This window comes from Diabrotica virgifera, chromosome 1, assembly GCF_917563875.1.
Source record: "Diabrotica virgifera virgifera chromosome 1, PGI_DIABVI_V3a".
Classification (NCBI taxonomy): Eukaryota; Metazoa; Arthropoda; class Insecta; order Coleoptera; family Chrysomelidae; genus Diabrotica; species Diabrotica virgifera.
The window spans coordinates 65565311-66718743 of NC_065443.1; the positions used below are offsets into that span (position 1 = coordinate 65565311).

The 1153433-nt window shown below is 33.3% G+C and overlaps 7 protein-coding genes and 2 long non-coding RNA genes across 16 annotated transcripts; 4 read left to right on the plus strand and 5 right to left on the minus strand.

Moving 5' to 3' along the window:
- The first annotated feature begins 2189 nt into the window (after nucleotides 1–2189).
- On the plus strand, nucleotides 2190–95995 carry LOC114332284 (sorting nexin-29). Of its 3 annotated transcripts, none has more exons than XM_050656867.1 (11): nucleotides 2190–2405; nucleotides 2491–2785; nucleotides 26283–26418; nucleotides 39821–39930; nucleotides 53228–53347; nucleotides 59576–60000; nucleotides 65130–65387; nucleotides 71285–71477; nucleotides 72603–72775; nucleotides 87421–87548; nucleotides 91237–95995. In XM_050656867.1, the coding sequence occupies exons 1-11, from the start codon at nucleotides 2403–2405 to the stop codon at nucleotides 91322–91324; spliced, it is 1929 nt and encodes a 642-aa protein (XP_050512824.1). In that variant the 5' UTR covers nucleotides 2190–2402; the 3' UTR covers nucleotides 91325–95995. The 3 variants fall into 3 exon arrangements, with proteins under 3 accessions (XP_050512824.1, XP_050512834.1, XP_050512828.1); XM_050656877.1 differs by having other exon boundaries at nucleotides 2191–2377; XM_050656871.1 differs by having other exon boundaries at nucleotides 2191–2785.
- A 9378-nt stretch (nucleotides 95996–105373) lies between these two features.
- Nucleotides 105374–664305, minus strand: LOC126888616 (uncharacterized). The gene is made up of 2 exons (XR_007699585.1): nucleotides 663963–664305; nucleotides 105374–112293 (listed from the first exon to the last, which is right to left on the minus strand). It is a non-coding gene; the product is annotated as an uncharacterized LOC126888616 (long non-coding RNA).
- Nucleotides 115265–291072, minus strand: LOC114332282 (kinesin heavy chain). The gene is made up of 16 exons (XM_028282059.2): nucleotides 290771–291072; nucleotides 184117–184288; nucleotides 177569–177712; nucleotides 177370–177513; nucleotides 170443–170589; nucleotides 169410–169641; nucleotides 169164–169320; nucleotides 164692–165017; nucleotides 156147–156492; nucleotides 153405–153677; nucleotides 150975–151132; nucleotides 147860–147961; nucleotides 130885–131002; nucleotides 126749–127008; nucleotides 120151–120365; nucleotides 115265–115549 (listed from the first exon to the last, which is right to left on the minus strand). Exons 1-16 carry the CDS (start codon nucleotides 290915–290917, stop codon nucleotides 115545–115547), a joined length of 2946 nt encoding a protein of 981 aa, XP_028137860.1. The 5' UTR covers nucleotides 290918–291072; the 3' UTR covers nucleotides 115265–115544.
- On the minus strand, nucleotides 254048–257033 carry LOC126888562 (uncharacterized). Its single transcript, XM_050656913.1, has one exon. The coding sequence runs from the start codon at nucleotides 256249–256251 to the stop codon at nucleotides 254116–254118; it is 2136 nt and encodes a 711-aa protein (XP_050512870.1). The 5' UTR covers nucleotides 256252–257033; the 3' UTR covers nucleotides 254048–254115.
- Nucleotides 295572–357412, minus strand: LOC114332281 (rab3 GTPase-activating protein non-catalytic subunit). The gene is made up of 8 exons (XM_028282056.2): nucleotides 357238–357412; nucleotides 356959–357183; nucleotides 356344–356902; nucleotides 337579–339131; nucleotides 323194–323432; nucleotides 322822–323044; nucleotides 309833–310671; nucleotides 295572–302021 (listed from the first exon to the last, which is right to left on the minus strand). The coding sequence occupies exons 1-8, from the start codon at nucleotides 357320–357322 to the stop codon at nucleotides 301872–301874; spliced, it is 3873 nt and encodes a 1290-aa protein (XP_028137857.2). The 5' UTR covers nucleotides 357323–357412; the 3' UTR covers nucleotides 295572–301871.
- LOC114332279 (histone acetyltransferase KAT7) lies at nucleotides 357611–763989 on the plus strand. Its single transcript, XM_050656904.1, has 8 exons — nucleotides 357611–357697; nucleotides 357784–358267; nucleotides 367067–367303; nucleotides 374018–374535; nucleotides 387924–388221; nucleotides 399679–400058; nucleotides 615579–615672; nucleotides 747088–763989. The coding sequence occupies exons 1-8, from the start codon at nucleotides 357680–357682 to the stop codon at nucleotides 747447–747449; spliced, it is 2391 nt and encodes a 796-aa protein (XP_050512861.1). The 5' UTR covers nucleotides 357611–357679; the 3' UTR covers nucleotides 747450–763989.
- Nucleotides 420961–423296, plus strand: LOC126888623 (uncharacterized). Of its 2 annotated transcripts, XR_007699587.1 has the most exons (3): nucleotides 420961–421270; nucleotides 421329–421519; nucleotides 423115–423296. It is a non-coding gene; the product is annotated as an uncharacterized LOC126888623 (long non-coding RNA). The 2 variants fall into 2 exon arrangements; XR_007699586.1 differs by having other exon boundaries at nucleotides 420961–421519.
- A 108857-nt stretch (nucleotides 763990–872846) lies between the features above and the next one.
- LOC126888583 (ubiquitin-like-conjugating enzyme ATG10) lies at nucleotides 872847–1138631 on the minus strand. 5 transcript variants are annotated; one of them, XM_050656953.1, is made up of 7 exons: nucleotides 965001–965118; nucleotides 962072–962184; nucleotides 910026–910125; nucleotides 909251–909407; nucleotides 902086–902171; nucleotides 896892–896974; nucleotides 872847–873025 (listed from the first exon to the last, which is right to left on the minus strand). In XM_050656953.1, the coding sequence occupies exons 3-7, from the start codon at nucleotides 910119–910121 to the stop codon at nucleotides 872941–872943; spliced, it is 507 nt and encodes a 168-aa protein (XP_050512910.1). In that variant the 5' UTR covers nucleotides 910122–910125; nucleotides 962072–962184; nucleotides 965001–965118; the 3' UTR covers nucleotides 872847–872940. The 5 variants fall into 5 exon arrangements, with proteins under 5 accessions (XP_050512910.1, XP_050512923.1, XP_050512915.1 ...); XM_050656966.1 differs by lacking the exons at nucleotides 962072–962184; nucleotides 965001–965118 and adding an exon at nucleotides 1138392–1138631; XM_050656958.1 differs by lacking the exons at nucleotides 962072–962184; nucleotides 965001–965118 and adding an exon at nucleotides 998972–999031.
- Nucleotides 1039251–1040609, plus strand: LOC126890872 (uncharacterized). Its single transcript, XM_050660017.1, has one exon. The coding sequence runs from the start codon at nucleotides 1039251–1039253 to the stop codon at nucleotides 1040607–1040609; it is 1359 nt and encodes a 452-aa protein (XP_050515974.1).
- Nucleotides 1138632–1153433: the final 14802 nt, after the last annotated feature.

Below are 1153433 nucleotides of genomic sequence, written 5' to 3' on the forward strand. Positions count from 1 at the left end.
TGGCGGATACGATGCGTATCGAGTGTACGTAATCCCTATGCAGGTTAAAGTTCCAGATCCAAAGTAGTTGAAACTAGCTACTGTGGTAGGTCGAATGGCCTTACCAGTATAAAGAATTAGCCATTTCGGCTACATCGAGAGTGACAATAAGTCGATGTTACAAGATTAAAGTGTAATTAAACCAAAATGGAGTCTTCATCTTGGTTTCAAACTAAATGGTTATGTTGAAGACAGTAGGTTTGTTCCAACACGACCGAGAACCGTCACGAAACAGTAACGCTTCTGCGCAGGTAAACAAAATCCGTTCCAACAAAAATATGATCGTCATCGGATCGTCCTTCCCACTGTTACAACAAGAATTGTGATCTTTCGGTGACGGTTTCGTGATAATCATTTCAGTAATCGGGCAAATGCATGTGCTGGTTGGACTGACTTGCGCACTAGGATTTAATTCTTTAAATTTTTTGAGCCTTGCAAATTTTGAGCCTGTTTGCAAATCGAAAGCGGGAATCGTGATCGACTAAAAGCACACAAGCTGTCACCAACAAAAATGACAAATGATAATGATAGATAAATCAGTTATCAGTCAGATAACCGTTCCAACATCGGTTTCCAAATTACCGTCGTGGGACAATAACCATGATACTATAAATAATATTTATCAACATGTTATTTAAATAACATGTTATTTATAGTATCATGACGATAACTGGGCGATACAATTACGAACATGCGCACAACAAACGGTACAAGTAGTTTCGTGACGGTTTCTGGACCGTTCAAAAGTTCATGTTGTAACAAACCTAGTAAGAAAGTTCAGGCGGTCTCCCTCTTGGTACGTTCAGGGCAGGGCATACAGCGCGAATAGGCCTGGTCTGAGACGTAAAAGTAGGCATGGCTTACTAAAACCGAAAATGCTGCATTCTTGAAAAAAATTCTCTTTATCTACTCTATGTCATATTATGTATAAGTTTTTAGTTTGTGAAAACTGTCATAGATAGCAGTGCGTGAAGGATTTAAAGTGTAAGTGAAGTAACAATGTATTTTAAATGGGATTTACTTTTTCGCACTGTTTTTAACTTTCGCGTTGTCATGGTGACAATCCTTAACTTTCGCTTTGTCATGGTGATGACAATAGGTTTGTTCTAGCATCAGTTTCAAACGGTTTGAAACCATCAGCGAATAGTGGACCAGCGCGAATAGAGCGGATAGCACTGGTGACTGTATTATGTTTTCTCACTGTTCTCACTGTTTTTCTCACCAACTGTTTGCTGACGGTTTCTGACTAGTTTGACTGTTTGCTAGAACAAACCTAAAGGCCCCGTCTCACCATCAAATAATTGACAGTTATTTGATCAAACTTGACAGTCAAACTTGACTAGTGACACAAACTATACATACTAACTGTCACTTTGTGTCACTAACTGTCAAGTTTGATCAAATTAACTGTCAATTATTTGATGGTGAGACGGGGCCTTTATATGAGCAATACATTACAACAAAAGTTTTGACAGTTTTATGGTTTGAAAGTAGTTAGAATTTTTAAATGTCAAAGTTCTAAAAATTGTGGAATAGAAATGAATTCCACTTCTCCAACGAAGAGTTACAGCTTTTTTATTTGTTTATCGTAGATAAAATATTGTATGAAACTGTGCGTGCAGTACTTTTTGCAAACTTACGCGATTTATAGCACTCGCTCCGTTGTCGCTCGTGCTCTAAAAATAACGTGCGTTCGCAAAAAGCATACTTCACGAACTGTTTCATAAATAACTATTTGTGAACACAAAATGGAAAGAGATGACGATAGGAATATACCATATATACCGGGGCAGGAAAGAAAGTCAATATGAAAATATAAAAATAAGTATTAATAAATGGGTGCGTTCGGACGACCATAGCGGCTGGCATTCAGCAGAAATCGGCTGAGTGGTTGTATCCAGCCGTGATAGGGAAAGCTTAGTAAATCTCTCAGCGGCTGGCTTCCAGCGGTGACGTCTGACAGCTACTGCTGGCTCAGCTGTCCAGCCGCTGTGGTCGTCCGAACGCACCCAATATCACAACGGCAAAATTATTTTATTCGCCAAAGTTGTCATATATCGCCGCTACGGGCGCTGGCATAGTTTCGTGTATTATTGTCACTTGTCACGCACGGAGCCCATAGAACCTCTATTGTCAATGTCAAAGTCAAAAGTCATCATATTGTTTCTAATTTGTTATCCTCATTGTTGCTAAATTCCTATATCGCAATATTCACTTATAAAAATTATGGGCCAGATAATATAGTGTCATTTTACGTTTGATAAAACAGTATTACTTGTGTACATCCTACCTAACTTTGTATTCTAGTATCAGTGGAGTGAAATGAGTGTTTATCAAGGTTATTGGATATATAATTCATTATTATGGTATAGTTTCACTTGTTAAACTGATATACGTAAACAATTCGTAGTAATCTCAGGTAATTCATACAAAGGTTCCTTTATATTTTAGCTAAAGCTGATGTCTGTTTCTATAACTACATTGCCAGTGCAACAAAAAAGTGAGGAAGCTGAGAAATTACTAAAACAGCTCTTAGAATGCGTGCAAGACTGCCAAAAAAGATTCGGGGGCAAAACGGAGCTTGCTACAGAATTTGAGTGTTGTGTAGCAGGTCTTTGTGTTACGTTAGAAGCTGTTTTAAATTTTGGTTTAAAGCATAAAAGTCCCAACAGTCAAAACTCCTCTACTATCAAACAAGTCTCTGAAATTGTTGCCAATACTTTAAATATCGGGAATGACACTCCTTGTAAGTAATGTAGATGTTTTGTTGATTCTTTTACAGTGGTGTTCACTCTCTGGAACTATTTTTTTTTATATCATAGCTTTATAACTAGTAATGAGCCCAAATCAAAGGGCAAACTCAAATGTCGAGTCAATGTTGAGTTCTCCTTTGTTGCACACATAGCCTCATAATTAAAACTAGTATTTTAACATTATATCTAACTTCCTTGTATCATTACCATAATATTCAAGTAGAAAACAATCAATATTTTTGAAATAATAATTGAAGGGGACAGGCAAAGAAGGTGCTATGTCAAAATAATAAGTTTCAAGAAAAATGGTTTTACTTAAGAGGATCGGTACGTATTTTCGGATGCAATGCAACTCAAATGGGGATTCATTTTTTTCAAATCCTGAGAAAACTAATAAGTATTTTTGAAAAATTTAAACGCAGAATGAAAGATCACGTTATTAGCGAGGGCCGAAAGTCTCTGAGAACTTCTATGATGTTTATTTTAATAAGTTACAGGGGTGAAAAACTAATAGAAAATTTAGGGTGATTTTTAATTTCAAATATATCATTCAAAATAAACTTTTTATTTATTCTAAGGGACATTCGGCCCTCGGTAATAATTTAGTCTTTCATTCTGCGTTTAAATTTTTCAAAAATATTTATTGGTTTTTTCAGGATTCGAAAAAAATAAACACAATGCCGTGGTAATATTTTCCAAATCTATCTTTGTCTTACAACGCACTCAGCCGAATATAATATTGTCAGCATATATTGTCAGTCAGACACTGACAATCAGTGACAATTTTAAATATTTGACATTGCATCGGGAATATGTTGAGTTATTGATTAAATATTATTGAAATATAGTGTATTTGATAAATAATTGATTTAAGACGTGAACTTAATAAAAAGTTATTTATTGTGTATTATTTGTGGAAGGTCCAAGCAGAGAATACATCAGGATAATATATTCTGTGATCCAAGTATTTTGTTGTTAAAGATGTTCAAAATTGTAAGCGTTCCATAACAATATATTATTAAAAAATCACTTTAACACTTTTTCTCTTTTCTCGATTGAGTATTAGTCTTTGTTGTACAAATAAATTATTACAATCACTGAATACAGGAGACAATAGATCAATGTCATATTATCTACCTCAATGCTCAAAGCTTGATTGCCCACAAAGATGAAATAACTGCTCAAATACTTAGTAAACAACCATATATCCTAGCTCTATCAGAAACAAGAACTACTGTGGATATGGATGATGATGAGATCAATGTACCTGGCTATTCCTGTGTTCGATGTGATGCCCCTAACCGCTATACAGGAGGAGTGATAATGTTTATAAGAAATGATACAATTTATGAAAATGGATGTATTTATTCTGAAGATAGTAATTGTTGGTGTGCTTTTATACATGTGAAAATTAATAGCGTAAGTTTGTCGATCGGTTGTCTATATAGGTCACCTAATGGTAGTTTGGCAGCTTTCTTAAGTAAGTTGGAGGATATTATTGAAGAAAATATGACCATAAATAAAAAATGTATATTGGTAGGAGATTTTAACATAAATTATTTTAATAAAGATGAATTTTACTGTAAAAAACTAATAACTCTTATACAATCACTGGGGGTAGAGCAGGTGATCAAGGAAAGTACAAGAATTTGTGAAAAGTCGAGTACTCTTATTGATCTTGTCCTTACAAATACTAATAAGTTAGAATATAAAGTATTTTATACACCAAAGATCACTGATCACTTAATTATAGGTATTAGGCTAGAGAATATTGATAGTGTAAATAGTAATAAGAAAAAAATTTTAACTAGGTGTTTAAGTGATCAGGCATTTTATGAATTAAATATTGAGATTATAAACTGTGATTGGAATTACGACTCTACTGATATTAATGTGATATATAGTGATTTATATGATAAATGTAAAGCTGTGATAGAAAATAAGTATCCTATAAGACAAATAACCTGTAAGAATGAAAATGTTCCTTGGTATGATAATGATGTTAGGGCAAAGGCATTTGAGCGTGATAGGGTATATAAAAATTATGTAAACTATAGTAATGGTGGTAATAGTATAAATTTATGGAACGAATATAAGATGAAGAGAAATGTAGTTGTAAATTTGCTAAAGCAAAAAAAAGTTAAATATTATGAAAGTATGATTGACAACAATAAAAATGATTCAAAGGAAATGTGGAAATGCTTAAAGAAATTAATAAAAAATAAAGACCAATATATAAATTATAAACAAATTAACTTTGGAATGGATGAAAGTAGAGTGAATGCAAAGAATGAAAGGGAGGCTGCATGTTTGTTTAATACTTATTTTACAAAGAGTATTGAGGAGATAGTATCTAGCTTTACCAACTCTCATGAATGGTCTGATAATAGTTTACCTGAAGTTAAATGCTACATGAGTGAATTTCAGCCCTTAACAATATGTGAACTAAAACAAATAATATTTTCTTTAAAAACCTGCAAAAATTTAGATAATGTACTCAATTCACAATTTTTAAAGAAAACTTTTGAGACAACTGGCTATGCTGTTCTTAATTTTGTTAATTCTTCATTAAAGAATGGAAGCTTTCCTAAAAACTTAAAAATTAGCTCTATTACACCGGTCCCAAAAACCCAAGTGAAATCAGAAGTATCTGCATATCGACCAATCAATACACTGCCTTGTATAGAGAAGGTACTTGAAAAAGCCGTTTACAACCAAATAATTGAATACTTTAATAAAAATAATCTTTTTCTCGGCAATCAGTCTGGGTTTCGAAAGGGTCACTCATGTGAAACAGCAATACAACTTACCATCTCGAAGTGGAAACTACTTATTGATAACAATAAATTTGTAGTAGCTGTATTCTTAGACTTTAGAAGAGCTTTTGAAACTATAGACATAGATTTGTTAATCAAAAAATTGAGGTACTACGGTTTTAAACAAAGTGTTATAAAATGGTTTAACGAATATCTCACAAAAAGAACTCATTATGTGCAGTTAGGCCAAAGTAAATCAACAGAACTACCTAATTGTTTTGGTGTACCACAAGGCAGTGTACTTGGAGCATTATTATTTATTATTTTCATCAATGATGTAAATTATGTTGAGGGTCTGGAATTTATTAGTCTTTTTGCAGATGACACATTAATTGTATGCAGTGGTGATGATATTGTGGAGGTTGTTAGAAGGATGCAGTGTTTGTTAAAAAGAATTGAGGTATTTTTGGATGCTAACAAGTTAAAACTTAATGCGAGTAAAACAAAGTCAATGATAGTCTCTAGCCGATATAAATTAAATAATATAAGTATGGAAAATTTGAAACTAAAAGTTAATAATGAATGCATCAAATGGGTCAATGAAATTAAATATCTTGGATTTATACTGGATAGCACACTCTCTCTGAAACCTCATTTTCAATATATTTGCAAGAAAATATCTAAAAAATTATTTTTCTTTAATAGAATTAGCAAAGATCTATCATTATTTTCAAGGATCACTGTATTTAGAAGTATAATTCAGCCCCATTTTGACTACTGTTCAAGTGCTTTATATTTAGGTGATAAAGGATCAATTCAATCATTGCAAATTTTGTATAACAGAGGTATGAGAACAATTCTTCGATGCAATCGCTACACGCCAATTGAGATGATGTACTCTACTTTAGGTTGGTTTTCAGTTCAACAAAGGCTTTACTACCTTACTATGGTTTTCATTTTTAAATTAAAAAAAGGAATGCTGCCTGCATATTTTAATGAATATGTTACATTGAGGGGTCAAGTTCATTCATATACCATGAGAAATATTGAAGATTTTGATATTCAAAAAACTAATAAACATAGCACAATGACATCCCTGTTTTACAAATGTATGAATGAATTTAACCATCTTCCCCCAGTGTTAAGAATGCACTGACAGTTCAAATTTTTAAAAAATTACTAAAGACATATATTTTACCTAGATAAAAAAATTATTTTTAATAAATCTGTATGTGTTGTATAATATTGCATGTATTGTATATTGTATTTAATTAAGCAAATTCATATTTAAATATTGTTAGTAGGATTTCTATTTCAATAAAGAATTTCAATACATAGTTAGTGAAAAAATTATCACATTTATTAACTGAATTAATAATTTCCAATTATAAAAATAACAGTTTTCCAAGAACATTCAAAACCCATCTCTTGAAATTAATAATGACATTTTCAAGTAGAATGACATTCTAGTAATGTTTAGATATCCATACCAGTGTGAATTTTACTATGCGTAATTTGCTGTGTAAAGACAGAAAAAGTAGGGATACACGTAAAATATTTGCGAATTATGTACCCATAGCCTTACAGGTTAAAACTCTCTGCTGTTTGTAATTATTTATGCACTGACGAAAACTCATTTATTTACTCAATTTTCTGGAATTACAGTGATGGCATCAGCCTACGTGTATACAACATGACATAGTACTTTTTTCGCCAGGACCTCGTGGACTTGCTACTTTCTTAGACTAGAGAAATTAAAATAAGTTGTTATTTCTGACTGAACACCGTCATAGCAGTGATAGATTTCTAGAATGGTAGTCGAGATCTCTGGCTAACAGAGGGGACCAGAAACTAATTTTCTGAAAAAATTGACTTAGCACCTTCTTTGCCTGTACCCTTCAATAATTGTTCTTGGTGTTCTTTCTCCTGTGGTGCTAGCATCCCTTTCATCGGCCGATCTTCTCCAGTTATCCACCCCCAATATCTTTTTAGCTTTGGTTCCCATGTTATCTATCCACCAATTCTTTGGTCTTCCTACTGGCTGATGTCTCATCATAGTTCCACTAAGTTGTCTACTAGGTTTCATCTGTTATTACCTATCCATTCTTATAAGGTGACCTGTTAGGCACAATCTTTGTCTTTTTGCATATATTGATGGCTGAGTGTGAAAACCTCGTATCTCATTAAATTACAATTTTACAGGAGAGGCAAAAAACTGATTTTCTACGTAATATAACCTAAAAACAAAAATTACTGTTACATATTTTTAATTCGAGCACATTGAGACAAATATCTAGGGTGGCCATACGTCCCGGTTTGGCCGGGACAGTCCCGGTTTTGACCGCTTTTGAGGGCGTCCCGTCGGTTTCAGAAAATTCCCTAAAATGTCCCGGTTTCACGCAAAAATAAAAAAATGTATATTTTTACTAACAAAGATAATAATTTATTAATAGTTTCATCGCAGTTCATAAAAGCTTAAAAAAAACTAGTACAGTTTTAAAAAGTGCATGAAAATGTATCGTGTATGTGCTACTTAATGCGTGTTTTATTGCATCGGGTGTGCTTCGCGATGAACGAGAAGCTTTTCTTGTTGACTGTACACTGTACCGTCAGGTGCGCCTACCGACATGCACATTCGACAGAAGTGCAAAATTCTCTACCTAAAGGTCTAGTCGCCAGTGCGTGCATGAGTTTAGTGCCAGTTGTATTGTGTCTCTCTTTCGGTGAATACGGTCGCATGGCTGCTCAGTTTTAGCGTACTTGTGAAAGTGTCATCATTAATATTAATTGGTGTTTGTGTTGCGAATAATGTCACTCTCAAAAAAACAAAAACGGTTATGTGTTTTCAATGAAGATTTGGAGAGAGAATTTAAGTTTATTAAAACTGACATTTCTACCGCTGACAGATCAAAAGTACTATGCAAAACCTGTGGTGTCCATTTTTCTGTCACTCATGGAGGAAGAAATGATATTACCCAACATACAAAAACGAAAAAACATAAAGATGCTGAGAAAGCTGTCAGCTCTTCTTCTAATTTACAGAATTTCATCTTAAAAAAGGACACTGATGATAAAATCTCTGCACAAGAAGGCATGTTCGCCTACCATGCAGTTGTTCATGGACACAGCTTTAGGACAAATGACTGTCTTTCCAAACTCATTAAAAAGATTTATGAGCCAAAATATTCATCTGGAAAGACAAAAAGTGAGGCAATCGTATGTAATGTCTTGGCTCCATTATCCATTAACGAAGTGGATGAAGAATTGAGTACGTGTGGGTCTATTTCTCTCAGCATAGACGCATCAAACAAAAAGGCAGAAAAATGTTTTCCTGTACTTGTTCGTTATTTTTTGCCGTTATCCAGAGTCCACGTTAAAATGATTTCATTTTCTTCGCTTCCAAACGAACAATCTGATACCCAGAGCAAAATGCTTGAGGAACTAATAAAAAACAAAAACCTTAAGGAAAAATTAGTAGCTATGTGTGCTGACAACACTAATACAAATTTTGGTGGGGCCGCTAGAAAAGGGAAAAATAATTTGTGGCGACATCTTCAACATAGTTTAGGGAAAGAAATAATCGGAGTAGGATGTGGTGCCCACATAGTCCACAACTGCATTCAAACATCCGTAGATTGTCTGCCGTTTGATATTGAATGTTTCGCAGTTAAAGTATATAAATACTTCCACATTTATACTGTCAGAACTGAAGAACTGAAAGAATTTTGTGATTTCGCCGGGGTGGAATATTCAAAGTTATTAGAGCACGGAAACACTCGTTTTCTGTCTCTTGGCCCAGCTATTACACGGATTCTGAAGATATTTGAAGGCCTGAAGTCCTACTTTCTTTCTCAGGATAAACGCCCTTACTTTCTAAGCCAACTTTTTGAAAATCCATGTTTTAAGCCATGGCTGATGTTTGCGACATCCCAGATTTCAACTTTTGAAGACACAGTTTTGAAGATAGAGAAAGACAATATCTCCGCTACTGAAGTTGCTTGGCACATAAACTCGCTCAAAAGTGTGTTGAAATCTAGAGCGGAAGAGGGATTTATTCCTACTAATGTAAAAACACTTATATTAAACTTACAGGAAGAAGGAGAACTAAATGTCCAGGACTTTACAGAAACAGTGAAAAAGTTTTACAAAACTTGTGTTGACTATTTAGAAAAATGGGAACTGAGCTTCGGAGGCGTACATAACTTGCAGTGGATTTTGCTACAAACAGTTCCGTCATGGAGTGATATCCAGACCAGCCTACCTAATTTTAATGTCACACAGATCAAGAAAATATCTGAGGATGAAGAAGAAGAAACCAAACTCTTTGACCAGTGGCAGTGTGTAAAGGAGATTGTGTCTGAAAACTTAACGGAATGGAACAGAGTGGACAAAACTAAAGTAAAAACTCCTGTTGAAGAGCGATGGAAGCAAATATTCGCAAGGCTTTATAGTTAGGATATTGCATACAATACTATTTTGAAAGTGGTCGAATTTGCTATGTGTTAGCCAGGAACTAGTGCTCCCGTAGAAAGAGTATTTTCCATCATGAACAACTTGTGGTCAAATGAGAAATCACGACTTCATATAACAAAAATGAGTTCAATGTTGATGGTTCGAGTGAACTTTAAATACACCTGCGACCAATTTTACGAGATGCTCTTGAAAAACAAAGACGCATTGAGAAAAATAAGTAGTTCCCAAAAATACATTTGGTATGAAAAAGAAAAAGAATCTGATGAACAGGCAGGACCCTCAAACTAAAAATAAGTTTAAAGTGGAAGTGGGCCATTTTTTGTTAGTGTAAGAAGAAACACGAATTTGCTATGATTTATACGTTTTTAACCTTGTAGGTAATAAATAAGAAGAAACATAATGTTAGTTTTGTTTCACAAACCAACCCATTTCCATGGATTAACTTCACCGGGGGAACCCCCCCCCCCGGTAACTACGATGTCCCGTCTGAGCCAAACCATTTATGGCCACCCTACAAATATCTGATATTGGCCCAGAGCTAAAAGTGTTAAATGTTGCTATTAAATTGGAAATACAAATATTAACTATGTTGATGGTTCGAGTGAACTTTAAATACACCTGCGACCAATTTTACGAGATGCTCTTGAAAAACAAAGACGCATTGAGAAAAATAAGTAGTTCCCAAAAATACTTTTGGTATGAAAAAGAAAAAGAATCTGATGAACAGGCAGGACCCTCAAACTAAAAATAAGTTTAAAGTGGAAGTGGACCATTTTTTGTTAGTGTAAGAAGAAACACGAATTTGCTATGATTTATAAGTTTTTAACCTTGTAGGTAATAAATAAGAAGAAACATAATGTTAGTTTTGTTTCACAAACCAACCCATTTCCATGGATTAACTTCACCGGGGGAACCCCCCCCCCCCCCGGTAACTACGATGTCCCGGTCTGAGCCAAACCATTTATGGCCACCCTACAAATATCTGATATTGGCCCAGAGCTAAAAGTGTTAAATGTTGCTATTAAATTGGAAATACAAATATTAACTATGTTGATGGTTCGAGTGAACTTTAAATACACCTGCGACCAATTTTACGAGATGCTCTTGAAAAACAAAGACGCATTGAAAAAAATAAGTAGTTCCCAAAAATACTTTTGGTATGAAAAAGAAAAAGAATCTGATGAACAGGCAGGACCCTCAAACTAAAAATAAGTTTAAAGTGGAAGTGGACCATTTTTTGTTAGTGTAAGAAGAAACACGAATTTGCTATGATTTATAAGTTTTTAACCTTGTAGGTAATAAATAAGAAGAAACATAATGTTAGTTTTGTTTCACAAACCAACCCATTTCCATGGATTAACTTCACCGGGGGAACCCCCCCCCCCGGTAACTACGATGTCCCGGTCTGAGCCACAGGGTTACCAGACCTAGGGAATTTTCCCTATTTTGAGCCAGCTTAGGGAAAAAGGGAATTTTATTCAATTCTATGACAAATCTAGGGAATTCTTAATATTCGTAAGATGATTTTAAAAAAATTGTTGGATTTTATAAACTTTACAAAATTGCATATATTTTTATCTACATGGAAATCGTATTCTTCGGAAATTCGGGGAATAACAGCGATACGTCAAAATTTAGAAGTGAAGAGAATATTACAGATTACGATAATTGCGATTCGGGAATTCGGGGAATCACAGCGATGCGTCAAAGTTTAGAAGTGGAGACAAGAATATGACAGATTGAGATATCGATTGAATATGAGATATCGATTCAGATCAATTTTTACGATTATTCCCCATTTGTTATTAAAGGCAAACAAACATCAATAAGGTTATGTTATAAATCCATAATTTATCAGGGTTACTCGTTTCTCGGTTGTATGATGAAATTATTATTATTGTCCATATATAAAATCCACGAAGAAATTTATCTGGGATTGGGTTCTACCATTAGTATGGTATAAACAATGATGTTATCATAAAACTTCGAGATGCTGGAATCAATTTCTATAGTTGGACTATTATTATTTATAATTTAGTTGGACACAACATTTTATCACATTTGAGTCGAAAAAGAACAACTCTAATAAATAAATAGAAAATATAAAAATATTAGATAACCATAAATGTTCGATTTTTGATTTGTTGTGTCGCTTGTCAATAATAATAGATTTGAATCGATCAGCGTTTCGATCATTTTTAATTTTGACCATTTCGATTATTGTACGGTTTGGAAGTACAATGCTAGAAGTGTACAATATTTTCCGTACAATGCCAGGATTGCCCAATTTCGGGGGTTTGCTCGTAACATATATACAAAAATACTGGGTCTATTCGCAGAGCACATCCTGAACTTACCCAGAGGGAGCACGCCTGCGCATTTGCTGTTCACAGGGAAGAATTCGACCTATCCAACGCCCAGTTTTGTAATGCGCATGCGTAGGATGTGCTCCGCGAATAGACCTATTGAAAATATATAGGGAATTCTAGGGTAAAAATGGTCGTCAAGTTGTTAGGGAAATCTAGGGAAATTTTGGCAAAAATTCTAGGGAATTAAAAAAAAATCATCTGGCAACCCTGCTGAGCCAAACCATTTATGGCCACCCTACAAATATCTGATATTGGCCCAGAGCTAAAAGTGTTAAATGTTGCTATTAAATTGGAAATACAAATATTAACTATGAAAAATGAAAAACACGTAAATATCCTTGCAGTATATAGAGCCTTTGCCCAAGTATCTATGATAACGTCGTATATCTTGATATATGTGTTTTTCATCTAAAATGAGGTGTTTATTATTATTTATGAGGTTTTCATTTTCCATAGCTTATTGCACACCTCCAAATACTAGGTTGATACAGTACTAATCTTTTGATTTAAAGTTCATAAAATGTTTCTATATGCCGGACTACCTTTTATTGTTCACAAAAAACATTTCTATAAGTTGAATCTCTAAAACAAACACTCCAAATGAAGTACCAAATTCTTGGTTATAAATATATGTGGTATTCACACTAAATCAAGAGAGCAATTGATATATGTGGTTTCTTTTTTCGGCTGTAGACAATAGTCTAGTGTAGTGTATTTGGATTTTCACTAACAGTTGTAAATCGTGAGATACAAGGTTTTCAAACTAAAACCACCAAAATGTAATTTTCGAAAAAAAAAATGAGATACAAGGTTTTTAAACTAAGCTAATGGTATTTCTATATTATGTTCTTTGTGTTTTACAAGACATATTGGTGAAGAATGTTGCAACTTTTCATTTTTAGGTTTTAAGATGCTACAAAACTTAAATCTCTAGGATTTTTGAAAGCTTGTACAGTAAAACCTCGATAGAACGGACCTCTATTTAACGGACTTCGGATATAACGTACAAAAAATCAGATCAAATCTAAAAAAAATTGAATAAAAAGATATGAAAAATCGAATTCTAGAAGGAAAAACAACAAGAACAGGATCTCGGCACTGCTTTGTGCTAACGCCGATAGATCTCATGGATTGACTACTATAATTGTTGGTAAATCTCGTAAACCTAGTGTTGTCAAAGATATAATCATCAAATGGCATCATCTGCCCGTTTCATATTATAGCTCTAATAGGACATGGTTCACCAGAGATATTTTCAAAAATTGATTTTTACAGGATTTGTACCTGCAGTGAGAAAATTTCAAGAGAAGAAACTGGTAATACCGCCTAAAGAGGTGAAATGTTTATTGATTTTACTACATCGCTTATTCAACCCGTGAATCAGTGAATAATTTTGTCAACCAAATGAGTATATTACAGAAAGTTTTTAGATGAAGTAGAAAAGTAAAAAAGTACTGAACAAAACTTTATTCCTTTTTTAACTTACAGATTTGTACACTGTATCTAAATAGAAATACAGTCCCTACATAATTTAAAAAAAAAATTTTTTGATTGATTTTAAACCTATTTTTATACAACAGACTTTCGGCTTAACGGACATCCTGTCCCCCCAATTAGTCCGTTATATCGAGGTTTTACTGTACTCTTATATTATCATCCTGCCTAATAGCTTGCAGGTATTCTTTGTTATCTTTTCCTGTTTGGAGGATAGATAACATTATTTTCTTTTAGTGTATTCTTTTCTACTGAGATTATGTGTCTTCACCATTCTCTTAATAATTGTATGATAAATACTATAAAACCATTCTGTTTTTGGAATGAATAAATAAATGTTTTTTCGAGTATATTTCGTCTTCTTTTTTTATTTTTTTTATTTATTCATTAATTTCTAATTTACACATTTTAATTTGATAATTTCATCTTCTGTATCACATATCTTTTTATAGCAAAGTGCAAGACAAAATTGATTTAAATTATTTTCTTTTACATATTTTTCTTTTTTTTTTCATGTTTTTATAGCTATTTGCTTTTGTGATTCATGACTTTAGGTGGACATTTTTTTTAATTTTTGATTTATAGGTATTTTTTATGATATCTCTCTTGCCTTCTCCTTTTTTAAGTGCCATCTCCCAATCAGAGGTTCGATATCACAATCACTGTCTTGAGTCATTAACTGCTGCTCTGAAGAGATCTATTGAACTGCATTTAAACCAGTCCTTAAATTTTTCAACCGTGACAATCTCCTTCTTCCTATTGTCCTTTCTCTTCTTATATTTCCCTGTAGTATCAATCTTAACATTTCATATCACTGTCTCCTCATTATAGACAGAGAGGCAGCGCTGAAAAATCTCTTTGAATTTACTAAAGCTAAATTTTTCACAGTTCATTACTGTGATTGTGTAGAGAAACATACTGAGGTCGGTCAAGCGAAACGTAGAACAGGGGTTACTGAGAGGGTATCAAAGTTGCTTTCCTACAAAGGTAATTAAATCCATGTACTAAGGATGAAAATCACTACACACATTCTAAATTGAATATAAATAAAAGTTATTATAGTCGGTCAGCTGTATGACGGGACAGAGCCGGTCGGTCGGCCCCAATGAATGTACAGGGTTATTCACTATATTTTGACCCCCTTGTAAACTGCTTTATTTACAGAATTAGAAAAAAATGTAAAATACAAAAGTTATTCGATTTTTTAATTATGATTTTTTGACATATACGGGTGTCCCGGAAAATAGTGCGTTCCTTAAAGGTATAGGTAGAAGGCACCGTGTAGAACAAAAAACTCTTATAACATTTTTTTCTAAATACAACCGTTTGACCAAAAAATTAAAATACATTTTGGTATGCAAATTTAAATCTGACAACTATGTGCGGTACGCAAATTTAAGCATAGACAGTCCCATGTAAATAGATAGAAGATAGATAGTAAACAAATAGTTTTACAGAATCCTGTTTAGTGTCAATGCCGAAAATGTTTTCGAATCGTGAGTGTATTACCTATTATGTTATTACGTTAATTATTTATGGCAGATCACTAAATGGAGAGGCATACTATAATTAATTTCTTTCAAAATGTTTTGCCGGTATTTCTCGTCATATGAATGGTGTTTGTGAAAGGTTACTTGAAACATCTATTCGGTATAATAATTATTTTCAAGTAAGTACAACTTAGTTATTTCAGTTCACAAGTAAACAAATTACTGAGACATTATCTGGTGTATTTAAGTTCCACTGTATTGTATTAATTATTAAAACTATGTAATTCAGTTAAAGCCCTCAGCAATACTCAGCATTCAACACATTTAAACCTTACTAAATACATAATACTAGTTCAGTTAAAAGATGTGTTTTTATGTTAAAAGATGTGTAATTCGTTTAAAATTATACAATAGGTATTTCAATACATTTCAAAAGAAAATAATTTTAGTAAACAAATAGTAAATACATAAGTACCTACTATTAGGTTGGACTATTTTAAATACTGTAAATCACAATCACAAACGAGTTCTGTTATTATTCCGTAGTGCGTACGATGCGATGTTGCCAGTTTATTAAAATTTCCAAACATTAAAATACAGGTATATGGAAAACAATGTTAACTTTTTTTTGGAAACGGTTAACTTTAGAAAAAAATGGTATAGGACTTTTTTGTTCCAAATTGTGTATTCTCTCCATACCTTAAAGGAACGCACTATTTTCCGGCACTCATCACTTTCCGGGTATATCATACTAGTGACGTCATCCATCTGGGCGTGATGACATAATCGACTATTTTTTTAAATGAGAATAGGGGTCGTTTGCTAGCTCATTTGAAAGGTTATTCAATTCTCTATACTATACTATAAACATTAAGATCATTATTTTTATACAAGGTGTCCAAAAAATTTTTAAATTATTAATTAAACAATTAATTTAACTAAAAATTTTTTTGGACACCCTGTATAATTTTTTTTCCGTGGAATTTATGGCTTTGGTGAGAACCAATTAGCCAGACTATGTTAGATTGAATAATTAAGTTGTGTAAATTGTTTCATAGTATCAAACTTGAGCATGATGTATTCATTTGTTTTGTTAGTAATATGTAGCATTAGTAAGGTGTTTAATTCTTTTTTTCACAGCGCTAGGGCGTCAACCCGGTTCAACGCCGCGGAGGTTTCAGCCCTCTTTGTGTGTGTTTTATGTTTTATTTTTTTTTGTTTTATTTTTTTTTTGTTTAATTTTTTTTGATTTTTTATTTCTTTATTTTTTTATTTATTTTTTTTTTATTTCTATATTTTTTTTATTTTTTTTTAATTGGTTTTTTAATTTTTTTTTTGTTATCACCATTTTTTTTCCTCTAATTATGCTTTACATTTAGTTTCTTTCGCAGAATTGCTTACAAAATTGGTTAGTAATTTTACAATTTTAGTTTACAATTTATGATGTGTTGATGAAGTACATAAATTATATCATTATTTCCTGAAAAAATAATACAATTTAGGTCTATTGGAAGGTTTATATTGTAGTGAATTAAGTTTTTATATAGTTTGTTAATGTTTACATTATTTATTGGACATTCAAGTAAAACATGGACCAATGTACCCATTTTACCACAACTACAAAGTGGATCGTCTGTAATTTTCATTTTGTGCTTATAATAAGATGTTAGTGCATGATTAGCACGTATTCGATTTATTGTGGCGACAAAGTTTCTGTTTGGTATTTTGTGAAACCATGGTTTTCTGGGGATTCTTTGCTGGTGTTTACAAAAGTTTGTTCCGATTGTTGATGCACTGTATAGGTTATGCCACATCTCATTTATTTTGTTTCTTTGATTTAAGAATAAATCGGACGGGGGTAGTTTAAGATTTAGTTCTTCTCCTGATGTTGAGGCTGTTTTTGCTAAGGCATCCACCATTTCGTTACCTGTTATACCTGCGTGTCCCTTTACCCATAGATATATGACGACTTTATTCTTGATGTGTATCTCGTTATGTAAATACAGGATTTTTGCTTCAATATGATTAACTGATCTATTTATTTTAACATTTTTAAGTTTATCTACTGCACTTTTGCTGTCCGTACATATTATGAATTTGTCGTGGTTAGAGTCGAGTATGTATTTCATAGCTTGCACTATTGCTGTTAATTCTGCAGTGTATATGGAAGCTTCCTTTGGTAAAATAAATTTTTTGTCAGTATTTTCCTCAAAATGGTAAAAGGCACAACTGGTATATTCTTTTGACTTTGATCCATCAGTGAATATAGAATCATAGTTTGGCCAGTATTTGTTTTTTGTTTCGTTGAACTTTGTTTGATTGATACATGCTACTTCTTGACTTTCAAAATAGTAGGTTCTAATTTCACGTGAAAAAATTTGTTCAGGTGAGTAAATTAAAACCGGGGGGAGTTGGTTGGAATAGACTATATCAGTAATGTCAGCTATTTCTGAGAAAGTTTCTACTATGAGGGGGGTTTTCTTGAAGTGCCAGTATCTATGGGTCAAAACTTGAACTGTTAGTGACTGTATACTATTGAGGTAAGAAGTTTTTTTGGAAATGGTTTTTATCATGAATTTTCTGCTCAATAGTTGTCTTCTTAGTTTAAGAGGAGGTTCCACGGCTTCAGCTTGTATAATGTTTATGGGCGTTGACTTTAGATATCCCAGGCAAACTCTTAAGCATTTATTTTGTTGTATCTCGATTTTATTTAGATGTGTATCTGCTGCTGTTCCATAGAGTTTACTTCCATAATCCATTATTGATCGTACCATTGTTTTGTAGAATAGTAAAGCCGTATTTGGGTTGCTCCCCACTTTGCTTTACAAAAAGCTCTTAAAATATTTATAGAATTACTTGTCTTTTTGATAATTTGGTGGATACAGTCCTTCCATAATAGTTTTCTATCTAGATGCAGACCAAGATATTTTACAGAGTTACTAATACAGAGTTTATATTTTCCTATTGTTAATTGTCTTTGATAGTTGTTTCTGTTTCTAGAGAAAATACATATTGTTATGATCTGCTTCTTATTAATTTTATATTAATTATTATTTATTTGATTAATTATTTAATTGTCGCAAATCATACATAAAAATGAATAAAAAATCTCAGGGTGCCTTTTTATACTATTAAAAAAAACTAAATTATCTCACGTTATACTTATCTTCTCTCGTGGGTTCAGTATCTCTTAGTTGATCCTAATCGGGATAAAATAGGGAAAAGAAATAAAGCAAAATATTAAAATAAACATACAGAATTGTCTTTTATTTATCAAAATCAATACTCTAAAATTTATCAAATCTAGAACCTGTGGACACAGATGTCCGAATGAAATTCTTACCAATTAAATATTATTATAGTTAAAAAAAAAACAATTTATCGGTTTGTTCCCGATGACTTTGGTAAAACAAACTAAACAAAACAAAATTATGTATTCGCAAGATTACCTATATTTACTATTTACTTTTTGAAATATTGGAATTTTAATTAATATGCTTTTTACTCAAAAATTTAGTTTCCGAACATAAAATCTCTTTCACATAAATTGACTGACCTTTTTCTTCACTCACTCTGATGTCTTCTCGTGACCCAAAACAGCTCTCCCTCGTTGACTATGTTAAAGGCTACTCATCAAAGCCCTCTCCGTTCTCCAGCTTCAAAACTATCAGCATACCAGCACCAATTCTCCAACAAGCCTGGCCTCTTTTGACACGTACTCGATTCAAACAAAACTCCAAAAATTCTCTGCTCTCCTTCTCACAATAATACAGAATCAAAGAGGTATTTCGTCTCAATTTGATCTGTCTCTCGTTCCACTTTTCAACACTATTCTCCACTATCAAACAGCCACTGGTATCTGCTAACTATCTATCCACGAAAACGTCGAACTGCTCCTCAGCGATGCCAAAAACATAATGACTTCTTTTTCAAACTCTCTCAATCATCCAATCCACTTTTCCCCTTCCACATTGCCAAGAATCAGAAACATCGACTTTCCATTCGACAAACAAACAGTCATTTTCAAAATTATTCCGACCATCCTAATTACTTTCGGGGAAACTCTACAACATTTACTCCGGTTGAAACAAATATTAAAATTCCAAACTTTCTTTTTAAACCACTTTCCCAGAAAGTGATAATTACATCTACCTGTGGATTCTATAGTTCTCGTAATAAACAAACTATTTCCATTTTAAATCTAAATACATCGTCCTTTTCACTTTAATTATTCACAAAAGTCTTTAATGGTTCATCGGAAAGCTCATTAAAAGAGAAATCCACTTACATCCAAACTAAATTCTAATAAATATTTACAGCTCAATATACAGGGTGTATCAAATTTATGTGCCCGCGTTATTTAAAAAAAAATTTAATATAATTTTCATTTTGCTTTTGATTGATAAATTGAAAACACAATAATATATTGGTTTTGGACTCGGATATGGAAAGTCCCATGTTGTCTAGGCATTTTTGGATTTCTGTAAATTCAGTGTTGATATTTTCTATACATTTGTCCTCTGATTTGCTACTGGTGTAAATAACAACATCATCGGCGTATTGAATAATTTTGGACTTTTGTGATATAACATTTTCTATGTCCATTGTGTACAGGCTGTAGAGGATTGGGCTCAGGATACTACCTTGTGGTAATCCAGATCTACATATTCTTGATTCCGAAATTTCTTGATTTATCTTTAAGGAAACTGATCGATTAAAGTAAGCTGATTTTATGAAGTTGGCAAAGGAGGTTGGTAGACCAATATTGATGAGCTTCTCTTCTAGTATATTTATTTGAACATTATCATATGCTGAAGTTATATGTTATATCCAAAACTGTGGCGAAAGTGCTGTATTTGTGTGTGAATCCTAGATAGATGTCATTTACTAGTATCGTTAGGGGCTCTAAGGAAGATCTTCCCTTTCTAAAAGCATATTGTGAGTCAGGTAATATTTTTTCATTTTCTAGCCAATATTCAAGCCTGTTCTTTATCATTCTTTCCATGGTTTTAAATATACACGATGATAAGGCTATGGGTCTATATGAATCTGCATTTCCGTTCTGTTTTCCAGGTTTTTTGATAGGTACTATGATGTATTCTTTCCACATCGGTGGAAAAGGACTCCTATGTATCCAAATCGAATTGAACAATTCCAACAGGGCTTTCTTATGGTCTAAGGGCATTTTATGCAACATATTGTATGAAATGTTATCCGCCCCGGGAGATTTATTATTTGTTGACTTAATGCAATGATCGAGTTCCCATAATTGAAATAGCGATTGTAGAACAGAAGTGTTCCTATTTACGGTAGCTATTTGTTGAGTAATGTTGTTTTCAACCCATGGAGGTGAGATTTTTGTGTGGAATTCGCTTATCCAGTCTTCTTTGGGGTTTATTGGGGGTTTATTTGCTTGTTTTCGGTTTTTATATCGGTTTACCTTGTTCCACACTTCTTTAATTGGTGTATTTTGATTTAGATTTTGGCAATAATTTATCCAGCTTATTTTCTTGGTTTCTTTAAAAGTTTTTTTAGCTACTGCATCAAGTCTTTTATATTCTGTTAGATTATTAAGATTTGGAGCCTGTGTGTAGGTTAAGAAAGCTTGTTTTCTTGCTTTAGCAGCTATGTTACAGGTTTCGTTCCACCAGTCCTTCGAGCAATGATTTCTATTTTGTGTGTTTTGATTTTCGTAAGGGAATTGCTTTGTTGGCAGCTTTGTTAATATTGTCGATAATGCCCATTAGTGATGATTTTGGTTCTGTTGCTTCAAGTGTAGCGGTGTATACATCCCAATTAGCAGCCTTGAGTCTCCATATATTATGTTTTGTCTGTTTAATTTGCGCAAGCGGGATATTCCTTCCAAATTGTATGTGTATTGGTAAGTGGTTAGAGCCATAAGGTTCTTCTAAAGTAGACCACGTAATTAGTTGTGTCAGATCCTGTGTACAGAGGGTCAAGTCGACAGCTGACTTCTTATTGTTTGCCAATGTAGGTGATCCGTCGTTCATAATTACTAGGTTGCATTGTTAGATAGCTTCTAAAAGAATCTTGCCATAAATGTCGTCATATCCATCGTTCCATGTCAAACTATGTGCGTTAAAGTCGCCCCCAATTATGAATGGTTTTGGAATTTGTTCCAAAAAGTTAGTCCACTGTTGTAATGATATTCTAGTTCTCGGTTTAAAGTATACTGAAACGAAGTAAATTTTTTTATGTATATATGGAAAATTAACCGAGATACAAGTATGCTCAAAGTTGATTGTAGTTGGAATTGAGACTTCTTGGTATATTAAGTCTGATTTTAATAAAATGGCAGAGCCACCGTACCCGTCGTCCCGGTCACAGCGAATATTGTTGAAGCCTTTAAAATTATATTTTTCTGCTTTAAACCATGTTTCCGATAGAAGTGCAACGGAGTAGTTGCCCCTATCTAGTAGATATTCCAAGTTATTTTTATTAGAAACTGCCGAACGGCAGTTCCATTGAAGAATATTTATTGTCTGATAGTTGAGGTCTGAGAATGTGATGACGTGTTTTCATTTATAGTTAATTTGACTAAGTTTTCAAGTTCTTCCTTATTTACATTTATACTTTTTGTTACTAAAACTTTTGAGACAATTTCTATAACTAATTCTAATATTGAATTTATCATGCTCAAGTCTGAATGAGATGCAACTGGGTTATTATTAATATTTCCCTTATAGTTAATACTTTCTAATATTCCTCCCGTAGGTAATTGAGATCTAGGGGAAGATATAATTTCATTATGCAAAATTAATGTTGGATCTGGACTATTTGGTCTTTGTCTTTTAAATGTTCGAGAATTTGTACTATTTGAATTATTATTGTAGAATATATTATTAGTTGACATTTTGTTAATTGAATTTAATGGGAGTTGGGTGGGTGTATAATTATTGGAATTTAATGGAGGGAAAGTTTTGAGGCAGGAGAGGTTTGTAGTTTGTTCAGTATTAATGGATGTTACTTTTGCATAGGAGTTTCTGGGGAACTGTTTGTTGGCGTCTTGATAACTAATATTATTGGAATACATAGCGTCTTTAATAAGTTTTTGACGCTGAAATTCTTGACACGCGCTTAAGTTTGTAGTAAAATGATCTCCCGAACAATTAAAACATTTTGGAGTGAGATCGGTCTTTTTACATTCTTTTGAGTTGTGGGATTCTTGGCATTTATAGCACCTAGCCTTGCTCTTACACTGCCCACCTGTATGTCCGAATCGAAGACAATTAAAGCATAATAACACCTTTTGTTTATACGGTTCGACTTCCTTTAGTACCTTGTTGATTGTTATATATTTTGGTAGCACTTGTGACTTAAAACTAACTATACATGTTTTTGTTGGAATGTATTGAGTACCGTTTTCATCTACTTGCCTCCGATTTAATCTTGTGACTTGAAGGACTTCAAATTTACAGTGTAAATCGCACATTTTGTTTCTGTTCTTAACATACTCTACTGAAAATTCTGTGGAAATATCTTTTATTACGCCCTGTCTTACTAAAAGAAACTTAGGAATGTATATGTCTAAATTATTTTTTGTGAATATTGCTTCATTTTTTTTTAGATATGATATAGTTAGCCGATTTATAATCTTTAAATTTAATACGTATTTTATTTCTCTCTACTGCGTCAATGTTTACAATTTTTTCATCAATTTCTTTAAAATTTGTGATAATAATGTCACCTATCCTCAACGCGTTTAATCTGCCCTGAAAATCGGATGAATTATTTTCTAAATACAGTCAAAACCGTTTATAACGAACTTCAGGGGACTGGTGGTTTTTGTATGTTGTAGCCAGTGTTCTCTATAAGCAGTTCTATCTGTTATAACGAACAGGTTGCTATAAACGATATTACACTGGTAGCAACAGTCAGTTCGTTGTAACTTTATGATGCAAAAATGTGTAACTTAATCTATACTTATAATATGCTATAACATATTACACATATGTTAATATGTCCTTAACATATGTGTTTATTGTACTTACGTAAATCTAAATATGTACATACATACATATAATAATATGAAAATATTGGAATTAGTACAGGTAGTCAATAAACAATACTCATAATATAACAGGTTCTCAAAATCGTTGTATTATAAAAGTATGGGCATACTTAAACTATTTATTTTTAAAAAGACCAAATAATGTCAATTACACCATTGGGCCTCTTGGGCCAAATGGTGTAATAATGTAAACAAAATCTTGTGATAATGGACTAGCCTAGGAAGTCTAGTATCTAAAGTACTTACAAGTGAACCCTGCCCGGATGTACCATCATAACCATAAATTAATAAAACCTTCCTTTCATTTCGTGGTAATATCAGTACCTCGGAGAAGTACAATACAATGCCCATTTTCGTAACTTTACAGGAAAGCAATTTTAAACTTTTTTCAACAGAAAGTGTTATTGCTAAAGTTATTTATTGGGATAGGGAAACAACATTATATTATTAGGACATTGTCTAATCTATTGTCATTTAAATCATGCATTTGTTATAATTGTTTATTATATAGTGTGTAAACAGGTCATAATTGAAAAAAAAAACGGATGTTGTATCTCTCCGAGGTACAGATATGTATGCTGTAACCAATATTTCAACTGCTAGTGTTCCAAGAAATATGTTTGCTTTAACTGATTTGTTCGTTATAAGCAATGTAAATGCTTTTTTTTATATGTCATTTTACGGGACCTTCTATTTTAATTTGTTATATCCGATTGTACGTTATAGCCGATGTCGTTGTAAACGATTTTGACTGTATATGTAAAAAGGTCCTACGTCGTTTTGTCGGTAAAGAAATTCCTCCCTTTTTGTTCCTACTTCTTTATTTATGGTATTTGTTATTGAAGTTTGTACATTAGCAAAGTCATTATCGATAATGGGTTTATTATTAACAAGTTTTGTGGTACTTATCTGTGTAACCGGAACAAGATTTTAAAATCCTAACAGCTCCTCTCTTGAAGATGTTGCATGTTCTGTATCCATTTGCGCCTCTAAAACATTTTTATCGGGGGCGTCGCCCCCGCTTACTGCACTCATAAGTTTTTAATGTCTTTATTTCGATTTCGCTTTTTTATTTGGTGTAATTAATTTACTTTTAAAGTTCACAAAATATTTATTTATATACCTAATTTATAAACACCGGTTTTAAAAACAAGCTTCTTTCCTACGCACGTCGGACTACCACGACGAATGAAAGCTGAATGTCTCCTGTATAATTAATCATGTTTATGTTTATATTACTGAATAGGGAATTGAATAACCTTTCAAATGAGCTAGCACTCGACCCCTAGTCCCATTTAAAAAAATAGTTGATTACATCATCACGTCCAAATGGATGACGTCACTAGTACGATATATATGTAAAAAAATCATAATTTAAAAATCGAATAACTTTTGTATTTTACATTTCTTTCTAATTCTGTAAATAAAGCAGTTTACAAGGGGGTCAAAATATAGTGAATAACCCTGGGATTTTACTGTTTTTTTGTATCACATGGTCTACAGCCAGCTAAAGGAAAACTTTTTCCTTGTGGATTTTTTTAAACTAAATTAATCTTTTTAATGTGGAGAATGGACAGCACTGTGTTCGAAGTATCAATACATATATCTTAATCTAACTGTGCATGTTTATGAACAGCTAAATTTATGCATGTTTGTGTTGTTTATTTTTTGAATAGTTACTGGGATATAACAAATAATGTTTTAAAAATAAAATTAAAAGTAAAATGCTATATAACAGCTTTGTTAAACCAAGCTAATTAATGTATAGAATACAAATTGATTAGAGGAACACCTATAAATACAACTTTAGTATGACGTTATTGAAGTTACCAATTTCAAATTATTGTCAGCAAGGGGAATTATATTATTAGATGTGAAAATTCAAATACAAGCCTTAACAAATACAATTGAAAATACAGACCTAATGGAAAAAAATTTCAGCTCATAGAAATAAAAGTTTCTGCAAATTTGCTCTAAAAAATTTGAAAATAGATATTTTCTGTACACGGATAAATGCAAGTACTCGTTAGGCTGACTTGCGCACTAGGATCGGTTTTCGAATTACCGTCACAGGACGATACAAATGATGAACATGCGCATAAAAACGCTACGAGCAGTTTCGTGACGATTTCTGGTCCGTGCAAAAACAGTGTGTTGGAACAAACCTATAATTAATTTGGTGAAAAACATTTATAGTGAATTGGAAAGGCGCTTCTTTGAATTTAAACAACTGGCGCGTATCGTAGCTTCCATGTTTTAGAATTGTGTGTGAAGACATTGAAAAATTGCTACTGAAATATCAAAACATTTTCAACAGGCAGATCTTTTCAGTACACAATGAGGTATTACAAATCATTTCAGATATGTATCTCAAAGCCAGAAAACTGACTTTTATCTTTCAAACCCTAAAACAAATATTCATGTTGAAATCAAATAGCTCTTAAGTTAACAAAAATAAGAGTGATGATAAAGAAAATATATAAGATTGCAGTATTATTAGATAATTATTTCCTTATAATTTTGCAAAGTGTTTGCGGTAAAATCATTTTCATAACATTCTTTTTAAATTAGGCCTTTGGTTGCTCCTAGTAGTATTCTTCTTTTTCTGGTCCCTTACAGACACTTTGTCAGGACACCCCTTCTTTAAGGATTCACGTTACTATAAAATATCAAAGTTCACAAGTTAAGAAGCACTGTCTGAATTGAATCATTGTCAGTCAAAAGTACTAAATTTTCAAAATTTCTAAATAAAAAAATTATTGTCACAAACACTTAATATAACTAAAAAATCATGGTAAAGTGTTCCTCTAAGCATTTTTATTATTGTGTCAAATGAAAAACTGTTGTTTGTGGTGTGTTTACTAAAACTTTTTCAGCATTTTGGCCTTTTATTTACCGTCATTTGACAAAGCATGAACAGGAACGTTACATTGTTTTAAGACACATTTGGACAGATCTTGGAAGAGGAAGAGCTTGGATAAGGTCTACATTAAATGAAAGGTCATTGGAAAGGTATGTACACATACACTTTTATTGTTATATTTATTATTACAAGGAGTGTAACTGTTTGCGGCCGGTGTTTTGTAGTGATACTCGGGTTTATAGGCCATGACAATCCCAGTGCTAGGATATAAGGTGCACGCCTGAAAAACTAGTATAGACGCCCTTCGTTTTTTTTTTAATTTAGTATTTTAATATTTATTAACTGTAATATTATATAGAAAAAGCTCATTTTGGCACCCCCTAAACAGGAGCGCTCGTCTGCAGTGCATCATTTGCAGACCCTGAGCCATGGTCTGGAATAATTTTTTTCTGACGTTTAGTTAATTAAGAAATGTAATTTTCATTACACTAACAATTGTGGCTGAATCCCATAAAAACATAATACTAAATTAAACATGCCAGAAGAAAACAGTTTCAGAACCTTGCTATCCATAAAGATATTGCTTCCGATCTAGCACCCGCTCCACCCTGTAGACAAGGTGATGCAGGGCCGTCTCACAAGACTTCCCAGCCTGGTAGGCCTATTGAAGTGCATGCAAAGGGCTGTCCTTAAGTGTTCCATCATGTATGAACCGATCCTCTAGTCTCTCTAGAGCCTTTAGAAGGAAGGATGAGAGACTGATTGGCCGGAACGATTTAGCAAGAGTAAAATCAGTTTTACCCGGTTTAGGAATAAATACGACCCTAGTCCTCCTTCGGATAAAGAAATATATTTAATATACTATATCTCAAAACAGGCCCTAAATGTCCTGACCAGTGTGGGGGCAATAAGGTCCAGACCCTGTTGAGGCAGAGCCAGTATAATTCGTCCTCATCTGGTGACTTGAAGGAGGATAAACCCCTAACAGCCCAACACACCGTTTACGATACTATTTCCTTCTCCGTCTCAAAATCCCCCATTGCTTATAAAATCGAAGGAGTCGGGGCAATAAGGGACCTAAGCCTCATTTGGAAAGTTTTGAGTAAATCACGTTTAAAGTTTTTGACAAAATCCTGAAATCATATTTTTATATTTTATAATGTTTACCTTAATTCCTTACATGCATAATAAATTATTAAATATATTTTTTCAAAGAAAGATACAAAATGAAACTGCATTTTTTAAGAAAAAAATTATTAAACAAATAAATGTGGCTTATGTCCTTTTTGAAAATAACAAAATGAATCATTCTAAAAGCAAGAATGTACCTACAATATAATTTTTTATTAAAAAAAAAATCGGTTTCATCATCCCTGTCTACTTCCTCTGCTTCATCAACTTGGTTATAGTCTTGTTCAATGTTACTTGAACTGATTCCAATAATACTGAGATAAACCTGCTGGTTTATGAGAGGAATATATTGTAAAAGTTTCTTTACATCCTGAATTTTTTTAATGTTCAGTACTATTGGTCCTCCATATGCTTTTTGTTGTCACCAAACTTTGCAACCCTCTTACCAACATTTACTTCATCAAACGCTCCATTTGGGGTGTGTTTAATGAATATGGAATTTGGGTGTTCGCTATCGAACCAAGAAAGGACCAAGCCACCTACTAAATAAAATATGTACTTTTTTGGTCTTAAAACGTGTTATTGATAAACGAATTTAAATAGAATATTAGTGTTAATGGCTCTTTATCAATAAAAAGAAATTAACAGGTTATTTATGGCTACGTTTTACTAAAAAAGTAAATTTAATGTTATTATAACTTATTAAGACACAAGACACATATCCTACAGCAAGAAGGTCTCAAGCCACTAAAATGTTTACTTACCTTTTTCGGAGAAGACTCATCACTTTCACTGGAACTCGTGTGCGGAGAATATTCTCGATCCTTTACAGAATCGTCAGAGTCAAAATCCGAACCTGAACTACTGTATTTTTCCTTATAAAATAATTGTATTTCCTTCAACACTCTTCGATCATGTGTCGCCATGTTGATTTTACTGTGGCTTATGATGTTCTTGCTTAATTTTCCATGATTTTGCAAGTCGGCAACAATGTCGTTATAGCCTGGTGGCCACATCTATTGACACCAATAGCCGTAAAATTTCGCTGGTGGCTTGAGACCATTGTAACAGAGCCCGTTTTAGTAAAATCTTCAAATTTCAAAAAATGTGGCTTAGGTCCCTTATTGCCCCGAGCCCTTCAATTAGTAAATAAAGAAATTTCCAACGCGTATAAATGAAAATTCGCGAAAAATCGTAAAAATTGAAATTGGAAATTCTCTTATAGTAGAAAATTGAGAAACTCAAAAAACAGTTTCTGAAAATTTGGTATAGATAATTTGAAGCTATGTATCCCTAAAACATTGGTGTAAAGAGAACTGCGATATCTTTTTTCTATTTGTAAATAATAATTATGCAATTCAGCTCTGTCTGGAAAATTCCAAAATTCTCAAAACTTTGCCGCTTGGAAGATTATTTGTTATATAAATAATTGTTTTTTTTTTATATGTATACAAGTCAACAGTAAACAATCTTTCAAAGTTCTCCACTTAAATTGAAATCGGTTAATTATGTGAGCATGGGACGTTTTTTTAATGAGCAAATAAATATAGTAACAGTATTTAATAATATTTAGTATTTTAATAATATTTAGTATTTTAATAATATTTATTAGTATTTTTTCATTTATTGAAATTCGTAAAATAGGTAAACATTTTTCAGATAACGGTGCGAATCATTACAATCACCTTCAGCAATTTGTGTAGAGATAACTGCAGTCATTCTAGGAAAAACATACATATCTTGAATTTCTATTAAAATTATACAATGATGAGTGCGCTAATAATAACCGACAAAGTAACCTTTTCTTTCACGAATTAAATTTCTTTAGCTGAAGACAAAAATTTAAAATTTACAACATATCAAGAATGATTTTTTTCGAATTTTTGATATTAGTTTTACATTTTTTAATGCACAGTTTGGTCACTACAAATGCCAATGGAGTACAAATATTAGATAATTTTTTTAAAACACCGACAAAAAAAACAAAAACTAACGTATTAATTAATAGTTTTTTAACAAATTCTACTATGTATTTATTAACACTATGCGACACATTAAATACCAATTGCTGACTTTTATAACGAAAGGAACAAATAAATGAATTGGCGGCAATTGGCGCTGTATACACCAGTCATACGTAACTATATTATAGAAACATACATTTCAACATATTAAATATTTTGTTCAAAAGCGGTTCGATGTTAGCACAAGTACTCATTGGACGGAATAGGATGTCCATAATCGGGGACAATGTGTTACATATGGAGCTACATATAAAAAATTAAATATGTAGTTGGTTTTTTATTCCTGGGTTTTCGGTCTGTTATAAATAAAACACTTTATTTTGCTCAAACGTTTCGGCTGTTCGCCATTTTCAATAAGCACTTTTAATTATTAAAGATTAGACTGAACATATTTTATACACAATACACGTAATATTTTAAAAATTTTACAAAATGCACATAATTTTTTTCTAAGATGTTGTGAGAGAATGCCACGCATATGGTAAAAAAACTTCAAAACGGTTTTGGGCGGTGGTCGTAAAACCAATACGATTATACATAGGAGATCAAGTTACATAATACAAGAAAAAAATTGACTAACGTCTAACGTTCAATAATAAAAGAAATAAGTAGTTATTTTCCTAACAAGTGCAGAAAGTCATTCTTTTCCGCACGCGACTGCAGTTTGCCGAACGACGCGAAGCGGGAGTTCGGCAAGCAGTCGAGTGCGGAAAATAGACTTTCTGCAAGAGTTAGGAACAATATTTTTTCTAAGAATCTTTAAAAAATTACCAAATCTTAATCAATTAATTTAATTAATATGAAAATACATACACAAATTAATTCTTTGACAAGGTTGTCAAAACCAAACTTTCAATATAATTAGTTAGCATGACGACGATCTTGGTTTCCATGACGATGATTCAAAACGACTGTTATTGTCTACCGATTTGACTTTCGAATATTATGTCAAAATAATTTTATTTCATCGAATTGTCGCGTTAATTTCATTAAAACAGGAACACAATAAGATATATTTGAAATAAATTAGTAAATAATATCTAAATATTAGTTTATTGCATGTATTATAATTACTTTAAGGCCATATTAACATATCTAAATTAACACGCGTGCGGAAAAGTAACACACGTGCGGAGAAGTGAAACTTTCTAAACTAAAATGCGTGCGCGAAAGTAGACATTTTTGCACGTTCGTAGAAAAAATATTTTGCAATTATGATCTGGGTATGCAGCTCGAAATATGAATACTGAGGTGTTGTGTATTTTTTTGTATTTTATATGGAACAGAGGTTTGAACGCTAAACAAGGATATACGTAATAGAACAGGATTATCTTAGGTGTGGGCATATAGAAGATTTGTAAATAAGTTTGACCGATAAGATTATGAACAACCCCGTTTTGTAAACAGAATGAAACCAAGAAAAGTGAGATATTAAATACAATTAAAATAAGAAATTTACATTACTTTTTTGGAATCATGTCATGAGAAATGAGATGTGTTTGTGTAGATGATTATAATAGGAAAAGATACTGCGTAGAAGATGCTTAGGACGTTGACATATATTTATCCTGGCTGAACATATTGGAGTAATGGTACAATTGTAACTATGTTGAGTTCCGTGTGGACAGTAGTATCAAAGGTGAAGGTAGCCGTGGTAAATAATTATAGAATAGGTTGTCCCCAATTGGGAACACGGTGAACGAAAGAGATAACGCAAAAGACGGAAAACATAATACTTCGTGTAATAAACGAGATGAAACTAGTAGAGGTAGGAAATTATTAATACAAAACCTATAAATTTACATTATATTGATAGTTTCCCACTTTTAGATGTATAGGAGGAGTTTGGCAACTGTCACTGTGACAGGAGAATTTTATAAAATTTTCTTGTGACAATTAACTCCCATACGTCTAAAGGTGGGAAACTATCAATATAATGTAAATTTATAGGTTTCTATTGATTATTTCATTCATAAAGATTCGGACCAATAGAAACCTACTAAAATAAAAATTACAGCGATAATTTTTGATAATTTCCCGTCAAGTATTTTACGTCAGATGCCCTTGGTTGCTACACAAAAATACATTCAGAGAACAACAAGAAACAGGTTTAGCAAATATTCAGGCGAAGATATCAATAAAATATTAGTTAAAATGATTTAAAAACAGTTTTATTCATGAAATAATCTTACCGAATTACTCTCGAGCTCGAATTATCGATTTGTTTTGCCCTCGTGACACTTTGACATAAAACTGTCAAAGTGTCACTTGGGATACAAATTGATAATTTTAGAGCTCTCGTGTAATTACTACTGATTATTTCATTCATAGGAGATTCTGACCAATAGAAAGCTACAGAAATCTAAATTAAATCGATAATTTTTGATAATTTCCCGTCAAGTATATTACGTCAGATGCCCTTCGTTGCTACGAAAAAATACATTCAGTGACATTAATGACAATTAATGTTTTAAAAAATTATAAAAGTGATGACTTTCAACCGTCAAATTAATATTTATAACAACTGTTTGTTTAATTGTACTAATTTGTACTCACATAAATAAATTGCAATAAAATTTTGGTTTTGAACAGTTTTATTCATGAAATAATCGCAACAAATTGCACTCGATCTCTAAAATTAATATATAATTTTTGCCCTCGTGACACTTTAGACATGATTTCACTCGCCTTCGGCTCGTTAAATTAAAACTGTCAAAGTGTCACTCGGGGAAAATTCAATAATTTTAAAGCTCTTGTGCAATTACTACTGATAATTTCATACTACTAGTGCTACTGCTCTTTACTTTTTATTTCATAACGTTTTATGTTTTCCGTATTTACCGTTATTCTGTCGGTTATTAATGCACTCATCACTATACAGGGCGTCCCCGAAAATAGTGCGTTCCTTAAAGGTATAGGTAGAAGGCACAATGTAGAGCAAAAAAGTCTTATAACATTTTTTTCTAAATTCATCCGTTTGACCAAAAAACGAAAATACATTTTGATATGTAAATTGAAGTCTGGCAACAACGCGCAACTCAAAAATCTAAAGATTAAAAAAGTAGGTTTGTAGGTCAGTTGCATCTGGTAGGTAAAATAATGTAAATATCAACCAAACACATCTCCGTTATTTTGCAGATAGGTACCTATGCTGTCAACAACCCCAAAAATCACACCTCAAATAGTAAATAAACAAGGGGTTATTAGGTTAAATTTCCACAGTCATAGCAAGTTCTTCTAGGCTACGTTGCCATGTCATTCAAATTTATGAAAATAAAAATTCACTTATATGGAGAACAATGTAATTTTTTTCTTGGAAACGGTTAACTTTACAAAAAAATGTTATAGAACTTTTTTGTTCTAAATTCTGTATTATATCCATACCTTAAAGAAACGCACTATTTTCGGGGACACCCTGTATACAATATACCAAATCTAATGATTTTATTTTTCAATTTGATCGTATATTACTTAAAATCTATTTGGGTTTCACACAAGAATATTATTAAAGAAGAATTATGTAGATATTACTATTGTGTTTCACAGAACTGCGTCATCAAGAATGATTCAACCCATCGCCAACATTTTTATTTTAATTATCTCGACCTGCTTAAGTGTATCGTGGTATCTCGAGTGAATCACAAATTCACAATCTAAAGTAAATTAAAATATTTACATTATAATATCATTTAAATTATTATGGATAGTATTTATAGACCAAAGAACATTCCAAGCAATGGATACAGAAGAGTTTTCCGGCCATCAAACCAACAACAGTTTTGGCCATACACGAATTAATTCTTTGACAAGGTTGTCAAAACCAAACTTTCAATATAATTAGTTAGCATGACGACGATCTTGGTTTCCATGACGATGATTCAAAACGACTGTTATTGTCTACCGATTTGACTTTCGAATATTATGTCAAAATAATTTTATTTCATCGAATTGTCGCGTTAATTTCATTAAAACAGGAACACAATAAGATATATTTGAAATAAATTAGTAAATAATATCTAAATATTAGTTTATTGCATGTATTATAATTACTTTAAGGCCATATTAACATATCTAAATTAACACGCGTGCGGAAAAGTAAAAAACGCGTGCGGAAAAGTAACACGCGTGCGGAAAAGTAACACGCGTGCGGAAAAGTGAAACTTTCTAAACTAAAATGCGTGCGCGAAACTAGACATTTTTGCACGTTCGTAGAAAAAAACATTAGTAATAGGAAACTTTGATAAAAAAAAACATGAAAAAAGAAACAACTTTTTATTCATAATAGAGTAGGTTAAATAGGTTTAATAAAGAAATTCCTTTATAATTTGTACACAAACCAAATTCATACAAACGGAAATAATCTTTTATTTAAAAAAAATTATAAAGTTATTTCTCCCAATGACAAACAAAAATATCTGCAATGATGTTCTGTAATCTGCAAGTATTTATTGTTATATTTAGATTATTATCAGATGATCATATTACGTACATAAACCAGCAGCTGTATAATTATCAATGTGAATGTAGTTTTCAATTTGATGAGTAATTTTAGTGGTTTGAAAAATTGTATTTGGAAGAATAACAGAAGCCGAACGTCTCGAGGTTCAGCCTATATACCAGGGCAGTTAGAAAAAAAAACAGGAATAAATCGGTTTTTAAATACCGGTTGTCCACTTATATTTTCGCCCAATTTAACTGCCTATAACTTCTAAACGGCTCAAGATAGAAATATGCGGTTTTCGCTGAAATGTTTTATTTTAGTAAAAGTTTTGTCTGAATGAATTGAATTTTTTATGTCGCTTTCAAATACGAAAATAAAAAATGGCGGATTTTTGAAAAAAACGTTGTTGACTTTTTTTTAATGGAACACCCAGTATATTTTTTGTAAATTGAAAGAAAGGTCATTCACCTATCCAGCGATAAAAAGTTCTTCAAAATCGGATGTCAAATCACTGAGTAATTAATTTTTAAAGTGAGAGGTGCAACGTGGATATCACATAGGTACCTAAATAACATAACTAAGCAAATTGATATTATGTTATGTGATTTCCACATTGCATCTCTCATTTTAAAAATTAATTGCTCATTCGTTTGACAACCGATTTTAAAAAAATTTATATCGGTGGGTAGGTAAATGACCGTTGTTTCAAGTTACAAAAAAATATACTGGGTGTTTTAATAAAAAAATTCAACGTTTTTTTTTTCAAAAATCCGCCATTTTTTATTTAAAAGCGATATAAAAAATGGTCATTTACCTAAAAACATGAAAAAAACGATCATTTACCTATCCAGCGATATCAATTTTTTTAAAATCGGTTGTCAAATGAGTGAGCAATTAATTTTTAAAATGAGAGATTCAATGTGGAAATCACATAACATAATATCAATTTGCTCAGTTATGTTATTTAGGTATGTGATATCCACGTTGCACCTCTCCTTTTAAAAAGTAATTACCAGTGATTTGACAACCGATTTTGAAAAACTTTATATCGCTGGATAGGTGATTGACCTTTCTTTCAATTTACAAAAAATATACTGGGTGTTCCATTAAAAAATAGTCAACAATGTTTTTTTCAAAAATCCGCCATTTTTTTTCGTATTTGAAAGCGATATAAAAAGTTCAATCCATTCAGACAAAACTTTTACTAAAATAAAACATTTCAGCGAAAACCGCATATTTCTATCTTGAGCCGTTTAGAAGTTTTAGGCAGTTAAAATGGGGGAAAATATAAGTGGACACCCGGTATAATAAATAAAATAAAAAAAGTCTACAATAGAAAAATGGGTGGAAATGCATAATTGCATTTGCAGTCCATAAAATGTATCCAAAAGTGCATAAACATGTCAAAATCGTTGTATTAAGGGCCAAATTTTGTTACTCGGGTGGTTTTTAGGGCCGCTGAGCATGAATACACCATCAGAACGGATCCCCGGAGCACCTGGTGCACAGGGTCGAGGGTTTTCGGCAGTAAATTGATGCAAACAAAGTACTAGTTCTTGGGATTTTGGAGTTGCTCAATACGAATATGACGTTTAGATGAGGGCCTCGGGAATATCGGGTAATCAGGATGGCGAATAACAACGTCAGTGCCTAATAACACGATCAAATTATAATAATAATATATTAAATCGAACTTAAAATAAAAGAAAAGAATTGTCGGTTATAAATTGAGTTTATATTTATAAATAATTTAAAAAAATTAATAACATAGTTATTTTAATATTCAAATTCTTGATTGAAAAAAATAAAGAGCTGGTTTTTAAGAACAAACTGTATTAATTATTATATTCTTTTTTTATTTGTATTCGCCCTGGACACCTGACACTTTAAAGGTCTTCGCTTACGTCATAATCGTACTCAGCAACCCCGAAAATTCCCCCAGTATTGTGTTAATTTAGTATCGGAAAGCCTCTAAATTCCAGAAAAATTCTTTGAATAGCAGTTACACTGACCACTAGCTGCTCCTAGGGTCAGTTCTGATGACATATTAGTGTTCAGTAACCTTAAAAACCCCCGATTAATCTGTTTGCATCAATTTAGTGCCAAAAACCCTTGAAACTCCAGATTACGTGCCCTAGCACTGGACCTAGACACCGGTGGTCCGTTCTGGTGGCGTATTCGTTTCAGAGAGTCCAAAAACCCCCGAGTAACAAAATCTGGCCGAAGCAACTCGAAAATCCAGAAGATGACGTGACCTTAGACGGAGCACCAGATGCTCCGGTGTCGTTCTGATGGCATATTCATTTTCAGCAACCCCAAAAGTCCCTCGAGTAATCTGTTTCCACCATTTTATAGCCGAAAACCCTCGAAACTCCAGATGACGTGCGTTAGCCAGTGGCGGCTCGTATAACTTTAGGAAGGTAGTGCCAGAATCCGGGCAGCTGCCTAAATTTTTTGTGGCGGTTTTACGATATGGTCAAAAAGGATATAAAATATAAATAGAGTATCACGATAAGCTGAATTTAATTGGGTTTTTACATTTAACTTACCAAGCATTGAAAAGCTAAAAACGTTATTCATGTGCACTTTAGATTTTTCATGGGATTTCAATTTCTCCCATATATGTACAAGATCATCGGTGCCTTTGTTTGACCAAGTCTCGTCACCTCCAAACAAAACGCATACAAAACAGAAGAGTTTATTAGTTTGTTCGCAACCACACAACCAGCTATTTTTATCATAAATAATTTTATTAAACTTACGACAGCGAAGATTTTGTCCATTTCCACTTTGTTTTTCAATTTTTAAATCGGGTAAAGGCCCACCGAGTTCTTTAATTTGTAGTTTTTTTTCTAACGAAAAACCACCAAAAGAGTTTTTTAATATACTAATTTGATTCATTGTCAATAAATAAATTAAACGTAGAAAATAATCTAAATATTATTTTTATACCTACGACACCCACGATCACAACGCACTAACTAATAATTACAAATTAAAAAATATAGTAGAGTATAAACACAAATATACAATACAGTAGTAGACAATAAACACAATAGCGTCAAGCGAACGCGTAAAGAAACTAGAAATATGTAGATCTAAAACATTGTATCTTAAGATCCACTAACTTCCTTTTCGAGATTTCGAGCCTCCCACGGAGACTCCAATTTAAACGTATGTTAAAAGTGCAATACCGCTCTCTCTCTGTCACTTACACAGGATGCTCATACAATCTTTCTCTTTTCTCACGAGCCACTATGCCGTTCGGCACTGGGATTTTTACTTAGAGTATGGAAAATTTTTTTTAGAGAGAGAAAAATTTTCCATACTCTAAGGATTTTTATGATTTTCATCCTTTATCCGGTCAGCTGTGGGTGGCCAGAGTCGGTAGATTTGCATTGCGCTACACAGTTGCCAGATTTGATATAATTTATAAAAATAAAGAGAAATATTCACAAAAAAAATAAACAGGCATTAAAATGTTTTTAAGATAAAAAATATGTTTCTGCATAGTTAGCAAGGTAGTGCCATGGCTCTATGGCACTACCTCACGGGCCGCCACTGGCGTTAGCATTGACACAGCACCAGGTGCTCCGGGGGTCGGTTCTGATAGGGTATTCATGTTCAGCCACCTTAAAAACCCCCGAGCAACAAAATCTGGCCCTTAATTTACTGAGTTTGGCGTGTTTATGCACGTTTGGATGCATTGTATGCACTGTAAATGCAATTATGCATTTCCACCCATTTTTCTATTGTAGACCTTTTTCCTGACGTCACACTGTGGTGGTTCCACAGTGGAAAAGGTGGTCATGGACATTTAAAAGGGTATATTGTTCATACACTTCGGAATTACTTTCGTACTTAAGGGTATTTGGCATCGCTGATTACGAATCTGACATTAACTTTTTGAAAAACAAAATGGCGGATCCAACATGGTGGAAAGAAATTGAAAATATCAATCAAAACGCAAAATGTTTTGTCAAATTTGGTAGTTTAAGATCGCTGATTACAAATCTGACATTATTTAAAAACAATTTTATATAATACTATATAAATCGCTGGTACCTATGATTAATGTGATTCCTAATACATTTCCAGTGGAAATAATAACTCTTTGATAAGTGTTGGCGATACAATTCTTTTTTATATGCGTGTCCGCGAAGATTACAACTCCCAAAATATTTATAACGAAAAGATGTAGTACATAATAGATGCCGACGAAAACAATTATTTCCCTTTCTGTTTCTACCGACGAAACAATGATTTCTGAGAACTTTTTAGTAATTATAATTTTCGTGGACCCAAAAACAGAAATGATGTTTTTTGCTGATACTCCTCAAAAAATATTTTTTTCGCTAACACTTTATTAGGGATTATAATTTTCACAATCATATAATCGAAAATAATATTTTTCGCGGCGTTCATTGAAAGTTCTACTCTTACCGGCATTTTTCGCAGTTATACTTTTCGTAGGCGGCGGCGAAATAAGGGACTTTTTGCTGATTACCAATAGATTTTCTTTTTGAAGTACAGTATTTAGAACCTATTACTTAGGTACAACGGCCCATACATACGCAACAATGGCCAGAATCATGTAATATGCTAATATGCGTCAATTCACACTTTTGTATTCAAACAACTGCCAACTATATTTTTATTTTTAATTTGACTTTGAAAATCCAATCAGTAACAAATTATATTATACCATAAATGAATTATTGTGTTTAAATATACAAAATATTCAAATGTTTCGAAAATAATAACAAATAAAACATTTAACTATAGTATACAGTTTTTTAGATAAAAATATACTCATTCTCTTCGTAACAAACTGGCTAACGAATGGTAAATACGGGGGAGTGAAAAAAATTGTATGCAGTTCAAATGACACTAGTATTTTTGATGTAGTTCTTTTTCTTCAATTATAATACAACTATTTTTATCAAATATCTGGTTAAGAATAAATCTAATATCTATCTATCCAGAGAGCATTATTATCTCACAACTCCCAATGTCTTTTCCGTTACGAGGCAACACCAGCGCGCGAAAAACGCGTTCCAAGATTGCAGCTCTAATTTTGAATATTTTGTTGAGATATTTGGCACACATATTCGTAATATAGTAAAGAATGACGGTACAGAGCCCAATTTGAGAAATATGTTAGTATGTGGAAATTACTCTATAATTATAATTTTAACTATTTATAATGGGAAATAAGCCACAATATTATTAAAAAATGATTTTTATTTTATTAACGTTTCGACGCCCAAATCGATTTGGGCGTCGAAACGTTAATAAAATAAAAATCATTTTTTAATAATATTGTGGCTTATATCCCATTATAAATAGTTAAAATTGTAAAAATGCCACAAGAAAATAGCTTCAGAACAACATTACTCTATAATTAAATAAAATATGCTTCTTTTCATGAGCATTTTTCAGTGCGTCACAAATGATAGAAAAAAAGGTAAGTCCGTGATAATACACATTTATGACATTTATTCTAACATGACATTTTAGTTAAATCTGACAGTTGTCACATTTTATTTGCAATTTGGCATAAAAACAAATCAATTGTGTTTATTGCATTTATAAAATGGTATTTTCTTTGATTTGTATAGTCTTATAAATTGTACAGATTATATTCGTAGATATTTCGATTATAGCGCCATCTATTGGCAACTAGAATAAATGTTATAAATGTCACCGACGAAATGTAATAACTGACGTGCGTTTTTTTCTGTCACATACAATTTAATGCGTTAGAAAGAAATCGAAAAACTGTGACGCACTGAAAGATCCTCATGAGAAAAAGCATATTACAAAAACGAGGTGTAGGACGGACGCATATCTCATGTCTACTATTTATCGGTCTGTTAGCCTTGCAAATTCTCTTTGTTTGAACGTATTAAGTATTTAAATAATGTAAAGTATTTTAAAACTTTTTATTTTTAGGTATTTTCACACGCTCTTGAGCAACCCTCTCCTTTTAAGAGAATTTTACGAACCTTGGTCTGTTCTTAGAGATGAAGAAAAAAATAGCATGCTGCCTAATATGGCAGCAGGTGAGTATATACTTTAAAAAATTTAACTTAATTGATCCCAGATTTAAGTCATGCGGTCCTCATTCCCTCTTAGGGGAAATGTCATTCATCCCAGATATGGTCCAATTCAAACAATTACACGTGCACGTCATAGATTTAATGACATCATAACCCAACGGTACAAACTTGACGGCAAACAAATTCAACACATTTTTCCTCATATAGTGCAGTCACTGAAGGTTTTCACCTCCGATTTCGTTGAACCTCCATCGATTTTCATGAAAATAGGTGAGTAATTAGAGGATTAGAGGATACCTCAAGGAACAAAGGTTACATGATGCCAACTTACGCTTTTACCCTGGGGGTGGGTGCCACCCCTTCTCGGGGGGTGAAAATTATTTTATTAAAAATAATACTATAAGTCGAAAGAGGGACAAATTATAAGCAAAATTTCATATATAAAGTTAATAAAATAAATCAACACTTTTTGAGTTATTAAAGACCAAAGATTTTATTTTTTCGTAAGAAAATGCATGTTTTAAATCGGTTTTTCAGGTATAAATCAAAAACTATAAGCTTTTACAAAAAAGTTGTTATTACTGAAATTAAAGACAATAAAAAATTAAATACATTAACATTACTCACATAAAGAACTAAACTAATGTTAGTTCAAAGTGAGTTATTGGCAATTGAATGTGTATTTTTTTCGACGAGTACTCAAATCTAAGTATTCAAGCTTAAATAACGGAAAACGATGCAATGTATAAAATATTTCTGCTAAACATTTGTCAAAGTACTTCGGAATACCTATCAAATTAGCTTCCGAACAAGGTAATAGCGTCAAAATTAAGTAAGTTATAATGAAAATAAAAGAACCGTTTCGAATTTTTTAGGAAAAAGTGAAAAATAAAACATACGCCATTTCCACAAAAATAAAAATTTATAGTAATTCTTACAAGAACTTCTTTATATTAACATAAGTAATGCTTTCGATAATTTTGACCGGTTTAGAATGCATATTTAAAAAAAAAAGATATTTAAAAAAATCATAATATTTAAAATTATTGTAATTCTCATATTCTTTTGATAATACTCCAAAAATACTCAATATACGTAAAAAATTATATATAACCAAATTTTAGTTTTTTCTCTGTCAAATATTTTACCTGTTTTATTATTACTATAGGGTAAAAAAATGACCGAGATAGAAACGTTTAAATCTTAAATTTTGCTGTGGGAACCATGCAACCGGGGCCAGTTAACCTTTTATTTTTAAAAAGTAAGGGGTTTAAAAGATTAGGTTCAACGTGCCTAAATATTACTTAGAATTAACTTTCAAACATTTTTTAGATGAACCTGATATCGTAAACACGAACGGAGTTATTAAAAAAAAACAATAACATTTTTTGGAAAAATTTTTAAAAGATAAATTTTGAAAAAATTTTGGAGCATAAATTTTAACGCTATCAACATGTTCTGGAGCTCATTTGATAGATATTTTTAAGTACTTTGACAAATGTTTTATAAGTTTTTGTTATAAAATGCATCAATGTCCCGTTATTTCAGCTTGAATACTTGGAGTTTTTTACTCGCCGAAAAAAATATACATTCAATTACCTATAACTCACTTTTAGTTAACATTAAAAGGTTTTTCTAGTAAGAGGTTTATTTCATTTTTTATTAGCTTCAATTTTGATAATAATAACTTTTTTGTGAAAACTTAAACTTTTTGAGTTATTGATGAAAAATTGGTTAAAAACTTGCATTTTTATCAAGAAAAATTAAAATCTTTGATCTTTAATAACTTAAAAAGTTTTGATTTATTTTAATAACTTTATATAACAAATTTTGCTTGAAATTTGTCCCCCTATCGAATTATGGGGTTATTTTTAATAAAATAATTTTCACCCCCGAGAAGGGGTGGCATCCACCCCCAGGGTAAAAGCGCAAGTTGGCACCATGTCACCTTTGTTCCTTAAGATATCCTCTAACCACTCATCAATTTTCATGCAAATCGATGGAGGTTCAACGAAATCAAAGGTAATAGCTCATATCCACCTTCAGTGACTCCACTAATATACTGATGTGATCTTGATTATTGATATGAGATAATATTCTTATATGTCACTTAATTTAATCAATGTATTAATACTAATCTAATTAATTAACCAGATCACATATCAATATGTTTTCAATCTCAGGGCGAATTATAAATTAATTACTTACTTTCGTGGATTCTAAATATTTCTTAATGGTTCCTAATCGGGATAGAAAAGAAAAGAGTAAAAAAAATACACATATGGGTTACAATTATAATCAAAATATTTTTTATTTTATTTAAAAAGCAATCACTGCTTAATATTTGCTATTTCTTATTATTCTTAAACATAACATTTGCAAATGGGAATCTTATTTCCTTTTGGTTTTCAATTGAAAGTTTTTATTAACATTTAACTATTAGGAGTTATTAGCAACAACTCTATTTAAGTTTGATGAAGCTTTTCTGATATTATTGATTATGTTATTCAATTTTTATGTGGAATTTAATACGAAAAACCCATACATTCATGTCCAAACAAATGAGACTGACCTTTTCCTGGTGAACTGAAAATGTCCTCACACAAAACCCGTTCCTGCTATCCTTGGCTGCGATCAAACCTCGTCCTGGCTTCCAGTAATGTACTCCTTTGAAAAACTAGCTCGAATAGCTCTCGTTCCTGCTTCGGTCGTGATGCTGTGTTCTACCTTTTTCGAAACTGCTATCAGCTACCGGGACACTCTTGGCTCAAGGAGGTTCTTTTACTCTCGACCTGGCCTACTTCTCGTTCCACGATAGATACTCCACACTCACGGAACTACCGGCTTTCTCACTCTCCGTACACTACCGTCTACTACTCGACTTCACTTCTCGACAGCTCAAAACATTCTGCTCTCTATTTTTCATTCATTCCCCTACTTTCTAAATATCCCTTCCAGATTCACAAATCAACCTTCCACCACCAACTCTCATTCGCAGTATTCCTCAAAACCAATTTTTAAACTTTCTAAATATGCTTAATGGATTTCCAAAGAAAATATTTAATTCCCATTCTAAAATACTTTCTAACTATTTACAAATTTTAATGACCTATTCTCTCTTTCAAATGAGTCTTATTTAGCATAGGCTAATGATCGAAACCTTCCGCGAAAAACGATAATGAACTATCATCTATTTCACTGAGTTTTATTTAGCATAGGCTAATGATCGACCTTCCGAGAAGAACGATAATGGTACGCGTCATTCACTTTGTTTATCTAAGCACATTGTTCCGAGTTTCGTACGCTTATTCTAATCACTTCTTAAAATTAAATATAACAATTTGTTGTATACAGGTTGTTCTAAATTTATATGCCCGAGGTTGAGAAAATTAAAAATATTTTATATTAAAGTGAATTTTGTTTATAATTATCAAATTTTAATTTTTATATCAAATAGAAATATAACAAATCCCCGCCTTGTATTCGATAAAATTTATCTGCATTTTTAAATAAATTTTCTCGAGGCAAAACCAACTCCCTGTATATTTCCTTACTTTAATCTACGTCTTATACCCCTTCTTCTTGTATTACTCTAATTAGTCCCACCTGTAGAGTAATTGTTTCCTTATTTTCAGTGTCCTCATCCTGTGTTAGAGTGTCGGCTATTATGTTGTCTTTCCCTTTTTCCCATATTAATCTTCTGTCTTTTTCCTCAGATTTTTCACATACTTTTATCGTGTATTCTGCATCCTCGTTTTCATATGCCTCCTCTTCAAATGCCACTGTTTCGATCATATCTTTTTCGCTTTCATTTTTTTGCTTTATTTCTTCTTCTCCTGAGCTCGTCTCTTCTTTTGAGGAATCCCAGGTTTCCTTTGTTTCTGATACTCTCAAATTTTCTTCTTCTGGGCTCAACTCTTTTGAGGAGCCACAGGTTTCATTTTCTTTTGTCTTTTTCTGACTTTTTCTCCCTTTTCTTCTTTGTCCTTGCTTCGTTGCCAAATTCATTTCCACTGTTTGTTCTTTACCTGATTCGTCCGTATTTTGTTTCTCCTGTTCCTTGTCCTGTTCTTCTTCTTTTTCTTCTGTTAGATTCATCGTATTATTTTTAAAATCTATCACTACATGTTTTTCTGCCAATTCGTCAACTCCTACTATCATGTCATGTGACATGTTTGGCATTATTACACATTGTAGTGCATACATCTTCTTACCCAGTCGTACCATTACTCGTATGCCTTCATTTATAGTTGCCAATGTCCGTTTGTTTGCGCCCACTAAATTTACCCTAGGTATTTTGTAAATTAAATTTGTTAAGTTAACTTCTTCTATTAGTTTTCTGTTGACCAATGTTATTTAAATTAACTCCATTTTTCTTTTCGTTGTTTCTTGCCAATTTAATAAACTCCTTGGGGTTACAAAAGATTCCTGTTTGATTTTTGGTTTTTAGTGAGCGCCGTCGTGAAAAAACGCCGGTTGCTCATCGTTGTTTATATTTTCGTCATAATGTCTCTCTCCGTCATATCCATCTGTCTGGGTATTATTTACTTCTCTTCTATTTTCTCTTGGTCTGTCGGATCTGTTTCGGTTTTCTTGATATCCCTGTTCATTTTGTCTACCATTATTTCTGTTTTCTTGATTTGAGCGTGTGGTGTTTCTATTCTGGTATTCTCGATTTCTGTCCTCATTCCATTGCCTATTTCTTTGTTCATAATTTCCTCTTCCGTTGTCTCTATTTTCGTTTTCCCTTCTGGGATTAAAATCTCGTCTTGTATAGTCCCTCCTATTTTCATTTCTATCTCTGTACTCCTGTGTTTCTCGGGGCCTGTAATCTTCTCGCGACCTTCTTGATTTTCTTTCTCTTAAACGCAATTCTCTTATTTGTAGGAATTGGCATAAACTATCTATGTCTTTGTAGTTTTGCAATGTGATATGGTCTTCCAGCGTTTCTTCGAAATGTCTTGCAATCAGTTCGACTAATTGTTCCGATGAGTAATTATATTGTAAATGTTTTGCGTTATAGTAAATTTGTAATGCATATGTCCTTTCTGATATACCCATCCTATCATTGTATTTCCCATTTTGCAATTCCTTGTTAATTTCCAATTGTTGGACTTTTCCCCAGAAATAATTCAAAAATTTTTGTTCAAATTCTTGCCAACTGTCAAATTCTTCTTCTTTGCAATCGAACCATAGGCTTGCTTCATTTTTGAGATGGTTTCTGATAGTTTCTTTTGCTGTTTCGAAACTTCCGATGTGCTGTGTTTTCTTTTTCAAGCTATTTATGAACGGCACTGGGTGTAATATTCTTACATCCCCGCCAAACCTTATCTTCACGTCATCTGTGCTATGTATAACCATTTCTCTTCTTTCTCCGACATTTTGTTGAGTATTGATTTCCGCAATCTTTCTTTCCACTTCTTCTATGTCTGCTTGAATACCGTTTTGCAACTTGTTTTCCAAACTTTCCATTTCTTTTTTCTGGCAATTCGTTATCTCCTTTATTTTGATTTTGATTTCTTTAATCTCTAACTCCTGTTTCTCGCTCTTTTCTGCAATCTCTTCTATTTTTTTAACCATTTCCTTCTTAATACTCTCTATATTTCTGTTGTTTTCTTCTATGGCTTGTTTTGTTTCCTGTTGATTGTCATCCATTTTTTTTGATGTTTCTTCCTGATTTTTATCCATTGTCCTTTTTGCTTCATCCATTGCTAGTTTTGTTTCTCTTTGATTGTCATCCAGTTTTTGTGACTGGAGTTGCATCAGTTGTAATAGTTTATCTATTCCTGATAATTCTTGCTGTTCTGATGCCATGATTGTCGTGTCTAAAATATCTTCTTGGTCTGAATGTTCTTTTTGTTTTTTGTTGTCTTTGCTTTGGCTTCTTGTCACAGACATTTGTTTTCAAGAAGTACTGTCCCCGCCAAATATGAAATTTTACTAGTATGTTACCAAGACGACTTTTTCTCACCCAAATATTATAAATTGTCAATAAATATATCAAATGTAAATATCGTAAAAATAAATTATTAAATCAGTTATGTAAAATTTGTACCTAAAGAGATCTAAAATTTTATGTTATCAAATGTAAGTATCTCACTTTTTACCACAGGCATATAAATTTTCAAATACCGGCTTTACTCTTTCTATCCTTCAAATTTGCCACTAGAAATACTTTACAATGCTTTCCACGTTGGACGACAGTTGATGTGATCTTGATTATTGATATGAGATAATATTCTTATATGTCACTTAATTTAATCAATGTATTAATACTAATCTAATTAATTAACCAGATCACATATCAATATGTTTTCAATCTCAGGGCGAATTATAAATTAATTACTTACTTTCGTGGATTCTAAATATTTCTTAATGGTTCCTAATCGGGATAGAAAAGAAAAGAGTAAAAAAAATACACATATGGGTTACAATTATAATCAAAATATTTTTTATTTTATTTAAAAAGCAATCACTGCTTAATATTTGCTATTTCTTATTATTCTTAAACATAACATTTGCAAATGGGAATCTTATTTCCTTTTGGTTTTCAATTGAAAGTTTTTATTAACATTTAACTATTAGGAGTTATTAGCAACAACTCTATTTAAGTTTGATGAAGCTTTTCTGATATTATTGATTATGTTATTCAATTTTTATGTGGAATTTAATACGAAAAACCCATACATTCATGTCCAAACAAATGAGACTGACCTTTTCCTGGTGAACTGAAAATGTCCTCACACAAAACCCGTTCCTGCTATCCTTGGCTGCGATCAAACCTCGTCCTGGCTTCCAGTAATGTACTCCTTTGAAAAACTAGCTCGAATAGCTCTCGTTCCTGCTTCGGTCGTGATGCTGTGTTCTACCTTTTTCGAAACTGCTATCAGCTACCGGGACACTCTTGGCTCAAGGAGGTTCTTTTACTCTCGACCTGGCCTACTTCTCGTTCCACGATAGATACTCCACACTCACGGAACTACCGGCTTTCTCACTCTCCGTACACTACCGTCTACTACTCGACTTCACTTCTCGACAGCTCAAAACATTCTGCTCTCTATTTTTCATTCATTCCCCTACTTTCTAAATATCCCTTCCAGATTCACAAATCAACCTTCCACCACCAACTCTCATTCGCAGTATTCCTCAAAACCAATTTTTAAACTTTCTAAATATGCTTAATGGATTTCCAAAGAAAATATTTAATTCCCATTCTAAAATACTTTCTAACTATTTACAAATTTTAATGACCTATTCTCTCTTTCAAATGAGTCTTATTTAGCATAGGCTAATGATCGAAACCTTCCGCGAAAAACGATAATGAACTATCATCTATTTCACTGAGTTTTATTTAGCATAGGCTAATGATCGACCTTCCGAGAAGAACGATAATGGTACGCGTCATTCACTTTGTTTATCTAAGCACATTGTTCCGAGTTTCGTACGCTTATTCTAATCACTTCTTAAAATTAAATATAACAATTTGTTGTATACAGGTTGTTCTAAATTTATATGCCCGAGGTTGAGAAAATTAAAAATATTTTATATTAAAGTGAATTTTGTTTATAATTATCAAATTTTAATTTTTATATCAAATAGAAATATAACAATACATATTAGTTTTTTCGCTACTGTCAAGTTTAGCAAGAAAGCGCTGTTACCACATAAAAACATATATTTATTTACCACAGCAGCTTCCGGCTACATTGTTTTGCTTTGTCTTTAAGACTGTGAAACAGAGATAACTATCTATACTATAAATGTCAAACTCATGTTGTCCTATAGAAGGTTATGTAAGATTTTTGTTTATAGATCTGAAGATGGTTAAAATATAAATCCTATGAAACTGTCTACACAGTAAATTTTAAGTTCTCACACTAATTAATTACATTTAAGTTCTTGATTTGATTTTGATTCAAATTGTTCGATATTTGAATTGAATTGTATTAAAACAATAATATATCTGTATTTCGTCTTCAGAGAAAACAATATTTTGACATTATATTTAACTTCTAATACCGGGTGTCCACTTATATTTTCCCCCATTTTAACTGCCTATAACTTCTAAACGGTTGAAGATAGAAATGTGCGGTTTTCGCTGAAATGTTTTATTTTAGTAAAAGTTTTGTCTGAATTGATTGAATTTTTGATATCGCTTTCAAATACGAAAAAGAAATGGCGGATTTTTGAAAAAAACGTTGTTGATTTTTTTTAATGGAACACCCAGTATATTTTTTTGTAAATTGAAAGAAAGGTCATTTGCCTATCCAGCGATATAAATCGGTTTTTCAAAATCGCGTTTTTCAAAATCGGTTGTCAAATCACTGAATAATTGATTTTTAAAATCAGCCATTTGATAACCGATTTTAAAAAAATTTATATCGCTGGATAGGTAAATGACCATTTTTTCAAGTTACGAAAAAATATACTGGATGTTTTAATAAAAAAAGTCAACAACGTTTTTTTTTTCAAAATTCCGCCATTTTGTATTTAAAATCGATACAAAAAGTGGTAATTTACCTAAAAACTTGAAAAAACGTTCATTTACCTATCCAGCTATATAAAATTGTTTAAAATCGGTTGTCAAATGACTGAGCAATTCATTTTTAAAATGAGAGATGCAATGTGGAAATCCATGTTGCACCTCTCATTCTAAAAATTAATTACTCAGCGATTTGACAACCGATTTTAAAAATGATCTTTCTTTCAATTTACAAAAAAATATACTGGGTGTTCCATTAAAAGAAAGTCATCAACGTTTGTTTCAAAAATCCGCCATTTTTTTTGTATTTGAAAGCGATATAAAAAATTCAATCAATTTAGACAAAACTTTTACTAAAATAAAACATTTCAGCGAAAACCGCATATTTCTATCTTGAGCCGTTTAGAAGTTATATGCAGTTAAAATGGGGGAAAATATAAGTGGACACCCGGTATTATGACAGAAGTCAGTTACGATTTCCAATAGGCCATTCCAACATGCTGTAAAAATTAAATCAATATGGCGGCTAGGAGGCAAACATAAATGTTATTGTGTTAGTTCTTAACGTGTTTTAGATCATTTTAGTTGCGTTTGTTTGTAATTTTGTTTTGTACAAGGATTAATTTAACATTTTTACTGGAAGAATCGATAATATGCTTCATTTCTGTTGTGTTTTGAAGTGTGGAATGCGAAGTAATCGACATAAAGTTCAGTTTTGTCGGTTACCATCAGTGCTACATTTTAAGCACAAAACCAACTGAACTAAATAAGTTATGATCTGAGAGAGACAAAAAAAATGGTTAAATGGTATAAAATGTCCTATAAAAATGCTAAATAACAAACTACTGTACCTACTAGCAACATCTGTATTGTCTGCCAACAACTTTCGAAAATATTCACTCATGTTTATTTATTCACTGCTTAAAACTAAATAAAGTCGTTCTACAACTAAAAACTACACAAAATCAACAACAAAATATTCGCAAAATACAACTAAAAAACTATTAAAAGTAAAAAACCATGTAAAAAACTTAAGAAACACGACAACGCATACGCCCTTTAATTTCATTTAGTTTTATTTAATGCATTATCGTTTATTGATAAATATACCAGTATATTAATAATAATAATTAATTAATAATAAATATAGGTACCTTGTATATCTATCAGCGGTATTATTTATATTATTTTAAAGTGCGTATGCTGCACTTGTAGTGGACTAGTAAATGTCAGATTTGAGAGCTTCACCGCGAACACGCCCAACAAACGGCTGTGAAACACCAGTTTCTGAGATGGCACACCATACTAAAATTTTATCGGCAAATTTCACTTTTCCCTTAAAACTAACTTCGTCCGGTGCATCTTGTACATTGCGTGTATAAAATCCGTCGTTGCCCTTCATTTCGGAATTGGATAAAGTAAAATACTTTTCATCATCCATAATGAGAATTTTACCAGGAAAATGGATGCGTCTCAATGCACGGCAACATCTAGGAATTTTTTCTAACTGGGTTGGTGTGTACTTAGGAGCTTTTTTTCTTTTATATCGTTTTAAATTATTTCTAGAAGTTGTTCTCCTTACAGTCATTCGTGAAACATTATATCTTCGGCCAACATTTCGCAAAGACTTTCCTAATTGGTTCTCCATACTCTGAATTAATCTCTGTTCTCGAGCAGGAGTTAAAACTCTTGGTCTTCCACTTTTGGGCAAATTAAGGCATGGTATACCATTTTCGCACTCTTTAATTGTCTGGTAAATCGTTGACACAGAAATATTTTGAGCACTAAAAATTCTTACAATATTGCGTTTTGGTACATGTCCAACTAAACGATAAATACTTTGACGAATATTAAGTTTGTACGACATCTTAACGAACCGTATTTATCAAAACTGACATTGTTTATATTTTTTAAGTTGTTTACCAATTTTGGTTTCCAATGGCAACTTGATCCAACGCTTCCTACCAATAATAATTTTAAATCTAAAATTTTCCGAAAACTTTAGTGACATAAGTTACACTTATTAATTGCCTCCCAGCGTTGACATAAACGTCAAAGTCTTGGAATGTCCTATCTCATCAAATTTAATAATGACGTCATATAAACTGGTCACTAACTGTAGCCAATGAAAAGCTCACTGTAATAAACATGACATGTCAAAAAATCTGATTATTCCTTATATATTGTTTCAAATTTAGAACATGGCAACCAGGGGAAAATACGTGCAACCTTTATTGCTTGACTTTTCCTTTACCTAAAGTATCAAAAGATTGAGCTTTGGGGGAGCTCTTTATTAAAGTAGATAGCTTGTTAGATGGTCTTGAAAAGGTGTTGGGATGCTCAGTTTCGATTATTCGGCTGACTTCAGTGGGATGCAGCCCATGGGTACGGTTGGGTGGAAAAAAATATGGAAATAATTTCAACGCGTTCTGCGATAGAATAAACCAATTCTTCTTCTTTCTCGAAACTCCATTATGCCCCTCAGGGGCGTCGGAGGTTTTATTCATCCTCTATCCATATCTTCCATTTCTTGCGGTCCTTTGCTAACTCTTTCATTTGTTGAAGTGTTTTTCCTTTATCCTGTCCAATTTCTATTATCTGATCGATCCATCTCTTCCTTGGCCTCCCTTTCCTTCTTTTACCATATCTTTTTGATTCCATCACCTGCTTTGGTAGTCTTCCTTGGTCCATTCTGTTAATGTGTCCATACCATTTTAATTTTCTTTTTTGAATCTTGGTTATTATCGATTCCTGTTTCAGTATTTGTCTAATATCTTCATTTCTTATTCTGTCCAATTTCGTTTTTGCTGCTATTTTTCTCAGCTGTTTCATCTCCGCTGCGTTTATTGTACTGTCTTTTTTTGCATTGTTTACCCATGTCTCATTTGCACATATTAAAGTTGGTACAGATATTGCATTGTATACCTTCAGTTTTATTTCTTTATCTATTTCTTCATTTCCAAATATTGTTTTATTTAGTGCATAGTAGATCTTATTTGCTTTTCTCGCCCTGTATGAGATTTCCTGATCTAGCTTTCCATCCTCTGATATTATTACTCCCAGGTATTCAAACGTCGAGACTGTTTCTATTATTTCGTTTTTGCACCTAAATATCGTTTGGTTTATTTCTTCCCTTTTCTTTTGGGCTACTATCATGGTCTTCGTTTTCTTTACATTTACCTCCATTTTCAAATTTTCTATTTCTTTCACCCAGATATCGATTAATTTTTGCATTTTCTCTTTATTGTCTGCTATTATTACTAGGTCATCTGCATATAGTAATCCCTCTATTCTCACTGGTACTAAATTCCTGTACCCTATTGTTGACTGTAATTGCCTTGACCTTCTTTTAGCGCTCTTCATTACTCTATCCATTACTAATATAAACAAAATTGGGCTGAGACTGTCCCCTTGTTTTATTTATCTCAGGTTTATTATTGGCGATATGTTTCCGTTTATTTGTACTTTAGTAAGTACGTTTCTATATGTATTTTTACCACGCTTACTATCGTTTGCAGAATTTGCAGGTCTTCAAAAGCAACTTTAATATCTATAAACGTAATATATAAGTCTTCTCCTATTTCGTTTTTCCTTTCAATTATATTTCTCAGTATGTATATATATTATCTGTTGTTCCTCTTTCCTTCCTAAAAGCAGCTTGTTCTTCTTCTAGTTTTTCTTCCAGTTCTTTTCTGAGCTTCCTTTCTATTATCCCGGTGTAGACTTTATATGCCACTGATGATAAGCATATAGCCCTATAGTTATCACATTCCGCTTCTAATAAACCAATTCGTACGAACAAATGATGTGACAATAGTGTATTGTACAACAAGAGAGAAAAAAGACATATTTCTCACGAGCGCAGAAGTTTGTTGGCACGAGCCGAGGTATGAGGCGAGTGCCGCAAATCAAGTGAGGGAGAAATATGTCGTTTACTCTCGTGTTGTACACTGTAATTTTTCTATGGATGCGTTTTTGTCAAGAGTTCAAACATCAAAATTAAATAATTTAGGTGCTTTTATATAGATTATATGCCAAAATTGAAATAAAATACATATTATACACATATGTAGGTATTTCATATTCTTAATATTTATATACTTTTATTTATTTAAAATTATAGTTACCAGTTATATTTGAACAGTTTTGAAAGGTAATTCCTGGTAAGTTTTGATTTGACACATTTTATTTGACAAAAATATTTGTGTTTGTATTGTGCATGTTACCATGGAAACCGCGATTGTACTTATGGAACCCGTGAGAAAAAATATTTCTCACTGCAATGGCCGACTTTTCACACAGCCTGAGAAATTGTTCGTTTTGAATGTATGTAAGTAGTGAGAGAAGTTGCACATTGTATAGCATCCATAGAAAAACTTATTTTTCTCCCATTTTTTATATATTTTATTACATATAATTTTAACACGTTGACTGTCATAATGTTAAAAAAATGGGTCCCTATTCTAACGAGATATCTACGGTGTGTCATGCGGCTGTTATTGAAAATAACATGAGACACAAGATTTGTGTCCCACTGCAGCCAACGTGTTAAGAAAAGTTTTAACTGTATGACTCATGAGTGCAATAGTCTGCCATTCGTTGCAAATTTTAACCTGATATTGATAATTGACCAATAATTACTACTACTATCTCTAAATATTGTTAATTTAATAATCGAGTAGTTTGTACTGTATAAATGAACTTCTTAACTAATTATACTTTAACAGATAATCAAGATTATTATTTTTTTGTACATTAAGAATAAGGTGAGCAAATAAATTGGCTAGCATAGTTAGTAATTATTTTTATTGCTTTCAGGTTTGAATTCTATATTATTTGCTATAAGTATTGATAAACCTGAGTTCAATAGTGGCGTAACGTTAAGGAAAGAAGTTTATCGGTGTAAAGCTGAGCCAATCATAGAAGCTCCCATACCAGGTAAGCAATTTGTTTGTTAACTTTACGGAATAGAAGCAACAAACATTAGTTGTTACTTTGTAGAAAATAGCTAAGAGGTTATAATAACAACGCATCCAAATATTCTCTATGGATTTAAATCCGGACTGCAAGTTGGCCGTGTCGTTCGACTTCTAGATGATTTTTACAATTGAACAAAAATTATATATTCCTAATTATGTTTTCTTAATAATCTACCAGAACAAGACAATAAAAGTAAAAGTAGAAGAGGAACTAGCTGACCTAATTGAAGCTGGCAATGTGATAAGATAATGCGATTCCCTGAGTAATCTATTATTATTTAGAATAGAATAGAAATATGCTTTATTCTTTATTGTCACTGAAAATTTTTACAATTTTATGGACAAAGCCTACATACAGTCAAAAGAAAAATAATATCAATAACAAATACAATTTACTAAAATTAGATAAATCGTCAATGTACAGTATATACGATATAAAAGCAAAGACAAAAACAATTTATTGCAAAATTTATATAAATTGCAAATTGAACATACAACAAACAAAATGCAACATTAGGAACTAACAAGTTTAAGCCACTGCGTATGAAACCCAAATTTTCTTAGTTATTCATTATGAAATTCTTCTATTGAATAATATGGTCTTTTAGATAGATTGGTTTTTGTCATTTTACGGAACTTTGGGAACGATGTTGCAGATTTAAGTTGTAAAGGGTGATGGTTGTATATATTTAACCTGATCATGGATGAAATAATAAAAAAGTAAGAACTAAAAAGGATATCAAATGGGGAAAACAACTTAATCTGCTATGCAGACGACACAATACTAATCTCTCAAAGTGAAGATGATTTACAACGTATGCTGCACCAATTTAATATAACCACCAGAAAATTTCATATGTTAATCTCACCACAATAGACAAAATGCATGGTTATAACAGCAAATCTGCTAAGATGTAAGTTATAGCTGGAGTAAATTAAATAATTTAAGAAGTGATAGGAGGAGTTTAAATATCTAGGCATCACACTATCTAGTTACGGAAAGCTCGAAACAGTAGTGGAAGGTCAAGTGAATAGGGCAAACAGAGCCGCAGGTTGCTTGAATGAAACAATATTAGCCTAATAAAATAAAAAAAAGTCAATATGTAAATTCGTACAGGTTAAAACAAATTTTATATCAAAGTTTAGGTGGGTACAAAAGATATTTTCAAGAAAGTATCCAATTCATACAAGGGGATCATTGTTTAAATAATTAAAAAGGGGTCATTTTTGCAAAAAAATTACTTTTTTAACTGCTGAGGTCATTCAATTACTAATGAAGGTCTATAGGATTTTTTTCTGCAAAGTTGAAGGGTAAATTTTTCACATAAGACTTACTAAATTAAATTTGACCCCCTATTTATTTAAATAATTATACATAAAACTTTAAAAACAAATTTGCAAAAAATTATTTTTAGCGTTTTAAATAAGCAATATAAAATATCTTATTTTACAGACTAAGTTGCGCTATGTTACCAGTATTAAGGAAAAAAAAATTGGTCGAAAAATATTTAATATTTTTTGAGATATTGAATTTGTTTATTAAATGTTACTATATTTTCAATTGCAAAAACGCGGTTGTTGCCAAAGAAATATTCACCTGCTTAAGATCTCATTATTTTTATTTTTATGTATATTTTCGATAAATGTATTGATAAATTCAAATTTCAGTTAAACTCCCCACTAAAATGGCATTTGAAAATTATTCAAAGTTTATAATTTGTTTTTTTAATAACGTCGCGGGGATTAAGTATTTTGAAATGCCGTTTCCATAATTGGGTTCCTGGGAATTTTTTACTAATTAACAAAATTTTTTGGTCATTTTTCTTCTTCTTTTTTTTCTTTGAGTAATATTACTACGGGCCCTTTTAGGGTTAAATTTTATTAAGAATGTCGAATCTCTGAGTTGTAGATTCTAGACCTAAAAATATTAAGATTTAACTAAAATCTCTTAAATAAAATGTGGCTACTTACTGAGTTACAGGGTGTTTTATTTAAAAATTTAAAAATTATTGTTACCAAATACTTTAAAACTATTTGACGTATCCTTATCATACTTGGCAGAAAGTGTGGCTATTATACACCCTATTAAATTGTGATTAATAAACGTTTCTAGCTAGTGCCAGAGGCGTACGACAGGGGATAGAGAATGATTGACCCTTCCCAAATTCTACGCCACTGAGTGAATTACTATTGTAGCGAAATTTTTCGATTCTCCAATACTTTGTATGTAAATAACTTTAATGGTATCGATAAAGTCATCAGTTTGAGAGATATTGGAAATTTAAAATGAATGAATGAATGAATCAAAATAACTATGCCGTTTTATTTTTAACGACCAATATCTCGAAAACTAATGACTTAATCGTTACCAGTAAAGAGTATATTATTTACATAGAAAGTATTGGAGAATCGAACAATTTCGCTAAAATAGTAATTCCCTCAGTGGCGTAGAATTTGGGAAGGGTCAACCATTAACTGGCCCCTGTCGTACGCCTCTGGTGGTAGCTAGAAACTTTTATTTATCACAATTTAGTAGACTGTATAGTACCCACACTTTCTGCCAAGTATGATAAGGATATGTTAAATAGTTTGAAAGTACTTGGTAAAAATAATTTTTAAATTTGTAAATAAAACACCCTGTAACTCAGTAAGTAGCCACATTTTATTTAAGTGATTTTAGACCAATCTTAATATTTTTAGGTCTAGAATCTACAACTTAGAGATTCGACATTCTTAATGAAACTTAACCCAAAAAGGGCCCGTAGTAATATAATGCCAAGAAAAAAAAAGAAGAGGAAAAAAAGACAAAAAAATTTGTTAATTAGTGAAAAATTCCCAGGAACCCAATTATCGAAACGGCATTTCAAAATATTTAATCCCCGCGACGTTATTAAAAAAATAATTTATAAACAAATTTGAATTATTTTCAAATGCCATTTTAGGGGGAAGTTTAATTGAAATTTGAATTTATCAATACATTTGTCGAAAATATACATAAAAATAAAAATAATAAGATTTAAGACAGGTAATTATTTCTTTGGTAACAACCGCGTTTTTTCAATTAAAAATAGAGTAACATTTAATAAACAAATTCAATATCTCAAAAAATATTAAATATTTTTGGACCAATTTTTTTTCAATAATACTGATAACATAGCGCAACTTATCCTGTAAAATAAGATATTTTATAGTGCTTATTTAAAAAGCTAAAAATAATTTTTTGCAAATTTGTTTTTAAAGTTTTATGTATAATTATTTAATAAATAGGGGGTCAAATTTAATTTAGTAAGTCTTATGTGAAAGATTTACCCTTCATCTTTACAGAAAACAAGCCTATAGACCTTCATTAATAATTGAATGACCTCAGCAGTTAAAAAAGTAATTTTTTTGCAAAAATGACCCCTTTTTAATTATTTAAACAATGATCCCCTTGTATGATTTGGATACTTTTTTGAAAATATCTTTTGTACCCACCTAAACTTTGATATAAAATTTGTTTCAACCTGTACGAATTTACATTTTGATTTACATGTAGTGTAATTTTATTTTACTAGACTATATGGAGAAATAAAAATATCGGGAAAGAACAAATAGATTGCTAAAAATATCAGAGATGAAAACTCTTCAAAAATACACTGCGCGTCAGAGAAAACGGTCACCCCAAAAAATGGATCATTTTTTATGTCTCGTATCTCCCAAACCTGTTGTCCGATTTAAGTAATTTTTTTAATATGTTATAGCCTTTTTCTTTAACAATATCTCTGTAATAATATTGTTGCTAAATAGGTAAATTTTCATTGTGTACCGGGTGTACGACTCAAACTGTGTTTTTTTCTCAAAGTTCACCCTGTGAAATATTCTAGCATTTATAAAATACTTAAATTAGAACCCAACTATAGCCTCAGGTTTTCTTAACATTCTGTTTGTTGATTCATTCGCTTATGCTGGATAATACAAAAGTTAGGTACTTTAACAACTAGCCATGTTCTTCATCAGTACAGGGTGTTTCTAAATAAGTGAGACAAACTTTTAGGGGTAATTCTGCATTAAAAAAGAATGACAGTTTTCTTGGTAATCGTATGTCCGCAAGTACTTCGTTTTCGAGAATTTTATATTCATAATTGGCGTGCATACGGGTAATATGATCGGTCATATTACCCGTATGCGCGCCAATGGTGAATATAAAATTCTTAGTTTCATGTCAAAAAAGGCACAATAATTATCTCTTTAAACCTACCAAGTTTCATTTGCACATCTCAACCGGTTTTAGGGCAATAAATAAATTGTCAGTTTGTAAGAAAAAATTTAACATCCCGTATCTCGGAAACGAAGCATTTGCGGACATACGTTTATAAAGGAAACGTTCATTATTTTTTCATGCAAAATTACCCCTTAAAGTTTGTCGCACTTATTTAGAAACACCCTGTAATAATGAAGAACATCGCTAGTTGTTAAAGTACCCAATTATTGTATTATCCAACCAAAGCGAATGAATAAAAAAACAGAATGTTAAGAAAAGATGAGGCTATAGTTGGGTTTTAATTTTAGTAATTTATAAATGCTAGAATATTCCACAGGTTGTTGCGAAATTTGAGAAAAAAACACAGTTTGATTCGTACACTCGGTATACAATGAAAATTTACCTGTTTAGCAACAATATTATTACAGCGATATTGTTAAAGAATAAGGCTATTTTCCTTTTCATGATCATTTTTCAGTGCGTAACAAATATTATCAAAAAGGGTAAGTCCGTGATAATACACATTTATGACATTTATTCTAACATGACATTTTAGTTAAATCTGACAGTTGTCACATTTTATTTTCAATTTGGAATAAAAACAAATCAAATGTGTTTCTTGCATTTATAAAATGGTATTTTCTTTGATTTGTATAGTCTTATAAATTATACAGATTATATTTATAATATTATTATCTAATTAAAAAAAAATTATTTTTTATTATGGCGCTATCTATCGACAACTAGAATAATCACCGAACTAGAAATAATTACCGAAGTAATCACCGACGTGCCTTTTTTTCTGTCATATACAATTTAATACGTTAGAAAGAAATCGAAAAACTGTGACGCACTGAAAGATGATCACGAGAAAAAGAATATAACAAATAAGCTATATTAAAAAAATTACTTAAATCGGACAGCAGGTTTGGGAGATACGAGACATCAAAAATTACCCATTTTTGGGGTGCCCGTTTTTCTGACGCGCAGTGTAGATGGTAAGGCACTATGGGGCAGAACTAGATGTACAGATATACGACAGAGATGGAAGGTGAAGAACATCAAGTACTTGGTATGAAATAGAGGAGTATAATGGAACGATCATAAATATAAGCCGAATGACAAAAAATAGAGTAGAGGGACGGTTCCCCAATAGGAAGACGATCAGTGAGAAAACCACGAAAACGATGGAATGGAATAGCAACTTCTTCTAGGCACATTAAAAAACAAAGTCATGTCTACACAAAAAGAAGGAAAATAATAATTCGAAAAGTTTAAGGTTTAAAGTTTTTTAAAAATTATAAAACTAATTTTAAAAAAAATTATAAAACTATAAAATTAAAAAGGATTAAAAGTTTAAAAAAAAACGAGGAAGACGAAGAGCCTCAGATACAAAGTTTACTAAAATAAAAGGATTAAAATAATTGAAATAAAATAATAAACAATATTTTAAATCTAAGACTTTTCGTCAAATGAAATTGCTTTCTGGTTGCATCCTGAATATTCGGCTTTAGCAATTTATAAGCACGGAGACGACAAATATAGAAGAAAGCAGAAAGGACAACGGTCACGTATCTACTCTCTTTTCGTCTAGGAAAAGAGCCGAAAGACAGTTTCGAGTACTCAAAAATCTGAGTAAAGATGAACAAGGGGGAAAGGCAGTTTTTGTTTTTATTTGACCCAGAGTTGGACCACCATCTCCAGATAGCTATTTCTGCCTCTCAGGCGTCATCGGTTGATTCAGAGTTGTGACTGCATATCTCTACCGATGACGCCTGAGAGACAGAAATAGCTTTCTGGAGATGGTGGTCCAACTCTGGGTCAAATAAAAACAAAAACTGCCTTTCCCCCTTAAAAGTTTTTGTTTTATATTCCTTTTTTTATCATATTATATTTTCTAATTTTGGCTTTCCCTTTGGACTATAGACTATAGCTAATATGTTGCAGATAACAGAGTAAAAGAAAAGCCGAAACGGAAGCGTAAAGTCGCTCGCCAGTTCATTTCATTCGAAGACGATGATAGTTATCTATCGACCAGCATTCCTTCAAGTTCCAGCAGCACTACTTCAGACTCCACATCTTTAGGGGATAGTGGATGTCTCAAAACTAAACCTAAACACTGCCTTAACCAAATAGTAGAGGAAAAGTTCAATAAGTCTCCGAATAAAATGGAAGGTACCAAAGAAGAGCAGAAACCGAAAATGGTTAGGAAGTTGTCCATTGAAAATAGTGGTGCTAGAGATAAATATTCGACAGCTGTACCTGGCAGTTTGACTCCAGTGACTCAGGAAGAAATTGGTGAATTGACGCCCGTTTCAGTTGAAGTTAATAAAAATTTCGAATCTCCCGATAACTCTGATGAGATATTAGAGGTAAGCAGTACTATTTTAGTTTCTGAATTATTTAATTACACACATACGTGTATCAAAAACATAATATCAAGTTTTGAGATTTTTCTTAAACTTGAATTTGTTGCTGAATTAACTGAAGATGTGGCAAATAACATTGCATTGGTATTGTATTGAAAAATTTCAGTACACTTGCATACATAGTCCTGTCGCCAGGGGGGGTACAACGGCCTCGTTAATTCAGATGGACTTACCCAAGTTTTTTTTATGTATTTTGACCCGTAGAACACGAATTTTTTGGGTAACAGTTGATCCGGATGTCGATAAGATTGTTATAGACCAAGAACTTGAGGAATCAAATAACAGCGATTTTTGGCAAAACAAAACAATATTTTGTATTTTTTGGGTCATTTTAAGCAAAAAATATTTCTACAAGTTTTTTAGTAGGATGCACAGTTTTCGAGATAAACGCGGTTGAACTTTCAAAAAATCGAAAAACTGCAATTTTTAAACCCGAATAACTTTTGATTAAAAAATAAAATAGCAATTCTGCTTAGCGCCTTTGAAAGTTCAAGTCAAATTATGTCGGTTTTGATTATTTGCATTGCTAAAAATTTATTGTGTTATTGTTAAACAAAGCTACAAACAACTAGTGCGTGAGTGATGTTTCTATGATTTCTCATTTAAAATCGAACGAGTAGGTAGAATAGGTACTAGTGCAATCAAGTCTATTTCTACGTTACATGCGTTAAAACGCATGTAAAAGCACGGGAAACCCTACGTGTTTATAGCTTTGTTAAACAATAAAAAAACAAATTTTTACCAATGCAAATAATCAAAACCGATATAATTTGACTTAAACTTTCAAATGCGGTAAGCAGACTTGCTATTTTATTTTTTAATCAAAAGTTATTCGGGTTCAAAAATTGCAATTTTTCGATTTTTTTAAAGTTCAACCGCGTTTATCTCAAAAACTGTGCATCCTACGAAAAAACTTGTAGAAATATTTTTTACTTAAAATGGCCCAAAAAATACAAAATATTGTTTTGTTTTGCCAAAAATCGCTGTTATTTGATTCCTCAAGTTCTTGGTCTATAACAATCTTATCGACATCCGGATCAACTGTTACCCAAAAAATTCGTGTTCTACGGGTCAAAATACATAAAAAAAACTTGAGTAAGTCCATCTGAATTAACGAGGCCGTTGTACCCCCCCTGGCGACAGGACTAACAGGGTGATTGATTAGTGTAATAAAGCTCAGTAGATCCTCTATGGTAATACATAGATAGCAATAAAAGTTAATAACAAAAATTGTAGCCAACTTTGAGCTTCACATTACAAAATTAGTTAGAATGTTACACGGTGTTCGATAACATATAGGTCTGGATCCCGCGTATGAAAAAAAAGTTGATTAATAACAAGCTGAAAATTTGTTAATAGCTTAAGGGTGTCTAGTCAGATAAACTTTGATATATGGGAACACTGGAACAGGGGCAGTTTTAATTGTGGAACAGGTTAAAAATTTGGAACGGTCACACCACGAAAACGGCACATTTATTTTATCCGACAGAACAGACTTAAACTCTCCGAACAGAGATTAAACTCTCATGCAAAAATCAGACTGCTATTTATCACCTGTCATAATTCCTGTCATTTGACATATTCCACATGTTCCACTCATTAAAACGCCCATTTGGTGATAAATAGCAGTTTGATTTTTGCATGAGAGTTTAATCTCTGTTCGAAGAGTTTAAGTCTGTTCTGTCGGACAAAATAAAAGTGCCGTTTTCGTGGTGTGACCGTTCCAAATTTTTAACCTGTTCCACAATTAAAGCTGCCCCTGTTCCAGTGTTCCCATATATCAAAGTTTATCCGACTAGACACCCTTAAGCTATTAACAAATTTTCAGCTTGCTATTAATCAACTTTTTTTCATACGCGGGATCCAGACCTAATAGTGGCAGACCAAACTTTCTCCAAATTCCGTAAAATAACAAAAGCCTACCAATCTGAAAGACCATATTATTCAGTAGAACAATTTCTTAATCAATAACTAAGAAATTACAGTATTCTTTGTACAAGTAATTTTTTTTATCTATATGTGGGTGTCATATCATCAGCCCATAGTCGTCCACTGCTGAACATAGGCCTCCTCGAAAAACTTCCATTCAGATCTATCCTGCGCTGCTGCAATCCAGTTGGTACAAATCCTCTTTATGTCGTCAGTCCATCTTGTGGGTGGTCTTCCCGGGTTTCGTCTATCCGCTCTCGGTCTCCATTCCAAGATTTTTTTGGTCCACCTATCATCTTTCATTCTAGCGACGTGTCCTGCCCACTTCCATTTAATTTTGGCTATGTGTTTTATTATGTCTTCTACACCACTTCTTCTACGAATTTCTTCGTTTCTTACCCTATCTCTTAACGTTATGCCCAACAATGATCTTTCCATTCTACGTTGCGTCACTTGTAGTTTTCGTGCAGATGTCCTTGTTAGGGTAAGTGTCTCTGCGCCATATGTAAGAACAGGCAGGACACATTGATTAAAGGCTCTTCTTTTTAAGCTGATAGGTATATCACCTTTAAAAATATCACGTAGTCTTCCATATGCTGCCCATCCCAGAGTTATTCTTCTTATGGGTGTCATATGCAGCAGTCTAACTTTTAACTTATTAGTTACTAAGGTAGACTATGCAATTTGCAGTTTATTTAAATTTTTAAATTTTGCAATTGATTGTTTCAGTTTACTTCATTATTTTTTTTATTTAATTGACGATTTATGTAATTTTAGTAAATAATTGTATTGTTATTGTTTTGTTTTCGTGACTTTTCATAAGCTTTGTCGATACAATTGTACAATTTTCCATGACAATAAAGCATATTTCTAATTCTATGTCTTTTTAAATGGAACACCCTATATTTTATTTTATATTCGAAATCTTCAGCTTCCCCATCACAAAAATATAAAGATTTGTTAGTTATACAAACAGCGTATTTACAAAGTCATAACCAATTTTCTATGAAAATCGTAACAAGTTCAGCTCCCTGTATAAATAAAAATAAGCACAACAGCAATGGTTTATTGGTGCCATATTTTTTTATTGATTGTCAAAATTTTTAAGAATGATTGATATTGATAATTTTCTTTATACCGTGAGTCAAAACGCAAGTACATTATTTTCTCAGCAAGTTTAAATTGAACACCCTGTATTTTATGTCACTATCAAAAGGTACCATTGTCGTTCTTTAATTTTTGTATAATGTTCTCCATGTCTAAATTTGTCAGTTTTCGAGATATTTTCATTTTTCACAGCAAATTATTATTTAGGTGTCTAATCTAATAATAAAGTTATGTCTATGTATTAACTGAACCGTTTTTTTGAAACGTGTCTATGTTTTCTAAATTTTTCCAAATTGTAAGTAAGCTATGACTGAATTGTCTAAAATTGACGGTTCACCATAATATTGTTTGTGTGTTGTGTTATTAAATACATAGTTAAGATGAATTTTACTGTTGATGAAATTATAGATATGATCTTGAATTGAGTGCAATAAAAATGCGTTATTATCAGTAAGAATTTATCATGAACGGTTCCATGAAAGACGACAACCTACAACAGCAAGCTTTGAAAAACAAATGTACCCTAACAGAGGAAAATGACTATGTTGCTGGCATATACTTAAAATCAACATACAAGTATGCGAAATATTTCCAAAGCAAACGAACTAATTTACTACTATGTGCAAAGAATTCTTGCAAAAAATAGAATGCACTTTTACCGCATTTAATTGCACCAAGGATTAATTCAGGAAGATTCTGAAAAGAGAATATTATTTCGTGAATGGGCCTTAGATAAAATCAATTGACAGAGAGATTTCTTCGATAATGTTCTATTTGGAGATGCTACGTTTCAGAAAAACTGTTTAGTTAATAGGCGTAACTTTATTATTAGGTTCGATACCTAATTTAATTGGCTCTGAAAAATGAAAATATCTCGAAAACTAACAAATTTGGACATACAGAATATTATATAAAAATTAAAGTACCATAATTATACTTTCCGATAGTGATATAAAATACAGGATATTCCATTTAAAATTTCTGAGAAAATAATATACTTGCGTTTTGACTCACCCTGTATTCGATATAAAGAAAATTCGCAATATCAACCAATCTTAAAAATTTTCACAATCGACAAAAAATATGGCACTAATAAACCATTGCTGTTGTGCCTATTTTTATTTATACAGGGAGCTGAACATGTTACGATTATCATAGGAAATTGGTTATAACTTTGTAAATACCCTGTATAACATAACAAACCTTTATATTTTTGTGATGGGGAAGTTAAGAAGATTTCGAATATAGAATAAAATATAGGGTGTTCCAACTTTTATTGCTATCTATTACTATAGCCGATCTACTGAGCTTTATCACACTAATCAATCACCCTGTATACTGCAATTAAAACCCAACTATAACCTCATGTTTTCTCAACATTCTGTTGTTGATTCATTTGCTTATGTTGGACCATAAAAAAGTTAGGTACTTTAACAACTAGACATGTTTTTCATCAATACAGGTTGTTTTTAAATAAGTATGGCAAACTTTAAGAGGTAATTCTGCATGAAAAAATAATGACAGTTTGCTTTATAAACATATGTCCGCAAATGCTTCGTTTCCGAGGTAGGGGGGTGCTGAAATTTTTCTTACAAACTGACGATTTATTTATAGCTTTAAAACCGGTTGAGATATGCGAATGCAATTTGGTGGGTTTTAAGACGTAGTTATTGCACATTTTTTGACATGCAATTAATAATTTAATATTCACCATTGGCGCGCATACGGGTAGTATGACCCATCACTATCGACTATCGATTTTCTAAATGGTAACAAATTAAATATCAATACATATAAAATGTGGATGATACATTCAGTTGATTTTATCTGAGAAATAATTAACGACATACAGCTTTTTTGTTGCTTCTAACTATAGGCATTAGAACGAAATAGTTCAGTATAAAAATGCCTTGGTAACAATAATATACAGGGTATATATTTTTTGTTTTATACATTTTTTGTGAATTCTTTCAGAAACTTAGTTTTAGTTACATCATTTTTATTTATTTTGTTCACTGCTATTTTCTTCATTTCAGCTTCCTACTGATATTAGCGCAGTGTTGAGCGCCGTTGAAACTAAAAACAAGGAAGAGATAGACAAGAGAGAGGAGAAGATCGAGATGTTGACGAAAGAGAATGATTCGTTAAAAGACCAAGTCAAGAAGTACCTAAGCGCTATACAAATGCTCAGAAATGACGATGATGAGATTAGTGATATTCTTCAAGATCTGGAAATAGAAGCGCAACCAAATTATAAGGTAGAGGCCAAAATGTTTGAGAAGAAGTTAGTGCAGGTATGTAGTAGGTTAATTGAAGTTAGTTCCTCATTTTTTAGATAAATGGAGAAAATATTCTGTAAGATATAGAAATTAATTTTCTGATTAATTTGATGTTTACGAGTAAACATCGGCGCGTCATCAACATTTTTGTTTTTCGAAAGTTCCGCGAACTTTCAACAGTGCATCGGTAGTACGACAGTGACAGTGACACTATACTATAAAAAACAATAATTATTGTTGCCAAGAAATGTTGCCAAGTCAGTCAAGTTCGATTTCTTGCTAGAGATAATTGATTTTTAGTAGTTCTAATGTGACACAAAATATAGGTATGGGATAAAAAAGTTTATTTGAAGAAAGTGTATTTTTTGTTCTTCTTAATGGCGGTACAGGCTCCTTTCTGCAATATTTTATTTAATTATAGAGTAATTTTCACACACTAACATATTTCTCAAATTGTGTATTGCTCTGTACCGCCATTCTTTACTATATTTATATTACAAATATGTGTGCCAAATATCTCGACAAAATACTCAAAATTAAAGCTGCAATCTTGGAACGCGTTTTCCGCGCGCTGATGTTGCCTCTTAAAGACTACGATGGAAAACTAATCATGTATTGTTAATCTTCAAAGATTTGATAACCAAAATACACTTGCAAGCAAATGACACGATTTACTCGATGAATTGTAGATTATACTTAGTAAGTTCATGTTGTTTTCTTTAAATTAAAACAACTAATGCAAAAAAAATGTTGTCTACTACAGAGCTTCCAAGAAATAATAATTGTAAGATGAAGTAGTTTTCAATCCTAATAGCAATATTAATAATATTTAAAAATATTAAAATATTACTAAAAGATTTTTAAATTGAAAACTTATTGGTCCATTTTCTTGGTAACACCTCCATGGCTTCTAAAATTTGCAAGCCAGATGGATGCCGAAGCGAAGAAGACAAGAGGGAATTCAAAAACTTACAATTCACCACCCCGTCTGTTTAGCTGGTAAGTTCCAACAGAAAATGGACCTAGTTACTCAAAGAAGTAACGACCAATATAAAAATAAAATAAAAATTCCATTTTTATTCAGTTGCAATGCGAAGGCAAAACAATCTTATTTTTCAATTAGAATACGGAGCGCAGTCCAGCCCTCTGAATCGACGATTTTCGACTCTTGTTGGAGTCTCATCGGAGAGAACGAAGGCCTGCTACTCCATACTCCAATTGACCAACACCGAGAGTTTATCTCCCACACCGCAACTGACGTGAATGGACTAGGTGACTAGCGTCATCTGGCAATTGAAAATTAGTAAGTTCATGTTGTTTTCTTTAAATTAAAACAACTAATGCAAAAAAATGTTTTCTACTACAGAGCTTCCAAGAAATAATAATTGTAAGTTGAAGTAGTTTTCAATCCTAATAGCAATATTAATAATATTTAAATTTAAATTTAAATCCTAATAGCAACATTAATAATATTTAAAAATATTAAAATATTACTAAAAGATTTTTAAATTGAAAACTTATTGGTCCATTTTCTTGGTAACACCTCCATGGCTTCTAAAATTTGCAAGCCAGATGGATGCTGAAGCGAAGAAGACAAGAGGAATTCCCTCTTGAATTGGAGTCAATAGGGAACTTGCATAAATTTTTAAATTCGAAAAAAATGTTATAAATCACAACAGAACATAATTTAAAACATGTATCAAAGATAAAAAAGTTTTGTTTGTCTTTCGTTTGGGCCCTAAAGACGATTAAAAATTCAAATTAAAACAGGTGGTCCAAAACGCGTCGTGACGTCACTCAGTTTTACGTTTAGATTTTTCCAATAAAGTAAACAAAATTTTAAATTAGACGTTATAAACGTCAGTAGAAAATACATTTATGTGACGTTACAAGTGTTTTTGATCGTTTCAACTATTCATAGAAAATTGACTTATTCCACGATGATGAGCTGGCCAAATACCCAAGTAGGTGGAGGCCAATAAACTAAAGAAGGAGAAGAAGAATATACCTAAATATAATGTTGTGTCTAGGTATACGCTAACATGTACGCAAATAAAAAAGTTAGAGTGTCAGTGATTTCTTATTTTTTATTTGTTTATAGTGTTTGTTTTTAAATTAACTATGGAGTGTGGACAATAATTATTTAGTTCTTTTAATGGGTTTAAGAACATTTTAAAACTAAAAAAATTTAACCAAAAAATTGATTTTATTAACGTTTCGACATCTAAACCGGATGTCGTTGTCAAAATACAAAATATTATTAAATTAAACAAAAATGTTGTTGCTTAGTAAAAAAATTTTTCTAATAATTTATTTAATCTGACTAATTTTTGTATTTTGACAATGACATCCGATTTGGACGTCGAAACGTTAATAAAATAATTTTTTTAGTTAAATTGTGACTTATTTTGCACTTTATTTTGCAAAATTATTTTAACAATATTTTGTACCTACATGGCATGTCAACTAAATACATATAATTATTTTGCTAACCTAAATATATACTTATATATATATATATATATATATATATATATATATATATATGTACATTGATTTATTACAATTAAGTTTGAAACATCTGAAAAGTTCTGCTTCCCTTCCCTTAACAAATATTTTTCTATCAAACAAACACTAAACATATCAAAATAGCATGTACCAAAATATATAGTCACTGCGCAAGCTAAATAATGACGTCACTGGCTTGATGAAGTTTAATTCGCATCTACCTAACTTTTTATATCGTGGGAAATATACAATACAACACGAGCTCCAATCGCTCGACTAGTACTCTTTAGAGCTGGCATCAGTGTGTGATCTCGCGTTGATCGGTAAATATCTAAAATTTCGTATATAAGTCCTCCCCTTTACTTTTCAGCTACGGATCTCGTTTCGCTGTAAATTTATCAGAAAAATTTAAGTACAGAAAATTTTTCCCCTCTAAGTGTGCCATGATTAATATGTTAATTATAAAGATAGTTATGAACAATATACTCAAATAATTAATTTCCTATTGGTGGATCTCGGGTTGTCCTCGATTTAGTCGGATCTCGCCTTGATATGAAGACGTATATCTAGAAGTGGTTCGAAAAAGGTAGAACACGACATCACGAGAAAAGCAGGAACGAGAGCGATACGAGGTAGTTTTCAAAGGAGAACATTACTGGAGGCCAGGACGAGTTTTTCATCGCAACCAAGGGTAGGAGGAAACGGGTTTTTGTGAGGACATTCGCAGTTCACCAGATAAAGGTCAGTCTCATTGGTCAAGACATGAATGTATGGGTTTTTGTATTAAATACCACATTAAAAATTGAAGAACATAATCGCTAATATCAGAAGATTTTCATCAAACTTAAATCAATTTGTTGCTAATAAATCCTAATAGTTTCATTATTAATAAAAGTTTTAAATTGGAAACCAAAAGGAAATAAGATTCCCATTTTTAAATTTTTGTATTAAATAAATATAAGATATAACAAATATTAAGCAGTAATTGCCATTTATATAAAATAAACAAAATATTGATTTATAATTGTAATCCATATGTGTGTATTATTTTATTTTTTTTCTATCCCGATTAGGAACCACTGAGAAATACTTAGAAGTCACGAAAGTAAGTAAGTAATTTATAATTCGCCCTGAGATTGAAAACATATTGGTATGTGATCTGGTTGATTAATTAGATTATCATTAATGCATTAATTAAATTAAATTACATATAAGAATATCATCACATATAAATAAATAAGATTACAACAATATATATATATATATATATATATATATATATATATATATATGTACATTGATTTATTACAATTAAGTTTGAAACATCTGAAAAGTTCTGCTTCCCTTCCCTTAACAAATATTTTTCTATCAAACAAACACTAAACATATCAAAATAGCATTTACCAAAATATATAGTCACTGCGCAAGCTAAATAATGACGTCACTGGCTTGATGAAGTTTAATTCGCATCTACCTAACTTTTTTATTTGCGTACACGTTAGCGTCTACCTAGACACAGCGAAATATAACCATAATCAAAACTAATGCAAAACTATGTGACGTCACGGGCCGTTTGAACTATTTTATACCGCAGAAGGCTTTAAATATGTATTTCTAAGTTATTAAGAGTTTTTGAAGCGTGAAATTTTGGAAATCTCATTTTTAAACAAAGCTGAACATTATTATCTAATAAAAAAAAATGTGCAAGTTCCCTATTGAATTGGTCAATTGGAGTATGGAGTAGCAGGCCTACGTTCTCTCCGATGAGACTCCAAAAAGAGTCGAAAATCGTCGATTCAGAGGACTGGACTGCGCTCCGTATTCTAATTGAAAAATAAGATTGTTTTGCCTTCGCATTGCAACTGAATAAAAATGGAATTTTTATTTTATTTTAATAATAATTGTTTTATGCAAATTGGCAACGTGTTGTAAAATTTGTCTACTTCTGTATGGCATAAGGAATACAGCAAACCTTGTAACGGCATGTTCTACGCAATTTAGACCCCTATGAATTTGTGGGTGATCGTCTCTGTCGCTTGTCAAACGTTGACGTGTGTGTACACTTCGAAGTGAAGTAAGTGACTATTTTATAAATAGATACTTCACCAGTGAAGGCGGCCCAAGTAATTGCATAATTACGAGAGCGCTATAGTCAGAAGACTGTCGCCAGTCGCCTCCTTATGACGCAGTCTGCAGTCTCAAGGGATTATCGTCGATACCAGTAGCTATAGTCGACGACCAGGTTCGGGTCGGCGACGTGAAATGCCAGAGATAGATGATCGATTCATTGTCCTGAGTGCCTTGCGGAATCGGGATGCGACAGGATTTGAGCTTCAACAATCCTTGAGGAATGTTCGAGGCATCACCGTCACTCAGTAGATGGTTAGGAGAAGACTTAAGATACTTTGACTCCCAGACAAGCTAACACCGGGCCAAAATTGAACGCACGTCAGAAACAAGCTCGACTTCAGTTTGAAGAACTTCGAGAATTGGTACCTTGACCAATAGAGCAGAGTTTTATTCTCTGTCTAGAGTCGAATGTGCTTCTAAAGCAATGTCAGAAGACTACGCGTCTATCGGAGGCCCGGGGAACCATTTGCCCAGTGCTGCAGGAGCTATGGAGGTGGTTCGTTTATGTTTTGGGCTGGTATATTTTTGGAAGGAAAAACAGAGCTTGTGTTCGTGTCCGGTGTGGTCGCGGAGGGGGTTTGACAGCGGATGGTTACATTACGGATATTCTTTAAGACCATGTTGTTCCTTACGCCGGCTACTTAGGAGAATGCTAATGCACGATAACGCTCGATGTCACACAGCGCGGATTACGAAATATTACCTTACTACCAACACCAATATAACAGCAATGGACTAGCCTCCATTGAGTCCGGATATGAATCCTATCGAACACCTATCAGATGAGCTCAAACGCAGACTTCAGGTCCGTAATCCAGCACGAGAAAGACACTTCATTAGATGAAGAGTGGGAAGCGATTCTTCAGGAATCAGTCATAAACTTAATGAGATCCTTAAGAGCTCGCATAGAGAGTGTAATACAACGCAGAGGAGGAAATACTCAGTATTAATTTTGATTTTTCACGTTAATTTACTTTTATATTCATTACATAATGACTTTCATTCATAACATGTTTTCTCACATACAACAGTAAGTTATCTTTGTTATGTTCTTTAGTTACTAACTTTATAAATAATATTGGTGTCATTGCAATAAAAATTACTTCCGTTCACAATATTTTACTTCTAATTTTACATATATGTGGATAGACACTTACCAAACAGCGTAGTCAAAAAATGTGTATTTTACTTTTGAGTCGATTTTTTTACTCGCAAGTGTAGTTGTTTCAGAAATCAGAAGTTATTTTGTTGTTAGTTAAAATTGGACGTTTTAGGTTGCAGAAATGCACGCAGAATTAATGGATTTCAACGTCATGCTCCAACAGAATATATGTCAAAAAGAATCGTTATTAGAAAGACTCAGGGGAGAACTGGAAGCCCTAAGAGGTCCCATGCCCTCTGATGAGATGAATAGTGAAGGCAACTTTGGTAGTGTCAATATTTGGATACCGTCGGCGTTTTTGACAGGTAAAAAATGTTTTATAACTTAATGAAGAAATAATACCACATTTTGAACTATTTCCTATGAATTTTGAATATTTCTATTTTTTTTATTGAAATATTTTCGTATATAATATCACAAGAGAGAAAATTTTGCTGGCAATATTTTCGACTGGTATGAAAGTTTGTTGCCTGGCAATTTTCGCGAATTAAATTTTGACTTAAATCACGAGACGTCAGTCGAGTGATTTTGTCAAATTTCATAAGCGAAAATTACCAAAAGGCAACGAACTTGAATGAAACCAGGAGAAAATTTTGTCGGAAATAATTTTCTCTCGAATGATATTCGACAAGACTATTTCACGAGACAATTAATGCACCATATCAACGAAATATAATCTTTATTTCTTTATTTATTTATTTATCTTTATTTATTATCTGTCATAATTTTGTCGCTGAGATTTCACGTCGTTTAAGGAGTTTTGTCAGTAGGAAACGAAGCGTTGCTATGCCGTTTTATCAGTTAAAACAGTCTAGTGAGATAGTCAGTATAATATTAAAGGCTTTAATTCATATAATTTCAACTTAAAATTTTATCTGACTCCACAACTGTACCCTCGATTACAGATGATCTACCTCAGTTTACTCTGGGTTTTATAGTTGTGGGTATTTGGTCCATTGATTTTATTACTTAACTTTTTATAAGCTTTTAATTTGACATCAAAATCAATTACATTCCCTACATCTGATCTTTGCCCCATTTTTTAAATTTAAAAATGTCAAGCAATTTTAACACCGTTGTTAAAATATTGCTCATCCAAACCTAACATCTACTAACTTAAATTTTCTGTTTTCTAAACACTGTTAGCTGTTACTCGCCACTTTCCACCTCAAAAACTTGCCCAAATATTTGTTAATCAATGCAGTTCAATCCATCCTTTCCATCAGTTCCCTAATAGCAATAACTGAGTAAAAAGATAGGATAGTGCATAATATCGAAATCATTCCTTGTATTGGCATCACCATTAGGTTACTGTTACCGGGACCTGACGATGCTTAGCATATTGTAGGAAGCGAAACCGGTCTCCCGGTAGCAAATTGATTGTGAATACATCTCTTAATTTATTTCATTTCATTTTTTTTTCTTTGTAGGTACCGGGTCAAATTCGCATCACGTATATCAAATATTTTTGAGAGCCGGAAACGATGAGTGGAACATTTATAGAAGATACGCTCAATTCCATGCGTTACATACGGATCTCAAGAAACTAGATCCTATTGTAGGCACTTTTGATTTTCCTCCAAAGAAAAGTCTTCGGAAAAAGGTACGTATGGTTCATACAGTATAAATCCCGATGCACGTCATCCGCGTCATAGCAAGTGACGCCACATGATACCAACACAAAATATTTAAGTCGTAGGTCTGTTCCTTTTTAGAATTGTTTATCCAAGTACACTGGAATTACAGCCACTAGATATATTTTATTATATACGCGTAAAAATATTTGAAGATATCTGTTAATGTAAACTTAAAGAAATATACCATAACTTGTTTCATTTAATTTGTATAAATGGAATGATTATAATGCGTTTTTATGAAGCACACTTTGTCCGGATTACATTTTAACTGAGATCGAACGAATGTTATATTTTGGCATAAATTGGTAACACTTTTGACAGTTGACACTTCAAATTGGTTTTTATTATTTACTTTAACGTAAAATTATTACTTAATTCTTGATTTCTATTTATAGCAAAAGTAAAACAATAAGGAATGCACGTAATTTTCCCCTTTATATATATATATACACCGTTTTTAGGCGTCAACGCCCTTCCGGTAGGGATCTATGGAGGAGTATCACCGAGCCGCAAGCCCTTATCCCTTGCCTTACCGCTCCTCCATAAGCCGATCAGACACTAGCTTATTCCAGACCAAGTCGTAGATTGTTTTTAGAATTTTAGACTACGACGTCAGCCTTTTTATTTTTCTATTCACCGGGCTGGGGCTCGAACCTCGATCGCCTCGACCGCATGTCCACTAGATTTGTCAATCGTGCGCTTCAGTGCGCTTGGCTAATCTGATCGACATTTCCCCCTTTTTGCCATATTCTAAATTTTAAAAAATATATAGGGAATAATCAGATCTTTTTACATGCCATCGTTACAGCGAACATTTAATTGGCTAGAATTAGTGACGAGTTTATATGACGTAATTATTATACATATTTGGGGAGATTGTAAATGGTAACTGACGTTTGTCATAATATTGAAGATTAAATATAATGTCAAACTATTGTTTTCAAATATTTTATTTATTTAGTTTATATTTTAACGACAGTTTATTTTTTAACCAACTTCACTTTCCGTTCCATATCCTTGATTGGTCAGTTAGGTTTGTAATAGTGTTGTTCTATGGTAGCATTAGTTAGGCGTTAATTTTACAAAATGTTGCTGACTAAATGAGCACAGCTCCCAAAAGCCATAAAAGAAGAAGAAAAAATAAACAAACAAAAATCTTACATAACCTTCTATAGGACAATGTCAGTTTGACGCTTATAATACAGATAGTTATCTTGGTTTAACACTCTTAAGACAAAGAGAAACAGTGTAGCCGGTAGTTGTTTTGGTAAATAAAATACATATATGTTTTTTATTTGGCAACAGCGCTTCCTGTTAAACTTGACGGTAGCGAAAAAACTAACATATGAGGAGAAATTTGTTGAATTTGTTTGCCGTCATTGAATGTTTTTATTTATTTATATTGAATATTAATTTGTTTTGTTGTATAATCCACTTCTGCAATAATTATGTGATATATTTGATTTAAAATGAATTCAGGAATTTTTTTTGTAATTTGGCAACAATGTCAACTTAGATCTCCGACGTAGATAATGACGTGCAATGGTATTTATATTGTACCAACCATACACATTTTCACTTTTTAATAATAAGACAAAATTTAATTTTTTTATGAAACATATTTTTTGTAAGTTATCAATAATTATGAAATTATAACAAAATTGTTCAGTCTTGAGTGATGTATTGCAGTACGTCTAGATGATATATGGAAATAATATTTTAATGCATTAATTATTTACAATATTTTTATGTAACAGATCTATGATTCGACTCATTCAGCCGAAAAATATTTTGATGAGTCCTTATCAAAACATATTTTATCGCTTAGCCATTATTGTAACTTTCATTTTGACCAATATCAATTGTGTAAACGTAAACTATGATATGACGAATTACCGATAATAATTAGCAAATATAGTGCTTGTACATATTGTTACTGAGATTCTTAAATCAATTTAAGAATGACTATCTGTATAGTCATGATACGCTTTAATTTAATCTTAGATATCATTGCCGATTTTTTAAAAACCATTTCTAGATGCCTGTATCAAAAAGCTGACTGTAGGCAATTATTTAAAGTAGTCCATTTACGACTTTTAAATGTGTGTGACGATCCTTCAGCCTCAAAAGGATCTCAAAGAAACATGTTGGTCATACCTTCTTCTTGTGCAGGCTTCTAACGAATGTTGGCGATCACTTCTTTAAACGCTTCACTATCTTTTGCAACGTGAAATATGTTCAACACTAAGGTTAGTCCAATCTCTGATATTACTCAGCCAAGATTTCTTCTTTCTTCCCAAGCCTTTTTTCATACCTTGCACCAGGAATTCAAGATGAAAAGCTATGCGCAATATGGGTGTCGCGTAGGTCACAAACGAATTCGCACGATATTTTCCGAAAAGTGCTGTGCATTATAAGAAAAACAGACGTGCCTTTTGACTTCAATACGTTGTAATCCTTTTTTTATTTTAAACAACACCGAGGCGGTGCCTTGGTTATTTACAACTAGTCACAAAATATTAGACTAACGAGCCAATTTTTTTAATGACAATCTTAAAACTAAAAACTAATGTTTGTTGAGTTCTATTTAACCAGCTTAATCTATTTATTTTTTTAACCAGCTTAAACCTAGCACTTAACACGCACATGACTCTACACTAACATTTAGACTAGAGATCGCGATTGCTGGATCCAGCATCCAGCTGGATCCAGCACTTTTTTTACATGCTGGATCCAGCAAACCGTGCTGGATCCAGCAGCGCGGATCCGCAAACGTGTCAAATTCGAAATAAGTTACTTAATGTCTTCATTAGCCCCTTTATTCAAAGCCGTCAGTCGGCAACTTGTCATTCTGTCGTGCTAGCAGTAGCTTAGTATGCTGGAAAGTTTCTACAGCCTAAAAGTTTGCATCGATAAAATGTTGATAGACATTGATTCTGTGATAAAATTCTCTGCTGGCGAGTGGTCAATAATCAATGAGTTGATCGCCACTATTTAACCGGTGAAACTGGCTGTAGAAGCTCTTTACCCACGAAGAGAACCCACTTTGATAACGGCCGACACAACCATGAAATTTGTCTTAGATAAAATAAATAACCAGGACTCTAGCCTTAGTGCCGATCTATAGGAAGGAAGCATTACTCAATAGAATCGCGGAACGGCGCATCTCTGAAATTACAGGTACATTAGTGTACTTACAAAATCTAAAAAAGTATGACGAAGGATTAAACAATTCTGGATATTTCCCATGCCGAAAAAAAAAATGCAATGCGACAAGAGATGAAACATTTGGTGAGTAGTATAAATAAACAAGTGACTATGGAACCAGTGCAAGAGGACATAATGGAAGAAGATGGGCCAACTAATCCGAAGCCCTTACATTTTACTTTGGAACAAGAACTTGAGATTGAACTGAAACGAGAAAGAAAAAACTTTTATAAACAAAAAAAAACAAAACTAGTTCTCAAAAAGATTACGAGAATATTTTCGAAACGGAAATGGCCGTTTATGAGACCGAAGGAGTGAAAGGGGATCATTTTGTCCATGGCATATGACTATTTGACGACCTTAAAACCGACCAGCATAGAGGCCGAAAGGGCTTTCTCCGCAACCGGCTATATGGGCAGTTCTGTGCAAAGTAGGTTAGGCGATAAGACGATAGATAAAATGTTTTTTAAGGTCTCACTTCCAAAAAAGCTAAATAATTCATGTTTCTGTTGTTTAGAAATTTAGAATACAGACAAAAAAACATTAAAATCGTGTTTTTATTTTGATTCAACATTTGCTGGATCCGCGCTGGATCCAGCTGGATTCAGGCCAATCTTGCAAAAATCCAGCTGGATTGAAAATGCTGCTGGATTGCAATCTCTAATTTAGACGTTGAAATCCTGGAAACATTTTTTTTTATTTATTTTCCAGGTAATGATTTGCAATCAGTCCTGTATGGACAATAATCAAATTTTATAATCCTGGAAGCATGGATACTAATACTAATATACACCCAAATGACAGGCAAAACTTGTGAGGTGGACCTTACTGCAACTACTCACATTGTCGGCTTTCCGTCTCTGAGGCTCTGATAAATTAACGGCTTCTCCTAAAGATGGCAGCACTTCTCGCATAATAACCCCCTTACGTGATTTACAGTGGGGACGTTTGAGTTGGAATAAATTCATTATCTCGAGAATGGCTGAATTTGGAAAAAATCCTGGGACAGGTCGATTTTTATTTTTAAATTAGGACTTTTTGGCATATATATCATACATGTGACGTCATTCATCTGGGCGTGATGACGTAATCGATGATTTTTTAAACGAGAGTAAGGGTTGTGTGATAGCTCATTTGAAAGGCTGTTCAATTCCCTATTCACTAATATAAACAATAACCTAACTATTTATACCGGGGGAGGGGGCAAAAAATTATTTGACACAAGAAGAAGAATGAAAGAAGTTTATTTAATTCAAAATATATTTTACTGCTGTCAGAAAACAGGTAAAAATATTTATTTCACAAATAAACATTGCTTTTCGCTTAAATTCAATGTTCAAACTGCTAAGAGACAGGTGGGTGGCAGCTTTAACAGTGAATTTAAGCGAAAAGCAATGTTTATTTGTGAAATCAACATTTCTTTCTGTGTTCTGACAGCGCTAAAATGTATTTTAAATTAAATGAATTACATACCTTCTTCTTTTTGTCTCAATTAATTTAATTCAAAATTAATTTTTCTTGACACCCTGTATAAAGAATTATGTTACCGTTTATATTACTGAATAGAGAATTAAATAACCTTTCAAATGAGCTGTTACACAACCCCTACTCTCATTTAAAAAATCATCGATTACGCCATCACGCCCAGATGGATGACGTCACTATTATGAGATATATGCCAAAAAGTCATAATTTAAAAATAAAAATCGACCTCTCTCAGGATTTCTCTCTAGATTCGCCCATTCTCGAGATAATGAATTTATTCCAACTCAAACATTCCAGACAGTAGTTGATTGTAGACAGTTGTTTAAAGTATTTCATTTGCGACTTGTAAATCTGTTTGATGACTTTTCAGCTTCAATTTCCATCGCGTAGAAATGAGCTCCTATCTATTCTAAGAGCTCCTATCTATTCCTTCGTTAATAAAGTTAATTTTTATTAACTATACTGCTATGGAGGATCACTTTGTAACAATTACAAACGAAAAGTTCACATTTTGAAGGATCCAACTTGGCTTTACAGGGTGAGTCATGAGGAACTGTACATACTCCTACCTCGTGTAGAGGCTCCTATGGGGAATAACAAATGACCATTAAAAAGTGCCTGCTCCCATTGTTTAATAATATACAGGGCGAGTTTCGCATTTTGACAGAAATTTGTATTCGTCATAATTTTTGAACGGTCAGATCGATGTGTCTCTTATTTTGGTCAATCGTTACACTATTACCACCTAATTAACTGATTTATTCAAACTAGAAAAAAATCAGGTCCGGCTTCAAAAAAATTAGTTCGTTTGGGTCTTAGAAAAAATTTCACCCTGTATACGCTTTTTGAAAACTATAATATGAATTTTACAAATTAGACAAATAGGCAATTAAAATGACATATTTATTTTTTCCCCACACGATTACTTAATTTTTTATAAAAAAATCAATTTTGAGTATGAATTAAAAGTTTGGTAAAGTGAACCATAGATTTAAAAAAAAATAACTTTTATTACAAAAATTAATTTTTTTTGAACAAATATTTAATTTATGTTACCACCCAATAAACTGATTTATACAAACTAGAAGAAATCGGGCCCGGATTTAAAAAATTAGTTCGTTTTGGTCTTAGAAAAAATTTCACCCTGTATACGCTTTTTGAAAACTCTAATATGAATTTTACAAATTAGACAAATAGGCAATTAAAATGGCATATTTATTTTTTTCCCCACGCGATTACTTAATTTTTTATAGAAAAATCAAATTTGACACTGAATAATTAAAAGTTTGGTAAAGTGAACCATAGATTTTAAAAAATTAACTTTTATTACAAAAATTAATTTTTTTTAACAGATATTTAACGTATGTTACCACCCAATCAACTGATTTATACAAACTAGAAAAAATCAGGCCCGGATTTAAAAAATTAGTTCGTTTTGGTCTTAGAAAAAATTTCACCCTGTATACTCTTTCTGAAAACTCTAATATGAATTTTACAAATTAGACAAATAGGCAATTAAAATGGCATATTTATTTTTTTCTCCACACGATTACTTAATTTTTTATTAAAAAATCAAATTTGTCAAAATCGGAATTTTAACCTAAAACTGAAAAAAAAAATGAAATCACTGTTTAACTCGCTACAACTCTGTTCCATTTTAATATTTTTTTTCTGAAATTTTACAGCACATATCTCTTACCATTGTGAATATGAAAATTGTTGTAGACTTTCCGTCTTCTTCTCATAAAAGTTATGAATTTTTAAAAATAAAAGCTGCAGATTCGTGAATTGCAAAGTTAAATCGCAAAAATTAAGTGAAAAAATTTCAGATTTATCTATTTGATCACGTCTATGTTAAACTATAGAGTCCAAAGAGAAGTGTTATGGGTTTTAGATCTAGACGTGGTATAGAAAAAAAAATGGTGAAGCTTTTAATTTTGAGAAAAACGTTGTTTAATTTTTTTTATTTTTATGGCAAAATTCCGATTTTGACAAATTTGATTTTTTAATAAAAAAATTAAGTAATCGTGTGGTGAAAAAATAAGTACGCCATTTTAATTGCCTATTTGTCTAATTTGTAAAATTCATACTAGAGTTTTCAAAAAGCCTATACAGGGTGAATTTTTTTAAGACCAAAACGAAGTAATTTTTTAAATCCGGGCCTGATTTTTTTCCAGTTTGAATAAATCAGTTGATTGGGTGGTAACCTAAATTAAATATTTGTTCAAAAAAAAATTAATTTTCGTAATAAAAGTTAATTTTTTTAAATCTGGTTTCTAGTAAATATTGTTCACTTTACCAAACTTTTAATTATTCATAGTCAAATTTGATTTTTTTATAAAAATTTAAGTAATCGTGTGGGGAAAAAATAAATATGCCATTTTAATTGCCTATTTGTCTAATTTGTAAAATTCATATTAGAGTTTTCAAAAAGCGTATACAGGGTGAAATTTTTTTTAAGACCGAAACGAACAAATTTTTTAAATCCGGGCCTGATTTTTTTCTAGTTTGTATAAATCAGTTGATTAGGTGGTAACATAAGTTAAATATTTGTTCAAAAAAATTAATTTTTGTAATAAAAGTTATTTTTTTTTAAATTTATGGTTCACTTTACCAAACTTTTAATTCATACTCAAATTTGATTTTTTTATAAAAAATTAAGTAATCGTGTGGGGAAAAAAATAAATATGTTATTTTAATTGCCTATTTGTCTAATTTGTAAAATTCATATTATAGTTTTCAAAAAGCGTATACAGGGTGAAATTTTCTCTAACACCCAAACGAACTAATTTTTTTAAAGCCGGACCTGATTTTTTTTTAGTTTGAATAAATCAGTTGATTAGGTGGTAATAGTGTAACGATTGACCAAAATAAGAGACACATCGATCTGACCGTTCAAAAATTATGACGAATACAAATTTCTGTCAAAATGCGAAACTCGCCCTGTATATTAATAAACAATGGGAGCAGACACTTTTTAATGGTCATTTGTTATTCCCCATAGGGTCCTCTATACGAAGTAGGAGTATGTACAGTTCCTCATGACTCACCCTGTATATTTCAAACTTTTCTTGCAAAGATTATAATGCGTTAATTACTTTCTATATTATCTAGAACTGTGTCGTCGGTGTACACAATATTTTTTGTATACCACTTTCGGAAACGCTACTGTACAAACTACAACTCTCAATGTAAGGCACTATACCCTATTCCACGAACATACGCCTGTTTTGGATTACTTCGACAACGAATATTTTACTGTGCAAAATAAGAAGAACGAAAGTAAATTGCAAATTACATTGTTGTTTATGGGACTAATTACACAGGCCAACGAAAAAAAAAGAATTAAAAAACTTTTCTTATAAATTTATGTGAATCCTATGTATTTTTTGGCGCTAAAAAAGAATCTGAAATTAGATTTTACGTATCACCCACAGTTTTCCCACAATATGCCACTGGCTTATTCTACAATATAATAATTTGAAAAACACAAAAAATACCGGAATACATTAAAATGATACATTATTAGAATAATACATTTTATCTAATTTTTATCTTCTCATAGTATAGGTCTGTACAATGTACAAGCATTTCAGGAGTCAATGCTTTTGTATTTTCTTTCTCTTTTTTTTTCTGTAAAACTTCTCAAGTAGCTTTTTCTCCTATGCGAGGCACTCTGTTGTTTCCGATGAAGTGACCAACAGTAATCACCCATCATGTTGGTGTTCCAACATTGGTAAGGTTGCTCCACCACCTTGATATCCTGGTGGAAGCGTTCGCCTCGTTCTTCACTGACTGCACCCAGATTTTCAGGGAAATGATCAAGATGGTTATGCAAAAGGTGAATTTTGAGTCTCATTTGACATCCCAAATCTTAAATCTTATCTAAAATCTTAAAAAACTTTTTTTTTTTTTTTTTTTATTTAATGGCATAGACATTAGTCATTCAGCCAGTTGCAATAAACAAAATACAATCCTAATCCTAATACAAAATTAAACAGAAACAATATAGTAACACAATAAATAATACAATACAATAATAATACAATAAAAACAATAATGGAACTCTGATAAAGTGATAAAATATTTATGACAAAAAAAAAAGATGCAAATCTGAACTTAAATCATAAAAAATCTCATGCCCGCGTACAAATCTTATAGGACCGTGCGTGTATCTGACAAGAAATCTATAATGATATTGTATATTTGTTGTGAGCCTGTAGCCAGCAAAGACTGTATATTGAATGGTGCATGCATATCAAGTTTAATTAAATTTTTATAGAGAGAGTTTGAATGCTGTTGAAACTTAGTACATTCAAAAAAGATATGATCAAGATCACCCTGCTTTCCGCAATGTTGGCAATTATTGTCTTCAATCACATTTATTTTATATAAATGACTTGGATAGCAAGCATGCCCAAAACGTAATCGATTTATAGTTGTTATATATTTACGTGGAGCTTTAAAACTCTTAAACCATGTACTTTGTGGAATCACTGGTTGTAAAGTGGTGTATCTTGTGGGGTTTGTTAAGCAGTAAAGATTCCATTGATCTTTCCATATCGATAGTTGGTTTCTTTTAAAAATAGTAATAACATCTGATACACATAAAGAATATGACAATAAAGTGCCTGATGTTATACTGGATTTGGCTAAGTAGTCTACATACTCATTATCTTTGAGTCCAATATGTGCCTTAACCCAAATAAATTTTATATTGAAGCCAGAGTCTTCTAACTGCTTTAACATATCCTTTATTAAAAATATGTAAGGATTACTAAATGTTTTGGGCAAAAAAGTATTTTTGATATTCTGTAAAACTGATAGGCAGTCTGAAAGAATTAACGTTTTTTTAGTATAAGAGTTTTTAATATATTTCAACGCTTCGAGTATGGCCAATGATTCCGCAGAGAAAATTGAAAACTCATTGGGAAGTTTGTACTTGAATTCGAAACCTCCTGAGGGTAAAAAATACGCACAGCCAGACCCTTCTCCTGATTTAGATGCATCTGTGTATATAACTGTTGCATCACTGTAACAGTTCAAAATAGATTTCAGGATATTGTTGCTGATTATGTTGTTTTCGTTGTATGTGGGTATTATTACATCAGTTTTATGGAAGAGAGCAAAGTAGTCTAAGTTTTTGTCTACTGTGTTTAATTCCTTTGAAAAAATAGGATTGTTCTGTAATGCAGTACATAAAGGCGGAGATGGTTTTTTAATCCAATACTTGTGAGTAAGATCTGATTCGTTAAGATGACTTATACTGGAAAATAATTCGAAATTTGTAGTGTGTGCTTTAAGTACCCATTTTTCGCTTAGTAAATTTCTTCTAATCTGTAAAGGAGGCTCAGAAGCTTCAACATGTATTGGTTGTATAGGAGTAGATCTCATAGCACCTAAACAGATTCTCAAGGCAGAGTTTTGGAAAACGTCAATTTTTCTTAAAAGGTTTTTGGAAGCAGAACCGTAGAGAGTAGCACCATAATCTATAATGGATCGTATATAAGCTCTATAAAACAATAAAGATGTTTCAACATCGCAGCCCCACCACACTCTAGTTGTCATTCTAAGGAAATTAATACCTTTGCTACATCTATCCAGCATATATTGTATGTGTGGTTTCCAAGTTAGTTTTTTGTCCAGAATGAGTCCCAGATATTTGACATTATTTTTAAATGTAAAAGATTGATCACTAAGTAATACATCTTGGTTTATAGGAAGATTGTGTCTTGTAAAGACAGATACTGCTGATTTTTTAATTGATAAATTTAAGCCGTTCTCTAAGAACCATGGAAAGAGGGAACTACAAACTGTACTTAGGTTTTGCATACCGTTTTCATATTTCTTGCTTTCCATATAGACACAAAAATCGTCTGCATATTGTATGATTTTGAATGGGATGTTGTTTATTTGCATCTTATGTATGTCAGAGGTGTACAGATTAAATAAAATTGGTGATAATACTGAGCCTTGTGGTATACCGTAATAATTATGTCGAGGTCCTATTAGTTTATTATTATGATCTCTGATGTAAATTACCCTATCTGTATAGAAACCGATTATTGTGTTAACGAAAGCAATTGGCATATGAAAAAAATTTACCATTTTATGTTTTAAGGTTGATAAACAAACTGAGTCATATGCTCCTTCAATATCTAAGAATAGTGCTGCTAAGTAGTTATTTTTAGTTAAGTTATTCTGTACATCTACAACAAGTGTTGTTAAAGCGTCTAGAGTTCCAAAACCTCTTTTGTAACCAAACTGGTTTACTGGAAGTAAATTCTCTTTTTGTAACCACCAATCTAATCTAAATTTTATAAGCCTTTCTAAAGTTTTAAAAATACAAGACAGTAAGGATATTGGTCTATATGAACTTACGATGTTTGGGTCTTTTCCGGGTTTAAGGATAGGAACAACTAAGATGTTTTTGAAAGAATCGATAACTATATTTTTTTGGATGATATCATTGAAGACATTTAAAAGAAGTTTTTTAGCAACATCTGGTAGGTTGGTTAACATGGGGTATTTTATATGATCGATACCAGGAGAAGTATTTATGCGGTTTTTAAGGGCAAAATCTAATTCAGTTTCAGTAAATGGTTTTAACAGGAAGTGATTATTTGAATAATGACTTTGTGTAGATCGTGTAGGTGAATTTCGAGCAAAAGGAGGACATACTTTATTAAAAAAGTCGTCTAATAGATTATCATTGAAGGGTTTTATACTAATAGATGCTTTTCGATTCATTTTGTTGGCCTGTGACCATATCTCCTTGGAGGAGGTATTTTTGCTTAAATTAGAACACCATTAATCCAACTAGCTTTGGCTTTTTGTTTCAACTGCTTTTTAGTATGAGCAGTAACTTTCTGACAATTTAGATAATTATCAAGGCTTGGTGAACGTTTATACAATGCTAATGCTTCTTTTCTGTCATTGATTATCAGATCGCATTCTGGGTCCCACCATGGTGGAGGCGATCGATTTTTAGATTTAAAAATTTTGTATTGAGGAATAGATCTAATTGCAGCATCATTAATGCAATCTAATAGAAAACTATAATTTTGATAAGTATTGAAAGAGCTATTGTAGTTGGAAAACATGTTTTCAATTAAGGATGTATACAGGGACCAATTTGCTTTCTTGATATTCCATTTGCTTTTTGGATAAATTATTTCTTGTGAGGTGTTGGTTATTGAAAAATTCATAGATATAGCAAAATGATTCGAGCCTAAGGTGTCAGATAAAACTGACCAAGTAAATTTACTGGCTATATTAGCTGTGCAGAGTGAAATGTCAATCATAGATTTTTGAGTACCATATCTAGGAAGATATGTAGGTTCTCCATTATTCAAAATTACAAGATCTAGGTCTTCGATACTGCTAACAATTTGGTTACCAACTGGATCATTACGCAGTGAGCCCCATAGTGAGTGATGAGCATTCATATCTCCGCCAATTAAAAAAGGTGATTTGATTTGTGAGAAGATATTTATCCAATCGTTTTTGGATGTACTAATATTTGGAGGTCTATATATAGATAAAAAACTTAATTCTATTGTGTTACATTTAACGATAGCACCGCAAACTAAAATTCCCTCATTAAAATTGTTTCTAATATTTATTTCACGAAATGGTATAGTTGTTTTAATTAAAATTGCAACACCTGCATACCCGTCATATCTATCTTGGCGAATTACATTATAACCTTTAAATGTATAATTTTGATTTGGTTTGAACCAGGTTTCACTTAATAATACAATATCAATATTTTCAGTTAATAAAAAATGAATTAAACTATTTTTATTCGAAACAACGGATCTACCGTTCCATTGCAAAATTTTTAATGATTTAAGTTCTGGGAACATGTTATTTATGAGTGATATCCTCTAAAATCGTTTTTATACCATGGTAAATACTATCTTGACTCATAGTTTTTATATCATCTACAGTTTGAATATTTGTAATCAAATTAAAAATATAATTGGAAATGAGTGTTTCCAATACTCGTTGATCTGATTTGTTTTGACAAATAGGGGGTTTTAAATTAGCAGGAAGGGGTTTGGAGGGCCCAAAATTAAAAGGGAACATGGGTGAATTGTTTTGTGTTTGGTTTGGTGATATTTTTCGTTTTTTAGCTATATTATAGTGGCTTGAGGAGGGTTGGGATTGGGATGTATTATTTGAAATGTTTTGATTTTTATGTGTGGTAGTAGAAGGGGATGATTTTTTTGAAGATGTTGGGAGGGGAGGAAAACTGTCTTCGATATTGTCTAGTGTGGAATATCTATTCTGAATAAACAATCCCGAGAAGGACGATTCACAGTAATTTTTTGCCTCGATAAAGGAAATTTTTTGCTCAATCATCACGTTCTTTATCTTCTTTTGATGTTCGTATTTTGGACACTTCTTGGATATGGAAACATGATCTTTACTATCACAATGTATGCATTGAACATCATTATCTTGACATGTATGATCTTCATTTTTGATTTTTCCACATTTTATGCAATGTGCTTGTGGACTGCGACACTGCTTGGAAATATGTCCAAATCTTAAGCAATTGTAACACTGTGTTACTTTGCCAATGTAGGTTTCAACAGGAAAAAATACACTATTTATTGAAATGTAGCTAGGAAGAATATTTCCTTCGAAGGTGACTATCATTGTCCTTTTGGGTACATAGTTAGTTTTTCCATCGGTGTCAACTTTTCTGTAAGTTCTTTTAAAGGCTATTATGGGGGAGGGAGATTTACTATTATCTAACAAATACTTTTCATCGTATTGAGTATCAATATCTCTTATTAGGCCTCTTATTTCTAGTAAATGGTTAGGGACATATGCTACTAAGTTTTGGTCTTTTAATTTTATATTTTTAACTAAATTATTTGCATCTACGATTGACCTTAACAAAACTTTAATTCTGTTTTTTCCAATGGCTTTTATTTCAATAATATTAGGAATGTTCAATTTTTTATGCAAAATGTCCGCAACAGTAAGTGGATGTAAACGGCCAATATCCTGATTGTTTTATTTTTCTATATATACATAAACATTATCAAAATTGTACTTATCTGATGCAACGTTGAACAATTTTTTCTCTACAACTTTTTGCGGAGGTGGAATTTGTTGTGTCGGCACTTTAATAACATCTCTGGTTTTAGTTGTAATTTTCGCAGTAGAATCATCCAAATTTTCTATTAAACTTGATTCAATAATATCCATTTCACTATTCTCACTAGCACCTGAAAAGTTTTCACCTAATGGTGTCCCTGGGGAAAAAGCTTCCCCCATTGGGGGTCGCTTATAGCACTGTTTATCGCACTCAATCAATATCAGTTTTTAAATCACACCAAGTGTCCTTTTTTCTACTAATTAACTCGCTAAATAGTTAATTTTATTAAGAGCAGATTTTAATGGGCACTGTCAGTTTGACGTTTTGCGTGACAAATGATGCTTAAAAAAAACTTATCTAATAAATTAGCTACTATTAGCTCGTAGTTAGGGTCTTTCACATTACCTAAAAACTTGGTTACAACTTTTTTGAATCCAATCCAAGCTTCTTTTTCCTTAGTAGTAATCTTGGTTTCAAAGGTAATTATGCAATTTTAAATGTTAAATTGTGAATGAATGGTGGGTGATACAGCATTTTTAATATGATTTTCGGACTCAGCACACCAAAATACATAAGATAAAGGTAATTTTATCAAAAAAGTTTTTTCATCGTTGGCCTGTGTTATTAGCGCCATTTATTTTCGTACTTCTTATGTTGCACAGTAAAATATTCGTTGTCGAAGTAATCCAAAACAGGCGTATGTTCGTGGAATGGCCCATACTGAACCTACCTTTATTCAAATGTAATCTAAAAATCATCTGAACAGTCTTTATGTTTTAATGTAATTGATTTTAAATTTTGTAGGATTCTACATTGGTTGAAGATAGAAGAAAACGGCTACAAATATATCTAAGGCGAGTTATTGCTCACTGGCCAGAACTAGCTCAATGCAATTGCAGGTTCCTCCTAGAACAGCATTTATCATTTTTTAAGTAAGTAGCATTTCCTTTACTTGTTGACTGAATTTGAACAAGAGTCGTTCATCGAAGGTTTAATTTTTTTTGTTAGGTCATTTTAGTTACATGTTTCGATATTTAGTGTGGCCTCTACCTTATTTTTCTTCACAATATCGCCTTTGTACGGAGCCTTTGTTTAAGTATTAAACGTATGACATAATACCTTTGGGCAATTTAGGCACTAATTCAAGAAACATTCATGAAATTTAGTCACTGCAGTCACAAATTTGCATAATTTTAAGTAATAAATTTTGACAGATTACTAAACTATGCTTCTTTTCATGAGCATTTTTCAAAGCGACACAAATGATAGAAAAAAAGGTAAGTCCGTGACACGGTTATTAGACTTTATTACGGTTGTCTTGTCCGACGGTGGTGGGGAGACTTATATTTTTGACTTTACGTCACAAGAGTTTATATTCCCATATTTTTAAATTATTTTCGATCATTGAATGCGTGTTATTTTGTATATATGTGTATTATTTGTGTTATTATGAAATAATAAGACAAATAGTACACATTTTATCTTATACCGGGTGGTGAATCGTAAAAAGGGCCATAGGAAACTCAATGTAAAATTCTGAATTGTTGAATTCCTGCTTCCCTAATTATTCTACATCAAAAGTCATGAGAGAATACTTGTAAAGAATTAAAATCTGTATTAAAATCGAAAGTTAAAATTGTTTTACGGTTTAAATGCATTCCAAAATTTTGAAAAATATGATACATTTGCCACAACAGGTATGCATGTAAAAGTAAGGCCACACGTTACTATTTAACCGACAGTGCTCACACCATTGACTGAATATCTGAGGGTATCTTATCAACTGTTTTATTTTTAAACAATAGATGATAAAATAAAAATATTGACAGTTCAAAAATGTGAACATTATTGCATTGTGTGTGGCCTAAGTTTGGGCTGAAAACTTGACGCATGTCAAAATTTTCAATGTGTTTTAATTGTATTCATTTTTTTCGAATCCTGAGAAAACTAATAAATATTTTTGAAAAATTTAAACTCAGAATGAAAGACTACATTATTACCGAGGGCTGAAAGTCCCTGAAAACTTCTATGTTTATTTTAATAAGTTACAGGGCTGTAAATAAAAGAGAAGTGTAATATTTAATTTCAAATATTTCATTCAATAGAATCTGCTTGTTTATTCAAGGGGCTTTCCGCCCTCGGTAATAATGTAATCTTGCATCCTGCGTTTAAATTTTTCTAAAATACTTGGTTTTCCCAGGATTCGAAAAAAATCATATTACGATTCAAATGACAGTAAACTCTCGTGACGTATTCTCACCCTTAATGTTCATTGGTTAGTCGATTTAGGCAACCGTAGTAATGTCTAAGAACCGTGAGTCCGTGATAATACACATTTATGACATTTATTCTAACATAACATTTTAGTTAAATCTGACAGTTGTCACATTATATTTGCAATTTGGCATAAAACCAAATCAATTGTGTTTATTGCATTTATAAAATGGTATTTTCTTTGATTTGTATAGTCTTATAAATTGTACAGATTATATTCGTAGATATATTATACAGGGCGTTTCATTGGGAAACGGAAATACTTTAACGGTGAATAGAGGTCACCGCGCCGGTTCTAGATAGACTACATTGTTTGCCCTACTGTCTTTTTTAACCGAGTTACAGGGTGTTTTATCGATTTTGCCCATTTCTTTCCTAAGCCATAACTTTAGAACCACCCTGTAATTTTTTTTGATATTTGGTACACATATGTCTCATTCAAAACCCAAACGACCGACATACTAACCATAAGAAAAATCCAGGTCCGGATTAACAAAAAATTATAAAGTAATTGTGACCTTAAAACAACAACCTGTATATTTAAATTTTAAAAATCTGTTTGCATATTTGAAAAGAGCACAAAAAGTAAGTTTAATGGTTCGCTTCAATTTTTCGGCCAGACAATTTAATGACTTTAATTTTCAAATTATATTGAATTTTTTAAGACTCTGACATAAAAAAGCTAACTTTTAGTTATAAATTATTAATTATTAATACTCATTTTAATCAATATTTATTTACCACATTGGAACGAACCAATTACTAATGACATGAAAAATCCAGGTCCGAATTAACAAAAAATTATAAAGTAATTGTGACCTTGAACCAACACCCTGTATTTAAAAAAGCATAAAAACTGTGATTAAAGGTTCATTTTAATTTTTTCGCCGTTGATTTAATTACATCAATTTTGAAATTATATTTAAATTTTAAAGAACTCTGAGATTAAAAACCAGGTATGTATTTTTAACTTTTAGCATCTTTTAGTAATTTAATGTTAATGAATCAATACTTATTTTAAAAATACTAATTACTTATTTACTACGCTGGCTTCATGGATTCTCTGGATTTGTAGCTGTAGCATTAAAAATTAGAATAGCGAGAATTGGGATATTTTAATGATTTAGTCAAGAATTAAAAAAACAGCTATACTTATCCAATAAAAAAATTCGTTTAAACAATTCAACAGTTTAACATAAATTAAAAATATTTAAACTATAACAGTTGCTCAAATTAAAAAATGCATTTTTTGCTCATTTTAAAATATTTCGAATCGATTTTCTAATTACATTGGGATTATTCATCATTTTTCTGGCCGCTTCTTGTGAACTTGACAGAATTAATCAAAATGATTTCAAAATTGCCGTAATTAAAAAATTATCTGCCCAAAAATTTGACATGCACCTTTTAACTCAGTTTTTTATGCTCATTTAAAATACGCAAACAAACTTTCAAAATTTCAATATACAGGGTGTTGTTTCAAGGTCACAATTACTTTATATTTTTTTCTTAATCCGGACCTGGATTTTTCTTGTCATTAGTAATTGGGTCGTTCCAATGTGGTAGATAAGTATTGATTATTCTTAAAATGAGTATTTATTAATTAACATTAATAATTTATAACTAAAAGTTAATAATATCTACTTTTTAATGTCAGAGTTCTTAAAAAATTCAATATAATTTGAAAATTAAAGTCATAAAATTATCTGGCCAAAAAATTGAAGCGAACCATTAAACTTTTTTGTGCTCTTTTCAAATATGCAAACAGATTTTCAAAATTTGAATATACAGGGTGTTGTTTTAAGGTCACAATTACTTTATAATATTTTGTTAATACGGACCTGGGTTTTTCTTATGGTTAGTATGTCGGTCGTTTGGGTTTTGAATGAGACATATGTGTACCAAATATCAAAAAAATATACAGGATGGTTCTAAAGTTATGGCTTAGGAAAGAAATGGGTAAAACCGATAAAATACCTGTAACTCGGTTATAAAAGTCGCTAGGACAGAAAATGTAGTATATCTAGAACCGGCTCGGTGACCTCTATTCAACATTAAAGTATTTCCGTTTCCCAATGAAACACCCTGTATAATTAGTAAATAATTTTTTTCGATTATAGCGCCATCTATTGACAACTAGAATAAACGTTATAAATGTCACCGACGAAATGTAATCACCGACGTGCGTTTTTTTCTGTCACATACAATTTAATGCGTTAGAAAGAAATCGAAAAACTGTGACGCACTGAAAGATCCTCATGAGAAAAAGCATAAACAGACTATTTTGATGTACCATTTTTATACTGCATTGTACTAGACTTAGACTAATACAAATTAATGTTGTAGGGACCAACGAGAAGACCTCCATCACAAAAACGCAAATCCTATTCGAAGAAATACAGCTCCTAATACCAATAATCACTCAGGTCTTTAATAATAATTCCATTAACTAAGTTTATATTTATTTGAGATTATTTGAGATTAGTTTAATTAGAGCGATAAAGTAATATTTACTGAAATAATTCTATCTCTCCGGGAAGTCCCGAACGAAATCTTGTTTTAATATTTATATATCAGGGACTTAAAAATGAGGCTTAAATCCTTAAACAACTTCGTATTGTTTGTTATATAAATAAAAAGAGTTAATACCCAGGCAATATATTTGGAAACATGTTATTGTTTGAGAACGTTTTTAAATTAAATGGATTAAGTTATTATAAATTAAAAAATGTTGTAATTATATTGTTTTATAGTATGTTTAATCCTTCAAACATTATGTAAACAGGGCTTGCATTATCTTAGAGTAGCAAAATACCTTATAAAGTTTCGAGAGGTAGGGAAACTTAATAAAACGAACTAAAACCAGAAGTAGAATGTGTGAGAGTACTAAAGGCTTCCACGGTTGAAAAAATAAAACTTAAAACTAAGATTGATATTATAAGAACTAATACTAAACTTGCTCAGTCTCTGAGTTAATCTGCGTCGATTTTGTCTATGTCGAGTTTTCCGCTGTTTTTGGACTATTTGCAGGACTTGATGTTCTTTATCCTCTTACTGATGAGACAGTTCACCAGCACAGTGAGATCATATTTATTATATATTATAGGATGTCCCAAAAGTAGCAGAACGGTCGAATATTTCTCGAATTGAACATCCGATCGAAAAACTGAAAAATACGTGTTCAATAATTTTCAAATCTCATGGACGGGCTGAAAGAGCTTAATATTCAGACTCGACTTTCCTCTATTTGCCTCTCCACCGTCTTAAAATTTTTCGGCCATATTGCAAGAAGAAGTGATGATAATCTTGAGAGACTTATAATTTCGGGAAACTTTGAAGGTCGCAGAAGTAGAGGTCGCTCACCTACTCGATCAAGTACAGAAAGCCAGTGGAAAACATTCTCTGAATCCATGAGAGAAGCTCAGGACAGAAGCCGATGGAAAGAGATAGTTGCTCGTATTATAGGGAATCACGACACTCAGCAATGGGGAAACGACTGAGGAGGAGGAGGATCTTAATTTTCAGGTATCCCTATCCCTATTAAAAAAGTCCAGAGAACTGAGATCAGGATACTTGAAAGGCCAGTTAATGGTGCCTCTCGTGAAATCAGTTTATGCGGGAACGATTCGTTTACCGCAGAAATTGGTAATTCATGGTATAAGTATGCTAAGTGACTTTGTCTTGCCGAAACCATGTTCTTGAGATATTCTTTAAACTCTCGCAACTATTGGACAAATAATATTTTCGCATTTCGTAGTAATGTTCACTATTCACAGTGAGTGATCATCCGCATTGATCTTCGTGGAAATGCATAACGATGATGCCTTTATCGGACATTGAAGCCCAGAACTGTGACCTCTAAGCACTCTAAGGCATTCTGCACACGAAGCGTATCGTCATAGACGAGTATAAGTTTCGTCATGCAGCGACGATTCCTTTACGCCTTAAAATCCGCAAACGATTCGATTTGCAAGCGGCATGTGATCGTCTTGTTTTAAAGTTTTCCATGCTTTTACAGTAGTTGCAAAGATGTTAAGTGATGAAGAGGACTTACATTTGTTAAATTATCTTCGCCACCGCAAAAAAAAGAAACAGAGGAAATTTTGGGTGCATCCTTGTATCTACAAAAACTACAACATAAGGTTATTTATTGCCGCCAAAGAGTTGTCAGAAGTCGGAAGATGACTCTAAATTCCACACATTTTTCTGGAGTACTCTTGTTTGGGTATTATTATATAAACACTGATAATTTTCAATCAGTTGGACAAATTTTAATATTTGATCCGCCATTCTCATTCTGTCAAAAAAGGTGAGCGACTGACATCGTTGTACGCCTGGCGGCTTGAAGCTTGTATGCATTGACGATTCCGCGCCGCTTACTCTTCGTGTACAGTATTCCATAAAGACACAAGTGAGCAGCACGAAAGCGTATGCTTTTCGTACGTCGCATCTAATACGCGTCTATGACGATACGCTTCGTGTGCATTATGCCTAAGGTATGAAGTGGTCATAATGATTCAACTCTATCCAATAGCGACAGTTCTGATCTCTCTTAGATTTATTAGATCTCTTAGATGTAACCGTTCTTTTAAATCAACTGCAAGGTCAGTGTTTATTTTCTTTTGGGATTGTATAATGATGCATTTTGACTAACTGAAGCACTCATTCCTTCACCTCTATATCGCGGGCGACTTATGTCTTGAGTTTTCTCAGTTGATCCGGTTGTCTCGAACAATCGAATCCAATTTCTGAGAATGATATTCTGCACGTGACAAATGCTGAGCGCGAACTATGGAAATCATCATGATGAATCATCATCATATTGAATCATCATTGATGCAACTCCGTTTCTACTGAATCTCCACGAAATAGTGTCCGACGCTAACCAACCCGGAGCTCTCGCACTGTGCTGAGACAACCACAATACAAAAACAAAACTTTCTCCCTCTGCTTTCGATACCTTAAATACCTTAATTTAAATGTAAAGTATAAGTCCACACTTTTGATTCTTACAACTTACGTTGGCGAATTGGCGTTGCTTACAATGACATATTTCCAACAAAAAAAAAAGAAAGCTGTTTAATTTGGTAAAGCGGTACATAATAATGATTATCCGAGTTTCACCATTTTTATATAAGATCAAGTGCAATGTACAAGATTTAATTTTGAGTTCTTCCCGTTAACATTATTACATCATACGAAGTGAGTTCACGTATACTCTTATTATAGATCTATATAATATGACTAACTTTTAGTTGAATATTACATAAATTTTTTGGACAATAGATATCGGTCATTTTCCTCATTTATGTTAATAATATAGTCCGTACAATATAGATACCGTTGCACGTCATTATCTACGTCAGAGATCTAAGTTGACATTGTTGCCCAATTACAAAAAATTCTTGAATTCATTTTATATCAAATATATCACATAATTAGCGCGAAGTGGATTATACGATAAAACAAATTAATATTCAATATAAATAAAAAAAACAGAAATAGAAAACAAGAATTAAGTTATAATCTTACGTTAAAGTAAATAATAAAAACAAATCTGTAATGTCAATACCGCAACTGTCAAATAAATGTTACCAATTTATGCCAATTTATACCTTTGTTCAATCGCAGTTAGAGTGTAATCCGAACAAGTGTGCTTTATAAAAACGCTTTATATTCCACTTATACAAATTAAACGAAACAAGTTAGGGTATATTTCTTTATATTTAAATTAATAGAAATCTTTCAATATTATTTCTACGCGTATATAATAAAATATGTCTAGTGGCTGTAATTCCAGTGTACCCAGCTAAACGATTCTAAAAAGGAACACACCTACGACTTAAATAATCGTGTGACGTCACGTGCTATGACGCGGATGACGTGCAACGGTATCTATATTGTACGGACTGTATTGAATGTGTTAAGTGTTCACCAGGTTTTGCGTGGTAAATTGAAAACAAAACGTGACTTTCTGTTATGCAAGCCATATTTTTGTTGAATTCAACATTTTACTGGTCACCATTTATGATTAGTTAACTAGTAATTTGTTATGTTGAATTTGGTTATGCGATATCCGATAAGAACTTAGCTTCTCCGCCCTAGTGCGTCACTATTGCAAGGGAAATATACCATCGTAGATGACATTCTTGTAGACCGCCTATGTCAAAATCTGAGCCAAATCGGACTTGTAATTTTTTTTATTTATTTAGAAAAACATACAATCCACATCAACCACGCAGGGTTATTAGAGGAGTAGTAACGTACACAAGAATTCGTTTTATTATATTAAATAGATGTATATAAAAGTAAATATTTTAAATAATTTAATACATGTTCAGTGTTTATGTTTAAAGTGATTTTGATGCCATCTGGGATTACATATTTTCTTCTTGTTTCTTCGTAGTACATGTAATCAATCAGAATATATGCTTTACGTCAATCAGAATATGCTTTCTAGAGCGTTGTGAGGCAAGTCGTTATTAGAATGTATAGTGTTGTTTTGCATTCAGATGTACATACATTTTGTTCAACATTCTTTTATAAGAATAAAAGGTTTCCTGTAAGGTGAAATGGTAAAAAACGGTAAAAATAAATATTTTTAATTACATATTTAATTATGTACCAGGAAAAATACGGAAATTTTGGGTTGAAACTCGGGTAATTCCTTTTAAGTTATGCTATACTAAAAACTATTAACAACTTTAGTGTTATAACAAGTTTTAATTTTTAAACTTTTGTATATTTTTCGAAATCGTTTCCATGTGATTTATTTAAGAATACCATATGGAATATTACAACATCTCGATAAAATGTATTGTATTTGTATTATGTTATATTAACATTTAGTAAAATATAGTAGTCCGACCAAACAGCATCTGCGTAGATCTTGCTAGGTGGGTGATTTTTATTAAAAATATCTTGCTCTTCGGTCAGACTACTAAGATCTGAAATCATCGCAATAACTTTTAATAACCTGAAAAATTCCTATCTTCGATATTATGATTTTATACAAATATTGTTTATTATGTAAAGATGTATATATAAATTTTTATTATGTTTATTATAGAGAAACTATGCCAAATGAGTAAAAGGAGATAATAGTTTTATTGTTTTATTTACCAAGTATCCCTACTAAGTAGCCATGCGGACTGAGATAGATGACGCATGTTAGGAAGTTGGTTTGAACATAAATTTTGGGAAGATACAATACATGACTAATCTGATAATAGGCGAAAATCCAAAAGTCGAATGCAACGAAATAGCATTAGTTCATAAATAGTTACTTAGGTCACCAAATCAAATCCAAATTTCCAGGGACAATAAACCTGTTGAACAGTAAAGAAGAATCACTATACCCTAGGCAGTATATGGGCTCTATCAGACAACTTCAAGAGCGACATGCCAAATTATTCGAAAAAGAAGTCGTTCGACCAATGTGTGCTTCCAGTCATGACTTCAGCGAAGAAACACTTTCCTTACCCAGACCATAGCAACCAAACTCAGACTCTTTACTTAGACCGACTCTCAGAGACAAGGTTAGAAATGGGGAAATAAGAGGTACAGGGGTCACAGATATCATAGAGAGCATAGCATGGTTGAAGTGGAACTGGATGAGACCCAAAAAATTACAGTGTGGGGAGCGCCCGAGCAGACAAGAAGCAGAGGTAGATTGTCTACACGATGGACAGACGACATAAAAGAATCAATGGAAATTGACTGCAGGATGATTATGACCGGCAAAATTGGAAAACATTAGGGGAGGCCTATTATATTCAACTTTATACGGGTTGGGTGGTTGATGATGATGAAGATTGCTTACTTTTTAAGATTAAAAAGAACAATGTTTTAGAGAACAACTACATTTTGAAAAGCAACTATGTACTGGCAACATTAGCAGGTTTGCTTGCTTTTAGCAGGACCATAACTTTTGTTTTCCACCAGATTTTGGGTATATGTAGTGAAGAGACATAACGGTTAAAGAGTTCTAGCACCACCGTTTAATGCTAAAGAAGCAGTTAGCTCAATCTCGAATTTTGACGGTTCCAATTTTGAAATCCACACTTTGAGACTAATTTTGAATGCGCGACAATAGGTGCGTTCGCGGATACCCTGGACAATTTGTCGTCGACAATTCCTAACCTCACCTAATATAAATAATACCGTTAATAGATAAATATACTATATATAAGGTATATTTTACTTTTAATTAATATTAATAACTAATTATTAAATTATACTAAGTAAATAAACCTTGTATATTTATCTATCAACGGTATTATTTATATTATTTTTAAGTGGGCATGCGATTTTCTGACAATTTCAGGGATCTGCGAATGCAACTACCAACGACCAGTCACGGCAAATTCGAGACGGTAACAACCAATCACGACAAACGTAGGACGCCGTTAATTGTCATTCATCTGGTATATTCATCTATTATAGTTATTAAGGTACCAAGGGTATTATAAAGATATTAACGCTTGAGGTCAATGGTATATATACCGAGGGATATACGTTGACCGAAAGCGTTATTATCTATATACCCGTGGTGCCTTCAAGGTTTAATGTCCGACTAAATTATTCTTTATATGCAAAAAATTTCAATGAATTTTGAATTAATTAGTTTTCAAATAAGTAGGTACATTTACCAGCAATAGTCGTAACGTAATTGTGGTAACCATAGTTTTACTTAGGTTGTTATTTGTCAACTTGACAGTATTTAACTAGTTATTTAAATTTAATACCCTAGGGCGTTATTTTGAAAAATAAGGCCTAGGGCATTATATCATACTTAATACTGACTTCGAAATCATGTCATTATTTGTAAAATAATATATCAGTCGAACGATATTATTTTAAAGTGCACATGCGATTTGCTGATAATTTGTCGCCGACAGTTAGCCGCGAACGCACTTATTGTCACCAAAATGGAACATAGAGAACAAAGGATTTTTCGCAGAGTGATCTACTGATTCATTAGCATTATACTGTGACTAGAGGTTTTCACAGCTTTTTTATGGCAGTTTACTATCTACGTTACCTTAGTGCTATGTGTCATTATCCATCTTCCTTTTAATTGTTGCAGTTTTATTTTGTTAATAAATACTGCGTGTGAATAATATATTACTTTAATCTAAAATTAATATTGTCTTTCAGCGAACGTGCTTGGTTGTATACTGCCGTGCTTAGCGAAAACGCCGTATCTGCAAAAATCTGAAAAAATGAAATTTTTACTTCTTTCTAACCCAAATGTGCATATCTATCTTATTTGCTTACTAAAAATGACGTAAGTTAAGCCAAAACACATTAAACACACGTCTTATGCCGTATCCTGTGTAAATGTATACGAATTCTTAAACTAAAATCGATTTTACTCGAATGTGATGTCTCTGCAGATACGGCGTTTTGGCTAAGCACGGCAGTATAGTACTTTCTACTTAATCACATTGGTAGTCAAATACAGCAAAAAATGACTATACTAAATTTACTAAACCTCATTTTTAAACTAGGAGGAGTAATTCAAATTTACCTGGCCGCAATGCTTGTTTATTGCCTCGGCATTTGCAGACGATATCGATCAAATAGGAAACACCCGATTAAGGATGAAGGAGACTTTCGTGAGGTTCGAGAAGGAAGCAGAGAAGATGGGGCTCCAAATCAACGAAAACAAGACGAAATATAATATATGAGCCACAATAAGCAAAGCAGAGAAAGAATCGCTCAGAACATCACCATCGATGACTTTAACTTTGTTTACTTTGTTAAAGTCATCGATGGTGATGTCATCATTGAACAACAATAACTGAAGGCAATAATGGATCACAAGAAATAAACAATAGGATACAGGCCGGCAACAGATGACAAACAACTAACAAGACGTACGAAGATACAAGTATATAAAACAATCATACGACCCGTTGTAATGTATGGAAGCGAAACGTGGACAATAACAAAGGCAAACTAAGAGAGACTACGTGTTTGGGAAAGAAAAATCCTAAGGAAGATCTTTGGACCTGTTCTGGATGAATCACCAGGACAATATAGGATAAGAACCAACAAAGAGCTCGAAGAACTTTACCCAGAAGCCAACATCGTAAAAGAAATAAAGTCCAGAAGACTCCAATGGGCAGGACACCTCAGAAGACATTCTGACCAAAGAACAGTAAGACTGGTGTGGGAAAACTGGAAAAAGACCACGCGGAGGCCCTCGACTCCGTTGGCGAGATAATATAGCAGAAGATCTGAACACTATGGGCGTGGAGAATTGGATGGAGGTTGCTCAAGACAGAACAGTGGAGGCATGTTGTCCAGTCGGCTAAAACCCACGGAGGGTTGTAACGCCACGAAGTAGTGTAGTAGTCGTCATGTTAGTTTGTAATTGGTCCAACCACAGGCAAGTTTACTCCACTAAATTATGAAATTTAACCACTATTGACATTTATGAAATTTTGACACTATTGGCATTTAAAATTCATAGGTTAATTAAGTTATATCGGCGACTTTTTGTATTCTAATGGGAAATGTCAAGAGTTGTACGTATTATAGTCTATACTATAGACTGTAATCGTTGATTGATATCAATATTTCAATCAACGCTATAATACACTCTCTAGTCGTAGACTCTATACGCTATGCGCTCATGGGTACAGGGATAGTTAAAAATTCGCGAGCGCCAATAGTGACAAGTCAGTGAACTTAGAGACCTATTAGACTACGGCAACTGGTTGCGCCACCAGAAATTGTTGTCGATCTGGTGGCCGAACCAGTCCACCAGCCGGGTAACCGGGTCTGGTGGCGCCACCAAGTCGGGGCATTATGTTATATGGACCCTATTAGACTGAGCAACTGGTGTCGGCCACCACTAGTTCATTTGTATTGTAATCGAGTGCTTCGTATTTCTTTTCTATTAACTTCTATATTTTCTATTAACAAGCGTATATTTTTCTAAAACCTTTTTTGTTGATTTATAAATATGCTATATTAAAAAGTTCTTCTCGCAGATTTAGCCGTTAATTGTTTATTCATTAACCTATACAGAAGTAAAAACTTCAAATTGTATTTTGGTATAAAATAGTTTATTTAAAACTTCTAAAAGTCATCCACATGGATTGCAAAACGTTTTCGTTCTGAACAGAACATCTTCAGTGCCTGGAATGAAGTATTTCCACGTTAGATTAAGGCAAAAAGGTTAAAATTGTGACTGTTAATGAGAAAATTATGTGGAGAATACTTACATTCCGCAATGGTATAGTGTAAGCCATATATTTTGAGGTTACCACCTTCATTGGTGTGCTAGTTACAACTACTTTGCGGAATGTAAGTATTCTCCACATAATTTTCTCATTAACAGTCACAATTTTAACCTTTTTGCCTTAATCTAACGTGGAAATACTTCATTCCAGGCACTGAAGATGTTCTGTTCAGAACGAAAACGTTTTGCAATCCATGTGGATGACTTTTAGAAGTTTTAAATAAACTATTTTATACCAAAATACAATTTGAAGTTTTTACTTCTGTATAGGTTTTTAAACTATGGTATACAGCCAACTATTGGGATTTTTCCATTGATTTTATTTTGTTTATTCATTGTTTAAACAATAAAAGCTCTTTTTACATTTTAGAAATATCGGTGAATTCATCACTTTACCTTGATCAAAAATGTTTCTATTTTGTTTTTTATTATGCTGAATCCGAATGTGACGTTAATTGGAAAATTTAAAAAAATTGAGCTTTTATATATAGGTACACGGTATAGTATGTCTGCGTAACATGGAACCATATGGGAAACTTTTTTCTTATCAATTTTACGAAAAAAAATATTCTTTATAAAATGCTCTGCATAGTCTATGTTATACGAGGTATGTCAAAAAAATTGTATGTAAAGTACCTTTAGATTTCACAACATCGAAAATTGTTATTATGAAAAGTTGTTAAGAATTACAAAAACTATGTTTTGGGACGCATTAATTTTATTACATCATTCTAATTGAAAAAAAAATGCAATTTTTTTTAAATTACGGATACCCAACATCATTTTATTACAAATATATATAAGTATTTTATTATTAATTTTACGAAAAAAGTTATTTTTTACAAAATGCTTTATATGGTCTAAAATCTAAGATGCAATCATAATAAAACTTTTATCAATTCTATACGAGGTATGTTAAAAAATATGAATTTCGTCCAAGAGTAAAGTACCTTTACAGTTCACAATAATTCAATTAGAAGAATGTAATTGCATATTCAAACATAGCTTTTAATTCCGAACAACTTTTTATAAAACATTTTTCGATATTTTTTAATATAAGGATACTTTACTCTTGAGCGAAATTCATCTTTTTTGACATACCTCGTATAAAATTCACAAAATTTGAATCTGATGGTTGCATCTTATATTTATACTATTAAGAGCATTTTATGAAGAAAAACTTTTTTTCGTAAAATTGATAAAAAACAAGTTTCTAATTGCATTTGATTATTTTTCCAATTCCAATTCATTTTATTATTTTTGCTGGTGGCTATTCTCGGCCACCAGTTGCCCGTGCTCACAATTTGGTGGGCCCACTAGTTGCGCCACCAGTTACCTAGACTAATAGAGCCCTAAGAGTTGCATATAATTTTTACTAAATATATCACGAAAGTATATTTAATTACATTTTTTTTTCTAATATTAGCTGTCAACATAAACTTCAAAACGATAAGCAACATCTTAAAAATAATCATAATGAATAATAAATTCTGTATTTATTGATATTAATTATAGATTACAATCCAATTACTTATTTGATCATCCAGCCCTTTGCGTCCACTGCTGGACATAGGCCTCCCTCATTTTTGTCCATTGTGCTCTATTTTGAGCACTTTGCATCCAATTTCTTGACATTTTCTTGAGATCGTCAATCCAACGAGTAGGTGGTTTTCCTCTGCTTCTTTTGTCTAATCTCGGCCTCCACTCAAGTAATCTCTTCGTCCACCTCCCATCACCGATTCGGGCGACGTGTCCGGCCCAGTTCCATTTCAGGGTGGCAATTCGGGAAATTACATTAGTAACTCATGTTCTTCGTCTTAAGTCTTCATTTCTAACTCGGTCACGAAGCGATATACTCAGCATTGACTTTTCCATTTTCCTCTGAGCTATTTGCAGCATTTTAGAAGTTGTAGCTGTCAATGTCAAAGTTTCGGCACCATACGTCATCACAGGCAACACACATTGGTCAAATGTTTTACATTTTAAAGAAATTGGTATATCGCTTTTAAAGATGTCTTTCAGTTTTCGATAGGCTGCCCATGCTAGGTTTATTCTTCTGTTTGGTTGTCTCTTATGATCTTTATTTCGTGTCCAAGGTTTATGTATTTTTCCACTAGCTCTACTTGGTTGTCTCCAATATTGATATTTCCGCTAGGTACTAGGTTTGTCATGAAATTTGTTTTGGAGATGTTTATTTTAAGACCTACACTGGCACACACTAACTGAAGTTCATGTAGCATTGTACATATCTCCTTGAGGTTGTAAGAGAAAACTAAGTCGTCTGCGAATTTCAAATTTGTTAATCTTCTACCGTCAATATTCAGGCCTCGCTCTTCCCAGTTAAGTTTTTTACAGCATATTCTAGTACTGCGGTAAACAGTTTAGGCGATAAGGTATCTCCCTGTCGGACTCCTCTGCCGATTGGGATATGGTCCGTGTTTTTATGCAGTTTCACCGAAATAGTTGCGTTCTTGTATATATTGTGAATTAACCTTGTGTATCGGTAGGCAATGCGGCATGCTTGTAGTGCTTCCAAAATTTTGTCAAATTCTACCGTGTCAAAGGCTTTATGGAAATATTCCGATGGGTGAGTTGCGGAATTTAATTAAAAATGGATATAATAAAACAAACGGTAATTTTATTTTTGCAACGAAAATGTGTTCGTTTAGGTCTCTCGGAGAGGGTCGCGTCGGTATGTGTGAATGGTTCGCATGCTGCGTAGTGACTAAAGAAAGCAACCACAAACGATGATCATGTTTGTATTCCTTTTCCCCTGACCAGATGATCACATAAATCACTATCAAGTCTGGCGTCTACTTTTACGGTTTTTAAGAAAAACAATTCCGAATGCATAGCTAGCTGTTGACACATTAACTGTCTGATAAAATACTTAATTAATGAGGGTGCAGTTTGTTGCCGCATAGACGAACAACAGATGTCACAGGGTAAGGCCATAACCTTCGTATTTGAATATGCAGTTTGAATGACTAACGTTGTTTTGTTTTTGAGAAAAAATATTAAAATTACAATTAGCAAAAATAGTGATTAAAGCGTATCGCTATACACCCCCTTCTGAGAGACTAAAACGATAGATAATATATATATATATATATATATATATATATATATATATATATATATATATATATATATATATATATATATATAATATATACAAATTACATATAATGAAAATTGAAAAATAGGAAAAAAATAATGCAAAGTTTATACAAGGAGAAAGAAAAAAAAATCACTTGATTCACTTTGAACTAACATTTTCTTGGTAAGTTCCAGTAAATCTTGCTTTCCTCTTCGGTCTGTTGTTGTTTGTTTTGCTGGTCATTTCTTTTCTATTTACCCGGACGACAAAAGTAAATGAATGTGAGCATTGTCGTCGGTGTTTGGTGCGTGGTGCATGGTGCGTGTTGCTTAGTGCGTGATGCTTGGTGCGTGGTGCTTGTTGCGTGGTGCTTGACGCTTGTTGCGTGGTGCTTGGTGCTTGACGCTTGTTGCGTGGTGCTTGGTGCGTGGTGCTTGTCGCTTGTTGCGTGGTGCTTGGTGCTTGACGCTTGTTGCGTGGTGCGTGGTGCTTGGTGCGTGGTGCGTGGTGCATGGTGCTGGTGCGTGGTGCGTGGTTGCTGTTAGTGTTTTGTGTGTGCTTGGGCAATTGACAAGCTACATAGCTGGATTTTCATGTCAGCTAATTCGGCTGTCAATTTCCCGATGGCCACTGCAATCCGATCTGAGACACTATTGTTGGCACTGGTCGTCATTGTTGCTGTTCACTGTATTTATTAACCGGCAAAAGTATATTAAAAAAAAAACTAACTTTTTTTTAAATTTTCGCGGCGGTTTAAAATACTCGCGAGGGTCACCAATATTCCGATGGGTGTTAAAACGAAAATGTGTTTCGTTTTTAGTCTCTCGGAAGGTCGAGCCGGTATACGTGTTTATCGTTCACATCTTGGCTAGTGACTAAAGAAAGCAACCACAAACGATGATCATGTTTGTATTCCTTTTCCCCTGACCAGATGATCACATAAATCACTATCAAGTCTGGCGTCTACTTTTACGGTTTTTAAGAAAAACAATTCCGAATGCATAGCTAGCTGTTGACACATTAACTGTCTGATAAAATACTTAATTAATGAGGGTGCAGTTTGTTGCCGCATAGACGAACAACAGATGTCACAGGGTAAGGCCATAACCTTCGTATTTGAATATGCAGTTTGAATGACTAACGTTGTTTTGTTTTTGAGAAAAAATATTAAAATTACAATTAGCAAAAATAGTGATTAAAGCGTATCGCTATAGAAATCTACAAAAGCCAAAACGAGTGGTCGATTGTATTCGATAGTGTTTTCTATTACCGTTTTAATGCTCTGTAGGTGATCATTTGTTCCAAGTCCGGTACGAAGTCCCGCCTGCTCCATTGGCTGGTAGAAATCAAGTTTTTTCTCAAGACAATTCGTTACTATTCTTGTAAGGAGTTTGTATAAGTGACTAAGCAGGCTTATATAGGTCTGTAATGTTCTAATTCATGGGGATCTCCTTTTTTGTACAATAGAATTACTTGAGCATTGTGCCACTTGTCGGGTATATTACTATCTAAAATGCACATGTTAAAAAGGTTTTTTATTTTCTTAAGAAGACAAGTGCCTCCGATATTGATTGCATCAGTAAGTACACAATCTTCGCCTGGAGATTTGTTATTCTTAGGGCTAGTTTTATTACTTCTTTACGTTGTAAATATTACACGATAAGAATTAAATAATAAGTTTGAAACAATTATTATTTGCTTTTCTCCTTTCCTCTTTAAATTTCCGGCCGAAACAGTACTAGTCGTCCGCTAGATGGCGATACCAGCGAAACACAGATGATAGACAACACTTTTCTCATTCCAGCGAAAGTTATACTAGTAATCCGCTAGGTAGGTGGCGATACCAGCGAAGCTCATAGCGCATAGTATTTGTCTGTCACATGTGCGGGATCGCTCGGTAAAAAGAGATAGATAGACCACCGATCGACTGACTGCGCGTTACACTATTTTGCTCAGTATGCCTTGTCTATTCTGATTACGTCTATGTTCGGCGCACCGCCATATTTTTGGATATTTTTCTTCTAAATTTTTCGATGGACTTTTGCCTTCTGACATATCAGTTTCTAGAATATAAGAGCTGTATTTCGCACCACATGGATAACTATAATTTATATAAAGAGAAAGACATATTATTTTTTTAGTACTTTATTAGAATATAATTTCCATCAGTTAAATAAATAAATAAACTGCGGCATGACCAAAAAAGCTTTAAAATAACAAAACGCCATAGAGGCAATAACCAGACACGATATTATTTATTGATTGTATCATTTGTGCAAGGTAAAAAAATAGAATAAATAATTAAAAAAAGATTTACCCTTGGTCTATCACAATAACTAAGTTATACTGAGTGCCACATTTACAAACATCGGCTGCTTCATAAGTGAAAATACACAAGACCATATTTTTCGTTAACATAACAATTTTAATTAATAAGCAAATATGTTTTGGTAACATAGGGGTGATTTCGGTAAATTAATATAAAGTACATAAATTGTTATGCGTGGTATATTGTTAGTTCTAGACTTTACAACACCATAGATTCACAGGTCCAAAAATAACGTTAAAATGTTCGAATTGTGGAAGCTCCAAGATCCTAGTATTTCAAATTGTTAAATATATGTATCATCGCAACATATAAAAGGCCAAAAACTATCAATTTCTCAGTGATAGTTGTTTTTTATTAATTATTTAAATTTTAATATAATACATTTTTATTAAAAAGTAATTTTTAAACTCATTTTAATTAATTTTTGGAAGAAATGAACCAATTTCGGATAAAAAATATACCATTAGTAAACTTAAATAATTAGTCAAGTCATTTCATTGAAAAATAAATAAGATTTTATATTCGTCATCCGCACGTGTAGATGTCTATATTAATTAATTCAATAAATATGACATGCCTGAGTTAAATACAGATTTTAAATGTTAAAAACTTACATTAATTTAGAAAAGAAAAATTATTTACGTTTATGTTTGAGCGAGTATACATTATTTCCTATCAAGTGTGTTGAAGAAATTGCCTAATAATAATTTTATATTACCTTTAGATTTTATATTCTTTATCAATAAAAAACTTATTAAATATTAAATTATTTCAATTATTATTTTTACTCATATACCTTATATTGTCACAAAATAAAATTTATAGACTGTTTTAAAGTTTGCTACTAAAAAAAAATAATGTATACAATATCAATTTCAAACTCCCTTGGCTCAGCTTGAGAATATTTTGACAAATTCATTGTCAGAAACATAAAACACAAGAATTCCTTCCTTTCATTATTTACGTTTACGAAAAAACTAAAGAACTGAGAACCGTCGACTTTTTTGACAAATAACCATAGGCGGACATTTGAATCTTTATTAATTATTTGCGAAACTACAATTTTAATTTATTCATCAAAAATAATGTAAACTCTAACAAAATTAGAACGATTGAATAGGCATTTTCAATACCTTTCAAAGGAGATATCACTTGCCATAAGGTCCCATTTAAGATTATCGGTCAAAGTGGCTCTGTAACGTCATCTGCCACTATTACGTCATCTGTTACGACTGTTTGGAAAACCTACATCCGTTTATTTTCTCCCTCCAAATTTCACTATTATAAGTATAATCGGTCAAAAGACACGAGGGGGAGAGGAAACTTTTGGCTAGCTCTGTATAGAGCTTCATTCCCGGGACAAATTTCCCGGGAAATCAGTAAAAAAATGGAAATCCAGATTTCCCGGGATTTTTTAATATTTAATTTTAAATTATGAGCGGAGATATTAGTAACTCACAATTATTAATAAATGTTTCTGATACAATTATCTCTGTCTGCTTAATAATCATTTTCAACTATTCCACTTGAAATATTTCTTTTTCAATTGTATTTTAAACCTTCCAATTTTGGCGTAAATCATAATGTACCATATCGGTTAGCATAAACACTCTATTGTTTATGCGACGGATCTGACTCATTTTGAAGCATTCAGAATTATAACATAAATATTTATTTTGAATTAAAATTATGTCTACGGATAATTCCAAAAAGGTCATTAAACAAGAGCTAGTACTCTATAATTCAAATAAGCTGACCAGACATTTAAATAAAAATTATTCACTCACTGCACTTAAAACCATCATATCTACATCAACAGAAAGCGAGCGTGCGTTTTCAACTTCAAAAAATTTCTCTACAAAAAAAAGAGCCAGCCTGAAAGATCAAACACTGAACAATTTATCGAGGCAGACCTCGTTGGGCCAAGATGGTTGTTAGGGTTCTCGTTTAGAGTCTCACCATGTTCCCGGAGGTATTCTTATAACATCGGCGTTTAGCCTATCGCCTATCCAATTTCACAATACTGTAATGTAGATTGAATTATAAGTACAACCATTGTTTGGTTCTGGGGCTAGTTATCAAGTATGTATATACGCATTCACTGATGATGGACTGATAGGTCCGAAAACGTTCTGAATGAACCTATTTTATTTAATCCATTGGGATTTTTAAAATTTTATTAAATATACCTTTTGCATAGAAGTGGTTTTGATTCATGTTATGAGTTCTTTTCAACAATTTATGTTTTCTTAAAACATATTTCAATAAAAACAACGAAAATTCAGATTATACAAATTTATAATTTTCCTATTTTTTAAATATCCTATAAAATTTTGAATTGGCTTTTTTGAATTTTTTTAAAAAATTTTAATATTTCGTCAATTTTATACGTTTTTATACTAAGTAATTGCATTAAAAAAGAATTAAAAAAAAAACAATTTCTTCTTTTTATTTTTAAATTTCCTGGGAAGTCTCGGGAAATCTAAATTACCGATTCTCGATTCCCGGGATTTCAAAAGGGACCGGGAAAATGGAGCTCTAGCTCTGTACATATAAAATAATAATGAAAGTGTAAGCATCGATTGTCATTTGTTTCGAGCTTCTGTCATATGTGGTATAATCTGTGTATAATATTAATATACACGGATTATACGACATATGACAGAAGCTCGAAACAAATGACTGAATGAAAAGCCCTACTGCACATAACATCAGATTAAAAAAAGTGTAATGGAATTATTTATTTTAATATTTGATATTGGTGCATTATATTTCGCTTTACAATACTGTATTGTAATTTAATAAAAAAATAGTTACCACTGACCAAATTGACGTTTTTTTTATTTTTATATCACATAATTGTTTCTACAAAATTGCAATAGACATACTATGGTTACAAATCTCTTAGATAACACTGAGGTCACAGGTTTCCTTCAGCCAATAAAAGGCTTTGTTTTCTATCAGTGCTTGAAAATTTATTCTCTTTTATATATTAGTTCTTGCGAAACAAATACATATACCACACAGAAATATTTAAGTACTGTATCATTCTTAACATCAACTTTAAGCAAATCTATCAGCGAATATGCACTAGCTATAGTAACTATCAAACTGTATGTTGACACCTCCAGAGTTCTTAAAATATAAAAAAAATGCTCTTATTCCTAAATATTTTTGTGAAAAATATGGCTGGAATGTATATTTTCAAATATATGAAAATTTCCATGCACGGTTTAACTAGAAATTGTACAAATTACGAGGGTCATTCGTAAAAAAAGGTTCCCTATGTCGTTGAAAAAGAGTGCGACGTGCTGGAAGAAATCTGGCAACACTGCCTTATGCATTTACTCTACCACTATCTTACCCCACCATTTTCGCCACGCTGCATTGCTCAGTGCCGGCCTAGCAGCCTTCGAAGATGGAGGTCCCGGTCGTTGTTACCGCCAATGTGAAATTCATACTGTGATACGTTTTTTTTAAAATGGATTTCACCTATTGACATTCATGGGACGCCTTCGGCATTCGGTGTGCGACGCCTTCAGATTCATCGTGAATTTCCGTTCGGTCTACACTGAATTCTCTACACCATTAGCGAACATGTTGAACAGATATGCACTTTTACCCATAAACTTCGAGTAATTGACGATGAATATCAATAGGTGAAATTCATTTTGCATTTACGAAACGTATCACAGCATGAATTTCACATTGGTGGTAACAGCTACCGGAATTTACATCTTCAAAAGCTGCTAGGCCGACACTGAGCAATACAGCGACGCGAAAGTGATGGGGTAAGAGAGAGTGACGTGTAAGACAGTGTTGCCAGATTTCTCCCAACACGTCGCATTCTTTCTCAGGTGCGTAGGAAAGCTTTTTTACGAATGACCTCGTACATACAAAATGATGAATAATCATTCTTGAGAATAACCAGATTGCTTGAACCAGTCAAGCCGGCACTCAAGATTAGTAAATTAGTAAGGGTGACTAAAAAAATAAGTTAAACATTTAACAAAGCCTTCACAATTAAAAAAGAAAACAACTAGACTAGTAGTCCTACAAAGGAGTCTGTAATTTACTACCGATGGACGTTTTCTTTTAAATCTTACTTGCTTTACATCGTTTGTAAAAAATTCACAAAATATTTCGTGTGTCTGTGATGGAACACGTTATATTTTCATTGGAGACAGACTGATTTCTATTGATTTGAAATGTATCTTAGTCCATGTGGTGAGACCGCTCGCGTCTGAAAAAAATTTCTGATTCGGTTTCTTTGTGGATTCCTATTCAAAAATGTCCCCTTTAAACAAATCTGAAGGATGCCGGGCAGAATTTTTGGGCAGAAATTGTTTAAACAATTTTTTTAACAAATACAAAAGATCACGTTTTTTTCCTCCGGAACATATATTTTTGAGTTTTGTCGGTGATTCTGAACAAGAAAGGTATCTTGTAAATTTTCTCAAAAATTGATAATTTTCGAGTTATAGGCGATTTAAAATCTGAAAAATGCGAAAATACGCATTTTCGAGACTTAAAAACTCATATTCAAATTAGTATTTTTGAGGTTGCCAGAAACTTAAATTGAAGACTAAATATTCAGCTTCCAGATTCTGAAGAGTGATCGCGTCTAACTTTAATTTATACCGTTGTTTTTTAATTGTTAAATATGCGTGTGTATCCGATTTTTTTTGCCGGTGCGGCGCGCTCCATTTAAAAAATCTCCTATTTTCATCCGAAAAATATTTTTGCTAGATTCTTTGGGACATTCTAAATAAAATAAGTTTCTTGACATTTTTCTCAAAAGTTAATAGTTTAAGTTATAAGCGATTGAAAATCCGAAAAATCACAAAAAACGCATTTTCGGATTTTAAATCGCTCATAACTTTAAAACTATTAACTTTTGAGAAAAATGTCAAGAAACTTATTTTATTTAGAATGTCCCAAAGAATCTATAAAAAATATTTTTCGGAGGAAAATAGGAGATTTTTGAAACAGAGCGCGCCGCACCGGCAAAAAAATCTGATAAACACGCATATTTAACAATTAAAAAACAACGGTATAAATTAAAGTTAGACGCGATCACTCTTCAGAATCTGGAAGCTGAATATTTAGTCTTCAATTTAAGTATCTGGCAACCTCAAAAATACTAATTTGAATATGAGTTTTTAAGTCTCGAAAATGCGTATTTTCGCATTTTTCAGATTTTAAATCAATCAATCAATTTTTGAGAAAATTTACAAGATACCTTTCTTGTTCAGAATCACCGACAAAACTCAAAAATATATGTTCCGGAGGAAAAAAACGTGATCTTTTGTATTTGTTAAAAAAATTGTTTAAACAATTTCTGCCCAAAAATTCCGCCCGGCACCCTTCAGATTTGTTTAAAGGGGACATTTTTGAATAGGAATCCACAAAGAAACCGAATCAGAAATGTTTCCAGACGGGAGCGGTCTCACCACATGGACTATCTACTTGTTATTCAATTGTAACGTGGCGCAGTCTTTGTTCAGTCATTTTCACTATAACAAATTTGACGGAGCAAAAAATGTATCCTATTTATGATTGTAAAATCGTCGTGGAGGTCCGTTAATAGTTACTAGATGATTATATTGTATGTTATTTATCTGGCGAACCGTCTTTTGTAATATTAAATATATCTAGTCTAAAAAATATTAGGGATTATGCCGAGTCGGGTTATTTTTTAGCATTCACTATTGATCCGTGGCATCACAAGAAGTATCTGTGATGGTAATTTACGATTTTCCAATATTTTGAGTTCTTCACTGAATAGACACTAATCTGCTACACATACCTGTTTACAAAATTAGTTTGAATAATCATCTACTTTGTCAACTAAAAGTACGTATTTTGTCCGTTTATGTCTTAGTAAGCTCTCGTCACTAAGTCAGTGTAAGTGTAGTTTTAATAATTCCAATATTTTTCTTTTTGGCATCATATTTTTAACATTAATTAGAATTGTATCCATCCAGTCGAATCCAGGAATAGATATTAATGTATCTTACGCTTGATAGGAATTATTTGTCCAGAAACGTGTACAATACACGAAAATGGAGTAGACTTTTTTGAAACTGTATAACTCCAGAATTGTGTCAGACACCAGTAATAGTAGCTTTTTTTAGAACATTGTATCAATTATTGTCTTCAAATGTGTTATTAAACAAACGTGTTATGTAGACGAAGCAAGATCTGTTTAAACTTACAGTCAAACTTAAAAGACTTGTCGACAGGTGGCGCTAGTGTTACATATCTTCGGAATTCCCCAGCCAAAGCAGAGAAGATGCACAAATGGATCCGTTCATTGAATACTTTCATTTGACACATACCTTGATCTAAAGTAACAACGTGTTTCCCTAAATCGGCTGAAATTTACTGTTCTAAGTAATTTACTATTCTAATTGGGAAATAAGCCAGAATTTAACTTGAAAACTGATGTAATTTAACAAAATAATAATTTAATAATAAAATAAAATGATTTTTCAAGTTAAATTGTGACTTATTTACCAATTAGAATAGTAAATTAAATAAATGCCACAAAAAGAAAGCTTCAGAACAATATTACTGCTCTAAGGTCATATCTACCTCTCTCGAATTAATGGGCTCCTATGAAGATTCCAAATTATTAATATGCCATTTCTCATCAGATTTGCGAAAATATTTCAGTTCTCGTGTTAAAATAAATCTTCAAAATTTCACAAATAGCTCCTTCTTCTTCCTAACGTGCCCTATCAAGTCCCCTTGACGTTGGCGATTAACATGGCGAAACTGTCACTGTCTCGAGCTATTCTAAATAGGTGTTCTGCTTTCTTTATTCCTGTCCACTCCCGGATATTCTTCAACCAAGAAGCCTGCTTTCTACCAATTCCTCTGCGTCCTTCGATTTTACCCATCATAATAAGTTGAATAATATTATACCGGTCTCCCCTTACTACGTGTCCAAAATAGGCCATCTTTCTATATTTGATGTTATCAAGCAGCTCGCGGGTAGCATTTGCTCTCTTAAGGACTGCCACATTTGTCAGCATAGCCGTCCATGGTATTTTCAGAATACGTCTGTGCAGCCACATTTCAAAGGCCTCCAATCGGTTAATGGTGGATATTTTTAATGTCCATGCTTCGACACCATACAAGAGGACTGACCAGATGTAGCATTTAATCATGTAAATAGCTCCACATTCTCTAAAATACTTCACTTGAGAAAGACACCTTAATGAATGCCGTTAATTATTAAAAAAATATATATGAATACTTAGAAACAGCAGTTGTCAGTGTTTTATTAATAAATTAAAATACATTTTTTAATTATTCACAAAAATGATATACAAAATAATTTTAACATACTTTTACTACTAAAGCATCAAATATAAATTGAAAAAAGTCAAAACGTCCACTTGAAAATAATTGTAGGAATACTCGTCTGAAATAAATATACACTAAATATTAAAACCATATCAAAATGGATATTCACTTGCATTTCGGTTAAAACACTTTTTACAATAATTTGTCTAAAAAATTTAGCTAAGTGATCGACAACAGAACTAGGAGTGCCAACATACTATCAATTACGATACTAATTTAGGGATTTTCTTTTTTGAAGGTTTTCAGGACCAATCTTATAAAAATATTCAATAAATTACTTTTAGAGATGGATTGATTGGGAGTTGAAAAGATTTGGAAGAATATTGAAAATTATTTTTACTTATTATGTTAGTTTGTTTTATTTTAGTTATACTTGTGAAGCCGAACCTTCGTATTGACACTGCCAGCCCCTGACCAAATATTCTACAATATTTTGATATTTTATTTATTCCGATTCATGTGGCTACTGCATCGATTTACTTAATTACTGCCGTTAAAACTGTCGCTTTTAGTCAGGTATCGAAGTTATATTATAGCCTCAGAATTATATACTACCAGCATAAATGGTAAATATAAGAATTAATATTATTGTAACAAAATTTCGAATCGTCTAGCTCGTGAATAGCATAAATCTTCACGTCACCATCTATCATCCGGTTTGTGCAACACATTTAACATATTTCTATGTCATGGACACTGACTGTGGTCGATTGGTTGACCACAGACTGGTTGTATACCACAGACAACCACTGGTTGACTGTGGTATACAATTTGGAATATTTATTGATCCAGGGATCGTAAAGTGACGGTAGAGTGAGTAGGAGACTAAGATCAAGTCCTGTTCACGTGTAACTGTTTATGAGTCTTTTTTCTTGGACTTGAACAGATTTTAAATATTTTTATAAACACAGAAAAAAATTCTTTATAAATGATTATAACATTAAGATCATTCAACGTAAATCTCCTATTTAATTGACAATCCAATTAGAATGTAATTGTTTTATGACACACTGTTTTCACCAATGTAAGAAGAAGGATCTCCTTCGGGATCTGTGGGACTTGATGTGTAGATTGTGATCGCTAATTCTGTGAGGTAAGCTGAATAGGTAGGTTTCCAACCTTTTCCCGGGGCCATGCCAGAGGAGACCATCCATTATCTAGCTTCTTGTAAGAGAAGAATGGACTAGGAAAGAAAGAAATAAAAACCGTGATGAAATTTAACAAGAACCGAAAAAGGTGAGCGAGCAAAATTCATGTTGAAGCAAGGACTCCGACCCAAAGAAGCTCTACAGTAGGCTCTAAATAGTAACTAAAAATTATTCTTAATATTTATTAAGATATATTATAGTATTATATTGTATTCGTTCTAGTAAAAAGAAACTATATGTTTAAAAAATGTTATAAAAAACATTACAGGATCTACTGGGGAAAATACATTACACTGGTTCACAAATAGCAATTTTACGATTTAGTGACATTTTATATTTGAGACAAAAATTTTATGAAAAAGATTTTTTTGTTTTCTAGAGATTTTAAAATTTGAAAAAGTAGCCACAGTAGTAACTCTTAAAAAAAGTTGGCGCGTGTTCAAGGCTCCTAGATATTCTTAGGAGATATTCATATTTTTTTAAAGAGATTTTGTTAGGTTTTTTTTTATGCAATTTATGAGGGTACGATTATCATCGGATAACACCCATTCCTCGGATAGCACTCACACTGCATCACAAGTACCAGATGAGTTAGAATCCATTCACCACCATCAATCTTTAAGTTCTTTTTCATGGCTCTATTTTCTGAGTACTAAAAAATCTTTAAAATTGTCTTGTTTTGGTGAAGATCAAACCACGCCTTGAAGCTGATAAAACGCAACTAACGTTACATTTAATTTACTCTCCTTTGATCTTAGTTAGGAAATACATGTGCGAACACAACCTAGTTTTATGGATGCTTCATCGAAATGAAAAATTAATAGTACATTTATAAAATAAAACAGTTTCACTAACTATATTTATTCATTTTATGTGTTTAAGTGTAACTAATTCAATTAGAATTACACACTGGGAAAAAAATTCGTAAAATTAAACTAAATCGAATCACAAAGAAAAACAAAAATTTCCTAGATTAAACAAAGATTGGTCCTTTAAGGCCTTATTATTCTAGTACCTTCAGTTAAATTAAAAACGCGGTACAAAAATTAGAATTACCTAACTCAAAAAATCGCCGTAAACGTTGCAACGTTTTAAGGATAAAACAGCAAGCAAATTGTTTTTTAGTGTTAACACTTAATTCGACAGGAAGCTAGAAGTGATCGAAAACAAAAAATGAACGATTTATTAAAACAATTTGCCAACAATCTGTTACAATACTCGATTAATTTGTTTCATTTTCAATGCAATGAAGTGCACCTTATACTACAGAAATATCTAAGCTGTAAGCACATTGAAGAGCGAGTCTGGAGGAGCAATTTTTTTTCTTGTCTGTTCCAAAAACTGCTGGCGACAGACTCGCGCGAAGTATCGGCAATATTTTTGGTATTACAGTTTTATGGATTTTGCTTACTAAAAACGTCTCAAGCACCTGACAAGATGGCTGGCGACTCAATCTGAAAAAACAAAACAATTTATTAGCTAAACTAAATATGTAGATACGTGTTTACAACGAAACATGGGCCGGTATTAAAAACCAATACAGTAGACTCCCTCTATAACGAGAATTGAAATGGCAGACTAATTACCTCGTTATAAGCGGATCTCGTTATATCAGACATTAATAATATTGCGCATACATAATATGAATACAGTGCTAGTCAAAAGTCCGTACCCACCCTCGTATCTTTTGAACGGTTATACCTATAATAGTGAAATTTGGAGGGAGGAAATAAACGGACTTAAGCTTCTTAACTAGTCATGACAGGTGACATAATAGTAACAGATGACGTTACAGAGCCACTGTGACCGATAATTTTAAATGGGACTTTATGGCAAGTGATACCTCGTTTGAAAGGTATTCAAAATACCTATTCAGTCATACAAACTTTTTTGGGTTTTAGTTGATTTTGATTTTGGTGAATAATTTAAATAAATATAGTATTGTAGTTTCGCATTTAATTAATAAAAATTCAAATGTCCGCCTATGTTTTTTTTTGTCAAAAAAGTTGACGTTTTTCAATTCTCCAGTAGTTTTTACGTTAACGTCAACCTTTTTGGCAAGTAATCATATGAGGAATTTTGAATTTTTATTAATTAAATGCGAAACTACAATTTCATATTTCTGTGGTACTAAGGCAAACCTCGATATGTCAAAAATTATCGATTTTTAGTTTTTAATGCCAATATGTACATTGAGCGATGAAGAATATGATGGCAAAACCCTACATGGCTAAACACATCCATGTAATAAGTAGATAATAAAATTAGTTTCCGTTATGTCCACTATTACAACAACACCGCGAACTTTTAAACTCATCTGCTGCAAAATCACGTTTTTTGACATATCGGGTTTTGCCTTAGCACCACAGATTTATTTCATTTATTCATCAAAATTAGCTTAAACTCAAACAAAATTAGTATGACTGAATAGGTATTTTCAATACCTTTCAAACGAGGTATCACTTGCCATAAGGTCCCATTTAAAATTATCTGTCACAGTGACGCTGTAAAGTCATCTGTCATAATTACGTCACCTGTCATGACTAGTTAAGAATCATACGTCCGTTTATTTCCTCCCTCCAAATTTCATTATTAAAGGTATAACCGTTAAAAAGATACGAGGGGGGTACGGACTTTTTACTAGCACTGTATATAGTTTTCTAAAACATAACTTCCTATAGTGAAGCCATTCGGAGCAATATAAGATGCTAAATATTGTTTCCTCAACAATAAGGCATCGCCATCATAAATTGTAAATTTTCTTACAATATTCACTATCGGTCGATAGATAAACAGAACAGGAAGAAGTTTATTATAGGCGGTGGATTTTATTACAGCACTACCCTCGATAACCACACATATGTTGGGGATTTCTGTATACAAGCAGTTGGGTATTTCTGTATACAAGCAGTTGGGTATTTATTTATAGCCATTACAGCGCAAAAAGCAGGTAAAGATACATATTCTACGATTTCATTTTTCCTTGTTATAACCACATATGCCTCGTTATAGAGGTGTTACCGTTCAATAGGAATTTCATGGGACATCTAGTGTACCTCGTTATAAGCGAAACCTCGTAATAACCGTGTTCGTTATAGAGAGAGTCTACTGTATTTTGTTGAAAAATGATAAAAAAATATACACTCCTGGTAAAAAAATCCGGACACTTCCATTATGTTTTTTTTAATTTGGTCAGTGTATAGTGGTTTTAGTGGGGAGGAAGTAAACAATAATATTAAAAACGTTTATTTAGAAGCGTTAGAAAAAGTTATGAACGATTTAGGAATAAACTTAATAAGTTCGATATATACCCGTAGTCTGCAAATAGTGGGATACGCTGATGATATCGTAATCATTGGAAGAACCCTAAATGAAGCAGTTGAAGCTTTCACACGTATCAAAAATGCCGCAGAAAATATCTGACTTCTGATTAACATCCAGAAAACTAAACGTATGCCGACTATACAGTCGGAAAAATGAAAGATTATCCATGAACGATCACATCAATCACTTATTTTGTATTTGCTGTCTTTTTCTATAACAAACGTTTGGTATTTATAGAAAAAAAAGACAGTAAATACAAAATTAGTGATTGATGTGATCGTTCATGGGTAATCTTTCATTTTTCCGACTGTAGGGATGTAGAGATGCAGGGATGTCAACTGCGGCGTGTATATTTGTTTATTGACTACAAATATATGTTTTATAGACCTGACAAAGGCTTTCGATCGCATCCAAGTCGAAGACGTCTTACATTTACTGTATACGCTGTGAGCTCGTACGTAGAGGGCATATTTACAAATTCGCGAGCGCCAGTAGTGACAAGTCTGTAAACGTTTACCGGAAATTTGACACAAATGTGAAAGTGATTAATTTAAAATTAAAATTAAAAACATTAATTATAAAAAATATTAGTTGGTCAAAGCTGTGGTATATATTTTTACCTTAAATATACTTACGTTTTAAATACTGAATTTAAGTTTTTTTAATGTTCCGTAATATGTAATTATAATTAATCTATTAATCTTAGCGCCATCTACACGATAATTGTGAAAGTATCCGAAGTAAGAAATTCATACTTTATCAATAAAACGTCAAAATGATTAGCAAAATCTTAAAAAATCGATTACAATTTAATTACTTTTTTGCGTTGTAAATATTAAGCGATAACAATTAAATAATAAATTTAAAAATTACCGGTGAAAGTTGAATTAGTAATCCGCTAGGAGCGACACCAGCGAAGCTCAGAGCGTACAGAGTATAGAAGAAACATACCAATCAATATTTACAAACCATCTAAAACATCAATTTTCATAATCGAATACAGGCAAAGATAAATGGAAAACTAACGCAGTTTATACCAGTACAAAGCGGAGTCAGACAAGGTGACTCATTAAGCCCACTGCTCTTTAATATAATAATGGACCAAATAATAGAAGCAGTACGTAAAGGTCATGGTTACAGAATGGGGGACAAAGAAATGCAAATATTATGTTATGCAGACGACGCACGCCGCAATAATCGCCGAGAGAGAAGACGATCTCCAAACATTAACACACATTAACTCTCTAAGACACAAAAGCAAGAATCTATAAAGCAGCAATTAGATATACACGGCGGAGACAAGACCTGACACATCTAAAACGAGACGACTACTAGAAACAACAGAGATAAAAATACTCCGACGAATATCAGGGAAAAGTCTGTTGGATAGGGGGAGAAGCGAAAACATACGAAGATCATGCAATGTAGAAGACAAAAATGGATGGGTGACAAAACGGAAACAGGAGTGGAACGAACACATTAGTAGAATAGCAGAGGATAAGATAGTACGAATAGCACGAGATAAGTCACCAAATGGACGAAAAAGTATTGACAGACCAAGAAAAAGATGGTGCGATAACTTAAACAATTTACATACAAGAAGGAAGAAGAAGAAGAAGAAGAAGAAGACTACAAAAAGGCGTTTGATAGAGTAAAACATGATAAGCTCATAACATTTTGAAAGAAGCGGGATTAAATGATAGAGACTTGAGAATCATATATAATTTATATTATAGCCAAACTGTCAACATTAAAGTGGACGACCAATTGACAAAGGCAGTCTCCATAGATAGAGGAGTGAGACAAGGATGCATTGTGTTCCCGGTATTATTTAATATATCTGAACATATCTTCGAGCAAGCACTGCGAGAACTACTGGAAGGCGTATTAGTCAACGGAGTGTGTCTAAACAACATTAGATATGCCGACGACGCAGAAGTCTTTACAGATAGAATATATGGTTTGCAAAGAATAATATCGAGCATATCAGATATAAGTAGAGAACATAGACTTAATACAAAAAAAGTACATAGTAGTTAGTAAACGCGAAATATTGAATACACGGTTTTTGGTTAACCAACAAGCAATTGACAGAGTGATCAGCTACACATACCGTGGTACCAACATAAACAGCCAATGGGACCACTCTTGTAATATAAAATAACGCATAAGAAAATCGATATCAGCTTTCATAATGATGAAGTCTCTTTTCGGAACTCACGATTTACCACTTGGTACCAAAATCTCTATCACCAGATGCTGTGTACTATGTATTTTCTACGTTATTATACGGAGTAGAGACCTGGACACTTTCTGAAGCTTCTTTAAGAAAACTCGAGGCATTCGAGATGTGGTGTTACAGACGCATTTTAAGAATTTCGTTGGTGGATCGTGTGGCTAATGTTGAGGTCCTACGTAGATTGGACAAGAAATGTGAGATTATTAACACCATCAAAGTTATGAGAAATTAACAGATATATAGCTTGTTGCAATTCCTTCAGAACAAGGTATTTGGAATGAGAGGACCAGGGAGAAGAAAAATATCTTGGCTTCAAAACTTGAGAAACTGGTTAAATACATCGACAACCGGAATATTCCAAATAGCAGCAAAGAAAAGTTAGGATAGCCATGCTGATCTCCAACATCTGGAACGGATAGGCACTGTAAGAAGAAGAAGTCTATATTACCTTGGTAATATACAATTCTACAATCTACCGTCTGCTATACTGACCTTTATCTCCACCAATAACAGACCTACGTTTCTGGTCGTCGGTCGATCTGTTGGCCATGTTGATGCCTCCAGTTCTAATGACGGGGTTACCAGCTACGTTAACCGTGTTGTGTTGCCCTGCCCTGATTGGTTTGGCGATTGTGGCTGCTGGGCCTCTTCTTGCGAGGTTCTTCTGCCTCACAGCCTCTTTAATGCGGTCAACCTCGTATTGGTATCTACAAATGGTATTTATTAGTATGTATTAGATACATGTAGTTTAGTACATGTACACAAATCACAACATACGGATAATCATTTTCCTGTATATTTTTATTTATTAAATTACATGATACATTAAATCATTTTTTGGCAGTTACCCAGTAAATTCATCAATTTTTGATTGTTAATTGTATAAAATAAATCAAAATCGCCCAGAAATAAGCGAAAAATTTACTTCAAATAATGAAAATAACAAAAATAACTACAGCTAAAAAAAATCCAGTGAGGAAACTAAGGATTTGAATAATAATAAAGACCAGCTTGAAAATATATGGAAATATATCTACAGAGTGTGCCAAAGAAAAATGAGTGGCGAGGAAAAGAAATGAACAGCGACCGCTGAAAAGGGAAAAGCTGAAGAGGATGAAGATACTCGATTTTCTTCTACAATAAAACCTCCGTTAACCGAAATAATTGGGTTCGGATAACAAGAATTTCGGTTGAAAAGAACATTGTTTTTTGTATTCTTCTTGTATCAAATTACATAGTATACTCCGTTATAGTTGGTATTAAAAGATACTATGAGGTGATTTCGTAATGATCGAGCAACGTTGAGGATGTTGACAAATTAACATCGAATTGTTTCTAAAAAAAAAAACATAAAATCCTTTATAAAAGGTATATTTGTTAAAATCCCTATACAGGGCTACATCAAGAACATAACTAGTTTTCAATCGGCTGACCGATCATCATCAGTGTTTGCCTAAAATGTGTATAACCTGATAAAATGATGCAAAGTATTTAAAATTTTGACTACGATTTTAAAAGTTATATGTAGATCATTTTATCAAGTTATACACATTTTAGGCAAACATTGATGATGATCGGCCAACCGATTGAAAACTAGTTATGTTCTTGATGTAGCCCTGTATAGGGATTTTAACAAATATACCTTTTATAAAGGATTTTATGGTTTTTTGTAATAAATGGTATATAGCCAACTACAGGAAATTTTTCCTCGTGGAACTGTTTCTGTTTTGCCATAAAAAATTAATTTTTATTGACGAAATTATTGAAACTGTCGGTCTTTCGGTTAAACGATATTTCGGTTAACGGAGGGTTTACTGTATCTACAACACCACGGACATTTCACCTGTTTCAAATAACGCAGTTAACGATCTACATTCAACTGCTGCCTGGAATGACATTTACAAACACATCTACCAACAAATTGGAAGAAAAAAATCACGCGGGTAGCACTGTCTTACTCATAATAAAATATACTAGTAAACAGTACTGAAATGCGTATGCCTCAAACTTGTAGGTGTCATCCGCCGAAACATACCGGAGTCGTTATAACGTTTTTTTTTTGTATGGACTTTATGTCAATCAGCCAGTCACAACATGACTACTATATCAAGAAGAATAAATATTTAAAGACCGTAAGTCCATAAAATATCAATAACGAAGAAAAATTAGTTCAGCAGTAACTGTTGAGACGTAATTTAAGTACTGAAAATAAAAAGATGGTACTAAGCTAAGGTAAGCTAATTATAGCTTCCTTTCAACATCATGGGTGTGTTCAAAAGTGATCTACAAAAATTTGGTCTACAAAAAAGATGGTACTAAGCTAAAGTAAGCTAATTATAGCTTCCTTTCAACATCATAGGTGTGTTCAAAAGTGATCTACATAAATTTAATAACAATAATATAAGTATAATAATGTAAGAATAATAATAAACAAGACGGTGAGGTCCTCAAAGTTCCATAGCAAGTTTTTTCTTCCGCGGCTCCCTACTCAATTCGAAAGCTGCCTTGCTATGGACTGTCCAAGTTGCTCACCAAATTTTATCTATATACATACACATATACTTTTAATACTTGACACTACAAAACTATTTTGGTACGTGACAGAAACATCACCAATGCATTATACATACTCTCTTGTCCATTAGCTAAGATACTAAGGATATTAAACGGAGCTGGAATCTTAAGTCTATGTAGCTGTTGAATAAATCGATGTTTCATTTTTATATTTTTGGCATTAAAAAAAATATGATCTAAATATGGATATGAATATCATGTTAATGTTAAGAACTTCTGGATGGTTCTTAGTTTTGCAGAAAAAATTTGTATCGTGGAGTATCATCATCACACAGCCAAATTTGTCCACTGTCCTCCTCAAAATGTCTCCACCGTTCTCTGTCCTACGCAGCTGCAATCCAGTTTGTCGCTATTCTCTTAATGTCGTCGGTCCATCTGGTAGGTGGTCTTCCACCACTTCGCTTGTCTGCCCTTGGCCGCCCCTCTAAAATCTTTTTTGCCCATCTGTTATCTCTCTGTCTTGCGACGTGTCCTGACCATTTCCACTTCAACTTCGTAACGCGTTTTATGATGTCTTCCGCTCCAGTTCTTCGCCGAAACTCATCATTTCGTATTATGTCTCTCAAAGTTAGTGCAAGCATGAATCTTTCTATTTTTCGTTGTGGTACTTGTAATTTTCTTATTGATGTTTTAGTCAATGTCAGTGTTTCAGCTCCATAAGTAAGCATCGGAAGTACGCACTGGTTAAATGCTTTTCTTTTTAGCTTTATTGGGATGTTTTCCTTGAACACGTCTCTTAGTTTGCCATACGCTGCCCATCCTAAATCGTGGAGTACCATTTTCGGAAATACGAAAAAAGTCGCGAAACCGGTCCAAGCTTAAAATCAACATTGGTTTCAGCAGGACAGGGCAACCTGTTACACGACCAAGGAGTCTCTTCTAATACTGTGCGATCATTTTGGAGATCGCCTTATTTCGCGTGACAGTGATTTTCCACCAGACCTAACGCCACCTGATGGGTACATATGGGGAATGCTGAAGGAGTCACATTCCGGAATTGCGGACTAGAATTAAAGATTTTTTATGTCAGAGGACATCCTTAACATCTGTTTTATCGGAAACGTCGTCGTGAATAATTTACCATGGATACCAAATATATAAATAATCATAAACATTGAAATATTCATTTCAGTACTGTTTATTTTGCTGCATACTTTATTTAGTTATTATTGCGATTTGCAATCGTTTGCAATATTTAAAAGTATTAAAATAACATTTCAAAAGCTCAATGTGAATATTTAAAAAAAAAGAAAAAAAAGCTTTCAACTTTTCCCAAGAACAAATTTTATATGTAATTTTCCGAGTTATGTACTAGAAAATTAACATTGGCTGTTCAAAATAGCATAATTGTTGCATATAGCGGTTTTTAAGTTTTGGATCCCCGGCAATTAACTTTGCGAAAAATTGGCAAATAAATACAAAAATTTTAAATAAAAAGTCTGTACAGAAAGACCAATGGAGAAAAATAAACTTCAAGACAACAAACTTCATGACTAACAAAAAGGAAAAAAACTGAAATAAAGATACTTACAGAATTCACAATACCTTAGTGCAAAAATACGTTAAAAACGCGTGACTGGTTGAAAATACTTATATAACTCAACAAAAGCAAAATGCGTTTATAAGACTTACCAGAGAATACAATAAGTTGCAGTGTACAGATTCTAAAGGTGCCCGTGGGCTTGGGGGATGGTATCTATGCCCAGAATTCTAGTCGGTATACGAGAAAGTATTGGAAATAATGAAATAACAAATTTTATATTATTTGTTATTTCATTATTTCGAATACTTTCTCTCTCATACACCGACTATAATACTTCGCATAGATGCCATCCCCAACGACACCTTTAGAATCTGTGCACTGTATATATTTTTTTGAAATTTAATTTCTTTAAAAAATTTAAAAATAGGATTGCAGATCATGAGCAGCGAATAAGAACAAGTAAGACTATTGAAACAAAACTTTAGTAATTTTAATATTAATGTTAACTAAAAACGCCTAAAAAAAAGGGAACCAGTCCTTTTCTTATGTAAAAGGGATTTCAGTTAAATTGGCTGAAACTTTGCACACAGATAGCTTTGGTCATGCTGATCAAAAGTTCTCATTCCCTCAAGACTCAGAACTCAATTGTTTGTGAGTCACAGAGGGTCAAATTGTCGGTTTTTGGTCCATTTGAATAATGCATATTTGGTTAATATCCGCAGGGTGTTAGTAAATATCAGGAGCTTGGAGGAGTAAGGGCGAACTGCAAAAACGATGTTTCAGGAAAACTGAGTTAAAGTTGACAAACATGTTACAATAGTAAGGACGAACAAGTGATGCTACTAGATTATGCGGTTTATCGTCGCATTTCTACTATTGGGACCGTGCAAGTTCGGCAAAGCGACCTCTATTTCTACGCTCTGTACTTTTATTCGCACTTTTAATTATATTGGCCAATTATATTAGTCCTGGTTGCTGGATAATTGTCAAGGCCATAGTCCAAAAAAATAATAAGAAGAAAAAATAAGATGCAGGTTATGTTATGCAAACGTAAACAATTGTATGTAGTAAATAAAATTAGTTATTAAAATGCAGTACTGCAAGCAAAATACAATTAATTAAATTTACCTTTATATAATAATTGCATATCATATCAATATTGTGGAGCAATATATAATTTTTCTGCTTCAATGACAAGAGGTATGAAATATACGTCAATTGGACAATTTCAATTGACAATATGAATTATTTAAGATAGTTGCAATATTTCTACGCGACTCGCGCACGGTCGTTTCTCGTTTCCCTTCCAAGTACTTGCACACCGCGAATAGCGTGCGGTCTACTGAGGGATACGGTGTATAATCTGTATTAAAATACCGACAAAAAATCTTTACAAAGTGAATAAAACGTGTAAATCTTGGGAATTATTATTTTAATTTTACGGCTTGTTCCCAACTAAAATAGTAAATTGATATAATTAAGTATTAACTTGTAAAATTAATATAATAATCCTTCTTATTGGCGCCTTATATTCACTTTGTAAATAATATGGTCTTTGTTGGTGTTACGTTCTATCGGTACATCGGCTCATCACTACAATCTTTTCTCAGAAGCGTTGAACAGATTAAAGAAAGGTGCCTTTGTAAGCGGAAAATTTATGGCCAAGTACTAATAAAAATTACAAAATACAATAAACTGTATGCAAATTTAGTTTCTCTACTATTATGCAAATCTTTTCCTAGGGTATGGAAATCATTCAGGTAGATCTTAAAAATTTAAGAGGATTGTGCAACATTTTTATGAAATAAAAAAAAAGAGGTTTGATACTTTTTAGTCTATCAAAATAAACATCCCTAGTGTTTTTAATAAAATTCACAAAGAAAGCTTCAATTGAATTCAACTTGATTTTCATCGTCTACGGTTTCTTCGTCTTCTGTATCTCACTGTATTTCACCAATTAAAGCTACTAAGCTACAGAATTACAGAAACACCGGCGCGTTAACAGAGGAGAAGGGGCAAACCTTGAACGGTAACGCAACGAAAGCCTGTGGGTTCTTTAAAAGTATGTGAGGAAGATAAGACTGTTTTTGAAATGACCATTTTTCGGGTTCGCCTTTACTCCTACAAGCCCCTGATATGTGCAACTAACTTCAGGGAGTGATTCTGCATGAAAAATAATGACAGTTTGCTATATAAACGTATACTCGCAAAAGCTATTTTCTCCGAGATACGGGGCGTTGAAATTTTTCTTACAAACTAATTATTTATTTATTACCCTGAAACCGGTTTTTTATTATTTAATATTATACAAATGAACGATATATTCAAATGAAACTCGGTTGGTTTTAAGAGGTAGTTATTGCGCGTTATTTGCCACACAATTAAGGATTTTATATTCATCATTGGCGTGCATACGAGTAATGGACTCGACACGGGTAAAGAAAAAAAAATTAATTGCCACTAAGATATTTCAATATTTTTGAAATCGAATATCGGAGCGGAAGGCTTTTAGATTCACCGTTAATTCCTCCGTTCGGCCTTTACTGAGTCCTCTACACCATTTGCGAACATATTGAATAGATATGCACTTCTATCCATAAAGTTCGATTAACTGACGATGAATGTTAATAGGTAAAATTCATTTTGTAATTAACCGACCTCCGACCTTGGACCTCCATCTTCGAAGGCTTTTAGGCCGACACTGAGCAATGCAGCGAGACGAAGTGGTGGGATAAGAGAGAGGGAGAGTTGATGTGTAAGGCAGTGTTGCCAGATTTCTCCCAGCACGGCGCACTATTTCTCAGCAGCATTTTACGAATAACCCTAGTAGATCTAGCTCCATTAGAAAGCATTTCTCGATAAGGTGATTTACGTCAAATCGACATAAATGAGTTAAAGAATTTGTAGTTTTCTTTTGTAAAGAACGTAAATCTGAATAAAACGTGATGAACCAATTCCCCAATATAATGCTTAAACTGCTCACGAAATCGCTTTTGTGTAAAATCTAAATAAAATATACAAAACAGATTTAACCTTTTCCGGTCTCTCATCGCGCCTTCTTTGGCTTCCTTCAGTGCAGTTTCCAGTGCTTTGACTCTTTCCATCGTAGCTCGTAGTCTCTTTTCGAGTTTGGGAAGTTCACAGCGCAGATCCGCGTTGTCTCGTACCAACTGCTTGTGGACTTTTGTCAATTGATCGAGATTGTTTTCGAGGAACGATATCTTCTGTTTTTGAGCCAGAGAGCCGCCGTCTTCCTCATTGTCTTCCGACGAAAGATTTTTCTTCATACGTGCCTGAAACAGAACTGGTTAGAACTCTTTGATAAAAGGCAATTATTGAAAAAAACATAAACTATAACTAGGGTCCGGATAATTACGCATTTAACATGCATGCAGATATGCATTGAGAATCTTAACAATATGAAATTAAATTTGTTTAACAAGTTGTTGACACCTCACGTTATAAAACACCTTATGTTATATTCAACTAGCTCCTCCCATGCTTGCTCAATTGCTTCCCATAATTTAATTCTATTCCGTGGACTAAGGTTTCTTTCATTTAATTACTTTGTCAACTGCCCACATATTTTCGATGGTTAACGTCGAAAGTTCAGGAAGGCGACGGAAGAACATTAACGTGAGTTTATTTCAACCATTCTAGAACAATTCTACTCGTTTGCACTGGAAAATTGTTATGTTGGAGGATGACCTTTAGTGTTGCCCAAAATCGGTCTTGGTCTTCTTGCGTTTTCGCAAGACCAAGACCGTCTAATTTTAGCAAGACCAAGACTTACCGTGCAAGACTTAAGCAAGAACAAGACTACGCCTGCGAGACTCTTGCGTCTTGCAGTTACAACTGAGGGTCGTTTTAGGGAGTATATAAGTTCAGCTATATTCTTAGATGACTCGGCTATATTCTTCGGCTATATTCTTACTCTATGACAAACAAAAAAAAATGTAAAAAAATTGTAAAATTTTTTTGAAAATTGGATCTATGCGCATTACGAACAGTACCATAAACATACATAGCGAATCAAAATATCCACTAAAAAAACACTTGACACATTTGACATGTACTCAGAGGTGACTATTATAATGTAAAAATAAAATATTTTGTACATTCTTTCCCAGCAGCAGACTTCTTCGCTCTGAAATTAATTGTCCAGGTTTTGAGAATAGTCGTCTTCTAATCATAACATATCATTCCTGTTTCCCATACAGTAATATCGAATATCGTATACAAACTTTTTAAAAATGTGTCAGCTTAGCTGATAGAAAAGATACTTAATAAGTATATAAGCAATTAATTTTTTTTCATTATTAGTTTTCTAGGAACCCCCTCTGTGGCTCAGTGGTAAGAGCGCCTAACCTTTGGATCGAAAGTTCCGAATGGTAGTGAGTTCGAATCTCACCAGGGTCGGGAAGTTTTTCATTTATTATAAATTAATAAATGAAAATAGTTTCTGTCCTTGTGGGATCGGTACTCACCGGAGGGACCGCAAACATTCGAATACAATTAGCGTCTCTTTGCAAAGACAATGACGTCGACTTTGCAAAGTAACAAGACACTTACTCAACACACACACTACACATTACACCTGAGTTAGTGATAAGTTATATAACTACGTGGCTAAAGGTTCTAGGCCAGAATCAGAGAAAAAAGTTTTCTAGGAATCCAAACACCAGAAATCTTATCGGTATACATATTATAGTAAGACTATTATGTATTGTTTATGCTGACTGTGCTATGAGGTCACTCGGCTAAACAAAATTTGCTGAAACAGCGCGGCTATTATTTAAAAGTATCATAAGATAATGATACGAGACAAAAGTACAGATAATGCCGAATATCGTGTAAACAAAATACCGAAATATTATTTTAACGATATACACTTCTCCAAGAAATTAACGCACCATCTTAAAAACGGGTCATTTTTAATGTCTCAAATTTCCTAAACCTGTTGTCCGATTTAAGTGATTTTTTTAATATGTTGTCTTATTCTTTATACATATGTATTGCTGTAATAATATTTATTGTTGCTAGACAGGTCAATTATTGTCATTGTATACAGGGTGCACCAATCAAACTGAGGTTTTTCTCACTCTGTGGAATATCTAGCATTATGCTAACTTATTATTCAAGCATGCAATAGCATACTGAAATTAAAACCCAACTACAGCCTCATATTTTCTTAGCATTATGTTTTTTATTCATTCACTTATATTGGATAATAAAAAAGTTAGGTACTTTTTTAACTAGACATATTTATCAATATTGGATGTTTTTAAATAAGTATGGCAAACTTTAATGGGTACCTAATTCTACACAAAAAAGTAATGAAAGTTTGCTTCATATATACTTTATAAATGCTTCGTTTCCCAAATAGGGGTGTTGAAATTTTTCTTACGAACTGACGATTTATTTATTGCTCTAAAACCGGTTGAAATATGCAAATGAAATTTTGTGGGTTTTAAGAGGTAGTTTTAACTTTAATTAATTAGAACATAGGCAGGTATCACTTGGATCGTGGGTTCAAACCCCACCCGGTGTCAGTTGTTTAGATATTTATTAATTTGGCTAGTCTTTAATATGGCTGTGATATTCAAGCTTAAAGTGTACCTCTCTGTTACATTGTTCTAAGATATGCAATAGGCTAATGGGCAACTGCGAGACTTGCAAGACTCTTGCTGCAAGACCCATACAAAGACCAAGACCGGGAGCGCAATACCAAGACCAAGACCAGGTGTACTGGCGCAAGACCAAGACTGTGTAAGTCTTGTCTTGGTCTTGCATTTGGGCAACACTAATGACCTTGTTACTGGGGAATCTCTGGATCACTGATGGCAACATTATGTTCTTAAGAATATGTAGTAAAATCTTGTTAATTTTTCATCTATATGAGAACAAATGCCCGGATCTTTAGCACTTATCCATCCATTACTTGAACCGAGAATTCTCCACTATGTCTTAAATGCTGAGTATACAGTTCATCAAACCTATGATTATTATTCAAACTTATTCGACCACTGCTATATAATTGAGCTTACTACAAACGTTTTTTGAGCTTCCTTTGTTGAACCGTTCCAATGTTTTTCGTCACCAATTGACGTGAACCGTTTTTTGCTCTGTGAGCAAATGAGGGATCCCACGGGAAACCAACTTCGTAACACCCAATTCTTCACGTAGGATCTTTTGGATAGAGGTATTTGAGATGCCCAAAGATACCTCTATCTCCCGGTATGTTACACGGCGGTGATCGGCCATCCTTAATTAGCTGACGAACCGCATCAATGTTTTGGTATGTGACTGCTGCTTTGGGTGGACCTGGCCTGAATTCGTCGCTGAGACTGGAGCGAGCATGTTGAAAATCGCAATACCAGCGGGAAATAGTTGACTGATGTGATGCTTCATTCCCAAACACAAAAACAATTTCAGCGAAACATTGCTGTTGGAATAATCCTCTCCGAAAATTGAAAAAAATGTATGCTCGAAAATGTTCTCGGCTAAGATCTATTTCTATATATGAAAAAAAAAGAAGAAGAAGATGTATAATGGAAAATTGTGGTGAGCAACTTGGATAGTCCATGGCGGCCAGCTGCAGCTTTTGAACTGAGTAGAGAGCTGTGGAAGAGTTTGCTATGGAACTCTAAGGACCTCATTGCCTTCTGTATGTATGAATTATCATCATCATCATCGGCTCGACAACCCTTTCTGGGTCTTGGCCTCTTCCAGGATTCTTCTCCATTCTGATATGTTTCGTGCTTTTTTTCTCCAGTTTTTTATTATTAAGGTTACTATTATATCAGAAAGATGAAGTAGGTTATTATATCATTTTCTATTTGTTCTATGAATAGAAATCTGTATGTATGAATAGAAAACAAAAAAGTTGTGACTGGCTAATTGGCACCCAAGTCTATCCCATAAAACAAAACAAAAAAAAAACAAAAAAAAATTAAAGGTCTTTTTTTTGACCGACTTGCTAATTTCAAAAATTCACTGTATCTACACGACTTGTTGTATCGCAATGAAACTCTGGATTTATGTTAATAAAAGAGTGAGGTTACATTTACGTCGGAAGGTTTTATTAGAGGCTCTCTCTAAGCGGCTATAGGCAAAACTAAAGAGACAAACCAAAAAATAAATTTGTAAAGTTATCCAAAAAATCTTACCTGCAAATCTTGCACGAACAATTTTCTCAGGTTGTGCAGAGTCTGTAGTTCTTTGGCGACAGTGTCTTCGAGTCCTTTGAGGTCTTTTCTCGCCTGTTCGCGTCTCTCGTTCGTAGCGCTGTAGAATTACATCCATTTTTGAGACACTGCGGCTGCCACACCACGTGCATAAGCACACGGATAAAGGTTTGGTTAGGTTTCATTTTATCAATGAGATTTTTCAATATTAATTTTTGTTTAAGAATTCAAAAGGAAAGTGAATCGTTTTTAGTAGAAACCCAAAAATATTACTGATTGGCTCGACTAAAGGTACTAGTACAGAATGCACGTATGTTCGGTTGAATGAGTCAGGACATTTATTGGTCGTTAGTGGATGTGAACTTATGGATATAAATCTTACATTTGTCAAACAAATTATGTCAAAGAATTGATCGTTTTTGCTGTTATTTAAATTTTCAAGATAGGAATGAAACCAGAACTCCAATTTATATCAATATACAGTGCTAGTCAAAAGTCCCTACTCCCTAAACGGTTATACTTATACACTCCTGGCAAAAAAAACAGGACACCTTAAAAATGGGTAATTTTTTATGGTTCAAATTTCCTAAACCTGTGGTCCGATTTAAGTGATTTTTTTAATATGTTATAGCCTTATTTTTTACAAATATCGCTGTAATAATATTGTTGCTAAACAGGTAAATTTTCATTTTATACCGGGGGACCAATCAAACTGTATTTTTTTCTCAAAGTTCGCAAAACCCTGTGGAATATTCGAGCACTTATAAAATAATGAAATTGAAACCCAACTATAGCCTTAGGTTTTCTTAACATTCTGTTTTTTGATTCATTCGCTTATGTTGGATAATAAAAAAGTTAGGTACTTTAACAACTAGCCATGTTTTTCATCAATACATAAGTATGACAAACTTTAAGAGGTAATTCTGCATGAAAACATAATGACCGTTTGCATTATAAACGTATGTTCGCAAATGCTTCATTTCCGAGATACGGGTCGTTGAAATTTTTCTTACAAACTGACGATTTATTGTTCTAAAACTGATTGAAATTAGAATTAGTACGGCACTGAGATATTTCAAATTAAAAATAATTTTTCCTCGTCCTCGATTCATTTACAATAAAAATCTTTCTTCCCTTATTTTCTATGAGGCGCCGTTTTATGCAAAAAACATCCTAACGTTTACAAAGTATTTGAAATAAGATTCTATGCACATGAAAACTACCTCGAATACTTTGTAAGCGTTAAGATATTTTATTTTTTCAAAAAAAAACGGCGCCTGATATGAAAAAACTGCAAGAAAGATTTTTTATTTTAAATTGAACGAGGACTTCAAAAATAATTTTTAATTTGAAATATCTCAGTGTCTCAGTGCCGTACTAATTTTTTCTATAAAAAATTCAGACCATTACCCGTACAGGTCATATTACTCGTATGCGCGCCAATGGTAAATATAAAATTCTTAGTTGTATGTCAAAAAATGCACAATAACTATCTCTTAAAACCCACCAAATTTAATTTGCATATTTCAGAATTACCCCTTAGAGTTTGTCATACTTATCAAAAAAACCCTGTATCGATGAAAAACATGGCTAGTTGTTAAAGTACCTAACTTTTTTAATATCTAACATAAGCGAATGAGTTCAAAAAACAAAATGTTCAGAAAACCTGAGGTTATAGTTGGGTTTTGATTTTAGTATTTTATAAATGCTAGAATATTCCACAGGGTGTTGCGAACTTTGAGAAAAAACACAGTTTGATTGGTCCACCCGGTATACAATGAAAATTTACCTTTTTAACATACCATATTATTACAGCGATATTGTTAAAGAATAAGGCTATAACAATATTGAAAAAAACATTTAAATCGGACAACAGGTTTAGGAAACTTGAGACATCAAAAATCAACCATTTTTAAGGTGGTACGTTAATTTCTTGGAGTAGTGTACTTTCAGAACCATTTTAAGGTCCGTTATTGTTTCCAATACAAATATCTCTACTCAAATCAATACAAATATCTCTACATTTTTTAGGTGTCCGGTTTTTTTTTGGCTAGGAGTGTAATAGTGAAATTTGGAGGGAGGAAATACATGGACGTAGGCTCCTCAAATAGTCATAACAGGTGACGTAATAGTGACAGATGAAGTTATAGAGCCCCTTTGATCGATACTTTTAAATGGGATCTTATGGCAAGTGACATCTCGTTTAAAAAGTATTGAAAGTGCTATTCGTTGCAAGATATTTCGGATTTAATCAGATTTATCATTTAGTAAAGTACCATTAGATTTTGGATATAATTTAAAATTGAACCTAATGTAACGAAAGACTAATGGTGACTATTCGTTACAGCATTAAGGGAGTACAGTCATTTTGTGCTTGATATCGGCCCAGTCTCTTAATCTGGGGAATTCCATCCGAATTATCTTGCAACGGATAGTACCTGATTCGATCATACTAATTTTGTTTGGGTTTAAGTTGATTTTGATGAATAAATTAGTTACATATAAAATTCTAGTTTCGCATTCGCATTGATAAACATTCAAACGTCCGCCTATGGTTTTTTGTCAAAAAAGTTGACGTTGACGTAAAAACAACTAGGGAATTGAAAAACTAAACACCAAGAACATACTAAGCACGTAAGTAATATAGCAAATAATAATACACATTTTTGAAGGAATGGTCTCCAGAAGTTTATACGCGGAAATATAGAAGGGTTAAAGAGGTAGAGGCGTATCTCTAGTATATAAGGACAACAGTGTCGCGACCATATAATAGTCAAAATGAGTGAACATAAATTAACAGGATTAAACCTGGAAGAGTAGGAAGACCAAATAAGACCTGGTTAAAGACGCGTAGGGAAGACATGTCGTGAAGGGACGAATATTGGTATAATCCAAGATAGAAACTTGTGGAGAAATGTAATTAGAAAAGCAGGTTTATAAGAGAATTATAATAATGTTTGAACTCAATAAATGATAAGATTGGGGGAAAATTTTAAAATTTTCGATGATGGAAATTTTAGAAAACAGTGACGGAGCCGCGCTGAGGCTAAGACTGGCATTATTGTTGTAACTATTAAAATTTACGAAAATCCGATACTTGAAATAACTAATAGCAAATGTTCAATGAAATTATAAAATAATATCTAATTAACACATCCACTATCGACCACATGGAAGTAATGCACATGGGCTGCTATGTGTTAATATAGTTAATACAGTTAAGTGAAGTAAAGTCTGTTGAAAATTGTAATTGTTATAGCAAAATAGTTCAAAGACAAATAATTTTGATTACGGCAGTCAACCTATGTGTAATACTTAAGAAAAATCATTTGAGGCACTTACTACAAGTAACAATAAATTAATTATTGTCTAAATTCTTACTTAAGATCGTTAAAAATATATTTATATACACATTTTTCAGCTTGTCTTTACAACATATTTACATATTTTTTACAAATTACGTATTAAGCACAACATTAATATCACAATTTTTACTATAAACGGGGCTTCAAATATTTAAAAGGACATTTACTGATGTACATCTAATTAACTTTTTCACTTTTGATGCTATATAGATCTATTTAAGAATATATCAGACACCAGAAAAAAATGGATTGGATTAGACAAATAGAAATAATCGGGAAATAACCTGATGTGGAGAAGGTACGAGAAGTAAAGGAAAACACATAAGTACTTATAGAGTACTTTGACTCTTTCACTTAACTACTTTATTATATATAGAGAAAATAGGTGATAGTCCTAGCCATTTTTCAAAATTTGAAATTTTTCGCGAGCAGCAATTAAACAATTATTTAAAAAGTGTAAAAAAAGGTATGTATTAAATTTTTCACTCAGTGTTTGGATTTCACGAATTTTAAAGTGAAATAAAATGATTCACATCGTTGTTTCAAATATGCAAAATAATTCTTCAAGCAGCCTTTACTATTTCAGGATACCTCGATTCTTTATCATCCTTTCATCTTGGTCTGGGACGGTCTACTGATTTTCTACCGTCTGGTTCAGTGATGGGCAAAGTACGGCCCGCTTGGCCCGCGAAAGTATTTAATCCGGCCCGCCGAGGGTATATCGACATGGATAGTATAAATATAGTTTTAACTCAAAATGCATTTTTTCTATAATTCTGGTCTCACCTGTAGAATTTCTTGAACTTTGTGGCCCCCATTAAAAAAGCTTGCCCAGTCTGGTCTATCAAAAAACACTGTTTTTAACACTCCTTTTTCCTCTGATTTTACCACATGACCTGCCCATCTTATCCGGTTAGCTTTTATATGCCTGACGATATTTTCAATACCACACAGTCACCAATTCAGCTGTGCGGCACCTTCTCCACTCTCCAGGCAATTCATCTCTTTGAGGGCCAAATATCATTATGAGAACTTTCCTTTCAACAACAAACATCATATTTATATCCCGCTGATGAAGAGTCCATGTTTCACTTCCAAATGTAATAATTGGGCGAATAATTGGAATGCACAATCTTAATTTAGATTGTCTTTTCAGCAGCTTCGATCTTGATAATTCAGTATATTTTATGTCAAATTTTTGGCGTTCAGCACCGTTACCGTAAATATACAGACAACGCTTGTAAGAAATTTAATGAATTTATAATTTTTTTTCATATCCATTTCTACTTGTATGATATCTAGTACCTACAAGGACAGGCGCAAATCTATCTGAAAGCTAAGCTAATGCAGGGAGCTACATAAAATATAGCGATTACTCACTTGGCGCCCAACGTGGGGCCACATAATTCAATACTAATGCTAGGTAGAGGGAGAATATAGAATGAAAGTTATAATTAATAGTTATTTTAAACGAAAAATATAGTTAATGTTTCGGTGGGAATTGATGGTACCATTTATTTTTTATAGTAGCAATTTGGTTGAGTAATATTATTTAGATTTGTTATGAAATTAATAATTACTTCCTCCAATATGGTATTCGTAACAATTTCTACGGCATTTTCAAAGAAAGATGGATAGAAAGAGGAGATACCTCAAAACATTGAGTACAAAACGGAACCGAAAACCTAGAAAATCTCGAATCACCAGTCAAATAACAGCAAAGTAATTGTGTAATATAATCACAAATTTGACAATAAACTTGAATACAACCAAATTAAAAAGAAAGACACTTTTAGCATTTAATTTAATGAAATTAGTGTCGTATTTGTTCGTGTTAATTATTTTGGGAATAAAAATGCCCATAAAGTAATTAATCATAGTATTTTTACTTTAATAAATCATGGAAAATTGAAAAACATTCTTGATAACTTGTACAATTGGAAAAATTATATTTAAATACTTTTTTATTAATCTACAACTTGCATTACTTTTATACATTCTGTGTAAGTTCATATATACAGGCCGACAGGAAGAGGAATAAACGTGAGCATACTTTCTTTGCCTCCTTTATAGTAAAATTTTTCAACAAATCTGACGATTCTTATGTACAGTGGGCACTTGTTTTTCAGTTATAATATAATTTAAATTTTTAATTATAACAATAAAATTCGTAAGAGATTGTTGAAAAATTTGACTATAAAGGAGGCAAAGAAAATATTCTCACGTCTACTCCTATTCCGGTCGACCTGTACGTTTATTTAGAAATATAAAATAATCAAAACGACTTTATTCTTCGTTAAAAATTTTTTGTTTCGTCACGTTTTACTTTAATTTTGAAAATTTTCTACACTTGTTTATTCTTCCGACGATTTGGCGACACTGCCAGTGGGAGATGGTATAAAATTAAACAACTGAACAATGATGTGCATTAGAATAAAACCGTTTAGAAGAGATCTATAGCGTTGCCAGTAAAGTTAATGGTATCTTAGTAAAATGTCCTCGTAACTATTTTCGGCCTAGAATTTTTTGCAAATAACTTTGTCCTATATCTAAACAACGTTCACATAAAATAAATAAAAAATATAAACAAAAAATCAATAATTAACGTGCTCACTACTATAAAAATAAAAAAATAACTTACATTGATAAATTTCTTCGGTTTGAAATCACATTAATAAAATAAAACTCAACCAAACGGTGGTGTGACAATGCGATGTTAAAAAATAAAATCTAAAATACTGTTAGGGACTAGTGAAAAGGAAAATAGTAAGGTTTTTAACTATTATGTTAGTAGCTAACTCTCATAATATATTCGTTAATTAGTTAAGTTGAATATTATTACTATATACGATATGACTTCTTACTGTTAATTTATTATTAGTTATCATTGATAACAGTTTAAGAACGTTTTCAATGTATTAGTGTTATATCACAATCTTACAATAGATATTATAAATACTTTATAATAGCTACCAAAATTTATAGACTCAGACCTAACAGACAATATTTTTGAAATTATGTAATTTGAAAATAATTAACACAAAAAATTTTAAGTTGAGATTTGAGCAGACGAGCATTCATAAAAAACATGCGAAAGAGAATCGCTGAGTATATTGAAGCGAGCTGAGTATATTTTGTGATAAGATTTACTTTCGTAAAACAAAACAACATAAAGTAAGCCTCGATGCACGCAGCGACCAAGCTGCATGCAATCGCTGGCGGTTCTGCAGTGCATGAGTTGTAATTAGGCACTGCACACTCGACCTGAAACGCGGTGGCGTGCAAGCTACTTGCAAGCAGCGTGGGCCGAGAGGACGCAAATTTCTGCTACGCTGCCACGTACACGCGGCTTACACAAAACGTCGGGAGGTTTGGCAGTCTGTACTTCTAGTGTTTGGGTAAGACTAGAAGGTACAAGTATCAGTGGGTAGAAGTTGACCGCGCGATGGATTTCAACGTAGATACAGAGTTGTTTATTTCTGCCGTATATTAAAGCCGAGCAACCGATCAAATGTGTATGGACGGGAAACAAACAAGCCAAGCGCCTGCAGCTTGCTCGCAGCGTACATGCTACTTGCAAAGACGCAAATGTGCATCAAGGATAAGCATGCAACTTTGCGTTGATATATTAATATTCGACAATGTAAATGTTCATGCATTATAGAAATGATTATAGAAAAATCAATACATACTTCGCATGATTTGTAATGAGTGAAAGCAAAATACACACACCGGCAAAATTAAAGAAACACCTTAAAAATGGGACATGTTTGACGTCTCGAATTTCCTAAGCCAGTTGTCCGATTTAAGTGATTTTTTAGTATGTTATAGCCTTATTATTTAAGAATATCGGTGTAATATTATTGTTGCTAGACAGCTAAATCTTATTTTATACCGGGTGTAACAATCATACTGTGTTTTTTCCATAAAGTTCCGAACACCCTGGTGAATATTCTAGCATATATAAAATATTAAAATTAAAACTCAATTGTAGCCTTAGGCAGGCCGCACAACAAAGAAACATGAAACGTAAATCACGTTTCATGGAAATAAAACACTGCTAAACAAATAGACGTCCGGCCATTTGTGAAACTCTCCGAAAATAAAAATATTTTATGAGCATGAATCACACTCGTTTCATTGGTAGGCGGTCTTCAAGATTTGTTTAGCTGTGTTTTATTTTCATGAAACGTGTTTTACGTTTCATGTTTTACGTTTTACGCCTTAGACTTTCTTAACAATTTCTTTTTTGATTCATTTGCTTATGTTGGATAAAGTTACGTACTTTTAGGTACAACTACCCATGTTCTTTATCAATACAGGGTGTGTCTAAATAAGTCCGACAAACTTTAAGGGGTAAGTCTGCATGATAAATTAATGACCGTTTGCTTAATAAACATATGTCCGCAAATACTTCGTTTCCCAGATACGGGATGTTGAATCTTTTCTTACAAACTGACGATTCGAAGAGGTAGTTCTTGCGCATTTTTTGACATACGAGAGAAGAATTTCACATTCACCATTGGCGTGCATACGGGTGTAAACTTTTAGATATATCTCGTATGCACGCCAATGGTGAATATAAAATTCTGAATTGTATGTCAAAATATTTGCAATAACCACCTCTTAAAACCTACCAAATTTCATTTGCATATCTCAACCGGTTTTAGAGCAATAAATAAATCGTCAGTTTGTAAGAAAAAATTTAACATCCCGTATCTCGGAAACGAAGTATTTGCGGACATATGTTTATAAAGCAAACGGTCATTAATTTTTCATGCATAATTACCCCCTTAAAGTTTGTCGCACTATTTAGAAATACCCTGTTTGATGAAGAACATGGCTAGTTGTTAAAGTACCTAACTTTTTTATTATCCAACATAAGCATATGAATCAAAAAAGAAAATGTAAAGAAAGTCTAAGGTTACAATTGAGTTTTAATTTCAATATTTTATATATGCTAGCTGCTAGAATATTCCACAGGGTATTTATTCCGAATTTTAAGGAAAAAAACACACTATGATTGTTACACCCCGTATAAAATGACTAGCAACAATATTATTACACCGATATTATTAAATAATAAGGCTATAACATAGGTACTTAAAAAATCACTCAAATCGGACAACTGGTTTAGGAAATTCGAGACATCAAACATGTCCCATTTTTAAGGTGTTCCTTTAATTTTGCCGGTGTGTGTAAAGTTTTATTGAAAAATATTATAGAGGAGTCCTGAGGTGTTATCGGGCCATCAAAAATATAGGTTCAATTATAAAGGCTTTATATTATCTGACAACGTAAATCAGAAAGATAATTATCACTTATCATGAGGCAATAATTTTGCACATACATATTTGCAATAATGTCGGCAGAACCTGGTGGACAAGAACTTGTTATTGTATGGACGACTATCTCACATGCTATTAAAACCAATGTAGACCGGGCAGTATCGTCACCCCCGCTAGCGTAATTATTCCGATTCAATTTTTTTGCACAAACTTACTCAAAAAGAGGTCCTTATAACATATCCACAGGGTGCCGGGCGGTGCCGTGGTCGAAAAATTTAAAAAAAATTTTTTTTTTAACAAATCCACAAAAATAATTTTTTTATTTTCAACAATTTTTTTTATATTTTTTGGGTCATTCTGAGCAAAAAAGGTCTCCTGTCATTTTTCTCTAAAATTGACTGTTGTCGAGTTATACGCGATTAAAAATTTGAAAAATGCGAAAATGGCCATTTTCGAGGCTTCATAACTCGATTAAAAATGATTATTATGAAATGAAAAAGTGAAAAAATCAAGATTTAAATACCTTCTTCAACGTCCTGAAGAGATTTTTGTCACTTTTTTATTACAAAGCTGTTATTTTTAGTTATTAACAATTAGCGGTATAGTCCAACTGTATCGTCGCCCCCGTTAGCGGAACTATTTCGATTAGATTTTTTTGCACAAACTTACTCAAAAATAGGCCCTTATTACATATCCACAGAGTGTCGACCGGTGGTCGAAAAATTGTTTAAACAATTTTTAGACCACGGCGCCGGCCGGCGCCGTTATATGTTATAAGGACCTCTTTTATGTCCTTATAATATGTTATAAGGACCTCTTTTTGAGTAAGTTTGTGCAAAAAAAATCTAATCGAAATAGTTCCGCTAACGGGGGCGACGATACAGTTGGACTATACCGATAATTGTTAATAACTAAAAATAACAGCTTTGTAATAAATTAATGACAAAAATCTCTTCAGAACGCTGAAGAAGGTATTTGAATCTTGATTTTGTTACTTTCTGAATTTCATAATAATCATTTTTGATAGAGTTATGAAGCCTTGAAAATGGCCATTTTCGCATTTTTCAAATTTTTAATCGCGTATAACTCGACAACAGTCAATTTTAGAGAAAAATAACAAGAGACCTTTTTTGCTCAGAATGACCCAAATTATCTAAAAAAAAATTGTTGGAAATAAAAAATTATTCTGAAGCTATTTTCTTGTGGCATTTCTATAATCAAGTATATTCAAATGGGAAATAAGCAACAATTTTACCTAAAAATGATTTTATTAACGTTTCGATGCCCAAGTCGGGTATCGTTGTCAAAATACAAAATAATACTAAATAAACAAAAATGTTGTTGCTTAGTAAAAAATTCTTCTAATAATTTATTTAATCTGACTCATTTATATCGGCAATTCAGACACGTATTATACATTTTAAAGTAGACGACTTTAAAATGATATTGCCAATATTGATGAGTTGCGTTCCTGGGACGACTTTACTAAAAGATAGTTCATTCGATTACATGAAATCATTCCCAACTTAAGAATATCCGCCACAAAAAATCATAGCATGTGATCTGTCTTTAAAAAGACAATCAAATGCAACGGAAAATATCAATACCATATATAAAAGGACTATCCGAGAAACTTAAAACAATAGGAAATAAATTCAACATATCAACAACATTCAAAACAACAAACACATTGAGATCTATTCTATCTAAAACTAAACCTAACAGTGAACAAGAAAGAACAAAGAATTGTATTTATAAAATACCTTGTGAATGCGAACAATTTTATATAGGTGAAACGTCAAGACCATTAAACGTTAGAGTAAATGAACATCAGTCTTATATAAAAAATAGAGAATTTGATAGATCTCAAAATGTCAACACGCATGGGATAATGAACATAGAGTTCAGTGGAGAGATTCAAGTATAGTCCTAAAAGAAGCAGATAGTAAAAAGAGAAAAATCAAAGAAGCGGCTCTAATTATGCTAAATGAAACCAATTGTGTCGCAAATTCCTCGGTAGAATGCAGTAGGATGTGGTTACCCATATTAAAGGAGGAAGTCAATAGAAAGAAAATACCACAATTAGTAAATCAGTAACATATCGAGTTAGTACATATTTAGTATTTTAGTATTATTTAAAATTTAAAATATCAAGTCAGAATTTGGTATTATTTTTTGAGAGTAAACTAAATGTAAACCCAAATACTTACGATGTCGGGATAGTATCACGAGGTTTTTCCTGGTTTTCCCTCGTGATTTACTATGGAATCTCTAACGCGAGAATTTCACACCGTTGCATTTGATTGTCTTTTTAAAGACAGATCACATGCTATGATTTTTTGTGGCGGATATTTAAGTTGGGAATGATTTCATGTAATCGAATGAACTATCTTTTAGTAAAGTCGTCCCAGGAACGCAACTCATCAATATTGGCAATATCATTTTAAAGTCGTCTACTTTAAAATGTATAATACGTGTCTGAATTGCCGATATAAATGAGTCAGATTAAATAAATTATTAGAAGAATTTTTTACTAAGCAACAACATTTTTGTTTATTTAGTATTATTTTGTATTTTGACAACGATACCCGACTTGGGCATCGAAACGTTAATAAAATCATTTTTAGGTAAAATTGTGGCTTATTTCCCATTTGAATATACTTGATTATAAAAAAATTATTTTTGTGAATTTGTTTAAAAAATTTTTCGACCACGGCACCGCCCGGCACCCTATGGATATGTTACAAGGACCTCTTTTTGAGTAAGTTTGTGGAAAAAAATCTAATCGAAATAGTTCCGTTAACGGGGGCGACGATACAGTTGGACTATAGCGCTAATTGTTAATAACTAAAAATGAGAGCTTTGTAATAAATTAATGACAAAAATCTCTTCAGAACGCTGAAGAAGGTATTTAAATCTTGATTTTGTCACTTTTTGAATTTCATAATAATCATTTTTGATAGAGTTATGAAGCCTTGAAAATGGCCAATTTCGCATTTCTCAAATTTTTAATCGCGTATAACTCGACAACAGTCAATTTTAGAAAAAAATGACAGGAGACCTTTTTTGCTCAGAATGACCCAAATTATCTAAAAAAAATTTTTGGAAATAAAAAAATTATTTTTGTGAATTTGTTTAAAAAAAATTGTTTAAAAAATTTTTCGACCATGGCACCGCCCGGCACCCTGTGGATATGTTATAAGGACCTCTTTTTGAGTAAGTTTGTGCAAAAAAATCGAATCGGAATAATTGCGCTAGCGGGGGCGACGATACTGCCCGGTCTAATGTTAAATCACGTTCAGTTATTCGAATTTAAAAGCTGCATATCTTTAATTTTTTTAATTAGGCAACCAATAATACACGTCATTCTTAAACAGTCTAGCGGCAAAAGTCAAAAATGATTCAGAAGGGTGGTAGACGCTGAACTGTCCATTTTAGAGAAATAAATTGCAAAAAATAGTTTTATTTTGAGATTTAGGACAATTAAAAAAAAACAGAAAAACGACATTTGATATTTTTTCTGATCAGTATTACAATTAACAGTATCTGATAATTATTCAATCTATCAATAATAAGATTATGATATTATTTTCCCATCAATCTCCGGAACAAGACCAAAACTTGAAGATGACTATGGAGAGCAAAAAGGTTATGAAACTATTTACTTATGGCATGTTTAACATAGATGTTATTATACAGGGTGTTTCATTGGGAAAGTAACATACGTTAAATGTAGAAAGAGGACACTTAGGCGATCTCAAAAATACCATACTTAATGGATCTTACTCCATTAATAACAAAGATACTGGGTGTTTTATCTATTTTGCCATTTTCTTAATTGGTTCATAACTTTTTAACCACACTGTATATTTATTTTATATTTGGCACGCAAATATCATTTAAGGTGTACAATAAATTAATTTATTTACAATTGTAAAAAATCCAGATCCGGATTAAAAAATATTGGAAAAATGTTCCGACCCCAAAAAAACACCCTGTACATTAAATTTTTTTTAAAATGGATTTTTCAGTTGAAAAGAGGATGAAAAACTAAATTCAGTGGTATAATTTGAATTTTCGGCAAAATGATTTTTCTGGTGAAGTTTTGAATTTGAATTCGGAAATTAAGTGAATTGCGAGAGCTCTAAGTAGAAAAAAATTGAAGTTCAGCTTACAACTTGTCAACCTCACTGTATATTGATTTTATATTTAACACGCGAATATTCTTTTAGGTGTCCAATCAATTAATTTATTTACAATTATAAAAAATCCAGGTTCAGTTTAAAAAATATTGTGTAAATATTCCGACCCAAAAAAACACCTTGTATATTAATTTTCTTTAAAATGGATTTCGCATTTGAAAAGAGGATGAAAAACAAAATCAGTGGTATACTTTGAATTTTCGAGAAAATGATTTTTCTGGTAAAATATTGAATTTGAATTCTGAAATTATGTCAATTGCGAGAGCTCTTGTAGAAAAAATTAAAATGCGATTTAATTTTAATTAATTCCACTATTTAATCTAAATTGGTAAAATGTTAATATTTTAGTGTTTTTTTATTATGTATGAAAAATAGTTTTTGGCGAATATTCATATTTAAATAATGAATAAATAATAAAGGGTCAATAAAGAATACATCACTTTAATTCACAAAATAGCTAAAAATTATAACAAAACAGCGAAAATGTGCAGCATAATCACTATTCAAAACTAAAGTACTTATTCAAAATAACCACCATCAAAAATTATTTTTTTTTATACGTAGGTACGGTAAATTTTTGTAGTTAGGTACCTAGCGTCATATGTACTGTGTGCTGTGTGTGTTGAGTAAGTGTCTTGTTACATTGCAAAGTCGACGTCATTGTCTTTGCAAAGAGACGCTAATTGTATCCGAACGTCTGCGGTCCCTCTGGTGAGTACCGATCGCACAAGGACACAAAACCATTTTCATTTATTAATTTATAATAAACGAAAAATTTCTGACCCTGGTGAGATTCGAACTCACGACCATTCGGACCTTTCGATCCAAAGGTAGGCGCTCTTACCACTGAGCCACAGAGGGGGTCATCAAAAATTATTGTTATGTGTGCAAATGTTAATATTTTACCAATTTAGATTAAATAATGGTATTCATTAAAATTAAGTCATATTTTAATTTATTTTACTTTGAGCTTCGCAATTCACATAATTTCAGAATTCAAATTTTCACCAGAAAAATCAGTTTGCCGAAAATTCAAAGTATACCACTAATTTTGTTTTTCATCCTCTTTTCAAATACAAAATCCATTTAAAAAAAATTAATATACAAGGTGTTTTTTTGGGTTGGAACATTTATACAATATTTTTTAATCCGGACCTGGATTTTTTATAATTGTAACTAAATTAATTGACTGAGCACTTTAAAGAATATTCGCGTGTTAAATATAAAATCAATATACAGTGTGGTTGACCAGTTGTAAGCTGTATTTCAATTTTTTTCTACTTAGAGCTCTCGCAATTCACTTAATTTCAGAATTCAAATTCCAAATTTCACCAGAAAAATAATTTTGCCGAAAATTCAAAGTATACCACTGAATTTAGTTTTTTATCTTCTTTTCAACTGAAAAATCCATTTTAAAAAAATTTAATGTACAGGGTGTTGTTTTGGGGTCGGAACATTTTTCCAATATTTTTTAAGCCGGACCTGGATTTTTTACAATTGTAAATAAATTAATTTATTGTACGCCTTAAATGATATTTGCGTGCCAAATATAAAATAAATATACAGTGTGGTCAAAAAGTTCTGAACCAATTAAGAAAATGGTAAAATAGATAAAACACCCAGTATCTTTGTTATTTATGGAGTAAGACCCATTAAGTATGGTATTTTTGAGACCGCCTAAGTATCCTCTTTCTACAGTTAACGTATGTTACTTTACCAATGAAACACCCTGTATTATGTATATTCGATCGTAGACGAACCGGAGTGGAAGACATTTCGAACAGATAAACGAAGGCGGAGAATACCCTAACACGATACATTAACGGCCTCAAACGAATTGTCAATCAATCAACCAATGATAAATTGGACAGAAGAGGCGTAAAACAGAAATAGATTTAAATATTTAAAATCAAAATTGGACGAAAGTCAAAAATGAACAAATCAGGGCTGATTGATAATGATTGATCATGTATATTACCACAATTGATTGTTATAAGAATAACATTTTTACACTTGGTTTGACGTTTTGACTTCCAATCCGGAAATCGATTTCAAAAAATGTTGAAATAAAATTGTGATTATAACGTTGAAACATCAAAGCAAATGTAATTCGCATTACACAATCAATTGTGGCTTAATCCCGCATAAAATAATGTAAAGAGTTACCGCAAGTAACAGGTTCCATCTCGATATTTACGGAAATATCTGGCTGTGTGGATGAAACGCGAAGGGGCAACAAGGGGGGCGCGCGATAGAAGAAAGATCATGCGATGAAATAGAGATGGGCGCATCCGTTTTTCTGGAACCTTCTGGAAGAAGAGAGGTGTAATTTTTGGTTAGTTATAGATATAATTTCGAACTGTAACCTTGTAAATAAATATAGTCGTATATAAATCGAACTGTTGAGTTTTATTTTACTGTAATATCCGTACAATAATATATATGGAGAAGTCTAAAGCATCGCAGACCAGAAAAATGTAGTAAAACCCGGGAATGGAATACTATGTTTCTTGTAAGCATTCTCGTAAATCATTAATACATTGAAAACGTATATTTATAATGAACAATAAAAATATACTAATCATTCCAAAAGAAAAATTTTGGACGAATTTTTGAGAAAATAAACAAAAACCTACTTAAAAATTATTAAATATAATATTTAATGACTCCAATAAGGGTCAAGTATGGTTTCAAACTACACAAAGATTATGATAACTGTATCAAACTAAAAACTGACTAGATTCGTATAAATTTGGGAGATCAGGTGAAATGCAAATAAAAATAATACTGTAATGTGTTTTTGAATGTAGGAATCAAGTTTTAGCACTAAATACCACAATATCTACTTTATTTTTATAGTTCAGTAAATGTACTTATGGTAATATTGAGCAGAAATACGAGTTTTGATATATGTATAACATTTTTATTTGGTTGGTGTTGGAATATGGACATATTCGTTAATAAACATACATTTATATTTTCTTTGTTTCTCCAGGATTTTCTACGTAACTTTCTCTTTCTTCTACTTATGGAATTCCATTATGTTATTTTTCTATTATCTGGGTTATCTGGTTATATTGATCTGGGCTTCATATGTTTGTATGATTTTAACATATTTTCTTTTTTATATGTATATGTCAATACTGCTTTTCCAGCGATATTCTGTCTTATTCCTCATTTCTCTTTATGACAACTTTTGTTACACGACAATATTTTCGAAGGCATTCACATACTAGGCGGGGTTTAGTTGCCTAATTACTATCTTGTTTTTTATTGGCCTTTTTTATTTTTTATTACATAATAGATGGCGCCACATATACCACTCTGTTCCGAATTTGTCTTCGGCTTCTATGACTAATCGATAAAGCACAACTAGACTTAAATTTTAAAGCTGTTTCTTGTAGTTGTAGATAGTCATAACACTATCGTTTTGTTATACAAGTGCTTTGACAAAATCCTAAAGTTTTCGATTCCTCTAGTGTTTAATTAATTTCTTGCACTTGCTTATCATTTTGTGATCAAAAAGCATCTTTTACAATCCACCAATAGTAATGATTTGTCCATGATTCAACTAAGCTTTTAACAATAATGTTTTTTGTCTCTTTTTAGGCCGTTTCTTTATAAAAAAAAAAGCAAAGAAAACCCAAGTATCAGTCACTGGTCACACCAGTTTGAATATTTTGTGGAATGCGTCTATTTAAAATGCTGATTTTGTTACAGATATTAATACCTCAACATATATATAAAGTTCTAATTTGTAAGCACATTAACTACCAGATATTGTGGACATCGGTGCGTAACCAAAAGCAGGGTTAACGATATGAAAAGATGAAGATGAAAAGTATGTATATGAAAGATGGAATCTGTGCATTGCCCCTTCAATTTAGTCATGGTATTTATTGCTTCTTTATCTAACTTATTCATCGCCTCTTTGTCGAATTTAGACATTTTCGATTTCTCGGCGTTAATCTCATTCTTGTAAGGTATGAACTCTTCCCAAGAAGGAGATTTCGACCGCTCTTTGAGGAAAGAGGTCTTTGAAGGGGAAAGGTAATTGTTATATGTTTTAGAATTAGTTTTGTTATCGAAAAAGTCTACTGACATGAGTTCCTGCAGTTTGCTGGACTTCTCGGTCTCGTCGGACTTGATCTTCTCATAATCTGCTTGGAGTTGTTGCTGGGCCAGAGTGAGCTTTTGGTTTGAACTGAAAAAAAAAAAGAAAAACAAGTTATTAAATGTTATTCAACCATTAATTAATCAATCCAGTTACACATTTACACAAATGAACTCGTATTTGTGGCAAATTACAATTTTACAGTGTAAGATATCGAAAAAGTTAACAAACAATTTATATTTTCATCATTATCATCCAGTCCTGAGCTGTGTTTAATATTTAAGTCTTTAAACAATCGGGAAATTGATTTAAAACCGATTACAATGAAACGGTGCCAAAGATACGACCATTTCACCCCTCATTTTTGTTGATTATATCCGATTTTAAAAAGACTTATTTTATTACCACCCCGATACATTCCGTTTGATTATAAGACTACCGCTTCAAATATCTGTAAATTTTTGTAGGAGCAAGTGTTTCTCATATTTTAAAACTGTTAATATCTATCGCTTTTCCATGCATAATTCCTTCATGTGTTTCTTCATTCGAAGAGGAGGTTCTGATATAGTGCATATCCATGTTTGAAATAAATGTTTATTTAAAATTTGAGATATTGGCGACGGCAATATTAGAATCTGCTTATATTAGACCCTAAATACTTAACCCGGCACCTGCCACGTGGGGTGCTAGCAGCACCCCATAACACATTTTCATCAAATATTTGGTATTTCAAGTTTGTTAACCGTGCTGTGCGTCACAGTAGCTTTCTATACTATTATATAGCATAGATTTTTTTGTGTTTGAAGTGGCTATTTAGTGTCATTCTGAACTTGTAGCTCTAAAGTCGAATCGGGGTGTCATCGTCTGGCAGTTTAAGTTTTAAATTTGTTTTTGTGTTTTTGATAAACTGGTCAGATTTCAATTTTTTATTGTAATAACTGATTTAAATTATTAATATAGTCTCTCTATACTCCACAAATTTTAATTTTTTAGATATTTTACTTCACTTCATTTATTATATGTATATTTTAATTTTATTTTTTAACTTTTATAATATATTAGTAGCTAATAAGAGTAATAAGTTAATAAAACATGTTTTTTTATATACTTGTGAAACTCAATACCTTATTTTGTTTATAAACAAGTAGATCACAGAAAATATTTAAGGGGTGCTGTGAGCACCCCAAGTGGCAGTTGACGCCTTGCAAAGTCACGTGGCAGGTGCTGGGTTAAGAGTCTGCTCTCATTCCATGTCAAGAGGCCACGTGTAGAATTGTCGAGTCGCAAATTTTCGTGTGAAACTTTAAGTACATATCTGACAACATAGGATTTATTTTGTTTATTTCTTTTTATTGGTCAAAAATTAACGTGGCTGCTTTCAGGGGGTCTTTGAAAAAGAGATCCCTTTATTTTTTTATTGGTTAATAGTAAATAGGGAGAAATATTTGATTACAACTATTGGTCAAAGAATGATGCTATGGGAGATTGTGGAAGGAGAATGGATTGAGAGAGTAGCGTGTCCAAGTTTTAAGATTCAGTTTTCAGTTTTCTAGTTTTAGTTAAGATCCCAAGCGATGATGTAGTTAAATAAAGTTGTGTAGTTGGCGGCCCGAGATATCAGAGCCAGCAAATCAGTCTCAATTGAGTCTTAGTTAAGATCCCAAGCGATGATGTAATGCAGAAAAGTTGTTTCTTTGCTGGCTCGCTAAGTAGCGAAGCCAGGCAACATATTCTAAGTGGAGCTAAGTGGAGATTCGAAGTCGGTATGTAGTGGATTGGAAGTTCTTCTCAAGAGATCATGGCGCTGCCGTGTTCAGGTAGGAAGCCGGTTAATTTTTCCTGTTTGGAAGATATGTCCAAGCTAGTAAGAAAATGTAAAGAAACACCCCATAAAGAACCACCTCACATCTCCACCAATTCTGAGCAACGAAGCCTTTGTTTATTCCATATGTAGCTCAAATATTCATCCCTTACTGGCACAGTAACATTTGACGTGTTACAACAATATCAACGAAATGCCAGGTTCTAGAAAATGCATAAGAACGAATACCCTTAAAAATGATAAAGGGGATATTATTACTGATACGAAGAAGAGATTGTGTCACTGGACCAATTACATCCAACAACTATTTAATGATCAAAGAGAAGAACAGTCATTAGAAATCATAGAAGATACGGGACCACCAATATTAAGAGAAGAAGTAATATATGCCATTAAAAACACAAAAGAGGGTAAAGCTACTGGACCAGATGATGTGCCCATCGAATTATTAAAACTTATTGATGAAGACATTATTGATGTAATGGTTCACCTCTTTAATCTAATATATCAGACTGCTACAATCTCCAGACAATGGCTGCAATCGACCTTTGTAGCAATTCCCAAAAAGTCAACCTGCTCATATCACAGAACAATAGCTTTAATAAGTCACACACTTAACATTTTTGAAAATAATACATATCAGAATTGTTAAAACTCTTGAATATGAAATTAGTAACACACAATTTGGCTTTAGAAATGGTATGAGCACAAGAGATGCTTTGTTCGGCTTGAATGTGCTGGCCCAGAGATGCATGGACATAAATCAGGATATGTGCTTATGTTTTATAAATTTTGAAAATGCATTTGATAAGGTTCAACATAAAAAGCTTGTAGATATATATTGACAGTCGTGATATGAACATTATATCTAATCTATATTGGAATCAAACTGCCAAGGTAAAAGTTGACAACCAGAACACCCAAAGTATCAAAATACAGACAGGAGTCCGTCAGGGTTGCGTGCTGTCCCCACTACTCTTCAATATCTACAGTGAAGCGGTATTTCAAGAAGCGCTTTCAGATTCAATAGAAGGTATATCTATAAATGGAGAAGTTTTGAACAACTTACGTTTTGCAGACGATACAGTATTAATAACGGACAACAACAATGATTTACAGAACGTAATGCAACGCTTTAATGTACGCTGTCATGGGTACGGACTGAAGATGAATTTAAAGAAAACTAAATGCATGATCATGACTAAATCAGCACACGCAACAATTTGAAATATACGTGGAAATATATTGCTAAAAAATGGTTGACATATGAGATGTACTTACTCTTTGATATCGTTTATCAAGCTCTGCTTTTCTGCTATCTCATCCCTCAATGCCGCAACTTGTTTCTGGTGGACATCTCTCAACTGGTCCATTTGCTGTTCCAAAGCTACACGAAGTTCATTGGCTTCCTTCTTTTCACTCTCACTCGCACTTTGCACCTATGAAACAAAAAAAAAAATCGATATAAATTGCACTTTGGTTGAGACGAAGGTTGAAACATTCGTAGATGGCGCTTCTAAAAACAAGGTTACTATTTTGTTAAGTAGGCACTCTTATTGCAAAAAGCAGAATTATTTTTTATCAATGGTTAAGTTTCTGTATTGGTGGATAAGCTGTCAAGTTCTCTATGCGCCTTAATCTATAGATAGCACTGCTACAAAGTGAAATGTATTTATTTATAGTTGGTAAAACTATACCAGAACTTTTCATCAACAAAATTGTGTGGTTATCAATGGTGACAAATGGGCAGCGTAATTCAATGTACATAATTCAAATTGTGAAGGACAGGCAAAAAAGCAATTACATAATAAGTGGTTTATAAAATAAATTATTCATCTTTCAACAGGACCATGTTTCTTTCAACTTGTTTATTTTTGGCAATATTAAAATTAAGTATGAGAATCGTTTTAGATCAAGAGGCAATAAAGAGCGTGACAAGACAACTCGTAATGCGATAGTTCATAACTTCACAAATGGTAACGGACAATTCGTAACGGTGACAGTTCGTAACTATAAATATTCGTAACGGTACAATTCGTAACGTCAAAACTGAATTACTCTGTATATTTTTGTTAACGTGGAAACTAACTTTACAATTGAAAATAAAGTTTATCAATTTAACGAACCATCAGGATAAACATTTTTGACACATTTCGTGAAGAAATAAATTTGTAATATTACGTCTTAAAATAAATATAATCTAGTAATGGACATTGTATAATTATTATAGTAAAAACATTATTAAACTTTTACTAAACTTTCAAGTGATATTCAATTTCAAGTGATTTCAAGTTATTAATTATTAAACTTTCAAGTGATAATTCAAGATAAAACATTTAAAAGAAATTCTGCAGTGGTCATATTAACAAGAATATATGCAAAAATATGTGTGAAATATATTTAAAAATAAGTGTTCTTAAAAAAGTACCATTACTTTTAGTATAGACATGTAGAAGAATGCGAAGAAAATGCGAAGAATTTAAATACCTAGGGACAGTCATAGCGAAGGAAAGAACATCGAAACGGGACATCCAGCAGAAAATACAACAGGGCCGAAATGTGGTACAAACACTAAACTCGTTACTTTGATCTCCTAAAATCAGTTTACAAACCAAAATGACAATCTATAAGTCGGTTGTAAAACCAATTTTGACGTACGGATCTGAATGTTGGCAAATGACAATGAATGAGAAGAAAAAACTGGAAGTAGTAGAAATTGACTATCTAAGAAGAGCGTGTCCGATAACTAGACTTGATCGCATTGCAAATGAAGAAATAAAAAGAAGAATAGGAAGGATCTACGATGTCGTAGATGCAATAGAATCCAAGCAGCTTTTATGGTACGGGCATGTTATGCGAATGGATGATGAATGATGGCCAAAACAGGCTATAAACTATATTCCATGGAATAGAAGACCAGCACTGGAATGGAGAGAAGGAATTAGAGGAATAATGAGAGATAGAGCCATAAATGAGGAAGAATAGACCGACCGAAAAAGGTGGAGATCGAAATGCAGGATGCAGCAGAGGCTGTAGGACCCCCGTAGATATGAATATATATGTATGCAAAATGCATTTTGTATAAATTCAGTAATACTAAATTTGCTAAAAAAATTAAATGTTGGCGTTACGAATATGTATAGTTACGAACTGTCGCCATTACGAAGTGTCGCCGTTACGAATTGTCCGTTATCATTTGTCGGATTACGAACTGTCGCGTTACGAGATGTCATGGAACCCATAAATAGATATTTTGAAGATCTAAAGCCGCGTCCTCACTGGTAAAAATTTGCGACGCACCAGCTGTTCGTCGCAAATATTTGCGTGCTCGAGGTAAATTGTGCTAATGTGGACGGGTTCGACGCATAAATCGGACGCAAGAATTTTCGATGAACACAACGCATACGCTCCATCGGTTGTCGGTTTTTAAGCCGCGTTCTCACTGGTCAATTTTTCGTGCGTATTGAACTAATGGTTCGTCACAAGAATTTGCGTCGCAAATTTTTACCCGTGAGGACGCGGAGCAACAAAACGAAAACTTCAGTGACAGAAACCGGTTATTGAACAAACGTTAAAAAGAAAAATGATGGGAGACAAAATAAATAACCTACTTTTTTGAATTCGAGACCGAAATATTTGCATCCACCCTCGTAGTGAATAATTTTCTATTTATATTGAAAAAATAAATTTGTAGTAAATTATTATACATACCTGTTCTGCTGCTTTCAATTTAGCACATTCCTCCCTCAGCGCATCGATATTCTCTTCTAACAATCTCTTCTTGTTCTCAGCTTCCCTCATGGACTCCTGCAAGCTCTTCATCCTAGCTTCATGTTGGGAAATCAACAATCGACACTCAGCCAATTCCTTCTCGTATTCAGTAACTTTTTTGTTGCTGTCCTGTTCTTTGTTTTCGATCTCTTGCAATCGCTGTGTAAGGCTTGTGACTTCACTTTTCATACGGGAAATGTACAATCGTGCAACCTTAAAAAATATTTCAGGTAACTGTAGATTTAGTATTAAAATAGCACAAAACAAAGAAATATATTACTGTGAAGCTTGAACTTTTTGTTAATACACATAGTATTCTAATACATAGTTTAATATCTGGATCTTTCAGGTGTATGAAGATCCAAGGTCCTGACCAAATACCATCAGACTGGCTCAAACTTCTAGATGAAGACAATGTCTCAGAACTAACAAACGTTTATAACCACATATACGAAACTAGAATGATGCCACAGATATGGTTAGAGCCTACATTTACTCCACTCCCAAAAAAACCTAATTCATCATTATGTAAAGACTTTAGACTAATAATTAGTAAAAGAGATGGAGTAATAATTAGTCTAAAGTCTCATGAGTCTACTTCTTAATAGAATCAAGCAGAGATGTGAAGAGACAATGGGAAACCAACAATTCGGTTTCAAAGAAGGATTGGGAACAAGGGAAGCTTTGTTCTCAATGCTAACATTACTTCAACGATCATGGAAAGTACAAAAATCAATTTACATCTGCTTTATATATTTTGAGAAGGCGTTTGATAGGGTTCAACATGATAGGCTGTTTGATGGCTGTTGTTCTAGATATGATTGGAATAGATGATAAAGATCTGAGACTTTTAAAACATCTATATTGGAATCAAGAAGCTTCTATTCTGGTAGATGGCAAAGAAACAGACAAAATTTGCATTCAAAGAGGTATCAGATAGGGTTGTGTGTTATCCCCAACTTTGTTTAACGTACACTCAGAAATAATTTTTAACGAAGCCTTGGAAGGACAATGTGGAGTTCTAATCGGTGGAGAAACTATTAACAACTTCAGATATGCAGACGACACTACGATCATTGCTGAAAGTATCGAAGATCTGCAATTTCTTATAGATCGAGTCACTAGAGAATGCTCCAATAACGGACTTAGCATAAATACAACAAAGACAAAGTTACTTGTGGTTAGCAAACAAGACGTCGGCCCTATGCAACTAATTGTCAGTAACGAACCGATAACAAACGCTAACCATTTTAAATACCTATGATGTTGTATAAACGACATACTAATTCCGGATGAAGAAATTAAAACTCGTATAGAAATTGCAAGAGGAGCATTTATGAAACTTAGATCTATTCTGAGCAACTCTCAGCTGAATTTACAACTAAGAATCAAGTTCCTAAAATGTTATGTGCATCTTGTATTAGTATATGGATGTGAAACCTGGTTTATGAAGGTTAACATGATGAACAAATTAGAAGCCTTCGAGATGTGGTCATATCGTAGAATGAACAAATGAAATAGAGAATGCGGAAAAATCCCCTTACGAATAATTCACACATCCACTACTTCGGGCTGGGAAATTTTTTTTGAATAGAATCAAAGATCCAAACACCGGTTCTTAGAAATGTGTTTCGCCCTCTTCAACCTCTCTGGGCTCATCAGTGAAGATGAGAGGTTGAATCTCTTCAGACACATTCCAATCAAAAAACAACATTCGAGACCTAGACATAGCAGGAGCGTAAATCTACGCCCAATCTGACAATGACCGTCTCAAGTTTTAATTCCCTAATTACTACTTAAAGTAATATGTTTTAAAAACAAAAGATGTAGTTACTGGTTTGGACGACCACTTTTGATCACTGAGTGTGTTTCAAAGATCTACATCTTTTGTTTTTAAAACATACATTTTACTTTAAGTAGTAATTAGGGAATTAAAACTTGAGACGGTCATTGTCAGATTGGGCGTATATTTACGCTCCTGCTATGTCTAGGTCTCGAATGTTGTTTTTTGATTGGAATGTGTCTGAAGATATTCAACCTCTCATCTTCACTGATGAGCCCAGAGAGGTTGAAGAGGGCGAAACACATTTCTAAGAACTGGTGTTTGGATCTTTGATTCTATTCAAAAAAAATTTCCCAGCCCGAAGTAGTGGATGTGTGAATTTATTCGTAAGGGATTTTTCCGTATTCTCTATTTCATTTGTTTGTTTTCGTACGAGTGGTCGTCCAAACCAGTAACTTTGGATCTTTTGATCACTGAGTGTGTTTCAAAGATCTACATCTTTTGTTTTTAAAATATCGTAGAATGCTCAGAATATCTTGGGTTCAACGCATTTCAAACAGAGTAGGCTTAAACAGAGTAGGTCAAGGCGAAGATGACATAATCAAGATGATAAAAAAAGAGAAAACTTGAATATCTCGGAAATATAATGAGAGATAGCAGATACAGGATGCAGCAGTTAATACTCAACGGAAAGATCGACGGAAAAAGGGAATTGGTAGGAAGAAATATTCATGGCTCCGAAATCTTCGTCAATGGACTGGATTATCAGCAGATCAACTATTACATGCGCGCAAGATCGAGAACGATATCGGCAAATTGTCATGGAAAGGTGTCAAGTTGTCATAAAAAAGAAGAAGGTGTATTAAAATACCAAGGATTCAATAAATCAATTGACTTACCGTAAATTCTTCTTCTAATTTAGCCACATCGTTAGATATCTTAATATCTTGACCGTCCCCTCCTCCCAGCGAACTGCCTATCTCTCCTAACTCCTTCAGTAGATTACTCAGCATCTCAGTGATTCTCTTCTTCTGGTGGTTATTCATGTCACGCAATTGTTGCAATTCGGTGGTAGTGGAGTTAAGGTTAGTCTGTTTTTGCATGAGTTCTTCAGAGAGAGATTCCATTTCTTTGTTTTTAGCTTCGACTTCTTGACTCTTCTGGTCGTAGTTGACGGCCAATTCTTCGAGCGCTTGCAAAACTTCTTTGACTTCTTCTTTGGCGCTTTCGTTTTCTTGTTGTATCCTGCGGAAAATAGAATTTGATATTAATATTGACAACAGAACGAGAAATAAAGGGGATATTTGATTTGGTGTTCTGACAAAGTAGATTTTATGTAGTCAACATCTGCGGATGGCTCCAAAAAGAGAATAGAATGCTCGAAACATCAAATTTTCAACACCTTTCTATTCGGAAACTAACTTTAATATTATTAGGTGATATTTAGGTCAATTCTACATGAGATTAAAAACACCCAGAGCACCACAAAAAACTATAATCCTCTCAATATAAAAGCGATTTCACGCAGAACTTAAACGATGCTTGTGAAGACTCAAATTGAAAGCCCAAAGATTGCAAATTCCTGTTCAAATTTTGGCAACAGAGTAAGTAAGAATTTTGATATTATTTATATAGAATGAAGAGTCAATTGGACAAAACACTTCAGGTTGATAAGCATTACAAGGTTTAGTGTTCGCAACTTTTAATAGTTAAACAGTTAACATTAAACAGTAACTTTTATACTGAATGTTATAATAAAAACTTTTACAAGTTAACTCTTTGCTAATTTGACATTATAATATGAAAAATTAAGAACTGGCACGGGACATGAAAAAAAAAACGGGAGCAACAACTGTTTCAACAGGTATGTGTAGCCGTCAATGACAATCGACCAATAATGACTTGGAACGTACAATACAATAAGAACGAATAGAATAATAAAATATCTTTACATGGAAAATTAGGTATTGATTATACAGTGAGGATGTTTAAGTTGGAATACATTCATTTTCTCGAGAATGGGCGATTCTGGAGATAAATCCCGAAACAGGTAGATTTTTATTTTTAAATTATAATTTTTCGACATACCTAGTATATCATACTAGTGACGTCATATATCTGGGCGTGATTACATACATCAATGATTTTCTTAAATGAGAATAGGGGTCATGTGATAGCTAATTTCAAAGGTTATTCAATTCTTTATTCAGTAATATAAACATTAACATAATTATTTATACAGGGTGCCCAAAAAACTTTTTTTTATTAAATTGAGGCAAGAAGAAGAATGTATGTAATTTATTTAATTCGAAATACATTTTACTGTTGTCAGAAAACGGGAAAAAATGTTTATTAACATTTATTATTAATTATTATTATTAACATTATAAAAATAAATTTTTCTCTCGCTGTTGGCTGAGTTAGGTGTATCAGTTTTTTTTATAATTATCCCAGGCGGATGTACGGCTGTGGTGTGAATTTAATCTACTGTCTCGCTTGTGTCATAACATCTTATTTGAAGTAAACAATCTTCATCCATTCTCTTTGGCTTTATCCCTATGTTGTGTCGGATTCTCAAGTTATTTTTCTCCATATGGTCCTATCTTGAGTCATACCAATATCAACCCACTTAACAGACATGTCCTGCCTGTCTTCCTAGTCTACCCAGGTTTTTTGGTCTTCCTCTCCTACTTCTTACAGGAACTTACAACTCTTATTATTGAACGTTTAGCATCTCGACGTTGAACATGCCCTAACCATCTCAATCTATGTTCTCTCCTTTGGCATCAATTGGTGATACAGCTAGACTTATACTATACTCCGTCCCAAACCCTTTTTTCAGTGCGGCACAGATTATCGAATTCTCTCTAACGCATTACAGTTGGAAGTGACAGTAAAAACGTACCTCTGTGATTATTATACATTGAACTTAGAAAATGATGTATTCCTTGACGGGTATTTGCATATTAAAACGAATTTCTACTTATAGATTTATAATTGGTTGGCGATTACAATACTCTAAATAGATAACCAAATCAATGAGGCGAGTAAAGATAATTTGACACAAAAATAATCGATCAAATGGTAAAATGACAATTGTAATTTCTAGGTTGGAAATTTGTCAACGACGTAAATATAAATATTTTATGTTATTGGTATATTCGGGCATTGTATAGTGAAATTTGATATAGTGAAATTATATTTATTTAATTTTACATTAAATTATTTTAAATAATAATATTCTGGCAAATATTTGTATAAATATTGATGGTTATATAAAATTAAATATTCTGACAACTGTCAGTGTCAGATTTATCTAAAATGCCATGTAATGATTTGATTCTTAAAATCCTATATGACATCAAAATTAATGACGCACGAAAATAAGGGTTTGGGATCTACTATACCCTAATATATTAATTCTTAATCTTGTTTACTCCACTTTTTCTCTTACGTGTTCTAACTGCCCAAAATTCAGTTCTATATATCATAGCTGGTCACACAATATTCAACATTTTTCTATCAGTACAAATTCCACTGTTACTTTTCCCTATAGCACAAATTGTATCCTTTATCTAGTTTTCTCGCCCTTTGTCCTTCCACTTCATCTCTTCAGTGTAAGCAATTTGTAAGCACATGTACCGAATTATACTCTTACTTGTAAGAATTACAAGAAACCAAGACCCTTTTCTAACCTGCAATGGCCTTCAGGAGATGCCATTATTTCAGTATAATACTGCCACGTTGGAGAAGATCTTGTAATCATTATGACCTCAAAAGATTTTCGGATATTTGATGTCTGAATGCCTTTTCTATTAGCATCATGTCTAGCAGGAGTTGGTCAAGACACCACCAAAGTGCAGCATTATCCCACAGTGGCTTAAATTTGTCGGTACGGGCCAGGATACCAAAGATCTTATACACATAGATTTGGCCAACTCCGAAAAATAGCGTAACGCGGAGCAGTTCGGGTCGGTGGTCTATCTATCTCTCTCTATTGGCGCTTAGCTTTGTCTCTCTAGCATATGATGGCTGCCGCCTCTGTGTAACTGTCGTTCCATTATTCCCACCTCTTGGTAGATACGCTCACACTCGCACGACAGACAGATAGCTAGACCACCGTACTTGATATCGACGTTACACCCGATGCATTGTTTAGCATATCCCTAGCCCTATCTATTCTTGACATGTCTCTGCAGGATACCCACTGTAAGAACTGTCATGTCAGCCAGTATATTGTTGTCCGTATTTCACCTTTAGGAGGCATGTATTTTATATAGGATGCTACATCGGACGGTGGGATAGATAAGGAAAACAAGTAATATATACCGAGTGTGCCAAAAGCAGCGGGACGGTAGAATATTTCGCGAAAACGTTAGATCTAAAAACTCAAAAACTTATGGTAACTCCCATTTTATATTGCAAATTTTGGTTTCTTATTCAAAAATAATTGAATAGAAACTTAAATAGAACCTCCCATTTTTTTTATTGTAGATTCAGATACTAAATAAAAAACTGTATTCAATACTATAAAAATTAGTTCGCAGACTTACGATACTGTACTAACTTCTATGTATTTGTTTTTTCTACATTCTGCATTTTACAGCTCCATCTACCACAAATTGAAAAAAATCAGATAAGATTTGTTACTTTTTCATTTAACAGTGCACTTCTCGAGATATTAATCCATTTCCATAATTTTCCTAGGGTATCAGCATAAATAGTTTTTTTCCATTATTAGCTATGCGCAAGTTCGGAAGAGTGACACCTAGTGTCATAGATCAGTAAAATTTTTAGCACTTTTATGTATTAAACGTACAAGGTGAGTCATGAGGAACTGTACATACTCCTACCTCGTATAGAGGCCCCTATGGGGAATAACAAATGACCATTAAAAAGTGTCTGCTCAGCATGGTAAAGCTCCAACAAGAAAGATTCCTTAATACTCAAAAGAGTAAATGAATTAAAAATGTATAAACATTCTCAATTTCTTCCTGCACTCTCCGCTTTAACCAGAGTATTATGCAGCTGCTGCATTTTCGTTTTGCAAAGAAATTGAGAATGTTTATACATTTTTAATTCATTTACTCTTTTGAGTATTAAGGAATCTTTCTTGTTGGAGCTTTACCATGCTGAGTAGATGAGTTGTGAATTATTTAAAATTCTCTCATCTTAATTTTCTCGGCACCTGTATGACTTATAAATTGTAAAAGTCTCAGGAGGTGTAACCAAAGAAAGTATTCCACCTGTTGTCAATCTGGTGGTACGGAGGCGATATTTATTGTCGTTTTCTGCGCTGCTTCGATTGATAACTTAGTTTGTCTGCTCCCATTGTTTAATAATATACAGGGCGAGTTTCGCATTTTGACAGAAATTTATATTCGTCATAATTTTTGAACGGTCAGATTGATGTGTCTCTTATTTTGGTCAATCGTTACACTATTACCACCTAATCAACTGATTTATTCAAACTAGAAAAAAATCAGGTCCGGCTTTAAAAAATTTGTTCGTTTGGGTCTTAGAAAAAATTTCACCCTGTAATACGCTTTTTGAAAACTAATATTAATTTTACAAATTAGACAAATAGGCAATTAAAATGACATATTTATTTTTCCCCACACGATTACTTAATTTATAAAAAAAATCAAATTTGACTATGAATTAAAAATTTGGTAAAGTGAACCATAGATTTAAAAAAAATAACTTTCATTACAAAGATTAATTTTTTTAAACAAATATTTGATTTATGTTACCACCCAATCAACAGATTTATTCATTTTTGAGGAGGTAGTTTATACAGGGTGAGTCATGAGGAACTGTACATACTCCTACCTCGTATAGAGGCTCCTATGGGGAATAACAAATGACCATTAAAAAGTGTCTGCTCCCCTTGTTTAATAATATACAGGGCGAGTTTCGCATTTTGACAGAAATTTATATTCGTCATAATTTTTGAACGGTCAGATCGATGTGTTTCCTATTTTTGTCAATCGTTACACTATTACCACCTAATCAACTGATTTATTCAAATTAGAAAAAATCAGGTCCGGCTTTAAAAAATTAGTTTGTTTGGGTCTTAGAAAAAATTTCACCCTGTATACGCTTTTTGAAAACTCTAATATGAATTTTACAAATTAGACAAATAGGCAATTACAATGGCATATTTGTTTTCCCCCACACGATTACTTAATTTTTTATTAAAAAATAAAATTTGTCAAAATCGAAATTTTACCATAAAAATAAAAAAATTTAAACAACGTATTTCTTAAAATTAAAAGTTTCACCATTTTTTTTTTCTATAACACGTGTAGATCTAAAACTCCCCATAACACTTCTCTTTGGACTCTGTAGTTTAACATAGACGTGATCAAATAGATAAATTTTAAATTTTTTCACTTAATTTTTGCGATTTAACTTTGCAATTCACGAAGCTGCACCTTTTATTTTTAAAAATTCATAACTTTTACGAGAAGAAGACTGAAAGTCTACAACAATTGTCATAGTCTTCACAATGCTAAGAGATATGTGTAAATTAATTTTTGTAAAAAAAGTTAATTTTTTTAAATCTATGCAAAAACTTTGCCAAACTTTTTAAGCATAGTTAAATTTGATTTTTTAATAAAAAATTAAGTAATCGTGTGGGGAAAAAATAAATATGCAATTTTAATTGCCTATTTGTCTAATTTGTAAAATTCATATTAGAGTTTTCAAAAAGCGTATACAGGGTGAAATTTTTTCTAAGACCAAAACGAACTAATTTTTTAAATCCGGGCCTGACTTTTTTCTAGTTTGAATAAATCAGTTGATTGGGTGGTAACATAAATTAAATATTTGTTAAAAAAAAATTAATTTTTGTAATAGAAGTTAATTTTTTAAATCTATGGTTCACTTTACCAAACTTTTAATTATTCATAGTCAAATTTGATTTTTTTATAAAAATTTAAGTAATCGTGTGGGAAAAAAATAAATATGCCATTTTAATTGCCTATTTGTCTAATTTGTAAAATTCATATTAGAGTTTTCAAAAAGGGTATACAGGGTGAAATTTTTTCTAAGACCAAAACGAACTTATTTTTTAAATCCGCGCCTGATTTTTTTCTAGTTTGAAAAAATCAGTTGATTGGGTGGTAACATAAATCAAATATTTGTTAAAAAAAAATTAATTTTTGTAATAAAAGTTACTTTTTTTAAATCTATGGTTTACTTTACCTAACTTTTAATTCATAGTCAAATTTGATTTTTTTATAAAAAATTAAGTAATCGTGTGGGGAAAAAATGAATAGGCCATTTTAATTGCCTATTTGTCTAATTTGTAACATTCATATTAGAGTTTTCAAAAAGCGTATACAGGGTGAAATTTTTTCTAAGACCTAAACGAACTAATTTTTTAAAGCCGGACCTGATTTTTTTCTAATTTGAATAAATCAGTTGATTAGGCGGTAATAGTGTAACGATTGACAAAAATAAGAGACACATCGATCTGACTGTTCAAAAATTATGACGAATATAAATTTCTGTCAAAATGCGAAACTCGCCCTGTATATTATTAAACAAGGGGAGCAGACACTTTTTAACGGTCATTTGTTATTCCCCATAGGAGCCTCTATACGAGGTAGGAGTATGTACAGTTCCTCATGACTCACCCCAAATAAAAAAAGAAATGAAAAGGTTTAACTCGCTACAACTCTGTTCCATTTTAATATTTTTTTTTCTGAAATTTTTACATTAAATCTCTTACCATTGTGAAGAGTATGAAAATTGTTGTAGACTTTCAGTCTTCTTCTCGTAAAAGTTATGAATTTAAAAAAATAAAAGGTGCAGATTCGTGAATTGTAAAGTTAAATCGCAAAAATTAAGTGAAAAAATTTAAAATTGATCTATTTGATCACGTCTATGTTAAACTATAGCGTCCAAACGAAGTGTTAAGAGTTGAAGATCTAGACGTGTTATAGAAAAAAAAAATGGTAAAACTTTTAATTTTAAGGAAAACGTTGTTTTTGTAAATTAATTTTTGTAAAAAAAGTTAATTTTTTTAAATCTATGCAAAAACTTTGCCAAACTTTTTAAGCATAGTTAAATTTGATTTTTTAATAAAGAATTAAGTAATCGTGTGGGGAAAAAATAAATATGCAATTTTAATTGCCTATTTGTCTAATTTGTAAAATTCATATTAGAGTTTTCAAAAAGCGTATACAGGGTGAAATTTTGTCTAAGACCAAAACGAACTAATTTTTTAAATCCGGGCCTGACTTTTTTCTAGTTTGAATAAATCAGTTGATTGGGTGGTAACATAAATTAAATATTTGTTCAAAAAAAATTAATTTTTGTAATAGAAATTAATTTTTTTAAATCTATGGTTCACTTTACCAAACTTTTAATTATTCATAGTCAAATTTGATTTTTTTATAAAAATTTAAGGGCCGGTTGTTCGAACGCTAATCAACAATGATCACTATCAAATATTTAATTACTGTCACCAACTGTCAATGTCAACTTTGATTGGGTTGCTGAAAACATAATTGATTATAATTATGAGATTAGTTAATCAATTAACATAACAATTATTAACATAATTCATTAACTAATTTCATAATTGTAATCCATAATTATGTTTTCAGCAACCCAAACAAAGTTGACATTGACAGTTGGGGACAGTAATTAATTATTTGATAATGATCATTTTTGATTAGCGTTCGAGCAACTGGCCCTAAGTAATCGTGTGGGGAAAAAAATAAATATGCCATTTTAATTGCCTATTTGTCTAATTTGTAAAATTCATATTAGAGTTTTCAAAAAGGGTATACAGGGTGAAATTTTTTCTAAGACCAAAACGAACTTATTTTTTAAATCCGCGCCTGATTTTTTTCTAGTTTGAAAAAATCAGTTGATTGGGTGGTAACATAAATAAAATAATTGTTAAAAAAAATTAATTTTTGTAATAAAAGTTAATTTTTTTAAATCTATGGTTCACTTTACCAAACTTTTAATCCATAGTCAAATTTAATTTTTTTATAAAAAATTAAGTAATCGTGTGCGGAAAAAAATAAATATGCCGTTTTAATTATCTATTTGTCTAATTTGTAAAATTCATATTAGAGTTTTCAAAAAGCGTATACAGGGTGAAATTTTTTCTAAGACTCAAACGAACTAATTTTTTTAAAGCCGGACCTGATTTTTTTCTAGTTTGAATAAATTAGTTGATTAGGTGGTAATAGTGTAACGATTGACCAAAATAAGAGACACATCAATCTGACCGTTCAAAAATTATGACGAATACAAATTTCTGTCAAAATGCGAAACTCGCCCTGTATATTATTAAACAATGGGAGCAGACACTTTTTAATGGTCATTTGTTATTCCCCATAGGGGCCTCTATACGAGGTAGGAGTATGTACAGTTCCTCATGACTCACTCTGTATAACAAACTTTCACAAATAATTTTACCTGTTCATTTCAGCCTGCAAGGCCTCATAGTCCCTTCTCGTACTGGCGATGAGTTCGTCCTGTTCTAACATCTGCTCCTTCAGTTTCTCGACATACTGGCTCTGTTGATTAATTTCTTCATCTTTCTCATCCAGCTGTTGGTATAATCGTTCTCTTTCCAATTCCAATTTGGTTCTTTCTTCTAAACCTAACGTGGAGCCGATCATTAGAGCCGGAGTGGCAGGAAGAGGACCGGAAGGTTTCTCCGCGATGACGCTCTCTTCCATTGCTACTGGGGTAACTGCGTCGGATATTTCGTTGAGGTTTACTTGTTCTTCTACTTTCACCTGAAAGTTTTAATTATTAAAAAAAAAACTGACAGAGAGGCTGTTTAGATATGTAAATGAATAGATTAAAATTAAAGGGTACCCCCCGTTAAGATAGACAAAATTCCCTCACCCCCAGAATTCAATTTTTTATCGCAATTTTATCCCTCCACCCCCTTTCCCCTCCCTCCACCACCAAAAACGTATTTTTGTCGTTTTTATTGAGGTTATACTTTTTAGGCGCGATTAGAAAAAATGTTGAGAGTGAATTTTTATAAAAGCGACAGTATGAAGTACGCGCATACCGACAGTATGAAGTTAGTTGCTAAATCTTTCAAGTTACGTATCAATGCAAATAAAGTGTGAAAAAATATATTGGTGTTTTTAGTAAATATATTTATTATAATTTTTATGCCTCTTGGATTTGCCTCCTTTAGTTGGTATTAGGATAATTAGTATTAAAATGTGATGAAAACAAAATTTAAAAATTTGTGTGGAAAATCTGACGCTTTTTAGATTTTCTACGATTCATCAAGAGAAAAGTAATTGCAGGGAGGCTACAGTTCATGAAAAATTACGTATTAACGTTATTTTTAATTTTTGGTATTACTTTAAGTATTTTTTTTTTGTTTTTAGGTGGAATGCAAATTGAAAAAATTTCAAAAAAATTCACACGAATAGTTGAGGCTTTTACAAAACATGTACTATTTTTTATGGACCCGTAGGTTGAGTGTATATAACCTCAATTTTTTTTTATTTTTTTGGGCATAAACTTTTTTTGGGGATGGCTGCAGGTGTAATTTTTTTGTTACATTATATGTATTTTAATTAAATGCATACAAAGGGTTAAAATTGCGCTGAGTAGTGATGTTGAAAAAGTAACTATTCGTTACAAAGTACTCGTTACTTACGAATACCGAAAGTAACGATTACTATACAGTACAGAGAGGTAAATCGTTACATTGATTACTCTGATTACTTCGTACCAATCGTATCAGAGCGAGTACCTATTTTGAGTATTGTATCTACAATCGGTTGATATCGGAGTCGGACCGGTATTCCATGAGTGTTCGGTATCAGTACAGTTAACTAAAATTTTATGTATGAAGGCTATGAAGAGTTTTACAGGATTTCAGGGTGCTGGAAAGTAGCTGAAACAGAGGGAGGTATATCATTTAACAAAGCATGCACCCAGAAACAGATGTCTATACGATATGAGGTAGATAATTCACAGAATTTTACAGATGTTAGTTCCTTTGAAAATAAAAATGCAACACATTAGATTTTAATAATACACACTATTCTTATCAGGCCTAGAAAAAAATAGCTAAGATTGACCGGAAAATATGTAGAAATGATAATATTTCTAGACTATGATCATTAACTTTATAGTCCTGTCGCCAGGGGGGGTACAACGGCCTCCTTTATTCAGATGGACTTACCCAAGTTTTTTTTATGTATTTTGACCCGTAGAACACGAATTTTTTGGGTAACAGTTGATCCGGATGTCGATAATATTGTTATAAACAAAGAACTTGAGGAATTACATAACAGCGATTTCTCGCAAAACAAAACATTTTTTCGTATTTTTTGGGTCATTCTAAGCTAAAAATGTTTCTACAAGTTTTTTCGTAGGATTCATAGTTTTCGAGATAACCGCTGTTAAAATTTCAAAAAATCGAAAAATTGCAATTTTTGAACCCGAATAACTTTTGATTTAAATATAAAATAGCAATTCTGCTTACCGTATTTGAAAGTTCAAGTTAAATTATATCGGTTTTGATGATTTTCATTGTTAAAAATGTATTTTTTATTGTCAAACAAAGCTATAAACACATAGTGTTTCCCGTACCTAATACATGCGTTTTAATACATCCTACGTAGATATTGCCTCGCTTGCACTAGTACCTACTCTACCTACTTGTTCGATTTTAAATGAGAAATCATTGAAAACATCACTCACACACTAGGTGTTTATTACTGTTTATAGCTTTAGTCATGTCGCCATGGGGGGGTACAACGGCCTCCTGTATTCGGATGGACTTACCCAAGTTTTTTTTTATGTATTTTGACCCGTAGAACACGAATTTTTTGGGTAACAGTTGATCCGGATGTCGATAAGATTGTTATAAACAAAGAAGTTGAGGAATTACAGAACAGCGATTTCTCGCAAAACAAAACATGTTTTTGTATTTTTTGGGCCATTCTAACCAAAAAGTGTTTCTACAAATTTTTTCGTAGGATGCATAGTTTTCGAGATAAACGCGGTGGAACTTTCAAAAAATCGAAAAATTGCAATTTTTGTACCCGAATAACTTTTGATTAAAAAATAAAATAGCAATTCTGCTTACCGCATTTGAAAGTTCAAGTCAAAGTATATCGGTTTTAGTTATTTGCATTGCTAAAAATTTATTATTTTATTGTTAAACAAAAGTATAAACACCTAGTGCTGGAGTGATGTTTTCAATGATTTCGCATTTAAAATCGAACGAGTGGGTAGAGTAGGTACAAGTGCAAGCGAGGCTATTTCTACGTAGCATGCATGTAAACGCATGTATTAGGCACGGGAAACACTATGTGTTTACAGCTTTTTTTAGCAATAAACACATAAATTTTTAGCAATGTATATATTCGAAACCGATAGAATTTGACTTGAACTTTCAAATGCGGTAAGCAGAATTGCTATTTTATTTTTTAATCAAAAGTTATTCGGGTTCAAAAATTGCAATTTTTCGATTTTTTGAAAGTTCAACCGCGTTTATCTCGAAAACTATGCATCCTACGAAAAAATTTGTAGGAACATTTTTTGGTTAGAATGGCCCAAAAAATACAAAAACATGTTGTGTTTTGCGAGAAATCGCTGTTATGTAATTCCTCAACTTCTTTGTTTATAACAATCTTATTGACATCCGGATCAACTGTTACCCAAAAAATTCGTGTTCTACGGGCCAAAATACATAAAAAAAACTTGGGTAAGTCCATCTGAATTAAGGAGGCTGTTGTACCCCCCCTGGCGACAGGACTATTAATTTTACATCTAGGTATAACATTGTTTTTATTAGACCAGGGATAATTTTTTATTAAAAACACAGGAATAAATCTATTTTTAAATGTAGTAGGTACATAGAGACTTGCAACTTTTTGCATTGTATTTAGTATTTAGGATTAGGATGCCGTCTGGAAAAAACTCTACAATAGAAAAATAGGTGGAAATGCATTATTACATCTTAAAGTGTATAAAACGCATCGAAAAATGCATAAACATGTTAAAATCAGTATATTAAGGGCCAAATTTTCTTATTTCGGGGTATTTGGGGTCACTGAACACGAATATGCAATCAGATCCGACCTCCGAAGCACCTGGATGCCCAGGGTTACTGCTACGGTACGTCATCTAGTTTCGAGGGTTTGTTTTTGGTACTTAATTGATGCAAACAGATTACTCGAGGTTACTGATATTGTGGAGCAGCAATGACAGAACAGTTACATATCATTTAATTTCTATCCATTAAATAGATCGGTGAAGGTCGTTGCTATATCGGATCTTATACGAAATACTGAGAAATGCGATTCTCGATATGATTACCGGTACTCAAATACAAGAGTAATCATAGTAATCAAAGCATCCTACTAATACTAATACAAAATATGTACTGAGAAATGTGATTCTCTAAATGATTACCGGTCCTCAAATACAAAAGTAACAAAAGTAATCGAAGTAACGAATACTGTAAATGTTTACTTTATACAAAAGTAACGATTTGTAACGAATACTCGAAAGTAACTATAATCAACATCACTAGCGCTGAGGCTTATTTTTTAATCAGATAAACCTTAAAAAAAATGGAAAAAATTGAATTCTGAGGGCCTTGTGCCTATCTTAACGGGGATGCCGTTTAAACACAGTCATAAAAATAACAATAGTTACTGTGAAAATGACAACAAATTGTATTGAACATGAACAGAAATTGAAGAAAATAAATCAAATCCAACGAGCATTAAAAAAAAATTAACATTACATGACGAAATAACCTCTATATTGTTATTTAATATTAAAATATACCTGTCCAAAAACCAATGATGCGGTAGGAAAAATATGCGAAAAACTGGCCGTAGAAAGGCATAAAAAGGAAAGAAAATTGAATTAAAATTAAAATCTGAACTTACTGTTTCTCCACTTCGCCACCTGTTGAGTTCGTCCTCTAATTTTTCTAATTTTCCCTTCAATCGCGCTACCTTTTCCTTTTCCCTTTCGTATCTTCGTTTCCATTCTTCTGCTGTTAATTCTTCGTTGACACAGACAACGTTCTTTACAGTTTTCGCTCTGGAAAACAACATTTTAAATCAGAAATAGTTAAAATTCAGTAATTAAACAGAATAAATGTTTCTGGGGACAACAGAAGTAGTACTCACCTTTTACCAAATTCTAACGTCGATTTAGTTTCAGATTCGTTAAAGCTAGCAGGAGAACAACAAATAACGATCGTCGTCCTGGCGTTTCCTCCGAGCGATTCCTGAAGGATTCTGGTTAGTTTAGAGTCTCTGTAAGGAATGTGAGTTTTGTTACCATCCGCTAATGCACTAATTACGTTTCCTAAAGCCGACAGAGACTTGTTAATATTTTTAGCTTCGTCCAAAACAGTACCTGCAATGATAATATTATAAATAACAGTATGCAATTCCTTTATTACATATTTGTGTAAAAAATGCAGGAAAATTCAAATACAAAACAGCACAATGATTTTACACATAATTTTATATGATGGAATATTTTCCTGTCATTTGAAACACGGTATGTGTTTTGTATAGTTTAGCCACCTATCGTCACAATTATTACTGTGGTATTAAATAAACACATCGCCACCCTATTCTGTAACACATTGGCCCTTCAAAGTGTTACTTATCATCATCATCACGGTACTACAGCTCTTAAAGGGCCTCGACCTTCTCCATCTTTCAGCGCCATTCTGGTCGGTCCCTTGCTTGGATTTTCAAGTTATCAACATCGATCTTCTTAGCATCCTGTGTTACCCCGTATATTCACCTCAGCTTTGATCTATCCAGTCTTCTCATTCCCACCGGTTGTGCTTTATCTTTTTTATCTGCAGACGGTTTCACTTGAATATAGTGGTAATATCTTAAGCTTGTAGATAGTCTGCAAATGAAAGTTATATCTACGCCTCAATATTCGTCATTTTGGTTAGGGTCCATGCCTTTGATTCATATGCTAGAATGGAGACTATCAGTGTTTTGTTTTGTTAGCTTAGTACTTTGATAGACAAATTTTTCTCTCATTTGAAACATATTTATGATGGAGCACCGACACTTCTGGAGTATTTGTCTTATTTTATCTATTTTAATGTCACTTTAAACGATTGTATTTCCAAATAGTAAAAATGTAATGCGACATTATTGATAATTTGAAAGTAAGGGAAAATTTACTCACCTTCGGCGCCTGTTTTCGACACTTTTTCGGAACCAGCCAAATCTACTAAATAAAGTTTCCCTGATAGTTTCTTTTGGTTTTCTAAATTTTCTTGTTTAACATTTATTAAAAATACTGAATGAGACCTAGACGAATGTTCGTTCATATCTGAAACAAAGATGTTTTATAGTATCCACGTGGTGTAAAAATAAGAATTAATTATAACAATATTAAAAAATAATCGGTTTGGGTATGAAACACTGGGAGGAGAAAATACAAGATAGAGAAGAATGGAGAAAAATATTAAAAAGAAACACTATCGGAATTGGTCAATTTCATATACAGGGTGTTTGGTAAAGAATGGGCCATAGCTTAACCTTAGGTTCCTGAGCTTAAAATAGGTCGATTTAAGCTAACTTGCCTTAGTACGAAAGTTGATAATCCTTACTCTATACCAGAAGCGTGCGGTCCATGGAAGCGGGGGAAGCGCCGCTTCCCTATTTATTCGTCGATATAAGAAAATATATTATTAATTAATATTTAATAATAAAATTTTTTCCCTAATCCAAATAATCTACATATTACCTAGCCAATAGGCATTGAAAAATATTAAAAATTAATCGCGTACGAACGAACTCAATATGCACACAATTCAACTATTTGGTCCACTCCTGGCAGAAGCGCATCTCAAAATCGCCGCTTGTCATGCAGTTGTCCCTTTTAAAATTGGTCGGGGTTCACTGACCGCAGCCACTAGTCGCGCGAATTTTGGTATGCCATGGAAGCGCTCGTCGTATCGCCTTCCCGAAAGTGAGATGCTCCGACTCTTACTGCTGCTAAGGGGTGCTTAGGTATTACATACATTCGCTTAAAGAATATTTCGATTTAAATTTTTTGCAGAGATATTTCCTTTTACTGATCTTTTATTTGACATTTTACAGAAATCAAATGGTATTGCATTTTGTATAAGACAAATTGAGGACTTTATTAATACGATAATTAAAAAAACGAGATCATTTCAAAAATATTTGGGATAAAACTGAACATATGGGGTTTGAACATGAAAGAAAAATAATGAAGATTGATAATTTCGGAGACAGAGAGACAGAGAAAACAGAGGAAACAAAGAGACCTTTTGATAATATTCTACAACAAATGAATTCTAGCTTTCAAAATTTTAACGATTTAAAATTTGCAGAATTATATATAATCTAAATATTTCTAATTATAATTCATCAAAATTTCCCAGAGAGGAATTTATGTCATTACGATTAAATAATGAAAATTTTTTGATATCCCAGCTTTGCATTCTCAGTTAAGTATCATTTATGAAACAACTGACATGAATGATAAAGAAATACCCAGAAATCTGGGATTTCTTTATAACTACTGGTTTAAACAAGTCGCTGTGTGAAGTGGTCAAGTAGTGTGAATTAGTACTACTAATTATCCCAGCCATAAGTGCATCAGTTGAACGAAGTTTTGCAGTATTAAGATGCATTAAAAGTTTCAAATTAAGAGTTTAAAAGAAATTCAACAAGCGAAGACAGACTTTGAAAGTTAACCCTATTATCCATTAAAAAAGACTACATTCAACAATTATCAGAAGTTGATAGGAGAATAGACCTCGAGTATAAATAAGTGTCATTTTAGTGAAAGTTGTGTGTTGTGGAAAATGCCTCGGAGTATATTTTTTTTTTAAATATGTATATCTTTAGTATTAAATAAGTATATCTTTAGAAAACCAAGCCCAGCGCGAGGACACAAGGCCCGAGCTAACAATACAGATCAATGATAGGTCACTAGTCACTAGAAATAGCGGGAATAGAGTGCCTCACGCATTCACGCGTCACGGATTTAGTGTGTGAGTCCTTGTACGCAGGACGTCTCACATAATTAAGTACTTTGCTGATAGAGAGCCCCTGCGCATCAGAGTGTTATCAGGTGGAAAGTTGCTCGACCCTCGACCCTTAAGAAAATATTTTTATATCCTTATTGAATCGCTTCCCCTTTCGAAAAAGTCACCGCACGCCACTGCTCTACACATATACTTTTTGAATTAAAACTTTTATTATATTAATATTTTTATTATTTTTAATAAATTTTAATTCTGCGATACAACATAATTTTTTGTTGTTATGGTTTTTCAAATTTTATACTTTTAATGATTTTTGATTTTTTTACGATTATTTTTTAAATTTCTCATTATAACTTTTTTTCTTGTACATTTAAGTAACATTGTGGAATAAAAAAGAAAGCTTATTTTCTTTACTTTAAAATGGTGTACGTATTGTAAGAAATTTTAGGACTATTTTTAAACAAGATATCCGTAGGATATCCAAGGGTATCCGTAATTTGAGAAAAAATTTGAATTTTTTTTCAATTAGAAAAATATAATTGCATATTACAACATAATTTTTAACTCCAAATAACTTTTTCTAATAACACTTTTCCATATTGTGAAATATAAAGGTACTTTACTCTTGAGCGAAATTTATATTTTTTAACATACCTCGTACACTATTGATAAAATTTTATATCTGATGATTGCATCTTAGGTTTTAGGCTATGTAGAGCATTTTATGAATATTTTTTTTCATAAAATTAATAATAACAAGGTTTTCCATATGATTCCAACTTAGTGGGACATATTGCATGTGTATATGTCACACTTTGAACAAGCTAATCTTGTTTAAAAATAGTCCTAGAATTTTTTGCAATATACCTTTTTAAAGTAAAGAAAATAAACTTTCTCTTGTATTTAGCAATGTATATACTTAAACAAGAATAAAAAACCGCTAAACGCCTTAAAAATGAGTGGCGCATACAATATTCCAGCTACAAAAGATCTGATATGAATATTACGTGGCGCGAAAATGTATTTTCATTTTGATGCAAAACAAAATTCTAGTTTTATTTTAAAAGATTTTTCCATAATATTTGCTAAATTTGAAGTAAACGCGCCACAAAAGAGTTACTTTGATACAGTTTGAATTTTGAAACTCTTTTGTGGCGCGTTTACTTCAAATTTAGCAAATATTATGGAAAAATCTTTTAAAATAAAACTAGAATTTTGTTTTGCATCAAAATGAAAATACATTTTCGCGCCACGTAATATTCATATCAGATCTTTTGTAACTGGAATATTGTATGCGCCACTCATTTTTAAGGCGTTTAGCGGTTTTTTATTCTTGTATCAGGAGTTTTTCAAAGTTATTTATAAATTAAATGTATGAAGTTGAATGAAATGTTCCTCTATTACTCGTTAAGCTTTATAAATGGTCACCTTTGTTGCATTATCTCCCAAATGATCTAGTGTCCATCAAATGTACACTAGATTTTTTTCTATTCGAAATATATTGAAAAAAAATATTGAGATGACCCGTAAATGAAGTCGGATTGCCCGTTGCCAGATCAAATTTAGCGTCGTAATCACTACAACTACATAAACCATTTCGGTAATAATCGTTAATTGGATTATACTTTTGTAGCTTAATAACTTCTAAAAGGCTTAACCGATTTTGATCAGTAAACATGAGTTTGAAACGTATTTACCAGTAGTATCTGATGGATGGTCAAGTATGATAACTGAAGCTATTACAGGAATTATTGAGCTTGAGAAACCGTTTTTCCCGTAGGAAATAGATTTGATCATACTTATGGAGCCTATAACTTAAAAATTCGAATTTTCCCGGTTATGACGTATACACCGTTAGATTCGTCTAGACTAGAGTCCTTCTACAAACGCTCAGTTATTGGCGCAATTCGTAGGTTGAAATTTTGAGTAATTGTCGAAAAACCAAAATTTTCAAAGTATAGTTTTTCAGTTTTTCGGCTATATTGAGCCGTGTGTATGTCTGATCTTCACCGCATAAAGACCATTTGAAAGCTTAACTCAACACTATTGATTTGGTGTATTTACGGTTCTCCTGTCTCTTCTTGATCCGAAGATATATACCCCCAAAAAATATGCCGTTTTGTACCTACCAAGTCCTCTAGCTGGCTTATGGGTGGTCAAAAGTCATAAACTACACCGGTTCTGAATCGGCCCTGACCCCCTCTTCAAATACAGAAAAAAAATTCAAATCGGTTTAACTTTTAAACACACATACATACATACATACATATCCACAAACATTTTCCCTTTTTTAAATAAAAATTGAGTCATACTTCTGAGCTCGGTAACTTTTGAGTGGTATAACCGATTTTCAAAATTATACATGCGTTGGAAAGGTAATGATCAGTACTATTAGAAGCCGCAAAGATCGGACTTAAATTTTTGAAGTTTTGGGGACGAGAACGAAAAACAGACCCTAAATAGAAAGGGCCGTAAAATCCACACCCTTGGACCAAAATGGATGGTTGACATATGAATGGGTGAGTCTTTTCCTGAACTTTAAGATGGGACTTGGCCCATCTTTCAAATCAGTCAGATTTAGAAAATCGAAAATTTCGTGTATATATAGTGTCGCGTGTAGGGGGGTGTTGATGTGCGCCACTGGCGAGAACTGCCGTTCTCTGGTAATGTACAAGAAAAAAAGTTATAATGAGAAATTTAAAAAATAATCTTAAAAAAATCAAAAATCGTTAAAAGTATAAAATTTTGAAAAACCATAACTTGCTTAAAAATAGTTGTACAACCTTATACAACAGACCATTTTAATGATAACTGACTTCTCTTCCTACTAAATATACCATTGCATATACCTAGAAATACGCAGAGAAAAGTTACAGAACAATGTTTCCGAAATAATGGGTAAAATGGCCCAAAAATGATCTGAGCGGCGAACTTTGAAAAATCATATTTCGGAAACTAGAAACCCTGGAGACTTCTACCAAACGTCATTGTAAAGAGTAAGGATATAAGTTTTTTTTCTGTGAAGCAATGCCTATACCTATATCCCCGTGGAAAAAAGTTATGAAGAAAAAAACAAAATTTCTTTGTTTCGTGTTTTTTTTGCTTTTCTTTTATATATTTTGTAAAAAAAATATTTTTGATTTGAAAAGTTGATATTTTGATAGTAAATTTAACGTGGAACAATTTTTCTGCAGACGTATTTGTATCAAAAGTGCATAGAACTCTCTAATGCACCCGGTGCCTAGGTACTAATTCACCCCTTTCTCAAAAACGCACCACTTTAAATGGTAGCACTCCGCGGTTTTTTCATATTTAGAGATCCATTGACCATGTGAAACAATAAAAGCCCGTTAACGTTATAGTTCCTTTTAGCTCTCTTATTTTGAACATAATCAATAGCCTATAAGGTATTAAAGTAAACGGCACAGTATTAACAACGTTAGGTATGTCGATGACACAGCGATGGTGGCAAATAACATAGAAGACCTTCAATGTCTTTTAAATGATCAATTCCTGCAAGTGAAGCTTTGGGTTTGAATATAAATATCAAGAAGAAAAAACTTTGATTACAGGTAGAAATAATGACCCAAATGCAGAGATACATAAATATGTAGCTGGAGAAGAAATCGAGCAAGTCAGCATACTTGGGTTGTCTGGAACTTGGTTGGGACTTGGAACCCTGAGACTGAAACAAAGAGCACAGTAGAACATGCTAGAAATCCTTTTCTGATACTTCGTAAATTTCTGACCGATCGCAACTTGGTTTTCAACCTAAGATACAAAATGCTTCAGTGTTACGTTTGGCCTCTTCTCTTGTAGCAATGGAAGCATAGATGTTAAGGGCCAGATCCATTTTTTTTTGTTTTTGGTTTTAGCTAAATGAAACCAATTTTGTCGCAAATTCCTCGGTAGAATGCAGTAGGATGTGGTTACCCATATTGAAAGAGGAAGTCAATAGAAAGAAAATACCACGATTAGTAAGTCAATAACATATCGAGTTAGTACAAATTTTATATTTTAATATTACTTATTGTATATCTATGTATTATTAATATTATTTATAATTAAAACATATTAAAATCAGAATTTGATATTAGTTTTTTGAATGTAAATTAAATGTAAGACCAAATACTTACGATGTCGGGATAGTATCACGAGGTTTTTCCTGGTTTTCCCTCGTGATTTACTATGAAATCTCTAACGCGAGAATTTTACTGTCATCGTTGCATTTGGTTGTCTTTTTAAAGACAGATCACATGGTATGATTTTTTTTTGCGACGGATATTCTTGAGTTGGGATTGATTTCATGTAATCGAATGAACTATCTTTTAGTAAAGTCGTCCCAGGAATGCAACTCATAAATATTGGCGACATCATTTTAAAGTCTTCTACTTTAAAATGTATAATATACGTCTGAATTGCCAATATAAATGAGTCAGATTAAATAAATTATTAGAAGAATTTTTTTTACTTAGCAACAACATTTTTGTTTATTTTAGAAGTATTTTGTATTTTGACAACGAAACCCGATTTGGGCTTCGAAACGTTAATAAATTCATTTTTTTAGTAAAATTGTGGCTTATTTCCCATAGAAAATAGTTATTTTGAATATCATGGAAAGACAGACCCCGAAATGAGGAAGTGTTGAGAAGAGCGGCCCTCCAGGATAGTATAAATTTTTGATTATGTAAAATGTAAGAAGACTGCATATTTACGGCACATAATTATATATTACATGGGAGGCACATATGGCTGCGAAATATTGTACAATTGACAAGAAATTAGGCGTATGAGTAAGCAGCACAATTGGTTAAAGTAATAAAAAGACACAACCTGTATTAATTTTTTAGAGCCTTTGTTAATAAAACCATAATAGCGAATATTGTAGCCGACATGATATCAAACGATCATAACGGTCATTGAACTAGAAAAAGAAAAAGGAAGACTTTGTAAAAACATCAAATCTGTAAACCTGAGGAGTATTTTGAAAGATAATAAATCAATTTAGTAGTCTGAAACTATCAACATTTAACTGCCCGTAATAATAGAGGCATTTCAGCTCAAAATTGTATGTGTACTAAACCACTTACTTGTTACAGCGATGTGCCTATTAGATTTTCCTTCTTCTATAGCTTCGAATACTTCTTCGGGGCTTGAGACAAACCTTTCAGTTGCCCCTTTGACGAAGGGTACCCGATTTTTGTCTTCGTGAACACTTAAATTAATTTTTGAGACTAAAAATACAAAATAATTAGTATCAAAATCGATCAGAATGAGTTGATATCTTACCATCTAATAAATCTCTAATTTTATCCATGTAAATTTCAAAATATGATACTTTAATGTGAAATTCTAAATTTTCTTCCATAGCGTAGATGTGATTAAATATGTCATTTACTATTCTTGGAATGATTCCCTGTTTCTGGGGATCACCTGAAAATAAAGATACACAATGTATTAGAAAGAGTTTTTATATTTACAATGTTAAATAAAAAATTATCTTCTTTGCGAACGGTTGCAGTCTTTCATCACATAACTAAGATCTTATATGTTACATTACTTTACTTTTTCCGCGTCTGGATGCGACTACAGTTTTTCTGCCCAGTATCGGGCTTTGACTACATCCTTTGTATCTGCAAGCCATAAATCATCGAGAGTGCACTGTGATGGGCAAAGTCTGCATACTCTCAAGGTACGTATCCATACATTGGTGCTCCGTGTAGCTGCTATGCTCAAATGGATATGGCATGCGCTCCCCTACATATAAACCGCAAACCGGTTGAATCGAAGGGGGTGAGCACCGAGAGGTGAGCACCAACGTATGGATACGTATCTTAGGTGCCCCACATTCTGTATTTCCTCACATTCACAAATTGCGTTTACTGTCTTTATACCCCATTTAACGAGGTTCTGTTTTACAGGGACAACGCCGGTGTGTATGCGGTTGAGAGTCCGCCAGATTATCCAGTCGAAGTTCATTCCATTAGGTGATTCTGGGTGTAGCAGGAACAGTTCGAGTGGTTCGACGCTGATGTTTCTCATAAACCTTTTTCTTGATTTAAGTCGGCTGGTTCATGACGATTCGTCAAACCAGTATAATTGGTAACTTTCATCGAAAGTTTGCCTGAACTTCTCCACATATTGCGAGGCGGATCTAAGATCATCTGGTAATGCGAATCCAGCTTCTCGGTACATTAGGGATAGGGAGGTAGATTTCATACAGACGGTGTTTATTCTACGTGTTTAATTTAATACAGTGGTGACTTGTTGGGCGTGTCTAGATCTACCCCCAGAATGGACAATCATGTTCCCCTGCTGGGAAACATAAGGCCTCTTGTACCCCAGTTTCTTCCTACAAGTTTCCGGAGAAGGTTATTTCTCGTAGTAACTGTTTGTCTCGTACTCTGACAGTGGAATTTATATGTTAGTAACCGATCTAGCATGACTCCAAGATATTTGACCCTGTCAGTATTGTTTCAAGCGTTGTGCCTCCTGTTCCAAGTGTTGTCCCTAATGTTCCAAGTGTTGTCCCTCCCAAAATACATTCAGTTTTACATGTGCCAAATGGTTGTTGAGCTGGAATGCACATACTTGGGTGTTAGTAGATTTTGTTTTTAACGAGTTTTGTTTGTGGTAAGTTGACATCATTAGTGATGTAAGAAGAGAATATTCTCGGCCAGAATATTCTCGTTCTCGAGAATATTTTCTTGACAGTTGTTGCGTCCTTAACCGTGCTAAGACGATACATAAAAAAGAAAAATGGAAAATGTGGATACGGCTTTTCTAAGTAAACTCGAAACAATGAGTAATTATGGAAATAATGCTACACAATTATTTGTTTAAGAATTTTACAAGCATGTCAAAAAGTGATTTCGAACTACTAATAAATATGATAGGGCCAAGAATAGAGAAGAAAGATCAAACATGAGTACTTAGTTGAATATCTTTATTCAGGGTGCACTACTCTTCCATTTGTCTCATAGTTCCAGAAGTAGGCCAAGTTCCACAACTCTGGATGTACTGCATTATTAAGTGCGTTCGCGGGTACCTGTCGGCGACAAATTAGCAGCAAAACGCATGCGCACTTTAAAATGATATAAATAATATCGTTAATAGATAAATATACAAGGTATATTTACCTAGTATAATTTAATAATTAGTTATTAATATTAATTAAAAGTAAATATACCTTGTATATTTATCTATTAACGGTATTATTTATATTAAGTGAGGTTAGTAATTGTCGGCGGCAATTTGTCCACTGTACTCGCGAACGCAACTAATAAACCTTATTGTGATTTCATTTGATTACGTATTCATCTTTTCTTTGTATGTCTTGACAAAATCAAATTAAATTTCAACAGAGTACAGGAAGTAAAGAAGAAATACAGAGCAGCATGCAAAATTTTCCACAGCAGTTCGACTTTATCGGCAACGCATCAGGCACTGCAATAGTGTTCAAATACCAGTAAGATTTCGGCCACATGGCTCATCCAAACGGCGATATTTTCATTAGATGGCTGTAATGTTGCCAGAAACATATCAAATATATATTTTCGGCAACATATTGCTTTAAAAGCTAGCCCGTCTAAATGCCCCTTTGGTAATGGTAATGGTATATCGGGGCAGGGCCCACTTGTGAGCCCTTCAGACACTTAGACCTCCTACGGCGGGTCCATTGTATCACCCCTATCTTGCTGATCAGATCAGGTCCATAAGAACCTGGTCTTCGGCGTTTATGGGGCCCAGGCTGCACCGAGCTCCCATGCTAGTCCCCCAGAAACCTTATGGCCTCACAGAAAGCCACAAGTCTCTTCAAAGACAACTCCCTCACCTGGCTCGGCTGCATAGATGCTGATCCCAGGATCTGCCACCTCCGATAGGCCAATACCGGGCACTCCCAGAGGACATGTGAGGAGGTTTCCTCCTCCTCGTTACATAGACGACACCATGAGCCATCCGCCAGTCCAAGCAAATGAAGGTGCCATCGGAGTCTACAGTGGCCGGTGAGCATACCGACCACCAGGGGGCATCTTCTACGATCCAGAAGAAGCAGTTGGGCTGTAAGACTTTTGGATGGCCCCACTATGGGGAGCCTGGCCTGTCTCATACCTCCACAACTGGCCCATGAGTCCCGGAACCTCCGCAGAAGAAGCTCCCTGAGACTACCCCGACCAGTACTGAAGGGCACTCCAATCACAGGTTCGGGTCCTACAGGCAGAGGGGATGAGCCCCGTCTTGCCAGGGCGTCAGCCCGTTCGTTACCTTCCACACCTGTGTGTCCCGGTACCCATACCAACCTAACCCTGTTGGTAAAAGCAACATCATCCAGAGCTTTCTTGCACTCAAGAACCAGCTTAGAGCTGATCTTGGGTGCTTCCAGAGCCCTTAGCGCTGCCTGGCTGTCAGAGCAGATAGAGATGGTCCTGTCTGAGCAAGCCCTATCTGTAATCTCTTGAGTACATGCCAGGATCGCAAAGATCTCGGCCTGAAAGACTGATGCATGAGAGCCGAGAGCCTGGCTAGACTCAAATGTCCCTTTAGACGTAGACCAATCCATGACTGAGATGGCGACTAGTGAAAAATAAAATCCCACAACTTCTCATCAGTACATTGAAATGCAGAATGCAGATGACAAGGATGAGCTAATGATAGAAATAGATTCTGAACCTGAGGCCTCATGTTTTTCTGATTAAATCACCACATCCATTACTTGCATTATTTGTTAAGAAGAAACTTTCATTTTTTTATCAAATAAATTTTGTGTTCTCTGTTGTTTTTGTATTTTGTTTATATATATAAAGAACACTGTTGTTTAGTCTCCTAATATTGTATATAATTTCATGATTTTTAATACCCTATTTCATCTTCAACAATATCCCTAAGTGCGTCATAGGGTTCATTCTCAGAAAATTCTCCATATCGAGAATATTCTCTGATTTTTCATTCTCGAGAATTTTCCAACACTAGACATCATGTTTAAAGTCCCTTCTATTGTCGACTGTAGTTGTGTCGACAGTTTCCCCGTTTACAGCGATACCAACGTCGTCAACGTAAACAAAACTCTCAGTTTGGGGGTGCATTGGCTGGTCGTTGGTGTAGATGTTAACGGCGCCAGAACGCATCCTTGAGGTAGGCCATTTTTATAGTTCTCCATCTGCTCTTCTTTCCAATTGGCACAACGTGGAAGCGTCTATTACACAACAGTGATCTAATGACAGTAGACAGAGTCAGAAATGAGGAAGTACTAAGAAGAGCGGGCTTATAGGATAGGGAACTTTTTAGTTATGTTAAAAGTAAGAAGACTGCATACTTGGGGCACATATTACGAGGAGAACGATTCACTTTTCAACTTTCAACTGATACTCGAAGGAAAGATAGAGGGTAAGAGGGGTCTGGGACGTAAAAAGATGTCATGGCTGCGTAATATTCGCCAATGGACAGGAATCCACAGCTACGAAATGCTTTGCAATGCTGCTAAAAACAGAATTAATTAATTCTGACTATCTAACATCTCACCTGACAAGACAATGTACGGTGAACGCCGACGCAGAAATGCACGGCACCTTAAGAAGAAGATCTGATGATCTTTAGCAGGACATAGTCAAGTACAGTGTTACAGATCTTAGTTAGCAAGGTTCTGTGGCGTATTGGAATCATTTTACTTAATGTCTCGCTCCACCGTTTTTGTCTTGAGGCGCTGAGTATCTGCTGAAAATACCAACCAATCCGAACGAACAATGTTACATTAAGCAGGGTGCAGGGTGATGCCTCGCTAGCCAGCTGTCTTATTCAATTGGCTCTCCCATTTTGAATACGAGATGCTATTCATTTGGTATTGGTATCTGATTCCAACTTCGGTAAGCATTTGGTGTAGAACTATTAGTAGTCCAAGTAATGAAGCTTAAAATAGGACAAAATCTCGCAACTTTTACAGAATGGATCGATTTGCTTGAAAATTTGAGAATAAGTAGTGGATAGTCCAAGGATCAAAATCTATATGATGCCGAAAGGCGCTTTTACCATGGGGGTGGAAATTTTTTATTATATTTTGACCACAAAAGTTGGTAAAAACATTCATTCTAAGCAAAAAACGTTCTATATATTTTTGTGATAAAATTACTAGTTTTCGATTGATTCGCTATCGAAAGTGTTAGTTTTATATCGAAAAAATCAATGTTTTTAATAAGTTTTCTACTAGTAACCCCAAAAGTTTTCGTTTTATCAAAATAACTTTACTTAACAAAAATGTACCTTTTAAAAAAATAAACAAAACCGTTTTTTTTTTAATATTCTTTAAGACCAATAGTAATCGAGCTATACTTTATTATATGTTAGCTCTTCTTCGTCAAATGCTAAATATTGTAGTTTCAAAGTCAAAAGACGGAAAAACTATGCATTTTTCGAGGATAACTTGTTAAATCTAATTTAAAGTGTTTAAAAATATCTATCTCCAGAAATAGAAAAAAGTCTCTAGCTCAAAAATTATGTGACTTATAATGAAAAGAATATCAGTCCCTTTTTTTTTCAGCGAAAAAGTGATCGGAAGCAACCGTCCTAATCACCACCCTAATTAAAATTAGACATTGACCTTATTTGGTCTTCTTTATTTATGTATTATTAATAGGTTCTAGAAGTTTGACCGGCCTAGAATGATTGGTTTTTAAAAAAAAATGGAAAACGAATAACGAATTTTTTTAGTTTGGAAAAAAAATGGATTTTTCTTCAGAATAGAAAGATTAGCATCAGAGATACGAAAAAATGTTTAATAATGAAAATGTAGCTTATTTAATTCTCAAGAGCCTGGTTTGCAAAAAATTTTTCTACGGCAAAAATTCAGTGAACTATTTGACAATTAAAACTTGTATTTACATGCAAAAACCATCTTTACCAACCCTTTAAAAGTCACCTCTTTTTGCGACTGAGGATTTTTAAAAGATTTAATAATAAATATACTTATAGATCTTATAAAAACCTACAAAATTCTTTTTCACCAAACTTTCTAAAATAAAAAAGTTACGGTTAAAAAATCAATATATTTTTTTGAAAAAAAAAAAGGAGAAATCCAATTGGAAGCATAATAATGTAAGTTAGCGGTGTTTTAGTCATTGGCCTTATTCATTCTTCTTTATTTATGTATTATTAATAGATTCTAGAAGTTTGAGTGGCTTAAAATCATTAGTTTTTAAAAAACTAGAGTTAACAGCGAATAACGAATTTTTGTAGTTTGGTAAAAAATACCATTTTCTTCAGAATGGAAAGATTAGCGTCAGAGATACGAAAAAATGTTTAAATATGAAATTGTAGGTTATTTAATTCCCAAAAACTTGGTTTAAAAATTTTTTTTCTACGGCAAAAATTGAGTGAATCGTAAATGAGTACAATTGATAAAACATTAGTTTTTTCGATATAAAACTAACACTTTCGATAGCGAATAAATCGAAAACTATTAAATTTATCAAAAAAATGTATAGAGTTGTCGTTAATGACTTAGAGAAAGAATTTCTATTATTTCGTTATTGTCCTTATTTAATATTCTTTGAAATCTCTTTGGGGTTTCTACTTGGTCATTGATTATTGTTTCGTCTTAACTTCTACACATAGTTAGTTTACGTATAGAATCTTCGCATTTTTTTAGTTCCTGTTAGAATTCTCTCGTCTCCGGTCCGTTGTTAAGTTTCAACAGATACAAATTCATTATTGAAATTATCAAAGTATAATGATATATAGGACAGTCGGCACATTGAGATCAGTTTTGATGTTCCCTAATTAAAATAAAGCAATACTATACTGAAAAAAAAAACACAAGAAGTATAGTTGAATATTTAAACACTTACCTAAGACACCTTCCATCGTATGTGTTTTACCAGATGATGTCTGCCCATACGCGAATATGGTGCCGTTGAATCCGGATAGAACATCAGTGACGATGCTTTTCGCTGCTTCATTATATACTTTTTCTTGTGTTGCATTTGGTTTAAAAACTTTATCGAATAAATATACTTTGCCCTAAAAAGAAAAATCGGTACATAAATAAAGGAAACTCATTCTATACAAACATCAAGTTAGCTTTATTGTGTCGCATAAGAGGAAAATTGTGATTGAATGGGTATCCTAATAACTTTTTTACGTGCCTTATCCTAATAACTGGGGACCGAGGTATATGTAAAATGCACTTTTTGCATATCTGGGATATTTTGCATAAATTTCATATTTTTACAAAAAATTGTATACATCTGCATGAATGAATTCGGGATTTTTTTTTGTAATTTGGCACCAATTTCAACTTAGATCCATGACGTAGATAATGACGTGCATCGGTATTCATACTGTACCAACCATACATGTTTTGCAGTATTGCCAATCATTTGTAAACAGTAATAATTCTGCATGCTCTACTACCACCTACTCATAGGCGCCACCACCTCTAGCTTTTCGAGTGCTTAAAACTTATATGGTTATCCAAAGTATACAAAATATGTGCAGCATCTTCACATCTGCCCCCCTTAAAAATTTTTATATAGGCGCCCGTGCATCTACTTGACATACATGTTCACAGAATCGAGGAAAACTAATCTCCAAAAACTGAAAAACCGCAAAATTCAAAGTAAACAACGAAAAGCTCTAATTTTTCATCCAAACGATATTTCCATTGTGTGATTAATTATCACGAACAATGTCTTTGTTGACAAACAACAGTAACTAATTACATTTTTGTGAAATTCATAGGATTAGGAACGCTAAGGACGCGCTGACATTGTATTAATTCAAGGACAGACGGGGAGTTTATATTGATTATCCGTTTTCTCTTGCTTCTCATCTATGGAGTCGAACTGAATGGGATTCCGATGTGTGTACGCAATGAAATAAAGAATAGAACTTTCCAGAATCACATAATTTTGCACATGGGAAAGCCGAGTTTACTTTTCAGTAAAATAATATTTTTAAAAGTAGGTTAGAAATAGAAATGCATGAAAGAAAATTTTTTTTTATGAAATGTAATTATGTATTTATATAGTAGGGGAGGAAAGTATGCTAAATTTGCAGTTACTCGAGCATTATGGGGACCTATTGGGTTGTGAAGATAGGGTCCTAAAACCAAAAAACTTATAAAATTTTCCATTAAGGTGGTTTCCATTTAATCTTTAATTTCATCATCTTTAATTTAATTTTCCATTTCCAACAATCGTTTTTTCCGATTATAGCGCCATCCATAATTCGGAAAAATGTCTCGAATAAAAGTTAATTATTTTTACGTAAGGAACACAAATCTGCAATAAAAAATGGGTGCTCTTATTTAAGATTTTAAAGCAACCCCCCACCCCACCTCCGTGGGGGGTCGTGTTTGGTGTCATTCGATAGATTTTTTAAAAATATTGAATACGTGTATTTTGCAGTTTTTTGATCTGATGTTTATTTCACGAAATATCGCGGGGCTCCTATGTCAAATTTTTAATTTACCCCCACCCCTCTCCATGGGGGTCGTGTTTGTTATCATTTGATAGATCTTTGAAAAATATTGAAGAGGTATTTTTAAATGTTGTTCTGAAGCTATTTTCTTGTGTATTTTTAAATTTTTTCGATCTGACGTTTATTTCTCGAAATATTCGCTTTTTTTTGTGAAACTTTGTGACTCACCCATTTCCTTACGCCCAGCTCAAACCGTCAGATGTTTTAAATATACCCTGTTCTGCATGTATTTAACTTACCTTATCTTAATCTGAAAATTATAAAATCTGTGTCTGTGAAAATTTGCCCCTGTTGGCTAAGTTCTAGTATTTAATAAAGTGTTCATTCACAACGACAATTCGCCAAAAACTTTTAACAATAATAAAGTGTTTTATTAATCCCAGACCGAGAAATGAAAAGTGATATGGTGGTAAAATATCACCAGCAATGAAAATATAGATTCTGCTACTAATCGCCGTCTTGAAGATTTCACCCCTTGAAGAAATCGCTGTTTTTAATATAAACAAGGTATTTATCAAAAATATAGACTACTACTGGGAATAATATATCGAGCTAAAAATAGGTCCTGTTGAGAAATAAATCTATATTTTCCCAAATTTCCTGAGTTTTCTCTGTTAGTACGACTATTTATAGACGGATTCTCGTAAGTATTAATAATGTATGATGATTGTAATGCTAAATCAATAATTCTATTGCAAGGATCCTTTCTCCAGAAGCACTGAACGGTCTTGTATAAATATTACACTAGCCATAATAGAAATCGACCGTTAAAGAGGTATTGGTACGCCTTCTCTCCGTTCAACAATGAACCCACGTACAAGAATTATGAGTTTGCTAATTGCGAAATAATGAAAGTCGAGCGAGCATACTATCGAGGTATGAATAGGATTATAATTTAGTCAAGATCTGATGAATAAATTATGATGGCCTTTCAAGTTAAGTCTTTAAGCGGGGCATTCACGTTCCGATTTGTGGCCCCTCTCTAGAGGTCCAACTTTCATAGTTGGATTTCAAATCGGACCGTGAATGGGCTAGCTGGATTAGTGGTACATCTAGTGGTACGAGTCGAAACATTTTGAGGGACCATTCGAAGATCCAACTTCCGACTGGCGACGAACTGGGAGATTTAACCAATCTTGTGGAATTTTGCAAGTTTTGTATATATTCATTACAAGAATAAAAAACCGCTAAACGCCGTAAAAATGAGTGGCGCATACAATATTCCAGCTACAAAAGATCTGATATGAATATTACGTGGCGCGAAAATGTATTTTCATTTTGATGCAACACAAAATTTTAGTTTTATTTTAAAAGATTTTTCCATAATATTTGTTCAATTTGAAGTAAAACGCGCCACAAAAGAGTAACTTTGATACAGTTTGAATTTTGAAACTCTTTTGTGGCGCGTTTACTTCAAATTTAGCAAATATTATGGGAAAATCTTTTAAAATAAAACTAGAATTTTGTTTTGCATCAAAATGAAAATACATTTTCGCGCCACGTAATATTCATATCAGATCTTTTGTAGCTGGAATATTGTATGCGCCACTCATTTTTACGGCGTTTAGCGGTTTTTCATTCTTGTATCAGGAGTTTTTCAAAGTTATTTATAAATTAAATGTATGAAGTTGAATGCAATGTTTCTCGATTACACGTTAAGCTTTATAAATTGTCGCCTTTGTCGCATTACCTCCCAAATGATCTAGTGTCCATCGAATGTACACTAGATTTTTTTTTATTCGAAATAGATTGAAAAAAAATAATATTGGGATGGCCGGTAAATAAACTAGGATTGCCCGTTGCCAGATCAAATTTAGCAACCGGCAACCACTACAACTACATAAACCATTTTGGGAATAATCGTTAATTGGATTATACTTTTGTAGCTTAATACCTTCTAAACGGCTTAACCGATTTTGATCACTAAACATGAGTTTGAAACGTATGGACAAGTAGTATCTGATGCATTGAAGGTCAAGTATGATAACTGAAGCTATTACAGGAATTATTGAGCTTGAAAAACCGTTTTTTCCATAGATAATAGATTTGATCATACTTATGAAGCCTATAACTTAAAAATTCGAATTTTCCCGGATATGTGGTATACACCGTTAGATTCGTCTAGAGTCCTTCTACAAACGCTCAGTTATTGGCGCAATTCGTAGGTTGAAATTTTGAGTAATTGTCGAAAAACCAAAATTTTCAAAGTTTAGTTTTTCAGTTATACTGAGCTGTGTGTATGTCTCATGTATGTCTGATCGTCAAATCTTACATACCATTTGAAAGCTTAACTCAACACTATTTATTTGGTGTATTTGCGGTTCTCCTGCCTCTTCTTCTTGAACAGAAGATATATACCCCCAAAAAATATGCCGTTTTGTACCTACCAAGTCCTATAGCTGGCTTATGGGTGGTCAAAAGTCACAAACTACACCGGTTCTGAATCTGCCCTGATCCCCTCTTCAAACACAGAAAAAAAATCAGATCGGTTTAACTTTTCCAGTCACATACATACATACATATCCACAAACATTTTCCCTTTTTTAAATAGAAATTGAGTCATATTTCTGAGCTCGGTAACTTTTGAATGGTATAACCGATTTTCAAAATTAGACATGCGTTGGAAAGGTAATGAGCAGTACTATTAGAAGCCGCAAAGGTCGGACTTAAATTTTCGAAGTTTTTGGGAGTTTTGGGGACGAGAACGAAAAACAGACCCTAAATAGGAAAGGCCGTAAAATCCACACCATCATCATCATCATTCTCTTTGCCTTATCCCTATGCGGGGTCGGCTTCCCTAATTGCATTTCTCCACACAATTCTGTCTTGGGTCATATCAATGTTAATCCCCTTTACCAACATGTCCTGCCTTATCGCCTCCCCCCAGGTCTTCTTTGGTCTTCCTCTCCTACTCCTTCCAGGAATCTGCACTTCAGCTATTCTTCGTATTGGGTGATTAACGTCTCGACGTTGAACATGACCGAACCATCTTACCTATGCTCTCTCATTTTGGCATCAATTGGTGCCACACCTAGACTTCCCCTAATATACTCATTTCTAATTTTATCCTTCTTTGTCACTCCACTCATCCATCTAAGCATTCTCATTTCCGCCACATGCATTCGTTGTTCCTCTTTCTTTTTCACTGCCCATGGATCAAAATGGATGGTTCACATATGAATGGGTGAATGAGTCTTTTCCTGAACTTTAAGATGGGAGTTGGCCCAATTTTAGATTCAGTCAAATTTAGAAAATCGAAAATTTCGTGTATTTATAGTGGCGCGTGCAGGGGGTGTGGGTGTGCTCCACCGGCGAGAACTGCCGTTCTATGGTAATTGAAGACTTTTGCAAAAAGATCTAAGTTGTCTTCTTCTAAGAAACATTAACAGAAAGAGACCTCAACAAAGAGGCGATGTTTTAAAACAAACAATTCAAATAAAAGTAGATATACTGATTTTATTTTTAATAATTTTTAAAATAAGATAATTACTTCGGACAAACTGGACAATAAGACTTGTAGTTCTATGTGTGAGACTTAAGGAGGTAGGCGCAAAATCTTGGTCCAATGCTATTTAAATGCATTAATTTTTTAAAAAGACTAATAAATATTTTTGAATAATTTAAACGCAGAATAAAAGATTACATTATTAACGAGGGCCGAAAGTCCCTTAGAATAAACAAAAAGTTTCTTTTGAAGGAAAAATTTGAAATTAAAAATCACAATAAATCTTCTTTTTTCTCACCCCTGTAACTTATTAATCTCTCACTATGCGCTTAAATTTTTCAAAAATACTTATTAGTTTTCTCAGGATTCGAAAAAAATGAATGCATTTAAATAGCTTTGGACCAAGATTTTGCGCCTACCCCTTTGAAACATGACCAAACAAGACGAAATTAAACTAGATAAAATATATGGGAAGAAAAGCTATTCGAAGCTTTTGGGGGCATGAAAATGGCACGAGGGAATGAGGAGAGTGAATAAAAAAATAATGAACTTAAAAAAGTACACAAAAGATATAAGTACAAACAGCTAAGGTGGATTTGCCACATAATCAGAATGGCTTAAAAAAGATTAATCAAAAGAGTATTATTTGAGGGAGAAAAGAAATAGTAGGTAGTATTATTTGTCGAAAGAAAACAAAGGGACGGTTAAGAAAACTGATGGTAGGATCCAAATCAGGTAAAAATGGATATTGAAGAAATGAAATCGGTGAATCAGAGATAATGATATTGAGGAACGGAAGAAATGCAAACATGTTTTTATATGAACTACTTTATTTAATGCAGATAAACCAGAATTTTCATTAAATCTGACATTTCCATTTCCAAACGTAATCCTTAAAGTACAAATTACTGTTTTGTTACTTTAACAATATTGAAGAACTTGATAAATAGCCCTGCAGGTTTCTGGTACCACCTTTCCCATTAGTTGTGTGGAGATATTTTACAGCTACTCTATATCGCTGGTACCTATGATTAATGTGATTCCTAATACATTTCCAGTGAAAATAATAACTCTTTGATAAGTGTTGGCGATACAATTCTTTTTTATATGCGTGTCCGCGAAGATTATAACTCCCAAAATATTTATAACGAAAAGATTTAGTTCATAATAGATGCCGACGAAAACAATTATTTCTGAGAACTTTTTATTATTATAATTTTCGTTTACCCACAAACAGAAATGATGTTCTTTGCTGATACTCCTCAAACAATAAATTTTTTCGCCAACACTTTATTAGGGATTATAATTTTCACAATCAGACAAAGTTCTACTCTTCGCCGTATTTTTCGGAGTTATACTTTTCGTAGGCGGCGGCGATATATTCTTTGGCTGAACAAGGACTGCAGTTGGACCGCTAGTAAGATAGAAAGTCGGAGCTTGAATGGAACCGAATATCCAACTAGTAGTCCTTTTAAGTGAGTCTACAAATCGGAACGTGAATGCCCCGCTTTAGCAAACGCGTGGACTTGTGTGATTCTGAATAATTCATGGTCTAAATCTCTTGAATTATTCACCTATACATGACTCTTCGTTTCCAATATTATCGGCCGTTATCGATTTTTCGTCAGAATAAACGGGAGAAATGTACCAGATATCCCGTGAGCATCAATACTTTTGGAAATGTGCCAAAGAGAAATGCCTTACATCTCAAACTAGAATTCTCTTGAGAATGTAGTGAGCATTGTTTCTGACAATTTTCCACGTCACTGCTGGCAGTTTCCATTTGCAGATATATTAACGGTAACCAACCTTGCGGTTTTCTACAAAAGCTGTATAGCGAATTTACCGAAAATAAAAAGGAAATAAAGCATGAAACAACTTAAATCGTAAACTTGGTGACTAAATATAGTAATCGTCATTATTCATTAAGGAACTGGGTCACAGTCACCGGACAAACTGCGCTTCATAGAAAATAACATTACCTACGTACTCGTTTACATGATGATATAATGGTGAACGTCAAATAAACTTCATTTTAAAGTAAAATTGTGGCTTATTACCGACTAAAATCGTAAACTACAAGAGAAAAGTAAAATTTTTAAGAATAAATATTCATTTTAAATTGTTTAAACAAATTACTATAAACAATTCGCAAATTATCTAAGAGCATTTTTATAATCTATGCAACGAGGTAGGAGGTACCCCAAATTTAAAAAAAAAACATCAATTTTCGTTGATTAGAACCAGAGATATTATGACTTTTAAAATTTGAATTTATGAATTCAGTTTTTGATAGTGTATAATCGAGAGGGAGCAAATCGCTTCGCTTAAACCCTTCAGCTTTGACGCATCATAGACAGACGGCTCATTTTTAAAGGAATCGTTGGGAATCGTCGTTTTTTTGTCAAAACTTTTTTTTTGTTGACCGTTTTTGAACGTTTTTGTTGTTTTTTGTTGAAATAAAGTTTTTTGCAGACCGTAGCCCTTACCAGGACTACCAGGAGATGTGCTAAAAAACTAGAAACAGCACAAAGGACAATGGAACGATAGGGATATCGTCCAAATTGACATAATTTGGACATTTATCCCAGATATACGATAATAAGTAAATAAGTAAAGAGAGTGTGTGAGGCAAAATTAAAAAGAAAAATTAGAAGAGGACGTCCGCTAACAGTCTAAACAACGACAACACAGAAATAGTCAAAAGCAGCGGCGTATCACGGTATAATAGAACTCCATATGTTACGGGGTAGTTACCCTGAGGAGAGGGCAAGGGCGGACCCAGGACCGATTTTCGGTGGGGGCCATGGGCTTTTTTGGGGGAGTAAAGGGGGACTGGGGATTTTTTTTTTTAAATTATGGCTAAAGTGTTGAGTTTTTACGCATTTTTCATACACTTTTGAGTGGCAAAAGGACAATCAAAACTTATCGTTATTAAAGTAATATTAAAGTCAGTACCGATTCCTATACATTTCTTCGGATCCAAGTGCAGTTCTTTCAACAAGTTTAATACTATTTTTCCCAAAAACTTCTCCTGTCAGGCGTTGTTCTTCCTCTCTTTCTTGATTTTCACCAAGTATTTTTATGTTCTCATAAGTGTCAATGAACTTGATTAAATCTTCACGAATGTTGTTATTGTGTATGTATCTCAAATTTAGAGAAAGCTGTTCCACGTGGGATACGTCATACGTCGGCCGTTTCGTCAAATATGACAGAGTAATAATTTGAACTTTGAACCTGGTTCATTATTTGCTCAATTATTTCTTCACTACAATACGTGTATGTTGCTCGGGAAGATGCTGTGGATAGGTGTTGTTTAAGAGTCTCATCTCCTGATGCGATTTTAATCCTAAACAATTCCCTGAAATTTCTCTCATTGATAGGTCCAGCATCTTCGTCCAGAAGCAGAAGGCCATTTCTCTATTTTCTTGTATCTGTTTAGACCTCTGAGAGTATATCTGGTTAATGCCTGACTTTTGCGGGTTGCGATAACTTTGTAGAAAATCCCGCCCAACCTGAACGCACTCCTTGTGATATGATGTTTTTTTATGGGTGTATGGCTCCGTCTGTGCCCATGAGATTGGGGAAGGTTTCGTGGCAAGGTTTTGGGCTGTCATCCCTTTATTGTGACCACATTTTTCATTCTTCTTTCTTATTCTTTTTCTTTTTATTCTTTGTGTACAGAATATGGAAATTGATATAATTTTGAAGGCTGCCAAGGTCAACAATTGGCACTTTGTAAAATTATCAACATTCTGATTTACAAAACATCCTACGTCATTTTTGAAGCCTCTGTTACTGCTTTTGTTCAATTCTAGTCCAGAAGACATATTTATCCCTTGTTTTGTACATAATATATGTATATATGTGTTTGAAACTAAAAACATTTGAACCGCAAATATTTAAATTTATATTTTTTTAAATTCTCGGAGGACCATGGCCCCATGGCCTCCTCTCTGGGTCCGCCCTTGGGAGAGGGTTGATTTGGTAAAACACTATTTACTCATACTATATTTATTGATCACTTCTAAATATCTGTAACGAGTTGGTGGGCTTGAGGTATAACTATCTAATCATGTATCTGAATCACGAATGATGATTGATTAAAGAATGAAATAGAATGATCCACGATGCTTTGGCTGTATGTATAAATAAACTTGTAAAGTGTTGTTGATTTGAATGCTGACACAGCTCGGCCATGAAATATTAACAATAACCAATAGCTGACGAAACGTTATTGAAAACTAGTGTACTTGTGTTGAGAAATCTGTGTCACCTAAATTATTTAACAACAAACGTGATGTTTATTTTGTAAGACATTTAAAAATTAAAATGAATATGTGTTGCTTTATTTTGGATGCTGATAATCCTGTACAACGACAGGAAGTAAAACAAGTGGCACAGAACAGGAAGGAATGTAGAAAAGTTATCAAAAGTCAGATGCACAAACTATCAACATTTGACGGTCTAAGAGGAACAATTATGTGTGCATGTTATGGTTTTTGAAGAAATTTTTCAAAAAGAAGATGTCGTAATGTTGTTCTGAAGCTATTTCCTTGTGGCATTTTTATAATTAACTATTTAGATGGGAAATAATCCACAATTAAATAAAAAAAAATAATTTTATTAACGTTTCTACGCCCAAATCGGGTGTAGTTGTCAAAATACAAAATACTACTAAATTAAACAAAAATGTTGTTGCTTAGTAAAAAATTCTTCTAATAATATATTTAATCTGACTCATTTAGATTGATTTAACAAATAGATTAAGTAGACTTTTTATTTCTGCAGTATTTATAGTTTTACTTTCCTAACTTTGTAAATTGCATTTTTTTTTCTTAAATTTAAGATATCTTTCAAACAGTTACGACCTTGTCATTACTAATAGTACACCCAATTAAGAATTTAACCAAGTAGCAGCAGGTAGAATGTGTTTTACCCGAGTAAAGCTCGAAATTTGAATTATTTAAATTATATTTCGGACTTACTCTCGGATATTACCGATACCTCGCGGGTATATGAGCCCCTTCCCAAATCAGTTGGCCCAATATAGATTTAAAAGAAAATCCAACTTTATAGAACAAAAACAAAAGTCCAGCCTACCTAAACTTTGAAAGTTTTAATTCATCGATAATTTTTTGATTTCCAGAAGTATACAAAATATGTTTTAAATTAATAAGAACGATTAATTAAACAGAATAATAACAAATAAAAAAACCCAAACATATCTAATTTTAACAAAACAAATGAGGAAGTTTACAACTAAGTGACATATTTTTTATTTTTTATTAGATTCAAAATTCTTCGAGGCATAGTTTTTATAAAGTTCTGACAACACTCTGGTGTAAATGAATCCCATATTTTTTGCAAGTTTTGCTTCAATTCTTTAACGGATCTAGCAGGATCTTTCCTCAATGTATTTTCATTTCGCGTAAAAAAGAGGCGCAAAAGTATTTCTCGGGGACAAGTCGGGACTGTTAGAAACGTATTCCAGAAGTAGTATACCGTGGTCACCAATCCAGTTTAAACTCTTTTTTGAGGTATGGCAACCTACGCCATCTCGTTGGAAGACAAAATTTTTCGCTAATGTAAACTTATTGAAACGACTTTGTTCCACAATCGGTAAGAAAATATTTAAAACCTTCAAATAATATTTGCCCGTATTTAAAATTCCATCGATAAAATGCAATTTTTCCAAACCATTCGATGGTATGCTGCCCCAAACCATGGAACGTAGGAAATTTGACTTTTCTGTTAAAACATTAAGCTGAAAAGCTTTACTTTTCCTGCATATAACTCGAGTCCAACGCAAACTTCAAATCTGGATTCATCACTTCATTGTATTGTATCCCTTGTATTAGTGAATTTGTCCAACATCAATGCTCTTTTGACCATTTTAACTTATTTTTCTTGTGTTGTAATGTTAAAACTGGATTTTCGTTAGTCTAAGATAAAATTAAAATTTTCACAAAGAATTCGTATTGATTTTTTTAACTTCATCAATCACTTTGTAAGCAGAAAATCTTAATTTGTGGATTTCTCAGTGACATGTCGATCTAGAAACGTGTGTTCCAACCAGTTTACTCCAAAAACTACTTAAATCTAGATAAGTTGCACGTCGGTTTTTCACTATAATGCATCTTAATCCCCTTCTATCTGCTTCGCTTATTTTACTTTTTCCTACATTTGTAGGTTTTGTGATGACAAAACCTGAGGTTTTGTATCTTCTTACACTATACTGTGACAATTGAAACACATTCGCGATTTTCGAATTGATTTTCGAGAATTAAAAATCTATTGATGATTGAACAAAAATGTTCTCATCCATTTTTTTACCTTCACTCATTCCCATCGATGAGTTTATCACGACAAACGGCAATGGGCTTTATAATATTACAAAATCTATTTGATATTAATTGACAATTGTTTTGATATCATTTTCCATAGCATAACTCTGATTTTAAGATAATTATCAAAAAATCAATTTATGTTGATGTAATTGAATCAAAAGCCACGATTTAGCGATTTTTTTTATTATGGTTTGAAATAAATAAAAAAACCGGAAGGGTAATGTTTTCAATAAATATTAGTAAAAAATGCAATAATAATTAATATGGGAACTTATAAAAATATGTTGATTATCACTTGTTTATGGTAATCGTCATAAACTGCAAATTCCAAAGATGGGCCAACTGAAATGGGAAGGGGCTCGTAATACTTCGCACTTTACGCCGGGGAAGACTAGGTTTACACGTTAATTTAACTTTGCCCGTAACATATATACGTTATCTTCATTTTTCATTTTTGAAGATTCCAATACAATTTTATCATATAATTCTTATAAAACCTCATCTGAAGGAACACCTACACTTTGTAGGTTTTGTGATGACAAAACCTGAGGTTTTGTATCTTCTTACACTATACTGTGACAATTGAAACACATTCGCGATTTTCGAGAATTAAAAATCTATTGATGATTGAACAAAAATGTTCTCATCCATTTTTTTACCTTCACTCATTCCGTTCGATGAGTTTATCACGACAAACGGCAATGGGCTTTATAATATTACAAAATCTATTTGATATTAATTGACAATTGTTTTGATATCATTTTCCATAGCATAACTCTGATTTTAAGATAATTATCAAAAAATCAATTTATGTTGATGTAATTGAATCAAAAGCCACGATTTAGCGATTTTTTTTATTATGGTTTGAAATAAATAAAAAAACCGGAAGGGTAATGTTTTCAATAAATATTAGTAAAAAATGCAATAATAATTAATATGGGAACTTATAAAAATATGTTGATTATCACTTGTTTATGGTAATCGTCATAAACTGCAAATTCCAAAGGTGGGCCAACTGAAATGGAAAGGGGCTCGTAATACTTCACACTTTACGCCGGGGAAGACTAGGTTTACACGTTAATTTAACTTTGCCCGTAACATATATATACGTTATCTTCATTTTTCATTTTTGAAGATTCCAATACAATTTTATCATATAATTCTTATAAAACCTCATCTGAAGGAACACCTACTGGTCTAAGAGCTAGGAACGTTTTCGAAAAATCATTTTAAGACAGCTGATTCTTTCATATATTGTTCCCTATACTTCCTCGAACACCGTATCGGCCATCTGGCTGCTGATACAGGTTGCGTTCATTATTGCGCAGCACACCTGTACAGGTAAACACAAAATCAGGGTGATTGATTAGTGGGAAAAAGCTTAGTGGATCCGCTACAGTAATAGATAGCAATAAAAGTTAGTAACAAAAATTGTAACTAACTTTGCGCTTCACATTACAAAATTAGTTAGAATGTTACAGGGTGTTCGATAACATAGTGGCAGACCAAACTTTTGTTTTTTAAAATGGAACACCCCATATTTTATTCTATATTCGAAATCTTCTTAACTTCCCCATCACAAAAATATAAAGATTTGTTATATTATACAGGGTATTTACAAAGTTATAACCAATGTTCTATGAAAATCGTAATAAGTTCAGCTCCCTGTATAAATAAAAATAAGCACAACAGCAATGGTTTATTGGTGCCATATTTTTTTGTTGATTGTCAAATTTATAAAAATGGTTGATATTGCTAATTTTCTTTATATCGAATACAGGGTGAGTCAAAACGCATGTACATTATTTTCACAATAATTTTAAAATAGAACACCCTAATTAATAACTTGCACTGAAAAATGAAAATATCTCGAAAACAGACAAATTTAGGCATAGGGAATATTATACAAAAATTAAAGTACGGTAATGATATTTTTTTATAGTAATATAAAATACAGGGTGTTCCATTTAAAATTTCTGAGAAAAGAATGTACTTTCGTTTTGACTCACCCTGTATTCGATATAAGGAAAATTAGCAATATCAACAATTCTTAAAAATTTTCACAATCAACAAAAAAATATGGCACCAATAAACCATCGCTGTTGTGCTTTTTTTATTTATACAGGGAGCTGAATTTGTTACGATTTTCATAAAAAATTGGTTATAACTTTGTAAAAGCCCTATATAACATAACAAACCTTTATATTTTTGTGATGGGGAAGTTAAGAGGATTTCGAATATAAAATAAAATAAAGGGTGTTCCATTTAAAAAAACATAAGTTTGGTCTGCCACTATGTTATCGAACGCCCTGTAACAATCTAACTAATTTCGTAATGTGAAGCTGAAAGTTGGCCACAATTTTTATTATTAACTTTTATTGCTATCTATTACTATAGCGGATCTACTGAGCTTTATCACACTAATCAATCACCCTGTATATTGAATTTAAATTATTTTATGACGAAAAATTTTTTTGTCATTACTTTTTAAACCACAGAAATGTCTGGCAATTACAGTTCATATTTCTAATAATGTTTAAAAAGTAATGACAAAAAAATTTTTCGTCTTACAATAATTTTAAATTCGATATGTTTACCTGTACAAGTGTGCTGCGCAGTAATGAACGCAACCTGTATCAGTAGCCAGATGGCCGGTACGGTGTTCGAGGAAGCATAGGGAACAATATATGAAAGAATCAGCCGTCTTAAAATGATTTTTTTTCTCCGACGTTGCTAGCTCTTGGTCCATACACACAATTACCTGTAGAGTTAGATGAAGAGGTCTTCGTCACTGATTTGAAGGACTATACATATATAGACAGATTACATACATGTAAAATTACATATACATATAATATCGATGATAATGCAGTAGTTATGACCATTATTTACATTAAACTCACTCTACGATAAACGAAAAACTTAATGCTAAAATAGACGACTAGCTTATTAATCTCACTCCTATAATCTAATCCTATGTCGCTTGCCTGGGATAAACTTAAACTTGAGTCTCTACTCTTCGCAAGAGCTCTTTTAATGAAAAAAGCACTTTAAAGCTTTTCGTAGCGCTTACGGTGTCTTAAAAGTATTCTACTTTCCATCCCTTGAGTGTTTTCTCGAGGCTCACGTGACCTTTAGAAGCAATTTTAATCCGGGTGCCAAGTGGGCCGTTTACCTAATGACTGCAATGTACGTTTTTTTCTTTTAGCTTAATATAAAATGAAAGGATGTATGAAATAAGTAGAATGCATGCTTAAATCTACGGATTCGATGTGGAATATACAATCCAGATACCGACCAGAACAAAATTATAGTTTAATTAATTAAATAAGTTAATTGCGCATTATTTGTAAGTTTAGTAATTAGTAATCAAAAGTGACTATTGGTCTGAAATTCCCGTATTTGTCTTATATACGGTATAAAAGCAAAAGAACTAAATTCGCAACAAAAAAATTCGTGGAAGGCACTTATGGAATAAAATTATTTCTGTCCTTGTTTCAAAAAATTATAAAAATGCTGAGACCCGTCGATTTTTAAATAAAAATGTGTACTTTTTAAACATAAATTGAAATGTACAGGGTGATCCTTGCAAGTCTAGCAGAGTCCATAAGATTTATTTTTAATGGAACACCCTGTATATTCTTATATTTTTAAAAGCTGCTCAGCAACCTGATTTCAACGAACTATATCATGCAGGATGTATTATGAATAATACAGGGTGAAATTTTGAAAGTAACAAGTATGGAAACCACTTATGGAATAAAATTATTTGTGTTCTTATTTTAAAAAATTATAAAAAATACTGGGACATGCCAACTTTTAAGTTCAAATGGGCGTTTTGCAAACATAAACTAAAATATACAGGGTGATTCACGCAAGTACGGCATAGTTAATGATCTTTAGTTATAATGGATCACCCTAAAGATATTAAATACCTACATAAAATTTTGAAATTAATAATTTATCATGCTTTAAATAACAGTATTATTTTTAAAATTAGCTAAATAAAGGCATACATTTTCTAAACTAAGTATTAAATCTATTGGGTTTTGTATTGAATGCCCTGACAAAATTTATAAATAATTTCAAAATTTCACCTTGTATTATTCATAATAGACCCTACATAATACACTTTTTTGAGATGAGGTTGTTTAACAGATTCTAAAAATATAAAAATATACACGGTGATCCATTAAAACTAAAGATCATGGACTATACTGTACTTGCGTGAATCACACTGTATATTTAAATTTATGTTTGTAAAGCGCCCATTTGAATTTAAAAGTTGACGTATGCCAGTATTTTTTATAATTGTTTAAAATAAGGACACAAACAATTTTATTCCATAAGTGGTTTCCATACTTGTTAATTTCAAAATTTCACCCTGTATTGTTCATAATACACCCTACATGATATTGTTCATTGAAATCAGGTTGTTAAGCAGCTTTTAAAAATATAAGAATATATGGGTGTTCCATTAAAACTAAAGCATATGGGCTCTGCTAGACTTGCAAGGATCACCCTGTATATTTAAATTTATGTTTAAAAAGTGCACATTTTTATTTAAAAATCGACGAGTCTCAGCGTTTTTTTATAATTTTATGAAACAAGGACAGAAATAATTTTATTCCACAAGTGCCTTCCACACTGTATATTTAGTACAATTACTTCTACTAGCCACCAATGATCGGTTATTAGAATATCCCGGTTATAGTAATATTTTTTATTGGCGCGAAGGCTATTCCAATAAGCGGGTTCGACTGTAATTACAATACTACCTTTTTTTTTCTTTCAATAAATCAATAAAAATATACAAAACTACCTTTATTTTTTCTTTCAATGCTTCTATAATCGCTTCACAAACTTCTGGTACAATGCAAGATATTGACTGCTTTGAAATTCTGAAAGTGTATTGAAGGCTAGTATATGAATCTCCTGTTGCCAAAAATCTTAATGTTAATGCCTAGTAATCTTCTCTTGATATTTTAGATGCAATCCTTGTTAATAAATATTCAAAATCAGTAGGCAACATCCCGGTAAAGTTTTTACATTGGCCACTCATTTGCTGAGATTTTAGTTCCACAAGTAAAGTAGATCTTTTCTAATACAACTCAGTTTTCAAAAATCCACGAGGAAAAAATCTTTTCCTGTAGTTGGCTGTATACCATTTATTACAAAAAACCATAAAATCCTTTATAAAAGGTATATTTGTTAAAATCCCTATACAGGGCTACATCACAGAACAGAACTAGTTTTCAATCGGTTGAAACCGGTTTTTGGTTTTTACCCAAATATTTTTTACTTTGGTGGTTAGCATGTTAGATTCAAGCAAACACTGATGATGATCGGTCAACCGATTGAAAACTAGTTCTGTTCTGTGATGTAGCTCAGTAAAGGGATTTTAACAAATATACCTTTTATAAAGGATTTTATGGTTTTTTAACTCAGTTTTCCTCCATCGACACACCGAAAGATTTTTCCGGTCTTCAGTTAATAAAAAAACATACATACAAATAACAGCAGTACCTGCTATCAGGAACTCCCTATTTGGCATGTTCGTAGCAACTGAATGGAAACCAAGATTATTGTGACCCATTGTGACTATTGTGATTATTGAACCATATTTTGTGATGACTTATTTTTCTTTTAACTGTACTTCTCGATATTTTTTATATTTTTGACATTTCTGATAGGCATTCTCGTTATTTTTGAAATTTCAACAAATTTTGTTGTATATTAACAATGAAAGAAGAAATTACGTCTCTTTTTAAAAATATCCCTAGATTTTTCCGATGTGTGTATATTAAAATGCCACAAGAAAATAGCTTCAGAACAATATTCATTCTATGAGAAGAAAATGAAGTCATTAAAATATTTCGTATATTCCCATTTCCCAATTCAATAATCCTGCAATAAGCAAATCATGCTGGAAAGAATGTCCTAGATATACAAAAATCCTACACCGACGAGTCTCGATTTGAGAGCGTCTGTTTTCCGCGACGGTATCGCTTTAAAGCGCCTTCCCCGCATCGCCACGCCGCGACGCCGACGGATCGAAAAATAAACAAATAAATAAACAATGTAGCCTAAAAAAACCGAACAAATTGTGTATTTACGAAGTCTTTGGACCCAATAGACGCAAAGTTGTAGCTTATGAAAAATAGGTTCTTTTTCGTCAAATTGCAAATCGAATATTTCAACGTGAAATAACCAAAAAAAAAAAAAATAAAGCACTTTTCGGGGAAAACTCATTAAAACTTATTTAATGTGTTTAAAAAAGTTTAAAATTTTTTTTTATAAAAGTTTCTATATCTAAATAAGCAAGTTACGCTCAAAATAAAGTTGTTTGTTTGGTAAAAAGGATCGTGAAAATTACCCCCTAATAGGAAATTATTTGTTACCGCTTGCTTTACAGTTTACTTTATAGATATATTGTTATGCTCTGTAAGTTTGACCGGTTCGAACAAGGTACATACTTATTTTTGAAAAAATTTGGTTTTGTAGTAATTTTTTTTAAATTTTGATCAATATGCGTTTTTTTTTTTCAAAATAACTTCAGTACTAGTGATTCGAAAAATTTCGAAGAGACAGAAAATGTAGGTTTTGCTTTCCTGAATATTTTGGATGTCTTTGTTTTCATGTAAGACAAAAATTTGTTGAGAAATAGCTATTTAAAGTTTGCATACTCTCTTGATTAGTGACTAGTTCAAGTCCTTTCAACTACAACCCTTTCAAAAATAAGGGTAAAAAAAATTAATTTAAATGATCTTATTGCCCTTAAAAAAACCTACAAAATGTTTTTTTAAAACCTGCAAAATGTTTTTTTAAGAATTTTATAGCTTAAAAACCAACCGAATTTTGAGTAAAAAACCAATAACATATTTTAGGAGAAATCAGAGAATGCGTATACTGGAGCATTGTTATACATAACATAATGTGCTATAGAACCTACTTTTCATGAACTACAACTCTGCTTCTACTGGGTCTACAGCCTTCATACTTGCCTTTTTTAAGCTACATTTTTGCTAAGACTATTTTTTTTTCAATAAAATAGTTACTTTTTGAGTTATTTGCGAAAAACTGTTGAAAACGTGTTTTTTTGTTAAAAAAATAAACATTTTCACCCGCAAATAACTCGAAAAGTATTGACTTCGGAAAAAAACTATGTAAAACAAAAGTTTAAAATTAGCCCATTTATCCATTTCCGGATAATTATCTTTCACAAACTATATCCCTTTTTGAAGTTATACTTCTTTAGGCACGAGGGTGAATTTTTACATTCCCTACATTCCCTTACATTTTTAAACCATCCAATTTATGTATGTATCAGCGCAACTAAGGTTTGAAAACAATATATTAGTGTTTTTAGTAAAAATATTTATTATAATTTTTGTGTCTTTGGATTTGTCTTCCTTGGGAGTAAGATAATAAGTATTTTAAACATTTTTATATTTAATACTTCACTTGATCTATTTGTCACCGTCGTTTGTAATTTTGAAAGTGGTAATATCAAAATTAGTTTATTAATTAAATAAAATACAAATAAACTTTTAAGTATATTTATTTCGTTGAAATCATATAATAGAAGTATAACTTCTTACTTGCGTACAAAGTACACACACATTCTTTTTTTTTATTCGAGTAAGGGTTTCTGAAAAAAATATAGTTCAAGTCAAAAGCGGGCCGATTTCTATGCACTTTAGTTTATTAAAATGCCACAAGAAAATAGCTTCAGAACAATACTCATTCTATTAGAAGAAAATGAAGTCATTAAAAGAACTCGGATATTTTCATAATCCTGCAATAAGCAAATCATGCTGGAAAGAATGTCCTAGATATACAAACGTGCATCCAACACCGATAAGTCTCGATTTGAGAGCGTCTGTTTTCCGCGACGGTATCGCTTTAAAGCGCCTTCTCCGCATCGCCACGCCGCGACGCCGACGGATCCAGAAATAAACAAATAAATAAACAATGTAGCCTAAAAAACTGAAAAAATGTGTATTTACGAAGTCTTTGGACCCAATAGACGCAAAGTTGTAGCTCATGAAAAATAGATTCGTTTTCGTCAAATTCCAAATCGAATATTTCAACGTGAAATAACCAAAAAATGAAGTACTTTTAGGGGAAAACTCATAAAAACTTTATCTACTCTATCTCGTATTATGTATAAGTTTTTAGTTTGTGAAAACTGTCATTATAGATAGCAGTGCGTGAAGTAACAATGTATTTTAAATGGGATTTACTTTTCCGCACTGCTTTTTGGCACACTTTCATATAATCAAATATCCTTAACTTTCGCGCTGTCATGGTGATGACATTGTCAGCAATAAATTACGACAAAAGTTTTGGCAGTTTTGTGGTTTTAAAGAGGTTAGAATTTTTAAATGTCTAAAAATTGTAGAATAGAAATGAATTTCAGAGACGAAGAGTTATAGTTTTTTTATTTGTTTATCGTAGATAAAATATTGTATGAATCTGTGCACGAAATACTTTTTGCAAACTTACGCGATGTATAGCGCTCGCGCCGCTGTCACTCGTGCTCTAAACATATCGTGCGTTCGCAAAAAGCATACTTCACGAACTGTTTCATAAATAACTATTTTAATGTGTTTAATCCGGGAGCAGTCGAGCCGTGTGAAAAAATCTCACATTTTATCCTTTTCCGTGATAACTTGATGAAAATTTTTAACATTGCTTTCCACTCGTAAGTGCCTCGAGGAAGATCGTAGTAATGCGTAGAATTTTTTTTTATTTTTTTATTTTTTTTTTGTAATTTATGGCTTTGGTGACAGTTAATTAGCTTTAAAATTGTTAGAAATAGATATTTTTAACATAACAAACAAGTAAATAAAAATATAAATTTTATTTAAATTCGTATTTAAATCTATCGCATGTCGTCAGTTAAAACACATACTAAAGAATAAAACCGTCTAGTTTCTTTGTTATTAAAGATATAAGAGAAATTAAAAAACAAAATATTCGCAAAATATGAGCCATAAATTACAAAAAAAAAATAAAAAAATAAAAAAAAATTCTACGCATTACTACGATCTTCCTCGAGGCACTTACGAGTGGAAAGCAATGTTAAAAATTTTCATCAAGTTATCACGGAAAAGGATAAAATGTGAGATTTTTTCACACGGCTCGACTGCTCCCGGATTAAACACATTAAAATAGTTATTTATGAAACAGTTCGTGAAGTATGCTTTTTGCGAACGCACGATATGTTTAGAGCACGAGTGACAGCGGCGCGAGCGCTATACATCGCGTAAGTTTGCAAAAAGTATTTCGTGCACAGATTCATACAATATTTTATCTACGATAAACAAATAAAAAAACTATAACTCTTCGTCTCTGAAATTCATTTCTATTCTACAATTTTTAGACATTTAAAAATTCTAACCTCTTTAAAACCACAAAACTGCCAAAACTTTTGTCGTAATTTATTGCTGACAATGTCATCACCATGACAGCGCGAAAGTTAAGGATACAACATAATATCGATGTAGACCCACCTTTGTGTCTTTTTCTCCCTAAAAGACGTCTCAAAGTTTTGTTTCGGTTAAAACACATGTTAACACTACAAAACCGTCTATTTTCTTTGTTTCTAAAGATATCAGGGACATTCAAAAAACAAAATGATCACAAAACATAAGGTTACAACATGATTCTGATGAATACTCACATTTGTACCTCGTCCTCCCTACAGGGCGTCTCAAACTTAACATAAGAAAAACATGTCTTTTCTTCCACCCGGTATAAGTACAAAAAAGAAGTTTGAGTAAACCTTTGCACAACTGTGTGAATACTAAAGAATATAAAATAATAAAACAAAATTAGCGGAATCCGTTAATCCATTCTCGAAAAAATGAGCTATGAAAATGATAATAATTTTCTATATCACTAACTTTTGACGAACAGTTTACATAACATAATGTGCTATAAAACCTACTTTTCATGAACGACAACTCTGCTTCTACTGGGTCTACAGCCTTCATACTTGCCTTTTTTTAAGCTACATTTTTGCTAAGAGTATTTTTTTCAATAAAATAGTTACTTTTTGAGTTATTTGCGAAAAACCGTTGAAAACGTGGTTTTTTGTTGAAAAAACAAACATTTTCACCCGCAAATAACTCGAAAAGTATTGACAGGAAAAAACTCTGTAAAACAAAAGTTGTTTAGAATTAGCATATTTATCCATTTCCGGATAATTATCTTTCACACACTATATCCCTTTTTTGATTCTAGTAATAGACCGCACAGTATCGTCGCCCCCGCTAGCGAAATTATTCCGATTCGATTTTTTTGCACGAACTTACTCAAAAAGAGGTCCCTATAACATGTCCACAGGGTGCCGGGCGGTGTCGTGGTCGAAAAATTGTTTTAACAATTTTTTTTAAACAAATTCACAAAAATAATTTTTTCATTTCGAACAATATTTTTTTAGATAAGTTGGGTCATTGTGAGCAAAAAAGTCTCTTGTCATTTTTCTCCAAAATTGATTGTTGTCGAGTTACATGCGATTAAAAATTTGAAAGATGCGAAAATGGCCATTTTCAAGGCTTAATAACTCGATTAAAATTATTATTATGAAATTCAAAAAGTGACCAAATCAAGTTTCAAACCCCTTCTTCAAGGTCCTGAAGATATTTTTGTCATTATTTTATTACAAAGCTGCTATTTTTAATTATTAACAATTAGCGCTATAGTCCAACTGTATCGTCGCCCCCGCTAGCGAAATTATTCCGATTCATTTTTTTTGCACAAACTTACTCAAAAAGAGGTCCTTATAACATATCCACAGGGTGCCGGGCAGTGCCGTGTTCCAAAATTGTTTAAACAATTTTTTTTAAACAAATTCAAAAAAATCATTTTTTCGTTGCGAACGATTTTTTTTTTGATAATTTGGGTTATTCTGAGCAAAAAAGGTCTCTTGTGATTTTTCTCTAAAATTGATTTTTGTCGAGTTATATGGCCATTTTCGCATTTTTCAAATTTTAAATCGCGTATAACTCTACAACAATCAATTTTAGAGAAAAATCACAACAGACCTTTTTTGCTCAAAATGTCCCAAATTATGTAAAAACAATTTGTTCGAAGTGAAAAAATTATTTTTGTGAATTTGTTTAAAAAAAATTGTTTACAATTTTTCGACCACGGCACCGCCCGGCACCCTGTGGATATGTTATAAGGACCTCTTTTTGAGTAAGTTTGTGTAAAAAAAATCGAATCGGAATAATTTCACTAACGGTGGCGACGATACATCCTGGACTATAGCGCTAATTGTTAATAATTAAAAATAATATTGACAAAAATCTCTTCAGGACCTTGAAGAAGGGGTTTGAAACTTGATTTGGTCACTTTTTGAATTTCATAATAATAATTTATCTACTCTATGTCATATTTATTATGTATAAGTTTTTAGTTTGTGAAAACTGTCATTATAGATAGCAGTGCGTGAAGTGTTTAAAGTGTGCGTGAAGTAACAATGTATTTTAAATGGGACTTACTTTTTCGCACCGTTTTTGACACACTTTCATATAATCAAAATATCCTTAACTTTCGCGTTGTCATGGTGATGACATAATGAGCAATAAATTACGACGAAAGTTTTGACAGTTTTGTGGTTTGAAAGAAGTTAGAATTTTTAAATGTCAAAGTTCTAAAAATTGTAGAATAGAAATAAATTCCAGTGACGAAGAGTTACAGTTTTTTTATTTGTTCATCATAGATAAAATATTGTATGAAACTGTGCGTGAAGTACCTACTTTTTGCGAACTTACGCGATGTATAACACTCGCTCCGTTGTCGCTCGTGCTCTAAACATCGCGTGCGTTCGCAAAAAGTATACTTCACGAACTGTTTCATAAATAACTATTTTAATCGAGTTAGTAAGCCTTAAAAATGGCCATTTTCGCATATTTCAAATTTTTAATCGCATATAACTCGACAACAATCAATTTTAGAAAAAAATGACAAGAGACCTTTTTTGCTTTGTCTTTGATTCCTTTGAGACCTTTTGCTTTGATTCAAGAATTTGTTTAAAAAAATTGTTTAAACAATTTTTTGACCATGGCACCGCCCGGCACCCTGTGCATATGTTATAAGGACCTCTTTTTGAGTAAGTTTGTGCAAAAAAATCGAATCGGAATAATTTCGCCAGCGGGGGCGACGATATTACCCGGTCTATAAGGATTTCTGAAAAAAATATACTTTAAGTCAAAAGTGGGCTGATTTCTATGCACTTTAGTTTATTAAAATGCCACAAGAAAATAGCTTCAGAACAATACTCATTCTATTAGAAGAAAATGAAGTCATTAAAAGAACTCGGATATTCCCATAATCCTGCAATAAGCAAATCATGCTGGAAAGAATGTCCTAGATATACAAAAGTGCATCCTACACCGACGAGTCTCGATTTGAGAGCGTCTGTTTTCCGCGACGGTATCGCTTTAAAGCGCCTTCTCCGCATCGCCACGCCGCGACGCCGACGGATCCAAAAATAAACAAATAAATAAAGAATGTAGCCTAAAAACCGAAAAAATTGTGTAGGTATTTACGAACTCTTTGGACCCAATAGACGCAAAATTGCAGCTCATGAAAAAAGGTTCTTTTTCGTCAAATTTCAAATCGAATATTTCAACGTGAAATGAAGCCAAAAAATGAAGCACTTTTCGGGGAAAAGTCATTAAAACTTTTTTAATGTGTTTAAAAAGGTTAAAAATTTTTTTTATAAAAGTTTCTATATCCAAATAAGCAAGTTTCGCTCAAAATAAAGTGGTTTGTTTGGTAAAAAAATTGTGAAAATCACCCCGTAATTAGCACCCAAAAGGAAATTATTTGTTACCGCTTGCTTTACAGTTTACTTTATAGATATTATATTGTTATGCTCTGTAAGTTTGACCGGTTCGAAAAAGGTACATACTTATTTTTGAAAAAATTTGGTTTTGTAGTAATTTTTATTTAATTTTGATCAATATGCGTTTTTTTTTCAAAATAACTTCAGTACTAGTAATTCGAAAAATTTCGAAGAGACAGAAAATGTAGGTTTTGCTTTCCTGAATATTTTGGATGTCTTTGTTTTCATGTAAGACAAAAATTTGTTGAGAAATAGCTATTTAAGTTTGCATACTCTCATGATTAGTGACTAGTTCAAATCCTTTCAACGACAACCCTTTCAAAAATAAGGGTAAAGGAAAATTAATTTAAATGATCTTATTGTCCTTAAAAAAACCTACAAAATGTTTTTTTAAAATCTACAAAATGTCTTTTTAAGAATTTTATAGGTTAAAAACCAACCGAATTTTGCGTATGCGTATACTGGAGCATTGTTATATATAACATAATGTGCTATAGAACCTACTTTTCATGAACTACAACTCTGCTTCCACTGGGTCTACAGCCTTCATACTTGCCTTTTTTTAAGCTACATTTTTGCTAAGAGTATTTTTTTCAATAAAATAGTTACTTTTTGAGTTATTTGCGAAAAACCGTTGAAAACGTGGTTTTTTGTTGAAAAAATAAACATTTTCACCCGCAAATAACTCGAAAAGTATTGACTTAGGAAAAAAACTCTGTAAAACAAAAGTTGTTTAGAATTAGCCCATTTATTTCAGGATAATTATCTTTCACACACTATATCCCTTTTTTTATTCGAGTAAGGGTTTCTGAAAAAAATATACTTCAAATCAAAAGTGGGCCGATTTCTATGCACTTTAGTTTATTAAAATGCCACAAGAAAATAGCTTCAGAACAATACTCATTCTATTAGAGAAGAAAATGAAGTCATTAAAAGAACTCGGATATTCCCATAATCCTGCAATAAGCAAATTATGCTCGAAAGAATGCCCTAGATATACAAAAGTGCATCCAACACAGTCGAGTCTCGTCAAGTCTTTAGAGCGCCTTCTCCGCATCGTCACGCCGCGACGCCGAAGGATCCAAAAATAAACAGGAGTAACACAAACGGTCAAGGGCAACGTAGTCGGTGGGTTTGTGTATTGATTAAACGTTTTTCTCCTTCTCCTTCTTCTTCCTCTTTTCCAATTCGAGCCCTACGGCTTTCGTTTAGTATAAATTAGAGATAAAATCGAAATGACATTTTTGGAAAAAGGAAAAGGAACTTGCTCAGGCGAACTTCAAGATTGTTGTCATTTGGAGAAGGAATTAAGATAAGAATGTGATCGAACATTCGGTCCTTAAGGGCAAGCTTAAAATATTTAGATAGCTTAAGAATAGATATACCAAAAGGAAGAATATTTCAAATTTTTAGCAATCTACCCTACATATACCTATTTCAAATAGAGAATTGAGAATATACAGGGGTCTTTGGAGTAAGAGCATACAACGTTAGAAAATGAACGAAATCAAATTAAAGTAGGGTATAGTGGAACGAGCTATAATTATACAGGGTGTTTCATTGGGAAACGGAAATACTTTAATGATGAATAGAGGTCACCGAGCCGGTTCTAGATTTAGTACATTTTTTGCCCTACCGACTTTTATAACCGAGTTACAGGGTGTTTTATCGATTTTGCCCCTTTCTTTCCTAAGCCATAACTTTAGGACCACCCTGTATATTTTTTTGATATTTGGTACACATATGTCTCATTCAAAACCCAAACGACCGACATACTAACCATACGAAAAATCGAGGTCCGGATTAACAAAAAATTATAAAGTAATTGTGACCTTAAAACAACATCCTGTATATTGAAATTTTGAAAATCTGTTTGCATATTTGAAAAGAGCACAAAAAAAGTAAGTTTAATGGATCGCTTCAATTTTTCGGCCAGACAATTTTATGACTTTATTTTTGAAATTATATTGAATTTTTTAAGAACTTTGACATTAAAAAGCAGATATTATTAACTTTTAGTTATAAATTATTAAAGTTAATGAATAAATACTCATTTTAAAAATAATCAATACTTATTTACCACATTGGAACGACCCAATTACTAATGACAAGAAAAATCCAGGTCCGTATTAAGAAAAAAATACAAAGTAATTGTGACCTTGAACCAACACCCTGTATATTGAAATTTTAAAAATTTGTATGCGCATTTTAAAAGAGCATGAAAAACTGTGATTAAAGGCTTATTTTAATTTTTTCGCCGTTGATTTAATTACATCAATTGTGAAATTATATTGAAATTTTAAAGAACTCTGAGAGTAGAAACCAGGTATTGTTAACTTTTAATAATAATTTAATGTTAGTGAATCAATACTTATTTTAAAAATACTTAATACTTATTTACTACGCTGGCTTCATATATTCTCTGGATTTGTAGCTAATGCACATCATTAAAAATTAGAATTGCGAGAATTGGGATATTTTAATGATTTAGTAAAGAATTAAAAAAACTGCTATATCTAATAAAACAAAAATTCGTTACAATTCAACATTTTAACATAAATTAAAAATATTTGAACTATAACAGTTGCTCAAAATGTTCGCCATTTTGTTCGATGCATTTCCTTGCTCGTTTTAAAATATTTCGAATCGATTTTCTAATTACATTGGGATAATTCTTAATTTTTCTGGCAGCTTCTTGTTACCTTGACAGAACTAAAACGCATATTTTGGGGTAACCTCTGGTTATCTCTTAACCACAAGTTAACTTTACTTTGTGAAACCGGCCGTTAGGCGTAGTTCTAACCTTATATCCCGACAACAAAGAATCTTTTAAGTTGATGCACGTGCTATTTCAATACGTGTATTAATGTTCCTAAGTATTTGTAGTTATTATAGTCCAGGTTAATAAGGTTTTTTCCATGACATTTGAACAGCCAGGGTACTGAAGCGTTTTTTCGACAGGGAAATCAATGGAAAACAGGGAAACTTGTGGTTTTTTCAGTACAAATATCTTCGAGATTATGGAAAAAGCTTTAAAATGACGTATTACAAAGTTTGATATACTCATTTATTGTTAATATAATTGCGAAAAAAGGTCGGAATTGCAAAAAAAATTATTTTCGCAATAACTGTTGTAAAAATTAGTGTACAGCTTTGAAATTTTTGTCAAATAAGAGTTCTTTGGTGCTTAATATGTGATAAAAATTTCAAAGCGATTCATTCAATTATTTAAATTTTATTCAAATGGTTTATCCCAGAGAGCATTTTTTTTTGCAATAACATAAGTCAGAAGAAAATGACGTTAGAACCATTCCACAGGTGTCAAATGAAAGAGCATGAGCTATGTTTTCAACTTGGTTTAAAAAAAGTGAATAAAAATGCATTTATTAGTAATAAATAATTATGCAAAAGTATCATAAATCTTTCCTTATAAACTTTTTATTTTGTTATATAAGAAATTATACATATTTATTACAATTTTTTATCACTTATGATATAGATAACATTACTTGGTAGTTGTGCACTTAAAACAGGGTAAAAAAGTTAATTTTTTTGGAAAAAGTTATTCAAAAAGTTTATAAAGAAAAATTGACGATACTTTTGCATAATTATTTATTACTAATAAATGCATTTTTTATTCACTTTTAAACCATGTTGAAAATGTAGCTCATGTTTTTTTATTTGACACCTGTGGAATGGTTCTAAGGTCATTTTTTATGACAGGTTATTGCAAAAAATGCTCTCTGGGATAAACAATTTGAATAAAATCTAAACAATAGAATGAATCGCTTTGAAATTTTTATCACATATTAAGCACCAAAGAACCCTCATTTGACAAAAATTTCAAAGCTGTACATTAATTTTTACAACAGTTATTGAGAAAATATTTTTTTTGCAATTCCGACCTTTTTTCGCAATTATATTAAAAATAAATGAGTATATCAAACTTTGTAATACGTCATTTTAAAGCTTTTTCCATAATCTCGAAGATATTTGTACTAAAAAATCATAAGTTTCACTGTTTTCTGTTGATTTGAAAAAAAAAGGGGGGAAATGCGATTTTTTTACAGATAATTGTTTATAAATAAAAATGGCCGCCAGATCCTAAGCAGAAAATAGTTACAATTTGTTCCTATAGGTATTACCTGTCGAAAAAACGCTTCAGTACCCTGGCTGCTGAAGTGTCACGAACAGGGTATATTTTTGTCTTATTATCCTGGCCTATTATTATTATCCACACTCTCTATTAGAGTATTTTCAATAGTCAAGTGGACGTCAGACCACTGAAGTATCCTTAAAAATTTGTCTGACAATATTACCAGTAAATTGTAAGTATATTTATCAAACAATCCTGCAAAAATCAGCTGTGACGGTATACATTTTATGACTCTTTATTTATGATGCGTGCCCCTCCCACCAAACACAGCTAAGTTATGGAGTCATACAATTTATAGGCCTGGATCTCGCGTACCAAAAAAAGTTTATTAATAGCAAGCTGAAAATTTGTTAATAGCTTAACTGTGTCTAGTCGGACAAACTTTGATGTATGGGAGCACGGGAACAGGGGATATTTTAATTGTGGAACGTGATTTTAATTGTGGAACGTGTCATCCTGACAAGTCTATGATTGTGAAAACTAGCAAGTTGTTTTTAAGTTTATTCAATAGCAAACTTGATATAATATACGAAAAAATGTTTGTCCGACAAATATCTTGAGCATTTTAATAAGTCCGACAAGTAAAACATGTCAAATGACAGGAATTATGTTGGTGGTAAATAGCAGTCTGATTTTTGCATGAGAGTAATGAAAAGGTAACAAATCAATTGGAAGTTCTGTCCGATAAAATACATGGGGCGTTTTCGTAGTCTGACGTTCGAAACCTGTAACCTGTTCCAGTGTTCCCGTACATCAAAGTTTGTCCGACTATACACCGTTGAGCTATTAACAAATTTTCAGCTTGCTATTAATAAACTTTTGTTTGGTACGCGGTTTTTGCATGATTGTTTGATAAAAATACTTACAATTTAGTGGTAATATTGTCCGACAAATTTTTAAGGTTACTCCAGTGGTCGGAGACTCCAAAGTTGACAATTTCATGCATCTTCTCTCCGCCCCTCTCTCGAAAATTTTCCGTATTAGAGAAGTTGTCCGACTCAATATGATTAACTGAATAAACGAAGTCTTATGAAGGAGGTAATCATATTTTTTAAGTGTGGGCCCAAGACCTATTAACCTTCGGATGACCAAGCGGGGGAAATTGTGACCCCAGCGTATGTTTTTCTTTCATAAATTCAAAAGTATTTTTAATTTTTAACTCATTATTTTTTTATTTGACTTTAATATCATTCTAGATATCCTCATATTTTGAAATAAAAAAAATTCCCTATATTTTACGAATAAAACATATATTCTGAAGTTGAAGTTTAGTAAAATAGCGTCTATTATGTGTAATTACAAGTAGTTTTACGCTAATAACGTCGACTTTGCAAAGTAACAAGACACTTACTCAACATACACACTACACATGACACTAATACTCATTTTGTGACTGGCTGAATGACATAAAGTCCATGCCAAAAAAAAATTAAAAATTAAAAAAAAAACAACTTTATTTTTTTGTTATTTGTCATTTTTGACATTTTTGACCTGGAGTCATTTTTCCCCCCCTTGGTCATCCGTGTAACAAAAAAAGGTTGGTCATCGGAAGGTTAAAGAAGAAGAGGAATTTATTCCACTCAGCCAAGTTCTTAGTTTATCAAATTTTAATTTATAGATAATAGTTTTGATAGTCATAATGTCATAAGCGTACTATTCTATTCGGTAATCGGTACACTTGGAACGGAAAAGATCGAATCATCAAAAGAAAATTTCTTTTAATACAGTGATTTTAAAGTAATATTGCGAAAAAAACTATAGAAGTCTGCGAAATCTTAATGTGGTTAAGCTTTTTTAAAACAATCTACATAAAGACCAAAATCCAACTTACCAACAGAAGTTATTTCAGTTTAGTACTTTATTCTGATTCAGCGAAACAACTGGTGACAGTTTGACAGTTTATATGGGGAAAAAATTTAAAATTCAAACGAAAATGGAAATTTTACGACTCGAGCGTTTTCCTTAAAAAGCGAAAAGGCAAAAATGACATGTGTATATTACGTACTCAAGTAGAACGGAAAAACGAAACTCTGAATGTTTGGATCAATACGGTGAACGAGTTCTTTCCCGATTCTTGCGAGATTGTCACATAATACAATAAAAGCTATCAAGAATTTTTCCTCTGGGAGATTTTCGAAGCGTAGAAAGGACATCCTGCGTTTCATGGCTCGCGGTTTAATTGATCTTTGTACAATAGATTCGTAAATAATCGTCTTTATAGTACAAGAGTTAGCGATAAAAGCTTTCGTTACATTTATTGTATGTGTAAATTAAAATTGGAAAGAAAACCTTTGTATTAATTGATTTCGTGTCTTAATTAATTTAATTTTATAGATACTATAATACACTTTAGCATTATAGATGTTACCTATAGCAGTCAGTACACTTATTTCTTGTATACTGATCGGTTTACTTACTTACTCCGTGGCGTTACAACCTTTCGTGGGTTTCAGCCGACTCGACAACATGCCTCCACTGTTCTCGGTCTTGAGCAACCTCCATCAAATTCTCCACGCCCATAGCTCTTAGGTCTCCTGCTATATTATCTCGCTACCGGAGTCCAGGGCGTCCGCGTGGTCTTCTTCCAGTTGGGACTTCCTCCCACACCAGTTTTACTGTTCTTTGGTCAGAATGTCTTCTGAGGTCTCCTGACCATTGGAGTCTTCTGGACTTTATTTCTTTCATGATGTTGGCGTCTGGGTAAAGTTCTTCGAGCTCTTTGTTAGGTCTTATCCTATATTGTCCTGATGCTTCATCCAGCACAGGCCCAAAGATCTTCCTTAGGGTTTTTCTTTCCCAAACAAGTAGTCTCTCTTCGTTTGCCTTTGTTATCGTCCACGTTTCCCTTCCATACATCACAACGGGTCGTATGATTGTTTTATACACTACTTGTATCTTCATACGTCTTGTTAGTAGTTTCGATTTTATAAGGGTTTGGAGGGCAAAAAGACATCTGTTGCCGGCCTGTATCCTGTTTATTTCTTATGATCCGTTATTGTCTTCAGTTATTGTTGTTCCAAGATACTTCTAACGCGCTCAAAGTTAAAGTCATCGATCGTGATGTTCTGACCGATTCTGTCTCTGCTTTGGTTATTGCGGCTCATATACATATATTTCGTCTTGTTTTCGTTGATTTTCTCGAACCTCACGAAAGTCTTCTTCATCCTTAATCGGGTGTTTCCTATTATATCGATATCGTCTGCAAATGCCAGTAGTAAGTGTGGTCCTTCTCGATGAAATACTGTATTCGCTTTTTCGATTCTTGCACTTCTGATTATGTGTTCCAGAGCTAAGTTGAAGAGTTGTGGTGTGAGATTGGTCGGTTCCTGATGTTAAAATACTGTGTAACCCATTCGCGGACACGACTGCAAATGCAGACAGTAATTTCCCTTTGTAAGTGTCTGAATATGCAGTCATATTCGTGAACGGATTAAGCAAAGATATGTTATTTTACTACCGGTGATTCAGTCACCGTGATTTATAAATCACCGTTAACTATCGTTCCTAGGGAACTTCGATAACCGTGATCAATGACCGTATATATCAGATATCAATTACATGGTCACCGTCTCATAAAACGTGTTTATTTATGTTTGTATAATACTATTTAGATATCTAATACAGAGTAATCGCGATCGTGTTGATTAGTTTATGAATATTGTGACTACCTGTTACTGTACGTAATAGGACGATGATTAACAGTCAACATTTAAAATCACCGCTATTCAAAAATCCACAAGGAAAAAGTTTTCCTGCAGTTGGCTGTATACCATGTAATACAAAAACAGCAAATCCTGTATAAAAGGTATATTTAAAATCCCTAAAAACATCACAAATACAGAACTAGTTTTCGACTGGTTTACCAGTCATCATCAGTGCTTACCTAAAATGAATATAACCAGATAAAATAATGCAAAGATTGAAATTTTGACTACGGTTAAAAAAGCTGTCGGTTATACTCACGTAAAGTTGACACATCCTAACCACCAAAATATAGTTTTACAAAAATATGAGGGTCAGAGCCCTATAAACATGGTCCGTTAAGGAAACATCAGTTTAAAATGCCAAATAAAGCATGGATGTTTTAAATACTCTTAAAATGCCCCAGGTAACATCTGGTCTGATCTAAACTCATACACAACTGGCTAGTGATTTTAGTAGGTAATTTTTTTGTTTTTGGCCAATTTTTGCCAAAATTGGCAAAATTATTAACTATTTAGTAATCATTTTTTTTTGGCAAAATTATTTACTAAATTCACTAGCCAATTGTGTCTGGGTTTAGCGAACCAACTATACCGTTTTGGAACGCTTTATACAGGGTGTAACAAAAATACAGGTCATAACTTAAACCACATATTCTGGGACCAAAAATAGTTCGAATGAATCTAACATACCTTAGTACAAATATGCACACAAAAGAAGTTACAGCCCTTGGAAGTTACAAAATGAAAATCGATTATTTTGAATATATCGAAAACTATTAGAGATTTTTTGTTGAAAATGGACACGTGGCATTCTTATGGAAAGAACATCTTTAAGAAAAATTATATTGAAATTTGTGAACCCCATAAAAATTTTATGGGGGTTTTGTTCCCTTAAACCCCCCCAAACTTTTGTGTACGTTCCAAATATATTATTATTGTGGTGCCATTAGTTAAATTCAATATTTTTAAAACTTTTTTGCCTCTTAGTATTTTTTCGATAAGGCAGTTTTTATCGAGTTGCGGCTTCTTTTTTAATATGTTTACATAAAAAATTTATGAGGGTTTTGTTCCTTTAAACCCCCCAAATGTTTGTGTTCGTTCCAATTAAACTAGTACTGCGGTACCATTAGTTAAACACAGTGTTTTTAAAACTTTTTTGCCTCTTTATATTTTTTTGATAAAGCATCTTTTATCGAGATGTGGCTTCTTTTTTAATATGGTTCAAAATATACTTAAAAATGTAAATCATAAATAAATTTTCATAATATTACCAAGTCTCCATAATCGTACTTTACCATATACAAATATGTGGTGGATTTGACAAATATTGAACTATCTCGATAAAAACTGACTTTTGGAAGAAATACTAAGAGTTAAAAAAGTTTTTAAAAACTTGTGTTTAACTAATGGCGCTACAATAATATTTAAATTGGAACGTACACAAAAGTTTGGGGGGGTTTAAAGGAACCAAACCCCCATAAAATTTTTACGGGGTGTTCAAATTTCATTATAATTTTTTCTTAAAATACTACTGCCATAAGAATACCACATGTCCATTTTCAATAAAAAATCTCTAATAGTTTTCTATATATTGGAAAATATCGATTTTCATTTTGTAACTTCAAAGGGCTGTAACTTTTTTTCCGTGCACATTTGTACTAAGGTAAGTTAGGTTCAATCGAACTATTTTTGGTCCCAGGATATGCGATTAAATTTATGACCTGTATTTTTGTTACACCCTGTATATTGCCCTTTTAAAAAAGGGCTTAAGAAATTCTTAACTTTCATAAACATGTAGGTTACAAAATTCCTATTTATCGATCTAATTTTTCTACTCTGGTCTAGTTGAGTCCTTACACACTTGCTATACAGTATAGGGTCCAGTAAACGTTGATGCGCATAATATACATTACAACGATGAATTATGTTATACATATTTCAAAGACGGTTGTCTCTCGTACTATTAGAATCGATAACTATAAATAATTCATTAGCAGATTGTGGGGAATTCATTTTAACAATGAACCTGTCACTTTTAAAATAAATTATTACCAAAATAAATTTTTAGGTAAATATAGGCATACATGTTCGTAGTCACCAATGCTACACATGGGAAAATAATACAAAACACATATTTCTTTCTCATGCATTGATTATTGATATTTTTCACACCTAGTGAAAACCCGTTAATAATTATTTAAAATAAAATATAACATAATGGATCGATTCACATATTTCCTTATATTAGAGTCACTAACACTAACCAAAGATTTTATCAATAGATATACTTTTATCAAGGACGTGGTAGGTCCTTGAAATCGTACAATTGTCTATCCATCGGTCTTTCTGTCACTCTCTCCGGTAACTCTAGAAAAGAAAGTCTTAAAGTCTTGAACACACCTGGGCATCGTTCTGATAAGGTGATGAGATATCCTGTCTGGGTATCTCATTCCACTATTGCAAATTTGTGAGTAAGAGTTGCTAAATTCTATTGAGGGTGTTGTAAATTCAAGAGACTGCGACCTATTATGTCCCAGATATGTTCAATTGGAGATAAATTCGGTAATCGTGGTAGCTAAAATAAATGGTGGCTGTAATGTTAATCCAAGAAGACTAACTATTCTATGGCAACATGCGGTACGGCTTTATCATGCTGAAAAATCGGGTTTTGAATGGTGTTAAGGTATGTAATAAGATGAGGCTCCGTGTTCAGATAGGGCTTGACCTATCTGTATACTGAATCTCCGGTTGCTTAGGTACGATGCCCCGCTGTATACGTAGTCTCTCATTTTGTGTGTCAGTCCTTTATGTTTAAATTGTAACGCAGAAAGTCACGGCGAAACTGGATCTAGGATAGAACAGGCCAGGCCCTGGATTCCGTGCACTGTAGATATCTACAGTCGCCTTCTATCGATGTCAATTGTCATGAAAATATTTGAATTTTTAGCTTTAATTGAATTATTTTCTAGTTTTGCTAGGTTATACTCTAATTGATGCTGAAGTGACACTTAGTAAAACAAGAAAATATTTGAATTAAAACTAAAAATTCAAATATTTTCATGACAATTGCCATCGACAGAAAGCGACTGTAGATATCTAAAGTGCACGGAATCTAGGCCCAGAGCCGCTTTTAGAAGGATGTCCAAGGTGTTATGTAACAGAGACCTAAAATTGGTATTGAGGATCCGCCTACTTCGCTGCTACGTGTTCTTAGTCTTACTTTATGGTGTCGAGTCCTGGACTGTGAATAAAACCGATCTAAATCGCCTTGAGGCTTTCGAAATGTGGTGCTATAGAAGAATTTAAGTTTCCTGGGTGTAGAAGATTCCAAACTCCACAATACTAGAACGTCTCACCAAGACTACTGAGATTATAAAAAGCATCAAGCAGAAAAAGCCAACATCTGAAACGGATAGGCACTACAAGAAGAAGTTTTGCGGAAAAGTATTACTCTTTTCTGGATTCGGTATCATGATTACATGGCGACGGTTAAACTGCAAAACCTCGTAAGTCAGTTTTATGTACCTTTAGAGGAGAGACGAAAATCATTTTGGCTTCTTTATGTAAGATTCAATTTATTTGTTTTGTGTGTGTAGGGTTCTTTTTAGGTAACGATTCCGGTATTTCATATATAATGTAATAGTATGGGGCCAATCGAGCGATGTTCAGCGAGTTTTCGTTCTTCAAAAACGGCTGATTCGACTAATATTCGACTTACTATTCCGAACTTCATGTCGAGATACTTTTAGACATTTTAAAATCTTAACAGTCCCATCTATTTACATCTATAAATTAGTTTCATATGTGTTTAAGAAGAGATATAATTTGTTGAAATTTTCGGATCTACACTCATACTCAAAATATACCACAATTTTTCAAAAAAATCACCTTTATACTCAGGTATCTCGTTATACAGGGTGTCCCGAAAAGATTGGTCATAAATTATACCACAGATTCTGGGGTCAAAAATAGGTTGATTGAACCTCACTTACCTATATACAATAGTGCACACAAAAAAAGTTACAGCCCTTTGAAATTACAAAATGAAAATCGATTTTTTTTCATATATCGAAAACTCTCAGATTTTTTATTGAAAATGGACATGTGGCATTTTTATGACAGCAACATCTTAAAAAAAAATTAAAGTGAAATTTGTGCACCCCATAAAAATTTTACGGGGGTTTTGTTCCCTTAAACCCCCCAAACTTTTGTGTACGTTCCAATTAAATTATTATTGTGGCACCTTTAGTTAAACACAATGTTTTTAAAACTTTTTGCCTCTTATTACTTTTTCGATAAGCCAGTGTTTATCGAGATATTTTGAATATTTGTCGAATCCACCACATATTTCTATATGGTTAAGTACGATTATAAAGACCTGTTAATAATCTGAAAACTTAATTATAATTTACATTTTTAGGTATATTTTGAAAAAGAAGCTACATCTCGGTAAAAGGTGACTTATGAAAACAAGACTGGGAGGCAAAAGTTTTAAAAACACTGTGTTTAACTAATGATAACACAAAAATAGTTTAATTGGAACGTACACAAACATTTGGGGGGTTTAAAGGAAAAAACCCCCATAAAATTTTTACGTAAATATATTGAAAAAGAAGCCGCATCTCGATAAAAACTGGCTTATCGAAAAAATACTAAGAGGCAAAAAAGTTTTAAAAACTAATGTTTAACTAATGGTACCACAATAATGAATTAATTGGAACGTACACAAAAGTTTGGGGGGGTTTAAGGGAACAAAATCCCCATAAATTTTTTATGGGGTGGACAAATTTCACCTTAATTTTGTTTTAAGATGTTCCTGCCATAATAATGATGATCTCCATTTTCAATAAAAAATCTCTATTAGTCTTCGATATATTGAAAAAAATCGATTTTCATTTTGTAACTTCAAAGGGCTGTAACTTTTTTTATGAGCACATTTGTACTAAGGTAAGTTAGGTTCAATCGAACTATTTTTGACCCCAGAATGTGTGGTATAATTTATGACCAATCTTTTCGGGACACCCTGTATAATATGCTACCAGAACAATTAAAGAGCTCAAACTCAACAACACTGTTTCAGAAAAAACTTAAAAGATTACTGATAAATGGATGTTTTTATTCCATTCAGGAATTTAAAGACAGCCTTATGAACTACGTGTAGTGTAATTTATTTATAATCACTGTTTTTTGTGTTATGTGTGTTTTTGTATTGTTATCTGTGTTTTGACTATGTGTATGTTGTGTATGTTAACACACTATATTTTATATTTACATGAAATTGTAATTATTCTTAGTTTTAACTTAACTCATTACTTATTATTATATACGTATTATATATTTTGACACGTCCAATCTGTATGTTTACAGCGTAAAAGGACTACATAAATTTGATTTGATTTGATTCCATTACCATTAAGTAAAATTCGGTAATATTTTTTTTTGTCAAAGAGCTACTTGCGAGGTTTTGTTACTTAAAATCTTAAACTATCATTAAACTTACGAGGTTTTGTCTCATAAAAATGCAACTTACGAGGTTTTGTAACTTAAAATCTTACTTATGAGGTTTTTATAGATGTCGATAGTACCATTAAATTTAAATATTGACTTACAAGCTTTCGTAGTTTAAAAGATATGTAAAAGTATAAACCAACAAAGTATAAAAGTAATAATGGACCAAAAATCGGCTTACGAGTTTTTGCAGTTTAACCGTCGTTTTACGTTTACGTATTACGTTTGATATATGTATTTGTTAAATATAGATACAATTGCTTCCGCTGGAAGATACTTCAGAGTCCTGTTAGCGATTCCTTTGCGATGGTCCAGGCGCTTTCCTTGGTGAACTTCCCCTGATCAGTTCATTCATTTATCTGGTTAATGTGTGATCTTCTTGTGCGTCAGGTATTTCTTGTTCGGTTTCTTCGACTTCTTCGATAAGATTTATGACTACTACAGCTTATCTAAATGTTTTAACTTATCACCCATTATTAGCACAATCTCATTTTTTTCTTCCATAGCTAATGTTGCTGGCATTTTTACCTTTTCATAAACAAATACTCTTTCAAACAAGAAACTGTTTTGACTGTTTTCAAATTCTACATACCAGTGCCTCTTAAACCAATTATGCATTAATGTGTATATTTAAATTTGCAATGTTGTCGCAAAGAAAATGTTGAAAAAACAGTTTTTTTTTTAATGTAAATAAACAATGCTGAATACTCGAGTCATTTTAATTATAAAAGAGAATATGGTCGAAAGATGAAAGTTGGATTTTGAAGATAAATTAATATACTATAAGAATAGCCACAATAGACCTCTACATTGAGTGGAAGGGTAGTTAAGTGTCTCACCCATGAGAGTAACAATAATAGAAATTGACGATAATCTACCACTACCAAAGAAGAGAAACTCCAAAAAATGTGAAGACCATAGGATTATTAGCCTGTTGAATCATATGCTGAAGCTTTTCCTACGAATAATACACCACAGAGTATACAACAAACTATATGAACACACTGGTCAAACTCAATTTGGTTTTAAGAATGGCTTCGGAACAAGAGAAGCACTTTTTTCAATACGTGTGCTAGTTGAAAGATGTAGAGATGTTGATTTTGATGTATACTTGTGTTTTATAGACTTTCAGAAAGCTTTTGACCTGGTGAAACATGACAAACTAATAGATATTTTAAGGTCATGTAACATCGACGATAAAGACTTAAGGATCATTTCAAACCTCTACCAAGAACAAAAGGCTAAAATCAGAATAAAAAGCGAAACATCTGGAAAAATCAATATCGAGAAGGGAGTAAGACAGGGATGTGTTCTGTCACCTTTGCTGTTCAACGTTTACTCTGAGAAGATATTTAAGAAAGCTTTGGAAGGCACCTCGGATGGTATAATTATAAACGGGCAATGTATAAATAACCTGCGATACGCTGATGACACGGTCATTCTGGCAGATAATGCTGAAGCACTGCCTGCAACGCCTAATGGACCGAGTAACGACAGCCTGTAGAGAATTTGGAATGAAATTAAACACAAAGAAAACAAAAACGATGGTCATCAGCAAGCACCAAAACAGAAGGGCGAAGGTCAATGTCGACGGAACAGATCTGGAAAGAGTAACAAGAATAACGTACCTTGGAAGTCTTCTTCTTCTTTAGGTGCCGTGTCTGTATTCAGACGTTGGCCGTCATCATGTTTACAATTTCCTGAAATCTCTCTCTATCGGCTGCTGCGCGAAATAATTCTTCTACTGTGCAGCCACACCATTGTCTAATATTACGCAGCCATGAAAGTTTCTTTCGACCAATCCATCTCTTTCCCTCCACTTTTCCTTGTATTATAAGGCGAAGCAGATGGTATTTAGGTCCTCTAATTATATGGCCTAAGTATTCTGTTTTTCTCCTCTTTATGGTGCTTATGAGCAGACGTTCCGAATTCATCATTTGAAAAACATATTCATTGGAAGTGTGCGAAACCCACTATATCTTTAGGATTCGTCGATAGCACCATAATTCGAATGCTTCTATTTTGTTTAGCATTGTGGTTTTTAACGTCCATGTCTCACAACCATACAATAGGATAGACCACACATAACATTTCAGCACCTTCTTTCGAATATTCATCGACAGGTTTCTATTACATAAAACTGGTTTCCAGGTTATAAAAGCCTTCCGTGATATTTCGATCCTAGTTATTATCTCTTCATCAGAGTCACAATTTACATTTAACCAGCTGCCAAGGTACTTGAAATGATTTACCCGTTCGAACTCCTCTCCATCAAGAGAAAGCTGACCTTGATCTATATTAATCTTTCCAACTGCCATCCACTTTGTTTTTGAAATGTTTATTTTAAGGCCTCTCCGATAGCTTGCTTCACTGACTAGATTTAGTAGTGTCTGAAGATCTTGTAAATTTTCAGCAAGAATGGCTGTATCGTCAGCGTATCTAATATTGTTGATTACTTTTCCGCCTAGCCTTACTCCCTCTTGTCTGTCATCCAAAGACTCCCTAAAGATTTCATCAGAGTACAGATTAAAAAGGGTGGGTGATAAAACACAACCTTGTCGTACTCCACGTTTTATCGGCAGTTTTTCAGTACGACTGTCTCCAATTTGGATAGAGGCTACTTGATTGTAATATAAGTATTTCAGCAGTCTTATATCGTAGTGGTCAAGTCCTGCTGCCTGCAGGCAATCGAAAAGTGTATCATGTTGTACTCGGTCGAATGCCTTCTCGAAGTCGATGAAACAAACAAAAACGTTCTTTCGGAATTCACAACTTTTTTGTAATAGAACGCGCATACAAAATAGTGCTTCTCTAGTTCCTAGACCATTTCTAAATCCAAATTGCTTATTACCCATTCTAGTTTCGCACAGAAGGAATACTCGGTTTTGTATAATACGTAAAAGTATCTTAAGTGTGTGACTCATCAAACTGATTAGTCTAAAATCGCTGCATTTGGTGGGCCTGCTTTTCTTTGGTAATGTTATAAACAGTGACTCCAACCAATCATCTGGTATTTTTCCTTCGTTGTAAATTTTGTTAAAGAAAGTAGTCAAGTAGGTAATGTTTTCCTCATCCAAAAGTTTAAGTAGCTCAACAGGGATTTGATCTGGTCCAGGTGCTTTATTGTTTTTGGCTTGTTGTATTGCTTTTATGACTTCTGACTTCAGTATACTGGGACCTCTGTCTTAATTGGTTGTCACAGGTAGTATTTGGAGCATTTTCTCGAGAAGCATCGTCAAAAAGGTCACTGATGTGTCTCTCCCAGTAACCTTGGAAGTAACCTTGATGAAACTTGGGACCATTCACTAGAGATCAGAACACGTCTCGAAAAGGCACGTACAGTGCTTTATAAAATGCAAAAAGTTCTATGCAACCGCCATGCGCCAGCTAGATATCTCATTGAGAACTAGAACACTTAAGTGCTATGTTTTCTCCACCTTGCTCTATGGTGTTGAAGCCTGGACAATGACAGAAGCCACACAAAAAATAATCTATGCATTCGAGCTCTGGTGCTACCGTAAAACGCTCAGAATATCCTACATGAGCTATACGACAAATGTGGAAGTGTTGCGGAGGTTGAACAAGGAAAGAGAGCTTATGTTTATAAAAGAACGGAAAACACAATATTTTGGTCACATCGTAAGAAATCAAAATCAATAGCAAAAATGTGCCAAAAAGAAGACGCAACTCTTGGCTTAAAAACCTACGACAATGGACGAATATGACCTCCATAGAACTATTCAGGGCGGCTGCAAATAGGATTAAATGGGCAAATGTAATGGCCAACGTCCTTAAGAGGAAACAGTAGCGATCAACAGGTAGCGAAAACGCGTTCCAAGATTGCGGCTGTAATTTTGAATATTTTTTCGAGATATTTGGCACACATATTCGTAATATAATAAAGAATGGCGGTACAGAGCCCAATTTGAAAAATATATTAATATGTGGAAATTACTCTGTAATTAAATACAATATTAAAAAAACGAGCCTGTACCGCCATTAAGAAGAAGAAAAAAATACACTTTCTTCATATAAACTTTTTTATCCGATGCCTAGATTTTGTGTCATTTTGGAACTACTAAAATTTTTTATTTTATTAGTAGTTCCAAAATGACCCAAAATCTAGGCATCGGATAAAAAAGTTTATTTGAAGAAAGTGTATTTTTTTGTTCTTCTTAATGGCGGTACAGGCTCGTTTTTTTAATATTGTATTTAATTACAGAGTAATTTCCACATATTAATATGTTTTTCAAATTGGGCTTTGTACCGCCATTCTTTATTATATTACGAATAGGTGTGCCAAATATCTCGAAAAAATATTCAAAATTACAGCCGCAATCTTGGAACGCGTTTTGGCTACCTGTTGATCGCTACTGTATCACCTTAAGGATACAGCACCGTAAGAAAAAAAAAAGACCATAATCTTATAGAACAAGTTGACCGTTTCAATTACCTATAGTGTTACAAAGTTTCAAGAAAGAGACATCGATCAAAAAATGATAGGTTTCGGTAGAATGTTCATTGAAAAGATGGAGAGAAGTTTGATATCAGAACAGGAAACAAACGCCTAATCCATGTAATGAAGAAGACGTAGATTATATTTATTGTCTGTAAAATCTGTGGTAGATAGACTAGTTTTCATGCCAAACATCACCATCACACCATCATCATCGTCGTTATTGTCTCTTTTGAATGATGGTAACGTTGTAGGTCTGGATCCCGCGTATGAAAAAAAAGTTGATTAATAGCAAGCTGAAAATTTGTTAATAGCTTAAGGGTGTCTAGTCGGATAAACTTTGATATATGGGAACACTGGAACAGGGGCAGTTTTAATTGTGGAACAGGTTAAAAATTTGGAACGGTCAGACCACGAAAACGGCACATTTATTTTGTCCGACAGAACAGACTTAAACTCTCCGAACAAAGATTAAACTCTCATGCAAAAATCAGACTGCTATTTATCAACTGTCATAATTCCTGTCATTTGATATATTCTACATGTTCCACTCATTAAAACGCCCATTTGGTGATAAATAGCAGTCTGATTTTTGCATGAGAGTTTAATCTCTGTTCGGAGAGTTTAAGTCTGTTCTGTCGGACAAAATACATGTGCCGTTTTCGTGGTATGACTGTTTCAAATTTTTAACCTGTTCCACATTTAAAACTTCCCCTGTTACAGTGTTCCCATATGTCAAAGTTTGTCCCATTAGACACCCTTATTGCTATTAACAAATTTTCAGCTTGCTATTAATCAACTTTTTTTTCATACGCGGGATCCAGACCTATTGGATTTGCTGGTAAATCATCAGACTTCCCATACAGTCACCTTCAATATTTTGCTATTTATCAACATACTTTATGTCAGTATTCTTTTTACAATCTCCTCAATACTTATGCACATACATTTTCGCATTTCGCCAATATCCATGTCTAAATATGCCGACGGAAATTGTCCGTGCCAAGTCACAGTCACAGAGCATTGTTTTCGCTACACGTCAACAACCTTTTCGTTTAATAAAGCTAATTTAATGAAAATAAATCTGCGGTGAATGAGAATACTTCATTGTAGATTATTTCGGTCGTGTAATTAATGGTGCCCGTTAACACATGAGACAGAAAGTGATCAAGTTTTATATAAATATAGTAATTACTCGAAATAGATTCCGAATAAAACAATTGTTCATTAAGTAAAGTGTGCAAGATATTCTGAAAAGTTAAGAATAAAAGGAAGAAAAATACACTCACCGGTACAATAAACCGCCCACCTTGTATTTCTATCAATTTGCAGAAATTATCAATCTTGGACCACATTTTATGAAAGACACGGTGAAAACTACCTTTGAGAAAAAAAATCAATAAAACTATTGAAAAAAAGTCGTTTATCAAGGGATGCTTAGCAAAAATCCAAATGTTTAAAAATCTTCGAAGTAAATTCAAACAAACATAATATTGAAAATCATAGTTTAATTTAAAAAAAAATGAGTATTAATAATAGGTGTTGTCGCATCTAGCCCTTAGGACTTCTTGGAGCTGGTTCGACAGTCCATTCATAATATTTTGGATATCCGATTAGGGGATATTGTGCCACTTATCTACCGCATCCATCTTGAGCCCTCAAAAGGATGTAGGGACTGTAACTTGCTTCCTCTTGCTCTTAACAATCTTTTGAGGTTGTCCCAAATAGTACGGGATCCGAATATAGGTCGACCTGCCCCCATCTGCTTTCCGGATGAAACATGTTTTTTTTTTGTTAAATTTCATACATAGACAAGGGTGGGCCGTAGGGGTTGAAATCAATATTTCAAGCACATTTTTTTAAAGTATGATAGAATTATTTTATTTTTAAATTAACAAAGCATATTCAGTATATGGAGCGTTCAAGTATTACGTAAAGCGGTTTTTGAAGATTTTTGACCAGCCCCCTTCCCCCCTACGTAACGCACCTTAATAGGGCGTTCACGTATTACGTAACGCAATTTTTGAAGATTTTTAACCCCCACAACCTGCGTTACGTAATACTTGAAAGGCCCCATAATTCATATATTATTCAAGAAAAAATTCAAGGAAAAATATTGAAAAATAACCCAACGGTGGCAAATTTTTAAAGACACCTCAAGAAACATCAGTGGACATCAGAACTCATTGGATCATGTTAAACAAAAAACTCAAAAAGATTTTATAAGCCTATGAGTTTCTCGAGATAACACAGTCGAGTTTTTTTAGTTTTATCGACTTTTGACTTTTTGATATCACTCAGACATATTTAAATTCGACATATAGACAAGAAGTAAAAAAATTAATGAATCGAAGAAATCGGGAGCAGTGAGATTTGGTATTCTTAAAATCCATTGTCTATAGTCCAAAGACGCTCATCTCCTTCTCATAATATATCCTTCAATTCTTGTATACGCAGTAGTATAAGCCGTTTGATATATTTTTAATGATTGTTAGCCTTACGACCCATAAGTACACTTACTACTCCTTGTTTTTGTGAATCGAAACTGAACTGACTTGTCTCCAAATTCAAAAATTGCCAAATACGTGTAAACCATCTCTCGCCCTCACCACTGTCTCGACCTAGGAACAGTTTGCTGTCTCGCCACTGTACTCGTTACGTGTAATCAAGCCATTAGGGCTATTCTGTTCTGATCTGAGAACTGTAGGCATGTTCTTCCATTCATCCACAGTTCAGTCAGCATAATCCCGCGCAAAATCAAGTCTAGCTCTACGGGGTTATGGGAGCAGTTGTGGGGCGCGAGCTGGACGGAAAGCTCTCAAATTTCTTTCTGCCAGTCTTCTTCTAATGGTATGTTCACTCACACTAACATTTCCTATCTCAAAAACACACGTACGAGCTTCAGGAGCGATGCAGAAATAATTTCTCAACACGTTGCAAAAAATGAAACGGTGATCTCGAATTACATAGGTCAGCACGCAATCCCAATCTTAACCCAATTGAACACATTTGGGACAACCTCAAAAAATGAGCTTAAGACTGCTGCGGTAGAGTGTTGGCACAATATTCCCCAATCACATAGCCAGGATATCACGAATGGATTGCCGAATCGGCTCCAAGAAGTCCGAAGAGCCAGAGGCGGCAACACCCATTATTATTATGTAATACCGTAAAACGGGGTTACTTTGCACTGAGCAGGGTAACTTTGCACCGAACGTGTAAAAGTATATTTTGTGTAAATCTACGCTCAATTTTCTTTAGATATTTGTACTACCTTTAGAACACATAGGCAACATCGCAATACATCAGTAAGACGCGCGCGATTGTCCCTGCCTGCGGTCGTCAGTTATTCATCAGGAACGATTCGAATATCAACCTTAAAAATTTATTATTTTCTGGCTTTGCAAAATCATACAGTACACAGTCACAGCGGTCAAAAATTGGTAAGTACACATCTAATGATATATACCATAACCGATTGCGATTTTTAGTTGTTAAAATAACGGTTTTAAACCAGGATAGCACTAACAAAAAAAAACATTGTTGACATGTGCACTTAGACGTGAAATTGGGTATACTTTGCACCGCCAACTTGCAAGTGGTGCAAAGTATCCCCAGGAGTAAAAGTTAAATATAAAAATTGTTTCAGGAAATGCCCAGACATTATAAAAGGAAACTGGGATCTCGCAAATATGCAGACTACACAGAAGAAGAACTGAAGGCATGTTTGTCAGCCATAAAAGATGGCATGAGCACAAGAGTTGCAGCTGAAACCTTTAAAATCCCAAGGAGAACTATATTTTATAAGGAGTACACGCTGGAAAACCAGGATACCCAACAATATTCTCGTACGAAGAGGAAAGGTGCTTCGTACCTTACTGCAAGGATAGCCTCAAACATTAAACGAAGCAGAGCAGCGCTCAATGCAGACCAAATGACTGAATGCATTGAAAATTTAAGACAAACCATAACTGGTGTGGAGCCACATGCTATTTTTAATTATGATGAGACTAACTTAACAGATGATCCCGGAAAAAAAAGGTATTAACTAAACGTGGGGTTAAATATCCTGAACGAATTTGTAACTCTTCAAAAAGTAGCATTTCTCTTATGATTTGTGGAAATGCAGCTGGTGAACTACTACCTCCTTATGTGGTACTCATATTTTTTTTAAATTAAACTATGATTTTCAAAATTATGTTTGAGTTTTCTTCGCAGATTTTTAAACCTTGGATTTTTGCTAAGCATCCCTTGATAAACGACTTTTTCAATAATTGCATTGTTTCCTTTTCCTCAAAAGTAGTTTTTACTGTATCTTTCATAAAATGTGGTCCAAGATTGACAATTTCTGCAAATTGAAAGAAATACAAGGTGGCCGGTTAATTCTGCAGATGAGTGTAAATACAGAAAGAGAAGGTCGAGATTGATATTGGAAGAACTAGAGTAAATTTATTACAGTAGAGCGTCGATAATCCGAACCCTGGTAATCCGAACGCAAAAAAAATTATAAAATTAAAAAATATGATCGCGGACCGAATTTTTGGATTTAATATGACAATATGGGCAAAATATGACCGCAGATTTTTGTTTTGTTTATGCAGAAATACATACAATATATTTGTTTATTATGCAGGTGTTTTATTCCTTGTAACTAAAACGTATGTACATATGTACTAGGTATGTTTATGAGCTTTGTATGTATTTTGAACATATGTTCGATAATCCGAATTACCCATGTACCAATTAGTTCGGATTATCGACGCTCTACTGTATTAATAATATAAATATTTTTCTATATATTTTCTTTGCTTGCTCTCTTATAGTAGATTATTAAAGCAAGTAACACATTATCCCGTAGCGGAATTAATCATACGCAATAGAAATGAACTGAATGGAAATTCTGAATCCACACATTAGCGCGTAATTCCGCGGAAAATTGTATTAGCATATGAATATTTAATCATATACCGGACGCCTAGCATTACATATTTACTAAATAACGTAATTTTTTCTACCTGTTGCGATGCCCCAAATAACTGGTGATCTCTGAAGGATTACAGACTATACAGTATAGGCGCAGTGACTGCCTGATAGCATTTTAGCCCAAGTGGTGGGAATAGAAAGGAGACGAAATGAACAAGATAGGCCCAGGAGAGAACAGGACAGGAGTGACTCTTCTGAGGCTAAAAATATCATTACAGAGATAACGAGCAGAGAGCTGACCACAGACACAAACCTTCAGCACAATAGCTTAGCGTAGCTTCGGAAGAACCTACTGCTTCTATGAGAAAGTTCGATATAGTCTTAGGCAAGGTGTCTGGATATTCCAGGATCAAATAAAATATATGTAGGGTATTGGCGAGGAGCTTCTAAGTAGCGATAAGCAGAAGTCTCGAAAACTTCGTTTATTAGCTAAGGAAGAATCTATCTTCTTCTTGTAGTGCCTATCCGTTTTGGATGTCGGCGATCATCACGGCAATCTGTACTTTGCACACTGTAGCTCTGAAATATTTGTGGTTGTTATATTGAACCACGTACGTAGATTTTTCAGCCCGAAATCCTTCGCCTTTCTAGTCATCGTTTTCCTTCTACTTTTCTCTGTAAGATTAGTTGCAGCAGTCCATATCTTTCACTGTTCCTTATGATGTGACCGAGGTATTCGATTTTGGCTGTTTTTATTGTAGTTAACAGCTCGTTGTTTATTTCGTTCTGTTCGTATTCATTAACATTAGTGTCGGAAACAGAGGTTGAACCTCGCGAAATGGACACAAGTTCGGTTTTATTTTTTTTTCTGGTATATCAAGGGGTGCTTATTATGTGACTAACTTTTTCTTAAAAAATTTCGTCCCGGAACCCCCTTTCATCCCTTTAAAGGGGGTAATTTGTGGTTTTTGCGAAACGTGGCCCTTCCTGTACGTTTTACAAAAAATTACTTAATAGTAAAATGAAGAGGACTATATTTCCTACTATTTATTTCCCGACAGCATATGCCTATCACCCACCGTTTAGCGGGGGTGACGCCCCAAAGTTGACAAATTTTCAAAAAATATATTTAAAAAAAAATTATTTTTCTCTAACTGTAATGAAAATTGAGAAGAAACCTTGCGGCAATTAATGACAAATAAGTGGCTGATTTTTTGGTATAGGTTTCATTTAAGGGCAATTGCAAATTTTTTAATTACAGGGTGATACATTTTAAAAAACCCCTTTTTATACCATCTGAACCGCCTATGCTAGAGTAAAAAAACTTTCAGCGATTATCCATGTACTGGTGATATTTACAAATTTGTATAATACACCCTCATATTTTCCCCGGAACCATCCAAAAAAAAGGAGAATTAATAAAGAAAATAATCAAAAATTTATTTTGGGCCACCACTTTGGCTTTAGAATGCAAAAAAAAATAAAATATGCATAGGTCATAATGTGTAGCAGACAGTGTGTTCTTTTATTTTCCATAAGTACGTTATCAATAAAATGAATAGGTGACGAAAAAAAAAAACAAAAACTGGAGCCCACCAAAGCCTTTCTGAGGTTTACGGCGCCACTGTGCTGTAACGGTTGCTTATACGAAAAAATGCATAGGACCTTATTTGTACAGAAAATAGTGGTCTTTAATTCTGTATAAATTTTGTTTTAAAAAAATTCATAGGTAATGAGAAAATCGTAAAAACATGCTCTCCAAGGGATAGGGGTAGTTTCTGCAGCTTATTTTCAGGGATAGCGGTACTTTCCGCAGGAATGTTGCATAATCATATATATTTATGAAAAACCCTATTGATGGAGAATATCTCCATATGGGCCAAAAAGCAAAAAAAGTTTTTTCAACCACCCCTTTATTTATTTATTTTTTGGCAACAGGGGTTGCATCAAGAAATGACTTTTGGTGTCCATGCATGGCTAATAAGAACGTGCACAAAATAATATATGAAGCATTTTAATAAAGGGCATAGTGTGTGAAGGATTCCAAGAAAATCACTTTCGTTATTAATTCTCCTTTTTTTTAATGTTGTTCTGAAGCTATTTTCTTGTGGCATTTTTACAATTTTAACTATTTAGAATGGGAAATAAGCCACAATATTATTAAAAAATGATTTTTTAATAATATAGCCACAATAGTATTTTGTATTTTGACAACGGCACCCGATTTGGGCGTCGAAACGTTAATAAAAATCATTTTTTAATAATATTGTGGCTTATTTCCCATTCTAAATAGTTAAAACTCCTTTTTTTGGGGTGGTTCCGAAAAAAAAATGATAGTGCATTATAGAAATTTGTAAATAACACATGGATAATCGCTGACAGTTTTTTTACTCTAGCATAGGCGGATCAGATGGTATAAAAAGGGGTTTTTAAAAATTAACACCCTGTAATTAAAAAATTTGCAATTGCTCTTAAATGAAACCTATACCAAAAAATCAGCCACTTATTTGTGATTAATTGCCGCAGGGTTTATTCTTAATTTTCAGCAAAGTTAGGGAAAAGTACATTTTTTTAAAAAACTTTTTTTAAGAATTTGTCAACTTTGGGGCGCCACCTCCGCTAAACGGTGTGTGATGGACTTATGCTGTCGTGAAATAAATAGTAGGAAATATAGTCCTCTTCATTTTACTATTAAGTATCTTTTTTTGTAAACCGTAAAGGAAGGGCTACGTTTCGCAAAAACCACAAATTACCCCCTTTAAAGGGATGAAAAGGAGGGTTCCAGGCGAAATTTTTTAAGAAACAGTTAGTTTCATAATAAGTACCCCTTGATATAACAGAAAAAAAATAAAACCGGACTTGTGTCCATTTTGCGAGGTTTAATCTCTGTTTCCTACACTTCATACAAATGCACAAGTTTAAAATTATAAAATAAAAAAACCATTTTCTTACTGGAGCATATTGGTATGCGGAATAAAAAATTGCACTAAGGCTGCAATTCAAAAAAATGCAAAAAAACGCGCTGGTCAGTTGGCTACTAACGTCTTGTCGGGTAGTTTGGTCGGGACGTGTGTAGATGACCCCGACAAGAATGGTCGGGAAGTTTTGTCTCGTCAGGTGGTCAGGTCGGGACGTGTGCAGGCGCTTTTATAGAACAATCCTTGCATTTGCATACCATAATTTTACAACTTAAATGCACTCATAATTTTTCACCGTCTCCTAATAATTTTGTGTGTGCGTGTGTGGAGAGGGTTAACCTCGAACTATGTTCATTAGCCACAGATCATATTAATCACATATTACTGAATTAAAATTAAATGTATTGTAATATACTTACTTTTAAAGAGTACGGTACTTGTACGTATCGATGGTATTTTAGTGACTACCTCAAAAATGTTGAAGCTATTTATACTAAATATTTGTTTGTTTTCCTCAGAAATTCGATTAAGATCATACAATGATTATTGATTTATAATAAAGGCAGTTTTTGTTTTTATTCGATTCAGAGTTAGACCACCATCTCCATATAGCTATTTCAACATCCCATGCATCTTCAGTGAAGCTATGCAGTCACAACCCTGAAGCGAATATTAACAACCCTGCCTATTTAAGGAAAACCATCGATTATTGATTTGTTGAATTCGATTGAGATTCCCTTTGTAAAAGATGAAATGCAGCTGGCAGCGACCAACCATGAAAGTCGAAGAAGAAACCACGACAACGCACTAATTGAACATCTCTATACTCTGGGCTAATTAGCAAAATTCATGGAAAAGTTATTTACCAGCAATTTTATTGCTGGAATCGAATTATAAGATCCTATATATTAATAATATAGGTATGCAAAGTCCGCAGATAGTGTGCTACTTTTTTTATAAACAAAATGGCGCCGACAAATCGTATTTTTTTCAATTATTGCTCTATAACTCCAAAGATTTTAACTTTACAACAAAAACATCCAAATAAAAATTCACCGCAATTAAATTCTGCATAGAGATATGTTTTTCACGATTTGCTCCGACGAAAATTTTCCTCGGAAAATGCGGGTTTTCCTAACAAAAACTCTAATTTTCAAATAAAGTTTTAGGTAAGTAATTATTAACCAATAATTAAATAACTTAGTGACATCAAAGCTTTCTTGGTATAGATTGTAATTCTAGAAGCCGGTGAAAATTAAACGAATATTTTAGCAACAATTCAATTGTTAATTAACAATTTACGATCGCAATAATAACCAAAATAATTATGATACATTGATCAAACTTATAAAGATTATAAAGATGAGATGCTTATTTAATATTTTATTGACAAAATATAAATTTTTCTTTTTTTTGCATAATCTTTAAATTTTGAAAAAAAAAATGTTTATAATACGCTGGTCTAATTAGTAAAGTACAAAGAAAGGTTATTTACCAGCAATGTTATTGCTGGAATCGAATTATAAGATCCTATATATTATTAATATGGGTATGCAAAGTCGGTAGATAGTGTGCTACTTTTTTTATAAACAAAATGGCGCCGACAAATCGTATTTTTTTCAGTTATTGCTCTATAACTCCGAAGATTTTAACTTTACACCAAAAACACTCAAATAAAAATTCATCCCATAGAGGCATGTTTTTCCCGATTTGCTCCGACGAAAATTTTCCTTGAAAAGTGTGGTTAATTCTACATAGAGGCATGTTTTTCCCGATTTGCTCCGACGAAAATTTTCCTTGAAAAGTGTGGGTTTTCCCAACAAAATCTCGAATTTTCAAATAAATTCTTTGGGTCAGTAATTATTTATCAATAATATAGCTTGGTGAAATAAAAGCTTTCTTGGTATAGATTATAAAGTCAAAAGCCGGTGAGAATGAAATGAATATTTTAGCAACAATTCAATTGTTAATTAACAATTTACAGTCGCAATAACAACCAAAATAATCATGAGACATTGATCAAACTTAGAAATATTATAAAGGTGTGATGCATATTTAATATTTTGTCGACAAAATATAAATTTTTCATTTTTTTGCATAATCTTTAAATGTTTAAAAAAAATTGTTATAAACAAATTAACATTTCTCAGAAATTGTTTATTATATTCTAATTTTAAAAAATACTTAAAATGCGTATTTCATAGGTCTTGAAAATGAATGCTTTAAAAAAATTTTTCAACCATTTGCAAAAAAGTTATGAAACAGCAAAGTAAATATACGATTTCTCCGTTGTTTATTATTTGTTTTAATTGTTTCAAAGCTTAAAAGTGAGTCTATGGTACAATCTAATTACTCACAAAGAATGTCAAAAATTAGTGCAATGGTTATATTTTAATCAAAGATTAAAAATACTTTTTGTTGTAATTTTTAGCGCAAAAGTAGGCCTGATACAGAGTCGGAGCTAAAATGTTCACTCGAAGCGACTGACACGCGGCATGCATTATTTATTAAAAGTGTACGTTGCGCGGCCGGTCGTCGCTCCGAGTGAAAATTTTAGCTACAGTACTGTATTAGTCGACTTTCGCGCGTGTAAATTACAAAAAAATATATTTATAATCTTTAATTAAAATATAACCGTTAACCTTATAATCGATATTTTTTTGTAAATAATTAGCTTGTACTTTAAACTCACTTCTACGCTTTGAAAGAATTAAAAAATATATAAACACCATAGTAATCGTATGTTTACTTTGCTGTTTCATAACTTTTTTGCAAATGGTTGCAAGAAAGTTTTAAAGCATTCATTTTCAAGATATTTGAAATGCGCATTTTAGCTATTTTTTTAAATTATAATATAATAAAAACTTTCTGAGAAACGTTAATTTGTTTATAACTATTTTTTTAAACATTTAATGATTATGCAAAAAAATAAAAAAATAATATTTTGTCGACAAAATGTTAAATAGGCATCTCATCTTTATAACATTTCAAAGTTTGATCATTGTATCTTAATTATTTTGGTTATTACTGCAACCGTAAATTATGAATTAACAATTGAATTGTTGCTAAGATCTTCGTTTAATTTTCACCCGCTTCTGGAACTATAATCTAAAGCAAGAAGGCTTTTAAGTCACCAAATTATTTAATTATTGGTAGATGATTACTTATCTAAAACTTTATTTGAAAATTAAAGATATTGTTGGGAAAACCTGCATTTTCTGAGGAAAATTTTCGTCGGAGCAGATCGAAAAAAAACACGTCTCTATGCAGAATTTAATCACGGTGAATTTTTATTTGGGTGTTTTTGTTGTAAAGTTAAAATCTTCGGAGTTATAGAGCAATAATTGAAAAAAACAAGATTTTCGGGCGCCATTTTGTTTATAAAAAAAGTAGCACGCTATCTGAGGACTTTGCATACCTATATTATTAATATATAGGATCTTATAATTCGATTCCCGCAATAAAATTGCTGGTAAATAACTTTTCCCAAAAATGGCCTATTCTCCGATAATCAGCCCAGACTACTACCAGAATGGACCAACAATCAGAAGACTCCAGCGAACGTGGCCACAAGATTTATTGCAACACTGAAATAAACCATCAATGGACGGTCCTCCTTCCTTAGATAAAAAATTTTCAAATAAAATTTGTTGCTTGAATAAAAATAAAGAAAATGGCGTTTACTAAATCAGTGGGCACTAATGATACAGTACGTAAATCGTTCAGCTGGACATAGGGAATATACATTGAGATAATTGTGGCAACTGCGCTAGCCTGTGTTACTTGAAGCTTCTGTTCGAGTACAAGTTTTTGGTGCAATGGAGCTGTTAGAACGAATAGAATGAGTGAGTTTTGAAGCAAGGTTGACTATAAATAAATCAAAAACAAAGTTTATGTAATGAGTAACTAACTTAACTTTAATTTTTAAAATAATTTTTATTTAAAAACTAATTTCAAAACAACAGTTTTCCCATTTCCTTAGGCCAAAAATATTTAGCTACTACACTGTCATATTTTGACGTTTATTTGTGTCAGTCGAAATGATTTGTCAATTTTGATGTTAATCATGCCTATTCTGTAACTCATTTCGATGATAGAAGTAAGGAAAATCGAATAGAAGTGGCCAAGTCGAATAATTATTAAGTGGCAAAATCGATATTCCATAACTCCCTCGGAATCTCTACAATCGGAATAGTGAATAAAAATGACTTCGACAACATTTACCCTGTCGAAATTAGATTTCGATAATCGGAATTGTGCTTGACGCAAGCGCATTGTATTTTGTTTTGACGTTTATATTTTATATCTACTAAAAATAGTTTATTACTACTTATTTACAATATTTTTACCTTTTGTAGCTGCTTAATTTTTTAGTCTGTGGTGATATTTACTTATTAAATTGTATATTTAATTTAGTTATGTACGAGTATGCATTGCACCTAACCCCATTTTCTCTGGCATCTGAATGCTGACTGCTGAGCTGAATGTTTGCCAGTCACAATTCACAGTGTTGCCATATTTGTTTTATTTATTTCTTGTACATACAATTTCAATCAATGGCATAATGATTGTACAAGACCGTTTAAAATTATAAAGATAGACTTATAGCGTTGTTTTTATCAATCAACCTTATAGAAAAGAAAATAATTATAGAAAAGACGCCATTTTTGGGAAAAGTTGTTTATCACTTATTTTAGCTGGAATCAAATCTTAAGATTGTATATTATTAGTAATATTTTACATCATACATCTTATCTTCATTTATCTTTTTTATTTATCAGTTGATCTTCTTTTTTATAACAATTTTAATTAACTTTGATTTAAAACCATTTATCATCTTTTGAGCTTGTTGTGTAGAATATTGACACTAATATTTTGTTGTTTACTTTTCAAAACTTTTCCTTTTTGTTATTTGAAAACTATTTTTTAAATGAAACTGTATGTAATGTGATAGTATGAAAAATTGAAGATATGGCAACGGTGTCGTATTTCAAATTTAGAACCAGGTAACAGCGAGATTTCAGTTTCTCCAGGACTTGTGTTATGGGAGAATTTGGACCAATCACGAGTCACAGATTTTCGATTTTTTGACACTTGACAGTTCGATTGTCAACTTTTGACAATAGATCCATTTATTTACATTTACCACAATAAAAAAACTAAAAACAAATTTGTTTTTAAATGTGTGATTACCTCTTACATTTTGTTATTTTTATCCATTTTTATTTTGTTCTGTAGTATTCTGTACTTTTATTGATCTTTGTAGGTTAATTGGATGATTTATAGAAGTATAATTGGATTTACATATTTATCAAAGTGCACTAAAAATTAATTCAAATTCAGATGTAAGTGTAATTATATATGTAGATAATTTATGATAATAATTTTAATACTATGAAAATGTAAAATAAATACACCTTAAATATAAATACAAGTGTTTTAATTTATAACCAAATAGTAAGGTATTTGAATAATGAAAATGATTGGGATTTTTTAATTTTCTAGTATGTAAGTATTTTACCTTTCATTATACGACTTTTCTATGCTGGAGTCACACAAAATAATAAGGTAAATACTTTTGAATGTTCTATAATTTCTTTATACAAAAACAACCAATGTCATCTTGTTCTTGGTAATAACTATATTACATAGTACACCCACTTATATAGTACAATACTTTTGCTTATATACAGTAGGAAAAATGAAAGAATACCCATGAACGAACATATAAAACACGCTGTATTTTCCTATCACCGTGTCATACAAAAAATTGGCCCAAGTACATGTAATAATTATTATTACATGCACTTACTCTGGGCAATTTTCTTTGTGAGACGGTGACAGGAAAATACAGCGTGTTTTATATGTTGGTTCATGGGTATTCTTTCATTTTTCTGACTAATTAAAATATCTAAAACTATAATGTAACCAAAAGTGCCTTGATACTTTTAAATACATAATATACAATTTTATTTTAAATATCCTCGCTGATTTGCAAAAGGTGCCAAGTGACATTTTATTCAAAAGAGGGAGCAAAAATGATAGGTACGAAGGTTCTACCTATTCTGTAAACGAGGGTCAAGTCAAGTGTATTACTTATTGTTGTTGAGATAGTCTCATAATTTTTTGGTGCCAAGTAACATTTTGTTTTAAACTGGTTGTGTAAAAGGGAGCTAAAGTTCCACTTAGTAAAAATATAAAAATGTTACTTGGCCTCTTTTTGCAAATCAGCTATAATATATAATATACATTTAAAAATAGCCAGAAAAAGTCTAAAATGAAATAAACATGGCCTTTTGGTACATTGTATCAATAAAGTATGTCTCTCTCTCTGAAATAAACACATAAAGTACCATTCTAAATTCTTTACCCAAATCCAAATTATTTATTAAGCTGGATTTATAGTTTTACAGGCTGTAGAGGAAGACGCACTGGAAAAAGATCAACATAGAAGTTTGTGTACTCTTGATTATAAAGCTTGTCACACACGGGGAGCTATACTATAATATATCATATCGCTCACTCTAGTAATGAGTGAGCATGCACTCACGTAACCATTCATTCCTAACTAATTAGATTCCTAGTTAGGAATCGCTGTAGTTAGCGATGATATAGTAATTATGAGTAAACCTGCACGCATGGAACCATTAGTTCCTAACTAATTAGGTTCCTAGTTAGGAATCGTTATAGTGAGCGATATGGTATAATATAAATAGTATAGCTCCCCATGTGTGGCAAGCTTTATAAACAAGAGTACAAAAAATTCTATGTTGATCTTTTTTCAGAGAGTCTATGTCTACAGTCCGTCAAACTATAAATCCAGCTTAATAAATAATTTGGATTTTGGTAAAGAATTTTAGAATGGTACTTATGTGTTTATTTCATTTTAGGTTTTTCCTGTCCATTTTTTAACTGTGTGTACGTTTAACAGTTTAATGGGTAATTAAGTGGGATTATATACTTAAAATAAAATTGTATAGGTATGTATTGAAAAGTATAAACGCACATTGGTTACATATTATAGTTTTATATATTTTATTTATATAAGCAAAAGTATTGTATAAGTAGATATACTATCTACTATAGGGAATACCATAAGAACAAGATGATATTGGTTGTTTTTCTATAAAAAAATTATAGAAAATCCACAAGTATTTATCTTATTTTGTGTGACTCCAAGCATAGAAAACGTCTTATATGTAATGAAAGGTAAAATACACACCTACATGTTAGGAAATTAAAAAATCCCAATCATTTTATTTTTTTGATTGTAACTTGTCTATTTTTGAGGGTTTGGATCTAACAAAAGTGTAGGTACTATTACTATTTAAAATTAAATTTGTTTTGGAATAAATTAAAACATTTGTATTTATATTTAAGGTGTATTTATTTTATATTTTCATAGAATTAAAATTATCATTAATTATCTACATACATTTCACTTACATCTTCTGAATTTGAATTCATTTTTAGAGTTCACTATATTTTGATAAATGTAAAGATGTAAATCCAATTACTTCTATAAATCCAATTCACCTACAGGCTACAATGATGAATGAAGGGACAGAATACTACAGAACAAAATAGAAATGGATAAAAATAACAAAATAAAAGAGGTAAACACACAGTATTATATTAAAAACAAATTTGTTTTTATTGTGGTAAGGTAAATGGATATATTTTCGAAAGTTGATAATCGCACTGTCAAGTGTCAAATCGAAAATCTGTGACCCGTGATTGGTCCAAATTCTTCCATAACACAAGTCCTGGAGAAACTGAAATCTCGCCAGGTAACAAGCAGACCACAGAACACTAAATTCGCTTTACAATGCGGGGTTGCCACCCCCTCCTGACCACGTGAAATAGAAATGGCCGATTTCGATTTACCTTTATTTCGATGTGAGTTACAGAATGCCAAAAATGACGCGATAGATATCAAACATTCCGATTTCAGGTAATTACGATTCGACTTGGTCATTTCTATTCGATTTGATAAAAGTTACAGAATAGGGCTGAATGCCCCTAAATGCTAACAACCATAATGTCATCGAGAGAGCTCAGTTGCCACAGTTATTTCAATATAATACAATGTACGTATTTAGGTATCTAAATATATACAATGAATGTTCCCTATGTCCATCTGAACGATTTACGTACTGTATAATATCATAAAGATAAAAATGGTAATGTTTTTGACGAGTATTAAGGGGGGGGGGGGGTATGGTTTGAAATCAACATAATATCAAGCACATTTTTGTGAATTTTTTCAAAGCTATGGTAGAATTATTTTATTTTTAAATTAAATAAACATTAAGTACAATTCAAAGAATCTTAAAAAAAATTAAATCCAAAATATTGAAAAATAAGCCATTGGCTTATCTGGATGGACATCAGAACTCGTCACTGGATCATACGAAACAAAAAGTTCAAAAAATATTTAATTAGTTTATGAGTTTCACGAGGTAACGACGTCGAGTTTTTTTATATTTGTAATGATTTTTGAATTTTTGGTATCACTCAGAAATCAAAAATACGAAATTTGTGGTAAAAATTTTGTGAAAATCAACTGGTTTATTATTGTTGAACAAAAAATAAGCACAAAACGAAAAATAACTCGACGTTGTTACCTCATAAGATGTCTAAAAAAATCTATGCAAAATTTCAGGTAGATCGGTCAAGTAGTTTTTCAGTTACAATGTCCACCGCATTTTAAAAAGAAGTTTTGAGAAAAATGCGTTTAAAGTTTTGACAACCGCATCTTGATCTTCTTATTTGTCTGCCAAATCGTAAAGTGATGCACATTGGAGTATGTTTTTGAAGTTATACTTCTTTAGGCGCGATTGAGGGTGAAATTTTATTAATCTGCGCGCATGCGCACACAGACAGTATGGAGTTCGTTACTAAATGTTTTAATTTATGTATGTATCAGGTCAGAAAAGGTGTGGAAAGGATGTATTAGTGTTTTTAAATATATTTTTCTATAAACGTGTTAAAAATGCAATTTATAGCACTCCATAGGAGCGTTAAAAATGCTACTTTAAAGCACCAGTGCTTTAAAAAATTTAAGGCACTGCAGTTCAAAGTGAATTGTCAAATTGTGAAACGTCAAAATATTTATATTTCATTTATTAACATTAATATTAATAATACAACTTGCGCAATTTGAAAAAGGTGGTTTAAAAGGTTTTTTAATTTAATTTAAACTGTATTATTGCATTTTTAACACGTTTGTAGAAAAAAACTATTAAAATTTGATAGAATATACAAAAATAAAAGTAGATGTTATTCTATAGTTGTTATGATTTACGTATTGACAGTGTAGGCATTGATGTACTTAATGTCAAGAAAAATATAAAAACGGAATGTCAGTCAAGTTCAAGTAAAAGTTTTTGTAGGTATTGTCCTGTAATTGAGAATGAATAAATTATAATTGTTGATATATAAGACGTTTGTAGAAAAAATATTGTATGATATAGGAATATAGGTGTTAAAAAGTACATTTTTAAGGCACTCATGTGAATTGCAGAATGAGCGAAGCGAATCTTTCACATACGTGCCTTAAAATTGTGCTTTTAACATTTATATCATACATAACTATTATTATAATTTTTGTGTATTTGGACTAAGATAATACTACCTCGGGAATAAGATAATAAGTAATATTTAAAGTATTTTATAATTCACTTCGTGTGTTTGTCACTATATCTGAGAAATCTTGTAGCCCGTATAAACAAAAGGGTATAGCTCAGTGGTAGAGCGTTGGGCTGGAGATCAAGAGGTCTCCGGTTCAAATCCTGGTGTTTTCTAATCTTTTTTTAATTTTTGGTATTGTTTTAATAAAAATTTTTGGAAAGTAGTAAGTAAAAATTAATTTAATCTTTAAATAAAATACAAATAAACTGTCCGAAAGTATATTTATTTCATTGAAATCATATTTAGAAGTATAACTTCTTACGTGCGTACAAAGTACACACACATTCTTTTTTTGAATCGTGGAGTAATCTACAAAAGAGAAGACGAACAGTTGTTTAACGTTTCTCACTACGCTCAAGCGTGCTGGCTCGAAACCGCGGCAAAGCGAGTCGAAAGTAGGGATATTCAACACGCTGCATCACGCTAATTCTACTCCGATCGATCTGAAATTTTCAGAGTATTCTTGAAAGTATGCAATACCGATTACCGATACAATAAAAACTAATATACACAACATTTGTTTACCCATAACCATTGACGTATTAATAAAATAACCGACATATTGAACAATTATGACAGGTCATTGTAATTACCCAATCAGAGTACGTTTAACATTTAAGATGCGCCCAGGACCAAGACTTTTGATGATTTCGCGCACATATAAATTTACTCCCAACGCACCTAAAGGAGTATAACTTCAAAAAAACATACAAAATGCAAGTTTCCGGATTTTTTTGACCAAGTGTACTTTGTAAATCTAATTGGATACATAATAATTGAAGCTTATAATTCCCTCTCCCTCTCTTTCTCACAATACCAAATTAGTAGTACAGTCATAATTCAGAGTTACATAAAACAGGAGTATAATGTATATTCATAATTCAGGGTTAAATCTAGCGTAAACAAAGATTTTATTTTCAAAATAATATGGATTTTCTTAAATATTGATACTTATGACACATCGCTTTATCTAGAACAAACATAATAAACAAACAAAACAACCCATAGAGGATTTGATCTAACTTTTCGTTCTCATCTAATGTGATATGAAAATATCAGTTCATGGAAACATTCACTTGATGAATGATTCAGTCGTTTAAAAGTATTTCCGTGTCATGCGTCAAAATAAATGTTACAAATATACCAATGAGTTCATACCATACCATTACGCCACGAATTTTATTCTATTTTGATAAATGTATTAAAAGAATGAAATATCTTGCATGCGTATTTAATGCTCTAGGAATGATTAAAACGTCGTGTGAGGTCCAGACAAATTTAATAAGGAAATAATTGGAATTATACAAAAATGGAATTTTAATCGCCATTAAAGACATCAAAAACGTTTTGTTGATAGGAAAATAACACCAAAGAAAATACTCGAAGTACCAAAGAAGTCAATAAGTACGACGACAGTTGTTCAGCATTTTTTTTATGGATCTGAAACAATTATGTTTGAGAAACAAGTCTTTACTGAAAAAATGGTTGTGTTTGTACTTAAAACGCGCATTTTGCAAATTCTGTAATTTTAAAAATTCTTACCTAAAACATTTAAATTCCACAGCCTACTCTAATATGTATGTTTATGATATTGTTTAGTTTTGTATGGTTTTCAAATTATGTAGTTGTTTCTCACGTGCATGGGTTTATCAATTTCTTTACAACAAAGTTTATATTTTCCCACAGTATAAGATTTATGACATTAGTGTGCAGAAAAGTGACGTTTCTGTGCCGGAAAGTTCTTTCCTGCACAGTACCAAAAATCATAAATATAATTATAACATGTTTAGATAAAATGGTTTGATTTAAGATATTCGATTTGATAGTGCTTTTCAAAAAAGAACCGATTTAACTCATGTCAGAGAAATCTGCAAAATTCGCTACTTTAACACATTATTTTTTAACTTTACATTTGGTATTTTACAAATGACTACCTCATTCTGAGTAACGTTATTTATTCTGTTTACATCTGTGGCTAAAATGTAGACAAATAATATACAACCTGTAAGACAATTATTATTATACTTAATTATCGAATAGAAATTAAATTATGGATGTTACAACTGTTTTATTTTACAATTTTATTCTTAATAAACATTCTATAATTATCAATTAACCAATAAGGATTTAGCAACCTCAACAAGATACGTCGAATGTAGTAGGTCTGGTGGAAATCCGTGATTGCATAAATATAACGTCAAAAGTGACATTATTTTGTAATAATTTATTTAAAATAGTTTAAATTCAAACAAATTAAGGTAGTGCATTAATTTTTTAACTGATTTCTGTGTAATTTGTTTAGGTATAAGGAATTTAAATTGATTAGTATTAATTAAATACAGTTCAAAATTTATAATTTAATGATTAATTATTTATATGGGAAATAAGCCACAATTAAAATGAAAAAAATAATTTTATTAACGTTTCGACGTTAATAAAATTAATTTTTAATAAAATTAATTTTTAATAAAATTATTTTTTTCATTTTAATTGTGGCTTATTTCCCATATAAATAATTAATCATAAAAATGCCACAAGGAAATAGCTTCAGAACAACATTATAATTTAATATCATAACAAATCTTCGTTTGGAAATTGTGATTTTTATTTTTAGCAAAAACTGTGGTTGTAGAAAAAGTATAGTGTGTAACACGTGCAGAAAGGTAATTTCTCACTCGTTTGAATTGCGGCACTCGCTTGCGCTCGTACCGCAACTTTTCAAACTCGTGAGAAATTAGCACCTTTCTGCACTTGTTGCACAATATACTATTGTCCGGTATAGGCTCCTTTACTAACATATTTCTTTCTTCGATTTCCTTATAAATAATAGCATTACCGAAATTCTCTTACAGTTTCCGAACAGGCAATAAAATAGTTATTGATTTCCTAAATGTAGAAATTAAATCAACGGCAGCGGGTATTTGATTTAGAGTGAGGTTCAGTCCGGATTCCAATGGGAATTGGATCTTGTTACATAATTACAATTTGATGTAATTGATTACATTGTACTTCTTCTTCTTCTTGTAGAACATGATTCTGTTTATTATTGTCCCGGCTCTTAAGATGTTAATGTTCAGCTTTCATATATCACGTCGGGGGTCTTAGTGGACTTTCTGAATTGAGTTTATGTGTTTTCACCCAGTTCCTGTCCATCTCATAAAAGCCTGAGCACCAGTTTCTCTTATGTACGAAATTCATTCGTTATTCTATCTCCGAGAGAAATTATTATTAGAGTTCTTAACACGTTTTCTTCTGTAGTTCTCATCAATATCTCTTGTTTTCGCTGCATGTGTTAGTATTCGCCGTACACATGTTTTATATATCCGGATTTTGCTCTATACGTTCATATTACTATATTATATGTGTTCCTTAGATATTCTGACTGCCCTGTTGACTGTATGTCTATCATACGATACATCTATTCCGAGGTAGTTGAAACTCCTGATTTCTTCTTTTATGTGTTAGTTAAAAATTATAGACGAGCGGCGCACCCCCATGAAACGCGTTATTTTGGGGGGTGTATAAAGTCGGTATTAAAAATTGCACATTTTTTTTCTATAAAACATTTTGATCTAAAACTCCCCAGAAAACTTTTTTTGTACTCTATATTTTAACGTAAACGTGATTAAAAAGCTACATTTTAAATTTTGTCACTCAACTTTTGCGATTAAACTTTGCAAATCACAAATGTGCACGTGCACCTTTTACTTTAAATAATTCATAGCTTTTATTAGAATTAGATTAAGGCTAGCAGTAGATCCCATAGTCTTCAGAAAGGTGAAAAATATATGCTATAAAAATTTCCGAAAAAAATATTAAAACCGAACAGAGCTGTAGTGAGTTAAACGCAGAAAAATGACTTTTTTTATTTTTAGGGTAAAATTGCATTTTTGACGATGTTCCCCCACTTATAATTCAAAATAAACCTCATTTTCGTTTTCAGCACCATCAAAAACATAAAGTATGTCAAAAATTAGCCATTCACCCCGCCGTGGTCAGTACATACCTTGTCATTTTGGGGGTGCCTGCCGATCGCCTATTAGTTTAATCATCAGTAGTTGGGGCTCTTGGTTATATCCATTGACTGGGTCTTTTGGTTGGATATTAACTGGAGGTCATTTTCATTTTTTGCTATGATTACTGTATCATCTGTAGTAGAACATACTCAAAGCTCGGTTTCTCATTTTGTGGCCAATCTTGGTTTCATTTACACTTTCAGTTATCTTGTCCATGATGTTATAGAGATCCGGACTGAGACTACACCCTTCCTGATTTCTGCAGACCGACGTGTTTATTTTTTCAGTCATTCATGTTCAGTTTTTATTCTTGTTTTATTGCGAGTGTTAAGTTCCCCGATAAGTGCTATGCTTTTTTTATTAACGTTGTTCTGATTCACTATTTGGATTACATCTTTCACTTGGACTCCGTCAAACCCTTTTGTGAGATCCACAAAGTACAGAAAGAGAGGTTTGTTGTTTTTCCTATATTAAAAGAAACTTTCATCGCTGCGTAATATTAGACAAAGGTGTGGTTCCACAGTAATATAGAACTTAGGAACGTAGGAAACATACGTGAGCAATCTATTATAGACCAGGGCGGATCTGTTTTGAGGTGGATGTGAGAGGTGGCATTCGGATTTTTGCGGATAAAATTAGGTGAAAACTTCAGTAATTATAACTGACTCATTCTCCTTTTCAAATATGCCAGGAACATTAATAAAAAAATTAAAATATTTAAAAGATTCGAAAAACATCGATTTTTTTCTACTTTTATTGTTTATAACTTTAAAACTATTCAATTTGGAACAAAGTCGTACGCAAATAAAATAAAGATAATTGAATTTTGTATGATATACGACTGGTTTAAAATGTCTTAAATTATTACCCTTTCTGCAAAATAGCAATAAATACAAAATAAAATAAGCCTGTTTTTATTCAATGTTTTTCAACCACTTTGGTAGCACTTAACACCTTCGTAATTTGCTTTAGTCCAGGAACTGAAGCTTTTCATCTCGCAATTTTTACAGAATGGATCGATTTACTTGAAAATTTGAGACCAAGTAGTGGATAGTCCAAGGATTAAAATCTATATGATGCCAAAAGGCGCTTTTACCATGGGGGTGGTTGCCACCCCATCCCGGGGGTGGAAATTTTTTATTATATTTTGACCGCAAATGTTGATAAAAAAATTCATTCTAAGCAAAAAATGTTCCATTCATTTTTTTGATAAAATGAATAGTTTTCGATTTATTTGCTATCAAAAGTGTTAGTTTTATATCGAAAAAAAAGTGTTTTTCAATAATATACTAATTTACGGTTCACTCAATTTTTGCCGTAAAAAAATTTTCTCAAACCAATTTCTTGGGAATTAAATAACCTACAATTTCTTTTTTAAACATGTTTTCGTATCTCTGATGTTAATCTTTCTATTCTGAAAAAAATCGACATTTTTACCAAACTACAAAAATTCGTTATTCGCTTTTAACTCCAGTTTTTTTAAAACTAATCTTTCTAAGCCATTCAAACTTCTAGAATCTATTAATAATACATAAATAAAGAAGACTTAATAAGGCCAATGACTAAAAACATCGCTAACTTACATTATTATGCTTCCAATTGGATTTCTCCTTTTTTTTTTTCAAAAAAATATATTGATATTAACTAACTTTTCTACCGTAACTTTTCTATTTTTTATGTTAGAAAGTTTGGCAAAAAAGAATTTTGTAGGTTTTTATAAGGTCTATAAGCCTATTAATATTAATTCTTTTTGAAATCCTCAGTCGCAAAAAGAGGTGACTTTGAAAGGGTTGGTAAAGGTGGTTTTTGCATGTTATTACAAGTTGTAATTATCAATAGCTCACTCAATTTTTATTGTAGTAAAAATTTTTGCAAACCAGTTTCTTGAGAATTAAATAAGCTACAATTTCATATTGAAACATTTTTTCGTATATCTGATGCTAATCTTTCTATTCTGAAGAAAATGCCATTTTTTCCAAACTACAAAAATTCGTTATTCGCTTCTATCTCCATTTTTTTAAAAACTAAACACTGGAAGCCGGTCAAACTTCTAGAACCTATTAAAAAGATAATAATAAAGAAGACCAAATAAGGTTAATGACTAATTTTAATTAGGGTGGTGATTAGGAGGTTGCTTCGGATCACTTTTTCGCTGAAAAAAGTAGGGACTAACATTCTTTTCAATATACGTCACTTAATTTTTGAGCTAAAGACTTTATTTTTATTTCTGGAGATAGATATTTTAAAATGATTTAAATTACTTTAAATAAGTTATCCTCGAAAAATGCGTAGTTTTCCCGTCTTTTGACTTTGAAACTACAGTATTTAGCATTTGACGAAGAAGAGCTAACATTTAATAATGTATAGCTCGATTACTATTGGTCTTAAAAAAACTAAAAGAAACGGTTTTGTTTGTTTCAAAAGGTACATTTTTCTTAAGTAAAGTTGTTTTGATAAAACGAAAACTTTTGGAGTTATTAGCCGAAAACTTATTAACAACATTGATTTTTTCGATATAAAACTAACACTTTCGATAGCGAATAAATCGAAAACTATTAATTTTATCAAAAAAATGTATAGAACCTTTTTTGCTTAGAATGAATGGTTTTACTAACTTTTGCGGTCAAAATATAATAAAAAATTTCCACCCCCGAGATGGGGTGACAACCACCCCCATTGTAAAAGCGCCTTTTAGCACCATATAGATTTTTATCCTTGGACTATCCATTACTTGTTCTCAAATTTTCAAGCAAATCGATCCATTCTGTAAAAATTGCGAGGTTTTGTCCTATTTTAAGCTTCATTACTTGGACTACTTAGAAAATTCTTACAACATACTTAATCCGTCCTCCAAATTTCATTAAAATCGATATACTTAATAGATTTTGCATAATAATTTTGCAATCTAAATTTTTTTAAAAAAGTTCCAAATTTTTAAAAACTTTCTGAACAAAAAGTAGACCGTTCAGAAGTTTGCTAATTTTTTTTACATATCAAGAGGCGCTCTACCTATCTAATACACTTTACAGAATTAAAATCGGATTATTTAAGCGGCTTCAGCACTGTTTTAAAGTTATAAACAATTTTTTGGCTTATAAACAAATATAGTGAGGACGTTTGATTTGGAATAAATTAATTTTCTCGAGAATGGGCGATCTGGAGATAAATCCCGAAACAGGTCGATTTTTTATATTCAAATTATAATTTTTTGGCATATACATCATACTAGTGACGTCATCCATCTGGGTGTGATGACGTAATCGATGTTTTTTTTAAATGAGGATAGGGGTCGTGTGCTAGCTTATTCGAAAGGTTATTTAATTTTGTATCCATTAATATAGACATTAACATAATTATTTATACAGGGTGCCCAAAATTTTTTAATTAATTGAGACAAAAAGAAGAAACTGTATAATTTATTTAATTCGAAATACATTTTACTGTTGTCCTAAAACAGAAAAAAAAGTTTATTTGGTAAATAACTGAAAAATGAATTTATTCCGACTCAAACTTCCTCACTGTATTTGTTTATAAGCGAAAAATTGTTTGTAACTTTAAAACAGTGCTGAGGCCGCTTAAATAATCCAATTTTAGTTCTGTTAAGTTTATTAGATAGGCAGAGCGACTCTTTATATGTAAAAAAATTAGCAAACTTCTAAATGGTATACTTTTTGTTCAGAAAGTTTTTAAAAATTTTTAACTTTTTTAAAAAAATTTAGATTGCAAAATTATTATGCAAAATATATTAAGTCGATTTAAATGAAATTTGGTGGACAACTTAAGTATGTTGTAAGAATTTTCTAAGCGAATTACGAAGGTTCTAAGTGCAACTAAAGTGGTTGAAAAACATTGAAAAAAACGGGCTTATTTTGCCCCCTTATTTTGTATTTATTGCTATTTTGCAGAAAGGTTAATATAAGACAATTTTAACCGGACGTATATGATACAAAATTAAATTATCTTTATTATTTCCCCACGACTTTTTTCCAAAATGAAACGTTTTAAAGTTATTAGCAAAGAAAGTAGAAAAAAATCGATGTTTTTCGAAATTGTTACATATTTTAATTTTTTTATTAACGTTCCGGGCATATTTGAGAAGGAGCATAAGTCAATTATTATTAGAAAAGAAAATAATCGTTTTCGTTTTGATTCAATTCGAGTCTCTTGCCATCCTCTGACACCGTGTTTCGGGGTCTCTACCCCTTATCAAAGAGGCTATGCAAGTAGACTGAATTGAATCAACTCGAAACGAAGAAGAACTGCATATATTAAAATATCTGCAGCAGAGTGTGGTTAGAATGTCCTCTAACGGGGAATGACAAAATAAATAAAAATAAATTTCGACCACGAGTCAGGATCCTGTTAACCGAGATACGATAGTACCAAGCGGCGCCGCTAGGAGGAGCACTCCATCAATGCGTCTCAGAATACTTTAACGAAACGTGGTCATTTTGTACTCTAAACCGAGTAAGGTATGAAAAAGAAAAGAAAATAATCGTTTTCGTTTTGATTCAATTCGATAAGGGGTAGAGACCCCGAAACACGGTGTCAGAGGATGGCAAGAGACTCGAATTGAATCAAAACGAAAACGATTATTTTCTTTTCTTTTTCATACCTTACTCGGTTTAGAGTACGAAATGACCACGTTTCGTTAAAGTATTCTGAGACGCATTGATGGAGTGCTCCTCCTAGCGGCGCCGCTTGGTACTATCGTATCTCGGTTAACAGGATCCTGACTCGTGGTCGAAATTTATTTTTATTTATTCAATTATTATTATTGAACCTGTCACCTAACTTTATCTGCAAAAATCCGAATGCCACCTCGCACATCCAAAAATAGACGTTTTTTCACAGATATGCCCTGGTCTATTAAGATAGTTTTCGGGAAGTGTTGCCCCATTAGTTTCATGACAAATACTATAAAGATAAAGTATCGAACAAAATGTGGGTTTGCTGTATTTTGCTGAATGTAAAATATTCGTAATGAAAATCTGCACAACTGTTCTAAGTAACATTTTTTGGTTGTAGTGTAAGAACATGCGGTCCCAAAAACACCACAGTAACAAAATCTGGCCCTTAATACACTTATTTTGATATGTTTATGCACTTTAAAATGCAACTATGCATTTTCACATATTTTTCTATAGTAGACTTTTTTCCTGACATCATCCTGAAGACAATACAAAAAGTCTCAAGTCTCTAAGTGCTGTATTTAAAAATTGATTTATTTTGTGCTAAATGCCCTGGTCTTCTACGTTCGGCTCTTTAGACCTTCTGTAAACTGTACAATGACAACTACATTATCAGTCTATCGATTTTTATGTGATTGTATTTTAGTGTAGGTTATCAATTTATGCAAATAAGATACTATGTATTTGGTTGTTGTCTACGTAAATATTATTATCAGAAAATGCTGTAAACACAAATATGTAGTACCATCTGTTTTACAGGATATAAGAGATCTTTGTTATTAATTTGATAATAATTAACTGCATACCATATTAAGAGTGTAGGCGCAAAATTGCGGATCAATGTTTTTTAAATGCATTAATTTTTTTCAAATGCTGAGAAAACTAATAAGTATTTTTGAAAAATTTAAATGCAGAATGAAAAATTACATTATTACCGAGGGCTGAAAGTCCCTGAAAACTTCTATAATGTTTATTTTAATACGTTACAGGGCACAGTGGGCCAGAAAATGCAAAAAGCGGTCAAAAATCTGAAAATGGGCTGAAGGGCTTTAAAATTGTAGTCTTTTAAAGGAAAAAATAATAAAAAAAAATTAAACTACCCAGGCGTAACTTTTAGGGGGGCCATAAGGTTAATAATTACATTGAGTAGACTTTTCGATCTTTATGCAATTAATTGTTTATATGGTTAAAAAATATTAACAAAATAAAATGAATTACCGTAAAATACGTTACTTGTTACTAAGTATAGTAAGATTATAAATTATTTAGGTACAAATTCGAAAAAACTTAGAGAAATTTATCAAAATATGTTTGGTAATAGGTATAAAAATAAAAATTCCGCTCTGTAACAAGTTTATTAGCTTCTAAATAAATAAACAAGGGCGGATCCAGAAAATTCTCAAGGGGGGGCATAGCGATAGAAAAATCTAGCAAGGGAGGGGGTAAAAATGGCATGAAATAAAGTCTATTTAAAATCTAATATATTAGTGCTTAAAAGATTATACTTATAACTTACTTTGATATACTTAAATACTAAAATTTAATTTTTAACTTTATAATCAGTTCAAAATGTGAATCCCAAGGGAGTATGGGCCCCTGGGCCCCCTTAGATCCGCCCTTGTAAATACAATAGTATGCTTACCACTAAAAATCTACGTCGCTCGCGCTGTCGTCTTCCTCGTCGGATGAAGAAACTTGGCGGCTTTCCATATTAAGTTGTAGAGCTCTAAGAGAATCTGCTTCCATTGATTCTAACGAGGGCGCCTTCAACAAGGATACAACTTCAGAAGATATGTTTGAACTTTTTCGGAGTGGGTACTGCCGCAAAGATGAAATTACTGGATCTGAAGTTATAAGGAGCCTGTTTAACAAATCTTGATTTCCTGATATTCTCGAAATTTTTCGTGTATGTTTCTCCCTAAAACTTTTGAGATCCTTATTTCTTGATTCTTGGGCTTCTTCTGACAATTGACCGATAGGCAGAATAGCCTCCTTGATTACTATGGCTCCATGGAGTAATATTTTATGCACGCTAGAAGGCATATAATACCATGAATATTTAGCGACATACAGTTTTGCGGTTTCCAAACAATACTCTTCAAAAGCTCGCACATCGATTGCATAGCCACAAGATAAGGTGCGTAATATAATACCAAATCGCATAATGACATCTTTATCTATGCCAGTAATTTCACTAGACAGTGAGGGGTCAGCAAAAAATCGTCGAGCTGTGTTGCCGTCATTAGTAGTTCCACTACCTCCACTCTTAGGTATATCCACAAGCAAACCTGTTCTGTCTCTGAAAATTTGTTGTATGGTACGTTTCTTGTTTTCAAAAACTGCTCTGTTGTTACTTCCTCGAATTTGCCAAACTTTAACTTCTAATCTATAGGAAATGTGCAGCAAACATTCGAAAAACCTGATCCAGGCATGTAGAGTTGACAATCCAAATTTCAAATTTTCTTGGACAACTTCCCTCTTTAATAGTTTTTCGATGTCATTCATTTGTTTGGGGGTTGCTTTACATATATAACATGTTTGTGAAGAAGCTGTTTCCGTTATTGCATTACACACTTTGCCGTCTATCATCGTCATCACACAAACATGAGAAACTGCAATTTCTTCACTATCCAGCATACCAATAGTGGGTTGAAGTTCTGAAATTTGATTTTCTATATATGATGTCTCCTGTACCGTCAGCTCTTTCGTTTCTTTCTTAAACTGAAAGCGTATAGGTCTACAAAATCGAGTTGACGATGGACGGGGATTTTGCCACACAATAATTTTATCTTGTCCAGGTTGCTCCGCATATAACTGTAATGGCACTATGGATGTAAGAAATAAATCGCCATCACCAAAACTATTATCGGAGAAAAGTTGCTTGTATTGTGAATGACCGGTGCTTCCATCGCATCCCCATTTCAGCAACAGTTTCAAATTCTTTAGAAGTTCAGTTGATAATGAACGAAGAACTGGTTTTTGCAATTCTACTATCCGTTTAACTGTATGATCTAAGAGGTCCTGTAATAATATTTCTGCACATGACTCACTTACAGTTTGTCCTTCTTTTCGGGGATAGCAGCGTAATTTTGCTTCTCGAAGCTTGTGATAAGACGGATATATATCAGCAAAATGTTCTTTTGCTATTCGTCTGTGAACAAGATATGAATGTTTGGTATCTTTTGATTCAATCATTACTGATAGCGCTTCATCTGGGGTGAGTGGAATTATTTTTTTTGACTTCTGAGTTTTCTGCCAAGCTGTCCTAATTTTACCGGCTCGAGTCGGAGTCAAAAGTGCTTCAGAGACAAGTTTTGCGGCATCGTCTTTTCCTTCAGTCTTTAGTTTTCTCCTTGCAGCTAAAGTAAGCTCCTCGGTTTCGAACGTCGATGACAGCTTTAAAGTCTTTCGACGTTTTGATCTTACACTACTCGCAGAAAATTCTTTGCTTGGACGACCACGCCTACCTCCAGATGAAGTTCCTGGTTGTGGCTCAGCATTCGGATCAATTTCTAATCCAGTTTCTTCAAATACACATACACTTAACCACGCTGTATTATTTTTCACAAATCTATCCGTTTTTCTCCCACATTGATCAAGCTTTGCATAAACGACGTTGCAAAACTTTGAAGTGAAAATCCTCATTTTTAACATGGCGTCTGCATCATTTTCAATTTTGTAGTGTCTCACCAAATACTTGAACAGATATTCTGTGCGACTGGAACGTTGTAACTTATCCTTTTCATACAAAACGTCAAACAGTTGCCTTCTGGTGACCATTTTCACTGTGAAAAATATAGAAAAACATTACATAAAAAAAATTTTTTGAAGACGCAAATGAAATAAGACTTACAACCACCATTACGAACAAACTTAACTATATTCTCTATCAAGGTAAATAAAGTAACGCAACAAGAAAATAGAAATTACTAGGTGTTACATTTTAAATAACAAAATAAAATGTGCTGTTATGGTTACAGAATACATTCGTTGGATATGGTTCATGCATATCGATAAGCAAAACCAAAATATCTCAAAAAGGCGCTTGAAGGCGCCTATCAAATTTTAGTATGTTATTAGGGAATGATCAAGCTATTTTTTTAATATTTTTTCAAAGCCGGATCGGATCGGAAAATATGTTATATCTCAACATAATTTTAAAGTATAATATAAAATTTTCAATAAAATCGACTACATAGTAATTATATCTATATGTATACTAATTTAACTTTGATTCATAAGTATTTATATAACATGAAAATACATACCTTGAGAAAGTTTTCTGTACAATTAACCACTTGAGTCAGACACTTTATAACACACATTCACTAGTTGACATTTAGTAGTACACTAAATGAATGTTCGCAAAGAAATGATCCTAACACAAAAGTCTGGTTTTGAGAACCGATGGCTGCCGCAATATGCCTTCTACCTGCTTCAAATTCTAGGAAAACATTATTTATCTATTTCTCGGAGTACCTACAAATTCTGAAAGCCAGACTAATACTTTCATCGAAATCGATTTATGGCCGCTTTTTGAATTTTTCGGCCCACTGTGCAGGGGTGAAAAAAAAAGAGAAAATTTAGTGAGATTTTTATTTCAAATATCTCATTGAAGAAAAAAGAGGGTACAAAATGGGCAATAGAGATAAAAATACTCTGTTACGCTGATGCCACCGTCTTAGTAGCAGAGTGCGAAGACGACCTACAAAGATTATTGCACGAGTTCAACATTAACGCAAAAGAAATGAATATGAAAATATCAACCCAAAAAACAAAAAGCTTAGTAATTGTCAAAGAACCAATAAGATGCAAATTGGAGTTAGACAATCAAATTATGCAACAAGTAATGACTTTCAAATATCTGGGAATTAATCTATCAGCCGACAACAATATCGAAGAAGAGGTAAAAGACCAGATAATTAAAGCCAGTAGAGCGGCCGGATGCCTAAACGACACAATTTGGAAAAACAAACACCTAAGATTGGAAACAAAGGCCCGAATATACAGGGTGTCCCGAAGAGAATGGTCATAAATTATACCACACATTCTGGAGTCAAAAATAGTTCGACTGAACCTAACTTACCTTAGTACAAATGTGCTCATAAAAAAAGTTACAGCCCTTTGAGTTACAAAATGAAAATCGATTTTTTTCAATATATAGAAAACTATTAGAGAGTCTTTATTGAAAATGGACATGTGGCATTCTTATGGCAGGAACATCTTAAAAAAAAATAATAGCGTAATTTGTCCACCCCATAAAAATTTTATGGGGGTTTTGTTCCATTAAACTCCCCAAACTTTTGTGTACGTTCCAATTAATTCATTATTGTGGTATCATTAGTTAAACACAACGTTTTTAAAACTTTTTGCCTCTTAGTATTTTTTCGATAAGCCAGTTTTTATCGAGATGCGGCTTCTTTTTTAATATGTCCACATGTACCATTAGTTAAACACAGTGTTTTTAAAACTTTTTTGCCTCCTCTAGTCTTTTTTTTGATAAGTCACCTTTTATCGAGATGCTTCTTTTTCAAAATATACCTAATAATGTAAATTATAAATAAATTTTCAGATTATTAACAGGTCTCTATAATCCTTCTTAACCATATTATACAAATATGTGGTGGATTCGACAAATATATTCAAAATATCTCGATAAATATTGGCTTATCGAAAAAAGTACTAAGAAGCAAAAATTTTTTAAAAATATCGTGTTTAACTAATGGTGCCATAATAATAATTTAATTGGAACGTACACAAAAGTTTGGGGGGAATTAAGGGAACAAAACCCCCATAAATTTTTTTTGGGATGCACAAATTTTACTTTAATTTTTTTTTAAGATGTTGCTGTCATAAGAATGCCACCTGTCCATTTTCAATAAAAAATCTCTAAGAGTTTTCGATATATGAAAAAAAATCGATTTTCATTTTTTAACTTCAAAGGGCTGTAAATTTTTTTGTGTGCAATATTGTATATATAGGTAAGTGAGATTCAATCAACCTATTTTTGACCCCAGAATCTGTGGTATAATTTATGACCAATCTTTTCGGGACACCCTGTATAAGTCAGTTATTAGGCCAGTTATGACTTACACGGCCGAAACAAGACCAGATACAAGCAAAACACGAAGACATCTGGAAACCAACGAAATGAAGATCATAAGAAGGATTGCTGGAAAAGGACTACAGGATAGGGTAAGAAGTGAGGTAATCAGACGCATATTTATGTGGGGTAGACAATATAAACACCTGGGTAAAGAATAGAAAAGAAGAGTGGAATGAGCACATAAGCAGGATGTCTGAATCAATGATAGTAAGAATAGCCAGGGACAAGTCACCGTTAGGCAGGAGAAGTATAGGACGCCAAAGGAGAAGATGGAAGTGATGGAATGACAACTTAGGGGCAGAATGAAAGGCACCGTTGAAGAAAAACAGGCAGTACTGCCTATATAAAAGAAGAAGAAGAAGAAGAAGAAATATCTCATTCAAAAGAAACTTTTTGGTTATTCTAAGGGACTTTCGGCCCTCGGTAATAATGTAATATTTCATTCTGCGTTTAAATTTTTCAAAAAAAGGTATTTATTAGTTTTATCAGGATTCGAAAAAAATTAATGCGTTTCTTCTTCTTCTTTTTCTTAACTCAGGCGAGACTCGTTAGTCTCTGGCACTTGGTCATAAGACCTTTGTACCAAACCCTGTTCCTTCTCCTTAAACTTTAATAAGTCCTGTGGCCTCAACGAAGGCCAACAGTTTTCTTATTGGTAGTTTTAGGATCTCTTCTGGTTCAAACCTCATTTGACCAGTGAAGTTCTGCCTTACATCACCTAGCACACTGCAATAGCATAGTATGTGTATGGCAGTTTCTTCTTCCATTTCGCACTTTCTGCACCGTGGTTCATTCACCTTACCTAGTTTGTATAGGTGATTTCTTAAACGACAATGTCCAGTCACCATTTCAGTGACCGTTTTGATCTCTCGTTTATTGAGGTTCATCAAACTGTTCGAGAGTTTTTTATCAATATTCTTGATTATTTTTTTAGTCTGGATTTGCCCTTGAGTGGTTCTCCATTTATTTTGATGATTCTTTATCAGCCATTTCTGAACCTCGTTTTTCATAGCATCTTTAGTGATGCCACAGAAAGGTTCTGGGCCTTCAAAAGTTTTTCTCGAGCCTTGTTTCGCTAACATATCTGCTCGTTCGTTTCCATGCACCCCTTCATGACCCGGCAGCGGCACCCATATTAAAGACACTTTATTGTCTTTTGCCAGGTTATTGAGGAGATCTTTGCAGTTTCTCACCAGTTTTGATTTGGAATTAATGCGTTTAAAAAGCATTGGTCCGAAATTTTGCGCCTACGCTCTTAAATTAAAATGGTGATTAAATAGGCTATTGATTATGTATTTTAGAAAGGAACTACAACGTTAACGGGGTTTTATTGTTTCATAGAGTCACTGGAACTCTATATATGAAAAAACCGCGGAGTGCTACCATTTAAAGGGGTGCGTTTTTGAGAAAAGGGTGAATTAGTCCCTAGGCACAGGGCAAATTAGAGTGAGTTCTATTCACCATTGGTACAAACACGTCTACAGAAAAATTGTTTCAGGTTAAATTTACTATCGAAATATCACATTTTAAAGTCAAAAATATTTTATTTTACAAAAATATATTCAAAAGAAAAGCAAGAAAAAAACACGAAAGGTAGCATTTTTGTTTCTTGCCCTACAACTTTTTTTCACGGGGATATAGGTATAGGCATTACTTCATAGAAAAAAAACTACCATCCTTCCTCTTTAAAATGGCGTTTGGTGTAAGACTGTATGATTTACAGTTTCCAAAATATGATTTTTCAAATTTCGCCACTCACAACAATTTTGAGCGATTTTCCTTGTTACTTCGCAAACATTGTTCTTTAACTTTTTTTTACGCAGCTTTATGTATATGCAATGTTACATTTAGTAGGAAGCAAAGTCAATTACCTTTAAAATGGTCTATCGTATAAGGCTGTATGACTATTTTTAAGTAAGATATAGTTTTTCAAAATTTTATACTTTTAATGATTTTTGATATATTTTACGATTATTTTTAAATTTCTCATTATAACTTTTTATTGTATACTTAGGTATACACATTGTGCAATAAAAAGGAAAGCTTATTTTCTTTACTTTAAAATGGTGTATTGTAAAAAATTCTAGGTCTATTTTTAAACAAGATATGCTTTTTCATAGTTTGACATATACACATGCAATAGGTCCCACTAAGTTGGAACCATATGGAAAACTTTTTATTATTAACTTTATGAAAAAAATTATTCTTTATAAAATGCTCTGCATAGTCTAAAACCTAAGATGTAATCATCAGATATAAAATTTTAGCAATAGTGTACGAGGTATGTTAAAAAATATGAATTTAGCTCAAGAGTAAAGTACCTTTATATTCCACAATATCGAAAAGTGTTATCAAGAAAAGTTATTTAGAATTAAAAATTATGTTACAATATGCAATTATATTCTTCTAATTGAAAAAATAAAAAAAAAATTTAAATATTTTCTCAAATTACGGATCCCCTTGGATATCCCACGGATATCTTGTTTAAAAATAGTGCTAGAGGTGATTGCAATACAACATTTTAAAGTAAAGAAAATAAGCTTTTTTTATTCTAAAATGTATATACTTAAATGTACAAGAAAAAAAGTCATAATTAGAAATTTAAAAAAATAATCATAAAATATATCAAAAATCATTAAAAGTATAAAAGCTTGAAAAAGCATAACTTCTTTAAAAATAGTCGTACGACCTTACACAGTGGACCATTTTAAAGGCAATTGACTTCTCTTTTTACTAAATGTACCATTGCATATACCTAGAAATGCGTAGAAAAAAGTTACAGAACAATGTTTGCGAAATAATGGGGAAAATTTCTCAAGAATTCTGTGAGCGGCAAATTTTGAAAAATTCTATTTTGGAAACTATAAATCCTGGAGTCTTCTACCAAACGTCATTTTAAAAAGGAAGGATGGAAGTTATTTTTTGCTGAAGCAATGCCTATACCTATATCCATGTGGAAAGAAATTATGGGGCTAAAAACAAAATTACTTTCTTTTGTGTTTTTTTCTTGCTTTTCTTTTGAATGTATTTTTGTAAAAAAAAATACTTTTGACTTAAAAATATGATATTTCGATAGTAAATTTATCCTGGAACAATTTTCCTTTAGAAGTGTTTGTACCAAAAGTGAATGGAACTCACCCTAATTCACCCTGTGCCTAGGGACTAATTCACCCCTTTCTTAAAAACGCACCCATTTAAATGGTAGCACTCCGCGGTTTTTTCAAACATAGATGTCCGTTGACCATATGAGACAATAAAATCCCGTTAACGTTGTAGTTCCTTTTAGCTCTCTTATTTTGAACATAATCAATAGCCTAAAAAGTAGATTCAAAATTTTTGTTAATGAATAATATCATTTGACATTTATAATACATTTTTTGTATGCTTTATAGAATGTAGCCTAATGTGATCGTTTCACAATGTTCTAGTAGTGTGATTGATACGTAACCTTATAAGTTTCGAATGCCAGGTAGTCTGTGTATATGACTCACGCTGCTCATTATTCAAATGTAGTCTCGGTACCAAATTAGTACCGTACGTAATTTTACACGAAACACAATAAAAACGTAACTTCTTTTCAATTTCACCGTAATATAAATAAAGCAGTGCAACGTGAAATTTTCTTCGAAAAATTACACGTTCGAATTAAATTGCATCATTGATTTTTCAATTAGAAATAGGGTCGTTCAACTGGCATGCAATCAATAATTTCCCGCCTAGGTTTCGTTCTATGAACCCGTTACTATTTTAGGCCAGATTTAAAGAAAACTACACAAAGAAGTTTATGCAGGTAATCACAATATGCGCTAGATGGATAACAAAGGGAAATATTGATAAACTCGCTAAGGCGCAAACATCAATGAAAGGTAAACTTTGGCAGAAGAGACAACAACATTGACAACAATTGACAACATTGTGTCCACAAATGGACACAATCAGACACGACAGATAAATCACATAATCATCAAATCATAATTTAATAATTCAGTCAATAATCCCACTACAACACTATAACAGTAGCTAATTTATAAGACACCTTGAAGAGAAATATGAAGTAATTCTGCTATAGTAATGGTCCATTCCCGTGTCTGAGTTTGAGTTCTCTTCCACTCAAACAAGAACAGACCCTGGTGGGGTATGCGAATAGCTAATAGGAAATTTCCTATTAGCTAATAGGAACAAGGTACAACCAAATAAACACCCACGGATCAACTGAGGACATGACATAGAGGACTGCAGTTATGTCATTAATTGTAGATTTGTGGATTAAATATGACACACACTCACATACAGTGCTGGTTAAAAGTCCCCTCTCCCCCCTCGTATCTTTTGAACGGTTATACTTATAATATTGATATTTTCCTTGGAGTTATATATGACTACGTTAAATGTTAACACCCTTAATGGCATTACGATACGAAGCTATAGAAGAGAGCCAGAAGATACACTGCCAAAAAACATCACATAACAAAAGAATAAGTCCCCAAACACAAGCATTAATGGAAGAAGGGAGAAACATGCAAGGTAGTAGAAGTAAAGAACACCATAAACTTGGAGAGAAGTAAAAGAATACAAAAATCTGTTAGGACCGACAACCGAAAACATAAAAATGAACAAATTCAACAAACAATTGAAGATAACAAGAGCCTCAAAGTTCTAAGGAGAAAATTAACAAATGAAAAAAAAAAGAAATAATGAAATTAAAGGATAGAGATGGAAATATCATCACCAACGGAGATGAATTACTAAGGGTAGTAGAAGACTTCTATACAACAGCCAAAAAAAATAATGAGCAACTAGAAGATTCAGGAAAAAGATTAGTCAACCAAGGATCGGAATTGATGCCTTAATATATAAACATACGAAATGAGGAATGCATTGAGGAAAATGAAAAGAAATAAAGCACCGGGAGAAGACAATATCGTTATAGAAGCCGTAAAGATTGGAGGAGACAGACTTTTAAAGAACATAAAGGAACTGTTCAACTTATGTCTGAACCAAAGCGAAACACCTACAAGATGGCGCAGTGCACTTTCCATCTTATCACACAAAAAAGCGATCCAACAGACCTCGAGAATTGCCGACCCATAAGCCTATTAAACCACTTCTACAAGTTATTCACAAGAATAATAACAAATAGACTGGAAACAAAATTAGATTTTTACCAACCTAGAGAATAGGCAGATTTTAGGAAAAACTTTGGCACTAACGACCACTTCCACTGCATAAAAGGGATTATAGAAAAATCAATCGATTACAACCGACGATTGGTCCTGGCTTTCGTAGACTTTCGCAAAGCATTTGATACGATAGAAATTAACAGCATAAGGAAAGTGTTGGAGGAAAGTCGTGTAGATTATCGGTACTCCAAACTGATACTGAACATATACAATAATGCAACCATGACCGTCCAACTACACAAAGGTAACAAATCTGCATATAAAACTCAAAAGAGAAATTAGACAGGGAGACACGTTATATCCCAAACTCTTTACGGCAGTACTGGAACATGCTTTCAAACGATTGTGGGTGGAACGCCAAAGGAATACACGTCGACGGCGAAAGGCTCTCCCACCTACCATTCGCAGACGACAAAGTTCTTATAACAGACAACTTAAAAGAGATTAGAACTATGCTTACTGAGTTAGATGCTGCCTGTAATAAAGTTGGTTTAAACATAAATTTTGGAAAGACATAATACATGACAAACCTGGTACCAAGGGAGAATCGAAAAGTTGACTTCAACGAAATAGCATTGGTCAGCAAATAAGGGCATGAAATCCAAATTGCCAGGGACAATCAAACTGCCGAACTACAAAGAAGAATCAGTTTAGCATGGGCCGCATATGGAGATCTATCAGACATCTTCAAGAGCTACATGTCAAATTATCTGAAAAAGAAGATGTTGGACCAATGTGTGCTTTCAGTCATGACTTACGGTGCCCAAACACTATCGTTAACCCAGTCCGCAGTAACCAAACTTAGAGTGGCCCAAGGAACAATGGAACGGTCACTACTTGGACTGACTCTCAGAGACAGTGTTAGAAACGAGGAAATCAGAAGAAGGACAGGCGTCACAGATGTCATATAAAGAATAGTATGGCTTAATTAGAATGTAGACCATGTAGACAGAATGAAGGACAGGAGGTGAACCCAAAAAATCACAGTGTGATTCTACCTCTACTCATTCTCAGAATAATTAGAGGTAGACCACCTACACGATGAACAGACGACGTCAAAAGGGTTGCTGGGAATTGGTTGCAGTAAGCCCAAGACAGACAGAACTGGAAGAAATTAGCGAAAGGCTGGATGATGATATGACTACGGGCCCTTTAAGGCCCATTCGCCGATACACCAATTTTGCTCATTTAAATATTTTCCTATATATACTTAATTAATATTCCCTATCCTACTTATCCTAATCAATTTATTTAAGGATTGACCACTGGTCAATCCTTAACATTAGGAAAAACCAGTTTTTGAGATTCTCGTTTCGATGTAAATTTCGCGAAATATTCGACCGTGCCGCCACTTTTGACACCGTTTTCAGGGTCAAATCTCATCAGATAGTTTTAGTAGTTCAATTGTCGTTTTCTATAATTTTTCGGTATCAACCTCAGATGAGTGTATATAGATTTTCCTTTTATTATTACTTTGTCGTTAATCTGCAAATCTTCTATTTACTCTTTTGTTGTTGCGAAGTATTCTGATTTCACGAATTTGTGCTCCCGAGTGATCTCTTGTAGTTTCCTCATAATGTTAGAGACATCAGAGTCCTGTGCAATCACTACTTGGGGTGTAATGCTAGTTCGCCTCCATGTGGTGCACCCTGGGTAACGCTAAATGAACTAGCAAAAATTTGGCGGCAGACGAACGAAAAACAAAAACAATATCCTGCCAACATCACAGATCACAAACAGAAATCTTATCTATACGTAAACATACGATGGGAACAAATAAAGGTTCTTCTCAGAACCAACTGACTAGAGATCTCGGACCGTGTATCCGAGTCTGTCACCTTAACATCGAGGGCATAAGCCAGGCAAAATGCCAAGTGTTGCAAAAAATCCTACACGATAACGACATTGACCTGGTTGCCATACAAGAGACCCATACTGAAGACAAAGTCCAGCTTGATTTAAGGGGAAAGATACCTGGCTACGATTTACTGGGAGCCACCTATGATAAACATTACGGCGTCGCAACCTACATTCGCTGCAATATAGAAAATGGTTTCCTACTTTCTGCTTCCAATGAAAATAATATACATGAAGTAGTCACCAAGATTGGAGATATTACCGTAGTTAACATATACAAACCTCCAGCCACTACATGGAACCCAGAAGTGCTAAAGACTCATCCACATCCTACTATATACATCGGCGACTTCAACAGCCACCACGAAATGTGGAAGTACACCACGAATGATGAAAATGGGGAGGCACTAGTAGAATGGTCCGAAGAGCAAAACACATACCTAGTTTTTGATGCCAAAGACAGAGGAACATTTAAATCAGCTGCATGGAGAAAAGAATATAACCCAGATCTATGTTTTGTCTCGAAAGATACCAATGACAGACCACTAACAACTGCGAGAAGTGTCCTTGCAGACTTCCCACATACTCAACATCGTCCGGTGCTTATCACCATCGGAATATCAATTCCAATAATTAGATCATATCCTCGACCCAGGTGGAATCTTAGAAAAGCAAACTGGAAGAAGTTCTCTGAACAACTAGACCGGACCTTGAGCTGGGTCCCTCCAACCAGCAAACATTATGAGAGGTTTGTGGGCGCAGTAATAAGCACTGCCAAGAAAACCATCCCTAGGGGGTATCGCAAAGAATATGTGCCTGGATGGACTGAAACATGTGAAGACTTATACACGAAGTTTCTCGAAAGTGGTGACCGAGAAATAGCCGATGAGCTTTTACACAACATCGATACAGCTAGACGCCAAAAATGGATAAAGACTGTCGAAAACCTTGACTTCAAAAAATCAAGCCGGCAGGCATGGTCCTTGTTGCGGAAAATTGGAGGAGCTAACCAGCTGGAATCCAGAGTCTAAAATGTCTCCTAACAAGGTTGCCTCCCATATAGTATCTCTATCCAGAGCTCCACGAGATCGAACACATACTACCAACGTGAAAATAGACTTAAGGGCATTAAAACAAATGAACAGAACGAACTCCGAATATTCAGCAAGAATACTTATTTCTGAAATCACACATGCGCTGAAAGAAATGAAATCAGGTAAAGCACCTGGCTTTGATGGTATCCATCCAGAGTTCTTGATACACAGTGGTGCATACACGAAACAGTGGCTTGCAATGTTCTTTAATGATATACTTCAGTCAGGTAACATTCCTTTCTCACTTAAGCGAACAAAGATAATTGCAATTCCGAAACCGGGCAAATCAAACGATAAGCCAGAAAACTACCGCCCCATAGCTCTACTCAGCATGGTATATAAACTATTAGAAAAGCTTCTCCTCAACAGAATTAGTCACAGGATACTAGAAAATGTCCCCATTGAACAAGCTGGCTTCCGCCCTCATCGAAGCTGTACGGACCAAGTGCTGTCATTAACAACTTTTATAGAAGCTAGTTTTCAAAAGAAACAAAAGACAGCAACAGTATTTATAGATCTAACAGCAGCATATGATACTGTTTGGAGACAGGGATTAATATATAAACTGGCCCGCATTATCCCCTGCAGAAAGATAATTAACCTCATTGACAACATGCTGACCAACAGAGCCTTCCAGGTTATAATGGGAAAGGAGACGAGTAGACAGATGAAACTTAACAATGGTCTTCCACAGGGTTCTGTCCTTGCCCCTTTACTTTTCAGCCTCTATATTGCTGACATGCCTGAAACCGAATCTCGGAAGTTTGGATATGCTGACGACTGGACCCTTGCAACAAGCCACCAATCTTTAGAAAGTACAGAAATCACTCTCACGAATGACTTATCCATCCTCAGCGAATACCTTAAGAAATGGAGACTACAGCCAAGTACTACAAAAACTGAAGTATCAGCTTTTCATCTAAACAACAAGTTGGCAAACAGAGAATTGCGAGTGTATTTTAATAACAAGCTGTTAAAACACAATAAATACCCGAAATACCTTGGGGTTACTCTAGACAGAACGCTCACATTCAGAGAACACCTGACGAAAACAGCAGCAAAATTGAAAACACGCAACAATATAATACAGAAACTCTGCGGCACTACATAGGGGTCCACAGCATCAACATTAAGATCCTCTGCTCTTGGCCTGATATATCCGGTGGCAGAATACTGTGCTCCAGTGTGGCTAAATAGCAGGTATACCCACCTGGTCGACACCCAACTAAACCGTACTATGCGTATGATAACAGGCACAATTAAGCCCACCCCTACAGTGTGGCTACCTACCCTTAGTAATATAGCACCACCCAACCTACGCCGCGAACATACATTGGTTAAAGAATATAACAAAATAATGGACAGTCGCCAGCTTCTAGTCCACAACGACATCCCCGATATTCTTGGAAACCGTCTCCGATCCAGGCTACCCCCTCTACAATCTGCTCAAGCGCTGCAGCAATCCAACTTTGACTTAAATACCCGATGGAGAGAAGATTGGGAAAGTAGGACAGATCCGCATTATCATAGTCTACCGGACATCATAGGGAAACCTGGAGAATTTGAACGTCCCCGTAAGATTTGGGCAGCCCTTAATCGAATTCGAACAAACTGTGGAAGATGCGCCGACTCCCTCCACAGATGGGGTAAACTCCCCTCGCCTTCTTGTGACTGCGGCGCTGCAAGACAGACGATCAGTCACATTGTTCAGGACTGCCCACGCAGAGCATACACAGGCGACCCTATAGACTTTGTAATGGCAACCGAAGGGTCAATCGAATATATAAAAAAATTGGACATCTGTTTGTGATGCATTGTATAATGCATAAATCTAAATATATTCTGTGATATACTTAAGCCATACGCTAAATAAACTACTTGATTATCTGTAAATTTTAATGTGTATTGCTATTCGTTTCTAACTAGTATCTGCTCTTCCCATTTTTCCTTCCATATTTTTAGTGTTTTCCAAGTATACTTAAATAATACTGAAGGTGTAAAACATATCTGGAAGAGACGCTTTTGTTTAGAACACTTCACCCGTTGGTAAATTGACTTGAATGTCTTGAATTGGTGAATGTCTCTTGTTCTTCTTCGTTAGCCTTTATATAGCAGACATGCCTAAAACCATATCAAAGAAGTTCGGATATGCAGATGACTGGGCACTTGCTACGAGCAATGAAGAAATGGAGACTACTGAGCAAATACTAACAAACGACCTGGTTAGCCTCGGGAGATATTTCCGACACTGGAGATTACAGCCGAATACCTCCAAGACGGAAGTATCATGCTTTCATTTAAACAACAGATTGGCTAATTACCAATTAAAAATCCACTTTGAAGACAGACTCCTCAATCATACTAAATACCCAAAATATTTAGGTGTGACACTCGATAGAACGCTAAGCTTTAAAGAACATCTTACAAAGACGACTGCAAAACTTAGAACACGAAACAATATTATACAAAAGTTATGCGGTACCACATGGGGTTCCTCAACGACTGGGGGGGTCGACAGCACTGGGACCCGTGTATCCCGTTGCAGAGTATTGTGCACCGGTATGGCTCAACAGCCCACACACCAAACGTGTTGATGCCCAACTAAACCAGACTTTGCGTATTATATCAGGACAATCAAGGCCACGCCAACGTATTGGCTACCAACACTAAGCCACATAGCCCCCTCACAAATCCGTCGAGAACATGCCCTTGTCAGGGAGTATAGAAAAATTAACGCCGATCCTGTGCTCCGCTCTCACGTTGGTATTAACGACAGAGACATAAGTAAAAACAAGAAAAAACCTGGATTCTGCAAGGATACTAATTGAAAGGAATTTCGAAATAACCGACCGTTGGCAAGAAGTAGTGTTGCCCAAAATCGGTCTTGGTCTTGCAGTCTTGGTCTTGTTCTTGCGTTTTCGCAAGACCAAGACCGCCTAATTTTAGCAAGACCAAGACTTACCGTGCAAGACTTGAGCAAGAACAAGACTAAGCCTGCGAGACTCTTGCGTCTTGCAGTTAGAACCGAGGATCGTTTTAGGGAGTATATTATTTCGACTATATTCTTAGATACTCTATGAGAACTTACAAAAAAATTTTTAACAAAAATTTTGAAAATTGGTCTTATGCGCATTACGAACAATACCATAAACATACATAACGAATCAAAATACCCATTTAAAGAACCAGTCATACATTTGACACGTCATCAGAGGTCATTATTAAAATGTAAAAATAAAATATTTTGTACATTCCTTCCCAGCAGACGACTTCTCTGAAATTAATATGGTCCGGGTTGTGTGTGTGAGAGAGATCCTGGCATCAGATAAAATCTATTTGCCACAAAACATGTAAATTCTTAATTATATTAAATGTTTTCATGTTGCTTATTTCTTTAATTGTCCGGGTTATAAGAATAGTCGTCTTCTAATCATAACATATCATTCTTGCTTTGCGACGTCGATAGTAGATAATATCGAATATCGTATCCAATTTTTTTAAACGGGCTCTACATTCTCGGCGAAGTTACTTCGCCAAAGTTGACCGAAGTCCGAAGTACCCTCTCTACACACTCGTTCGAAGTGCGATACCGACAAAGAGCGGTGCGATACCGATAAAGATCCCTTTGACGAGACCGACAGATTTCGGAAGTACAACGAAGTCAAGCAAGGTTACACAAGGTGGCATTTTACACTCTCGTACTTGTTGAACCTCGATCGACTTCGGCGAGAGTGAAGTGGGCGCTTTTCACTCTCGTACTTGTTGAACCTCGATCGACTTCGGCGAGAGTGAAGTGGGCGCTTTTAAAATTAGCTGATAAAAAGTATACCTAATAAGTAATTAATTTTGTTCATTAATAGCTTTCCAGGAATTTAAACACACAAATCTTGTCAGTATATAGAATAGTAAGACTATTATGTATTGTTTTTGCTGAATGTGCTATGAGGTCACTCGGTTTAACAAAATTTGCCGAAACAGCGCGTATAATATTTAAAAGTATGATACCGAGACAACAGAACAGATAATGCCAGATACCCTAACAAAATACCGAAATATTATTTAATAACGATATACACTTCTCCAAAAAATTTACGCACCACCTTATAAACAGGTCATTGTTAATATTTCGAATTTCCTAAATATGTTGTCCGATTTAAGTGATTTTTAATATTATGTTGTCTTATTTTTATAAATATCGCTATAATAATATTGTTGCTAGATAAATAAATTATTGTCATTGTACACCGGGTGTAGGTACCAATCAAACTGTGTTTTTTCTCAGATCTAGCATCACTGTGTGGAATATTCTAGCATTTATAAAATACTGAAATTTAAACGATATATTTTTTTAAAATTATTATCTTAAATTTCTAATAAACTTTAGTTAGTTAGGACATAGGCACGGATCACTTAGATCGTGGGTTCAATCCCCACCCAGTGTCAAATGTCTAGATCAATACCTAATTCTCAATCTTTGTGAGTTATGTACCACAAAATACTTTTTATTATTTTTATAACCAGCTAACTGAAATAGCTAGGTAATCTAATTAACTATAATAATTGTGGCTGATTTTGGCTGTTTTTGCGTTTTGTGTACCACCACAAATAATGATATGTACCACCAGTGGTACATGCACCACAGATTGAGAACCGCTGGTCTAGATATTTATTAATTTGGCTGGTCTTTACTATGGCTATGATATTCCAGATTAAAATGTACATCTCTGTTACGTTGTTCAAAGATATGCAATAGTCTAATAGGCAACTGCGAGACTTGCAAGACTCTTGCTGCAAGACCGAGACCAAGACCAAGACCGGGAGTGCAATACCAAGACCAAGACCAAGACTAGGTGTACTGGCGCAAGACCAAGACCAAGACTGTGTAAGTCTCGTCTTGGTCTTGCATTTGGGTAACACTAGCAAGAAGATTGGGAGAAGAATGCTCCACCTGAAATCAGAAATATGCCAAGTATTACAAGCAAGCCAGAGGGTTTCAATCAACCAAGACGGATCTGGGCGAGACTACATAGAATTAGAACCAACTGTGGTAGGTGCTCTGACTCACTTTTTAGATGGGGAAAAATACCTCCTCCAAATTGCGATTGCGGTGCTGAAAGACAAACGGTTAAGCATTTGGTGGATGAATGCCCCATCAGATCGTACAGTGGCAATTGGTCCGATTTTTTAATGGCGACCAATGACTCGATTCAATATATTTATCAACTAAATTTTCGTTTATAAAAATTAATTATTATTTTTTTTATAATGTATTGTGATCTTTATTTTTATACAAAAACTGTGATATAGCCATACGCTAAATAAAATAAATTCACATAAGACGGGAACCAGCTTCTGTAGTGGTTGATTACGACCTCTGATTATCTTTGTCGAGTCGAAGCAAGGTGTAAATCGGTGTTGAAATGAATAATAAACGGAGATAAATGTTTTATTTTATAACACAAACACTTTTTACAAACACTGTACAATAATAACGATTACTAATTTTAATACACAACTTTGCTATGTCTTAGCGAACCGTGGGCCGACTTATGAGTGTTAAACTCGAAAAGTTGTAGCGAGAAAATCGAGAATAATTCGCGTAATAAACGTGAGCCTACATTCTCAGTAGTGGATGCATCTGACTAACTCCGCTGGTTGGTAACTAAACTTATTAACTGAGCAGCATAAGAAATCGGCTTCTTTAGACTTTTACAACGAGGGAAAATCAATTAATTAACTTTCTGCAAAGTACAGATGTCCGAACACGTGTTTAAGTAGTAGAAGATGCGATAAATTATATTAACATATTGCGTACGGGTGTCTGATCCTAAGACTTACACTCATGACTGACAAAAAAAGTACATATTTAAAATGTGTATAATCAATGGCATACATGCGCGCCGTACGCACATAGGTGAAGGCATCATGTGTTTCACATGTATGTCATCCGCACGGAATGTGTTAAGATCGTATAAGTAGAACAGTGGTTCCCAACCTTTTACGTCTGGCGATCCTTCTTATGTTTTTTCATATTCGCGACCCATCCCTCACCCATGATGATATAATGTACGTTATTCGGCTACTGTAAGAACCACGCCGCGACCCACCTAAAACCCGCGCGCGACCCACTAGTGGGTCGCGACCCACCGGTTGGGAAATGCTGAAGTACAAGTATATTATCGATATGTTACAAGGTTATAACAGCTCTCTAGATCGAAGTTTCAGATGATTCTCGTTCAAATTTTTATATAAACATTTCTCAAAACACGCTTTTGTCATTTTTTGTAGCTTATACTATTTTTTTATGCAGTATCTTCCTCTTCCCATTGACGATATTACTCTTATGTCTCAATAGTTTTCGCATTTTTTTATTTTTTCATAAACATTGACGTTATTATATTATTATGCTTAGATGAGATGAGAAAATGAGTCTTGCAACGAGGTAAAGTCATTACCGCAAAATAGAACTCGATAACGCGTTTTCACCGAAGCTCTGTGCTAGGCTACATTTAAAGGTTTAAGAATCATCCGTGGTTTGATACATCCATTGATATATTATTTAAAAAATATAATTTACTATAGTTTTATTGTATAATATTCTACATTTTCATTCAAATGTTGTTGGTGGAATTGATCAGGACAACAAAAAAATGGTAATTCCTGTAAGTTCGTTGAAATTATTCGGCCACCGACAAGAAATTCTTATAAAAGCAGTAGATAATTGTTCATCCTGACTTAACTGTTAGATAAACTTAACACAATACAGTGTATGCAGAAAACATATAAAAACAATAATTAAACCACTGCAACGAACGCTTTGATGATTTCTTCTGCTACAACTGTTGAATTTCTTCTACCAACATCTTATTAAAACGTTCCAACCGACTTGTTCCACTGCTAGAAAACTATAAGGCGTAAAGAGAGAACGCTGGGAGAAAATGATGTTTAGACTTGTGTTTCACGCAAAAGATCGATTTTCAATGAGAATTATTCGAGATTCTTCATTTTAAAAATACATAGGTCATGTATTAATGAATCACACATTCAGGATTATTCTGAAAATTGTAGTTTGGCTTGTGTTATGAGAATATCAGCAAATCTGAAAAGCAAACTTTGTGTATCATTGATTATTATCATTTCTTTAAATCATAACTTATTTTGGTAGTCTTTTAAAAGATTTATCACTCAAAAATTACAAATTCCTATTAGACCATGCTGTATTGTCGCCCCCGTTAGGTAAATTATTCCGATTCGTTTTTTTTTTTGCACAAACTTACTCAAAAAGAGGTCCTTATAACAAATCCACAGGGTGTCGGGAGGTGTCGCGGTCGGAAAATTGTTCAAACAATTTTTTTTAAACAAATTCAAAAAATCAATATTTTCACTTCAGAAAATTTTTGTTTTAGATCTTATGGGTCATTCTGAGCAAAAAAGGTCCCTTATGATTTTTCTCTAAAATTGATAGTTGTCGAGTTATATGCAATTTAAAATTTGAAAAACGCGAAAATGACCATTTTTAAGATTTAATAACTCGGTTAACTCCCTCCGTGGCTCAGTGGTAAGAGCGCCTGCCTTTGGATCGAAAAAATCCGAAAGGTTGTGGGTTCGAATTTCACCAGGGTCAGAAATTTTTCATTTATTATAAATTAATAAATGAATATAGTTTCTGTCCTTGTGGGATCGGTCCTCACCGGAGGGACCGCAAACATTCGAATACAATTAGCGTCTCTTTGCAAAGACAATGACGTCGACTTTGCAAAGTAACACGACACTTACTCAACACACACACTACACATGACACTAGGTACCTAACTGTTCAAAATTACCGTACCTACCATGTCAATGGCCATTAGTTGTCGAGGCATTAGCTAAACAAAAAAAATAAGAATAGTAACTCGGTTAAATATTAATATTATGAAAGTCAGAAGGTGACTAAATCAAAGTTTAAAGCCCGCCCTACAAGATCCTGAAGAAATTTTTGTCATATTATTACTAAGCTGTTATTTTTAATCTTTAACAATGAGCGCTATGCACGTATTAGGCGGCCGTCAATGGTGAGAACGAAAGAGATGCACCACTCCGGCAGTCCAATGGCGCATCTTACTCGCACTCACATTGACGGCCGCCTCAATACGATCTTACAGCTCACAGTTGATAATTAAAAATAACAGCTTAGTAATAAATTAATGACACACAAATTTCTTCGGGATCATGTAGGGGGGGGGGGGCTTTAAACTTTGATTTAGTGACTTTCTGACTTTCATAATAATAATTTTTAACAGAGTTATTAAGTCTTGAAAATGGCCATTTTCGCGTTTTTCAAATTTTAAATTGCATATAACTCGACAACTATCGTTACTGTTAACTGTGGATTTGTTATAAGGAGCATTTTTGAGCTCTTTGAGAAGTTTGTCCAAAAAAACGAATCGGAATAATTTACCTAACGGGGGAGACGATACATCCTGGTCCATATGAAATGGAAAACATCATATCTCAGACTATACATATAAAAAGGGTGATAAAAACAATAATTGTGGAAATTACCGTGGAATTGTAACTGGATCTAAGAGTAGAATATATGGAAAGGTTTGGAGAATCGAATCGAGAGAGAATATTTAGATTCTGAGGCAGAAGATCAAGCAGGATTTCGTACGGGTCGATCCACTATTGACCACATTTTCTCCTTAACCCAGATAATAGAAAAAAAGATGGCACGGAATCAAGAAATTCATATGTTGTTAGTCAACCTACAGAAAAGCCTACGATCGCGTTCCACTGTATGTTGTGGCAATCAATGGAAAGCAAGATTATTCATATAGAATTAATAAAAGCCGTCAAAGTACTATACAATCAACCCATAAGAAAAATAAAAACAGGGACACAAATGACAACAGTATTTGTAACATCAAAAGGATTAAAGCAAGGACGCTGCCTGTCCCCCACTGTATTTAAAATATACCTGGAAAGTGCTTTAAAAAGATGGAAACAAAAATTTAGAACAATGGGGATGCCACTCACCAACACTGGTATATGCGCTCAACTTAGCAGACGATCAGGTATTAATAATGTCTCAAGATTATGACGATTTAAACCATATGGCACGAAAATTAATTCAAGAGTATTCTTCACCTAGTGGATACGTTGGCGCTCCCAGACCGTGCAACAGTGCGCGCTCCGCCTCGGCGCTCCAATTGGTGGCGGTTTATATGTAGAGGAGCGCATGCCGTATCCATTGGAGCAGTTGCAATCTCTCTACTACGGCACTTGTACAAACCTTATGAAAGAATTCTATTAGAGAGGGCAAAGTCAATCCTTGTGCATCGCCTGATTTCTGAACAGGTTGGGTTCAGACCGGGAAAGAACTGCACTAGCCAAGTCCTACATCTCACTGAACACATAGAGCATGGCTATCAAGACAAAAAGGTGTGGCGTTCGTATACCTGACCGCAGCTTATGACACTGTCCGCCATAGACTACTCATTAAAAAGGTTGGAGCATTAACAGATGAAAAATTCATAAACGTCATAAAATCTTTGCTATAGTCTGTTCGCTAAACTCAGACACAACTGGCTAGTGTTTTTAGTCATTATTTTTTTTTGTTTTTGGCCAATTTTGCCAAAATTGGCAAAATTACTAACTATTTAGTAATTATTAATTATTTAGTAATTATTTTTTTGCCAATTTTACCAACTTGGCAAAATTACTTAATAAAATCACTACCCAGTTGTGTCTGAGTTTAGCGAACCGACTATATCTCTCTTCTAGAGCCATAGCAATGATTTCTATGTCTATAGGAGATTCTATGAATATTGCCGTGGCGTATTTCTTCTTTTTCTTATTGCGCCGTCTTCTAATGAAGGTTGGCGATCACTTCTTTAAACACTTCCCTATCTTTTGCAATGTGAAATATCTGTTCAACACTGAGGTTAGTCCAATCTCTGATATTCCTCAGCCATGCTTTCTTCTTTCTTTCCAAGCTTTTTCTTCCCTCTATTCTTCCTTGCATGATTACGTGTATTAGAGAATAATTTATCGTTTAGAAGTATGTGGCCCAGATACGCTGTTTTTCTTATTGTGTTCATAAGCTTTCTGTCATGTTCAATTCGGCTGAACACTTCTTCATTTGAGACTTTTGCAGTCCAAGTAATTTTCAGAATACGCCTATATAGCCACATTTCAAATGCCTCCAATTTTTTTACGGAGTAGTCTTTCAGAGTCCAAGCTTCTATTAAATATAGAAGCTGCGACCAAACATAACATTCGACAAACCTCAATCTGATAGCCATATACAATTTCTAGACCTAGACTAGGCTAGACCTATTTCTAGTGTGCAGGGGTGGTTTCTCCATTGGTTCACTTGTGCAGTGAACACCCACTAAAATTTCATTAAAATACAGATTTTTTAAATCTCATAGAAACATTAAAATATAACTTTATTTATTAATCATATTTATTTGCTCTATACCGCTGGATGCACATGGCAAGTGCAGATATTATGCTGTGGTGCAGAATTCAAATTGAACCAGCCAGAACAAAATCTAAAAACATTTCTAGTTAGCCATGCTTTTTACAGTATTGAAGAATTTTTAAATTTTTAATGTGTTTCTTGTAATGTATTTTTTTTTCTTTTTTTGTAAATTTTAATGTAGTAATTTTTTAATGTGTTTACATTTGTATAATCATATACATAATATTTTTTTTGACTAGTCAGATAAATTTGTGTAATGTTGTATACATTATATAAATTTCTAGACGAATAAATTCTATCTATCTATCTATCTATCTATCCAGTAGGTACTAACCTAACCCTGTAGTTAGATAGAGAAATATTAAAATCCGTGAAACCAGCGATCGCCTGTTTAAAACATTGAGGATCTGTGCAGTGCACACAGAGACCGGTGGAGCGTTTCAGTCCACAGTTTGGTATTTTCTGTGGTGGGATTTAGTTAAATCATTTAAATTTTAAATGCAATATTAGTAGTTTTATGATAGAGCCTTATTCGGTGGAGTTTATAAAAGAAAATGTAGATAGTTTTGAAAGTCGATCTTTAGACAAAAAAGGGCGAGGCCCTCAAAAATTTTTCGCCTGTGCCGCAATTACCCGCGGCTCTTATTCACCGTTTTTTTAATTACATTCTTTAATTGAACACCCTTTTTAAATTACCACGAACCGCCACTGCTAGTGTGTTAAACAACTATCTTGATTGGTCCCTGAAGGAGAAGCCAGTAAGTATCCCCGTCTTTCCTGATAAGTGTTTTAGGGATTTTTATGGGGTTTTTTGACTCGATAGATAGGTACACTTTTTGCAATAGCCACAGTAATAGTATAGATAGACACTTTTTTTTATTTTAGTATTAAATATCTGTGACTGAGGTGAGTAAGCACATAAGTCAAATTTACCGAATTTTTTTGTTGATGAAAATTTGTAGGGGATTTGTAATACTATCATCGGCTCTAATCACTTTAAGCGACTATGCATTTTACGTCTGTTATTGCGATTTGTGCATAATAACCAGACTGAGAAAATATCGACTTGACGTGAGTAAACACTTAAGTCGACTTATGTGAAGAGAGCCAGTTGGAACTTGTTGAATCTTGTCGTCCCGTCGCTGACTTATGTTACTAGGCGCGTGTGGAACATTACATGCACAGACCACTTAACTCTCTGTAGATGTTTCACGCAGGTATCTCAAGGTCATCCTAAACTAAATGTCATTTTTAGTAATGATACGTTTTTTGAGATGTCGCCATGCACCTGGAGTAAAGATTTCTTCTATTGGCTCCGTGCGTCTCCCCTCTACTTACAGTCACGTGACACGCTGTCAGATTTTGTCAGGACGTTTTAACATTGAGTCTTATGGGATTATTTTGTTAAACTTGAATATTTTATTTTGTAGTGATAATAACCGAATACAATTGTTAGAATTCATTAGTTATTAATTTATAGTGCAACAAAAATATTTTCTTTTTCGTTAATAAAGATTTATTGACATAAACTGCGATAGTGAGGTTATGTATACAAAATCAAACTGATAATCAATATTGGAAATAAAAGAATTTATATCAGATTAAGTGCGTTTTTATTTTCTGTTTATATTAATACGTAATATCACTAGCGTGACACGGCATTTTTTTTAAATGTCTCATTTAAACATACACAAAGCGTCCTGATAGAATTTAAAAAAACCGCCACCATGAGCAGGTCGGTCGATTTTGCTTTGACACTTTGTTAACGCTCAGAGCGAATATCACTGAGTCTGAGTGTCATTATAATTTGTCAATTGTCATCATTGTCAGTATGCCTTTATCTTTATGTCAGTAAATGTTTATCTGATTGTTAGCAATAATAAAAAATCCTGATTTAGATAAAATGGATTCAAATACAGTTTTTGAAACAAAACGAATGTGATTTGAAGATCCCTAGGAAGATCAAATTCCTAGCTTACATTTGCATAGTGAGTTCAACAAGTATTTCTTATTAGAGAACAAGTAACACAGTTAGTGGTGTAGGGAAGCAAACGAATGTAACACCAAGTAAGTAACCCCTACTGAAAATATATAATTAATAAAAATTATTTTACGTGAAATGAATATGGTTATTATCAAATCAATTATATTAATTTTTTGTTTTAGTTGAAAGTCCTTCAACAAGTGAGATGCACACATGTTTCAATCATTTGAGATACCCTTTTGTAGAAGTATTTGGAACTCAATTTGGAAGATATGTTTGTGTGTGTGTGTGTGTGTGTGTGTTTGAAGAGTTGGCTTGGAAGCTAGTCCTTTAGCCACAGAAAAATTTGGAAGATAACTATTAATAATTTTATTTGTAAAGATACGATTTGTAAAAAAGTATATACAAACTGGTTTTGCAGGTATTAAATAAATAAATAAAAATACGTTGTCATGTCTTATTTTTCCCAAATGGTATTTTGTATATTTGAAATTAAAAATAATTTGCATATTTTAAAACCAAATTTTTTTTTTGTCAACTATACAAATATTTTAATCTAACATTTTCTTCCCACCAAAATTACATTTTGAAATTCCCGCTTGCATTAGTTCCGATACAAGCGGCATGGAGCGCTGTTTTTCATATTTAACCAAAGCGTTATCGTGAAACATCTAGAGGAGGTAGGTGATCTGTGGTTACATGCAGAAAAAATTTAACCTAAAATAGTTCAGTTTGGTTTGAAATCGCGACTAACACATTTCCAAAAGATTTTTGTTTCAAGTGTCTGTTTATCTAAATATTAGAGTTTATTTCAACTGAAAAATATGAGTGGGTTTTCAAGTACCTAGATGGGAAAAAATTAAAGCCGCTTTGAAAAAAAGTGAAGAAAAAGAGTTGAATGTTGCTAATACGAGCAATCCTTGCGGCACGGTTATTTCTAAGGAGAATGGTAAGTTTTCCGGTTTATTATATTTAGAAAGATAGATTGGTTAAAATTTGTATGTTATTTTAGATGATGGTGATGTTTACATGAGGCTAGAGACCAACAGTAGTTTAACTGGGATGCTTTTGAATGAAAGTGTAGAATATACCCTAGATTCATATGAGATGCCCTTTGTGTCAGAACTTGGCTATAATGATCCCTGCTGCAGTAATAATACTGGTAATTAAATCTTATATTATTCTAATTTGAATTGTTGCATAACCTAACTTGCAGAATTCGAGTTGTAAGCTAATTGTCATTTTGGTTACAGAACAAAACTATGTATTGGAATATCTTCAAAGCGCTCAGGATGAACCAATTATTATACAAGAATTAACTTCATCATCTACGTTTGTTCAACCAACAAGCTGGTTATCGGAATATGTTGAAAGCGCTGAGGATGAACCAAAAACTATTCAAGAATTAACATCTCCATCAATGTCTTTTCAACCAGGGCAACACAAAGATTCAAACAGTACAGATGGAATATTATTTTCAGAAGGTTGGTAATATTAATATAAAATTACTAAGTGTTAACATATTTTATTGTTCCAGATCAAAATTCAACTTTACTGGTAAAACCTACAAATGAAGATGGTTCAGATGATGAGTTGATAGAGGATTCGCATTACATTCCTGAAAGCAATACCGTTTTGATGACAAATGAAAATACTACAAGAAAACGCAGATTAGAGCGTAAAAGATCACGTTAACAGCTGGAAAAACTACCGGACACAAGTAAGGCTAGAGAATTAAGGAAAAAAAATCGTAATTCCGGTAAGTCATATGTTACAAAAAAAGGTAAAATCATTCCAGAAAGACCATTTCAAACTCTGCCATTATGCCGAGCTAAATTAAAAAAAAAATCACTGAAAGTCAGCTGAAAGAAATTTTTTCCGAATATTGGAGTTTAGGCAGTTACGAAAAGAGAGCAGCTTATATAGCCAGTCTTTTCACCATACATGACAAAAAATCACACAGGCCACGTACAGACGATCCAGACAAAGAAAAATTTCGCCTTAAAACCAACAAATATTTTTTACGAATAAATGGTAGCCATATTTCTGTTTGCCGTAAGTGCTTTCTTGTGACTTTCAATGAAACAGACAATTTCCTAAAAGTTATCGCTTTAAAAAAAGAGCATCACCTGGGGAAACAAAGACTGATTCTTTCCAAGGAAAGAATATTCCACTTAACAAGTGGTCTGAAAAAAAGTTAGAAGAAGCCAGTAAGCATATACTGAGTTTCCCAAGTTACGAAAGCCACTACTCACGCGGCCAAACAAATAAAAAGTTTCTACCATCACATCTGACCCTAGAAGCAACGTATTCACTGTACAAGGAGTCATACCAAAACTCTGTGTCGTATCCGTATTATAAAACAGAATTTCATAAATTAAATCTATCATTTAAAAAGCCTTAAACTGATACTTGCCATAAATACGACAAGTTTGTTATGGTACTGAAATGCACGGATGGAGCAGATAAAGAATCTGCAGCAATAGAAAAGGAAAATCATATAATCTCTGCAGAACAGGCATATCAGACTAAAAAACAAGACAAGCTTATAGCTCAAAAGACTAAAGGAATGAAATGTTTTACTTTTGATCTCCAGCAATGTCTACCAATCCCTTTTTTAAAGTCTTCAGTCGCTTTTACAAGCGACAGCTATGGACATTCAACCTCACTGTAATGGATGAAAATGGGAAATCAAAGCATTTCATGTGGCACAAATGTACTGCAAAGCGAGGGGCCAATGAGGTTGGATCATGCTTGTATAAAGTGTTTCTAGAATTGCCTCCTGAAGTTACCCATGTTGTGCTTTATTCCGATACATGTGGAGGGCAAAATAAAAATTCACACATTTCATCTATGATTATGTCAATATTACAGAAGTCAGACGTGAGCGGCCGTGGGTAACGGCATAAACGCTGGCCTCATACGCCAGTAGACGTGGGTTCGATCCCTGCCAAAGACAAACCATTTTCATTTCCAATAATGACACGAGCCGTCTCACCGTGCCTCGGAGAGTACGTTAAGCCGTCGGTCCCCCTGGGCTAGTGTACATCGACACTAGTTACTTGAAACAGGGTTAAAGATGTAATTGGCGCTGGAACTATCCGAAAGGATCTCCCCGGCAAAAATGCCATACGATATTATTATTATTTAGAAGTCAGACGTAAACGTGCATCTAGTTGAGTAGTTGAGTAGAAAGAGTAGTACCATAAGTTTATGGTACCTGGTCATACCCACATGGAGGTAGATGTAGCACACTCGATGATCGAGAAAAAAAAAGAAAAGATCGAATATAGAAATTTTTCTTCCTCATGATTGGTATCAGCTGGTCAGATCAACAAGTTCAAAATTTGAAATAGTGGAGATGGCCAGTAAAGATTTTTCCGATTTTGCTTTTCTGTTAAGGGAGGGACTATGGTTTGAAATCAACATATCAAGCACATTTTTGTGATGTTTTTTCGAAGCTATGGTAGAATTATTTTATTTTTAAATTAAATAAACATATTAAGTACAATTCAAAGAATATTTAAGAAAAAATTAAATCCAAAATATTGAAAAATAAGCCATTGGCGACAAATTTTGGCAGGCAGCTAAAAAAATGGATTTTGCGGTGGACATCAGAACTCATCACTGGATCATACGAAACAAAAAATTCAAAAAGATTTAATTAGCTTATGAGTTTCACGAGGTAACAACGTCGAGTTTTTTATTTTTAATGATTTTTGAATTTTTGGTATCACTCAGAAGTCAAAAATACGAAATTTTTGATAAAAATTTTGTGAAAACCAACAGATTTAATATTGTTGAACAAAAAATAAGCACAAAACGAAAAATATCTCGACGTTGTTACCTCACGAAATGTCTAAAGAAAATCTATGCAAAATTTCAGGTAGATCGGTCAAGTAGTTTTTCAGTTACAATGTCCACCGCATTTAAAAAAGCAGTTTTGAGAAAAATGCGTTTAAAGTTTTGACAACTGCATCTTCATCTTCTGATTTGTCTGCCAAATCGTAAAAAGATTAACATTGGAATATGTTTTTTTGAATTTCGGAGTAATCTACAAAAGAGAAGGCGAACAGTTCTTTAACGTTTCTCACTACGCTCAAGCGTGCTGGCACGAAGCCAAGGCAACGCGAGTCGAAGGTAGGGATATTCAACACTCTGTATCTCTGGTAATTTTACTCCAACTATTTTGAAATTTTCAGAGAGTATTCTTGAAAGTATGCACTTTTATTTGAAATAATAAAAAAAATTAAATATTTCAAACCATACCCCCCCCCCCCTTAAGGGGGCCATTGGTGTTTAGGAAAAAAGACGAGCAAGGAGAAACTTTTCGCGTGCAATGGCTAAACTATAGAAAAGGGGATAATGGAAAAATATTTTTCAAAAAATCCTTAAACGTAGAGGAGCCATTTAAGGAAATGTCTTTTATTAGACAAAATGGGTTGGGAAATTTAGTTCCCCCATTGAAATAAGATGGATGTGCCAATAAATAAAGAAAAAAAGAAGGATCTTCTTGATTTGCTTCCCTTAATCCCTACAACTTTTCACGGGTTTTATGAAAATCTACCATCGAGTGAAACAGCGTTGCTGGACTATCTAGGTATCGACGAAGATACTGATTAAATATAAAGTTATTATGTTTAAATATTTCATTACGTTTTTTTAATGTTTATTTTTTCAACAAACTTCCTTTTTTGTAACAAATAAAAGATACTTTATGTAATAATATTATTTTAATAACCCTTCTCTGTAAGTGCAATAACACATAGTGATAGACACGCTTGGGATCTAATGACATAAGTCACGAAATTCATTTTTGACACATTTTTTATTTCATTTCTGGTGAAAATTTTGGAGAATGTTCTATATTAGTACGAGACATTTACATGGAAAATTCCACACCTGTACTTTTGAACCAATCAAAATACGTTATTTTGACAGATCACCATGGCAACAGAGGTATTTTATCGGAAATTTTTTGCTCGTGGGGTACCCAACAGCGAATTATAGTGGAAATTTTTTGACGTTTACAGTAACAGAACATTTTTGACAGACTGGTTTTTATTTGTTTACATAATTTAAAATAAAACGCCAAAAAATAATTTTCTATCACTTGTAGTTACTCAAAACTTATGTAAAATTGAAGAATATACTATTTTCTATCTTGAAATGGTATTCCCATGCAACTACAATGAGTAGAAATTACGAATTTGAAAGCCTAAATAATTGCTGACAAAGCTATGGCGCGCTATTAATCTGCTCATGCAGCTTTGGATTTTCAAATGCAAATTTGGTGTGGAATTTTCTTACCGAATACCACGCGAAGTCAAATTAATATCCGGAAATTTTTTTTGATCATGAATATTTTTAGAAAATTTCCCTTCATGATCTCAAAAAAATTTCCGGAAATAATTTGACCTCTAGTGGTATTACTAGTGATAATTATAAAAACAACAATTAAAACCAAATAAAGTAAGTAATACGTAATTGTCAGCTATAAAACGGATTTAGCGGTACCCAGCGAATTTTAAATTGCTTCTACTGAAAACTAGGCAAAATGACTTATGTGCTTTCTCACCTCAGTCACAGATATATTAGAATATTAATATGTACAATCGCCATCTCTGTACACCTTCATTTTTATATTTTAATACAATAAAATGGCAGTGTCATACGGATTTACTAAATGTCTAATTGCTTATCAAATATTTCTGCATATTGAAAAATAAAATAAAAAGCTATAAATGTTAAATAACTTATTTTTATAATTTCATAAAAAATTTATTATAATTCGTATAATTTAATAATATTTATAAAATTTATAATTTAAATAATTTCGTATAATTTATAATTTTGTAAAATATACTTATTTTATTTTGAGTCACTGGTACTGTGACTTTGACAAATATGCGTTTAAACGAGGTAAAAATTCAAACTTGGCCACTGAATATTAAAGGGTGTAAACTATTCAATGGCAACAGCTGTACCTATTAGTAATTTGCATTAGTTTTAATAGTATTAAGGACTTTTAATTTCAAATATCTCATTCAAAATAAACTTTTTGGTTATTTCAAGGGACTTTTAGTCCTCAGTAATAATGCAATCTTTCATTATGCGTTTAAATTTTTTCAAAATACTTATTAGTTTTCTCAGGATTCGAAAAAAATGAATACATTTAAAACACATTGAAAATTTTGACAGGCGACATTTTGTGCCTTTCCCCTTAACAGGTTAAGTGCCATGAGAGGCCAACATGGACTCACACATAAAACTAATATACCAGCTGCGTGATGCCGACGTGGACTCACATGCCGACATTTCAGGCCCGGCCAGATGGTCTAGAAACTATACTTGCCAGATGGTCTAGAGTGTCAGATTTTGATTTGAAAGTTAAAGAGTAATAGAAATACTTTTTCAAAAAAAAGTGATCGGCCAATGAAAACATTAAAATTTTTAATATGGTGGCACTTAAGCTGTTAATATGTATTAGTATTATTTCTCAACATGTTCTCTCTGGCTACACAGCTAAGTGCTAAAGCCACAAAAAAATATATTGCCAAAAGTCTACAACTACTTTTGTACAGTGTCTGAGGCACATTTCAGAAAAAAATTTTTGAGAAGAAGCAAGCCTCCGGTTAATTTTGCAGTCGTGTGTCATTAGCAGTTTACCAAAGGCCAATTTATAAAAAGTACTGCAAAAAAAACACACATAAAAGCATAATGAGATATGGAATGGCGAATCATTTTAAAGAAAAAAGTGTTAAAATTACATCCACTAGTGTTAATAATACACCAAAAGATTAGCAATAAAATGAAAGTATGAATTTAAGATTCACAATAGAAACTCCTCTGCCAATTATAATGACTTGGCATAAAATGTTTTACAATCAGGAAACAGTTATTCATCTCTCTGACCATCCAATTTAATTAGACACCAAGCTAGTATAATGGTGTTACCACAAGAATATGTAGGTAGTTAAATAAGACAGCAAAAATAACACAAAAATAGCCTTTAGTAAAGAATTTTATCTAAGGTCAATGGATATTAAAATGATATGTGATATAACATTATTTTGGTACATAAAATTATAGCATTTAAAAAATTTATGAGTGTACTAAAAATTGTATTTTTATATACCTACTATATGTGGGTAAAAAAACATAGAAGTAAATTTTTTATTACAAAACATTATGAATATAATCTTGAAGGCAAAAATATCTTAAATGGAAACTCAGTTGGAGACCTTTAATCGATTTTTCTCTTTCATAATTTCCAAACAAAGGATCTTCATCTGAGGAGTGTGAAAAGCTTGAAAAAATTAGTGTATTATATCAGAAAAGATAATAATATAGAATTCTTTCTTCTCATTCCCCTTGATTTGTTCGATTCTAATATTTTGATAGACATTTGTTTGTTTTAAGTACTGTCGGTTTTTATCCACAATTGTGTTGTCTAGATTAAAGATTAGGTGGTCGAATAAGTCAACGTTATTATTACAGTGTGTTAAATGTAATTTTTCATCATTTGATGAAAATAAATACTGAAATTTAAAAAGTGGTACAATCCAATCAACTTTCCCTTATGTACACTAAGCATCAAAATTAACGCACTACCTTAAAAATGTTGATGTCTCATATTTCCTAAACCTGTTGTCCGATTTGAGTGAGTTTTTTAGTATATTATAGCTTTATTCTTCAAGAATATCGATGTAATAATATTATTGCTAAAGAGATAAGTGTCATTGTATACCGGGTGTAACAATGATAGTATTTTTCTCCTCAAAGTTTGGAACACCTTGTAGATGTAAATATTCTAGCGTATATAAAATATTGAAATTAAAACTGTAGCCTTAGGCTTTCTTAACATTTTGCTTTTTGATTCATTTACTTATGTTGGACAATAAATAAGTTAGGTACTTTAACAACTAGCAATGTTATTCATCAATACAGGGTGTTTATAAATAAGTGCGACAAACTTTAAGGGGTAATTCTGCATGAAAAAATGACTGTTTGCTTTATAAACATATATCCGCAAATGCTTTGTATCCGAGATACGGGATGTTTAATTTTTCCTTACAAACTGACGATTTATTTATTGCTCTAAAACTGGTTGAGATATGCAAATGAAATTTGGTAGGTATTAAATGGTAGTTATTGCACATTTTTTGACATACAATCAAGAGTTTTATATTCACCATTGACGTGCATATGGGATGTATCTAAAATGTTTATACCTGTATGCATGCCAATCAGTGGCGGCTCGTCAGAGGAGGCAAGGGAGGCTCAGCCTCCCCATAATTTTTTTACACACTCTACACTGTTTTGTTTATCATGAATCGCGAAAACAATAAGCACACTCACTATTATACAACGTGTAAATTCCATATTATCACTAATTATCCATACGTACGGAGCATTAGCATTAGAACGCATGATCACATCTCAGATTTATTAAATATTATTGTAGGCAGGACCCTGGGTTATCCCGAGATGCATGGACGGAGCCGAGAAGCCCAGCAGTCTCCGTTGCTAATGCTCCGTGCAGCGCAGCAGGCGTTTAAGGAGACCCGTCTCCTAACAGTGGCATCTATGGCGCCATCACACACTGCCCGGAGATATACCAAGGGAGGCAGAGTAGCTTCTCGGCTCCGTTGCGTGGTTGCGTGCGCCTCGGGACAACGAATTTTAGGGTCCTGACTAAAAATAATGAAAAATCTAAAAGTGCGAATTTTGTTATGAAATTTGGTATGTGGGGTTATAATAATATTTGGAACACTTGCTCAAATAACTTTTTCCGATATCTCTAACTCAAAGCAAAATATCGGTAATTTATCGTGTTTATGAATTCGCAGTGTTTAGAATTAAAAAAGTTCAGTTGAGTATCTTAAAAAATTTGAAGCTTCATTATGTATGGACTGCAAAACTTCAAATCTGTATTTATTTTGAAATGCATAGGTATCTATTTCATCAAGAACTTCCTTACGCCACCTGAATACATATTTAAATATAACCTGCCAAAGCAAGATATTTCTACTATCGTCAGATTAAAAACTCGACACGGGAAATATGAGGCACATCTGCACAAATTAGGAATAATTAATTCATCAGTATGTTTTTGTGATAATGTTTCGATTAGAGATTTAAACCATATTTTCTTGGAATGCAAAATTAACGAGAGATATATAAATCAATTATATTACAATTTACGACAAACACAAGTTCATTTTCCAATTAGTATAGAATATCTACTAAGTTGTCATAAAATGGAAATATTTAAATTACTCATAAATTACTTGAAAGAAACAAATATAATTATTTAAGTGAAATACGTATAAATATAACAAAACTAATAAATTGAGGTAAAAATAAAATAAGAATCTGTGGCTAACGGACTCACATCCAAGCCATTTTTTCACTCACACACACACATAGGTATCTATTTACAAATAGATGGAATTGTTAACAAATAAACGACACAAACTTTGGTATTAAACTTTTACAATTAGACTAACTATTTTTAAAATGATATGATATCATGAAATTATGAATTAGGATGATATTATGAAATGTAAATAAAAAATGATCAAAAAATGGCGCATTTTGGCGCATTTTTTTGCTAGTGCAAAGGACATCGCACACATCTTATGGAAAATATAATGCCACTCAAATTCAATAAAATTTATACGAATAGATTCGTTTTAAATTAACGGTCAAATCTTATCATTGCGCCAACTCTTAATTATGATTAATTACGGCGCAAATTGCAATTAAAGTTTATCGAAATCACATTTTTGGAGTCAGTAAAACTGTCAGTTACAATCACTATTGCTCTGGGTGCTATTCAAAAGAGCTTAAACCCCGCTGGGCCTACGCGGATTAGTGAAACTAATCCGCTGATTTATGGAGTACCGACAATTTGGGTATTATAAAATATTTTTTCTCTCTCTAACTTATGTACGTATCCATTTGATTTCAGATTTATTTATATCAATTTCTGCTCTTATTATTGAAAATATGGAGTTGGCGTAATGATAAGATTTGACCGTTAATTTAAAACGAATCTATTCGTATAAATTTTATTGAATTTGAGTGACATTACATTTTCCATAAGATGTGTGCGATGTCCTTTGTCTAGATATTTTACAGTTAGGTATAGCCTCCCCTATTGTAAAAATCACGAGCCGCCACTGATGCCAATTGTGAATATAAAATTCTCAATTGTATGTCAAAAAATGCGCAATAACTACCCTTTAATACCTACCAAATTTTATTTGCATATCTCAACCGGTTTTATATCAATAAATAAATCGTCAGTTTGTAAGAAAAAATTCAACATCCCGTATCTCGGATACGAAACATTTGCGAACATATGTTTATAAAGCAAACGGTCATCATTTTTTCATGCTGAATTACCCCTTAAAGTTTGTCGCACTTATTTATAAACACCCTGTATTGATGAATAACATTGCTAGTTGTTAAAGTACCTAACTTTTTTATTGTCCAACATAAGTAAATGAATCAAAAAGCGAAATGTTAAGAAAGCCTAAGACTACAGTTGAGTTTTAATTTCAATATTTTATATACGCTAGAATATTCTACATCTACAGGGTGTTCCAAACTTTGAGGAGAAAAATTGTTACACCCGGTATACAATGACAATTATCTCTTTAGCAATAATATTATTACATCGATATTCTTGAAGAATAAAGCTATAATACACTAAAAAAATCACTCAAATCGGACAACAGGTTTAGGAAATACGAGACGTCAACAATGTCCCATTTTTAAGGTGGTGCGTTAATTTTGATGCTTAGTGTAGTATATATAAGAAATAAATGTTCGGATTATCTGTGCATTTCATATATATCTGTACCATGTCCAGTCCCAAGGAGCACAGTTAATCAGGGTTCTGCTGTATATGCCAAATATGAATCAATTTCCGAAATTGTATCAGAACTCCAGTCTGATATTAGAAATTATAGCCGAACTATAGTTTTATTGTGGAAATGTTGCAAATATAGATTAGATTACGAGATAATATAATCAGTAAGCTGGGTAAGTAATCAATATAAGAAACCATACAAAGAGAGAATAAAAGGGTATTATGAGATAATGTTACAGAATGCTGGTGTTATGTTCTTATATTAATACCTTAAATATAAAATTATTTTTGATCATTTCAAGTATAATGAAAAAATGTGGGTTACTGTATTCAAAACATATGTATTTATAGACATGTATCTAAAATCTAAAAGAAATTAAAACATGTTTTGAATCGCTGTGTATCAGTATAGATAATTATTTGATTGTTTACTATTTATTAAAATAACACAGTCAGATCATATGTGTAATTTTTGATTAAAGGTTACCGCAAAAATTAAGAAGGTGATATTAAAAATGTATCTTAATGAGACAAGGTACAACACGGTAATCATCATCTTATAATCATCTATTTCGTGAAACGTAACATATAATTAACTATAATCAAGTACAAAAAACTGTATGCGACACAATAAAGAAACATTCTTCACACCACGATGACGTAAAGGGAAAATAATGACCTCGTCAATAACAAAAGGTGGTATTTTAATCAAACATTGTCCCACTTACCGCTATCGAAATGCAATTTTCATCTGCTCCTTGGGGAAACTTGACTACGAATTTCGACCCAGCCTTTTCTTCCGAGTCATTTAAGGGTCGAAATCTGCACACTACTTTAATACTGTCCTCTGCGGGTATTTCCCGATCGACCGACATTTTTCCTAAATTTAAATTACTCACAGCACTAATTACATCAAATCATAACTTATTAATTATATATTTGCACTGAAAAATATGTCTTTTTCCTCAAAAGTGACTTTACACGAAATGGACAGACATCTTGGTTCCTTTGATCCGCTGTCATCGGAAAATATCCGATGAGTGGAGCTGTCAACTGTCAAAAGTAAACGTTTCATCGATCGGTGGAACAAATCTTACTTTCTCCTTCTATCCCGTAACATGTAAAAGATAAATGCTGCGGCATGGGGTCCAAACATATATCTGTCTTTCTTTTGACCTTAAATATTTCATGGACATCTGACAAAATGAAGTGTTACGAGGGTGTGGCGGAAAGTATTGGATTTATGTGAACTCATATTTAAATTGAAAAACGATAACAACTTTATAAGACTCATTACTTTCGTTATATTCTAGAAACAGTCATTAATCATTAACGTATACGCAATATTGTGAACAAATTTCGGAAAATATTACACATCGACATTTACCTTAAGAGTATGCAACAAACATTACTAGTATACTATAGTTCGTTTTTTAAATAAGCGGAGTAAAATAAGAAGACTAATTTACACAGGGTAAACATATTTTGGACGGCAATTTTCAGAACATCGTAATTTTTGACAAGACATTATTTTAAATCATACAATTATATATTATCATAGAGAGAGTATCATTCAGAGCGAAGTGACGACACCACCTTTTTTATTTGGATTAGTGACTTAGTGCTGTTTCACTCTTACGCATAGTAAAGCTGCGACAGTAGTCCACCCCTTCCGTGCCTATGCTCACACTTAATGTAATCTTAGTTTGTCGATACACAATGTGTTAGACAGAGATGCCGCAAACCAGTCCATGAGATCTTGTCGACAGGAAGCGCGTAAGGCAGGCTCACTCTATGTTAATATACAGTGATGAGCGCGCTTATAACCGGCAAAATAGCATAAAAGATGGAAAACGTATTCAGTTTTGAGATAAAAAGAAATAGAACTAGTCGAGCTGGAAAATTCAGCGATATTAACATATTAATTTACATTATATTGATTGTTCCCCACCTTAGACGTATCGGACGAGTTTAGCAAATACCACTGCCACAGTGACAGCTTTCGTTGACATACTCCTCTGATACGTGTAAAGCTGTGAAACAATCAATATAATGTAAATAAAAAGGTTACAATCGCTAAAATTCCCAGCTCGAGTAGTTTCATTTCATTTTATCTCACAACTTAATACGTTTTCCATCTTTTGTGCTATTTTACCGGTTATTAGCACGCTCATCACTGTATACCTCTATGTTTTAAATGTAGATTAGGCGCAATAGGGCTTTTCATCGATTGTCATTTGTTTCGAGCTTCTGTCATATCCAGGCAACCAACTGACGTCATATAACGTCGAGGAAACGTCAGTTTTGGTTGAATATATACACGTGTTTGAAAATTACGTCATATAGACGTCTTTTGTAGGTGATTTTAAATACGTAAGATTAATGACGTTAAAATAACGTTTAAAAAACGTTTTCATTTCAGACAGTTTAAGTCTGACGTCACAAAATTGGGAGGAGCTTGTTTGTATTACTCCAAATAATTTCGTTAAATAATTTTCATAAGAAATTACTCAATTATTGTTTACGTGGTTTGTGTCTTGTGTGATAAAATAAGACTTTTCATTTAGATATTTAGTTCAAGAAACGTGTTAATTAAGAGATTTGTATTCGTATTTGCTCAGTGAGTTAGTTTAATGCAGTATTCTTCTTGACAACTGTTTGAGGTTATGTTTATTTTCTGTTAATGAACTAATTATGTGTTATCGAGTAATTTGTTAATAAATTATTTATTAGTTTGTATGTTTTTCAGTTTTGACACAGTAAGTAAGTATACTTATATAAATAGTGAAAATTCTATAATGCGAGGGCTGGTACAATCATGCAGAATCAATGTTAGATTGTTTCTAATGCACAAGCGTTCTTAAACTAATGGTAGTAGGTAGTATATCTTCATCGACACATGGGACGTAGACCTATAGGTTTCATGTTACCTATTTTTTATGCTACCTATTTTAAAACATCTGAAAGAGGTCACTTTTTGAAAGTATTAAAGACGTGATTTTACCGACGTATAAAAGTCGTCACATTTTAGACGTTTTAAAATCGTCACAATTATGACGTTAAATCAATCAGACAAATACACGTGATTTTCAACGTCGGTACTACGTCATAGAAACACGTCAATTGGTCATTTTTATGACGTGTTATCTACGGTATAAAAACGTCGTTTGGTTGCCTACGTACGTATAATCTGTGTATAATATTAACATTGATTAATAAAAGTAATTAATAAAGATAGGGGAACAAAACCCCTATATTTATCAATCAACGATTATATGTTAAAATTTTTTTCGTAGCATTTATGACAGTTTGTTTCAATGTTTTCAATTTCATTTTACCATTTTTCCATATCTAGAGACTCCAAAAAAACACATAATGCATAATTTTTTTGTTCTTTATTGTTAACTTTATATTTTGACTCTATTATTTTATAATGACCGGTAAAAAATACCGGAGATCTGTTGTTACGTGGTAATAATGGGATGTCTGTAGTTAAGGGTTAAGAAATTAGAATTTACTGGTCGTATTTAGTACGTTTTGTTTCTGAACAAGGGACATAAAATGATCCAATTTGGCTGCCGTTTTTTCGTCGGTGACATTCCAGTTCTTTTACCCGTACTCGTGCTTGGTAAGGCATCCATACTTAATACAACGTGCAAAACATAAACAATTATAGTTATAAAAAGAATAATTTCCAATAAAAATGTCAAGAAAACTCACGAAAAGATCAAAAAAATTAACACGGCAATAGGGCTTTTCATCGATTCTCATTTGTTTCGAGCTTCTGTCATATTATGTTGTATAATCTGTGTATAATATAGGTGAAAATACATTCCAGAGAGTAGATTGCTTCAAATACCTGGGGGTGATGGTGGACGGCAAAAACGGAAGGAGTATAGAGATAAACGAAAGAATTAAAGCAGGTAATAGAGTATATTGGAAATACCACCGACTACTCAAGGACAAAAACCTGAGCAAAAAAACAAAATCAAAAATATATACAGCAGCAATTAGACTAGTGATAGCCTATGGAGCAGAAGTAATGTGCCTTACGAAAAAAGACGAAGAAAAGTTAAGAATAATTGAGAGAAAAATTTTGAGAAGAATACATGGCCCAGTGATGACAGAAACAGGGGAATATAGAAGGCTGATGAACCATGAAATACTAAATATAACTGAAGGAGAAGATATAGTAAAATTCATTAAAGCACAAAGACTCAGATGGTTTGGACACACACAAAGAAGAGGGGTAGAAGAACTGATCAGGAAGATAGTGAACTGGAGACCAGTAACAAATAGACCAAGAGGAAGGCCAAAAATAAGATGGGAAGATCAACTGCTAGACGATATATCAAAGATGGAAATTGCAAACTGGAGAGAAAATATTCAGGACCGGAGTGAGTGGAAGAAGATAGTAGAGAAGGCAAAAAGACATCACAACCTATGAACGATGACCTAAAGGAAACCGCGGACTAATCCACCGCGTGAAATGGATTAAAAGAGCTCATAGTATTTGAGCGACCTATACTCTAACAAGAGTGAACGGTCCATATAATAATAATCTGTGTATAATAAAAATATACACGGATTATACGACATTATAACAGAAGCTCGAAACAAATGACTGTGAATGAAAAGCCCTATAATCGATAACTCAATAATTGTCAATAATGACACTTCAGACAAACTTCAAAATTTGAGAGATGTTGCTTGTGTGTGGATTCGGCTTTCTTTCGACCAATAAGTTGGCTTTATTTTTCTCGCGTTCGTTTAAATCGCTCCTCCTATTTAAAAATGAACCATAGTGTGTATTTTAGAGTGAAATTAATAAACGATTGTATGAAAAAGTAAATTACAGAAAAGGAGAAATATTATTACTAGATAAACCTACAGTCTTCTTGGTATGTTAGCTATTCTACAACAGCTTAGTAGGTATAGTTGTTCCATTTTATTTTTGCCCATGCTCCACGATTCATTTTCAAACCAATTAAGTCAAAACATAAAGTGAAATGTATGTCGATGTGTATATACATTGTGTATACTGTATACTTAACACATCGACGTACGTTTCACTTTATGGTTTGATTTAATTTGTTTGAAAATTAATCATGACGCATGGGCAAAGTTAAAATGGAACAACTATACATACAATAAGGCATCTGGTTGTACTTGATCTGAGATTATCTCACGGTATAGTTCTGCAATCAAACTAAAAGACTCATTAATACCTATTCAGCTCAGCAGGGTACTATTGTTGGAAATGTGTATTTAAATAAACAAAGGCTCATTCCATAAAACAGGTAGATCCCTTGTTGAAAGAAATTCACACCTCAAAGAATAGCATCCCCCTGAATTGAATAATAATTAGTCTCTTATATTGTCACAGTATAAGTATTATATTTTTAAGTTGTATTCCTGAAATTCACAGTAATGTGTTTAATCAATTTACCACATCTTTTTCACGAAACAAGATCCAAGGCCAGTATATAGGAACAAAAAATCGCAAATTCTTGACAAAATAAAAAAGCATTTTCAGATTTTTGTATTTATTTGAACACTTCGTGTTTGATACATGAATATATATAACAAAATCAACGTAACAAACTACATACAAATTTAGTTCATAACTAGGAGTTTTAATTGCTCAATTTTAACTGCTACACTTATTGTACATCACAAAACAAGATGATTCTGAGATACTTCAACAACTGTTAAGAAAATATTATGTAAATTTCGTTATTACAGAACCATATTCAGGATAATATTTATTGTAGTATATCTTTTACAGGAATCAAATCTGTTTCACAAAAAATATACAAAGTATAAAAACTTCGTTTTCGTTTATAAATTCGCAAATTCTGTTGTGTTTTGTCTACCTCTTAAGTCTTTTGACTTAAGGCATATGATATATCAATTCAAGTATTTTTTACGTATATTACGAATATCATAATCTCGATGTTAAGTCGACCTCTCGTGGATTTCGGGTGAATTATCTTTGAAGGGGTTTTCAATGTCAAACACTGAGTGTACATGCATTTGAAACAAGTAGGTAATATTCATTATTTATTTTTACATGTTTTAAATTAATTATTAGGTAATATAAAATTATTAACATGGAATCTTCACGTTTCAATAAAAGTTGGCGTCGATATTGTATATACTTCGTCTAATTTACTTACCGTTGCACGTCATCCACGTCATAGCCTGTGATGCCACATGATACCAACACGAAATATTTAGGCGGTAGGTGTGTTCTTTTTTAGAATCATTTTGCCTAGTATACTGGAATTACAGCCACTATACATATTTTATTATATACGCGTAGAAATAATATTTGAAGATTTCTATTAATGTTAACCTAAAGAAATACACAATAATAGTTTTCATTTAATTTGTATAAATGGATTATAAAGCGTTTTTATGAAGCACATTTGCTCGGAACACACTGTAATTGTAATCGAACGAAGGTGACATTTTAGAATAAATTGGTCACATTTATTTGACAGTTGCGGTGATGACACTTCATATTTGTTTATATTCTTTACTATAAGTATTTGTTTTATTATAATTACTGTTTTTATTATTTACTTTAACGTAAGATTATAACTTAATTCTTGTTCTCTATTTCTAAAGTTTTTATTTATTTACATTGAATATTAGTTTTGTTGTATAATCCACGTTTACAATAATTATGTGATCTATTTGATTTAAAATGGATTCAGGATTTTTTTATACTCTGGCAACTATGTCAACTTAGATCTCTGGCGTAGATGACATGCAACGGTAAGTAAATTAGACGGACTGTATAAACTTTGTAAAAAAACATGTAAAAATAAATAGTGAATATTACCTACTTGTTTCAAATGCATGTGCGCTCAGCGTTTGACATTAACAACCCCCTCAGATGAAATCCACTATAGGTCGTAATTGTGACTTAACATTGTGAATGTGTGATATCTCGAACCAAATTCGATTACTCGATATAACCAATCTCAAAGTCGAATTTTCGGCTTAAGGCATATGCTAGGTAGGTATATCATGTATAAAGTCCGGATTATAAGCATTTTGCTTTTTTTGCTTATGATTAGGATTTTTAGTAAAAATGCTTATTTTAAAGATATGTTGCTTATCTTTGTTTATTTTGCTTCTTATGATAAACTGTAGTTAAATTTCATGTATTACTTCCTGTCTTAAGCAAAATTCTATAAGTATACAGAGCTATAAAACCCTAATAATTCAATAAACCATAAGAATTTTAATCCCTTAGGCTTAGGAGATAAACGGGAAAACCCATCGTTATACCTGTCCATGTAATAAACTAATATTTGTCTGCAGAAAGCCCAAATTTATTATATTGTTGTAAAATACTTTTCGGTAGTATCGGTACATTTGTCTAAATTTAAATACCTACGCACCAATCACATCTGCAGATGTTGAAAGAACTCTTTCTATGTATAAATAATATGTCTACATATAGAAGTGGATAGAAGTTTACAAGAAAATTTTGAAAAACATATTGTTAATTGTTTTTATGCTAATGGCCATGAATAAAAAATATATTAATATGTTAATCATTTTTCGATATTTTTATTATATTAAAGTTTAACACTTTTGTAATTTTTTATTTATTGTTAATATGTAATACGATAATTAAAAATAAATGTAATTTAATGTTAATGTCCTTTATTCATATTTATATCATATCCATGTTTACTTACAGGTTTTTTTCTTGAACCTTGCTTATTTCATAAAAACTTTTCTTATTTTTGCGTCATTTTTTGCTTATATAAGTGCTTTATTTTGACCTTTCTGTCATGCTTATAATCCGGGCTTTAATCATGTACAAAGATATAGTAATATAGAAATGATGTTTGCTAAACGTAAACAAAGTTTTCGTTATGATAATGCTTGCATTCTCAGCTTGTTTATAATTGTGTACGACAGAGGAATGGAATTTACTGTACTCAGGTAAGTGCAATGACTTTCAAACCATCCTAATACATTTATTTTATCATCAAATAACATTGTTAAATAACCATTTAAAATTTTAAATAATTAAATGCAACTCAACAAAATAACTAAATGGTTATAACCATTATTTTGGAAAAGAATAATTCATGTAAACAAGCAACAAACAATAGGGATGTTCACAAAAAATTAAAAAGTCATTTCAAACATGTAAAACGATTAAGAAACACCCTAGGAATAATTGTCCAAAATTTCAAAAGAATCAAAAAAGCCTGTCTATAAAAAATCTTGATTAGAAATCTAGCATTATTTTAAATTTCAAGAACGCTTCTCTATTGGCTTGACGTCACTAGTCGTATACCCCAGCACGCACCAGGCCATTCCTCCCAGTGTTATTGTTGACCTGTTTGACGTTAGTTCAGGTCATTCTATTTTGTTCTCATCTTGTTTTATCAGGATTAAAGTGGAGTTTAATAGTGAATTTATTTAGTTTAAAGTGTATAGACTCTTTGTAAGGACATATTTTGGGTGGTACAAATAAACAAATAAAATGGAAGGTTTTCAAAAAGCTGATTCGCATAAACTAACGACTGTAGACGTAACAACGGTGTCTGATTTCTTGGCCTCCTGTAAGGAAATAAATCAACCACAGGGTAGTGGAACCAAAACCAACCAGTGAGTATTACTTTTAAATAATAATTATCCATTCAAAATCCATCATTATACCTTTAATTAGATTTTATTGCCATTGAAATATAGTTGTATTCAAGTCATTTTTATACCTTAAAGACATTTTTTATTAAAACAAATTTTAGGCAACTCAAATATAACATTTAATTCTGATATAAACATTGTGTTTGAAGTTTGGTGGGGGGTCATGTTTGGTATCATTCGATAGATAGATTCGAAGATTTTTGAAAAATATTGAACACGTAGTTTTTAGTTTTTTGATCTGACGTTCATTTCGCGAAATATTCGTTTTTTTTTGTGAAACTTTTTGACTCACCCATTTCCTTCGTCAGATTTTTGAAATATACACTCTTTTGTATTTACTTAACTTATCCTTATCTTAATCTGACAATTTCGAGCATTTTTAAGGATAGACTTTTTTTTAGGCCCCCCTTAACGAACTAGAACTGTGTTAAGAGCCGATATATGGTAGAGGTACATCTACAGGGTACGAGGTTTCTCCCCATATGATAATCTGACGCGCTCGAGTAACTGCAAAAATCCCCGCTTAAGCTCCCCTACCATTAATTTCAAATATTTCATTCAAAATAAACTTTTTGTTTTTTTTACTACCCTCTTTTCTACCCTCGGTAATAATGTAGTCTTTCAGTCTGCGTTTAAATTTTTAAAAAATATTTATTAGTTTTCTAAGGATTCGAAAAAAATTTATTAAATAGTATTTGACCAAGATTTTGCGCCTACCCCCTTAATAAATTTATTCGCTTAGGTATACCTAGAATACGTTGTAATAAACTAGTTACCGCTTAACACGTTGACGGACAGTGCGTCAAATGTATAAGCAAGTGTTGTGACACTATATGTATTTTGCAAAGTACAATAGGGAAAAATGCAACGTCTATAGACGTTGTGTCACATTACATCAATGGAAATTAGACGTCTATAGACGATCTGTCCGTCAACGTGTTAATATATTTTTCAGTGAATCCAAAAACTTTTTATGTACAATTCACTGCAAAGTTAATAATTGATGTCTAGTTTATAGGGTATGTCAAACAATAAATATTTTATGACTATGTTGTGTTATTGGCACCAGTCTTTTTAGGGTCCCGACAAATTCAGATATCACAAACTAGGTACTTTTTCATTTTTGTAAAAAGTTTTATTGCTATGCTAACCCATTTCTTTGAAATGATAACAGATAAATGGTAACAGATATTTAGGGAAGTTCAAAATACGACTGTATTAAGAATTTTTATAATTTAGTTTATAACCAAGCTAACTTAAATCTAAAACATATAGAATTGGGTAAAAATGAGTAATTTAAAAACTTTTTATTTAGAAAAAGATCCATGTTACAATAAAGTGATCTTCATAACAGAAAAACTTGGTTTTTATTGACACTTCCTTGACGTCCCTTCTAGCTGCAACAAACCATTTCTTTTTCTGTTTTAAATTGGTTGGAACGGTAATAAAAATCTTGTCAGAATTGTTTTTCGATGTATTTACACACCCGGGAACAAAACACCACTTATTTGGCTTCATTTTTTACTAATTAAATACGTAAAGAACAGCACACATTCAAATATACTTCGTAAATAAGTATACAGAACTAGCCCTCGATCACAGCCGATACGACTACTGACGTCACAGGCCGTAGCCTCGCTGCAGGGAGCCGTTTTTCTAGCCTCCAAGAAAATCAACATTATGAACTCATTTATCTTAAAAAATATACATTTTTAAACAGTTTTATGATTGCTACGTGTTTATATACCTTATAATCTATTGAATTTAACTATATTTAAAAATTAGTGAACATCCCTATTGGACTTCGTAAGTCCTAGGTTTTCATCCAACATGACCGAAAATAACACCGAAGGCGATATTTAAACTCTTCGTGTAAAATTTGCGTCGATTGATATGATTTCACTAATTTTGAATCATTTTTGTCAAACTTCCGGACATAACGTTTTAACCTGAAATGACATCAAAACCGGAACTAAATATTCGAGCTTAACTTTTCAATATGCGTCAAATTTTTAACCGGATGTGATATAAAACCGGAAGTATATATTTGTTTTTCGTCTTGTTAATGCCCGTCGAATAATATATCGCTTGTACTATTTCGGCGAATTTAAAACAGTACTTTAAAACAGAATTTAAAACAGTCCGAGGTCAAATTTCTCACCTTTGGTCATCTTTGGGTTATAAGCTCTCATTCGAAACCCCATTTGACATATGTATATGTCGGAGGAGTTGTGTTTACGGACGGACAGACAGATATGGATAATTCAAGGTTTTCACATTTTAATATTCTAAAATGGGTGAAAACAAAATTATACTTTTGACGTCATAGCTACAGAGCTACATGTAGACTAGTTACAGTCTATTTATACTTTATATTTCTTTAATTGTCTATACATTGTAGAACCGTTTAACTGGTTATAAGGTATAACTCTCAATGGTCCGCACAGTTAGCTTTTGTCTCTCCTGTAAAATCATGTATTTTGGACTTATGCATGTTTCACATTATGCCGACGAATGCACCTCCTGACGAGAGACTAACAAGTCTCGAAACCGGTAGGGGTGCTTGTCGCACTCTCTGATTGAACTAAAATATAATACGGCTGACGTTTCCTATTACAACAAAATTGAAAATTTTTATTCATTTTTAATTTGCATTTTTACTCCAATCGGAGTACGGGGGATCCATTTTCACTGAAACTTTCACGCGTTGAACAGATGGGTCGTGAATTATAAATTGTAAAATTCCCTCATCTTCTGTAGTCTCAGCATCCGTTATGGCTTGCATTTTTAGAAGAGTCGGAGGTGTAACCAGAAAATGGTCCCAATAGTTTTAATCTGGTGGAATGTAAAATAATATTTTTCTTTTTTTTTAATTTGATTTCCTATTTTCATATAAATAAATTGCAAGAAACATAGAGTTAATGGAAAACGTGATCACCTATATCCATTAATGGATTTGCATCTGATATAGTATAAATAAAGCTTATAGCCGAAATTAATAAAAGTGAATCATTATCATTTAATAAAAATGAATCAATATTTCATTAAAATTATAAACAATATTCCCCTTGTATATTTTTAGTTACAGATACTTTGTAAATGCTATTTTTAACAATAAAATATATTTTTAAAATCTAACAAGGTCGTCTATGATTGCAAATCTTCCAATGTTTTACACGATTCCAGTAACAGTGATGCCAACTTGTATTCACTGTCTTCTTCAGTCAAACAATGTATTGTATGGGTTGCCAGTAGCGTTATGTCCTTCAGCGCACTTGGGGCGCACCATTCTTCAGTCTAAAATAAAATACAACAGTTAATTTAATACTGTACTAATACTTTATTAATTCACTGTCAATACTCATTTCTTCAGTTTTGGTTTAGTTTTCATTAAGGGTGATTAAGGTCAAGTTTACTTGAGAAGTATTTTGTCTTTGTAATTTTTATTAATTTGAATTTAATAGCAATAATAAACACATTCTAATAATAAGTAATATATAAAGAAAATTAGTTCGTTTATTAAACCAGTTGAGTCTTTCGATTTGTTCTACAGTTTTTTGCTACAACGTAGATTTGGCACAGACCCAAATGATTAGAATTTCAGCCACATGAGTTCAGGTTTTCGTTTTTATTCATTTTTTTAAGACGCTCCACCGTCCAATTTTTCAATAGGATATCGCAAGGTCACACATTGCGAGAGCCACCATGGACTTATTCGAACAGGCTGGGCTCAATCTTTAGCCCTGGCCGCCAAGATCCCCAGATTCATCCCCAATTGAAGTAAAATTGAAAAATTTCAGAAAACTTAACGATTATTTAAATTTCGCACGTTTAACAATTTCGCGTTTAAGCGCTGTTTCACATTTTAAGAGTTTAAACGTGCGAGGGTTAGAACGCAAGACGACATTCCAATGGTGGCTCATGTAATCATATGGAGCCTTTCTCACTAGACGGTGGTTGGAACGTTCGGTGAAGTCGTCGTGTTTATGCCGTCCCTCGCTTACAACAACAGACGGCAGCCGTGCCATCTTTACGCACCCAGTAGCATAGGGGACTTAATGCATCCTTTCATATGATACTGTCGTTCAGTCGCACGAATATATTTTGCTGTGTTGTTTGGTACATTATTTTCATTTACACTTTGTGGCTGTTTGAAGTAGGTGCATATATTCTATATTATGATGTCTCAGATTGATAGTGAAATATTAATAACATTAACTGAAGCGAGACCTGTTCTTTAGGACAAAACAATAGAAATATATAAAGATAGAAACTTGACGAGAAATAATTGGAATGGTGTATGCCGTGCACTTAACAGTGAATTTAACGAATTAGGTGATAAAGAAAAAACACATTTGGTAAGTAGTAAGTACAGCAAAATTAATTATATGTTACTGATAACAACAGTAATTAAATTAACGTTGAGTATAGAGGGTGTTCCATCAATATGTATGAATATAAAAATCTATAAATCGTATCTTTTTGCGTTCATAGGATGGACCCAATGAACTCGGTTCCTCTTATTTCTCTTTCTTCGACAGTAAAGTAACCACAACGCTATAATGTGATTTCGCTCCATATATTATAACTATACCTTTTATTCTACGAAATTATATTTAGTTTTATAGGGTAAACGACTCGGAAAACTGGAGTAGGGCGGCCGTCGCGTCTTGCGTGAAATTATCTAAAAACAACATTTAAGACGAGGGGAACAACATTTAAAAACGAGTGGATGACGGAGGGTCTTTTAAATTCTGTACATGAAAAACATAGATTGTAATGTTGTTCTGAAGCTATTTCGTTGTGGCATTTTTGTAATAAACTATTCTAAATGGAAAATAAGCCACAATTTAACTAAAAAATTTATTTTATTAACATTTCGACGCCAAAATCGGATGTCGAAACGTTAATAAAATAATTTTTTAGTTAAATTGTGGCTTATTTCCCATTTAGAATAGTTTATTACATAGATTGTATGAGCTAATTAGATGAGCTAATCCAAGATCCCACAAATAACTTAGTAGAACAACGATTATAAAAACAAATTAACACTTTTAATTAAAAACATAAGAAATAATAACTGACAAAATAGAAATTTCAAATGAATTAAATACGCATTACAGTACATTAGGACAAAAGTATGGACAAAAAATACCCATTTATAATGATATATCGTCATGATACATATCAGACATCGTATCATGTACCTACTTCAGCCACAAAGTATAAATAAAAATAATATACCAAACAACACAGCAAAATATCTCCGTGCGACTCAATTCTTATTGTGTGAAAAGGACAAGTGCGTCAAAACTATCGCACGAGAAAACCCTCGCACGTTCAAAATTCTTATAATATGAAACAGCCCTACCAGTTCCCACGATTCAAATGTCTTACTGGGAAGTGCGATGGTGAGTATGTCCCCTGCGATGGGTCCAAGACAGATGATGGTTCGGGATCAGGAGTATATAGTGAGTATAGGAACTATGACGGTTCCATCCCACTAGGAGAATATACCTCTGTATTTCAGGCAGAGGTATATGCAATCCTGCACTGTGCACGGATAAACAGATTGAGGACTTATACTAATAAGAGAATCAATATCTGTTCAGACAGCCAAGCGGCCTTGAGGGCTTTAAAGAACCCAAGGATAACCTCAAGGCTTGTATGGGAATGCCACGAAGAACTTGACACCCTGGCGGAACGTAATGAGGTGAAACTCATTTGGGTGCCTGGACATCAAGGGATCGCTGGTAATGAGAAAGCTGACGAACTTGCTAGACGAGGATCAGCAACAAGATACTTCGGTCCAGAACTGGGAGTGGAACTGGTCCGGCACTGGGAGTGCTCAAAAGCACAATCGGAGACCGATTAAGAGGCTGGATACGAAGACAGCACAAATAATACTGGGAAGAAATTCCCACGCAAAAGCATGCGTAGAGATTTATACCTCAGACATGCCCAAAAAGAGCTGAAGAACTGTTCAAAATGAACAGGAATCAGCTCAAAATCACTACAGGTTTCCTAACTGGACACTTTCCAGTAAAAGGACACCTACACACGATAGAACTATATAACGGAGATCTCAGTTGCAGACTATGCAATAGAAAGACCGAGACAGTCAGACATTTATTGTGCGATTGCGAGGCTCTGGACCGCAAGAGACAAGCAATATATGGAGACTGCAGACCAAGTCCGACAGTAAGTTCGTACGTAGAGGGGACATTTAAAAGTTCGTGAGCGCCAGTAGCGACAAGTAGTGTGTCAAAGTGATTAATTTAAAACATTGAAATTAAAAACATTAATAGGAAAAAATATTAGTTGGTCAAAGCTGTGGTATATATTTTTACCTTAAATATACTTACGTTTTAAATACGGAATTTAAGTTTTTTTAATATTTCGTAATATGTATGTAATTATAAATTAATCTATTAATCTAAGCGCCATCTACACGATAATTGTGAAAGTATCCGAAGAAACTAATATTTCATCAATAGAACGTCAAAATGATTAGCAAAATTTAAAAAAAATCGATAACGATTTAATTACTTTTTTGCGTTGTAAATATAACGCGATAAAAATTAAATAATAAATTTAAAAATTTCCGGCGAAAGTTGCATTAGTAATCCGCTAGTTAGCGATACCAGCGAAGCTCAGAGCGTATATGGCACTAACCCAATGGACATTTACAGACTAGTGAAGGGCACTACTATATTGGAATGGGTGTCATAAGAACAAATGGAAGAAAGCCCAATAAGCTGAAAAGCTGCTGTGCGACCGGGGTGCATGCACGGACGGCTTCCAGGAAAAAAAATGTCCCCTGCGCCGCGGGGGACCGGCGTTTGATTCCCCGCCTTTTATCTTTTATTTTAAACGATATAAAAAATATGACGAAATTTTAAGAAAACTATGTAGCAAAAGCAACAATTTTATTTTCCCATACAAACAGTTATTACTATGGAGACCTGTAAGAAGGAGTGGAAACGCAATGCATCATTTGTGGGCTTACTTTTCAACATCTTATTCAGCTTTCAGCAATCTCCGCTAGAGGCGCAAGTGTTCGAATAGGTGCTACAAATACATTAGTTCTTATGGACTTATTTATTATTTAACTCATTTTATTCATGTTTTCAGCGTAATTAGACATTAATTTATTGGTTGATTTGTGCTGAATATGTTTTATACCAAAAATAAATATAACATATCGACGTGTGGTAAGTAAAAAGTGTATTCTTTCTATGCCATTGTAGATAGAGACGTGACATCAAATTTAAATTTATCATTACTTTAATGTGGGACAGCTTACTGCCACATTTATATGCCAATAATATTTCAACTTAACTATACCTAATTGTTTTTAAAAAGTTATTTAAATTACATATTTGAAGTTTTTTTTGTTTTGATTCTGGCCTTGGTTTAGAATCTTTAGCCACGTAATTACATATAAAATTATTATTCCTTCATACAAAATTGTCCAGTATACACTTAAAAATAAAGAATAATAAAAAATAAAGCTTACAAATAACAATGTCTACTTACTATGTTAATAAATACAACTATGCTAATTTCTTTTACTACGATAGGAACTAAACCCGATTCAACCTCTCGGAGATTTATATTTGAAGTTTATTGATCAACATTTTTTTGAATTATTATTTTTATCAAAATTTAAACTTTTTCTTTTGAAGACTTCATTTACATTCTGAAAGCTTATATACAGATGTTTAAATTTAGTCATTATTTGAATTAACTAGAGACGACTAACTCTGACTTTTATAAAATTAATGTCAATTTTTGTGAAATATTTTGTCTCAAAAAATGCATTTTTAACTATTTAGAATGGGAAATAAGCCACAATATTATTAAAAAATGATTTTTATTAACGTTTCGACGCCCAAATCGGGTGCCGTTGTCAAAATACAAAATACTATTAATATAAACAAAAATGTTGTTGCTTAGTAAAAAAAAAAATTCTTCTAATAATTTATTTAATTTGACTCATTTACATCGGCAATTCAGATACATGTGATACATTTTAAAGTTATATATATATATATATATTATACCCGATTTGGGCGTCGAAACGTTAATAAAAATCATTTTTTAATAATATTGTGGCTTATTTCCCATTCTAAATAGTTAAAATTGTAAAAATGCCACAAGAAAATAGCTTCAGAACAACATTAAAAAATGCATTGTTTCGACAGAAAAACTTTCAAGATCCTCTTACTATTATCATTATAATTTTCAGGTTAAAATAAAAACCAATAATAGGTAAAACACAAATTTTATTTACACCGAAGGAAATAACATAGAAACGAATATCCATGATCGTTATAAATAACATAAAGACAAATCTTTATTATAAAAAGTCTTGGGTATTAACTTCGTTAAGTTCCCTTTTGAATTTTTTATCGGAACGATAACACGATATAAATCCCGGTACGAAGTAAGTTCTTTTAGTGTAAGCTTCCTTGGCACTCACATTTAAATAATATTAACCACCAAAACCAGTAATCTTATATTAACTAAGAATTATTAATTATTTTCGAAATTTTTACATTCACTCCAATGCAAAACTAGCACCTATCTCTACTCCAACGCCGCCCTAGCGACAAACCAAGCAAACAGGCAAAATAGTGTACACAAATTTCAAGGTCGTCCTAACTCGATTCCTCTCTTCTGTGTAGGTCTCCATAGTTATTACATTCCAGACTGCTTTGGATTGACGTTACTAAAACCGTGGCTATCTTCACGTCTAGTTACTTTAATAAATTTGTCTGGTTTTACAGGTGAGTCCATGGTTCTTTACCCGTCCGTCAATAATACCAGGCGAGATAAAACACATACTTTTTATCTAGCATCATTGTCTTCCACGCATTAAACTGAAGACAACGCTCTAGACTCAGTACACCGAAAAGAGATAGGTACAAAAACTTGGGGACGTTTTCAGATTTTAAGTACAATTTGTGATGTTTCTGGTTTGTTTACTTGTGGCTGTCAGTTTGTTGGATTTTTTGCTGTTTTTATCCTGTTTTTGCATTTTTGCATTTGCATTATTTATATTACAGAAACAGTTGTTTTCACAACTAATTAAATATTGGAGTTTGAAATATTATGTTAAGTGTATTTTATTTTGCCCTTAATTTACATACAAAATTAACCTCATTCACACAGTTAAGGAATGGGTTTGTTTAGGTTTCCGCAAACGTGAAAGAAATGCAAAAAGAAAATACCTATTTAATTATATTTTTTTATAAATTGTTTACATATTTATTTAATTATGATATTAAAATAAATGAATGCTATGCTGGAACAACGTTGTAACCGCCAATACTTTCATGTGTGGGTTTTCCATGGAACAACGTTCTAAATGTGCAAAATAATGTACTGCTGACTGTGGGGAATATTATGAGACTTAACTTGCCTGTTTTGGTAGTTTGAAAATTAGTCAACTTTCAACTTTCGGTGTAACAACGTTGTATGTGTTAAAGTGGGTCGTCTTTCGCGTCAAATTTTCTGCACGTGTTTTGTAAATCAACGTTTTGAATCGTGTAATTTGTCATTTCGAGCTAAAATGGATGTTAGTATAACCAAGTCAGTGATTACCCAAATTAATAGAGGGAAAACACGAAACTTAATTTCACATGTACTTCATTTTTTATTTCTAAAACAACGTTTTAACCGCCTTACTTCCACACAACAACGTTTTAACCGACAGGGATTTAACACGTTGTTTTATTAAAATATAGCATATATGTTCATAAATGCTTGTTTTGTATAACCTAAGGTTATTTTTGTTGATATTAATGTTATGCATCCTATAGTCTATTATATTACGCTCATAAATATTTTTTTTTCCAAAATAATCAATTATAAAGTGTTTTTTTTTTCAATTTGTCAACAAAATGTAATTTGACGTTTACAACGTTGTTCCAGCATAGCATTCAAATATTAAAATGTTTAAATAAACTAGTGATATAAAAATAATTTATTAAGCTATTTCAAATGTAGCTGTAATTCTGCACCAAAATTTTAAAGCAAAACTAACATTCTATTCTATTCTATGCTATTCTATTCATTTGACATTCTATTTATTTTATAACGTTAAATTTTATAATATAATCCGTGATCTGAGCAGTAGCCACTTTCTTTCACTTGCCGTTGCGTGGAGTAAATTTCTGACTTACTTCGTAGGCTTTAAATAGTGACGCGCAGGTAAAGAACCATGGACTCAACTGTATGCTAAAGTTAATTTGTTAATCTAGATAAATTTTGCCATGTTTTGAGTATTAATGACATATTATGAATGTTTTTGAGTATTTTTTTGTTATCCGTTTGTTTTAGTTATTGAACTTTGACACATTATTTAAGGACTAGGTGGTACACTTCGTGCCATATAAAATTGGTACACTTTTTTTCCCAATGTAAACCTGTGTTCAGACTGACAATTATTGTTCGTGAATCACTTCGTTGTTGCCATGACAGATAACGGAATTGTACTAAATCTAAATACAAAAAAAAGTAAGGTTTAAAATGTATATTTCGAATTGTAATACATATTTAAATTCCACACTTGTTCACTGTAAAAGTTATTCATTTTGTATTAATTTCAAGTTAAATTTTTAATTTTTCCAGTGTGTTTTATTTATTCTACAAAACTTAATGCAGTTTTGTCCTACAATTTACGAGAAACCAATCACACCTCTCGATTTGACATTAAACATAATAATTTAAAGTCATGTCAAGATTTATATTATCTATTATTATTTTTCAATTGAAATATTTTCATAAATTATAATAAAACACGAATCAAAGTATGGATACTTAATTGAGATGACGGAAAATTACAATTGTTTTAGTTTTTAGTATATTTAAAAATGCGGTCTGTCGCACAGCCCCGTTTTTACCTAGTTTGATATAATATTTTCTTTGAACTGGCAACATTGCCATAGAAATTAGAATGACACTTGTGAGAAGATCAACTTACACAACTTGAAAAACACGATTTTCGGTTATAAGAGTTGTACCAGTTTTTTTTTGACGCGAAGTGTACGAAGTTCGCTGGGTAAGCTAGTACATATATTATAAGTGTATCTAAAACTTACCAAAGTTTCCATGTAGTTAGTGAGAACAGTACTAAGAGCACCGATGTTTTCACTAAGTTGTGGTGAAGACACCAAGAACTGAGAGAGCCTTTTAGCAGCAACGTTCAGAAGACACTTTCCCAGCTCTTTTGCTTCGTTTACAGCCGGAACAAGTTCTTGAGCTATGCTGTCATAACCATTGGAATAAAGTTGGACGATCTGGTACCTGCGCAACTCGTCAACGTCCAGGTTCCAGAGTTTCCCCAAATTGATACACTTGGCCATCCAGTTTACGTGATCGGTGAAGTATATTTTACCTGATTCGTTAACTGTGATAGTTTCTAACGTTGCCGATATTATTTTAAACAGAAACTGTGTTCTGGAGAAATTTAGTCTTATATCTGATCGGTTACAGGATATTTGAACTTTTTTCTGTAGGTCCGTGAAAAATAAATTAACAACAGACGCTTCGAAAAGATTGTTAATGGGTTTGGTATGCTTAATAGAGAACGTAGTGATCATCAACAAGATCAAACTTAATTGGTAGTGCAAATGTAGCAACTCGAAGTTGACAATTTTCTGTTGTACCGCTAGCTCTACCAGAGGTTTTCCTCCGTTATCCCATATATTTTCGTAGTTCAGAACGGGTTTTGGAATATTGTCAGTATCTTTAACAGTTTCCATGAAAGAATCGAGAAATTCTGTTGATAAGCTTAGAAATACAGACATTTGGTAGTCAGTTAAACCAGTATCTTGTCGGCAAAGACGTTCTTTAGGAAGTTTTCCAACTTTGTTTATCAATTTGCAGGCACTTTCACTTACAATTTTTAAGTGCGTGTTCCAAAGAAGTTGATAAAGACCTACAAGAGAAAATATATTATAGTCATCAATCAATATAATATAAGACAGTTATAATTTCATGTAATGAAAAGTCTTCTTCATGGTACAGCTCATCCATCGGTAGACTCGATTTAAAAAACTCCGCCAGAATAATATGGATCAACAACCCGTCAGAACAAAACTGGGAAGAATACAAAATAGCGAGAAGCAAAGCCAACGCAACACGTAAAAAGAAGAAAAATAACTGGTTAAATGTAAAGCTGGATGATATTGAAAAAGACAGAAAAAATGGTAATACATTAAGCATTAAGCATCAAAATTAACGCACCACCTTAAAAATGGGACATTTTTTATGTCTAATATTTCCTAAATCTGTTGTCCGATTTGAGTGATTTTTTTAGTACAGTCGACTCTCGTTAATTCGAAACTCCAGGGGCTCTTAAAATATTACGAATTATTGAGTGTTTGAAATATCAAATGGTTCGAAATTTGTGAGAGAAAATAAATAAAACTTCGAATTATTAAGTGTTACATAAGTACATATTCTATAACGATGACAAAAGTTTAGAGGTACATTCGTGTACATACATACATGTATGTATTCCTAATGTGAATTAATCAATCTTTGGAAATAACTGTATTATACTGGTTTGCTTCAAAACACATTGCTGCTGCTCAGACTGCTCAATAATTTTTTTTAAGAGAAAAAGTGCCTGAAATGCTTTTTCATCACTTTCGTTTTGTAAGGTATCAAATGGGGATCTTGCTTTCTTAACTGACACCTCTGCTAAAGGTTCTGATGTATCGTACTCATCTTCATCGTTACTTTTTCCATTCGTATCTGTCGCAGATAAAATTTCACCATCGGTTAGTGAAACTGAGACAGCAACATTTTCATCCACTTGAACAAAGTCAGAAAAACTCACACCGACCGCTGATGTCAACTAATGGTTCTATTGCTGGTTCTTCATCATCCATAAGTAGTGGAAGATCTTCTTGATCTTCTTTTAAGAAACCGGATTTTTTGAAGCAGTTGAGAATAGTTATGAGTGTTAACACCTCTCCATGCTTTGTCAATCAGTCAAATAACTGTCAGAACCGTGATATTTGCAGTTAGCTGCTTGTCACAATCTCTGTAACTTTGAATTGTCGAGTGTTGGACGCCGATGAGTTCGAATTAACGCGTCGTTTTGTTTGTAGCAATGATATTTTTCGTTCGAATTACCAAGTGTATAAAAATGTACCGATTTAGTTCGAAATATAAAGAGATTTTGTAGGGAACTCGTGATAACTTTGAATTATAGAGAGATTCGAATTATCGCAGGTTTGAATTAACGCGAGTCGACTGTATATTATAGCTTTATTCTTCAAGAATATCGATGTAATAATATTATTGCTAAACAGTGTTTTTTCCTCAAAGTTTGGAAACACCCTGTGGAATATTCTAGCGTATATAAAATATTGAAATTAAAACTCAACTGTAGCCTTGGACTTTATTAACATTTCGCTTTTCGATTCATTCGCTTATGTGGGATAATAAAAACGTTAGGTACTTTAACAACTAGCAACGTTCTTCATCAATACAGGGTGTTTCTAAATAAGTGCGACAAACTTTAAGGAGTAATTCTGCATGAAAAAATAATGACCGTTTGCTTTATAAACATATGTCCGCAAATGCTTCGTTTCCGAGATATGGGATGTTGAAATACAAGACATCAAAAATGTCCCATTTTTAAAGTGGTGCATTAATTTTGATACTTAGTGTATAAAACAATTTTACAAAAAAGTGAAAGCAGAAAAAATACGCCCAGGATTAAAACAAGAGGACTAAAAACCAAAAAGGAGAAACCGTATTTGAAGATAAACAGATCGGCAGAACATGGGAAAATATTACGAAAAAATGCTATTCACTATGGAGGAAACACACTGCCATGAAGAAGTAAGACCAATAGTACAAGATAACAACGAAGTAGAACTTCCTATCACACAAGAAGCACAAAAAGAAATTAAAACCTCCGAAACAGAAAAGCAGCAGAATATGAAAAAGCAGTGGAATTAATAAAATACGGAGGACGAGAAAGAAAGAATACATAAAGAAATAAACAAGCTAATAGAATAAATATGAACACAAAACACACTACCAGACGATGGGAACAGAGGTATTATAGTATTATAGTCCCTATCTATAAAAAAGGAGAACGGGGGGAGTGCGAGAATTACAGAGCAATAACCTTCTTAAACACCATATAAAATTCTAGCAAACATACTAAACATGAGACTGAAATCATACGCCGAACGAATATTAAAAGAATAACAGAACGGGTTCAGATCGGGGATATCGACAATTAATTCCATACATACATTGGAGCAAAAAATCGGGAGAATACAACAGAGAAATGTACCTAATATTCATACACTCACCGGCACAAAATTCCGCCACCCAAAATTTTTGATTAAGTTTGACAATCTGTAACTTTATTATTTGTACTCCGATTTTCAAGATTCTTGCATCGGTTTGTAGGTACGTGTATTGATGTCGTTTGTTATTATTCCGGCAACAAAATTTTTTTGCTTAGATGGCATTATACGGGGCTGAATGGAAGTGTAGTTTTTCTCATAACTTTAAAAAGTTCTGTGAAAAAATTGGTGGGCTGATTTTGTTTCATACTTCTTTTATATTATCCTGGAGGTATCACTAAGGTATTGTTTTTTTAATTATCCGAATATCTCTTTTCTTGTAAGAGCTGTAAATAAAAACACTGCTTTGAAGGTTTATTTAATAAAAATATAAAACGCACTAAAATTAACAACAAAACAATTCAATAGCGGGTATGTCCACCTCTTGCAGCAACGACTGCTCGCAATCTGTTTAGCATCGAAAAATATGTGTTATCCTTGTCTGGGGAATATCCCGATATTACTCTACCAGAGCCATAACTATACCAAATTTTCTGGAGGCCTAGTGGACCAACGTCGGGAAACGTCGGGAAAACAGTGATTTAAGACACTTGGTTTTTTAATATATTATTCCCTATGCTTCCTTGAACACCTTACCGGCCATCTGGCTACTGAGACAGGTTGCGTTCATTACTGCGCAGCGCACCTGTACAGGTAAATATATCGAATTTAAAATTATTTTAAGACGAAATTTTTTTTTGCCATTACTTTTTAAACATTATTAGAAATATGAATTATAATTGCCAGGCATTTCTGTGGTTGCTAAATATGCGCCAGACGCTATTTTTTATAAATAATAATTGAAAAATTTAAATCATTTTAGTATGTCTGAAATTTTAATATTATATTATTTACACATAAATAAATGCAAAATTAATTTGCCATGCATTACTTCGGTTGCATTCACCAGCCAGGTGGATTTAAAATCATAAAAATAATGTGTATTTTCAGCAAAACGATCGCTGGTTGGGTTAAGAAACTGGACAAACAAAAGATACGACAATTTCGGGGGTGAATGTTGTCCGCACATGTTATTAAGATGGGTCAGTCACAGTCACAATAAATTCACAGTTTGTTAACGATTCTTGTCGAGTTTCTATTTAGTGAAAAGTAATTGTGATACAATATAATGGCAAATAAAATACAATGTGTGTTTTGCAAGGAAAAAAAACGAGAATGTAATAACTTTTGTGGATGAAAAACTGTTAAAGTGTAAAGAAGTTTTGAGTGCGCGTATTAAATACAATTTAAAATATAATAACGTACAGTTACCGGACCAAGTGAATACCACTGATGGATACCATAAAAAATGTTACAATTCTTTTGCAGCCTTAATGGCTAAGTATCGTAATATATCTGACATTAATTCAGTTTTGTCAAATCTTCGTCATACATAAAGTTCTTCGCTGTCAAGTGTGAGTGACACTGTTTTAGATAGTGATGAATTTTCCAATTTATCGTCGACAGGTTTTTCTGGTACATCTAGTTCTAAGGCATTATTACCAAAAACTTCAATTAGTATAAGTGAAACAGTGACATATGACGAGGCTTCTTCAAGTTCATGTACCAATTCAAATTTCCAAAAAACAAACTTTTGCCCTGAAATTCCGCCGATTGATGATCATCAGTCAACAGACACAGGTAATAAAAGAATATGTTTTTACTGTGGAAAAGATCGAAAACAATTGAAGTGTAAGAAACAAATTTTACATTCCTGTAATGATGTTAAGATATATGATAAAATAACAGAGTGGGTAACAAAATTACAAAATCAAGAGTTATTAAAAAAAAATAATATTAGAGCTTTAAATAGTTTAATTTTTTATCACCATTCATGTGAATTGGAATATTTAAATAAATATAAAAATATTATTTCTGATACTACACGTACCTCCTGGCACAATGTGAGTGGTATTCACAGGAATATTTTTAATAAAATTGTGTCCATAATTGAAGAAACAGTAGTAGCAAAAAATAAATATCTGTTATTAGCTTCTCTTTGTGACACATACAATGACGAATTACAAGAAGAGTTAACCCTTCAACCTGATGCAGATGTCCATGTAATTACAAATAATCAGCTTGAAGAAAAAATATTAGAACATTTTAATTCTGGCAAATTAATTTTGCATTTATTTATGTTTAATAATATAATATTAAAATTACAGACATACTAAAATGATGTAAACTTCTCTATTATTATTTATAATAAATAGCGTCTGGGGCGCATTTAGCAACCACATAAATGTCTGGCAATTATAATTCATGTTTCTAATAATGTTTAAAAAGTAATTACAAAAAAATTTTTCGTCTTAAACTAATTTCAAATATATTTACCTGTATCTTTTGTTTGTCTTATTTCTTAACACAGCCAGCGTACGTTTAATAATATAGCGAATAATAATATTAAAGAATCAGCTGTCTTAAAATAGTTGCTCGAAAACGTTGCTAGCTCTTAGACCATAGGATGACGGCGAATAGCTTTTTTTAATTTATCCCATAAATGCTCAATAGGATTGAGATCTGCAGAGGCTGCATACGGGCCATTCTAATCTTATTAATCCAAACTCTATTTTATGAGTCAATCAGTGTTTTTATTTACAAAAAATAGTACAGCTCTTACAAGAAAAAAGATATTCGGATAATTCAAGGAACAACATTTTAGTGATGCCTCCGGGATAATATGAGAGGACTATGAAACAAAATCAGTTATTCCATTTTTCCACAGAATTTTTTAAAGTTCGGAGAAAATATTTCCATTTGAGGAAATGTTCATAGAAATAAATGATAGAATTGTAAAATCTAACAATATTATGTTATTCAATGTTCCCGAATTGAATTCTGAGAATATTGAAGATAGGATAAAACAAGACAAAGCCAAAGTCGAGGAAATTATGAAACAAATGGGAAAAGATGAAGCGTTGGAGGATTTAGTGAAGGTTGTTCGAGTAGGAAAGAACACGGGTGGTAAGTCTCGTCCACTTAGAGCTATTTTTTCCAATAATGGTGTTGTTAAGGGCATTTTAAGGAGTAAGAAAAGACTACAGAACTCAACAATCAAAATAAATAGTGATCAAACAAATATGCAAAGGGATATGTTCAGTAAAGCTTGGAAAGAATTAAAAGACAGACAAAATAAAGGCGAAAAAGACATTGCCATAAAATACAGAAATGGTGTACCAAAAATTGAATCATTCAAGAAAGAAGGAAAAAACTAATCTCATCCCCATTACAAGTTTATTGTCAGAACGTCGGAGGACTTCGTACAAAAATTCAAGATCTGATTAGTTCTATTTTATGTTCTGATTATGACATTTTTATATTTGTTGAAAGTTGGTTAAACGAGGATATTTTAGATAGTGAAATTAAAATACCTTCATATAGAACTTTTAGATGTGATCGTGATAATAGTTATAAGTCAAGAGGAGGAGGTATTTTGATTGTTGTTAAAGACTACATTAAGGTAACTGTGCTGAAACCCTTGTACAAATCTATTGAACAACTTTTTCTTTTATGCTCATTTGGTAAAGAAAATTTTATAATTGGAGGGGTATATATTCCACCAAAATCCGTAGAACAAATATATGAACAACACTGTTTATCAGTCGAAGATATATCCCAAAGGTATAATCATCATAAGACATATATATTCGGAGACTTCAACCTTCCGGAAGCTTCATGGGATAACAATGAATCAGGTGTCTTGGTGAATTGTCCTCAAGGTTCACATGCATTGTACTTAGCTGAGTTTTATGGGTACTTGAATTTTTTCCAGATGATTAATATTCCAAATGAAAGAAATGTGTTTTTAGACTTAATATTTACAAATGTTTGTGATTTACAAGTAGCAAAGGCCTCAGATCCGATTTTTAAAAATAGTTATCATCACATAAGTTACACTTACAATATTAGTTTGTGTGAACATCGAGGTAAGTCATTAGAATATACTGAATTTTATCATGATTTTGTAAATGCAGACTATGAAGGTCTCAATAACTATATTTCAATGATACATTGGGAAGACCATTTGAATTTGTCAAATGTTGATGATGCTTTAACAGAATTTTACAACATACTTAATATGTCACTATCATTGTTTGTACCGGTGAAAAGATTTAAAACTTCTAGTTATCCAAAATGGTTTGATGCCAACTTGCGTTATTTAGTTGTACAGAAAAAAATTGCTCATAAAAATTATTTAGCTTCCTGTAATCAAGAGGATTATGTGACTTTTTCAGAACTTAGGAGATTGTGTAAGGATCTATCAAATCAATGTTATAACACTTATCTGAATCAAGTAAATCATAATTTATGCAGTAATCCTAAGTACTTTTGGCAGTTTGTAAACAGTAAGAGAGCATCAAATGATTTACCAAACAGTATGTACTATGGTAATGCTATAGCAACAAACGGACAACAGATTGCAAACTGTTTCCGTCAATTTTTTTCAACAGTTTATTCGCCACAATCAAATATTAATAACTTGGAAGTAAAGGGAAACAACAATCTTTTTATACCTAATTTTTCAATATCAGTGAAAGATATTTTCAACAACATTTTATCCCTACCCAATAAGTTAAGCAGTGGTCCAGATGGTATTCCCGATTACTTTCCAAAGAACTGTATATATTCACTAACTAATCCTTTATATCTTCTTTTTGAGTCATCATTAAAGACATCAGTTTTCCCAACTTTATGGAAGCACTCTTATATCTGTCCAATTTTTAAATCAGGTAATAAACAAGACATAACAAATTATCGAAGCGTTTGTAAACAATCCTCTATACCAAAACTTTTTGATAGACTATTGCACGATCAATTAAAATTTTATTGTAAAGAGCGTCTAATACACAATCAACATGGATTTTCTCAGAATAAATCAACGGTAACAAATTTAGTACTCTTTGAACAAAAAATATTAAACGCGTTGGAGAATAAAAGTCAGATGGATACTATTTATACTGACTTCTCCAAGGCATTTGACAGAGTAGATCATAACATGTTATTGGGAAAATTAAATGCTTTTGGCTTCAGTCATCAATCCTTACAATGGTTCAATAGCTTTTTAAGAGATCGCACACAGCAGGTGAGAGTAGGTTGTTTTAATTCAAATATAATTCATGTGACATCAGGAGTACCCCAAGGAGCTCACTGTTCACCTTTGTTATTTAATATATTTGTGAACGATATATCAGAGTATTTTAGAAATTGCGATTTCCTGATGTTTGCAGATGATTTGAAATTATTTAAATCCGTAGATTCAAATGTTGATGTAACATTAATTCAAGAAGATTTAGACCGGTTGAGTATTTGGTGTGAGAATAATATTTTGCATTTAAATGTTGCTAAATGCTGTTATATAAGCTTTTATAGAGGTAATAAAAAATATGATACTTCTTACACAATTAATGAAAATGAATTGTCTTATGTTAAAACAATAAAAGACTTAGGAGTCACATTTGATGAGCAGTTGCGTTTTGTGCAACATATAAATGGTGTAACAGTAAATGCATCAAAATCTTTGGGCTTTATCATTCGCAACTGTCTGAGACTATCTGTAGGGGCTTTAAGAACGGTATATTATGCTTTGGTTGTATCTAAAGTGGAATATGCATCTATTGTATGGTCTCCACAATACCAAGCTCATTCTACTACGTTGGAGAGATTGCAGAATAAATTTTTGAGATATTGTGCATACAAATTAAACATACGCATTACTAATCATGATTATACCTATATTTTAAAAACACTCAACATGAATTTATTAAAAACTCGACGAGATAACTCTGATTTGGTATTTGTGTTTAAATTAATAAATGGTTTAATTTGTTGTTCTGAACTTCTCCAATCTATTAATTTATATGTTCCCTCCAGAAGTCTCAGACATGTTGATTTGTTTTATATACCTTTTCATCGGACAAACTATGGTATGCATTCGCCCATTGAGCGAACACTAAAAATTATAAACGAGAATAACTTGGAAATGTTTGGTGTCTCCTTGGCTGGTTTTAAGAATCGGATTAAAAGAGCTTGACAGGTACTTTTTGTTTATTTGAACTGATTTGTGTAATAGATGTAATATGTGTAATGGATAACTATTAATATTTCGTTTTTGTTTAATAAGTATGTAATTAAGATTTATTTTACTCTAGTTTAGTAGATATTACAGAGATTGATTTTATACTGTATGTGTTGTAATGGGGGTAATCCCGTAAATAAATAAATAAATACAGCGCTTCCATTCACCCCTGGCCTGTATAGTGCCATGCAAGCAATGTTTTTGTTACTGGAATAATACCAAACGATATCAATACATGTACCTACAGACTGGTGTAAGAATCTTGAAAATCGGAGTACAAATAATAAAGTTATAAATTGTCAAACTTAATCAAAAATTTTGGGTGGCGGAATTTTGTGCCGGTGAGTGAATTTGGGTGGCGGAATTTTGTGCCGGTGAGTGTAGTGTAAAGGATTTATATTAGCATCCAAAAAATAAGAGTTAATCCATATCGATTTAATTTTTAAAAGTCTTAAGCAAATATTATTTACATACATTGTTTGGATTTCGTAAATGGGTGACATTGATTTTGTAATCTAGGCCACCCATTTTAAAAACACCGAAGTCATCAATTATACTGCTATTAGTAATTCACGGCCACATTCAAGTATAGTCAATCATAACAAACAAACACGATTTATTTATAGATACGTAAAAAGATAGAGAATTCAGAAATAGACGTGGTTAGAGTAGAGACGTTGTCCATCCCTTACACCAACTAGTTACTGTCATACATGGTGACTTAAATAAATATATTCCAGTATTTAGTGCTTCAACTTAATCAACCCCATCGGGGTTATCAACCCCATAGTAGATTTATAGATAGTGCAACCACCATAGTAGATTTCAAAAGCGCGTTTGATAATACAATTAATCGGACGAAAATGATAGAGGAACTAGAGAATCTTGAAATCCCAAAAAAATTAAGATGCTAACAGTGAGCCGAAAGAACACCACAGCAAAGATCAGTTTCAACGAAAAAAATTCTAAGGACATCGAAGTAAACAAAGGCGTGAAACAAGGTGACTCTATCTCCTCGACACTATTTAATCTGATATTGGAAGTAAAAATAAGGAGGACAAACTTTGCAAACAAAAACATCATTACAGATCAACTTCAACTAGTAGCATATGCAGATGACCTACTCATCATACCTAGCGAAGACAAAGATGACACTTTAAAAGCAGTTAAAAAATTAGATAAGGAAACGAAGAGAATAGGGCTAGAAATAAACCAGCACAAGACAAAATACATGACGATAGGGAACGACGGCACAACAACTCACAAATATCTAATAACACAGAACCATAAATTTGAAACTGTATTCACCTTTAGCTAGTTGGGAGTAACAATAGGGAAAACCGGAAAAGAGAGAACAGAGGAAAGAATTCTGAGAGGCAAAAAAACATATGGAATGAATAGAAATCTACTGAGAAGCAAGACTCTAAGTAAGAGAGCAAAGATGAACCCATATAAGACCTTAATAAGACATATTATTACATATGGGACAGAAACAACGACAATTAACAAGAAAGAGGAAGATAGCCTTCTGAAATTTGAAAGAAAAATAGAGAGTACGATACTGGGCCACAATGTAACAAGAGAGGGAGAAATAAGAATGAAAACAAATGCCGAAATTGAAGAAGAATTAAAGAGATAAAATAGAGTCAGATATATAAAACCTCTTCGCTTAGAATGGATAGGACATATACAGAGACGCCCACACTAAGATATGTTGAGAAGGATAACTAACTGGACACCACTATGGCCCATGTACAGAGAAAGACCTAGAAGATGGCTGCATGATGTAGAAGAAAACATAAGAGCAATGAATGTTAAAGACGGGAAAGGTCAGTGCAAGTACAGGAAGAAATGGAAAATAGTCACTGACAGCGGCAAAGACACACAGCAAGCTATAAATGACAAAGAAGTAATCCACTTCACCAAAGAATAGGATTTTGAACGCCATGCCGTTAGCATAATAACTAGGGATTGTAATGATTAATGAATGAATGTATGAATGAAAGAATGAATTTTTTTGAAGTTATAGTTCTTTAGGCGCGAGGGTGAATTTTTATTTTCCTGGGCGCATGCGCACATCGACACTATGGTATTAGTCGCTCAAACGTTATACGGGATCTTATTGGGTGTTAAAATCCTCTGTCAGTAATTGTTGGAGATTATGGATAAACAAATGTTGTGTAAATTAGTTTTTATTGAGAAAAAAGCAAGTTTATAATTGTAGTGACTTTTTAACCTTCGGATGACCAAGCGGGGAAATTGTGATCCCAGAGTATGTTTTTCTTTAATAAATTCAAAAGTATTTTCAATTTTTAACTCATTATTTTTTTTATTTGACTTTAATATCATTCTAGATATCCTCATATTTTGAAATTAAAAAAATTCCGTCCAAGTAGTTTTACGCTAATGACGTCGACTTTGCAAACAAGACACTTACTCAACATACACACTACACATGACACTAATACTCATGTTGTGAATGGCTGAATGACATAAGGTCCATGACATAAAAATAAAAAAAAACTTCATTTTTTTTTGTTAATTGTCATTTTTGACCTGGGGTCATTCCCCCCCCCTTGTTCATCCGTGTAACAAAAAAAGGTTGGTCATCGGAAGGTTAAATAGTTTTTAAAAGCGACAGGTACGTAATAATTGTAAATGTTTCAGTATCCTAATAAAAAATTACATAGGTAATACCTACCTATTTGGAAAATTTAAAATGAACCTACCAAAATAGTATGTAATGCTTTGATTTACATAATTTGATTACCATCAAAAGTTCTGTCAATATTCACCTAATATATTACTCTATGTTTTCTTACTCTATGTTTTGTTGTATTTTAATATTTCAATATTCTACAAAAATAAAATAATTTGGTTAAATTCAGAATTGTCAAAAATTTAAACTGTTTAGTTCATCGATCTTCCCACATGATGCATGTGTCTCCGTAGGTAAAAGTGTAAGATAAATGAATTCCAATACTAACTGCGCAAACATAAGCGGGTTCGAACCCCAATAGAAACTTTTTATTTTTTTTTTGACATTTTATGATTGTAAGTATATTTATTATATATATTTTTTTCAGAAATTACGTATTTAGTTAAAATTTTTTCCGACAATTATTGTTCAGAAATCATTTGTGGCATTTTTCAATGTGTTTGTGTGTGTTTTATTCTTTTATTTTTTTAATTTTTGGTACTATTTTAATAAAAAAATTTGAAAAGTAGTAAGTATTAAAATTAGTTTAATATTTAAATAAAATATAAATAAACTGTTTAAAGTATATTAATTTCATTGAAATCATATAATAGAAGTATAACTTCTTACGTGCGTACAAAGTACACACACATTCTTTTTTTTATTTAGCTAATGCCTCGACAACTAATGGCCATTGGTATGGTACAGTGGATTTTTCCAATTAGGTACCTAGTGTAATGTGTAGTGTGTGTGTTGAGTAAGTGTCTAATTTCATGTAATGAGATCATCTTTATGGTATAACTCATCCATCGGTAGACTCGATTTACTCATGAGGTCTGGTTTGTATTGACTGAACCTTACTCATTAAAATACTATATACAAAGTCAGTTTGCCAACCTGATACATACAAAAATCTACAGCTCTCAAATCATTTACCTTGCTTCATGTGAATATTCGTAACACAATTCAAACAACTTATGGCAGCTTGCAAAAAATTCAGATTCTGCATATCCTTCTGCCAAGCTGTAGCATATTCCCAAGACATGTTTGTCAAAATGCAGTTGGCTTCGACACTGTACGGAAATTGTCTTCGCAGTAAGCTCAGATGTTGAGATAGTTTCACTTCTGCTACAGGATTTCCAGCATTGACTTCAGTTATCTGCAACAATTATAGGTGTATTAAACATTGGTAAAATATGTGCTATAAGACTATTAGCTCTAAAATTACTTTAGTGCTTTTGCAGCTTCACAGCTCTTGTTTATCCGCCGCCAATGTACTAGACTTATTATAATTTTATTGCAACTTACCTCTTTATCACTTTCATTGTTTCTATCTTGCTCCTCATTGGATAATATATATTGGGGATCCACTCCAACTGACGTGAGCCACTGGGCAACTAGTTCGCTTACGGATCCTTTACCCTTTTGCAGAACGTATTTGAGGCTAATATGAACCTCTTCTGGTTTCAATTTTGGCAGAGAATTCTCAACAGCCGGAGGTTTGGTCGACATAATTATGTTCAAAAGAGAAATGTCTTCAAGTTTACCTACAACATTTAAAACGAATTGAATACAAATATGAAAAACTCATTAACATAAGTTTTAGCGAAGAAGATATTAGGACTTTCTGATATAATCGAGAAAAGGGTACCCCCGTTAAGAAAGGCAAAATGCCCTCATTCCCAGAATTCAATTTTTTCATTTTATTACATTCTACACTGGGGTGCAAAATTAACCGGACATCTTAAAAATGGGTCATTTTTGATGTCTCGAATTTACTAAACCTATTGTCCGATTTAAGTGATTTTTTAATATTTTATAGCCTTATTCGTTAACAATATCACTGTAATAATGTTGTTACTAAACGGGTAAATTTTCATTGTATACCGGGTGTACCAATGACACTGTGTTTTTTCTCAAACTTCGCATCACCCTGTGGAATATTCTAGCATTTATAAAATACTGAAATTAAAACCCAACTATAGATTCATGTTTTCTCAACATTCTGTTTTTTTTATTCATTCGCTTATATTGGACCATAAAAAAGTTAGGTACTTTAACAGTTACCCATGTTTTTCGTGAATACAGGATGTTTTTAAACAAGTGTGGCAAACTTTAAGGGGTACTACATGAAAAAATAATGACAGTTTGCTTTATAAACCTATGTCCGCAAATGCTTCGGTTCTGAGATAGAGGGTGTTGAAATTTTTCTTACAAACTGACGATTTATTTATTGCTTTAAAACCGCTTGAGATATTCAAATGAAATTTGGTGGGTTTTAAGACGTAGTTATTGTACATTTTTTGACATACAAGTAAGAATTTAATATTCACCATTGGCGCGCATGCGGGTAATATGAGCGGTTATATTACCCATATGCGCGCTAATGGTGAATATTAAATGCTTCATTGTATGTCAAAAAATGTGCAATAACTACATCTTAAAACCGACCAAATTTCATTTGCATATCTCAACAGGTTTTAAAGCAATAAATAAATCGTCATTTTGTAAGAAAAATTTCAACACCCCCTATCTCGGAAACGAAGCATTTTTGGACATATCGTTTATAAAGCAAACTCTCATTATTTTTTATGTACAATTTCCCCTTAAAGTTGGCCATACTTATTTAAAACACCCTGTATTGATGAAAAACATGGCTAGTTGTTAAAGTACCTAACTTTTTTATGGTCCAATGTAAGCGAATGAATCAAAAAACAAAATGTTGAGAAAACATGAGGCTATAGGTGGAATTTAATTTCAGTATTTTATAAATGCTAGAATGTTCCACAGGGTGATGCGAACTTTTAGAAAAAAACACAGTTTGATTGGTACAGCCGGTATACAATGAATATTTAACTGTTTAGCAACAATACTATTACAGCGATATTGTAAAAGAATAAGGCTATAATATATTAAGAAATCACTTAAATCGAACAACAGGTTTAGGAAATTCCAAAAATCAAAAATTACTCATTTTTAAGGTGTCCGGTTAATTTTGCACCCCAGTGTATGTGATTAAAAAATAACGTTCAGTCTGCAGGTCTAATTGTTTTTGTATTTGGTGTATTTTATTAAAAGCTATATTCGTACTTTTTTTCAGATTTTTCAGTACGGTGCGGCATCTTGAAAAATCTGAAAACTTGTTTTTAGGGGGTTTTTGGGTATTTTCCCCATTTTATAGACTTCAAAATGGATTAAATTCATTTTGTTTACGTCCTAAGTGATTAAAAATAAGCCACAGCGCAATTTTGACCCCTCCCCATCCCCCGCAACCAAAAACGTAATTTTTTCGTTTTTATTTTTTTTAGGTGGGATGTAAATAATTTTAAAAAAATCACACGCGTATTTGAGGCTTTTACAAAACTGGTGCATTTTTTTAAATACGCATTGCATTGTGCATTTTTTACTTGAATATAAAAAATGTTTTAAAATTACTTTTAGAAGACCAAGAGAGTTTGTAATATTAAAGATTTGGGTATAAATTTTGATTCTAAATTAACTTTTAAATATATTAATGAAACTTCCAACTTAAACTTTAGAGATATTGGGGCTATTCTTAGAAACTGTAATCAGTTTTCAGTACAAACTTTAAAAATGTTATACTTAAGTTTAGTCCAAACAGTTTTGGAGTATAGTTCCCTCATTTAGTTTGGTCTCCTTTATATAATAGTGACATCTACAGAATCCAGAGTTCAAAATAAATTCTTGATTGATTGTGTTTACAAAATTGGTTTTATTAAACAGCAATACACATATTATGATGATATACTTTCAATACCTAATATCTCGTCACTACATCATAGAAGGTTTGAAGCAGATTTATGTTTCCTTTTTAAGATCATAAATGAATATGTTCAAGATCCAGAGTTACTAAAGTTTAATTAAAAACTACTAAAGATTACAATGTGTACAATCAACTTATTAGCAAAACCAAATAGCAAAATGAAACAAAGTGAGAGTGAGAAGTGAAGTAGAATTAGGTTAAGATTTTGTTTACATTTTGATTTTGACAACACATCATGTCGTCAGACTAGTCTGACGCCACGGCACGAGATGCTCATTTTACCCGCAGCTTTAGCAGCTGCGTTTTGCATTTTGACGTTATGTAAAAAATGCACCAAATGTCGGATGAAATTATAGGCTATTGATTATGTACCATAGAAAGGAACTACAACGTTAACGGGGTTTTATTATTTCATATGGTCAATGAATCTCTATATATGAAAAAACCGCGGAGTGCTACCATTTAAAGGGGTGCGTTTTTGAGAAATGAGTGAATTAGTCCCTGGGCACAGGTTACATTAGGGTGAGTTCTATGCACTTTTGGTACAATCATATCTACATAAAAATTGTTCTTGGTTAAATTTCCGATCTAAATATCGCTTTTTAAATTCAAAGATACTTTTTTTTACAAAAATATATTCAAAAGAAAAAGCACAAAGAAACCCAAAAGAAAGAAATTTTGTTTTTTGTCCCATAACTTTTGTCCACGGGGATATAGGTATAGACATTGCTTCACAGAAAAAAACTTACATATTTTCTCTTTAAAATGATGTTTGGAAGAGGTCATTAGGATTTACAGTTTTCGAAATATGATTTTTCAAAGTTCGCCATTCACAGCAATTTTGGGCAATTTTCCTTGTTATTTCGCAAATATTGTTCTGTAACTTTTTTCTACGTAACTTTAGGCATTTGCAATGGTACATGTAAGAGGAATAAAAATCAATTACCTTTAAAATGTTTTACTGTATAATGTTGTACGACTTCTTTTAAAGAGGTTATCTTTTTCAAGACTTTATACCTTTAACGAGTTTTTATACTTTTACGATTATTTTTTAAATTGCCCATTATAACTGTGTCTTTCTAAATTTAGGAATATATTATATAATAAAAAAGAAAGCTTATTCTGTTTACTTAAAAATGGTGTATTACAAAAAATTCTAGGATTATTTTTTAATAAGATATGCTTTTTCAAAATGTAATAAGTACTTGCAACGATTTTTGATTTTAGGATTATTATTTAAATTCCTCATTATAACTTTTTTATGTGATTGTGTGTTATAATTGAATCTTATTTTGTATAGGTAATACTTTGGATCCACTTGACTCGGCCGGGCAAACTTCAAAATATGGATTAATTCCAATATTTTCTGTCAAAGCTCCTGCACCACAAGCTTTGCTTGAAAAAATAGCATGTAAATGTACCAAAGGATGTACAAAAAACTGCGGTTGTAGGAAGATAGAAATTAGTTGTTCAATATTTTGCAAAGGGTGAATGTGCATGGGTACTAATTGTGGGACTCTAAGATAACTGAGGTGTCAGAGGAAGATATTGAAGCTAATGCTAAAGAAGAGATGGACTTTGATTTTGAAAATTTTTTAAATGTCAACGTTTAAATAATTTTAACTAAAGTGATGTTTTCTAAGACTAATGTTTATGTAATTTTTGTAAAAGAAATAATTATTTTAAATAATACAGGTAAAAAATATCAAAGAATCACTCGGTTTCCATTATGTATTTAAATATAGATGATACACCATTTTAAAGAACATAAAGTAAGCCCTCTTTATTGAACAATATAATAGTATATTCATATTCATGTACAAGAAAAAAAACATTATAATGAGAAATTTCAAAAATAATCGTAAAAAATGTAAAAAATAATATTTTTTTATATTAGGTATTATATGATATATAATATAATATTATATTATATAATATACTATATATATTATATAATAATATTATTTTATTTTTATATTATATTACAAAAAATCGTCAAAAGTATAAAAACTTGAAAAACCATAATCTCTTTAAAAAAAGTCGTACAACGTTATACAGTAGACGATTTTAAAGGTAATTGATTTCTATTCCTATTACGTGTACCATTGTATATACCTAAAGTTACGTAGAAAAAAGTTACAGAACAATATTTGCGAAATAACAAGGAAAATTGCTGTGAGTGGCGAAATTTGAAAAATCATATTTCGAAAACTATAAATCCCAATTACCTCTACTAAACAACATTTAAAGAAGAAATATGTAGTTTTTTTTCTTTAAAGCAATGTCTATACCTATATCCTCGTGGACAAAAGTTATGGGACAAAAAACAAAATTTCTTTCTTTCGGGTTTCTTTGTACTTTTTCTTTTGAATATATTTTTGTAAAAAAAATTATCATTGACTTTAAAAAGCGATATTTAGATAGGAAATTTAACCAAGAACAATTTTTGTGTAGATATGTTTGTACCAAAAGTGCATAGAACTCACCCTAATGTAACCTGTGCCCAGGGACTAATTTACCCATTTCTCAAAAACGCACCCCTTTAAATGGTAGCACTTCGCGGTTTTTTTATATATAGATGTCCGTTGACGATATCAAATAATAAAACCCCGTTAACGTTGTAGTTCCTTTTAGCTATCTTATTTTGAATATAATCAATAGCCTATTATAACGAAAGTTAAAATCAAAATGGGATATAGAATCGGAACAAGAGAACTCAATATTCTTTGCTATACCTATATAAAATCTTGCACCAATTTTACACAGTAAAATAGCTTTACAGTATTTTCTTTGGTGTACATATTCGTGACGAATGTTGGCAATCATCATGGCAATATTTATCTTGTCTGCAACACCGCGAAAATACCGCGGCATATATGTTGTGCTGAACCAGGTCCTGAGGTTCTGAGGATGTTCTTCTTCCTGGATCACTATAAATATTTTTCTTTGCACGATGGCTTGTAGGAAGGCATATCTGGATTCATTTCGCATAATGTCTCCGAATTACTGTGGCTTTTAAGGTTTCATGGTGGTCACCACCTCTAGATGATTCTTATTTTTGTATGTACCTCCTCATTTGTGACTCTGTCAGTCCACGGAATCTTAAGTATTCTCTGATATAGTAACATCTCAAATGCAATCTTCTGTACATATCTTCGTTAAAGGTCTACGATTCAATACCATAAAAATGACAGAAGAAGTAGCATCGGAGCATTCATACTTTTATTCCAAGAGAGAGGTTGTAGCTCTTGAAGAAGACCCTCATCCGGTTGAAGGTGGATCTAGCTTTTCCGATGCGTGCTTTTATCTCCTGGTTGTTGGTCCATTCTTAATTTATTATGGTGCCGAGGTACTTATAGTGCGTCATTCTTTCTACAGAGGTTTAGTAGATGTAGAGTTGATCTTCTGTTAGCTATTTGTTGCTAATTATCATGAGCTTGGTTTTCTTTACGTTTATATTGAGTCCATATTATTAAATGTAATACGTGATTTTATTCATTTATGAACCCGAACTGGTTTGGAGGAAATTTGACTTTCAAACACTTTGTAAATTCTCTTATGGATTATATTGTGACGAATTACCGACAGCAAATAACAGGTTCCGTCTCGACAGCTTGTTACGTATGGAGACATCTGGAAGGATGACTCATCAGACGACCGAGGAAAAGATTTCTCGAGAAAGATCGCCTACGCATTACTAAAGTTGGGCGGTTCCGTTTTTCTGGAACGTTCAAGAACATGGCTTGTATTTTTGTATTCAATATAAATAAGGCTGGAATTTTTAGTAGTTAGTCTGTAAAATAAATTAGTCTGTAACTTGTATAAATAAATTCGTATAAACGAACCGAGAGTATTATTTTAACCGTAAGCACGCTACAATATTTAGGAACAATGTTAGAAGACTCATGAGACTTATCGTATAGTATTAAAATCTTGTATCATTTACATTACAGTATAGCATAATAATTTCAAAAGTAAAAACAAAAACTATAATGTTACGCCAGCCCCTTGCTAAGCTCCTGATCGGACCTAAGTGGTGTTTGGAGAACATTATCAGAAACGCTCTATAATAGTGTTCACAATGTTGTAAATTAAGAAAATAACGATTTAGGGCGCTCGCAAACACAACCACTTGTGGTCACCACCGAGTACAAGTAGCGAGAACCGGCCACCGCCATGGCTTGTCGCTTGAAGACTACCGGGAACGCAGTGTTTAAAAGGTACAGAAGTTACTTCTGTTTTAAGATTTTAATATAAATACTATTTTGAGTTTGGAATTATCTTCTATATCAAAATTCAAAATAAGCCACAATCCTTCACTATTCAGGTAGATACATTTTACCCCCAAAATCATAATATAAAAGCACAAAGGACTGGTCATAAAAGTATTGGTAAATCCGTATCTGCTGTTGGCTTGCACATGAGTTACAAGCTATTTAAGTAAAGCGATTCAAGAATTCTTGAAAATTGACCAAATTCTGTTGCCAAATCTATCCGCTAAAAAAAATTTTATAATAATTTTGATTTTTAGGTAGAAAAAGGAAGAATTCGGTAGATCGGTAGATTTTACAGGTTTTCGGACATTTTCGGTAGATCTACCGAAAAACCGGTAGCTGTGGCATCACTGGCAGTGTGTGCGCCGAGTTCATTTGACATACATACAAACTTGTGGCTCTATTTGCAATTGTCCTAAGTAGCGTTACCAGGTGTCCTGATTTTCAGGGGTCTGGGGACGGGTACCGATTTGCACCTGATCGGGACACTAAATGTCCGGATTTTCACACACGAAAACCAATTTCAGGAGGACTTCAGTGAATTTTATAACTATGTTATAAAAACAAGGCACTCCTAAAAGCGGCAAAATCGAATGAAAAATATAATTTTAATAAAAAATAAATAATTTACTTAATCTACGATTTTTTTTGTAATTTCGTCTGATTATTATTATTATGTAGGATTAAATAATTATTATAGAAAAATCTTGTAGTCCAGTAAATGAACGGGAAATACGGCGATACCGTGTAATTTTCAGGATCAACTCTGAATTGCATGAAAATTTGTGCCGTTGGTTGCTTTTACTCGGGGGGTGACAGTCAACCCTAGTTGGGGGGTGAAAAACCACGCGTTTATGTCTGGAGATGAATAAATTGACTAATTCTAAGAAATTTTAGTTCTATAGCATTTCAACTTAGTTAATACTTTTCGAGTTATTTACGATTGAAAATGTTTATTTGTATGACAAAATGTAAAAACCATGGCTCCAATGATCCAAAATCCTATACAAATTCCCACTTGTTCCCAACAACCTAATGATTCACTACAAATAAACCAAACAAATGAACAAACAGCCAGTATTGAAGAACAGCAATGGAACGAGGTTACCGGAAAAAGATTAAGAAGCAGTCCAGAAATGCCTAGAAGTAACAAAAGACAAACAAAACTTGGTGAGTACTGGTTAAGTAAACCTATAACAACACAAAATCAATTTGAAGCACTAAGTTCAATAGATGAAAGTGACAATTTGGAGGACACAGTTAAAAATACAGATGCAAAACCAAAACCACCTCCAATATTTGTATCAGGCGTGCAGATCTGCAAGCCTCTTATCGATCTATTGCAACAAGTAGCAGAAAATGATTTTATCACTAAAGCTATCAACAGCGAACAAATAAAAATTCAACCAAAATCAGACAAAGCATACACCGCCATAATAAATGCTCTAAAAACAAAAAACACGGACTTCCACACTTATAAACCTAAAAGTGAAAGACACTACCGAGTGGTTCTTAAAGGCATGCACCCCACGACAAATGTAGAAGAGATAAAAGAAGATCTTAAAACCAAAAACCATAATGTTATAAACATATGGAATATACTACATAACCAAACAAAAAAATCGCTGCCTATGTTCTACATTGATCTAGAAACAAAAGATAATAACAAGGACATCTATAACATTAAACAAGTAATGCATTCCATAGTAGAATTCGAAGCACCGCATGTCAAGAGAATAATTCCGCAATTTAGTAGATGTCAAAAATACAACCACACAAAAAACTTCTGCAATAAACAACCGTGCTGTGTCAAATGCGCAGAACCTCATTACACTAAAGAATGTCCTAGGAAAACCAGAGACAGTAATGTTAAATGTGCTAACAGTGGTGAAAATCACCCCGCAAATTATAGAGGGTGTGAAGTTCACAAACAATTACAAAAACTTAAATTCCCTAACTTACGACACAACGCGAGGACAAACCAATATAGAACTACAACAGTCAACTACGTGCAACCTGGAATAACATATGCACAAGCAACGCAAGCAGATAACCAGCAAGCCTCCAACCAAACTACTACACAACATATACCAAATCAAACTAATAACCACACAGACATGTCAGAACTGAAAGACATGTTAAAAAAACTGACGGAACAAATGAGCACTATGCTCAACCTCCTGATCATGATTCTCAACCAGAAATGACTCAGTTACTAAAGCTAGTATTATGGAACGCCAATGGCTTAAGTCAACATGTAGAAGAATTAAAACTATTTATTAACACACAAAAAATTGACATAATGCTGATTACAGAAACTCATTTTACATCCAAAAACCACATTAATATTCCACGATTTACAACTTATCATACGCAACATTCCAACGAAAAAGCACATGGAGGCACTGCAATAATAGTTAGTAATAAACTAAAGCACTACGAAATACAAAAAGATGAATGCGACTATCTACAGGCCACCAGCATTGTTGTGGAAGATCAACTAAGCCCACTAACAGTATCAGCTATATACTGTCCGCCAAACCACAATAACAAAACGGAACAGTTTGAAAATTTCTTTAAAACATTAGGAAATAGATTTATAGCAGGAGGAGATTTTAATTCTAAGCATACTACCTGGGGATCCAGAATTATTAACACAAAAGGCAGAGAACTTCTTAAAGCTATAAATGCGACCAATGCAAATTACCTCACCACAAGGGAACCAACTTACTGGCCTACCGACAATGCAAAAATACCTGATCTACTCGACTTCTATATTGTTAAAGGAATTAATGTTAAATTGGCAAAAGTAGAATCTTGTTACGATCTACCCTCTGACCACTCTAGCGTAATCGCGACATGGTATGCACAAATAACAAACAGTACTAAACAACCATCACTATACAGTAACAAAACAGACTGGAGCATTTTCAAGACTAAACTAGATGAACTAATTGACATAAACATCCCATTGAAAACAGAAAGTGACATCTACGCAGCAGTAGAAAATCTTCAAAAATCTATACAAGAAGCTGCTTGGTATGCTACCCCTGACTGCTACCAAACAGAATTGAAAGATAATTGCCCAACTGTAATGAAGGAAATGATTGCTAGAAAGAGAAAAATAAAGGAGGAGTGGCGAAGAAAAAGTATACCTGAGAACAAGACGAAATTAAATAAAATCACCAAGGAAATTAAACTACAATTGCATAATATCAAAAATAACAAAATACAAGAATATCTTACAGGTTTATCAGCAAATGCAGATAGTGAATATTCTCTTTGGAAGGCCACGAGAAAAATCAAACACCCGAAACAACAAATACCACCAATACGAAACCAAGAGGGAAACTGGTGTAGAAATAATAAGGAAAAAGCCGAAGCATTTGCAAATCACCTCACTAATGTATTCCAGCCACATCCCATGGAAGATGGTGACACAGAGGAAGAAATAAATGACTTCCTGGAATCGCCCTACCAGATGGACTTACCTATACAAAAAATCACCACTAAAGAAGTTAGAAATATGATCCAGCATGAAATCAGTCCAAAAAAAGCTCCAGGGTATGACCTGATCAACGGGAAAGTACTGCAGCAATTGACATGCAAAGGTCTGAAAATGATAACGCAAGTATTTAATGCAATATTTAGGCTAGGTTACTACCCAGAACAATGGAAAGTTGCTCAAATTATTCTCATACCTAAGCCAGGGAAAAATAAAACTCAGGTGACTTCATACAGACCAATAAGCCTGCTACCTGTTCTATCAAAAATTTTGGAAAAACTTCTCCTTAAACAATTGTCCCCAGTTATAGAAGAAAGGAAACTAATTCCCCAACACCAATTTGGGTTCAGAACACAACACGGAACGATAGAACAGGTACATAGACTGGTAAAACACATCAGAAGTGATCTAGAAAATAAAAGGTATTGTTCTGCTGCATTCCTGGACATTGGTCAGGCCTTCGACAAGGTATGGCATGCTGGTATGCTCTTTAAACTAAAGAAAAACCTTCCTCATCCTTTTTATCAAATCCTAAAAAGCTATATTTCCAACCGACATTTCCTAGTCAAGCAGGATAATGAATACACAAGTCTGAGACCAATAAAAGCCGGAGTACCACAAGGAAGTGTCTTGGGACCGATATTGTACTTGCTCTACACTGCTGACCTACCCACAAGTAACAAATCAACGTGTGCAACGTTTGCTTATGACACTGCTGTACTAGCCTCTCACCATGATCCAAATACAGCATCCAGAACCCTTCAGAAAGACCTTAATAATATACAAATATGGCTTAAAAAATGGAAGATAAAGGCGAATGAGAGTAAATCCATCCATGTAACCTTCACCATGAGAAGACAAACATGTCCATCTGTAACACTAAATGAAACGCAACTTCCACAAACCGATACTGTCAAGTACCTAGGAATCCATCTTGATAGGAGATTAACTTGGCAAAAACACATTTTTACAAAAAGAAATTAACAACTAGGAATAAAATTTCGAGAAATGTACTGGATCATCGGTCGTAAATCTCAACTATCACTTGAAAACAAACTGCTGATATATAAAACTATATTAAAACCAGTGTGGACCTATGGTATCCAACTTTGGGGGACAGCCAGTCAAACTAACCTAGAAATATTGCAGAGATTCCAGAACAAAGTCTTAGAACAATGCTGAATGCCCCTTGGTACGTGCCAAACTATGTGATAGAACCTCAATGTGCCATCCATAAAAACAGTAATAACGGAATATTACAAAAAATATTCCAAGAGACTAGAATCTCATCCAAACGACTTAGCCAGCAACCTCACTGATGAACACAATGATGTACGACGCCTGAAGAGATTCAAAGTAGTGGACCTAGCAAGAAGATTCGAATAATATGTGATAACTAAACTTATTTTAATTTGTTTTAATTTAATTTATGTAAAGAGGGTGATCACTGGATCTCCCTCTACAGGTCAAATTTTCAATTTTTGTCAAATAATTTACCTATTGTTCTTAGTTGAGGACAGATTGTAAATATTACAATCACGCTTTCAGGCAATTTTCACAAATAACTCAAAAAGTATCTACAATCACCGGCACAAAATTCCGCCACCCAAAAATTTGTGATTAAGTTTGATAATTTATAACTTTATTATTTGTGCTCCAATTTTCAAGATTTTTGCACCAGTTTGTAGGTACATGTATTGATATCGTTTGGTATTATTCCGGTAACACAAAAAATTTGTTTGCATTGCATTTTACGGGGGTGAATGGAAGTGTTGTATTTCCTCCTAACTTTAAAACATTCTGTGGAAAAATGGAAGGGCTGGTTTTGTTTCATAGTCCTGTCATATTATCCCGGAGGCATCACTAAAATTTTGTTTTTTGAATTATCCGAATATCTCTTTTCTTGTAAGAGCTTTATCATTTGTGTAAATAAAAACACTGATTGTCTCATAAAATAGAGGTTGGATTGATAAGATTAGGATGGCTCGGATGCAGCCCAGATCTCAATCCTATTGAGTATTTATGGGATGAATTAAAAAAAAGCTATTCGCCGTCATCCTAGGCCTCCAGAAAATTTGGTACAGTTATGGTCCCGGTAGAGGAATATCGGGCTATTCCCGAGACAAGGATAACACATCTTTATTCGATGCCAAACAGATTGCGAGCAGTCGTTGCCGCAAGAGGTGGACAGACTTGTTATTGAATTGTCTGGTGTTGTTGTTAATTTTGTTTTGTTTTGTTAATTTTAGTGAGTTTGCTATTTTTAATTAAAAAAACCTTCAAAGCAGTGTTTTTATTTACAGCTGTTACAAGAAAGGAGATATTTGGATAATTCAAAAAACAAAACCTTAGTGATACTTCCAGGATAATACAAAAGGATTATGAAACAAAATCAGCCCTCAAAATTTTTCCACAGAATTTTATAAAGTTAAGAAAAAATACAACGCTTCCATTCACTCCGTATAATGCCATCTAAGCAAAAATTTTTTGTTACTGGAATAATAAAAAACGACATCAATACATATACCTACAAACTGATGCAAGAATCTTGAAAATCGGAGTACAAATAATAAAGTTATAGATTGTCAAACTTAATAAAAAATTTTGGGTGGCAGAATTTTGTGCCGGTGAGTGTATGTATTTGATCGAAAAAAATATTCTTAGCAAAAACGTAGCATAATATAAAAAAAATTAAAAAAATTGTGATCACGTAAAGTCTATAGACCCAGCAAAAGCAAAGTTGTAGCTCATGAAAAATACGTTCTTATTCGTCAAATTCCAAATCAAATATTTCAACGTGAAATAATCAAGGAATGAAGTATTTTTCGGGAAAAACCAATTAAAACTTTTTTAATAAAGCTTTATTTTTATGTTTTAAAAAAGTTTGTAGCATCAAAACTAAGCGAGTTATGCTCAAAATCAAGTTGACTCCTTTTTTTTTTGGAAAAAAATCGTGAAAATCTCTTCTACTTATCACCCCAAATGAAATTAATCGTTACCGATTTACAAACAATTTACTTTACTTATGTATTTTTTACATGATTGAAAGGTCCTGAACGAGTCACTAATCACGAGTGTAGGCAAAATATGAACAGCCATATTTTAACCAATTTTTGTCTTATAGAAAAACAAAATGAATCTATCATCTTTATAAAAGCAAAACCTACCTACTTTTTACTCCTTGAGATTTTTAGTATCCCTAATACTTACTTTTTAAGTTATTTTGAAAAACGGGCATTTTCCAATATTTTAGGAACTTTTTTTTTACTATAAAACTAATTTTTTCAAAACTAAGCACTCCCAACCGGTAAACCTTACAGATCGTATAAACAATACACATATAAAGTAAATGGTAAAGCGGTAACTTTAATTTTATTTACGGTGCTAAATAGGGGGAGATTTTCACGACTTTTTTTAACAAAAAAAAGGGGCCAACTTTATTTTGAGCGTAACTGGCTTAGTTTTAATGCTAGAGACTTTTATATAAAACAAAATTAAAGATTTTTTTAAACACTTTAGAAAATTTTCATAGGATTTGCCCGAAAATTGCTTCAATTTTTTGGTTATTTTAAGTTGAAAAATTAGATTTGGAATTTGACGAATAAGAACGTGTTTTTGATGAGCTACAACTTTGCTTTTACTGGTTTTATAGACTTTCTGAACATACGATTTTTTTTGCTTTTTTAAAAGCTACATTTTTGCTAAGAATATTTTTTCTATAAAATTATTCGAAAAGTATTGACTTAGTTTAAAAATTATATAGAACAAAAGTTTTTTAGAGTTAGTCAGTTGATCCATTTTGGGACTTACTTAAAACGCGCGTTTTTTATCCCCGAGAAGGGGTAACTGTAACTGTCGCCCCACAAGTAAAAGCAGCCAACGATACAAGTTCAACTTTGAACTGTTTGAAGTAGGCAGTAAATATAACCTAAAACCAGATTTTCATGCAATTCGGAGTTGACTCTGAAAATTACACTCCAAAACGGTCATTTACTGGGCTATTGTTATTTATTTGTCCCGATCTACAGCCCTAAATCCCGATTTGTTTTTGCTTATGTACCGATTAAAAACAAATCGGACCTGGCAACACTAGTCCTAAGTAAAAATAGATTTGCCTGAATAATACTTACCTATCAGCAAAGACCATGCAACATTTTCTTGGGACAGAACTTCCATATCCATATCATCCAAACTCGTTCCTGACTCCGCCAACTGTACTTCCATTTCAAATTTATGGGCAACGTTTTTACACAAAATGGCGGCCATAAGGGCCGGAAACGGGCGAGCGGAATTAGCCAGAACGTCTCTGATTTGACACCAGAACTTGGATATATCCCCATATTCTGGGTTCACGTCTTCTTTGGATATTTTCACGAATGCATATATAACATCTGCTAGTTTTTGAATTTCTTTTTCTAGATTAAGGTTGATATGCAGGGACCTATTGACCCAATAATTGACTAGTAAATCAAAAAGGTTCTTGGTTGATATTTTTAGGTTTGTTAATTTTGTTTGTAGTTCGGATATATTTTTCATTTTTCCTGAAATATAGGGCTTAAAAATTATTTCTGACGCTTTGAATTTCAAATCGTCGTCTAGGTTTGGTTTTAGACTGACAATATCTGGCTTGGAACAGTCAAAAACAGAGATGAATTCAGAGGGGGAGAATTTTGAACCATCAGTAAATTTGACATGTACTTCTGGAAGCTTAACATTGTCATTAACAATACTTAGGTCTAGTAATTTTTGCAAATTTTTCATTTCTTTTACATCTATGTTCAAGGAGAATTCATTATGTGATTCGTTTCCGTTTTCTGCTTCAATGTCCACGGGATTCGTGATGAACACAAATAATTCTAATAAAAGACTAGCATTTTGGCACAAAATTTTTAAATTTAGCGATTCTTCACCTTCCAACTCATTTACAAAATACTGGACACAACAAAGACTTACTTCAGGAGGCACATGTTTGTTTCCTAATAACATTTCCACCATCTGAGTCTTCCCTTCTACAGTTTTTAGTTCAGTACAAGTGTTTAATGCCTCGTTTAACAGCCTGTCGTTATCTACTGACTCAGATTTTATTAGATGTCGGAATTTTTTGTATAAATGTATATCTCTGGCTCTCTTATTGTTTTTTTCAGCAAGAGCAAAGTGGAACGGTACAGAAAATTCTTTTACCTGACCGTCATTATCAATGAACAAAGTCGTATACTGACAAATAAATTTGCTTTTAGAAGTAGTACTGAAACCTACTAAACCATAATTAATATATAACAACCTACTGTGCTTGGAGGCTGTAAATATGGATATTCTAGTTCCTTGTTGCACAGAAAATATTTCTAATGTTCCTTTTTTGGGAGAATAAATCACCAAAAAATGAGCTACCTTATTGCCTAATCTATGTTTTGATTTCCTTTCATCTGCGACTTGAATAAATGCGCACTGAGCGTCTCTATATCCCTTAAACATTCTAAGGACTATTCCTTTGAAGGTATCTATGAGTAAAATACGGCCTAAACTATCACAAACCGCAGCCAATTTATGGTCTGGAGATAAAATAATCTCAGAAGATGTGCGTCTAAGGTCACAGAGTCCAAATCGACATCCCATGGCATCGGCAGGCTGCACTGCTACAGATACTTGCTTTTCTTGAACAAACTTATTTCCAGTTAACCAGCTCCTGCGAAAAATTAAATATGTTAATTCTCCTTTTTAAGTTCTTACGAACAATTTACAGGTTGCTTGAAAATCAGGTTGAGCAATGTAGTAAATAACATATAAAAAAGAGAAAGCGAAGGGTAATTTCTATTCCAGTACCTGACCAATGGCATAAACTATTAAAAAAAAATGATTTGCCTGATGATATCAATTAAAAAATAGGCATGCCATTTATGGAATGAAAGAATGGGAACAGCTTGCAACTAGTAAAACACTAATCAATAACTAAATACAATTAACTGTACAAGAAAAGCTTATTGCATATACAGGGTGTCCAGAAACTCTCCCGACAAACAAAGACTGAAGATTCCTCAGATAATTTGAAGATGATTTAACCCAATTCATCTAGTCCGAAAATGCTTCCTAAAGGAGTTACAGCTCTTTAAAGATGGCGACTTGTAATTATTTTCTTTTAAATAGCTCCAGAACGCTTCTATTTAGAAAAACGAAAACTGGTACGCCTATTTATCTTCCAGAGATAAATCGATTCCATCTTAGAATTTCTAGTACCGGTCATAGGCGTTCGTTTTGGGTAGGGAACGGTTATTTTATTCCATAACTTTTTTGTCTTTATCTTTTAAGTATGTTTGATACTGAATTATTAAATTTTGAGGTATTTTAGTACTAAAAGGTACTCTTGCTTTAAGTCGGTAGGATGCACCGTTTTCTAGAAAAATCGATTTGAAAATGTTTCGTTTTGTTAATTTGAAAAAGTTTGAAAAAAAAATTGTTGCAAACACTATGGTTTATGCACAGAATAAAAAATTTCACTAAGAAAATATACTACAGAGCACACCACGAGTTGTTCTGAGGAGTCCAAGAGGGCACAAGTGAAAGGTGGTGGTCTCTATACCGAAGCTAAATCTTAAACTGTCTTTGTTCACCTTCGTTTACTCGCAAATTGAGTACTAGGAATAGGAATCAAATTCGTTAGAGTTTTTCCTAGATAAATTGACCTATTGTGGAATGCAAATTGTAGATTTCCCACATCTATTCATTTATCATCCATTTGCTTTACAAAATATGGGAAGCTCGGATTTAGGCTGAGACCAGAATTTGTTTTCCAACGTAAGAAATCTTTCGATCTCTGGATTTTGTTTCTTTTGTGAAAATATACGAATTCAAGAGAAAAATAATAATAAAAGTTACCACTTTTATCATAGGATCAAAAAAATAAACAAATTTTTACCTGAACATTAAGGGGGGTATAGTATTTTTGATTATTTTTTTCGATTTTTTTTTATCGGCTTATTCGATTGTAAATATTTTCAAGAGTATACTATTAAAATTTCAAGTTAATCTGAGCAAAATTGACGGAGATATGGATATATACAAAAAATTTCTTAGTATTATTGACAAAACTACATTTTTTTTAAAACGCGTTTTAAAGTAATGCACCGATCTTCCTGAAATTTTGCACACTTCTTTTTCAGCTATTTTACTAGGTAGTGACGTCAAGTTTTTGCTTATTTTAACAATTTTTTTTGTTTATATTACCATTTTTCTCTTTACCAAACACACTTTTTTTTTGTTCTTTTTCGATTTTTTCACTTTAAAGTTATACCATGAATTTAAAAATCAATATAATCATAAAAACTCGACGTCACTACCTCAAGAAACTCTTAAACTAAAATAATCTTTTTGGTTTATATGTTTCAAATGATTCTGTCCGAAGATATAGTGTACACCGCAAATCATCTTCTTTTTTGGATCGTCTACTTAAAAATGCACACTGCTTCATTGTTTAATATTTTTCAATAAAAATTTAACTGAATCATCTTCAAGTATTGTTCTTTAAGATATCCTTTTACCCATTTAATTCAACCCCACCACTTTCAAGGGAAAACATTTTAAAATTATGCAAAAAACGCAGAATTAACTATACCCCCCCCCCCCTTAATTCAATAAACTATTTTCTGATAGAAAAATAGATTAGGGGCATAAAAGCTCCCCTTATTAAACGTTTTTCTTTAGTTCAATCGTTTGGGTCAAATATTTAGACGTTAATTTGACTGCCTTTTCTTCAATACAAATTAATGAAAATTTGCAGATTTTTTGTATGTTTATTAATTGTTTAAATAAAAAAATCGATTTTAATGGAAAATGCTTAAATTTTCTTTTTTTTTACAATGTAGAAACTTGAAACTTTTACAGATTGTAGCTAATTAAGATGAATTATATCTACATAATTTCAATTTTACGTTAATTGTTTACGTTATGCTTCATAAATAAACAATAATTGACAATTGACAACTAGGACAAGACTAAATGTATCAGCTATAATGGAGTTATAGGGTTTTTCATTCACAGTCATTTGTTTCGAGCTTCTGTCAAATGTCGTATAATCCGTGTATATTAATATTATACACAGATTATACAACATATGACAGAAGCTCGAAACAAATGACAATCGATGAAAAGCCCTATTGACATTATGTACTAATAATACCTATTTTCAACTAAATAATGAATTCTATAAACAAAATTTTGGCCTAGCAATGGGCTCTTCTTTATCTCCATTATTGGCTAATATATTTATGGAGGATTTCGAAACTAATATCATTTCTAAACAAAATTTAAAACCCACTGTATGGTGGAGATATATAGATGATATGTTTTCAATATGGCCTCAGATCAGAATTGTTGGATACATTCCTAAATATTATAAACGATCAAGAAGAGACAATAAAATTTACAATGGAAAAGGAATGTAATAACAGTCTAGCTTTCCTCGATGTTTTAGTCTCAAAGAACGATACTGGATATGAGACTCAAGTGTATAGGAAACCAACACACACTAACAGACATCTCAATTACAAATCAAATCACAAAATCAACGTTAAAAAGGGAATCATTAAATCCTTATATGATAGAGCCAAAATTACTTGTTCTAACGAAAATTCATTTTTAGAAGAAAAACATTTGTTAACATCGGTTTTATTAAAAAATGATTATCCTTTATCGTTTATAAATAAGGAATTGTCAAGATTGGATCGAATGGAACAGAACAACATAGAACGGGATCCTATAACATCCACAAGAAATAATACGAGGAAAATAACAATACCATATATAAAAGGACTATCCGAGAAACTTAAAACAATAGGAAATAAATTCAACATTTCAACAACATTCAAAACAACAAACACATTGAGATCTATTCTATCTAAAACTAAACCTAACAATGAACAAGAAAAAAGAAAGAATTGTGTTTATAAAATACCTTGTGAATGCGAACAATTTTATTTAGGTGAAACATCAAGACCATTAGACGTTAGAATAAGTGAACATCAGTCTTATATTAAAAATAGAGAATTTGATAGATCTCAAATATGTCAACACGCATGTGATAATGAACATAGAGTTCAGTGGAGAGATTCAAGTAGAGTCCTGAAAGAAACAGATAGTAAAAAGAGAAAAATCAAAGAAGCGGCTCTAATTATGCTAAATGAAAACAATTGTGTCGCAAATTCCTCGGTAGAATGCAGTAGGATGTGGTTACCCATACTAAAAGAACTCAATAGAAAGAAAATACCACGATTAGTAAGTCATTAACATATCGGGATAGTACATATTTTATATTTTAGTTTTATTTATATAATATCTATGTATTATTAATATTATTTATAATTTAAAATAGCATACATACATTAAAGTCAGAATTTGGTATTAGTTTTGAGAGTAAACTAAATGTAAGCCCAAATACTTACGAGGTCGGGATAGTATCACGAGGTTTTTTCCTGGTTTTCCCTCGTGATTTACTATGGAATCTCTAGCTCGAGAATTTTACTGCCATCGTTGCATTTGTTGTCTTTGTAAAGACAGATCACATGCTATGATTTTTTGTGGCGGATATTCTTGAGTTGGGGTTGATTTCATGTAATCGAATGAACTATCTTTTAGTAAAGTCGTCCCAGGAAACGCAACTCATCAATATTGGCAATATCATTTTAAAGTCTTCTACTTTAAAATGTATAATGCATGTCTGAATTGCCGATATAAATGAGTCAGATTAAATAAATTATTAGAAGAATTTTTTACTAAGCAACAACATTTTTGTTTATTTAGTATTATTTTGTATTTTGACAACGACACCCGACTTGGGCGTCGAAACGTTAATAAATTCATTTTTTTGGTAAAATTGTGGCTTATTTCCCATTTAAAATAGTTCATTATAAACAATAAAGTTTAAAATTTTTTGCCGATTCTGACTACTTTTCATGTTTGGACATCATGTTTATAAACATCCTAAGCGGCGACGATTTTGAACGCTCATATCTTTGTTTATATAAACATCGGCGCTTATTCGTGTCAAATTTCAATACGATATGAAACAAAACTTCAACCAAAACTCGAATTCAAAAATTCGTGTTTTTAACGTAGTCTTAGAAAAACCACCGGTAGAGACGTTTCGTGCTACAATTAACATTAGAATCCGTTTTGGCGTATTAATTCAAAGTTTGTTACGAACCCTTAATGGATGGAGTGGAAATTAGCAGGGTCTACACTGTGCAATAGGAAAGCATTAGAAGAGATGGAAAGACATCGAAAACTGTAATAGGTGTAAATAATAATTTTGATTTAAGAAATGTATGAAGAAATTACAGAAAATGTACAATGTATGTATCAAATGTTGAAATAAATGCAAAAAATGTGTTTATCATATACATCCTTTTTTTTAACATGACGATATATTTTAATGTTTGAAAAGTGTACCTAAGACTAAAAAGTAAAAAATAAAAAAATATAAAAAAAAAATTAAGAAACGCTTTTCTTTAGTTACCAGTGACTAAAATTAAAAGTATAAAAAAAATCAACTAAAAAGAAAAAATAAAAAAAATTCAAACTTGAAGGATTATTCGAAAAAAATTGTTAGACAGATTAAATACACAAAAATCTCACACATTATTCGTTAAAAAATTGAATTTTGCTTTTTAGTTGATTTTTTTATATTTGTAATTTTAGTCACTGGTAACTAAATAAAAGCGTTTCTTAAAAAATTTTTTCATGTTTTTTTATTTGTATTGTATAAGGTGTTATTCTCCTTTTCATGACCATTTTTCAGTGCGTCACAAATTATAGAAAAAAAGGTAAGTCCGTGATAATACACATTTATGACATTTATTCTAACATGACATTTTAGTTAAATCTGACAGTTGTCACATTTTATTTTCAATTTGGAATAAAAACAAATCAATTGTGTCTATTGCATTTATAAAATGGTATTTTCTTTGATTTGTATAGTCTTATAAATTGTACAGATTATATTGATAATATTATTATTTTATTTAATAAATAATTATTTTTTTATTATGGCGCCATCTATCGACAACTAGAATAACTAGAAGAAATGTTATAAATGTCTGTAATCACCGACGTGCCTTTTTTTCTGTCACATACAATTTAATGCCTTAGAGATAAATCGAAAAACTGTTACGCACTGAAAAATGGTCATGAAAAGGACTGTAACATCCATCTATTTATGCAATTTTAAATAACAATACTAATACATTAATTTTTATTTAGTATCTAATATTTATGGTTATTACTGTTTCATGCTTGATTATAATATGTTATTATGTGGTATATTTCAAATATAAGAAAAGGGGAAGATTAAAATATATTTTTTGTGATAAGGTTTTGTTAAGTTTCTGGTCTTATATTCAATTTATTTCTAACAGTATATTCTTAATATTTTTATTGTTTCAGTCAATTTGACCTTGCTTTCCTGTTATCAACATATTAACTTATCCAAGGCTGCGTGTTTATTCAAATTATAATAATTTGGTGCTGTTCTCTGGCAAATTGATGAATTACTACAAATTTACATTTATTATAAAAATAAATGAGCCGCAGTAGTCACAATAATAATAAATGCAGACATTTTCAGCTTCTTATTTCCTACTATTTGTCTATTCTTAATATCTACTGATCTATTTCTTATACTGTAAACCAAAAGTCTTGTTCTCTGAGTCCTCTTAGGACATCATAGGATATTTTTAGAATATATTTAAGTATTTTCTGTTTTTTATTCTGAATTAGTCTCCAAGTCTAAATTTGTCTCAAATTGTATTGATGACAAATTTAGTTCCCAATGCCTAACCATCCAAAATCAAGTGGTCGAATTGGCAGAAAAGTACATATATCTCAGTTATGAAATCATAATAAACGAGGATAATATCAGACCTGTGAATTTCAACAACAAATAACACTTGCTTGGGCGGCATATGGTTCACTAAGAGACATCTTTAAGAGTAACATCCCGATAGCTATTAAACGGAAGACATTTGACCAATGCCCTTTTCCGATTATGACATAATGAGCAGAACCTCTTATGCTCACAAAAACAACAGCACTAAAAATGCGAGTGGCACAAAGGCCCATGGAAAGATCTATTCTTGGCCTGACAAAAAAAAAGACAAAATAAGGAACCAAGACATGAGGAAAAGAACTGGTATCACTGATGTCATCGAATGCATAGCCAAGCTGAAATGGAATTGGGCAGGTTACGTAGCGATACTAAAAGACTCAAGATGGACCCGAAAACTAATTGACTGGCACGCAAGAGAAGACAAACGCAGCAGAGGATGACCACCAACATGCTGGATGGACGACATTAAACAAATGTCCAAGAAATGGCAACAAGATGCACAGAACCGTGGAGAGTGGAGAAAAATGGGAGAGACATATGAAGAGCTTTTTATTTATTTATTTATTACGGGATGTCCCCATTTTTATAAATAACAAAAATAAAGTATCCTAACCATAACACAAATACTAAACTAAGTATTAAATAATTATTAAATATTGTTAAACAAATGATTATAATTTAAGAAAATTAAATTTCCTGAAAATATTATTAAAATGAAAATCTCTGACAATTAAAATCAAATGTAATGAAGACTCCAAGCTAGAGGACACTCATCTTTGATTCCTAACATACTGAGTCAGGCAGTGCTTAAATGTTACAGATCTTATATCCAGCAGATCATAAGATTGACTAAAGTCATTTCCCAGTGTCTGAATCCTGTTAATTGGAGAGAATTTGCCATAGTTTGTGTGATAGTATTTTATAGAAAATACGGGCATGTCTCTAAGAATTCTGGTGCTACCTCTAAAGTTGATAAGACTTAATAAATCAGAACAGTCGGTGGTATGATCAAGTAGTTTATAGACAAAAATTAAATCACATTTAGTTCTGTAGTCTTCTAAGGAACTGATATTTAGCCTTGACCTTAATTCCATCAAAGACATGTTCTTTAAGTTTAATCTATAAGCACAAATCCGGAGAAACTTATTTTGACTTTTCTCCAGAGTGTAAATATGGTTAAAATAGTATGGTGACCATACTATAGAAGCATAAGACAGGATGCTACAGACGAAAGTAAGATATAAAATTCTATATGTGGGTACGGAAAGATCTCGAGAGTTTCTTGTGATAAAACCTAGATTACGGTATGCTTTATTTGACAAATTGTTAATGTGTGGGATAAATGACAAAGAACTGTCAAATAACACCCCCAAATCTTTTATTTCAGTCACTCTTGATAGAAGGCTTGTATTAATGTGATAGTCAAACACAACATTATTTTTAGATTTGCTAAAGGATATAACAAAACACTTATCTTTATTCAACTGGAGACCAGGCCCGGTCCTAGGGATTTTGCCGCCCTGGGCAAGATCGGCGACCGCCGCCCCGCTCCTCCCTCCTTAGTTGGCCCAAAAACTCAAAAATTTCACTATGGCTCTTAATTTGCTGAAATCTATCACTTAATGCATTAACGGTTGTGTCTATAATTTTTAAATAGAAGCCAACTTTATATTATTATCGTGTCTCTGGAAATAGGTCCATACTTTCATCTTCAGCCTCATAGCCAAATTGTCTTTTCACTTTTTTCTTTCTTGCTATTACTGTGCCTCTGATTTTAGGGTTCTCAATTTCTAACTTTGATGTGAAGTGATTTGATGTGAAAATGTCATGCCATATTACCACAGAGCAAAAAAAAATAAAATCACGGATTTGATTTGCCAAACATCTTGCCTCATGAACAACCATTTTATCATTGTTTTTATTGAGAGTGATTTCTACCAGGGCATCGTAGATTTCTTCAATGGGAGAAATTGCATCAATTCTACTTTCCAATCTAGTTTCGAACAAAGATTTTAGTGCTAGGCTAGAAATATCAATAGATGCTGAGAAAAAGTTGTAAATTTTTGTCACTAAGGAAAAGAAAGAAACTGCAAACTACGAGGCTTTAGTATCATCGTCCACGACTAAGTTGAGTGAATGGCTATAGAACAAGGGACAAAAATGCTCTAGGATTCATTTTTAAAATTCTTTTTGGAACTCTCCAGTTCTTCTCTTTCACCTTTGCCCCATTATCATACCCTTGTCCTCTCATATCTTCCAAAGGTATTCCCAGTTCATTCAGTTTTTGCACAATAACTTCTGTAAGTTCTAAGCCAGTGGATTCCAGTACAGGTATAAATCCAAGAAAATATTGTGCAATTTTAGCTCTTTGTGAACAGGAACCTAAATCGACAAAACGTGCAACAATAGTCATCCGTTCCACCCCAGAAAGATCAGGTGTACAATCTAAAATTATCCAATAATACTTTGCTGATTTCAAAAAGTTTAAAATTTTATTTTTTATTTGGCCATGGAGGAGCTGAATCATTTCGTTTCGAATACGTTTTCCCAAGTAATGATGCTGCTTGTTACTCCATTCGTTGTTCTCCTAATGTACTCTTGTAAAACATAATTAACTTTTCCAAAGAGGTCAACAAGCTTTACGAAATTACTAATTAAAATTTGCCGCCCCTAAATTTGCCGCTCTGGGCAGCCGCCCAGTTCGCCCACCCCTGGGGCCGGGCCTGCTGGAGACAATTGGAAAGAGACCAATTGTATAGAGAAGTCAAATCTTCCTGGATCCTTAGACAATCAGACAGATTTGAAACTTTGAAATATAGCTTAAGGTCATGATAATAAGGTATGATAATAATCATAAAACCTATTTATGATTAACAATAAACTCATGAGAAAGTAAAAGTTTTAAATGTAATTTCCAACACAAGTAATTAAGATTATTAATTTATTATTTATTAAATTATTATTATTAATTTCCAGAATGTTGGAGAAATAGTTTTCTAACACCTATTTATAAAGCGGGAGATAATTCATTGGTGAATAATTACAGGCCCATTAGTATAATTATTAATGTAATACCAAAGATATTTAAATGTTTTGTATGTGACTATCTTAAAGCTTCACTTGAAAAACAGCTAGTAGACCAACAATTTGGATTTCGGAATAGCAGATCAACCGAATGTAACATACTAAAGTTTATTTTTTAACCAAGAGGAGTAAACCAAATAGACAGATACACACCCAAGAAAGTCACTAGAATAGTCACCAAAACACATCTTCTTTTTTGGTTGATCATGTCGGCCCTCAACGGTAATCCATCAATATATTATATTAATATGTTGCTAAAAAGTTCTAAAAACAATTGCTTTTTATATAAAAGCAGACTAAAAATTTAAAAATTAAAGGAGTAACACAGAAAAGACAAAAAATCGCCGATATAACTTATTTAACCTATGAAATGCCAAAAGTGTCAAAGTTTGATAAATGTCATAATTGTCAAAATTTTATAACAGTGGAGTAAACTTGCCTGCGGTTGGACCAATTACAAACAATTATTACCGGTGTTACCTTAGCCATAAATTTCATCCATAAATTTTTTTTCATATTTTCACAAAAAATTGGTATAAATTTATCAAAAATGAATAAAACAGATAATATTGACAAGAAAAATGTTATATATGTTATATATGTTTGGAAAAAAAAAATTTAAACATGCGATGTATTGACGGTGAGTAGATAATGCCACTCAAATTCAAAAATCCTTTATGGATGGTACGTTAGTCAACTTTTTTTCTCAGTTTTTTGTTAAATTCTCAAAGTAAATATAATAAAGCATAACATATAAAAAAACGTGATGGAGGTATTTTCCAAAACAAGAGAAAAAAATTCTGAAACTTAGATGTATTGCGGGCTATTCGGTAACGTCTCAAATTCAAAAATCCTTTATGGATGGATCGTTAGTCAACTTTTTTTCTCAGTTTTTTGTTAAATTCTCAAAGTAAATATAATTAAGCATAACATATAAAAAAATCGTGATGGAGATATTTTCCAAAACAAGCGAAAAACATTCTGAAACTTAGATGTGTTGCGCGGTATTCGTTAATACGTCTCAAATTCAAAAATCCTTTATGGATGGTACGTTAGTCAACTTTTTTTCTCAGTTTTTTGTTAATTCTCAAAGTAAATATAATAAAGCATAACATATAAAAAAAACGTGATAAAGGTATTTTCCAAAACAAGAGAAAAAAATTCTGAAACTTAGATTTATTGCGGGCTATTCGGTAATACGTCTCAAATTCAAAAATCCTTTATGGATGGTACGTTAGTCAACTTTTTTTCTCAGTTTTTTGTTAAATTCTCAAAGTAAATATAATAAAGCATAACATATAAAAAAACGTGATGGAGGTATTTTCCAAAACAAGAGAAAAAAATTCTGAAACTTAGATGTATTGCGCGGTATTCGTTAATACGTCTCAAATTCAAAAATCCTTTATGGATGGTACGTTAGTCAACTTTTTTTCTCAGTTTCTTGTTAAATTCTCAAAGTAAATATAACAAAGCATAACATATAAAAAAATCGTGATGGAGGTATTTTCAAAACAAGCGAAAAAAATTCTGAAACTTAGATGTATTGCGCGGTATTCGTTAATACGTCTCAAATTCAAAAATCCTTTAAGGATGGTACGTTAGTCAACTTTTTTTCTCAGTTTTTTATTAAATTCTCAAAGTAAATATAATTAAGCATAACATATAAAAAAAACGTGATGGAGGTATTTTCCAAAACAAGAGAAAAAAATTCTGAAACTTAGATGTATTGCGGGCTATTTGGTAATACGTCTCAAATTCAAAAATCCTTTATGGATGGATCGTTAGTCAACTTTTTTTCTCAGTTTTTTGTTAAATTCTCAAAGTAAATATAATAAAGCATAACATATAAAAAAATCGTGATGGAGCTATTTTCCAAAACAAGCGAAAAAAATTCTGAAACTTAGATGTATTGCGCGGTATTCGTTAATACGTCTCAAATTCAAAAATCCTTTAAGGATGGTACGTTAGTCAACTTTTTTTCTCAGTTTTTTGTTAAATTCTCAAAGTAAATATAATTAAGCATAACATATAAAAAAACGTGATGGAGGTATTTTCCAAAACAAGAGAAAAAAATTCTGAAACTTAGATGTATTGCGGGCTATTCGGTAATACGTCTCAAATTCAAAAATCCTTTATGGATGGATCGTTAGTCAACTTTTTTTCTCAGTTTTTTGTTAAATTCTCAAAGTAAATATAATAAAGCACAACATATAAAAAAATCGTGATGGAGGTATTTTCCAAAACAAGCGAAAAAAATTCTGAAACTTAGATGTATTGCGCGGTATTCGTTAATACGTCTCAAATTCAAAAATCCTTTATGGATGGTACGTTAGTCAACTTTTTTTCTCAGTTTCTTGTTAAATTCTCAAAGTAAATATAATAAAGCATAACATATAAAAAAAACGTGATGGAGGTATTTTCCAAAACAAGAGAAAAAAATTCTGAAACTTAGATGTATTGCGGGCTATTCGGTAATACGTCTCAAATTCAAAAATCCTTTATGGATGGATCGTTAGTCAACTTTTTTTCTCAGTTTTTTGTTAAATTCTCAAAGTAAATATAATTAAGCATAACATATAAAAAAATCGTGATGGAGGTATTTCCCAAAACAAGCGAAAAAAATTCTGAAACTTAGATGTATTGCGCGCTATTCGTTAATACGTCTCAAATTCAAAAATCCTTTATGGATGGTACGTTAGTCAACTTTTTTCTCAGTTTACTCAACTTTTCTCAAAATACCTCCATCACGATTTTTTATATGTTATGCTTTATTATATTTACTTTGAGAATTTAACAAGAGACTGAGAAAAAAAGTTGACTAACGTACCATCCATAAAGGATTTTTGAATTTGAGACGTATTAACGAATAGCGCGCAATACATCTAAGTTTCAGAATTTTTTTCGCTTGTTTTGAAAAATACCTCCATCACGATTTTTTTATATGTTATGCTTTATTATATTTACTTTGAGAATTTAACAAGAAACTGAGAAAAAAAGTTGACTAACGTACCATCCATAAAGGATTTTTGAATTTGAGACGTATTACCGAATAGCCCGCAATACATCTAAGTTTCAGAATTTTTTTCTCTTGTTTTGGAAAATACCTCCATCACGTTTTTTTTTTTTTATATGTTATGCTTTATTATATTTACTTTGAGAATTTAACAAAAAACTGAGAAAAAAAGTTGACTAACGTACCATCCTTAAAGGATTTTTGAATTTGAGACGTATTAACGAATACCGCGCAATACATCTAAGTTTCAGAATTTTTTTCGCTTGTTTTGGAAAATACCTCCGTCACGATTTTTTATATGTTATGCTTAATTATAGTTACTTTGAGAATTCAGCAAAAAACTGAGAAAAAAAGTTGACTAACGATCCATCCATAAAGGATTTTTGAATTTGAGACGTATTACCGAATAGCCCGCAATACATCTAAGTTTCAGAATTTTTTCTCTTGTTTTGGAAAATACCTCCATCACGTTTTTTTTATATGTTATGCTTTATTATATTTACTTTGAGAATTTAATAAAAAACTGAGAAAAAAAGTTGACTAACGTACCATCCATAAAGGATTTTTGAATTTGAGACGTATTAACGAATAGCGCGCAATACATCTAAGTTTCAGAATTTTTTTCGCTTGTTTTGGAAAATACCTCCGTCACGATTTTTTTATATGTTATGCTTTATTATATTTACTTTGAGAATTTAACAAAAAACTGAGAAAAAAAGTTGACTAACGTACCATCCATAAAGGATTTTTGAATTTGAGACGTATTAACGAATACCGCGCAATACATCTAAGTTTCAGAATTTTTTTCGCTTGTTTTGGAAAATACCTCCATCATGATTTTTTTATATGTTATGCTTAATTATAGTTACTTTGAGAATTCAGCAAAAAACTGAGAAAAAAAGTTGACTAACGATCCATCCATAAAGGATTTTTGAATTTGAGACGTATTAACGAATACCGCGCAATACATCTAAGTTTCAGAATTTTTTTCGCTTGTTTTGGAAAATACCTCCATCATGATTTTTTTATATGTTATGCTTAATTATAGTTACTTTGAGAATTCAGCAAAAAACTGAGAAAAAAAGTTGACTAACGTACCATCCTTAAAGGATTTTTGAATTTGAGACGTATTAACGAATACCGCGCAATACATCTAAGTTTCAGAATTTTTTTCGCTTGTTTTGGAAAATACCTCCGTCACGATTTTTTTATATGTTATGCTTAATTATAGTTACTTTGTGAATTCAGCAAAAAACTGAGAAAAAAAGTTGACTAACGATCCATCCATAAAGGATTTTTGAATTTGAGACGTATTACCGAATAGCCCGCAATACATCTAAGTTTCAGAATTTTTTCTCTTGTTTTGGAAAATACCTCCATCACGTTTTTTTTATATGTTATGCTTTATTATATTTACTTTGAGAATTTAATAAAAAACTGAGAAAAAAAGTTGACTAACGTACCATCCATAAAGGATTTTTGAATTTGAGACGTATTAACGAATAGCGCGCAATACATCTAAGTTTCAGAATTTTTTTCGCTTGTTTTGGAAAATACCTCCGTCACGATTTTTTTATATGTTATGCTTTATTATATTTACTTTGAGAATTTAACAAAAAACTGAGAAAAAAAGTTGACTAACGTACCATCCATAAAGGATTTTTGAATTTGAGACGTATTAACGAATACCGCGCAATACATCTAAGTTTCAGAATTTTTTTCGCTTGTTTTGGAAAATACCTCCATCATGATTTTTTTATATGTTATGCTTTATTATATTTACTTTGAGAATTTAGCAAAAAACTGAGAAAAAAAGTTGACTAACGATCCATCCATAAAGGATTTTTGAATTTGAGACGTATTACCGAATAGCCCGCAATACATCTAAGTTTCAGAATTTTTTTCTCTTGTTTTGGAAAATACCTCCATCACGTTTTATTTATATGTTATGCTTTATTAATTTACTTTGAGAATTTAACAAAAAACTGAGAAAAAAAGTTGGCTAACGTACCATCCATAAAGGATTTTTGAATTTGAGACGTATTAACGAATAGCGCGCAATACATCTAAGTTTCAGAATTTTTTTCGCTTGTTTTGGAAAATACCTCCATCACGATTTTTTTACATGTTATGCTTTATTATATTTACTTTGAGAATTTAACAAAAAACCGAGAAAAAAAGTTGACTAACGTACCATCCATAAAGGATTTTTGAATTTGAGTGGCATTATCTACTCACCGTCAATACATCGCCCGTTTAAATTTTTTTTTCAAACATATACAGTATGTCCCTGTAAGTTGTATCCATATGGAAAGCTCTTTTATTATTAGTTTTACGAAAAAAGTTATTCTTCATAAAAAGCTCTGCATGGTCCAAAACCTAATATTTAACTGTCAAATATAAAATTTTTTGAATATTATACTAGGTATGTCAAAAAGTTTGAATTTCACTCAAGAGTAAAGTAGCTTTATTTCTCACAATATTGAAATTTGCTATTATGAAAAGTTGTTTGGAATTAAAAAATATGTTCTAGTATGCAATTACATCCTTCTAATTGAAAAATTATTTTTTTGAAAAATTATGGATAACTAACATTATTTTCAGTTATTTCAATTCAGATAACTCTTTTATTATTAATTTTACGAAAAAAAGTTATTCTTAATGAAAAGTTCTGCATGGTCTAAACCCTAAAATACAGCCATCATATGTCAAATTTTATCAATTTTATACGAGGTATGTCAAAAAATATGAATTTCGCTCAAGAGTAAAATACGTTTATTTTTCACAATACCGAAAATTGCTATTATGAAAAGTTCTTTAGAATTAAAAACTATGTTTCAGTATGTAATTATATCCTTCTAATTGAAATATTCTGAACTATAAAGGTACTTTACTTTTGATCTAAATTTATCTTTTTTGACATACCTCGTATAAAATTGATAAAATTTGACATAAGATGGTTGTATTTTAGGTTTTAGACTATCCAGAACTTTTTATTAGGAATCACTTTTTTTCGTAAAATTAATAATAAAAGAGTTATCATAATTGAAATAACTGAAAATAAGGTAATTTTTCAAAAAAATTGTTTTTTTCAATTAGAAGGATGTAAATGCATATTAGAATATAGTTTTTAATTCCAAACAACTTTTCATAATAGCAATTTTCAATATTGTGAAAAATAAAGCCACTTTACTCTTGAGTGAAATTCAAATTTTTTGACATACCTCGTATAACATTCATAAAATTTTATATCTGATGGTTGAATCTTAGGTTTTGGACCATGCAGAGCTTTTTATGAAGAATAACTTTTTTTCGTAAAATTAATAATAAAAAAGTTTTCCATATGGATACAACTTACAGGGACATACTGTATAACATATAACATTTTTCTTGTCAATATTATCTGTTTTATTCATTTTTGATAAATTTATACCAAATTTTTGTGAAAATATAAAAAAAAAATTATGGATGAAATTTATGGATAAGGTAACACCGGTACAATTATTACAGCACAGTAAATTTGAATCACTCCTCTTGGTTTAAAAACAAACTATAGTGTTTGTGGATTTCCTGAGGAAGGCCTTGGAGAAGGGCTGTAGGGTACATGCACTATACACTGATTTCTCCAAGGCCTTTGATCGGGTCAAACATAATATTTGAATATTTAAACTTACACAAATGGGTGTTAATGGTCTACTTCTTGAATGGCTGAGAACATACTTGATTGACAGAGTTCAGATGGTGCGTTTCAGGGATTTTGTTTCCAGTGAGATTAAGGTTCATTCAGGAGTACCTCAGGGTTCGCATTTGGGGCCCCTGTTATTTAACATATTCATCAATGATATACACCACTGCTTCCAGCACAGTTCACCTCTTCTTTTTGCAGATGATCTAAAGTTCTACACAATTATCAACAATACAGAAGATTGTATTAATCTTCAACATGATCTTGATCGGTTGAGTGAGTGGTGTATGTTGAATGTCATGGCCCTGAATGCATCCAAGTGTCATGCTATTTCTTTTGGACGATCAAGAGACCCAATAGAATATAATTATAATATACAGAATATTCCTGTTGGCTGAGTCACTGAAATTCGTGATTTGGGAATTAACTTAGACTGTAAACTTTTATTTGAATCACATTATATGTCAAAAATTTCCAAATCTTTACAAATGCTTGGTTTTATAAAAAGATGCACTAGAGACTTTCAGAATATTGAAGCAATTAAACTACTATATTGTTCTTTAGTTACACCTCATCTAGAGTATTGTTCTTGTGTATGGTCTCCATCTTATAACATTTATATATCAAAAATCGAGACAGTCCAACACAAGTTCTTGAAATATGTAGCATATAAACTGGGCATACCTTTCGAGTTAAATCAAGCAAATTATCATCAAATTGAAACCCAATTTGGCATTTTCTCATTGCTTAACCGACGAATAATTAAAGATGCAAGGATGCTTTATGGCATAGTTAATACATTAGTTTTGTGTCCTCAGCTACTTGAGTAGGTTGGTCTCCATGTACCTCTCCGCAGAACACAATTAAACCAAACTTTCTATGTTCCTATTCACAGAACCAACTATGCCTATAACAACTTTTTATCTCGAGCACTAAGATGGGCAAATATTCACCTTGATCTAGATTTTTTTGCACCGAACGCTGAATTCATTTCGGGCCTCAGGCGTATGTTTATTTGAGTAGTTGTGGAATAGATAGTCATTGTTGTGATATGTAAATCTGTTTGTGATATTTATATTTTATTATATTATTATTATATCTATTTTATTATATTTTAATTATTGACACACATAAGTATATTGAAATATTAAATTATAAACTTGTAATAATATTGGGCAGCAGTCCGTTGAAAATAAATAAATAAATAATTATATAGTTACGGAAAAAGCTAATTTACTTACGGCAAGGTACTCTTTAACTTATTAGCTACAGCTTTAGCAACATCACTTAGAACAGGCTGTCCTCCTCCTTCTAATGCATAGTGGTACCCTAAAAATGGCTTAGAACCAGCTGCAACAACCAATGTATTGTTTGGAGGCACAGCCCTATATTTTGAATGAAAACCTCCACAAGTAGAAGCTGTTAACAGATGGTCAAATGTGTTTGAGAGATTTAATCCTACTACAACACTATCATTAATAACAGACTGATCTTGAAAACCCCATTTTTTAGGAACCAATGAAGGTATATCCTGATTTTTTGGTTGGTTACGGCAGCTTCTTAAAGTTTGCATCAACTGTATACCATTGAGCACACATACATTACTTTGGTACTGCACATATATTTCTTCTGGGTGTAGATATGGTGATAAATCAGGTCTTGGATTATGTTGGGATCTACATTTTATGGTTGTTATGTTTTCAGCATGAAATTGTTCTTCAAATAACAATTCACAATTCTCAGAGTAAAATCGTACATGTCCGGAATCAAATCCTATCACAATGCATGTCCACTCAGGACCTAAAAAATTTGAATATAAAGACAGAGGTTCCTTTTATAGTCAAATTGATGTATACCTAAACTAGTGTTACCATTTTGACCTACTACAGGTAAACATAAAACAGCTTTTACTTTATCATAGTCATGGATGGGTCCTGAGTAAGATACTTGAAACAGATTCAGGGAGGATTGAGGATCCCATTTTGGAGTAAGAACCACAAGTTTTCTTTCATTTGCAATGACAAACAAATCCCCAGTAGGACATGCAGATATTTTACAAGATTGAAGCCAGCTGTCAGTACCTACAATAATTGATACAGGTAAAACCAAAAATACTAATTATCAATATTTATTACCTCTTTGGTCGTCAGTTGGGAATAAACATTTCCTTATTTTATTAATTTCTTGTATACATGCTGTCACACGGATTTCGCAGGACATTTTATAAAAATAAAATTCGTCATTACTCTTTGTTTACTAATTTCTTAAATTTGATGTGATTTGGATTTGATCATTCAGTCAAATTTAGACAACGTCAATAAACTTGACAATAAATGTCATTTTCCAGAATGGACAACATCTTAAAATAAAACATGTTCTGTTCACCGACTGTACGGTGTAGGAACATAGAAGGGCTACACAACCGACAAAGATGCCAAATGCCAATCGTGTTTGGGCAAATAACCTAGAATCCTTGACATTTATGTTTTATGTTTTACATCTGTCACTGTCACTGTCATATTAGAAGTCGTAAACAAAAATAAATGCATTAAAAGAATAATTTATACATAAATTATTATGGCTAATCGAAAAAAAGTATGTACTATCATTTTAAGTATTTTAATTATACAATTTCAGAACTAGTTTAAAAATCTACAACTGACATTGATTATATTTTTTAGAGTGCAAGTACTAGTGAATCTACTTCTGGTTCTTCAACAGATTCCTCTAGTTCTAGTTCTTCTTCCAGCGGCTCAGGATCGTCTTCGTCGAGTGATTCAGATTCTTCAAGCTCTCAGGACTCCAGCAAAGCGCAATCAGATGTTGACGAAGCTACCAAGAAAACCCCAGCAGCTCAAAAACAAGTTCGAAAAAGCACAGAAAACAAAACACCTACTAACAAAACTTCAGATTCCAAATCTGTCGCAAAAAATAAAGTACCTACTCCTAAAAATAATAAACCTGCTGCTGCAAAGACTTATTCAACAGATGAAGATGATGAAATTAAAAAGCAACCTCCAAAACGAAAGAGTAATGTGAAGCCTAAGAGTAGTGCAACAATTACTCCTAAGGCGTCAATTTCTCCTCCGAAGCCAGCAGCAAAAGGAGCTGCGAAAGCAGCTGTAGCAAAAGCTAAAACTGAACAGAAGCAAGCACCGATCAGAGGTATTAAAAACCAAATAGTTTTTGTTTTTTTGTTTGTAGACGTAATAAGAATAGACTAGGCATGGTAGGCAAAATAGTATTGTGAATATTATATGACCATAGAGTCTTTATGCAAATTGGCCCAAATTAAACGTTTTTTGTGCATTTGTGGCAATAGTGAGTTGTTTGGTTGGTTCCTTAACTGGCCTATGACATACTGAACACTCTGATTCTTCCAATTTATACCTCATATCACTATGGGTGACTCTTCTGTGTTTTACAGCCAAATTCTTTAAAATTCGTTGCCCTCTAGGAGTGACTGAAATCTTTCTGCCATACCCACCCCTCCAAACCGATATAACAGGATGTGTCTCTTGTAAGTTTTTGACTCAACCTTCGAACTGACCATTAAGACATACACATTTTTTTGTTATTTATCTTTGACTATATTTTCTATATTTTCTGTATTTTCTAATAGAGCAGTAATAAAAGATTTGCTCAACAGAAAGATCTTTATAATCACCCATATGAAAAATTAACATATTTCTATCATTATCTTAAGAGGATCGGAACATATTTTCGGCTGCAATGCTATTCAAATGGGGATTCATTTTTTTCAAATCCTGAGAAAACTAATAAGTATTTTGGAAAAATTTAAACGCAGAATGAAAGATTACGTTATTAGCGAGGGCCGAAAGTCCCTGAGAACTTCTACAATGTTTATTTTAATAAGTTACAGGGGTGAAAAAACTAAGAGAAAATTTAGTGTGATTTTTAAATTCAAATATCTCATTCAAAATAAACTTTTTATTTATTCTAAGGGACTTTCGGCCCTCGGTAATAATTTAGTCTTTCATTCTGCGTTTAAATTTTTCAAAAATATTTATTGGTTTTTTCAGGATTTGAAAAAAGTGAACACAATGCCGTGGTAATATTTTCCAAATCTGTCTTTGTCTTACAACGCACTCAACCGAATATAATATTGTCAGCATATATTGTCAGTCAGACACTGACAATCAGTGACAATTTTAAATATTTGACATTGCATCGGGAATATTTTGAGAAATTGATTAAATATTATTGATATATAGTGTATTTGATAAATAATTGATTTAAGACGTGAACTTAATAAAAAGTTATTTATTGTGTATTATTTGTGAAAGATCCAAGCAGAGAATACATCAGATATATCCATAGGATATATCCTGTGATCCAAGTATTTTGTTGTTAGAGATGTTCAAAATTGTAAGCGTTCCAAAATAACAACATATTATTAAAAAATCACTTTAACACTTTTCCTCTTTTCTCGATTGATTATTAGTTTTTGTTGTACAAATAAATTATTACAATCACTGAAAACATAGTTAGTGAAAAAATTATCACATTTATTAACTGAATTAATAATTTGCAATTATAAAAATAACAGTTATCCAAGAACATTCAAAAGCCATCTCTTTAAATTAATTATGACATTTTCAAGTAGAATGACATTCTAGTAATGTTTACATATCCACACCAGTGTGAATTTTACTACACGTAATTTGCCGTGTAAAGACAGAAAAAGTAGGGATACACGTAAAATATTTGCGAATTATGTACCCATAGCCTTAAATAAATTAAACAAATTAAAAACTAACATCAAGATATGTAGAACAATATTAACACTCACCACTGCAAATTTTACAAAAATTGAACATTAATCACTCTAATAAACTAAAGTTGAAAAAAGTTGAGTCATTGTGCCCTGCCCTTTTAGTCCATTCTACTGCCATCTGTCGAGTTTTCACAATTCAACCCATTCAGTAGTTCCGTATGACTTTTAACATGCAGTACAACCTGCCATATCCGGACCTCCCCATATCCGGACGGTTCTGCGCCGTTCGGATCTACTGAAATCTACCAAGAAAGGCAGTCCTGCTGTTGGACAACGCACTAAAAGAAGAACTAAAAGATGACGAAATAATATATTATAGAATCTATAAAACATGTCTATCGACGAAGGTTATTGACGGCGTTGATTACTAGAATGTATGAAGGAGAAAACGTTTCAGAGACTGTAAAAGAAGTAGTGGTGTTGATATCCGGATTTTTTCATATCCGGATCGGTCTGTCGCCACATTGATCCGGATATGGCAGGTTTTACTGTACTTTTAAGGTGTTTCAAATTAAAGAAAAACTGATGTTTCTAGGTTCAGTCTAATATATTGAGCAGGGACTGTATACTGAAAATCGTTTTATTTCACTAATGTTTTGTCTTAAATTTTACAATACAGTAAAACCTCCTGTAACCCTTTGACTGCCACCCACAATAAGAGGTTATTCTCCATATGCCAGCGAAATTTTAGACCCCTAAGATGTTGCATTGCTGGTACATAAACAAAGTTTGTCAAAACACGAGAGGCATGTTACTGGTAGTGAATAGGTTAACCAAAACATCGTTTAACCAAAACGGCTGACAGTTTCAATAATTTCGTCAATAAAATGTAAATTTTTATCGCAAAACAGAAACAATTGGATGTTAATTTGTCAACATCGCTCGATAGAATTGAATGAGGCAAAATTTTATGACGAACATTATGAAATCACCTCATAGTATCTTTTAAAACCAACTTTAACCAAGAATACTATGTAATTTGATACAAGAAGATTACAAAAAACAATGTAATTTTTAACCGAAATTCTTGTTATCCTAAACAGCCCTCCTCCCAATTATTTTGGTTAACGGAGGTTTTACTGTAAAAACAAATTAACAAAATGAATATAGTTTCACTAAAACTATCCAGACATATAAATACAACTTTAAGAGTTAATGTTATAACAACAATCATTGTTGCTGATTGATCATATACCCCAGCTTAACGACAAACTATTGAATAATACAAGATTCCCAATATAGATCATTTAATTCTCAGCATTCAACAAAAATGTAATATGAAGACAAGTAAGATGATTGTTGTTTATGAGATGGTACAGTTTTTTTACAATAAGAATGAAATGATGTCACACAGTGGTCAAGTGCGGCGTTGTCAAACTGTTTTTCCATTTATAATTCTTCTTAAACACACACAACCTAACTTTTTGTTTTCTTCTTTTAAAAACAATTTTCTGGGCACAACTTCTTAAAGCTGTAGGCATTTTTGAAAATTTATAAATGTTTATTAGTTTTCAAAAGAACTTTTTTAGTTTAATTTGCTGCAAAAACTGAAACCACAAAGTACAGTAAAACCTCCGTTAAGAGAAATAATTGGGGGGGAGGCTGTTTCGGATAACATGAATTTCGGATAAAAATAACATTGTTTTTTGTATTCTTCTTGTATCATAATATGATCATAATATGTATCATAATATCATAATATGATAATATCATATGTATCATAATATTATTACATGGTATTGAAGTGTACAATGTGTTAAGGAATTAATTCAGGGGAAAGCATTATTTTTGGAAATCACATACCTATATCCCTTTCAGCACGTACCTACACAATTGTGTGGGTTTGTTTTTTATTGGTGTAAAACTGCCAAATAATAAAATCTAGCGTTCAGTACAAAAAACAATGGTTGTGTAGGTTCAGTGTTATGCTTTGCACTATCTAACGTGATTGTTGAATTTATTTTGTTTCGACAGTCACAACTTGTCTTGAAACAATCGGGGGTCTTCAGTTTCGTAAGAAAGTAAGTAGATTTTTGTTATTAAAAAATGTCAAGTCAATATTAAAATTCAAATGCATGTAGATTACTAACACATGATTATAGAAAACACCTATAGGTACATAGTATAGTATATGGCTTAACACCCCATGTGGGGTTTCGCCACTTTCGCTTTCTAGATCCATTTTACGGGGTGGATCAGTCCCCATGATCATTGTATTTGTTCACTAATATGTCTCCATTTCTTCCGGTCTATTGCCCTCTCTTTCCATTTTGTAATTCCTGCTCCTCTTAGGTCCTCTTCTACTTCAGTTAACCATTTGGATCTGGGTCGACCACGTCTCCTTTTTCCTCCTGGTTGCCACAATATCATAGCTTTTGATACTGATTCTGGTCCTTGTCTCCATATGTGACCTAGCCATTTGGTTCTTTGTACTTTTATTTTCTTTACTATATCTTCACCATTTAATTCTTCTAAAATTTCTTTATTCGTTCTCCTTCTATAGTCTTGTTCTTCGATTTTCACTGGACCCAGTATTGTCCTTATTATCTTTCGTTCATTTATCCTTAATTTCTCTTCTTATTTTTTGTCATAGTCATGGTTTCTGCTGCATACATCGTTATTGGTCTTATTATTGTTTTATATATATTCATTTTTGTTTGTTTGGTCAATATTTTACTCTTTAGTAGTTTTCTATTTGCTTGGTATACCCGGTTTGTCGCAGTTATTCTTTCTTCGATATCCGTTTTTCTTTCCCCTTTGTTATTTATCATAACGCCCAGGTATTTAAATTTCTGTACCTCCTCGAATTTTTTATTTCCTATCCTTATCTCTCTGTTTTGTTCTGCTTTTCCGAGTCTCATTAATTTTGTTTTCTTTTCGTTAATTCTTAGTCTCATCTTCTTTCCCTCTTCTTATATCTCCATTAATAATTTTTTCATGATTTTTCGTGTTTTTGTTACTATCGCTATATCATCTGCATAGGCGATTAATTGGTAACCTGATGCTCTTAGGTTTCCCTTGTGGATTTTTCTTAACACAAAATCTACTGTCAGGTTAAATAGTGTTGCTGACAGTGAGTTACCTTGTCTCACTCCTTTATTTATTTCGAATTCTTCTGTTTCCCCTTTTTGTGTTAGGATACTTATTTTTTATTTATTCATAGACACATTTTTATTAGGTTTCTTAGTTTTTTACTTACTCCTTGATATTTTAGTGCTTTCATTATTTCCTTTCTCTTTATTGAGTCAAAGGCTTATTCAAAGTCTATAAATTTGATGTTCGTTAAAAAAAATATTGTAAAACAATATTTTTTGTTTTATCTGTTAACCTTTTTTGTATTATTGACGATAATATTTTATAGCCAACGTTTAATAGTGTAATACCTTTGTAGTTCTTACACTCATGCTGGTCGCCTTTTTTATGGATCGTTATAATCTGTCCAATTTCCCACTCGTTCGGCATTGTCTTCTCTTTCCATATTTTCTTAATCAATTCATGTATTTTTTCATACAATATGTCCCCTCCGTATTTTATTAGTTCTAGATTTATTCCGTCCTTCCCAGGTGCCTTTCCATTATTCCCTTTCATTATAATGTTTTTTACTTCTTCTAATGTTGGTTCCTGTGTGTTCGTTTCTTCTTCGTCCTCGTCTTCTATTTCATCATTTATAACTGGTTCAATTAGTAATTCTTTAAAGTGACTTGTCCATATTTCTTTATACTCTTTCTCTTCCTCTACAATTTTACCTTGTTTGTTTTTTATTCCTTTTAATTTACCTTTGAATGTTCAATTGTTTTCTTTTATTTTATTATAGAATTTTTTTAAATTTCTGTTATATTTTTCATTCTCTATTTCCTGAATAGGGAAGAAGACCCCAGAGAAAAGTCATGTCTCTAACTCCATCAAAAATCAATGACTTCCAACAAAACCTAAAAGATGCTCTTTCTTTAGACAAAGTAGATAGTGACCCTGAGAGCACTTGGATCTATCTGAAAGATAAGGTAATCGAGGCTGCAAAAGACTGTGAGGCAGCAGTTTCCACTGGCTGTAAGCCATGGATATCCGATAATACGTGGACTGTGATTCAACGCAGAAAAGAACATAAAACTAGATACGGGACAAACGATGAATACAGAGCGTTATCAAGAGAAATCAGAAAACAGTGCCGCAAAGATAAAGCTGATTACATCTCTCAAATATGCAGAGAAATAGAGGAACATGGCTGTCGAAATGAACCGAGGGACATATTCCAGAAGATTAAACTCCTTACCAGAGAATTTAAACCTCAAACGTGGTCTGTAATAGATAAGGAAGGTAATTTAAAGACCGATACTGATGAAATATTGGAAACATGGCGAAACTACTGTGGCGAGCTATATAAAAATAACGAGGTATCAGCAGAAAATCAGTGGCCTTCTGACTACCCTAGAGAACCTACTGTTTTACTCGCTGAAGTCAAAGATGCAATTAAATCACTAAAGAGAAATAAATCCCCAGGCATTGATTCAATACCATGTGAAATACTACAGTTACTAGGTGACAAAGGATTACATATCATCCATTCTATCTGTGTCGCTGTTTGGAATTCAGGAAAATGGCCATCTGATTGGTGTACCTCAATTTATATCCCACTACACAAAAAAGGAACTACTACCAGATGTGAAAACTACCGCACACTATCACTAATAACACATGCTAGTAAAATCTTGTTGCATATCATCAAAAACAGATTAAAAACCTATCTACATTACCAAATACCTCAGGAACAAGCGGGGTTTGTAAAGGGTAAAGGTACAAGGGAACAAATCCTGAACCTGAGACAACTCATTGAAAAGTCTAGAGAATTTCAAGTACCTATGATTATATGCTTCGTTGACTACCAAAAGGCATTTGATTGTGTAAGCTGGATAAATTTGTGGTCAATTTTAATAGAAATGGGCGCACCAATGCACCTGGTGACACTTATTAAAAATCTGTACCAGTCTAATATAGCGGCAGTACGACTAGATCAGAAGTTCTCAAACCAATTTAAGACCGAGAGAGGTGTTAGACAAGGATGCGTGTTGTCACCTGACTTATTTAACATTTATGGTGAACATGTCATGAGGATGGTTTTAGAAGGATGGGCCGGTGGAGTAACAGTAGCTGGTAGGAAAATCTCCAATTTAAGATTTGCTGATGACACTACACTTATAGCAGCAAATGAGCAAGAAATGTTAGATCTTCTGCGAAGAGTTGAGTACGAAAGCAATAAAGTTGGTCTGAAAATCAATAAAGCTAAGACAAAAATAATGGTGGTCGACAGATTTGACACTATTCAACTGACTAACATATTACAGGAATACCAGATAGTAAACACCTTTGTCTATCTCGGGTCTAGTATAAGTATAACTAACGATGGTAACTGTGAAACAGAAGTTCGGAGACGTATTGGTATGGCAAAAAATGCAATGAGTCGCCTAACTAAAGTTTGGAAAGACAGATATATCTCTCAAAATATCAAGATGAGACTGGTGAATGCCCTTGTATTCTCAATATTTCTATACGGAGCAGAGACTTGGACACTTCGCGCATGCGAGCGCCAAAAAATTGATGCTTTTGAGATGTGGTGCTGGAGAAGAATGCTGCGCATACCTTGGACAGCTCATAGGACAAACGTTTCCATTCTAAACCAACTCAATATTAAAAAAAGGCTGTCCACATTATGTCTGCAACGAATTCTGCAATTCTTTGGTCACGTGGTTCGAAGAGGTGACGACAATTTGGAGAGATTAATTGTTTCTGGAAACGTTCCGTGGAGAAGATCAAGAGTACGATCACCGACTAGATGGTCTGACCAAATAAAGCATTCAGCTGGAAACTCATTCTGCGAAGCTCTTAGAGCAGCTGAAGATAGAGACCAATGGAGAAACATTGTTAGGAATATTGTAAGAAATCACGATCCTCAGTAATGGGGAAACGACAGGAGAGAGAGATTTCCTGAATCTTTAGATCTATCCGTTGTCGTTTTTGTTTTCTGTTAATTTTTTTGCCTTCATTTCTCAGTAGTTCGTAGTTTTCTCTGTCTTCTGCTGTGTTCGTTCTTATCCATTTTAATCTCGCTTCCACTTCTTTTTCCATAATTTTTTGACATTCGATGTTGTACCATTCTTTTTTCTTCTCCTTCTTCTTTTTGCCAATTGTTTTTTCTGCTGCTTCCTGTATGGCGTCTTTTATGCAGCTCCACTCCCGTTTCATATCAACACATTCTTGATTGTCATCCATTATTAGATTAATAGTCACTAATATAATGGTTAATAGTCTTAAACTTGGTAGTCATCGTTGACCTAAGATGGTTGATTGGGTCCTCGGGTAGAGTATCACCATGTTCCCAGAGGTTATATCCATGAACATTGGCGTTTAGCCTTTACAATATTATTTTAATATAATGTAGATTGATTTATAATCACAACCATTGTTTGGTTCTGGGGCTATTTTGCAAGTATTCAAATTCACTGATGATGGACCGATAGGTTCGAAAACGTTCTGATGAACACATTTCATTCAATCCATTGGGATTTTTAAAAAATTTAGTAAATATACCTTTTACATAGTAGTGGTTTTACTTCATGTTCCAGTTTGTAAAATTAAGCTGATCGTGTTTCGAAATATCTTGAGTGGTATCAAGAATTATTGAATAAAAACAATTTTTTTAAGTAAATTAATCAATCTGTTTTCAGTTTCTTGAGCCAGCAAATTTATAACTTCGTTTTTTGTATTTGGGGGCTCAAGTTATTGTTTTTATCGATTAATTTAGCTAAAAACAGGATCATATTTAGCTAGTAAAAGAACCACCGACAAAAAATTACCTTTTTGGGATTCACTTTTATCTAAACTAGCAACATGTCCACGAAAGTATGAAACGCTAAATTGCACCCAAAAAGAGTAAGAGTCTAATAGAGTTAATTCCAAATTTCCTATTTTGATGCTTATTAGGAAAATATGTTTTAATCCCCAATATAAAAAAAGTAGAAGTATTAAGCTTGAAGGTTTTAAAGGGCCCCTCCTAACGTCGCCCCCCCCCCGCCTTGCGGGCCTGTCAGCTACGCCACTGTGAGGGGGCCCACGGCCATGGGGCCTTATAATAGTCGAGTGTCATTAATTACTAATCAATTTTGATTTTCTAGGAAAAGAGCCTCCAAAAATTCGTGCCCAAAAAGTTGCTGCCAAAAACAACACAGATGCTAACAAGAAGAAAAGTATTTTTTCACCTGAGAATAGTTCAGAGTCGGATTCTATAAAGGAAAAAAGTCACAAGGAACACCAACCAAAAGTGAAACCAGAACCAAGGGCTAAGGCACGAACTGTGGAAAAGGTTAGGAATGAAAAGAAGGAGGATAAAGTTAAATCAAAGGAGATTGTTGGTACGTAAAAATACAAAATGCCTCTAGTATATGAAACCTATTTTTTTATTATTAATATTTTTTATCAAAACCTGTTTATTTAGAAATCATTGTAGTGTATAGGTCAGTATATATAATAATTTAAAAGTTTAAAAATACTTGGAAATTAATAAGTGAGAGGTATTGAACTGTTTCTATTTATTTGTTTATTAACGTTATTTTAATTCAAAACACTTAGGTAATTTATTATTTTTATTTTTAACGTATTTACACTCAATTATTATTTAATTTATTTATTACATTTACTATTTACGAAGAAAGAAACGAAAGACAACAAAGAACAAACAAATTGGACCTGGAGAAACTGAAGATTCAGGAATGTAAAGAGAGGTTCGAACAAGAAGTCACAAATGAGTTAAGGACGCTAGAACTGCACTCCATAGAGGGCAAATGGAGTAATTAACAAAACAGCAGTACTGACAGCAGCAGCGTCCATCCTGGGAAACAAGAAAAAGGAGAGAAGAGGAGCATAATGACGAGTGCAGACAAGCAATAGAGGAAAGAAATGAAGCACACATAATGTACATAACAAGAAGAACACGGGAAAGACGAACATCATTTGAAGTCGCAAGGCGGAAAGCAGACAAGATATGTAGAAATAAAAAGAGAGCCTATCAAAATGGACAAATAGAAAAAATGGAAGAATATTTCAAAAACAACGAACTTAGAGGGGCTTACGAACACCTAAAAAAGATAAAAAGTGGGTATAAGCCTCACACAAGTCTATGTAAAGATGAAAGTGGGCAAATAATCAGTGACCAACAGAAAGTCACAGAAACCTGGAAGCATTATTTTCAGACCCTACTTGGAACACAAGTGACATAGAAGATGAAATGGGTACGAACTACGTAGAAGAGAATGAAGTAGAGAATGGAGTAGAAGCTCCAACCATAGGAGGAAGTTCTCGAAGCTATTAAGGCCCAGAAAAACAATAAAGCCCCACGAGTTGACGAAATACCAGCAGAACTGTATTAGGTAGATGGCGACCACCTAGCAAGTCACATTCACACGCTCATCAAAGACATATGGCAAGAAAAGAAAATACCAGACGACTGGAAAAAAAAGTATAGTATGCCTGATCTATAAAAAAGAGAGCTCCAGTGCAAAAACTACCGTGGAATTTCTCTACTATGTACAGCATATAAAGTCCTCACGTATATTATAAACCAGCGCAGCGGCTCCAACCACTAGCAGAAAATATTATTGGAGAGTATCAGACGGGCTTCCGACGGGGAAGATCGACACTGAATCAATTATTTACAGTCAAGCAGATCTTGAACAAATCATGGGAACACGACATTGATGTTCACAACGTGTTTATAGACTTCAAACAGGCATACGACTCAGTCAAAAGGAACAAACTATACTATATATTGGCTGAATTGGCAATACCACACAAGCTAATTAGACTCATTAAAGCCACAATGGATGAAACTCAGGCATATGTGTACGAATACAAAACCACCGGACATACCTTTTCAAAATTTCGCAGGGACTAAAGCAAGGAGATGGGCTGGCCCCAACATTGTTTAACCTGGCACGGGAGTATGCGGTTAGGCAAATGCAAACTGGACGAGGAAAAATACTGACCAACCGAACGGTCCAACTGGCCGCTTATGCTGATGATATTAATATTATGAGTAGAACATCAACAGGGGCACAGGGCACATACGCAGAGTTAAAAACGCAAACACAAATGCTAGGTCTGGAAATTATCTGAGAGAAAACAAAAATAATGACACAGACGAGAAGAAATATAGTCCCACAAAACATTATACATGAAGATGACATTGAAACGGTTGGAAAGTTTACATACCTGGGAGTAGAAATATATGCCGACGAATAAGAAGATGGAGAAATACGGAAGGGAATAACGCAGGCAAACAGAGCTTATTTTGCCCTCTCCCATATATTTCTGTCTAAAAGTGTCACCGAAATACAAAGATGAGAATATATAAAACCTTAATTCGACCAATAGCATGCTATGGCAGTGAAGCCTGGATCCTGAAAGAAACACCCAAAAACAAACTAGACACATTCGAAAGGAAAGTACTGAGGAGAATACTAGGACCTGTGAGGGAAAACGGAATCTTCAGAAGTCGATACAACAACGAGCTTTATCAACTTTATAAGGAAACACCCCTGTCAGACTTCATTAGAATACAAAGATTGCAATGGGCCGGACATGTGATAAGAATTGGAGAGGATAGGCTACCAAAAAGAGCACTGAATGCTAGAATGAGGGAAAGAGACCTGTTGGAAAGCCAAGAAAGCGCTGGGAAGACACAGTAAACATCGATGCACAAGCCCTTTTAGGAGTCCGTGTATAGAGAAGAGCCGCCACAGACAAGCAAGGGTGGAGGTAAAAAATAAAGGAGGCCAAGGCTCAATTTGGGCTGTAGTGCTGTAGAAGAAGAAGATTTACTATTTACAATAATTCATAATAGTAGGGGAGCACTGGATGCTAAATGTGCAGTTTCGTCCTGGGGACCTATTGGGTTGTGAAGATTAGATACTATCACCAAAAAAAGTTAAGTATTCCATTTTAGTGGGGATTTTTTATTTTTTAATTTAATTTTCCATTTCCAAAAATCGTTTTTTTTTTCGATTATAGCGCCATCTATCCATGATACGGAAAAATGTCTCGAATAAATGTACTTATTTTTAAGTAAGCGTAAGGAATCCAAATCTGTAATAGAAAATGGGGGTACCTATTTATGATTCTAAAGTAACCTTCCACCCCACCTCCGTGGGGGTCGTGTTTGGGGTGATTCGATAGATTTTTGAAAAATATTGAATACATATTTTTTAGTTTTTCGATCTGATGTTCATTTCGCGAAATATCGCGGATTTCCTATTTAAAATTTTAAAGTTACCCCCACCACCCTCCGCCAGGGGTCGTGTTTGGTATTATGCAATAGGTTTTTGAAAAATATTGAACACATATTTTTCAGTTTTTTGATTTGATGTTAATTTCGCGAAATATTCGCTTTTTTTTGTGAAACTTTGTGACAACCATTTTCTTATGACCCGCTCAAATTGTCAGATTTTTGATATATACACTGTTCTTCATGTACTTAACTTACCTTGTCTTAATCTGACGTTTTCGAGTTTTTCTAAGGATTGATTTTTTTACAGACTTCCCCCAACGCACGCCCCTGTATTAAGAATCCATATATGGTAGGCCGGTAGGGGTACATTTACAGGGTACAAGGTTTCTCCCCATGTGATTTTCTGACGCGCTAGAGTAACTGCAAAAATCCCCGCTTGGGCTCCCCTACCATAACACATTTATAACATAAAATACAACGCTCACAATACAATCAATTTATGTTCTGACATTTATAACACAACTAAAATTCGTTTCGATCAAATCCTCTCTCTGTGGTACTGAAGTCTAGAATTCTGTGGAAGGACAGCCGTGCTCCACGTCTATCTAAGGGCGCTTGCAAACACAGCCACTTGTGGTCGCCACCGGTGGCTGCTAGTACACGCTGCTAACTGAGGTTTGTATGCATTATAAATGGACTCGACGCACACACTGCGTTCCCGGTAGTCTTCGAGCGACGAGCTATGGCGGTGGCCAGTTCTCGCTACTTGAAGTCAGTGGCGACCACAAGTGCCTGTGTTTGCGAGCGACCTAAATCTCTACCTGGTACGGCTGTAGGAGAGAGGCGCGTAACATACATATCAACAACTTATACTCAATTTGTTGGAGTACTTCAACAAAGAAAAAGACAAAAACAGGTCAATATGATCTTTTTGATGTGTACCAAAAACAAAAATGTATTAGAAAGTAGCAGATTCATTAGAAATTAACTAAGCAGGCCACCATAATAACAAACGAGGAAGTTGCTCAAGCCACAGAATAACTAACCACACAGAAGCGAAACTCAGGCCGAAAACGGTAACACAATTTTCATGCTCATGCGTCACGTAACTGGTGCAACCTCACTTTTGCGACTGACAGTGACAGTTGTTTTTGTTAAATTTTATATTTATATATGTTTTATTTTATAGTTTATTTATATCTTATAGTTAAATTTCATATTTAATTAATAACTACTTGTCAAAAATATCACATCATGTGGAATGGTCTATTCCTTAGAACATCAAGTTCTATTCTGTAACTGGTGCACAAGGTCAAATATTTCGGTCCCCACAAAATCAATGGAAACGACAGTCAGATTCGCTTCTGTGTGGTTAGTTATTCTGTGCTCAAGCACTTAAAAAAAAAGAAGAGAAATAAGTTGGACCAAATTGTGGACAGTTTTAGGAGAGAGGAACAAGGTGGACAAAAGGTTTGTTTAATAGAAATATAGAATTTGAACAAATTCCAGACGATTAGAGAAGCATTAATACCGGTTTACAAAAATTAAGATATATGTACAACAATGCACAAACTACGTGGCCATAAAAATACTTAGCCACACCATGAAAATATGGGAGAGAGTAGTTGATAGACGGATACGTGAAGAAACAGAAATATCCGATAATCAGTTTTTTTTAGAAAAATCTTTTGAGAACGATTCCCGGAATGAAAATCGAAACGTCAAACATTTAGTTAATTAAAAAATAATGTAATTTTCACAACAATATTACAACAATTAGGGAACTTGCATAAAATTTTAAATTCGAAAAAAATGTTATAAATCACAACAGAACATAATTTAAAACATATATCAAAAATAAAAAAGTTCTTTTTGTTTTCCGTTTGGCCCCTAAAGACGATTCTAAATTCAAATTAAATGAACTAGCCCAAACACGTCTTGACGTCATATGATTATGTTTACATTTTGCACCGACAAAGTAAACAAAATTGTATATAATTTTAAATTAGATATAAACGTCAGGAGAAAATACAGTTATGTGACGTTACAAGTTTTTTGACCGTTTGAACTATTCATAGAAAACTTGTACTTTTACAAAATGGTTTTATTTTCCATAGTAAACCTTCTGTCCTTCAAAAACTGTATCAAACTCCAATCTCAAGAAACTGGTATATATTATTACAATGACATACGATAAAAGTAATTAGAATATAAATATTTTTCTCTTATTCCGCGACGATCAGCTGGCAAAATACCCAAGTAGATGGAGGCCAATAAACTAAAGAAGGAGAAGAAGAATATACCCAAATATAACCATAAACATAATAATCTAGTAAAACTGTGACGTCACGGGCCGTATGAACTATTTTAAATTACAGAAGATTTTAAATTTGTATATCTAAGTTATTATGAGTTTTTGAAGCGTGAAATTTTGGAAATCTCATTTTTAAACAAAACTGAACATTATTATATAATAAAAAAAAAGTGCAAGTTCCCCATTTAGACATATCACATGATTACTAGGTTGTTCAATAAGTTTTGCGGTTCGATAAGAAAAACATAATTTTATGGATTGAAATGCTCTTTATTATTTAGTATAGTCTCCCTGAAGATCAAGAAACGTGTTTCAACGATATTTCAATTTATAAATTTCATCCCTGATGTTGAATCTGGTAGGGCTGCAAAATACGCTTCCACAGTTGCTACAACTTCATCATTTGATGAAAAACGCTTCCCACGCATGAATTTTTTTAGGTGTTGAAACACATGGAAATCGCTAGGGGCCAAATCTGCTGACTACGATGGATTCTTCAACAATTTGAACTTCAATTCATGGATTTTAGCCATTGTTAAAATGCTCATGTGACACGGTGCATTATCCTGATAAAAAGGTTTTTTTTTCTTCTGAAAACCAGGTCTTTTTTCACTAATTCTTTCCTTCAGCTGGTCTAAAAAGTTACAATAATATTGAGAAATTATTGTTTTACCAGTTTAAACAAAATTCCTCTCGCATTCCAAAAACCTGATGCTAACAACTTCTTAGCCGATTTGTGGACGTGAACTCGTTTTGGAGCCGAAGAACCAAGTTCACGCCACTCTTTAGCCTCTTTTTTTGATTCAGTATCATGGTGATAGATCCAAGTCTCATCCATAGTGATGAATCGACGCACAAAATCAATTTTATTTTTTCTAAAATGCTCTAAATGTTGCTAATATAGTCGCATTCGAATGTGTTTTTGTTCCGTTGTTACGAACGCGGCACCCATTCTCACCAACACAGCTTTCTCAAACCCAATCCTTCAGTCAAAATATTGCTTACACTACCCCATGCATGAGATGCCTAGAGCTTCTACTAAATCTCTTTTAGTTACTCGACGATTTTCTAATACCATAACCTGTATTTTTTTCTACGATTTCTGGGGTTATTGCTGTTTTTAGACGTCCTTGACGTGGATGGTCTTCAAGACTTGTACGACCACGTATAAATTCAGCAACCCATCTTTGTACTGTACTAATTGAAGGGGAAAAGTCCTTAGACACTTTTAACATTAGCTCATAAATTCCCTTTGCTTTTAAACCTTCCAAAAATAAAAATTCAATCACTGCACGATACTTGATTGTCTCCGTTGTAAAAAGTACTGTGACACGTCGATAATAAATGGCTTGTAAACAAAGAATTAATTGATAGATTGAAATTTTACTTCACACACGTTCATATGTAGAATGTACCAACATAACCTAATAAAATTATGGAAGTAACTCCCTCTCTTATCGAACCGCAAAACTTATTGAACAACCTAGTATATTCAATGTTTGATTTTTATAACAGTTAACACATTTTTAGAGTCTTCTGCCTCTTCGGCTGCTTCTTCAGTGTCAGGCACCAGCAGCAGCTCAGACAGTGAAAGCAGTGCCGAATCCTCAACAAATACAAGAAAAGTAGTGAAAAAACCAGTCAAAAAGCCTTCGGTTGTTCATAAAGAAGGTCCCAACAGCGAATCGGAAAATGAAAACCCCGTAAAGAGTAAAGTGACGAGAAAACTGACCAGATCGGCGAGTACAAGAAAATCTAAACACGTAATGGGCAAAAACGTTTATTCTGATACTGATTCCGATACTGAGAGCACCAAAAGGTCATTGTCTAGATCTCCGGTTAAGAAGGCACCAGCCGTTAGTAAAGGTAAAACTAAGAAACGGAGAGAAAGTAAACACAAGAATAGTGATTCCCCTGTTGAAGAGGAAAGATGTTGCCCTCTGGAAGGTTGTGATAGTAATGGTCATCTGAGTGGCAAATTTGAGAAGCACTTCACGCTGGAAGGTTGTCCTAAATATCACAATATATCGCTGGATAAATGCAAACAGGTATGTAATTATAATAATAAATATCTCTAAATGCGGACTCAAACGACTCGTGTACTTGGCAAATAAACAATTATTTGCCTACTTGCCCAGTATACGAGCTTTGCGATAGCTATGGCAAGCAGGGTGCTCAGACGACGTATACAATTTACAAGTATACAATCAATCAGTGGTGTGATTACTAAATTAGACCAGGGCATTTAAGAAAAACATTAATTAATTAATTAATTTAAAAATTTTTAAATACGGCACCTAGAAATTTACAACTTTTTGTATTGTGTTCAGGATGATGTCAGAAAAAAAGTCTACAATAGAAAAATAGGTGGAAATGCATAGTTGCATTTTAAAGTGCATAAAATACATCCAAAAGTGCATAAACATGTCAAAATAAGTGTATTAAGGACCAGATTTTGTTACTCGGGGGTTTTTGGGGTCGCTGAAGATGAATACGCTATCAGAACCGACCACCGGAGCACCTGGGGCTAAGATTCACTGCTAAGGCACGTCATCAGGAGTTTCGAGGGTTTTTGGCACTAAATTGATACACACAGATTACTCGGGGGGTTTTTAGGGTAGCTGAACAAGAACATGCCATCAGGACCGACCTCCCGTGCACCTGGTGCTCAAAACCCTCCAAACTCCAGAAGATAACATGACTTAGAAGTGACCTTGAGCACCAGGTAAACGGGGATCGGTTCTTATGGCGTATTCGTATTCAGCGACCCATAAAACCAGCTAGTAATACATTTGAATCGCTTATTTCAGAAACAACCTAAGTCATATTTTGGCGATTTTGAGTTTATTAAACCAACATTATATTTCTGTGGGTTACACACAATAGAATACACATGAAGTCCTGTAAGCATAGTTAATTTGATAACGATTTAAAATATTCATATACACTCACCGGCACGAAAAACGGGCACCCTAAAAAATGGGTAATTTTTTATGTCTCGTATCTCCTAAACCTGTTGTCCGATTTAAGTAATTCTTTTAATATGTTATAGCCTTATTCTGTAATAATATCACTGTAAGAATATTGTTGCTAGACAGTTAAATTTTCATTGTATACCGGGTGTACCAATCAAACTGGGTTTTTTTCTCAATTTTCACAACACCCAGTGGAGTATTCTGCCCTTTATAAAATATTAAATTTAAATCCCAACTATAGCCCCAGGTTTTGTTAACATTCTGTTTTTTTATTCATTCGCCTATGTTGGATAATAAAAAAGTTAAGGACTTTAACAACTAACAACGTTCTTTATCAATACAGGGTGTTTCTAAATAAGTGCTACAAACTTTAAGGGGTAATTCTACATGAAAAAATAATGACCGTTTGCTTTATAAACCTATGTCCGCAAATGCTTCGTTTCCGAGATACGGGATGTCGAATTTTGTCTTACAAACTGACGTTTTATTTATTGCTCTAAAACCGGTTGAGATATGCAAATGCAATTTGGTAGGCTTTAAGAGGTAGTTATTCCGCATTTCTTGACATACAATTAAGAATTTATATTCACCATTGGCGTGCATACGGGTCATATTACCCGGTCACATTACCCGCATGCACGCCAATGGTGAATATAAAATTTTTAATTGTATGTCAAAAAATGCGCAATAAGTACCTCTTAAAACCTACCAAATTTCATTTGCATATCTCCGCCGGTTTTAGAGCAATAAATAAATCGTTGGTTTGTAAGAAAAATTGAACATCCCGTATCTCGGAAACGAAGCGTTTGCTGACATATGTTTATAAAGCAAACTATCATTATTTTTTCATGCAGGATTAACCCTTAAAGTTTGTCGCACTTGTTGAGAAACACCCTGTATTGATGAAGAACATGGCTAGTTGTTAAAGTACCTAACTTTTTTATTATCCAACACAAGCGAATAAATAAAAAAACAGAATGTTAATAAAACCTGGGGCTATATTTGGGTTTTAATTTCAATATTTTATAAAGACTAAAATATTGCACAGGGTGTTGTAAAAATTGAGAAAAAAACCCAGTTTGATTGGTACACCCGGTATACAATGAAAATTTACCTGTCTATCAACAATATTATTATAGCGGTATTGTTATTTGTCTCCCAAAAAAGAAAAATGCTAGAGAATGCACCGACCACCGTACCATAAGCCTGATGTCTCACACACTTAAAATGTTTTTAAAGATCATTCATAAACGCATTTACCAAAAACTTGATATGGATATTGAAGAAGTGCAATTTGGATTCCGTAGAGGCGTAGGTACCCGTACTTTGCATTCAACGTACTATACTAATCCAGAGATGCTTGGACGTGAACCAGGATATGTACGTCTGTTTCATAGATTACAACAAGGCTTTCGATAAAGTCCGCCACAAACAGCTAATGGACGTCCTCAAAGCAAAACAAATACAATACAATGACCTTCGAATTATAACAAATCTATATTATAAACAGCAAGCACACATACGCATTAACGAACACACATCAGAAGAGTTCGAAATTAAAAGAGGAGTGCGACAGGGGTGTGTATTGTCACCACTACTATTCAATGCATACTCTGAAGAAATTATGAAAAGAGCTCTTGAGGGAGAAGTAGCAGGAATAGAGGTAAATGGAACGCCAATTAACAACATTAGATATGCGGACGATACTATCATAATAGCAGACAACCTTAAAGACCCCAAAAAGCTAATGAACAAGATAGTTGAGTATGGAGAAGAATATGGATTATCAATAAACATCAAGAAAACTAAATTTATGAGGATATCAAAAACCCAAAATAATGATGAAAGCCTGACAATTAAAGGTAAAACTTTAGAACAAGTAGAAAACTATAACTATCTTGGCACAATAATTAATCACACAAACGATTACTCCAAAGAAATCAAAGTTCAAATAGAGAAAGCAAGAACAAACTTCAATAAAATGAGAAAGGTACTTTGTGCAAGAGAACTGAAATTAGACTTGAGAGTTAGGCTGGCAAGGTGTTACATTTTTTCGACCCTGCTTTATGGGATAGAAGCATGGACTCTTAACGCATCGACTACTAAAAAGTTGGAAGCATTTGAACTGTGGGTGTATAGAAGAATCCTGAAGATATCATGGACCGAGCATATAACAAACAACGAAGTCATGAGAAGAGTCAACAAAAGACTGGAAATATTGGAAACCATCAAGACACGAAAGCTGCAGTACCTGGGGCATGTTATGCGTAATGAGAGATACAACATACTTCAGTTGATTATACAGGGGAAAATCCAGGGCAAGAGAAGTGTAGGAAGGAGACGAATTTCGTGGTTGCGTAACTTGAGGGAATGGTACGGATGCACATCAACCGAACTGTTTAGAGCAGCAGCATCTAAGATCAGAATAGCCATGATGATTGCCAACCTCCATCGCGGAGATGGCACGTGAAGAAGAAGAAGATTGTTAAAGAATAAGGTTATAAAATATTAAAAAAATTACTGAAATTGGACAACAGGTTTAGGAGATACCAGCTATCAAAAATTACCCATTTTTTGGGGTGCCCGTTTTTCGTGCCGGTGAGTGTATATTTCTGAAACCACCTTAATCCCACAGAAAAACATGTTAGTGTAATAAACTCAAAATCGCTAAAATGTGACTTACTTTGTTTCTGAAATAAGCGATTAATTTGCATGTGACCGTGCACACCAGGCATATTCGTGTTTAGCAACACCAAAAACTCCCGTGTAATCTGTTTGTATTAATTTAGTGCCAAAAAACTCCAGAATATGACGTAAACCTATACACCAGGTGCTCCGGATGTCGGTTCTGATGGCGTATTCGTTTTCAGCAACCCAAAAAAACCCCCGCCGGAAACACTCAAAATTCCAAATGACGTGCCTTAACACTGACACCACGGTCTCCTAGGGTTGGTTCTGATTGCGTACTCATTTTCAGCGATTCCAAAACCTCCAAGTAATCTGTTTACATCAACTTAGTGCCGATAACTTTTTTTTTTTTATTTATTTATTGTTTATACATATGACCTGGCCCCTAGTGACTAATTCAGGTCGTTTTTCCTGATGGCATTACAGATATTTTTTATATTTTTACATTTTTTACTAAACTACTAAATCTATTTTTACAATTTATTAACTAATTTGCCATAATCTATTAATTACATTTAACAAATACATTTAACAAATTTAAATAAACATAAAATATTTTTGGTACCGTCAACTCCCTTCTAAGTTAACCTCTAATATAATAACCTCTATTTTCAGAAGAGAGTTGGTAGTCTTTTTTTTGTTTTTTTTTTAAATTTAATGAATTATTTATTGAATTATTATTTTTATTTATTTATTTTATATTGAATTATTATTATTATTAGTGTTGGATTATATACTCAACTTCATCAGTGTTGGATTATTTGTTGTCTTCTTCTATTATTATAGATTTCTTGTTGTTTTTTTAGATATTATTTCTGTTAGATTGTTTAATATTCCAAAATATTCTTCATTTTGTAATATATCTCTTATTTCAATTCTTTCTAATCTTCTTCTCATTTCTCTATGTTCTTCATTTTCTATAGTATTTTCACAATGTAACACTATATGTTCTGGTGTACCTAGTTCTCCACATTCACAATATGCATCATCTTTTAAGTTAAATCCTTCCAAATATATGGGTACGGTCCATGTCCTGTTAAAAAGTGTACTAAACCTTGTTTTGGATTAAAATAATTTGGAATGTTTTCTAATATTGGTATAAAATTGTATAAACGTCTAGATTTTGTTGAATTTTCCCATTCATTTTGTCTTTTTCTATTTATTATTTCTTTTAATTCTCTTTTATTTCTTATATCTAATCCTATTATTTGTATTATTTTTTCACATTTTTCTTTTTTTAGCCAATAATTACATGCTCTTTTTTGTGTTTTTAAATGCATTGGCATTACTCCAGTTAAAACTGTGAGTGCCTGTGTTGCAGTTGTTCCAAATGCTCCCGTCATTCTTACAAGAAATCCTCTCTGAGCTCTATTTAATTTTTCTGCATTTTTTTATTTATTAATCTATGTGCCCATACACTTGAACCGTACCCTACAATTGATGCAAGTATTGTACTTAGGTATATTCTCATCTGTCAGAACGATAGTGCCGATAACTGTCGAACCTCCAGATGACGTGCCTTAGCAGTGATCCTGGGCACCAGGTGCTCCAGGGGTCCATTCTGATGGCGTAATCGTGTTCAGCGACCCCAAAAAACCCACGAGTAACAGAAGTTGAACCTTAATATGTTTATTTTGACATGTTTATGCACTTTTGGATGCATTTTATTCACTTTAAAATGCAATAATGCATATCCACCCATTTTTCTATTGTAGACTTTTTTCCTGACATCATCCTGAACACAATGCAAAAAGTTGCAAGTCTCGAGATGCTCTATTTAAAAACCGATTTATTCTGGTGTTTTTACTGCTAAATGCCCTGGTCTAAATGAATAGTCACAAGAATTAATGCCAATTAGACCAGGGCGGATCTGTAAAAATATTAGTACATTTGGACGTTGAGAGGTGACTCAAATTTTTTTGCAGAAATTGCTTGAAAATAACTCAAATAATAATATTTGAGTTATCCTACCTCTCAAAAAGGTCCGGAACATTGTTTAAATAATCAAAATGTCAAAAAATGAAGGAAAAATTCGATTTTTTTCTTCGTTTTTTGATTATAACTTTAAAAGTATTCATTTTCGAGAAAAGTTGTACTAACATAAAAGTTGCATAATTAAATTTCCTACAATATAAAACTGGTTAATAATTTAAAAAATAGTTACCCTTGTTGCAAAATAGCAATAATTGCGAAAAAACTATACAAAAACAAGTATTCGCATTTTGCGTTTTTTCAACCATTTATGCTACACTTAGGACCTTCATATTTCACCCAGAAAAACTTTATGATACAGTAAAACAATAGTGTAAATTTCATTAAGCTTGGTTCAATAGATTTTGCAAAATAAATTTTGCAATCCAGCATTCGAAAAAAAAATTCGTTTTTTTAAATTGTTACAGGACTGAAACTAAAGCAGATAGCAAGTTGAATTTTTTTTTGCTTATATAAGTGTACTGTACCTTTTATTTACAATTTGCAAAATTACAATCAATTAACTGCCACGGCGTCAGGAATTTTTTTAAATAAACATTAATTATTGGTGCTACGCGCAGGACAGCGGATAGTTTGCTCTGATTGGGCATTTCAATGACCTTTGATAATGATTGATACATTTTAATTTTTATTACATTTCGATATAAATAAATAAATTTGTTTATTGCAAAATAAAAACACATACTCTATGATACTCTATCTATCCTTTGAAATAACACTATTTTTAGCAAAAACTTTCTTTGTTCATATATTTTAACTTAGAGAATAAAAGTTTATTATTTTTAAACATATGCAATTGTTTAAACAATATTTCACAAACAATAATAAAATTAGTTTGATTTTTGTGGAATTAAAATATTAAAATACAACAAAATATAGAGTAAGAAAATAATATATTAAATAAAGATTAGAAGAAATTTTGATGGAAATCAACTTGTGTGAATCGAACACCGCTGTCCTGCACGCAGCACCAAAAATTAATGTTTATTTAAAAAATTTCCTGACGCCGTGGTAATTATTCGATTTTAATTTTGCAAATTGCAAATGAAAGGTACAGTACACTTCTGTAAGTAAAAAAATATTCAACTTACTATGTGCTTTATTTTCAGTCCTGCAACATTTTTAAAAAATGAATTTTTTTTGCGAAAGCTGGATTTCAAAATTTATTTTGCAAAATCTATTAAACCGATCTCAATAAAATTTACAGTGTTGTTTTACTATATCATAAAGTTTTTCTGGATAAAATATAAAAGTCCTAAGTGTAGCATGAATGGTTGAAAAACGTAAAATGCGAATACATGTTTTTGTATGGTTTTTTTCGCAAGTATTGCTATTTTGCAACAAGGGTGACTATTTTTTAAATTTTTAACTAATCCTATATTATAGTAAATTTAATTACGCAACTTTTATGTCTGTACAACTTTTCTCAGAAATGAACAGTTTTAAAGTTATATTCAAAAAACCAATAAAAAAATCGAATTTTTCCTTCATATTTTGACATTTTGATTATTTAAACAATGTTCCGGACCATTTTGAGTGGGAGGATAACTCAAATATTATTATTTGAGTTATTTTTAAGCAATATCTGCAAAAAAATTTGAGTCACCTCTCAACGTCCATCTCAAAACAGATGAGCCCTGGACTAAATGATTATTTGTGGATTTCGTTTAAGCGCCTCTGCAAGTATAGACAAGTACAGTCCCGGAGCGAACCATGGCCGGTGAGAGAAATCTTCTCTGCGTAAAGTTTAGGTGGGCGTACGACCGACGACAGCATTTCTCATCGGCCATGGTTCGTTCCGGGGGCAAGTGTACAAATAATCGTGATCCCTTTGACTCGGGTAATTTTTGCCGACAACAAATAGAAAACCAACGAGTGACAACAATTTGCTTTTTTGTTTGATTTCAATTTTCCAGGTTATTGTGTGTGTTTGTGCCTTCTTGGTTTTCCTTTATTTCTTGTTCGTACTTCTTTTTACTCTTTGGATTATTTAGATCTTCTAGTTTCCACCGTTGTTTGCTATTCCCTCTGTTGTATAATTTTGCTCGTATCATATTCTTTTGTTGTTATCAAGTCAAGTCAAATTTATTGATCACATGCGACATTATACAAAGTACATGTATGAGACAAGTCAAAGTTACAGACATACATCTTAAAAGTATATAAATTAATAAATACGATAAAACATACTTAAAAGTTATTTTTAGAATATGGCTCTAGCTCACAAATGTATTGATGTACACGTACACACCTCCGAAAGTTTGGCTGATGTAAATTCATTCGTATATCTATTGGCAATTTGTTAAAGAAACTTATGGCTGCATAGTGTGTGCTACCTTCCAACAAAACAGAACGATGTTGTGGAAGCATAAAGTGATTGTCTCTGAATCTTGTTGAATAAACATGGTTAAATTGAAATCTATTAAATTCATAAATTTTGCAATGTAAATACATTATACACGAAAATATATACAGACCAAGAATTGTAAGAATATTGTTTTGTCTAAAGATGCCTCTACAGGAATCTCTAAATTCCATTTTACAGTTGAGTCCGCGAGTCTTTACCCGTGCGTCATCATTTAAAGCATACGAAATAAGTCGGAAATTTACTAAACGCAATAGCAAGTGACAGAAAGTGGGTATTATTCCGATCACGGGTTATCGTATAAAATTTGACGGTATCAAATAAATAGAATGTCAAATTTAAGTTTTGCTTTAAAATTTTGGTGCATAATTACAGCTACATTCGAAGTAGGTTAATAAATTATTTTAATATTATTGATTAATAAATAAATAAACAATCTATAAAAAAATTCAATAACATATTTTCTTTTTGTTATTATATTCACTTTGGCGGAACATTAAACACGAGCATTTATATTTATCATAAAATTTCTAACTCCAATATAAAATTAGTTGTGAAAATAACTGTTTGTATATTATAAAAAACTTCAAAATGCAAGAATTTGACAAAATAACAGCAAAAAATTCAACAAACTGACAGCCCCAAAGGTAAACAAACCAAAACGTCAGAAATTGTATTTAAAATATGTGAAAATATCCCCAGTCGTCTTTCTTTGTATCTATCTCTTTTCAATGCACTGAGTCTAAATTATTCATAAAAATAACATGTGTTTTTACTTAATAACATGCAGCAGCTGGTTTGTCATTAAATTCATGCGTGGAAGAGAATGATGCTAGATAAAAAGTATCTGTTTTATCTCGCCAGGTATTAATGACGCACGGGTAAAGACTCGCGGACTCAACTGTATACATTATCCTAATAGCTCTTTTCTGAAGTACGAATATCTGCTCTAATTCAGAGGTACAACCCCAGACTTCAATGGCATATTTGGCTATTGAGTAAAAATGGGCAAAGTATATATACTGTTTTTAATATTGATGTATTGAAGAGACTTGAAAGAATTCTCAATTCATAACATGCGCCACTTAATCTGGATTTCAAATTAGAAATGTGGTTTGACCATTTACAATTACTGTCTAAAAGGACCCCCCGCATCTTCATGCAGTCTGTTTTATCTATTGCTTATTGTACAGTGGCTTGATGGTTTAATAAATTATTTGACGTGAAAATCATATACTTTGATTTCTCTTCATTCAAAACTAGTTTGTTGGATAAGAAATAACTGTTGTATCTGTGTAGTTTTATTTTGCAAATTTTGATCAGATGTTCTTGTGACTAGAATGTTGGTATTATCCGCATAACTGATGATGTTAACCCCAGTCAGTGAATTAGTTACCAAAGCTATATCATTAATAAATACTATAAAAAGTAGAGGAGCCAATACACTACCCTGAGGAACACCATAATGGATATCCAATGTGTTTGATTCGTTTACAAGTCCATTAGATGTTATCTTTACTTTTTGTCTTCTATTCTCTAGGTAAGAAGTAAACCATTTTAGCACCACGAATACCAATCCCCTCAAGTTTTTATACCAATCCCCTCAAGTTACACCCCCATGTAGTATCTGCGATCGCTTCCCTGTACGTGTCTTTTTATTTAAAATTTTGTTGTTAGAAATCTAGTCAATTATTTCTGCCAACTAATATATTTTTTCATTTATTGGGTTAAACTTCATTATCTTTTCTCTCGTGTTTCCAAAGACGTAGAAGCTTCTTCCTTTATTGTTGCCTCTGTAAAAAAGCGTACTTTCCTTTTTTTATTTCCCTGTTATTTTTTCGTATCACCTCTTGTATGACTGGTATCTGGTTATGGTTTTTTAACCAAACCAGATAACACATAGTAGGAGGAACCAATTATGATGCTCTCTGATAAAATTTGGTCTCGTTTTCCGATGAAGTAGAGCAATTAGCTGCCAAATTATGTTTTCTTAACGATAAGGACAGTTTAAAAACATTGTCTCAATGCTGAAAGTCTTAGCTCCAGCATCGAATTTTTTACTTAATTTTTATTTACTTCGGTATAGGACCAACTTAACTCAAACACTGATTTGAGCACATTTTTTGAATTTCAACTTGAAAATTTATTAAAATAAAAATGTATATATGGGCCATTCCACGAACATACGCCTGTTTTGGATTACTTCGACAACGAATATTTTACTGTGCAACATAAGAAGTACGAAAGTAAATGGCGCTAATAATTATTCCAATAAACAACAGTGTAATTTGCAATTTACTTTCGTTCTTCTTATTTTGCACAGTAAAATATTCGTTGTCGAAGTAATCCAAAACAGGCGTATGTTCGTGGAATAGGGTATACCATTTTTATTCAGTTGCAATGCGAAGGCAAAACAATCTTATTTTTCACTTAGAACAGGGAGCGCAGTCCAGCACCCTGAATCGACGATTTTCGACTCTTATTGGTGTCATCATCGGAGAGGCGTAAGCCTGCTGCTCTCTGCTCGAAGTGACCAAACCATGAAAGTTTATCCCCGCATTGCAACTGACGTGTATGGAGTAGGTGACTAGCGTCATCTGGCAACTGAAAGGTAAAGTTTTCAATCCTAATAGCAACATTAATAATATGGAAAAATATTAAAAATATTACTAAAAGATTATTAATATGGAAAACTTATTGGTCCATTTCCCTGGTAACATCTCCATGGCTTCTAAAATTTGCAAGTCAGATGGATGCCGCAGTGAAGCCAAGAGGGAATTCTAAAAAGTTGCAATTCACAACCCCCCTCTGCAGCTTGGTAAAGTTCCAACGAAAAATGGACCTAGTTACTCTATAGGAGTAATACTAATATAAAATAAAAATGTATACCTTTTTTTATTCAGTTGCAATGCGAAGGCAAAACAATCTTATTTTTCACTTAGAACAGGGAGCGCAGTCCAGCACCATGAGTCGACGATTTTCGACTCTTATTGGAGTCATCATCGGAGAGGCGTAAGCCTGCTGATCTCTGCTCGAAGTGACCAAACCATGAAAGTTTATCCCCGCATTGCAGCTGACGTGTATGGAGTAGGTAACTAGCGTCATCTGGCAACTGAAAGGTAAAGTTTTCAATCCTAACAGCAACATTAATAATATGGAAAAATATTAAAAATATTACTAAAAGATTATTAAATTGAAAACTTATTGCTCCATTTCCCTGGTAACACCTCCATGGCTTCTAAAATTTGCAAGTTAGATGGATGCTGCAGTGAAGACAAGAGGGAATTCTAAATAGTTGCAATTCACAACCCCCCTCTGCAGCTTGGTAAAGTTCCAACGGAAGATGGACCTAGTTACTCTATAGGAGTAATACTAATATAAAATAAAAATGTATACCATTTTTATTCAGTTGCAATGCGAAGGCAAAACAATCTTTTTATTTTTCACTTAGAACAGGGAGCGCAGTCCAGCACTCTGAATCGACGATTTTCGACTCTTATTGGAGTCATCATCGGAGAGGCATCGTCACCAAACCATGAAAGTTTATCCCCGCATTGCAACTGACGTGTATGGAGTAGGTGACTAGCGTCATCTGGCAACTGAAAGGTAAAGTTTTCAATCCTAATAGCAACATTAATAATATGGAAAAATATTAAAAATATTACTAAAAGATTATTAATATGGAAAACTTATTGGTCCATTTCCCTGGTAACATCTCCATGGCTTCTAAAATTTGCAAGCCAGATGGATGCTGCAGTGAAGACAAGAGGGAATTCTAAATAGTTGCAATTCACAACCCCCCTCTGCAGCTTGGTAAAGTTCCAACGAAAAATGGACCTAGTTACTCTATAGGAGTAATACTAATATAAAATAAAAATGTATACCTTTTTTTATTCAGTTGCAATGCGAAGGCAAAACAATCTTATTTTTCAATTAGAACAGGGAGCGCAGTCCAGCACCCTGAGTCGACGATTTTCGACTCTTATTGGAGTCATCATCGGAGAGGCGTAAGCCTGCTGCTCTCTGCTCGAAGTGAACAAACCATGAAAGTTTATCCCCGCATTGCAGCTGACGTGTATGGAGTAGGTAACTAGCGTCATCTGGCAACTGAAAGGTAAAGTTTTCAATCCTAATAGCAACATTAATAATATGGAAAAATATTAAAAATATTACTAAAAGATTATTAATATGGAAAACTTATTGGTCCATTTCCCTGGTAACATCTCCATGGCTTCTAAAATTTGCAAGCCAGATGGATGCTGCAGTGAAGACAAGAGGGAATTCTAAATAGTTGCAATTCACAACCCCCCTCTGCAGCTTGGTAAAGTTCCAACGAAAAATGGACCTAGTTACTCTATAGGAGTAATACTAATATAAAATAAAAATGTATACCTTTTTTTATTCAGTTGCAATGCGAAGGCAAAACAATCTTATTTTTCACTTAGAACAGGGAGCGCAGTCCAGCACCATGAGTCGACGATTTTCGACTCTTATTGGAGTCATCATCGGAGAGGCGTAAGCCTGCTGATCTCTGCTCGAAGTGACCAAACCATGAAAGTTTATCCCCGCATTGCAGCTGACGTGTATGGAGTAGGTAACTAGCGTCATCTGGCAACTGAAAGGTAAAGTTTTCAATCCTAACAGCAACATTAATAATATGGAAAAATATTAAAAATATTACTAAAAGATTATTAAATTGAAAACTTATTGCTCCATTTCCCTGGTAACACCTCCATGGCTTCTAAAATTTGCAAGTTAGATGGATGCTGCAGTGAAGACAAGAGGGAATTCTAAATAGTTGCAATTCACAACCCCCCTCTGCAGCTTGGTAAAGTTCCAACGGAAGATGGACCTAGTTACTCTATAGGAGTAATACTAATATAAAATAAAAATGTATACCATTTTTATTCAGTTGCAATGCGAAGGCAAAACAATCTTTTTATTTTTCACTTAGAACAGGGAGCGCAGTCCAGCACTCTGAATCGACGATTTTCGACTATTATTGGAGTCATCATCGGAGAGGCATCGTCACCAAACCATGAAAGTTTATCCCCGCATTGCAACTGACGTGAATGGATTAGGTGACTAGCGTCATCTGGCAACTGAAAGGTAAAATTTTCAATCCTAATAGCAACATTAATAATATCCATACACGTCAGTTGCAATGCGGGGACTTTCTTGCAAATTTTAGAAGCCGTGGAGATGTTACCACGGAAATGGACCAATAATAAGTTTTCAATTTAAAAATCTTTTAGTAATATTTTTAATATTTTTCAATATTATTAATGTTGCTATTAGGATTGAAAACTTTACCTTTTTGAAAATTTATTGATCAAAGCAAATAAATACAACTATAGATTTTTATATTTAAATTTTTTATTCTATGTATTTGCTTACCCTTTTTATAATGTTTTAGTTGCTCGACGAAAGGAAGAAGCGAGAAGAAGCTCGGAAAAAAGCTCTAGAATTTCACAAGAAAACACCACGACCGAACGCCAGTTCCGAACAAAAACAGTATTTGCAACGGATAAGGGACATGAGAGCCAAATTCAAAATGGAAATAATTGAAGATATAAAACCGTGCGTTGATCGCACGAAGGAACCAGATCTTAACAACTTCGTTCCAGAGTACGATCTAAAGTTGTTTCAAGACGCTCAAGCTTTGGCAAGCGAGTATATCGAGGACGATCTGAAGAACCTTCCGAGTTCCAAAGGTAAGATATAGATGAAACATGAAACATGTGCGTTTTGTTGTGTACTAGAACGTATTTGAAAACGGCGTTTCAGATATGGTATTGGCATTGTTTTTTGAAGACTTCGCGAAATACGATATCGTAGTTTATTGTTCTTTGTTTTTAAACCAAGAGGAGTAAACTAAAAAGACAGATTCACACTCAAGAAAGGGTACCCCGTCAAAATAGCCCCGTCGAAAAAGCTCCGACATAATATCCCGCACACAAAATAGCTCCTCCAAAATAATCTGCAGACAAAATAGCCGCGGAATAATAGCTCACCCACAAAATAGTCCCGACAAAAAAGCTCCCTTCAGAATTCATCATGAAATAACCCCTTAAAAATACATTTTTTCGGAAAGGGTAATTATCCTCTATTCAAATGTTTAGCTTAACCACATTAAATAAAAACTGTTTCGACTGAATGTGTTCTGCTTTTCGATTAAATTCAATGTTCAAGCCAGCTCCCGTAAGCCATCTGCTTCTTGGAAGTTTGAACACTTAATTTAAGCGAAAATGAATGTTTATTTACACATTTATAAACATTTTTGTCTGATTTCTGCCAGCAGTAAAATGTATTTTGAATTAAATGAATTACATATTGTTATGCTCGGTATTTCTCTCTTTTATGAGGTTGATGAGCAAATTCTAAATTTTATTAGTTACTCAATTATTTTAATTACTGCTTATGTAAAACAAAACCAAATTTAAATTAACTTTTCTAATAAACTTTATTCTCAGGGCTATTTTATTTTTGATGCTTTACCTTTGGTTTGTGGCTTCTGGTATCTCTAGTTGCTTACTCCATCCAGGAAAAACAGGGACATTAAACACACTTAATGTCATATAAATGTTAAAAAATATTATTTATTTATCCAATATACCATAAACATAGGATTTCAAAAATATGCTAAAATCTAAATTTGTTGCAACTATTTCTCATCTACTAAATTAAGCTTTAATTCTGATATCTCCTCTGTTTTAACAAAAAAAAAATATTTAAATGATTCGTTATTTATTCTTACAAAGTTTAATAAAATTTACGTTTCTCTTTTTGCATTGATTACTTATTTCTTCTTTAAAATTTGGAATGACTAATAATGCTATAGAACTGTTCAATACAAAAATTAAGCAAATATGGTGTGGATATAAACAACTCTCTCCGTTTCACAAATGATTTGACTAACCGTTTTTTTTTCTTCTCTACTTCTTTTCCCTGATTGCGTCGTCCTCGATGCTCCCTCACGTACTCTTAGGATGTTGCGAAAGGTCCCTCTCGTCCAAACTGCTTCACAAACACACAAACAGGACTCGCTCGAATTATCGACTCACTTTTCTTTCTGCTCGATATCTTGTGCAAATAGATACCAATCGGCTACTCGTTCTAGACAGAAACAGGAATCTTCCTCGGTCCCAGGAAAATTAACTTCTCAACTCGGTCAACGATTTCGTTTCAACTTGATTCTGCTCGCAAAGGCCAACTTCACCACTTTACACTGACTTCTCACTTTTCAAAACTGGACTGCCTCCTTCAGATATTCATTTCACAGTCCATTTTTTCTCTCGTCAAAATCAGACTCAACACTCTCGCAAAGCGAAATAAACGGTATTGTGTAATCTGCCCGCACCATTGTTTAAGTCCGTTCAAAAACCCATTAAAAGAAACCAACTTCTTAACGATTTCACTTTTCCGCGAAAACACTGATTACCAACTAAATTATCCTATTACAATTTTTGGTCATATACAGGGCGATGAAAATCTATAATTTCGTGGTCTCTGATATAAATTTATTCTAAATTTTTCCCAAAAAAAATTATGCAATCTATTCTTCTTTTTTTTGTCAAATAATTTAAATTAAAAACAAGTTTTTGGACACCAATACATTTTTGAAGTAAAAACTTCTTGAGGGAATTAGTGCACTTTTTGGATGGGGAAAAAGTATTAAATTAGCGACCGTCATCGCTTTGGCGAAATAAATTTTTGAAGTAAAACTTCTTTAGGGGCGTTGTGCACTTTTTGGATGGGGAAAAATTATTAAACTAGCGACCGTCATCGCTTCGATGAAATAAATTTTTGAAATGGAAACTTCTTGAGGGACGTTGTGCACTTTTTGGATGGGGAAAAATTATTAAATTAGCGACCGTCATCGCTTCGACGAAATAAATTTTTGAAGTGGAAACTTCTTTAGGGCCGTTGTGCACTTTTTGGATGGGAAAAAGTATTAAATTAGCAACCGTCATCGCGACGGTCATCGCTTTGACGAAATAAATATTTGAAGTAAAAACTTCTCGAGGGACGTTGTGCACTTTTTGGATGAGGAAAAAGTATTAAATTAGCGACCGCCATCGCTTCGACTAAATACATTTTTGAAGTAAAAATTTCTTTAGGGGCGTTGTGCACTTTTTGGATGGGAAAAAGTATTAAATTAGCGACCGTCATCGCGACGGTCATCGCTTTGACGAAATAAATATTTGAAGTGAAAACTTCTTGAGTGACGTTGTGCATTTTTTGGATGGGGAAAAAGTATTAAATTAGCGACCGTCATCGCGACCATCATCGCTTCGACGAAATAAATATTTGAAGTGAAAACTTCTTGAGGGACGTTATGCACTTTTTGGATGGAGAAAAAGTATTAAATTAGAGAACGTCATCGCTTCGACGAAATAAATTTTTGAATTGAAAACTTCTTTAGGGACGTTGTGCACTTCTTGGATGGGGAAAAAGTATTGAATTTGAGACCATCATCACTTCGCTGAAATAAATTTTGTACGTATATAAATTATGTGTATGTATACATAAATAGCATATAATAACGCATCGCGTATATGATATAGGTATAGCACTTCTTGTTAGATCGGGAACAGCTTTACTATAGGAAGTTTTCACTTCTGTCGGAACTCCCACGAGTGCCTTGAATTTTTTTTGTTTCAAACTATTTTTTCTTGTATCCTTCGTGAACATGCAAATTACAGTTTTTCCTCTACGTAACATCTATGATACCGGGTCAATCCTGACCCGGTTTTCCGATTTAGAAAAATGGTAGCAACAATGTTGCAAAACATTGGTATAGGTCTGGTCGAAATATTACAACTGACAATTTTTTTACTGACATTGGGTGCGTTCGGACGACCATAGCGGCTGGCTGTCAGCAGAAATCGGCTGAGTGGTTGTATCCAGCCGTGATAGGGAAAGCTTAGTAAATCTCTCAGCGGCTGGCTTCCAGCGGTGACGTCTGACAGCTACTGCTGGCTCAGCTGTCCAGCCGCTGTGGTCGTCCGAACGCACCCATTGCTTTATCTGAAGAACTCTTATCGAAAAATTTAACTTTTTTGGGTACTATTAGAAAAAATAGGAAGGATTTACCCAAATCATTGCTTGAAATGACAGATGGTTCAGTGTATTATTCAAAATTTTTGTTCACTAGAAACTTAATTTTAGTTTTATATGTAACCAAGCCTAACAAATTTGTCGCATTATTATCAACCTTACACAATGAACATGAAATTTCGGGTGGACTCTAAAAGTATAAACCAAAGATTATTTTTAGTCCAGAAAGGCACTGCGCATCCGCTAGGAAAAATATTCCGATTCGGATTTTTTGCATAATCTTACTCAAAAAGGACCCCTTTTAACAAATTTGCATGTTGCCAGGACCAAAAGTGGGTAAAAATTTTTTTAAACGTTTTTTTTTGTTTTTTTTTCCTAAAATTATTTTTTTTGCACGGAACGAAGTTTTTTTAGGTTTTTTGGATCATTCCAAACAGAAAAGGTTTTTAGTAACATTTCTCTAAAGTTGATAGTTTTTGACATATTAGTGATTAAAAATTGAAAAATTGCGAAATTGGCCAGTTTTAACCCTCAAGAACTATGTGAAGAACTGAAAATTTGAATGTTGCCAATGTAGGTAGATATTCTTTAAACATCGATTGATGAAATCCCGAAGAGTTTTTGGCAATATAATATTCAAAACTCCTTTGTTTTTTAATTGCTAATCAAGCGTGCGCGACACTATTTTCCACCGACATGCGACAGTATGGTGCAAATGAAAGGAATAAATTCGTTATTTCGTAAACCGGCGACTTTAAAAAAAATCCCGAAACAGGTCGATTTTTATTTTTAAGTTATGATATTGTGGCATATATGGTATACTAGTGACGTCATCCATCTGGGCGTGATGACGTAATCGATGATTTTTTTTAATGAGAATAGGGGTCGTGTGCTAGCTCATTTGAAAGGTTCTTCAATTCTCTATTCAGTAATATAAACATTTATATAATTATTTATACAGGTTGTCCTACTTCTTTTTTTGTCAAATAATTTAATTTAATAAGAAATTTTTTTTTTGTCAAATAATTTAATTTAATAAAAATTTTTTGGACACCCTGTATAAATAATTATGTACATGTTTACATGACTGAATAGAGAATTGAAGAGCCTTTCAAATGAGCTACCACACGACCCCTATTCTCATTTAAAAAATCAAAGTGTCGCGCATGCGTGATTAGGAATTAAAAAACAAAGGAGTTTTGAATACTGTATTGCAAAAAACTCTTCGGGATTTTATCAATCGATGTTTAAAGAATATCTACCTACCTTGGCAACATTCAAATTTTAAGTTTTTCACATAGTTTTTGAAGGTTAAAAATAGCCGATTTCGCAATTTTTCAATTTTTAATCGCTTATATGTCAAAAACTATCAACTTTAGAGAAAAGTCACTAAAGACCTTTTCTGTTTGGAATGATACAAAAAACCTAAAAAAACTTTGTTCCATGCAAAAAAAATAATTTTAGGAAAAAAACAAAAAAAAAACGTTTAAAAAATGTTTGACCCACTTTTGGTCCTGGCAACATGCAAAGGACCAGGCAACACTCCTTATGGAAAAGTGGTCCCGGTCAAATTTGATGAAAGTTTGGTCAATGATACTTCTTGATGTGTAGATAAAAAAAGTCCATGGCACCTGGGTCTGAATAACTACTATTCTCGAGTTACAGCCTTCTGAAATTATTGGATTCGAGTGCTCGGTTTACGTTAAGTGCACTAATTTACGGTCAAGTGAACGAAAATATTTATTATTAGAAGAAGAGAAACTCATGTTCTTCATACATACTTGCGTGTTGTATATGAATTCGTGGTCAAAAATAGTTGGATCGTATTTTAATCTTCAGAAAACCTCCGAAAAGTCTTCAGAAAACTAAAAAAGTGCGGTATAAAATGTGCTGCTAGATCGATATAAGCATTATCATGTTTTCATGAATGCTTCTCAGTTATGGAATACCAGCAAAACCGTAGTTCCACCTTATCTTTAGAAAAATACCGAACAGTGGCGGATCTAGGGGAGATGGGGGTAATTTCACTCGTAACATGTTCCAGAATAATTAAAGAAAACATTGTTAAAACATAAAAAAATACATTAGTTGACATGAAACTTGTCCCGCATATCAGATATAAGACAGGTAGAGAACATGGACTTGATTTCAATACAAAAAAAAATTAAAGGCACTCGTGGGAGTGCCGACAGAAGTGAAAACTTCTTATGGTATATAAGTTACGAGCTCAATGCTTTTACCCCATCCTAAAAGAAGTGTTATACCTATATCATATATGATATACGCGATGCGTATGCCCTATGCTATTTATGTATACATACACATAATTTCTATATGTACAAAATTTATTTCAGGGAAGTGATGACGGTCGCAAATTCAATACTTTTTCCCCATCCAAGAAGTGCACAACGTCCCTAAAGAAATTTTCAATTCGAAAATTTATTTTGTCAAGTGATAACGGTCGCTAATTTACTACTTTTTCCCCATCCAAAAAGTGCACAACGTCCCTCAAGAAATTTTCACTTCAAATATTTATTTCGTCGAAGCGATGCTGGTCGCTAATTTAATACTTTTTTACATCGAAAAAGTGCACAACGTCCCTAAATAAGTTTCACTTCAAATATTTATTTCGTCGAAGCGATTACGGCCCTAATTCAATATCTTTCCTCCATACAAAAAGTGCACAACGTCCCTATAAAAGTTTTCACTTAAAAAATTTATTTCGTCGAAGCGATGACGGTCGCTAATTTAATAATTTTTCCTTATCCAAAAAGTGCACAACGTCCCTCAAGAAGATTTTACTTCAAAAATGTATTTCGTCGAAGCGATGAAGGTTCGCTAATATAATATTTTTCCCATCCAAAAAGTGCACAACGTCCCTCAAGAAGTTTCCACTTCAAAAATTGATTTCATCGAAGCGATGACGGTCGCTAATGTAATGCTTTTTTCCATCGAAAAAGTGCACAACGTCCCTAAAGAAGTTTCACTTCAAATATTTATTTCGTCGAAGCGATGACGGTCCATAATTCAATACTTTTCCCCCCATCCAAAAAGTGCACAACGTCCCTCAAGAAGTTTTCACTTCACGAATTTATTTCATCGAAGCGATGACGGTCGATAATTTAATACTTTTTTCCATCCAAAAAGAGCACAACGTCCCTAAAGAAGTTTTTACTTCAAATGTTTATTTCGCCGAAGCGATGACGGTCGCTAATTCAATACTTCTTCCCCATCTAAAAAGTGCACAACGTCCCCAAAAGAAGTTTTCACTTTATAAATTTATTTTGCCGAAGCGATGACGGCCGCGATGACGTTCGCTAATTCAATACTTTTTCCCTATCTAAAAAGTGCACAACGTCCCTAAAGAAATTTTCACTTCAAAAATTTATTTCGTCGAAACAATGACGGTCGCTAATTTAATACTTTTTCCCCGTCCAAAAAGTGCACAACGACCCTCAAGAAGTTTTCACTTCAAACATTTATTTCTTCGAAGCGATGACGGTCGCAATGACGGTCGCCAATTTAATACTTTTTTCCATCCAAAAAGTGCACAACGTCCCTAAAGAAGTTTTCACTTCAATACATATACGTACAAAATTTATTTCGCCGAAGAGATGACGGTCGCGAAATAAATCCTTTTTCCCTATCGAAAAATAGGTTTTACATTATTTATTTTAAATTTAAATACTTCTATACAATTTATGTATACATACAAATAATATATAGCATAAGCGATGACGGTCGCGATGACGGTCGCAATGACGGTCGCGAATTCAATGCTTTTTCCCCTATCCAAAAATCGCACAATGTCCCTAAAGAAGTTTTCACTTCAAAAACAAAGTACCTGGTAGTTTGTAAATGCTAAATATTGATTACAATTGTGTATGGAAAAATCGGGTTTAAATCATCTTCGACTATTCGTACATTAACATTTTGCTGATTTCGCTTCGATGCATCATACGTCGTGTTAACTAACGACCTGTCAGGATACATAACATTAGGTTGATGTCTTGCAAAGCCTAAAAACCACAACACACTGGTGACATGAGCACAAGTACCTACAGTTCTCGCACCAGATTGACAGGTACAGTAGTACCCGTTAATCGGTTCTTCTACAGGCTCATCTTCATCATTATCTTCATCAACCGTATAGGAAATGAATACTTGGTGTTTTGTAGCTTGCCGAAACCTAGAAAATATTCGAACTCTTATGAATCCCGGTTCATCCATATTCTCATCAATTTGAAACTCTTCGTCATTTTCTCTTATTATTTTATCTTGTATGTAAGATGGTGCCAGTTTAATTTGATATATCCCAATCGTAAGGTCTTTTAGGTAGTCTAAGTCGAAAACAGGAAAGTTAGCAAACTCATGATTATGAAGCCTTCTCCATTGACCATTTCTTCTAATCAGATTATCAGTCTCAACTCTAGCTTGTACAACATTGGGAATTAGTAACCTCTGTAATAACTGTTCAGCTGCTTCAGCTGTAGCACCTTGCATGTGGATCGGTGGGTGATACTTATTTAATAGTGCACCAGCAATACGGTAAAAATCATTTAGTTTTTTGCATGGTGCATGTTTATAGGATTGGAAAAGAATTTAAAGACAGAGCGTAAATGACCATTTCTTCCTTCTACAATCCATCGATTTTTCGTAATAATGCGTGAGTTATTAGCATCTTCAGTTGAAAGTTGCTTTTGTCCACGTGACAAAAGGGCTGGCATCTTATGTTCGATACCTAGTAATTGTAAAAATGGTATACAATCTCGATATCCTCTGTCTACCAGGAGTATGTCTCCATTTTGGAACCAATCTCTTAAATAATTTCCATCTCTGTTAAATTCATGTTGAAGAATGTTGGCATCATTATTGTACGAATCAGAAAAGTATGGTCCAAAAATCGATAAAATATAGCCATCAGGTGCTACAACTAATGTTGGTTTTAAAATATGTCTACTTTTGTGCATTGAATAAGATTGTAGAAGTACTTGAAAACAGTTGCTTTTATGTAAGTAGGCATATGTTGTATCTACTAATGCAATCACATTTGGTTCATTCGGATTCGGATTGTACAAAATATTAGAGTAAGCCGTTACATCAAACACATAGTATCAACAAACCTTTAAACTGTCATTGAGACAACTCAAGTGCTGAAAGTTATGTGCCATCTAGTGACAAATCTGCATAGTAAGTAAGTAAGTAAGTAAGGTATGCTTTATTGTCAAAAAATTTTAACAATTTGTGGACAAAGCTTATACAAAATAAAAAATACAATAAAAAACAAAAAATAGTAAAAAACTACAAACAAAACAAAAACAGAAACAGACACCAAGTAAATGGCGTACACCAAGTAAATGGCGCCATAGTAGCTTTTGAAGATGTGACTTAGTCTTTGCCTATTGCATATGCGTATGATATAAGTATCAGGATTATATCTAACCATTTAAGTAAAGAGACGAAATGACAAATCATATTTCATTTTTGTTTGCTTAAAAAAATACAGAGAGAAAAGTTTATTATGATTATACCTAAGTATGAATATTATAGTTGTTATAAAAGTAACCCTACAACATTATTCTCCATAATATTTTGTATTAAAAAGCTCATCATCATTGGCTGTAGAACCCCCGGTGGACCTCGGCCTCTTCGAGAATCAGCTTCCATTCCTTTCTATCCTTCGCCTTGGTTTTCCAATTTCGTACTCTTAACACCCGTAACTCATCTTATCTGGTCCTTAACTCGTACTCTGGGCCATGGGCGCCCATACCCATGGGCAGGGGTGGCCGTGGCCCCTCTGGTTTTTCGGGTGCTTTGAATTATATATGGTTATTCAAAGTATACAAAATATAATGTGCAATATCTTAACGTTTGCCCCCCTAAAATTTTTTATATGGGCGCCCGTGCTCTGGGCTTACGTCTTTTCGTCACACTATCCGCTCTTTGGTTATAAATCTGTTTTGATGGCTGCATCTCGTTCATTTTCGTTAAATAAAGTTATTTCATTAATTCTGGACCATGTTACCGGTGGAATTACCCCTATCTACCCCTAGATCCGCCACTGTTCAGTAGTTTTCTAAAGATAAAGCCGAACTGCAGTTTTGCTGGTATTGCATAACTAAGAAGCATTCATGAAAACATGATAATGCTTATATGGATCGAGCAGCACATTTTATACCGCACTTCTTTAGTTTTCTGAAGACTTTTCGGAGGTTTTCTGAAGACTAAAATACGATCCAACTATTTTTGACCACGAATTCATATACAACACGCAAGTATGTATGAAAAACATGAGTTTCTCTTTTTCTAATAATAAATATTTTCGTTCACTTGACCGCAAATTAGTGCACTTAAAGTAAACCGTGTACTCGAATCCAATAACTTCAGTAGGCTGTAACTCGAGAATAGTAATTATTCAGACCCAGGTGCCATGGACTTTTTTAATCTATACATCAAGAAGTATCATTGACCAAACTTTCATCAAATTTGATCGGGACCACTTTTCCATAAGGAGTGTTGCCTGGTCCTTTGTTAAAAGGGGTCCTTTTTGAGTAAGATTGTGCAAAAAATCCGAATCAGAATATTTTTCCTAACGAATGCGCAGTGGCTTTCTGAACTATTTGGATTACAACAAAACCAAAAGTGGAGTTGATATTTTAGATAAATTTATCCGAGAATACACATGCAAAAGAGCAACAAGAAGATGGCCCTTAAATATTTTTTTTTTAACTTTTTGGATATTGCATGCTACAATACTTTTGTTTTCGCAGAAAACTATTTCTGGAAGATCTTGGAAAACAATTAACCTTACCCCATATAAAACGAAGAGCTGAATCAATACAAAATGAACCCACCAGGTACCATAAATCCGTAATCGTTGCAATAAAGACCACGGGTATTAGTGTAAAGAAGCAAACAGAAGTGCCGGAATCTGCAACAAAATGAGGTCGTGGTTATTCTTGTAGGGGTAGTGACAATAAGTATTCAAAGAGGTGGGACATTTGTAAGAGTTTGTATGTACCTAATACTTATTCAAAACGTGAAGAAGTCCATATTGTCACAAATAAATACAACTACTACCAAAAAGACGAGAATTGGGAACCATGTTAAAAAATTTAAACGAATATTATAATTTAGGATTATAATTTTCATGTTTCTTTGGTTTTTGTTAAATAAAGATACTCTTTAATAATACTGACTATTTAAAACACCCTTATAAATAAAATGAGAATGGGTCACTCTTGACCCATCATCGTAATCTAATTAAGTAAAATAGTCTCCGTACTCCGAAGGTTAAGCTTGAATACTTAGATTTGAGTACTGGTCGAAAAAACATACATTCAATTACCCATAACTCACTTTTAATTAACATTAGTTTAGATTTTAAGTTGAAAGTATATTCAGTTTTTTATTATCTTCGATTTGGTAATATTAACTTTTTTGTCAAAGCTTATAGTTTTTGACATATACGTGAAAAACAGCTTTAAAACTTGCATTTTTTACGAAAAAATAAAATCTTTGATCTGTAATAACTCAAAAAGTATTGGTTTATATTAATAATTTTATATAACAAATTTTGCTTAGAATTTGTCCCTTCATCGATTTTATTATTTTTAATAAAATAATTTTCACCCCCGAACGGGGGGCATCCACCCCCAGGGTAAAAGCGCAAGTTAGCATCATGTCACCTTTGTTCCTGGAGGTATTCTCTAGCTACTCACCAATTTTCATGAAAATCGATGGAGGTTCAACGAAATCGGAGGTGAAAACCTTCAGTGACTGCACTAGTAATAGTATCTTCAGTTTTGCTACTATTTTAAAAGAAATTTAAATCGAAATTTTTCCATGCCCTGAAGAGGCCACATGCAAAGTTCGAAACCATATTGCCATATCATAAACGTGCATAACAATTATTTAAAAACCCGACCTGTCTGAGCGTTTTGCTTATGTGCTAGGGAAGAGGTGGGGCTTATTCCAGCGCATGGTATAAGTATATCGTTTAAAGATCAGTAGTCATTAAGAAACTATTTTACAAGATTTAAAAATCATGCCAAACCCCCGTTTAAGTACATAATGTATATGTTTATATTAATATAGACCATTTTTCATAGGTACAAAATATATTGAAATGGGTAAATTCGAGATGGAGGTTTGGTACCAAAGTCCCTACCCAGAAGATTACGCCAGACTCCCAAAACTCTACATCTGCGAGTTCTGCCTTCGATACATGAAGTCACATACGATTTTACACCGTCATATAGTAAAGTGCGTGTGGCGCCATCCCCCGGGCGAAGAAGTGTATCGTAAAGACAAGATTTCGGTGTGGGAAGTGGACGGAAAGCGGTATAAACAGTACTGTCAAAATTTGTGCCTTCTTGCTAAGTTTTTCTTGGACCACAAAACTTTATACTATGATGTGGAGCCGTTTTTGTTTTATGTGATGACCATGGTAGACAATGAGGGATGCCACACGGTGGGGTACTTCAGTAAGGTAAGTGGATTATGCATTAGTTTTTCCAGATTTAGCCATAAGGCGCACACTCCCTCTATGGGGAAAATTTACTCATCTCATCCCAGATACCTACGGTACCAAAAGGATTGAGCTCCGGTGAGACTCTTTTCGTGGTATCGAACAATAGTTATCCAGATTTAGCCATACGGCTCACACTCCCTCTAAGAGGAAAATTGACTCATTCCAGATACCTACGGTATCAAAAGGATTGAGCTCTGGTGGGACTCTTCCCGTTTTATCGACTTGGTATGCAGGTGTATCTCCTAAAAATTTTCGTACACATCTGGCAGTTGCGAGTAGTACAGCTTTCTGCATGGTCTTGTAAGGATGTTCATTTAGCCCCAGCTTTTTTATGCTTTCGAGGAGGTTCTTCCGAACGACTCCAGTGGTAGACATAATAATAGGTATCGTCTGGGTACTTTGCATTCTCCACTGTCTTCGTATTTGAATTTCCAGATCTCTGTACTTGGAGATCTTTTCAGTAAATTTACTACGTAGATTATTGTTAGGTTCGCCACATCAATTAGGGTTGTTTGTCTTGTTAATTTATTAACTAGTACAAGATATGGTCTATTATGTGCCACTGTCTGGTCTGTGAGCACAGTGCGGTCCCAGTATAGCTTGTAGTTGCCATCCTCAAGCATACTCTCAGGGACGTATTGATTATGGAAGATGGTCCGTTTGGAGAAGTCCCAGCTTGATAACTATCTCTTGATGAAGGATTTTTCCCACTGCGTCATGCCGTTCCTTGTATTTAGTTGCAGCAAATGCCTGGCAGCCCCCTGTAAGATGTTGGATGGTTTCTTGGGTTTGACATTCATATCGGCATTTGTCGTTTTCACCTGAGGGTCTTTGATGATATATTTCAGGTAATTTTTGGTTGGTATAACCTGATCCTGAATGGCTAGTAATGAACCCTCCGTTTCAGGGAACATCTTTCCTGATGTCAACCAATAGTTCGACGCCGTATTGTCGACATAGTCTTGGCTGACCTCATTGGGATGTCGCCCGTGCAGAGGTTTACCCATCCATGTGCGCATTTTTTCGTCTTTAGTGAGGTGGTTTATGCGCATTTCTGGTTCCCTCAGTTTGATCGGTGTTGTGTCATCTACTGCGCAAATAGCGCGATGTAGAGTAGATGTCTCAGCTTGCATCTGAAAATAAGTTCTTAAATTAGCAATTTGTTTATCTAATTGCTCACCTATATCCATAAGTCCTCTTCCTCCTAGATTCCGTGGTAATGTTGTTCTTTCTACTGCACTTTTAGGATGGTGTTTTTGTGCCTTTGTGAGGTGTGTTCTTATTTTTCGCTGAAGATTCTCTATGTCCGTTTTTGTCCACTTAACAATGCCAAACGAATAGCTAAGCGCGGAACATGCGTAGGTGTTTAGTGCCCTAAACAAATTTCTACTGTTAAGGTATGAACGAAGCAGCTGTTTTACCCTTCGTATAAACTCAGTAGTTATCTCAGTTTTCATTTGCTTATGGTCAATTTTCCGCGCTTGCTTTACTCCAAGATATTTATACATATCGTTTTCACCCATAGTTGGTTTCGGGTGGAAGCCATTAATGTCAAATCATCAATATACAACAGATGATTAAGCTTCGCCACCACATTGTTGTTATTTTTGATGCTAAAACCTGCGTCAGTGGAGTTCAATAGCTGAGATAGTGGGTTCATAGCTAGACAGAACCACAGTGAACTTAACGAATCTCCTTGGAAAAGGCCCCGGCTGATTGCGATATTTTTAGTTTCGATGTTATTTTCACCAGGTATTTGAAGGTGAATTCTAGTCTTCCACTCTGTCATTATATGCTGTAAAAAGGTCACTATATTATCATCGACTTTATATATTCTCAATATATCTATAAGCCATTCATGCGGCACTGAATCAAAGGCCTTCTTGTAATCCATGAAGGCAGTAAATAGGTTCCTCTTTTTGGAATATGCTTGATTAGAAATGACTGAGTCGATGATAAGTTGTTCTTTGCAACCCATGGAACCCTTAGCGTATCCTTTCTGTTGAGGCTCTATGATTAGAAATAACATTATTAATTAGTGTTGATAAGCAATCATGAACAGTCCAAAAACTTCTTGAGCCAGAAGTTTTGAACTCATCTGGTCCAGGAGATTTCCAGTTATGAAGCTCTTTGATGATATTTGAGACTTCTTCAGTGGTGAAGGGTTCGTAGAGAGTAGTAGTGTAGTGTTGGCAGTTCTGTGTCGTATGTTCTATCCATCCGCATTGTTGTTAAGAGCAGCTGGTGTGGAAAGTTGATTCCCCCTTGGGTAAGACTTATCGAGATTTTCTACGGTGGAATTGAGTTTTCGATAGAACGCCTTCTCAGCAGTCTCAAAAAGGGCATTGTCGGATTTTCGGTTGTTACTCACTTTGTACCTTCTTAGTCGTCCTGAATAAACGGAGAGTTTTTGTTTTAATTTATCCAGGCACTGTTGGGCTGTGTTGTTTTCTGGATCATATCTTGAATGTCTTGCATTACTCAGTATTATTTCTTCAGCTCTCCTGATGACTTTTCTACTTTTTACACCTCGTATATATTCTGTGACTTGACCAATATCCCTACGCAGTAATTCAATCTTTCCGAGCAGTCTTTTTTCCAATTCTGTGCAATTCTGTTACCAGTCCTTCCGTTGTTAGTACCCCGTTGTGTTCGGATCTTAATGCCCATTACATTAGCAATTGCTGTTGCTGCACAGTAGATTGGCATGTGCAAATATTCTAATGTGTGGACTTCTACGACATAATTGGGTAGGACTTCAGTGTTCACAATTTGTAACAGCGCCCCTAGTTTCTTACAAGAGTTTATTCGCGGTAGCGGGGGTCTGCTTAGTGTGTTTGTTCCATTAAACTCCTGTACCGCACGTGCCATTTCGCTTACTAGGTTATCACGTAACTCGTTGTTTTCCTGCTCTGTATTGCCAGGTTGAGTTTCTTGTATGGCAAGCTCAGGAATCTGCTCATGAACTTTAACAGGGACTTGATCTTCAATTACTACATCGTTATGAATCTCCCGTTCGACTGCGCTTCTGATGATATTGCGTCTAGTCTCTGGTATAAGGTTGTTTCTTATAATTACCCGCTATTGGTCTGATACTCGTTGCTCCGATACTTGAATATCTGGGTACGTCCTGCAAAATTCGGCATACAGCTGTTGTCGGTAGCCGATTGTTTTTTGACCGAGGTTTGTCACCTTGTAGTAGAAGCGCAAAAGGATATTAGTTTATTAATATATTATTATTAATCGAGTAAGTTGATATCTTCACCTTTTGTACCTGTTGTGGTGCCAAAAATGGGGACGATGTAATTAAACAGTAAAATTTTAAATAATATTGAATTTTGATACAAAATATCTTTAACAAATTTTGCAATATTAACAATAGTTTTATTCGCACTTATGTTCAGAAACTTCTTTCAATTATCTATGACTACTTTAATAAAGTTTAATTAACAATTTAATAATTTCTTCTAATTTCAACTTAAATATTTTTTGGTTTAAATATTGAAGTATTAAACTAATATCAGGATCGCCATGCACATCGCGATGAATGATAATAAGTCAGAAAATAATCTGTAAGTTGCCTTATTTATTTATTCATACTTACTGAATCTAAACTCAACGGCAACTATAATTACATATTATCTAACTCAACACAAATCTAATTGCCAGTTTACTACTTGCTCTGCGTTTCTGCATGATCTACCAAAAATTTTATCAATCAATATTAACCTTGATCCTAGACAGGTCGTGAACAAACATGCAGTTTGTCAAGGAAAAAGTTTGAAAATCTTACAATCGAAATGGTGATCCTTATAGGAAAGAGTTTGACAAACTTACTGCATGTTTATTAATAAATAAACATTTTAGTGCGCATGCGTAATTTAAGCAGCTTAATTAATAAAAAGTATTCGATAATTAAAACTCTAGGGAAGAATGGGCAGTTGGCCTTATACAGCCAATACATAAGAAAGGAGATAAGAGGGAAAGGAGATAATAAAATTTTATATCTGATGGTTGAATTTTAGATTGTAGACTATGCAGAGCATTTTATGAAGAATAACTTTTTTTCGTAAAATTGATAATAAAAAAGTTTCCCATATTCCCTAGTTATGCAGATATACTGAATAAGAGCTCAAAATTGTTGAATTTTCAAATTGTAATGCCATATTCGTATTCAGGATTCAGCATAACCAAAAACAAAATAGAAACATATTTTATTAAAGTAAAATGATGAATTCAACCGGTGGCGCCCAAAATCCCGACAGCCAAAATCCCGACGGCCAAAACACCGACACGCCAGAATGCTGACAGGCCAAAATCCCGACATGCAAAAATCCTCGCATAAGTAAAAATTCCGACCACTACATTTTGAATATTTATTGTTTCCTTTTCAAATGCAATACCAAATCATATTATAGAGTATTGAAATTGAAAAATTACTACTTACTAATAAGTAGGGGTACTAATTATTATGTATTTTAAAAGAAACAATTATTTAAACACTTCATTATAATATATAAGCTATACTTACTGAAATGAAAGATTGTAAGTGACATGATAATATCTATTATATGATATGAAAGTAAACTTGAATTCAGGATTTGATTATACATATATTATTGGACTATATATTGGCAAAAAAAAATTTTTAATTCATATACCCATGTTAGAAATTTTATTTAGAAAATTAGTTCATATTAAATGGTAAATACCTACTTTTGTTTAGTAACACAGAATAAAAACAGATGGCCATAAACAAAAAACAAGAAATAAATGTAATTATATGTTAAAAAGAAACTTTTCAAACCTGTCGGGATTCTGGCCTGTCGGGATTCTGGCGTGTCGGGATTTTGGCCGTTGGTAGACCGGAATTCAACAATATTTTTAAAATTATTTATACAAAGCAATTGTTTAAATAATTAATAATTAGCGGCTAAATCTGTGAGTAGAATTTTTTACCCTAAAATGTATATAAACTAACAAAAAAAGTTTTAGAAAAATATAAGCTTGTTTGAATTTTTCCGAAACAATGCATGCTTTTGTTCTCTATTGACTCCCCTAGTATGACAATGAAAGCCAACGTTGTAAGGATAAACGTCATATCCATATTCCTGGTCGATTACTCTTCATTGAATCACTATTTTAAATATTTAAAAATGGTTTTTTTTATCTCCTGAACATTTGGCTTTATACAGTTACGTCAATATTTTTCCGGAACGGCGATAATATTGAACAATTGTATTGGATCCGACCCTGGTATTGATCAACGTATCCATCGTCAGAGAGTGGTGATGAATGCAGAAAAAACCGCATGATTTCGGCACACGCGTCTCCGCGACCGGTCGTCGAACTTTTGGGAATATTTGCGAATTAGTAATGTCCGGCAATGGCGAGGCGATGGCAATGGTGTTGGGTCGGGTGAAGGCGAGAGGGTCGATTTGGGGAACGGAACCGCTCACTGAGGCGGTCGATAAAAAAATTACTACACTTCCTATGAACCACTTAAGACTTTTAATGAGCCTTATTCTAATAGGGGAAGTTTTTGCAACTAATATTCACGTGCGTGATAGATGTGCTTTATGCATACATTCTTCGAAAGCACAAATTGCTTTAAAAATGGTTTTGGGTAACATGGAAACCCCAAATTATCTCCAAAATAAAAGTTCTACCAGGAGGAAATGACTAACTTTTATGTAATTGTTTTAATGACGGTTTCAAAATGTTTCGTTTGGTTGCCCTCACTCTATTTTCGCTATACTAAATTTTTTGTATTAAACGTGAAAACGTCGATATGTAATGAATACAAAATTGCAGTAGTTGTTTTACAATCATAGTACAGTTTCTACCAGCCAAAATCAAAACAACTATGAAGGAAAAAATGAAAAAAGACTGAAGAAGAGTTGATATTCAAAGGATCAAAATTGAAGAAACATTACTACATACTGAATGACAAGAAATAGAAGCTTGGGGAATGGAACCGCTCACTGAGGGGGTCGATAAAAAAATTACTACACTTCCTATGAATCACTTAAGACTTTTAATGAGCCTTATTCTAATAGGGGAAGTTTTTGCAACTAATATTCACGTGCGTGATAGATGTGCTTTATGCATACATTCTTCGAAAGCACAAATTGCTTTAAAAATGGTTTTGGGTAACATGGAAACCCCAAATTATCTCCAAAATAAAAGTTCTACCAGGAAGAAATGACTAACTTTTATGTAATTGTTTTAATGACGGTTTCAAAATGTTTCGTTTGGGTGCCCTCACTATATTTTCGCTATATTAAATTTTTAGTATTAAACGTGAAAACGTCGATATGTAATGAATACAAAATTGCAGTAGTTGTTTTACAACCATAGTACAGTTTCTACCAGCCAAAATCAGAACAACTATGAAGGAAAAAATGAAAAAAGACTGAAGAAGAGTTGATATTCAAAGGATCAAGATTGAAGAAACATTACTACATACTGAATGACATGAAAAAGAAGCTTGGGGAACGGAACCGCTCACTGAGGGGGTCGATAAAAAAATTACTACACTTCCTATGAACCACTTAAGACTTTTAATGAGCCTTATTCTAATAGGGGAAGTTTTTGCAACTAATATTCACGTGCGTGATAGATGTGCTTTATGCATACATTCTTCGAAAGCACAAATTGCTTTAAAAATGGTTTTGGGTAACATGGAAAACCCAAATTATCTCCAAAATAAAAGTTCTACCAGGAGGAAATGACTAACTTTTATGTAATTGTTTTAATGACAGTTTCAAAATGTTTCGTTTGGTTGCCCTCACTCTATTTTCGCTATATATTAAATTTTTTGTATTAAATGTGGAAACGTCGATATGTAATGTATACGAAATTGTAATAGTTGTTTTACAATCACAGTACAGTTTCTACCAGCTAAAATCAGAACAACTATGAAGGAAAAAATGAGAAAAGACTGAAGAAGAAGAGTTGATATTCAAAGGATCAAGATTGAAGAAACATTACTACATACTGAATGACAAGAAATAGAAGCTTGGGGAACGGAACCGATCACTGAGGCGGTCGATGAAAAAATTACTACACTTCCTATGAACCACTTAAGACTTTTAATGAGCCTTATTGTAATAGGGGAAGTTTTTGCGACTAAAATTCACGTGCGTGATAGATGTGCTTCATGCGTACATTCTTCGAAAACACAAATTACTTTAAAAATGGTTTTGGGTAACATGGAAAACATAAATTATCTCCAAAATACAAGTTCTACCAGGAGGAAATGACTAAACTTTTATGTAATAGTTTTAATGATGGTTTCAAAATGTTTCGTTTGGTTGGACTCACTCTATTTTCGCTATACATATTAAATTTGTATTAGGGCCGGTTTCACTAACAACAAATAAATCAGTTAATAGTTATTCGTCAAATAAAATTTATTAGTCAATTATATTTTTATTGTGTTTCAATACAATTTTGATAATTTAAAATTCAACTGACGAATGTTCAGTAGTAATTACACGAGTGCTCTAAAATTATCGATTTGTATCACGAGTGACATTTCGACAGTTTTAATTTCACGAAAAAAATATAATTATCAACTACTCGAGATTTAAATTATAATAATTTACAAAAATTCCTAAATGCTGTTTACCTCTAATACGTGGCTGAATAATTGGTTGCCTACTATTACCAAATTCTTATGTATTGTAAGAATACAACAAGAAATAGTCAATCCAAGTTCTATTCGTTTCCGAAAAATTATAAGCATAAATTTGTACCTACTGTCAATGAATCTAATAAATAATAGGAAATGACTATTATCGGTGGACGTATTTCATTAGTTGTAATGTATATTTACATTTAACTATACATATAATATAATAATATAACTATATGTAATATGTTATAACATATTTAATACACTACGATTTAAAAAAGCAACACAATATTCGTTAATTCCAATTAACACAAACAAAGGACGGGGTCGAGTTCGCTCCCAATGGTAAGAATTTTACCTGAACTAAAAAAGGTAGAGTCCTAATTGGCTCCCATAGACAAAATTTATTTTACCTAAACATGTCGAAAATATCACCCAGCGTTGTCACTTCTTTCAAATTTTCTCTTTTTGTTAGAAACAGGTACCTTCCTAGAAATATCTATGGGAAAGGAGGAAGACCTAACCCTTCGGTCCTAACTTAACTTCGGGTATTAGAGTGTAGAGCGCAAACCGGCCGATTTCAGGTAAGAGCGCAAAACGGTCGAGCGCATACCGGCCGACACCGATAATTTGTGTTAAAATTGCCACATATGCCAATGTTGAACTAAAACAAACTCTAAAAATATTTGTCTAAAAGTATAATTTTCCTATAAAAAGTCTATATCACTATGTAAATTTCCTAAGCAGTATAAATATTACACGATTTGGCAACAATGTCTAATGTTTCCGCGATTATATGAGAGCCTACCCGCATTCATGCGGGAGCCAATTCGTACCCTTCTAAAATATACCTGAACGAAGCGGAGCGAACTCGACTTCACCCCAAACAAAATGCGCTAATGTCACTGTCACTAAAATAAATTAATGATAAATGTCAAAATTTTTAGTAAACACGATATAAACGTAAAAATATACCTACTGACATTGTTATAGTTAAAATTCCTTTAAAAATTTTTCGAAGTTAATTGTTGATATAAATTACAATAATTATTGTATTAAATAAACAAGTTTAAGTAATTTTATTTGCAGGTTATATACGATTAATATTAAAACTGGCATGCGCCACTTGAATCTAACTTTAGCCCGTGAGTAATGAACTATTACTCACGGGTAAAGTAATGGGTGCTATTATCTATTAAAATATAGCGAATAATGAGCATGTTATTAAACGGTCATAGAAAATTAGTATATTATTCAATAAGCATATATTATAATGGTGACTGTTATTCACGCATATGAAGTTTATGACACGAGCCGTAGGCGAGTAAATAACAGTCATTATATGCGAGTAGAATACTATATTTATCCAAGATGCCAATTTTTAAAACCTTATGCACTGATATAATCTTAGTCCGTCCGATGGAGTGTTAAGTGATAAAAAAATCAAACCATCAATAGCGGTAAAGTGTATATAAAGAGTATAAACGCACACAAAACGTATTATACCTTAATAAAATCATCAGTGATAATCTTGTTTGACATCGGCAATCTGACTTTACAACCGGACGCGGTTCGTTATATAAACATTTTTGTTTACATTCAAATCATAAAATGGGCAAAACGCCTGATAAAAAGCTGCGTTATTTATAGAGTACTACATTCCAACAAGGTTGCTACTATGTACAATCATTATCTTTAATAGGGTTGAATGTAAAAAATCGAAAATAAAGGCAGTATTAGGTATGAATCAATCGATTTTATTGTATTTTTCTAATTTTGAACTGATCTTTAATTTTTTTTATTTTACGAAAAATATTGCATTAGTTAATGTTGTTAGTGACTATCGTACTCCAAAATTCTGGAACCCTTAAGAGTCGGGATAGGTGAAATTTTCTAATCATTTTAGGCACCGTAAGAGTATATACGGGATAAATAAATTAAATAAATTAAATAAATTAAAGAGTACCCCCCCCTCACTCTCAGAATTCATTTGTTTTCATTTTTTTAAGTTCTGTGAGATTAAAAAATAAGACTCCGCGCAATTTTAACCCTCACCCCGTTCTCCCTTCCCCACCATCAAAAACGTTGTTTTTCGTTTTTATTTTTTTTAGGTGGCATGCATTCAATTTTAAAATCTCAAAAAATTCACACGCATGGCTGCGGCAGATGCTTGTACAGAACAGGTGCTATTACTAATTCTGAAAATTATAAATTACAAATAATTATAATAAATAATTATAATAAACAATTCTAAACAATTTTAATAAACAAAATATAATTTAAATTTTTTTTGTGAAAATATAATTTTTATAGTGCTTCCAGTTCTCATTCTCAGATGAGAAATGCCAGCACTATTAATCTAAAAATAGTTAGAAATAATTGTAAGTGTAGGTCTATTTGACTTGTATCCCCAATGGTATTTCGGTGAGCCTCAGACCCTTAGCCGAAAATATCCATTGAGTTTTAAAATTTCAAGTTTTTAGCTATATCTCTTTTTTGTTTGATTAATAATTTTTTATTATATAAATATTTATTTAGATGGCTTTTTTTGAGATGACTGCATGTCTAATTTTTTTGTATTCTTTGTATTTTATCAAACACTATATTTCTAATTTTTCTCCGATTTTTCCGTAAGGTTCGCCACCTTCAAAAATCCAAAAAATTGGTTTTTAAGGTTTTTTTTGGGGATTTCCCCTATTTTATAGACTTCAAAATAGATCAGATCAAGTTTCTTTGTAGGTTATAATATACATATTATGTAAATTGAAGTATCTATCTAAAAAGCCTCAACTATATGTGTGAATCTATTAAATTTTTAAAATTGATTGCATCCCACATAAAAAAGATAAAAACGAAAAATAAGGTTTTTGACGATCAAGGAGGGGGAAGAGGGTGGTGGGTTAAAATTGTGCTGTCTTATTTTTTAATCACATAGAACATGAAAAAACATTAATTTTGGGAGTGAGGGGGGTACTCTTTAATTTATTTTTCCCGTCAATAAGTGGAAAGTTTGATGCGCCACTGTCGACGCATGTGCCACTAAAAAGTGACAGCATGGTACTCATACGATTTCTTTTAGGTTCTACTATTTAAGTTATAGACTCTTATCGTGCCTAAAATGATTGCAAATTTCACTTATCCCGGCTCTTAGTCTATTAGGTTTTAACAGCTATAAAGGGCTAGTGAAGGCCTGAAGGCATCTGTGGAGTAACTTGGTACTCTTCAAAAGTACTTTTTTGCCAACGATCTAGTGCCTCGCAATTATGCAAACTATGACTGACTGAGGTAGGTTCTATGCTACAGAATCTACTACGTATAGTCCAGGGTAATAAGGTTTATTCCATGACACTTCAACAGCCAGAGGGTACTGAAGCGTTTTTTCGACAGGTAATACCTATAAGAACAAATTGTAACTATTTCCTGCGTAGGATCTGGTGGTCATTTTTATTTATAAACAATTTAGTATCAAAAAACAGCTTTTTTTCTTTTTTGTTTTTCAAATCAATGGAAAACAGTGAAACTTATGGTTTTTTAGTACAAACATCTTCGAGAGTATGGATAAAGCTTCAAAATGGTGTTTTACAAAGTTTGATATACTCATTTATTGTTAATATAATTACGGAAAAAGATCGAAATTGCAAGAAAAAATTCGCAATAACTATTGTAAAAATTAGTGCATAGTTTTGAAATTTTTGTGAAATGAAGGTTCTTTGGTGCTTAATATGTGATAAATCGATTCATTCAATTGTTTAAATTTTATTCAAATTGTTTATCCCAGAGAGCATTTTTTTGAATTAACATAAACATTTGCATCAGAAAAAAATTATGTTAAAACCATTCCACATATGTCAAATGAAAGAGCATCGGCTTAAAAAAAGTGAATAAAAAATGCATTTATTAGTAATAAATAATTATGAAAAAGTATCGTAAATATTTCCTTATAAACTTTTTATTTTTTATATAATAAATTATATATATATTTATTACAATTTTTTATCAATTAATATATAAATAACATTACTTGGTAGTTGTGCACCTAAAACAGGGTAAAAAAATAGATTTTTTTGAAAAAAGTTATTCAAAAAGTTTATGAGGAAAAACAGTTTGAAGTTTGAATATCATATTGCGTAACGTGTTTATTTCTAATTCTAATGGAGAGCGTAGGTACCTACTTTTGTTTTGACTTATTTGGATAGGTCTGAATCTGCTACTCCGCAAATTAGTTTGTAGTTCATATTATTAAGCTTGGCTTGTTTATTACGTTCGTTTTGAAGTGTGTGCTTTGTGAAATAATATCTGAACATTGTATTATTAATTTTCTTATCTTAATTGGCAGCTAACATGTCAATCTCGACAAAAAAGTATATCTACGAAATAAATTATTTTTCAAACTCTTTCAAACTAGTTTGACAAACAGTTTGAATTTTCAAACCTGTACGATTGACCAGTTTGACTTGACTTGAATTATTTGTCAGAAGGATTGACTTGAGTTTGACTTGAAATTAAGTCAAACTCAAGTCAAGTTCAAACATTCAAGTCAAACTTGTGCAACTCTATCTGCAGGTGTCCCGTGACTGGCACATGTTCAGTATGGAAATCTGTTTCGTATTAGACGATTCTTGTTTGGATGTTTAATATGGTCTTACCATACCATTCCACAAGATCATCCAAATTCCTTATTCTTGCAACATGCATTCATTGTTCATCATCATCTTTGGCTTTTACAACTCTGCATGAGTCTTTGCCGCGTTTACTATTGGTACCATTGGTTCCGGTCCTGTGCTACTATTTCTCATGGTCTCACTTCGATCTTCTCCTGGTCTTCTCTGACTGCATCTTTTCACCTTTTTTTAGGCCGTCCTGTCGGTCTTCTACCGTCTAGTCTTTCCAAAAATACATTGCATTCATTTTTATTCCTTTTTAACTGTGACAACATTCAATCACAGCTGGTCTTCTTCTTCAGCTGCCCTCTTCTAGCGACGTTTGGATGACTTCTGTAAATTTTTCTCAGTTTTGGGCTTTTCTTAGATACTAGACTACCCTTGTTTCTTTCTTTGATGTCCATCCAGTGCTGTTGTCATCGTACTTGTTCCAGATCGCAATAAGTTTTATAACTTACACCAGACTTTGTAATTCAATATACAATAAATATATTGTCACTTTCATTTCTCTTTAGATATTTAAGTTTTATATGTCACACTTACTTTTTTAACTATCCAGGCATGTGAATCATAGACAAAAACAGGGAGTAAATGTACGCTCAGTCTATTTAGTAGTTAGAAAAAATTGCTAGACAGCTACATAAAGCAATGATCTCTTGATCTCTTTTGAATTGAATCACTGAACTGAATGTTTCAAGAAGTGTAACCAGCAGGTAGGTTTCTACAAAATATAACCGCCAAATCGATTCTGGTAAAGAGCTGAATTTTCAATTTCTCAGAATTAAATGGACATAAATATGAGCAGTTATACCGTCTAGTCAGCTAATTGCGTCTTTCCAAGAATTCAGACACTAAAGTTAATATAAAAATGTAGAGATGGGGTTAATTTCTTTAATAGTAACATATACGCTAGCCGTCGCTAGCATTAAATTAATGTAAACGTGGAGTTAATATTATGGACAGTCAAGAAAAAAATTCATTTTGTCCGTTTTGTGAGATAGTAAATTGTGCTACTTTAAAGATTGAGGATTGTATGATATCGTTGATTGAGGTATATTTCAATCAACGATGATATATAAAATCGTTTATCAAGAATTTTCGTAACGATAAGGGCACTTGCCACTATATACTTAACGGATTATGTAAAAAGTAATTTAATTTTTTGAAAAATTATTGTTGCTTCCAGAAACAGTTTTTTTAGGTAATATTGCAGTAGTATATTCTGTATAGTAATCAGTTAGACTGGGTTATCCTATTGAGCCATACTTCCTCATTTTGGTATCAATATTGGTGCCACCCCTAGACTTTCTCTAATATAGGTACTCATTTATAATCCCGAACAACAAATAATACTAATAAATAATATAGGTAGAATTGAGATAGATGATGCGATATAATTCCGATAGAAGAACTAGAATGAACACGCGATAGCTTTAACCAGCATATAAATATGAAAAAGTTATATTTGTAAGCAAAGACAGCTTGGAAAGTTAGTAGGCGAGAACAACAAACTAATCTTGAGCAAGTAAAAAAACTTCCAGAAATATGCTAAGGACACCGCACACATCTTATGGAAAATAATGTCACTCAAATTCAATAAAATTTACATGAATAGATTCGTCTCGAAATATGTTTCAATTTGCTCGTTTGGATCATATCATATCATTGCGCCAACTCTAAATTTTGCTAATAACGGCGTAACTATGTACTACATATTACTAGTGTATGCTACTTCTCATAGGCATCTTTCAGTGCGTCACAGTTTTTCGATTTCTTTCTAACGCATTAAGTTTTACTACGATTATTACTAGTCAGATTACTACGATGTTATATATTTCCTATACTGTTGTACGGAGTTGAGTCGTGGACTCTCACAGACGCCACCTGCAAGAAAATTGAGGCTTTTGAGATGTGGCTTTATTGTCGAATCCTGAAGATATCTTATACCGACCACATTACTAATGAGGGTGTTTTGCTGAGAATGAAAAAAGAAAAAGAGCTGTTAATCAAAATAAAAACAGCCGAAATCGAATACCTCGGTCACATCATGAGGAACAGTGAGAGATATGGACTGCTGCAACTGGTCTTGCAGGGAAAAGTAGAGGGAAAGCGAGGACCAGGAAGGCGAAGGATTTCCTGGCTGAGAAATCTACGAACGTGGTTCAACACAACCACTACAAATCTTTTCAGAGCAGCAGTGTGCAAAGTGCAGATTGCCATGATGGTCGCCAACATCCGAAACGGATAGGCAATACAAGAAGAAGAAGTTGGAAGTGACAGAAAAAAAGGAACGTTCGTGATTAAAATCATTTATAACATTTATTCTAGTTGTTGATAGATGGCGCTATAATCGAACAAAAAATGATTTATGTATTATCTGTACGACTATAATCTGTACAATTTATAAGACTATACAAATCAAAGAACGTTCCTTTTTATAAATGAAATAAACACAATTGATTTGTTTTTATACGAAATTACGATTACGATTCTGACAATTGTCAGAATGTCATGTCATGCTATGATTCTCTAAATTCTTAAAATCATATATTACGTCATTAATGACACACTGAAAAACTGAGAAGAACTTTAAATTATAGTCGTATAGATAAAATATGTAATAAGTAAATAATGGGTAAATACCTAAATCTTTTTTCTGATTATAACGCCATCTATCAACAACTGGAATAAATATTATAAATGTATATTTATCACGGACCTACAGTCGGAAAAATGAACGAAAACCAATGAACGATCACATCAATCACTTATTTTGTATTTGCTGTCTTTTTCTATAACAAACGGTTGTTATTTGTAGAAAAAGACAGGAAATACAAAATAAGTGATTGATGTGATCGTTCATGAGTATAGGGCTTTTCATTCACAGTCATTTGTTTCGAGCTTCAGTCATGTGTCACATAATATTAATATATTATCTACGTCATAAGTTATTGGTATCTACCAATGATGCAAACCAAAGACGTATGACGTAGCTATATTAATATTATGTGACACATGACAGAAGCTCGAAACAAATGACAATCGATGAAAAGCCCTATTCTCTCATTTTTCCGACTGTACCTTTTTTCTGTCACTTGTGACGCACTGAAAGATGCCTCTGAGAAGGAGATTAGTAATTATACTACAGATTTTCCCGAAACTCTGAAATTTTCCATTCATTCCAGCGATAAGGAAAACGTGCCAGGAAAACATTGCGCTGTATTTGAGTGGAATTTTCTGTTTTCATATATCGAATCCTCAGATCGAAGTTGTTTTTCCATAATTGAGTAGTTTGAAAACCTTATACGATATTTGCACCTTGCTGAAGATTTATGACTGCCATAAGAAATATAATTAAATGGCTGTTTCACTTTTTTTATTAATTTTGTTTTTAAATAATGAATGGGTTGCATGTGTGAGTCCATACTATTGTAGTAAAGAAAAGAGAGACGTTCTCACAAACAATTTATTTTACAACTGACGACCGGTTTCGCTGTCTACAATATTCACAGCATCTTCAGGTCACGGTAAAAGTAAAATTAAATGCTACAAATAACAAAAAACCAGAGTTAGTTAAGTGGTCTGGTTGAAATCAAAAGGGTAATGATCAAGCCAATATTAAAGTATATATATATATATATATATATATATATATATATATATTTATGCATACATATAAATACTAAAATGTACGTAAATATGGTTTAACAACCCTCACACTCACATACATGCAAGCATTCAAATGTAGTGGCAACTAAAGTATGTCAAGTATAAGTATAAAATGTACACTTACTCTCCGGTATAAGGGAAGAATATAGTAGTATTCAATATCATACTTTTTCTCTAAATTATGCTAAAGGGAGAGATGGTAGAGGGACAGATTTGATTGTAATGCACAAACAAAACGAAATAATTGGCAGGATCTTGAGGGGTTAGTAAGGGAACACGACATTAAACCATGAAACCAAAAATTGTTAGTTATATATAAAGTGATGTTATTTTTTAATTTTTTAATTAATAGTGTATATTTTTAATTTTATTGGGATTATTAGATGTTGTTCTGGATGTTCAAGAACTGATAGATGTAAGATTGGTTGTGCAATTTTCTTAAACCAGAATTTGGTCAGTTGTGTATTAGTTGTGGTGCGATTGTGAAAAGCGTCTTAATTTTGATTTGTCGGAGACATTGAAATTAAACTGAACAATAGTAAATAGGTAAATTTTCTAAAATTTAAAAGTGTCAAACAATAAAATCATTAATAAATAATTCAGAATTAAATTCAAATGTGAAGGTAACTAACTGTACATGAAATTAAATTTATAGTAATATAAAGTTATGATGATTTGTGCAGCAATGAATGAGATATTACTAAAAAGTTAGAAAAAGGCAAATATGAAAAAATAGATGAAAAAATGATTCAATTTTTTCATCTATTTTTTCATATTTGCCTTTTTCTAACTTTTTAGTAATATCTCATAAAATCTCATTCATTGCTGCATTGACACTGAAGTTTTTAGATAGGTAGTTTCTTAATTAATTAAACTAACTTTATTATGAATATGAAGATCTCTAGAATTCGCTGATTATTATATTTACATTGACGTGTCTAACAACATTAAAATTGCTTGTTTGATAATTAAATATAAAAACACACCGAAAATGGCAAACGAATAATAATTGTTATTGTACAATCATTTGTACATACATATTAGCACTGTAGAGATTTGAGACGCGGGTGGTCCACGGATACTTTTTTTATGGCATTTGAATTATGTAAATAAAGTACTGTTAGGCAATATAACATGTTAGAAGTTCAATAAACAATAATAGAATCCAAAACTGTCGAAGACCAAGTATAGCGATGCCCATGTTTAAGTTTAAGAAAGGGGATAAACGTTAACATTAGCAGAAAAATAAAAAAGGTTAAGATCTGCAAGATCATGTTATTATTACAAACGATTTATTTATTATGCGACAAATATTATAGTAGGGGACGCAAGTATGCTAAATTTGCAGTTACTCGAGCGTTATGGGTACCTATTGGGTTGTGAAGATTAGGTCCTAAAACCAAAAAAGGTAAGTTAAGTTTTCCATTTTAGTGGGGACTTTCTATTGTTTAATTTAATTTTTCATTTCCAACAATCGTTTTTTCCGTTTATAGCGCCATCTATCCTTAATTCGAAAAAATGACTCAAATAAAAGTTACTTATTTTTACGTAAGGAATCCAAGTCTGCAATAAAAAATGGGGGTTCTTATTTAAGATTTTAAAGTAACCCCCACCCCACGTCCGTGAGTGGTCGTGTTTGGTATCAATCGATAGATTTTTGAAAAATATTGAACACGTATTTTCCAGTTTTCGATCTACCGTTTATTTCGCGAACTGTTCGCTTTTTTTTTGTGACTCGCCCATTTTCTTACCCCCCCCCCCCCCCCAAATCGCCAGATTTTTGAAATACATACAAGTTCTGCATGAACTTGACGATTTCGAGTTTTAGAGTTTTAGGATAGATTTTCTTTTCGGACCCTTCTTGTACTCTTGTAACAAACCATATATGGTAGGGGTACATTTACAGGGTACAAGGTTTCTCCCCATCTGATTTTCTGACGCGCTCGAGCAACTGCAAAAATCCCCGCTTGGGCTCCCATACCATTACAAAAATATATTGGATATTGTTTTGTTACTCTTTAGAAGATACCCTAGGCCCTAATTGAACTGGTACTTTGCCCATTAAAAAGAACGGAGAAGACTGTCGATTGTAGATTTTAAATTGAAACTCAAGGAATTGCAGACAGTCCGTTCAGCAACTGAATAAACATCACAACAATGTCAATTTGGCATAATAATTATTGTTTATAAGATCATAAGAAACAAACGTCAAAATTTGGTTCACCCAAAAAACAATGGCACTAATCCTGTATACGTGTGCTTTATAGACTTTGAGAAAGCTTTCGACGAAATTAGACATGGGAAATTAATGAAAATTTTTGAATTGGAATTGAAATTGATGATGTCCTTTAATCACAACATAAACATGTTGAACATTGACTTTCATTTCTATTTTATTTCTTAAATATATGTTCTCTATCAGTTTTATGATATCCAGTGGTAAATTTTTGGCGTATACTAGGTGTATCACATCTTTTAATTGTATTATATCAAACGCGTTCTCTAGGTCTATGAAACAGAAAAAGGCTGGCTTATTATATTATAATGATTTCTCCGCTATCCATCCAAATTGAATTGCGAATATCCTTTGTGTTCGTCCCAAAAACCGACAGGCCGTGGCTCGTGACGAGCGACGAACAAACAACTCGTAAGCGGTTCGTCCCGCCGCGCCGTACAAATTATACAAATATAGCGTTCGAAAACGGTTCGCGAACAGTTCGGCTCGCATATATGCACCGACCATTAAAAGATCATTGATTCTACAGAGCGGTGAGGAAGATTCCTTCCAATTTGCGCCTTCTCTTTATTTGGCAACAAACAATATGTTTTGTTTATAGTTATCGCTCGACCTGCACAAAGAAGTGTAAAACGATTCGCAAAAAGAGTCCCAACCGTTTCCGTTAAAACCAATTACAGCAGCGACCAGTGCATAATTACATTCTTTTGAATCACTCATTTCTCAGTTAATCGTCTTTCATTATAAACATAACAATTGAGTGCTGCTTTTATGTTACTTCCGTTGAGGCCAATAATAAACCATTCCGAAAATATTTTTTTAATTGACATAAATATAACACATGAATCCAAAAAATTACAATATCTGGCAAATTATTCATTTCCTGTTGATCGCGAATATCCTCGTTATTCCAGATGAGTCACACGTGCATGCAGAAACTCATTTATAGTAGAGATGGGATTCGCTCCAAATATAGTTCTTTTTAAACGTTTAATGAATATTAATTTGAGAAAGAAAAAGAAAAAAAGAATGTGTGTGTACTTTGTACGCACGTAAGAAAATATTCTTCTATTATATAGGTAATTTCAACGAAGTAAATATACTTAACAGGATATTTGTATTTTATTTAAAAATTAAACTAACTTTCTTATCTACCACTTTCAAAAAATTTTAATTAAAACAACCAAAAATAAAAAAAAGTATGAATCGCCCAGGATTCGAACCCGCGTCATTCCAATCTCGGATCTAACGTCCTAGCAACTACACCAGCGAGGTCCTTCTAATTGACATGTAAGTTTCGGATATAATTACACAACACGGCGACAAATAGTGTAAATATTTTATTATTTTACTACAGAGAAACACAAATCCAAAAACACAAGAATTATGATAAATAATACATTTACTAAAAACACTAATATATTCTTTTAATGACTTATTTGCACGGATACAGATACATAAACACCTATCTTAAAAGATTAGCAAGGAACTACATACTGTCTGTGTGCGCAGGCGCGCAGATTTATGTACAATTTTACCCTCAATCGAATCGCGCCTAAAGAAGAATATCTTCAAAAACGTCAAATAAATTTAATTTCATACTTAAATTGTGGCTTTATTCCCAAATAAAATAGTAAATTAATTTTGAGTTCTGGCAAAAGTTACTGAACTTGAATACTGAAACCTTTTTTCTTACGCTCGCGCTGCCTCAAAATTTATTTTAATTTATTTTCACTACAGCTGTTTAGACAGTGTGCCTTTATTAAGTGATGTAATTTTACTATGCTCCTACATTTATAGTCTTTAACTGAATAAGTTGAGGAGGGGAAACCTGTTTGTCAATAGTCTTTCAGAATTATGTGTATTTTTAGTTTATTAATTTCCATTGGTTTATTTTGCAATTAAATAATTTGAAATCGGTTATTAAAAGAATGACTATGATCTAGAATCTAGAAGGTGAAGTGATCTGTTTTTCCATTAGTGAAAACCCTTTTGTGTTCTGCTATACGTTTGCTAAAGGTGCTACTAGTTTGACCGATGTAAGTTTTTGGGCAGTCACCACATTTAAATTTGTATCCACCACTGTGTAAATTCTTTTTCATTTGACTCTTGTTCTTAATATACAGTGATGAGCGCGCTAATAACCGGCAAAATAACGCAAAATATGGAAAACATAATACATTTTGAAAAGAGATGAAACTAGTAGAGGTGGAAATTATCGATATAAACGTATAAATTAACATTACATTATTCTTTTTCTCGTGATCATCTTTCAGTGCGTCACAGTTTTTCGATTTCTTTTTAACGCATTAAATTGTATGTGACAGAAAAAAAGGCACGTCGGTGATTACATTTCGTCGGCGACATTTATAACATTTATTCTAGTTATTCTAGTTGTCGATAGATGGCGCCATAATTAAAAAAATATTTTTTTTTATTAGATAATAATATTACAAATATAATCTGTATAATTTATAAGACTATACAAATCAAAGAAAATACCATTTTATAATGCAAGAAACACATTTGATTTGTTTTTATTCGAAATTGAAAATAAAATGTGACAACTGTCAGATTTAACAGGCCGTTCCAACATGCTGTCAAAATTAAATCAATATGGCTGCTGGAAGTAAAACATAAATGTTATTGTATAGGTTCTTAATGTGTTTTAGATGGTTTTAGATCATTTTTGTTGTGTTTCTTTGTAATTTTGTGTTGTACAAAGATTAATTTAACATTTTCTCTGGAAGTATTAATTTAGAAAGATAATATGCTTCATTGGTGTTGTGTTTTGAAGTGTGAAATGCAAAGTAATCCTGATAAAGTCAAGATAAAGTTCACTTTTAAACTGAACTAAATACGGTATCAGCTGAGAGACAACAATGGTTAAATGCAATACAATGTAAGGTTTTACTAGCGAAATGAAAATTCTCCTGTCCTGTCTGCTGTAATCATTTTATATCTGGTAAGTTACAATTACAACAGTAACGATTTTTGAAGATGTTAACATTTTAATCTTATAGGAAAACCAGCCGACTTAATCGATAATAACAATCCAGATTGGGTTCATTCAATAAATATGGGCTATAAACACAATGAAATAAGTTCCCCAAAATCTAAAATGAAGTGGTATCAAAGGAGAATTAAAAGAAAAAATATTCATATTGAAATTATTTATAAGGCACTGGACTGTCTTAAATTCTACAAATACTAGGTGGGTAAATGATTTTAGACATTTTTCATTAATGGTTGTAGGTTACTGTTACTTCAGTAGATTTGTTTACACGGTTAGAGTAATGATGCAAGTACTTGATAGAGTAGAGTAACTCTACCTGTAAAAATGCTCAGCACAGTAGAATAGCTAGTAGAGTGTATAGTAGGAGTTAAAGTAGAGTGACTAGCAACATATGGCAAAGTAACTACTCTATGGCCACCACCACTGCCAAAATGTCTACTCGGCTGTGCACTCTACCCATGGAACACGCTCAATTATGGCAGAGTAGAGTAGGTAGGAGAGTACATGGGGCCGCTGTCATTCTGGCTGGAATTGTGTTTCGTGTAAATAGTGAAAATGAAGTTCACCGAAGATGAAACTTTAAAACTTGTAGAGCTATAATACGGCGAATACCAGTGTTTATGGAATTTAGGTAGTGTATACTACAGAAATAAAAGTATGCAGCAAGCTGCGGAGGATGAAATCGTCGAAAGAATGGCAAAGGGGGCTTTGGAGTAAACGAGCTCAAGCAAAAAATTAAGAATTTAAGGTGCACTTATAATCAAGAGTGTTTAAAAATACAAAAATCGGTTTCACTATACTAGCATCAGTACTATACTTGTACTCTCCTCATGTGAATGGTATCAAGCCATTTTTGGTAGAGTACTACTGCTATTCTACTCTCCTCAAAACTCTACCCATGTAAACAAGTCTGTAGAAACAGTGGAAAATGAGGTAGCTAGTAGAGTAAAATATACTGGTTTAGCAAATTACAATGTTTTAAGGTGATACAGTAGCGATCAACAGGTAGCCAAAACGCGTTCCAAGATTGCCGCTGTAATTTTGAATATTTTTTCGAGATATTTGGCACATGTATTCGTAATATAATAAAGAATGGCGGTACAGAGCCCAATTTGAAAAATATATTAATATGTGGAAATTACTCTGTAATTATACAATATTTAAAAAACGAGCCTATACCGCCATTAACAAGAACAAAAAAATACACTTTCTTCAAATAAACTTTTTTATCCGATGCCTAGATTTTGTGTCATTTTGGAACTACTAATGAAATAAAAAATTTTAGTATTACGAATACGTGTGCCAAATATCTCGAAAAAATATTCAAAATTACAGCCGCAATCTTGGAACACGTTTTCGCTACCTGTTGATCGATACTGTTTCCTCTTAAGATAGTTTTAATAGTTATTTATGATATAAGTATTAAAAGTACAATTTTAAGACACGCGTGTGAAAGTTAACTTGAAAAAATAATTTTATTAATGTTTTGACTTCCACATCAGATGTCATTGTCAAAATACAAAATATTCATTATTATTAGGTTTGTTCTAACAAACAGTCAAACTAGTCAAAAACCGTCAGCAAACAGTTGGTCAGTGAGAGAACATAATACAGTCACCAGTGCTATCCCCTCTACTCACGCTGATCCACTATTTGCTGATGGTTTCAAACTGTTTGAAACTGATGCTAGAACAAACCTATTATTATTATGCATATCATTATCTGTAACTAATATTTCTTCTGATTGTTAATTGTAAAGGATAGAAAAATTACCATTTTAATTTTTTTTTTAGAATCAGCTGAGAGAAGTGGTGTACAAAAAAACTAGGAAGGGAATGGAATATGTGGCTACGAAAGGCAAAAGAAATGAATACAAAGCAAATGTGACACATTTTTTTAAAAATATGTAGGAATATCAGTAAACTACATTAAAAATGTATGAAAAGATTTTGTGCAATAAAAATGTTTATATTTATCAAGGATGTATTATTTGGTATGGCCACATATCGTCAGTGATGTAATAATACATCCTAACTGTTTTTTCATGAGTTTTGTAAGAGAGACTAAAAACTTGTCTTAGGGTCACCTCCTGTTTTCATATGATATTTTTTGACTTGTTTTGTAGTAAATTAAACTATCTATGAACTACAAAACAAGTCAAAACTTACATATGAACACAGGAGGTGACCTTAAAACATGTTTTTCCATCTCTCCTACAAAACTCATGAAAAAACAGATAGGAGGTATTGTCACATCAGCAAGGATATACAGTGATGAGCGCCATAATAACCGGCAAAATAGCGCAACATATTTAATTGTGAGATAAAAAGAAATGAAACTAGTCGAGCTGGGAAATTTAGCGAAATTAACCTTTAAATTTACGTTATATTGATTGTTTCCCACCTTTACACATATCAGAGGAGTATGTCAACTAAAATTGTCACTGTGACAGTGGTAGTTTCCAAACTCATCTGATACGTCTGAAGGTGGGACACAATCAATATAATCTAAATGTATAAGTTAATATCGCTAAATTTCCCAGCTCGACTATTTTCATGTCTTTTTATCTCACTACTTAATACATCTTTTGTGCTATTTTGCGGGTTATTAGAGCGCTCATCACTGTATTTCTGGTATATCCAGGGAATGTCTAAAAATATATTTTGAATGTCCAAAGAACATTCGTGGACATTCATGGAATGTTCTAATAAGACATTCAGGTAATGTTTAAAATGCTGACACAGGATTTTCCTGGGATGTTCAGGGAACGTGTTTTTGGGGATATTCCAGGAATTTTTCAATGTCTGTGTACCTTCTATGGACATATATGGAATATTTTGGTGTTATTAGCGCCGCACTCCACTTGCGATTTGTAATCAGGAAGATTGAACACATTGTTTCAAATACAAGTCAATCCATTTGTGACTAAATAATCATGGATTGACTTCTATTTGAAAGAATGTGTTCAATCTTCACGACTACAAATCGCAAGTGGAGTCCGGCGCTTAGGGCTACTTCCTCTTCGATTATGTATTATACTACAGAAATCAGGAACTTTCCTTCTAAATATATGTATGCATCTTGGCCATCAAACAAATTCTTCCAAACATTTTTTTAAGGGGTTACATAGGTCTTGTGGGTAAAAAAGTGACTTTTTAAAAAAATTATATCTCGAAAACTAAAATTTATTTTTATTTATAATTGGAACATGTAAAAGTATAGTACTTAAGGTAGTCTCAAAAAAAGTTTCATCCAAAAATATTCATTTTTGTAGATAAGTTTTTTTGCGGTGGGCAGCATAACTAAGTCCAGTCTCATCTGAAATCAAAAAGTTTCTTGTAGTTTATACCTCTGGCTAGTAAATGAACGAAGGAATTCAAAAAATGAAATTTGAAGATTTTACATAAGTTTAAACACATTTTCGACCCCAATTTTTCTCATTTTTAAAGTAGTTCTTTTTTATAAAACAAAAATGACCTCATCTAATAAAAAATCCTTCGTTCATTCACTAGCCAGTGGTATAAACTACAAGAATTTATGATTTCAGATGAGACTGGACTTGTTATGCTGCTCACCGCAAAAAAGGGCTGTTGTCGAAAAATTGCAGTCAACTCTACAAAAATGAATATTTTTGGCTGAAATTTTTTTGAGAGTACTATACTTTTACATGTTCCAATTATAAATAAAAATAATTTTTAGTTTCCAAGATATAATTTTTTTAAAAAGTCACTTTTTTACCCGCAAGACCTATGTAACCCCTTAATAATTGTTTTTCCATGCTGTAGCAAACTTAACAAATTGTTGATTTCAAATTGTAACAGTTAAGTTTTGCAAAGTATGCTGCCCTCTTGTATCTTCTGCGTTATCTTCATTTAAAAACTTTCTGCGATATATTCGTTTTGTTGCTAAAATTATTTCCTGATCCATGGGTTGAATAAGCGATGTTGTATTTTTTGGCAAAAACATACAACTAAAGTTGCCATGTTTTGATCATAGAATATTTTCAGAGGGATGAGCAGGAGCGTTGTCTAATCAAAAAACATTTCACCTCTTCCGGCAGATTCTCAGTTTCTTCTCTTGAAATTTTTTCACTGCAGGTACAGTCGGAAAAAGATTGACGTGACCGTTCATGGGTATTCTTTCATTTTTCCGACTGTACAAATTCTTTAAAAGGTCAATTTTTTAAGATATCTGGGGTGAATCACTATGATGAAATTATTTATTTTTATAGCTCCACAATTATATACAAATCCTACCTCAAAATATTTGTAAGAATTTAAATTCTTGAATGCCTTCATTTGTTGACCTGTGTAAAAACTATTACTAAGCTCTAAATACAAAAAATCTAGGTATGTCCATGTAAGTAACTATGTCCAAGTTGTTACCCTTGAAAAACTTTTTCTACTGTAGGTTAACTTATACTCCTTGAGGGAAAATGTATCTATATACCAACAGCTTTTGAAAATATTTACTTATGTTTATTTATTCACTGCTTACAACTAAATACAGTCGTTAAAGTACTTCTACAGCTAGAAGCTATAGGAAGTCAACAGCAAAATGTTCGAAAAATACAACTATAAAAAACTATTATACAACGATTAAACTATTATATAAAAACAATTATATAAACCACTATTTTATAACAACAATAACTATTTTATAAAAAAACTATTTAACGTAAAAAACTCAAAAAATTCAATGCCGTACAAATATAAGAATTTCAATATTTGCCCTCCAGCTTTCAATTTAGTGTCATAAACGTCAAAGTCTTGAAATGGCCTATTAAAATGTCATGTTAGAATAAATGTCATAAATGTGTATTATCACGGACTTACCCTTTTTCCTATCATTTGTTACGCACTGAAAAATGCTCATGAAAAGGACAATACATAGTTTCCCATCTTTAGAAGTATCGGAGGAGTATGACAACTGTCACTGTGACAGTAGAATTTTATAAAATACTCCTGTCACAGACGTCTAAAGGTGGGAAACTAAACTTACGTGTATAGAAATCGGCCCACTTAAAAATTTGGTTATTTTTAATGTCTCATATTTCGTAAACCTGTTGGCCGATTTAAGTGATTTTTTGAACATGTTATAGCCTGATTCTTTAGCAATACCACCGTAATAAGATTGTTGCAGGTAAAACAGGTAAATTTTCATTGTATACCGGGTGTACCAATCAAACTGTGTTTTTTTCTCAAAGTTCGCATCACCCTGTGGAATATTCTAGCATTTATAAAATACTGAAATTGAAATTAAAACCCTACTATAACCTCAGGTTTTCTTAACATTCTGTTTTTTCATTCATTCGTTTATGTTGGATAATAAAAAAGTTAGGTACTTTAATAACTAGACATGTTCTTCATCAATACACGGTGTTTTTAAATAAGTGCGACAAACTTTAAAGGGTAATTCTGCATGAAAAAATAATGACAGTTGGCTTTATAAACGTATGTAAGCAAATATTTCGTTTCCGAGATACGGGATGTTGAATTGTTTAAATTGTTGAAATTGTTGAAATTTGGTAAGTTTTAAGAGATAGTTATTGCGGATTTTTTGACATAAAATTAAGAATTTTATATTCACCATTAGCGTGCATACGGGTAATATGATCGGTCATATTACACGTATGTGCGGTAATGGTGAATATTAAATTCTTAATTGTATGTCAAAAAATTTGCAATACTTCCATGCAGCCCTTGCATATCCAACTAGTTCCCTCCAGCCCAAACCTCTCATAAGTTTCAACAATTCTTCCCTATCCAATCTACTTTTTCCGAACCACTTTATTCTGCATTCAAGTAGCTGTGGTGTCCCTTGCTTAATTTTTAAATTTATTTACTTCACTGCAAAAACGCAGAGAGTGAGGAAGAAGGTAAATGTTGCTTTTATAATCATTATCCGACAAGAAATCGAACACGGAATCTGCAATGCGCAATTTCATATAAACTACCAACATTTAAACTGTTTATTTAATAATTCCCAACCTCAACTGCACTTTTTCTTCGAGTGATCAAAGATATATTAGTGCTGTTCATATCGGCCTCCCAAGAGCCGTCTAGACAGTCACAAAAGACCAAGTGGAAGGGGTGTGCTGCAAGTAAAGCGGGATGCGGGATATATAGAGGGTGGTGGATTCGTTCGAGGAGGATGGGATTCGAATTCGAACGTCTGGAAGACGAGACACTTTGGGATGAGGTGCATCGCGTCCTGCCTCGTTTCTAGACACGGGGATGTACGAAAGAAAGGGACAAGGCCCTTTTCAGTGTACCTCCCTTGTCGTTACCAGAACCGGCATCTGATGGGGTTAAGTGGGTAATAAAATATTTTTTGATAAAAATATGCCGGATATGATCTTTTAAAATCATCCAGGTGAATGCACATGGACACTCTTAACTTTTAAATATTGTCTGGTGATTAAAATGAAACAAAAATTGACATGTTTTATATGAAAGGTTAAAAAAAACGAATTACGAATTAGCAATAGAACATACTCTTTTCAAGCTCTTCATTTCTATCAGAAGAACAAGCAGAGTTTCGATCAGATCACCGAAGAAATGACCATCTGACCGTGCCTTAAAACTCTAGAATCTATCGAATATAATAGACCCCTTGTTCTTATTTTTGTTGACATCCACAAAGCATTTGACACAGTGGAATGCAAATGCGAATGTTATTAGAAATATATACGAAAATGCGAAAACTGTAAAACCTCCATTATGCCGGATGTGATCTTTTAAAATCATCAAGGTGAATGCACATGGACACTCTTAACTTTTAAATATTGTCTGGTGATTAAAATGAAACAAAAATTGACATGTTTTATATGAAAGGTTAAAAAAAAAACGAATTACGAATTAGCAATAGAACATACTCTTTTCAAGCTCTTCATTTCTATCAGAAGAACAAGCAGAGTTTCGATCAGATCACCGAAGAAATGACCATCTGACCGTGCCTTAAAACTCTAGAATCTATCGAATATAATAGACCCCTTGTTCTTATTTTTGTTGACATCCACAAAGCATTTGACACAGTGGAATGCAAATGCGAATGTTATTAGAAATATATACGAAAATGCGAAAACTGTAAAACCTCCATTATGCCGGATGTGATCTTTTAAAATCATCAAGGTGAATGCACATGGACACTCTTAACTTTTAAATATTGTCTGGTGATTAAAATGAAACAAAAATTGACATGTTTTATATGAAAGGTTAAAAATAAAACGAATTACGAATTAGCAATAGAACATACTCTTTTCAAGCTCTTCATTTCTATCAGAAGAACAAGCAGAGTTTCGATCAGATCACCGAAGAAATGACCATCTGACCGTGCCTTAAAACTCTAGAATCTATCGAATATAATAGACCCATTGTTCTTATTTTTGTTGACTTCCACAAAGCATTTGAGACAGTGGAATGCAAATGCGAATGTTATTAGAAATATATACGAAAATGCGAAAACTGTAAAACCTCCATTATGCCGGATGTGATCTTTTAAAATCATCAAGGTGAATGCACATGGACACTCTTAACTTTTAAATATTGTCTGGTGATTAAAATGAAACAAAAATTGACATGTTTTATATGAAAGGTTAAAAAAAAAACGAATTACGAATTAGCAATAGAACATACTCTTTTCAAGCTCTTCATTTCTATCAGAAGAACAAGCAGAGTTTCGATCAGATCACCGAAGAAATGACCATCTGACCGTGCCTTAAAACTCTAGAATCTATCGAATATAATAGACCCCTTGTTCTTATTTTTGTTGACATCCACAAAGCATTTGACACAGTGGAATGCAAATGCGAATGTTATTAGAAATATATACGAAAATGCGAAAACTGTAAAACCTCCATTATGCCGGATGTGATCTTTTAAAATCATCAAGGTGAATGCACATGGACACTCTTAACTTTTAAATATTGTCTGGTGATTAAAATGAAACAAAAATTGACATGTTTTATATGAAAGGTTAAAAAAAAACGAATTACGAATTAGCAATAGAACATACTCTTTTCAAGCTCTTCATTTCTATCAGAAGAACAAGCAGAGTTTCGATCAGATCACCGAAGAAATGACCATCTGACCGTGCCTTAAAACTCTAGAATCTATCGAATATAATAGACCCATTGTTCTTATTTTTGTTGACTTCCACAAAGCATTTGACACAGTGGAATGCAAATGCGAATGTTATTAGAAATATATACGAAAATGCGAAAACTGTAAAACCTCCATTTCATGATGGAGAAGATAAAAATTGCAGAGGGGTGCAGCAGGGATATATTTTGTCGCCAAAACTATTTATAACTGATCTTCGATATACCTATGACATTGTTCTCATAAAAGACGACTTAGAAGAAGCCAAAGTTAAGCTATAACAGCTACAGCAAGTAACACAGCGAGTCGGTTTAAAGATAAACTATGAGAAAACAAAAATGATGACTAATCTCGTTCCCAATGAGCAAATAGGAGTCGAGAAATCGCTCATAGATCTTATGGAAAGATGCATATTTGAGTCACGAAATAAGAGTAACACGAGACAACCGAAGTCTAAACTAAGAAACGAGGAAGTTCACAGACGAACTAGAGTGGAAGACATTGACATTATCGAACGTATTGCAAGGCAAAATAGACATGGGCGGGACATGTTGCAAGAATGTCAAAAATTCGGTCAATCCAATCATTTTGGATGTTAATGTGAAATACATAAAAATAAGTATATAAATAATATATAATAAATACCACTTAGACCCATTTGTAGTACCATCAGTTCTCCTTGTAGTGAACTATCAAAATTTTTATTAAACATTATAAAACCATTTGCTAATAATGATGACACATTTATAAAAAATACAAAACATTTTGTAAACAAATTATCAACTATTGAGTTTAATCCAAATAATATTTTAGTAAGTTTTGACATAAACAGTTTATTTACAAATGTGCCATTAGATAAAACTTTAAACATAATCAAAACGAAATTAGAGAATGATGATACATTGACAACTAGGACAAAACTAAATGTATCAGCTATAATGGAGTTATTGACATTATGTACTAATAATACCTATTTTCAACTAAATAATGAATTTTATAAACAAAATTCTGGTCTAGCAATGGGCTCCTCTTTATCTCCATTATTGGCTAATATATTTATGGAGGATTTCGAAACTAATATCATTTCTAAACAAAATTTAAAACCCACTGTATGGTGGAGATATGTAGATGATGTGTTTTCAATATGGCCTCATAGATCAGAATTGTTGGATACATTCCTGAATATTATAAACGATCAAGAAGAGACAATAAAATTTACAATGGAAAAGGAATACAATAACACCCTGCCTTTCCTCGATGTTTTAGTCTTAAAGAAGAATACTGGATATGAGACTCAAGTGTATAGAAAACCAACACATACCAACAGATATCTCAATTACAAATCAAATCACAACATCAACGTTAAAAAGGGAATCATAAAATCCTTATATGATAGAGCCAAAATTACTTGTTCTAACGAAAATTCCTTTTTAGAAGAAAAACAATTCTTAACATCTGTTTTATTAAAAAATGATTATCCTTTATCGTTTATAAATAAGGAATTGTCAAGATTGGATCGAATGGAACAGAACAACATAGAACGGGATCCTACAACATTCACAAGAAGTAATACGAGGAAAATATCAATACCATACATAAAAGGACTATCCGAGAAACTTAAAACAATAGGAAATAAATTCAACATTTCAACAACATTCAAAACAACCAACACATTGAGATCTATTCTATCTAAAACTAAACCTAACAATGAACAAGAGAGGACAAAAAATTGTATTTATAAAATACCTTGTGAATGCGAACAGTTTTATATAGGTGAAACATCAAGACCATTAAACGTTAGAATAAGTGAACATCAATCTTATATTAAAAATAGAGAATTTGATAGATCTCAAATATGTCAACACGCATGGGATAATGAACATAGAGTTCAGTGGCGAGATTCAAGTATAGTCCTGAAAGAAACAGATAGTAAAAAGAGAAAAATCAAAGAAGCGGCTCTAATTATGCTAAACGAAACCAATTGTGTCGCAAATTCCTGGGTGGAATGCAGTAGGATGTGGATACCCATATTGAAAGAGGAAGTCAATAGAAAGAAAATACCACAGTTAGTAAGTCAATAGTCGAGTTAGTACATATTTTATATTTTAGTATTACTTATATATCCATGTATTATTGATATTATTTATAATTTAAATAAAATTATAGTAAAGTCAGAATTTGGTATTAATTTTGAGAGTAAATTAAGTGTAAGACCAAATACTTACGATGTCGGGATAGTATCACGAGGTTTTTCCTGGTTTTCTCTCGTGATTTACTATGAGATCTCTAACGCGAGAATTTTAATGTCACCGTTGCATGTGGTTGTCTTTTTAAAGACAGATCACATGCTATGATATTTTTTGTTACGGATATTCTTGAGTTGGGGTTGATTTCATGTAATCGAATGAACTATCTTTCAGTAAAGTCGTCCCAGGAACGCAACTCATAAATATTGGCAATATCATTTTAAAGTCTTCTACTTTAAAATGTATCATATGTATCTGAATTGCCGATATAAATGGGTCAAATTAAATAAATTATTAGAAGAATTTTTTTACTAAGCAACAACATTTTTGTTTATATTAATAGTATTTTGTATTTTGACAACGGCACCCGATTTGGGCGTCGAAACGTTAATAAAAATCATTTTTTAATAATATTGTGGCTTATTTCCCATTCTAAATAGTTAAAACATAAAAATAAGACGTGGAAGATAGGACTGAGGTGGATAGGCTATGTCATGCGGATGGAACAACATGACCCGGCTAGAGAAACGCTCCGTGATAAACCCATTGGTCAGAGAAGAAGAGGAAGACCCAGAACGAGGTTCCTTGATAACATCGATGAAGACACGAGAAATATGGAAATACGTGCTTGACATAGGAAGGCGATGGATAGGGACGACCGGAAAGAAATTCTTGAGGAGCCTAGGGCCCATGCAGGGTTGTAAAGCCAGAATGATGATGATGTTTAGAGAAGATATTTCGAATGATCTTTGACAACATTTTGTGAAGTTATTTTATGAACAAAGTAAGTTATCAATCGAAGTAGCACAGAAAACGACAATAAATATCGTTCCCATACCACCAGATTGACAACAGGTGGAATACTTTCTTTGGTTACAACCTACCGAGATTTTCAAAAATTATAAATCATACAGGATGCCGAGGAAATTAAGATGAGAGAATTTTAAAATAATTCACAACTCATCTGCTCAGCAGGGTAAAAGTTCCAACAAGAAAGATTCCTTATAAACCGGGAGATATTAACAGAAGTTCAACCACGATTTTCTAAGTCCTGCCCTTTGCAATACTGGAAGGTTAGAGAAGGTACTTACAATTTGTGGAAAAATCCACGGGTTTCCTGTGACATTTTCTTGTGAAAATTAGATTTTCCATGAAAAAAAAAATTGGAAGTTGCGATGAATTTTTAAGTCCTGCCATATCCATAGAATAACAGGACACTATCTATTTTATGAAGGAAATTTTTTGGGCAGAACGGTTGCAAAAGGACTAGGGGAATATACAGATATACAAACATTTAATGAAAATAATGAAATATTCATAATTTTCTAAGTCCTTCCAACTTAATAAATTAATCATATTTATTTCAAAATGACCAAAAAAATGTTGGCATGACGTCACCTAATGTTTAACTGCACTTGTTTCTTGGAAAATTCTGTATAAAATTTTCACTCTGGTTCCGTGATTTTCTAAGTCATAAAATAAATTTTGTTATAAAATAAATAATTTCAGTAGACATTATTCAAAATAGCAGGATGTTTAGTTACACCTTTTTACTATATATAGTTAAAAAATTTGTAAAAAAATTCGTGGAAAATTACACGATTTTCTAAGTCATGCCATTTCGCACATATCTCAAGAAGGTTAATATAAATCTATTTTCAAAGAGGCAGGATGGTTGTATAGTTATTTCGTATAAAAAAATTAAATTGTGTGTCTGTAAAATTATTTCAGGGTGTTATACAAACATATTCATATCACCACAATTTTCTGAGTCATACCATGTCGAGTATGCTTAAAAAACACTAATCTAAAACCGTTTACAACTTGGCAGGATAACCGCAAAGATGAATAATACAAAAAATTAATTTTTATATCATTAAAACAATCGTATCCTATTAAATATTATTTTCCTGAATATGTCTCGGAATTTTTACACACTTTTCAAATCTAATAGCAAACTGTAACATCTTTATTTTAAGTGATTAGATCATATTTTTATCTAAGTAAACGCAATAAAAGTAAATAAACAATTTTTACAATTTATTGGTTATAGTAGGGAATTTACCTGCCCATTATATTATACAGGGTGTCCAGAAGCTCTCATAACAAACGAAAACCGGAGATTTCTCAGATAATTTTAAGAAAATTTAACTCAATTCACCTAGTTCAAAAATGCTTCCGTGGAAAGCTAAAGCTCTTTAAAGATAGCGTCTTGTAATTCATCATCGTCATAATTCAACCCGGATCTATCCAATGCTGGATATAGGTCTCTCTCAGTTTTCTCCATGCATTTCTGTCCTGTGCTGTCTGCATCAAGTTTCTGTCGATCTGTTTGATGTCATCAGACCATCTGGTTGGCGGACGACCTCTACTTAGATATGATTCGTCTAGAAGAAGCATATCGAAGTCTTGTAATTAGTTCCTTTAAAATAGCTGCAGAACGCTTTTATTTGGAAAAACGAAAACTGGTACACTTATTTATCTTCCAGAGGTCAATTGTCAAATGTCAATTATCAATTGTCAATTTTTTAGTTCCGGTCATGGGGGTCCGTTTTGGGTACGGAAACGGATATTTTATCGAATAACTTTTCTGTCTAACTTTTAAGCATTTCTGACACTGGATTATTAAATTCTGGGATAGTTTTGTACTAAAAGGTACTTTTGCTTTAACTGAGAAGAATACGCAGTGTTCTAGAAAAATCGATTTGAAAAATTTTTCGTTTTTTGGTTTTTTGAGTTTAAAAGAATTTAGAAAAATTCTATTTAGGAAAAAGAAAAACTGCTACGCTTATTTCTCCTCCAGAGATGAATCGGTTTTATCAATTGTGAATTTCTAGTACTGGTCATAGGCATCCGTCTTGGGTAGATCAACGGATATTTTATCTCATAACTTATTGGTCTTTAAATTGTTAGACATTTTTGAGAGTAGAGTCTTAAATTATGAGGTATTCTAGTACTAAAAGTTACTCTTGCTTTAAGTCGGCAAATACACCGTTTTTTTTTATTTTTAAAATTTTTTTTTCAAATTCAAATAAAAGGTGTACAATATAAATATGGGTGGAAATTGCATTTTAGTGCATAACATGCATCCAAAAGTGCATAAACCTGTCAAAATCAGTGTATTAAGGGCAAAATTTTGTTATTTGGGAGTGTTTTGGAGTTACGAATACGCAAGCAGATTCGACCTCAGAATCACCTAGTGCCCAGAGTTGCTGCTAAGGCACGTCTTCTGGAGTTTCGTGGGATATCGGCAATAAATTAAAGAAAACAGATTATTCGAGGGTTCTTGGGATGGCCGAACACGAATATGACATTACAACCGACCCTCGGAGCACCTGGTGCCCAGGGTGACTGATCTCGAATTTAGAGAGTTTTTGGAGGTCGATTCTGATGGCGTATTCATGTTCAGCAACCACAAAACTCCTCGAGTAATCTACTTGCATCACTTTAGTGTCTGAAAGCCTTGAAATTTAAGAATATGGCGTGTATATTAGTCACCCCGAGCACTAGGTAAAGATCTGTTCTAATGTGACATTCTTGTTCAGAAACCCCAAAAACCACCTGAGTAATCTGTCTGTACCAATTTACTGCCGAAATTAATATATAAATATGGTACAGAAAATGCTTAACAAATAAAAAGGTACCATAAAATACCATTTTATTATAATACTAAAATACAGGGTGTCCCATTTAAGAAAACTCAGAAAATACTCATTCCGAGTTTCAACCAACCCCGTATACTAAAGTTAAACATTTTGGTATACTATTAATAACTGACAATAGTAGACTATATTAAAAATCGTTTAAACATAAATTAATAGAAGTTCGGATACCAAATCACTAACAATATGTATAGGGTGTGAATGTTCCTACAAAATTAACAAAAAAACGTAATTATATTTTAAACTAACTCGTATAATATTTCAAAACACTATATTTTATTAAAGAGTAGAATCCAAAAATGTAAAAATATACAGGGTATTCCATTTAAAAAAACATAAATTTTTGTCACCCTGTGAAAACGGGTAGCCCTGTATATTAGAAAATACTGTTAACTCATAGTCCTATCTGTGGCCCATGTTTTACCTAAATAACTTTTTTCGTATATCTTACGACAAACGAGTAATTGGACTTTGTCACACTAATGCGCCACTCTGTATACAAAATAACCATAAAACCATCCTGCCTCTTTGTAAATAGACTTATATTAAGATTCTTGAAACATGTGCAAAATGGCATGACTCAGAAAGTCGTTGACTTTTTCACGAATTTTCTTACAAATCTAGGACTCCTGCCATCTTACAAGAACCGTTTAACCTTCCTGCCGAGTACCGAAAAGGTATTGATTGTATTTGAGTATTATAACTTTTTAAAGGCAGGACTAAGAAAATCACGGAATCAGGGTGAAAATTTTCCGCAGAATTTTCCAAGGGACAAGTATACTTAAACATTAGGAGACTTCATGCCAATTTTTTTTGATCATTTTGAAATAAATATGTTTAGTTTATTTAGTTAGGACTTGGAAAATCATGAAAATTTCATTATTTTCCTTACATGTTTGTATACATATATACTCCGTTACCCCGTTTGCAACCCTCCTGCCCAAAAAATTTTCTTCATAAAATCGATAGTATCCTGTCTATCTACGGATATGGCAGGACTTAGAAATTCATCGCAAAACCCTATTTTTATTTTTTGGGAAAATCTAATTTTTACAGAAAAATGTCACAGGAAATTTGTGGATGTTTCCACAGATTGTAAGTACATCGTCTACCCTTCCAGTATTGCAAAAGGCAGGACTTAGAAAATCGTGGCTGAACTTCTGTATAATATCTCCCAGTCTATTAATACTCCTACAAAAGAGTAAATGAATTAAAAATGTATAAACATTTTCAATTTCTTTGCAACACGAAAATGCAGCAGCTGCATAATGCTGTTTATACATTTTTAATTAATTTTCTCTTTTGTAGGAGTATTAAGGAATCTTTCTTGTTGGAACTTTTACCACGCTGAGCAGATGAGTTGTGAATTATTTTAAAATTCTCTCATCTTAGTTTCCTCGGCATCCTGTATGATTTATAATTTTTGAAAATCTTAGGAGGTGTAACCAAAGAAAGTATTCCACCTGTTGTCAATCTGATGGTATGGAGACGATATTTATTGTCGTTTTCTGTGCTACTTCGATTGATAACTTACTTTGTTTTTCGGTAGATGGCTCTAGTTCATCCGTGACATTTCTTTCTTTGCAATACGGAAAGGCCCAAAGTGTGATGCCTGGGGGAATCGGAGAGAAGAGGATATGGGACTACTGATGAGGGGGAAAACACCTCCGAAACCGGTATAGACTCTTCCTGCACTCTCCGATTTAACCAGAGCATTATGCAGCTGCTGCATTTTCGTGTTGCAAAGAAATTGAAAATGTTTATACATTTTTAATTTATTTACTCTTTTGTAGGAGTATTAAATGCACAAAATATCAAATATACCAAACGAAAACAGAACTATTAACGAATGTTGGTACGATATTCAAAACTCGATTTTAGAGGACGTAAGGGAATCTTTTAAAACACCTACAATGTTGGCAAAAGTGAATGGATGAACCAAGAAATTCTAGACTTGATGGAAGTTCGACGAAAATACAAAAATAGAAATATTATCAAATACATACCGTGAAATTAACAAACTCATAAAAAGGAAAATTAAACAGGTCAAAGAATCTTGGCTCGAGAATTCATGTAAAGAAATAGAAGACCTCCAAAAAAAGCATGACAGTTTCAACCTCCACAAGAAACTTAAATATACCTCCGGAATTAGAAAACAGAAAAATGCTCACGTACTTAAAACCGCAGACGGAAAAATTTGTGATCACGAACAACAGTGATCTCCAAAGAATGGGAGAGACACATCAGTGACCTTTTTGACGATGCTTCTCGAGAAAATGCTCAAAATACTACCTGTGACAACCAATTAGACAGAGGTCCCAGTATACTGAAGTCAGAAGTCATAAAAGCAATACAACAAGCCAAAAACAATAAAGCACCTGGACCAGATCAAATCCCTGTTGAGCTACTTAAACTTTTGGATGAGGAAAACATTACCTACTTGACTACTTTCTTTAACAAAATTTACAACGAAGGAAAAATACCAGATGATTGGTTGGAGTCACTGTTTATAACATTACCAAAGAAAAGCAGGCCCACCAAATGCAGTGATTTTAGACTAATCAGTTTGATGAGTCACACACTTAAGATACTTTTACGTATTATACAAAACCGAGTATTCCTTCTGTGCGAAACTAGAATGGGTAATAAGCAATTTGGATTTAGACATGGTCTAGGAACTAGAGAAGCACTATTTTGTATGCGCGTTCTATTACAAAAAAGTTGTGAATTCCGAAAGAACGTTTATGTTTGTTTCATCGACTTCGAGAAGGCATTCGACCGAGTACAACATGATACATTTTTCGATTGCCTGCAGGCAGCAGGACTTGACCACTACGATATAAGACTGCTGAAATACTTATATTACAATCAAGTAGCCTCTATCCAAATTGGAGACAGTCGTACTGAAAAACTGCCGATAAAACGTGGAGTACGACAAGGTTGTGTTTTATCACCCACCCTTTTTAATCTGTACTCTGAAGAAATCTTTAGGGAGGCTTTGGATGACAGACAAGAGGGAGTAAGGCTAGGCGGAGAAGTAATCAACAATATTAGATACGCTGACGATACAGCCATTCTTGCTGAAAATATACAAGATCTTCAGACACTACTAAATCTAGTCAGTGAAGCAAGCTATCGGAGAGGCCTTAAAATCAACATTTCAAAAACAAAGTGGATGGCAGTTGGAAAGATTAATATAGATCAAGGTCAGCTTTCTCTTGATGGAGAGGAGTTAGAACGGGTAAATCATTTCAAGTACCTTGGCAGCTGGTTAAATGTAAATTGTGACTCTGATGAAGAGATAATAACTAGAATCGAAATATCACGGAAGGCTTTTATGACCTGGAAACCAGTTTTATGTAATAGAAACCTGTCGATGAATATTCGAAAAAAGGTGCTGAAATGTTATGTGTGGTCTATCCTATTGTATGGTTGTGAGACATGGACGTTAAAAACCACAATGCTAAACAAAATAGAAGCATTCGAATTGTGGTGCTATCGACGAATCCCAAAGATATCGTGGGTTTCGCACAATTCCAATGAAGATGTTCTTCAAATGATGAATTCGGAACGTCTGCTCATAAGCATCATAAAGAGGAGAAAAACAGAATACTTTGGCCATATAATTAGAGGACCTAAATACCATCTGCTTCGCCTTATAATACAAGGAAAAGTGGAGGGAAAGAGATGGATTGGTCGAAAGAAACTTTCATGGCTGCGTAATATTAGACAATGGTGTGGCTGCAGAGTAGAAGAATTATTTCGCGCAGCAGCCGATAGAGAGAGATTTCAGGAAATTGTAAACATGATGACGGCCAACGTCTGAATGCAGACACGGCACCTAAAGAAGAAGAAGGAGTATTAAGGAATCTTTCTTGTTGGAACTTTTACCACGCTGAGCAGATGAGTTGTGAATTATTTTAAAATTCTCTCATCTTAATTTCCTCGGCATCCTGTATGATTTATAAATTTTGAAAATTTCAGGAGGTGTAACCAAAGAAATTATTCCACCTGTTGTCAATCTGGTGGTATGGAAACGATATTTATTGTCGTTTTCTGTGCTACTTCGATTGATAACTTATTTTGTTTTTCGGTAGATGGCTCTAGTTCATCCGTGACATTTCTTTCTTTGCAATACGGAAAGGCCCAAAGTGTGATGCCTGGGAAAATCGGAGAGAAGAGGATATGGGACTACTGATGAGAGGGAAAAACCTCCGAAACCGGTATAGACTCTTCCTGCACTCTCCGATTTAACCAGAGCATTATGCAGCTTCTGCATTTTTGTGTTGCAATGAAATTGAAAATGTTTTTACATTTTTATGTTTATGAAGTTTGTGATGCCTAAATAGCTTTTCTATAGCCCAGCAGAATTTTGCCATTGAAACCAAACTCGTTTATATTATATGCAGGCCAGAATCCCTACTTTATAGATTGCTCTGCCGGTCAATGCAATATTGCCCGTATTCCATCGTGAACAAAAAAAGTGGATACAGGCATTAGATAATTTGTGATTACAACACTGTTGTAAGCAATGCAGCATTTTGCATTGCTTTTCTGATCGGCTTTTCTTAAGTTAATATACATTCAGGTTTCCTCTTTATTAAAAGGATCACCCGCTACTGTCCATTAAAAAAATTCGATACGGTCGACCGCTGAAACTAACGCCATTGGCCACCGGTCGATAATTTTCTCGGAACAATCATAGATACCCAACAACATTCAAACCGACCGGCATCTGCAATTTTTGCAAACTTAAAGGCGTTCATAGTCCAACGGAAATACTTTCAGACTGTCCTAAAAATTACTGAAAACTCCATATAGACTCTACCCATCTCATTACTAAATAAAGATCGTATTATGAAGACATGTTGGTATGTGCCATCAAAATGACGTGGTTTATAACGTAAATATAATATCTTTTGTGTTCAGCAGTATTGGCCAAAGGCGTCAATTCGACAACATATGCACTGCCGCAGACAACCAAGTTGCACTGGACATGAGTCCTTCACTGCTTGGAACAGCAAACAGTCCTTTAAGGCTGTGATCTCCAATAGACGCTGTAGGCAGCATACAACATCACGCCATAGGAAAATTGTTCATTTTCGTTACTTTTAATAAACTTTGGATCAGTCACTCCCAGTTGCATCGTTACTCCCTGCTCTAGTCCATATTGCAAGTAAAGTCAAAGGTAAGCGAGGACCCGGTAGAATAAGAATATCACGGCTGCGGAATTTGCGAACATGGTTTACGAAAACCTCACCGGAACTGTTTCGAGCCGCAGCGAGCAAGGTTATGATTACCAATAAATATGATTTCCAATGTGGCGATACGCTTTAATTACTATTTTTGCTAATTTTATTTTTTAATAACTTTTCTCAATACGAAATAATATGAGTCATATAAAATTCACATTTAATATACAAACCAGATGTTAAGAAGGGCCGTTAAGTTTTACGAAACGAAATGTATCCCTAACCATATGTTTTTGGTGTGTTCAGTTTAACAAACTGAATTCCCCATAAATTTATTACCTTATCAGACCTTATGTCAATACCGCACTTTGGAAATGCATTCGAAGACGTTTCTTAAAACTACAGAAAGGTTCTGAGCTTTTAAAATACCAGATATAGTAATTTATTGCCTTTTCTAGCCATATTGTAAAACCAAAAACATGATGATAATAGTGTTGTGGTCTCTGCAGTATCGTCACGTCAGTCAGGCAGTTCAGACGCACCCTCGCTGCCCTAAAACAATAAACAACCCTCTTACGAGATGAGTAAGCACGCCTTTTAACCAAAAATAAAATGAATATTACTGTTCGTTGTTTACACTAATTTTTAATTGATTCCGTCAACACACCCACCATCGGAACACCAACATCCGAAACGGATAGAAACCAGAAGAAGAAGAATAAACTTTGAAGGATAAAAACTATCTTACAACCGAAAATAGTTAAAAAAGAGTAATTCTAAAACAAATTCAAATTACGGGGTGAATTGAAGTGACCACCGACTTAGACGGTGGTACCAAATAGACGCCGTAGGCTGCGTACAGCGTGTATTGGAGACCATCGACTAACCAACGAGCCGAGTATAAAAAAGTTTGTTATGAGTACCTATTATAGCATAAAGGAATATTCATTTTATCGGACCAGAGTCATTCCATCATGTACCGAAAACCACCTTAATACAGAATGTCCGAAAATGGAAAAAGGAACTGTCATTTTACCGACAGTTCATCGGAAAATGATCCACGCTTTTCAGGACAATAAAAATAGGGTAAAGCGGCAATAAATTAGCACTGCTGAAATCCATAGCTAGTGAAGCTGCAACCAATGAAATAGAAATAACTGAGGGAAACATAGCTTCCGTAACTGAAGAAGATGAAAAACATGTAACGGCAGCTCTATTCCAGTTCAAGAAGTTAAAAAACCAGAAACCGAAACTAAGTTAGGAATTCAAGTTAAAGATAAATTGAATATATTTTTACGAATTGGATTACGGAATACAATATCTGAAGAAGTACGAAAATTTTGAATTGGGAAAGGTCTTTAGAATGTAAAAACCTTGATGGAAGTTTTTCAGCATCAAAAGGAAATTTTGTAGGCATTCAAGATTTTTACACAATCTATGGTTTTTCGAAAACATATCAGTGGAACAAAAATTAAAAGAGATTGGCTAACGTATTCTCCCTTCTCCCTCAAATGGAATATCGTATTTTAAGTTTATTCAGTCCGTGTACAACTTTTTTTCAGCCTCTACCCACCGTTGGGAAGTTATGATCAAATGCTTAAATGAAACTCCACTAAACGATCTTATTCACCACTCTCTAGACCTTAAAAGAATAAGCAGCACAAAATGGACACATGCAACAAGACCTTTGGTTAAAGGTTACAACGCTTTCAAATCTGCTCTTCATACTCTTGCTGAAGATTCTAATCAGAAAGCTGAAACAGTTCATGAAGCTAAGCGTTTGTTGAGAGAAATGAAAAAAAAACTTTCATAATTAATGAGTTTTGGGCAACAATTTTAGAACGTATCAACGATGTCTGTAAATTATTACATAGAGAAGATATTGAACCTAAAACTGCAGTTCAGCTTCTAAATTCACTTTTGGGAGTTTTTAAAATGCCAAAGAGATCATTTTGCTTACTACGAGCAGAAGGTCTGCGATCTACAATACTCTGCCGACGAGAGCAAACAAACACGAGCAAGAAAACTACTATGTAATGCTAATTCCAATGAAGTTTTTCGACAGGGTGGAGAAAAGTTAGAGGTTGAAATGAATCTACCAATTTTGGATAAGCTAATTATTGAGCTGAGTCGTCAGTTGACAGCGTATGAGTTAGTAACTCAGTATATGGTGTTTCGTGTGTTATTCCAAAACTGAGTGATACTCAAATAAAGGAATGTGCTTCAAGCTTCAAATAGTCTAGGCGCCAGAGGGGTCACCGTGTCATATTCAATTCTGATGGACAAACTCAACGGTTTGTTATGGATTTTTGGCTGCTGATTACGAATTTCGAGGGGGGATTTCGATCCGAGTGGTCAAAAAATTGTTATAAACAATTTAATTGTTTATAAATTGTTTATAAGGCTCTGGCTCATAAACTAAAAGAGATGAAAAAAAATGTTTCAAACAAAATTTGTTTCTTAATAAAAATCCAAGAAAAAACCGTTTACTAAACTTAAATCTAACAATTAGAACTCAAGATATTGTAAAATTAGTGCACAATGCAAATTGCAAATTGCAAAATAAGTATTTTTCGAAGCTTTATCGATCGTAACTCGGCTTCTGCGCATGCAAATGAGTCTTAGAAGGTGTCGCTTTAATGCTTAATTAACAGGCTTCCAAACAAAGTTTATTAAATTACTTGATCTTCATTTGTTTTAAAGTTATACCCTTTTGAAGTTACAATTTTCTTAAAAATATTGTACATTCATTTGTTTATAAGGGTTTCAAGCAAATTTGAGCTATAAACATTTATACTTTAATGAACAATAATGATAGAAAAACTCAAAAGGAACAATTTGAGGTTGTGAAAATGTTTATAAGTTTACATACGTTATCTTCATTTTTCATTTTTGAAGATCCTAATAAAATTTTATCATATAATTCTTATAATTAAATCATCATACTGTACCTCGTATCACCTTTCATTCTATTTACTTTGTCTTCTATTTTTTGCACTAAATGAGAAAAAAAACATTAAAAACTAATATTTCAGAAGTATAACTAAAAAGTAAGTTAATATTATTTATTAGTACTATTTTTACAAACATTTTTTTCATGCATCTGCAAATCTGCAAAGAGATATACAGGGAATATCATCAGATTTTTTACATCTGCATAAGTTCTTAGCGAAATTTTAACAGTTACATGGTGGTACAAGTCTGTTCTTGTAGGCAGTAAAACTAAAACTTTTTGAGGCTTCAGAGTCTAATTATCTATATGATATCCATATAAAGTGGATCTAGTTCTTTTGCAGCATCATCAACGCCCGTCAATTGTGTGTATGCCGCCACATCATAAATGCTCGCTTTATATGCAATGATGATGCTGCAAAAGAATTCGATCCATTTTTATATGGATATCACATATTGGCTCATTTGCTTGCGTAGAAGCCGAGTTACGATCGATAAAGCGTCGAAGAATACATACTTACTTGACTGTAAGCCAATCTTGCGCCTCATAGCGCGCCATTAAAATATCGACATCTTAGCCAAAAATAAACTTACGAACATTTTCGTAAGCTCAAATTGTTCCTTTTGAGTTGTTTTATCATTATTGTTAATTAAAGTATAAATGTTTATAGCTCAAGTTTGCTTGAAACCTTTATAAACAAATTAATGTACAATTTTTTTGAGAAAATTATAACTTCAAACGGGTATAACTTTAAAACAAATGAAGATCAAATAATTTAATAAACTTTGTTTGGAAGCCTCTTGATTAAGCTTTAAAAGGACACCTTATAGGGCTCATTTGCATGTGTAGAAGCCGAGTTACGATCGATAAAGCTTCGAAAAATACTTATTTTGCAATTTGAAATTTGCATTGTGCACTAATTGTACAATATCTTGAGTTCTGATTGTCGGATTTAAGTTTAGTAAACGGTTGTTTCTTCGTTTTTTATTAAGGAACAAATTTTATTTGAAACATTTTTTTCTATTTCTTTTAGTTTATGAGCCAGAGCATTATAAACAATTTATAAACAATTAAATTGTTTATAACAATTTTTTGACCACTCGGATCGAAATCCCCCCTCGAAATTCGTAATCAGCAGTCAAAAATCCATAAGAAACCGTTGAGTTTGTCCATCAGATTTGAAAATGACACGGTGACCTCTATTTGGCGCCTAGACTAAAAACTACGTTAAAACTATACTGATTATATTGAACCTGAAATTTATGATAAACTATTGCAGTTCAAATATTTTATAGCCCATCCTCAGGACTGGTAGCGAAAACAATTTATTCATGCTTCATAGTCTTTTTGGGTTCAAATCGAAGTTTCGAAATTTGTCAGTAGCTTGTAAGGTTTATCTTACGCTAATGATTACAAATGCAACAGGCTTAATCTGTCATTTTAAAAAATGAAAATTATTAAAAACTGTAACCGTTCGACAGTGGCACAAAATGGACTTACCTCTCTGAGATGGAGGGGTTATCCGAGGTTTTGGAGGGAGAAGGCGGAGGTTTCTTAAGGGCCTCCTAGCTTGGGTTGCCTAGGGGCCTCAAGATTCTTAATCCGGGACTGCTTTGAATCTACAGTCAAAATCGTTTACAACGACACCGGCTACAATGTACAATCGGATATAACAAACAAAATAGTAGGCCCAGTGAAATGATATATAAAAAAAGCATTTACATTGCTTATACGAACAAATCGGTTATAGCAAACATATTTCTTGGAACACTAGCAGTTGAAATATTGGTTACAGCATACATATCTGCACTTCGGAGAGATACAACATCCATTTTTTTTTAAATTATGACCTTTTTACACACTATATAATAAACAATTATAACAAATGCATAATTTAAATGACAATAGATTAGACAATGTCCTAAAATAATGTTGTTTCCATATCCCAATAAATAACTTTAGCAATAACACTTTCTGTTGAAAACAGTTTAAAATTGCTTTCCTGTAAAGTTACGAAAATGGGCATTGTATTGTACTTCTCGGAGGTACCGATATTACATACCACGAAATGAAAAGGAAGGTTTTATTAATTTATGGTTATTATGGTACATCCGGGCTGGGTTCACTTGTAATTCCTTTAGACACTAGACTTCCTAGTCCATTATCACAAGATTTTGTTTACATTATTACACCATTTGGCCCAAAAGGCCCAATGGTGTAATTGACATTATTTGGTCTTTTTAAAAATAAATAGTGTATGTATGCCCATACTTTTATAATACAACGATTTTGAGAACCCGTTATACAGGGTGTAACGAAAATACAGGTCATAAATTAAATCACATATTCTGAGACCAAAAATAGTTCGAATAAACCTAATTTACCTTAGTACAGATATGCACACAAAAAAAGTTACAGCCCTTTGAATTTACAAAATATAAATCGATTTTTTCGAATATATCGAAAACTATTAGAGATTTTTTATTGAAAATAGACATGTGGCATTCATATGGCAGGAACATCTTAAAAAATAATTATAGTGAAATTTGTGCACCCCATAAAAATTTTATGGGGGTTTTGTTCCCTTAAACCGCCCCAAGCTTTTGTGTACGTTCCAATGAAATTATTATTGTGATACCATTGGTTAAATTCAATATTTCTAAAACTTTTTTGCCTCTTAGTATTTTTTCGATAAGGCAGTTTTTATGTAGTTGAGGCTTCTTTTTTAATATGTTTACATAAAAATTTTATGGGGGTTTTGTTCCTTTAAACCCCCCAAATATTTGTGTATGTTCCAATTAAACTTTTACTGCGATACCATTAGTTAAACACAGTGTTTTTAAAACTTTTTTGCCTCTTTGTATTTTTTCGAGAAGGCACTTTTTATCGAGATATTACTTCTTTTTTAATATGGTTCAAAATATACCTAAAAATGTAAATCATAAATAAATTTTCATATTATTACGAAGTCTCCATAATCGTACTTAGCCATATACAAATATGTGGTGGATTCGACAACTATTCGAAATATCTCGATAAAAACTGACTTTTCGAAAAAGTATTAAGAGGCAAAAAAGTTTTTAAAATATTGTGTTTAACTAATAGTACTACAATAATAATTAAATTGGAACGTACACAAAAGTTTGGGGGGGTTTAAAGAACAAAACCCCATAAAAATTTTATGGGGTGTCCAACTTTCACTATAATTTTTTCTTAAGATACTACTACCATAAGAATGCCACTTGTCTATTTTCAATAAAAAATATTTAATAGTTTTCGATATATTGGAAAAAATCGATTTTCATTTTGTAACTTAAAAGGGCTGTAACTTTTTTTTATGTGCACATTTGTACTAGGGTAAGTTAGGTTCAATCGAACTATTTTTGGTCCCAGAATATGTGATTAAATTTATGACCTGTATTTTTGTTACACCCTGTATTATGAGTATTGTTTATTGACTACTTGTATAAAAAAAAATACGAATTCCAATATCTCTTCATATTATTATATGTATGTATGTACATATTTAAATTTACAATAAACACATATGTTAGTAACATATTAACATATGTGTAATATAACATATTATAAGTACCTATAGATTAAGTTACACATTTTTGCATCATAAAGTTACAACGAACTGACTGTTGCTACCAGTTTAATATCGTTTATAGCAACCTGTTCGTTTTAACAGCTAGAACCGCTTACAGCGAACACTGGCTACAACGTACAAAAACCACCAGTCCCTTGAAGTTCGTTATAAACGGTTTTGACTGTATTTCACGTTGCGTTGATTCCCGTATTCAGTTCTGATCTTTTTTTGTTACATTTTTCCCTTTCACTTGGCCTGCCGTTCCAACGTTCCGTGGGAGTTCTTTTTCACGTTGTGTTGAATCCCGTCTTCAGTTCTTATCGTTTTTTGTTACATTTTTCTATTTCTCTATTAAAAATAGGATTTTTTTAAACCTTAAATACAATTGCATCGGATCAACACATTTTTGCAAGTTTTGTCGAAGCGTTAGAGCATCTGTGGGCGTAACCTCTTTCAGCAAACGCTTTGATGGCCGTTGTTGCTAAAAAACAATCACTAATCGCGTGAAATTGTGGTGGATTTTCCAATAATGAATTAACATTTTTATTAGTCGAGCCGATATAATACGACTCGCGAAACTATTTCAATTCAGATTTGTGTGCCATCGCCGGAACAGTATTTTAACTGATGGTTATCTTGTCTCCCATACCTTGAAATGTCTTTCTTTTTGTAGTGACCACTGATTCCCAGCAGAAGCAAAAAATAATGAAGAACGAGCAGGTATTAGACAATCAACACGATTCGGATGGGACACATTGAGAATTTCAGCTGGTATGTTGTCCATCCCTGGGGCTTTATTATTTTTCAGTACTTTAATGGCATCCATTATCTCCTGTCTTGTGGGTGGGTATGTTATGTTAATTCATTCTTCTGGTTCTGATCTTCTGTTAGCTGGATATCAGGTACTGCATGGGCTGTATTTGTTTGTATTTGCTCTGTTAGCAGACGCTCGAAATAGGTTTTCCATCCTACTTCTAATTGCTGCGTCGCCACTGATAATTAATTGTCCTTCACTATTTCTAAAATAGTCTGGGCAGATTACCGGAGAATAGGCCATTTTTGGGAACAGTTATTTACCAGTAATTTTATTGCTGGAATCGAATCTTATTATTGTATATATTAATAATATATGTATGCAAAGTCCGCAGATAGTGTGCTACTTTTTTTTATAAACAAAATGGCGCCCCAAAAACGGTTTTTTTTTTCAATTTTTGCTCTATAACTCCAAAGGTTTTAACTTTACACCAAAAACACCCAAATAAAAAGTCACCGTAATTAAATTCTGCATAGATACGTGTTTTTCCCGATTAACTTTGATTAAAATTTTCCCCGGAAAATGCGGATTTTTCCAACAAAATCTTTAATTTTCAACTAAAATTTTAGATAAGTAATTGTTTATCAATAATTAAATAACGTGGCAATATAAAAGCTCTTTTCGTATAGATAGTAATTCCAGAAGCCCATGAAAATTTAATGAACAGTTTAGCAACAATTGAGTTGTTAATTAAAAATTTACGGTCGCTATAATAACCACAATAATTATGATACATAAGAGTAACTATGATTTTTGTATAAAAAGACACTGTACCTATCTAATGTACTTTATAGAATTGAAATTGGACTATTTAAGCGGCCTCAGGAATATTTTAAAATTATAAACAATTTTTTGGCTTATAAACAATTAGAATATCTCGGGAAATATGTAATTAAATTAAGTCATGAAAACGGTATTAAAAAAAGCGACAGGACGCTTCTTTTAAAAGAAAAAAAACGTTTAATTGTGATTAGTGGTTCCTTAGATACAACCGGTCAAAGTTTACCGGCATTTACGGCAAAGATATAAACAATAGGACCATCATTTTTAAAACGTCACCTTTTTAGTTTTGTCCTCTTAGCCAAAAACAGCAAAATTTCAATAAAAAATTAGGTTGGAGAAAATGTAATCTCAAAGTTCAAAATCAGTATACGTTAAAAAAAAATGCATTTTCTCGGCTTCCTATGGAGCAATTTTCTTCATTCTTTTTTTGTTCCCAAGTAACTCGAGTAGAGCCATATAACTAACGCACTATTAAATGTCAAACTTGCTTTTGTTTTGTTATAATAAATTAATTTATTGATTATAACAAAAAATTTTAATTTGTTTAAATACAGATTGTTTAAATAATTATACAGCTTTCAAATGAGAATATTTGTGTTTTTAACGGTAAAAGGTACACTTGTAGTAACTTAACTTAATACTTGCAGTATTCTTTTCTTATAAATAAATTAAGCTATTATAACAAAACAAAAGCAAGTTTGACATTTAATAATGCGTTAGTTAGATGGCTATACTCGAGATACGTGGGAACAAAAAAAGAATGAAGAAAATTGCTCCATGGGAAGCCGAGAAAATGCATTTTTTTAACGTATACCGATTTTGAACTTTGAGATTACATTTTCTCCAACCTAATTTTTGATTGAAATTTTGCTATTTTTGTCAATTTTGGTAATATCGATAGTTTTTATTATAATAATATATGTTATGAGTAAAAGTTTAAAGATATGAAAATTGGTGTGAAGAAAGAGGACAAAACTAAAAAGGTGATGGTTTGAAAATTATGATCCTATTGTTTATATCTTTGCCGTAAATGCCGGTAAACTTTGACCGGTTGTATCTCAGGAACCACTAATCACAATTAAACGTTTTTTCTTTTAAAAGAAGCGTCCTGTCGCTTTTTTTAATACCGTTTTCATGACTTAATTTAATTAAATATTTCCCGAGATATTCTAATTGTTTATAAGCCAAAAAATTGTTTATAATTTTAAAATATTTCTGGGGCCGCTTAAATAGTCCAATTTCAATTCTGTAAAGTACATTAGATAGGTATAGTGTCTTTTTATACAAAAATCATAGTTATTCTTATGTATCATAATTATTGTGGTTATTATAGCGACCGTAAATTTTTAATTAACAATTCAATTGTTGCTAAACTGTTCATTAAATTTCCATGGGCTTCTGGAATTATTATCTATACGAAAAGAGCTTTTATATTGCCAAGTTATTTAGTTATTGATAAACAATTACTTATCTAAAATTTTAGTTGAAAATTAAAGATTTTGTTGGAAAAATCCGCATTTTCCGGGGAAAATTTTCGTCGAAGTAAATCGGGAAAAACACGTCTCTATGCAGAATTTAATTACGGTGACTTTTTATTTGAGTGTTTTTGGTGTAAATTTAAAATCTTTGGAGTTATAGAGCAAAAATTGAAAAAAAAACACGATTTTCGGGCGCCATTTTGTTTATAAAAAAAGTAGCACACTATCTGCGGACTTTGCATACCTATATTATTAATATATACAATCATAAGATTCGATTCCAGTAATAAAATTGCTGGTAAATAACTTTTCCTTGTATTTTGCTAATTAGCCCAGAGTAAAAAGATAATTGCGTGGTTTACATCCCTCTCTGAGTTGTTTCAGGAATTTATATGCTCCTTTAGTGTCGCCCTGATTGAAATCTTCCTTCATTCTCATAATCTAGCTCTAGTGATGACTTACGGGTCAAGAACGCTGAAACATACTATCCTAGCAATACCGACGATTCCAAGTTAACTAACATTAAAATTCCACATTGAACAAATAAAAAAAGTCTTTGTCTGGTTCGTGATTTTATTCTTTTATGTAGCGTTCATTAGACGTTGTAGATCTAGGAGATTTCCTCCTTTTAATGAATTTATGGTTTGATCTACCTGTTATGTTTTAATGCATTCATTATTGCGATTATTTATTTTAATTTCTTTAATTATGCAGGTCTAATGAGTACATAAAGCCTTTTATGTAATTTAAATAGTTATCATCTTTTAGCAATTAGCAAAGGCAATAATGGATCATATTTCTTGAGTAAAAAAGTAATAAATTATAAATTAAGATTGTTGTATGATATGATGAAATACTTATGGTTTAAAATAACAGTACAAGAATATGACTACTTAGGACCATAGGCGCCCATACCCATGGGAAAGGGGGGCCGTGGCCCCCCTAGCTTTTCGGGAAAAAAGAAAAGATTAAATTTGTATTGTATATACATATATAGACAAACGTATTTTTGTCAAAAAATACGTTTGCCCCCCCCCCTAAAAATTTTTATATGGGGGCTCTTGCTTAGGACATGTGATGAGATGGCAAAAGTACTCATTATTAAAACCTATTAAGCAAGCTAAAACTGGAGGAAAGCGAAATGTGGGAAGACGAAGAAGTCCTGGCTTAAGAACTTTATTAAGGGAATGGTTTGAAAGCACCCTAATAACACCAAACATTCCATGTATGTTCCTAGAATGTACACACAGGACATTGAAAACATTCCTGGAATGTCCTCAAAAGCACAAGAACGTCCCCTTAATGTCCCAGGAAAGTCCTGTGTTAGCATTTTGTTAGAACATTCCATGAATGTCTACGAATGTTCTTTGGACATTCACAGTATATTTTTTAGACATTCCCTGGATATAGTCGCTGATGTGACATAATACCTCCGATTTGTTTTTTCATGAGTTTTGTAAGAGAGACTAAAAACTTTTTTTACAGTCACCTCCTGTTTTTATATGATATTTTATGACATGTTTTGTAGTAAATTAATCTATCTATTTACTACAAACCATGTAAAAATTTACATGTAAAAACAGGAGATGACCCTAAAAATGGTTTCTCGTCTCCGACAAAATTCATGAAAAAGCAGATAGGAGGTATTGTCACATCACCGACGATATACCAGAAGTATATGTGGCCATACCAAATAATACATCCTTGATAAATATAAACATTTTTATTGCACAAAATCTTGTCATATTTTTTTCCATAATCATCACTACGATGCTGATTCATTTTATTGGATTGTACTTACAATTACAATCTGGTCAGAACTGACCAATGAGCAATTTTAATTTAACCTAAATTACTACTGTTCCTTAAAATGAAGAGCTTACCCCATAGCGTCTCTTATCTAATCTAACAAGATCGTGCACTATTCTAACATACACAGGCACACAATCACTATGCTCTGCTTTTCACTATCACCTATCACTCAAACTAGTTCAAAAGGCTTTGTCCTCTTCAATCTTCTAGTTTGACATCCATAAGTCAGCCAGAGCAAAACTAACAGACAGAACAGCAAAAAAAGCCACTAATTTCCATTTTCCATCTAATCAGAAATTTGTAGGTTATCATGAAATGTGATGACCACGCGACCCTACATAGATACACGCGCGGCAAATTTGAAAATGAACGCAAATTGAATAGTAAGTGGCCTCTCTTAAAATATAGGACATTGGTAGTATGTTCATAGAATGGTAACATTCCACCAATAATTTAATCAGATGTTCACCAAATGTTCCTTGAATGTCCAGGGCATTCAAACATTAATATAACTTTGATAGTACATTCCTGAAATGTTTTGTGTTGTTAGGGCAGTAGTGCAGAACGATTTAGAGCGCGGTCAACATGGTCCGCGTAGCCATGATGATTTCCAACCGTTGCGTTAGTAAAAAATTGAACTTGAAGAAGAAGACTAATATGAATCGAAAATCATAGCATGTTAAGTTTATTTTTTAGATATCTTCTTTATCTGGGTGTTTTATCTGGGTGTTTTTTTGTCTTCAGATATATTTACCTTTAGAAGTTTTATGTTTTTCCAACTTTTGATATCACTTGTAACGAAATGCGAAGCTCTCGGGTAACAAAATACAGTGGAAGACAAGGTTCATTTTTTAAGACATTTTTATTTAGAATCAAAACATACAAAAGATAAGATAATTAGCCTTAATTACTCGTTAAAAATATATTTATAATCTACGTATCGGCCTTTAGGTTCGGGTCGATGTGACGATATTTGGTAGATGAATGAATAATACCGACGATCGCGTGGATTAGGAATTACATTTATTAATATGAAATGGACGTATACAGGGTGAGTCATGAGGAACTGTACATACTCCTACCTCGTATAGAGGCCCCTATGGGGAATAACAAATGACCATTAAAAAGTGTCTGCTCCCATTGTTTAATAATATACAGGGCGAGTTTCGCATTTTGACAGAAATTTGTATTCGTCATAATTTTTGAACGGTCAGATCGATGTGTCTCTTATTTTGGTCAATCGTTACACTATTGCCACCTAATCAACTGATTTATTCAAACTAGAAAAAAATCAGGTCCGGCTTTAAAAAAATTAGTTCGTTTGGGTCTTAGAAAAAATTTCACCCTGTATAAGCTTTTTGAAAACTCTAATATGAATTTTACAAATTAGACAAATAGGCAATTAAAATAACATATTTATTTTTTTCCGCACACGATTGCTTAATTTTTTATAAAAAAATCAAATTTGATTATGAATTAAAAGTTTGGTAAAGTGAACCATAGATTTAACAAAATTAACTTTTATTACCAAAATTAATTTTTTTTAACAAATATTTAATTTATGTTACCACCAATCAACTGATTTATTCAAACAAGAAAAAAATCAGGCCCGGATTTAAAAAATAAGTTCGTTTTGGTCTTAGAAAAAATTTCACCCTGTATACGCTTTTTGAAAACTCTAATATGATTTTTACAAATTAGACAAATAGGCAATTAAAATGGCATATTTATTTTTTTCCCCACAAGATTACTTAATTTTTTATAAAAAAAAATCAAATTTGACTATGAATAATTAAAAGTTTGGTAAAGTGAACCATAGATTTAAAAATATAACTTTTATTACAAAAATGAATTTTTTTTGAACAAATATTTAATTTATGTTATCATCCAATCAACTGATTTATTCAAACTAGAAAAAAATCAGGCTCGGATTTAAAAAATTAGTTTGTTTGGGTCTTAGAAAAAATTTCACCTTGTATACGTTTTTTGCAAACTCTAATATGAATTTTACAAATAAGACAAATAGGCAATTAAAATGGCTTATTTATTTTTTCCCCACACGATTACTTATTTTTTTTTATTAAAAATCAAATTTGACTATGCATAAAAAGTTTGGCAAAGTTTTTGCATAGATTTAAAAAAATTAACTTTTTTTACAAAAATTAATTTACAAAAACAACGTTTTTCTTAAAATTAAAAGTTTTACCATTTTTTTTTTCTATAACACGTCTAGATCTAAAACTTCCCATAACACTTCTTTTGGACTCTATAGTTTAACATAGACGTGATCAAATTGATAAATTTTAATTTTTTCCACCTAATTTTTGCGATTTACAAGTTTGCAACTTTTACAAGAAGAAGACTGAAAGTCTACAACAATTTTCATAGTCTTCACAATGGTAAGAGGTAGGTGCTGTAAAAATTTCAGAAAAAAAATATTAAAATGGAACAGAGTTGTAGCGAGTTAAACCGAGAGTTCATTTTGTTTTTTCATTTTTAGGTTAAAATTCCGATTTTGATAAATTTGATTTTTTAATAAAAAATTAAGTAATCGTGTGGGGAAAAAATAAATATTCCATTTTAATTGCCTATTTGTTTTATTTGTAAAATTCATATTAGAGTTTTCAAAAAGCGTATACAGGGTGAAATTTTTTCTAAGACCAAAACGAACTAATTTTTTAAATCCGGACCTGATTTTTCTCTAGCTTGAATAAATCAGTTGATTGGATGGTAACATAAATTACTTATTTGTGCAAAAAAAATTAATTTTTGTAATGAAAGTTATTTTTTTTAAATCTATGGTTCACTTTACCAAACTGTAATTCCTAGTGAAATTTGATTTTTTTATAAAAAATTAAGTAATCGTGTGCGGAAAAAAATAAATATGCCATTTTAATTGTCTATTTGTCTAATTTGTAAAATTTATATTAGAGTTTTCAAAAAGCGTATACAGGATGAAATTTTTTCTAAGACCCAAACGAACTAATTTTTTTAAAGCCGGACCTGTTTTTTTCTAGTTTGAATAAATTAGTTGATTAGGTGGTAATAGTGTAACGATTGGCCAAAATAAGAGTCACATCCACCTGACCGTTCAAAAATTATGACGAATACAAATTTCTGTCAAAATGCGAAACTCGCCCTGTATATTATTAAACAATGGGATCAGACACTTTTTAATGGTCATTTGTTATTCCCCATAGGAGCCCCTATACGAGGTAGGAGTATGTACAGTTCCTCATGACGCACCCTGTATAAGGATAGGACATCTCGCTCAACTCGTCAGGGGGAAAGACATGTAAGGAATTACGATCACCTCTCGTATAGGATGGGTAAAATGAAACCATCGAAATCGTTCAACGCACAAGACGACGGGGGTTGTAGGGTTTCGAAAAATGGTCGGGATATACTTAACTCACCTCTTATGCCTTGTTGTTATTTATTATTCCCCGATCAACGCTCCGAGAATAATAATTCAACTAGGCTTTTCGTTCCGTCTTTTATACCGTCCGAGACGGTATAAAAACACGTTTTGCTTAATTCATTGGCGTACTCTAGACGATAAAATTATATTATCGTCACACACTGTGTCATTTCTTAATAAACACTTATCATGGCTTATCACGGTTGAGATATGCAAATGCAGTTTGGTGGGTTGTAAGTGGTAGTTATTGTGCATTTTTTGACATACAATTAAGAATTTTATGTTCACCATTGGCGCACATAAGGGTCATATTACCCGTATGGGCGCCAGTGGTGAATATTAAATTCCTAATGGTATATCAAAAAATGCTCAATAACTACCCCGTAAAACCCACCAATTTTCATTTGCATATCTTAACCGGTTTTAAAGCAATAAACAAATCGTCCGTTTGTAAGAAAAATTTCAACACCCCCTATCTCGCAAACGAAGCATTTGCGGACATACGTCTATAAAGCAAACTGTCATTATGTCGTTCATGCAGAATTACCCCTTAAAGTTTTCCATACTTATTTAAAAACACCATGTATTGATGAAAAACAAGGCTAGTTGTTAAAGTACCTAACTTTTTTTATTATCCAACGTAAGCGAATGAATCAAAAAACAGAATGTTAAGAAAACATGAGGCTATAGTTGGGTTTTAATTTCAGTATTTTATAAATGCTAGAATATTCCACAGGGTCACGCGAACTTTGAGAAAAATCGCAGTTTGATTGGTACACCCGGTATACAATGACAATTTATCTGCCTAGCAACAATATTGTTACATCGATATTGTTAAAGAATGAGGCTATAACATATTAAAAAAAAACACTTAAATCGGACAAGTTTAGGAAATTGGAGACATCAAAAATGACCCATTTTTAAGGTGTTGCGGTAATTTCTTGGATAAGAACATGGAAGTTTGCTTAAGAAGGGGCCCTTTTCAATGGAAAGAATAGTTGAATTATGTACCACATAATATGTAAGAGATATATAAAAAATATATATTTTTTTGAGTATAAAATATCAATTTAAAACCTGTGAATAACAAAATATGCTAAAGCAAATATCCATGTTAGTGCTTGTTTATATGCAGGCGGTTTGCCAACGTCGACGTCGCGGTTTACCTGTTTTCCCCCTGTTTTACTTGGTATTAGGGTGAAACTTTAAAGGCGGCAATAGGGTGAAGTCAAGTAAAACAGGTAAACCGCTCAGTAGACGTTGGCAAACCACCTCCATATAAACAAGCCCTTATGCTTTGTTCAGATACGGCGGTTTGCCAACGTAAACGTCGCGATTAACCTGTTTTCCCCTATTTTTCTTGGTATTAGGGTGAAACTTCAAAGGCGGCATTAGGGTGAAATCAAGTAAAACAGGTAAACCGCCCAGTCGACGTTGGCAAACCGCCTGCATATAAACAAGCCCTTAGGCCTTGTTCATATAAGAGCGGTTTGCCAACGTCGACGCCGCGATTTACTTGTTTTACCCCTATTTTACTTGATCTCACCCTAATGCCGCCTTTGAAGTCGACAAGAAAAACAGGGGGAAAACAGGTAAACCGCGACGTCGACGTTGGCAAACCGCCCTATATAAACAAGCCCTTAGGAGTATACTCAAAAACAAATATGTAGTTTTTATTTATTTTCAGTTTGTTTCATCGTTAGTTGATTTTCAAAATGTTTTGTAAAAAAACCGACTTCAAAAGTCGAAACGTCAATAATAAAGCATTTATTTTACAATTTGTGGTTTATCGCCAAAAAGATATATATGAAAAAGTGCAGATACCGCAAAACGACCACTTTAGAAAAAAGGTGTTCAAATCGTTTCAGAAAATTATACAACTAGTCCATTTACTCACGGTTTTTGCTCCAAATTTTAAAGAACCGCTGACATGAAATTTGGCATACACATAGGTAACATGTCGAAAAAGAAAAGTGATATTGTACCGATGTGTACTTTTGCCCTGGGGGTTTTTGCCCTTTCTCGTATGTGAAAAAATATACGTTTAAAATAAGTCCAGAAATGGATAAACTGGCTAATTCTAAGCAACGTTTGTTCTATAGCGTATTTAACTAAGTTAATACTTTTCGAGTTATTTTCGAGTGAGTATGTTCATTTTTCAACAAAAAAAAAAACACGTTTTTAGACCTTTTTTTGCAAATGACTCAAAAAGTAAGTAATTTATCGAAAAAAATATTCCTAATAAAAATATAGTTTATAAAAAGTGAAAAAAAATGGTGTAGGTATGTATGAGGGGTCTAGACCCAGTAGAAGCAGAGTTGTAGCTAATGAAAAATAGTTTCATATTCGTCAAATAACCAAAAAGTTACGCACTTTTTGGAGAAAACAACTCATTATGTACTTACAACTTTTTTAAAGTGTTTAAAAAAGCTTTATTTTTGTTTATTTTTTTTAATTTCTGACATCAAAAGTAAGCAAGTGAGATTCAAAATAATGATGGTCCCTTTTTTGGTAAAAAAAATCAGGAAAATTACCCCCTAATTAGCATATCAAATGAAATAGACGGCCGGAGAGTGACGTCACGGCCAACTGAGGCTATATTCAGTGTTATGATGATCACTTTCCAAACAAGATTGTAAGCACGTTGAAAAGTAAGGTTTTACCGAATCTCAAGACTTTTTAATTAGTATAAAATCTAAAAAAAATAAAATAAAATATAAAATCTAAAATTTCTAAAAATCAAATAAATTCTAACCTTACTTCACCCATACATACATTTTATAGCTATTTATATAAAACATCATGGTTTATTATTTACACAACCTTGTAAAATTGTTGTAGTAACTATAACAATACTTACATATTGCAAAAAACAGAAATATTCTCTGTAAAAACTAAAAAAATAATAAAAAAATACAAATTTGCCACACTAAACAACGTTTGTTTGGAAAGGTTTGGAAAAATCTGACATAACATATGTCGATAAAAATTGACACTTCTACGTCATCACTCCGGCCGTCCATTAATCGTTACTGCTTCACAAGTTGCTTTACTTACGTTTTATTTAAATGATATGTAAGTATCATCGGTTCAAATTGAAAAAAATTGGTTTTAAAGTATTTTTTTTAATTATTAATTTTGAAAAAAATGTTTTTTTTTCAAAATTTTTAAAAATTATTAGTAATACCAAAAATCTCAAAGAGTAAAAAAATGTAGGTTTTGCGTTTATGAATATTTTGGATTATTTGTTTTTGTGTAAGACAAAAATTGGTTAATATATGACTTTTCAAAATTTGCATATACTCTTGGTTAGTGACTCGTTAAATCCCTTTCAACCACAGCCCTTTTAAAAATAAGCACTTTGAACCGATGAACCTTAGGCTGCACCTACATTGACCAACTTTATTTTGAGCGTAACTTGCATACTTTTGAGGCTAGAATCTTTTTTAAGAAACAAAAATAAAGGTTTTTTAAACACTTTAAAAAAGATATAATGAGTTTTTCGTATGAGTTTGAACGTATATTTTTTCACCCCCGGGAAGGGGTAAAACTCACCCCAAGACAAAAGGACACATCGGCACAATATCACTGTTTTTTTTTGACATGTTAGCTATGTGTCTGCCAAATGTGATATCAATCCAAGCGGTTCTTTAAAATTTAGAGGTTTTGCAATATTTTACCGTCAGTGAATGGACTAAACAATTAATTGAATGGAACTACAACTACCCTAGTAATTTGCTACGTCTCATGCACATTTCGCTCTGGTCTGACGTTTTTGCATATCATCTTTTCGCAACACCTATATTTTCGGAAAGTATATTTAAAGTACATTTATTAAACAAATTTATGGACGCCCTTATTAACACCAGCGTTCGTTTCTTTATTCAGCAACGTCCGGATTCCCCGTAGAGAAGTTTCGGTCTGGTGGAAAGCCTCCTGGCACCTCTTTGGTTAGTTAGTCTACTTTCTCATTTCCTGAAACTCCCTCATGTCTGCAAGCGTGTAATGGTAAAAAACCGTAATAATATATACAGCACGGGAAGCGATTTGGTTTTAATTATTTATAAATAAGAGGTTTAAGTCTATAATAGGGAACTTGCACATTTTTGTTTTATTACATAACAATGTTTAGTTTCGTTTAAAAATAAGATTTCCAAAATTTCACGCCTCAAAAACTCATAATAACTTATGAGCAATACAAATTTAAAATCTTCTGTGTATTTAAATCATTTCAAACGATCGAAAAAGCGCGCGAACACTTGTGACGTAACCAAGTTATTTTCTGTAATGACAGATTTCCTGTCTCGTATAAACCATTTTGTTTACATTGATATTTGATCCAGTTGTTGAATAGATAGCATTGAATTGTGTTTGTTTGCTATGGAAAATAAAAGTAAATACCTACTATTAGGTCTTGTTCATATAGGGCGGTTTGCCAACGTGGTCGTCGCGGTTTAACTGTTTTCCCCCTGTTTATCTTGGTGACTTCAAAGGCGGCATTAGGGTGAGATCAAGTAAAACAGGGGGAAAACAGGTAAATCGCGGCGTCGACGTTGGCAAACCGCCTGCATATACAGTTGAGTCCCTGAATCTTTACCCGTGCGTCATCATTTAAAGCATACGAAGTAAGTCGATGATAAGTCGGAAATTTAAATTTACTAAACGCAACAGCAAGTCACTTACTGTCACTTGTTGTTGCGTTTAGTAAATTTCAATTTCCGACTTATCATCGACTTATTTCGTATGTTTTAAATCATGACGCACGGGTAAAGATTCAGGGACTCAACTGTAAACAAGCCCTTATTGTTGTTTTAAATCTATTTTAATCGTTTTATTTTCTGTTAGTAAATAAGTATGACAAACTTTAAGATAAATCTACATGAAAAAATAATGACAGTTTGCTCATAAACATAATGTCCGCAACTGCTTCGTTTCCGAAATACGCGTGTTAAAATTTTTCTTACAAACTGACGATTTATTTATTGCTCTAAAACCGCTTGAGATATGCAAATGAAATTTGCTGGGTTTTAAGATGTAGGTATTGCACATTTTTTGTCATACAATTAAAAATTTTATAATCGCCATTGGTGCGCGTACGGATAATGGTCTGAGATTTTTTAAAGCAAAAAAGAATTGTACGCCACTGAGATATTTCAAATAAAAGATTGTTTTTGAATTTCTCGTTCAATTTGTGACAAAAAATCTATCCTACCTTTTTTTTATACGACGCTTTGTTTTCATGCAAAAAATAAAGCTTAAGTAGTTAATTAAGCTTAACGCTTCTTACAAAGTATTCGAAATAAGTTTCTACACATTCATATACAGAGTGTCCCAAAAGTAGTGGAACGGTCGAATATTTCGCGAAATAAACATCGGATCGAAAAACTGAAAAATACGTGTTTAATCATTTTCAAAAATCTATCCAATGACACCAAACACCAACCCCCACTACACCCCCTGGAGGTGGGGTGGGGGGTAACTTTAAAATCTCAAATGGAAACCCCTAGTTTTTCTTGCAGATTTGGATTCGTTGCGTAAAAGTAAGGAACTTTTATTCAAGACATTTTTTCGAACTGTGGATAGATGGCGCTATAATTGGGAAAAACGATTTATCCTGATACCATAGGTAAATTATACAAACGGTCCAATATCTCGAGAAATACACTTCCAAATGAGAAACCAAAAAAAAGATTTTTAATACTTTTCGAAAACCTATCGAATAACACTAAACATGACCCTCCAACTCACCCCCTGGAGGTGGGGTGGGGGGTAACTTTAAAATCTTAAATAGCAACCCCCACTTTTTATTACAGATTCGGATTCGTAATGAAAAATTAAGCAACATTTATTCGAAACATTTTTTAGAATTGTTGATAGATGGCGCTTGAATTGGAAAAATACGATTTATCAGCGCCATCTATCAGCAATTTTAAAAAATGTTTCGAATAAATGTTGTTTAATTTTTCATGACGAATTCGAATCTGCAATAAAAATTGGGGGTTGCTATTTAAGATTTTAAATTTACCCCCCACCCTATCTCCAGGGGGTGGGTTAGAGGGTCATGTTTGGTGTTTATCGATAGGTTTTCGAAAACTATTAAAAACATCTTTTTTGTTTTCTCATTTGGAACTGTATTTCTCGAGATATTAGACCGTTTCTATAATTTACCTATGGTATCAGGAAAAATCGTTTTTTCCAATTGAAGCGCCATCTATCCACAGTTCGAAAAAAGTCTTGAATAAAAGTTGCTTACTTTTACGTAACAAATCCAAATCTGCAAGAAAAACTAGGGGTTTCCATTTGAGATTTTAAAGTTACCCCCCACCCCACCTTCAGGGGGTGTAGTGGGGGTTGGTGTTTGGTGTCATTGGATAGATTTTTGAAAATGATTAAACACATATTTTTCAGTTTTTCGATTCGATGTTTAGTTCGCGAAATATTCGACCGTTCCACTACTTTTGGGACACCCTATATGATACAGAAACTTCGTCGAATACTTTGTAAACGTTAAGACGTTTTATTTTTTGCATGAAAACGAACCGTCGTATGAAAAAAGGGAAAATAGATTTTTTGTCACAAATTGAACGAGGAATTCAAAAATGGTTTTAATTTGAAATATCTCAGTGGCGTACTATTTTTTTCTTTAAAAAACATTTCAGACCATTACCCGTACGCGCGCCAATGGTGAATATAAAATTCTTAATTATTATAAAATATGTCAAAAATGTGCAAAATGCGTCAATCTTAAAACCCAGCAAATTTCATTTGCATATCTCAACCGGTTTTAGAGCAATAAATAAATCGTCAGTTTGTAAGAAAAATTGTAACACTCTGTATCTCGGAAACGAATCATTTGGGGACATATCGATGTCCCGGTGGTACATTGACGTAACTGCAAATTTATAGAAAATGAGTTTATGTCGTCACTGGGTCCAAACTTGGTTACCCCAGTCGGCAGATCACTGTCAGACGTATTGTTCAGCTTTTAGCCACCAGGGAGCAGATGCGTCGTAGTTGAAAAATCAGCCGACCTCGGAGAAACAATGACAATGACATAATGTACAGTTGTGCTTCGATAAGTCGAGTGTGTCTACGGTGCTACATTGACGCAATTGTATTTTATGTTATTGAAACCTTGACGTAACTGTATTCTGTGTCATTTTTCATCTTGATTTCTCCTTACTGTGAGGCAACATTGACGTAAGTGCATTTTATGTAAGTACTATTTTTATGATATTATTAGATTTAAATGCATGATAAATGTTCCAGTGAACACTATCATCATTCCACTACTGAGGTATCATCATCATCAGAAGAAGAAGAAGAAGAAGAAGAAGAAGCAGACATAAATATACACCAAGATCCCCAAACACCAATACTTGGTAATGCTCTCTTGGTCAAGAAGGAATTAATTAGGAATGCTAAAAAAACAGGAGCTCCTTTAATAAAGAAATGGATTTCACCGTGTTTTACTATGTAAAAGCGCTGTAAAATGAAATGGACTGGATGTTAACTTAATGATAACTGAAGTAAAGTTACTTTAAATCTTAAAAGGGAAATATTACTTCCTGTATAAAGAAAGTTATAAACAACCAACGTGGACGAAAGTTGATGTTTGCCAAAAAAGAAAGAGTCGGAGTTCGTCCGAATAGTTTTCACCAAAATGCCAGCTGCGTAGGGCTTACTCTTCAAAAATTCCTTTAGGTGATAACAAACTAAAAGATTTGAAACAAAATTGCTTTCAAAACATATAATTCTTAGATTTTGTAAAGCCCTTTACGATTAAATTTTTCGTTGATACTTTTTTTCTAATTTCAATTTTATTTTTAAGTTCCTTTTTATTAAAAATGTTTGCTTTTACTACAATTTTCAATTTGTTTAATAAACTTTTTCAATGACTTTTTGTTCTTATTTCCACGCCAACTTTCAGAACTAGCTAGATAACCAAAATTTTTACAAAATGGGTATGTCTGTGGAAATTATTTAGAAAATTCCACACCTGTAATTTTGAACCAATCAAAATACGTTATTTTGACAGATCACCATGGCAACGGAGGTATTTTATCGGAAATTTTTGCTCGTGGGGTACCCAACAGCGAATTATAGTGGAAATTTTTTGACGTTTACAATACCAGAACATTTTTGACAGACTGGTTTTTATTTGTTTACATAATTTAGTTTTGATTCATTTTCTATCACTTGTAGTTACTCAAAACTTATGTAAAATTGAAGAATATACTATTTTCTATCTTGAAATGGTATTCCCATGCAACTACAATGAGTAGAAATTACGAATTTGAAAGCCTAAATAATTGCTGACAAAGCTATGGCGCGCTATTAAGAGGAAACAGTAGCAATCAACAGGTAGCAAAAACGCGTTCCAAGATTGCTGCTGTAATTGTGAATATTTTTTCGAGATATTTGGCACACGTATTCGTAATATAATAAAGAATGGCGGTACAGAGCCCAATTTGAAAAATATATTAATATGTGGAAATTACTCTGTAATTAAATACAATATTAAAAAACAAGCCTGTACCGCCATTAAGAAGAACAAAAAAATACACTTTCTTCAAATAAACTTTTTTATCCGATGCCTAGGTTTTGTGTCATTTTGGAACTACTAAAATTTTTTATTTCATTACTAGTTCCAAAATGACACAAAATCTAGGCATCGGATAAAAAAGTTTATTTGAAGAAAATGTATTTTTTTGTTCTTCTTAATGGCGGTACAGGCTCGTATTTTTAATATTGTATTCAATTACAGTGTAATTTCCACATATTAATATATTTTTCAAATTGGGCTCTGTACCGCCATTCTTTATTATATTACGAATACGTGTGCCAAATATCTCGAAAAAATATTCAAAATTACAGCCGCAATCTTGGAACGCGTTTTCGCTACCTGTTGATCGCTACTGTTTCACCTTAATCTGTTCATGCAGCTTTGGATTTTCAAATGCAAATTTGGTGTGGAATTTTCTTACCGAATACCACGCGAAGTCAAATTAATATCCGGAAATTTTTTTTGATCATGAATATTTTTAGAAAATTTCCCTCGTCTGCGACTCGGGAAATTTTCAAAATATTCATGATCTCAAAAAAATTTCCGGAAATAATTTGACCTCTAGTGGTATTACTAGTGAATATTATATGAAAATTTAGAATTTAGTTTTAAAGATATTATCTTTATTCTAAATTCTAAATTTTTCTTTCTAAAACTAAATTCTTAATTTTTCATCCCTTTTGATACCCAAATGCAATTGTTGCCACAAGATGACTGTGGCAACAATGACGTAATTGCAATTGGGGATCAAATTTAGGGATTAAAAATTAAGAATTCATTTCGAATGTGTAGTAGAGTTACAGTATATCACGGTGGCCAAGTATAACTGCAATACTAATCCAGTATCTCCATTGTGCTTCATTGCATGAGGTATTAAGTAAAATAATTTTATATTTTTGACTCTCCTAAAAAGTTACACTTTTGTAGTTGCGTCATTGTTCCACCGGGACAGCGATATTATGTTTGTCGAGCAAACGGCCATTATTTTTTCATGTAGAATTACACCTTAAGGTTTGTCATACTTATTTACTAACACCCTGTATAGCAATTTATGCTCATTTAAGAACTAAAATTTAAGTGTTTAAGTTTTTTTTAAAGTTATCTGTTTCTCAAATAATGAATTTATCCATACTTTTGCTCTTCTTCTTAACATGCCATACACCAAAGTGCGTAGGCGTAGGCGACTATCTCATTATTACGGTTCTGTTCTCGGCGGCGTGATACATTGTGTATTCATCCTGCATTGTGTATTCATGTCCATTCCTTAATATTCCTTAACCAGGATAGTTGTTTGTGGCCGACTCCTCTCCTACTTTCGATCTTCCCTTGTAGGATTAACTGTGGTATTTCATATTTTGCTCCTCTTAATATTTGCCCAAGGTAACTACTATTCAGAGAATACTTTGGCATTCAATTATAAACGATTTATCAAACTAGCTTTAGCAGAACATCGATAACTTTTAAAGAAGAAGAGCCATAAATTTTTTCTTGGAACATTAAATTTGCATTTAATTCAGAGAATACTTTGGCATTCAATTATAAATGATTTATCAAATTTTTGAACTAGTGTTCTGCTAGCTTGTTTATCAAGTTAGCAGAACTTCGATAACTTTTAAAGAAGAAGAGCAATAAATTTTTTCTTGGAACTTTAAATTTGCATTTAATTCAGAGAATACTTTGGCATTCAATTATAAATGATTTATCAAATTTTTGAACTAATGTTCTGCTAGCTTGATTATCAAGTTAGCAGAACATGCGATAACTTTTAAAGAAGAAGAGCAATAAATGTTTTCTTGGAATATTAAATAAGCATTTAATTCAGATAATACTTTGGCATTCAATTATAAATAATTTATCAAATTTTTGAACTAGTGTTCTGCTAGCTTGATTATCAAGTTAGCAGAACATGCGATAACTTTTAAAAGAAAAGAGCAATAAATTTTTTCTTGGAACATTAAATTTGCATTTAATTTACACTTAATTATGGTATAAGAATAATTGTGTTCTGCTGACTTTGTTCTGCTAACTTGATGGACGTAAAAACCGCGTCATACTATCCCGACATCGTCAATATTAGCTTTAGTTTACTCTCAAAACTAATACCAGATTCTAATATAATACTTACGATAATAATAGTAAGACCTAATACTTACGATGTCATGATAGTATTACGAGGTTTTTTCCTGGTTTTCCCTCGTGATTTACTACGGAATCTATAACGCGAGAATTTTAGGTACTGTCACCGTTGCATGTGGTTGTCTTTTTAAAGTCAGATCACATGCTATGATTTTTTTTGTAACGGATATTCTTGAGTTGGGGTTGATTTCATGTAATCGAATGAACAATTGGCAATATCATTTTAAAGTCTTCTACTTTAAAATGTATAATATATGTCTGAATTGCCGATATAAATGAGTCAGATTAAATAAATTATTAGAAGAATTTTTTACTAAGCAACAACATTTTTGTTTAATTCATTAATATTTTTTGTATTTTGAGAACGGCATCCGATTTGGATGTCGAAACGTTAATAAAATCATTTTTTGGTAAAATTGTGGCTTATTTCCCATTAAAAATAGTTAATTACAAAAGCGCCACAAGAAAATAGCTTCAAAACGACAGTAGAGAGCAACGCTGTGTATTATACAGTATAATATATAATGAGACGTATCTTGCCTAATAATAAAAAAATCATGTTTGTAATTGATTTCTATTATTAGATTCTGATGAGCCATGTACTGAAAATATTCCTGAAAATTATACACACTAGAGTACACAGAAAACTGGAAATGGACATCAATGATACCCAGTTTGGATTCCGAAATGGACTCGGAACAAGAGAGGCGTTGTTTGCACTGAACGTTATGTCTCAAAGATGTCTTGACATAAATCAAGATGTATTCATGTGTTTCATAGATTATAACAAGGCCTTTGATAAAGTGCGGCATGATCATCTAATCAGACTCCTGGCAGAAAAGAATTTAGATAAACGAGACACCCGACTAATAGCAAATATGTACTACAATTAGAAAGCAGTAGTGAGAATAGAGAATAATACCACTGAAGAAATTGAAATAAAGCGAGGTGTGAGACAAGGGTGTATACTGTCACCAACCCTGTGTAATCTCTATTCCGAAGACGTAATGAATAGAACACTCTCTGAGCAATCCATAGGTATTAAAATAAATGGTGTTAGATTAAACAATCTGAGATTTGCCGACGACACCGTTTTGATCGCAGAAACACTTGAAGAGCTACAGACATTGGTGAATAAGATAGCAGACTGCAGTGAAGAATATGGACTATCTTTGAACATAAAGAAAACTAAATTTATGGTAATATCGAAATCAACAAGAAATGTCCAAAATTTATATTTACACAATGAAATTATCGATCGAGTTAGCAAATACAAATATTTAGGCACTTTTATGAATGAAGACAATGATAGCTCAGCAGAAATCAAAATAAGAATAGAAAAAGCCAGATCCATATTCACTAAAATGAAGAGAGTGTTCTGTGGAAGAACACCTTGAAATGAAACTTCGCCTGATGAGATGTTACGTACTTTCTGTGCTGTTCTACGGAATGGAGTCATGGACGCTGAAAAAGATTGATACCAAAAAATTAGAGGCATTTGAACTGTGGATGTATCGCAGAATCTTGAGAATATCATGGACGGAGAAAGTCACAAACGTCGAGGTCTTGAGAAGAATGAATAAAGAAAAGGAAGTCATATTTACGATCAAAAAACGAAAACTACAATACTTGGGACACATTACAAGAGGCGAAAAATATGAACTGCTTCGAATAATTATGCAGGGGAAGATAGCAGGAAAAAGGTCCATAGGAAGAAGACGAAACTCCTGGCTAAAGAATCTACGGGTATGGTATAGCTGTAGCAACAACGAATTGTTTCGGTCAGCAGTTTCGAAAATACGTATAGCCCTGATGATCGCCAACCTTCGGAACGAAGATGGCACTTGAAGAAGAAGAAGATTAGATTCTCAATAATTATATTTAATCATACTAAACAAAACAGCACTTCTCGAAAATTTCACAACTGATATTAAAAGCTAAATTCCCAAATCATAATGGCAACGCATTCGAAATGTAAAGGATCTACTCACAACGTGACGTCATGCGCGACCTGAACGAAATTAGGAACGCTGCGTGTCGTATCTTGTATGGTTTCGTATGGTCTCGTATGGTTTCCATGCCATAAAGCAAGATGCCAAGATGAACCATATCTAGTACTCGATCATTCTGTAGCGTATTTCGAAATTTAGGTTTTGATTACATAGGAGCGGTCTGAATTTCATAAAAGCTTGCCTTGCCATTTGTATTCGGGTTTTTATTTCATGTTGTGGATCCCATTGGTCATTCATTGTGGTGCCAAGGTATTTAAAAGTTTTCACGCATTTTATACGATCGTTACCTATGCATATTATTGGGTCTTCTGGAGAGTTTCTGCTAATGACCATATATTTCGTTTTCAAAATGTTGATCTTGAGGCCATAGTTTTTACCTATGCTATTCACCCTATCTAATAATAACTGCTGCTTCCAAATTGTCGGTTATAATCACTGTGTCGTCCGCATAGGTTGCTAATTTGTATGCCGTTTACCTTAATGCCTAATTCCGTGCCTTCTAATGCTTCCGCGAATATATTTTCCACATATAAATTAAAAAGCATCGGAGAGAGTATGCAGCCTTGGCGGACACCCTTCCGGATTTTAAATTCATCCGTATATTGGTCTTGATCAATCCTCATCTTTGCCACTTGGTTCCAGTATACATTTTGAATAATTCTAATCTCCTTCTGGTCAATGTTGGCCTTATGTAGAAGTTAAATCATGATATCATGCCTAACATTGTCAAATGCCTTCTCGTAGTCTTTGAAGGTGAGGTAGACATATTTTCGTTGATCTAAGCAGTTTTGTATTAAGGTGTTCAAACATAACATTGCCTCTCTTGTTCCTAGTATACAGGGTGAGGCAAATAAAGGGACTTTTAGAAATATCTCGAGAACTAAAGGCAACAGAATCATGAAAATTGGAATTAAGGGGTTTTGAAGGATGATCTATTAGATGAAAATATTTTCATCTCTTTGCAACTTCCGGTTATACCGGAAGTTGCTTATAATTTCGTTTTTTTAAATGGGATACCCTGTATATTTTTACATTTTTGGATTCTCTACGATGTCTTCTTTCTTAAAATATGAGGTTTTGTAATATTATACAGGGTATTTTAAAAGATAATTACGTTTGTTTATTAATTTCGTAGCAACATTCACACCCTGTAGAATTGTAGTAGTTTGACATCTAAAACTCTACTTACTTTCAAATGATTTTTAATATACAGTAGAACCCCGCAAATCCGAACTAATTGGGGGGACAGCCTGTTCGGATTCCGAAAAGTTCGGATTATCCGAAAGTTAGCCTAAGAAGCTAACGAAGATGATTTTTAAAAGATTTGGACTGCCACCGATCCCTTTATGAAACTCTATCCGTACGTTTATGCCTCCAATATTCTAAAGCTGAAAAATATTTAGATCACTGAAATATTAAATCGCTAACGCCAGTAGTTTTGTTTCGTCACGGGACATGGGAATTCGGCCATGTAAATGATTCATTTAATTTGTAATCTGGATATTGATTACATTATGTTTCTCATGTTTCTTATCTTTTTCAATGTTTTCGTTCATAGTATACCATGGAAAATGTGTATTATGCACATTCCTTTATTGATTGTGTTTAGTCTAACTCGACGCTTTTATTCACCCGTTAGTGTTCCAGTGTTTAATACTGTAGCTAGCATCTTACGTAATTATTTTCTCACATAATAAACATGTTTTTAAATTTTTATTTTGAATTTTTAAAATTTTTTTTTTCACTTTCCGTTGGTTCGGATTTGCCGAAAGTTCGGATTTGCGGGGTTCGGATTTGCGGGGTTCTACTGTACTCTACTATTGTTAAGAATCATTAGTATAGCTAAATTTTTAATTTTATTATACAGGGTTGGTCGAAACTCGGAATGACTATTTTCTGAGTTTTCTTAAATGGAACACCCTGTATTTTAGTATTGTAATGAAATGATATTTTATGGTACTTTTTTATTTCTTAAGCATTCCCTATACCTTACTGCTTTAATTTGTGCTTAATTGTTAATTGCACCAACAATCTTAACTACTTAGGTATTTTGATAGCTAAACCATTATTGGTAATTTAGCATAATTTAGCAAATAACATATGTATTTATTTCTGAAAAATTATTTGGGATTGAGTATTTTCACGGCCAACCTAATAAAATTTTACGTATTTTTTGTTGCAATTAATGTTTAGCTTGAATCACCAATAACTCACAAATTAAAGCAGTTAGGTATAGGGAATGCTTAAGAAATAAAAAAGTACCATGAAATATCATTTCATTACAATACAAAAATACAGGGTGTTCCATTTAAGAAAACTCAGAAAATAGTCATTCCGAGTTTCGACCAACCCTGTATACTAAAAGTAAAAATTTAGCTATACTAATGATTCTTAACAATAGTAGAGTATATTAAAAATTATTTGAACGTAAGTAGAGTTTTAGATGTTAAACTACTACAATTCTACAGGGTGTGAATGTTGCTACGAAATTAATAAAAAAAAACGTAATTATCTTTTAAAATACCCTGTATAATATTACAAAAGCTCATATTTTAAGAAAGAAGACATCGAAGAGAAACCAAAAATGTAAAAATATACAGGGTGTCCCATTAAAAAAACGAAGTTATAAGCAACTTCCGGTATAACCGGAAGTTGCAAAGAGATGCAAATATTTTCATTTAATAGATCATCCTTCAAAACCCCTTTATTCCAATTTTCATGATTCTGTTGCCTTTAGTTCTCGAGATATTTCTAATAGGCCAGTTATCTGCCTCACCCTATATATGTATATACTAAGGATTTCCACAGTTTTCACTGTATTCCTTCACTCAACCGTTCTCTCCAGCTCTTTCTGTCTTGCCAGTCCCCTTCCTGTAGATTTCTTCTCTCCATTGTTTCGTCCACTTCGTCTATGAAAATTCTTCGGGGATGCCTCTCTTCCTTCTTCCTATCGGGCTCCACTCTGTTATTCGGTTTATCCAACGATTTTGGTGTGCTCTTCTGACATGTCCGTACCAGGTTAATCTCTTCTGTACTGTATATACATCATCATCATCAATGGTGCTACAGCCCTATGAAAGAGCCTCGACCTTCCCAAGTCTATTACGCTAGTCAGTCCTATCCATTGCCAACTGTTGCCAGTTTGCTGCGCCTATTTTTCTCCCATCCTCATCTACACCATCCTTCCATCTAAGTATTGGCCTACCCCTATTTCTACTTCCCACAGGTTGTGACATAAGGATTCTTCTAGGAGAGTTGTTATGCTATGATCTTGCTAGATGTCCTGCCCATCTTAGTCTTCCTATTCTTATAACAGATACTACGTTGTTACCACCAAATATATGTTTATATCTGTGGTATACCTCGTAGTTGTACCTCCTCCTCCAAATACCATTTTCACAGATGCCACCGAATACGCCTCTCAGGATCCTTCGTTCAAATATAAGCAGAAGGTTTTCATCTGCCTTGGAGATGGTCCATGTCTCCGATCCATATGTCAACACTGGTTGTATAAGGGTTTTGTATATGGTTATTTTTGTTTTTTGGCTTAAGTTTCTGCTTCTCATATGTCTACTCAGTCCAAAATAGCATTTGTTCGCTAGGATTATCCTTCGCTTGATTTCTTCCGTCGTGACGCTCTCCTTGGTGATCAGGGAGCCTAAGTATGTGAATTTGTCTACCACTTCAAAGGTAGAGTTATCAACAGAGAATTGGTGACCGATGTTTCTGGTTCTATTGTTGGGTGTTGATGCCATCATCTTAGTTTTCTCCTCGTTTATTTTCAGGCTCATATTTTTCGAGGCGTTTGAGAAGGTGGTATACATTTCTTCTAGTTTGCGTGTTGTGCGGGCAACTAGGTCCACGTCATCGGCATATGCCAAAATTTGGGATGGTTTATTAAAAATATTTCCTCTGTTGTCTATTCGGGCATCTCTGACCGCCTTTTCCAGAGCTATGTTGAAGAGGAGACACGCCAGCGCATCCCCTGTCGCAGCCCACTGTATATACATACGAGTATATTATTATGTACATGTACATATATTATATGAATGTTTTAAGTATGTATTTGTAAATGCAAGTAAAAAAATCGTTCTATGCTCGTACATCTTTAAAATACAAACTTTTGTCAGATCTCTTTATGTAGCAGCTCTCGTAGATAGTATAATTTTTGTAGTTCTACATTTTTTTATTCTATTATCATTACAGATTATTATTACAACACAGTTACCTTCAGATATTTTATACATTACGTATTACAGAAAAAAATTATATACACCCTTACGTCACATTATTGCATCTATACTATTATCAAATGATTCATATAATTATTTTTATACCTATTATTGGTAAACGAACTCTTTGATATTACGTAAGGAAAAGTTGTATGTGTCACCACCAGATAATCCGGCAATCTGGCTGTGATTGTACTGTTCTTTAATGCGAACCGGACTTTCTTAAGTATGCACTGCAATTTCAAGCATTTCCGATGATTTCATGGAAGCATAAGCGAGTCAATATTAACTAGTATAGACCAGTCAATTCTTAATATATGCTATTATTATGATATATTATATGATGTGGCTTTTATGTTGTTTTTTTGGATCTTTATTAACCTTCCGACGACGAACCTGTTTTTGCTACACGGATGACCAACGGGGGTAAAAGATGACCCCCAGTCAAAAATGACAATTGACAAAAAAATTAAATTGTTTTAAGAAATAAAATAATGTATTCGTAATTTTAATGTTACTATTGTATTAATAAATGATAAATAAACATTAGTAAAACATATTTTTAATTACAACTGAACAAAAACAGGAATCATCATTCTAAATAGAATATCGAATATAGAATATCGAATATAGAATATAGAATATAGAATAGAATAACTAAAAAAGAAATTTTAAAATATACACTAATTTACGTCGCCAGAGGTTTAACAAACAATTTTTTTTCAATATTCTAATGTTTCTAACATACAATTCCACATAATAGACGGTATTTACTTAAAATAAAATTGGAACATGGAAGGCCAAGGAAGTTCGTCTTTGACCCCAAATTCAGAAAATATTTTTTTTGTTCGCAAAATATAGGGAATTTTTTTTATTACAAAATATGAGGGTATCTAGAATGATATTAAAGTCAAATAAAAGAAAAGAATAATGAGCTTAAAATTGAAAATATGTCTTAATTTATTAAATAAAAACATGTATTGGGCTCAAAATTTACCCCCTTTGGTCATCCGAGGGTTAAACAAATTTGAATATAAATTAGAACGGGATAGTTCCCGGGAGTTGGCTGTATACCATAATACATAAAAAACTTTAATATCAAAGTAACTGTTGTAGTTGGTATAAGTAATAATAAAAAATTAAAAATTCAAATGGATTACATTAATTGTTCAAAACGAACGTTTTCGGACTTATCAGACCATCTTCAGTGAACTTTGGGGTACTTGCTTAACCTTCGGAGTACGGAGATTATTTTACTTACTTAGATTACGATGATGGGTCAAGCGTGACCCATTCTCATTTTATTTATAAGGGTGTTTTAAATAGTCAGTATTATTAAAAAGTATCTTTAATTTAACAAAAAACAAGGAAACGTGAAAATTGTAATCCTAAATTATTGTATTTGTTTAAAATTTTTAAGATGATTCACCATCCTCGTCTTTTTGGCAATACCTAGTTGCATTTAATTTTGACAAATGGACTTCTTCACGTTTTGAATGAGAATTACAAACAAATCTTTTACAGATGTCACACATCTTTGAATATTTATTGCCACTACCCCTACAACAATAACAACGACCTCGTTTTGTTGCAGATTCCGGTACTTCTGTTTGCTTCTTTACACTAATACCGGTGGCCTCTATTGCAACCATTACGGATTTATGATACCCGGTGGGTTCTTCTTGTATTGCTTCAGCTCTTTGTTTTATATTGGGTGAGGTTTCAAGTTCCTCAAACATTACGTTGGTGCTTCGTCCGTGTAACTGCTCCAATGGATACGGCACAGGCTCCTATACATATAAACCGCCACCGATTGGATCGCCGATGGTGAGCGCCGAGCGGGAGCACCAACGTATCCACTATGTGGAGCAGTTACACGGAGCACCAACGGGTGCTCCATTGGGTGTTCCATTCAGGAAGTTTCCATCGGTTCTCAAGTTCAGTAATTGATAAATTACCTTCATGTGCTTCCGGCTCATAACCATCATTCCATCATTATAACCAGGGGGGTTTGGGTGTTATAACCCCTTGTTAATCTTTTGGCCTTGAATGTATACACCGGTAAACAGATACGGCTGCGTTTTACGTGTACCTACAAACATATTGAAAATATTCTTCGAAATCCGAAAACCGGGGCAGGGCTGACCCAGCATCATAGATGTTACGTAGAGGAAAAACTGTAATTTGCATGTTCACGAATGATACAAGAAAAAATAGATTGAAACAAATAAGGAGAACTTACGATCAATCAATCAATTAGTTTGAAACAAATAAGGAGAACTTACGATCAATCGGATTTGAAAAAAAAATATTTTATGAAATATAAGAAGTAAGTGAATTCGGGTCAACCTTGACCCGGATTTCGTACTCCGAAGGTTAATAGCTGCAGAATCAAAAAGTGGTTGTAATTAACGCTTTAAATCGAGTAGAGCACGCCAAGATGATGCAAATACTAAAAGAAGAAGGCGTTTACAACCAAGACCTGGAAATAATTAGAAACCTTTACTGGAATCAGACTGCAAATCTTAGAGTTAAAGGTGAACATATCGAATATTTGAAAAAATAATTCGTGGAGTGAAGTAAGGCTGCATTTTGTCTCTTCCAATCTTCAGTCTCTACTCTGAAAGAATATTTATGGAAACTTTGAACGAAACTGGAAAATATATTCTACGAGGTACGGTTACCGGCTAAACAATAAATGGAAAAATAAAGGTCAGAAAATAGAAAACAAGAAACAGAGACAATGGAATCCGCGGAAACTAGACTATACTGCATGTCAGACATGCGATTCAGTGTACGGAGAATAGGGCAATTAAATCATAATGTTGTTGACAACGTTGCCGCTCTCAACGGCTGTGAAAGGTAGTATTAGGCAGGTACTTGTAGAGGATTATCGCTATTAACTGTTGTGAAATACTAAAGGAGGATTTATGTATGGTAATTCACAGAATGGCAATATACAACCATACTGATTCTAACGTTTGAAACAGAGAATAGAGTAGTTCATATTAAGGCACGTATCCATACAAGGGTGAACCCCGCTCTGTGTAGCTGCTCAAATGGATACGGCATGCGCTCCCCTACATATAAACCGCAAACCGGTTGAATCGAAGAGAGTGAGCGCCGAGCGGCGTTCACCAACGTATCCACTATGTGTACAACGAATGGGGTTTACTACCCTTGTATGGATACGTACCTTTCGGGTATATTTGTTACGTACTCCTGCTCGAGAGCAGGTCTATTCTTATAGTCATACTAGACCAGGGCATTTAGCACTAAAAACACCAGAATAAATCGATTTTTAAATACAGCACATACAGATTTGCAACTTTTTGCATTATGTTCAGGATGACGTCAGTAAAAAAGTCTACAATAGAAAAATGGGTGGAATTAAGGGCCCGATTTTGTTATTCGTTTTTGGGATCGGTGACTACGAATGCGCCATCAGAACTAACCCCCTTGACCACCTGGTGCCCAAGGTCAGTGCTAAGGCATATTATCTTCTGGAGTTTGAAGCACTTTTGTATTCTTGTTCAGCAACCCCAAAAACCCCTAGTAATCTGTTTGCATCAATAGTGCCAAATTGTATGCATCAATTTAGTGCCAAATTGTATGCATCAATTTAGTGCCAAATATCCTCGAAAATCTAGATGACGTACCTTAGCAGTGAACCGGTGGTCGGTTCTGATTGCGCATTCGTGGTCAGCGACCCCAAAAACCCTTTAAGTAACAAAAGCTGGCGCTTAATACACTTATTTTGACATATCTATGCACTTTTGGATGCATTTTATACACTTTAAAATGCAAATGTGCATTTCCACTAATTTTTCTATATTGTAGACTTTTTTCTTGACATTATCCCGAACATAATGCAAAAAGTTGTAAGTTTCTAGAAGCTGATATAATCCAAAGTCTTTAAACACAATAATTATTTCATTTATAATATTTATCAGTCATGTTTTAAAGATATTTCTACGAATTTTGCACTCTAGGATGTAGGTACCAAACAATAGAAGAACAGCTTGGTGATACACATTTTGGGATTCTGCAATAAAATTGGAACCAGAGAAGCACTATTTAGTATTCAGGTTATGGTATAGAGATGCAGAGATGTCGAACATCCGGTTTATATGCGTTTCATTGACTTTGAGAAGGCCTTTGATCGAGTGAAACATCCTGAAATGATTGCTATTCTTCATCAGTTGGGTTTTGATGATAAAGACCTACGCATTATTAAAAATCATTACAGCATCAACGTGCAAACATCAGGATTGGCGGGGACACTTCTGAAGAACTTCAAATACGAAGAGGAATAAGGCAGGGCTGCATTTTGTCCCCACTAGTATTTAACATCTAGTCTGAGTTTGTTTTCAATAAAGCAGTGGATAATGTTCAATGTGGTATCAAAATGAATGGCGTCAATATTAATAATTTGAGATCCGCGGATGACACGGTGTTAATTGCAAGCAATTAGGAAGAACGGAAGCTAAACACCGCAAAAACCAAGGTGATGGTTGTCATTAAGACCAGAGAACAACGTCAATGTAGTCGTTGTTCTCTGGTAAGACGCCAATACAACCGGAAGTGGTAACAGCTTATGGTGAACGACTGGAGAGAACTAACAGTATCACCTACCTTGGTTGTAATCTATATAAGAACTGGGATATGAGCCAAGAAATTAGAATAAGTATAGAGAAGGCCAGAGCTGCATTCTTTAAGATAAAGAAATTCTTATGTGGAAACAATATTACTTTGAATCTGAAAATTAGATTAGTGATATGTTATGTGTTCTCTACTCTTTTGTACGGTGTCGAAGTTTGGACTTTAACGGATACACTTCTCAATAAACTGGAATTTGAATTATGGGTTTATCAGAGAATCTACGAATAAGTAGGGTGGATAGAGTTCGTAACGAAGTTGTTTTGCATCGGATGGGAAAAGTTACGGAAGTCGTCACAACAGTTAAAAATCGAAGACTTTTGAAAATCGAAAATGCAGATCCTCTGCATCCCTTTTCCGAGCTACCGTCAACAAAATTCCTATATCCAATTTGATAGCCAATGCCCGATAATCGAGCACGGCACATGAAAAAGAAGATACATAATATTTATCACAATTAACATAGATCTATTTTTTTAGGAATACTTATTACTTTTTCCAATATTTTTTGTTTTTTTTTTACTTTTAAGAGGATCGGTACGTATTTTCGGCTCCAATGCTATTCAAATGGGGATTCATTTTTTTCGAATCCTGAGAAAACTAATAAGTATTTTTGAAAAATTTAAACGCAGAATGAAAGATTACGTTATTAGCGAGGGCCGAAAGTCCCTGAGAACTTCTATAATGTTTATTTTAATAAGTTACAGGGGTGAAAAACTAAGAAAAATTTAGTGTGATTTTTAATTTCAAATGTCTCATTCAAAATAAACTTTTTATTTATTCTAAGGGACTTTCGGCCCTCGGTAATAATTTAGTCTTTCATTCTGCGTTTAAATGTTTCAAAAATATTTATTGGTTTTTTCAGGATTTGAAAAAAATGAACACAATGCCGTGGTAATATTTTCCAAATCTATCTCTGTCTTACAACGCACTCAGCCGAATATAATATTGTCAGCATATATTGTCAGTCAGACACTGACAATCAGTGACAATCACGACAATTTTAAATATTTGACATTGCATCGGGAATATTTTAAGTTATTGATTAAATATTATTGATATATAGTGTATTTGATAAATAATTGATTTAATACGTGAACTTAATAAAAAGTTATTTATTGTGCATTATTTGTGGAAGATCCAAGCAGAGAATACATCAGGATAATAATATATTCTGTGATCCAAGTATTTTGTTGTTAAAGATGTTCAAAATTGTAAGCGTTCCATAACAATATATTATTAAAAAATCACTTTAACACTTTTCCTCTTTTCTCGATTGAGTACTAGTTTTTGTTGTACAAATAAATTATTACAATCACTGAATACATAGTTAGTGAAAAAATTATCACATTTTTTAACTGAATTAATAATTTGCAATTATAAAAATAGCAGTTATCCAAAAACATTCAAAAGCCATCTCTTTAACCCGCCATTACACGCGCTATGAGGGAATCCCTCACCATATTTGTTTATAAGCAATGAAATTGTGTAAACTAATAAGATAACCTTAAGCACCCAGGAATGCCTTAAGCATGGTTCATGAGAGGGTATGAAAAAGTTATAGAATATTTCAGGCGGTCAGTGTGCTGTGTGATAGTTGAAAGAAGAGACATCCCTCTTCAAGTGAGGGAATTCCTCACTGCGCGTGCAATCACGGTGAAATCACGTTTCTGTTATCTCAAAGAAACTTTTAGGTTTTTATTTAATATTTAGGTTGGTTTAATTAAAATATTATTGTTTGGATTAGGTTAGGAACAGTGGCACACCGAGGGGGGTTTGGGGGTTAAAATCCCACCCAGAGCATATAGAAATATATATAAAAGAAGGTAGGAAAATGTAACTTGTCTTTCACAAATAATACAAAAAACTTTCGGTGCCCAAGCAAACCCCCCTCCCCTCAGAGGAAAATTCTAGGTGCGCCACTGGTTAAAAACCCATTTTTAAATTTACCTATTCTAATTGGGAAATAAGCCACAATATTTAACTTGAAAAATTGATTTTATTGACGTTTCGAATTCCACCTCGGACATCTTTATCAAAATATAAAATATTAATAGTTAATTACATAAATGCCACAAAGAAATAGCTTCAGAACAGTTGTTAATTTTAATTTGTATTTTTACTAAAATGAATTTGCGTAAAGAACGTTAATTTCTTCAGTGGCTTGCTGAAATTGAAAATTAAGAAAACTTGCTTTTGATCTATATTATTTTTACTTTTGTTTTATTAAATTAATAAAAAAAATTGGTTTACGAGACTTTCTATAATATGTGAGTACAACCCATTTTATATTTATACATGTTGACATTCATTCTTTCTCGAAATAAGTCGAATTTATGTAGGTGAGGGCGACGCTCATACGCGTGCAACCACGTCACAATAGAAGACGCGTGTAACGGCGGGTTAAATTAATGATGACATTTTCAAGTAGAATGACATTCTAGTAATGTCTACATATCCATACCAGTGTGAATTTTACTACACGTAATTTGCCGTGTAAAGACAGATAAAGTAGGGATACACGTAAAATATTTGCGAATTATGTACCCATAGCCTTAATAAAACTGTCTGCGGCACAAAAATTTTACTCCCTAGTCTAAAATCCTTTCACCTGACTCATCTATGTCGCCGCTAGCATTATAACGAACCGCAAATTTTTGTTCATATGAATGGGTCTTGCGGAGTGATTCATCCTCTGGGTAATTTTCTGTGTCAATGGTCTGTATTCTGAGTCAGTATACTCAAATTCACCAAGGGATTTGACGTTACATGCAAACTAAGCCAAAGGTGTATGTTTAATTCTGAAATATCGCCGAATCTATCTGCCCTAGACATGAACAATTCGGCAGATTGCGTTGGGTGATAATAATATGGCGAACATAGTCACGATTTTCTTTTTTCGTGAGTGGATATTACCTTTTTATTGTCCCTTTTATTATTTTTATTAGATTTATGAGCTCACACCCATTATATTTGTTACAAGAAATTTACAAAAGGCTGTAAAGCACTTCAACTCAAGACTGCTTTAGCACTAACTTCAACAGTTAAAACTTTTTAATTATCTTCCAACTGGTACTTTTTGCAATATATAAAGAGGTTCAAAATTATGGAATAAATTCATTTTTTAGAGAATAGGCCACACTGGAGAATAATCCCGAGGCAGATCGATTTTTATTTTTAAGTTATGATTTTTTTGCCATATATATCATACTAGTGATATCATCCATCTGGGCGTGATGACGTAATCGATGATTTTTTTAAATGAGAATAGGGGTCGTGCGCTATCTCATTTGAAAGGTTATGCAATTCTCTCTTCAGTAATATAAACATTAACATAATTAGAAAAGACTAAGTCTTCAATCTAATAGCACATAAAACAACACCAAAAAATGTTCCACATCCTACCAGACTGAAAACAATGGGAAACTTCTCTGGTAACACCTCCGAGGCTTCTACAATTTGCAAGCCATAACGGATGCTGAGACTAAGGAAGATGAGGAAATTTTACAATTTATAATTCACGTCCCATCTGCTCAGCGCGGTAAAGTTCCAACGAGAATGGTTTCCTTCGTACTCCAATCAGAGTAAACATGTAAATCAAAAATGAATAACCATTTTCAATTTCGTTGCAACACAAAACTACAGCCGCATCATTATTCTAGTTCAATCAGATAGTGCAGCAAGCACCTCTACCGGTTTCGAAACTTATTAGTCTCTCATCAGGAGGCACACATGCTGCTCTCTCTGACAAAACTAGGACAAACCCCGGCGTGCAGTCACGGATTGCAACGAACGAAATGGCAGGGATGCCCTAGCGGCAACTGCTACCAAAAGACTAAGTCTTCAATCTAATAGCACATAAAACAACACCAAAAAAATGTTGTTCCACATCCTACCAGACTGAAAACAATGGGAACCTTCTCTGGTAACACCTCCGAGGCTTCTACAATTTGCAAGCCATAACGGATGCTGAGACTAAGGAAGATGAGTGAATTTTACAATTTATAATTCACGTCCCATCTGCTCAGCGCGGTAAAGTTCCCACGAGAATGGTTCCCTTCGTACTCCAATCAGAGTAAACATGTATGTAAATCAAAAATGAATAACCATTTTCAATTTCGTTGCAACACGAAACTTCAGCCGCATCATTATTCCAGTTCAATCAGAGAGTGCAGCAAGCACCTCTACCAGTTTAGAAACTTATTAGTCTCTCATCAGGAGGCACATATGCTGTTCTCTCTGACAAAACTAGGACAAACCCCGGCGTGCAGTCACGGATTGCAACGAACGAAATGGCAGGGATGCCCTAGCGGCAACTGCTAGCAAAAGACTAAGTGTTCAATCTAATAGCACATAAAACAACACCAAAAAATGTTGTTCCACATCCTACCAGACTGAAAACAATGGGAACCTTCTCTGGTAACACCTCCGAGGCTTCTACAATTTGCAAGCCATAACGGATGCTGAGACTAAGGAAGATGAGGCTTGCAAATTGTAGAAGCCTCGGAGGTGTTACCAGAGAAGGTTCCCATTATTTTCAGTCTGGTAGGATGTGGAACAACATTTTTTGGTATTGTTTTATGTGCTATTAGATTGAAGACTTAGTCTTTTGCTAGCAGTTGCCGCTAGGGCATCCCTGCCATTTCGTTCGTTGCAATCCGTGACTGCACGCCGGGGTTTGTCCTAGTTTTGTCAGAGAGAGCAGCATATGTGCCTCCTGATGAGAGACTAATAAGTTTCGAAACCGGTAGAGGTGCTTGCTGCACTCTCTGATTGAACTGGAATAATGATGCGGCTGTAGTTTCGTGTTGCAACGAAATTGAAAATGGTTATTCATTTTTGATTAACATAATTATTTATACAATGTGTTAAAAATTTGTTTATTTAAATTAATTGAGACAAAAAGAAGAATGTATATAATTTATTTAATTCAAAATACATTTTACTGCTGTCAGAAAACAGAAAAAAATGTTTATTTGTGCAATGAACATTGCTTTTCGCTTAAGGGGGTAGGCGCAGAATCTTTGTCCAATGCTATTTAAATGCATTCGTTTTTTTCCAATCCTGAGAAAACTAATAAGTATTTTCTTTTAATTTAAACGCAGAATGAAAGATTACATTATTACCGAGGGCCTAAAGTCCCTGAAAATTTCTATAATTTTTATTTTAATAAGTTACAGGGGGTGATAAGCATCTTCCGACACCGCACAAAAGATGGGGTGACAACCTTCCATAGAGGCATCAATCCGCCAATGAACAAGCAGAATTGCTTATAAAGAGGAAGAAGAAGAACAGTTGCCTTTGTAAAAGTGGCATCATCATCATCATTGGCTCTACAACCAATGGTGGGTCTTGGACTGTTCAAGAATCAGCTTCAATTCCTTCCTATCCTTCGGCTTGGTTTTCCAAATTCGTACTCTTAACACTCGTAAATCGTCTTCCACCTGATCCTTAAATCGTGCTCGAGCCTGAGCCCTGAAAATATCTACAGTTAAGTACTGGTAATACTGTCCGACAAATTTTGAAGGGTACCTACCTACTCCAGTTTCCTAACGCGCCAAAGGTTATAGGCGAGCGGCACACCCCTAATTAGAGACTTAGAAATCGAAAAAGCGACCATGATAGGTGAATGGCAAATTTTGGTCATTTTTTATGTTTTCGAGGTCGCTAAATTCGAATATGAAGTTTATTTTTATCTAGAATTGGTGGAACATGTTCAAAAATTAAATTTTATGCAAAAATGCGAAAAATCATTTTTGATGATTTTTAATATTAACCTCGCTGTATCTTTGGTCACTGTAAATATTTGCTTCTGAAAGTTTTACTTTTATTTTTGCTTTTACCAGAGATAAAACAAGATTGGCACACCAGTATCACAATACCGATTTTTAAGAAAGGACAAAGATCATGTCCGGACAACTACAGAGGAATAACTCTCTTAAATACGACAATGAAGTTATTCACAGGCATACTCAAGGATAAATTGGAATCACAGATAAAGAACAGATAAGAACAGGAAGGATTCAGAAAAGACAGGTCGACGACGGACGCAATATTTGTCATGAAACAAGTGAAACAGAAGTCGATAGAATATAACAAATATATTTGCTTCGTAGACCTAACGAAAGCATTTGACAGAGTCAGAGTTAGCGATATAATAAAGAAAATTAAGCAAAAAAGGATACCGCCAAACATTCTTGAAGTCATAAAACAAATGAACAATAACAACACGACAAAAATTAAAACAAACGACACCACTACGGCCAACATACCAACACCAGGAGGAATCAGGCAGGGAGACAGCCTCAGTCCATTTCTATTCAATATGCTAATGGATGAAATAATAGAAGATGTGGAATCGCTACAACTAGGATACAGACTCGGCCACAGTAGAATCAGTATAGTGTGCTATGCGGATGATGCAGCCCTGATTGCAGAGGACGAGGATGTTCTACAAAGACAACTTTATCGATTCTATCAAGCATGTCGACGACTCAACATGAACATATCCACGCAGAAAACAAAATGCATTACCATTGTGAAAGACCCAATTAGATGCAAGCTCGTGGTAGAGGGGAAACCCATAGAATAGCTAAACCAGTTCAAATATCTAGGTGTAGAGTTATCAAATTATCGTGACCCAGCCAGAGACCTAAGAGGACAAATTAACAAGGCCGCTTATCTTGTCCGGATGTTTGAGAGATGTGGTCTGGAATAACAGATATATGAGAATGGACAGCAAAGTTAGAATTTAGAAAACTTGCATTAGACCTGTTATGACCTATGGCATTGAATCAAGACAAGACACCAATAAAACCAAAAGCATGCTACGAACAGCCGAAACGAAGACACTAAGAGCAATAGCAGAGAAGAGATAGAATACGAAACAACATCATCAGGGAACAATGTGGCGTGCAAGATGTAGTCAGATGGGACAGGCAAAGACGAAGAGAATGGTGCAGTCAAGGAAAAAGAATGGAGGAGCACAGACTACCAAGAATTGCGCTAGAAGGAAAACCAGCAGGCAAGCTTCCACCGGGGAGACCACCAAAAAGATGGAGAGATAGCTGGCAGTCTACCTCTCAAGAAATACTTCAACGTCGTAATTAACAGATCGACAGATCTACAACAAGTATAAGAAGAAGAAGAAGAAGTTTTACTGGGTCATCTTTGAAAAATTTTATCTTTTGGACAAATCTCATTGTTATCTAAATACTTCAAGGATGACACAGTAAAATTTTCAAAAGGAAATATTTACAGTGCCCAAAGATAAAACGAGGTAAAGTTGAAAAATCATCAAAATTTATTTTTCCAATTTTTGCATAAAATTTTATTTTTGAACATGTTCCACCAATTCTAGAAAAAAATAAACTTCATATTCTGATTCAGCGACCTCGAAAACATAAAGAATGACTAAAATTGGGTATTCACCTTAAAGTTGATTTTTGTGGTCGGTATAACGTAATTTTAGGGGATGCTGCCGCTCGCCTATTAGAAACCTCTAGATATATTTACGAAACGCCCTCTCCCGACATTTTTCCGAAATAGAAAAGTTATCCGACTCGTCATGAATAGCTGAATAAAAAAAGTATCATTAGGGAGGTAATAATTTTTTTAAGTGTGGGCCCAACAATTATATTATCTGGAATTATTTAATTATCTTTTCTCCTATCCTACTATTAGTATCGTTCGCGGTAACGATCCCGTACTTGTCCAGGATTACTTCGCATGCGCACTTTAAAAAAGAGCGTTCTTTTTTTTAAAGTGCGCATGCGATTTTTAAAGTGCGCATGCGAAGTAATCCTGGACAAGTACGGAATCGTTACCGCGAACGATACTATTATCGCCTATCGCTAAAATAGCGAGTTCCTTGATGTTTGAAAAAGTTTTTGATACATTATTACTCTAAATCGTATTTGATGATGTTACTCTTCCATACTCTTCTTTATTTTGGGTATTTTTAGAACCATTATATTCTTTTTCCCAATATATGATAAATAATATTTGTTTTATCATTTCCCAATAAAACACTTTGACATATTTGACATTACATTGTTCATTGTTCGATTGTTCTCGCTCTTATGGCAACACTGCTTGACCTTTACATATACCGCACTGCAGCCACATGTTATGCTGTTGTTTAGAATGTACCCCAGAGTCTGTCAAATCTACATAGATTTTCTGAGAATTTTTCCGGGTAAGAGAAAACACATTTAAGATGATATGTTCAAAATCTTAACTAATTAAATCAAAATTTACATACAAACCTTTTGGAATTTAGGTAAGGCTTGGTGGTATACAGTACAGTGATCAGCGCGTTAATAACCGGCAAAATAACGCAAAAGATGGAAAACATATTAAGTTGTGAGATAAAAAGAGATGCAACTAGTAAAGATGGGAAATTTAGCGATAGAAACCTAGAAATTTACATTATATTAAATATTTCCCACCTTTAGAGGTATCCGAGGAGTATGTCAACTAAAACTATCACTGTCACAATGGTAGTTGCCAAACTCGTTTGATACGTCTAAAGGTGGGAAATATTCAATTTAATATAAATTCATAGGTTTCTATCGCTAAATTTTCAACCTCTATAGGTTTCAGCTCTTTTTATCTCACAACTTAATATGTTTTCCATGTTTCGCGTTATTTTGCCGGTTATTAGCGCGCTCATCACTGTATACTAGGCTGAAATAAATGAAGCTGAAAAAGGCAGATATAATCAAGGTAGAAAAGGGATAAAGGGATAACAGCATACATTGGGTAGAAGAATATCTAAAGAGAACTAACGGAATTAATAGTAGGTGTAGTAAAAACTAGAAGTGCATGGGTGAGGCAGATAAAGGGCCTATTAGAAATATCTCGAGAACTAAAGGTAAGAGAATCATGAAAATTGGAATACAGGGGTTTTGAGGTATGAACTATTTAATGAAAATATTTTGGTTTCTTTGAAAGTTGATTGTAACTTCGTTTTTTTCAAATGGGACACCCTGTATATTTTTCCATTTTTGGATTCTGCTCGATGTCTTCTTTCTTTAAATATGCGGTTTTGCAATGTTATACAGGGTAGTTTAAAAGATAATTACGGTTTTTTATAAATTTTATAGCAAACTTCACACCCTGTAGAATTGTACTGATTTGATATCAAAAACGCCATTTATGTTCAAGTGATTTTTAGTATAGTCTATTATTATTAACAATTATTATTATAGCGAAATGTTTAATTTTAATATACAGGGTTGGTCGAAACTCGGAATGAGTATTTTCTGAGTTTTCTTAAATGGAACACCCTGTATTTTAGTATTGTAATGAAATGATATTTTATAGTACTTTTTTATTTCTTAAGCATTCCCTATACCTAACTGCTTTAATTTGTAAGTTATTCGTATTTCTTTAAGCCAAACATTAATTGCAACAAAAATTACGTGAAAATTTATTAGGATTGCCGTGAAAATATTCAATCATAAATAATTTTTCGAAAATAAACACATATTAATCTCGACTAACCCTTAATACTGGTTATTAATACTGGTTGATATATCAAAATACCTACGTAGTTAAGATTGTTGGTGTGTTTAATATTAATAAAAACATACAATATTCTATCTAGTTGGCTATGACTTTGACACTAAATATGCTTAAACATTTGCTTTGCTTAAACATTCTACTATTTTTGAAGTTCCAGTTGCTTTGCTACCATTGCTAATATGAATTTTTCTAATGAGGAACTGATTCAAATGTTTTTTTGTTCTAGGAGAACAAATAAAAATGTGCTGCTAGCATTAAGGATTTATCATCAGCAATTCCATGATAGATTAAAACCAAAAAGAAAAACTTTTCAAAATTTACTAGAGCGGTTTCATCGAACTGGAAATTTAGATTACGAGAAATCTGATCGAACAAAAACTATTTTAAATGATTAAAATGAATTAAATGTTAGTGTCACTGAGAATCTGCATATTAGTATGAACGTTCTCGTAATCTAAGTGTCTAGTACGTCGAAACTATTCTAGTAAACTTTGAAAAGTTTCTCTTCTAAACTTTGAAAAGTTTCTCTTCTTGGCTGTCGTCTATCAGGGAATTGCAGATGATAAATTCTTACTGCTAGTAGTACATTTTTGTTATACTCTCCAAGAACAAAAACTTTACTAATCAGTTCCCCATTACAAAAATTTATATTAGTAATGGTAACAAAGCAACTGGAACTATAAAAATAATATGTCTAATGTTTAATCAAGTTTAGTGTCAAAGCCATAGCCAACTGGGTAGAATATGGTTTGTTTTTATTAATATTTTATGCAGCAACAATCTTAACAACGTAGGCATTTTCGTACATATCTCATCCAATATTAATAAATTAAAGATCATTCTAGATTAACATGTACCTATTTTCAAAAAATTATTTATGATTGAATATTTTCACGGCAAACCTAATAAAATTTCACGTAATTTTTGTTGCAATTAATGTTTGGCTTAAAGAACTATGAATGCCTTACAAATTAAAGCAGTTTAAGTTAAAGTACTATAAAATATCATTTCACTACAATACTAACATACAGGGTGTTCCATTTAAGAAAACTCAGATAATACTCATTCCGAGTTTCGACCAACCCTGTATACTAAAATTAAACATTTCGCTATAATAATATTTTTTAATAATAATAGACTATATTAAAAATCACTTGAACACTAATGGAGTTTTTGATATCAAATCAGTACAATTCTACAGGGTGTGAAGTTTGCTACAAAATTTATAAAAAACCGTAATTATCTTTTAAACTACCCTGTATAATATTACAAAACCTCATATTTTAAGAAAGAACACATCGAGCGGAATCCAAAAATGTAAAAATATACAGGGTGTCCCATTTAAAAAAACGAAGTTACAGTCAACTTCCGGTATAACTGGAAGTAGCAAAGAGACCAAAATATTTTCATTAAATAGTTCATACCTCAAAACCCCTGTATTCCAATTTTCGTGATTCTCTTACCTTTAGTTCTCGAGATATTTCTAATAGGCCCTTTATCTGCCTCACCCTATATATAGCAATGAAATCTGACACGTGTCAGAAAAAGACACAAAAATTAATATTCGCTGTGATCGTCGAAACGTTTGACAGATAACAATAACGTTCTTAATAATAACATTCTTTAAACAAATACCTAATAATATATGGAACGAAGCAGTAAGCCTATTACTATTTAAAAAAGGAGACAGAAAGGGCATTAAACATTATAAACCTTTAATATTTTTACAGGACTTAACTCAATATAATAGGTACGAGGGATGTCTTTTTAGTTTTGCATATAGCCATAAAGACAAAAAATATAGAGTTTTTGAAGCTCCAAAAACAATGCAGTGTCAGCACTTGCATTGTCCTGATGTAGGATGATTCGCCGTTGTGTGTTGCTTTGTCGGAGTTTCGCGATATTTTCTGGTAAACAAACGGTTATACAGTGATGAGCGCGCTAATATCCGGCAAAATAGCGCAAAAGACGGAAATCGTATTAAGTTTTGAGATAAAAAGTAATGAAACTAGTAGACGTGGGAATAGTAGCGATAAAAACCTATAAAGGACATCGCACATACCTTATGGAAAATATAATGTCACTCAAATTCAATAAAATTTATACGAATAGATTCGTTTTAAATTAACTGTCAATTCTTATCATTGCGCCAACTCTTAATTATGATTAATTACGGCGCAAATTGCAATTAAAGTTTATCGAAATCACATTTTTGGAGTCTATAAACGTGTCAGTTATAATCATTATTGCTCTGGGTGCTATTCAAAACAGCTTAAACCCCGCTGGGCCTAAGCGGATTAGTGAAACTATTATAATAAGATGCTTAAGAGCTCGAGAAGATTTATGAACTAACTATAATTTGGGTATTTTAAAATATTTTTTATCTCTCTAACTTATGTACCTACCCATTTGATTTCAGATTGATTTATATCAATTTCTGCTCTTATTATTGAAAATTAAGAGTTGGCGCAATGATAAGAATTGATCGTTAAATTGAAACGAATATATTCATATAAATTTTATTGAATTTGAGTGACATTATATTTTCCATAAGATGTGTGCGATGTCCTTTACATTCTATTTATTGTTTCCCATCTTTAAACGTATCGGACGAGTTTGGCAACTGCCATTGTGACAGTGAAAGATTTAGTTGACATACTTGATTTAGTTGATACGTCTAAAGGTGGGAAACAATAAATAGAATGTAACTTTATACGTTTTTATCGCTAAATTTCCCAACTCTACTAGTTTCATTTCTTTTTATCTCACAACTAAATATGTTTCCATCTTTTGCGTTATTTTGCCGGTTATTATTAGCGCGCTCATCACTGTATACCAAACAGAAGTAACCGTTTTTTACACAAAAGTTGCGACCATTTTCTTTGACACTCTTCGAGAACGGATCACTTTTGTTGGTTTTTCCTCACCGTGAAACACAGCGGATTTGCGTTTATTTTCCAGTTTGTAGGAGTAAATCCAAGATTCGTCGCTCCTAATAATACTATAAACATTTTTTGAGCTGCCTTTGTTGAACCGTTCCAATGTTTTTTGACACCAATTGACGCGAACCGCTTTTTGCTCTTCTGTGAGCAAATGAGGGATCCAACGGGAAACCAACTTTGTAACACCCAGTTCTTCACGTAGGATCTTTTGCATCGAGGTCTTTAAAATGCCCAAAGATGCCTCTATCTCCCGGTATGTTACACGGCGGTCATCCTTACTTAGCGGACGTACCGCATCAATGATCAATGTTTGCTGAGTGACTGCTGTTTGCTGGATTCGTCGCTGAGACTGGAACGACCACGTTGAAATTCGCAATACTAACGGGAAATAATTGACTGGTGTGATGCTTCATTCCCAAACACAGAAACGTTTTTATTAGCGAGACATTGCTGTTGGGATAATTCTCCAAAAATTGTAAAAAATTATTGCTCGAAACAGTGGCGGCTCGTCAGAGGAGGCAAGGGAGGCTCAGCCTCCCCATAAATTTTTTACACACTCTACACTGTTTTGTTTATCATGAATCGCGAAAACAATAAGAATTCTCACCTCTCACTATTATCCATACGTACGGAGCATTAACATTAGAACGCATGATCGCGTCTCAGTTTTATTACATATTATTGTAGGCAGGACCCTGGGTTATCCCGAGATGCATGAACGGAGCCGAGAAGCCCAGCAGTCTCCGTTGCTAATGCTCCGTGCAGCGCAGCAGGCGTTTAAGGAGACCCGGTCTCCTAACAGTGGCATCTACGGCGCCATCACACGCTGCCCGGAGATATGCCAAGGGAGGCAGAGTAGCTTCTCGGCTCCGTTGCGTGGTTGCGTGCGTCTCGGGACAACGAATTTTAGGGTCCTGACAAAAAATAATGAAAAATCTAAAAGTGCGAATTTTGTTATGAAATTTGGTATGTGGGGTTATAATAATATTTGGAACAACTTGCTCAAATAACTTTTTCCGATATCTCTAACTCAAAGCAAAATATCGGTAATTTATCGTGTTTTCGAATTCGCAGTAGGCCGCGTTTAGAATTAAAAAAATTCAGTTGAGTATCTTAAAAAATTTGAAGCTTCATTATGTATGGACTGCAAAACTTCAAATCTGTATTTATTTTGATATGCATAGGTATCTATTTACAAATAGATGGAATTGTTAACAAATAAACGACACAAACTTTGGTGTTAAACTTTTACAATTAGACTAACTATTTTTAAAATGATATGATATCATGAAATTATGAATTAGGATGATATTATGAAATGTAAATAAAAAATGGTCAAAAAATGGCGCATTTTGGCGCATTTTTTTGCTAGTGCAAATTTGTCTAGATATTTTACAGTTAGGTATAGCCTCCCCTATTGTAAAAATCACGAGCCGCCACTGGCTCGAAAATATTCACCGTATTTACACGACTAGTTGCATCGCAAGAAAACTCTGGATTTATGTCAACAAAAGATTAAAGTTACATTTGTATCGAAAGGTTTTATTGGTGGCGCCCTCTAAGCGGCCATATGCAAAACTCAAAAAGAACTTCGTACCAAGCAAGAAAACAGGTCAGTTTTAGAAACGCCTTCAATAAAGATGTTTCAAAACTTCATAAAACTTAGAAATACGCATGCCCGAAAATTCAATATAAAGCATTAATAACAACTGTTAGAAGAAAAACAATAAATACCCAACTATTTTAGTAATGTAAAAACGAATTTGACTCAGGCTTACCTTTAAAACCCATTTTAAAGGAAATTTGAAGGACTATAAAACCACATGAATCACATCAATTCAAAATTTTTAGTTTTTAAAAGATAAAGGGTTAAAGGGTACAAGAAAGGTGACTCGCGCTATCAACCTAACTTAAGTTATAGGCTATTGATTATGTACTATAGAAAGGAACTACAACGTTAACGGGGTTTTATTATTTCATATGGTTAATGAATCTCTATATAGTCAGAAGAGGTCTATAAACTGCTTTTAAAACTTTCATTTTTATATTATGTGATATTTATTTTGTACAGGTAATTTTTTGTTCATTGTATGATAATCTCTGACAGTTTTTATACAGCACTGAAAAAATTTAAATTTTTGTCAAAAAAAACCTACATTTTTGTACGGAATAATTTTTTAGTATCTCTTATCATTTTCAAGTTATACGGAGAATAAAAAAATATGAAAAAACAAATTTTAAGAAACCCTTTTCTTTAGTTACGAGTGACTAAAATTAAAAATATTATAAAAAAAATCAACTAAAAAGCAAAAAATAAAAAAAATATTGAAAAAATCTAGCACATTCGTCAAAGAAAAGCGTGGCGCGTCTTCATCGAATCGCCGAAAACGGTTTTCCCCCACGCTTTTCTTTAACGAATGTGTTAGATTTTTTTTATTTTTTTTATTTTTTGCTTTTTAGTTGATTTTTTTATAATATTTTTAATTTTAGTCTGTCACTCGTAACTAAAGAAAAGCGTTTCTTAACGACGTTCTACACCTTCGGCAAAGAATTAAGGATTTGCATGAAATTTTAGTATGTTATAGTTTACTTCAAAAAACTAAGACTTGATTTTTTAAAAATTGTTTTACCGTGCCGTTTATTTACTATTAAGGTTCAAAGTTAAGTTTTAACATGGGCTCTTATGGGAATTCTTAAAAAGTGAATAACTTTTGACCCAAATTTACGATTTTTAATTATTTGTGCTTAAATTAAAGGTTTCTTTGTAAGGAATAACATACTAAAAAATGAGAATTGTTTACCGTACCATTATTAAATAAAAGTGAAAATACTGTTTCGAAAATACTGTTTCGCTCTTAAAAAGTTAATAACTTTTGACCCAAATTTACGATTCCTAATTATTTGTGCTTAAATTAAAGGTTTTTTTGTAAGGAATAACATATTAAAAAATGAGGATTGTTTACCGTACCATTATTAAATAAAAGTGAAAATACTGTTTCGAAATCATGTTTCGCTCTTAAAAAGTTAATAACTTTTGACTCAAATTTACGATTTTTAATTATTTGTGCTTAAATTAAAGGTTTTTTTGCAAGGAATAACATATTAAAAAATGAGGATTGTTTACCGTACCATTATTAAATAAAAGTGAAAATACTGTTTCGAAAATACTGTTTCGCTTGCATATAAGTTTCCCCCCTTTCCTCTGAGAGGCATACCCCGCAACGAAGGTGTAGAACGTCGTTAAAATTTTTTTTCATATTTTTTATTTTTTACTTTTTAGTCTTAACTTTTAAAACATTAAAATATATCGTCATGTTTATTAAAATATGTGTAAAACATATGATGTACTAACATGAAAAGTAGTCGGAATCGGCAAAAAATTTGAAACTTTATTGTTTATTTATGAAGCATACCGTAAACAATTAACGTAAAAAGTGAAATTATGTTTAGTTCATATAATTAGCTACAATGTGTAAAAGTTTTAAGTTTCTTCATTTTAAAAAACAAGAGAATTTAAGCATTTTCCTTTAAAAACGTTTTTTATTTAATCAATTATTAATAAACATAAAAAAAGTTTTATTGACTATTCGTGTATTGTTCCCGCGAATGCATATGTCTGCAAATTTTCAGTCATTTGCATTGAAGAAAAGGCAGTCAAATTAACTTCTAAAGATTTGACCCAAACGATTGAGCTAAAGAAAGCGTTTAATTAATACGCCAAAACGAATCCTAATGTTAATTGTAGCACAAAACGTCTCTACCGGTGGTTTTTCTAAGACTACGATAAAAACACGAATTTTTTTAATTTGAGTTTTGGTTGAAGTTTTATTTCGTATCGTATTCAAATTTGACACGAATAAGCGCCGATTTTCATATAAACAAATAAATGAGCGTTCAAAATTTGAAACTTTATTGTTTATTTATGAAGCATAATGTAAACAATTAACGTAAAAAGTGAAATTATGTATAGTTCATATCATTAGCTACAATCCGTAAAAGTTTCAAGTTTTTACATTGTAAAAAACAAGAGAATTTAAGCATTTTCCATTAAAATCGTTTTTTTTATTTAAGCAATTATTAATAAACATTAAAAAAATTTTTATTGACTATTCGTGTATTGTTCCCGCGAATGCATATGTCTGCAAATTTTCATTCATTTGCATTGGAGAAAAGGCAGGCAAATTAACGTCTAAAGATTTAACGCAAACTATTGAACTAAAGAAAAGCATTTAATAATAATAATAATAAAAAGGAATATTTTTAAGTAAAATTTAAAGATGCGCTCAAATTTTAAACATATGCGATCATTTTAAACCAGTCCCACCTTATGAGCCTAGAAATAACACTAAGATAAAAGGTATTGCAGAAGGAAAACGATGTATTTAAATTTTGGTTGATGCAGGGTTAAATATATTGTTAATTTTTTCTTAAAATATATGAGTGAATAATCTTTTTTGCACGGTATTTCGCTTAGTTTGAATGCAATCGACATTTAACAGTACTCATAAAGGTCTTTTCAAGTACTTATTACAAAAAGTGTTGCCATCATTATACCCGTAAAATCGGTCTTTTTTCTGTTATTTCAAATTCAATGCATCAATTTGAGCATTCACAAAAGTCTCCTTTCACGTACCACATCTCTCTTTGTGTTGCAAAAGTTTTAAAGACTTCTGAAAAAAAGAATGTCTTTGTTTTTTCATAGATAAGCGACAAACATATTTCGTACACTTTTTTTGGTTAGATGCATAGTTTTTACTATACAACTGTCCGAAAAGGTGCCATTTTTCAATGAAAATGGTTTTTTAATCACAAATAACTCAAAAAGTAGGTATCGATTTTTCAAAAATTTGTGCTTAGTACTCGGTGATCTAAAGACTCCCTGGATTATTTTGACATAGGGTAAACTTTGTTTCTTTATCTATTTCCTACTTACGGTCAAAATATCAAGTAAGTTCATGCATTCGGACGGACTTCGGAGCCAAATACCCTCATTGACTGCACTAATTAAATTTCGTTATTTTGAAATAACCTTATATAAAATTATAAAATATGTAAACATTTTCAACGAAAACTTTTTTTATAAATTCGCAAAGTTTGTTCGGTCGTTTGTGCGTTGCTGCCCCTGTAATACTTGGAGCCGGTCTACCGATGGACACGTAGTTTTGTCTCCTGAATCCAAATCTGAAAACGGCATTTCGATATCTCTAACCATCTTCGACCTGAAAGTCGAACATTGTGACGTCACAATTCTTCGAACATATCTTCAGAGAAATTTAAGATTTGTCGTATGGTCGGCTCTCAGTTTGTGTACATTATTGACAAATACCAATTTTCCATTAATTTTGTCCGATTCGGCAACAACGCGGCATTGGCGACGACCGATTCGGGTGTCTCGACGCCAAAAGGGTCAACGTCCTCAGCCCTAGACGCCGGCATGATCAGGTGCAGGGGGCCCATTCCATCGGACTCCTATGCGTATGGGGGAACTCTCCATTGTCTCCTCAATTTTAAATGAATCCTTCTCCTCTGCGTTGAGTGTATCGCGTACTTTAGTTTCTCATTTTGAAGTGTAATGGAGACTATTGGAGTAAGGTGTCTTTTGTGCACGCACATTGTGGAAGCTCTTCATGATGTAGGTATGAAGGATGGGGACGTGTTGGAAGGGTAACATGACGAGGTATAAAGGATATTTTTATTTGGATAAGTAACTTAAGTTTTTATAACTTATTCACGCGTTTAATTAACAGAATAATTTTACGTCTATATAAAATAAGAAACCAGAAAAAAATTTAAAAAAACTTTTTAAACAAATACCTATATTTAATGGATTTTTGGGAGCTAAAACCGTATCTGGTACAGTTTCTATTACTCTGAGCAAATTAGAAAAAAACAAGGAATAGCTATTTGTATAACAAGTAAAGTGCCTTTTCCTCCCTTGAATGATTACTGCCCTCCGCTACGCGTCGGGCAGTAAACTTCATTCTCAGGAGGAAAAGTAGCACTTTCCTCCCATGTTATACATATGGTTTTTCCACCTTCCTCAAATGTATATGTATATAAGCTGTACACTCCCGTGGAAGTTATAGCTGTTTTTCACTTTAATGATCCGTTAAGACATGGGGGATCAATCCACTTTTCTTCTAATCTGTCTCCTCAAAGCTTCTGGTGTGTATTCGTTTCCGTCACTACTTTTCTCCACTCATTTCGGTTCTCAGTCTTTTTTTCCAGTTTCGAATTCCCATAACTCTTACGCTGTTTCCATCTTGCTTTTGGTCTGCCTCGTGCTCTTGTCTCTGGGGGTATCCAGTTGGTAATAACTTTAATGGGATCATCTTCACTTTTTCTACTTATATGACCATACCACCTTATTCTTCGTGCTTTTGCTTCTTTCACTATGTTTTCTCCTTCCATCCATTGTTCTATTTCGTGGTTTATCCAGGGTCTTCTTTCGTTTTCATTTATTACTTTTGGTCCCAGAATGTTGCGCATTATTTTTCTTTCAAATACTTTTAGCTGTTCTTCTTCTTTTACCGTTAGGGTGTTGGTTTCTATGGCATACATTACCACTGGCCTTATGGTAGTCTTATATATTTGCATCTTTGTATTTCTGCTTAATTTTTTATCTTTTATTATTTTTTTATTTTTGTGGTAAGCTCTATTTTTGGGTATCGTTATAATTATTCCCGTTTTCCAGTCTTCGGCATTCTTTCCTCTTTCCAAATCGTTACAATTAATTCATGTATTTTTCTAGTTAGAGCTTCTCCACCATATTTGATGAGTTCTCCGTTTATTTTGTCATAACCCGCTGCTTTTCTGTTCTTGATCTTCTTGATACTTTCTGCTACTTCTTCGTATGTAGGTTCCTTGTATTCCTCCGCGTCCTGTCTTATCCTTATTATGTCCCCTTCCTGTGTCATCTCATCTGTTGCTTTATATAATTCCTCGAAATGTCTTATCCAAATGTCTTCTTCTATGGCTACCATCGGTTTTGGTTTTTTTCCTAATTTTAAGTATGTAATTAGAATTATTTCTCATGTTTGCTGTGCTATTGTCCTTGCTCTCCTATATGTTTCCATATCTTCTGATGTTCCTGAGTTTATCCATTTCAATCTGGCTTTATTCTTTCTTTCTATTTGTTCTCTACATTCCTGGTCAAACCATTCATTTCTTCTGATGTTTCTTATTGTGCCAATTTCTGTATCCGCTGCCTTTTCTATGGCTTGTTTAATTCGTTTCCATTGTTCTTCTATTTCTTGTTCTTCGTGTTGTATTCCTCTTTTAAGTTCTTCATTGTATCTATCTTTTATTTCATCCTCCTCCAGTTTTTGTATGTTCCATTTCTTTTTCGCTACTCTTGTTTCTTTTGGTTTTGCCTTAGTTTTGCATTTTGCAATCACCAGGAAGTGGTCGGAGTCTATATTCGCTCCTCTATATGATCGTACATCATTTATTGACTTCGCTTGTTTTTTCTTGATCAGAATGTGATCGATTTGGTTTCCGGTATTAGTTCCAGGTCTTAACCATGTTATTTTGTGTACATCTTTATGCTGATATTTGGTGCTACTTATTTCCATTTCTAGTGCTGCTGCTATGCCACATAATCTATCCCCGTTGCCATTGGTTTTGTCATGTAATGTATGTGTGCCTGCCACTTCTTGATTATAGCTTTCTCTTCCAACCTGTGCATTAAAATCCCCTAGGATAATTAGTATATCCTGTTTTGGCACTTGATCACCTGTCTCTTTCAATTTCTCGTAAAAGTCTTGTTTGGTTATTTCATCACTATTTTCGGTGGGTGCATAAACGTTAATTATAGATAGTTTTTGCGGCTCATAATCTATTCTTATATATGATATTCTGTCATCGACTGCTTTAAATTCTAAGACTTCCTTTCTTAATTTTCCTCTGATGTAAAATGCTGTCCCTACTTGCCCTTGTTTATCCTTTCCTGCATACCATATTGTATAATCACTTTTTTCTATTTTGTCTTGTCCTCCCCATCTGACTTCCTGTAATCCAGCAATATCTACTTTGTATCTTTGTAGCTCATTTGCCATTTCCTGCATTTTTCCTGAATCTAGTAGTGTCCTCACGTTCCAAGATCCAATTTTTATTTTTCTTTTATTTATTCTCTTCCGTTTCTTATTGTGTGCTTATCTTATTTATCTTTATTTTATCTTATCTTATTTACTTTATCTTATCTTCTTGTGTGCTCGTTTTCCTTTTTCTTGCGGTTGTTTCCGTATTTTCCAATTCAGTTATCAGTTTTTTGGATTTGGACTTGCGCTTGTATGCTCGTTTGGTTCCAATTTCTCTCCCTCATTGCTCCATCTCCACAGTGCTTCATTTATCCACAACTTTTTGTACCCCATCTTTATTCTGTTTCCTTGTTTCCTTTCCATGTTAGCCCTGTCACGTATAATTTTCTGTATTTTCCGTTCATTCTTACTTAGATCTTCGTCTATAAAGATGATGTGTTCCTTTCAATTGCCTTTTTTCTCACAATATTGTTTTTTTCCGTTAGGTTAGCAACTGAAGCAATTGTCAGTTGTTTGTTCTCCCTTAGTGGAATTCCTCAAATAACAAGTCATTTTTTCATTTTTACAATTTATTTATGTAACTAACCAACAAAATTTATTAGAACTAAAACTAACAAATAGGTACAATATAACTGTCAACTGTCAAATATAAGTCAAATTATTAATGTAAACATTGTTAAGAGGATCGGTACGTATTATAACGTGACTATTGTAATTACTTATAATTACAATAAAACTAGCGGTTCGTGTATTTATATACGACTTTATTATTTATTTATACAAGTTTACTTTACAAACTTTAGCTTAAGACTAAACTCTATTCACAAAAATTATGCCTTATATATCCTAGTCGTTATTCTCGATCATTCCGGGCTAAGCCAGCTCTCCGACTATCGTGTGACCTTCCAACAACCGCGCATCGGTTCCACGTATAGCGTGCTTCGATCTAGACTTTTCTCGGCTTACGCCTGGCGGCCGGTGACTCATTGTTTTGCTACATTGCTCTCCTCTTAAGATCTGAGCGTCCCGATCAGCAACTCTAGATGAGGGCCCAGGATGGCGGAATCTACACGACTCTCCAGCTTTGCATACACCCTTCAAGAAGAAATAACAGTCTACTGTCTTTGAAGGATCCGACATCTTCGGGTTCATGCAACACACAGTAATTCGTACGCCAGTTTCTCTGAAGACCACTTCAAGCATGCTTCTCACAATCTTCCAATCCAGATTTTCTACTGCATGGCCTATTTTTGGTAAAGCCAAATCTTTGATGTCATAATTACACACGATTTTCTTCAAATTACTTAGAGCACGCCATATGTTCTCATAGCTTGGCGTGTCCGTATAAGACTTCCTGGTCACTATATACAGCAAAGATCGAGGACCATCTTCCAATCGCAATACTTTTCCAATTTTAGGTTGTTGATTCCTTAACTCGTCCAGGCGGCCGAACTTTCTATTGAATATGGACGAGATTCCTTTAGTCATCTCGAGGTCTTGGGCAACACAGTGGGCTAGAGAGACGTTTTCTGGAACACCAAACAGATCTTGCTGAACTTCTGTGGTCACGCCGAATCTAGCACTCTTTCTTTCTGCGTAATTTGACATAAATTCCTTAAAACTTGGCTGTGGTGCATCTTTCATCTCCTGTTGGAGGACTCGGGCTTCCTCTGTTTCATTTGAGCCAGCATATGGTGCAAGACGATTTATGTGAATAACTTTTGGTTTACCGTTTGGTAACTTCTTAATTCTGTATATTACGTCATTTATTTTCTTCTTAACTTCATACGGACCTTCCCATTGTCTTTGCAGTTTAGGACACAGGCCTCGACGACGTTGTGGATTATAAAGCCAGACAAGATCACCTACTTCGAAGCTTTCATTCTTGCAGCGAGAATCATATTGATCTTTCATTCTGTCACTGGCTATCTGGATGTGTTGTCGGGCAAGTTCATGAATGTTGTTCATTCGTAACTTCAGGCGGTCTACGTATTCTTCGCCTGCAACATATTCCTCGGAAGGTCTGCAGCCAAACTCTAGGTCGCAGGGCAAACGAACTTCACGACCCAACATCAGGCAGGTTGGTGTTTGACCTGTAGTTTCATTCACGGCCGAGCGGTAGGCCATCAGGAATAAATGAATGTGTTGGTCCCAATCTCGCTGATGTTCAGATACAACTTTGGACAAGTGTTTACCCATCGTTCGGTTCATCCTCTCGACCATTCCATCTGATTGAGGATGCAGGGGTGTTGTTCTGGTCTTATTGGCACCAATCAATTTACAAACGTTTTGGAAAAGAGCTGACTCAAAGTTTCGCCCTTGGTCGGAGTGGATCTCCAAGGGAACACCAAATCGGCTGAAGAATTCTTTAACAAGTACCTCTGCAACGGTAGCAGCTTCTTGATTCGGTAATGCATAGGCCTCGGTCCATTTCGTAAAATAGTCCATGGCTACCAGAATGTATTTATTTCCAGCATCGGTTTCTGGAAATGGACCTGCAATGTCGATTGCTACTCTTTCCATAGGACTTCCAACATTGTACTGTCTCATGGGTGCTCTCTTTTTACCAACTGGACCATTACCGGATGCACACAGTTCACATTTCCGGCACCATCTTCTTACATCATCTTTACAGTTCACCCAATAGAACCGTTCTCGAACCTTTTGCAGAGTCTTCGTAATACCAAAGTGTCCACCTGATGTACCGTCATGCAACTGACGCAATACTTCTGACACTTTACTTTTAGGTACAATCAACTGCAGCTTTGATTCTGTACCATCATCGTTTTCAAAGGTTCTGTATAGAAGATTATCTTTTAGTACCAGGCAATTCCATTGGCTCCAGTAGGCCTTGACTTCTGGACTACATGCACTAATGTTCTGCCAACTAGGTCTCTCACCTTGCCGCATCCAATCCAATACTCTTTTTAAACATGGGTCATCTTCTTGGGCGTCTTGTAACTGTTCGGGCTGCCATTGCTCATTAACGACGGTGGTTCGTCTCACAGGGCAAAGCTGCTCCTCTACTTTAAGCCGGTGATTACAACTTTCACCGCATGGCCGTATTGAGGAAGCATCTGTATTTGAACCAACTCTTCCAGCCCTCTTCACGCGTCTCTTCAAATTCTTGCAGATTCTCACTTGCTCGTTGACTTCTACTTCTCAGTTGTGCTTTGTATACTTGTTGTAGATGAGCATCTCCATAGCGTTTTTCTAGACGAGTGAACAAGGTCTGGTAACATTTTTCTTGACCCTTAGGAATTGACCTTAGTATATCTGCAGCATCACCTCGTAAAGCAGCAGTCAAGGAAATAGCCTTTTCTTGTTCGGTCCAATGATTGGCGGTCGCAATAGCTTCAAATTGTCTAAGGTATATGGACCAAGAGGACTTTCCATCAAATGGTGGTAATTTGAATCTGATATTGTGCGACATTTCGTCTCTCGGTAGTTCATCTTTCACTACAGGATCTAAAGCTACTGCATGAACTGACGGTTGCACTTTTGTATCGGTTATCATGCTCTCTAATTCTTTGATCTTCTCTTCTACGGCCAAAATTACTGCATTAACTGAAGGTAGCACTTTCGTATTGGTTACCATAGTCTCTAGTTGTTTGATCTTCTCTTCTAACATTTCTTTACTGTCGTCTACGCTTTTCTGTATCTTATCGAATGTTCTAGAAACCTCTTCAAATTTCTCGTCGTTCTGTCTACAAACGTCTTTCATTACTTGAGAAACACTTTCAAATTTCTCGTTGCTCTGTCTACAAACTTCTTTAATTACTTGAGAAGTCTCGTCAAATTTTTTAGCAACGTTTTCGAATTTATCGTCGCTTTTTTTAGAAGTTTCATCGATCTTTTGAGAAATGGTTTCGAATTTCTCATTATTTATCTTAGAAGTATCATCGATCGTTTCAGAAACAGTTTTTAATTTCGATAAGATTGCTTGTTCTGCTGACTGAAAGTGGAACGTCTTTGAGTCTTCTCCGTTCTTCGTTAGGACTTCCTCGAGTCGTGCTTGTAGGACTATCTTGAGCCCACTGCTGTCCAGATCCCGTTCCTCTAGCTGTTCACGGAGCTGTTTTACTGTAAGTTCTTGTAGCAACATCTTTGGTCGGCACACACGTACTTTCCAAAATGTCTTTTAAAAGTCTTTCCGAATACCGAACAATCAACGCACTTTAACTATTCCCGACGAATAAAGTCCAAAAGTCTTTTGAAGTCTCTCTGTAATTCACTTATTTATATCGCACTAAGTTTATCCCACTTCTGACACCAATATAACGTGACTATTGTAATTACTTATAATTACAATAAAACTAGCGGTTCGTGTATTTATATACGACTTTATTATTTATTTATTCAAGTTTACTTTACAAACTTTAGCTTAAGACTAAACTCTATTCACAAAAATTATGCCTTATATATCCTAGTCGTTATTCTCGATCATTCCGGGCTAAGCCAGCTCTCCGACTATCGTGTGACCTTCCAACAACCGCGCATCGGTTCCACGTATAGCGTGCTTCGATCTAGACTTTTCTCGGCTTACGCCTGGCGGCCGGTGACTCATTGTTTTGCTACAGTATTTTCGGCTGCAATGCTATTCAAATGGGGATTCATTTTTTTCGAATCCTGAGAAAACTAATAAGTATTTTTGAAAAATGTAAACGCAGAATGAAAGATCACGTTATTAACGAGGGCCGAAAGTCCCTGAGAACTTCTATAATGTTTATTTTAATAAGTTACAGGGGTGAAAAACTAAGAGAAAATTTAGTGTGATTTTTAATTTCAAATATATCATTCAAAATAAACTTTTTATTTATTCTAAGGGACTTTCGGCCCTCGGTAATAATTTAGTCTTTCATTCTGCGTTTAAATTTTTCAAAAATATTTATTGGTTTTTTCAGGATTCGAAAAAAATAAACACAATGCCGTGGTAATATTTTCCAAATTTATCTTTGTCTTACAACGCACTCAGCCGAATATAATATTGTCAGCATATATTGTCAGTCAGACACTGACAATCAGTGACAATTTTAAATATTTGACATTGCATCGGGAATACGTTGAGTTATTGATTAAATATTATTGATATATAATGTATTTGATAAATAATTGATTTAAGACGTGAACTTAATAAAAAGTTATTTATTGTGTATTATTTGTGGAAGATCCAAGCAGAGAATCCATCAGGATAATATATTCTGTGATCCAAGTATTTTGTTGTTAAAGATGTTCAAAATTGTAAGCGTTCCATAACAATATATTATTAAAAAATCACTTTAACACTTTTTCTCTTTTTTCGATTAGTATTAGTCTTTGTTGTACAAATAAATTATATCAATCACTGAATACATAGTTAGTGAAAAAATTATCACATTTATTAACTGAATTAATACTTTGCAATTATAAAAATAACAGTTATCCAAGAACATTCAAAACCCATCTCTTTAAATTAATGATGACATTTTCAAGTAGAATGACATTCTAGTAATGTTTACATATCCATACCAGTGTGAATTTTACTACACGTAATTTGCCGTGTAAAGACAGAAAAAGTAGGGATACACGTAAAATATTTGCGAATTATGTACCCATAGCCTTAAATCAAAATAACAATTTATTGTTTTTTACCATTCTGCAAAATACAGGGTGTTTTATAAATAAACGTTAAAATGTATAGATACTTACGTAATAGAAAATAGATATTGTACAGGGCGTCAATAAGTTATATTTCATGAATGAAATACCATGACGTCACTTTTACTTTTCCTCCCTAGGGAGGAAAAGTACAACTTTGCTCCCTAAAACCAGGTCCGGAAAAGTATACTTTCGGTAGAGGTAGGTGGAAAAAGTTATTTACCAGATATTTTATTGCTGGAATCGAATCTTAAGATTCCATATACCTATTAGTAATTATAGGTATGCAAAATCCGCAGAAAGTGTGCTAAGCGCTCCAAAATATTCTTTTTTTTTTCAATTATTGCATTGCTCTGTAACTTCGAAGATTTTAACTTTAAACACCCTAATAAAAATTCACCGTAATTTACTTCTGCAGAGATATTTTTTTCCGATTTCCTACGATGAAAATTTTCCTCGGAAAATCCGGATTTTCCAACAAAATCTTTAATTTGCAACTAAAATTTTAGGGAAGTAATTATTTATCGATAATTAAATAGCTTGGCGACATAAAAGCTTGTTTGTAGTAGATTATATTTCCGGAAGCCGGCGACAATGTAACAAATAATTTAATTAGCAACAATTAAATTGTTAATTAAAAATAAACAGTCGCAATAATAACTAGAATAATTATGATACACCAGAATAACTATGATTAAAAAAAAATCAATGGGAAAATCCCAATAGTTGGCTGTATACCATAGTTTAAAAAACCAATACAGAAGTAAAGACTTCGAGATGTATTCTGGTATAAAATCGTTTATTTAAAACTATAAAATGTCATGGATTGCAAAACGTTTTCGTTCTAAACAGAACATCTTCAGTGCATCCTGCCGAGTATTTTGAAACTAGCACACTGTAAATAGTGTTAACATCATCGTATATGGTTTACATAATGTAATATATTAAAATGTTATGACTACAAGTCGATGTTGATAGATAAAGTGGAACACATGCTAAAAGGGTGCCATGGTTCCCTGCTCGAAGATGCTAGGTACTTGCCAATTCAATGGGCACAGACCAACTATGATTTTCTTATAAAAAGGCATTATACCTATCTAACGTACTTTACAGAATTGAAATTGGACTATTCGAGCGGCCTCAAAATATGTACTACAAATATTTTTGTGGTACATGACTCAAAAAGGTTGAGAACCACTGTCCTATACTGTTGCTAATGAGTACTGTATTACCAATTTAAAATCTTGTATACACAATATGCAATATCTTAAATACAATACAGTTTTTAATACTTCTTTAATAATACTTCTTTAACTTTGTTATTTTTAGCACATAAGCAAAACGCTCGGAGATGTCGAGTTTTAAAATAATCATAGTATATTATAGCATCAATGTTTCGAACTTTACGCGATCCCTCTTCAGGTGACAAGCATAACTTTGATTTTTTTTTTGATGGGAAAGTACATCATGCATGCTACACCTATAAAAGCTTTTGAAATACTGATTACAAAAATGTATAACATTTGCTCAAAATTTCGGTCCAATGCTTTTTAATTGCATTCATTTGTTTTGAATCCTGAGAAAACTAATAAAAATTTTTGAAAAATTTAAACGCAGAATGAAAGATTACATTATTGCCGAGGACAGAAATTTCCTAAAAACTTTTATGGTGTTTATTTTAATAAGTTACAGAGGTGAAAACGAACAGAAAATTTAGTATGATTTTTAATTTCAAATAAGTAGGTATATCATTAAAAAGAAACTTTTTGTTTATTCTAAGGGACTTTCGGCCCTCGGTAATAATGTAATCTTACATTTTGCATTTAAATTTTTCAAAAATACTCGATTAGTTTTCTCAGGATTGGAAGAAAATAACTGCATTTAAAAAGCATTTGACCGAATATTTTCCCAAGTATTATACATTTTTGTAATCAGTATTTCAAAAGCTTTTAAATGAGGTGTCATATGGTACTTTCCCATTTAAAGAAATCAAAGTTATGACTGTCACCTGAAGAGGGATCGCGTAAAGTTCGAAACATTGAAACTATAATATACTATGATTATTTAAAAAATCGATATGTCCGAGCGTTTTGCTTATGTGCTAAAAATAAATGAGTTCATATGGGGGGAACACTTATTCCAGCACACTGTATATTATTATATCCTTATAGTTAAAAAAAAGACTAAGTTTTCACTCTAATGGCATATAAAACAACATAATGCTATTCTACATCCCACCAGAATGAAAACAATGGGAACCTTCTCTGGTTACACCTCCGAGGCTTCTACAATTTGCAAGCCATACGGATGCTGAGACTAAGGAAGATGAGGGAATTCTACAATTTACAATTCACGTCCCATCTGCTCAGCGCGGTAAAGTTCCAACGAGAATGGTTCCCTTTGTACTCTAATCAGAGTAAATGTAAATCAAAAATGAATAACCATTTTCAATTTCGTTGCAAAACGAAAATACAGCCGAACCATATTCTAGTCCAATCAGAGAGTGCATCAAGCACCTCTACCGGTTTCGAAACTTATTAGTCTCTCATCAGGAGGCACATATGCTGCTCTCCCCGATCCAACCAAAACAAACCCCAGCGTGCAGTCCCGGATTGCAACGAACGAAACGGCATAGATGCCCTAGCGGCAACTGCTAACAAAAAGACTAAGTTTTCACTCTAATGGCATATAAAACAACATAATGCTATTCTACATCCCACCAGAATAAAAACAATGGGAACCTTCTCTGGTTACACCTCCGAGGCTTCTACAATTTGCAAGCCATACAGACTAAAGCGCGTGATACACACGCAACCTTTAAGTAGGCGGGTTTAAAGATCGCGGACTTACTCGGCTCGCCGTCAGTGATACACGGCAGACTTAAAGTACGCGGTTTTAAAGATCGCGGTCGCAGTCGGTAGCAAAAAATTTAGAAACTGTCCTCGTCATTAAATTTTTTATTTTCTGTGTACCTAATTTTGCTGAAATCTTATGTTTTTTGTAGAGTTTGATTATTTTTTTGATCAGGTTTTGTTAAATAGAAGAATAATTTGATTTTTTATAAGTGTGGTAAGCTGTCAAAATCATGATGTGAAGTATAGCACTTGTTTTTGATCTATTTTAATTTAATACAAGGTAGGCATAAACAATAAAAATACCATAGATAAGATGGTATTATTTTCATCAGGAGGATAAAACAGCCTATAAATAATTAGGTTTACTCAAAAACAAATAATCAAAATAATTTAGTATAGCTTAAAATAGTGTTTTACGGTTTTCTCAAAACTTATAAAATGTAACTTGTCTCCTTTCAACAATAAACGATTGAATTATTTCTAGGCAATAAGTGTAACTTTAAACGCAATAATATGATGGCTCGAGGCTCGTGGCTCGTGGCAGTGATACACGTACGGGTTACGAGTAAGATTTCAAACTTGTTGGATCGACGGCGTACCTACTCGGCGGACTTAAAGTACGCGTACTTGCGGTGATACATGCGCGAAAAAGGTCGCGAGCCATAAGTTCGCGTACTTACTCGCGTGTGTATCACCCCTTTAAGGAAGATGAGGGAATTCTACAATTTACAATTCACGTCCCATCTGCTCAGCGCGGTAAAGTTCCAACGAGAACTTAAACTATAGTTTAAAAAGTTATGCATCACCCCTCGTATTCACGATTTTTACACTTATATCAATCCGTATCCTTACCACATATTAATAGACCTTTTTCATATAAAATACACCTTTTTTAGTTTTTTATTTTATTTAAATACCAATTTAATCGATCTGGTTTTGCCAAGGTTTTGTAAACATTTGAAAAATTTATTCTGGTAAAATTTGTGAAAATGTGATTTATTATGAATTAATTAATAATTTAATTTAATTTCTGAGTTGGACCGTGCAAGAATTATCGCTTTAGTTGAAGAAGGGCATTATAGTCTAAGATACGATCGGGACCGAGCTGTTTAATGGATAAAAATTATTGGATATGTGTATATATATATATATATATACACCGTTTTTTTTTTAGGCGTCAACGCCCTTCGGTAGGGACCTATGGAGGAGCATCACCAAGCCGCAAGCCCTTATCCCTTGCCGTACCGCTCCTCCATAGGCCGATCAGACACCAGTTTATTCCAGATTAACCCTGTAACCGTCACACACTAAATTCATTGAAATAAAATTCTAAAAATTCGTGTGGGCGTTTTTTAAGCGGCTATGAACGTATCAGTGGGGTTGGTATATGCAATTTTTGTATAAAAAGTGGAGTTTGAAAACGTTGCCCTCAAGTAACATTGTCCATTAGTGGTATAATGAGAACGTTGCTCCAAAGCAACAGTATCAGATTGAGGTTAAAATTTTTGCATTGTGCAAACGAGGAATTACCATTAACAAAAGCTATTTTATAAGGCTTACAATATATAAAAAAGCTACAAATATAAGCAAACATGAACGTTATTACTTACACAGTTACAATAAAAAAACAAAGATAAAAATTTATGGAAAGTTACGGAAATTAAAGAAACAATTCTTGCCCGGTGTAAAACATAATCTTATGTCACATTTTTGACACATAATTGTCGTGTAGCCATTCTTGCAAAAGCGGTATCTTCCTTTTGGTCCATAGATGAGCCAGTGTCCTGTGTGAAATATTCCATTGGTTATAAAATTTCAGTTATTTCAGATGGAGGTAAATCTGGAACATCATTTGTAGGTATGTCTTCTTCTGACCAAGTATATGTTACTACTGGTTTCTTTCCTTTTTTGATCTTCTTCTTCTTCTTGGGTTGTGGCTTTTCCAAAGCTATTTCTTCCTGTTCAATATCAGATTCTTCTATTACCAACTCCACATATTTATTTCTACCTATTTGTATTTCATCATATTCATCTCCCGAATCTGCAATTAAACATTCATCCTAATGCTTACTTTCGATGTCCTCATCATCGGATATACTCTCTGTATCTGATACATCTGCTCTAACAGGAACTGTGTAGCTCGTTTTTTTTCCATAAAACGTAACAGGAAGGATGTCCATATTTCTGAAAAGAAAATTTAGCTTAGTTTTTACCATTACCACTTAGCGTCAACGTTGATTCTAAGCAACATACTTTTTTGGCAAAGTTTTTGCTAAAACTACTCAAAGTAGAAAGTAGCTGTATGTTTTAGATTATAAATAAACCTTTCCTAAATATATTTTTAAAATATTACAGCAAAATACGTGTTTTTACTTACCGATTTGTTTATATTTAACTAGAAACGTCGGCACTACAACACTTCCATTGAAACCTCACACTCGAAATGATGTTTACTAAGTTAAAAAATTTTAATACAGGTGGCGCACATGCCGGAATCATAGACGAACGGTTGTCGCTTGGATACCACACCGTACTACTGTGGTAAAATTCGACGTATATGGAAATTTTAGAGTTTGAAGTCAACGTTGCTTGATAACATCATGCGCGCTTACAGGGTTAAGTCATAGATTCTATACAGAATTTTAACTACGACGATGGCCTTTTTATTAATTTAAAATGACTGGGCTGGGGCTCGAACCACCGATTGTATATCCGCTAGAATCGAGCCGACTTACTGTGCGCCTTTGCCCACTGAGCCGTCTGACCGACATTGGATATGCAATTTAGTATATTAACAATTACAAAAAAAAATCTATTTCAAAATCACTTAGAAACATGCCTTCCCGATATTCAATCAATAGATGTTACATCTCTGGAAACGTTTAATAACTTAATAATAACAATAAATGAAGCTGCAGATACCTCCATGAGTATTAAAAAATCATTCCAACCAAAATCTTGTCTTCCAGTATGGTGGGACGATGAATGTAAAAATTTAATAGCACATCGAAAAAAAGCTTTTCGGGAGTAGGTACAATCTTATCTCAAATCTTGAAAATTATCTAAAATTTAAACACATACAAGCTAAATGCAAGGTTGTATTCACAAAAAAACAAAAAATTTCATGGATCAACTTTGTAAATACCATCAATCAAAATACACCGCTCAGTAAAATATGGACATTTGTTAATAAATTAGCTAACAAAAATTATCATTCTAAAACACAACCAATCTCAAAAGAGTTAATAGAAGAGTTTCTTGATAAGTTCGCCCCACCATACGTCCAAGACGAATTAAAGCAAGTAAAATCATACAACCCTAGTAAATTCAAATTACTAGAAAATCCTATAAACATCCAAGAGTTGGACGTAGCTATTAAATCAACAAAATCTACTGCACCCGGAACAGATTATATTACTTATACGATAATTAACCACCTTCCCGACAAGGCTAAAAAGTACTTAATAAAAATATTTAATGAATGGCTTTTGGAAGGAAATTACAATAACAAAATGAGAGAAACAATTATATGTCTTTTTATTAAACCAAACAAAGACAAAACTCTTTCAACCTCTTATCGACCCATCTCTCTATTGTCGTGTATAACAAAAACTTTCGAAAGAATAATTAAAAATCGTCTTAACTGGACCGTCGAACACTATAATCTTTTGCCAAGTACACAATACTGATTTCGATCAGGTCTTGGTACATTAGATGCAATAAGTCACTTAACAACAGATATCCAACTCAATTTTTCTAAAAATAAATTTTTAGCGTGTTTTTTTGTAGATCTTAAAGGCGCTTACGACTGTGTTAATTTAACAATAATGCATTCAAAGTTATGCGAACTGGGGTTGTCCACAAATTTATCCTCTAATATAGTAAATATTTTTAGCAACAGAACTTTATATATCAGGGACCATATGAATCAGTTACATGGTCCAAGAATAGCTCATACAGGATTACCACAGGGGTCCGTATTAAGCCCGATTCTCTTCAACATATTTTCAGCGAGTATACACGGCATTTTTACAGATTCCATAAAATGTATCCAGTACGCCGATGATATATGCATCTATTCCATCCGTGATTCATATGATGATTGTGTAAGGGTTCTGGAACACATCGTGAAGCTGGTGGATACCTGGACTAAAAACCATGACCTAATAATATCTCCAGAGAAATCTGCCATCATGATATTTACGAGACATAGGATACGTACACCTGATAGTTTACACCTGTCAGGATATGATATACCAGTTGTCAATGAGTATAAATATCTTGGTATGATCTTAGACCCTAAATTACTATGGTCGAAACACGTACAATATGTAAAAAAAAGGTGTGAAAGAGGTATAAATCTTCTAAAATGTGTCACTGGTAGAAAGTGGGGTGCCGATCCTAAAGTATCATTGATGTTCTACAGGACCTACGTGCGATCGATTCTGGATTACGGATGTATATTATACGGTTCAGCAAGCAATACGCATCTACTAAAAATAGATCGTATTCAGTTTAAAAGTTTGAGAATAACTCTGGGTGCTATGAAATCTACACCATGTCCGCTGCTGCTTGCTGAAAGTAATGGACTGCCTTTAAAAAATCGTAGAAATTTATTGGCAACCAAATATGTTCTAAAATTGAGATCAAGAACAAGTGACTTACTGAGTATGCTGTATGAGTTATCTATTCAAAATTTAGTAAATAATTACTGGAGAATTAAAAATTCTCCACCGTTAGCGGATACTTTTCTGGAAACCAATGATTTACCGGTTACATTAGCAACAAATTATGTCAAGCCACTTTATAAATTAGATTTTGACACGATTTACAAAAAACTAAATATTATATTTCCGAAATATTCAGAATCATCTAAAATAAATAACACTTTATTGAAATCCATATTGAGTGAATACACTAATAAAACCATAATCTACACAGACGGCTCTAAACTTAACGATGGAAAGGTAGGGTCTGCAGTGTACATTCCTTCCAAAAACAAGTCATTTAAAATAAAACTTCATTCGCATTGCTCTATTTACACCGCAGAAGCAGTAGCTATTGGGAAAGCTCTGGATTGGCTGGAGCACGAGGGTATACAAGATGGAGTGATTATTTCGGACTCTAAGTCAATTCTTAGCGGACTTAATAATATTGAATTAAATCGTAAGACCTGTGAGCTGATATGTGAAATTAAACATAAAATTAGAAACAAAAATGTAACATTTATTTGGGCAAAAAGTCACAGCGGGATAAAAGGTAATGAAATAGTAGACGAGCTTGCTAAGAATTCCACGCATTCTGGTATACAAGAATATATTTTCACTGTTACGGATCTAACCAAATTTCATAATGAAAAAATAAACTATAACTGGAAAGACAGATGGAAAGTATTGGCGAATACTTCAAATAATCATTATTATAAGATTCATCCTGTGTTACCATCCTTAACAGAATTACCACATATATTTCAATATAACATAACTAAACGATCAGCTGCAACTATCGTTAGACTAAAAACTAGTCACGGTGCTGTTCCAGCTCACCTGGCTAGATTCAACATTATTGAATCAGGAAAGTGCTCATGCAATAATATTTCCCAGTGTGATATTAATCACATCCTTTTTGTAAAAAGTAAGGTGCAACTTCCAGCAAACATAACCCATCTGCTGTCACTCAATCAGAAATCAATATTTGAACTCGTATGCAATCATCTATACGCTTCCGGATATATAATTTAGATTTGTAACAGTCAAGTTTCAGTTCGTAATATACCATAATTAATAACTTATAATAAGATTATATTAATATGCAAAAATCTGTGGCAAATGGACTAGTTTCCATGCCAAACATCACCATCATCATCATCATCAACAATTACAAAAAACAAGAGGTGCCCCGTGCCCGATCTAATTTTGTTCTGATTATAAGTAATTGATAATTAAAAAATAACTTTTTTTATGAATTAAAATGCTTTTTCAGATTTTTGGATCATCTTTTAAACAAAAATGGTCTTTTGTAATTTTTTTCGTAAGTTGATCGTTTTCGAGTTATAAACAATTTAAAACTGAAAAAAGAACGGAAGGTGACGATTTTCAAGGCTCAAAAACATAAGTAAAATATATCATATTTGAAATTACGAAGTACCTAAATTCAAGTTCAAACCTTATTCTATCAGGTACCGATAAGAATTTTGGACTTATTTAGTTTTGAAACATCGTTTTTTAGTTGTTAATGCCCTTCCTCCCATAAGAAACATTCCTCATTAAGAATATTAAAAAAATATATTTTAGAATAAAACATGGCAAAAATTCTTACCAAAAATTCAGATCGGGACCTGATAGAAGAGGGTTTGAACTTGAATTTAGGCAATTGAGGATTATAAAAATAATATTTTTTAAAGTCGATTCGCTAATCTGAGACAAAACTGTATAGTGACGTTGGTAATTTCTTTTTTTTTTGGAAATTAGGTTGCTAGATGTGACTGGTAATTACTACACAACCAAACATACCTGCTCATATTCAATATTACTAATAATAAACAGACAAAAATAACATAAACCTTACGCCAATCAATAATTATTTATTTATACCATTATAATGTATTGATAACAAATGAGAAAATTATTTATTGTACAAAATAAAAATATTTTATAGAAATAAATTCCACAAAATTTAAGAGTTTAGTATACACTCCCACTATTTCCAATAATTCTTTTATTTTTTAATGAAAGATTAAGTTGATTTGACCAGTTAATAGTGTGAGGTAGAAATTTTTGTGTTGTATGTTTCCTATTCCGAATGTGTCAAAATGAATCTCAGCTGAGTGAATTCAGTATACTTGTGTTTTTGAGCCTTTAAAATCGTCGTCCTTCGTTCTTTTTTCAGTTTTAAATTGTTTATAACTCGACAACGATCGACATAGAATAATTACCAAAAACTTTTTTTTTAGAATGATCCAAAAAATCTCGAATAATATCTGTCCGTGTGGAAATAGTTATTTATGAAACAGTTCGTGAAGTATGCTTTTTGCGAACGCACGCGATTTTTAGAGCACGAGCGACAACGGAGCGAGTGCTATACATCGCGTAGGTTCGCAAAAAGTACTTCACGCACAGTTTCATACAATATTTTATCTACGATAAACAAATAAAAAACTGTAACTCTTCGTCACTGGAATTGATTTCTATTCTACAATTTTTAGAACTTTGACATTTAAAAATCCTAACTACTTTCAAACCACAAAACTGTCAAAAATTTTGTTGTAAGTCATTGCTCATATTGTCATCACCATGACAACGCGAAAATGAAGGATATTTGATTATATGAAAGTGTGCCAAAAAACCCATTGAAAGTGTGCGAAAAAGTAAATCCCATTTAAAATACATTGTTACTTCACGCACACTTTAAACCCTTCACGCACTGCTATCTATAATGACAGTATTCACAAACTAAAACTTATACATAATATGACATAGAGTAAAATATTTTTAAAATTTATAAAAAAAATCATTCTTTAATTATTATTAATTAATTATAGCCAGAAGAAAATTAGATCGGGCATCCCATGTTTTTTGTAATTGTTAACATTATTTGCTAACTAAATTACATAATCTAATAATTTTTATCCATTAAACCGCTCGGTCCCCATCGACCTTATACATATCGGATCCTCTACTATTAACAGTGGTTCGTGTGGTAATAGTTCGTTGGGTGTTTCTCAGAGTGATGTCCCATGGATATGGAATAGATTTCTGAAAAAAAATTTGATACAGAATAGAGCTCGCTGTGGTTATATTATTGGTTATCAATGAGAAACAGAATAGATATATTAGAATTTCCATTCGGAGAAAATCTTCTTTGTCTGTACCATCCCTCCAAAGATGTTACAGGAGTATCATTGGCTACAATAAGAAGAATTTTGGAGTCAGGTTTGAGGAGTCGTCGACCAATAAGATTCCTCAGCTACAACCTAGACATGCTTTGCACCGCATCCAGTGGGCTCAAGAACACATACAGCTCCCTCAATAGTTTTGGAATTTTTTGTTTTTTTTTTCAGGAGACCAGAATCTGTTTAAATAGTGATAGCCGGCGAACTCGCGTTGAATATTGTTAAATACATTTTAATTAGGAATACATTTTTTAGTTTTTGCAAATACAGTAGACTCCCGTAAGTTCGGCCACCTCGGGACTGGACCCTAGGCCTAACTTAAAAGTGGCCGAACTAACCGATGCGCGATGTCTACCTAAAAAATGCGCATTTACTGTTTGTACGGATCTAGAAAACACAAAACACTTGCACATTCTGTAGAATACAACACAGAGGGATACTCTGACATATATTTAACACACATGCAAAGGCAGAAGGTTACAAAACACTACAAAGCAATATGTACTTACAGTACTGTAAGTAGGCCTAATAAAATTTAAAAATATTACCATTGGTGGTTTGGCTTCGTAAACACTTAAAACAATCTGCTATTTTTTTCTTTTCTAATGACTTTTTATGTGCAAAGGCACGCCACTTTTTTTAATAAACATTACATCAATGGCAGTTGCTTCTTTTTGCTGTTCGATATAGGTAGCTGCCAGTTGCAAAGCTGCTTTACCTTCAACGTGGCTTATTTATTTATTTATTTCTTCGTCTTCCTCTTCTATCTAAGCAGCATATGCGTCGTTATCTTTCTTATTTTCCTGGCGAATGGCACACTCGGCGATGTCATTGTCGTTCAAAACCTCGTTGTGTGGCTCCTTTTCAAAGTTGATCCAGTCCAAAACATCTTCTTCAACAATGGGCCCACAGTTGGGTAGTTGCTAAAGGTCGTGCAATAGAGCTGCATTGTCAGCAGATTCGTTAACAAGGTTGTTGTTTGGCTCATCTGCTGTTGTGTTTGCTTGGTCAATCTTACCTTCTATATTTGGCTAACGTTTTTCCAAGACTTTACAAAAGTCGACGGTGGTATTTCGACGTATGCCTTGGCCGACATATACACAACATCCTTCATATTAACTCACTTCAGCACTTCTAGGTCTAAGTTGTCATCAGCCTCCAGTTTAGAAAGAACTTCAGAAAGCAGCTTTCGGCGATACTTCCTCTGGAAGCACTCGATGGCTCCTTGATCTATCGGCTGTTGAAGACTGGGAACAGCAGTTTAACTTCTTTTTCATCGTCACACTGAATATCTTCCTGGTGAGTAAGCGCGTTGTCAGGAAGTAGAAGTGCTTTGATGGGCAGTTATAATTTTATCAAATATTTTTTTACTTTGGGAACAAATTCGTAAACGAACTAATCCCTGAATAAATATGTGTCCACCCACGCTGATTTCTGCGACCGGGACCGATAATACACTGGGAGAGTTTCCACGTTTATGTTGTTAAACGCTCTCGGTCTTGCTGCTATACCAATGACAAATAGGGGTCATTGTGGATGCTCGAAGCATTTGAACACAATGCGACCGTTATCATCTCTTTGCTGACTTTAAGCCTCGCAGCAGATGTTTCTTTCGGATTGCAAAGGTTTTTCTGGGCAGAAGTTTAAAATTTAACCCAGATTCGTCGACGTTGTCTATTTGCTCTGGGCGCAAGTTTAGGTCACCGATGATTTTTAAAAAACTTTCAGAAAATTGGTGGCCGCTACAGGCAGAGAGCCGGCCGGACTAAGCGGAGACCGAACTAACCGAGGCCGAACTTACGGGAGTCTACTGTAGTTGATAATAGCGAAAATTTTGGGTGCTGTATACGTATTCCTAACTTTTTAAATGATGTGTATATTAATTAACAAATAAAATATTCGATTGTTTTTACTTTAAAAACTGCAAGTAATCCAAAAAGTTAAGGTTTACAGTTTCTTGTATACAAGAGTATTTTTTTATCAATAATTATTTAGCGCCACATCCTTACGGTTAGAATGAAAAATGCGCAACAATTCCATTCAAAGTCATTAAGCAACTGTAAAGAACATTGTACAATAAAACGTTACAAGGGAGTCTTCTTCTTACGTTGCAACTACAAGAAACATCACAATAACAAATAAAACGACCATTAGCTGGAACAAAAACGAAATTCATTAAACTCACTCCAGAGATACATCTTGACTTCCTACAGAATCATTTCCACATAGGTACATATATAAATAAAATTCCTAGCAATAAATTAATTGTGCAGGATAATGCCTCGTAAGAGATAAACTATTTTCTCATCGAGTCAAATATGGCGTTGATAGACTCTTAGACTGACATATTTGTCATTTCCAACAAATTCTTTGTACACATATCTTCGTGTTTTACAGCACTTTTTCAATGCGTCATAGACGGCGGAATATACTTCTAGTCTATAAAATTTAAAATCGATTTGACAATTATAAAATTACGAAATTTAATTAAGGATTAAATTAATTGAGGATTACAAAATTACGAAATAGTTAAAGAGACATGACTTGAACAATAGGCTATTAATTATATTCAAAATAAGATAGCTAAAAGGAACTACAACGTTAACGGGGTTTTATTATTTCATATAGTCAATGGACATCTATATATGAAAAAACCGCGGAGTGCTACCATTTAAAGTGGTGCGTTTTTGAGAAATGGGTGAATTAGTCTCTGGGCACAGGTTACGTTAGGGTGAGTTCTATGCACTTTTGGTACAAACATATCTACATAAAAATTGTTCCTGGTTAAATTTCGTATCTAAATATCACTATTTAAAGTCAATGATACTTTTTTTTACAAAAATATATTCAAAAGAAAAAGCACAAAATAACCCAAAAGAAAGAAATTTTGTTTTTTGTCTTAACCTTTTGTCCTAACCCAAAATAACTTTTGTACACGAGGATATAGGTATAGACATTGCTTTAGAGAAAAAAAAATCTACATATTTTTTCTTTAAAATGTTGTTTAGTAGAGGTAATTAGGATTTATAGTTTTCGAGATATGATTTTTCAAATTTCGCCACTCACAGCAATTTTGGGCAATTTTCCTTGTTATTTCGCAAATATTGTTCTGTAACTTTTTTCTACGTAACTTTAGTTATATGCAATGGTATACGTAATAGGAATAGAAATCAATTACCTTTAAGATGGTCTACTGTATAATGTTGTACGACTTTTTTTTAAAGAGATTATGGTTTTTAAATGTTTTATACTTTTAACGATTTTTTATAATATAATATAAAAATAAAATAATATTAATATATAATATATTATATAATATTATATTATATATTATATATTATATTATAATACCTAATATAAAAAACATATCTATTATTTTTTACGATTATTTTTGAAATTTCACATAACTTTTTTTTTATACATTTAGGTATATATTATATTATATAAAAAAAGCTTATTTTGTTTACTTTAAAATGGTGTATTACAAAAAATTCTAGGATTATTTTTGAATAAGATAATATTTTTCAAAATGTATTAAGTACTTGCAACGATTTTTGATTTTAGGTTTATTTTTTAAATTTCTCATTATACCTTTTTTTTCTTGTACATGAATATACTATATATTGCTCAATAAAGATGGCTTACTTTCTGTTCTTTAAAATGGTGTATCATCTATATTTAAATAATGGAAACCGAGTGATTCGTTGGTATTTTTTACCTGTATTATTTAAATTTATTTCATTTACAAAAATTACAAAACATTAGTCTTAGAAAACATCACTTTAGTTAAAATTATTTAAACGTTGACATTTAAAAAATTTTTAGATCAAAGTCCATCTCTTCGTTAGCATTAGATTCAATATCTTCCTCTGACACTCAGTTATCTTAGAGTTCCCACAATTAGTACCCATGCACATGCACCCTTTGCAGAATATTGAACAACTAATTCCTATCTTCCTACAACCGCAGTTTTTTGTACATTCTTTGGTACATTTACATGCTATTTTTTCAAGCAAAGCTTGTGGTGCAGGAGCTTCAAGTCAAGTCAAGTCCGAGTCAAGTGGATCCAAAGTATTACCTATAAAAAATAAGATTCAATCATAACACACAATCACATAAAAAAATTACAATGAGAAATTTAAAAAATAATCCTAAAATCAAAAATCGTTGCAAGTACTTATTACATTTTGAAAAAGCATATCTTATTCAAAAATAATCCTAGAATTTTTTATAATACACCATTTTAAAGAAACCAAAATAAGCTTTTTTTTTATTATATAATATATACCTAAATGTAGAAAAAAAAGTTATAATGGAAAATTTAAAAAATAATCGTAAAAAATATAAAAACTCGTTAAAAGTATAAAATCTTGAAAAAGATAACCTCTTTAAAAGAAGTCGTACAACATTATACAGTAGAACATTTTAAAGGTAATTGATTTCTATTCCTCTTACGTGGACCATTGAATATGCCTAAAGTTACGTATAAAAAAGTTACAGAACAATATTTGTGAAATAATAAGGAAAATTGCCCAAAATTGCTGTGAGTGGCGAAATTTGAAAAATCATATTTCGAAAACTATAAATCCTAATGACCTCTACCAAACATCATTTTAAAGAGAAAATATGTAAGTTTTTTTTCTGTGAAGCAATGTCTATACCTATATACCCGTGGACAAAAGTTATGGGACAAGAAACAAAATTTCTTTCTTTTGGGTTTCTTTGTGCTTTTTCTTTTGAATATATTTTTGTAAAAAAAAGTATCTTTGACTTTAAAAAGTTATATTTAGATAGGAAATTTAACCAGGAACAATTTTTATGTAGACGTGTTTGTACCAAAAGTGCATAGAACTCACCCTAATGTAACCTGTGCCCAGGGACTAATTCACCCATTTCTCAAAAACGCACCCCTTTAAATGGTAGCACTCCGCGGTTTTTTCATATATAGAGATTCATTGACCATATGAAATAATAAAACCCCGTTAACGTTGTAGTTCCTTTCTATAGTACATAATCAATAGCCTACAAGTTCTATATTTTATGATATACAGTGAACACGTACAGGTTGGAATAAATTCATTTTTTCCTGAATGGGCGATTTTGGAAATAAATCCCGAAACAGGTTGATTTTTATTAAACGCTTTTCTTTAGTTCAATCGTTTGGGTCATATCTTTAGACGTTAATTTGTTTGGCTTTTCTTCAATGCAAACGAATGAAAATTTGCAGACACATGCATTCGCGGGCACAATACACGAATAGTCAATTTTTTTTTGTTTATTAATTGCTTAAATAAAAAAACGATTTTAATGGAAAATGCTTAAATTCTCTTGTTTTTTACAATGAAGAAACTTAAAACTTTTACAGATTGTAGCTAATTATATGAACTATACATAATTTCACTTTTTACGTTAATTGTTTACGTTATGCTTCATAAATAAACAATAATGTTTTAAATTTTTTGCCGATTCCAAGTACTTTTCATGTTTGTACATTATATGTTTTATACATACAGTGTGTCCACGGATGGGGTGCCCAAGAGAAATAACTTTTTTATTTTCAATTTTAGCGAAAAATGTCATTCTTGATAAAAAGTTTTGCTTGTTCTAAAACCCCATAAAACGAAATAAAATTCAAGTTTTTCAAAACCTGCTTAATTTTGTAGTCAATTTTACGTAAATCTCTATAAATTTTTGCACTAAGTTCGAAATGATAACAATAATCTAGTGTTGCTAAGCTACAATGTAGCTTAGTAACTGTCAACTTCGATAAATAATTTGCGAATTGTCATTTTTTTTCGACAGTGTTAAGCAATATATTGATCAAGAATGACAGTTCACAAGATAAATTCTTTGTTGATCGCTTAAAATTGTCGAAAATAATGACAATTCGCAAATTATTTATCGGAGTTGACAATTACTTACCTACATTGTAGCTTGGCAACACTAGATTATTGTTATGATTTCGAACTTAGTGCAAAAATGTATAGGGATTTACATAAAATTGGCTACAAAATTAAACAGGTTTTGAAAAACTTGAATTTTATTTCGTTTTATAGCGTTTTAGAACAAGCAAAACTTTTTATCAAGAATGACATTTTTCGCTAAAATTGAAAACAAGAAAGTTTTTCCTCTTGGGCACCCCATCCGTGGACACACTGTATATTAATAAACATGACGATACATTTTAATGTTTGAAAAGTGTAAGACTAAAAAGTAAAGAATAAAAAACTATGAAAAAAAATAGTGCCGTCATCCATCTGGGCGTGATCACGTAATCGATGCTTTTTTATAGTTAGCTAGTTAGAAGGCGTTTGTAGCCTTCTTAACACTTCTGCATTTGTAACTCGTTGGATCCATGGTATTTTCAAAATCCTTCTATAGCACCACATCTCAAATGCTTCCAACTTCTTTATATTGTCTACTTTTAGTGTTCAGCTTTCCATTCCATACAACAAATTCGAGAACACGTAGCCTCGTAAGACTTTTAGGCCCGGCGCAAATTGAACCTAACCGAGACACAACCTGCGCAGGCGGGACGGGTGACCCGTGCATTTATTTTTCTAGTACACCGCATATTGAACCCAATCTGATCCAACCGTTGGCTGTCGCTGTGGCAAATAGAGACGGGCAAAATCAGTGCGGACGTGTAACGGTTACTTTTGATACCGATTCTCAGTGGTACTGAGTACAAATACTGATCACAAAATACTGATGTAACTGATCCTTGTACTGAATTGAGTAGGCAACTTTAAATCGGTATTTCCGTACTTGTAACTCGTAACGTTTTAAATAGCGTGCTTTACAAAACTGACCACACATTTCGCCGGCACAGTTTGTGTCTCGCTTTTGCGCCGGGGCTTATCATCAGCTCCAGAAGAAGGTCTCGATTAACAAACTTTTTTTTTCATTTTTTTAAATGCTTGTCTTGCAATGTCAATGCGTGTCCTGATTTCTCTAACTTGGTCATTGTTTTCATTTACCCTACCAGATATTTGTAGTTATTCACTCTTTCTACTTGTTTTCCCTCGATATCTAACCTTTTTACTGGGTGTTGTATAATATTAACTATAACATAAAACTACAATATAAAACTATAAATGTTCAAACAATAAGCCATTTTGTACCACAATCGATTGTAAAATTCTCGTCTAACATTAACCAGAATGCCTGGGCATTCTTTTTGCACCACCCTATTCATTAATTCGCATTTTTAATGATTTAATATCTGTAAATTTTTGGACAGAATAAATTTTGGATTTGGTTCATTATTTAATTATGAACATTTGGTTAATTATTTAATTGTAATGTACAATGTTAGTAAGTACATGATAGTAAGTAATGTATTTAAGTGTAATGTACATTCATCTCTAGACAAAATGTTTTTCTAACTTGTATGTCAGTATTAGCCTTCTCTAAAATTTCATAACAAAATTCCGCTCGTCTGCGAGAATTTGCTCTTAGTTCTTGATGACAGAATTTATTTCTTTTCAAAATTTTTAAGGCTGTGGAATTATGAATGCTAAACTTGTCTGCAATGGTTCGAGACCATATTGCAGGATTTTCAACTATTGCTATTAATCCATTGATTTCGTTTTGATTTTCTAAATTTCTTGGTACATCGACAAAATTGTTTGTACAGGTACAATTAAAAATCACGGTCCCGGTATTTTTAAACTTTTTAAAATCCTATGATTTTTGAATGACTTGGAATTGGTCTATTAGGATATCTTACGCTAATTAAAGAACTGGCACTGCGCGCAATATTGCCTGAATCAAACATATCTATTATTGCTACTTTCTCAGCTGAGTATATTTGATAAATTTTACTGATTTTAAAAATATAAATCCTGAGTAGTAATTGCACGAGAGCTATAAAATTATCGATTTGTTTCCGGAGAGGACAGTTTTAAAATTATGTCAAAGTGTCACGAGAGCAAAAAGTCGATAATAATTTTAGAGATCGAGTGTAATTCGCTGAGATTATTTCATGAATAAAACTGTCTTTTTAAATCATTGTAACTAATATTTTATTAATATCTTCACCTGGATATTTGCTAAACCTGTTTCTTGGTGTTCTGTGTGACAAGTTGTAAAACATCAATTGTCATTAATGTCACTGAATGTTCATTTTTGCGTAGTAACGAAGAGCATCTGACATAATGCTTGACGACGGGATATTATCAAAGATTATCGCTGTAATTTTTATTTCTGCAGTTCTCAACTGCTGCAGTTTTAGTATGGTTTAGTCACGTTTAGTCTTTGAGCTACGTTGAAGTAAAGTTTTCTTGCGGTATCACGTACCGCATGTAAATGTTTACGTTTCTACAGTTAAAATCAGCCAAGTGCATTCTTTCGCTGTTAGTATGACAGCAAGTTCATCCAGTTGTTCTATCTAACTGCTATCAACATTATATTTTACTATTTTTTTAGTTACCAATACTCAAGTTTTCTTGTAATTCAGTTTATGAAGGATTTTGTAAGAACCTCCACCAAGTTTTTAGTTCTATGAATGCGTTTATAATTTTCTAGAAAAAATAAAGTTTATTTTATTTGGAGCAGTATTTTATTCTACAGCAGTGTGAACAATCATTCTGTAGTTTATGTAAAAAACAAATACAGTGATATAAGACAAATTCATATTGAAAACAAAAGAGAATAGGCAAAGGTGTGACATACCGCATGTTAGAGTCTACGTCCTAAAACATCCACGTCAGTATTAAGAGTTAACATTTGTGGTTAATACAGATATCAGTCCTCTACAAATATATTTTTATTAATTTTGTGTAAAATAATGAGTTAATTAATTTTTAGTTGATATTAACATTGAAAAGAACCTATTATACGAAGTTGCTGTTTTCAGTAATGTCAGCATTATCTCCTTTCTTATTAAAACTGTTACATTGCGAAAACAAGATAGGAAGGGGAAGGGGAAGAGATGAAATATAGATTCACCATCCTACATGCTGCAGCAAGATTTATCACAAGAACATTGGATAAAAATCAGTGGAAGAGACAGAGTAAGGTCTATATGCAGAAATATATGATACACTGTAGTTGATCATCATTTGATACACTGTAGTTGATCAGGTCTTCTTTGGTCTTCCTCTCCTACTCCTTCCAGGAATCTGCACTTCAGCTATTCTTCGTATTGGGTGATTGACAAATCACGACTTTGAACATGACCAAACCATCTTAACCTATGTTCTCTCATTTTGGCATCAATTCGTGCCACACCTAGACTTCCCCTAATATACGCATTTCTAATTTTATCCTTCTTTGTCACTCCACTCATCTATCTAAGCATTCTCATTTCCGCCACATGCATTCGTTGTTCCTCTTTCTTTTTCACTGCCCAACATTCAGTTCCGTACATCATAGCCGGTCTTATGGCTGTTTTTATAGAATTTTCCCTTCAGCTTCATTGAAATTTTTCTATCACACAACACACCATTGTAGTTGATATATTCTAAAATTTTATACACAACGCAGTAGAAACGCTAGACTGTTGATAATTATTACTAGGAAACCGGATTCTTCTTGGTCTACTCTACTATCTCGTTCATGGTTCTTTATGTCCATTTTCCGCAACTCTTCATATATCACAAGATTTATCCAACATTCACGTGGCATCGTAGATTGTAGATAAAGAAATACTTTGACTTCGTAAACCTTTCCACACTGAGACCTCAAATATCTTTTTTCTACGAGCGTGCAAAAATGTCTACTTTCGCGCACGCATTTTAGTTTAGAAAGTTTCACTTTTCCGCACGCGTGTTACTTTTCCGCACACGTGTTACTTTTCCGCACGCGGTTTTTACTTTTCCGCACGCGTGTTAATTTAGATATGTTAATATGGCCTTAAAGTAATTATAATACATGCAATAAACTAATATTTAGATATTATTTACTAATTTATTTCAAATATATCTTATTGTTTTCCTGTTTTAATGAAATTAACGCGACAATTCGATGAAATAAAATTATTTTGACATAATATTCGAAAGTCAAATCGGTGGACAATACAGTCGTTTTGAATCATCGTCATGGAAACCAAGATCGTCGTCATGCTAACTAATTATATTGAAAGTTTGGTTTTGACAACCTTGTCAAAGAATTAATTTGTGTATGTATTTTCATATTAATTAAATTAATTGATTAAGATTTGGTAATTTTTTAAAGACTCTTAGAAAAAATATTGTTCCTAACTCTTGCAGAAAGTCTCTTTTCCGCACTCGACTGCTTGCCGAACTCCCACTTCGCGTCGTTCGGCAAACTTCAGTCGCGTGCGGAAAAGAATGACTTTCTGCACTTGTTAGGAAAATAACTATTGTCTATATACTACTTCTATGTTTAGGTATATCACAAGGCTTTAGCGTCTATTGTCCAGTGAGTCTCTTGTAAATCGAATCTTTACTTCAACGGCTATTTAAACCTACAGCGCTCATGCTTTGTTGTTAGGCTAATGAAACGAGAAGGCTAATGAAACTTGAGGGCTGGTGCCTAGAATTGAGCCGTCATTGCTTACCTCACAGAATAAGCTACTATGACCGAGCATTTCACCACTACAAGATGTAACGGCTCTCAGATTATAGACAAGACGAAAACGGCGGGTTCGTTGGAAAAAATATTCCCATGAGATTTTTTTGCATAATCACATTCGTGAGACATCCCAGAATAAGGTCCAAGAAGTCGCCCACGCGAAAAGTGGTTCAAATTTTTTTAAAGAATTTTTTAAACAAAATGCAAAAATCATTGTTTTGGGTCCGGACAATTTTTTTTTTAGTTTTTTTGAACCATACTGGACAAAAAAGGTCTATTGTAATTTTTCTCTAAAGTTGATCGTTTTCGAGTTATAAGCAATTTAAAATTTGAAAGACGCGAAAATGGCCATTTTTAAGACTTATAACTCGGTTAAAAATTATTATATAGAAAGTCAGAAAGTGACTAAATCAAAGTTTAAAGTCCCCCCTACATGATCCTGAATAAATTTGTGTCATTAATTTATTACTAAGCTGTTATTTTTAATTATTAACAATGAGCGGTAAGATCCTATTGACGCGGCTGTAAATGTGAGTGTGAGTAAGATGCACCATTGAACTGCCGGAATGGCATCTCTCTCCCACTCACCATTGACGGCCGCCTAATACGTGCAAGGTGCTCATTATTATTACTTAAAAATAACAGCTTAGTAATAAAATAATGACAAAAATTTCTTCAGGATCTTGTAGGGGGGCTTTAAACTTTGATTTAGTCACTTTCTGACTTTCATAATAATAATTTTTTTTCACTTTTAAACTGCTTATAACTCGAGAACGATCAACTTTAGAGAAAAATTATAAGAGACCTTTTTTGTCCAGAATGGTCCAAAAACATAAAAAAAATTTGTCCTGGCCAAAGATATTGATTTACGCAATTTGATTAAAAAAAATTGTTAAAAAAATTTTGACCACTTTTCACGTGGGCGACTTCTTGAACCTTATTCTGGGATGTCTCACGAATGTGACTATGCGATAAAATCTCATGAGAATATTTTTTCCAACGAACCCGCCGTTTTCGCCTTGTCTATTAAATGACTTCATTGACCGTCTTGTTTCGATATAGCTCTACATCCAAAGTATATAGGTCTTGGGCCCACATATAAAATTATTATTTATGACCACACCGTTGAAACTTTTTGTACTTATTATTTGGGTGGAGTCGGACAAATTTGGAGCTTGGCGCATTATGGTAGTGGGGCGTTTGTCTGTCAAGCGGTGACGAAGTTGTCAATTTTATGCAAGAAAAAATGTATAACAACATTGGTCATTTTATTTTAATCAATGGTTTTTATCATATAAACAGCGAAAACAATTTTGTCGGACAAAAATATTGGGCCATATAATTTTAACTGAATCTACCATAAAACCTTTTTACAATAATGTGGTAACCTTGTCGGACAATTTTCACGGGGCATATGCGCAGTCGGATGGGCCGAATATGTCAATTTCCTGGAATTTTTTTATTTATCACACATGTTTACCACACATGTTATTTTTATTTTGTACTGTTTTTTTACATGTGTAATGCATATTAGATCATTTGTCGGACAAAAATAATGGGGCGTTTTGGTACAATTAAAAAAAAGTAATTTTTATTGAAATTCCTGAAATTTTTTTATTTACAACCATTTATCCGACAAAAATAGGAGGTTATAAGTAATTATATTCTAAATAAAAAAATCTAAGTCTCTGACAAAAATATTGGGGCAAATCGACAGTCGGACAAAAAATTTAATTATTATTAGTAAACTATAGAAAACGAACAGAAAACTTTATTCTTTTAGGCTATCGACGAGGAGCTATTGTAAAAAAATTTTTTTTAACAGATTTTCTCGGTTACTTTTGAATCGATGTAGCTGAAAATTGGTACACACTCTAAGTACAACATTTAAAAGGGCATGACGTAGAGCTGTACCCAAAATTTTCCAAAAAAAAATTTCCGACAAGGGGGAAAATTTTGGAAAAATTGTGATCTGGAAATGTGTGTACATGCTCCTTGAACAATGACAAACATCTTTCTGTAGTCTTTTTTTTCTCGAATTAAAAAAAAATTTCGACAAAAGTAGGAGGTTATAAGTAATTATATTCTAAATAAAAAAATATAAGTTTCCGACAAAAATATTGGGGCAAATCGACAGTCGGGTCAAAAAAAATTTAATTTTTATTAGTAAACTATACTTTTAAACTACGCTGGGTTCGTGAATCCCTTATCTTCACAACTATTTTTCCGACAAAAGTAGTAGGTTACAAGTAATTATATTCTTAAACAAAAAATGTAATTGTCTGACAAAAATGTTGGGGCAATCGAACAGAAAACTTAATTCTTTTAGGCTATCGACGAGGAGGTATTATCAAAAAAAAATTTAAAACAGTTTTTCCCGGTTATTTTTGAATCGATTTAGCTGAAAATTGGTACACACTCTAAGTACAACATTTAAAAGGGCATGACATAGAGCTGTACCCAAAATTATCACCATTGGCGCGCATACGGGTAATATGAGCTGAAACATACGTAATATAATATGAAGTCAAAAATGTATAAACATTACTTTTTTTTTTAAATTGTACCAAAACGCCCCATTATTTTTGTCCGACAAGGTTACCACATTATTGTAAAAAGGTTTTATGGTAGATACCGTTAAAATTATCCATGTGGTAATAAATTTATTATTTTCATAAATTTGACATATTTAGCGTGTCCGACGCGTCATATGCCCCAATATTTTTGTCCGACAAAATTGTTTTCGCTGTTTATATGATACAAACCATTAATTTAAATAAAATGAACAATGTGGTTATAATTTTTTTTCTTGCATAAAATTGACAACTTCGTGACCGCTTGACAGACAAACGCCCCACTGCCATAATGCGCTAAGCTCCAAATTTGTCCGACTCCACCCAAATAACAATTACAAAAAGTGTGGAAAAAGTCAACGGTGTGGTTATAAATAATAATTTTATATGTGGGCCTAAGACCAAGACCTAATAAGTATATGTACAAAAAATGTATTTTTAGAATAAATTTGCTATATTTTATGAGAAAAGTATATAGAAATTTACCATAAAATATGTTAAATAATTATTATACGGAACCGTCCCCTACATTTGTGATGAATGAAACAACGAAGATAAAAGACGGCGAACCCCATAGATTTGAGGAGTCTGAAACTGTTTATTTTAACACTGGAAGACGATCCTTATCAATACAAATGCAAAGAAACTTAACCATTTTAGATATGCAAATGAAGTAGTTCTCATTACAAACCACTTCTCACAATATTGACTTAGTTAGCACGAGCATCCGGAAACAGACAGGCAATTGGAAAACTCAATAGTGGTAATAACGCTGGCGGAGAGAAAATTGGGTTAGGTGTTTTAAATTTTTGATGCTTTTTTGCTTTTTGTTCTCAGTTTCTCTTTGAACAGTTTAATCATTAGCACTTTCTAAATTATTTTCAAAAATAAATTTAATATTATTAAATAGAACGCATTATTTTGATGTGAACGATGTATTTGAAAAATTTAATACATATACCTACTATTAAACTGGATTATTTAAAGTCGGAGAGAAATTCTCTCAATAAAATAAAGTATGACATTTTTATTTGACTCCTTCAAAAGTATAGTCCAAGTAACCAATATATTGGGACCGTGCAAGTTCGGCAAAGCGACACCTATTTCTATGCTCTGCAACTTTATTCGCACTTTTAATTATATTGGCCAATTATATTAGTCCTGGTTACTGGATAGTTGTCAAGGCCATAGCCCAAAAAAATAATAAGAAGAAAAAAATAAGATTCAGGTTATGTTATTAAAACGTAATCAATTGTATATAGTAAATAAAATTCATAATAAAATTAGTTATTAAAATGCAGTACTGCAAGCAAAATACAATTAATTAAATTTACCTTATAATAAATTGTAATTGTAAATATTTTACAATCTTCTGAATTGTCCTAGCTCTTAACGAACTTTCTCCATTCCTTCCTATTGGATGCTCTCTGTGTTGCTTCCTGCCAAGTCTTACCCTTACTCTGCAGTATCTGCGAAATGTCACTGTTCCATTCTTTAATGGGTCTTCCTCTTCTATTATTACCTATTGGTTTGGAGTCCCACACTCTTTTCACTTGTCTATTATTGTCCATCCGGGTTAGATGTCCGAACCATGCCAATTTTTTCTCCTTGATTGAGTCGAGTATCGGTTTGATTTTGAGTTTTTCTCTTATTTCTTCATTTCTGATTCTATCAGTTCTTTTTACTCCGATCGTTCTTCTTAGGTATTTCATCTCTGCTGCCTGTATTCTGCTCTGATGTCTTTTGTTTAATATCCAATTTTCTGCTCCATATGTCACCGTAGGTCTATATATTGTTTTGTATATTGTCATCTTGGTCTTTGTTGATATTCCTTTGTTATTAAGGAATCCTCTATTTAGTGCTTGGAATAGTTTTCCTGTGTTTTCCATTCTGTTGTTAAGATCGTCCTCTATGTCTCCTTTGTTGTTGATTACTGTTCCTAAGTATTTGTTTGAATTTGTCTGTATTATTTGATGTTGGTCTATCATTACTTCTATTTGATCTTCAGTCCCTTGTTTCCTTGATATTTTCATTATCTGAGTCTCTTCTTTGTTTACGTTTAAGTTGTATTTGCTTGCTTCTAGGTTTCATTTCTCTAAGTTGTATTTCAGTTTTTCTGCTGTTTCCGCAATTAATACTATGTCGTCTGCAAATATACACATCTCAGCGTTTATCATTTGCATTCTGTTCCAACCGATGCAGTATTTCTTGAAAGTTCTCTTACATTCTTTCACCATCTCATCTATTACATTTATGAATAGCACTGGACTGAGACTTCCCCCTTGTCTAACTCCTTGAGTTGTTTCAAATCGTTCTGACTGTATATTTAACATTCTTACTGTATTTGTTGTTTTCATGTATATACTCTTTGTTGCTTCTATCAGTTCTTCACTTACTTGCTTCTTCTTTAGGCTTTTCCATATATCTTTTCTTTTGACTGAGTCGAAGGCTTTTTCCATGTCTATAAAGCTCAGATATATTTCTCTATTTTTCTTTAATGCTTTTTCTATTACTTGTTGCATGGTGAATATATGGTCTTGTGTGTTGTGTCCTTTCCTGAATCCACTTTGTACGTCCTCTAATTTATGTTCTATTTCTTTTCTGATTTTCCTTTCTATTATGGTTTCGTATGCTTTTGCTGCTACACATAGTAGTGATATACCTCTATAGTTCTTACAGTCTCTTGTGTTTCCTTTCTTGTATATAGGTATAATTACTGCATTTGTCCATTCTCTGGGTATTACTTATGTATAACAATTTTTCTTTTGCTTTTACTCCTATATATTTCATCATTTCTGGTGCTACTTCATCGCTTCCTGGCATGTTGAACAAAATGTTTGTAATCTGAATGGAAAACAACACTTCTACACTCTATTAACGACTTGCTTCCCAACTAAAACGGTTATCTTACTAAAACGATTAAAACCATGTCGGTCAGTTGTCAACAAGAAAGGATCAAATTTCGACGCCTTTACAACCATTCTACAAAATAGGTTACTACGGCTATAACTCTCTCGGGCAGTTTTTGAACACGTCTTCGGATACATCGAAAATGCGATGTCCTCCCTCTTTGGGATAAAAATAATAACGTGATATACATATTCGATAATATACTTGTGGCCTATTAGGGATCACTCCGTAGGTGTTGGTTACAAGCTTCTGCCCAAACCATAACCCATTCAACGTCATTATCTTGTCACTATCAACGTCAAATTTTTTTTTATATCTCTCATTCTCTTGTTACATTTCTAGTTTTGTTGCTTTGTATATACTTGATTCTCCTCTTTTATATTGTTTTCTTTAATACCGAATTTAATTTTGGCTACTTCCAGGATTATATGAGCTGAGTGCATTGTATATCTACTCCTGGATACATGTCTTTAAGGATTTATTATAATTTCTAAACCAAAACATGTACATACCACACTTGTTACCACAGTAACCAGTGTGGTAATAGGGTATGAGCCTAAGTGGTAATTTTAAATAGATGTTCATTATTATTTTACCTCAGAGCAGAACTGGAATAGACATACTCATCTATTATTTCGTGTCCCTGGATCATATCGGTCTACAATTTCGGTGGCAGAATCCTATTCTACATAGGTCTCTGTCTATTTTCACAATACATATATGGCCTTTATAGTTCACAATATTTAAATTAGGATATAATTGCATATTAAAACATAGCTTTTAAAACTAAACAACTTTTCATAATAGAAATTTTCCATATTATGAATTTAAATACGTAAATAAACAAAGTTTTCGTTATGATAATGCTCGCATTTTCAGCTTGTTTTATTTAAATTCTGCTACCTTTTACGTTTCCCAGCATGCACGTTCGTGTGAACAGACCTATACATCCTAACACAGAAGAGACAATTACTTTATTGCTAGATGTTGTTAAATAGCCGTTTTTTCAAGTCGATTAAAAATAAGGATTGTTAATTTCGTGTTAGTGTGCTTGTTACACGGTGAAAGCTAACAGTATTTAGTCATTAAATATAGTTTTTATGAAAAGATTTAATTATAAACGTTGTGAAGAATTAAGGGTACTTGTTGGTGGCGCATCCGCCAATAACGACCGGGCAAAGCCCTCTATAATAGCTTTGTTCCAGCAGAATGTTGAACTGATTCAGGATCGTACTGAGCGTGCGCTTTACATAAAACCGTGTAAATTTCTCGTTGCTGGAAGGCGTTTTATGTAAAGCGCATGCTCAGTACGATCCTGAATCAGTTCAACATTCTGCTGGAACAAAGCTAAAAATTGCTATACTGTTAATAGTCTACCAAGTGTTTGTAAAAGTGCTTACTCAACATTGTTATTATTATTAGACTTTTTTATAGAGTGCTAGTTAAAAGTACGTTCCCCCCCTCGTATCTTTTGAACGGTTATAATTATAATAATAGTGAAATTTAGAGGGAGGAAATAAACGGGCTTCTCAACTAGTCATAACAGGTGACGTAATAGTGACAGATGACGTTTCAGAGTCACTGTGACCGATAATTTTAAATGGGACCTTATGGCAAGTGATACCTCGTTTGAAAGGTATTCAACATACCTATTCAGTGATACTATTTTTTGGGTTTAAGTTAATTTTGATTTTGGTGAATAAATAATAAATATAACATTGTAGTTCAATTATTCAAATGTCCGCCTATGGTTTTTTTGTCAAAAAAGTTGACGTTTTTCAGTTCTCTAGAAGTTTTTACGTCAACGTCAAACTTTTTGAAAAGTAATCATAGGCGGAAGCCTACGGAAAAATATTGCAAAACCTCTAAATTTTAAAGAACCGCTTGGATAATAGCTATCACGTTAAAGAAAAAAAGTGATATTGTTCCGATGTGTGCTTTTGTCCTGGGGTGAGTGAGGGGGAAAAATAGAGAATTTGATAGATCTCAAATATGTCAACACGCATGGGATAATGAACATAGAGTTCAGTGGAGAGATTCAAGTATAGTCCTGAAAGAATCAGATAGTAAAAAGAGAAAAATCAAAGAAGCGGCTCTAATTATGCCAAATGAAACCAATTGTGTCGCAAATTCCTTGGTAGAATGCAGTAGGATGTTGTTACCCATACTGAAAGAGGAAGTCGATAGAAAGAAAATACCACTATTAGTAAGTCAATAACATTGTTATTGACAAGTTAGTAACAAGTTATTACAAATTTTATATTTTAGTATTACCTACTGATTGTATATCTATGTATTATTAATATTATTTATAATTTAAACATATTAAAGTCAGAATTTGGTATTAGTTTTTTGAAAGTAAATTAAATGTAAGACCAAATACTTACGATGTCGGGATAGTATCACGAGGTTTTTTCCTGGTTTTCCCTCGTGATTTACTATGGAATCTCTAACACGAGAATTTTACTGTCATCGTTGCATTTGGTTGTCTTTTTAAAGACAGATCACATGCTATGATTTTTTTGTGACGGATATTCTTGAGTTGAGATTGATTTCATGTAATCGAATGAACTATCTTTTAGTAAAGTCGTCCCAGGAACGCAACTCATAAATATTGGCGATATCATTTTAAAGTCTTCTACTTTAAAATGTATAATATATGTCTGAATTGCCAATATAAATGAGTCAGATTAAATAAATTATTAGAACAAGAAGAGAGACCTGCACAGAAGAAGACTTCATTATAGCAAATGACAGGGCCATCTATGTGGCCAACAATTGGAAATACAGATTTTAAAGTTGTTGGTGTTCCGGACACGGAAAGTAAGTAATTATTAGAAGACTTTTTTTACTTAGCAACAACATTTTTGTTTATTTTAGTAGTATTTTGTATTTTGACAACGAAACCCGATTTGGGCTTCGAAACGTTAATAAAATCATTTTTGGTAAAATTGTGGCTTGTTTCCCATTAAAAATAGTTGATGATCTATTTATGGGGTTATTTTTATTAAAATAATTAAATCTCCGAGAAGGGGTCGCATCCAGTCCCAGGGTAAAAGCGCAAGTTGGCACCATGTCACTTTTGTTTCTTGAGGTATCCTATAACTACTCAGCAATTTTCATGAAAATCTATGAAGGTTCAACGAAATCGGGGGTGAAAACATTCAGTGACTGCACTACATGTTCTATCGAAAAATGGATAGAATATGGCACGATAGATATTATACTTAGTCAAATTGTTCTGTTGTTATTAGAAAATTTCTTGTTTCGCTGCATTTGCTTACTCTTTTACCTATCTATCTTTTAATCCAATTCATACGCGATTCTTTTGAATATTCGCGACTCTTTCTTAGGGAGTTATCAGTTATCCTTTCTATAAGGGGTCCGGACAAAAAATCCCCGGACTAATAATACCGGACAAAAAATCCCCACAAATAATCCCCGGATAAATAATCCCCGGACAAAAAATCCCCACAAAAAATCCCGGACAGAAAATCCCCAAGAAATGTTTGCTGTCGAATAGTTCTCTAAAAGTTTTCCCGTGAATGGTGGAACGGTGGAAGATATGGGAAATAAGCTAAGGCTGTGGGAATCATGTAATTGGCTTAAATCTTTTGATCACTCTGCTTTGAGTAACTCTGTTCAAAACATTGTCTATTCATGATAATAACTGATAACTATACTGAAAACAATAATCTTGATTATACTAATGTAAAAAATCCGTTCCACGCATCGCCATGAAAGTTATACAAAGCTTTTCGATTATTTTGACTTTTGTTGGTTTTGGAAACAAATTTATGGGCATTACTATTCGATATCAGGTTTTCAGAAAACGTAATTGAGGATCTGTGTGCATCCATAAAAAAAATTTATCCATAAATCAAACCAGACATGGCTGTTCGGGGAGAGGCCAGATGGGAGAAGGTCTGTAGGGCGGCCTAGAAAAAGGTGGAAAGATAAAGTCTGGCGGCCTAGAAAAAGGTGGAAAAGTTATAACGCCATTGATGATGATGATGACTAAATATTTTTGACGTTAAACTTACAAAAAGGAACAGAATTTTGTGCATTTCAATCAAGATTATCGTTTTCTGGACCAGCAGTTGATCATCACGAATAGACAATAAGTACAACATGATTCCCAAAGCCTTAGTTTATTCCCCATATCTTCCACGATTTTTGAAAAAACTCACAACTGGAATTCGACATTTGGTAATCGAAATTACAATGTATGCTTAATTTTAATCGCTAATCATTATTTTCGTGCCGAAAACTGGTTTCATGGCGATTGCTATAACTCTCATGCACTGAAGCTGAAAAACATTTTCGTCGATTGCATTCACGGGAAAACTTTTAGAGAACTATTCGGTAGCAAAAAATTTTCTTGGGGATTTTTTGTCCGGGATTATTTGTGGGGATATTTTGTCCAAAAAAATTTGTGGGGATTTTTTGTCCGGGATTTTTTGTGGGGATTTTTTGTCCGGGGATTATTTGTCCGGGGATTATTTGTGGGGATTTTTTGTGGGGATTTTTTGTCCAGGGATTTTTTGTCCGGGGATAATTTGTGGGGATTTTTGTCCGGGATTATTTGTCCGGGGATTATTTGTCCTAGCTTCTTCTATAATCAACTTAAAGTGTTTATAACAAACCAATTAAAAATTTATCATCGCTTAATGAAGCGATTTTATAAGCGATAAATATGTGGGGATTTTTAATAAGCTGAAAATTCAAATAAATTATCATTTTAATTTATGTTCGAAGCGTAGGATTTGGAATCAAGGCAATACATTATGTGTGTGATCATCGGGCAGACGTGCGAGAGTTTTGTTCATTCATAAAATGATAAAATGCGGAATGTGAGGTCGAAACATTTCCAACGGTTCTGTCTATTTGCGTTTATACAGTGTGTCAAAAATTTGCTTCTAAAAATATTCTATTCATTTACTGGGTTATGCGGTCTAGACGGTAAGATTTAACACTGCTAGATTTGGGTTAACTTCTCACATATGCATTCAATAACTAGTAAGAGTCGAGGTATTTTTCTTCAGATGTTTTCCCCATTTCTGAAGATGGTCGTCACTATCAAATCCTTAACTCTATTTTAATCTTAGTATATGTTTATATGATAGTGGACTGGATATACTACATAACAATCATCCACACATAACCACAATTGGCCGGTTTGAGGTTGTTAGCTCATACTTATATCTGTAATCATTGATCACAAACACAGGGTCACTCAGGAAGAAATAAAACGTAGATATGATCTAGCAAAAGTTGCCACAGCAAAATGACTACAATATGGAAGTACTGTCAAATTTCAAGATGAGGTTGATCCAGTTGCGTAGCTAGCCCCACGGGGGCCCCATATCAAAGTTTGTCGCTGGGCCCTTTTCCACGACTTATATGGGATATAGCTAAGAAAATGTTTAACAAAAGAAGCAAAAACGCTTGTATAGAATAGAGTAGAAAAAATATGCTTTATTGTAAATGAAAATTTTATAATTTTAGGGACAAAGCTTACAAGGAGTCGGAAAAAACAATAATAAAATATAATTTACTGAAATTACATAAATCGTCAATATTATTACAAAGATTAAGGCAGGGCGATCCTTTGTCATCATTACTCTTCAACTTATGACTAATAGAAAAAATAATGCGAAAAGCAAAAATCAATAGAGAAGGACTCCTATATCAAAAAAGCCACCGAGTTTTGGCATTTGCGGATGATGTAGTGTTGCAGGCAAGGGGAAAAAAGAGCTACAAGAGATATTACGGAAAATAGTAAAAGTAGCGAAGAAATTGGGACTGTACATAAATTAAACTAAAACAAAATGTATGGCGTGGACAGATGGTCATTTCAGGAATGGACAAAAATTTAAAGTAGAACTAAGGAACATCATACGAATTCGAAATGGTAGAAGATTTACATACCTAGGAGCAATAATATCACGTAAGCCGAACATTAAAGTAGAAATACAAGGTAGAATAATGGCAGGCAATAGAAGTGTACATGCGCATAATGGAATGTTGAGAAGCAAGTTTTTATCAAGAAAGGCAAAAATACAGTTATACAAAAAAACTATATAGCCAAGAGTAACATACTGCAGTGAGACATGGGCAATGACAAAAAATGAACAACATTTATTGGAGATCTGGGAAAGGAAAACCCTAGAGGAAGATATATGGAGGCATAATAAGTGACGGTTTATGGATAAAAAGATCAAATAATGAGTTCAAGGAATTATACAATCAACCTAATATAATAGGAGTAATAAAGGCATCGAGACTTAGATAGCGAGGTCAATTAGGAAGGATGCCGAACACGCCGACTCCAAAAAGGGTACTAAACTACACTATAGCTTCAAAAAAGAGAAAAGGAAGGCCGAAAAATAGATGGAAGCAAGAGGTCGAAAAATATATGGAAAGAATGGGACTATACAAGACCAGACAAGAAAAATGGGAATTACTAAATGAATTCCAGAAAACAGGAAGGAATAGAGGAAAATCACATATCAAGCCACAGAAGATCTCAGTACATAAATAAAAGTGAAAATGCAGAAAGACCAAACTTTTCAGGCCATGGGTCTAAGGCCTTTAGTGCTATTGTATATTATATTACAAAATAAAAGATAATGAAATAAAACAAAACAATATATGGCAAAGTTTAAAATTGAAAATTACATATGTACAACCTTAGGAACTAATAAGTTCTGCGTATAACACCCAAATATAGATAATAATAAAACTAATAAACTCTACGTTTAATCAAAGTCGAAAAATAGATTTGAATTGTTGAGACTCATTGCTTGAAGAAAACAGATTCAGTTTTTCAAGCTAAGGGTAAATGTACATTGAAAATGAGCTTAAACAAAGAAGCTCTGTTCTAACGGCAAATATATGTAGGTACATAAATACAATTGATAGATAAAGAACAGATTACACAAAAGTATACCCAAACAATACACAAAAATTGCAATTTGGCAGTATATATTATACAATGTCTCACACACAGCCAACGCAACGGTGAATGGACAATGAAAGGTAGCTTGAAAACAAAAAAGCTCTGTTGATGGAATAGCGGAGAGCGGTAGAGAATAGAAAATAGATAAATATAATTTATATATAGATAAAGAATTAAGTACACGAAAATGTCAATATCCAAACAATATACACTATTTCAAAGCATTTTAATAGTGAAATAATTGTAGAATATTTTGTTCAATTTTTTTTAATGGAATTTTGTTTCTACATACTGCACTGGGGCCCCTGAATGTCGGGGGCCCCGTATAATCGATACGGCTGATACCGCGGTAGCTACGCCTCTGGGTTGATCAACTGCTTAATATTCCCAATACGGATGTGAATCTTGGATCCTGAGACAATCGGAAAGAAGAAAGATATACGCCACTGAAATGTTCTGTTAGAGACGAATGCTAAGAATTCCTTGGCCCGACCGTAGGACAAATAATTAAATTTTCAGAGAGCTAAAAGTTAGCCAACGACTCTCCAGTAAAGTCCATCTCCAACATTTAAAATACTTTTGACATGTTATGAGAGCAAGCACATAATAGTGATGTTGAAAAAGTAACTATTCGTTACAAAGTACTCGTTACTTACGAATACCGAAAGTAACGATTACTATACAGAGAGGTAAATCGTTACTTTGATTACTTTGATTACTTCGTACCAATCGTATCAGAGCGAGTACATATTTTGAGTATTGTATCTACAATCGGTTGATATCGGAGTCGGACCGGTATTCTATGAGTGTTCGGTATCAGTACAGTTAACTAAAATTTTATCTATGAAGGCTATGAACAGTTTTACAAGATTACAGGGCGCTGAAAAGTAGCTGAAACAGAGGGAGGTATATCATTTAACAAAGCATGCACCCACAAACCATACATACTCTAGACGTTTCACGACCATGTTAATCTTTCGGATCGAATTAACGCCATCTCTTGATTGGAATGGGAACTAAATTGACAAATTTTAGTTAGGTGGAAATTTCAAATTATAAATTTTGCGGGATTTTTGATGAAATTTGGCGGGAAATTAGAACAACAGAAAGACAATTCAATGTTTTATTCAATAATTATACTATGAGTTAAAATTACCTTAAAAGTTCCATCTACATAAAAAATACCTACTAAAAGTATTGTCTAAAAGTTCTGTTAGTAGGTAGTGTTGTAATCTGGGCTGAAATACCAATATAACCAAAAATCATAGTTTTACGATTTTACTGAAAATTTCAAAATATCCCAATTTGTTTTTAAAATGCTAAACACTACTAAATGCCATGTGTCACGTGAAAGCACTGATGTGTAATATTGAGTTGAATGAAAATTTTTGAAAGAATCTTGTAGTGTTTAGATAAATACCTTATAATCTTTTACAAACTTCCAAAAATATATAGGCCCGGAATGTTGATGACTCGCTTGTCTATTGAAATAAACTGTTTCAGGATATATTATATTGTTTTTTTAAAAATGTGGAGAAACACAACACGGGATGATCAATGTAAACTAAAAATTCTACTCATAAAAACAGAGAGGAGGTTAATACAACTGATTAAAATTGTGATTAAATCTAATTAAAAACGTAACACCACTATTATAATAAAATAATTAAGCCACAAACTATAAAATAAAAAGTAAATAACAAATTAATTTAATTGTCAACTGTCAGTTGTTAAATATGACAAGAGAATTGACTGACAGCGACATCTCTGGATTGGAATCTGGATCTAATTTGCTGTCTTGACCTTAACAATTTACGTGACACGTCTATGAGTATGTATGGTTTGTGCATGCACCCAGAAACAGATGTCTATACGATTTGTCGAGGTAGATAATTCACAGAATTGAGCGGCCGTGGAGTAATGGCATATTCGCTGGCCTCATAAGCCAGTGCACGTGGTTTCGAGCCCTGCCAAAGACAAACCATTTTCATTTCCAATAATGACACGAGCCGTCTCACCGTGCCTCGGAGAGCACCTAAAGCCGTCGGTCCCCCTGGGCTAGTGTACATCGGCACTAGTTACTTGAAACAGGGTTAAAGATGTAAATGGCGCCGGAACTGTCCGAAAGGATCTCCCCGGCAAAAATGCCATACGATATTATTATATTATTCACAGAATTTTACAGATGTTAGTTCCTTTGAAAATAAAAATGCATCACATTAGATTTTAATAATAAATACACACTATTCTTATCAGGCCTAAAAAAATAGCTTAGATTGACCGGAAAATATGTAGAAATGATAATATTTCTAGACTATGATCATCAACTTTAATTTTATATGTAGGTATGGCGTTGTTTCTATTAGATCAGGGATACATTTTTATTAAAAACACAGGAATAAATCTATTTTTAAATATATAAGGTACATAGAGACTTGCAACTTTTTGCATTGTATTTAGGATTAAGATGACGTCTGGAAAAAAGTCTACAATAGAGAAATAGGTGCAAATGCATCACATTTTAAAGTGTATAAAACGCATCGAAAAATGCATAAACATGTTAAAATCAGTATATTAAGGGACAGATTGTCTTATTTCGGGGTATTTGGAGTCACTGAACACGAATATGCAATCAGAACCGACCTCCGGAGCACCTGGGTGCCCAGGGTTACTACGGTTTTGTTACTACGGTTACTAAGGGTTTGTTTTTGGCACTTAATTGATGCAAACAGATTACTCGAGATTACTGATATTGTGGAGCAGCATATTGTGGGGGGGGGGGGGGGGTCAGGATTGAAGAGAGGGATATGTTTATATAAGATTGAGTCACAATTGTTGGTGTATTGAAAATTAAATTTCTATTTGTCAAACTATTGTTTGACGTTTGGCGTCTGGATATATTTTTTCGAGCTCTTTCTTAGTTCTTATCATATATTGTCCTGCTGCTCCATCAAGCACGGGCCCAAAGATCTTCCTTGGAGTTTTCTTTCCCAAACACATAGTCGCTCTTCCTTTACCTTTGTTATCGTCCACGTTTCGCTACCGCTATAAATCATTACGGGTCGTATGCTTTTTCTCATGAGCATCTTTCAGTGCGTCACAGTTTTTCGATTTCATTCTAACACATTAAATTGTATGTGACAGAAAAAAAACGCACGTCGGTGATTACATTTCATCGGTGATATTTATAACATTTATTCTAGTTGTCGATAGATGGCGCTATAATCGAAAAAAAAATTATTTACGAATTATATAATATATCTACGAATATACAAGAATGGATGGGTCAAGAGAACATAGTAAGAGCAACAAAAGCACAGAGAATTAGATGGTATGGACACATAATGAGAAGAGAGAAGAACAATCCGTTAAGAGTTATAACCGAATGGATACCACCAGGTACAAGAACCAGAGGCAGGCCTAAACTCAGATGGAGACAACAAGTGGAAGAAGACTTAAGAAGTATGGAAATTAGAAATATAGGAAGCAAAATCAGAGAGAGAGAAGAATGGAGAAAGGTAGTGGAAACAGCGAAGTCACACCAGCAATTGTAAAACCAAAGTCAGAATGAGATGATCCCCCACAAAAAGGATCTTCAAGTGAAAACAGCTTCAGCTTCCTCGGGAGCGTACAGCTTGTATATATATATATATATATATATATATATATATATATATATATACGAATATAATCTGTACAATTTATAAGACTATACAAATCAAAGAAAATACCATTTTATAAATGCAATAAACACAATTGATTTGTTTTTATGCCAAATTGCAAATAAAATGTGACAACTGTCAGATTTAACTAAAATGTCATGTCACTAAAATGTATAATATTATCACGGATTTACCTTTTTTTCTATCATTTGTGACGCACTGAAGAATGTTCATGAAGAGAAGCATATGACGGTTTTATAATATAGTTGTATCTAATCTTTGCATATCTTATTAGTTAGTGTTATTTTTTAGGGATGAAATATTTAACATCATGTACATAACCAATTTTGTTTTTTTTTAACCTTAAGTATTTTTCCAGGCATTTGGTAATTCGATCTTGTTTTTTTATTGCTTCTAGCTGAGAAACGGGTGAAATACCGGGTGTCCACTTATATTTTCCCCCATTTTAACTGCCTATAACTTCTAAACGGCTCAAGATAGAAATATGCGGTTTTCGCTGAAATGTTTTATTTTAGCAAAAGTTTTGTCTGAATGGATTAAATTTTTTATATCGCTTTCAAATACGAAAAAAAAATGACGGATTTTTGAAAAAAACGTTGTTGACTTTTTTTTAATGGAACACCCACTATGTTTTTCTGTAAATTGAAAGAAAGGTCTTTCACCTATCCAGCGATATAAAGTTTTTCAAAATCGGTTGTCAACTCACTGAGTAATTAATTTTTAAAATGAGAGGTGCAACGTGGATATCTCATACCCAAATAACATGACTAAGCAAATTGATATTTTGTTATGTGATTTCCACATTGCATCTCTCATTTTAAAAATTAATTGCTCAGTCATTTGACAACCGATTTTAAAATTTTTTATATCTCTGGATAGATAAATGACCATTTTTTCAAGATACAAAAAGTATACTGGGTGTTTTAATAAAAAAAGTCAACAACTGTTTTTTTTTCAAAAATCCGCAATTTTTTATTTAAAAGCGTTATAAAGAATGGTCATTTACCTAAAAACTTGAAAAAACGTTTATTTACCTATCCAGCGATATAAAAATTTTTAAAATCGGTTGTCAAATGACTGAGCAATTAATTTTTAAAATGAGAGGTGCAATGTGGAAATCACATAAATTGATATTATGTTATGTGATACTCATGTTACACCTCTCATTTTAAAAATTAATTACTCAGTGATTTGACAACCGATTTTGAAAAACTTTATATCGCTGGATAGGTGAAGGGCCTTTCTTTCAATTTAAAAAAATATACTGGGTGTTCCATTAAAAAAAATCAACAAAGTTTTTTTCAAAAATCCGCCATTTTTGTTTTCGTATTTGAAAGCGATATAAAAAGTTCAATCTATTCAGACAAAACTTTTACTCAAATAAAACATTTCAGCGAAAACCGCATATATCTATCTTGAGCCGTTTAAAAGTTATAGGCAGTTAAAATGGGGGAAAATATAAGTGGACACCCGGTACCTATAAGAAAAAAGAAATAATAAATGGTTTTTGCCCTTGTGGAACGAAGTATGCAACAAATTGAGAACAAATTGTTAAAACCACCTTTATTGCACCTCGGGGTAATTTTGTTACCGATTTTGTGCCATAACACAGTTTCAATAACTTTCAATAACTGAAAAAAACTAAAAGTGTGAATTTTGTCATAAAATTTGGTATGTGGGGTTATAATAATATTTGAAACAACTTTTCCAAATAACTGTTTCCGATATCTCTAACGCGAAGCAAATCGAATCGCATATTGAAAATTCACCCTGTTTGTGGATTCGCAGTAGGCCGCGTTTAAAATTTAAAGTCCAGTTGACTATTTTAAAAATTGTGAACCATCACCCTGTATGACTGTGCAAAATTACAAATCTGTATAATATATTTTGATAGCCGAAACATAGGGCTGTCTTCATCTTAAATGCGACACACTGTATCTTATTAATTTGATAATTTATTGCAACTAACATAGTCGTATTTTTTATAGATTCAAAATATACAATCAAAATACTGACTAATTGAACTGATTCACTAATTCTATCATAAAAAGTTCAAATTGATTGCATTGAAGTATTGAACCAATTAATGATTATTAATATAATATTATTATAATAATTAATATAATAAGTGAGTTTTATGTATAGAAATAGTAAGTATCAAGTATCTGGGAAACGGCTTGCACGATTTTTATAGGTTTTGATGGGTAGGGGTTTTCTAATGCAGCCGATATTACAGTGATAATTACATTGTTGTCAGATTTTCCGTTTTCTGGAAATCTTATGAACTTTCTTATTTCAAATGGAACACCCTATATATTTTTTGTGTTTCGAAGTCCTTTAAATATACTGATTATTTTTCATGTTATATTCCCTATACCTAAATGCCATAGTGTCAGAAGTATCGCTACATTATTTTACGTTCTTTGGATCATTGGGAACAAAAAAGGTATTTTGTAATTTTTCTCTAAAGTTAATCGTTTTCGTGTTATAAACAATTTAAAACTAAAAAAATCGAATAATGACGATTTTCAAGGTTCAAATACACAAATAAAAAATAAAAAATTATTTTTGAAACTGCGGAGTACCCAAATTCAAGCTAAACCCTTATTCCAGGGGCTCGTCATAAAATTTTGGCACGTTTTATTCAAAAACATTGCTTTATAATAAATGTTAACAAACATTGTTGCTTTAAACTAAAAACAATATTTTAGAATGAAACCAGCTCAAATTACTTACTGTAACTGCTAAAATAAAGCTTTAGCTTGAATTTCTGTACTTCGCGTTTCAAAAATAATATTTTTGATTTGTGTTTTTTAACCTTGAAGATCATCATTATTCGATTTCTTTTCAGTTTTAAATTATTTATAACTCGAAAACGATAAGCTTAGAGAAAAATTACGAGAAATTTTTTGTTCCCAATGGGCCGAAGAACTATGTCTACCCGGGCCGAAAAAATTGATTTTTATAATTTGTTTAAAAAGTTTTTTTAAATAAATGTAGCAATAACTCCAAAATTATGGCGTTTAGGTATACTATTTAATATCGGCCACATTAGAAAACTCCTACCCACCACAATCTATAAAAATCGTGCAAGCCGTTTCCGAGATAATTGAGGGTTTCCATACATAAAACTCACTCTGTATATTATATTATATTATTACACATTAATTGGTTCAATACTTCAATGCAATCAATTTGAACTTTTTATGATAAAATTAGTGAATCAGTTCAATTAGTCAGTATTTTGATTGTATATTTTGAATCTATAAAAAATACGACTATGTTAGTTGCAATAAATTATCAAATTGATAAGATACAGTGTGTCGCATTTAAGATGAAGACACCCCTATGTTTCGGCTATCAAAATATATTATACAGATTTGTAATTTTGCACAGTCATACAGGGTGATGTTTCACAATTTTTAAAATAGTCAACTGAACTTTAAATTTTAAACGCGGCCTACTGCGAATTCACAAATAGGGTGAATTTTCGATATGCGATTCGATTTGCTTCGCGTTAAAGATATCGGAAAAAGTTGTTTCAAATATTATTATAACCTCACATACCAAATTTTATGACACAATTCACACTTTTAGTTTTTTTCAGTTGTTGTAGTCAGGATCCCAAATCCTAAAATTGGCTGTCCCGAGATGCATCTCGAGACAGCAAAAAACGGCAAAAAGTACACAAAAAAATACTATTTAAAAGTTGGCCAAATTATATTATCATAACCTAAAAATTTTTTGAAAATTTCAAAAATTTTTCCTGTGCTCATTTTTCATTACAAAAATCTGAAAAAAATCAGGTTGTTTTGTATTCAAAAGATACAACCTCTTGAATTTTTTCAGATTTTTTAAAGTAAAATGGCGCTTACAAAAAAATAAAAGCTAAAAATTCTTCTTTTCTCGATTTAAGACGTTTTAGGACCTCTGGGAAGCTAAAAATTTGCATGAGGGCATAATTTTATATCCTTTATCGAAAACATAAGTAGCGGGGCTGATCGGTGCGGGGGCATTTTTGACCATCTTATCCCGCTATAGCCTTTAGTGGTATACTTTGAATTTTCGGCAAAATGATTTTTCTGGTGAAATTTGGAATTTGAATTCTGAAATTAAGTGAATTGCGAGAGCTCTAAGCAGAAAAAAGAATGTGTGTACTTTGTACGCACGTAAGAAGTTATACTTCTATTATATGATTTAAACGAAATCAATATACTTTAAACAGTTTCTCTACTACTTTCCAAAAATTTTTATTAAAACAATACCAAAAATTAAAAAAATAAAAGAATAAAACACACACAAACACATTGAAAAATGCCACAAATGATTTCTGAACAATAATTGTTGCCAAAAATTTTAATTAAATACGTATTTTCTGAAAAAAATTATATAATAATATACTTACAATCATAAAATCTATAAAAAAAATAAAAAAAATGATATAACTTGCATTGGGCTTGAACCTACTTCCCGTGTATCCCGCCGTACGAGAGTCGAAGCGATTTCAAACTGCACCACCTTCGCGTATACGTCATGTGGGAATATACACAAACTGAACAACTTTTTGACATTTTGTTTATATGAATTTTTATTAGTTTGATTTTTGTCGAATTAAAATACAACAATATATAGAGTAAGAAAACGATACATTAGATGAAAATTTGTAGAAAGTTTGTTCGTAATCAGATTATGTAAATCAAAGCATTGCCTACTAGGGGTATAGCATAGCAAGTACTAGGTAAGTACATTATTTTTTGTACATTTTCCAAATAGGTATGAAGATAATTTTTTATTGGAATACAACTGAAACATTTAGAATTACGTACCTGTGGCTTTTCAAAACTATTTAAAAAGTCACTATAATTATAAATTTGATTTTATTTCTGTCCTCACAACAATAAAAACGAATATATTATACAACATTTTTGTTTACCGATAACCTCCATATTGAATAATTATTGACAGATCATTTCAACACCCAATCAGAGCCCGCATAAAAACTAATACCAAACTGTCGGTGTGCGCATGCGCGCAGAGCAATATAAATTCACCCTCAATCTCAATCGCGCCTAAAGAAGTATAACTTCAAAAAATTGAAATACAGCTTACAACTTGTCAACCACACTGTATATTGATTTTATATTTAACACGCGAATATTCTTCTAGGTGTCCAATCAATTAATTTAATTACAATTATAAAAAATCCAGGTCCGGATTAAAAAATATTGTATAAATGTTCCAACCCAAAAAAACACTTTGTATATTAAATTTTTTTAAAATGGAGTTTGCATTTGAAAGGAGGATAAAAAACAAAATTAGTGGTATACTTTGAATTTTCGGCAAAATGATTTTTCTGGTAAAAATTTGAATTCTGAAATTATGTGAATTGCGAAGCTCAAAGTAAAATAAATTAAAATTTGACTTAATTTTAATTAATACCATTATTTAATCTAAATTGGTAAAATATTACAATTTGCACACATAACAATAATTTTTGATGACCCCCTCTGTGGCTCAGTGGTAAGAGCGCCTACCTTTGGATCGAAAGGTCCGAATGGTCGTGAGTTCGAATCTCACCAGGGTCAGAAATACTGTCCTTGTGGGATCAGTACTCACCGGAGGGACCGCAGACGTTCGGATACAATTAGCGTCTCTTTGCAAAGACAATGACGTCGACTTTGCAATGTAACAAGACACTTACTCAACACACACATTACACAGTACACATGACGCTAGGTACCTAACTACAAAAATTTACCGTACCTACGTAAAAAAAAATAATTTTTGATGGTGGTAATTTTGAATAAGTACTTTAGTTTTGAATAGTGATTATGCTGCAAATTTTCGCTGTTTTGTTATAATTTTTAGTTATTTTGTTGATTAAGGGCCGATTGTTCGAACGCTAATCAAAAATGATCATTATCAAATATTTAATTACTGTCACAACTGTCAATGTCAACTTTGATTGAGTTGCTGAAAACATAATTATTGATTATAATTATGATATTAGTTAATCAATTATGTCAATTAATTAACTAATCTCATAATTATAATCAATTATGTTTTCAGCAACCCAACCAAAGTTGACATTGACAGTTGTGACAGTAATTAAATATTTGATAGTGATCATTGTTGATTAGCGTTCGAACAACCTGCCCTAAAGTGATGTATTCTTTATTGACCCTTTATTATTTATTCATTATTTAAAGATGAATATTCGCCAAAAACTATTTTTCACATATAATAAAAAAACACTAAAATATTAACTTTTACCAATTTAGATTAAATAATGGTATTAATTAAAATTAAGTGGCATTTTAATTTTTTATACAAGAGCTCTCGCAATTGACATAATTTCAGAATTCAAATTCAAAATTTTACCAAAAAAATCATTTTGTCGAAAATTCAAAATATACCACTAATTTTGTTTTTCATCCTCTTTTCAAATGCGAAATCAATTTTAAAGAAAATTAATATACAAGGTGTTTTTTTGGGTCGGAATATTTACACAATATTTTTTAAACCGGACCTGGATTTTTTATAATTGTAAATAAATTAATTGATTGGACACCTAAAAGAATATTCGCGCGTTAAATATAAAATCAATATACAGTGAGGTTGACAAGTTGTAAGCTGTATTTCAATTTTTTTCTACTTAGAGCTCTCGCAATTCACTTAATTTCCGAATTCAAATTCAAAATTTCACCAGAAAAATCATTTTGCTGAAAATTCAAATTATACCACTAAATTTAGTTTTTCATCCTCTTTTCAACTGAAAAATCCATTTTAAAAAAGTTTAATGTACAGGGTGTTGTTTTGGGGTCGGAACATTTTTCCAATATTTTTTAATCCGGATCTGGATTTTTTACAATTGTAAATAAATTAATTTATTGTACACCTTAAATGATATTTGCGTGCCAAATATAAAATAAATATACAGTGTGGTTAAAAAGTTATGAACCAATTAAGAAAATGGCAAAATAGATAAAACACCCAGTATCTTTGTTATTAATGGAGTAAGATCCATTAAGTATGGTATTTTTGAGATCGCTTAAGTCTCCTCTTTCTACAGTTAACGTATGTTACTTTCCCAATGAAACACCCTGTATATGCATGTATTATACAACAATTATACCCACATACATACTATAGCCCAGTTAAATGACCGTTTTGGTATGTAACTTTCAGCGTCACGACGGATTTCTTGAAAATTTGGACTTAGGTTCAACTTACCCTCGACTTCAAAGTTGGACAGTTGGTTGCTGTTACTTGGGGGGTGAACGTCACCACTTCTTGGTATGAAAAAATATACGTTTAAAATAAGGACGGAAAGGGATAAATTTAGTAATTTTAAGCAACTTTTGTTCTATATAGCGTTTTTTAAGTAAGTCAATACTTTTCGACTTATTTGCGAGTGAAAATGTTTATTTTCAATAAAAAAAAACACATTTATGCGAGCATTATCATAACGAAAACTTTGTTTATTTACGTATTTTAATTCGTAATATGGAAAATTGCTATTATGAAAAGTAGTTTAGAATTAATAATTATGTTTTAATGTGCAATGATATCATTCTAATTCTGTATGCCGGAGGTAAAGGGCACTATGTCCATTTTTGTCAATATTGGGATTATACTGCAGTTATAATGAACTTTTAATTCTCCACACAGAGGTATAAAGCACTATGTCCTACTTTATAAAATAACAAAGATAATGACTGTATAAAAAGTATCATGTCACATTTTGTTTAGAGGCAGAGGGCACCATGTGGACATGGTACCTTCATGGTTGAAGGAAGTTACAAAATAAATCCAGTATTAAACAAGCAGGGTAAAGTATTACACTTTACCCTGAAATGTTTGTCATGAAGGAGAAACAAATTAAAGTTTAACAGTGTATAATGCTTTTTTATTAAACATCTAGTACCATGACCCAAAAGATCTTCAAGAGGTAAACAGCACTATGTCCACTAGATTGTGTTTTAATTTTTTTTATTAAAATTAAAATCAAGTTTAGTATCACAATATGTGTTTTTAAATAATACAATTTTGAAAGTTAATAACCTGAAGAATAAATTAGACAAGGGATTGTGACATAATCTGTATTAACATGCATCCTGTGAATAAACAAACACAAAAATAATCTTAAACGCTTCTCCTGTAAAATTACCAATTTGTGACATAGTGCCCTTTACCTCTGGCATAAAGAATTTAAATGTTATGAAGTATAAATAGTGTGACCAACTAGTCCGAAAAATCCGGGACACGGCCCGAAATAAAAAGTCGTGTCCCGGCATCCCGGACAAGTCTTACGGGCCATCCGAATTTTCAACGTTTTGGTAAAATTCTATTTTGAAATTTTAAATACGTTATTCTTCAAATAATTCACAGCAAATTGAATTGGTGGGACGAAAAAAATTCGACAATTTCTAGAGTGTAATATTAGCACTACATCCAAAACCAAAACGCATGCATTTTATATCGTGGTATTATAGTTCTACGAAAACTAAAACGGTGGACTTTTTTCGTTTCTGTATTTTAATTTAATTTTAATTTTTATTGAACGACGGCAAGCTGGAGTTAGAAATTGCAAATAGGACAAAGAAAGCTACGAGAATATATTAAATTAAATGAAGCAGCTTAAAAAAATAGCTGGAAAGATGGAGCTGGGCAGGGAAAGGAACGAAAACATCAAAAACGTGCTAAGACAGGAAGCAATAGAGAAAAGAATTGAAAGAAGATGCAAAAAACAGGGGAAAATAAGAAGGGGCAGACCTACAAAGGGGTGGATGGAACAGATCCAGGAAATCGGGACCAAGAGAGGGAAAATAGTGCAATAGATGAAGGAAATGGTAGGAGACCGGAAGGCGTGGAAGAAATGGGTAAAAGATAGATAGGTGATAGCAAAGTCTGACGCTCTTCTTGGGCATAAGGACAACGAGAAGAAGAAGTATTATAATTATCGGCTTCTGAAAAAAACAATGGCCCGATTTTTATTGAAAAGTCCCGGATTTCAGGTATTTTTTTCAGCCTTGTCCCAGATTCGACTGAATTGGAGTTGGTCACACTAAGTATAAAGGTAGTTTACTCTTGATCTAAATTTATATTTTTATATACCTCGTATAAAATTAATAAAACTTTATAATATGTTGATTGCATCATAAATCTTAGAACATGAATAGCTTTTTATGAAGAATAACTTTCCTTCGTAAAATTAAAAATAAAAGAGTTATAAATGAAAATGTTGGTATCCATAATTTGAGGAAAATTTTCAAATATTTTTTTCCATTAGAATTGCACATATCAGACCATAATTTTTTATACCAAACAATATTATTTCATATACTGTCAGTTCGCTAAACTCAGACACAACTGGCAATTACTCAATAGTTTTGCCAATTTGGCAAAAAAAAATAATTACTAATTACCTAGTTAATTATTACTAAATAATTAGTAATTTTGCCAATTTTGGCAAAATTCGCAAAAAACAAAAAAATTACCTACTAAAATCACTAGCCAGTTGTGTCGAGTTTAGCGAACCGACTATACAGGGTGTCCAGAAACTCTACCGACAAACGAAGACAGGAGATTCCTCAGATAATTTTAAGAGAATTTAACCACATTCACCTAGTCCAAAAATGCTTCCTAAGGGAGTTAGAGCTCTTTGAAGATGGCGTCTTGTAATTAGTTTTTCTTAAATACCTCCAGAACGCTCTTAGTTAGAAAAAACGAAAATTGGTACACATATTTATCTTCCAGAGATAAATCGATTCCATCTATGGTGACTTTGGGTGGTGGTTTTGGGTGGAGCAACGGTTATTTTATCGCATAACTTTTTTGTCTTTAACTTTTAAGCACTTTTGATACTGGATTATTAAATTGTGACGTATTCTAGTATTAAAAGGTACTCTTGCATTAAGTCGGTAGGACACATCGTTTTCTAAAAAAATCGATTTGAAAATTTTTCGTTTCCTTAATTTGAAAAAATTTTTGAAAATTAAAAACAAACGGTGTATTTTACCAACTTCAAGCAAGAGTAACTTTTAATAATAGAATACCTCATAATTTAATAATCTCGTGTCAAAAATCCTTAAAAATTAAAGACAAAAAAGGTATGCGATAAAATAACCGTTGATCTACCCAAAACGGACGCATATGACCGGTACTAGAAATTCACAATTAATAAAATCGATTCATCTCTGGAATATAAATAAATGTACCAAGTTTGGTTTTTCTAAATATTTTTTTTATTGAATTTTTTTTGATATTCAAACAACAAAAATTTTCAAATCGTTTTTTTAGAAAACGGCGTATCTTATCGACTTAAAGTAAGAGTACCTTTTAGTACTATAATACCTTACATTTTAATAATCCAGAGTCAAAAGTGCTTAAAAATTGAAAACAAAAAAGTTATGCGATAATATAACTGATGCCCTGCCCAAACGGACGCCTATGACCGGTACTAGAAATTTGCAATTAATGAAATCGATTTATCCCTGGAAGATAAATAAGTGTACCAATTGTCGTTCTTCTAAATAGAAGCGTTCTGGAGATATTTAAGATAAACTATTAGCAGACGCCATCTTCAAATAGCTCTAGCTTCTTTAGGAAGCATTTTCGGACTAGATGAATTGGGTTAAATTGTCTTAAAATTATCTGAGGAACCTCCGTTTGTCGGTAGAGTTTCTGGACACCCTGTATTTTAATTTAATAACAAATGGAACAGTCCATTTATTATAAAGGGTAGGCCGTTTACTCGTAAATATATACCTACTTAATAAATTATTGCTTTTAAAATACACTCAAATTGTATTTTTGAACATCTTATTTATTTTTTATAATAATTAAATTCACTATCAAATGTCATTGATGTTTTATTAATACTTAATTTAAAATTTAGTTTGAAATTCACGAAGTGTCAAACTCAAATGTAAATAAACTATGCTTTGCTGAACAAACTGAGATTAAAAAAGTAGCCTACGTCCTAATCAACCATTTGAGCTGACGTTTAGTGCGTCGGTAGGAAATAACCGGATTGTGACGTCACATTTTAGACTTTGAGGTCGATTATCTCGAAGACGGTGAGAGATATCGAAATGCCGTTTTCTGGATTCAGAAGGCAAAACTACATAGGAATCCATCGATACGCCTGCTCTAAGTATTGCAGGAGCGGCAACGCAATAACACACAGACTTTTGCAAATTTATAAACGAAAAGTTTTCGTTGAAAATATTCGATATTTAGTAAAAAACGAAGAAATGGTGTATTCATGAAGTCTATAGACCCAGTAAAAGCAAAGTTGGAGCTCATGAAAAATACGTTCTCATTCGTCAAATTTCATTACGGATATTTCGACGTGAAATAACCAAAGAATGAACCATTTTCCAGGGAAAATTTACTAAAACTTTTTTAAAGCTTTATTTTCGTCTTTTATAAAACATCAAAACTAAGCGAGTTATGCTCAAAATAAAGATTGCGCCTTTTTTTAGTAAAAAAAATTGTGAAAATCTCCCCCTATTTAGCACCCCAAATAAAATTAATCTTTACCGCTTTACCATTTACTTTGTATTGTTTATATTATCTGTAAGTTTGACTGGTTCAAAGTGATTAATTTTTGAAAAAAATTGGTGTTAGTATGGTAAAAAAATTGTTTTTAAATTTTTGAATAAATGCCCTTTTTCAAAATAACTTTTCCCATAAGAAAGTGTATCAGCGATACGAAAAATTTCAAAAAATAAAAAAATGAAGGATTTGCTTTTATAAATATTTTGGTTTTATTTTGTTTTTCTATAAGAAAAAATTTGGTTAAGATATGGCTGTTCAAAGTGTGCATACACTCGTCGTTAGTGACTCGTTCTAACCTTTTCAACTACAACGCTTTCAAAAAAGAATATACGTGTGTACTTTGTACGCACGTAAGAAGTTATACATACTTCTGTTTTTATGATTTCAACGAAACAAATATATTTTAAACGTTTTAATTGCATTTTTATTTAAATATTAAACTTCAGAAACGAGCTAGTCCCGAGCGATAGCGAGGTTTCTCCTGCGTTACCACTGCCAGTATTGGTAACAGCATATAATAAAGTGCAATGTATTCATTTACCTCGCCAATATTTTCGTGCGTCTAGTTGGCTATTTACTGAATTAGGTACTATTAACAAATATTTCTGTTGGTAAAAAATATAAATGGAATTATTTCATAACAGTCATAAAATATTTATTGAAAGATTTTTAACTGTTACCAATGGTAACAGTGGTTACACGGACGCTTCGCCAGTGCTAGAAAATTATGCATCCGACGAATAAACTTGTAAGAACATTTTTTTGCTTAGAATGACCCAAAAAATATAAAAAAAATGTTTTGTTTTGCGGGAAATCGCTGTTATGGAATTCCTCAAGTTCTTTGCTTATAACAATCTAATCGACATCCGGATCAACTGTTACCCAAAAAATTCGTGTTCTACGGGTCAAAATACATAAAAAACTTGGGTAAGTCCATCTGAATAAAGGAGGCCGTTGTACCCCCCCTGTCGACAGGACTAAATGTTAATCCGTCATTTTTTTGACGAACTGGAGCGTCCCAGCAATTGCTTTTCCCTTGAGAAATCGTAGATAATCTACAAAACGTCAGATTTTCTACACAATTTTAATAGAAGTATAACTTCTAACGTACGTACAAAGTACACACACATTCTTTTTTTTTTCTAGATAAGTCCAAAATATATACATAAAAACTATTTAAAAAGTCAGTACAACTATTAACTCACTTTTTTCTCTGTTCTCACAAATTTTAAAACACAACTTAACAACCATAACCATAACAAACCAGAACGGCGTCACAGCCGCCATATTGGAAAATTTTTGACATGTCATTTGAACACCCAGTTTGAGCAAACGTATAACGCATCTGCGCCCAGGACCAACATTTTTGATGAAATCGCGCACATTTACATTCACTCCCTATCGCGCCCAAAAAAGAAGTATAACTTCAAAAATAGGTACTTTGACCTGATGAAACTTACAGTTTATATTATAAAAATACATAAGTAAAGTAAATGGTAAAGCGGTAAGGATTGATTTTATTTTTGGTGCTAAATAGAAGGAGATTTTCACGATTTTTTACCAAAAAAAAGACCAACTTATTTTGAGCCCAACTCGCTTAGTTTTGATGCTAGAAACTTAAAAAAAATAAAAATAAAGCTGTTTTTAAACACTTTTCTCCACAGTTTTCTACAAATAGTGCTTTATTTTTTGAGTATTTCACGTTGAAATATTCGATTTGGAATTTGACGAATAAGAACGTATTTTTCATGAGCTCCAACTTTGCTTTTAATGGGTCTATGTCTACAGACTTCATGAATCTACCATGTTTTTTGGTTTTTTTTTTGTAAGCTATATTTTTGCTATATAGTTATTTTTCTACGGCCGTGCTAAAAGAGCCACTTTCACGCACGCGTTTCGTTTCCGGAAGTTGCACTTTCCCGCACGGCGTGCGTGAAAGTAAATTTTTCCGCACGGCGTGCGGGAAAGTAAAATACCTTGTAATATGGCATTATAATACATGCAATAAACTAATATTTAGATATTATTTACTAATTTATTTCAAATTTATCTTATTGTGTTCATGTTTTAATGAAATTAGCGCCATAATTCGATGAAATAAAATTATTTTGGCATAATATTTAAAAGTCAGATCAGTAGAAAATTACAATGGTTTTGAATCGTCGTCATGGAAACCAATATCGTCGTCGTGGTAACACATTATATTGAAAGTTTGGTTTTGACAACCTTGCCAAATAATTAATTTGTGTATTGTCACTTCTAAATAAAAATTGATATACAGTCAAACCTGCCATATCCGGATCAATGTGGCGACAGACCGATCCGGATATGAAAAAATCCGGATATCAAGACCACTACTTCTTTTAGAGTCTCTGAAACGTTTTCTCCTTCATACATTCCAGTAATTAACGCTGTCAATAACTTTCGTCGATAGACACGTTTTATAGATTCTATAATACATTATTTCGCTATTTTTTAGTTCTTCTTTTAGTGCGTTGTCCAACAGCAGGACTGCCTTTCTCGGTAGATTTCGGTAGATCCGGACGGCGCAGAACCGTCCGAATATGGGGAGGTCCGGATAAGACAGGTCCGGATATGGCAGGTTGTACTGTAACTCTATTTTTTGTGGCTTTTTTCCAAACGTATGGCCCTAGAAAAAATATGTTTCCTAACTCATGCGGAAAGTGTCTTCCCCGCACTCGACTGCTTGCCCGAACTCCGCTATCGCGTCGTTTGGGTCAACGGCAGCCGCGTGCGTGAAAGTATCACTTTCCGCACTAGTTAGGAAATAGTTATTTCTGGTTACTGCCGTTGACCCGAACGACGCGATAGCGGAGTTGCAAGCAGTCGAGTGCGGGGAAGACACTTTCCGCATGAGTTAGGAACAATATCTTTTCTAGGGCCGTACATTTGAAAAAAAGCCACAAAAAATAGAGGTTTATTTTAGAAGTTAAAATACACAAATTAATTCTTTGACAAGGTTGTCAAAACCAAACTTTCAATATAATGGGTTACCACGACGACGATATTGGTTTCCATGACGACGATTCAAAACCATTGTAATTGCCTACTGATCTGACTTTTAAATATTATGTCAAAATAATTTTATTTCATCGAATTATTAGTAGTAATTGCACAAGAGCTCTAAAATTCTATATTAATTTTAGAGATCGAGTGCAATTTGTTGCGATTATTTCATGAATAAAACTGTTCAAAACCAAAATTTTATTGTAATTTATTTATGTAAGTACAAATTAATACTCTTAAACACACAGTTGATATAAAATATTTTACGGTTGAAAGTCATTACTTTTATAACTTTTAAAACATTAATTGTCATTAATGTCACTGAATGTATTTTTTCGTAGCAACGAAGGGCATCTGACGTAATATACTTGACGACGGGATATTATCAAAAATTATCACCTTAATTTGCATTTCTGTAGCTTTCTATTGGTCAGAATCTCCTATGAATGAAATAATAGCGCTAATTTCATTAAAACGACATGAACACAATACGATAAATTTGAAATAAATTAGTAAATAATATCTAAATATAAGTTTATTGCATGTATTAAATATATTATAATACCATATTACAAGGTATTTTACTTTCCCGCACGCCGTGCGGGGAAATTTACTTTCACGCACGCCGTGCAGGAAAGTGCAACTTTCGGAGACGAAATGCGTGCGTGAAAGTGGCTCTTTTAGCACGGCCGTAGAAAAAATCTTTTTTTCGATAAAATGCTTGCTTTTTGAGTTATTTGCGAGAAACCGTCCAAAAACGTGTTTTTTTTTGTTGAAAAATAAACATTTTCACTCACAAATAACTCAAAAAGTATTGCAAAATGTTCATGCAATTCGGTGTTGACCCTGAAAATTGCATGGTATCGCCGTATTCCACGTTCATGTACTGGGCTACTAGTCTAATATAAAATTCGTAAATTAGAAAAAACAGCTGGCGCGAATTCCCAGACGGTGATATTAATAAAAAAAATTCAGTATTATACATATTGTTTGGGTTTTGGGTTGGTCAATTTTCGTGCGACCTTCGGCAGAGGCCTAGTAACTATAAATAAATTGATGCACAAAATATAGTTCTCAATAGGTATCTGTTTTTATAAAAGACGCCAAACAATTTATTAGAGAAAGTGTAGAAGAAAAGACAGAATGACTGCAGAAATTATAAAAAATAAGGGAAAGATTATTTATTATCAATACCTTTCATAATCTAATAATAAATCATATAATGAAGAAACAGAAAATTCCAACAGTTTTTGCATCGAAATTTTTGTTTTTTTTTACATACCGTCTCTGTCCGAAGGTTGGCGACCCAAATGGAAATGTTATACGAAACATTTTTGGAGATAAGTATCATTCAATTGATCTCATATGAATTTTGACGTCTGCCTGCTGACTTATTACCCTGTATACCCTCTATTATCTGTCAAAGTAGAGAGACTTCATCTTTTGAGACAAGAACCAAAAACCAAATGTATTTTCGTGATCTTCTAGTCTATATCCGTAAAATTTGCGATATCCTCCTTTACACGCATTTTGAAGAATCCTTTATACACACAATTTGGGTTGCCTATATGAACTTAAATCGGCGAAATGGGCATATAAATAATAAAGTTTTGCTGTATTAACCACATTAAAAATTCACATTGTTAGGCATGAATGAATGAATACCTTTTTTGTAGGTGTATTTAAAAAAGAAACTGAAAAGTTATTACTATAAAGAGTGATAATATGTACCTATATGCTATATCTATATGCATATGTGGCTATATACTTGACTAAAATAAAACAACGATTAGATATAAATAAAAATCACAAATATTATTAATTTGGGAAAGTTTTTGGGTAATTTTTTTCTTAATCATCCACTCTTTTTGCACATTTCATATTTTTAACTTGGTATCAGAACTGATGGGCAGTATTTCAAAATTTAAATACTTTGTTGTAAGTTGTAAATATTTAAAAGTGTGTACTTTAGAGTAAGTATTTAACTGCCAAGTATTTAAATACTCTATAATTATAAATAAGTATGTACTTGGTATTTAAATGCTCTAAAGTCTAAAGTATTTAAATACCTAGAAATAAGTATTTAAATTTTGAAATACGGCTCATTAGCTCCGATACCAAGTTAAAAATATGAAATATACAAAAAGGGTGAATGATTAAGAAAAAAATTTACCAAAGAACTTGGGTACATTTTTAGTATTTAAATACTTGGTATTTAAATACGTTTCAACATTGGTATTTGTATTTATGATACTTTCCCAAATTTACTAAAATTTGCGATTTTTTATATCTAATTGTTTTATTTAAGTCAAACATAGCCACGTTTATAGGCTACATATCTCTCTATACTCTACTATAGTAATAACTTTCCAGTTTCATTTTTAAATATGTACATCTACAAAAAAGGTACATATTTAATTCATTCATGCCTTAAAATGTGAATTTTTAAAGTGGTTACTACGCGAGATTTCAGTTTCTCCAGGACTTGTGTTATGGAAGAATTTGGACCAATCACGGGTCACAGATTTTCGATTTGACACTTGACAGTTCGATCAACTTTTGAAAATATTAAAATATATCCATTTACCACAATAAAAACAAATTTGTTTTTAATACTGTGTGTTTACCTCTTTAATTTTGTTATTTTTATCCATTTTTATTTTGTTCTGTAGTATTGTGTCCTTTCATTCATCATTTTAGCCTGTAGGTGAATTGGATTTATAGAAGGATATAGAAGGAATATTGGATTTACATTTATCAAAATGTAGTGAACTGGAAAAATGAATTCAAATTCAGAAGATGTAAGTGTAATGATATGTAGATAATTAATATTAATGATAATAATTTTAATTCTATGAAGATGTAAGTGTAATGATATGTAGATAATTAATATTAATGATAATAATTTTAATTCTATGAAGATGTAAAATAAATACACCTTAAATATAAATACAAGTGTTTTAATTTATTACCAAAACAAATTTTAAATAGTAATAGTAAATTTAAATAGTACACTTTTGTTAGATCCAAACCCCCAAAAATAGAAAAGTTACAATCAAAGAAATAAAATGATTGGGGTTTTTTAATTTCCTAATATGTAGGTATGTATTTTACCTTTCATTATAAGACTTTTTCTATGCTTGGAGTCACACAAAATAATAAGATAAATACTTGTGGATTTTCTATAATTTTTTTATAGAAAAACAGCCAATATCATCTTGTTCTTATGGTATTCCCTACAGTACATAGTACATCTACTTATACAATACTTTTGCTTATACATATACCTATGCTTATATAAATAAAATATATAAAACTATAATGTAACCAAAAGTGCGTTTATACTTTTAAATACATACCTATACAATTTTATTTTAAGTATTGTAGCGGAAGAGAAATCTTGGCCGATCCCCGTATAACAGTAAACACCTCGAGAATGACGTAATCGGATGTGCTAGGCCTCGCCGGAGAATTCTGGAAGGTACGTCACGTAGGCGGAACAAGCCGATAGCTCGAGATGGGAGTCGATTGTTCCAGAATAACAACTGGGTATAAATACGAGCATATTTTGTGAATAAGTTTAGTGTATAAGATAAATTCGTCTGTAACTTATATAAATAAAGTCGTATATAAATTACGAACCGCTAGTTTTATTGTAATTAGAAGTAATTACACTAATCACGCTACAGTTGGTGTCGGTGTTCGGTTAACTTAGTGCGATATAAATAAGTGAATTACAGAGAGACTTTAAAAGACTTTTGAACTTTATTCGTCGGGAATAACCGGAGTGCGTTAATTGTTCGGTATTCGGAAAGACTTTAAAATACTTTTGGACTTTATTCGTCGGGAATAGTTAAAGTGCGTTGATTGTTCGGTATTCGGAAAGACTGTTAAAAGACATTTTGGAAAGTACGTGTGTGCCGACCAAAGATGTTGCTACAAGAACTTACAGTAAAACAGCTCCGTGAACAGCTCGAGGAACGGGATCTGGACAGCAGTGGGCTCAAGATAGTCCTACAAGCACGACTCGAGGATGTCCTCACGAAGAACGGAGAAGACCCAAAGACGTTCCACTTCCAGTCAGCAGAACAAGTAATCTTATCGAAATTAAAAACTGTTTCTGAAACGATCGATGAAACTTCTAGAAAAAGCGACGAGAAATTCGAAAATGTTGCTAAAAGATTCGATGAGACTTCTCAAATAATTAAAGAGGTCTGTAGGCAAAACAACGAAAAACTAGAAGAAGTTTGTAAACAGAACAATGAGAAATTTGAAGAAGTTTCTAGAACATTCGATAAGATGCAGAAAAGTGTAGAGACCGTAGAAGAAAAGATCAAACAGCTAGAGAGCAGGATAACCGATACAAAAGTACAACCATCAGTTAATGCAGCAGCGTTAGATCCTTTAGTGAAAGATGAACTACCGAGAGACGAAACGTCGCATAATATGAGATTCAAATTACCACCATTTGATGGAAAGTCCTCTTGGTCCATATATCTTAGACAGTTTGAAGCTATTGCGACCGCCAATCATTGGACCGAACAAGAAAAGGCTGTTTCCTTGACTGCTGCTTTACGAGGTGATGCTGCAGATATATTAAGGTCAATTCCCAAGGGTCAAGAAAATTGTTACCAGACCTTGTTCACTCGTCTAGAAAAACGCTATGGAGATGCCCATCTACAACAAGTATACAAAGCACAACTGCGAAGTAGAAGTCAACGAGCAAGTGAGAATCTGCAAGAATTTGAAGCAGATGTGGCTCGTGTGGTGCGGTTGGCTTATCCAGAGGTGCCAGACAGCGTTTTAGAAGAAATTGCAGTAGATACCTTCGTCAATGGGCTGAAAGATAATGAACTACAGAAAGCTTTACGACTAGCAAGACCGAAAGTTTTAGATGAAGCACTTGCTATTGCATTGGAACACGAAACGGCTAGTCAAACTTCACGAGGCCATAGAGTAAGAACCATTGAAGAAAGTGACGAACACAACGATGAACGTCTGGAGGAAATGATACGGAGAGTATTAAGTAATCAGATGCCAAAGAGACGCGAGCCTAGATGTTGGAATTGTGGAGACGTAGGCCACATTCGTCGTAATTGTAAGAAGATCGTACAGCCGTCGGAAAACTAGAGCGGGTCGACACCAAGGGGCAACTGCCGACCTCGAGAACTAGAGCCCCCATAGTAACTGTCAACCTTACGTCCTCCGGTGGAATCCACAACTTATATATCGAAGGTCGTATCAGTAATAGATGTAGATCATTTTTGGTGGATACAGGTGCAACGAGAACTATCGCACGTCCAGATGTAGTACGAGACCATAATAAATTATCACCTGCAACAGTAAAGCTTAGAACAGCGACTGGTGAGCTAATTAATACATATGGCGAGGCTAATATGTCAGTATCCATTGGCCAGACCACAGTTGAACATCAAGTATTAATTGCCGAGATCTCCGACGAGTTCATATTGGGGATGGACGTACTACGAAAAGTGGGGGCAATATTGGATGTTCAAAATGGAGTTCTCAGGATCAACGGTGAAGAGTTGCCCTTTCACGACGACAAAGAAGATGTCATCCGCTTACTAACTACATGCGACGTAACCATACCCGGTAATAGTGAGAAAATTCTGATGACCATGCTTGATGGACACTGCCGAGAGGGAAGTTTAAGGATGGTCGAAGATGTAGAAAATGTCGAGTTCCTAACGGCGAAAACTTTGGTAAAAGTTCGAGATGTCATCCCTGTAAGAGTTATGAATTTAAGGGAAACTGCTATTAAGTTAAGTAGAGGAGCTTTGATCGGACAGTGTGTTCCCGTGGCTTCAATTTGCTCTATGAATACCAATGAGAAATCATCAAAGTCAAAGTATCCAAAAGACCTTGTCGAGATGATCATTGAAAGATGCCAAGACCTTGACTATGAACGAACGGAAAAAGTAAGGTCTATGCTGATAGAGTATCAAGATGTTTTTGCTATTGATAAGAAGGATAAGGGCAAAACAAGCATAGTAACGCATAAAATAAATACCGGAGACGCTCAGCCAATCAGACAACGGCCTAGACGACTTCCATTTGCGAAAAGAGATGAAGCCGAAGAGATTATCAAGGATATGGACAAACAAGGGGTAATTGAACCATCGAACAGTCCATGGACATCACCAGTAGTTCTGGTAAAGAAGAAAGATGGTTCAACGCGTTTTTGTATCGACTACCGCCAGCTCAATGCGGTAACAAAAAAAGATAGTTATCCTTTGCCCAGAATAGACGATACATTGGATACTCTCTCCGGTTCTCGTTGGTTTTCCACACTCGATTTAAAAAGTGGATATTGGCAAGTAGACATGGAGCCAGCCGATCGGGAGAAAACCGCATTTTCGATAGGATCAGGGCTTTGGCAGTTTACGGCTATGCCGTTTGGTTTATGTAATGCCCCTGCCACATTTGAAAGATTAATGGAGGCAGTTTTAAGAGGTCTAACATGGAAAACATGCCTGGTTTACTTGGATGATGTAATTGTGGTTGGAAGGTCCTTTGATGAACATGCCAAGAATCTAATAGAAGTCTTTCAACGATTGAGGGCAGCGAACTTGAAGTTAAGTCCGAAGAAATGTCACATGTTTCGACGAGAAGTTAAGTATTTGGGACATATTGTATCGAGTAATGGTGTAACAGCTGATCCTGAAAAGATTGAAGCAATTAAAGATTGGCCAGTACCAAAAGATAAACATGAAATTAGAAGTTTCCTTGGCCTATGTACATATTACCGACGATTTGTCAAAGGATTTGCCAATATCTCCAAGCCCCTAACAAAGTTGACGGAGGAGGGCAAAGAATATACATGGAGTGAAGAGTGCCAAAAAGCTTTCGAACAACTACAAATGGCTCTGATCAGTGCACCGATATTAAGCTACCCGGGACAGGCAGGAAAATTTGTTTTGGATACCGATGCTAGCAACAGTGCTATAGGAGCTGTTCTCTCCCAAATCCAGGACGGACAGGAAAAAGTCATCGCTTATTTCAGCAAAGTCCTGTCGAAACCGGAAAGAAACTATTGCGTTACCAGAAGAGAACTGCTGGGTGTAGTGAAGGCTTGCGAACATTTCCATAAATACTTGTATGGCAGAAAGTTCCTTCTTCGCACCGATCACGCTGCTCTAAAATGGCTCATACAATTCCGTAATCCAGAGGGCCAGATGGCAAGATGGTTAGAACGATTACAAGAATATGATTACGAGATAGAACACAGGGCCGGAAGAGTTCACTCAAATGCTGATGCCCTTTCGAGACGACCATGCAGTGCGAATTGTAATCACTGTGCCAAATTAGAGGAACGATTTTGCCCCGTGAGACGAACCACCGTAATTAATGAGCAATGGCAGCCCCAACAGTTACAAGACGCCCAAGAAGATGATCCATGTATAAAAAGAGTATTGGATTGGATGCGGCAAGGTGAGAGACCTAGTTGGCAGAACATTAGTGCATGTAGTCCAGAAGTCAAGGCCTACTGGAGCCAATGGAATTGCCTGGTACTAAAAGATGATCTTCTGTACAGAACCTTTGAGAACGATGATGGTACAGAATCTAAGCTTCAGTTAATTGTACCTAAAAGTAAAGTGTCAGAAGTATTGCGTCAGTTGCATGACGGTACATCAGGTGGACACTTTGGTATTACGAAGACTCTGCAAAAGGTTCGAGAACGGTTCTATTGGGTGAACTGTAAAGATGATGTAAGAAGATGGTGCCGAAAATGTGAACCGTGTGCATCCGGTAATGGTCCGGTTGGTAAAAAGAGAGCACCCATGAGACAGTACAATGTTGGAAGTCCTATGGAAAGAGTAGCTATCGACATTGCAGGTCCATTTCCAGAAACCGATGCTGGAAATAAATACATCCTGGTAGCCATGGATTATTTTACAAAATGGACTGAGGCCTATGCATTACCAAATCAAGAAGCTGCTACCGTTGCAGAGGTACTTGTTAAAGAATTCTTTAGCCGATTTGGTGTTCCCTTGGAGATCCACTCCGACCAAGGGCGAAACTTTGAGTCAGCTCTTTTCCAAAACGTTTGTAAATTGATTGGTGCCAATAAGACCAGAACAACACCCCTGCATCCTCAATCAGATGGGATGGTCGAGAGGATGAACCGAACGATGGGTAAACACTTGTCCAAAGTTGTATCTGAACATCAGCGAGATTGGGACCAACACATTCATTTATTCCTGATGGCCTACCGCTCGGCCGTAAATGAAACTACAGGTCAAACACCAACCTGCCTGATGTTGGGTCGTGAAGTTCGGTTGCCCTGCGACCTAGAGTTTGGCTGCGGACCTTCCGAGGAACATGTTGCAGGCGAAGACTACGTTGACCGCCTGAAATTACGAATGAACAACATTCATGAACTTGCCCGACAACACATCCAGATAGCCAGTGACAGAATGAAAGATCAATATGATTCTCGATGCAAGAATGAAAGCTTCGAAGTAGGTGATCTTGTCTGGCTTTATAATCCGCAACGTCGTCGAGGCTTATGTCCTAAACTGCAAAGACAATGGGAAGGTCCATATGAAGTTAAGAAGAAAATAAATGACGTAATATATAGAATTAAGAAGTTGCCAAACGGTAAACCAAAAGTTATTCACATAAATCGTCTTGCACCATATGCTGGCTCAAATGAAACAGAAGAAGCACGAGTCCTCCAACAGGAGATGAAAGATGTCGCACAGCCAAGTTTTAATCAATTTATGTCAAATTACGCAGCGAGAAAGAGTGCTAGATTCGGCGTGACCACAGAAGTTCAGCAAGATCTGTTTGGTGTTCCAGAAAACGTCTCTCTGGCCCACTGTGTTGCCCAAGACCTCGAGATGACTAAAGGAATATCGTCCGTATTCAATAGAAAGTTCGGCCGCCTGGACGAGTTAAGAAATCAGCAGCCTAAAATTGGAAGAGTACTGCGATTGGAAGATGGTCCTCGATCTTTGCTGTATATGGTGACCAGAAAGTCTTATACGGACACGCCAAGCTACGAGAACATATGGCGTGTTCTAACTAATTTGAAGAAAATCGTGTGTAATTATGACATCAAAAATTTGGCTTTACCAAAAATAGGCCATGCAGTAGAAAATCTGGATTGGAAGATTGTGAGAAGCATGCTTGAAGTGGTCTTCAGAGGAACTGGTGTACAAATCACTGTGTGTTGCATGAACCCGAAGATGTCGTACCCTTCAAAGACAGTAGACTGTTATTTCTTCTTGAAGGGTGTATGCAGAGCTGGAGAGTCGTGTAGATTCCGCCATCCTGGGCCTTCATTTAGAGTTGCTGATCGAGACGCTCAGATCTTAAGAGGGGAGCAGTGTAGCGGAAGAGAAATCTTGGCCGATCCCCGTATAACAGTAAACACCTCGAGAATGACGTAATCGGATGTGCTAGGCCTCGCCGGAGAATTCTGGAAGGTACGTCACGTAGGCGGAACAAGCCGATAGCTCGAGATGGGAGTCGATTGTTCCAGAATAACAACTGGGTATAAATACGGGCATATTTTGTGAATAAGTTTAGTGTATAAGATAAATTCGTCTGTAACTTATATAAATAAAGTCGTATATAAATTACGAACCGCTAGTTTTATTGTAATTAGAAGTAATTACACTAATCACGCTACAGTATACTTATACACATTACCCATTAAACTGTTAAACGTACACACAGTTAAAAAATGGACAGGAAAAAACCTACAATGAAATAAACACATAAGTAGAGGTATCATTCTAAAATTCTTTACCCAAATCCAAATGATTTATTAAGCTAGATTTATAGTTTGACGGACTGTAGACATAGACACTCTGAAAAAAGATCAACATAGAGGTTTGTGTACTCTTGTTTATAAAGCTTGCCACTTGCCACGCGCATGGGGAGCTATACTATAATATATATTATATCATATCGCTCACTATAACGATTCCTAACTAGGAACCTAATTAGTTTAGGAACTAATGGTTCCATGCGTGCAGGTTCACTCATCATTACTCTAGTATCATATTGCTCACTACAGCGATTCCTAACTAGGAACGAATGGTTACATGTGTGCAGGCTCATTCATTTACTATAGTGAGCGATGTGATATATTATAATGTAGCTCCCCGTGCTTGACAAGCTGTATAATCAAGAGTACACAAACTTCTATGTTGATCTTTTTCCAGTGCGTCTTCCTCTACAATATTTATATACAGTAAAGAATTTATAATGGTGTTTATTTCATTTTAGGCTTTTTCTGGCTATTTTTTAAATGTGTGTATGTTTAATGGGTATAATGTATGCGATTATATATCATCGCTGATTTGCAAAAAGAGGCCAAGTAACATTTTTATATTTTTACTAAGTGGAACTTTAGCTCCCTTTTACACAACCAGTTTAAAACAAAACTCAACAACAATAAGTAATACACTTGGCCCCTTTTTACAGAATAGGTAGAACCTTCGTACCTACTTATACAATACTTTTGCTTATAATATATGCTTATATAAATAAAATATATAAAACTATAATGTAACCAAAAGTGCGTTTATACTTTTAAATACATACCTATACAATTTTACTTTAAGTATATAATCATACACATTACACATTAAACTGTTGAAATGTGCACACAGTTAAAAAATGGACAGGAAAAAACCTAAAATGAAATAAACACAATATAAGTATCATTCTAAAATTCTTTACCAAAATCCAAATTATTTATTAAGCTGGATTTATAGTTTGACGGACTGTAGACATAGACATAGACACTGAAAAAAGATCAACATATAAGTTTGTGTACTCTTGTTTATAAAGCTTGCCACGCATGGGGAGCTATACTATAATATATTAAATCATATCGCTCACTATAACGATTTCTAACTAGGAACCTAATTAGTTAGGAACTAATGGTCCCATGCGTGCAGATTCACTCATCATTACTATAGTATCATATCGCTCACTACAGCGATTCCTAACTAGGAACAAATGGTTACGTGCGTGCAGGCTCACTAATTTACTATAGTGAGCGATATGATATATTATAGTATAGCTCCCCGTGCGTGACAAGCTTTATATTCAAGAGTACACAAACTTCTATGTTGATCTGTTTCCAGTGCGTCTTCCTCTACAGTCCGTCAAACTATAAATCTAGCTTAATAATTAATTTGGATTTGGGTAAAGAATTTAGAATGGTACTTATGTGTTTATTTAATTTTAGATTTTTTAAATGTGTGTACGTTTAATGGGTAATGTGTGTGATTATATATTATTTAAAATAAAATTGTATATGCATTATGTATTTAAAAGTATCAAGGCACTTTTGATTACATTATAGTTTTATATATTTTAATTATATAAGCAAAAGTATTGTATAAGTTATAAGTAGATGTACTATGTACTGTAGTGAATACCATAAGAACAAGATGACATTGGTTGTTTTTGTATAAAGAAATTATAGAACATTCAAAAGTATTTACCTTATTATTTTGTGTGACTTCAGCATAGAAAAAGTCTTATAATGAAAGGTAAAATACATACATACTATTTTTTTTATAGAAAATTAAAAAATCCCAATCATTTTATTTCTTTGATTGTAACTTGTCTAATTTTTACTGGTTTGGATCTATATAATAACAAAAATACCTCATTTACTATTTAAAATTTGTTTTGGTAATAAATTAAAACACTTCTATTTATATTTAAGGTGTATTTTATTTTACATTTTCATAGTATTAAAATTATTATCATTATTTATCTACATACAGTGCTAGTCAAAAGTCCGTACCCCCCCTCGTATCTTTTGAACGGTTATACCTATAATAGTGAAATTTGGAGATAGGAAATAAACGGACGTAAGCTTCTTAACTAGTCATGACAGGTGACGTAATAGTGACAGATGACTTTACAGCGCCACTGTGACAGATAATTTTAAATGGGACCTTATGGCAAGTGACACCTCGTTTGAAAGGTATTGAAAATACCTATTCAGTCATACTAATATTGTTTAAGTTTAAGCTAATTTTGACGAATTAATGAAATAAATATAAAATTGTAGTTTCATTTAATTAATTCAAAATTCCGCCTATGATTACTTGTCAAAAAGGTTGACGTTGACGTAAAAACTACTAGAGAATCGAAAAACGTCAACTTTTTTGACAAAAAAACCATAGGCGTACATTTGAATTTTTATTAATTAAATGCGAAGCTACAATATAATATTTATTTAATTTATTCACCAAAATCAACTAAAACACAAAAAAATTAGTATGGCTGAGTAGGTATTTTGAATACCTTTCAAACGAGGTATCACTTGCCATAAGGTCCCATTTAAAATTATCGGTCACAGTGGCTCTGTAACGTCATCTGTCACTATTACGTCACCTGTCATAACTAGTTAAGAAGCTTACGTCAGTTAATTTCCTCCATCCAAATTTCACTATTATAGGTAAAACCGTTCAAAAGATAAGAGGGGGGGTACGGACTTTTGACTAGCACTGTATAATTATTACACTTACATCTTCTGAATTTGAATTCATTTTTAGAGTGCACTTTGATAAATACAAGTAAGTAAATCCAATTTTCTAAATCATCCAATTAACCTACAAAGATCAATAAAAGTACAGAATACTACAGAACAAAATAAAAATGGATAAAAATAACAAAATTAAAGAGGTAAACACACAATATTAAAAACAAATTTGTTTTTAGTTTTATTGTGGTAAATGGATCTATTTTCATTTTCGAAAGTTGACAATCGAACTGTCAAGTGTCAAAAAATCGAAAATCTGTGACTCGTGATTGGTCCAAATTCTCCCATAACACAAGTCCTGGAGAAACTGAAATCTCGCGGTTAATACAACAAAACTTTATTATTTATAAATATGTCCATTTCCATTTCGCTGATTCAAGTTCATATAGGTAACCCAAATTACACGGCACAAAGTAGTGTGTTAGGATTTAGAACGGAGTCTTCTCATGAATCTCCCGTTTGGTGCCAGTAGGGTTTTGTAATAACGCTTAGGCCAGTGATTCTCAACCTGTGGAGCGCGCCCTAGGGGGGCGTGCTTTTAGTAATGGGGGGCGCGCTTTTAGTAATGGGGGGCGTGAATATATAAAAAAACACCAACATTGACTAATTTATTAAAAACCAAGCAAAACAAAATTCTGACAAAATAAAATACCCATAAACACTGACAAGGAGCTATAATTAAAGAGCATTGAATACTAAATTAATACTAATTAACACTATATTAATACTTAATACTAATTATCAACAAATTTAATGTAAATTAGTGACTTCCTTGGGCCTGTTTTGCAGAGAAAAGTTGACCGAAACAGGGTGTAACTAGAACATAATATGTACACATCCACAATAAATATAACAGTTACAGGACTGACTGAACTGACTCGACTAAGACAAAGACTGGTTGGTCAGAGTCAGAACTGAGAAGATGGAGATGCAGGCAGACGATCGAGAATGTTCAAAATAACTCGGAACTTCCCGCGAAAAGAGACAATCTGTTCCGAATCGGTGTTGAATTTTTTCCAAAATGCTTAAGGTACATTGTTATTGCATATGATATATTATTGTACGAGGGGGGGGGGGCGCGGTGAAATAATTATGGAAAATTGGGTCGCAAATGGTAAAAGGATGAGAAACGCTGGCTTAGGGGCTTAGGCTTAAGTCTTGTTCGTTGTTCGTCAGTTCCGGTTGACCTTAAGGCGGAGATACATATGCGCTCTGCTCGGTGTGCGAGCCGCTCGCGCGCAGCGTATTCGTCAGATTAGTACGTGTTTTCAAGTGACGCACAAACGGCACGCACACGGCGCACCACGATCTAAATTCTGTCGGTTTTTCAACAAACGCTTTGATGGTTCGCAATACGTATTTGGACGGGTTTGCGAGTGGTTTGTTGGTTTTGGCGCGCATGAGTTGAATATTTGTTAGTAATGGAATAGTCGGAACTGTCGGAAGGAAATTGATGTTTACCTTGGAAAATCATTATTGTGGGATCCTCAATAAAGAACCATTTAATTTAAAGAAACACCTTAAATCCGATCTGAACGGAAATAGAAGCTGAAATAAAAAAAATGTACATGCGGACCTTTTTAAAAAATGTTAGTTCATTGTTGTATTAAAAATAAGATTTACTATTTTATTTGGGCATAAGCCACAATTCGAGTTTGAAATCAAGTTTACTTGACCTTTCGACTTTCACTTCGGAAATAGTTATCAATATCAAAAAAACATTCATAAGCAGATATATATTATGTGTCACTGGAAAGCGAAATAGGTAACGCACGACTTGGAGAACCTATAGTTTTCTAACTTCGTGTCTGGTGAAGCAACGCAGTTGAAACAAGCGGATATATTATAATTGTGTCACCGGAAAGCGAAAAAGGTAAGGCACAACTTGGAAGACCCAATAGTTTTCTAACTTCGCTTCTGGTGAAGTAACAGAGTTGGAACAAGCAGATATATTATAATTGGGTCACCGGAAAGCCAAAAAGGTAACGCACAACTTGGAAGACCCAATAGTTTTCTAACTTCGCTTCTGGTGAAGCAACGGAGTTGGAACAAGCAGATATATTATAATTGGGTCACCGGAGAGCCAAAAAGGTAAGGCACAACTTGGAAGACCCAATAGTTTTCTAATTTCGCTTCTGGTGAAGCAACGGAGTTGGAACATGCAGATATATTATAATTGGGTCACCGGAAAACGAAAAAGGTAATGCACTACTTGGAAGAGCCTATAGTTTCTTAACTTCGCTTCTGGTGAAGCAACGGAGTTGGAACAAGCAGATATATTATAATTGGGTCACCGGAAAACGAAAAAGGTAAAGCACAACTTGGAAGAGCCTATAGTTTCCTAACTTCGCTTCTGGTGAAGCAACGGAGATGGAACAAGCAGATATATTATAATTGGGTCACCGGAAAGCCAAAAAGGTAACGCACAACTTGGAAGAGCCTATAGTTTTCTAACTTTGCTTCTGGTGAAGCAACGGAGTTGAAATAAGCAGATATATTATAATTGAGTCACCGGAAAGCCAAAAAGGTAACGCACAACTTGGAAGAGCCAATAGTTCTCTAACTTCGCTCCTGGTGAAGCAACGGAGTTGAAACAAGCAGATACATTACAATTGTGTCACCGGAAAACGAAAAAGGTAACGCACAACGTGGAAGAACCTATAGTTCTCTAATTTTGTTTCTGGTTGTAGGAACAAGCAGATATATTATGGTAGGGGAGCAAAGTATGCTAAATGTGCAGTCACTCGAGCGGTTTGGGGACCTATTGGGCTGTGATTATTAGGTCCTAAAACCAAAAAAAGTTAAGTAAAATTTTCCATTTTAGTGGGGACTTCCCATTTTTTAATTTAATTTTCCATTTCCTACAATCTTTTTTCCGATTACAGCACCATCTATCCATAATTAGAAAAATTGTTTCGAATAAAAGTTGTTTATTTTTATACAAACTATCCAAATCTGCAATAAGAAATGGGGGCTACCACTTAAGATTTTAAAGTAAGCCCCCCACCTCACCTCTGTGGGGGTCGTGTTTGGAACCATTCGATAGATTTTTTAAAAATATTGATAAAGTGTATTTTGCAGTTTTTCGATATGATGTTTATTTTGCGAAAGATCGCGGGATTTGTATTTAAAATTTTAAATTTACCCCCCCCCCCCTCTCCGTGGGGGTCATGTTTGGTATTTTTCGATAGATTTTTGAAAAACATTGAACACGTAGTTTTTAGTTTTTCAATCTGACGTTCATTTCGCAAAATATTCGCTTTTTTTGTGAAACTTTTTGACTCACCCATTTCCGTACACCCCGCTCAAATCGTCATATTTTTGAAATATAGACGCTTTTACATGTACTTAACTTACCTAATCTTAATCTGACAATTTCGAGTATTTTTAGGGATAGATTTTTTTTTCGGGCCCCCCTGAATGAACCCCCCTGTGTTAAGAGCCAATAGATGGTGGAGGTACATCTGCAGGGTACAACGTTTCTCCCCATATGATAATCTGACGCGCTCGAGTAACTGCAAAATCCCCCGCTTGGGCTCCCCTACCATTATATTTGTGTCGCCGGGAAGCGAAAAGGTAGTTCCCGAAATGTTCGCAAACTGTGGCTTATTCCACATAAAATAGTAAATTGCATAAGATGACACAAGAAAATAGTTTCAGAATATGTAATAACAAAATAAGATGTAGTAGAAGTACAGGCTGTACTTCGTACAGGACAGAGACATGATTATCTACAATTACTAAACGTTCGTATGTTTCCTCTGGGTCGTCAAAATGAAAAATTTTAACGAACAATAACCGCGCCTCAAACGCGCGGCGCTCACACGGCGCGGAGTTCGCGGCGCGGATATGTATTTCCGCCTTTACAATTTCGATCATCTTTTGATGGATAACGCAAGCAAACGCCTTTCGATCTAAAATATGCTTATGCATCATAAATTTCTGGAAAAAGAGTTTCTCGCGTTTCTAAATCCGAAGTGCGTGTTATCTATCTGAATAATGATTCTGAGCAAAGTTTTAAGGTCATGAGACGTAAGTCAGCGAACACAGTGGAGGCGGTTTCCGCTTACGGTTAAACCGCGCGGACCCGCTTTTAAACGTTTTCAAAAAGAATACACGTCTTTAAATGTACACGAACATAGTCAAAGCAGGTCCACGCGGGCCAACCGCTTCAACCCGCCTTACCGTTTTTACTAGAATGAGAATTTAGTTTTTTCCTCGCGGTTTTAATGTTTACTCGAATGAGAATTTAGTTTATTCCCTCTTTTTGTCGCGCGAGTTCATTGATTTTGCCATGAATATGTAATGTAAATATGTATTTATGTAAATTACATCAGTTTTTAGTTAAACGATACTCCACTTTCTCCAAAATATAATTAAAAGTCTCTTGAGTCATTCTCATATACTGGAATAATCGTTCATTACCTTCTTTTAATTTTTGAACTAGATGATGATATTCTCCATAAATTAATCTTTCTCGATTAATAGGATGTACACCAGGGATGGCCAACCTTTTTAAGTCGAGTGCCAATATGAGAACAAAAAAAATTTGGCGTGCCACTAAAATTTTTCGACATACTAATATGGATACTATATATTAATAATATACGGTACAATATGTATTTCTTATGTAAATTCCACATTTTTCCGTTTAGTCAAGATAGTGGAGGTTTAAAAAATAACGTAATAAGTAAAACATAACAACAAACTTACTTTATTGTTAATAAAAATAAAATAAAAACGTTAAACAAAAAAACTTAAATATTTTCTTATTATCTAAAATTCAAATTATTAAACAGTTACTTATTTAATGTGGTATTTGAACTTGTATTTTTTTAATTAATTCATCTATATTGGGATTAATTTCGGAACTAGCCAACAGAATTATATTTTTTAAATGCATGTCAGTTAATCGTGACCGATATTTTGATTTTATTATGTTCATAATAGAGAACATTTGCTCACAAACGTACGTTGAACCAAATCTACAACTATCTCAGAGCTAACTCGTGTAAATTAGGAAAATTGTTTGCTGGTACAAATTTCTAAAATTCAATATAATTGGGATCAGTAACAGTTGAAATAATTTCCCTATATTTGGTTTTTAGTATAGTGTGGTTCTGTAAATCAATAATTTCGATCTGTATTTCAGCTGAGTAACAATTGATATCTTGCAGAGAAATAGAAAAAGGATTTATGAAAAGGTCAACATTCATTTTGTCTTTTTGAAAATCTTCAAACCGGGTATTGAATGAACCTAGCAAAATAGATATAAGGTTTTTAAATCTGTCATAATTTGGAGTTCTACTGACCTTGTTGGCTAATTCCTGCATTAATGTGAAATGTGTCAATCTCTGTTCTCCAAAATCGTTACAAAAAAGCATAAGTTTATTCACAAAAGAAGATATATGACCAACTAGAGTAGGAAAAATACAATTTTTTCCCTGTAATCTTAAATTTAATTGATTTAAATGTCTCATAATATCAGTGAGAAAAGCTAAATCCCAAAGCCAATCTTTATCATTAAGTAACGAGCACTCACTGGGTAGTTCATTGTTTTCTTGCAAATATTTTAAGACGCACTCCTTCAAGTTCCAAAACCTTTCGAGTGCATTTCCTTTGGAGAGCCAGCGCACACTGCAATGGAGAAGTAACTCTCCATCTTGCTCCGTTTCTTCCGCGAACAGTTCTCGAAATTGTCGTCGATTCAATGCCCGAGCTCGTATTTTGTTAATGCAGCGTGTTACAGGGTCAACAACAGATGACATGTTTAGGTCCTTGGCACAAAGAGCTTCCTGGTGAATAATACAATGGTACTTAAAAACTTTTCTTCCCAAATAGTTTTCCAGTAATGTAACAAACCCCTTTAGTCTACCAACCATGCAAGGAGCTCCATCTGTACAAACACTATCTAATTTTGACCATTCAACTTTGTTGACTTCGATTACGTTTTTAAGCTGTTGAAAAATGTCCTCTCCTGTTGTTGTGACTAGTTGGCGCAAATCCAGAAGCTCTTCGGCATTTTCAAAATTATCATTGGTATAACGGACAAAAATGCTTAACTGCGCATTTTCTGTGTTGTCACAACTTTCATCCAACGCTAAAGAAAAGAATTTGCAGGATTGTAATCCACTTATAATTTGGGAAACAACATCCTGGCCCATATCATCTATACGGCGCATGACTGTATTTCGGGATAATGCAATATTATCGACCATATTTTTGATCTTTACATCTCCCACATTTTTAGCAAATATTGCCAGACTATTTTTAATTATCTCCTCTCCATGAGAGTAGGCTTTTTTCTTCCGGGCTAACAGCAGAGAAGGTTCATATGATGTTTTAACCATAGTTTCCATTTCATCACTTCTCTTCTGAAACAGTGACTGTTGGCTGGCTAGGGTTTTCTTTTTTTTTTCAATAAAGTCGGCTCGCAAATGTGAACCAATAGGATATTTGTTGCTGAAGTCCTTATCCAGTTGTTTATAATGTCGTTCCAGGTTAAATTTTTTCGGAACTGCTACAGACAATCCACATATCAAACAAACAGGCTTTGAAGTATTACGATTAGTAAATAAAAATTTTTCTTCCCAAGCAGGTTGAAAATCGCGAATTGCAATATCATCTTCGTATTTTCGTTTTGAAGTCGAAGGCTTACTCGTGGACATATCGAACAAATACTTTTAAAATTTTAAAGAAACAATGCGCGATGACAAAATGTGCACATACAACGGGGCAGTTTAAAATAAACTAAGCAAGGGTAACGCAGTCCTATTGCACATTACGACAGCTAGGATCACGTGCACCAATCGCAGCAATATCGCTCGCCAGAGGATGCAATGATGCCGCATCTATCGTAACTTCCGTAAACCTACCAAGTTTCTTCTTATTATTTTTTGTTTTTCATGTTTTAATTTTTTTGAAAGTTTTTTAATCCAAAACGCTACGCGTGCCACTGATAGGACTCAATCGTGCCACAGAGTGGCACGCGTGCCGCGGGTTGGCCATCCCTGATGTACACCAACTCTCTTTCTTTTCAGTTTAGTCAAAATAGAATCTAAAGCAATTATATCGTCATCGAAAGACGACATTTTGCCACAAGTAGTAGACGCAACTAACAAATTTGAACGATCTCTCTCGCTTTTACCCATCTTCACTGTGTTACCATACCCGCGCGCGAGAACCGCGCGGTTTGCCCGTGAGCAGGAACCCGCTTCCACTATGTGTGCCGCCTAAGACTTATTCGGTAGTCATCACATTGTGAGGCACGAGTTTTTTTGGTAGTGTTACGAATGTTGATTTTAACCAGCCTGAGCTGAGAGCACGCCAAATAGAATTCTATTTTGCTGACGTCACAAAATCGAATTTCACAATGGGAGAATCGACGGTTGCTAGGCAACGCGACGTCACTAGAATATAATTCTATTTTGCGTGCTCCCACCACTGGTGGTGTTTTACCTGAGTTATGTATCTTATTGAATAAGATATGTTACCACCAACTCTAACGTTGGCTTTAGTTTTCTGCAATTACAGTGGTGTTAAAAAGTCCTGCATCACCTTACCAAAAAGGCGGTCTGTGGTCGATTTTTTCTTGTTCAGCATACTTCCTAATGACTCTAATTACTGTAGATTGATTACAGTTTACTGCGGATGCTATTTCGCGACTAGATTTGTCGTTTTTATGGTGAAAAATAATTTCAAAACGCTTTTCGTTCGATAATTTAGTTTGTTTGGCCTGGGATGACATTTTGACCTTTTTATCAAAAATCAAAGAGCGAATAAATGTGTTAGGGTAACTACAGTGTTTATATAGTCAAAATATGTGGTAAATTTGTCATTAAGATTCAATTTAATAATTTCATAATTTTCTCGGATTATGGGAAATCCCTTCAATCAGATTATTTTAATCTTTTCTGTAGAATTTTGAGCTAGTAATTAAAAAAACATTAGTAAGTATACCGATAATGCTAATTACAAGCACAAACTTAAAATGAATTAGCGAAAATATACAAAAAACAAAAAAATTGTGTTAAACCTCAAAAACTATAAGGCGCTTAGGTGATGCAGGACTTTTTACTGTAATTTAAGAATTTCGACGTTAATTTTGTCGGGACCGGTGGCTTCTCGTGTTTTTTGGTTCGTTATTGCACAAATAACTTCTTCCGTAGTTATTTCTGCACCTTTTTTTATTTATTTGTGTTGTCTACTGAGAAACGTAGACTTTCAATATTCCCAGACCCTATCCTGATTTTTCTAACCTGTAATATATCCTCATCCGAAAATCGAAGATAGAACTTTACTTTTAGTTTACTTCAGAAATATTTTACCTCAGGACACACTTTCATTTCAGTATTTACAATGTTTGTTATATTGGAGTATGTATTTTCATTATTAATGCCTGAAAAGATTTTCATCTGATCTTTTCTATCAGTCCTGTAAGCCAATGTATTCTTTCCTGTAATTCCGCCACTGAGAGCCATGTACTTTATATGGGATATATTATATTTTTACTATTAAATTCTTAAACAAAAAAGCAAATGAATGGCACATATAGTCCGTCCGCTATAACTGTTCCCATGCGGTACGATTCATTTTCAATCAAATTAAGTCAAAACAGAAAGTGAAACGTTCGCCGATGTGTGTAGTATATAGTATACAGTATACAAAATGTATATACACATCGACGTTCGTTTCAATTTATGTTTTGACTTAATTTGATTGAAAATGAATCGTACCGCATGGGAAAAGTTATAGCGAACGGACTATACATACCCTTGTAATGGTTATGGTACAAAAAATAATCGACTATCGGTATACGTTCGTAGGTATACATATCTAATCTCCAATATACACGAAAGAGACATGGTCCATGAATATAAACCGCGGAGTCAGATAGGGAGATACCATACCACCAAAACTGTTTAACGAAACACTTAAGACATCTTTAAAAATATAGACTGAAACAGCTTAGCTATTAACATAAACGTCAATACCTAATAGACCAATTGCGATATGCTGACGACATTGTGTCCTGTAAAAAAGGGTAACAAAAGGATTAAAGATTTGAATAACGAATCAATAAAAATGGAATTAAACGTGAACTGTAATAAATCTAAAACCATTGCAAATGAAGAGGAGGACCCCTAAAGCACAGTAAAATAAACAAACATTGAATACAAATAGTTAAGGCAAATTACGAAACTGACTAAAGTAAATCAGACTGATAAAATATAAAGATGGAGCCCAAGTAGAATTCTGCCCAGGATTCTCTTGGGTAGCATTTTGTAAGCTCTCTTATATTATACTGATAAATCAAATGGAGCCCCAGTGGTTAAAAGCACATGTCAACCATTGTGTTCTATATGTTCTTACATACAACTCCCAACATGGACTTTTACCAAAATTAACATGGAGAAGATTTTGGAAAGACAAATGCTAAATATTAAACATTATAATATAGAATAGCTGGGTTCGTAATAAATCAGAAGTAAAGAATTTCTCAATTAAAATAGGAAAACTTAAATGGAAATTTCTTAACCTTCCCCTAAAACAGAATGAGACATGTGGAACATAATAATTATACCTTGGAGACCGTGGAATTATAAACAACATAGAGGAAGATCAAAACTATAATCTTCAGATCATATAAAACGACATGCTGCCCCCATATTACTCCAAATAACTTAGGTTAGAGAGCTATGAAGTAAAAAAAGGTAGGTCTATGCCCAAAAGTGGATTGGGTTAATGATTACCGACTTCCAAAACGAATAATTTTTCACTAAACTTTATACAAAAGAGGCACCGTAACAAACCATCCATTTAATTTGTGGCACTGTACTGTTTGTGTTTATAAAAATGAAAAAATGTTTGTTAATCAATACCTTCCTCTGGAGCTGAGGATAAGAGCCTTAAGATGCTACGTTTTCTTGACTTTGTTGTATGGAATGTAAAACTGGACACTAAAAGTAGACAATATAGAGAAGTTGGAAGCATTTGAGATGTGGTGCTATAGAAGGATTTTGAAAATACCATGGATCCAACGAGTTACAAATGCAGAAGTGTTAAGAAGGCTACAAAAGGATTGCGAGGTGATAAAGAACATAAAAAAAGCTGGAATATTTAGGCCACATTACCAGAGGTGAGACATATGAGATATCCAGGCTCATAATTGCAAGGGTAGAAGAAGGATTTCCTGGCTGAGAAATTTAAGAGAGTGGTATAGCTCCAGCTCAGTAGATATTTTCAGAGCAGCTGCCAATAAGGTACGGATAGCTGTGACGATAGCCAACCTCTGATAGGAGAAGGAACTACAAGAAGAAGAAGACTGTTTATGAGCTAAGCCCAGAACTTTTCACTTTGCCCTCGTAATATATAGTTGATCTTATAAAGTATCACTCCTTATAACACCTTCGTTGCATATTATACTTTATAATGTCTACTATCAATTAATCCCCTAAAATTTCCTTACAACTTTGCAATATCGAGGGTTGAGAACAAAAGCATTCTGCATCGAATGATAGTTGAAAAACGTTGAATTGTTTCTAGATGGCGGTGTAATCAATGATGAAATTAGGTTTCAAGTACGTGAAATACTTTCAGGTTCGGGCAATAAGGTTCCAAGCGACAAGTCCTTTAGAGAAATTAAGAGTGTGTGTACTTTGTACCCACGTAAGAAGTTGTACTTCTATTATATGATTTCAACGAAACAAATATACTTTCAGTGGCGTGCCCAGGGGGTTTGTCCCCCCCCCCCCATTAGCGCTTATAAACTATATTTAAAGAGTAGTAGGAAAATGTAACATGTCTTTCACAAACAATACAAAAAAATTTCAGTGTCCAAGCCAAACCCCCTCCAAAGGAAAATTTTACTAGGTGCGCCACTGTAATAGTTTATTTGAATTTTATTTAAATATCAAACTAATTTTAATACTTACTACTTTCTAAAAAATTTTATTAAAACAATAATTAAAAAAAAAAGAATGTGTCTGTACTTTGTACGCACATAAGAAGTTATACTTTTATTAATAGCCCAGTAAATGAACGGGAAATTCGGCGATACCGTGTAATTTTCAGGGGCAACTCCGAATTGCATGAAAATTTGTATTTAGGTTCTACTTACCCTCCACTTCAAAGTTAAAATTGTGCCGTTGGTTGCTTTTACTTGGGGGGTGACAGTCACCCCTTCTCGGTTGTGAAAAAACATACGTTCAAGATAAGACCGGAAATGGATAAATAGACTGATTTTAAAAAACTTTTGTTCTATAGAGTTTTTTACGTAAGTCAATACTTTTCGAGTTATTTGCCATTGAAAATGTTGATTTTTCGACAAAAAAACTACGTTTTCAGACGGTTTTTCGCAAATAACTCAAAAACTAAATATTTTATCGAAAAAAATATCCTTAGCAAAAGTGTAACTTATAAAAAACCCAAAAAAATGCTGTATCAGTAAAGTCTATCAATCAATTAAAAACAAAGTTGTAGCTCATGAAAAATACGTTCTTATTCGTCTAATTCCAAATCGAATATTTCAAGGTGAAATCACCGAAAAATTAAGCATTTTTCTGGAAAAACTCATTTAAACTTTTTTAAAGTGTTTATAAAAAGCTTAGTTTTAATTGTTAACAAAAGTTTTAGCATTAAAAATAAGCGAGTTACGCGCAAAATAAAGTTGGCCCTCTTTTTTTTTGTAAAAAATCTTGAAAATCTCGCCATGTTTAGCTCCCCAAAATGAAATTAATCGATACCGCTATACAAACAATTTACTCACCTATCTATATTTTATATGATCTGTCAGTCTCACCGGTTTAAAGTGTTTATTTTTGAAAGGGTTATAATTGAGAAAGCTTGAATGGGTCACTAATCACGGGTGTATGCAAATTTTGAACAGCCATATCTAAACCAATTTTTGTCTTACGGAGAAACAAAATGAAACTAGCATATTTATAATAGCAAAACCTACATTTTTTTACTCTTTAAGATTTTTCTTATCACTAATACTTTTTAAGTTATTTTGAAAAAATGAAATTTTTCAAAAATTTTTAGAAATTTTTTTTTACTATAAAACCAAATGTTTTCAAAAATAAGCACTTCAAACCAATCAAACTTACAGATCATATAAACAATGCACATTGTTAAAATAGATGGTAAAGCCAAACGATTAATTTCATTTAGGGTGCTAAATAGAGGGAGGTTTTACGATTTTTTTTTACCAAAAAAAAGGACCAACTTTTTTTTCAGTGTAACTCGTTTATTTTTGATGCTGTAAACTTTTGTAAAAAAAAACAAATAATAAGATTTTTTCGATTCTTTAAAAATGTTAATAAGGTTTTCCCGAAAAACGCTTCTTTCTTCGGTGATTTCGCGTTGAATTATTCGATTTGGAATTAGACGAATAAGAACGTATTTTTCATGAGCTACAACTTTGCTTCTACTCAATTTGGAGACTTTACTGGTACACCATTTTTTTCGTTTTTTTATAGGCTACACTTTTGCTAAAAATATTTTTTTCGATAAAATATTTACTTTTTGAGTTATTTGGGAAAAACGGTCTGAAAACGTAATTTGCCACATATTTTTGTCGAAAAACCAACATTTTAAATCGCGAATAACTCGAAAAGTATTGTGTGACACTATTTAGTCCGCTCACGAATTGGCCTATTTCTTCCCGAAGCTTCTCGGCGTTACGAGACAATACCATTCCTATCCACGGCGTTCGAGACGACCGCTGCCGAAGTATATATAGAACCGAGATTCGAGCACAGGCCAGTCATTCATTCATCGAAGCGCGTCGCGTAATTTAATGTATTCGAATCGAAGATATGAAATGTATTTATTAGTTATCGGAATTATTATGTTTAGTTAATTAAATCATAAATTTGAGTTTGTAAATAAATTAGATGTGTTAGTTGGTGTTATTTGTAATTATTAAAATAAATAAGTGATGTAAATAAAATAATATAAGTAAGTCTTCCTTTATTTAAATTAAACTTAGTGCCTAAAGATATAAATAAATAAAATAGTAGAGTCAATCGCGTAACAAATGGTGTCAGAAGTGGGATCAAAAATAAATAAGTAATATAAGCTCGGTTTAATACAGTGTGGAGTCTTTAATAATAACTAAATATAAATCGTAATAAATAAAGTGTGTGATCATGCCTTCCTTGTGTAAGCTAACAATTGCAGACCTGAGACTTGAATTGGAAGAAAGGGGCCTGAGTTCTACTGGCAAAAAGGCTGATCTAGTTGAACGTCTGAAGAACGCACTAAAAGAAGAGGGTCATGATCCAGAAACTTACGTGTTTGAAGACAAGCATGCTGCTTTAATTTAGTCAATAACATCGTTAGAGAGCAAAGTTTCTAGTGAAATCTCCCAAGTTTCCTCGGATGTTTTGAAAGTTTCTACAGACATTACATCGTTAGAGAGCAAAGTTTCTAGTGAAATCTCTCCCAAGTTTCCTCGGATGTTTTGAAAGTTTCTACAGACATTACATCGTTAGAGAGCAAAGTTTCTAGTGAAATCTCCCAAGTTTTGACAGACATTACATCATTAGAGAAAAAGGTTTCTGGTGAAATCTTCCAAGTTTCCTCGGATGTTTTGAAAGTTTCTACAGACATTATATCGTTAGAGAACAAAGTTTCGAAAGTTTCGGGTGATATTTCATCCCTTGAAAACAAGATGACTAACGAAATCTCTAAAGTCACTTCGGATTTTGACGACAAGATATCGTCCATAAAATCTACTTTTGAAGAAAAGATCAAGGAAATAGAAAAGAAAATGGAGGAAACGGAAAAAGTAGACAAAGGTATGGAACCCATCTTAACAGACATTAAAAATGATGAAACCAAATACAAATTGGAGCCACGGTGGATAGTTGAAGGGAGTGTAGGTCATGCTCGTGTTAAGGTGCCAAATTTCGACGGAAAGTCATCATGGAACAACTACATGAAACAGTTCGAATCGGCGGCCAGAGCGAACGGATGGTCCGAAAAAGAAAAAGCTGTAAACCTCACTATTGCTCTTCGAGGCGACGCTTTGGATGTCCTCCAGACCATAGCCGTAGAGGAGACAGATGACTTCGAGCAGCTGAAAAAGAGACTGAATATGCGATACGGGCACGAACATTTAGAGCATGTCTATCAGTCGCAGTTTAAAAATCGAAGACAAAAGAAAGATGAAGCTCTTCAAGAATACGAGGTCGATATTGCCAGGTTGGTACGATATGCATATCCAACAGCTCCCGAAGACATGATGGAAAAGTTGGCTGTTCAAACATTTATTGATGGCCTTCGTGATCATGAAATGCAAAGAACACCGCGATTAGCTCGTCACAAGACGCTGGTCGATGTCTTATCTGCCGCTCTCGAATACGAATCAGCTACCCAGGCCTCTGGTGGGTACAGTAAAGTGAGGACTGTGAAAGAGGAACAGGATGAGGACAAACTTGACCAGCTTGTTAATATGATGAAAGACATTGCATCCAGGAAAACTAAGACCATAAGGTGCTGGAACTGTGGTGAAATGGGACACGTACGGAGTTCGTGTAAGTACCCTAGGTACAATAACAATCAAGAGACTCACCAGCAGGAAAACTAGAACGGGTCGGCCTTAGGGGGGCAGCTTCGACCCGCAACTTTTCCAAAGACCCTCTCATACTAATAGCTTCTTTGAAATGTCGTGAAGATAGTGTATATGTGGATGGAGAAATAAATGGTAAAAAGTATACATTGTTTGTGGATACCGGAGCGACCAGGACCATTATGCGACCGTCAGTTTTAAACATCCTTAAGAAACTCTTACCAACGAGGTTGCGACTGCGGACTGCCACAGGTGAAAATGCCAACATCCACGGAGAAATCCAGATACAATTAGGGATTGGAGCAGAAAAGTTCGTCCATACTGTCATAGTTGCAGACATCGAAGAAGATGTTATATTAGGAATGGACGTAATGAATTTGCATGGATTTCAATTGGATTTTAAGAACAGGGTAATCAAAGTTGGCAACGAGGAGGTATTTCTTCATCCACATGATGACAGCACTGTGCTAGCAGCCATTAAAGAAGATACAGTTGTGCCTGCGAGGAGTGAAACGATCATCGTAGCGCGGCTACAGGGAATTGTAGAAGAAGGAACACCTGTTATGATGGAGCCATGGAACCACGACGAGGAGGTTGGCCGAGGAATCATAATTGGAAAGGAATTGGTTACTTCTGCTAAAGAAATTCCTGTGAGATTGATTAATGTCAATGACTACCCGGTGACCATCAAGAAGGAGACAAAAGTAGGAACTTGTGTACCCGTGACGTCCATAATCCGTCAGACAACATCAGATAATTCCAACGACAAGTTCGACCAAATGGTTGCAGTTGCAGGCCAATCTCTAAATCAAGTGGAGAAAAGGAAATTAAGGGAATTTCTTCGGTAATATCGTGACATCTTCGTACCGAAAGGAGGAAAGACAGGAAGAACGACAGTTGTCAAACATAAAATTGACACTGGTACCGCTAGACGATTACCACAGGCGAAGAGAGAGGAAGCTGAAAGGATTGTTCAAGAAATGAAGAAAGACGGGGTGATAGAACCTTCTACGAGCCCATGGGTCTCTCCGGTGGTCCTGGTCAAGTAGAAAGATGGAACTACGAGGTTCTGTGTGGACTACCGTTTGTTGAATAATGTTACCAAGAAAGATAGTTATCCTCTGCCTCGGATCGACGACACGTTGGGCACATTGGCTGGAAGTAAATTGCTTTCTACGTTGGACTTGAAGTCTGGATATTGGCAGATAGAAATGGATCCAGTGGACAAAGAGAAGACGGCCTTTACGACAGGATCTGGATTATGGGAATTCAACGTTATGCCGTTTGGACTCTGTAACGCTCCTGCGATATTTGAGAGGCTTATGGAAAATGTGTTGAGAGGGTTATCTTGGAAAACGTGCCTGGTATATTTAGACGACATAATCGTTTTGGGAGAGACGTTTGAAGACCACCTGAAGAATTTAGACGTTTTTAATCGACTTAAAGCTGCCCAGTTAATGTTAAATCCCAAGAAATGCCAGTTATTTCAAAGTAAAGTCAATTATTTAGGTCATATAGTCAGCAAAGAAGGAGTGGCCGTGGATAAAGGAAAAATCGATTCCATTAAGGAATGGCCTGAACCAACTGATAAACATCAAGTGAGAAGTTTTCTGGGACTATGTACATACTATCGGAGATTCATTAAGAAGTTTGCAGATATTGCTAAGCCATTAACGCGACTTACAGAGGAAGCAAGGGATTATTGCTGGGATGGAGACTGCCAAACGGCCTTTGAAACTTTGAAGAGGCATTTAATTACAGCGCCAATATTAGGGTATCCACTGCCAGAAGGAGAGTTCATCTTAGCTACGGATGCAAGTAATGTGGGAATTGGAGGAGTGCTGTCGCAGATCCAAGGAGGACAGGAACGAGTCCTTGGATATTTTAGTAAAGTGCTTTCAAAACCTGAACGAAATTATTGCGTCACGAGAAGAGAACTTCTAGCAGTAGTAAAATCAGTGGAACACTTCTATCAATACCTCTACGGGAGGAAGTTTCTAATCCGAACCGACCATGCCGCCCTTAAATGGTTAATGCAGTTTAAGAAATCCAGAGGGTCAGATAGCCAGATGGATTGAACGACTTCAAGAATATGATTTCAAGATCGAGCATCGGGCCGGAGTTAGCCACAGAAACGCTGATTCTCTATCTAGAAGACCGTGTCCAGCAGAATGTTCCCATTGCAACAAAACAGAGTCGAAGGAAGCAGCAGTACTAAGAACAACAGTGGTCAACGACGAGTGGACGCCTACCAAGATCAAGGAAGAACAAGAAAAAGATCCAGTTTTACAGAAGATTCGAAAATGGAAAGAAGAAAATCGTCGACCATCTTGGCAAGAAATATCAAGCCTAAGCTCAGTAGTTAAGACGTATTGGGCCCAGTGGGACTCATTTATCTTGGAAGACAGCTTGCTTAAACGAGTAATAGAAAATGATGATGGTTCAGTGAGGAGAAAACAGTTGGTGATTCTAAAAAGCAGAGTAGCCGAAGTACTTCATCAGTTACACGACAATCCATCAGGAGGGCATTTTGGTGTAAAGAAGACCCTTCAAAAAATTCGGGAACGATTTTATTGGATGAATAGTTCCGACGATGTGAAGGACTGGTGTAAGAAATGTACTACCTGTGCTACAAGTAACGGACCCTACCGGAAAAGGAAGGCTCCTATGAGACAGTACAATGTTGGAAGTCCGTTTGAAAGAATAGCTTTGGATATTGCCGGGCCATTTCCAGAAAGTGACAATGGATGCAAATACATGTTGGTGGTAATGGATTACTTTACGAAATGGGTTGAGATCTACGCAATTCCAGACCAGAAGGCCGCCACTATTGCAGATGTGTTAATCAAAGACTGCATCAGCCGATTCGGAGTGCCTTTGGAGATCCATAGTGACCAAGGAAGGAACTTTGAGAGCGATCTATTTCAAGGAATCTGTGATAAACTAGGCATGAAGAAGACAAGAACCACGGCCTATCACCCGCAATCGGATGGAATGGTGGAGCGTATGAATAGGACAGTCGGCAAGTATTTGACAAAGATGGTGTCCAATCATCAACGAGACTGGGACCAGTACCTTCCGTTCTTCGCAATGGCCTATAGATCTGCTGTTAATGAATCAACTGGCCAAACACCAGCAAAAGTCCTATTTGGACGTGAGATGCGTCTACCCTATGATCTAGAGTTTGGACGTCGACCTGGAGAAGATGTTGCTGGTGAGGATTACGTGAATGAATTAAGAAGAAGAATGGACGATATACATGAGTTGGTCCGTTCTAATCTTCAGATCGCTAGCGACCGAATGAAGAAACGATACGATACCCAAGCCGAGAAGGGATGTTTCAGGGAGAACGACAAAGTCTGGCTTTATAATCCAAAGAAGCGAACAGGTTGTTCTCCCAAGTTGCAGCAGTTCTGGGAAGGTCCGTATCTCATTGTCGAGAAAATTAATGACGTTATCTACCGAATAAGCAAGATTCCTAGGGGAAAGCCGATGATAGTCCACCATAACCGGTTGGCGCCGTACGAGGGAGACCACGACGTAGATGAGGAAGTGGAAGTAAACCAAGTTCGAGAAATACCTGACCTCACGTTCGAGGAGTTCGTGGGGGCCTATAGAGGTACCGGTAAAGCGAGACATGGTGTTACCAATGAAGAAAAGCGAGATCTACTCGCACTGCCCGATGACTATTCACTGGCCCATACCATCCCGGCCAGTATCAAAGACGCACGAGGGTTGGCATCCGCCTTTCGAAGGAAGTTTGGTCGAGTTGCAGAACTTCAATGCCAACTGCCAGCTCCTGGCAAAGCATTGAAACTCCAAGATGCATCACGTTACCTATTCTATCTGGTAACAAAAGACACTATCCATGACCAACCTACCTACCAAGATGTATGGGATGCATTATTTCAATTGAGAGAGCACGTGTTGGAGTCCGACGTGCAAAAGTTAGCCATGCCAAAGTTAGAATGCCGCCAATTAGACTGGAGAGTTATCCGAAATATGGTAGAAGAAATTTTTAAAGACACCGAGGTCCGGGTGTTAGTCTGTTGCAATCCGCATAGTTACTGGTGTGGAGCGAAGACCGTCCCCTGCCACTTTTATACAACTGGGAGTTGTAAAAGAGGGTCCATTTGCAGATACCAGCATCCAGTTCCAGTCCCGACAAGGTTCCAGGAGGAACCATCTTTTAAGGAGGGGGCAATGTGACACTATTTAGTCCGCTCACGAATTGGCCTATTTCTTCCCGAAGCTTCTCGGCGTTACGAGACAATACCATTCCTATCCACGGCGTTCGAGACGACCGCTGCCGAAGTATATATAGAACCGAGATTCGAGCACAGGCCAGTCATTCATTCATCGAAGCGCGTCGCGTAATTTAATGTATTCGAATCGAAGATATGAAATGTATTTATCAGTTATCGGAATTATTATGTTTAGTTAATTAAATCATAAATTTGAGTTTTTAAATAAATTAGATGTGTTAGTTGGTGTTATTTGTAATTATTAAAATAAATAAGTGATGTAAATAAAATAATATAAGTAAGTCTTCCTTTATTTAAATTAAACTTAGTGCCTAAAGATATAAATAAATAAAATAGTAGAGTCAATCGCGTAACAATTGACTTACGTAAAAAACTTTATAGAACAAAAGGTGCTTAAAATAAGTCAATTGAGAAGGGGTAAATGTCACCCCCCAAGTAAAAGCAACCAACGGCACAAATTCAACTTTGAAGTGGAGGGTAAGTAGAACCTAAATCCAAATTTTCATGCAATTCGGAGTTGCCCCTCGAAATTACACTCCAAAACGGTCATTTATTGGGCTATAAATGATTTTAACCAAATACACAAATAACGTTATACAAATGAAACAGGATTATTTTAAAAATTTACAGACAACAGCAACAAATTACAAATATGATCAAATACCATACACAAAAGTGTGTCAGCTGTGCTTTGTACAAGGGGAGCAGTTTATTGTGCAATACAAAGAAAATAGTCCATTTGTTTCTGTTAATATTAACATTAAAGCAGCTAAATTTACCAGTTCAAAGTAATTTGGATAAACTTATCATAGCTCCAACCGACAAAATGAAAAATAAAACAGTTAGTGAAAGAAAAATTCAACAAATTGAATTTGCCTATAAGTGGATGCCAAACCAGGATCAGGAATATAAAATACGAGGGCATTAATTTCTAAATACAAAAAAAGATAAATTTAATTAGGTTTTTCCAAAATGTATACCTAAGTATTTTTTTTATTTTCATTTTAAGTCCTGTTTTTTAAGCTAAATTTTGGAAAAACATTTTTTGTGTTATGATTTTTTATTTAAAAATAAATATTTGTTTTATTTTGAAATTTATATCTTAATTTCACCAATTGCGCTAACAATTTTTGAAAAATATAAAAAATTTTGTGAAATGTTTATCTTATAATTCCATAAGGTTCCAAGTACAAGGCTTATAGTGCAGTAAGGTTCCAAGTACACTGCAGACGCCAGTAAATATGTTACAAAATTAATTGCACATTAGATAGAGTCTTACTTATGAGATTATCTAACTTGAGACGTTATCACAATTTACCACACTGTAGTATAAAATAATTTTAAGATTTACAGTCCTTCAAATAACGAAGTTATGATAGTTTAAAATTAGAAATTTGTCTCCTGAAAAATTTATGAAATGGCGCTTGGAACCTTATTGTTCTCAGCCCTCGATATAATATATCACATTTACAGGCCACCGTTGCGTTGACTAAAAATCGATAATAAACCAGGAAAAACGTGTCTTACATAAGCATCCGTTGAGGCCTGACGGCACTAGTCTGGCTTCCTTAACAAATTATCGACATGCTTTAGAATCACTTATGGCTATCTGATCCTAATCACGCCATGTTTTTGGATTATATTGCATTTCAAAAATAAGATCACGTCTACAGACATACATACGAGGCTAAATACCATAATATATATTATATTGCTATTGCAGATACTAAAATTCTTTTCAAAATGTTTATTTTATCTATTATCTCAGTCTAGAATTCTGAGATGATCTTGTGATGAATTTTTATGTGAACGTGAATAGAAACTTATTTTAAGCAGGAGAACTGTTAAAACCCTTTGCGGTCGTTGGCATGATATACATGACACCATCTGTTGACCGGATGAAACATGTTTTTTTATTAAATTTCATACATAGACAAATACGTCTTGCACGGTTTGCCTATCAATGTATGTGGGTCATTCTGCTACTTTTCGACCAAAGTCGTGCGGGGGGTATCCTCCGATTTTCTTCAAATTTTAGTATGTTATAGTAGGTGATAAAAAAACATTGTCGCCAAATTTTCAGATTTTTCCCCCTCCCCAATTCGGAGAACGAGAAATTTTTAGCTCAAAAAACGACCTTTTTTCGTCGTTTTTTTACCTATGTTTAAAAATCTCTCAAAATTCCGGATTTCAATATTTTCTTATTCTGCAAGTTGCGTTTTTTACGTTAAATCGTCAGGTTTCAAACAAGGGTTATTAAATTCATATACAGTATGTGCATAAAAAGTTAGCCTAATGTCGAAAATGTGACCTTTTTTGCAAATTTTCGTGTCCATTAAAATAATCGTAAAACCTGCTTCTTTTATTTTGGACAAATTCTAATAATGAAAATTGATTTTAATAGAAACACCATAAATTTTGGTGGTTTAAAAGTTTAAAAAGGTCAAGGTGTGACAAAACTACAGCCCATTTAAAATTGCAAAAAATCGAAAAAACGCGTTTTTGCTAATTTTGGCCCCCATTACAACTCTTGTGGAGAAAAAAATTTTGCTTTCAATCTTTCAGCATTTTCTGCTTAAGGTATCAACTTAAAGATTTTGCCTATCGCGTTCATGGCATTTGATATTATGATAGAATTTTAAGGCAATGAAATTTAAAAAAATCGAAAAAACGCGTTTTTGCTAATTTTGTCCCCCATTACAACTTTTGTCGAGAAAAATATTTTGCTTTCAAACTTTCAGCATTTTCCAGTTATGGCACAAATTTAAGGCAATAGAATTTAAAGAAATCGAAAAAAATGAGTTTTTGCTAATGTTGATCCCTATTACAACTTTTTTGTAGAAAAATATTTGGCTTTCAAACTTTCAGTATTTTCAGCTTAAGGTACAAGTTAAATGATTTAACTCGTGCCGTTCATGGCATTTGGATCTGAGATAGAAATTTACGGCAGTGAAATTTTCCTTTTTTTGGAAAAAATCGAAAAATTGCGTGTTTGCTAATTTTGATCCCCAGTATAATTTTTCACAGAAAAAAATTTTGCTTTCAAGCTTTCAGGATTTTTTAGTTCAAGCAACATATCAAAAGATTTTACGTATCCGGTTCATGGCATTTGGTCTTGAAATAATGCAATGAAATTTTTCTTTTTTAAAAAAATCGGAAAAAGGGGTGTTTGCTAATTGTATCCCTCTGTACAACTTTTTCATAGAAAAATATTTTGCTTACAAGGTAGGTATATCATGATGATAAACTTATATATAAGAGATAAGAAAAAATGAGATTTCAAACTTTTTTTGTTTTTATTTCATTGATTAGGTATATTTTTTTAGATTTTTTTTCGTTGACGAGAAAGATGTGAAAACTAGAGACAAGAAGTTGAAAAGTCGGTATGAAAGCGCCAAGACCATACCAGATAAAAAATCAAAAATAAAAAATTATTTATGAAGATTAACGTAAACAATTAACGTAAAAAGTGAAATTATGTATAGTTCATATCATTAGCTACAATCCTTAAAAGTTTCAAGTTTCTACATTGTAAAAAAACAAGAGAATTTAAACATTTTCCATTAAAATCGTTTCTTTATTTAAACAATTAATAAACATAAAAAAAATTTATTGACTATTCGTGTATTGTTCCCGCGAATGCATATGTCTGAAAATTTTATAACGTCTTATAACGTCTAAAGATTTGACGCAAAAAACATTCAAGATATTGAAGTAAAGAAAAGCGTTTAAAAATAAGCCAAGGGTGGCCAGTTTTTAGAGGCACCTTAAAAAAATGGATTTTGAGTTGGACATCAGAACTCGTCATTGGATCATGTAAAACAAAAAATTCAAAAATATTTTATTAGCTTATGAGTTTCTCGAGGTAACGCTGCTGAGTTTTTTTTATTTTTAACGATTTTTGACTTTTTGGTATCACTCAGAAGTCAAAATAACGAATTTTTTTCCAAAAGAAGGTGAAAATCAACATATTTATTATTGTTAAACAAAAAAAAAATAAGCATAAACCAAAAAATATCTCGAAAGCGTTACCCCACAAAATGTCTAAAGAAAATACATACAAAATTTCAGGTGGATCGGTCGAGTAGTTTTTGATTTGCAATGTTCACCGCCTTTGAAAAAGCAGTTTTGAGATAAACGCGTTTAAATTTTTGTCAAGTTTTATTTTCCATTTCTTTTTGTCTGTCAAATCATAAAGTGATGCTCCCCGCAATACGTTTTTGAATGGCAGAGTAACAAACAACGTTAACTTAGCAAAGGTAATTAACATTCATTTTTTTATATTATCATTAGAGTTTCACGATATTCGATAAAAATATCGATATTGTATTGATATCGTATCGAAAACCAATACGATACCGATACAATACATACCTTAGCAATATTAATGTCGATACGATACACATTATCTGAAATCAATACAATACTCTTGTATTGTCGATACGCTTGCCTCGATATTATTGAAAATATCGATATCGAGAAAAAATATAAAACGCCATAGTTGTTTGGATTATATTTTGGGGAATATTTAGATCATAAGTAATTATTTATGTATATAAAACTATAAGTTATCTGCAACCCAAGCATCAGCTGTTGTAATATTTTACACTTAAGTGCCTGAACTTGAAACTCTTGAGAGTGAGTAAATGACTGTGTGATTATACTGTTTATATCATGTGGCATTTGTGGCAATATTATGGATGTTAGTGATGATGACGCAAAAATAATTTTCAACAAAAATATTGAATTGTGATTTATTCCGAATCTCCGCGATTTCCCTATCTTTTCAAAAGCAGTTTTTATACAGTACATAATTAGTAAGTATTAGTCGACTTTCAAAGAAGCATTCATCCATATATTGAATTTTTATAAACATCTATAAGTTATAAGAAATATTCGTAATATTTTTAGAATAATGTCCATTTGCTAAGCATGCAAAAGTGGGCACAAAGAGCCTACACAGATCAGATGTATAATTCTTTTTATGTCGATATTTTATCCAGTATTGCATCGATATCGTATCGAAGTCAATATCAATACGATATTTTTATAAGAAAGTATTACCGATATCGATACTCGATACGATACTTCATTGGCATAACCAATACAATACTCAATACTTAAAAAGTATCGATATTGTATCGTATCGTGAAGCTCTTAATTACACTAGTCAACAAATAAACAAAAAAAAGTTGCGACTGATGTTAAAATGGCTGTACCGGGGAGTTTAAAGCGTCCTGAATGCGAATTCAAACACCAAAATGTTCCACCACGTATACATTTTGAGTTATCTTTTTCTCAAAGTGCCGCGCATTTCTGCGTAGGCGTCCACAGTACATTGTCTGGTCAGGTGAAATGTTAGATTTGGAGTTATAGAATGCATCAAATATTGCTGTTTATTATAAAAATTCTTATATACTATATACACATAAGTTCAGAACTAGAAACAAAAACTATAGTATGTAACTCTTTTGTATACCAACAATTTTCTTATAACACTATTTGGATTAACACAAACACACATTTTATCCTGCATAGTAAACAACGAAGATAGCTCCTGGTTACGGTTCCTAAATATTATAAGTTGTACTGGCTAGTAAATTCCATTTAAAAATATCCATTACTGTAATCTAGCTAGAACCTCAGGATTAAGTATGTCCTTTGGACAAGTGAAGGTCTGGAACTAAATCATGTAATTCGGCTTGTTGGATGCAATAAGGTGCTATTTCGTCGCTTTCGGGAAAATAAGAATTATTATTTTCTGGTACATCATCAGATTCACTTTTATCACCATACATTTCCAAATATTTCTCCCAATTTGCCGAGGTCCTGGAACTGGTAAATCTTCTCCATGAAAAACTGGTTATATTGCTGAGGTAATATCTGGATATTCAATTTTATGCTTGTTCTTCCTTGAAAATCCAGGCACTTTTGTCATGCAGGAGTAACAGTCGTTAAAACGGTTTAGAACTATATTACTATATAAGTTTAAATGTCTACGTTTACTGATTAAGGATTACATTTGGTTTATTCTTTATTTAAATGTTAATGTGTTATTCGTAGACATTAGATATCCAAGTGTTGCCAAATTATGCACAATTTTTAGTAAAAACGTTAATTTGAAAAGATCACGCCTTCAGATATTACAAATGACTGTTAAAAAAAATTAGTAAAATACTCACAACTTAAAAATCATATTTCATTTTTTTGAAAAAAGCATAACTCAAAAATCTTACGTGTTAGGAATTTTTTACCATCATAATCATATTCAGAGAGCAAAAATTAACAAAAAACAGCATTTTTCATTCGAGTCGCAAATTGGTTGTAAACTAGTGTTATCATATAGTAATAAGTTATCTATAACTCACTTTGAATTAATAGTAAAAATTTTTCAAGTAAGGAATTTATTCGGTTTTTTATTAACTTCAATTTTGGTAATAATAATTTTGTTTGTAAAAACTTATAGTTTTTGAGTTATTCATGGAAACCGCTTTAAAACATGCATTTTTTGACGAAAAATTAAAATCTTTGATCTTTAATAACAACTCAAAAAGTATTGATTTATTTTAATAACTTGATATAAAAAATTTGGCTTAGAATTTGTTCCTCTATCCATTTATGGAGTTATCTTTAATAAAATAATTTTCACCCCCGAGAAGGGGTGGCATCCATCCACAGGGTAAAAGCGCAAGTTGGCACCATGTCACTTTTGTTCCTTGATGCAACCACTCAGCAATTTTCATGAAAATCGATGGGGGTTAAACGAAATCGGAGGTAATAGCTCATATCCACCTTCAGTGACGGCACTATAAAAATAAAAAAACAGTTGTTTTGATTGTATTGTCAGAAAATAGAAAAAAGTGATTATTTCATTTAATAGATTTAATATAATTCCACTTTTTTCAAAACTATACATTATCTGTATGCGTCGGTTTTTGCTAGATATAATTATACCTATCGCTAAAAGGAAATGCTTACTTTTATTGCGGTATTATTTTACATAAAACCGTCAAAATCCTAATTATAACTCATATCAAAGATATTGTAAAACCATTTAGCCATTTGTGTCTCCGTTATGAAAGTGTTTGCGTTGCTATATTTATTGGTGTGCGTCAAAAGTGAGTCTTACATAAAATCCGTTGTATCGATGAAAAACTACACTATAAATGTTATTCCAAACATAAGAGTGTTTTACGTTTGCTATGACAATTGTACAGCATATAATCGAGATTCTTACTCTTATTACTTCAGTAATACGTTTCATTTAAGGGAAAATCTTACAATTGTCCAACCTCCATTTGATTTTCCTGGTTGGAACAAAGATACCAATATAAAATATGTCTACAGTGATACTGCTAAGATAGATGTAATAAACGATAAGGTCTATCTAAAAAGTAGTGAAATTTGCATCTATTCCCAAAGAATGTGTTACGATAATAATTTTAATGGATTCGCGTTTTGGTCATACGTGAGAATCAAGTTTAAACCTATTTACATAGGAGAAGTAGAAGAATGGACCATTCCGGCACATCCAACATGGAAATTTATCAAACTATCTTCTGAAGGAAACTCCTTCGTTTTAAAACTGGCTGAAGAAATCAACATTTTTGACAGTTTTGTGCGGAAAACCGACAATTCCAACATATTTGTTTGGCACCTGAAAAATTCAACTGGAAAATCGCCATACATAACTGAATCATTATTAAAGTACCTTAAACCTAGTGCTGAAATTACAACTGAGCTCAGAATCAGCGGTTTTCGGGTAAATTACGTAATGATAGTTATATTTGCGGCTGCAGCATTGTTCTTCTTTCGGTTCTTCTGTTCCATTTTGATGAACTGCGTTCTGCTGCGCAGATACGGATATGGTTGCAAAAGTAGGTTGATTGGATGCTGTTCAGTGATGGTCCCTCTTCAGCTTTTGTTGTTCCCTCCTAATGTTCCAAAAAAAATTGAGAAAAATCATAGTGGTTATAAAAATGTTGAGTTTAATGAGTTAGCCGTAATGAATTATGAGAATGAGTATTGTGAGGTACCTTATATTTATACCTCAGGGAAATAAGTAAAAAATAGAGCATGTTCAGGACTTTACATAATCCAGGTCTCTGATTTTTTAGTTATTGTAAACCTATAGGAAGAAAACCTACCTGTTTCCTGCCTAGAGTTCGGAGCCGTTTTTAATTATTAACAATTTAGTGCAAAAAACGCGATTTTTTTCAATTATTACACCACGTTAAAAAGGTAAATATGACTAAAATTACAAAATTTGGTTTTTTAGAACATTGAAAAAGCTTCAAAATGCCGATATCTGAGATTTAAAAAGTAAATTTGTTGCTTCGCAAAGTGAAAAATAGGTGAAAATCGTCATTTGTTGATAACTTTTACTAAAACTGACGTAGAACTTTGGTGTTTCACCCAAAGTTGGGTATTGGGATACTTACAAACCCTCAAAATTTGAGACCGATCTACAGGGTGTAACAAAAATACAGGTCATAAATTAAACCACATATTCTGGGACCACAAATAGTTCCAATGAACCTAACTTACCTTAGTACAAATATGCACACAAAAGAAGTTACAGCCCTTTGAAGTTACAAAATGAAAATCGATTTTTTTGAATATATCGAAAACCATTAGAGATTTTTTGTTGAAAATGGACATGTGGCATTCTTATGGAAAGAACATGTTAAAGAAAAATTATAGTGAAATTTGTGCACCCCATAAAAATTTTATGGGGGTGTTGTTCCCTTAAACCTCCCCAAACTTTTGTGTCCGTTCCAAATAAATTATTATTGTGGTGCCATTAGTTAAATTCAATATTTTTAAAACTTTTTTTCCTCTCAGTATTTTTTCGATAAGGCAGTTTTTATCAAGTTACGACTTCTTTTTTAATATGTTTACATAAAAATTTTATGAGGGTTTTGTTCCTTTAAACCCCCCAAATGTTTGTGTACGTTCCCATTAAACTATTACTGCGGTACCATTAGTTAAACACAGTATTTTTAAAACTTTTTTGCCTCCTTGTATTTTTTTGATCAAGCATCTTTTATCGAGATGGGGCTTCTTTTTTAATATGGTTCAAAATATACCTAAAAATGTAAATCATAAAATGTTCATATTATTACCAAGTCTCCATAATCGTATGTACTTTACCATATACAAATATGTAGTGGATTTGACAAATATTTAAATATCTCGATAAAACTGACTTTTGGAAAAAGTACTAAGAAACAAAAAAGTTTTTAAAAACTTCTGTTTAACTAATGACGCTACAATAATAATTAAATTGAAACGTACACAAAAGTTTGGGGGGGTTTAAAGGAACCAAATCCCCATAAAATTTTTATGGGGTTCCAAATTTTATTATCATTTTTCTTAAAATACTACTGCCATAAGAATACCACATGTCCATTTTCAATAACAAATCTCTAATAGTTTTCGATATATTGGAAAAAATCGATTTTCATTTTGTAACTTCAAAGGGCTGTAACTTTTTTTATATGCATATTTGTACTAAGGTAAGTTAGGTTCAATCGAACTATTTTTGGTTCCAGAATATACGATTAAATTTATGGCCTGTATTTTTGTTACACCGTGTATTAATTAGTTTAAAGTTATTCTATTTGTTTACCCCAGATACCTTTTTTAAACGCTTTTCTTTACTTCAATAGTTTGCATCAAATCTTTAGACGTTAATTTGACTGACTTTTCTTCAATGCAAATGAATGAAAATTTGCAGACATATGCATTCGCGGGAACAATACACGAATAATCAATAATTTTTTTATGTTTATTAATTTTTTAAATAAAAAAATAACGATTTTAATGGAAAATGCTTAAATTCTCTTGTTGTTTACAATGTAGAAACTTGAAACTTTTACAGATTGTAGCTAATGATATGAACTATATATAATTTTACATCACGGAAAAAATCCAAGCAGCCATCATTAAACTCGAAACAAATACCTCTCTTAGTGTAGCATCTATCTACAGCCCACCTAGACATCCCATTTCAAGCGAAGAGTATCATGATTTTATACAAACTCTTGGATCCAAATTCATAGTAGCAGGAGACTGGAACGCCAAACACACCACATGGGGTTCCAGATTAATCACACCTAAAGGTCGAGCATTAATGAATACTATTCAACAAAATAACTTAAGATATTTATCAACAGGAGAACCCACATACTGGCCTACGGACCCCAACAAAATCCCAGATTTGGTAGATTTTGCTGTAACAAAAGGGATATCTGACATCCATAGTGCAATAGAGTCAAACTTCGATTTAACATCAGACCACAGCACAATAATAATAACTTTAAGCACACACATAATATGGAGAAGAATACCACCCAAACTGACAACTAAAGAAACAAACTGGGATATTTTCCAAAATTCTGTAAATACAAATATTAGACTAGATGTTAGGATAAAACAAAACCAAGAGGTAGAGGAAGCAGTAGACTATTTAACAACAGTTTTACAAACAGCAGGGTGTGAAGCAACACAGCAGCGTCAAAGTGTGCAAGAAAACCATAATATTCCCCTCCATATAAGAGAACTTGTAGCAGAAAAGAGAAGAGCTCGACGCATATGGCAACAAACGAGAAATCCATTAAATAAAACGTACCTTAATAGGATAAGTCATAGACTAAATAGAGCACTACATGAGGAAAAAAACGACTCCTTCCAGTTTTATGTTTCGAACCTCTCACGTGAAGACCACTCTATATGGAAAGCTACAAAAAAATTTAAACGGCCGACAATAACAAATTCACCTTTAAGAAAAACAGATATGACCTGGGCCCGCACAAATGAAGAAAAATCCACCGTATTCGCAGAGCATCTTGCAACTGTATTCTCAGCACCAGAAAACAATGACGATGAAGATGACGATATAAAAAAGTACCTCGAAACTCCATGTCAATTATCTTTTCCTCTGACAACATTTACTCCGACAGAGGTTCGACAACAAATAAAAATGCTAAATCCTCAGAAAGCTCCTGGCTATGATTTGATAACAGGAGAATTACTTCAGAAGCTACCGAGAAAAGCAGTGGTGTTATTAACAGTAATATACAACAGCATACTACGTCTTCGCTATTTTCCAATACAATGGAAATTAGCTCAAGTTACTATGATTCCGAAACCTGGTAAACCCGCAACACAAGCAAATTCATATCGCCCGATAAGCCTACTCCTAATAATAAAACTAAAATCTCCTAAAATACTAGAACGGCTACTATTACATAAAATCGAGCAAGTTGTCCCCATAAACGAAATTATACCACAACACCAATTCGGATTTAGACGTGAACACTCAACCATACAACAATGCCACAGAATAGTAAATATAATTAAAACAACTCTTGAAGAAAAAAAGTTTTGCGCTGGAGTGTTTCTCGATATACAACAGGCATTTGATAGGGTATGGCATCAAGGTCTCCTCTATAAACTAAAATTACACATGACAGACCAACTATACTTTATTCTAAAATCGTATCTGACTGACCGATATTTCCAAGTCAGAATTGAAGACAACTTCTCAAATTACCACATCATCCAATCTGGCGTACCACAGAGTAGCGTACTCGGCCCATTTCTCTATCTGATATTTACAGCCGACGTTCCAACCAGAAATGATACCTTATTAGCTACTTTTGCCGATGATACGGGAATCTTAGCAGTGGATGTCGACCCTAATGTAGCATCACAAAAAGTTCAAAATCATTTAGACCAATTACAAAACTGGCTCAAGCGATGGAAAATAAATGTTAATGCCAGCAAATCAGTACAGACTACTTTTACAACCAGAAAATCTACATGTCCTCAAGTTTCTATAAATAATACTCCGATTCCCATCAAGCCAGTTGTCAAATACTTGGGATTACATCTGGATGAAAAACTCGTATGGAAAACGCACATTAAAATTAAACGTAAACAATTAAATCTTAAACTAAAAAATATGAACTGGCTATTTAACAAGAAGTATCAGTTATCTCTTGAAAATAAACTGCTTCTGTACAAAGCTATACTTATACCAGTTTGGTCTTACGGAATAGAACTATGGGATGGGGCTGCAGTAAACCTTCAAATACGAAGATACTCCAAACATTCCAATCCAAAATTCTCCGTATGATAAGTAAAGCTCCATGGTATGTATCCAACCAGACACTCCACAATGATCTGGACATCCCACTAATCGAGGACTTAATAAAAAATCGTTCAATAAAATATCAAAATCGCACCACTGACCACACCAACGACTTGATAAATAATTTATTCACCCAACCACTTGCTGAAAGAAGACTAAAGAGCATATGGCCAGACGACCTACCACAATAAAGAATAATACTTAGAGAACCGTCACTGGATGGTACCTAATTCACGTTAATTTACTTTCAGACTATTTACTTATTACTTTGTGTTTAGAGTAGATTGTAAAAATGCAGTATATCAAAAAAAATATTCTGGGACCACAAATAGTTCCAATGAACCTAACTTACCTTAGTACAAATATGCACACAAAAGAAGTTACAGCCCTTTGAAGTTACAAAATGAAAATCGATTTTTTTGAATATATCGAAAACCATTAGAGATTTTTTGTTGAAAATGGACATGTGGCATTCTTATGGAAAGAACATGTTAAAGAAAAATTATAGTGAAATTTGTGCACCCCATAAAAATTTTATGGGGGTGTTGTTCCCTTAAACCTCCCCAAACTTTTGTGTCCGTTCCAAATAAATTATTATTGTGGTGCCATTAGTTAAATTCAATATTTTTAAAACTTTTTTTCCTCTCAGTATTTTTTCGATAAGGCAGTTTTTATCAAGTTACGACTTCTTTTTTAATATGTTTACATAAAAATTTTATGAGGGTTTTGTTCCTTTAAACCCCCCAAATGTTTGTGTACGTTCCCATTAAACTATTACTGCGGTACCATTAGTTAAACACAGTATTTTTAAAACTTTTTTGCCTCCTTGTATTTTTTTGATAAAGCATATTTTATCGAGATGGGGCTTCTTTTTTAATATGGTTCAAAATATACTTAAAAATGTAAATCATAAAATGTTCATATTATTACCAAGTCTCCATAATCGTATGTACTTTACCATATACAAATATGTGGTGGTGGATTTGACAAATATTTAAATATCTCGATAAAACTGACTTTTGGAAAAAGTACTAAGAAACAAAAAAGTTTTTAAAAACTTCTGTTTAACTAATGGCGCTACAATAATAATTAAATTGAAACGTACACAAAAGTTTGGGGGGGTTTAAAGGAACCAAATCCCCATAAAATTTTTATGGGGTTCCAAATTTTATTATCATTTTTCTTAAAATACTACTGCCATAAGAATACCACATGTCCATTTTCAATAACAAATCTCTAATAGTTTTCGATATATTGGAAAAAATCGATTTTCATTTTGTAACTTCAAAGGGCTGTAACTTTTTTTATATGCATATTTGTACTAAGGTAAGTTAGGTTCAATCGAACTATTTTTGGTTCCAGAATATACGATTAAATTTATGACCTGTATTTTTGTTACACCGTGTATTAATTAGTTTAAAGTTATTCTATTTGTTTACCCCAGATACCTTTTTTAAACGCTTTTCTTTACTTCAATAGTTTGCATCAAATCTTTAGACGTTAATTTGACTGACTTTTCTTCAATGCAAATGAATGAAAATTTGCAGACATATGCATTCGCGGGAACAATACACGAATAATCAATAATTTTTTTATGTTTATTAATTTTTAAATAAAAAAATAACGATTTTAATGGAAAATGCTTAAATTCTCTTGTTGTTTACAATGTAGAAACTTGAAACTTTTACAGATTGTAGCTAATGATATGAACTATACATAATTTTACATTTTACTTTAATTGTTTACATTATGCTTCATAAATAAACAACAAAGTTTTAAATTTTGAACGCTCGTATATTTGTTTATATATAAATCGGCGTTTATTCGTGTCAAATTTCAATACGATACGAAATAAAACTTCAACCAAAACTCGAATTCAAAAAATTCGTGTTTTTATCGTATTCTTAGAAAAACCACCGGTAGAGACGTTTTGTGCTTCAATTAACATTAGAATTCGTTTTGTCGTATTAATTAATTAAACGCTTTTCTTTAGTTCAATCGTTTGGGTCAAATCTTTGGACGTTAATTTGACTGCCTTTTCTTCAATGCATATGACTAAAAATTTGCAGACACATGCATTCACGGGAACAATACACGAATAGTCAATAAATTTTTTTTGTTTATTAATTGTTGAAATAAAAAAAAACGATTTTAACGGAAAATGTTTAAATTCTCTTGTTTTTTATAATGAAGAAACTTGAAACTTTTACAGATTGTAGCTAATTATATGAACTATACATAATTTCACTTTTTATGTTAATCGTTTACGTTATGCTTCATAAATAAACACTAAAGTTTCAAATTTTTTGCCGATTCCGACTACTTTTCATGTTAGTACATCATATTTATGTTTTATACATATTTTAATAAACATGACGATATATTTTGATGTTTGAAAAGTGCAAGACTAAAAAGTGAAAAATAAAAAAATATGAAAAAAATATTTTTAAGAAACGCTTTTCTTTAGTTACCAGTGACTAAAATTAAACATAATATAAAAAAAATCAACAAAAAAGCAAAAAATAAAAAAATTGAAAAAATCTAACACATTCGTTAAAGAAAAGCGTGGTGCGAAAACCGTTTATTCGATGAACGCTTTTCTTTAACGAATGTGTTAGATTTTTTTATTTTTTGCTTTTTAGTTGATTATTTTTCATAGTATTATATTTAATTTTAGTCACTCGTAACTAAAGAAAAGCGTTTCTTAAAAATATTTGTTTCATATTTTTTTATTTTCAATAACATAAGACAGAAGATAGGGCAATTCTGAGGGTGCGTAATAAAAGTAGAAGACTCACCCTATCAATATGTAGGCACTAAAAAAAGATAAAAAAATTATTTATTATAGTAAAAAATCCTAATGCCAAATTTTTGAAATTTTGTAGTTTATAAACATTTAGGGCCGGTTGTTCGAACACTAATCAAGAAGTTGATTATAATCAATCAGTTTATTGTAATCAATTTTCTTGATGTGAATCAAATCGAAACATCAAAAATACATGTAAAACACTACTAATCATTCATTGATTGTAGGTAAAGCAGTAATTAAAATATAGCCGCAGCCGTTAAATTAGTAAAAATTGCTTATTATTATTATTGATTTGTAAGTAAAAACAAGAAATTAACATCTGAAAGAGTTTAATTATGGTTTATTTTAGATTAAAGCCAAAATAATAAAATAAATCAGTCAACAATGTCAACATAACCTCAAAATGTGACATCTGTCAGAAGTAGGCTTAATTAAATATAATTGTAATTAAATATTTGATAATGATCAGTGGATTCCATGTTTGATTAGCGTTCGAACAATTGGCCCTTAGAATAACTTTAAAAATATTGTCCGTAGAAAAAATCTTAGTACATATTCGAAAAGCTGGTATTTTTACACGGATTTTCAAAAATGTAGTTCAAATGGTGTCTAGTCGTGGAGATGGAGTCTACAAATTTACGAGTTCAAAATCTGAACAAACAACTTCAATATGTATAATTTTCTATATCTCCGGATCTACCCAATGGATTTTGATCTTTCTTTTTTAATTTGTATGTAATACATTTTTAAAGTTATTCTAAATGTTCATAAATTAAAAATATCAATAATTTTGTATTAGGATTTTCGACTAAAATAAAAAATTATTGTATCTTTTTTTTATCTATTGATAGTATCCGTATTTTACTTTCATCTGGCATCAGCAGAGTTGCCCTATCTTCATTATATTCTGTATTCTGTTATTGCAAAAAAGGTATCTGGGATAAAAAAAATTTTGTGGGTTTGTAAAGTACCCCAGTACAACAAAACATAACGATTTTGCTTTTTTTGCAGTTCGAGAAACAACAAATTGATTTTTAACTTTTAATACTTGCCATTTTGAATTTTTTTCAATGTTCTAAAAAATCAATTTTTAGGCCAGCAAATGAAGCACTTTGGCTCGAAATTTTTTCGTTCAGCATGTATTTACTTGAAATTTTCACAGAAGGTAGGGAATAGTAAAAGAATAATTTTCTATATCATGCCGCTGTACGCTAAAACCTTGGGGGTGGGAATTTTTTATTACATTTTAACCATGTTAATCGATGTAAAAAGTAATTCTAAGACAAAAATGTTTTTCCATTTTCTTCGTAAAACTAACATTTTTCGAGTTATTCGCGGTTGAAAGTAACAGTTTTTCGACGAAGAAATCCACCTTTTTTGAGGGTTTTTTGAGAATAACTCGAAAAAAAAGCATTTAATCAAAAAAACTGTAGACATCAAAATTATATCTTTTAGTAACACAAACTAAATTATTTTTCTATAATATTTTTACGACCAATACGAACCGAGATACGGCATGTTAAAGGTTAGCTTTTTTCGTCAAATAATTTGAAATATTCAAAGCCAAATAACGGGAAAACTTTGCATTTTTTGAGGTAAACTTAGATAATATTTTTTCAAGCATACAATTAGACCTTAAAAAAAATACAATCAAAACCAAATTGTACCCATATTAAAGTTTACAATGTTTTATATAATTTTTGACAATAAGGGGTAGTTTACACCCCTAAAAATAATCAACGCCCTTGAGCATGATATAGAATATGAAGTACAGAGTGAGATGTCCTAATCCCAAATTTTTACGTAAATCGATGCAAGCCGAAATTATTCTTTTAGGATAAGTCAATTTTTTATATATAGCTCCAACAAGAGTGGTTGTAAGGGTTGAAATATTATGATATTATATCTTCGAACATAAAATAATCATTATGTAACTAATAAGAACCAAATGTTGACAATATTAAAGTTTAAAATGTTATTTTATAATTTTTTTACAATTAGGGGTAGTTTTCACCCTTAAAAAACAAAAGCGTACAACGACTCAATATAGAAAATTAACTAGAGGGTGAAATGAGCCTAATCTCAAATTTTTGTACAAATCGATGCTGGACGAAAAAATTGCGAGGTTTTGCCATTTTTTCAGCTTCATTTCCTCGACTATTTGTAATTTTATTTCATTTAGATTTTTTAATTTGTGCAAAAAATAGATAAAATCGCTTTTTTTGCACTAAATTGTTAATGATTAAACACGGCTCCGAACTCTACTCAAGAAACAGGTAGGTTTTCTTCCTATAGGTTTACATTAACTAAAAAAGTTGTCAGATACCTACCTGGATTATTCAGTGTCCTGAGAAAAATCTTATTTTCTTGGACTATTAGTATTACACCTTATTTACGTTTATATATGATTTTCTAATAAAAGGGTATTTTAATTAACTTATTGTTTTATTTATAATCACAAACCTTTCTATCATTTAATGGTGTAAGGTTTAATTTGCTTCTTAACATTTTTTTCCATTCTTTGCGGTTTAGTGTCAACCTCTCTGCTTCTGTCCATGTCACTCCCCTTCTCTCCAATATCTTTCCGATTACTTCATTCCATGTCCATCTGAGTGTTCCGCTTTTTTTGTTTTTCAATATTTTTGCTTTCCACACTCTTCTCACTGGTATGGTATCTTTCAACCGGTGTAAATCACCCCACCAACACAGCTGTCTGTGTTTTATAAACTTCAATGTTAATAGTATTTTCAGTTCGTTCCTTATATCTGTGTTCCTAATTATATCCATTTTGGTAACACCTTAAACTCTTATTAAAAACTTCATCCCTTTTGCGTATATCCTGTTCTTTTGCCGTTCCATTAGTATCCATGATTCGCTGCAAATAGTCAGAAGAGGTCTATAAACTGCTTTTAAAACTTTCATTTTTATATTACGTGATATTTATTTTGTACAGTTTTTTGTTCATTGTATGATACAGTTATAGCGTTTTGTCTAGTCTGCTTTGATTTCTGCTTCTAGAAATACTGTTTCTTCTATTATTACTCCTTCTTCTTCTTAAAATGCCGTGTTTGTATTCAGACGTTGGCCGTCATCATGTTTACAAGTTCCTGAAACCTCTTTCTATCGGCTGCTGCGCGAAATAGTTCTTCTACAGTGGAACCACACCATTGTCTAATATTACGCAATCATGAAAGTTTCTTTCGACCTATCCATCTCTTTCCCTCTACTTTTCCTTGTATTATAAGGCGAAGTAGATGGTATTTAGGTCCTCTAATTATATGACCGAAGTATTCTGTTTTTCTCCTCTTTATGTTTATGAGCAGACGTTCTGAATTCATTTGGAGAACATCTTCATTGGAAGTGTGCGAAACCCACGATATCTTTAGGATTCGTCGATAGCACCACAATTCGAATGCTTCTAATTTATTTAGCATTGTGGTTTTTAACGTCTCTGTCTCACAACCATACAATAATATCGACCACACGTAATATTTTAGGACCTTCTTGCGAATATTCATTGACAGGCTTCGGTTACATAAAACTGGTTTCTAAGTCATAAAAGCCTTACGTGATATTTCAATCCTGGTTATTATCTCTTCATCACAGTCGCAATTTACATTTAGCGAACTGCCAAGGTATTTAAAATGGTTTACTCGTTCTATCTCCTCTCCACCAAGAGAATGCACACCTTGATCTACATGTATCTTTCCAACTGCCATCCACTTTGTCTTTTAAATATTGATTTTTAGGCCTCTCCGATAACTTGCTTCATTGACTAGATTTACTAATGTCTGAAGATCTTCTAAATTTTCTGCAAGAATGGCTGTGTCGTCAGCGTATCTGATGTTGTTGATTACTTCTCCGCCCAGTCTTATTCTCTCTTGTCTGTCGTCTAAAGCCTTCCTAAAGATTCCTTCAGAGTACAGATTAAAGAGACTGGGTGACAAAACACAACCCTGTCGCACTCCACGTTTGATGGGTAGTTTATCAGTACGACTAAGTTAAGGGTAGGATAAGCCTAATTCCAAAATTTCATGTAAATCGGTTCATAGTAAAAAATTTCTGAGCTAAAAAGCTTCAATGACTGCACTAGACTATCACCAACTTGGATAGATGCTACTTGATTGTAATATAAGTATTTTAACAGTCTTAAATCGTAATGGTCAAGTCCTGCTGCCTGTAGGCAATTAAAAAGTATATCGTGTTGTACTCAGTCGAATGCTTTCTCCAAGTCGATGAAACAAACATAAACGTTCTTTAGGAATTCACAGCTTTTTTGTAAAAGAACGCGTATACAAAATAGTGCCTCTCTAGTTCCTAGTCCATCTCTAAATCCAAATTGCTTATTACCCATTCTACTTTCACACAGAAGGAATACTAGCTTTTTTATAATTCGTAAAAATATCTTAAGTGCCTGACTCATCAAACTGATTAGTCTAAAATCGCTGCATTTGGTGGGCCTGCTTTTCTTTGGTAATGTTATAAACAATGACTCCAACCAATCATCTGGTATTTTTCCTTCGTTGTAAATTTTGTTAAAGAAAGTGGTTAAGTAGGTGATGTTTTCCTCATCCAAAAGTTTAAGTAGCAGTAGCTCAGCTGCAGGGATTTGATCTGGTCCGGGTGCTGTATTGTTTTTGGCTTGCTGTATTGCTTTTCTGACTTCAGATTTCAGTATACTGGGACCTCTGTCGAACTGGTTGCAACTGGGTGCAATGGTAGCGGCATGAGCAGCACGAGCGTGAGTGACCTATTAATACACTCACACTGCCCACTTCACTGCCTAATTCCCTGTCCAACAGGACTGAGTGTAAATCCGGCATTAGACTATTTGAAAGGTGTTGAAAAACTTTTTCATTTGCCGGTTTCGACATTGCTTTCCTCGTTTCGTTAAACTTTGACAATTAGTTGAAAATCATAAAATTTTGTAAGCTTTCTTTTCGTTCTTTAATCTATAATATAAAACGTATCAAGTTGATTATATCAAGAAAAATGAGACCTCGTACTCTAAAATCTCACTGTGCTCAGGGATATCTCTCTTCAGATATAGGGTAAAAGGGCTATTTTTTTACTTTTCGTTGGTCATATCTCTGACGGAGGGTTACCTAGGTCCTAGTGGGTTTAAAAAATAGCTATAGGGTTAAGGTATAGCTGTAGGCTATTTTCTTAAGGTACAATAATATACTAAAATTTCCCTTTAGGGTTTCATTATGTTCCCGGAGGTTATCCACTAACATCGGCGTTAAGCCATTTCAATTTTACTACCTTAGAATGTAGATTGAATTAAAATTATAACCATTGTTTGGTTCTAGGCCTAGTTAGCAAGTATACGAGTTCACGGATGATGGACTGATAGGTCCAAAAACGTTCGTTCTGAACATTTTTATGCAATCCAATGGGATTTTTTAGTATTTTATTAAATTATACCTACTACTTAGAAGCTGTTTTACTTCGATGTTGAGTTTATATACTAAAATTTGGTAAAAATCCCCGGATCCCACCCCCTCCAAAAGTGGTAGAAAAAACGTTTCATGTATTTATTCTGTCGAAGCAAGATAGCTCTTTGGACAAAAAATTAATGAGACTTCGATCTGACCATCGGAGTCCCACGCCGTTCTAAGCTAATGATCCTTACACGTATGCCATTTGCATAAAAAGGATCGAATTATTTTTTGCATCTTTGTTATTGCCGAATTTATGAATGCTCCTTCCACAAAAAGCTCTAAAAATGCTGTCAGAAAATAAATTATATATCCTGTGATGCGATGCGGTTCTAAGAATTACCGAAATATTTCAGACAACAAAACACGCTTATAAACAAAATTAAAAACTGGAAATGTCTATGGTCTTAGTTCTCAGCCAAATAAAAAGGTATGAATGAAACCATAGGCGTATCAATAAAATATCTGAAAGCTATATATAAATTAATTAATATAGTGTGATTATACAGGGTGTAACAAAAATACAGGCCATAAAGTATATCACATATTCTGGGACCAAAAATAGTTCGATTGAACCTAACTTACCTTAGTACAAATATGCAAAGAAAAAAAAGTTACAGCACTTTGAATTTACAAAATGAAAATTGATTTTTTCCGATATATCGAAAACTGAGATTTTTTAATGAAAATGGAGATGTTATAAAAATACATTATTCTTATGGCAGGAACATCTTAAAAAAATAATAGTGAAATTGGTGTACCTACCCCATAAAAATTGTATGGGGGTTTTGTTCCCTTAAACCACTCCAAACTGTTATGTACGTTCTAAGTAAATTATTAATGTGGTACCATTAGTTAAACACAATGTTTTTTAAAAAAATTTTGTCTCTTAGTATTTTTTCGATAAACCAGTTTTAGCGACTTCTTTTTTAATATGTTTCCATAAAATATTTATGGGGTTTTGTGCCTTTAAACTCCCCAAATATTTGTGTACGTTTCAATTAAACTATTATTGCGGTACCATTAGGTAAACACTGTGTTTTTAAAACGTTTTTGCCTCTAAGTATTTTTTCGATAAGGCACCTTTTATCGAGAGGTGGCTTCTTTTTTAATATGGTTCAAAATATACCTCAAACTGTAATTTATAACCAAATAAATTTTCATATTATTACCATGTCTCTATGTGGTGGCTTTGACCAATATTCAAAATATCTAGATAAAAACTAGCTTTTCGAACAAGTACCCAGAGGCAAAAAAGTTTTAAAAACATTGTATTTAACTAATGGTACCACAATAATAATTTAATTGGAACGTACACAAAAGTTTGGGGGGGTTTAAGGGAACAAAACTCCCATAATTTTTTATGGGGTGCACAAATTTCACTATATTTTTTTTTAAGATGTTCCTGTCATAAGAATGCCACATGTCTGTTTTTAATAAGAAACCTCAAATAGTTTTCAATATATTTAAAAAAATCGATTTTCATTTTTTAACTTCAAAGGGCTGTTTTTATATGCACATTTGTACTAAGGTAAGTTAGATTCAATCGAACTATTTTTGGTCCCAGAATATGTGATTTAATTTATTACCTGTATTTTTGGTACACCCTGTATAGTGTAGGCAGGACTCTATTAAAATCAGTAAGCGAACTATTTAATACATGTTTACATGTGGGTATGATTCCAAAATATACTAAAGGTATGCAGCGAACGTATGAACATATATGTAGTACCTAAAAGAAAACGTATGAGCACTATGCTATCACTTATTAGTGACACATGCGTCGACAGTGTCGCATCAAACTTTCCACTTATAGACGGGATAAATAAATTAAAGAATACCCCCTCACTCCCAGAATTCCATTTTTTTTTTAAATTTTTATAAGTCCTCTTTGATTAAAAAATATTAGTCAGCGTAATTTTAACCCACCATCGTCTTCCCTTTTTCCCCACCATCAAAAACTTCATTTTTCGTTTAATTTTTATTTGCGTGGGATGGAATCGATTTAAAAAATTCAAAAAATTCACACGCATAGTTGAGGCTTTTACAAAACATATCTATTTTTTATAGATTCGCAGCTTGAGTGTACGAAACACCAAAAAAAATTATTTTTTTTTGAAAAATACCGTTTAATTTTTTTAGTATTTTTTAATTTTATCAAACACTTTATTTTGTGTATTTTATCAAACACTATATTTCTAATTTTTTTCAGATTTTTTCGTAAGGGTTTCTACCTTCAAAAAATCAGAAAAAATGTTTTTTTATGTGATTTTTGGGGTTTAAATGTGTTTCTCCCATTTTCGAATGTTCTAAAGGACTCTAGTTATTTCAATTCACATATTACCTATAAAGCAACATTGATTTGATCTATTTTGAAGTCTATACACCAGGGAAAATCCCCAAAAACCCACTAAAAACAGTTTTTCGGATTTTTGAAGATGGTGAATCTTACGGAAAAATCTGAAAAAAATTAGAAATAGTATAGTGTTTAATAAAATCCACACAGATACACAAAGTCCACAAAAAATAGACCTGCAGCCATACAAAAAAAGTTATATGCTTTTTTCCAAAAAAAAATTAAAATATGCAGGACAGCACATAGTTCACAAAACAGGTTAAAATAATTTTAAGCATACCAAGGTTTTACAAACCTACCATCTGAACCGGCAGAGTGAAGGCAGAATCCCTGGATGTTTTTAATTTGTCACAACTATTGACAAAATTCAAATTGAAATCTTCAACCAACAACCAAAGTTTGATTTTCTTGGCAATTCAAAATGGAATTCCACTCTCTTTTTATATATATATATATATATATATATATATATATATATATATCCAATCCTGTTACTCCGTGAAGGAGCATAGGGCATCCACGAAGCTTCTCCATTCTCCTCTATTTCTGGCCATGGTTGCTATTTCTCCCCAGGTTTTCTTCATACTTTTGTGGTCTTCTTCAACGGTACTCCTCCATGTTTTGGTCGGGCGTCCTCTGCTTCTTCGTCCTACTGCATTCCATTTGAGTGCCTGTTTTGTTATGTCTGCATTTTCTTTCCTCAGTGTGTGTCCCAGCCAGTTCCATCTTTTCCTCTTTATTGTTGTTCTGATGGGTTCTTGTTTGGTTTTTTTCCATAGTGCTACATTTGTTATGATATTGGGCCAGTATACCTTTAGAATTTTACGTAGACATCTATTTACAAAAACTTGGATTTTATTTACATTTCCGTCAGTTATTGCCCATGTTTCACTCCCATAAAGTAGCACAGTTTTCACGTTACTATTAAATAGCCTTATTTTAGTATTTTGGCTGATCTGTGTTGATCACCATATATTTGCGAGGGTTCCAAAGGCTTGTTGTGCTTTTCGTATTCTCTGTTTAATATCTGCTTGAGCTCCACCTTTTGCACTGATTATACTGCCTAGGTAGCAAAATTCTTGAACCTGTTTTATTTCTTGTTGGTTGATGTATAGTTTGTCACAGTTAGTTACTCCTATTCTCATCTCTACTGTCTTGTTCGTGTTGATTTTAAGACCCACTTCTGCCGATTTCACCTCTAGCTTCCTTAACATGTTCTTCATATCATCTATTGTGTTCGCTGCGAAACAGATATCATCTGCGTATTCCATATCTGCTAGTTTCTTGTTCTGAAGGTAGTTCCAAGGGATCCCATTTTTTCTTTCAATTGTTTTTTCCAGTATATGATTAAGACATATATTGAAGAGCAAAGGTGACAGTATGCAACCTTGTTTTAAACCTACTTCAATTGGTATTTTATCTGTCATTTGCCCTTTATGCAATACCTGACATTTTGATTATTCCAATGATCTTTGGAGGTAATCTATTTAGTCTTAAGATTTTCCACAGGGCTGTATGTTTTATGCTGTCGAAGGCTTTAGCAAAGTCTATAAAGGCCATTATCAAGGCTGCGTTCTTCTCTATAGTTTCGTCTATGATGATTCTTGCCGTCGAGATTTGGTCTATACAGGATCTTCCCCTTCTGAAACCCGCTTGTTCTTTTCTGAGAGTTTTGTCTATTATATTGTTGATTCTTTGATGAACAATAAATGCTAATATTTTATTTATGGAACATAACAGCGTTATTCCTCTCCAGTTTTCGCATAGCTGTACGTCCCCTTTTTTTGGAAGCTTGACTATAATTCCATTATTCCATTCCTTAGGTAGGATTTCTTCAGTCCGTACATCTGCTAATAATGGTGCTATTAGGTCCACGGTTCTCTCAGTGTCCGCTTTCCACAGTTCTGCTGGGATATCGTCCATTCCCGCTGCTTTGTTGTTCCTCACGTGCCGGATTGCTTCAGCTATTTCTTTTTTCGTTGGAATTTCCTCGTTTATCCTTAGATAATTTTCATTTGGCTCTACGTCGTTACCCTCTTGGAACGGCGGCTCATTTTCTTCTTCTGTCATAAGCTCGCTATAGTACTCATGCCATCTTCGTGTTTGCTCTTCAGTTGTTGTAAGCAGTTGTCCTTGTTTGTCTTTTAGTGGTTTGTCACTGTTGAAGTTCTTGTTTGCAAGACGTTTAGTGGTTCTATATAGCTCTCTCTGATTATTTGTTTCGGCTGCCTCTTCTGCTAAGCGCGCCATCTTCTCTGTCCATTTTCTTTTGTCATTTCTAGCGCTCTTTTTTACTTGTTTATTTGTATCTGCATAATATTGGGTTATTCTGATTCTATCTTCTAATTTTTGTATTCTATTTAGTTCGGCTTTTAAGTCTTTCCTCTTTTTTATCAGTTGCCATGTGTTATCACTTAGCCACTCTGATTTCTTTTCTTCGTTGTAGCCCAACACTTCTTGTGCGGTTTGGTGTACAGCCTCTTTAATCATCTCCCATTTGTTTGCTATATTTGTCTGTGTGTTGTTTACAGTTTCTGTGTTCAACTTTATTTTGTTACTCCACATTTTTTGGGTTTCACTGTCTTTCAGTCGTTGTAGTGATACCACTCTCTTTTTGGTGATACTTTAAAATTTTGACCATAGCTCTGATGATGGCTTTGTAAGCCGAAAGCGCTCATTTAGGAAATAAAAAACAAAAAACTTTACACTCTTAAAAATACTTTTCTTTCTCATTCTTTTACTTATTATATCTGAGTTAATTCTTTATTTTTTTTCTCAATCTCTGTTTTATTCTATCTCTTCTTGTTATTCTGCAGCTTCTCCTTAGGAATTTCGTTTCTGTTGCTCTTATTTTGTTTTTGGTTTTCTTATTATTGTTCAGTTTTCACACCCATAAGTGAGGATACTTCTTGTCATGGTGTTATATATTCTTCTTTTTGTTTTTACACTGATGTTGCGATCCCACAGTACGGAGTCCAATTTTCGTATGTAGTCTCTTGTTTGTCCTAGCCTATTTTTTATATTTTCTTCAGATGTTCCTTTGTTTGACATTATGAAACCTAAATACTTGTTCGTATCTGTTCCTCTGATTTGTTTACCTTCGTCTATTTCCAGTTGTTTTATTTCTGTATTCTACGTTGTTAGGTATTCAGGTTTTTTTGAGGTTTATTTCCATCCCATTCTTTGTATATTCCTGTTCCAGTTTCCTCATCATAAACCTGAGGTCATCTTCGTCTTGTGCGATCACTATTTGGTCGTTATTGTACGCTTCTAATAGCTTTTATCTTTTATCCTGGATTGGAACCCAATTACATATTTCTGAAGACGTTTCATAAAGTATGCAAATGCGAATGGTTTATTATATACGACCCCCTCTATGGCTCAGTGGTAAGAGCGCCTACCTTTGGATCGAAAGGTCCGAATGGTCGTGAGTTCGAATCTCACCAGGGTAGAGAATTTTTCGTTAATTATAAATTAATAAATGAAAATAGTTTATATCCTTGTGGGATCGGTACTCACCGGAGGGACCGCAGACGTTCGGATACAATTAGCGTCTCTTTGCAAAAACAATGACGTAGACTTTGCAAAGTAACAAGACACTTACTCAACACACACACTACATATGACGCTAGGTACCTAACTGCAAAAATTCACCGTACCTACCATGCCAATGGCCATTAGTTGCCGAGGCATTAGCTAAATAAAAAAAAATTATATAGGATGTTTTTGGAGTTACTCAATTCCCAATTAAAAAGTGCTTGTTTCAAATGTATGAATGAAAAGTACATTGATCTTCGTGGAGAAAATCTTGAAATTAACTTAATCTTCGATGATATGTATGTATTTTTTAAATTATTTATCTCTGTTTAAACTTGCGAACTCCTTTCTTTTGGTGGAATAGTATACGGCTTATTATTAATCATCTTAACATACTTAAACCTTAATGGTTATATAAATAGTAATGTTTAAAAAGCTCCATTTATTTAAGTGCTTCCATTTCTAATCAAATAATGGAAACTAAAACACTAAATCTTTCAACTATAAATATTTGTCATGCTATGCTTGATCTAATCTAAAAATTATTAACGGCTTTTTATATTTTTCTAACCTAACATATTTTAAATTCTGGATCGACTGATCGATAAGTTTTCATCGGAACAATGCCAAGGCAACGTTGTAGCCCAGTAAATGAACGGGAAATACGGCGATAGGGTGTAATTTTCAGGGGCAACTCCGAATTGCATGAAAATTTGGATTTAGGTTCTACTTACCCTCCACTTCAAAGTTGAAATTGTGCCGTTGGTTGCTTTTACTTGGGGGGTGACAGTCACCCCTTCTTAGGGGTGAAAAAACATACGTTCAAGATAAGATCGGAAATGGATAAATTGACCGATTTTAAGCAACTTCCCTTCTATAGAGTTGTTTATGTAAGTCAATACTTTTCGAGTTATTTGCGATTGAAAATGTTTATTTTTCGACAAAAAAACTGCGTTTTCAGACGGTTTTTCGCAAATAACTTAAAAAGTAAATATTTTATCGAAAAAAATATCTTTAGCAAAAGAAAACTTTAGCTTATAAAAAACCGAAAAAAAATGGTGTCTCAGTAAAGTCTATAGATCGAGTAAAAACGAAGTTGGTGAAATCAACGAAAAATTAAGCACTTTTCGGAAAATCCCCATTTTAACTTTTTTAAAGTGTTTAAGAAAAGCTTTATTTTAATTGTTTATAAAAGTTTCTAGCATTAAAAATAAGCGAGTTACGCTCAAAATAAAGTTGGGCTCCTTTTTTTTGGTAAAAAAATCATGAAAATCTCCCCGTGTTTAGCTCCCCAAAATGAAATTAATCGTTACCGCTTTATAAACAGTTTACTTACTTATCTATGTGTTATATGATCTGTCAGTTTCACCGGTTTAATGCGCTTATTTCTGAGGGGTATAGTTGAAAAACTTGAACGGGTCACTAATCACGAGTGTATGCAAATTTTGAACAGCCATATCTTAACCAATTTTTGTCTTACGGAAAAACAAAATGAAACTAGCATATTTATAACAGCAAAACCTACATTTCTTTACTCTTAAGATTTTTCTTATCACTAATACTTTTTAAGTTTTTTGAAAAAAGGAAATTTTTCAAAATAAAAAAAAAATTTACTATAAAACCATTTTTTTTTTTCAAAAATAAGCACTTCAGGCCAATCAAACTTACAGATCATATAAACAATACACATACAGTTAAAGTAAATGTAAAGCGGTAACGATTAATTTTATTTAGGGTGCTAAATAGAGAGAGATTTTCACGATTTTTTTTATCAAAAAAGAGGCCAACTTGTTTTTACAGTGTAACTCGTTTATTTTTGATGTTAGAAACTTTTGTAGAAAACAAATGTAAAGTTTTTTTTAAATACTTTAAAAATGTTAATAAGCTTTTCCCGAAAAGTGCTTAATTTTTCGGTGATTTAGACGAATAAGAACATATTATTCATGAGCTACAACTTAGCTTTTACTCAATTTAAAGACTTCACTGATACACCATCATTTTTCGCTTTTTATAAGCTACACTTTTACTAATGCGAAAAACCGTCTGAAAACGTAGTTATTTTGTCGAAAAATCAACATTTTCAATCGCGAATAACTCGAAAAGTATTGACTTATATAAAAAACTTTATAGAACGAAAGTTGATTATAATCTGTCAATTTATTCATTTCCGGGCTTATTTTAAACACGCGTTTTTCACCCCCCGAGCAGGGGCGACTGTCACCCCCCAAGTAAAAGCAACCAACAGCACGAATTCAACTTTGAAGTGGAGGGTAAGTAGAACCTAAATCCAAATGTACATGCAATTCGGAGTTGCCCCTGAAAATTACACTACAAAACGGTCATTTATTGGGCTATTGAGGCTATAGTGCGTAGTTAAAGCTACGTCCTTAGACCAGTCAAAAAAATTTAAATTTTTTTCAAAGTAAACCGATAAAGAAAAAGATGTCTAGTTAGCCGTAATATGAAAATATCCAATATGACGAACCTCCAAGAAGGTGACTATGACTTAAGAGCGTTGGCGCAAAATTTCGGGCCAACGCTTTTTAAATGCATTTTTTTTAAATAGTCACTGGACACTTAACAGACGCTCAAGAAAATTCAAAAATTGATATTGAAGAAATAAAAACAACATGAATGAAGTACGTGACAACAACATTTGAATACAATAGGAGTGTCACTATCACACAAATTCCAAAGAAACTTTACGTGATTTTTAGGACGTAGAATATTTGAAACTGATTATTTATACAAATTTTTTTGTTGCAGGAAAAAAATTCGTTTCTGAACTACAACGTGTCTTGTATCCTTACTTTACCACCTTACCAGAGACAAGGCTATGGAAGGCTTCTTATCGATTTTAGTAAGTAACCGCTATATTTATTTTTTATAATATTTACTAAATGATGAATTTATTATTTTTCCACCTACCTCTACCGAAAGTGTACTTTTCCGGACCTTATTGTAGGGAGCAAAGTTGTACTTTTCCTCCCTAGGGGTGGACTTTTCCTAAAAGTGACGTCATGGTATTTCATTCATGAAATATAACTTATTGACATATCTACAATATCTATTTTCTATTACGTAAGTATCTATACATTTTAACGTTTATTTAAAAACACTCTATATTTTGCAGAATGGTAAAAAACAGTAAATTGTTATTCTGATTTAACAATGTTTACATTAATAATTTGACTTATATTTGACAGTTGACAGTTATATTGTACCTACTTGTTAGTTTTAGTTCTAATAAATTTTGTTGGTTAGTTACATAAATAAATTAAGTAAAAATAAAAAAATGACTATGTTATTTGAATGTTATTTGAGGAAGGTGGAAAAACCATATGTATAACATGGGAGTAAAGTGCCTTTTCCTCCCTTGAATGATTACTGCCCTAGTAGCACTTTCCTCCCTTGTTATACAAATAGCTATTAACCATAATGTAAAAACATTTTCAAATATGCAGGGCCATCCGTATTCACAGGGGCATCTTTTTTTAATTGAACATCCTGTATGTTTTTACATTTTTGATTCTTCTCGATGCTTTCTTAAAATATAAGGTTCGGCAATATTATACGAGATAGTTTAAAAGATACGTTTTTTTATTAAGTTCGTAGCAAAATTCATATTCACCCTGTAGAATTTTAGTGATTTGACATCAATATATCTATTTACGTCCAAATGATTTTTAATAGTCTACTATTGGTAGAAATTATTAATATAGCGAAATGTTTAATTTTGATATACAGGGTTGACCGAAACTCGGAATGAGTATTTTCTGAGTTTTTTTAAATGGAACACCCCTTACTTTAGTATTTTAATGAAATGCTATTTTATGGCACTTTTTTATTTCTTAAGCATTCTCTATACCTATTTTGGTCCTTTACTGTGATTCTTTAACCCAAACGTTAAATGAAGATTTGCTTAATTTGTGAGATATTCCTGCTTCTTTAAGCCAAATATTAATTGCAACAACAATGACGTAAAATTTTGTTAGGTTGGCCGTGAAAATATTTAATCAAAAATAATTTTTCGAAAAAAGTACGTAATAATCTAGATTGATCCTTGATTTATTAATATTGGGTAAAATACCAAAATACCTACATAAGTAAGTAAATAAGATTGTTGGTGTGTAAAATATTAATAAAACACACAATGTTTTTACACACGACATATTTTTCTTCCTTGATTTCATTTTATGTTTAATGTTTTCCCCTTTATTCTTCGCTTGAAGCACTTCTTCTTTACTCGTTCGTTCCCTTGGTTGCCAGTTTACTTATTATACTGAGTGGTTTGCTAAAATTCATTACCAAACCACTCAGTTTTATATCTTTCTGGATTTTCTGTGAATTGTATATTTTCGGGTTCTCCATAATAATAAATGTCCTAAACTTGCGATACATCCAAAACTACAATAGAGTTAGTTATAAAGGTAATAAAAATTGGATCTGTTGTTGACCATCTTTTCCATAATTTTATCTAATAAATCATTCCCCAGACCTACTTAAATAATAAATTTCTGAAACTCAGGAAAACAACCAAAGTTTAAGAGTCTCCCCGATTCTTGGGAAAATAAAGAAACTTTTGTAATTTTGAGAATTTATAAAGGTAGTAAATAAAAGAAAAGCGGGGCGGCTGTCTGCTGCCGCCGCGGCCGATTTGACTGTTCAACAACCCCTCGATGATTGGGGTAGGTCGGCAGGAGTTAGAGAAAGAGAGAAATATTGCTACCAGACAGATCCATATATGTACGAATTTATCAGGGACGGAATGTTAAACGGATATTCCCAAAGGTACATTCGATATGTACCTAAGTCAACGAGGATAAATTATTTACGGGTACATTAAGGCAAGCATATAATCTCAGTATACTGTACACAAATGCAAGTCTATATGGAATTCTGCTCTTGTAAGGGTTGAAAGAATGAAAAGCTAGATTAATAATTTATTAATATGTCAAACGCCTCATAAAGGTCATATATTATTATAAACTTCCCTTACATTAAAAAAAAAGGCATAACCGTGGAGTATGCAGAAAAGTAACACTTGAGTTCTTGTATATTTTAAAAAATAGAATTCTTAGTGAGAGTAAATAGCGATCAACTAGATCGCTAGTTGATCGCTAAGATAAAAAAAGAAGAAATAATAAGAAAGAAGAAGTAATAATGCTGTTAGATTATTATTTAAAAGCGAATACTAACATAAATTAACACAAAAATAAGATACATACAGTGGAACCCCGATAAGTCGGCCCTTGATAACCCAGAAGTCTGGCTAACCCGGACCGATTTTCATCAGACAAACATTTCAACAATAAAAATGTACTATCCGTTGCAAGATAATTCGGATGGAATTTCCCAGATTATTTTGTGCTTGATATTGGCCCAGTCTCTTAATCTGTGGAATTCCATCCGAATTATCTTGCAAGGGATAGTATGTAATATAATATTTGGGAGATAATGTGTATTTGTGTAATTTGAACTATGTATACGATAGTAAAAATGACTCTTGGCACACGGCGGCGGCGGCAGAGCGACGGTCATTGACTCGGATTTATCGGAAACAACGGGCACCTGTTATTCCTTTATTTATTTCAAACTGTCTTAGCATTGTTTAAAAAAGCCTAAAAGACTATTTAAAAAATTCTTTTTTAAACAGTGGTCTTAGTTTTCACTGTTCATAACAACGTTCCGATTGTGACTGTATTGTGTGTAGGTTTGTGTTTGCGTGTTTTTAATAATTTAGATGTGTAGGTACTGTGCATATATTATATATTTCATGTTATTTCAATTATAACGGAGTTTATCTGTAAGTATATCGTATTTTATTAATTTTTACCATATTCTTCGGCTAACCCGGATCGGCCGCGGTCCCGATTAATCCGAGTTATCTTGGTTAAACTGTACTTTGATTAGTGTTGCCAAACCTCTCGGGCGTGGGTGGCTACTCGACTGCCGAGATACGATTCATTCTAATGAGTACGGCATGGCATCGGCGCGCTTCTATCGTCCATAAGAAATACATGGGGCTATCTCCGCAATGTTCTATTCTTAACGTGAAACACTGTATAGAGCAAGCTGTTAATGGCTTTCGTGGACTTTGAAAAAGCATCCGATGATGTAGAATATTGGGCAATAATCTTCTTGTTCTTCTTCTGTTCTACTTTACAGCTCGGTGGTTTTTGCTGCATCCACTATATCCCTCCATCTTCTACGATCTTGCGCATTTATTTTCCACTGTTATACCCCAATCCTAGGTAAATCGGCTTCAACATCATCCATCTTTTTTCTGGGACGGCCTACTGATCTTCTACCGTCTGATCCCTCAAAAAATACTGTCTTTAACACTCTGTCTTCCTCTGATCTTACCACATGTTCTACCCATCTTATCCGGTTAGCTTCTATGTCTGACAGCATTTTTGGGTCATTTTCCCTATTATTTCGCAAACATTGTTCTGTAACTTTTTTCTACGCAGTTTTAGGTATATGGGTGATTCGCCAAAATAGACGGCAATTTCGAGGTAGAGAAATTTAATTTAAAACATGGTTTAGAATTAGTTCATTTTTAAATATTGTTTATAAAATGAGCTATTCAACTTACCCATGATACCAGCACAGATCATTTTTAAATATTTTCCGAAAAACGGAAATGTGACTTCGGAGTTGACTAAGTGTCCACGGTGTTGACGTAATTCTCTGTTAATTGAAATTTATGATCATAACAATTAAATAAAAATTGGTATGTAATAAAACTATACAAAACACTTCCATTTTGATATAAACTACTACAGAAAAAGATGAAAAATAGGCAAAATCTCAATTGCGTCGGAGTTGATTTAGACCGGCGTTCGTGTTGACAAAACTTTCCAATATGTAGCGGTTTCTTCTCCGTTAAACTTCAAAAATCTAAGCTGCTTTTGAACACAATCTTGGCATTACCTTTCTATACATTCTTCAGTCATTTCTGCGCAACATAATGATTTGTTATCCGCTTCCACACATGAGCTCCATGTTTTCACATAATGTGCCTACATAGACAGATGTCTCTTTTATCAACATTAGAGAACACTACCCAAAATGGTATATTCTTACAGAAATGAGCATAGCTGCATAAAATATTACTTTCTTCCATAAAATCTTTATTTAACGATTTTGCGGGTTTTTGCCTTCATTTTTCCGTTTGTACTCCAGTGTATACGAGCCATTTTCTATAAAAAGAAGATAATATTACCAAACCGACCGAAACATCTTGAGAGCTTACCCAGTAACTCTTTTCCTATATCAGACTAAATTTAAATTGTATTTTTTACCACTTACATACTTTCAACAACTCCGAGGCACGTTCGTCAACTCCGAGGCACGACTGGGCTTCGGAGTTGATGGCTTCGGTGTTGATGATTTCATACATTTTTAATTCTACTTTCTACAAATTTTAAAAATAATTCTTGCTTTATTCATGGGGTGTCAAAAAAACGTATAGCTCATACTTAAAAGAAAAACATATTAAAAAAATTAGCAAAATTAAGTTTTTACGAAGGCTTCGGTGTTGACTGTATAAAAACATACGCTTAGCTTGAGACACCTTGATAAATTTTCTATCGTTTAACAATATCATGTTCGTCCACTTTCTTCCACAATTTGGGTTAGACTGAAGCGTTCATCTCTTGTCAAGCTGCCTGCCATCAGTATAGTGCAGTTTGGGCTAAATTTTCATATATTTTCATGAAGCCTCGGTGTTGATGCACAAAGTTGGTTACAGTTTTTAGTAGTAGATTTTTATGGTTTAATTTTAAAAATGAAAGTTATTAATTTGACAGTTTTAAATAACATTGGGTTTTTAATTAATTATTGATAAAATAATCTGCCCTTTTGTAACTTTTGAGTGTGTAATACTATAAAACAGATCAAAAAACAAGGTGGGTTACAGCCTCGGAGTTGATATTTTGACATTAAAATTGCATAAAATGCTTGTAAAAATACTTTTTTTAAAATTGATGTTAAGTGGCGTACATTCATCTATTGTATGACTTAACTTTGGCAACATAATTTGAAACACAGTATGTAAAGCACTTAAGAAAAAAGCGAGTTACACAATATGCCGCTTATTTTGGCGAACCATCCATATGCAGTACATTTAGTAGGAAGAGAAGTCAATTGCCTTTAAAATGATCTATTATAGAAAGTTGTATGACTATTTTTAAGCAAGATATGTTTTTTATACTTTTAACGATTTTTGATATGTTTTACGATTATTTTTAAATTTCTCATTATTTTCGTCTTTTTTATTCTACATCTAGGTATATACATTGCTGAATAGAAAAGAAAGCTTATTTTGTTTACTTTAAAATGGTGTATTGTAAAAAATTCTAGGACTATTTTTAAACAAGATATGCTTTTTCAAAGTGTGACATATACACATGCAATATTTCCCACTGTTGGAACCATATGGAAAACGTTTTTATTATAAATTTTATGAAAAAAAATTATTATCTAATAATAAAATAAGATGCAATCATCAGATATCAAATTTTATCAATAGTATACGAGGTATGTTAAATAATATGAATTTCGCTCAAGAGTAAAGTACTTTTATATTTCACAATATACCCCATTCCACGAATATACGACCCTCTTGGATTATCGCGACAACGAATATTTTACTGTGCAAAATATGAAGAACGAAAGTAAATTGCAAATTATATTGTTGTTTATTGGAGTAATTATTAGAGCAAAATACTTTCGTACTTCTTATGTTGCACACTAAAATATTCGTTGTCGCGATAATCCAAAACAGTCGTACATTCGTGGAATATACCACATGAAAAAGTGTTATTAAGAAAAGTTATTTGGAATTAAAAATTATGTTCTAATGTGCAGTTAATTATTATATTCTTCGAAATGAAAAAAAAATTCAAAATTTTTCTCAAATTACGGATACCCTTGGATATTTTACGGAGAGTTTGTAAAATACATAAATCCATGTTATAGTAATTTACGTAACAAGTTCCGAAAGTGATATTTTACGAGACGAGTAGGAAGTTTCCAGGGCTAGCCGTAGGCGAGTCCTGGAATCCTGCGAGTCTCGTAAAATCACTTTTGGATCGTGTTACGTACAATATTTTTTCTGCAGCCGTTTTGTATGTAAAAAGAATATATGGATAAACTTTACTTATGAACTTTTATTAAACACTTTAAGGAAGGCCGCACTTCAAAGAAACATGAAACGTAAATCACGTTTCATGGAAATAAAACACTGCTAAACAAATAGACGTCCGGCCATTTATGAAACTTTCCGAAAATAAAAATGTGTTCAGAGCATGAATCACACTCGTTTCATTGGTAGGCGCACTTCAAGATTTGTTTAGCCGTGTTTAATTTTCATGAAACGTGTTTTACGTTTCATGTTTCATGTTTTTCGTTTCATGTTTCGTTGGTGTGCGGCTTGCCTATAGTTACTCTCGTGAATTTAACATTAGAAAAATCTACTTATGAATATTAATAACACAATTATAGCAATTATTTACATTGATATTTAGTTTCCCTAATCTCATCTGGAATCATTTCGGCTTCACTTTCACTGCTGATTTCCATTTCTTGGAATTGAAAAACGAAAAACTGAGCGAAAACACACACGAATCTTAAATGACAAGCATGACATTATAAAATACAACGTTGATGTTATTGTCAAAGCCGTTACCTATATATATATATATATATATATATATATATATATATATATATATATATATATATATATATATCGGTTTTAAAACGTTCTCCTACGTCTTCCGATGCCTAGTCGCCATTCACTTCGGTCCATCCAAAGGTCTTCATCCAATTCTCTTTCTCTCATTTCTCGATTTATGCCTTCTCTCCAACTCAGGCGGGGTCTTCCTCTTTTTCGTCTACCATGAGGGGTCCACGTTAGGATTTGTTTCGGGAGTCGTTCTTCGGACATTCTTTGTACGTGTCCATACCATCTAAGCTGTTTGGTACTAATGTCATCTACTATTGTGTGTTTCACATTCATTATTTCCCTAATTCTGTTGTTGGTTACCCTTTCTAATCTTGATTTTCCTGCTGAGCGCCTCCAGAAATCCATTTCTGTTGCTTCAAGTTTTCTCTTGTATCTTTCTTTTATTTGCCATACTTCACTGCTGTAAGTGATTATACTCTTAACAATTGTATTGTATATTCTATGTTTGTTGTTGTTTGATATTGACTGGTCCCAGAGGATGCTATTGAGAAGGGTAATTGCTTTTCTTCCCTGGTTGTTTCTTTCTTCTATCGTCCGGTCTACGCTTCCTTCTTGTGTGATGGTCATACCAAGGTATTTATATGCGTCGCAATGTTTAATAATTTCGCCATTCCCCAGTGTAAGGTCCTGCTGTGTCCCACCGATACACATATATTCGGTCTTCTTTATGTTTATTTCCAAACCACCTTTTTTGTACTCCTCTATTAATTTCCTTGTCATATATTCTATATCATCGTAGTCTTGCGCTAGTACAAGTTGGTCGTCTGCAAATGACAAAGTGTATATTGTATTGTTGCTGATCGGTAATCCCATGTTTTTGCATTTGCGTTTCCAAAGTTTTAGAGTTTGTTCGAGGTAGATCTTAAATAATGTCGGTGAAAGGCAGCACCCTTGTTTTAGGCCTTTGCTAATTTGGAATCCTCTCGATAGCCTGCTTCCAACTTTCACCCTTGATGCAGTTTTGGTATACAATTGTTTCGTCGCTGTTATTAAATTTGCGCTTATATTGGTTTTCTCTAATGCTTCCCATAGTTTGTTTTGTGGGATGCTATCATACGCTTTTCTTAAGTCCACATATAACAGATGCACCTCCTGGTTGACGGCCAGTTTCTTCTCAATAATCTGTGTAATACAAAACAGATGGTCAACCGTTGATCTCCCTGCCCTGAATCCTGCCTGTTCTTCAGCTTCTATATCTTTATATTCGTTTTCGATTTTATTTTTAATCAGTTTTCCGTATATTCGGCTGATCGAGTTCGTTACAGCGATGCCTCTGTAGTTGTCACATTGATCCCGTCTGCCTTTTTTATGTATGGTGGATATCCATGATGTCTTCCATTCTTCTGGCAAAGCCGTTACCTAGCTACCCAAAATCGTCCCGAAAGTAAAAAAAGCGTCCTAGTCCAGAGAAATAAGATTTTTCTCGTGACACATCCCCCTCCAGGCCGAAACCAAATTTTTTGAGTAGTATGGACACCTATGTTAATAACCTATATGTTTCCTGCAGCCGCTTTTGATGATATACATAGTTATAAATAAATGAAGATCAAAAAACGGTAAATTTTCGCTTTTTTCGTCTATTACCAAAAAGTTAAGCATTTTAAACAAATTTGAGGGTAAGAAACTCATAAATCGTATAAAAAACTTCAATATGGCGTTCGCTGAATATGTCTATCATTATTGGTTCCTTATAAAATTGCAAAATAAATCATAAATTTTCAGTTTTTTTAAATATCCATAACTTATGTAAAAATTAACTTAGAACCTTCTTATTACACGGAATGCTGAGACTTCTTGTGTTTAAAGTATATTTTAAATTTCAAAGGAATTGGTCAAATAGTTTAAAAGTTATTTAATTTGTTTATCCCAAATTCATTTTTTTTTAAACACTATAAGTCAGAAAATTATGAAGTTACAGTAATACTTCGAACAGTTTATAAAAGAAGAACATTTATACTATTAACTTAATTAAAAAAAATGACAAAAAGTAATTTTGAACAGTGTAAAATTATTTTCCAAAAACATGTCGATTTTTTGCTTACTTATAAACAATTAGAATAACTTTTTAACCGTTACCCGTAGAAAAATTATTTTTTCATATTTAGAAAGACTGAATTTTTATACACATTTAGAAAGAAAAACATTTGTCCTATTAAAATTAGGGACGAAGTTAGCCCCCCCCCTTTTTAATTCACATGTTCTTGCAAAATAATTTTGCAATATTTAGAATTATTTTTTGTCATTTTTTTTAAATTAAATTAATAGTGTAAATCTTCTTCTTTCATAAACTATCCAAAGTATTACTGTAACTTCATCATTTTCTGACTTATAGTGTTGCAAAAAAAATTAATTTGGGATAAACAAATTAAATAACTTTTAAACTTTTTGACCAATTGCGTTGAAATTTAGGGTATGATTTAAGCACCAGAAGTCTCAGAATTCCGTGTAATAAGAAGGTTCTAAGTTAATTTTTACATAGGTTATGAATATTTATAAAAACTCAAAATTTATGATTTATTTTGCAATTTTCTAAGCAACCAATAAGGATAGACATATTCAGCGAACGCCATATTGAAATTTTTTAGACGGTTTATGAGTTTCTTACTCTCAAATGTGTTTAAAATGCTTAACTTTTTGGTTATAGACGAAAAAAGCGAAAATTTACTGTTTTTTGATCTTCATTTGTTTATAACTATATCATCAGAATCGGCTGCAGGAAACATATAGGTTATTATTTAGGTTTCGGCCTGGAGGGGGTTGTGTCACCAACAGGATATTTTTTTCCCTTATTTCTCTGAACTATTCCGAAAGCGAAAAAATTAGTCCCAACAGTAGCTGTTTTCGGTACGAGTTGTGTAAAATGGTACTTTCGATTTAATAAATCATACCGAAAGTTTTATTTTCCGGACGGCTGCAGAAAAATTAATATGCTAATGTGAAGATATTGCTAATGTGAAGATATTGCTTCACATGCTAATGTGAAGATATTGTAAATATTTTTGTAAATAAAAAAATATTGTCAATATTTTTTTTATTACATGCATATTTTCTAGATAAACATGCATATCTAGAAGTCTAGCTGTCATAGACCTCTGTCGAGTCGATCGATCTGGGAAAATTCTAAATATCCAGACCGAAAATTTGACATTGTGAAAGGGCGACGACCACAGCCACCTGCGTTCTTGTTGCGTAGAGCTGCGTCACGCGTTTTACGACGCTCAATTATTCATATCATGACCCACCGCGACTGTAGCAACCCTATGCAGACGAAGCGAGGGTGGTTATCGGGGTGGGAGCGAGTCTTTTGTTTTACAAAGTAGCCACTTTGTTCGAGGCGATCAAATTTAAAATATCTGCTTGTTTTGTTCATTTTCGAGACGAATACCTACATACAAAGTGATTCTTGATTAAAGCAATAAAAACATTAATAACATCATGGAATTACATGAAATTATGTAAATTCTCACGCTATTTTTTATTCGCGTCAAAACATCAAATTAAATTCAGTTAATATTAAATATAGTATAAAAATAGTATACAATAATATACGAAAACATACACGAGAATACAGGCATGAATAAAATATGTACTACACATCAAATAACTCATGTATGTGTAGACCAGTGGCAGTTACAAGAAAGGTCATCCGTAATTTTTCTCTAAACTTGATCGTTTTCTAGTTATAAACAATTTAATACTGAAAAAGATACGAAAAATGACGATTTTCCATGCTCAAAAACACAACTAAAAAATATAATTTTTGAAATGTCGAAGTGCTTATATTCAAGTTCAAACCTTCTTTTATCAGTTTCCCATAAGAATCTTCGGCATGTTTTATTCTAAAATATTATTTTTAAATTGTTAATGAAGCGCTTATGAGAGGACGGTAGATCAGGCTGCATTAGCAACTAACAAACAACATTTCAAAATGAAATAATCCCAAATTACTTATCAGGAACTGATAAAATAAGGTTTTTACTTGAATTTAGGCACTTTGGAAGTTTAAAAATATTATTTTTTCTACGAGCGTGCAAAAAAGTCTACTTTTCCGCACGTGTTTTAGTTTGGAAAGTTTTACTTTTCCGCATTACTTTTCCGCACTGAATTCAGATATTTTAATATGGCCTTAAAATAATTATAGTACATACAATAAACTAATATTTAGATATCATTTACTAATTTATTTCAAATGTATCTTATTGTGTTCATGTTTTAATGAAATTAACGCGATTATTTCATTCATAGGAGATTCTGACCAATAGAAAGCTACAGAAATCTGAATTAAATCGATAATTTTTGATAATCTCCCGTCGTTAAGTATATTACGTCAGATGCCCTTCGTTGCTACGAAAAAATACATTCAGTGACATTAATGACAATTAATGTTTTAAAAATTATAAAAGTGATTACTTTCAATCGTCAAATATTTATAAAAACTGTGTGTTTAATGGTACTAATTTGTACTTACATAAATAAATTGCAATAAAATTTTGGTTTTGAACAGTTTTATTCATGAAATAATCGCAGCAAATTGCAGCTCGATCTCTGAAATTATTATCGAATTGTTTCCCTCGTGCCACTTTGACATAATTTCACTCGCCTTTGGCTCGTGAAATTAAAACTGTCAAAGTGTCACTCGGGAAAAATTCAATAATTTCAGAGCTCTTGTGCAATTACTACTGACAATTCGATGAAATAAAATTATTTTGACATAATATTCGAAAGTCAAATCAGTAGACAATAACATTGGTTTTGCATCGTCGTCATGGAAACCAAGATCGTCGTCATGCTAACCAATTATGTATATTGAAAGTTTGGTTTTGACAACCTCGTCAAAGAATTAATTTGTCTATGTATTTTCAGTAGTAATTGCACAAGAGCTCTAAAATTCTATATTAATTTTAGAGATCGAGTGAAATTTGTTTCGATTATTTCATGAATAAAACTATTCAACACCAAAGTTTTATTGTAATTTATTTATGTAAGTACAAATTAGTACAATTAAACACGCAGTTGTTATAAATATTAATTTGACGGTTGAAAGTCATCACTTTTATAATTTTTAAAACATTAATTGTCATTAATATCAGTGAATGTATTTTTTCGTAGCAACGAAGGATATCTGACGTAATATACTTGACGACGGGAAATTATAAAAAATTATCGATTTAATTTAGATTTATGTAGCTTTCTATTGGTCAGAATCTCCTATGAATGAAATAATCAGTAGTAATTGCACAAGAGCTCTAAAAATATTGAATTTTTCCCGAGTGATACTTTGACAATTTTAATATGTCAGTCACGAGGACAAAAATTCTATATTAATTTTAGAGATCGAGTGCAATTTGTTGCGATTATTTCATGAATAAAACTGTTCGAAACCAAAATGTTATTGTAATTTATTTATGTAAGTACAAATTAGTACAATTAAACACACAGTTGTTATAAATTACTCTTTTCCGTACTCGACTGCTTGCCGAACTCCGCTTCGCGTCGTTCGGCAAACTGCAATCGCGTGCGGAAAAGTATGACTTTCCGCACTTGTTAGGAAAATAACTATTTTACTTGTGTTTTTGAGCCTTGAAAATTATGTATCATTTTTCGTTTTTTCTGTTTTAAATTGTTTATAACTCAAAAACGATCAACTTAAGAGAAAAATTACACAAGACTTTTTTGTTCCCAATGATTTAAAAAACCTAAAATAATATCTTCCTGGGCCAAAAAGATTGATATTTATGATTTGTTTTCAATTTTTTTTTTAAATTAATGTTGCAATAACTCCCAAATTACGGCATTTAGGTATAGGGAATATTATTTAAAAAATAATCAGTATTTCTTAAGGACTTTAAAACGCAAAATATATACAGGGCGTTCCATTTGAAACGAGAAAGTTCATTGGATTTCCAGAAAAACTGAAGATCTGACAACAATGTAAATACCACTATAATATCGGTCGCATTAGAAGACCCTTTACTTAGCAAATCCATAAAAATCGTGCAAGCCCTTTCCGAGACAATTGAGGCGTTCCATACATCAAATACATATCAATAAACATCAAGAAAACTAAATTTGTAAGGATATCAAAAACCCAAAATAATGATGAAAGCCTGACAATTAACGGTAAAACTTTAGAACAAGTTGAAAACTACAACCAGCTTGGCACAATAATTAAACACACGAACTATTATTCCAAAGAAATCAAAGTTCGAATAGATAAAGCATGAACAAACTTCAATAAAATGTGCTAGAGAGCTAAAATTAGACTTGCGAGTTAGGCTGACAAGATGTTATATTTTCTCAACTCTACTTTACGGGTAGAAGCATGGACACTTAACGCGACGACTACTAAAAAGTTGGAAGCATTTGAACTGTGGGTGTATAGAATAATTCTGAAGATATCATGACCGAGCATGTAACAAACAACGAAGTCATGTGAAGAGTCAACAAAAGAATGGAAATATTGGAAACCATCAAGACACGAAAGCTGCAGTACCTGGGGCATGTTATGCGTAATGAGAGATACAACATACTTCAATTAATTATACAGGGGAAAATCCAGGGCAAGAGAAGTGTAGGAAGAAGAAGAATCTCATGGTTGCGTAAGTTGAGGGAATGGTACGGATGCACATCCGCCGAACTATTCAGAGCAGCACCATCTAAGATCAGAATAGCCGTGATGATTGCCAACCTCCGCCGCGGAGATAGCACCTAAAGAAGAAGAAGAGGATACATAAAACTCACGGTATATTATCTTAGCAAAATATTTTTTGTGTGGTATCTGTCCCTCTTATTCTTTACGTTTTCTTCTATTTTCATATCGTACATCAATATTATTATGATCGTACACGACAACTACGTCGGATGCTGCCTCATAAATGTATTTTTTAATGTGTGCATTGACTTATTTTGCATTATATTAAATGGGAATTATCGCCAATTTTAATTGTAAATAAATTATGTTTGACCGTTGATTGATTTGGCGTTTTGATTTTCACTTCGGAAGCCAAAACTTATTTATTATAAAGTATTAAAAATTACTTTATAGTACAAAAAATTTTCTAATAATTTCATTTTGTTGTTTATTCGTTGTTTTATCATCTTCTTTTTCTGTTTTTCTTCGGTTCAAAACCGTGTGTCGGAGACCCACCACTTGCTGTCACACTCTAAAATCGCCAGTCGCTTCTGTCTTGTAAACAGTTTTTTCAGTGTATAATAATTATTAATATTGAAAAATACAGTAATCAAGATTGATCCGAAACAGTCGTAATACGGGGTCAACGAACATCCAGACAAACGAATAAACCGAAGAGTAGACATATGGGGGTTGGTCCGTACTTCGTAATCGTTGCTGATGAGACTGCTGAATAAGAGGAAAGATATTAGAGATGGGTATCGGGGGAATTCGTTCAGGAGAACAACCCAAACTTATTAAAATAAGTTTATTATCGATACCACGGTTTGTGATATTTCTATATAAAAAAATTTCAAAAAAAAATATTCAACGAAACTTGTTCTCAACATCAGTTTTTCCCTGTCCAAGCACAAGTGTATCTTAAAACTATAGTTTCTTTCAGTAACGTTTTCTTCTTCTATTTCTTTCTCTTTATAAGCAATTCTGATTTTTTTATTGGCGGATTGATACTTCTATGGAATTGTTTTTGTTCCTAGAGGAATTAGGATTTCCCCCGGTAGTTGCGGATACAGAGCACTGGCTTGAAGTCAACGAGCCTTTTTTTGTAGATAAATACACCACAATTGCTAGGTATGATCGTCCAAGCTCAGCTTATGGGGGGGACGCTAATTCTGTCTACGAATAATGATTTTTCTTTGGTAACAAAATATGACTTTCTGTTAAGTGAAGCCTCCTTTGAATTTTCCTTAGTTTACAATAAGAATCTTAATCTTTATATTATTTGCATTTACAGAACCTGCTAAATTTGGTAGATGACCTGCCCCATAAAAGTAGAAAAATTTTATGCGGGGACTTTAACATTGATTATGCTGCTGCTTGTGCTACACAAATATCCTTGGTCAATATATTTGAATCGTATGGTCTAACAATGCACGTTGATTCTCCTACAAGGATTACAAAAACTTCATCTACCATAATTGATTATACAGTCTCAGATTTCTCACCCCTTGATGTCCACTCTACAATTATTAATGCTGGACTATCTGATCATGAAGCAGTTTATACGAAATTTAATATCTCCAGCAAACCCTCCTCGAAAACCCGACGTTTAGGCAGGATTTTTTCCACCCGGAACTTTCGTAAATTCCAAAATTTATGCTTAACCTCTGAGTGGCGCTTTCCTGCCATGGACGTGGAAAATAATTTCAGTGAATTCTTAGATAAGCTTATCTGTATCTTCAATAAAGCATTTCCTTTAATTGCAATTAAGCCAAAACATCACAAACTCTGGACTACTAAAGGTATCCGAATATCTTCCAAGAATATGCGTTCTCTTCTCTATATCAAGAAATCTACTACCAACGTCTCTATCACTGAATATATCACCAAGTACAGGGCAATCTATCTTAAACTTATAAAATCAGCTAAAAAAGTCTATTACCAGAACCGTCTGGGAAGCTCCAAAAGTGTTGCAAAAGAAACTTGGTCCATAATAAACGATCTTCGAAATAAAACCCACACTGCTCAAACATTTTCCCTTCCAGACCCTGAAAATCTAAATGAATACTTTGTTAATGTGAGTAAAAATATTACATCAACTATTTTGCCACAACAAGATGCCATTTCCTATCTCCCTAATTCAAGAAAGGTCTCGAATTCATTCTTTATAAAACCAGTCGATAAATCTTCCAAACAATCAATAGTATCAAAAGCAAATCTTCCTGTAGTACTGATGGTCTATCGATAAAAAATTTTTCTAACCTTCCAGAAAATGTGTTAGAAGTCCTCATCTCACTAATTAATGATTCTTTTGAGAAAGGTAAATTTCCAGAGTGCCTGAAGACAGCCATCATTATTCCTCTTCATAAGGGTGGTGAAATATCTAATATGTACCTGCAATTATAGACCTATTGCACTACTACCGGTACTCTCCAAAATCAGTGAGAGACTCATAAAAGCCCGACTTATGTCCTTTCTAGTTGAAAACAACATTTTATCACAAAATCAGTTCGGCTTTTTAAATAATAAATGCACCACTGATGCCATGCTTTCGTACTACATGAGGTTTATCAAGCACTGAACAATATAATCTTCACACTGCCACCGTTTTTTGTGACTACGCCAAAGCTTTTGATTGTGTAAATCACAACATTTTGATCAAAAAACTAAATTTCTACGGAGTTCAAGGCATTTCTTTAGATTGGTTCCAATCTTACTTGGATGATAGGAAACAACTGGTTAGAGCAAATGATACAGACTCTAGTCTCAAAAACATTGTATGTGGGGTACCTCAAGGTTTAGTATTGGGTCCTCTACTTTTCCTTACCTTTATTAATGACATCACTAATTTAAAAATCGATGGAAAAATCTTTCTTTTTGCTGATGATACCAGTATCACTTGGAGCAACTCAAATATTGCAACCCTTCATGCTACTATAACTTCTGATCTACTTAAAATAAAAACCTGTTCTGACTCAAATTTACTCTCGTTTAACGTAGATAAAACAGTAGCATTGTCTTATAAAGGAGCTCTTCAACCCTTACCTCTTAATAACAGCCAGATCAGTACCGTTGATTCTGTAAAATTTCTTGGTATTTTTTTAGACAGCAACCTTAAATGGTCCCTCCATATCGATTTGTTACGGAAAAAACTCTCTTCAGCTTGCTATGCTATAAGATCTGTTTCGAATGAACTCAATTTAGCATCTTCCAAAATAACATATTTTTCTTTGTTCGAGTCACATCTTCGTTATGGTCTTCCTTTTTGGGGTTCTGGTACAGCTGCCCAATTCGATGTTATTTTCAAATTACAAAAAAGAGCAATAAGATATCTGTTTGGCCTCAGAAGAACAACACATTGCAGAAGTTACTTCAAAGATCACGGAATTTTAACCCTTCCATCTTTGTATATTTTAGAAACTGTTTGCTTAATTCGTAAACATCTACATGTCTTTCCACTTTCCACCAAGACCTAATCATGACTACTTCACGAGAAATTCTACGTTTAACGTCTATTTGCCGACCTCGTCCTCGGAGTTAGTAAAGAAATCGATATTATATTCCGCAAAAAAAATGTACAACCATCTCCTCCTACAACTAAAATCTTCACCGTCTTTCCCCAAATTCCGTAAACTGACAAAAGCCTACCTGTCTGAAAGACCATATTATTCAGTAGAAGATTTTTTTAGTCAATAACTAAGAAATTACAGTATATAGTACCCTTTGCACAAGTAGTATTTTTATTATTTTTTATCTATATTTGGGTTTCATATGCAGCAGCTTAACTTTTTAACTTTTAAACCTTTTTTATTAATTATTAGGTAGACTATGCATTTGCAATTTATTTAAATTTTTGCAATTGATTATTTCTGTTTAAACTTCTTTATTATTATTATTATTATTTAAATATATTGACGATTTATGTAATTTTAGTAAATTGGATTGTTACTGTTTGGTTTTTTTGACTATTTATAAGCTTTGTCGATAAAATTGTAAAATTTTTCATGGCAATAAAGCATATTTCTATTCTATTCTATTGTCAATCCATCTTTCGCGCGGTCGGCCAATACTTCTTCTACTGATTGGTGATTTATCTCTTGCTAGTTTGTCTCCCCCATTCTTCTTATGTGGTTATTCCATTCTTTTTTCTGTTTAGTGTCCATTCGTTTATACACTGTACGTTACATTTTCTTCTGATGTCTACTACACGCCTCTTTCGATATCTAAGCGTATTTCCTGTAATTCTTCTCAGTACTCTCATCTCTGCCGTTTCCAGTAGTCTTTGTGTTGTTCTGAAGCTATTTCCTTGTGGCATTTTTATGATTAATTATTTATATGGGAAATAAGCCACAATTAAAATGAAAAAAATAATTTTATTAACGTTTCGACGCCCAAATCGGGTGCCGTTGTCAAAATACAAAATATTACTGTTTAATATTTAATATTTTGTATTTTGACAACGGCACCCGATTTGGGCGTCGAAACGTTAATAAAAGTAGTCTTTGTGTTGTGGCTATATCGGGTCTTGTTTCTGATACATATGTCATTATTGGTATTACACTGGCTTTATAAATTCTTGATCTCATCTCAGTGTTAATATGTCGGTTTCGCCATTATAATGTTATTAAGACAACTTCGCAGTTTTTGTACTTGATTTCTCACTTCTTTGTCCAGGTCTTTGTAGGTGGACAATATAATTCCAAGGTATTTTATATCCATTACTGGTTCAATACTGCTGCCATCAATTTCTATTTTACATCTGATTGGTTTTTTACTGTAAATTACATTCCAAAACGGTCGTTCACTGGGCTAATAGTTATTATTTAAAACCAGCAAGTAATAATTTCGCGACTGAAATATTATAACATCATTTGAGCCTGTAGTTAGCATAGAAAATTAGCATATATAATAGATCGACTCGACGTAGCACTCGTAGCAGACGTGGTCCTGCAAATTCCGTTACTGTTACTGCACCATGTCTCCGCTCTCTGCACTCTGCTCTTTGCCGGCAAAAAAGTCTCAACCCGCATAGATACTGCGGGCGTCGCGTCGCCTTTATGCTCCGGAAAGTTGTAACCGCTTATTTGGACCTAATTGGTCTTCTTTAGGAACATGTACACTAATAAACAATGAAAAAAAGGGTTAGGTAAGGCATTTTGGTTGTAATTTTAAAATGTTGCTAAAAATACGGTTTCGTCATACATTTTTACCAAAATACCTTTTATCTACTCTATCTCATATTATGTATAAGTTTTTAGTTTGTGAAAACTGTCATTATAGATAGCAGCACCAGCACGTAAAGGGTTTAAAGTGTGCGAGAAGTAACAATGTATTTTAAATGGGATTTACTTTTTTGCACTGTTCGAACTCTTTTTTTGGCACACTTTCATATAATCAAATATCCTTAGCTTCCGCGTTGTCACGGTGATGACATGTGAGCAATAAATTACAACAAAAGTTTTGACAGTTTTGTGGTTTGATAAAAGGCTGGTTTGTGAGGCTGATAAAAGTCCTATTAGACATATCTCGAGAACTAAAGGAAACAGAATCATGAAAATTGGAATGAAGGGGTTTTGAAGAGTGATCTCTTTATTGAAAATATTTTCATTGACGTGCTACTTCCGGTTATACCGGAAGTGGCTTATAACTTCGTTTTTTTAAATGGAACATCCTGTGTATTTTTACATTTTTATATTCTCCTGGATGTCTTCTTTCTTAAAATATGAGGTTTTGTAATGTTATACAGGGTAGTTTAAAAGATAATTACGTTTTTTTCTTAATTTCCTAGCAATATTCACATCCTGTAGAATTGTAGTAGTTTGACATCAAAAACTCTATTTATATTCAAATGATTTTTAATATAGTCTACTATTGTTAAAAATTGTTAGTATAGCTAAATGTAGAATTGTACTATACAGGGTTGGTCGAAACTCGGAAAGAGTATTTTCTGAGTTTTCTTAAATGGAACACCCTATATTTTATTAATGTAATGAAATGATATTTTATGCTACTTTTTTATTTCTTAAGCATTCCCTATACCTAACTGCTTTAATTTGTGAGTTATTGGTGATTCAAGCCAAACATTAATTTCAACAAAAAATACGTGAAATTTTCTTAGGCTGGCCGTGAAAATATTCAATCACAAATAATTTTTCGGAAATAAATACATATTAATCTAGACTGATCTTTAAAATTGTCAATAATGGTTGAGCTATCAAAATACCTATGTAGTTAACATTCTTGGCGCGATTAAGAATTAAGCACAAATTAAAGCATTTAGGTATAGGGAATGCTTAAGAAATAACAAAGTAACATAAAATGTCTTTTCATTGCAATACTAAAATACAGGGTGTTCCATTTAAGAAAATTCAGAAAATCCTCATTCCGAGTTTCGACCAACCCTGTATACTAAAATTTAACATTTAGCTATACTAATAATTTTTAATAATAGTAGACTCTATTAAAAATCATTTTAACATAAATAGAGTTTTTGATATCCAACTACTACAATTCTACAGGGTGTGAAAGTTGCTACGAAATTAATAAAAAAACGTAATTAGCTTTTAAACTATCCTGTATAACATTACAAAACCGCATATTTTAAGAAAGAAGACATCGAGTAGAATCTAAAAATGTAAAAATATACAGGGTGTCTCATTTAAAAAAACGAAGTTTTAAGCAACTTCCGGTATAACCGGAAGTGGCAAATTGATGAAAATATTTTCATTAAATAGATCACCCTTCAAAACCCCTTCATTCCAATTTTTATGATTCTGTTGCCTTTAGTTCTCTAAATATTTCTAATAGGCCAGTTATCTGCCTCACCCTATATATTGTAAATGAATTGTTAATAAATTACTTACTTATTTCTTATAGTTTTTTATTTATTCGTAAATAAAATATTGTATAAAACTGTGCGTGAAGTACTTTTTGCGCACTTACGCGACGTATAGCACTCGTCCCGTTCGTGCTCTAAACATCGCCTAGGTGCGCAAAAAGCATTTCGCGAACTGTTTCATAAATAGTTCTGTCGCCAGGGGGGGTACAACGGCCTCCTTAATTCAGATGGACTTACTCAAGTTTTTTTTATATATTTTGACCCGCAGAATACGAATTTTTTGGGTAACAATTGATCCGGATGTCGATAAGATTGTTATAGACAAAGAACTTGAGGAATTACATAACAGCGATTTCTCGCAAAACAAAACATCTTTTTGTATTTTTTGGGTCATTTTAAGCAAAAAATATTCCTACAAGTTTTTTCGTAGAATGCATAGTTTTCGAGATAACCGCGGTTGAACTTTCAAAAAATCGAAAAATTGTAATTTTTGAACCCTAATAACTTTTGATTAAAAAATAAAGTAGCAATTCTGCTTACCGCATTTGAAAGTTTAAGTCAAATTATATCGGTTTTGATTATTTGCATTGCTAAAAATTTATTATTTTATTGTTAAACAAAGCTATAAACACCTAGTATGTGAGTGATGTTTTCTATGATTTCTCATTTAAAATCGAACGAGTAGGTAGAGTAGCTACAAGTGCAAGCGAGGCAATTTCTACGTAGCATGCGTTAAAACGTATGTATTAGGCACGGGAAACACTATGTGTTTATAGATTAGTTTAACAATAAAAAAATAATTTTTAGCAATGCAAATAATCAAAACCGATATACTTTGACTTAAACTTTCAAATGCGGTAAGCAGAATTGCTACTTTATTTTTTAATCAAAAGTTATTAGGGTTCAAAAATTACAATTTTTCGATTTTTAGAAACTTCAACCGCGGTTATCTCGAAAACTATGCATTCTACGAAAAAACTTGTAGGAATATTTTTTGCTTAAAATGACCCAAAAAATACAAAAAGATGTTTTGTTTTGCGAGAAATCGCTGTTATGTAATTCCTCAAGTTCTTTGTCTATAACAATCTTATCGACATCCGGATCAACTGTTACCCAAAAAATTCGTATTCTGCGGGTCAAAATATATAAAAAAAACTTGGGTAAGTCCATCTGAATTAAGGAGGCCGTTGTACCCCCCCTGGCGACAGGACTAAAATAACTATTATTCAACTCAATATCATATAAATTTTAATTCAGTATGCAAGGCACAGTACGGATAACTCAAATCCTATTTAAATAATCTTTTTAGGCGTTTTTGACTGTAAACGTTTATAAAAGGTATGTATTTACTACCCCCTTTAAGACAGGCAAAATGGCCTCACTTCGAGAATTCAAGTTTTTTGAAAAAGAGAATCATTTTTAGGTTATATACACTGTACACTCCCCTATACCTACGGTTCTATAAAATATAGATAAATATTGTAAAAGCCTTAACTATGCTAAATTTATTGCAACCCACCGAAAAAAAAATTACCTTTTTAAAGATAGGGAGAGGGGGTGACTGGTCAGAAATTTCGTTGAATTATATTTTTGGACACATTGGACGTAAAAAATGGAAAAATATGACACTTTCTGCTTTGGGTAGACCAAACTAGACCAATGAGAACGATAAGAAGCATGGAAAGACCTCAAAAGAGATGGGTAGATGACATAAGAGCAGTGACAGGCAAACAGTTGATTAGATTAGCGCACGATAGAGAAAAAAGGAAGCAATTGGAAGAGACCTACATTCAGGAGTGGATGGAAAATGGTTAACGAAAAAATGCTTTATTGCTATATTATATTGGCTACATCAACAGTATGTTCAGTGTTGTCAGTTTCGTTTCAACCTACTTTATAAAAGAAGATCAACAATACAATAAATAGAGAAACTGATAGAGACAATAGATGGAACAAAGTAGAATATCTGAATAAAGCATAATTAAAATAACTTACTAGTATCTAAAAGATTCGTACAAAAAATACTTAACATAACAATAAAACGTCCCTTCACTTATTTATTTTCGTGATCATTTAAACGCACATATCTCATTTTTACTAATGTACAGTTAACTTGCCCCTCGTCTATCAACAGCCATCAGCCATCCCCGTTTTTGAGTCAGTTCCATGACCCGGCTAGACTGAAAATGGAATGGGGTGAGCCTATCCATATCCCTTTTAGATTACGTCTGTCGGAGTCTGTCTGCCCTGCCCATCCCCATTCTATTCTGGCGGTTAGGGAGTCCTGTAGCTCTTTTCTCTCATTTATGATGTAGAGCTGATGGGATTAACTGGATGGCAGTTACAAAATCGCAGTTTATTTTGAAATTTATGCTTGGTGACCAAAAACTTACTTGTATTGTATATGATAGATTAATATCCAATAAAAATAAGTTTTTGGTCACCTATTTCTGGTTTTTAACACTACTGCACACTTTAATTATCATCATCTTGTAATATCAATTTGACATGATATCTCACTGTTTCAGCAATCGATGTGTTGGTATGATTTTTTTCTCAAAAAAAAAATACAATTACAAAATGAACTCTTTATTTGACGTTTTGAATTTTTTTAATTCAACAAACTTAGAAAAATGTATTACAAACAATATCTTTGAGGCAAATTATAATTTTTTTAAGTAAATATAAATATTCAATAATAAAAAAAATAACCAAGACACCAGTGGCGGCTCGTCAGAGGAGGCAAGGGAGGCTCAGCCTCCCCATAAATTTTTTACACACTCTATACTGTTTTGTTTATCATGAATCGCGAAAACAACAATTACTCTCACTATTATACAACGTGTAAATTCCATATTGTCACTGATTATCCATACGTACGGAGCATTAGCATTAGAACGCATGATCGCGTCTCAGTTTTATTACATATTATTGTAGGCAGGACCCTGGGTTATCCCGAGATGCATGAACGGAGCCGAGAAGCCCAGCATTCTCCGTTGCTAATGCTCCGTGCAGCGCAGCAGGCGTTTAAGGAGACCCGGTCTCCTAACAGTGGCATCTACGGCGGCATCACACGCTGCCCGGACATATACCAAGGGAGGCAGAGTACTTTCTCAGCTCCGTTGGGTGGTTGGGTGCGTCTCGGGACAACGAATTTTAGGGTCCTGACTAAAAATAATGAAAAATCTAAAAGTGCGAATTTTGTTATGAAATTTGGTATGTGGGCTTATAATATTTGGAACAACTTGCTCAAATAACTTTTTCCGATATCTCTAACTCAAAGCAAAATATCGGTAATTTATCGTGTTTTTGAATTCGCAGTAGGCCGCGTTTAGAATTAAAAAAATTCAGTTGAGTATCTTAAAAAATTTGAAGCTTCATTATGTATGGACTGCAAAACTTCAAATATGTATTTATTTTGATATGCATAGGTATCTATTTACAAATAGATGGAATTGTTAACAAATAAACTACACAAACTTTGGTTTTAAACTTTTACTATTAGACTAACTATTTTTAAAATGATATGATATCATGAATTTATGAATTAGGATGATATTATGAAATGTAAATAAAAAATGGTCAAAAGATGGGGCTTTAAATTACATTTTTTGGCGCATTTTTTTGCTAGTGCAAATTTGTCTAGATATTTTACAGTTAGGTATAGCCTCCCCTATTGTAAAAATCACGAGCCGCCACTGCAAGACACTCGATTTGCGAGGGATTTTAACTCTGCAAGATGCTTGCAAAACTATTTTCCAAATAAATACAAAAAATATGGTTGAGGCAAGTTGCTATTTTGACAGGGTATTTTATAATATGAAAAATAAATATTCTAAAAAGGACAGGTCATTGTGGTGAGATTTCTACCTGCTGCTAGGCGATCAAAAAAAAAAATAATAATCGTACATGTGAACGAAAAACGTTATAGGTAAGCATCAGTGTGGTAGAGAAAGCATATTTATATCTATATACTTCGTCCAATTTACTTACCGTTGCACGTCATCCGCGTCATAGCTTGTAACATGATACCTGTCATGATAGCTGTTTGTGTCCTCGATCGCAGCGATTCCATTCGTTCGAGCAAAATCTCGTAACCTGACGATACCCGTGCTGTTATGCCTCAAAAGTTTTTAAGTAATTATTATATATTTTAGATTTCTCAGGTTTTTTTATTAATTAAAAGAAGATAATACCAATAAGTTAATGAATGTTATCATCGTCAGTAACATTCACTGGATCAACATTGAAGTGAACTTCAGCTGTAGATTTCAGTCAGGTCTTCATTTTTGTATTAGGATATTATGGAAGAGTTAACTGAAAATTTTTCAAAATGTCTCAAATATCTACCCAAAAATGTCTGCCAGCTCTCCTACTAAAAGGGTAAACGCTAGGTGTTTTTGCTCTGCTTGGCGATTTTGTGCTATCGAAAACAATGGATCAAAGGATCGGTATTAAACTATGTGTAAAAATAAATTCAGTGCTCTAATGCACGTAAAAACTTGATTGTGATACCTGTCGAGTCTACTTTGAACAAAAAAATGTCTATAAGTGAAGAAAGTCCTTTCCTCGATAATAATATTTTGTAAATGTGTAGGAAAATATTAATCTTCAGCTATGATACTATGTAAGTTTGCATTTTTTATGTAAGACTATTCGCATTAATGGTGATTATCATTTTAATTTTTGCAGGATAAATGCAGTTAAATGTGTCGAAGTATTATTTAAAATAGAAAATCTACGGTTTCGTTTTGATTTAAATTTTTCTCCTGCCATCCACCGATAGTACTATTTCTAGGTCTACCCGTTGTCAAGGAGGCTCTGCAGAAGACAAATTTACACCAACACGTCCGTAGTTTCTCGGTATAAAATAAAACTATTTATACCGCGGTATGGTTAGAACGCCCTCTAACGGGGAATAAGTGAAATGAATGTCGACTCGATTCAAGTTCTCTGTTTAACCCAGGTATGACAATACCAAAAGGCACCGTTAGGAGAATATTCCAATTTACGGTTCAGAGAACCTGTATGAATCGAGTCTTTGTACTCTAATACAGAGTATGGCATTAGTAAAATAGAAAATCTACGGTTTCGTTTTGATTTAAATTAGAGGGCGTTCTAACCATATTGCGGTATACAGGGTGCGCCAAACCTCTGGTCTTCTTTGATTACGGCTAAACTATGAGATATACAAAAAAATGTTTATAACAAAACTAATGTGTATCAAAGAGGTCTATAATTTAAAATTATTTTCAATTATACAGGGTGAGTCAGAACGACGGTATGAACCAAAGTTGTATTTTTTTAAATGGAACACCCTGTAGATTAAATCATTTTTGAATGTATTATTTAAAAATATGAAAAATTTGTATAAGGTCTTATAGGCCTAAAGTTAATAATTTTCGAAATATTTACATTTTTATTGAGAAAAATGGTAATATTTATAGGGTTGTGGATTATGTTTCCAAGGAAGTAAAAATTTAGGTGATAGGTCAAAGTTTTTAAAATAAGTGTTATTTTTAAATAATTTAATATTTTTTACTTTTAGCCATAAAATATACAGTGTGATCACTATTTGCAAATACAAAATTTTCTCATTTTTTTTAAATGGGACACCCTATATATTAGTTTTGCGTTTTGTAGTTAATATTACAACCTTTCTTTTGGTATAAGGTTGTATGTACCTAGCATGTTTCGTTTTGTAGATATTTTAAAAAAACTATAGATTTTACGTGTTTGCGGATTTTTTATTTAAAATTATTTTTGCAAAAAAAATAATTATAATCTGGTATTAGAAACATACACTAAAATATAAAATATGAAAATAAAAACGTAATTAAAGATTAAAATAAATCGTATGCTAGTACAACTCAATTGAATTTAATAACTTTAAACTATTTTACAAAAAATATTTTACCATATTAATGAATGCATAAATTAGTTACTAAATTAAATAAACCACCAAATTTTAAATCAACCGTAGTAATTTTTCTACTACAGCAACTTTCCTGTACCAAATTAATTGTTAGTTAAATTGTATTTAGTTAAACTTTTAATTTACCTTTTAAATTTACTCACATACATCTTGAGAATATAAAAATTATTATAAGGTATGCTTTGAAACAAATGAATGTTAAATGTATCATCCAAATTATTTATTAATATAAATAGTATTTACTGGTGTCACAAAAACTGGTAATACTTTTGTAGTTGAAATTTTTGTAACAATTTTTTATATTTTAAATTTTAATTTTTTAACCGAAAAATTTTTGGATATGACATTTGTTTTGGGCGAAACCATTAGAAATTATTACCAGCTTTTGTGACACGAGTAGGTACATAGATACTATTTACTTCTTAATATACTTCCATAACGTTCATTTGTTTCAAAGCATACTTTATACGTTCTCAAGATGTAGGTAAATTAAAAAGTTATTAACTGATCTTACTCGTAAATACAATATAACTAACAATTAATTTGGTACAGGAAAGTTGCTGCGGTAGAAGAATTACTACGATTGATTTAAAATTTGGTTGTTTATTTAATTTAGCAACTAATTTATGTGTTCATTAATAAGGTAAAATATTTTTTGTAAAATAATTTAAAGTTATTAAATTCAATTGAATTGTACTAGCATACGATTTATTTTAATCTTTAATTACGTTTTTATTTTCATATTTTATATTTTAGTGTCTGTTTCTAAAACCAGATTATAATTATTTTTTTGCAAAAAAATTTTTAAATAAAAAATCCGCAAAAACGTAAAATCTATAGTTTTTTTAAAATATCTACAAAACGAAACATGCTAGGTACATACAACCTTATACCAAAAGAAAGGTTGTAATATTTACTACAAAACGCAAAACTAATATACAGGGTGTCCCATTTAAAAAAAAATGAGAAAATTTTGTATTTGCAAATAGTGATCACACTGTATATTTTATGGCTAAAAGTAAAAAATATTAAATTATTTAAAAATAACACTGTATTTTAAAAACTTTGACCTATCACCTAAATTTTTATTTCCTTGGAAACATAATCCACAACCCTATAAATATTACCATTTTTCTCAATAAAAATGTAAATATTTTGAAAATTATTAACTTTAGGCCTATAAGACCTTATACAAATTTTTCATATTTTTAAATAATATATTCAAAAATGATTTAATATACAGGGTGTTCCATTTAAAAAATACAACTTTGGTTCATACCGTCGTTCTGACTCACCATGTATAATTGAAAATAATTTTAAATTATAGATTTCTTTGATACACATTAGTTTTGTTATAAACATGTTTTTGTATATCTCATAGTTTAGCCGTAATCAAAGAAGACCAGAGGTTTGGCGCACCCTGTATATAGTTTATTTTATACCAAGAAACTACGGACGTGTTGGTGTAAATTTGTCTTCTGCAGAGCCCCCTTGACAACGGGTAGATCTAGAAATAGTACTAGAAGTACAATCGGGGGATGGCAGGAGATAAATTTAAATCAAAACGAAACCGTAGATTTTCTATTTTACTAATGCCAAAGTACAAAGACTCGATTCATACAGGTTCTCTGAACCGTAAATTGGAATATTTTCCTAACGGTGCCTTTTGGTATTGTCATACCTGGGTTAAACAGAGAACTTCGATAGACATTCATTTGAAGTATTATTTCTTCAAACTCTTGACTTGTTCTTGATATAACATACAATAATATGTTCGATTGGGTTAAAGACATTCTAATGTTAGACCAGGGCATTTAACACAAAATAAATCGATTTTTAAATACCACACCTAGAAACTTGGATGATGTCAAGAAAAATGTCTACTATAGAAAAATGGGTGGAAATGTATAGTGTATAGTATTTGCATTTTAGTGCGTAAGCATCCAAAAGTTCATAAAAATGTTAAAACATGTGTATTAAAGGCCATATTTTGCTACTCGGGGGTTTTAGGGGTCGCTGAAGACGAATACGCCATCAGAACCGATTACCGGAGCACCCTGGTGCCCAGGTTCATTGCTAAAGCACGTCATCTGGAGTTTCGAGGGTTTTCGGTACTAAATTGATGCAAATAGATTACTCAGGGGTTTTTGGGGTGGCTGAACAAGAACACGCCATCAAACCTGGTGCCCAAAAGCCCTCTAAACTCCAGAAGATGACGGGCTTTAAAAGTGACACGGCACCACGTGCTCCGGGGGTAGGTTCTGATAGCGTATTCGTGTTCAAAGCTGGCTCTTAATATGCTTATTTTGACATATTTATGCACTTCCGGAAGCATTTTATGCACTTTAAGCAATTATTGCTCTATTTAAAAATCGATTTATTCCGGTTTTTTAGTTCTAAATGCCCTGGTCTATGTGGCGGAAGCCTTCAAACCGTAATATTTTCAGTAGTAATTGCACAAGAGCTCCAAAATGCTATATTAATTTTAGAGTTCGAGTGCAATTTGTTGCGATTATTTCATGAATAAAACTGTTCAAAACCAAAATTTTATTGCAATTTATTTATGTAAGTACAAATTAGTACTGTTAAACACACAGTTGTTATAAAATATTTTACGGTTGAAAGTCATCACTTTTATAACTTTTAAAACATTAATTGTCATTAATGTCACTGAATGTATTTTTTCGTAGCAACGAAGGGCATCTGACGTAATATACTTAACGACGGGATATTATCAAAAATTATCACCTTAATTTGCATTTCTGTAGCTTTCTATTGGTCAGAATCTCCTATGAATGAAATAATCAGTAGTAATTGCACAAGAGCTCTGAAATTATTGAATTTTTCCCGAGTGACACTTTGACAGTTTTAATTTCACGAGCCGAAGGCGAGTGAAATTATGTCAAAGTCTCACGAGAGCAAAAATTCTATATTAATTTCAGAGGTCGAGTGCAATTTGTTGCGATTATTTCATGAATAAAACTGTTCAAAACCAAAATTTTATTGTAATTTATTTATGTAAGTACCATTAAACACACAGTTTTTATAAATATTTGACGATTGAAAGTCATCACTTTTATAATTTTTAAAACATTAATTGTCATTAATGTCACTGAATGTATTTTTTCGTAGCAACGAAGGGCATCTGACGTAATATACTTAACGACGGGAGATTATCAAAAATTATCGATTTAATTCAGATTTCTGTAGCTTTCTATTGGTCAGAATACTTACTTATTATTAATTCTTACTTATTTATGTGAAAATAAAAAATATCATTATCATTTTATAAGTAATTCTGTAGGTATTATACCTATTGTTATTTTGGGATCGTTTGAAATGGGAATTTTTTGTAGTTGCCTGCTCTGATATAATGCATTATCCATAACCATGACACTATTCGGGGATGTTGGGTATAAACTTATTTTTAAACAAGTCTTTAAATGTATGACATGTGCCATGGTAAATCGAGCTGATAGAGATATAGTCCAGAGAAATAAGATTTTTCTCGTGAAACATGCCCCTCTAGGCCGAAACCAAATTTTTTGAGTACTATGGACATCTAGGTATATAGTTCAGAGAAATAAGGAAAAAAATACCCTGTTGGTGACACAACCCCCTCCAAGCCGAAACAAAATTTTTTGAGTAGTATGGACGTCTATAATAATAACCTATATGATTCCTGCAGCCCATTTTGATGATATACATAGTTATAAACAAATGAAGATCAAAAAACGGTAAATTTTTGCTTTTTTCGTCTATTACCAAAAAGTTAAGCAATTTAAACATATTTGAGAGTAAGAAACTCATAAATCATATAAAAAACTTCAATATGGCGGTGGCTGAATATGTCTATCTTTATGGGTTGCTTAGAAAATTGCAAAATAAATTATAAATTTTGAGTTCTTATAAATATTCATAACATGTAAAAATTAACTTAGAACCCCCTTATTACACGGAATGCTGAGACTTCTTGTGCTTAAATCATATCCTAAATTTCAAAGCAGTCGGTCAAATAGTTTCAACGTTATTTAATTTGTTTATCCCAAATTAATTTTTTTTGCAACACTATAAGTCAGAAACTGATGAAGTTACAGTAATACTTTGGATAGTTTATGAAAGAAGAAGATTTACACTATTAACTTAATTAAAAAAAAATGACAAAAATAATTCTAAATATTGCAAAATTGTTTTGCAAAAACATGTGAATTAAAAAAAGGGGGAGCTAACTTCGTCCCTAATTATTTTTCTTTCTAACAATTGTTTTTCTTTCTAAATGTGTATAAAAATTTAGTCTTTCTAAATATGAAAAATAATTTTTCTACGGGTAACGGTTAAAAAGTTACTCTTTTTGTTTATAAGTAAGCAAAAATCGACATGTTTTTGCAAAATAATTTTACACTGTTTAAAATTACTTTTTGTCTTTTTTTTTTGTTAAGTTAATAGTGTAAATCTTCTTCTTTCATAAACTGTCCGAAGTATTACTGTGACCTCATAATTTTCTGAGTTATAGTGTTTAAAAAAAAGTGAATTTGGGATAAACAAATTAAATAACTTTTAAACTATTTGACAAATTGGTCTGAAATTTACAATATAATTTAAGCACAAGAAGTCTCAGCATTCCGTGTAATAAGAAGGTTCTAACTTAACTTTTACATAAGTTATGAACATTTATAAAATCTCAAAATGTATGACTTATTTTGTGATTTTCTAAGCAACAAATAAGGATAGACATATTCAGCGAACGCCATATTGAAGTTTTTTATATGATTTATCAGTTTCTTATTCTCAAATTTGTTTAGAATGCTTCACTTTTTAGTAATAGACGAAAAAAGCGAAAAGGACATCGCACACATCTTATGGAAAATATAATGTCACTCAAATTCAATAAAATTTATACCAATAGATTCGTTTTAAATTCACGATCAAATCTTATCATTGCGCCAACTCTCTATTTTCAAAAATAAGAGCAGAAATTAATATAAATAAATCTGAAATCAAATGGGTAGGTACAGCCGGTTCCTAAAAAAACTGATACGACTCTTAGTAAGATTTGATCATGTTGAGCAGTGTATTTGATTGATTATGACAGACAAATAATAAAATAAACAAACAACAAACAACTGATCCATGAAAAAACTAATAAGTATTTTAGAAAAATTTAAACGCAGGATGAAAGATTACATTATTACCGAGGGCGGAAAGCCCCTTAGAATAAACAGGCAGTTTCTATTGAATGAAATATTTGAAATTAAATATCACACTTTTTTTATTTTCAGCCCTGTAACTTATTAAAATAAATATTATAGAAGTTTTCAGGGACTTTCAGCCCTCGGTAATAATGTAGTCTTTCATTCTGAGTTTAAATTTTTCAAAAATATTTATTAGTTTTCTCAGGATTCGAAAAAAAAATGAATACAATTAAAATACATTGAGAATTTTGACATGCGTCACAATTTTGCATTAACTCAATGTAAAATTCTAAACTGTTGAATTCCAGCTTCCCTAATTATTTGACATCAAAAGACATTAGAAACTATTTGTAGATGATTGAAATCTGTATTGAAAACAACTGTTAAAATTGGTCTACGTAATTAAACATATTCCAAAATTTTGTAAAAATGTAATACATTTCAGTTTTCAGCCCAAACTTAGGCCACACACAATGCAATAATGTTCACATTTTTGAACTGTCAATATTTTTATTTTATCATCTATTGTTTAAAAACAATACAGTTGATAAGATATGCTCAGATGCGGAGAAAGTATTAATAATAAAGATTAATAATAAAGTCTAATAACCGTGGAACAGAATAAGCTATCTGACAAATTTTAAGATTTGGCAGTGACATTGACAGTATGTAAATATTAAGTATTTATCCTTCAAAATACACTGCTCAATTTTCTACAAAATACGCGTCAAGAGTCGTATCAGTTTTTTTTGGAACCAGGTGTACATAAGTTAGAGAGAGAAAAAATATTTTAAAATACCCAGATTTTCGGTACTCCATAAATCAGCGGATTAGTTTCACTAATCCGCTTAGGCCCAGCGGGATTTAAGCTGTTATGAATAGCACTCAGAGCAATAATGATTGTAAACTAACATTTTATGGACTCCAAAAATGTGATTTCGATAAACTTTAATTGCAATTTGCGCCGTAATTAATCATAATTAAGAGTTGGCGCAATGATAAGAATTGATCGTTATATTAAAACGAATCTAATCGTATAAATTTTATTGAATTTGAGTGACATTATATTTTCCATAAGATGTGTGCGATGTCCTTTACCGTTTTTTGATCTTCATTTGTTTATAACTATGTATATCATCAAAATCGGCTGCAGGAAACATATAGGTTATTAATATAGATGTCCATACTACTCAAAAAATTTGGTTTCGTCCTGGAGGGGGATGAGTCACGAGAAAAATCTTACTTCTCTGGACTAATATTAATAACCTATATGTTTCCTGCAGCCGATTTTGATGGTATACATAGTTATAAAAAAATGAAGATCAAAAAACGGTAAATTTTTGCTTTTTTCGTATATTACTAAAAAGTAAAAAACATCTATTCAAACATATTTTTTGGTCTAAACAAATTTGAGAATAAGAAACTCATATATCATATAAAAAATTTCAATATGGCGTTCGCTGAATATGTCTATCCTTATTTGTTGCTTAGAAAATTGCAAAATAAGTCATCAATTTTGAGATTTTATAAATGTTCATAACTTATGTAAAAATTAAGTTAGAACCTTTTTATTACATAGAATTCTGAGACTTCTTATGCTTAAATTATATTTTAAATTTTAAAGCAATTGGTCAAACAGTTTAAAAGTTATTTAATTTGTTTATCCCAAATTCATTTTTTTGCAACACTATACGTCAGAAAATTATGAGGTTACAGTAATACTTCGGACTTTTACTTTTGCAAAAACAAGTCGATTTTTTGCTTACTTATAAACAATTAGAATAACTTTTTAAACGTTACCTGTAGAAAAATTATTTTGTCATATCTAGAAATACTGAATTTTATACATATTTAGAAAGAAAAACAATTGTCCTAGGACAATTAGGAACGAAGTTAGCCCCCCCCCCCCAATTTTTTTAACTCACATGTTCTTGCAAAATAATTTTGCAATATTTAGAATTTTTTTATCATTTTTTTTAAATTAAATTAATAGTGTAAATCTTCTTCTTTCATAAACTATTCAAAGTATTACTGTAACTTCATCATTTTCTGACTTATAGTGTCGCAAAAAAAATTAATTTGGGATAAACAAATTAAATATCTTTTAAACTATTTGACCAATTGCTTTGAAATTTAGGGTATGATTTAAGCACCAGAAGTCTCAGCATTCCGTGTAATAAGAAGGTTCGAAGTTAATTTTTACATAAGTTATGAATATTTAAAAAACTCAAAATTTTTGATTTATTTTGCAATTTTCTAAGCAACCATTAAGGATAGACATATTCAGCGAACGCCATATTGAAGTTTTTTATACGATTTATGAGTTTCTTACTTTCAAATTTGTTTAACCCCATTTGCACCCCATCCGCATATCCATTTTTTTTATATGTGAACGTTATTATTCTACCTTAAGAAATTTAACTTAACTTATTAAATTTCTTAAGGTAGAATATGCAATTTGCAAATTTTTTTTTTAAATTTTGCAATAGATTGTTACTGTTTTTTTTTGTTTCTCTTTATTATTTTTATTTATATAGACGATTTATATCATTTTAGTAAATTGTATTTGTTATTTGTTATTGTTCTTATTTATGATTCTTGTAAGCTTTGTCTATAAAATTGTTAAATTTTTCATGACAATAAAGCATATTTCTATTCTATTCTATTCTATAACGTTGGGGAAATTGATTTGAAAGATAATTATGACTTGTTTTTCTTATTATGGAACATAATTTTACAACAAAGTACTCATTTCTTCTTAAAAACAATATTATCGCTGCAAGACAAACACATGAAATTTTTCACAGTTTGAGCAACACAAAGTTTTTATACACAATACAGTTATGGCGGGACTTTCGGTCTTTTTTCTATAACATAACTAACACCGACATTGTCCCATAGCTCTGTTAGTTCTAGGTGGAACAGCAGAAACGTCTAATTCAGAATGAAATTTTCATCATTATTTGCACCTTACCGTCATTTTTCCAAAAAAAAAACACAAAAACGCAAAGAGTTTTAAATGCTGTAATGGGTGGAATGCGTTTAGAATTGAATTTAATGCGAATAAAAAAATGGACAAAACTCAAAAAAATTTATTAAAAAAGATAGGAGAGAAATACGAGGTCTGGGGTGCACCTGCACCCCGCACCGCTTTACGAGGGTTAAAATGCTTAACTTTTTGGTAATAGACGAAAAAAGCGAAAATTTACCGTTTTTTGATCTTTATTTGTTTATAACTATGTATATCATTAAAATCGGCTGCAGGAAACATATAGGTTATTATTATAGATGTCCATACTACTCAAAAAATTTGGTTTCGGCCTGGAGGGGGTTGTGTCACCAACAGGATATTTTTTTCCTTATTTCTCTGAACTAATATGACATTCGAAACCCATCCGTCTACTGATCGAGCATGGAATATGGTTATTGTTTTTTCTCTATTAAGAAGCAATGTGCAAGATTGATTATTATCTACCCAACCTTTAGATCGCGTATCCACCATATCTGTAAAATATCTTTTATCTGCATTTTTGTAGATAAACCCTATACTTGAAAACACCTCCAAACAGTTATTTTACCGCACTTAATTTCGCGTGTAATACACGTGAAGTCTGTTAACTAAAATATCTAGTGTCGGTACAATTTGTCCTTCATATAAGGCATAACACTATGCCATAAACAAGATCTTCATCTGCACGATTTAAGTTGAGAATTACCGTTATTCCGTCTTGTTAATATTGGTATTATGTACTTATATAATTTTTTGACTGTGAACACTGGCTTTTTAGCACAGATAAATTATAACTGATCATACAGCTCAGAACTAGGTATGCAGCAGGATTTAGCGTTGGAAAATGAAATAACTATTAATCACTATCAGTAATATAAATACTTAGGGCTTAAAATTACACAAGATGAAACATTCGACAAGAATATCCAAGAAAGGTGCTCACAAGGAAGGAAAGCTATCGCATTATTGAACACAATCATATGGGACCAAAGTATCTCTAAAGAAAATAAACATAATATCTAAACAGCATTGTTAAGAGCATTATAACATACAGCAGCGAAGTTTGGCCACTTAAAGAAAAATCTGAAAATATGCTCAGAACAACTGAAATGGACTTCTGGAGAAGAGCTGCTGGTATATCAAGAATAGATAAAATCAGAAATACAAGAATATTGGAGATAGGATGTAAAGCATACTATAATTGACGATATAAAAACAAAGCAACTGAGATGGTTTGGCCACGTACAACGTATGGAAGGCGACAGATTACCCAAGCAAGTACTACGATGGGCACCAAAAGGAAGACGGAAAAGAGTAAGACCTAGGAAAAGCTGGATTTAGGGAATTCATAGGGAGATTAGAGAACGAGGCTTGAACGAAGATATGTGTTACGATAGAGAACAATGGCGATTGGGAATCGGAAGACGTGCGTCGTAGGACATTATGAACTGATTAAATATACCTACATATATAAATTGGAACTGTGGAAAAAACTAATTCCTTACGATACGCCCCTGGAGGGTGACTGTAATAATTAGGATCGTCAAACGACACATGCTTTTGCAACAGCCCTGTGTTCTGTGAAGAAGCCTATCGTGTGTGTCTTCTTTGACCGTCGTCTATGTTTTAATATTTAGCAGATGCGAAAAGGACACAGACAATGTTATTTGGCCTCTGTTCTTAGTTAGTTAGCTTTCAGACTTTGTATAGAAGAGACGAAAATACAGCATTCGATCGTTTATCGTGATTTTCATTGTAAAAAAACCTAAAACCTGAGATTAATTACCTAATTTTCCTTTATATTGGCGCCCAACGTGGAGAGTTTACTTGAAAATTACGGTATAAATCGAGTTTTGCTGTGTTTCGGTAGTTTAAATGAAAAATCGCCTTAGAAAAGTGCGCTTCAGCAATAATAATTGTTAAATTATTCACCGTGGACCCTTCTCGCAACGGTGTTCAAAAGAAGATCGCTAACTTAAAAGTTAAAAACAATTAATTACATTTTTTTCATATTCGGACAATAATTCGTTTCGGTATAAAAAAAAGTAGTGGACCTATTGTTTGGTAACAAGCACAAAGTCGGTAATGATAGTATTAGGACATTCGCTTCGGTATATAATTAGTCGACATATTGTTCAAAGTGCTTCGGGTATTCGGACACGTTCTTTCTATTTTGTTATTATTTATTAGACAATTGACTGCTTCGGTCACGTGTGAAAACCTTCTGCTTTGTTGAACTCTGAAGTGATTTAGTGCTAGTTGTCCAAGGTTCCAAGGATCGTACAGGTGGTGTGCAGAAAGGTGCTGGAGGTATTTTTATCCAAACGTAGACACAGCTACTTACTAGCAAGTACTTTTCAATTTTGCCTGACCAATTATTATTTGTACAATTTGCGTTCCACGCCAAACCTTGAACATTTGAGTGCGATAAATCATTCCTTAGTCGGACTCTGTTTTTTCAAATAGATCTGTGGAGGTAAACATTAGAGACATGACTCAAAACGTGGTGTTGACCAACAAACAATTTCAAGAGCTTTTGTCGAGATTGTCGGTACAAAGTGCTCCCGTTTCGCCGTCGTTCCAAAGTGGCAACTTGTCGAAATGCCATTCGAGCTTTGACGGACACAAGGACACCGATGTAAATGCCTTCATTAGCGCCGTAGAAATCTATAAAGAATCGCGATGCTTTTTGATAATTTCGCGGCGAAATGGTATCAAGGAGTCAAAGATGCTATATCTACATGGAAGGAACTTGTTAGTTTGCTGAGAATTACGTTCGGTCCGAGAAACCGGCATATCATGTGTACCGCAAGCTATTTGCCGAGGAGCAAGACGGAAAAGCGACAGTGGACGTCTTTGTTTGCCGCTGTAGGGCTGCTCTAGCGCAATTAGAACCAGGCAGCCTTACAGAGACGATCCAGCTAGATATGGTGTATGGATTATTAAACAAGGGGATTCGAGAAAATATTTCTAGAGGTACCGTTTCCACTTTTACGGAGCTGCTTACAGCAGCACGTAAAGTTGAAGATATATTTGAGAAACCTTGTTCTAACAAGAACGAAGCCACCCACAATCGAGAATCGTACGAAAAACGGCCGCGATGTAGCTATTGTGATGTTCCCGGTCATTCTGAGGATGAGTGTCGACAAATACGTGATCGACAATCCACCGATCGACCTACGACTTCAAAATAAATTGCGACTAGATTACAACAAAAAATTCGTTGGATGGTTTTTTTATCATACCAGTGTAATTGAGTCTTCTTCGACAAAAATTTATGAAAGAACAACAAAATAATATAATATATTTTTGACAGAGTAGATTCAATGAATTTTTTGTGACTTTGCATCAGATGTCGTTTTAAAGAACTAGTTCCAATATTTGTCATTTTATAACGCTGTTCTTTATTTTTAAATATTTGAAAAATAATTTATTTAGTAGATATACTTTTTTGTTGAGATAGAAATGTTAGTTGCAAATTAAGATAACAAAATTAAAAATACAATGAGTCCCATATAAAAATAACTTGATACGGGAGGCGATACAAGTCAAAATGGAGTCGTAAATTCAAGAAAATGATTCATTTACGCGTAAAATTGCTTGCTGGCAAGTTTCGTTTTATCGGTAATCGGTGATAATTTTATGCATATTCTATTCTGTCAACGATATCTCTTTTTTATATTCTTATTTGAGTGTTACTAGATCACAACAAATTCGTTGGATGGTTTTTTATCATACCAGTGTAATTTAATCTTGTTCGACAAAAATTTATGAAAGAACAACAAAATAATATAATATATTTTTGACAGAGTAGTTCAATGAATTTTTTGTGACTTTGCATCAGATGTCGTTTTAAAGACTAGTTCCAATATTTGTCATTTTCTAACGCTGTTCTTTATTTTTACATAATACGCACTTTGCAATTTTCATTGTTTTGTAATCGCCTGTCGCAACATCAAATAAATCAGTATATTATTTCTTTTTATTACTTAATTCTGCTTAGTCTACAGATTTTTTCTCTTAATTTTTGCAGTGGGAATACCTTCAAAATCTGACTCAATTTGTTCTGTTTCGTATTCTGAGCTGAAAAGGTTCAGGTTCAGACATTATCGCACAAAGCACACACTTCAAAACGAACGTAATAAACAAGCCAAGCATATAAATCTAATAGGCCAGTCAATGAGAGCAAGAACACGATATTACCTCCGTATTCTATACTACTGCATGGATTTTAATCAAATTTTGGGAATAGCCTCTACTTATCTCCTTATTCAAAGTCTACCCTATATACTATGGCGCTTTTTATCTTGGGGGCGGTTCCCACCCCTTCAAGGGGCTGGAAACTTTTTTGGTCAAAATAACCACGGATGTGGCTAGAGAACCTAATTCCAAGCAAAAACTGTTCTATAATTTTTTTTGAAAACTCAAAAACTTTTTGAGTTATTCGTGATTGAAAATTGACAATTTTCATTGAAAAATGACACCTTTTCTAACTGTATGTTTTGCGAATGCCTTAAAAACTATTGACCTAACTAAAAAAAACTATAAAAAACATTTTTGTAGCTTATAAAAAACAAAGATATTTGTTCCTTCATAAATCTTCTAGTTATAATACAAGAAGAGATATACACTCACCGGTACAAAAAACCGCCACCCCAAAAAATGGGTCATTTTTAATGTCTTGTATTTCCTAAACCTGATGTCCGATTTAAGTATTTTTTTTAATATGTTATAGCCTTCTTTAACAATATTCTTTAACAATATCGCTGTAATAATATTGTTGCTAGACAGGTACATTGTCATTGTATGCAGGGTGTACGAAACAAACTGTGTTTTTTTCTCAAACTTTGGAACACCCTGTGAAATGTTCTAGCTTTTATAAAATACTAAAATTAAAAGTCAACTATAGCTTCAAGTTTTCTTAACATTCTGTTTTTTGATTCATTCGCTTATGAAAAAAGTTAGGCACTTTAACAACTACCCCTGTTTTTCGTCAATATAGGGTGTTTTTAAATAAGTACGGCAAACTTTAAGGGGTAATTCTGCATGATAAAATAATGAAAGTTTGCTTCATAAACGTATGCCCGCAAACAGGCGCGAATCTAGAAATTCATTATAGGGGGGTCCAGACTTACTTCAAATATAGTGATGCCAAAGCTACCGATTTTTCGGTAGATCTACCGAATACCTGTCAAATCTACTGATCTACCTATTCTCCTTTTTCTACCGAAAAATCAAAATTCTTAATTTTCAAATTAATCTGCCGATTTTTTTTTCTACTGAAAAATCAAAATTATTAGAAAGTTTTTTTAGAGGATAGATTTGACAACAGAGTTTAGTCAATTTTCAAGAATTCTTGAATTGCTTTCAGTAGCTTGTGACACAATGTGCGAACCAGCAGATACGGATTTACCGATATCAATTTTATGACCAGTCCTTTGTCCTTTTATATTATTAGTGCAGTCACTGAAGGTGGATAGGAGCTATTACCTCCGATTTCGTTGAACCTCCATCGATTTGCATGAAACTTGGTGAGTGGTTAGAGGATATGTCAAAGAACAAAGGTGACATGGTGCCAACTTACGCTTTTACCATAATTTGATAGAGGGACAAATTATAAGCAAAATTTGTTATATAAAGTTATTAAAATAAATCAAAACTTTTTAAGTTATTAAAGATCAAAGATTTTAATTTTTCGTGAGAAAGATGCATGTTTTTAACCGATTTTTCATATATAACTCAAAGACTATAAGTTTTACAAAAAAGTTATTATTATCAAAATTGAGGCTAATAAAAAATCAAATAAAATCCTTACTAGAAAAACCTTTCAATGTTAACTAAAAGTGAGTTATAGGTAATTGAATGTATATTTCTTTCGTCGAGTACCCAAATCTAAGTATTTAAGCTTAAATACCGGGAAAATGATGCATTTTATAACATAAACTTATTAAACATTTGTCAAAGTTCATAGAAATATCTATCAAATAAGCCCTCGAACGAGTTGATAGCATTAAAATTTATGCACCAAAAATGTTTCAAAATGTATCTTTTAAAAATTTTTTCAAAAAATGTTATTGTTTTTTTCTAAATAACTCCGTTAATTTTTAAGATATCAGGTTCACCTAAAAACTAGTTAAAAGTTGATTCCAAGAGTTATTAAAAAACGTCAAAATTAGTCTTCCAAACCTCTTACTTTTTTAATAATAAAAGGTTAAATTGTCCCGGTTACATGGTTCTCGCAGCAAAATTAAAATTTTAAACGTTTCTGTCTCGGTTATTTTTTACTCTACGGAAATAGTAAAATGGGTAAAGTATTTGGAACAGAAAAAACTAAAATTTAGTTATATATTATTCTTACGTATATTGAGCATTTTTGGAGTTATTATGAAAAGAAAATGAAAACTACGATAATTTGAAAAATTCTGATTTTTTAAATTATATTTTTTTTTTTTTCGATAATATGCATTCTAAACCGGTCAAAATTGTTGAAATCATTAACTATGTTAACCTAAAGAAATTCTTGTGAGGATTACTACAAATTTTAATTTTGATGGAAACGGCGTATGTTTTATTTTTCATTTTTTCCTAAAAAAATCGAAAGGGTTCTCTTATTTTCATCATAACTTGCTCAATTTTGATGCTATTACCTTCTACTGGAGCTCATTTGATAGGAATTCCGAAGTACTTTGACAAGTGCTTAACAAGTATATTCTATAAAATGCATCGTTTTCCCGTTATGTAAGCTTGAATACTTAGATTTGAGTTTTGAGTACTCGTCGAAAAAATTAACATTAAATTACCCGTAACTCACTTTGAAATAACATTAGTTTAGTTCTTTAAGTGGGAAGTGTATTAAATTTTTTATTATCTTTAATTTTGGTAATAATAGCTTTTTTACAAAAGCTTATAGTTTTTGAGTAATACGTGAAAAACAGCTTTAAAACATGCATTTTTTTAAGAAAAAATAAAATCTTTGATATTTAATAACTCAAAAAGTATTGATTTATGTTAATAACTTTATATAACAAATTTTGCTTAGAAGTTGCCCCTCTATCGATTTCTGGTATTATTTTTAATAAAAAAAAATTCACCCCCGAGAAGGGGTGGCATCTACCCCCAAGGTAAAAGCGCAAGTTGGCATCATGTCACCTTTGTTCCTTGAAGTATCTTCTAACGACTCACCCATTTTCAGGAAAATCGATGAAGGTTCAACGAAATCGGAGGTGAAAACCTTCAGTGACTCCACTAATTATTTTGGGAGTAAAATTATCTACCTGAATCTGAATAGTGAATACTGAAGGATTGTGATCTATTTTGATATAGAAGATAATTCCAAACTAAAAATAGTACACTCTGGGCCAAAATTAACCGGCCATCTTAAAAATGTCTTGATGTCTTATATCTTATAAAATTTTTGATGTCTTATATCTTATAAACCTGTTGTCCGATTTAAGTGATTTTTTTAATATATTATAGCCTTATACCTTGAAAATACCGATATAATAAAATTGTTGCTAAACAGGTAAATTTTCATTGTATACCGGGTGTACGAATCAAACTGTGTTTTTTTCTTAAAGTTTGCATCACCCTGTGGAATATTCTGGCAAGTGTAGAATACTGAAATTAAAACCTAACTATAGCCTCATACTTTCTCAACATTTTGTTGTTTGACTGGTTCGCTTATGTTGGATAATAAAAAAGTTAGGTGCTTTAACAACTACACATGTTTTTTATCAATACAAGTGTTATTAAAAAATTTTGGCAAACTTTAAGGGGTAATTCTGCATGAAAAAATAATGACAGTTTGCTTTAGAAACTTATGTCCGCTAATGCTTCGTTTCCGAGATAGGGGGTGTTGAAATTTTTCTGACAAACTGACGATTTATTTATTTAATGGGTTTTAATACGTAGTTATTGCACATTTTTTGGCATACAATTAAGCATTTAATATTCACCATTGACGCGCATACGGATAATATGATGGCTCATATTACCCGTATGCGCGGCAATGGTGAATATTAAATTCTTAATTGTATGTCATAAATATGCAATAATTACGTCATAAACCCACCAAATTGTATTTGCATATCTCAGCCAGTTTTAAAGCAATGAATAAATCGTCAGTTTGTCAGAAAAATTTCAACATCCCCTATCTCGGAAAACGAAGCATTTGCGGACATACCGTTTATAAAGCAAACTGTAATTATTTTTTCATGCAGAATTACCCCTTAAAGTTTGCCAAATTTTTTTAAAAACACCCTATTGATAAAAAACATGTCTAGTTGTTAAGGCACCTGACTTTTTTATTGTACAACATAAGCGAATCAATCAAACAACAAAATTTTGAGAAAGCATGATGCTATAGTTAGGTTTTAAGTTCAGTATTCTACAAATGCTAGAATGTTGCACAGGGTGATGCAAAATTTAAGAAAAAAACACAGTTTGGTTCGTAAACCCGGTATACAATGAAACTTTACCTGTTTAGCAACAATATTATTATATCGATATTGTCAAGGCTTAAGGCTATAACATATTAAAAAAATCACTTAAATCGGACAACAGGTTTAAGAGATATAAGACATCAAAAATTACCCATTTTTCTGGGTAACAGGAGATATTTATTTCGACATAACTAAAGTACATTAAAAATTTTTCTCGTTCTCAATTGCATCAATATCCGACATTGTTTTGTTTTTAAACGATTATAAAGTGTAAAACATCATGTTTTTGCCTATAAAACATTCCTTGTAGATTTTAGAGAAAACTGTTTCAAATAAATATTCTAGATCTTATATATTAATAGTTTCTAATTTGAAATACATAAACAATTGGAGATAATAATTGCAAAAAACCCTTATTTTTGCAGTAATTTATAAATGTTAATAACTATTATTTATTAAGTATAATTTTTTTTAACTTGTTTAAACAATTATACAGCTTTCAAATAAGACTATTTGTATATTAGGCTATTGATTATGTATTTTATAAAGGAACTACAACGTTAACGGGGTTTTATTGTTTCATATAGTCAATGGACCTCTAAGTATGAAAAAACCGTGGAGTGCTACCATTTAAAAGGGTGCGTTTTTGAGAAAGGGGTGAATTAGTCCCAAGGCACAGGGCGAATTAGGGTGAGTTCTATGCATTTTTGGTGAAAACATGTCTGCAGGAAAATTGTTCCAGGTGAAATTTACCATCAAAATATCATATTTTAGAGTCAAAAATATTTTCTTTTACAAAAATATACTCGAAAGAAAAGCAAGAAAAAAACACGAAAGAAAGCAATTTTGTTTTTTGCCATTTAACTTTTTTCCACGGGGATATAGGTATAGGCATTACTCTGCAGAAAAATAACTTCCATCAGTCCTCTTTAAAATGACGTTTGGTAGAAGTCCCAGTAATTTACAGTTTCCAAAATATGATTTTTCAAATTTCGTCACTCACAGCGATTTTGGGACATTTTCCTTGTTACTTCGCAAACATTGTTCTATAACTTTTTTTTACGCAGCTTTAGGTATATCCAATTGTACATGTAATAGGAAGAGAATACAATTACCTTTAAAATGGTCTACTGTATAACGTTCTACGACTATTTTTAAGCAAGATATTGTTTTTCAAAATGTTATACTTTTAATGATATTTGATATATTTTACGATTATTTTTAAATTTCTCATTATAACTTTTTTTATTGTATATTTAGGTATATACACTGTACAATAAAAAAGAAAGTTGATTTTCGTTGCTTTAAAATGGTGTATAGCAAAAAATTCTAGGACTATTTTTAAACAAGATATGCTGTTTTAAAATGTGCAATATACGCATACAATAAGTCCCAATAAGTAGGAACCATATGGAAAACTTTTTTATTATTAACTTTATGAAAAAAAGTTATTCTTTATAAAATGCTCTGCATAGTCTAAAACCTAACATGCAATCATCAGATATAACATTTTATCAAAAGTGTAAGAGACATGTTAAAAAATATAAATTTCGCCCAAGAGTAAAGTACCTTTATATTTCACAATATCGAAAAGTGTTATTAAGAAAAGTTATTTGGAATTAAAAATTATGTTATAATATGCAATTATATTCTTCTAATTGAAAAAAATAAAAAAAAATTAAATTTTTCTCAAATTTCGGACACCCTTAGATATCCATACGTATATCTATTTTAAAAATAGTCCTAGAATTTTTTGCAATACACGTTTTTAAAGTAATGAAAATATGCTTTTTTCCATTTGACAAAGTATATACCTAAATGTACAAGAAAAAAAGGCATACTGAAAAATTTTAAAAATAATCATGAATAATATCAAAGACCATTAAAAGTATAAAACCTAGAAAAAGCATAACTTACTTAAAAGTAGTCGCACAGCCTTATACAATAGACCGTTTTAAAGGTAATTAACTTCTCTTTCCACTAAGTGTACCATTGCATATACCTAGAAATGCGTAGAAAAAAGTTACAGAACAATGTTTGCGAAATAATGGGGAAAATGGCCCAAAAATGCTGTGAGCTGCGAACTTTGGAAAATACTATTTCGGAAACTATAAATCCTAGAGAATTCTAGCAAACGTCATTTTAAAGAGAAAAGTTATTTTTTGCTGAAGCAATGCCTATACCTATATCCCTGTGGAAAAAAAGTTATGGGGCAAAAAACAAAATTGTTTTCTTTCCTGTTTTTTCTTGCTTTTCATTTGAGTATATTTTTGTAAAAAAAATTTTTTTTTACTTTAAAATGTGATATTTCGATAGTAAATTTAACCTGGAACAATTTTCCTGTAGACGTGTTTGTACCAAAAGTGCATAGAATTCACCCTAATTCACCCTGTGTCTAGGGACTAATTCACCCCTTTCTCAAAAACGCACCCATCTAAATGGTAGCACTCCGCGGTTTTTTCAAATTTAGAGGTTCATTGACCATATGAGACAATAAAATCCCGTTAACGTTGTAGTTCCTTTTAGCTCTGTTATTTTGAACATAATCAATAGCCTATATTGAACGTTAATAGGTACACGTGTGGTAAGTTTTTTAAAAAGTTTACAACAGGAAAAAACATGCAGATTTATTTTATTATAAATAAATTATTCCTTATAACAAAACTAAAGCATCCTTGATATTTAGTATTGCGTTAGACGGCTCTACTCGAGTTACTTTGGATTAAAATAAATGAAGAAAATTGCTCTATAAATAATACCTAGAAGCCGAGAAAATACATTTTTTGAAAGTATACCAATTTTGAACTTTGAATGATTTGTATGATGAATGGTGATTATTGATCATTATATTTGATGATGGATGTAGTTTATTTTTGAAAACTGGTACCTAAAGTATCATTTTTTTGCAATGTGATAGCAAAAGAAGCCAAAATAAAATCTACCGAAATTTGACGATTTCTACCGAAAAAATAGGAGCAGTCTCCTGAAATTTTGTCCAAGACCTGTGGCAACACTGCTCAAATATTATATTTTCCAGATTTAGCCATACGACCCACACTTACTCTAAGGATAAAATACACTATGTTATAATCCCAGATACCTACGGTATCAAAAAGATTGATAGACAATTCACGACTATTAATCTCACTGGTCGTTCTTTACCATAAAAATTAACCTTTCTACCATCAATGGGTAGGTTAGGTATGCATGGGTTATCTAGTAAAATATAAATTTTTATATCTTTATTGTATCGCAAATTTGAAACGTGACTTTTCATGAGATAAGGGTTATACCCAGTGTAATGTATTTGCATTTTAAAATATCATCTTCATTTTTGTTATTCTTTGAATTGAGAAAAATATTTCCGTTGTTTATGGTTCCACCGGTACCCAAACAAATGCGCCTGCAGATTATTTTTCAGAGAAGGGTGTTTTATTAAATTTTATGGCTTCTTTCAATTCTTTGGAAGCGGTTGTCGTGTAATTTAGTGTTGTACTGATTGCTTAAAGTTTAGAGTTAATAGAAAAAAATAATAAATAATAAAAAAATACTTATAGACTAAATACAATAGGGGGTCCATGGACCCGTTGACCCCCCCCCCTGTATCCGCGCCTGCCCGCAAATGCTTTGTTTCCGAGATAGGTGGTGTTGAAATTGTTCTTACAAACTGACGATTTATTTATTGCTCTAAAACGGTTTGTGATATGCCAATGTAATTTGGTATCTTTTAAGAGGTAGTTATTGCGCATTTTTTGGCATACAATTAAGAATTTTATATTCACCATTGACGTGCATACGGGATATATCTTAAATATTTATACCCGTATGCACGCCAATGGTGAATATAAAATTCCTAATTGTATGCCAAAAAATGCGCAATAACTACCTCTTAAAATCTACCAGATTGCATTTGCATATCACAAACCGTTTTAGAGCAATAAATAAATCGTCAGTTTGTAAGAACAATTTCAACACCCCCTATCTCGGAAACGAAGCATTTACGGGCATACGTTTATAAAGCAAACTGCCATTATTTTATCATGCAGAATTACTCCTTAAAGTTTGCCGTACTTATTTAAAAACACCCTGTATTGACGAAAAACAGGGGTAGTTGTTAAAGTGCCCAACTTTTTTATTCTCCAACATAAGCGAATGAAACAAAAAACATAATGTTAAGAAATCCTGAGACTATAGTTGGGTTTTAATTTCAGTATTTTATAAAAGCTAGAACATTCCACAGGGTGTTCCAAAGTTTGAGAAAAAACACAGTTTGATTCGTACACCCTGTATACAGTGACAATGTACCTGTCTAGCAACAATATTATTACAGCGATATTGTTAAAGAATAAGGCTATAACATATTAAAAGAATTACTTAAATCGGACATCAGGTTTAGGAAATACAAGACATTAAAAATGACCCATTTTTTGGGGTGGCGGTTTTTTGTGCCGGTGAGTGTATTATGGTAAGTGAAAATATTTTGTTTTTTTTTGGTGCATGCTCACACAGGTGTATTCAACTTGAAATAACAGAGAAACGGTCGATTTTAGGTGTATAATACTACCAATACCTTTAGTAGTACATATTTGAAAAGGCTTTTAAAATGAGCAATATTAAATGTCGATTACATTATAAGTAAGCGAGATCTGCAGGAAAAAAAATTAATGACTAATGTATTTTAAGAAAAAATGAGAAGTGTATTTGACCCCATATCCATCAGAATTTAAATTCATCGTTTTTCTTCTACAATACCTTTTATTATAGTGTTATTTATATGATCAAAAAGTTGGAAGGGTTTAAAATAAATGGTTTTTGAAAAAAATAAAATCAAATTATAGAGCGCATTTTTAAAATTTCTTAAAAGTTTTCTTTTTCTCCATATAACTTGAAAATGATAAGAGATACAATAATAAAAAATATTACAAAATTTTTATCTGAAAAAACCCTACATTTTTGTATCATATCTTTTTTCGTAGCTCTTATCATTTTCGAGTTACATGGAGAAAAATGAAGATTTTTTAAAAAACTTTAAAAATGAATTCTATAATTTGATCCTATTTTTTCAAAAATGTATTGTAGAAGGAAAACGATGCATTTAAATTCTGGTGGATGAGGGGTTACATATACTTCTCATTTTTTCTTAAAATACATTAGACATCAATTTTTTTCAGCATATCTCGCTTAGTTTGAATGTAATCGACATTCAATATTGCTTATTTTAAAAGGCATTTTCAAACGCTACAAAAGGTATTGGTAGCAATATACACCTAAAATCGACTGTTTCTCTGTTATTTCATGTCGAATACACCAATTTGAGTATGCACCAAAAAACAAACTCTCTTCACCTACCTTCTTCTTCTTAACGTGCCCTATCAAGTCCCCTTGACGTTGGCGATTAACATGGCGAAACTGTCTCTGTCTCGAGCTATTCTAAATAGGTGTTCTGCTTTCTTTATTCCTGTCCACTCCCGGATATTCTTCAACCAAGAGGCCTGCTTTCTACCAATTCCTCTGCGTCCTTCGATTTTACCCATCATAATAAGTTGAAGAATATTATACCGGTCTCCCCTTACTACGTGTCCAAAATAGGCCATCTTTCTATATTTGATGTTATCAAGCAGCTCGCGGGTAGCATTTGCTCTCTTAAGGACTGCCACATTAGTCAGCATAGCCGTCCATGGTATTTTCAGAATACGTCTGTGCAGCCACATTTCAAAGGCCTCCAAATGATTAATGGTGGATATTTTTAATGTCCATGCTTCGACACCATACAAGAGGACTGGCCAAATGTAGCATTTAATCATGCGCTTTCGAAGTTGAAGTTGCAAGGTATCATTACAGAAGAATGACCTCATTTTTAAAAATGTCGTGCGGGCTATCTCGATTCTACATTTTATCTCTTTATCTGGATCTAGTTGTTCAGTAATATGGCAACCAAGATATTTAAAACTGGGTACTCTTTGAATTATATGACCATCAACATATAACCGTGAATCTTGATGGGCCAAACGGCTAAATACCATGTATTTTGTTTTTGTATCATCACTTAAAATAACTGTATCGTCTGCATATCTGATTGTATTTATCACAATTCCATTAACCTTCACACCCCATTCCAAATTATGCAGCGCTTCCTTAAATATTCTATCTGAATACAAATTGAACAACAGTGGGCACAGTATACAACCCTGTCTGACGCCTCTTTGTATTTTGCATATTTCTGTTGATTTTCCATTTATGCAAGCTGTCGCTGTTTGACGCCAGTATAATTTTTCTATGATTCGTACATCTTGACTATCAGCTCCTTTATCCTTTAGTATTTTAATTAATTTGTGATGTTGTACTAGATCAAAGGCCTTCTCATAGTCAATAAATACAGCAAAGACGTCTTTCCTTTGATCTCGGCATTTCTGCAATAACACATTTAGTGCAAAGAGTGCGTCCCGGGTTCCCAGTCCATTTCTGAAGCCAAATTGTGTTTCATCCTGGTCTTCTTCACATTTATCTCTGATTCTACTGTGGATGATACGTAGAAAGATTTTCAAGGTGTGGCTCATAAGGCTTATCATTCTATAGTCGCTACAGTTTTTCGGACGTTGTTTTTTTGGTAGGGTTATGAATTCGGACTTTAACCAATCTTCAGAGATATCACCAGTCGAATAAACACCTACCACCTTCACCTACCATATCCCTTTTTGTATTATAATTAGAAGATTTATAAAGGAAGAAATCTCTTTTTTTTATAGGCTACAAAAATGTTTTATATAGTTTTTTTTAGTTAGATGCACAGTTTTTAAGGTATTCGCAAAAAACCGTCCGAAAGGTGTCATTTTTTAGTGAAAATGGCCAATTTTCAACCACGAATAACTCAAAAAGTATTGAGTTTTCAAAAAAAAACTTACAGGACAGTTTTTGCTTAGAATTAGGTTCTCTAGCCAATTCCGCGATTATTTTGACCAAAAATTTTTCCACCCCCTTAAAGGGGTGGGAACGTCCCCCAAGATAAAAGCTCCATAGTATATAGGGTAGACTTTATTTGTTGAACTATTCCCTACTTTCAGTGAAAATATGAAGTAAATCGATTTAGTAGGATGTAATTCGGAGCCAAATACCCTCACTGACTGCCCTATAAATATGTAACTACTAATTTGCGGAGTAGCAGTGTGCAGGTTCAGACCTATCCAAATATGTAAGTCAAAACAAAAGGCGTTACGCTCTCAATTAGAATTGTAAATAAACAGATTGCGCAATATGATATTCAAACTTCAAATTGTTTGAAGAATTTTGATTTCAAGTCAAACCTAAAGATATCGAAATCAAGTTAAGTCAAACTTTATTACACAAAAAGTTTGGTTTTCAAGTCAAGTTTGTTGAGTAAAATCAAACTAGTTTGACTTGATGCATCTCTATGCAGATTCCTTCATAGCCTCAATCCGTGGATTTAGTTTAACTCCCTAAGGGACTCTCCGTCACTGTAGTGTCGTGTAAGGCTGATTGACTACTATAAATGATATATAGCGTGTCATAAATAGTGAATAGTAAGTGACCGCTTGCGTGATCTTATCCACAAAAAATATATAAAAGGTTATTTACATATTTTCGTTTTGTTTCTTGGAAAATGCCACTGAGGGAGCCGTTTTAAACGAGAGCTTTTAAAAAGCGGCCGTTATGACAAACACACATTAAAACTACTGTTAACTGTGCCTTTAACTCGTTAAGAAGTCATTTCCATTAACTTAGATCACAAGTAGAAGTAGGTAATGTACAGGGTTATTCACTATATTTTGACCCCCCTGTAAACTGCTTTATTTACGGAATTAGAAAAAAATGTAAAATACAAAAGTTATTCGATTTTTAAATTATGATTTTTTGACAAATATATATCGTACTAGTGGCGCCATCCTTCTGGGAGTGATGACGTAATCGACTATTTTTTTTAAATCGGAATAGGGGTCGACTGCTAGCTCATTTTATTCAATTCCCTATTCAGTAATGTCAACATTAACATGATTAACAATATTTTTTTAATTAAATTAATTGACACAAAAAGAAGAATGTAAATGTAATTTATTTAATTCAAAATACATTCTACTACTGTCAGGAAACAAAAATAAATGTTTATTGAACAAATACAAATTACTTTTCACTTAAATTCAATGTCCAAGCTGCCATCCATCTGCCTCTTGGCAGTTTGAACATTCAATTTAAGCAACAATAAAGGTTTTCTAGCAGCAGTAAAATGTACATATTTTAAAATAAATAAATTATATACATTCTTCTTTTTGTGTCAATTAATTTAATTTAAAAAAAAAATTTTTTGGACACCCTGTATAATTAATCATAACTTTTCAAATATCCTTTCAAAAAATAACCTTTCAAATGAGCTAGCACACGACCCCTATTCTCATTTAAAAAATAGTCGATTACGTCATCACGCCCAGATGGATGACGTCACGAGTATGATATATATGTCAAAAAATCATAATTTAAAAATCGAAAACTTTTGTATTTTACATTTTTTTTAATTCTGTAAATAACGCCGTTTACAAGGGGGTCAAAATATAGTGGTAGGGGAGCAAAGTATGCTAAATGTGCAGTCACTCGAGCGCTTTGGGGACCTACTGAGTTGTGATTATTAGGCCCTAAAACCAAAAAAAGTTAAGCAAAATTTTCCATTTTAGCGGGGACTTCCCATTTTTAATTTAATTTTCCATTTCCAACAATAGTTTTTTCCGATTACAGCGCCATCTATCCATAATTCAAAAAAATGTTTCGAATAAAAGTTGCTTATTTTTATGCAAATAATCCAAAACTGCAATAAAAAATGGGGACTCCCATTTAAGATTTTAAAGTAACCCCCCACCCCACCTCCGTGGGAGGTCGTGTTTGCTACCATGCGATAGATTCCTCAAAAATATTGAATAAGTATATTTTGCAGTTTTTCGATCTGATGTTTATTTTGCGAAATATCGCGAGATTTGTATTTAAAATTTTAAATTTACCTCCCACCCCTCTCCGTGGGGGATCATGTTTGGTATCTTTCGATAGATTTTTGAATAATATTGAACACGTAGTTTTTAGTTTTTCGATCTGACATTCATTTCGAGAAATATTCCCTTTTTTTATGAAACTTTTTGACTCACCCATTTCCGTACGCCCCGCTCAAATCGTCAGATTTTTGAAATATACACTCTTTTGCATGTACTTAACTTATCTTAATCTGACAATTTCGAGTATTTTTAAGGATAGATTTTTTTTCGGGCCCTCCTGAACGAACTCCCCTGTGTTAAGAGCAAATATATGGTAGAGGTACATCTGCAGGGTACCACGTTTCTCCCCATATGATAATCTGACGCGCTCGAGTAACTGCAAAAATCCCCGCTTGGGCTCCCCTACCATAGTGAATAACCCTGTACAACATTTTGCACTCAACTTTTTCTTAAATGTTTTTCCTATAGAAATTATTCAGATCAATGTAGACGTAGAGTAAAAAAATATAAATGAAAATAATCGTTTCGTTCCGATCTTTCGGAATCTATCCCTTTTCAAAGAGGTTTTTCAATAAAACTGATTTGGATCAAAACGAAACGAGAAGATGATATAAATATTAAAATATTTAAACCGGACTACAGGAGTATGGTTAGACTGACCTCTAACGGGGAACGATGAAATGAGTGAAAAAGAAAGATTGATTCGTTGTCGAAATTCTTTTTCACACATTTTAAAAAAAATATGTATTAAGTACAACAAAGTACACCCTTTGCAAAAAATAAATACAAAAAACTAGACTAGGAATTGAGCTAGTTGGGAAACAATAAAGAGAATAAATAAACGAAACATTAAAGGTGCGGCATATGAAACTTCTGGCAAGAGAACAGTTCATAGCAACAGCAATAGAACAATAAATAAAACCTGATGGCTGTGTCCAGAAAAATGTAAAGAAAAGAAATAGGCTTACCTTAAACACCGATCAGGGAAAACACCAGAATCGTACTCTGAATATCGAAAAACAGCAAACGAAATGTTGACTTTGGTGAGACAAGCAAAAAACCAGTGCTGAGAAACCTTTTCAAAAAGGACTGAAAATGACTTCTATGGTCTACAGAAACAGATGTGGAGGGGGATCAGATTATAAAGAAAAGAATCAATTACACTTCTCCAAGAAATTAACGCACCACCTTAAAAATTGGTCATTTTTAATGTCTCCACTTTCCTAAACCTGTTGTCCGATTTAAGAGATTTTTTAAACATGTTATAGCCTTATTCGTTAACAATATCGCTGTAATAATATTGTTGCTAGACAGGTAAATTGTCATTGGGATTTTTTCTCAAAGTTAGCGTTACCTTGTGGAATTCTAGCATTTATAAAATACTGAAATTAAAACCCAACTACAGTAGCCTCATGTTCTCTTAACATTCTGTTTTTTTATTCATTCGCTTATGTTGCATAATAAAAGTTAATTACTTTAACAACTAGCCTTGTTTTTCATTAATACAGGGTGTATTATAATATGAACCCCTGTATAAATCATAATTTAAATAAGATTATTAACCTTTAGGGTATTGAACAGATATAAAAACAATAGTTTATAGTTTTGTATCACATGTTTATTATGCGTGAACTTGAACTATATTTGTTATGATTTAGATCGGTATAAAAACATGCTGAGCAATCAGTATGGGGAGATAGATAGATATTATTATTGTAGTCAGTATTTAAGTAATGTGAAGGTAGGTCGTTACTGTTATATGTAAACACATTGTTATGGTTAGTCGTTGATGGAGGTGTTTGTAAATATAATGTATTTGAACCAAAAAAGAGAGTTTTAATTAATTGGGACCAAAACGGCATTAACATCACACTATTTATGACATGTTTCTATTTATGTTTTTAATTGGCAAACTTTAAGGGATAATTCTGCATGAAAAAATAATGACAGTTTGCTTTACAAACGTATGTCCGCAAATGCTTCGTTTCCGAGATAGGGGGTGTTGAAATTTTTCTTACAAACTGACGATTTATTTATTGCTCTAAAACCGGTTGAGATATGCAAAATAAATTTGGTGGGTTTTAAGAGGTAGTTATTGTGAATTTTTTGACATACAATTTAGTTATTAAGGTACCAAGGGTATTATAACCCGTTGTCCTAGGTGAACGACAAACGCGACAACGCGACACGACGCGACGCGACGCGAAAATATCAAGTAATGGTTGTATTTGTGTATGGCCTACGTTTTCGGGTTAATCAGTGTACGACAAGACGCGACGAAGTGCGAACTTGATTTGTTCGCGACGAAACACGACACAGTGTGACGCCCCTTTGCTTTTTTCAATTCAAATTATGCTACGCAATAGTTTATTAAATAAATAAAAACTAATAATAACTATATAGTACCAGTGTTTTTTTATTAACATACCTTAAAGTCAGTAACAACCTCTCCTCAAGAGAATTTGGTTTTTGAAAATTACTTATTGATAGTTATTGATAGCTCAATATTATTAACACTGAGTTTAACAGCTGCAATGATATAATCGAAAATGAATAAGCCTCAATACTCTTTAATTCAACGTGGATTATTTCATTAATTTCGGATATAAATGATTAAACTCTCCAAATTTACTCGTTCTAAATATATGACATTTGTTGTCTTTCTTTTTCGTTTATGGAATTTTTGAGCTAAGTATTTAAAATATGAATTTTCTAGTAACACTGCCGTATACTTCCCCACTTAAGAATAGGAATGAATAATTGACATCGTCACGTTTGTCCTGGTTTGAGTGATGGAAAGCGACGCGATGCGACGCTACATAAGCCACACGTCGCGTGAATTACTGGTCGCATCGCATCGCATCACATCGCAACGCATCGCATCGCGTCGCGTCGTTTTCCGTCGCTCACCTAGGACAACGGGTAAGGATAATAACGCTTGAGGTCAATGGTGTACAGACCGAGGGACTTAGGCCCGAGGTATATACGTTGACCGAAAGCGTTATTATTATAATACCCGTGGTGCCTTCAACGTTTAATGTCCGACTAAATTATTCTTTATATGCAAAAAATTTGAATGAATTTTGAATTAATTAGTTTTCAAATAAGTAAATTTACCAGAAATAGTCGTAACGTAATTGTGGTAACCATAGTTTTACTTAGAGTTTTATTTGTCAACTTGACAGTATTTAACTCGTTATTTAAATTTAATAGGCCCTAGGGCGTTATATCCTACTTAATAGACTTCGAAATAATGTCATAATTTGCCAAATAATAGACCAGTCGGACATTAAAGAATTTTATGTTCACCATTGGCGCACATAAGGGTCTATCACCCGTCAAAAATGTGGGAAAAAAGAGAAAGGACCAAGACAGACATGGGATGAAGTAATCGGAAAGATATTGAAGAGAAGAGGGGTGACATGGACAGACGCAAGGTTGTTGACACGAAACCGTAAAGAATGGAAGAAATTCGTTAAGAATTAAATTAAACCTTACACCTTACACCTTTGCATTAAAGACAATTAAAAAAATTAAAAAAAATAGAAAATTACCAGGAGAGGACAGAATATCGAATAACTCCTAAAGTACGGAGGACAAGATCTGAGTGAACAACTATTAAAACTAACCCAAAAAATAATAGAACAAAACACAATACCACCAGAATGGAGATCAAGCAGCCTAATACCTTCTTCAAAAGGGAGAAAAATCGAACCCGGAGAATTACAGAGGAATTAATTTATTAAACACAAGACTAAAATTAACGACCAACGTGATAACTGATAACAAACAAACTGAATACAATTATAAGATTAGCAGAAGAACAACAAGGTTTTAGGTCGGGAAGATCATGCACCGACACTATATTTATAATGAGGCAGGTTCAAGAGAAATCGTTAGAATACCACAAACCGGCATACTTATATTTCGTCGAGCTTAAAAAAGCATTTGACGGGGTCAAATTAAAAGACGTTATCCATTTATTGTACGCAAGAGAGGTACCTCTACGAATAATTAAAAAGATCGAAAATATCTACCAAAACAACACAAAGACTAAAGGCATGGTTATAACAGCAAATCTAATAAGGTGTAAATTAGAGCTGGAGGGTCAGATAATAGAACAAGTCATGGAGTTTAAATATCTAGGCATTAAGCGAAAAGCAATGTTTATTTTTCAAAAAAACATTTTTTTTTCTGTTTTCCGATAACAGTAAAAAGTATTTTCTATTAAATAAATTACATACAATCTCCTTTTTTTGTCAATTAATTTAATTTAAAAAATTGTTTTTGGACACCCTGTAATATACATTTCAAATGAGCTAGCACACGACCCCTATTCTCATTTAAAAAAATTATCGATTAAGTCATCACGCCCAGATAGATGACGTCACGCGTGTGATATACAGGGTGAGGCAGATAAAAGTCCTATTAGAAATATCTCGAGAACTAAAGGAAACAGAATCATGAAAATTGGAATGAAGGGGTTTTGAAGAGTGATCTCTTTAATGAAAATATTTTCATCGATTTTCTACTTCCGGTTATACCGGAAGTGGCTTATAACTTCGTTTTTTTAAATGGAACATCCTGTATATTTTTACATTTTTGGATTCTCCTAAATGTCTTCTTTATTAAAATATGAGGTTTTGTAATGTTATACAGGGTAGTTTAAAAGATAATTACGTTTTTTTCTTAATTTCCTAGCAACATTCACACCCTGTAGAATTGTAGTAGTTTGACATCAAAAACTCTATTTATGTTCAAATGATTTTTAATATAGTCTACTATTGTTAAAAATTGTTAGTATAGCTAAATGTTGAATTGTACTATATAGGGTTGGTCGAAACTCGGAAAGAGTATTTTCTGAGTTTTCTTAAATGGAACACCCTATATTTTATTATTGTAATGAAATGATATTTTATGCTACTTTTTTATTTCTTAAGCACTCCCTATACCTAACTGCTTTAATTAGTGATTTATTGGTGATTCAAGCCAAACATTAATTTCAACAAAAAATACGTGAAATTTTATTAGGTTGGCCGTGAAAATATTCAGTCACAAATAATTTTTCGGAAATAAATACATATTAATCTAGACTGATCTTTAAAATTGAAAATAATGGTTGAGCTATCAAAATACCTACGTAGTTAACATTCTTGGCGCGATTAACAATTAAGTAATAAGAGAGCATTTAGGTATAGGGAATGCTTAAGAAATAAAAAAGTACCATAAAATGTCTTTTTATTGCAATACTAAAATACAGGGTGTCCCATTTAAGAAAATTCAGAAAATCCTCATTCCGAGTTTCGACCAACCCTGTATACTAAAATTTAACATTTAGCTATACTAATAATTTTTAATAAAGTAGACTATATTAAAAATCATTTTAACATAAATAGAGTTTTTGATATCCAACTACTACAATTCTACAGGGTGTGAAAGTTGCTACGAAATTAATACAAAAACGTAATTATCTTTTAAACTACCCTGTATAACATTACCGAACTGCATATTTTAAGAAAGAAGATATCGAGTAGAATCTAAAAATGTAAAAATATAGAGGGTGTCCCATTAAAAAAACGAAGTTATAAGCAATAAGCAACTTCCGGTATAACCGGAAGTGGCAAATTTATGAAAATATTTTCATTAAATAGATCACCCTTCAAAACCCCTTTATTCCAATTTTCATGATTCTGTTGCCTTTAGTTCTCAAGATATTTCTAATAGGCCAGTTATCTGCCTCACCCTATATACCTATGCGTAAAATCATAATCTAAAAGTAAAAATCGAACTGTTTCGGGAGTTTTCCTTAATGTCGCCGGTTTACGAAATAACGAATTTATTCCTATCATTTGCACCATACTGTATAATATATATACAGAGTGTTCCAACGAAAATTTGACCCCCATCCCAGTAACTCAGAAACGCAAGTTTTCAGAATTAGAAAAAAAACATGTCAGTTTGTACTGAGGGGGGACGAATTTTCATGCAAAATTCGTCCCCCTTTCCCTGCCCCGCATCCGCCACCCAGTTTTTTAAATAGCAAGTGTAGTCGAGTGGCACATCATTTGAAAGGTATGTGGTTTCTCTACAGGACCGTCTATTTTTTTTAATTTGCGGAATAACCCTAAAGATAATTTTGGATTTAACTAATTTATAATAAATTTGTTAAGTCCAAAATTATCTTTAAACTTATTACGTAAATTAAAAAAAAAATAGAGCGTCGTTTAGAGAAAAAAATTACGTTTCAAATGATGTGCCACTCTACCACACTTGATATTTAAAAAAAGTGGTGGTAGATGCGGGGCAGTAGAGGGTTACATTTATGAATTTTGCATGAAAATTTGTCCCCCTTCTATTAAAAATTGACGTGTTTTTTTTTTTAATTTTGAAGAAGCTCTTGGGTTCTGAGTTTCTGAGGGGTCGAATTCGTTGGAACAAACTGTATATTTGTGATGGAAGAGATTGCAATAAATATTGCATGTTAAATAAAAAATAATACTTCAGTAGTAATAGCAGTGTTTCAAAAATAATGCTAGTTTCTTGCGCCGTAATCAATTACAGACAACCTTGCCTTGTGGTTAGACTGACGACTATAGGTATACTTTGTGTACCGTTGTCCTTTCTTCAGTGATTTCCAACAATTGCGATGTAACCTCAGGCCGAGATAAGAAGAACGCGCGTGGTACATACTTAACTGACCTTAACGATTTTATACTTGAGAGGATACAGACGTTTTAGACAATAAACTGTATTGTAAAGAAATATTATTTAGACAAGGCAAAAAGGGCGGGTTCGTTGGGAAAAATATTCCCATGAGATTTTTTTGCATAATCACATTCGTGAGACACCCCAGAATAACGTTCAAGAAGTCGCCCACGCGAAAAATGGTCCAATTTTTTTTAACAGTTTTTTAATCGAATTGCAAAAATCAATATTTTTGGCCCGGACTAAATTTTTTTAGGTTTTTTGGACCATCCTGGACAAAAAAGGTCTTTTATATTTTTTCTCTTAAAGTTGATCGTTTTCGAGTTATAAGCAATATAAAATTTGAAAAACGCGAAAAAGGCCATTTTCAAGGCTTAATAACTCGGTTAAAAGTTATTATTATGAAAGTCAGAAAGTGACTAAATCAAAGTTTAAAGCCCCCGCTACATGATCCTGAAGAAATCTGTGCCATTAATTTATTACTTAGCTGTTATTTTTAATTAATAACAATGAGCGGTTAGAACATATTGACGCGGCTGTAAAAATGTGAGTGCGAGTAGATGCACAAGTGGACTACCGGAATGGCATCTCTCTCGCACTCAGCATTTACGGGCTCCTAACACGTGCATGGCGCTCATTATTATTACTTAAAAATAACAGCTTAGTAATAAAATAATGGCAAAAATTTCTTCAGGATCTTGTAGGGGGGGCTTTAAACTTTGATTTAGTCACTTTCTGACTTTCATGATAATAACTTTTAACCGAGTTATTAAGCCTTGAAAATGGCTATTTTTGCGTTTTTCAAATTTTAAATTGCTTATGACTCGAAAACGATCAACTTTAGAGAAAAAATATAACAGACCTTTTTTGTCCAGAATGGTCCAAAAACCCTAAAAAAATTTAGTCCGGGCCAAAAATATTGATTTTTGCAATTTGATTAAAAAAATTGTTAAAAAAAATTTGGACCACTTTTCGCGTGAGCGACTTCTTGAACCTTATTCTGGGGTGTCTCACGAATGTGATTATGCAAAAAAATCTCATGGGAATATTTTTCCCAACGAACCCGCCGTTTTCGGCTTGTCTAATTGGAAATGTAAATTTGACAAAGCAAATCGATCTACATAAATAAAGAACTTAGATAAAAACGTATTCTTGCTTTGCAGCTAATTTGGGATGGCAGAAATTATTCAGTTTTGTTGATCTAGATTTCGAAGAATTACTTTTAGAAAACCGATGTACAATAGGCTTGTAGGCACCGTTGCTCAGTAGGGGTAGATTATGGGCGGGGTCGTCCTTAGAGGTGGGAAATGTAAAAATGAAAAGATACGAAACAACAAAAAAGAAAATACGGAAGAGAACAACTCTTCAAAAAAGAAGCCACTGGTTTTAGACGTTTGAATAAAAAAAAACATTAAAGAATATTCACAAATCAAAGGAAAATAATGCAAATTTCTCCTAATCTAAGTGTCTAGTCCGTCGAAACCGGCCTAGTAAATTTTGAAAAGTTTCTCTTCTTCGTTGTCGTCTATCAAGGAATTGCTGATGATAAATTCTTAATGATAGTATCACATTTTTGTTATACTCTACTAGAACAAAAACCATACTAGACGGTTCCTCATTAGAAAAATTCATATTAGTAATGGTAACAAAGCAACTGGAACTATAAAAAATAATATAATGTCAAATGTTAAAGCCAATTTAGTATCAAATTCTTAGCCAACTAGGTAGAATATTGTACGCACAAACAATCTTACTGCATGGGTATTTTTGATATCTCATCCAATATTAATAAATTAAGGATTAGTCTAGATTAATATGTATTTTTTGACGAAAAATTATTTTTGATTTATTATTTTCATGGCCAACTTAATAAATTTCACGTAATTGTTGTTGCAATTAATGTTTGGCTTAAATAATCCCGAATAACTCACATATTAAAGCAGTTAATTATTGGGACCGTGCAAGTTCGACAAAGCGACCCCTATTTCTACGCTCTGTACTATTATTCGCACTTTTAATTATATTGGCCAATTATATTAGTCCTGGTTACTGGATAATTGTCAAGGCCATAGTCCAAAAAAATAATAAGAAGAAAAAATAAGATTCAGGTTATGTTATGAAAACATCAACAATTGTATGTAGTAAATAAAATTAGTTATTAAAATGCAGTACTGCAAGCAAAATACAATTAATTAAATTTACCTTTATATAATAATTGCATATCATATCAATATTGTGGAGCAATATATAATTTTTCTGCTTCATTGACAGAAGGTATGAAATATACGTCAATTTGACAATTTCAATTGACAATATGAATTATTTAAGATAGTTGCAATATTTCTCCGCGACTCGCGCAGGGTCGTTTCTCGTTTCCCTTTCCAAGTACTTGCACACCGCGAATAGGGAATGCTCAAAAAATAAAAAAGTATGTACCATAAAATATCATCTCATTACAATACTAAAATACAATGTGTTCCATTTAAGGAAAACTCAGAAAACACCCATTCCGAGTTTTGACCAACTCTGTATACTAAAATTAAACATTTCGCTATATTAATAAGTTGTAATAATATACTATTGTAGGTCTGGATCCCGCGTATGAAAAAAAAGTTGATTAATAGCAAGCTGAAAATTTGTGAATAACTTAAGGGTGTCTAGTCGGATAAACTTTGATATATGGGAACACTGGAACCGGGGCAGTTTTAATTGTAGAACAGGTTAAAAATTTGGAACGGTCACACCACGAAAACGGCACATTTATTTTGTCCGACAGAACAGACTTAAACTCTTCGAACAGAGATTAAACTCTCGTGCAACAATCAGACTGCTATTTATCACCAAATGGGCGTTTTAATGTGTGGAACATGTAGAATATGTCAAATGACAGCAATTATGACAGGTGATAAATAGCAGTCTGATTTTTGCATGAGAGTTTAATCTCTGTTCGGAGAGTTTAAGTCTGTTCTGTGTTCTGTCGGACAAAATAAATGGGCCGTTTTTGTGATGTGACCGTTCCAAATTAAAACCTGTTGTTAACCTGTTCCACAATTAAAACTGCCCCTGTTCCAGTGTTCCCATATATCAAAGTTTATCCGACTAGACACCCTTAAGCTATTAACAAATTTTCAGCTTGCTATTAATCAACTTTTTTTTCATACGCGGGATCCAGACCTATTGCCTATTATCATATATGTATTGAAATCACAATTGATATTAAAGTAAGCGAATAGAAAAAAAATATTTTTCAAATAGTAAAAAAATATTTTTCTCCATTTTAAAAGGAAATTCCAATTTGAGAGCCGAAACGTAAAGAGCATTTTTATAATTGTTTTGAAGCTATTTATTTGTGGCATTTTTGTAATTAACTATTCTAATTAGGAAATAAGCCACAATTTAACTTGAAAAAATAATTTTATTAACGTTTCGACTTCCACTTCGGACGTCGTTGTCAAAATACAAAATATTAATAAATTAAACAAAAATGTTGTTGCTTAGAAAGAAAATACCACCATTAGTAAGTCAATAACATATCGAGGGTAGTACATATTTTATATTTTAGTATTATTTATATATCTATGTATTATAAATATTATTTATAATTTAAAATAACATACATATAAAGTCAGAATTTGGTAAAGAGTAAACTTGAGAGTAAACTAAATGTAAGACCAAATACTTACAATGTCGGGATAGTATCTCGAGGTTTTTGCCTGGTTTTTCCTTCCTCGTGATTTACTATGGAATCACTAACACTAGAATTTTACTGTCACCGTTGCAGTGGTTGTCTTTTTAAAGACCAATCACATGCTATGATTTTTTTGTGACGGATATTCTTGAGTTAAAGTTGATTTCATGTAATCGAATGAACTATCTTTTAATAAAGTCGTCCCAGGAACGCAACTCATAAATATTGGCAATATCATTTTAAAATATTCTACTTGAAAATGTATACTTAATGTATGTCTGAATTGCCGATATAAATGAGTCAGATTAAATTAAATTATTAGAAGAATTTTTTACTAATAAGCAACAACATTTTTGTTTAATTTATTAATATTTTGTATTTTGACAACGACGTCCGAAGTGGAAGTCAAAACGTTAATAAAATTATTTTTTCAAGTTAAATTGTGGCTTATTTCACAATTATAATAGTTAATTATAATCAATTATTTATATGGGAAATAAGCCACAATTAAAATGAAAAAAATAATTTTATTAACGTTTCGACGCCCAAATCGGGTGCCGTTGTCAAAATACAAAATATTACTGAATTAATAATTAATAAATAATTAATCATAAAAATGCCACAAGGAAATAGTTCAGAACAACATTAATTATAATCGTTTATTTGGAACAAGATAAATTAATTATTAAATTTGTCTGATATGACATAATAAAAAAGTTTGGGAATCATATCTCAAAATACTCCCCTTTTTTTTTCTCCAAGAAAACACGTCACTGTGGCAAACCTCATAATTTATTAGTTATGTTGAAAGGAACGAAATAAAAACAAAAGTTATGATCTCTTAAAACTGCGTTTCCACAACTTTGTAACTTTTACATACGCTTTAGGAATTTTAAAGATTTGCGATAGTGGATTTAAGATTTTATGTTATTTCTTAAGAGGCAATAATTCAAGAATAAAAAATTGTAGAGTACTAGAAACTTGGCAGAACTACTACTGTGACGGTCTCTATACTATACAAAACGACGAGGTTCCATTTAAAAATATACATGAGCCGTTTAAAACCAGAGTGGTGTAAGTCAATAATTTTATTTTACGCGCTCTCATGATATATTATCATTTTTTTATAATATATTATCATTATACAGGGTGTTTCATTAACATTTGTCCATATCATAACTAGAGAAACCTTACCACAAAATACGAAGATTTAACCCAAAACACTTAAATAAAATATTCTTCCTTACCGAGATACAGAGTGTTTTATTACAAATGTTCTAAAAGGATTTTAGCCCATTGTTAAAGCACCTTTTAATATTTTTTGTTCAAACTTGACATACAGTTTACACATGTTTAACTAGTGTTAAAAGATCGTTTTCCACTGTTACCAGAGGCGTGCTGTAGGGATATGTACTTCTTTTTCGCCCCTTTTCCCCCTTACAATCTACGCCACTATTGTAATAGTCATTTCAGCATGTTTTTTTGATTCTTCATTACTTTTTACGTAAATATTATCCTTTTGTCTCAATGCGATAGAGTAAGTTGTTTTCAAGTTATTTGCGTTTTATTGCAATGGATTCAAAAAAATTGTTTTTCAGACACATAATCTTATTGAATGTAGTTTAAAATACATAGTCTTATGGAATCCATTATCTTTAAACGCAAAAAGCTTGAAAACTACTTACTTCATCGCAATGAGACAAAAAATATTTATGTAAAAAGTAACAGGGAATCAAAAAATCATGCTGAAATGATTATTACGACAGTGGCGTAGATTGTGAGGGGGAAAAGGGGCGAAAATGAAGTATATATCCCTACGGCACGCCTCTGGTAACAGCGGAAAACTATCTTTTTTAACACTAGTTAAAGTATCCTAACATGTGTAAACTGTGTGTCAAGTTTGAACAAAAAATATTAAAATGTGCTTTAACAATGGGCTAAAATCATTTTAGAACATTTGGAATAAAACACTCTGTATCTCGGTGAGGAAGAATATTTTATTTAAGTGTTTTGGGTTAAATCTTCGTATTTTGTGGTAAGGTTTCTCTAGTTATGATATGGACAATTATTAATGAAACACCCTGTAAATTATTGAAATATACAGTTACTATTACCTTAGTACAAATGTGCACATAAAAAAGTTACAGCCCTTTGAAGTTACAAAATGAAAATCGATTTTTTCCAATACATCTAAAACTATTAGAGATTTTTTATTGAAAATAAACATGCTGTATTTCTACGGTAGGGACATCTCAAAAAAGTAATAACAGTGAAATTTGTACACCACATAAAAATTTTATGGGGGTTTTGTTCCCTTAAACTCCCCCAAACTTTTTTATACGTTCCAATTAAATTATTACTGCAATGCCATAGTTAAACACAATGTTTTCAAAACTTTTTTGCCTCCTAATATTTTTTCGATAAGCCAGTTTTTATCGAGATGCAGCTTCTTTTTTAATATGTTTACATAAAAATTTTATGGGGGTTTTGTTTCCTTAAACGCCCAAATGTTTGGGTACGTGCCAATGAAATTATTATTGTGGTACCATTAGTTAGACACAATGTTTTTAAAACTTTTTTGCCTCAGTATTTTTTCGATAAACGATTTTTTATCGAGATATTAAATGTTTCAAAATATACCTAAAAAATGAAAATTCACAATTTTTCATAGGTCTCTATAATCTTAAAAATATTTTGTTTAAATAATGGTACCACGAGAATAATTTAATTGGAACGTACACAAAAGTTTGGGGTGGGGGCGTTTAAGGGATACAACAAAACCCCCATAAAATTTTTATGGGGTGTACAAATTTCACTGTTATTACTTTTTTGAGATGTCCCTACCATAAGAATACAGCATGTCCATTTTCAATAAAAAATCTAATAGTTTTCGATATATTGGAAAAAATCGATTTTTATTTTGTAACTTCAAGGGGCTATAACTTTTTTTATGTGCACATTTATACTAAGGTAAGTTAGGTTCAATCGACCTATTTTTGGTCCCAGAATACGTGATTTAATTTATGATCGGTATTTTTGTTACACCCTGTATATAGTAACTTCGTCTGTGAGTGGGTCGTTGCACTAAAATTCATGACCTAAACGTAAAATGAAATTATTGATTTAGACCACTCTGGTTTTCAACGGCTCACATATTAGCAACTAACTATCCCAAAGAGGTATTATCTCTATGAGAGCTAAAATATGTTGTAAGTCGTTGAAGAAAAATAAAGCTTCTAGTGTTGATGCTATACAAGGAGAACAACTGAAATAGATGAGAAAGGAAAACTGATCATCCGTTATGTAACATTAAATAAAAAGAAAGAGCCACTACAAGATGCGAAGAATATCTTACACCATCAGTAATGTGTATCTTACACCATCATAACGCATGAAAAGCTTTAGACCAGGGCGCATCTGTAAAAATATTAGTACATTTGGATGTTGAGAGGTGACTCATATTTTTTTTGCAGAAATTGCTTGAAAATAACTCATTTAATAATATTTGAGTTATCCTCCCACTCAAATAGGTCCGGAAGATTTAGTACGGTATAACTAGATCCAAAACCAGACATCCAAAATGAAAGTTGTCCTCCAACACCAAATTGTTTTATATGGTTCACATAATGTTCAGAAAAAAGTCACACCATTTTGAGCGTCGGGTTTGGGGGGGGGGAGGGGGGAGAAATCGGTAAATTCGTAGTTTTTTAAGTTTTTCGTCAATATTTCTAAAACTATGCGGTTTAGCATGAACAACCGTCTATACAAAAATGTTCTTCATTAAATTTGAAACAAAAAAGGCCCTAGGCATAATCCTTCTAAAATTAACGATTCCAAAGTTACGGAGGTAGTATAGTATAATTATATACTAAAAAAGGCCTAACCCAGACATTAAAAGTAAAAGTTTTCCTCCAACCCAAGTTGTTCTATATGGTACAGATATTGTTCAGTAAAAAGTTACACCATTTTGAGCGTCTGGTTTGGGGGGGAGATGGGGGAAAATCGGTAAATTAGTAGTTTTGTTATGTTTTCCGTCAATATTTCTAAAAATATGCTTTACCGTAAACAATGTTCCATACAAAAATGTTCTACATCAAATTTAAAACAAAAAAGATCCGATACATAATTGTTATAAAATCAACGATTCCAGAGTTACGGAGGGTGAAAAGTGGAGGTTTTCGATACTTTTTATATTTTTTGGACAATTTATAATATTTTTACTGATTGAAAGAAATTTTCTTTAACAGGATTTGCAATTTCAGTGGCCGATGGTATGTTAGTGATAAGCCCTTGAAGAAACGTCAACCTCATCACCCAAAATCATCATCAATTGTCCAAACAATTTAAAAAGTATCGAAAACCTCCGCATTTCACCCTCCGTAACTCTGGAACCGTTGATTTTATAACAATTATGGATAGAATCATTTTTGTTTTAAATTTTATGTAGAACGTTTCTGTATAGAACATTGTTTACGCTTAAACATAGTTTTAGAAATATTTACGTATATCGTAAAGAAACTACTAATTTACCGACTTCTCTCCCATCTCCCCCCCAAACCGGACGCTCAAAATGGTGTAACTTTTTACTGAACAATATGTGGACCATATAGAATAATTTGGTGTTGGAGGAAAACTTTTACTTTGGATGTCTGGGTTAGGCCTTTTTTTGGACCAATTATACTATACTACCTCCGTAACTTTGGAACCGTTCATTTTAGAAGGATTATGTATTTTTTTTATTTCAAACCTTTTTTATTTCAAATTGAATGTAGAACATTCGGAAGGGCCCAAAGTGTGATGCCTGGGAAAATCGGAGGGAAATATGGGACTACTGATGAGGAGGAAAAACCTCCGAAACCGGTATGGACTCTTCCTGCACTTTCCGATTTAACCAGAGTATTATGCAGCTGCTGCATTTTCGTGTTGCAAAGAAATTGAAAATGTTTATACATTTTCATTTATTTACTCTTTTGTTGAGTACTAAGGAATCTTTCTTGTTGGAACTTTTACCACGCTGAGCAGATGGGTTGTGAATTATTTAAAATTCTCTCATCTTAATTTCCTCGGCATCTTGTATGATTTATAATTTTTGAAAATCTCAGGAGGTTGTAACCAAGGAAAGTATTCCACCTGTTGTCAATCTGGTGGTATGGGAACGATATTTATTTTCGTTTTCTGTGCTACTTCGATTGATAAGTTACTTTGAAAAATATGAGTTGATGAGATTGGCGAGATATAGGAAAAGTGGAAGAAAATACGGAAAAAAAGGACCGGGGAGACGATGCACGTCCTGGTTGAACAATTTAAAGCAGTGGAATGGAAAAACAACAATAGAACTGGTTCAGAACCGCTGCAGACAGATCAAAATGGGCTCTGATGATCGCCAATGTCCTTAAGGATGAGGCGCACGACAAAGAAGTTAAAATTGGTGTTTGGTATAAAATTTGTTATTTTCAATGATAAAAATACTTTCAATAAATAAGTGTTTGGTACACCTATGACATCTTCCATCTAATCTTGTAAGTGAACTTTGTTTTGGATTATTTGTGTTCTAAACGATTGGTTATTGGATTTTCAAATCTCCTCTAGCATTATCACCTCGGGCACTACCAGTGTTTAACAGCCTTGATTCTTACTTACGATTCATCCTTTCTAGATATGCGTGTCATTCGTAGGTTAGATTACAGACAAGCGACAACTTGGTATAGAAAACCAAAGGCTTTCAACTGGTTTCTCAACTATCGTTTTTGTCATCCAATAACATACAAATATAACCTGGTCCAAGTTCTTAGTTTTAAACTACACAGGTTGACACTTACCTTTTACTGAAGGGAATCAGTCAATTTATTAAAAAATATTATTACAGAGAGTTCTTGTTGTTCTTGTTAAGAATGAAAGTAACGGAGTTTGTTTGAGAAAGCTGGTCAGAAATTAAGTCTAATATCTCAACCTCAGCTAGGGAAGTCCTTGGTGAAAGGAATATTAATAAAAATAAATCGTTCTTAAGGCAAAGAACTCCATGGTTTTGTATAGAAGTGAAGAAAAAATCTAAAGAAAAGAAAAAAACTTACCTGAAATACATGCCAACCAAATCACAAGACGCTAAATTACTTAGATGCATAAACTTTTTAAATACTATAAAACTTCTGTATACTAGAGAAGTTTCCCTAAATATAAAAAAAAACTATTGAAAATATCTACCAAAACAACAAAATCGAAGTCAGAATTGATGGACAACCTACAGAACCTATTGACATATGCAGCGGAATAAGGGGGACTCATTGAACCCTATTCTCTTCAATTCAACCATGGACGAATTCTTCAAAAGAATCAACAAAGGAAAAGCTATATGTATATACAGGGTGTTTGGTAAAAAATGGGCCATAGCATAAAAGCTTAGATTCCTGAGGTCAAAATAGGTCGATTTAAGCTAACTCACCTTAGTACAAAAGTTCTTGATAATAACCGAAATACAGGGTGTCAAAGTTAAACTTTTATTTTATTTATTTTTGAATATTTCCTGACAGGCATGGGACAACAACACGAAATTTGGTAAGTGGTACTGGTACTGTACATGCTACTAAATTATGTTAAACAAACTTTTCTGGCTACTACCAGAGGCGTACGACGGGGGAACGTGAATGGTTGACCCTTCCCAAATTCTACGCCACTGGTGGAATTTCTATTTTAGTGCAATTTTTTTATTCTCCAATACTTTCTATGTACATAACATACTCTTCATCCGTAACGATAAAGCCATTAGTTTTCGAGATGTTTGAAGCTAAAAACGAAGGAGCATAATACATTAAGGGGATGGGTACTAACTTTCGGCTTCAATGCTATTTAAATGGGATTCATTTTTTTCGAATGCTCAGAAAACTAATAAGTATTTTTGAAACATTTAAACGCAGAATGAAAGATTACATACGTTATTACCGAGGGCCGAAAGTCCCCGAAATATAAAAACTTCTATAATGTTTATTTTAATAAGTTACAGGGGTGAAAAACTAAGAGAAAATTTAGTGTGACTTTTAATTTCAAATATCTCATTTAAAAGAAACTTTTTATTCATTCTAAGGGACCTAAGCCCTCGGTAATAAAGTAACCTTTCATTCTGCGTTTAAATTTAAAAAAAATACCTATTAGTTTTCTCAGGATTCGAAAAAAATGATTACATTTAAAATACATTGAAAATTTTGACAGGCGTCAAAATTTTGCATTTTGTTCCTGTCCCCTTAATCAAAATAAGTATGCCTTTTCATTTTTAACTTCAAATATCTCGAAAACTAATGACTTATATCGTTACGAATGAAGAGTATATCATTCGCATAGAAAGAATTGGTGAATCTAAAAATTATGCTAAAATGGCAGTTTCATAATTGGCGTAGAATTTGGGAAGGGTCAACCATTCACTTTCCCCTGTCGTACGCCTCTGGTAGTAGCCAAAAACGAGTATTTAACATAATTTAGCATGGTGTACAGTGCCTACACTTTCTGCCAAGTATGACACGGATATGTCAAATTATTTTACAGTATTCTTTTTTTTTTAAATAATTCTTTATTTAAAATTTTAAGAACTATGTGTGCCGGGTATATACTATAAAACTATTTGATATATCCTTATGATCCTTGGCAGAAAGTGTAGGTACTGTACACCCTACTAATTATGTTAAATAATCGTCTCTGGTTAATACCAGAGGCGTACGACAGGGGAAAGTGAATGGTTGACCCTTCCCAAATTCTACGCCACTGATGAAAGTGCTTTTTTAGCATAATTTTTAGATTCTCCAATACTTTTTATGCAAATAATATACTCTTCATTCGTAACGATAAAGTCATTAGTTTTCGAAATATTTGAAGTTAAAAATGAAACGGCACACTATTTTGATTAATGTATTATGCTCTTTCGTTTTTAGCTTCAAATATCTCGAAAACTAATGGCTTTATCGTTATGAATGAAGAGTATGTTATTTACATAGAAAGTATTGGAGAATCAAAAAATTGCACTAAAATAGAAATTCCGCCAGTGGCGTAGAATTTGGAAAGGGTCAACCATTCACGTTCCCCCGTCGTACGCCTCTGGTAGTAGCCAGAAACGTTCGTTTAACATAATTTAGTAGGGTGTACAGTACCAGCATCACTTACCAAATTTCGTGTTGTTGTCCCATGCCTGTCAGGAAATATTCAAAAATAAATAAAATAAAAGTTTAACTTTGCCACCCTGTATTTCGGTTATCACTTTTTGTACTAAGGTAAGTTAGCTTAAATCGACCTATTTTAACCTCAGGAATCTAAGGTTAAGCTATGGCCCATTCTTTACCAAACACCCTGTATATAAGGTATAGCTATAGAGACCTGGACAAAGAAGTGACAAATCAAGTACACAAAGCAAATAGACTGGCAGGATGTCTTAATAACACTATATGGCGAAACCGATATATTAACACTGAGATGAAGTCAAGAATTTATAAAGCCAGTGGAAGACCAATAATGAGATATGCATCAGAAACAAGACCCGACACAGCAACAACACAAAGACTTCTGGAAACGGCAGAGATGATAGTACTGAGAAGAATTACAGAAAATAAGCTGAGAGATCAAACGATAAGTGAAGACATTAGAAAAAAATGTAACGTACAGGGAATTCACAACATTGTATAAATGAATGGAGCCTAAATAAAAAAACAGAATGAAATAATGGAGTATTTTCACAGTAGCTTTCAAATATACAGGGTGTCCCGAAAAGATTGGTCATAAATTATACCACAGATTCTGTTGTCAAAAATATGTTGATTGAACCTAACTTACCTTAGTACAAATGTGCACATAAACAAAGTTATAGCCCTTTGAAGTTACAAAATGAAAATTAATTTTTTTCAATCTTTCGAAAACTATTAGAGATTTTTTATTGAAAATAGACGTGTGGCATTCTTATGGCAGGAACATCTGAACAAAACATTATAGTGAAATTTGTGCACCACAAAAATTTTATGGGGGTTGTGTTCCCTTAAACAGCCCCAAACTTTTGTGTATGTTCGTATTAAATTATTGTTAAAGTATTATTAGTTAAACAAAGTGTTTTTAAAACTTTTTTGCTTCTTAGTACTTTCTCGAAAAGCCAGTTTTTATCGAGATATTTTGAATATTTGTCAAATCTACCACCTATTTGTATATGGTTAAGTACGATTATAGAGACCTGGTATAGTGCGGCAGATTCGTGCAAATATAAGAATTGTGCATTTAATGATAGAAGCATATAATTTGGACCACATATGCTACACATATAAAGGTTCAAAATTAGATGGGAGTCCATCTCAGATTTTGCCTTTTACAAAAATGGCGGGGATTCAAAATGGCGACTATACATATGTGACTAATAGCACGATAACTTTTGAACGAGACTTCAGATTTCAACCAAATTTGGTATATAGCTTCTTTTTTTGATGTATAAGATTGAGGTCTTGAACCGGAAGAAGCTTTTTACCAGAAGTTGTGTTTTTCCTGGTTTTTATGTAAAAATATGTTGTTTTTTTTTAATTATTTCACCCTGTATGTATTAATTTTTCAAATACATAGTTAATACGGCCATTAAAAAGAGCGTAAAAATATTTTTTAGGAAATATTTTTAACTTTTTAGCTATGTTAATTACCATTTATTAAGTGCAAAACCAAAACGTACCTTCACATGTACCTATATGCGGGCAGATTCGTGCAAATATTATAAGAATTATTGTGCATTTAATGGTAGAAGCATATAATTTGGACCACATATACTACACATATAGAGGTTCAAATTTAGATAAGAGGCCATCTCAGTTTTTGTTCCTTTTACAAAAATGGCGGGCATTCAAAATGGCGACTATACATATGTGACTAATAGCACGATAACCTTTGAACGAGATGTCAGATTTCAACCAAATTTAATAATCGGTTTACCAGAATTTGTGTTTTTACTGTTTTTTTATGTAAAAATATGTTGTTTCTTTTTCAATTCTTTCACCCTGTATATATTAATTTTTCAAAAAGGTGATGCCGGCGTTTAATAGACCGTAAAAATATTTTTTAGGAAATATTTTGAACTCTTTAGTTATATTAATTACCATTTAATACATGCATAACGTATCTTCACATGTAGGTACCTATGTGCGGCAGATTCGTGCAAATAATAATATAAGAATTATTGTGCATTTAATGGTAGAAGCATATAATTTGGACCACACATACTACACATACAAAGATTCAAATTTAGATATGAGGCCATCTCAGATTTAGTCTTTTACAAAAATGGCGGGCATTCAAAATGAATCTGCCGCCCATAGGTACATGTGAACTAACAATACGTTATGCATTTATTAAATGGTAATTAATACAACTGAAAAGTTCAAAATATTTCCTAAAAAAGATATTCACACTCTTTTCAATGGCGTTATTACCTGTTTGAAAAATTTATATATACAGGATACAGATACAGGGTGAAAGAATTGAAAAAGAAACAACATATTATTACATAAAAAAAAACAGTAAAAACACAAATTCTGGTAAACTGATTCTTCCGGTTCAAGATCTCGATATTATTCATCAAAAAAAGAACCTATATAACAAATTTGGTTGAAATCTGACGTTTCGTTCAAAAGTTATCGGGCTATTAGTCACATATGTATAGTCGCCTCGTATCTAAATTTAAACCTTTATATGTGTAGTATATGTGGTCCAAATTGTATGCTTCTTCCATTAAATGCACACTAATTCTTATATTTGCACGAATCTGCCGCATATAGGTACATGTGAAGATACGTTTTGCATTTATTAAATGGTAATTAACATAACTAAAAAGTTAAAAATATTTTTACGCTCTTTTCAATGGTGGTATTAACTTTTTGAAAAATTAATACATACAGGGTGAAAGAATTGTAAAAAACAACAGCATATTTTTACATAAAACCAGGAAAAACATAATTTCTGGTAAACCGATTCTTCCTGTTCAAAACCTCGATCTTATACATCAAAAAAAGAACCTATATACTATATACCTTTGGTTGAAATCTGAAGACTCGTTCAAAAGTTATCGTGCTATTAGTCACAATGTATAGTCCCCATTTTGAATCGCCGCCATTTTTGTAAAAGGCAAATCTGAGATGGCCTCCCATCTAATTTTGAACCTTTATATGTGTAGTATATGTGGTCCGAATTATATAGGGTGAGGCAGATAACTGGCCTATTAGAAATATCTCGAGAACTAAAGGCAACAGAATCATGAAAATTGGAATAAAGGGGTTTTGGCCGTGACAATATTCAATCACAAATAATTTTTCAGACATAAATACATATTAATCCAGACGGATCCTTAAAATTACCAATAATGGTTTAACTATCAAAATACCTACGTAGTTAAGATTGTTGGTGCGACTAACAATTAGGCACAAATTAAAGTAGTTAGGTATAGGGAATGCTTAAGAAATAAAAAAGTACCATAAAATATCATTTCATTACAATACTAAAATACAGGGTGTTCTATTTAAGAAAACTCAGAAAATACTCATTCCGAGTTTCGACCAACCCTGTATACTAAAATTAAAAATTTAGCTATACTAATGATTCTTAACAATAGTAGACTATATTAAAAATCATTTGAACGTAAGTAGAGTTTTAGTTGTCAAACTACTACAATTCTACAGGGTGTGAATATTGCTACGAAATTAATAAAAAAACGTAATTATCTTTTAAAATACCCTGTATAACATTACAAATCCTCATATTTTAAGAAAGAAGACATCGAAGAGAATCCAAAAATGTAAAAATATACAGGGTGTCCCATTTAAAAAAAACGAAGTTATAAGCAACTTCCGGTATAACCGGAAGTTGCAAAGAGAAAGTATTTTCATTTAATAGATCATCCTTCAAAACCCCTGTATTCCAATTTTCATGATTCTGTTGCCTTTAGTTCTCGAGATATTTCCAATAGGCCAGTTATCTTCCTCACCCTGTATACTTCTATCATTAACTGCACAATTGTTTCACATATCGGCTGCACTAGTAATAATATGAAAAATCTATAATTTACATTTTTATAATATGAAAATATACTAAGAGGCAAAAAAGTTAAAAAAAACTGTGTTTAACTAATGGTAAAGCAATAAAAGTTTAATTGGAACGTACACAAACATTTGGGGGTTTAAAGGAACGAAACCCCCATACAATTTTTATGTAAACATATTAAAAAAGAAGCCGCATCTCGATAAAAATTGGTTTAACCAAAAAAGACTAAGAGGCAAAACAGTTTTGAAAGTATTATGGCTAACTACTGGTACCACAATAATAATTTAATTGGAACGTACAAACAATTTGGGAGGAGTTTAAGGGAACAAAACCCTGTAAAAATTTTATGGGGTGCACAAATTTCACTATAATTTTTTGTTAAGATGTTTCTGCCATAAGAATGCCACATGCCTATTTTCAATAAAAAATCTCTAATAGTTTTCGAAATATTGGAAAAAATTGATTTTCATTTTATAACTTTTTTTATTTGCACATTTGTACTAAGGTAAGTTAGGTTAAATCAACATATTTTTGGGCCCAGAATCTATGGTATGACCAATGATGGATCTATTGGATGACCAATCTTTTCGGGACACCCTGTATAATGGAATCTTTCAAAGAAGTATCAATCCGCCAATGAACAAGCAGAATTGCTTATAAAGAGGAAGAAGAAGAAGGAGAAGAATTCTTTATCGATTTCTATTATTAATAGATTTCTATTTCTAACAGCGTATAAGCAATAGGAAAATCTGTCTTTCTCCTGTATTTCCAATGTATAAATGATGAAATTAGTTTCTAAATTTTTTCGAATAATAATGTTGTCTTAAACTTGCTGATTTATCGTACCTTCCGTTGTATAATTAAAATATTATGAACGAATTCTCTTAATGCGAAAAGCAAGGTCGTCTGCCCGTCTTGATTGAACAAAAACGCACCAGTACGTGATAGCGGCAATAGCAGTCATCGAGCAGTAATAGCAATCGTGATAGCAATCCATTTATGACGCATCGAACAAACCTTGATAAGAATGATATCATACGGAACGGATATTAGAATTTATACCTTAACAAAAATGGGATGGAGGTCGATCATAAAAAATAAGTATTCAACTGTTTTACATAGAATGAAAATAATAATGAAATAAGGATAAGGCTATGTTGGTTTCAATAAGAAGGAAGAAATTGTATTATGAGGAGTAAATGTATTTACCGTCTTTTTAGTGTTAGATCAGCGGTTCTCAATCTGTGGTACATGTACCACTGGTGGTACATATCGTTATTTGAGGTGGTACATAAAACGCAAAAACAGCCAAAATCAGCACCACTATTATAGTTAATTAGAACACCTCTCTAGATAGGGATTTTAGTTAGGTGGTACACTAAAAATAGTAAAAGTATTTGGTGGTACATGACCCAAAATGATTGAGAACCTCTGTGTTAGATGATATCAAACTACAGATTTTACAGTCGCGAAGAATATTTGATTGAACATACATAATATGTTATTTGTTAATAGCTTAACGGTGTCTAGTCGGACAAACTTTGATGTACGGGAACACTGGAACAGGGAAAGTTTTAATTGTGAAACAGTTTAAAAATTTGGAATGTCAGATTACGAAAACGTCAAATGTATTTTGTCGGACAGAATATCCAATTGATTTGTTACCCTTTCATTAAACTCTCATGCAAAAATCAGACTGCTATTACTAGCCAACATGATTTCTGTCATTTGACATGATCTTCGAATTCCACTCATTAAAATGCCCAGTTGGGATAAACACCAGTCTGATTTTTGCATAAGAGTTTAATGAAATGGTAAGAAATCAATTGGAAGTTCTGTCCGACAAAATACATGGAACGTTTTCGTAGTCTGACGTTCCAAATTTTTAACCTGTTCCACAATTAAAATTCCCCTGTTTCAGTGTTCCCATACATCAAAGTTTGTCCGACTAAACACCGTTAAGCTATTAACAAATTTTCAGCTTGCTATCAATCAACTTTTTTTGGTACGCGGGATCCAGGTCTACAGTTGAGTCCGCGAGTCTTTACCCGTGCGTCATTAACACCTGGCGAGATAAAACACATACTTTTTATTTAGCATCATTCTCTTCCACGCATGAAATTAATGACAAACCAGCTGCCGTCTGTTATTAAGTAAAAACACATGTTATTTTTATGAACGATTTAGACTCAGTGCATTGAAAAGAGATAGGTACAAAGAAAGACGATTGGGGATGTCTTCACATATTTTAAGTACAATTTCTGACGTTTTGGTTTGTTTACTTTTGTGGCTGTCAGTTTGTTGAATATTTTGCTGTTATTTTGTCGAATTTTTGCATTTTGAAGTTTTTTATAGTATACAAACAGTTGTTTTCACAACTAATTTTATATTGGAGTTAGAAATTTTGTAATAAGTTTATGTTATTTTACGATAAATTTTGACAACGTACAAAGCTAACCTCATTGTTGACACAGTTGAATGATTGTGTTTAAGGTTCCGCCAAAGTGAATAAAATAACAAAAAGAAAATATGTTATTGAATTCTTTTATAAATTGTTTATTTATTTATTAATCAATGATAATAAAATAATTTATTAAGCTACTTCAAATGTAGCTGTAATTATGCACCAAAATTTTAAAGCAAAACTTAAATTTGACATTCTATTTATTTGATAACGTCAAATTTTATACTATAACCCGTGATCGGAATAATATCCACTTGCCGTTGCGTTTAGTAAATTTACGACTTATTTCGTATGCTTTAAATGATGACGCACGGGTAAAGACTCGCGGACTCAACTGTATATGTATTTGATAAATATTAGGTTTGTTCTAGCAAACAGTCAAACTAGTCGGAAACCGTCAGCAAACAGTTGGTCAGTGAGAGAACATAATACAGTCACCAGTGCTATCCCCTCTACTCGCGCTGGTCGACTATTCGCTGATGGTTTCAAACCGTTTGAAACTGATGCTAGAACAAACCTAATAACTCATTTGTTCTAATATCAAGCCGCTGATTTTTTGTTTAATATTCTATTTTTTACTTTAAAGCCTTGGTTTCCTCGAAAGCGGCGCCGACAAACTGCGACCGTAATACTGCGATGAATGACGTCATAAAAAACTGTACCACGCAAATTAATAGCAGTGGTTTTCAAGGATGCGTTGGAAGCCACCGCTTGCTGAGTTTACACATTTCATTGCCGCAGTGAAGAACTTTGAATTTTTCACCGTAATCTGACGTCATTCGGTGCCGCTTTTGAGGAAACCAAGGCTTAAGAGGAAAGGAACATTTTGACGCCTGTCAAAATTTTCAACGTATTTTAAATGTAATCATTTTTTTCGAATCCTGAGAAAACTAATAAGTATTTTTGAAGCATTTAAACGCAGAATGAGAGATTACTTTATTACCGAGGGCCGAAGTCCCTTAGAATGAATAAAAAGTTTCTTTTGAATGAGATATTTGAAATTAAAAATCACACTAAATTTTCTCTTAGTTTTCACCCCTGTAACTTATTAAAATAAACTTTATAGAAGTTTTCAGGGACATTCGGTCCTCGGAAATAACGTAATCTTTCATTCTGCGTTTAAGTTTTTCAAAAATAATTAGTTTTCTTAGGATTCGAAAAAAATGAATCCCATTTAAATAGCATTGAAGTCGAAAGTTCGTATGGTTCAAGTGGAAATCGGTGGGACTGTGCATTTTATCAATGAAATAAGATATGTCTCAGACACTCCAGAAGCCGCTAAGGATAAAATGTTTTAATTATCGCATTAATCATTGTAAATGAGTCGAGGGATATTAGTACAGTCAAAATAATAAGAGGAGAACTGGACGATAATTATTACAAAGAATAAATTTTAAAGTTTTTTCTACTTTAATGACAAAAAAAGCAAGCTCATTAGCAGAAACCAATTCAAAATTATTTTGCACATCATATATGAAACATTATTTGGTTGAAACGTCTCATTTTTGTTGGCACAAAAATATATTAATTTGTCTGGACTAAATTACAGTTATGTTTTTTTGTTACTATCAACATTTACACAGTGTTGCCAAACTTAATTTTGTTATTTTGGGTGTACATTTTTTCCACGGATCTCCGAGGGTACAATACCCATCCCCTTAAAGTTACATACATAAAAAAACCAAAAAGGTGGCCGCTATGACACCGCAATTTATTTATATGTTTACTTTCGGAGAGAAGGGTAGTTGCTTATCTAAAATTCGTTTTTATCTCTTGTCTAGACGAGATTACGAGCAAAACTCTTAATATGAGCGAAAAAATCGTAAAGGCAAACAACTCGTTCAGTGAATATCCACACTTTAGGGACCGTCCGGCGAAATAATATCTACCAGACCGAAAACAGTAGCGTTCCAGGTTTTCTTCGTAACATTCAAAGTGTAACAACGTTTGCAAATAAGGAGAAACTAATGTGAAGATAAGTTGTGATTAAAAGCACATTTAAATACCAATGGAATTACTAAAATATTGTGGAGCAGCAATGACAGAACAATAATAATTATTAACAACATTAATTAACAAAATTATAAAACACAATAAAATACCAGAAGAATGGAGAACGAGCGGTAGTATATTAAATACTACCCTAAAACTCACAATAAAATTTTACAAAACCTAATGAATCAGAGGATAGGTTTAGCACATGAACAAGAGGGTTTTCGTACTGAAAGATGGTGTTCAGATGTAATATTCGTCATAAAGCAAATTGCTGAGAAATCACTAGAGTATAATAGACCAGCATTTCTATGGCTGGCTGATTTATTTGAAGAAAGCGTTCGACAGAGTAACACTGAAAGATGTAATCCATCTTCTGTATAATAGAGAAGTCTCCCTAGATATCATAAAAACTATTGAAAACATCTACCAAAACAACAAAATGGAAGTCAGAATAGATGGGAAAACTTATACTCTGGGCTAATTAGCAAAATACAAGGAAAAGTTATTTACCAGCAATTTTATTGCTGGAATCGAATCTTATTATTGTATGTATTAATAATATAGGTATGCAAAGTCCGCAGATAGTGTGCTACTTTTTTTATAAACAAAATGGCGCCCGAAAATCGTGTGTTTTTCAATTTTTGCTCTATAACTCCAAAGATTTTAACTTGACACCAAAAACACCCAAATAAAAATTCACCGCAATTAAATTCTGCATAGAGACGTGTTTTTCCCGATTCATTTTGACGAAAACTTTCCCCGGAAAAAGCGGGTTTTTCCAACAAAATCTTTAATTTTCAACTAAAGTCTTAGATAAGTAATTGTTAATCAATAATTAAATAACTTGGTAATGTAAAAGCCCTTTTCGTATAGATTATAATTCCAGAAGCCGATGGAAATTTAATGAACAGTTTAGCAACAATTGAATTGTTATTTAAAAATTTACGGTCGCTATAATAACGACAATAATTATGGTGCATAAGAATAACTATGATTTTTTCATAAAAATACACTATACCTATCTAATGTACTTTACAGAATTAAAATTGAAGTATTTAATCGGCCTCGGGAATATTTTAAAATTATAAACAATTTTTTGGCTCATAAACAAATAGAATATCTCGGGAAATATTAAACTAAATTAAATTATGAAAACGGCATTCGAAAATCAGCGGCATGACGCTTCTTTAAAAAAAAACGTTTAATTATTACGAGTGGTTCCTGAGATACAACCGGTCAAAGTTGACCGGAATTTACGGCAAAGATATAACCAATAGGATCATGATTTTCAAACTCCTTTTTATTTTTGTCCTCTTTCTCCACACCAATTTTCATATCTTTAAAATACTTATAACATATATTATTATAATAGAAACTATCAATAATACGTGTGAAAATTGCCAAAAATAGCAAAATTCCAATCAAAAATTAGGTTGGAGAAAATGTAACCCTTAAAGTTCAAAATCGGTATACGTTAAAAAAATGCATTTTCTCGGCTTTCCATGGAGCAATTTCCTTCATTCTTTTTTTGTTCCCTAATAACTCGAGTAGAGCCATCGAACTAACGCATTGTTAAATGTCAAACTTGCTTTTGTTTTGTTATAATAGATTAATTTATTTTTAAGAACAGAAAACTACATATTTTTTCCAGTTGTAGGCTTTTTTTTAGATAAACTTACTACCTTTTAAAGTTAAAAACATAAATATTCTCATTTGAAAGCTGTATAATTATTTAAACAATTTTTATATAAACAAATTAAAATTTTGTGTTATAATAAATAAATTAATTTATTATAACAAAACAAAAGCAAGTTTGACATTTAATAATGCGTTAGTTCGATGGCTCTACTCGAGTTACTTGGGAACAAAAAAAGAATGAAGGAAATTGCTCCATGGTAAGCCGATAAAATGCATTTTTTTAACGTATACCGATTTTGAACTTTGAGTGTCACATTTTTATTATAATTATATATGTTATGAGTATTTTAAGGATATGAAAATTGGTGTGGAGAAAGAGGACAAAAATAAAAAGGTGATGGTTTGAAAATTATGATCCTATTGTTTATATCTTTGTCGCAAATTCCGGTCAACTTTGATCGGTTGTATCTCAGGAACTACTCATCATAATTAAACGTTTTTTCTTTTAAAAGAAGCGTCCTGCCGCTGTTTTTCGAATACCGTTTTTATAATTTAATTTAGTTTAATATTTCCCGAGATATTCTATTTGTTTATAAGCCAAAAAATTCTTTATAATTTTAAAGTATTCCTGAGGCCGCTTAAATAGTCCAATTTCAATTCTGTAAAGTACATTAGATAGGTATAGTACCTTTTTATGAAAAAATCATAGTTTTCTTATGCACCATAATTATTGTCGTTATTATAGCGACCGTAAATTTTTAATTAACAATTCAATTGTTGCTAAACGGTTCATTCAATTTCCATCGGCTTCTGGAATTATAATCTATACAAAAAGGGCTTTTACATTACCAAGTTATTTAATTATTGATTAACAATTACTTATCTAAAATTTTAGTTGAAAATTAAAGATTTTGTTGGAAAAACCCGCTTTTCCGGGGAAAGTTTTCGTCGAAGTGAATCGGGAAAAACACGTCTCTATGCAGAATTTAATTGCGGTGAATTTTTATTTGGGTGTTTTTGGTGTAAAATTAAAATCTTTGGAGTTATAGAGCAAAAATTAAAAAAAAACACGATTTTCGGGCGCCATTTTGTTTATAAAAAAAGTAGCACACTATCTGCGGACTTTGCATACCTATATTATTAATATATACCATCATAAGATTCGATTCCAGCAATAAAATTGCTGGTAAATAACTTTTCCCAAAAATGGCCTATTCTCCGATAATCAGCCCAGACTATTACAGAACTTTACAGTATGGTGAAAATGAAAGGAATACATTCGTTATTTCGTAAACCGGTGACTCTAAGGAAAAATTCCGAAAGAGGTCGATTTTTATTTTCAAATTATGATATTTTGGCATATGTCATACTAGTGACGTCAGCCATCTGGGCGTGATGACGTTATCGATGATTCTTTTAAATGGGAATAGGGGGTCGTGTGCCAGCTCATTTGAAAGGTCATTTAATTATCTATTCAGTAATATAAATATTTACATAACTGTTTGTACAGGGTGTCCAAAAAAATTTTTAATTAAATTATTTGACAAAAAAAAAGAAGAATGTATATAATTTATTTAACTCAAAATACATTTTACTGTTTCCCGAAAACAGAAAAAAATGTTTATTTCAGAAATAAAAGTTTTAATAAAAATTTAAAGTTTTAATAAAAATTTAAAGTTTTAATAAACATTGCTTTTCGATTAAATTCAATGTTCAAGCCAGCTCCCGCCAGCCACGCTTGCCTCTTGGAAGATTGAACATTTAATTTAAGCGAAAAGCAATGTTGATTTATGATATAAACATTTTTGTCTGATTTCTGGCAGCAGTAAAATGTATTTTGAATTAAATGAATTACATACATTTTTCTTTTTTTTTTGTTAAATAATTTACTTTCAAAAATTTTTTTGGACACCCTGTATGAATAATTATGTAAATGTTTTTATTACTGAATAGAGAATTAAATAACCTTTCAAATGAGCTAGCACACGACCCCTATTCTCATTTAAAAAAAATCATCGATCACTTCATCACGCCCAGATGGATAACGTCACTAGTATGACATATATGCTAAAATATCATAATTTAAAAATAAAAATCGACCAGTTTTGGGATTTTTTCTTAAAGTCTCCGGTTTATGAAATAACGAATTTATTCCTTTCATTTGCACCATACTGTATACATAGGCAGCGGAATACAAGGGGACCCATGTTCTTCAATTTAATCATGGATAAAATCATCAAAAGCGTCAATAACGGGAGGGGACACAGAATGGGAAATAAAGAAGTAAAAATACTATGTTACGCAGACGAAGCAATACTGATAACCCAATATGAAGATAGTCTGCAAAGATTAGTCCACAGTTTTAACATAAGAGCAAAAGAATGGAACATGACAATTTCATCTCAGTAAACTAAATCAATAGTAATCAATAAAGAACCAATCAGATGTAAAATAATAGCATCAGTATTAAACAAGTAATGGAAATCAAATATTACACTGTCCAGCTACGGAGACCTGGACAAAAAAGTGAGAAATCAAGTACAAAAAGCCAATAAACTGACAGGATGCCTTAATAACACTGTATGGCGAGACCGACATAATAATACTGAGATAAAGTCAAGAATTTATAAAGCCAGTATAATACCAATAATGACATATGCATCAGAAACAAGACCCGATACAGCCATAACACAAAGACTATGAAGTTGGATTTATAGTTTGACGTAGCGTAGACGTAGACGCAACGGAGACGTAAGAAACGGACTGGAGACGTAAGAAAATAATATGTCAATTTATAATTCGACGTAGCGGAATTTTTGCGCTTGCGCATGAGTAGAAACAATGACTTAATTCAACAACACAGCCTATAAATTATACGAACCGTAAACAAACTTTGTGTTTATTTATTTATACTATTATTTATAAAATATTTATCTGTTTTGTGTGTTACAATGGATTAGGCAATAAACGAAGGTATGCTCCTTGCTGCCGTGGTAGTCCAGTCGGGTTAGACGAATAACAGGCCTAACCTTGCATTAGGAGCTGCCCCAAATTTTATTTTTCTAACCTTTAGGGAGGGTCAATATTAGTACAAATTTAAAATCTCGACTGAATTCCACCGTTGCGTTAGCCGCCATCTTGATTTTAAACGAGAACCGTTTTTGCTCAATATCTCCGTCATTTTCAATTTTTTGACAAAAAGTGTAGAAACTGAAATTGTTGAAAATAGGATTTTCTATAATTTCATTTATTATCATTTTTTTCGTGCGGTCGATATTTTCCGAGTTATGAGGGGAAAATTTGTGACAGTTGGAGCATAATTATTGAATTATTGAATTATCTCGTTTATTATTAGTTTTACAACAAATATATACCTGTACAAAAATGAAGAGAATTAAATTCTACACAATTTTGATCTCTTTCATTTTTTTGCTAAAATTAATATTTAAGGTAGTACGTATGCGATAATGGCGCGAGCGTAAGACCTGATTGATTTTATAGCAATTGTTTTTGTTCAATATCTACGCCATTTTCAACTAAAATTGTTCAAAATATAATTTCCTACAATTTCTTTTTAACAATTTTTTTCATGCGGTTGATATTTTCCGAGTTACATGGGAAAATAGTAAAAACTGGTGGGGGGAGCATAGTTATTGAATTGAATTTTGTATCCGAGCTGCCCCAAATTTTATAATTATATCCTTTAGGAGAGATAATAGTAGTGTAAATTTAAAATCTCGCCATATTGATTTTAAATGAGAACTGTTGTTGCTTAATATCTCCGCCATTTTCAACTTTTCGACATAAGTGGTGGGAAAGAAAATTGTTGGAAATGCAATTTCCTACAATTTCTTTGGCACAATTTTTTTATACGATCAATATTCTCCGAGTTAAGGGGGAAAATAATGGAAGCGGAGGGGAAGCATAATTATTGAATTGTCTCATTTATTATTAACTTTACGACATAATTGTACATAAACAAAAATAAAGAGAATTATATTTTATACAATTTTTGAAACTTCCAATGAAACATCAACCAAACTAAGTATAATAAAAGTGAGCGGCCGTGGGTAACGGCATAAACGCTGGCCTCATACGCCAGTAGACGTGGGTTCGATCCCTGCCAAAGACAAACCATTTTCATTTCCAATAATGACACGAGCCGTCTCACCGTGCCTCGGAGAGTACGTTAAGCCGTCGGTCCCCCTGGGCTAGTGTACATCGACACTAGTTACTTGAAACAGGGTTAAAGATGTAATTGGCGCTGGAACTATCCGAAAGGATCTCCCCGGCAAAAATGCCATACGATATTATATATTATTATAGTATAATAAAAGACATAAAAAGGCATTATATACATGGTGTAACAAGAATACAGGTCATAAATTTAATCACAATTCTCGGACCAAAAATAGTTCGATTGAACCTAACTTACCTTAGTACAAATGTACACATAAAAAAAGTTAAAGCCCTTTGAAGTTACAAAATGAAAATCGATTTTTTCCAATATTCCAAACGCAACGTTTTAAAAACTTTTTTGCCTCTTAGTACTTTTTCGAAAAGTCAGTTTTTATCGAGATATTTTACATATTTGTCAAATCCACCACATATTTGTATATGGCTAAGTACGATTATGGAGACTTGATAATAATAGGAAAATTTATTTATGATTTACATTTTTAGGTATATTTTGAACCATATTAAAAAAGAAGCCACATCTCGATAAATGGTGCCTTATCGAAAAAACACAAAGAAGCAAAAAAGTTTTTAAAAACACTTTGTTTAACTAATGTTATCGCAGTAATGGTATAATTGGAACGTATACAACCATTTGGGAGGTTTAAAGAAACAAAACCCCCATATAATCTTTATGTAAACATATTAGAAAAGAAGCCGCAACTCGATAAAAACTGCCTTGTCGAAAAAATACTAAGAGCCAAAAAGTTTTGAAAATATTGAATTTAACTAATGGTATCACAATAATAATTTAATTGAAACGTACACAAAAGTTTGGGGGGTTTAAGGGAACAAAACCCCCATAAAATTTTTATGGGGTGCACAAATTTCACATATTTCTTTAAGATATTCCTGCCATAAAATTGCCATATGTCCATTTTCAATAAAAAATCTCTAATAGTTTTCGATATTTTCGAAAAAATCCATTTTCATTTTGTAACTTCAAAGGGCTGTAACTTTTTTTATGTGCATATTTGTACTAAGGTAAGTTAGGTTTAATCGAACTATTTTTGGTCCCAGAATATGTGATTAAATTTATGACCTGTATTTTTGTTACACCCTGTATATTAAGTTAACTTAATTTTATTAACTAGCGGGTTTTATTGGTTGAATTTGTCTGTCGATATTTTAAGTTTTATGTCAGCTAATATATCGTGATGTTCCAACAATTTTTTTTTAATTTTGGACCCTGTTGGGGGGAATTTTCCCATTTCCCCCCCTTGTAGACTTGCCACTGGTATCTCTCGAAAAATTGTAGTAAATCGCAATTGCAACAATTTCAGTTCTTACACTTTTTGTCGAAAAGTTGAAAATGGCGGAGATATTGAACAAAAACAATTGCTACAAAATCAATCAGGTCTTACGCTCGCACCTTTATCACATACGTACTACCTTAAATATTGATTTTATCAAAAAAATGAATGGCGTCAAAATTGTACAAAATTTAATTTTCTTCATTTTTGTATAGGTAAATATTTGTTGTAAAACTAATAATAAACGAGATAATTCAATAATTCAATAATTATGCTACAACTGTCACTATTTTCCCCTCATAACTCGGAAAATATCGACCGCACGAAAAAAATTATAATAAATGAAATATCGCAATATAGAAAATCGCATTTTCAACAATTTCAGTTCCTACACTTTTTGTCAAAAAATTTAAAATGGCGGAGATATTGAGCAAAAACGGTTCTCGTTTAAAATCAAGATGGCGGCTAACGCAACGGTGGAATTCAGTCGAGATTTTAAATTTATACTAATATTGACTCTCCCTAAAGATTAGAAAAATAAAATTTGGGGCAGCTCCTAATGCAAGGTCAAATGCTATCCCGACTGGGCTATGGAATTTCCAACTATGCTGTTTCATTTTTTGGTCTTTAAAATGTTCATTGGATTTAATTATTATCGTATGTGTGTGGATATAACCGATAACCCCGAATTAACAGGCTAATAAACAACTTAGATTTATCTGAAATATTGAAATTACACTATGATATATTTTTATTAAATTAATAACTTAACACCCATTGTATTTACCAAATAATTATCAAAATTCGAATATGTTGACAAACAACTTTTTACAAAAGGGTGGAGGGGGCGGGTCCACTTTGAGTGACAGAACAAAATTCTGCCTCATGATTGGCCCGACGGAAGAAACGCACTGTAAAAGATGAAAGTTGGTCATCTCTTCCGTTCCGTTACGTTTCTCTTACGTTCCGTTAGGCTCTTGCGTTCATTTATAAACACGAGTACACAAAATTCGGTGTCGATCTTTTCCAGTGCGTCTCCGTTGCGTCTACGTCTACGCTACGTCAAACTATAAATCCAACTTTAGAAGTGGCAGAAATTAAAGTACTGAGAAGAATTACAGGAAATAAGCTGAGAGATCGAAATTGAAATGGAAAGACATAATAGTTATTGGGTTTTATTCTCATCACATGACCATACCAGTCTAATTGTCTCTTTATTATTTTGTTCATTATTGGTTCCTATTTGGTTATCCCTCTCATTGTTTCATTTCTTATTCTCTCCCATTTGGTCTTTTCTGGCTATAGCTCGTCGATGTGTCATTGCGTTTATTCTACTGTTATGCTTTTTCTGCGAAGTTCAATTTTCACTCGTAGATAGTATAGTCGTGCATCGGTATAGTTGTGCAAGCAAACTAAGAGAGTCATTAGGATTCACCTCAGCGGGGTACTATTGATGGAAATGTGTGCTTAAATAAACAAGGGATTATTCCATAATACAGGTAGATCCCTTGTTGATAGAATTTCACACCTTGAAGAATAGCACCCTGCTCAGCTGAATATTAATGACTCTCTTAGATAGTTTGTCTAGAGTTGCACAAGTTTGACTTGAATGTTTGAACTTGACTTGAGTTTGACTTAATTTCAAGACAAACTCAAGTCAATCCTTCTGACAAATAGTTCAAGTCAAGTCAAACTGGTCAATCGTACAGGTTTGAAAATTCAAACTGTTTGTCAAACTAGTTTGAAAGAGTTTGAAAAATAATTTATTTAGTAGATATACTTTTTTGTCGAGATTGACATGTTAGTTGCCAATTAAGATAAGAAAATTAATAATATAATGAGTGCCACATAAAAGTATCTTGATACAGGAAGCGATTATAAAGCGATATATAAAGGAGGGGGAGGGGGGTTTGAACAGCGCGTTACGTAACATTGCTTTTTAACTTAAATAAAAAAACTACGGAATCACAATCTCCTAAATTTCAACTTTCGTTTATATTTTACATAGAACCCCTGGATTGTATTATATTGCCCCCACACGCTTCGCTCATGTTACAATAGGACAATAGTATTTAAGTGAAAAAATCTTAAAATTTGTATCAACCAGATCAAGCACAGTAACACGTGTTTGCAATAAATAGCTGGACCTTTCTTAACAACAAAAGATGCAGATGAGATAAAGAGGTTGTAAGAGCTTCATAAATTGCGTTTCGTAATACTTGAAGGGCCCCTTTAACAAAAATTTGTAAAGGAACAACAAAATATTCTATTTTTGATAGAGTAGGTTTAATGAATTTTTTGCGACTTTGCAATGTCGTCTTAAAGAATTAGTTTACTATTTGTCGTTTTATAACGCTGTTCTTTATTTTTACATAATACAAGCATGCACTTTTGAATTTTCATTGTTTTGAAACCACCTGCCACAATATCAAATAAATCAGTATATTTATTTTTCTTAATTAATTCTGCTTCGACTATAGATTTTTTTCTCTTAATTTTTGCACTGGGAATACCTTCAAAATCAGACTCAATTTGATCTGGTATTTATTCTGAGCCGAAAAATATTCAGGTTCAGATATTATTTCACAAAGCACACACTTCAAAACGAACGTAATAAACAAGCCAAGCATATACTTCTTAATGATATGAACTACAAACTAATTTGCGGAGTAGCAGATTCAAACCTATTCAAATAAGTCAAAACAAAAGTCGGTATGCTCTCAATTAGAATTGGAAATAAACACGTTGCGCAATATGATATTCAAACTTCAAACTGTTTGAAGAAGTTTGATTTCAAGTCAAACCTAAAGATATTGAAATCAAGTCAAGTCAAACTTTTTTACAAAAAGTTTGGTTTTCAAGTCAAGTCAAGTTTGTTGAATAAAATCAAACTAGTTTGACTTGATGCATCTCTAAGTTTTGTCAGACTTTTACTATCACTATCACAATCGTATTATATATTTTTATTTTTGTTTCTTGGAACAATTCTTTTTTTCTCAGAACTGGCGCTAGTGCGTAGTACAGTTTGTTCAATTTTTTTGTTCTGTTTGTTTCTTCGAGGTCTATTTTTCCATCATTGGTAATTAATTATACTTTCAAGACAGTCATATGCGGTAACTATTTCCAGTTGAGTATTTTTTCATTTTATATTTATTTCGTTTTCTTCCTTTTCGCAGGTGACCATTATTTTACTTTTCTCGATGTTAATTTCCATTTTTAGTTTCTCTATTTCCTCTGTTCATATGTTTTTTTATAAATTTTTGCATTTTTGTCACGGAATCTGCTATTTTTACTGGCTGTAATCTTTGGTATCCGATTATTGTTCGTATTTGGTTGGTTCTGTTCTCAATGTGGGTTTCGTGTAAGGATAAAGGATTTTTTTATTTGGAAAGGATTCATTGAGTTGTCCCTGTTTAGGATTTTGTCCTCTTCAGGGTATGTGCTGAATGTAGTTAGTTTGGCAGTAAAAGCAAACAGTCCGAAAAAACTCTGGAGCAAGGTGTGGTTGGCCTGAGTGTGTGTTGCCAGACGGTGATGGTTCAGCAGACTGTCAGAGATCAGAGAAGAAAGTTTGATGGAATTGGTGTTGGTTCCATAGACAAGTGTGTGTACTGTCCGTGCTTTGCCCTCGACGAAGCTCCCTAGAAACCATTGTACAATGGACAGGCAAGCCTGCATTCTTCGTCGGCGGCCAGGAGGTGGTTTTGAACATTGCGTGGACAGTGTGCGTTCAAGTAGTAGAAAATAGTTGCGGCTATTTTCTTAGGTCGAACAGGTATAATTGTGCAATGAAGTTGGGAAACCGCAAAAAACCAACTTCTCCCTGTTCGGGGTAGGGAAGAGGAGTTAGAAGAGGAGGGTACAGCAGACTAGCGGAGCCTCAAGGATTTCGTCGTATTCTGCCGGGAATTCGTCAATGCATGTTTGCATTAGAGCAGACGGTGGGTGCATTTTTTTCCGTTTGGGCTTTCGGTGGCAGAATACGTGACCAAGAGAAGAACAGGAACATTTAAGAGATTGTTGTGTGTCAGAGCGGGGACCGTTGATTACTTTAGATGTGAAGTTCCTGTTCAGAGAGTTTATTCTCTCGATAATTGTAGGTAGGGGATATTAGAAAGGTTATGGATTTCATTAGACGGGAATCTCCAGTGCTCGTAGTTTGCTCTACGCAGGATTAGGTCTTGTAAGTGTGGATGAGAGTTTTCGTGTGTGTCTTGCCAATTCTCCCTGAGAGAGGGTTGAGAAGTCTGGCTCTATTTATTACCCTATCTAAAGTTGTCTTTAGATCTGCATCCCAGTTGAGAGTCCTGGTAAACAGAACTCCCAGATAGGTTGCAGTCGGGCTGAGCACGAGCCTTTCTCCCATCAGTGTCAGTGGGTATTGGTCGTCTTCATTTCTGATGATTCTGAGTGACACAGAGGGGCGCGAAACACAACTGTTGTTGTTTTATTCGCGTTCAACGTAACTCTCCACTTACAACACCATTCTTCGACCGCGTCTAACAGGCCGATGCCGCACTGCAGGTAGTTTGATAGGATGGTGGATGGTAGATACCTGCCTGGCGACCATCTAGCTACTTATACCACGAATAACAAAACGACGGTAGCCGCAGTGTCTTCCCACTACCATCTAACCATCCGGTGGTTCGCCAGGCGTCTATCCACCCAAATCAATCGTGTTTGATATTCCATCCGGGTAGCCTGGCTATATGGAGGAAAGTGTAATAAGTGCTGTGTATAAAAGAAGGGCAATTTGGGACCCAGCAGACCCACTATGTGACGAACCGTGGCTTAAAATATCTGTTTTATTTATTCTTTGCAGTTGCATTAAAAAATCCAATATTTAAGTCAGGTGAATTTAAAAAATAATTTGTACCTTTAAGTCGATTTTTCTCCACCTGAAAAGTATAGTTAGTAAATTTTACCTCTAATAGGACGATATTCTAAAAAACAAACCAAATGTAACGTAACAAATGAAACAAACGATTCCTTAGCAGTCAGTTGCACTCTTAGCACTTAGCACTCTTTCACTGCGTCCAGGATGCAGCACCCCTCCACCATCCACCTTTAAAATCAACCATCCAAGCGACCATCTAGCATCCTGCAGTGCGGCATCGGCTAGAGCCTGAGCTCTTCTGTGAATGAGTTGTGGATTGTATCGTGTGGTTGTTGTGAGTAGAGCCGTGTCGTCCGCATAGAGAAACAGACGAGTGCCTGGGATATTTTGGTTTGACAGATCACTGTTGTAATGGTTGGTTCTGATCTTTCTTCAGTATTTATAGTCAATTCGTTTATGACTATTATGAATTACAGAAAGAATGCTAGAAATAGCAGAGATGAAAACCCTTCGAAAAATCGATGGTTAGACACTATGGGATAGACCTAGAAGTGCAGATATACGACGGAGATGCAAGGTAATAACTGGGTAAAAAAACAGAAGAGTAGAATAGAATGACCACATAAGCCGAATGAAAACAAATAGAGTAGTAAGGACGGCGAGAGACTGTTCCCCAATAGGAAGACGATCATTGACACATTGAGAAACAGACAGTCATGTCTACACAAAAAGAAAAGAGAAGAAGAGGAATAAGACTATTATGCATAGTAGCGAGCTAAGACTGTCTCCTTGTTTGATAACTCTTTCCCAATTGAATTCTTCAGATCTTTCTCGTGCTATCTGTACACTTTATTTTACTACTCTGTAAATACTTTCAATTATTTTTATCAGTGTAATGGGTACTTTTATTTTCTGCAAACGTTGCAATATAATTTTTGTTTCTATAGAGTCAAACGCTTCTCATAAATCTATGAATGCCAGAATGAGCTTCCCGCCGAGTCAATACTTCTTTCTATTATATTTCTGATGATGTAAGTGTTATCGTTTGTCTCTCTTTATGGTCTAAATGCTGCTTGTTCTTCTCCCAGTTCTTTTTCTACCTCTTGTCTTAGCCTCTTCTCTACTATTTTCGTGTATATTTGAAAACGTATCGATGATGAACATATTGCTCTATAGTTTTCGCAGTTGACGTGTCCTCCCTTTTAACCCCTTCTCTACTATTTTCGTGTATATGTTAAAACATACCAATGATAAACATATTGCTCTATAGTTTTCGCAGTTGACGTGTCCTGCCTTTTTGTATATTGGCACTATAAGGTCGCTTTGTCAGTTTTTTTGGGATTTGCTGTTTATTCCATGCCTCTTTGTATATTTTATAGCCAGTTTATCCCTTCTTCTCCCATGTATTTTACCATTTCCGGGTATATGTCATCTTCTCCTCTAAAAATGTCTTTCCTAAAAATATATTACTGTCCCGCCACTGACTCGGTGAAGGAACTGTCAAAAGGTTGAGGCGCGTTTTTTACTTTTTGCTTTTTCTTAATTTAGTCGCCCGACGCTTTTGTGATTCACCTGTTTGTTCAAAAGGGTCATTTAGCAGTAGCAAAAGCAAAATAATTACTTTCGCAATGGTACACACTAAAAACGACTCCCGAGGGATTTAGCGGTAGCAGGTGGTTTTTTCTGCCTTTGAAATAAACTTTTCAAAGTGGATTATACTTATATTTTTAATAGAGTTAATTATTGTAGACTGGGGAAAGTAAAAAAGCGGAGACGGATCCAACAATTAGAAAGAATTAATAGCTCGCAAAAGAAATCGATTTTTTTAATAAAACAACAACAAGTAAGAAATTGATTGTAGTTTTCGCTCTTACTGTAACATGCAAGGCATAAAATAATTTTTTTTTTTGAAAAATATTGAATTATTATATCAATAAGAGGGTTTTATATAAAATTTTGTTAAAAACTCACGGTCAGAAGTAGGACCGGTGCAGGATGACTTGAAAACATACTAAGGCTCAATGCACACTTGTGTGCTTTCAAGTCGCGTGCACGCTGCTAGCAAGCTGCGTGTGGGTGGTTCAGCAGTACATGAGTTGTAATTATGCTTTGTTTTTTAACCAGGAGGAGTAAGCTAAAAAGACAGATTCACACACAATCCATACATATTATATTATATCTTAGTACATTCTTTCACGGTTTTTGCTGCAAATTTTAAAGAACCGTTTGGATTGACATGCAATTTGGCACACGGATAGCTAAGATAACATGTCAAAGTCCGGAAATGGATAAAGTGACTAATTATAAGCAACTTTTATTTTATAGAGTTTTTTCACCAAGTCAATACTTTTCGACTTATTTGCGAGTGAATAATATATGTTCATTATTCAACAAAATAACCACGTTTTTAGATGGTTTTTCGCAAATAACTCAAAAAGTACGTATTTTCTAGAAAAAAACATTCTTAGCAAAAATATAGCCTGTAAAAAACTGAAAAAATTGGTTTATATATAATAGGTTCATATTCGTCAAATTCCAAATCGAATATTTTATCGTGAAATCCACTATCCAAATCCACTTTTTGGGGAAAACTCATTACGACTTTTTTAAAGTGTTAAAAAAATCTTTATTTTTATTTTATAAAAAAAATTTCTAGCATCAAAAGTAAATAAGTTACGCCCAAAATAAAGTTGGTCCCTTTTGTTTTGGCAAAAAAAAAATCGGGAAAATCACCCCCTATTTAGCAACTTAAATGAAATTAATTGTTACCGCTTCACAACTTACTTTACTTATGTTGTATTTATATGATCTGTAAGTTTCATTAATTCAAAGTGCTTATTTTTGAAAAAATTTGGTTTTAAAGTATAATTTAAAAAAAAATTAATTTTGAAAAACATGCTTTGTTTCATAATAACTTAAAAATTGTCAGAGATACCAAAAATCTTAAGGAACAAAAAAAAGTCGGCTATGCTTTTCTGAATATTTTGATTTTTTTTGTTTTTCTGTAAGGCAAAAACTGGTTAAGATTTGGTGTTTCTAAATTTGCATACACTTGTGATTAGTGACTCGTTCAAATCCTTTTAACTGTAGCCCTTTCAAAAATAAAAACTTTGAACCGATGAGACCTGCAGATCATATAAACAATACATATACGAGTAAAAAAACTTGTGAATTGGTAATGATTAAGGTCATTAGATATGCTAATTAGGGGGTGATTTTCCCAATTTTTTTATCAAAACAAAAGGCACCAACTTTATTTTGAGCGTAACTTGTTTACTTTTGATGCTAGAAATTTTTTTATAATGCAGAAATAAAGCTTTTTTAAAATATTTTAAAAAAGTTGAAAGGAGTTTTCCCATTTTTTTGATTATTTCTCATTAAAATATTCGATTTCGAATTTGACGAATATGAACCTATTTTTCATTAGCTATAACTCTGCTTCTGCTAGGTATAGAGCCCTAACATGTAGGTACACAATTTTTTTCAATTTTTTACAGGCTATATTTTTGCTAAGAATGTTTTTTTTCTAGAAAATACTTTTTGAGTTATTTGCGATAAACCGTCTAAAAACGTGGTTATTTTGTTGAAAATGAACATATTCACTCGCAAATAACTCAAAAAGTATTGACTTGGCGAAAAAACTCTATGGAACAAAAGTTGCTTAAAATTAGTCATTTTATCCATTTTCGGACTCATGTTGGACATGTATTTTTTCACCCCCAAGAGGGGGGGAAACTCGCCTCCAGAGTAAAAGCACACATCGGCACAATATCACTTTTTTTCTCTGACGTGTTAGCTATGTGTATGCCAAATTTCATGTCAATCCAAGCGGTTCTTCAAAATTTAGAGGTTTTTCAATATTTTACCGTTAAAGAACGTACTATCTACTAATACGTCACTAAAGAGTTCTAAAAACAACTTTTTTTATATAAAAGTAGACTAAAAATCTAAAAATTATAGGAATAACGCAGAAAACACAAAAAATCGCCGATATAACTTAATTAACCTATGAAATGCCAATAGTGTCAAAATTTTATAAATGTAATTAGTGTCAAAATTTCATAACAGTGGAGTAAACTTTCCTGAGGTTAGACCATTTATAAACAAGCATTACGGCGCGGTAAATTTGAATTACTCCTCTTGGTTTAAAAACAGATCATAGGCACGCACACTCGAGCGGAGCCGTGGTGTGCAAGCTAGTAAGGTTTTTTACATATGCGGGCGCCGCCGCGTTTTTTCTGTTTAACACGCGCTTGCATGTGTACGATACCATTTGTTCCTCGGTAACTTGAAACGCGGTGTTAGGGTTTATCAGATAAAACGCGGCGAGGCGCCCGCATATGTACAAAGCCTAAGAAGTGATTTGTATGTGGCGTGGACCGAGAGGACGCCAGTTTCTGCTGCGCCGCTACATGCATACGGCTTGTGCACAAGTCGGGCGGTTTGGCAGTCTGTGCTAGGCAATTAGTGAGTACACATTGATCGCGCGATGGATTTCAACGTAGATACAGAGCTGTTTATTTCTGGCGTCTATTGACGCCGAGAAACCGCTCAAATGTGTATTAACGGGAAACGAGTAAGCCAAGCGCCTACAGCGTGCACGCTACTTGAAAGACCCAAGTGTGCATCGAGTCTAGTGACCTGAAAATCCGAACACCCATTATAGATTTATTTATTGACTTTGAAAATATTTTGTACAATCATAAAAAATTTATACATTTTATGATTGTAAGTATATTTATTATATATTTTTTTTTTCAGAAAATACGTATTTAGTTATAATTTTATCCGACAATTATTGTTCAGAAATCATTTGTGGCATTTTTCAATGTGTTTGTGTGTGTTTTATTCTTTTATTCTTTTTATTTTTTGTATTGTTTTAATAAATTTTTTTGGAAAGTAGTAAGTATTAAAATTAGTTTAATATTTAAATAAAGTATAAGTATATTAATTTCGTTGAAATCATATAATAGAAGTATAACTTCTTACGTGCGTACAAAGTACGCACACATTCTTTTTTTTTTGTTTTCAATTATTAATATAGATGCTATGAAAAAAAGGAGAAAAATATCACTCCTTTACCGTAAGTAGTGGGGAGAACATAGCAATAAAAGAATCTAATTGCAGAATCCTAATAACTTTGAAGGCTGTTAAAAGTATCTACATCGGTCGGCAAACTTTGCGAGACGTTTGAATTCTTCACCCGTCATCAAGTTCTTAATTAAACGCAAATTTCTTTGTGTTTTTTCTTTTTTTAAATTAGCCACCGTTGATGTGTCTAACACTCGCAGTCTCGCTATTCGCCCCAACCCTGGTTGCTAGTCTGGGCGTGGCGTCTGCCGTGACGTCACGTTCATTGACGACGGCGGTGGGCGACGCCCCGACCGTCGCCGCGGCTCTAGTACGACGCCAGACGTCGGCTATCGACCCGTCGAGGTCAACAGTCGCTCCTCTTGCCCTTTCTTCTCCCCTCTTTGCAGCAGAACGCGTGCATCCTATGTAGACGCCGCCGCCATATCGGCATCGTTGCCAACGTGGCGGGGAATTCATCAAAATTGCACTTTTTAAGACTAGTTTATACGATTATACCTTTTTCTTTTTATTAAAAGTAAAATACACTCACGGACAAAAATATTGCATAGTATTTTGCCTATGTTAATTTTTTTCGTATTATGTACCTTTTATACACTCAACCAAACATATGTATTTGGAATCATCTGATATTTTTTTTATTTTAAACGATTTAAAGCTAAATTAAATTTCTTTCATTTCACCTCTCAGGAGCCTAACTACAGCTCATAGAACCAAATCAACATACCTGCGAGCTATTAAAGTTGGTTGGATGAAAATTAAAGGATTTTTATACCGATCATAATTCCTCCCCAGGACATTACCCTTCCTCTTTTATATTTGTGAACAGATCTGGCACGAACTCGTTAATCATATGATTTTACATAATATATCGCACTTTCGTTTGAAAATAGCACGCTTTTCCAATGTTCCAGTTTTGGTGTTGAAGACACCAATTGAGGGGGTTAGAAGTAAAAGGGTTTAAGTGCACTTTTTTAAAATTTCACTCTAAGTAAAGATTCGCCTACTTAAATGGTATTAGAACTTGGTGGTAAAACGATTTAAGCATATTTCACCCTACAGTCAGGGCCGTAACTACCATTGGGGCAAGGGGTGCCCCACAGAGGCCTCCTTTTGGTTGGCCGTGCATAGATTTTAACGAGGAAAATAAAAATATGTACCTAATTTAAAAGCCGATATCAACGAAATATTTTCAAATGACACAATTTTAAAAGGACAGCAACATAAAGTCTTAATTTTTCACTGGGGAAATTAGTCTTTTCGACTAAAATGTAATTGGAACAGAACAGGGGCCCTGAGGCCTGAGGTAAGCTGGGACCCCCGAGACCTTGACATAAAAATTTAAATTATTAGTTAGGAAATTAGTTATTTCGGCGTAACAAAACTTAAAGTGCCATTGGAAGAGGGGACCCGGGCTAAGCTGGGGCCCCCGAGACCTTTCGTAAAGATATAAATTGTTGCTGAGGAAATTAGATATTTTGGCGAAATAAAAATTAAAATGCTACCGGAATAGGGGCCCCAGGTCCCAGCCCAGCTACTTTGTCTTAACCAATTTTCCCACATCTTGGTATGTGAAAGGAACCACATGGTACCACATTTTGAAAAGAAGGGTAAGGGTAAGATATAATGAGCACATTAGGATCAGTCTCACCACTACACTGACCAGCTTCACTGACTGTGTTTGGCTCAAATTGCAGTTGCTTAAGGCACCTTAAGGTGCATTTACGTTTGCTTGGTAGTTCGCTTGGTTATTTCGATATTCGTTCGCTACAAAGTAAGACCATTTACATTGTAGCGTACGAACGTATTCGTTGATGATCCGTCCACAATGTCAGATACAGATGAAGATGTATTCATTAGCGCTGCTAATTTTATAATTATTGCAAGACATGCTGAAAAAAAAAGAAAGCAGAGAGTGTGGTGTTCACACAGGAGGGAAAATGCGTTTTCAAGGGGTTAAATATCAAAACATTTTTCCGGACCGCCCTTGCGCTGGCGGGGTAGGGACCCCCCAGATTACGTTTGCCCCGGGGCCCCCAACATCGTAGTTACGGCCCTGCCTACAGTCGCCATATATTATCGCCATTTCATCTAGTTATTCACTGAAAACAATTGCAGTTTGCTTTGGTAGTAAACAGGTTTAACCGTGCGCTTGAACCGTTTTACCACAAAACTATTTTTAGTACTCTGTAAAAACAAATAGTAATAAACGGGTTTAAGTGCGCTTGAACCATTTTACCACCAAACTATTTTTACTATTCTGTAATGTGTAAACACATGGTAATACATGATTAATTTCAAGTAAATAAATATTAGATTTGTGACCAATTTTGAAGACTAGCAACACGACGAAACAACTTGAAACTCGATATATGGTTTATTCAACAGTGTCTCAAATTCAAAGTTTTTCCAACTTTTAGTATAGTCAGGACATCAAAAAATGTACGACCCAACATCAGGACTTCACTACAGATAAAACTTATGAAAAAAGAGATATGTTCACATTATAGTAAACTTAATTACATCAATTGTAAGCTTAAGGTAATGTATGATTCTTTGCTCGATATTATAGGATTCATTAACTTCAATAATTTTTTGACAGATGTGCATGACAAGGTAGATGCTTCTAACACAATTAAATTCAATAGAGTACATAACAAGCTTATTAATCTCATTAGAGACAAAACTGTATATGATCAAGCCTCTCAGGATAGAAATAACAATAAAAAGTTTTCAGATTTTCAATTCCACCCTAGAATAAAGAACCTTACCGATATCAGCTTTTCAACAGATGAAATTAAATTATTAAACTATGGTCTCAAATACTCCGTTCCTAAAGATTTATCTTTACACGATCTTGAGAGTCTATCTATTGAGACAGATGTAGTAATCCAAAACCTTTCATTATCTCTTTCACAAAGAACGTCAACTAGAAATTCCTGTTACCGTTACATAAATAAATATAAAAATAAGATTTCTTCATCTTCAAATTCTTCTTCTTCTCAGAACTCTTCTTTTATTGATAATCTATCATTTAAACAAGCTCAATCTCATCTCAAAACTCTTAAATCAATTAAACATAAAATTGCTAATCACAGCCTAATTTTTTCTAAAGCTGATAAAGGTAATTGTTTGGTTATTCTAGACCGTGATACTTACAACAATAAAGTTTCATCTTTTCTAGATGACAACCACTTCATTATTTTACCAACTGATCCTTCCAAGAGATTCATAAGTAAATTGAAAGACAACATCAAAAACACTCTGAATTTTTATCCAATTATGAGGCCCCTTACAACAAACTTCCTGGCAACCCTCTTATTCCGAGGTTGTACGGTTTACCCAAGATACATAAAGTTGGAATTCCTATACGTCCTGTCGTCAGTTTCATTAACACTCCAGTTTCTATTTTATCAAAATTCATACTCAACACCTTAAAAAATTTAATCAACTTCACACCCCGTTTTACTGTATCAAATTCATACCAATTAGTTGATAAACTTCAACTCATCAATCTCAATCCAGACATAACTATTCTTTCTTTTGATGTAAGCAACCTATTTACTTCAGTGCCCAAAATCGAAACTTTAAGTCTGGTAAAATCACTCTTAGTCAACAAGTCTTTTCAGCCCAATGTCATTTCACCGATACTAGATATCCTTGAATTATGTCTATCTCAAGATTTCTTTCAATTTAACAACAAATTCTATAAACAACCAGATGGTTTAGCAATGGGCAGTTGCTTATCCCCATTCCTAGCTGATGTCTTTATGGATCATTTAGAGTCCAATCACATTATGAAAAATCCAGAAATTTTACATTGGTTTCGTTACGTAGATGACTGTTTGGTCTTCATCGCTGGACATCATGACTCAGCTCAACAACTACTTCTTAAAATTAACTTAATTCACCCTAATATCAAATTTACCATGGAACTACAATCTTCTCAGGCCATTAATTTCCTTGATTTATCTATTACCAGACTTAACAACCAATTCAACTTTGGTATCTTTCGTAAACCCACCCAAACTGACCATGTAATTCATTTTTCTTCTAATCATACTCTATCACACAAACTAGCAGCTTTTAGAAGCTTCATACACAGACTTTTCTCTATACCTATGTCAACAGATTCATTCAACAAAGAACTCAACATTATAAAACAAATAGCTGTCAACAATGGTTACGATCCCTCTATAATAGATAAACTCATCCGTAAAAGAGAATCTAAATTGCTTCAAAATTCTGCTTTCCATCAGTCATCTTCCTCTTCTGCTATTTACAGGTCACTACCATATCATAACCCACATCTATCTGAAAAGATTAAACGTATTGTATCTAACTCTTCTGAGAATATACATATTTCTTTCAAAGTTGGAAATACCCTTGGCCACTTTTTGACAAATACTAAGGATACAATACACTATATGAATCGTAGTGGTGTTTATAGACTGACTTGTTCTGATTGTGATGCCTCTTACATCGGCAGGACTTACAGATCACTCTCAACCAGATCTGCTGAACATTCTAAAAGAGACACTACATCAGCCTTTTCCCATCATTTAAAAGTTAATAACCATCATCTTAACATCCCTGATGGTGTTAAATTAATTCATAACATCCAAGACAGAAACAATCTACGCCTGGATTTGTACGAGGACCTTGAGATTTCCAGAGACATGAGGACCAGCCCCAATTGCGTTAATCGTCAAACAACTTTAAATCGTCCTTTTACTCCTATCCATCGACAACTATTCCCTTAATCCAACCCTAGTTTTCTCTCATTATTCCCCTCACCCTCCTTCCCCTTTACTCCTATTCTCCATTTCCCCCTCCCCCTCTTTTTCCACTACCCCACTAGTTTATAACAATCTTCTCTTTCCATACTAATCACCCATTAACACATATCTCAACTTGCAATTTCTTTTCAACTTCATTACTGCCTCCCCCACTATCCCATCCCTAACACAGTTTTGATTCTTCTATTTTCCTATCCTTCATATTTTTCTCCACTCCTAGTCATTTCTGGTTTGTCCTTGTGTCTCTGTCTCTTTTTCAGGTCCTCTATATCTCATCTCACCATTTCTTTCATAATTTATTTAAATGGCTCTTATTATTATTAATCCTTAAATCGGTCTGGTTTATTGTCTCTTTGGAATGTTCTTCACACTCACTTATCCTGTTGCCTGTTATGTTACTTACTCATTTTCTCTCATCTCCGCTTACAATAATAAAAAACACCATACATCCAATTACTCTGGTCTGTCATATATATCACTTTCCTTACTTAGTAACATTCTGTCACTTCTTTCTTTTTAGATTCTTAGACTTTACTTAACAATAGGATACTGCACACCTATATCCATTACGACCCATTCAGTCAAACTTCTTTCAGACTATAACATTTAAGTTTTATTGCATTCACTATTCTTCTTTTTCATCTATCTTTTCATTTCCATTCATATCAGGCAACTTCCAATATCCATTTATCCCAATTTAAAATAAATTTTTTTCACATTTTTCATTTGTTTGATTTCAGTTGCAATCACATACGTTCATAAAGTTCTGCACTTAAATATATTTCATTTAGTTCAGTCTGTTCACTCCACTATCACCAATAGAAATCAATCTCATACTTTTCTATTTCATATACTCATTCAATTTAGATTCTTCTTTACATACTGATACCAACCCACAATTTGACCTATATTGGTAGCTCTCATTCTAATTATTTTATTCACTATTCTACGTTGGTAGACTATCAAGATACATTACTTCCAATTCATTCAGTCCTTTCAAAACTACATAAAGATGAATTAGACTTTATGTCACATAGTTTAATTTTATTATATTATTACATACTTTTATTCATTTCACAATACTATATACAATCATATCCTTCACACATATATCTACCTCACTAACAGTAATCTTTAGTTATTTAATTTTGTTAACAACTATTTTCCAACTTTTAACAGACATAATTATTCATTACAATAGTATAATAATAAATTTAACACAATAAATAGCCACCTTTTGTATATATACTGTTTTCTCGCAATATTCTACCGTTTACCTTCAACCTGTTGCCTGCGTGCCTTGTTAGGCAACCAACATTTCATCACATAAAAATACTCTTAAATTCTGGTTTTTTCGGCTTGTTTAGCTTTGTTTTTCCACGCAAGTCTAATTATCTTTTATTACGTAGTGTATTTCCTTGTTTCAACAAAACTCAACTTTCATCTCGTCATTTCACATCCGATGACGTCACAACTTAAACCATGTAATATATCTGCATTAAATTTAATGAATCTATAAGTTATTCTGGAATAGAGAGTTGCTAATTTAAACTTTACAGTAGATTTTATTATTCAAATAATTTAAATTATTTTTGCAGACAAACCTTCGCATTTTATTAAAAAATCCAAAATCAAATGAAACTTTAACCAAAAAATTGGCTTTATCTTGTCATGTCATGTCACCCTTGTCAAATTGTATATCCACTTCATAATTTCTCAGTTGGTCTGTGCCCATTGAATTGGCAAGTACCTAGCATCTTCGAGCAGGGAACCATGGCACCCTTTTAGCATGTGTTCCACTTTATCCATTAACATCGACTTGTAGTCATAACATTTTAACATATTACATTATGTAAACCATATATGATGATGTTAACACTATTTACAGTGTGCTAGTTTCAAAATACTCGGCAGGATGTAAGTATTCCCACATTTTTTATTTTAACAGTCACATTTTTAACCTTTTGCTTTAAACTAACGTGGAAATACTTCATTCTAGGCACTGAAGATGTTCTGTTTAGAACGAAAACGTTCTGCAATCGATGACATTTTATAGTTTTAAATAAACGATTTTATACCAGAATACATCTCGAAGTTTTTACTTCTGTATTGGTTTTTTTTACTAATTAAGTATTATGCAACGTGTCAGTTGTAGTTACACTGTGTATATCAGCTGGGACAAAAATGATTAGTAATATGTAGTTAGCATCTGCACTTGAACCGTTTTACCAGTAACATTTATCAACACCATGTACCGATTCAAGTACATTTTTTTAATAATTGAAAAAAAGGAAGGATATAGTGAGAGTAATAATATACCCTTATATTTTTATCATTTTATAGTACATTGTACACTATACATATTTTAGTTTAATGACTCCTAAAATTTATAAAACTCAAACAACTTTGAAGCTGATTATCTCAGAACTATCAAAACTGCATTTAAACCCTTTTACGTCGGATCCTCTCAATTATTGTTTACGTGCTCAATCTTGTAGTGCTGCCTAGCTAACTCGGGATCCCGTTACTTTCTCGAAAATTTACTGGGCGCAAATTTATTAAATTTTCAACAGGATTGTCCATATGAGAATTCTGCTTAGCAACAAGAGTCTTAATTTAACGGTACGATATCGTTTTGACAGAGCAATAACCGTCTTAAAGACAACGATGAAACGGGTATTCTTAAGAGCAAATTGAAAAGACAAATCACTTGTGCTGAAGAACAACAAGGTTTTACAAAGAGGCGGTCTATAACAGACGCAGTATTTATAATAAAACAAATAAAAGAAAAAGCTATAGAGTTCGGCATGCCAGCGTATATTTGCTTCGTTGATCTGATGAAAGCGTTTGACAGGGTTCGCCTGGGAGACATTCTAAATATAATAATATAAAATAAAACACCCCCGACCAGCATAACAAAGATAGTCCATAACCTAAATAACTAACGTAAGAGCAGGAGACCAATTCACTGAAAATATTCCAACACCGGGAGGAATTAGACAAGGCGGCAGTTTAAGCCCCTTATTGTTTAACCTACTCATGGGCAAAATTATATAAACAAAGTAACATCTCTTAATCTCGGATACAGAATGGGCAACAAACGAATTGGTATGGTGTGTTACGCAGATGATGCAGCAATTATTGCCGAATCAGAAGATGATCTTCAGAGACAGCTCTTTCAGTTCTTTCAAATAAGCCGCCAACTAAATATGAAAATTTCTACCAACAAAACTAAATGTATGACAATAGCAAAAGATCGTTAGTGGTTGAGAGCAACACCTTAGAAAAGGTGATGCAATTCCGATATCTGGGCATAGATATATCAAGCACCCACGACCCAGTAAAGGACCTGAGGAGTCAGATCAACAAAGCATATGCATTGCCAGGATGTCTGCGGGAGATAGTCTGACCAAATCCGTATATGCGCACAGATAGTAAAATTAGAATCTACAAGACTTACATACGACCAACAAAACGAAACAGATGCTAAGGGTTGCCTAAATAACAATAGTGGGGAAAACAAGAAGAGACAGGGTGAGAAATACAAGCATTAGAGAGCAATGCAAAATTCAAGATATTGTAAGATATGGAAGGAGCGCAAGAGCATGTGGTACAACCATGTAAGACGAATGGATGAGAATAGACTTCCAAAAATTGCTCTAGAAAACAACCCACCCGGTTCAAGACTCCCCGGAAGACCACCTAAAAGATGGAGGGATAGCTGGTAATCTACCTCCCAGGAAATTAACCAGAGGCAGCTTCAGAATTAAACAGATCGAAAGATCTCCAAGAAGTAAAAGAAGAAGAAGAAGAAGATATCGTCTTATGAAATTTGGAGATATGGAGACAATAATAGCCGACTACCCCAGGAACCGAAGCATTTTTTTAAAATCGAAAAATTACAGGGCGCTATTTTTCAACTGGAATATATGGCGGAATAGGCGGAAGCCAATCAAGCCAATCGAGCCAATCTAGTGGATATTGAAATTTTTACTGCAGTTCTATTATGCAATTTGCAATTTATTTTAATTTTGCAACATATTGTTTTTATTTTATTTTCATTATATTTTATTTTGTAATATTGTCGATTTATGTCATCATTCTCTTAGCCTTATCCCTATGCGGGGTCGGCTTCCCTAATTGCATTTCTCCATACAATTCTCTCTTGAGTCATGTCAATATTAATCCCCTTTACCAACATGTCCTGCCTAATCCTCTCCCCCCACGTCTTCTTTGGTCTTCCTCTCCTACTCCTTCCAGGAATCTACACTTCAGCAATTCTTCGTATTGGGTGATTAGCGTCTCGACGTTGAACATGACCCAACCAACTCAACCTATGCTCTCTCATTTTGGCATCAATTGGCATCAATACTCATTTTTAATTTTATCCTTTTTTGTCACTCCACTCATCCACTCATTTCCGCCACATGCATTCGTTGTTCATCTTTCTTTTTCACTGCCCAACATTCAGTTCCGTACATCATAGCCGGTCTTATGGCTGTTTTATAGAATTTTCGCTTCAACTTCATTGGAATTTTCATGTCACACAGCACACCACTCGCTTCCTTCCATCCAGCCCTAATTCTAATAATATTGTCGATTGTCGATTTATGTAATTTAAATAAATTGTCTCACAATAAAACACTGAAAAACGTTTGTTTTCTATACTTCCACAAAATTTATTACAACTATGTTATTCCTACAGCTGTTTCGGCAAAGTGCCTTTCTCAAGTGATATTCTTGTGATCTCTAAGTGATCTCAAGTGAACCAACTTGAAACAACAATTTCTAAACACCCCGTATTTAAACAGTTCTTATATTGGTGGAGATACGTGGATGACATACTAGTCTGCTTTACAGGAACTAACAGACAAATTGACCAATTTCTATCATACATTAATTCACTTCATAGTAATATTGAGTTCACAATAGAAACAGAACAGAATAATTCCATAAACTTTCTAGATGTAACGATTACCAGACTACACAACAAACATGAGTTCTCCGTATATCATAAACCTACCCATACTGACACAACTATACACAATTCATCATCCCATCCTACACAACACAAATTAGCAGCCTACCATAGCATGATACATAGACTGACAGAAATTCCTATGACAAAAAATAACTTCGAGACAGAACTAAATATCATTAGACAAATAGCAGTAAACAATGGCTATAACGAACAAACAGTTAACAACATTTTAAACCAAAAACTCCATAAGAAAGCCTTGAAATTAGTGTATCCACCACCACAGAAAGAACCCAGTACCTTCTGCTCTCTCACATATACTGGCAAAATAACAACAAAAATAGCCAGATACATAAAAAAGTAAGGAATAACACCAGCTTTCAGAACTAACAACAACTTAAGCAAACATATTAAAAACAATAAAAGCCGAAAGAGAAAGCAACTACAGAGTGGTGTGTACAAACTAACTTGTGGTGACTGTTCGAAAACTTACATCGGTCAAACTGGCAGAACTTTTGACAAACGGATAGCAGAACACAAAAGGGCTTTCAACAATAGAAAAACAGACACTTCTACATACGCACTTCACCTTCTAGATCATAATCATTCTTTCAATGAAGAGTTTCAAATTCTACATATTCAAAATAAAGGCCTTAAGCTATCACTTTTAGAATCAATGGAAATTAATAAATTTAAAAATACAGATATAATTCTGAATGACCAACTCGAGACAAACAGCTCCCCACTCCTCAACCTCTTCAGTTAAAGACTTAAAAAGGCAAACACATTGTAAAATATATCACTTGAGAAAGGCACTTTGCCGAAACAGCTGTAGTAATAACATAGTTGTAATAAATTTTGTGGAAGTATAGAAAACAAACGTTTTTCAGTGTTTTATTGTGGGATAAAATGAACTTCCATCAAGTAACGGTCGAATCCATCAATTAAGTAAATTGTATTTGTTATTGTTATTTTCTGACTCTTTGTAAGCTTTGTTCATAAAATTGTAAAATTTTCAGTGACAATAAATCATATTTCTAAGCTATTCTATTCACAATATGAGTTTTTATGTATTTACTATATGTGGAAAAATTGGTACAGTTTTTAAAAAATTCTATTGTTGTTACAGTTGTTAATTATAACTGTTACAATTGTTATTACAAATAATGATTTAATTCAAAATGTAGTATCATTTACAAAAAAGAACAAAATACACCATCTGAACGGTTATGAAACACACATCTTAACCTTTAACTACACGCGCTGGCGTATTTTGTACGCCAGATATAAGAATTCTACTGGAAATATATTTAAAAATTTAATTTTTGACCTTGTTTATCTCTCTAACCTATCACTGGAATGTGCTTTACAATTTGGTTTTAGTTTCGTTATAATCGGCGTACTGTGAAGATCGTAATTTACAGTTTATTATTTGTTGTTTCCGGTGGTGGATAATATACGCCACGATTATATTAAGATAAGTCGTAATTGTTTTTTAGTCATTATGGCACAAAATATATTTTTCTTTATAAACAATACTTTTTCTCCTGTAAAAAATCACATTTCAAAAAATTTTTTATTAGTAATTTTATTTATCATGGAATCCAGTTATTCCATGATTCCAGTTATAAATGCCAATTGGCTTACTGAGAAGGAACTCCAAGTATTCACTGATGCTGAATAAGGTTTATAACAAACAACTAAGTGTATTTTTTTCAAAAAAAATAAACAAATCCGCTGTTTTTAAGTGTATTATCTTGTGGCATATAAAGTACGCCACGCGTGTAGTTATGTTATAACTTGATGCGCGGGTAGTTAAAGGTTAAAAAAAAGAATTTTGTGCGACCGGAGATTTTTTATAAATTCACAGCACAATTTTTTATGCACAATTCACAGCACAATTTATTATAAACATTAAGAGCTGAAATTTGAGCAGTTTGTTAATGAAGTTTCGTTTCAGTTTTTTTAATTTAATTGTGTTGTTGCCGTTTCTATGGTTTCACTTATATTTGGTCGTTTCTGGTTTATTGTCTGCTCTACATTTTGGTATGTCTTCTTCCAGCGTCTAATAAATACCTATTTTGTATTTGTATTTGCGAATCATTTGTGTTTCATTTGTAATTCGACCAATAACATGCTATGGCAGTGAAGCCTGGGTCCTGAAAGAAACATCCAAAAACAAACTCGACACATTCGAAAGGAAAGTACTGAGGAGAATACTAGGACCTGTGAGGGAAAACGGAATCTTCCGAAGTCAATACAACAACGAGCTTTATCAACTTTATAAGGAAACACCCTGTCAGACTTTATTAGAATACAAAGATTGCAATGGGCCGGACATGTGATAAGAATGGGAGAGGATAGGCTACCAAAAAGAGCACTGAAGGGTAGAATGCAGGGAAATAGACCGGTTGGAAAGCCAAGAAAGCGCTGGGAAGACACAGTAAACAGCGACGCACAAGCCATTTTAGGAGTCCGTGTATGGAGAAGAGCAGCTACAGACAAGCAAGGGTGAAGGCAAAAAATAAAGGAGGCCAAGGCTCAATTTGGGCTGTAGTGCCGTAGAAGAGGAAGAAGAAATCATTTGTGTTTACCTTGAAATCACTTTTAAAAAATATTAAAAAGATAAAAACTCTTCTTTTTAGTTTTTACTTGTTAAATGTTTTAGTAAAAATTAGATGCCTTTTTTCCCAAAGTTTTAAATAGTGGCAAGAGTACTTTTCTAAATAAGGGATTCATTTGGTACGATATCTTGGATATTATATTAGCTTCTTCTTCTTCTTCTTCTTCTTCTTCTTTTTCTTCTTCTTCTTCTTCTTCTGCTTCTTCTTCCTCCTCTTTATAAGTAATTCTGTTTGTTCATTGGCGGATTGATACCCCTGTGAAAGGTTGTCACTTCATATTTTGCGCGGAGGGGCGATACTTTTTCTAACAATTGGTAATTTATCTCTTGCTATTTTGACCACACGTGTCTTCCTCATTGTGCTTATGTGGTTATTCCATTCTCTTTTTCTATTTAGTGTCAATTCGTTTATACACTGTACGTTAAATTGTCTTCTAATGTCTTCACTCCTCTTTCGATCTCTCAGCGCATTTCCTGTAATTCTTCTCAGTATCCTCATCTCTGTCGTGTCCAGTAGTCTTTGAGTGGTGGCTGTATCGGGTTTTGTCTCTGATGATTATGTCTGTTGGTCTTACACTGGCTTTAATCCTTGACTTCATCTCATTGTTAATATGTCGGATATCATATTTTATTATCCGTGTACAAAACAAAAAACGCCAAATAAAACGGTGTATTGTGATTTTACAATCTGTTGTTAGATTGTAAAATCAGAAAATTTACAGTTTTTTGTGTAATTTTCGTTGTAGTGTATTATGAACTGTATATTCTTAAAGGTCTTCTTATCGAACATGATGTTTCTAGTTTCCTTGACTTACTTTTGCAAAGGGGATTTAAATTTTTTGCTCTGTAACATTTAGCACACAGCAAGACACAAAACGAATATGACAATAAGCATAAATATCACGAGCCCAGATCCTGTAATATAATATTCCGATTATATCGACATTAGGAGAAGAGACACTCTCTTCTAGCCTAGAAACTCATCACGGCATTGTATTCCGGTCAACTTACACATCCGAGGTTACAAAAATTAGCAGCCTGCTGAATATTAGTAGGATTGTTCAAAATCTATATAAATGAAATCTAAAAAGTCCTCATGAATCCGAACCGAGCAAAAAAATTTACGCGGGATCAAAGGTCACCAAAAAGGGTTTCTAGCGATTTTCAGAGAAACGGTAAGTTTTATCATAAAATTAGTTCTAACAAAAAATGTAGATTAGATAATTATCTATAAAAAATGTTTCAATCCTTTTTTTCTAAGAGCCACTGTTTTTGAGATATAACGATTCAAAAAGTTGTAATCGTCATAATATGCACGTATTGCACGTGTTTCCACACCACCTTTGAGGTAGTGTACTTGTCGCATTTTTTTAACGTGGTTTCCCCAGTAGGCCTATTCCATCGATCTGTTATGATTCTGTTTGATTTGAAGTTGTTGAATAATTGATATTGGCAAGGGTTGAAAATGATAAAAGTGATAAAAAGCGGTATCAATTAAAAAAAGGGACATTTATCCAAGTGGTTCATAATTTTCTAGCACTTTTGCTTCCTCTTCTCCTTGTTCTTCTTCTCTTTGTTTTTCTTCTTGTTCATCCTGTTTGCAAGTAAATTGGCCCAATAATGACACATCGCATGGGTCCTCGAAAAAATCAAATGAATCCTCAATTGTTGGTGATTCAACATTGGAGCACGACTGGTTTTGATAATTAGTACACGCTACCGAACAAAACAGTCCAAATTTTTTGCAACCACATTTGTGTTGCAAACAATTGTGTTCAGGAGTTTTTCTGGCGCAGGTGGGAGTAAAGTTTGAATTGGTTCTAATGAACTGTCGACTAATTTCCATTCTCAGTCTTTTGGATCTAGCTGATAACCAAGCTACAGTTGAACTTGTTGAACTTGAATATACCCGAAAAAGATGTTGAAGATCAGCCGCTGAGGTTGGAGGAAGACAAGATAACTGCACTTGTTTTTTTTATTTCGAGTATTTTTAAAGAAACATGCATATCGAAACTTATCTAAGAACCTAGTTTTTTTAGGCGCTCCAGACATAGAGAGAAGAAAGCTAATTCCGTTGATAATAACTTCTTGTGGAGTTGAATTAGTTTTTTTTAAGTTCAGAACATTTAAGTAAATCTTGTTTTTCAAACATTTCACAAACAGTCGTTTTACCCCTCCTGAAAAATGCAGATGTCGTATCACAGCCAGTAATTGTGTGTAAAAATAGTAGGTATAAAGTTTATTGTATATTGTAATGTTACAATAAAATATTGTATAATGTTAAAATAAATACAAATATTAGGAATTAACATTTTGCCTACAAAGTTGGCTTTCATTAATGTGTTCAAACCCCTCTGAGAAAAGAATAGGTATGGTGATTAGCCGACGTACCGATAGAACGTGTTTATTCCGACAAAAATTGAATAAGACGCATAAGTAAGAAGAATTATTATAAAATACTTTGTTATATCAATTTACTATTTTTGTTGGGAATAAGCCGTAAAGCAGCTTATACATCGTATCTCTTGGTAGACCGCAAGCTGTATAGTAGAAACGCGCCGGTAGACCGCATACTATAGTGGCATCTACGACCCTAGCTACACAGATATGAATATAGAATAATATGTTTACTTGTATTACAGCTTCAGTGATGTACTCGTATATACGTGGTGTAGGTACTAATACATAATTATGACGATTACAACTCTTTCAATTCTTTGAATCGTTGTATCTCAAAAACGGTGGCTCTTAGAAAAAAAAATGTTTAGACATTTTTTAAAGCTAATTATCTAATATACATTTTTTGTTAGAACTAATTTTATGATAAAGCTTTCCGTTTCGCTGAAAATCGCTAAAAACCCATTTTGATGACCTTTGACCTCGTGTAAATTTTTTTCCTCGGGTCGGATCCATGAGGACTTTTTAGATTTCATTTATGATGGTAATTTAAACAATCGTGTCAATTTTCAGCAGGCTGCTAATTATTGTAACCTCACTCCTATTTTTGATTCAGTGGTCTATTGGTTTATAAAAGACATTAAACATTTATGTACCCAAGTTATGAAAAAATGGAAATTGTACAAATTGTTTAAAACAACGATAACGAGATTTTATAGAGAATTATAGTGATTATTTCATTCATAGAAATTTTGACCAATAGAAACCTACAAAAATCAAAATTTAAGCGATTATGCTTTAATGATTTTAATTTCTAATCATGTAGTAAGATTTTTCATCACGTGTTTAATTATGTCCAATCAGATTATTATTATAATGGGAAGAACATATTTACATTATTATACTGAGAATAATCTTTAAGCATTTTGTTTCTGTTTAATTACAACGAGTTTTATAGTTTTGACAACTGTCACATTTAAGAAATTGACCAAAACAAACATTTAGTGCTGCATCTAATGACAAATTGTCAATTGTCATGAGGGCAATAGCAAATGGGCAATTTTAAGCGCTCGAGTGTAATTCGTTACGATTATTTCATGAATAAAACTGTATTTATAAATAATTTCAACTAATATTTTATTGATATCTTCGTCTGAATATTTGCTAAACCAGCTAGCTCATGCTGTTCACTTTGAACTTGCTGAAGTTGTAAAACATTATTTGTGATAAATGTCACTGGATGTTTATTTACAAAGACTTGAATTTTGTATGTGAGTATTAAAAGTAATCTTACTAAAATCACACGATAGTAAGAATAAATAAGAAAATGTTCCACTGACTGCCATAGTCACTCGAGTTCTACAGGCTCTCGGGTCAATTGCCAGGCAACAAGTTTTCGAGAAATTTTCGTAAATTAAATAAATATTCGGTGAGATTAATCACAATTAATGTTTTACAACTTGTCAAAGTGAACACCATGAGCAGGTTTAGCTAACATTCAGACAAAATTTATTCAAAATTTTTGTTTTGATCAGTTTTATTCATGAAATAATCTTACCGAATTACACTCGAGCTTAGGGATGGTCAGAAGCTCACAAATGTGCTTGAAATATTGATTTCAACCCCTACGGCCCCTCCTTAAGCATAGCTATGAAAGGATTTTGATAGGCAACCCATGCTAGAAATATTTGTCTATGTATGAAAATTAATAAAAACAGTGTTTCATCCGGCAAGCAGATGGGTACAGATTGAGCTATATTCGGATCTCGTACTATAATCGGAATTATATTATATTTGTTCGAAGTCGCTTCGAATAATATTAATATCAGTAGTAATTAGACGAGAGCTCTAAAATTATTGATTTGTATCCCGAGTGATTTTTAAGAGCTCGAGAATAATTCGGTAATATTATTTTATGAATAGAACTGATTCTTTAAATCGTTTTAACTAATATTTTATTGATATTTTCGCCTGAATATCTGCTAAACCTGTTCATTGTGTTTCTTTTTGACAAGTTATAAAACACTCATTGTCATTAATGTCACTGAACGTTAATTTTTGCATAGCAACGAAGGGCATTTGACGTAATACTTGGCGAAAGGAAATTATCAGTAGTAATTGCACAAGAGCTCTGAAATTATTGAATTTTTCCCGAGTGACACTTTGACAGTTTTAATTTCACGAGCCGAAGGCGAGTGAAATTATGTAAAGTGTCACGAGAGCAAAAATTCTATATTAATTTCAGAGGTCGAGTGCAATTTGTTGCGATTATTTCATGAATAAAACTGTTCAAAACCAAAATTTTATTGTACTTTATTTATGTAAGTACCATTAAACACACAGTTTTTATAAATATTTGACGATTGAAAGTCATCACTTTTATAATTTTTAAAACATTAATTGTCATTAATGTCACTGAATGTATTTTTTCATAGCAACGAAGGGCATCTGACGTAATATGCTTAACCACGGGAGATTATCAAAGATTATCACCTTAATTTGCATCTCTCTAGCTTTCTATTGGTCAGAATATCCTATGAATGAAATAATCGAAAAAAAATACCGCTGTAATTTTTATTCTTGTAGCTTTCTATTGGTCAGAATCTCTATGAATGAAATAATCGTTTGCACTATTTCGGCGACTTTAAAACAATACTTCCGGTTGCAACTCTAAAACCGGATGTCCTGGGTCCAATTTCTCACCTTTATACCATCCTTGGGTTATAAGTTGGTCTAATCACGGAGAAATTTTGTTTACAAAGTCTTTGGGTCAGACAGACATGGATAATAATTCAACGTTTTGACATTTTTTCAAAATAGACAAAAACAAAAAAATGAATTTATATTTAATGTTTTTAAATTTCATGCTAGTGTAGTCAGTCGCAAAAGATCTAATGCGTAAACAAAAAAATGGTTATGATGGCAACGCCGTTCGCGCCGATCGGTTAGCACCGGGCCGGGAATATGCCGCCGCGGCGGCAGAGAGTGGTAGGTCTTTCTTTCTCCCTCTATCTCCCATTTTCGATTGTTTCGGTCTGCGCCGCAACGACCGCCTCCCGACCGTCAGGCGACAAATGCCGCCTAATTTGTTAAAAAGGTGACTGAGCGGTCGTACTCGTCTTGAATATTCACCTTTCCCGGATACTTGGTTCGTCGTCTTTCACTTCTTATTAAACTTGATCATTGATTAATTATAATCAATGACTTGATCCACAGCTTTTCAAAGTCAAGTTTTTGATGATAAGATTATATGAATTAAAGGGAAAATCTTCTTAGCTGGCTGTATACCATAGTTATAAAAACTTACATAGAAGTAAAATCTTTTAAGTAAAAGCAATTAGAAGTAAAAACAATTTGTATGATGGTATAAAAATGTTTATTAAAACTTTTTAAAAAAGTGTCGTCCAAATGGATTAAGACAACAGAACGTTTTTGATCTGATTCAGATCATCCTCAGTGCATTCCGTAAAGTAAATGAAACTAGCACACTCGTTGTAATGGCAGCATCAAAATATATGATTTTATGTAAACATTTGTAGTAATTAAAATGACCCTAGGTCGATGGTATTAGATTAATATTAAATACCTACTTAAAGAGCAACATGGCTTCCTTGCTGAAATTAAACACTAGGTTCTTGTCAGTTCGAATGACACAGACTGGTGTCTGGTTGCTTGACCTAGTACAACATATACATTTGGTCTTTTGGGAATTTCAATTCCAGTCCTTCAAGACCTTTCCATTGCAAAAATGGACTAAGACAGAAATGGACTATTGTATAATAGCAATAAAAGAATTTGTAATACAAGATTTGGTGAGACGGTTGTAAGTTCGTAGGAGATTTTGGGGAAACCATTTTGAGAGGATGTAAGATATGAACAAGATGGACTAAGACTCAGAATCCAAATACACAAAGACCAGTAGCCAGACCCCACAAACGGTTGCACAAGTGTTGGAACTTAGTGTTACAGGAAGAGTCCTAAAGGAAATTAAACATAACGGAAATAAACAGGACGTACATAGTCCTACTAAAAGAAAACAAGATAATATACGAGGGTAATAATAAACAGAAGACTTTTTGGTCAAAGTAATAAAGTTCTTTATTCTACATTATATGAGTCTACATTATATGAGTAAAAAGCAAAACCACCACCAGGTAAAGACAAAGAACACCGAAAAATAATAAAAAATGTCGGATCTGGAGATATACCAGCAGTGCCGGATTAACCATTAGGCAAAATAGGCAGTTGCCTAGGGGCCTCGGCCCCAAAGGGGGCATCGCAGGGCCCAAAACGAAAAAATAGTAATTAGAATTAAAATAAATAAATAAATAACTATAAATCATATTATGTTGAAAAATTCAAATATCGCGTAATACCATAAAAGTGCCATAACTAAGTACAAAAGATCCACGAAATGTCCGGAAATATAGAGAGAAGAACAGGGAAGTTAGGGCTATTACAATAAAAGAAAAAAATGAACGACGTCATATTATAAAAGTATAGAGCAGAACATTGGAGGAACAAGAAGCTCAGAACACAAAAGAGAAAAATTTTATATGTACATACAGGACGACGAGTGATATCTGCTAATAGAACAAAGACCAGAATTTACAATTGATCGAGACGAACAGAAAACCATGATCACAAAGAAAGAAAAAATAGTCATAACAGACAAAGAGATGAAACAAGCAATAAATTACATGAAGAATAGTAAAGCTGGAAAACCAGGAGAAATGGTGGCGGCGATAATCAAATACGGAACAGAGAAATGAAAAATAATATGCCGAATCATGGAAAGAGCAATAAATGGAGAGGACCTAAACAATGGCAAGAATACATAACATCTAACATAAAAAAGAAATAGAAAATAATGCGAAAACTACCGGGGAAAAGCGTCATCGCTACCATGGGAAGACTGTATGGCAGGATCCTCAGGAATAACATAGAGAAAAGTATAGAAAGTAAAATCGGTGAAGAGCAAGCAGGATTCACAGCAACGAAATCATGTCTAGATCATATCTATACAATATAACCGACAACAGAGAAGAAGAGAGCTAAGAACATGTACACATGGCGTTTGTAGACCTTAGTAAGGCATACGATACCGTGCCAAGGAAAGAACTACTATACAAAGCAATCACAAAAATAGGGATACACCAGCTAACCTAACAGAAGCAATTAGAACATATACAGGGGAAATGAAGTATATTTATATAAAAATCGGAAACAAGATAGTTGCCAACTTCAAAACAACAAAAGGACTACTACAGGGATGCCCAACTTCACCAACTCGAATTAAAATATTTTTAGAATATGCACTAACAGCTTGGAAATCAAAATGTAACGGTAAGGGAACACCGATAAGAGACGATTATCTCTACACATTGTGTTTCGCAGACGACCAAGTGGTCATGGCTCAAGATGAGGAAGATATCAGTTACATGGTAAGAAAACTAACAAGAGGAATACAGAGAGGTGGGTCTGGAAATAAATATGAAGGAAACGCAATACTTAGCAATATCGGAAGAAGACGTCAGAAATTTGGAAATAGATGAACACGTAGAAATAAAAGGAAGCAAGAATTGTAAATATTTGAATTAAATTTTATAATGTCGAAAAACGGAACAACAGAAGAAGAGATAAAAATAGATTGAGACAAACAAGATCTTGTATAAGACAGCACCATAGTGTAATCTGGAATAAAAACATCACAGAATAAACAAAAAATTATATACCAAACAATGGTACGAAGTATCATGACATATGATAAAACAAAGGAGCATTCTGGCGACCGAAATGGAATACTGGAGAAGATGCTATGGTCTGACCAGAAGAGACAGAATATAAAATGAATAGATAAGGATAAGAATGAAAGTGGCAAACATGCCCTGCAGTATATAGAAGAGATAAGACTAAGATGGTACGGCCGTGTACGCAGAGCATAAAGTACATGGATAAACAAGGTTCCAGAATGGAGCCCAAGAGAAGCAAGAAGGAGAGACGATCTAGAAGATCATCGAAGAATGAAGTCGACGAAGCCATATCAAAGAAAGGATTGGAAGACGGAGACTGGGAAGATCGTAAAAAATGGGCAAGTCCTGGGTCCTGGCTGACGGAAAGGAAACGGCACTAGCTGTAGACAATCCTTGATAATGCGTTTGGTTTATTCCTTCGAGCCATACGTTTCACAAAATTAAACAAAAATTTAAGTTTAGGTCTACAAAATATCCACTAATATGTATCTAAAGAATACCGCTCGGTGATGGTGGGGTTATCCGAGATTTTGGAGGGAGAAGGCGGAGGTTTGTTAAGGGGCCTCATAGTTTGGGTTGCCTAGGGGCCTCAAGATTATTAACCGGGACTGTATACCAGATATAACAGAGGGCGAAGTTAAAAAACGCAATGAGTACAAGGCAAAATAAACGAGCTCCAGGTGAAGGTGGAATAGTATTGGAAATGATAAAGTATGGAGAATAGTACATTCTTTGACGGTTTTTGCTGTAAATTTTAAAGAACCGTTTCGATTGACATGAAATTTGACATACGCGTAGCTAACATGTCAAAGAAAAAAAAGGGATAATGTGCTGATGTGTGCTTTTGGCCTGGGGTGAGTTTCACCCTTTCTCAAACAGTATTTAAATCAAACTTACCAAATACTTTAAAGGCAAAAACGTTCGATCAGTACGTGTTGCCAGTTTTGACATACGGAACTGAAACTTCGGATTTTAACAACGGCGTAATCCACAAAAGTCACTCAGGGAGCTATGGAACGGAGAATGCTCAACATTAAGCTCAGTGATCGCAAGTCCAATGAAGAGATAAGAAGACGATCAAAAGTAACAAATGTGATCTAGAAGATTGTCATGTTAGAACGGAACTGGACAGAACACATAGGAAGAATGGAAGACAACCGTTAGACAAAGCGAATTCTCGAGTGGCGACCAAGAGCAAGCAAAAGTAGAGGTAGACCTCAAACAAGATGGACTGATGACATCAAGCGAATGGCTGGCCACGAGTGGATGCAAAAAACAGCAAACAGATATGAATGGACACACCTAAGTCTGGCCACTCACTTACGGATATCGAAGAGGCCGTGGCATGCAAGCCAGGACTGAAGGCCATTATTTGAGTAGTTAAGTTAATGAACTGCAGTTGAGACGCCACACACATGCAGTTTTGTAATCGAGCTGCCAACGCCTTTGCGAAAACTGCGTGTATGTGGTGATTTTGGCTTCAATTAACCGCCTGTCATTCGCCCGGCCTCTTCGATATCCGTAAGTGAGTGGCCAGCATAAGGCAGGCTTACATCCGACGATGGATGGAATAGCTGTTGATGATGAATGAAGTTCTTAAGATAATCACCAACACAACGCTACGGATTTAATTTGTCTTTAAATTTTTAGTGTAACTAGCAGGCACCAAAAAGTCATACTGGAGATATCATTAGTGCAGCCAATATGTGAAACAATTGTGCATTTAATGATAGAAGTATTAGGTCTGGATCCCGCGTATGAAAAAAAAGTTGATTAATAGCAAGCTGAAAATTTGTTAATAGCTTAAGGGTGTCTAGTCGAATAAACTTTGATATGTGTGAACACTGGAACAGGGGTAGTTTTAATTGTGGAACAGGTTAAAAATTTGGAACGGTCACAGCACGAAAACGGCACATTTATTTTGTCCGACAGAACAGACTTAAACTCTTCGAACAGAGATTAAACTCTCTTGCAAAAATCAGACTGCTATTTATCACCAAATGGGCGTTTTAATGAGTGGAACATGTAGAATATGTCAAATGACAGGAATTATGACAGTTAATAAATAGCAGTCTGATTTTTTCATGAGAGTTTAATCTTTGTTCGGAGAGTTTAAGTCTGTTCTGTCGGACAAAATAAAGGTGCCGTTTTCGTGCTGTGACCGTTCCAAATTTTTAACCTGTTCCACAATTAAAACTACCCCTGTTTCAGTGTTCCCATTTATCAAAGTTTATTCGACTAGACACCCTTAAGCTATTAACAAATTTTCAGCTTGCTATTAATCAACTTTTTTTTCATACGCCGGATCCAGACCTATATATAATTTGGACCACATATACTACACATATAAAGGGTCAAATTTAGATATGAGGCCATCTCAGATTTTGCCTTTTACAAAAATGGCGAGGATTCAAAATGGCGACTATACATATATGTGACTAATAGCACGATAACTTTTGAACGAGACGTCAGATTTCAACCAAATTTGGTATATATCTATGTATATATATCTTTTTTTGATGTATAAGATCGATGTCTTGAACCGGAATAATCGGTTTACCAGAAGTTGTGTTTTTCCTGGTTTTTATGTAAAGATATGTGGTATTTTTTTTCAATTCTTTCTCCCTGTATATATTAATTTTTCAAAAAGTTAATACCGCCATTGAAAAGAGCGTATAAATATTTTTTACGAAATATTTTTAACTTTTTAGTTATGTTAATTACCATTTAATAAATGCATAACGTATGTTCACATAGTACCTATGTGCGGCAGATTCGTGCAAATATTATAAGAATTATTGTGCATTTAACGGTAGAAGCATATAATTTGGACCACAAATACTACACATATAAAGGTTCAAATTTAGATACGAGGTCATCTCAGTTTTTGTTCCTTTCACAAAAATGGCGAGCATTCAAAATGGCGACTATACAAGTGTGACTAATAGCACGATAACTTTTGAACGAGACGTCAGATTTCAACCAGATTTGGTATATAGGTTCTTTTTTGATGAACAATATCGAGATCTTGAACCGGAAGAATTGGTTTACCAGAATTTGTTTTTACTGTTTTTTTTATGTAAAAATATGTTGTTTCTTTTTCAATTCTTTCACATTGTATATATAAATTTTTCAAAATGGTAATACCGCCATTGAAAATATTGTAAAAATATTTTTTAGGAAATATTTTGAACTTTTCAGTTGTGTTAATTACCCTTTAATAAATGCATAACGTATGTTCACATGTACCTATAGGCGGCAGATTCATTTTGAATGCCCGCCATTTTTGTAAAAGACTAAATCTGAGATGGCCTCATATATAAATTTGAATCTTTGTATGTGTATTATGTGTGGTCCAAATTATATGCTTCTACCATTAAATGCACAATAATTCTTATATTATTATTTGCACGAATCTGCCGCATATAGGTACCTACATGTGAAGATACGTTATGCATTTATTAAATAGTAATTAATATAACTAAAGAGTTCAAAATATTTGCTAAAAAATATTTTTACGCTCTTTTCAACGTCGCTAATACCTTTTTGAAAAATTAATATATACAGGGTGAAAGAATTGAAAAAATAAACAACATATTTTTACAAAACAATCAGGAAAAACACAACTTGTGGTAAACCCATTCTTCCGTTTCAAGAGCTCGATCTTATACATCAAAAAAGAACCTATATAACAAATTCGGTTGAAATCAGACTTTTCCTTCAAAAGTTGTCGTGCTATTAGTCACATATGTATAGTCGCCATTTTGAATGCCCGCCTTTTTTGTAAAAGGCAAAATCTGAGATGGCCTCATATCTAAATTTGAACCTTTTTATGTGTAGTATATGTGGTCCAAATTATATGCTTCTACCACTAAATTCACAATCATTCTTATAATATTTGAACGAATCTGCCGCACATAAGTACATGTGAAGATAAGTTATGCATTTATTACATGGTAATTAACATAACTAAAAAGTTCACAATATTTCCTAAAAAATATTTTTACGATCTTTTAATGCCGGTATTACCTTTTTAAAAAATTAATATATACAGGGTGAAAGAATTGAAAAAAAGAAGAAAAATGAACCATGAACTACTAAGAGACATAATGAAGTGAGAAGATATAGTTAGATTTATTAAAACGCAGAGACTGAGATGGCTGGGACACATAGAGAGAAGCAAAAACGACCTACTGATTAAGAAAATCACCAGATGAGAGCCAGAAACTGAAAGACCTGTGGGAAAGACCCAGAGAGAGATGGGAGAACCAGGTCATGAGAGATATCAAAATTTTGGAAGTGAGAAACAGTAGGGAACTATGCACAGATCGAAATGAGTGTAAGAAAATTGTAACGAAAGCCAAGTCATACAACAAACTTGACAACACACAAGAAGAATGCGGTGTGGTTCACCGTAATAAACGAATCAGAGAGCTCTAAGTAAGAGCGGCAAACATTCCATTCGGAATGAAAAAATCTTGATGATGATGAGTGTAACTAATACACACACCCAGACTTATATGGAATCATCTGATATTTCTTACTATTTCGTGCGAATTTAAAAAAACGAACACACAAAGTCAAACAATATTTATTTTAAAGCAATTTAATAACAAATACATAACAATTAAATAAAACAATAAAGTATTTAACAAACAAATTGAAAATAGTTGTTTTAAAGTCAATCTTCTTTATGTGCCGTCTTCTACCGAAGGTTGGCGACCATCAAACGAAAGGTTTCTCTGTTTTGTGCCGCATGTATTATGTTCGCAGCTTCTGGTATTTGAAACCATTCTCTCAAGTTTCTCAGCCAGGATTTCTTCTTTCTACCCAAACCTCTTCTACCTTCAATCTTGCCTTCCACGATAAGCTGTAGCAGACTGTACTTATCATTACGGAACACATGGCCCAGGTATGACGCTTTCCTCCTTTTAACAGTTGTTAACAATTCCACCTCTTTACCCATTCGTCTCAATACCTTTGTGTTGGTCACTCTGTCTGTCCAAGGTATTCTCAGTATGCGTCGATACAGCCACATTTCTAGAGCCGCTAACTTCTTTATAGTTGCTGCTGTTAACGTCCACCCTTCTACTCCGTAAAGTATCGTAGAGAGTACGTAGCATTTCGTGGCGCGCCATCGGAGGTTAACGCTTAGGTTGCGGTTGCTTAAGAGCTTTCTCATTTTTATGAATTTAAATCTTGCTATTTCAATTCGGATCCTAATCTCTACGTCTGGGTCCCACTTATCATTTACTGTATATCCCAGATATTTAAATCGGTGTACTCTTTCAATACGTTCGGCTTCAATATTCAGGTCGATTTGTTGAATGTTCTTTTTACTGATCACCATAAATTTAGTTTTCTTTCTATTGATCTTCAGTCCAAATCGGTTGCCAGTTGTTAAAGTCAATAGCATACAAAATTTCAATGTAAAACGAATAATGTTTAAATTGTTTTTATTTTTTTTTTTGTATTTTGTGGTAGTCAGTGTTATCACCTCTAGTCCTTATGCAAGCTTCAGTTTGCGTGGGCACGCTCATAATCAAATTATCAACATTTTGTTGTGACAGGTTGCTCCATCTTTTAAGAGCAGCTTGTATTAGCCGTGAAGTGTTTTGTGGATTATCCCGGCGAGCTCTAATTTTTCTTTTAAGCATATCTCACAAATACTCTATAGGATTAAGCTAGGGTGAGCAAGCAGGCCACTCCAAACAAGGGATACCTTCTGCTTCATTGATGTCTCTAGTCACTCTAATGGTATGTGGAGGTCCATTATCATGCAATAAAATTAAATTTTCTCATGTTGCACCTCTCCAGAGCCTGACTACAGGTTATCAACATACCTGTTAGCAGTTACAGTTGATTAGATGAAAATTAAAGTAGTCTTTTTACGGATCACAATTCCTCTCCAGAACATTACACTTCCTCTTGTATGTTTGTGAACAGATCTGACAGTTTTCGTTCTTGCTTGTCTTCCTCGACCTCTAAGTACACGATTTCGTGAGTTATCTGATTTTACACAAATCCTGACTTTTTTTGAAAATAGCACATTTTGTCAATTCCCAATGTTCCAGTTTTGGTGGTGAAGACACCAATTTAGGCGATCAATCTTGTGCTGTCTGGATAACTCGGGAACCCATAACTATCTCCTGCTATATACTTTTTGGTACGAACTCTTCTTCTTATCGTTTCAACTGAAATAGTTACACCTGTAGCTTCCAAAAGCTGCCTTTGGACCTGCAGGTGAGAAATGTTTAGGTGTCTTCCAGCTCATTGGACAATTAAACGATCGTGAAGAGCCGTTATTACTTTTGGCGACTTTCCCTTGCTTTATTTTTGAGCTTTACTAGTTCCTGTTACTTAGCATAGGTTTTGGACAGAACGCCCTGTATTACGCCTAGCTCTACAGCAGCCATGTCCCTCTGAGAACATTACTTCTCCACAAGACCAATAATCTTTCCTCGTTGTAAGTTATATAACCCCACATGAGGCATATTTTCATTTTTCGACGCAAAAGTTAGTTTATTTATTTTCGTTCAATTTGCAGCTCAAGCAAATAATCTATACCGTACCGAGCTGTACTATCCGATTGTCTCATATATTTGTTTATTTTCAATAAAAACCTTTATTCTTCGCAACAATAAGAAGTTTTTATTTTTAAGGGTGTGTGTATTTAAAGGGTATCCATTTCCTTCTTCTGTTTACATAATTAGTCTGTAGCAGATCTCCCATCCTATCCTCTCCTATCCTATCCTATCCCTCTCCGTTTTTTAATCATATGGTGTTTCGGGTGTTACTTTACGTGACTTGTCCACCCTAGTTTTTACAAGCCTTGAAATCACGCCCCATTTTAATAATAATTCAAATTTCATATGTTTTGACGTAAATATAGAAAGTTTAGTAAATATACCTATTAACGATATCAACTCAAATAAAAACACTCTCTAATTTACCGCCTTAATGATACCTTTGGTATATTTTTCATCCCCCTGCCGACAATAAGGTCTGCACGCACGAGCTAATGGGTACGGTCGATAGAGGAAACCACATCTCAGGATGACTTTTCGGAAAGTGGTAGTTTTCAACATCGATTTCAAGGGAATTTCCTTACGGTAACTCTAATTTAAATTTCCTCGCTTGGATTTTCACCGATAAATTAGAATACTGTTGTTAGGTTATTCTTTTGAAAATTGTATGTTGGAAATGCCGTCTCATTGGGAAATCACCAATATTACATAACTCTTTAAATTGTTTTCCTTCTTGTTATTTTTCGTCTGACATTAGTTACATGACCTGTGTTTGTTAGGTTATGTGATGTATGATGTACATATTATGCAATTCCGATTATCAGCTGTTCCGCCATAAACATCAAAAAGCTAGTAAAACAGTGTAAACTAATAATAACCTATTCTCAAGGATGAAAGATAGATCACTAAAGGAGCTGCTGTCTGATGTAGTTTACAGTATACCATGTATTGATTGTGACAAACAATACACGAGACGAACCACTAGATGAGTTAAAGATCGTATTACATCTCATAAAAGTGATTGTAGGTTATATCCAGATAAGTGCTCTTTAGCTACACATGTTGTGAATGAAAGCCATAATATTGCCTTTGAGCTTGTAAAGGTTTTAGCAAATGAAAAGAACAACCACAAAAGAACTTTTTTTGAAATGGTGTTTAATTTATCAGAATGTACATACAGTTAATAAATGAACAGATATTAAGCGATTTACAGAGATCTATTCGTTCATTCTTAAAACTGACAAAAACTTGAATGTCAATAATGATTTTAGTTTAGATTCTACCCCACAATAATCTATCTCTTTTCTGTCAATATATTGGCAACACATAGACATAATTGTGTCGAAAACCTTACCTTTGTAAATATGTGCACACATTTTAAAATATTTTAATATTTAGTGGTTTTTAACATATTTTTATTTTAATTTAAGAACATTTCTTGTATATTCCTCTTTTTATAAATGCTACTTATAGTTTGTATAAAATAGTATATAACATCTGTGATGGCAATGGCAACCTCAACCTAGTAAGTTGTTTTTGATTACCTAATTTTAACATTATAACTTTAATAATATTATTGTAGCATCCCTGATCATGTTAGGAAATACTAACGAATATAGGAAACACAGAAATAACGAAATATAGAATTCTGTAGAAAAGAGTACCCCTAGTCTTTTATTTGAACTGATACCCAATCATTTTGGTAATTTAATGTATACAGTATGGTACAAATGAAAGGAATAAATTCGTTATTTTGTAAGCCGGCGACTTTAACAAAAATCCAAAAATCCCAAAATAGGTCAATGTTTATTTTTAAATTATGATTTTTTGCCATTTATTTCATACTAGTGACGTTAACCACCTGGGCGTGATAACGTAATCCATGATTTTTTAAAATGAGAATAGGGGTTGTCTGCTAGCTCATTTGAAAGTTTATTCAAATATCTTTACATTAATATAAACATTTACAAATTTACTGATACAGGGTGTCCGAAATGTTTTTAAATTAAACTAATTAACACAAAAAGTAGAATGTATGTTATTTTTCTTTAATTCAAAATACATTTTACAGTTGTCAGAAAATAGAAAAAAATGTTAATTTAATAAATAAACATTGCACTTTTTGCTTAAATTAAATGTTCAAACTGCCAAGAGGCAGGTGGGTGGTAGATTGTAGATTGCAAAAGGGGTCGATTGGCCCAGTGGACCTTACTACACTGCGACCTATAAGATCTTTTGTGTATACCCTACATCTATATTTTAGTCCAAAAGGTCTAGGCTTCTAAGAAAGTCCATTATCCGTTTTGGAGCTAGGTTTGTAATCTGATCAGGATCAAGGAATACCTGTTCCAGATATTTATGGCGTTGCCGAACAATTACTCTGCAATTGCAGATAATATGTTCTGACGTCTCATCTGCCTCATCGCAGAATCTACATGTCCCACTGTCCAGTATGCCCATTTTACAGAGATGGTATCTGAGTGAGCAGTGTCCAGTGAGAATTCCTGTGATTACTCTGAGATCAGATTTCTGAAGCTCTAAGAGTAATTTCGCGTAGCGGGCAGAGGGTCGTAATAACCTTTTTGCCTGTCTTTGGCCTGGAACATTTTTCCAGTAGGCTGCACTGAGTTCCTTTTCATATTTTCGAACTTCATCCATTATGCGGCTTTTTGGTATGCCACAAAATGGTTTAGGTCCGATGAAAGGAGTACAAGCTCCTTCCTTTGCGAGACTATCGGCAATCTCATTTCCGACAATTCCTTTATGCCCCGGCACCCATAGCAACGTTAGTTTGTTGCGACTAGCCAGTTGTTTAAGGGATTGTTTGCAATTCCAGACTATTTTTGACTCGTAAGTTGTGGACTTCAGAGCCTTCAAAGCAGCCTGACTATCAGATGCAATAAATATTCTTGCTGAGTTGAGGCCTTTTCTTAAGCACTCTTAAGCACAGAACTCTATTGCTATTAGTTCTGCTTGAAATATTGTTGGAGCATTTCCAAGGGCTGCGGATATCCTAATATTAGGACCTGTGATCCCTATTCCTACTCCTTCGTTTGTTTTTGACCCATCAGTATAGTGAGGGCACCTTTTGTGATTTGAGCGAATTCGTTTTCTGTCAACTCGCGGTCGTTAATAATAACATCTAACGCGAGTTCGAAATCTTGTTTTGCAGGCATTACGTCTGTAGGCATCTTCGTGATTTGGGTTGTTCCAGCCCTTAATACCTCAAGATGTCCCGTTAAGTCACCGGGTTTTAGAGATTTAGTCTGTGTCAGCCTATAGGCATTTTCTAGAGCGATCCTCTGTACATGTAAATGTAGTGGAGGAAGGTCTAGCATTGCCTCTAAGGCTGCGATAGGACACGATCTCATTGCACCCGTGATCCCAATACAAGCAAGTCGTTGCACTTTTTGCAACTCGTTTATTGCCTTTTGCTGCTTTGTTTTGGTCCACCAAACCATCGCAGCATACATGATAATGGGTTTGACAACCGTTAAATATGACCAGTAGATCATTTTTGGCTTCAGACCCCAGGTTTTCCCAAAAAGCCTACGGCACATCCAGAAAGCCCTTGTTGCTTTTATGGTAATATGAGTGAGGTGTGCATTCCACGTAAGTCTCCTATCAAGGATGACTCCTAGGTACTTAACCTCTTCTGAGAAAGAAAGGGTTATTCCATTCATGATCGGAGGCTGTAATGTTAGTTTCCTCCTGTTAGTGAACGGAATAAGTGTCGTTTTGTTGGGATTGACTGATAGCCCTTCCCTCGAATACCAAGTGGTTATAATGTTTAAGGCCTGCTGCATGCGTTCGGCAATAATACCGTCATGTTTGCCTCTAACCACTATAACTAGATCTTCAGCATAGCCCAGAGCACGAAATCCTGCTCTTTTGAGCTTTGTTAGGAGGTCGTCAACCACTAGCGACCACAGTAGAGGTGATAAGACTCCTCCTTGAGGACAACCTTTTACTGCTTTTATAGTAGTTGATTTGCCTCCTAGGTAGGTAATAATTTTCCTAGTGTTTAGCATGGATTGAATTCATTTAGTTATGGAAGGTTGGATACCTTTTGCTGTTGCGGCGGCGCTGATTGATTCATATGAGGTGTTGTCAAACGCACCCTCTATATCTATGAATGCACATAGCGCCACTTCCTTTGATCCTATTGCCTTTTCTATGTCTTTTACGAGACAGTGCAAGGCATCCACGGTGGATTTGCCTGATTGGTAGGCAAATTGTTCTTTGTGAAGCGGTATATTTGTTAAATATTAGAATACTTTTAAGTAGAAAGGAGGTAAGGCTTATGGGTCTATATGACTTCGGCTCCTCTGGAGGGCGTTTACCACTCTTAGGAATGAAGCATACCCTAACCTCTCTCCACCCTTTTGGAATGTAGCCCAAGATGAAGCTCATCTTGAATATTTTGACTAGATGAGGAGTTAATGTATCAACGCCCTGTTGTAGCAGGGCTGGAAAGATACCATCCTCTCCAGGAGATTTGTAGGGCTTAAAGCTATGTATTGCCCATTTAATTCTATTTTTGATGAAGATTTTTCCCGCTAGGCTTTTTGCAGCTCTTGAAGTTCTGTAAGTAGATTCATCAAGATTAACCCTTGGGTCATCTTCAATGAGTGTTGACCCAGGAAAGTGAGATTGTAATAAGCAACTCATGCTTTCCTCTATGGTTTCAGTAAACTCTCCGTTTGGCTTTTTTAGAAGTCCAATACCGTTTGAGTGGTCCTTTGAGATTACTTTTTGGAGGCGTACTGCTGGGGCTAATTCAGGTATCCCCTCGCAGAATTGCCTCCATGTTCTTCTCTTAGACCTTCTAAGTTCTTTATTGTATTCTGTTAGAGCCTTTTTGTAGTCATCCCAGTTACCTATACTTTTGGCTCTATTAAAAGCTTTACGAGTTTGAGCTTTTAACTTACTGAGTTCCCTGTTCCACCATGGCACATCTCTTTTGACGGCTTTGGTCCTGATGAGACAGGCCCCCTCATAGCAGCTAATTATCGTACCTCTATATGTTACCTCTATTGATAATGTCTATATTGGAGTTAGCCAAATATTCTAAAAGGTACTCACCACGTTTGTTCGTGTCTGTGCTGCCCCATACTATGCTGTGGGAGTTCGCATCACATCCAAGGATAAGTTGTCTGTTCTTTTTGTTGCACCAACTGATGAGGCCTTTCACTTCCTCTGGCGGAGGTTGGTCTTCATCACCCGGGAAATAGGCAGAGGCAATTATAATTTGCCTTTTGCCCCTTTCCGTGGGGAGCTCCACTTCAGCTGTTGCTAAGTCTCTTGTGATAAACTCCGGAACAGAAATGAATTTTAGTTTTTTAGAGATGAGCAAAGCTGCTCTTGGCAAGTCATGCATTTGTGAGTAAATCAACTTACATGTATTATTTGGAAGTCCTTTGATAAGTCCTTTGTCAGCCCAGGGCTCTTGAATGAGCCCGATGTCAGTTAGGTTTCTGCTAAAACTCCCCTTAAGCACACTAGTAGCGGCTTTTGCGTGATGGAGATTTAACTGCAGAAACCTAATATTTTTGTTGGAAGCCATTTTACTGGCTTTTGGGACCTTTATCTGATCCCTTTTTGAACTTCGCAGGGCCCTTTTCCTGGGCCCCTTTTTTGTGGCCATTTTTGCTGCTTCACTAGTTGAAGCAGCTTCTGGCTCACTAGGTTTTGGATGGCCTTTTTTTGGTAATATTCTTACCTGGCCAAATTTATAGTTGGCTTTATAGCCATTTTGTTTCACCCTTTCAGCGGAGTTAGGGTCCATTGAAAGAGTGAGCTCTACAGTAGGGCCTTTGTCAACCCTTCTTACAACTCTCCAATTCTGTGAGTTGAGGTCTTCATTTTGGACCTCTAAGAATCGAAGAATTTTTGCATTCGTGGTGTTCAGACTATCAGGAAGATATGTCACAAAGATCTCGGAGTGAGGAATATTGCTTTCCTCTTCCAGTCTCAGCGAGATACCCTCCTGTGGCTGCAGCTCCTGAATTATGCTTTTAAGCCACTCAACTGTGGCTTTGTCAGCACAAGACAGAAGCATCCAACCCGGTCTGAATTGTAGGTTGCTGAATTTAGGCCTAATTGTTGCCTTTGGATCCAGCTCCACTATTTTTTCCAGAATCTTCTCTTTCGTTGCGGCTAGTTGTTCCACTGTTAGTGAAGATTCTGGATGGTTTTTGGGCATTATTCCTACCTTTATTGCCGCTGCAACCTGTCCATAGGATGGTTTGTTTTCTTCACCACCGCTGGTTATCCCAACGGTGGTGCCAACTCCCTTTTTCCTAGGATTTTCTGGCGTGCTCTCCTCAGACCGGATCCTCTTGGACCCTTTGCCCTTGGATACATCCTCGGGTGGTTTTTGTATAGGCTTTTGTGCCTGTTGTCGAGCCTCTTCATATTTAAGGCCTTGTTTTAACAGGTACTTAAACCTTTTTCGGGCAGCGCCACTCAGTTTCTCTCTTTCGGCCTTTTTTGGCCCTTGAGCGATACTTTGCTCGTCTCCGCTGCTTTTTAAAAGCTCATCCTCCAATTTATGGCTTGGAACTCGATCCAATTCCATAACCTCGGGATGATTGAGGCTTTGTTCTTCCTCTTTGCCCTCATTGTTTTTAGTTTTTCCTACTTGGTACATTTTAGTCCCACGAGTAGCTAGGGAATGTATGGTCACTCCCAGCAGAGCCCCGCATGCCGGGAGAAGGCTAATGAAACCTGGGTTTCGCCTGGTACCCGGAGTCCGCATAATCGTGACTAAGCAACCCCTTAGCCCCGCGGCGCAATTCCTGCTCCACGCCAAGCCTTCGGCTTATGCTGTTTCACCTTGGCTTGAGGGGGATTTCTGTGGTTCCCTTCCACTTGGCCAGCCAATCAAGGCAAGCCCCCACATCGGTAAGCACATCCTCTACAACCACCGGCTTACCAACACGGTATATACCGGGCAGGTTTCCACAAGTTTGCATTGTTTCCGGATGCCCGCAGAGGCCCCGAACGATTAGTCCAGTTACCTCTGCACCCACCCGTCTACAACACTCCCTCTCCACGCTGTTGTTCCCGGTATTTGCGTACGCCAGAGCTTCGTTAGCCAGCCTCTTTGTGACGTGTCTAGGGGCCTAGGACCCTATCCACGTCAGCTCGAAGCTGTTACCACCACACACCACGTGGAGGAGAAGTTGGTCTTTGTGCAGCCAGGTGGGTGGTAGTTTCAACATTGAATTTAAGCGAAGAGCAATGTTTATTTGTTAAATAAACATTTTTTTCAGTTTTCTGAAAGCGGTAAAATGTATTTTAAATTAAATAAATTACATACAGTCATCTTTTTGTGTCAATTAACTTAATTCAAAACAAAATTTTCTGGACACCCTGTATAAATAATTATGTTTATTACTAAATAAAGACTTGAATAACCTTTTAAATAAACACGCCCCCTATTCTCATTCAAAAAAAATCATCGACTACGTCATCACGCCTAGATGAATGACGTCACTAATTTAATATATATGCCAAAAAAATCATAATTTAAAAAATAAAAATCGACGTGTTCTGGGATTTTTTAAGTCGCCGGCTTACGAAATATCTAATTTATTCCTTTCATTTGCACCATACTGTATGTATATAGATTATTTTATTTTATACGAACAAAAGTTACCATTTTTTAATTGCACATCTATTGGAGTTAGCTATAATCTATGAGTTTTGTTTAAACGTAGCTTTTTGATTATTGCGAATGTCAAAAATTGTATTTTATGCATTTTAAAGGGTTTTAAGTCCTAATTTGAGTATTTTCGTTCTTAAAACAAGATTTAATTTAACGAATAATAGTTTTTCAAATCAGGTACATACTTAAATTAGTTTTTTCAAATTATAGACCAGAACATCCCACTCTGTGTAAATATTCTCTTTTTTCTGTCACTAAATAAAAAGAAAATTTTTGACTTTTGGTATCTTTTTGTCGGATAGTAAAATATTATTGTAATTAGCTATATTTGTAAAATATGTTTAAAAAAATATTAAAAAAAAATAAAAAAATAATAAAAAATGAAACAAAAAATTTTTAAAAAATGATTAAATTAAATATATCTACTATCTAAATTAATCTAATATCTAAAAAAAAACAAAAAAATATAAAAAAAAAATAAAAAAAAATTAAAGAAAAAAATCACTAAGAGGATTTAAACCTCCGAAGTGCTGAACCGGGTTGACATCTTATCGTGGGTATAGTATTTATAACCATAGTATGTACATTAGCTGTAATGCGTAGGTAAAATAAGAAGTAACAAATAATTGTAATATTATTATAATAACCATGTTTCACTAATTGACAATTTCTTTAATATATTTACTTTTGATTGAGACTTGCTCAATGACTATAGTCCAAGCCAAAAAATGAAATAAAAAAAATCAGGAACTTATCGAAAAACATTTACTTACTTTCGTTTTTCTATTCCAGGCTACCTCTTGACCAGAGTAGAAGGCAAAATCGGCTCCCCTGAAAAACCTCTTAGTGACTTAGGCTTAATTTCATACCGTTCCTATTGGAAAGACGTCCTCTTGGGATACCTCTGCTCCAGAGCTGGCACCACCTTATCTGTCAAAGACATCAGCCAAGAGATGGCAATACATTCTTATGACATCGTGTCCACCTTACAAGCTCTAGGAATGATGAAGTATTGGAAGGGTAAACATATCATTCTGAAGAAGCAGGATGTGCTCGACGAGTACGTGGAAAGGGTTAAGAAACGGGGGTCTCTGTTGAAAGAGGTTGACCCGACTTGTTTAAGATGGAATCCTCCTCAACCAGTTTCTGGTTGAAACAAATAAATTGAAGGGTAATGTTTATAGTCCATTAAAATGTTACATTTTTTAGGCCGTACCTTGCATTTCTTAGAGGAGCCAATTTTATTTCTTTAATGTGTAGGGGGGATCAGTAATAGCTAAAGTTCAAGTTTTTGGGGTCGCCATCCTTGTCCCCGGTCGCCATCTTGGAAATGGGGTGCAAAGGGGTTTCGCGCTATATCTCGTAAACTACCAACCCTACGGAAAATCTAATTAAACATAAAATGTAGCAAATTTAATTTTCCACAATTTTGTTTCTATTACTTTTTATCGTCAAGTGACCAACAAAAAAGATATAACCAAAAATATGTAAATTTTTTTTAACAAGTTTCCTTTTGGATGTTATAACTTTTTTTCAGTTCATTTTAAAATAAAATAACATTATAGCAATTTTGTAGAGGGTTTTTCAGCGAACTTCATATAAAAAACTTCATATTCGGATTCAGCGACCTCGAAAACATAAAAATAGACCAATATTGATCATTCACTTTAAATTTTGTTTTCGTGGTTGGCATAACGGTTAATGCCGCTCGTCTAATATATAGATAGAAAAGCATTATTTTTCTACGAGAATTCAAGAATCTGGTCAAGTTTGGAGCGCTGTAAAACCTAGATAATAAATAAAATTAAACAACTTTATAGTAAAAATTGTTTATTGAAAAATCCTCTACAAAATCGCTATGTTATTTTATTGTGAAATGAACGTAAAAAAAGTTATAACCTCCAAAAGGAAATTTCTTACAAAATTTTCTCTTATTTTTGTTTATAACTTTTTTGTTGGTCACTTTACGATAAAAAGTAATAAATATAAAATTGTAGAAAATTTAATTTGCTTCATTTTATGTGAAATTAAATTTTCTGTAGGGTAGCTAGTTTACGAGATACAGCGCTAAAGCCCTTTGCACCCCTTTTTCCAAGATGGCGGCCGGGGGACAAGGGCCTCAACCCCAAAAACTTGAACTTAAGCTTCTACTGAACCCCCCTACACATTAAAAAAATAAAATTGACTCCTCTAAGAAATGCACACTAAATGTAACATTTCAATGGACTATTAATAGAGTCAACACAAGGTTTATGGTCACTGCCTCTAAAACAATGAATGGATGTCGTGATTTTAAAAACATATTTTTGTAATTTTTAATTTTATATCTTTATAAATGGTTGCTTTCGATTCAATAAGATTAACCGTTTAGAGAACCTACGTTTTTTCTAGTCGAATGAATTTTTTATATGAAAGTTTACCCAAGTCTCTTTTAGATATACTTCATCTAATTTACTAACCGTTGCACGTCATCCGCGTCATAGCCTGTGACGTCACATGGTACCAACACGAAATATTTAGGCGGTAGGTGTGTTCTTTTTTAGAATCATTTTGCCGAGTACATTGGCATTACATCCACTAGACATATTTTATTATGTACGCGTAGAAATAATATTTGACGATTTCTATTAATGTTAACCTAAATAAATACACAATATGTTTCATTTAATTTGTATAAATGGATTTTATACATTTTTATGAAGCAGATTTGTTCGGAACACACTGTAACTGTAATCGAACGAAGGTGACATTTTAGAATAAATTGGTAACATTTATTTGACAGTTGCGGTGATGACACTTCATATTTGTTTATATTCTTTACTATAAGTATCTGTTTTATTATATTTACTGTTTTTATTATTTACTTTACTATAAAAAGATCATCTACTATACGCTGTGAGCTCGTACGTAGAGGGGATATTTACAAATTCGCGAACGCCAGTAGTGACAAGTTTGTAAACGTTTACCGGAAATTTGACATAAATGTCAAAGTGATTAATTTAAAATTAAAATTAAAAACATTAATTATAAACAATATTAGTTGGTCAAAGCTGTGGTATATATTTTTACCTTAAATATACTTACGTTTTAAATACCGAATTTAAGTTTTTTTAATGTTCCGTAATATCTAATTATAAATAATCTATTATAATCTTAGCGCCATCTACACGATTATTGTCAAAGTATCCGAAGTAGGAAATTGATATTAATAGAACGTCAAAATGATTAGAAAAATCTTAAAAAAATCGATTACAATTTAATTACTTTTTTGCGTTGTAAATATTAAGCGATAACAATTAAATAATAAATTTAAAAATTACCGGTAAAAGTTGAATTAGTAACCGCTAGGAGCGACACCAGCGAAGCTCACAGCGTATACGCTCTGAGCTTCGCTGGTGGCGCTCCTAGCGGATTACTAATTTAACTTTCACCGGTAATTTTTAAATTTATTAGTTAATTGTTATCGCTTAACATTTACAACGCAAAAAAGTAATTAAATTGTAATCGATTTTTTTAAGATTTTGCTAATCATTTTGACGTTCTATTGATAAAATATGAATTTCATACTTCGGATACTTTCACAATTATCGTGTAGATGGCGCTAAGATTTTTACATTAAATTATAATTACATATTACGGAACATTAAAAAAAACTTAAATTCAGTATTTAAAACGTAAGTATATTTAAGGTAAAAATATATATTGTCCTTTTCATGATCATTTTTCATTGCGTAACAAATGATAGGAAAAAGGGTAAGTCCGTGATAATACACATTTATGACATTTATTCTAACATGACATTTTAGTTAAATCTGACAGTTGTCACATTTTATTTTCAATTTGGAATAAAAACAAATCAAATGTGTTTCTTGCATTTATAAAATGGTATTTTCTTTGATTTGTATAGTCTTATAAATTATACAGATTATATTTGTAATATTATTATCTAATTAAAAAAAATTATTTTTTTATTATGGCGCCATCTATCGACAACTAGAATAACTAGAATAAATGTTATAAAAATGTCACCGACGAAATGTAATCACCAACATGCCTTTTTTCCTGTCACATACAATTTAATGCGTTAGAAATAAATCGAAAAACTGTGACGCACTGAAAGATGATCATGAGAAATACTGTACCACAGCTTTGACCAACTAATATTTTTTATAATTAATGTTTTTAATTTTAATTTTAAATTAATCACTTTGACATTTATGTCAAATTTCCGGTAAACGTTTACAGACTTGCCACTACTGGCGCTCGCGAATTTGTAAATATCCCCTCTACGTACGAGCTCACAGCGTATACGCTCTGAGCTTCGCTGATGTCGCTCCTGGCGGATTACTAGTTCAACTTTCACCGGTAATTTTTAAATTTATTATTTAACTGTTATCGCTTAATATTTACAACGCTAAAAAGTAATTAAACTGTAATAGATTTTTTTAAGATTTTGCTAATCATTTTGACGTTCTATTGATGAAATATTAATTTCTTACTTCGGATGCTTTCACAATTATCGTGTAGATGGCGCTAAGATTAATAGAAGAATTTATAATTACATATTAAGGAACATTAAAAAAACGTAAATTCAGTATTTAAAACGTAAGTATATTTAAGGTAAAAATATATACCACAGCTTTGACCAACTAATATTTTTTATAATTAATGTTTTTAATTTTAATTTTAAATTAATCACTTTGACATTTATGTCAAATTTCCGGTAAACGTTTACAGACTTGTCACTACTGGCGCTCGCGAATTTATAAATATCCCCTCTACGTACGAGCAAAGCTACCGGCTTCATGCCAAGAGTTCGGAGCCGTTTTTTAATTATTAACAATGCAGTGCAAAAACGCTTGCACTGCAAATCTTAAAAGATTGTAACTTAATTCTTGTTCTCTACTTCGTAAGTTTTTACTTATTTACATTGAATATTAATTTGTTTTGTTATATAATCCACGTTTACAATAATTATGTGATATATTTGATTTAAAATGGATTCAGGTTTTTTTATACTTTGGCAACGATGTCAACTTAGATCTCTGGCGTAGATAATGACGTGCAACGGTAAGTAAATTAGATGGACTGTAGTTAATTATAAGTAGATGTCACAAATTGTGCTTACTTATACGACTTACAAGTTGTTTATCATGTAAACGTTTTCATATTTAGTCTATTGTCTTCCTCTTCACAGTTCTTCATCTATTTTGTTCCAGCTCTGGTCATCTATTTTGTACCAGCATGTTTCTTAAGATCGTCATCTGTCTCATCTAACGTCTTCTTCTTCCTATCTTGTTTTCCCGTGGTCTCGAATATATTATCTGTTTATCCCATCTTCCATTATTTTATATCTTGTCTTTATTATCTGTTATCTTTCTTTTGTGATATGTAAGTTATAGTTTTTTTATCTTTATTGTATTAAATGTTGAACTTATTGCTATAAGAAAGTACATTGTTATTGTTATAGAACGAGTCAAAATTATAAAGTCTTGAATCCAATAAAATATAAAATAATATTAAATTGAAAACCTTATTGGGACCATTTTTCTGGTTACACCTCCGTGGCTTCTAAAAAAATGCAAGCCAAACGGATGCTGGAGCATGAAGATGAGGGAATTCTTTAATTTACAATTCACAACTCATCTGTCCAGCGCGGAAAAGTTCCAACGAAAAATGGACCCTTGTACTCTGTAGGAGTAAACTAATGAAATTAAAATGAATAAACATTTTCATTTAGTTTCAAAATGAAACCAAATCCAAAGGGAGTGGTTTAAATGCAGTTCTATAGAACTCTTCAGAGCAGCGGTAGATCGAGTAAAGATAGTGATGATGCTATCCAACCTCCGATTGGGAGACGGCACTTAAAGAAGAATATTTGGTATGGGTATTCCAGTTTATGTTATAGACCTTTGTCATCATTCTCTTTGCCTTATCCCTATGCGGGGTCGGCTTCCCTAATTGCATTTCTCCACACGATTCTATCTTGGGTCATATCAATGTTAATCCCCTTTACCATGTCCTGCCTTATCGTCTCCCCCAGGTCTTCTTTGGTCTTCCTCTCCTACTCCTTCCAGGAATCTGCACTTCAGCTATTCTTCGTATTGGGTGACTAACGTCTCGACGTTGAACATGACCAAACCATCTTAACCTATGCTCTTTTATTTTGGCATCAATTGGTGCCACGCCTAGGGCCGGTTGTTCGAACGCTAATCAACAATGATCACTATCAAATATTTAATTACTGTCACCAACTGTCAATGTCAACTTTGATTGGGTTGCTGAAAACATAATTGATTATAATTATGAGATTAGTGAATCAATTAACATAACAATTATTAAGATAATTGATTAACTAATTTCATAATTGTAATCCATAATTATGTTTTCAGCAACCCAAACAAAGTTGACATTGACAGATGGTGACAGTAATTAAATATTTGATAATGATTATTTTTGATTAGCGTTCGAACAACCGGCCCCTAGACTTCCCCTAATATACTCATTTCTAATTTTATCCTTCTTTGTCACTCCACTCATCCATCTAAGCATTCTCATTTCCGCCACATGCATTCGTTGTTCCTCTTTCTTTTTCACTGCCCAACATTCAGTTCCGTACATCATAGCCGGTCTTATGGCTGTTTTATAGAATTTTCCCTTCAGCTTCATTGGAATTTTACTGTCACACAACACACCACTCGCTTCTTTCCACTTCGTCCATCCAGCCCTAATTCTACTGCATGCATCTCCATCTATTTCTCCATTGCTCTGTAATACCCATCCTAGGTACTTAAAACTATTGCTTTTCACAATCATTTTACCATCCAAAGATACCATTTTATTTGTAGTAACTCCATCTTTAAAAAATGAACATTCCAAATACTCTGTTTTGTCCTACTAAGTTTTAAACCTTTTTCCTCCAGAGCTTGTCACCACTGTTCCAGTTTTTGTTCTAAGTCTCTTTCACTATTTCCTATTAACACTACATCATCAGCATACATTAGGCACCATGGAATACTACCCTGTAGTTTCGCTGTTATCTGGTCCAAAACTAATGAGAATAAATAAGGACTAAGCACCGAGACTTGGTGCAATCCTACTTTCACCTGAGATTTATCAGTCTCACCCACACCTGTCCTAACACTAGTCGTTACTCCCTCATACATATCTCTCACAAACTTTACATATTCACCAGGGACTCCTTTCTTATTGAGTGCCCACCACATAATCTCTCGAGGAACTCTATTATATGCTTTCTCAAGATCAATCAATACCATATGAGCGTTGGTCTCTTTATTCCTGTATTTTTCCATCAGTTGCCTTAATGAAAATTGCATCTGTTGTTGATCTGCCCTGCATAAAGCCAAATTGATTATATCGGATATTTAAAGGCCTTTGTATTAGAAGAAAAAAAAAACAAAACATTTGTTTTTAAATTTGTAAATGAACATAATAAATAAAATTATGGAAAAATTGAATTATTTTACAAATTGTTTTCACGTCCATTGTTCCACGTAGCAATTTACATTAACAAAAGAACTTGTGAATTTTTACCATATCATAAACGTTTACGTTTTCTTTAACACAATGTAAAAAGAAAAAAATTTAAGTCTTCGATTAAAATATTAATGCTTAACAATGAATCTTTGTGAAAGCTTGCCTTTAGTAACAATAGTTTCTGAAACCTATTAATTTCAAGACAACCTGAATATGTCTATTTTTGTGAAATAGGTCATGAGCGTATTCAGTTTAGTGTATACCAAAATCTAATTAACTTTCTTGGGTTTACAGGACAGTATTCCTACAAGATATTCTTCATATCTGTTTTCTTTTATATTTTTTGACAAACTTATTCAACGAGGTTAATCTTTATGAAATATACATCGTTAATCAAGTACAGTCGAACCCGCTTATTAGAATCCCTGTTATAGGAATATCCCGGTTTATGGAATATAAATTCAAGTTCCCGAAACATTTCCATTTACTCCTTAATAAATTTATCTGTTTATTGGAATAGGATCTAACTAGATAATACCGCTTATTAGCATATTTTGCAGGTCAAAGAATATTTTTTTTACAATTTACTAAAAATTTAAATTATGTTTGGTATTATGGTTTGTCGTCAACGGCCTGTAGTGCTGGATTAGATATTATTAGGGTAATAAATATTTATTACTTTGTTACGAATACCAATTCGATCTTTAGCATGGCCGACAAATGCATGGGTCGTAAAATAATTTTTATTTGTCTACACAAAGGCACTGTTGCCTGTTATAAAATTGTTAGAAGCAGTTTATTTAGAATTCACTCAGAGAGTACCTACTTGTTTGCAAGATGGAATTATGGCTTTGTTAAATTCGAAAAGAAGAGAAAAGAACAAGAATGTAACAATCCATTTCTTGACGCCAATAAAACTTCTATTCAACTAATGGATTAAGGATGACCACACGGATTAACAACGAAAAAGCTATAATTACCAATAATTTCTCAAGAAAAAAAAAGTAATTTTGTTATACATATATGCATTTTAATAAGAAAATATTTACATATCTACATATTGCATACATTTCATATTAATTATATTATAATGTATTCATTCACATACATGTAATGTAATTTGGTATTTAACACATACATAGATAAGTACTAGTTACACTACTGTATTATTGACGTAAAAAGACCTAAAACCATTTACATACACTGATTACGTAGGTACATATATGATATACATATTGGCATAGTATGTAAAACTACACATTAGCATAGTATGTAAATAATATATTACATATATTCGGTAACACTTATTTCGACTAGCCACCAATGATCGGTTATTAGAATATCCCGGTTATAAGAATATTTTTGCCTTGCACAAAGACTATTCCAATAAGCGGGTTCGACTGTGTATTCAAATGGGAAATAAGCCACAATTTTACCTAAAAATGATTTTATTAACGTTTCGACGCCAAAGTCGGGTGTCGTTGTCAAAATACAAAATAATACTAAATAAACAAAAATTATTAAAATAAAATAAAAAATGAGTCAGATTAAATAAATTATTAGAAGAATTTTTTACTAAGCAACACCATTTTTGTTTATTTAGTATTATTTTGTATTTTCACAACGACACCCGACTTGGGCGTCGAAACGTTAATAAAATCATTTTTAGGTAAAATTGTGGCTTATTTCCCATTTGAATATACTTGATTATAAAAATGCCACAAGGAAATAGCTTCAGAACAACATATACATCGTTGGACGAATACTTGGGCCTTTGTTTTTTTAGAAATTATTCCAAAAACAAAATATGTAATAATATACTCCTTAACAAACCAAAATAAATAACCCGTCATGTATCAAAATGTAACAATTTTCAGAAATGATCATTTAAAAAATAGATGAATATTAAAAATATCGTAAAACTTTACATATTTTGGCTTTGTGGTCGGTACTAGCCTGTAAATGGTCATATCCCTTATTTTCTTAATCGTTCTGACGTGACGTTCTTCTTAAAAAAATGTATTCTAGGATTAATAATTGGATGTTTGGACATAATATTCACTTTTGACACAAAAATAAGAACGTTACCCCATTGTGTAAAAATTAAAAAATACTGTTATTCAGTAATTCAGTAAATTATTCTCTCCATTGTTTTTTGCAAAAGTGAACTTTAGCATTTCCCTAAATCCATGACATTTTGATAATCTGAAATAATTCCAACTGGAATTAATGACATCATCAATTCAATTTTTAAATGTTATATTCTTTATATTTATTTTTCTTAATATTATGTATGCGAGTTGCTGTGTATACATAGTGTGACCAACTCCAATTTAGTTGAATCCGGGACAAGGCTGAAAACCAATACCCGAAATCCGGGACTATTCAATGAAAATCGAGACATTTTTTTTTCAGTGACGATAATTAAAATACAGAAACGAAAAAAGTCCACCGTTTTAGTTTTCGTAGAACTATAATCTTCTTCTTCTTCTTCTTCAGCCTGTTTGCATCCACTCCTGGACAAAGGCCTCCTATGAATTCTCCATTCTTCTCCGTTTTGTGCTATTTGGTGCCAGTTTCTCCCCATTTTTGCTTTCATGTCGTCTAGCCATCGTTTTTGTGGTCTTCCTCTACTACGACTGTGCTCGCGTGGTCTCCAATTTACAATGTTTCCCGTCCACCTTTCGATGTTTTGTCGTGCCACGTGTCCTGCCCAGTTCCAGTTCCATTTCATTTGCGCAATTCTTCCAATTAAATCTTCCACCTTCGTCCTTCTTCGCACTTCCTCATTTCGGATATGTTTCCAGAGAGATACCTACTCCTAACATAGCTTATTGACGACAACAAGGCGTTCGATAAAGTTCGCCACGAACACCTGATGAGACTGTTGGTAGAGAAAAACTTGGATAAAAGGGACCTCAGAATTATCTTCAATATTTACTATAACCAGAAGGCGAATATTAGAGTAGAACGGGAAACAACCGAGGAACTCGAGATCAAAAAAGGCGTAAGGCAGGGATGCATACTTTCACCAACCTTGTTTAACTTATATTCAGAAGATATTATAAACAGAGCCCTTGCTGACCAAGATATAGGAGTTAAAATAAATGGCACTTTAATAAACAATTTGAGATACGCTGATGACACAGTATTAATAGCAGAAACCTGCATACTTTCACCAACCTTGTTTAACTTATATTCAGAAGATATTATAAACAGAGCCCTTGCTGACCAAGATATAGGAGTTAAAATAAATGGCACTTTAATAAACAATTTGAGATACGCTGATGACACAGTATTAATAGCAGAAACCCCGGAAGATCTCCAAACACTGATAAACAGAATAGTAGAGTGCAGCGAAAAGTTCGGTTTATCACTTAACATCAAAAAAACAAAAATAATGATGGTGTCGAAATCTCCACAAAATTTTTCACATAACCGTACATCAAAGAATTGAGTGTGTTAGAAAATATAATTACCTGGGAACTGTTATATTAATGAAAACAACGACAACTCTGAAGAAATCAAGATCAGAATAGAAAAAGCTAGAGCTACTTTTACCAAAATGAAAACAGTTTTATGCGGAAGAGAGCTAAGTTTAAATCTTAAAATTCGCCTCATGAGATGTTACGTGCTGTCAGTTCTTTTCTATGGAATGGAAGCTTGGACACTGAAAAAGATCGATACAAGGAAAATAGAAGCATTCGAGATGTGGATGTACCGCAGGATACTGAGAATATCGTGGACAGAGAGAGTGACAAACATGGAAGTGTTGCGAAGGATGCAGAAAGACAAAGAACTTGCGCTTACTATTAAAAAGCGCAAACTGCAATACTTGGGACATATAATGAGGGGACAAAAGTACCAGCTACTACAATTAATTATTCAGGGAAAAATAATAGGTAAAAGATCCATTGGCAGAAGAAAACATTCATGGTTGAAGAATTTAAGAGATTGGTACAAGTGCAGCAGCTGCCAATTATTTAGATCTACGGTATCAAAAATACGCATAGCCTTGATGATAGCCAAACTTCGGAACGAGGACGGCACCTGAAGAAGAAGAAGAAGAACATAGCTCGTTCGATCGGCCTCTGTGTCGTTCTCTACCTCTCTGTAAGTATCATCGTCTCCATTTCATAGGTCATTACTGGTAGAATATACCTAACAACTGTTGAATATCCTTTTCTTTAGATTTATTGGTATCTTTTTGTTTTTCAACACATCACTGAGTCTTCCTACTGCTGTCCAGGTCACTCGGATTCTTCTAGTTATCTCTGCCATTTGATTCTGTTTGCCTAATTTGATCGTGTTACCTAGGTATATTATATTCTTCGACACTTTCGATCTCACTTCCATCTAAGTCGATTGTGATATCTTGATTTGTCATCACTTTTGTTTTATTTACGTTCATTTTTAAACCGACTTTTTCAGATTCTTGTTTTTAAGCTCATTTAGTTAGTTAAGTTATTTACTCGTGCATTAGAAGATGTGTTCAAGAAGTTAAATTGGGAACAACGTGGAATTAAGATCGATGGCAGATTTTTAAGTCACTAAAGTTTGCCGATGACATAGTACCTACTCATAAGTAACAATACCGAAAGAACTATAATACCATGATATAAAATCCATGCGTTTTGTATGTGGTATTAATATTACACTCTAGAAATTGTCGACTTTTTTTTGTCCCATCAATTCAATTTGAAAATTCGGATGGCCCGGAAGCCTTGTTGCGGACGCCGGGACACGACTTCATAATTCGGGCCATGTCCCGGATTTTTCGGACTAGTTGGTCACACTATGTATATATATGATAGGGTCGTATCCAACTTGGTGCCAAAAATATGCATTGAAATCTAGATACCGTAATTTTTTGAGCATTATAAAGTGAGTATAATATATGTTACAGTTCAAGTTGATTATCCAGTTGGAGTTGACTTTTCCTAGTTCGAGTCGACTCAAACGGCTGGTTTTAGTAAAAGTTGATTATAAATATAAAAATGAAGATTTTTATTCAACATTTACTAGTAAAAGTAGACTCCAACTAGTTAAGTTAAAGTATACTCTTCCCAATGCCATTTAGTAAAAGTTGATTCACACAAACAACCGATTCTAGAAATTAAATGTTATTACTGTATATTATGTTCAAATCGTGATATTTATAGTCCAGGCTGTATCGTCGCCCCCGTTAGGTAAATTATTCCAGTTCGATTTTTTTGCACAAACTTACTCAAAAAGAGGTCCTTATAACGAAACCACAGGGTGTCAGGTGGTATCGTAATCGAAAAATTGTTTAAACAATTTTTTTTTTAACAAATTCACAAAAAAAATTCACTTCGAACATTTTTTTTACATTATTAATTTGGGTCATTCGGAGCAAAAGAGGTCTTTTGTGATTTTTGAAAAATGCGAAAATGACCATTTTCAAGGCTTAATAACTCAGTTAAAAATTATAATTATTATGAAAGTCAGAAAGTCACCAAATCAAATTTTAACGACCCCCCTACAAGGTACTGAAGAAATATTTGTCATTATTGTATTACTAAGCTGTTATTTTTAATTATTAACAATGAGCGCTAGGAGCGTATTGAGGCGGCTGTCAATGTGAGTGCGACTGAGATGCACCATGCATTGGACGGTCGGAATGGAGGATCTTACTCGCACTCACATTGACGGCCGCCTCAATACGCATTTAGCGCTCATTGTTGATCATTAAAAATAACAGCTTAGTAATAAAATAATGACAAAAATTTTTTCAGGATCTTGTAGGGGGGGCTTTAAACTTTGATTAGGTGACTTTCTGACTTTCATAATAATAGTTTTTAATCGAGTTATTAAGCCGTAAAAATGGTCATTTCGCATTTTTTAAATTTTAAATCGCTTATAACTCGAAAACTATCAATTTTAGAGAAAAATCACAAGAGACCTTTTTTGCTCCGAGTGACCAAAATAATCTAAAAAAATTTGTCCGGAGTGAAATACTTAGTTATTAAAACAGTTCGTGAAGAATGCTTTTTGCGCACGCACGCGATGCTTAGAGCACGACAGTGGCGCACCCAGGGGGGGTTTTGGGGGTTAAAACCCCTCCCGGGGCATGTAAAAAATATAAAGAATAGTAGGAAAATGTAACTTGTCTTTCAGAAAGAATACAAAAAAATTTCGGTGCCCAAGCGAAGTTAGGACAAAAATTCCCAGGACAAATAATCTCAGACAAAAAATCTCCACAAATTATCCCTGGACAAAAGTCCCAGACAAAAAATCCCCGGACAAATAATTCCCGTACAATAATCCCCGGACAAATAATCGCAGACAAAAAATCTCCACAAATTATCCCTGGATAAAAAATCCCCAGACAAAAAATCCCCAGACAAAAATCCCCGGACAAAAAATCCCGGACAAATAATCCCCACAAGTTTTTTTGGACAAAATATTCCCACAAAAAAATCCCGGACAAAAAATCCCCAAGAAATATTTGCTGCCGAATAGTTCTCTAAAATTTTCCCGTGAATGCAATAGACTCACATGTTTTTCAGCCTCAGTGCGTGAGAGCTGTAGCAATCACCATGAAACCGCTTTTCGGTACGAAAATAATAATTAGCAATTAAGATTAAGCATGAATTTTAATTTCGATTACCAAATTTCGAATTTCAATTCCATGCCGAAAACTTCAAATTTTACATGACAAACGAGTGTAAGTTTTTTTCAAAAATCGTGGAAGATATGGGGAATGAGCTAAGGCTGTGGGAACCACGTTGTAATTATTCGCTTAAATCTTTTACTCACTTTGTTTTGAATAAATATGTTCAAAACTTGCCTATTCGTGATGAGAACTGCTGGTCCTGAAAACGATCTGTAATGCAAAAAACCTGTTACTTTTTGTTTTAACGTCAAAAATATTTAGTTATTATTATCATCAATGGCGTTATAACTCTTCGAGTGTCCTTGAGAGTGGTTTATTGCCTTCCATGTGTCGATCCTGTGCCACTATTTCCCATTGTCTCACTTCTATTTTCTCCAGATCTTCTCTGACTGCATATTTCCACCTTTTTCTAGGCCGTCTTACAGAGTTTCTCCCATCTGGCCTCTCCCCGAGCAGCTATGTCTGGTTTGATTTTTGGATAAATTTTTCGCATGGAATATTCTAAGGCCAGCTTAAACAACAATGGGGATAACGGATCTCCCTGTCTCAGTCCATAATTTATGCAGAAAGCATTTGATATTACCCCATCTCTTCTAACTTGTGCAAAGAAGTTACTTACACACATTTGCGTTACCGCAGTTAGTTTCTTGGGTACGCCCAGCTCGACCATTGTATTCCATAGTGTAGGATAATTAATTGAATCATAACCCTGTTTGAAATCTATAAAGATCTGATGCACGTCTTGATTATACTCCCAATCCTTTCAAGCATTTGTCTATTAATAGTAAATATTTGATCAAAAATCGATCTTCCGGGCCTGAAATCACACTGGTAATAACCAACTATTTCTTCGGCGTATGGTAGTAATCTTTTTAGTAATACATAACGAAAAATATTTAGTCATCAGTTTCAATTATCGGCATGCAAGATTTCAGAAACCTGCTTCAAAAGCTTTCAAAAGCTATGTCAAAAACCTGTGTTCTGCGTTTTCATAGCAAAGCTAAACATTCATAATAGCGCAAAAATTTTTCATGGATGCACACAGATAATAGGCAAAGTTTTGAACTTAGTTATTCAAGGCGGAGTGAGCAAAAGATTTAAGTGAATAATTACAACATGATTCCCACAGCCTTAGCTCATTCTCCAAATCTTCCACCATTTTTTGAAAAAACTCACACTCGTTTGTCATGTAAAATTTGAAGTTTTCTGCATGTAATTGGAATTCGAAATTTGGTAATCGAAGTTACAATAATTCATGCTTAATCTTAATTATTAATCATTATTGTCTTGCCAAAAAGAGGTTTCATGGCCATTGCTATAACTCTTAGGCACTGAGGCTAAAAAACATTTGAGTCGATTGCGTTCAGGGGAAAACTTTTAGAGAACTATTCGGTAGCAAATATTTGATGGGGATTCTTTGTGGGGATTTCTGGCCCGGGGATTATTTGTCCGAGGATTTTTTGTCTGGGGATTTTTTGTCCAGGTATAATTTGTGGGGATTTTTTGTCAGGATTACTTGTCCGAACCCAGCCCAAGCCAACCCCCCTAGAGGAAAATTCTGGGTGCGCCACTGGAGCACGAGCGGGCCGAGTGCTATACATCGCCTAAGTGCGCAAAAAGTACTTCACGCACAGTTTCATACAATATTTTATCTACCAAAAAACAAATAAAAAAACTGCAACTTTTCGTCACTGGAATACATTCCTATTTTACAATTTTTTAGAACTTTGACATTTAAAAATTCAAACTTCTGTCAAACCACAAAACTGTCAAAACTTTTTTTGTAATTTATTGCTCACATGTCATCACCATGACAAGGCGAAAGTTAAGGATATTTGATTACATGAAATTGTGCTAAAAAACAGTGCGAAAAAGTAAATCCCATTTAAAATACATTATTACTTCAGGCATACTTTAATCCCTTCATGTACTGCTATCTATACATATTTACAATTTTCACACAATAAAAACTTATACATAATATGATGTAGAGTAGATAAGAATTATTTTTGTGAATTTGGTTAACAAAAATTGGTTAAACAATTTTTCGACCGCGGTACCGCCTGACACTGTATTTGTTATAAGGATGTATTTGTCTGAGTCAGTTTGTGCAAAAAAATCGAATCAGAATAATTTACCTAACGGGGGTAAAGTTAAAGCCTGGACTAATAAGTAGTTGAAACGGTCAAAGCAAAGAGACACAACTCATCAAAAATGCACGTGAGATTATACTCGTATAAATTATATAATCTACTTTTACTAACAAGAGTTAGGAAGAGTGAACTTCAACTAGTAAAAGTTGATTTAAATTTTTCAAATCAACTTTTACTGCTCGTTTCAGTTGGAGTTGACTCGAACTAGGAAAAGTCAACTCTAACTGAGAATCAACTTGAACTGTAACATATACAAAGACATAGGTACATAGTACATAATTTTTTTTGTAATTCCATCTTCAATTTACCCTGCACGTCTGACTATCGATAAAGTAGAGTTGTCACTATTTTGGGTCGCTCCGGCATTTTGGATGTATGAAAGTTGCGCGTGAAGTTAGGCGTGTTGATGACAGTTGATATTTTGGGGTCGACCCCTTAATTCGTGCAACTATTTTCGCTTGGCAATAACAACTTAATGCTTTTCTGGCAATAGTTGTGGATCAAAATTTGTAAAGAGAATTAAATCTCTTATATAAAAGAGGTAAAAACTATTATGAAATTACTCATTCCCAAAATTATTTAAAAGTGAATTAACCATCACGTAGTCTGCAGCATTCCCTGCTGTACATGGGCCTCTGATTTGTCACCAGCGCTTCCGATATTATGCCGTGTAAATCCAATTTGTTGTAACCCTCTTTATATAATCCGACCACTGTGTCGGAGGTCTTTCCCTACCTCGATAAGCCTGAAACTTAGGACACCAATCGAGTAGGTAATTATTGTCAAAGGTAAAGGCAGTTTTTGTTTTTACTTGATTCAGAGTTGGATCACCATCTCCAGATAGCTATTTCTGCATCTATGCGTCTTCAGTGGAGCTATGCAGTCACAACTCTAAACCAAATATCAACACCCTAATTATTGTCAGTACTCATGAAATTTATAATTTCAAAACAGGTGTTCTATCTCGATGTAAAGATTCACGGTCCCAATTCTAATTTCAACACAAGAACTTGAGCACCTCGTATACGTTTTTATTACTATATCTGAGTCAATTACCAGAAACGGTGAATTGTAAAAAATGACTGAAACTTGAAAAATTCAATGTGTAGGTGTGCTAGCTGGCCTTTTTGTATTACCTGATTACCTGATTACCTTTAAGTGTCTCCTTCTACGGACTCCAACCAAGAAACATTAATATTAATGTATTACGAAATAATTAAAATAAATTACGGCAAAAGGTGACGAAAAAGGAAATATTTTTTAAATAGAAGTATTTTTTAAATATGTGTATATTTAAATTATTATATTATTATATGTCGGGTAAATTATGTAGATATTATTTTATTTCAGATATTTTCATTGAACTTGTTAAATATTATGATTAATAAAATAGATTTTGTAACTACATGTACTTGTTTTATTCTGAAGAAAAGAATCTTAATTAAACATACTATTTGATATTTTGTAATGAAAAAGGCTTTATAGTTTGTCTATAAATGCGCTTATTCAAGCATATACAGGGTGAAACTCAGTTATGGAATAAAATTATTTCTGTCCTTGTTTTAAAAATATATAAAAAACGCGGAGACGATTTTTATACACAAATGATTCACGCGAATTCACACAAACGATTCAAATTTTGCGGGTTTACGCAAGCCTAGCATAGACCATAAGCTTTATTTTTAATGGAACACCCAGTATATTTTTATATTTTAAAAGCTCCTTAACCTGATATCAACGAACTATATAATTTAGGTTCTATTAGGAATATTACAGTGTGAAATTTTGAAATTATACAGTGTGAAAACCACTTACGGAACAACATTGTTTGATGCTTTTATTGGCAAAATCATAAAAACGCTGGTACATGTCAATTTTTAAATTTTAGTGTGCGCTTTTTAAACATAAATTTAGATGTACAGTACAGTTATTCACGCAAGTCTAGCGTAGTCCATCATCTTTATTTTTAATGGAACACCCTGTATATTTTTCTGTTTTTAAAAGCTCCTTGATAACCTGATCTTAACAAACTATATTATGTAGAGTCTATTATGAATAATACAAGGTGACATATATACTTATAATTTTCGTCCAGAAATTAATTACAAAATTGATACAATACAATATTTTGTTAATACTTAGTTTAAAACATTGATGTCTATATTTAGCTAATTTAAAAAAAATACCATTAATGAAAGTTTGATAAATTATTAATTTTAAAATTTTGTGTATTTAATGTTTTCTTCTTCTTCTTCATGTACCTTGTCCTTTGCGGACGTTGGTTATCATCATAGCAATTTTAATTTTGTTTGCGGCGTTTCTGAATAACTCGATCGATGTTAGTCCAAACCATTGACGTAAGTTTTGAAGCCATGAGTGTCTTCTTCTTCCGGGTCCGCGTTTGCTTTCTATTTTACCCTGTATTATCAGTTGGTGTATATGATATTTATCATGTCTCATAATATGACCGAGGTATTCAAGTTTACGTATCTTAATTGTGAAAGAGATTTCTTTTTGTTTTCCTCCCGGCGCAATTTTGTATTCGGCGCAATACCTCTACGTTGGTGGTGTGAGTCGACCAGGATATCTTGAGGATACGTCGATACACCCACATTTCGAATGCTTCCAGCTTCCTCATTAATGTTTCCGTTAGTGTCCATGACTCTGCGCCATATAGCAAGACTGGAAATAGATAGCATTTTAGCAGCCGTATTTTTAGTAGGAGAGATATGTCGGAATGGGTGAATATATTTCTCATATTGTTAAATGTTGTTCTGGCCTTTTCAATTCTAGATCGTATTTCGGTTGTTTGATCCCATTTCGAGTTGACGACTGTTCAAAGGTATATATACGAGTCAACATGTTCAATTAATTGGTTTTTTATTTTAATTTAGTTTCAATTTCAATTTAATGTTTTGCGAAAATTATACATAATTTCAAAATATTATATTGTATTATTTATAATAGACCCTACATAATATAATCTGTTAAGATCAGGTTGTTAAGTAGCTTTTAAAAACAGAAAAATATACAGGGTATTTCATTAAAAATAAAGATAATGGACTATGCAAGACTTACATGAATTACGCTGTACATTTAAATGTACATTTAAATATAAAAGTTGAGGTGTCCCAGTGAATACAGTTTTTTAAATAAACACATAAACAATCATTCCATTAGTCGGTTTCCCCTCTTTATAATTTCAAAATTTCACCCTGTAATATTCATAATAGACTCCATGATATAGTTCGTGGAGATCACGTTGTTAAGGAGCTTTTAAAAATATAAAAATATACAGGGTGTTCCATTAAAAATAAAGCTTATGGACTATGCTAGGCTTGCATGAATCACCTTGTACATATTTATGTTTAAAAAGCGCAGATTTATATATGAAAATCGACGGTTCTCAGCGTTTTTTATAATTTTTTAAAACAAAGACAGAAATAATAATTATTGTATTCCCTAAGTGAGTTCCACCCTGTATAAAGAACTTATTTGTGCACTTGCCTTGGATCCGCTATCAATCTGCATTTGCTCAACGTAAAGGGCGCTCAATATAGACTGACATTCTGAGGTTTCGCGTTAAGCCCAAAATAAGGCATTTTCGCCACTACCACAACGAAGGTAAGGAGACGGAGGCCAGATCATTGACATAGCCCACAAGCTGGACGTTCCTCTACATCCGCAGATGCACCATACAAGAGTAGTACAATACATATTGTATAAACTCTCCCATATCTATCCTTCCGTAGATTTGCTTATTTTATAGAACACTGCCGAACAGAACGTTCTATCTTAAAAATTAAAAAAACTTGGAGACCACACGGTTGTAATGTTTTGATCGTGTGAATCGATGGCTACGATATCAGCAAATAGTTCTCTGTCTTTTTAGGTTGTACGTGTTTATTCCAGTTCACTCCTGAGCACTTTCTGTGAGGTGATTCACTCATACCATCTATTTTTCCTTCCATTACTTTTCATGCTTCATAAAACTTTTTTATTCGTGATATATGCTGTTGAGGTAGCTTCTTCATATTCTTCTTTTTCCTCCTCTTTATAAGCAATAATTCTGCTTGTTTACTGGCGGATTGACAGGTACGTACCTCTATGGAAGGTTGTGGTTGTCACTCCTTGTGCGCGGTCGACCAACAGATACTTCTACCGATTGGTGATTTATCTCTTGCTATTTTGACCACACGTGTCTCCCCCATACTGCTTATGTGGTTATTTCATTCTTTTTTTTTTCTATTTAGTGTCGTTTACTACACTGTACATTACATTGTCTTCTAATGTCTTCACTCCCCTTTCGATCTCTCAGCGTATTTCATGAATTCTTCAAAGTACCCTCATATCTACTTCCATCAAGTTAGCAGAACAAAGTCAGTAGAACACAGTTATTCTTATACCATAATTAAGTGTAAATTAAATGCAAATTTAATGTTCCAAGAAAAAATTTATTGCTCTTCTTCTTTAAAAGTTATCGCATGTTCTGCTAACTTGATAATCAAGCTAGCAGAACAGTAGTTCAAAAATTGATAAATCATTTATAATTGAATGCCAAAGTATTCTCTGAATTTAATTGAAATTTAATGTTCCAAAAAAAAATTTATTGCTCTTCTTCTTTAAAAGTTATCGCATGTTCTGCTAACTTGATAATCAAGCTAGCAGAACAGTAGTTCAAAAATTGATAAATCATTTATAATTGAATGCCAAAGTATTCTCTGAATTTAATTGAAATTTAATGTTCCAAGAAAAAATTTATTGCTCTTCTTCTTTAAAAGTTATCGCATGTTCTGCTAACTTGATAATCAAGCTAGCAGAACAGTAGTTCAAAAATTTGATAAATCATTTATAATTGAATGCCAAAGTATTCTCTGAATTAAATGCAAATTTAATGTTCGAAGAAAAAATGTATTGCTCTTCTTCTTTAAAAGTTATCGCATGTTCTGCTAACTTGATAATATAATCAAGCTAGCAGAACAGTAGTTCAAAAATTTGATAAATAATTTATAGTTGAATGCCAAAGTATTCTCTGAATTAAATGCAAATTTAATGTTCCAAGAAAAAATGTATTGCTCTTCTTCTTTAAAAGTTATCGCATGTTCTGCTAACTTATTTGTTACATGCTCGGTCCATGATATCTTCAGGATACTTCATTCTAGACACCCACAGTTCAAATGCTTCCAAATTTTTAGTAGTCGACGCGTTAAGTGTCCATGCTTTTATCCCGTAAAGCAGAGCGGAGAAAATATAACACCTTGTCAGTCTAACCAGCCTATATACAGGGTGTCCAGAAACTCTCCCGACAAACGAAGACTGGATATTCTTCAGATAATTGTTCTGCTAGCTTGAAATCAAGTTACCAGAACATGCGATAACTTTTTAAAAAACAGAGCAATAAATTTTTTCTTGGAACATTAAATTTGCATTTAATTCAGAGAATACTGTGGTATTCAATTATAAATGATTTATAAATTTTTGAACTACTGTTCTGTTAGCTGGATCATCAAGTTAGCAGAACATGCGATAACTTTTAAAGAAGAAGAGCAATAAATTTTTTCGTGCAACATTAAATTTGCATTTAATTCAGAGAATACTTTGGCATTCAATTATAAATGATTTATCAATTTTTGAATTACTGTTCTGCTAGCTTGATTATCAGTTAGCAGAAAATGCGATAACTTTTAAAAGAAAAGAGCAATAAATTTTTTCTTGGAACATTAAATTTGCATTTAATTTACACTTAATTATGGTATAAGAATAACTGTGTTCTGCTGACATTGTTCTGCTAACTTGATGGGCGTCTCATATCTGCCGGTTCCAGGTAGTCTTTGTGTTGTGGCTGTATCGGGTCTTGTTTCTGATGCATAGGTATGTCATTATTGGTCTTACACTGGCTTTATAAATTCTTTACTTCATTCAGTGTTAATATGTCGGTTTCGCCATATAGTATATAGTGTTATTAAGACATCCTGCCAGTATATTTGCTTTGTGTACTTGATTTGTCACTCCTTGTCTAGGTCTCCGTAGCATCACACTTCAGGTAACTGGAGCCAGGTATTGGTACCATTTTTCTTCATGTTAAAATTAAACTAGGGTGTCTCCTCATTTGTTTTGTTCGATTAGTCTAGTTCATTATCACTAACTATTTCTTCGACCCTTTCTTCACCAACTTTTTGAATTTATATCACCCATAATAAGGGTAATGTCGCTCTCGTCTGTGACTTTAATATTTGTCTGCTTTCTCCATAAAAAGGTATGGCAAAAGTCGGGTCATACATGTCGCACAGCTAGGTATATAAAATTTATATTTTGCAGTTTAGCTTTCAATTATGGCAACGAAACTCTATGATTATTCAGAAAAAAATTTATGTCCAACATGGCAAATCTTTTATTTCTCTTAGATATTAGGTCTCAGCAGGTTAATACACCTTTACAGCATGAAGTTGCCATGTCCGAATATAAAATAAAATGTTTCTTCTTTGATGGCCACCTCCAGCACGTGATTTAAGTCTAAGTCCACTTGATGTTTCGTTTGGAAAAGTCTAATAGATGTACACAGAAAGTTCTCATTAAGTTTCACGTATGGGATACATCATTGTTAATAAGTAATAAGAATACTACAGAGAAATTAATTAAAAAATCGACATCATATCCAGACATTTTGAAGGTTTTTCCCAATTCGTTTCGTGACTTCGTGAGCCCATGAAATCATTGGGAATAGACTATTGGTAGAAACTAACTGGAGGTAGAAACGCAAGAGAGACAGTTTATTTTATAGTGAATTTATTTCATAATGATGTCATCAACGATTTAATAGGTAAAAATTAGGTAAAACGCTCCCATTAGAGAACTTCATAACGATGTTAGAGGTTTTAATAGAGTAAGAATAAAAGTAAGTCATAAACTACAATCAAAATACCAAAAGAATAATTTCCTGTCCATTTTAACTGAACACTCACAAAAAACCTTATTGAGTGTATTAAGCACAGCACAATCTCCAATGATTCAATAAGCACATCGGACACATGTCTCTTCACCTGTTGATGCAAAAACGAAAATTGTAAATGAAATTGGCAGCACTTGGAAAGTGTTGATAACATCAAAATAAAAAACGTCGGCAGCTGTAGCTTTGCTTAACATGTTAAGTGAAGAATGCGAAAAGATTATGAATGTTAAAATAATAGACCAGGCAACACATAACTAGTGGAAATTAAAAGATAATTTGATAATAATTTCCCTCATACCTCGTTAAAATTTACATATATGTAGTCCAGAGAAATAAGGTTTTTGTCGGGACACTTGACCAGCCAGGTTGCAAATAGGTTTTTGAGTACTACCTATATACCTAACACATTATTATAGTCCAGAGAAATAAGATTTTTCTCTTGACACATCCCTCTCCAGGCCAAAACCAAATTTTTTGAGCAGTATGGACATCTATATTAATACCCTATAATATGTTTCATGCAGCCGATTTTGGTGACATACATAGTTGTTATAAACAAAAGAAGATCAAAAAATGGTAAATTTTCGCGTTTTTCGTCTATTACTAAAAAGTGAAGCATTTTAAACAAATTTGAGAGTAAGAAACTCATAAATCATATAAAAAACTTTAATATGGCGGTCGCCAGAACCTATTTTACTTCAAATCAGGCCCGAGGCACTACATAACTTTCGGGCCCCTAAATATAATTTAATAATAATATTAATTAAGTAAATTACTTAATATTGATATCAAATTTTTTAATTGTTCTAAGACCTTCTTTTTCTTCTTAACGTACCCTATCAAGTCCTCTTGACGTTGGTGATTAACATGGCTAAACTGTCTCTGTCTCGAGCTATTCTAAATAGTTGTTCTGCTTTCTTTATTCCTGTCCACTCCCGGATATTCTCCAACCAAGAGGCCTGCTTTCTACCAATTCCTCTGCGTCCTTCGATTTTACCCATCATAATAAGTTGAAGAATATTATACCGGTCTCCCCTTACTACGTGTCCAAAATAGGCCATCTTTCTATATTTGATGTTATCAAGCAGCTCGCGGGCAGCATTTGCTCTCTTAAGGACTGCCACACTTGTCAGAGTAGCCGTCCATGGTATTTTCAGTGAACGTCGGTGCAGCCACATTTCAAAGGCATCCAAACGATTAATGGTCGATATTTTTAATGTCCATGCTTCGACAACATACAAGAGGACTGACCAAATGTAACATTTAATCATGCGCTTTCGAAGTTTAAGTTGCAAGTTATCATTACAGAAGAATGACCTCATTTTTAAAAATGTCGTGCGGGCTATCTCGATTCTACATTTTATGTCTTTATCTGGATCTAGTTGTTGAGTAATATGGCAACCAAGATATTTAAAACTGGGCACTCTTTGAATTATATGACCATCAATATATAACTGTGAATCTTGATGGTCCAAACGGCTAAATACCACGTATTTTGTTTTTGAACAGTTTATATTTAGGCCAAACTCTCTTCCCACTGTGTCAATGGCATTTAAAAGGTGTTGTAATCTATTCATATCATCACTTAAAATAACTGTATCGTCTGCATATCTGATTGTATTTATCAGAATTCCATTAACTTTCACACCCCATTCCAAAATATGGAGCGCTTCCTTAAATATTCTATCTGAATATAAATTGAATAACAGTGGGGACAGTATACAACCCTGTCTGACACCTCTTTGTATTTTGCATATTTCTGTTGATTTTCTTTTTATGCAAGCTGTCGCTGTTTGACGCCAGTATAATTTTTCTATAATTCGTACATCTTGACTATCAACTCCTTAATCCTTTAATATTTTAATTAATTTGTGATGTTGTACTCGATCAAAGGCCTTCTCATAGTCAATAAATACAGCAATCCTTTGCTCTCGGCATTTCTGCAATAATACATTTTATGCAAAGAGTGCGACCCGGGTTCCCAGTCCATTTCTGAAGCCAAATTGTGTTTCATTCTGGTCTTCTTCACATTTATCTCTGATTCTACTGTGGATGATACGTAGAAAGTTTTTCAAAGTGTGTCTCATGTGGTTCTAAGGCAGGCCGCACATCAAAGAAACATGAAACGTAAATTACGTTTCATGGAAATAAACCACTGCTAAACAAATATATGTCCGGCCATTTATGAAACTCTCCGAAAATAAAAATGTGTCATGAGCATGAATCACACTCGTTTCATTGGTAGGCGGACTTTGAGATTTGTTTAGCAGTGTTTTCTTTTCATGAAACATGTTTTTCGTTTCATGTTTCATGTTTTTCGTTTCATGTTTCTTTGGTGTGCGGCTTGGCTTAGACCACAGTTGACAAATTTGAAAATTTATCTTGTTTTATTGCAATAAAATTTTTTTGATGATCTTTCCGGGCCCCATTAAAATGCGGGCCCGAGGCAGGTGCCTCACTGGCCTGGTCGTAAAATAGGCCCTGGCGGTCGCTGCATATGTCTATCCTTATTTGTTGCTTAGAAAATTGCAAAATAAGTCATAAATTTTGAGATTTTATAAATGTTTATAACTTATGTAAAACTTAAGTTTACACTTAACTTTACACTGTAAAACTTAACTCTTGTTACACAGAATGCTGAGACTTCTGGTGCTTAAATTATATTCTAAATTTCAAAGCAATTGGTCAAATAATTTAAAAGTTATTTAATTTGTTTATCCCAAATTAATTTTTTTTGTCACACGATAAGTCAGAAAATGATGAGGTTACAGTAATACTTCGGACAGTTTATGAAAGAAGAAGACTTATACTATTAACTTAATTAAAAAAAATGGCAAAAAATAATTTTAAATAGTGTAAAATTATTTTGCAAGAACATGTCGATTTTTTGCTTATAAACAATTAGAATAACTTTTTAACCGTTACCCGTAGATAAATTATTTTATCTACTCTATGTCATATTATGTATAAGTTTTTAGTTTGTGAAAACTGTCACTATAGATAACAGTGCGTGAAGGATTTAAAGTGTGCGTGAAGTAACAATGTATTTTAAATGGGATTTACTTTTTCGCACTGTTTTGAACTTTCGAGTTGTCATGATGACAATCCTTAACTTTCGCGTTGTCATGGTGATGACAATATGAGCAATGAATTACAACAAAAGTTTTGACAATTTTGTGGTTTGAAAGTATGTAGTTAGAATTTTTAAATGTCAAAGTTCTAAAAATTGTATTTTAATTGTAATTTAAATGACGAAGAGTTACAGCTTTTCTTATTTGTTTATCGTAGATAAAATATTGTATGAAACTGTGCGTGAAGTACTTTTTGCGAACTTACGCGATTTATAGCACTCGCTCCGTTGTCGCTCGTGTTCTAAAAATCGCGTGCGTTCGCAAAAAGCATACTTCACGAACTGTTTCATAAATAACTATTATCTACTCTATGTCATATTATGTATAGGGTAGGTGGAAGCAAAGGTACGCATTTTCTAAATTTTCATCTCTAGTGAATCTCCTAATGCTTGAATTGGCACAGAGTATAGATGAAAGTGAAATTGATACATTTTGTAATCATATTAGGCAAATGGAAATTCTTCAATATTATTTTTGTAGTGGTGATAACTTTTTAAAAAAAAATGTAAATGCGTAACTTTGCCCCACCCAATGGGTCAAAAGTACGCATGTGCGTACTTTTGCGGATTTGAGACATTTTGCAATTGAGACAAAATTAGCTGATAGAATATCAAGCTCAACTTGCTATTCACTTTGTAGATTGACTTGAAACATGCATTTGCCAAGTCTACCTCACTGGGGGCAAAGGTACGCACTGCGAACGTTTGCCCCATTTGTGTGAGTATATTTGCCCCATCCGGCAACCAATAATATATCTAACCTAAATATGAAACTATGCACATGTGAACTTCAAACTGTCATGTAGAAGAAATCTTCTAACAATAAACTTTCAACATGCCTAACCAATAATAATCTGAGTTTGAAAGCTTAAGAATTAGAATCAATCAATTTTTAAGAAAAATTAGATCAAAAGGCACAAAAATAATTTTTACCTCATTTTTGTTGCTGTATTCGGCCTGATTGCGCCAAAGTTTCTCATCCAATGCTACTGAGTAGTACAAACATATGCCACAAGATGTTGTCGCCAACATATAAGAAGTTACTGAAAAATGTAAGTGCGTACCTTTGCCCCGTGCGTACTTTTGCCCCCACCTACCCTAAGTTTTTAGTTTTTGAAAACTGTCATTATAGATAGCAGTGCGTGAAGGATTTAAAGTGTGCGTGAAGTAACAATGTATTTTAAATGGGATTTACTTTTTCGCACACTTTCAATGGGTTTTTTGGCACACTTTCATATAATCAAATATCTTTAACTTTCGCGTTGTCATGGTGATGGTGATGACAATATGAGCAATGACTTACAACAAAATTTTTGACAGTTTTGTGGTTTGAAAGTAGTTAGGATTTTTAAATGTCAAAGTTCTAAAAATTGTAGAATAGAAATGAATTCCAGTGACGAAGAGTTACAGTTTTTTTATTTGTTTATGGTAAAGTAGATAAAATATTGTATGAAACTGTACGTGAAGTACTTTTTGCGAACTTACGAGATGTATAGCACTCGCTCCGCTGTCGCTCGTGCTCTAAAAATCGCGTGCGTTCGCAAAAAAGCATACTTCACGAACTTTTTCATAAATAACTATTTTCATATGTATTTAGAAAGACTGAACTTTTATACACATTTAGAAAGAAAAACAATTGTCCTAGGACAATTAGGGACGAAGTTAGCCCCCTTCTCTTTTTAATTTACAGCAGCATTGTTTATAACAATTATGAAATAAAATTAGCCGCATTTGAAAGAACCTATTTTAAAGTTTTAATGTATCCAATATAAAAAAGATTTCCTTTCAAGGAAATCGTCCACAAAGCTTAAAAATGTGGCCCTTAAAATCGGCCGGCCTTGAAACTTGGGATACCGATAAAAAGGGGGAAGGAGCTGTTAACTTTATCTCTGGTTCTCGATTATTTATTTAGACGTTTCTTTTCTTAATTTGTATGTACTTTTTACGTACATTACGAATATGCATTATTTAAATAAATTAATTATTATATACACAATCAAATCTGTTTAAACAATTTTTTTTTCAATTTTTCAAATAATATTTGATGTAACTTTTATTGTAAAACGTACATATTATTTATAATTAGTACATATATACTAACCCTATTAAATTATTCCTAAAACTAACATTGGTTTATAATATTGAATTGAAAATAAAAAATCTCAAATATACTGGGTTTTATTTCTTGATAAACATGCTACTAGATAAATGAAAAATGAAATTTAACAAAATTAGAGAGAGGACAAAAAGAACAAAATTATTTGCAGAAATTTTCTACAATATTGTAATAATTGTATCTTACGACATTGAAAGTTATAATTTTAAGATTGTAAAAGTTATTTCATACATTTTGGTATGATAACAAGACTATTAAATTAAAATAAAGTAAAAGGAGATTTATCTAGGATTACTTCATTACTTGTATTTTTATGAAAAACGTAACAATTATCAGTTACCTATTTATTATAAGTAAATTCAAGTGCATATGATTCACTCCTATGATTGCCAACAAAATCATCCTAAAAATATCGTAAAAGAATTTCCAAAAATTGTTTACACAATTTACATAGTTAATTAAATAACCACTTTATTATCAAAAAACCTATCCGTAACGTACGCAAAGAAAGAGTACATACAGATTAAAAAAAAACTTCAAAATAGATAACAGAGAAAGATGAGGTTTTATCGAAGTCCATAAAAGATTTATATCTGTGTACTAACAGGTACACTCAGTGCAACCAGTTTTTCAAGAGCAGGTAGTTTATTTTAATAAAATATCTGGTATAAAGAAGATCTGTTGATCGGATCGGTACTAACTGTTCTCTGAATTTCCGGACGGGGTCGAGTTCGCTCCCAATGGTAAGTATTTTACCTGAACTAAAAAAGGTAGAGTCCGAATTGGCTCCCATAGACAAAATTTATTTTACCTAAACATGTCGAAAATATCACCCAGCGTTGTCACTTCTTTCAAATTTTCTCTTTTTGTTAGAAACAGGTACCTTCCTATAAATATCTATGGGAAAGGAGGAAGACCTAACCTTTCGGTCCTAACTTAACTTTCGGGTATTAGAGTGTAGAGCGCAAACCGGCCGATTTCAGGTAAGAGCGCAAAACGGTCGAGCGCATACCGGCCGACACCGATTATTTGTGTTAAAATTGCCACATATGCCAATGTTGAACTAAAACAAACTCTAAAAGTATTTGTCTAAAAGTATAATTTTCCTATAAAAAGTCTATATCACTATGTAAATTTCCTAAGCAGTATAAATATTACACGATTTGGCAACAATGTCTAATGTTTCCGCGATTATATGAGAGCCTACCCGCATTCATGCGGGAGCCAATTCGTACCCTTCTAAAATATACCTGAACGAAGCGGAGCGAACTCGACTTCACCCGAATTTCCAACCCCAATCAATTACGTTTATCTCTTGTTTGGTGGTTCTGTAACTTCAGTTTTTCATTCATCTAATTAATAGCATGTTTAGCAAAAAAATAAAACCTAGTTCATTTGAGATTTTTTGATTTCCATAGACCAATACTATTTTTAGAAACAATTGAATGATATAATTTGTTTTTCATACTTTAAATTATTACCAAGTTTAATGAGAAACTATGTATTATTATATTATTCATAAATATTTATGTTTTGTGATTAAAATTACTTCAAAAATATTAAAAAAAAAATTGAAAAAAAATTGTTTAAACAAATTTGGTGATGTATATAACAATTAATTTATTTAAATAATGCATATTCGTACTGTACGCAAAAAGTTTTTTTTTATGTAATTATGTTTATTTACAATCTACATCATTAAAAGAGTATTAAGTAAATTTGTTCCATGTTTTTGGGCATGAAGCAGAGACTTCCAATGATGTCTCCTCTTATTATTATTACGCAAAAAGTACATATAAATTAAAAAATGAAACGTCGAAATTCATAGGCGAGAACCAGAGATACAGCTAAAAGTTCCTTTCCCCTTCTCATGGATCTCCCAAGTTTCAAGGTCGGCCGATTTTAAGGCTCACATTTTGAAGCTTTGTGGACGATTTGTTTGAAAGTATATATTTTTTATATTTGCTACATTAAAACTTTAAAGTCTGTTCTTTCATATGTGACTGATTTGATTTCGTAATTGTTATAAAGAAAACTGCTGTGAATTAAAAAAAAGGAGGGCCAACTTCGTCCCTAATTTTCCTAGGACAGTTTTTTTTAATTTGTATAAAAATTCAGTCTTTCTAAATATGAAAAAATAATTTTTATACGGGTAATGGTTAAAAAGTTATTCTAATTGTTTATAAGCAAAAAATCGACACAATCTTGCAAAATAATTTTGCAATATTTAGAATTATTTTTGTCATTTTTTTCAATTAAATTAATAGATAGTACAAATCTTATTCTTTCATAAACTATCGAAAGTATTACTGTAACTTCATCATTTTCTGACTTATAGTGTTGCAAAGAAAAATTAGTTTGGGATAAACAAATGTAATAACTTTTGAACTATTTGACCAATTGCTTTGAAATTTAGGGTATAATGTAAGCACCAGAAGTCTCAGCGTTCCGTGTAATAAGAAGGTGCTAAGTTAATTTTTACATAAGTTATGAATATTTATAAAAACTCAAAATGTAGGTATGACTTATTTTGCAATTTTCTAAGTAACCAATAAGGATAGACATATTCAGCGAACGCCATATTGAAGTTTTTTATATGATTTATGAGTTTCTTACTATGTACCTACTACTACTATCGGTTTACAGCGTTCTCCGACGCCTTCCGACTCCTAACCGCCATTCATTCTTCTCTGTTTAACCATAGACCTGGAGGGATTTCTCTTTCCTCGAGTTTTTTTCAGTTAAAATAGATGGTAAAGCCAAACGATTAGTTTCATTTAGGGTGCTAAATAGAGGGAGGTTTTCACGATTTTTTTTACCAAAAAAAGGGGCCAACTTTTTTTTTTCAGTGTAATTCGTTTATTTTTGATGCTGTAAACTTTTGTAAAAAACAAATAAAATGCTTTTTTGATACTTTAAAAATGTTAATAAGGTTTTTCCGAAAAACGTTTCTTTCTTCGGTGATTTCGCGTTGAATTATTCGATTTAGAATTAGACGAACTAGAAGACGAATTAGAAGAACGTATTTTTCATGAGCCACAACTTTGCTTCTACTCAATTTGTAGACTTTACGGGTACACCATTTTTTTCGTCTTTTTATAGGCTACACTTTTGCTAAAAATATTTTCTTCGATAAAATATTTACTTTTTGATTTATTTGGGAAAAACGGTCTGAAAACGTAATTTTTTTGTCGAAAAATCAACATTTTAAATCGCGAATAACTCGAAAAGTATTGACTTACGTAAAAATCTTTATAGAACAAAAGGTGCTTAAAATAAGTCAATTTATCCATTTCCGGCCTTATTTTAAACACGCGGTTTTCACCCCCCGAGAAGGGGTAAATGTCACCCCCCAAGTAAAAGCAACCAACGGCACAAATTCAACTTTGAAGTGGAGGGTAAGTAGAACCTAAATCCAAATTTTCATGCAATTCGGAGTTGCCCCTGGAAATTACACTTCAAAACGGTCATTTATTGGGCTAAGGTGTATGGAACGGGTATAGGAAGTAAACGGAACGTATAGTGAGAAGTGAGAATCGACCGTAATTCCTCCCAAAGGACGTCACTAGAACTCAATAAATTCGGCCGACCGACCGACCAGTGTAGTAGTGATGTTGATTATAGTTACTTTCGAGTATTCGTTACAAATCGCTACTTTTATATAAAGTAATCATTTACAGTATTCGTTACTTTGATTACTTTTGTTACTTTTGTATTTGAGGACCGGTAATCATTTAGAGAATCGCATTTCTCAGTACATATTTTGTATTAGTATTAGTAGGATACTTTGATTCCTATGATTACTCTTGTATTTGAATACTAAGATCCGATATAACAACGACCTTCACCGATCTATTTAATGGATAGAAATTAAATGATATGTAATTGTTCTGTCATTGCTGCTCCACAATATCAGTAATCTCGAGTAATCTATTTGCATCAATTAAGTGCCAAAAACAAACCCTTAGTAACCGTAGTAACAAAACCGTAGTAACCCTGGGCACCCAGGTGCTCCGGAGGTCGGTTCTGATTGCATATTCGTGTTCAGTGACTCCAAATACCCCGAAATAAGACAATATATGTCCCTTAATATACTGATTTTAACATGTTTATGCATTTTTCGATGCGTTTTATACACTTTAAAATGTAATAATGCATTTCCACCTATTTCTCTATTGTAGACTTTTTTCCAGACGTCATCCTAAATACAATGCAAAAAGTTGTCTTGTCAAAAAGTCTCTATGTACCTTATATATTTAAAAATAGATTTATTCCTGTGTTTTAATAAAAATTTATCCCTGATCTAATAGAAACAACGCCATACCTACATATAAAATTAAAGTTGGTGATCATAGTCTAGAAATATTATCATTTCTACATATTTTCCGGTCAATCTAAGCTATTTTTTTAGGCCTGATAAGAATAGTGTGTATTTATTATTAAAATCTAATGTGATGCATTTTTATTTTCAAAGGAACTAACATCTGTAAAATTCTGTGAATAATATAATAATATCGTATGGCATTTTTGCCGGGGAGATCCTTTCGGACAGTTCCGGCGACATTTACATCTTTAACCCTGTTTCAAGTAACTAGTGCCGATGTACACTAGCCCAGGGGGACCGACGGCTTTAGGTGCTCTCCGAGGCACGGTGAGACGGCTCGTGTCATTATTGGAAATGAAAATGGTTTGTCTTTGGCAGGGCTCGAAACCACGTGCACTGGCTTATGAGGCCAGCGAATATGCCGTTACTCCACGGCCGCTCAATTCTGTGAGTTATCTACCTCGACAAATCGTATAGACATCTGTTTCTGGGTGCATGCACAAACCATACATACTCATAGACGTTTCACGTAAATTGTCAAGGTCAAGACAGCAAATTAGATCCAGATTCCAATCCAGAGATGTCGCTGTCAGTCAATTCTCTTGTCATATTTAACAACTGACAGTTGACAATTAAATTAATTTGTTATTTACTTTTTATTTTACAGTTTGTGGCTTAATTATTTTATTATAATAGTGGTGTTACGTTTTTAATTAGATTTAATCACAATTTTAATCAGTTGTATTAACCTCCTCTCCGTTTTTATGAGTAGAATTTTTAGTTTACATTGATCATCCCGTGTTGTGTTTCTCCACATTTTTAAAAAAACAATATAATAGATCCTGAAACAGTTTATTCCAATAGACAAGCGAGTCATCAACATTCCGGGCCTATATATTTTTGGAAGTTTGTAAAATATTATAAGGTATTTATCTAAACACTACAAGATTCTTTCAAAAATTTTCATTCAACTCAATATTACACATCAGTGCTTTCACGTGACACATGGCAGTTAGTAGTGTTTAGCATTTTGAAAACAAATTGGAATATTTTGAAGTTTTCAGTAAAACCGTAAAACTATGATTTTTGGTTATATTGGTATTTCAGCCCAGATTACAACACTATCTACTAACAGAACTTTTAGACAATACTTTTAGTAGGTATTTTTTATGTAGATGGAACTTTTACGGTAATTTTAACTCATAGTATGATTATTGAATAAAACATTGAATTGTCTTTCTGTTGTTTTAATTTCCTGCCAAATTTCATCAAAAATCCCGCAAAATTTATAATTTGAAATTCCCACGTAACTAAAATTTGTCAATTTATTTCCCATTCCAATCAAGAGATGGCGTTAATTCGATCCGAAAGATTAACATGGTCGTGAAACGTCTAGAGTATGTATGGTTTGTGGGTGCATGCTTTGTTAAATGATATACCTCCCTCTGTTTCAGCTACTTTTCAGCGCCCTGTGATCTTGTAAAACTCTTCATAGCCTTCATAGATAAAATTTTAGTTAACTGTACTGATACCGAACACTCACGGAATACCGGTCCGACTCCGATATCAACCGATTGTAGATACAATACTCAAAATATGTACTCGCTCTGATACGATTGGTACGAAGTAATCAAAGTAACGATTTACCTCTCTGTATAGTAATCGTTACTTTCGGTATTCGTAAGTAACGAGTACTTTGTAACGAATAGTTACTTTTTCAACATCACTACAGTGTAGCTGTTAAACGACATTTGCATCCATCAAACACGAAATTATTAAACGCGTCTAATTTAAATAATCTCTAGTTTTCTGAATTGTTTCAATTTTCTGCACAATTTTCTTTCCGTAAAGAACCTTCTACAAAGTATTAGAAAACTTGTAAAGATTAAAAAGATTAATGTAATCGGTAAAGTCCTTCTCAAGTTATGCTGTGATCAAGAGAAATAGGATTTAGAATTTTTTAACCATTCCGGATTGGAAATCGAAACCTCAAAAAATTTCACTTTTATTGCAATTAATTGTAGTTTATTTCCCTATAAAATATTCAGTGAAGCACATGCCAGAAAAAAAATTGCAGAGGGATATTCCAAATGCCAACTTCAGTTAGCATAAAATAGAAAAAAATCTACAGAATCTTCTCCGCCACTGTATCTCTGTCATATCCAAACATTCAAAGATTTGCATAATTTGACCTGGCATCCTTTGTTTTTGTTTGTCGAAATACCTCTCTTGTTTTTATTAGCGAGAACAAAATTATCCGACATAGATAAATTATGGGTCTAGACAAAATAAAAACACTCTGAGTGATCTTTGAACCAAACGACATACAGGGTGTTTTTGCAAGTTTTTAATCCATTTTGTGCATACATACTGTACTTAACACATTCAAGTTCTACCTATACAGGGTGATTTCATTAAGAATGTCCAATCTCTGAGTTGTAGATTCTAGACCTAAAAATATTAAGATTTAACCCAAATCACTTAGTTAGATAAAATGTGGCTCGTTACTGAGTTACAGGGTGTTTTATTTAAAAATTTAATAACTATTTTTACCCAGTACTTTAAAACTATTTGACATACCCTTGTCATACTTGGCAGAAAGTGTATGTGTTGCAGTTCAAGTTGATTCTCAGTTAGTTGACTCCAACTAGTTGGAGTCAACTCCAACTGAAATGAGCAGTAAAAGTTGATTTTAAAAATTTAAATCAACTTTTACTAGTTGGAGTTGACTCTTACTGGATCGATTCAGTAAATGTTGATTATACGAGAATCTCAAGTGCATTTTTGATGAGTGTGCGTTTCTTTGTTTTGACCGTTTCAATTACTTATTAGTATAGTCTGTAACGTCGCCCCCGTTAGGTAAATTTCGATTTTTTGCACAAACTTACTCAAAGAAATATGTACATCCGTATAACAATCTTTATAACAAATACACATGGTGTCACGCGGTACCGCAGTCGAAAAATTGTTTAACCAATTTTTGTTAACCAAATTCACAAAAATAATTTTTATCTACTCTATCTCATATTATGTAAAGCAGCGGTTCTCAATCTGTGGTACATGTACCACTGGTGGTACATATAATTATTTGCGGTGGTACACAAAACACACAAAAACTTAAAATAGTAGTACATAGTAAATCTTGATTATACAATCTAAAAATATAGAAATACAATAAAATAAACTTTAGATGGTACATGACTCATAAAGATTGAGAACCGCTGATGTAAAGGTTTTATTGTGTGAAAATTGTAAATATAGATAGCAGTACATAAAGGGTTTAAAGTGTGTCTGAAGTAACAATGTATTTTAAATGGGTTTTACTTTTTCGCACTGTTTTTTAGCACACTGTCATATAATTAAACATCCTTAACTTTCGCCTTCGGGAGGAAATCAGACACGCCCTTGCAACGGCAACTGAAATGCTCACAAAACAGTGACCACGGAAGTAAAGATGGATGACAGAGGAAATATTGGATTTAATGGATGAAAGAAGAAAATGAATATTACCATCATTGGATTATAAGCTTTCATTTGACACATCATTTGTCATATCGGAAAAGAAATGAAAGGCAGAATTTACAAATCAGTCATCAGACCAATAATGACATACGCGGCAGAAACACAACCTGACACAGAGAGGACAAAAAGATTGCTCGAAACAGCCGAGATGAAAACCCTTCGAAAAATCGATAGTAAGACTCTATGGGACAGAGCTAGAAGTACAGATATACGACGGAGATGCAAGGTGGATAACATTAATAACTGGGTAAGAAACAGAAGAATAGAATAGAATGTAGTCAGGACAGCGAGAGACGGTTCCCCAATAGGAGGACGTTTAGTGGGAAGACCACGAAAACGATGGAACGACAACTTACTAGAGGCACATTGAAAAAACAGACAAAGTAATGTCTATACAAAAAGAAGAAGAAGAAGATTTGTCATTCTACCTGTTATAATGACGGAGGAGTTATATTCGCGGACGGACGGATAGACAGCCTAGGTTAAATTTGTCACCTTAAGTACCATCCTTGGATATTAATCTTTCCTTTGACACCTCATTTGTCATTCTACCTGTTATAATTAACGAGGAGTTATACTCGCTGTCGGACAGATGGTACTAGGCAGTACCGTGGTCGAAAAATTGTTTAATAGTTATTTATGTACCAAGTCAGTAAAGTGGCTCTTTATCGAACGAGTCTGATATTACGAGCAGAGAAAGCGAAGCGAGCAACAGACGCGTTCGATAAAGAGTATTGAGGTGGTGCGTACAAAATTGTATCGTCAATCATAAAAAACATTAACACTTACTTACAACTTTGAGGAAATTTATTTAATTTTAGACGAAATAAAAAATTCGTATGACAGTAATGACGTAGACGATGCATATTTATTTACTATTTATGCGCTGTGAACTGTGTAGATCTTTGCTTGAATCAATATTCGGCACAAAAGGTTCTTAAAATTGAACTAATATGCACATATTTAATATTATTTCGTATATTCACTTAATAGTATGGTATAGTTAGACCCAAACCCAGACATCCAAAGTGAAAGTTATCCTTCAACACCAAATTGTTCTATATTGTCCACATAATGTTCAGAAAAAAGTCACACCATTTTGAGCGTCGGGTTTGGGGGGGGGGAGAGGGGGGAGAAATCTGCAAATTCGTAGCTTTTTACGTTTTTCGTCAATATTTCTAAAACTAAGCGGTTTAGCATGAACAACCCTCTACACAAAATTGTTCTACATTAAATTTGAAATAAAAAAAGGCCCTATGCACAATTACGGAGGTAGTATAGTATAATTGGTCCAAAAAAGGCCTAACCCAGACATCCAAAGTAAAAGTTTTCCTTCAACACCAAATTGTTCTATATGGTCCACATATTGTTCAGTAAAAAGTTACACCATTTTGAGCGTCCGGTTTGGGGGGAGATGGGGGAGAAGTCGGTAAATTAGTAGTTTTTTTAAGTTTTGCGTCAATATTTCTAAAACTATGCTTTAGCGTAAGGAATGTTCTATAGAAAAATGTTCTACATAAAATTTAAAACAAAAAAGGTTCATACATAATTGTTATAAAATCAACGGTTTCAGAGTTACGGAGGGTGAAAAGTGGAGGTTTTCGATACTTTCTATATTTACCGATTTCTCCCCCCTCTCCCCCCCAAACCCGACGCTCAAAATGGATTGACTTTTTTCTGAACATTATGTGGACCATATAGAACAATTTGGTGTTGGAGGATTACTTTCACTTTGGATGTCTGGGTTTTTGGTATAGTTATATCATAAATATTGCCCACAAAATATAAAAAGTATCGAAAACCTCGACTTTTCACCCTCCGTAACTCTGGAACCGTTGATTTTATAACAATTATGTATAAAACATTTTTTGTTTTAAATTTCATGTAGAACATTTCTGTATATAACATTGTTTACGCTAAAGCATAGTTTTAGAAATATTGACGAAAAACGTAAAAAAACTACTAATTTACCGTCTTCTCTCCCATCTCCCTCCCAAACCGGACGCTCAAAATGGTGTAACTTTATATTGAACAATATGTGGACCATATAGAACATTTTGGTGTTGGAGGAAAACTTTTACTTTGGATGTTTGAGTTAGGCCTTTTTTTGGACCAGGTATACTATACTACCTCCCTAACTTTGGAACCATTCATTTTAGAAAGATTATGCATAGGGCCTTTTTTATTTAAAATTTAATGTAGAACAATTTTGTATAGAAGGTTGTTCATGCTAAACCGCATATTTTTAGAAATATTGGCGAAAAACTTAAAAAACTACGAATTTACCGATTTCTCCCCCCTCTCCCCCCCAAACCCGACCCTCAAAATGGTGTGACTTTTTTCTGGACATTGTGTGGACCATATAGAACAATTTGGTGTTGAAGGATAACTTTCACTTTGGATGTCTGGGTTATGCCATCTTTTGGATCAACTATACTATACTATAACCCAGAACTCACCATGATGAGGTAGCTGCACGGCGAGTTCCACCCGCCCACCCTCCTTTGCACAACATTTTTACTTACTCACTTCTTGAAGCATAGTATAATATTGACATTTACTTTCAAATATCGGCAAATTCTTTCTGGCATCAAGTTTAGCTAGGATTATCTTAACACACCTCTCCATCGCTTGAGTATGGCAAGGAAAATTGTCAAACTTTGGAACTTGTTTCAGCATATCCCACAATTCCTCGTCGGCCAAATGCTGTGTTAGAGGAGGATCTGTTACAGTACTATCCATCCAGTCTATGAGATCTATGTAATCTGCATCGAAATTGATTTAGGGATTTTTGATAGGTGATAGGTACTATGAAAATGCGATTTTTATGCCAGCTTTCCTACATTTTAAAATTCTCCTGACATCAACTTCTCTAATACGTTGACGTGAATCTGTTAACATAAAAATTTGAATCATTTCCGGGTGCGAAAAATAAGCATTGTCTTGAATAACTTTATTGATAATTGATGAGACATTCAGAAAATCTCTCGGGATCTGCATTAATTTCCATAGATGCCTGGCACCATATTCCAAGCTTGGCTGCGTTTTTATCTCAAACCTTATACGAGAATATAAGAATGCAGTTAGATGTCGTGAACCAACGTGTTGGTACCATCTTTCCTGGACTTCTCTCTGCCAAACTTTGAGAACATATTCCATCTCCAATTGCTTCAGATAGTTTGAACAAATACTGTTGGTCTGAAGTTAGATCATTTTTGTTTACAAGAGACACGACCGCTTCTATGGGTTTAAATTTAATAACAGGCATTTTTTTGCAATTGGGAAGAACGGATCCAATCGGCTCAGAATATGAATAGGGACCTTTTGTGTGGTCATCTCTAGTTTTTGCAGCAAATATCGCAAGGGAAGTTAATTAGCATGCAACGGGCATACACTCCACTGTAAAACGCCGTCTACACTCTCGCCGAAGTCGATCGAGGTTCAACAAGTACGAGAGTGTAGACGGCCACTTCTTGCAACCTTGCCTCGCTTCGTTCTACTTCCGTTCTCTGTCGGTCTGGCGTGTCCGAGTCAAAGGGATCTTTGTCGGTATCGCACCGCTTGAATGTGTTCCTCGCGAAGTAGAACGAGTGTGTAGAGAGGTACTTCGGACTTCGGTCAACTTTGGCGAAGTAACTTCGCCGAGAGTGTGAAGCTCGCATAATGGTTTATTTACTCGCGTTTCTATAATCCGAATGATTCCACCTTCCAGCCCGTATTGACATTTGTACCATCACAGCTCATAACATTTAATTTGCTTAGATCTATATTATGGCTTTGTAAGTAACCTAATATTCCTTCGGCAATATCTATGACACGAGACTGGCTAAGAGCTAAATACCGAAAATATAAACTACCGGGTCCTTCAATTAATATGGTCTTCAGTTTTCATGATTCGTCTCGCGTTTTCGAAGACCATGGTTTGATCTTGTCTTTCATCGAAGTATCGCCCTTCAATTGACTTGTTTAAATTTTTATTCTCATGCTGGAATTGCCGTCTGTTTTCCTTAACTCCTCTTCGAATTTTAATTTTGTCGATAACCAGCACTGTATTATCTTTGAAAATTAAGTTAAGATCTTCTAAAACGGCATTTGCAATTTTTTTAGCGGTTCTATTAGATACACCTGTAACCTGTCAAATCAGCAGCTTTATAAGTCTGAAAAAGCCTAAGTATTTTTCCTGTCGACTGTATTATCTTTCTTTCGGTTAGAATATGACAACAAAATAGAATATGAAAACAAAAGCTTTTTCAATACCCCCAGGAATTTTTTTACAACAAAATAAAAATTCTTTAAGGGCGGAGGGGGGGGGGGTTAATTACTTTTTAAACCGACCCAAATTTGATATAGTACATACTAGTTACAACTTTTAGCAACTAGCCTTGTAGAAAAATTTAAAAAAAATTTCGACCAAAAAAATTATTGGGGGGACCTATTTTTTACACCGGCCCAAATTTGGTATAGGATTATATAAATACTAGTTCCAACTTTTGGCAACTAATAGCCTTGTGGAAAAATAAAATAAAAATGTTTTCGGCCCGGCCTATTTTATAGTATCTTCTTAATTTTCTAATGAAAACGATTGATATTTTTAAAAATTAGCAAGTCGTATAAAATTCTAAAAGTATAATACAAGTAGACATCCATATTTAAATCGTATTTACATGACTCATAATTGCTATATGAACGTCAAAAAAGCGAATCCATGCAACGGAAATGCCGAAAGAGTCTTTTAGGTCAACCCGATGATAATTTCGTAGAAACGTTTTTAACCGGATATTGACGCATTCCTGCTGTAGACGTTCGGCATTTCCGTTCGACTCGTCACTCAGCCTCCATTTCTTAAAATAACCGGTCCCAACGAAATTGTTGTCGATATCGCACTATACCTACTCTCACATTGCACAAAGCATTTCAGTGTGATTCAATCATTTATATTCTAGAAAAATTAAATTAGGAAGGCAGTAAGTACTTTCTAATTCAATTGGTTCGAAGAAAACGTTACTCAGATAATAGAAGTTGAGTCATCTTATGCTTAACATATTTTAAGGCATGTAATTTATCGGCAGTGGCGTGCTTACATACATTGGCAGGGCTGCTTTATCCATTAGGCAATATAGGCACTTGCCTAGGGCGGCAAAAATACTGTACAAAAAAATATTTGTATATAAAAATTAAAATCGAATAACAAGTATGCATGTTCATCCATCAATGAAATAGAAGTGGGCATTCTTTTCTAAATAGAATAAAACTAATTGCTTTCATAACAAAAATAAAACAAACATAGCATTCTGTTATCTTAACACTATTCATTGGACGGAAGTCATAAGTTTAGTGATTATTAGGCCGCTGGCAGCTGGGCAAAGACGGTGGGCCACTGAACAGTTCAATATTGCACATTTTGCAGAAACTAAAGATTTCACTTGTCTACAGTAGGACATCGAGTTAGAGTTGGGATTTTCAAACTGTATTATTACAAGTAGATAAGGTTCGTGTCGTCGCACAGATATACTCCAGGGAAATAAGCAAGAAATATACCATGTTCGGGACACTGAAATATCGAGGTAGCTGACTACTTTTTTAGTTATTATAGGCCGTAGGGGTACAACGGCCTACTTTATCCAGATGGACTTACCCAAGTTTTTTTATGTATTTTGTCCCATAGAACACGAATATTTTGGTTAACAGTTGATCGATAAGTTTGTTATGCACAAAGAACTTGAGGAATTACATAACAGCGATTCTTAGCAAAGAAACCTTTTTTCTATTTTCTTGGGTCATTTTAAGCAAAAAATGTTGTTACAAGTTTTTTCGTAGGATGCATAGTTTTCGAGATAAACGCAGTTGAACTTTCAAAATATCGAAAAATGCAATTTTTGAACCCGAGTAACTTTTGATTAAAAAATAAAATAGCAATTCTGCTTACCGCATTTGAGAGTTCATGTCAAATTATACCGGTTTTGATTATTTGCATTGCTAAAAATTAATTTTTTTATTGTTAAGCAAAGCTATAAATACATAGTGCTTGAGTAGTGTTTTCAATGCATCTCTCATTTAAAATCGAACGAGTAAGCGCGCCTACACACAGGCAATTTCTACGTATCATGCATTAAAACGCATGCATTGGGCACAGGTCAGAACGCTCAAACATACTTATAATTGTAATACAGTCGGAAAAATGAAAGAATACCCATGAACGATCACATCAATCACTTATTTTGTATTTGCTGTCTTTTTTATAACAAACGTTTGTTATTTATAGAAAAAGACAGCAAATACAAAATAAGTGATTGATGTGATCGTTTATGGGTATTCTTTCATTTTTCAGACTGTATGTAACATTACGCCTGATGTACAATAAAGAATATTTAACACATTTCCAAACATTATTATGATACATGTTTGAAAAGGAGAGGTACATGGTACATTTCCAAAAAATGGTACATGTTTGAAGGGAGGCTACTAGAGAATTGTCTAGGGCGTCATTTGACCTAAACGCGGCCCTGTACATTGGACTTTAAAACGATGTTTGGGGGGGGGAGGGAGCCGTATGTTTAGAAATTTAGAAATCAACATTTCAAGCACATTTCGGTGAATTCTTTTAAACTTTGGTAGAATTATTTTATAACATATTCAGTAAAATTAAAAAAATATTCAAAAAAAATTTCAAGGCAAAATATTGAAAAATAAGCCAACGATGGCAAATTTTTACAGACACTTAAAAAAAAGGATTTTACGGTGGACATCAGAACTTGTCATTGAATCATGTGAAACAAAAAATTCAAAAAGATCTCATTAGCTTATTTATCGATTTTTGAGTTGTTGGTATCATTCAGAAGCCAAAATAACGAAATTTTGTGTAACAATGGGTGAAAATCAACATAGTTATTATTGTTAAACAAAAAATTAACATAAAACAAAAAAATCTAGACTGTGTTACCTTACTAAATGTCTAAAGAAAATTTAAAGTTTGTGAATTATCTACAATATCCACCACCTTTGAAAAAAGCAGTTTTGAAAAAAAAACGCGTTTTAAGTTATGACAACTTTTATTTTCAATTTGTTTTTTGTCTGTCAAATCCTAAAGTGATGCACGGCGGAATTTGTTTTTGTATCGGTGAGTAATTAACAAAAGAGAAGGGGAACAGCTGTTGAACGTTTCTCACTACGCTCACGCGTGCTGCGCGAACTTGCTGTAAAGCGAGTCAAAGGTAGTGGTAGATATTCAACAAGATGTATTCCGGTAATTTTTCTCTGATCAATCTAAAATTCCGAGAGTATTCTTGAATTTATGTACTTTCATTTAAAATACCATAGCCCCCTCCCACCCCTTAAGCCTGATGTGGTGACTTCTTAATGCTACAACATAAAAAGTGAAATACTATAAATCAATAAAAGATTGACGCCCGACTATAATGCATCGGTTTCAGAACGTATGGACTGTTCTCTGGAATTATTTCTTTTTGACGTTTCATCTCATACTATTTAGGCCTAATGGAAGGAATTGAATCTGGGATACAAACTCTGCCCCCTTGTTATAAACAAAGAAACCATAATGGTAATTTACGACTACAGGTTACTACTATGGCAATATTTCTTGCAAATCTTTAATTATTTCAGCTATAAGAACTATGTCATCTTTGTATCTCAAGTTGTTTAGATAGATGCTGTTGACTGAAATTATTTTCTCGGCAAGACCAAGGACTTTGTTATGAAAAATTTTTTCTGAATGTATATGAAGAGGAGACTTTATACGCTGTGAGCTCGTACGTAGAGGGGATATTTATAAATTCGTGAGCGCCAGTAGTGACAAGTCTGTAAACGTTTACCGGAAATTTGACATAAATGTCAAAGTGATTAATTTTAAATTAAAATTAAAAACATTAATTATAAAAAATATTAGTTGATCAAAGCTGTGGTTTATATTTTTACCTTAAATATACTTACGTTTTAAATACTGAATTTGCGTTTTTTAATGTTCTGTAATATGTAATTATAAATTAATCTTGGCGCCATCTACATGATAATTGTGAAAGTATCCGAAGTCAGAAATTAATATTTCATCAATAGAACGTCAAAATGATTAGCAAGATCTTAAAAAAATCTATTACAATTTAATTACTTTTTAGCGTTGTAAATATTAAGCGATAACAATTAAATAATAAATTTAAAAATTACCGGTAAAAGTTGAATTAGTAACCGCTAGGAGCGACACCAGCGAAGCTCAGAGCGTATACAACTCTGTCGCTTTATTGACACTATGTTGACGGATAACCTGAACCTGGAACAGGAGACAATTACAAGCTGCAATGCATACATATATCTAGGAATAAAACTAACTATGGTTTGTTTTTAAACCAGGAGAAGTAAACTAAAAAGACAGATTCACACCAAAGAAAGTCACTAGAAAAATCACCAAATACATCTTCTTTTTTGGTTGATCATATCGGCCTTTGACGGTAATCCATACATACTATATTAGCGGTTCTCAATCTGTGGTACATATACCACTGGTGGTACATGTACCACTGGTGGTACATATCATTATTTGCGGTGGTACACAAAATACACAAAAAATAAAATAGTAGTACTTAGTAAGTCTTGATAATACAATCTAAAAATATAGGTGGTAACAAAGATAATAAAAATAACTGTAGGTGGTACATGACTCAAAAAGTTTGAGAACCGCTGCAATATATTATACTAATACGTCGCTAAAGAGTTCTAAAAACAACTTTTTTTAATATGTATAAAAGTAGACTAAAAATCTAAAAATTAAAGGAATAACGCAGAAAAAGAAAACACAAAAAATCGCCGATATAACTTAATTAACCTATGAAATGCCAGTAGTGTCAAAATTTCATAAATGTCATTAGTGTCAAAATTTCATAACAGTGGAGTAAACTTCCTGAGGTTGGACCAATTACAAACAAGCATTACGGGCGGTAAATTTGAATTATTCCTCTTGGTTTAAAAACAGACCTTAGTACAGGACGAAACGAAGAAATTATTAAAGAAAGGTTAGTAAAGGGAAAACAGGTTATAGGAGCCCTGAATTCGGTACTGTGGCAAAAAAACATAATAGAAAATAAAAAACGAATTTATAACACTATATTAAAACCAGTGTTAACCTATGGAGCTGAAGTCTGGCAATTAACAAACAAGTACAAAGATAAATTACTAGCCACTGAAATGGAGAAATGGATTTTTGGAGAAGGTCAGCAAGAAGATCTAGACTATAACACATAAGAAACGACGACATTAGACAACAAATGGAAATAGAAAGAACAATCATAGATGACATCGAAAGACATCAGCTAGTATGGTACGGACACGTAAGACGAATGGAGGAAATGAGAATCCCCAAAAAAGTGTTAGAATGACCCCACAGAAAAACGAAAACTAGGAAGACCAGCAACTACATAGATAAAGAGCATCTCCAAGGCGATTTCGGAAAGAAATCTAAGAGAAAAAGACTGCCACAATAGAAAAGACTGGCGATTAGGAACGGAGAGGAGTAGAACGATATAATACCGACATAATATACAGTGCATTCGTAAAGTGTGGAAACGGTCTATTATCTCATGACTTAATTAACTATTTTCAGGTCGATTTTTATTTTTAAATTATGATTTTTTTTACGTATAGTATATAATAGTGACGTCATCGATTTTTTTTAAATGGAAATAGGGGTCGTGTGGTAGCTCATTTGAAAGGTGATTCAATTATCTATTCAGTAATATAAACATTAACATAATTATTTATACAGGGTGTATGTAATTTATTTAACTCAAAATACATTTTACTGATGCCACATATAATAAAAAAATGTTTATTTCATAAATAAACATTGCTTTTCGCTTAAATTAAATGTCAAACAGCCACACACCTGTCCCTTGACAGTTTGCACATTTAATTTAAGCGAAAAGCAATGTTTATTTGTCAAATAAACATTTTTTTTCTCTTTTCTGAGAGCAGTAAAATGTATTTTGAGTTAAATAAATTACATGTATGTATTCTTTTCTTTGCGGCAATTAATTTACTTCAAAAACGGTTCTTTTTGAATGAATAGAGAATTGAATCACCTTTCAAATGAGCTACCACACGACCCCTATTCCCATTTAAAAAAATCATAGATGACGTCATTACGCACAAATCGATGACGTCACTATTATGTACTATAGGTCAAAAAATCATAATTTAAAAATAAAAATCGACCTGTCAGACCTTTAACTCTGAAAATAATTAAGTCATGAGATAATAGACCCTTTCCACACTTTACGAATGCACTGTAGAAAATATAGTGAGGGCCAAAGAAAACAGTCCACCTCGATATTTGGCAGTACATATTTATTAGATTTTAAGGAAATGACGAAACAGGTCTATTATTGATCTAAGGGGTACACATTTTTACAGTACATGCATCTCTCATTTCCTCTCTCACCTCCCTTCCACTTCCCTAACCCCTTATTTTTAAATAGGGAATAGGGGCCGTGTGCTAGCTCATTTGAAAGGTTATTCAATTCTCTATTCACTAATATAAACATTAACATAATTATTTATACAGGGTGTCCAAGAAAAAAAATGTTTAATTGTTTTTTTATGTAATTTATTTAATTCAAAATACATTCTACTGCTGTCACAAAACAGAAAAAAATGTTTTTTGATAAATAAACATTGCTTTTCGCTTAATTTCAATGTTCAAGCTGCCACCCATCTGTTTCTTCGTAGGTTGAATATTGAATTTAAGCAACAAACAATGTTTATTTATCAAATAAACATTTTTTTCTCTTTCCTGTCAGCACTAGAATGTATTTTGAGCTAAATAAATTACATACATTCTTCTTTTCGTGTCAATTAATTTAATTCAAAATAATTTTTCTTGGACACCCTCTATAAATAATTAGGTCAATGTTAATATTACTGGATAGAGAATTGAATAACCTTTCAAATGAGCTAGCACACGACCTATATTCCCTATTAGAAAATGAGGTGGGGGAAGTGGAAGGAAGGGGGTTGACAAATGACAGCTGTACATTTTCATAACCGTAAATTTTCGTAATTTTCAGGGTACCTCCAGAGACCTATTAAACGGATTGGGTTTAGGTTCAAAATGGAAGACAATAGAAAAGCCTTGTGTGAAAGACCTAGTGTCCAGAAAATGCGTTTCATTTATCATTTATAGTTCTTCTTTTTTTTATCCTAATCTAAACAAAAATATCAGAAAATATTATTTATTGTATGAACTGCCCTTTTGCAGGTATAGTCATAAAGCAGTTCCGGGAATACTTTTTCATTTAAAGTGGCTGACGGCTTTCGAAAGTTTAGATATTTTTCTCGTCCCGGTGTGGAGGCGGGCCGCTCAAGTAGAATACCTCCACAGCTTCTCCTGCTCATCGTAAAAGGCAACAAATTGGAGCAGCTGTCCGCTCTCCTCTAGCCAAGCTCTTAATCTGTATCTGTGTGATAGTTAATACTCCTAACGATCATACGACACCCATCTCTACCCATCATAGACGTCCCAATACCCAAACCTATACCCGAGGAAAAAACCTCTGAAACCAGTGGATGAAACCACTGAAAACAAACGGATATGCATAGGGATGACGGCTATATATTATCAGTAGTAATTGCACAAGAGCTCTGAAATTATTGAATTTTTTCCGAGTGACACTTTGACAGTTTTAATTTCACGAGCCGAAGGCGAGTGAAATTATGTCAAAGTGTCACGAGAGCAAAAATTCTAAATTAATTTCAGAGGTCGAGTGCAATTTGTTGCGATTATTTCATGAATAAAACTGTTCAAAACCAAAATTTTATTGTAATTTATTTATGTAAGTACCATTAAACACACAGTTTTTATAAATATTTGACGATTGAAAGTCATCACTTTTATAATTTTTAAAACATTAATTGTCATTAATGTCACTGAATGTATTTTTTCGTAGCAACGAAGGGCATCTGACGTAATATACTTAACGACGGGAGATTATCAAAAATTATCGATTTAATTCAGATTTCTGTAGCTTTCTATTGGTCAGAATCTCCTATGAATGAAATAATCATCCTAATATACCGCCACCCCAACCTCAAGGTGTAATACCATCATGCCGAAGGGGTGATGGCCCAGGGGTAAGATAGTGGGTTACAAGCGATGCCTAAGGGAGATGGCGAAGCCGAGTGGAAAACAGCCTTGAAGGGGCAAGGGCGCACTGCCCCCACTAAACCGATCAGCACGACCCAACTCGTGGGAAGAAAATGGGACAAAAAAAGAAAAACAATAAAGGCGGACGAGAAAGCAGCGGGGGCGAAAGAGAAAACAAAAGAGGGAGGGAAAAAGAAAGGGACGAAACTCGAGGCGAGAAGTGGAAGAAAAGAATAAATCGGATCTAGAACCAGCGCAAATAAAAGCAATGGAAAAGACAGAGAAGATAAGAGGGAAAAGAGGGAAGGAAAAGAGAAACAGAAAATCAAGAGAGAGGAAAAAAGAAAGAGAACAGGAAGAGAAAAAGAGGGAGAAGAGACAGACAGAGATTTCATTTATTAAAAATTAATAGGTGAAAATAGTTTCTATCCTTGTGGAATCGGTACTCACCGGAGGGACTGCAGACGTTCGAATACACTAATTAGCGTCTCTTTGGAAAGACAATGAAGTCGGCTTTTCAAAGTAACAAGACACTTACTCAACACGCACACTATACATAACTCCTCTGAGCTAGATAAGTTTATGTAATTACGTGGCTAAAGGTTCAACACCACGGCCAGAAAAGAAACAAAATTGGCATTGTCAAAAACATTGTTAATTATTGTCAACAAGTTTTCCGAAACGAAAGCCCGAAAACTCCGTTTTTAGTTTTTTTATGCGTTTATGTTATCTCTATTCACGGTTTATTTTAATTAAATGGACGTTTAAATTAGGATATTAAAATACACATACGCATACAGTGCGGTGGAATAAGTGTTGCCCCCCCTGTTAACTTGTTTATTTTAAGAATATAAGCAAAACGCTTGGACAGGTCGATTTTTAAACTAACCATAGTATATTTTATATTATAGCATCAACGTTTCGCACTTTACGCGATACCTCTTCAGGTGACAGCCATAACTTTGATTTTTTTTAATGGGAAAGTACATCATGTGACACCTCATTTAAAAGCTCTTAAAATACTGAGTTCAAAAATGTATAATACTTTAATCCTGTTTGAGAGCGTAGGCGCAAAATTTCGGTCGAATTCTTTCTAAATGCAATCATTGTTTTCGAATCCTGAAAAAACTAATAAATATTTTTGAAAAATTTAAACGCAGAATAAAATATTACAGTATTCTCGATGGTCCAAAGTCCCTGAGAACTCATATAATGTTTATTTTAATAAGTCACAGTGGTGGAAAAAGAGAAAATTCAGTGTGATTTTTAATTTCAAATATATCATTCAAAAGAAACTTTTTTTATTCTAAGGGACTGTCAGCCCTCGGTAATAATCTAATCTTTCATTCTGCGTTTAAATTTTTCAAAAATACTTATTAGTTTTCTCAGAATTCGAAAAAAATAAATGCGTTTAAAAAGAGTTCGACCGAAATTTTGGGCCTGCGATCTCAAAAAGGATTAAAGTATTATACATTTTTGAAATCAGTATTTTAAAAGCTGTTAAATGAGGTGTCACATGATGTACTTTACCATTTAAAAAAATCAAAGTTATGCCTGCCACCTGAAGAGGGATCGCGTAAAATTCGAAACGTCGATGCTATGATATACATACTATGATTAGTTTCGACCTAGTTTTCGTTAAAAATCGACCTATCTGAGCGTTTTGCTTATATCCTTAAAATAAACAAGTTAACAGGGGGGGCAACACTTATTCCACCGCACTGTCTAATGGACGTTGAATCATGGATATTAGTCTAAATGTTAAAGTATTTATCTATTTACAAATTATTATTGTTATGCATCTTGTGCACGTTTCTTTAAATATTAGTATGATGTGTATTTTTCTAAAGTGTTGAAATGGGAAGGGGCGGCAAATATTAAGTTGGACACGGCGGCCGCGGCCAACACCTTAGCGGCGGCCCTGCTAGTGTCGTTCCGTTCAGAAACATTTAACCGTATATTTCCGTATGAGGAAAGTAATATTCAAATAAGGTTTTTTTACGTTTAAGTACCATTTCGTATCTTTTTGACAATTTATTCGAATATAGAATGTGTAGATAAACTATAACAACTGTTATCACTTTACATGATTATTTTTCACAAAATTGCCAATTCCATTGTCTTCTGTTTTGGCGCATCCGTAACTCCAACTTATATGTATATAGCTCGCTACAGTAAATACCCGGATTAACAGAGCGATGTATTCCGGTTGGTAACAACCACAACCACATGGTATGCTATCGGCCATCGCTCTCTCAAAAAATACTGGATATAAATAGCCAAGCACGGTAATCTTCAAGGTCGTCACCGTCCGGTACCAGTGTCAGAGTAGATTCTTTCTCGTTCGCCACCATTGCCACCGCCGCTCGCGATTTCTTGGAATGTGCAGAATTGTTGCGGTTGCGGTCCTCCTGCCTGATGCTGTTGGTGGTGGTACGGTGCCACGGCGAGTGGCACAGTTCGTTGCGCTGCCCGATATCGTCCAATAATTTCGAGACTATAGGGAGATTACCACTGGTTAAGACACTCTACTTAGTGTGATCAACTATCCCGGAAAATCCGGGACATGGCCCGAATTACGACTTCGTGTCCCGGACAAGGCTTCCGGGCCATCCGATTTGGTAAAATTCTATTTTGAAAATTTTTTTTATTATTTAAATTAACGTGTCTCAGCAACGCAAGCCATTGACACGGTTACAAAAGTAAGGTTTACAGTATGTTTAAATTACAAGAATTAAGAAAATAAAGAATTTAAATTAAGAAATTACAATATCAGCAAAATGATAAAAAACAACATTTATATGGCGTAGTATAACCGAGAGTCTTTGAGAAACGACATTATCACATTATTAAAGTTACTATTATCACTAAGAGTGGCGATTTGGTCTTCATCTAGTTTATGTTGTCTTCGGGTGTTCGTGTATAGCTGGCACTCAACTAGTATGTGTTTGACGGTGACACGAGTGTTGCAGGTATGACACCAAGGAGAGGAGGATTTCCCTGGCTCATCAGGTAACCATGTGTAAGACGGCAATGTCCAATTCTTATCTTCTCATGACAACTTTGTCCCTTCTACAAAGTGCTGGTATTTTTAAGGCAGGTATTCTGGGTTGAATACTATGGAGTTTTGAGTTTGTTCTATTCCAGAGGTTTTGCCAGACTCTCAAGCACATTTGGTTTACTGTATGTTGTAAATCTACACCAAGTTGTATACTCTCCATTGGAATGTCAGAACGGGATGCCTCTTTGGCCGCTTGATCGGCGTTTTCGTTTCCTGAAATACCCACGTGCGATGGAGTCCAAATAATGCTAACCGATACGTTCTTATCTAATAATAGGTGGCATGCATTGTGGATATTTTGAATTAGTGGGTTTTGGGAGTAAAAGTCCTTGATGGATAGTATGGAAGATAGCGAATCAGTGCAGATTGCAAGGTTTTTGCTTTTGTTGGTTGGACAACTAAGTGCTTTCATGCCAGCATATAGTTCGGCTGTGAAGATGCTACAGTAATATGGGAGACGGTAGGTAGCTATAATTTCGTTGGTGGTAGTCACAGACGAACCAACTTGATCTTCGAGTTTAGAAGCATCTGTGTAGATGATTGAGTCATACTGTTTGGTGTGGATGAGTTCAAGGAAGGATGACTTTAAAGCGGAACTAGGGGTTTCTTTTTTGTTATAATGTGTTGATAGATTGGTGTTTATGGTGGGCAATGTTAGTGTCCATGGTGGAATGTTAGAATATGAGATTGGACTAGTAGTTCGTAAGTCTATATTACCTACTAGTTTTTTAAGAATTTGAGAAGCTGGTATTACTGTTCTGGGTTTGTTTACTATCGTTGGTTTGGTAGAGTTGATTAATCCATTGACTGGATTATTTGGATTAGCTGATGCTTTGACAAAGTATGACAAAAGAAGTTGCTGACGGCGAATATGAGTAGGTGGTTCGTTAGCTTAGTTTTGAATACTTTCAATGGGACTAGATCTAAACGCACCAAGACATATTCGAAGAGCGGTATTTTGGATGATATTGAGGCAATTTAGTTGTGAATTGGGAGCTGACATGTATAATATACTTCCATAGTTCATTTTTGAACGAATTAAAGATCGGTAAATTCTCAGCAACATATCTTCATCTGTTCCCCACTGATGATGCGCTAGTGATTTTAAGATATTTATTCTTTTAAGACAGGTACCTTTTAATTCTTGAATATGATATCTCCAAGATAACTTTTTATCAAAGATTACACCTAAGAATTTTTGTTTATGAACTACTTGTAGTGGGGTGCCATTTAAGGTTAAATTAATTAAGTTGGGATTATGTTTTTTGCTAAAATGAACTATTTTAGATTTTTTTGATGAGAATTTAAATCCTGTTCCTTTTGACCAACTGTAAATATCATTTAAAGCAGTTTGAATTAAGGCGCAAGTGGATGATGTGGTTTTGCCTTGAGAGAAAATTACTAGATCATCTGCGTATATTGTATACTTGACTGGGGGTCGAATCAGTGTGCCAATATTATTTATACTCATGTCATCAAGAATAGAGTAGTATGTACTTAGAACCGATCCTTGTGGTATACCATTTTCAGTAAGATGTATTGCCGAGAATTTTCCGTTGGTAGAGACTCTGAAGGTTCTATTAGACAAAAAGTTCTCGAGAAAGTAATATACATTACCATATAATTTCATTTTTTGAAGAGTTTCTAGAATTACCGATTTCTGAACTGTATCAAATGCGCTCTCTATGTCGAGAGATACAGCAATTAAATCTCTGTTGCTGGCGAAAGCATGTGCAATTTCATTTTGTAAGATAATTAGGTTGTCTAGTGTACAACGATTTTTCCTAAAACCTGATTGGGCTTTGTCAATTTTACAAGATAATAAAATATTACTAATATTTTTGGTAATTTCGGTATTGTCAAATTTTTTTTTCGGCACCTGCCGGCGCCTTTTTGGTTCGACGCCGGGGGGCACCGCTCCTCTCCACCCTTATGGATGGCGCGGCCCTGGCTGCATTTTCTTCTTTTTCGGCAGAAACTAGGTAGTACGAGTACGGAGTATGGCCTCCAGTGATAATAAGTTAATATATCACATTAAATTTTCAAACAATTAAAACCGCTAAGGTCAGGTATTAACGTTCTACAATTTTTTATAAACTTGAGTTTTATGCAGGTATGATATTTTTTTCAAGAAAGCCTTCTGCACGTGTAGATTTTCGACCTTGCACAATTAATTCTCGGAATACATATTACGTTTGGTTTTGGGTTAAGAGTGATGCACAATTAAGTAGGTATTACACATTACACAACGTTTCGTGTTTTGTATACCAAATCAGGTCTACTTACAACCAAGCGCTAAACATGAAATCCTTATTATATTCTGAAGAAGTTTGCGTTGTCTGTCTTATAATCTAATAAATGATATCACAATCTTTCGCGAAGAATGTCGTTGATATACATATATGTATATAGATTCGGGTTGTCCGATGCCCAATTTCCATCGCGTCCTATCATTACAATCTTCTTCTGTCAATCCTCGTTCGCTCATTGATCTTCGAACTCCTTCCATCCACGATTTCTTTGGTCTTCCTCGTTTCCTGTGTTCCGGTGGTATCCATTTTGCTACTTTTTTGGTAGTCTTTCTTCTGGCATTCTTTGAACATGCCCATACCATGTAAGCTGTTTTCTATCTATGCAGTCGGTCACAGTTTCTTTTAGACCAATTTCTTCCTTAATTGTGTTATTTCGAGCCCTATCAAGTTTCGCTTTTCTAGCTGCTCTTCTTAATGCATCCATTTCTGTGGCTTCTATTTTCCTTATTTGATGTTCTTTCAGACGCCACATTTCAGATCCGTACAGCAGTGTGCTTTTTATCGTTGTGTCAGTACTCCATAATTTTCCATTCAGAGATTTAATTAATTTTCTAGCTTTATTTATTCTACTGTTTATCTCTGCATCATCCGTTCCTTCTTTGTAAAAATTTATTCCCAGGTATCTACAGTCTTCACATCGTTTTATTGTTTTATTGTTTTCCAGTTGCAGGTCAGTAGTTTCCTCTCCTACGCAGAGGTACACCGTCTTTTCCATGTTCATTATCAGACCCCATTTTTCAAATTCCTCATTCAATTTTCGTGTCATGTACTCGAGATCCTCTTTGTCATTTGCACATAATATTACTTGATCATCGGCAAATTGGAGGGTATACAAACAAGTGTCATCGTCCGCCTGTATGCCCATTCCTTTACATTTCGATTTCCACTGGTGGAGAGCTTTATCAATATAGATTTTAAAAAGTGTCGGTGATATGCAGCACCCCTCTCGTAGGCCTTTATTGACTCTGAATGATTCCGATATTCTGTTGCCTAATTTTATCTGGGCTTCCATGTTGTTGTATATATTCTGAACAGCCTTTATGAGTGTATGATTGATTGAAGTTTCTTGGAGTATGAATACCTGCCATAGTTTCGAGATAGGTATGTTATCATATGCTTTTTCCAAATCTATGAATGTAAGGTGTGTAAGCAGAATACATTGTCTGTGCAAGATCTACCAGCTCGAAACCCGCTCTGCTCTTCTTCCTCTTGGTTTTTGTATTTGTCTTCGATCATATCTCTGATTATTTTTCCATATATCCTACTCACCGTACTCGTTACTGATAGAGAGCAAATATAATTGATATACTATTGTGGATCAATCTATCAATCAAAGATAGAATAAAAATTTTATTTTTTAATATAACGCAGGCACATAAATTTGATACACCCTGTATATTGATTTGTAAATATTTATTAGAAGTTAGTTGTCACGCAAGGTGGTTTCTCCTTAATGAAGTTTTCCATGAAGAATTAAAAACATTTTTGTAAATAAAAACTGAAGTGAAAGTTATTTAGGATTAAAATTTTAAAAAGATTGTTACATGAAAAGGTGAAATCCACAGGTAGATGTAATTATTAGTTTTTATAAAAATAGAGGTAAAGAGAATTGGAATTTTAAATATGTTTGTTTAATGACAGGAATATTTAGATAATTTCCGAAAAGTCATTAGTTTTGAGTAGAAGTATTGTTTGAACCGATGACTGGGTTTTTTCGATTGAAACAGAGGGAGGTGGAGAGAGAAATGTTTCTGCTTGGCTTGGCAATTTGGAATGGGGAAAGTTTTGTTTGAATGTTGAGACAGTTTTGGAAAAGAAAGGTCATTGTGTTACCGACATCCAAAAGGGGCAGTCAAAAGTTTTCGTGAGTAGTTCAGCAGCAAGTACTAGTGTTTTGTTTTGATAGTGGGATTAGCCGAAAAGTGGTACGAGAGACAAATCAAATCGAGAAGAAATATCTCTTTGATTATGTACAGTCCAAGAGAGTAAGTTACAAGAATTATCATTATAAAAATTATTTGTGACACCAAGTAAAAAAGATACTTGGGCCTCAGGAGATTATTGTTGAGAGAAAGAGAGGAAAGAGTTTTGGAGTTTATTGAACGAGTACTGGCAAAAAAGAGGCCTGGCTTGTGTTTTGGAGAAATAGTTGCTGGTATCCTGCTGGATTGTTTGCTGAGAACGTAGAGGGCTTTGATTGGTAGCCTAACATAATCAACAAGGAGGAACTGTTTGGGTCAAGAGGAGACATCATTGTGTGTGAATCAAAAAGGTCAGTCAATAACCTATGTGATAGATTTTGTTTTATAATCAGAAGTTAAATTTTTTTACGTAAAAGCATATGCATTTAAGTTTCCAACATTTCAAAAATTTAATAGGAAGTATAAGTAATTTGCGAATACCAAATTTGTTTGTTTAGCTTGTTTTATTAATAGTATCAAGAACAAAGCGATAAATATTTGTTTGAATTAGATTAATTTATATGGTAAAAATTTCTTTTGGACAGTTATGCCGACAGGATTTAATTAATAAATTTACTGAGCATTGCTTTTGATAATATAGTATATTAAGTATGGAGAACGGTAAGGGTTTTATACCGATCGAAGACAATTGTTTGGAGGAGGAGCGGAGCGACGACTCCAATTATTGTCTGAGATCGGTTACCCTTAACGTTCGACATGCTTATAATGTTTTTTGCACGATTGATACCATTATAAATTATAAAATTAAACATTTTCGTCATATTGACTAGTTTCATTCATTTTATCAAGATAGATACTTTGGTTGTTAGGTAGTAACTAGGGTGCATAACAACAATGGAGAATTGAGTTTTTATTTAGTTGTCAATAATTTTAAGTACAATTTTGATTATTATAAATTAAAATATGAGCGAAAGTGAATTTGAAGAAATTGAACGGGCTTGGGAAGAAGGGTGTTCCGCAATTATTCCCGAAAGATCCAAAATCCGTTATCAAAATACCTACCAAAGGTTTAAAAAATGGTGCGAAGGCAAGAATTTAAGAATCGAAGAAAAGACTCTATTGGCATATTTCGTTCAAAGACATATGCAGTTGAAAGCTCCTGGAAGCCTCTGGGCAAAATATTCGATGATTAAATCCACCGTTTTTCTTTATGATGGCATTGATATTTCCAAGTTTTCAACTTTGATCGCGTATTTGAAGAGAAAAAATGTTGGCTATAGGCCTAACCCGTTGTCCTAGGTGAACGACAAACGCGACAACGCGACAGGACGCGACGCGACGCGAAAATATCAAGTAATGGTTGTATTTGTGTATGGCCTACGTTTTCGGGTTAATCAGTCTACGACAAGACGCGACGAAGTGCGAACTTGATTTGTTCGCGACGAGACACGACACAGTGTGACGCCCCATTGCTTTTTTCAATTCAAATTATGCTACGCAATAGTTTATTAAATAAATAAAAACTAATAATAACTATATAGTACCAGTGTTTTTTCATTAACATACCTTAAAGTCAGTAACAGCCTCTCCTCAATAGAATTTGGTTTTTGAAAATTACTTATTGATAGTTATTGATAGCTCAGTTATTAATACTGAGTTTAACAGCTGCAATTATATAATCGAAAGTGAATAAGCCACAATACTCTTTAAACCAACGTGGATTATTTCATTAATTTCGGATATAAATGATTAAACTCTCCAAATTTACTCGTTCTAAATATATGACATTTGTTGTCTTTCTTTTTCGTTTATGGAATTTTTTAGCTAAGTATTTAAAATATGAATTTTCTAGTAACGCTGCCGTATACTTCCCCACACTTAAGAATAGGAATGAATAATTAACATCGTCACGTTTGTCCTGGTTTGAGTGATGGAAAGCGACGCGATGCGACGCTACATAAGCCACACGTCGCGTGAATTACTGGTCGCATCGCATCGCGTCGCGTCGCGTCGTTTTCCGTCGCTCACCTAGGACAACGGGTTAGAAAGCGAGCATTTTTACAAGGGAGCAATTTGAAAAATTTCTGATGGAAGCACCGGATGAAGAATTTCTAGTTCACAAGGTAATATAAGCTAGTTTAGGTAAAAGAAATACTCTAATGAAGATTTTTTCATAATTTGTAGGTCGCAATGATATTGGGAATGTAAAAGAGAAAGGTGCCTGTAAAAGAGAAGAATTATATAATATTACTATGAATGACATCCAACAAACCGATGGTTTAATGATTGTAAAAGTACCCAATACAAAAACGAACATCCAGCGTACTTTTACAGTCGTTAATAAACCAGACGATAAAATTCCATATTTAGAAATTCTGCAAAATAATTTAACAAATTGCACCATAAGTTTCAATATTAATAAATAATTCGTTAGTTTTCTTTATTCTTTCAAAAAATAAAATAAAATTAAGAGATTTTTTAACTCGACGGTAAGTGAATTACTTACCGTCGAGTTGGAGTACTTACCGTCGAGTTGGATTACTTACCGTCGAGTTGCTAGTAAATGTCACCTACTGACGTAAAATCTGTCACGGTAAACAGTCAAAAATGATCAATCGTGCAAAAAAGGTATTTGTATGTGTTTATTTATGATTTTTCTATTTATTTCCTTTTCCTATTTTATCCCGATAAGGATCAACTAAGAGATACTGAAGCCACGAGAAAGGATAAGTATAACCTAAGAGAATTTAATTAATTTTTTTTACAAAAGGCACCCTGAGATTTTTTCTTAATAATTTTTATGTATGATTTGCGTTAATTAAATAATTGATCAAATAAATAATAATTAATATCAAAGTAATAAGAAGCAGAACATATAGTCCTGTCGCCAGGGGGGGTACAACGGCCTCGTTAATTCAGATGGACTTAACCAAGTTTTTTTTATGTATTTTGACCCGTAGAACACGAATTTTTTGGGTAACAGTTGATCCGGATGTCGATAAGATTGTTATAGACCAAGAACTTGAGGAATCAAATAACAGCGATTTTTGGCAAAACAAAACAATATTTTGTATTTTTTGGGTCATTTTAAGCAAAAAATATTTCTACAAGTTTTTTAGTAGGATGCACAGTTTTCGAGATAAACGCGGTTGAACTTTCAAAAAATCGAAAAACTGCAATTTTTAAACCCGAATAACTTTTGATTAAAAAATAAAATAGCAATTCTGCTTAGCGCCTTTGAAAGTTCAAGTCATATTATGTCGGTTTTGATTATTTGCGTTGCTAAAAATTTATTGTGTTATTGTTAAACAAAGCTACAAACAACTAGTGCGTGAGTGATGTTTCTATGATTTCTCATTTAAAATCGAACGAATAGGTAGAATAGGTACTAGTGCAATCAAGACTATTTCTACGTTACATGCGTTAAAACGCATGTAAAAGCACGGGAAACCGTACGTGTTTATAGCTTTGTTAAACAATAAAAAAATAAATTTTTACCAATGCAAATAATCAAAACCGATATAATTTGACTTAAACTTTCAAATGCGGTAAGCAGACTTGCTATTTTATTTTTTAATCAAAAGTTATTCGGGTTCAAAAATTGCAATTTTTCGATTTTTTTAAAGTTCAACCGCGTTTATCTCGAAAACTGTGCATCCTACGAAAAAACTTGTAGAAATATTTTTTACTTAAAATGGCCCAAAAAATACAAAATATTGTTTTGTTTTGCCAAAAATCGCTGTTATTTGATTCCTCAAGTTCTTGGTCTATAACAATCTTATCGACATCCGGATCAACTGTTACCCAAAAAATTCGTGTTCTACGGGTCAAAATACATAAAAAAAACTTGAGTAAGTCCATCTGAATTAACGAGGCCGTTGTACCCCCCCTGGCGACAGGACTAATAACAATACATACGGTTGATATACATACTTATTTATTTATCGAGAGTAAATTTTAAAACAAAATATTTAACCACATTATATCTATATTATATCTTACGAATTTGCGACTACTTTGGATTGGGGATGAAAGCAAGCAAACGCAGTCCAGGACGAAGAACGACTTCATGGTTGAAGAACTTGCGAGATTGGTATTGATACAAATATGACATTTAGGTTAGGGCGACAGTGAATAAAATTAAGATAGCTATGATGGTAACCAACGTTCTGAAAGGGCATGGTATATGAAGAACAAGACGAAAGCTTTGACTTAAGTGTGTTGTGCTGAAAAGTTAATAGCAAATTAGCAAATAGCAGTTAAAAGAACTGTCGAACAGCAAAAATACGATTTTAACTCCTGCTACAACTTGTACAGCAACTGTTGTGGTTATCCTATATGCGCTCAACAGCGTTACTCCTCTTCTTCAAGTTGCATCTTCTATCGAAGGTTGGAAACCATCATGGTTATGTGGACTATGTTGACTACCCCTCTAAATAGTTTTCGCTACTGTATTTAAACCATTCCCTCAAGTTATTAAGGGAGCGTTCAAGTATTACGTAACGCGATTTTTGACCCCCCCCCCCCCCAACCTGCGTTACGTAATACTTGAACTGTCCCTAAGCCAGGATATAATTCATCTTCCCACATTTCGCTTTCCTCGAATTTGTCTGCAAATTGTTAGATAGGCGATAACACTCCTGGTTTATGTTTTATTAATATTTGTAGTAACTCCGGTGGTATCCTATATGGACCCGATGCCTTTTGGATTTTAAAGCTTCTCCTTCCTCTCTTGGCATTTGGCGTTTCTTCTAACGTGGTTTATTTTAGTTTCACTTTATCCTGAGAAGAAAACAGTTTTATTGCCAACTCCCATCTTGTATTTTCCTGTAGGCCTGGATCCCGCGTACCAAAAAAGTTAGTTAATAGCAAGCTGAAAATTTGTTAATAAGCTTAACGGTGTCTAGTCGGACAAATTTTGATGCATGGAAACATTGAAACAGGGGAAGTTTTAATTGTGGAACATGATTTTAATTGTGCAACGTGTCATTCTGAGAAGTTTAGGATTGTGAAATCTAGCAGGTTGTTTTTAAGTTTATTCAATAGCAAACTTTATATAATATATGAAAAAATGTTTGTCCGACAAAATGTTGGGCATTATATAAGTCCGACACGTAGAGCATGTCAAATGACAGGAATTGGTAACAAATCAATTGGAAGTTGTGTCCGACAAAATGCATGGCACGTTTGCGTAGTGTAACATTCGAAACCTGTAACCTGTTCCACACTTAAAACTTCTCCTGTTCCAGTGTTCCCGTACATGAACGTTTGTCCGACTAGACACTGTTAAGCTATTAGCAAATTTTCAGCTTGCTATTAATAAATTTTTTTTTGGTACACGGATTCCAGGCCTAAAAGGCACTTTCATCGTTATTGTTTTTATGACTATTTTGTAGGCGTCCCCCCAGATGTCATGTTCGAGTGCTCCGCATAAAGTTTTCTGGCATGCTCTTTTGGTCTTGTTTATTTCCTTCTTTAGAATCTTTCTATTTTCTTTATATTTATTTTTTGCTTCTTGACTTTGACATAGTTGTGCCACCCTCCTTGTTTGTATGTATTTTTTCTTAAAGTGTCTACTTATTTCTTGGTTCCTCCAATGTGGCAGAGTATATTGTCCTCAGTCCGTATATTGTGTCTATTATTCTATATACACTAAATTATATAGGTATACATACTTACCAACTTAGTAAGGCCTGAAGCATTCTCAAAATTATAGTCTTGATCAGAACCATAGAAATTAAATCTCACACTGATATCTGCAGAAATATGTGTCGACTGTGGACCAATGTTTAAATTAAAACTATAATAAAAGCTTGAATGAGATACGGTAGTCTGTAAGCATATTAATCCGGTCATGAAAATAGTTGGCAAATAACAAAAATTGCCGGAGAGCCAAATTTTGGTGGAGAGCTAAAGTTTACCATAACAAATAAAGTTTTAAAAGTCTCCATCGATCCCATGTGTGGAACAAAAGTTATTCGGGGTCAAAGGTCAAAATTTGAGATTTTTTTGATTTTTATCGAAAACGGTAAGTTTTATCAAAAAAAACATTAAACCAAAGTTGTAGACCTTAACATTCTCTACAAAAATAGTCCTTACAATTTTTTTCCTAAGAGTTACCATTCCTTAGATATCGCGATTTTAAAAGTTACTTTATACATTATAATGCACATAATATTATAAGCCTTGTATATACATAATGTGGCACTTAAGACAAGTATAAATGCCTATTTGTGGCTCTATATATTATACTATTCTGAAAAATTTCTTCAAAAGATAATCAGTCCCAAACTGAATTTCCTCTATCCACGTGGCCGTGAAAAACATTTGGCTATACCATTGTTTAAAAAAGAACAGATTGTCTATTGTAGACAATGGCTACAGTATTGTCCGTAGGTCTTGTTCATATTATCTGTTTCTTTTAGTGCTAAAGGTTCAGTTCAAGTGAATATAAGTACTTATTACAAGCGTCTACCATTTAGCAGACATTACGGGCTTACAGTGACATTGGTATTTGACGGCTACAGTGACTCGACAAAGAATATTAAAGCTGCAGAACAACGTCGTCGAACTAAAAAATCATCATCGGGTTCCGAGATTATCTTTGATGAAAATATAACAGTTCCAGCGAATCAGCAACAATTTTTCGCTAACATTAATAATAAATGTCGTTTCACTTCCATGTTAACTGACAAATTAACAGCTGCGAATATTGAAGTGAAACAAGCTAAAAATGACGCAGATGTCCTTATAATTGAGACAGCAATTGAAAAATTTAAGGCAACAAACACAACAATTGTAGTTGGTGAAGATGTTGATTTGTTAGTTCTTCTTACTGCAAGGACTCCAGTAGATAAAGTTATTTATAAATAAGTATTTTCTATGGGAAATAAGCCACAATTTTACTAAAAAATGAATTTATTAACGTTTCGAAGCCCAAATCGGGTTTCGTTGTCAAAATACAAAATACTATTGCATTTTGTATTTTGACAATATTTATCAATAGTATTTTGTATTTTGACAACGAAACCCGATTTGGGCTTCGAAACGTTAATAAATTCATTTTTTAGTAAAATTGTGGCTTATTTCCCATAGAAAATACTTATTTATAAAAATGCCACAAGGAAATAGCTTCAGAACAACATAAAGTTATTTATTTTCTGAATCCTGGAAGGGCCCAACAGCGAACAGAGATATATTCTTCGAAAAGTTTATCGGCTTATCCCAAATGCCAAAAGTACATTTTATTTTTACATGCGATAACCGGCTGCGACACTACGTCAGTAATGTACAGAAGGGGCAAAACGTCAGTACTATTCGAAATTTATTCGAAAAAGGAGATTTGACTGACTGCTGTAAAGTTTTTACAGAACTTGATTCCACACCGCAAACAATAATTACGGAAGGAATTCGCTTTTTTCTTGCGGTTTATGGAGCTCCAAAAAATTAGTTGTCTTGATAAATACCGATACTTAACTTTTGTAAAAAATACGCCAAACAAGAAACATGTACAACTATCATGTCTTCCTCCAACATCAGCATCTGCTTTTCAACATTTGTATCGAGTATATTATCAAGTTCAAACATGGCTAGGCAATGAACTAAATCCAGAAGACTGGGGTTGGAAATTAATAGATAATACTCTGGAACCGATTAAAACCTTACTCCCACCTGCTCCAGAAAAACTCAACACTATTTTTTGCAATTGCAAAAAAGATTGTAGTGCCAAATGTGGATGTAAAAAAGTTGGGTTGCTGTGTTCTCTAACGTGTACCAACTGCCAATGTCAGTCTTGCTCAAATGTCCAGTTTAGTATAACAGAGGAAGACTCCTGTGATTTTAATGAAGAGACCAATGACTCAGTCACATTCGAACAATTTTTGAACATCCAGCAAGAGGAAGAGGAAGAAGATGAAATCGAAGAAGCCTTGACTATTGACTTGACTATTGAAGTAGACTTTCAAGAATATGCATCTGATTAAAATATCTAAAGAAATCAAAACAATAGTTAACCTAATAATCAATAGCAATATCAATAATCAATATCAATAATAAGGTAATATCTAGAACTTGACCGGTATTGTTTTCCTAATTATCCTAAAATTGTCAAAACAGTTAGTGGAGTAGGCATACAGGGGAAACCACGGTAAAAAAAACGCACCGAGTACACTAACTCACAGGTGGTGTGGAAACGTGGGCATATCATGATGTATAATGTGACTAGGAAGCTCGCAGACCAAATGCAACACATAAAATAAAATTTATACGTAAAATGTTCCACAGTTCATAATAGCGTATTTACATCTGTTTATACTCAACAGAGATAACCTCGCATCACACATTTTATATAATGTAGAATACAGGAGCGTGCCAATTTTGGAACTTTAGTAAGTATATCAGTATTTGAAATGTCTTCAAGCGAAGAAGACGTTATTGTAACTTGGCAGTTTTTAAGAAGACGTCAGAGAAAAAAAAAAGGAAAATGCGTCGGTATTAGATTCACCCGCTGAATGCATTTAACATAATTCATAGTCCAGCAATTGTTTTAAAAGAACAGTTAAACCTTTATTCTGAAAAATTTAAGGAGTATTTCTCTAATTTAAAGAGGATTTCTTTTTACGAAAAAAGGAAGGGACCAACGTTATTTTGAGCGTAACTTGCTTACTTTGCTACTAAAACAAAATTAAAGTTTTTTAAATAATTTAAAAAAGTGTTAATGAGCTTTTCCCAAAAAGTGCTTTATTTTTTGGTTATTTCACGTTGAAGTATTCGATTTGAAATTTGGCGAGTATCAATGTATTTTTCATTACTTATAACTCTTCTTTTACTAGGTAATCTCATACTTAAACCATTTTTTTCACTTTTTTATGGGATATATTTTTGCTAAGAGTGTTATTTTTTCGATAAAATACTTACTTTTTAAGTTAGTTGCAAGAAACCGTCTGAAAATGTGTTTTTTATGAACATATTTACTCGCAAATAACTCGAAAAGTTTTAACTTAATGAAAAAATGCTATGAAACAAAAGTTGCTTAGAATTAGTTAGTTTATCCATTTCCGGTCTTATTTTGAACGTATATTTTTTTACCCTCGAGAAGGCATGAAACTCGCCCCCATGCTTCCTATATATGTATATGCCAAATTTCATGTCAGTCTAAGCGGATCTTTAAAATTTATAGGTTTTGCATTATTTTACCGTCAGCGAACGGACTATCAATTGCCCATAAACTTCAAAATATCACTAACTTAATTTGTATAAAAAATTATTTTTTTGTATTATTAGGGAAAGAAATATGAAAATAAACATGGAGAAAACAAAGATGTCATGGGAAATGAGGATAATCAAGTAAATATAGAAATAATAAACCAAAAACTAGAACAAGTAACAGCATATACAGAAATACCTGGGTGTGAAAATCAGAAGAATAAGTCAACGTAAGGATAACCATGACTTCCAGAATGTACTACAGCTTAAACAGAGCATTCATTGGAAAGAAAGAAGTAAGCAGCAGGACGAAGATGGGGTGTATAAAATGATCTTCAAGCCGATCCCCACCTATGGTAGTGAGAGCTGGGTGCTAACACAATCATCGAAAAATAGAATAAACTCAATGGACATTAAGTACTCATAAAAAGTAACAGGAATAGAATTCCTATTATAGGAGTTAAAAGGAAAGATTTTAATTTTACTCCAAAAACACCCAAATAAAAATTCACCGTAATTAAATTCTGCATAGAGACGTGTCTTTCCCGATTTACTTCGACGAAAATTTTCCCGGGAAACTGCGGGTTTTTCCAACAAAATCTTTAATTTTCAACTAAAATTTTAGATAAGTAATTGTTTATCAATAATTAAATAACTTGGTAATATAAAAGCCCTTTTCGTATAGATTATAATTCCAGAAGCCGATGGAAATTGAATGAACAGTTTAGCAACAACTGAATTGTTAATTAAAAATTTATGGTCGCTATAATACCCACAATAATTATGAAACATAAGAATAACTATAATTTTTATATAAAAAGACACTGTACCTATCTACTTTACTTTACAGAATTGAAATTGGACTATTTAAGCGGCCTCAGGAATATTTTAAAATCATAAACAATTTTTTGGCTTTTAAACAATTAGAATATCTCGAGAAATATTCAATTAAATTAAATCATGAAAACGACATTGGAAAAAAGCGGCAAGGCGCTTCTTTTAAAAGAAAAATCGTTTAATTGTGATGAGTGGTTCCTGAGATACAGCCGGTCAAAGTTGACCGGCATTTACGGAAAGATATAAACAATAGGATCATAATTTTCGAATCATCACCTTTTTATTTTTGTCCTCTTTCTCCGCACTAATTTTCATATCTTTAAAATACTCATAACATATATTATTATAATAAAAACTATCGATATTACTAGTGAAAATTGCCAAAAATAGCAAAATTCCAATCAAAAATTAGGTTGGAGAAAATGTAATCTCAAAATTCAAAATCGGTATACGTTAAGAAAATACATTTTCTCGGCTTCCCATGGAGCAATTTTCTTCATTCTTTTTTTGTTCCCAAGTAACTCGAGTAGAGCCATCTAACTAACGCATTATTAAATGTCAAACTTGCTTTTGTTTTGTTACAATAGATTCCTCCTTATTCTCCGATAATCTGCCCAGACTATTAACCAATTGTGTATTTTAATTCGAAATTACTTTTTGTGTAATTTAAATTTATTTTCTATTATTTACGAACCAGGCATCTTTCGCAATAATACCTGCGGGCATTTTTAAACATAGCATATTTGGCGATCGTGAAAGGACTTATACAGTGATGAGCATGCTAATAACCGGCAAAATAACGCAAAAGATGGAAAACATAATATATTATGAGGTAAAAAGAGATGAAACTAGTAGAGGTTGAAATTATCAAAATAAACGTATAATTTAACATTGCATTACATAAGACGTATCGGAGGAGTATGACAACTGTCACTGTGACAGGAAAATTTTATAAAATACTCCTGTCACAGACGTCTAAAGGTGGGAAACTATGTAATGTAATGTTAATTTTTTACGTTTATATCGATAATTACCACCTCTACTAGTTTCATCTCCTTTTATACCACAATATATTATGTTTTTTATCTTTTGCGTTATTTTGCCGGTTATTAGCGCGCTCATCACTGTATACGGATGTGCTTAAAAGGTAGTTGTTTTCGCTTATTTTAGTAGATTTTAGTCGTAGTAGATTCTTTTCTCCAATGAAATATTTTGTTTGTCGTTAGGCCCGGGCAAAGTTAACTTTTTTAAGCGAAAAATGGAATCAGATAAAAAAAACGCAGAACAGTGCTTCGTAGGTCATTTACGAAAGTTGCTAATGTTTTGGACAATTTGTTAGCTGAACCGATGGAAATTGAACCCTGGCAAGAAATTAGCGTACAGTGGGAACTTTTACAAGTAAAGTACAATGAGCTTTGTGAAGTGGAAAGAGCGGAACCTGAATGCGTGTTCGAGGAAACTTCTAAAGAAGAGGTAGTTAGTGAGAATGAAGCAAATAATAAATACAGTGCAAAGTACTGTGAACGTAGGTACAAATATGAAGACAAACTTGGTTCAGTAAGTTCAGAGCCATCAAATGTAAACGGTAAGCGCAAATTTAAATTGCCTCCAATCGAGTTCAAGATATTTAATAGAGACTTGAAAGACTGGCTTCCCTTTTGGTCGCAGTTGATTTAAACGATAAGATAGCTTATTTGAGACAAGCCACTGTAGAGGGTAATAAGGCCAGAAGATCAGTGGAGGATTTTCCTGCGGTAGCCGAAAATTACTCAAAGATTATTCAGAGTTTGCAATTTGGCAGAGAGGATCTCCCAATTAAAATATACATTAGAGAGCTCTAACAGTTAATTTTCCGAGGCTTCACATTGTTTCTTTGAGCAGTATTTGTTTTTCCGATTAGTAGGTTGCTAACCTTGCCAATCACCCTCCACATTTTATCCGGGCTTCTGACTGGCTGTGGTAACCGCAGAGCTACTCGATCCACCCCGCAAATACCCCATCGACAAACGAAGAAATAAACATTGAAAAAGGAGAGGTAAAGGAAGCTGTAACAAAATCAAAAAATAGAAAATCTTCAGGAGAGGACAGAATATCAAACGAACTCCTAAAGTACGGAGGACAAGATCTGACTATACAACTACAGTAGAACGTCAATAATCCGGATTAATTGGGACCGGACCCCATCCGGATTATCAAATTATCCAGATTATCGAAATTACCTGAAAAAAAAGGCCAATATACACATTGAAGTACCACAAACGTACCACAACTAAGTTCTTAATTTATTTTAAAAGAATCATATATTTTTGCTAGATACAAATCCGGATTATTGACGGTCCGGATTTTTGAAGTCCGGATTATCGACGTTCTAGTGTATTAAAACTAATATAAAAAATAATAAAACAAAACAGATTACCACAAGAATAAAGATCAAGCATCCTAATACCTCTCTTCAAAAAAGGAGGCAAATTTGACTAGGAGAATTACAAAGGAATTAACTTATTAAACACAACATTAAAATTAACAACCAAAGTGATAACAAACAAAATGAATGAAATTATTACATTAGCAGAAGAACAACAAGGTTTTAGGTCGGGAAGAGCATGCACTGACGCTATATTTATAATGAGGTAAGTTCAAGAGAAATCGTTAGAATACAACAAACCGGCATATTTATGTTTCGTGGCCCTTAAGAAAGCATTTGACAGGGTCAAATTAAAGGACGTTATCCATTTGTTATACTCAAGAGAGGTGTCTCTAGGAATAATTAAAACGATCGAAAACATCTACCAGAACAACACAATACAAGCCAGACCCAATTGAAGCCTTTAATGGGATAAGACAGGGGGATTCCTTGAGTCCTTTATTGTTCAACCTGATCATGGATGAAATAATAAAAAAAGTAAGAACTAAAAAAGGATACCAAATGGGAGAAAAACAACTTAAAGAAAATTTTATGAATCTCTCAAAGTGAAGATGATTTACAACGTATGCCGCACCAATTTAACATAACCGCCAGAAAATTTAACGTGTTAATTTCCCCAAAAAAGACAAAATGCATGGTTATAACAAGCAAATTTAATAAGATGTAAATTGGAGCTGGAGGGTCAAATAATAGAACAGGTGATGGAGTTTAAATATCTAGGCATCACACTATCTAGCTACGGAAGACTCGAAACAGAAGTGGAAGATCAAGTGAATAGAGCAAACAGAGCCGCAGGTTGCCTGAATGACATAATATGGAGATGGAGAAATAAAAATATCGGAAAAGAAATGAAAGGCAGAATTTACAAAACAGTCATCAGATCAATAATGACATACGCGGCAGAAACACGACCCGACACAGAGAGCTAACAGTCCCTTAGAATAAACAAAAAGTTTCTTTTGAATGATATATTTGAAATTAAAAATCACACTAAATTTTCTCTTTTTTTCACCACTGTGACTTATTAAAATAAACATTATAGGAGTTCTCAGGGACTTTGGACCATCAAGAATACTGTAATATTTCATTCTGCGTTTAAATTTTTCAAAAATATTTATTAGTTTTTTCAGGATTCGAAAAAAATGATTGCATTTAGAAAGAATTCGACCGAAATTTTGCGCCTACACTCTCAAACAGGATTAAAATATTATACATTTTTGAAATCAGTATTTTAAGAGCTTTTAAATTAGGTGTCACATGATGTACTTTCCCATTTAAAAAAATCAAAGTTATGGCTGTCACCTGAAGAGGGATCGCGTAAAGTTCGAAACGTTGATGCTATAATATACTATGGTTAGTTTAAAAATCGACCTGTCCGAGCGTTTTGCTTATATTCTTAAAATAAACAAGTTAATAGGGGGGGCAACACTTATTCCACCGCACTGTATATAACTTGGTTAGAGAGGGGGGACGATAGCCCCCATCGCCCTCCCCTGGATCCGCCACTGATGAAGATGGATTTTAGGATATACAGATGGATTTTTCTAGTTCATTTTAATAATCTATAAGCAATATGTGTGAAGTATCTTTCAATTCACGAAGCCTAAGTGCATTAACCCTTACAGCTCCGGTGACGCGTACGCGCGTCCAAATATGACTATAGATTAGGGCCTTGGACGCGTAAACGCGTCCATGGCACTAATTTCTGGAAAATGCCACAGGAGCTGAGGTTGAGAATATTGAACCGGGGCTAAAAGGGTTAAAGTGGATTTAAAATATATCTGTTCGAGTTCTCATTCATTGAGCCCTACCAGAAGGCGTTTGAGGCTGGAACACTGGAAAACTTTTTACAGCCACGATCTTGCTGTCTTCCATATTTTTATTTATGTTTTATACTCTTCTCTATCTCAGTTTTAATATCTAATAGTCTAATAATAGTAGTTAAAAGATATATAAAATAGTAATCATCAATTTGCTATCAGGTTAAAAAGTGAAACATTCTCATCATAATAATTGATACAGCCTTGCTGACATAATATAAATGATACGTGCCGTTTGATAACTGTTGTTTACAGATAGGACACGTAAGTTGGTTCATCTGGGAATATTCGCCGGTTCTTATTGCTACGTGAACAATTTGCGATAATTCATGTTTACACTTGAACACCTAATTCGCTTTTATCTTTCTTATCAAATGTTTGGGTTATACCTTGTAAACTCAATAATAATACTTATTATTAGTCATGATAATGCTCATTGTTTGGACTGTTTATTAATATCATTGATGTGTAATTAATTATTGTTCTATTTTAATATTGATATATTTATACAGTGAGCACGTAAAAGTTGGAAAGTTGATGGAAAGTTGATGAAAAAACACAGGAGTAAAGAAACAAATGTTCATATGGTATTCATTGATCTTGAGAAAGCATATGATAGAGTTCCTCGAGAGATTCTGTGGTGGGCACTCAATAAGAAAAGAGTCCCTGGTGAATATGTAAAGATTGTGAGGGATATGTATGAGGGAGTAACAACTAGTGTTAGGACAGGTGTGGGAGAGACTGATAAATTTCATGTGAAAGTAGTATTGCACCAAGGCTCTGTGCTTAGTCCGTATTTATTCTCATTAGTTTTGGACCAGATAACAGCGAAATTACAGGGTAACATTCCATGGTGCTTAATGTATGCTGATGATGTCGTGTTGTGTTAGTAGGAAATAGTGAAAGAGACTTAGAACAAAAACTGGAACAGTGGAGGCAAGCTCTGAAGGAAAAAGGTTTAAAACTTAGTAAGACAAAAACAGAGTATTTGGAATGTTCATTTAAAGATGGAGTTACTACAAATAAAATGGTATCTTTGGATGGAGAACTGATTGTAAAAAGCAATAGTTTTAAGTACCTGGAGAAGTCTTAAGTACAGAGTAATGGAGAAATAGATGGAGATGCATGCAGTAGACTTAGGGCTGGATGGATGAAGTGGAAAGAACCGAGTGGTGTGTTGTGTGACAGAAAAATTCCAATGAAGCTGAAAGGAAAATTCTATAAAACGGCCATAAGTACGGCTATGATGTACGGAACTGAATGTTGGGCAGTGAAGAAGAAAAAGGAACAACGAATGCATGTGGCGGAAATGAGAATGCTTAGATGGATGAGTGGAGTGACAAAGAAGGATAAAATTAGAAATGAGTATATTAGGGGAAGTCTAGGTGTGGCACCAATTGATGCCAAAATGAGAGAGCATAGGTTAAGATGGTTTGGTCATGTTCAACTTCGAGACTTTAGTCACCCAATACGAAGAATAGCTGAAGTGCAGATTCCTGGAAGGAGTAGGAGAGGAAGACCAAAGAAGATCTGGGGGAGACGATAAGGCAGGACATGTTGGTAAAGGGGATTGACATTGTTATGACCCAAGATATAATTGTGTGGAGAAATGCAATTAGGGAAGCCGACCCCTCATAGGGATAAGGCAAAGAGAATCATGATGATGATGAGCACGTAAAGGTTGGAGGAATAAATTATTCTGTTCATGAATGGGCGATTTTGGAAAAAATCCTGAAACACAGGTCGATTTTTATTTTTAAATTACTATTTTTTGGCATATATATCATACTACGTCATCCACTGGGCGTGATACTGCTGTCATAAAACAGGAAAAATGTTTATTTAACAAATAAATATTGTTTTTCGCTTAAATTCAATATTAAAGCTGCCACCCATCTGCCTCTTATCAGTTTGCACATTTAATTTACGAGAAAAGCAATGTTTAATTTTTAAATAAACATTTTTTTTTCTTTTTTCTGAGTAGTAAAATGTATTTTCAATTAAATAAATTATCATTAACTCTTACTAAAAAGTGAAATTACATACATTCTTCTTTTGGTATCAATTAATTTAATTGAAAAAATTTGGACAATACTTATTAGTTTTATCATAATTCGAAAAAAATGAATCCCATTTAAATAGCATTGAAGCCAAAAATGTGTACCGATCCCCTTAAGGGTAAAGGCAAACGAATGATGAGGTGAGCCCTGGAAAATTTTTTAAAGGAGGCTAAAATTCATGTTTTTTTTTTATTGAAATTTATTTTTATGATCAAAATATTCAGTTTTTCCTATTAGTTTTCCAAAGTAAGCAAGGCACGTTCAAAAACAGACAGGGTCATGTTTACACAAAAAGAAAAACAAGAATAGACATGGGCACCTCTTTAAGCAAATTTTTGATCAATTCAATAAACCTAACATGAAATCCCATAGAAAGCAATTGTTCAAGAAGAATTTGATGATCAACTTGATCAAATGCTTTAACTTTAGAGAAATCAGTATACATACCTTCCAGCTGTTTTCGACCCTCGATTTGCTTCATAAGCTCAGACTGATAGCAAACTGAATTTAGTAGCTGTAGATTCTTTTGCACAAAAACCATTCTGAGACTCTGAGATATGCCCGCTGCACAACCTAGATAGCTGTGTAGCTATCAAGCTATGGAACAATTTAGGTATTGCAATGTAGGTATTATTTTTAGAACTTTTTGATAGGAAATTCGTCTGCGAACAGTTTTACTTTGTCTTATTTTTATGGTACCCTTGTGATACATTCCAAAATATAAAGTGTTGAAAGATAGAGTATGTAAAGTCTTATTTTCTTCTTCTTGCTCTTTGTAAGCAATTCTGCTTGTTCATTGGCGGATTGATACCTCTATGAAAGGTTGTCAATCCATCTTTTACGCGGGCATCCGATACGTCTTCTGCCGATTGGTGTTTCACACCGAAAAAAATATTGTACCTAGTACCAATGAACGCCAACCATTGACTTTTTTTACATTGACTCAATGAAAATTTCGTTAATACTATAAACACGTAGTCATTAAGTAATGACCATATTCATTATTACAATGTAATTCTATTCATTAAAAAATATTGAATAGAATCATTAATCCAATGAATCTTTTTATCTATCCAATGACTTTTTTCATAATACTAATAATTTGTTCATTGTCTATATGAAATTATACATCAGGATTATGCGGTTAAATTAATGAATATAAAACGTTGTACTAATGTACAGTGTTCTTTAAATTACCCTCGTTTATTGAATCACTGTTTTCGTAACATTAAATCAATATTTTCGACTTTGATTAATAACTCGATACATTGTTTTGATGTAACGCAATCATTGTATTAATGTAATATACCTGAATCAATGATCAATTCATTGTAGCAATGATCTTGTACATAAACTGATACATTTCTTAAAATTCTATAAGTGTTTTTATTGGTGTAAAAAAATGACAACAGTTGCAGCCTCCTAGCAGACAGTCACCCTGCAGACTCTGAGGAGCGGTGTTTGGCACTAGTGATTTGGTTGATTTTTCTAAGGTATGTATTTACATATATTTTTAACTGTATTTATAAATTATTTTGTTGGATTTCTATAAAAAAAGTTGTACTTCAATTTCCACTTTTGCAGATTGATATGGACTTTGGAGTGGCATTTGGAAATGGAAATGGACTTATTGATGGATGGGACAGCAATTTCGAAAGAATTATCTCCTTTCTTCAGTGTGAAAGTCATATCAAGGATAAAACAAATAAATTTTTATTTGAAAAGGTTACCCTTGAAGACATTACGGAATGTAAGTACCTATTTTATTATTCAATCCTGCATATCCAGTGTTAATTAATTTTTGTTCTCTGTAAATTTTTTCAAAAGCTAATTCGACACATAGGTAAAAGAAAATAGGAACCCTTTGAAAATATTTCTAAGTGGTGTAATCTTATAAAAGATTAGTAAATTAAATCTTTAGGTGATTAAACCGTAAATAATTGAAAAATATTATTAACTCTTGCAGGCGGTAGTATCTATCAAAATAAAAATAAACATCTCAACATCTAGCATTTTTTTTTCAGGATAAATTAAAATATTTCTATAAAAAAAAGTGATACCCAAAAATACAACTATGTTCACTATTTAGATTTATTTTTTTATAATAATTATTATAATAAATTGTAGATGGCTAACATGCAGTTATTCTTTTGGTTCTACATCGATATTTTGTACGAACTAATAAAATATACATCAGAGATTTTCAGTAATCATTCTTACATCGGAAAGACCCAGCAAGAAGTCGAAGATCATATTAGATTTTTGAAATCAAAGAAAAATGCCATTCAACCATTTGCTTTTTGTATGGGTGGTGATAATTAATCCCAGAGAGATGTTGTATTTATGGAGATGTTATTGTAGATGTATTTATTTTCACGATATCAGGTATACATTTATTATATAATGTAAATATATATATATTTTTATATATTTTATAAGAAGAATCAATTTCTGTTATATTTAGTTATTCAGTTTTTTCCAAATTACATTATAAAAAGTTGTTTGTGTTAATTAAAAATATATGTTTTTTCTTTAAACTTATAGATAATACTTAACATTAGTTTGAGAATCGGCAAAAAATCGTTGCTTCAACCTATATGTGAAATATTTATGTAGATATTAAGTCGTCATTTTGTTTACTTATTAAGTATTTGTATGTTATGTACAAATAAATATACATGAAGATGCCATTCACTGAACCAAAAATGTACGTAAATATAATGAAAAAAACATTGATTTCCAATGTAAGTAGATACATTAACTAATGCTCAAAAACATTAATTTTTATGAATTAGTACGTTGGTTCAATGTACTTTCTAGTTAAGAATTAATGTACCGATCCATTGATTCAATGTACCGATACATTGATTCAATGTACCGATACATTGATTCTTAACTAGAAAGTACATTGAACGAACGTACTAATAATTAGTACGTTCGTTCAATGTACTTTCTAGTTAAGAATCAATGTATCGGTACATTGAATCAATGGATCGGTACATTATTCATAAAAATTGATGTTTTTGGGCATTAGTTAATGTATCTACTTACATTGGACCAATGATACTGATCTCTGGACGAAAATTAATGCTCCCCGTTTTTGAATCAATGTTTTTTTCATTATATTTACGTACTTTTTTGGTTAAGTGTATCTCTTGCTATTTTAACCACACGCGTCTCCCTCAATCTGTTTATGTGGTTACTTCATTCTTTTTTTTTTTATTTAACGTCCAGTCGTTTATAAATTGTACGTTACATTTTCTTCAAATGTCTTCACTCCTCTTTCGATCTCTCTTTCAGCGTATTTTCTGTAATTCCTCTCAGTACTCTCATCTATGCCGTTTCCAGTAGGCTTTGTGTTGTGGCTGGGTCGGGTCTTGTTTGTGATGAATATATCATTTTTGGTCCTACACTAAGGTGACCAACTCATAAACTTGAAAAAACGGGACACATCCCAGGAGCAGTAGCGCACCTAGAATTTTTCTCGGGGGGGAGGGGGTTGGCTTGGAAGTCGAAATTTTTTGTATTGTTTGTGAAAGATAAGTTACATTTTCCTACTATTCTTTATATATTTTTCATATACTCTGGGAGAAAGGGGATTTAACCCACAAAACCACCCCTCCTGTGTGCGCCACTGCCAAGGAGGATTTGGAGCGATAACCAAACAGGTAGGGAGATTGAAACATGGTCTTTTAGCTAATTTGGGACCTATAAATCCTTTTCAATTTACCTTTGAATGTGTAATTTACATACGATCAAGACTGCGAAACAGACAGAAAACCATAAAACTCCGCCAGAATGACATGGATCAACAACCCGTCAGAAACAAAACAGGGAAGAATACAAAATAGCGAGAAACAAAGCCAACTTAACAAATAAAATGAAGAAAAGTGACGTGTTTCGCTGGAAGATATTGAAAAAACACGGAGAAAACCATCAAATATAATAATTTTACAAGAATGCCAGAGCAAGAAAAAATACACCCAGCATTAAAACAAGAGGACTAAAAAACCAAAAAAGAGAAACCGTGTTTGAAGACAAACAGATCAGCAGAATATGAGAAGAATATTCCGAAAAAATTCTATTCACTATGAAGGAAACACACTGCGATGAAGAAGTAAATCCGTACAAGATAACGACGAAGTAGAAATTTTCAAAGAAGACGTACAAAAACAATATTGTTCTTAAGTCAATAAAAAGGTGGAAGTCGAAACGTCAATAAAATCATTTTGTTAAATTGTGGCTTATTTTCCAATTAGAATAGTAAAGTACAAAAACAAATATTAAAAACCTCGAAAACGGAAAAGCAGCAGCAGAAGATGAAATAACAGTGGAATAAAATACGGAAGAAAAGCATATTTATGCAGATGATCTAGTCATCATAGCGAATTCAAAGATGACACTTATAAAAGCAGTTGGAAAATTACATAAGGAAGCGAAGTGAATATGACTAGAGATAAACCAGCACAAAAAAAATACATGACGATCGGAAAGGATGACACAACAACTCAGAAATATCTAATAACACAGAACCATAAGGAAACTGTCTCCACATTTAGCTACTTGGCAGTAACGATAGGAAAAACCGGAAAAGAGAGAACGGAGGAAAGAATTCTGAAAGGCAGAAAAACATATGGAATGAATAGAAATCTGCTGAGAAGCAAGACTCTAAGTATAATAGGAACCTATATAAGACCTTAATAAGACCTGTTGTTACAGGGATGAAAACAACGGCGATTAATAAGAAATAGGAAGATAGATAGCCTTCTGAAATTTTAAAGAAAAATAATGAGAACAATACTGGGCCACAATGTAACAAAAGAGAGAGAAAAAGGAATGAAAACAAATGCCGAAATGGAAGAAAAATTAAAGAGAGAAAGTATAATCAGAAACAAAAAATCAAACCAACGCAAATACGGGATGTCTAAATTTCTAAACAACAGAAACATGAATTATTTAGTTTTTTTGGAAGTGAGACCTTAAAAAACCTTAAAGAACTGCACATATAGCTGGTTGCGGAGAAAGCCCTTTCGGCCTCTATACTGGTCGGTTTTAAGATCATTAAATAGTCATAGACCATGGACAGATGATCGCCTTTCACTCCTTCGGTCTCATAAATGGCCATTGCCTTTTCCAAAATCTTTTCGTAATATTTTTGAGAATCAGTTTTTTTTGGTTAAAAAAGTTTTCTCTTTCTCGTTTCAATTCAATGTTAAGTTCTTGTTCCAAAGTAAAATTTACGGGCTCCGGATTAGTTGGCCCGTCTTCTTCCATTATGTCCTCTTGCACTGGTTTCACAATCACTTGTTTATTTATACAATTTAACAAATTGTTCATCTCTCGTCGCATTTCATTCTTTTTCGGCATAGAGAAATAACCAGGATTGTTTAGTCCTTCGTCATACTTTTTTGGATTTTGGAAGTCCACTAATATACCTATAATTTCAGAGAGGCACCGTTCCGCGATTATGTTGCTTAGTGCTTCAGATATATCGGCACTAAGGCTAGAGTCCTGGCTATTTAGTTTGTCTAGGGCAAATTTCATGGTTGTGTCGGCCGTTATCAAAGTCAACTCTCATCTGCAAAGAGCTTTTACAGCCAGTTTCACCGGTTAAAAAGTGGCGATCAACTCATTGATTAATGACCATTCGCCAGCAGAGAATTTTTCTCAGAATCAATGTCTATCAACGCTTTATCGATGCAAACTTTTAGGCTGTAGAAGCTTTTCAGCATACTGAGCTACTGCTAGCGTCATAGAATGGCAAGTTGCCGACTCACGGCTTTGAATAAAGAGGCTAATGAAGACATTAAGTAACTTATTTCGAATTTGACATGTTTGCGGATCCGCGTTGCTGGATCCAGCACGGTTTGCTGGATCCAGCATGTAAAAAAGCGGTGGATCCAGCTGGATTTCTGGATGCTGGATCCAGCAATTGCAATCTCTAGTTGGAAATGATGCTTAAGATGTAGCTGCAGTAGCACTCGATATAGCAATTGTTAACATATTCTTCCAAAAGAGAGAAAGTCACTCATCCCATACAAAAGTGAATACAATCAGTGTGAATGTAAAGACTGAAAGATACTAGTGAGACTTTTAGGTCAACAACATAAGTTGCTTGCTCCAATTGCGGATATTAAAATAAAAGGTGAGAAAGAAGATATATTCAGCTCAAAAACAGGCGCTGGATCCAGCTGGATTGCTGGATGCTGGATCCAGCAATTGCAATCTCTAGTTGTGTAAGTAATCCATCTATTCTGACTTCTATTTTGTTGTTGCAAGAGATGTTTTCAATAGTTTTTAATGATGTTTAACGCAACTTCTCTATTCCTACAGAGGTTGGATGACATATTTTAGTCTCACACTGTCAATGCTTTCTTCAAGTCAATCCGACACAGAAATGATGGTCTATTATACTCTAGTGATTTCTCACTAGAGTTCTCACTGTTCTCACAACCAATAACAAAAATAAAACGGACACAAATAACAGGATTTATAACATCAAAAGGATTAAAGCAAGGATGTTGCCTGTCCCCCACTTTATTTAAAATATACCTCGAGACTCGAGAGTGCTTTAAACAGATGGAAACAAAAATGTAGAACGATGGGGATACCACTCACCGACACTATGGTAGTATAGTTATACGCTCAAACTTTGCATACGATTAAATAATAATGGCTCAAGATTGTGATGATTTTAACTATACTATATGGCACGAAAATTAATTCAAGAGTATGCTATATGGGGTCTAAAGGGTCGTTTTCACGCTACGTCTTATTGTACGTTTTGTGTGTCATGCAAAACGTACGACAAGACGTACGTTTTGTCAAGTGTATAGATACATATTAACGTTTTTCAAACAATGTGTTCAATCTTCGAGACAAAACAATAGCGCGACTACAAATCGCAAGTGGAGTCCAGCGCTTATGCTTTTCCCATCATATCTTCGATCTGACCTTGGATTTCATTTCGATTCATTTCATTTCTTGTTATACACTGAACAAAACGTACGTTTTGTCGTACGTTTTGCATGACACACAAAACGTACAATAAGACGTAGCGTGAAAACGACGCTTAAAAGTAAATAAAAAGAAAACCGAATACTTGTGCATTGGAGGCGAATAAAAAGATCTCATATTAGACGACAACACCACGATAAAGCACTGCTGTGAGTACAAGTATCTAGGTATCAGTATTTTGTACGATGGAACATTAGATAAAGCCATACGAGAGAGAAATGCGTCAAGTAGAAAAGCCATCACAATGTTAAACAGCATTTTATGGGACCAATCCATCAACAAAGAAAATAAAAAGAGGATATATGAGACTATAGTGAAAAGTATCACTCTATACAGCTGTGAGGTATGGCCACTGACAGAAAGAACACAAGGCAACGCTGAGATCATCGGAAATGAATTTTTGGAGAAGAGCCGCAGGAAGATCTAAAAGAGAAAAGATTACCAACGAACGCATTAGAGAAATAATGGGAACCAAACGAACAATCACGGATGACGTATCAACAAAACAACTTATCTGGTTCGGACATATACAAAGAATGGATGAACAACAAATACCAAAGGAAATACTAAAATAGCAACCAGAAGGAAAGAGAAAACGAGGTATATCGAGAAAAAGTTGGAGCGAAGGAATAAACAAAGAGCTGAGAGAAAGAGACATAGAAGAGGATCTATGGACGAAGTGGCGATTGGAAGTCGGAAAACGAAGGAGAACGTTATAAACCGACACTGTAGTAGTACCTAGTTTTTACTGTAAAATCAATGGATTAAAAATTTTTTCCTAAATGTTCCACATCTTGTTCAATACAGTAAGGTCTCGTTTTATGCGGGGGATACGTTATTCAGAAAACCGTTTATAAAAAAATCGCATAAAAAAGACTTTACTGCATTGAAAAAGTAGGGATACGTTCCGTGATTTTCTAAAATCACATAAAATGGTGGACGTTTGTCCACCAAAAATTGTGTCTTTGATGTTTTTTTTTCTTCATTCGGCCAAATAAAATCTTAAAGAAGAAATTAAAAGCGCAGACTAAGATATTGAGATTGCAAAAACCTCTTCTAATGGAACATAAAACTTTACGACACTTAATTAAATGTTTCAATCCAGAAATCAAAATGTGCTGTTTAGTATACTGCAACTTGAAATCAGCAACATTTAAATTTAATTTCAAAACAATTACAGGTTATATAATACTTTTATATTTATAATACCTTTCAATGCGAAATTCAGATTGATATAATAGCTGCATGGTACATCATGTAACAAGGGGAATACCCGAATTGCAAACTCTCAGACTACTGGATGGGAATAGTCGAATAGTTAATATTAATTGTATTAATTGTTAATAATAGACATTTTTGAATGAAATACCAACCGCATAAAAATAATCCGCATAAAAAGAGACCTTACTGTAAACCAATAAATCTTGGATGTTAACTGAAGCAATAAATCTTGAAAAAAATTAAATACAGAAAATTAAGAATTAAATAAAGCATTAGTAGCATGAAGAATTTTACGTATTTCCAATATTTTTTTCTTTTAATAACTATATCGAAGTAAACGAGTTGTCAACGTGAAGTTTTTTTGGGACGTTAAAGATCCAATCAAATAAAGAAGACACTTTACGACTACGGAGTTTATTACTTCTCAGTGCGTCACTGGCCAAGAAGATAATTATTTAATTGATTCGAGATGTATCAGACACCTCGACGTATTTCTACAATGTCGTCTTTACTGCTTTTGGAGTAATCGAGATATCATTTTTTGCCCATTTGAATTTTATGAAGCAAGAATTACATCTAGGCACAAGCTTATTAAAATTGTACAGATTGTCCTATAAGGAAAGCCGGCAGAATGTCGGCTCAATTAAGATTAGGATAGAAAAATAAAAAAAATAGTCATCAGCAATGAATTTATAGTTCTTTGCTATACTAGGTCATGCTTCTTCTTCTTCTTCCTCTTCTGCTTTTTATTCTTCCTCTTCATCTTCCTCTTTATAAAAAATGGGAACTCTATGGAAGGTCACCGCATCTTTTGCGCGTTTGGCCGATAGTTCTTAAACCGATTGGTAATTTATCTCTTGCTATATTCACCATACTGGTCTCTCCCACTCTGCTTATGTGGTTATTCCATTCTTTTTTCGACTTAGTGCCCATTCATTTATACACTTCTTCTTCTTGATGTGCCTATCCGTGACGAATGTTGGCGATCATCATGGCAATCTTCACCTTATCTGCAGCAACGCGGAAAAGCTGCACAGATGTTGTGTTGAACCAGGTTCTGAGGTTCTTTAACCAGGATGTTCTTCTTATTCCTGACCTCGCTTTCCAAATATTTTTCCTTGCAGGATGGCTTGTAGGAGGACATATCTGGATTCATTTCGCTAATGTGTCCAAAGTATTCCAACTTTCGAGATTTGATGGTGGTCATTACCTCTCGGTTCTTCCCCATTCTTCTAAGGACCTCCTCATTTGTGACTCGATCAGTCCATGGGATTGATCCTTCCAACTTTCGGCACATATCCTCGTTCAAGGTCCATGATTCAACACCATATAAAAGGACAGAGAAGACGTAACATCTCAACAGTCTTACTTTTATACCAAGAGAAAGGTTGTGGCTCTTGAAAAACGCGCCCATACGGTTGAAAATTGATCTAGATTATCCGATGCGCGCTCTTATCTCTTGGTTGTTGGTCCATTCTTCATTTATTATGGTGCCGAGGTAGTTGTAGTGCCTCACTCTTTCTACAGGGGTTTGGTTGATATAGAGTTGACCTTCTGTTATCTTTTTCTTGCTGACGATCATAAGCTTTGTTTTCTTTACGTTTATATTGAGTCCATATTGTTGACTATAATACGTGATTTTGTTCATGAGAACTTGTAGGTCTTCTAGGTTGTCCGCAAATACTATGGTGTCATCTGCATACCTGATGTTATTTAGCCGATACCCGTTTAGTAGAATACCTTTTTCAGGTTCGTGCAAAGCTTCGATAAATATTTTTTCAGAGTAAAGATTGAAAATTAGGGAGAACAAAATGCAGCCCTGCCTCACTCCACGCATGATTTTCACATATTCGGTGTGTTCACTGTCAACTCTGAGTAAAGGTTTCAGTACCGTCAGTAAAGGTTTCTAATTATTTTCAGATCTTGGTTGTTAATTCCTGCTTCTTTTAGTATTTGCATCATCTTAGCGTGTTGTACTCGATTAAACGCCTTCTCGTAATCAACCAGACATGCGTATACTTCGCAATTGACGTCTCTGCATCTCTGGAATAAGACTTGTATTGAAAACAAAGCCTCTCTCGTACCAACAGTATTTGAATGAACCCGAAAGCTTCAATACGAACCCGAACTGGTTGGGCAAAATTTGCTTTTCACATAGCTTGTAAATTCTCGTATGGATTACCTTTAGGAACAATTTTAGGATATGACTCATCAGGCTTATCGTACGGTATTCTTCGCATTTTTGGCTCCTGTTTTTTTTGGAAGTGCAATAAACTCAGACTTCAGCCATTCTGTTGGTATTTCTCCAGAGTTGTATATGTTGTTGAATATCTTTGTGATTATTTCTATTGATTCGTTGTCTATCAGTTTAAGTAGTTCTGCTTGTATATTATCGGGACCTGCTGCTTTGCCATCCTTTAGCTGTGTTATGGCAGAGTAAACTTCCTGCTGTAATATTCTTGGTTCATCATTTACCTCTTCTTCTAACTCAAAGGTGTTATCTCTTTGGTCTTCAAATAGTTTTTCTAGATATTCTTTCCACATTCTAATTTTACTCTGTTGGTCAAAGATGATGTTTCCGTCAGAATCAGTTAGATTGTCTCTCTGTCTCCGTCTTAGTCCACCTGTGAGTTCTGTAACTTTTCTTTGTACATTGTGACTATCGTACTTTGACTGTAGAGTCTCAATTTCTTGGCATCTCTCCATTGCTTATTTTTCTTTTGCTTCTCTAATTTTCCTTCTTATTAATATATTGATTGTTTTATATGTGTCGGGGTCATTTTTGACATTTCTTCTTTCGTCCATTAGTTTCAGGATCTCATCTGTCATTCATGATTTCTTCTTGGTTAATTTATCTGCCTTTAAGTGTTTATCCTTTACATTTTGAACCATTTCGGTCATCTGTTTGATCTGTTTGATTTATACACTGTACGTTACATTTTACGAAAGCACGAGTACACATACCAGTACAGTATAGTATAGTACAGTACGAATAGCACGAGATAAGACACCAAATGGACGAAGAAGTATTGGCAGATCAAGAAAAAGGTCGTGCGATAATTTAAACATTTTAGAATACGTTACATTTTCTTCTAATGTATTCACTTCTCTTTCGATCCCTCAGCGTATTTCCTGTAATTCTCCTCAGTACTCTCATCTCTGCCTATTCTAATAATCTTTGTGTTATGGCTGTATCGGGTCTTGTTTCTGATGCATATGTTATTGTTGATCTTCTTACACTGTCTTTATCAGTGTTAATATGTCGGTTTCGCCATATAGTGTTATTAACATCCTGCTAGTCTATTTCCTTTTTGTACTTGATCATTCACTTCTTTGTAGAAATCTCTATCACTTGAAAGTGTAATTCCAAGGTATTTTATTATTTTTAGTTACTTGTTCTTAGATCATACAAGTTCCAAACAAATCCACAACTTGTATTAGTTACAATATTTTCAACTCAAGAACGGCTGTACCCATTTTAACACTTTTTGGTTTTTTGGATTTGGGTCAGTCCCAAATAGCAGAATAACATTAAAATATAGTAAAGCTTAATCTTGATCTTAGATTAGAAGTATTTATTAATCATAGAAATTTCAAATACAAAGTACAAAGCAAGTGAAGCTGTTCCTGATCGTCCGGATGTACTTTTTACTAACACTTTTGGTTGTATTTAGGTACACAAATTGCCAGATAAGTGGTTTCAAACTATCAAAGGTGTAGTAGTCCAGAGAAATAAGGATTTTCTCAGGGCACTGAAATATCCAGGTAGCTGACTACTTTTTTAGTTGTTGTAGACCTATAGGAAGAAAACCTACCTGATTCCTGCGTAGAGTTCACGTCCGTTTTTTAATTATTAACAATTTAGTGCAAAATACACGATTTATTGCACCCCATTAAAAAGCTAAATTGTTGACGTAAAATTACAAAATTTTATTTTTTAGAACATTGAAAAAGATTCAAAATGCCGATTTTTGAATGTTAAATAGTCAATTTGTTGCTTCGCAAATTGCAAAATACATGAAAATCGATATTTGTTAATAACTTTTACAAAATTTAACTTAAAACTTTAGGGTTTCATCCACAGTTGGGTATTGGAGTATGTACTTAATAAACTCTCATTTGAGACCGATCCATTGATTAGTTTAAAAGTTATTCCAATCCAAATTTAGCTAGGTTCATTTGGGCCAAAGTTAGCCATGTGTTTTTTTTAATTCACAGCTAATTTGTTTATAATAATTAAGGAATCTCATTGATGCCATTTTACAGAATGGGAATTGTACTTTTTGCTAAAAAAATTGCACAAACATTGTACCTTCACAGAATGCTCTACGAATTTTCAAAAATGTAGTTCAAATGGTTACTAAGGTGAACCTACAAATCCACTGAGTTCAAATACCGAAAAATCAATTTCAAACTAATACAATTTTATGTATCTCCGGATCTACTCAATGGATTTTGATCTTTCTTTTTAATTTGTATGTAATTTCTACGTACATTAAAAGTATGCAATTTGTTTATAAATTTATTAATTAATAAACAGTCTTGTTGTTTCAAGTCTCACAATTTGCTCAAACGATCTTGAAAAAATATTTTTTTGCAAAACTTTATTTTTTTAATCATAGTATCATTAATGATCATAGAAAAAGTTAAAGTACACTTTAATACATTAATTGTTTTTATTAATTAATTATTTATTAAAGATAATTTATTTATTAAAGTATTCCTTTACTTAGCTAAACAAAGGTCTCTGGGATAAACAAATAGAATAACTTTTAAACGAACTAATGGATCGGTCTCAAATTTTGAGTGTTTGTTGAGTACCCCAATACCCAACTTTGGGTGAAATGCTAAAGTTCTAAGTTAGTTTTAGTGAAAGTTATTAACAAATAACGATTTGCAGTTTGTGAAGCACCAAATTAACTTATTAACTTTCAAACATCGGAATTTTGAAGGTTTTTCAATGTTTTAGAACTATTTAGCTTCTTAATCGAGTGCAAAAAATCGAAAAAATCGCGTTTTTTGCACTAGATTGTCGATAAATAATCGGCAAAACAGACCACAAACATTTAATGTTTCATACATCTCCACCGCTGTTCAAGATATTTCTAGAACAAATATTAAAGGCATGGAAAATTAAATGCGAAGGTATGGGAATGTCAATCCTGCACGACTTCTTGTACAGTACACGTTAAGTTTTGCAGATGACCAAATGGTAACAGCTCAAGATGAAGAAAATCCAAAAACTAGAAGAGGAATACACAAAAAATGGACTGGAAATAAACCTACAAACCATCGAATACTTAACAATAGAACAAGAACCAGTGAGGAACTGCAAAATACAAAGAAGAGGATATATAACATCTTGATACGTAATGTAATGACTTACGGAGTAGGAATTGGGTAATAAACAAACGTAACAGGTCTAAAATTACAGCAACCAAAATGAAGAAACGGCTGTAGTACAAGACTGGATCGTACTATAAAGAAGGAGATAAAAATAAGAATGGCAGTAGAGTAAGGCATACTGAGCTACATGGAAGAGAAAGCTTTAATTTGATATGGACACGTGAGAAGAACAGATCGTATAAGGTGGATATCAAAGATTTCTAATTGGAACCCAATAGGAAAGAGAAGAAGAGGTAGACCCCGAAGATCATGCAGTGATGAAATGGACGATACCATGGCAAAAGAAGAACTTAGAGTTGAAGAATGGCAGAATGTAATGGCCTGGAAATATTAGCTGGAAGAAGGCATCGACCAAAAATAGAAGAAGGGATAAAGCAACAAATAACTAAATCGATCAGAACATGTGGATGCTTGGGAGACTTTATTTGCGAGAAATCAGTTCTTATCAATGGAAGCAAAGAGCAGAATATATACCTACCTAAAGCTATGGTTAGACCAATAATTGCTGAAATCCGAGCTAATAAGAATTCAACACAAAGATTATTAGAAACAACGGAAATGTGAAGAAAATGGAGTAGAATAACGGTTAAAACATTAAGACAGAGAGAGAGTACAAAAATGTAAAATACATATGCAAAATCGAAGGAATAATTAGGTGGATAAAGAATAGAAAAATTGAGTGGAACCAACACACAAATAAAAAAACTCAACAGGAGAATAAGGTTGTTCTGAAGCTATTTCCTTGTGGCATTTTTATAGTCAACTATTTATAATGGGAAATAAGCCACAATTTTACCAAAAAAAGATTTTATTAACGTTTCGAAGCCCAAATCGGGTTTCGTTGTCAAAATACAAAATACTACTAAAATAAACCAAAATGTTGTTGCTAAGTAAAAAATTCTTCTAATAATTTATTTAATCCGACTCATTTATATTGGCAATTCAGACGTATATTATACATTTTAAAGTAGAAGACTTTAAAATGATATCGTCAATATTTAAGAGTTGCGTTCCTGGGACGACTTTACTAAAAGATAGTTCATTCGATTACATGAAAGCAATCCCAACTCAAGAGTCAAGAATATCTGTCCCAAAAAATATCATAGCATGTGATCTGTCTTTAAAAAGACAACCAAATGCAACGATGACAGTAAAATTCTCGCGTTAGAGATTCTATAGTAAATCACGAGGGAAAGCCAGGAAAAAACACTTACATTACATTTAATTTACTTGCAAAAAACTAATACCAAATTCTGACTTTAATATGTTTAAATTATAAATAATATTAATAACACATAGATATACAATAAGTAATACTAAAATATAAAATTTATACTAACTCGATATGTTATTGACTTACTAATCGTGGTATTTTCTTTCTATTAACTTCCTCTTTCAGTATGAGTAACCACATCCTACTGCATTCTACCGAGGAAGTTGCGACACAATTGGTTTCATTTAGCATAATTAGAGCCGCTTCTTTGATTTTTCTCTTTTTAATTTTTTTTTTTAATTATCTCTTTTTAAAATTGTGGCTTATTTCCCATTATAAATAGTTGATTAGGAGAATAAGGCTATTTAAATAGTCAGACAAGAAGATAAATATGGGCCGGGAATGAATATAACAAAGAAACAAAAAGACCCAAGTGCTTAGAATAAAACATAAAAACGTAATCCTTTATCATTACGTAACATTGTTCAACCGAAAAACCAAGGCGAAGGATAGGAAGGAATGGAAGCTGATTCTGGAACAGGCCAAGACTCACCATGGGTTGTAGAGCCAATGAAGATGATGATGATGAACATTGTTCAACTCAGTTTTAATCTTTTTTATCATATCTTCAACGGTGTTCTTTGTAGTAGTCTGTGAACTATCTTTGTTATTTCTCATCTTAGTTACTGTCGTATATTTATGTCATGTTATTGTAATTTCATTAATCACCTCATGCTGATTTCTTGTATATTAAAACCTAGTTTATAAAGGTTTTGCAGTTTTATTACAATTTAATATACAAGAAATATCAAATATGGATAAGCTACTACGACCAGACAGATTCGATGCAGATCCAAACTCTTCTAGATCGTCTCAAGAATGGATACATTGGAAAGCTACTTTTGAAAACTTTATTTCCTCTATAGTTGATGTCTCAGAGGAGGATACATTCAAACTACTAGTAAATTACGTAAGCAACAATATCTATGAACTTATCTCTGATTGTACAAAGTATTCTGAAGCCAAAAGTATTCTCGAAGCAGTTTTTTTAAACCCAAAAATGAAATTTTTGCCCGACATATCCTAATGACTAAAAGACAACAAACTGATGAAAATATAGATCAGTACGTTCAACATCTTAAGGTGCTTTCCAAAGACTGTAATTTTCTAGCCGTTTCTGTAGATCAAAATAGAGAAGATTATATAAGAGACTTTTTTATTAGTGGGATTCTTTCTAATGACATAAGACAACGTTTACTAGAAAACAACAGTATTACTCTGCAAGATGCCATACTGAAAGCCCAGTCTCTGGAGTCAGCTTCAAAACACTCTGATGCTTATATAACACCTGTACAAATTATTAATGCGATTTCATCCGAAACCAGAGAGCAAACTAATTATGCTTCTGCCGCTGCGAAAAGTTGGAAACGTTACTTTTGTGGATCAACTGAAAGACATCCTCGTAGCCTATGCCCTGCTAGAGAAAAAGTTTGCAAGAAATGCTCGAAAGTTAGACATTTTTCCAAGGTATGTAGGCTTCAGATGTCCAATTTAGCGTCAGCTGCCGTTTTAGCTACTACTACATCTAGGTCGAATCTTAGAAATCTTGCTGCTGCCCCTCAATGCTTATCTAAAAGTGTTACTAAAATAAAGGTGAATGGAAATACAGCTGAAAGTTTAGTAGACACAGGTAGTTCTGAGTCATATATCAGTAAGAATTATGCATTGTCTATAAAAGTGAAAACATTTAGAAGTCATGCAAGCATACTAATGGCTTCAACAGCACTCAGATTGACTATCTCAGGACATTGCTTTGTTAATTTAGAAATAAACAGACATTCCTATAAAAATGTCAAATTATCAATAATTCAAGATTTATGTGCTGATGTATTAATAGGTCACGACTTGCTTAAACAACATTCTTCCCTAGAAATCACTTTTGCTAGCTCAAAGATGCCTTTAGTTATTGACCGTGTGGATAACATCTGTAGTTTGGCATACTTAAATATAGAGCTGCCCAAATTATTCTCCAATCTATCAAATGAGTGCAAACCAATAGCAACTAAATCAAGAAAATTTTCAACTGAAGATAGAAAATTCATAACTGACGAGATAAAGAATCTCCTATTGAATGGAATCATAGAGGAAAGCTACTCTCCTTGGCGTGCACAAGTACTTATTACAAAAAGTGAAACGCACAAAAGGCGAATGGTAGTAGATTATTCACAAACGATTAATAAATTTACTTACTTAGATGCCTATCCTCTCCCAGATGTTGAAGATATTGTTAGAAAAGTAGCAAGATATTCTGTCTTCAGTACAATTGATCTTAAAAATGCGTACCATCAAATTCCAATCAAAAATGAAGAGAAAATATACACTGCTTTTGAAGCCAACGGCCAACTATATCAATTTGGGGTAACCAACGGAGTGGCCTGCTTTCAAAGGGTTATCGATGGTATTATTAAATCCGAAAATTTAAAAGGAGTATATGCCTATCTTGATGATATTACTGTTTGTGGATTAAATCAACAACAGCATAATGAAAATCTTAATAAATTTATGGAAGTAGCGAAGAAATACAATTTAACAATAAATTAAAATAAAATTTCTTATACACTAAATTCAATCAAACTTTTGGGTTATCAAATAGAGAATCAGACCTTAAAACCTGATCCTGAAAGACTTGAACCTTTAAAGAAGTTACCCTTACCAAACGATTCACAATCACTAAAGAGAACTGTTGGAATGTTTGCACATTATTCCAAATTTATCCCACAATTTTCAGACAAGATACAAAAACTAGTCACATGCAGTACTTTTCCTTTAACAGAACAAGCAGCTGAAGCTTTTCAAATTCTTAAATCTGAAATTATTTCTTCAGCTGTTACTATAATTGATGACAAGATTCCTTTTGTTGTTGAATCTGATGCTTCAGATTTTTATATTGCTACTTCTCTTAGCCAAGGAGGAAGACCTGTTGCTTTCTTTTCAAGAACTTTATCAAAAAGTGAAAGAAATCATTCATCAGTGGAAAAAGAGGCTTATGCAATAGTGGAATCGCTTGTAAAATGGAGACATTTCTTGATAGGTAAACATTTTCGACTTATAACTGATCAAAAGTCTGTGTCTTTTATGTTCAATATGCGCCACACTAGTAAGATAAAAAATGAGAAGATTATCAGATGGCGCCTTGAACTATCATATTACAGTTTCGATATTCAGTACAGACCAGGAGTTGAGAATGTAGTTCCAGATACTTTCTCACGAGTATGCTGTTCAATAAATCCTCGATCAAGTCTATTTGAACTACATCAATCCTTGTGTCATCCAGGAATAACCAGAATGGTCCATTGGATAAAGACACGTAACTTACCATATACTATTGATGAAGTCCGTGAAATGACCAATCGCTGTCCTATCGGTGCAGAAATAAAACCAAAATTTTTGAAAACTCAAGGGAGATTAATTAAAGCAACTTCGCCTTTTGAAAGAGTGTCTCTGGATTTTAAAGGACCGCTTCCATCTAGATCTCATAACAAATATATCCTAACAATTGTTGACGAATATTCTCGATTCCCCTTTGTATATCCATGTCCAGATGTTTCAGCGAAAACTGTTGTGAAGTGTCTTACAAACTTATTCTCTTTATTTGGAATGCCTAGTCACATCCATTCAGATCAAGGGGGGCATTTATGTCTCAAGAAGTAAAAACGTTTCTCCATTCACAAGGAATACCGACAAGCCGAACAACATCGTATAATCCTGAAGGCAATGGCCAGACAGAAAGATATAATGGAATTATATGGAAAACTATTTCTCTTGCTTTAAAATCTAAAAAATTAAAAACTGAACAGTGGGAAGAAGTAGTTGATATAGCTCTTTATTCAATTCGTTCTCTTTTGTGTACGGCTACAAACAGTACCCCTCATGAGCGAATGTTTCATCATTATAGAAAAGCTTTAAATGGAACTGCACTTCCTTCGTGGTTGATAATCCCCGGAAAAGTGTTTATGAAAAAGAATGTGAGGCACTCCAAATATTACCCTCTTGTTGAAGAAGTGCAACTATATATATATATATATATATATATATATATATATATATATATATATATATATATATATATATATATATATATATATATATATATATATATATATATATATATATATATATATATATATAAATATATATATATATATATATATATATATATATATATATATATATATATATATATATATATATATATATATATTTATATATATATATATATATATATATATATAAATATATATATATATATATATATATATATATATATATATATATATATATATATATATATATCGGTTTTAAAACGTTCTCCTACGTCTTCCGATGCCTAGTCGCCATTCACTTCGGTCCATCCAAAGGGCTTCATCCAATTCTCTTTCTCTCATTTCTCGATTTATGCCTTCTCTCCAACTAAGGCGGGGTCTTCCTCTTTTTCGTCTACCATGAGGGGTCCACGTTAGGATTTGTTTCGGGAGTCGTTCTTCGGACATTCTTTGTACGTGTCCATACCATCTAAGCTGTTTGGTACTAATGTCATCTACTATTGTGTGTTTCACATTCATTATTTCCCTAATTCTGTTGTTGGTTACCCTTTCTAATCTTGATTTTCCTGCTGAGCGCCTCCAGAAATCCATTTCTGTTGCTTCAAGTTTTCTCTTGTATCTTTCTTTTATTTGCCATACTTCACTGCTGTAAGTGATTATACTCTTAACAATTGTATTGTATATTCTATGTTTGTTGTTGTTTGATATTGACTGGTCCCACAGGATGCTATTGAGAAGAGTAATTGCTTTTCTTCCCTGGTTGTTTCTTTCTTCTATCGTCCGGTCTACGTTTCCTTCTTGTGTGATGGTCATACCCAGGTATTTATATGCGTCGCAATGTTTAATAATTTCGCCATTCCCCAGTGTAAGGTCCTGCTGTGTCCCACCGATACACATATATTCGGTCTTCTTTATGTTTATTTCCAAACCGCCTTTTTTGTACTCCTCTATTAATTTCCTTGTCATATATTCTATATCATCGTAGTCTTGCGCTAGTACAAGTTGGTCGTCTGCAAATGACAAAGTGTATATTGTATTGTTGTTGATCGGTAATCCCATGTTTTTGCATTTGCGTTTCCAAAGTTTTAGAGTTTGCTCGAGGTAGATCTTAAATAGAAGTGCAACTAATTGAAGCAAATCCGAACTATGCTGCTGTTAGACGTGAAGATGGCAAAGAAACAACATTAGCTTTAAGACAACTTGCACCACGAGGAGATGTATCTCTACTTGACTGTGACAATGTTACTGGATCGGAGTCTGAGCTTTGTAATGAATAGTTTATCAAGCTTTAAGACAACTTGCACCACGAGGAGATGTATCTCTACTTAACTGTGACAATGTTACTGGATCGGACTCTGAGTTTTGTAATGAACAGTTTATCAAGGATCCACCAAGCCCTAGATTGAGTGATACATGTGAGGAAAATACAAATATTTCTCCTGTTAACGTTTTGGAAGAGGGAGGCATTGAACTGATTTGAGGGAAGAAAATAAAGACATTTTTATTAGAAGAGGTACAAGTGTACAAGGGAAAGAAACGCTCCTGCTTACCTTAAAGACTTTGTTGAAAAATTAAGCTGGGGTGAATGTAGTAGTCTGTGAACTATGTTTGTTATTTCTCATCTTAGTTACTGTCGTATATTTATGTCATGTTATTGTAATTTCATTAATCACCTCATGCTGATATGTATATTAAAACCTAGTTTATAAAGGTTTTGCAGTTTTATTACATTTTTGAAAAAAAAATAAGTAAACATTTCTTTCCCTCTTTTTTTTCTCACAATATGCTTAGAATGCGGATGAACTAGTTAGTAGTACATCAATTAAACTTTAAGCTATAATATTTTAACAAGAATTTCTTTTTCGAAGAAAAAACTTGACATAAATTCTAATTTTAATACGGGTTTCAACATATATTTTTTATTGCTATGTGTACCGAGAAACGTCGTAACATCTGTCAAATTAAAAATCCATTAGGCCTTCTGTTGCTTCATGTTATCATTTGGTAGTGGGTAATTAGTAATAAATACGCGAATCAGTTTGTTTTTTCTTTAATTGGACTTATCCTTTATGTGTGTTAAGTAAAGCTGATGCAGTGGCGTACTCTATCTATGAAATACCGAAACGGGCCGACGGGCCAAAAATATTATCTGAAGAATACGTGTCTTAGATCCTTGAAGAAGCATAATATTATGAAAAATCTGATATTCAATGCTTTTATTACGCACCCGAAACTTCCTTCCTGAAGCGTGTCGTTGTCTGTCCGTCTGTTTGGCTGTATGTCTGCCAGTATGCCGTTCTATATGATAATAATTTGAAGTAAATTAGAGTTTAGAAAATTGGAAAAATATTCCTCATACTCAAAGAAAAATCCTATTAAATTTGGGGTCAATAGGTCAAAGGTCATTATAGTTTCAGAACCGTATACAGGCCCCCAAGGTTACAGATAATTTCGGATAGAGAAAAAGTCGGGTCTTGAAACTTAAAGTACCTATATAATTATTTTTAAACGTAAATATACAGTATCTATATTGGGTCGCCCCCAAAATCGATAATGCCTAATTTCACGACCAACTTTGATACGAGAATTATAAAAAAAATATACTTTGAAATCCAGATCCCGTAATTTTTTGAGCATTATAAAGTGAATACAAAGATATACATATTTTTTTTTTGTAATTCCATCTTCAATTTATCCTGCACTTCTCGTAGACTTATTGTCGATATCGTCCGCCTCATATGAAAAGTGCGTAAGTCCCAAAATAATCAAAAATGAGATTTTTGCGCCATCTGATTAATATTTATGTTACGTATGTATAGCAAGACAAAAAAGTTCAAAAAGGTCAATAGATGTCGCTAGAACGACACAAAAGAATTCTACCCAACTCCACGGCCTTGGTGAATCACATGAAACTTGCCAAAGTCCATCATTATCATTGAGGTTAGATGTACTTTTGCTGAGCTGCTGTGTTATATCTTCAAGAAAAGTATTATAAGCTAACATATTTTAAGGAAATAGTGTAAACTTATTGAAGGTAAGTTCAATTTGATCATATTATTATAGTTTTTGTGTTAATTACCTTTAAGTAGCATTATTATCCTTAAAACCCCACATTCGTTTTTCTTGTGGGACTAAAGGCAGGTTTACATGTATCCAGTAACTGGCGGCAGTCGCACTGGAACGACAGTTCTGGCATGGTAGTGGCATCATGTAAACGCTTTTTTGCTCCAGTCCAGCGCTGTCTGCCAGCGCTGTCTTGAATAGAAAGCTGGTCTATTTTCATGCCAGTGGCCCTCGTCCGCGTCCCCTTTAACCCCGTGCCAGTGGTTGTAGATACGTGTAAACACAGCGTTCCAGTCGTTGGCGCTGTCGTACCTGTGGTTTCAGTGGCAGTATTAGGATTTTTAATAAGAGTGCCAGTGAGATTGGCGCCAGTTACTGGATACGTGTAAACGAACCTATCCAGCGCTGTCTTAATCAAGGACTCGCATTCCAGTGAGACTGGCGCCAGTTACTGGATACGTGTAAACGTTACTTTAAGCATTTTTCACAGCTTAGTTTTGGAGACCATTTTTATGGAGTTACGCACATTTCTTCATGACTTTCATGACATGGCTATTAAATGTGCCTAACTCCAATTTTTTTTCCTTATGTCAAAAATGAAAAATGCCGAACTCCATTTTTAAAGTAATAATATTTTAAAAATAGACCTATCTTTATGAGAAGGCTGACTGACACTATTCTAAGTAACTGTGTCAAATAAGATAAAGTTTTAAGTCAAAACCATTCTTTAAATCAGTTTTTTTCGTCTATTGTAAAATATGTTAATTTGGACTTAAGCACTTTTCATATGAGGCCGACGATATGGTAGAGTTGTTATATGTTGTGGACGGCGTCCATCTATATTATTAAGTTTGAAGCTGAAAGATACAAAATTTTCAAAAATAACACGTCCACGATCGGTGAATAGCATTCTGCGGACGTGTAAATTACTAAACTTACGTGCATAGAAATCGGCCCAGTTAAAAATTTGGTCATTTTTGATGTCTCGTATTTCCCAAACCTGTTGGTCGATTTAAGTGATTATTTTAATATGTTATAGCCTGATTCTTTAACAACATCGCTGTAATAATATTGTTGCTAAACAGGTAAATGTTTAGTGTATACCGAGTGTACGAATCAAACTGTGTTTTTTTCTCAAAGTTCGCATCAGCCTGTGGAATATTCTAGCATTTATAAAATACTGAAATTAAAATCCAACTACAGCTTCAGGTTTTCTTAATATTCTGTTTTTTGATTCATTCGTTTATATTGGATTGGATAATAAAAAAGTTAGATACTTTAACAACTAGACATGTTCTTCATCAATACACGGTGTTTCTAAATAAGTGCGACAAACTTTAAGGGGTAATTCTGCATAAAAAAATAATGACAGTTTGCTTTATAATCGTATGTTTGCAAATGTTTCGTTTATGAGATACAGGATGTTGAATTTTTTCTTACAAACTGAAGATTTATTTACTGCTCTAAAACCAGTTGAGATATGCAAATGCTATTTGGTAAGTTTTAAGAGATAGTTATTGTGAATTTTTTGACATAAAATTAAGAATTTTATATTCACCATTAGCGTGCATACGGGTAATATGATTGGGTAATATGACCCATGACTGGGTAATATGACCCGTATGCACGCCAATGGTGAATATAAAATTCTTAATTTTATGCCAAAAAATCGGCAATAACTATCTCTTAAAACCTACCAAATTCCATTTGCATATCTCAACTGGTTTTAGAGCAATAAATAAATCGCCAGTTTGTAAGAAAAAATTCAACATCCCGTATCTCGGAAACGAAACATTTGCAAACATACGTTTAGAAAGCAAACTGTCATTATTTTTTCATGCAGAATAACCCCTTAAAGTTTGTCTCGCTAGTCACTTATTTAGAAACGCCGTGTATTGATGAAGAATATGTCTAGTTGTGAAAGTACCTATCTTTTTTATTATCCAACTTAAACGAATGAATAAAAAAACAGAATGTTAAGAAAGCCTAAGGCTAAAGTTGGGTTTTCATTTCAGTGTTTTATAAATCCTAGAATATTTTACAGTGTGATGCGAACTTTGAGAAAAAAACACAGTTTGATTCGTACACCCGATATAGGTTCAATAAAAATTTACCTGTTTAGCAACAATATTATTACAGCTATATTGTTAAAGTATCAGGCTATGACTTACATATTAAAAAAATCACTTAAATCGGCCAACAGTCTTAGGAAATATGAGACATCAAAAATGACCAAATTTTTAAGTGGGTCGATTTCTATGCACGTAAGTTTAGTAATCTGTACGTGAGTCGTGCTTAATTCGATATCAAGTTCTTCAAGACCCCATTGTATCGGTGTATTTTTACATACATACTTAGTGTGACCAACTCCAATTCAGTCGAATCCGGGACAATGCTGAAAAAAAATACCTAAAATCCGGGACTTTTGAATGAAAATCGGGCCATTTGTTATTTTTTTAAATATAGGACTCTAATATCATAATTTTATTGGTTATTTAACATTTTTATGTTGACAATGATATTTTTGATGGTCTTAATCAAATGATACGCTCAAACACCTTCCCGAGCTGCTGTCTCTAAATCAATGCTCGATGAAGCTGTTGGCTTGAAAAATTAAGTCAATTTTTTGCTGCTGGACGCGGAGCAGATACCTCTTCGGTGTTTTTCACTTTTGATGTGACTTAGTATATCCGCTCTACCACTGTGGGCGATCGAAAATTCCGATCCACAAGTATCACACTTCATGTCACTGTTAGAGTTACTTTTTTTTTCAAAAATAGAAATCCTTCTTCCAATATTTTATTGAAAGTGCAATATCGTTTTCTGTTTTTACTTTCGTGTGTTGGTTCCATATTCATATTAACAATAATAATATATTGGAATGAAAAAGTCGGGTCAAAAACAATAATTCCGAGATGGTCACTAATCGATTTTCGGATTCAAACTGATTACTGTACTGACAATAAAATAAATGTTTAGATAAAAAAATCATATTGCAACGCAGCAGATTTGAATGTGGCTCAAAGCATGCAACGGTTTGGAAATTAATCATATTTCGCGAACGAACTCAAGAGGTTTATCTACTTAAAGTAGTTGACAAAACCGAAAAAAAATATGCATCAGCAATCATTACATTACATTGTTCGGCGTTCGTACATTCGATGCGGCATGCATGCCTAGGCATGATTCATTGTGACATGAATTATTATTGTTTTTGAATGGTCTTTTCGGAAGACGATAATTAAAACACAAATAAAAAAAATTCCACAGTTTTCGTTTTCTTTCATAGAACTATTAAAATTTATACCACGATAAAAATTTTTTTTTCGTCTCAACAATTTAATTTGATGTAAATTCTTAGAATAAAAACGAAAATATAGATTTTTACCAAAAAGGTGAAAATTCGGATGGCCCGGAAGCCTTGTCCTGGACGCCGGGACACAACTTCGTAATTCGGGTCATGTCCCGGATTTTTCGGGCTAGTTGGTCACACTATACATACTACATACTTTATCTATTTTTTAATCAACATATTATATTTTATAAATCTTCAACTAGTTTTTCTGATGTCTGATGTTTAAGTAATCGTCTTATTAATTACAGAAGGCAACAATAAAACACTGTCTTAATATTAATTAATATTAATTGTTCTCTACTTCGTATACCCGTTGATTGAGATATTGGGTATCTCAATCAACGGTATACCATAAGTATTTTAAAATGTCATAACATTAGTTAATACCTATCCAGGAGCGGATATTGAACCATATCATAACCTCCTCGTAGCTCAAATGAAAATTAAATTAGAGAACATTCAAAAAACAAGAAGAAAAATGTATAAGTAATATTAAACAATTAACACATGAACAAAACATACATTAAAAATTTTAGTTCAATAAGGAAATATGTAGAGAATATGGGCTTTTCAGGCCATAATAATGAAAAGACCTTCTCCAAACGAAATAAAAACTTATACTGAAATGATGGCATCTCCTGAGGTAAAATGTTCCGGAAGTAAAATGAGCCTCCATTCGGATCTCCGGGTGAGGACTATCTCAGGGGGAACACCATTGCAGGTTAGAAAAATCAGGATAGGGTCTTGGAATCTTGGTAGTCTTACAGGTAAGAGTCTGGAGTTAGTGGATGCGCTCAAACGAAGAAGAGTTCAAATTGCTTGTATTCAAGAAACTAGGTGGAAAGGACAAAGGGCGAAAGAACTAGGTGATGGATATAAATTGTGGTATGTAGGGAGTAGTAACACTAGAAATGGAGTTGGTATAATTGCTGATAGTGAAATGAAAGATAACGTAGTAGATGTTGTAAGAACGAGTGATAGAATGATGTCAGTGAAATTTGTAATTGATAAAGAGGTATTGAATGTTGTGTGTGTGTATGCTCCTCAAACAGGTCTGGGTGAGAATGAAAGAAGAGCTTTCTATGATCAATTGGGAGACATACTGAGTGATATTCCAGCGGAGGAGAAAGTTATAATAGGAGGTGATTTCAATGCACATGTGGGCCAAGCCAAGACAGGATATGAAACAATACATGGGGGATTAGGCTTTGGAACTAGAAATGAAGCTGGAGATGACATGCTAGAATTAGCAACAGCATTGGATATGGCGATTGTTAACACATTCTTTAAAAAGAGAGAAACTCAACTTATTACCTACAAAAGTGGACAACATCAATCCCAAATAGACTACTTCATGATAAGGAAAGAAGACATACGTGAATGCAAGGACTGCAAGGTAATAGTTAGTGAGACAGTAAGCCAACAACATAAGCTGCTTGTTCTGGACATCGAAGTAAAAAGCGAAACTAAACAAAAATATCGGAGAGGACCACAAAAAATCAAGTGGTGGATGCTAAAAGATGAGAAGGAAGGTCTATTCAGGGAAAGAATAGTAGAAAAAATATGTTGGAACATGAAAGGAAGCCCTAACACAATTTGGAGAAAAATGGCCAATATTATTAGAGAGACGGCTATTGAAATACTTGGGAAAACGTCAGGAAAGAAGTTTGAAGATAAAGAGACTTGGTGGTGGTCAAATGAAGTACAAGGAAACATAAAAGAGAAGAGAAAATTATATAAAAAGTGGCAAGAAACCAGATCGGACATAGATCTTCAAAACTATATGGTCGCCAAAAAGGAAGCGAAAGTAGCAGTAGCAAAAGCTAAAGCAGAAGCGTATTCAAACCTATACGATCAACTTGATACCAGGGAAGGCGAAACGAAGATATATAAAATAGCCAAACAGAGAGCAAAGAAAGCAAAAGATTTTAATCAGATTAGATGTATCCGAGATGAAAATAATAAAATACTAGTTCACGAAAGGGATGTCAAAAAGAGATGGAGAAAGTACTTTGACAGCTTATTAAATGAAGAATTTGACAGACAGCCTGTAGAGTCAACGGAGACAGTAGCAGCAATGGTCACCAAAATAACCAACGAGGAAGTGGCTCAAGCGCTTCAAAAAATAAAGAAAGGAAAAGCGGTAGGACCAGATGATATTCCTGGGGAAGTATGGAGAGCATTGGGAGAGACAGGAACAAGGTGGCTAGCAGGTCTATTTAATAGAATTATGGAAGTTGGACAAATGCCAGACGAATGGAGAAGCAGTATACTGGTACCTGTTTACAAAAACAAGGGAGATATACAACAATGTACAAACTACAGGGCTATAAAACTGCTTAGCCACACCATGAAAATATGGGAAAGAGTAATTGATAGACGGATACGTGAAGAAACCGAAATATCCGAGAATCAATTTGGCTTTATGCAGGGTAGATCAACAACAGATGCAATTTTCATTATAAGGCAGTTGATGGAAAAATACAGGAGTAAAGAAACAAACGCTCATATGGTATTCATTGATCTTGAGAAAGCATATGATAGAGTTCCTCGAGAGATTCTGTGGTGGGCACTCAATAAGAAAGGAGTCCCTGGTGAATATGTAAAGATTGTGAGGGATATGTATGAGGGAGTAACGACTAGTGTTAGGACAGGTGTGGGAGAGACTGATAAATTTCATGTGAAAGTAGGATTGCATCAAGGTTCTGTGCTTAGTCCGTATTTATTCTCATTAGTTTTGGACCAGATAACAGCGAAAATACAGGGGAACATTCCATGGTGCTTAATGTATGCTGATGATGTCGTGTTAGTAGGAAATAGTGAAAGAGACTTAGAACAAAAACTGGAACAGTGGAGACAAGCTCTGGAGGAAAAAGGTTTAAAACTTAGTAGGACAAAAACAGAGTATTTGGAATGTTCATTTAAAGATGGAGCTACTACAAATAAAATGGTATCTTTGGATGGTGAAATGATTGTAAAAAGCAATAGTTTTAAGTACCTAGGATCGGTATTACAGAGTAATGGAGAAATAGATGGAGATGCATGCAGTAGAATTAGGGCTGGATGGATGAAGTGGAAAGAAGCGAGTGGTGTGTTGTGTGACAGAAAAATTCCAATGAAGCTGAAGGGAAAATTCTATAAAACAGCCATAAGACCAGCTATGATGTACGGAACTGAATGTTGGGCAGTGAAAAAGAAAGAGGAACAGCGAATGCATGTGGCGGAAATGAGAATGCTTAGATGGATGAGTGGAGTGACAAAGAAGGATAAAATTAGAAATGAGTATATTAGGGGAAGTCTAGGTGTGGCACCAATTGATGCCAAAATGAGAGAGCATAGGTTAAGATGGTTTGGTCATGTTCAACGTCGAGACGTTAACCACCCAATACGAAGAATAGCTGAAGTGCAGATTCCTGGAAGGAGTAGGAGAGGAAGACCAAAGAAGAGCTGGGGGGAGACGATAAGGCAGGACATGTTGGTAAAGGGGATTAACATTGATATGGCCCAAGATAGAATTGTGTGGAGAAATGCAATTAGGGAAGCCGACCCCGCATAGGGATAAGGCAAAGAGAATGATGAAGGAAATATGTAGAAGAAGTATGAAGAAAAATATTTTTGTATGAAGTCTGTAAAAGCAGATTAGTAGCTCAAGAAAAGTAGGTTCTTATTCTCTCTCATAGTTATTTTGATTAAAAAATTTCCATCCCCTAGATGGGGTTGTTTTCACCCCAGGGCAAAAGCGCAGTTCGGCATAGGGTAGATCTTGAAGAAGAGTGTCAACAGAGCTTAAACCCAAATTTTAATTAAAATCGGTGTTTATTCTCAAAATTCAACGGTTTTACAGTTTTTTACAGCTGATAAGTGGTCTATAAGTTCTATGTCTAAGGGCCGGTTGTTCGAACGCTAATCAAAACTGATCATTATCAAATATTTAATTACAATTATATTTGATTAAGCGTACTTCTGACATATGTCGCATTTTGAGGTTATGTTGACTGATTTATTTTATTATTTTGGTTTTAATTTAAAATAAAACATAATTAAACTCTTTCTGATGTTAATTTCTTGTTTTTACTTACAAATCAATAATAATAATAAGCAATTTTTAATAATTTAAGAGCTGCAGCTATATTTTAATTACTGTTTTACCTACAATCAATAACTGATTAGTGTTTTACATGTATTTTTCATGTCGCGATTTGATTCCCATCAAGAAAATTGATTACAATAAATGATTGATTACAATCAACTTCTTGATTAGCGTTCGAACAACCGGCCCTTAAAGTTATGAAGCAGGTATAATAAAAAAATAAATAAACAACACCAAAAACCTTTAAAAGGTCAAATACTTCAACTGTGCTTTTAATAATGACAGATGATATCATAGGCTAGTTAGGAACTATATTTTACAAATTAAATACGTTACTTACGCGGTCTTTCCGAATTAATCAGCTGTCATTTTTATAACATTTAAATTATTCCCATGTAGTTTGTTCAGCATTTTAGTCATTAATTTCCATATTTCTAGTTTTTTGCCTATTTAATTGTGTTAGTTAACATAACAACATAATCCGTATTTAAGTATGTTGAAAGCCTGAACAAAATCGTCATCTATCAAAATTAAATAGACAGCCGAACACCGCAGTCCAAATTTTAGTAGGGACCGACAAAATGGACTTATTTCCGGCAACTTACCATCTTACACAATTAAGGATAATTTAGTGTAAAAACTCTATCATTATTTTAATAATTAATTAGTTTGTAAGGGACTCAAAAAGCGTGACGAACCGCAGAGGTGTACTTCAAACACAACTGAGACAATTATTTCGTTTTAGCTTTTAACCTTATAGTCTTTTGTATCTTATGAAAGATCTATTTTGATTATCTATTTGACCATTTTCCGTATGTTTCGATTTTAAAAGCGCTGAACTAAGGCACGAAACTAGGAGGCACCTGAAGATAGGCTTCTATAATTCAGGCGACACAAGAACAAATGCAAACGTGCTGGAAGAACTAATAAACAGATATGAAATGGATGTCGTTACATCCATTTAAAATGGATAGCATTACAAGAAAATAAACTAACTCATACTATCAACATCAAGTTTTTAGGATACGATATCTAAAGGAACGACCGTAGAGCAAATTCAGAGGGAACTTTTATCATGTCTGTTATCATATCACATAACATCCTAGTGAGAAAAAAAATCATACATTACAATATACTCCAGCACTAAACACTATGGAGCAACAATAAAAGTCCAAATGAGACAACTTGAAATAAGGAGCATTTCAGCATAATATAAGGCCAACAGATCCTTTAACCTTCGGATGACCAAGCGGGGGAAATTGTGACCCCAGCGTATGTTTTTCTTTAATAAATTCAAAAGTATTTTCAATTTTTTACTCATTATTTTTTTATTTGACTTTATTATCATTCTATATATCCTCATATTTTGAAATAAAAAAAATTTCCTATATTTTACGAATAAAAAATATATTCTGAAGTTGATGTTTAGTAAAATACCGTCTATTATGTGTAATTCCAAGTAGTTTTACGCTAATGACGTCGACTTTGCAAAGTAACAAGACACTTACTCAACATACACACTACACATGACACTAATACTCATGTTGTGACTGGCTGAATGACATAAAGTCCATGCCATAAAAAAAATTAAAAAAAAACTTCATTTTTTTGTTAATTGTCATTTTTGACATTTTTGATCTGGGGTCATTTTTCCCCCCTTGGTCATCCGTGTAACAAAAAAAGGTTGGTCATCGGAAGGTTAAACGATGATGATCTGGATGCGTTTGACCTGGGAGTCCTATCGAGGGGGGATTGGATGGTCTGGAACATTGGGGCGGAGTGGAGTGATACCTGCTTACATGAGTTAATCCTCCTCACCCATTCTCAAGGGGTAAGCAAGTCGCTCATGCTGAGTTAATCACTATTGCTTGCTTGTTCTACTAAGCTCCATCTTTTTATTGTTCTCAAGGTATTTTTTTGGGGCATCTTAATGCAATTTACAAATTACTAATCAGGTCGTCAGGAGAATGAAGAAAAACCAAGAGATACCTTTAACACCATCAAATCTCGAAAGCTACAGTACTTCGGACACAATATGCGAAATGAATCCAGATATGCCCTTCTACCAGCCATCGTAGAAGGAAAAATATTTGGAAAGCGAGGCCAGGAAGAAGAACATCCTGGTCAAAGAACCTTGCAACCTTGTTTAACACAAAATCTGTGTAGCTTTCCCGTCATGCTGCAGACAAGATAAAGATTGCCACGATATTCTCCAACATTCGTCACTTATAGGCACATCAAGAAGAGGAAGAATTTAAATCTATGATTTTTGTTTGATGGCTACGTAGTGCAGGCCCTGGAAGTATTTGAGTATACAAAACCTGAGGACCGGCAACTATTCTTTTAACTGAGACCTTGAACAATGAAAAACTGAATCTTGCCGGAAGGTAAGATTAAGTTTTGCCTTGTTACCCCCCCCCCCATTGTTAAGGGCAGATAAAAAGCAATTTTTCGCAAAACAAAACATTTTTTGTATTTTTTGGGTGATTCTAAGCAAAAAATGTTCTTATAGTCGGTTCGCTAAATTCAGACACAACTGGCTAGTGATTTTAGTCGGTATTTTTTTGTTTTTGGCCAATTTTGACAAAATTGGCAAATTACTAACTATTTAGTAATTATTAACTATTTAGTAATTATTTTTTTGCCGATTTTACCAAATTGGCAAAATTACTCACTAAAATCACTAGCCAGTTGTGTCTGAGTTTAGCCAACCGACTATACAAGTTTTTTCGTAAAATGCTTAGTTTTCGAGATAAACGCGGTTAAATTTAAAAAAATATATAAAAATTGCAATTTTTGAACCCGAGTAACCAACGACAATTAATGTTTTACAACTTGTCACAGAGAACACCAAGAAACAGGTTTAGCAAATATTCAGGTGAAGATATCAATAAAATATTAGTTAAAATTATTTAAAAAGACAGTTTTATTTATGAAATAATCTAAGCGAATTACACTCGATCTCTAAAATTATTATCGACTTGTTGCCGTCGTAACACTTTGACATAATTTCACTCCCATTCGGGTCGTGAAATTAAAACTGTCAAAGTGTCACTCGGGAAACAAATCGATAATTTTAGAGCTCTCGTGCAATTACTACTGAAAATAAAGGAGAAACTTAAACAATACCGGCTGATTATGGGTTCCTCCAGGAAGACACATTGAGCACCCTTCTGCCTTCTGCTCAATATCATCATAGACGAAACAATAAGATAATTAAAAGGTAAGGTAAAGTCGAAAATCGTCGAGTGCTGGACTGCGCTCCCTGTTTTAAGTGAAAAATAAGATTGTTTTGCCTTCGCATTGCAACTGAATAAAAATGGTATACATTTTTATTTAATAAGATAATGATGTAAAATGAGAGACGATAATATCGTAAATTGTAATGTTATTAAAATTTTATGCTATGCAGATGATTCAGTCGAAGGTATCTCTGGGATGTAACATTGTAGTGAATCGAGTAAATAAACAAGAAATTATATTAAAATAAGGTATGTGTCATATTTTGAACAAACAATAAAAGCAGCAAAAATGGTAGGATGTTTAAACGATAGAAGATCGCTTTATAAAACCAGTTGATAAATCTGAACTAATCCAAACAATCAATAGTATCAAAAGCAAATCTTCCTGTAGTAAGTACTGATGGACTATCGATAAAAAATTTCTCAAATCTCCCCGAAAATGTGTTGGAAGTCTTCATCTCACTTAGTTAATGATACTTTTGAGAAAGGTAAATTTCCAGAGTGCCTAAAGACAGCCATCATTATTCCTCTTCATATTGTTGGTGAACAATCTAATGCCTGAAATTATAGACCTATTGCACTACTAACAGTACTCTAAAAAATTATTGAGAGACTCATAATAGCCACTTATGTCCTTTTCTGTTGAAAACAACATTTTATCACAAAATCAGTTCGGCTTTTTAAATAATAAATGTACTACTGACATCATGTTTTCTGTACTACATGAGGTTTATCAAACACTGAACCATAAACCTCACACTGCCACCGTTTTTTGTGACTACGAAAAAGCTTTTGTTTGTGTAAATCACGACATTTTGATAATAAAAAAACTACTTTTTCTACGGAATTCGAGGTATTTCTTTGAATTGATTCCAATTTTAGTTGCATAATAGGAGCAAATGCATAACTGGTTAGAGCAAATGATACAGACTCTAGTCTCAAAAACATTGTATGTGGGGTACCTCAAGGTTCAGTATTGGGTCCTCTAATTTTCCTTATCTATATTAATGACATCACTAGTTTAAAAATCGATGGAAAAATCTTTCTTTTTGCTGATGATATCAGTATCACTTGGAGCAACTCAAATATTGCAACTCTTCATGCTACTATAACTTCTGATCTACTTACAATAAAAACCTGGTCTGACTCAAATTTACTCTCGTTTAACGTAGATAAAACAGTAGCATTGTCTTATAAAGGAGCTCTTCAACCCTTACCTCTTAATAACAGCCAGATCAGTACCGTTGATTCTGTAAAATTTCTTGGTATTTCTTTAGACAGTAACCTTAAATGGTCCCTTCATATCGATTTGTTAGGGAAGAAACTATCTTCAGCTTGCTATGCTATAAGATCTGTTTCGAAGGAACTCAGTTTAGCATCTTCCAAAATATCATATTTTTTTTTGTTCGAGTCGCACCTTCGTTATGGTCCTCTTTTTTGTGGTTCTGGTACAGCTGTCCAATCCCATGTTATTTTCAAACTACAAATTATTTTCAAATTACAAAAAAGAGCAATATGATATCTGTTTGGTCTCAGAAGAATAACACATTGCAGAAGCTACTTCAAACACAGGATTTTAATACGTCTTTTTTATATATTTTAGAAACTGTTTGCTTAATTCGTAAACATCTATAGTCTGTCCCACCTTGACTTTACAGTACACGAACATACGGCAATACAATCCTTATGGGAGTTTTTAGCGCGGCGATGCCGATTTTCTTCAAAAGAATTTTCAATCAGACATTACCAAGGTCCTAAAAATGTAGGTCCCTAAAAATGTTAAATTAAAACTAACCGTTACAGTCAAGTAAAACAATATTTTTCATTGTTTTTTGTGAGTGATAGCCATTTTCGAAAAGTAATCAGCAATTTTATAATCGATATGCGTATACCCTATTCCACGAATATACGTCTGTTTTGGATTATTTCGACAACGGATATTTTATTGTGTAAAATATGAAGAACGAAAATAAATTGCAAATTACATTGCTGTTTATTGGAATAATTATTAGAGCCATTTACGTTCGTACTTCTTATGTTGCACACTGAAATATTCGTTGTCGCGATAATCCAAAACAGACGTATGTTGGTGGAATGAACCATAATAACTTTTTTTGGTTAAGAATATTCAACATTAAAAGTGGATGTTGTTCTATGGTTGTTAATTTATGTATTGACAGTATAGACAGTTCTGAAGTAATGTCAAGAAAAATATAAAATAGATTGTCAGTACAGTTTAAGTAAAGTTTTGTATTCACAAAGTATTGTGAACGTCAAATAAAATACGAAACGTCAGACAGCGTATTTTAAATTTAAGAAATATTTTCCAAAAATTTAATATTTCTAAACTAGACATTACGCTTTCGAGGTGTGAACAGTTTCTGTTTTGCAGCAGTTAAAGTTTGCCACTAGTTTAGGGTCTTAACCTAGCTAACAACCGCCGGTGTTGTTGCTTAAGTGTTTGCATATAGGTAAGTTGAGCATTTTTGCTTATATTTTTTTTTTCAAGCGGCTTTCTTTTATGCTGTTTTGCTTGCTCTTTTTATTTCTTTTTGCTTTCTAGTTATTAATACTTCATTGACTGGTTTTTTCTTACAATGAGTGAGGAAAAGGGGGGCTCAGTCCCCCCTTATCCTGATACTTCTTCTCCGGCTAAAATTGCAATGACTAATAATTCCGAAAAAAATCAAAATCAGACTTCCGACAATAATTCTCAGGAAGAAAAAAAGGTTAATACATACTCCGAAAAAGATCATGGACCTTTTGTAGTATATCTTGAATCTACAAATATACCGAATATAAAAATTGGCACATTCAATACAATTAAAATAGCTCGAGATATATTCAACCTCAAACTTAATGACGTTAAAAAAATAGATAGTAAAGGGCTCAATAGAGTTTCAGTTGAATTTGCCAATTTTCACTCGGCTAACATGCTACTTAAGAACACTCAACTTCTAAATCAGGGATACAAGATATATATACCTTTTAACTTCGTAACCTGCAAAGGTATCGTCAGACAGATTGATACAGATATTGATGAAAAAGAACTTCTTCGGTGTTGCGATACAGGAAATGACATTGAAATTTTACATATAAAAAGATTAAATAGAAGAGTAATTAAAGATGGAGTAACTTCTTATGAACCCACAGGTACGACACTATTTACATTTCGAGGCGTTCTTATGCCCAAAACTGTGTTTTTTTATGGCATACCAAGACTAGTGGACACATATATTGCCCCAGTGACACAGTGCTATAACTGTCTTAGATTTGGCCACACAAAAACAAACTGTAAAGGGAAAGAAAGATGTTTTAATTGCGGGGAAAACAAACATGAAGACGTATGCATGACAAAATGTTTTTACTGCAAGGACTCTCACAAATCTATTGACAAGAGCTGCCCAGAATATACAAGACAAAAGAATATTAAAGAACTGATGGCGTATGAAAATTTGACATTTTTTGAGGCAAGTGAAGCTATTCCAAAATCATACATCTCAAATAATAAATTTATTTATAACCCGAGAGATTTTCCAAATTTTAAAAATAACAGCAGGCCATTAGAAAATACTCCAAGTACCAGTACAAATAATTCTAACACCATAGAACCATCGCAACGAAGAACAAACAATTTTAGATCATCTACAGTAAAACGTTCCTTTCAACAGGTGGTTCTGAATTCCGACAACAAACGGAGAGTCGTGCAAAAACGTCAAGATAAGCAACCAAATGAAAAAAGTATATATACACAGCAATTAAGACCAGAAAAGCCAACCTCTTCCCCCACTAGCTCATTTTCTCGTTCAGAACCTTTCAAATCAAGAACCTCAGCTAATTTATCACAAAACTCCAATCAAGCCTGGCAATCCAGTGCATCGCAAAACTTTCAAAATATTGATACCTTTTCTTCAAATGACTTTTTAAACTCATGCTTAAATTTTATTAGTAATACATCATCAGAAAACTTAAATTTACTTAAAAACCATTTATTTTCCCGATTAAACGTAGAGTCCTATATGGACCAAGAGGATAAATCTGATTCTGATTTTAATTAATTAAACATATATCAAATCACATAATCATGAATTCAAAAAAGAAATTAAAAATTATTCAGTGGAATATTAGAAGTATTAAATCAAACAGGGAAAACATAACGAACTTAATTTTCAAAGAAGACCCTGACATAATTGCTATTAATGAAACTTGGCTTAAACAAGATTTTAATTTTTCTTTGAAGTATTATAATGTTGTCAGACAGGACAGAGATGACGGATATGGTGGAGTAGCTACTTGTATCAAGAAATCTATTATTTTTTCTACAATTCAGAAATACAACTCAGACCAAATCCAATACATAACAACAAAAATTGGTAACTTATACATAATAAACATTTACTCCAATACAAATAATGCCATAACTCTTCCTTTCTTGAGCTCAACAATAGAAAACATACCTACAGAAAACTTAATTATACTAGGTGATCTAAACTCTCACCATCCCCTATGGGATAAATGTCCTACCAATAAGGGAGGAAAAAATATTTATGATTTTATTTTTGATAAAGAATTAATTATCCTAAATGATGGGTCAGCAACATTGTTTCAACCTCCTAATAATAATCTTAGCGCTGTAGATCTAGCCATAGCAAGTAATAATATGGCTCTATGTTCTACTTGGGGTGTCATACAAGATTGTGGAAATAGCAACCATTTCCCCACCTTTGTCATAATAAACAACTGTGAGTTTAACAAAAATGATAGCATCTATACACAAACATACAAAATGAGAAATATTAAAAGAGCAGACTGGTATACATTCCACACTGGGATGATAACAGGAATGCTTGATTTACCGGTAAACTCTAATTACAATGAGTTTTTGGAGGTAGTTAATCAAGTAGCAGATAACTCAATTCCCTATAAAAACTGTAGAACACAGGGTAAACCTTCAAATCCGTGGTGGGATGAAGAATGTTCACTTTGGATTAAAAGCCGCAAACAGGCAATTCAAAACTTTAAACAATCTGTTTCCTTAGAGAACTATATAAACGCTAAACGTATAATCGCCCAAACTAAACGAAACCTCAGAATTAAAAAAAGAAATAAATTCATAAACTTCTGTGAATCATTAAATAAGGAATCTAACACTACCTATGTCTGGAATAAAGTTAAAAAATTCTCAAATAACAAAAATTACGGCCAGACATTTCATAACCCAGCAGATAACATTAAAACAGAAATTCTACAGAACATGTCTGCAGTTTTTATTGATCCAAATTTTGAGCTTGACGATATAAACGAGCAAGTTTCCCCTTTTACAATCTGGGAACTTAACAATGCTGTAAATAATAAAAAAAATTCGGCACCAGGTATGGACGACATTCCTTACCTTATGATAAAACATCTACCACTACAAGCTAAACATTTTCTGTTGAATATCTACAATAATTGTCTAAATGGTGACAACCTTCCTGAAGATTGGAAAAACCATAATGTTATAAATATCTTAAAGCCACACAAAAATCCACTCTTGGCCAGTAGTTTCAGACCAATAGTTTTATCCTCATGTGTGCTTAAAACATTAGAAATATTAATCAAGAATCGCCTAGATTGGTCCTTAGAACATAACTGTTCATTCACCAACCATCAGACAGGTTTTAGAAAAGGAAGAGGCACTGCTGACAACTTGACCCTCCTTCATTCCACAATTGTGGAAGCCTTTGAATCCTCCCAATCGGTTTTGGCCATCTTTCTTGATATCAAAGCAGCATATGATAATGTCAATATATACAAACTTTATAGTAAACTAAAACTTCGAAATATTCCATCTGCAATAAATAATATTGTGTTCAAAATTTTACAGAACAGACTTTTATATTCAAGATCTAATGATGGTGACTTTTTGGGACCTTTCATGGCAACCAAGGGGCTACCTCAAGGTTCTCCCTTAAGTACCATTTTGTTTAATATTTATATAGCAGAATTGTTTTGTATTAGCAATAATGAAGTTAAAATATGTGGATATGCAGACGACTTGGTTTTGTATATTAAGGGATATGATATCCAAAGCATGGTAAGTAAAATAAACAAAGAATTGGAAAACACATTACACTGGCTTGCAGAACATGACTTGTCCTTATCCAAAGACAAATGTGAAGCTGTATGGTTCACAAAGGGTAGGCGAAGAGATAATCTAACAGAAATCAAAATCAACAACACAGCCATTCCTCTAAAAAATGAAGTGAAATTTCTAGGCATAATTTTTCATAAGCATCTATCATGGGACTTACATGTTGACAATATTATACTCAAGGCAAAGAAAAATATTAACATCCTACGTGCAATATGTAGAGTCTGGTGGGGAGCTGACCCACGAACACTCCTAATGGTTTTTAATGCCTTGATCAGATCTCATCTCGATTATGGTTCCTTCCTATTCAACCCAATATCACAAAAATGCAACAACAAACTCAATGCAGTATTTTTTGAGGGACTTAAGATATGTTTGGGGTGCATGAAGTCTACACCAAATTTGGCAATCTTGGCAGAGTCTGCCCAAATGGACCTAGAACATAGAAGATTATTGTTAGCCTCTAAATTTTTAAGAAAAATCATCATTATTGAGAATCATCCCATAATATTACTCCTAATTGAAATACGTAAAAGACTTATAAACAAACCTAATTTTTATACAAGGCATAATGTACCATACTTGGTTTCGGCATTAGAATATTTTTTTCCATATTTTAAAAAAATATACAAAAGCCCAAATTTTCCATGCTATGAATTAGACTATGATACACTAATGAATCCACTTCCAATTCTAAATTGTAATATCAAAAAATATGACCCGATGATTAAAGAAAAATTCCTTATGACTACTGAACAATATGGAAAAGACCATACCTTTATATATACTGATGCCTCAAAAAACAAAGAAAGGGTAGGTTTTGGGATATGCATCCCGAGTATTGAATATAATTTCTCCTCAAGACTTCCTGGAGCTCTAAGCATAAGCAAAGCAGAGAGTATAGCAATACATCAAGCGGTGGAAGTCGCAACTACAAAACATCTAAAGAAAGCTATAATATTTTCTGATTCGCTCAATGCAATAACCAATATTAAAACATGTAACATATCTGCTTCAGCAGATATAAGGGCCCTAAAAACAAAGAAACTTATATCTTCAGCCAATGAGAATGGTACCAAAATTCTCCTTTCCTGGATACCTGGACACTCTAATATATTTGGTAACACCCAGGCTGACATACTGGCAAAAATAGGAAGAGACCTGAATGTACCCATGGAAGTACAACTGAATTCCCAGGATGCCCTATCAGTCATCAGAGGAAAAATTACAAAAGAGTACCAAGAAAAATGGAAATCTTTAGTCCAGAAGAAGACTTCGCAATACAAAACAATTCAAGACTTCTTTCCTACAAAACCTTGGTATTCAAATTTTCCATATAGAAATAGAAGACACACTACCACCATCATTAGAATGCGCACAGGCCATTGTTTAACAAAACAACATCTGTATAAAATGAATATAAAAGATAATCCTTTTTGTGAATGTGGTCGTCTCGAGGATCTAAACCACATCTTTTTTGAATGCCCGATTAATGTGATTCCTAATTTTGATATATACACAAAATTTATTTCCATGAACTTCAAAACACCGCTCTCTATATACAATATTCTAAGTTCCTTAACGGAAGAATCAGTCAATGTAATTATGCGTTTTCTTGCAATTAACCAAATAAGCTTATAAACTGCAATGCGTTTTCTAGCAATTAACAAAATAAGCTTACAAATTGCAAGGCTCAACTGTTTATATGTATCCGTGTTATATTATGTTGCTATTTGTCATTTAATTTATGTTTTAATTTTTAATCATACTTAACCTGACCCAATTAATCTCATTTAATTATAATCATCACACCTCATCAAAAGCTTCCTTACAAGAACATAGTCAGCGATTTTGGTATGGCTTAGAACCAGACTACGTCAAGATCGCTTATAAATCGTGCTGGTAATCGCCTTGCAGCGAAACCAAAAACAAAAAAGAAGAAGAAGTTTTGTATTGTCCTACAGTTGAGAATAAATAAAGTATAATTGTTGATGGTCAGTTTACCTAAATTAAATTATAACAAAAAATATTAAATAAGCTTAAAATTATTACTGATAACATTGTATTGAGTAACTCATTGCTTATTTGGAAAATTTGGATCCTAATTGCAGTTTATTCTTATTCTTTTTAATGACTGATTTCCAAGATGAAATTAATGCCAGTTTAATGTGTTTACACCCTACGACAGTGGCAGTGAAAGTGGTATAGAAAGAAGCTAAAATATATAGTTTAAATGTATTTTAATTATTTCTGTAGGTACCTACGTGTTTATTAAGGTTTAACATATTTATACGCTTAATTACATTATTATATAAATGTTTTATACAAAATTATTTTTATTTTGTTCACATAAAGGTATTTTTCGAAAAGAAAAATGTTTTAGAACCCCTGACAGCCACAAAATGTCAATAATATTAATTCCTAAGTTATTAATAATAGTTATCCTATAGAAAAAAGTATGTTTGCTTAATAGGTCTGGATCCCGCGTATGAAAAAAAAGTTGATTAATATCAAGCTGAAAATTTGTTAATAGCTTAAGGGTGTCTAGTCGGATAAACTTTGATATATGGGAAAACTGGAACAGGGGCAGTTTTAATTGTGGAACAGGTTAAAAATTTTAAACGGTCAGACCACGAAAACGGCACATTTATTTTGTCCGGCAGAATAGACTTAAACTCTCCGAACAGAGATTAAACTCTCATGGAAAAATCAGACTGCTATTTATCACCTGACATAATTCCTGTCATTTGACGTATTCTACATGTTCCACTCATTAAAACGCCCATTTGGTGATAAAGAGCAGTCTGATTTTTGCATGAGAGTTTAATCTCTGTTCGGAGAGTTTAAATCTGTTCTGTCGGACAAAATACATGTGCCGTTTTCGTGGTCTGACCGTTCCAAATTTTTAACCTGTTCCACAATTAAAACTTCCCCTGTTCCAGTGTTCCCATATATCAAAGTTTGTCCGACTAGACACCCTTAAGCTATTAACAAATTTTCAGCTTGCTATTAATCAACTTTTTTTTCATACGCGGTATCCAGACCTATAAAACCAGTTTCTGATAAAATTTGGTATCACTGTTGGTCATAAGAACCTCTACTGTAAAGTCAAGGTGGGACGCACAATAGGTACATATCTTTCCAGCAAGACCTAATCATGGCTATTCCACCAGAAATTCTACCTTTGACGTCTATTTACCGACCCCGTCTTCTGAGTTAGTAAAGAAATCTATATTATATTCCGCCAAAAAACTGTACAACCATCTCCCTCTACAACTTAAATCTGCAGCATCTTTCCTCAAATTCCGTAAAATGACAAAAGCCTACCTATCTGAAAGACCATATTATTCAGTAGAAGAATTTTTTAAGCAATAACTAAGAAATTACAGTACCCTTTGTACAAGTAGTATTTTTTAACTATATTTGGGTGTTATATGCAGCAGCTTAACTTTTAAACTTACGAGTTACTAAGATTGACTATGCGATTTGCAATTTATATAAATTTTTCCAATTGATTGTTTCTGTTTCACTTCATTATTGTTTTTTTAATTATATTGACGATTTATGTAATTTTATTAAATTGTTTTGTTGTTGTTTTGTTTTCATGACTCTTTGTAAGATTTGTCGATAAAATTGTACAATTTTCCATGACAATAAAGCATATTGATACATCAGTATCAGAGTGCACCAACTTAAAAAACATAGTTCTTCACAAATCAACTTTAACTTATTTTTTCTGGGAGCAAATATTTTTAATCTGTTGTAAATGGTCCATTTGTTTTTCAAATAGAACAAACTTTTGGAATTAGATGTTTATTTTATGGTTCTTTTATATGATAATTTTTGATTAAATTTTTTTTAAAGGATTCAGATTTTTTTTTGAGTTGGTGCACTATGAAACTGTCGACACATGATTTTTTAACAGTTAGTGCCTTTTGTATAGGGTATTTGTATGGAAATCAAATAAAATTACTTAAGTATTTTTTTTTCTTATAAAATCATTATTGTTTCCTTGTTATGAAAAAATATAATAAAATCAAAATAATTCTGATTTGTCACTTTCTTCATCAGCGGCAGCTGTGGAAGAAGTTGGTAAGATCTGGAAAAACTCAAAGTGAAATCTGGGTATTGCACCCGAGAAGCAGAGCGACAACAAATAACATTTTTTAAGTAGTGGCACTCCAGGAGGTTTATTGGAGAAGATGAGAGATGGTTCTGTTCTTCATCAGCCACGCTCGTTCTGTTTTATCGAATATTTATGAAATTATAATTTTGAGTATGTCCAACTACTAAGCATTTGTGGGTTATGGTTTTTATTGCTAAGTTTTGACAGCAATATAAAATCAAGCAAGCAATGAACTTGTTTTTGTTTTGGCCCAGGCAATTATCGGAGTAAAATATGTGCTCATATTGAGGTCCCCATGGTTCTTTAGATACTGTCAAAGACACGTACTTATTTCATTAACAACTCTGCTTGCGATACGTTCGTGCCACAAAAAACTATAGCTATGTTTGTGAGAAATATCAAATATAGTGAAGTTGTAACATGATAGGCGTTCTCATGTAAAAAGAAAATCACTCCGATCTCCATTTGGTAGTGATAATACAACTTGGAGATGAAAGCAACAAATTACAGTACTGTCATCTTCCTTTGAATCCTTGATATCCAACTCCTTCTCTAACCGAATCTGATTTTTTTTTCTCTGATATGTGCATCCTACTTAAGTTGTTGTAATACTTTTTACAACACTATAGTCTTTTTTGGCTGAAAAAAGGCAATATTAAATTCCCTGTTGAAAATCTTGGTGGAATAATGTAGTTTTACGGGAATTTTCAGTTCTCCTCTACATTTTTCTTGGTACAGTCTGTACACGGTGGCTAACTTTAGAGATTTGATTTTTCTTGCTCCGCAATAATGAGAGTCAATTACTGGAAAAGATTTGATGTGGGACCTCACGAATTCTTTTTCATCATCTAGCACCCTTGGTCGCCCACCTTTTTTTTCCTTCGCGATTGTCATTCTGTACAAACCCTAGCTCTGTTTTTTTTTTAATTGCTGTGCATGCTTTTTCATTATTATCCTATTAGAAATGTTTAAAGTGTTCATAAAGAAAACTTTACATACTCTAATTTTTTCATTTCTCATCTCAAAGTAATAAGCTATATTTTCGGTTCTATGACTCCCTTCTTTCTTATATTGATATTTTGGCTTAACCGGCATTACTTTGTTAACTATAAAATCTCGCTGCCTATTTAAATCACCAAGATACCAGTAGTTACTTAACAGTTCTTCTCTGTCTGTATCACTGAATTGTTTCGAACATTTAATTTAGCAACGGTCAGTGCAAGCAGCTTTCACAGACCATTTTGAGTTAGTAGCTGACAACAGTTCTACCGATCAAGTTTCATTATGCACTAACTCAAAGTGATGCGGTATGAAACTACGACGTTGTAAAAAAAATATTCGATTCTGCATGTTGACAAGTCAAAATTTTTACAATGGAGTTGGAATTTTGAGGTGGTGTAATTTGAAACTGATAAATAAACATATTTTAACCATTTCCTCATACTTATCTCAATATTGAAAAATTTTGAGTTGGTGCAGTCTGATACTGATGTATCGATATATTTCTATTATATTCTGTTAAACAAAAATATTAGCATTGAGACCAAATTATAATCCACAAATCAGCTACAAGACCCATTATGACATCTTATAATTCAGAAACTAGACTAGACACAAAACCTTGAAGGAATATTCAAATCAACAGAAATAAAGATACTTCGTGGAATAATGCGAGGAAGGAAAGCATAAGTTACATATTTATAAGGTAGAAGACCTCAATTCTTTTATAGAATATTCCCTTTAGCTTTATTGGAATTTTTATATATCTACATAAAGCATCACTCGCTTCTTTCTACTTCATCAATCAAACCCTAATTCTATTGCATGAATCTCCATCTATTTCCCCATTACTCTGTAATACGGATCACTAAAAACGATTACTTTTTACAGTCATTCCACCATCCAAAGATATCATTTTATTTGTAGTAACTCCATTTTTAAATGAACATTCCAAATACTCTGGTTTTGTCCTACTAAGTTTTTAACTTTTTCCACACGAGCTTGTCTCTACTGTTCCAGTTTTTGTTGCTTTCACTATTTTCTACTAAAACGACATCATCAGCATACATTAAGCACCGTTACCCTGTGGTTTCGCTGTTATCTGGTCCAAAACTAATGAGAATAAATAAGGACTAAGCACCGAGCATTGGTGCAATCATACTTTCACATGAAATCCTACTTCCTTCTCTTCTTCTTCTTGTGCCACTCCTATCGGAGATTGGAAATCATCAAGGCTACCCTGACTTTGTTTACAGCTGACCTAAAAAGTTCATTAGTGGTGCAGCCAAACCACTCTCTCAAATTCCGCATCCACGACATTCTTCTACGGCCTGGATTCCGTTTTCCTTCTATTTTTCCTTGCATTATATTTTGAAGTAATGCGTATTTATGACCTCTCATTAGGTGCCAAATACTCGAGTTTTCTTCGTTTTATCGTTAATAAAATTTCTGGGTCTCTTCCTATCCTTCGTATTACTTCAAGATTTGTGATTCTTTCAACCCAACTTATCTTCAGCATTCGACGGTAGCACCACATCTCGAAACTTTCAATATTTTTTATGTTGTTCTGTTTGAGAGTCCAGGCCTCTACACCGTATAATAGCGTGTTAAATACGTAGCCACTTAGCATTCTTAATCGTAGAGGGATGCTTATATCTCTGTTGCAGAAGAATTTTCTCATCTTTATGAAGGTGGCCCTGGCAATTTCGATACGTCTTTTTATTTCATTGTTTTGGTCTCTAGTTTCGTTTATTAAAGTTCTCAAGTATTTATAACTTGATACTTTTTCAATTTGAATGCCGCTTATACTAATATGTGCTGGTTGTGTCATGATTTTACTGAAGACCATATACTTGGTTTTTTTGATATTAATGTTTATGCCATAATTGTTGCAAGCAATATTTGTTTGTAAGTAATGGTTGTAATTCTTCTACTGTTCTTGCAACTAGTACAGTGTCGTCTGCGTATCGAATATTATTTACAACCTCTCCATTGATTACGATTCCTTCATTTGCTTGCAAAAGGGCTTCCTGACAGATGCTTTCACTATATACATTAAATAGCAGTGGTGACAAAATGCATCCCTGTCTTACTCCTCTACGTATTTCTATTGCTTTTGATATCTCGTTTTCTATTTTGATGTTAGCTTTCTGATTCCAATATAAGTTGAGAATTATTCGCAGATCTTTATTATCTATGTCTTTTTTTTCAAGAATGTCTCTTAGCCTATCGTGGCATACTCTGTCAAACGCTTTTTCAAAATCAATAAAACATACATGTACTTCTTGATTAACGTCTAGGCATCTTTGTGTAAGAACATTCAAACCGAAGAGAGCTTCTCGAGTACCTAGTCCTTTTCTGAACCCCATCTATGTATTACTAATATCTGACTCCAACTTTTGATAAACTCGGTTGTGGATGATTTTTAGAAATATCTTTAGTAGATGGCTCATTAAAGATATCCTACCTCCACGCCTGTCCTAACACCAGTTTTACTCTCTCATATATTTTTCTCACAATATTTACATATTCATCGGGAACTCCTCTCTTACTGAGTGTCCACCACAGAATCTCCCTGTCATATGCTTCCTCAAGATCAATGAATACCATATAAATAATATGAGCTTTTATTTCTTTATTCCTGCATTTTTCCATCAACTGCCTCATAATAAAGAAATATCTAAAGAAGAACGAAGAAGAAAAATGTAAATATGTAATTGAAACACCTCATCTTTCCGGTAATGATATCAAAATTTGACGTTTATTCATCGATGTTGCCACATCTCAAAATTAAAGTATTAGCCCTCGTATCATTATTCTAATTTATTAAGATAATAACCTAATTAGCCGTTCCATCTCTTGATTTTCAGTTCAAAAAATAAGGAATTAAATCGAGTGTTTTATACTCCACCAAACAGAAATAAAATAATTTCTCGTTTAATCACCGGATGTTGATTTTGTTAACCCCAACTAAAATAGCGGATGTACCGGAGTCATTAAAAAATAATTAATTTTAAAAATGGTCGGTAATTGGAAAGGGTTGTTTACCCGCCGCTATGCAAAAATTTAATAAGCCGGAAATTCCTATTTTATAATTAATTAAAGTATATCAATAAACAATTGTTTGAGGCTTTTTTACGAGGTGGAGATAATGAGAAACATCGTTTTCATTAAATTTTAGTGGATATTATGTAATGAACTTCGATTTTATTTGTGAATAGAATTTGGTAGACTGATAAAAATATTTCCCTTTAAACATTAAAATCTCCAGAACGATTTTTATTCAGGGGCGTAACAGAGGCCCCGCAGCTTGAAGCTTGCGGGGGGGCTCCAATCGATCAGGGGCCCCATCTTGTCGTCTGATATTATGTAAAAATCTGTTATAGGTATATGATTTTTCTGTGTGTGTTTAAATTTAAAAACGTAAATATCTAAATAGGTGTACTCGGCAAGTGAATCATCTCATATCTAGAAACTTAATCTTTTCCGGTCTCACGAACTTTTATGGTGATGACAATAAACTATAATGCTTTGTACGTGACTATTGAAAGATTTTAGAATTGCAATTTGTCGAATTTTAGAACAATATTTCTAAATCTAGAAATGGGTTTTCTCTTTAATCTTTACCTACGTTTAGTATTTCGATACAATTATCCAGAGGCGTAACAGAGGGCCCACAGCATGAAGCTTACAGTATCAGGCCCCAATGTCAAGGGCCCCACCTTGTCGTCTAATATATGTAAAAATGTGTTGTTATATTATTTGCATACTTACGTTTTTTAAGCAGTGCAGTATTGAAAATGAAGTTGTCCATAGGCGTAACCAGGGTGTGGTTTTAGAGGTTATAATCCCCCCCATTGGTATATACTTTGAGCTCTATACGCTTAACACCATTATGTGATGCTGACAAATCAAGCCCGTTTAAAGCTGTAACCCCCCCCCTTAGGATCATCCTGGTTACGCCGTTGAAGTTGTTCATCCGAATTAATGAAATTGTAGATATATTCGCTGATAGTACATAGTGCACAAAGAAAATTGTTCATCTCATAGAATAATACTATGTACTAATGTAATCATTTAATAATTTTTGTTCTATTTTATTCTATACCAATAAAGATGAAAAATGTAAGTCGTCATAAACAATGCATGAATACACCAATAGCTCAGTAAACGACAGTTTTGGAGTGAAATTATCAGTAGTAATTGCACAAGAGCTTTGAAATTATTGAATTTTTCCCGAGTGACACTTTGACAGTTTTAATTTCACGAGCCGAAGGCGAGTGAAATTATGTCAAAGTGTCACGAGAGCAAAAATTCTATATTAATTTCAGAGGTCGAGTGCAATTTGTTGCGATTATTTCATGAATAAAACTGTTCAAAACCAAAATTTTATTGTAATTTATTTATGTAAGTACCATTAAACACACAGTTTTTATAAATATTTGACGATTGAAAGTCATCACTTTTATAATTTTTAAAACATTAATTGTCATTAATGTCACTGAATGTATTTTTTCGTAGCAACGAAGGGCATCTGACGTAATATACTTAACGACGGGAGATTATCAAAAATTATCGATTTAATTCAGATTTCTGTAGCTTTTTATTGGTCAGAATCTCCTATGAATGAAATAATCAGCGTCACGGACGTATTTGCTTGACAATTTGGATTTAGGTTCTAGTTACACTTCACTTCAAAATTTGACTTATGCCGTTGGTTGCTTTTGCTTCGGGGGGTGACACCCCTCCTTAGGGTGAAAAACATACGTTTAAAATAAGTCCGGAAATGCATAAATTGACTAATTATCAGCAATTTTTGTTCTATAGAGTTTCTTTATCTATGTTAATACTTTTCGAGTCATTTGCGAATAATAAAGCTTATTTTTTAACAAAGAAACAACGTTTTCAGACGGGGTTTTCGCAAATAACTCAAAAACAAGTATTTATCGAATTAAATATTAGATATCTAAAAAATATTTGTAGCAAAAATGTAGCTTATAAGATACAAAAAAAATGGTATACTTATTTATGAAGTCTATCGACATAGTAAAAGCACAGTTGAAGCTCATGAAAAATTATTCTTATTCGTCCAATTCCAAATCGAATATTTTAACCTGGAATAACCAAAAAATGAAGCACTTTTCGTGAAAAACTCATTAAAACGTTTTTAAATGTTTCAAAAAAAGCTTTATTTTTATTTTTTATAAAAGTTTCTAGCACCAAAACTATACGAGTTACGCTCAAATAAAGTTGGCCCCTTTTTTTTGGTAAAAAAAAATCGTGAAAATCTGCCCCTATTTCGCACCCCAAATAAAATTTATCGTTAGCGCTTTACCATTTACTTTAAATATTTATTGTTTATTTATATGATCTGTAAGTTTGACCGGTTCGAAATTCTTATTTTTGAAAAAATTTGGTTTCATAGTAAAAAATATTTTTTTATTTTGGAGAAATTCATTTTTTTCAAAATAACTTAAAAAGTTGCGAAAAATATCAAAGAGTAAAGAAATGTAGGTCTTGCTTTTATAAATCTTTTGGCTTTATTTTGTTTTTCTGTAAGACAAAAATTGGTTAAGATACGGCTGTTTAAAATTTGCATATACTCGTGATTAGTGACTCATTCAAGCTCTTTCAACTAGAACCCTTTTAAAAATAAGCACTTTGAACCGGTGAAACTTACAGGTAATATAAAAAAGTTAAGTAATTTGTAAGACGATAATGATTAGTTTCATTTGTGGTGCTAAATAGGAGGAGATTTTCACTTTTTTTTAACAAAAAATGGAATTAACTGTATTTTGAGCGTAACTGGCTTAGTTTTGATGCTAGAAACTTTTGTAAAAAATAAAGCTTGTTTTAAACACCTTAAAAAAGTTCTAATAAGTTTCCCCGAAAAGTATTTCATTTTTTTGGTTATTTCACGTTGAAATAATCGATTTGGAATTTGACGAATAAGGAAAACTTTTCATGAGCTACAACTTTTCTTTTACTGGCTCGATAGACTTCATTTTTGTTTCATTTTTTTTTTATAAGCTAGATACATTTTTGCTAACACTATTCTGTTCGATCAAATACTTACTCTTTGAACTATTTGCGAAAAATCGCCTAAAAACCTGTTTTTTTTTGTTGAACAATAAACGTTTTTACTCATAAATAACTCGAAAAGTCTTGACACTTCGGTGGTGACACTGAAAATTACACGGTATCGCCATATTTTACGTTCATTTACTGGGCTGTAAAACACAGGTATTTAGATTAAAAAGGGTTCAAGGCAGGTTTTGTTTATATTCGATTCAGATTTGGACTACCATCTCCATATAGCAACTATTTCAGCATCCTTATGCATCATCAGTGAAGTTTATGCAGTCACAACTCTAAAGGGAATACAAACATTCTGCCTCTTTTAAGGCAAACCATCGCGATGCAATGAACCCACCTTTTGAGACGCAATACAGCGACATCTCTCGTATTACGAGGAAAACAACGAAAAGCCCCAGATACAAAGTTTACTACTTTTTAAACAATTAGAATAATTGAAATAAAAATATAATAAACAATATTTTAAATCCAAGACTTTTCGTTAATAAACTGCTTTCTGGCTGCATCCCATATCTCCGGATTTTACAATATATAATCACGTAGAGACGACGAAAATAGGAGAAAGCAAATAGAGGACACTTAGGCCACGCATTTACCTTCTCTTCGTCTAGGAAAAGGACCGAAAGACAGTTTCTAAATACTCAAAAACTGAGTAAAATGAAAAAGATTAAAAAGGGTTCAAGGCACGTTTTGTTTATATTCGATTCAGAGTTGGACTACCATCTCCATATAGCAACTATTTCAGCATCCTTATGCATCATCAGTGAAGTTTATGCAGTCACAACTCTGAAGGGAATACAAACATTCTGCCTCTTTTAAGGCAAACTATCGCGCTGCAATGAACCCACCTTTTGAGACGCAATACAGCGACATCTCTCGTATTACGAGGAAAACAACGAAAAGCCCCAGATACAAAGTTTACTACTTTTTAAACAATTAGAATAATTGAAATAAAAATATAATAAACAATATTTTAAATCTAAGACTTTTCGTTAATAAACTGCTTTCTGGCTGCATCCCATATCTCCGGATTTTACAATATATAATCACGTAGAGACGACGAAAATAGGAGAAAGCAAATAGAGGACACTTAGGCCACGCATTTACCTTCTCTTCGTCTAGGAAAAGGACCGAAAGACAGTTTCTAAATACTCAAAAACTGAGTAAAATGAAAAAGATTAAAAAGGGTTCAAGGCAGGTTTTGTTTATATTCGATTCAGAGTTGGACTACCATCTCCATATAGCAACTATTTCAGCATCCTTATGCATCATCAGTGAAGTTTATGCAGTCACAACTCTGAAGGGAATACAAACATTCTGCCTCTTTTAAGGCAAACCATCGCGATGCAATGAACCCACCTTTTGAGACGCAATACAGCGACATCTCTCGTATTACATAGGTATTTGTTACACATGTCGCATTTAGTAATTTTTTAAAGGGGGCCCCATTTCCAATTATTCTGCGGGGGGTGGGGCGACGGAGTTTGTTACGCCATTCTTTTTTATTGTATTATTTATTATTACTGATCTTATGAACTGGTCTAAAGATACCATTAAGAAGAGAAGTACGACAAGAATGTGTACTATCGCCTCTACTTTTTAATATGTGCTCAGAAGAGAGCACTAGAAGACATCAATGAAGGCATATCAATTAACGGAACACTAGTGAATAATCTCAGAAATGCAGACGATACAATACTCAATCACAGAAGGGTTGCTTTTGGTTGATCACACTACGCAGTATTGTGAGAGAAATGGAATGGCTCTGAACACACAAAAACAACAAAAATCATGATTGACAGTAAGAACAAGATTGAAGACGAAACAATCTACGTTAAAAGAAAAGCTTTAGAGAAAGTGCCCAAATACAACTATTTGGGATGTCAGCTAAATGAACAATGGGACCGCAGCCTCATATAAAAACGACGCTGTGAGATGGCCAGAAGCGCTTTCAATAAAATGAAATCAGGTTTATGCAATGGCAACCTGGGAATAGAAAGTAGAACTAGAGTATTGAGATGTTACATATTCTCTGTCATTGTTTATTGTTTACAATTTGTAGTTTTCATAATTAGTAGTAGATTAGGGCTATTGTTAATTAGTTAAATATAGAAAATTCTTAAAATAATAATAATGTAAAGATAAACTACTGTAATCCCATCAGGAAACGACCTGGATTAGTCACAAGAGGCCAGGTCATTTGTATAGTACTATAAATAAATAAATAAATAAATAAATAAAAAATATTCTCTGTCACTCCCAGGGCAACAGCACACATCGGCACAATATCACTTTTTTTCTTTGACAACTATGTGTATGCCAAATTTCATATCACTCCAAGCGGTTCTTTAAAATCTAGTGGTTTTGCAATATTTTATCGTCAGTGAATGGACTAATAGTATGTAGTTTAGTTTAACACAGATAGCTGTCACGGAAATCATAATAATGAAAAATATTCAATCTTATAATCGTAAATAATGTATTTATTAAATTTAACCGAAGGCATAATTACCCTTTTCTACGTTATTGCTTACCCACACACCATTGTTTTACCTTTTTGATGGTTGATGCCTAAGGCCTAAGGCCATTTTAGATTTCTCGTAGTTTTCCATAATAAGTAGTCGGTGACTTCCGTTGGTGTAAGTTCGTCTATATCTTTAATTAAATATCTTTATATACAATGATTTTTTTATCAAGCTTGACGATTTGTTATCAGATTTTTTTAAATAACAATGATTTCTTAACCTTTTTCACATGGTAAATTTTGCACGATTCCAGTGAGTCCATATATAACCAGATAACTTAAACAATTAGATTCGGGTGGTCAATTGGCTAACATATGAATGGAAGATTTCCATTCCAATTCTGGAAGAATTGGAAGAATGAAAAAATTTCGATTTGCCGGACCAAACAACTTCTTCTTCTAAAGTTTCCTATCTTCTAGTGATGTTGGCAAACACATTGACCCATCTTAGTCTATTCACAGCAGTTCGAAATAGACCAGTTGAAGCTAGACCAGTCCACTTCCTAATGCCGGATTTATATTCAGCCATTGCCACTGCTGCTGCCGCTGCCGGAAATATTACCCGAAATACGATATCGACGCGAGTGAGGTGTTCACATCAGTTCCTCGCCAATGTCCTCACAACTCATTTACCGAACGACTCTCAAGAATGGAATGTGACGACAGCATCGTCTTGCTCAATTACTCACTTGCCGCTTTGCCGGCGGCATGTGAGAGAGAAAGTAGTTGAGTGTGAATACTCACTCGCGCTCGCGCTGCCAGTGCTTTGACTTCCATCCCGAAAACCGACTTTTTGGGGAGCGCCGTGCAATGTCAATAGCATGAACAGCAGCAGCACGAGTGAGCTATTTACACATTCACGCTGCCCACTTCCCTGCCCAATTCCCTGTCCAACAGGACTGAGTGTAAATGCGGTATAAGATTGGCCAGCCAGGATATACGTCTACGTCCCAGGCCTTTCTTGCCATCACTCTTGCTCTGAAGAATCAACTGTAGAAGTCGGTATTTACTATTACATCCCTAACATACATCGGTAGCACCACATTTCAAATTCTTCTAATCGTTTTATGACATCTTCTGTAAGACTCCAGCTTTCTACTCCGTAAAGAAGGACAGTAAAGACGTAACATCTAAGAATTCTTATGCGTATATTGATACTTAAAAATAAGTTGCATAGAGTCTTCCTAACACCGTTAAAAGATCTTTCGGCTTTTTCAATACGAGTGTTTATTTCATAGCTTTGATCCCAAGTATTCTTAATATTGCAGCTGCAGCCCAAATAGCACATTTTCTCCACTCTTTCTAACGGTGTATGGCTTATTGTAATTTTGAGTTTATGTTGGTATTCTTACTAATGATCATTATCTTTGTCTTCTTACAATGTAGTTTTAGGCCGTATTTGTAACATGTTTCTACAACATTATCCATCATCGTTTGTAGCCCCTGCGCACTATCTGCCAGCAATACTGTATCGTCTTCATATGTAATAAGCAACCCTGTCTAACTCCTTTTTCGACTGTGAAGATCTCGGATAATTCAATTTCGAATCTAACTGTTGCTTTTTGTTGGAGATATAAGTTTGAGATTAGTCTTATATCCTCACCATTTAGTCATGAAGTTTTTAGGATATCGACTAGACCAGTCAACGCTGCTGGTTCCATAATGTGTCACAAAAGTTCCAGTAAATAAGTGCGATAGATTTGGTGTCTTCTTTTAAAAACAAAAACGTCCTTATTTGTGCTACAAGTCACCCTTTTCTCTGTTAATATCACACGAATATTCTTCGAAGGAACTTAAACAAATCATTTAAGGCGCTTAAAATAATAATATTGTAAAAATTTACAAGAAATCAGTCATAATTCACTTGTAATACATTTATAAAAATTACATGGTAATTTTTAATTAATATAAAAACGTAAACTTTTTCATTATTTTTCTTAAAATCAACAACTTTTCAGATAATCCTCAAGTAATTCCAGCTGCACATATGGACCTACAACGCTAAGCCAGGAGATGATCGGATTTTTACTGCAAAAAATAGATTTATTAGAGTATACACAATTTTTCTATACTATATATTATACACAGGGTGGCTGGACAAAAACGAACCAGAGGCATCATTAGGAACTCCGACAACATTTTTGAAAAACCTAGTAGGCGAAGCAACGAAGAATAATTCGCAAAATGAAGATTGGATCGAAAAACTGAAAAGTACGTGTTCAATATTTTTCAAAAATATATCGAATGACACTAAATACGTAACTTTAAAACCTTAAATAGAAACCCCTTTTAGTCCAGAAAGCCACTGCGCATCCGCTAGGAAAAATATTCTAATTCGGATTTTTTGCACAATCTTACTCAAAAAGGAATCCTTTTAACAAATTTCCATGTTGCCAGGACCAAAAGGTGGTCAAAAATTTTTTAAACGTTTTTTTTTTGTTTTTTTCCTAAAATTATTTTTATTGCATGGAAAAAAGTTTTTTAGGTTTTTTGGATCATTCCAAACAGAAAAGGTCTTTAGTGACTTTTTTCTAAAAATGATAAGTTTTTGACATATAAGCGATTAAAAATTGAAAAATTGCGAAATCGGCCATTTTTAACCCTCAAAGACTATGTGAAAAACTAAAAATTTGAATGTTGCCAAGGTAGGTAGATATTCTTTAAACATCGATTGATGAAATCCCGAAGAGTTTTTTGCAATACAAGATTCAAAACTCCTTTGTTTTTTAATTGCGAATCAAGCGTGCGCGACACTATTTTCCACCGACGACAGTATGGTGCAAATGAAAGGAATAAATCCGTTATTTCGTAAACAGGCGACTTTAAATCCCGAAACAGGTCGATTTTTATTTTTAAGTTATGATATTGTGGCATATATGGTATACTAGTGACGTCATCCGTCTGGGCGTGATGACGTAATCGATGATTTTTTTTAAATGAGAATAAGGGTCGTGTGGTAGCTCGTTTGAAAGGTTCTTCAATTCTCTATCAAGTAATGTAAACATTTACATAATTTTTTATACAGGGTGTCCTTATACTTCTTTTTTTGTCAAATAATTTAATTTAATAAAAATTTTTTGGACACCCTGTATAAATAATTATGTAAATGTTTATATTACTGAATAGAGAATTAAAGAACCTTTCAAATGAGCTTGCACACGACACCTATTCTCATTTTAAAAAATCATCGATTACGTCATCACGTCCAGATGGATGACGTCACTAGTATACCATATATGCCACAATATCATAACTTAAAAATAAAAATCGACTTGTTTCGGGATTTTTCCTTAAAGTCGCCGGATTACGAAATAACGAATTTATTCCTTTCATTTGCACCATACTGTCGGTGGAAAATAGTGTCGTGCATGCTTGATTAGCAATTAAAAAACAAAGGAGTTTTAAATATTGTATTGCAAAAAACTCTTCAGGATTTCATCAATCGATGTTTAAAGAATATCTACCTATCTTGGCAACATTCAAATTTTCAGCTTTTCACATAGTTTTTGAGCGTTAAAAATGGTCGATTTCGCAATTTTTCAATTTTTAATCGCTTATATGTCAAAAACTATCATTTTTAGAGAAAAGTCACTAAAGACCTTTTCTCTTTGGAATGATCCAAAAAACTTAAAAAAACTTTTTTCCGTACAAAAAAAATAATTTTAGGAAAAAAACAAAAAAAAACGTTTAAAAAATTTTTGACCACTTTTTGGTCCTGGCAACATGCAAATTTGTTAAAAGGAGTTCTTTTGGAGTAAGATTGTGCAAAGAATCCGAAATAGAATATTTTTCCTAGCGGATACGCAGTGGCTTTCTGGACTATTTGTTATTGCAGAACTTTTATTCGAGACATTTTTTCGAATTATGGATAGATGGCGCTATAATCGGAAAAACACTATTTATTAGCGCCATTTATTTTTTCGCGCTACTTATTTTTTCATGAGGAATCCAAATCTGCAATAAAACATGAAGATGAAGATTCCTATTTGATTTTAAAGTTCAATCTCTCGAATCGAATCACAAAATCAAAAATAATTTTGCTGCACAAAATTCCTATGGTCAATTTTTGATTAACTGGAACACACATTTTTCCGGTATATTCGATTATAGACCGGGCTGTATTGTCGCCCCCCGCTAGCGAAATTATTCCGATTCGATTTTTTGGCACAAACTTGCTCAAAAAGAGGTCCTTATAATATATCCACAGAATACCTGGCGGTGCCGTGGTCGAAAAATTGTTTAAACAATTTTTTTTAAACAAATTCACAAAAATATTTTTTTTCCTTTCAAACAATATTTTTTTAAATAAATTGGGTCATTTAAACATTTAAAAAATGCCAAAGTGGCCATTTTCAAGGCTTAATAACTCGATTAAAAATTATTATTATTAAATTCAAAAAGCTACCAAATCAAGTTTCAAACCCCTTCTTCAAGGTCCTGAAGAGATTTTTGTCATTATTTTATTAAAAACCTGCTATTTTTAATTATTAACAATTAGCGCTATAGTCCAACTGTATCGTCGCCCCCGTTAGCGAAACTATTTCGATTAGATTTTTTTGCACAAACTTACTCAAAAAGAGGTCCTTATAACACATCCACAGGGTGCCGGGCGGTGCCGTGGTCGAAAAATAATTGTTTAAACAATTTTTTTAAAGAAATTCAAAAAAATAATTTCTTTATTGCGAACGATTTTTTTAGACAATTTGGGTTATTTTGAGCGAAAAAGGTCTCTTGTGATTTTTCTCTAAAATTGATTGTTGTCGAGTTATATGGCCATTTTCGCATTTTTCAAATTTTAAATCGCGTATAACTCGATAACAATCAATTTTAGAGAAAAATCACAAGAGACCTTTTTTGCTCAGAATGTCCCAAATTATCTAAAAAAAATTGTTCGAAGTGAAAAAATTATATTTGTGAATTTGTTGAAAAAAAAATTGTGTAAACAATTTTTCGACCACGGCACCGCCCGGCACCTTGTGGATATGTTACGAGGACCTCTTTTTGAGAAGTTTGTGCAAAAAAATCGAATCGGAATAATTTCACTAACGGGGCGACGATACATCCTGGACTATAGCGCTAATTGTTAATAATTAAAAATAACAGATTTGTAATAAAATAATGACAAAAATCTCTTCAGGACCTTGAAGAAGGGGTTTGAAACTTGATTTGGTCACTTTTTGAATTTCATAATAATAATTTTTAATCGAGTGATGAAGCCTTGAAAATGGCCATTTTCGCGTTTTACAAATTTTTAATCGCATATAACTCGACAACAATCAATTTTAGAAAAAAATGACAAAATATCTTTTTGCTCAGAATGACCCAAATTATCTAAAAAAATGTTCGAAATGAAAAAAGTATTTTTGTGAATTTGTTTAAAAAAATTGTTTAAAATTTTTTTCGTGTGGATATGTATTTGTGTGGATATGAATTTATCCCTGTGGATATGTCATAAGAACCTCTTTTTGAGTAAGTTTGTGCAAAAAAATCGAATCGGAATAACTTCGCTAGCGGGGTCTATTATTTGATGTCAAGATGCCCAATGATGTCAAGAAGCACGTGGCCTCTAGGTAGATAACTGTAGCGACAGACATGTCGGTAAAGTCAGCAGCACCACTTCATAAGACCAAATTCAGACTAAGACTATATTTTATTGCTAATTTATTGCTAATTTATTACGCAAAGGAAAAATTTATTGCTGTAGCCGTTTCCGAGAAACAGTGGGTGCTGCTAGCTTTACGGTAAAGCTAGCAGCACCCACTCTATATCTCGGCAATGAAAAGGAGTACAGGGATCATTTTAATGGCATATTTTATTGCTATTTAATTGCTCTTGATTGGTATATTAACCAATCCTGAAAAGCTACCCCATCATCCCCTAGCGTAAAACTCACCCCCAAAAAGATGATGAAAATCGAAAATTCAACCCCAAGGAATTAATTGCTAATTTATTGCTAATTTATTACGGAAAGAAAAAATTTATTGCTGTAGCCGTTTCCGAGAAACAGTGGGTGCTGCTAGCTTTACGGTAAAGCTAGCAGCACCCACTCTATATCTCGGCAATGAAAAGGAGTACGGGGATCATTTTAACGGCATATTTTATTGCTATTTAATTGCTCTTGATTGGTATATTAACCAAACCCAAAAAACTACCCCATCATCCCCTAGCGTAAAACTCACCCCCAAAAAGATGATGAAAATCGAAAATTCAACCCCAAGGAATTAATTGCTAATTTATTGCTAATTTATTACGGAAAGAAAAAATTTATTGCTGTAGCCGTTTCCGAGAAACAGTGGGTGCTGCTAGCTTTACGGTAAAGCTAGCAGCACCCACTGTATATCTCGGCAATGAAAAGGAGTACGGGGATCATTTTAACGGCATATTTTATTGCTATTTAATTGCTCTTGATTGGTATATTAACCAAACCCAAAAAACTACCCCATCATCCCCTAGCGTAAAACTCACCCCCAAAAAGATGATGAAAATCGAAATTTCAATCCCAAGAAATTAATTGCTAATTTATTGCTAATTTATTACGGAAAGAAAAAATTTATTGCTGTAGCCGTTTCCGAGAAACAGTGGGTGCTGCTAGCTTTACGGTAAAGCTAGCAGCACCCACTCTATATCTCGGCAATGAAAAGGAGTACGGGGATCATTTTAACGGCATATTTTATTGCTATTTAATTGCTCTTGATTGGTATATTAACCAATCCTGAACAACTACCCCATCATCCCCTAGCGCGAAACTCACCCCCGAAAAAATGATGAAAATCGAAAATTCAACCACAAGGAATTAATTACTAATTTATTGCTAATTTATTACGAAAAGAAAAAATTTATTGCTGTAGCCGTTTCCGAGAAACAGTGGGTGCTGCTAGCTTTACGGTAAAAGCTATATATCGGCAAGAAAAATGGGTACAGGGTCCATCTTGGCGACCAATTTTATTGCTAATTATTTTTAATAATTCTGTCAAAATTCCGTCATGTCAATTCTGTAAATATTCTGGACGCTACCGGAAAGCCCCTGGAACGAAAATAATAAACAAAAACCAAAAGTGGTCAACGAAAACACCATGGTTTACACTAGAGGTTAAATAAAACTTTCACCAAAAAATAGAAAGCTTTCCTAAAATATAGGTCAGAAAAAACGAATGAATCATATGAAAACTATAAAAGAGTAAGAACTGAAACTCATCAATTGGTAAGAAAAACAATAACAGATTATACTGGGAAAGATTCACAAAAGGACTAGAGATGGATTTCTATGGACAACAGAAACAAGGAGCTTCATAAGACAACAAAGAAGCGAAATGAAAGAACTAGTTGAAATAGAACACATAAAAGAGGATACGTGGGTGGCCTTCCTGACAGAAATTTTTAAAAAAGAAAACGAAAAATCTTTACCAGAAACACCAAATAAAATCAAATACCAAATGAACTCTTATAATATGGTGGTGTACGTACAACAACTGCAACTTCTTATTCATAAAATAATCGCCACGAACAGAATACCAGATGAATGGAGAAGAGCGATCATGCTGAGGTTCTTCAAGAAAGGAGATAAGAAGGACCCCAATAACTATCGAGCAATAAATCTTTTAAATACAACACTCAAATTGACAACAAGAATTATAGCGACAAAGATAAACGAACGAATAACTCTGCAAGAGGAGCAGCAAGGATTTCGGACAGGAAGATCATAATGCACGGATATGTCTGTAAACCTGTATTGCCCCAGTTCCCAATATATCTTTTCATAACTGTAGCAGTTAGTGCTAGGTTTGTTCTAGTTTGTTCTGTAATTTTGAAGTTTGTTCTAAAAAAATAAAAGAGTTATTCAATATACAATGTGGCGCTCCAAGTTTACGTAAAGTTGTATTGCCCATATAGAACCCAAACGATTAGAGAAAATCTGAATAAACCACAAGTTAGTGCTAGGTTTGTTCTGCATTTTTGCCAAAGCGTGTAATTTGTTCTGTATAAACAAAAAATATATATAAGATATAATGTGGCGCTCCAAGTTTACGTAAAGCTGTATTGCCCATATAGAATCCAAACGATTAGAGAAAATCTGAATAAACCACAAGTTAGTGCTAGGTTTGTTCTGCATTTTTGCCAAAGCGTGTAATATGTTCTGCATAAACAAAATAGGTTATACAAGATATAATGTTGCGCTACAATTTTGCCTAAAACTGTAGTGCCCCACAAACGTTTATGGAAACGATATGATTCGGGACTCGTATAGCACTGATCATTTGAAGAAAACTTGTTAGAAAAAATAGTCTATAATCAAGAATAAAACAAAAGATTTGCTTTTTGTCTTGTTTGACCCCACCGAAGTTTTAAGATCATCGTAAATTTCCCATTTATTGTTATTTCGTCGGCAGTGGGAAATATAATGTCCAATTGTTATTTCGTTTTCAGGAGGAACAAACTCAACAATGCCTTTAATTTGGTATGTTTTGTTTTTTAAGGTACCTAACTAACTGTTGCTGGAATGTCGGTTAACTCGACTAATGTACAATTTTCAAGACAAAAACATGAATGGGAGCAAAAAAATTGCTTGAAAACGTAGTAACAATTAATGTCTCTTCCACAAACGGAACACATAGATATGGTTACATTTAATGCATTTTACAAATTCTTGATTCCCTTCCTTGACAAATACTGTGTGTTATTGATAAACCGATTTTTTATTTATGCTGAAAAAAAAATCATGTATTGCTGCTGTATTTGAAATTTCTCATTGTTTCAGTTTTCATTTTGTTATTATAACGCTTATGGAAAAATTTATCTGTATCCAGAAATTTAGTGTCTCATTATAAAAGTTATTTTAATAACAGCTGTAAAGCTGAATAATCCCTTGTAAATATAATACCTACTCTATTGTTGTATAGTTTTCAGAATTACCCAAGATGTCAGGACCGGCTTCCAAGTCAACTGTAGGTACATAATATTATAATCAGATCAAATAATCTGTACTAGGGTTCCAGCTTTCATTAATATGAGTACCCAGATATACAATATTACTTACTCGTTCAATTGAGTCATTACCGATTGTTACGTTATAGTTATTATTATTTACGGCTGCCTGTTTACTAATGACCATAAACTTTGTTTTTCTTGCATTGAGTTTGAGTCCATATATCGCGCAGAATGCCACCATTCGTTTCAATAACGCTTGAAGATGTTCAATTGATCCAGTCAGCAACAAGGTGTCATCTGCGTATCTGATATTGTTCATAAGCATACCATTAATGAGTATTCCCTCTTTTGCGTTTTCCATTTAAGATTGTTTCAGCGTAAAGATTAAACAACATTGGTGACAATATACAGCCTTGTCGAACTCCACGCTTGATTTTTACTTCTTCAGAGCACTGATTCGCAACCCTAACACATTCAGCCTGGCCACCCAATACAAATTTGCGATTATTCTAATGTCCCTACCGTCCAGACCGGTAGTTTTGAGAATATGTAGCATTTTTTCATGGCGAACTTTATCAAAGGGTTTACACATACAAAATGTCAGAAATGTGGTGTGGCACTGTGTTTCAATAGAAATAATACTTAATTGTTTTTATAATTTTCATGTAAATTAACAATATAGATTTTATATCCTTACTTGACCTTGTATGCACAATGTAGAATTTTGGCAACAAACTTGTTGTTGTCAAAAACAAGTGTTTAAAATTAAACTTAATTTTTTTTTATATTATTTTTTCATCATTTCTAAGCTTCCGCTAAAGGCCTTTTTTGATATGTAACATCAACAAAAAAAATCATGCATTTAAGGGTTAAACCAATTTTATATTCTCCAATTTCTGAATGTGCACTTAGGCGACCATATAAGATACTCGAAATATTTAATATTATATAAAAAATATAATATTAAAATTAAATAAATAATAAAGAAATAAAAAACAAATGGTACAGTGGAACCCCGTTAAGTCGGCCTCCGATAACCCGGAAGTCTGGCTAACCGGGACCGATTTTCATCAGACAAACATTTCAACAATAAAAACGTAATATTGACAACCGAAACTGACTGAAATTTTTACCAAGGAATGAACAATACTGTATATAACTGTACGTAATTCACATGTACTGTGCATAATGTATTTCATGTTTTTGCAATTATAATGGAGCTTATCTCTAAGGATACCGTATTTGATTAATTTTTACTATATTCTACGGCTAACACGGATTTTCGATAACCCGGATTGCCCGCATTCTCGATTAATCCGACTTATCGAGGTTCCACTGTAATCTTTATATACACAGCGTTTCAAAAGTATGGTAAAATATTTAAGGGGGCGTTTATTTGGGTTTATTTTAAGAAGAAAACTTTATTTAAGATGCCCTAAACGTCTTAAATTCTGAGATATACGAACAATCTATAAATCCCTAGGGTGTTTCATTTAAAATAAGTAGGTTATTACAGCTTGAATTTGTTAATAGAACAATCTAAAATTCTAACCACCATGTACAAAGATAGGTATAGGAACCCTTAAAAAGATTAAAAGGTAAGTAAATTTTCCATACGATAAACTAATAAAATGTAGGGCGTTTAATTTAAAATAAATGAGTTATAGTGTAGGAAACAGAGGTTGAACCTTGCAAAATGGACACAAGTCCGGTTTTATTTTTTTTCTGGCATATCAAGGGGTGCTTATTATAAGACTAACTTTTTCTGAAAAAATTTCGCCCCGGAACCCCCCTTTTCACCCCTTTAAAAGAGGTAATTTATGGTTTTTGCAGAACGTAGCCCTTTCTGTACCTTTTACAAAAAATTTCTTTTATAGAAATATGAAGAGGACTATATTTTCTACGATTTATTTCCAACAGCATCTCTCTATCATCGACCGTTTAGCAAGGGTGGCGCCCCAAAATTGACAAGTTTTTAAAAAAGATGTTTTTAAAAAAAATATATTTTTCCCTAACTGTAACGGAAATTAAAAAGAAATGCTGCGGAGATTATTCACAAATAGATGATTGATTTTTTGGTATAGGTTTCACTTAAGGGTAATTGTCCTTTTTTTAATTACAGGGTGTTACATTTTAAAAAACCCCTTTTTATACCATCTGAACCGTTTATGCTAGAGTAAAAAGACTTTCAGCGATTACCCATGTACTGGTGTTATTTACAAATTTGTATAATGCACCCCCATTTTTTCCCCGGAACCACCCAAAAAAAAAGAAGAATTAATAAATAAAGTGATTTTCTTGGAATCCTTCACACACAATGCCCTTCATTAATATGCTTCATATATCATTTTCTGCAAGTTATTATTACCCATACATGGACACTAAAAGCGATTTCCTAGTGCAACCCCTGTAGCCAAAAACAATAAATAAAATGGGGGGTTGAATTTTTTTTTTGTTTTTTACTTTTTGATCCATATGGGCATATGCTTCATCAATAGTGCTTTTCAAAAATATATATGGTTATTGCAACATCCCTGCGCAAACCACCCCTATCCTTGAAAATATACTGCAGAAACTACCCCTATCCCTTGGCGAGCATGTTTTTACGATTTTCTCATTACCTATGCATTCTTTTTAAACAAAACTTATACAAGGTTAAAGACCACTATTTACTCTAAAAATTATGTCCTATTCATTTTTTCGTATAAGCAACCGTTACGGCACAGTGGCGCCGTAAACATCATATATGCTTTGACGGGCTCCAGTTTTTGTTTATTTTTTCGTCATCTGTTTGTTTTATTGATAAAGTACTTATGTAAAATAAAACAACACAGTGTAACCTACAAATCATTACCTATGTACATTTTACATTCTTTGCTCCCCAAAGCTACAGTGGTGGCCCAAAATAAATTTTTTCATATTTTCGCCACCTACACGCATTTTATTGCGTTAATGCTACCTTAATAGCACAATATTCACCCCTAAGTGGCCGCTAACCAGTGGCGGATCCAGGGAGGGGTGATGGGGGCGATCACCCCCACCCCTCTCAAACCAAGTGATATTATATTTGAAGATTATAAAAATATTCATTTATTTTTATAGAAATACTTATATTATATTAATATTATTTTTATAAGAATAACTTTTTATGCTTTAGCGACAGTGGCGGATCCAGCATCGTTAAGAGGGGGGTGCCAATTGGTTAAATTTCTATAAAAATTAATGAATATTTTTATAATCTTTGAATATAATATCACTTGGTTTGAGAGGGGGGAGGTGATCACCCCCATCATCCCTCCCTGGATCCGCCACTGCGTAGCGACCACCTAAGGGTAAATATTGTGCTGTTAAGGTAGCATTAACGCAATAAAATGCATGTAGGTGGCGAAAATATGCAAAAATTTATTTTGGGCCACCACATTGGGGAGCAAAGAATGTAAAATGTGCATAAGTCATAATTTGTAGGTAACACTGTGTTGTTTTATTTTGCATAAGTACTTTATCAATAAAACGAACAGATGACGAAAAAAAAACAAAAACTGGAGCCCGCCAAAGCATATATGAGGTTTACGGCGCCACTGTGCCGTAACGGTTGCTTATACGAAAAAATGAATAGGACCTAATTTTTAGAGTAAATAGTGGTCTTTAACCTTGTATAAGTTTTGTTTAAAAAGAATACATGGGTAATGAGAAAATCGTAAAAACATGCACGCCAAGGGATAGGGGTAGTTTCTGCAGTATATTTTCAAGGATAGGGGTGGTTTTCGCAGAGATGTTGCAATAACCATATATATTTTTGAAAAGCACTATTGATGAAGCATATGCCCATATGGATGAAAAAGTAAAAAACAAAAAAAATTTTCAACCCCCCATTTTATTTATTTTTTTTTGCTACAGGGGTTGCACTAGGAAATTGCTTTTGGTGTCCATGCATGGGTAATAATAACGTCCACAAAATGATATATGAAGCATATTAATAAAGGGCATTGTGTGGGAAGGATTCCAAGGAAATCAATTTATTTATTAATTCTTCTTTTTTTTTGGGTGGTTCCGGGGAAAAAATGGGGGTGCATTATACAAATTTGTAAATAGCACCAGTACATGGGTAATCGCTGAAAGTCTTTTTAGTCTAGCATAAACGGTTCAGATGGTATAAAAAGAGGTTTTTTAAAATGTAACACCCTGTAACTAAAAAAAGGGCAATTACCCTTAAGTAAAACCTATACCAAAAAATCAGTCAATTATTTGTGAATAATTGCCGCAGGATTTCTTCTTAATTTCCGTTACAGTTAGGGAAAAATATATTTTTTTTTAAAACATATTTTTTAAAAACTTGTCAACTTTAGGGCGCCACCCCCGCTAAACAGTGGATGATAGAGAGATAGTGTTGGAAATAGATCGTAGAAAATATAGTCCTCTTCATATTTCTATAAAAGAAATTTTTTGTAAAAGTTACAGGAAGGGCTACGTTCCGCAAAAACCACAAATTACCCCCTTTAAAGGGGTGAAAAGGGAGGTTCCGAGGCGAAATTTTTTCAGAAAAAGTTAGTCTTATAATAAGCACCCCTTGATATACCAGAAAAAAAATAAAACCGGACTTGTGTCCATTTTGCAAGGTTCAACCTTTGTTTCCTACACTATTATTACAGCTTGAATTTGTTAATAGAACAATATAATATTTTGACCACCCTGTACAAAATTTTGCTACCATAAATATCTATTTAAATACGCTGAGTAGTATATTATTAAGATCCAAGAAAAAATTTGTCACCGATTTTTAGATTCATAAATATTTACTTTTTTATAAAACCTTTATATAATTTTTTTTATAAAAATCGAAATAAATCAAAACACCTTGTACTTAGGTATGAAGAACCCTTATAAAAGTACAGCTTATTTTTTAAGAAAAATTCAAAAATGTTATCTGATATAGGGTGTTCCATAAGAAAAAATATAACTTTGATTATATTACTATTTTTTTGGAGCACCCTGCATAATTCACACTGATCCTGTATATTTCTATGAAGAATTTTTTTTAAATATCAAGTCGTTTCCCGTAATACAGAGACCGGGGCGAATGCAATAAACCACCCTGCATAATATTTTTCTATGAAATAAAATGAACACTCCTGTCACAAACTACGGTTTCGTCAATAATTGTTGGTTATTGTCGTATTTCTGATTATAAAATTATTGTAATATTCACTTTCTTCTCTTACATGGAATATAATATCTAATAATACCTATTACATTAATTTATTATAATTTTTTTTTATTTACAACAATCCGCTTCAACCTAAGAAGGTTATTAGCGGGATAGTAAAGGCCGCGTCTCACCATCAAATAATTTGATCAAACAGTTTGAGCAAACTGCGGAAGTACGTCAAAGTGACGTCACAATTGCAGTTTTTTTGAAATTCTAAAAATCTGTGCTCTCACTATCAGTCTAGTTTGATCAAATTTTTTGTATTGAGTTGTCTAACTTGTTTGTACTTTATTTAAAATTAAAATTTTTCATTATTATCCACAATGAACACTCAAGATGTGACGTCACTAACTGTCACTTTGTGTCACTAACTGTCAAGTTTGATCAAATTATTTGATGGTGGGACGCGGTCTTAACAGTTAATTACACTTTGTTTAGTAAGTTGCAGTCTTTTAGAAACAGAAATAGTTTATAGTGTTGTTATAGTCTAAAATGTCTTTAAGATTGTTAGCTAAATGGTATTTAATTCTATGGCTATTGAACTTTTCACACTTTTCCACTAGCACATGTTTCACTGTAAGGGGTGACCCGCACTCATCACAAATTGGAGGTTCTTCTTTTTTCAGCAAATATTCATGAGAAAATTGGGTATGTCCAAGTCGTAAACGGGAAATAATTGTCTGCTTTCGTCTAGATACCTCGGGTGGTTGCCATGGTCCAACGTTGTTTTTTATCTCCTGAAGCTTTGATGATGTGGATTTCCATTTACTGTTCCAATTTTCGAAAATATGTTTTATGAAGTAGCTTTTTAGATCCATACTTACAGATTGAAGCGACATTGGAATACTGTTATCATTTATGGCTTCTTTGGCATTTCGGTCTGCTGCTTCATTGCCTGCTATTCCAACATGTGATGGGACCCAGAGAAACTTGATTCTTAAATCTTCAGTATGCAATTTATGTAGTTCTTCCTTTATTAGTAAAGCTATTGGATGCTGCGTGTAAATTTTCCTTATTACGTGTAGTGATGACATAGAATCTGTGACGATTAATATCTTCTTCATCTTGTTCGCATTTGCATGTAGTATTGCTTGGTAGATCGCATAAAGTTCCCCAGTTAATACAGTTGCAGTATCTGGAATTTTATGTTTGTGAGTCTCTGTGTTGTTAACAAATGCCACTCCGACTCCATTTTCAGTTTTAGACGCGTCTGTATAGTATACTGTGTAATCGGAATGAGAGTTAATTAGATCTCTGAAGTGTTGTAAGATGAGATTAGGGTTAGTGCTATTTTTTTGGAATTGTAATAGACTGCAATTGATTGTTGGAATTTTTACAGTCCAAGGTGGAGATGAAGATATTTCTTTGTATTGATATAAGGGTGGAAATTCCTGCCAGTTAAGTAGCTCCATTGCATGGTGGATTCTGCGAGAATAAGGGAGATTGAACTTTGAAGAGTCATTGGTCATGGATGGATCTAAAATGTTATTTATTGAAATTCTTTTATGTACATTTATGTTAGAAGCGTAATTAAAGGTTAACAGCTGTCTACGAAGCATTAGAGTGGGTTCGCCTATTTCAGCTTGTATGCTATTTATCGGAGTTGTTCTGTATGCTCCAAGTATAATCCTTAGGGAGGTGTTATGTAGCGTATCCAAAGGTTTCAACGTTGTTTTGCTGGCAGATGCATATGCGACACATCCGTAGTCAATCTTAGAGCGAATTAAGGATCTATATAGCATGAGCAGTGTTTTACCTTCGGCACCCCAAGTCCTGTGAGCTAGATACTTTAACAAGTTAAGACCATTTCGACATGAAAGAACTAACTGCTGAATATGACTTTTCCAATTTAACTGTTGATCAAATATCATTCCTAGGGATTTTATTTCGTTTGTATAGGAAAGATTTTGATTCTCAAGCGTTAGATTTGGTTTATCCTCGATACGTTTTTTTGAAAATATTATACATTTTGTTTTATTACAACAAAAACTAAAACCGGTGTTTAAGGACCAATTTACTAGTTTATTTAAGTGTTCCTGTAATATTGACGCCATATGATTTACGTTTTTTCCTTTGATGTAAATAATCAGATCGTCAGCATATAGTCAGTGCCTGAACAGGTTTCGCCATGATCTTTACTATATCGTTTATTGCTATTAAAAACAGAGTAGGGCTGATGACTGATCCTTGTGGGATTCCGTTTTGTTGTTCTCTAAGATAGGATATAGCACCATTCGCTCGGACTTGAAATGTTCTTTGAGTTAAAAAATTGTTTATATAGGCTAAAATATTTCCTTGATATCCAAATTTGTTTAGAATGCTCAATATACGGTGTTTCCATACTGTATCAAATGCTTTAGTTATGTCAAAGTAAATCGCCATACATTTTTGGTTATTTTTAAAAGCTTCGTGAATAGCGTTTTCCAGATCGATAATGTTGTCGTTTGTAGATCTGCCTGGTCTAAAGCTAGCTTGTTCGATAATCAGTTGATCATTGCGTTCCAGGTTCCACATTAATCTTCTGTTGACTATTTTTTCCATAAGTTTACATGAGGAACACGTTAATGATATAGGACGATATGATTCTGGGTGTAATTTATCTTTATTTGCTTTAATAATAGGAATAACAATGGCATTTTTCCAGATTTTTGGAAATGATTTTTGTTCCCAAATAATATTGAAAATTTGGAGCAGAAACTCTTTTGCTTCCATGGGAAGTTTTTTAATGAATTGTATTGGTATGTCATCTGGACCTGGTGCAGTGTCTTTTATGCTATTAAGTGCATCTTCAAATTCCCCATAACTGAGAGGTATATTAATAGCGTTAAATTCGTCGGAAATTGTAATAGGTACTGCCTCCTCCTCTTGTTTGTATGTTAGGAACTCGTTACTGTAACTTTGGTTGGATGAGAATTTTTGATAGGTATCAGCCAGTTCATTTACTATATCCTGTGGCTCAGTTAGTAGCGTTTTTTCTTTTTGCAGGCTCACAATTTGTTGGTAGGTATGCTGCCCTGTTATTTTTTTAACTTTTTTCCAAACTGATGATATATTTGTACTACTGTTTATGCTAGATATGTATGTCTGCCATGATTCTTGTTTGCTTTTTTAATTATTCTTCTTGCTTCAGCTCTACGTTTTTTGTACTCTGTTAATAGATCAATATTTTTGTATTTTTTGTAGCGGTTCCAAATTGTTTTACTTAATTTAATAGCGGCTTCACATTGTGAATTCCACCAGGGAACTGGTTTGCGTTTTTTTAAAAGTTGAGATTTACCTACGGTTATATTAGCCGCATCCAGTATAAGCTGATTGAAGCTCCTAAGTGTGTCATCAATGGAGTCTGAAATTTTAATCTGATCCATTCTGTTTGATACAATTCTCTCAAATTCAATCCAATTTGCCTTTTTTTAGTTTCCATTTTTGAGTTGGTATTGTATTTGTGTTTAAATTTACTGTGTGCTTTATTAAGATTGGGAAGTGGTCGCTACTATATAAATCTTTTAATGCTGTCCAGTCTAGTTGGGTGATCAATGAGGGTTCACATATGGAGAGACCAATGGCGGAAGAAGTTCCCGTAGCCATATTGAATCTTGTTGGCGAGCCGTCGTTAAGTAGGCATAAGTTCATAGTGTTCAAAACGTTTTCTAACATATTTCCCCTCGTTGTTGTTTTATTTGATCCCCATGTAATATTATGGCAATTAAAATCTCCCGTGATTATTCGAGGGGAAGGAATTTGTTGGAGAAGATTAAGTAGTTCGGGTTTAGTCAGAGTCTTGTCTGGTGGAACATAAATGCTGCAAATATTTAAATTTAGAGGGGCAAGTATTGTTACAGCAACTGCTTCGATATTAGTTGTGAGGTTTATATTTTGAACAGGTATATTTGACTTTATATATAGAGCTACTCCTCCACTAGCGTAGTTCTGATTGGGTGGATTGGTGCAAAATCCTGTGTAACCTTTCAGGTTGTGTGTTGAGTTATTCTTGAAGTGAGTTTCTTGTAACGAAATAAAATCTGGTGCATATCCTGAGATAAGAAGCTGTAACATTGTTAAATGGGTGTAATACCCATTTAAATTCCATTGTAATATACTATTGAAAGTGATTTATTGTTTAGTTGAAGTACATGAATCACTATCGGGTTCAAATACTTCATGTTGTAATAGTCTTTCTAGCTTTTTGCGTAGTCGTGTGATTCGATTTTTTAATTTTGAGTCAGTAAAATGAGGATGAGTGTCTATGGGCCATTCCACGAACATACGCCTGTTTTGGATTACTTCGACAACGAATATTTTACTGTGCAACATAAGAAGTACGAAAGTAAATGGCGCTAATAATTATTCCAGTAAAGAACAATGTAATTTGCAATTTACTTTCGTTCTTCTTATTTTGCACAGTAAAATATTCGTTGTCGAAGTAATCCAAAACAGGCGTATGTTCGTGGAATAGGGTATACAAGCATTTTAATAAGTAATGGTAAATCTGGTATATAATCCTTAACAATATTATAGACATCTTTAGCTCCGCATGTAGACATCTTTTGTAGCTAACATTATCATGATTAACCATGACAAAATCAGGTATGGTTATATTACCTAGCGGTTCTATGTATACTTGACGCCTAAAACTTAGTATGTGGCTATATTCAGGATTTGTAGCTCCAATTCTCAAACATGTTATTGGTGACATTAATTTCAAGCCTAGGTTCTGGAGAATATTAATTAACATTTCCTGCGGTATTGTTGGATGAACATTAGATAAGAGAAGACGTTCCGATGGAGTGACTAATCTACGTGCTAGAAGTACTTCATTATTTATTTTTATGGATCCTGCTTTATTTAGAAAGTCATCAACTACAGCTTTACTTGAAAGATAAACGCATACTCGGTTATTAGAGATTCTTGATGAATAAATAATATTTTTTGGTTGGACGAGTGGTCCTAGTTGCAAAAGATAATCTTGCAATTTTGCGCCATTAATTGAACTGAAGATGATGGCTTGTTCTTTCACTGGTAATTTTGGAGTAGTTTGTTGAGATGCAATAGTAGAGTACATTGGAGTGTTTTGAGAAGTGGTAGGAGTTTCCATAGTTGATAAAGTATTATTCATCATTTAATTTTACTTGAACGATTTATTATAAACATATTCAAGTACGGCCCTGGTTTTAATTGTTGTTAATAAAAAACCAGTCCGGTGTAGTGTTGATATGAAAATTTTATATAGATAGATTTCCAAATGAATATATTATTTCAATCTAATTAATGTTCTTCTACTCACGTTTTTGGGTCTTCTTATAACACTAACTTTATTGAACAGGTATATCACTTTTGTTAATTTACTATTGTGAAAATACTGGTATAAAATTGCGAGTATATCGGAGCTGAAATTAAACACGCTTTGTGGTTCGGAATCAGGTCCGGTCTGTATTTTAATTTTCATTTCACTCTTTTATTATTTCACTTGCAATTTATTTTTTCTACGAGCGTGCAAAAATGTCTACTTTCGCGCACGCATTTTAGTTTAGAAAGTTTTACTTTTCCGCACGCGTGTTACTTTTCCGCAGGCGTTTTACTTTTCCGCACACGTTTTACTTTTCCGCACGCATTTTACTTTTCCGCACGCGTCTTACTTTTCCGCACGCGTGTTAATTTAGATATGTTAATATGGTCTTAAAGTATTTATAATACATGCAATAAACTAATATATAGATATTATTTACTAATTTATTTCAAATATATCTTATTGTGTTTATGTTTTAATGAAATTAACGCGAGAATTCGATGAAATAAAATAATTATGACATAATATTCGAAAGTCAAATCAGTAGACAATAACAGTGGTTTTGAATCGTCGTCATGGAAACCAAGATCGTCGTCATGCTAACCAATTATGCTGAAACTTTGGTGTTGACAACCTTGTCAAAGAATTAATTTGTGTATGTATTTTCATATTAATTAAATTAGTTGATTAAGATTTGGTCATTTTTTAAAGACTCGTAGAAAAAATATTGTTCCTAACGCTTGCAGAAAGTCTCTTTTCCGCACTCGACTGCTTGCCGAACTCCCGCTTTGCGTCGTTCGGCAAACTGCAGTCGCGTGCGGAAAAGTATGACTTTCTGCATTTGTTTGGACAAACCTAGCAGGTGCATTTGTTCAGAATGTGCAATTAATTCAATGGGTCTATTGAATAAAAAGAAGTATTTGCTTTTACTTATAAGTATTTAAGTATTTACTTAATACTAATTGAATAAAGTCATTTCTTTAATGCTTTATTCAATTACCGTTAAGTAAATACTTACATACGAGAAAGTAAAAGCAAATACTTCTTTTTATTCAATAGACCCAATTAATTGATTAAGATTTGGTCATTTTTTAAACGCTCGTAGAAAAAATATTGTTCCTAACTCTTGCGGAAAGTCTATTTTCCGCACTCGACTGATTGCCGAACTCCGCTTCGCGCAATCGCGTGCAGAAAAGTATTACTTTCCGCACTTCTTAGGAAAATACCTATAACATAACAAAAATTGTTAATTACTTTCAAAATTGGGATATATTTAATAAAGAATCCACACAGAAAAATATAATAATTAATTAATTCTAATACTCTATCAGTTTCTGTATTTTTCCCTTATTTATTTAGATATTTATTTAAAATAAATATGTAATGTTAAGTTAATACCAAATGAAATATAAAATTTCTTAAGCCGGCCCATTTCAATACTTATATTTACCTGAAATCCCTTTATTGCTTCGACTTTATCAGCGGGTTACTCTTAAATTCTGCATAAGTCAATTCTTAGAATTATTGTGAATGAGCTTTATAACAAAGTTAGCCTAATCAATTTTTTTTGGATTTTATATTATGGGGCAGTACATTTAGGTAGAATTGGAGCAACGCATAATATCTTGTGTAACTGTTTTTGCGCAAATTTCACGCTTCGACAGAAATGCAGAACAAACCCAGCACTAACTTATTATAATATGGTCTATTTAGGTTTATCCATTTCACGAATATACGACTGTTTTGGATTATCTTAACAACGAATATTTTACTGTGCAAAATATGAAGAACAAAACTAAATTGCAAATTACATTGTTGCTTATTGAAATAATTATTAGAGCAATTTACTCGGAAACGGCTACAGCAATAAATTTTTTCTTTCCGTAATAAATTAGCAATAAATTAGCAATTAATTCCTTGGGGTTGAATTTTCGATTTTCATCATCTTTTTGGGGGTGAGCTTTACGCTAGGGGATGATGGGGTAGTTTTTTGGGTTTGGTTAATATACCAATCAAGAGCAATTAAATAGCAATAAAATATGCCGTTAAAATGATCCCCGTACTCCTTTTCATTGCCGAGATATAGAGTGGGTGCTGCTAGCTTTACCGTAAAGCTAGCAGCACCCACTGTTTCTCGGAAACGGCTACAGCAATAAATTTTTTCTTTCCGTAATAAATTAGCAATAAATTAGCAATTAATTCCTTGGGGTTGCATTTTCGATTTTCATCATCTTTTTGGGGGTGAGTTTTACGCTAGGGGATGATAGGGTAGTTTTTTGGGTTTGGTTAATATACCAATCAAGAGCAATTAAATAGCAATAAAATATGCCGTTGAAATGATCCCCGTACTCCTTTTCGTTGCCGAGATATAGAGTGGGTGCTGCTAGCTTTACCGTAAAGCTAGCAGCACCCACTGTTTCTCGGAAACGGCTACAGCAATAAATTTTTTTTTCCGTAATAAATTAGCAATAAATTAGCAATTAATTCCTTGGGATTGAATTTTCGATTTTCATCATCTTTTTGGGGGTGAGTTTTACGCTAGGGGATAATGGGGTAGTTTTTTGGGTTTGGTTAATATACCAATCAAGAGCAATTAAATAGCAATGAAATATGCCGTTAAAATGATCCCCGTACTCCTTTTCATTGCCGAGATATAGAGTGGGTGCTGCTAGCTTTACCGTAAAGCTAGCAGCACCCACTGTTTCTCGGAAACGGCTACAGCAATAAATTTTTTCTTTCCGTAATAAATTAGCAATAAATTAGCAATTAATTCCTTGGGGTTGCATTTTCGATTTTCATCATCTTTTTGGGGGTGAGTTTTACGCTAGGGGATGATAGGGTAGTTTTTTGGGTTTGGTTAATATACCAATCAAGAGCAATTAAATAGCAATAAAATATGCCATTGAAATGATCCCCGTACTCCTTTTCGTTGCCGAGATATAGAGTGGGTGCTGCTAGCTTTACCGTAAAGCTAGCAGCACCCACTGTTTCTCGGAAACGGCTACAGCAATAAATTTTTTCTTTCCGTAATAAATTAGCAATAAATTAGCAATTAATTCCTTGGTGTCGAATTTTCGATTTTCATCATCTTTTTGGGGGTGAGTTTTACGCTAGGGGATGATGGGATAGCTTTTCAGGATTGGTTAATATACCAATCAAGAGCAATTAAATAGCAATAAAATATGCCGTTAAAATGATCCCTGTACTCCTTTTCATTGCCGAGATATAGAGTGGGTGCTGCTAGCTTTACCGTAAAGCTAGCAGCACCCACTGTTTCTCGGAAACGGCTACAGCAATAAATTTTTCCTTTGCGTAATAAATTAGCAATAAATTAGCAATAAAATATAGTCTTAGTCTGAATTTGGTCTTATGAAGTGGTGCTGCTGACTTTACCGACATGCGACAGACAGAGAAAACTGGAAAAGGATTGGTGAGGCATATTTCCAAAGATGGACCGAAGAAGGCTAATTAGATAGAGATAGATAGATAAATTCGATTATTTTATTTTCACTCTAAGTCAAGGCAAGAATCACCCTACTTTTTTAATGGAAAAGTAGGTCAAATAAGATATCGTTTAAAATCCCTTGCAATTCCCTATGCAGAGTATTCCAACAAAAATTTGACCCCCACCCCAATAACTCAGAAACCAAGAGTTCTTTCAGAATTAAAAAAAAAACATGTCAATTTGTATTGAGAGGGGGGACGAATTTTCATGCAAAATTTGTCCCCATTTCCCTGCCCCGCATCAGCCACCCAGTTTTTTTAAATAGCAAGTGCAGTCGAGTGGCACATCATTTTTAAAGGTATTTGTTTTCTCTACAGGATCCTCTATGTTTTTTTTAATTTGCGGAATAACCTTAACGATAATTTTGGATTTAACTAATTTATAATAAATTTGTTAAGTCCAAAATTATCTTCAAACTTATTACGTAACTTAAAAAAAATAGAGCGTCTTATAAAGAAAAAAATTACCAAAAAAAATAAAAATGTAGTGTTCATTTTTATGCAGTTGCCATGCGAAAGCAAAACTGTCTTATATTTCACTTAGTACAAAGAGCGCAAACCAGCACCCTAAATCGACGATTTTCGACTATAATTGGAGTCATCATCAGAGAGGCGTAGGTTTGCTGATCTCTGTCCCAAGTGACGAAACTCCGAGAGTTTATCCCCGCATTGCAACTGACGTTATGGAGTAGGTGCCTAGCGACATCTGCTAAATGAAAGTCAAAGTTTTCAACCTAATAAAAATATTTAAAATATTTAAAAATATCCTAAATATTTAAAAATCTTCAAAATATTTCTAAAAGATATTTAAGATAAAATAAATCTAAGATATAGATAGCTAAGATAAAATTACAAGCCAGATGGATGCTGAAGCAAGAAGACAAGAGGGAATTCTAAAAATTTGCAATTCACGACCCTGTCTGTTCAGCTGGTAAATTCCAACGGAAAATGGACCTATGTTACTCAAAGGAGTAATACTAATATAAAATAAAAAATAAAAATGTATACCATTTTTATTCAGTTGCAATGCGAAGGCAAAACTGTCTTATATTTCACTTAGTACAGAGAGCGCAAACCAGCACTCTAAATCGACGATTTTCGACTCTAATTTTAGTCATCATCAGAGACGCGTAGGTTTGCTGCTCTCTGTCCCAAATGACGAAACTCCGAGATTTTATCCCCGCATTGCAACTGACGTTATGGAGTAGGTGCCTAGCGACATCTGCTAAATGAAAGTCAAAGTTTTCAACCTAATAAAAATATTTAAAATATTTAAAATTATCCAAAATATTTCTAAAAGATATTTAATTGAATTTTAGAAATATTTTGGATATTTTTAAATGTTTTAAATATTTTTATTAGGTTGAAAACTTTGACTTTCATTTAGCAGATGTCGCTAGGCACCTACTCCATAACGTCAGTTGCAATGCGGGGATAAACTGTCTGCTGGTTTGCGCTCTCTGTTCTAAGTGAAAAATAAGACAGTTTTACCTTCGCATTGCAACTGAATAAAAATGGTATACATTTTTATTTTTTATTTTATATTAGTATTACTCCTTTGAGTAACACAGGTCCATTTTCCGTTGGAATTTACCAGCTGAACAGACAGGGTCGTGAATTGCAAGTTTTTAGAATTCTCTCTTGTCTTCTTCGCTTCAGCATCCATCTGGCTCGCAATTTTTAGAAGCCTTGGAGGTGTTACCAGGAAAATGGTCCAATAAGTTTTCAATTAAATATCTTTTAGAAATATTTTGGATATTTTTAAATATTTTAAATATTTTTATTAGGTTGAAAACTTTGACTTTAAAAAAAATTACCTTTTATGTACATACTTGTAATTAGATTACATTTGGGGGCATGAATTTTGCATAAAAATTCGTCCCCCTTCCATTAAAAATTGACGTGTTTTTTAAATTTTGAAGAAGCTCTTGAAACTTTATTTGATTTATTACAAAAATAAATTAATTTTAAAATTAATATTTTTAGCTGGCTACTTATTTCTTAGTTAATCAAATGGTGAAACTGATGACCATCTCCGGCGTCCATACAATGATAAACGCTTGTTCGAAAAGTTCTTCCACATTCCGAAGCATTTGCGGAGTGATTCGGAATTCGGTATTCCTTGACAATTCGTTGACGTAAATCTTCTAAAGATACGGGTGGTGTTCTATAATTTTACTTTTTAGGTTTCCCCACAAAAAAATCCAGGTGAGACAAACAAACCCCCTTAGCCAAATTTTTAGTTCCCTATGTGGCCCCAGATATCCCCTATCGCAAAAAATGATTCTGAGCGAGCGATCCTTCGCTGTAAGCGATCTGAAAAAATTAAGAACGTACACTGTTATGTCCAAAAACACACTGATTTTTTTCAGATTTTTGGATCAAAATTGAGTCCAGGAAATTTTTTTTTTATTTTCAATAAATTTTTAGGTTATGTAGGAAGAAGTTTTTGGCGGACACAGAACTGTTTTTTGTGTGTATTTTTTCCGTTCTTTTGAATGGCGGGGTTGGATTTGCTTTTTTGGTGTCTCTGCCCCCCCCCCCATAGTTTTAGCGGGTCCTGAGCGATCCTTTGCTTTAAAAATCTGAAAAAAATTGCCCAAAAACACACTACTAGATTAACTAATTAAGCATATAATAAAATTTAAGTTTAAATAAAAGCCTTTTTAAATAAATTAAATAAAGTACTGGACCGAATTAAAAAAATTAAAGAATAATGCATAGGAAATTGCAAGGGTTTTCAAACGATCTTATTTGATCCACATTGACGTTAAAAAATGTTGGGGTGATTATTGTCCGGACTCAGGTGTGAAAGTAAAATAAACGAAACTACCGGAAAAATATTTCTCCTTTAATAAAAACTTGACGTATTACTGGGTTTTTCAAAAATGTTGTCGTAGTTCCTAATAATGCCTCTGCCTCTGACTCAAATGAAACAACAAACACACTAGGTACTTTATTTTGATTTGTTTTACCTTTTTTCCATGAAAGGTTCCAAAATTTCTTGAGTCCGGCATGGGTGTAGTGTATAGACTGGCTGGTGTAAAACGGGATGATCCTTAAAACATAGACCAATTTTACATGAGTAATCATTACTTTCAGTAGAAAAAAAATCGCTGAAATATAAAACCAAAGTATAAAATACTGCTGGACCAAATACTAATGCCGAAAGCCAGTGCCGGATTAACGATTAGGCAAAGTAGACAGTTTCCTAAAAGCCTTGGCCCTAAAGGGGGCCTCGCAGGGCCCAAAACGAAAAATTAATAATCGGAATTAATAAAAACTATAGATCATATTATGTTGAGAAATTCAAACACCACACAATACCATAAAATGATGGTGGACGTATAAAACTACATTACAATGCATACTTTTGTTCACATAGAAAGCCTACGTTGTGAGAATAAGTTACTAATGTAGAAGCCGTTTGGTAGAAGGAACAGTACTGCCTGTCAGTCTGCACGGTTTCCCTTCCTACCCTCTCCTTTCGCTCTAGTTTCCCGCAGAATTCAACATTTTGCCTCTTATTTCTTCTTAGTTTGGTTTTCTTCTTTGGAAGAGAATGACTGTTGTGTAGTTAGGTGCAGTAGTTGATCAAATAGTAAGTAGTAAAGTACCCACCGTTGGGGTGTTATGATCAAATGCGTAAATGAAATTCCATTAAGCGATCCTATTCGCCACCATCTAGTCCTTAAAAGAACAAGCAGCACTAGATGGAGTGCAAGGGCTGATGCACAACAACAGCTTTGTCTAAAGGTTACAACGCCTTCAAATCTGCTCTTCATACTCTTGATGAAGACACTAATCAGAAAGCTGAAACAGTTCATAAGGCTAAGTGTTTGTTAAAATAAATGTCAAAAAAAGAAACATTCACATTGAATGAGTTTTGGGCAATAAATTTTAGGACGCATCAATGCTGTCATTAAATCATTACACAGAGAAGGGATTGAACTTCAAACTGCAATTCAGGTTCTAAATTCACTTTTGGAGTTCTTAAAATCCCAAAGAGATAATTTTTGCTTACTACAAGCAGAAAGCCTACGATGTACAATAATCTTAATATTCCGACGAGAGTAAATGAAAGCCAGCAAGAAAACTACATTTTGATGATGCTAATTCCAATAAGTTTTTCTACAGGATGGAGAAAAGTTAGAGGTTGAGGCTAATTACTGAGCCTGAGTAGTCGGTTGACAGCGTACGAGTCAGTGAACTCAGTGTTTTGGTGTTTTGTGTGTTTTTCCAAAACTGACTGATACTCAAATAAGGAAGAGTGCTTCAAATCTACATGAAAACTATCCTGATGATACTCATCCTGAAATTGCAGCAGCGTCAAGATTTGCAGGGAAAATAATTTTATCCTGCTTCAGAGTAATTTTGGGTTATTTATGAGAAACAAACTCGAATCGATGTTTCCAAATGTGTCAATAGTGTTTAAGACTTAGCTTACGCTAATGATTACAAATATATTATGAAACAGGCGAACGGTCATTTTCAAAAATTATAATTATTAAAACTGTCACCGTTTCTTAAGGGGCCTCATAGCTTGGGTTGCCTAGGGGCCCCATGATTCTTAATCTGGGACTGCCGAAAACTAGTTTCGAACCCACAACTCGCTCTCCACCAACCGTCTAGCTGGTGGTCGCATTATATCAATAATTGGTGACCGTTCTAGCTACATTAAAATAAAAAAAGGTTACACATTCTAATTCAGTCAATTTCTCCTCTAGGAACCCGCTAGTGTAGTACTGATTTCTTTCATTATACATGTATTTCGGGGTATTCAATCCGAATATGAGGTTTGCGGACAAAATTTCTTGACGGAACATTGAAGAAATCGCGAAAAAAGCGAAAAATTTCTGCTTTTTCGCGCTTTTTTACTTATATCTTAAAAACTATTAATTCTTAGTAAATGGACTGTTAACAAAAATTAAAGTACTTAAAATTCTCTACAAATATCACTATTTAGTTTTTTTTTCAGACGAACCGTTCGGTCTAAAATGCGAGTTGAAAATTGGCAATTTTTAACGGTCTGAAAACCCACTTTTTACATTCCAAAACTTTATTTTTTATTAGACTGCTGTCATTTAATAAATGTCTCCTAGTTTTCTGAACAAATAATTAAAAAGAAAATAGGTCAAAGTTGTACAAAGTCAGTATCACAAAAAAAGTATGTGAGTGTGTATGAAAAAATAGCTTGGATGCAGGTCCGTTAGCCACATATTTTTACCACAAAACGTAGGACTCTAACAAAATAAAACTTAACAGATCGGGATTATTAATATTACAAATTATAACACAAAATGTTGTACTTACTTATAATACCTACGGAGTATACTTTTCTCTACTCCGATCAACAATTCTGAAAATATTGTATTATAATCACTTGGAGCAGCGTTGATGAATAGCTGGTAAACAATAAAATATTAGTTCATATAGTATGTCTCCTGTGACAGTTTCCATGAATCCATTTTATCGTAAGAGGCCGGGAATGTCTCTGCTTTTCCCATAGAGCCACAGAAGATCAGGCACAGATGGAGTCACAGTTTCAGTTGGTGTGAACATTCCCTTCGAATCTGTTATCTTGATTTCTGATAAACCCTGAGTTTTTGTCCTTTCAGAATGAATTAGTTGAACAGCTCCCTGACTTCCATTAACCTCAGGCGCGGGTTTCGTTTTTAACCGAGGAATGGATTGGTTAGGAGTTACCTACTGTATGTTTTGATGCAATACAAGAAATGCTACCCATGGACCCATGACGTGAAAAGTGTGGTATCCGTCGATTATAATGTAATATGTATGTTAAAATCAGCGTTATCGTTCACCTGCTGTGTAAAGCATAGACACTGCTAATAGACACTTCCAGACGAACAGCTTCTGTATAAGATGAACAAACCGCTTGAGGAAATTACAGCAACCAATTTTCTTGAGACGTACTTTTTGTAGAGAAACACGGCCAACCCTACAAGGACTGATGAGACGAATGATCTATACCTTACTGCCGCTACAATACTATTAGTAAGCGCGTTGCTTTTCTTCTTCCAGTTATCATAGACCCCACGTTTTTTATTAAGTACAACTTTTTCCATAAATGTACGTAGTCTTTCAGGAATGAGTTCTTCATTTCCGTCTAAAAACTTATCCGGTGGAAGGTACTGCTGTGAGTGCTGTGTCTCATAAACCTGGCTCCGGATATACTCAACAATAATGGCAGCAGCCGTCTGAACAATCCGTAGTTTATCCTCTTGTTCATTTTTTAACGCTTGCTGGTACCAAGTGTCGTTCAAGATTTTATAATCTGTGTCTTTGAAACAAACTACCGCCTACTTTATGGTAATAATTATATCACTGCCGTATTTTTTGAGTACATACATGAGTTTTGACTGCCTTTTTGTCAGGACGATACTAACCCTTGATTTGGTCCATCAAATCATCGAGCAAAAACGGGCACTCCATATCATTATTCTCTAAAAAATTGTAAGCATCTTCCATTGCTCTTTCAATAGCATCGGCAAATGTACCCGATTTTTTAATCTTTTTTTAGTGATTGGGCGATTGTACAGTTTTCTCATGCATAAACTATGATGATACAGTCTGAGACAGGCAAAAAAGCGTTTGATTATGGCTTTTCCATACTCATCACCACGTTCTTCTGCGCATTTCATAACAGTTTCTTTGAGTTTTAAAACTCGAACCTGATACACCAGGTTGCGATTGGTGTTCTTTGTTCGTTGCTGTTCTATAAACTCAAGTGTTATGACGAGACGAGACCACACATAAAACACTGCGTTTTGTGAGTTTTGAAATCAAAAGGTGGTTCGGTAGAACCTCTTCGACCTTGCTCCCTACGCTCCTCTAATTTCTTCAAAAAAAGGGTAATCATATTTACATCATTGTAATTTTTACATTTCTCTTCTTGCTTGACTCAATAAGTTTTCAAACCTTTTTCCCGCTGAAAATTGCCCTTTTCCAACTCGCTCTTCAGACCGATCGGCTCGTCTGAAAAAAAACTAAAAGTGGTGTTTGTAAAGAATTTGATCTACTCAATGTCATATATTATGTATAAGTTTTTAGTTTGTGAAAACTGCCATTATAGATAGCAGTGCGTGAAGGGTTTAAAGTGTGCGTGAAGTAACAATGTATTTTTTCTACAACCGTGTTAAAAATGCAATTTTTAGCACTCCATACGAGCGTTAAAATGCTACTTTAAGGCACTAGTGCTTTAAAATTTTTAAGACACTGCAGTTTGTATTGACCGTATAGGCAATTTGGATGTAATGTCAAAAAAATATAAAAATGGAATGTCAGTCAAGTTCAAGTAAAAGTTTTTGTAGATATTGTCCTGTAATTACGTTTGTAGAAAAAATATTGTATGATATGCGTGTTAAAAAGTACATATGCGTGACTTAAACGTGTACTTTTAACACGTATATCATAAATAACTATTAAATGGGATTATTTACTTTTTCGCACTGTTTTTTGACACACTTTCATATAATCAAATATCCTTAACTTTCGCGTTGTCAGGGTGATGACATATATGAGCAATAAATTACAACAAAAGTTTTGACAGTTTTGTGGTTTGAAAGAAGTTAGAATTTTTAAATGTCAAAGTTCTAAAAATTGTAGAATATAAATGAATTCCAGTGACGAAGAGTTACAGTTATTTTATTTGTTTATCGTAGATAAAATATTGTATGAAACTGTGCGTGAAGTACTTTTTGCAAACTTACGAGATGTATAGCACTCGCTCCGCTGTCGCTCGTGCTCTAAACATCGCGTGCGTTCGCAAAAGGCATACTTCACGAACTGTTTTATAAATAACTATTAAGTACTTTAATTTCTGTGAACAGACCATTTGCTAAAAGTTAAAAGTTTTCGAAATTTAAGCAAAAAAAGCGGGAAAAAGCAGACATTTTTCGCTTTTTTCGCGATTTTGTTCAATGTTGCGTCACGAAATGTTGTCCGCAAATCTCATATTCGGATTCAGCACCCCAAATTACATATATAATGAAAGAAATAAGAACTACCCCAAAATTTTATAGTCAAAAACGCAATTTAACTGAATTATTCATGTAAAGCTAAGATCTAAACTGTACAGGCTCACTATTACATATTTATCACTAAAATAACATTTACATATTAAAAATAATAACCTGTACGAACACTTACCATTTGGGTGAGGGTCTCGTACATACTATATTCTTTAAAACGTGTATTGCATTTCCAATATTCTTCTAATGTGATCATTGTACCATCTTTAAAAAAATAAATTTCATCTATAATTGTTATAACTAAGCGATGTTTGAAAATACATAATTGTTAAATGTTAAAGTCAAAATAAAAATAATAGTAAAAAAGGTTGGAATAAATTCATTTTCTCGAAAACGGACGATTTTGGAAAAAAATCCCGAAACAGGACAATTTTCATTTTTAAATTGCGACTTTTTGGCATATGTATCATACTAGTGACGTCACCCATCTGGGCGTGATGACGTCATCTATAATTTTTTTAAATGAGAAAAGGGGTCGTGTGATAGCTCATTTAAAAGGTAATTCAATTCTCTATTCAGTAATATAAACATTAATATATTTATTTATACAGGGTGTCCAAAAGAAAAATTTTTAATTAAATTTATTGGCATAAAAAGAAGAATAAAAAGAAGAATTTGTGTAATTTATTTAACTCAAAATATATTATACAGCTATCAGAAAAGAGGAAATAATGTTTATTTGATAAATAAATATTGCTTTTTGCTTAAATTTAATATTAAAGCCGCCACCCACCTTCCTCTTGACAGTTTAAACATTTAATTTAAGCCAAAAGCAATGATTATTTATTTTTCAAATAAACATTTTTTTCTGTTTTCTGAGAGCAGCAAAATGTATTTTGGACTAAATAAATCACATGAATTCTTCTTTTTATGTCAATAAATTTAATTTAAAAAACAGGTTTTTGGACAGCCTGTATAAATAATTATGTAAATGTTTATGTTACTAAATAGAGAATTAAATTACCTTTCAAATGAGCTATCACACGATCCCTATTCCCATTTAAAAAAATCATCGATGACGTCACCACGTCCAGATGGGTGACGTCACTAGTATGATATATATGTACGGTGACCATATGTACTTATTTAAGTAGGACAGTACTTATTTTTAAATATTGTCCTAATGTACTTTAAAACCTTTCTAAGAACACGCGAATGTACTTATTTTTTCTAAAAAATGAATATTTTTATCTTTTACTACTTTTAAACAAATTTCTTTGTATACTGTTCCAGGTATTGCAGCTTTTGTGTCTTGATCCATTCAATATTTCGAACTAAGCGAAAACAACTGGGTCATAAGTTAAGAACCATATATTGGCTGTTGGGCAAAAAATCAAAACTATCAACTGAAAATAAAATATTAATCTACAAATCCATCCTAAAACCAGTGTGGACTTATGGGATAGAATTATGGGGAACCGCCGCACATTCCAACATTGAAATCATACAAAGATTTCAGTCCAAAATATTGAGATCAATACTAGGAGTTCCATGGTTCATAACCAATGAAGCCATCCATCGGGACGCCGGACTACCATACGTCAAAGATGACATCAAAAAGTGCGCGAAAAAACATACAGAAAAACTTAAAGTGCATCCAAACGTGTTAGCAAAAAATTTAGTGAATAAACCGCGTACTGTTCGCAGGTTAAAACGAAAAGTTCCGTTAGAGTTAAGTGAACAATAGGTACTAAATTAATGTGTATAAGTTTATGTCAGAAATAGTCAGTGTTGTAGGCTAAGTTTTAAAAAAGGGGTGCATCACTGGATGCCTCCCTACATGTCATTCCTAATTATTGTCAGTCCTATTACTTATTGTCTGTTATCTACCTAAACATTTAGGTTTAGATTGTATAGATAGATTGTAATAAATGTGGGGTTAAAAAAAAAAAAAAAAAAAAAAAAAAAAAAAATAGAGAATTAAATTACCTTTCAAATGAGCTATCACACGATCCCTATTCCCATTTAAAAAAATCATCGATGACGTCACCACGTCCAGATGGGTGACGTCACTAGTATGATATATATGTACGGTGACCATATGTACTTATTTAAGTAGGACAGTACTTATTTTTAAATATTGTCCTAATGTACTTTAAAACCTTTCTAAGAACACGCGAATGTACTTATTTTTTCTAAAAAATGAATATTTTTATCTTTTACTACTTTTAAACAAATTTCTTTGTATACTGTTCCAGGTATTGCAGCTTTTGTGTCTTGATCCATTCAATATTTCCATTCTTTTGTTGACTCTTCTCATGACTTCGTTGTTTGTTACAGGCTCGGTCCATGCTATCTTCAGGTACCTTCACCCATAGTTCAAATGCTTCCAACTTTTTAGTAGTCGACGCGTTAATCGATCATGCTTCTATCCCGTAAAGCAGAGTCGAGAAAATATAACACCTTGTCAGCCTAACTCACAAGTCTTAATTATTTCAGTTCTCTTGCACAAACTACCTTTCTCATTTTATTAAAGTTGGTTCTTGCCTTCTCTATTCGAACTTTAATTTCTTTGGAGTAATCGTTTGTGTGATTAATTATTGTGCCAAGATAGTTGTAGTTTTCAACTTGTTCTACAGTCAGGCTTTTATAATTATTTTGGGTTTTTGATATCCGCATAAATTTAGTTTTCTTGATGTTTACTGATAATCCATATTGTTCACCATACTCAACTATCTTGTTCATTAGCTTTTGGAGGTCTTGGAGGTTGTCCGCTATTATGATAGTGTAGTCCGCATATCTAGGGCCGGTTGTTCGAACGCTAATCAAGAAGTTGATTATAATCAATCATTTATTGTAATCAACTTTCTTGATGGGAATAAAATCGCGACATGAAAAATACATGTAAAACACTAATCAGTTATTGATTGTAGGTAAAACAGTAATTAAAATATAGCCGCAGCTCTTAAATTATTAAAAATTGCTTATTATTATTATTGATTTGTAAGTAAAAACAAGAAATGAACATCAGAAAGAATTTAATTATGTTTTATTTTAAATTAAAACCAAAATAATAAAATAAATCAGTCAACATAACCTCAAAATGCGACATCTGTCAGAAGTACGCTTAATCAAATATAATTGTAATTAAATATTTGATAATGATCAGTTTTGATTAGCGTTCGAACAACCGGCCCCTAGTGTTGTTAATTGGCGTTCCATTTAGGTACCTTTATTCCTGCTGTTTCTCCCTCAAGAACTTTTTTCATAATTTCTTCAGAGTATGCATTTAATAGTAGTAGTGACAATACACACCCCTGTCGCACTCCTCTTTTAATTTTGAACTCTTCTGATCTGTGTTCGTTAATGCGTATGTGTGCCTGCTGTTTATAATATAGATTTGTTATAATTCAAAGGTCATTGTATTGTAATTGTTTTGCTTTTAGGACGTCCATTAGCTCTTTGTGGCGGATTTTATCGAAAGCCTTGTAATCTATGAAACAGACGTACATATCCTGGTTCACATCCAAGCATCTCTGGATTAGTAGTGTAAATCCAAAGTGGGTTTCTTCAATATTCATATCAAGTGTTTGGTAAATGCGTTTATGAATGATCTTTAAAAACATTTTAAGTGTGTGAGACATCAGGCATATGGTGCGGTGGTCGTACACAAAACTTCACTGCACAAGTGAAACATTTTTACACAAAATGAGTAATCTACCTAGAAAACTGGAGTACAAATTTTCATGAATTTAAACTATTCAAAAGCATAGATCTAAAGTGGGCTCCACACTCTCGGCGAAGTTACTTCGCCAAAGTTGACCGAAGTCCGAAGTACCCTCTCTACACACTCGTTCTACTTCGCGAGGAAGTGCGATACCGACAAAGAGCGGTGCGATACCGACAAAGATCCCTTTGACCAGACCGACAGAAAATGGAAGTAGAACGAAGTGAGGCAAAGTTACACAAGGTGGGCGTCTACACTTTCGTACTTGTTGAACCTCGATCGACTTCGGCGAGAGTGTGGAGCTCGCATAAGAAATGAAATAACATGGAACAATGTTTGTTATTCTCTCGAAGCTTTTAAATTGTATATCAAGGCAACCATGTTAAACGAAGATCAACTCTTTGACGAACTGGGAATTTTGAAAGACGTGGCTACAAGTGAAAAAATTGCTGAGTAGAACAGAAAAGAAAAAAATAGTCAGGATCGATGGCTTAAAGTTTTTAAGTGTGTAGATCAATTCAAACTGAAAAACTTACAAATATTATGCAATTTATTTTTTGTCTTCCGGGTACTAGTGCGGCTATCGAGTGTTTATTTTCTGTAATAAATAATTATTATTGGACGTCGAAGAAATCACAAATGTCCATATATCCACTCTCAAGGCAGCGATTCTGGTGTACGCAAATTTTGATGAGACTTGTATGAAATGTTTCATTTACTTCAGTCGAAGCCGGACCTTCTTAAATTAATTTTAAGTTCAGAAGAATATGAATGATGCAAAAAACTGGAAGAAGATGAGGCTATTCCAGGTCTCTGATCTAAAAACTCTTAATTACAGGCTTGTAAATTTTTCAAAGTTAATGTAATGTGTTATATTTAGTTTAATTGATATAATTTTTTATGTTTAGCTACATATTATGTAGTTTATTTATTTTTAATTCCAAAAAGTTATATTTGTCCAATAACAAGATACTTTTTGCGTTTTTAATACATTTTTGTTTTTTGTACTTTTTTTTCTTTAAAAATATATGGTCACCGTATATATATGGCAAAAAGTCGTAATTTAAAAATAAAAATTGACCTGTTTTGGGATATTTTTCCAAAATCGTCCATTCTCGAGGAAATGAATTTATTCCAACCTTTACGTGCTCTCTGTATGGTATACATATACATCCAACCCAGGGAACTATCCCTTTTTAGTTTAAAAATAATATTGTTGTCCTCATTATTCCTTTCCAAAAAAATCAATTGTTCTACTGTATATAGTCACATATATAAGAAATCATTTGATGATGATAAAAATATTTTTCCTTCCACAAACAACGGTACGTACTTAGTTGCAGAACTTAGTTTAATTACACAGCAATGCCAACATGTTCAAGAGCAGCTGTAAAGGCAATGCCGAGCGAGACTGCAGAATGTTGCAGACTTTGCAGTATTGCATTTTGAGGGAGGTAACAACTAGCGCCTTCCTTCTTCTTCTGAATTCAGGCGAGAGACGTTTATCTTTAACACATGGTTATTATAAGACCTTTGTACTCCAATAAATCCCAAACACTTTCCTCATTGGTAATGTGTGCATCTGATAGTGGATCTCTTCTTCCATTTCGCATTTTCTGCACCATGGTTCATTCCACTTACCCATTTTATATAGGTAACTATTTTCTTAAACGACAATGTCCATGTCCAGTCACCATTTCGGTACCATTTTAATCTCTCGTTTATTGAGGTTCATCAAATTGATATCAATGGTAGGAGAGCCCAAGCGGGGATTTTTGCAGTTACTCGAGCGCGTCAGATTATTACATGGGGAGAAACCTTGTACCCTGAAAATGTACCTCTAACATATATTGGCTCTTAATGCAGGGGAGTTCGTAAGGGGTGGGGCCGAAAAAAAAATCTATCCTTAGAAAAACTCGAAATGGAAATGGGTGAGTCCCAAAGTTTCACGACAGATCAAAAAACTAAAAAATACATGCTCAATATTTTTCAAAAGTCTATGGAATGATACCAAACACGACTTCCCACGGAGAGGGGTGGGGGTAAATTTAATATTTTAAATGCGAATCCCGCGATATTACGCGAAATGAACATCAGATCGAAAAACTGAAAAATACACTTATTCAATATTTTTGAAAAATCTATCGAATTGCACCAAACACGACACCCCACGGAAGTGAGGGGGGGTTACTTTAAAATTGCAATTACAATTACAATTAAATTAAAATTACAATTTTTTATTGCAGATTTGAATTCCTGACGTAAAAATAAGTAACTTTTATTCGAGACATTTTTTCGAATGATGGATAGATGGCGCTATAATCTAAAAAACGATTGTTGGAAATGGAAAATTAAATTAAAAATGGAAAGTTCTCACTAAAATGGAAAACTTTACTTAACTTTTTTTGGTTTTAGGACCTACTCTTCACATGACCAAATAGGTCCCCATAACGCTCGAGTGACTGCACATTTAGGATACTTTGCCCCCCTACCACAATATTTTTGATTACTTTTTTACCTTCAAGTGATTCGCCCTTGCTTGGTTCTCCATTTCTTTTGATGATTCCTTATTAGTCACTTCTGAAACTCGTTTCTTGCAGCATCTTTGGAGATGCCACAAAGTGGTTCTGGGCCTACAAAGGTTTTCCTCGAGCGCTGTTTTGCCAACAAATCTGCTCGTTCTTTCGCATGTGCCCCTTAATGACCCTGCACCCATATTAACGACACTTTGTTGTGTTTTGCCTAAGTTGTTGAGGAAATCTTTGCAGTTCCTCAGTAGTTTTGATTTGGTGAGTGCGTTCTCTACTGCTAGAATAGCCACTTGACTATCTACTATCTATATAAATTTTGATTCTCTTTTATTTGGGGTCTCCATCTATAATTTCATCAATGTAGGCCACCATTCAAAGCAAAAACTTCATCCTGGAACGTACTTGTATATTGACCTAGGTTGTAAGATATGTTATAATAATTACATGTTTGCCCAAAGACCTTAATCCAGTATCATGGGCAGTCTTAGATCCATCAATGAACCATATTAATTCCCCATTAATATTTAAGTCTTTCAGTTCTATAGATGGTGTAATTGTGGTAGTCTTCAGTAAAAATTAGTCTGGTGTCATATCTGGAGTCATCATCACAGATAAACACCTGTAAAGGTTATGAAGTATTTTACTCATGAGTCTAGAAATAACATACATAAACATCTATATAATTGACTATGTGGGCAACTTGCAGCAGTCATCAAAGATGCAATGTTAAACATTGCATCACAAATCTCACAACAAATGACCAGACACTATGGAAAGAAACTAAGAAGCTTAAAATACCGATGACAAATAGAATAAGGTGAAACATCATTGGATGTCTAACCTCCATGCCTAAAAATACATGTAACTCATCTACTTGATGCTTTGGAATGGTGTGGATTGTAAAGAAAAATATTTAAAAAAACTTAGTTTGGATAGTTTGAAACTGCAAGCAATCTCTTAAGAACCTGGCAGCAAAGAAAAAGGTGACGTTCATGTTGATGCAAAGTCATAAAGGCATCAGGGAAAATGTAGGTAATATATATGTATACAATACATAAAAATGAAGCCTGAAATGTAGTACTTACTTGATTTCCAAATGTTGAAACATAAAACTGGAACTCCATAACTAATACCGAATGCTACATGATATTCAAAATGCGCTATAATTTCTTCATTTTCATCCTCAGGATTTTTTAATTGGACTATTTGTTTTTTCAGTATATATTTATGATTTTCTGTCTCCTAAAATATTATTAACATAAATTTGCGAAAAATTAGAGTATGGATAAATATTGAGTTTAGATACGTGGGTTAATTAAAAAGAGGATATGAAACGAACAATGAAGATAGAGTTGGGAATGATGCTTAAGATGATATGTTTAAACCTGCAGTAGCACTCGATATAGCAATTGTTAACATATTCTTCCAAAAGAGAGAAAGTCACTCATCCCATACAAAAATGAATACAATCAGTGTGAATGTAAAGACTGCAAGATATTAGTAAGACTTTTAGGTCAACCACATAAGTTGCTTGCTCCAAATGCGGATATTAAAATAAAAGGTGAGAAAGAAGATATATTCAGGTCAAAAATAAAAGTAAAAAATACAATTCGTAGAAAAATGGCCTGTACTATTACAGATATTACAATTAAAATACTTGGGAAATCCTCGGGAAAGAAATTTGAGAACAGTAGACCTTCTGGTAGTAAGATAAAGTACAAGAAAAAAAAGAGAAGTGTAGTAAGAATATGTCTAATACAGATTTTTAAACCAAAAAGGAAGCGGAATCAGATGTAGCAATCAAACAATTTGTCAAAAGATGTTAGAAGTGTAGAGAACTAGCATAATTCAGTTTCTTACCTCTGGCTTTGATATCAACTTCCAACCATCACTTATATTATTAGATATTGTAACTATTGATTCAATGAAACCCTGAAACGACTCAAGTGACATCATTTTTCTGAAACAAAATAAAGAAATTCATATATTTGCAAATTAAATTTCTTTCATTAATGACAGAAATGAAAATACAATACAAGAAATCAACAGGAATAAAGTAAAACAATCTTCACAAAACGAAAAAGTACTTAATATCGATGATTTTTAAAACTAGTGTTTCAGCACCTTCTGTTGAAGTTGGAAGGAAGGGTGTAGATGAAGAGCTGTACTGAAAGAATGCTTACTTTTCTTTATCCATTATACTTCATAGTGCTCTACTATTACCTGAACTCTTAAATCATAAAGAATTTAAAAAACGTCTTTTTCTCCTTTATTTTTTTTTAATAGGCAAAGGAAAGTGTCTCTTCAACCTTCGGTATCTTCTAAAAAGCCACACCACAGTTTCTCAAGTCGCCGAATAACTCTTCGGCTTATTGGAGATTTGTCTTGAGATATTCTTATTATTCTCTTTTGGCCATTCTATTCATGTTTATTCTTTTTTGAAACCATTATTCGATTTGTTTCACTTGTGTCATATGCATTAATTTTTATGTATGTCTGAAGAGCCACCAAGAGATTCAAAATATCAATCTTGCAAAATCCTCTAGTGAGAAATTCGGGTGGAAAATGGGTCAAAAGCAATCTACAGAAGGCTAATAAATTTGCTGAATATCTTCTATCAAAAGCATTCTAGCGAAATACTTGACTGGAACAACGTCGCACAAGAAGAAGATGAAATTAAACTAATCCCTCCAAAAGAAGTGGCCAACGAATTAAAGAAAACAAATATACCAGAAAAACACCTGTATTTGATTTAATTACAGAGGAAATCGTAAAAACAATTCCTTAGAAATGCCATAGTAAAGCTGATATATCTCAAAAATGTCTCGTTAAGATTAAGATATATTCACAAGATATAGAAAACAGTTAGTAGATGTCATAATAATCCTTAAACCAGGAAAAAAATCAAATAAAATATTATCATCGCACAGACCGATTTCCTTACTACCTGTAATTTCGAAGCTATACAAGAAGTTATTGCTGAAAAGAATGAAACCTCTTATAGAAGCTAAAAATGTAATTCTATCACACCAATTTGGGTTTCGAGAAAGTCACTCAACTATGGACATGAATAGAATAGCGGTCCATAGAATACCCGATATCACAGAGATATCATTCGAAAAAGTTTGAGCCGCCATGTTTCTGTACGACTCTAATTGTAAAAATGGACTAAGGATGGGCTATGGTGTCTTTTATTTAACTTTTCTCTAGAAAAGGTTAATTAAGAATCCCAGATTAACACAAATGGCAGTATCTTTAACAAATTTGAGTTGGATGGATATGCAGATTACATCGACATAATACTCATCATAGCTAGGTCCAAAAAGTCTCTAACCCATGCATTTCCGTCGTTAAGAGCATCTACACAGAGAATGGGACTAAACATAAATGCTCAAAAGACAAAATATATATGAAGAGTACAGGGGAAAAACAAGGAATGCCACTTTTTCATGAATTTTGGCTTTTCTCGCCATGTGGTAGCAAAAACTGAGTACTATCGACTAGACTCAGGATTGTCCGCACGCCACTGGACAAAAATAAGGAATGTTCAGTTTTTTGGTGCATTATTAAATTAATAACTTAATATAGATTAATATTATATTAAGATTAGAGACCAAAAATTGCTAGAATTCTGCTAAGAAATTTTTAGATATCATAAGAATTAATTAAACCTTTATTGGTGTTTATCTCAATATGTATAAAATGTGACATTCCTTGTTTTTCCCCTGCACTCTTCATATGTGTTGTACTAGGTCACGCAACCACACACCTAGAAGAATAATAATTGACGATTTAGAATTGGATGGTGTGGAAACCTTACACAAACGTGGTCACTTACACAAAATGGCCAATGACTGGCCAATGAATAAGGTTGTGTAGAAATTTCGGGGAGCCTGACGTTGTAAAGCTCATTAAAGTAGTACTCCTTAGATGGATAGAGCATGTAATCAGGCGAGAGGAAGGTGCACCAGTCGAAAGTCTTTCATCGAAGAGGGCCGATTGGACAAAGAGCCAGAGGAAGATCGAGATCGAGAGAGGTGTCAAGACAACGAAGACGATTTAAAATCTATTGATGATGATGATGATGATGATGTTCCTGTACGTGGCGCATCTTTTCGATAAAGCATGGTACGAAAGACTCCGTGCATCTACAAGACTAAATATAAATTAAGCAAGATTTTGCCCAAAAGGTACATAGAATTATTGAAGTCATACATTTCGGATAGAGATTTTTGGGTTAAGCAAGAAGAAACCTACTTGGAACCAAAAGAAATCAATGCAGGCGTAACACAAGATAAAGTCATTGTTGAGATTCAAGAAGTCACACTCAATACATCAATGCGGTTGTCATGCTTTCCAGCTTTTTGACAACGCGGATTTGGTTAAAAGATTTAAGGCCTCCTTTGTGTTAATTAAGTAAACACTGAAAAGGAGAGTCTAGTGCAAACAACGATACACAATATTTTTATGTAATAAATGAATAAAGCTAAGGGATACTAATGAGTGTGTCTTAGTTGTAAGTTTGGACACGCGCCAACTCGTAACTTTTAATGTCAAAAATTTTCAAATCAAAATGTACACCGGCCAATTCGTAACTTTTCTATTACCTGACCTGCCAACTCGAAACGTTCTTCAGGTGAATTCGAAACCATTGATTATATCTAATACCTTAAATCTAAACCGAATGTTTCTTGGATTGCTTAAAAACATTATATTTGTATTATTTGTACCTATAAAAAATAGCAAAAATTGAAATATTTTAATAAAATAATTGAAACAATATTATAGTGTTTCATTAACACGTGTTATAAATATTATTTCCATCAAGTATAGCTCTGCACGAGCTTGGTTTTTATCAAGTAATTGTAAATTCAATATTTAGATGTCAAGCAATGATAAAATTATTTAAATCCATCTGATAATTCAAAAGCAAAAATTTTTTGCATATGTTTATTTCAAGTCTAAAAGATTATACCTGTATTTAGTTACGAATTCACCGGTAGTTGATTGGTTACCGAAAAATTACCTGAGTGCCAGAATTGCCAATTGGCCTGTAATTAGGATGGGGGATTAAAATAGTTACGAATTCACCGGGACCCGTAAGTTTTTAGTAATATTTTAGGTTAGAAAAAATTGCTCATTGATCATATTGATTGATCAGACTGTCATCAGAACAAAAACAGTATCAAAAGGAATCACTTAAAGATGGAATTACTATTATACATATACAAGATGATATTTGTATTTTAAACTTATTGTGGAAAGTAATAGTTTTAAGTATCTAGAATCGGTTATACACAGCAATGGAGATATACAGGGTGTTTCATTAACAATTGTCCATATCGTAAATGGAGAAACCTTAACACAAAATACGAAGATTTAACCAAAACACGTAAATAAAATATTCCTCCTTACCGAGATACAGAGTATTTTATTACAAATGTTCTAAAATGATTTTAGCCCATGGTTAAAGCACCTTTTCATACTTTTTGTTCAAACTTGACACACAGTTTACACATATGTTAGGGTACTTTAACTAGTCTTAAAAGATAGTTTTCCGCTGTTACCAGAGGCGTGCTGTAGGGATATAATACTTCATTTTCGTCCCCTTTTTCCCCTCACAATCTACGCCACTGTCGTAATAATCATTTCAACATGTTTTTTTGATTCCTTGTTACTTTTTACATAAATATCATCCTTTTGTCTCATTCCGATAAAGTAAGTAGTTTTCAAGTTATTTGCGTTTAAAGATAATGGATTCCATAAGTCCATGGGTAAGGCTTATTCCCTTATGTTGTGTTTAAAATGCATTATCTTATTGAATCCATTACATTAAAACGCAAATAACTTGAAAACTAATTTCTCTATCGCATTGAGACAAAGGATGAGATTTACATAAAAAGTAACGAAGAATAAAAAAAACGTGCTGAAATGCTACGACAGTGGCGTAGATTGTAAGGGGGAAAAGGGGGAAAAGGGGCGAAAAGGAAGTATATATCCCTACAGCACGCCTCTAGTAACAGCGGAAAACTATATTTTAAGACTAAAATACCCTAGCATGTTTAAGTGTCAAGTTTAAACAAAAAATATTAAAAAGTGCTTTAACCATGGGCTAAAATCATTTTAGAACATTTGTAATAAAACACTCTATATCTCCTCGGTAAGGAGACACATTTTATTTAAGTGTTTTAGGTTAAATCTTCGTATTTTGTGCTAAGGTTTTTCCAGTTACTATATGAACAATTTTTAATGAAACGCCCTGTATATTATTGAATCTAATATGTACATCATTATTTTCTTTATATTTTAATGAAAAATAAATCTGATTAGTTAACTTATTGTTTTATTTGTCTCCAAGAAAAGGTGTACTTATCCTGAGAGATTGAGCTAAGGCTGACATAAACGATGACTATCACAGTTGATTGAAATATTATTTTACAGTATTTCAGTTTTCTGTGGTAGTTTATCGTTACACTAATGGCACACAACGGCTTTACAGGTGAGACGCTATTCGTTACAAAGCTAATATGTAATACCAAAGTAAAAATTCAGACAATCGAAGATATTTACATTCACCGAAAACTGCGACCTAAAATTAGGAGCTTTAACAATTGGCCATGTTCGTCATCAGTACAAGGTGTTTCTAAATAAGTGCGACAAAATTTAAGGGGTAATTTTACATGACAAAATAATGACAGTTTGCTTTATAATCATATGTCCGCAAACGCTTCGTTTCCGAGATACGGGATGTTCAATTTTTATTTACAAACTGACGATTTATTTATTGCTTTAAAACCAGTTAAAATATGCATATCAAATTTGGTGGGTTGTAAGACGTAGTTATTGCACATTTTTTGACATACAATTAAGAATTTTATATTCAAAATTGGTGTGCATACGGGTAATATGATCGGTCATAATACCCGTTTGCGCGCTAATGGTGAATATTAAATTCTTAATTGTATGTCAAAAAATGTGCAATAATTACGTCTTAAACCCCACCAAATTTAATTTTCATATCTCAACTGGTTTTAAAGCAATAAATAAATCGTCAGTTTGTAAAAATAAATTTAACATCCCCGTATCTCGGAAACGAAGCATTTGCGGACATATGATTATAAAGCAAACTGTCATTATTTGGTCATGTAAAATTTCCCGCTCAAAAGTTTGTCGCACTTATTTAGAAACACCCTGTACTTATGACGAACGTGGCCAGTTGTTAAAGTACCTAATTTTTTTATTATCCAACATAAGCGAATGAACCTAAAAACAGAATGTTAAGAAAACCTGGGGCTATAGTTGGTTTTTAATTTCAGTATTTTATAAACCTTAGAATAGTCCAAAGGGTGATGCGACTTTGAGAAAAAAACACAGTTTGATTCATACACCCGGTATACAATGACAGTTTACCTGTCTAGCAACAATATTATTACAGCGATATTGTTAATGAATAAGGCTATATGATGGTAAAAAAATCACTTAAATTGGACAACAGCTTTAGGAAATTCGAGACATCAAAAATGACCAAATTTTCAGTTGATCGATTTTTTTGCACCCGAGTGTATTATTCTTACGAAATATTTAAATTAGTTCTGAGGAGTATTTATCTAATTAGGAATGTTCAAATAATATGGATACGATAATACGATCCTTTTTACAGGAAGTGCGGAAGGATTACGAAAAGGCTTTCGATAGGGTACAGCATGAAACGGGTCCCGGTGAATTCGTAACTATTTTAATCCCCCATCCTAATTACAGGCCAATTGGTAACTCTGACCCTCTCAGGTAATTTTTCGGTAACCGATCAACTACCGGTGAATTCGTAACTAAATAAAGGTATAATCTTTTAGACTTAAAATAAACATATGGAAAATCTCTTTGCTTTTAAATTATCAGATGGATTTAAATAATTTATCATTGCTAAACATCTAAAAAATATTAAATTTACAATTACTTGATAAAAACCAAGCTCGTGTAGAGCTATACTTGATGGAAATAATATTTTAACACGTGTTAATGAAACACTATAATATTGTTTCAATTATTTTATTAAGATATTTCAATTTTTGCTATTTTTTATAGGTACATATAGTACAAATATAATGTTTTTAAGCAAACCAAGAAACATTCGGTTTATATTTAAGGTATTAGATTTAATCAATGGTTTCGAATTCACTTGAAGAAAGTTTCGGGTTGGCAGGACAGGTAAAAAAAAGTTACGAATTGGCCGGTGTACATTTTGATTTGAAAATTGTTGTGATTAAGTTACGAGTTGGCGCGTGTCCCATGAAACACTTTTGAACTAACTAGGAACCAAAAGAATTGATGGTAGAGATCTACGAGTCATAGAAAACTTGTAATGAAATCGGAAATCAGTCATAGGAGTCGATAGAGATTTATCGACGGATGTTGCGGTGTACATAAAGAAAGAATATTTTATTTAAGTGTTTTGGGTTAAATCTTCTTATTTTGTGCTAAGGTTTCTGCAGTTACGATATGGACAATTCTTAATGAAACACCCTGTATAGAGGGAGATGCTGAAAAAATGAGAATGCTTAGATAGATGGCTAAGTGGAGTGACAAAAAAACAAAATTAAAAATGAGTATAATACAGAAGTCCTATGTATTAAATAGATAATCTGCATTGTATTTTTGCAAAAATAAATCCAGATTTCTTATTTCTGAAGAACTAATCCACTCTGTAAAGTATGGCGACTCGACGACCCCATAAAATTCCCGTTGAGTGGGTGTGCGACCTCTTAAAACGAACTCCACGTCCACGTATGACTGAATATACCGTAAACCGCTCGAAAAAACATAATCCCAATGAATCATTCGCCATCTTTATTTGTTGTAAGTGCATTTTTGTCTAGACTGTGGAGGCGTCTTGTAATGATTATTGTGAATAACGAAAATAACCTCTGACTGCATTTCACTAATTCATTACACTGCTTATTTCCTATAAAAGTGACAAGTTTATGATTGTTTTATTTAAATTAGGAATGGAATGGGTATTGTTCTTTGTTAAAAGCCATTATACGATCGCCGTTTATGTTTTATCCTTTTTTAAACAGTCCGTACTTAACAGTTGCTCTTTTTATGCCTTTTGAAAGTACAAAGCAAAATGTTCCTTCGACATATATATTTGGTTACTTTAAATTAACGAATATAAATATTTACCTGTAACATGAATATTTATCAATAACAGACTCATATCAAACAATAAATTAAACTAAAAAATTAACTTTTTCTATGATACTATGGCGGCTCAACATTTTACTACAAAAATTCATCGAAAATATGATAAATAGTAGGTATTAGTAGGGGAGCGAAGTATGCTAAATGTGCAGTCACTCGGGCGCTTTGGGGACCTATTGGGTTGTGAGGAGCAGGTCCTGAAACCAAAAAAAGTTAAGTAAAGTTTTCTATTTTAGTGGGGACTTTCCATTTTTAATTTAATTTTTTATTTCCAACAATCGTTTTTTCCGATTATAGCGCCATCTATCCATAATTTGAAAAAATGTTTCGAATAAAAGTTGCTTATTTTTACGTAAAGAATCCAAATCTGGAATAAAAATTTGGGGCTCCTAGTTAAGATTTTAAAGTAACCTCCCACCCCACCTCCGTGGGGGGTCATGTTTGGTATCATTCAATAGATTTTTGAAAAATATTGAACAAGTATTTTTTAGTTTTTCGATCTAACGTTCATTCCGCGAATTATTCGCTTTTTTTGTGAAACTTTTTAACTCACTCATTTCCTTACGCTCCGCTCAAAGCTCAAATCGTCAGATTTTTGAAATATTCACTGTTTTGCATGTCCTTGACTTACCTAGTGTTAATCTGACAATTTCGAGTATTTTTAATGATAGATTTTTTTTTCGGGCCCCCCTTAACGAACTTCCCTGTGTTAAAAGCTAATATATGGTAGAGGTACATCTGCAGGGCACCAGGTTTCTCCCCATATGATAATCTGACGCGTAGCTGCAAAAATCCCCGCTTGGGCTCCCCTACCATATCGAACAATTTATGGTCCTATCAGTGCATGAATGAAGTATGCTTCTTTTCAAGAGCATTTTTCAGTGAGTCACGAATGATAGAAAAAAAGGTAAGTCCGTGATAATATACATTTTAGTGACATGACATTTTAGTTAAATCTGACAGTTGTCACATTTTATTTGCAATTTGGCATAAAAACAAATTCTCTTTGCCTTATCCCTATGCGGGGCATAGATATAACAGAATAGATTAGGCCAGTTCGAAAAATAGCGTAACGCGGAACAGTTCGGGTCGGTGGTCTATCTATCTCTCTCTACCGGCGCTTAGCTTTCTCTCTCTAGCATATGATGGCCGTCGCCTGTGTATCACTGTCGTTCCGTTATTCCCACCTCTTGGTAGATACGCTCACACTCGCACGACAGACAAAGATAGCTAGACCACCGTACTTGATATCGGCGTTACACCTCGATGCATTGAGTGGCATATGACTAGCCTGATCTATTTTCTTTACATATCTCTGATGCGGGGTCCTAATAATACTTTATTTCCTTTTTGACAAATAAGACATTTGTATAGGATCAGTCACAGTAAATGTAAATCTAAAATTACGCTAAACCTAAGATTACAAGACAAACTCAAATAAAAAATGTAAAATTACTCATCATTCTCTTTGCCTTATCCCTATGCGGGGTCGGCTTCCCTAATTGCATTTCTCCACACAATTCTATCTTGGGTCATATCAATGTTAATCCCCTTTACCAACATGTCCTGCCTTATCGTCTCCCCCCAGGTGTTCTTAGGTCTTCCTCTCCTACTCCTTCCAGGAATCTGCACTTCAGCTATTCTTCGTATTGGGTGATTAACGTCTCGACGTTGAACATGACCAAACCATCTTAACCTATGCTCTCTCATTTTGGCATCAATTGGTGCCACACCTAGACTTCCCCTAATATACTCATTTCTAATTTTATCCTTCTTTGTCAACTCCACTCATCCATCTAAACATTCTCATTTCCGTCACATGCATTCGTTGTTCCTCTTTCTTTTTGACTACCCAACATTCAGTTCCGTACATCATGGCCGGTCTTATGGCTGATTTATAGAATTTTCCCTTCAGCTTCATTGGAATTTTTCTGTCACATAACACACCACTCGCTTCTTTCCACTTCATCCATCCAGCCCTAATTCTACTGCATGCATCTCCATCTATTTCTCCATTACTCTGTAATACCGATCTTAGGTACTTAAAACTATTGCTTTTCACAATCATTTCACTATCCAAAGATACCATTTTATTTGTAGTTAACTCCATCTTTTAATGAACATTCCAAATACTCTGTTTTTGTCCTACTAAGTTTTAAACCTTTTTCCTCCAGAGCTTGTCTCCACTGTTCCAGTTTTTGTTCTAAGTCTCTTCTACTATTTCCTATTAACACTACATCATCAGCATAGATTAGGCACCATGGAATGCTACCCTATAGTTTCGCTGTTATCTGGTCCAAAACTAATGAGAATAAATAATAGTCTAAGAGCTAGAGCCGAAAAATCATCGTCATAAGTAATATGGAGTTTGGCATGTGAAATGTGTCTATTGTATATTCATAATTATGATCCCTTTCAGGCTGACACCTCAGTGGATACAGGAAGTAGCAATAAGGGATGAAAGGGTAAAGTTAGTGTAGACTTTAAAGGTTTTCACCTCCTATTTTGTTAAACCTCCATCGATTTGCATGAAAATTGGTGACTGGTTAGAGCATACCCCAAGAAATAAAAATGATTTGATGGCAACTTGCACTTTTACCCTGGGGGTGGATACCACCCCTTCTCGGGGGTGAAAACTATTTTATTAAAAATAACCCCACAAATAGATAGAGGGACAAATTATAAGTAAAATTTGTTATATCATGTTATTTTATATAACATATTAATTAATTGTATGTTACTAAAATATTATTTTTATATTATTTCGATATTATAAATTTAGCAAAAGTGTATTCGAATATGTCAAATGTACCCCATTTGGACACCCCCAGTTTCTGGACATATTCAGCTTATATTTATAGAAAAAATTAAATTAAATATCGAAATAATATAAAAATAATATTTTACTAACATACAATTAATTAACATGTTCTTTTTATCATCCGTAACCTCACGGATATGCTCTTAAATAGACAAATCTTTGATCTTTAATAACTCAAAAAGTATTGATTTATTTTAATAACATGATATAACAAATTTTATTTAAAATTTGACCCTCTATCGATTTGTGGAGTTATTTTTAATAAAATAGTTTTCACCCGCGGGAAGGGGTGGTATTCACCAACAGGGTAAAAGTGCAAGTGGCACCAAATCAGTTTTGTTTCTTGAGGTACGCTCTAACTAGTCACCAATTTTCAAGCAAATCGATAGAGGTTTAACAAAATAGGAGGTGAAAACCTTTAATGAGTGCACTAACTTTCCCCTTTCATCCCTTATTGCTACTTCCTGTATCCACTGAGGTGTCAGCCTGAAAGGGGTCATAATTGTCAATATACAATGGACACATTTCACAGGAAAAACTCCATATTACTTATGACGATGATTTTTCGGCTCTAGCTCTCCGTCTATAAGGACTAAGCAAGGAGCCTTGGTGCTATCCTACTTTCACCTGAAATTTATCAGTCTCTCCCACACCTGTCCTAACACTAGTCGTTACTCCCTCATACATATCTCTCACAATCTTTACATATTCGCCAGGGACTCCTTTCTTATTGAGTGCCCACCACAGAATCTCTCGAGGAACTCTATCATATGCTTTCTCAAGATCAATGAATACCATATGAGCGTTGGTCTCTTTATTCCTGTATTTTTTCATCAGTTGCCTTACAATGAAAATTGCATCTGTTGTTGAGCTGCCCTGCATAAAACCAAATTGATTATCGGATATTTTGGTTTCTTCACGTATCCGTCTGTCAATTACTCTCTCCCATATTTTCATGGTGTGGCTAAGTAGTTTTATAGCCCTGTAGTTTGTACATTGTTGTATGTCTCCCTTGTTTTTGTAGACAGGTACTAATATACTGCTTCTCCATTCGTCTGGCATTTGTCCAACTTCCATAATTCTATTAAATAGACCTGCTAGCCAACTTATTCCTGTCTCTCCCAATGCTCTCCATACTTCCCCAGGAATATCATCTGGTCCGACTGCTTTTCCTTTCTTTATTGTTTGAAGTGCTTGAGCCACTTCCTCGTTTGTTATTCTGGCAACCATAGCTGTTACTGCCTCACGTTAACTCCACAGGCTGTCTGTCAAACTCTTCATTTAATAAACTGTCAAAATACTTTCTCCATCTCTTTTTGACATCCTTTTCGTGAATAAGTATTTTATTATTTTCATCTCGGATACATCTAATCTGATTAAAATCTCTTGCTTTCTTTGCTCTCTGTTTGGCTATTTTATATATCTTTGCTTCGCCTTTCCTGGTATCAAGTTGATCGTATAGGTTTGAATAAGCTTCTGCTTTAGCTTTTGCTACTGCTACTTTCGCTTCCTTTTTGGCGACCATATAGTTTTGAAGATCTATGTCCGATCTGGTTTCTTGCCGCCTTTTATATAATTTTCCCTTCTCTTTTATTTTCCCTTGTACTTCATTTGACCACCACCAAGTCTCTTTATCCTCAAACTTCTTTCCTGACGTTTTCCCAAGGATTTCAATAGCCGTCTTTCTAATAGTATTCGCCATTTTTCTCCAGATTGTGTTAGGGCTTCCTTTCATGTTCCAACATATTTTTTCTACTATTCTTTCCCTGAATATACCTTCTTTCTCATCTTTTAGCATCCACCACTTGACCCTTTGTGGTCCTCTCCGATATTTTTGTTTAGTTTCGCTTTTTACTTCGATGTCCAGAACAAGCATCTTATTATGTTGTTGGCTTACTGTCTCACTAACTATTACCTTGCAGTCCTTGCATTCACGTATGTCTTCTTTCCTTATCATGAAGTAGTCTATTTGGGATTGATGTTGTCCACTTTTTTAGGTAATAAGTTGAGTTTCTCTCTTTTTAAAGAATGTGTTACAATCGCCATATCCAATGCTGTTGCCAATTCAAGCATGTCATCTCCAGCTTCATTTCTAGTTCCAAAGCCTAATCCTCCATGTATTATTTCATATGCTGTCTAGGCTTGGCCCACATGTGCCCACATGCATAAAAACAAATCATTCGTGTTTATTGAATTTATAAAATGGTATTTTCTTTGATTTGTATAGTCTTATAAATTGTACATATTATATTCGTAGATATATTATATAATTATATAATTCGTAAATAGTTTTTTTTTCGATTATAGCGTCATCTATTGACAACTAGAATAAATGTTATAAATGTCACCGATGAAATAATCATCGACGTGCGTTTGTAATCATCGACGTACGTTTTTTTCTGTCACATACAATTTAATGCGTTAGAATGAAATCGAAAAACTGTGACGCACTGAAAGATGCTCATGAGAAAAAAGCATATTTACCTGTCAATATATAATATATACCACATATTTTTAGTTATATTTCAATACAACGACTTGCAGTTATATAAGAAGATGCAGCGCAGATTCTCATTTTCGTACTGATTTTAGAACCCAACTATTGTATAAAACTGATAAGAAAAGAAGGAAATTGGAATAACCCAAAAAAGGTCTCGGAATCAGAAAACCATGATAAAAATAAAATGAAAAAGTGGTCTTTTTACAAAGTGGATCTATTAAGAGTAGAGTGACCAACCAGCCCAAATTACGAAGTCGTGTCCCGGCGTCCCGGACAAGGCTTACGGGTCATCCGAATTTTCAACTTTTTGGTAAAATTCTATTTGGAAATTTTGAATACAGTATTTTTCTAAGAATTCACATCAAATTGAATTGGCGGGACGAAAAATGTCGACAATTTCTAGACTTAGACTGTAATATTCTCATACCACATCCAAAATGCATAACTTTATATGGTGGTATGTATTAGATTTTATCGCAAGACAAATAATTTTAAGAAACAAGCTACAATAGTAAGAGGTAATCCACATAAAAATGTTCTGAAGCGGTTTTCTTTTGGCATGTACAACAATTATATTTTTGATGGGATTAAGCCACCATTGGTTGTAGTGATAATTACATTTTTATATTAACCTAAATATAATATTTACATGGATATCCAACATCAGTTAATTTTCTAATTTTTCCTTTTTTGAGAACAATTTCCGGATGGGAAGTCGAAACGTCAAAAACTATCAAAAATGTAATTATTACAACAAATTGTTGCTAAATCCCATCAAAAATATGAATGTCAACATAAAAATGTTAAATAATAAATAAAATGATAATATTAGTTCTATATTAAAAAAAATGGCCCGATTTTCATTGAAAAGTCCCGGATTTCAGGTATTTTTCAGCCTTGTCCCGAATTCAACTGAATTAGAGTTGGTCACACTAATTAAGAAAAAAATATAAATTGTTAAAATAATCTACTGAATATGATGGCTCATATTACCCGTATACGCGCCAATGGTGAATATTAAATTCTTAATTGTACATAAAAAAATATGCAATAACTACGTCATAAAACCACCAAATTGCATTTGCATATCTCAACCGGTTTTAAAGCAATAAATAAATCGTCAGTTTATCAGAAAAATTTCAACACTCCCTATCTCGGAAACTAAGCATTTGCGGACGTAAGTTTATAAAATAAACTGTCATTATTTTTTCAATCAGAATTGCCCCTTAAACTTTGCCAAAATTTTTTAAAAACACCCTGTATTGATAAAAGACATGTCTAGTTGTTAAAGCACCTAACTTTCTTAATATCCAACATAAGCGAATCAATCAAACAACAAAATGTTGAGAAAGCATGGGGCTATAGTTAGGTTTTAATTTCAGTATTCTAAACAGTAACATACTAAAAAAATCACTTAAATCGGACAACAGGTTTAGGAGATATAAGACATCAAAAATTACCCATTTTTAAGGTGGTCGGTTAATTTTGGCCCAGAGTGTACTATTCCGGTGATTTTAAAACAGTACTTCCGGTTGCCTTTCTAAAACCGGAAGTCATAAGTCTTTCTCACCTTTATTACCATCCTTGGCTTATAAGCTTTCATTCGACACCTGATTTGTCCTTCTACCTGATATAATGACGGAGGAGTTGAGTTTACGGACAGACAGACGGACGTGTATAAATTCAATGTTCTCACGTTTTTTTCAAAATTGGGTGAAAACAATAATTTTACTTTGACCCCTACAGCTATCGTGGGCAGCCACGTAGCCAAGGGAGGGTCCATGGGGTCCGGACCCCCCCCCAAAACTGTCTCGGCTGTGGTATCAAAACAGTAAGTTTTTTTATAAGTTATTATTATTATCTTGAAAAAGTGAACGAAATTATTATTATTTTTTACTAGGAAAGATTATATCATATAAAGTGTACAGTATATTAATTTTTAAAATCATCAGCATATTGTAACAAAACTTCGACTAAAAAATATTTCTTTGACTGTGCATCCACTTGACTTTAAGTATCGAACCCTGCCATATGACTTAACATGCATAAGCTGTAATTCGATCCGTTTCGATAACAGTGGCTAGTGGCTATGCATTTCATTTTTTGAAGATATTTGTTTCACAGACGATGAAATATTGTTTGCATGTGATTTTCTTTTCCGTATTTTCGATTTGAGGTCATGCAAAGATAAACAGTCGAGGCGAGGGTAAACATTGACCGCACTTGTATTTTTGAGTTAGAAATAAAAATTAAGATATTTTGTCATACATATACAGGGTGTTTGGTAAAGAATGGGCCATAGCTAAACCTCAGGTTCCTGAGGTTAAAATAGGCCGATTTAAGCTAACTTACCTTAGTACAAAGTTTATAATAACCGATATACAGGGTGTCAAAGTTAAACTTTTTTTTATTTATTATTGAATATTTCCTGACAGGTATAAGATAACAACATGAAATTTGGTATGTGGGGGTTTTTTGGGTCGAGAAAACTAAATTCCCTACCAAAAATGATGTATTGCCCAGAGGGCGCCACATACGCCTTTCAGCACTCATTTATTACGTTCAATTTTTTTTATCCCTCACTCTGTATAATTTTGACATTAAAATTTTTTCTCATTAAAATCTCCTATTAGTTTTACTTAAAAAAGGTATACTTTTTTCATCTCACTAAACTCAACCGTTTTCGAGATAAACGCATTTTAAATCTGCGATACACCATCATTTTTAGTAGTCCAGAAAGCCACTGCGCATCCGCTAGGAAAAATATTCTAATTCAGATTTTTTGCACAATCTTACTCAAAAAGGACTCCTTTTAACAAATGTGCATGTTGCCAGGACCAAAAGGTGGTCAAAAATTTTTTAAACGTTTTTTTTTGTTTTTTTCCTTAAATAATTTTTTTTGCATGGAAAAAAGTTTTTTTAGATTTTTTGAATCATTCCAAACAGAAAAGGTCTTTAGTGACTTTTCTCTAAAAATGATAGTTTTTGACATATAAGCGATTAAAAATTGAAAAAATGCGAAATCGACCATTTTTAACCCTCAAAAACTATGTGAAAAACTGAAAATTTGAATGTTGCCAAGGTAGGTAGATATTCTTTAAACATCGATTGATGAAATCTCGAAGAGTTTTTTGCAATACAATTTTGAAAACTCCTTTGTTTTTTAATTGGTAATCAAGCGTGCGCGACACTATTTTCCACCGACAGTATGGTGCAAATGAAAGGAATAAATTCGTCTTTTCGTAAACCGGCGACTTTGGGGAAAAATCCCGAAACAGGTTTTATTTTATTTTTAAGTTATGATATAGTGGCATATATGGTATACTAGTGACGTCATCCCTCTGGGCGTGATGACGTAATCGATGATTTTTTTTAAATGGGAATAGGGGTCGTGTGCCAGCTCATTTGAAAGGATCTTTAATTCTCTATTCAGTAATATAAACATTTACATAATTATTTATACAGGGTGTCCGTCTACTTCTTTTTTGTCAAATAATTTAATTTAATAACAATTTTTTGGACACCCTGTATAAATAATTATGTAAATGTTTACATTGCTGAATAGAGAATTAAATAACCTTTCAAATGAGTTACCACACGACCCCTCTTCTCATTTAAAAAAATCATCGATTACGTCATCATGCGACCCAGACGGATGACGTCACTAGTATACCATATATGCCACAATATCATAACTTAAAAATAAAAATCGACCTGTTTCGGGATTTTTCCTGAAAGTCGCCGGTTTACGAAATAACGAATTTATTCCTTTCATTTGCACCATACTGTCGGTGGAAAATAGTGTCGCGCACGCTTGATTAGCAATTAAAAAACAAAGGAGTTTTGAATATTGTATTGCAAAAAACTCTTCGGGATTTCATCAATCGATGTTTAAAGAATATCTACCTACCTTGGCAACATTCAAATTTTCAGTTTTTCACATAGTTTTTGAGGGTTAAAAATGGCCGATTTCGCATTTTTTCAATTTTTAATTGCTTATATGTCAAAAACTATCATTTTTAGAGAAAAGTCACTAAAGACCTTTTCTGTTTGGAATGATCCAGAAAACCTAAAAAAACTTTTTTCCATGCAAAAAAAGAATTTTAGGAAAAAAACAAAAAAAAAAGTTTAAAAAATTTTTGACCACCTTTTGGTCCTGGCAACATGCAAATTTGTTAAAAGGAGTCCCTTTTTGAGTAAGATTGTGCAAAAAATCCGAATTAGAATATTTTTCCTAGCGGATGCGCAGTGGCTTTCTGGACTATAGCATAATATCATTGTAGTTACACCCGAAAAATAACATAAAACAATAATAATTGTGCCAGTTCTCAAATTTATGTCATTGCATCGCAAATTCCATTTGAAGAAATTTGCGATCCATTTTTGGATAATTTTATGGTTTTAAGTTATTTTTCGGGTTCGGGTGTAACTACAATGATATTATGCTAAAAATGATGGTGTAATAAAAATTTTAATGTCAAAATTATACAGAGTGAGGGATAAAAAAATTGAACGTAATAAATGAGTGCTGAAAGGCGTATGTGGCGCCCTCTGGGCAATACATAATTTTTGGTAGGGAATTTAGTTTTCTGGACCCAAAAAACCACCACATACCAAATTTCATGTTGTTATCTCATACCTGTCAGGAAATATTCAATAATAGATAAAAAAAAAGTTTAACTTTGACACCCTGTATCTCGGTTATTATAAACTTTGTACTAAGTTAAGTTAGCTTAAATCGGCCTATTTTAACCTCAGGAAGCTGAGGTTAAAATAGGTTTAAAATAAAAAAAAAGTTTAACTTTGACACCCTGTATCTCGGTTATTATAAACTTTGTACTAAGTTAAGTTAGCTTAAATCGGCCTATTTTAACCTCAGGAAGCTGAGGTTAAGCTATGGCCCATTCTTTACCAAACACCCTGTATAAATAAGAATATTTTTACATAAGTGTTTTTCAAACAATTGTGATTGTACTGTTTGTTGGTAATTAAAAGTTAAAATTCTTTTAGTTTTCGTGAGTGAGTTTTTTAGTGAACTCTGTATTTAGTCTTGACTTTGTATTCTTATTATCATGAAGAGATTTGCACCACAAGAGAGTTCTCAAAGAAAAATTACAAAATTTTTTCATGTGAAACCAGTGGAAATTGGTAAGTAACGTATTTTATAATAGTAGTTATGTACAGGGTGATCAGTCAAGGGTAGCGAGCCGCCATATCTCATAAGATATTGGTCGTATAGATTTGAGTAAAAAAATCATGATTAAAGTCGCCAAGAGAAATTGCTGGAATTATTTTCGAGTTTGTCAAACGTCCGCTAGAGGGCGTAACAACCAACACAAAGTAGAAAAATGGGATTTTTATAGAATTTTGTCTAATGAAAGTTTATCAAGAATTTATTCTCTACCTTTTTTTGAACCGTTGATATTGACCAAAATATAATTTTATTACATTAAAAAATGGCACGCCACTGTTTTTTATCAAAATAATAATCAGTTTTGTAATCTCTTATTAGTTGCTAACAAAAAGATGAATCTAAAATTTACTCTAAACATTTCTTTCAATACCTTACCGTCTAATCTAACAAAAAAATTGAGTTGTGTTTGAACCCCCCCCAAGTTTTCCTGGCTACGTGCCTGATCGTGGGGTAATAAATTTCTGAGAAAATTTAGAAAACTCCAGTTATTACCATTTTATTTCAAATATTTTTATTGCACACGAAACCTTCATAACATTCTCGCCGATGACGTATATCAAATTGAATAAAACTTTTATCCATCTGTGGAAACATGTACGATCCATAATATCAGTGGTATTCAATTCGGGTCATTCTCCATAAACGTGTACTGCAAAGCGTCTGTAGGCGTCTGACGTGCGACGCCTACTCTCCCAACTAGGTCGATATACTTTTAATCTAAATCTGCGTCTATTGTGAACTTCATCCTTTTGTTTCTGTTTGACTAATATATTTATTCTAGAACGTTTTCGAATCGAATCGTGGCGTCGGAGTTGTTTATTCTTGCAGAACAACAATTATTAATATCAGCTGAATGTAACGTTGATTTCACCTTCTAATAAGAGAACCATATGAAATAAAAGATAAAAATAGTATTTATGCACAAACTATACAGGATGAGGCAGATAAAGGGACAATTAGAAATATGTCGAGAACTAAACGTAACTGAATCATGAAAATTGGAATTAAGTGGTTTTGAAGACTGAACTGGTTAATGAAAATATTTTCATCTATTTACTACTTCAGGTTACAGGACACCCTATATATTTTTACATTTTCGGATTCTCCTCGATGTCTTCTTTCTTAAAATATGAGGTTTTGACGCCCTTCAAGTTAGCAGAACAAAGTCAGAACAGCGCCGGATTAACCATTAGGCGGACTAGGCGGCCGCCTAGGGCCCGGGCATTTGATGGGGCCCGCGTCCCGCTCGAATGCATTGACATTGAAGTATTTAAGTAGTTATATAGGAAAAAATATAGAATGTTAAATAAATCAAATAGGGATAACGGAGACAAAGGAAAAAGAGAATAGTTAATTTATGATTTCCAATCAAACTCAGTTTTTTATTTGTCTTCTGTCAAATAATCCAGGAAAATACAACCGACTTCAAGCCAACATTAAGCAGTTACCTCCAACGGCATTTTATACTCCATGTTCTAATTATTCCCTCAATTTGGTAATCAATTTTGCAAGCAAATTTTGCTTAGGAGCTGTTAATTATTTTGGAATGGTTCAAGAACTATTTGTTCCTAATCGTAAAATATTGCAAAACCTCCAGATTTTAAAAACCTTTGGATTTTAAAGAAGAGCTTGGATTGACATGTAATTAGGCATACACATAGCTAACACGTCAAAGAAAGAAAAAGTGATATTGTGCCGATGTGTGCTTTTGCTCTTGGGTTGAGTCCACCCCTTCTCGGGCTTGAAAAAATATATACGGTCAAAATACGTACGGAAGTGGATAAACTGATTAATTCTAAGCAACTTTTTTTATAGAGTTTTTTCACCAAGTCAATACTTTTCGAGATACTTTCAAGTGAATTATGTTCATTTTTCAAAAAAAATATGCCTTTAGAAAAAAATATTCTTAGCAAAAATATAGTTGGTAAGGTATATAAGGTTAGTATATAAAGGTGAGAAAATGGTGTATGTGTGAAGTCTGTAGACCCAGTAGAAGCAGAGGTGTAGCTAATGAAAAGTAGGTTCTTAGTCGTCAAATTCCAAATTGAATATTTCAATTTAAAGTAATAAAAAAATTAACCACTTTTCAGGAAAAACTGATCATAACTTTTTTAAAGTGTTTAAGAAAAGCTTTTTTTTTGTTTTTTAAAAAAGTTTCTAGCATCAAAAGTAAGCAATATACGCTCAAAATAAAGTTGATCCCTTTTTTGGGTAAAAAAATTGGTGAAAATCACCCTCTAATTAGCATCTCAAATTAAATTAATCGTTACCGTTTCACAAGTTACTTTAATTTTGTATTGGTTATATGCACTGTAAGTTTTATCGGTATAAAGTGCTTATTTATGAAAGGGCTGCAGTAGAAAGGACTTGAACAAGTCACTAATAACGAGTGTATCCAAATTTTAACAGCCATATTTTAACTAATTTTTACATATCTTACAAAAAAACACAAATCTAAAATATTCAAAAAAGGAAAACCTATATTTTTTACTCTAGAAGACCTATATTTTCTATTATAGAAAAACCTTTTTTTCAAAATTTCAAAAACATTGTTTTACTTTAAATCCCAATCTTTTGGTAAATAAGTAAAGTAAATTATAAAGCGGTAATAATTATTATTTTAATGTGGGATGCACACTAGGAGGTGATTTTAAAGATTTTTTTGCCAAAAAAGAGACTAACATTATTTGGAGCTTAACTTGCTTAATTTTGATACTAGAAAAAAAAACAAAACAAAGCTTTTTTAACACTTTAAATAAGTTTGATGATTTTTCGTCAAAAAGTGCTTCATTTTTTTGGTAATTTCACGTTGAAATATTCGATTTGCAATTTGACGAATAAGAATCTACTTTTCATAAGCTCCAGCACTGCTTATACTGGGTCTGTTAAACTTCATACATGGACCATTTTTTTTTACTTTTGTATGTGCTATATTTTTCCTAAGAATATTTTTTCGATAAAATACGTCATTTTTGAGTTATTTGCGAAAAACCGTTTAAAAACATGTTTGTTTTTGGTTAAAAAATGAACATATTCACTCGCAAAGAACTCGAAAATATTAACTTAGTGAAACAACTATATAGAACAAAATTTACTTAGAATGAATCAGTTAATCCATTTCCGGACTTATTTTGACCGTACATTTTTTCACCCTCGAGAAGGGGTGAAAGTCACCCCCAGGGCAAAAGCACACATCGGCACAAAATCACTTTTCTTCTTTGACATGTTACCTATGTGTATGCCAAATTTTATGTCAAACCAAGCGGTTCTTCGATTCGGAGCAAAAACCGTGAGAAAATGGAATGACAAGTTGTTGCGAAATTTCGGTTAAAAGTCTTGTATACTGGATGATCAGCTAGATTTGATGCTGCTACAGCAGTACAAAGTTTATTTAGGAAAATGAATAAGTATCAAACAGCTCTTTTAACCATTATGTGGTCTACATTAGAAGATACAACTATAAATTTATCGGATGCAGTTATTTTACTTAAATCTTTAGCAAAAGTAATAGAAGTAAAAAATGAAAAATGATCTTCTTTATATTGTCGTAATCTATTTTTGTAGTAACTACTTCCGAAAACAACATAAATATCTGTAAATTTGTTTTTAAATGGTCTCTATAAAGGGGCCTCCTTCTTATGGCCGCCTAGGGCCCCATGACGCCTTAAACCGTCACTGAGTCAGCAGAACACAGTTCTTATTATATCATAATTAAGTGTTAATAAAATGCAAATTCAATGTTCCAAGAAAAAATTTATTGCTCTTTTTTTAGTTATCGCGTGTTCTGCTAACTTGATAATCAAGCTAGCAGAACAGTAGTTCAAAAATTGATAAATCATTTATAATTGAATACGAGATTATTCTCTGAATTAAAGTAAATTTATTGTTCTTTTCTTTAAAAAAGTTATCACCCGTGTTGAGTTGCCCCCCTCTTATGAGCTCTCATATTCTGCAAATTAAAAATTTTGAGCCCCCCCCCCCCCTACATAAAAATATGGATATTGACTAGATCTTTGCGGCAGAATTACGAGCTATTTATGAGCTCTCGAAGTGACATATTTTACATTTTTGAGCTCATCCCCTTCACCACCAAAAAAACCCTTTAATTGATTTAACTTAAGAGAAAAATGCTGAGAAAAATTAAAATACGTCGTATCGCGGATATAATTAGTATAGCTTATATATTCTAAGAATAAACTTTTAAATTATGTGCATTTCGATTATTGAGTTACAACCCCTTCGCAAGAACCCACCTCATCTTCCCGGCTTAAGAGAGAGTTGTACTTAAAATGATTTAAATTCATTATTTGGTGACTACATATCGTTTAATAATTTATGAGCCTCCAAAATACCAGCATTTAGATCATTAAATTGCAATTTATTTTGTATAGTGCAGTCACTGAAGGTAAAAATCAACTATTACCTTTAATTTCGGTGAACGTTCATCAATTTTCACGAAAATTGGTGGTGAGTGGGTAGAGGATACCTCAAGAAGTAAAGGTGACATGGTTGCCACCTTGCGCTTTTACTCTGAGGGTGGATACCACTCCTTCTCGGGGGTGAAAATTATTTTATTAAAAATAACTTCAAGAATCGATCGAAGGACAAATTATAAGCAAAATTTGTTATATAAAGTTGCTTGAAACCTACTTAGATTTGAGTACTCGCTTACATAAAAAAAATATACATTTAATTGTCTACAATATGTAACTCACTTTGAATTATTAATATTAAAAGGTTTTTCAACTAAGGAGTTTATTGAATGTTTTATTAGCTTCAATTTTCGTAACGATTACTTTTTCGTAAAAATCTTGAGTTTTTGAGTGATTTACGAAAAACCGCTTTAAAACATTAATTTTTTTACGAAAAATTAAAATCTTTGATCTTTAGTAACTCAAAAAGTACTGATTTATTTTAATAACTTTATATATAACAAATTTTGCTTATAATTTGTCTTTCGATCGATTTGTGAAGTTATTTTTAATAAAATAATTTTCACCCCCGAGAAGGGGTGGTATCCACTCTCGGGGTAAAAGCGCAAGGTGGCACCATGTCATCTTTATTTCTTGAAGTATCCTCTAACCACTCACCAATTTTCGTGAAAATTGATGAAGGTTCACCGAAATTAAAGGTAATAGTTGATTTTTACCTTCAGTGACTGCACTATACAAAAGAAATTACAATTTAATGATCTAAATGCGCGTATTTTGGGTGCTCATAAATTATTAAACGATATGTAGTCGCCAAATAATGAATTTAAATCATTTTAAGTACAACTCTCTCTTAAGCCGGGAAGATGGGGTGGTTTTCTTGCGAAGGGGTTGTAGCTCAATAATCGAAATGCGCGTGATTTAAAAGTTTATTGTTAGAATATATAAGCTATACGAATTATATCCGCTATACGATGTATTTTAATTTTTCCCAGCATCTTTCTCTTAAGTTAAATCAATTAAAGGGTTGTTTGGGGTGAAGGGGATGAGCTCAAAAATCGAAACTATGTCACTTCGAGAGCTCATAAATAGCTCGCAATTCGGCCACAAAGATCGATTCAATATTCCTATTTTTAAGTAGTGCGCTATTAGCGCTAATTGTTTTTAATTTTTGAGAGTGGGGTGGGGGGCAGCTCAACACGGGTAAAGATATCGCATGTTCTGCTAACTTGATTTCAAGCTAGCAGAACATTAGTTCAAAATACCAGAGTATTCTCTGAATTAAATGCAAATGAAATGTTCCAACAATAAATTTAATTAATAAGTTAATAAACCGTAAGACTTTTACCAATAATTACCAAAAGCAGATGCGATTAGAAACTCTATAATATAGATCCATTTTTTTTAAAGATCCATCAGTGCACAACTGAAGTTTTTGTATTATACCATTATTATTCGTCAATATTAATATTGCTTCAATAATATTGACCGTGTAAAGGTGGCCTTTCTGACAATTCAACAAAATTCAATTGTTATCAATTCTCAACAGTTCCGACTGCAAGGTTTTCGATAACACTAGTTTACAACCAATTTGCGACTGGAATGCAATATGTTGTTTTTTGTTAATTTTTGCTCTCTGAATATGATTATGATGATAAAAAGTTCCTAACACGTAAGATTTTTGAGTTATCATTTTTTCAAAAAAAAAAAAAATGAATTACGATTTTTGAGTTATGAATATTTTACAAATTTTTTTTTTAAACAGTCATTTGTAATATATCGCGGAGTGATGTTATCAAATTAACATTTTTGCTAAAAACTGTGCATAATTTGACAACACTGGGAAATCGAATGTCTACGAATAACACATTAACATTTAAATAAAGAATAAACCAAAGGTAATCCTTAATCAGTAAACCTATCTATTTAAACTTATATAGTTCTAAACCGTTTTAACGACTGTTACTTCTGCATGACAAAATGTCTGTGGTTTCAAGAAAAAGCAAGCATAAAATTGATTATACAGATATAATCTCAGCAATAAAGCCGGTTTTCCATGGAGAAGATTTACCAGGTCCAGGACCCACGGCAAATTGGGAGGAAGATTTGGAAATGTATGGCGATAAGTAAACCCGATGATGTATCAGAAAAGAATGATTCTTATTTTCACGAAAGCAACGAAAAGCACCTTATTGCATCCAAGAAGCCGAATTACATGATTTAGTTCGAGACCTTCACTTGTCCAAAGGCATGCTTAACTCTAGGTTCTAGATTACAATAATTAATTTTTGTTTAAATGGAATTTACTAGCCAGTAAAACTTATAATATTTAGGAACCGTAACCAGGAGCTATCCTAGTTTTTTACTATGCAGGATAAAATGTGTGTTCGTGTTAATCCACATAGTGTTATGGGAAAATTGGGATATGCATAAAATTGTGTACAAAAGACTTACTATATTTTTTGTTTCTAGTTCTGAACTTATGTGTATATAGTATAAAAGAATTTTTATAATAAACAGCAATATTTGATGCATTCTATAACTCAGAATCTAACATTTCACCTGACAAGACAATGTACGCGTGGACCCCTGCGCAGAAATGCACGGCACCTTAAGAAGAAGATAACTCAAAATCTATACGTGGTGGAAAATTTTAGTGTTTGAATTCGCATTCAGGGCGCTTTAAACTCCACGGTACAGCCAATTTAACATCTGTCGCAAATTTTTTTTATTTATTTGTTGACTAGTGTAATAATAAAATACAATGACTTACAATGACTAACACCGACTGAGCAATAAAAAAAGGATTTCGGTATGTACCACTTAAGAGTTGGTATGTTTTTATACAAATACCAGCTTCGCATGTGCTTAAAAATTTAAGGATTAAAATTTAATGGTCACTCGTGTCCCAGTCGAGCGTGGTATTCGATTATACATAAACGTTTTATCAATTTCTGAGCTACTGTTCTGCTAGCTTGAAATCAAGTTAGCAGAACGTGCAATAACTTTTAAAAAGAAAGATCAATAAGACATCGCACACATCTTATGGAAAATATGTCACTCAAATTCAATAAAATTTATACGAATAGATTCGTTTTAAATTAACGGTCAAATCTTATCATTGCGCCAATTCCATATTTTCAATAATAAGAGCAGAAATTGATATAAATAAATCTGAAATCAAATGGATACCTACATAAGTAAAGAAAAAATATTTTATAATACCCAAATTGTCGGTACTCCATAAATCAGCGGATTAGTTTCACTAATCCGCTTAGGCCCAGCGGGGTTTATGCTCTTTTGAATAGCACCCAGAGCAATAGTTATTGTAACTGACAGTTTTACTGACTCCAAAAATGTGATTTCGATAAACTTTAATTGCAATTTGCGCCGTAATTAATCATAATTAAGAGTTAACGCAATGATAAGATTTGACCGTTAATTTAAAACGAGTCTATTCGTATAAATTTTATTGAATTTGAGTGACATCTTATTTTCCATAAGATGTGTGCGATGTCCAAAGGATGCGATAACTTTTAAAGAAGAAGAGCAATAAATTTTTTCTTGCAACATTAAATTTGCATTTAATTCAGAGAATACTTTGGCATTCAATTATAAATGATTTATTAATTTTTGAACTACTGTTCTGCTAGCTTGATTATCAAGTTAGCAGAACATGCGATAACTTTTTAAAAAATAGAGCAATAAATTTTTTCTTGGAACATTAAATTTGCATTTAATTCAGAGAATACTCTGTTATTCAATTATAAACTATCTATAAATTTTTGAACTACTGTTCTGCTAGCTTGATATCAAGTTAGCAGAACGTGCAATAACTTTTAAAAAGAAAGAGGAATAATTTTTTTCTTGCAGAATTAAATTTACATTTAATTCAGAGAATACTTTGGCATTTAATTATAAATGATTTATCAATTTTTGAACTACTGTTCTGCTAGCTTGAAAACAAGTTAGCAGAACATGCGATAACTTAAAAAAAAGAGCAATGAATTTTTTCTTGGAACATTAAATTTGCATTTTATTTACACTTAATTATGGTATAAGAATAACTGTGTTCCACTGACTTTGTTCGACTAACTTGATGGACGTGAGGTTTTGTAATCTTATACAGGGTAGTTTAAATGATAATTACGTTTTTTATTAATTTTGTAGCAACATTTACACCCTGTAGAATTGTTATGTTTAAATGATTTTCAGTATAGTCTACTATTGTTTAAATTTATTAATATAGCGAAATGTTTAATTTTAGTATACAGGGTTGGTTTAAACTCGGAATGAGTATTTTCTGAGTTTTCTTAAATGGAACACCCTGTGTTTTAGTAAATGCAACAAAAACTACGTGACATTTTATTAGGGTAGCTGTGAAAATATTCAATCAAAAATACTTTTTCCAAAATAAATGTTAATCTGGACTGATCCTTAATTTATTAATCTTGGTTGAAAAAACAAAATACCTGCCTTGAAAGTAGTGAAAATTGTTCGTGCGTTCAATATTAATAAAATCATACAATAATTCTATCTAAAAGGTTATCTAAACTAAAAGATTATAGTTGGCTATGACTTTGACACTAAATTTGCTTAAACATTTGCTTTATTTAAACATTGTACTATTTTTATAGTTCCAGTTGCTTTGTTACCATTACTAATATGAATTTTTCTAATGGGGAACTGATTAATGGGGTTTTTGTTCAAGGAGATTATAACAAAAATGTGCTACTAGCAATAAAAATTTATCATCAGCAAGTCCGTGATAGACGACAACCAAGAAGAGAAACTTTTCACAAAGTTTATTAGAACGATTTCAATGGACTGGATACTTAGATTGCGAGAAATCTGATCGAACAAAAACTATTGTAAATGATTAAAATGAATTAAAAATGTCTGAGTGACACTGAGAATCTGCATATTAGTACGAATGTTCTTGTAGTCTAGCTAGTTTCTAGCCCGTCGAAACCACTCTAGTAAACTTTGAAAAGTTTCTCTTCTTGGTTATCGTCTATCAAGGAATATCTATTAGTAGCACATTTTTGGTATACTCTCCAGAACAAAAACCCCACTAATCAGTTCCCCACTAGAAAAATTCACATTAATGGTAACAAATCAACTGGAACTATAAAAATAGTATAATGTCAAATGTTTAAGCAAGTTTAGTGTCAAAGTCATAGCCAACTAGGTAGAATATTGTATGTTTTTTATAATATTTTACGCACCAACAATCTTAACAACGTAGGCATTTTGATATCTCATCCAATATTAATAAATTAAGGATCAGTCTAGATTAATATGTATTATTTTCAAAAAATTATTTTTGTTTGAATATTTTCACGGCCAACTTAATCAAATTTCTCATAATGTTTGTTGCAATTAATGTTTGGCTTAAAGAATCACGAATAACTAAAAAATTAAAGTAATTAGGTATAGAGAATCCCTAAGAACTCAGTACCACAAAATGTCATTTCGATATAATACTAAAATACTGAGTGTTTCATTTAAGAAAACTCAGAAAATACTAATTCCGAGTTTCGACCAACCGTGTATACTAAAACTAAACATTTCGCCATATTAATAATTTTTAACAATAGTAAAGGGAACATCCATAAACTACGTCGTAAAAGTTTTGGAAATTTTAATACCCTCCCCCCTTCCGTCGTAAAGCGTCGTTTGCAGTTGACCCCCCCTCATACCGACGTCGCAATTGTAACTCATGACCCCCCTTTTTAATGATTTTCTTTTTAAATTCCATGTTATTCCTAGATTTTTAAAAGTTAGCTCTCAAAGTTTATTTACGAATGTATTCAAATCAGTATTACTATGTAGCTCATTAATATCCGTGTACTCTCTAAATTCACTGTACAACTAATAAATAATTAGCTTTATAGGGGCAAAAGACAACACTTTTATCGGAGTTCCTATGCTTTCTTAACTGCATCATATAAATCTTGATACTTATTTTCTTGATTTCAATGCCATTTCTTTTAGTAAGTTTAAATAGATACAATGTACTAACTAAATAGAATAGAATATTTTATTTCTATTCATTCTTTTAGAATTTTTCCACACAGAGTATTCAGTAAATAAGTGAACAATTTAATATTTATTGCTTCCAAACTTTGTTCTGAAAAGAAGCGTTAATTTAAAGACATAGGACAATGTTTTATTGTTTGTTGTTCTGTATAAAACTAAAACGTCTAGCAATATTATTAAGGCTGTGATGATAAAAACGAAATGAAAAGTATGCGATAAAAGTAATATACAAATTTTTTCATTCTAAAATAGGGTATATTTTTTATAGTCGTGAACTTCAAACGACGTCGGATGTGCACTGATGGCCCCCTCCCCTGTCGTATACCGTCGTAATACGCAAAGTCCCCCTCCCCTTTTTTCAACGACGTAGTTTATGGATGCCCCCAAACTACCGACATGAATAGAGTTTTTGATGTCAAATCAGTACAACTCTACAGGGTGTGAATATTGCTACGAAATTTATAAAAAAAAACGTAATTATCTTTTAAACTACCCTGTATAATAATACAAGACCTCATATTTTAAGAAAGAAGACATCGAGGAGAATCCAAAAATGTAAAGGTATACAGGGTGTTCCATTTAAAAAAACGAAGTTATAAGCAACTTCCGGTATAAACGGAAGTAGAAAATAGATGAAAATATTTTCATTAAATAGTTCATTCACTCTTCAAAACCCCTTAATTCCAATATTCATGATTCAGTTACCTTTTAAGTTCTCGAGATATTTCTAATTGGCCCTTTATCTGCCTCATCCTATATATGTATTATAGACCAGGGCATTTAGCACAAAATGAATCGATTGTTATATACAGCACCTAGAGACTTGCAACTTTTTGCATTGTGTTCAGGATGACGCCAGGAAAAAAGTCTACTATACAAAAATGAGTGGAAATTCATAATGGCACTTTAAACTGCATAAAATGCATCTCAAAGTGCAAAGCACAAGGGGCAAATTTTGTTATTCCGGAGGTTTTTAGGATCACTAAACACGAATACGACATTAAAACACCCCCCGGAGCACCTGGTGACCAGGGTCACTAAAAGGGACGTCAGCTTCTGGAGTTTCCAGGGGTTTCGGCATTACATTGATCCAAATGGATTTCTCGGGGGGTTTTGGGGTCGCTAAACACGAATATGTCATCAGAACCGGCCCCCGAAGTACCTGGTACCCAGGGTCGCTGCAAGAGACGTCATCTACTGGAGTTTCGAGGGTTTTCGGTATTAAATTGTTACAAATAGATTATTCATGGATTTTTGGGGTTGCTGAATACGAATACGCCATCATAACCGACCGTCGAAGCCCCTGGTGCCCTGGGTGACTACTAAGGCATGTCATCTTCTGGAATTTCGGGGGTATTTGGGACTAATTTATGCAGATTACTCAGGGGTTTTTAGGATCGCTGAACAGGAAAACGCTATCAGAACCAACCTAGGATGACTACTAAGGCACGTCATCTTCTGGAGTTTCGAGAGTTTTCGGCATTAAATTGATACAAACCGATTACTCATTGGTTTTTGGGGTTTACTTTTGTTGTTTAATGCAAACGGATTACGCGTAGGTTTTTGGGCTTGCTGAACGCGAATACGACCTCAAATTCTACCCAGGGAGCACCTGGTGCCTAAGACACGTCATCTTCTGGGGTTTTGAGAGATTTAGGTACTAAATTGATGCAAACGGTTTAGTGATGGGTTTTTGGGGTTGCCGAATAAGAATACACCGTTAGACCTGACCCACGAAGGAGCACCTTGTGCCTAAGGCACGTCATTTTCTGTAATTTTATGATACTCATGAATTTTTGGGGTTACTGAATCCGAATATAAAATCACATCCGACTCTCAAAGTTTTTTTCCTTTATTTCAAGATCGATTTACAACATTCTAATTTGATAGTGTTAATATTATGCGTTGAGGTTGTTATGCATCATCCGGGACACCAGATAATCCAGAGGCCTCCATAGAAATCATATTAGTATTCAGCAACCCTAAAGAACCGAAAAAAATCCGTCTGCATCATATTAGTGCCGAAAACATTCGAAAATCCAGAAGATTGACGTGCCTTAGTAATGACTCCGAGCACTATGTGCTCCGTGGTGATTTCTGATGACGTATTCGTGTTCAGGAAACCCAAAAACCCATGAGTTATCCGTTTGCATCAATTTAGTACCGAAAATTCTCGAAACTCAAGAAGATAGCGTGCCGTGACGTGCCTTAGATGCCAGGTGCTCCGTTAGTCGGATCTGATGGTGTATTCACACTCAGCGATCTCAAAAACCTATGTAATTCGTTTGCATCAATTGAATGCCGAAAACCCTTGAAACTCCAGAAAATGACGTGCCTTAGTAGTGACGCTGGGCCCCAGGTACTCCGGAGATCGGTTTTGACGGCATATTCGTGTTTAGCGACCCTAAAAACCCCAAGTAATCCGTTTGACCACCAAAAATCCTCGGGCACCAGGTGATGTCGTATTCGTGTTCAGTAACCCCAAAAACCCACCGAATAACAAAATTTGGCTCGTAGTATACTGATTTTGACATGTTTATGCACTTTTGGATGCATGTTATGCACTTTAAAGTGCAATAATTATGCATTTACACCCATTTTTGTATAGTAGACTTTTTTCCTGACGTCATCCTGAACAGAAGTCCCGACGAACTTTTCGTATTCAGCAACCCCAAAAATCCATGAATAATCCATTTGTATCAATTTAATAGCGAAAACCCACGAAACTCCAGAAGATGACGTACCAGGTACTTCGGGGGCCGGTTCTGATGACATATTCGTGTTTAGCGAGCCCAAAACCCCCCGAGAAATCCATTTGCATCAATTTAATGCCGAAACCCCTGGAAACTCCAGAAGTTGACGTCCCTTTTAGTGACCCTGGTCACCAAGTGCTCCTGGGGGTGTTTTAATGTCGTATTCGTGTTTAGTGATCCTAAAAGCCCCCGGAATAACAAAAGTTGCCCCTTGTGCTTTGCACATTGGGATGCATTTTATGCAGTTTAAAGTGCCATTATGAATTTCCACTCATTTTTGTATAGTACTAGTAGACTTTTTTCATGGCGTCATCCTGAACACAATGCAAAAAGTTGCAAGTCTCTAGGTGCTGTATTTAAAAATCGATTTATTAGGGTGTTTTTAGTGCTAAATGTCATGGTAAATAGCTTTTGCCATTCGTATGTACCATCAAAACAATTCTGGTGAAGTGACAGTATCTACAAAGTCTCAAATTAACAAGAAAATTATGATAATTACAATTCTTAGAGCGAAATTATTCTCAGAATTTGTCAGTTTACCGTAACTTGCAGACACGAAAAGTGTTTGCATTTTGCATATCATCGCGACTATGACTGCTACGCAACGTTGTCAACTCCGAATTATTACCGAAGGTTCTGTTATAAATAAAATACCCACATGTTTCCGCTTAAAAATGAATATAAAAGTTTTATAATAAAGTGGGTTTTTCTCCTTGGTCGAGTATTCTAGTTATCCATTGATTTGCGGTCAAGTTGTTTTTTCCTATCAGTGTTGTGCGTCTTTCTAAAAACCTTTTTCTTTTTCAAACTGCCTTGTGACATTGAAGTCAGGTATCACTCTGATACTCCTAGTCTACCTGTTCTTCACTAAGCAAAATATTGTGAAGATATAATACTCACGCACAAAAGTATTGCATATAACATGTGAAGTAAAATTTCTTGTGCTGCTATCCTTTACTCCCCAATGTTATACGGATAGGATTTCTTTTCCTAATGCGATGTTTTATAGTGTCGTATAAATGCTCGCTAACTTTGGTTTTCTCTGAAAACCAAAGTTAGGGATGTTAGACAAGAAGTTGCAAAGTTGAAATGGAGATTTGCCGGACACACTATAAGACAAAAGGAAGACCGATGGAACAAAATTCTCATAAATTGGAGACCGTGGCAATATAAACGAAGCAGAGGAAGACCACAAATGAGATGGGCAGATGATGTCAAGAAGCACGTGGGCTCTAGGTGGATAACTGTAGCGACAGACAGAGAAGAATGGAAAAGGATTGGGGAGGCCTATGTCCAAAGATGGACCGAAGAAGGCTAATTAGATAGATAGATAAATGCTCGATCGGATTTAAATCTGATAAGGCCTATGCTATAAGGTAGCCATACAATTTTTAATTGGATCTCAATAAGGTAAATAGGTACCTACTCACTATTCTAGCGACCTGAAAACGTGCATTATCGTTCATTAGCATAAATCTATCATATTCAATATGGCTGGCAAATGGCAAAACATGATCTTCTACAATGTTTTAAATGTGCATGTCATTCACCCAATCACCTCCACAACTTCGGTATATTAGCAGTGTTCGCGCAGTACATTTCGAACGTATTTAGAGTAAGTTCGGGATTAGTTTCCAATGCGCAGGCGTCAACGTAAACTTATCCTGGACATGCTCAGGATTTTTCGCTCCGCGAACAATTTTCGGATTCGTAATGTAATGACGGATTGCATACATTAAGGTTAGAGAAGGAAGCCTTTTATTGTCCCTTTCTTATTTCGAAATCATTGTCAAATCAATGTCAAAAAAAATGCAAATGCAACAAATTTTTATTTATTGTATGTCAACAAAGAGAAAGAGAATAAAAGCAACAGGCAAAGGATTAACTTTCTATTCATCAATGCTTTTCTTATAGACTAAGAGCCGCTATAGGTGAAATTTCTTAATCATTTTAGGCACGATGGGACCCTATAACTTAAATAGTAGAACCTAAAAGAAAACGTTTGAACACTGTGCCGTCACTTTTCAGTGGCACATGCGTCGACAGTGGCGCATCAAACTTTCCACTTCTGGACGGGATAAATAAATTAAAAGTTACCCTCCCTTACTAACAGAATTAATTTTTTTTATTTTTTTAAGTTCTATGTGATTAACACATAAAATTCAGCGTAATTTTAACCCACCACCCCCTTCCCCCTACCCCCACCATCAAAAACTTCATTTTTCGTTTTTATTTTTTTTTGGTGGGATGCAATCAATTTTAAAATTTCAAAAAATTCACAAGCATAGCTCAGGATTTTATAAAACATGCTTATTTTTTATAGACCCATAGGCAGAGTGTACATTGTACATAACCTCAAAAAATTAAAAAACAATTTTTTTTTCAAAAAAGCGTATAACTTTTTTTGAGGATTAGCTACAGGTCTAATTTTTTCTTAATTTTGTGTGTTTTATCAAACACTATATTTTTAATTTTTTTCAGATTTTTCTGTAAGGCTACCCACCTTCAAAAATCCGAAAAACTGTTTTTTGGGGGGTTTTGGGGGATTTCCCCTATTTTATGGACTTCATAATATATCAAATCAATTTTGATTTTATAGGTTATATGTAAATTGAAGTAAGTGAGTCCTTTAGAATATTTAAAAATCAGAAAAACACGTTCAAACCCCCCAAATCCCCCTTCAGTTTTTTGGATTTTTAAAGGTGACCAGCGTTATATAAAAATCTAAAAAAAAAATAGAAATATAGTGTTTGATAAAATACACAAGACTAAGAAAAAATTAGATCTGCAGCTATCCCCAAAAAAAAGTTATATACTTACTTTTTTCCAAAAAAAAAAATTTAAAAATTTTTTGAGGTTATGTACACTTAACCTACAGGTCTATAAAAAATATAAAAGCCTTAACTATGCTTGTGAATTTTTTGAAATTGTAAAATTGATTGCATCCCACAAAAAAAATAAAATCGAAAAATAAAGTTTTTGATGGTGGGGGCAGGGAGAAGGGGGTGGTGGGTTAAAATTACGATTAATCTTATGTCTTAGTCACATAGAACTTAAAAAAATGAAAAAAATTAAATTCTGGTAATAAGGGGGGTATTTTTTAATTTATGTATCCCGTCCATAAGTGGAAAGTTTGATGCGCCACTGTCGACGCATGTGCCACTGAAAAGTGACGGCACAGTGCTCAAACGTTTTCTTTTAGGTTCTACTATTTAACTTATAGGATCCCGTCGTGCCTAAAATGATTAAGAAATTTCACCTATAGCGGCTCCTAGTCTATTAGAAGTTAGAAATTTGATTAGCGTCTTTCTTTATTATTTCCACATTTTTGTAGAGAGTAAAAGATTGTTATGTATTATGTACTTGGAAATGGCAGCTTGATATTTAGATATAAAAATTACCTTTAACTTCCTGGGGGTTTAACATTATCTGAAGGAAGGAATAATTTAGTAAAGCAATCATTTCCAATTTTGATATAATATATTATGTATTGAATTTGATAGGTTGTGGCATTGTGTTGTGGTTTATTAAACCACAAAAATAATGAAATATAACAAGACACAAGAAATAGTTTCAGAATAAGTTTGATGTGTTGTTTATGTTTCATTATATTCAATAAGAGACTAATTTAACTCATAAATTAAACTGAAAAATAAACCACAAGAATATGTAGGTACTTATATAAGCTCATCTAGATAGAAGAAATTAAGTAAAAACAGAGTACAATTTATTGTAATACATACTACCGTAATAGATAATTATCGAATATCGAATGAAAATAGTACTAGAAAAGGTACCTACTTATTTATAAACATACTAATGGAAAACATTGACAAACACAAGTAAAAAAGCTTTAATATAAAAAATATTAAAATTTGTTTGAAGAATATTTAAATGATACAACACTTTACATAATTTTAAAACTTTAAAATCCAGAATCTACATATCTACAAGTTGTTTAACAAAACAATATTTTAGGTTAAGAATTGGAAGGAGTAAGAACAGAATGTCAAGAAATTCTTCCCAAATATTTTGTGCGCCTGTGCGAACTTAAAATCCAAAACAAAATCCTCGAACGTCGAGAGCGTATCCCGGACACGTTCAGGATCTTTTTTCTGTACTGCGCGAACACCGAATTAAAAATCCGGAGGGTGTTCAGAGGGAAAGATTTGAACTCCGCGAACGCTCGATTTTGTAATGCGCAGGCTCTGGGTATACCCAGGACGTACAGCGCGATCAAAACTATTCTTTCCAAGAAATACCACTCCATAGCACTAAGCCTCCACCACCAAAATTAACGCTCAAGATAAGGTTACATCTGTCATTCTGTTCACCATATGGAAGCGAGATTGAGAAAACTTCGTCTACAGAAGAGTTGGCGAACGCCCGAACGGTATGTCAATTGTAATGTCATACAGAGCGTTATTGCTATGAAACTACATACCGAACGTGTGGAGGTGATTGGGCGAACGCCAACTAGCATCTACATATATTTTAGAAAGATCATATTATTTTGCCATTTGCCAGCCATATTGGATATGACAGATTTGTGCTAATGCACGATAACGCTACTCCTTGTGTCGCAAGAATAGTGCATACTTACCTTAAAGAGAATAAATTTAAAAATTATATTGGCTACCATATAGCCCATATTTAATTTAAATCCGATCGAGCATTTAATTAGCACTTTAAAAGGAAATTCGGAAAAGAAATCCTATTCCTATGATATTGGGGGGACTAAGAACTGTAGAACAAAAATTTTCACTTCACATGATAATTTCAAAATATTATGCCATATTTTTGTCTGTGAGTGTATATACAGTATGATGCAAATCTATGAAATAAATACGTTACTTCAGAAACAGACGACTTTAAAAAAAATTTTTTGACCTGATCAACATTTTTTCATAATATAATAACATGGAATTTCTTACATTTGCCAACTAAAATATTATACATTTTTAAAATGAATATTTCAAAAATTTTTAAATGGTGTGTCACATAAAAAAATTTCTCATTTAAAAAAGCGAATATATGAAATTATGTGTGAGTGACCACGGTTCAGTCCCGTATGTTAAAACTGGTCTTACTAATGTTCTATGCATGGTCAGTCTTATTGTTCGTGGAAATTTTGAAGCCATTTGCCTTTTCCAGAGCACACTAGTTCGCTCCCGTGGTCAAAAAACCCTTTTAATTATATACCAGTTCGCTCCCATGGTTAAGCGGATTAAATATTTATCTACTAGGTTCTAGTAGAATTATTAATATCGGCAAAATTGATAGGAAATATTGTGATTTTTGTGGTTTATATAGAAATTATATAATTTTTTTTTATTTAGCGTATGGCTTAAGTATATTACAGAATATATTTAAATTTATGCATTATACAATGCATCACAAACAGATGTCCAATTTTTTTACATAATCGATTGACCCTTCGGTTGCCATTACAAAGTCTATAGGGTCGCCTGTGTATGCTATGCGTGGGCAGTCCTGAACAATGTGACTGATCGTCTGTCTTGCAGCGCCGCAGTCACAAGAAGGCGAGGGGAGTTTACCCCATCTGTGGAGGGAGTCGGCGCATCTTCCACAGTGTGTTCGAATTCGATTAAGGGCTGCCCAAATCTTACGGGGACGTTCAAATTCGCCAGGTTTCCCTATGATGTCCGGTAGACTATGATAATGCGGATCTGTCCTACTTTCCCAATCTTCTCTCCATCGGGTATTTAAGTCAAAGTTGGATTGCTGCAGCGCTTGAGCAGATTGTAGAGGGGGTAACCTGGATCGGAGACGGTTTCCAAGAATATCGGGGATGTCGTTGTGGACTAGAAGCTGGCGACTGTCCATTATTTTGTTATATTCTTTAACCAATGCATGTTCGCGGCGTAGGTTGGGTGGTGCTATATTACTAAGGGTAGGTAGCCACATTGTAGGGGTGGGCTTAATTGTGCCTGTTATCATACGCATAGTACGGTTTAGTTATGTGTCGACCAGGTGGGTATGCCTGCTATTTAGCCACACTGGAGCACAGTATTCTGCCACCGGATATATCAGGCCAAGAGCAGAGGATCTTAATGTTGATGCTGTGGACCCCCATGTAGTGCCGCAGAGTTTCTGTATTATATTGTTGCGTGTTTTCAATTTTGCTGCTGTTTTCGTCAGGTGTTCTCTGAATGTGAGCGTTCTGTCTAGAGTAACCCCAAGGTATTTCGGGTATTTATTGTGTTTTAACAGCTTGTTATTAAAATACACTCGCAATTCTCTGTTTGCCAACTTGTTGTTTAGCTTTTCTAATAGTTTATATACCATGCTGAGTAGAGCTATGGGGCGGTAGTTTTCTGGCTTATCGTTTGATTTGCCCGGTTTCGGAATTGCAATTATCTTTGTTCGCTTAAGTGAGAAAGGAATGTTACCTGACTGAAGTATATCATTAAAGAACATTGCAAGCCACTGTTTCGTGTATGCAACACTGTGTATCAAGAACTCTGGATGGATACCATCAAAGCCAGGTGCTTTACCTGATTTCATTTCTTTCAGCGCATGTGTGATTTCAGAAATAAGTATTCTTGCTGAATATTCGGAGTTCGTTCTGTTCATTTGTTTTAATGCCCTTAAGTCTCTTTTCACGTTGGTAGTATGTGTTCGATCTCGTGGAGCTCTGGATAGAGATACTATATGGGAGGCAACCTTGTTAGGAGACATTTTAGACTCTCTGGATTCCAGCTGGTTAGCTCCTCCAATTTTCCGCAACAAGGACCATGCCTGCCGGCTTGATTTTTTGAAGTCAAGGTTTTCGACAGTCTTTATCCATTTTTGGCGTCTAGCTGTATCGATGTTGTGTAAAAGCTCATCGGCTTATTTATTGTGTTTTAACAGCTTGTTATTAAAATACACTCGCAATTCTCTGTTTGCCAACTTGTTGTTTAGCTTTTCTAATAGTTTATATACCATGCTGAGTAGAGCTATGGGGCGGTAGTTTTCTGGCTTATCGTTTGATTTGCCCGGTTTCGGAATTGCAATTATCTTTGTTCGCTTAAGTGAGAAAGGAATGTTACCTGACTGAAGTATATCATTAAAGAACATTGCAAGCCACTGTTTCGTGTATGCACCACTGTGTATCAAGAACTCTGGATGGATACCATCAAAGCCAGGTGCTTTACCTGATTTCATTTCTTTCAGCGCATGTGTGATTTCAGAAATAAGTATTCTTGCTGAATATTCGGAGTTCGTTCTGTTCATTTGTTTTAATGCCCTTAAGTCTCTTTTCACGTTGGTAGTATGTGTTCGATCTCGTGGAGCTCTGGATAGAGATACTATATGGGAGGCAACCTTGTTAGGAGACATTTTAGACTCTCTGGATTCCAGCTGGTTAGCTCCTCCAATTTTCCGCAACAAGGACCATGCCTGCCGGCTTGATTTTTTGAAGTCAAGGTTTTCGACAGTCTTTATCCATTTTTGGCGTCTAGCTGTATCGATGTTGTGTAAAAGCTCATCGGCTATTTCTCGGTCACCACTTTCGAGAAACTTCGTGTATAAGTCTTCACATGTTTCAGTCCATCCAGGCACATATTCTTTGCGATACCCCCTAGGGATGGTTTTCTTGGAAGTGCTTATTACTGCGCCCACAAACCTCTCATAATGTTTGCTGGTTGGAGGGACCCAGCTCAAGGTCCGGTCTAGTTGTTCAGAGAACTTCTTCCAGTTTGCTTTTCTAAGATTCCACCTGGGTCGAGGATATGATCTAATTATTGGAATTGATATTCCGATGGTGATAAGCACCGGACGATGTTGAGTATGTGGGAAGTCTGCAAGAACACTTCTCGCAGTTGTTAGTGGTCTGTCATTGGTATCTTTTGAGACAAAACATAGGTCTGGGTTATATTCTTTTCTCCATGCAGCCGATTTAAATGTTCCTCTGTCTTTGGCATCAAAAACTAGATATGTGTTTTGCTCTTCGGACCATTCTACTAGTGCCTCCCCATTTTCATCATTCGTGGTGTACTTCCACATTTCGTGGTGGCTGTTGAAGTCGCCGATGTATATAGTAGGATGTGGATGAGTCTTTAGCACTTCTGGGTTCCATGTAGTGGCTGGAGGTTTGTATATGTTAACTACGGTAATATCTCCAATCTTGGTGACTACTTCATGTATATTATTTTCATTGGAAGCAGAAAGTAGGAAACCATTTTCTATATTGCAGCGAATGTAGGTTGCGACGCCGTAATGTTTATCATAGGTGGCTCCCAGTAAATTGTAGCCAGGTATCTTTCCCCTTAAATCAAGCTGGACTTTGTCTTCAGTATGGGTCTCTTGTATGGCAACCAGGTCAATGTCGTTATCGTGTAGGATTTTTTGCAACACTTGGCATTTTGCCTGGCTTATGCCCTCGATGTTAAGGTGACAGACTCGGATACACGGTCCGAGATCTCTAGTCAGTTGGTTCTGAGAAGAACCTTTATTTGTTCCCATCGTATGTTTACGTATAGATAAGATTTCTGTTTGTGATCTGTGATGTTGGCAGGATATTGTTTTTGTTTTTCGTTCGTCTGCCGCCAAATTTTTGCTAGTTCATTTAGCGTTACCCAGGGTGCACCACATGGAGGCGAACTAGCATTACACCCCGAAATTATATAAAATATTGTTTGTTACATATTTATACATGGTGTTTCATTAATAATTGTCCATATAGTAACTGGACCAACCTTAGCACAAAATACGAAGATTTAACCTAAAACACTTAAATAAAATGTGGTTCCTTACTGAGTTACAGGGTGTTTTATCTAAAATAGTAAAAACTATTTTTGCTCAGCATTTTAAAACTACTCGACGTATCCTTTTCATACTTAGCAGAAAGTGCGACTACTAGACATCCTACTAAATTATGATAAACAAACGTTTCTAGCTACTACCATAGGCGTACGACAGGGGACGGTGAATGGTTGACCCTTCTCAAATTCTACGCCACTGGAGGAATTACTATTTTAGTGCCATTTTTAGATTCTCCAATACTTTCTACGTAAATAATGTACTCTTCATTGGTAACGATAAAGTCATTAGTTTTCGAGATATTTGAAGTTAAATATAAAACGGCACAGTTATTTTGATTAATTTATGATAATATTATGATTCATATTATTATGATTAGAATTTAAAAATTATATGTACCCAGTACTTTAAAACTATTTGGCGTATCCTTATCATACTTGGCAGAAAGTATAGGTACTGTACATCCTACTAAATTAAGATAAATAAACGTTTCTAGCTGCTACCAGAGGCGTACGACAGGGGATAGTGGCTGGTTGACACTTCCCAAATTCTACGCCACTGATGAAATTGCTATTTTAGTGTAATTTTTTGATTTTGCAAAACTTTTTATGTAAATAATATACTCTTCATTCGTAACGATAAAATGATTAGTTTTCGAGATATTTCAAATTAAAAATGAAGCGACACAATACCTTAATCAAAATAACCGTGTCGTTTCATTTTTAACTTCAAAGATCTCGAAAACTAATGACTATCGTTACGAATGAAGAGTATATTATTTTCATAGAATATATTGGAGAATCCAAAAATTGAACTAAAATAGCAATTTCGTCAGTGGCGTAGAATTTGGAAAGGGTCAACCATTCACTTTCCCCCGTCGTACGCCTTTGGTAATAGCCACAAACGTTTGTTTAACATAATTTAGTAGTTTGCACAGCACCTATACTTCCTGCCAAGTATGAAAAGGATACGTTGAAAAGTTTTAAAATGCTGAGCAATAATAGTTTTTAAATTTTTAGATAAAACACTCTGTAACTCAATAAGGAACCACATTTTATTTAAGTGATTTAGGTTAAATCTTCGTATTTTGTGCTAAGGTTTCTCCAGTTACTATATGGACAATTATTAATGAAACACCCTGTATACGAGACAGTTGAATTAGATTATTTAGTATAATATTCACTTTATTTTGGTCCCTATTTTGAAAAATGTGAGTGATTGATTCAGAAATGTTATTAGAAATTTTGATTTCTTGGCCGGAGCGAATTTACCTCTGACCCTTTTCTTCAGGGGATTAAAATCTGACCGCGGGAGCGAACTAGTATATGCCCGCCTTTTCACTTTGATAACCGTAGTTATCATTTCCGTCAAATTGAACGTCTGTCAAATACTTCTTGGAAGAAACAGGATTTCATTAAGTGGCTAACAGACAGAAATATTAGTTTTCCAGAAAAAATCTATAAAAATTGAATAATTGTTACACAGTGTAAAATTAAATAAGCCTGCAGTCCAACGTTACACAGTGGATGAACTGGCAGAAACACTTGACATTGATGTTGTGCATCTTCCTCTCTACCATTGCAAACTTATCCCTATTAAACTGATAAGAGCACAAGTTAAAAGAAAAGATATATAATTTGACATGGACATAATACGACATCATACACGCATCGTTAGAAAGTTCCCTATTATCTACATGTGACCAAAACATGTGGAATTTGGACTAAATCTTGGATGTTGATAATACAGTGTCACCGGTAGTAATATCAGTAAATAATGAATCATCAAGTGAAGATAGTAATTCAGATACTTTCAGGTTTTCTGATCTTGGTGAGTAAACTGAATACATTGAATAGGGAACTTACATAAAATTTTATATTCGAAAAAAATGCTATAAATCACAACAGAACATAATTTAAAGCATTAAAGAAAAAAAAGTTTTTTTTGTCTTTCGTTTGGCCCCTGAAGACGATTAAAAATTCAACTTATACCAGCCACCCCAAAACGCGTCGTGACGTCACTGGGTTGTATGTTTACATTCTACACCAATAGGGAACTTGCATAAAATTTTAAATTCGAAAAAAATGGTATAAATCACAACAGAACATAATTTAAAGCATTAAAGAAAAAAAAGTTTTTTTTGTCTTTCGTTTCGCCTCTAAAGACGAATAAAATCGAGAGAAATTTCAAATTATAGCAGCCAGCCCAAAACGCGCCCTCATTGGTCGTGACGTTATATCATTATAGTATTTGATGTCCTCGCCATTAATTCATTAGGTTTGGCATTCGTTATGACACTCAGTTTTATAAATATTTTGATAGTTGCTATTTCTGCTTACCCGCAAGTAATCCGTTTACATCAATTTAATACCGAACGCCCTCGAAACTCCAGAAGATGACGTCTCCTGCAGTGGCCTGGGGCACCAGGTGATCCCAAGGTCTGTCCTGATGGCATTTTCGTGTTTAACCACCTCAAAAATCTCCCGAGTAGTCCAGTTACATCAATTTAGTACCCAAATCCCTCGAAACTCCAGACGATGACGTGCCTTTGTAGCGACCCTGGTCACCAGGTACTCCGGAGGTCAATTCTGATGGCATATTCGTATTTAGCGACCCTTAAAACGCGTGAGTAATCCGTTTGCATCGATTTAATGCCGAAAACCATCGAAACTCCAGAACATGACGTCTCTTGCCGTGACCTTGGGCACCAGTTGATCCGGGGGTCAGTTCTGATGGCGTAATCGTATTCAGTGACCCCAAAAACCCCCCAAATAATAAATTTTGTTCCTTAGTATACTGATTATGACTTTATTTTTATATTTATGCAATGTTGGATGTATTTTATGCACTTTACAATTCAATTATGCATTTCCACCCATTTTTGAATAGTAGACTTTTTTGCTGACGTCATCCTGAACATAATGCAAAAAACTGCAAGTTCTAGGTGCTGTATTTAAAAATCTATTTATTCGGGTGTTTTTAGTGCTAAATGCCCTGGTCTAATATTATTACAATGACATACGATAAATGTTATTATAAAATATAAAGATGTGACGTCAAAAGTGTTCGGGCGCTTTTTGGGTCGTTTGAAATGGTTTAAATACACAGAAGATTTTAAATTTCTACTTCTAAGTTATTAAGCGTTTTTGAGGCGTGAAATTTTGGAAATCTCATTTTTAAACAAAACAACATTATTATGTAATAAAAAATGTGTAATTATGGAAGTACAGTTAAAACTATTGTTTTTAAACTTCAATTAAATTCGTATTTTTACAATTAAAAACCAGTTTTTCATTCTAGTAAATAATTTTAACAAAAATGTTTTTAGTCCTGAGAGCTCTTCAAACCTTTTTACAGTAAATCATTTTAAGTTATATTTAGGTACAACCAATATGTTGTGAAAATTACAGTTATTTTCAAAGCTTTACATCTTGTAAAATTTTTGTAACCACAAAATATTTTTTCATGCAAAATATAAAATAAATAGGTATGTATATGATCAATCAATTTGTTTTCAGATCTTCAGGGTTTAAAATTGTTAAAAAAAATAATAATTTTACCCACAATTTTATTAAAAGTACGCTCGTCAGATTCATCAAAGGGATTAAGATAACAATCAGTTAATGTTGATAAAGGTCAGCTATTTTTATATTTCATAAATATCGGTGGGCAGCATAAAAGTCTTAAATTCATATTTTTAGAGGTTAGATTATTAAAATACATATTTTGTTTGAGCCGCCCGTGATGTACCTTTCCTTAAAATTTTGATTTATTACTCCGTCTCGATTGCGAAAAAATTATAAATGTGAATGCGAATGTCCAGTAAGTTTTTATATAAACACTAATTTATTTATAATGATTAAAATAGAATTACAGATAAAATTACTCACATGGCAACATTCCCTCCGTCTGACATTACCGGGCGTGGTTCTAATCCACGACATACGCTATGGAGAAATAGTATGCGCTAAGAAAGTTGAAAATAGTGATGTGAGTAGTGCAGAATTTCGACACCGTCTGTTTCGAGTAGAGATGGGAACAGTTCACACTGGTGTTCAATTCGTGATTTACGTATAATTATTTAAATTATCAATAGTGAAATTAGGATTGGGATGAGTTATGTAAATGATTTATATAAAAGATAATCGCAATAAACATTATAACTAATGGTTGCAAAAAGTTTACCTAGAGAAATATAAGTTGCTTCTTCTTCAAATGCTACATTATTTCCGAGAGGGAGAAGCAGAAGCAACTGCTCTAAACAGTTGTTTTGAGCTGCAACCATACCATTTTGCTTTGCATTATGAGCCGCAAGATGCCGGATTTTTCTCCCCGATTAATTCTTCGAATTATATCTGTCTGAGATATAAATTGCATAAAACTGATGACCCTCAACACTCTTGAAACAACTCCTCCAAAATATTGGTGGAGGAGTTCTGTCTGCTCGTGTGTGGATTCTCTAATTCTGTGAGATGATCAGGACTGAACAGAAGCTAAGGACAACTTAATTCCCGGTATCAGGCGAATTCAAGAGTTAGTTAGCTTTCTCTCGTTATGAGAGGCTCTCCCGAGAGACCAAAAACTATCAAACAACTTAGCCTCAATCATCCGGAAGCTAAGAAACTTCATCCCTTTACTGGTTATATTTCTATAGAAGAGAAGCGATTAAACACTAGTGAGTAAATTCGCAATAAAACTCAGCAAAGAACGGCGATCGAGTAGCAATGAAAAGGTTTAAGTATTTGTTGAAGCAACGTCTCAATCTTAAAAGGGGCTCGAAAACAGATGCTAAAACATACCTGGAAATTATAGACATAGATAAATGCTATACTCAAAATATTCTTAGCAATGTGAAAAACGCAGCGGACGAACTTTCGACACTAAATTGTGTTTGTACCAGAGGTAATCGAAGGGTCAAATTTTATTACAGGAAATTTCGACACCGCGCTATAATGCAGGTAAAAAAATAGCTGGGTAATTACTAGGGTTTTCCCAATATTTATGATCACTTGCATATAAATTTGTAGTACACGAATATTCATCATCATCATCATCAAGCCTTCTGCATCCAAAGTTGAACATAGGCCTCCTCTAATTTCTTCCAGTTTTGTCGATCTTGGGCTTTCTGCAACCAATTCCCAGCAATCCTTTTGACGTCGTCTGTCCATCGTGTAGGTGGTCTACCTCTACTTCTTCTGTCTTCTCTTGGTCTCCACACTGTAATTTTTTGGGTCCACCTCCCGTCCTTCATTCTGGCTACATGGCCCGCCCAACGAATATTATTCAGTTGTATTTTATTTCTTGTTTGACGTCTTGTTTGTATATGGAGTACATTTTCATACAGTACCAAATTTTTTCTCCAATTATTTACTGTATAATATATAACCATAATATTATGGCTTGGAAAATGGTCATTTTGTTCCTAGTCGATGACATACAAAAATTTATTTTGTTGACTAAATAAAAGTCAAAAAAGTCTAAAATTTTTGCAGCATTTCAATTAACATTAGAGTCAAATGAAATATTTGTGGACTTTGAAAAAGCCACTTGTGCTGTATTTGGTATGTGACCCAATGTAAAAATTCGCGGATGCCGTTTTCACATACCTACACCAAAACTGATGTAAAAAAATTATGTTTAAAAAAATTCAATCTTTAGGTTTTGTACAAGAAATTAGGAATACAAACTTAGAAATTGCAAAATAGTTAAGGCATACGTTTAATTTAACTTAACGAAGTTAAAGAATGCTTTGTTTATGATTTCATGTCATATAAACCTAAACACTTGATATATGTGCAGATTATTTACCGGAAAATTACATAATCGATAGCCTATTTCCACTACAGATACGGTCTAATCAGAATCCAGGTCTATTACGAGGACCACGAATGCCTGTGAACCCTTCCATTCGAGGTTTAATTCTTCTTTTTCCTAAACGCATCCTTTTTTAAGCTTATTGAAAAGTTTTAAGTGGACACTTATGTCTAATAAATAAATGGTAGATACCACCGTTAAAGCCGCACCTACATTGGATCCGTATTTCTCCGATCCGATCCGACGACGGTTTGAAAACAAACTCATGGTATTAGCTTTGATCGCGCTGTACTGTACGTCCTGGGTATACCCAGAGGGAGAACGCCTGCGCATTACAAAATCGAGCGTTCGCGGAGTTCAAATCTTTCCCTCTGAACACCCTTCGGATTTTTAATTCGGTGTTCGCGCAGTACAGAAAAAAGATCCTGAACGTGTCCGGGATACGCTCTCGACGTTCGAGGATTTTGTTTCGGATTTTAAGTTCGCACAGGCGCACAAAATATTTGGGAAGAATTTCTTGACATTCTGTTCTTACTCCTTCCAATTCTTAACCTAAAATATTGTTTTGTTGAACAACTTATAGAGATGTAGATTCTGGATTTTAAAGTTTTAAAATTATGTAAAGTGTTGTATCATTTAAATATTCTTCAAACAAATTTTAATATTTTTTATATTAAAGCTTTTTTAGTTGTTTTTGTCAATGTTTTCCATTTAGTATGTTTATAAATAAGTAGGTACTATTTCTAGTATTATTATCTTACTACTTTTCATTCGATATTCGATAATTATCTATTACGGTAGTATTACAATAAATTGTACTCTGTTTTTACTTTAGATGAGCTTATAAGTAAAAGTGTTTTTTTTAACCTACATATTCTCGTGGTTCATTTTTCAGTTTAATTTATGAGTTAAATTAGTCTCTTACTGAATATAATGAAACATAAACAACACATCAAACTTATTCCGAAACTATTTCTTGTGTCTTGTTATATTTCATTGTTTTTGTGGTGTAATAAACCACAACACAATGCCACAATCTATCAAATTCAATACATATCTCAAAATTGGAAATGATTCAATGATTGCTTTACTAAATTATTTCTTCCTTCAGATAATGTTCAGCCCCCAGGAAGTTAAAGGTAATTTTTATATCTAAATAACAAGCTGCAATTTCCAAGTAACAACAATCTTACTCTCTACAAAAATTTGGAAATATGTACCAAATTACCTATATTGTCGAAATAATAAAGACGCTAACAAAATTTCTAACTTCTAAAAAAGGCTTTGAATAGAAAGTTAATCTTAGTCAGAAAGTTAATCCTTTGCCTGTTGCTGTTATTCTCTTTCTCTTTGTTGACATACAAATTTGTTGCATTTATTGCAATTTTTGTTGACAATGATTTCGAAATAAGAAAGGGACAACACAAGGCTTCCTTCTCTAACCTTAATGTATGCAACCCATCATTACATTACGAATCCGAAAATTGTTCGCGGAGCGGAAAATCCTGAACATGTCCAGGATAAGTTTACGTTGACGCCTGCGCCTTGGAAACTAATCCTGAACTTACTCTGGGTATGCTCGGGTTGCACTGCGCGAACACTACTATTAAATGGCGGCACCTACATTGAATCCGTAACCGCCCGATATCGGGCGATTGATAGGAGGACGGAGGAGAAGCTACAGCAGAAGGTGTTTTCGCACATCCTGAACGTGTTCAGAGGAAGAACGCTTGCGCATTAGAATTTTGGCTGTTCGCGGTGTTGAAAAATCCTCATCTGAATAAAAAGTTCTCTGTTCGCGGAGCGCAACAACTTGTCCTGAACGTATTCGGAATGCGTTCAACAAGTTCTGGGATTAAAGAGAGGATTTATTGTCCGCACATGTGCAGAAGTTGATTTGACGAATTTATTTATTTTGTTTAGAGATTCGAGATACTATTTCTAACCTAACAGATTTTAAATTGTTGTGTTATCATAAAAATTTTGTAAAAGGAAAGGTTTTTTAAATTGTATTATGTATTTCAGTTTCTTATTCTTAAAACCTTTTTAGATGATGAACCTCATTTCAAGTGATGAAGATTTGGAAGAGATTGTAGGACTTTTAAATGTTCCAAAAAATGCAATTTTTTTTTAAATATGTAAAATTATTTTCCTGTCTCGAAGGTGTCGATTATCGATGTTATGTCGTAGATAAAGATAAATAATTAGGCAATTGGCATAGGCAACCCAAAAAACATCCGGAAATTGTTCGTGCAGAAACAAATTCAGAATATATTCGGAGACACGCTTGCGCATATATTTGTATCCGGGTTAAGTTAAGAGTACATTCAGGATGTGCACCGCGAAAAGACCTAGAGAAACAGGTTCGACGTCGGTCGATATCGGATCGGGGAAAAATGGATCCAATGTAGGCACCGCTATGGATACTATGGGTTTATTTTTTAATCGGATCGGAGAAATACGGATCCAATGTAGGTGTCGCCTTAGGCTAAATTTGCTATTTTGGAGAAAATGATAGATACGATTCCAACAAATACATACGTCGGTTAGATTTTATTAAAGCTATATCGTATCATTCCTATAATAGCTAATAAATTATTGTACAGTGATGAGCACACTAATAACCGGCAAAATAGCTCAAAAGATGGAAAACATAATACATTGCGAAACAAAAAGAGATGAAACTAGTGGAGGTTGAAATTATCGTTATAAACGTATTAATTAACATTACATTACATTAGTGTTGCCCAAATGCAAGACCAAGACGAGACTTAGAGAGTCTTGGTCTTGGTCTTGCGACAGTATACCTGGTCTTGGTCTTGGTCTTGGTATTGCGCTCCAGGTCTTGGTCTTGGTCTTGCAGCAAGAGTCTTGCAAGTCTCGCAGTTGCCCATTAGCCTATTACATATCTTAGAACAACGTAACACAGTAGGTCAATTTTAAGCTTCAATATCACAGCCATGGTAAAGACCAACCAAATAAATAAATATCTAAACAACTGACACCGGGTGGGGTTTGAACCTACGATCTAAGCGATCCGTGTCTATATTCCAGCTAACCAAAGTTTATACTTACGTATTTTTTCGAGTATTTGCCATTGACAATGTGTGATTTGAAAAGAATTCAATTCAGTGACAGATGTGCACAATGTGAAGGGTCAGAGGGAAAAAGGATGAATGTCAATTTTTGTCATTTTGAGGTTGTTGTGCAATCTGTTAGCTTAGAAAGAATACTATCAACCTGTGAATGGACAAGGGGAAATAAATATGATAATCGTCTTAAAATCACGTCGCAAGATTGGACAAGGGGTAAAAACAATGAATATGTAACTTTGTTTTTCATTTTACCGAAAATGCTTGCAGATAGACATTCATCGTTCTTTCCCCTGGCCCTTCATATGTTAACGCCAGTTCTCATTTTGGTACCGAATACCAAACCGAGAATTATACACTTCTCCAAGAAATTAAGGCACCTCCTTAAAAATAGGTCATTTTTGATGTCTCGAATTTCCTAAACCTGTTTTCTGATTTAAGTGATTTTTTATTATTATATAGCCTTATTCGTTAACAATATCGCTGTAATAATATTGTTGCTAGAAGTTAAATTGTCGTTGTATAGGTACCCGATAACTTATCGGTACTAATGAGTGTTCCAATCAAACTGTGTTTTTTTCTCAAAGTTAGCATCGTCCTGTGGAATTTTCTAGCATTTATAAAATACTGAAATTAAAACCCAACTACAGTCTGATATTTTTTTTCATTTTGTTTTTTCATTCGCTAATGTTGGATAACAGTAAAGTTGAGTATTTTAACAACTAGCCATGTTTTCCATCAATACAGGGTGTTTTTAAATAAGGATGGCAAATTTTAAGGGGTAATTCTAAACAAACGGGTCATGTTACCCGTATGCGCGCCAATGGTGAATATTAAATTCTTAATTGTATGTCAAAAATGCGTAATAACTACCTCATAAAACCCACCAAATTTCATTTGCATATTTCGACCGGTTTTAGAGCAATAAATAAATCGTCAGTTTGTAAGAAAAATTTTAACACCCCCTATTTCGGAAACGATGCATTTGCGAACATACAGTTATAATGCAAACTGTCAAATTATTTTTTGTGCAGAATTACCCCTTAAAGTTTGCCATATTTATTTAAAAACACCCTGTATTGATGAATAACATGGCTAGTTAAAAAAGTACATACCTAACTTTTTATTATCCAACATAAGCGAATAAATCAAAAAACAAAATGTTAATAAAACCTGAGGCTATAGTTGGGTTTTAATTTCAATATTTTATAAATGCTAGAATATTCCACAGAGTGATGCGTCTTTGAGAAAAAAGAATACTTTGATTGGTACACCCGGTGTACAATGACAAATTTACATGTCTAGAAACAATATTATTACAGCGATATTTATACAGAATAAGGCTATATTATTATCAAACATTAAAATCAAATAAATAAAAAATCAAATTAGCAACCACTTAAATCGAACAAGTTTAGGAAATTCGAGAGACCAAAAATGACCCGTTTCTTGAAATAGTGTGTATGTCAACCAAAGAGTAACAAAAGAACAACAGTTGATTGATAAAACAAATGACCAGTTTAATTTAACTATCTACAGAAAAAACAGCTATAAAGGTCCTTTTGTTTTCCATGTATTTCACTGTAAATATGTCTTTGTTGAATGCCTCGTAGACTAAATATTTGAGTATTTGGTTACACCATATATTTAGCCGGCACGGCATTATCTGTTCTAGTCTGTCTCCTTATCGTAATCACACTCAGCAGAAAAAATATACATAATAGTCTTATTATTCTATACATCGATATAATTTGTCGTGTAGTCGTGTTTAAATTCCTAGAAAACTAATTAAGGAAAAAAATGATCTACATACTTATTAGGTGGTATATTTTTTATCAGCATATGACATATTTTTAAAAATTTCGATACATTATATGTCTGGATCACGCGTATGAAAAAAAATTGATTAATAGCAAGCTGAAAATTTGTTAATAGCTTAATGGTGTCTAGTCGGATAAACTTTGATATATGGGAACACTGGAACAGGGGCAGTTGTAATTGTGGAACAGGTTAAAAATTTGGAACGGTCAGACCACGAAAACGGCACATTTATTTTGTCCGACAGAATAGACTTAAACTCTCCGAACAGAGATTAAACTCTCATGCAAAAATCAGACTGCTATTTACCACCTGTCATAATTCCTGTCATTTGACATATTCTACATGTTCCACTCATTAAAACGCCCATTTGGTGATAAATAGCCGTCTGATTTTTGCATGAGAGTTTAATCTCTGTTCGGAGAGTTTAAGTCTGTTCTGTTGGACAAAATACATGTGCCGTTTTCGTGGTCTGACCGTTCCAAATTTTTAACCTGTTCCACAATTAAAACTTCCCCTGTTCCAGTGTTCCCATATATCAAAGTTTGTCCGACTAGACACCCTTAAGCTAGTAACAAATTTTCAACTTGCTATTAATCAACTTTTTTTCATACGCGGGATCCAGACCTATTAATTTATGAATGGAGGGCGGCTATTCTCAATACCTGGACAATTAATTTCAGAGCGAAGAATGTATGTTTGTTTATGGTATTGTTCGTAAGGCGCATAAGTCCAATTTTACAAATTTTTTTGCTTCTCATAGAGTACCTACCTAAGAAATACCCGAACTAAACATAAAACGACCCTCAGTTCTAATTGCAAGACGCAAGAGTCTTGCAGGCTTAGTCTTGTTCTTGCTCAAATCTTGCACGGTAAGTCTTGGTCTTGGTCTTGCTCAAATTAGGCGGTCTTGGTCTTGGTCTTGGTCTTGCTAAAACGCAAGAACAAGACCAAGACTGCAAGACCAAGACTGAGTTTGGGCAACACTACATTACATAGTTTCCCACCTTTAGACGTCTGTCACAAAAGTGTCACAGGAGTATTTTATAAAATTCTACTGTCACAGGAACAGTTGTCAATACTCCTCTGATACGTCTAAAGGTGGGAAACTATGTAATTTAATGTTATTTTAGACGTTTATAACTATAATTTCCACCTCCACTAGTTTCATCTCTTTTTGTTTAGCAATGTATTGTTTTCCATCTTTGGAGCTATTTTGCCGGTTATTAGCGCGCTCATCACTGTATAACTATATTAATTATTGTAAAATTACTATTAGTAATGTTATATTCAGATGTATATTATATTTACAAATATATTCAGTGTATATTATGTTTATAAAATAAACAAATACATTAATTAATTATGGTGTTTTATTTATGCCGCAACTATATTTATTTGGTGTCGAATATTCCTGTAAGATAAAAACCGGCCTTTGGGGCTGGTGTCGAAAATTACCATTCAATTTTGGACACTACCTGCTTGATGTCGAAATTTCCTACGCCCGAAAAACGTCCTCCTTGTTTACAATCTACCTTTCTAAAACCGGGATCCCACGGAATGTGGAGCAGCGCTCTTTGTCAGTTCACGTCTGCGAAGAGAAATAGATAATATGTAGTTAAAAAAAGAGAGTTGGCGCGCCACTTGATTGTGAAATTAATAAATATTTACTTTTCGACAAATTCACTTCAGCTACTACAAAAGGTGGTCGGACCGTTCCGATGGAGCGTGTCCCCTCGTATATCTAGGTTTTAGTTCAGATATTCAGATTAGTCTGTTGTACGCCAAAAGTGCTCGCGGTAGAAATTTTAGTAAGTTGGTTTATTCATACAATGTTAAAAATTCCAACATAACGTCGTTGGACCAAACCATAGTAAAATTACCACGTCACTGACGGTATGGTTTGTTCAACAGTAATTGGTTTGAGTTCAATTAGTGCGGTCGTAAATATTATTAAATTTATCTGACCTGGCCCATTGTTAAGACCCACCCGAAGCGATAAGCCACCGAGGTAGATAGAGTTGGTCTTTTGCAATTAACACTGACTAGACGGTACTCCCATAATAAAGCCTAAAATAAATTTTACCTGAAACCGGGCCTTTTATACTATTATCGGTTAATCCGGGCTGTTTATAGTGGTAACTAATTGAACTTAACCATTTACTGTTTAACATACATACCAGTCCCTAACCGCGTCGAAAGGGTTGGAGAGTTATGTATCTGCTGTGCATCAGCCTCCGACTTTCCTTTGAATCGTGTTGAATTACCGACAGATGACGGAACTGCATGCGCCGACCGGCCGACCATAAATCTACAGTTCTGCCCTATTCGTGAACTCAATCGACTATAGGTGGCAGTGCAGTTGCATGAAAATGGCCGGTGTAATTGGGATAACGTATTTTGTTATAATTAATATTTTTATTGGTGTAATTAATTAATATAAATAAATCATTCATTAAATGAACACACCCGACAAGCATTCAATCGACGTTGATACATAGGTTAACGGATGATTTGTTTATATTTTCATCCCAATTCCTCTAGTTCCAAATAAGCGGCAGCACCCTCGCTTGAGTTCGCAAATTCCACAGAGTTAAACCACAAATATTGAGGGGAAGAATGGTATTCCACGTTGCTTTGGTTCCCGTCTTTAGAATTTGTCTTTTTCGCTGCTCCGCGGTCGTCAAAGCAAAGCGATATTTTCGCTAAAAGATAATGACAAGATAATCATGAATTTGCCTTCAAATTAAAATTCAATAAGATTTAGATACACTAAATTAGCAATCTTTCAGATTACCCAAGTCCTATGGAAGAGTGAAACGAACATTGTTAACACGTAAGCGCAGAAAATTTAACTACGAAAAAATAACAAAAGATATGCAATGAGTACAAGGCACAAGAATATAAAAAAGAATAAACATGATAATAGCTAAGAAAACAAATATACAAACAAATACATATTTGGGAAATGTACTGATGGAAAGGGTTGATAAATAAAATACCTGGGAACCTGGATTTCAGAATATAATGATCAAACAATAGAAATAAGGACCAGGATAGACATATCAAGAAATGCCTCTCTAAAAATGAAAACAATTCTCTGCAATAAAGACCTTAAATAGAACTGAAAGAGCTCAGAGATGCTACTTATTTTCGAAACTACAATATGGACTTGAAAGCTGGACACTGAAGCAAGAACACAAATAAGCTAGAGTAATTTGAAGTGTGGTGTTACAGAAGACTGCTTAGAATATCATGGACACAGAAGAAAACGAACACGGAAGTATTGCGAGAAATGGGCAAAGAATACGTAATAAACCACACAATAAAAAAGAAAGCTACCTACCATTTTTGGGACACGTAATAAGGGGACAGCGATATGAAGTGCTAAGTCTGAAAAGAGAGGGAAAAATAAGAGGAGGAAGGAGTACAGGAAGAAGGAAAATGTCATGGTTGAAAATTTTAAGGGATTGCTTTAAGTGCAGTTCCATAGAACTATTCAGAGGGAGGAGCGGTAAATAGAGTAAAGATAAAATAGAGTAAAGATAGAATAAAGATAATGATGAAAAGAATTAGATCAGAAACATCATCTTCTTCTTTTAGTGCGTCCCCCTATCCACGAAAATGAGCGATAAACACAGAAAAAACGTTTTGTTATTTTTTATAAATTATTGATTTCAACACAATTCGAACTATATAAACACAGAAAAAACGTTTTGTTATTTTTTATAAATTAATGATTTCAACACAATTCGAACTTCGCAGACGTTCGGATACAATTAGCGTCTCTTTGCAAAGACAATGACGTCGACTTTGCAAAGTAACAAGACACTTACTCAACACACACACACTACACATTACACCTGAGTTAGTGATAAGTTATACAATTACGTGGCTAAAGGTTCTAGTTCTAAACCAAGGCCAGAATCAGAGAAAAAAAAACAATTCGAACTATATAACCGTTCGTCTATAACAGTAACACCTCTACCGTATCAATAGTTTATTTGGGTATGTTACTGTTCCTATTCTTGCAAAAATTTGAAAAATTGATCAATTATTTTTAAAACTTGAAAGTAAACCGTGTTTTAGGTTGTTTTTAAATGATTTTAAGTGCCAATAATCCAGGTAAGCAATTTCGTTGAGTAGAATAGTCCTTTAAAACTGTTTTGAGGTTATGTCAAATAGTGCCGAAACTTCTGGTGTTTTCACGAAAATCAGAATTTAATCGTTGTGTTTGTTGTTTGTTATGTTCGTTTGTATTATTGATTATTATAATTATATTTATGACCAGCAAACAGGTAAAACATTGATCGACACGCTTAATTAACAAGTATGCAGATATTTAAGATCCTGTCTCAAGATTAGATACCTGCCTATGGTTTTTTGTTTGTAATGCTTTGTACTTACGTTTTCTCGTCTTATGACCTCAGATATTTATTTTTATTCAAGTTTATGTGTACCTAATTGGAGAATTTTGTTTGGAGGTCGTTTCCACGTGTTACTGACACTGACACTAGACAACTAACTCTGTGTACCAGGACCGGAGTGGCTCCATAAAGTTCCACAATTTAGCAAATTAATATAAATCTGATATTTTGGTATAACTATTATTGATGTGATAATAAGTCGTGGTAATTTAAGATCATAGTAATCAAAAATTATAAATTAAACTTTTGATATTGTCGATATAATGGCCTAATCGCGCAATCACTATCTGAAGAATTTGCACAAAATAATTAAATACAAGAAAACTCTTGTAGCAAAACATCTTGATTCACAAATAATAAACATTTGGAGCAAAATAAACGTAAAATGAAAGAGGACAATATCTAATAATTATTAACAAAATAAATGCACCCTAAATATTTCCAAAAAAAATTATATTTACTAACCTAATTATTTATAAAACGATACAGCCTAATTATTTTAAGTAATATGTGTTATTGGTAATTATTGGTGTAATGAAAATTACATTTTTAATTAACTAATGTTTTGAATAATGGGGTTGATATTTGCGCATAGGTACTCTGAGAAAAGATTACGGTGTTATTTGCATTAAGGGTAAAGAAACTAAATTTGCATAAAGTTTATTGTATATTCCTAAATTGTAGTAGTATAAATGTTTATTAGTACTTAGCAATAAACATTTCGCCTACAAAGGTGCCCTTCATTATTGTGTGCAAACCCTTCTGAGAAAAGATTATGGTGATTAGCTGCACATGTATGAGTAGATTATACTGAAAGGGATTTAGAAGAAAAACTGGAATACATAATAGAGACAAGGATTAAAAGGGAAATCCCTCTATTTGGCTATACATATACCATAGATAAAAACTTGGTGAAGTTCTATGATCGCTACCTGTGTTTATCGTGTGTAACACTACTATACCTAATATGACGTTTCTATCGTTGCATAATAATATATGTAGTCGATTTCATTCCTTGTTGTCCCACTCGGGCTTTGCCAGGTCCATCTCCTCTTTTCTGGTTTTTTAAAGAACGTATTGGAAGTAGTAGGAGAAGAAGACCTGGAGAGACGCATAGGAAAGATGTGACGGTGGACTGTAGAGGGAATTGATGTTGGTATGCCCCAAGATAGTACTTTATAGAGAAATGTAGTTGGGGATGCCAACTTCCAACCCCGCATCGAGTCAAAGGTATAAAGGCAAAGAGAATGATAATGATGTACACTTTCTAAGAGTTATAAAACGTAACATTTAGATATTTTTGTTAATTATATAAAAAAAATAGCATCCTATTCAATTCTTCTCTTAAATTGGTTTATTTTTCTATCCGGTTCTTTTAAAATTATTGATGAATGCTTGCGTTGCTGTGTATGTTTACCATTTTGTGCATACATATTTGCATATCTATCTGAGATCTATCAGATTCACTCTCTACTTTTATAACCTGAGATTATTATGTTCATGTATTTTAAAATACATGAAAGTAAACATACATAATTTTAAAGTTTTTGCATTCATAAGGTAGTTTATACATAAATACAATGTTTGTTTGTTTTTCTGAGATATGTTTCCAGACGTAACAAAACAAAATAATTTCAAAACGCCAAATAAGTTTCTTCTCTTCTTCTTCTTCTTAACTCAGGCGAGACTTCTTAGTCTCTGGCACTTGGTCATAAGACCTTTGTACCAAACCCTGTTCTCCTTAAACTTTAATAAGTCCTGTGGCCTCAACGAAGGCCAACAGTTTTCTTATTGGTAGTTTTAGGATCTCTTCTGGTTCAAACCTCATTTGACCAGTGAAGTCCTGCCTTACACCACCTAGCACACTGCAATGGCATAGTATGTGTATGGCAGTTTCTTCTTCCATTTCGCACTTTCTGCACCATGGTTCATTCACCTTACCTAGTTTGTATAGGTGATTTCTTAAACGGCAATGTCCAGTCACCATTTCAGTGACCGTTTTGATCTCTCGTTTATTGAGGTTCATCAAACTGTTCGAGAGTTTTTTATCAATATTCTTGATTCTTTTTTTAGTCTTGATTTGCCCTTGAGCGGTTCTCCATTTATTTTGAAAATTCTTTCATCATCATTCTCTTTGCCTTAGCCCGTATCCCTATGCGGGGTCGACTTCCCTAATTGCATTTCTCCACACAATTCTCCCCCCAGGTCTTCTTTTGTCTTCCTCTCCCACTCTTTCCAGGAATCTGCACTTCAGCTATTCTTCGTATTGGGTGATTAACGTCTCGACGTTGAACATGACCAAACCATCTTAACCTATGCTCTCTCATTTTAGCATCAATTGGTGCCACACCTAGACTTCCCCTAATATACTAATTTCTAATTTTATCCTTCTTTGTCGCTCCACTCATCCATGTAAGCATTCTCATTTCCGCCACATGCATTCGTTGTTCCTCTTTCTTTTTCACTGCCCAACATTCAGTTCCGTACAACATAGCCGGTCTTATGGCTGTTTTATAGAATTTTCCCTTCAGCTTCATTGGAATTTTTCTGTCACACAACACACCACTCGCTTCTTTCCACTTCATCCATCCAGCCCTAATTCTACTGCATGCATCTCCATCTATTTCTCCATTACTCTGTAATACCGATCCTAGGTACTTAAAACTATTGCTTTTCACAATCGTTTCACCATCCAAAGATACCATTTTATTTGTAGTAACTCCATCTTTAAATGAACATTCCAAATACTCTGTTTTTGTCCTACTAAGTTTTAAACCTTTTTCCTCCAGAGCTTGTCTCCACTGTTCCAGTTTGTGTTCGAAGTCTCTTTCACTATTTCCTACTAACACTACATCATCAGCATACATTAGACACCATGGAATGCTACCCTGTAGTTTCGCTGTTATCTGGTCCAAAACTAATGAGAATAAATAAGGACTAAGCACCGAGCCTTGGTGCAATCCTACTTTCACCTGAAATTTCAGTCTCTCCCACACCTGTCCTAACACTAGTCGTTACTCCCTCATACATATCTCTCACAAGGACTCCTTTCTTATTGAGTGCTCACCACAAAATCTCTCGAGGAACTCTATCATATGCTTTCTCAAGATCAATGAATACCATATGAGCGTTGGTTTTTTTATTCTTGTATTTTTCCATCAGTTGCCTTACAATGAAAATTGCATCTGTTGTTGATTTGCCCTGCATAAAGCCAAATTGATTATCGGATATTTCGGTTTCTTCACGTATCCGTTTATCAATTATTACTCTTTCCCATATTTTCATGGTGTGGCTAAGTAGTTTTATAGCCCTGTAGTTTGTACATTGTTGTATGTCTCCCTTGTTTTTTTGTAGACAGGTACTAATATACTGCTTCTCCATTCGTCGGGCATTTGTCCAACTTCCATAATTCTATTAAATAGACCTGCTAGCCAACTTATTCCTGTCTCTCCCAATGCTCTCCATACTTCGCCAGGAATATCATCTGATCCGACTCCTTTTCCTTTCTTTATTTTTTGAAGCGCTTGAGCCACTTCCTCGTTTGTTATTCTGGTAACCATTGCTGTTACTGTCTTCGTTAACTCCACAGGCTGTCTGTCAAATTCTTCATTTAATAAACTGTCAAAATACTTTCTCCATTTCTTTTTGACATCCTTTTCGTTTTATTTTGAAAATTCTTTATCAGCCATTTCTGAACCTCGTTTTTCATAGCATCTTTAGTGATGCCACAGAAAGGTTCTGGGCCTTCAAATGTTTCTCTCGAGCCTTGTTTCGCTAACATATCTGCTCGTTCGTTCCCATGCACCCCTTCATGACCCGGCACCCGTATTAAAGACACTTTATTGTCTTTTTCCAGGTTATTGAGGAGATCTTTGCAGTTTCTCACCAGTTTTGATTTGGTGAGAGGGTTATTTACAGCCAGAATAGCCGATTGGCTATCTGTGCAAATGTTGATTCTCTTAGCTTTAGGGTCTTCATCAATGATTTCATCAATGCAGGCCACCAAAGCAAAAACTTCAGTCTGGAACACCGTTGTATGTTGACCTAGGCTGTAAGATTTATTATAGTTACATGTTTGCCCAAAGACTCCTGATCCAGTACCATGGGCAGTTTTAGATCCATCAGTGAACCATATTAAGTCCCCATTAATATTTTTGACTTTTTGTTCTCTAGATGATATAATTGTGTTAATCTTCTCAGTGAAGATTAGTTCTGGTGTCATCATATCTGAGTTCATCATAAAGATGGATTCCTCAAGTATAGTCCCAGTAATGTTTGTGTAGCTATTCAATATATAGCCAAATAAGTCTATTTATATGGTTGTGGTTTATTCACTACAAAATAATTTTTTAAATAGATCTAAAATCTTCATATACATTTATTGTTGTAAACATATTGTCACAAAATTGAAAAAAAAATTCAAATTTTAAGAACGTCCCTGACAAATGCAAAGTAAACAAGTACATACACAGTAAATAAATACACCATCAACCATGCGGTTGGCATACTTCGTTGTTCCTAGAGCCACCATTAGTCATTTTCAGAAGGGTAAGATTTGATGTATTGTCCAAAAAACGTACCTGCCCAGGTAGTTCGTCACTTTTAAGTAGACCAGCAAGTTATTACCCATAAATATAAAAGTTGTATGGGTGTTAATCATTTGGATCTGAGGACAGCTGCGAATATTTGACAAAAGAGACTGGCTTTGGAGAATCGTTATGGGACAGAAATAATCTTTTTCATAGAAATTCGAGAAATAGGTAAATGTTTATAGAAAGAAAATGGTCGAACCGGTTCCCGATGCTGGAGATTATATCGGTTGATAAAGATAGTATTTTGCAACTTCCGTTTATATTTTGTAATGCTCTTGTCTACAAAATATTGGAATTATTGTTTCTCTAAGGACGTATTTCTCTGATATGCTATAGTCTAAGTCTAAAGTATGATCGTTTGACAAACTTTTTAAAACTTCGAGATCTCTACGAGATCTACTGACTTGGATGTTTCAGGACGTAGACTGACATGCGGTATGTCATACCTTTGCCTATTCTCCTTTGTTTTTAATATGAATTTGTCTATCACTATCACTGTATGTGTTTTTTACATCAACTACGGAATGATTCTTAACGACGTTCTACACCTTCGGCAAAGAATTAAGTATTTGCATGAAATTTTAGTATGTTATAGTTTACTTCAAAAAACTAAGACTTGATTTTTTAAAAATTGTTATACCGTGCCGTTTAATTACTATTAAGGGTCAAAGTTAAGTTTTAACATGGGCTCTTATGGGAATTCTTAAAAAGTTAATAACTTTTGACCCAAATTTACGATTTTTAATTATTTGTGCTTAAATTAAAGGTTTTTTTTGTAAGGAATAACATATTAAAAAATGAGGATTGTTTACCGTACCATTTATTTTTAATTTATTTATTACAATTAATTCCGTAATTTCCGTAATTTATTATAATTTATTTTTATAAAGTATTCAATACTGAAACATATGATTTGAGTATTCTGTTATAAATGCATTGTTACCAACTTTCGCTTGCATATAAGTTTCCCCCCTTTCCTCTGAGAGGAATACCCCGCAACGAAGGTGTAGAACGTCGTTAACACTGTTGCTGTAGAATAAAATCCGGCTCCAGATAAAACAAAATTTTGTACGCATATATGTTATTACAAAAATGGTGGAGGTTATTGCAAAATCCTTTATAACCTGAATTACAAAAAAATTGAGTATTGGTAACTCAAAAATAGTAAAATAGTGCTTTCCACTTGAAGGTAGAACAACTGGATGAACTTGCTGCCATATTAATAGCGAAAAAATACACTAGACTGCTTTTAACTATATAAACGTAAACACTGACATGCAGCAAAACGTCAACGTAGCTCAAAGACTAAAACCTTACTAAAATGCAACAGTTGTTAGCAGGTACAATAATTATTACACTTGAAGGTACAAGGTACACAGATGGTATTCTAGAAATTTTTTATAAAACACGTTTTACAACAAAATAGATTTTCGGCAAGGTATGACATACCACCTGTCAGTGGTTAAGGGTTAAGACTTTCACCATTAAACCTAGTTCATCCATGCCAGTGGCTATGGTACGGACCCGGGTTCTAGCTCCCGGCAGAGATACTAGAAATTTGTAAATTTTTAATTTAACTGAGTCGTCACCGAGCTTCGGAGGACACGTAGAATCGTAGGTCTCGACTACGTAAGTAGACGTTAACATTAAAACCTAGAAACTAGAGCCAAAAGGTCCTGAAGAAAGGAATAAACAATATTTCTCCATTCACTTCTGTTTTGTGCTTTTCTTTTCGTCTCACCTTCACGTGTTTAAGGTCTTCCTCCACTTCATTAATCCATCTCGGTCTGGATCTACCTCTTGTTTTGAAACCGATTAGTTTTCTGATCTGATCGTTTGCTACTTGAAGAACGTGATGATGGTAGATTCTTTATACAAAGCCATTTATTTCTTTAAGAAAGAAAATAATCGTTTCGTTTTGATTCAATTCGAGTCTCTTGCCATCCTCTGACACATGATGTTTCGGAATCTATTCCTTGTCAAAGAGGCTTTGCAAGAAGACTGAATTGGACCATAAGGAAACGAAGAAGATGGTGCAAATATTAAAATATTTGCACCGGAGTATGGTTAGACTGTCCTCTAACGGGGAACGATGAAATGAGTGAAAAATATTTTCAACCACGAATCAAGTAATCTGTTAACCGAGGTATACAGTACCAAGCGGCGCCGCTAGGAGAACACTCCAATAATGCGTCGCAGATTACTTATATGAAACGTGGTCATTTTGTACTCTAATACAGAGTATGGTATGACAAGAAAGAAAATAGTCGTTTTGTTTTGATTCAATTCGAGTCTCTTGCCATCCTCTGACACCTGATGTTTCGGAATATATTCCTTGTCAAAGAGGCTTTGCAAGAAGACTGAATTGGACCATAACAAAATGAAGAAGATGGTGCAAATATTAAAATATTTGCACCGGAGTATGGGTAGACTGTCCTCTAACGGGATCGATGAAATGAGTGAAAAATAATTATTTATTTACTTATTTGCACCATCTTCTTCGTTTCGTTATGGTCAAATTCAGTCTTCTTGCAAAGCCTCTTTGACAATGAATAGATTCCGAAACATTAGGTGTCAGAGGATGGCAAGAGACTCGAATTGAATCAAAACGAAACGATTATTTTCTTTCTTGTCATACCATATTCTGTATTAGAGTTCAAAATGACCACGTTTCATATAAGTAATCTGCGACGTATTATTGGAGTGTTCTCCTAGCGGCGCCGCTTGGTACTGTGTAACTCGGTTAACAGATTACGTTCCCCGTTAGTGGACAGTCTAACCACACTCCGGTGCAAATATTTTAATATATTAATATTTGCACCATCTTCTTCGTTTCGTTATGGTCCAATTCAGTCTTCTTGCAAAAGCCTCTTTGACAAGGAATAGATTCCGAAACATCAGGTGTCAGAGGATGACAAGAGACTCGAATTGAATAAAAACGAAACGATTTTTTTTTCTTGTCATACTATTGACATGTCATACTATTTTCTTGTCAACTCTTTATTAGAGTACAAAATGACCACGTTTCATATAAGTAATCTGCGACACATTATTGGAGTGTTCTCCTAGCGGCGCCGCTTGGTACTGTGTACCTCGGTTAACAGATTACTTGATTCGTGGTCGAAATTATTTTTGACTCATTTCGTTTATTGCTTTGTTGGTTTTTCTCTCCCATCCATCTTTTCAGAGTATCCTCTTCCGCAGGCATATGTTACTGTGGGTCTAATTACTATTTTATCTATTCGGAGTTTGCCATATCTAGAAACGCATTTTGAATTCATTTACTGTTTACTGCCTTATTTTTTATTTCCCATTGCTATTCTGGTATCGAGCTCAAATTTCTTTTTTCCATTTTCATCGATTACTACACCCAGGTATTCAAAATTACCCAACCTTTTAAAACTATAACTTTTACCACTTTTATACTTCACACTAAAGTCTTCTTTTTTTTCTTCTGTCTCTCCTATGATCATACATTTGGTTTGTCTTCATTTAGCTCCAATCCGAATTTCTATGTTTCATTAATAATTTTCTTTACTACTACACTTTTTAATTCTTTCGCGGTTCATGTACTGATTTACTGTTTTTTATTCTTTGTAGCGCTTCAGCAACTTCCGCGTTTGTCATTTGGATCACCATTGCTGTTATTAATACTATTAGTTTTTCTAATTAAGTCTTTTATTATTTTCGTCTGGGATAAATTAAATATGATTTTGTTTCTTTTGCTATACGTTTGGCTAATATTGTATATGGTACATTCCATGTCAAATCACTCGGGCAAAAAATTTTGGAGCTCTGATTTGTCTGAAAATTGGTATATAGCTTCTTCGGGACATAAAAATAAGATATTTAAGGTCAAAAAATCTTCTTCTTCTTTTTTTCTCAAAATGTTATTTTATGCGATTTTACAGTGCTTTGGTGTTTATTTAAACAAATTTGCATTTTCTGTCGTAAAGTATCAATGAAAAACATAATATTTTAATAGAAAGGACTCAAAAATGTCATTATATGGCATTATAACAAGTTATTTTGAATCAAAACAAGTTTTTGATCAAATTTTATAGTGTAAAAAAACGTTAAAATACCTCCATTCCCAAAATACATCATCATCGATTTTGTTTTGTCTATGTTTTGTCTATCTGTGGGCAAATTTTCAGCCAAATCGATTATGATGTGTTTTGGGAATGGAGAAAAATGTAAAAAACGGTATTTTAACGTTTTCTACACTATAAAATTTGATCAAAAGCTTGTTTTGAATCAAAGTAACTTCTTATAATGCCATATAATGACATTTTTGAGTCCCTTCTATTAAAATATTATGTTTTCCATTGATACTTTACGATAGAAAATGCAAATTTGTATAAATAAACACCAAATCACTGTAAAATTGCATAAAATAACATTTTGAGAATAAAAGAAGAAGAAGATTTTTTTACCTTAAATATCTTATTTTTACGTCCTGCAGAAGCTATATACCAATTTTCAGACAAATCGGAGGTCCAAAATTTTTTTTGCTCCAAAATTGAGTGATTTGAAATGGAATGACCCATATTTATTTTTGTTTGGTTACATTTTTCTTTATTTTTATTGCACATCGTTTGACTATAACCAGGTCAAAAAGTATGCATGCACGAGAATACCAATCCCAAACGAATTGCCAGAGGAGTACGGCAGGGCGATACTGTCACCTATGCTGTTAATCAACGTTCTGGAATACGTCTTTAAAATGCTTGATTAGAGGGAGAAAGGTCTAAATATAGATGGACAAAATCTAAAGTCACGTATTCATACAAGGGCGAACCCCGCTCCGTGTAGCAGCTCCACATAGTGGATACGTCGGTGAACCCCGCTCGGCGCTCACCCTCTTTGATCAACCGGTTTGCGGTTTATATGTGTGGGAGCTCATAGCGTATTCATTCGAGCTGTTACACGGAGCAGGGTTCGCCCTTGTATGGATACGTGACTTTACAAATTTGCAGACGATGTAGTTCTACTAGCAGACAATTTAAAGGATATTAGAATAATGTTGCAAGACCTTCAAGAAGTGCGGTCTCAGGTTGAGTTAAAAATTAACATATCTAATACAAAAGTACAACTATCTTGATCATGAAATAGGAATCATGAGAGACAATCAAACGTGCGAATTGAAACGAAGAATTATCCTCTCCTGGGTCGCATAATAAACTCAGAGACGTATTCAAAAGTGATCTTCCAATCTGCTTGAAACGGAAAGTCTTTAACCAAAGCGTTTTGCCGGTTATGACCTATGGTGACTGAAACTCTAACATTAACAACCGCATCTGCTGAGAAGCTAAATGCCTCATCTACACATCTGCAGACGCGTCTTCGGATGCATCTGCCGATGTATCATCACGAGGTGACCACACATCTGTAGGTACACATCTGTAAATCGTTCAGTCTGTGTTAATTCTCGGGTGACGCAATATCTACTTTGAATTCACTGCGAAAACTAATGCGTCGTAGAGGTCCGAGGTAAACAAGAGACGATCAAATTACCCCATATGCATACGCAGATGCCGTCCGCGGACACGTCTGCCTATTGCCTCCTCTACATATCAGCAGACGCGTCCGCGGATGACATCCCCGTATGCATCCGCAGATGTGTAGATGGGGTAATTTGGTCGTCTGTTGGTGGTCTGTTGTTTATTTTTAAGGCATGCGGTTGTTGTCGGTTTTCCAAGAACGGATCAAAAGGTTTCCGCGGACGCGTCTGCCGATGTGTGGAGGAGGCACTTTCTTTCTTATGCCTCCTCTACACATCGGCAGACGTGTCCGCGGACGGCATCTGCGTATGCATCCCCAGATGTGTAGATGGGGTAATTTGATCGTCTGTTGTCTGGCCTCGGACCTCTTTTTCGCAGTAAATTCAAAGTAGATATTGCGTCGCCCTAGAATTAACAAAGACTGAACGATTTACAGATGTGTACCTGCAGATGTGTGGTCAGCGTGTGATGATACATCGGCAGATGCATCCGCAGACTCGTCTGCCGATGTGTAGAGGAGGCTTTACATCGGCAGATGCATCCGCAGACGCGTCTGCTGATATGTAGAGGAGGCATATGTGTAGAGGAGGCATTTTTTTTTAAGAATTGCTCAACGTAATGCCTCCTCTACATATCAGCAGACGCGTCTGCGGATGCATCTGCCGATGTAAGAAAGAAGTGCCTCCTCTACACATCGGCAGACGAGTCCGCTGAAACCTTTTGATCCGTTCTTGGAAAACCGACAACAACCGCATGCCTTAAAAATAAACAACACACCACCAACAGACGACCAAATTACCCCATCTACACATCTGCGGATGCATACGGGGATGTCATCCGCGGACGCGTCTGCTGATATGTAGAGGAGGCATAAGATGGAAAGGTCGATGATTGGTGTGTCATTGCGGGACCATATAACGAACGAAGAACTACGATTGAGAACAGGAGTCACAGATGTTGTATATATGGAACTGGGCCGGTCATGTGGTCCGTCTGATGCCTCCTCTACATATCACCAGACGCGTCCGCGGATGACATCCCCGTATGCATCCGCAGATGTGTAGATGGGGTAATTTGGTCGTCTGTTGGTGGTCTGTTGTTTATTTTTAAGGCATGCGGTTGTTGTCGGTTTTCCAAGAAGGGATCAAAAGGTTTTCGCGGACGCGTCTGCCGATGTGTAGAGGAGGCACTTTCTTACATCGGCAGATGCATCCGCAGATGTATCCGCAGACCCGTCTGCTGATATGTAGAGGAGGCATGACAGATGGGAGATGGACAAAGAGATTGCTCGAGTGGAGACCAAGAGGCGATAAAAGAAGTAGAGGAACACCACCCACGCGATGTACGGACGATATAAAAATAATGACCACTAATTGGATTCTAAGCGCCTAGGACAGAAGACAGTTGACGAGGCCTATATCCAGCAGTGGATGCAAAGGGCTGATTGATGATGATGACGAGGTCAAATTGGTCAGGTTGCAATTGTGTATCTTTAGCTAATAGCTATACCTATTTGCCCAAATTATATTAGGACCCCCTATCAGAGCTGGGCAATACCCGGGTACAAGTACCCGAATTTTGTACTCTAAGTACGTTTTGGGTACTCAGTACCCAGTACCCGAGTACATTTTCAATAAAGTACTCGGTACTCGTACCCGTAGCGTATGGGTAAAATACCCGGTACCCGCGTTTATTATACGAGTACACTTTTCGAGTACTTTTTGTAAGTCCAAACTTGTCGCTGCATGTGGGACAGCAAATTAATAGTAACACGCAAAACGCCGTTTTCAGTATCAGTCCATTCGCAAAGTCAAGCAAACGCCTATTATTCTCTTATGCCATAATAATTAGCCCTCGAAGAAATGCTCTGCAGAACTGATGAAATTTTGAAAAATTAGTTATCTTAAAAAGCCAATAAAATTGGAACACTGGAGACAAGCTCTGGAGGAAAAAGGTTTAAAACTTAGTAGGACAAAAACAGAGTACATATTTGGAATGTTCATTTAAAGATAGAGTTACTACAAATAAAATGGTGTCTTTGGATGGTGAAATGATTGTGAAAATCAATAGTTTTAAGTACCTAGGATCGGTATTACAGAGTAATGGAGAAATAGATGGAGATGCATGCAGTAGAATCAGGGCTGGATGGATGAAGTGGAAAGAAGCGAGTGGTGTGTTGTGTGACAGAAAAATTCCAATGAAGCTGAAGGGAAATTCTATAAAACAGCCATATGACCGGTATTAACTCAATATAGTTTTTTTTTTCAATTAAAAAACGATACGAAAACGACTGGCGATAGAAAATTCAAATACCCGTCATCTTGACCGCTCCGGTGCTTCTAGGTATGCAAAAATGTTGGTGCTTCTAGTGTTAAGATAGGATATTATAACATCCCATTATGGTAGCTCCTACCTTCTGAGCCACCTTAGATAATTAAGGGTTGGTTACCCCCTACCATAAGGGTTGATGAAATAACTTAATGAATCGTCTTAAAATTTTTTGTGCAGCATACGAACTCTTTGACTCAATATTTTGTGAAACATAAAAGTCGTAAGGTTACTTTTGTTACATTTTGATTTGAAAAATAATTGTTTTTATAATACTTTTTTATATTGTATCGTATAAATAATGAAAACGTGGTATTATAAAAACAATTATTTTTCAAATCAAAATGTCAATTTTAAAACCAAAAAAGATTTCCGACGCCGGGAATCTTACCCAACTCGACTGGGTGAAAGCCAGGAGCCAGGACCACTAGGCCATTATGGATTTAAGACACGGAGATAAATATTTGACATATAAGTTGTAGGGTTTTTTCATCTACTTCCATATTCCATATTTTATCTTTTCTTGTCTAAAAGCCCCGGTTTTGGGCCAGCTGACACACATCATTTGTTATAGGTCTGGATCCCGCGTATGAAAAAAAAGTTGATTAATAGCAAGCTGAAAATTTGTTAATAGCTTAAGGGTGTCAAGTCAGATAAACTTTGATATATGGGAACACTGGAACAGGGGCAGTTTTAATTGTGGAACAGGTTAAAAATTTGGAACGGTCAGACCACGAAAACGGCACATTTATTTTGTCCGACAGAATAGACTTAAACTCTCCGAACAGAGATTAAACTCTCATGCAAAAATCAGACTGCTATTTATCACCTGTCATAATTCCTGTCATTTGACATATTCTTCATGTTCCACTCATTAAAACGCCCATTTGGTGATAAATAGCAGTCTGATTTTTGCATGAGAGTTTAATCTCTGTTCGGAGAGTTTAAGTCTATTCTGTCGGACAAAATACATGTGCCGTTTTCGTGGTCTGACCGTTCCAAATTTTTAACCTGTTCCACAATTAAAACTGCCCCTGTTCCAGCGTTCCCATATATCAAAGTTTGTCCGACTAGACACCCTTAAGCTATTAACAAATTTTCAGCTTGCTATTAATCAACTTTTTTTTTCATACGCGGGATCCAGACCTATTAATAAGCTTTGGAACACCTAACTAAATAAAAAAAAAACCATCCATCCATCCAATGGCACTACAGCCCAAATCGAGCCTTGGCCTCCTTCAATAAGCTTCCCCAATCATTTCGATTTACCGCTGTTCTTTTCCATGAACGCGTTCCCAGGAAGTTCCTGGCATCCTCATCGACTTCGTCTTCCCATCTCTTTTTAGGCCTTCCAACAGGTCTTCTTCCCTGCATTCTTGCATTCAGCAATTTTCTGGGGATTCTATTCTCATGCATGCGGACCACGTGCCCTGCCCACCGTAATCTTTGCAGTTTAGTGTGTTGTGTTCGCTATATTGCTCGTATATTTCTCTATTATACCTAATTCGCCAGTTGTTATTTTCACTTATTGGGCCCAGTATCCTACGTAATACTTTTCTTTCAAACACATCTAATGCATTGGCAGATTTCTGTGTCACCACCCATGTTTCGCAGCCATAACTCACTATGGGCCTGATTATTGTAAAATAAATAAATAAATATTGTAAATAAAAAAAACAGCCATGCTAAAATGCTCCGCATTATTGACATTGTCTCCCGGGTTATAAGATATTAACAAATTTTAAGCTTGCTATTAATAAACTTTTTTTGATACACGGGATCCAGGCCTATAATCTTTTTAAGAATTATTTTGCCCAATTGTGTATGTAATAAATTGACTTTCGCTATTTTGTATTTAATAAAGCGGTCAGAGCTAGTTAGAGAAGATACTATAGTACCTGAAGAAGAGGAAGAAACAGGAAATGAAGACGAATCCAACATAGACACAGAACTAGAAATCACAAAAGAAGAAATAAGGAATAACATACGTAAATTAAAAAACAGAAAAGCACCAGGACCCGATGGGATACCAAATGAACCCCTGAAATACGGAGGAGAAACTTTAATCGAAAACAGAGATCCTCTTTCAAGAAATAATATGTAGCCAGCGTGTACCAGACCAGTGGAGGACGAGTATAACAATACCTATACACAAGAGAGGAAACATCAAAGACACTAGCAGCTACCGTACCATCACCTTGCTGAGCACAACTCTTAAACTCTTAAAAATACTTGCCAATAAAATAAATGAAGAATACACAATTAGTGAGGAACAACAAGGTTTTCGGAAAAATAGGTCCACAATAGAGACCATATTCATAGCCAGACAAATTGCTGAGAAAGCACTGGAATAAGTATAATAAATCTGCATTTATGTGCTTTATAGATCTGACTAAGGCCTTCGATTGTGTAAGATTGGAAGATGTGCTAAGATTGCTAAAGGAGAAAAATCAGCCCAACAAGATGATAAGGATAGTTAAAGACAATAATACGAAGAACAAAACCAGAATAAAAGTCGAGAATGAACTAACATCGGAAGTAGAAATCAACTCGGGAATCAGACAAGGGGATAGCTTGAGGCCATTGCTTTTTAATTTAGTCATGGACAAAATCATAGAAAACATTAAAGGTACTGGAAAAGGATATCAGATGGCGGAAAAACAAATAAAAATCCTGTTATGCTGACGACGCAATCTTAATCTCCGATAACGAGGATAACCTACAGCACCCGTGTTGAGCTGCCCCCCCCCCACTTGCAAAAATCAAAAAACAAGTAGCCCTGATTTATGAGCTATTTAAGAGCTCTCATATTCCGCAAACTAAAAATTTTGAGCTCGTTCCACTGAGCAGGAACTTGATACTTTAGTGGGCCATACTGGACTGACTCAGCCCCCCCCACTACTTTAAAATAGGAATATTGAATCGGTTTTTGCGGCAGAATTATGAGCTATTTATGAGCTCTTGAAATTATATAGTTACGATTTTTGAGCTCATCCCCTTCACCCCCAAACAACCCTTTAATTGATTTAACTTAAGAAAAAATGCTGAGAAAACTTAAAATATATCGTATTGCGGATATAATTCCTATAGCTTATATACTCTAAGAATAAACTATTAAATCACGTGCATTTCGATTATTGAGCTACAACTCCTTCGCAAGAAAACCACCCTATCTTCCCGGCTTATGAGAAAGTTGTACTTAAAATGCATTAAACTAATTATTTGGCGACTATACAGTGATGAGCGCGCTGATAACCGGCAAAATAGCTCAAAAGATGGAAAATGTATTAAGTTGTAAGATAAAAAGAAATGAAACTACTGGAGGTGGGATTTTATCGGTATTAACTTATAATTTACATTACCATTATGGATAGTTTCCACCTTTATACCTTTAAACGTCAGCTAGTTTACCTCGGTCATAATTCTAATTCTACGTATGACGTTTCTTCAAACTCAGATTTATCAGGTTATGTACCTCTTCTTCTTTTTGGTTTATTGGCCTCTACCTGCATGGGTATTTTGGCCAGCTCATTCTCTCAGAATAAAGAAAAAATCCCTTAATAATCTACATCTACATTTATAGTTAATATCGGACAAATACAACAAAGTTAAAAACTTTTCTCGCTCAGGAATAACTACCGACTATTACATAATCTGCTTCTACTTCTTCTTCACCTTCTTTGATTAATTGGCAATTTTAGGTTGTTATGGCACAAATAAAACAGAGGTAAAAACTTTCATCTGACACAAATAGACGTCAAACCGAAATTTAATTTCAAACTAAAACTGTCGATTATTCCAAACTAAAATAATAAAACACACAAGAAGCATCAGGTCCTAAAACTAAACATTTCCAAATTCACAAATACATACCTATAACGAAACCATTTGACTGAGTGCCAATTAACTAAGTATAAAATAAATAATATTAAATTCCATAAACTGCCACATGAAAATGCTGCACTGATTCTTAGAAGCATTTCCCGAACTTCTAATCTGATTCTCCTCCATACAACTACTGAAGTGGGCTCTAGTGAACGTTAAATTAAACTATAACACTTCGAGTTCGAGAAGTGGTTTTCTACGGTAAACAGAAACTTTTTGCTGAAAAAACAATTCGTGGAAATCATGGTTTTAACGGTAGAAGAAAAAGTGCAAATTGTTGTCTGGCATGCTAATGGATTACCAGAGAACATGATCAGACAACAATTTAGAGATATGTACCCAAATAGGCCAACACCAACACGATCGACAATTCAGTCTATTGTACGTAATTTTTTAAATTATGGATCCGTGTTTACTCCAAGAGGAATTCGTAGACGACGAGAGGTAAACCCAGATTTAGAACTAAGGGACACTTTGATTTGTGCAAGTATTGAACAAAATCCTACTCAATCAACATCTTTTCTCGGAGAACAGTTTGGACTTTCAAGATTTACAGTAGGTAAAATTTTGAAAAAGCATGGATACCGTCCCTACAAGTTACATAAATCCAACGAACAATTCCCTGGAGATCAATATCGACGTTTAGAATTCTGTCAAAATGCAATGGAAATGTCACATCAAGATGAACATTTTTTACAGAATGTTTTGTTTACCGATGAATGTACGTTTTCACTGCATGGACGTCACAATTCAATGAACACTCGGTATTGGTCTCGAAGAAATCCTCGTCAGATTTATGTCGCTCGTACTCAGCGTCCTCGAAAAGTAAATGTTTGGGGAGGCATAATAGGGAATCATGTCATAGGTCCATTTTTTATAGACGGTATGTTGACTGGGCGGAAATACTTGGAACTTCTGCAAAATCAAATTGTCCCGGCCCTTCGTAATTTACCAATACCTTTCGATTCCATATGGTTTCAACAAGATGGTTGCCCTGCACATAATTCTCGCATCGTCAGGGAATATCTCAGTGCTACTTTTCCTAATAGATTGATTAGTGGCCACGGAGATATTTTCTGGCCTGCAAGATCACCTGATCTTTCACCTTGTGATTTTTTTATGTGGGGGTATATCAAGTCCAAACTATATGGAATTGAGGACGATAGGCCTAATACTCTCCAAGAATTACGGGAAAAGATCTCTGATACAATGAGAGGTATTAGTCCAGAAACATTATCTAATGTTAGACGGAATTTTTACAATAGGCTGGGTTATTGTTCCGCTGCTTATGGTGGCTTATTTGAACATTTTTTGTAAACAGATTCATTTAGGACTTTTTTTTTATTTTTGTAGAATTTTTTATTTTCGAAAGTATGACATTGTTTTTTCAGTAAGCGTTTCATGTTTTACTTTAAACTACTTCAGTGCTGCAGATATACAACGGAGATGTAAGGTGGACAACATTAATAACTGGGTGAAAAACAGAAGAATATAATGGAACGACCACATAAGCCGAATGACAACAAATAGAGTAGTCAGGACAGCGAGAGACGGTTCCCCAATAGGAAGACGATCAGTGGGAAGACCACGAAAAAGATGGAACGACAACTTCGGTAGGCACATTGAAAAACAGACAGAGTCATGTCTACATAAAATGAAGAAGAAGACTTTAAACATTTCTAATAAAGACTAACACAAATGTTAAGTAATTCAAAGCAAACAATATCTGCATAATTTCAAATTTTAATATTTAATTATTGCAATAAAGTCATAAATGTGGGATTTGAAACAACCTTCGACAATTCTGAAGTGACAGGAGTGAATGCGAGACGTCTAAAATCATGGTAAATAGAAATTAAGTTAATTTTAGAATAAAAAAATTACTATGAATTAAACTGTTTTTATTTACATTTGCTTTATAGGGCTTTTCATCGATTGTCATTTGTTTCGAGCTTTTGTATAATCTGTGTATAATATTAATATACAGAGATTATACGACATATGACAGCTAGAAACAAATGACTGTGAATGAAAAGCCCTATTGTCTTCAATTGATTTTTGCTTTATGCGAAAAAAAAATGTATTAACGTCAAACGTAGTTATGAGGAAAGCAAAATATTGGAAATGAAATTGATAAAATAATAAATAATTTGAACAATATGTCAAAAATTACGTACGACTAGATAATTCAGTGTTGCTGTATGGGTGGAGGCCTGGACCTTAAAGAAAGACATAAGCGATCGACTAAAGCATTCGAGATGTGGACCTGGCGAAGAATATTAAAAATAAGTTGGGTAGATAGAATAACAAATGTTGAGGTCATCAGAAAGATGAAAAAGGATAAGGAAACCGAGGCCACATTACGGAATCTTGTAATGATCGGCAGTTGCCCCTGAGCTAGAAAGATTTTTGCCTTTGTTGTATTTGTCCCATTATAATTCAAAATTGCCAATTAACTAAAGAACGAGAAGAAGAAGTAGAGGCAGATTGTGTAATGGTCGACAGTTATCCCTGAACGAGAAAAGTTTTTACCTTTGTTGTATTTGTCCGATACCAACTCTAAATTGTAGGTGAATAAGGGATTTTTTCTTTATGCCAAAACGATGGACTAGCCAAATACTCATGCAGGTAGAGGCCAATAAACCAAAGAAGAAGAAGACGTACATAACCTATTGAAACTAGGTTTGAAAGAACGTCATACTATGTAGAATTATGACCGAAGTTAACTAGCTGACGTTTAAAGGTATAAAGGTGGAAACTATCCATAATGGTAATGTAAATTATAAGTTAATACCGGTAAAATCCCACCTCCAGTAGTTTCATTCCTTTTTATCTTACAACTTAATACATTTTCCATCTTTTGAGCTATTTTGCCGGTTATTAGCGCGCTCATCACTGTATATCATTGAATAATTTATAAGCTTCCAAATTACGCGCATTTAAATCAGTAAATTGCAATTTATTTTGTATAGTGCAGTCACTGAAAGTAAAAATCAACGATTACCTTCAATTTCGGTGAACCTTCATCGATTTTCACGAAAATTGGTCAGTGGTTAGAGGATACCTCAAGAAACAAAGGTGACATGGTACCTCCTTGCGCCTTTACCCTGAGGGTGGATACCGCCCCTTCTCGGGGGTGAAAATTATTTTATAAAAAATAACTGCACAAATCTATAAAAGAACAAATTATAAGCAAAATTTATTATATAAAGTTATTAAAATAAGTCAATACTTTTTAAGTTATTAAAGATAAAAATTTTAATTATTCGTAAAAAACATGCATGTTTTGAAGCGGTTTTTCGTAAATCCCTGAAAAACTGTAAGTTTTTACAAAAAAGTTAATAGTAGTTTATTTCGTATAGCCTATATTCTAAGAATATACTCTTAAATCACGCGCCTTTCGATTATAGAGCTACAACCCCTTCGCAAGAAAACCATCCCATATTCCCGGCTTAAGAGAGAGTTGTACTTAAAATAATTTAAATTAATTATTTGGCGACTACATATCGTTTAATAATTTCTGAGCTTGCAAAATATACGCATCTCAATTATTGAATTGCCATTTTCTTTCTATAGTGCAGTCACTGAAGGTAAAAATCAACTATGACCTTCGATTTCGGTAAATCTCCATTCATTTTCACGAATCAACAATAACAACTGTGGGTTTTAACCTGGGGTATATGTCACCCCTTCTCGGGGGTGAAAATTACTTTATTAAAAATAACCCCACACATCGAGAGAGGGACAAATTGTAAGCAAAATTTGTTATATATTGTGATTAAAATAAATCAAGACTTTTTGAGTTATTAAAGACCAAATATTTTAATTTTTGTGAAAGAAAATGCATGCTTTAAAGCGATTTTTCATAAATAACTCAAAAACTGTAAGTTTTTACAAAAAAGTGTTTATCACTAAAATTGAAGCTAATAAAAAATATAATAAATTGCTTACTTGAAAAACCCTTTAGTGTTAATTTAAAGTAAGTTATTGATAATTAAATGTATATTTTTTTCTGTGACTGTTCAAATCTAAGGATTCAAGCTTAAATAACGGGAAAGAGATGCATTTTATAACACTTAGGTACTAAATACTTGTCAAAGTACTTAGAAATACCTATCAAAAATGAGCTCCAGAAAAAGTTGATAGCATCAAAATCCGCTCACCAATTTTCATGAAAATAAATGGAGATTTACTGAAATCGAAGGTCATAGTTGATTTTTACCTTCAGTGTCTGCACCATAGAAAGAAAATGACAAATAAATAATTGAGATGCGTATATTTTGCGAGCTCATAAATTATTAAACGATATCTAGTCGCCAAATAATTAATTTAAATTATTTTAAGTACAACTCTCAAGCCGGGAATATGGGATGGTTTTCTTGCGAAGGGGTTGTAGCTCAATAATCGAAAGGCGCGTGATTTAAGAGTATATTCTTAGAATATAGGCTATACGAATTAAACTACTATTAACTTTTTTGTAAAAACTTACAGTTTTTCAGTGATTTACGAAAAACCGCTTCATAACATGCAGTTTTTTTCACTAATAATTAAAATCTTTGATCTTTAATAACTTAAAAAGTATTGACTTATTTTATTAACTTTATATAATAAATTTTGCTTTTAATTTGTTCTTTTATTGATTTGTGCAGTTATTTTTAATAAAATAATTTTCACCCCGGAAAGGGGCGGTATTCACCCTCAGAGTAAAGGCGCAAGGTGGTACCATGTCACCTTTGCTTCTTGACGTATCCTCTAACCACTGACCAATTTTCGTGAAAATCGATGAAGGTTCACCGAAATTGAAGGTAATCGTTGATTTTTACCTTCAGTGACTGCACTATATAAAATAAATTGCAATTTACTGATCTAAATGCGCGTAATTTGGAAGCTTATAAATTATTCAATGATATTGTAGCGGAAGAGAAATCTTGGCCGATCCCCGTATAACAGTAAACACCTCGAGAATGACGTAATCGGATGTGCTAGGCCTCGCCGGAGAATTCTGGAAGGTACGTCACGTAGGCGGAACAAGCCGATAGCTCGAGATGGGAGTCGATTGTTCCAGAATAACAACTGGGTATAAATACGGGCATATTTTGTGAATAAGTTTAGTGTATAAGATAAATTCGTCTGTAACTTATATAAATAAAGTCGTATATAAATTACGAACCGCTAGTTTTATTGTAATTAGAAGTAATTACACTAATCACGCTACAGTTGGTGTCGGAGTTCGGTTAACTTAGTGCGATATAAATAAGTGAATTACAGAGAGACTTTAAAAGACTTTTGAACTTTATTCGTCGGGAATAACCGGAGTGCGTTAATTGTTCGGTATTCGGAAAGACTTTAAAATACTTTTGGACTTTATTCGTCGGGAATAGTTAAAGTGCGTTGATTGTTCGGTATTCGGAAAGACATTTTGGAAAGTACGTGTGTGCCGACCAAAGATGTTGCTACAAGAACTTACAGTAAAACAGCTCCGTGAACAGCTCGAGGAACGGGATCTGGACAGCAGTGGGCTCAAGATAGTCCTACAAGCACGACTCGAGGATGTCCTCACGAAGAACGGAGAAGACCCAAAGACGTTCCACTTCCAGTCAGCAGAACAAGTAATCTTATCGAAATTAAAAACTGTTTCTGAAACGATCGATGAAACTTCTAGAAGAAGCGACGAGAAACTTGAAGAAGTTAGTAGAAAAAGCGACGAGAAATTCGAAAATGTTGCTAAAAGATTCGATGAGCCTTCTCAAATAATTAAAGAGGTCTGTAGGCAAAACAACGAAAAACTAGAAGAAGTTTGTAAACAGAACAATGAGAAATTTGAAGAAGTTTCTAGAACATTCGATAAGATGCAGAAAAGTGTAGAGACCGTAGAAGAAAAGATCAAACAGCTAGAGAGCAGGATAACCGATACAAAAGTACAACCATCAGTTAATGCAGCAGCGTTAGATCCTTTAGTGAAAGATGAACTACCGAGAGACGAAACGTCGCATAATATGAGATTCAAATTACCACCATTTGATGGAAAGTCCTCTTGGTCCATATATCTTAGACAGTTTGAAGCTATTGCGACCGCCAATCATTGGACCGAACAAGAAAAGGCTGTTTCCTTGACTGCTGCTTTACGAGGTGATGCTGCAGATATATTAAGATCAATTCCTAAGGGTCAAGAAAATTGTTACCAGACCTTGTTCACTCGTCTAGAAAAACGCTATGGAGATGCCCATCTACAACAAGTATACAAAGCACAACTGCGAAGTAGAAGTCAACGAGCAAGTGAGAATCTGCAAGAATTTGAAGCAGATGTGGCTCGTGTGGTGCGGTTGGCTTATCCAGAGGTGCCAGACAGCGTTTTAGAAGAAATTGCGGTAGACACCTTCGTCAATGGGCTGAAAGATAGTGAAATACAGAAAGCTTTACGACTAGCAAGACCGAAAGTTTTAGATGAAGCACTTGCTATTGCTTTGGAACACGAAGCAGCTAGCCAAGCTTCACGAAACAATGGAGTAATAGCCATGGAAAAAGGCGATAAGAGAAAAGATGAACGTTTGGTGGAAATGGTACGGAGGGTGATTCGTGACACGATGCCGAAGAGACGCGTGAAGAGGGCTGGAAGAGTTCGTTCAAATATAGATGCTTCCTCGATACGGCCATGCGGTGAGAGTTGTAATCACCGGCTTAGAGTAGAGGAACAGCGTTGCCCTGTGAGACGAACTACCGTAGTTAATGAACAATGGCAGCCCCAACAGTTACAACACGCCCAAGAAGATGATCCATGTATAAAAAGAGTATTGGATTGGATGCGTCGAGGTGAGAGACCTAGTTGGCAAAACATTAGTGCATGTAGTCCGGAAGTCAAGGCCTACTGGAGCCAATGGAATTGCCTGATACTAAAAGATGATCTTTTGTACAGAACCTTTGAGAACGATGATGGTACAGAATCTAAGCTTCAGTTGATTGTACCTAAAAGTAAAGTGTCAGAAGTATTGCGTCAGTTGCATGACGGTACATCAGGTGGACACTTTGGTATTACGAAGACTCTGCAAAAGGTTCGAGAACGGTTCTATTGGGTGAACTGTAAAGATGATGTAAGAAGATGGTGCCGAAAATGTGAACCGTGTGCATCCGGTAATGGTCCGGTTGGTAAAAAGAGAGCACCCGTGAGACAGTACAATGTTGGAAGTCCTATGGAAAGAGTAGCTATCGACATTGCAGGTCCATTTCCAGAAACCGATGCTGGAAATAAATACATCCTGGTAGCCATGGATTATTTTACAAAATGGACTGAGGCCTATGCATTACCAAATCAAGAAGCTGCTACCGTTGCAGAGGTACTTGTTAAAGAATTCTTTAGCCGATTTGGTGTTCCCTTGGAGATCCACTCCGACCAAGGGCGAAACTTTGAGTCAGCTCTTTTCCAAAACGTTTGTAAATTGATTGGTGCCAATAAGACCAGAACAACACCCCTGCATCCTCAATCAGATGGGATGGTCGAGAGGATGAACCGAACGATGGGTAAACACTTGTCCAAAGTTGTATCTGAACATCAGCGAGATTGGGACCAACACATTCATTTATTCCTGATGGCCTACCGCTCGGCCGTAAATGAAACTACAGGTCAAACACCAACCTGCCTGATGTTGGGTCGTGAAGTTCGGTTGCCCTGCGACCTAGAGTTTGGCTGCGGACCTTCCGAGGAACATGTTGCAGGCGAAGACTACGTTGACCGCCTGAAATTACGAATGAACAACATTCATGAACTTGCCCGACAACACATCCAGATAGCCAGTGACAGAATGAAAGATCAATATGATTCTCGATGCAAGAATGAAAGCTTCGAAGTAGGTGATCTTGTCTGGCTTTATAATCCGCAACGTCGTCGAGGCTTATGTCCTAAACTGCAAAGACAATGGGAAGGTCCATATGAAGTTAAGAAGAAAATAAATGACGTAATATATAGAATTAAGAAGTTGCCAAACGGTAAACCAAAAGTTATTCACATAAATCGTCTTGCACCATATGCTGGCTCAAATGAAACAGAAGAAGCACGAGTCCTCCAACAGGAGATGAAAGATGTCGCACAGCCAAGTTTTAATCAATTTATGTCAAATTACGCAGCGAGAAAGAGTGCTAGATTCGGCGTGACCACAGAAGTTCAGCAAGATCTGTTTGGTGTTCCAGAAAACGTCTCTCTGGCCCACTGTGTTGCCCAAGACCTCGAGATGACTAAAGGAATATCGTCCGTATTCAATAGAAAGTTCGGCCGCCTGGACGAGTTAAGAAATCAGCAGCCTAAAATTGGAAGAGTACTGCGATTGGAAGATGGTCCTCGATCTTTGCTGTATATGGTGACCAGAAAGTCTTATACGGACACGCCAAGCTACGAGAACATATGGCGTGTTCTAACTAATTTGAAGAAAATCGTGTGTAATTATGACATCAAAAATTTGGCTTTACCAAAAATAGGCCATGCAGTAGAAAATCTGGATTGGAAGATTGTGAGAAGCATGCTTGAAGTGGTCTTCAGAGGAACTGGTGTACAAATCACTGTGTGTTGCATGAACCCGAAGATGTCGTACCCTTCAAAGACAGTAGACTGTTATTTCTTCTTGAAGGGTGTATGCAGAGCTGGAGAGTCGTGTAGATTCCGCCATCCTGGGCCTTCATTTAGAGTTGCTGATCGAGACGCTCAGATCTTAAGAGGGGAGCAGTGTAGCGGAAGAGAAATCTTGGCCGATCCCCGTATAACAGTAAACACCTCGAGAATGACGTAATCGGATGTGCTAGGCCTCGCCGGAGAATTCTGGAAGGTACGTCACGTAGGCGGAACAAGCCGATAGCTCGAGATGGGAGTCGATTGTTCCAGAATAACAACTGGGTATAAATACGGGCATATTTTGTGAATAAGTTTAGTGTATAAGATAAATTCGTCTGTAACTTATATAAATAAAGTCGTATATAAATTACGAACCGCTAGTTTTATTGTAATTAGAAGTAATTACACTAATCACGCTACAATATATAGTCGCCAAATAATTAGTTTAATGCATTTTAAGTACAACTTTCTCTTAAGCCGGGAAGATAGGGTGGTTTTCTTGCGAAGGGGTTGTAGCTCAATAATCGAAATGCACGTGATTTAATAGTTTATTCTTAGAGTATATAAGCTATAGGAATTATATCCGCAATACGATATATTTTAAGTTTTCTCAGCATTTTTTCTTAAGTTAAATCAATTAAAGGGTTGTTTGGGGGTGAAGGGGATGAGCTCAAAAATCGTAACTATATAATTTCAAGAGCTCATAAATAGCTCATAATTCTGCCGCAAAAACCGATTCCATATTCCTATTTTTAAGTAGTGGGGGGGGGCTATTTGTTTGTGGGGCTATATCAGGGCTATTTGTTTTTTATTTTTGCAAGTGGGGGGGGGGGCAGCTCAACACGGGTACCTACAGCGAATGGCACAAACTTTCAATACAGTGACGAAGAACTATAACATGAAAATATCAACAGCCAAGACAAAATCCCTGGTAGTGTCAAGGGAATCCATAAGATGCAAATTAGTACATAATTAACAACGAAATAATTGAACAAGTCTCGAGATTCCAATATCTGGGAATCGAAATATGTAGTTATGGAGATGTTAAAGAGAGCGTCCGAAAGCAAGCAAATAAAGCCAATTACGTGTCAGGATGTCTGAGGGATGTCATCTGGAGAAACAAAGATATGAGGCTGGAAGGGAAAGTACGCATATACAAATCATGTGTAAGACCGATCATGACGTACGCGATAGAAACAAGATGTGACACAGCAGAAACCAAGAGGATACTGAGAACATCAGAAATGAGAACGCTGAGGTCAATAACTGGGAAAACACTGAGAGACAGAATGCTGAACGACAGAATAGAGATCTCTGTAACATACAAGATATAGTACGGTGGGGAAGACAGAGACGACGAGAGTGGAACCAGCATGTGACGAGAATGGACAGCAAGAGAATAGCCCGTATAGCCAGGGATTCGAAGCCAACAGGCAAGAGACAAGAGACCGATAGGAAGGCCCTTTAAAAGGTGGCGAGATAGCTGGCAGTCAACATCACAGCTACGAATACAAGCTCAAAATCGGTAAGCAACAGGCCAAAAGGCCTATTATAAGAAGAAGAAGAAGAAGAAGGTCAGAGCCAGAGCTTATTTTCGTGCATGCAATTAGCAACATTTTATTTGTGTTTTCGACTTGTGAGCTGGTCAAAAATTCTTTTAAAATTTGTTTACATACACATATTTACATTTTTACAAATCTTGATAACGATTTCCGAACTGATAGTTGAAACATCAAATTAAACAATTTTTAATTGGTTTATATTTAATTTTCAAAAAATGTACTAATTAAAAATTAGAAAATATTCTGACTTTTAAATTCGCAGAGAAACTAAGATGAGATCTTGGGTAAAAAACCTCCAGTCTCCCTAGTATTTTGCCACTTTTTGTGCGATGTAAATCTGGCTTCCGTCTCGCGAACCATGTCGCAATGCCACGGGTTGGTTGCGTCGAGGCCGGCAGTATATGGATCGATGTTGCCAAAAGTACGAAAAATTCTTGCAATCGACAAAATACCGCGGAAGCATCATCTCATGCATTCAGTTTTGTTTTGTCTGTAGCGAAACGAATCAATGAATTGAATAAGAAAAGGAGAATCACGCTTTTTACAGAAATATGGAATGTTTAGAGACAAAAAATAAGCCATAACACAAGGACGGAAATTTGCAATATAATAATGAGGGCAATGTAGAGTGAGGGCAAAATTTTGAAATAAACAAACAGTTTTGGTGCCTAAGTAAGTACAGTAACTTAAGGCTCCGAAATAAACAGGAAACGAATATAGGTATGCAGAAACGAATGACAAGTGAATAGAGCAAACAGAGCCGCATGTTGCCTGAAGGACACAATATGGAGAAATAGAAATCTGGAAAGAAATGGCAGGCGGAATTTACAAAACAGTCATCGGACATGCATCAGACCAATAATGACATACACAACAGAAACACGACCCGACACAGAGAGGACAAAAAGATTGCTCGAAACAGCGGAGATGAAAATCCTTCGAAAAATCGATGGTAAGACTTTATGGGACAGAGCTAGAATTACAGATATACGACGGAGATGCAAGGTGGATAACATTAATAACTGGCTACAGAAGAATTTCTGCAATCAATCAACTGATCAACATTGGTAAATCCCATTCAGAACCGAAACTAATAGGCGAGCTGTAGCAACCCCTAAAATTACGTTATACCAACCACTAAAATCAACTTTAAGGTGAATGACAAATTTTGGTGGTTCTTTATGTTTTCGAGGTCGCTAAATCTGAGTATGAAGTTTATTTTTATCTAGAATTGGTGAAACATGTTCGAAATTCAAATTTTATGCAAAAATGCGAAAAATCAATTTTGATGATTTTTCAACTTTACCTCGCTGTATCTTTGGTCGTTGTAAGTATTTCCTTATGAAAATTTTACTGTGTCATCCTTGAAGTATTTAGATAACAACGCGCTTTGTATAAAATGTTTATACAAATCAGAAGACGAGTTGTTAATTTTTAAACATTTTGTCGTTAGATTTCGTTAGTTTCATGTTTACTTAAAAAAGTTAAGTGGCAAACTTTTTAGCTTATAATTTTAACCAACACAGCAATACAACATAATTAATGAAGAAGTTTTCTGGAAAATTTTAAGTCAAAATATGGCATAGGAAAAAAGTTATGTGACTTTATAGACGAGCAGCACACCACAAAAACCGCTTATTTCTCGAGATACTGTGTGGTGTGATGACCACGGTGTGTTGAATGGTTAATTTTGGTCATACTTTATGTTTTTGATGGTGCTGAAAACGACAATTAGGTTTATTTTGAATTTCACATGGGGGAACATGAGCAAAATCGCAATTTTACCCTAAAAATAAAAAAAATTAAATTACATTTTTTGCGTTTAATAACTCTGTTCCATTTTAATACTTTTTTTTTCTGAAATTTATAGTATATATTTATAGTATATATATCTTACCTTTCTGGAGAAAATGGTATACCTGTTTCAATCTTTCTGTCTCATTATAATAGGGCTTTTCATTCACAGTCATTTGTTTCGAGCTTCTGTCAAATGTCGTATAATCCGTGTATATTAACATTATACACAGATTATACAACATATGACAGAAGCTCGAAACAAATGACAATCGATGAAAAGCCCTATAAAAGTTATGCATTGTTTAAAGTGAAAGGTGCAGATTCCTGAATGTCAACGATTTGAAATTTAGCTTTTTAATCAATTTTATGTTAAAATATAGGGTACAAAGAATAAAATGTTTTATAGAAAAAAAAAATAATGCAACTTTTAATTTTAAGAAAAACGCGATTTCATTTTTTTTTATTTTTACGGTAAAATTGCGATTTTGACAATATTCCGCCATCCAAAATTCAAAATAAACCTTATTTTCGTTTTGAGCACCATCAAAAACATAATGTAAGACCAAAATTAGCCATTCACCATACCGTGGTCAGTATCTCGAGAAAAAACGTTTTTTTGGAAGAGTTCCACTCGTCACATAACTTTTTTCTTATTGCATATTTTGACTAGAAACTTTCCAGAAAACTTCTCCATGAATTATATTTTATGGTGTTGGTTAAAATTATAAACTAAAAAATTTGTCACTCAACTTTTTTAAGTAAACATGAAACTAACGAAATGTGACGACAAAATGTTTAAAAATTAACAACCCCCCTTTTAATTTGTTTAAACATTTTGGACAAATCTCGTTGTCATATATTAAATACTCGAAAGGATGATACAATAAAATTTTCAAAACGAAATATTTACAGCGACCAAAGATGTAGAGGTAAATATGAAAAATCATCAAAATTCATTTTTCGCATTCTTTCATAAAATTTGATTTTTAAACATGTTCGACCAATTCTAGATAAAAATAAACTTCATATTCGGATTCACAGACCGCGAAAATATAAAGAATGACCAACATTTGCCATTCACCTATCGTGCTTTTTCGATTTCTACAAAATAACTTGTTATATTCGTTGATAATGAGTAACAGGGTACCAGGGTAGATAGTTTTTCAAAACCTGATTTATTACCTTTTTATGTGCAATTTTAGTTAGGTACTGATTCATTTCATAATTAAGTATTTTCTATGGGAAATAAGCCACAATTTTACTAAAAAATTAATTTATTAACGTTTCGAAGCCCAAATCGGGTTTCGTTGTCAAAATACAAAATACTATTAAATAAACAAAAATGTTGTTGCTAAGTAAAAAAAAATTCTTCTAATAATTTATTTAATCTGACTCATTTATATTGGCAATTTAGACGTATATTATACATTTTAAAGTAGAAGACTTTAAAATGATATCACCAATATTTATGAGTTGCGTTCCTGGGACGACTTTACTAAAAGATAGTTCATTTGATTACATGAAATCAATCTCAACTCAAGAATATCCGTCGCAAAAAAATCATAGCATGTGGTCTGTCATTAAAAAGACAACCAAATGCAACGATGAAAGTAAAATTCTCGCTTTAGAGATTCCATAGTAAATCACGAGGGAAAACCAGGAAAAAAACCTCGTGATACTATCCCGACATCGTAAGTATTTGGTCTTACATTTAATTTACTTTCAAAAAACTAATACCAAATTCTGACTTTTTTTTTTAATATGTTTAAATTATAAATAATGTTAATAATACATAGATATACAATAAGTAATACTAAAATATAAAATTTGTACTAACTCGATATGTTATTGACTTACTAATCGTGGTATTTTCTTTCTATTGACTTCCTCTTTCAGTACGGGTAACCACATCCTACTGCATTCTACCGAGGAATTTGCGACACAATTGGTTTTTTCCTGGTTTTCCCTCGTGATTTACTATGGAATCTCTAAAGCGAGAATTTTACTGTCATCGTTGCATTTGATTGTCTTTTTAAAGACAGATCACATGCTATGATTTTTTTGCGACGGATATTCTTGAGTTGGGATTGATTTCATGTAATCGAATGAACTATCTTTTAGTAAAGTCGTCCCAGGAACGCAACTCAAATATTGGCGATATCATTTTAAAGTCTTCTACTTTAAAATGTATAATATACGTCTGAATTGCCAATATAAATGAGTCAGATTAAATAAATTATTAGAAGAATTTTTTTTACTTAGCAACAACATTTTTGTTTATTTTAATAGTATTTTGTATTTTGACAACGAAACCCGATTTGGGCTTCGAAACGTTAATAAATTCATTTTTTAGTAAAATTGTGGTATTTCCCATAGAAAATACTTAATTATAAAAATGCCACAAGGAAATTGATTCATTTCAGTTATTATTTTCGTTTTCATTATTTTATTAATTTACTGATTTGAGGTCCCTTCCCTGAATTTATGTTTACATTGTTACTACATAGTCGTAGAATAAAAAATGTCTTAATGTGCTTGTTACAATAAAGTACGATAGCAGAAGCCCCTCTGAGAATTAATAAAAGCCCACGTCACACCAACATCGTCAGTATAACAAAATTAAAGTGATAGTAGTTGCTACCCGAAGGTTTGCCTGACGTCAGCTTCTCATGATTCGTACGTCATCAATGTCTATCAGTATGGATGTTTGTTACATTTTGAATACAAACAACAGAGGTGGGAACAAAGAATTTTAACGTATTTTCTTAATTATATCAAGACTGTTAATTTTAATTACATACATAGATCAGTTATGAGCAAATTACTAATATGTAATACATATCTGCCATAAATTAATTCTCAATTACAGAGTAGCCGCAGCTGCAAAATATTTGTTCAAAATCGCTTCTTTCATTTGGCCAATTTTTTTCCTCCTCCTCCTCAGTTCTAATACCTTTTACCTTTTAGGATGTAGTAACACCATAAAATTTTTATTTCTTAACAATTCTCTCCCATTCTTCTGTATCCTGGCTAACTGTTCGGCTTTGTGTAATCCTCGTTTAGTCAGAATTTTTGTTTGATCCACCCCACGGCTATGAGCTCTTCCCCTATGTTTTTTCTTTTTTTGTATTTGTTTAAGCAATCTATCTTTACTTTGAGTTGTTCTAGTATTGATATATTTGTTTGATGTTCTTCTTCTTCCTCTTTGTAAGCAATTCAGCTTGTTCATTGGCGGATTGGTACCTCTATGGAAGGCTGTGACTCCATCTTTTGCGAGGTCGTCCCAAGGGCGGATCCAGGACCGATTTTCGGGAGGGGCCATAAACTTTTTTTGGGGAGGAGTACCAGAAGTACGGTGGGTAATTTTTAAAAATTAGGGTTACAATGGTGTGTTTTAAGTCACTTTTCACACACTTTGAGAAGTGCCTTAAAACTCACCATTCCTGCCATAGTACCGATTCCTACACATTTTTTCGGATCCAAGTGCAGTTCTTTTAACAAGTTTAATACTATTTTTTCCAATGCTTCTCCTGCCAGGCCTTGTTCTTTCCCTCTTTCTTGAGTTTCACTAATTATTTTTAGGTTCTCATAAGCGTCAATAAATTTGACAAAGTCTTCACGAATGTTGTTATGGTGTATGTATCCCAAATTTAGAGAAAGCTTTTCCACGTGGGATACGTCAGTCGTTTCGTCAAATATTATTTGTTCAATTATTTCTTCACCACAACATGTTATTAATTGATTTTGACTGCTGCTACTAATGCATGTTGCTCAGGAAGATGCTGTGCTCAGGATAGGTGTTATTTAATAGTCTTATCTCCTGATGCGATTTTAAACCTTAACACTGTGGTGCTAAGGCAAAACCCGATATGTCAAAAAACGTCATTTTGCAGCAGATGAGTTTAAAAGTTCGCGGTGTTGTTGTAATAGTGGACATATCACATAGTGAACAATTTTATTATCTACTGGTTACATGGATGCGTTTAGCCATGTAGGGTTTTGTCATCACATTCTTCATCGGTCAATGTACATATTGGTATTAAAAACGAAAAATCGATAATTTTTGACATATCGGGTTTTGCTTTAGTACCACAGCAATTCCCCTTATTCCTAGGTCCAGCATCTTCGTCTAGAAGCATAAGGCCATCATCACGATGGTCTCTTAGAGGACTATTTTGTCGACCTAAGAACACTATAGACTATAGACCCTACTATTGGTCGTAGTCTTTCTTTATTTTTTGTTTCTGTTTAGACTTTTGAGAGTCTATCTGGTTAATGACTGACTTTTGAGGGTTGCGATAACTTTTTAGAAAATCCAGCTCAACCTGAACGCACTCCTTGTGGTGTGATGTTTTTTCATGGGTTTATATGACTCCGTCTTTGCTCATGAGTTTGGCGAAAGATGTTAAAGGTTTCGTGACAAGGCTTTGGGCTATCATCCCGTTATTGTGACCATATTTTTCATTAGAAAAATGAAACGCAATATTTGTAAAACAATTCCTTTTGACTGTGCGAAAATACCAACCAACTCCTTTGTTCTAAGTATTAGTGACCCAAGTGACGCTTCACTTCTTTTTTAGTCTTTGTGTGTATAGAATATGGAAATTTATAGAATTTTGATTGCTGTCAAGATGGTTCTATCAATTGGCACTCTGTAAAATTATCAACATTTTGATTTATAAAAAACCCAAAAGTCATTCTTGAAGCTTCTCCGTTACTTCTTTTTTTCAATTCTAGTCCAGAAAACGTATTTATCCCCTGTTTTGTACATATATATGTGTTTGAAATTAAAAACATTTGAACTGCAAATATTTAAATTTATATTATTCTAAATTCTCGGAGGGGGCCATGGCCCCCATGGCCCCCTCCCTGGATCCGCCCTTGGGTCGTCCGATACTTCTTCTGTCGATTGGTGATTTATGTCTTGCTATTTTGACCAGACGGATCTCCCTCATTTTGCTTATGTGGCTATTCCATTCTTTTTTTTATTTAGTGTCCTTTATTTATACTGAACAAAGTGGGGGTTTGATTTCTCCCCTCTACTTGTTGCTAGCCGCCGGTTGGGGGCGGCTTCCTTGGACTGGTTCGGTTGTAATAAGAAAAACTCATGCAATGTATAAAGGACATCGCACGCATCTTATGGAAAATATAATGTCACTCAAATTCAATAAAATTTATACGAATAGATTCGTTTTAAATTAACGGTCAAATCTTATCATTGCGCCAACTCTTAATTATGATTAATTACGGCGCAAATTGCAATTAAAGTTTATCGAAATCACATTTTTGGAGTCAGTAAAACTGTCAGTTACAATCACTATTGCTCTGGGTGCTATTCAAAAGAGCTTAAACCCCGCTGGCCCTAAGCGGATTAGTGAAACTAATCCGCTGATTTATGGAGTACCGACAATTTGGGTATTATAAAATATTTTTTCTCTCTCTAACTTATGTACGTATCCATTTGATTTCAGATTTATTTATATCAATTTCTGCTCTTATTATTGAAAATATGAAGTTGGCGCAATGATAAGATTTGACCGTTAATTTAAAACGAATCTATTCGTATAAATTTTATTGAATTTGAGTGACATTATATTTTCCATAAGATGTGTGCGATGTCCTTTAATGAAAGAATTTACCTTTTTCTGGCGATCATACATTCACAAACTACACATAAAACTACTTACTAACTTTTACATTTAATTTTACACAGTAAAAGTCGCACATAGCCAGCTATTTTTAGTGCTACATGTCGCTTGTTGAAGAGTCGGAACACGAAATGCTAAATAAATCACGCGGGAAGAACCACACAACTCTATGTATGCATAAAACCGGCTCACAAAAAACCCAACGCATTTTTGTTTTACTTGTAGAGAAAAAAGGGCGAGCGTCAGTTGCACCATAATTCTAACAAGTTGCGTTCGCAGCATATACACTGTACGTTAGATTTTCTTCTAATGTCTTCATTCCTCTTTCGATATTTCAGCGTCCTGTAATTCTTCTCAGTACTAGCATCTCTGCAGTTTCCAGTAGTCTTTGTGTTGTGGTAGTACGGGATCTTACATTTCTTTCTTCATCAACAAGCACTGGCTTCCAAGGTTTCCAAGAAATTCAAGGTTTTGAAACCGCTTTAAATTATTTGTAAAGACATGGGTTCGCTCCATCAGCACATAGAGGTCCTTATGTGGCTATCCAAATGAACAATATTAACACGAGTTCTTCAAGTAAAAGCTGAAGTGTTAAGATACCAAATTTACAATATACACACAACCAAACTTGTATGGAATCACCATGTATTTCAAAGCAATATTTATTTCTTTTGAAAAAACTTGTTATTGTTGCGAAGAATAAAGGTTTTTATTGAAAATAAACAAATCGATAAGACAATCAGATAGTTCAGCTCGGTACGGTGGTAGGTATGGGTTATTTGCTTGAGTTGCAAATTGAACGAAAATGAATAAACTAACTTTTACGTGCAAAAACGAAAATATGCCTCATGTGGGGTTATAAAACTTACAACGGGGAAAGATTATTGGTCTTGGGGAGCAAGTAATGTTCTAATAGCGGCTTCCCACGATCGGCAATATTGCGGACGGACACGGACCCGCTCGCACCACGCACCGTGGGAAGCGTATCGTCCGTGGTAGCAAAGACGCGTCTGTGCTGGTCCGTACTAGTCCGTAGTAACTACGGCTTCTCAAGATCGGCAATATCGCCGACAGACGCGGACCAGCTCGCACTATGCACCATGGGAAGTGGTCGTCTGTGATAGCACAGACACGTCTGTGGTGATCCGTCGAAAGTCGGTACAGATCAAAGGTGCGTTAATAGCCCGTGTGGACGCTGTCAAGATTTCGACACGTTAAACGCCAGTTTTTTTATAAATTGATAATTTAACACAATTTGATAAAAATAACATACATAATATGTATAATTATTGATTTGAATCATAATATAATACATTTCTTCTTAGTAGCTACTAATAAAAATTTAATAACTGTTTTCATGAATATTATTGCATTAATAATTCTGATTTAGGAGTAACAACCAAACATTCGAAACAATAAAAAATTTTACAAGCACTACATTTGTAGCGAGTTTGTGAAGATTTAGATTGGGTATATTATTATTATGAATATCATTAGCTTTGAATAAAGATTTTCATGGAATGTCCATACTACACATTTCACACTATAATATGCTATTAACGAATACATTGAAAGTGATAAGAAACGTGAGAAACGCAATGTAATCAATAGCCAAATTACAAATTAAATGAGTCACATACATAAAATCCGAAATTCATGACAACGTCAGTTTTCGCTATCCAGCATTTCACTGATATTTTTTCGCGTCACTGTTTTAACGGACGACAAGGCATTGATTGGGAAGTTAAAGAAATTGTTCATTTGCTGACACCAGCAGTTGTATTTAGTGTTGCTAAAGTGTGTTGAGTTGTTATTAGAATTTTTTTTGCTAAAAAATGGAATGGACCAACGAATTAATTTTTGATTTTTTAAATCTGTACCAAAATTTGTGGTATTCGACGGCACCAGACCATAAAAATAGGAACGATGCATGGAGCTGCATCAAAAGCCAATTAAAGGATGACACTGTTTCGATAAAAGATTTAAAAAAGAAAAGGGACAATTTAATGTCGACCTTCTTCTTAAAGTTCCATCTCCTAGCGGAGGTTGGATATCATAATGGCTATGGTCACTTTGTTGGCTGCTGCTCTGAACAGTTGTAATGAACTACAGTTAAACCATTCTCTAAGGTTCCTCAGCCAGGAGATGCGTCTTTTTCCTATGCTTCTTCTTCCTTGGATCCTTCCTTGCATAATAACTCTCAGCAGCTCATATTTCTCTCCTCTGGTAATGTGACCCAAATATTCTAGTTTTCTCGTTTTTATACTGTTCATAATTTCTAACTCCTTATTTAAACGTCGTAGCACTTCAACATTGGTAATCCTTTGATCCCACTGAATTTTCAACATTCTTCTGTAACACCACATTTCGAACGCTTCTATTTTCCTTATGTTTTGCCTTTTCAGTGTCCAAGCTTCCATTCCGTATAGTAATATAGAAAATATGTAGGATCTTAGAGCCTCCAATCTGAGAGGCAACTGAAGGTCTTTGTTTGAAAGCAGTGTCTTCATTTTTATAAATGCTTGCCTTGCAGTTTCAATTCGGACTTTAATTTCTTTGCTTTGGTCATTTTGTCATCAACCCAGGTTCCCATATATTTGTATGTCTTTACTTTTTCTATTTGGGTTTGCTCTAGTATTAACCTTTCATTTCCATGTTGTGTTTTTGAGACAATCATAAATTTAGTTTTTTCTTGTTTATTTTGAGTCCATATCGAATGCAATAATCGTTAATTCTATTTAACAATTCTTGTAGCGACTCCAGGGTGTCTGCCGTTATAACGGTGTCATCAGCGAATCTTATGTTATTTACTATTCTTCCGTTTATAGAGATTCCATCACTTAGTTCCGCTATCGCTTCCTGAAATATGGCTTCACTGTACACGTTAAACAGTAGCGGTGACAGTACACAACCCTGTCTTACCCCTCTATGGACCTCTACTGTCGACCTATAGAAGGCAAAAAACAAAAGTTAAAGAATCAATGGGAATTGGTAGTGGGGCTGATGACGTTTACAAGCCTGAGTGGCCTTTTTATGATATCATGGCGAAAATCTCATATAGCGACCAATGCCGGGTTAAACAAAGTTGTTGTGCATGACTAAAGGTTGCTGAGTTTGTACGACTAATCTAAATGTATAGGGGTTGCCCCCCCCCCCACACCATACTCTTTTATTTTTTTGGACAAACTGTTTTTTCTTAATTTTATATGATGTATAATCAAAAGATACATGCAACCCTAAACAACCCTTTTTTCTAATAAACAATAGTTTTTTGTGATGTTTGCGCAAATAATTATTACTTAGATTGGTCGTATTCACTCAGAAACCTTCCCGGGTTCATGTACAACAACTTTGCTTGAGGTCATCCTATTATGATCAAATGCATAGTTTACGATTTTATAAAGGACATAGAAACTTTTTTATATTGTGTCGTATAAACATCAAAAACATGGTATTATAAAAATAATTATTTTTCAAATCAAAATATCAATTTTAAAAACAAAAAAAACTTCCAACGTGGGGAATGGAACCCGGCTTGCCTGGGTGAAAGCCAGGAGCTAGGTATTTTAGGCCATGATGGATGTAAGTAAGCCACGGGGATAAATATTTGACATATAGTTGTAGGGTTTTTCCATCTAGTTTCATATTTTATCTTGTTTTGCCTAAAAGCCCCGGTTTTGGGCTGGCTGACACACCATTTTTGGCTGGCTGACACACCATTTTTTAACGGAACACCTAACTCAATAAAGAAAAACACCCATGCTAAAATGCTCCGGTCAAATTTTACACTACCTCCCTGACTATTATAAAGCATATCCAAAGTTGGTCCAAAATTTGTTTTTGAGCAACGATTTTTTTACAAGTTAATAATTTAACACATTTTGTTAAAAATAAAATACATTATGTGTGTAATTATTGATTTACATGGAATGTGCATACTACACATTTCACACCATATTCTAAACGAAAACATTGAAAGAGATAAGAAACTTGACAAACGCAATGTAATCAATGCCAAAATTAAATGAGTCACATATATAATCTCAATCAAAAGCACAGACCGTCGCGGACCGCGGACCATGGGAAGACCTCTGTCCGCGGTGCGTTAGAATCAGCGGTGGTCGGCTGTTCGTGATGATCCGTAGAATCGCAGACCATGGGAAGACCTCTGTCTGCGGTGCGTGGTGGTCCGTGCTCGTCGGCTGTGCGTGATGATCCGTAAAATCGCAGACCAGTGGGAAGCCGCTATAAGACGGACATAGCTGTAGAGCTAGGAGTAATACAGGGCGTTCTGTCCAAAACCTATGCTAGGTAACAGGAACTAGGAAACCTCAAAAATAAAGCAAAGGAAAGTCGCCAGAAAGTAATAACGGCTCGCCACGATCGTTTAATTGTCCAATCAGCTGGAAGACACCCAACTATTTCTTACCTGCAGCTCCAAAGGCAGCTTTTGGAAGCTACAGGTTTAACTGTTTCAGTTGAGACGATAAGAAGAAGAGTTCGTGCCAAGAAGTATACAGCAGGAGTCAGTTACGGGTTCCCGAGTTATCCAGCCAGCACAAGATTGATCGCCTAAATTGGTGTCTTCACCACCAAAACTGGAACATTGGGAATTGACAAAATGTGCTATTTTCAGAAAAAGTTAGGATTTGTGTAAAATCAGATGACCCACGAAATCGTGTACTTAGAGGTCGAGGAAGACAAGCAAGAACGAAAACTGTCAGATCTGTTCACAAATATACAAGGAGAAGCGTAATGTTCTGGAGAGGAATTGTGATCCGTAAAAAAACTCCTTTAATTTTCATCCAAAAAACTTTAACTGCTCACAGGTATGTTGATAACCTGTAGTTAGGCTATGGAGAGGTGCAACAGGAGAAAATTTAATTTTCATGCATGATGATGGACTTCCACATACCATTAGAGTGACTAGAAACATCATTGAAGCAGAAGGTATCCCTTGTTTGGAGTGACCTGCTTGCTCACCCGAGCATAACCCTATAGATAGAGTATTTGTGGGATATGCTTAAAAGAAAAATTAGAGTTCGCCGGGATAATCCACAAAACACCGTACGGCTAGTACAAGCTGCTCTTGAAAAATGGAGCAACCCACCACAACAAAATGTTGATAATTTGATTAGGAGCGTGCCCACGCAAACTAGAGCTTGTATAAGGACTAGAGGTGATAACACTGACTACCAAAATAACAAAAAAAATTAATAAAAATAATAATTTAAACATTATTCGTTTTACATTGAAATTTTTTATGCTATTGACTTTAAAACAACTAGTTTCAATTTGTTTTTTAAACAATTGTTTTATTTAATTGTTATGTCTTTGTTATTAAATTACTTTAAAATAATTATTATTTGACTTTGTGTGTTCGTTTTTTTAAATTCGCACGAAATAATAAGAAATATCAGATGATTCCATATAAGTTTCGTTGTGTCTATATTTTCAGTTATCTAACTATTTTAAGTAAAAGCCTTCAAGAAAAAGAAAAGGCCATTCATTCTAACAGGAAAAGATAAAATCAAGAGATTCCTCGCAAAAGTTCATTTGTAGTCAACAACTGTACAAAAAAAGGTTTATGAGTACATATCGATGGTATAGTGCACAAATGTGGTAAGTACAACTTTTTTAGAAAATTGATAAGTACACATAGTACATTATTTTGACCCAAAGTTTATTGTGCACAAATGTGGTAAGCAAATAATGAAACGTGTAAGAAATACAAGTTGACATAATGTGGTAATTGCTAAATATAAAAAAAATTAAATAAGCCAAATGTTGTATGTGCCCTTATAGGCCAGGGTAATAAGACAAAAATATACCCTGTTCGTGACACTCGAGCAGCCAGGGTACTGAAGCGTTTTTTCGACAAGTAATACCTATAGGAACAAATTGTAACTATTTCCTGCGTAGGATCTGGCGGCCATTTGTATTTATAAACAATTAACTGTCAAAAAATGGCATTTTTCCCTTTTTTTTCAAATCTATGGAAAAGAGTGAAACTTATGATTTTTTTAGTACAAATATCTTTGAGATTATGGAAAAAGCTTTAAAATGACATATTACAAAGTTTGATATACTCATTTATTGTTAATATAAATGCGAAAAAAGGTCGGAATTGCAAAAAAAATTGTTTTCGCAATAACTGCTGTAAAAATTAGTGTACAAGTTTGAAATTTTTGTCAAATGAGGGTTCTTTGGTGCTTATATGTGATAAAAATTTCAAAGCGATTCATTGAATTGTTTAAATTTTATTCGAATTGTTTATCTCAGTGAGCATTTTTTTTGCACTAACATAAGTCAGAAAAAAATGACTTTAGAACCATTTCATAGGTGTCAAATGGAAGAGCATGAACTATATTTTCAACTTGGTTTAAAAAAGCGAATAAAAAATGCATTTATTAGTAATAAATAATTGTGCAAAAGTATCGTAAATCTTTCCTTATAAACTTTTTGAATAACTTTTTCCAAAAAAATTAACTTTTTTACCCTGTTTTAAGTGCACAACTACCAAGTAATGTTATTTATATCATAATTGATAAAAAATTGTAGTAAATATATATAATTTCTTATATAACAAAATAAAAAGTTTATAAGGAAAGATTTACGATACTTTTGCATAATTATTTATTACTAATAAATGCATTTTTTATTCGCTTTTTTTAAACCAAGTTGAAAATATAGCTCATGCTCTTTCATTTGACACCTGTGGAATGGTTCTAACGTCATTTTTTTCTGACTTATGTTATTGTAAAAAAAATGCTCTCTGGGATAAACAATTTGAATAAAATTTAAACAATTGAATGAATCGCTTTGAAATTTTTATCACATATTAAACACCAAAGAACCCTTATATGAGAAAAATTTCAAAGCTGTACACTAATTTTTACAATAGATATTGCGAAATTAATTTTTTTTTGCAATTCCGACATTTTTTCGCAATTATATTAACAATAAATGAGTATATCAAACTTTGTAATACGTCATTTTAAAGCTTTTTCCATAATCTCAAAGATATTTGCACTAAAAAAACCATAACTTTCACTGTTTTCCATTGATTTGAAAAAAAAAGGGAAAAATGCCATTTTTTGACACTTAATTGTTTATAAATAAAAATGGCCGCCAGATCCTACGCAGGAAATAGTTACAATTTGCTCTTATAGGTATTACCTGTCGAAAAAACGCTTCAGTACCCTGGCTGCTCGAGTGTCATGGAAAAAACCTTATTACCCTGGACTATTACCACAAATGGTTTCTCTTCACTGTTCTAATATTATGATACTTCTGATGATGAATAAATACTTTTATTCATTCTTTTTGCGAATTAAACAATTTTTCCTTGATATTTGTTATTTAATTTCATTTATAAGCTTGTAGTATATACCTGTCAAATGGAGTATGTACAATATAAGAAACTCCACATGTGGTAAGTACATACCTATAACTTTCAAATGGCTGTACTGTAAAATGTTAGTTTTTGCACTTACCACAATTTTGTGTACTATGCCATCGATATTTAGTATTTCCCTTACATCTAGAAAGTTGTAGAAAAAATTCCAATGGAGCACTTATTAGGTACTTATATGTATGGATGTGGTAGCAACCTCACATTCCGTATATGGCAGTAAATTTGCAAAATTTGGAAGATACACTATACAGATACTTTTCATAACTCAACTCTAAAACTAATAACGGCACTAAGTGTTTACTAAATCCCAGTTTAGATAAGTTAGTACCATTAGCTAAGATGTCAACCGAGATGAAAGAAGATGTTAGGTCTATATTTTGTTGCTGATAAAACTTTTAAAATGTAACTTAGTTCGTAGGCGATTGACGTCTTCTGGATGACGAGAAAAGAAAATTAATGCGAGGGAAACTCAAAAATTATTAGCCAGCCTCCTTTCATCACTTCCTATCTTTGTAAATTAACTTTTTCTTTAATGGATAAACAGAAATAGGCTTCCGTTACAAAATTATAAAAAATATTAAAGAAGGTTGTTGAAAGTTATTGTGTATAGGACCTTTAACCCTTGCTCTTTTTCATAATTTACCCAGCTTGAAAATTGCAACTATATTATCACTATAGCCCGATCACGGAACACAAAATTTTACGAAAACCTTCAAAAAAATAAAGGAAGGATGAAAGTTTGGGAATAGGTAGTTGAAATTGTCTATTATTATATAAGAAAATGTTTACAATTCTACATACCCTCCACTTTACAAAAATTGGGAAATACGGGGCACAGGGTAAAAAATATTTTCTCAGGGGTGAAAAAATATACGTTCAAAATAAATCCGGAATTGGATAAAATGATTAATTCTAAGCAACTTTTGTTCTATAAGTTTTTTCACTAAGTTAATACTTTTCGAGTTATTTGCGAGTAAATATGTATGTTCATTTTTTCGCAGATAACTCAAAAAGTAAGTATTCTAGCGAAAAAATATTCTTAGTAAAAATATAGATTATAAAAAATTGAAAAAAATTGTGTATGCGTGAGGTCTGCAGACCCAGTAGAAGCAGAGTTGTAGCTGTAGGTAATGAAAAGTAGGTTTTTCTTCGTCAAATTTCAAATCGAATATTTCAATTTGAAATAACCAAAAATCGGAGCACTTTTCGTGGAAAATTCATTACAAATTTTTTAGTGTTTAAAAAAAGGTTTATTTTTGTTTTTTTTTTAACTTCTAACATTAAAAGTAAGTGAGTTACGCTCAAAATATTATTGGTCCTTTTTATTTTTTTGGTAAAAAAACCGCGAAAATCACCCCCTAATAATTAGCTTCTCAAATAAAATTAATCGTTACCGCTCCACAAGTTTCTCTACTTATGTAATGTTTATATTATCTATAAGTTTCATTGGTTCAAAGTGCTCATTTTTGAAAAAAATTGGGTTTAAAATAAAACATTTTTTTTTTATTTAAAAAAAAAATGGAATTGTTTATGGAATTAACTTAAAAATTATTAGTAATACCAAAAATCTCAAGGAGTAATAAAATGTACGTTTTGCTTTTCTGAATATTTTTGATATTTTGTTTTCTTGTTAGACAAAAATTGGTTATGCTATGGCTGTTCAAAATTTGCCTAAACTCGTGATTAGTTACTCGTTCAAGCCATTTTAACTACAGTTTTTTTTCAAAAATAAACACTTTGAACCGCCGAAGCTTACAGATCATATAAATAATACATAAGCAAAGTAACCTGTGAAGTGGTAATGATAAAATTTATTTGTGATGCTAATTAGGGCGTGGTTTTCGCGATTTTTTTACCAAAAAATAAAAGGGACCAACAATATTTTGAGCGTAAACTCACTTACTTTTAATGTAACAAATTTTTTTTAAAATAAAAATAAATTTTTTTTTTCAATTTTTTATATGCTATATTTTTGCTAAGAATATTTTTTCGATAAAATACTTACTTTTTGAGTTATTTGCGAAAGACGGTCCAAAAATATGTTTTTTTTTTGTTAAAAATAAACATATTCACTCGCAAATAACTCGAAAAGTATTGACTTAGTGAAAAAATTCTAGAGAACAAAAGTTGCTTAGAATTAGTCATTTTATCCAATTCCGGTCTTATTTTGAATGTAAATTTTTCACCTTCGAGAGGGGATATTCCCCTCCATTTTTGTAAAATGGAGGAGATGTAGAATTGTAATCTTTTTCTTATATAATAATAGACAATTTCAACTACCTATTCGCAAATTTTCATCTTTCCTTTATTTTTTTTGGGTTCAGATTTTTCTTTGATCGGGCTATTATAGGATGTAGAAAAATTGGTAACCTGTGATAAGCAGATGACACACTTATATGTACTATAAGCGAATGAAGTCGAAATGATTACCATCATCGAACGACTAAGCTGGATATAAACAAAGAATTCAGAATTCATATACATACATTAAGTGGCGAATTTCGAATTAGTAGACAGATTTGTATACTTGGGCTCCCTGATAACCAACAATGACGATTGTTTCTCAGAAATCAAGCGTAGACTAGCAACGGCTCGAACCGCAACAACTAAATTAATTAAAATATGGAAAGATAGAACAGTAACAAGGAATGCGAAGCTGAAACATTGACTCTCAAAAAAATCGATAGAAGTAAGATCGAGGCCTTCGAAATCTGTTCTGGACAGAACAGGGAACTAACCTGTCAGTCTGGAAAAGCTTCATATAAAAAGGCTATTAACCCTCGTAAGAGGGTGCGGGGTGCAGCTGCACCCCAGACCTCGTTTTTCCCACCTATCTTTTTGAATAATTTTTTTGATATTTGTCCATTTTTTTATTCACATTAAATTCAATTCTAAACGCATTCCACCCTTGACAGCATTTAAAACTCTTTGCGTTTTTTTGGAAAAATGACTCTAGGGTGCAAATGATGAAAATTTCATATCCTGAATTGGACGTTTCTGATGTTCCACCTAGAGCTAACATAGCTACGGGACAAGGTTGATGTTACTTATGTCAGAGAAAAAAGACGGAAAGTCCCGGCATAATTGTATTGTGTGTAAAAACTGTGTGTTGCTCACTCTGTGAAAAATTCCATGTGTTTGTCTTGAAACGATAATAATTTTTTTTAAGAAAAAGTGAGTACTTTGTAAAATTATGTTTCATAGCATAATAAACGAGTTCTAATTATCTTTCAAATCAATTTCGCCGATGTTCACTTATAAAAAAATGGATATACAGATGGGGTGCAAATGCACCCCGCACCTTTGTTTACGTAAGAATCTAAGCATCGCCTTACGAGGGTTAAAAAAGTAAACCGATCATATCTAAATTTCTTCGTCCATATAGGGTGTCATTTGAAAAGTTGCCATCCCCTATAATTTGGTCCCGATAGAAAATCTAAAAATATACAAAACACGTCAAATTTATTTGTGAGGGGGACATTTATTTATAGACCAGTTTTCAACCAAATTACACTAACCCTTCGGGGGCGGACACTACCCCCAAAATATTTAATGGAAAGGGGGTTGAGTGATACCCCATTTTAAAGATCGTTCGATTACCTTTTCAAAAATACCACATACATTATTTTTCTCTTCAGTAACTTTGGAGAAATCAAGTGAAACCGTACAGATATTAAATATCGAGTTCAGAACTAAAAATTTTTTTTGGAGTATTGAACTACAAATTGAATTTTTTTTGGGGTGTTGAAGTATTTAGAGTGTTTTTTTGAAGTATTTTTTGGAAAAATCAAGTAAAACCGTAACGATATTAAGTATCGAGTTCAGAACTCCAAAATTTTTTATAGTATTGAGTCCAAGATTTTTCCAAAAGTACAGAAAAGACATATATGGCATGTGGTATTTTTGAAAAGGTAATTTAATGACCTTCAAAATGAGGTATCACGCAACCCCCTTTCCATTAAGGATTTTGGGGGTTGTGTCCGCCCCCGCTATAGGGTTGATGTAATTTAGTTAAAAACTGGTATACAAAAGTCCCCTCACAAATAAATTTGACGTGTTTTTGCATATTTTTAGATTTTCTATAGGGACCAAATTATAGGGGTGGCAACTTTTCAAATTGACACACTGTATAGCCAGAATAACAGGGACTATGGAAGTATTGGTAGTAGAAGGATAGGTAAAAGGCCAAAGACCGAAAGGAAGATCTCCACACGATGGACAGAGCAATCGAAGGCTCTGGTGGGAAAATTGCTATATGAAGCAGTCTACCTGGCACAGGATCGCAGCTACTGGAGACGACAAGCTAAGAATGTGTAGAGTGTCACCACAGCTTGGATCCGCGATCCCGGAGCAAAAGTTCAAGATCTACAGGTTGCAAAACACCGTTTTAGACAATTTACGAGGGCTATCCAGAAATTTCGTCACGTTTTGACCTGTAGCCGCTAGGGGTGGGGCTAGGGCGGCAATCTTAGCATCGTGGCGTTCCTCCGTTCAGTAGCTGTCCAGCGTCCAGCCGTGCTAGCGCGAAGAAGTCACTGTCTCTTCTCGTTATTTTACAACAGCTGTTTGAAATGTGTGCCGCGATCGAAAGCCCTGCCAGTTGTGAGGTTGGCTATAAACAAATAAACAACAAACCAATTTGGCCGAACGACTATAGTCCAAGCCAAAAAAAAACAAACCAATTGAAATTTATCTCGAAATTTTTGCTGTTTATGGGAATAATGTGATCACTGAAGGTGGAGTCAATGCAGCACCTAGAATTTTCCTCCGAGAGGGGTTGGGTTGGTCACCGAAATTTTTTTGTATTAGAGTTTTGTATTGTAGTTTGTGAAAGATAAGTTACATTTTTCTACTATTCTTTACATATACACACACCCAAACTTATATGGAATCATCTGATATTTCTTACAATTTCGTGCGAATTTAAAAAAAAACAAACGCACGACGTCAAACAATATTTATTTTAAAGCAATTTAATAACAAATACATAACAATTAAATAAAACAATATAAAGTATTTAACAAACAAATTGAAAGTAGTTGTTTTAAAGTCAATAGCATACAAAATTTCAATGTAAAACGAATAATGTTTAATGGATATTAATTTGTTTATAAGGGTTTCAAACAAATTTGAGCCATAAACATTTATACTTTAATTAACAATATTCATAGAAGAACTTAAAAGGACCAATTTGAGCTTATGAAAATGTTCGTAAGTTTATTTTTGGCCAAGATAACGATATTTTAATGGCGCGCTATGAGGAGTAAGATCGGCTCAAGCTCACAGTGTAAAGGTTCACGTACTAACTTCTCCATGCAAATTATAATTTCTATGTATATATATATGTTATCTTCATTTTTCGTTTTGGAAGATCCTAATAAAATTTTAAATAATTCTTATATTAAATCATCATATTGTACCTCGTATAACCTTTCATTCTATTTACTTTGTCTTCTATTTTTTGTACTAAATGAAAAAAAAAACATTAAAAACTAATATTTCAGAAATATAACTAAAAAGTCAGCTGATATTATTTATTAAGAATAGGCAAAGCCTCCTGAGCAAAATAATGTAACACGAGAGCAGTCGATCGGTGTCTTTACCGCGATATTACTTGACTGTGAGCCGATCTTGCACCTCATAGCGCGCCATTAAAATATCGATATCTTGGCCAAAAATAAACTTACGAACATTTTCATAAGCTCAAATTGTTCCTTTTGCTCAAATCCATATAAACAAATTAATGTACAATTTTTTAAGAAAATTATAAATTCAAACGGGTATAACTTTAAAACAAATGAAGACACAATAATTTAACAAAATGTTTGGAAACCTAGTAATTAAGCTTTAAAATGAGACCTTCTAATGCTCATTTGCATACGTAGAAGCCGAGTTACGATCGATAAAGCTTCGAAAAATACTTATTTTGCAATTTGAAATTTGCATTGTGCACTAATTTTACAATATCTTGAGTTCTAATTATTGGATTTGAGTTTAGTAAACGTTTTTTCTTTGTTTTTTTTTATTAAGGAACAAATTTTATTTGAAACATTTTTTTGTATCTCTTTTAGTTTATGAGCCAGAGCCCTAAAACAATTAAATTGTTTATAACAATTTTTTGACCACTTGGATCGAAATCCACCCTCGAAATTCGTAATCAACTCCCAAAAATCTAAAAGAAACCGTTGAGTTTGTCCATCAGAATTAAAAGGACACGGTGACCCCTATGGCGCCTACACTAGTACTTTCTGGATAGTCTGCGTACATCGATTATAATTTACAGGGTGTCCAGAAACTTTACCGACAAACGAAGACAGGAGATTCCTCAGATAATTTTAAGATAATTTAACCCAATTCACCTAGTCCGAAAATGCTTCCTAAGGGAGCTAGAGCTCTTTGAAGATGGCGTCATGTAATTAGTTTTTCTTAAATACCTCCAGAACGCTTCTATTTACAAAAACGAAAATTGGTATACATATTTACTTTCCAGAAATGAATCGATTCCATCCATTGCGAATTTCTAGTACAGGTCATAGGCGTCCGTTTTGGGTAGGGCAACGGTTATTTTATCGCATAACTTTTTTGTCTTTAATTTTTAAGCATTTTGACCCTGAATTATTTAATTGTGAGTTATTCTAGTACTAATAGGTACTCTTAGGTTAAGTCGATAGGATGCGCCGTTTTCTAGAAAAATCGATTTGAAAATTTTTCGCTCCTTGAATTAAAAAAAAACTATTTAGAAAGATGAAAACTGGTACATTTATTTATATTCCAGAGATTAATCGATTTCATTAATGGCGAATTTCTAGTACCGGTCATAGGCGTCCGTTTTGGGTAGGTCAACAGTTATTTTATAGCATACCTTTATTGTCTTTAATTTTTAAGTATTTTTGACACTAGAATATTAAATTATGAGATATTCGAGTACTAAAAGTTACTCTTGCTTTAAGTTGGTAAAATACATCGGTTTTTTTTAAAATTTTTTTAAACTTCTTTTTTCAAGTTCCCAAAACTAAAAACTTTCAAATCGATTTTTCTAGAAAACGGTGTATCCTATCGACTTAAAGTAAGAGTACCTTTTAGTACTAGAATACCTCACAATTTAATAATCCAGTATCAAAAATGCTTCAAAGTTGAAGACAAAAAAGTTATGCGATAAAATAACCGTTGCCCTACCCAAAACGTACGCCTATGACCGGTACTAGAAATTCGCATTGGATGGAATCGATTCACTTCAGGAAAGTAAATATGTATACCAATTTTCGTTTTTCTAAATATAAGCGTTCTGGAGGTATTTAAGAAAAACTAATTACATGGCGCCATCTCTTCAAAGAGCTCTAGCTCCCTTAGGAAGCATTTTCGGACTAGGTGAATTGGGTTAAATTGTCATAAAATTATCTGAGGAATCTCCTGTCTTCGTTTGTCGGTAGAGTTTCTGGACACCCTGTATATGTACCTAAATAATTCTTCAACGACTAATTGAACAATTTAAAAAAAAATGTGTCTCCTTGTTTTAATAAAATATCTAATGATTCAAATGTCCCGGGTCACTAGGATTTCTAAGGTTACAAAAGTATAAAAGAACCCATTTTGTTTATATTTGTGGTAAACATTGCGGTAATTGGCGAAACATTTTAACTAAACTAAACAAATTAATTTTTTAAAAATAGTACAAACGTGGGAATATTTTCAAAACAGACCATGTACAATATTATTACAATGACTTTGAAATATGCGGTCAAAGAACGTTAGAAAAATAATGACACATCTCGGTAAACAGCAATCTTCGCTTATCATAATCTGGTTAGTTGTGGGTTTTACGATTTCGCGCGATTTGACGTCAGTGGATTTACGTGGAATCCGAATTAATTCAGTCGACAGTCGATTAGATCGAGGAACTAAAATAGGAAGCGAATATCCGCTCATTTGTTTTCGCGAAGACAAGGACAAATAATTTTTAAACCGAAATTATTTATAATATATAATATATATTACCTATATTATATACAGGGTGATTGATTAGTGTGATAAAGCTCAGTAAATCCGCTATAGACGCTATAGTAATAAATAGCAATAATATCTGCAATTTTAATAAATTCTGCTATGAATGGCTTTCCACGTCAATTATAAAAGAGTTTTACAAATAAAATTTATTATTTTGGTTAGTCGTTTTTGAGTTATCAGGTGTATGTTATAACCAACAGTAGGAATCCAAGGTACTTAAGGATCAATGATTTCATTATAAATATAATAAATGAAACTAAGTATACAAATTAAAGTTATTCTCTATTATTTTAACTAAAAAAACATGATTTAGGGTTAGTTATTCTTTATTATGATAACTAAAAAAACATGATTTAGGGTGAAGTGCAACATCGCACTTGTTACATCTGAACGCTGCCTGCTTATGACACACACCACACCTTGTCTGTTTTTCTTGATAAATGATGATATGGTCTAATCTATCGTACCTTGACTCAAAATGTGTAAGTAGACTTTTTTTTGACGGTCCGCGTTTAGTAGTTTTCTTATACATTTCCAGTAATCCTGACGCTATGCATCTTCTGAAAGCTAGATGATCCATTTTCCCACCAGTATTTTTATGCAATTGCCAGGCATTATGCTCTGCCATATCAAGGCAATGCGAAAATAAACTAAAGTACCATTTCTTGTCTCTGATACCTATTCTGTATAAGTTTATGTTTTGGTCTGCACGGTCTACTCCTCCCATATTTTCATTATATTTTTTTATCATAAATGGCTGTGGGATGAGTACACTTTTCTTTTCTTTCTGTGAATATCTTTTCACCTGTAGGGTTGGCAGTGGTGAAGTAGCATTTGATGCAATAGTAACGACACTACTGTCGTTCCATTTACATACTATAATATTGTCGTCTTCTACGAGTGAGTATTCAAATACACCCCTCTGATCTTTTTTTAAAATCTTGGAATTTTTTAGAGGACAACCCGGCACTCGATTTTCTCGAATTGTTCCAGTGCATTTTAAATTTCTTGCTGTTAGCTCATTTATTAATGGAAATGAGGTAAAAAAATTATCACAGAATAAGTGGAACGGCGTACCTGGGTTATCAGACTGTAATTTATCGGCAAATGACAATACGACACTGGCTCCTAATCCTAATTCCTTGTATGTATCAGAAAGTGGAGTGGTGGCCTCTTGATAAGGTTCAAACCACTCGACATATCCCTGTTTAGTGGTTCCGACCCACAGTTTATAGCCCCATCTAATGGGTTTGCCTCGGATGAACTGTTTTGATCCATGCTGCCCATAGTAAGGGACCATCGCTTCATCAACACTGTGATGTTCTTCAAATGGACGAAACATATGAAATTTTTTATTGATTATGTCAAATAGCGGACGCATTTTAGAAAATTTATCACCTTTTTGTAATTGGGTATTATCAGCAACATGTATATTTTGTATAATAAAATTGAATCTATCTCGCGATATAGCTGAATACACTAACTTACACCCTGCGTCGTTGCTGTTTTCCCAGTACATAGACCTTCGAGAAAATGAGTGATATCCACTTAAAAGTAATATCCCAATGAAACACCTAATTGCATTTTGATTGATATCTCCAAAGCGATTGTGTTGAGATGCAAATAGATTACTAAAATGTGTAATTAGGTCCACAACTTCATCATCAATTGAAAGGGAAAATAACTGTAAAGGCGTGAGAAAATTTTTGGTTCACTTACTGGCTTCCAGTCGGGAAAACTGGGATCAATATTTTGTTGTTTCCAGGAATACTCTCTTTTTTTCTTCGACTTGTGAGGTTGTGGAGGACTTACAACAAAGCGAGACGCACGCACAGACAACGGGAGGTTATCTTCACTATCAGAATCTTCAATTGCAATATCTTCTGAATCCGAAGTAATAATTTCACTTTGCCCTTCATCCTCCAACGGTGCACTATCAAAAACAACTTCAGCTTGTACTCTTAATTATTGACTACCTGGGAGGTTATTTATATCAATGTGGTTTTCATCACCGGAATCTTCGTCGGTATTATATTTATCAGATGGAGGGAAGACAATAATACCATCAGTTAATGAAACAGGATCATCCAGGTGTTCAATCTCATCTAATAACTCATTGAGAGTCAATGGTTTGGTCCAATAACTAAAAAGTTACAAAGTGTTACGACTGAGTAGCATATTATCCTACCGTTTGTTATAACATACAGTCGTTTTTGGGCATTATTTTTCCAATAAAAAAGAATAAATATTGATAACAGTAATAACTATAGTAAAATATAATCAAAAACGAAAGTAAATGTTAAAACTTTCTGAGAAAATAAGCTCACAGTATCCTCAAAATACTTACTTCCTTTTATTCATCTTGTATTCACCACGTGCGGTAATATTTATTGCAAACTTTCGATACCTTACTTTGGCTAACCGTCGACTGCAGATAATGCAAACCACTACTGATGTATATTTAAAAAGCAGGCTACATGGTGACATCTAGTGAATAATAGTAAAAGTCGAATAATACAGGAATTTTTAAAGCGTATGTTTTAACGGACAGTAGGAGTATCTGGGTTAATAACAACAAGCTGAAAATGCGAGTATTATCATAACGAAAACTCTGTTTATTTACGTATTTTAATTCATAATATGGAAAATTGCTATTATGAAAAGTAGTTTAGAATTAATAATTATGTTTTAATGTGCAATTATATCATTCTAATTTAAATGTTATGAACTATAAAGGTAGTTTACTCTTGATCGAAATTCATATTTTTTATATACCTCGTATAAAATTAATAAAATTTTATATATGACGGTTGCATCATAAATCTTAGAACATGAAGAGCTTTTTATGAATAACTTTTCTTCGTCAAATTAAAAATAAAAGAGTTATAAATGAAAATGTTGTTGGTATCCATAATTTGAGAAAAATCTTCAAATATTTTTTTCCATTAGAAGGATGTAATTGCACATATCAGACCATAATTTTTTATACCAAACAATATTATTCCATATACTGTCGGTTCGCTAAACTCAGACACAACTGGCTAGTGATTTTAGTCAATAATTCAAAAATTATTACTAATTAGTTGATAATTACTAAATAATTAGTAATTTTGTAAATTTTGACAAAATTCGCAAAAAACAAAAAAATTACCTACTAAAATCACTAGCCAGTTGTGTCGAGTTTAGCGAACCGACTATATTTTAATTTCATAGCAAATGGAACAGTCCATTTATCATAAAGGGGAGACCGTATACTCGTATAAACCTTTTTAAAGCTGTTAATAAATTATTGCTTTTAAAATATAAGTACATACTCAAATTGTATTTTTGAACATCTTATTTATTTTATATAATATGTAATTAAATTCACTATCAAATGTCATTGATGTTTTATTAATACTTAATTTAAAATTTTATTTGACATTCACGAAGTGTCAAACTCAAATGTAAATAACCTATGCTTTGCTGAACAAATCGAGATTAAAAAACTAGCCTACTTAATAGCAACGATTTCAGCTGGACGTGTAGTGTGTCGGCAGAAAATAAAACGAGTGTGACGTGACATTTTAGACTTTGAGGTCGATTATCTCGAAGACGGTTAGAAATATCGAAATGCCGTTTTCTGATTTGGATTCAGAAGAAAAAACTACGTAAGAGTCCATCGATAAATCTGATGTGAGTAATGCAGGAGCGGCAACGCAATAACACACAGACTTTGCGAATTTATAAACGAAATGTTTTCGTTGAAAATCAAAAATTGTAGCCAACTTTGGGCTTCACATTACAAAATTAGTTAGAATGTCGATAACATAGTGACAGACCAAAATTATGTTTCTTTAAATGGAACACACTGTATTTTATTTTATATTCGAAGTCTTCTTAACATCCCCGTCACAAAAATATAAAGGCTTGTTATGTTATATGAAAAAGAATGAATCCCTCTCATTGGCTGTATACCATAATAAAAATTAATAAAGAAGTAAAAATCTTCCTACAGAACAAGTAAAAACTTCGTTTGTATAATGGTATAAAAAGTTTATTGAAAAACTATTAAAAAGTCATCCAAAAGGATTCGCAAAACGTTTTCGATCTAGATCAGATCATCTTTAGTGCGTTCTGCTTAGTAAATGAAACTAGCAACCTTATAGAATAGGTGACATCGAGAAATATGATTTACACTTCGAAAAACTGATGTTAGTAGCGACTCTAAGTCGATGTTAAAAGATAAATTTAAGAGTGCTCAAAGGGCAACATGATTCACTGCTCGATGATAACGTGTGGTTCTTGCCAGTTCGATGGACACAGACCAACCATGGTCTGTGTCCATTGTGTTGGTCTGAATCCATTGAACTTTTGGGAGAAATATTTGGTAGCTATGGTAACTGCAATATATTTTATGTTAATAGAATTATTATTATTATTCACTAAAAAATGTCTATATTAGATAACATTATATTACATAAAATATATTGCAGTTACCATAACTCCCAAATATATGTCAAAATAACATCAGTCATTTCTCAGTGTCAATGTTCAATAAATATAATATATTAAACAAATTTATATTATCACTCTTATAGTTGTTGTTGTTTATTTGGTTTATATGACTGCGGACACTAAATCCATTCGCCAGCTCTTATAGTTGTAAGTAATGAAATATTTAACTTTTGTCCATTTCTAATCTTAATAAATTTACAGGTTTCTCCTGAAGAAGTCACCAAATAGTGACGAAATATTGAGACCTAGAACAAATAGAGTTTTATTTCATCTGACCGAATCGCCTTAATTAAAAATAATTACTAGTTAATAATATACAGGGTGTCCAGAAACTCTACCGACAAACGAAGACAGGAGATTCTTCAGATAATTTTAAGATAATTTAACCCAATTCACTTAGTCCGAAAATGCTTCCTAAGGGAGCTAGAGCTCTTTGAAGATGGCGTCTTGTAATAATTTTTTCTTACTCCTTAATACCTCCAGCCAGAACGCTTCTATTTAGAAAAACAAAAATTGGTACGCGTATTTATCTTCAAGATATAAATCTAATCCATCCATTGCAAATTTCTAGTACCGATCATAGGCGTCCGTTTTGGGTAGACGGTTATTTTATCGCATAACTTTTTTATCTGTAACTTTTATGCATTTCTGACACTGGCTTATTAAATTGTGAAGTGTTTTAGTACTAAAAGGTACTCTTGCTTTAAATCGGTAGGACACACCGTTTTCTAGAAAAATCGATTTGAAAATTTTTCGCCTTTTGGATTAAAAAAAAAATTTCAAAAAAACTGTTTAGAAAGACGAAAACTGGTACATTTATTTATATTCCAGAGATAAATCGATTTCATTAATTGCGAATTTCTAGTACTGGTCATAGGCGTCCGTTTTGGGTAGGTCAACTAACAGTTATTTTATAGCATAACTTTTTTGTCTTGAATTTTTGAGCATTTTTGACACTAGATTATTAGATTATGAGGTATTCGAGTTCTAAAAGTTACTCTTACTTTATTTATCTTGGTAAAATACTTCGTTTTTTGTTGAAAAGTTCTTTCAATTTTTTTTCAAATTCCAAAAACGAAAAACTTTCAAATCGATTTTTCTAGAAAACGGTGTGTCCTACCGACTTAAAGCAAGAGTACCTTTTAGTACTAGAATGCCTCACACTTTTATAATCCGGTGTCAAAAATGCATAAAAGTTAAGGACAAAACAGTTATGCGATAAAATACCCGTTGCTCTACCCAAAACGGACGCCTATGACCGGTACTAGAAATTTGCAATGGATGGAATCGATTCATCTCTGAAAAGTAAATATGCATACCAATTTTCGTTTTTCTAAATAGAAGCGTTCTAGAGGTATTTAAGAAAAACTAATTTCATGACGCCATCTTCAAATAGCTCTAGCCCCTTAGGAGGCATTTTCGGACTAGGTGAATTGGGTTAAATTGTCTTAAAATTATCTGAGGAATCTCCTGTCTTCGTTTGTCGGTAGAGTTTCTGGACACCCTGTATATAAAAAGCCACAAGAAAATAGTTTCAGAACCATTTTAAGGTCCGTTATTGTTTCCAGTACAAATATCTGTACTATCTTTTTTCCCATACTAATGAATGTGTGTATTTTATTCAACGAAAGTTCCACTTATAATAATTAAGGCCCGACACTAACATACTCCCAAAGATAATTAATTAAAAAACAATATCGTTAACACTTGGGGTCCGTAATTGTAATGTTTTTAGTTTTTTATTTCCTGATTGTCTTCCCATGTGGGTACTAGAACGGTGTTATAAATCGCTTTGCATATAGGTGCCCAATCTACCCTATCTCCGGTGCATAATAGAGGTGTCCTTATTAAATTAACTGTTATTTTTCTATTACGTGAAATATTTGTAAAATTCTTTGAAACGAAATGTTTGTTATAGTAATAGTAACCGTGACCAGACATCTCGTAAAGCGACATTTCGTAACCGGACAACTGGTAACGGACAATTCGTAACAGCGACAGTTCGTAACTATACAAATTCGTAACGGACAATTCGTAACGTCCAAATTGAATTATTCTGTTTATTTTTGTTAACGTATTATTACAGTTATAATTGAAATTACGTTTATCAATTTAAAGAATCAGTACCGGGACAAACATGTTTAACACATTTTATTATTCGTGTTTAAGAATATAATATTAAAAGTCTTTAAAAACAAACAAATATTTAAATACATACAAACTTTAAACAATATTTTTAAAGTTTATCCCTCTTATTGTTCCTTAAAGAACATCGCACACATCTTATGGAAAATATAATGTCACTCAAATTCAATAAAATTTATACGAATAGATTCGTTTTAAATTAACGGTCAAATCTTATCATTGCGCCAACTCTTAATTATGATTAATTACGGCGCAAATTGCAATTAAAGTTTATCGAAATCACATTTTTTGAGTCAGTAAAAGTGTCAGTTACATCACTATTGCTGTGGGTGCTATTCAAAAGAGCTTAAACCCCCCGCTGGGCCTAAGCGAATTAGTGAAAATAATCCTCTGATTTATGGAGTACCGACAATTTGGGTGTTTTAAAATATTTTTTCTCTCTCTAACTTATGTACGTATCCATTTGATTTCAGATTTATTTATATCAATTTCTGCTCTTATTATTGAAAATATAGAGTTGGCGCAATGATAAGATTTGACCGTTAATTTAAAACGAATCTATTCGTATAAATTTTATTGAATTTGAGTGACATTATATTTTCCATAAGATGTGTGCGATGTCCACACATCTAGTATATACCTAGACAAACGAATAATGAAGTAATTCGTGAAATCTTTAAGCCAACAACCGTCTTTAGACATTCTCAATTTTCTAGTAGTTTGTAAAGGAAAGATTATAATTACCTGTTATTATAATGAACCTTGTGATTGGTTATAGCCTTGGGGTATTCAATCAACGATTATAGTTGATACGAGGGATGGCTTTTAATACTTTAATACTTGGTTTAAATACTTTTATTATATTCTGAAACACGAAATATGAAATGCCTTAAAAATGTTTTATCCTGATACTGATTCGTTAAATTGATAAATATAATTTTATTTATAACTGTAATAACATTTAGTTTCCACGTTAACAAAAATAAACAGAATAATTCAATTTGGACGTTACGAAATCCGTTACGAATTTGTATAGTTACGAACTGTCGCCGTTACGAACTGTCGCTGTTACGAATTGTCCGTTACCAGTTGTCCGGTTACGAGCTGTCGCGTTACGAGATGTCCTGGAACCAGTAATAACTGACTTACGCAAATATGCAAATAAACAAAGTGTGAAATGAAAAATTATCTTTAGTTATTGTTTTTGTTGAGGAAGAGGACATCCTATTCCATATATCTCCAACAGGTTGAGTATATCTCGAAATTCAGTGTCTGAGGAACTTATGACTTTCAAATAACTGTTTCCTACTTAAGATAATTACACTTTTATGAAAAAGAACTTTTTTATAGAAAACGAGATCTCCGAACTAACGCTCAACCACAGAGCTATCGGCCCTCGACGTTTTGACTTACATTAAAATGGAATTCAAATGTCATCGTTAATATAAAATGTCATAAAAATCACATTTTTAAAACAGTTTGAAATTTAAAAAAGAATCTATTTATCCATACAATAGCAGTTAAATATTGCATTGTTAGTCAGCTCTTAGCTAACCTGAAAATTTCAAGTACCTAGTTAGTCTAGAACTATTGTTAAAATGGATTACAAAATTTGCGGAGTCCGTGACACCAACCAAGCCAAGTATATAAAAAGGTTTTAATTACTAGTCTATTCATTCACGGTAAAATGTTGCAAAACCTCCAAATTTTAAATAACCGCTTAGATTAACATGAAATTTGGCATACACATAGGTACCATGTCAAAGAAAAAAAGTGATATTGTGCCGATGTGTGATTTTTCCCTGGGGATGAGTACCACCCCTTCTCGGAGGTGAAAAAAACACGTTCAAAATAAGTCCAGAATTGCATAAACAGAGTAATAATTCTAAGCAACTTTTTTTCTATAAAGTTTTTTTCACCAAGTCACCGAGTTAGTTGAGAGTGAATATGTTCATTGTTCAACAAAAAAACCACGGTTTTAAATGGTTTTTCGAAAATAACTCAAAAAGTAAGTATTTTATCGAAAATAATATTTTTAGTAAACATATAGCGTATAAAAGAGTGAAAAAAATGGTGATATATAAAGTCTGTATACCCAGCAAGTAGGTTCTTATTCGTTAAATTCCAAATCGAACATTTCAACGTGAATATCCAAAAAATTAAGCAGTTTTCGGGAGAAACTCATTACAACTTTTTTTGTCTTTATTTTTGTTTTTTTTTTTTGAGTTCCTATCATCAAAAGTAAGCAAGAAAGCAAGTTATGCTCAAAACCAAGTTGGTCCCTTATTTTTTAGTAAAAAAATCCCTAATACCTAATTAACGTCCCTAATTGCTTCACAAACTTTAATTATGTATTCATGTATTGTTTATAGTTTATATGATCTGTAGGTTTCATCTGTTCAAAGTGCTTATTTTTTAAGTGGCTATAGTTAAAAGGACTTGAACGAGTCATTATTCACGAGTGTATGCAAATTTTGAACAACCATATCTTTTGTCTTACAGTAAAACACTAAAACCATCATATTCACAAAAGCAAAACCTACATTTTTTTACTCCTTGAGATTTTTGGTATCACTAATAAGTTTTAAGTTATTTTGAAAAGAAAATAATTTCTTTCAAAATTAAAAAAATACTTTAAACCAATTTTTTTTAAACTGACCACTTACAAATCATATAACAAATACATACATATTATAATACAAATACATACAAATACATATTATAGGCCAGGGTGAATAAGACAAAAATATACCCTGTTCGTGACATTTCAACAGGCAGGGTACCTACTGAAGCGTTTTTTCTACAGGTAATACCTATAAGAATAAATTTTAACTATTTCCTGCGTAGGATCTGGCGGCCATTTTTTATTTATAAACAATAAAAACGGCATTTTCTCCTTTTTTTTTCAAATCCGAAATTTATGTTTTTTTTAGTATAAACATCTTCGAGAGCATGGAAAAGGCTATAAAATGGCGTATTACAAAGTTTGATATACTCATTTATTGTTAATATAATTGCGAAAAAAGGTCGAAATTGCAAAAAAATGAATTTTACAAAAACTATTGTAAAAATTAGTGTACAGCTTTGAAATTTTTGCCAAATGAGGGTTCTTTGGTGCTTAATATGTGATAAAAATTTCAAAGCGATTCATTCACTTGTTCAAATTTCAAAATCATTCAAATTTTATTCAAATTGTTTATCCCAGAGAGCTTTTTTTTGCAATAACATAAGTCAGAAAAAATGAATTCAGAACCATTCTATAGGTGTCACATGAAAGAGCATGAGCTAGACTATCAAATTTGTTTAAAAAAAGTGAATAAAAATTCGTTTATTATTTATTTATTTATTTATTTATTTAACGGGGCGAACCCTTTTTCCTTACAAAAAATTACAATATATACATATAATTAACAAACAAACTGTAGTCATACATTACATATTTCAAAAGTAGGTATTATTAACATCAATGTCTCAATTTCTTTAAAGTATTATTGAATTATTGTAATAAATAGTTATAAAGTATCGTCAATTTTTCCTTATAAACATTTTGAATGATTTTTTTCAAAAAAATCTATTTTTTACCCTGTTTTAGGTGCATAATTGATAAAAAATTGTAATAAATGTATATAATTTATTATATAAAAAAATAAAAAGTTTATAAGGAAAGATTGACGATACTTTTACATAATTATTTATTACTAATAAATGCATTTTTTATTTACTTTTTTTAAAGCAAGTTGAAAACATAGCTCATGCTCTTTCATTTAACACCTGTGGAATGGTGCTAACATCATCTTTTTCTGACTTATGTTATTGCAAAAAAATGCTCTCTGGGATAAACAATTTGAATAAAATTTAAACAATTGAATAAATCGCTTTGAAATTTTTGTCACATATTAAGCACAAAAGAACCCTCATTTGACAAAAATTTCACAGGTGTACACTAATTTTTACAACAGTTATTGAGAAATTATTTTTTTTTGCAATTTTGACCTTTTTTGGCAATTATATTAACAATAAGTGAGTATATCAAACTTTGTAATACGCCATAAGTTTTTTCCATACTGTCGAAGATTTTTGTACTAAGAAAACCATAAGTTTCACTGTTTTCCATTGATTGAAAAAAAAAAAGGAAAAAATGCCGTTTTTTGACACTATATTGTTTGTAAAATAAATGGCCGCCAGATTCTACGCAGGAAATAGTTACAATTTGCTCTTATAGGTATTACCTGTCGAAAAAACGCTTCAGTACCCTGGCTGTTGAAGTGTCATGGAAAAAACCTTATTACCGTGGACTAATATAAGTAAAGGAACTTGTGAAGCTGTAAAGATTTATTTCATTTGGGATGCTAATTAGAGGGTGACTTATACGATTTTTTTTACTCATTTGGGATGGTAATTAGAGGGTGACTTATACGATTTTTTTTACTAAAAAAAGGGACAAACTTTATTTTGAGTGTAACTTACTTACTTTTGATGCTAGAATCTTTTTTTTTTTAAATAAAAATAAAGCTTTTTTTAAACACTTTGAAAAAGTTGTGATGAGCTTTTCACAAAAAATTTTTGGTTATTTCACGTTGAAATATTCGATTTGGAATTTGACGAATAAGAATCTATTTTTCATTAGCTAAAACTCTGCATCTACTGGGTCTACAGTCTTCATATTGATTCAGTAAAATTGTGTTTTGACTGGGAAAGTTTTGGGGTAGTTCTGATTTCTTGCATTATATATGGATTTTGGGATGCTGAATCCGAATATGAGGTTTGCGGACAAAATTTCTTGCCGGAACATTGAAAAAATCGCGAAAAAAGCGAAAAATTTCAGCCTTTTTCCGCTTTTTTGCTCAAATCTTGAAAACTATTAACTTTTAGTAAATGGTCCGTTAACAGAAATTAAAGTACTTAAAATTATCTACACATATCACTATTTACTTTTTTTTTCAGACGAACCGTTCGGTCTATAGTACAAGTTGAAAATTGCCAATTTTTAACGGTCTCGGCAAAACCCACTTTTTACTTTCCAAAACTTTATTTTTTATTAGAATGCTGTCATTTGATAAATTTCTCCTAGTTTTCTGTAAAACTAATAAATGTTAGTTCATAGGTATGGTATGTTTCTTGTGACAGCTTCCATGAGTCCATTCCGTCCTAAAAGGCCGGGAATGTATCTGCTTTTCCCTTAGAGCCACAGAAGATCAGGCACAGATGGAGTCACAGTTTCAGTTGGTGTGAATATTTCCTTCGGATCCGTTATCTTGATTTCTGATAAACCTTGAGGTTTTGTCTTTTTAAAATGAATTAGTTGAACAGGAGGAATCCGTTTTATCCGAGGAATGGATTGCTTAGGAGCTACTGCATGTTTTGGTGCAATACAAGAAATGCCACATATGACGTGGAAAGTGTGGTATTCATCGATTGTATGTACGTTAAAATCAGCGTTATCGTACACCTGCTGTGTAAAGCACGGCAATACTTCGCCTTCCAGGCGAACAGCTTCTGTATAGAATGAAAAAACTTCAAAGAGAAAACTACATCAACCTATTTTCTTGAGCCGTACTTTTTGTAGAGAAAACGGCCAAACCTGCAAGGAATGGTGACACCAACTATCTGGGCCTTAGTGCCGCTACAAGACTTTGAGCAAGCGCGTTGCTTATCTGGAAGTGTCAGCAATCGCAGGCGATCCGCAGAAAATTGACCAGCCGTGCTTTACACAACAGGTGTACGAAAACGCTGATTTTAACCCTTTCTATGCCAGGCATTAATTTGCATGTTGGTCCCTCAATCCCAAAGGTTTTTTCATGCTTAAAGTCCCATTGCCTTATATATACGTCGCATATAAATAAACAAATAAATGACCAAAACATGTTTTTTAATGAGTTTTTTTTAACCAACTTAAACTTTTTCTTTTCAAAAGTACTCATCAGAGAGCAAAAAAAAAATTGAAAAAATGTAACTAATTTAAACAAAATAATGTATTGTAAATTAACATTAAAAGTTTTCTTTTGTGTGGTACTCCTCAAAACATGACACTACGCAAAGGCCGACTCCGCATCTTGCACACATGTATCTCGATTCGCTTCTTCTTTTTTCTGATCTTTTCTGTGGCTACAAACGCTTTACCTTCTAGCAGCTACCTATAAGCGTTGCCACCAGTGCTACAATATAGCATATATCTAAAATATGTGAACAAATATATACGGCAATGGGTCCGCATGACCTGTCTTAGGTGCCAACATTTTGAGGTTTTGGGAATAATAATCTAACATTTTCGGACATATTTCTACGGAATTGGGACACCAATGAGTCTAAAATTTTATAAGCAACGCATATTTTCGGCTTTGGTAAATTGAGACCATAACACCTTGAACGTATATATACGGCGGCTGGGAATACAGACCCACTTTTTCAAAAACATATATATGCAGCGTTGGGATAGAAAGGGTTAACGTACATACAATCGACGGATACCACACTTTTTACGTCATGGGTGGCATTTCTTGTATTGCACCAAAACATGCAATAGCTCCTAACCAATCCATTCCTCGCCTAAAAACTAAACCCGCACCTGAGGTTTATGGAAGTCAGATAGCTGTTCAACTAATACATTTTGAAAGGACAAAACCTCAAGGTTTATCAGAAATCAAGATCCGAAGGGAATGTTCACACCAATTGAAACTGTGACTCCATCTGTGCCTGATCTTCTGTGGCTCTAAGGGAAAAGCAGAGATATTCTCGGTATTTTAGGATGGAATGGATTCATGGAAGCTGTGAGAAGAGACATACCATATTCATATTATGAACTAACATTTATTATTTGTACAGAAAACTAGGAGAAATTTATCAAATGACAGCATTGTAATAAAAACTAAAGTTTTGGAATGTAAAAAGTGGGTTTTGCCGAGACCGTTAAAAATTGGCAATTTTCAACTTGCACTTTAGACCGAACGGTTGGTCTGAAAAAAAGTAAATAGTGCTATTTGTAGATAATTTTAAGTACTTTTATTGCTCTTAACAGACCATTTACTAAAAGCTAATAGTTTTCGAGATTTGAGCAAAACAGCGAAAAAAAAGCTGAAATTTTTCGATATTCTCGCGATTTTTTCAATGTTCCGGCAAGAAATTTTGTCCGCAAACCTCATATTCGGATTCAGCTGCCCAAAATCCGTATATAATGAAAGAAATCAGAACTACCCCAAAACTTTCCCACTAGGGAGCTCGTAGAGTACAAATTGACTGAATCATATGTACACCATTTTTTTACTTTTGTATACTACATATATTATAAGAATTTTTTTTTCAATAAAATACTTACCTTTTGAGTTATTTGGGAAAAACCTTCTAAAAACGTTGTTTTTTATTTAAAAATGAACATATTCACTCGCAAATAACTCAAAAAGTATCGACTTAGTGAAAAAGCGCTATAGAACAAAAGTTGCTTAGAATTAGTTAGTTTATCCACTACCGGACGCATCTAAACATTCCGTATATGTATTTGGAACCTAGGAGTTTTCTATTGGTTCGTTGCAGCACGCGGTCATATTTTAACCAATAGGCGGCGAGGTTCCAAACGCATATACGGAATGTTATTCGGTTCCAAATTCATATACGGAATGTTAAATATTCGTACACCGAAAAAGATAAGTTTTTATTAGAGTCTGTTAAAAGGAGATTAATTTTAAAATACTTGTTACTGTATTATTAAAAAAAAATAAAACAATTATAGTATTTGGAATGTTATTTGGTGTGAAATTCATATACTTCTTCTTCTTCTTCCTCTTTTTAAGCAATTCTGCTTGTTCATTGGCGGATTGATACCTCTATGGAAGGTTTGGTATGTTAATTCATGTTAATTCATATACGGTATGTTAAATATTCTTAGATCAAAAAGACGATTTTTATTAAAGCCAATTAAAATGAGACTGGTTTTTAATAGTATATTATGCAACGAGCATTTAATGATGGTCATTATGAAGCGAGTATAAGGGATACGAAACGAGCCGCCTAGTGGCGAGTTTCGTATAGAGTACGAGCTTCATAATGATAATTAAATGCAAGTTGTATACTCGATTTTTTCTATGATCATTCACAAAAAAATATATTCAAATTTATTAATTTTGTAACGCAAACAAATTAAGTAGTTTGTCAGTCTGACAGTTTGTTTACATATTGAGAACTGTCAAAGAGTATGTATTTGATTCGCCATTGGTTACTACGCGTGTGCCACCTTTATCGCGAATGTCATATCGCGATTCTATTGGTTAAAAATCTGTATCATAATGAAGTTCATTATGATACAGGTAGTGACATCATAATTGATATATTATAGTATGAGAATAGAAAAATTATTGTTAATGTATTATTAAAGATCCACAAGGAAAAAGGTTTTCCTGTAGTTGGCTGTATACCATATAATACAAAAAAAAACGAATAAAATCCTTTATAAAAAGTCTATATTTAAAATCCCTAAAAAGGGCTACATCACAGAACTAGTTTTCGATTGGTTGACCAATCATCATCAGTGTTTTCCTAAAATGAATATAACCTGATAAAATGATGCAAAGGTTTTAAAATTTTGACTACGTTTAAAAAAAGTTGTAGGTTATACTCACGTGACCTTACCATGCTAACCACCAAAATATAATATTACAAATTTTATTTACATTTATTGCATAATTACAAATATTTTGGTGGTTAGCATGTAAGATCACGTGAGTATAACGTACAACTATTTTTAACCGTGCGTAGTCAAAATTTGAAAACCTTTGCACCATTTTATAATGTTATATTCATTTTAGGAAAGCACTGATGATGATTGGTCAACCAATCGAAAACTAGTTCTGTGATGTAGCCCTTTTTAGGGATTTTAAATATAGACCTTTTATAAAGGACTTTATTCGTTTTTTTGTATTATATGGTATACGGCCAACTACAGGAAAACCTTTTTCCTTATGGATCTTTAATAATACATTAACAATAATTTTTCTATTCTCATACTATAATATATCAACAGATTTTCAATAAGATACAGATTTTTAACCAATAGAATCGCGATATGACATTCGCGATAAAGGTGGCACACGCGCAGTAACCAATGGCGAGTCAAATATATACGCTTTGACAGTTCTCAATAGGTAAACAAACTGTCAGACTGACAAACTACTTAATTTGTTTGCGTTACAAATTTAATAAATTTGAATATATTTTTTTTGTGAACAATCATAGAAAAAATCGTGTATACAACTTGCATTTAATTATCATTATGAAGCTCGTACTCTATACGAAACTCGCCGCTAGGCGGCTCGTTTCGTATCTCTTATACTCGCTTCATAATGACCATCATTAAATGCTCGTTGCATAATATACTATTAAAAACCAGTCTCATTTTAATTGGCTTTAATAAAAATCGTCTTTTTGTTCTACGAATATTTAACATACCGTATATGAATTTCGCACCAAATAACATTCCAAATACTATAATTGTTTTATTTTTATTTAATAATACAGTAACAAGTATTTTAAAATTAATCTCCTTTTAACAGACTCTAATAAAAACTTACCTTTTTCGGTGTACGAATATTTAACATTCCGTATATGAATTTGGAGCCGCATAACATTCCGTATATGCGTTTGGAACCTCGCCGCCTATTGGTTAAAATATGACCGCGTGCTGCAACGAACCAATAGAAAACTCCTAGGTTCCAAATACATATACGGAATGTTTAGATGCCTACCGGACTTATTTTCAAAATATATTTTTTACCTCCGAGAAAGGGTCATCCCCCCAAGCAAAAGCACATATCGGCACAATATCACTTTTTTTCTTTGATATGTTAGCTATGTGTATGCCAAATTCGATGTCAATCCAAGCAGTTCTTTTAAATTTGGAGCAAGAACCGTGAGTAAATGGACTACAATTGGCTCATCCAAAGTCATTATAATAAAAAAAAGTTAAAGATTCAGTTGTTTGGGAGCTACCCATCTCTACCCATGTAACCGATAGTTATTTATTGCCAGGGAATAATTTAATAGAAGTGTCTTTAAAAATTGTATAAGGGCTTATAGTACAATAATACAATAATATATGCAATTAGCTATGGCTAAAGCCAAGACCGTAACTGCTTATCAAACGTGGTGTATACATAGCAAACTGGTGTGTACATCGTACGTTAAAAATTGTTTGGAATACAGTTTTGAAATGAACATAATATTAAAAAACTCAAGAAATTTAAGTGACAAATTGTTTGACGTAGTGACATATGTAAATAAATCGACTTAACACGTTTTGAAATGTGGACATTTAGTAGAGTGTTAAGGATTTCATGGGTAGATAGAGTCACGAATATAGAAGTGTTAAGGAGAATAGGCAGAGAGGGGAAATTAGAAACACAATAAAAGAAAGGAAATTGCAATATCTCGAACATAATTCAAGGAAAATAGAGGATAGGAGAAGCATAGGAAGGAGACTCGTTTCCTGGTTTAAGAACCTGATAGAATGGTTTGGTTGCAGCTCAAGGCAACTGTTCAGAGCAGCTGCCTGGAGGGTCAGAATAGCTATGATGATTGCCAACCTTCGTCGCAGAGATGGCACTTAAAGAAGGAGAAGTGACCATTGTGTAAAGATATGTACCTTTGGTCCTTTTTTATGCATCGAGGAAACAAAAAACTGTATTTCAGTAAATATCTCTTAGAGAAAGTCAATAATACGTCCACACTCTAAACCAATTAATACCTGCAAATTTGGAAATGTCTCTCAATGCGACAAAAAATTTTCAAGACGCCTGGTCTGGCATGAAACGTCAAGGTCAAATGTCGTACTAGGCTGCATGTAGTGCATAAGACGAAAATATTCTGTGCATTAACAAAATATTGTGTATATTTGTTTTTTAATATCATCATCAGCTGGTGGATACTTCTCTGCGATCGCTGCAGAGGATAGATCTACTTCAGGAACAGCACATCCGCCCACGCTAGCTCATTAATTTCTCCATCCTTCCATCCCCGAGGAAGCCATGTCAAAACTCAAAGCACAGTATCTGTGCTGTGCTCTGGGTTATACTTCGGGCTTATAGTAAAGAATCAGTAGGGTCACTCCGCGAAAATCCTTTGTTCTCTACACTAGGTTCGCTTTCAAGATGCAGTAGAAATAAACAAACCAAGACACGTTAAATGCTACTAGGAGCACTCCCGAATCATAATTTACAATGTATAAACTTTGGAAATCATGATTTGGGATTTACAATGTATCATCATCTTTCTCTTTGCCTTATCCTTATGCGGGGTCGGCTTCCCTAATTGCATTTCTCCACACAATTATATCTTGGGTCATATCAATATCAATGTTAATCCCCTTTACCAACATGTCCTGCCTTATCGTCTCCCCCCAGATCTTCTTTGGTCTTCCTCTCCTACTCCTTTCAGGAATCTGCACTTCAGCTATTCTTCGTATTGGGTGATTAACGTCTCGATGTTGAACATGACCAAACCATCTTAACCTATGCTCTATCATTTTGGCATCAATTGGTGCCACACCTAGACTTCCCCTAATATATTCATTTCTAATTTTATCCTTCTTTGTCACTCCACTCATGTATCTAAGCATTCTCATTTCCGCCACATGCATTCGTTGTTCCTCTTTCTTTTTCACTGCCCAACATTCAGTTCCGTGCATCATAGCCGGTCTTATGGCTGTTTTATAGAATTTTCCCTTCAGCTTCATTGGAATTTTTCTGTCACACAACACACCACTCGCTTCTTTCCACTTCATCCATCCAGCCCTAATTCTACTGCATGCATCTCCATCTATTTCTCCATTACTTTGTAATACCGATCCTAGGTACTTAAAACTATTGCTTTCCACAATCATTTCACCATCCAAAGATACCATTTTATTTGTAGTAACTGCATCTTTAAATGAACATTCCAAATACTCTGTTTTTGTCCTACTAAGTTTTAAACCTTTTTCCTCGAGAGCTTGTCTCCACTGTTCCAGTTTTTGTTCTAAGTCTCTTTCACTATTTCCTATTAACACTACATCATCAGCATACATTAGGTTAGGCACCATGGAATACTACCCTGTAGTTTCGCTGTTATCTGGTCCAAAACTAATGAGAATAAATAAGGACTAAGCACCGAGCTTTGGTGCAATCCTACTTTCACCTGAAATTTATCAGTCTTTCCCACACCTGTTCTAACACTAGTCGTTACTCCCTCATGCATATCTCTCACAATCTTTACATATTCGCCAGGGACTCCTTTCTTATTGAGTGCCCACCACAGAATCTCTCGAGGAACTCTATCATATGCTTTCTCAAGATCAATGAATACCATATGAGCGTTGGTCTCTTTATTCCTGTATTTTTCCATCAGTTGCCTTACAATGAAAATTGCGTCTGTTGTTGATCTGTCCTGCATAAAGCCAAATTGATTATCGGATATTTCGGTTTCTTCACGTATCCGTCTATCAATTACTCTTTCCCATGGTGTGGCTAAGTAGTTTTATAGCCCTGTAGTTTGTGCATTGTTGTATGTCTTCCTTGTTTTTGTAGACAGGTATACTGCTTCTCTATTCGTCTGGCATTTGTTTAACTTCCATAATTCTATTAAATAGACCTGCAAGCCAACTTATTCCTGTCTCTCCCAATGCTCTCCATACTTCCCCAGGAATATCATCTGGTCCGACTGCTTTTCCTTACTTTATTTTTTGAAGCGCTTGAGCTACTTCCTCGTTTGTTATTCTGGTAACCATTGCTGTTACTGTCTCCGTTAACTCCACAGGCTATCTGTCAAATTTTTCATTTAATAAACTGTCAAAATACTTTCTCCATCTCTTTTTGACATTCTTTTCGTGAATTAGTATTTTATTATTTTCATCTCGGATACATCTAATCTGATTAAAATCTCTTGCTTTCTTTGCTCTCTGTTTGGCTGTTTTATATATCTTTGCTTCGCCTTCCCTGGTATCAAGTTGATCGTATAGGTTTGAATACGCTTCTGCTTTAGCTTTTGCTACTGCTACTTTCGCTTCCTTTTTGGCGACCATATAGTTTTGAAGATATATGTCCGATCTGGTTTCTTGCCACTTTTTATATAATTTTCTCTTCGCTTTTATTTTTCCTTGTACTTCATTTGACCACCACCAAGTCTCTTTATCCTCAAACTTCTTTCCTGGCGTTTTTCCAAGTATTTCAATAGCCGTCTCTCTAATAATATTGGCCATTTTTCTTCAAATTGTGTTAGGGCTTCCTTTCATGTTCCAACATATTTTTTCTACTATTCTTTCCCTAAATAGACCTTCCTTCTCATCTTTTAGCATCCACCACTTGATTTTTTGTGGTCCTCGCCGATATTTTTGTTTAGTTTCGCTTTTTACTTCGATGTCCAGAACAAGCAGCTTATGTTGTTGGCTTACTGTCTCACTAACGATTATCTTGCAGTCCTTGCATTCACGTATGTCTTCTTTCCTTATCATGAAGTAGTCTATTTGGGATTGATATTGTCCACTTTTGTAGGTAATAAGTTGAGTTTCTCTCTTTTTAAAGATTGTGTTAACAATCGCTATATCCAATGCTGTTGCTAATTCTAGCATGTCAATGCATTCTAGCATTGGGATTTACAATGTATATACATTGTAAATTATGATTCGGTTGTATTCCTAGTGGCATTTAACGTGTCTTGGTTTGTTTATTTCTACTGCATCTTGAAAGCGAACCTAGTGTAGGTTCCATTTTGGTGACGATGCATAAAAAATTTTAGCCCCTCGCGCAGATGAATGACAGCTAACGTTTGCCGTGATTGGTCGTTATCGTCGCGCATTCAAAATTTCGTCTCAGGAGTGGATTGCAAAACTGGAACTCTGTAACACTCAAAATTCGAGAGTGAATTAACAACTGATTATTTAGCATTAAACTCTGCCCAAAGCATATCCAAAACACTTCTGGACTTATTTTGAACGTATGTGTTTTCACACCCCGAGAAGGGGTGTTACTCACCCCCAGAGCAGAAGCACACATCGCACAATATCACTTTTTTCTTTGACATGTTAGCTATGTGTATGCCAAATTTCATGTTAATCCAAGCGGTTCTTTAAAATTCGGACCGAAAACCGTGAGTAAATGAACTAATTGTTTTAATTTAATTTATCACTTACAGTCTAGAAATGTTAAAATCACTTTTTCAAGAAATATCATACAAAATAGGGATATGGAAGATTTTATATTATAACTAGAGTTCGGATTTAAAAGCATAAAGAAATGCAAAAAAGCGCTTAAAACGCATAACGATTCTATGAAAAAGAGCAATGTATTATACAAAAACACATGAAAATAAGCATATAAATTTTAACAAACCATTTTTTTACGAAAATAAGCCTACCTAAAATATATATAATTATTTCTAGCTTAGCTTAAGAACTAGTAAGTACCTATTATAAATTTAAAAATAAAATAAAATAAACAAAAAAAAATAGATAACTGAAACAAAAATGCTTTAACCTAATTTTTATCGACACGCTTTAGATGAAGGAAAATATATAATTTTTGTTTAAAGCATGAAATAATTAAATACTCATTTAAATGTTCCATCGTAAAGTTTCGGCGCCTGTCACTCAAAACACTTTGTATATCGAAAAGCCTCTTTCAACGTCCACACTGGTTATCGGTGCATACTTTGCCACTACTACCGAATCCAGATCCATATTTATATCTTCAACGTGTTCTCCATTTAAAACTGAAAATATTTTCTTTATCATTTAAAATCCTTCGTTTTTTGTTAATACATCTTTGACTTTTGTTAATTCTATCTGATCAATTTTTTCAGGTATACCTTCCATCTTTTTTCAAAACTGTTTATTTTTTGGATCGACTCAACTAATGACATTTGCTGTTTCTCCAAATATGATATTGTTTCACTCACAAAACAAAGTTGCTTTTGATAAAAGCAAGATTGTTTTGTAATTCTGTTTCACAGTTTCACCTAAAACACCCTGACAATCTTTTATCGATTTGCTAGCAGAATCTTTAAGTTCCAATACGAAACTTTTAAAATTTTCGAAATTTTCGAAATATTCGGCCTAGTACAGGGTGTTTCAAAAAGGTATGTCATAAATTAAATCACGCATTCCGGGGACAAAAATAAATTGATTGAATCCAACTTACCTTAGTACAAAAGTGTACACAAAAAAAGTTACAGCCCTTTGAAGTTACAAAATGAAAATCGATTTTTTTTCAATATAGCGAAAACTATTGGAGATTTTTAATTTAAAATGGACATGTATGATTCTTATGGCAGGAACATCTTAAAACAAAATTATAGTGAAGTTTGTCCACCCTATAAAAATTTTATGGTGGTTTTGTTCCCTCAAACCCCCCCCAAACTTTTGTGTACGTTCCAATTAATTAATTATTGTGGTACCATAAGATTAGTTAAACACAACGTTTTTAAAACTTTTTTTGTCTCTTAGTATTTTTTCGATAAGCCAGTTTTTATCGAGATGCGGCTTCTTTTTTAATATGTTTACATAAAAATTCTATGGGGGTTTTGTTCCTTTAAACTCCCCAAATGTTCGTGTACGTTCCAGTTAAACTATTATTGTGGTACCATTAGGTAAACACAGTGTTTTTAAAACTGTTTTGCCTCAGTCTTTTTTTTGATAAGTCACCTTTTATCGAGATGTGGCTTATTCTTCAAAATATACTTAAAAATGTAAATTATAAATAAATTTTCAGATTATTAACGGGTATATCATAGGTACTTAACCATTTACAAATATGTGGTGGATTCGACAAATATTCAAAATATCTCGATAAACACTGGCTTATCGAAAAAGTACTACGAGGCCAAAAGTTTTAAAAAGATTATGTTTAACTAATGGTGCCACAATAATAATTTAATTGGAACGTACACAAAAGTTTGGAAGGGAGCAAAACCCCCATAAAATTTTTATGGTGTGCATAAATTTCACTTTAATTTTTTTTAAGATGTTGCTGCCATAAGAATGCCACATGTCCATTTCCAATGAAAAATCTCTAAGAGATTTCGATATATGAAAAAAAAATCGATTTTCATTTTGTAACTTCAAAGGGCTGTAACTTTTTTTGTGTACACTTTTGTACTAAGGTAAGATGGATTCAATTAATTTATTTTTGTCCCCGGAATACGTGATTTAATTTATGACATACCTTTTTGAAACACCCTGTATAAAGCTGCATCTAGCCATGTACCCCGAGTTAAAATTAGGTAGTATTTCTAAGTTTCTAACCATGTATTCAACGGAAAAAAAATACAAATTTTTAAATAGTATTTTGGAGGCCATTCGTATCGTGACATTAAACTTCACTAATTTACTTGTGCCAATCCAGATAAGCCAGCTCCGACACAATCAACGATTAGTTGATTGTTAAATATTTGAATAATTATTGTTAAAATAAAATATGTTAAAATATTTGAATTGTTTTTTTGTGTACAAAATTATCGAAAATGTACGGATTTACCACGAGAGAAAAAAGTCAATGAAGTTTGGCAAAATAGGGAAATCGATGCTTATAGTGTTGCTGAAACTAATGGACCTTATCCACAATATAATACATTGAAATTTACACTGGTAATTGCAAATCAAGGAATCTACTTATTGCATTGAAAGTCCTATATTCCGAAATAGCTATTTGTATAACAAGGGAGGAAAGTGCTACTTTTCCTCCCGAGAATGAAGTTTACTGCCCGACGCGTAGCGGAGGGCAGTAATCATTCAAGGGAGGAAAAGGCACTTTACTCCCATGTTATACATATGGTTTTTCCACCTTCCTCAAATAACAAGTCATATTTTAATTTTTACTTAATTTATTTATGTAACTAACCAACAAAATTTATTAGACCTAAAATTAACAAGTAGGTACAATATAACTGTCAACTGTCAAATATAAGTCAAATTATTAATGTAAACATTGTTAAATCAGAATAAAAATTTACTGTTTTTTACCATTCTGCCAAATACAGAGTGTTTTTAAATAAACGTTAAAATATATAGATACTTACGTAATAGAAAATAGATATTATACAGGGCGTCAATAAGTTATATTTCATGAATGAAATACTATGACATCACGTTTACTTTTCCTCCCTAGGGAGGAAAAATATTTTCCTCCCTAGGGAGGAAAAGTACAACTTTGCTCCCTACAATCAGGTCCGGAAAAGTATACTTTCGGTAGAGGTAGGTGGAAAAATTATTTCCATACCTGTATATAGTGAGCGACAAGGTCTATGCGAAATGTTAAAACCCAACCTGTGATAATCCGGTATTGATACCTATTGTAACACAAACCCCCAGAGAGACATTACAGAGTTGTACTAACCTGTATCCAACATTCAAATAAAATTACCGAAGAAATGTTAAATTTTAAATAATTAGTTTGTTTAAATGATTTTACAAATTGATCTTAACAATGGTTTTTAGCAGTAAACAATCTCGCAATATAGTATTAAAAAAATACTTGAGTTCATCCTTTTTTTTAATTTAGGACTGGCAAAATAACAGCTATTTGTATAACAAGGAAGCAAAGTGCTACTTTTCCTCCCGAGAATGAAGTTTACTTCATTCAAGAATCATTCAAGGGAGGAAAAGTACAACTTTGCTCCCTACAATCAGGTCAGGAAATTAATACTTTCGGTAGAGGTATCTAGGTGGAAAAATATTTTTCAGTTACGAAAATAAGTAGACATTTTGTTTTGTGGGTTCGTCAATGAACACTATTTATCGATATACACAAAATAAAGTAAAACTTATTCCAAATCATCGTCATTAAATATTTTTGTAAAATTCTATCAAAAATATGATGTCTTTGTTTATAACTATAACATTTAAAAATAATTAAGAGAAATTCCTGCGGTTGACCTGAATACAAATTTACAAACAATTTTATATTTCCGGTAATTGCTAAGTACTTAGTAAGTGCATTTTCGTAGAATCATTAAATGGGGCGGGATCATTGTCACAATATTTAAATAACGGAATTAGTCATTCTTAAGCAGTATATTTTGTGGTTCTTTCAGCCAGAGTTTGTCGAAAAAAGTGTTGTGATATATTTAATACTTAATAGGTATATTTTCGTAGAATAAATAAATGCGGCGGGATCATTGTCACAATTAAATATTTAAATAACGGAATTAGTCATTCTTAAGCAGTATATTTTGTGATTCTTTGAGCCAGAGTTTGTTGAAAAAAGCGCGTTGTGATATACAATTTAGTATTTATCAAAGAACAATATGTGGCGGCCATGGGAAAGTGATATGCATTTACCTGACGAAAATGAACCTACGGATAATTTAGAAGATGAAGATGAAAGTGCGGGGTCAAGTACTCAGCAAAGGAAGAATTTGTGTGTAGCTGAGCAAAATATGGTGTTAGATGTATTTGACGGACTTTCTAAAAAAATGAACAGATATGAAGCTGTTAAGCAAACAGCGATATTAACCAAAATTTCTTGTGCAACAGTGTACCGTTTAATAAAGACAGGTTCGAAAAGTAGAAAAACAAGAAAGGATTTGGGAAGCTCTAAAAAAATTCAACCTCACCTCTTGGAACCTATTAGTGAGACAATATATAATATGTATGCAGCTAAAATTATGCCTAACCTAAACAATATCATGGCAAAATTAAAAGAAAAACATATGGTTCATGATTGTTCCACAAAGACTCTGGGACGATTTTTGACCAAAAATGGTTTTAAATATAAAACTGTCAATAAGAGACAAACCATAATGGAAAGTAGCCGCCTAATAAAATGGAGGAATGAATATATCGAAAAAATTTTACAATACCGCAGTGAGTGTCGAGAAATTTATTATCTGGACGAGACTTGGTTTGATTCCCACGAAACGATAGATAAAGCCTGGACAAACGGTTTAAGCAAATGCCAAATAGATGTACCCCATTCTAAAGGCAAGCGAATTTGCATATTACATTGCGGAGGACAACATGGATGGGTGAACGATGCGTTATTGTTGAGTTCCAAAAGTATTAAAGACAGTTCTCTAGACTACCACCAAGACATCGAAGGGACGCTTTTTGAATCGTGGTTTGAGAATACATTACTCCCAAATTTAAAAGCAAATAGCGTGATTGTTATGGACAATGCATCATATCACTCCAGATGCATTAAAAAAATTCCAACCAAACAGAGTAGAAAGGATGAAATTCAAGAATTTTTAATAGCCGAAGACCTATATTTTGAGGATCATTACACCAAAGATCAACTAATTCAGGTTCTTCATACAAAAGTCGTAACTAAAGAACATATTGTAGATAAATTAGCCACTAACAATGGACATACGGTTTTAAGATTACCTCCATATTACTGTGTGTTGAATCCCATAGAATTGCTATGGGCTCAGTTAAAAAACCATATCCGGAGGAACAACACATCTCCAAAAGATGCCCAAAGTGTTGTCGAACTAATAAAAACGGAGTTCAAAAATATCAGTGCTCAAAACTGGCAAAATGCTATAGAACATGTAAAGAAGATTGAAAAGGATTACATGAAAAATGTCCCAGCCTTGAAGAAAATTATTATTAATTTGGATGAGAGTGATGAAGAGAACGATAATGACGATGAGTTGGAATAACTTTTAAATCCAACTGGAAGATCCCAAATGAATGTGAATTTTCGAAGTGGCTAGTATATCATTTAATTTATGATAGTAAAAAGACCAATGGGTAACTTTTTGTGGCATCACATGTGACATGTAAGTAAATAAGAACCATTTTTTTCATACCTGTAAGTCTAATTTTAACCTGTTTTACTTTAACTTATGATGGTGTCATGTCCCCCAAAAGCTTTTTCCATGTAACAACGACGACTTTCGTTGCACAGTTTTTTACTTTTTTACAAAATATATACCTTTTACAAAAAATTTTGTACTTTTATTGTGAACAAATTTTACTTCTTTTATATAGTGATGTCCTAAAATAACGGATAAATTCATTTTCTACCTAAATTATAAGCGCATACGAAAAATCCTCAAATATACACAAGAATACACTTTCTCAATAAAATCATTTAACTACCTTCTTAACCCCCCAATGGTTAGCTACCCCTTTAAAGAGTTTAAATGAAGGCGTGTGATACGGGGTTTAAGATGGTTTTCAATTCTCTATTCAGAAATGTAATATTTTTATTTCTTACATAAAAAAGTCCTCGACTAAAATAGTTGTCACGATTGACTAGTATATTAGTTATCTGGTTGACAAAAAAGTAACATCGAATCTTTTTAAACATTTAGGTAAATGTCTCAAAAAGTAGCTATTATCCTTATGGGGTTAAGGGGGTATTTGAACGATTTTATTGAGAACGTATATTTTTGTGTGTAAAAATTGACCTGGTTCAGGAGTTTTCATCTACTTTATAATTATGTAGAAATTATATTTATCCGTTACTTTAGGACCTGGCTGTATAATATATTAATATTAAGTGTTCATTGACGAACTTGTTAAAAACCGAAGTACGGTTAATAAAAAAACTTGTAAATCCACCAAAGCAAAATTTTTATTATCGTAACTGAAAAAATATTTTATTTTGACAATCTTAATTTTGGAAAAAGGGTGAAGGTAAATTTTTCTAAATACTATATATAATACGAGGTAGTTTACTTAAAAAATAATCAGTATATCGATCAATTGGAAAAAACATTTAAGTACACAAATTATATAATAACTCGAAATTCAACACTTTTTCCGATAATTTTATTAGAATGTTGGATACAACTCTGTAAATGTCTCTCGGGGGGTCTGTATTACAACAGTTATCAATAGATACTTATTACCGGATTACCATTAAGCCGGGTTTTAACATTTCTCATAGATCGTGTCCCTCACAATACAAACAACATACAGTCTCAACGGGGTTTTACCTACAGACGAAACGATGCGGACAGGGAAGTCCCGGAAGTATTTAAATTTAGGTGCATAGATATTATTAGCGAAAATATTGTATAATTCACATTTTTTTACAGGCTTTTATAGACTGTTTTGAAGAATAGAATCATATAAAAATGATGTCAAATGCAAAAATGATAATAATATATCAAAAAGCACCAAATAAGCACAAAAATTCAAAAAAGCATACAAATTTTAAAAAAGCATAAAAAAATGGTGTCAGAACAGTGGCGGCTCGTGGCTTTAGAGACAGGGTCGGCAAGGCTTTGTCTCCTCACATAGGTATGCCATCTAATTAAAAGGCTTCAATTTCATAGAAGATTTTTGGTTCTTGTTTTTTTTTTTATATTTTTTTTTGTTTTTTTTTGTAAACCTGTTTATAAATTAACTCTAGTCTATGTATGTTGTTTCAAAGTAGCAAAATGGGTTATAACGTCATTGTAAAATCTATTATTGTTTTGGAGAGGTTTTAAAAGTTTTTTTCTATTGACATTTGAGACAAGTTTGACATTCTCTCTTGTTTCATCGTGTTTCGATAATACGTTTTGACTCTTTTGAGACAAGAGAAATCCCGTTCATTTGAGGCAGAATTTACCCACATTTGAGCACAATAATTTATTAAATTCGGGAACAGTTTATTTATTATACCTTTTGAATTGCAGTATATAAAATTAAACATATTTTGTAATTTATCCCACCTTCCGAAAATATTTAGATCAGCATATAAAACTGTTAATCAATTTTATTATTTTATTTGATTAAAGAAGGATGGATAATTTTTAATGAACTTGTCTAATAAATATTTTGAAAATTCTTTGGAAATAATAATTGAGTTATCCTTCCACTCAAAAAGGTCCGGAACATTGTTTAAATAATCAAAATGTCAAAAAATGAAGAAAAAATTTGACTTTTTTCTTCGTTTTTTTATTTTAACTTTCAAAGTATTCACTTCTGAGAAAAGTTACACTGACATAAAAGTCGGGTAATTAAATTTCCTACAATATAGGATTGGTTAAAAATTTTAAAAAGTGTCATCCTTGTTGCAAGGTAGCAATAATTGCGAAAAAACATAAAAAATAAGTATTCGCATTTTAAGTTTTTCAACCATTTATGCTACACTTACGACCTGCATATTTTAACCAGAAAACCTTTATGATATAATAAAACAATACTGTAAATTTCATTAAGATCGATTCAATACATTTTTCAAAATAAACTTTGCAATCCAGCTTTTCCAAAAAAAAATAATTTTTTCAAAATGTTGCAATACTCACAATAAAGCAGATAACAAGTTGAATTTTTTTTACATATATGTAGAAGAAAGGTACAGTATTCTTCTATACGTAAAAATAAATTCAACTTGCTGTCTGCTTTATTTTCAGTTCTGCAACATTTTGAAAAAATGAATTTTTTTGCGAAAGCTGGATTGCAAAATTTATCTTGCAAATTCACAGTATTGTTTTATTATATGATATAGTTTTTCTGGGTAAAATTATGAAGGTCCTAAGTGTAGCATAAACGGCTGAAAAACGTAAAATGCGAATAATTGTTTTTTATGATTTTTTCGCAGTTATTGCTATTTTGCAACAAGGGTGACAATTTTTAAAATTTTTAGCTAATCCTATATTGTAGAAAAGGACATCGCACACATCTTATGGAAAATATAATGTCACTCAAATTCAATAAAATTTATACGAATAGATTCGTTTTAAATTAACGGTCAAATCTTATCATTGCGCCAACTCTTAATTATGATTAATTACGGCGCAAATTGCAATTAAAGTTTATCGAAATCACATTTTTTGAGTCAGTAAAAGTGTCAGTTACAATCACTATTGCTCTGGGTGCTATTCAAAAGAGCTTAAATCCCGCTGGGCCTAAGCGGATTAGTGAAACTAATCCGCTGATTTATGGAGTACCGACAATTTGGGTATTTTAAAATATTTTTTCTCTCTCTAACTTATGTACGTACCCATTTGATTTCAGATTTATGTATATCAATTTCTGCTCTTATTATTGAAAATATAGAGTTGGCGCAATGATAAGATTTGACCGTTAATTTAAAACGAATCTATTCGTATAAATTTTATTGAATTTGAGTGACATTATATTTTCCATACGATGTGTGCGATGTCCTTTAATTACACAACTTTTATGTTAGTGCAACTTTTCTCGAAAATGAATACTTTTAAAGTTATAATCAAAAAATGAAGACAAAATCGAATTTTTCCTTCATTTTTTGACATTTTGATTATTTAAACAATGTTCCGGACCTTTTTGAGTGGGAGGATAACTCAAATATTATTATATGAGTTATTTTCAAGCAATTTCTGCAAACAAATATGAGTCGCTTCTCAACGTCCAAATTAATGTTACTAATATTTTTACAGATGCTCCCTGGTCTATAAGTACGTGTCTTGTTGCCGTTTGCAGATCACCGTTGCGCTCGGCAAATTGTTTTTCTGCCGTACTTGTCATTCAAATAAATACGGGGAATGTATAATTGGTTGCCTATCGGCTAATATTCCATAGCGTCTTATTACAAGCAAATGGTCAATCTGGGTACGGCTTGCCGAAGCGGGCCTTGATTGAATTCACACAATCGCAGTCGGGTGTATGGCTCATCATTAATTTGAAAAGTCTCTTACGCACAGCGCACAGGGATCACTTAACGTATCGGATCGATGGAATTCTTTTAAAAACAAGAATAAAATTTAGTCTGTATTATCACACAGATATTTTTTTTATTTCTAATAAACGAATATAATCAACTCTGATTATCTTATATATTTAAAAAATCGATAATGTGTCCATAAATATGTGGGTCGGCACTGCCGACCCTGCCGACCCTGACTAGCCGCCACTGTGTCAGAATGACTTATTTTTGTATATTTCGTTCATATTTAAAAAGAAAATAGTCCTGCTTGTATTATTTACCGTAAGTATTATGCTTAGAAATCCGAACTCTAATTAATTATAACATAGCACCAGTATGAAAGAAGAAATAATTATGCTTCCAATACGTGGTCTTGGTCGAAACTTAGAATCATTCGAAATGAAACCTGTGTTTTGGCTTATTCTGACTCATTCTGAACAATGTCGAGCGACGACAACGATTATTCATTTCTCGAAAACATTACTCAGACACTAAAACTAAAATCAACATTTTCTCTACTCTAAACAATTCGAAGAATGTTAATTCGTTAGATGGGTCTAAACCTTAACATATAATATAATCTTTCAACGGTTTACGTGTGGTGTGGAAGAGTAAGTAAAATTAATGATTATTCTTATTTTAATTCTGAAAAATTTACGATTTTTATAAATACAATGCTGGACAAAAACAAACGGAAAGTTAAATTTTTAGCGATTAAAAAGTCGAACGGTAAAAGTATAACGGTCATACTTTTGTAGGAAACATTCTGATGAACAAAATAATAACATACTAATAAACTAAAACATTTAATAAAACACTCGCATACTTAAAACTAATTAAGTTTTACAACCAAAAAGCTGTTATAAACGTCATGTCTTTGCTATTTTATTTTCAAATAATTACTTTATTCTATTTTCTTAAATGGTAGGCAACTCTCTTTTCATTCTTAATCTATCCTATGATATTTGTGCTCTGTGCTTCGCTGTCATTTCTATGACATGACAGTGAAAATCTCCCGTAATAGGGCTTTTCATCGATTGTCATTTGTTTCGAGCTTCTGTCATATGTTGTATAATCTGTGATAAGCTCAAAACAAATGACTGTTGTTGAAAAAGCCCTATTCGGCCACGATGGAAGTGGTAGAATTATTTTTACTATTTAAAGAGATGTAGCTTTCTCCAATAATCTACAATACCAGCAAGCAATAGTAAGAATTGAAAAAGAAACTTCTGCAGAAATGGAAATAAAGAGAGGAGTCAGGCAAGGCTGCATACTATCACCTCTATTATTTAAGGCTTATTTGGAAGAGGTAATGCGAGAAACTCTAGACTCTAGATCATTGTAGTTGAAACTAGCCATAGAAATTGGTCACATGACCTTTAAATTACATATTTTAAGCCATTTGAACTTTAAAACACGGCAATAACCCGATGTGTAAAGATAACATTTTAAGGAAAAGTCTTCATCTTTGTCAAGCACGTATGGTTTGTTCAACAGTAAATGGTTGAATTCAATTAGTGCGGTCGTAAATATTATTAAATTTATCTGACCTGGCCCATTGTTAAGACCCACCCGGAGCGATAAGCCACCGAGGTAGACAGAGTTGGTCTTTTGCAATTAACACTGACTAGACGGTACTCCCATAATAAAGCCTGAAATAAATTTTACCTGAAACCGGGCCTTTTATACTATTATCGGTTAATCCAGGATGTTTATAGTGGTAACTAATTGAACTCAACCATTTACTGTTAAACATACCATACAATCTTAGACAAAGATGAAGACCTTTCCTTAAAATTTTAATCTTTAAACATCGTCTTATTGTCGCCCGTACGGCAACAATACATCGGGTTATGGTTATTGTCGTATTTTAATAAATTCAAATGACTTAAAATATGTAATTTAAAGGTCATGTGATCAATTTCTGTGGCTAGTTTCAACTACAACTACAATGATCTAGCTAGAGTGTAACCTGATAATGGTCTGATTAGACCGAAAACGTTTATTCTGTGATGTACTCAGGGCCGCGCCAAGGCTTTCAAGCGCCCCGGGCAAGTAATTTTAGGCGCCCCTTTCCTCCTTCCTTTGTTAGTAGTTTTTTGTAGCTTATTGAATCGTTATACGGTATATCTATAAACTATTTTTAGATCTGTGTTAGAAAGTATCATCATCATCATAATCTAACCATTATCGTCCACTGCTGAACATAGGCCTCCTCTAAGTTTCTCCATATCTCCGTATCTTGAGCTATCAACTATCCAGTTCCCGGCAGTTCTCTTTACATCGTCACTCCAGCGCGTTGGTGGTCTATTTCTGCTTCGTTTATCCACCCACGGTCGCAATTCCAATAATCTTCTAGTCTAGCTGTTGTTCGGTGTTCTTGCCACATGACCTGCACATCTCCATTTCTTTTTTGCTACAGGTTCTACTATGTCTTTGATTCTTGTTCTTTCCCCGATATTATTTGGTATTCTGTCTCCTTGTGATTCTTAGCATGGCCCTCTGGGTAACCCTTATTTTCTGCTTTTAGATTTTTGCTCCGTATTTTAAAGAGCCGCTTGGATTGACATGAAATTTGGCATAAGCATAGCTAATTTATAACAAAGAAAAAAATTAATACATATTGCGTCGTCGGAGATGAAAAAATATACCTTCAAAATAAGTCCGGAAGTGGAGAAACTGACTAATTCTAAGCCCTGTATAAATAATTATGTTAATGTTTATATTACTAAATATAGAATTGAATTACCTTTCAATTGAGCTATAACACGACCCCTATTCTCATTTAAAAAAATTATAGATGACGCCATCACTCCCAGATGGGTGACGTCACTAGTATGATACATATGCCAAAAAGTCGCAATTTAAAAATAAAAATTGACCTGTTTCGGGATTTTTTCCAAAATCGTCCATTCTCGAGAAAATGAATTTATTCCAACCTTTACGTGCTCACTGTATATACATTTTAAATGCTTATGCAGTATGTATTCATTAATATTTATAATTAATAAAATTAAGAAAAACCCCTTGTCATTTTTAAGTTAACATTTTAGATAACCATATATTAGTTTGAATTTTTAACTTTAATCTCTGCAAATAAGAAGATATACAGGGTGTTTCATTAATAATTGTCCATATAGTAACTGGACAAATCTTAGCACAAAATACGAAGATTTAACCTGAAACACTTAAATAAAATGTGGTTCCTTACTGAGTTAGAGGGTGTTTTAACTAAAAATTTAAAAACTATTTTTGCTCAGCATTTTAAAACTATTCGATGTATCCTTTTCATACTTGGCAAGAAGTATAGGTACTATACAAACTACTAAATTATGTTAAATAATCGTTTCTGGCGATTACCAGAGGCGTACGACGGGAGAAAGTGAATGGTTGACCCTTTCTAAATTCTACGCCACTGGCGGAATTCCAAATTTTGGATTCTCCAATACTTTCTATAAAAATAATATACTCTTCATTCGTAACGATAAAGTCATTAGTTTTCGAGATCTTTGAAGTTAAAAATAAAACGACACGATTATTTTGATTAATGTATTGTGTCGCTTCATTTTTAATTTCAAATATCTCGAAAACTAATCATTTTTTCGTTAAGAAGGAAGAGTATATTATTTACATAAAAAGTATTGGAAAATCAAAAAATTACACTAAAGTAGTAATTTCGTCAGTGGCGTAGAATTTGGGAAGGGTCAACCAGCCACTATCCCCCGTCGTACGCCTCTGGTAGTAGCTAGAAACGTTTATTTATCTTAACTTAGGAGGGTATACAGTACCTAAACTTTCTGCCAAGTATAATAAGGATACGCTAAATAGTTTTAAAGTACTGGGTACAAAATAATTTTTAAATTTTAATCATATGAATCATATCATAAATTAATCAAAATAACTGTGCCGTTTAATATTTAACTTCAAATATCTCGAAAACTAATGAAGAGTATATTATTTACGTATAAGTATTGGAGAATCTAAAAATGGCACTAAAATAGTAATTTGTCCAGTGGCGTAGAATTTGAGAAGGGCCAACCATTCACTATCCCCTGTCGTACGCCTCTGATAGTAGCTAGAAACGTTTGTTTATCATAATTTAGTGGGGTGTATAGTAGTGGCACTTTCTGCCAAGTATGAAAAGGATACGTCCAACAGTTTTAAAATGCTGAACAAAAATAGTTTTTAAATTTTTAGATAAAACTCTAGTAACTCAGTAAAGAACCACATTTTATTTAAGTGTTTTAGGTTAAATCTTCGTATTTTGTGCTAAGGTTTCTACAGTTACTATATGGACAATTATTAATGAAACACCCTGTATACAGTTCTGATGACAAAATTTTTAATTTTAACTTATTTGACATATGGTTTTTAGGTGGATTTGAGGTACCAATTTTATATATTATTTTCATATTTGCGTCATAATGAAGTCACAATCCCGTCGAGATTTACAATAATCGCTGGGAGGATTTAAAAAAAGTATGAGCTTCATTTTATTCATGTGTTATAAATTTTTATTCGTAATCGAGATTATAATAAAGATGTATATGCGAAGCAACGAAGCACTAAAAAGCCCAAAACCTATGAATTTTGTGCAGTAAGATGAATCGTCATGCAACTTTTGCATTCAATTCAGGAGAGTGCCAGGAAAGTTTGTGAACTAAATTGATCTCCGGCAGATGAAAATTTCCATAAGAAAAGTGTATTCAAAGTGCATCTCAAAGAGATGGAAAAGGAAAAATTTATAACCCAGGAAATATTGACGGAAATGAGTTCAATTTTTATACATTTGGGTTTTGGAGGTCGTTGGACACGAATTTCAACTCGGCGATGGACTCCAAGGTACCTGGTGTCCTAGGTGGAACTTGTCGCCTGGAGTTTTGTTATAATCATTCAAAATCAGTCGATAACCATTACTCGGAGTTTTTGGGGGTCGCTCAGCACGAACTTCATGTCGGCGATGATCTCGAAGGTATCTGGTGCCTATGGTAGAACTCGTCGGCTGGAGTTTTATGTTATAATCAAAGTCAGTCAAAAACCATTACTCGGGGGGTTTTGGTGGTCGCTGAGTACGAATTTCATGACGGCGATGGTCTCCGTGTTACCTGGTACCCATGGTGGAACTCGTCGCCTGGAGTTTTATGTTATAATCATTCAAAATCAGTCAATAATCATTACTCGGTGGTTTTGGTGGTCGCTGAGCACGAATTCCATAACGGCGATGGTCTCCGAGGTACCTGGTCCCCATGGTGAAACTCGTCGTCTGGAGTTTTTTGTTATTATAAGATTTCTGTTTGTGATCTGTGATGTTGGCAGGATTTTTTTTGTTTTTCGTTCGTCTGCCGCCAAATTTTTGCTAGTTCATTTAGCGTTACCCAGGGTGCACCACGTGGAGGCGTACTAGCATTACACCCCGTCCCCGTACGATTTGGGCAGCCCTTAATCGAATTCGAACAAACTGTGGAAGATGCGCCGACTCCCTCTACAGATGGGGTAAACTCCCCTCGCCTTCTTGTGACTGCGGCGCTGCAAGACAGACGATCAGTCACATTGTTCAGGACTGCCCACGCAGAGCATACACATACACAGGCGACCCTATAGACTTTGTAATGGCAACCGAAGGGTCAATCGAATATATAAAAAAATTGGACATCTGTTTGTGATGCATTGTATAATGCATAAATCTAAATGTATTCTGTGATGTACTTAAGCCATACGCTAAATAAATAAATTTTGTTATTATCATTCAAAATCAGCTAATAACCGTTACTCGGGGGTTTTGGGGGTCGCTGAGCACAAATTTCATAACGGCGATGGTCTTCAAGTTACCTGGTGCCCAGGGTAGAATTCGTCGCCTGGTGTTTTATGTTATAATCATTCAAAATCAGTCAATAACCAATACTCGCGGGTTTTGGTGGTTGCTTAGCACGACCTCCATAACGGCGATGGCCTTCGAGGTACCTGGTGCCCATGGTGAAACTCGTCGCCTGTAGTTTTTTATAATCATTCAAAATCAGTCAATAACCATTACTCGGGGGTTTTGCTGGTCGCTGAGGACGAATTTCATGACGGCGATGGTCTTCAAGTTACCTGGTGTCCAGGGTAGAACTAAACTTCTGGATTTGTATGTTATAATCATTCAAAATCAGTCAATAACTATTACTCGTGGGGTTTTGGTGGTCGTTGAGCACGAATTTAATGACGGCAATGTCTCCGAGGTACCTGATGCCCTGGGTGGAACTTATGACTGGAGTTTAATGTTCTAATCATTCAAAATCAGTCAATAACCATTACTCGGGGGTTTTGCTGGTCGCTGAGCACGAATTTCATGACGACATAGTTTACTAATGAAAAATTCATATTCAGCGACCCCCAAAACCCCCGGGTAATGGTTATTGATTGATTTTGAATGAATATAACATAAAACTCCAGGCGACGAGTTCCACCATAGGCACCAGATACTTCCGAGATTATCGCCGACATGAAATTCATGACGACATAGTTTACTAATGAAAAATTCATATTCAGCGACCCCCAAAACCCCCGGGTAATGGTTATTGATTGATTTTGAATGAATATAACATAAAACTCCAGGCGACGAGTTCCACCATAGGCACCAGATACTTCCGAGATTATCGCCGACATGAAATTCGTGCTCAGCGGCCCCCAAAACCCCTGAGTAATATTTATTGACTGATTTTGAATGATTTTAACCTAAAACTCCAGGCGACGAGTTCCACTGGGACCAGGTACTTCGGAGACCATTACCGTCATGAAGTTCGTGCTCGGCGACCCCCAAAACCTCCGAGTAATGGTTATCGACTGATTTTGAATGATTATAACATAAAATACCAGGCGACGAAATCCACCCTGGGTACCAGGTACCTTGGAGTCCATCGCCGAGTTGAAATTCGTGTTCAACGACCTCCAAAACCCCTCGTGTATAAAAATTGAACTCATTTCCGTCAGTATTTCCTAAGTTATAAATTTTTCGTTTTCTATCTCTTCGAGATGTACTTTGAATGCAACTTTATTATGGAAAATTTCATCTTCCGGAGATTATTTTAGTTCACAAACTTTCCCGACACTCTCCTGAATCGAATGCAAAAAGTTGCATGACGATTCATCTTACTGCACAAAATTCCTAGGTGTAATGCTTCGCTTCTAGTCTTTTTGACTTTTTTTGTAGTCCAGTTCTTGCATTTATTGTCATTAAGAAATTAATTATTTGAATATCTTTCTTCTTTACGTGCCATCTCCGCGACGAAGGTTGGCAATCATCATTGCTATTCTAACTTTTGACACTACTGCCCGAAAGAGTTCAGTTGAGCTGCATCCAAACCATTCTCTGAGGTTTCTGAGCCAGGACATTTTTCTTCTACCTATGTTGCGCCTTCCTTGAATCTATCCCTGCTCTATTAATTTTAGGAATTCATATCTGTCGCCACGTGTTATATGACCCAGACCCAGATATTGTAGTTTTCTTATTTTAATGGAATCCAGTATCTCCCTGCTGTTCTCTATTCTTCTTAGTACTTCTTCATTGGTTATTCTGTCTGTCCAGAAGATTATCAGCATTCTTCGATATGTCCACATTTCAAATGCTTCCAATCTATTGAGACATTGTTTATTAGCATCATAATACTTTAGGATTCGTTTTTAAGATTTAGGCTGAGATCTCTACTACATAATATTTGTTTCATATTATTGAATGAACTTTTAGCATTTTCTATTCTAATTCTGATTTCTGATTTCTTTGGTATAATCGTTTGTTTTATCAATGTTTGTCCCTAAATAGTTATATGTAATTCTGAACATGTTCTAATGTCTTATTATTTACGTGTAGATTGATGTTTCTAATATTTTTCTTTGATATAACAATGTTATAATGTTTAGTGACAGAACAAATTTTTCACTCGTTGCAACAACCTTTATCTAAAATTCTTTGTAGATCTGTAATATTTTGTGCTATTAGTATCCATTGTATCATCAGCATATCTAATTTCATATGGGTAGGCCATTTATTTTTATGCCTGCTACTTCATCTTCTTTTGAATATACAGTGCTAGTCAAAAGTCCGTACCCCCTCGTATATTTTGAATGGTTATACCTATAATAGTGAAATTTGAAGTGAGGAAATAAACGGACGTAAGCTTCTTAACTAGTCATGACAGGTGACGTAATTATGACAGATGACTTTACAGCGCCACTGTGACAGATAATTTTAAATGGGACCTTATGGCAAGTGATACCTCGTTTGAAAGGTATTGAAAATACCTATACATTCATATTAATTTTGTTTGAGTTTAAGCTAATTTTGATGAATAAATGACATAAATATAAAATTGTAGTTTCGCATTAATTAATAAAAATTCAAAATTCCGCATAATATGATTGCTTGTCAAAAAGGTTGACGTTGACGTAAAAACTACTAGAGAATTGAAAAACGTCAACTTTTTTGACAAAAAAAAACATAGGCGGACATTTGAATTATTATTAATTAAATGCGAAACTACAATATTATATTTGTTTAATTTATTCACCAAAATCAAAATCAACTAAAACCCAAAAAAATTAGTATGACTGAATAGGTATTTTGAATACCTTTCAAACGAGGTATCACTTGCCATAACGTCCCATTTAAAATTATCGGTCACAGTGGCTCTGTAACGTCATATGTCACTATTACGTCACCTGTCATGACTAGTTAAGAAGCTTACGTCCGTTTATTTCCTCCCTCCAAATTTCACTATTATAGGTATAACCGTTCAAAAGATACGAGGGGGGTACGGACTTTTGACTAGCACTGTATAATAATATTGCTTTTTTGAATATTTCCTCTGAGTGTGCGTTAAACAGTGATGACGACAAGACTCAGCTCTGTCTAACACGTCTTTTGATTTTGATTTTATTAGTTTTTAAATTATTTATTCTTATGACAGCTTCTTGTTCATAATACAGATTATTTATTATTCTTATATCCCGTGTGTCGTGTGTCGATGTTCCTTGTCCTCAGTAGTTTTATTAGCGGATTATGTTTCGCCGTATCGAATGCCTTGTTATAAACCTAGGAAGCCGACACAGATGTCCTGATTTACATCTAAACATCTCTGTATTAGCAATGCTTCACTGGTTCCTTGAGCATTTCTAAATCCGAACTGGTTTGTCCCATACCGGGTCCCAAAACCCCCCGAGTAATCTGTTTGCATAAATTTAGTGCCGAAAACCCTCGAAACTTCAGATGACGTGCCTTAGCAGAGAACCTGGGCACCACGTGCTCCGGTGGTCGGCTTTGATGCCGTATTCGTCTTCAGCGTTTCCAAAAATCCCAGAGTAATAAAATCTCGCCCTTAATATACTCATTTTGACATGTTTATGCACTTCCGGATGCACTTTAAAATGCAACTATGCATTTCCACCCGTTTTTCTATAGTAGCCTTTTTTCATGACATCATCCTGAACACAATGCACAAAGGTGCTGTATTTAAAAAACGATTTATTTTGTGCTAAATGCTCTGGTCTATTCTGAATCTATTCTATTAGACGGAGAGCTAGAGGCGAGAAATCATCGTCATAAGTAATATGGAGTTTGGCATGTGAAATGTGTCTATTGTATATTGATAACTATGACCCCTTTCAGGCTGACACCTCAGTGGATACAGGAAGTAGCAATAAGGGATGAAAGGGGAAAGTTGGTGCAGTCATTAAATGTTTTCACCTTCTATTATGTTAAACCTCCATCGATTTGCATGAAAATTGGTGAGTAGTTAGAGCATAACTCAAGAAACAAAACTGATATGGTGCCAACGTGCGCTTTTACCCTGGGGGTGAACCCCACTAATCGATAGAGGGACAAATTTTAAGCAAAATTTGTTACTTCTAATTATTAAAATAAATCAATACTTTTTGAGTTATTAAAGATCAAAGATTAGAATTTTTCGTGAAATAAATGCATGATCTAAAGCGGTTTTTCGTGAATAATTCAAAAACTTTAAGTTTTATCAAAATAGTTATGATTACCAAAATTGAAGATAATAAAAAATAAAAGAGATTTATTATTCGAAAAACCTTTGAGAATTAATAAAAAGTTAGTTATAGGTGATGGAATGTATATTTTTTTCGGCTAGTACCCAAATCCAAGTATTCAAGCTCAAATAACGGGAAAACGGTGCATTTTATAAAATATATTTACTGAACACTTGTCAAAGTACTCAAGAATACCTATCAAGTGAGCTCCAGATGAAGTTTATAACATCAAAGCTAAGCAAGTGATGATGAAAATAAGAGAACCCTTTCGAGTTTTTAGGAAAAAGTGAAAATTAAAACATACGCTATTTATATATTTATTTTGAAATTTGTTTGAAACAGAATAATTTTTAAAGGAATTTCGGGAATGAAGTTAGGATTATAATTTAATATCAAGTTCGTTTTATTACAATTTAAATATAACAAGTTAAAAATGCGAGCATTATTATAACGAAAACTTTGTTTTTTATGTATTTAAATTCCTAATATGGAAAATTGCTATTGTGAGAAGTTGTTTACAATTAAAAATTATGTTTAATGTGCAATTATATCCTACTCTTTAAATATTGTGAGCTATAAAGGCAGTTTACTGAGCGAATTTCTTGAGCAAAATTCATATTTTTTACACATCGACTAAAATCGATACAATTTTATATAATTTATGTTTATGATTGCATCTTGGATTTTAGACCGCGCAGATCTCTTTATGAAGAATAATTTTTGTTCGTAAAATTAATAATAAAAGAGTTATAAATGAAAATGATGATTGGTAGGTATCTCTAATTTGAGATAAAAAAATTAAATATTTTCTTTTTATTAGAAGAATGTAGATAATAGTTACATTATTATAATAATTATTAATTATTTAATTATAATAATAACAACTATTGCATATATTAGAACACAGTTTTTAATTCCAAACAATTTTTCGTAGTAACAATAATTTACAAAAGTGTGAAAAAAAGGTACTTTAATCTTGAGCGAAATTCATATTTTTTTAAAATACCTCCTATAATATAGATAAAATTTGCTATCTGATGATTGAATCGTAGGTTTTAGACGATGCAGAACTTTTTATGAATTATAAATTTATTTCGTAAAATTAAAAATAAAAAAGTGTCCCGTAATATATGTGTCCAACTTAAGTAGATACACTGTATATTATACAATATAATATACATCATATGGTTCATTCCACCAACATACGACTGTTTTGGATTATCGCGACAACGAATATTTCAGTGTGCAACATAAGAAGTACGAAAGTAAATGGATCTAATAATTATTCCAATAAACAGCAATGTAATTTACAATTTATTTTCGTTCATCATATTTTGCACAATAAAATATCCGTTGTCGAAATAATCCATCACAGTCGGATATTCGTGGAATAGGGTATACATAAATCATTGGGTAGACAGCACCAAAAATTTGTAACCTGCCATTTAACATTACTTACATTAAAATTAATAAGTAATATTTATTTATTTGATATTTCAGTTCTTTTACAATTTATATGAAGTAATGTATTTTTGAAATAATATGAAATTTTCATTAACATTTTTACGTACAGTGTCTCCATTGTAGAATTATCTCGCTATCTAAAATTGCTAAAAAATCATAAATTGCTGTCCCGAGATGCAATTTGTCTTTGAGGTCGGTTATCTTGAAGATGGTTTGAGATATCGAAATGCCATTTTCAGATTTGGATTCAGGAGACAAAACTACATTGACATCGGTACATAAGCTCCAGATATTGCAGGGGTGGCAACGCAGGAACCAACGAACGGACTTTGCGAATTTATAAACGAAATCAAAATTTTTGTTGAAAATACTATTTATTTTTCACTTTCGCTGTCACATTCACTAAAATCGCTATCATAATTATTTTCATCACTTTCGCTATTATGAATGTCATCATCAGCTTGCTCATCATCCATCTCATCGTCTGTTTCATTCTCAAAAATAATATCTCTAACAATTTCTGGCATTTGAAGCCCTTCAAACCATTTGAATTTATATGTGTTATCTTCAGCAAGTTCCCAACCATTTTGTTCAATAACCAGATCTGTTGGATTTTTTTATAGGCGTTCAACCAAATACTTGTAATATATCGTGCTCGTAAAAGATGTTGATATAGCTCAGATTGAGATGGTGGTAAAGTTGATGCATCAAAATTTTTCAGATATTTTTTAAAAAATGGTTCATTTACGTCTTTTAGTTTATATCGACGATTAAATATTGTAAGCCGTATGTCATTGACTTTTCTTTGGAGAATTCTTTTTGTAATCCCTGTACCGTATATGTGAAAAATATATGTTTCTAGAATTTCAAAAACCGTCTCTTCGTCAAAATCGATATCTCCAAGAGCATAAAATGCTTCCTTATATTGCTCAAATGATTTCATAATATTGAATGGTCTCTTTTTCCCTTTCTATGAAAACATGGATTATAGTCACAGCCAGTTAGAGCGTGGAAACCAGCTAAAGCTTTGCATATTGAATCTCCAAAATGTTCATAAATTTTACAGATATCAATATAATGTTTTTTTCCTGCGGTTCCAGACTGTATCCAAATGTGTAAATTACTGTTCAAGTGATGCATTTTACTTAACATAATAACCAGAATATCTGTATCTGAGCACTTTATGATTACATTGGCATCTTTCTGTAGTTGACATACGTGGTATATTATTTTAGTGTCTGCCTCCTCATGAGCTGGACAACTAAAATATGGAGCTTCGTCTTTCTGCACTTTTCCATTTTTACTAACGAAAAACTTGTGACACTCAACAAAATTAACATTATTTTACCTTGCAGAAAAGGTGCTATTTCGTTATCAGCCCAATAAGTCAAAAAAAATCTAACCAAAGCCTCTTTGAATTTGTTATTTCTTAACTCTTTAATAAAATCGACTGGTCTCTTTTGATTGGGTCCTGATATACAGAAAACGCGATCGGCTTCTTTGTTACCTCTTGTAGATCTTTCATAGTCTTTAATTGACGGTTGGAAATATTGATCAAATATCAAATGTATTTCAGTTGCGTTGGTATTTTTATAGTATTTATATAGTACTTTTGTACTATAATTTTCGTTAAAAAGGCACGTTATCTTGTTTATTCACCGGTTGTGTTCCCTTGCCCCCCACTTTTTTTGGTCCAGAACCGCCCCTGTATAAACTGAATATGTACAGAAACAGAGGGTGTCCAATAATGGGTACATTTGACATAATATTCAAATACATTTTTGCTATATTTTATATAAATGTCTTAAAACAATTATAAAAACTTATATAAATAATACAATAATTAAGCTCCAAATTTCTGGAGCATAAACTTTGAAAAATGTTTGTAGCATAATGTTTAATGGTATCAACTTTTCCGGGAGCTCATTTGATACATATTTCTAAGCACTTTGACAAGTGTTCAGTAAATATATTTTATAAAATGCACCGTTTTCCCGTTATTTTAGCTCGAATACATAGATTTGGGTACTAGCCGAAAAAAAATATACATTCCATCACATATAACTCACTTTTTATTAATTCTCAAAGGTTTTTCGAATAAGAAATCTCTTTTATTTTTTATTATCTTCAATTTTGGTAATCATAACTATTTTGATAAAACTTACAGTTTTTGAATTATTTACGAAAAACCGTTTTACATCATGCATTTATTTTACGAAAAATTCAAATCTTTGATCTTTAATAACTCAAAAAGTATTGGTTTATTTTAGTAATTAGAGGTAATAAATTTTGCTTAAAATTTGTCCCTCTATCGATTAGTGGGGTTATTTTTAATAAAATAGTCTTCACCTCTGAGAAGGGGTGGCATCCACTCCCAGGGTAAAAGCGCACGTTGGCACCATATCAGTTTTATTTCTTGAGGTATGCTCTAACTACTCACCAATTTTCATGTAAATCGATGGAGGTTTAACAAAATAGGAGGTGAAAACCTTTAATGACTGCGTTAACTTTCCCCTTTCATCCCTTATTGCTACTCCCTGTATCCACTGAGGTGTCAGCCTGAAAGGGGTCATAATTATCAACATACAATAGACACATTTCACATGCCAAAATTCATATTACTTATGACGATGATTTTTCGCCTCTAGCTCTTAGACTATATGGTGCTATAAGCTTTGCGGAATCTTGCCTGTTCTGGATGTTAATAGCTGTCGAATTTATTAGATAGTCTGTTGCTAATAATTTTTATGACAATTTTGCACGGATGCGGTAGTACCTTAGATTAACGAAATCGTCTTCGTTAATCTAAGGGTAGTCACACACAACTAAACTTATATGGAATCATCTGATATTTCTTATTATTTCGTGCGAATTTAAAAAAACGACCGCACGAAGTCAAACCATATTTATTTTAAAGTAATTTAATAACAGATACATAACAATTAAATAAAATAATAAAGTATTTAACAAACAAATTGAAACTAGTTGTTTTAAAGTCAATAGCATAAAAAATTTCAATGTTGAACGAATAATGTTTAAATTGTTTTTATTTTTTTTTTATTTTTTTTTTGGTAGTCAGTGTTATCACCTCTAGTGCTTATTATGCAAGTTTCAGTTTGCATGGGCGCGCTCCTAATCAAATTATCAACATTTTGTTGTGGTAGGTTGCTCCATTCTTCAACAGCAGCTTGTACTAGCCGTACGGTGTTTTGTGAATTATCCCGGCGAGCTCTAATTTTTCTTTTAGGCATATCCCACAAATACTCTATAGGGTTAAGCTCGGGTGAGCACGCAGGCCACTCCAAAAAAGGGACACCTTCTGCTTCAATGATGTCTCTAGTCACTCTAATGGTATGTGGAGGTCCATTATCATGCATGAAAATTAAATTTTCTCCTGTTGCACCTCTTCAGAGCCTAACTACAGGTTATCAACATACCTGTGAGCAGTTAAAGTTGATTTGATGAACATTAAAGGAGTTTTTTTACGGAACACAATTCTTCTCCAGAACATTCTACTTCCCCTTGTATATTTGTGAACAGATCTGACAGTTTTCGTTCTTGCTTGTCTTCCTCGACCTCTCCTCTAAGTACACGATTTCATGGGTCATCTGATTTTACACAAATCCTGACTTTTTCTGAAAATAATACTAAATAATTGTCTGAAAATCTGAATATCTGAAAATAATAATTTTAATACTGCTCTGCAGCCTTTTTGGATGTCTCGCAGGCTTTTGATAAAGTCTGGCACACTGGCTTGCTATACAAAATAAGAAAAGTTCTTCCTCTCAACTACTTTCTAATCCTCAAGTCCTATCTCTCCGACCGCCATTTCCTTGTAAAAGTTAAAGATCAGTGCACTAACTTATATCCAGTCAACGCTGGAGTGCCTCAGGGTAGTGTCCTTGGACCAGTTCTCTACCTACTCTACACAGCAGATCTTCCTACAAGCCAAAACATCATCACAGCCACATATGCAGATGACACAGCAATCATTGCAGCTCACTCAAACCCGTACATCGCCTCGCAACTGCTCCAGACAAATCTCGACAGTATAAATATCTGGTTACAAACATGGCGAATTAAAGTAAACGAAAGCAAGTCAGTACATATAACGTTCACTAATCGAAAAGATACGTGCCCAACCGTCTCAATAAATAATCAAGTACTACAACAAAAGGATGACGTAAAATACCTAGGTATGCACTTGGACCGCAGATTAACGTGGAAGAAACACATATTCACGAAAAGAAAACAGTTGGGTCTGAAACTCAATAAAATGTACTGGCTGATAGGAAAAAGGTCACAACTGAGTTTGTACAATAAAATTTTAGTGTACAAGGCAGTGATTAAGCCAATATGGAGCTATGGTATCCAACTGTGGGGATCTGCGTCGAGATCCAATATCGACATCCTGGAGAGATTCCAATCGAAAACCTTGCGCATTATCACAAATGCACCGTGGTACATGCCCAATGAACACATCAATCGTGATCTCCAAATGAAGACTGTCAAAGAAGAAATTGCCAGTTACGCCCAAAAATACGACATCCGACTACAAAACCACCCCAACAGGCTAGCGAAGAACCTAATGAGACCCCAGGCAAACAGAAGGCTAAAGCGCCACACTCCAAGCGATCTACGAACAAGATTTTAAATTTTAAATTTTCAAAAATATTTTATTTATTATAGTTTTATTTATAGGGTTTTATTTATTAGTCACAAATCATTTTGTTAAGTACTAAAATTATGATTTTATAGGTTATTGTCACTGGACACTGGACAGTCTCCTGCAAGTCTCTTTTAATTGTTAAACAATTTACTTATTGTAATCATTATTACAGATTGTAAATAAATGGGATGTTAAAAAAAATATTTATTTTAAAGCAATTTAATAACAGATACATAACAATTAAATAAAATAATAAAGTATTTAACAAACAAATTGAAACTAGTTGTTTTAAAGTCAATAGCATAAAAAATTTCAATGTTGAACGAATAATGTTTAAATTGTTTTAATTTTTTTTTAATTTTTTTTTTGTAGTCAGTGTTATCACCTCTAGTCCTTATTATGCAAGTTTCAGTTTGAATGGGTGTGCTCCTAATCAAATTATCAACATTTTGTTGTGGTAGGTTGCTCCATTCTTCAACAGCAGCTTGTACTAGCCGTACGGTGTTTTGTGAATTATCCCGGCGAGCTCTAATTTTTCTTTTAAGCATATCCCACAAATACTCTATAGGGTTAAGCTCGGGTGAGCACGCAGGCCACTCGAAACAAGGGACACCTTCTGCTTCAATGATGTCTCTAGTCACTCTAATGGTATGTGGAGGTATATTTTCATGCATGAAAATTAAATTTTCTCCTATTGCACCTCTTCAGAGCCTAACTACAGGTTATCAACATACCTGTGAGCAGTTAAAGTTGATTTGATGAACATTAAAGGAGTTTTTTTACGGAACACAATTCTTCTCCAGAACATTATACTTCCCCTTGTATATTTGTGAACAGATCTGACAGTTTTCGTTCTTGCTTGTCTTCCTCGACCTCTCCTCTAAGTACACGATTTCGTGGGTCATCTGATTTTACACAAATCCTGACTTTTTCTGAAAATAGCACATTTTGTCAATTCACAATGTTCCAGTTTTGGTGGTGAAGACACCAATTTCAGTGATCAGTCTTGTGCTGCCTTTATAACTCGGGAACCCATAACTGTCTCTTGCTGTATACTTCTTGGCACGAACTCTTCTTATCGTTTCAACTGAAACAGTTACACCTGTAGCTTCCAAAAGCTGCCTTTGGAGCTGCAGGTGAGAAATGGTTGGGTGTCTTCCAGCTGACTGGACAATTAGACGATCGTGGCGAGCCGTTATTACTTTTTGACGACTCTCCCTTGCTTTATTTTTGAGCTTTCCTAGTTCCTGCGCCTAGCATAGGCACAGGCTCTACAGCTATGTCCTTCTGAGAACATTACTTGCTCCACAAGACCAATAATCTTTCCCCGTTGTAAGTTCTATAACCCCACATGAGGCATATTTCCGTTTTTGGACGCAAAAGTTAGTTTATTTATTTTCGTACAATTTGCAACTCAAGGAAATAATTTATACCATACCGAGCTGTACTATCTTATTGTCTTATCGATTTGTTTATTTTTAATAAAAAGCTTTATTCTTTGTAACAATAACATGTCTTTTCAAAAGAAATAAATATTGCTTTGAAATACATGGTGTTATGGGTCGATCATGTACAATTTTAATAAGATGTAATATTAATAATAACCTGATAAGAAACCTGTTCAAATTAATTACAATCTCTGAAGTCTTTAAAATAATCTGATATGGAAATAACATGTAATTCGAAATAATAATCAAAATATTTCCAAAAATGGGTATACCTTGATTATATTGCAGCAATGTGAATTAAATCCTTATGAAAACATTTTTCCCTCTTAAGCCGAAACCAGAAATTATACATCATTTAGAAATATTGCGATATCTTGCAGCAGGTGTAAAAAGCAACGAAAATTAAATATTTATTAAATGCGAATGAATATTTATGTATTACCTCAATATAACTAACACAATCTAGTCTATTTAACAAAAAAATAATGTTTGTCAGTTTTTTAATTGTATGTATCTATGCTGTCAGGTTTATTTTTATCGCGGACAGCATTGTTAGGAACCGTGAATTTTTTTAGCGAATGACGAAAATCCTAATTTGGTAGCATTTATAATGACTCACGTAATCAAAGAATTCCAGCTGTTACGATTGATTTAAGTTCATAAAGATGCTTAGCAACTCGCTACTGGACAAAAAACTAGATATTCAAATGAAGCAACTTTCTTCATTTTTGTAACTTTAAGGGGGTAGCGGGATAGGCGCAAAATCTGGATCCAAAGCTATTTAAATGCATTATTTTTTCGATTCTGAGAAAACTAATAAGTATTTTTGAAAAAAATTTAAACGCAGAATGAAAGATTACCTTCTAGAGCCGAAAGTCCCTGAAAACTTCTATAATGTTTATTTTATCTTTTTAATAAGTTAAAGAGAGAAAATTTATTGTGATTTTTAATTGCAAATATTTCATTCAAAAGAAACTTTTTGTTTATTGTAAGGGATTTTTGGTCCTAGGTAATAATGCAACCTTTCATTCTGCGTTTAAATTTTTCAAAAATATTCATTAGATTTCTCAGGATTCGAAAAAAAAATGAATGCATTTAAATTTACTCACGGACAAAAATATTGCATAATATGCATTTGGAATGAAACTTTTTGTGCTGCTATCCTTAGCCCCTCTGTACCATAGTAATACGATTTCTTTTCTGAATGCGATGTTTTAAATTAAAGTATCGCATAAATGCTATTAGGGGAGTGCATTTAGATTTTCACTTCGGAAAAAATCAAACAAGATAAAACTTTTTGTAATTTCATTAAGAAATGTGTAATAAACAACATATCAAAAAGTTCTACTCGAGAAGTGGGTGCTTCATTTTTTATTAAACAAATGAACAGCGAAGTTAGATGTTTTTTTAAATAACTCCGAAAATATAATCTTTAGAAAAAAACTGACTTGACCATTGAAAAATTCAGAAAATTTTACAAAAAAAACCTTATATAAAGATTTTTCTAAAATTAAATCTCTAGCTTCTGTAATTTTTTATTTATAACGCTAAAGTCACCCTTCTCACACACATTGGCGCAATGTAAACTAGCGTTGGAAGAAGTGCACGGTTGAGTTTTTTTAATGTAATTCTTTAACTAATGGATCAAAAGAAATTTTACAAATTGGACATGAAAGAAGATAAAATAAGCTATCTTATGGTTGTAATAAAAAGAAATAAAATGTATGGACATAAGTACGGTGTGGGCGGAAAGTGAGACTTACATGAATTTTGTTTAAAAATGATTTAAAAATGTGTAACTAATACAATTTTACTTACAAAGCTCTCAAATTTGCACAACTTACCTCTCAATCATCTTACTAAACGATGTTTCATTCAAAAAAAATCTCAAAAATTTAATTCAAATAATACGCTGTCTCAAAAAATGTAATTTTTGAAAACTTCGTAGTTCTACAGAATTCCCACCACTTTAAGACGGTATTACTCAAGTTTGAATAAATCTAATACAATTTTTTTAATATTTTTTTAAAGCCTAGGATGTAATCTTTAAAAAACACTATTAGATTATTTTAGATTAAAAATGAAATAAACAATTTCTTTTTGAGAAAACTAAGAAAGATAACAAAAATGTAATACAAAAACCGAAAATTACCAGCTGAAAAAATGTATATACAGAGTGATCAAAACTTTTTTCTGTAAAACTTACCTAAAATTAATTTAATAATAAGCTTCAAAAATAATAAATGTTCAACAAAAAAAATTTTTTTTTAGCTCTTATACAGTATGTCTGCGTAACTTGGAACCTATTGATAACTTTTTTAATATCAGTTTTACGAAAAAAAGTTATTCTTTATAAAATACTCTGCATCGTATATAACATAAGATGCAACCATCAAATATGAAATTTTATTAATTTTGTACGAGGTATGTCAAAAAATATGAATTTCACTCAAGAGTAAAGTACCTTTATATTTCACAATATCGAAAATTTTTATAAAGAAAAGTTGTTTGGAATTAAAAACTATGTTCCAATATGTAATTATATCCTTCTAATCGAAAATTTGTTTTTTTTAATATTGTTTCAAATTAATTATACCATCATTAAATTTTCACTTATTATTTATGATAACTGATTTATTATTAATTTTATGAAGAAAGTTATTCGTCATAAATAGCTGTGCATGGTCTAACACTTAATATGCAAATATAAAATATTATATTTTATCAATATTATACGAGGTATTATGTAAAAAAATTGCATAAAAGTGTAATTGCATATTGACACATCGTTTTTAATTCTGAACAACTTTCCATAATAACAATTTTCAGTATTATGAAAAATATAGGTATTTTACTCCTAACTGAAATTTTTATTTATTGACATATCTTGTACAAAATTGATAAAAATTGATATTTTATGATTGCATTTAAAGTTTTAGAATATGCAGAGCTTTTTACTAAGAATAACTTTTTATTTATGCAACAATTTTTTGAATATTGAAGAGATAGATTTTGAATAATTGGTTCTTTCTTTCTAATACATTTTAATTTTTAATATTTTGTGAAAATTTTTTGTTTATCTTTTTTTAAGAATGAAATTTCATATTTGTTTGATTGGATTCTACTTGTTTTTCATTTAAATATCCGCCATTTTGGATCCGCCATTTTGAAATTTAAATTTTTAATCTTTAATTCAGATTCAACAACCTGTTAAAAATAAAGACAATAAATGTTTTAGAAAAATGTTCTTTTTTATGTTCTTTTTAGAATTTGGATCCGCCATTTTATAGTTTATAATGTTAACATTTAAGTTAGGTTTATCAAAGTTTTCAAAAATAAATAGATGTAGAAATAAATACATTTTGTAAAGAAATTATGATTTTACAACTATTTTTTAAGTTATCCGCCATTTTGGATCTGCCATTTTATAATTTAAATTATCAAAATTTGATTCAGGTTCAGCAATCTCTCAAAAATATCCACATATATGTAAACAAACACGTTTTATAAAAAAAATTCGGATTTTACAACTGCTTTTTAAGGAATTTTAGGAAAAAATCCGCCATTTTGAATCCGCCATTTTGAATCCGCCATTTTGAATTTGCAAATTGTAATGTCAGATTCGGGTTCAGCATAATCAAAACTAAAATAAAAGCATTTTTTATCAAAATAAAATATTGAATTCAACCATATTCTTAACATTATTTATACAAAACAATTGTTATTGTTTAAACAATTAATAAACAATTAGCGGCGAAATTTGTGAGTAGAACTTTTTACTTTAACATATTTATAAACTAACAAAAAAAGTTTTAGAAAAATATAACCTTGTTTGATTTTTTCCGAAACATTGTATCTTCTCGTTCTAATTGCACTCCCCTATATAATCGGATTACAGCTGATCTGGGCTAGATGCTGGTCAGTATAATTTTTAAATTGAATCTCATCAAGGTAAGTGTTCACGATGCTAACGGCATGAAGACGTGCATCAGCACCAATATGTCATATAAAATATGGCTTTCAAATGGCAAAACATGATTTTCTTAAATGTTTTCAATGTACATATCAGTTGGCATTCGCCTAATTAATTAATTACCACGTGCTCGGTATGTCCTTTTAAAACAATACCGCTTTGTAGCACTATGCTGTCACCACCAAAACTAACGCTCTGTATGAGGTTACAACTGACTTACTGTTCGCCAACTCTTCTGTAGATAAAATTTTGTAAATCTTGCTTCCATATAGTCAACGGTATGCCAGATGTAGCCTCATACAGAGTGTTAATTTTGGTGGTGGTGGTGGCATAGTGCTATGAGCTTCGTTCGCGGTAACGATCCTGGACAAGGCCAGGACTAGTTACAAATTCTCTTAGTACTCGGGTTGTACGCAAGAGCGGTTCAGAATCAGTTCAGGATTGATTTACACCGCGAACGAATTTAGAACTAGTCCATAACACTATTATAACCTAGTTTTTATGTATCCATCTTATTTTGATGAATTTGTTATTTTAATTCAGAATTGCATGATCATTTTACTAGATCAGATCAACCACATATATGTATGTTTATAGTATCAATAGGCATGGTTTAATGAAATCTTTTATTGTTATAAGTTTTAGTGGTTCAAATAAGCTACGAGACCATATTAACATTCTCCAAATATTTTTTCTAAAAGAAAATTTGTTCTCTTTATACTGGTTACTGGTCTATAATATTGGTATATACAGTGAGCACGTAAAGGTTGGAATAAATTCATTTTCTCGAGAACGGACGATTTTGGAAAAAAATACTGAAACAGGTCAATTTTTATTTTTAAATTACGACTTTTTGACATATATATTATACTAGTGACGTCATCCATCTGGGCGTGATGACGTCATCGTTGATTTTTTTAAATGAAAATAGGGATCGTGTGATAGCTCATTTGAAAGGTAATTTAATTCTCTATTCAGTAATATAAATATTAACATAATTTTTTATACAGGGCGTCCAAAAAAATTTTTTTGAATTAAATTTATTGACATAAAAAGAAGAATGTGTGTAGTATATTTAATTCAAAATTCATTTTACTGTTATCAGAAAACAGGAAAATGTTTATTTGGCAGATAAATATTGTTTTTTGCTTAAATTAAATATTAAAGCAGCCACCCACCAGCCTCGTGACAGTTTAAACATTTAATTTAAGCGAAAAGCCATGATTATTTTTCAAATAAACATTTTTTTCTGTTTTCTGAGAGCAGTAAAATGTATTTTGAGTCAAATAAATTCCATACATTCTTCTTTTTATGTCAATAAATTTAATCCAAAAAAAATTTTTTTTGGACACCCTGTATAAATAATTATGTTATTGTTTATATTACTGAATAGAGAATTGAATTACTTTTCAAATGAGCTATCACACGACCCCTATTCTCATTTAAAAAAATCATCGATGACGTCATCACGCGCAGATGGGTGACGTCACTAGTATGATATATGTGCCAAAAAGTCGTAATTTAAAAATAAAAATTGACCTGTTTTGGGATTTTTTTCCAAAATCGTCCATTCTCGAGAAAATGAATTTATTCCAACCTTTACGTGCTCACTGTATATGGTATTGTCTATAATAATTATTATTATTGTTACTTAAGTAATATTAAGTAATAATTATTGTATTGTTATTAATTACATGGAGTATTTTAATATTAACGTCCATATTATGTATTTTTTATCAATATTATATTAGGGTATCCTCGTCTATATACCTATGTTATTTTATTCATTTTTTTTAAGTAGTAAATTTTACATTACATTGCATTGGTTATTTTTGTATCACAAATAAAATAAATATTTAACTTCAAAGAGACACACAGTATTTAGTACATATTCCTTCATATTAAAAAATGTTTTATTTGTTTATGATCATATTAAACTGTAAAAATTATACATCAAACCTATGTAAAAATTTCTAAACATTTGAGTTAAACCACAGTAATTAAAACAAATGAAATAAACACAGAATGAAAAGCAAACACCGCTACAAATCAGCAACCAGCACATCAGAAATCAGAAAAGCAAACCAGCACAAACCAATATAGAAATGTTTGTAAGTATTTTGAAATTCCTACTGCGCATATTCGGACTCCGAGTTCGCTTCAGATCCCAAGGATCGGTTGGACTGGTTCCGAACTCGCACTTCGGTTACCGCGAACGACAAATTTGATAAAATCCCGGACTAGCAGTTCAGAACTCGATTACCGCGAACGCTCTTTTTTAAAGTGCGCATGCGAAGTAATCCTGGACTAGTACAGGATCGTTACCGCGAACGATACTCATGGAGTAGTATTTCTTGGAAAGTGAAGTGAAGACTCGTCGTTTATACCCCGTTTAGGCTTAAGCCTCTTCAGGGTGAAGGATCCTCCTTTTCAGGAGTGTGGGGAGATTGAGCAAGCTTTTGAATGTTAGGTGATGTGTGGAGAGGCAAAGTTGCCAGTGGATGGGGTTAGAAGGTGGTTTTAGCACAGAAGCTGTAGAAGCGAAAGATAGAAGTTGCCGTAGCCCAGTAAAGCGACCAGTCAGTCAAGGAGGTTCCAAATCTGTCACCATAGAGGAACGGCTCTTAGATCAGCGTGTGGGGATGCAGCTTAGTTATCTGCGATACATTAAGGGAGTTTGTTCTAGAATTTCGTAGTACTCATCGGGTAGTTCGTTTCTGGCCAATTGTAGAAGATTGGCCGGAGGGAATGGAACTTTGTTTTTGGGGATCCCGGTGAGTATGTGACCTTGCCGATTGCAAGGGGTAGTTAGGACATATTTTGCTCTGTGGTTGTTACCATTAATCGTACGAATGACGTATTTGTTGCTGAGAGAACGTATTCTCTCGTTGATAGGGGGCATTTTTGCGAGTGGGTGTACCAATACCGACGGATATCTCCAGTGCCTCCTGAGGCACTTTCTAAGAATTCTACGTTCGCATCCGAGGATTTTATTGGTATATATTTGATTTAGCGAGGCATAGAGGAGCGCCCTGTAGTCGATAATGGGACTTATGTAGGTTTTATAGGTGTGTAGGAGAGTCTTGCTAGATGTGCCTTTAAACGTTCCAGATAATGCTCCAAGGAGTTTAGCTCTGTTTCTTACCTTGTTTAAGGTGTGTTGAATGTCGGTGTTCCAGTTGAGCGTCCTGCTAAAATGGACTCCCAAGTAGACCACCGACGGGCGATATTCAAGAGCCTCTCCTTGGAGGGTTATTCTGGCCCTTTCGTTTCTAGAACTATGAGGGTGTCTGAAGGCTATCCTTTCTTGGAAAGGAGATACCGGCCTTTTGGAGGTGAGTGGGATTTTTATTTTACATGTTAATTTCAAAATATGCAATATTTTTGTCCGTGAAAATGATTTAAACTTCAATATTTATTTACATCTTTAGTTATTTTTGATTACTATGTGCTATTATATAAACATGTATATAATTATTATTTTTTGTTGTTTTTTATTATTTTTATTTGTTTTATTCATTATTATTTTCTGTTGTTTTTTATATATTTTTATATATATATTTTTTTAATTCATTATTATATTTTTTTAACGATTAAAGGAATTTAACGAGGAACACCATTGCTCAGGGGTCTTTCAGAGCAAAAAACACAAACATGACCAGACCACGGAAAATAGGTACACAATTGGATTAAACAAAGGAATCTTAAATATAGGTTTTCACAATTTTAGTTTAATATTAAGAATGTGTTTAATTAGGATCTCATATGTATTTATATTTTGACTGACAATAAGTGATTCCAAATTGAAAGGCTTTTGTATGCTACTACAGTTAAAAATTTGATCAATAAAATTATTAATTTCCTGTTTTTTAATTTTACAATTTAATATCATATATGTTCTACTGGTCCTGATTCTCCACATTCACAAGGATTTGTTTCCGCTAATCCTATTTTATTTTTATGTTCAGGAACTAAGGAATGCCCAAATCTAAGTCTACACATGAGAAATAAGTATATTTTTCCTTGATAATTATTAAACCAGCATCTAGTTGGAATATCTGGTTGAATATTTTTATAAAATTGCCCTTTAATAGATTTGTTGTCATTTTTTCCAATTCTTGACTGTGGTATTTTTAATATGTGCGAATGCGTCATTTAATGTTAGTTTATAATAACAATTAGGTTCTTGTTCAATTTCATTATTTTGAATATTACTTACAGTGTGCCTTTACCCAACAAAATGTTATTTGCGTATCTTTGGATTTGAGGTCAATAAAAAATTTTATAATGTCTATAAAAATGTAGCTCATACCATCTTGCCAATTTCCCAATTTAAGGAGAACACTTTTACTATCTGTTGTTAATTTGCAAATAGAGAATGTTGTTACAGTATAGTTTGTATATTTTCCAACAAAAGTTATCTGATAATCCTATTTTCTTCATTTGTTGACATAGAATTGTGAAGTTAACATTATCATAGGCATTTTCTACGTCTATAAATGTAGTTACAAGCGATGTATTGTTTGAGAATGAATTTATTTACATCTAGTACCAATCAAGTTTTCCATTGTGGAATGCGATTTTCTAAATCCAAATTGTGTTGGGGACAGTTTTTTATTAGTTTCTAACCAAAATTATAACCTTTTTTTAATCATTATTTTTAATGTTTTTAAAATGTATTGTGCTAATGATATTCCTCTGTAGCAGTATGCACAATCAGCAGGTTTATGTGGTTTAAGTACTGGTACTACAATATATTCTTTCCATGAGTTTGGTATACACATGCTGAGCCATATTTGATTTATTATTGTTAGTAAGTGTAGTTGTTTATTCATAGGTAGATTATATAATATATATAACATACTATAATGAATGTTGTCCATTCCTGGGGATGAATTGTCTTTGTTTCTTAAACAATTTTTAAATTCTTCAAAGTTAAATTCTTGAGTAAGGAATATGCGTCCTTCATTTGATTGATTTATTGTAGTGTCCAATGTATGACTAAATTCTTGCTCAGCTGCCCATGGCTTGGCAATTTTGTTAAATCCTTCAGTCCAATCGTTTTCATTTATTGGATTCTTCGGTGGGTTATAGACATTTTTTAGTTTTCTTATCTCATTCCATATTGTGTTTATTGATGTATTTTTATTTAAACTGTTACATAGGGTTTTCCATGAGGCTCTTTTACTATTCAAAATAATTGTTTTTTTCCAAGCTTCTGATTGCTGATATTTTAGATAATTTTCATGATTAGATACTCTTCTGAATTGTAAAAAAGCCTCTTTTTGTTGTTTTATTGCTAACGTACATTCATTGTTCCACCAGGATTTATTAAATTTTGAATTGGTCACTTTTCTCTTCTCTGGAATACTGCTTCTAATAGATGCATTTAATGATTCATAAAATATTTGATATTCTTGCTCAATATTTTCAGATAAGTTGTCTGTATTCTAGTCATTTAACAAATAAGAGAAAAGTGTCCAATCCGCTTTTTTAATATCCCATTTTATCCTAAATCTATTTATATCATTATTATCACTATAGCTAGTTGTTTTAATATTGTCATTACTAAGATTATTATTATAATTTATATTATTATTTATAATTCCCATGGTAATTGGATAATGCTGAACCTTAGCTTATTGTTTCTGTGCGCCAATTAAATAAGTAATATACAGAAACTCTACCGACAAACGAAGACAGGAGATTCCTCAGATAATTTTAAGACAATTTTACCAAATTCACCTAGTCCGAAAATGCTTCCTAAGGGAGCTAGAGCTCTTTGAAGATGGTGTCTTGTAATTAGTTTTTCTTAAATACCTCCAGAACGCTTCCAGTTAGAAAAACAAAAATTGGTACACATATTTATCTTCCAGAGATAAATCGATTCCATCCATTGCAAATTTCTAGTACCGGTCATAGGCGTCCATTTTGGGTAGGGCAACGGTCATTTTATCGCATAACTTTTTTGTCTTTAACTTTAAGTATTTTTGATACTGGATTATTAAATTCTGAGATATTCTAGTGCTAAAATTTGAAAAAAAATTGAAAAAAATTCAAAAAAAATTTCAAAGACGGTGTATTTTACCAACTTAAAGCCAGAGTAACTTTTAGAATTGGAAAACGTAAAAATTTAATAATCTAGTGTCAAAAATTCTTAAAAATTAAAGACGAAAAAGTTATGCGATAAAATAACCGTTGACCTACCCAAAACGGACGCATATGACCGGTACTAGAAGTTCGCAATTAATGAAATCGATTCATCTCTAGAATATAAATAAACGTACCAGTTTTTGTTTTTCTAAATAGTTTTTTTTTTAATTTTTTTTTTTTGATATTCAAAAAACGAAAAATTTTCAAATCGATTTTTCTACAAAACGGTGTATTTTATCGAGTTAAAGCAAGGGTACCTTTTAGTACTAGAATACCTTACGTTTTAATGTTTTAAATGTTTTAAAAATGTTTTAAATTTTAATGTTTTAAAAACAAAAAAGTTATGCGATAATATACCTGTTGCCCTATCCAAAACGGACGCCTATGACCGGTACTAGAAATTTGCAATGGATAGAATCGATTTAGATCTGGAAGATAAATATGTGTACCAATTTTCGTTTTTCTAAATAGAAGCGTTTTAGAGATATTTAAGAAAAACTAATTACCAGACGCCATGTTCAAATAGCTGTATCTCATTTAACAAGCATTTTCGGACTAGGTGAATTGGGTTAAATTGCCTTAAAATTATCTGAGGAACCTCCTGTCTTCGTTTGTGTAGAGTTTCTGGACACCCTGTATATCTCTAGAGCATATTGATAAATCTATAGCCGATTTATTTTTATTCTTTGTTCCTCGAATTAATGTTTCGGATCCATCATTTAAAGAATTAAGTCCACATTCTTCCATTGCTTCATATAAATTAATTCCTTCACGATCATTTATATCACATCCCCACACTTTATTGTGGCAATTAAAGTCACCACCAACTAGGAAATGCTTACTTAAGCTATTGAAAAATTTTATCCACTCATTTTTTGATATACCTAATTTAGGTTTCACATATATGGAGTATAAATACATGACTCTGTTTTTTAAATAAATCTGTAGTGCAATAAACATTACATTATTTATATTATTTTGATAATTAATGTTTTTTCGGAGCAATATTGCAATTCCTCCATACCCGTCCAATCTATCCTCGCGGAAAACATTATATTATGAAAATGAAATATTTAATTTTGGTGGTAGCCACGTTTCACTTAATAGTATAGCTAAAAATTTAATTTCATTTACGTATTTTTCAAAATGTCCCTTATGTATTATAGATCGTGAATTCCATTGTAAAATTTTATTACTTGTTAGTTCCATTTAAAATTTGTTTAAGATTAGATTTAAATTCTTCCAAAACTTGTTTATTTTGTAACATTGATTTTTTTTTCTAAAATGCTTTTAATTAATACTAATATAGTTTTACTAATATTTTTATTTGAATTTTTAGTTTGTTCTACCATTTTATTGTGATACATTGGGATATTTTTAAGTACTGGTAGAGACGGAAAAGAAAAAGGGCCATGAGTTTCTAAAATATTTCTATGTTCTTCCATGTATGGACACACTGATTTAGTTTGTGTACCTTCATTCCACTTTCTTTTAGTAGTTATTGTGTATTTGTTTCCTGAATTTGAGGATTGTATGGCTGCCGTGTAACTGTTTGTATATTTTATTTTAGCTTCCCCAAATGGTAAATTTTCATTTACCATTAAATACTTAATACGTTTCTGTTTTGCAAATTCGGGGCATTTTTCTCTTTCCAGTGCAGAATGGTTTCCTAAGCAAAACACACACTTTGTTTCTGTTAATTCACATTCTATCGAAGCATGTTCTTGTCCGCATTTTCCACATCTTTTCTTGCCCCTACACTGTGTTGAGCTGTGGCCATATCTCAGACAATTTGTACATTGCATCACTCTTGGTATATATGGTTCTACTTGATAAATCATCTTCTCTATGATTACCTGTTGTGGTATCATTTGGCCCCTGAACGTCACTACTATAGTACCCGTCTCTACCCGTTCATCGTTCACTTTTCTAAGCATTATTTTAACATTTAAAACTTTAAAATTTCCATATTTAGATATAATAATGTTTTTTAATTCAGTTTCATGTAATAAAGTTTGGAATGTATGAGTCGTATTTTTCTCTATTAAATTTTTACTCTCTACTAAAATGTTCGCGTTCTCATAGGAATTGCATTCTATTCTGACCTTATTTCTACCAATAATATTAATGTTCACTATACTATCTTTAATTGAGGGTTCAGCATGCAAAATCATACGCGCGGTCGCGATCTTATGCAACTTGCTATGTTTCCATCACTATTCTGCAAAAATACAAAATACGGACCTTGGTCTCCGCGATTGTATTTATTTTTCGGTTGTGAAATTATTGACTGGCCTATTTTACTAATATTATGTCGCTTAGCTGATAGCTCGGAAAAAAGTTGTTGTTATTATTTGTTTTTACTACCTGTTGCTGTGGAACTTGTGAATTTTTATTTGCAATTGTATTTGTGGCTTGTTTTTCAAATTCGTTTAGCTCCATATTATCGATAATCTCTGTTCCCTTCCCTCGATCGGGAGGGTCTCCTTGGCCACGAACACTCGCCATTTCACAAAACTTAACACTCGAAACACTATACGGACCGATCACACAGAGAACTGTTGAACTGTATACACTTCAACTGTTGAAATCGTACTGTATATAACTATTGTTTTGTATTTTCTACTTAAATGTTAGTACATGAAATGTTAGAAACTTTTTACTGTTTTTTGTTTTAGATAAAAGGCATTATATTTAATTTCAATTCAGAGATCATCAAGATGGTAATGATCTCTGAATTAAATATAATGCCTTTTATCTACCCACGGTTTTACTCACGTATCGAGTACTAGGAAGCAGATTTGTTGATCTTTACCTCGGTGAATTGATATGTTGTGGAGTGCAACTATGTAGACTCCCCATGTCTATACATTCATCACCCTTTTCCTTGCAATTTTTAGAAGGATGGGAATAGGTATAAGAGAGAATCTGTTTCCGAACTAAGAAATCCAAAAATTTTATTATTTTTAAACATTTATTTGTTTGAAAATGGAGTCTTTTGGGTTTCGACATTCTGTTTTTTGTTTTAATTTAAAAAATATTTGAAGTTATACTTCTTTAGACGCGATTGGGAAAATTGTTGAGAGTGAATTTTTATAAAAACGATAGTATGAAGTAAGCGCCCAGGACCAAATGAAGTTAGTTGCTAAATCTTTCAACTTGGATGGGTGACCGACTGCTTGGGAAAACCTCATGTTGTAGCCTTACTTTTTTTAAGTTTTGGCATTATATTAAGTATTAAAATTAGTTTAATATTTAAATAAAAATACAATTAAACTGTTATATTTATTTCGCTGAAATCATAATAATAAAAGTATAACATCTTACGTGCGTACAAAGTACACGCACTCTTTTTTTTTTCAAAAATGAATTACTATTAATTTAATTAAAACTATTTGCGGCCACTTTTTGACTGACAACCTGATGTCAACGTATTCTCCTATTCTTAAATTGATATGAAAATGTGATTTTAATTAACTAACTGATGATAATAGTGATTCTGCAGTGGGATCTCGTACTATTAGCTATTACGCCGAACTAATATTTTTCTCCATTTGCATTTTATTATTCCAATAAATTAATGTGACTAAATATAAGTTTAATAATGGGATATATTTATAGATTATTAGTTATGGAATTCGTATTATGTCAAATAATCTCTTGTTATTTTTTAATGAATAAACTAAAAACTCTATGAGCTTTAAAATTGCATAATATTATATTTTTTAATTCCAAATTGGACCGGTAACAATGGTTTAAAGGCCATATTTTTATCTCATTTAATCTGAGTACTTTTACATATAGATATACAAATAATGAAAGGTATTTCAACAATATTTTGCCCTATATAATTTGAATTTTATTATTATGATTATAGTATTATAAATACTAAAATAGTACGACCCTGAAACCATTAAAGCCATGTACTTTCCAAATATTATAATGAGCATTAATAAAATCTATTTTTAAGCGATTTAATTTATTTATTTACTTATAGCCCAATAAATGACCGTTTTGGAGTGTAATTTCCAGGGGCAACTCCGAATTGCATGAAAATTTGGATTTAGGTTCTGCTTACCCTCCACTTCAAAGTTGAATTTGTGCCGTTGGTTGCTTTTACTTGGGGGGTGACATTTACCCCTTCCCGGGGGGTGAAAAACGCATGTTTATAATAAGGCCGGAAATGGATAAATTGACTTATTTTAAGCACCTTTTGTTCTATAAAGTTTTTTACGTAAGTCAATACTTATCGAGTTATGTACTCGCGATTTAAAATGTTGATTTTTCGACAAAAAAACTACGTTTGCAGTCTGTTTTTCCCAAATAACTCGAAAAGTAAATATTTTATCGAAAAAAATATTTTTAGCAAAAGTGTAGCCTATAAAAAAACGAAAAAATGGTGTACCAGTAAAGTCTACAAATTGAGTAGAAGCAAAGTTGTAGCTCATGAAAAATATGATCTTGTTCGTCTAATTCCAAATCGAATAATTCAACGCGAAATCACCGAAGAAAGAAGCCTTTTTCGGGAAAACCTTCTTAACATTTTTAAAGTATCGAAAAAAAAGCTTATTATTTGTTTTTTACAAAAGTTTTCAGAATCAAAAATAAACGTGTTACACTGAAAAAAAAGTTGGCCCCTTTTTTTGGTAAAACAAATCGTGAAAACCTCCCTCTATTTGGCACCCCAAAATAAAATTAATCATTTTAGTCCTGTCGCCAGTGGGGGTACAACGGCCTCCTTAATTCAGATGGACTTACCCAAGTTTTTTTTATGTATTTTGACCCGTAGAACACGAATTTTTTGGGTAACAGTCGATCCGTATGTCGATAAGATTGTTATAAACAAAGAACTTGAGGAATCACATAACAGCGATTTTTCGCAAAACAAAACATTTTTTTGTATTTTTTGGGTCATTCTAAGCAAAAAATGTTTGTACAAGTTTTTTCGTAGGATGCATAGTTTTCGGCATAAACGCGGTTGAACTTTGAAAAAATCGCAAAATTGCAATTTTTGAACCCGAATAACTTTTGATTGAAAAATAAAATAGCAATTCTGCTTACCGCATTTGAAAGTTCAAGTCAAATTCTATCGGTTTTGATTTCTTTCATTGCTAAAAATTAATTTTTTTATTGTTAAACAAAGCTATAAACACATAGTGATTGAAAGATATTTTCAATGCATGGCTTCGTTTAACAAATGAAAACTTAATTTTTAGCAATGCAAATAATCAAAACCGATAGAATTTAACTTGAGTTTTCAAATTCAGTAAGCAGAATTGCTATTTTATTTTTAAATCAAAAATTATTCGGGTTCAAAAATTGTACTTTTTCGATTTTTTGAAAGTTCAACCGCGTTTATCTCGAAAACTATGCATCCTACGAAAAAACTTGTAAAACCATTTTTTGCTGAGAATCACCCAAAGAATACAAAAAAATGTTTTGTTTTGCGAAAATCGCTGTTATGTAATTCCTCAAGTTCTTTGTTTATAACAATCTTATCGACATCCAAATCAACTGTTACCCAAAAAATTCGTGATCTACAGGTCAAAATACATAAAAAAAAAAACTTGGGTAAGTCCATCTGAATTAAGGAGGCCGTTGTACCCCCCTGGCGACAGGACTATTTGGCTTTACCATCTATTTTAACTGTATGTGTATTGTTTATATGATCTGTAAGTTTAATTGGTTTGAAGTGCTTATTTTTGAAAACATTTGGTTTTATAGTAAAAAAAATTTTCTAAAAATTTTGAAAAATTTCATTTTTTTAAAATAATTTAAAAAGTATTAGTAATAAGAAAAATCTTAAAGAGTAAAAAAATGTAGGTTTTGCTAAAAATGTAAAATTGGGTAAGATATGGCTGTTCAAAATTTGCATACACTCGTGATTAGTGACCCATTCAAGCTTTCTCAATTATAACCCTTTCAAAAATAAACACTTTAAACCGGTGAGACTGACAGATCATATAAAAAAATAGATAGGTAAGTAAATTATTTGTAAAGCGGTAGCGATTAATTTCATTTGGGGAGCTAAACACGGCGACATTTTCATGATTTTTTACAAAAAAAGAGGGCCAACTTTATTTTGAGCGTAACTCGCTTATTTTTAATGCTAAAACTTTTGTTAACAATTAAAACAAAGCATTTTATAAACACTTTAAAAAAGTTTAAATGGGTTTTTCCCGATTGGGTGCTTAATTTTTCGGTGATTTCACCTTGAAATATTCGATTTGGAATTAGACGAACGCATTTTTCATGAGCTACAACTTTGTTTTTATTTGATTGATAGACTTTACTCATACACCATTTTTTTGGGGTTTTTTATAACCTACACTTTTGCTAAGGACATTTTTTTCGATAAAATATTTACTTTTCGAGTTATTTACGAAAAACCGTCTGAAAACGTAGTTTTTTGTAGAAAAAAACATTTTCAATGGCAAATAACTCGAAAAGTATTGACTTACGTAAAAAACTCTATAGAACAATAGTTGCTTAAAATCAGACAATTTATCCATTTCCGGTCTTATCTTGAACGTATGTTTTTTCACCCCGAGAAGGGGTGACTGTTGAAGCGTTTTACATGTCTGCTCATATGGGAACAAGGAAAGACTATCTATAGAGATACTGGGGGGTAAGAATGGGGCTAAAGAAGAAGAAGCAGACACATAAAGCCTCGTTGCGGGACGGCAGCTCATTTGTTGTGCGGGAGCTAGGTCGTAGATTCGTTAGGGAGGGTGAAGGGGTGTTAAGATGACTAAACTACCATAACAAATACAAAGGGTACTTACTCTGACTAGAGGATCTTTCTACTATTTAACAAAAAGGGACGCCGTTTGAAACAAATCCTCTGGTTTGTATTTGGGTACTTACTAAGACATTTTCTCTCACTTACGGGGTACCAAATGGGGGGACATTCATCATTGATTCCTCTTTGGGGTTAGACTGGGCAACATCTTTTCTTTTACTGGCTTCTATGCCATATTCTTTCTTCTGTACTAAAACTTACACACAGTTGCATTAGAATTTAGTTAAAATTTTTCCAAAACAAGGTTACAGAAATAAAATGGTAGATACACTTACAAAACGTTTATTCAAAACTTTAAACTCTTACCAGGTTTATTCAAAATTTTACTACAAAAACAATGATTACAAACAAAACAATTAAAATTAAATTTGTTGGGCAGTATATGTCAAATAAAATTTGACCTATTTATTTCAACACAAGATTTGACGTAGCTGTCAAATGTCATAAGTCACTGCCTTTTTTTACCATTATGAAAGCAAATTTCTTTATACAATTATTTACCAGAAATTTATCCACTTGAAATTTAGTAAAATTAAAAAACGTATCATACCTTAAAAACAAAAAAACTCTTCGTCACAGTCACAAACTACAGGGTGGGAGTTCATCAACAAACAGGGGGCAGGGGGAAGACATGGCTTCTTTCTTCAATTTCAGGGCAATCATTGGAGGGTGGGGTGTGGGGTAGACATTCCATACACAAATCACAAAGGGGGCTCTTCTGGGAAATTGGAACTTTTCAGGGCAATCAACTGGAACTTGCATAGGGACAGGAACAAACAAAGACTTCTACACAATGCATAGGGACAGGAACAAACAAAGACTTCTACACAATGGGCAACAATGCCGGGTTGTAGAACTGCGTGTTTGACTCTTCAAGAGGCTTCGATTTTCCATAACAAATCCAACACTATGTGGAAAAAATCCTCTCAGAGCACTCACCACACATTCAGATCTTCACAGCGACCATTCTACATTTTACCGGCGGGGAACAAAGGGACTACGCCCTAATTCAAGCGAGTACCAGCCGAGGAGCAGGATGCTATCACCTCGGGACGTAAAGCTGGACTAATTTGCGCTTCGCTCTGAAGCTACTACCTGGGAAAAATACGACGGAAGTACCGAGCGATTTTGATCCTTAGGGATGCTTAGTTGACAAGAACTCAACTTTCAGTTCAAGATTTGTTCTAGAAAGTTCATCTACGCATTAGAACTGTACTTTTGTCAACACTTCTTACAAATTCTGTTTTTGCGTCTCAAATAAACAGGAATCTTGTAACACATTGAAATGTTGCTGCAATACTTCATGGCTGTATACAGGGTCGGCTTGGGATCTTATAATGATATTGAACTTCACAAAATAAATTAAAAAAATAGACATTCTTTTTGGGAATTGGGATATTAAATTAATGTTGGAGTTTTTTCAAACGTTACAAAGCCTCCGCGCAAAAGAGAAACCTGGATAAGATTATCCAGTTTTCGATAACAAACAGAAAAAAATCCAACATGGACATCTTAGGTGTGACAGGACAACAATATCAAAATATTTAGATAATGGCTAGTGGGGATTAAACAAAACAAAAAAGTCGTTAGGGATTGGGCTAGCGTGCCATCAATCGCCAGACTCTTTAAAGTCGAGTAGACTTAAATGTTTCTTGACTCTACAAAGAACTGTAGGTGACAAGAGTTTCTGTGCCTTGGGAAAGAAACTAAACTTGTGCCCTGTGTGGACCTCGCTGACATCCACAGCAGTAACACAAGTGACATACCAGGGCAGACACAGCCTTGTCACCTCGTTGCCTAACCGCGAGCGGTTCTCAAAAACTAAAAAAAATCATTTGAGCTCTAGGCTCAGCAGATAGGCATCTGCCTAAACTCCACTAAACGCCTAGCGAGTTTCAGGGAATTTTGTTGGCAACGGTTCAGCAAAAATGAGGATTTAGACAATCCAATCTAAATACCTCAGTGAGACAAAATCTCACCAACAACTTACTTCAACAACTCATTCAAACAAAACAGGGCTAGACAAAAGGGTATATGACAACAACAAGGACTAAAATCAAGACAATATTAACAAGGGGGGAGGGGGGATACGTGTGACAACAACAAAAGACCGAAAAGACTAGTATACTGGGTTCAAACAGGATATCAAACTTTTTAAACAAGACTAAGGGAAATGAACGCAACATATGATATAGAGAACACTACATCATTACGTTTTCAATCAACAGTCCAATCTAGGACATCAGAACCTTTCATGAAAGTTCACAAGACAACTCTCTCATTTTCAAATCACAAGCTGGGGAAAGACTTCATTTTCAAAACAGGGCTACACTTCACTTTTCGAAACAGGGGATAGACTTCATTTTTCAAGACAGGGGGGTTGGGCTTTACTTTTCAAAACTGGGGATAGACTTACTTTTCAAAACTGGGGGCATTTCATTTCTCAAGACTGGGGGTGGACTTTATTTTTCAAAACGGGGGGCTACTTTTTCAAAACAGGGGGTGAAAGCAACACGCAAGGGGAAGACCAAAGGGACATTGGAAAGTATGACAGTTCTGACGAACAACCGCTTCCATTTATCGACCGAAAGCAAGCTTCACCTGTACTCAACGCGGCCAGATCCTAACCTCACCAGCCTTGTCACAGCTTCTGCTCTTGGCCTACTTTCAATCAACAAAGAGAAGAGAGGTCAACTAACTATTCGCCAAAAAAAATCAAACTCCAGCACGGACACGGGCTAACAGACAACACGGGCTAATAGACAACACGGGCTAATAGACAACACGGGCTAATAGACAACACGGGCTAATAGACAACACGGGACAACAGACAATGGGCTCTAAAACTTCCAGACAAAACAGGGATAGACAAACAAACAGACAACAACATACTTTTTGACTTCTAGATATACTCAGGGGCTTACAAACACAAACAATATTGAAATTTGGTTCCTATATGAGCTCACACGGGATAAGACATTTCTTGCTCCGACTACTAATGAAAGTGTTCACAGATAGCTGAACAACACTTCCTTCATCACGAGTATTACACTTGTGACATGTCAGATACAAAAAGACATACTTCATTCACGGGGGGACTTCAACTACTTCACTGGGGGGGGAGACTTCAACTACTACTTCACGGCTCTTTTTAACTAACCTCTGGCATCCTTTTGACACCTACAAAGATAGATTAGTCAAAAAAAAAAAAAAAAACAAGGGGCAACACAGACAAGGGGGGGGCTTTTTCAGGGGCTAACTTCTACACTTCAAGACAGTTATTCTCAAACAGTGTCGACAGAGAACGCTATCTTCAAATCTAAAAGTGACAGCTTTTCTCCTGGCTGCTTGAAAAAAACACAGAAGTGGGGGGCCTCTCCACGGTTTCCCTCTTCACTTCTTCACGGGGCCACTTCTCAAGGGGATGACTTCTCAATGGGATGACTTCTCCAACTAACCTGTGGCATGACATACACCAACAGAGATAGGCTTCGCTGGAAAAACAAGGGACTACTCTCACACAGACTATACGGGGCTAAGCTCATACACGGACCATACCAACAACATCACACATCTAATCAAATGACCAAATCAATAAATCACAAAAAACGATTATTCTGTAAAAAAACTGTTGATCTATAGGAATACATGCAAAAAATACAACATACTGTTATACTTCATAATTGGATTCAATATTCAAAATATTTAACGTTACTTTTAATCAAAATTTTCAAAAAAATTTTACGTTACTTTTTTATTCAACTGTTTGTCTATATATTTCATCAATATTTTCAAAAAAATCAAATCAATGCTTTCATCATGGGTACAATATCAATACAATACAGTTAGTACGCTACAATAACATACAATTCTGTTCTACGATACATACAATACAATACAATACCAGTATACATATGGGGTTACAATGTAAATACACTATGATGTTTGAAATGGTACATGCCTATACAATCAACAGCATGACCAAATCAACACCACAACAAAATGTGTACATACTTACACCTCTTTGGAAAAATTATTAACTTTCGGCAACAAAAACTACAAAAATGGGCTCTTTTATGGGGACTAACAGACTGAAACAGTTTCGGGGGCACTAAAAGACATGAAACAGTTTCGGGGGGGCAAGACAAGAGGAATCTGGGCTAAACTACTTGGGAAGACTGGGGTGAAGTTACTCAGGGTCAAACTTCAGGGTGAACGTTACAAGTATTACAACTGTAACACTAAGTGGGGGGTGGCTAAAGACATTGGGGACTAGTAGATAGGCTAACTACTAGTTGAACATGTCTACAAGCTAGACTTGTAACAGTGGGCATACAAAACATGACACGAGTCGAGCTTCCATGTTATCGGAAACACCTGCACCACAAACTGAGATCGGCTACCCAAGACGGGCACTGCCTAACAGTTGTAGTACAAATGAGACCGAAAGGAGGCTAAAAGGACATGGTAGTGGGAACATGCAAATGGGGTCTGAGGGAGGCCAAAAAAAGTACAGGCCCCACGTTGCCGGGGCCATTTGAAGCATTCAACTGGACAAGACAACTACTGGATACTGAAGGAGGCAGAAAAATGAAACGGCCTCACACGTTGGGCGCCATTTGATGCGTTTTAAGCCTCACACGTTGGGCGCAATTTGAAGCGTTTAACATGTCTGCTCATATGGGAACAAGGAAAGACTATCTATAGAGATACTGGGGGGTAAGAATGGGGCTAAAGAAGAAGAAGCAGACACATAAAGCCTCGTTGCGGGACGGCAGCTCATTTGTTGTGCGGGAGCTAGGTCGTAGATTCGTTAGGGAGGGTGAAGGGGTGTTAAGATGACTAAACTACCATAACAAATACAAAGGGTACTTACTCTGACTAGAGGATCTTTCTACTATTTAACAAAAAGGGACGCCGTTTGAAACAAATCCTCTGGTTTGTATTTGGGTACTTACTAAGACATTTTCTCTCACTTACGGGGTACCAAATGGGGGGACATTCATCATTGATTCCTCTTTGGGGTTAGACTGGGCAACATCTTTTCTTTTACTGGCTTCTATGCCATATTCTTTCTTCTGTACTAAAACTTACACACAGTTGCATTAGAATTTAGTTAAAATTTTTCCAAAACAAGGTTACAGAAATAAAATGGTAGATACACTTACAAAACGTTTATTCAAAACTTTAAACTCTTACCAGGTTTATTCAAAATTTTACTACAAAAACAATGATTACAAACAAAACAATTAAAATTAAATTTGTTGGGCAGTATATGTCAAATAAAATTTGACCTATTTATTTCAACACAAGATTTGACGTAGCTGTCAAATGTCATAAGTCACTGCCTTTTTTTACCATTATGAAAGCAAATTTCTTTATACAATTATTTACCAGAAATTTATCCACTTGAAATTTAGTAAAATTAAAAAACGTATCATACCTTAAAAACAAAAAAACTCTTCGTCACAGTCACAAACTACAGGGTGGGAGTTCATCAACAAACAGGGGGCAGGGGGAAGACATGGCTTCTTTCTTCAATTTCAGGGCAATCATTGGAGGGTGGGGTGTGGGGTAGACATTCCATACACAAATCACAAAGGGGGCTCTTCTGGGAAATTGGAACTTTTCAGGGCAATCAACTGGAACTTGCATAGGGACAGGAACAAACAAAGACTTCTACACAATGCATAGGGACAGGAACAAACAAAGACTTCTACACAATGGGCAACAATGCCGGGTTGTAGAACTGCGTGTTTGACTCTTCAAGAGGCTTCGATTTTCCATAACAAATCCAACACTATGTGGAAAAAATCCTCTCAGAGCACTCACCACACATTCAGATCTTCACAGCGACCATTCTACATTTTACCGGCGGGGAACAAAGGGACTACGCCCTAATTCAAGCGAGTACCAGCCGAGGAGCAGGATGCTATCACCTCGGGACGTAAAGCTGGACTAATTTGCGCTTCGCTCTGAAGCTACTACCTGGGAAAAATACGACGGAAGTACCGAGCGATTTTGATCCTTAGGGATGCTTAGTTGACAAGAACTCAACTTTCAGTTCAAGATTTGTTCTAGAAAGTTCATCTACGCATTAGAACTGTACTTTTGTCAACACTTCTTACAAATTCTGTTTTTGCGTCTCAAATAAACAGGAATCTTGTAACACATTGAAATGTTGCTGCAATACTTCATGGCTGTATACAGGGTCGGCTTGGGATCTTATAATGATATTGAACTTCACAAAATAAATTAAAAAAATAGACATTCTTTTTGGGAATTGGGATATTAAATTAATGTTGGAGTTTTTTCAAACGTTACACTGTCACCCCCATCAAGTAAAAGCAACCAACGGCACAATTTCAACTTTGAAGTGGAGGGTAAGTAGAACCTAAATCCAAATTTTCATGCAATTCGGAGTTGCCCCTGAAAATTACACGGTATCGCCGAATTTCCCGTTCATTTACTGGGCTATTATTAGTCTGGGAGAATTCGGCGTACACGTCAATGTAAAGTTTGTTTCTTACTCCGTGCTATTGTATAAGCAGATATAAGTAGGGGGAGTGAGGATCAGGATCAGAGACTTCCGCTGAAGCGGAAGCGGAAGTCTCTGCTTCTGCTCCTCACCCCCCTCCACTTATATAGAAGACTTACGGTTTAATCCTGACTCTCCTCCATAGGGTTAAGGATGACTGATAAAGGACTTCCGCCCCCCATTACAGAACAAGTACATAACAGTACAAGAACGATCACTGATAAAAAATTCTACTTACAGGAAAGATCACCGATAAGAACAGTATGATCGGAAGTCTAAAATAAAGAATCCGTTAGATAAGAAAAACCGTTAGATAAGCTATCAGATAAGAAGTCTTACAGACCTAGGCGAAGGATGTGACCCGAAAGTCCCATCCTCCGCATAGGTCTGTAAGACCGGCCCGAAAGTCCCACCCTACGCCCACTTAGGAAGATCCCATCCTCCGCCTAGGTTACAGACCTAGGCGGACGATGGGATCTTACCCATCGCAATAAACCTCACCCATTTGAAGTTAACCATTTAGTGCACCAAGAATTTATGGATTGTTGTCCAGATAAATGTAATTTTCGTGTTGAAGACAACAGTAATACAAGTCTACCATTTAGAAGAGCAGTTTGTTTATGTACAAAAAAAAAACAGATCTAAATGATGTATTCGTTAAAACAAACTATGAAGAAACGACACCCTTTGTCAAATATGTGCTTAAAATTACAACGAGGTCGTCCATCAAACTTCAAACCAGCTACGCCTTATACTAATCAACTCCCCATTTCCATTGCCAAATACAGAGACCTGAAAAAGTTATGCGAAGATCTACAGATTCCACGTGCATACCATGGATTTTATGAAAGCCTTCCTACCCAAACTTTTATAATGGTGATACTCTGCCTGAACTAGATATTTCAGAAGAATCTGAATATGACGACACAACATAATTATATTGCTTTTTGTTGTAATTTTTGAGTTTTGTGTTTGGTCATGGTTTTGTTATTTTCATATTTTTTTTTATTTTGTATTGCGTTTCCTAGTAGCTGTCAATGGTGCCTAACATAAATACTAAAGTATATTCAATACTTTACATTAGCCTAAGTATATTGGACTATAGCCTAATAAAATAAAAAAAAAGTCAATATGTAAATTCGTACAGGTTAAAACAAATTTTATATCAAAGTTTAGGTGGGTACAAAAGATATTTTCAAGAAAGTATCCAAATCATACAAGGGGATCATTGTTTAAATAATTAAAAAGGGGTCATCTTTGCAAAAAAATTACTTTTTTAACTGCTGAGGTCATTCAATTACCAACTAAGGTCTATAGGATTTTTTTCTGCAAAGTTGAATAGTAAATATTTCTCATAAGACTTACTAAATTAAATTTGACCCCCTATTTATTTAAATAATTATATATAAAACTTTAAAAACAAATTTGCAAAAATTATTTTTAGCGTTTTAAATAAGCACTATACAATATCTTATTTTACAGACTAAGTTGCGCTATGTTACCAATATCAAGCAAAAAAAATTGGTCGAAAAATATTTAATAGTTTTTGAGATATTGAATTTGTTTATTAAATGTTACTATATTTTCAATTGCAAAAACGCGGTTGTTGCCAAAGAAATATTCACCTGCTTAAGATCTCAATATTTTTATTTTTATGTATATTTTCGATAAATGTATTGATAAATTCAAATTTCAGTTAAACTCCCCCCTAAAATGGCATTTGAAAATTATTCAAATTTGTTTATAATTTATTTTTTTAATAACGTCGCCGGGATTAAGTATTTTGAAATGCCGTTTCGATCATTGGGTTCCTGGGATTTTTTTACTAATTAACAAAATTTTTTTGTCGTTTTTTCTTCTTCTTTTTCTTCTTGGAGTTATACAGGGTGTCTGCGTAACTTGGAACCATATGGGAAACTTTTTTAATATCAATTTTACGAAAAAAGGTCATTCTTTATAAAGTGCTCTGCATAGTCTAAAACCTAAGATGCAATCATCAGTCAACAGTATACGAGGTATGTCAAAAAATATGAATTTCGCTCAAGAGCAAACTATCTTTATATTTCAAAATATCAAAAAATTTTGTTATGAAAAGGTATTTGTAATTAAAAACTATATTCAAATGAGCAATAACAGCCTTCTACTTAAAAAAAAATTTCTGAAATTTTCCTAAATTACCGATTCCGAACATCATTTTTATTTATTAGACATGTAATAACTCTTTTATTGATAATTTTAGGAAAAAAAGTTATTCTTCATAAAAATCTGTGCATGGTCTAAACCTCAAGATGCAACCATCAGTTGTCCAAGTTTGTTAATTTTATACGAGGTGTGTCAAATAATATGAATTTAGAAGAATTCTTTATAAATTCTTTCTAAATTCATATTATTTGACACACCTCATATAAAATTAACAAACTTGTATAACTGATGGTTGCATCATGATGTTTAGACCATGCACAGATTTTTATGACGAATTTTTCCTAAAATTATTAATAAAAAAGTTATTACATATCATAATAAATAAAAATGATGTTCGGAATCGGTAATTTAGGAAAATTTCAGGAATTTTTTTTTTCAAGTAGAAGGCTGTTATTGCATATTTGAATATGGTTTTTAATTACAAATAACTTTTCATAATAAAATTTTTTGATATTTTGAAATATAAAGGTAGTTTGTTCTTGAGCGAAATTCATATTTTTTGACATACCTCGTATACTGTTGACAAAATTTGATATATTATGATTGCATCTTTGGTTTTAGACTATGCAGATCACTTTATAAAGAATGACTTTTTTTCGTAAAATTGATATTAAAAAATTTTCCCATATGGTTCCAAGTTACGCAGACACCCTGTATTACTACGGGCCCTTTTAGGGTTAATTTTATTAAGAATGTCGAATCTCTGAGTTGTAGATTCTAGACCTAAAAATATTAAGATTTAACTAAAATCTTTTAAATAAAATGTGGCTACTTACTGAGTTACAGGGTGTTTTATTTAAAAATTTAAAAATTGTTATCAAGTACTTTAAAACTATTTGACGTATCCTTATCATACTTGGCAGAAAGTGTGGCTATTATACACCCTATTAAATTGTGATTAATAAACGTTTCTAGCTAGTGCCAGAGACGTACGACAGGGGATAGTGAATGATTGACCCTTCCCAAATTATACGCCACTGAGTGAATTACTATTGTAGCGAAATTTTTCGATTCTCCAATACTTTATATGTAAAAGCTTTATTGGTATTGATAAAGTCATCAGTTTGAGAGATATTGGAAGTTTAAAATGAATGAATGAATCAAAATAACTATGCCGTTTCATTTTTAACGTCCAATATCTCGAAAACTAATGACTTAATCATTACCAGTAAAGAGTATATTATTTACATAGAAAGTATTGGAGAATCGAAAAATTTCGCTAAAATAGTAATTCCCTCAGTGGCGTAGAATTTGGGAAGGGTCAACCATTAACTGGCCCCTGTCGTACGCCTCTGGTGGTAGCTATAAACTTTTATTTATCACAATTTAGTAGACTGTATAGTACCCACACTTTCTGTAAAGTATGATAAGGATACGTCAAATAGTTTGAAAGTACTTGGTAAAAATAATTTTTAAAATTTTAAATAAAACACCCTGTAACTCAGTAAGTAGCCACATTTTATTTAAGTGATTTTAGACCAATCTTGATATTTTTAGGTCTAGAATCTACAACTTAGAGATTCGACATTCTTAATGAAACTTAACCCAAAAAGGGCCCGTAGTAATACAATGCCAAGAAAAAAAAGAAGAGGAAAAAAAGACAAAAAAATTTGTTAATTAGTGAAAAATTTCCAGGAACCCAATTATCTAAACGGCATTTTAAAATATTTAATCACCGCGACGTTATTAAAACAACAAATTATAAACAAATTTGAATTATTTTCAAATGCAATTTTAGGGGGCAGTTTAATTGAAATTTAAATTTATCAATACATTTATCGAAAATATACATAAAAATAAAAATAATAAGATGTAATACAGGTGAATATTTCTTTGGCAACAACCGCGTTTTTGCAATTGAAAATATAGTAACATTTAATAAACAAATTCAATATCTCAAAAAATATTAAATATTTTTCGACCAATTTTTTTTGCTTAATACTGATAACATAGCACAACTTATCCTGTAAAATAAGATATCTTATAGTGCTTATTTAAAACGCTAAAAATAATTTTTTGCAAATTTGTTTTTAAAGTTTTATGTATAATTATTTAAATAAATAGGGGGTCAAATTTAATTTAGTAAGACTTATGTGAAAGATTTACCCTTCAACTTTACAGAAAACAATCCTATAGACCTTCATTAGTAATTGAATGACCTCAGCAGTTAAAAAAGTATTTTTTTTTTGCCAAAATGACCCCTTTTTAATTATTTTAACAATGATCCCCTTGTATGATTTGGATACTTTCTTGAAAATATCTTTTGTACCCATCTAAACTTTGATATAAAATTTGTTTCAACCTGTACGAATTTACATTTTAATTTACATGTAATGTAATTTTATTTTACTAGACTACTAAGGGATAATTTTGCAATACATAACTAACGAATCTGCGTTTTTTTTTGCTTTGATAAAGGATATTGCAATTTAGATTAAGTTAATTACATAAAGACACATTTATAGAATCTAATACAAAAATGTCGTTTATTTAGGTTAATATCCCTATTTTTCACATTAACTTGTATTTTTTATTTTAGCTCTCCTGTAAAATTTCAATTTTGCAGATTCAGTACTTTACCATACGAGGGACGACATAATATGTATTACATAGCTGCACTATAAATTTTAACACTAACATTTTGAAGAAACATAATTCTAATGTACTAACGCCCGATTTCATAATAAAGTTAAAGTGGACTTTATTATGAAATCGGGCGTTACACACTTAGAACTTTCGTAAAATAAATTTAATGAGCTAAAATTTTTTTTTATCGCAGAAACTTTAATTTCATTTTTCGCAGTCTGAGCTATTTGTGGGTTGGTCCTTTTCTGCAGAAAGTCGTCCAATTGAAACTCTAAAAGAATCACATAATATATTTATACATATATAAACATAACCAATCATACATAAATATTTCATTTTGTTGGTACATAGGTACGTTAATTTCTTCAGGAACACAAACCAAGAATGTATTTTGTCCTAAACTGTGCCTCAAGTCGGTCTTTGTATCGATTTTATAGGGGCTGACGACCTCCCGTACCGGTAATTAACCTCATTTTTGGTTTCTGCTCACTTGGATACGACCTTGAATTTAAAAATGAACACGACAAAAATGATACACTCAAATCTCAAATATATATACACACAGTTCACTGACTTGATAGTAAGCTTTTTAGGCAGGCTAATATACATTTTTTAGTTTTTGTTAGGGGGTTGGATGGCAATAAATATTCTAAATTAAGAACGCGTTTGGAATGATGGTTGGTTTTACTACTATTTTAATACCCATTTATTCAAGGATAAGCAATCAGAATTTAAAAACAGCGTTCTATAATAAAACAAAAATACAAATGCATGCGATCACAGTCGATGACAGGTATACGAATTCAGTAAAAAATATTTTTTTTCAATTTGTTTTTATATCCGAATATAACAGCAGATCGTGGTAGAGCGGTTTTAGATTTTGGATTTTGAAAAATTCTTCTACTTGCTATGGTAGAATTTCCAAAACTCTTCATATTGTTTACTTAACCGCGTACAAACCAAGTTCGCGAGCTGTTCGCGAACCGTTAGCGAGCTGTTCGCGAACAGCTGTGTGGACGACAGTTCGTAATGGGTTCGCGAACAGTTCGCTGTTCGCTCAAAGTTCGCTTGGATAGCGGTAACATCAAAGGGTTTGTTCGCGAACAACCAGTTAGTAAACAAAACGGTGTGGACGTATTGAAGTTCACTTAAACGAAAAAGGGGTTATGTTCGTATTTACTTTAGTTAGAGGTTAAAATATTTCAACGTGGCTTGCTGATTTTTTATTGTTGTTTACTACTATAGTTAATTAATAAGTTAATATAGTTAAGTTTAATAATTACTACGGTTAATTAATAGTAAATAGTTAATTAATAGTAAATAGTTAATTAATAGTAAGTAGTATAATAAATAATATAGTTAATTAAGTCATAGTTAATTACAGTTTATCGAAAATGGAATGGTCCGAAGACGAAATTATTACATTAATAGAGGAATACCGTAAACATTCGGAGATTCGTAACTGTATCCGAAATTTCGTCCCCTTCAATGATCGTATCATGATGATTCAGCTGCAAAATAAACTGCTGAATATTAATATAATACAGGTCTATGCACCAACAGCTGACAAACCAGATGAAGAAATTGAGCAATTCTACAGCGAAATTAAACAAATTCTCCGGAGCACAAAAAAACATGAAGCTACAATTATTATGGGAGACTTCAACTCAAAAGTTGGTGCCGAAATCACACAGGATATAACCGGAAAGTATGGACTTGGAGAAAGGAACGAAAGAGGGCAAAGACTAATACAGTTCTGCCAAGAAGAGAAATGCATTATAGCAAATACTTTGTTTCAGCAACCTAAAAGACGACTATATACCTGGAAATCTCCAGCTGATCAAGAGAGAAAGATAGTCAGAAATCAAATTGACTACATTATCATTAATAGAAGGTTTAGAAACAGTATTACATCTGCAAAAACATACCCAAGTGCAGACGCAGCAACTAACCATAATCTGCTCTGTGCTGGATTCAAACTAAAACTAAAAAGAATAAAAGCGCCCACAACGCAGAAGAGACCTAATATTCGACTCCTAAGAAATGCCGTAATAGCAGATAAGTTCGGAAATAAGATAAATCGTGAGATTAAAAAACAGTTAGAAAGATCTGAACAAGAAAATATCGGTCAAAATCTAGATATCATGAATTCCGCCATGGTCACCATAGCAAACGAAGTTTTGAAACCAGAAAAAGACCCAATAAAGAAAAAGGATTGGATGACCGATAAAATACTAGACCTTATTCAACAAAGAAGAAATTGGAAAAACAAAGACGAGATTCGGTATAGAGAGATATATCGACAAATAAGATACGAGGTTAAGCGAGCAAAAGAGGACTGGATGGAACAAAGATGTCGTGAAATGGAAGAACTACAAAGAAAACATGACGAGTTTAATATACATAAAAAGCTTAAAGAAATTACCTACACTCAGAGAAAAAGAACTCCTCACTTTATGAGAAACTCCAAAGGTAACATAATTCTCGACTTGGATGAAAAAAAGGAAGAATGGACTAACTATATAAAAGAGCTCTTCCTAGATACGAGGCCACCACTTAACACCACAAAGTATACGAATACTGGTCCTAGTATTTTAAAAGCGGAAGTAGAGAAAGCCATCAAACAGAGCAAAAATGGGAAATCTCCAGGCCCTGACCAAATACCATCAGACTGGCTCAAACTTCTGGATGACGACAATGTCTCACAATTAACAAACATTTATAACCATATATACGAGACTGGAATGATGCCACAGATATGGTTGGAGTCTACATTTATTCCACTCCCAAAAAAACCAAATACATCATCATGTAAAGACTTTAGACCAATTAGTCTCATGAGCCACTCTCTCAAGCTACTTCTTAAGATAATTCTTAATAGAATCAAGCAGAAATGTGAAGAGACAATGGGAAACAAACAATTCGGTTTCAGAGAAGGATTGGGAACAAGGGAAGCTTTGTTCTCAATGTTAATATTACTTCAACGATCATGGGAAGTACAGAAACCAATTTACGTCTGTTTTATAGATTTTGAGAAGGCGTTTGATAAAGTTCAACATGATAGGTTGTTTGAATATCTAGAAATGATTTCAATAGATGATAAAGATCTGAGACTTTTACAACATCTATATTGGAATCAAGAAGCTTCTATTCTGGTAGACGGCAAAGAAACAGACAAAATTTGCATTCAAAGAGGTGTCAGACAGGGTTGTGTGTTATCCCCAACTTTGTTTAACGTATACTCAGAAATAATTTTTAATGAAGCCTTGGAAGGACAATGTGGAGTTCGAATCGGGGGAGAAACTATTAACAACATCAGATATGCAGACGACACCGCGATCATGGCTGAAAATATCGAAGATCTTCAATTCCTTATTGATCGAGTCACTAGAGAATGCTCCAATAACGGACTTAATATAAATGCAACAAAGACAAAGTTACTTGTGGTTAGTAAACAAGACGTCGGCCCTATGCAACTAATTGTCAGTGATGAATCAATAACAAAAGTTAACCATTTTAAATACCTAGGATGTTGGATAAACGAGACACTAAATCCGGATGAAGAAATTAAAACTCGTATAGAAATTGCAAGAGGAGCATTTATGAAACTTAGATCTATTCTGAGCAACTCTCAGCTGAACTTACAACTAAGAATCAAGTTCATAAAATGTTATGTGTATCCTGTATTACTATATGGATGTGAAACCTGGATCATGAAGGTTAACATGATGAACAAATTAGAAGCCTTTGAGATGTGGTCGTATCGTAGAATGCTCAGAATATCTTGGGTTCAACGCATTTCAAACAGAGAAGTCTTAAACAGAGTAGGTCAAGGCGAAGGTGACTTAATGAAGATGATAAAAAAGAGAAAACTTGAATATCTGGGGCATATAATGAGAGGTAGCAGATACAGGATGCTGCAGTTAATACTCAATGGAAAGATCGACGGAAAAAGAGGAATTGGTCGAAAGAAATATTCATGGCTCCGAAACCTTCGTCAATGGACTGGCTTATCAGCAGATCAATTGTTACATGCCGCACAAGATCGAGAACGATATCGGCAAATTGTTATGGAAGCTACCCACGCCTAAAAATTTGGGCACGGTACTTAAAGAAGAAGACCGTAAACATTCCAATTTAGGGGCCCCAGAAATGCAGAATACAAAAAGAAAATAATTATAGTATCCATAGAACAGCCTTGTTTTAAAATTGGTGAGGACAGCAAAGCAATGCAACGAACCGCAGCGTACTGTTCTATAGAACTGTTCGCGAACCACTCTGATTTTTGGTGTAGACATCTTGTTCGGTTACAGTTAGCGAGCAGCTCGCAATAGTTCGCGAACAGCTCGCGAGCTGTTCGCGAACTATTGCGCAAGGAATCTATTTTCTTTCTTACGTACTTTATATCTGCATCTGGGCAAAGTTCTTGGCATTTTTCCACTAATTCTTCATATGCGTTTTTTCGCAGTTGCCTGTTAGAATATTCTTTACTTTTTACATTCCACAAGCATGGCTTCAACTTCTATAACAAAATAAAACTTTTCCAAAAAATTTGTTATCCGCAAATGCCATTTTAATGTAATATAAATACACGCTTACTACCGTGGTTAGAATGAAAATTGATACAGATTTAACAGATACTCTTCGTCCGGCTAACAAATCCTTGAATCTATTCACACACCTGCGTATATGTCTGGCTCGCTGTCTGTGCTCGTCGTCTTGAACCACAGACGGCGAGCAAGACACATACGGCGTACACATGGATACACACAGACCGCTTAAATGTCTAATATCCCAATATCCGTGAGGACGAACCGCTTACGAGCTGTTCATTTGTCACGAACCACGGCCTGTCGGTTTTTGGGACGAACACAAAGGATACTCGCAGTTCAATTTCGAACGCGTAGGCGAATACTGTCTGTTCGTATCATCGCGAGTTCGTATTCGAGATTGAGCGAATTGTAATATCATTAGGACAATCTATATAGAATAATATGTTTTAAGTTAATTTTAAATAACCTTATAAGATATGTATTAGTGAAGTGACATTGAACTCAGGTGAACCCATAAGACGTGTTGTTTTGAGTTAAGAATAAAATATAAAATAGACGACAAAACACGAGAGAAGGAATTATATTATTGTACGTAGAATTGCGACATGGTTTGGCTGATATAATGTTATTGTTTATAATACACTTCGAAGACATAAATAAAGTATGTTGTAGCAGATGAAGTAGTAATTATTTAAATAAGGACTATAAGGGTTAATTGTATACCAACCCTTCAACATTCCTTACATGGCGCTCCTGTAAATTAATTGGGAGAATCTTCTGACAATGGGCGACAAAAATTGGAAACGGAGACGGCGAAGATGGACCAGGACGAAGATGCAGAGAACCCAGGGAACAAAGACAAAGTGATAAAATGTAAGTAAGAATGTCTATCTTTATTAAAAATGCTTCCCTCGTTTTATATTATTATTGAACATTGAATCTTTGCTGATTTTTGAATAATTTATGAAATATCGATTTTTTTTTATCTATGAATTTTGAAACATGAAGTGATTTTTTGAATTGAATATTTTTATCAAAGTTTATTATATATGTTATTATTGAATTTTTATTGAATTTTTATTGAATTTTGAATTTTTATTGAATTTATTTGAAAAATCTCTATCCGATTTCGATTTTTAGTTCGGTTATTTTTGAATATTTTATGGAGTCTCGAATTTTTTTTCAAAAATTTCTATCGAATTTTGAGATATAAACTTATTTTGAATATTTTTATCTAACTTTTGCATATGCTATTTTTGAATTTTTATCGAATTTTTGTCGAATATGTATACTATTCTTGAATTTTTATTAGCCAGTTATCTTATTACATATTGATATTTATTGAGTATATTTAGTACATTTTCATCGATTTTGTGTTAAATTTTGTATGATATGAACCTGAATTAATAATTTTTGTGTGATAAATGATATATAAATGATTTTTTTTTAATGAATAATGATTAGTGATGACATACGTTAATATAAGAGCTTAAGACAAACATTGCTATAAGCAAGATATTTATTTTTAACGAACCGACCTGATGCGTCGAGATAAGGAATTTGGAGAAGAACTATATAGATAAGAAGAAGAACTAACAATAGTATAAGCTAAATATTATGAGACAACTTGAGACAATAAGAAACCCACTGCTCTTGTCAAATTGGGAAGGTACTAAGTGATTTATAGAAGCTTGAAAGCTTATTAGAGACCCACTCTGTGTTTTGAAGGGTACCTATTTTATTCATGATTATTCGTGAATAAACAACGGCCTCAAAGCAAGGGATTGAGGTTGTGATATTTTTAGAACAATTTGAACCGCATAAAATACCTATTTCGTGTTTTGAGTTAACTATACCACCTTAATGGTGCGTACAGATCAGGGCGAAAATTCGGGTTAATATTGGCGGAGAACTAAGACATCCGAGTGAAACCTCTTTTATTAAGGTAAAACGAAGGTATCGGAGCTAGTATATGAAGTGATGATTATGATGTTATATGAAATGATATATGAGATAAATGATATATGATTGTTATATGAAATATGTATATGAAGATGAATTATGTACACTGTAGAAGTGTTATTATGTGGAGAAAATGAAGAAATATAGTTGTAGTACCAGACAAGAAGAAGAAGAGAAAAAAAGATAATTTTTTTATTAAAATATGTGGGAAAAATGAAAGAAGACACATAAAAATTGCAAGAAAAGAAGCAAAATTAAGAAGATACTAAGCAAATAAGTAGCTAATCATTGAAATATGTCTAAGAATTAAAGCTGTAAATTTTTTTTTCTAAAGTAACGTAAATTATAAATAACTTATTTTTAAATGCATATAATGAATTCAGGTTAAATTTTCGCGGAAAATGGAAGTGTTTGAATTAAGGATAGACAATATCTTACAATAGTGTTAGTAGATAGTAAGCAAAGGGACACAAAAAGTGAAGTTCTTTGATAGATTAAATCTTTAGGATAGGTACAAGAGAGTTATTGAAAGTTTTATAGAGACATATTAGAAGTTTTAGAGAGATTACATTTTTATTATAGGTACAATATTTTAAAGTTAGTAAGGCGTACATAAAGAAATCAAAAGAAGACAGAAATAGGAATTATTAATAGAGTAAAGGATACATTTTTTTTACTTATTCGAGTAATATTAGCTTAGCTTAGGACTTTTAGGTAGATACGAGATTTTTAGTTAGGTATTCCCCCGCTTATATGAGATGCCTATAGGCACTAAAAGACTATTTAAAAGTAAGGATCAATTTCATTCACTGTGGACACTGTTTTGATGAAGTGAATTAGTGAACGAAAAAAAAAGGACGAAAAGACACGACGTGAAAGTACGTGAACTAGTAATAGGTTATAAAATACCAGTTTTAGTATAGGGAAAATATGAACTTTTGTGTAAAATAGGAAAAAGAATATACATGTTTAGGGAAAAATTGATTGATCTGAAATGTACCATGTTACAGTTAGTTAGCATAGTTAGGAAATTTAATTTTTCAAAATAGTATTAGGTAACCATAAACATTTTTGTAAAAGGGAAAGAGGAGCATCACATTTTAAAAATATGTAATTTTAGTATTAGGAAAAACCGGTTTAAAATAGGAAAAATAATATACATGTTTAGGGTATTAGGATAGTTAGGAAATTTAATTTTTGAAAATAGGTATTGAATAATAGGGTTGAAGTATTAGGTAACCATAAACATTTTGTAAAAGGGAAAGAGGAATATATCTCATTTTAAAACAGGGAGATGTAATATCATTAGGACAATCTATATAGAATAATATGTTTTAAGTTAATTTTAAATAACCTTATAAGATATGTATTAGTGAAGTGACATTGAACTCAGGTGAACCCATAAGACGTGTTGTTTTGAGTTAAGAATAAAATATAAAATAGACGACAAAACACGAGAGAAGGAATTATATTATTGTACGTAGAATTGCGACATGGTTTGGCTGATATAATGTTATTGTTTATAATACACTTCGAAGACATAAATAAAGTATGTTGTAGCAGATGAAGTAGTAATTATTTAAATAAGGACTATAAGGGTTAATTGTATACCAACCCTTCAACATTCCTTACAGAATGACGTGTTTCTAGAGATAAGAAACGTGGGAAACACAATGTCATCAATTTTTATTTTATAGTTGATAAACAAATAATTGCTGTCTTTATTTACATTTAGAACGTGATTTTGAGATAAAATTACAAATTAAATGAATTATTTACATTAAACTTCGCACAAGTTAGTTCGTAGTTGGTTCATCGCTTTCCATGGATCGTGATGAGTTCGCTGTAAACATATTTTCAACGAACTGTATGCGAGCAGTTCGGCTCGCATATGTGCCCAGCTTTACATTTTATAAAAATGTAGACTCCGTTTTTATCCCACTCAGTTTTAAAGTTTTCCTCCAAAAACTTTTATTCACTGTTCCAGTTATTCCAAGTACATATTAAAACAAAATAAGCTCCGACAACATATATTATTTTTTCGCCGATATACCTATCCATCATCTAATAATATATAGTTATTGACGTAATTCCTTTGAAAACTGTGGTATTTATATTTGCATTGTGTGTCAAACAAAGGATACAAATATTTTTAAAATGACGCGACTTAGTCACAAAAACCACCTTCGGTTTTGTTTTCGTGGTTAAGTTCAAAGGCCGTAGAGATAGCAACAATGTATTACTCGTAGTGGATTTAGATTCTTATCTCGATAATAGCAGTTTGTTGGTTTATTAATTTAAAATAGTTTTTTTATTAACATTACTCTACAGACTATAAAAAGTGCAACAAAGTTACGATGTGTACATAAAACAACATAAAAAATATTGAAATCTTCGAGATGTGGTTTTACTGTCGAATACTAAATATGTTGGATTGATAATAAAAAAAAACTCGAGTATTTAGGACACCTAATTCGTTGAAAAAATAGGCATTACTATCTTGGCAAAAACAATACATGATTAGAATTTCAGCCATATCAGTTGAGGTTTTCATTTTTATTCATTTTTTTTCTAATTTTGCTAACCACTAAAAATTTTATCTCAAAGTTTAGTACCGATAAAAATTTAGCGGTGTGCGGCTCTTGGTTTTTTGAGAATCGTTTACAATGACCAGAGTAGAAATTTGGAGGCATTTGGGCTATACCAGGTCTATTGCAAACCATATTGCAAACCAACGGTTTGCAGAAAATAGAAGACCAATCTTATTGGGATGCGAACAATTTTTATCGTCGAATTCACCGTTTTGGCTTTTTTTTTTCATTTCGGCCACACTGGATGCTACGTCTTACCCCAAAACATCGACGTAATCGTCCTAAATGGTGCAGAGAACGATGGACTTGAAACCAGAAATGGTATGGGGTTGCGTCAAATTTGATAAATCTCGATTCTGATTAGGGATGCATGATGGCCGAGCTAGGTTTAAAAAACGACGTGAAACAGGAAATCCACAGCTTTTTGTCGAACGAAGGCCTTGTTGGGGTTATGGTGTGAGGTGCCATCATTTATGGTTTAAAGTCAACACTAATCGTCAAATGAAACATGACAGTTCAACTATAGGTAAAAGAAATTCTGGAATCTCATCTCATACCCTACCTTCAGACTTTCCAACATTCCATTTCTCAGCAGGATGACGCAAGCCCACACATTTCGGTAGTCAAACTGAACTCTGGAGTTTGAACAGGCTAGAGTCAATATTTTGCCCTTACCACCAAGATGCCCAGATTTATTCTCTATTGAACACGTCTGGGACTTGATGAGTCGGAGACTTCTTAATGTAGATTTAGAGCATCCTTCTCAAAATTTGGGAGCACTTCGAGAGCAATTAATTAAGGCGGGAAACGAGATATTCCAGGAGGATATCGACCAGCTAATCAGAAATAATAGTTACATCCAAGAAACAAGAGTTACATCCGAGTTCCGGTATATATAAGAATGTGTTGCTTACTGAGGTACATCCACACATTATTAATTGATTTGCCCCTCCCTGTAAGTTGTTTCAATCATATTGAAATTTTGATCCTTTGTTTATTTTGCTACCTTGTATAATTCTACAAAACATTTTCAAAACATAATGACTTACGGGTGTTCGGTATCTATGTCACTTAGTACCTATATATAATGCAGGGAAAATAGAAGAAAAATGAACCCAGGCCGTGGAAGAATGCCATGGTTTGGCTGCATCAAGAAATTAGCTTATTAGATCATCCGAAAATAAAGTCATTTGTAAAAAATTACCCTAACAGGGAACATCTCTCATTCGAAAATTGCGAAGAACTGTGACAAAAGTTGTCTTATAAGCATCTTGTTCCATATTTCTTGGGTCTCTTAAGATCTTGTAATCGATCCCTTGAAACTTACTTCGTAATTTAAAGGTTAATTTAACTGTATTTAGAATTTAGCACTCATAAGAACATAACACTCTAAATGACCTAGCTCCACCCAGACTTTACCAACTGGAAGAACACTTTTTATTAATTAATTCAGTCTTATACATCAATCCTTTCCCAGTTACATAGGTCCTTTCTCATAGATTTAGTTTCTTTTTCCGTGTGTCTGCAGTTTCTGCAAAAAATTAGTGCAAGAACGAAAAATACAAAGAAAGTGTAAAATTGAGATTTTTGAAGTTATACTTCTTTACCGGCGATAGAGGGTGATTTTTTTATATGTTAAAACCTATCAGCCCGGCGCATGCGCATTATAACTTTGTTCTGATTGGATGTTCAAATGACATGTCAAAAATTATCCGATATGGCAGCTGTGGTTTGGAGGTAAAGGTAAACAAATGTATAATATATTAGTTTTATTGTTCTGAGGACAGAAACAAAAAAGTTTATAATATTGTAGTGACTTTTAAATAGTTTTTAAAAGCAACAGGTACGTAATAATTGTTAATGTATCATGGGTATAAATCTACCTATTTGATCTGCCAAAATACATAGTATGTAATACTTTTATTTATATAATTTGATTACCATCAAAATTTCTATCAATATTCACCTAATATATTGGTTTTTTGCTCTATGTTTTGTTGTATTTTTTCAATTCTAAATCATTTCAATTCAAAATTAAAATAATTTGATCAATTTTCAAAATATCAAAATATCACAAGTTTAATCCGTTTAGTTAGTCGATCTTCGTAAATAATGACACATAGTGTCCGTGGCTAAGCGGAGAAGGCGAGTGAATTCCAATACCAACCGCTCTTATCAGCGCTGGTTCGAGTCCCAATAGAAACTTTCTTTTTTGTTTTTTTTAATACATTTTATGATTGTAAGTATATTTATTATATAATTGTATTTTCAGAAAATACGTATTTAGTTAAAAAAATTTTCGACAATTAATTTTCAGACATCATTTGTGGCTTGTTTAATGTGTTTGTGTGTGTTTTATTCTTTTATTATTTTAATTTTTGGCACTGTTCTAATAAAAATGTTTGAGAAGTAGTAAGTATAAATTAGTTTAATATTTAAACAAAATATAAATAAAAAGTATATTAATTTCGTTTAAATCATATAATAGAAGTATAACTTCTTACGTGCGTACAAAGTACACACACATTCATTTTTTTAAAAGGTGGGAGTGACAATAATAATCACTTGGTCTTGGTACCCCCTCGTATGTAAAGTATCTACATTTTTTGATGAGCATGCATATCAAATCACTGAGATATGTATGTTCAGGCTTACGTCATTGACTGTTTATAGATATAAATGAGGTATTTCAAATTTCAATAGAGCTAGTTTTAGCTTTATCTGACATTGTAGACTAATTCGTGTTATTTTTAGATACATGAATACAAGATAAGCCTCTTTTGTAATTATGAATGTGGTCATCTACACTGCTGGACAAAAAAAACCCGACGTTTGAATAATGATTTGTGATGATAATATTAAAGATAAAAGTTGACCTTAGCTAGAACTTATACAGGCTGTTTCAATGGGAAAAGGAAATAGTTGAATGCTAAATATACTACATTTATTGCCTCACCCATTTTTATAACCAAGTTTTATCGATTTTGCCCATTTCTTTCTGATTTTCACTACATATTTATAATGGGAAATAAGCCACAATATTATTAAAAAATGATTTTTATTAACGTTTCGACGCCCAAATCGGGTGCCGTTGTCAAAATACAAAATACTACTAACATAAACAAAAATGTTGCTTAGTAAAAAAATTCTTCTAATAATTTATTTAATTTGACTCATTCATATCGGCAATTTACTATTCGCGATGAAAAACAAAGTAGCTGACCTCTGGTGGAATAAATTTAAACTACTATAAATGGTATAAACAAACCAGAAAATTGTTGATTTGAATGGAATTTGGTCACTATTAAGAAAGTTTTAGTAAATTTCAGCATTATGAGTACATTAAAATATTTTAAATCAAATCGGTATTGTTCTACTCCACAATTGAATGTTTGTTTATACCATTTATATCGGCCATTTTCTTGCATTCGACCTGCCCTCTATAGTCCGTTTCAATCGCGAATAATTTAAACAAAATTATAGTAAAGTCTGAATTTGGTATTAATTTTGAGAGTAAATTAAATGTAAGACCAAATATTACGTTGTCGGCAACGCGGCGCCCGCGGGCGCCACTGCGCCCTTCAATAAATTTTAGTGCGCCCTTAAATTGTTAATTTAGACAATAAATTCAAAACGTATATGTTTCATACGTTTATATTTATATATTTGTTAGGTCAAAAAATAGTTGGCGCCCGCCATGAATTTTTAATTTAGTATTTCACTCTTTACATTAAAAGCGTTGCCGACCTCTGTACTATGATATCTCTAACGCAAGAATTTTAATGTCACCGTTGCATGTGGTTGTCTTTTTAAAGACAGATCACATGCTATGATTTTTTTGTGACGGATATTCTTGAGTTGGGGTTGATTTCATGTAATCGAATGAACTATCTTTCAGTAAAGTCGTCCCAGGAACGCAACTCATAAATATTGGCAATATCATTTTAAAGTCTTCTACTTTAAAATGTATCATATTATGTATCTGAATTGCCGATATAAATGAGTCAAATTAAATAAATTATTAGAAGAATTTTTTTACTAAGCAACAACATTTTTGTTTATGTTAGTAGTATTTTGTATTTTGACAACGGCACCCGATTTGGGCGTCGAAACGTTAATAAAAATCATTTTTTAATAATATTTTGGCTTATTCCCCATTATAAATAGTTAAAATTGTAAAAATGCCACAAGAAAATAGCTTCAGAACAACATTTCTTTCTGGATCCGTAACTTTAGAACCTCCTTGTATATATTTTTTGACATTTGGTACACATAATATGTCCTATTTAGAACCCAAACGACCCAACTACTAATTACAAGAAGAATCTAGGTCCGGACTAAAAGAAAATTATAAATTCATAGTGACCTTAAAACAACACCCTGCATATTGCCATTTTCAAAATCCGTTTGCACATTTGAAAAGAGACAAAAAACTAAGTTTAATGGTTCGCTTCCATTTTTGCGCAGACAATTGAATGACTTTTTTAATTTTGAAATGTCGAAATTTTTAAGAACTCTGAGAACTCTAACAAAAATTTCGATATAAATTCAAAAGTAATGTCATTAAATTGTCTGCACAAAAAATTGAAGCGTGCCATTAAACTTAGTTTTTGTGCTCTTTTTAAAGGTGCAAACGGATTTTGAAAATTTCAATATACAAAGTGTTTGTTCAGGGTCAAAACTACTTTATATTTTTTTTCTTAATCCGGCCCTGAATTTTTCTTGTGATTAGTAAGTGGGTAGTTCCATTGTAGTGAATAATTATTGATTATTTTTAAAATTAGTATTTATTCATTAACTTCGATAATTTATTATTAAAAGTGCTTTAAAAACCTGCTTTTTAATTTCAGAAATCTTAAATCTAATCGGATGGTATCATCATACGACTTCGAGGGACAAGTTCATACACCCGTAAGCCAGGTCAAGGCCGACATCGATGCACTACAATTCGAGATAACCTCTTCATTGTCAGGAACGTGTTGAGAAATCGCTTTTGCACTACTCCTGAAGCTCGTACGCGTCTTTTTGAGGTGAGAACTGCTAATGTGAGTAAACGTACTATAGAACGTACATTGGAAAAAGACTGACAGAAAGAAATTTGAGGGCTTTCCGTCCATTTCAGCTCCGTCCGGACTGTGGCGGAATGGAAGAACATACGATTCCCAGATCAGAGCAGAATAGACCTAAGAGGTCCAGGTGAACGTCAGCTTGTCTACAGGTATCAAAATGAAAGGTTTGCTATATGCACTAAAACCAAAACAGTGTCTTACCGAGGAGGGTCAATAATGATTTGCAAGATAACGTGCAAGAAGTTCTCCAAGACCAATAATGTCTTTCGCACCGTTCATTGGTGAGAACTTTAGATTAATGCATGACAATGTCGTTGCCATACTGCAAGATTCACCCGTGGATTTAAGTTTTACCATGGCCGGCGCGCAGTCCCGATCTTAACCCAATTGAACACATTTGGGACAACCTCAAAAAACGGGTGAGAGCAAAAGTACGAGCCCGTACATCCTTCGGAGAGCTCAAGACGGCTGTAGCAGATAAGTGGCACAATATCCCCCAATCGGATATCCAGGATATCACGAATGGATTGCCAAACCGTCCCCAAGAAGCCCTAACGGCCAGAGACGGCAATATCCATTATTAATATTCATATTTTTTTTAATTAGACTGTAATTTTCAATATTATGTTGGTTTGAATTTTCTTCAAATATTTCTAAACATTATGTTTTCACCGTACCTTTCATAAAATGTGGTCCAGATTTATAATTTCTGCAAATTGAAAAAAATACAAGGTGGGCGGTTAATTTTGCCGGTGAGTGTATTTAATACAAGATATTTGAAAAACACAACAAATATATAATGGAAATGTGCCAAACCGACGATATAGTGAGACAAACCAGATAAAGAGGAAGATAGTAGATCCAGCATGTTAACAGAATGACAACACAGAAAGAACCACTAGAACAACGGTCGGCAACAGGCGGATCGCGGTCCGAATCCGGACCGCGAAAGGTTGAACTGCGGACCGCGAAAGGTTGAACTGCGGACCGACTGTGCCTAATTTGGCCGCTATGTTTGGCTCAACGTACAAAAATGTATTTTTTGAAAAACGAATATCGCTCCCGATTAACGGACGCCCACCTCGAAGATACACGTCGAATTTGCTGTTCGACTCCAGAATCAGACCACAAACAACTAGCTCAAGACCGTAGGTGCAATTTTTCGCATTAATTTAAGGTCTTTTGTTTTATCATTAAGAATGTACCAAAATACTAATAAATAATATGTTGTCATTAATTGTTATCATTTGTTTTTTTTTCTATACCTTGTTAAAATTTTCTTCTAGTATCCGGATCCCACATAAAAGTACTTGCCGACTCCTGTACTAGAACATAGTAGTGGACAACATCACATACCGAAGATAACATATTGGACGACACATATTTATATCATAACATATCAAATGATATGATAACATATCAAAGCGACAGGTACAGAGACAATAGGCATTCAACTTCACAAAACCTATTACAAAGAAACACCCACTAGACAAGCGCCTCTTACACGATTATGATGATGAATATAACTGCCTGTATATTAATATATCCTTAACGAAAATATGTTCACTTTTTTCATCCAGCAGTGTATCTACTCTTCTCGCTTCTTGTTCCTCTATCTTTTTCTCTTTCAGTCGCATAATGATGAATCGGAAATGAAATGATTATCTATTGCTGAAAAGAAAGTACGGTATACAAGTATCAGTTGGTAGTATAACTTTATTGTAATTAAAATAACATTAAGGATATAGTGAATTTCGATGTTCCTAATGGTGGCAAAGACAAATGTCCAGTTAGCTAATTAGGTGTATGATACTATTATGCTTAAATAAATCCAACTGTGATAATTTTGATAATGGAGGTGTGGAAGTACCGCAATTTACTACAAGGAACCGATATGGTAATCTTTTAGCATTGGTGCTCTAGTTTCGTATTAAATGCAAAGAGAATGATCAAATCAGTGTACACTTGGCAAAATTAAACTGTAGTTTTTTAATAATTAAGCTATAATACAAAATATACATATTTACATGTTTATATAGGGTGAATCATAAAGAATGACCAAATTGTATTTTACTTTATCATATTCGGACTAATTGCCAGTAATTTGTATATGATAATTATTAAAAAAGTAATTATTTACATACTTTCATTTTATAGATAAATACTTAAGTTTTATTATACAGTTGCAATTAGAATAAAAAAATTAATTTTTTTTGTTAAAAAGATATTTTTTTAACTGTTTAACAAATTGCATTATGTGTTTATTAATAATATTATTAAAACATTGCATATTTGTAATGTACGCAAAAAGTACATACGAATTAAAACAAAGATCAAAATCTATCAACTATTTATCATAGAACCCGGAGCCGGATTTAATGCAGTAGGGGCACCTGGGCAGAATTGGTGTGGGGCCCTACCTTCTACCTTAAAACAATTGTTGTTATACTATGATATACATCCAACTACAGGGTTTTCCCTTTTAGAAATTAAAAAAAAAATGTTAAGCTACTTTTATAAATATATTTTTAAATAATAAAAAATACAAGAGCTGTATCTTGTTAGAGGAAAATAGAGTGAAGTAAAATAAACATAACAAGATGTATGGTTTAAGTCGGGGTACTTTTCGAGATTTTTTAATTGAAAATTCTTTGATTATGTCGGACATGTCTAGTTGCTTTAAGACATCGTGTTCAATGCTCATTATAGAGAGATAACTCAACGCTCTTGGCTCATCATAGACCGAAGTCGATTTTTAATTAACTTAAGTTTTGAGAATCATCTTTTTCCACTGCAGTTAGTTAGCCAAGCGCGGCTCCTCCTTAGGGTCAATTGGTCAATGACCCCCCTAAAATAATCTCATAAAAATACCAATTTTATTAAAAATATCTTTTATCTAAAACTTCACTCTGAAATATAAAATTCTCTCTCAGCAGTCTGCATTGGCAAAACAAATATAATAGATATAATAACGTCGCGCCTCGCGCTATACACAAGCCCGTGGCTGGGCCGTATTTTAAATTGTCTATATACAGTTCTTATGGCTTATGGACAAATGCATGTAAAATAGAAAAGAGACGGCAGATAGCAATTTCGTGGGCGAGAGTGGGAGTGACCTTTCCGTCGTATACCTCTAGTAGAGTCGACGGCCTCACGTTTAGTTAGTTACCGTCTGCTGACCGCACTTCACGGCAGGTCTATATCGATCGCGGCGTATTTGCGTAATTTATTTTGTTTTGTTGGATTTTTTTGTGATTGTAACAAAAACAAGATGAGTGTTGTTGACGAAATAATTGCCTTAAAATCTGCTGGAACACTAAATTATGAACGGCGGCTTGAGAAAAAAGAAAGTGGTCGACCAAAACCAAACATGAATTTAAAACAAACAACAAAGGATAGGGGTAAGGACATTCAAAGATATTTTAAAGAATCAATGTACAATTTGTGTGATTGGATTTGTGGCTGCAGTGTGAGAAATGCATTTTTTTGCTATCCGTGTTTACTGTTTTCGAATGACGCTGTATGGGCGAAAAATGGAGTAACTGACATTAAGCATTTAAAAGTGAAAATTACAAAACATGCCTCTTCAACTACTCATATAAATTCATCAATGAGTTACGCAAGTTTAGGACGTGTTAACATAAGACAGCAACTTGATAGTGTATATCGTAAATCTGTGCATGACTTTAACGAATTGGTATCTAAAAATAGGTATATTTTAAACAAACTAATCGACTGTGTAAAATTTTGTGGAGTTTTCGAAATTGCATTGCGCGGTCATGACGAAAGTGACAGCTCCAATAATCGTGGAATTTTTCTGGGCCTTATCGATTTTGTTTCTGAACTGGATTTAATGTTTAAAGAACACATTGAAAAAAGTACAGTATTTAAAGGAACATCGAAAACAATTCAGAACGATATTTTAGAATCAATGTTAGCCATTGTGCATACTCATATCATGAAGGAGATTGGCCAGACAAATTTTGTGGCCATTCAAGTAGATGAGACCACAGACAGCTCCAATAAAACGCAGATGATTATCATATTGCGATATGTATTAACTGGTATTGTACATGAAAGATTTTGGAAATTTGTTAACCCCCTAGGTACTACAGCACAACATTTAACTAATGTAATATTGGAAGAACTTCAATTATTAAAAATTAATGAAGCACCTGAAAAATTGATTGCCCAAAGTTACGATGGTGCATCAGTCATGAGCGGTAAACTGGGAGGAGTACAAACAAAAATTAAAGAAATATACCCAAATGCACACTTCATTCACTGCTATGCCCATCAATTTAATCTTATCCTCCAAAAAGCGGCGAGTCAACACAAACCGATAAAAATATTTTTTGCAAATTTACACGGATTTTCGTCCTTTTTCGGCCGATCTCCAAAACGTACGATGGTTCTGGATAGAGTGGTTAAAGTAAGGCTACCTAAAGCTGCGCCTACTCGATGGGCTTTCAATACAAAATGTGTTGAAATTGTATACACTTATAAAGATGATTTAAAATCTTGCTTAGAGGAAATTATTGATGAGGAGCAAGATGGTAACAATATAAATCAAGCAACTGGTTTAAAAAGACATTTGGAAGATGAGCATTTTTTATTTTGGTTAAATTTTTTCCATAAAATAATGCCCCATGTTGATATATTGTTTAAACAATTGCAAATGCGAGACATTGATGTTATATCTGTCAAAAATTGTATCCTGTCTTTTAACAACAATATCCAAATAATTAGAAATACTATTTTGGAATCAGAAGTACCAAGCACATCAACAGCAAAAAAAAGAAAAACTACTGCAGAGGATCCAAAGCGACGAACTGCACTTGAAATTTGTGATATTATTATATCTGAAATAAATCACAGGTTTAGTTTCAATGATCATCTCATGATTTCACAGTTATTCTACATAGAGAAATTTGAAGCATACACTACCAACTTTCCGCAAAATATTTTAAAAATGGTGACGGCTAATTATCCCACAGTGAATATTTCCAAACTAAAATCGGAACTTGAAGTCTTATATTGTCGTGAGGATTTTCGCAATAGTGCTGGTGCAGTAGCCATACTTCAGCTTTTTATTAACATGAATTTGTCTGAAACATTTTCTGAAGCAGTGAAGTTATTAAATATTTTGTGCACACTCCCTATGACAACCGTGGAAAGTGAGAGATGTTTTTCTACTTTAAAAAGAGTAAAAACATTCCTGCGTAATACGATGGGACAACCTAGACTTAGTGCCTTGTCTATGCTGAGCATCGAGAAAACGCTTGTCAAGAGCATTCCAAATTTCAATGAGAAGGTCATAGACTATTTTGCAGAACTAAAGGATAGAAGAATTGACTTAAAATATAAAAATATTTAAAGTAAGTTTCGTTTTAATAAATTTACAATTTATTATACTATAAATATTCCTATCTATATATCAGTCAATAACCTGTTCATACCATTTTTCCTATATTTTTTAAAAGATTTACTCTAAAAAAAGACAAATTTAATTTTCGGAAAACTAGGGTAAATAGTATTGAGTTTTATCTAAGTCTGTATTTTTTATCTAAAATATAAATGCTAAAAGATCTTTTAAATACTTTAAAAAATCAACAGTTTGAAGTTTTCAAACCAAAATGACCCCCCTGAAGATTGACCCACGAGCCGCCGCTGTAGTTAGCATCAGAACTTAATATAAACGAAGTGTCATCTCAACGTTTGGAAATAATTATTTCCATTCTGCTTGTTATTAGAGTTAGTTATTACTTATTACATTAGCAGTCGGTATATTTGAAGTTCCTTACTTATATTTGAGCCGATTTCCTCTTTAAATGAATTGAAAAACTCTACCAATTATACCACTTCGACACCTAGGTTTTCGTCTAAAATCTAAATCATTGGTATAAATGTCGGTAAGCTTCAGTGAGCGAGCTTCAATTTCATTGGAAGTTAAATTTTCCAAATGATGCAAAAATCCAAAATTGGAATGAATGGATTCATATACAGAAAGCCTCTTATTTAAAGAGGAAATGAAGTGATCTATAATAGCGATAAAATTTTGAGTGCTAAATTTCTCTGGTGTTGTCATTTCAGTCACTGGAGATGTTCCATAATCCAGTGGGGCAAGTCGAATACTCCTTAAAAGAATAATTCTTTAAGATATCTAAGTGCCGCCACTTCTGAATTATGTCAATATTTGGATCTTGGAGAATATGAATTGTGCTGTTTGTCCTCTCTAAGATTTCATTCCAAATATTCCTGTTTTCAGTAAACAGGAGTTTTAAATTGTTGCTCATCGTCTTCTGAAATTTTGGATAATGCTCCTTTAATCTGATTATAACCAATAACTAGTGCTTTTGCGGCATCACTTCTAGATCAATCTAGTAGTATTTACTCTTTTAGGAACAATAATATTTCTGCCATGGTCGGCGTTGGTCTCGCTTAAAGACGCAGCTTTTAAACATTCAATTAACAAGCTGTAACTATATGTAGAGGAAGTGAAAAATACATATAGTTCATATATCTCTTCTAATAAATCAAAGAATGCTATGAAAGCAGGACAACACTCAGCTGCAGCTTTTGTAACTAAGTTTAGAGAGTGGGCGGCACACGGAATCCACAACACCAAGATAAATATTATGTTCTCTAATTTTAGCCTGAACATCATTGTATTTTCCACTCATAACTGACGCGTTGTCGTAGGACTGTCCCCTGCAGTTTTTCAAACCGATATAATGTTATTGCAAGAATGTCATTAGAGAATTAAATCTTCTGCTTTATAACCGTGATTTGGCAGAAATATAAGAAACCTTTCAACAGGAGTGAAACCTTCCATGTAACGAAATATCACAGTTAATTGATTGACAAAAATTATTCTGTGTGAATAATGTGCTGGTTTTTTTACGTTTGGGGTTTTGTGGGGCCCCCGGAATGTGGGGGCCCCAGGCAGCTGCTCAGCCTGCCCCCCTTAAATCCGGCCCTGATAGAACCGGAGATAAAGAAACTTCTAGTATTTTGAAGTTTATTAACATTTTTGAACGCTTAAATTTTTAGTTTCGTTAAGGGGAAACTAAAAATTTATGATCTTCTGGCATCATAACCCTGGATGGGTCTTTGCCTGTCTGGCTATGTGCTTCCATTCAGATATGTCTTGTTTCCTTCTCCTTCATTGTCTTATATTCATGGTTTTCAGGTCGTCTTCATCCAACTATCTAGTTCTGGAATTCCTTTTTTCGTCTTCCTATCGGCTTCCATTGTAATATTTTCTTTGCTGTTTTTGCATCTTCTTGTCCCTGGACATATCTCAGCCATGACAGTCTTTGACTTTTCACAATTCTCACAATATCATACCCTCCATTTAATTCATTAACCTCGTCGTTTCTTCTGATTCTCCATGTGCCGTCTTCCTCTTGCGCCAGGCCATATACTTTTCTTAGTAGCTTTCTCACGAATGCCCTGAGTTGGGCTTCATCTTTTTTTGTCGTTATCCAGGTTTCACAATCATAGGGTCTAAGAGTCATAGGGAACGGGTCTAATCAATGTTCTGTAGATAGTCATTTTGGTTCTTTTGTCTAATAATTTCGATGTCATCAATATTTTATTATCTTAAGGCGCGTCCATAGTGCACGCTAGTTTCCGAAGTCGGCGCCGAGTCCAGGCGCGGATCCAAGGGGGGGTCGGCCACATTGTTTGATTTGCTTGTCTAGATAATTGCTAAGAAGAAATGCGTTCAATGTGCGTCCCCGTTTAGGATTTTGTCCTCTTCAGGGTTTGTCGTGAATGTATTGTGTGGCAGTAAAAGCAAACAGTCCGAAAAACACACTGGGGCAAGTGTCGTATCCTGGTGTTTTTCCTTGGTTATGCCGGACGGTGGTGTCCAGAAGGCTAAAAGTCAACAGAGAAGAAAGTTTTGATGGATTGTTGTTGGTTCCATAGACATTTACGTGTACTGTCCGTGCTTTGCTCTCGACCAGTCTCCCTAGAAACCATTGTACAACGACAGGCGAACCTGCGTCCCTCGTGGGCGGTCAGGAGGTGGCTTTTGAGCGTAGCGTGGACAGTGAGCGTTCGAGTGGAGAAAATAGTTGCGGCTATTTTCTTGGGACGAACAGGTATAATTGTGCAATGAAGTTGGAAAACCGCAAAAAACCAACTTCTCCCTGTTCGGGGTAGGGAAGAGGATATGTTATAGGTGGGTACGGAAGGCTAACGGAGTAGCCTCAAGGATGTTTTCGTACTCTGCCGGGCGTTCGTCAATGCATGTTTGCATTAGAGCAGACGGTAAATGAATCTTTTTGTGTTTGGGCGTTCGGCAGAGTACGTGGCCGGAAGATGAACAGGAACATTTGAGAGATTCTTGTGTGTCGGAGGGGGGGCCGTTGATTACTTTGATTGTGAAGTTCCTGTTCAGAGAGTTTATTCTCTCGGTGATTTTGGGGATGTTTGAGATGTTATGGATTTCGTTTGAGGGGTATCGCCAGTGCTCATAGTTGCATCTACGCAAGATTCTACGTTCTGCCCTCAACAACCTCTCTTGTTTTGATCTAGCACAAAGAGAGTAGATGCATGATTTGTACTCCATGACGGGTCGAATAAAGGTCTTGTAAGTGTGAATGAGAGTCTTCTTGTGTGTCTTGCCAATTTTTCCCGAGAGAGGGTTGAGAAGTCTGGCCCTGTTCCTTACCCTATCTAAAGTTGCCTTTAGATCTGCGTCCCAGTTGAGAGTCCTGGTGAACAGTACTCCCAAATAGTTCGCAGTCGGGCTAACAACAAGCCTTTCTCCCAACAGTCTCAGTGGATATTGGTCGTCTTCATTAATTATGATTCTATATGACACAGAAGGGGCGCGAAACACAATTGTTGTTGTTTTGTTCGCGTTCAGCGTGACTCTCCACTTACAACACCATTCGCCGACCCCGTCCAACAGAGCCTGGGCTCTTCTGAAGAGGAGTCTTGGGTTGTATCGAGAGGTTGTTGTGAGCAGAGTCGTGTCGTCTGCATAGAGAAACAGCCGAGTACCTGGGATATTTTGGTTAGTGATGTCGCTGTTGTAGATGATGTACAACAGCGGTGCTAGTACTGAACCCTGGGGAACTCCAGCTTGTGGAGTGAAGGGGGTGGACTTTTGATCGCCTATTTTCACTCTGACAGTTCGGTTGTGGAGGTATGAGTGTACAATTTTGGTAAATTGTAATGGTAGCCCGATGTCCAGAAGTTTCCGAACAAGCCCGTCATGCCAGACCTGATCGAAAGCCTTCTGCACATCCAGGAATGTGGCTATGGCGAATGAACCATCGTTGATGGTTTGAGTAACTTTAGTAGTGAAATCTATTAATGCATGTTTAGTAGATCTACCTGACTGGAATCCGTATTGGAATTTTGGTATGATATTGTGGTTTTCGAGAAAGTCATTGAGCCTCTCTTTTAGGATTAGTTCAAGAACCTTACCCAGAGTGTTGATTAAAGAGATTGGTCTATAGGATTCCACGTCGGTTGGGGGTTTGCCTTTTTTCAAAAGCATGATGGTATTGGCCACTTTCCAAGGAGTAGGAAAGTGGCTGTTTTTGAGACATGCATTGAATATTTTAGTTAGAAGAGGGATGATACTCTCTGGAAGTTTTTTGAGGCACCTTCGGTTGATGCCATCAGGTCCAGGAGCGCTGTTTTTGCCTATTTGGCAAAAGCTCTCCGTTTTCCTGTTTGTGAGGGGGTCCATGATAGGATCATAGACTGGAATGTGGTGGTTGAGAGTAACATTTACTATGTATTCTGTGTTGAATTTAAATAAGCGATCAAAGTTCGGGTTGTCTGGAGTTTGAAAATTGTTTTGAAGCGAATTTCTGAATGCTTCAGCTTTCCCTTCTAGGGAATTGACTATGTGTTTGTTGACCAACAGATGGGATGGTTGAGATAGTTTTTGTTTTGTTAGGACTTTGAATTTCTGCCAGAATTTACCTCCGTCTCTGTAGTCCAGTTTTGAGGTAGTATCTTCCCACCGGCGAGCCGTTAGGTCAGATATCTCCCTCTTTATCCTGGCACAGATTCGGTTGTACTCTGTTTTGATTAGTGGATTTCTGTTGGCCTTGTATTGACGTAGAAGACGTCTTTTTTGTTGGATTTTGGCAATGATGTATTGTGGAAGTGCCGGTGATGTATAGGGTATTTGTTTAAGTGGGATTGCGTGCGTGATCGCCTCAGTGATGAGGTTCTCAATTTCGGTTGCACTGGTGTCGATACTATCGTTAGTGTCGAGTTCGCCTAACATAGGGAGATTTTGAGTGATGAAATTTTGGAATTCAGTCCAGTTAGCGTGACGATAGTCTCTTATAGATCTTGGAGGGTTTGGTTGTTTTGGAATTAGTATGTCGGTGTCGACAAGAAGTGGTACATGGTCTGACGTTATTGAATCGCCCATGTGGCATCTATCCCCGAACCGATCCAGAATGTTACTAGTAACTAGGATGTGGTCGACAATAGAGGCCCCATTGGCGTTCAAAAACGTGTATTCAGTGTTGGTGATTCTTGAGATGGGAAGGTCTAGTAGATAATCCGTGAGGCGGATGCCTTCTGGGTTTGAACGGTGATCACCAAACTGTGTGTGTCTACAATTTAGGTCACCCATCAGCACGGCCTTGCTAAGCGTCGAAAAATACTCAAGCAAGTGCCTGCTGAGTGGCTGACCCGGGAGTTTGTAGTAAGAGACTATCGTGAGGGTTTCGTTATTGGGGATATGCACGTCAATTGCCAGGAAGTCCACGTCAGGTGGACGAAAATTTTGTGGGAATGTGTGTGTGGTGTGCGGTATTCCGTGTTTCACGAGAATACCATTCCCACGTGAAACCTGACAGCGGTTTCGATGGATGATCGAATATCCTGCGAAGTGTGGATCGCTTTTCGACAGAGTATCTGTGAGTGCGAGGATCTGGATGTTGTGCTTCGACAGGATATTCTTGATGAGGGGTCTCTTTTTGGAGAGACCCTGACAGTTGACTGTGCCTAGGGTGAAATCCATAAGGGAGGGTGTCTAGTGGTTGAAGCGGAATGTCACCGTGACATTGCTTCCGTACCCGTGGACCATTGTCGAGTGGTCGTAGACTTGGCTAATTAGATTAGCCGTGATTGCTGCGATATGCTCGCGAAGTTCCGGCAACAGGTTCAGCAGCAGAGCAGTCTGGATCGACAGGATGTTCTTTGTTTCCGTTGGGAGTTCAAAAGGAGGGAATGATCTTTCGATCGATAGTGGCTGTATTTCGTGTTGGGCGGAGGGGATAGTGTGTCTTTGTGGACACTTATTGGAATATGCAGGGTGGTCACCACTGCAATTCGGGCATTTGGGTTCCTGCTGTTTTGTAAGGGGGAGTCAATGGGGTCAATTGCCCCCTCCTTGAGACTTCGCCTGGTGTCGCCTTTTTTTAAGAAAGATAATTACGATTAAAAATAAATAGTGAGTTTTGTGTCCTGTGTACAACTGAATAACGGAATGAAAAATAAAACAGAATTCCTTCTCCAAAGTACGTGTTCTCGGTCTTACTGTATGATATCGAGTCTTGGACTGTGAATAAAATCGATCCACTTACCTAAATCGCCTTGAAGCTTTCGAAATGTGGTTCTATAGAAGAATTTTAAAAGTATCTTGGGTGAAGAAGATTCGAAACTCCACAATACTAGAACGTCTCAGCAAGACTACTGAGATTATAGAAGGCAACAAGAAGAGAAAAGTGGAGTATTTTGGACATGTAATGAAAAGTTTTAAATATAGGTTGCTACAAAATATTATGCAAGTGAAAATAGAAGACAAACGCAGTCCAGGACGAAAAAGCACTTCGTGGTTGATATAGGATGGCAGTGAATAAAATTAAGATAGCTATGATAGTAACCAACGTTCTGAAAGGACATGGTACATGAAGAAAAATAAAGTAACAGCCCATATCGAAAAAGAATCCTGCGTACGCGAGTGACAAGAAAATTTTTATTTCATTGCCCCCTCCTTGCAAGGTTGCTGGATCCGCCGTTGGCCGAGTCCGTGTGCAAATAATCCTTCGTATTTAAACGGGCATGTCTAGAGTGCACCCATTGATATAAAAACACCCAGGATAGAACCTATGAGCAAAATTCTGGCGTCCAAAGTAGCTGATTAAAAGTAGCTAATAACTTGACATAACAATGGCCGACTCTTGGTTTCCGGAATAATTTCTTGATGTACGAACAGGAATGCATTAAGTTATTGACTTAATATTGTAATACATATTGTTACTTGTTTTACAATGTATTTTACATTAAAATATGTCACCAAATAAAATATTTATTATTTATTAACCACAAAAACACCTGTCAACGCCAACTTCACGTCAGAAATTATAAACAGTATGTGACGTCAGTTCTGTCGCAGATCAGATGCATGTAAACTTATACACAGTTAAGACCGCTTGACCTGACCGCTGACTCGGAAACCAGCGCAGTGTGCACTATGGACCGCGCCCTTAGTTTGTATATTTCCGCTGGAAATACGTGCATTAATTTCGCTATTTACGGAATTCTTCTGATTGATTTCTGTACAAAGATTATGAAGGCATCCACACGTTCAATGGTATAGTTGTCTATTGTGATATTATTTTATTTTCATTGTCAGGTGTTCTTTTGACGGTTATGTATTTATTTCATTTCCCCCAGGGCCGTGCGGTGCTATGATGCGGTGAGGCAGTCGCATCAGGCGGCATCACAAGGGGCGGCATAATCAGTAAAATGAAAATACATCAAAATAATCATAGGAATAAGAAAGGGCGTGCAAAATAGAATATTTGAAAAATATCTGATGATGTGTGTCACTCGAGTTTAAGGATAAGGTCAGAAAAGCGTATATAAAATGGAGCGCGAAAAATGGGTCCTATCCTATTTGTGGGACCCATTTTCGCGCTTCAGAAACAATAAAAAAAAAGAATGTGTGTGTACTTTGTACGCACGTAAGAAGTTATACTTCTATTATATGATTTAAACGAAATTAATATACTTTTTATTTATATTTTGTTTAAATATTAAACTAATTTATACTTACTACTGCTCAAACATTTTTATTAGAACAGTGCCAAAAATTAAAATAATAAAAGAATAAAACACACACAAACACATTACACAAGCCACAAATGATGTCTGAACATTAATTGTCGAAATTTTTTTTAACTAAATACGTATTTTCTGAAAATAAAATTATATAATAAATATACTTACAATCATAAAATGTATTAAAAAAAACAAAAAAGAAAGTTTCTATTGGGACTCGAACCACCGCTGATAAGCGCGGTTGGTATTGGAATACTTTTGCCTTCAACGCTTAGCCACGGACACTATGTGTCATTATTTACGAAGATCGACTAACTAAACGGATTAAACTTGTGATATTTTGAAAATTGATCAAATTATTTTAATTTTGAATTGAAAATTGAAAATTGAAAAAATACAACAAAACATAGAGTAAGAAAACAATATATTAGGTGAATATTGATAGAAATTTTGATGGTAATCAAATTATATAAATAAAAGTATTACATACTATGTATTTTGGCAGATCAAATAAGTAGGTTTATACACATGATACATTAACAATTATTACGTACCTGTTGCTTTTAAAAACTATTTAAAAGTCACTACAATATTATAAACTTTTTTGTTTCTGTCCTCACAACAATAAAACTAATATATTATACATTTGTTTACCTTTACCTTTACCCATAGGCGTAACCAGGGGGGGTTTTTGGGGGTTGTAACCCCGCCCCCCCCATTGGGATGTACTTTGAGCTCTATACGCTTAACACCATAGCCCTCAGAGACCTTCCAGTAGTTGTAACCCCCCCCCCCCTTTCAGGTAGTTGTAACCCCCCCCCCCTTAGGATCATCCTGGTTACGCCTATGCCTTTACCTCCAAACCACAGCTGTCCTACAGCTGCCATATTGGATAATTTTTGACATGTCATTTGAACATCCAATCAGAACAAAGTTATAATGCGCGTATGCGCCCGGCGTCATAGGTTTTAACATGTAAAAATTCACCCTCATCGCGCGTAAAGAAGTATAACTTCAAAAATTAAAAATTGCAAAAAATCTGGCTATGATCAAATGAAGATTACTGCTACTGAAATTGCAGAAAATCTTGATATAAGCTTCGAATTTTCAGCGAAAAATTAAATTCGAGCCAGGAGAAAAAAGCGTCAATTTGATGCCGAAAAATCTATGGATCAGCTCTTAACAGAAGAAGATAAATTTAAAATAATTTTTTTCATCTATATTTTAGACATTGTCATTAATTCTTTGATTGTTCGATTTTCACTTCTAGAAATTCATAAATAAATAAATTTTTGATCATATTTTTAAATTGGGGGAAATAAATGATAAAACACTAAAAAAATATTGCATGAATTTCATTCAATACTTTAAATAGAAAAAGAATCGGATATACAGGCAAATGATCTTCTAGAAGAATTGTGTGATATATCCCAAATGATATCATAGTCCATAAAACCTGTAGAAGTTTTGAACTATTTCTGTACACCCAAATGTAGTTGTTCGCTAAGAATTTTATTAACACTCCCTGTCTAGGTAGTGAGTTGGGAAAGAAGTTTTTCAAAATTAAAAATTATTAAAAACTGTTTACGAAGCTCCATAAGACAAACAAAACTAAAAAAATTAGCACTCATTTCAATAGAGTCCTCACTGTTAGCTATTTTAGACTACACCAATCTGATTGACGAATTTGCCAAAATTAAAGTCAGAAGGGTAAAATTGTAATTTTTGTAAATGTTATTTAATGTATTTCATTTAATTTAAATGTTTTGTTTTTAAAATAAAAGTGTGTTCATTTTGTGCAGTTGCATTTAATAAAAATAAAAGTTAAGTTATATTTAAGGAGCGGCATTTCGAAGACTTGCATCATATTGAAAAAATGTACCGCACTGCTCTGATTTCCCCCTTAACATGATCCAACTAATATTCATTTCCATTTCAACCTCATTTTTAACACTTATTCATCGACACTGTTTGAGTATAATAATATTATCTCTACTTTTTACCTAATCTTTCTAGAATAACTTTGTTTTTGTTTAAACTCCTGCAAAACGATCAGATTTTCAAATACATATGAAAAAATATTTCGACTACGAATAATAGCTTAAAAAAGTTATTCTATTTGTTTTCACGTTTTGCAATTTATTTAAATTTTGCAAGAGATTGTTTTTGTTTTACTTCATTATATTTTTATGTATGTTGACGATTTATGTAATTTTAGTAGATTGTATTTGTTTTTGTTTTGTTTTTCTGATTCTTTGTAAGCTTTGTCTATAAAATGATTGTATAATTTTCAATGGCAATAAAGCACATTTATATTCTATTCTATTCTATTTTAGATTAAAAATAATAGTTTTTTGTAAAATGATTTTTACTTATAAAAATGATTGTTTTAACCTTTTTGATATATTCTAACGTGCTATGTACTAAGAGTATAAGTCATAAAAAAGATTTTTCGGGATTCTTCTATATTTTGAATTATATAATTAATAAGGTATTACCAAAGTAGAAAGTAAAATAGTTATTTACTAATTTATTAATCATATTTCGTCACCATTTTCATATTTAGTTGTAATAGTTATTTCATCAGTGATAAAAAAGACTTTGAAAAGTCCTAATAAAAAATTTTCATTTTTGACTTATACTCTTAATACATAGCACTCTAGAATATAGGCTATTGATTATGTATTTTAGAAAGGAACTACAACGTTAACAGGGTTTTATTGTTTCATGTAGTCAATGGACCTCTATATTTGAAAAAACCGTGGAGTACTACCATTTAAATTGGTGCGTTTTTGAGAAAGGGGTGAATTAGTCCCTAGGCACAGGGCAAATTAGGGTGAGTTATATGCACATTTAGTGCAAACGCGTCTATAGGAAAATTATTCCAGGTTAAATTTACTATCAAAATATCACATTTTAAAGTTAAAAACATGTTTTTTTACAAAAATATATCCAAAAGAAAAGCAAGAAAAAAACAAGAAAGATAGCAATTTTGTTTTTTTCCCCATAACTTTTTTCCACGGGGATATAGGTATAGGCATTGCTTCACAGAAAAAAAAACTTCCATCCTTCCTTTTTAAAATGGCTGTTGGTAGAAGTCACTCACAGCGATTTTGGGATATTTTCCTTGTTACTTCGCAAACATTGCTCTGTAACTTTTTTCTACGCTGCTTTAGGTGTACGCAATGGTACATTTAGTAGAAAGAGAAGTCAATTACCTTTAAAATGTTCTTTGTTAGAAGGCCGTATGGCTATATTTAAGCAAGATATGATTTTTCAAACTTTTATACTTTTAATGATTTTTGATATATTTTACGATTATTTTTAAATTTCTCAATATAACTTTTTTTATTGTATATTTGGGTATATGTATTGTGTAATAATAAGGAAAGCTCATTTTCTTTAGTTTAAAATGCTGTACTGTAAAACATTCTAGGACTATTTTTAAACAAGATATGGTTTTTCAAAGTGTGACATATATACACATGCAATAGTTGGAACCATATGGGAAGCTATCTTAGTATTAATTTTATGAAAAAAAGTTTTTATTTCTAAAATGCTCTGCCTAGTCTGAAACCTAAAATGCGATTATCAGATATAAAATTTTATTAATAGTGTACGAGGTATGTTAAAAAATATGAATTTGCTCAGGAGTAAAGTACCTTTATATTTCACAATATCGAAAAGTGTTATTAAGAAAAATTATTTAGAATTAAAAATTATATTATAATATGCAATTATATTCTTCTAATTGAAAAAAAAATAAAAAACTTTAAATTTTTTTCAAATTACGGATACTCTTGGATATCCTACGGATATCTTGTTTAAAAATAGTCCTAGATTTTTTTGGAATACACCATTTTAAAGTAAAGAAAATATGCTGTTTTCTATTATACAATGTGTATCCCTAAATGTACAAGAAAAAAGTCGCAATGAGAAGTTTCAAAAATAATCATAAAAAATATCAAAAATCATTAAAAGTAGGAAACCTTGAAAAAAACTTGCTTCAAAATAGTCAAGCAACCTTATACAATAAACCATTTTAAAGGTAATTGACTCCTCTTTCTAATAAATGTACCAGTGCATATACCTAGAAATGCGTAAAAAAAGTTACAGAACAATGTTTGCGAAATAATGGGGAAAATGGTCCAAAAATACTGTGAACGGCGCATTTTGAAAAATTCTATTTCGGAAAATATAAATCCTAGAGATTTCTACTAAACGTCATTTTAAAGAGAAAGAATGTAAGTTAATTTCTTCTGAAGCAATGTCAAAATTGCTTTCTTTCGTGTTGTTTTTTACTTGTTTTTTGAATATATTTTTGTAAATAAAAATATTTTTGACTTTAAAATGTAATATTTCGAGAGTAAATTTAACCTGGAACAATTTTCCTGTAGACGTATTTGTACGAAAAGTGCATAGCACTCACCCTAATTCACTCTGTGCCTAGGGACTAATTCACCCATTTCTCAAAAACGCACCCGTTTAAATGGTAGCACTCCGCGGTTTTTTCAAATTTAGAGCTCCATTGACTATATGAGACAATAAATTCCCTTTAACGTTGTAGTTCCTTTTAGCTCTATTATTTTGAACATAATCAATAGCCTATAAACAATGACGATTTTGCCTTATTTTGCAGTTTTCGAAGCGACAAATTAATTTTACAACTTTTAGCAACTACCATTTTAAAGCTTGGTTTATGTTTTAAAAGACAGTTTTGTAATTTTACCTCATATATTAAGCTTTTTGGGCAGACTACTTTCGATCTCTATTTGATAAAGGCGACGATAATGAACCACCAACACCTGGCGTTACGACAAACGAAAAAATAAACATCGAGGAGGGAGAGGTAAAGGAAGCATTGAGAAAATTAAAAAATAGAAAATCTCCAGGAGAGGACAGAATATCGAACGAACTCCTAAAGTACGGAGGACAAGATCTAACTAAACAACTATTAAAACTAATACAAAGAATAATAGAACAAAACAGAATATCACAAGAATGGAGATCAAGCATCCTAATATCTCTTTTTAAAAAAGGAGACAAATCGGACCCGGAGAATTAACTTATTAAACTCAACATTAAAATTGACAACCAAAGTGATAACAAGCAAACAAGGTTTTAGGTCAGAAAGGTCATGCACTGACACTGTATTTATAATGAGGCAAGTTCAAGAGAAATCGTTGGAATACAACAAACCGGCATATTTATGTTTCGTGGACCTTAAGAAAGCATTTGACAGGGTCACATTAAAGGACGTTATCCATTTGTTATACTCGAGAGAAGTACCTCTAGGAATAATTAAAACGATCGAAAACATCTACCAGAACAACACAATAAAAGTAAAAGTGGAAGATGAACTAACTGACCCAATTTAAGCCGCAATGGCAATGGGATAAGACAGGAGGATTCCTTGAGTCCGTTATTGTTCAACCTGATCATGGAATTACAACGTATGTTGCACCAGTTTAACATAACCGCCAGAAAATTTAGCATGTTACTTTCCCCAAAAAAGACAAAATGTATGGTTATAACAGCAGATCCTATAAGATGTAAATTGGAGCTGGAAGGTGAGATAATAGAACAAGTGATGGAGTTTAAATACCTAGGCATCACACTATCTAGCTACGGAAGGCTCGAAACAGAAGTGGAAGATCAAGTGAATAGAGCAAACAGAGCCGCAGGTTGCCTGAATGACACAACATGGAGAAATAAAAATATCGGAAAAGAAATCAAAGGCAGATTTTACAAAACAGTCATCAGACCAATAATGACATACGCGGCAGAAACACGACCCGACACAGAGAGGACAAAAAGGTTGCTCGAAACAGCGGAGATGAAAACCCTTCGAAAAATCGATGGTAAGACTCTATGGGACAGAGCTGGAAGTACAGATATACGACGGAGATGCAAGGTGTTTAACATTAATAACTGGGTAAGAAACAGAAGAATAGAATGGAATGACCACATAAGCCGAATGACAACAAATAGGGTAGTCAGGGTAGCGAGAGACGGTTCCCCAATAGGAAGACGGTCGTGGGAAGACCGAAGACCACGAAAACGATGGAACGACAACTTACTAGAGGCACATTGAAAAAGCAGAGAGAGTCATGTCTATACAAAAAGAAGAAGAGAAGAAGAAGATATTAAGGTTTTTAATGGTAATCAAAAAATCGAAAAAGTGGCATTTTTTACACTAGATTGTTTCTACAGAATTTTCTACAGAAATTTCTACGGAAATTTCTACAGAAAACGTACCTGGTTTTGTCACAGTCCCGAACAGGATCTTTTTTTTGCTTATTTTCCTGATGTAAATTTGTTTCAGCATATTAACAACCACAAAATATTTAGTAAAAATTTTACGTTTATTTTTTATTGTTGCTGATTGGTGTTTGTTTCCTAACATGAGATATAATAACTTTTAAAATAAAGGGTTGAGACGCGGTACCTAGAAAATATCGTGAGCTATACTCAAATATTATATGTATTATATGATTGCTTCACTCCTCTTCAAATTTCTGAAATGGGTTCATTATTATTACAATAGGTACTTCAATTTCAATCTCTGCTGTCTACGTTTTTACGTATACGTGATCAAAAGTTTTCTTTAGGTCAACAAAGCAAACCTATACATCAGCATTCATATCCGTGTATCTCTTGGCTACCACATTTGTCTTCTTTGTGCTTAATCAGTTTCAGAATCCCAGCTTACTATAATAATATATTTTATTACTAAAGAAGTAAAAATCTTCCTTTATAGATGGTATATACGAGTAATTTATTTAAAAAAAATTTTCTAATAAAGATCCAAGTTGGACTCAAAGTGGGTATGGTATATATAAAAAAAAGTACAAAAAACAAAAATGTATTAAAAACGCAAAATGTATCTTGTTATTGGACAAATATAACTTTTTGGCATTAAAAATAAATAAACTATGTAGCTAAACATAAAAAATTATATCAATTAAACTAAACATAACACATTGCATTAACTTTGAAAAAGTTCCAAGCCTGTAATTAAGAGTTTTTAGATAACGGAACTGGAATAGCCTCATCTTCTTCCGGTTTTTTGCATCATTCATATTTTTCTGAACTTAAAATTAATTTAAGTAGGTCCGGCTTCGACTGAAGTAAATGAAACATTTCATACAAGTCTCACCAAAATTGGCGTACACCAGCATCGCTGCCTTGATATGGACATTTGTGACTTTTCCGACGTCCAATAATAATTATTTATTACAGAAAAAAAACGCTCGATAGCCACACTAGTACCCGGAAAACAAAAAATAAATTCGCATAATATTTGTAAGTTTTTCAGTTTGAATTGATCTACACACTTAAAAACTTTAAGCCATCGATCCTGAGTATTTTTTTTCTTCTCTGTTCCACTCAGCAATTTTTTCACTTGTAGCCACGTCTTTCAAAATTCCCAGTTCGTCAAAGAGTTGATCTTCGTTTAACATGGTTGCCTTGATATACAATTTAAAAGCTTCGAGAGAATAACAAACATCGTTCCATTTTATTTCACTTCTTATGGGAGCTCCACACTCTCGCCGAAGTCGATTGAGGTTCAACAAGTACGAGAGTGTAGACGGCCACCTTGTGTAACTTTGCCTCACTTCGTTCTACTTCCATTCTCTGTCGGTCTGGTCAAAGGGATCTTTGTCGGTATCGCACCGCTCTTTGTCCGCTTTGTCGGTATCGCACTTCCTCGCGAAGTAGAACGAGTGTGTAGAGAGGGTACTTCGGACTTCGGTCAACTTTGGCGAAGTAACTTCGCCGAGCGTGTGGAGCCCGCTTTAGATCTATGCTTTTGAATAGTTTAAATTCATGAAAATTTGTACTCCAGTTTTCTAGGTAGGTTACACATTTTGTGTAAAAATGTTTCACTTGTGCAGTGAAGTTTTGTGTACGACCACCGCACCATAAGCCTGATGTCTCACACACTTAAAATGTTTTTAAAGATCATTCGTAAACGCATTTCACTTCGGATTCACTTCACTTTGGATTTACACTACTAATCCAGAGATGCTTGGATGTGAACCAGGATATGTACGTCTGTTTCATAGATTACAACACGGCTTTCAATAAAGTCCGCCACAAAGAGCTAATGGACATGCTTAAAGCAAAACAATTACAATACAATGACCTTTGAATTATAACAAATCTATATTATAAACAGCAGGCACACATACGCATTAACGAACACACATCAGAAGAGTTCGAAATTGAAAGAGGAGGGCGACAGGGGTGTGTATTGTCACTACTACTATTAAATGCATACTCTGAAGAAATTATGAAAAAAGTTCTTGAGGGAGAAACAGCAGGAATAAAGGTACCTAAATGGAACGCCAATTAACAACATTAGATATATGCGGATGATACTATCATAATAGCGGACAACCTCCAAGACCTCCAAAAGCTAATGAACAAGATAGTTGAGTATGGAGAACAATATGGATTATCAGTATACATCAAGAAAACTAAATTTATGAGGATATCAAAAACCCAAAATAATGATAAAAGCCTGACAATTAAAAATAAAACTTTAGAACAAGTTGAAAACTACAACTATCTTGGCCCAATAATTAATCACACAAACTATTACTCCAAAGAAATCAAAATTCGAATAGAGAAGGCAAGAACCAACTTCAATAAAGTGAGAAAGGTAGTTTGTGCAAGAGAACTGAAATAATTAAGACTTGTTGAGAGTTAGGCTGCAAGGTGTTACATTTTCTCGACTCTGCTTTACGGGATAGAAGCATGGTCAATTAACGTGTCGACTACTAAAAAGTTGGAAGCATTTGAACTGTGGGTGAAGGTACCTGAAGATAGCATGGACCGAGTCTGTAACAAACAACGAAGTCATGAGAAGAGTCAACAAAAGAATGGAAATATTGGAAACCATCAAGACACAAAAGCTGCAATACCTGGAACAGTATACAAAGTAGTAAAAGTAGTAAAAGATAAAAATATTCATTTTTTTAGAAAAAATAAGTACATTCGCGTGTCCTTAGAAAGGTTTTAAAGTACATTAGGACAATATTTAAAAATAAGTAGATACTGTCCTACTTAAATAAGTACATATGGTCACCGTAGGTATATCACAATTATATCACAACCAAACGTCTTCGGACTAATCATTTCATCATCAGGTTAAATAAAGCTCCAGATCCAAACCAGTTGAAAATAGCTACTGAGGTAGGTGGAATGACCTTAACAATATAAAATATTAGCCATCTAAGCTATATCGAAAGTGACAATAAGTCGATGTTAACGGAATAAAGTATATTTAAATCAACATGGTGTCTTCTTCATCTTAGCTTCAAACTACATGGTTATAAGCTTATAAGCTAGCTAAGATGAAGACACCATGTTGATTTAAATATACTTTATTCCGTTAACATCGTCCTATTGTCGCTTTCGATGTAGCCTAGATGGCTAATATTTTATATTGGTAAGGTCATTCGACCTAGCTCAGTACCTACAGTCTGTCTACCCAACAGAAAGAGTAATAAAAACGCGTGATCAAGGGATCAGGCACATGCTTCTTGAAAAATAACAGTCGAAGTGTGGGATTAAGGTACTTACTTCGCAGAAGTTGTATCGGTCAGTTATCGGCATTGTATACAAGGGCGTGCATTAAGGTATTTCGAATAAATATTGTGATTTGTATTGTGGACAGAATCACGCAGTATAAATATTGGGGGAGTCAATTTAGATCGAAAACTTGCTTCTTTCGGAAAAAATCAAAGAAGCTTATATTTTTCTAAAACCGTTTTTGTTGATTTACAAATATGTTATATGTATAATACCTCCTTTTTACATAGGAGGAGTAATTCAAATTTACCGCCGTAATGCTTTTTTGTAATTGATCCAACCACAGGCCAAATTTAAATGACGGAAACCCAACATCATTTTATTATAATTATGATAACAATTTAATTTTTCAAAATATACATTTTTTAAGACGTCGTCGTGTCATTTGATTTAAATATTTGAGATTTTTTTAATGAAGCATCGTTTATTATGATGTTTGAAAAGTAAGTTGAGCATAGTATATACAGTGTTTAGGTTGGAATAAATTCATTTTCTCTAGAATGGCCGATTTTGGGGAGAAATACCGAAACAGGTCAAGTTTTATACTGGTATATACATATATCATAATAGTGAAGTCATCCATCTCGGCGTGATGACGTAATCGATGATTTTTTTTAACTGAGAGTAGGGGTCGTGTGATAGCTCATGAAAGGTTATTTAATTCTCTATTTAGTAATATTAATATTAAAATATTTATACTGGCTGTCCATTTTTATTAAAAATTAAATTAATTTGGACAAAAAAATTATTTATTTCAAATATGTTACTGCTGTCAGAAAACAGGAAAAACATGGTTATTTGACAAATAAACATTGCCTTAGTGCAAACAAATGGGGTAAGCTACCATCACTTACACATTTAAGTTTACATGTTTATAATGTCCACATTATCTAAAGTTAGTTTGTAGTATTTTGACTCTCATAATTTCTACTCATTTTTAAAGCCACTTCCATGTTTTATTATTGATAATACTTTTTAAGGAATTTCTGTATTGTATTAAACATTTTTAGGTTAAGCATAATATCAGATTGAGGTTAAGAAGGTATATTTTAAAATTGTATTCTCCCCCAAATGTTAGAAATTGTTTAAAATTAACACTATATACAATATTTCCCGTACAGTAGAGCTTGGGTTATTTACATTTTAGCGGTACCTCGTCAATCTTTTATAACGCTCCCAAGAGGGCTTTTCATCGATTGTCATTTGTTTCGAGCTCCTGTCATGTGTCACATAATATTAATATATCTACGTCATACGTCTTCAGTTTGTATCATTGGAAATACTAATAACGTACGACGTAGATATATTAAAATTATATGACACATGACAAAAACTCGAAACAAATGACTGTGAATGAAAAGCCCTATTCATCCTTTTGAATTGTACGTTTTTTCTTCATTATTATGTACATAATATATTTTTATAAATTAATCGTTTATTTCAATTTTTGTCTGTAGAAAAACTTTTTATTTTATTTTTCTGGTACGCCAATGGTTTAAAAATCACAAAGTGATGGTAATATAATAGGGTTTGTTCCAACAAGTAGCCGAACCGGCTGAAACTCTCAGCGAAAAGTCGACCAGCACGAGTAAAGAGGACAACACTGATGACTGTATTATTGTTCTCTCACTGACCAACTGTTTGCCACGAATTCTGACTGTTTGACTGAAGTTTTACTGCTTGTAGGCAAAGACCTAAATATTTCATGAGTTCACATGGTATTCACGTGATTACTCCGTCTTTTGGGTAGACAAGGTATAGTTTCAACTGCTTTGGATCTGGACCTTTAACCTGATGATGGACTGATTAATCCGAAAACGTTTGTTTGTGATGTACTTGTGATGTACCCTCTTTGAGTCCAACTTGGATCTTTTTTAGAATTTTTTTTTTAATAAATAATGTACCATCTACAAAGGAAGATTTTTACTTCTTTAGTAATTTTTATTATGGTATACAGCCAGTGAGAGGTATTCATTCTTTTTTATAATATATTTTATATTTTGTCTTCTAATTTTACGTTTTACACGACCATGTACTACTTTCAAGAACAGTTTGATTAAGGACTTATTAAACATAATAAGTCTTTAGCGCTTGTAAGGATAAGGATGGCTGATAAAAGTGTGAAGCAAATAGTGATATAATAGTATAAATATTCAGGCGAATATCTATTAATATATTAGGTCAGAGCTTAGTCCAGAGAAATAAGATTTTTCTGGTGATACATCCCCCTCCAGGCCGAAACCAAATTTTTTGAGTAGTATGGACATCTATATTAATAACGTATATGTTTCCTGTCGCCGATTTTGATGATATACACAGTTATAAACAAATGAAGATAAAAAAACGGTAAATTTTCGCTTTTTCGTCTATTACTAAAAAGTGAAGCATTCTAAACAAATTTGAGAATAATAAACTCATAAATCATATAAAAAACTTCAATATGGCGTTCGCTGAATATGTCTATCCTTATTTTTTGCTTAGAAAATTGCAAAATAAGTCATAAATTTTGAGATTTTATAAATGTTCATAACTTATGTAAAAATTATGTTAGAACCTTCTTATTAAACGGAATGCTGAGACTTCTTGTGCTTAAATTATATTTTAAATTTTAAAGCAATTGGTCAAATAGTTTAAAAGTTATTTAATTTGTTTATCCCAAATTCATTTTTTTTGCAACACTTTAAGTCAGAAAATTGTGAGGTTACAGTAATACTTCGGACAGTTTATGAAAGAAGAACATTCATACTATTAACTTAATTAAAATAATGACAAAAAGTAATTTTAAACAGTGTAAAACTATTTTGCAAAAACATGTCATTATTTGCTTACTTATAAGCAATTAGCATAACTTTTTAACCGTTACCCGTAGAAAAATTGTTTTTTCATATTTAGAAAGACTGAATTTGTACACACTAAGAAAGAAAAACAATTGTCCCAGGACAATTAGGGACGAAGTTTGCCCCCTCCCCCCCATTTTTTTAATTCACATGTTCTTGCAAAATAATCTTGCAATATTTAGAATTATTTTTTGTCATTTTTTTTAAATTAAATTAATAGTGTAAATCTTCTTCTTTCATAAACTATCCAAAATCCAAAGCATTACTGTAACTTCATCATTTTCTGACTTATTTTAGACGAATAGGACATAAAAACCGACCACCGGAGCACCTGGTGCCCAGGTTCTCTCCTAAGGCACGTCATCTGAAGTTTCGAGGGATTGTTACTCGGGGGGTTTTTATGGTCGCTGAACACGACTACGCCTCCGGAGATCCGACCTCCGGAGCACCTGGTGCTCACTGCTAGAGCAGGGTCACTGCTACGGCACGTCATCTGGAGGTTCGAGGGCTATCGGTACTAAATTGATACAAATAGATCACTTGGAGGTTTTTGTAGTCGCTGAACACGAATACGCCATCAGAACGAACTCCGGAGCACTTGGTGGCCACGGTCACTGCTAAAGCATGTTACTTGCTTAAAGGATGTGACTTTTTTCCTGACATCATCCTGAACACAATGCAAAAAGTTGCAAGTTTCTAGGTGTTGTATTTAAAATTCGATTTATTTTTTTCTAAATGGCCTGGTCTATATCTAAGGTTTTGTGATACGTACATTTTAATTATGTCCGGTTGAATTTTATCCGGTTATATTACTTATTTTCCATGTATCCATGTCCATATTGGACATATGTCCATATGTCAAAAAGAAAAGAGGGGAGCTAGATATGAGGGATAAGAAATTGTATTGGATGATTGGAAAAAATTCAACATTATCCATTCATAATAAGTTATCCATTTACAAACAAGTACTGAGGCCAGTATGGGTATATGGGTGCCAACTCTAGGGCTGTAGTAACCTACATATTATCCAGAGATTTCAAAACAAAGTACTGAGGAACATTGTTGATGCTCCTTGGTATATCCGTAACAGGAACCTCCACCAGGACCTGGGTATGGAAACTGTCACCGAAGTAATCAAGAGAACAGCAGCAAATCACGAGCAGAGGCTGCATAGTCATGTGAATGTCGAGGCAATCCAGCTTCTTGACAACACTGAACTAAAGAGAAGACTCATGAGGACAAAACCATTTGAGTTAGTGTAAATGTGTAACAGTTTAGTGTAAAAAGCAGAGCATAGTGCTGTGCTGTTATTGCATGTTAGTTGTAGTGCATTAGTTAATGGATATAATAAGAGTAAGCCATAGGGTATGCCCTTAGATTTAAGTATTTTTTGTTTATTAAGTTAGGTAAGAGAATAACTGATAATTGGTCATTTGTGACCACATAGCAGTATACAAACATCGTAAAGATGTTATAAAAAAAATGTCCATATTGAACTACACTGTTTTAGTTCAGTACAATAAATTAGCCTTTTTCTAAGACCCAAATTATATGAAATATACAAATTTACAAAAAATATTTTTTAGAACTTGTAACGGTTTTGGTTTCAAACAGGTTCATGAATAAATATAATAACAAATAAAACATTTCAACTACAAGGTCGGCCTTGGAGCAGACGTGACAAAAAGCCCAATTAAAGAAACACATATTATTTCTGTTATTGTCGTCTCGCATTGTTGTCGAGTTATTTCTTCCTCGGTGGCCTTAAAAACACATATATAATATTTTATTTCTGTTTTTCACTTATTACGAAGTTTGACGAAAAAGTATATTATTTTATTCTTTGTGAATATGCGATTTTAGATCTCCTTTAGTGTAGTAATTCGACTACTGATCTAATACATTGCTTAAAAAGATTGAATGAATATTCTGCTATAGTCTTGAGATAATGAGAGTATGCTGATCACTTCAAAAATTCGGTAAAATTTTGTTCAAACTACTTCATTATGCATGAGCACGAGACTCAGTGGCGGCTCGTCAGAGGAGGCAAGGGAGGCTTAGCCTCCCCCTAAATTTTTTACACACTCTACACTGTTTTGTTTATCTTAAATCGCGAAAAACAACAAGCACTCTCATTATTATACAACGTGTAAATTCCATATTATCACTAAATATCCATATGCACGGAGCATTAGCATTGAACGCATGATTGCGTCTCAGTTTTTTTATTATTATTGTAGGCAGGACCCTGGGTTACCCCGAGATGCATGAACGGAGCCGAGAAGCCGGCCAGCCTCCGTTGTTAATGCTCCGCGCAGCGCAGCAGGCGTTTAAGGAGACCCGGTCTCCTAACAGTGGCATCTACGGTGCCATCACACGCTGCCCGGAGATTTACCAACGGAGGCTAACTAGCTTCTCGGCTCCGTTGCCCTTGCGTGCATCTCGGGACAACGAATTTTAGGGTCCTAACTAAAAATAATGAAAAAACTAAAAGTGCGAATTTTTTTATGAAATTTGGTATTTGGGGTTAAAATAATATTTGGAACAACTTGTTCAAATAACTTTTTCCGATATTTGCAACGCAAAGCAAGCGTTTAGAATTAAAAAAATTCAGTTGAGTATCTTAAAAAATGTGAACCTGCAACTAGTCCTGTCGCCAAGGGGGGTACAACGGCCTCCTGTATTCAGATGGACTTACCCAAGTTTTTTTTATGTATTTTGGCCCGTAGAACACGAATTTTTTGGGTAACAGTTGATCCGGATGTCGATAAGATTGTTATAAACAAAGAAGTTGAGGAATCACATAACAGCAATTTCTCGCAAAACAAAACTTTTTTTTGTATTTTTTGGGTCATTCTAACCAAAAAATGTTCCTACAAGTTTTTTCGTAGGATGCATAGTTTTCGAGATAAACGCGGTTGAACTTTTAAAAAATCGAAAAATTGCAATTTTTGAACCCGAATAACCTTTGAATAAAAAATAAAGTAGCAATTCTGCTTGCCGCCTTTAAAAGTTTGAGTCAAATTATATCTGTTTTGAATATTTGCATTGCTAAAAATTTATTTTTTGATTGTTAAAAAAAGCTATAAACACATAGTGTTTCCCGTGCCTAATACATGCGTTTTAATGCATGCTACGTAGAAATAGCCCCGCTTGCACTTTTACCTCTTCTACCTACTCGTTCGATTTTAAATGAGAAATACTTGAAAACATCACTCACGCACTAGGTGTTTATAGCTTTTTTTAACAATAAAATAATAAAATTTTAGCAATACAAATAATTAAATCCGATATAGTTTGACTTGAACTTTCAAATGCGGTAAGCAGAATTGCTATTTTGTTTTTTACTCAAAAGTTATTCGGGTTCAAAAATTGCAATTTTTCGATTTTTTGAAAGTTCAACTGCGTTTATCTCGAAAACTATGCATCCTACGAAAAAATTTGTAGGAACATTTTTTGGTTAGAATGGCCCAAAAAATTCAAAAAAATGTTTTGTTTTGCGAGAAATCGCTGTTATGTGATTCCTCAACTTCTTGGTTTATAACAATCTTATCGACATCCGGATCCACTGTTACCCAAAAAATTCGTGTTCTGCAGGTCAAAATACATAAAAAAAACTTGGGTAAGTCCATCTGAATACAGGAGGCCGTTGTACCCCCCCTGGCGACAGGACTAAACCTGTATGGACTGCAAAACTTCAAATCTGTATTTATTTTTATATGTATATGTATATCTACTTACAAAGATGGAATTGTTAACAAATAAACGACACAAACTTTGGTATTAAACTTTTACAATTAGACTAATTATTTTTAAAATGATATGATATTATGAAATTATGAATTTTGATGATATTTATGAAATGTAAATAAAAAATGGTCAAAAAATAGGGCCTTACATTACATTTTTTGGCGCATTTTTTTGCTAGTGCAAATTTGTCTAGATATTTTAGAGTTAGGTACAGCCTCCCCTATTGTAAAAATCAAGAGCCGCCACTGACGAGACTTAATGTTTGATGAGTTGATAACCTTTAGGAACAAGAAGAGCACCAGAAAGTTTCAGATATTCAATACTACAACTAAGCCTTGAGCTAAATCAGACAATCCACTAAAACCTTACAGAAGCCAATCCATAAACTAAAAACAACAAAACATTAGAAACAGTTTCCTTATCTGGGAAGCATGTTAAATACCACGTACATAGTATCAGAAACGATACACTGAACAATAACTTGTTCTTATTATTCTTCTTCTCTTAGTTTCTCTTTGTGTTATATCTTGTTTTTTCCACTAGACTCCAAAAAGTCCTATGGCCTCAAAGGGACCAATACACTGTTAGTTAGTGTTGTCACATTGGTAGTTTTAGGATCTCTTCTGGTTCAAACCTCAGTTGACCAGTGAATTTCTGCCTCACATCACTTAGCACATAGTGTCTTCTTTAATTATGGATTTTCTGCATCGTGGTTCATTTACCTTTTACCTATTTTGTATACGTGTTTCATTTCGCGTGGTCGCGAAAAAGGAAGCGAAAGTAGCAGTAGCAAAAGCCAAAGCAGAAGCGTATTCAAACCTATACGATCAACTTGATACCAGGGAAGGCGAAACGAAGATATATAAAATAGCCAAACAGAGAGCAAAGAAAGCAAAAGATTTTAATTAGATTAGATGTGTCCGAGATGAAAATAATAAAATACTAGTTCACGAAAAGGATGTCAAAAAGAGATGGAGAAAGTACTTTGACAGCTTATTAAATGAAGAATTTGACAGACAGCCTGTGGAGTCAACGGAGACAGTAGCAGCAATGATCACCAAAATAACAAACGAGGAACGAGCGCTTCAAAAAATAAAGAAAGGAAAAGCGGTAGGACCAGATGATATTATTGGGGAAGTATGGAGAGCATTGGGAGAGACAGGAACAAGGTGGCTAGCAGGTTTATTTAATCGAATTATGGAAGTTGGACAAATGCCAGACGAATGGAGAAGCAGTATACTACTTACTACCTGTCTACAAAAACAAGGGAGATGTACAACAATGTACAAACTACAGGGCTATAAAACTGCTTAGCCACACCATGAAAATATGGGAAAGAGTAATTAATAGACGGATACGTGAAGACACCGAAATATCCGAGAATCAATTTGGCTTTATACAGGGCAGATCAACAACAGATGCAATTTTCATTATAAGGCAGTTATTGGAAAAATACAGGAGTAAAGAAACAAACGCTCATATGGTATTCATTGATCTTGAGAAAGCATATGATAGAGTTCCTCGAGAGATTCTGAGGTGGGCACTCAATAAGAAAGGAGTCCCTGGTGAATCTGTAAAGATTGTGAGGGATATGTATGAGGGAGTAACGTCTAGTGTTATGACAGGTGTGTGAGAGACTGATAAATTTCATGTGAAAGTAGGATTACACAAAAGCTCGGTGCTTAGTCCGTAATTATTCTCATTAGTTTTGGACCAGATAACAGCGAAACTACAGGGTAACATTCCGTGGTGCTTAATGTATGCTGATGATGTCGTGTTAGTAGGAAATAGTGAAAGAGACTTAGAACAAAAACTGGAACAATGGAGAAAAGTTCTCGAGGAAAAAGGTTTAAAACTTAGTAGGACAAAGACAGAGTATTTGGAATGCTCATTTAAAGATGGAATTACTACAAATAAAATGGTATCTTTGGATGGTGAACTGATTGTAAAAAGCAATAGTTTCAAGTACCTGGGATCGGCATTACAGAGTAATGGAGAAATAGATGGAGATGCATGCAGTAGAATTAGGGCTGGATGAATCAAGTGGAAGGAAGCGAGTGGTGTGCTGTGTGACAGAAAAATTCCAATGAAGTTGAAGGGAAAATTCTATAAAACAGTCATAAGGCCGGCTATGATGTACGGAACTGAATGTTGGGCAGTGAAAAAGAAAGAGAAACAACGAATGCATGTGGCGGAAATGAGGATGCTTAGATGGATGAGTGGAGTGACAAAAAAGGATAAAATTAAAAATGAGTATATATATTAGGGGAAGTCTAGGTGTGGCACCAATTGATGCCAAAATGAGAGAGCATTGGTTGAGATGGTTTGGTTATGATCAACGTCGAGACGTTAATCACCCAATACGGAGAATTGCTGAATTGCTGATTCCTGGAAGGAGTAGGAGAGGAAGACCAAAGAAGAAGTGGGGGGAGACGATTAGGCAGGACATGTTGGTAAAGGGGATTAATATTGATATGACCCAAGATAGAATTGTGTGGAGAAATGCAATTAGGGAAGCCGACCCCGCATAGGGATAAGGCAAAGAGAATGATGATGTATACGTCAATACGTGTTTCATTTCGATGACGTGTTTTAGTCGCTTTTCATTTCTTCTGATGATTCCTTATCAGCTACTTATGAACCGCGTTTATTTGGTGATGCCACACAATATTTCTGGTCCTTATGACCCAGAACCCATATTAAAGACACTTTATTATCTCTGCCAGGTTGTTGAGAAAATCTTTACTGTTCCTCACCAGTTTGATTTAGTGAATAGGTTCTTTACGCCAGAATAGCCGCTTGGCTATCTGTAGAAATGTTGATTCTCTTTGCTTTGGGATCTCCATCCATGATTTCATCATTTTATCAATGCAAACTATCAAAGTAAAAACTTCAGCCTGGAGCACAGTTAGGCGCGGATCTAGAAATTCATAATAGGGGGGAGGCAGACTTACCTCTCAAATATTATAATATTGTCCAGATTTAGTCATACGACTTACAGTTACTCTAAGGTAGGGTAACCAAATCATAAACTTGAAAAAAACAGGACACGTCCAAAGAGGGTTTGGGGCGATACTCTTCAGGGGCCTCCATCGAGGGTAATCATTGAAACGTGTTCTTTGCAAGCTAATTTGAGACATAAACCTTTTTTAAGTTACCTATGAATATGAAATTTAATTTAAAATACAATAAATAAAAACAACGATTTTACAGCTTAAAAAGGGACGATCCCGTTTTCACGGGACGTTTTGTCACCCTACTCTAAGGATAAAATACATTATATAATCCCAGATACCTACGGTATCAAAAGGATTGATAGACATCGATTGAAACACAACAATTCAAGACTATTAATCTCACTGGTCGCTCTTTACCAACTGTAGGTGTAAAGATTAACCTTTCTACCATCAATGGGTAGGTACGCCTGGATTATCTAGTAAAATTCAAATTTCTACATCTTTATTGTATCGCAAATTTCAAACGTGACTTTTCATGAGATAAGGTTTATACCCAGTGTAATGTATTTGCATTTTAAAATATCATTTTTGTTATTCTTGGAATTGAGAAAAATATTTCCGTTGTTTATGGTTCCACCGGTACCCAAACAAATGCGCCTGCATATTATTTTTCAGAGAAGGGTGTTTTATTAGATTTTATGGCTTCTTTGAATTCTTTGGAAGCGGTTGTCGTGTAATTTAGTGTTGTACTGATGGCTTAAAGTTTAGAGTTAACAGAAAAAATAATAAATAATAAAAAAATACTTATAGACTAAATACAATAGGGGGGTCGATGGACCCGTTGACCCCCCCCCTTGTATCCGCGCCTGAGCACAGTTGTATACTGACCAAGACTCTAAGATTTGTTCTAATAATTATATGTCTGCCCAAAGACTCCTGATCCAGTACTATGGTCAGTAAACCATATTATGTCCTCATTAATATTTGGCACTTTTTGTTCTCTAGCTCTAGATGGTATAATTGATAATGGTGTTAATCTTTTCAGCGAAGATTAGCTTATAAAAATTATTACGAACTAATCAAACACCTTAGAACTTCTGTCTAACAAGAAAAGCAAAGATGACTTCATGAAACTGACATCAAGCTGCAGGAATAAGACCGAAAGGACGAATAAGCTTAGGAATGTCAAGGATTAACTTACACCGTATAGTACCAATGATGATAACTTCATTACGCGTAAAAAGTTTTGGTATGATGCGTTATTTGTTGGATTTCTCCAAAGGATGAACTTTTATATTCATAGAGGGTTATGCAAGATTATGGAGAATAACCGAGAAATATAAGAAAAACATCGAAGCCAGGAAAGCTAATGTTCTGACCTCATGGTCTGTTATACTTTTTATTCCAATTTTTTGTCTCTTCACGAACAATTCACAACTTTAAAAATTGCATTTGTTATTTACTTTACTGAAAGGAAGATAGTAAAATAATTTGGGAAAATTGATAAAAGAAAAACTTGTAAGAACGGAGAAAAACACCCAAAGAGGAAGGTTTTAGATAGTAGTTTAATGTAGAACTTACACCAAGAACGAGTGTATATCCTGTGCTTCTTCTAAGCTGCTCGTCTATTGGTAACTGGTTTGCCCATTAACCATTAACTCATTTTTCGACGAAAGTTTACAATATGTAATACAATTTTTTATGTTTTACGAGAAGAATTTCGTTCACGTTATAATATTACATTAAATTTCGTTCAATACAATGTGGAGATATTACTTTACTTCATTAAAATAAGTAGGCAACGGGCAGTGGTAACAACCGGTAAGCAACACAAGCACACAAGTCGTGGAACCGAAGACATTGATACGACCTTGGCTTACTGCGATGGCCATTTCTACCATTGGGGTCAGGCCTCCTTCGCTTAGCAACTGTCAGCCGAATGGGGGCGGACTGACATCACACAACGGATTTTGATCTCGTTTATTCGACGTTGCTAATGTTGCATCGTTGTCTTGAACCTAGTGATAATTTATCAAAAGTTTAATTTTGCAATATAAATCGATGTACTAAGAAAACGTTTATTTATTGATTTTAAAAAGATCTTTTTTATTAGTAAAGAATTTTACAAGTTTTATTACCAACAGTGGTTAGCAATTTCTACAAGTATACAGTGATGACCGCGCTAATAACCGGCAAACAACGCAAAAGATACAAAAAATAATACGTTGTGAAATAAAAAGAGATGAAACTATTAGTATATGTATTTGGGAAAATATCTATAGTTGACTTCTAGTGGAGTCACTGAAGGTGGATATGAGCTATTACCTCCGATTTCGTTGAACCTTCATCGATTTGCATGAAAATTGGTGAGTGGTTAGATGATATCTCAAGGAAAAAAGGTGACATGGTGCCAACTTGCGCTTTTACGCTGTAAATTTGTTATATAAAGTTATTAAAATAAAGCAAAACTTTTTGAGTTATTAAAGATCAAAGATTTTAATTTTTCTTGAGAAAAATGCATGTTTTTAACCAATTTTTCATGAATCACTTAAAAAATGTAAGTTTTTACAAAAAAGTTATTATTATCAAAATTAAAGCTAATAAAAAATGAAATAAACCCCTTACTAGAAAAACCTTTTACTCTTAACTAAAAGTGAGTTATAGGTAATTGAATGTATATTTTTTTCGGCGAGTAAAAAAAAAGTATTCAAGCTGAAATAACTGGAAATTGATGCATTTTATAACATAAACTTATTAAACATTTGTCAAAGTACTTCAAAATATCTATCAAATGAGCCCCCGAACATGTTAATAGCGTTAAAATTTATGCTCCAAAATTTTTTCAAAATTTATCTTTTAAAAATTTTTCCAAAACATGTTATTGTTTTTTTTTAATAACTCCGTTCGTTTTACGATATCAGGTTCATCTAAAAACTGTTTGAAAGTTAATTCCAGGTGCTATTTAAGCACGTTGAACCTAATCTTTTAAACCCCTTACTTTTTTAAAAATAAAAGGTTAAATGACCCCGGCTGCATGGTTCCCACAGCAAAATTTAAGATTTAAACGTTTCTATCTCGGTCATTTTTTACCCTATAAAAATAGTAAAACAGGTAAAATATTTGGCACAGAAAAAACTAAAATTTGGTTATATATAATTTTTTACATATATTGAGTATTTTTGGAGTTATTATCAAAAGAATATGAGAATTACAATAATTTTAAAAATTATGATTTTTTTAAATTATATCTTTTTTTCAAAAATATGCATTCTACACTGGTCAAAATTATCGAAAACATTAATTATGCTAATATAAAGAAGTTCTTTTAAGGATTACTATAAATTTTGATTTTTGTGGAAATGGCGTATGTTTTATTTTTCACTTTTTCCTAAAAAAATTCGAAACGGTTATTTTATTTTCATTATAACTTGCTTAATTTTGACGCTATTACCTTGTTCTGAAGCTCATTTGATAGGTATTCCGAAGTACTTTGACAAATGTTTAGCAGGAATATTTTATACATTGCATCGTTTTCCCGTTATTTAAGATTGAATACTGAGATTTGAGTACTCGTCGAAAAAAATACACATTTAATTACCAATAACTCACTTTGAACTAACATTAGTTTAGTTCTTTATGTGAGGAGTGTATTCAATTTTTTATTACCTTCAATTTCAGTAATAATAACTTTTTTGTAAAAGCTTATAGTTTTTGATTTATTCGTGAAAAACCGATTTAAAACATGCATTTTTTTACGAAAAAATAAAATCTTTGGTCTTTAATAACTCAAAAAGTGTTGGCAGCATGTTACCTTTGTTCCTTGAGGTATCCTCTAATTACTCACCAATTTTGATGAAAATCGATGGAGGTTCAACGAAATTGGAGGTGAAAACCTTCAGTGACTGCACTATTCAGTCATAATAATTATTGTACGTATGACGTTCTTCTTAACCTAGTTTTATTTTAGGTTATGTATGTCTTCTTCTTCGGTTTATTGGCCTCCACCTACTTGGGTATTTGGCCAGCTCATCGTCTCGGAATAAAGGAAAAATACCTTATTCCCCTACAATTTGGAGATGATATGGGACGAATACAACAAAGGTAAAAATTTTTCTCGCTTAGGGATAACTGTCGACCATTACGAATCTACTTTAATAGGCCACAATTTTAGTTGGAAATTAAGTTTATTTGACGTTTCTATTTCGATTTGACGTTTATTTGAGTCAGCCGAAACCAATAACATGGGACATTAAAATAAAATGTGTTTCAACGTATAATTATGACTAAAGTCAACTAGCCACGTATAATAACTAGCTTTATATCGTACCATATGCGTAACCAGGGGGTTTTGGGGGTTATAACCCCCATTTGGATGTACTTTGAGCTCTATACGCTTAAGACCATTACTATTTCATACCCCCCAGAGACCATCAAGTAGTTGTAACCCCCCCCCCTTAGGATCATCCTGGTTACACCTCTGTCTCGTACTATCTCAAACTACATAATATGTTTTCTATTTATTGTGTAATTTGCCGGTTAGTAGGGTACTCATCACTGTCTTATAAATAATATAGAGATAGAGTGTCACAAAGCCAAATAGAATAAATTCATTATTTCGTAAACCGGTGACTTTAAGGAAAAATCCCGAAACGGTTCGATTTTTATTTTTAATTATGATTTTTGGCATATACATATATCATACTAGTGACGTCATCCATCTAGGCGTGATAACGCAATCGATGATTTTTTAAATGAAAATAGGAGTCGTGTACTAGCTTATTTGAAAGGTTATTCAATTCTCTATTCAGTAATATATAAACATTAAAATATTTATTTACACAATTGTGTGTCCGCAAAAATTTTTTAAATTAAATCTCCTCTAGGGATTATGCACTTGTTGATCATTCGAGCATCAAACTTGGCTCGATATTTTCAAGAGGCGTTCTTCTTCCTTTGGGTTTGTAATTGAAAATTTGTTCAGTCGATTTTCATCTAGTTTCCAGACTGATTATATGTTGCTTCCATTTTGTTCTATACTTTTTTATTTTCTTATTGATGGAGTAGATAATGGGTTCCTGTCTTACGTCTTTATTTATCTTTCTATGAAGTCTTGTAATGCGTGTTGGATCCAACACGTAAACACGCTGGATGGACGACATTAAACGGATAATCAAGAAATGGCAACAAGACGTACAGAACCGTGGAGAGCGGCGAAAAATGGGAGAGACCTATGTCCAGCAGTTGACAGAAGAGGGTGCATGATGATGATGATGATGTTGAAGTCTTGTAATGTCTTCCAGGGCGCTCAGCATCATTGGTGTCGGTACGGCCGCGTTTGGATTCAGCAAACCATCACTTTTGGTGGTTTCAAATTTGACTAATAAACTTTTCCCATTGCCGATGTCTTTGTCTTGAAATCATTTTTGCTGCTTCCATGTATGCTTTCTTTGTTTCCTCTTGCTTTATTTTACAAGTAGGTACTTGTGATATACCCATTTATTTTCAATTTCTGCATTTTTCACTTGTTAAAGGGGAAAAGTGTTGCCTAAACGATGGTCTCGAGAGAGCTGACAAAATCTGAGGGATTATACCCTTGACATGGACAAGAAAAAGAGTTAGAAATAAGTTACCTTTTTTAATCTCTAAATAAAAATATAAGTGAACTGAAAAGTCTCAGATACAGAATCCACCATTATAAAAAAATTAAAATGGTAAATAATTATTTAAAACTGAAACTTTTCTTGTTGGAAATTCTTTCTAATACATCCTTAATCTGCGACTTTTACAATTTAATAGACAGCAGACGACGAAGATAGAAAACAAAAAGGACTCCACTATATGCAGTCACATTCCGTTTTCATTCGTCTAGGAAAATGACAGAAAGAAACTTCCTAGTACACAAATCTAAAGTAAAGATAGAAAAGTAAAAGATGGTTTTTGCTTGCTTTCGATTTAGAGAGATGCACAATCCCTGGACAGCTGTTTCTGCCTTACAGGCTTCCTCAGCAGAGCTATCGTGTGCACTTCTAAAGCGAAAACAAGCCCATCTATTTAAGGTAAATTTTAGATGGTATTTTACTAAGTACTTGTAATAAACCCATTTTATTTTCAATTACTGCATTTTCACTTGTTGATTCCAATATCATAATCCTTTCGAGCCTCCTGGATACATGATACAGGGGAAAAGTGTTGCCTAAACGATGGTTCTTAGAGAGCTAACAAAATCTTAGGGGTTATACTCTTGACATGGGCAAGTAGAAGAGTTAGAAATAAGTGACCGTTTTTAATCTCGAAATAAAAATATAAGTGGAGAGGCGACCACACTCCACCGACTCAATCTCAATGCCCAAGTAAGTCTCAGTGGCTCTACTCAGAGTCCTATAATCGAATCTTGAGCATAGTAAGGCAGCTTCAGCAAAACTTACTTGCTGTTATGAGAAGGTTTGGTGTTAGCTTGATCTTGATACAAGAGCCCTCAGCCCTAGTTATACGAGGACCAAATAAACGGTCTATCAGATGTTGAGAAATAGCTTATAATATATCCATGGACGCCTGCAGAGGGTGCAAGGGAGAAGAAAAAAAATATTTTGGTAATAAGGCGGATAAGCTCTAATTTAATTTCAATTTCTGACTGTTGTTCGTTATACTTGCAGACTTATCGACAGTTCGTGATGGAAAAATCTTTGTGCTTCATCAGATAAAGCTGTTTCTCTTCGGTGTTGTTTATTTGCAATAAAAATATTTGTGTTCATCATTTAGAGTTTAGACTGTTCTTTAAATAATTGTGACGAAAATAGCTTCAGATCGCGCGAAAACGTGTTAGAAGGTCGATAGAAATAGAAACGCTCAAACAATTGACTCTGCTTCCATGATCACGTTCCAAATGCGAATGTTTCTTTATTTCTAAATTAATATTCAGTTTCAATTTTGGGCAAACTGTTATTTGGGATACTCTATTGGCCAAACTGTGGCTCGCGAGCCACATGTGGCTCTTTGAAGGATAATCTGTGGCTCTCAACAAATGTACCTAAATTTCTTTTAATTTTTGTGTTTCAAAATGTCTTAAATTACTGCCAACAAATATAAAAGACTAAGTGTAAGTAAAATATCATCTGAGCTGACAGGAGGATTTGCGAATCGAGGATCAAAACTATTGCTGATGATCTACGTGCAGTCGTACATTCTACAACAGACGTGAGAGGTGTGTTTTCACAACTCGACGAAGAAACAGGTAGTTTGAGCTTTCGAATAAATAAAGAGAAAACGAAATAATGCTAGTAGCCAAAAATCCAAGACCAAGACTTAGGCATAACATAACTATTAATTACCATAATTTCGAAGTAATGCAAGAGTTTAAATATCATCAAAGATGACAACCACAAATAAAAAGAGGTATCAGCAAGGATAGCCGCGTTTAATAGAGCATTATACTACTCCGTACCATCATTATTAAGATCTGCTATTAAGATCAAAAAGCTGCTAAAAAGACAATCAGAATTAAGACTGTACATGCCAATTATTCGTCCAATTGTTACATATGGAAGTAAAACATCAGCAGGATATAAATGAATTGCTGGTATTTGAAAAGAAAGTTCTCATTCCTGAATGATATTTTGCCATCAACGAGATGAATTGACAGGAAAGTGGAGAAGGCGCCGCAATACTGAATTGGTGACTGTATATGTACTGAAATAATCGTCAGACATAATATTATAAAAGCTAAGATTAGATGGGCAGGTCATGTGGTAAGATCAGACGAAGACATAATCTTAAGACAGTGTTTTTTGAGAGACGGTAGAAGATCAGTAGGCCGTCCCATAAAAAGCTGGAACAATGATGAAGAATCGAAGAATCCTGAATTAGTAAAGGCTGTTTGTAGAATTATTTGCAAATTTGAAACGACCGCGACGATGTGAACTATTTTGTTTCACTGTAAAATTCGTGAAATCCAAACACTGAGAGAAAGATTCAATACCTTTTTACACTTTTTAAATAATTGTTTAATTGCGGTTCGCGAAAAATTTCAAATTTTGGAAAGTGGCTCGGACTATCAAGGATCTTGGCCACCCTTGCATCTGCAAACTCTGCGCTCGTGTGTTGTTTTACACAAGATAATGATATTGACTACTCCTATTTAAGACCAACATGCACCAGACCACCAGGAATACATCTTCAATACTTCAATCTTTAAGTAGCTTAAGGTCAAGAGAGTGGCAAAAAATAATAATTGATTATAGTCCTGGATCCCGCGTATCAAAAAAAGTTGATTAATAGCAAGCTGAAAATTTGTTATTAGCTTAACGGTGTCTAGTCGGACAAACTTTGATGTACGGGAACACTGGAACAGGGGAAGTTTTAATTGTGGAACGTGATTTTAATTGCGGAACGTGTCATACTGAGAAGTTTATGATTGTGAAAACTGGCAAGTTGTTTTTAAGTTTATTCATTATAAAGCAAACTTTATCCTAATAATATGAAAAAATGTTTGTCCGACAAATATGTTGGGCATTTTAACAAGTCCGACACGTAGAACATGTCAAATGACAGGAATTATGTTGGTGGTAAATGCAGTCTGATTTTTGCATGAGAGTTTAAGGAAAGGGTAACAAATCAATTGTAAGTGCTGTCCGACAAACATGTACATGGGACGTTTTCGTAGTCTAACGTTCGACCTGTTCCACAATTAAAACTTCCCCTGTTCCAGTGTTCTTGTACATCAACGTTTGTCCGACTAGACACCCTTAAGCTATTAACAAATTTTAAACTTGCTATTAATCAACTTTTTTTTAGTACGCGGGATCCAGGCCTATTACCCAATCCATTTATTGCTATAGATCAGGGGTGGCCAAGCTCCTTAATAGTCCGAGCCACTTTTCACAAGTTGAAGTTTTTCGCAAGCCGCAATCAAATACGTATTCAAAAAGTATGTAAAGAAGGTATTTACAATTTTTTTAACAGAACTTTTACTTACTGAAACCCGAAATAAAATTACGAAATATTAAAACTTAATTAAATTTTTGTTTTCCTTCTTTTGATAGTTCTTTACAATTTGGTGATTAATATGTGGCTGTACTTCTCAGTAATTCTTTTAAATGCTGGTTAGTTAATACTGATAGGTGTTAGGATTTCACGAATTATAAAATGGAATAAAATGGTCCACACAAGTACATTGTTCCTAATATGGAAATAATTCGACAAGCATCCTTTTTTAGGGTACCTACTTGAATTCTGGTACAAATTTCCAAAATTCGGTATTCTGCGTCGACTTATAGTTTTATTTTCGAGCTTGATCTTTTTGCGTCTCTACTAATTTTAATTCTCCAGATCTTGTTTGGGTCATATATTGGTAATAATAAAAAATTCACCTTATGAATTATGTTCATTTCAAATGAATTCAGAAAAAAATGAAGAGACGATTTAACATATTTTAAGTCTTGAAATCTATTTTGGAGTTCGGTCAATATTCCTTCCGGCTTTTTTATATTATACTCGTTAAGTTTTTCTAGTTTAATATTGTAACAATTTTTTTTAAGTCGAGAAAAATGACTAAAATGTAAAATGTGTACGGTACATTCCATGTCAAATCACTCAGGCAAAACATTTTGGATCTCCGATTTGTCTGAAAATTGGTATACAGCTTCTGCGAGACGTAAAAATAAGATATTTAGACAGTAATATTTAGACAATAATTTAGAATTAGATATTAAGACAGTAATATCAGACTCAAAAGTATACAGGGTGTCCAGAAACTCTACCGACAAACGAAGACAGGAGATTCCTCAGATAATTTTAAGACAATTTAACCCAATTCACCTAGTCCGAAAATGCTTCCTAGGGGAGCTAGAGCTCTTTGAAGATGGCGTCATGTAATTAGTTTTTCTTGAATACCTCCAGAACGCTTCTATTTAGAAAAACGAAAATTGGTATGCTAATTTACTTTCCAGAAATGAATCGATTCCATCCATTGCGAATTTCTAGTACCGGTCATAGGCGTCCGTTTTGGGTAGGGCAACGGTTATTTTATCGCCTAACTTTTCTGTCTTTAATTTTTAAGCACTTTTGACTTTGAATTATTAAATTCTGAGGTATTCTAGTACTAAAAGGTAGTCTTACTTTAAGTCGATAGGATACACCGTTTTCTAGAAAAATCGATTTGAAAATTTTTCGTTCTTCGAATTAAAAAAAAAAAGGTTAAAAAAAACTATTTAGAAAGATGAAAACGGGTACATTTATTTATATTCCAGAGATTAATCGATTTAATTAATGGCAAATTTCTAGTACCGGTCATAGGCGTCCGTTTTGGGTAGTTCAACAGTTATTTTATAGCATAATTATATTGCCTTTAATTTTTAAGTATTTTTGACACTAGATTATTCAATTATGAGATATTCGAGTACTAAAAGATACTTTTGCTTTAAGTTGGTAAAACACATCGTTTTTTTTTAATTTTTTTCAATTTTTTTCAATTTTTTTTTTCAAATTCCCAAATCTAAAAACTTTCAAATCGATTTTTCTAGAAAACGGTGTGTCCCACCGACTTAAAGTAAGAGTACCTTTTAGTACTAGAATACTTCACAATTTAATAATCCAGTATCAAAAATGCTTAAAAGTTGAAGACAAAAAAGTTATGCGATAAAATAATTGTTGCCCTACCCAAAACGAACGCCTATGACCGGTACTAGAAATTCGCAATGGATGAAATCGATTCATTTCTGGAAAGTAAATATGTATGAAAATTTTCGTTTTTCTAGATAGAAACGTTCTGGAGGTATTTAAGAAAAACTAATTACATGGCGCCATCTTCAAAGAGCTCTAGCTCCCTTAGGAAGCATTTTCGGACTAGGTGAATTGGGTTAAATTGTCTTAAAATTATCTGAGGAATCTCCTGTCTTCGTTTGTCGGTAGAGTTTCTGGACACCCTGTATATTAGTCCAGTCGGGATAGCATTTGACCTTGAATGCCGAGCTGCCCAAAATTTTATTTTTCTAATCTTTAGGGGAGTCAATAGTAGCCTAAATTTAAAATCACGAATGAATTTTTCCGTTACGTTAGCCGCCATCTTGATTTTAAAGGAGAACCTGTTTTGCTCAATATCTCCGCCATTTTTAACTTTTCGACAAAAATGGTAGGAACTGAAATTGTTCCAAATAAATCGTATTTACAATCATTATAATTTCTTTTTAACAATTTTTGTCGTGAGATCGATATTTTCGAGTTAATTGTACTTACAGTAGACACCTATATTTTTGACTATAATATTGCATGTAACTTTTTTGGTATTGTAATATAATTCAAATCCTTCTCACCACTTAAAGTCCTATGTTTTGTCTATCTGTGGGCAAATTTTCAGCCAAATCGATTATGATGTTTTTTGGGAATGGAGAAAAATGTAAAAAACGGTATTTTAACGTTTTCTACACTATAGAATTTGATCAAAAGCTTGTTTTGAGTCAAAGTAACTTGTTATAATGCCATATAACGACATTTTTGAGTCCCTTCTATTAAAATATTATGTTTTCCATTGATACTTTACGATAGAAAATGCAAATTTGTATAAATAAACACCAAATCACTGTAAAATCGCATAAAATAACATTTTGAGAAAAAAAGAAGAAGAAGATTTTTTGACCTTAAATATCTTATTTTTACGTCCCGCAGAAGCTATATACCAATTTTCAGACAAATCGGAGGGCCAAAATTTTTTTTGCTACAAAATTGAGTGATTTGAAATGGAATGACCCGTACCTAATCCAAATTACAAATTATATCCGTAGCGAGAGTTAAGTATACAAAAATCGGTCTGAATTCGTCTGATTACTGACTTTTACATTGCTCCACTCTTATCTTTTACATTGCTCCACTCTTATCTTTTACATTGCTCCACTCTTATGTAATGTTCGTTAGCGCAGTTTTGGATGTGTCATATCATTCTTATCTTGGATGGAAATGGAATTTGTTACAAAGTCTTTCATGTTTTTTGTCAGTAATTTAAAAGACATTTTGAAACACATATGGAACGATCATTATTTTTTTAAATCATATCTAATACAAAATTGAAAAATAACTCGGGTAGAATCGAGAGCCACAAGTAATCCTTCAAAGAGCTGCATGTGGCTCGCGAGCCGCAGTTTGGCCACCTCTGCTATAGATATATGTGTTAAAAATAATTATTTGCAAGTAGATTATGTTTTATTTTTAAATTTTATCAATTTAATGAGGTAATAAACTGATACTGTGCACCGGCTGACTGCGTATGGCATCAGATGACTCATCTTGTATGTAGACACAAGTTATGGCACTAAATTGAGATTTTAATTGTTCTGATTTTATATTTTGTCACGTTTATAAAATGAATTAAAAAATAATGGAAGGGAAGCCCAAACGGGGATTTTTGCAGTTACCTGAGCCCGTCAGAAAATCACATGGGGAGAAACCTTATACCCTGTAAATGTACCCCTACCATATATAGACTCTTAATACAGGGGAGTTCGTTAAGGGGGTCCGAAAAAAAATATATTCTTAGAAAAACTCGCTATGATAAACATAAAGGTCATATTACACGGGTCGCGGACGTTTCCCCAACTGTCATCAATACGACTAACTTCACGCGTAACTTTGATACGAGAATTATAAAAAAAATATGCATTGAAATCCAGATCCCGTAATTCGTTAAGCGTGATAAAGTGAGTACAAAGACATACATATTTCTTTCTGTGTAATTACAGCTTCAGTTTACCGTACACTTCTCGTAGACTCTGCCGATAAGGTAGAGTCGTGTTGGGGAAAAGTCGCGCGCCCATATTACCTGTATGCTCGCCAATGGTAAATATTAAATTCCTAATTGTATATCAAAAAATGCGCAATAACTACCTCTTAAAACCCACCAAATTTCATTTGCGTATCTCAACCGATTTTAGAGCAATAAATAAATCGTCAGTTTTTAAGAAAAATTTCAACACCCCCTATCTCGGAAACGAAGCATTTGCGGACATACGTTTATAATGCAAACTCTCTTTATTTTTTCATGCAGAATTACCCCTTAAAGCAGGGGTTCCCACTTTTTTGTACCACGCCCCCTTTTGTTGAAATGAAAGCTTCTCGCCCCCCTCCCCTTTATAATAAATTGTATGCGCCTAAATAGGAACAAAACAAAAACAAATAAGTATTAGCTTGAAAATTTTTTGCTCAATTAGAAATCCAATGAAATCAATTAATTTGTGGTCATCTGATTGAATACAACCAATAAAACCAACATTATACTGAAAACAGATCCCATGGGCTGTTTTCACTCAATCATGTAGCTATGGATACCTACATTTCGTTTCATTTCGATTTTGACATTTCAAATATTCAATATTTCAAAATGTCACGATTTGGTTGTAATACTGATGAGAATATTAATGAAATTATGAAATTAACTAACATGTCTGGATCTTCATTAAATTTTTCTAATTGTTCCTTTGTTAATTGCACATTTAAATAAATTGTTTCTGCTCTGTATTTTTTTTCATAACCAGCAAAAAATTTTCTATCCGAATAACCCTCGAACATTGATAAATGCTCAAAAATTTTTTAACAACTTTCTCAAGCTTGTTGCTTACAGGCAACAGACCTCCGCCTACGGCGTCGGTCTGTTTCCAAGCAACAAGCTTTCGAAATCTGTTATAAAATTTTTTCGAACAATTATCAATGTCCTTGGGTTATTACTACAGAAAACAAAACATTTATTTATTCTGCCATAAGATACAAGATGCAACAATATCAGTTTCCATAAAATACAAAAATTATTAATAAAAGAAAAATAGATTAGGTTGGTTAGTGAGATGGATGTGCTTGCATTTTATTTACTATGTAGTATGCCTATTCGTGGGTGAGTTTTAGTAAGTGCACAGCACAAGTCACTAGCAACATCAAGTTTATTCCGATACTTTGTTTTAATTGTCACAAGTGTTGAAAATCGCACAAATAGTTACTTGAAAAAGGCAAATATAAATGAAGAGCTTCCCGTGATGCACTAAGATACACTTTGAAATATTTTAACCAAAATGAAGGTTTGTCCATTATAACAAAGGATTTGGCAGAGGAATTATGCAAAAAATCATTTGGATTTATTTGCAAAGCATCTTCTTGAAGTGATTCAGGCAGGGAGTCTATGTTGACATGGAATGGATCAGTTGACATTCTGTAAATAAAATTGTCACAAGTGTTTGGGAAGTATTTCTGGAACTCTTCAATTAGGCTCTCCAAATGGTTTGATATTTGGATTTTCAAACATGATCCTTCATAAATGTCCTTGAAGCGTGTTTCTTCTGAGATTGGCTCTACTTTAGAGAAATTTGAATAATTTCAGGGGTTTGCTGATATTTTACGCCTCCAAAGTTGAGTAACTAAGCCTCCACCTAGAGATGCATCAAGTCAAACTAGTTTGATTTTATTCAACAAACTTGACTTGACTTGAAAATCAAACTTTTTTTGTAAAAAAGTTTGACTTGACTTGATTTCGATATCTTTAGGTTTGACTTGAAATCAAACTTCTTCAAACAGTTTGAAGTTTGAATGTCATATTGGCAACGTGTTTATTTCCAATTCTAATCGAGAGCGTACGGATTTTGTTGCGACTTATTTGGATAGGTCTGAATCGGTATTCTGCTACTCCGCAAATTAGTTTGTAGTTCATATTTAGACGTCCATGTTTGGCTTGTTTATTACGTTCGTTTTGAAGTGTGTGGCTTTGGAAGATAATATCTGAATGTGGATATTTTTCGGTTCAGAATAAGTACCACAACAAATTGAGTCTGATATTGAAGGTATTCCCACTGCAAAAAATAAGAGAAACAATCTGTAGTCGACGCAGTATTAATTAAGAAAAATAAATATACTGATTTATTTGATGTTTGTGATTTCAAAACAATGAAAATTGCAAAGTGCATACATACTTCTATTATATAAAAATAAAGAACAGCGTTATAAAATCACAAACAGTGAACTAATTTTTTAAAAGGACAGCGTTATGCATAACTCGACCAAGCGCCATTTCTTTAAAATCGAGATAACAGCGGATTCTGGTGGCACATAGCTAAAACTATCTTGGAAAAATCCCTGTTATTGTCACGTTAACGGTTACTAAGAAAAACAAAAAAAAACCAAGCGACATTCTGTCTATTAAGGGTTTTTAGTTTTGCATAACAAGACTATATTCATAACTGCCATTCTTAACTAACTGCCATATATCCATAACTGCCATTCATAACAGTTTCGCAATTGTAGACTTAGCGCCGACTTTGGTCTGTTATGCTAAACTAAGCGTTTGGCCAGAATAACAGTTTTGTCCTCATTAATGTACACATTAATTTTGAAGTTTCCGTCAAAAAATGATGGAATTTTTTTAAAGTGAAAATGTTGTAAGACGAAGTAGTTTATACATTTAAATAGAAATATATTATACACGAAATGGTATACATTTTTATTTTATTGAAAATGTTGTGTTTATATATATGTAATTAAATTGAAAAATACAAATAATCTTTATAAAATCTTTTTATTATGTCTAACGTGCTATGTGTACTAAGAATATAGTACAAGTCATAAAATGGACCTTTCGGGATTCTTCTATATTTTGAATTTTGAATGTCTATTAATCATTTCTGTACTAAGAGTATAAAATCAATAGCCTGTTTTTCATGTATAAATATTGATTTTATTCCAACAGTACAACTTTTAATTTCAAAAGTCTGCTTTGTAAGGTACAGGTCAACTTCTACTGTTAGTACCTTCTGCTTTCACTTAACAGCTTGACTTATACTTTTAGTACACACCACATGTTATGAGATTCTAGGGCGCTTGTATTGAAAAAATGTAGATAATCCAAATTTGACCATAAAATTTCAAGGAATTAACATCCTTAAAAAGGGGTTGGTACGGAAACAGATTTTTGAGGTTCTTTGTTTTCTTCCTTTTTAACTTTCCTAAACTTTTTTTTGTGACTTTCGTTCTGCCGTTGAAGACGGTGCCGATGTTTATTGTTATCGGTTATAAAAGCAGAAAATTATAAAAAATAGCTAGATCCCATTTAAACCAAAAACTGTTCATTTAGTATTTTTTTATTTAATTTTGTTGTGCGTGCTAAAAAATAATTTACTGTGAAAGTGTCAGTGTTCTATTGTACATGATTTTTAAAAATGAGTAGAGGGAAACAAATACTAAAATTATTGAAACTAAAGGATGATTTATATGGCACTCAATGTATTATTAAATTTCTTATCTTAATTGGCAACTGACATGTCTATTTTAAAAAAAAGTATATAAAAAAATTTTAAAAAAATAAAATACAGGATCCTTTGTAAAAGGTATATTTAAAAGACCTTAATAATGGTTACATCACAAAACAAAACGTTTTCGGATTAACAAGTAATCCATCATCAGTGTTAAGCCAATAACATGCATGCGTGAGCCACCAAAAAGTTATGGGTAAAAACCCTTTAAAAGATATAGTTGACACTCAATTTTCAATATGTGAGGTTCATCCCTTTCATATCACATCCACGTGGGTTAGAGTCCTGTGTTGCCCTGGGTAATATCCAGGAATATTTGCAACATCTAACTATTTTAAACATAATATGTAGT

Bases quoted from the DNA above. Each gene is read 5' to 3' on its own strand.
- LOC114332284 (XM_050656867.1), top strand. The intron at 65,388-71,284 runs GTATGTAGTAGG...TGGACGTTTTAG, and splicing joins TTGAGAAGAAGTTAGTGCAG to GTTGCAGAAATGCACGCAGA. The intron at 72,776-87,420 runs GTACGTATGGTT...TAAATTTTGTAG, and splicing joins AGAAAAGTCTTCGGAAAAAG to GATTCTACATTGGTTGAAGA.
- LOC126888562 (XM_050656913.1), bottom strand. From the start codon at position 256,251: ATGGTCACCAGAAGGCAACTGTTTGACGTTTTGTATGAAAAGGATAAG.
- LOC114332282 (XM_028282059.2), bottom strand. From the start codon at position 290,917: ATGTCGGTCGATCGGGAAATACCCGCAGAGGACAGTATTAAAGTAGTG. The intron at 177,713-184,116 runs GTAAGTGTTTAA...CTTTATTTTCAG, and splicing joins TACGATGGAAGGTGTCTTAG to GTGATCCCCAGAAACAGGGA. The intron at 127,009-130,884 runs GTAAGATTTTTT...GTTCTGTTTCAG, and splicing joins TGTTCGTGCAAGATTTGCAG to GCACGTATGAAGAAAAATCT.
- LOC114332281 (XM_028282056.2), bottom strand. From the start codon at position 357,322: ATGTCCTGCGAAATCCGTGTGACAGCATGTATACAAGAAATTAATAAA. The intron at 357,184-357,237 runs GTAATAAATATT...CAATTATTGTAG, and splicing joins CCCAACTGACGACCAAAGAG to GTACTGACAGCTGGCTTCAA. The intron at 310,672-322,821 runs GTAAATGATTTG...TTTCTCTTGTAG, and splicing joins GAATATTCACATGAAGCAAG to GTCTTTATCAACTTCTTTGG.
- LOC114332279 (XM_050656904.1), top strand. The intron at 374,536-387,923 runs GTATGTAATTAT...ATAATGTTTTAG, and splicing joins CGCTGGATAAATGCAAACAG to TTGCTCGACGAAAGGAAGAA. The intron at 400,059-615,578 runs GTAAGTGGATTA...TTTTTGTTGCAG, and splicing joins CGGTGGGGTACTTCAGTAAG to GAAAAAAATTCGTTTCTGAA.
- LOC126888583 (XM_050656937.1), bottom strand. From the start codon at position 953,785: ATGTCAGACGGAGGGAATGTTGCCAT. The intron at 909,408-910,025 runs GTAAGAAACTGA...ATAATATTTTAG, and splicing joins AGTTGATATCAAAGCCAGAG to GAGACAGAAAATCATAAATA. The intron at 902,172-909,250 runs GTAAGTACTACA...ATTTTTTTAAAG, and splicing joins TTTCAACATTTGGAAATCAA to ATGGTACAATGATCACATTA.
- LOC126890872 (XM_050660017.1), top strand. From the start codon at position 1,039,251: ATGTGGCGGCCATGGGAAAGTGATATGCATTTACCTGACGAAAATGAA.